General features: G+C 36.9%; 7 protein-coding genes and 1 pseudogene across 8 annotated transcripts; 5 read left to right on the forward strand and 3 right to left on the reverse strand.

Moving 5' to 3' along the window:
- The first annotated feature begins 20,959 nt into the window (after positions 1-20,959).
- On the forward strand, positions 20,960-86,798 carry LOC150075203 (non-selective voltage-gated ion channel VDAC2-like). The gene is made up of 8 exons (XM_090388736.1): positions 20,960-21,029; positions 31,700-31,834; positions 38,980-39,100; positions 54,511-54,621; positions 61,803-61,919; positions 66,193-66,343; positions 79,576-79,633; positions 86,692-86,798. The coding sequence occupies exons 1-8, from the start codon at positions 20,963-20,965 to the stop codon at positions 86,781-86,783; spliced, it is 852 nt and encodes a 283-aa protein (XP_090244862.1). The 5' UTR covers positions 20,960-20,962; the 3' UTR covers positions 86,784-86,798.
- Positions 86,799-108,860: 22,062 nt separating this feature from the next.
- On the forward strand, positions 108,861-140,350 carry LOC150075204 (uncharacterized). The gene is made up of 6 exons (XM_090388817.1): positions 108,861-108,967; positions 112,216-112,380; positions 119,654-119,802; positions 125,285-125,344; positions 133,255-133,333; positions 139,866-140,350. The coding sequence occupies exons 2-6, from the start codon at positions 112,224-112,226 to the stop codon at positions 140,234-140,236; spliced, it is 816 nt and encodes a 271-aa protein (XP_090244943.1). The 5' UTR covers positions 108,861-108,967; positions 112,216-112,223; the 3' UTR covers positions 140,237-140,350.
- Positions 140,351-166,330: 25,980 nt separating this feature from the next.
- LOC150075205 (basic phospholipase A2 PA-5-like) lies at positions 166,331-233,594 on the forward strand. The gene is made up of 4 exons (XM_090388829.1): positions 166,331-166,689; positions 206,192-206,450; positions 227,357-227,466; positions 233,379-233,594. Exons 1-4 carry the CDS (start codon positions 166,608-166,610, stop codon positions 233,543-233,545), a joined length of 618 nt encoding a protein of 205 aa, XP_090244955.1. The 5' UTR covers positions 166,331-166,607; the 3' UTR covers positions 233,546-233,594.
- Positions 233,595-237,533: 3,939 nt separating this feature from the next.
- On the reverse strand, positions 237,534-336,938 carry LOC150075206 (CDK5 regulatory subunit-associated protein 3). Its single transcript, XM_090389113.1, has 14 exons — positions 336,809-336,938; positions 327,420-327,471; positions 321,894-322,025; positions 310,665-310,814; positions 306,483-306,571; positions 304,237-304,326; positions 299,319-299,455; positions 294,957-295,116; positions 293,417-293,506; positions 284,798-284,918; positions 265,098-265,180; positions 248,385-248,590; positions 244,010-244,181; positions 237,534-237,617 (listed from the first exon to the last, which is right to left on the reverse strand). The coding sequence occupies exons 1-14, from the start codon at positions 336,824-336,826 to the stop codon at positions 237,546-237,548; spliced, it is 1,572 nt and encodes a 523-aa protein (XP_090245239.1). The 5' UTR covers positions 336,827-336,938; the 3' UTR covers positions 237,534-237,545.
- A 17,166-nt stretch (positions 336,939-354,104) lies between these two features.
- Positions 354,105-422,172, reverse strand: LOC150075207 (AP-3 complex subunit sigma-2-like). 2 transcript variants are annotated; one of them, XM_090388254.1, is made up of 7 exons: positions 421,967-422,172; positions 412,291-412,382; positions 404,875-404,986; positions 404,052-404,123; positions 398,253-398,360; positions 386,105-386,159; positions 354,177-354,279 (listed from the first exon to the last, which is right to left on the reverse strand). In XM_090388254.1, the coding sequence occupies exons 1-6, from the start codon at positions 422,033-422,035 to the stop codon at positions 386,130-386,132; spliced, it is 483 nt and encodes a 160-aa protein (XP_090244380.1). In that variant the 5' UTR covers positions 422,036-422,172; the 3' UTR covers positions 354,177-354,279; positions 386,105-386,129. The 2 variants fall into 2 exon arrangements, with proteins under 2 accessions (XP_090244377.1, XP_090244380.1); XM_090388251.1 differs by lacking the exon at positions 386,105-386,159 and having other exon boundaries at positions 354,105-354,279; positions 421,967-422,171.
- Positions 422,173-422,610: 438 nt separating this feature from the next.
- LOC150075208 (extended synaptotagmin-2-like) lies at positions 422,611-724,023 on the forward strand. Its single transcript, XM_090388399.1, has 25 exons — positions 422,611-422,774; positions 432,520-432,637; positions 435,045-435,162; positions 435,551-435,720; positions 470,165-470,563; positions 487,330-487,371; positions 492,095-492,232; positions 504,077-504,153; positions 514,350-514,416; positions 515,885-515,974; positions 530,198-530,253; positions 552,052-552,172; positions 569,937-570,036; positions 587,995-588,065; positions 596,932-597,017; positions 610,859-610,907; positions 616,582-616,671; positions 618,186-618,272; positions 619,638-619,799; positions 625,148-625,297; positions 633,755-634,065; positions 675,599-675,694; positions 701,107-701,241; positions 718,083-718,241; positions 723,917-724,023. The coding sequence occupies exons 1-25, from the start codon at positions 422,611-422,613 to the stop codon at positions 723,939-723,941; spliced, it is 3,081 nt and encodes a 1,026-aa protein (XP_090244525.1). The 3' UTR covers positions 723,942-724,023.
- Positions 543,688-543,809, forward strand: LOC150075209 (5.8S ribosomal RNA; annotated as a pseudogene; the record flags this gene model as incomplete).
- A 114,205-nt stretch (positions 724,024-838,228) lies between the features above and the next one.
- On the reverse strand, positions 838,229-917,165 carry LOC150075210 (uncharacterized). The gene is made up of 3 exons (XM_090388921.1): positions 917,050-917,165; positions 851,406-851,514; positions 838,229-838,767 (listed from the first exon to the last, which is right to left on the reverse strand). The coding sequence occupies exons 2-3, from the start codon at positions 851,499-851,501 to the stop codon at positions 838,420-838,422; spliced, it is 444 nt and encodes a 147-aa protein (XP_090245047.1). The 5' UTR covers positions 851,502-851,514; positions 917,050-917,165; the 3' UTR covers positions 838,229-838,419.
- Between the last annotated feature and the right edge of the window lie 9,133 nt (positions 917,166-926,298).

The raw sequence follows: 926,298 nt of genomic DNA on the forward strand, positions 1-926,298 counted from the left end.
TTTCCCCAGAACTCCCCGATCGTCTTCTTCTCGGGTGGTCCATTTCCTGCTTTCTCATCTTCACTCAGTTTCCTGTAGAAGGCTCTTCGATCCTCATCGAAGATTCGGTTGTTCATTTTCCTCTGGGAGCTCTCTTTGTATCGGTGTAGTCTCTTGCTGAGTGCGAGGAGGTTCTGCTTCAGTGTGTCCAAGTATTCTCCTATTCTCTGATTTCTGGTTTCATGTTTGCTGTGGACGCTGTCTCTCTTGAGGATGCCCTTTACCTTTCCAATCAATTTCTTACTTCTATTACCCTGTTGGTACTAGGTCAACTGACCTATCTTGACTCTTAATTCTTCTATCTTCAGCTGAAGTCTTCTTTCCCTAGCTGGCGGTTCCTTCTGTTTTCGGTTCTTCTGCTACTGGTCTCTCGTTTCTTTTCCATTAATCCTAGTAGCTGCTATTGCAGCACAGTATACGGCTGTGTGGATAGCCTCCAGCGTTGCACCATTGTTGTCAAGGTAATGTGACATTATTTGCTGATTGAGGTGGTCTGTTACTCTCCAGAGGATTGTATTGTATTGTATTATTATTATTATTATTATTGTTGTAAATGAAGAATTACAACTTGTTGTCAAGAAATGTACTTTTCTTAACAAGTTCGTGTATTGTAAACAAATTCTCTTAAAAAAAATAAATTGTATTGTATTATTATTATTATTATTATTATTGTTATTATTAGAGAGAGAGAATCACTTTTTTCTAAATGTCATAATAGAAGATAATTAAATTTATACCCCTAATATTACGAAACAATGGCATAATCAAAGGGGAGGGAGAAATATCTATTTTAACCATTGCTACTAAAAACATATATTAATAGTAATCTTTAAAATTAATAGATTTCTTTAAAAATTTAATTAAAAACAAAAATATAAATTTCGCAATGAAACTTGAACGTTTCTTACTAAATTACAATGTGTTAGATAAAGAGATCCAACGAATGAGATATACTGTGATGCGTGCGAACGCTGCATTTTGATTCGCCATGAGCTGAACACTAGAACTGATTGTTCTTTGAACCGTGAGTCTGAAGTCTGATTCAGTCGATGTAGGCCGCGTATAGGTTGCAGTGCTTCTTGTAGGCTTGCTCCATAAAGGAGATGGTTGAGTGGCAGAAGACAGAGAGTGGTAATCAATGGACACTGCTCAACGTGGACTAATGTTATTAGTGGAGTTCCTCAGGGTTCAGTGTTGGGTCCGTTGTTGTTTTCGGTGTTTATGAATGATATTGATGATGGGATATCAAGTTTAATGTCCAAGTTTGCAGATAATACAAAGGTTGGCAGGGTTGTTAAGGACACCACTGACGCTATGCTGCTGCAACGGGATCTGGAAAGGTTGAACAGATGGGCTGAGAGGTGGCAAACGAAGTTTAACATTGACAAATGTAAAGTACTACATATGGGAAACAGTAACCCCAGAGCAACGTATCAACTCTGCGGTACTACACTGACAGTGGTGGAGAATGAAAAGGACCTGGGGGTAATTGTGCAGGCAGATATGAAGTTCACTGAGCAGTGCAGACGAGCTGCAAGAGTAGCTCATGGTGTCTTGTCAATGATATACAGGAATTTTTCTAGCAGGGATAAGGAGGTGATTATTCCCTTGTATAAGGCAATGGTTAGGCCACATCTTGAGTACTGTATACAGGTCTGGAGGCCTCATTTCAAGAAGGATATAGAGCTGCTGGAACGGGTACAGAGAAGGGCAACAAGATTAGTGAATGGAACAAAGGGTTGCTCTTACGAAGAAAGGCTTAAGTTTTGCAAATTACAGAGTCTGGAGACTAGGCACCGGCGAGGTGATCTGATAGAGGTGTATAAGGCTTTGAATGGTTTGAGCATGCTCAATGCCAATGGGATTCTTCATCTTGCTCAGAATAATCAGCTCAGAGGGCATAAATTCAAATTGAGGAAGGACGGATGTCGGATAGATGTGCGGAAATTTGCCTTTGGCCAGCGGGTGGTTGGTTGGTGGAACCGACTTCCATCACTTATTGTTGAAGTTGATAGCCTAAACAAATTTAAGGCTCAACTGGACAGGTATTTCGAGCGAACGGAGGGGTGAAATGGGAGTGGTGTGTTTTTTTTTTTTTTTTTTTTGGCTGATGCTGAATAAGTTTGCTTTCTTGTATCATATGCCTCTGCTAATGCTAATGCTAATCTATGGTTAATTGCACCTTGCATCTTTTGCTTCGCCGCTTGCATCCTTTCTGCTGTTCGGCCATACAATCGATGTAGCGTTATCATATAGTTTTCTGGAGAACGAGCGTTACGGTACTATTTTTTTAAGCAATACACATCTGTCTGTAACCTCTTCATATGATTCGTCTTTTTCAAGCCCTTCGAAGCCTTTTATGTGACATGGGCATATTTTCTTCCATGCGCCATTTAAACAACTTTTAGTAATTTTCGCCCAGTCCTTGTTAATGTTGAAGATGGCCTGGTAAATATTGTAAGACTTCCAAAAGTCTCTTTACGTAAAATTTTTCTCATTGTCTACTGCAGACAATGCCTGAGCAAATGTTGTGCTTAAATAGTATGCTTTGAAATTCGAAATAGCACCCTGATCCATAGGTCGGATGAGTGAAGTCGTGTTTGCCGGTATAAATATGACTGTCAAGTTCAAATTGAAATCATCTAGATGCGTAGGACGTCCAGGAGCATTATCTTATAGAAGCAAATTCTTCAAAGGAACGTCGCTGTCTTTACAATATTCTTCAACGTCGGGAATGAAGCAGTATTTAAACCAATCAAAGAGAGATATTGTTATCCATGCTCTCTGGTTCGATCAGAAATGCACGGGTAGAGTGGCTTTATTCATGTCCTTAAATGCACGTTTAGAAATTTGCTGCCTTCATCAATAATTTTTTCCAACGCATTACAAAATTTCTCTGCAGCTGCAGAATCGGCACTGGCGACTTCACCGCATACTTTAGTTCAACGTTGTTTAAACCAACGCGATGCTTGAACCTATAAAACCACCCGTTGCTTGCTACGAACTTGGGTTGGAGTTCGCTGTACTTATCCTTAATATCTTCATAAATACTTCTTGCTTTTCTTGAATGGCCATTGGACTCAGGGGCACTTGCTTCTGAATCTAATTTTCCATCCATATTATTAATAGCTTTTCCATCTTTGATATAGCACCTGAACGCTGTTTTGTGATCACTGTTGATCTTAAGTGTGTTGATCCTTTAACATGTTCTTTTATATGCGCACTGTTCTTTAAAATAGTATTCTCTGTTTGAAGCAGCGAAACCCAATTCCGTGCAATAGATGACACACTTTGTCCTGCTTTGTACTTCTTGATCATTTTCATCTTCATTTCTAAATCAATTTTGTTTCGTTTCCTGTACTTTTCGTTGGTCGCTTTCCCTTCATCATTGTAATACGTAAATAGGAATGAAGAGAAGTTTCTGAAAATTTGTTTTTTATATGATTGAAGATTTCACTGAATGGGAACTCATTTCACTAATAGCGTAACGTAAAAACCCACAGAATTCCAGTTATGGGAATTATCGCAACTGTAATAAGATCCAGTTTACTACCTGTTTATAATAGATTACGCTAACAGAAAAGCCCAATAAACCAGAAAGTGCAAATTGTTTTTATTGTTTTTTGGTCGTGACTTCCAGAAACGTGCTTTACGAAAATATCACAAAGGCGTTCATAATTGATTCTTATATATAACGGGAACCTATGATAATGATGTGCAATTTCCATTATAAATATAAATTTTAGAGAGATAAATAGCTTAGTCATACAGCAAAATTTTCAACTTCCAAGGTCTTGGAGCGAATTACCAAATAAAAAACAATGTGTTATTGGGTTCACATTACGATGTTTTCACGATACCTCCATTTATTCCTATGGGATGCAAAATATGTTTCCACGATTTTTTTAAATTTGCACCGGCCAGCAAAAACTTACGTAAAGTTGAATTTCCATAAGTCGAGTATTACGTAAGTCGGGGAGTTCCTGTACTTTAATATATACTGGCCTCCCCCTTTAATCAGTTGGCCTGGGTGCTCCATACCCACTGCATCCCCTACTAAGCCTGTACTGTATGAATCTTTATGAGTGGCACAGTATTCTCCTTGGAAAAGCACCGAGCCATAAAGTTACATTAGTGCTGAAAGAACAACATTATCAAGAATGTCACAAAACCACAAGATGTCATCCCCAAAAACCAAAAAGCAAACCAAAAGCATTTTACTGCAGCATCATCTTTTACAGTTCTGGCAATGAAGTTTACCAAAATGATTTCCAGGTTTATCTTCATCACATGATAGAACTGTATACTCAATATTTGAGAAAGGATTTTCGCTCTCTATCTCTTTGCTTCCCTCGCAGCTAGTGCGTGGTTATAGTCACAATTATGTTACACCTTGTGGCTAAGGCCTGGGTTATGGGCTTTGCTTTCATAATATTTCATTGGTCTCGAGCGGAGAGTCTGCGTGGGTGGCACAGTGGAATTGTCACCTTCCTCCCCATAACAGGTGGAAAAGGCCCGGGTTCGAATCCTCTCGATGATGCGAAGAACTTTAATTGGCTTTTTTTCACTCTGTGGCTGAGTTAGTCGGTCTCAGACGTAGCTAGCAAGGTTTTTTTCCCTGAAACGGGTTTTTCGTCCAGCAAAATAGACAAATCGACCACAGAACACTCGCAATTAACAGACACACAGTATGGCAGATGAATTTAATTATTCGAGTGTTCTAAAAATAATAGTTTCATCTCGAGTGGGGGCCCATGGTTTTTCTCCGGGAAACTCGGATTTTTCCTCCAATAAAAAGCAAATCTATCAAAGAATAAACACAATTACAGACATAATATATTGTCGTCCCATAACCTTAGTTGCTGTGGTGCTTAAGGCACACCTAGCCTAACTTAACATAACCTAAAGAACCTAACCCTCCTCTGTTCAAGGAAGATAAATTTTATATGATCTTACGTTAAATAATATAAAATTATATTGAGTAAACTTTTCAGTATAAACCAGCCTTCTTTAACACATACAGGGTTTTTCATAAATGATTTCAAGAGCCTCCTGACAATCGCCTGGAAAGAAGGAGGAAGGGGCCTGATTGACCTCATTGAGCAACAGAAGACAGCGATTGCTAACCTGAAGAATTACTTCCAGAAACACACAGCAGCATACCGGCAGGCCATAAGGAAGCTAGACAAGCGGTATATCCCACTCAACCTAAGCGAGGAGACACAAACAAAGCTAGAAAGATGGGCAGAGAAGATGCTCCATGGCAGACACTACAATGATCTCCATCAAGATCACATAGATAAAATTGCTTCCAGTGCATGGCTCACGAGCGGGACGCTCTTCCCCGTGACTGAAGGTTTCATGCTCGTCATCCAAGACCAGGTAATCAACACCAGAAACTATAGAAATTACATTGTCAAGGAGCCCAGAGTGTCCGATGACACATGTCAACGATTCCACCTGGCCTCAGAAACAATCCAACAGATCACAGGGCGATGCAAGGTGATCACGCAGACTTAGTATGCTCATAGACACGACTACATAGAGAAGCTAACGAGGAAATACCAGTTGACCAAAGAAAGTGTACCATACTACAAGTACAAACCCCAGGCAGTACTAGAGACCTAAACCCACAAGCTGTACTGGGACTGCGCCATAATAACGGATAGGAAAATCCTCCACAACAGACCAGACATAACCCTTGTGGACAAGAAGGAAAAGGCTACCTATCCAATTGAAATAGCAGTACCCAACACTGGCAACCAGCAGAAAACCCATGGGGAAAAAATCAGGAAGTACACGAACCTAGGACAGGAGATCAAAGAGACGTTGAATATGCAACAAATAACGACCATCCCGATCATCATGTCAACCACAGGTATGATGCAAAGACCCTACATAACATCCCAACAGCAATAGGTCTCCCAGCGAACACCTACAAGGAACTCCAGAAAGTCACAATCCTGAACAACTGTAGGATAGTCAGAGAGTTCCTCGACCAACAGTAACACCAGACATAACTACAACCACCCTGTGTACTTGGTAGCAATACTCGTCATGAGGTGGAACCCCCCAATCAGGGAGAATTAATATAAGAGTAATAATAATAATAACGTACCAATGCCATTTTAATAACACCCATCAGGCCTTCCTCTGACCCATTTGACCTGAAGAAGGATACCATAGAGGAACAAAAACGTAGCATGTAATGTTTTAGTAAATTGGGAGTGCTTGTCCAATGATTCTATGGCTAATAGTCTGTTTCAATAAAACTAAAATTTGTTACCAACATGGCTCCTCATTTAAAATATTTCTTTTTAATGGTCGTAATTAGTCTACTCTGACAACTGATGATGCCATTACTGCATTATACATGCTAGGCAATAGCAGGGCTACCCCCAGAAATTTGGCCACTCCATGCAGATTTATTATTATTGTTATTATCATTAGCCATATGGTACAAGGAAGTCTGAGACTTTTGCTGCACCAGCCAAGAAAAAAAAATTCTGAGTTACCCTGAGAAAGAGAAGCAGAAGGGGATCACCAAGAAAAAGGATAATGATGATATCCAGCTCAGGACCCTGGGTGTGCCAAGCCCATACTACCAGATGTGAGCCCCTGGGGCTGCTTCTTTCAGGAAAAAAATCTAATAAAGGACTAATATGTATTCTCAGAGAGCACTGAAATAGCTTTTTTCAACTAGATTCATTAATCATTAATTAAATTATCAATGATACAAATTAATTATTACTTTGTATAGAAAAGTTGCAAAACCTTAATTTTTTATAGAAACAACTAGGATTACAGCTTTATTAAACACCTAAATCATATAGAAAAAAAATTGTATATAATAATATCAACGTATGAAAATTATTTTTCTTATGCTAAACAATTATAATATGATTCCTGTTATGAATAGAATATTGAATAATAAAGTAGATTAATTTAAGGCTAAACTTGCAAAAATTGACTCAGAGTCTTGGTTACAATTATATTCCAGTCTTACAGAATGTAAAGTTAGCATTATTAATATGTTTATTTATGTGTTTATTTGATATGATTATGAATTGGGCAAGAAAGGAATGCACATATATATTTATCTGATAATTTTTATTTAAAAATTACAAACAGAAATTTTTATTTGAATATCATTGTTTTTAGTATTAATATTGGCAACTATGTTGGCCATTCCAGCTATTAATTTGTTCAGATTTTTAAATTTATTCAGATTACCTACTCCCACAACACTACATGGAAGTTGATGCCACCAATCACTGTTTGGCTGAAATGCAAAATTTCATACATATATATAAAATTCTTTATTGCTCAAAATAAAACAAATATTATTAGTATTAGTAATGGAAAATGATGCTAGAAAGCAAGCTTATACAGCATCAGCCAAAAAAAAAAATTTTCACCTACTCATCCACTCCAATAGTTTTTCTAGTTCTGCCTTGAATTTATTCAAACTATCCACTTCCACAACAGATGGAAGTTTTTAAACAATCAACCACCCACTGGCTGAAGGGAAACTTCAGCAACTGTTCTTCAACCATCTTTCCTCAATTTGAATTTATGCCCCCTCTTGTGCAGTGTGAACAAGAGGAAGAATTACATCAGCACTGAGTTTGCTCAATCCATTCAAAACCTTAAACACTTCAGTCAGATCACCTTTCAGGTGCCTAGTCTCCAGATGGTGCAGTTTGCAGTTCCCCCTCACCAATCTTGTTGATGTTGTTGCCCTTCTGTGCACCCATTCCAGCAGTTCTACATTCTTAAAATGAGTTCTCCAGACATGTATGTAGTACTCAAGATGTGGCCTGACCATTGCCTTATACAATGGGATTACCATTTCCTTATCCCTACTAGCAAAATTCCTGTATATCATTGACAGAACCCCCATGAACTGACCTCGCAGCCTGTTTACACTGGTGAGAGAACTTCATATCTGACTGTACAGTTACCCCAGGAGTTTTAATTTTTCACTACCAAGAGTAGTACCACACAGTCGGTATGTTAATCTGGGATTACAGCAACCCATGTGCAGTACCTTGCATTTGTCAATGTTAAACTTCAGTTACTATTTCTCAGCCCATATGCCTAATTTTTTTAGATCTTGTTTCAGTAGCATACTTTATTACTGTCATTAACCACCCTGCCAACATTTGTATCATCTGCATTCTTAGACATTAAGCCTGATATATACCTTCATCAATATCATTAATAAATATTGAAAATAACTGCGTCTGGCAGTAAATCCTGTAGGTCTCTACTTATAACATTATTCCATGAAGAGCAGCATCCATTGACAGAGCCATGAGGGGGGGGATACATTGAATCCGGCACACCAAGGCCTCAATCTAGGGGGCCCAATCGAGGGAGCCATAAAAGTTTCAACATAAATAAATGAGGTCCCTTAACGTTTTGCCTCCAGGCTTCCAAGTACCTTTGCATGGCCCTGTCCATTGTTAACCACTCCCTTGCTATTCCTCCTACTCAACCACCCCTTTATCCATAGCAGTAACCTGCTGTTAATGCTACACTGCTCGAATTTGTACAGCAGTCTTCTATGTGCAGCGGTATCAGAAACTTTCCTGAAATCCAAATACAGTTGGACCTCTATATAACAAAATCGATTGTTCACTTTAAAAAATTCGTTAAACAAAAATTTTGTTATAATGAAATATGACCTTTTCAACAATGAAAAAAATGCCGTAATTCAATATTCAGAAATATAGTAAAAGATGGGAAATACATCGGAAATAAGTGAGAATGAATAAATTTTATAATATTTTAAAACAATTAATTTATTAATACATACATATTAAGAAATGACTACTTAAATGATGCACTTTTAAGAATTATTTCGTAAAATATATTTTTTTTTTTTTTTTTGTGCACTGGATTTTGCTGTACATCATTCATAAAAATATTCGCATTTGTTTAAACACTCAAATATATTTTCTTCATACTGAAGATCTTGATGCAAAGTTTCAAATGCTGCTGACATTTCGTGTTTGGAAGGTTTAATATTACCCTCATTGCCTTCATGCTTCATTTTCATCCAACTCATCATCGATATTGTTACCAGTTCTTTGAATACTCTCCAAAATGTTGGAGTCATTCAGATATTCAGCTACTATGACATCATTATTAACTCCAGAAATTCGTCAAGAATTATTTCTTCACTGATCAAACCTCTCGCTTTGAGTTCTTTTCACGATTGCTCAATATCTTTTAGTAGTTCATCCCTTTCATTGCTGTTAATTGGCATTTTAGCAAAATCTGCTTTAGTGAAACATTTCTTAATCATTGTTTCTGTCACATCTTGACTTCACACTTTCCCCAACTCTGATATGCACATCTGCAAATCTATTATAGAATCTATAGTTTGCTTGGTATTCTCAATATAATTTTTTTCAGTATGCACCTTTGGTAGTGCATTTTCAAATTCTTAATAATGCCTTGGTCCATTGGCTGCAGTTTATAGGATGTATTTGGAGGGAAGAAAACAAGCTTCACACTTGTAATTTTTGAAATTACTGAGTGAAGGTGGGCAGGCGGTTTTCGGCAATCAACATGATTTCTCTGTTTTCTTTCGTCATCTTTATATCGAAATTTAAAATCCACTGTTCCAAAAGTCCACTTGTCATCCAAGATTTTTGTTGTATGGTCGAAGCTCCATATAATGTCCCCCAGGGGAATGAGAAAATGGTTGTTCATAAAATAGCATTAGGTTAATGAGAAATTAGCTGGGACTAATCACATTGGACATTATAATGTGTGGGATGTTAAAAAGAGGGTCACTATAAAGGGATTCGACTGTAGTTTGTAGTCCGACTCTAACAACTTTACCCCTTTGAAACATGGGGATTGTTTACTTTTGCCTGTTATCAAAAGCTTCAATTTTTCATTATCAGCCATATTTGCACCAACCAAGACTGTAATTCTCTCCTTACTATTTTTACCACCTAAACATTTATCACCTTTAAAATTCAGTGTCTTGTTCGGCAAACATTTAAAAAATAGACCTGTTTCATCAACGTTATATATGTTTCTAGGCTCTTAGTCCTCCATAATTTTTTTTTAAAACTGTTTCTTCCTAATGGGTACAGTCTTCTTCGATTACAACTCCACTTTCACCAGATATGACTTTTTCGAGTAAGACATGGCACTTTTAAAATTTTCCAGCCAACCAGAACCGGGTCCCACTTACTCAAATAGTTTGAGAATCTAAACAGTTTTTCAGAATGGTTGACACACTACTGGCAGGGGTACCAAATTTTAAAGCGATTTATTATTTTTTTTTAACACCCTGATCTACACCAGCACTTCCACTTTTTAAAATACACTCAATGATTTTCTCTTAGACATTGTAAGGTTGCTTGCATAGCAGCTAAAACAAAACTAATGTAGTGTCCACTTGTACCTACCATGTAAATAGAGACATAGCGAAATTTAGTGAAAGTGTGGATGACTCATTTCTGTGAAACAACAGATGAATTTCCAGTAATATGTATGATAAAGGAAAATCGCAATTCTCTAATAGAGAATTGCGATTTTCTAATATTCGCGTCGGGTAAAGGATAAGAAAATTCTGTTACAAATATCAGTTTTTTGGCAGGAACCATGAGTGAGAGACATGAGTGGATAGAGGGAAGGGAGATGAGAAGAGTGATGAGTGTGTGGATGGGAGTGCAGGTTGCACATGAAAGTAAAAAAAAGTGAACCAGCAATTAGTAGAGGTGTGATGTATACAGCTGGGTTTGATGAGGCAGCCTAGGAAGACCACCCAACGTAGTTTTCTAAAGATAGGAAATCTGGGAAATCTGCTGATAATCATAGGAGTGATCCAGCCTTTCACAAAGTAATGTATCCCATAGCCTGTGAAAAATTTTAGTAAATAGTAGGTAATTAAAGAAATAGGAATGAAAGATTCATAATTTTCACCAGATTGAAGGAAAGCTTGCCCTACATAAAAGATAGTAGTTTTAGGAAATCTTGACACTGAAGTAACCCAGGGAAGGGCAGCCATTGAACCTGTACTGTAAACTCAACTGACATGAGTGAAAAAGCAGTGGTGGCAGTTTCAAGCAAGTAGAGAAATAAAACTGTGTTACAATTTTTTACCAGTTTCTGGAGAGCAATACCTAACAACAGACAATAAATTTACAAGAAATAGTTGTGCCTAAATAGGGTCATTCCGAAGATTTTGTAAAGGGATGAGTAGGGGCTAAAGCATTGTATCACAGAATCATTAAGCTTTAATCATCATCTAGCAGTAAAAAATTCACATTATTTTAATCATAATATGGGTCTATAGCCCCAAATATTTTGTCACTGCTCTTGAACCTAAATAATTGATGGTCGTGTAACCAAGGCATGAGGTACATCTAATTAGATCTACAGTAAATTGTATATGACACATGAAATTGTTTGCTTAAGAATTTTCATGTATGCACAGTTTGTGCATACATGAAACATTTTTTTTATTTAAGCTTTAAGCTTAAATAAAAAAAAAAGTGACTAAGATTTAGGAATGACAATGCTCTAGTAATGAGAAATATTCATATGTAGCTGCATTATAACTTATTAACATTAGCATTAGTAGGCATATGATGCAAGAAAGCAAGCTTATACAGCATCAGCCAAAAAAAAACCCATCCCATTTCACTCATCCATTCACTCGAAATATTCTCTAGCTGCCTTGAATTTATTTAAGCTGTCAACTTCCACAACTAATGTTAAATGCTTAAGCACTAATCAGTTATCATGCACAGTGGTATAATACATTAATTATGTTTAAAATTTTGATGAAGGAATATATAATTGGTATATGTATGCCAAATGAAGTGAACAATTTAGATACGTATGAGGGGCGTTCAATAAAGTATCTACCTACCTATGAAGGAAAAGAGATAGAGGCAAAATTTTAGTTTTATTTTTCAATGTAACTCCTCCGAACTTCAGTACACTTGTTCTTCCATTTTGTTGGCAACGAAAAAATACCAGACAAATAAGATTCTTTGTCCTGTCCATCAAAGAATGCAGAAATAGCAGATGCAGTTCATTATCATCAGCAAAGCAATGTCCACATAAGTTTTTCTTGAGGTGTCGAAACAAGAAATAGTCACTGGGCGCCAGATCCGGCCCATAAGGTGGATGGATAAATTCTGTAAAGTCGTAGCCTCAAAGCAGCATCAACAGCATGTGACCAGTGCACTGGTGCATTGTCCTGCCCCTCGATGTGGGCACCTGTACGTTGTGAGGCGACCTCCCAGTGATGCTGCTGGGCTTCCAGATTAGCATCACTGGGATTCAACACCCACAGCCTAGGTTCCAGGCTGACATCAATGGAATCCAGCATGTTTGCCGTGCAGTGCGACCCATGGAAATTCATAAAGGGGGGGGGATCTTGGCGATTGAGGGGCCCAGCTTCAACACACCACTCTAGCCCCTGTTTCGACAAGACGGGTGGTCCTGGAAGGCCCGGCTAGTGGGCTCGCCTGCGATGGTCAGCCATGTCGATGCCACACCCCTACCCTCATGGTCCGAGGGACAGGATTCAGTCTGGCAACAGTGCAGGTACGGTGTTTGGGTAGTCCTGGCATCCCACTCCCAAGCGCATTTATTGTTTGCCGGGTAGTGGGCATCCCTTTGGGCTCCATGGTGGATGGGGCACCCGGACACTGAACTGAAATAAAATCACCATAAATCCTGATAAAGTAATTTCTTCTGGTGCCCTAACCCAGTCCCTATCTGCAAACGTGAACATTGATCCAGATAATGTCACTTCTGCTAAAAGATAGAAAACAGAAGATATATCAGTCCAACTCCTTGCTACCTGATAATTCACTTTACTAGTGAGAAGCCCATAGGAAAAATGTCAGGGTTGGCAGGCTCTAATGAATCTGTTAAATGGCTTTGCTCAGGCGACATTCTTGTAGAGACCAGAAGTGACAAACATTCAGAAGAGCTCCTCCGAGCTACACCTATAGGGGGAATGCCAATCATTGTTACCGCCCACAAGACACTGAACTCATCCCGTGGTGTCATCGCCAAATGGGATCCTATGGAAGTGTCAGAAGACGAAATCTGTTTTGAATTAAAACCCCAAGGAGTGACAGCTGCAAAATGAATCTTCATGTGTAGGGAGGGGAAACTTGTTCTCACCAGAAATATCATCTTGACATTTAACTCACCCATGTCTCCTAATGAGATCAAAGCTGGATATATTGACTTTCCAGTTCATCCATACATACCAAATCCCTTATAGTGCTTTAAGTGGCAAAAAATGTAGACACTCTTAAATGGCTTGCCATTGAGCCCTTACATGCTCCCACTGTGGTGCAAAGGACCACAAAACAACATCATGTTCATCAGAACAACCATCCTGTATTAACTGCCAAGGAGAGTGCTCTGCATACTCACAAGCATGCCAGAGGTGGAAAGAAGAAAAATAAATTCAGCAACTTAAGGCAGAGCTGAACATATCTTATCAGTAGTTAAGAAACGCATTGAAACCTTTAAATGTAAACAAACCCACCTACACCCAGAATGTAGCAGAGCGATGTTCCATTGGAACCCAAACAGAAATGATTTTACCACCAAAAGAGTCATTCACTCCTATCACTTTCTACCTATTAAGCTCAAACACCCGCAAAGAAAGATCAATCAGCTGCCACTCCCATATTGGTACCTCCTAATGCTCCACCAGTAAAAAAGTATAGAATCCAGTAAAAAAAGTATAGAATAAGAAGCCTCAGGTATCCCCTAGTGCCCAAGAAAATATGGATATTGAGGATGTACCAGATGATTCAGTCTTGGAACTCTTTGCGGAGGAGGAAATGGAGACAGGACAGCATCCATACTTCCCCAAAAGAGATAAATCCAAGTCTGAGAAAAGTAAGCTCTCAGCAGAAGCCGTCTGATGGACCCACCAAGCTAAAATAATGGCTAAATTCCTACAATGGAATTGCCGTGGTGGATTCCAGTGAAATACTGATGACAGCAAGGTCCTCCTGCAAAAGCACGATCCAGCTTGTTTTTGCTTACAGGAGACTTACCTAAAGGCATGTGATGACCCCACCATGCGTAACATCACAATTTTTCATAAGGATAGAATTGCAGATGGGCCTGCTCATGGAGGAGTGGCTATCCTTGTGGGCAAACAGACCCCATCTCAGCTTTTGCTACTTACAACCAGCATAGAGGCTGTTGCAGTTTGCCTTACAATGGGATTTTTATTAATTATCTGCTCTATTTATTTGCCACCTGGGAACGACATCTCCCAGAAAGACCTTGTAAGATTTTGTAATGCAGTTGCCTCCCCTTTCTTACTTCTTGGAAATTTTAATGGCCATAACACCCTGTGGGGTAGTGCTATCATCAAGGGAAGGGGACGAGTCATAGAGTATATGCTCAATGACAATGACCTCTCCCTCCTAAATGTGGGAACAAACACCTTTTTCCACATGCCTACCTGTAAAAATTCTGCCACTGATCTTTCTAGCTTCCCTTCTCTCCTCCCTTCACTTATTTGGGAGGTGGAGAAGAACCCATATGGAAGTGATCACTTCCCCATGATAACCACCCTAATTAATGATAGACCATGTTTTCCTGTTAGGTTACTGTGGTGGAAGTTTGATCAGGCTGACTGGAATGCCTTTCAACATCAGGCAAATTTTGAGATAAATGCAGTCAGTCAGGAGCCTATCAATGATGCAGTTACGTACATTACAGAAAATATTGTCCATGCAGCTGCAATTGCAATTCCAAAAACATCTACCTAGTTTCCACAATTTCCTAAACCATGATGGAATGCAGATTGCACAGCAGCAAAAAAGGCTCAAAACAAAGCATGGAGGATATTCCAATGATATCTTACCATAGCCAACCTTATAGCCTTTAAACGTGCACAAGCCAAAGCACGCTACATCCGCTGTTAGAGTCAAAAGGAATCCTGGATCCAATTCACATCATCAATTACTCAGTCCACTAGTACTAAGGTGGTCTGGGATAAAATCTGGAAAATGAAGAGAAAATATACATCTCACGCTTCATTGATCCTAGATTATAATGGATGTGCTATTGCAGACCCACCTGCAAAAGCCAATTCTCTTGGGGATACATTCTCTAACATCTCTGCAATATCTTCCTATTCCCCATAGTTCCTGGTCCTGAAATATGAAACTGAAAAACAGGCACCTAATTTGACATCAAAGTGCCTTTATCCCTACAATAGGCCATTCATTATACAGAAGTCAGAATCATATGTAGGATCTACTGTTGCTGTCTTTACATGCACCACAAAACAGATTCTCCCTGAATGCAGCATATTTACTGCACAGCTGCATGCTATAGAACTAGCCTTAGATCACATTAGTAAATGTCAGTACCAACGGTTCATTTTATATTCTGACTCTTTGAGCGTCTTACAGGCTATATTATCGGTGAGATAGAATCCCCATCCAGTTCTGTCCCAAGTTCAGCAGAAGATCCACTCTCTCCATGAACATCAATATGATATCTGCTTCTGCTGGATTCCCAGCCACATTGGGATTAGGGAAAATTATTTGGCTGATGCTGCAGCCAGATCAGCAATTCCCACTAATAACCACTGCCTGTCAATCCCCTATACACGTTACAGGCAAATAATACATGAAAAGATACACTCTCAATGGCAGGATTCATGGAGTAGACAGACTACAAATAAATTATATCATATAAAGCTTGTAATTGAACCATGGCAGTCTAGTCTGTGCAGGAATCGTAAACAGGAAGTTGTTTTTGCTCAGACTCACATAGGACACAGTCATCTGAAACATTCATATTTGCCGAGGGCTGATGACCCTCCTATGTGTGAGTCCTCTGAAACAGTTTTATCTCAGGCATATTTTAATCGAGTGCCCAGATTTTAATGAAGCATGTTTTTACTGATTTTAGCCATCTGACTGAGCCTTATACACTCAATAAAATTTTATCTGACAATGAAAAGGTGTCAGCTGTTTTTACTTTTTTACAATTTAATTTATATACATATAAATTAAATTGTAATTATAATTTTAATTTATATACATATATATAAAATAAAGCATACATTTTAGAATATATATACCACCTTTTAAACATATACCTCTTCACCAGATAACCTTAAGATATCAGAAACTATCTTTAACTTGTCCTGGCACATAATAGCCATTGCTGCTAATGTGCCAATAAAATCCAATACCAAATCAAACCAAAACATTGTCCTGAAGAAGCAACACACCTCTGGAAAGTTTTCCACAGTGTTTTTCCTTTATGACATGTTGTTGTTGTTATTTGGTTTTTAGGAGCATTAGCAACTAAGGCCATATTGCTCCGGGAATATGCGGTGGTCATTCCCTGACCTTTCCACATCCTCCGTATTTGGTGATCATGGGCTCGAACCCCAGTCTAATCAAGAAGCGTGTGCTATGCACTGCTGCTCCTTCTCGTCTGGCTACGGAGGCGCCCCTTTATGACATTTCTTAGGTTGTACAGTAGGGATGTATATGACTCCCCAGTGTGACAATGGTCTGAAATCTGGAGGTCAAAAATAAACAACAAATTGCTCGAAATCAAAGAGAAACCAGCACTATGGAAATCGAGCTCCAGGCAAAACAGACAGCAAGAGGTTGTTCTAGCAAGATTACACATAGGGCATACACATCCAACCCATATATATCTACTCAAGGAGGATGTCCCACCTCAATGCACACATTTTACTTTACCACTTACTGTCAAGCATATACTCTTAGATTGTAAGCACTATTCCTATTGGTGCCTCCATAGCCAGGTGGGCAGGAGCAGCAGTGTGTAGCACACGCTTCTTGATTAGATCGGGGTTCAAGCCCACGACCACCAAATACCAAGAATGCAGAAAGGTCAGGCAATGACCACCGCATATCCCCACAGCAATATGGCCTTAGTTGCTAATGCTCCTAAAAACCAAACAACAACAACAACTATTCCTATTTCTGAAAAAATACTTTCCTTTCACTGTCAAGACTGAAAGAGTCTCTATCACTCACCCATATTATTGGAAACAATGCAAATTTAAATGAACTATTTATCTTTCTTAAGCAGATACAAATATATGATTTTCTATGATGACAAATTGGAACGAATTTTTATATAAAAACATGTCATAGGAATAGGCATATTTTGGCCCCAGTTGCCCTTGTGTCCAAAAACACCAATACCAAAACCCCAGTGTGACTATCTGCTTGTGTTCCAAGTAGTGAATGTACAAAATTCCATCAGCATCCCAAAAAAATGGTGGTCATAATCTTGCCAGCTAAAGGTTGTCTGAAATTTTTTTGGGTGGGGAAGAACCCTTGTATTCACATTACATTGATTCTTGCTTGGTCTCAGGATCCCAGTGATGAACCCATGTTTCGTCACCCATAACAATTCTGGAGCTGAAAGTTTCAAGATCCCTTCCATAAAGCTCTAAATTCTCCTCACAACACTGTGCTCTGAATTGCTTGTGTGCAGGATGTTAGAAAATGGGGACCCACCTTGCACTGACCCTAGTCATCCCCAAAGGATCATGGAGGATGGTTATAACTGTTCCTTCAGATATGTCATATTCCCTAGAGATTTGAGACACCTTTAAACATCTGTCATTCAGCACAAGGGTTTCCACAGATTGGCACATTTCTGGAGTAGTCACTGGGCATGGATCATCTTCAATGGACTCTCTATCCCACTTGAATTGTTTTGACCAGAATTTCACCTGGTACTCTGAAGGTACACTGTCGCCATACACAGCCACCATCCTTTCATGATTGGTCTTTGGCCCGTTTCCTTCTTTAGTGAGGAACTTGATGACTGAACAATGCTCCAATTTCAGCAAATCCATAATTTGATACAGGCTTCTTTCTTTCTGTTACAGCAGCACAGCCTAAAAACATAGTGGGATCAAAATCAGTATGATTCAAGTTGAGATATGTAGGAATATGATAAATCATGGATCATTGAAAAATAACTATGGGAAGTACCTTAGGTAGATAATTTATTGAACACCCCTCGTATATCTGTGAAGCACGAGTATGTTTTGAAGGCAAGAGTATTTATTGGATCACTGTTTTCTATAACAGTGTTAGAGAGGCAACATGATCTGATTATCAGCAACAACCCTTCATGCATTAAGAATCTGCAGATAAAAGACCCACCAGGTGGCAGTGATCACAGTGTATTGATATGGGTTTTACTTAAAGATGTAACAACTTTGAAGGACAAAGGGAAGGGCTTTTGCTGTTGTAAAAGTGACTAATGGTCTGAGACAGTTTTTAAATTCTTTGCAGGGGAATGAAGTTACCAACAGTAAATTTTAAATGGGATGCATTCAAAAATGGAAGCAATCATAGGAGTTACTAGGACTTTTATACCGACTAAGAGATACTGTTTAAGGCTCAAACCTAAATGGATATCAGATGAATTCTCCTCCACTTTCCTTTCAGTTATCACAAAATCATTTAGCTCCTCGTTAGTTTGATAAACTTCTGGCATCCCCTTAAAGAATTCTTCATGTGTGGATGTAGATGCAAAATACCTATTCAGTTTGTCTGCAACCTGAGCGGGTCATCATCAGTTAACCCATAGACATCAAGTGGCCCAATGTGATTCAACCCATTCCTTTTACTGTTAATATCGGCATAGAAGTCTTTGCTGTTTTTCTCTAGGTGCCTCCTCAGCCAGGTGGGCAGGAGCAGCAGTGTGTAGCACATGCTTCTTGATTAGACTGGGGTTCGAGCCCATGACCACCAAATACGGAGGATGCGGAAAGGTCAGGGAATGACCACCGCATATCCCCGGAGCAATATGGCCTTAGTTGCTAATGCTCCTAAAAACCAAATAACAAACAACAGCTGTTTTTCTTTGCATTCTTTGCCAAATATTTCTCATAATCTGCCTTTTCTTGCCTAACATCCTTTGTGACTTGATTGCAGACAAGTTTATATATACACCAAAGGCTTCTGTATCACCTGATAATTTATATGCATCCCATGCATTTTACTGATCTTCCACGTCTCATTAGTTCATCTGAGCCTTTGACAGTTTTCTTAGTTAGTATGAAATGCCCAGTAGCTTCTATAATTATTTCCCTGAATGCTTCCCATTTAGAATTTGTTGTTGGTAACATCGTTACTTGATCCCATTGTTTAGAATTTAAAAACTGTCTGAGACCAAGGGAGCTAAATTATCTTGTATTAACTGAGAGGAAAGCAGAAGAGGAATTGTTGAAGCTGAACATCAAAAATGCACCTGGGGTGGATGGGATCTATCCAATCATATTAAGAGATGCAGCAAAGGAGATAAGCAAGCCTAGCCTTTAGCCATAATTATGAGAACATCTCTGGATTCAGGGGAGGTCCCTGTGGATTGGAGATGTGGGAAAAGTATCTCCAATTCACAAAGGGGGATCAAAGGGTGACATGAGTAATTACAAACTTGTTGGCTTAATATCTGTTCTAGAGAAAATAATGGAGTCACTGGTTAAAGAAGTAATGTAGGATGCAGTTATGCTGTAGTCACAGCATGGATTTGTAAAGGGCAGTCTTGTCTAACAAATCTAATAGGTTACTGTGGTGCAGTGATCATGGAACTGGATGCAAATAATAATTTTGATATTGTATATTTAGATTTCAGGTAGGCTTTTGATAATGTTTTATTAAAAGGTTGCTGTATAAATTGGAGCAGTTATGCATTAAGGGCAAGTTACTGCTATGGATAAAAGGATGGTTAAGTGGAAGAAGACAGAGAGTGGTTATCAGTGGGCACTGCCCATCATGGACTAATGTTATCAGTTGAGCCCCCAGGATTCAGTGCTTGGTCCAATGTTGTTTTCAATATTTATTAATGATATTGATGAAGGTATATCAGACTTGATAGTTTCTCCATGAACATCTTCTCAAACCCAGAGTTTCATCTAGGGTCCTGTTTACAGCGAAGCATGCTTCACAAAGGATGAATTTCATGATTTTTATAACCTCCAAATCTGAACAGAGAAAAGTGTACACAATATGTGTTACAGAACTTCCATGTCTGAGCTGGTATTTTTTATGATCATCTGATCAGTCTGTATGTGTTGCTTATTTATCTTATAGGTGATGGCTACCTATGTTCCCCTATGTGGATCATACATGATTAAAACTACCAAACTTCAGTCAGTAGGCACACATGAACCTTAACTAGTTCTGGAATGTGGAGATATATATCATGGTTGAGCCACTCACCAGACCTGAATGTTTCCCCTCCTGAGCACCAGGAGAATTGGATTCTTTGAGGGGACACTCATATCAGTGATGTACCAGAAATCCTTAGTAATAATACGAAAGGCAGAAATTATGAACAAAACAGTATAATTAATAAATGCTTTTTCTCATTATGATTTTAAAATTATGAATTCAAGTTTCCCTATTTATTATGACTTGTTATTTAGAATGTCCTCTAAAATCACCCTTCAAGGGAATGCACTCAGCTGTGTGCGTGTGCTTACTCATAAAACATGAGAATTATTTTGATGCAATTCAAAAAATTAATTGCATCAAAATGTAGTACTTTTGCCCTCCAAAATTTTTTTTAGGAGTGCAAAAGTATTAAAAAAAAAAACAGTGTTAAAGTAACCTCCAGCGCGAGTCTCATTTGGTTAGGAATCACAGAGACACACATACAAGCCATACCATAAATTTATTTGCTGGACCTCCTATGTATTTTTCATAATTATAGCAATTTGAACACAAAGAGACATAACGATTTAACAAGACATTATATTTAATTTGAATAATCAATTTTGTGTAGATTGAAGAGCTATACAAAATCTACACAAATGCATTTGGAGAGTTCTTTATATTTCATTGTTATTGTTATTATTATTTTTTTTTAGAAATTATGCATGAAGTGTCCTCCATGCTATGCAGATCTTGGAAAAGAAGCAAGAGATGTTTTTAGCAAATATTTTCGTAAGAACTGTTTTTCACTTTTTTTTCACTCCATTGAAAGTAGTTGCGATTTTATATATCTTATAAATTGTCCATACTGTAATAAACCAGTTAGTTAAAAATATTGTACTTAACATTAAATTACAATATAAAAGCAATGGAACCCTAAAATTGTTAAGAATTTTTTAAAATAATAATTCATAAATCTATAAAAAAGAATATTATATAAATCTGAGAAACACATTTTGGGAAACAGATTGCTTTGTATTTAGCCTTTTTTTTTTCTGAGCTGGCAATAAGAAATAAAATTATAAACTATGACTTATATATATTTTATTATTTTAAAACTTTAGCTTAATTCCCACAATTTCAGCTGAGTTTCTGTAGTTCTGATATGATTTAATAGAGCTTCTGTTAAACTTGTAAACTACTTTCTGAAATTCAGCATACCTGCTGTTGAAAAAAAGGCGTGAGTTAGGATTGAATTTGAAAGTGTCTGCAATTCTGCCCAGACACAATAGGAGGGAGTATATGATGAGAGCCTTGTCGATCAATTTGGCCCTGGAGAGATTGTGCAAGGCTCAAGAGGTACAATTCTTCTCAGAGTGGTCTGTGCTTGTTAACAGGAGGGACTGCTTCTACAGGGATGGGATACACTTAAATAGAAAGGGTGCAAGAATATTTGCTGATGAGGCAGTGTAGGTGGGTCAGAAAACTGCTAGCTTTCAGAGGGGATACACGGACTAATTTATTAACAGTAGTCGCTGGCAGAGGTGAAAGTGATTCTTGCACGGCTTCTATTGGACTGAGCAGCAGCCTTAAAAACAAGATTCAGGGTATTTCAGAGACTGCTGGGAGTCATTGCGGTATAAGTAAACACATGGGTTGTGTTAGGGTAGCTAAGAATAGGAACAGGTGCATGTATACTTACGTATACACCAATGCTAGGAGTTTGGTAAATAAATATGATGAATTTGAGGTGTTGGTCAAAACATCAAAGGCAGATATTGTTGGGATATCAGAGAGGTGGTGTCACACAGATATAAGGAATGCAGAACTGGAATTTGGGGAGTACAATGTGTACTGGAAGGATAGACAGGATAGGAAGGGAGGAGGGATTATGGTATTAGTTAAGGAACATAAAATCCAACGAAGTACAGCTAGTCAACATGGCTGGATAGTGCCGTGTCGAGTCAGTTTGGTGTGACAGAAGCACTGAGAAAGGAAAATTGAGAGTAGGAGTGTGTTATAGGCCTAATGATTCTGAAAGTCTTATAATGGGGAATTTAATTTACCGGATATTGACTGGAATTTGTAGATTGGTCACTCACACACTAGCAAGGCTTTTGTGGATTTATTTCATGATTTTTTTCTACATTAGCATGTTCAGGAGGCAACTAGAGAGAGTAATACTCTTGATCTGATTATCAGTAGTGATTCTTCATGCATTAAGAATCTGCAGATAAAGGAACCACTATGTGGCAGTGATCACAACTACCATCAGGGATAAAGGGAAGGGTTTTTGCTTTCGTTAAGGCGACTATGGTGGTCTGAGACAATATTTAAATTCTGTACGGTGGGACCAACTGATGATGTTACTAACAACAAATTCAAAATGGGAAGCATTCAAAGAATTAATCTTGGAAGCTACTACACTTTTCATACCAACTAAGAAATATTGTTCATGGGTTAGGCCTAAATGGATGTCAGATGAACTAATGAGACATGTGGCAGAGAAGAAATATGCATGGGATACATATAAATTAACAGGTGACACGGAAGCCTATGATAGATATAAGCTGGTCTGTAACCAAGTCACAAAGGAGGTTAGGCAGGCAAAGGCAGATTACGAAAAATCTTTGAAAAAAGGATGCAAAGAAAAACAGCAGAGTTCTTTATTTATGTAAACTCTAGAAGAAAGGGGATGAATCAGATTGGTCTACTTGATATCGATGGTTCAACTGATGATGATCCTGCTCAAGTAGCTAACAAACTAATTGAGTATTTTGCATCTACATTCACACATGAGGAGTAGTAATAGTAGTAGTAGTAGTAGTGGCATGTGATGCAAGAAAGCAAGTGTATGAGCTTATGCAGCATCAGCCCAAAAAAAAAAAAAAAAAAAATCACACCATTCCCTCCAAATGCCTGTCCAGTTCCTCCATAAATTTATTCAACCTATCAACTTCCACAACGACAGATGGAAGTTTGTTCCAGCAATTAACCACCCGCTGGCTAAAGGCAAATTTCCGCACATCTATTCTACATGTCTTTTCTTAATTTGAATTTATGCCCCCTTAGGTTCGTAATCTGAACAAGTGGAAGGATCCCATCAGAATTCAGCGTGCTCAACCCATTCAAGGCCTTATACACCTCAATCAGATCACCGCGCAGGTGCCTAGTCTCCAGCCACTGCAATTTGCAGAACTTAAGCCTCTCTTGATAAGAGGATCACTTCATTCCCCTCACCAATCTTGTTGCCCTTCTCTGTACACGCTCAAGTAAATCTACATCCTTCCTAAAATGAGGCCTACAGACCTGTACACAGTGCTCAAGGCGTGGCCTGACCATTGCCTTATACAGAGGGATAATCACCTCCTTTTCCCTGCTAGCAAAATTCCTATATGTCATTGACAAAACCCCATGACCTGCCCTGGCAGCCTGTCTGCATTGCTCAGAAAACTTGATATCTGCCTGCACAATTACTCCCAGGTCTTTTTCATTTTCTACCACCTTAAGTGTAGTACCACACAGTTGGTACGTTTCTCTTGGGTTACTTCTACCTATATGCAGTACTTTGCATTTGTCAAGGTTAAACTTCAGTTGCCACTTCTTAGCCCATCTGCCCAAATTATCTAGATCCTGCTGCAGTTGCGCACTGCCATTACTGTCATTAACAACTCTGCCAACCTTTGTATCATCTGCAAACTTCGACATTAAGCCTGATATACCTTCATCAATATCATTGATAAATATACAAAACAACAGTGGACCTAACACCGAACCCTGTGGGACTCCACTAATAACATTAGTCCAAGAAGAGCAGCATCCATTGATTACCACCCTCTGTCTTCTCCCACTTAACCATCCTTTTATCCATTGTAGCAACTTACCCTTAATACCATTCTGCTCCAATTTGTACAATAGTCTTCCATGCGCAACAGTGTCAAAAGCTTTCCTGAAATCCAAATATATGATATCAAAATTATTTTTTGCATCCAGTTCCCTTTGTAACCACATCATAATATCCTATCAAATTTGTCAGACAAGACTTTCTCTTAACAAACCCATGCTGTGTCTGAATTATTGCTGCAGTCTTGTCTAGATGATCCTGCAATGCATCTTTAACCAGTGACTCCATTATTTTACCCAGAACAGAAGTTAAACTAACTGGTCTGTAATTACTCGTGTCACCCTTCGATCCATCTTTGTGAATTGGGGATACATTTGCACATCTCCAGTCCGTGGGAACCTCCCCTGAGTCCAAGGACGCTCTCATAATTATGGCTAAGGGTTTGCTTAGTTGCTTTGCCGCCTCCTTTAATATAACTGGATAGATCCCATCCACCCCAGGTGCTTTTCTTATGTTTAACTTCAACAATTTCTCCTCCACTTTGCTTTCAGTTATTCCAAAATTATTAAGTATCCTGCTACAATTTGATAACTTTCTGCCATTTTCAAACCTTAATAATTCCTCATGTGTGAATGTAGATGCAAAATACTCATTCAATTTGTTTGCTATCTGAGCAGGATCATCAACAGTCGAACCATCGATGTCAACTGGACCAATCAGATTCATCCTCTTCCTTTTAGAGTTTATATAAGTAAAGAAACCCTTTCTGTTTTTCTTAGCATCTTTTGCCAAGGATTTCTTGTAATCTGCCTTCGCCTGCCTAACCTCCTCTGTCACCTGATTACAGACTAGCTTATATCTGCCATAGGCTTCTGAGTCGCTTGATAATTTATATGCATCCCATGTATTTTTCTTCTCTGTTACGAGTCTCATTAGTTCATTAGATAACCATTTAGCATTAGCATTAGCAGAGGCATATGATGCAAGAAAGCAAGCTTATTCAGCATCAGCCAAAAAAAAAAAAAAAAACCCACTCCCATTTCACCCCTCCGTTCGTTCGAAATACCTGTCCAGTTGAGCTTTAAATTTGTTTAGGCTATCAACTTCAACAACAAGTGATGGAAGTCGGTTCCACCAACCAACCACCCGCTGGCCAAAGGCAAATTTCCGCACATCTATCCGACATCCGTCCTTCCTCAATTTGAATTTATGCCCTCTGAGGTGATTATTCTGAGAAAGATGAAGAATCCTATTGGCATTGAGCATGCTCAAACCATTCAAAGCCTTATACACCTCTATCAGATCACCTCGCCGGTGCCTAGTCTCCAAACTCTGTAATTTGCAAAACTTAAGCCTTTCTTCATAAGAGCAACCCTTTGTTCCATTTACTAATCTTGTTGCCCTTCTCTGTACCCGTTCCAGCAGCTCTACATCCTTCTTGAAATGAGGCCTCCAGACCTGTATACAGTACTCAAGATGTGGCCTTACCATTGCCTTATACAAGGGAATAATTACCTCCTTATCCCTGCTAGAAAAATTCCTGTATATCATTGACAAGACACCATGAGCTACTCTTGCAGCTCGTCTGCACTGCTCAGAGAACTTCATATCTGCCTGCACAATTACCCCCAGGTCCTTTTCATTCTCCACCACTGTCAGTGTAGTACCGCAGAGTTGATACGTTGCTCTGGGGTTACTGTTTCCCATATGCAGCACTTTACATTTGTCGATGTTAAACCTCATTTGCCACCTCTCAGCCCATCTGTTCAACCTTTCCAGATCCTGTTGCAGCAGCATAGCGTCAGTATTGTCCTTAACGACCCTGCCAACCTTTGTATCATCTGCAAACTTGGACATTAAACTTGATATACCATCATCAATATCATTCATAAACACCGAAGACAACAACGGACCCAACACTGAACCTTGAGGAACTCCACTAATAACATTAGTCCACGTTGAGCAGTGTCCATTGATTACCACTCTCTGTCTTCTGCCACTCAACCATCCCCTTATCCATAGCAGCAATTTGCCTCCAATGCCACACTGCTCCAATTTGTGCAGCAGTCTTCCATGTGCAACAGTATCAAAAGCCTTTCTAAGATCCAAATATATAATATCAAAGTTATTCCCTGCATCCAGTTCTTTTGTGACTACATCATAGTATCCAATCAAATTGGTCAGGCAAGACCTGCTCTTAACAAAACCATGCTGCGTCTGAGCTATAACTGAATTCTTGTCTAGATGATCCTGCAGTGCTTCTTTAACCAGTGCCTCCATTAATTTACCTGGAACAGAAGTTAAACTAACAGGTCTATAATTACTTGTGTCAGCCTTTGATCCTCCTTTGTGAATTGGGGTTACATTTGCACATCTCCAGTCTATGGGTACCTCCCCTGAGTCCAAAGAAGCTCTCATAATTATGGCTAGGGGTTTGCATACTTCCTTTGCTGCCTCCTTTAATATAACTGGATAGATCCCATCCACCCCAGGTGCCTTTTTTATGTTTATCCTCAACAATCTCTCCTCCGCTTTCCTCTCAGTTATTACAAAATCATCCAGCTCACTGCCAATGTTTACTTTACCTACATCATTCTCCTTCCTGAATAACTCCTCATGCGTGAATGTAGATGCAAAATACTCGTTTAGATTTTTAGCCACCTGAGCAGGATCCTCAACTGTTGAACCATCAATATCCAGTGGACCAATCTGATTCATCCCTTTCCTTTTCGAGTTCAAGTATGTAAAGAACTCTTTTTTGTTTTTCTTTGCATCCTTTGCCAAGGATTTTTCATAGTCTGCCTTTGCCTGCCTAATTTAGGTCTAAACCTTGAACAATATATCTTAATAGGTATGAAACTTTTAGTAGCTTCCACGATTAATTCCTTGAATGCTTCCCACTTATAATTTACTGTTGGTAACATCGTCACTTTATCCCACTGTACAGAATTTAAAAACTGTTGGAGACCACTGTACTCACCTTTACAGAAAGAAAAACCCTTTCCTTTACCCCTGATGGTAATTAAATCTTTAAGTAAATCCCACATCAGTACACTGTGATCACTGCCACCTAGTGGTTCCTTTATCTGCTGTTATACCTTCAGCAGATAAAGGAACCACTGCTGTGAATGATCACTGCTGATAACCAGATCAAGAGTATTACTCTTATTCAGGGAGGGGAAATCCAAAGGTGAATTAAAGTCTGCAGTGAGCTAGATGATTTTATAATAACTGTGAGCAAAGTGGAGGAGAAATTGTTGAAGATAATCAGAAGAAAGGCACCTGGGGTGGATGAGATCTATCCAGTTATATTAAAGGAGGCAGCAAACGAAGTAATCAAACCTTTAGCCATAATGATGAGAGCTTCCTTGGATTCGGTGGAGGCACCCATGGACTGGAGATGTGCAAATGTGACCTCAATTCACAAAGGAGGATCAAAGGGCGACAAAAGTAATTACAGACCTTTTAGTTTAACTTCTGTTCCATGGAAATTAATGGAGGCACTGGTTAAAGAAGCACTGCAGGATCATCTAGATAAGAGTTCAGTTATAACTCGGAAACAGCATGGGTTTGTTAAGGGGAAATCTTGTTTGACCAATTTAATTGGATACTATGATGTGGATGCAAAGAATAAGTTTGATATCATATAGTGATATCAAAGTGGTTGAGTGGGAGAAGACAGAGAGTGGTAATGAATGGACACTGCTCTTCATAGACTAATGTTATTAGTGGAGTGCCCCAAGGTTCAGTGTTGGGTCCATTGTTGTTTTCTGTAGTTATTAATGATATTGATGATGGTATATCAGGCTTAATGTCCAAGTTTGCAGATGATACGAAGGTCGGCAGAGTTGTTAATGACACTAATGACAATACGCTGCTGCAACAGGATCTAGAAAAGTTGAGCAGATGGGCTGAGAGGTGGCAACTGAAGTTTAACATTGACAATTGTAAAGTACTGCATATGGGAAGAAGTAACCCCAGAGTAATGTATCAACTGTGCGGTACTACAGTGACAGTGGTAGAGAATGAAAAGGACCTAGGGGGTAATTGTGTAGGCAGATATGAAGGCCACATATCAGGTCAGGCCACACCTTGAGTACTGTATAAAGGTCTGGAGGCCTCATTTTAAGAGGGCTGTAGAATTGCTGGAACAAGTACAGAGAAGGGCAACAAGATTAGTGAATGGAACAAAGGGTTGATCTTACGAAGAAAGGCTTAAATTTTGCAAATTACAGTGTCTGGTGACTAGGCATCTGTGAGGTGATCTGATTGAGGTGTATAAAGCCTTGAATGGTTTGAGCATGCCCAGTGCTGATGGGATTCTTCCTCTTGCTCAAAATATTTACCCGAGAGGGCATAAATTCAAATTGAAGAAAGACAGTTGTAGGATAGATGGGCAGCAGTTTGCCTTTAGCCAGCGGGTGGTTGATTGCTGGAACAAACTTCCATCTGTCGTTGTAGAAGTTGATAGGTTAAATAGATTCAAGGCAGAACTAGACAAACAATTGGAGCAAGGAGGTGGGTGAAATGAGAACAGTTTTTTTTGGCTGATGCTATATAAGCCTGCTTTCTTGCATCATGTGCCTTTACTAATGCCCTGTATTTTGTAGATCAGATAATATGATAATATACTGTATATCCTGTTTGACCAATCTGATTAGCAACTGTGATGTAATCACAAAGGAACTGGATGCAAAAAATAATTTTGAAATCATAGATTTCAGTAACTATTCAGATTCTACATTAATCCATCAACCTCTGCGAAAAGGGTTGTTCTTCTTCTAATTACATGGAGTCATTTAGACCCCAAGTACCTACTTTTGAAAAATCAGAAAAACTAATTCAAAATTAGTTTTTTAATTACTAATCACTGGATAGTAGTGCTAGACACAGTACAGACAGTTAAAATAAGTAGTACAGTACACTTGACTTACCTTTAATGTACTAGTCTTCCTTTTCTTACTAGGGCTGGAATATGTAAAATCGGGAAACAAAAATTTATTTGAGGAAGTCTGAGGGGGAGGGTATATCCTCATAAGTAGAATCATCAAGGGATACACTCTTTCTTGCAGGAGATTTGGATGAACTTCTTGAAGCAGTAATAGTCCTAGAAGGAGGGGTAGGGCTTTGGGTTGATGTTGATGGTCTGACTGGCCTTTCTCTGGATGTTGATGGTCGAGTAGGACTTTCAGTGGGTGCTGGTATTTCTTTGAAGTACCTGTCTAAAGGGGTTTGCATGCTAGACTGCTTTTTATTTTCCCTGTAGATTTCGGTGTAACAGGCATAATCCCTTACAAAGTTAGCATTGACTTTTGAACTTCTTTCAAAGTCCCTATCATGCTTCTCTAAAAGGACCATGCCAATTTCAAAATGCCGGATAGCTTCTGATAGAATTTTTGTGGTTAGCCCTTCGGACTCAGAGCTTCATATGTCTTCAGACATCTCTTCATTTTCCCTATTCTCATGAAGTGCAAGGAGATCTTCATTGCTTAAAGGCTCAGAATGTGACTCCAGAAGTTCAACTACATCTTCTGGCTCAACTTCCAGATCTAATTGCCTTGCCATCTGTACAATGTTATTAGTTACATCCAGAACAGGATTTTCAAATCCTTCAGTGTCATCAAGCAACTGTGGGCATAACTTTTTCCAGGCCCCCTGCAGTGTTGTTATCTTCACATCATTCTAAGCATCTCGTATAGTCTTTATTCCATTCACGTTGTTGAAGCCTTTCCAAAATTTCCTGACAACTTCTTGCCTTCTTCCTTCTTCTGTATCAATTGCTGTAATGCACTTGGAAGTTCTTCTTAAATAATAAAGTTTGAAAGCAGCAATGACACATTGATCCATGGGCTGGCGAAGTGAGGTGGTATTTGATGATAAGAATATCACTCGAATGTGAGGGTTCAAATCTTCTAACATTCGAGGGTGTCCAGGTGCATTGTCCAGAAGGAAAATAATTTTAAATGGGATGTTATTGTCTTTACAGTACCCTATAACTGTTGATACGAAGTAGGTGCAAATCATTCTTCAAAAATGGATGCAGTAACCCATGCCTTGGAATTAGACTTCAAAAGAACTGGATGGCTAGTCTTAGCATAGTTCTTCGAAGCTCTAGGGTTGGCTGAGTGGTAAACGAGCATAGGCTTTACCTTAAGGCTACCTGATGCATTTGCACCTAACAAAAGGGTAAGCCTATCTTTTTCTGGCTTCAAACCTGGCATGGTTTTCTCCTCCTTTGCAACGAATGTTCTAGATGGCATCTTTTTCCAAAACAGCCCAGTCAAATCCACATTAAAAATCTGATCCTTTGAGTAGCCACCGTCGTCAATAATTTTGGCAAGATCATGTGGAAAGCTTTCTACAGCAACGGTATCAGCAGCTGCTGCCTCACCTTGCACTTTGATATTATGTAGGTTAGAACATCTCTTAAACCTAGCAACCTCTACTTGCTCCAAATTCAGCATCCTTAGCTGTCTCACCTTTTTTAGCCTTCATTTTTAATCAAAAAGGCTTTGGGCTTTATTTTGAATGATACCTTGGCTTAAAGGCACATGGTGACTAGTCTGATCATCAGTCTATATAATTAAAAGTTTTTCCATGTCTGCAGTTAGGCTATCTCTCTTCTGAATTAGAGTAGTATGCACTGGTTTAGCATTTTTCACTCCATCAAGGATGTTTTGTTTGTTTTTAAGCACAGTGATAATTGTAGTATGAGCCTTTGGCCTATCTCAGTGTTTGATACACCTTCATCACTAGGTTTAAGAATTTTGACCTTTGTATCTAAAGTAATAGCTTTACGACTTTTCTTACCACTTTTAAACTAGATGCATAGCAAAACATGTTTGTAAATGAACTGACGACAGTGACGCTGTTTGGAAGGCCAATGCAAGCGGTAGCTTGCATTGGCCTTCCTTAGGATGGGGATACTTCTGGTATCCCCATCCCAAAAAATTTCTTCAGGTGAATGTAGATACAAAATGTATATTCAGTTTTTCAACGACCTTAATAGGACCATCAATTGTTATTCTGTATAAACATTTATAAACAGAAATTAAATCATATTTTTAAAAATGCATAATTAGTGGAAAGGAACTATTCTTGTGGCCCATGGCCCAATATTGGCAAAAACCTATAATGGCTTCAACTTTTAGTATTTTATTTGTTTTAGCCTCCGGCAGAAAAATGGTTGGATGCCACTCTTTTTCCTCTGGAACCTGTTACCATTCATTTTTGTTCAATTTGTTCAGATAATCTCCCTTATTCCCATCCGTTTTTTTACATGTCCATGCCACCATAAATTTGCTTTACATACCTTTGATTTGATATTTGTTTATCTCGAGATTTATTAAGAGATATATGACTTGCTATTCCTCTATCTGTTAGTTCCATTTATTTTTTTAAAACTGTCACTTCTGAAGATTCTAATTTTTGATGAATTCTTTTATTTCTTATTGAGCTCTAAGCTTCAGAAGCTAAAATAGGCTGAAAAACACTGTATTATAAACAGCTACATTTGTATTTTTGTCTTTTTTTTTTTTTGCTCCAAATAAATTTGTTGAACTGAATAAATTCATCAATTATTAAAAATAAATAAATTGAATTTTTTTTTCTTTTTCAGCCTTTGGATTTCTGAGACTGGATTACAAGTCAAAAACTGCTTCAGGAGTTGAATTTATTGTTAACGGCTCTTCCAATAATGATACTGGTAGAGTAACTGGATTTTTGGAGACAAAATATAATGTTCCTGATTTTGGTAAGAATTACCTTTGAGCAAAACAAAAATTCTGTTATTCACAGAGTAGTTGCTCTAAGATTATAACTTATATATTCACTAGCATTTCATCTAAATTCATTTATATATATTCACTAGAATTTCATCCAAATTCACTTATGGGTGATTAAAAATTAGGCCATGTTAAATGGCCTAATTTTGAAGATGGTCAATGCTCGACCATCTTCAATTTTGTTGAAACTTGGTGTAGATGTTTAAACAGGTTTCCAAAGAGGCTGTGCAAAAATTCAGTTCAAAATATAGTATGCTTGAGGCACCAGCATACTTTTTTGTGGAAGTTTTTTGCTCAAAACATCGAAGGCAGATATTGTTGGGATATCAGAGACGTGGTGTCACACAGATATAAGGGATGCAGAACTGCAATTTGGGGAGTACAACGTCTACAGAAAGGATAGACAGGATAGGAAGGGAGGAGGGGTTATGTTATTAGTTAAGAAACACATAAAAACCAAGGAAGTAAAGCCAGTCGACATCGCTGGACAGTGCAGTGTGGAGTCAGTTTGGTGTGACATAAACATTGGGAGATCAAAATTGAGAGTAGGAGTGTGCTATAGGCCTAATAACTCTGATGAGTATAATAAGGAACTGTACAGGGAAATAGAGTGGGCCAGTAAATCAGAGTGTCTTATAATGGGAGATTTTAATTTCCCAGATATTGACTGGAATTTGGGGGCTGGTTACTCACACACTAGCAGGACTTTTGTGGATTTATTGGATGATTGTTTTCTACATCAGCATGTTCGGGAGGCAACTAGAGGGAGTAATACTCTTGATTTGATTATCAGCAGTGATTCTTCATGCATTAAGAATCTGCAGATAAATGAACCACTAGGTGGCAGTGATCACAGTGTGCTGAAGTGGGATTTACTCAAAGAGGTAACTACCATTAGGGGTAAAGGGAAGGGTTATTGCTTCCGTAAAGGCGACTACGATGGACTGAGACAGTATTTAAATTCTATACAGTGGGACCAACTGATGATGTTACCAACAGCAAATTCAAAATGGGAAGCATTCAAAGAACTTATCTTGGAAGCTACTAGGCTTTACATACCAACTAAGAAATATTGTTCAAGGTTTAGGCCAAAATGGATGTCAGATGAACTAATGAGGCATATGGCAGAGAAGAAAAATGCATGGGATACATACAAATTAACACATGACACAGAAGCCTATGATAGATACAAGTTGATATGCAACCAAGTTACAAAGGAGGTTAGGCAGGCGAAGGCAGATTACGAGAAATCCTTGGCAAGGGATGCAAAGAAAAACAGCAAAGAGTTCTTTACTTATGTAAACTCTAGAAGGAAGGGGATGAATCAGATTGGTCCACTTGATATTGATGGGTCAACTGTTGATGATCCTGCTCAGGTAGCTAACAAACTAAATGAATATTTTGCATCGACATTCACACATGAGGAGTTATTCAGCGAGGGGAATGCCAGAGGTGTATTCAACTCTAGCAGTAAGCTACAGAATCTTGAAATAACTGGGAGTAAAGTGGAGGAGAAACTGTTGAAGATAAACACAAGAAAGGCACCCGGGGTGGATGGGATCTATCCAGTTATATTAAAGGAGGCAGCAAAGGAAGTAAGCAAACCCTTAGCCATAATTATGAGAGCTTCCTTGGACTCAGGGGAGGTACCCATAGACTGGAAATGTGCAAATGTGACCCCAATTCACAAAGGAGGATCAAAGGCTGACACAAGTAATTATAGACCTGTGAGCTTAACTTCTGTTCCAGGAAAATTAATGGAGGCACTGGTTAAAGAAGCACTGCAGGATCATTTAGACAAGACTTCAGTTATAGCTCAGACACAGCATGGTTTTGTTAAGGGGAAGTCTTGCCTGACCAACTTGATTGGATACTATGATGCAGTCACAAAAGAACTGGATGCAGGGAATAACTTTGATATTATATACTTGGATCTTAGAAAGGCTTTTGATACTGTTGCACATGGAAGACTGCTACACAAATTGGAGCAGTGTGACATTGGAGGCAAATTGCTGCTATGGATAAAGGGGTGGTTGAGGGGGAGAAGACAGACAGTGGTAATCAATGGACACTGCTCATCGTGGACTGATGTTATTAGTGGAGTCCCTCAGGGCTCAGTGTTGGGTCCATTATTGTTTTCTGTATTTATAAATGATATTGATGATGGTATATCGGGCTTAATGTCCAAGTTTGCAGACGATACAAAGGTTGGCAGGGTTGTCAAGGACACTACTGACACTATGCTGCTGCAACGGGATCTGGAAAGGTTGAGCAGATGGGCTGAGAGGTGGCAAATGAAGTTTAACATTGATAAATGTAAAGTACTACACATGGGAAACAGCAACCCCAGAGCAACGTATCAACTCTGTGGTACTACACTGACAGTGGTAGAGAATGAAAGGGACTTGGGGGTGGTTGTGCAGGCAGATATGAAGTTCTCTGAGCAGTGCAGACGGGCTGCAAAAGTAGCTCATGGAGTATTATCAATGATATACAGGAATTTTTCCAGCAGGGATAAGGAGGTGATTATTCCATTGTATAAGGCGATGGTCAGGCCACACCTAGAGTACTGTATACAGGTCTGGAGGCCTCATTTCAAGAAGGATGTAGAGCTGCTGGAACGAGTACAGAGAAGGGCAACAAGATTAGTGAATGGAACAAAGGGGTGCTCTTACGAAGAAAGGTTTAAGTTTTGCAAATTACAGTGTCTGGAGACTAGGCACCAGCGAGGTGATCTGATAGAGGTGTATAAAGCCTTGGATGGTTTAAGCATGCTCAATGCTGATGGGATTCTTCCTCTAGCTCAGAAAAATCACCTGAGAGGGCATAAATTCAAATTGAGGAAAGACAGATGTAGGATAGACGTGCGGAAATTTGCGTTTAGCCAGCGGGTGGTTGGTTGGTGGAACAGACTTCCATCCCTTGTGGTGGAGGTTGATAGCCTAAATAAGTTTAAGGCTCAGCTGGACAGGTATTTTGAACGAACAGAGGGGTGAAGTGGAAGTGGGGGTTTTTTTTTTTTTTTTTTTGGCTGATGCTGCATAAGCTTGCTTTCTTGCATCAAATGCCTCTACTAATGCTAATGCTAATGCTAAGTCACTTGTGTTACGGGCACCTCTGTAGCCAGGTGGGCAGGAGCAGCAGTGCATAGCACATGCTTCTTGATTCGACCGGGGTTCGAGTCCGTGACCACCAAATATGGAGGATGCGGAAAGGTCAGGGAATGACCACCGCATATCCCCGGAGCAATATGGCCTTAGTTGCTAATGCTCCTAAAAACCAAATAACAACAACAACAACAACTTGTGTTACGCAGAGCAAATCACAAAGAATTTTCAAAGTTTTAAGTGTTACTGTCGCACAACATTGAGACGTAGTGCTCCGAAACTTGGTATACCTAGTTAACTTTTGGTAGAAAATGCAAAACTTTTGGGGTCTAAGCTCATAAACCTTCACATTTTTTACAATGCAGTCTAAAACATTTTACATTTTACAAACGTAACATTATTAATTAATACATAAAACTTGATACGGAAGTTATATAACAAAACTTGCAGATAATGCTCAATAGCAGTTTTCCAACCCACCTAACACTGCCTCGATAGCATTAACAAATATTCTTGCACCCTTTCTATTTAAGTGTATCCCATCCCTGTAGAAACAGTCTCTCCTGTTAATAAGTACAGACCAGGCTGAAAAAATTCAGCCTGGTCTTTTGCATTACTTCATCCATTTTTGGAGACAGTTTGGGGAAATTCAAAGGTCATCTGGATAGTACTTTCGGGTGAGAGAAACGCATAGGATGATAGGTTTAATTTCCTTTTCTTTTATTAATTATTATTATTTATTTTTTTTTTTTTATCGTTGTTTTATTCGTGTTTTTTTTTTTTTTTTTTCATAGGCTTTCTTGCACCATGCAGCCATTACTAATACTAATATCACACCTCATCTCTTTCCACTTCATCTGCTTTGGGTTGTACTTCTTGTATTTACTGTTCCTCCTCTAGTTCTGGTTCATTTCTATCCATAATCCTTCTTCTCTGTACTTGGTTGCTCACATCCTGCTTGATTTTTTTTTCAGGATTTTAGAAGCTGTCAGGTTCTTCATGATGATGGTCTGCTATTCAATGATCTGAACAGTTGGGCACTGTTCTAACCACTTTGTGTGTAGTTTCATCCTGTATATTGGTCTCTAGCTTGGTTACTGCGTAGTATGCTTGTATGATGAACGTATTAATTTCGATGCTCTACTTCATGCATTGGTTCTTTGTTCCTTTTTGGGTGGTTACTAGCATGGTTGCACAGGAAGCAGTTCCAGTTAGTTAGGTTGGGTGGTCTTGCCCTTCAGTTGTGGTAGCCATATTGGGGACAGTTCCACTTGCTCCACCGTTTTCCTCAAGAGACTGTCTGTGACTTTTCAAACTGACCCATCTGCTTAAGGCTTGAACACGTGACTTTATTCTGTGCCACATGCAGTATGTTCAGTGTTTCTACTTTTCATCTTCCTCCAGCTGTGGAAATGGACCTGTTTAGCTTTAGCATCCAGTGGTGGGTGGTAGATATTGGGAGTGGCACCAGATGGTGCTACTCTCTACTTCAACCATTACTTCATCCATCCTTGGAGGAGGTAGGCCCAATGAAGCAACTTTTGCAATTTTTCCCCCTCGTTTTTTTTTTTTTTTCTTTTTTTTCTGGCAGTCCATGTTTTCGGCATTAAAAGACACAAAGGCATAAAGATTGTTGTAGACTTGAATGTTTTCTTGGAAGTGTCTCCCTTTTCTGTGTTGTCAAACAACAAAGTCTTTAAAGCAGCTGGATAGGTATCTGCCATCGGCAAACGTACTTTCCCTCCATGACAGTGTGAATGTGTGGCTCCTCCGAGTTTGCCATGAGAAGATAAATGCCACAACATTGACGTTCATCTACCTTATCACCTAAATCGTAATATGATACTTCAGTGATTTCTTTGTTATTAGGATCTTGTGGAACTCTTATATTACATCTGAGCCATATAGCAGTTTTATATTTAAAAATAATAGACATTTTTATATTTTAAATTTTGACTTGTTTTATATTTAAAATTTTGACTTGTTTTATATTTAAAATTTTGACTTGTTTTATATTTAAAATTTTGACTTATTTTATATCTTTATATCTTAAATAGCTATTATTATTTTTAAACGTAGTTGTTAGGTGGCAATATATCTCTTCAGAGTTTATACAGATATAATTTGTGGATATTGTGTTAACAGAACTTTAAAAATGTATATAAAGTGTTGACAGAACTTTTAATGTGTATACAAGTTGTTGGCAATAAAGATCCCAGACTGGTACTATTTCGGTCATGTTTGATGAGTTTCAAAATAAAGGAAGTGGTATGTTGTTGTTGTTCAAACTTTCTCCAACAGATGGTGGTACAGAAATTAGCATTAGTAAAGACGCATGATGCAAGAAAGCAAGCTTATATAGCATCAGCCAAAAAAAAAAAAAAAACCCCTTTCTCATTTCACCCATCCACTTGCTCCAAGTGTTTGTCTAGTTCTGCCTTGAATCTGTTTAAGCTATCAACTTCTACAACAACAGATGGAAGTTTGTTCCAGCAATCAACCACCCACTGGCTAAAGGCAAATTTCCTCACATCTATCCTACAACTGTCTTTCCTCAATTTGAATTTATGCCCTCTCAGGCAATTGTTCTGAGCAAGAAGAAGAATCCTATTAGCATTGAGCATATCCAGTAGGCTGACAGGTTTCAAGTAATAACCTAATTATTACTTGAAACGTAATAACTAGGTTATTATTTGAAACGTAATAACTAGGTTATTACTTGAAACGTAATAACTAGGTTATTACTTGAAACGTTCCAGTTACAATTTTGAAATGGAGCAATGAACAAATATCAAATTTTGCTCTGAACTGGGAAAATATGCAACAGAAATGTATAAAATATTAAAAACTATTTATGGTGATGAAACATTAATTATACCAGTGTGTTTGAATGCTACAAGTGGTTCAAAGATAGATGTGAAGATGTTTATGTGACCCAAGAAGTGAGCATCCATCAACCTCTTGAAATGAGGACAGAGTTTTGGGAACTGGTAGAACAAGAACATTGTTCAACTCTCAGAATGTGGCTAATGAGTGGTTTATGAATAAGGAGACAGTTTGTCAAATTCTGTATGAAGATAGGGAAAAGAAAGGTCTGTGCAAATATGTGCTGCACAGCTTCACGAGTGAACAAACAATGAAGAGTGTTATCATGGGGAGCCTTTATCCAGACTTATCAAAACAATCCTAATTGCCTCTACTGTATTGTCACTGGAGATAAGTGTTGGGTGTTTCAGTTCAACCCAGACACGAAGTGTCAGAGCATGCAGTGGACTTCAAAATCATAACCCCAGGGACTCACATCTGGCGAGTATGGGCTTGGCACACCCAGGGTCCTGAGCTGGATATCATCATTCTTCTCTTCCTTGGTGATTCCCATCTACTTCTCTCTCTCTCTCTCTCAGGGTAAGTAAATTTTTTTTTTTTTTTGCTGGTGCAGCAAAAGCCTCAGACTGCCTTGTACCATATGGCTAATGATAATAATAATCACTAAGGTCCTTGTTGCACGACATTGTCCCTGCCCATTCTCCCCTTGTGAAGACATTTCTGAAGAAAAATGTCATTTTTACAGATCAACCGTCTACTCTACTTTCCCGATCTAGCACCAGCAGACTTCTTCCTCTTTCCCAAGGTCCTCACTGTTCTCAAAGGAAAGAGATTTCAGGATGTCGAGGACATAAAAAAAAATCTAACTGCCGAACTGTACATCATCTCTTTGGACACCTTTGCTGATTCTTTTCAGAAACTTTTAGAATGGTGTAATAAGTGCTTTTAATTAGGTGGTGATTTCTTTGAATAAAAATGAAACTTTTTGTGCTCCTTCACTTTGCGCTCTTTTTATTGCACCTTCCACACAAGAACTTCATTGCCACACCTCATATATATGCACACTCCTTTGGTCCCATACATGAGAAAAGTTTTATACTGTGTACATGCATACTCATAAAAGCTAGACTATATAATATTCTGAGTAAATTATCTGAATTTTTATAACTTTTTTCTCGAAGGAATAACATTCAGAGAAACATGGAATACAGATAATATTTTAAAAACAATTGTGTCTGTAGAAGATCAGATTGCAAAGGGAGTGGCAATAATATGTGATACAGCTTTTTGTCCAGAGAGTGGGTATGTATTATTTATAATTTCTGCATTCTGTAGTAAAATATTATATATTTAGCGATATTTGTTATTATTATTCTAATAGTTTGTATAGAGGTTTTAATCTTTTGTATTTTATTTGTGGTGATTTTTTGCATATACAGTATTTTGTTTTTAATATGCTTATATATTCCTTGAAAGGTATTTTTCTGCAGGATATTTTGTTCATGATATATATTACTCTGAATAAAAAAAAAAAAATTTGAAAATTATTTTTGGATGGTAAGATAACATTATTGGAGTTGTTGTTGTTATTTGGTTTTTAGGAGCATTAGCAACTAAGACCATATTGCTCCAGGGATATGCGGTGGTCATTTCCTGACCTTTCCGCATCCTCCGCATTTGGTGGTCATGGGCTTGAACCCATGTCTAATCAAGAAGCGTGTGCTATGCACTGCTGCTCCTGCCCACCTGGCTATGAAGGTGTCATTATTGGAGTAAAATCAGGAAAACTTGTAGATTGAATGTGTTGCATCCCAGTACCAGAATCTTGCTTATTGCTGTACAAGGAATGTGCAGTGACAAGTTAATTTTCTCTGGTTGAGCATTTTTCCTGTGTTATTTGTGGACCTAAATACAGACTGTTGCTGGTGTTGACAGTGATTGGATTTATTATGGCATAGGTCTTCCAAGTATGATGCAAGCATGTTGTGTTCCACAACATCAGCATCATGTATTAAATAGGGAACATATTTGATTTAATTTAAAAGAATTAATATTTTCAGTTGAAATGAACAGAAAATTATCTATATGCAGCATGCTCACTTTATCATGAACACTGTCCTCAACTGATATGCAGAGGCAGCAGCTGATCAAACAGGCATTTATGTTTTTGTATGGCAGCAGATACTGTTCCATCCTGTACTGTTTCCAGTGATCCTTACTTTCTAATTTCAGACTAGCTTTAGTTTAATTTAAAGGCAAGTCCTTTAAGTAGTGACCCTCAGCTCAGGCATACTTTGATATTTTTGAAAGCTGCTACCATGCACATGTAACTGATTTTTTTATATGTGCAAGGTACATTTAAAAAGTTCGGAATGTATCTTGTTAACTTTGTGTCTAGATTGTAGAATTTTTTCCTTTTAGTGCCCGGGTTCAAAAAACCACTTAGTCTTCCAGATGAACATTCTCACATTTCAGAGATAACATATATTATTTTCTGAATGAAAGTTACCTTTATCCAGAAAATAAAATATGTTGTCAAGTAATACACTATTAACCAGGCTGATTTTTATAAATAGTCATCAAAAACTATTTTCAGCTTAACATTTATCAGCTTGTTTAATAAAACAAATATAATAACTTATGTCTTAATCCTTTATAATTTCATTACTTTGTATTGACTGCTGTTGTCAGAAAGGAAACAATGTGATCCTCCCAAGGATAACAACTGGAATAGGTATGAGCCATATTAACATGTACAATTTCTGTTCAAAATAGCTGAAGGTACAAATTTTCTCTTTAAATTCAACTGATAAAATTGATGTTCCTGTCTTTAAAAATTACAACTGACCTCATACTTGTGCATCAAAAAATTTTTATAGCTAAAATAGATAGCTAACCTGGACACAATAACCTTTTTGTGGGCCATCAACATATTTTTTTGTGTGTGTGTGTGTGTGTGTGTGTGTGTGCGCGCGCGTGTGTGCGCGTGTGTGCGTGTGCGCGCGCACCATATAAGCAGAAAGCTTTATTTTATAACTTATTCTGTATTTCTGAAAAATTTTATTGCTATTGTACAATTTTTTAGCTTGCCTTTCTTTCATGTTGATGACTGGTCAAAATAATTAAACCTCATTACTTGGGACACCATTATAATCAATTGCACAACTCAACCAAATAATCATGACATGATTGAAACCTTTGCTTAAACACAACAAGAAAACAAACATCAGCTTTTCTTTGGTGGAATAACAATACCCCTTTTTGATAAATTCTAATTCAAAATTCATAGTACATACTACTCCTTTATCTTCCTTTTATTATGGTGATTTCTTTATAAAATATTAGAAAGTAAACAGCCAGTCTATCATACATTACAGCTGTTTGAACCATGGCATAGAGGGGGGGGCGCCTCCGTAGCCAGGTGGGAAGGAGCAGCAGTGCGTAGCACACGCTTCTTGATTAGACCGGGGTTCGAGCCCGTCACCACCAAATACGGAGGATGCGGAAAGGTCAGGGAATGACCACCGCATATCCCAGAGCAATATGGCCTTAGTTGCTAATGCTCCTAAAAACCAAATAACTAACTAATTAACCATGGCATAGACCTGGGTGTTACGCTATTCTGAAGTCACAAATCCTACTATTCTTCCACATATATTGGTAACCATATCTGTTTTGTGATATGTATGTTATGGTTCATATGCTTCTTATCTGTTCTTTATCTTATCTTATCAAAAAAGAACTTATCTGTTCTTTTTTGTGCCTTAAAAATCTTAAAATTTTGAAGACAAAGTTTCTCATTACAAAAATCTGATAAAGATCTACTAACTTGCACAGGTAAGTAATTTTTAAATGCAGGTAAGTAATTTTTAAATAAATATATATCTTTATATGATTGAAATTCCCTCTTATTGTCAATTTGATGGTACAACAAAGTATTATTGTACCTACCATCAAATTTGTTTGTCATATTTTTGATTTTATAAGATAACTAAACAAATTTTCAGAACTTTGGTATCAATAAAAAAAAATATTAAAATAATTGTACCCTTTTACATACAGCTTTTTAAATTGTTTCTTTACTTTTACATCAAAAGGAAATTAAACTCAACTTAACAAACACAGGAAGTAAATTATTATGATATATACACGGTACATTTAGAAGGTACAACTTCCTAATTTTTGTCTTAAAAAGTACTCGACTTATCAGGTTGAAATTTTTATGGGAGATTGACAAGTATTACCCATGTATATGTTTTTAATTGTTCATTAATTTTTTTATTTTTGCAAGTTGGTACAGATGGTAGTTCCATGGCTAGAAGAAAGATGAGTTTGACAGAAGCCAAACAGAGAACTAAAAGTGGTTTTTGAAACAGATTTGGATGATAGCATTGTTCATTATTGGATCTATTGTTTTAAAGTTAGTTGAAACATCACGGGGTCGCTTTTGCAAGATTGTCTTGCCCAAAATGTTCCCTGTTCCTGCTGCATCTTATCTGTTCTTTTTTGTGCAGTACAATGAATATCACAGTTGTGTTCTGTTTATCTTGACCTACAAAACTTGAACTGGTAGATTCAATACATAGAAGATAAATATCAGCAAGTGGAACTTTCTGAATCCATTACATAATTTTTGATATCACCTGCCCAGATATTTCCTTATATCTTTTCTTTTACATGACAATTGCTTTGGTTGTTACTTTATCTTTTAAATTGTCGTGTGGGGGGCATGTGGACTTACATGGTATGTGGCCTCCAAATCATTATGAGATTCATAATGATCTTGCATGAAATTCTTATAAATAACACCCATGTCTCAGATTTCCTGTGTTTGTGATATGACAGAATTGTGATTTTTGGAAATATTTCAATTATTCACTTTGGCAAAGAATTTTTGACAAGAGTTAATTAAATAAATGATCTTTAAAGTCTCCTCAAGTCTTTCTGTAATGTTTCAGCAGACTGCCTGTGTTTCTTCCCTCTCTCCTTTGTAACAGAATTATCCATCTAAATGGAAGTCTTCATTAGGACCATTGGCACTCAGGGCAGACTTCTTTTCTGGGTTATTATTCACAGCAGTTATTGTCCTACTGATTCAAAACAGCCAAGATTTCCTCAGTTATGTTGACAATTGAAAATTTCTCACTCCAATCACTCCAAACATGGATCTCATCCAAATAACTGACATAATAAATCCAGTCTCATAAAAATTGTTTCTTACCTCAGGCAATTTTGGTCTTCATTCCAATGAAATTGAAAGTTTTTCTTGCTCTTTTTCAGGTTAGCTCCATCAATAGTTACTCCAAGCATAGACTTTACTTTGAACAACACTTTAATTTCTGCTGTCTCAACCCACACAGATCTTGAAATTTTGGAGAAACATTTGATCTAAAGCTCCAGTTCCTTCACTGTCTCAAGACTCTCACATCAAGTGGAGCGAGTGTTAGGTGGATGGCTGAGCACGTCTTCTTTACATTAAAAGACCCCATAATAGTCAGAAGATATATCAGAACCATAAGCTACCAATCTCTTCTCTACACATTGGAAAGCTGCTGGGAAACACCCCATCATTAGCCCCTTGTTTTTTTGTCTCAGGTTAATGGATAGTCTTCCCATTCCAAATGCTGGAGTTAGTATACAAGAGCTTGATGCAGATCCTAACAAATTTGCATTTGGTTGCTCCTATAGGAACACTGTCTCGGCTACTCATCAATTGAATGTGCAAAGAACATCCTAATTTAGAATGCACTAGATGGTACACCATCTACAGCAACACTGTTATTTTAGAGAAGAGAGAGAGAGAAATACCCTTGTGGATCATCAACAGTGTGTTAGCCTGTCTTCTGCTATTACTCAGATAACCTCTGTGGCCTCTGAACTGACTGTCACCTTCTAATGTGCCATACTGGCTCACAACAGTTGCTGCTTAATAGATGAAAGTTCTCCAGGCTGTTTATTGAGTAATGTAAATAATGGATATACCTATGTAAATTCTCTAAATGTAGCTTTTCCTGTTCACACCAAGTTGATTACTGTACCAGTTATTATATTTTCATTTGATTGTTACTCTAACATTATGATCGTTACACTAACACCAAACTAGCACCACATGGTGTGACACAAGTTTGTTATGGCTGCCTTTTTTTATGTGTCTGTCCCATTGCCCTAATTACTTCAGTTTTCTCATGGCTATGAAATTTATGTTAAAATTCAAATATATCCAAGGGTGCACCCACGATGACGTTTAATCCCTGTAAGTTGTTGACAAAATTATGTAAGTATTTTTTTTCGAATTTAAGTAATGCTCATCTGCAAACCGCTAAGCCTAATCATGCCGTGGCAAAACCAAGCCTCACATATATGTGGACAAACTCAACAGAAGGGACTGCTTCTACAGGAATGGGATACACTTAAACAGAAAGGGTCAAAAATATTTGCTGATGCTATCGAGGCAGTGTTAGGTGGGTCGGAAAACTGCTAGCTTGGGGGGATACAAGGACTAATAGATTAACAGTAGCCACTGGCAGAGGTGAAAGTGATTCTATTGGAATGAGCAGAAGCCTGGAAAACAATATGCAGGATATTTCAGAGACTGCTGGGAGTCATTGCGGTACAAGTAAACACATGGGTTGTGTTAGGGTAGCTAAGAATAGAAATAGGTGCATGTATACTTTACTCTATTTCCCTGTAGAAACTCTACAGGGAAATAGAGTGGGCCAGTAAATCAGAGAGTCTTATAATGGGGATTTTAATTTCCCAGATATTGACTGGAAATTGTGGGTTGGTCACTCACACACTAACAAGGCATTTGTGGATTTATTGGATGATTGTTTTCTACATAAGCATGTTAGGGAGGCAACTAGAGGGAGTAATACTCTTGATTTGATTATCAGTAGTGATTCTTCATGCATTAAGAATCTGCAGATAGAGGAACCACTAGGTGGCAGTGATCACAGTGTGCTGAAGTGGAATTTACTCAAAGAGGTGACTACCATCAGGGGTAAAGGGAAGGGTTATTGCTTTTGTAAAGGTGACTACGATGGTCTGAGACAGTATTTAAATTCTATACAGTGGGACCAACTGATGATGTTACTAACAGCAAATTCAAAATGGGAAGCATTCAAAGAACTTATCTTGGAAGCTACTAGGCTTTACCTACCAACTAAGAAATATTGTTCAAGGTTTAGGCCTAAATGGATGTCAAATGAACTAATGAGACATATGGCAGAGAAGAAAAATGCATGGGTTACATATAAATTAACACGTGACACAGAAGCCTATGATAGATATAAGTTGATCTGTAACCAAGTTACAAAGAAGGTTAGGCAGGCGAAGGCAGATTACGAGAAATCCTTGGCAAGGGATGCAAAGAAAAACAGCAAAGAGTTCTTTACTTATGTAAACTCTAGAAGGAAAGGGATGAATCAGATTGGTCCACTTGATATCGATGGTTCAACTGTTGATGATCCTGCTCAGGTAGCTAACAAACTAAATGAATATTTTGCATCGACATTCACACATGAGGAGTTATTCAGCGAGGGGAATGCCAGAGGTGTATTCAACTCTGGCAGTAAGCTAGATAAAAAGGTAAAGTGCAGCCATTATCAATCCACTGCAGGATGGAAGCCTCCTCAACAATTCGTGCTGAGGGAAATGGACCATAATCTGCCACGCTGGTGCAGTGCTGGTTGGCAGATCGACTGTATTCAGCAGTCAGGGGCTTGAACCCCAGTCTACTCAAAGAGCATGTGCTACTGCACTCCCGCTCCTGACCACTCGGCTAATCTTGTAATAACTGAGAGTAAAGTGGGAGAGAAATTGTTGAAGATAAACACGAGAAAGGCACCTGGGGTGGATGGGATCTATCCAGTTGTATTAAAGGAGGCAGCAAAGGAAGTAAGCAAACCCTTAGCCATAATTATGAGAGCTTCCTTGGACTCAGGGGAGGTACCAATAGACTGGAGATGTGCAAATGTGACCCCAATTCACAAAGGAGGATCAAAGGCTGACACAAGTAATTATAGACCTGTGAATTTAACTTCTGTTCCAGGAAAATTAATGGAGGCACTGGTTAAAGAAGCACTGCAGGATCATCTAGACAAGACTTCAGTTATAGCTCGGACACAGCATGGTTTTGTTAAGGGGAAGTCTTGCCTGACAAATTTGAGTGGATACTATGATGCAGTCACAAAAGAACTGGATGCAGGGAATAACTTTGCTATTATATACTTGGATCTAAGAAAGGTTTTTGATACTGTTGCACATGGAAGACTGCTGCACAAATTGGAACAGTGTGGCATTGGAGGAAAATTGCTGCTATGGATAAAGGGGTGGTTGAGGTAGAGAAGACAGAGAGTGGTAATCAATGGACACTGCTCATTATGGACTAATGTTATTAGTGGAGTTCCTCAGGGTTCAGTGTTGGGTCCATTTTTGTTTTCTGTATTTATAAATAATATTGATGATGGTATATCAAGCTTAATGTCCAAGTTTGCAGATGATACAAAAGTTGGCAGGGTTGTTAAGGACACTACTGACGCTATGCTGCTGCAACAGGATCTGGAAAGGTTGAGCAGATGGGCTGAGAGGTGGCAAATGAAGTTTAACATTCACAAATGTAAAGTACTACATATGGGAAACAGCAACCCCAGAGCAACGAATCAACTCTGTTGTACTACAGTGACAGTGGTAGAGAATGAAAAGGACCTGGGGGTAATTGTGCAGGCAGATATGAAGTTCTCTGAGCAGTGCAGACGGGCTGCAAGAGTAGCTTATGGTGTCTTATCAATGATATACAGGAATTTTTCTAGCAGGAATAAGGAGGTGATTATTCCGTTGTTATAAGGCAATGGTCAGGCTACACCTTGAGTACTGTATACAGGTCTGGAGACCTCATTTCAAGAAGAATGCAGAGCTGCTGGAATGAGTACAGAGAAGGGCAACAAGGTTAGTGAATGGAACAAAGGATTGCTCTTATGAAGAAAGGCTTAAATTTTGCAAATTACAGTGTCTGGAGACTAGGCACCGGCGAGGTGATATGATAGAGGTGTATTAAGCCTCGAATGGTTTGAGCATGCTCATTGCCAATGGGATTCTTCCTCTTGCTCAGAATAATCACCTGAGAGGGCATAAATTCAGATTAAGGAAAGACAGATGTAGGATAGATGTTTGGAAATTTGCTTTTAGCCAGCGGGTAGTTGGTTGTTGGAACAGACTTCCATCCCTTGTTGTGGAAGTTGATAGCCAAAATAAATTTAAGGCTCAGCTGGACAGGTATTTCGAATGAACGGAGGGGTGAAGTGGAAGTTTTTTTTTTTTTTTTTTTTTTTTTTTTGGCTGATGCTACATAAGCTTGCTTTCTTGCATCATATGCCTCTACTAATGCTAAATGCTAACTTGTTGCATCATCCCCTGCTGGCTCGCAAACAGACAGATGATCTCCGAAGACTCTCCTCCAGCTAAACAACAAAATCTGTTGCTCTATGGAAATCTTAACCAATCTAAAAGAACTAGCATGTTGCATCCTGCTTCTCCTCTAACCCGGACTTTACAGTTCTGAAGTTTTGTGCGGTCACCTACCATGTAATTCTGCCATTGTTCTCATCAACCACATTGTTTGCATCAGTAATGATAACAGCTCAAAATTATGTGTTATCCTTTCATATCAATTATATGTACTTAATTGTGACTGTTGTGTGATTAATTTATATCTATCATTTTTACTGTAAGCCCCTATAACTACAGTTATAGTTCCTACAGTTGTCCCAGGGCAAGCTGGTAATTGTCTGTGTATTTCATATCAGTATAGAGGCTACATCTTGGCACAGCCACGCTACTCGCCACTTTGTCTAGGATGCCTCTAGCGAAACCTGTAACCACTGACCTGTTTTTTTTTGTTTGTTTGTTTTTTTGTATTTATTGCCTTGCTATATTGTATGGAATCCTGATCAATAGCTAATAAACAGAATTAATTAACTAAGTCATAAGAAGTGTTATCATTCTATTATCACAGTGTATATATTTCTTTTTGCTTTAATTTGTTTCCTGTTATACAGAATAATTTCTCTTAATTAATTATATTATCCACTAGTAAAGCTCTATTTCTGTCATAATATGACAAGCAATCTCATAAATCAATTGTTTAATAATTTTATTTCATTTACAGATTAACCCCTTGTATTCTCTTGATGTGAACCCCTGACCTTATGGCTGCAATGAGCATTTACAAGATCAACCTCGCCCTACCATTAATATCTGGACATCCCTCCCTTGATAGTTGGTCACTTCTTATTGCCCAAGCAACATCTATCACTATACATGTGCCCTTAGGCCTTTCAAAAAGCAGTAGTATGAATTTGAATGTACAATGCGATGATGTGTAAGACGCTACATGATTTGGGTTACCATGGTTGTGCAGCAGTCTACAAGCCATTAATCACCCTAACTAATACCAGACACCATTTAGCTTGTTGCTCTTGGACTGTAGACTGATAAAAAGGAAGGCTTTTTATCAGTCTGATAGTCATACCAATCTGATGGTAATGCCAAGGTGTTTCAGATGCTTGGAAAAAGCTATCTGCTGCACTGTATTGTCCTGTCAGTGAAGTTTGGCTGAGGCAGTGATGCTTTGGCTGATGGTCTGGAGATATTTTTCATGGTTTGGCCTGGGACTGTTTGTTGTTTTGAACATAACTATGAATGCTCAGGTCTATCTAGACAAGTGTATACAGGCCTTGCTGCTGGATTTCCTGCTTGTGGCATATCAAGAAAGGCTCATACCTGTATGAATAGGACAGTGCTCCATGTCATACGCCTTGCATTGTGATGGACTGGTTTGAGGACACGAGTACTGTAAATTTTGACTGGCCAGCCCAGAGTCCTGACTTCAATCCTATAGGAAACCTCTGAGATGAATTGGATCATCAGGTGTATGTGAGGAGATACTGCCCAAAAAACAGCTGAACTGGTCGTCGCTTTGAAAGCTGAATGATGTAAAATATCAGAGAACATTTATAAAAAAAAACTGGTGGAGAGTGTTCTACAGAGACTAGAGGTTGTTATAAAGCAGGGTTTCTTAACCAGGGGTCCGTGGACCCTTTGGGGGTCTGTGGAAGGATTTCAGAGGGTCCGTGAGCTTGGATGGGAAAAAAATCAACTCATTAATTTCCTTCACTTATGAATGTATGTAATAAATTACAATTGTATTAGCTGTATCTGTAGCCACCAATAGAAACAACAGATATTTTCATATCATATTATAGTTATTGCATATCTCGAAAAATCGCTTAAGCTCATCGTTACTTTGAAATTACGGCAGTTATTAGACCTGCCGCTAGATCGCACTTGATTGCAGTCTTGCTGTGGACAGACTATCGTGCGACGTAGTTGGAAAACTATCCGGCAAATCAGCGCCTAGTAGGCCACTTTTAACACAAATAGACATGCTGGCTACGAGTGTAAACCAGGTATGTTCAAACACGTCCTACGGTTTAGATAACAGTTGAAGTGTGTAATTTAACCTTTTCGCTGCTATGTGCGTGTATACCGCTCCAACGGTGGAGGCCCCTGCAGTGCTACAGGCGTGTATGCATGCCCACCATGTGTCTGTCAATGCATACAGTCTTCGTATATGTCTTTCTTAGTTGCTAATATTGCATTAATTATATTTACATTAATTATTTAACATTTGTTACAGACCAAATTTAAGTTGAAATGTCGAAGAAAAGGAAGTATGATGAAAACTATGTATTATTTGGTTTCACTTGCATTAATGAACTTGATGGGACTCAAATACTGCAGTGTTTTTTGTGTGGAAAAATTCTTGCGAACGGAAGTATGAAGCCAGCAAGACTGAAAGACCATCTCAAGTCTATCCGTGCTGAAAATTCATCTAAAGATGCTGGTTTTTTTCGTGCAAAAAAATCTCAATTCGAAAAAGCAGGGACACTTCTAAAACTTGGATTTGCCATTTCACAAAAACCTTTTCTTGAAGCATCCTATAAAGTTGCTTACCGGCTTGCCTAGCAAAAGAAGCCCCACACTATTGGAGAGACTTTAGTAAAGTCATGTGCGCTGGAAATGGTCGAACTGGTCTGTGGACTGGAACAGAGAAAAAAACTGGAAGCTGTTCCCTTGTCAAATGATGTAATACATTCTAGAATAGTTGATGTCTTTTAATATTTTGAAGCAGGTCATCGAGGAAATGGCAGCCTTGCCATTCCCCTTCAGTATTCAATTGGATGAAACTACAGATATTTCTCAATGTAGCCAGCTCCTTGTTTTTTAACACAAAGAAGAATTCTTATTTTGTGAGTCTCTTTTGGAAACTACAAAGGCCGTCGACGTTTTCGAAATGGTAAAAAGTTTTTTTTACAAACGAAACTTTGAATGGAAAGGAAAACTTCATTCTCTTTGCACTGATGGAGCTCCTGTGATGCTTGGTAATACATCTGGTTTTGCTACTTTAGTGAAAAAAGAAGCTCCTCAAGTCGTCGTCACTCATTGCTTTTTACACAGACATGCACTGGCAACAAAGACTCTTCAAACAACCCTGAAAGAAGTATTGTCAACAGCCATAAAAGTTATCAACTTTATCAGAAGAAGTTCTCTGAATCATTGTATTTTTAAAAGATTTTGTCAAGAAATGGGAGCAGAATATGAAGTGCTCTACCACACAGAAGTGCACTGGCTTTCAAGAGAACAAGTCTTGAAGTGCTTGTTCGAACTAAGGGCAGAAGTTTCACTTTTTCTGGAAGAAAGAGAAAACCCACTCTTGGAACATTTTGAACATTTTGAAGGATTTTATCCATGGGTTGGCTTACCTGGCAGATATTTTTCACCATATGAATGAGATAAATCTTTCCATTCAAGGTCATGAAGTCACCATTATGGATGCAACTGAAATATTACAAGCTTTCTTGGCTCAGTTACCAATATGGAAGAAGAGAGTAGAGACCGACATTCTTGCAAACTTTCCACTGTTGCAGGAAGTGCTTTACCAAGATGTAGTTGAAATGCAAACTTCTCTCTCAATTTTTTGAAAAGAGATATCCGGGAACACTTGGAAACATTACAGAACTCTTTTAAAAGTTATTCCTATCTTGATGGCATGAAAATTGAACCATGGATCCGAAATCCTTTTCTTTCTGATATAAACTGTATCGAAGATGTTGACTTAACCAAAGATGAACTCATTGATCTTAGGTCAAAAAACTTACTACGATTGGAGTTTACCCCAAAAAGCCTTGGAGAATTCTGGTGTTCCCTGAGAGAAGCATATCCTCATCTTGTAAAGTGAGCTATGGAAGCTTTGATACCATTTGCAACAATATATCTGTGCAAATCGGGATTTTCAGCACTTGTAACAATGAAAAAAAAATCGAAATCGATTAGATGTCCAACATGACATGCGTATTGCCTTGTCAAATACCACACCACAGTTTAATGTTCTTATTCAAGATAAACAACAACAGTCTTCACACTGATATGTCCTTAAAAAATAAAATTTAACTTCGACTTTCCTATATTTTAAATGTATTGTATTATTATTCAATGTGTTAAGAAAGAAACACATATATTACTGTATAATGTTTTTTTTAAATTATGGTAACTATTTCATTAAAGTGGTTTTTTTGTAATTTTATTTTATGCATTTAAAAACATTATTCTGAGAAGGGGTCTGTGGCATTCACCTGACTGGCAAAGGGATCCGTGGCATTCACCTGACTGGCAAAGGGGTCCGTGGAACTAAGAAGGTTAAGAATCCCTGTTATAAAGGGTTCAGCACATGGCTTAGTTTACCTGTAAATAAAGGTTATTCGCAGATCTGCAGGTGTTTAGAGATTAATATTGGGACAGTGTATGTATACACTTTGTTCTGTTTCAATAAAGATTCTCTCTCTCGTTTTAACTCCTTGGAAAACTTTCCTATGAAATTAGTGTGATTGGACAGTTAGCTGACAGTCTGATTGTGTGATGTTTGTCTTTATATTTTTTTATTCTTTTTGGTTTCTAATACTCATGATTGAAAGCCAACTTCACATCACAACATAATTATACATACAGATAGCTATCATCATCATTCTTAGAAGCAGACAACTGGTATTACCTTAACAGCTTTAAGGTTTTTCCTTATATGAAACTCCCTAAAACTAAATAAATATTTTAATATTGGCTATATAAATATTGGCTATGTATATATATATAAGTATTTATATGGCTATATAAATACTATATAAATAATTTAATATTGGCTAGAGAATTTGTTAGAATTTTGAACAAGATAAAAGATAAAAATTTTTTTTTTGAGTAAGGCAATACATTAAGAGTATAATGTTTTGAAGAGCAGAAGGCAAAATAAAATTTTATTTCTAAATTAACATACTGTGAGCATAATGTTTTGCATAACAGTCAACTGCATTTGCAGTGTACTTTCATTACTTTGTTCTGTGTTAATTTTTTTTTTTATATGAAAACTCCAAACACGAAAGGTATCAAAACCTGTAGTACTTAGTATCGTGCATGGTTGAAGGAGAAGTATGGGGGGGGGGTGCCAGAAACTTTGCTCTAGAAACTAAACATGGGTTTCACCACTTCAGGCCTCCAATAAGCAAAATGGTGGTATTGCACACTGGTTGATGAGAGCCATACCACCTTGTAGAATTAATTAATTGAAAATTTACTTAACCCATCCTCAACACAATAACACTTTTGGGTGCAGTTGTGTTATGGAAGTTGTTCATAGTACTAAATAGTAGCAAAATTTTATTTTATTTTATTTTAAAATGACATGCTCCACTTTCTTGTGAGAACACCTAGACACAACTTTTCAGGCATAAGTCAACTGAGAAGCACTCTAGAAGTTATGGAAAACTTTTCCATATCTTACAACTGCATGGTAGTCACTCTGAATCCCTCCTTTTAGGTCACCTAACCTAATTAAATAGGAGTAGGATGCTCAAAAAGTTGGATCCGAGCACTCCCAAGAAAACAGAGCATGATATTTCATTACTGTTTAGCACTATAGTCAATTTCTGTAATGAACTGCACCCAGTAGTGTTATTCTGTTAAGGTTCAATTACATAAATTTGCAAAAGAAGAAACCTGCAGTCGAGAAATGGATATCGAAAAAAGTAGCAAAAACACTATTAACTTCTAAATATTCACTAATTTTTATGTTAAGTAATGCTGAGTGCAGATGAGTACTAAAAAATGTTGAAGCACTTCACATATACATGTCATCCCAAGCATACATAGTCGTCATTAATGGAAATGAATGAGGGCTAAAAAGAGACAAGCAACATGGAGTTAAATTGTCAGCTGCATGGTAGTCACACTGAATTACACCAGTAATTGGATGGCACACATAAGTGACATAATTTAAATTGAAAAAGGATGGTTGTGGGATAGATTTGTAAAAATTTTCTTTCAGCCAGAGAACAATTGATTGTCAAAACAAACTTCCTTTCATTTGGTGTTGTAAAAGTAGGTAGCTTGAATAAATTTAAAGAAGTGTTAGATAAATTATTAGAAGGGATGGGCAAATGAAGTGGGTCATTCCCCCCACTGATAGAGGAAAGCACTCTAAACTTGCTTGCTTCCTTGCATCATTTTGCCACTACTAATACTAATACTATGAGTCACCAAAACTTCTTTAAAAGAGAAGTGTAATGCTGCTTGTTCATAATGCAATGCCACTTCTCACCCCATATGGTCACATTGACACCTCATCAGAGGAAGCTTAGGCACTTCGCCAGTAATTCTACACGAGTTTGGAAATGTGTGATAGCATCACAATTTAAGAGATTGATTCTATTGAAAAGACTTTTGTCTTTTTATTCATTTTGCTTATAAAATAAATTGATGTGCCCTATTGTAGAAGTAACTTTTATCCACTGACAGGTGAAGTTCATTTAATTGCTCAAATTGAGAAACTCCTTTTCACGGTTTTTGATGTCTCATTTTGCATCTTAAATGGCATATAAGATCATCAAGTGCTGCATTGAAAGAGAACCTAGTCCCTCATTGAAGAGGTGCCAGTAAGCACTAGAACAGCCAGAACTGGAGGAGCAGAGCTCCATTATGAATAAGTAGGATTAGACTCTTCTTTTTAGAGAAGTGCTGGTTATTCATATCTAGGATTTAGGCAAACTTTTGGTGATAGTCTCATAATTTGAGAAATCATTGCTTTTGAAAATAATTTTGTCTAATCATTCAGTTTGCCTATTTTATAAAAAAATGAATGGAAGTCCTGTTATAGAAATAATTATTATCCACTGATGGTGAAGAGCATTTAAAAAGCATGAATATGTAAAGTTGGATATTTTTGCCCCAAACGTTTAGGGCTTAGAAAGTGCTAATATACCACTTTTGTGGGGAAGAAGAACATTGTGGCCTGCAAGTTGGAACCCCCCCACTTTATATTAAAACTTTCTATATCTCTACTAGGGAATACCTGTATTTGTTATATTGGCTCTGTGAAATCTCAACAGTAATAGTCCACATGTAAAAGCTGGTTTTAATCTTAATATATGTACAAGATCAAGTGCATTCCATTTAAGTTAGCACATGTTAATTTTTAACAATCAGTTTGACTGAAAACAGTTTTATAATTGTATGTTCTGCTGATATAATAATAAAAAATGGAGAATTTAAATCACGTGATGCACTGTTCATAACATTTCATTCATTTAAAGAATGTTATTTTTTTTCAGGAAAAAGGATGTCACTTTAAAAGCTCGTTTTAAAAATGACACCTTGCATATGAATACAGATTTCGATTTAGATCAAGGTACTCCACTTATTAATAGTGCAGCAGTTCTTCAGTAAGTTTAATTTTGCTTTAAAAGTTTTTGTATTTAATGCTTTGTTTCAATGCTAAAGGAATAACAACTGTGATTCAGCAGAGATAAATACTTATTAAAATAAATAAAATCTTAAACTTTTCATATATAGTTTTAGTTCTTATTTTTTAAATGGTATGCCAAATACAGTAATGTTCATTTGTATGTCATGAATAATAATGTAATAGGTAAAGGGTAATGCCGAAGTAATGCAGTTTAGTGCTGAGAGAAAAAAAAAAAAATACAGATAATTGAAGTAGAGAAACTGTTGAAGATTTGATATTTTCTCTTTTTCATTGATTAACTCCTGTTATTGTAATTTTTTGTGTTTGTTATGTAAAGCTGCAATATGAATTAAAATTTCAGGAAAAAGGATGTCACTTTAAAAGCTTGTTTTAAAAATGACGCCTTGCATATGATACAGATTTCAATTTAGATCAAGGTACTCCACTTATTAATAGTGCAGCAGTTTTTCAGTAAGTTTAATTTTGCTGTAATCAAATCACAAGGGAGGTTAGGCAAGCAAAGGCAGATTACGAGAGATCTTTGGCAAAGGATGCAAAGAAAAACAGCAAAGGTTTATTTACTCATATAAACACTAGAAGGAAGGGGATGAATCAGGTTGATCCACTTGATATCAAGGGTTTGACTGTTGATGATCCTGCTCAGGTGGCTAACAAACTAAATGAGTATTTTGCATCTACATTCACACATGAGGAATTCAGTAGGGAAGTGGAGGAGAGAAGCTTATTAAAAGCTTATTAATTTAGGGAGCTAAATGATTTTGTAATAAATGAGAGCAAAGAGGAGGAGAAATTGGTGAAGTTAAACATAAGAAAGGCATCTGGGGTGGATGGGATCTATCCAATTATATTAAAGGAGGTGGCAAAGGAAGTAAGCAAACTTTATCCATAATTATTAGAACATCCTTGGACTTAGGGAAGGTCCCCACAGACTGGAGAGTGCAAATGTGTCCCAGTTCACAATGGGGGAGTAAAGGGTGACACGAGTAATTACAGACCTGTTAGTTTAACTTCTGTTCTGGGGAAAATAATGGAGTCTGATTAAAGAAGCATTGCAGGATCATCTAGACAAGACTGCAGTGATACTTCAGACACAGCATGGGTTTGTTAAGAAGTCTTTTCTGACTAATTTGATTGGATACTATGATGTGACCACAAAGGAAGTGGATGCAAAAAATAATTTTAATATCATATACTTGGATTTTAAAAAGCTTTTGATACTGTTGCACATGTAAGACTACTGTACAAATTGGAGCAGTATGGCATTAAGGGCAAGTTGCTACAATGGATAAACGGATGGTTGAGTGGGAGAAGACAGAGAGTGGTAATCAGTGGACACTGCTCTTCATAGACTAATGTTATTAGTGGAGTCCCTCAGGGTTCAGTGTTGGGCCCATTGTTGTTTTTATATTTATCAATGATATTTGTATATTTATGTGATAGTATATCAGGCTGAATGTCAAAGTTTGTTGTTGTTATTTGGTTTTTAGGAGCATTAGCAACTAAAGCCATATTGCTCCAGGGATATGCGGTGGTCATTCCCTGACCTTTCCGCATCCTCTGTATTTGGTGGTCATGGGCTCGAACCCCGGTCTAATCAAGAGGTGTATACTACGCACTGCTGCTCCTGCCCACCTGGCTACGTCCAAGTTTGTGGTTGATACAAAGGTTGGCAGGGCTGTTAATGACAATATGCTACTGCAACATGATCTAGAAAAGTTGAGCAGATGGGCTGAGAAGTGGCAGCTGAAGTTTAACATTAACAAATGCAAAGTACAGTCATCCCTCGATTTGAGCAGTTTCACTATTGCGTGGTCAGGTATTTACCACTAAAATTTTAGATTGCACGGCGAGTTTCACTACCAGTGTGATTTTTGTTTACAAAGCTTCAAAAATAGGAATGAAAGCAGATTTTGAAAATTTATTTATGTTTTTTACATGATTGAAGTTTTCATTGAAGGATAAACAATTCCACCATAATAATGTAAAATCCCACAGAATTCCAGCTATCGGGATTATCACAAATGCAATAAGATCGAGTTTATTTCCTGTTTATAATAGATTCCACAAACAGAAAAGCCCAATAAACCGGAAAGTGCAAATTGTTTTATGGTCGTGACCTCCAGAAATGTGCGCTAGAAAAATATCCCAAAGGCATTGAAAACTGATTATTTTATAACCAACAAACACAGCAATAAACGGTGGTGTGTTTGTCTGGTTATTTTTGAAACAACTTCCTCATTTGGGAACCCCCCTTCATCAGTTATCCTACATTAGCTGTTGAGACAGAATCTTTTTTCTGGTTCGTGCAACATAAAGCGTTTTAATCGGTAAGCATTGCTTTTGCTTATTTAATATTTCTTGTCTATGTAAAGTGTGTGTTTAATTAGTGCTTAAAATGAAGAAAGCTATAAAAAAAAAAAAATTATTTAGAGGAAAAATTAAAAATTGTTAGCGAGTTAGAAAATGGCAAAAAGGTTGTAACATTGCTAAGAAATACAGCATAAATGAATCTAGCATTCGACGAGTTAGGGAAAATGCTGAGGAAATTAAAAATTCAGTTAAAAGTTCAGAAATTAAAAGTTCTGTTCCACATTGACTGCAAAAAAGCATTACAAAAGTGAGAAATCCATTAATAGAGAAAAGCAAAAAATTACTTTCTTTCTGATAGAAGATCTTAATCAAAAGAGAATGCCTCTTAGTTCAGCTATTATTTGTACCAAAGCTCTGCAAATTTTTAATCACTTACAAGAAGAAGAAGCCAGTCCATCCAATGCAGACATCTTTCAAGCCAGTAAGGATTGGTTTGAAAATTTTAAAAAACGTCAAAGTCTTCACAATCTAAAATTAATGGGTGAAGCAGCCAGGGCATATATGGAAGCTGCTTCTTTGTATCCGAAAACTTTAAAGGATGTTATTGTGACTGAAGGCTATCTAGCAAGTCAAATGTTTAATGCTGATGAGACTGGCTTATTTTGGAAGCATATGCCAAGCAGAACATTCATTTCGAAAGAAGAGAAAACTGCTCCAGGTTTCAAAGCTACAAAAGATATGTTAACACTTTTGTTATATGGCAATGCAGAGGGTGACTTTAAGTGTAAACTGCTTCTAATTTATACATCAGAAAATCCTGGTGCTTTTAAAGGAATATCAAAAAGCTCCTTACCAATTCATTGGAAATCGAGAAAAAAAAAGCCTGGATGACAGCTAAAATCCTTCAACAACTGGTTTTTAAATTGCTTTTGCATCTAAACAAAAAGATATTGCCTGAAGAAGAACACAGCATTCAAAATCTTGCTCATTCTTCTTGACAATGCACCCAGTCCTGCACATTTGTCTTATCTGCACCCAAATGTGAAAGTTACCTTTCTTCCAGTAAATACAAGTTCATTAATTCAGCCAATGGACCAAGGTGTTATAGCTTCCTTTAAACTTTATTACCTAAGATCTTTTTTACAATTGGTAGAAGCTACTGATGGAATAAGCAGTCTTTCAGTCTGAGATTATTGGCAGAATTATAACATTTTTGACACTGTAAAAAATATTGAATTCACTTGGGGTGAAGTTAAGAGCTGAACAATGAATGCAGTGTGGAAGAAGCTGTGGCCGCAAAGCTGCACTAATGAAGCCATGGTCGAAATGCCGGAGGTAGTTGAGATTGTAAGAATTGGTAAAATGATTAGTGGAGAGGGATTTGAAGAACTGGAACCAGCAGATATCACAGAGGTCCTTGAATCTAATAGAGAACAGTTATCAGCAGATGATATTTTTTTTGCAATGTGAAGAAGATAACAAAAATGAAAAAATTATAAAAACGAAGAAGATGCACACAAAAATTTGACCATGAAGAGACTAGCTAGGTTTTTAAGACTTGCAAATCAGCTTAGCCAAGAAGCTCTGGATATAGATCCTAATTTGAAGAGGGAGTTTAAATTTTTGCAGAACTTTATCATTAGCTTTAGTTCCTTATGAAGAAATTTATAGAGAAAAACAGTGTGCTTCTAAACAAACAATTTTAACTATTTTTTTTTTCAAAAAGTGCTGGATAGTGTTGCAAGTTTATCACAGGAAAATAGCAATGAAGGAGCAATGAATTTAGATTAAAAATTTATTTGCAAGATTAATTTTATGAACATGTTTCTAATTTTTTTCTTTTTTTCTTTCCGAATGAAGACAATTTTTTTCAATTTAATTTCCTTTTGCATATTTTTTTTTGTACACATACGGAACCCTCATTATGTCATATAAACTATGTTTCATATTGCACAGATTTGGATTAGCATTAGTAGAGGCATTTGATGCAAGAAAGCAAGCTTATGCAGCATCAGCCAAAAAAAAAAAATAAATAAATAAAAAAATAAATAAAAAATAACCACTTCCACTTCACCCCTCTGTTCGTTCGAAATACCTGTCCAGCTGAGCCTTAAACTTATTTAGGCTATCAACTTCCACGACAAGGGATGGAAGTCTGTTCCACCAACCAACCACCCGCTGGCTAAAGGCAAATTTCCTCACATCTATCCTACATCTGACTTTCCTCAATTTGAATTTATGCCCTCTCAGGTGATTACTCTGAGCAAGAGGAAGAATACCATCAGCATTGAGCATGCTCAAACCATTCAAGGCTTTATACACCTCTATCAGATCACCTCACTGGTGCCTAGTCTCCAGACGCTGTAATTTGCAAAACTTAAGCCTTTCTTCTTAAGAGCACCCCTTTGTTCCATTCACCAATCTTGTTGCCCTTCTCTGTACTCGTTCCAGCATCTCTACATCCTTCTTGAAATGAGGCCTCCAGACCTGTATGCAGTACTCTAGGTGTGGCCTGACCATTGCCTTATACAAGGGAATAATCACCTCCTTATCCCTGCTAGAAAAATTCCTATATATCATCGACAATACACCATGAGCTACTCTTGCAGCCCGTCTGCACTGCTCAGAGAACTTCATATCTGCCTGCACAACCACCCCCAGGTCCCTTTCATTCTCTACCACTGTCAGTGTAGTACCACAGAGTTGATATGTTGCTCTGGGGTTGCTGTTTCCCATATGTAGTACTTTACATTTGTCAATGTTAAACTTCATTTGCCACCTCTCAGCCCATCTGCTCAACCTTTCCAGATCCTGTTGCAGAAGCATAGTGTCAGTAGTGTCCTTGAAAACATTGCCAACCTTCGTATCGTCTGCAAACTTGGACATTAAGCTTGATATACCATCATCAATATCATTTATAAATACAGAAAACAATAATGGACCCAATACTGAACCCTGAGGGACTCCACTAATAACATTAGTCCACGATGAGCAGTGTCCACTGATTACCACTCTCTGTCTTCTCCCCCTCAACCACCCCTTTATCCATAGCAGCAATTTGCCTCCAATGCCACACTGCTCCAATTTGTGCAGCAGTCTTCCATGTGCAACAGTATCAAAAGCCTTTCTAAGATGCAAGTATATAATAGCAAAGTTATTCCCTGCATCCAGTTCTTTTGTGACTGCATCATAGTATCCAATCAAATTGGTCAGGCAAGACTTCCCCTTAACAAAACCATGCTGTGTCTGAGCTATAACTGAAGTCTTGTCTAGATGATCCTGCAGTGCTTCTTTAACCAGTGCCTCCATTAATTTTCCAGGAACAGAAGTTAAACTAACAGGTCTATAATTACTTGAGTTGCCGTTTGATCCTCCTTTGTGAATTGGGGTCACATTTGCACATCACCAGTCCATGGGTACTTCCCCTGAGTCCAAGGAAGCTCTCATAATTATGGCTAAGGATTGTGCGGTGTTTTTCTGGAATGTAACCCCTGCGCACATTGGGGGATGACGATGACTGTATTTCATATGGGTAGCAGCAACACTGGAGAAACGTACAACTGTGTGGTACTACACTCAGGGTGGTAGATGGCGCCTCCATAGCCAGGTGGGAAGGAGCAGCAGTGCGTAGCACACGCTTCTTGATTAGACCAGGGTTCGAGCCCGTCACCACCAAATACGGAAGATGCGGAAAGGTCAGGGAATGACCACCGCATATCCCGGAGCAATATGGCCTTAGTTGCTAATGCTCCTAAAAACCAAATAACAAACAACAACAAACAGGGTGTTAGAGAATGGAAAAGAACTGAGGGTAATTGTGCAGTCAGTTATGAAGTTTTCTGAGCAGTGCAGATAGGCTGCCAAAACAGGTCATGGGGTCTTGTCAATGATATACAGGAATTTTGTTAGTAGGAAGGAGGTGTTTATTCCTTTGTATAAGGCAATGGTCGGGCCATGCCTTGAGTACTGCGTACAGATTTGAAGGCCTCATTTTAGGAATGATGTATCGTTGTGAGAACGAGTACAGAGAAGGACAAGACAATTGGTGAGGGGAACGAAGGGGTCCTCTTACTAAGAAAGGCTTAAGTTCTGCAAATTTCAGTGCCTGTTGACTAGGCACCTGCGAGGTGATCTGATTGAGGTGTATAAGGCCTTGAATGGTTTAAGCAGGCTCAATGCTGGTGGGATTCTTCCTCTTTCTCAGATTATGAACCTGATGGGGCATAAATTCAGATTGAGGAAAGACAGTTGTAAAATAGATGTGCAGAAATTTGCCTGTAGCCAGCAGGTAGTTGATTGCTCGAACAAACTTCCAATAGCTTAAATAAATTCAAGGAAGAACTAGACAAAGTTTCGAGTGAATGGATGGGTGAAGCGGGAAAGTTTTTTTTTTTTTTTTTGCTGATGCTGTATAAGCTTGCTTTCTTGCATCATGCAGTATATTTCTTCTAATGCTAATAATCATTAATTGTAAACCAAAGAGCATACATATCTTGTAAAGAGAATTGCTCAAATAAGTTTTTGGTTTGTTTGCAAGTTCACAGTGATTAAGGTGTATTTTGTCACTAATAGATACACCATTTGAGTTCCATCAAATGAAATACTTACAGATTTAGTCATTTTGTTATTGTTTTTTTATGTAAGTATCATACAGTATCATATACATGTGTGTGTGTCTTATTTGACTGCTTGTACTTTTTTTTTTATATTTGATTTCATTATTTGTATTTTAATAAAAATGTGCTGGGTTGTTTCTTAATACATTTAATACTTGAAATTACATGTGTTCTGCTTTATAGTGTTTGTTTTCTCCACTTTTTTATATAGTTATCAGGGATGGCTAGGCGGTCTGTATGTGTCATATGATGCTGCTAGAGCAAGGGTTGCAAAGACAAATTTTGCTGTTGGATATAGACAAGGAGATTTTGTTGTGAATACAAATGTGTGAGTATCTAGTACTAATCTGTTATTTATTTCATGTATGCTACTGAGTTACTGTGTGAATATTATTGTGCTTGCAGTCCATTGATTTTATATTTTGAATCAGTAAAATTGCAAAACTTTTTGGAAAATATTTCTGTGAAAATAATACTACTAATTTTTGATTTTTCAGATATATTTTTCCTTTCCTAATTTTAATTTTATGTATTTATTTGTTTATAATCCATACAAAATAGGTAAGTAATACCTAGTAAAAATGTAGGATGAATATTATACAATAAAACTTGATAAAGAATGAGATACAAAAAAATACATAAATCATACATACACACAAAGAATAAGCATGCATTGATAGATATACAAAGGCTGCATATCTATCTATCAAATATACAAAAAATATCAATACTGTCCCTACCGAATTTATATTTTTGATAAATTCTGTTGCTTGGAGGTGCTGCTTTGGTGAATGTCACACAACATATTATTGCATATCCAGGCATGTTTGCAGCTGATTTATAGCTCATTATGCATATACCTAAAGCACTGCCTCTAGCATTTTCAAAGCCCTGGGCAAGTACTAAGCATTATATAAGAGGCCCCTTGTTTAGGTCTTTTGTAATATGGAGATCCAATATACGAATAATTTTTTATTGAAATTATTCATTCATATTGCTTCCATAAGAGGGGATCCAGTTTCCCTCTAACAACTACTTAATGATATTCATCATGGTGCTAAAATTAGTAATGGAAAATAGTGAACATTGAAGAAAATATTTTCAAATAGGAAAATCAGCATAACAGTTGGCTAGTTTGTACCTGCTGCATAGTGCAGGAATTCAGGGTGCAGGCCCCACTCACTCCTGCCGAAGGGCACCTCTACCCTAAATGGGATATTGCTACTTGTTTGGCATCTGTTGGGTGCTATTTTTGTTTTTATCATAAAGTTTAATTGTTATTTTGTTGGAAACTATTTTATTTATTAGGATTTGTGTATCTCCTTCCTCATCACTTGAAATATCTTGAACTGTAGCTGTGTTTTTTTTTTTACGTATTTATTTGTCAATTATACCACTCATGAACTTCTTTTAATTCTCCAGTTTTTCATTCCACAAACAAGCAGTTCTGGTTTTTGGGATGAAAAATTCCAGAAAAACATATAGTCAGTACAGTATATACACTTTGAGACTTACTGCGATAAGGAAAGCATTCCCCACTTTGTAGGAAGTGCTTCTCGTATTCATCTGCTGGGGAATGTTTATTTTTTAGTGTATACAGGCAGTTCTCGCTTTACGAGTTCCCGGATTTATGATTTTTTTTTTTTTTTCAAGTATCAACAAAATCGAAAATATGAATATTAATTGCAAAAAAATTAATGTTAAACTTTCATCAAACCATACACGTAGTTATACAATACAGTGTACCGCACTTTATGGTATTAATCTGTTACCATCGTATCGCGAAAATATCATAATGTGAACCCAATAACACATTGTTTTTTGGTAATTCATTCCACGACCTCGGAAGTTCAAGTTTTCGCTATATAACTCCCTAAAAGGTCGTTTTTATAGTGTAAATTGTATTAGTTACCAATTCAAATCATTAAACGCACCTACACTTTCATCGTTTTCACATGTTATAAGAACCAATTTTGAACGGCTTTGTGATATTTTTCTAAAGCACATTTCTGGAAGTCAATCATAAAACAATAAAAACAATTTGCACTTTCCGGTTTATTGGGCTTTTCTGTTACTGCAAGTAATTATAAACGGGTAGTAAAATCGATGTTATTGCATTTGTGAAAATACCGATAGCTGGAATTCTGTGGGTTTTTACGTTATTATGGTGAAATGTGTTTGCCCTTTACTGAAATCTTCAATCGTATAAAAAACATAAATAAATTTTCAGAATCTTCTTTTCATTACTTTTTTTAAGCTTCGTAAACTTGTTACTCCGCGCAAATCATGTTAGTTGCAATTTGTGCATTCCGTTAAAAAATGCTTAAGCATGCTATTGAAATTTATAAAGAAAAGAGAAGATTATCTTGGAAATAAATGCCTCTTGAAGCATTTCTGAAGAAGACGACTCCTTGTGCAACAAACCAACGAGTACTGAGCCAATCACAAGTGATGAACGAGTGTGCATTTAGTCAATGGTGATGAAGAATAAACATTCTTTAACATTTGTAAGTCATAAATAATTTCTCTATTATTATAATTTGCTTTATTTTACAGACTACATTTTCATTTCTTGGGATAAATCAATCATTGTTTAAACATAAACTAATTAGCTAACTAATTCCATTGTTGATAATGTAACCCCTATTTTTAACATTATGTCTATGGGAAATAAATTCCTGCTTTATGAGTTTTCGCTTTACGAGCGCACGCTAGGAACAAATTAACTCATAAAGTTGAGAACTACCTGTATATGTATGCTCAAAGTAAGACAGCTTATTCATAGTTTTACTCATGTGGTGCCTGTTTAGTGGACAACTGAAAAATTAATCTCTCATAATTTGTAGCAAATAAAATAAAAACAAACCAAAAAAAAGATAATTCAAAATAAATCATCAAAATTTTTCTCTAAATTGATAGGAAAAAGTACGTGATAGGATATGAGTCCACTCCCAAATTCAGAAATAATATTATAAAAGGAAAAAACAGTGGATTTGTCAGGAAATATGTAAGTCATGGAAAGTTAACCATGTTCAAGAGTATAACACAACATGTATACATTAAACATTCTGTAAAAATTGGAAAGGTGGTGACTGAAACTTGTCAGTTGATGCAACAGTAAGCCATGTATGAGATTTTGAGTAGTTTTATTGTTTTAAAGTTGGACAGATGTCTGTCAAAAATAGCAAGTATTCTGGATGCCCTTCAGTCAGTAGGAATGGTGAATTGGCAGTTATTGTGCAAATTGACAGATGTTTGGCTATTTGTGAAATTGTTGAAGAGGTAGGTGTTATTTATGGCATATGTTAGTCCATTTTAACCACAGATTTGGGAATGCAGAGTGTTATAGTCAAGTTTGTTCCTCACAGAGGACTAGAAACTGCTATAGTTTTTTCAGCAATTTCAGCTAAAAATAGTATTCCACAAGTGAGATAGCCACTCTGCTCACCATGTATTGCTTCCTATGATGTTTTTCTGTTCCCTTAGCTTAAATAAATTCCTGGTGATGACAGTAATGGTGGAATAAATGTATATAAGCTAAAGGAGCCCACTCTGAAGCAGATTAACCTGCCATCCCTGTAAGTCCAGTATTTTTGTTTTCACAGATTCAATCTTGATACTTTTTTGACCAGTACTTTTATACCAAAGATATATAAGTAGAAGGAAAATAGTTGATATTCATGTTTGGTGAGTAAATTTGTCTTCTAATGCTGTTTTAAAGTTGTTGTAATTAATATGGTAGAATAATGCAATGAAGTAAAACTTATGTAATATCTACTATAAAAAAAGGTTTATATCTGTAGTTTTATTTTACCTACTTCATACAAATATTTATTTAATCTCTTTTTAAATCTACACAAGCCCACTGACCCTACAAGGATAAGTGGCAACTTCTAGTAATTGTTTACTTTTTGACTAAGGACAAATTTCGTTGTATTTTCTTAATACAAATTCTATTTCCTTGAATCTATATCCACTTGTCTGTGCCACTCTAGAAAAAGAAAATATGTCTTTATCAAGTTGGCTCATCCCCTTCCCCTTAAATATCTCAATCAGATCCCCACAAAAATGCATAGTTTTCAATCTTTGTAGCTTGCAGAACTGGAGCCTCCTCCTGTAAGGACATTTCTTTGTATCCACAATCCATTTTATTTCCTATTTTTATACCCTTTCAAGCAATTGATTATTTTCCCTGAAATGAAACTTCCAGACACCTTCATGATTGATTTTTTAAATGGGATAATTACATATACTGCTAAAATTCCTGTATATCATTGATAAGACCCATGCTTATGTTTAAAAGTGGGGAAAATAAATGTAAAGTTGCAATGATGGCAATGATTTTGTGATATCTAAACAGAAATAAATTGATTCCCTTGTTTTCTTGTTCTCTTTGAACATATTCAGCTTACAATAAAAGAAATTTGTAGATAAAACAATTTGAAACTAATTATAATTTTTAATTGTTTTATAAAATTTAAAGAGTTATAGGTAATCTGCAACTTTGGATTATTGCTGAAGATGCATTGAAAATATTTCTAGTCTTAATTGTTTAATTTATATTGTTTTATTACTTCTACTTTTTTTTATCATTGAAATAGAAATGATGGCCAAGAATTTGGTGGTGCTGTATATCAAAAGGTAAATGATGACTTGGAAACAGCTATTCAGTTAGCTTGGATATCTTCTACTAATACAGCAAGATTTGGTATTGGGTGTGTTTATAAATTAGATAAGGATACATATCTCAGGGTAAGTAAAGCTAGTCCTGCAGCTGTTAATTTTTATCAATTTTGTGCCACCATATCTCTAACCTGATCATGTATCATTTTCTGTCATAGTACTTTTGAAACATAAATAGCCTGATTGTGAAACCAGGAGTAAACTATCTTGTGAGTTTTAGTCCAAAAATGAAACCAATCAGAGAATATCAATTTGTTGGATATGGATAATGGATATAATAGTTTATCTATCCATGATATATCGATAGATATCTGCAAAGCATATTACAGTAAAATCGGGTTAATACAAACTTTTTTATACAAAGTACTCATTTATATGAAGCATATACCATTCCCCTGCGAAAGGACAGGCTTTTTTTCTATGTAAAATATATTCATTCATTACAAAATTCGGTCAATATGTATTACAAAGTTCTTTTTCACCCCATGAGAAATAAATATTGTCATTTTGTATGTTTAATACAAACCTTGGTAGAGCTGTCCAATTATTGCCCCTATTTAGCCTACTATATAGGGGCCTATTGCCCATATATAGTAGGGAGCTGGGTGGCCTTTGGCCACCCAGCTCCCTACTTCCCAAAGGATGGCACTGACTTGTTAGAAATTAGTGTTTGCTAAACAAAAGCAGTTTATGGTAGCTACAACGTCAAGTGCACTCTGAAAAACATCTTTTTGAAGGATGAGTTGTTAAATTAACAAAAGAATAAAAAGTTTTTCTAAGTTGTTTATATGCACTCCCTTGCTCTCCACTTGAATAAGGTCAGTTGCAATTGTTACCCCAGTTCAAAGAGTCTTTTGCTACCATATACACCAATCTATTTTTTGTGCCATTCTATCTGAGCTCATGTCTTTTTTGGAACTTGTGTCTTTAAATTAATTTAAAATTTGTTTATATTGAATCTTATCTAGCAGTGTTATGGCGACAAAACGTAAACAGACAGAATTAAGCCTGGAAATTAAACTAAAAATTATACAAGAGGCTGATAGGATGGAAAGAAACAAAACAGATGTTGCAAAGGAATGCAACATCCCTTTACCTACTGTATCTACAATACTGAATAAAACATGAAGTGCGTGACACTGAATCGAATTCATGGTGCAAAACACGAGGAGCTTGAAACAAAACTTTTCAAGTGGTACCAACACCAACAAATACATGCATCTAATTTTCCAATATCAGGTCTGATTTTACAAGGAAAGGCAAGTTATCTAGCTCAGTAACATGGAATTAGCGACTTCAAATGCAGCAGTGGCTGTCTCCAAAGATTTAAAGACAGGAATAACTTGGTTTTGCAAAATGTTTGTGGTAAGTCTGGATTAGTCGACAAAGAAAAGGCTACAGACTGGTTGTGTTCTGTGCGGTCCATTCTTGAAAAATATGAGGCAAAGGATATTTTTAATCTTGACAAGAGAGATTTATTTTATAATTTACTGCCAAATAAAACATTTGCTGTTCGAGGAAAGTCCTGTCATGGTGGAAAATTTAGTTAACAAAGACTCGCAGTTCTGTTATGCTGCAATTCATATGGCAGTACAAAACTACGCCCACTTGTGATTAGTAAGTTTTCCAAGCCAAGATATGTTAAAACAGTTAACCAACTTCCCTGTGATTATGAGGCCAATAGAAGTGCTTGACTTACAGTGAAAATGTTTTACTCTTGATTATCAAAAAGTGAACAGAAGAATGGCTTCAGAAAAAAGGAACATTTTGATGATTCTAGATCGTTGTACAGCACATTCTGCCGAGACACTTAAGTTGACAAATATATGGCTGTTGTTTTTACCCTCCAATACCACCAGTTTAATGCAACCACTGGATCAAGGCATTATTTATAACCTCAAGAGAGCATACAGACCCCACCCTATAAGGTACTTGATCTGCAACATAGAAGGAGGGAACAATTTGCAGCCAAATTGGAATGTCTTGGATGCTATGTAATAATCAACTGCTTCAGAAATAGAATAAAGAGAAAGAGAAAAAAAGATGCCCTTTGGAGAGAATATCATTGAAAAACATGGTAGAGCAGACGAATGTGATAGCAATATTGAGGAATGGAGGAATTTGAAGGAGCATATGGATTTTGTTGGCGAATTTGAAGAGTTTGTGAAGGTGGATGATGACATTGCTACCATTACAATGCCAACACTAGAAGAGCTGCTGAGCACCAAACAAAACGATGATGTTTTTGTTACCAGTGACAGCGAAAGTGAAGAAGTGCACACACTGCCATCTAAAAAAGATGCAAAAAATGCATTGAGCATAATAGAGAATGTGTTGGCCTGCAGTAACGTTGATAAAGAAACAACTATTACATTTGATAATGTCTGTGCTGTAGTTAAAAATGCATATAGGACAAAAACTGTGCAAACAACATTGGTTTCTTTCTTTCTTTAAATAAGATTAATTTATTAAAAAGTTAATGGTTTGATTGTTTCCTTTTATATTAAGATTGTAATTCTTTTTACTGTGTACTAAAATATTGTATCTATATAATATTGGTGTAAAAACACCATAGACAACTTTTAAAGGTGGTGGTGCCCACCGAGAATAAGTAACAATAATCTTCTCTATTAGTGTGTTACTTATTCGAGGTAGTGCAATACATGGTAACTCTTGAAGGATGAGCACAATATGAGTTACAGTGAAAACGATGCCCTTTACTTTCATAGTTTTACTTTTAAGAGTTGTCTATGACGTTTTTACACCAATATTATATAGATTATTATAACTCTTAAAAATATTATGCCCAGTTGCATTTAGTCTTACTTAAAATATTGTATATATCAAAATATATACTGTACAATATTTTCATTTCCTTTAATTGCTTTTTTTTTAGTTTATCTTACAAGTAAAATAAAATCTTTAAAAAATATGTTATTTCTATTACTGTATTGTTAGACAAGGTGCTTTTGTTGTTTTATTTTATTAATTTAAATTAATTTATTTTTGATATTATTATTTATTATTATTCTTAGATATGCAGTATGTACCAAAAAAAAAAAAAAAAAACAGTAAAATTTTGACACTTTTGTGGGGGGGGGGGGGCTCGTTATTACAAAACATGAAAATTTAGGTCCCTTGAACTTAGTATTAATGAGATTCAACTGTATATTCCATTAGAAATGTTTTATTTTAAAATCCTGTAGGTTGAAATTAGTTTATAAATTTCTTTTTTCAAAATAGATATCTGGATCATTGTACAAGAAAATTACACCTATGAAAAACTTCACACTTCAGGTAATATGAATCAGAATTGACCTGATCATATTATGTCTCTTTAGAGATAATATTCTTTGTTGAAACATCTCTAGCATATTAGGGCGACTCCGTAGCCAGGTGGGAAGGAGCAGCAGTGCATAGCACACGCTTCTTGATTAGACCGGGGTTCAAGCCCGTCACCACCAAATACGGAGGATGCGGAAAGGTCAGGGAAATGACCACCGCATATCCCGGAGCAATATGGCCTTAGTTGCTAATGCTCCTAAAAACCAAATAACTAACAAATAACAAATAACAATCTAACATATTAACTGCTGTGAGATACTTTATGCATGTGCGAGCCTTTTTTTTCATGTTTCATGCATGTGTAAGCCTGGTTTTACAGGCCTTGAGAACCCACATGGTCTGCTAAATTGAAAGGTATTGTATCATAAGGTTTTTACTCTCTCATTGTGTCTGTTTGTTTGTTTGTTTGTTATTTGGTTGTTAGGAGCATTAGCAACTAAGGCCATATTGCTCCGGGATATGAGGTGGTCATTCCCTGACCTTTCTGCATCCTCCGTATTTGGTGGTGACGGGCTCGAACCCCGGTCTAATCAAGAAGCGTGTGCTATGCGCTGCTGCTCCTTCCCACCTGGCTACGGAGGCGCCCGCTCTCATTGGGTCACATGGATAGAAAGGGTAAACCTAGTAAGGCTGTATTTACTCTGGAGTAATGCAATTACCATTAGTCTACTGCTCCCATTACCTTATTTTTGGGACCTCAAAAAATGTGTGCCAAAGACCCAGACCACCAATGACCATTACTAAACTGGCAATGTGTATTTACATAAATTTCAATAACCATCACACTATAAGATATATGGAATTTTCTAAAATATTTCAACTATTCAAATAAAATATTTTTATAATAAAGGGAGCCGATCTCTAAAGGCATACCATTCAAGCACTTGTAAATTTGTGTTCTTATACATATGGTGTCTGTAAACCCAAATATGACTTTACCTGCACTTTCATGAAAACATCAAATATATAATTAGGCTGCTTTATTGAACATGTCTTTTTGTATTTCCTTTATTATATTTCAAAGAGAGAACTATATGACAGGTTTGAGAAATATGGTAATGCAAGTGTAATAAAACATATCTCAAAATTTTAAGGAAAAGTTTCATATAACAAAGTAAAAATTCTAAATATTAAAATATTTTATGCCCCCAACTAAATAAATACACAAATAATGGTTGTATTTATATAAATTATAAAATTTGAAAAATGAAAATTGCATTACTGCAGTCAGAATCCCTGTGAAACCTTTATCAATGCATTACTACTTTTTTTGGTTTTTACTTATCCCCGAAGTCGGTCAAACAAACCATTTTGTATTAAGATCCATCTGCCCCATCACATTCTGTTTATTGAGACTTTGTTTATGGTTCTCAGTGTGCTTTATATCATGCAGAGTGGGTGGTCTGGGGAGTTCAGATATTATCTCATGCTGCTGTTATACTGTTTTGTCTTCATATAGATTTCACCCTAATTACTATTTATATCAACTTCAGAAATTCATATCAACTAAAGAAATAAATGGGGTAAATGTAAGCATCCTATGCTGCAAGGTAAGTAGCATGAGGGATTGGTACCATTGCCTCATGGTCAGAAGTTTTTTATAACTGCCTTGTCACCGAGGCCCAGTAAAGAGCCGATCAACAAATTTTAATGTGATTTTCATGTTCAGCAACCTAAAATTAGTCAATATTAGGTATTTTTGTTCTCGTAACATTTTACATGTTGACCAGTATAATAGGCAACCTTAAAAAATCATCTAACACGCTTGGTATTTTTTCCAACCAATAATCTCTTGAAGTACACAGCTGACATTATGAACTTGGATACCTATCCTCTAGGTATCTCAGATCACAAATTAGTGACATTCTGGTTTTGTCTATCATTTAGCTTTACAATGGTGCTAGTCTGGAATAATTTTTAAATTTGTGGACCTTCATGTTAATTCAAAGTGTATCAGTGAAATTATTAAAACTAAAAAACTTGGTTTTTTAGTTTTAATATAGATTTCACCCTAATTACTATTTATATCAACTTCAGAAATTCATATCAACTAAAGAAATAAATGGGGTAAATGTAAGCATCCTATGCTACAAGGTAAGTAGCATTCATTATGTATGTAGTAGTTCATTATGAACTTGGATACCTATCCTCTAGGTATCTCAGATCACAAATTAGTGACATTCTGGTTTTGTCTATCATTTAGCTTTACAATGGTGCTAGTCTGGAATAATTTTTAAATTTGGACCTTCATGTTAATTCAAAGTGTATCAGTGAAATTATTAAAACTAAAAAATTGTCAGCAAAGATAAAGAGTAAGGTGTCATCCCCGCCACCACTCATGTTACAAAATTAGAATTTGACTGTTGATGGTTTAATACATACAACATAATTTGTTATAATGTACACATTTAGTCGTTTACATTTCAGTTTATCTAAATTGCCAATTTTTCATAGGAAATAGCAATGACTTTAGATTCTATCAGTTAGCCTTGTGAGATATTATACTCACTGGATCTGCTTCTTTCAGTGGTAAAGCAGTAAAACCATGATTTAACAGTAAAGCCTGCCAATACTTGTTGCACCATGCATGTGTAGATTTAAAGTTTGAAATCATAATTAGATATGTATTTAATCAAACTTGTTTTGGTAGTCTTTCTCTAATTCAACACCATTCCTTTTCAAAATGGTGTTTAACACATTAATAGTCACAGTGTTGGATAAAAAAAATTAATATGTTGAGCCACAAACTTGTTAATTATTTTTTTTTTTATGTGGTGCCCAGCCTTTGTACTTATCCAATTAATAAGGAAAATTTAAAAATTGCTTTTAAATGATACACAAGATCACTAATTTGTGATTTGAGATACCTAGAGGATAGGTATCCAAGATCATAATATCAGCTGTGTACTTCAAAAGATTATTGGTAAGAAAAATACCAAGTGTGTTAGGTGATTTTTTAGGATTGCCTGTTACACCGGTCACACATAACATGTTATGAAAATGTAAATACCCAATCTTGACTAATTTTATGCTGCTGAACACGAAAATCACATTACAATTTGTTGATTGACTCTTGTTTTCGAATTATAGTTGGGGTCTCAGGGGCCTCTCCTGTTGGGGTTAACAGGAGAGACTGCTTCTACAGGGATGGGATACACTTAAATAGAAAAGGTGCAAAAATATTTGCTGATGCTATCGAGGCAGTGTTCGGTGGGTTGGAAAACTGCTACCGTGGGGGGATACAAGGACTAATAGATTAACAGTAGCCACTGGCAGAGGTGAAAGTGATTCTTGCACGGCTTCTATTGGAATGAGCAGATGCCTGGAAAACAAGATGCAGGATATTTCAGAGACTGCTGGGAGTCATTGCAGTACAAGTAAACACATGGGTTGTGTTAGGGTAGCTAAGAATAGGATCATGTGCATGTATACTTGCATGTACACCAATGCTAGGAGTTTGGTAAATAAATTTGACGAATCAAAGCATCAAAGGCGGATATTGTTGGGATATCAGAGACATGGTGTCACACAGATATAAGGAATGCAGAACTGGAATTTGGGGAGTACAACGTCTACAGAAAGGATAGACAGGATAGGAAGGGAGGAGGGGTTATGCTGTTAGTTAAGAAACACATAAAATCCAAGGAAGTGAAGCCAGTCGACATCGCTGGACAGTGCAGTGTCGAGTCAGTTTGGTGTGACATAAGCATTGGGATATCAAAATCGAGAGTAGGAGTGTGCTATAGGCCTAATGACTCTGATGAATACAATAAGAAACTCTACAGGGAAATAGAGTGGGTCAGTAAATCAGAGAGTCTTATAATGGGGGATTTTAATTTCCCAGATATTGACTGGAATTTGTGGGTTGGACACTCACACACTAGCAAGGCTTTTGTGGATTTATTGGATGATTGTTTTCTACATCAGCATGTTCGGGAGGCAACTAGAGGGAGTAATACTCTTGATTTGATTATCAGTAGTGATTCTTCATGCATTAAGAATCTGCAGATAAAAGAACCACTAGGTGGCAGTGATCACAGTGTGCTGAAGTGGGATTTACTCAAAGAGGTAACTACCTTCAGGGGTAAAGGAGAGGGTTATTGCTTTCGTAAAGGTGACTACGATGGTCTGAGACAGTATTTAAATTCTATACAGTGGGACCAACTGATGATGTTACCAACAGCAAATTGAAAATGGGAAGCATTCAAAGAACTTATCTTGGAAACTACTAGGATTTACATACCAACTAAGAAATATTGTTCAAGGTTTAGGCCTGAAAGGATGTCAGATGAACTAATGAGACATATGGCAGAGAAGAAAAATGCATGGAATACATATAAATTAACACGTGACACAGAAGCCTATGATAGATATAAGTTGATCTGTAACCAAGTTACAAAGGTTAGGCAGGCGAAGGCAGATTACGAGAAATCTTTGGCAAGGGATGCAAAGAAAAACAGCAAAGAGTTCTTTACTTATGTAAACTCTAGAAGGAAGGGGATGAATCAGATTGGTCCACTTGATATTGATGGTTCAACTGTTGAAGATCCTGCTCGGTTTGCTAACAAACTAAATGAATATTTTGCATCGACATTCACACATGAGGAGTTATTCAGCGAGGGGAATGCCAGAGGTGTATTCAACTCTGGCAGTAAGCTAGATAATCTTGTAATAACTGAGAGTAAAGTGGGAGAGAAATTGTTGAAGATAAACACAAGAAAGGCACCTTTAATATAACTGGATAGATGGAATCTATCCAGTTATATTAAAGGAGGCAGAAAAAGAAGCAAGCAAACCCTTAGCCATAATTATGAGAGCTTCCTTGGACTCAGGGGAGGTACCCATAGACTGGAGATGTGCAAATGTGACTCCAATTTACAATGGAGGGTCAAAGGCTGACACAAGTAATTATAGACCTGTGAGTTTAACTTCTGTTCCAGGAAAATTAATGGAGGCACTGGTTAAAGAAGCACTGCAGGATCATCTAGACAAGACTTCAGTTATAGCTCAGACACAGCATGGGTTTGTTAAGGGGAAGTCCTGCCTGACCAATTTGATTGGATACTATGATGCAGTCACAAAAGACCTGGATGCAGGGAATAACTTTGATATTATATACTTGGATCTTAGAAAGGCTTTTGATACTGTTGCACATGGAAGACTGCTGCACAAATAGAAGCAGTGTGGCATTGGAGGCAAATGGCTGCTATGGATAAAGGGATGGTTGAGGGGGAGAAGACAGAGAGTGGTAATCAATGGACACTGCTCATCGTGGAGTAATGTTATTAGTGGAGTCCCTCAGAGTTCAGTGTTGGGTCCATTATTGTTTTCTGTATTTATAAATAATATTGATGATGGTATATCAAGCTTAATGTCCAAGTTTGCATATGATACAAAGGTTGGCAGGGTTGTTAAGAACACTACTGATGCTATGCTGCTGCAACAGGATCTGGAAAGGTTGAGCAGATGGACTGAGAGGTGGCAAATGAAGTTTAACATTGACAAATGTAAAGTACTACATATGGGAAACAGCAACCCCAGAGCAATGTATCAACTCTGTGGTACTACACTGACAGTGGTAGAGAATGAAAAGGACCTGGGGGTAATTGTGCAGGCAGATATGAAGTTCTCTGAGCAGTGCAGATGGGCTGCAAGAGTAGCTCATTGTATCTTGTCAATGATATACAAGAATTTTTCTAGCAGGGATAAGGAGGTGATTATTCCTTGTATAAGGCAATGGTCAGGCCACACCTTGAGTACTGTATACAGGTCTGGAGGCCTCATTTCAAGAAGGATGTAGAGCTGTTGGAACGAGTACAGAGAAGGGCAACAAGATTAATGAATGGAACAAAGGGTTGCTCTTACAAAGAAAGACTTGAGTTTTGCAGACTACAATGCTTGGATACTAGGCACCTGCGAGGTGATCTGATAGAGGTGTATAAAGGTTTGAATGGTTTGAGCATGCTCAATGCTGATGGGATTCTTCCTCTTGCTCAGAATAATCACCTGAGAGGGCATAAATTCAAATTGAGGAAAGACAGATGTAGGATAGATGTGCAGAAATTTGCCTTTAGCCAGCGGGTAGTTGGTTGGTGGAACAGACTTCCATCCCTTGTTGTGGAAGTTGATAGCCTAAATAAATTTAAGGCTCAGCTGGACAGGTATTTCGAACAAACGGAGGGGTGAAGTGGAAGGTTTTTTTTTTTTATTTCCTTTTGGCTGATGCTGCATAAGCTTGCTTTCTTGCATCATATGCCTCTACTAATGCTAATGTCTCATATTAGTGAGTTACTGTATATTATCAACTACAGCTCTCAGTAAAATGCATGGCAGCACTGCAGTTTCAGTACCATCATGCTCTTACCATGTGATTGACAACTGCCACCTCACTCTTCATCAAGTGATGAGTTGTTTTCACCTCAAATGCATCATCAACTCTGTTGCAGTAATCCTCCAGTACGGCTAGGTGCTGGGTAATTTGTTCTCAGTTAATGGTTGTTCTCTGGGATCCTTACTTTTTGCACAGTATTTTTGTCTTCTCCACATATGTAACAGAAACGTTACATATGTGGAGAAGTCATGTTGGCTTCGAGAAAGTTTCCCTTAACTCGAGCCATAAAAAAGGCCTACTTCTTGTACTTTGGGTGTAAAGCAGGCAACCAGTGCAAGAACCGGGCTCCACACATATGCTACACTACCTGTTCATCAAAACTCAACATGTGGATAAATCGAAAGGTGCATTTTATGCCTTTCACAGTGCCCATCATATGGAGGGAGACAACAAATCATGGCACAGACTGTTACTTCTGTATGGTGCTTCTCATTAGAAAAGGAATGACAATGAAGAAAAAGTGGACAGGACGTACCCAAATATACCATCTGCAATTTTCCTTTCCTCGTGGCAAATTCCTGACCCACCCAACCATTTTTCTGTACACTCTGATGAAAATGAAGACAGTGATAAACATCAACTTAATATACACAAAGAAGTACAGCAGCTGTCTACGTCAAGAGATCCACCATTTTGTGAAAACCTATTATTCTTCTGAACACAGAAAATGAGCTTAATGACTTCATCAGAGATCTCGAACTGCCTTAGAATAAGGCAGAGCTTTTGGCCTTGAGGCTATACAACATTGGAATCTTCTAGATCATTCTGTGAAAGTGATAACATTTTGTACTTGAAATAAAGACTACGATAAATTCTATCAAACAGAAGGGGAACTCACTGTTTGTAAGGGTGTTGATGGTCTAATGGCAGCAGTGAACACGAGGCACTTTCCCAAAGGATGGCAACCATTTATAAATGCTTCTAAGGTTAGCCCTAAGGCTGTGTTATTACACAATGGATATATGCCGCCTTCAGTGCCTCTTGCAAAATATGCCATCCACAAAAAAGAAACATACGCAAACATGGAGAACATCTTCTTAGATGTACACTGTCAAAAGTATGAGTGGCAGATATGTGGTGATTTAAATGTAATCACCAATTTATTACGACTACAAAAGGGTTACACTAAGTATTGTTGCTTTCTCTGTGAGTGGTATAGTTGTGCCAAGGATATGCACTATGAGAAGATGAGTTGGCCTCAATGAAAATCATTAACACTTGGAACAAAGAACGTAGCATTTGAACCTCTGGTAGATCCAAATAAAGTTTTGCTTCCACCACTCCACATCAAACTGGGACTCGTGAAAAATTTCGTGAAGGCTTTGAAAGTGAATGGTCCTGCATTCACATACTTGCAAAAGAAATTCCCAATACTTAGTACAGAGAAGATTAAGGCAGGTGTTTTCATTGGTCCACAAATAAGGCAACTTTTCAAAGATAAACAGTTTGAATGTGTCCTTAGTGATAGCAAGAAATCAGTGTGGAAAGCCTTTTAAAATATTTCGACTGGTTTTCTAGGAAATGTTAAAGCCGGCAACTACCGGCAGCTTGTTGAAGATCTAATTACTTCTTACGAAAAACTGGGGTGCAACATGTCATTGAAGATGCATTTCTTGCACTCACACCTGGATTTCTTCCCTCCAAACTGTGGTGCCGTTAGCAGTGAACATGATAAGTGCTTCCATCAAGACATCACAGTACTGGAACAAAGATACAAAAGCAAATGGAGTGCTCCCATGTTAGCTGATTATTGTTGGATGGTGAAAAGGGATGCTCCCAAAGCTGAATACAAGCAAAAGGAAAAAAGATCCCGTGTTTGAATAGGTGTGTTCGCAGCTACATCTTATTGCTATATAAATAAAAAAAGTACAGCAGATAAATGTAGTCTGGATTTGGAAGGTTTTGGTAAGGAATATCCAAGCACAAAGAAATACAAACGCTAAACACAAAAATGAAGAAATCTTTGATTATGAGTGGTGATTGAAGAAACTGTAGTTTATATTTCTTTAGAATAGTAACTGAGGGTTTATTATTATTATTATTATTATTATTATTATTATTATTAATAGCCATATGGTGCAAGGAAGCCTGAGGCTTATGCTGCACCAGGAAAAAAAAAAGTTTCCAAGTTACTCCGAGAGAGAGAGAGAGAGAGAGTCAAAAGTAGAAGGGAATCACCAAGTAAGAGAAGAATGATGATATCCAGCTCAGGACCCTGGGTGTGCCAAGCCCATACTCACCAGATGGTATGGGCTTGGGTGAGTAAGCCCCCGGGGGTTCAGAAGGTGCAAATTGTGGTGTTCTACTCTGAAAATAGAATTGTTTTTGAAACACATATTTTCGAAATGAATTCAAGATTTTTTTTTTTTTTTTTGTTTAGCCTATTCTGTTAATTTGATTAATTAAATTGAATACTAGTTTCCCAGGGATCTTATTATATTAAGCTAAATAGGAGAACTTCATAAGTTTTTAATAATTGTATCATTGCATTTAATTGCATATATTGCATTAGTGATTTGCCTATCTGAAAGGCTTTTCAGATGAGCCTTAAAAATGTTTCACTGGAAAGCCTTTTCTCTAAAAGACTTTCCAGTGAAAAAATATGTACTCATTTATGTAGAAGTTTAATAATTGCAATTTCTTGTTCTGCATGTGCTTATAAGGTAACTCCATTGCTGTTTCTGTATTTGAAGATTTTTCTAACAGGACAGGCTTTTAGAAAGTGGAATGAGGATAGTCTCTGTTTATGTTAATGAATGCCTTATGATTATTTAGGAATGTCTATTTATATAAATTTTAATAACTATCACACTACAATATATATATAGAATTTTCAAAAATATTGTAACTGTTCAAATAAAAATTTTTATAATAAAGGGAGCTCATCTCTAAAGGCATAACACTCATACCATTCAAGCACTTGGAAATTTGTTTGTATGCATATGGTTTTAAGACATGAACTACAGAACCACATGCACACAGAAAAGACATTTTAGTTTCTAGCTTGATATTGATGGAAAGTTAAGACTGCATACACACACAATCATGATATTTAATTGATAGAAATTCAAGTCCAATGTCAACAAGTATCTTTTGTGTTCTCAATCTTCAACCTACCCATGGTACTAAGTACTATAGGTTCTAATTTAAGGCTCAGCTGGACAGGTATTTCGAATGAACGGAGGGGTGAAATGGAAGTGGTTTTTTTTTTTTTTTTTTGGCTGATGCTGCATAAGCTTGCTTTCTTGCATCATATGCCTCTACTAATGCTAATGCCTTTTGTGTTTGGAGTTTTCATTAAAAAAAAGACTGAGTAGCATAATGATGCATTTTGTTTTAATAATTGTGTTAATTTGTTTTAATTAAGGTATTTTAACTGAAATTTTTGGTTTTGTTAAGCTTATAAAATAAATTTTAAATTTAAATAAATATTAATTTTTTTTGTATAATGCAGTTTTTGTATAAACTAATATAAATTAGTTTTTATATAAATTTATGTAAAATTAGTTCATATTTGACAATTAAAAATCAGCCAATATAACGCTTATATATTGTATTATTTCAGGCAAAAGTAAACAATTCCAGCCAAGTAGGCCTGTCATTTACACACAGGATTCAACAAGGTATCAAAGCCTCTTAATTAAAAATTTTAATTTACACATACATAGGACAGAATAAAATTAGTATATTTGATGATAACTTTCATTTATTATATTTTATATAGGCAACTAAATACCTTACACATATTAGTATTATTATTGCAAGACCTTCAGTGCCAGGTATTATTAAACATTTTTTGTTCAATTCTCTGAGATTTTTGTATATTGATTACAGTGAATCCCATATTTAGCAGATTAAAAGGTGCCAACTTCCAGTAATTTGTTGTGAAAGTTAAAATTGTGTGGGTTCATATTCTGTAGGTTCTGATTCATATTTACAGTACACATCCAGGAACTTGGAGAAGGCTGCTAATTTGTTTTAGCCTTTGTGGCAAGTGCGTGGTATGTTCATTCTACTGGAGTGTATCTGATCTTCCCTGGGATTCTGTTTTATGCCATTGTATTCAGGCATCCCACATCAGAAATAAGCTCTTTCCTTCCTTCTGTTACTAAACCAAAACCATGATAGTATGTTCATTCTACTGGAGTGTATCTGATCTTTCCTGAGATTCTGTTTTATGCCATTGTATTCAGGCATCCCACATCAGAAATAAGCTCTTTCCTTCCTTCTGTTACTAAACCATGATATCAACTCTGTTCATAAACTTTTTCTGTACCCAGATATTTCTTTCTAGGGGGACCTCTTTGAATCAGAATTCATCCATGAACATAGTATTTTTCAAGAACTCCATTGCTAATTGAGAATCTTTGGGTCCAGCACCTTTACTTTGTTTTCATCAGTAAGGCTATATTTCAAGATGCATTTCAGAATTTCACTGAATGTAGTTATTTCCATTTTATCATTGTGGTATATTGGATGCAGTTTAAGGAAATAGAGCATCTACTTTCACTATAGTTTTTCTGTTACCCAGATGAATGTCTTTGTTCTCAATATTAGCCATGATAAAACTGTTTGGAGAATAGCAAACTGGATATATGTCACAACAAAAATATTTTTGATATGTGGCGTGAAAGGCATGACATGAGATTAAGTTAGTAAACATGAAATTAAATTAAATTAAATGAGTAACACTTAAATCGACATTTTGAAAGCAACAGTTACTTATTGACCCTGTCATTATTAGAAACCCTACATTCAGTATAGTGAACTATTACAGTATTTATTTGCGGATAATATTTCTGAACCTACTGTGGAGTTCTCTTATCATTTAAAAATGCTAAATACAACTGTCTAATTAAAGACAAAAGGATATTGGAAGTTTTACAGCAGGAATGGATAAGTCCACAATTTATAGGAGAGTGTGAACTTTTGATAATATAGGTAATGCAGCAGATCTTCCAAGGTGTGTGTGTGTGTGTGTGTGTGTGTGTGTGTGTGTGTGTGTGTGTGTGTGTGTGTGTGTGTGTGTGTGTGAGAGAGAGAGAGAGAGAGAGAGAGAGAGAGAGAGAGAGAGAGATTTAATCTGATTTTAATTAGAAATGCTGTTTTCCCCAATAAGTGAAAAAAAGGCTGTGAAATCCTGAGGATATCTCCAACTCTTAACAGCCATTTTTATACCTAGGTTGTTTTGTTATTTCCTTAAATATTTCTGTTCCAGTTAGAAATATTCGTTTTACCCTGTCCTATGCATGATTATATCATAAGATTATCAGTTTTACATCATTATTTAATTTCAGGGGAAAAAAAGAGACCGGCATTGGAAGGTAAAAAAAAAATAAACCCTATTCTTCTTAACAAATAATAATTATAAGGAGGTATGTGCAATCTTTTATTGGTTTATGTAACATTTTAATTTTAATAATGTACTGTGGAGATATTCAGTCAATTTCATACACTCAAAGAAAGATTGTGAAAAAATCAATTGAATTTCTTCATAATCTTTGTAATAACAAAGGTTACAAAGTTTAATTTTTTCTACCATTATAACATGTCATGCAGTTGATGAGCTGTATGGTTAGTTATATGATGGAAAAGCCTTGGTTGCACAGAATTAAATCTACTGTTTTTGCTTGTCTGTTTATGAAAGAGATTAACGATAGATTTAAAGAAGCATAACTTTTTTTCTACTTGTACCCACACTGGGCTCAGTTGTCTCTCTTCATTCTTGGCTGTTTTATAGTGATGTAATTTCTGTAGCTGTTCTATAGTGATGCAATCAACCATCTGTTGTTGTGGAAGTTGGTTGATAGCTTAAAATAAATTCAAGGAAGAACTAGACACCAGACAAACTATTGGAGAAATGGATAGGTGAAATGGGAGGTGTCTTTTTTTTTTTTTTTTTTTTTTATTTCTGATGATATATAAGATTGCTTTCTTGCATTATCTGCCACTGCTAATGCTAATATAATATAATTTATACACTTGGTGTATAAGTGATAAGTTATGCCAAGTGTATAAATAATATAACTGATACACTTGTGTGATGCTGAATTAAAAGCAGTAGGAAAAGAAATTGATTGCTGTTTCTCCAAGTGTAAGATCTCACATTATGTTACATTAAAAGAAATCTGCCATTTTTTGGGCTGCCTTGAATCCTATCCAAGTCATCGCAAAAGAGTCCTGCTTGGCACTGATAGTTAACCATGCTCCCAATCTTGACATCATCTGCACATTTCAGTATACTCTCTATCCCTGCATTTTCATTTAAGAAAATCAGAATCAAGTGATCACATTAATCCCTGTAAGGCCTTACTTATAATATTAGCATTAGTAGAGGCATACGATGCAAGAAAGCAAGCTTCTACAGAATCAGCCAAAAAAAAAAAAAAAAAACTCTCCCATTTCACCCATCCATTCATTCACTCAAAACTTTTTCCACTTCTGCCTTGAATTTATTTAAGGTATCGACTTCCACAATGATAGATCGAAGTTTATTCCAGCAATCAACCAACCACTAGCTAAAGGCAAATTTCTGTACATCTATTCTACAACTGTCTTTCCTCAGTCTGAATTTATACCCCCTTAGGTTTGTAATCTGAGCAAGAAGAAGAATCCCATCAGCACTGAGCATCCTCAAACCATTCAAGGCCTTATACACCTCAATCAGATCACCTGGCAGGTACCTAGTCTCCAGATGCTGCAATTTGCAAAACTTAAGCCTATTTTGGTAACTGCAGCCCTTTGTTCCACCGACTAATCTTGTTGCCCTTCTCTTTACTTGTTCTAGTAGCTCAACATCTTTCCTAAAATGAGATCTCAGGACCTGTATGCAGTATTCAAGGTGTGGCCTGACCATTGCCTTATACAAGGGGATAATTACCTCCTTATCCTTGCTAGCAAAGTTCCTATATATCATTGACAAGACCCCATGAGCTACTCTTGCAGCCTGTCTGTATTGCTCATAAAACTTCATATCTGACTGCACAATTACCCCCAAGTCCTTTTCATTCTCCACTACCCCAAGTGTAGTACCACAGAGTTGGTACGTTATTCTGGGGTTACTGCTTCCCATATGCAGTACTTTGCTTTTGTCTCTGTTAAATTTCATTTGCCACCTCTCATCCCATCTGCCCAACTTTTCTAGATTCTTTTGCGGTAACATACTGTCATACTATAGTATACTGTTGCAGTAGCATACTAACCTAACCAACCTAACCTAACACAATGTGCCATAGTGGCCGTGTTAAAATGTGCTCTCGGTTATATTAAAATTTGGTGGTTGAAGCATAAAAAACTGAAAATACATCTAACCATACAGAATAAGTGGTACAGAGGATTCGTTACAGAGGACAGAGGACACATATGTTATATCTGTTGGTAAATATTTAGGCTCTAAGATTAAAATAACAGTTTAACAGTTAGTGCGTTCAACGAATACAGAAGATTATGCAGTGGTTAATGCTATATGAAAGTTATTTGTTATTTGTTTTTTTTTTTTTAGGAGCATTAGCAACTAAGGCCATATTGCTCCGGGAATATGCGGTGGTCATTTCCTGACCTTTCCGCATCCTCCGTATTTGGTGGTGACGGGCTCGAACCCCCGGTCTAATCAAGAAGCATGTGCTACGCACTGCTGCTCCTTCCCACTAGTCTAATCAAGAAGCATGTGCTACGCACTGCTGCTCCTTCCCACCTGGCTACGGAGGCACCTCTTTATGAAAGGAGTGTAAAACTTGAAAACAGGAATGAATATTTAAAACCTAAGAAATATATTCATTGGGGGTTAAGACTGTTCGAATTTGCATGAAAATATGTTTATGGTAAGGAAACGTTGCATGCTTTTTGTAGAAAAATTATTTTAAAATAAATTCTACGTAATTAATTGATATTTTTCTCACTAATAATCTTTTTAAGTACACAGCTGATACCATTATCTTGGATACCTATCCCCTAGGTATCTCAAATCACAAATTAGTGGTCTTGTGTATCATTTAAAAGCAATTTTTCCATTTTCCTTATTAATTGGATAAGTACAAAGGCTGGGCACCACATGAAAAAAAAAAAATAATAATAAACAAGTTTGTGGCTCAACATATTAATTTTTTTTTTTCCAACACTGGCTTTTAGTGTGTTCAACAGCATTATGAAAAGTAATGGTGCTGAATTAGAGAAGGACTGTACCAAGCCAAGTTTGATTAAATACATATGTAATTATGATTTCAAACTGTAAACCTTCACATGCATGGTGCAACAGGTATCGGCAGGCTTTACTGCTTTACCACTGAAAGAAGCAGATCTAGTGAGTATAATATCTCACAAGACCAATTGATAGAATCTAAAGCCATTGCTATTTCAGATGCTGACATTGCTAGTGCAGACAGTCTTCAAGAGTAGCTCATGGTGTCTTGTCAATGATATACAGGAATTTTTCTAGCAGGGATAAGGAGGTGATTATCCCCTTGTATAAGGCAATGGTCAGGCCACACCTTCAGTACTGTTTACAGGTCTGGAAGCCTCATTTTAAGAAGGATGTAGAGCTGTTGGAACGAGTACAGAGAAGGGCAACAAGATTAGTGAATGGAACAAAGGGTTGCTCTTACAAAGAAAGACTTGAGTTTTGCAGATTACAGTGCTTGGATACTAGGCACCTGCGAGGTGATCTGATTGAGGTGTATAAAGCCTTGAATGGTTTGAGCATGCTCAGTGCTGATGGGATTCTTCCTCTTGCTCAGAATAATCACCTGAGAGGGCATAAATTCAAATTGAGGAAAGACAGTTGTAGGATAGATGTGCAGAAATTTGCCTTTAGCCTGCAGGTAGTTGGTTGGTGGAACAGACTTCCAACCCTTGTTGTAGAAATCGATAGCCAAAATAAATATAAGGCTGAGCTGGACAGGTATTTGGAACAAACGGAGGGGTGAAATCGGAGCGTTTTTTTTTTTTTTTGGCTGATACTGCATAAGCTTGCTTTCTTACATTGTATGCCTCTACTAATGCTAAAAATCAAATTACTTTATCTGATGAGGTGGTTTCAAATTAAATGGATATGTTAATCACCATAATTTTGTTCATTGACTGCTAAAATCTTATGTTCACATTAAAAAAAACAATAATAAATAAAATGAACTCTCCTGGAGTTGCTTCATGCTAGCATTTAAGGAATGACTTGGACCTATTTCTTCTACTACTGACTACACATATTAAATTATATAAATAATTTAATATGCTTAGATGTACCTAGATATATTATAGACATATTATATTTAATATGCAATTTCAAGAAAAAGGTATTTATTACATGCAGGATGCTTCTCAATATTCTTTTTCCATGTAGCATCTAGGTGAAAATTTTCCTGGAACATGGACAGGCTATTGTGAATCTATCACCTGACCATTGAGGTCACCGTATTTATTACTTGTCAGTTTATGTAAAATATAGTATATTGCCATAAACACAGATAGTATACATGCTAAAAACAATAGGATTTTTTAAAACATTAATTCTGAAAGTATTTGTATTTTTCAACACAATGTTTTCATTCAAAGAAATTAATAGCATGTTTATCCACCTTTTGCCATAGTGACTGTCATTACATTGTAGAGGACTAATGATTTCTGTTAGCAAGTTTGTAGTATTGTGCTCCACTCCTTTCAAGTACTCATGAATCTACTAAGAGAGAGGTCCATCTTTATAGGTCTTGCCTTAATTGTGTGTTCCATTTCATCCCAAAGATGTTCATTTGGATTAAGGTGCAGCTCTGTGCTGATTGCTACAGTATTCCAATGTTATTGTGTTCAAAACATGAATGTAAGATACAGTATTTGTGAAACCAGACCTGTGAAAATAGTCCATACTTTCAGAACCTCTCCAGACCTTGACAATCCCTTCTCTTCCCACTGTCTTTGGTTAGTGCAACACACTCAGTATGTCTCTGGGCATACTCCATACATAAACACATCTCATCAGTGATCCTGAAAGAGCATATATGACTTGTTTTTCCACAAAAAACAATTTCCAATCCACAGTCTAAGGTCATTGAGCTTTATACTATGCCAGTGGTAAGAAGCACAGCAATATACCAGTGATTGCATGCATTTGATTTTGTTATCAGAGGCTTGTGGGCAGCAACTCATCTATGAAAATCATGGCACATAGCTCTCTATATCTTGGAAACATTTTACAGGTTTGCTTGTGGCTGCCCACAACTTCAGACTCAGATTCTCTAGGATCTGATAGTGAGTTAAAGTAACCAGGTATTTCAAAGCACATATTGGTTTCTGTTAATCAGAATCTTATGATTGCCTGTTCGTTTATTGGTCTCAGTATCACCTCTCGACAATCACTTCTTCAGCACATTACCATTTGTCCATTTGGGAATGTTTAATTCCTGAGCAGTGGCATGCATTTTCCCCTACATGACATCCAGCAATCATTTCTCCTCTGAAACTCTTAGATTGTTCATGATGCTCATCATTTAGCATATATTTGGAACAAATGTTTACCGTTATAGGCCAAACTGCATATTTTGAAGTCACGATTTTTTCACTCAAAAGATTGTCCTGTGGCTTTTTGGTAGGATTGCGTGTACAAATATTGATTAAGAAAAATTCAGAATCTTCTTTAAGCAGTTTATGCATTTATAATTTTTAATAACAAATAGTATTTTACTTTTATTTTCAGGAATTTTGTTCACATTCTCAGCTCTTCTGGAAGGAAAGAACTTCAACCAAGGTGGTCACAAACTAGGTGTGGGATTTGATCTGGAAGGATAGCACTTAATTTATTCTACCTATCACTTCTCATGAAAATAAATAAGTCTGTAAAGTGATGCTAATACAAAATAAGTCAGATATACAGTATGCAATTTGAGCTGTACATAACTGCATTCTTAATAATTAGTATCTTCAAGTCATTTAGGCATATATATGTTATATCAATGAGACATTGACTTATTGTAAAGTGTTATGTCTATAAAGTCTAGTGAAATTTTTTATAGTTAAACTGCATATAGACTCTTTGCTGCTATGAATGAAATGTTACTTCTGTTATTCAAATATATTTTTGTTTTATTTCTGGAAGAGACTGTAAAATAATTGATGCACAAACCGTTAAATAACTGAACAGAAGAAAGCAAGCACTTCATTGTCATTTATTCATACAGTATAATTAATTGTGCTACCTACTGTGATATAAATGTTTATTCTTTTTATTTAAAATAATTTACTCTGTTTTACGCTAATTTGTACATTTCTGGAAAATGTGCAGTTCGGAAATAGACAAAAAAAGTGAGATAAATATGTGACTTAGTACTTTTTTCTTATTTCTTTCTTAAATCAAAAAATGATGCAAAATATTTTAAAAATTTCTTGCTTTTAGATTTTTTTTGCAAATTAAGTTGATTAGAAGCTGCCATGAGGTTAACTCCTTTTACTGTAATTATTGTAATATACCAGACATATAAAAAGGTTGATTTCCTTTAATTCTGTAGGTAAAATAAACTCAAGTCAGTTTAGGGCAAAGTCTCTGTAAACTTCTCACATCTATTCTGCAACCATCCTTCCTCAGTTTGAATTTGTGCCCGTCGTGTGTGAAGTCTGAGCAAGAAGAAGAATCCCATCAGTATTGAGCTTGCTCAATCCATTCAAAGTCTTAAACACCTCAATTTGATCACCTCGAAGGTGCCTAGTTTCCAGACATTGCAATTTGCAGGACTGAAGCCTTTTTTGGTAAGAGTACCCCTTCTGTTCCCTTCACCAATCTCGTTGCCCTTCCCTGTACTTGTTCCAGCAGCTCTACATCCTTCTTGAAATGAGACCTCCAGACTTATATACAGTACTCAAGGCGTGGCCTGACCATTGCCTTATACAAAGGAATAATCACTTCCTTATCCCTGCTAGAAAAATTCCTGTATATCATTGACCAGACACCATGAGCTATTCTTGCAGCCCGTCTGCACTGCTCAGAGAACTTCATATCTGCCTGCACAATTACCCCTAGGCCCTTTTCATTCTCTACCACTGTCACTGTAGTACCACAGAGTTGATACGTTGCTCTGGGGTTGTTGTTTCCCATATGTAGTACTTTACATTTGTCAATGTTAAACTTCATTTGTCACCTCTCAGCCCATCTGCTCAACATTTCCAGATCCTGTTGCAGCAGCATAGTGTCAGTAGTGTCCTTAACAACCCTGCCAACCTTTGTATCATATGCAAACTTGGACATTAAGCTTGATATACCATCATCAATATTATTTATAAATACAGAAAACAATAATGGACCCAACACTGAACTCTGAGGAACTCCACTAATAACATTAGTCCACGATGAGCAGTGTCCGTTGATTACCACTCTCTGTCTTCTCCCCCTCAACCATCCCTTTATCCATAGCAGCAATTTGCCTCCAATGCCACACTGCTCCAATTTGTGCAGCAGTCTTCCATGTGCAACAGTATCAAAAGCCTTTCTAAGATGCAAGTATATAATATCAAAGTTATTCCCTGCATCCAGTTCTTTTGTGACTGCATCATAGTATCCAATAAAATTGGTCAGGCAAGACTTTCCCCTTAACAAAACCATGCTGTGTACAAGCTATAACTGAAGTCTTGTCTAGATGATCCTGCAGTGCTTCTTTAACCAGTGCCTCCATTAATTTTCCTGGAACAGAAGTTAAACTCACAGGTCTATAATTACTTGTGTCAGCTTTTGATCCTCCTTTGTGAATTGAGGTCTATGGGTACCTCCCCTGAGTCCAAGGAAGCTCTCATAATTATGGCTAAGGGTTTGCTTACTTCCTTTGCTGCCTCCTTTAATATAACTGGATAGATCCCATCCATCCCAGGTGCCTTTCTTGTGTTTATCTTCAACAATTTCTCCTCCACTTAACTCTCAGTTATTACAAGATTATCTAGCTTACTGCCAGAGTTGAATACACCTCTGGCATTCCCCTCGCTGAATAACTCTTCATGTGTGAATGTCAATGCAAAATATTCATTTAGTTTGTTAGCTACCTGAGCAGGATCATCAACAGTTGACCCATCGATATCAAGTGGACCAATCTGATTCATCCCCTTCCTTCTAGAGTTTACATAAGCAGAGAACTCTTTGCTGTTTTTCTTTGCATCCCTTGCCAAAGATTTCTCGTAATCTGCCTTCGCCTGCCTAACCTCCTCTGTAACTTGGTTACAGATCAACATATATCTATCATAGGCTTCTGAGTCACGTGTTAATTTGTATGTATCCCAGGCATTTTTCTTTTCTGCCATATGTCTCATTAGTTCATCTGATATCCACTTAGGCCTAAACCTTGAACAATATTTCTTAGTTGGTATATAAATCCTAGTAGTTTCCAAGATAAGTTCTTTGAATGCTTCCCATTTTGAATTTGCTGTTGGTAACATCATCAGTTGGTCCCACTGTATAGAATTTAAATACTGTCTGAGACCATCGTAGTCGCCTTTACGAAAGCAATAACCCTTCCCTTTACCCCTGATGGTCGAATCAGTTTGGTGTGACCTAAGCACTGGGAAAGCAAATTTGAGAGGAGTGTGTTAGCATTAGCATTTAGCAATAGCAGGGCACATTATGCAAGAAAGCAAGCTTATAGGCATCAGCCAAAAAAAAAAAAAATTTTGTGGATTTATTGGATGATTGTTTTCTACAGCAGCATGTTTGGGAGGAACCAGAGGGAGTAATACTGTTGATCTGATTATTGGTAGTGATTCTTCATGCATTAAGAATCTGCAGATAAAGGAACAACTAGGTGGCAGTGATCACAGTGTGCTGAAGTGGGATTTACTCAAAGGGGTAACTACCATCAGAGGTAAAGGGAAGGGTTTTTGCTTTCATAAAGGTGACTATGGTGGTCCGAGACAGTTTTTAAATTCTGTACAGTGGATCCAACTGATGATGTTACCAATAGCAAATTCTAAATGGCAAGCATTCAAACAATTAACCTTGGCAGCTACTAGAGTTTTCATACCAACTAAGAAATATTGTTCAAGGTTTAGGTCTAAATCGACGTCAGGTGAACTAATGATACATGGCTTAGCATTAGTTGAGGCATACGATGCAAGAAAGCAAGCTTGTACAGCATCAGCCAAAAAAAAAAAAAAAAGTTACACAAGAAAAATGCAATGGGATACAAAAAAATTAACAGGTGACAGTGAAGCCTATGGTAAATATAAGCCGGTCTGTAATCAAGTCACAAAGGAGGTTAGGCAGGCAAAGGAAGATTACGAGAAATCTTTGGCAAAGAATGCAAAGAAAAACAGCAAAGTGTTCTTTACTTATAAGAAGTTCTAGACTTGAACTTCTGTAGACTGTAATTTTCAGGAAATACATATGAGGTGAGGGAAGGTTGTTCCAGAAAACAGCAGCTGAATGAATAAATGAGGATGAAGAAAAGTTGGTTTTGTGAGTTTGCAGTTGGACAGTAAATGAATGTTGGCTGGTTGTGGCACCGGTTCGGACTGTTTTGAAAGAAAGAGAGGGAATTATAGAAGCCAATCAGAAGAACAGTGCCCATGGAAGTATCTGAAGAAAAGGCATGCAGCAGAAACAGTATGTCGATGAAACAGAATGGAGAGACTCTGTTCGACATGAATCATTAATCTCCCTAACTGCCCTCTTCTGAATGGAATCTAGAAGCCTGAGAGAGGTTTTGGGGGCACCGTCCCAGATGTGGGAACTATATTCCCTGATAGAACAGATTTGCTATTTGTACAGAGTGAACTGCTGTTTGGAAGAGAAGTAAAATGCCGAGAGCGAAAGAAAAAAACCAAGTTTTTCAGTTGCAGAAGAAGCAATATTTGTAATGTGCTTGTGCCAAGAGAAATTAGAAGTCAGGGTAATCTCCAAAAGAGCTATATCATTTTCCCTAGAAATCGGAGTGTCACCAAAGATAAGCATAGGAGCAGAAGAATCCTTTATGCGAACGGTAAGACAAGACTGAGTTTTAGAAGGATTGAAGGCAACAACTAAGTTGTCTTTATCCCACTGGAGAATTACCAGGAGATCAGCATTTAAGAAATTGTTAGCGATATTTGAGAAGTTCAAGCTGATTGAGCAGAGCAAGGTTTTTCAAAATGGAAAGTGGAATGCAATGTGTTATCATCAGCAAAACTATGGATAGAATTTCCTGGCAATTGTAGAAAGTCATTAATATACAACATGAAAAGAGTGGGGGAAAGTAATGAACCTTGGGGAACACCAACATTAGTGGAGAAATTAGAAGACAGACGGCTATCTGTCATCACCCTCAGTGAGCAATCAGAGAGAAAACTGGATAAACAATTACAAAAAACATTGCAAAACCAAAAGATGGAAACTTGTTTAGAAGACCTTTAAGCCAAACATGATCGAAAGCCTTTGAGATGTGAAGAGCTACTTTTTTTTTTTTTTTTTTTATTTCGTATGATGTGATCAATACACGAAGGAACCAGTTTTTTCTTGCTTCCTTCGTGTATCGTGGCCGGGATATCCAACCAACCGGCTGGTTCGGCACCATCGTGATATCCAGCCCGAGGCGGGAATCGAACCCGCGACCTTTGGGTTGCCAGGCAGGCACTTTACCTACCCGGCTAGCCCGGTTGAAGAGCTACTGCTTGTATTTCTTTGAACTTTTCCATTGAATTTGTCCATAAATGGTAACATAAGCCAGAATATCACCATTGGATCGACACTGACGGAATCCGTACTGGCGATCGTTGATCAGACGGAAGGTCTCTAGGTAGTTTAAGAGTTGGTGGTTAATTGATTTCTCCATTACTTTAGAAAGAGTAGAAGTAATTGCAATGCGATGATAATTGGATTGAAAGGATTTGTCACCATTTTTAGGAACTGTCTGGACATGAGCAAATTTCTAAGCAGAAGGAAAAGCACCTTTGGAATAAGAAAGTGAAAAAAGGTAGCAAAGAACAGGAGTACGTTCAGGTGCACAGGTTTTGAGAATAAATGGAGAAATACCATCAGGACCTGGAAATTTCTTAGCATCAAGATTCGTAAAAATCCTCACATCCTTTTGACAGAAGACCACAGGAGGCACTGCATGGAGCGTGTAGGGAATTGTGAGTGGTGTTTTACCAAGTTCACTAATACATGAGTTGGAAGAAAAATGGGATGCTTGCAGATCGACTATCCTTGACTGATGTAAAAATAGAACCATGTGGTTTTGACAGAGGTGGGAGGAGAGATGGACAAAAGTTGCGGCCAATAGCTTTGGCAAGAGACCAGAATACTCGGCTACCATTAGGCAAGAAACAAGTTTTATACTCTTATCCTGTTCAAAATCTAGTTTGGACTGATTAATAACTGCTTTACAATTGTTGTAAGCTTTGGTGTAGGCAGAAAATGACACTGAAGAATTGGGAACAAGCCAATTACGATATGCAACATTCTTCTCTTGAACAGCCTTAGCACATTTATTGGAAAACCAATGTTTAGATAAAGGATGAGATTTTAAAGTGGAGTGTGGAATAAACGATTCCATTTGTACAAGAATAAACTAATAAAAAAAAAACACTATTATATTTAGGCCACCCGAATAATTAAATTCATCTGCTATGCTGTGTGTCTTATGTCTGTTAATTGTGTGTTCTATGGTCGATTTGTCTGTTTGCTAGACGAAAAACCCCAGTTTCTGGGGGGAAAAACCTTGCTATCTATGCCTGAGACCGACTAACTCAGCCCCAGAGTGAAAAAAGCCCATTAAAGTTCTTTGCGCCATCGACGGGATTGGAACCCGGGCTTTTTCCACTCGGTGTGGAGAGGACGGAGATTAGCATTAGCATTAGTAGAGGCATGTGATGCAAGAAAGCAAGCTTATTCAGCATCAGCCAAAACAAAAAAAAAAAAAAAACACCACTCCCATTCCAAACTTGATATCCCATCATCAATATCATTCATAAACACCGAAAACAACAACGGACCCAACACTGAACCCTGAGGAACTCCACTAATAACATTAGTCCACGTTGAGCAGTGTCCATTGATTACCACTCTCTGTCTTCTGCCACTCAACCATCCCCTTATCCATAGCAGCAATTTGCCTCCAATGCCACACTGCTCCAATTTGTGCAGCAGTCTTCCATGTGCAACAGTATCAAAAGCCTTTCTAAGATCCAAATATATAATATCAAAGTTATTCCCTGCATCCAGTTCTTTTGTGACTGCATCATAGTATCCAATCAAATTGGTCAGGCAAGACCTGCCCTTAACAAAACCATGCTGCGTCTGAGCTATAACTGAATTCTTGTCTAGATGATCCTGCAGTGCTTCTTTAACCAGTGCCTCCATTAATTTACCTGGAGCAGAAGTTAAACTAACAGGTCTATAATTACTTGTGTCAGCCTTTGATCCTCCTTTGTGAATTGGGGTTACATTTGCCCATCTCCAGTCTATGGGTACCTCCCCTGAGTCCAAAGAAGCTCTCATAATTATGGCTAGGGGTTTGCTTACTTCCTTTGCTGCCTCCTTTAATATAACTGGATAGATCCCATCCACCCCAGGTGCCTTTTTTATGTTTATCCTCAACAATCTCTCCTCCACTTTCCTCTCAGTTATTACAAAATCATCCAGCTCACTGCCAATGTTTACTTTACCTACATTATTCTCCTTCCTGAATAACTCCTCATGTGTGAATGTAGATGCAAAATACTCATTTAGATTGTTAGCCACCTGAGCAGGATCCTCAACTGTTGAACCATCAATATCCAGTGGACCAATCTGATTCATCCCTTTCCTTCTTGAGTTAAATAGGTAAAGAACTCTTTTCTGTTTTTCTTTGCATCCTTTGCCAAGGATTTTTCGTAATCTGCCTTTGCCTGCCTAATCTCCTTTGTGACTTGGTTACAGACCAACTTATATCTATCATAGGCTTCCATGTCACCCATTAATTTGTATGTATCCCGTGCATTTTTCTTCTCTGCCATATGTCTCATTAGTTCATCTGACAACCATTTAGGCCTAAACCTTGAACAATATTTCTTAGTTGGTATGTAAAGCGTGGTAGCCTCCAAGATTAGTTCCTTGAATGCTTCCCATTTTGAGTTTGCTGTTGGTAACATCATCAGTTGGTCCCACTGTATAGAATTTAAATACTGTCTCAGACCATCGTAGTCACCTTTACAAAAACAAAAACCCTTCCCTTTACCTCTGATGGTAGTTACCTCCTTGAGTAAATCCCACTTCAACACACTGTGATCACTGCCACCTAGTGGTTCATTTATCTGCAGATTCTTAATGCATGAAGAATCACTACTGATAATCAGATCAAGAGTATTGCTCCCTCTTGTTACCTCACGAACATGCTGATGTAGAAAATAATCATCGAATAAATCCACAAAAGCCTTGCTAGTGTGCGAGTGACCAACCCACAAATTCCAGTCAATATCTGGGAAATTAAAATCCCCCATTATACGACTCTGATTTACTGGCCCACTCTATTTCCCTGTACAATATCTTATTATACTCATCAGAGTCATTAGGCCTATAGCACACTCCTACTCTCAATTTTGATTTCCCTATGCTTATGTCACACCAAACTGACTCGACACTGCCCTGTCCATCGATGTCGACTGGCTTCACTTCCTTGGACTTTATGTGTTTCTTAACTAATAACATAACCCCTCCTCCCCTCCTGTCCTGTCTATCCTTTCTATACACATTGTATTCCCCAAATACCAGTTCCGCATTCCTTATATCTGTGTGACACCACATCTCTGATATCCCAACAATATCTGCCTTTGATGTTTTGAGCAATACCTGAAATTCATCAAATTTATTTACCAAACTCCTAGCATTGGTGTACACGCAGGTATACATGCACCTGTTTCTATTCTTGGCTACCCTAACACAACCCATGTGTTTACTTGTACCGCTATGACTCCCAGCAGTCTCTGAAATATCCTGCATCTTGTTTTTCAGGCTTCTGCTCATTTCAATAGAAGCAGTGCAAGAATCACTTCCACCTCTGCCAGTGGCTACTGTTAATCTATTAGCCCTTGTATCCCCCCCCAACTAGCAGTTTTCCGACCCACCTAACTCTGCCTCGACAGCATCAGCAAAAATTCTTGCACCCTTTCTATTTAAGTGTATCCCATCCCTGTAGAATATGTAGAGATGATACCATTGTGCTACCCGTGCAGACATTCTAACAAGAATAATTTAACTAACACTATCTGAGCAAACGTTGACATCAGAACTTTTGAAATAGTAATCTGACCAAGGAAAAGAAGAAAAGAAATCTCGCAGGTCATCCAATTTTGCATTCTTGTAATGCCAAACAACATGAGGTTGGGAATAGCCATGAGATAAAGGCTCCATTGGAGAAGAGACAATCACCAAGTTGTGATCTGAGGTGCCTAATGGACCACTCACTTCGACTGTGTACTTAGTAAGGTTGTTTGTGAGAAAAAGATCAAGCGTGTTGGCTATATGGTTAGGATTGTCCGGTATTCTTGTAGGTAAATGAACAATCTGTGCAAGGTCATTAGTAATTGCAAAAGCCTCATCTCGACCAGCTGGGTCAGTGTGACTAGAAAACGGAAGCCAGCTGGAGTTGTGAACATTAAAATCACCTAGGAAAATTACCTCACTGATAGGAAAGTTGGACTGGAGAAAGTCAAGTTGCAAAGAGAGGAAGTCAAAGAGCTCCAATAATTAGTGACGTTGGGAGAACGGTAGAGACAACAGATGAATTTGGCAGAATGAAGTAGAGAGATTTTAAGCCAGAGAAGATCGAAAAGGGGAGATTCCAAATTAGTAAGTCTGTGACAGGGAATATCGGAACGGACATATGCACAAGTACCGCCTTTGAGGCGAAAGGAATCATACAGCGAATAATTTGGGCAACTGAGATGAGCAGTGGTTGAATCGACTGATAACTGAGATTCTGTCAGAAAAAATACATGGGGTTTGGCAAACTGCAAGTGGAAATGGACATCGTTCAGATTAGAACTGAGACCACGTATATTTGTGAAATGAACTAGAAAATGTTTGGGAGATTTAGATCTCTTTGCAGATAAGTTTGCTCTATTACTTTGACAATTAATGGTGTATTCAATAGTAAGAAAAAAGTGAGGTGGGGCATACTGTATGAAGTAATGAAATTTTTGGATATGGCTTACACACGGTAAGAAAATACTCAGATCCCTCACATAATGTGACCTCGACAATGCTCCTTGCATACGCAGTGCTCGGACTCACTCCAGTCACTATCAGTCAGAGTAGAGTTAGCACTAGCTGATCTGGAAGTCTAGATACCAATGGGTTCGGTCAGGTGTAGTAACCAGCAGCTAGCCTGCAAACACCGTTTTAGAGCTGTACCCTCTAAATGTAAGGAAGTTTGGATCTCGTCATGATATTCATCATAACCTCAAACGACATTAGTCATACTGCATGCTGGAAGACATGGGGGAAGGGTTGATCAGAACTTAGCTCTGGAGACTAATCATGGGTTTCACCACTTCAAGCCTCCAATAAGCAAAATGTTGGTAATGCACTGGTTTATGAGAGTCACCTACCACCTAGTATTGCCTGGTAACACGGGTGGTATTCCTCCATGTGGTTTGTGCGCCACATATCGAACCCTGCTTACGTTGGTTCACACTTGGCTGGCCACCCACAGTATGCTTTCGCATGGGGGTTATACCCAGGTTTACTAACAGTCCCACGATCATGGAGGTGCAAGCAGAGGATTTGGCTATCACAGACCGTCCGGACCTCGCCGAAATTGGATCCATTTAACTTGAGTGTCAACCGAATATCAACTCCATCAGCGTTTTAGACTCCCAGGTAGCAATTACAGCTTGTTTGGCATATCTGAGAGAATGTCTGCGATAACCTTAAGGATCAATGTGTCTGACCAATTTGATTCAATACTACGATGTTGTCACAAAGGAACTGGATGCAAAAAAATAACTTTGATATCATATTTAGTACTTGGATTTAAGGAAAGTTTTGATACTGTTGCACATGGAAGACTGCTGCACAAATTGGAGCGGTATGGCATTAAAGGCAAGTTACTGCAATGGATAAAGGGATGGTTGAATATATGTGGACTGATGTTATTAGTGGAGTCCAACTTAGAGTCAATGACATCGATGAAGGAATATTAGGCTTAATGTCTAAGTTTGTAGGTGATACAAAGGTTGGCAGGGTTGTTAATGATATTAAACACAGTATGCTACTGCAATAGGATCTAGAAAAGTTAGAGAGATAGTCTGAGAAGTGGAAAATGAAGTTAATATTGACAAATGCAAAGTACTGCATATGGGAATCAGTAACCCAAGAGAAACGTACCAACGGTGTGGTACTACAGTCAGGGAGGTGGAGAATGAAAAAGGCCAGAGGGTAATTGTGTAGGCAGATACGAAGTTCTCTGAGCAGTGCAGATGGGCTGCCAGAGCAGATCATGGAGTTTTGTCAATGATATATAAGAATTTTTTTATCAGAGACAAGGAGGACATTATATCTTTGTATAAGGCAATGGTCAGGCCAAACCTTGAGTACTGCGCGCAGGCCTCATTTTAGGAAGGATGTAGAGTTGCTAGAACGACTAGAGAGACGGGCAACAAGATTAGTGAGAGGAACAGAGGGGTTCTCTTAACAAGAGAGGCTTAAATTCTGCAAATTGCAGCACCTGGAGATTAGGTATCTGCGAGGTGATCTGATGGAGGTGTACATGGCGTTGAAGCAGACTCAATGCTGACAGGATACTTCCGCTTGCTCACATTAGGAACCTGAGGGGGCACAGATTCAAATTGAGGAAAGACAGTTTTACAATAGATTTGCGGAAATTTGCCTTTAGCCAGTGGGTAGTTGAAAGCTGGAAGAGACTTCCATCTGATGTTGTGGAAGTTGATACCTTAAATAAATAGTGACAAATGGGCCTGGAGTACTGGGGTCCATAGTTTAACAAATAGATATTTATTGTATACCCAGTATAAAATGAAATATAAGTACAATTTCAGTAGCTTTCGGAACTCGTGTCCCTTTCTCAACTGACAGAATTTTTGAATACATTACAAGCAAAGTGTGGCACGTTACTCATTCGTCATTGTTGTAGCACGGACGTGTGCTGCCTTGCGCCAGTGATCATCCATCAATAAAACGGTTGTCTCCAGGATTGGATGTATACGCATGCCTCTCTGGCGATTTAATGCCTTAGGGTTGTTTATTATGTTTAGTGACTCTAGCCATAGGCGGTGGCGAAAGTGTCGCGCGTGGTCCACTATCTCAAAGTCGCGCTTGGGGTCAAGATCGTGGTTGGTAGCCCAAAAATGTTCTGCAAGCGCGGACTGGTCAGTTTCGGCAAGCCGGATTGCTCTGTCGTGTTCCGTGAGGCGATCCTGGAGACGTCTCGATGTCTCACCTACGTAGCAACTGTTACAGGCCCTACAGGTGATACGGTACACTACATTGCTGCGTAAGACAGGTGTGACAGGGGTCTTCACACTGGAGACAAGTGAACGTAGGTTCCTACCTGGTAATTGCACACATTTGATGTTGTAACTTCTCAGGATCTTCGAGATACGTCCTGACACTCCTGGATAGTACGGAATGTAGGCCGATGATATGTCGACTTGCTTCGGAGGTCTTGGGTTGGAAGTAAGTTCTTGTGCCTGTAACAAGCATCTGTTTAGTACATGGGATGGATAACCGCATCTGGTTAGGTCCGCCTTCACACGGGAGATCTCGTTACGTCTAATTGTGTCGGTGCTGGAATGGCTCCAGGCCCTGGAGAACAGGGTGCGGGCAGTGCTATTGAGATGGCTTGGAGCGTGGCCGGACCCGTAGTTGGTGAATTGACCGCACCACATGGGTTTGCGGTATACTGAGGTCTCTAGATGTGGGCCTACGCGATGCACTAGCACGTCCAGAAACGGGAGCGAACCGTCCACCTCTGATTCTACGGTAAACTTGATGAAATTGGATAGAGAGTTGAGGTATTCTAGTAGTACCGTTTCAGAACCACGTGGTATTATGGTAAAAATATCGTCGACATATCTACACCACGTTGTAACAGGTGTAGGTGGGTTCTGGTGTATCTGCTTCTCCAGATCTTCCATGGCGATGTTAGCTACTACGGAACTGACAGGGGCACCCATAGCAGTGCCACTGCTTCCATGACAGGGGCACCCATAGCAGCGCCACTGCTTCCATGACAGGGGCACCCATAGCAGTGCCACTGCTTCCATGACAGGGGCACCCATAGCAGTGCCACTGCTATGGGTGCCCCTGTCAGTTCCGTAGTAGCTAACATCGCCATGGAAGATCTGGAGAAGCAGATACACCAGAACCCACCTACACCTGTTACAACGTGGTGTAGATATGTCGACGATATTTTTACCATAATACCACGTGGTTCTGAAACGGTACTGCTAGAATACCTCAACTCTCTATCCAATTTCATCAAGTTTACCGTAGAATCAGAGGTGGACGGTTCGCTCCCGTTTCTGGACGTGCTAGTGCATCGCGTAGGCCCACATCTAGAGACCTCAGTATACCGCAAACCCATGTGGTGCGGTCAATTCACCAACTACGGGTCCGGCCACGCTCCAAGCCATCTCAATAGCACTGCCCGCACCCTGTTCTCCAGGGCCTGGAGCCATTCCAGCACCGACACAATTAGACGTAACGAGATCTCCCGTGTGAAGGCGGACCTAACCAGATGCGGTTATCCATCCCATGTACTAAACAGATGCTTGTTACAGGCACAAGAACTTACTTCCAACCCAAGACCTCCGAAGCAAGTCGACATATCATCGGCCTACATTCCGTACTATCCAGGAGTGTCAGGACGTATCTCGAAGATCCTGAGAAGTTACAACATCAAATGTGTGCAATTACCAGGTAGGAACCTACGTTCACTTGTCTCCAGTGTGAAGACTCCTGTCACACCTGTCTTACGCAGCAATGTAGTGTACCGTATCACCTGTAGGGCCTGTAACAGTTGCTACGTAGGTGAGACATCGAGACGTCTCCAGGATCGCCTCACGGAACACGACAGAGCAATCCGGCTTGCCGAAACTGACCAGTCCGCGCTTGCAGAACATTTTTGGGCTACCAACCACGATCTTGACCCCAAGCGCGACTTTGAGATAGTGGACCACGCGCGACACTTTCGCCACCGCCTATGGCTAGAGTCACTAAACATAATAAACAACCCTAAGGCATTAAATCGCCAGAGAGGCATGCGTATACATCCAATCCTGGAGACAACCGTTTTATTGATGGATGATCACTGGCGCAAGGCAGCACACGTCCGTGCTACAACAATGACGAATGAGTAACGTGCCACACTTTGCTTGTAATGTATTCAAAAATTCTGTCAGTTGAGAAAGGGACACGAGTTCCGAAAGCTACTGAAATTGTACTTATATTTCATTTTATACTGGGTATACAATAAATATCTATTTGTTAAACCTTAAATAAAGTTAAGGCTTAATTAGACAAAGATTTGTAGTGACCGGATTGGTAAAATGGGAAGGGTTGGCTGATGCTTTTAACCTTAGTTTCTTGCATCATATGCCTGAACTACTGTTAAAATGCTGTTCTCAAGATGCAGTATTTCATCAAAAACACTTCCTAATAGAGGATCAGTATTCCAATACTCTTCATAAACTTGATTTTCAATGAAACAGAGAAACTATGGAAATTTAATTTTTTTTTGTCTGAAATTAGCAAAAACATTGCAGGTTTTCTTGGCGCATTAGTCCATATTGAGGGTCACACAGAATGTTAATTCAACTGCCCATGTGCATTGTCTGTAAATTGCGTGTGTACTCTCGTCGATTTGCTTTTTTTTTTTTGGATGAAAAACCTTGTATCTACACCTGAGACCGACTAACTCACCGAAAAAATTCCATTAAAGTTCCTCTCGCCATCAACGGGATTCGAACACGGGGATCTTCCACCCGGTCGGTGGGAGGGTAGTGACGATACCACAATGCTACCCTGGCAGACACTATATGTCTGTAAATTGCATTTGTTCTCTGGTTCGTTTACTGAACGAAACATCCGAGTTTCTTCAGTTTCATTTTCTGCCTACACAAAAGCTCGCAACAATTCTAAAGCAGTTATTAATCAGTGCAAACTAGATTTTGAACAGGCTAAGAGTAGAAAACTTGCTTCTTGCCCTAATGGTAGTCTGGTCTTCTGCCAAAGCTATTGGCCGCAACTTTTGTCCATCTCTCCTCCCACCTCTCAATCAAAACCAGATGATTCTGTTGTCATTTCAGCCAAGGATAAAGCTGACTGCTAGCATCCCATTTTCCTTCCAACTCATATATTAATGATCATGGAAAAACACCTCCCCCATTCCCAACACGCTCTATTCAATGCCTCTTGTGGTCTTCCGTCAACAGAATGTCAGAAGGAATTTGACGAATCTTGATGCTAGAAAGATCCAGGTCCTGATGGTATTTCTCCACTTGTTCACAAACCCTGTGCTACTGAACTTACTATGACCGCCGTAGCCGAGAGGTCATGCGCATGGTGCATAAGTACACGTACCTTGAGTGACCGGGGTTCAAGCCGTGACTGCTAAATACGGTGCTGTTTCTTGTATTCTGTCTATCTTGTGAACTCCTCTGACCATGTGGTTGTCCTGGATTGTAAACAGAAAATTTAAAATTTATTACTCTTCTTTGCCGCATTTTTCCTTTCTTGTTCCAAAGGTGTTTTTCCTTCTGCTTGGAAATTTGCTCATATCCAGCCAGTTTCTAAAAAGGGTGACAAATCCCTCCCATCCAATTATCGTCCCATTGCAATTACTTCTACTCTTTCTAAAGTAATGGAGAAAACAATTACGCCAACTCTTAAACTACCTAGAAACATTCCGTCTGATCAATGATCGCCAGTATAGATTCCGTCACTGTCGATCCGCTGGTGATATTCTGGCTTATATTACCGATTTATGGACAAATTGAATGGAAAGGTTCAGTGAAACTGAAGCAGTTGCTCTTGACATCTCAAAAGCTTTCGATCGTGTTTGGCCTAAAGATCTTCTAAACAAGTTTCCATCTTATGGTTTTCCAAATGTTTTTTGTAATTGGTTATCCAGTTTTCTGTCTGATCACTCACTGAGGGTGATGGTAGAGGGCCGTCTGTCTTCTAACTCCACTAATCCTGGTGTCCCCCAACGTTCAGTTCTTTTCCCAAATCTAACCCTCTTGTATTTTAATGACCTTCTTCCATTGACTGAAAATCCTGTCCATAGTTTTGCCGATGATAGCACATTGCATTCCACTTTCCATTTTGAAAAACCTTGCACTGCTCAATCAGCTTCAACCTCTCGAATATCTGCTACCAATTCTTTAAATGCCCATCTCCAGGTAATTCTCCTGTGGGGCAAAGACAACTTATGTGATTTCAATCCTTCTAAAATTCAGTCTTCTCTTATATCTTGCAAAAAGGATTCTTCTGCTCCTATGCTTATCTTTGGAGACACTCCGATATCCAGGGAAAATTGTATATCTCTTTTGTGGATTACCCTGACTTCTAATCTCTCTTGGCACAAGCACATTACAAATATTGCATCCTCTGCATACACAAATCTTGGTTTTCTTTTTCGCTCTCGGTGTTACTTTTCTTCCAAATGGCTGTTCACTCTGTACAAGTCGCATATCCGCCCTACCATATAATATTGTTCTCACATCTGGGGCGGTGCTCCAAAACCTCTTTCAGGCTTCTAGATTCCATTCAGAAGAGAGCAGTTAGGTTTATTAAAGACTCACCTCTAACAGAGTCGCTGCTCTCTCTCTCTCTCTCTCTCTCTCTCTCTCTCTCTCTCTCTCTCTCTCTCTCTCTCATAGATGTACTGTTTCTGCTGCATGCCTTTTCTACAGATACTTCCATGGGCACTGTTCTTCTGAATTGGCTTCTATTATTCCCGCTCTCTCTTTCAAAATAGTCCGAACACATACCGCCACCAGCCAACATCCATTTACACTGTCCAACTTGAAACTCACAGAACCAACTTTTCATCTGCCTCGGTTATTCATTCAACTGCCGTTTTCTGTAAAAACCTTCCTTTATATGTCTTTCCTGAAAATTACAGTCTATAGAAATTCAAATCTAATATCAACAAATATCTTCTTTCGTCTTCTTAACCTACAACCCAAGCACGATACTAAGTACTATAGGTTCTAATACTTTTCGTATTTGGGGTTTTCATAAATATAAAAAAAAAAAAAAAAATTCAGTTATTTTCTTAGTTCATCTGTCATCATGTCTTCGAGTTATGTGTCCTGCCCAAGGCCATTTCAGTTCTTTAGTTTTGATGAGAATGTCTACTTGAGTTTTCTGCCTAATTCATTTGTTTCTCTTCTTATCTAACAGTTTGATTATCAATATAATTCGTTCCTTTCTTCGCTGTGTAGTTCTCGGCTTCTTTTCCATTCTTTTGGTCAGCGCCCAAGTTTCACTTCCATGAGTCATGGTGGGAAGTACACATTGGGTGCTTTTTCTACGTTTCAGACAAATTGGGATATTGCTCCTCAGCATGTGACTATATTTCCTGAATGCTATCCATCCAACGTTTATTCTTCTCTTCACTTCCAACCAGTTATGATTATTACAGCTAATGACTTGTCCCAGATAAGTATATGACTCCATCTTTTCAATTACTGCTCCTTCAATTATTATATCAGTTATAAAAAAAAATTCAGTTATTGAAATTAGAGGTTAAAGAATTAGAGGAAAATTAAAATTTCCCTCTAATACTTTGATATCGTGGTTTATGCAAATCGTAAATGGTTGAGGTACTCTCCATTCACATTGACTCCTTTCTGCGACCAATCTAATCTTCTGAAAGCTTCCTCAAGGGAAGCAGAAAACAACTTCGGAGATGTATCTCCTTGTCGAACTCCTTTCTCAATTTTAAATTTGTTACTGTCTTTGTCTAGTCTAATAAAGTAGGTAGCATTCTCATATATATTTACTTCAAAATCATAATATATCGGGGTATGGATGCCCTGTCTTTTCAGTGCCCGAAGTATTGCCTTATGTTGTATGGAGTCAAATGCCTTTTCATTATTATTATTATTATTATTATTAGCCATATGGTGCAAGGAAGCCTGAGGCTTATGCTGCACCAGCCAAAAAAAAAAAAATTCCCGAGTTACCCTGAAAGATAGAGAGAGAGAGAGAGAGAGAGAGAGAGAGAGAGAGAGAGAGAGAGAGAGAGAGAGAGAGAGAGAGAGAGAGAGTAGAAAGGAATCACCAAGAAAGAGAAGAATGATGATATCCAGCTCAGGACCCTCGGTGTGCCAAGCCCATACTCACCAGATGTGAGCCCCTGGGGTTATAATCCACAAATGCCAGGCATAATGGTGTTTTATATTTAGTTGCTTTCTCCATTAGCTGTGGTATTACGTGAAGGTGATCCATAGTTGAGAGTCCTGTCCTAAAGCCAGCTTGCTCTTTCGGTTGATTCTCATCAAGTATTCTTTCTAATCTGTTAGTAATGACCCTTGTGAACAACTTGTAGATGTGAGATAACAAGCTAATTGGTCTATAATTTCGAATTTCTGATTTATTTCCTTATGCAGCAAAACTATAATTGCATTATTCCACTACTTAAGGGTCACACCTTTTCTAATGCATTTTGTAAAGAGTCTTGTCAGTTTTTGTGTCATGTCTCTTACTCCCAATTTTAACGACTTCAGTAACTTCTCCCCCCCCCCCGGGGCTTTCTGTTTCTTTATTTTCTTCAACGCATGTTCTACCTCATCAGGAAGAATATTGGGTATGTCGTATGTGTTACTAACTTGCGATCCGTCTTCCCCACTGCTAGCATCGTTTCCTCGTTCCTTGTATAATTCTCTATAGCAGTCTTCTGCTATTTGAATTATGCCTTCTCTGTTATTTATAAGTATACCATCGCTGTCCTTCAGTTTCAGTGACATTTGTCTTTCTATATTACTGTTCATGGGTGCTGATATAAGTCCTTTGTTTTCCCTTAATGCTTGTTCTACTTTTCTTGTGTTAAACCTTCTTATGTCCTCTCTGAATCTCTTTCTGATGGCTTTGAAAACCTTAGAATACTCAATTTTCTCCTTGGCAGTGATTATCTTGCTCTATTTACTCGAGTCAGTTTTTTACTGTCTTTCCTTACATCTATATCAAGTGTGCATCTTACCATCCTGTGATCACTTCCAACTTTTACCTTGTTCAGGACGGTAACATCATTCAAGATCTATCTTCTGTTAGTGATGATGAAGTCGATTTTATTAGTTGTTAATCCATTTGGGTTCTTCCATGTCCACTTTCTGTCCACCCTTTTTTTGCAAAAAGTGTTCATTTCTGACATTCCTCGAGATTCTGCTCAAGTTTTTTACCTCTTTCATTTCTTTCACTAATTCCAAAATTTCCTATAGTACCCCTTTCTGCACTGTTTTGTCTTTCCAACCTTAGCATTGAAGTCCCTTATAATGCCAGTGTAGTGGGTTTTCTGCTTATCTAGAAGGCTTTCAATTTCGGTGTACATTTCTTCAACTTCTTCATCATCATGGCTCGATGTTGTTGCATAAATTATTATAACCTTTAGCTTGTACCTCTTAGAAATCCTGAGTAGTAGTCTTGACATCCTTGGTGATGTACTTTTGAATTCCAATGTGGTTTTTTATATCTTTATGGACCAGAAAAACCAACTCCTCCTTCACTCCTTTCGCTGTTTCCATAGATGTACAGCAGATTTCCAATTGATCAACTTATAAGTGATTCATTACTTCTTCTTGTTTCAGAGAAACCGATGATATTCCAATTCACATTTTCTATTCCTTTTCCAGTCTAATATCCTGTCTTTACCGATGAACGATCTTACATTGTAATAGGCCAAGTTCAGTTCCCGTGCATGGTAGCCTGGTCGTACCCAGAGATTCTTAGCTTTTCTTAGAGATTCTCTGCTTCCACTCTGATCCTCGCGCTGGCGTAAGAGTGGGAGTGAAAGCCGCTGGGGACTGGGGGCCATTTGTTTCGTCTTGCCGTCATGTGCTGGAAGGTTTGGTCTTTTCCTTTTCATGCTGACCAGGCGTCTTGTAGAGAACAACTCTACACATTCGTTGACACCTAAGTGACGTAACAGGGCTTACCATCCAGAAGGTGTGTATGAGTGGATCCCTATTCTAATACTTAGAACCAAATTCTATTTAAAGTTAAAGATATACTCACGGATTATAAACGTCTTGGAAGGGGGTATCGTTTACCTACTAGAGGCTTGATAGTGTTCTGCTTCGCTCTTACAGTTATAATTGAAATCAGAATGAATATCAGTCGATGTGATTTGGAGTGTTGATATGAAACTTAAGGATGCGGACAATGATGTATTTTGGGCCCCCATGCTTAACCAGAAGAGATTTTGCACTTATGTGTAATATATATGCAACTGGTTTATGCATTTATCATATTATGAATTATATGTATATAATTGTTTGTGTGCTGCCTGTTTCAAAAAGGCAATCTATATACTCTGCTAAAATATGTTTAAGTAAATTGTTAAGCCAATTGTAAGTTGGGATTTCTATATCCATTTATTTACAGTATATGAGGAAGGCTTATAATTGAGAAATACACTGTGCTGTCACTTTATTAGGTACACTTACTTACTAGCGTGTTGAGCCTCGTTTAGCTTTCAAAACAGCTTGAATTCGTCTAGGCATGGATTAAAGATGTTGAAACGTTGTGCAGGAATGAGGTGCCATGCAGACATGAGTGTGTCACGCAGTTCCTTGAGATTCGACGGAGGTGTAGGCCTGCAGCTAACAGCCCTTTCCAGCTCATCCCAAAGCTATTCAATAGGATTGAGATCCGTGGACTGAGCGGGCCACTGCAGCAAAGAAGAGTCATTTTCATGTTCCTGGAACCATTCCATTGTTATTAGGGCTTTGTGCACCAGCGTATTATCCTGCTGGAAGTAACCATTTGAATGAGGATAAACTGTCAACATGAACGGGTGTACTTGTTTAGTAACGATGTGGCATTCAGACGTGAATCTATGGGTATCAATGGACCCAACGTGTGCCAAGAAAATATACCCCAACACCAAAACACTGTCCTCACCACCTTGCACAGTAATTATCGCACATGATGGGTCCATGGATTCATGTTGTTTTCGCCAAATTCTAAGCCTTCCATCAACATGATTCACCAGGAACTTTGACTCTACAGACCGAGCAACTGTTTTCCCATCCTTGATAGTCTAGTGCTGGTGTTGCTGTGCCCACAGGAGGCATGCTCTCTTGTTCTTCATTGATAATAAAGGTACGCGATGTGGACGTCGGCTGTTATAGCCCATTCGGAATAAAGTGCGACTAGTGGTCGTTCTTTTGTTCTGCGCACCAAGGTTGTATTCTAACATAATGTGCAACATTGTGGCCCGTCTTTGCTTGCACAATTCTACCCATCCTTCTCTGAACTCTCTCAACAACAAGCTATTTTCTTCCACAGGAGTGCCGTTGAGAGGATGTTTTCTGTTCGTTACACTATTCTGGATACACCCTTGAAACTGTGTTGCGTGAAAAGTTCAGGATAACTGCTGTTTCAGAGATGCTTTGTCCAGCGCGTCTTGCACCTACTAACATGCCACGTTGGAAGTCCGTTAGATCACTCCTTTTCCCCATTCTTGCTACGGTTTGTATGCTTAACTGATACTAGAAAGGTTGTTCTGCTGCATTTATATCCACAACTGTGGTCATGTGACTTGCAACGTTGTGGGACAAACCATTTGTGTGCACAGCAGGGATGTACCTAATAAAGTGGCAGCACAGTGTATATGAAATACGTAAGCCCATAAGAAATAAGGCTGAATTGTTTTCCCCCACTTGTTATGTGTATACAGAACTTTTTATTCTTGATGACTAATACTTTATATCTCTTCAAACAAGAATAACGAAGAGTAATTTCTTCCTTTAGTTGGGACTAACGATTAGGAAAGCCCTCCCATCTATAGTCATAGTATGATGAATCCAAGATACTCTGTAAAATTAATTTTTGCTTTCCTCCAAGTTACATAATGGAAAGTAATCTATACCACTAAGGTGGCTAGCAAAATTTTATTTTATCATTTTTAGCTTTGGAAATATATCGAGACTAGATTTTATAGCCTTATACATAGTATGGTTTGCCAATTTATTAAAACAGCCTATGTTCCTATGTATTGAGAATGTTTTTGTTCTGTAGTATTGTCATTTTATACGAATGATAATACTGCATGTTGTGGATGTATTATTGAGACAAAAAGTCAAAAATCAGTACACATATTCATTGTACAGTATTCCCTGTTTCTCTACTGTTCTTTAGTTTCCATTCTGCTGTCGTAATGACCAAGACAGCAACAACCTCTCAAAAGGTCCATAACAAATACTGCTAAACAAATATGTAAAGTGCAGAAACCAAATAGTTATCTTCCATTAGTTATGTGAATAAAATAAAACGATAAATTTTTGCGTTCTTTCCCTTTATATCTAGTATATATTTGAAGCCAAAAGATCATGAAATCATTTTTAGTCTCGCTGTCTCTCAGCTCCAACTCAGGACAGCCGCTTCTTTATTACCTGTTTGTTTGTTGTAGGGATTTAGGCGATATTCCACCATATATATTACGTCTGTAAATTGTGTGGTCGATGCTGTTTGCTGGATGAAAAGCTTGGGTTTCCGGGAAAAAAAGCCATGCTATCTTGGCTTGAGCACAACTAATACAAGTGTGCTACCTCGACGGGGCGACCTTTTCTAATGCCTTTTTCTTTTAATTGCAGCAACTAGTGTTATGTGTTTTGTTTTGTTTTTCCCCAGGTGGCGTGGCACGTTTTAATTTCCACTGTGTCCCATGTGCTATTGTGGATTATACAGAGCAGAGTGTAAAGTTACTTATCTGTGGTGGATTATATGAATTATCGCGAATAGAAAGAATCTTATCTGTTGTAATTAAGTATATTTTGTTAAATTTGGTTATTGTTTGGTAAGTATAATTAAGGTGATATATATGTTTACTGTGTAGAACCTCATGGCCTAAACTTCTGCTTTCGTGTCTGTGATGTTACCGGTTTGAAATTAGAAGTTTTTGGTCGTGAAGTTTAATTTTTGTTTCCTTACGATAATGTTTTGCTGTACTGGAATTAATTTCGAAGTACAAAGTATTAAGAATAGCGAATTAATTTCGAAGTGCTTGCGTCTCCAAAATATCAGTGTTTAAAATGCTAAATAAATTACTAAACTGACATTGAATTGTCAAACATAAATGAACCGAAATGTAGCGTTTGTTTAATTAATGGTTTTAAAGTGTTGTAACAAATGCCCAGATCGTCCATGCCCGAAACTATTGCCTTGCCTTTAAAACGGACTCTACACATGAGTAACAGTATACCTTTTCATGGAATTTTTTGAAAAAGCGTTGAGAATTTGGTTTACTTGAAACTGTGAATAGGACGAGAATTTGTTTTTTTGTGTGTGAACTTTTCTTACATTAACAAATTTAGTATAATTTTTAGTCTCTAGTAGTGTTTATATTCTTATTCAATTTTTTTTAATTATTAAATTCTAAGTTTTAAATTATTACATTTATTTAAATTAGGTGACTGAGTCCTCCCTATACTGTAGTCCTGCTGTTTATGAGGTGTGGCAATAAAGTTTCCAATAAAAATGAAAATTAACACAAAGTGAAAGAGCTCAAAAATAGTTTTATTTTTATTCCAAGTAATCATAACCGGATTAAGTGCACTTATTGCACAGTTCTGTAAGTTTCTGAAAAAGAGATGATTTTCAGTTCAATGGTTATGTTTCTCTTCATGTTCTCAACATACTGAAATCTCTTTCCTTTGAAGGCATTTCACCTTGGGAAAGAGGTTAGAAGTCTGCCGGTGCTAGATTGGATGGTTGATCTGTACAGTGCCATGTTTCATCAAAAATCTTCACAACATGTACACAAGTGAGGGCTTTGTCATGCAACACGAAATAGCTGCCTTTCTCTCAAAATTACAGCCTCATCTGGGAAATGTGCTTCAATAGTCTTTGGAGCACTTATATGTATAATGCAGCATTGACATTCCCTCTCCTTCAGGTACAGATCCCTTGTGAATCATGCTATTTGTCAAAAACCACAATCAGCATCATTTTGATCCTACACTTCCACAAACAAAACTTTTTTGGGCTTGGTGATGATTTTGAAGTTCACTGCATGCTCTGACGCTTCATCTCTGGGTCGTACTGAAACACCCAATAGTCATTTCCAGTGACAATACAGTCAAGGAAATTAGGATTGTCTATACAAGGCTGGGTGAAGTCTTTGCACGATGGCACTCTTCATTGCTTCTGCTCCTCTGTGAGGCTGTGTGGCACAAATTTTGCACAGACTTTCCTTTCCCCTAAATCTTCATGCAGAATTTGATACATCATCTCCTTATTCTTATCTAACTCTTCAGCCATCATTCTAAAGCTCAAACAACAATCTCTTGTCTCCTGAACTTTTGCAGCGCTGATCTCATTTTGAGAGGTTGATGGATGCCCACTTCTTGTATCATTGTGCACATCCTCACATCCCTCTTTGGACCACTTATAACATTTAGACATGTTGGCATGACTTAACATTTAATCACCATAAACAGTTTTTAACATTTCATAAGTTTCTTGCAGATTTTCCCAGTTAAAGTAAAATTTGATGTTTGTTCCTTGTTCCATTGCAAAATTGTGACACAATGTTAATGCTAATTATGAAACCGGTTGTTACTTGCAGCCTGTTAGCCTACTGGACAGTTTCTGTACCACCATCTGTTGGAGGAAGTTTGAACTATAGCATGCCACTTCAGTTTATTTTCAAGCTCATCAAACATGACTGCAACGGCACCAGCCTGGGAACTTTATTGCCACACCTTATATGATGAGCATGGCTGTATGTGAATGTTGTTGGCATGAAGATTTCCATGTTTAAATTGGTAAGCTTCTTCTGCTACTGCCAAAGCACCAGCTATTTGCAACAAAATACTTACACAGAGTCTGGGATCAGTAATCTCAGTAGATTCTAAAGATCATCCACAGTATTCATATTCAATAACAATATATAGTTGATTTTCATGAAAGTAACTTATTGTTTTTATGGTATTTATTTTCTGTTGAGGTCAGGTCCTCTTAACTTTTTGTGTATCCAAAATTATCAAAATTTCCAGAAGAAAAACTGAAATCTGTAATATTAACTGTGATTCTGCATGTGATGATTGAATATATTCTGTGATTTAGCCAATATTTAAGGACTACTGATGAGCATGGCTGTATATGAATGTTGTTGGCATGAAGATTTCCATGTTTAAATTGGTAAGCTTCTTCTGCTACTGCCAAAGCACAGGCTATTTGCAACAAAATACTTACACAGAGTCGGGAATCAGTAATCTCAGTAGATTCTAAAGATTTTCCACAGTATTCATATTCAGTAACAATATGAATGCCAACAACATTCACATACAGCCATGCTCATCAGTAGTCCTTAAATATTGGCTAAATCGCAGAACATTCAATCGTCACATGCGGAATCAAAGCTAATATTACAGATTTCAGTTTTCCTTCTGGAAATTTTGATAATTTTGGATACACAAAAAGTGAAGAGGACCTGACCTCAACAGAAAATAAATACCATATAAACAATAAGTTACTTTCCTGAAAATCAACTCTATATTGTTATTGAACACATCTCATATATTTGTGACTGACTGAACTGCTCCATGTTGTCCATCATGCAGCAAAAATGTCAGTATAAAATAATGCAGTGCTTGTGATGAAACTAAAATACATTTTTAAAAAATCAATGAAAATGCATTTTTTAAAAAAGATAGCAATTTCAGTGACTGTGCAATAAATCAGTGAAAAAACTGATATAGTTGAAAACTTGACGAAAGATATTAATACACCAGAAAACAGAAAACCACATGCGGAGGTTGAGAAGCACTACTATACAGCAAGTTTACTTCTTATGATGGTAATGTTAGCTGCTATAATTAGTTTTAAAAGTTTGAAATTCTATATAGAATTATCAGAATTTGAAATTATAGACAAGTATACAATAATTTCGATGCTATTAGGATTAAATCCACCAATTTTCCTTCTCTATTTTGGCATATTTTTTGCTTGGAGTTTACTTGAATTAATTTTGAAATTCATATTAAATTTTATAGATCTGTAGTCTGTTTTATAGGAATTAAATTCTTCATAATGTTCTTTCAGTAACCATAATGAATAGAGGTCGAGGTGGCAGAGGAGGTGGATTTAGGGGCAGTGGAGGACGTGGTGGAAGAGGAGGACGTGGAGGTGGTAGGGGTGGTGGTGGACGAGGTGGTGGAGGAGGCTGGAGAGGTGGCTTTGATTCAGGTCCGCCTGATGAAATTGTTGGTAAGTATGATACTTGTATCAACTAGTGCAGTCATTGTTCAGGTTATGATAATTGACAATTTTGCTAGTGCTTGTATTTTTATAAATTTATTTTTAGTGTATATTATCTCTAACTTTTAATGCAAATGGAATAGAGCAGGGGTGGCCAGCTTAATTTGTGATGCGATCTACTTTTTTTCTTCAAAATGTGCTGCGATCTACCATCTCAAAAATTTCATTGCACAAGGTTAAAAAAGTTAATCAGCACATATTGAAAAATGTTTATAAATTTTGAAATTCAATACAATTCAGAATTCTTATTTTAAATTCATATGTATTTAAAATTTTAATTTATGCAAAGTTTGTGTCTTGATGTCATCTGCCATGCTTTCAAAATCGGGGATATACTGTGATAAGGCCAACCGTAAAGAATCTTCTGTGTGCAAGTCCATAAGAGCACAGCGATTCTTTGTTTCAAATATGAAAAGGCCGATTCACGTAGATATGTGGAACCAAAACAGGAATTTAAAAGTTCACTGCACTTTTTTACATTTGGGTACTTTTCTCAGCAAACATATTTCAAAAATTCTTTTTCCGATGATCTGTCTTTTAGGAAGATATTGTTTCGCAATGTAATAATTTCATTTTCAAGTAATATTTTCTCCATGTGAAAAATCGCAACGATATTTTTCTGCAATTTGTTTCGTATCTAAGTTGACATTAAATGGATAAGAAATATATTGAACAGTGTGTCTTCAATTGTTTTAAAATCACTGAATCTGGTTTCAAAATTGCCCACAACATTCTCAATTTCAGAAACATATTTCTCACTATTAAATTCAAAAACAGGATATTTTTGCAAATGATCTTGCATATTTGCAAAACGGTCAAATTTTTTTCCTTTGAGATCCTTAGCCATTGCCAAAATTTGATATTTATATGCAGAAATACTAATCATGTCACCCACATTTTTATTTTTTCCTTGTAATTCCAAATTCAGGTCACTTAATTTACTGGTAAAATCTGCCAAAAAAGCCAGATCACACAACCACTCCGTATCTTGTAGCTGCTGATAATCATCTCCCCTTTGATCAACAAATTTTTTAATTTCATTCAGCAAATTTCAAAACTTACTCCGACTCATCCACCTCACATCTGTGTGTAATATCAGATCTGGTTCTTTTTCATTGAGTTGCATTTTGAAAAGTCTCCTTTGAAAAGATTGTCCTCTGATGGAATTCATGATTTCGAAAGCAATGTCCATAACACTTTTAGTATTTAATCTTTTGCTGGCTAAAACTTGTTGGTGGATGATACGGTGGTAACTCAAAAAAATCTGGGAATACATCATCTTTTTTGGCACAATGCGATGAATCTGTTAAGATGCCCCGTCATTGCTCCATCTGTTGTTACTGATACGAGCTTAAAAAGTTTTTTGAATAAAATGTTTGAAGGCGTTAAAGATATCAAGACCTCTAGGTCTTTCTTCAAAACCATACCCAGCAGTTCTTCTCTAGTGGCAGAATCATCGAAAACCATATGAATAAAAACGAGCAACTGAGCTGTATCACTGACTTCTGTAGATTCATCCAGTTGTAAAGAAAAGTATACACAATCGTTCGCTCACATTTTTGCTCATTTTTTCGATGCGTCGCATCACAGTATTTCGAGATAATTGCAGATCTTGAAGGGCACTTTTAATTTCATTTTTGTTTTTAAAATTTTCATAAAGAGAATGTTATTTCTAAAAATGTATCTTTGATGAATTGACCATCAGAAAATGATTTGCATTTTTTGCAAGAAGATGACTCACTTTAAATGATGCTACAGTTGCTGCTTTAGATTGTAAATTAGGTGTCATGAAGAAATTTTGTTGCATGAATAATCTGGATTTAAGTTCTAATTTATTTTTTCTAAGGTCACTACTCGGTGGAAAATCCGATTGGTATTTACCATGGAGTGCATTGAAGTGCCTTTCTAAATTTCCTTTTTTGGGTATAGCCACGGAAGCATTGCAAATCAAACAACATTTTTCTTTCACCATTACAAAAAAAGTATTCTAGTTCCTACTCTTGATGAAAATGATACGTTTTACTCTTTTTAATAGTATTCATTTTAAATCAAAAGGTATTAAATTAACATATAAGTACTGTCCAGTTATTAAATCAGAAAAAGCAATGTTTACTGATTAAAACACTTTAAGTTGGGTGAACCGGAAAAATATGCTGTCTGAACAGCTAACGTAGGATAATTGATGAAGAGGTTTCCCACGTGAGGAAGTTGTTTCCAAAATAACCGGACAAACACACCACCATTTATTGCTCTGTTTGGTTATATCCTTATAAGAATCAATTTTGAATGCCTTTGTGATATTTCTCTAAAGCTATTTCTGGAGGTCACGACCATAAAACAATAAAAACAATTTGCACATTCTGGTTTATTGGGCTTTTCTGTTAGTGCAATCTAATTATAAACGGGTAGTAAACTCAATATTATTGCATTTGCAATAATACCGACAGCTGGAATTCTGTGGTATTTTACGTTATTATGGTGAAATGTGTTTTTCCTTCACAATGAAATCTTCAATCATGCAAAAAAAAAAAAAAAAAAAAAAAATTAATTTTCAAAATCTGCTCTTCGTTCCTATTTTTGAAGCTTCGTAAAAAAAAAATAAATAAAATAATAATAATAAAAATAACACAGCAGGTAGCCAAACCCGCTGTGCAATATAAAATTTTGCTAGTATACCTGACCGCACAAATCGAGGGATGACTGTATATTCACAATTCGTCGTGATCGACCAAATTAAAGCCACGATCGACTTGCTGGCCACCCCTGGAATAGAGTGTAGCCATCACTATACTGAAATATGTTATGAATGTATTTTAGGGAATGCTGAATAAATTTTTGCAAGATTATTGATAAAATTTATTAATCCAGTGTCAGTTGCATTATAACAAGTGGATGCATAGGGTAATTTTTTATTCCAAATTTAAACACTTATAGCACCTGTATTTACGAATATATCTAATTTTTTCCCTTGTTGTATATAGAGGACCATTGGCACTCTATAATAGCAGCTTACAGAGTGCAATAGTCTAATAATTATTGCATACTTAATGCTCTAAATAATATATTATTTATGTAATGAGACTAGCTTGTTACAAAAAATAAAATAAAAATAAATATATAAAATAAATCATTACCTAAGTGGTTATAATGGCTGATTTTAACATTTGATGTCATTGTTGTTATAGTTTATATAGTGCCCTAGTATCTAAGTGCACTTTTACCTCAATTTAAACACTTATTCCACTCGTGATTATGAATACAGCAGACTCTCTATTAACCAGGACGCCCGTCACCACCAAATACGGAAGATGCGGAAAGGTCAGGAAATGACCACCGCATCTCCCGGAGCAATATGGCCTTAGTTGCTAATGCTCCTAAAAACCAAATAACAAACAAACAAACATTAACCAGGACACTTCAAGACTCCAAATAAAAAAAAAATAAAAAAAAGAATCAACCAGAAATCAAAAAATTCAAGTAATACCTAGAATAGGTATAAACAGATATTTTTAAAGTCGTAAATAAGCAACATTATAAGTCATCATTGGGAGATTAGTGCACCTATTATCTTGCAATCCCTGCTGTCTTCACAGCCGCCGCTCAAAAAAAAAAAGAAAAAAAAAGACCAAATGTTTAGTTTGTTTTAGTGCATTGCTTCGATTGTTGTGTTCCGTTGCATCGCAAAAGGACAAATTTTGTTTTGTTATTTATGTCAGGGATGTCAGATTTTTTTTATAGTAATTTTTTTTTTTTTTTTTTGTTTGTTTAGAAATTGCGAAAATGATGGGTAAACGCAAAAGAGTTGCATTTTCAGTTAAACAAAAACTTGAAATTATTCAAAAGTTTGAAAACGATGCGTCTGTTAAATCTCTGAAAATGGTGCATCTGTTGGTGACCAAACCATACGGAACATCGTAAAAAATAAAGGGAAGCTTTATTTTAGATTTGAAATCGCAAAAAATAAAGGGAAGCACCATAATTGGACATGCGAGTGGTTCATGGCAATTTTTTTTTTCGTTTTTTTTTTATCTATCACTATATTTTTTACGCAGGTTGCTGAACATTTTTCGATATAATAAGTCCCCAACTTACACAACTACGGATTTACGTTTTTTTATTTTTTACTCAAATTTTTTTTTTTTTTTTTTTTTTTTTATGATTGTAAATTTAAAACAAACAAAAATAATAAATAAATAAAATAAGCAATCAATAACGACAATCACGGCATGTACAAATTGCACAAGTGAGATACGGAGTAACAAGCAAAAAAATAGGAAAGAAGAGAATATTCTTGCAATTTATTTATGGGTTTTTTTTTTTTTTTTAATATATGACTGAAGATTTCAGTCAAGGGGACACATTTCACCATAATAACATAAAAACCCACACAATTCCAGCTATCTGTATTATTGCAAATGCAATAAGATCAAGTTTACTATCCGTTTATAATTAGATGCACGAACAGAAAAGCCCAGTAACCTGGAAGGTGCAAATTGTACCTTTTGACTAAAGGTACAATTTACCTTTATAAGACCAAGGCATTATCAAGAATTTGAAAATGCATTACCGAAGGCACATACTGAAAAAATTTATTCTGAGAATAGAAACCAACCAACCTGTGGATTCTGTTATAAATTTGCACATGTGCATATCAGAGTTGGCCAAAGTATAGAGTTGAGGTGTGACGGAAACAACAATTAAGAATTGTTTTGCAAAAGCAGGTTTTGCTAAAATGCCAATTAACAGTGATGAGAGGGATGAACTACTACAAGATATTGAACAATCTTGGGAAGAACCTTCAAGAAAGAGATTTGATCAGTGGAGAAATTGTACTTGACAAATTTTTAGGAGTTGATAACAATGTCTTAATAGCTGAATATCCGAGTGATTCCAATATTTTGGAGAATATTCAAAGAACTAGTTATAATATTGATGGTGAGTTGAACAAAAACCAGGGCAACAAAGTTAATGAGGACAATATTAAACCTTCCAAACATGAAACATTGGCGACATTTGAAACTTTGCATCGAGGCCTTAAGTGTGAAGAAAATGTGCCAGAAAATATATTCGAGTGTTTAAACAAATGCAAAGATTTTTATGGTCGATGTATAGAAAAATCTTGTGTATGACAAAAAATAATTCTTAAAAGTGTACTAATATATTTTGCGCATTATGTGAGTATGTGTATTAATAAATTAATTGTTTTAAAATGTTAGAAAATTTATTCATTCCCACTTATTTCTGATTTATTTCTCATATTTTACTATATTTCTGAAGTTGAATTAGTATTTTTCATTGTTGAAAAGGTCATATTTCTCTATAACGAAATTTCTGTTTAATGAATTTTTCAAGCAAAAGATCAATTTCATTATGTAGAGGTCTGACTGTATATCTGTCTCAGTACATAGTATATTAAGGCAGAAAGTTTGTGTGCAGAAAAGGTTTAAATGGCTTTGGGGATTTTTTTATCCCATGTGCCTACAGAAGAATTAAGTATATCCATATTTCAAATTTTATCATTAAATTTTGTTAGGTAGCATTTCTTATTGATATGTGTAGGATAGTGTTCCACAGCTGGTATGCTACAATACTCTAGTTATGAGTTCAATAATAATGCCTTCCAGTTGTAAATAATGGGACAACACTGCTATGCACTCATTATTAACTCTCCATTACTTGCACCCCCCCCCCCATGTGGAATTACATTCTTTGGATCTATGATACTTTCATAGCTACGACTCCAGATTATTGCTAATGCTACTGGAGGGTTAATTCCAGATGACACTCTCCAGCAGTTCCCCTTGGACTGTAGGCATAAAATTTATCATTTTGACAATTTTTCTTCATTAATTTTGGTTTTCTTGTCTGTGAACAGAATCATACTGTCTGTTTTTTGTATATCACTGCAGCAACAGGTTCAATCCTAATCTAATTTCCTTTAGAGCAGGTATTAACGTCCCCTGCCATCCTTTGGTAAGTGCATTACTTAAAATCTGATTTAATTTGAATATTTTCATATTTCTGGCCATCACCTTTTGTTTTTGGAGAGGATTAGGAGTTCATTGAATTTTGTTGTTAGTGGCCTTACTACAGTCGGACCTCTCTTTAACGAACTTCCATATAGCGAATATTTCTATGTAGTGACCTTTTTTTGATTTCCACTTGGTTATTACATTGAAAATGGTTTCCTTATAACAAAGAAAATTTTCATATAATGAACTGTAAGTTGTAATTGTTTATACAGTAATGTCAGAAGTGTCATCAATAAAATGAGTGAATTCAAACTGCTGGTTAGGACAAGCAACGCTGACATAATAGGGCTTACAGAAACGTGGTGCCGCCTGGAGATAAGGGATGATGAGTTTCAGTGTGGTATGTATAATGTATTTAGGAAGGACAGGGAAGATAGAAGGGGCGGTGGGGGTCATGCTTCTTATCAAAAGTAGCCCGAGCACGACGAAAGCTTTCCCAGATTCAGGCGTTTCGCATGCTATTTATAGAATCTGTATGGTGTGAAATAGTTGGAAGCAATCTACAGACCAGGTGATTGTGAAGATTATGATGAGAGCCTCTACATGCAAATGGAATGAGCAAGTAAGTGTGAATGTCTTATTATGGGTGATTGCAATTTGCATCTAATTGATTGGAGCAAATGGGAAGGAAACTCCACATGGGGGATGATCACTAGATGATTTGAATTAATTGATATGAATGAATTAAATATTTGAATACCATTTGATTTATTGATACTAAATAGTTGTTACACCACAATTTGTTTCAAATTAAAAATAATCATATTTCAAAATAACCAAATGAAAGCATACAAAATTCGCTGACATGGGGGAAATTGAAACAACTTCAGATTATCAGATATATTAATTTATCTGGCATAGAATTAATAAGGTTTTCTTATATTCGTTTAAATTTATTTGTGTATTTTTATTTGTTATTGTTATGATTTTGATTATTTAGTTTAATTTGTGATTATTTATATCATTTTGATTTGTTTAGTTTCATCTTCAAAATTTAAAGGCAGGTTTAAATTTTTAGGTTGGCTGCATATTTATTGCTTAATGAAAAAGAAAAAAATTAGTTTTTTTTTTTTTTATGACAATTAACAATCCCTAACTTGATTAACATAAATACACAGGTTGTGACTAATGTTGAGCATCCTGGTGGGAGGTATAATTTATTTGTCTTTATATCAGTTGCTTTGTTGCAGAACTTGGCCACTTTCTTCACCCTTGTGAAGATGATTTAGTGTGTAAAGCTGTGGCTGAAAAAGTTCCGTACTTCAATGCACCAATATTTCTAGAAAACAAACAACAAATAGGAAAAATAGATGAAATATTTGGACCTTTTAAAGACTATGTATCCTTTCAGTTTCATATGTTATATGTGTATAACCATTATTAAAAAAAAACATTTGTTTTCAAGTTTGTATTTAGTAGTAGAATTTACATTTACTTGTATGAGGTATTATACTTTGGAATTCTAAAGAGTAAAAGAAAATGTAAAACACTTGTGAATAAACGTATTCTTTAAACTACAGTAGAACATCAGTTATCCAGAATAATTTGAAAGGCTGATCTTTGTCTTCTTTTTTTTTTATATTAATGGTAGTGCAGTAAGCGCCGGTTATAGTGATCACGTTTGCAAATTGAATTTTGATTATAATAAGCGAAAGATCAGATTGTACTAACAAAAAGCCTAATAAACCAAAAACTGCCAATTGTTTTACGGTTGTGACTTTTAGAATTCTATGTGACCTTCAGAAATGTGCTTTAGAAAAATATCACAGGGACCTGGGTTTTCTCAGAAACCATGAGTGAATTTTGAATTAGTTTAGCTCCAGATTTGGTGAGAATAGTATCCGCCCGAAACTGTACTATTTATTATTTTTCTCAGTTTTTTTATGATAAAATGTGAACGAAAAGAAAACGCGCAATTTTAACATTGCAACAAAAAATGGAAATTGTTGATAGAATTAGAAATGGTGAAAATTTAGGAAATCTCTCCAAAGAGTTTAGTGTGGGGACTTAAAAAATTTACAACATCAAGAAAAATTTCAATGTTGTAACAGAATTTGTGTTGATTATGGATAGTGAAGGAGGATCTAGTAGGAAAAAGACAATGTTGAAACCCAAAAATGCCGCTGTAGGGAATTCACTTTATTTATTATTATTATTTTTTATTTTATTTTTTTCTTCTGAAGCGAAGTTTAGGTGAACCAGTATCTGGCCCAATGTTGTATGAAAAAGCATTGGATTTTAATTGAAAATTAAGAGGTAATGAAGATTTTAAGGCAAGCACAGGTTAGCTGAATAACTTTAAACTGAGACATGGTATACCTGAACTAGACATTCAAGGCGAGAAACGTTCTGCAGATGAATTGGCAGCAGTGTCCTTTAAAAGTAAGTTTGCCTCAGTTAAGGCGCCTCCGTAGCCAGGTGGGAAGGAGCAGCAGTGCGTAGTACACGCTTCTTGATTAGACCGGGGTTCGAGCCCGTCACCACCAAATACGGAGGATGCGGAAAGGTCAGGGAATGACCACCGCATATCCCGGAGCAATATGGCCTTAGTTGCTAATGCTCCTAAAAATCAAATAACAAACAAATAACAAAGCTTCAGTTAAGCAAATTACGAGAAAGAAATATCAAGGTCTTGTACTCCACATGTCCTTGATATTTAAGTCCTCTAACTCCATTTAAAATTGTGCTTTGTGTGAGCTGTAAAGATAAAGAGCTGCGGGTTGCCGACTTCTTTTCTTCCTCTTTTTGTTCGGTTGCTGAATGACGTTTCCGAAGCAGTCATGAATCAACGTATTTTGCTGGATCAAAGCGGGTCAGTGGTGGGCCTACAATTTTAAGAAACTGTTTTTGTCATCAATGAAGTGCTGGTTGGACTGGCGATCAGATTCATTTATGAAAATCCTCGTTCACATTCACTCGATGAAATTGGTATCGTACTCAGAGCGTTCAACAAATGCTTCAATTCTTCTGAAACCTTCTTATCAATTGGGTATCCACGAATTGCATCTCTTTCATTTAACTGTAACCTAATTGACAATTTTCTAACTTCACTTTCACCAAATGCCAACAATTCATGTTTAGAAGGATTAATACCTTTGTTGTCCTCGTTTTCTTTTCTTGTTTTTTTGAAACTGTCCAAAATGTCGGCGTCGTTTGGATGTTCAGGTACTGTGACCATGTAAACGGAGATGAGGAAAAATGTGGATAACGCACTTCCACGAAACAGCAGATAATTATTTGTCGGGGTAAAAGTAAATCACTTTTCTAATTCTCGAACAGGGCGCTTACGGTTGATTCACAGAGGTGTCCAGTCTACGAGGAAATTGAACTAAAACAGCATTTTAAATTTTGTTAATTATCAAAAAAATTTTCTCATTAAATGTTTTGTTCAGTAAATGTAATTGTGTATTGTACTTAATAAAAGTTTTGAATATTTTCAATTTTGCTTTTACGTGCAACAAGATATGGAAAATATAACATGCTAAAGAAATCTAACTTTGAATTTTTTTGAATATGGCCACTGTATGGGAAAAAGTTGGACACCACTGCAGTAGAAGGTGGGCCAGAGCCCATTGGGAATGCACCTTGATCTGCTCACTCTTGACTAGTGCGACTCCTCTGTATGTGGGACAGGTGGTCGGATAGGTTTTACCAGGTACCACTAAGTTGTAGAATGCTTTAGCTCTCTTAATTCGCGCAGCAGGACTAATTGCCTGGAGGCCAGAAATGTGAACAGTGCGTACCGAGTTAATTCTCTCCTAATCCGTTCACTATGTGGAAATTTTCTTCACCCAACAGAAACTACTGTATTTTAAATGTAACTTCCAAGGGGAATTCAAAATAACTCGCTATAAAAGGACTTCGTTAAACAGAGGCTCGACCGAGTAATTTAGAATTATAAAAATGGTTATACAGTTTTATATAGAAAATATCTTAAAAATAGACAGTAAAAAATGCAAATTTAATTCAATTATTTTAAGCTTATTTGAATAGTAGGTAAACATGTGAAAAACATTTGCGGAATATTACAAATTTCGAAGTGCACTGCATCCAAATGTCACACATCACTGTTAATAAATAATAAAATCAGACAGAGTCAAATCTTGATTATATGCAGGATGAGGCAAAACTCTCCACCCTATGCAATTTTCATCTGAGTCATATTGAACTGTGTGTGTATCCTAGCATGGTCATGGTGTAATTCAATTTGGTGCCTTCTTAGAACCTTCCCTTTTTTGTTTTATAGACCTATTAAGCTTGTCAAGTGTTTGGCAATATTTTTCCTTATTTATAGTCTAACCTTAATCAAAAAAAAATAACCACAGTTGGGCCTTCTCTGTCCCAATACATTGGGGCCATAATTTATTGTAATGATCTGGCAATTTGAAGTTTTTTCTACGATGGAGATGACAGACATGTTCATTTCATAGACTGATATTTAGACTAAGGCGCATTTAGGGCTAGAGCCTCAAGCTGCGAACAAATTTAGACTATGTATATAAAGTGCTTAGCATCATAATACACAGCCATTTCTGAATAAACAGAAAATTTTTAAGGTGGCATCGTTTTAGGTTATATCTCATATTGTGAATACCTTCACAACGAGTTGCCATGATATTGCACTACTTTGAATAAGTAACGCTTCACCTAAGGAGAAGACTAGTGTTACTTATTCTCAGATAGGTACCACCACCCAGACAGCACTGTTTCAGGGCTATTTGGCCCTTCGTCAGTGAGTGGGTAGGTACCCAAGTGATGCAATGATGGCAAAAACAGTTATGAAGTATAACTCCACAATATGAGAGATGCCTGATGGTGTATGATGTATTTAGACTAAGGCGCATTTAGGGCTAGAGCCTCAAGCTGCGAACAAATTTAGACTATGTATATAAAGTGCTTAGCATCATAATACACAGCCATTTCTGAATAAACAGAAAATTTTTAAGGTGGCATCGTTTTAGGTTATATCTCTCTCATATTGTGGAGTTATACTTCATAACTGTTTTTGCCATCATTGCATCACTTGGGTACCTACCCACTCACTGACGAAGGGCCAAATAGCCCTGAAACAGTGCTGTCTGGGTGGTGGTACCTATCTGAGAATAAGTAACACTAGTCTTCTCCTTAGGTGAAGCGTTACTTATTCGAAGTAGTGCAATATCATGGCAACTCGTTGTGAAGGTATTCACAATATGAGATATAACCTAAAACGATGCCACCTTAAAAATTTTCTGTTTATTCAGAAATGGCTGTGTATTATGATGCTAAGCACTTTATATACATAGTCTAAATTTGTTCGCAGCTTGAGGCTCTAGCCCTAAATGCGCCTTAGTCTAAATACATCATACACCATCAGGCATCTCTCATATTGTGGAGTTATACTTCATAACTGTTTTTGCCATCATTGCATCACTTGGGTACCTACCCACTCACTGACGAAGGGCCAAATAGCCCTGAAACAGTGCTGTTAGGGGGAGCTTGATGATGTCCGGAGTTTCCAAGAATAGGTAACAACAGCCTTCTCCACTGGGGAAGCGTTGCCTATTCGAGGAGTTTATGAGTTTTTGAGTGGTGTGAGTTGAAGGAGTTACTGTCCCTTTCATTCTTCTACACTGTTTCTTTTCCTCTTCCACTCCTACTATAACTTTCCCTCTACCTTTTTTGCTTTTCTAAGTCTAATAGGGACAAGTGGATATTCGAGTAGATATTCACATTACATACACAAATAGCCCTGAAACAGTGCTGTCTGGGTGGTGGTACCTATCTGAGAATAAGTAACACTAGTCTTCTCCTTAGGTGAAGCGTTACTTATTCGAAGTAGTGCAATATCATGGCAACTCGTTGTGAAGGTATTCACAATATGAGATATAACCTAAAACGATGCCACCTTAAAAATTTTCTGTTTATTCAGAAATGGCTGTGTATTATGATGCTAAGCACTTTATATACATAGACTGATATTTAGAATAATGGTCATAATGGAAGGTCAGGTCTCATCACCTGTTATCAAGTCTTTTAAAAATATTCCTTGAAAGTTATTGCACTCTTGTGACTGGTTTTGACAGATCTCCCTCTTGGAGAATTTCATTTCCCTTGCTAAAAGCTTGGATATCATTTGCAGCATATTTTCATATAAATCTATTGCGTCTAAAACAGCTAAAGTACTTCTCTTTGAATGGCCTAGTGTTTGCATCATTGCATATGTGGCTATTGTCCTGTCTCTTTGAATTATTTCATTCAAAATCTTAAGTGTTTTCTTTAGTGCACACAGACTTTGGTTTTCTGCTCTTTGGCTTCTCACAAATGTTAGTGATTCTCCCTTTAAAATGTGCATGCATCTGTGGACATTGCTTACATCAATGGTGTCTTAATGGTAACTTTCCACAATTTTTAATGAATCCAGACAGCTGAGTTTTCCCCTGACTTGAAAAGGAACTCTATCACTAACCATTGACAGAAACAGACATCAGTTTGGCTGTTGTTCATAACTTCTGATCTGTAATAGACAGAAACTTTTATTTTAGCATATTTGTCTTAATATCTATACTAGCAATATATAAAACTTCATGGTGCTAACTCAGTTACAGGGAATTTTATTTACTCAAAAGGCATTACTTAGGGATCAAACCTTGTATATTAGGATAAACACTGGTTTCATTATTTTTTTTATTCAGTTTTGATGTTTGAGTGATTTTTTTTTTTAATTGACCAAGCATTATCTTAATTTAACATAACTTGTAAAGTAAAAGTTAATTTGTTTGATTACAGTGTTTGGTTAGGAAAAGTTTTATTAAGACTACAAACCTTAACCAAAATTACAGTTTGTGTCAGTTAAATTGTCAGAAGATATTAAAGCTAGCTCATTTGTAAAGGACCAAAAAGTAAGTACATTTATTCCAGCATTTTACCATTTGTGTTTTGATAATTAACAAAAGCTGTTTATTCCACTACTTTAATGGTGGCTAGTTTTTGTGCAGTTTTCCTCCATCAGTTTAATTACTGAGGGGGGAGAAATATGATTTTTGTTTATTTCTTTCTAAATCATATTTTGCAAATATTATTTAGAAATAAATCTAATTTACTTCAGTTTTAAAGTAAATAGAAATGAAAACACTTCCTGCATTAAAAGAGAATCTTAATTTTATTTCAGAGAACAGAATATACTGATCTATACATCATCTGTTTCACAAATTTCTTTGCACCACTGCAAACTACTGAGTTGTAGCTTTAGATGGTAATTTGTGAAAGCACAATAACAACAAAAATAATAACCACTGAAGAAATATTTATTTATTTTTTTTTTTATGGAAACCCCAAACACGAAAGGTATCAAAACCTATAGTACTTAATACCGTGCATGGGTTGAAAGAGAAGTATGGGGGGGGGGCGGAAACTTTGCTCTATAGACTAAACACGGGTTTCACCACTTCAAGCCTCCAATAAGTAAAGTGGTGGTATTGCACTGGTCGATGTGAGTCATCTACCACCTATGATATATAGACAAACTGAAACATTTAATGTATATTTTCTTTGAAATAAAAATTCCCTTTTGAAATAAAGATTGCCTTAATATAGAAACAAGTGTTTGAAGCAGAACTTGTGTGCATCCTAAATTTTGTGCAAAGAACAGAAATCAGAGTGGAGTTCTTAGCATTCAGTGATAAGAACTGCATTTGGTGATACTTGTTTACTGATGTTTATCGATGGGTGAAATGTTTCAAAAATGTCAGTGAATCAGATTAACATTTAGGTCGACCTTCAACTTCAAGCAGTGATGGGAAAAAATTTGTTCTGGTCAGTGATTTACCATCTGAGAAATTGTGTTAACTGGGAATGTCCTGTAGATTGTGGAAAGCGATTTTGGCTGAAAACCTTGACATGTGCCAAGTGTCAGCCAAAATCGCTGAAAATTTTGGACAAGAATGGCAGGTTACCAAAAAAATGCAACAGGTTCAATCAAATGTAAAAATAATGTCACTTATTTTTTTGACATTCAGGGTATTGTTCAGAATGGTCAGCTGGTAAAACAAGCTTATCTTAAAGAGATAAACAAGCTTATCTTATTCGGTTAAGGAAAAAAAATTAGAAGAAAATCCAACTATTTGTTTGAAAATGGCAGATGTTTATCCATCATGACATTGCTTCCATGCACGTGTGTGTGTGCACACACACACTTCAGTCTCCATTCAAGAATTTTTGGCCTCAAAAATATTCTTGCCCCCACGTGATTTTTTTCCCTCTTCCCTAAACTCAAAATGAAACTGAAAATATTTGAAACATTCCAATCATCCTGCAGAATGTGACAATGAAACTCAACTGGCTCACAGTTGACCTTCAGCAATGCTTCCAGTAGTTGATTGGTTAGTGGTTGGGTTTTAGGTGCATCAGTGACTTGGACCATAATGCACTGCTGTGCATTATGCCAGACAAGTGTGTTTACAGGCTAAATTTGAGAGCCTGAGATCGGCTAGCTAAGCTTTCGATTGAAGAGGACTTTAGAAATCCTTCAGTTGTCAATGGGAATCAAACCTACACTTCCCAAAATGAGTGACAAATGCCGAAACCACTATATTATCATGGAGGATGCTTCTGGTAGCAGCATATCATTAGGGTAAACTACTCTGTGAAGGAGGACCACTTATAAAGATGTTGTCTCTTAGAACTTTTTAATTTGACCTCATGTTAGAATCTTATGCATGAAAGCATTCAAAGAACCGTTCATAAAAGATCTGAATGATATTGATGCGGCCTAATTGTTGAATTAATATGATAGAAAGAAATAGTTTGGCAGATATGATGCCAGCAACCACAATAGTTTTCTGGCTAATTTAAGGTGGTGCCAATTAGTGCAAAGTGAAAATAGCAATTGCAGGGAACAAACATATTGTGTTGAATGGTTTATTGAATCGTTTACTTGAATTAGTTAAAATTTATGCATATGTGCACTGTGACAAAAAATTCAAGGCAATTGGAAGTGTTCAAACACAGAAACAGCTCTGATTGTCTGACAGCTCTGATGGGCATTAATGACAAAGTGAGTACGTGATTCCTTTCCATGTCTCCTAAAAATTGGAAATGAGAAATTAAATAAAGAAATATTTGGGGCAAAATTGAATGGAAATAAGCTTAAATGCAGACCAAGAGGGAGGTGGATTGAAGGTATCAAGCAAATATTGCAGTAAATAAGGCTTACTTTTCAAATCTGTTATATCCAGTGGGCTTCTGCCCACTTGATATAACAGATTTGAATGGTGATGGTCAATTTTCCATTCTACCCCAGTACCCACTTTACAGAATTTTACACTGACAGGTTAAGAAATAAAAGTATATTTTTAAAGTTTCTGAACCAATTTTTTAATTTTCCATATTTTAAATTATTAAAGATAAAAATATCCCCCTTTGGTGTAAACCATGTTAGTAAAAACAGGAACTTCAAAATAAAGGACAGGCTCTATTACCATATCATATTTGAGAAGTCTCAGGACTTACCACATGTTGATCACTGTAGATTTTTGACTGTACTCTCAGGAACAGATCAGGGGAATGAATCTGCTACACACACAGCACACACTCTCTATCTCTCTCTCAGAAATCCCACTTTTCCTTTTAAACCAAAACCATTGAAGGTTTCAAATAAAAGATGTGTACTTTACTTTTGACTTTGTGATGTGAACTAAAGCTTGCTCATCAAAATTAACCAACAGAAAAGCTAAATTGAGACTTGCAAGACAATATTAAGCATTGTGAGTAAAATCCTCAGTACTGACAGTAAATATAAAATTAATATTGTTTGTTTTTGATTGAATATATTGGTTACATTTTCTTTGTTTTATTTATTTCATTGAAGTAATGCTGTGCTGCTCACACTAAACATTTATAGTTCTGTGAAAGCAGCTTTTGGCTCACCAACAATTGCTAATTACACTGGTTTACAGTGTATCTGGGGTTTGAGTAAAAGTATGTGGCAGTTATTTATGCATGTTTACTGATTACTAAACTGAAGTTCGTTTGTTTTTATCACATAAAGATTTTTCACAATTCATTAATAAAATATTACCTAGGTATTATACACAAATACATAACTATAGTTTCTGGAATGGTTTACAAGTTTTATACCCCTATATTTGTAATCAGTATCAAATATTTGCCTCAAATACAACAGATTGTGCATGTTTAACCCGTAACTACACACACTGCAAGGTAGATGGTCCCTCGACCCATCTGTGATTCCCAGAATTTTATTTTCCAAGTGGAGTCTGGGAGACTCTTGTGTGTAGTTACGGGTTAAACTTGTCTGAGCATGCATTCACTTGTTTGTACAGTCCACTCAACCAAAGAGCCTATATAAGTGGCACATCCCTTATGTGGTCACAGTACTCCTGTAAAAACCATCGTGAGCTCTCACTGTGTGTTAGTTTTCTTTTAGTATGGCAACCAGAAAGTGTACAAACAGTCCCAACATATTTTGTTACATATATGGTTGTTTTGTTCCTGTAAAGCAGAGGCGAAATATTACCAATTTTGTAAAAAAATCGTATTATGCATACTTTGACATAAAACTAGACGATCAGGATAAATCGTGGGCATCGCATAAAGTATTCCATACATGTGTCGAACATCTTAGAAAATAGAGTCAGGGAAAAAAGGTGTGCTTGCCATTTGCTATTCCTATGGTGTGGCACAAGCCAGTAAGCCATACCGAATGTTACTTTTGTGTATGTGACGCTAAAGGTTACAGTTCAAAAAATAAAAAGGACATCAAATATGCAGATCTACCGTCAGCCATAAGACCGGTTTCGCGTGGACCTGATCTGCCTGTAAAACCTTCACCAGAAACTTTGGAGTCCACATCTTCTTCCACCGAATCAGAAGCTAAAGAGGTTAGTGAAGAGGAATGTTATCAACCAGAAAATATTTTAATGCCACAGCAATTCACGCAAGTCGAACTGAACGATTTAGTAAGGGACTTAGGTCTTCCAAAGTATGCTGCTGAAATTCTGGGATCCAGACTTCAAGTGAAGAACTTACTTGCTCCAGGTACATCATTTTCCTGGTACAGAAATCGTGAAAGGGAGTTTATACAGTATTTTTCATAAGAAGGTCCTGTCATGTATTGTAGTGATATTGCTGGTTTAATAAGTGCCTTAGGAGCTCCATCATATGTTCCTAGTGAATGGAGACTATTTATAGACTCTTCTAAGACTAGTTTAAAAGGTGTTCTCTTGTATATGGAGATAAGTACACATCTGTGCCAGTTGCTCATTCAGTCTACTTAAAAGAAACTTATGATAATCTAAAGTTTCTTCTGGAGAAAATTAAATATCAAGATTACGAATGGCAACTATGTGGAGACTTTAAAATGTTATGTATGTTGTTGGGCCAACAGGGTGGGTACACTAAAATGCCATGCTTTATGTGAATGGGATAGCAGAGCTAAAGCACTGCATTGGACAAAGAAGCAATGGCCTGGGAGGCACAATCTTACATTGAGGTCAAAAAATATTGTGCACGAAAATTTGGTGAAGCCAGATAAAATACTTTTACCTCCATTGCATATCAAGTTAGGCATAATGAAACAATTTGTTAAAGCATTGAATAAGGATGGCAGCTGCTTTGAGTACCTTTGCATTAATTTCCCTGTTTATCTGACGCAAAACTTGAGGATATCTTCATTGGTCCCTAAATTAGAAAATTGACTTTAGACGGTCAGGTTGAAACTACTATGACTGACATTGAAAAGGAAGCCTGGATTGCTTTTAAAAGTATAATGGAAAACTTTCTAGGAAATCATAAATAGCAGGATTATGAGAAAATTGTTCAAAATATGTTCGAAAAGCTTTGCAATTTCAATTGCAATATGAGCATCAAAATTCACTTTTTGCATGCCCATCTTGATTTTTTCCCCGAAAACCTTGCACAGATGAGTTAAGAGGGGGGGGGGAGATTCCATCAGGACATAAAGGAAATGGAGCAGAGGTACCAGGGAAGGTGGAATACAAGCATGATGGCTGACTACTGCTGGTGTTTAAAAAGAGAGAAACCTGGCACTGTACATAAAAGAAAAACAAACATTCTTTTCAAACAAAGACAAAGGTCTGAATAATGAAAGTTTCAGAATTTTGATTAATACTTGTTAGTGTTTATGTATTTTTTGATATATGAAAATGTAATCCTATGAATTTGTCATTACTAAATACAATAAAGTTATATACTTTCGTATAAAACAATACTTTTTTTATTTCTTAAATTGTGGTGTATCTGAATGTAATAGAAAAAAATCTAGGTCATATTTGAAATCACAGCAACATATTTCAGCAGTAGGACCTATTGAAATTCAAAACCCAGTGAACGAACTTAAATTTGTAAACTAGTGTTATCAACATGACCCTTGGGTGTAAAAAGATTGTAGACTGCTGTGTTAGATTTTTACTGTTTTGAATACTAGAAAATTATCACCCTTTAGGAAATGACAATGTTTAATATAAAAAAACAAAACAAAACTGTGTACATATAAATATGCGCACGTGCCTGCACACACCTCAGTGATCACTGGCTACCACATCCATAATGGACTATGCTGTATGGCTCGCAGTATAAAAAAAGCTGAACAGCTTTGTATGTTAGAACAGTAGTAATTTGCATCTGGTCATGCAAGTCAATATGATAAAGTAGCTGTTGTGGGACGTAGTAAAGATATGGAGTTTCAAAAGCGCATGATTGGTGGGAACTTGTGCATTGGGTACTTCCAATATCGGAAACTGCATGTCTTGTCAGTTTCTCACAGCCCACTGTGGTTAAGGTGCACAAAGAATGGTGTCAAATGAGTCATTCCACCTCCCGCCAGCAGAATTGTAAAGGATTATGTAAGGTGGATGTTCGTGGTGAGCAATGGTTCAGCATGTTGTATTGGCTGAATGGCAGGTCAATGTGTGACAGTTTATATTGCAATACAATATGGGGAATGCAAGAACAAAATCTGAAATGACAGTGTGCCACAAACTCAGACATATGAGGTTCCACAGCAGCAGACAACCCAAGAGACACCTGCTGATCTGACGAATGCTGCTGTGTCAACAACACGCTGGTTGGACACTATAGGACTGGAAAAGAGTGTGCTGGTCAGATGAGTTCAAATACCTGGTGAAACATGCCGGCGGGCACCTTCATGTGTGGCACAAGCAACATGAGTGCATGGACCCATTGTGTATGGTGCCTACTATCCAGGTAGGTGGCAGTGGTTGCTTAATATGGGGCATGTTTTACTGACAACTAGAACCCGGTGTGTATGGACCAACGTTTCACTAGTGAGGTTTGCTGGCAGCCCTTAGGAGATCATGTGCACTCTGCCGTGTTGCATTTTTTTCCTAGATAGAAATGGGATCTTCCTCTTCCAAAACGATAATTCACCTTGTCATCAGGCCCACACTGCACAAGTGGTTCATGGAACATAGTGAAGATATCAGTCATCTTGATTAGCCTCCAGATTCACTTGACCTTGCTCCAGTTGAACTCCTATGGGATGTTTTAGAACAGATGTAAGGTGTGTGGGCAATGTGGCTGCAAAACCCTACAGACCTCTTCAGACATCTAATGGAGTCAACGCCTAGGTGAATAGCAGCTATAATAAATATTTACTATTCTTGGCACCTGCATAAAGACACTCTTCAACCAGAATATATATATATATTCTGGTTGAAGAATGTCTTTATGCAGGTGCCAAGTTTGGGTTTTATTGGGGAAAACAATATACTGCATTTGTAATGAACAAGGAAGTTTAATGAACAAATGGATGTAATCATTGACAAAATTATAAATCCCCCCCCATACGTATGCCAGGTAGACACGATTTGATTGTTAACAACCATCCCAGTGCAGTTGTCAGGTTTTCACTGGCTTCTTGAGGCTCTCTCCCTCCACAATTTAAAAGTTCTAGACAGTTATGTTTGCTTTCTTCCTAGAATTGTAGGAATTACATGTGCATAGTCCTTTGTTGACCAGAGAAGAGAGTTGTTTTTGACTGACTTGTCAGCTCTTATGGACTGGAAACTGGGGCAGAATATAGAAGGAGCATTGCCATTTTTGTCTGATGCCTTCCTCTCAGCAGTCCTACATGACTTGCAGAAGTTTGTTAGGTGATTGGGAGGAACAAATTGCCAAAGTGTGCTAGTATAAGATGCTACAGCCTGGAATATGTTGCTCCTCTGGATTGCTGGTTTTGAGCAGGAAACTTCATGAACTAGGTCTTCTTAAAATTTCTCTTGATCCATGGTGCTTCATTTATGTTGTTAACAGCCACGTTACATCCTTCCCCCCCCAGGTTCCCCACTCTGGTTTTACTGACTGGGAAACCTGGTATTGCTCACTGATATTGATACCTGTATTCTGAGCTGGCTACCTAATACAGTGCTTGCCACACTGGCAGTTGATTTCTTTTGAGTTTTTGGTTGCTGACAAACAGCATTCAGGTTTTTGTTTCTGCAACTGGAAAATTCTTGCTAATTCTACTTTGGTCAGCTGAATTGATGTTTACTGTTTCTTTTGGTACGCATCTTAAAAAAGTGATTTCCCATTAAATTTTTATTTATTACAAATGCAGTCTAGGGTTTTCTTCCATATGACTTCATCCTGTGCATACATCATGATCTTTCAACATGTGTATTAGAAACGTGTATTTTGTTGTTATTTATAATCATAATAAAGATGTTTTTGTGACACTTTGTATATAAAAATTAAGAATAAACTTTTAGGAATTGTATGAAAAAGATAATAGCCAATTTATTTTTTATTTTAGATTTTTATTGATCCTGCAAAGCTTTTACCTATACAGAGGTTTTTGCCTGGAGCACAGAACAGAGGTGGTGGTGGCAGAGGTAAGAATTCTTTGGAAGTCACTGTGATATTTTGTTGTTTTAAGGTTGAGAATTTTTTTTCTGATAATTTCTCAATTCCAGTAAGTAACTTAGTTCAGTAACTAACACTGAGAAATGAGTGTGGTGTTGGTGACACAAGCTAATAATAGTTCAATAAGCTTATTAATTGCTGACAACCATTCAGGAATTGTAATGCAATTCTTACCTATATCACTGTTTAGTCGGTCGTAATTGGCAGAAATCAGGGTAGCGTCATTGCATTTCCACGCATAATATATGAAGAAAAGCCACAATTTAGTATTAGTAGTAGCAAGTGATGCAAGGCAGCAGGCTTATACAGCATCAGCCAAAAAAGAAGGAAAAAACAAACTTCCCACATCACCTATCCATCCCCTCTAATAATTTGTCTAGTTCTTCCTTAAATTTATTTAAATTACCCACTGACTGATTTACCTTTTGTTCTTAATAGAAAACAGTTTCCTGTACAGTTGGCTTTCACTATGATTGACACCAAATGTCAGGGACAAACATTCAATTGCATTGATCCTTGCATAGGTTAGAATATGATCAGCTTTGGGTACGGTCAGCTGTATGCAGCTCTGTTGCATTGTATAATTATGGCCAACATAAAATACAGGTCACAGATGCCGAATATCTTATGGAGACAAATACAGTGTTTATCTTTTAATTATTATTTTATTGACTCCTTGCTTAATACAAAATTTGCTGTAATATATTTGTGAAATGAACTAGAAAGTTAACACTTTCTAGTTCATTTCACAAATATACGTGGTCTCAATTCTAGTCTCAACAATGTCCATTTCCACTTGCAGTCTGCCAAACCCCATGTACTTTTTCTGACCGAATCTCAGTTATCGGTTGATTCAACCACTGCTCATCTCAGTAGCCCAAATTATTTGCTGTATGATTCCTTTCTCCTCAAAGGTGGTACTTGTGCATATGTCCGTTCCAATATTCCCTGTCAGAGACTTGGTAATTTGGAATCTCCTCTTTTCGACCTTCTCTGGCTTAAAATCTTTCTACCTCATTGAGTCAAATTCATCTGTTGTCTCTACTGTTCTCCCAACTCCACTAATCACTTGGAGTTCTTTGACTTCCTCTCTTTACAACTTGACTTTCTCCAATCCAACTTTCCTAACAGTGAGGTAATTTTCCTTGGTGATATTAAAGTTCACAACTCCAGCTGGCTTCCGTTTTCTAGTCACACCGGCCCAGCTGGTTGAGATGCCGAGGCTTTTGCAATTACTAATGACCTTGCACAGATTGTTCATTTACCTACAAGAATACCGGACAATCCTAACCATGCAGCCAACACGCTTGATCTTTTTCTCACAAACAACCCTTCTAAGTACACGATTGAAGTGAGTAGTCCTTTGGCATCTCAGATCACAACTTGGTGATTGTCTCTTCTACAATGGAGCCTTTATCTCATGGCTATTCCCAACCTCGTATTGTTTAGCATTACAAGAATGCAAAATGGGATGACCTGCGAGATTTCTTTTCCTTGGTCAGAATACTGTTTCAAAACTTCTGATGTCAACGTTTGCTCAGATCGTGACAGTGAAATTATTCTTGTATGAATAGAATCCTTTATTCCACACTCCACTTTAAAATCTCGACCCTTATCTAAACCTTGGTTTTCCAATAAATGTGCTAAGGCTGTTCAAGGGAAGAACGTTGCATATTGTAATTGGCTTGTTTCCAAATCTTCAGTTTCCTTTTCTGCCCACACCAAAGCTCGCAACAATTGTAAAACAGTTATTAATCAGTCCAAACTAGATTTTGAACAGGCTAAGAGTATAAAACTTGTTTCTTGCCTAATGGTAGCCGAGTATTCTGGTCTCTTGCCAAAGCTATTGGCCGCAACTTTTGCCCATCCCTGTGGTCTTCCATCAAAAGGATATCAGAAGGATTTTGACGAATCTTGATGCTAAAAAGGCTCCAGGTCCTGATGGTATTTCTCCACTTGTTCTCAAAACCTGTGCTCCTGAACTTACTCCTGTTCTTTGCCACCTTTTTTCACTTTTTTATTCCAAAGGTGTTTTTCCTTCTGCTTGGAAATTTGCTCATATCCAGCCAGTTCCTAAAAAGGTGACCTAAAGAGGGTGACAAATCCCTCCCATCCAACTATCGTCCCATTGCAACTACTTCTACTCTTTCTAAAGTAATGGAGAAATCAAATAACCGCAAACTCTTAAACTACCAAGAAATCTTCCTTCTGATCAATGATCACCAGTATGGATTCCGTCAGTGTCGATCCACTGGTGATATTCTGGCTTATGTTACTCATTTATGGACAAATTCAATGGAAAAGTTTGGTGAAACACAAGCAGTTGCTCTTGACATCTCAAAGGCTTTCGATCATGTTTGGCATAAAGGTCTTCTAAACAAGCTTCCATCTTATGGTTTGCCAACTGTTTTTTGCAATTGGTTATCCAGTTTTCCCTCTGATCACTCACTGAGGGTGATGGTAGATGGCTCTGTGTCTTCTAACTTTTAAACTAATGCTAGTATCCACCAAGGTTCAGTTCTATCCCCCACTCTTTTCCTCTTGTATATTAATGACCTTCTTACATTGACTGGAAATCCTATCCATAGTTTTCCGATGATAGCACATTGCATTCCACTTTCCATTTTGAGAAACTTTGCCCTGCTCAATCAGCTTCATCTTCTCATATATCCGCTACCAATTCATTAAATGCTGATCTCCAGTGGGGCAAAGACAACTTAGTTGATTTCAATCCTTCTAAAACTCAGTCTTGTCTTATATCTCGCATAAAGGATTCTTCTGCTCCTATGCTTAACTTTGGTGACACTCCAATTTCTAGATAAAATTATATATCTCTTTTGGGGATTACCCTGACTTCTAATATCTCTTGGCACAAGCACATTACAAATATTGCTTCCTCTGCATCTAAAAAACTTGGTTTTCTCTTTTGCTCTTGGTATTACTTTTCTTCCAAACAGCTGTTTACTCTGCACAAATCGCAAATCTGTCTTACCATGGAATATTGTTCCCTCATCTGGTGCGGTGTCCCCAAAACCTCTCTCAGGCTTCTAGGTTCCATTCAGAAGAGGGCAGTTATGTTAATTAATGACTCCTCTGTAACAATGTCTCTCGACTCGCTGTCTCATAGATGTACAGTTTCTGCTGCATGCCTTTTCTACAGATACTTCCACGGGCACTGTTCTTCTGAATTGGCTTCTATAATTCCCGCTCTCTCTTTCAAAACAGTCGAACACGTGCCGCCACCAGCCAACATCCATTTACTGTCCAACTTCAAACTCACAGAACCAACTTTTCATCTTCCTTGTTTATTCATTCAACTGACATTTTCTGGAACAACCTTCCTTCGTATGTATTTCCTGAAAATTACAGTCTACAGAAGTTCGTCTCTAATGTCAACAAATATCTTCCTTCATCTTCTCAACCTCCAACTCGAGCACAGTACTAAGTACTATAGGTTCTAATACATCCCGTTTGGGGTTTTCGTAAAAAAAAAAAAAAAAAAATTCAAAATAGTATTCAAAAAATTTCAAAATGTTTTGCAGAGTTGGGCAGTTGGTGGGTAAAGCAAGCTGGGGAAGATTCTTCCCCCTCCCACTTTTAAATTTTATTTTATAACTTATGAAAGAATTATGATATTGTTATAAAATTTATGAGGATGTTTGTGACTTCACCACTTGTAGCAATTTAAATTTTTACTTAAAGTTTAAGCATATGAACTACAGTTGCTGTAGTTAACATCCTTAAACTACATAAACTGTTCTGCTTTTCATGACTATCCTGAATAGTGAAAGTCCTTGGCTGTCCAGGCTGTGAGTCATCAGCCACGCATTTTTTAACTTTAATGCACTTGTGCCATTTTAAAATTAGTTTTCTTCAGATTCCTGCATTTTCTGAAATTTCTCTTATAGTCTCTGTAGCACTTGAACACAACAGTGTATAATAAAAAGTAATCCTTTCTACAAAATCTTCCATTATGCAATCTTCAAAATGGCTCACACTTATGGTGCTTAATATAAGGCCACTTTGCAACTACCAGACAATATGTCAGAACTTGTAACTGCTTCAGCTTATTCAGTATACATGGTGGCACAGCTGTTCTTAAAATTAAATGAGCAGCCTGTATAGTTTATTATGATGAAGTCATAAAGCAATTGGATATGAGAAACAACTTTGACATTATTTATCTTGACTTAGTAAGGCTTTTGATATAGTTTACCAAAAAGGCTATTTTGATAAACTGGAGCAAATTGGGATTACTGATATGATCGTTTGTTGGGTTGGGTTGGGCTGGGCTGGCTAAAAAATAGAAGAGTCTCTTAAGTGGGACTTCCTCAGGATGGACAAGTATGGAAAGTGGGGTCTCTCAAGGTTTGATTCTGGAAGCTCCTCCACTTTCTAATCATCCTTAACAATTTTGCCAAGGGGAAGTACAGGGGAGTTGTCATTTTTGCCTTCTTTGGTTAAAAATTTTTATTATGTTGATTATACATATTTGATTTACAGAATGATGCCCAATTTGCTGGATACTCACTCTTCTTCCACTTACCAGTATAAAAAATTAAATTAAAATTAATTAATTAAATGAAAATTAAATTTATCTATATTTTATGTCTGTTCTCAGAACTTTTTGATCACCTCTCTTATGACTTGAGAATGAACTCCCAAGTTTGGGTTTGAAATGTCATCATCAAAATAGAACAAGGTTTTAAGTCATTAAGTACAGAGTCAATTTATTTACTCAGCTCACTAAAGTGTAATTGATTTATATTCAGTACCCAATTAATTTTCAATGTAAAATTAATTATAAGTTATAGGGTTTCCAACGATTTTGCCATAAATTCAAGAGGTGATGTCATTTTGAATGAAAAATGTTATGTCAATATGGGTCCAGTGCTCACTGGTTACAGAACTGTTTTATACAAAAAGTAGCATATATGAAAATGAATGCAGCCATGGATGTTTATTCACACCATCACACAAGTATTTACATGTACTAACAGATAGTGCAGCCAGGTCATTCTGTATCACATCACAGTTAACTTAAAATGCTATTTCATATTCTCTGTGTTCTGTTGCAGTATGTTCCTTGTTTGGTTGTTAATATGTGTAATTTCTGTATGTGATGTTTCTGTGGCATTAAGGCTGCTACCATTCATAAAAGTAGCTTAATCACTTAGCTGTCTGGTATTTAAAATACTGCATTTGTCAGTTATGGATATGGCAGCTTTTTGAAGAGAACAGATCTATAGTTGACATACTACTTCATATTTTATTTTTTAACTATTGGATTTATAGGTATATTTCACTGTTTAGACCTCAGTGTATTTCAATTCCTTGTAATCTCTGTATCATTGTTGCCAATCATATTCTTTTATTTCAACATTTTCTTATTAGGCATTTTAACTTGCTAATTTGTTTAATTTTTTCTAATTTATATTATTAGATTTTGGTTGTATTCTATGGCTTCCTGTGCATTTTAAGAGTAGGTATCTGTTGTAATTTTTGATATTTCACAGTCTCAGAATTATGTATATAATTCAGAATTATCTATATAAACTATTATTGTCATGGCCACTATGTTAACTCCATTTTGCAGTCTTTGGTTCCACCTCCTTTATTTTTTGTTTTATACTATATATTCTGCTATGTTGGCCACTGTTACTTTGCTTGAGTCTGTATAGCAACTTGTTTTGTAATTTCCCATACAGTTTCTCTTTCATATTATTTCCTTTTCTGTATATGTAGTTTAATCATCACATTGTAAAAAATATGTATATATATATTTTTTTTTAATTTGCTCCAACTACCAGCATTGCTGTTAGAAGTAATAGTTATTTGAAATAAATTTATGAAATTCATAACTCTCTTTCAGAATGTAGGTATGTTGATTTTGGAATTTTGCAATTATCAGCTTTGAACTGTTAATTTTATATATTTTTTTCAGATTATGTAAGCATTTAATGCTAGATAATCTAATGTAAAACTGACACAGGTACAGTAAGACAGATTTTAATGCTGTTGGAAACAGTCTGTTGAGAATGTCATCGTATTCATCAGTCTTGTTGATTGAAGAGCTATCATTCTTCATCACTTGTCATGAATTTTATTGGTTGCATGTTTTAATTGCAAGCTGTCACACTGCATAGTGATATTTTATGCTATCATTTCATAACATAAGGTAACTGACCCAAATCTTACATACCTAATAAAGGACTGTAATAGAAACGTGACATAAAATAACCATGCTTTGTTACATGAAGAAAAGTTAAGTGAATTGAATGGCAACTCACAATAAGATTGACACTGCAGTGTAGCACAGCTTGTCACATGTAACAGAAGGGTCTGTTTTACTGGACCTTCACTAGCTAAACAGAAGTTAAGATGAACAAATTTTTATTGTATATGAGATATAGTGGGTTTTTACTTTGAAATTTTAATGATTAAACATGCTTACAATAATAGACTAGTGTAACAATAAAAATAACAAAACTTTTTTTCTAGGCAGAGGAAGAGGAGGGGACAGAGGTGGATTTGGAAGAGGAGGCAGAGGTGGAAGGGGTGGCTTTGGAGGTGGAAGAGGTGGATTCGGTGGAGGTGATCGAGGCGGAAGAGGTGGATTCAGAGGAGGTGACAGAGGAGGAAGAGGTGGATTCAGGGGAGGTGACAGAGGTGGAAGAGGTGGATTCAGAGGAGGTGACAGAGGTGGGTTCAGAGGAGGTGACAGGGGTGGATTCAGAGGAAGTGACAGGGGTGGAAGAGGTGGATTTGGAAGGGGAGGAAGAGGCGGCAGAGAATTTGGTGGTGGTGATGGATTTAAAAGAGATAGGGATAGTAGTGGATTTGAACCTAATAAAAGAATAAAACTTGAGTAAATATGTAAATTTGTGTACAGTACTTTTACAGTCTATTAGTATTTCAGAAATAGATGTTGCAAGTGAAACTCAAGCACAACTTGTGAGCTGTATCTTCATTTTCCTTTTTTTATATATGTGGAGTTGGGCACCGTAATGAACACATTTTAGCAATTAGTTTTTTGTGAGCTAACCATTTTATCCTGATAAAGCACAATCTGTAATAGGAATTTTTTTTTTTTTTTTAATGAACAAAAATTATGTTGCCATAAGGTTTACTAAAATCACACCACTGTATATATATATACACACACACACACTCCATATAATATATATTAAGTCATCAAGAATGATTGACTTTTTTTTTTTAATTATACTATTTGATGGATAATTTTTTTTTATGTTGTTGCTGTTATATAGATAAATGTTGTGAGTTTATATTGTCTGTTGTAGTTGTAAAAATTTGATTAAGCACAACACAGCAAAGCAGGGTATTTATTGTTAAGAATAATTACATAAATTCTAATTCCAATTTTGATTTTTTTTTTTTTTTTTCAAGGAATGAATTGTGATTTTACTGAAATGATTTTTTCAGCAAATAGGGCCCATCCAAACCTTTCATTTTTGTTCTGGACATTTAAATAGTTATTTCCCTGAATGTTTAAAATATTATACAGTCGGTCCTCGTATAACACGTGTTTACATTACACGAATTCGATCATACACGATTTATAAATAGGGGAACAATATCTTATATAACACGAACCGAATTCGCTTATGCATGATTCGCCTTTGTGTTTACAAGAAATGGCAGTCGAACGCGGAATCACCCCAACCGAACGCAACATGATAGGAATGAAGAAGATTCTGAAAATGTATTTATGTGTTTTATATCAGTGAATGGGAAACACATTTCACCATAATAGCGTAAAAGCCAACACAATTCCAGCTATCGATATAATCGCAAATGCAATTAGATGGAGTTTACTACCAGTTTATAACAGATTCCACTAGCAGAAACAAAACTGGAAATTATTTTTATTGTTTTATGGTAGTAACCCCCAGAAATGTGCTTTAGTAAAATGTGGGGTGTTAATAGTGTATCTCGGCCTTTACGGTGTTGTTTATTCAGTTGCTACACGCGCGCAGCTTTGTTTATGTGTATCAAGCGTGCCTCCTCATTTTGTAATTGTGCTTTATTCCCTAAAAATTAGTAAAATACTTAAAAGGTGTGAAAAGGAAGCGTCCTGGTGAAGACACTGCAGATTCAGAGAGAAAAAAAAAAAGCAATATCGATAAACAAAGGCGGACTGGGTCAAAAATTCTTACCCGGGAAAATTTATAGTGGCCTCATACGACGGTTTATGGCCAAAATCACACCGGCCTCCGGCCCACCGGGATATCCCGGGTAAGGCCTACGGCCAGTCCGCCTCTGTCGATAGAGAAAAAAATATGAAATTGTGAAACGCTTTGAGCGAAATGAAAGACTGTGTGATATTGCACGTGCTGCAGACCTAAATGAGGCAACGCCGAGAATTACAAAGAATGCGGAGAAAATAAAAACAACTTTCATAGCGGGAACAACTCAAAGTGTAATTAAAATCCATTAGATTAAGACACAAGAATTGGAAGGGATGGAACGGCTGTCATCTGTTTGGATAGAAAATCAAACAAAAAACAAGTTTACTTACGATAGAAGCAAAAGCATTAGCACTATTTTATTACGACTATTTTATTTAAAATAATAATTTTTTTACGAATAAAATACGTATTTTATTCGTAAAAAATACTTTTTTAGTATTAAAAAATACTAAAAATACTTTATTATAATATAATAAAAAATATTTATTTTTATTATTTATTATATTATAATAAAAATATATTATATTTTTTATTACGTATTTTAATCGTTATAAAATACGTAAGTATTTTATAACGATTTTATATATAGGGGAGATTTTATATATTTTATATATTTATAACGATTTTATATATAGGGGAGGTAGGTAACATCTAAAGAAATGTGAATTGCATAGGAACCCATAACTGAAAACATCACGGGAAAGTAGTAGCAGAAATGACACAAGACAGTAATTAGTGGCAAACATTTATTTGACATAATATTAACAATGGAGTACGAGATGGATGCATTTCATGATGTTACAACAGATGCTCGAAGGTTCCACCATGAGACGCAATGCATGCGTGACACCGACGCAGCATGGATTGGCGGACACGGTCGAACACACCTGAAGTTTCTTTGACAGTAGCAGCAGTGCAGACGAGTCTCGCCATTTCCTTCTCCACAGGCGATTCATACACGATAGATTTTAGCCCCCCCCCCACAAAAAGAAATCAAGGCTCGATAAATCAGGTGAGCGTGGGGGCCAGGCAACGGGTCTACCGTGGCCAATCCATCAACGCCCAAAATGCCTGTTCAAATGGTCACGAACACACCTTCCATAATGGGTAGGCGGCCCATCATGTTGAAACTAAATGTTGCGTCTCATATTTAGCGGAGTTCATGCGGGATGGTAACGGGTGTGGGCCGACTAAGCAGTCACCGACCATACCCGCCCACACATTTATTGCGAAGCGATGTTGTGCCACATGGGGGCGCACACCGTGTGGGTTTTTGTGAGCATTGTGCTGATTGAATAAGCCTTCCCGAGTGAAATAAGCCTCATCTGTGAGCATAGGCTGGAAAATTCAAGTCTTGAACACTTTCTTGGAGAAACCACTGCACAAAAGCCACACGTGCAGGATGATCTTGGGGAGCAGTAACTGAACCCTCTGGAGATGAAAGGGGTGTAAGGAATCGTCGTTCCAGACATGCTGTACACTGCAACGAGACACTCCTAAGGCGAAGGCAACGGCACATGTGCTCGTAGTAGGATTATTCTGGACTGCATTCAACACATTTTCTTCCATGGCGGGAGTTCGCGTCAAACGTGGTCTGCCCGCACTACTCCTGTTACCTCTAAATGACCCATAATCGCATAAATCTTGATGCACACCTGCAAACAAACAATGGTCGGGTACATATCTGTCTGGGAAGCGTTCTCCATAAATTCGTTGAGCGGCTTGTTCATTGCCCTCTGCTAATCCATACACTAGGTTCATGTCTGCCAGCTCACAGTTCGTATATCGATGCATGCTCTTCGTGCGGCGACTACTGCTTGAATGAGTAAACACCAGAAATTTTCCCTCTCATGAACTGTTGAACAGTGCCGTCTACCCACTTACGGTGATGTTTCCGGTTATGGGTTCCTGTGCGATTCACATTTCTTTAGATGTTACCTACCTCCCCTAAACGTTTGTACCAATATTTTTGAGACACCCTGTATATATCATTATCCTTTTTAAGAATGAATTTTTGAATTTATACTTCTGGTTGGTACAAGCTTTGGTGTATAATAATCTTAGGAAGGAATGACAATGTGCAATAACTTTGCACGTTGTGCTATCCACATTATTCTATTATCCATATGAATGGCAAAAAATTCTGAATTTTCTGACTCTTTTCATTACCTGTTTTATGCATAATGTTTTTTACCCATTTTTATGAGTAAGAGGGTATTTTTAGGTTCAGTATCCCATTAATTTCCTGGCATACAATCATCATTTTCTCTGCACTTGCAACAATACAAAATTTCTTCATTAGTGGTGAATCAATATACTTCTGTCAGGCAGACTAGTGCTTGGTCTCCAAATTGAATAGTGGGATCCATGTGTCTTCTGTGGCGACAAAAGTAGGGAATCAAGTGCCATTCATTGTAGCAGGTTGTGAGCATTGCTTTTGTGCATGTTAAAATGATTATTTCTGGGTAGCCATCTGGCTCATTTTGAGGCCTTAATACAAAATTGTATGATGCCTAATGAAGTTTCAAGTTCATTGCACTATCTTTCATTTGTCCTCCATAACTTTTATTTCATCTTGAGCAGTGGTATCCTTAGAATGATTGGCTTCTAGTCTTGGGTGACACATTTCATTCTTGCTTGATCTTCATCTTTCACAGAATACAAATGGGGTGCCTCCGTAGCCAGGTGGCCAGGAACAGCAGTGTGTAGCACATGCTTCTTGATTAGACTGGGGTTCGAGCCCGTGCCCACCAAATACGGAGGATGTGGAAAGGTCAGGGAATGACCACCGCATTCTCTAATGCTCCTAAAAACCAAATAACAAACAACAACACAGAATATACACACTCGGTTTCATACATTTTTTTTTTTTTTTTTTTTTTTACATCTATTAGACCTCCAGGACACTGCTGACATTTCTGGGTGAAAATTAATGGGACTTTCTTCCCCACTCAACCGCAAAACTGTTGTAAACTCATTGCACTTGCAAATAAAATTCCATTTTTACTGTCATATTTCCCACTTGTTTGCTAACAACTTTCTGTCCTGTGCATAGTGCTGCCATCTTAAGGAATGCACCTGAAACAACCAGCAAACATTACAAAGGGTGATTAGTGATTCTTTAATCGGGCCACCCAGAATATTTGCCATATAAACCCAAAATGAATAAATATAGGTAAATTATAGTATTGAAAGCGTGAAAATTCATTTGCAATGAAACCCTTGTAAACTTGCAATGAAATACCTTAGAAAACTTGCAGCACAAGCTGTTAATTTGCTAACATACAAGTTAGTGCAAGAGCATAAGGTTAGTACACAGCAAACTGAAATAGCTGAGAATGGCATCATTTTAAGTATATCTGTTATTATGAATACCTTCAAAACGGTTGCACAATAGCCTTAAATGCTGATGCGCCGTAAAACTCCTAACAACCAACTAACCTTCAAAATGAGTTGCCATGATATTGCACTACCTCGAATAGCCTGTATTTACAATAAAATGATTAAAACTAGTTTTAATCATTTTATTGTAAATACAGTGTTTTTAGTTACAGTATTAAAATATTTTCAAGTACTGGTTGGTGTGAAGTTTAATTATTTAATATAGGTGAAATTGTTTCTTGATTTCGTTTCTGCAATTGCCTAAAAATGAGAGTAACAGGAAATTATGTTACTGTTGTTAGTGTTTATTGCATTGATATTTCATAGCTATTTCATATTCTTTTTGTAGTTTTCCATAGGAGTATAATTAAAGGCTGTAAACTAAGTTTATAACATTACAAACATAACTGTATGTCATAATACAAAGTATATATTGTAAATCAGTAGCATAATATGTATTATTGATGCATAACCTGTAAATAGTGTAATGTTATTTCACTTGAGTGTCTCTTAGTTTAGTATAGTGTTCTTAAATTAAATTTAAATAAAAATCGTGCCGTAGCTCAGAGAACTGAAGAGGGCTGTTCTCCTATGAATCATGGCTTTATAAATGTGTTACTTGCTTAATGTTTGTAGGGCTATCTAGAATGGGATATGATATAGCCAAAGGGGATGTCTTTGTGTGTGTTTGGCACAAAAAGTACGAGGAAATTTTTGTCTGAACTCAGCATTCTGATGGGCATTTGTGACAGCTTGAAGAACAGAGTTGATGCCCTTGAAAAAATTAAAATGGGGCGCCATCAGACATTGAGCTGCCCACCTCAATGCCTATACTTATCAGATAATACAATGGCAATCCTCAAAGCAGAATGCAGTGGCCCACAGCAGATAGCTACTGTATATGGCTCTATTAATGGAAACGGGGGAAATATATTCTGCAAAAAGGATAGGTAGAATAGGACCAGGATATGTCAGCTCGAGGCAAAAGTCAATGATACAGCAGCTATCATCTTTAAACAGCACAAAAGGAGATATTGTTGTACATTTTAGTGCTAATGATATTAAGAGTAGATCTGAGAATTTACTTAACAGGTAAAGAGCAATGTTGAGCAATGGGTTATGATTAATTTTGAAAGTTTTGCAATTCTGCCCAGCCACAATAGGAGGAAGCACATGATGAGAGCCTTATCAATCAGTTTAGCCATGGAGAGACTGTAAACCTCATGAAGGAGAAATTTTTTTCAGCATGGTCTGTGCTTGTTAAGAGGAAAGTGTTTTTACATGGATGAGATACTTAAATAGAAGGGATACAAGAATACTTGCTGATGCTGTTGAGGCAGTTTTAGGTGGGTTGGAAATCTAGCCTGGGGTGATATAAACTAATAGATTTACAGATTTGTTAAGGGATCTTGGCTATTATGATGTGTAATTAAGAAATGATGTGGTGATTTTCCAAGAAATATTTCTCTTTAAATGACCGCTCTTATACCACTTGGGTTTAATAAAAGTTAGTTTATAGATGAGTGGTTATTTAGACTGAGAATTATTATTAATGACTAACTAAAGAACTAGATGCAAGAAATATTTTTGACATCATACCTATATTTCAGCAAAGCTTTGGATATTGATCCATGTGAAAGACTGCTATACAAATTGTAGTGGTGTAGCATTAGGACAAGCAACTGCTGTGTGCTCTTCCTTGACTATTAGTGGTCCCTCAGGGTTCTGTACTGGGCCCTTTATTTATTTTTTCAATATTTATTAACAATAATGATAAAGATATATCAAGTTTAATGTCAAAGGTTGCAGATGATAGAAAGGCAGAGTGGTTAATTACAAAAAATCTGGGTATGATGCTGTAACAAGACCTAGAAAAATTTGCCTGAAAAGCTACAAAGTAGCAATTGGGATTTTAACATTGAAAAATGCAAGGTGCTTCATATGGGAAGCAGTAATCTCAGAATAACATCATTTGGGAATAATTGTACAGTCAAAAATGTTTTCTGAGCTTTGTAGACAGCTAAGCTCATGAGATTCACAACTTTTGTCAGCAGGGGCAAAGAAGTGCTTGTCTTGTTGTATAAGGCAATCATTAGGCTAGGTGCCTCTGTGGGCAGGAGCAGCAGTGCGTAGCACATGCTTCTTGATTAGACTGGGGTTTGAGCCCGTGACCACCAAATACGGTGGATGCGGAAAGGTCAGGGAATGACAAGAGCAATATGGCCTTAGTTGCTAATGCTCCTAAATAACAACAACAACAACAACAATCATTAGGCTGCATCTTAAGTACTATCTTCAGGTCTGGAAGCTTCGTTTCAGGGAGGATGTTCAGAATGGCTGCAGAGAAGAGCAAAAAGGTAGTCAGGGTCACAAAAGGGTACTTGCCATAAAAGACATCAGTTCTGTCAACATGAGCCATGTCACGTGCTAGGAGACATGGCTCATGTTTAATGCCATAAATGGATGAAGTATATTAAATGCAGATAGCAGGATAGTCTTGCTCAAACACACATAAGGAGTCAAAGTTAAATTGAAAAAAGGATAATTGCAGGATATGTACTAGGTATGAAAATTTGCTTTCAGCCAAGAGAGTGATTGTTGGAATAAACTTGTATCTGTACTGTTGTGGAGGTGGATAGTTTGAATAAATTTAAGAAAGAATTAGAAGCGATAGACAAAATTTATAGGCAGTGTTTTTTTTTTTTGTTTTTTTTTTTTTGCTGCTGCTATGTAAACTTGCATCATTTGCCACTACTGATACTGAACCAGTTGTTCCCATACAAGGTTTTCAAAAGAATGATTAAAAAATGAAGTTTTAGCCCTGAAAAGTGAAAGTAGTGCATGAACTTAAAGAAGCTGAGAAAAGACAGCAAGTAATATATTGCTGTTTTTCATTGCTTTGCGTTTGGATTGGACATTCTGTACTAAACATATTTTGTCAACTGAGCTTGACTTCTAAGTTGGTCTGGCAACAATCAAATTCACATATGTGGGCTATTGAAAATCCACATCATGCTTATCTTTTTTATGCACAGAGTAACCTCTGAATATTATTTACATTCTTCAAACAGCTAAATAATGAAAATGGAAAATTTTCTGGATGCTGCAACTTCCACATGTCCAGAGATTCAGTCCCAGTGGTAGACAGTTTTCACAGATCAAGTTACATTGTCCAGGCAAAGCATTATGACCAGTGAGCCATTATGCAGATAGAAGCAACTGCAGGTGAACTATGATGTGTGTGTGCAGGTTGGGACAGGGTATAAAAAACATCTGCTATTGATGCCATAAATGGATGAAGTATATTAAATGCAGATAGCAGGATAGTCTTGCTCAGACAACACACATAAGGAGTCAAAGTTAAATTGAAAAAAGGATAATTGTTAATCAGTGTTACCCTTGTTCTTCAGATGGGAAAGGCAGCAGACTTAAACGAGTTTGACAAAGGCCAAATTGTAATGACCAGACAACTGGGTCAGAGAATATCCAAAGCAGCACGGCTAGTGGGGTGCTCATGGTCAGCCATTGTTAGTACCTACCGAAAGTGGTCTGAGGAGGGAAAACCCATGAACCGCAGGCGAGATGTTGGACTGGCAGTTACCATGAAGAGGTTTATCTGATCAGCCACAGTGGATAAGTAGTTTTTAGCATTCAGAATGCTGTCTAGAGGTATGAGAGGCCCAAGACATTCCCAGGAAGACATCTCTCATACCAAAATGCTGCTGCTTGCCTGTTTCTGTTAGACCAAGACAGTGATTGCTCTGCAATTTGTTGCTGTACCCTCTACCATCCATATGGCATAGCACGAAATGTGATTCATTGGAAAAGGCAAATTTTTTTTCCAGTTATGCTGTTCAGATGCAAACTTTAGGTATTGGCAATGGGCAGCTCTAAGCATTGGTACCTTTACAACACCTGCTCTGGCAGTCCATATGGAGGAGGGTTCATTAGATTGTGAGCTTGGAAATACCACTGGTCTCTTTATCCGTGGTTACTGTTCCACTGTTTTTCATGTATCAGCTTGCACAAGACTGGACAGCCATGTTTACCATGACCATCGATGAGGCGTGGGTGCCTGCCATTGGCCAGCGACTATTGCTCTGGCCACTCTTGGAACAACTTAACTGCAGGACTCCACAAACAGGCCATGAGATTTGCAGTTTCTGTAATACTGCCACTGAAGTACCCAACAATCACCCCTTTTTCAAAGTCCAGTTTTCTTTGCCCATGTTGGTCAAGCACTTTGTATAGACTGCATGCCACAAACGTGAAGTTACATTTAATAGTTCACCATGACATTCCAGTAGGCAGGAAGGAACTATTAAAATGCAATTTTGCATTACAATCAGCATATGTTGGGGGGGGGGCTTAACAAAAAATTAGTTCGAATGAGTTACCAGGGAACAAGCGATTTGTTTGCTCCAATACATAATTTGATTTTGCATTATAAAAACGAAAGATGGGAATTGGAGAATTCCAGTGTTTGCTTGTAGTCATAAAGCTATTGCCCTACTTAAGTAACTGCAGTTAGGTTTGTTAGTGGACTGGTGTAGAAGGTGATTGCCACTAGGGATGAGAAAATTCGGATCATTGATCAATAGTTGTAACAGGGATTTGGGCGGGTCTTAAACTTACCACTCTGGCACCGGTCAGAACAATTTAAAACGTTGCCTAAAACAAAACACAAGCTTTATCACAAGAATAACAATAGTGTTAAGCAAGTCTTAGAATGTATCAAAAATATAATTGTCTCAAAATCTTGTATTTTGAAGAAGGCTGTCTAGCTTCTAAGTTTAGAAGTGGGCGATTGTAAGTATCATAACAAGTCATTGAAGGAATTAACAAGGTTAATTAATAAATACATCTAGTGTGTCTGCGCGGGAATTAATTAATACACCTAGTGTGTCTGCACGGATTGTACAGTGGTATCGTCACCGGCCTCCCCACACCGGGAGGAAAAGGCCTTTAAAGTTTTTAAAATACACTTATGGACTTTTGGCCTTCACATAGTACGTCATAATGCCAACTTCCAGTTCTCACACAAATATGTATTCCAGTCAATCTGCTTCCAAAAGCATTGCAGGGCTAAACGCCTTTGTGGTTTGGCAATTTTTATGCATATTTGGTTTATTTGCTCCTTAAAAATAACTAATAAAAAAAGATGTATGTACTCCAGTGGTGTATAAAGTACAAAATAAGCAATATACTAGGACCTTTGTGGGTAGCATAGTTGGTAGAATCGCCATCCTCCCCACACCTGAGTTCAAGCCCCAACGTGGCTGAGTCGGTTGCAGGGGAGAGTAGCATGGTCTTTCTCTCGGAAACTCAGATTTTTTGTCCAGCAGACAACAAATCGACCACAGAACAAAAGCAATTTACAGATAGTATACACGGAGCAATATGGTCTTCATTTCTGATGCTCCTAAAAACCTACAATGTGCTCAGCAGGATGAGTTCAGAAGTTTGTAGATCAATATAGATCGCAAAGGTTTTTTGTGGAAGACTTGTCAATCTGCTGTGATTTTGTGTGTTCACAGAAAATTTCAGGCTTGTACTTATATTCTTCTTTACAGATGGTGTTGAAGTGTGGATGGCAGCTGTTGAGAGAATCAAGCACCTTGTGGTTATTAAGTACCTTCATTTAAAGGGAATGTCACTGAAAGGAATTCATGAAGACGTTCAGCAAATGGGACTTTGTCCTCCATATCTCACAGTCAAAAACGGGGATGCAGGACGAGTCGAATATGCACCCAACAGTGGGAAGCTTGTTACTATGTTGACACCAGCAAATGTGGATGCCATTCATGACCTGATCATGCAAGATAATAGAATAACATTGAGGAGACAACATTCAATGTCTCCCATGAGCGAGCCCACGATATTGTGGTGAATGTTTTAGGAATAAAGGTTTCTTCATGTTATGTCCCTAAAGCATTGAATGCAGATCACAAACCGGAAAGAGGTGTCATGAGATTGTGCAGCATTTTGAAGATAATCAAGCTGTATGTCGCTATGCACGAGTCATGGTTGTACCACTTCGACCCTTTAAAAAAAAATCGGAATAGTGAAAGCACCCCTGTTTCTATCTCCTAAAAAGTTTTGAGAGCAGATGTCTGCTGGGAAACTCCTGGCATCCATCAACTGGGATGCAGGAGTGATCATGGTTAATTTCGTGGAATGAGGTGCTATTATCAATGCCGAGCATTATTCTAACTGAGGTGTTGCCGCGAGAACCTGACCAAAATAGCCATCTTGCACCAAGACAATGCCACTGATGCACACAGCGTTTTTGACTCGGGCAACACCGTGACTGGGGGGTCCTAGCTGTTACAGCAGTCCTGCTAATCGGATTTGGCTCCACCAGCCTATTTGCAATTTATTATTTCTAAATCTCAAAAAGGACTTGAAAGGACAGAAATTCGACGGTGACAATGCTAGGATGGATGTGGTCAGAGTTAAAATCTGAATTTTATTTGAATGGGTTATGAAAGTGGATCATGGATCCACTTTCATAACCCGTGGATCATGCCAGAAACTTAAGATGAGACTATACAGGATGTTTCAAAAATGATGGTGAATAATTTAAAGGTGAAAAGTACAAAAAAAACAAATTATTTTAGGGTTGTGCGTAATTGAATACATTAACTCGTATTTGTGTCTGTAAATTGCATGTTCTGTGGTCAATTTGCCTGTTTTGCTGAACGAAAAAACCCCAGTTTCTGGGGAGAAAACCTTGCTGTCTACACTGGAGACTGACTAACTCAGCCACAGTAAAAAAAAAGCCCATTAAGGTTCCTCGCGTAATCGACGGGATTCGAACCCAGGCCTTTTCCACCCGGCGTGGGGAGGACGATGACGATACCACTGTACTACTCGGGCAGATAGGTGAAAAGTACAAACTAACATAAGCAAAAAAATTCCCAGTGAAGATTGGGCTGCAAATTAACTGTTTCCGAGATAAAGCACATTTTCTGTTAAGATCTGCCACTGACTATGGGAGCACTCTGGGAGAGTAGTCTGTATTGCTGAGACCTTGTACATGCTGGATATGGTAGGGGTACAGTAATTGACAATGTAAAATTCGCCACATACTGCTATGACTAGGTACATGCTCTTGCCAAGCAACCCTCCTTGTTGAAATTCCTGGATTTTGTTCTGTTCTTTCTAACACCTTTTCCTAACATCAGGTGTTATGCTTCTGGGCCCACCTGCTCATGCTCCATGTGCGAAGCGCCCATGTTCTATAAGGCGTTGATGTAACCTGATGAATGTGCGCCTGATGGGCTGCCCTCGGCGAGGAAATGATCCTTGATGCAGCCTTGAGTGCAATGTCGTTGGCTTTACCATACATGAAGTGCATGTCCGCATACTCTTCGTTGCTGTAACCTCTTTCCATGTTGACTATTCTTTGACATAGTCAACATGGAAGTATGCCTGCTACGCCTTGGGCATTGAGAGAGGGGAAAGGGAGAGAATGAGCATAAACTAACCTAAACAAACAAGTCAGTGATGGGTTCCAACTCTGCACAGTTCACCTTGTCAGTGGTGGATCCCAACTAGAAATGTGCAATATCTCGAAAACGATTTACTTAAGGACCCATGTTCACTAGGCTTTTTTTGCATATTGTAGTCTGTACAGTTCACCTTTAAATTATTGACCATCACTTTTGAAACACCCTGTATTGAAAATTAAATGTGCGTTTTCACGACTTTCAAGCATTTCTTCTATGAGAGGCCAGAAAATTTTAAACCATCCCGCCTATATTGTACTTTATATATTCTTCGTGGCAACCTACTTATAATCACTGTCCTCCCACACCGTCTGGAAGAGGTCTGAGTTCTAATCCCGTCAATGACACGAGGAATTGCTGTGGGCTTTTTTCACAAGGTGGGCATGTTAGTCAGTTTTATGCGAAGTTTGCATGGTTTTTCCTGTAAGAAACTCTAAAAATACGTGCAGTTACAAACACAATATACTAACACCTTATAGCCTTAGTTGCTTTGGCGATTAACACACACACACAACTGTAATGACTGGCAGTTAATTGAAGGTGATATTTGTATTCATATCTACACTTTATCAGGTACATCTGCCCTTTTGTAATATTCTTTAATAATTCTATTATTAAAGAATTTTTGTATAGAATTATTCAATAAAAAATTATCCCAATGACAGATATATAAAACACTATAACAATTCAATTTTAGAAGTCCAGATCAATATGAAGCATGTTAAGAGGTAAGAAAATACATGTGGTCAATGTTTGTTGAAGCTGGTAAATCTATTTGAACAGAAAACTTTGGAAGTCTACAGCTGGGAATCGTCACCTAGAGTGCTCCCGGTGTTTTATGGTTTACTATACTGATTGGCTTTGTATTAGCAAGATCTTGGGTAAGAATGGACTGATCTATGTGACTAGTGAAAGCTCAACGTCAGATTATTGATGTAGGGTTTTTTAGGCAAATCAGCAACTTAGGCCATACTGCAATGTATCGTTTACTCTGTGATGGATTTGCTGTTTACTTGATGAAAACCAGAGTTTGTGGAAATAAAAACCATTCTCCACTCGGGGAAAACTGACTAACTCAGCCACGTCATTAAAATGCCTTGCATCATTGGCGGTATTGAAACTTAGGCCTTTTCTATTCAGTGTGGGGAAGCGGATGATAATACGAGAGTATTTAAAAAAAAAAATTACACTTGACCATTGTAGCCCAAGAGACATTTATTGAGGTATGTAACATTATGCATAGAAAGCACATACCTTGCACTACTTTTCCACATAGTCACTGAGTTGGTGTAAACACTTCTCGAAACGTGTGACTAAACGTTCGATTCCCTGATGATAGAAATTCACTCATTGGTCATTCAGCCACTGTCGAACTGCTGTTTGCACTTGCTCATCGTTCGCAAATTGTTCTCCCCCTAGATCTTTCAGCTTGCCGAAGATGCGATTGTCACAAGGCGAAAGATCGAGCCTGTATGGCGGATGTTGCCATACCTCCCATCCAAAACTTTGGAGCAAGTGTCGTGCTTTGTGTGGCGTGGCCTTCCATTCGATCAGCATCCGTCAATTCTGTGCGACCACTTTCAACTGCTGGCACCACTTCACTATGGCTGGACGCGACATTGCATTTTCCTCATACACTGCCGTTATTTCGTGATGAATCTCGGAACAGTTCAGATGTTTCGCCCACAAAAATCGTACCTCGAACTTGGAGTAACGTTCTAGCTGACTTGCCATTAGGAACGCTTGCTCCTACACAACTGTTACCGTTACGTCAATGAATCTCACCTACCAGGGGGCACACGATATGAACTCCATTTCGCGCAGGAACCATATTTGTTGTCCAATTATACCAAGAGATGGCGGCAGGTGTTACTTATTTTTTGAATGCCACTTGTGACAACTGTGCTAAGCACAGGTGACCAAAGTCAGGAATGCCTGATATAAGATTGTTGTTTGCACACTTGGCAATCAGTTTTTGAGTATCTGCTAGGAAGAATGGGTCAGCATGGAGATCTTTCCAACTTCGACCATGGAATGATTTTGGGGAAAAGAACGTGATGGTGCCGTATCTCGACAACAGCCAGCCTGTTCACCTGTTCTGTGGTGTCACGAGCCTACCATGACTGGCTTTACAGCGGTCAAAAAACCAGAAAAGGGTCATATTGGATATCTACGTGTGCTCAACTTCCGTGATGAGTGCTGTTAGTCGTGTCGCGTAACACTGCAGCCCAGTGGCCCAGCCAACCATCCAATAACCCCAGGGGCTCACATCTGGTGAGTATGGGCTTGGCACACCCAGGGTCCTGAGCTGGATGTCATCATTCTTATCCTTCTTGATGATTCCCTTCTGCTTCTGACTCTCTCTCTCTCTCTCTCTCTCTCTCTCTCAGGGTAATTCAGATTTTTTTTTTTTTTTTTTTTTTTCTGCTGGTGCAGCATAAGCTCCAGGCTTCCTTGCACCATATGGCTAATAATAATAAAAAAAAAAAAAAAAAAAAATACAACGGGAACAGCAAGAACAATAACCACATGGACTATGGATACCCATGTCCACTGCCAAACCCAACAAACTGCATCATGCAGTTTCTTGTGATGTGCACAGACACGTTAGCAACATCTCTTGATCACTTACATGTGGAAATTTGTCTCCTGGTCTGATAAATCCTATTTCCAACTCAATCATGCTGATGGGCGTATCGAGGGGCGCGCTGACCGGGGGTACATCGCATCCGGGCGTTGAATATTTAGGGGCGCCGACCCTAAAGGCCATTAAATTTTATATTTCTTATATTCCAAAACCTCAACAAAAAATATTAAAAAGCAAGGAAAATTGATTTTACATGATGACATACACTGAGTGACCACTGAATTATGACCACCCTATGAAAACTGAATGCGACCCGTTGACCACGTGAGGTACGAGATTGCAGAGTTAGTCGACCTACGTAGCATAGATAAGGTGTCAGTGGTTCGGTAGGTATTAAAATTCCGAGCATGATAGGTAAAAGGAAGGATTTATAGGACTTTGATAAAGGACAGATTGTGGGTGCTCGACGAGCTGGTGCCTCGATTTCCCAAACGGCTGAACTGGTGGGGTGTTCGAGAGCCGCTGTAGTTAAAGTGTACCAGAACTGGTGTCAAACAACGGCAAAACTGCAAAGGTCAGTGAAAGGTTGATGTTAGAGGTGAGCGCCGGGTTCGACGACCCGTACAGGCGAACAGGCGTAGCACTGTTGAAGAGTTGACTACCCAATACAACATGGGTCAAACCGGAACAGTATCTGGTCATAATTCAGTCAACGCTGAATTAGGTCATAATTCAGTCATCACTGAATTATGACCTAATTCAGGTAATGCAATTGTTATTGTTAATATAGTTTACTATAGGTATATATTTTTCTTTGTTGTGATAAAACATTGCATTTCTTTTATTTTTTGTGTTGATATTTCTTTAAAAAGTTTTGTTTTCTGCAGTTAATGCAAGTTACTTTTTTAAATTTGTCTGTAATTTTTATTTTTGTTATTCTTTTTTGGTCTCATATTTCTAATAAACGTGGAAAGAAAAACCATAAACCATTTGTTTTATGTTATACAATTATTTTCTTTCTGTAACTTTGATTAAAATATAATTATAAAACTTTAAATGGAGATTTTATTATTTTTAATATCCCCTTTATATTTTCAATGAAGAGTTCTAAATCTGTTAGAATCAATTTTTATAGATTAATTTTAAAAGTGGTAAAGAATATCTACAAATGTACTAGTTGCGTTTTTATTGCTCCCTAAAAAAAAAATTTTAACTATACAGGCGGCAAATAAATAAATTTGACTCTGAAAGCTGAAAAGGCGTTCGACGTTTTTTTTGCCGGTCATCGTATGATGGTTAAGACGACCGGACGATGTATCGGACCGGCATCTTTGCCGGTCCTAAAGGCATAGGTCCATAAGACATGTACTATATAATATTGGTGTAAATACCCCATAGTTTAACTACATGTAGTAGTGTAAAGGCATCGTTTGATTTTATCTCATACTGTGGCTACCTTCACAACGAGCTACTAGGTATTGCACTACTTCGAATAAACAACACTTCTCTAATAGAGGAGACGCCCACCGATGAGTGAGCCAACAAGCTCCGAAACTTGTCTGGATGATGGTGGTCCCCACTGAGGAATAAATAAGAGTAGTGTCCTCTACTAGAGAAGAGTTGTTTATTCGAAGTAGTGCAATACCTGGAATCTCATTGTGAAGGTAGCCATAATATGAGATAAAATCAAACGAGCTTTTACATTACTACATGTAGTTAAAATGAGTAAACTAAGATGTATTTACACCAATATTATACAGTGTTTCGAAAGTGATGGTCAATAATTTAAAGGTGAACTGCACAGACTACAATATGCAAAAAAAGCCTAGTAAACATGGGTCCTTAAGTGAATCGTTTTAGATATTGCACATTTCTAGTTGGGATCCACCACTGACTTGTTTGTTTAGGTTAGGTTATGCTCATTCTCTCCCTTTCCCCCTCTCTCAATGCACAAGACGTAGCAGGCATACTAGTACTTGTCAAATGATAGTCAACATGGAAAGAGGTTACAGCAACGAAGAGTATGAGGACATGCACTTCATATATGGTAAAGCCAACGGCAGTGCACTCGAGACTGCACGTTTGTAACAAGAAGCATTTCCCCGCCGAAGGCAGCCCAACAGCGCACATTCATCAGGGTACATCAACGCCTTAGAGAACACGGGCGCTTCGCACATGGTGTACGAGCAGGTAGGCCCAGAAGCATAACACCTGATGTTGAGGAAAGGGTGTTAGAAAGAATACACGTGGACGTGTATGGACATGTGTTGTGTCTTATGTACAGTGGCACCTAAACGTTAGTTCAACTCCGCCATGGTATACTGTGATGAGTACAGAGCTCTGTGAAATGGACAGATACAAGTATGGTGCTATGTCTGCGAAGTGTGTGTGTGTCTTGTTCTGTTGTTTTGTTGTATCTGGCCACTTAGCTACTAGGGAGCAGCGATCACCAGGATGGCTGCTCTCTAGTACCCGTCCACGCCACGAGGAGGTGGGCCACAAAAATAAGCGTACTGTCAAACGAAAGTGAAAAGGTAAGAATCCCCATCCACTGTAGGAAAAATCAATTCCAGTGGATGCCAACAAATCCCGTACCACTGGGAGCCCAACCCGATGGTACTAGCAGATAAATAAAAATAATAATAATAAAACAAATAAAATAAAAATAATAATAAAACATAAAATTTAAAAAAAAATAATAATAAAACAAATAAAATAAAAATAATAATAATAAAACATAAAATTTAAATAATAATAATAATAAAATTTAAAAAATAATAATAAATAAATAAATAATAATAAAGTAAAATAAAAAAATATATAAAAAAGCAATGAATTTAAGCAAATAATAATAATAAATAAAATAAAATAAAAATAGGAATTCTCAAAAAAAATGATTATAGGCAAATAAAAAAAATATTATTAAAATAAAAACCGCCAAGAATAATGAATTGAGCAGTGGTCATGTCATGTAGCTTAGTGATGGGGTGGCAATCAGCAGTAGGTCGAGTCGTTAGAGAAATCAGAAGGTAAAGTCTGGCTCCCCTTGTTTCATAATAAAATTTCAAGTAGACTTGGCCAGGGTGACACATGGCAGAACCGAAGACAGGAAGAGAGGAAAAACATATACAGTCAATGATGGTAGGTGAAATCGCAATTCAGTTATAAAGCAGATATCCTGATAGTAGGGAAGCCGGTTAGCTGGTGCCGTCTGTTAAAAATTTCTTTTGCAAATTCTTGGAAGATTTCAAGAGTTTCCTTATTTGTAATTAAATCGTGTTCATTTCCATTAGCAAAGTGATGAGATGTAGTTGAGATCTGTTGCCGAAGGTCTTGGTAAATTGGGCAACTGTAAATTACGTGTTGCCAGTCCTCGATGCCACCGCTTAAGCAAGAATCTTTAGTGGTCAGATTAAACTGTAAGAGCTTCGCATTCAATGATCCATGACCTGTTATTAAGTATGATGTGCAGAGACTAGGGAAGAACCATTTCTGTACGGTGTTGGAAGAGGTAAATGAGATGTCAGGTATAAACAACCCTGTTACAATACCTTTAGTAGACAAGGACCACCTGGATTGCCAACAGTTGGTTAGAAGAGTCCAGCATTTCTCTTTTTCTTTCTTTGGATCAGCAGTTGGATCCACAGTAATATTAAGGAGGGTTATAAGTATTCCTTTCCTGATATAATAGCAGAGACCTTTATAAATAACATGCAGGTCAGCGGGTAAAGTGCCTGCAATAGCGTGTAGGGCCGGTGTGGAGACTGTAAGGCATGTTCGAAGCAGCGCCAAGAGAAAAGACCTTTGTATAGTATCCAGTTGAGATTTTACGGTAAGAAGTCTGGCCCTTTGAAACCAAATGCAGGAGGCATATGATAGAACTGGGACAGAGACGGTACGATACAAGATACGGAGAGTATTGTTTTTCAGTTCCATTCTTTCCTAGAAATTCTGAAGAGCGTTGATGTAAAATTCTTAATCTTTTTAGAGAGATGCTGTAAGTGTGATTAGAAGGCCAGACGGTCATCTAGGAGAACACCAAGGTGTTTGTGTGTGGAGACTAGAAGAAGTGAATTTCCTTGATAATTTATTACTGGAGGCCTACCATAATTTAGTCTTCCCTTAAAGATCATCATTTTTGTTTTTGTCACTGAAACGGTGAGCTTGTTTTGAGTGGCCCAGTCAGATAGTCTGGAGAGAATATTATTTGCAGAAGTTTCTAGATCCCTTCTGGAATTTCTGTGGACAAGAATGGATAAGTCATCGGCGTAAGCTATTGTATTTATATTAGTCAGGTCATCATTGAGGAGAAGCCATTCATTTAGGACTAAGTTCAACACTTGGGGTCAAAGAATATACCCTTGGGGGAAGCTACGAGTAATATGTCTGGATATGGACTGGTGTTTAGTTTGTATTAAGACAGAGCGATTACTAATTAGAAAGAATAAAAAAAAAATTATTATATTAGTGTTACTCGTAATTGATTACATTAACCCGTATTTGTGTCTGTTAATTGCATGTGTTCTCTGGTCGATTTGCCTGTTTTACTGGACCAAAAAACCCCAGTTTCTGGGGGGGGAAACCTTGCTATCTGCGCCTGACCGACTAACTCAGCCATGAAGTGAAAAAAGCCCATTAAAGTTCCTCGCGTCATCGACAGGATTCGAACCCGGGCATTTTCCACCCGGTGTGGGGAGGGCGGTGACGATATCACTGTGTTATCCGCACAGACATTAGAAAGAATAGAACAAAATCCAGGAATTTCGACAAGGCGGGTTGCTGTGCAAGAGCGTGTACTGAGTTATAGCAGTGTTTGGCGACTTTTACATCGCCAATTACTGTACCCCTACCATATCCAGCGTGTACAACGTCTCAGCAATACAGACTACTTCCCAGAGTGAACTTCTGCCAGTGGATGCAACAACAGTGCGTCGTGAAGCCCCAATTTTTAAACAACATTTTGTTCACTAACGAAGCTAGATTTACTCGTGATCATATTTTTAATTTTCATAACTGTCCCGTTTGGTCCGATGAAAATCCTAATGCAATTCACTAGTCACGACATCAGCAACATTTCTCGTTGAATGTCTGGGCAGGACTACTAGGAGACCGTCTAATTGGACCACACTTTCTGCCAAACAGGCTAACAGGAGAGCTTTACCTTCAGTTCCTGCAGAATGTTCTTCCAGACCCCCTTGATGATGATAATGTTCCACTACAGCAACGCCAGAACATGTGGTTTATGCATGATGGTGCACCGGCATATTTTGCTCAAGTTGTGACTCGGTATCTAACTAGAAGGTATGGTCAACGGTGGATAGGTGGAGGTGGGCCTGTAATGTGGCCTCCCAGATCACCAGACTTAAATCCTATGGATATTTGTATCTGGGGTCATGTAAAAAGCTAGGCGTACACTTCTGACATTAACAGAGTTGAGGAATTGCAGCGTCGGGTTAAAGGAGCCTTTCAGCAAACCAGAAATGACCCACGAATGCCTGAGAGGATTCGCAACTCAATGCAGAGAAGACTACAAAGCTGCGTACGGATGCAAGGACAGCATTTTGAACACCTTTTTGTAACATGTAACATCTGTAAAATCCTGTGGTGTTGAAACCAAAAATGAAAAATGTATTATCTTATGTTTAATAAAACCATCCTTAGCAAAGGATTCACAGCTTTTTGCTAAACTAGTGCTCCTATAGTCAGTGGCGGATCTTAACATAAAATGTGCATTATCTCGAAAACGGTTCATTTGCGGCCCGATGTTCACTGGGACTTTTTTTGCTTATTTTAGTTTGTACTTTTCACCTTTAAATTATTGACCATAATTTTGGAAACACCCTGTATATATGGAGTAAGTGATCCCTCACATGGTTTCCTTGTTTTCGTACAATAATTTCTTAAGTCGATACTTGATAGCGAAACTGTTCTGTTTGTTTCTCCACATTCCTTATTAACTAATCAAAGCACAATTGGATATCTACACTCATTCACGCTTCTGCGTGAATGACCCTACTGTAAATCAACAATTTGCCATTTTGCGTGTAGCCACGCTTGTGAACTGCGTAAATCAACTGCAGTTAATGCAGTGAAAATTTAGAAAGATGGGGCTATTGAAAGTAAGCGTAAACGGTAACGTAGGCTAAATGAGTAAAACGAAAAAATAAAAGTCAAATAGGAATTGCAATAGGATTACTGAAGGAAGTAATAAAAGTGAACCGAGCAGCGTCCTTGGAAAATGTTAGTTGGAGCTGCAGATGACCACAGGGGTGTCTGTGAGGTCTGCAGGGAGTTGCAGCTGCTGCTCATAAACCCGACATTAGACCAACGAATTCCAGATGTCATTTGCACTGGTATCTAGCCCACCATTCAACAAAAAAAAAAAAAAAAATTATGATATTAGTGTCACCTGTAAATGATTACATCTACCCATATATTTATTCTGTTTGTAAATTGCTTGTATTCTATGGTCAATGTGCCTGTTTTGCTGGACGAAAAAACGCCATTTCTTGGGGGAAAATCGTGCTATCTACGCCTGAGATCGAGTAACTCAGCCACGTGAAAAAAGCCCATTAAAGTTCCTCGCATCATCGACGGGATTCGAACCCTGGCCTTTTCCACCCAGTGTGGGGAGGACGGTGACGATACCACTGTGCTACCGCACAGACAGCCCACCATTCAACAGTGAAAGAAAGGAAAGAGATCCTATGGAGCAACAAGCCACATACAGTCTTCAAATTAGATAGTCGAATGTTGGAGTCATCGACCGCAGTGCATCATGCCCCACGAAGAAGTTCGGTTGAGGTGAGCTCATTCTTTGAAATTTCTTCTCATAGATCGGACTCGGACTATTAGTTATAGTGCTAAAAGCCATCAGTGTTGAGTCATACACTGACATCTTGGATTATTCCATTCTGCCTACTCTAGCAATTTTATTGAATGGGCCCCTCTATTTTTAAGCATGATAATTCTTAATCCTCTAAAGTGAGCAGTGTTAAAACCTGATTTGAGGAAAACGAAATCGAAAAACTCGCTTCGCAAGCGTGAATCGGATGGAACGATGAACAGAAATTGCGATCAGGACGCGGCCAATACGTCCTGTCCCCACAAAACAGCTGAATTGTCGATTACTAAAGGAGGAATGGATACAATTTCCTTCTGCTTCTTATAATGAATTGGTAGAAAACTGTCCACGACCGATTGATGTCGTCCAAAGACGGGACCACCCCTTATTAATTTTTCCATTAAAACTCACGTTTTTCCAAACGTGATGGTGTCCGAATACTTTTCCAAGTATTTGGACACCATCATGCTTTATTTGCATTTGCCTATTCAGTACTCGTTCGTTTGTGTAACAGAATCTATAGCATGGCTAGTTATGTGTGTAGAGGTGGGTTTCTGATGGATGGCTGTGTCTAGAAACATTCAACATCGTTTTCTTATCAGCATCTGTGACAGATTAATGGCATTTTCTGCTTTTGAGGAATTCTGAAAATAAAAAAAAAGGAGGGAAATGGGGCGAAAAGGTGTTTCTTTTGACACCTTCTAAATTTAATGCTGTGGTAAAATTTTTTCCTTAAAACTATTCACTAGGCGTCATTTCGACGCCACTCTTCTTCCGACCTAGACCTGCTGGAGACAATTTGTGTACGATACTCAGTCCAATGTGTGCGGGTGAAATTGCGTCCGAGGTCGACCAGCTAACCCAAATTTTCACAATTGCAAGGTTGCCGTTCTAGGGAGAAAGGAAAGATAGAATTCGGATAGTTAAAGTGATGTACGGATGATGCTTTCTTTATAATCTTTTAGTGTCGTCAACCAACGCATGCCTCCTGCGATTGTGCTCAAAATGGATCACTCAGGTGTGCTGAGTGTCACTCACTGAGCTATAGCGGATGTTCTTAACGTCCCCATCCCATAAAGATTAAGGCTATTAGATTTCTTTATTAAAAAACGTGCCTTCACCCACTTCTGTTTTTTCTTTTCTGAGTCCACTTTCGTCCCCATTTCATATATTTTTATTTTGTACACTACGTCTATTGTTAATTCTTTTCCCTTTTGTGTGTGACACCGTTCTCCCAGAATGAAAACATCAACCATAGCGAATAGCAATTCCGTAAGGTGGCGACACGTGTCACTCGGTTCATGTACATTTTTCTTATGCAAATGGCTGAAAAAATTCTGCTTCCCGGAACTAAGTGTGATCTCTAAAGAAACAGTTTTATTTTAATAAAGCTTTCAGAGCGTACAATGGATGCAACTGAAGTAAAATGTAAGACTTCTGTAACTGTTATCTTTTCAATGTATGACGGAACCGTGAAATACAAAGAATGACTCATTTACTCCTGCTTTATAACATGAAATGAAAAGAATGAATAAGAGGGTGGAAATTCGACATGCTTAATATTATTTTCTCGATGCGTGTCAAACAACGAATTAGTAAAGTATGCAAAATAAGGTCGCTGTTCTCAGCATGCATGCATTAAAAAAAAAATAAAGGTAAGCCCTGTTGATTCATAATATAATAGAATATAGGAAATATCGAGCACTTAACAGCTCTCTAGTATCAAATCTATTAAAAAAAAAAAAGTTTAAATGTATTTTAAATGAGTAGACAATTTTAACCCACGTGTTGGCAACAAAATTTTAGTTTTATTGGAGCATGGTAGAAGGTACGGAGCCCTTGATTCAGTACTCTCAATTTACTAAACTTTTTAGGTTACGTTTTGGGCTCTTTATGGAACCTTTCTTCAGGCCAAGTGGCAAGGATTGCTAGTTGTTAGTAAAACAGTATACAGTGTAGCCACCAATCGCTCCAAGGTATATGGACATTTTTCTTGTATCAGAGAAGTCTTCACAGGTAGCATAGTGGTTATAACACCCCCTCCCACATCGGGTGGAAAAGGCCCTCGTTCGAATCCTATTAATGACACATGGGCTATTTTCTTCGTCCGGCAAAACATGCAAACTAATCAAGGAACAGACGCAATTTCGGGACTTAATACACACGGTAGATGAGGTAATTCATGGGTAGCCTTTTTTTTTTTTTGTATCAATGAAAATATGCTTTTTTTTGTGTGTGTGTGTGTGTGTAGTATTTTTCTTGTATCAAGGAAAAGTGCACCTGTATTTGAACTGTGCTGGAAGTACGCAACTCTCATACGTATGGCGTAGTGACTACTGGCGCGTAGTCCACACTTTCTTCCAGCTTTCAGGATTGAAGCTTCCTCAACAATTCATGTTGAGGGAAATGGACCATAATCTGCCACGCTGGCCCAGTGCGGGTTGGCAGATCGACCATATTTAGAGTCAGGAGCTTGAACCCCGGTCTACTCAAAGAGCGTAGCTCTTTGAGTAGACCGGGGTTCAAGGCTGACCAGTAGGCTACGGAGGCCTTTCTCGTACTGACCACTGTCCTTCAACCAGTCGGACCATAAAACGTTGATGCGTGCAAGTGTTGGAAAATGACGTCGCCGATTGAGGCCGAATGTTTTTGATGGAACATGTTTCTTTGTGGAGGTGACTTCTATACAGTAGCCAAAGAGAAATTTGTAGTGACGTATCCCAAGATGTACGTGCTATATTACAACGCAGTGCAGCAATTGATTAACGAGTTTAAGGGAACCGGATCAGTTGCAGACGCGCCGAGGTCTGGCAGGCCGTCAGTTTTAACAGAGGACAAAGTACTGGACATTTCTGATAGCATCATGAGATGTCCGAAAAAATCAGTATACAAATTGTCACCGCAATAGTAGGCGTCTCATATGGCTCGACAGGGAAAGCACTTGCATATCTGCAGTTGACGGCTTCCGTAGCCGAGTGGTCAGGAGCGGAAGTACAGTAGTACACGCTCTTTAAGTAGACCGGGGTTCAAGCCCCTGACTGCTAAATGCAGTCGATCTGCCAACCCGCACTGGACCAGCATGGCAGATTATGGTCTATTTCCCTCAACATGAATTGTTTGAGGAGGCTTCCATCCTGCAGTGGATTGATAATGGCTGCTGCTTATCTGCAGTTGCATCCATACAAGATAAGTGCATGAACCACAAGAACGTGACCACGTGAAGCATGTGCAGTATTGCAATGGTTTCGTGACTTCATTACAGCTGATAGAAAAGGCATTCTGTACGTCTCCTTTTCAAACGATGAAACATGGTTCGATTTATCAGGATACGTCAAATCTCGAAACTTTATTGCACACTTAACTGAGGGTGAAATTTCCCTGGAATACTTCCAACAGGACAGTATTATAGCACACACGGATCATGTATCCATGGCACTTTTGCACCATATTTTCGGCGACCACCTAATTGCAGGGGCATTTGACCACCGATATCACCCGGTCTTACTCCCCATGATTTTTATCTGTAGGCTGCAATGAAAAGTACAGTCTAACAAGAAAATCTTCGTAGTGTCTCGGTGATCTGCATGAAAAAATCACGAACTTTTTCATGTGTGTCACTCACACTGAAATTACGAGTCTTCACCAACAAGTTTCAAAGTATGAAGCATGGTTCGAAATATGTTTCGTTTACTATAACTACTTCAGAAAACTCTATAAAACTTTTATTTTTTACTAAGTGGATTAAATGACTTCATTTAAAATATTCGAAAGCTCCCACTTAATACCCTTTATATTAGCTGTTTGTTTAAATGACTATAAAATAAATTTCCTTTTAGTATTGGTTGAGGCATATGATGCAAGAAAGCAAGCTTATAGAGCATCAGCCAAAAAATTGGTCACATTTAGTAATTCTCTTTCTATATTACGAGCTCTATTTCACACACCGCTTGTTTAACTTAACCAGATTGTCACTCCGTTTTATAAGACCTGACTATAGGGTGTTCACAAGGAATGCTGCTGCACTTCTGTACCAAAGAAGGTAAGTTTCAACATTTAGGAGCGTCCAGGGGGGAATCATTTATCCATGGTCCGGAACTATGGAGAAAAGTGGGATGTCTGATGAGGATGTTTGCCGCGACTCGTGCTGGCTCTCGCCTTGGCTTTCTCTCAAATGTCATTTTATGGGAGAGATGCCAGTTTCCTCAAATCTTCGTGAAGTGAATATGTCAGTATTTCATTCAAAGGTGCAATTCTACAACCATAACTTCTTTCCCCGCACTCAATGGAAAAGGAAAATCGTGTCATGAGCTTTGTGACATGTGTTATGAATATTCCATGCTGTTAAAAGAACAGCGCAGGCGCAACATTAAAAATAACGGGATTTAGAGCGAAGGCACGCGATTGGCCATGAAATACGAGGGCGACCTAGACATTGAATCGTGTGGTTGGCAGAGTGATTAACGCTCCCGAGCTGACAACACGCACATGTGAAACTGCGCTAGTAAAACATGTTCACAAGACTTGATATGGCAATGAGCACGTGCTACACGTGACAGATGTGTTCTGGCGCGTGAAAGGAAGAAGGCACTGTGCAGAAGAAAGTATATTGATGTTCGTGGTGACCGTTTTGCTAATTACAGTGCAGCATATTCGTCATAACAAGACTGGAAGGGGAAATAGTGATCTCGGACAGTGAAATGACGCGTAATGTTAGGGTGTCCATGGAGAAGTTCGATTGTAAAGGCGTGGTGCTGGTGTGTCGGACTTGTTTTGATGATATGCATCCAAGGTAGGTTTCGTTCCTTATTTGTTTTGTTATTTAAAAAGTCCCAAAGCTGTGTGGAAAGATATGCAAATTAATTTTGTTCTTTTTTGCAGTAATAATGTACAGTGCAATCTAATCTGTGTTTTTAATAAGAAAGTAAAATTAGTAAACTTTTAGTAGTAATAATAACTTTTAAATATTAATGTTAGAACAAGCGAAACATTCGACTGCTATTTTTTTTGGAATAGCTAAAATTTGAGAACCACTAACTTATGTAAGTCATCACAATTGTTATGGGTAACCTGTTACTCCAATTAACTGATTGCATATAAGGAGTTGGAGTGAGGTGAGGGAAAGTAGAATGTATGATTTGGCATAACGAATACCAGTGGAGGTGTTTCCAAATCATAGCCCGTCTAGAATATGCTTGATTTTTGTTAAATTATTCCGTATTCTCATTGAAATCTTGTACTGCCTGCGTACACGCGTTATGCGAACAGAATCAGAAGTATTATTATTATTTATTTAATTTATTGCTTCTTTTTTTTTTTTTTACTATCACCCCCCCTGTACAACATGCAAGCTGTAAGGGTGTAAAAAGGATAGTTACATAGATTATTTGTATAGTTACATAATATTTACAATTATTTGATGTATACATAAGTGCAATAAAGTTTAAATATAAAAAGAATTGGATAACTGAGACTCCAGAAAACTTAAGTTGAATATGGGTTACTAAGTATAACTCCAGTTTTTAAGATAGCTTATGTTTTCCATATTTCTCAATCTTTCTATTTCTACTCCGGGACGACACGTGATCAGAGGAGTTCACAAGACAGAGGAATGCAAAAAACAGCATCGTATTTAGCAGTCACAGACGTGAACTCACTCAAAGCACGTATACTTATGCACCCACGCGCCTCACTACTCGGCTAGGTTAACTCCAAGCAGGGTTGTGGAAAATTCCACAAAGAAGTGCCCCTAAACGTCTGTTATGTTGATATGAGTGTGGGAAAGTGCAAGGGTGGATCCAGCCTGTGTTTTCTTTTTGTTTTGGCATAATAAAGGACATTCAACCGTAGGGGAGAGAAGGGGACAGTATATAAAACTTTTCTGTTTACAGATAATGAAAAGACCTAATGTAATCATCCCCAAAAGAATGACTTCTGCCCCTTAAAGTGGGGGAATCAAACTCAGCCAAGCACTCGGATCCCAAGTTGCCACTGCACGGTCCAAATCACTCATGAACAGCATGGTCTTGTTTCGTGTGGAAAACTTGTACAGAGGTATTCAAAGCTGAGGAACTAATCCGTGAATGAATTATGAGGTAGGTAGGAAAACCAAGCTAAAAAAGAATACACAAAATGGGTGCCCTGAGATTACCGCATAAGCGTATTGTTCCGTGATTATGAATCTGTCAAATAGGTCTGAAGAGTATTATTATCAAAGCACTATTATCTAGCTTTTCTGAAAGGATATTCTATGCCTTTAATTACACCTTTTTTTACAGTTTGTAATTTCTCATGCACTGGGCTGCTTTTCGGACTGCTATTTATGCTCATAAATGAAAGGGAGTATAGAAGGGAACGCTCAAATGGTGGGGGTAGTGGCGTAACTAGGGTGGGGCACGTTCCCTGTGCGCCAAATTTGGGGGACGCCTTTTTATGGTTAAAAAAATGCAAAATTCCAAAAGAACAGTTTTTGAAGGGTCGCCAGCAACCCTAGTTACCACTAGTTGCGGGACAGAAAAATTAGTGTTTTGATTTTTTAAAAGTACTTTTCGATTTTCCGAAGCAATTGAGATAGGATACAAATACTAGCAGCCTGGAATTTTGAGAATATAAATGGAAATGTAGTCCACACCAGCAGTATTAGCTATATTAATATGCAGTGTATACAGGTCATATCAGAGAGGAAGGCACATGGACTTTTTTTTGGGTTGGGAGGGGATGCTAGCCCCTAAGGCCCAAAGGGTAGGAACGAAGTTTTGTTTATTCTAATAGCAATAATGGAGTTGGCAATATGAATCATTGAATTTTCAACTAGCCCACTTGCCCTCACAACTCGGAAAGAATCTATTTTCCGACTCGTACACAAGGTTTTCCATTTATCGCGCAATTCACTTCTCAACGAATACAGATTAAAATATCTTAAAGCATTGCGATAGCAGGTACATAATTTATTACTGCAATGCATAACAGGGTGTTTTACTGCGAAAATGTTTAATTTGGGGCATTATCTTCCATACAAATCACTTCAATTCCATGATTCATTCAGTAATAAATGTCTAAATAGGCCTCTACTAAGGGACAAGCAAAACATTGAGAGCAGTATTAGTCCCACCGAATGGAAACATTTCTTTCCACAACTGCATCAAACACACTAAAAACACTGGCTGCATGTCTGCTTTCTTTGTTTTTTCTACATTAAAACCTTCCAAATTGACTACCTCAATAGTGGCCACTTTTTCCAAGTCTTTGATAAAATTTATATAATTTTATTGCACCAGTGACACTCTATGACAAATATACTACAGTTTCAACAGCGAAACAAAAATGATAAAATTCAGAAAAATTCTAGTTTGACTTATTCAAAACGTGCTCCATTCAAAATCTTTAAATGTTTAGTACACCCGTCACTTGATAAAATACCGTGATGTTCAACACTGTTATGAAGACTTCATAACATTACCAAAAAATACATTGTAATTATACACTTGGTATTTCTATTAAAAGGCACCGGGGCTGTCATCATCTGGACCTTTTCTGTAAAATTTGAGCTGAAATTTTGAATTCGAAGTTAAGAATTGACTAAGTGTTACTATTTAGATTTACTATTTCCAAATTTAAGTTTTGTCTAATCGACTGCTTGTTTCCGAATGAGAGAGTTGTTCCCTGTCCTTGGTTTTATTCCTATAACTCTACTCACTCTTACTTTAATCCTGACATAGACAAATATGACATTGACTAAAGCTCTCATTAGTTAGTTGTGGAAGTGCCACAGCGTATTTTATCAACGGACCAATAAGTAAGACTAAAGATAGTCTGCAGTAACACTTGAGCACTTCTCGCAGGAGCAATGCTAACCATCTCTATTTTTTTATTCATTTGTGTTCAAGTAACGCCCTACCAATCATGGGCGCTCACACTGGCTGCAGTGGATTTTTAAAATTTAATATAATTCATGTAATTTTTTGCTAGTTCTCACAAGAGAACTAGCAAATTAAAAAAATGGTTAATTTCATTTCAGAATTGTAGAAATTTTTTTTTTAAATTTCACAAAATGGCGACTTTTAAAAATTTCGTACTTAGTGCTGCATAGCGGCTGTGTGGCCCTGCTCTAAGACATTTCTATACTTTTATTTTATTATTGTTTTTTTTTTTACAGTGTCAGTATATTTTTCACCCCTCTCCCCACCGAAAAATTTCTGCGGGCGCCGATGCTGCCAACGAATACAGCATCTACAATAAAGGGTGCACCTTTACGCTAAAGAAACTGGTGATAGAAAATTCTTCAAAAAGCCTATTTCGTGGAACTGAATGAGGTGACCTAGTCGCAGAGAAAGAAAATCAATCTTGTTAGTCCTGTGGAGCTGTACTTAGACAGTGGAATACAAAAGAAAGATGACCATCACACTTCAGGATACCAAGTTATGGTGACTTCCGGCATCATACTAGATACAACTAAATAATTTGGAGAGATGTCGAACAGTTCTGATATCTATGACAATGTTTCCCTAATCTAGAGCGCAGATCTTTTTGACGTTCTGCATGGTTAAAAAAATAATAAAAGCTTAGACTAAGAATATATTGTAAGAACGCGCTCAACATTTTCAATCCACGAAGTTTTAAATAATTAATATAGAATTATCTACTTGAATGCTAAACGAGATGAGCTGTAATTATTCTCAGGCTCTCCAAATTTCAAAATAAATTATCTTTTTAATTTCATAAGTGAACAAGACAGGTGAACCTGTCTTGTTCACTTATGGTTTTTTAGGTTTTTTCCTACCCCAATAAATTTCTATATTCGGCAGTTTTCGCTCTTTCAGCCATTTTCTTATGAGTTTCTAAACCATCTTTACATAATACTGCTGACCAATTACTCATTATTTGTTGAGATAAAGACCCATGACACAGTACATTTTTTATTTTCTTGCCAGCAGTCGCACAGGCAAGTGATACAACCATGGGAGGTTTGTTACAACAAACCTCCCATGGTCGTATCAAAGCCTCAAAACCTCCAAAGCCTCAAGTAATATGAAAATTTCTAGTCCCATTCACAGCATCCAGCCAAACTTATGAAATGCATATGTTACTCGAGAGTAAATCATTAGATAATATCTTTAAATATCGTCACACTACGTCGGAAGCAGTAATTTTGGAAAGCAGTGAACAAGAAACTCCAAGAGAAATTGTCCGTCCTAACAAGGTGCTATCATTAGACAATACAGTTCATGACCACCATATCCACCGTGTGTGAAATTAGTCATCATTAGCACAGTTCAAAAGAGAAGTACTGTATACGAGAGAGAACTAAGTAAATATGTGCACAAGAATAAATAATAATGCGGAACTAATTTTAAACTACATTAGTGAATCATTAGCATATCATTGGTTCAGATATATCAAAACTGTTCTTTCCAGTATGGTAAGGCGATGCCACAAAGACTCCTTGCGCCATCAGTTTTGTTTTTTCAGAATAATTTAGACTTGTTTTTCACATTCCAACCTTAAAACTCGAGTATAATAGCAAGGCGATCCATTTTCCTACTCTGATTTAGGGTAAGATGTGTTGAGAATGGACAATGTTCCAAATTAAGGATGACTGGATTTAACTACCGTACGTGCAGTAATGCCAAACTAACTGGTGTTTTCTGCCATTTCATTATAATTCACTCAAAGATTTCCTCTCATTCAGTTAATTTATGTTACAGTATTTAATTGTGAACTAAAGATTTTATACGTAATTATTTTAACAGAGGAGATTTAGTACATGAATATTAGTGATGGGCATAATGGAATAATTAATAATGGATTATTTCAATATAATAAATTATGCAAATCATTCTATGTTTAAAAGAAATGACAGGCGAACAATTATAAGTTGAAAGAGGCTGAGTGACAGAATGTTTCAACGGTTTTTATATATATAAAACGGTTTATATATATATATATATATATATATATATATATATATAAATAAAAAACGTGTTCCTCGCGTCATTGATGGGATTCGAATCCTAGGCCTTTTCCACCCAGTGTATGGTGGAGGATGATGATTATTATACCAACTGTGCTACAGCGAAAGGTAGAAAAATACTAGAACCTTGATTATCAGTGCCTTGATCAATCGTACATTTGATGCGGATCCTTTTAAGGCGATTTAGTATATACAGTATGCGTAATACGCCTGTTGACCTTACTATGTCCACTTAATACCTCTACTCCTAATGGATGGATTTTTATAAAATTTTATATTTGGCTCTTGGTTAGAAAAGATTATTGTGCCATCGCAACTTTCATTAAAATCGGTTCAACAGAAGGCAATTATTTCTTGTTTTCTGTCATGTAATAATTCGACTCCCAGTAGATGGATTTTCATGAAATTTTATATTTCACTCTGATAATACGATTTGTCGAGCTTTCCCAACTTTCATTTAAAAAAAAAAATTGGGCCAATAGAAATTCGCAATTATTTTTAATACATAGATAGTTGAATATCAGCTTGCCGTAGAGGGTAAAACAATAATTACCGTACTCATTTGTATTTATAAAATAAATATATCGTGGGTCCACAATGAGTGAACTTCTCCCTACACCTCTGCGATTGTTTTCGTCAAAACGGTGATACAGTACGTTATAAGATGTCGATTAACATAAACGTGTTGTTTTATATTTACATAAAATTTAAGCGATATGTGCGAAATAAGTTTTCAATAGTAGAAAATTGTCGGATTACTTCCATATAAGTTAATTTTGTCTTTTGTTTCATCCAATTTCACCACTTTCTTCGAAACTAGCCCGAAACAATACTCAAATTGTTTGGAGCCCTCATTTTAGGAAAGGTGTAGAGTTTCTAGAACGAGTGAGTACAAAGAAGGGCAACAAGCTTGGTGAGGGGAACAAAGGGATGCTCTTACTAAGAAAGGCTTAAGTTCTGCAAATTGCAGCGCCTGGAGACTAGGCACATGCGAGGTGATCTGATTGAGGTGTATAAGGCCTTGAACGGGTTGAGCAAGCTCAATGCTGATGGGATTCTTCCTCTTGCCCAGATTAAGAACCTGAGGGGGCATAGATTCAAATTGTGAAAGACAGTTTTATAATAGATGTACGGAAATTTACTTTTAGCCAGAGGGTAATTGATTGCTAAACAGACTTCCATCTCTTGTTGTGGAAGTTGATAGCTTAAATTTAAGGATCACATGTACAGGCATTTGGACTGAATGGATGGATGAAATGGGAGGGTTTTTTTTTTTGGCAGATGCTGCATAAGCTTGCTTTACTGCATCGTATACCTCTGCTAATGCTAAAAATGCTAATTTGTGTTTTCTGCTGCCATCCACAGTTACACCTGTACTATTCAGTTTTCTGTTTATAATTCGAGACGACCACACATATCAGATGAGTCACAAAATAGAATGAATACAAGAATATCCCCGTATTTATCAATCATGTGGGCTCGACGGACGGTCAACTCAAACGTCTGTGTCCAGCCCACGACCATTTTAGTTCTTTAGTTTTGATAAGAATGTCATTTACTTGAGTTTACTGCTTAATCAATGTGTTTCTCTTCTTATCTAACAGTCTGATTCCCAATATAATTCGTTCCATTCTTCGCTGTGTAGTTCTCAGCTTCTCTTCCATTCTATTGGTGAGTACCAAGTTTCACTTCCATAAGTCATGGTGGGGAGTATACATTGGTTCATTATTTTACGTTTCAGACAAACTGGGATATTGCTCTTCAGTATGTGACTATATTTCCTGAATGCTATCCATCCAAAATTTATTCTTCTCTTGACTTCCAGCCATTTATCATTATTACAGCTACCCGATATTCTTCCTGATGAGGTAGAACATGCGTTGAAGAAAATGAAAGATCAGAAAGCTCGGGGGGAAGATGATGTCACTGTAGAGTGACGAATAACTTGTCCCAGATAAGTATATGACTCCACCTATTCAGTTATTGCCCCTTCAATCATTATGTTCCTTTCTGTGGCATACTTGTTCATCATTACTTTTGTTTTAGCCATATTCATTTAGCCATTTGGGATCGTGGCTTATGACCACAATGTCATCTGCAAATCGTAAATGGTTTAGGTACCCTCCATTCACATTGACTCCTTTCTACGACCAGTCTGATCTTCTGAAAGCTTCCTCAAGGGCAGCAGTAAACAACTTCGGAGATATTGTTTCTGCTTGTCGAACTCCTTTCTCAATTTTAAATTTCCTACTGTCTTTGTCTAGTCTAATAAAGGAGGTAGCGTTCTCATATATTTTCTTCAAAATCATAATATATGGGGTATCTATGCCTTGTCTTTTCAGTGCCCGAAACATTGCCTTATGCTGTATGGAGTCAATGCCTTTTCATAATCCACAAATGCCAGGTATAATGGTGTTTTGTATTCATTTGCTTTCTCAATTAGCTGTGATATTACGTGACGGTGATCCATAGTTGAGAATCCTGTCCTAAAGCCAGCTTGCTCTTTCGGTTGATTCTCATCAAGTATTCTTTCTAATCTGTTAGTAATGACCCTTGTGAACAACTTGTAGATGTGGGATAACAAGCTAATTGGTCTATAATTTCCAATTTCTGATTTATTTCCTTTCTTATGCAGCAAAAGTACGATTGCATTATTCCATTCCTTAGACGTCACACCTTTTCTAGGGCATTTTGTGAAGAGTCTTGCCAGTTTTTGTGTTATGTCTATTCCTCCCAATTTTAACAACTCTACAGTGACGTCATCTTCCCACAGGGCTTTCCGGTCTTTCATTTTCTTCAACGCATGTTCTACCTCATCAGGAAGAATATCGGGTATGTCGTATGTGTTACTAATTTGCGGCCCATCTTCCCCACTGCTGGCATCATTCCCTCGCTCCTTGTATAGTTCTCTATAGTAGTCTTCTACTATTTGAATTAAGCCTTCTCTGCTATTTATAAGTACACAGTCACTGTTCTTCAGTTTAAGTATCATTTGTCTTTCTGTATTTACTGCTGATGGCTGCTGATTTAAGTCCTTTGTTTCTCTTAATGCTTATTCTACTTTTCTTGTGTTAAATCTTCTTATATCCTCTCTGAGTCTCTTTCTAAAAGCTTTGCATAACTCAGTATACTCAATTTTTCTCCTTGTCGGTGTTTATCTTGCTCTTCATTTGTCGTCTTCGGTTCATCATGACAAGTGTTTCTTGACTAATTTTTTCTTCTTTGGATTTCTTTTTCCCTATAGTTTTCTTGGGCTTTATCACTTTCAGAATGTTATAATATTCCTCATCGATATCTTGGTCCGGAGCAGTCTGCAGCAGCTCAAACTTGTTTTTAAGTTCCAGTACACACTGCTTTTTCTCCTCTTCTGTTATCTCAAAGACCTTTATTATTTACTCGAGTCTTTTTTTTTCCTTTCTTTTCTTACATCTATATCAAGTGTGCATCTTACCATTCTGTGATCACTTCCAACATTTACCTTATTCAGGACGGTAACATCATTCACGATATATCTTCTGTTAGTGAGGATGAAGTCGATTTCATTAATTGTAAACCATTTGGACTCTTCCAATGTCCACTTTCTGTTCACCCTTTTCTTGGAAAAAGTGTTCATTACGGACATTCCTTGAGATTCTGTAAATTCCACGAGTCTTTCACCAATTCCAAAATTTCCTATAGTTCCCCTTTCTGTGCTGTTTTGTCTTTTTCCAAACTTAGCATTGAAGTCCCCCATAATGATAGTGTAGTGGCTTTTTCTGCTCATCTAGAAGACTCAATTTCAGTGTACATTTCTTCAACCTCTTTATCGTCATGGCTCGATGTTGGTGCATAAATCATTATAACCTTTAGCTTGTACCTCTTGGAAATCCTGAGTATTAGTCTTGACACCCTTGTTGATATACATTTGAATTCTGAAATGTTATTTTTTGTATCTTTATGGACCAGAAAGCCAACTCCACCTTCTCTCCTTTCACTGTTTCTATTGATGTACAGCAGATTTCCACTTGATAAACTTATAAGTGATTCATTTCTTCTTGTTGTTTCAGCCAAACCGATGATATTCCAATTCACATTTTCTAGTTACTTTTTCAGCTCTAATATTCTGTCTTACCGATGAGCGATCTTACGTTGTAACAGACCAAGTTCTGTTTCCGTGCATGGCAGCCTGGTCGTACCCAGAGATTCTTAGCACCCTCTGCTTCCACTCCGATCCTCTCGCTGCCGTAAGAGGGGGAGTGAAAGCCGCTGTGGACTGAGGGCCATTTGTTTTGTCGTGCTGTCATGTGCTGGAGGAATTGTTCTTTTCCTCTTCACGCTGACCGGGCGTCTTTAAGAGAACCACTCTACACGTTCGTTGCCACCTAAGTGACGTAACAGGGCTTACAATCGAAAAGGTGTGCATGAGTGGATTTTATGGAGGCAGGCCAACCGGACTTCCCCTAAATCTTCTGTAATAGAAAGATATTGGATCCATCAGTGTTTTAGACTGAGTGTCTGTTAACACACAAATACCTGTTCTCCTCTAAGCCCCATATGCACCGCTGGCTACTTGATCAGGACTGATTAGAACCTGGGCATCAGTGGCAAAACTACCATAATATTAACAGGTTCGTCATTGTAGGAGACGACTAAAGCATCTTTTGATTGTTAAAGGTCACATGGGACATTTCTGCAATTAGGGGGGTACAGCATTCATAGTGTTGCCTCTGGCGCATAACTCAATATTGGAAATCAAGAACACTGGAATTTATTATCAGTGTTAATAATAATATATGTTAAATACATTCTTATTTTATGTATTCCGGATTTATTAAACTGTCAGGTTGATTCATTTTCTTGTTTTTTGCTGTTGTTTTGGTAGAATCTGTTCTCGTGAGCAGTAAAAATCTACCAATACTCCATACTAAATCAGTATACGTTCAATTAACATAATAAGAGAATAACAGAATAAAGCTGTCTGTAAAAATAGAAAATTTTTTTGTATTTTTACAGACAGCTGGATCCAAGCTATCATGTAATTGTAAGGATCTTAATTCCCGAGGAATTTTGGTCTTTACCATGAGTTGTCTTGACATTGAACTGCTTTTAAACACACGGAATCGCAGAAAGGTTAATCTGCCATTTATTTAAAAGAATTAAAAAGTAAGTCCTAAAAGGATCTCATAGCAATGTCCAACGTGTAATTTTTCTTTTTAAATAAACGTTGATTAAGGCTTAGCAATGTCATGTTTAATAGCAGTTCGATACTTAGCGAGGTGTTTGGCTTTGAATGAATTGAGCAAGCTCAATGCCGATGGCATTCTTCCTCATGCTCAGACTATTCACATGAAGGGCATAAATTCAAATTGAGGAAGGATGTGTGCAAGATAAATGTGGAGAGGAGATTTGCCTTCAGCCAGCGGGTGATTGATTGCTGGAACGAACTTCCATCTGTTGTTGCTGCGGAAGTTGATAAGAGCTTTCAATTCAAGGAAGAACTAGACAGATGATGTGGGAAGTTTTTTGTTTGTTTTTTTCGGCAGATGCTTTATAAGTTTGCTTTCTTTCACAGGTGTTAACAGATAATATACATTGTTATACATTCAAGTTAAGTTTAAAATATATTTAGTTATTTTTAAATATCAGACCTGTGGTCATTAGTATACGCAACTCTTGCGATTTGAAAACAGACAACGTAGCGGAGAATGCAGTAGCACGCGCTCTTTGAGTGAACCGGGGTTCAAGCCCGTGATTGCTAAATACGATTAATGTTTGTATTTGTATTGATACTTTATTGTAAGCTCCTCTGACCTGGTCGTCGTGTTGGAGTATAAAGAAGAATAAGGATATCGAATCCAGTATGAAATTATAATCTATCAGCGAAACATTCTTTGTTTTCATTCGATATTGGCTGTTTCATGTCACGCGTAAAATTTTTACTTTTATCTCTCTCCAAACTACCTGTCATGTTGCAGCCAGTGGTCACTTACTGTCTGAAAAGGTCCATTGTTCTCTGCACACCTCAAGTGGAGTGATTATGTTGACCGTGTAAGAGAGAGAGAACAATTCTTTGTTGGCTTCCAAGATAAACAGAACTTTTTTATTCAAATTTTGTATCAGTAGTTCAAAACCTTGCAGAGAATCTTCAAGCGAGTTAGTTTTAACTGGCAGATATATTTCTGTATCCTTTGAATATTTATAGACTATTTTCTTAGATAGCAATTGCTGCTATTTTGAAAATAAGCTGCACATTTGCGCTCTGTACTGAAAATCCTTCCCAACTTTTCGACTTTGGGTACCTAAATTACGTAAATATTGTGCAATGCAGAATTTCAAATATCATTACGCTTGTTTATTGGTATCCCTCTGTGCGTGCGACCTCAGTATTCAGGGAAACACCCTTCAAGGTTGGCCTAGAAAACCCACCCTTCGGAGGGGATGACTCATAAAAATAAACTGACTTAACACAGACTTGACTAGGTCTTGTGGGTCACGGCCGCGTCCTTCAGAGGCCCTTCTGTTTATAGGTGATTTACTCGAACGCGGCCTGGCGCTCCGCGCGAGCCTTTTCTTCGCTGTCAGATGGGGAGTCTTTTCCATGTCATTTTTTACTTTGTTGAATACATGCTCTCAGCAAGGTTTCCAGGGGTTGCACTTTTCGTGCAGGGAACTACGGTATGACTGCACTTAAGTATTATGGATGAAATTTTACTTCGGAGAAAGAAAAACTAATGAAAATGAAGAATTTCTTGTCTCAGTTAAAACAAGACAGTTGTTTGGACAATGTTGTTTCCTGAACATTTCTCATTGAACTCGAAAGGGTTCAATGACCATAAGTACACTGTCCAAAATATTATATTTCAATCAGCCACAGAAAATATTTGTTTCACCGTGAAAGAAAATAATTGGGCTTAGTTTTGTTAAATAAATGGAAGGTGAGGGGAAGGAGGAAGACAGAAGCGGGACATACTCTCTTTTTTCTTCAGAGTATGTATTTCCTAGGTTTGTGTATCCGCTAGGGGAAGAATGCAGCTAGTATTGGTATTATGTTATTATTAGCCATATGGTGCAAGAAAGCCAGAGAATTATGCTACGCCGGCCTTAGGACTATGGATGTTTCAAGGCAGTTGAGGCCAAAATGTGCCTATTCCTATATTATCATTCTACAAGTATATAATAATTTGGTCCAGTTCGCCATCAGAGGAGTTCATATATGTGTATTTGGTTGAGGAAGGTATACATATCGCCCAGATTAGCATATGTTCAATCATGTGGGTAAGCGATAAAGGTCCTTTCAATCGTGACTGAGAGTGGAAAGTACTTTTCTAAAATGGGAATACTGCGTACAATATGAGTATGTTTGAGAGTAAGTGGTGGGTCGTCGTCCCCATGAGAAGAAGCATATGGATTAGGCGTGTGTGTCCTTTTGCTAGTACAACTTTTTCCTCTCTTTTTTGTCTGATGCTGGAATTCCACAGTGCTGGTTCCTATTTGATTTGGAGAAATTTGTGCAGCTAGTGACGGGTAATATATTAATCATGAAGGACAAAAAACTGCATACTTTTAATACTTGCTATTATGAAAAGATGTTATATTTTTAAAATAGAGAAATCAGACCATAAGACTGTTCTATTATTATTTAAGGGCTTTTCTTTACTTCAGTGATCTAAAGTAAAGATCTGAAGCATCCTAATGGTCGTCACAGTCTGAATGTAGAGGCCAGTTGCAGTTTTGATCATTAAAGTTATTGAGTTAAAAGGTGTCACTCTTAGGGAAATTAAATTTGAAGTTTTGGGTTAGACACTAATAAATAGGAAGGAGCTAGATTACGAAGTCTGTACAAGATACGTCAAAGCTGAAATTTAAATTCAGACCAGGTGAATTAGAATATTCCCCCCCCCCCCCCAAATAAGCGGTTTCCATGCCTATTCATGGTTTCAGGTAAAGGTGTTGAAGGGGATGTGTAACAAGGGAGATGAAATTGATAGATATTTTATTCGTGCAACCTGGTTTCCAGAATAGTGGAGAGTAGACCATTCACTATATAACCCGGAAGCCTTCAAAAGCACCAACAATTTTTTTACAATTCCGATCTATTAGCTAGCCACAAGTCTGCAAATCTGTTTTAAAGCAGCGCCCTATAAATGTAAGGATGTTGGGTTTCAGCATGGTATCCATCAACCTCAAAATATCAATCTCTCTAGAAGGAACAGAAAGTTAAAGTACCAAAATTTATTGCTGATACCCGTACATGTGTATTTTATCTGTAGAAGTATGTGTATGTACTAGCCAATTCGCATGTTGTGCTGACTGAAAAAACTTGTAATAACTGACGGTGAAACATTTTTTATATTCCTGCGCCTCAGAGCGGTTAACTGCAGCCTCGTCTGAACAAGATTTTAGAAATTCCTCCAGTCCTTGACAGCAGTTCAACCCAGACTTAGTGGCAAATGGCGATATATCGTCCAGAGCTGCCAAGGAGGACAAAGTAGAAGGGACAGGGAAGAGCCAACTTTGTTCTACAGTGAAATCATGATTTTGGCCATTTTAGAGAGCAGAGCTTTAAAACTGATTTGCAAACTGGAATCAGATAATTATTGGCGAGTTACTTTTTTTTTTTTTTATCGAAAAAGAAAGTTTTCATCGAACTTGGATTCTCCAGGGAGCAGCAGTGAAGGAATTCATCGCCTCAACATGTTTCTGTACCTCGTTGGGGAGTGAGTTTGTAGCAGCAAAAAATCGCTGCCTAATGGATAAAAATAATAATTAATCTTTTTAAATGCAAGTTTTATTTCGATATGTTTTATTTCTTTCAAATGTCAGTATCTGAATTTTAAATGCATTAATGCATTTATTATATTCACATGCACAATGCTCCAAATGGAAAATATTAACTTAACAACTGGAATATTTATTTGCGGCAACAAAAACAACATATTTCTTATAGAAAGTTTATCCAACATGCAAACATTATACATTAGTTCTAGCCGATTCTCAATTAAGAATGTGCTTGAACTTGTGATCAAAAATGACCAACCATCTTGATTTATTTCGATTTAAATAAATTAAATTAAACTTTCTTGAAAGCTAAATAACCAACACGGGGCTTAATTTAAATTTTTTAATTAAAAAAAGTAAATTAATCAATAAGATGGTTGTACACTATCTCTCTAGAAGGAACAAAGTTAATAAGGCCGGAATTTGTTGTTCATATACCTTTCTGATTTTCTTGTTGCCCATACGTTTCTCAACACTTCCACTTTCCGAAGAAAGTGTTCAGAAACGTAAATCTACAAAACGGCTAGGAGCCCCTCCATCTTTTTTCCATCCCAAAAGAAACCATTGACTATATTCCTGAGACATGAATGTCCAAAGAAGTCAGACAAAGACCCGTGCAAGTTTAGAGCGGGAAATTTTTCTGTTTGGTGTTCATAACTTTCTTCAGAAAAACATTGTGATATAAGCCCTCTAAAATTGCAAGTGGTACCCACACATTGAAGTTCACAGAAATTAAGTTTTAATTTGATAAGCTTATGGGCATGACGGATAGAAGATGATATTCTAAGGACAGTCGTATTTTTTTTTTTTTTCTTTTTTTTTCGGAAGTAGCAACGTTCCAGTAGGAACTGTAAATCAACATAACTGTTCAATTTCGGGTTCTAATTCGCTCAACGAATACCTGAAACATAAGAGTGGATGTATGACGTACAATCGCAAGTACAGAAGTGATAAAGAATTTTTCCCCTCAGAAAAACAGTGTATATTTGAACATGCTAGAAATTTAAGCTTTTTCCTCATAGTGTTATTTCGATAACATTATGCTGGTTTCAGAAAAAGTGAATCGGTAAAGGAAAAGTGATTTCTTAATTAGTCAATTTATTATAAATTCTTGTTTTCGCCATTCAACCAGTCTTAAGTCTATTAATTGTTCATTTATTCTATTCAGTTCAAATGCAAGGAAGCTTTGCAGTGCGTCACACATTTAATGAAATATTCTATCTAATGTCCTGTCCCTAAAGGAACAAGGTATATAATACCAAGGCGTAGTGGCTTGCAGGAAATATGAACAGTATAATCAATAATTATTTTGATTATGGGATCCAAGCGTTGGGGAGTAAATGGCGATAGTTGCCCTAGTTCAAGTTATAAAATTCTTAACAAGAAAAATTTTCTGTTGGAAACAACGTAATAAACAACCTTTGAGAAAAGGTGTTAAGGAGCTAATTTGTTTCTGGGCAAAACCATTCACAGTTGAACCCAGCATATTTTGCTACAGTGATTCTGAATTATCAGGGGGGGGGGGACACAAAACAAAGTACAGTATTTCAATATATAAACGAAGTGTTTTTTCGAACTCGGGAACTTTTTAAAATTTCTCGAAAGCAGCTTATTTTTTGTTAAAATAAAAATAAAAAACGAAAAATGATAACAAATACTATAAATTATTCCATTGGTTTCAACCGGGGTGCCGCAACAACATTCCAGTGGTGCCATGTAATTTCGGTTTAAGTTACTTAAACTTATTTTTTTTTCTCCTGACCAACGTTACACTAACCGCAATTTTCAGTACCTTTTCATTAAAAGTAGAAAAAATACATTATTTAATAATTCATTACGTATTTTGAAAACTGAGTGGGCTTATTCTTTGCAGCACCCCATATACTTAGCAAATAAAATAAATTCATACTCCAGGACAGCCACATGACTTTAATAGCTCACAACAACATTACTGTATTTTTGGTGTGACTTAGATTCGGACATGCAGCTTGCATAACTCTGTACTTGCTCTACCCGGGCACAATCTTATTACACTTATTATAATTTTCATAATAAGCAATTTCCAGATATTTTTGTCACTTTTGTATTAAGTAGCACTACAAGAGAGAGAGATTTGGAAATGCGTACCTTGCCTCTTCCAGCCTTAAGTATTTATTATTTTTTTGTGAAAACGAAAATGAATATATTTTTCAATAATCTTATGCTGCTTGCTCTAATTCTCCTGAGCACTTCTACCGCTTTTTTTCCACTTATCCTGGGTAACAATCTTTCTTTCATTTTTTTTTTTCCTGCTCTACTTGTTTTTGTGCTTTTCTGTTAAAGTCATTTTTCCTAAGTAGTACCATGCCGTCTTTCTCATGGGTCAACGCTCACTGGGAAGACTAGGTCACGTGAAATATTCATAATTTACTTATCTCTTTAGTAAATATTGTCGAAACCGATCCAACTTAAATATGTATATAATAAGCACACTATAAATCAAAATATCAGAATTGAGTGTTATATCAAAGTGTCCACACATGAATTATGTACGTGTTCCGTTCTCAGCAAACTCAGGTGAGCATAATTTAATGCAGTCACATGATCAGAGAAACGTTTTAATTTTACCAATTTGGGGAAAACTTTCCATTGCATAATAAAATAAGTGTGCTTTTTTTGCTAACGCATACTTATTTTATTAATAAGTATGCTTTTAGCAAAATACTTATTAATAAAAATATAATCTAAAACATTGTTGAAGATCATATTTGAATATTTTTTATTAGATAATAAAGTAGCTCTGATTCAGATAATCTCCACAGAATGATAGCTGCCAGCATTAAGCCAAGGTATGAACAAATGCTGCCTGATTGGTTTATGGGTAGCGTGCTTTCCCAAGAAATAAAAGGAAGCTGGTTCGATTCCCGCCTCCGGTATGGGTGTTGCTGTTGTTCAATATTGTTTAATGAGGTATAAATGGTATGATATGATTCCAGCAATCGAATTGGCTTAAAAATTAAATAGCTCTGATATGTACATGCTAGTGCGCTGCTGTACTGTGAATTAGCATTGACTGTTTCTCAGAATGATTGTTTTATACGTTGCAGACACATAACAATGAAGTACAGCTCAGGAAATATGCAAAACAGAAAGAAATTGGTGTTTGGAAATTATTAATGGAGCATAATTTATAAATATGGCTAACCTATTTCCTTTTTGCCCTTGTACATTCTCTGTCCTCAGAGACGTATTTAAAAGTCCCAGATTTATGACGTTCTACTATATATAGTAGATCGTCATAAATCTGGGACTCTACTATATATAGTAGATAGTAGAACGTCATAAATCTGGGACTTTTAAATACGTCTCTGAGGACAGAGAATGTACAAGGGCAAAATGTAAGTTTGAACCTGAGGTTAAATGTGGTGCGCATTAGTGGCGTCGAAAGCCGGCACGGGCCCCGGATCAAACAGCATCTCCGGGCCCGCCTTTCCCCACCAATTATTCTTTTCTATATATGGCGGTAGTCTAGCCGCTACGCGATGTTTCGGCCTGGAGAAGCCGACCCGCCTTCATCCTTCTAGTTGAATATGTATATATGTATTAGATGTTCGAAGGGGTTGCGAGCGTTAGCTGATTTCCAGCAGCAAGTGATGCAACTTCAGTATGTGGGCGCTGAGGAACGTAACTACCAAGAATGCTTTGGAGATGGGGGGGCAGCGTATAAGCTTGGAGGGTTCATAATCTGCGGAAGTAACAATCTTGTGTCATAATTCAGTTTGCGAAGGAACCGTTCATTTTTGTTCACGCTATGTGGACGCCAATGCATAATTCGTGCCTGAGCAATTTTGACTTACATAAATCGACATTGAATTCATAATACACTAAGATGTTGTCCAACGGTATCAACGAATAATTTGATTGTGTCTGATTTGTCACAGTGATTGATGGACAAGCTAAAATACCCCATCAAAAGACAAATTCAAATATGATAATATTTTTAAATTTTGCCAAATCTGATTTACATAAATTTTTCTTGGATGATTGGGGGTGGGGGGACTTATCAGAACATAAAAGCCATCTGTTTATTCAAGAACATAAATTGGGTGGGTTTTACGATAGCATACACTGGGGTAAGGAAAACACAGATCTTGCTAATTAACAAGGTTTGTACCTCATCTGACTTTAATGGTAGTAAGAATTATATTACTAGTCAGCTTGAAATTGGTTGTACTTCTACACCAAATATGAGTTATACACTTAAAAATTAAAAAAAAAAAAAAAAATTTAAATTACATTATATGGTCAAAAGCAGTGGCGCGTTATACCTTTCATGGGGACCAAGGCAGAATGGAATTTAGGGGCCCATCTAAAGAAAATCTAATAAAGAACATTTTCAATTTCATTTTATTGTGACAAAACAAACGAATTATATGACAAGAACTAAATATAAAATTTCAGTAAAACCATTTTTAGGAAAAAAACGTAATTTTCAAGTAAAGTTCATTGACCTTGGCAGGGAGAAAGGTCAGTTTCTGATGAAAATCACTTAAAAATATTAGCAAAAAACAGCAGTTTTTGAAGCAGTGATTTTGGGGACCCCTCTGATCGCAGGCCCTAGGCAGATGTCTTTTTTTTTTTTTTTTTTTTTTTTTTTTTGCCTATAGGATAATGCGCCACTGGTCAAAAAAAGGGAAACTGGACCAGTCTCTCAGCATATTAGAGTATGCCAATACTCTATAAGAATCATGGAATGTCGAAGAAAACTATGGTCAAAGTGAGTTGGAACAAAGTGTTACGGTACGGTTAGCTCAGCAAGAAGAGCATGCGTGAAATTGCCATCATGATTGATCAGACAGAGCAATCTCAATGTAATTATTTTAAACACGAGAATGAAAGTGAAACTATGCAATGGATGCCCAAAAGGGCTCTTGTGTGTATTGAAACAGACCAAGAATTGAATAAGACAACTTTAACCGATCAGAGTTTTTGAAGCTTCTAAAGAATCTGTCGTGAGGACACAATTACATAATGGTTTTAACAAGCAAGCTTACAGTTATGCGGTCCAGATCTGTCTCAACGACAGGCTCTAATAATCTGAAAATAAGTTATCCACTCAATAACAGCACGTTTTGTAAAATTTTTTGGCTGATGCTGCATAAGCTCATACACTTGCTTTCTTGCATCACATGACACTACTATTACGTTCATCCAGTTAATTTCTAACCGTTGAGTTATCTAATGGTTTTAGGCGAAACTTAATTGTTTATATTGCCATTTTATAAACAATGATTCGCAAATTATGAAAGGTGTTTTGTTAATTTTAAATGGAGCTCTTGAAGTGTTCATCTGCTCTTAGCAGAGAAATCTCAAAAGTTAGTGTGATATTAATGTAAATTTATCCATTAGAATTTCTTCCCATAAAGTAATAGCAAATTGCAGGTTTTCATTTTGGAGATGTAGTTGTCATACACACGGTATAGTAAAGAATCAAAACGTTAGAATTTAAATATCAGTCAGTGTTACTACTCAAAAATTATTTAGACCGACATATGTAACTTAAATTTCTCTGCTTCTATAAATATTTAATAAATTATCTTTTCCCTATGCTGATTAAATTGCAATATTTAATAAATTTTGGTTACGATTCAATACCGACAGAGGGCTATATCTGTGTAAATAAAACACTAATACTCGTGTATCAAACGGTAAGTTTTGTATTTTTCTGCATTTCTTTAGTAGTGAATTATAATAAATGTTCTCATTAGTAAAATAGTTCAGTCATTAAATATCCATTATATTTTCTTAAAGATTCTAAAGGTCATTTTAATAAGCATTATAAAACTAGTACCGGTTTGATGCCGGACAGTTAGGCTTAACCATTAGTCAAATGCAACGTAATAAGAATTGGTATTCTTATTACGAATAATTGTTTTAGTATTTCGGAATCTTTCCTTTTCCGAGAACTTGTCGTTAAGGTGGCTGACTTGAAATCGGGCAATATTGAAATAGTTCACAGACCGATTTCAATATTGCCCGGGCTGAAAAACCTGAAATAACTCAGCTGGGACTCTATTCACTCTCTCCTTCTGAGATTTGCTATCTACAACCTGGAATCAATGAAATCTGTCTTCGCATTCGCAGTGGCTGTTTTTTTTTTTTTTTTTTTTTTAAACAGGCTTTCGTAATTACAATTTCTCAGAGAGAGCGAGCGAGCGCGCGTGCATGTTCACCAATTTTATATTTACCCAATCTTGATATAAAATAAATAAATAGATGAACAAATTTATTCTTTGTTCTCTTCTCCCTTAAGCTCTTTTGGTTCTGTTCAGCCCGATATTCTTCTTGTAATTCTAAGTTAACAATAGACGCCGCCGCGTTTATGAATTTTGGTATAAATAATTCTTAACCCGCAAGGGGAAAGCGGGAGTACCTGAATTTTACTAGTGGGGATAGAACTGCTATCTCTTTAAAATCTCTGACTTGGAGATGGTTTGGAGTAAAGTAGTGAAGGCAGGTCTGAAAGCTATTTAAATCCAGTATATTAGAACTGGAGATCTGAGCTCAACTAAGCAGCTTCAATACACTTATGCGGTGGTTCATAAGCTACAGGCTGCAGTTCTGTAATGGAGTGCTATATATCTATCGCGGCTCTCTCTCTCTCCCTTCGCATTTATCATTAATTTTTTAGGTGCGTTAGTATATGTGTAATATGCCTGTTTCTTTCGTGTCCGCCCGTTCCCATGTAAAGTTGTTGCTTTTGCTATTTTTTTTTTTTTTTTTTTGTTATATATTATGAATTATTTGCTAACTCGCCCGAATGTTCTGTTCACTATTAAGAGGTTCTGATGCTTTCGTGTCCGTCCTTTCCCACTTGCACCTAGTGGGTGAATTTTCATGAAATTGTATATTGGACCTTTTAAAAAAGATTTGTTGAGCCATCCTAAAGTTCATTAAAATCAGACCAATAGAGATCTGTCAATTATTTTTGTTTTTTCCCCATGCATATCACATGGGAAAAACAAGACTTCTATGCTGCTCACGTACCGTATTGAACCCCGGGGGCTCACATCTGGTGAGTATGGGCTTGGCACACCCAGGGTCCTGAGCTGGATATCATCATTCTTTTTCTTGGTGATTCCCTTCTACTTTCGACTCTCTCTCTCTCTCTCTCTCTCTCTCTCTCTCTCTCTCTCTCTCTCTCACACAGGGTAACTCGGAATTTTTTTTTTTTTCCCCATGGTGCAGCATAAGCCTCAGGCTTCCTTGCACCATATGGCTATTAATAATAATAATATCACCGTGCGGTGTGTGAATAGCCTACTTGATTCTGAAGACGAATATCGAGCAACAAAAATATCTGGCCGGATATTATATTTGTTACTATGCGTTGGTAATGAATGGGCAATGTAGCGGGTGTGCAGAAACGAGGTGTTCTTAGTTCGGGATCCAATTTCTGCGGGTGTGCAGAAACGAGGTGTTCTTAGTTCAGGATCCAATGTAAAAGTCGTTGCTTTTGCTAATTTTTTTGTTATCAATTATTAATTAATATTTGCTAACCCGCCCGAACGTTCTATTTGCTATTAAGGGGTGGCGCTGCTGATGCTCTGTAGCTTGCTGCCTGTGAATGTGCTCATGTTGCTGTTTTTTTTTTTTTTTTTTTCTCCCAGTTATAATTATTAAAATTTGATAGAATAGTGATGCTTTTAATGTTCATGGCTTATGCTGTATGTATTCTTTGTGTTCTGATGATGATTCGACTATTAAAACCAATTTTTCATTGTTAAACACTGCCTTCCCTTTTCTTTACCTGAGGGAAGGCCGACTGGGCCGTCCCTAGCCACGTTATGCACACTTTAAAACTACATTTACACTCTTCAAAACCAAACTACCAACTTTCCACACAGCGATTTCCGAGGGAAAATGTGCATATATTTCTGTATGGAATATTACAATTCTTTCTTACTCATTAGAAATTCTACAGCTAGATTTTTGAGTCGGTTCCATACCTTATTCGTCTGCATTTAATATTACAATTATTCAAATTTATTTGTTTATGGAGTCTTTTCTCTGTTTACTTCATTTTGGACGTCTCTAACCTTGTACATTGACTGCTCTGTTTAAACGATTCCCTTAAGAACAGAAGTCTTAAAAGACTTTCTGTTATACTATCTAAACCAGTATTTCCCAAAGTGGGGTCCGTAGACCAGTTCCAGAGGGTCCACGAAACATTCAGAAGGTATCAAGAATATTTGTTTATTTTCTTTAAAATATACTGATGAAATCGCTACAAATTTCGTTATAGTACATTACTTATTTTCGATATGATTAGTATATATAATTATATACATACAACTGAAATTTAATTTCAAATCGTTCCGGAAATTGACTTCACGATTACTTCCCTTTCCACAATAACTGCATTTTGATTGTTCTGAACATTTTAATAACCCATCTAACTTTGCGTGGTCTGTGTTCGCCCGCAACGTCTTACGTTACGGATTATTTCCTCTTGTAGTATAAACACGGCATTTGTTATTTTATTTTTAGCAGAGAAATGATAACACAAGAAAGTAATGAAGAAAGCAAATTTGATGTTTATCTGAAGAGTAGATAAATTTTTACCGGAAAAAAACAAAAAAAACTTGCATCCTAAGGGTTGAATAGAGAAATAATAAGCACCCTAATATCTTTTCTTGCGTGCATAGTGAAGACACGAAGAAGAGGTAAGAAATCAAGCGAAAACTAGGTGACACAGATCCAACTACTGCAATGGATTCGCTTCAACCTCATCAACTCGCAATTAAGCTCGATACGCACGGTCTCCTGCAGCGCCATCAAGTGGTTAAATATAGGATCCCATTTACGAGTAGCCGTAGTTAATATCAATGAGGCTGGGCATTGGTAGACATGGTTAAGGATACCTGTAATTAATATATAAATAATTGAACTTTAAAAAATATTTTTTTTTAGGAAAAAAAATGGTCTACGCTTCACGGAATGTACAGATTTTTTTTTAAGTCGATTTCTCTCTCTCTCGTTTTGTTTTTGCAGCGCCAATATTAGAACTTAAATACACTAGTACTAATATCTGTCAATGCGGTCTAAATAATATTTACAGTGAACTGTACCAAGCGAAGTGTATTTTTGTATTGAGTAATTTCCATTTGAAACTTCAGAATGCAGCAATTCTTAATGAAATATATACAGTTGTAATCAAATTTCGAACCTTTTTTTTTGATATAAAATAAGTTCATTAGAACTATGTGAAATTTTTACTTTTGCATTAATCATTACGTTTTTAGCTAAATTTTCCCCTTCTGTTTTGCTAAAAATTGTGAACTGTACTAAAAAGAAAATGTAATTACCCTAAATTGTAAAAGTACATTTTTTATACACACACACACACATAAAGGGAAAAAAAAAAAAAAATCGACATTTCACATTTATTTTTAAGAATCCGTACAATAAATTATGGATGTCTTTTCTCCCTTTATTGAACATTTACAATATTGCCTTCTCCTTTCATCTTTTCTTGCAGCCAGCAGTATTGCAATGGTCTTAATTCTCAAAGCAGAACAAAGTTGTCTTTGCAACGAATTGCTCTGGTATTGCACTACTACTTCAGACACGTGGCCTCGTCAAAAGATTAATTGGTCATTTATTTAAAAGATGAACACTGTTATGACATCTTGTTTCAGGACTAACTGTTCTCTCACCAGAATAGCAAGTGGCCTTTAGTGATAATGCTAAGACAAACAGTTGTAAAGAATTTGTGAGCTGCTATGCAGTATACGTAATTAGTTTCGAAATTGTAAAATGGCTAAAGCTGCTTTTTTCCTGAATTTTGTTACTAGAGACCACCTGCTATCTGACCAGTTAGCAGTTGGTCTCCCACTCTAACACTATGGTAGACAATTTCAGGTACTGTACTGAGGTGAAATCTTTCAACTCGTGCAAGCCAATAAAGAGTAGAACGGCGGAATATGTATACTTATCATGGGCAGTCTGATTTTAAAGCAGCGTTTTAGGTGTAGAAGAAAATTTTAAAAAGTGATATGCGAAATTGGGAACAGATAAAAGAAGGTTGCTGTGAGTTTTATTTGATCACTTCAGCAGTCCACGTTGTTCTGGAATTGAGCTCACTGGGAGGATACGATAGTATGAAGGGAGATCAGATTTTTTTGATTTTAAAATCATTGTGAGTTATAGATATTTTATTTTTTTAAAAATTAAAGTTTACATTTGTTGCTCTGTAAATTACAATAATGTTGGCAGTGTTTCTATGCGAAAAGACGTTTTGAACAACCGATTTATAAACGAACTTGAGTAACATGTCTGATGTTGGTATACTGCTGTTTTTTCTAATTTCTCCACCAACTTTGGTATTTTCCTAGATTCAGTTCTTTCAAAAGGAATGTATATTAATGACCTAGCAATGACTACGTCCTCTTCATAGTTTTTCTGATGATAGCACACTACATTCCACCGTTTTAAGGTTCCTCAAACTTTTCAGTTTGCGACACCTTGCTATGCGCAAACAGTATTAACTTCTAGAATCGCCACTAATTCCTTAATACTATCTCCAGGTAATTCTCCAATAGGATGAAAAAAACTTAGTTAACTTCAGTCCTTCTAAAACGCAATCCAGTCTTAAAGTAGACTACTGCTCTGCTCATTTTCGATGATACTTGGATTTCTAGAAAAGATCAAGTATCATTATTAGGGATTACCCTGACTTCTAATCTCTCTTGGTATAAGCACACCACAAATATAGCTTCCCATACATAAAAAAAAAAAAAAACCCTGGGTTTTCTTTTTCACTCTCGCTGCTTACTTTGCTTTTAAACAAATAATCACTCTGTATAAATCCGAAATCTGCCTTACTATGAAATACTGCTGTTCCCAAATCAGGAGTGGTGTCCCCAAAAATTCTCTCCTGTCTTCTAGACTTCAAAAGAAGGCAGCCAGATTAAATAGTGACTCATCTTACGAAATCATTTCACTCTTTCTCATAGACGTTCAGTTTCTGCTGCACGCTTTTTCTGTAGATACAGTACTTCATGGACACAGTTCTTTTTAATTGGCATCTATAATTCCCTCCTCCTTCCCACTCTCTTCCAAACCAGTCAGACTACGTTCCTCAACCAGTCAGCATCCATTCACTATCCAATTCTGAATTCGCAGAACCAACTTTTTCTCCTCATTTATTCCTTCTACTTCCATTCTCTGCAACAACCTTCCTTCACACGTGTTTCTCGAAAAAAAAAAAAAACACACTACAGAAATTTAAGCCTGTGTCAGTACGTATTATCGGTCTTATCGGCCTTCAACCCATGCACAGTACTAAGTATTATAGGTTTACAATGCCTTTCGTGTTTTTGGAGTCTTCATTAAAAGGGAGGGGGGAGGAGTTAAACTGTTACTCAACGCTTGCAGCTTGTGGTATTTAAGTTGTTGGTTGTTGTTGTTTTGGTTTTTAGGAGCATTAGCAACTAAGGCCATATTGCTCCGGGATATGCGGTGGTCATTCCCTGACCTTTCCGCATCCTCCATATTTGGTGGCGACGGGCTCGAACCCCGGTCTAATCAAGAAGCGTGTGCTATGCACTGCTGCTCCTTCCCACCTGGCTACGGAGGCGCCTTAAGTTGGCAAAATCTGATCAGTACTTTAAAGTATGTTGTTTAATGGCACAAGGGCTGCTAAGGCCATATTGTGCCTTTTTAATCTGTTTCATATATATATATATATATATATATATATATATATATATATATAAGAGAGAGAGCGCGCAGTTTGACTTTTTGGTTGCTACTTCGAATTAACTATCTTCAAGTAAATTGTTAACTGTAAAGGAAAGGCTGGTCACAGACGCTGCTTTTAGTTTCAGTCATTACCAAACTCAGAACCGTATTGTGTTTGTAGGGGGGGGGTATGAATTTGCTATCAGTAGTACCGAACTCTGTGATGAAATCAGAATGATCCTAACAATTTGCCTGATCTGTATATATAAACTTTGACCATGTCAAAATTTATATATACAGTACATAAAATTAATTATTATTATTATTATTTTTTTTTTTTTTTTTTTTTTTTTTTTTTGTCCCTTTGTCAACCAGTCGCTAATTTTTTTTTTTTTTTTTTTTTTTTTTTTTGGCAAAAGCATAACTAGGAATTTTGACACCTATGGCCAAATATCAGAAATGAGCTTTTGTTTTCATGAAAATAATTAAATCATTATATTATAATATTGATATTTATTTTAAAATTAATTTTATCAATTAAATTGTTAAAAAATAATAATTATTATTTTTATGGTGGGTACTTTATAATAATTTTATATATATATATATATAAGCCTGGCAGAGGAGCGAGAATGCGATAGCACACGCTCCTTGATTTTATCTGGTTTTTAGGAGCATTAGCAACTAAGGCCTTATTACTCCGGGATATGCGGTGGTCATTCCCTGACCTTTACGCATCCTCCGTATTTGGTTGTGATGGGCTCGAACCCCGGTCTAATCAGGAAGCGTGTGCTACGCACTGCTGCTCCTTCCCACCTGGCTACGGAGTCGCCACTCCTTGAGTGGACATTGGTTTAAGCTCGCGTGACTGCGAACTACAATTAACGATTGTATTCATCATTTATTGTAAATTCTTCTGACCTGGTACCGGATTATAAACAAGAACATAATAATTGTCATAATTATAAATTCAGTTATTCTAAGTCTAACTCCATTCAGCCCCTGTGGCTGGGGCCATATCTTAGATACACCTCTATTCTATGAATAGCAGTAGAAAATCCAATGACCTTAAAAAAAAATAAAAATTTCCCTCTTTAGTTGGAGCACGGTAAAATCTTTTATGGCATTGTGGTGAAGTCTTCACCTTGCACAAATCAGCTGTGTTGCTGCTTTCATATTGATTTGTCCATTTGGACAAATCAATATGAAAACTAAATTTGCCGATTCTTAGTAGTTTGCCAGAAATGCCTGTTTTTCTGAAAATAGCCGGGAATTGATAGGCCGGATTTAAGTTTGATTGTGTGTGTGTGTGTGTGTGTGTGTGTGTGTGTGTATATATACAGTATATATATATATATATATATATATATATTTTTTTTTTTTTTTTTAAGAGCATTTCTTTTTTCGGATTATTTTGTAATACTGATTCTAGGTTGATTGTTGAAGGATTTTAATTTCTTTTTGCTTATATAGGATGTAGTGGCAATGGATGGTTTGGACTTGTAATAATAAAAGTAATTAATATTTTAATGCTCATTTCTTTGTTGATCAGTTATTTAAAGTTTTTTGAAACTTTAAAAGGAATAAAGGGACAATGTTTCCCAAAAGCCTAAACTTACATCTGTCCCTTGGAGATTTCGAAATAGCAGGGTAGTTGCTGGCAGCTCTGTGGCTTTAGTTTTACTGTATTAGCTATAATGTCTTGAAATATTTGTACATTTTCAAAAATGTTATTTCTTCTTATTTGTTTATTCATTTATAAGCCAGAACTCTAGTAATTCTCAGTTATAAAGCATAAGAATTGTCATTTTTTCCCCAGCATTTTGTGGTGCCATCTGGTGAACAGTTACAAAGTTAAAGTGGAGAACAGTAGGAAACTACCGTGCAGTCTAATATAGGACATGCCTGATAGAAAAATTAAAATTGACGTGTAGAGAAGATCAGCAGCATTCCGGAGAGTTGTGTTGCAAAATTTCTTTGTTCTTCTTCGAACTGTATGTGTGCCAGCCGTAGTATTCAGAAAGAGCTGTGTTGGCATGCAATCAATCATGCCTCTCGTATATACAGTAATCGATTTCTCAGTGAGGCTGATGACACAAAATGTGAGAATGTCACGATATCAAGTCACTTTAATTACTTATACTGCTGGAGAAAGAAGTATTGATCAACAGAAACGAATCTAGCATGCTCATTTACTGGGATATTATTATTAGCCATGTGATGCAAGGGAGCCTGAGGCTTATGCTGCACCAGCCAAAAAAAATTTTCTGAGAGAGAGAGAGAGAGAGAGAGAGAGAGAGAGAGAGAGAGAGAGAGAGAATATGAGAATGAATGATGATATCCAGCTCAGGACCTTGGGTGTGCCAAGCCCATACTCACCAGATGTGAGCCCCTGGGGGTGTGCTGTTTGTACTAGACTACATCACAAAGATTTAAGTAGGGTGTAGCATTATCGTTTACAGAAGCTAGTATTCATTAGTATTCTGCCATCAGAGAAGGGAGAATACTAATAAAAAATAAATTTTCTGTTAATATTCTGGGATGGCCACATAAGCTCATGGGAATTTAAATGATAAAGAATACAAGAACATCACTATATTTAGCAGTCATTTGAGCTTGAAATACGGTCCATTCAAATGGTTGTATTTTTTTATTTTTTTTTTTTTTAATGTAAATCCCAAACACGAGAGGTATAAGAACCTATAGTACTTAGTACCATGCTTGGGTTTGGAGGTTGAGAAGACGAAAGAAGATATTTGTTGACATTGGACTTGAACTTCTGTAGACTGTAATTTTCAGGAAATACGTATGAAGGAAGGTTGTTCCAGAAAACGGCAGTTGAATGAATAAACGAGGAAGATGAAAAGTTGGTTCTGTGAGTTTGAAGTTGGACAGTAAATGGATGTTGGCTGGTGGCGGCACGTGTTCGGACTGTTCTGAAAGTGAGAGGGGAATTATAGAAGCCAATTCAAAAGAACAGTGCCCATGGAAGTACAGTATCTGTAGAAGAGGCATGCAGCAGAAACAGTACGGCTATGAGACAGCGAGTAGAGAGACTCTCTTAGAGATGAATCATTAATTAACCTAACTGCCCTCTTCTGAATGGAATCAAGAAGCCTGAGAGGTTTTGGGGGCACCACCCCAGATGTGGGAACAATATTCCATGGCAGGGCGGATTTGCGATTTATACAGAGTGAGCAGCTGTTTGGAAGAAAAGTAACGGCGAGAGTGAAAGAGAAAACCAAATTTTTTAGATGCAGAGGAAGCAATATTTGTAATGTGCTTGTGCCAAGAGAGATTAGAAGTCAGGGTGATCCCCAAAAGAGATATATCGTTTTGCCTAGAAATCGGAGTGTCACTAAAGATAAGCATAGTAGCAGAAGAATCCTTTTTGCGAGATATAAGACAAGACTGGGTTTTAGAAGGGTTGAAATCAACTAAGTTGTCTTTGCCCCACTGGAGAAATACCTGGAGATCAGTATTTAAGGAATTAGTAGCAGATTTTCGAGTAGTTAAAGCTGATTGAGCAGGGCAAGGTTTCTCAAAATGGAAAGTAGAATGCAATATGCTATCATCGGCAAAACTATGGATAGGATTTCCAGTAAATGGAAGGTCTTTAATATACAAGAGGAAAAGAGTGGGGGAAAGAACTGAACCTTTCGGGACACCGGCATTAGTGGAGAAGTTAAAGACAGAGAGCTATCTACCATCATCCTCAGTGAGCGATCAGAGAGAAAACTGGATAACCAATTACTAAAAACAGTTGGCACACCATATGATGGAAGCTTGTTTAGAAGACCTTTATGCCAAACACGATCGAAAGCCCTTGAGATATCAAGAGCAACTACTTCTGTTTCACCGAACCTTCCCATTGAATTCGTCCATAAATGGTAACATGAGCCAGAATATCACCAGTAGATCGACACTGACGGAATCCATACTGGCGATCGTTGATCAGACGGAAGATTTCTAGATAGTTTAAGAGTTGGCGGTTAATTGATTTCTCCATTACTTTAGAAAGAGTAGAAGTAATTGCAATGGGACGATAATTGGATGGGAGGGATTTGTCACCCTTTTTAGGAACTGGCTGGATATGAGCAAATTTCCAAGCAGAAGGAAGGGCACCTTTTGACATAAGAAAGTGAAAAAAGGCGGCGAAGAATAGGAGTAAGTTCAGGAGCACAGGTTTTTAGAACAAGTGGAGAAATACCATCGGGACCTGGAACTTTCTTAGTACCAAGATTTGTCAGAATCCTTCTGACATCCTTTTGACGGTAGACCACAGGAGGCATTGAATGGAGCGTGTTGGGAATCGTGGGAGGTGTTTTACCAAGATCATTAATACGTGAGCTGGAAGAAAAATGGGATGCTAGCAGGTCAGCTTTATCCTTGGCTGAAGTGACAACAGAACCATCTGGTTTGGACAGAGGTGGGAGCAGAGAGGGGCAAAAGTTGCGGCCAATAGCTTTGGCAAGAGACCAGAATGCTCGGCTACCATTGGGGCAAGAAGCAAGTTTTCTACTCTTAGCCTGTTCAAACTCTAGTTTGGACTGATTAATAACTGCTTTACAATTGTTGCGAGCTTTGGTGTAGGCAGAAAATGAAACTGAAGAATTAGAAACAAGCCAATTACGATATGCAACATTATTCTCTTGAACAGCCTTAGCACATTTATTGGAAAACCAAGGTTTAGATAAAGGACGATTTTAAAGTGGAGTGTGGGATAAAGGATTCCATTCCTGCAAGAATAATTTCACTGACACGATCTGAGCAAACGTTGACATCAGAAGTTTTGAAACAGTATTCCGACCAAGGAAAAGAAGTCTCGCAGGTCATCCCATTTTGCATTCTTGTAATGCCAAACAACACGGGGTTGGGAATAGCCATGAGATAAAGGCTCCATTGGAGAAGAGACAATCACTAAGTTGTGATCTGAACTGCATAAAGGACCTCTCACTTCGACCGTGTACTTAGAAAGGTTGTTTGTGAGAAAAAGATCAAGCGTGTTGACTGTATGATTAGGATTGTCCGGTATTCTTGTAGGTAAATGAACAATCTGTGCAAGGTTGGAATTAGTAATTGCAAAAGCCTCGGCATTTCGACCAGCTGGGTCGGTGTGACTAGAAAACGGAAGCCAGCTGGAGTTGTGAACATTTAAAATCACCAAGAGAAATTACCTCACTTTTAGGAGAGTTGGACTGGAGAAAGTCAAGTTGCAAAGAGAGGAAGTCAAAGAGCTCCAAGTGATTAGTGGAGTTGGGAGAACGGTAGACACAACAGATGAATTTGACACAATGAGGTTGAGAGATTTTAAGCTAGAGAAGATTCCAAATTGCCTAGTCTCTGACAGGGAATATCAGAATGGACATATGCACAAGTACTGTACCACCTTTGAGGCTAAAGGAATCATACAGCGAATAATTTGGGAATCTGAAATGAGCAGTAGTTGAATCGACCGGTAACTGAGATTCTGTCAGAAAAAGTACATGGGGTTTGGCAGAGTGGAAATGGACATCGTTGAGATTAGAATTGAGACCACGTATATTTGTGAAATGAATTAGGAAGTGCTTGGGAGGTTTAAATCTTTTCGCAGATAAGCTTGCTCTATTAGTTTGACAATTCATGGTGTATTCAATAGTAAGAAAAAGTGAGTGGGACATGCTGTATGAAGTAATGAAATTTTTGGATATGGCGTACACATGATAAGAATATACTCAGATCCTTGGTATATTCTTATATACCAAGGATCTGGGTATATAAGAATATACAACAATGCTCCCCGCATACACACTACTCTGACTCCCTCCAGTCGCTATCTGGCAGAGTACAGGTGCAAGATTATACACTAGCTGATCCGGAAGCCTCCTAGAGAGTTATCAATAGGTTCGGTTCGGTGTACTCACTAGCGGCCGGCCTGCGAACACCGTTTTAGAGCTGTACCCTCGAAATGTAACGAATATTGGATCTCGCCACGATGTTTATCATAACCTCAAAAGTCATCAATCATGATGGAAGAGATAGGGAAGGGTTGACCGGAATTTAGCTCTAGAGACTAAACTTCAAGGCTCCAATAAGCAAAGTGGTGGTATTGCACCTTTGATGAGAATCATCTACCAACTAGTACTACTGCATCATCGCATTTGACCCTACATGGGAGATTATTTGAATCTGGTCCACAGCAGGAAGAGAGAAATAGGTTTAAGGCAATAATTTAAACAGAAGAAGTAACAATTAAATATATCCGCTGGATTTTGTAATGATAAAGGAAGGAAAGTTGTCTGTTTCCATACTATTGTTCATTATATATTTATCGTCTACGGATTGAACTGTAAACTCAGTGTTAGTAATAATTTATTCTGGTTGTTAAGTAGTCGGGAATTCCAATGAATTTCGATCTTGTACATTAGTTTCTCTTCAGGGGCTTTGTTTCCATTGCTGTAGCCTTTTTTTTTTGTAAAAGTTTTTGGGCGAAATCTGTAAACAGCAGACAAATTTTCTTATCGAAAATGCCTATCATGGTTTGAAAATTAGGAAAGGCTTCGACTTTATAACTTTCATGGCCATAGTAGAGGCTATAAGCTGAATGGATTTAACACACCGGATTTAGCTTAAAACAGTTTACTTATAATCTGTGGAACATATGCTATTAGTTTTTTCCAGTACCACGTACACGACTACTGTTTGCACTTAACAGAAGAAAGTGCTGTGAACAAAATATTATCGGACTTCAGTGATTATCTGGTACGATGAATTCCAGTTCCACTTGTGTTATTGCGCTTATTAAATATTCAGAACATAATTCTGATAAAAACGTATATCAGGATGATTTTCGATGGCGTACTGTATGGAGTATTTGTGGGGATCTGCTGCAGACAGCAATCAAACCATTAAACGCCGCAGAATACTGGCTCCTGAAATGGAAGTGTCATCTCCTTCGACAGCAGTACACAACACAAATGGACAAAACACTAAATTTAACCAGATTTTCAGGCTTAATGCATGAAAGAAGGCCAGTCTGCACCATCAAAATGATCGCTGGGAGAATCTCGGCGCCCAACATTTGGGACAGTGTTGGCGCATCCCCCAACCAGCTCTACGCTCTACTGCAAGCTTCTTGCTCTTCCTTCGAGGCTATGCCGTAAAGATCGCTTCCTCCCATATCAAAAACTCCATGTAGCCCAATCCTTGAATGCCGACCTGTGTAATATCATAGATGACAAAAAGTATTGACGTCTCATCCTAGATCTGCATTTGTATTCCACAACCAACTGATGTGAGATCGCTCAGGCTCGGCAAAAATTTTACGGAAAACCGAACTTAAGAAAACTATCTTGTTATTTTTTAATTTGATGTATTACTATTATTTTTTAAGTTGATATAATCTGCTTTGTTATTTATACATAATTTTTCTTTAACTTAGTCGTATTAAAGCTATTGTACATATCTTGTATTATATTTCTGGCGAGATGTTATCTATACCGCTTGATAATCCCTGGCCGTGAAAGATTTTGTAAAGTCAAGGTACCTGCGTGTACCTCACAATAAAGATCATATTCATCATTCTTCTTGAAGACGTTTGTAGGACATTAGAGGCAGTTGAGTTTATAGTTTGAGTTAGTAGAGTATGTTTTTTTTTTTTTTTTTAGCTAATGTCTTGAAAAGAGAGCCTAGGTTTAACTGTATTGTATTGTTTGCGTATTGTAATGCATCATGGCGAGGTCACTCCTGGTGATAACTACGATAATGTGCAGTGCAGTCATACCTGTATCACGCAAGAGTGGTTCTGGGAGTATGACAGTGAGTGCACTTCCCTTCAGATCGCACAATCACTGGATCTCAGTCCAATAGAGCATGTATAGGATGAGGTTGAAAAAGCATCCTATGGGAAAATCCACTTCCTATTCAGTATTGAGAACTTTATTTTATTTGAAGTAAAGAACAAAATTATAATACAGTAAAGAACAAAATAAACTTATAAGAAAGAAAAAATATACTTTTTGAAATAAGTATCATTCAATCGCAGCAGAACTTTTGTGTAGTTCAAAAATAATAAAGGCTTTTAAGGGTTTTTTTTTTTTTTTTTCTACTTCGCTGACTGCAAGACTGCTTTCACGTCAGAATAGATCGTACGCTTGAGCGCAATCAACTGGAACCTGAATCAACTTCGGAAAGTTTATTGTTGTGACAAGCAAGGATGGATAAATAGTTGTAATTTGCCAAAATTATTCAAAAGGGAATGTTCTTCAATATTTTTGGACGATAACAGGTTGGCACCTCGGTAATTGAAAATGTTAATAAAAAACTCTTCTAGTGAATAGTTAAGCACAATATTCCTGAAACAGAAATTTCTTGTTTCAGGAATAACATTTTTAGTCTGTATTTAAAATGTCTTTCCACACCATTAATTATTATAACAACCTTTGTCTCTCCAGACGATTAATGAATGCTTTAAGTAACTTTTTTTAAAGATAACTTTGCATTTTGTATTCATAGATCTTGATGTCTTCATTTACGTGTAGGGCCGTGTTAACATAGAAAGCCTGAAACGACACTGCCTTCAGGCTCCTGCTTTCAGGAATAGCAAATGTACAGTATTGGGAGGTCGCGTTTTCTTGTTTGCATCCAAGCGCTTAAAAGTTGACATTACTCTATCCTTGGGAATTATGTCAGCAAAGGATCATAAAACAGAAAAGGTTGAAATTTTCAGAAAGTTAAAATACGGGCTGAGTCTCGTATTTCAACTTTCTGAAACGAAACAAAAAATACTAAGTCCTTTTTATTATGGATGTGAAGCATGGGTTCATCACTTTGATCTAGAGATTACCGCCACTGCGGCCCTTATACGCTGGTAGATTCTTATGATGAAGAGCCCACCTAATCGCAACCCTTTTTTTTTTTTTCTTGCCAATTCGACTGACGCAATTTTCCAATTGACAGTTGCTGTAATGGTAGGCCCTCTCTTTTCAGGAAATCGAGAAGTACTGCTTCCGCAGAGACTCAAAAAAACTGTTGCCAACCCCCTTTGCCTGCAGAAGCAGTGACACGAAATTTCTTTGGAATGGGAGATCATGCACCTTTCCAAATTGTTTTGTCGTTCGGGTTGAGTTAATGTAGTTAGACTAATGCTTTCCAGCTTGACTATCCGAGCGTCTTTTGTATATTTTTAAGAAGTTGAGGATACCACAAAAAAAAAAATAATAAATAAAAAAATAATTTATAAATAAATAAATTTTAAATATGTACCAAAAATAAGCATTGTACTTCTCTGCTTCTTACATTATTTATTTTCTCTTTTAATATACTTCATCTGTAATTAGGCATGTAGCAAAATGTGTGCAATTTTCAAACGGTTAAACTTTTGAGAAATTACATTCATTTAATTGAACTTCAGCTGACCCTTTTTAATAAAATTGCTTGTGCAAATTTAAAAGGTTTTTTTTTTTATAAACAGTGAGTTTTATTTTCAGTAATAATACATTACAGTATTTTAGTAATACAATCAAGGGAGAGAGAGAAAATTAAATGCTTAACACGTTTTATTTCAGAATTATAATTATAACGCTTACATCCTAAAATTTCCTCCAAAGATATTCTTAGAAAAAGTGGTTGCCAGTTCACAGGGGACAGTCTTGCATTAGATGCAAAAATTAATTACAAACTCGTAATTCATGAAACCCCAGACTTTATCTGGAGAAGGTGAGCCAGGCCTACCAGCATGAGCAGAAGTAATGCACCGCTTCGATGCAGTGCGACGTGTGTGCTCACTAACAGGGAGCGGGGGACAGTGAGGGTATAAATCTCTTCCCCGCAAAGAACGTTTTGTTTTATATTGCACTGTCATGTGTTGATGCTTGTAAAAGCTACCAATGTGGAACGAACGCGCTGCCCCCCAAACATTTCTATTGTGCGTCGCTCTGGTGCAGTTTCACATCTTGCGGTACATGATAACAGAAGATGAGTAGATAATCGAGAGCAAAAATGAAAGTTGCAATTCAAGTTGTTATTGAAAGCCATTCTGTTGAATTGCATTGGCAGAATTGCCTGCAATAAGATCTTTTTTGTCATATTTGAGCTGAAACTTTTGAATCTGTAATTGGACTAAGAGGATACTACAAATCGTAGATTTTACGGTTCCCAAATTAAAATTTTGCCTAAACAACTGCCATTTTTCTCAGTGGAAAAATCGTAAAATCTAAACGGTAACACAGTACTTAGTCCAATTTTATCATCAGATTTAAAAAGTTTAGCTGAAATATAGCAAAGGTCCAGACAGCGAATATCCTAAACTTGAAATAGACTCCGGTTCCTTTTTAATTTAAACACCCTGTATATACTCGTTTTCTTTTCTTCTTTATAATATTCATAGTGTATATTTTTTTTCAATGCCACGTTTTGACATTTTTTACTTCTTTAAACATACTGTACTTTCAGTATATTCTACCTGCTGTTTTTGTATATGCAGGGGATTTTTCCATTAACGATAAAATCAAAATAAACTTGATATAAAGAATGTCTATTAAAAGTAAAAAAGGAACATAGTGTTCCTTTCTTATTATTTACTTGGGGGCGCTATACAAATTTCCCGTGAAGCGTAACAGACAGAACCCTTGAAGGTAAGAAATCGTGTCATTGGCTTCGGTGTATTATTTCCGATTATAAAAACATCTTTTTTGGCTTAAGGAAGGCATTTTTATAAATTCCTATAAATAGCCAGCCAGAGCTTCCTGATTTGCATTCTGATTTCGAACATTTACAGCTTAACCTAGATGGGAAACGATCCGTATAATAAAATTTCCCAAAGGACAACCATTATTCATATAATGGTCAGTGTGGCAAATATGCTACAGAATCATTTCGCTTATTGTACGTACGTAATGTTCCAGAGCGGTTTCCTCCCCTCTCCTTTTTGACAATTTTAGGCTTTCCGCTTCTCTGCGCAGAAAAAGTCATGCTGTAATGGCATACATAAAATCAGGAAATGGATAGCATATACGAAGGGCAAATAAACATTTGAAATTAGAAATTATTTTCCATGGTAGCCCGCATGTTTTTAAATCTTCATTCTTTTGTTTGTTCTTGTAAAATTGTTTGCTTATTATTAAAATATCTGTGTGCAGTGGAATAAAAGTTGCTCTAAAGGATAAGGAAGAAGGGCAACAGATAACCACTTCCTATTGTATTCAGATGAGGAAAATGTTACATCTGGCAGAAAAAGTCTGTGTCCCAGATGGAGTGCTCCATCTTGCCTGCCATAAGTTGAACATTTAGTTCAAACATCTGTTTTTTTCTTGTTTCACGTCCGTATTAATAGTAATGCTGAGAAAAATCAGCTGGAATATTATTCTTTTTATATGCTAACAAAAGCCCCTATATGCAGATTAAGTGGAAGAGCACCGGCAAAGTGTTGGAGAGTAGCAAAGGACACTGTTCTACAGGGTTCACTGCTTCGGTCATAGTGCGTCACTTCACATGGTTTTAAATGTACTGTACATTGTTTTCAAAATGCGTGTTCACTGGCTGATTTTAAATAAAAATAAATTTTATTTTATACTCGGGGACGACCACTTAAGATCAGAGGAGTTTCATGTTATACCCACCAAAAAACTAATATAGCACAGGGGAAACTACCCTGTCTGGTCCTGAGACGGCTAACTATAGTCTCAATTGAAAAGGCTTTTAAGAATTTCTAGAGTCCGGAGGGACTTCCCTCCCTTGCTTCCTTAAAATGAGCGATAAGTGACGAACACACCGTACTGTCAAGTAGGGCTGAATATAAAAACCCTTCCACTTTTTAAGGGGATAATCATAAATAGAGAAAACAAACAGCTTTTCTTATTCAAATTTCATATTCATTTTGTTAAAATTAATTTTAATAAAGAAAGTTTCTAAAAGTCTACTTTTATATTTTGATTACCATTCCATTCCAGGAACGAGATACATCTTTATTCTATCTATATCTTTAGATGTATATTTTTATTGTTATTACATCTTTAGTATAAACTAACTTTCATTGAGCATATAGTTTCTGTTTACAAATGATATATGTTAAATGGCTTTCACTTCGCGTCTCGGAAGATGGAAAGAAAAGGGAATGGATAAATCCTTTGCTTTGGTTCTACTGAAGAAACCCCCCAAGCTTCATATTAACTAAAAGACTCCGGAGTTAATCGATAGGGAACTAGACTTTTATCCTCAATCAGCTAACTCATGCGTTGACAAAAAAAAAAAAAAAAAAAAAAACACCAATGCACTACCATAAATTTTAAGATTTTAAGCATTGTATAGAAAAGCACTGTCAGAATGCTCAAAAGAATACAACTGTGCTTGCGAGCAACAGTTAAGGACCATTGCTTTAATTGATTGCAAATGTGATGTTTGTTGGGTAGGCCTGTAAAGTAACCATTCGATAGTGTGATATGAAATATTTTTAACAAATTTAGTGTTTTTAAAATTATTTTAGTGCAGTAATTCCAATTAAACATACAGTTTTAACCAAAGTAGTCAACGAAGTTTGAACTAATTTATCTTGTTTTATATAAAATACAAAACAAATACAAAAAAAATACAAAAAAAAATTTGTAAATAGAGTCAGTTAAAATATATCGAAGTTTTAACTATATCGAAAAGTTACCATTACAAACTAGGGAGAAATGACTTAAAATTAGGTGGACGCTTTCTTTATTTACATATTTCCTCTCCTTGGACTAGGAGACGGCATCTACCCGTGACCACTCCTACACCATTTATATTCCCGATTAAAAAAAAAAATAATAATAATAAATTGTTAACCTCCAGCAGATAACCATAACTTAATTTTTATTTTTTTCTGATTTCCTACTCGAACGGCACGATGGGAAGAACAAAGTTTGTTTATACAGTTAAGCTTCTTATCCTGGAGAGCAGATCTGTTAACTTGCAATTAACAAATTTAGTTAACAAATCTCCTCCAGATTAAGAAGTTTTAAATATAAAAGACATTTTTCACATTTTATTTTGATTATAAGCGTCTAAACTTTCATTTCAGTTTTCAACATTAACTTCAAGAATATAAACTTTTCTTAAACTTAAAGAATTATATACACTTGACCCCACGCTATTTATGCGAATTTGAATGGTTTATTGAAGTAGAAATTAGACAAAAAAATTAAACCTGTTTCCTACCAGAAGGTAGCGAAAAGTACGATGTAATATTTCATTCTTGTCGACGTTTCGGATCCAACTTTAGGTATCCATTATCAAGACAAAGTTGAGCAGGAACAGATCTCCAAGTTTGCTTCAGTATCCAGATCACGTAAATAAATATTGTATATATTGTGTGAAAGGCACACAATATATACAAAATTTTCTTTCAGTTTCTTAATTGCATAGTAAGGTGGTAGCCATTACCTGTTTATTCTGTGTTCAGTAATATGCCGCTTTCGTTATGAGATTTGCAAATGCGCAAGGAAATTATCCTCCAATTTGAGGATAATTTCCTTGGAAAGGAAAAAAAAAAAAAAAATTATAGTTCATGACCATCCGTGACTGTGGCAGTTTTTCCGTGATCTTAGAAACAAAGATCGAATCTTTTCCAAATTTCTCACAAAATGAGAGCGATTACTTAATCGGTGAGCTCTGCCATCCTTTTACACTGTGTGTAAAATCCGAAATTTCAATCCGAACATATATAGATCCATATGTTAAAAAATCATAGACAAACCAATTTTTTTAAGTTATTCTGGTTTTTAGTTCTATAACGATTTCATAACTAAAAAGCAAATTTCATTTGTATAATTCTTATAACGGAGTGGCGACTTTTTTTATCGTGTTTAAATAATCTCTTATTCTTCCTTTTATTTTTCAGGTCACGTTCCCTTTTCACATTCCCTCAGAACTTTCTCAGAGTATGTCAACTCTACAGCCATAAATTCTATCAATCACATCAGTTTTCCTTCATCTCAAAGGATTTCGTTCACTCACGCAAGATCTCGTGTCCGCCGCAGCGTAGTGCAAATGGCCCGAATGTTACGATGTGCCACCGGTTGCAACCCCCTGAGTTATCGCGGTTACGGCTGTTACTGTGGTTATCTTGGAGCAGGAAGACCCATCGATGGCATAGACAGGTTTGTACCCAATTATGATGCTGATTTTGATAAAGAAGTTACGAAAGAGAGCAAATTTCTCTATCCCAAAGGAGACCATCTAGTAGGAGAAAGGTTACGGCCTTAGCGACTTTCATTTTGAACATTTATTTAAGATCAGAATATTCGCGCACAAGTTACCTGATTTTGGTACTAGACAAGGCATCCACCCTAGTACTGTACTTTTCCATTAGCAAGGCCAGTGGCAGTCCACAGATATTGCTCTTTTATACTAACCTGGAAACGGGGAGAGCACTATAGTAGAGAACAAAAAAAATCAGGAAAATGATTGAAGGTGCCAGTGGCACTCCACTATTTATTTTCAAATAATATATAGTGAGGAGAGAGTTATGCGTCCCAGAAGTTAGTAGTAAGGGGAAGTGACATGTGGCCTTGGGTGAAGCAGACGTTTGGTGCTACCAGAGCAGAGGTTCCCAAACTTGCCTTGAGCCTCCGTAATTTTTTTTTATATAGGTTTCATGCTCCTACCAAGTTCCAGGACAGGTACAAATAAACAGATTTGACATAATTTAGCTATGAATATACGGGGGAGGGGGTTCAAAAAAGATTTCTATCTACCCAGAAGTAATTGTCGTAGAAGTGGTATTTCATCAACAGGTGAAATACCACTACTTTGCTTATTGGAGGTCTCTAGAGCAAAGTTTACGGCATTCTCCCCCCCATACTTCTCCTTCAACCCATGCACGGTACTAAGTACTATAGGTTTTGATACCTTTCGTGTTTGGGGGTTTTCATAAAAAAAAAAAAATGTCGTAGAAAGATTATTTTTTATTTATTTATTTATATATTTTTTGTTTGTTTGCTACCTTAATCTTTATAGCATCCGTACAAATTTTGGTTTCAATCCGACAATTCAATTTTTTCTTTGCAGCGCTGAATGAAGTGAAGTGTCAAGGGATAAAGTGGAATATATATCAGTGATTCAGTTCTTTCTGAAAGGAGAAAATACTCAAAGCATTCCCACGAAGAAATGGTCTCTGTTTATGAAGAAGACTGCCCATTTTACAGTGTTGTTGCACATTGGTATAAACAATTCAAATGTGGAAGAGCCTCAGTGCATGACGAAGAAATCCGAGGATTCCCAGCAACTGTTGTAACGGAAGAGCGTTGCAAAAACTGAGTCATTAATCCTGGAAGATCGCCTTATTAGCGTCCAGTAGCTAGCTGCAGATCTCCAAATTAGTGTAGGGTCTATGGAGAACACCATCCATCAACAATTGCATATGAGTAAAGTGTCGATTAGATTGGTTCTCAGACTTCTGGCCGCTTACCAGAAGGAGAGGGCACAATGTGCCCATGAAACGTTATTGATGTGCTAGAAAAAACTGAAATATTGCTGCATTCCTGATTATTCCTCCTGCCTTGTACCCTGGAATTTCTTTCTTTTTAATGCACTGAAGTTCTTTTTTCGTAGAAAACACTTCGCTGCTGATGATGTGATTTCTGCTGCTGAATCGTGGTTTGAAGGACAGGCAAAATACTTCTACAAAACTGGCCTGTGGAAGTGTATTGAGAGGTGGCCAAAATGTCATTTTGTCTGGTGACATGTAACAATCAGGGACGATAGGAATCGGGGACTTTTGTCTCTGGCTTCTCATTCAAGTTATATTTAAAACTGGGATATGTGGGGAGGAGTCAGAAGGATGATAAATCTGAAATACCTCAGAAATATTTCTTATACTTTCATAATAAAACATGCCTATAGTTTTAAGGGAAAATTTACTGTTTTTGTAGTTTGATCGATCAGTTTCCAGCAGTTCCCTTTATTTGTGCATATTTTTTGTTCTCTTAGAATATTTTCCTAGTTCCTTGTATTAAAATATGAAATACAGTGCATATGCACTGTTTGCAAACTGTGCATATGCAAAGTGGTGAAATTTACCACTTTATAATCCGGAATTCTTTAAAATCCAGCACATTTTACTAAAAAAAAAAAATCCGAACTGTTTACTTAATATTTTCGGATTTTGCAATCCGAAAATATTAAGTAAACAGTTCGAGGGCTTGCTGGGAGAAAGTTTTCAGGATAAGTGTTTCCAAGAAGGAAAACTTCTGTCAACTATCGCTTTAGTCTTTAAGAATCCATGCGAAAAAAGGTGAGATTTCTCCTTTTATAAAATGTTTGCAGGGGTACCTTGTCCTTTAATCTGTTTTTGTGGCCAGGAATGTAAACTTCATAAATAATGCAGTGGCCTTCATTCTAACAACAGAACAAACTTGCCTTTGAAAAGTTGTGCAGCGATATTGCACTATTTTCAAACAGATGGCTTCGCCAATAGTTTAACTGGCCGTTTGTTTAAAAGACTTTCTCATGACTAACTGGTCCCTCATCAGATAGCGAAAGCTGTCTGTTTTGTCCGATTGTTGTCACTAGCGACAGTTTGATATCTGTTAAGAGACCACTTAGTCCTGAGAAGGAAAAAAAAAGGCTATCGTAGCAGTTTCTTGTTTTTAAGACCATTTCATTATCAATGGAGTTTAAATCCTGCTGGGCGCAAGAACTTAGGAAAGGACAAGAAACTCCTGCGAACATCTGATTTCTTTGAGGACATGCAGCTTTAGCTGTATTATAACTTTGAATCTGGCCAGCGCGATATGCTCTTGCAAATTACACGTGTGACTGGTCATACATCCCTTGCGCGAGCTGGTGACCAGTTTGACGCTACTGGAGAACAGTTAAGAGCAAAGAGACAGCAAATTCCCAGTGTGGGTACAGTTGGAAAAATGAATGCTTCATTAAATCTATGGCTAATCTCTTCCAAAAACAGTGAGTTACGAGCACAAAGAGTAGATTTAATTTCAAACAACCAAGGTTTCTTTCTTTCTTTCTTTCTTTTTTTTTTTTTTTTTTTTTTTTTTTTTTTTTTGGTCGTCATTATAACCTAGCTCATCAGGCGCGTGACTAAAGTAGGTGGAAAAAAAAAAAAAAAATAGTTGGCCCGAGGAACTGACTTCTTACTGTCTACTAATGGAAGAGAAGGCCTAGTTGAGCCGACCGGGTTAGCCGGGTGGGTAAAGTGTCTGCCTGGCAATCCAAAGGTTGCGGGTTCGAATCTCGCCTCGGGCTTGGATCAAAGTACTGCAAAAACCTTGAGAGGTGCATTATGGCCACAGAAGCCGATGCGCCAACAACTACAAAAAAAAAAAAAAGCCTAGTTGAGTGACTTTGCGAACAAAACTTGGCGATCTTTGTCATTTCTTTATTGTGCATTAATAAATATTTACAAATGTAATTAAGTTCAGTTATTAGTGCCTAATATTCACTGAAATGTGCTCCTTTGCAACTGCTCAACCACTACGTGTACTCTTCTAAAATCCGACGCCTCTCAAACCCTGAGGGTGCAGGATTTTAGCGTTTACTGTATTATAGTACGAAATATTACATAGGCCTACCATGATTTGGGGTTGGCTTATGTGTTTAGTACGCGATCTGTGCGCTAAGTTCAAAAAGAAACATTTTTCTTCATCACAGATTTTTTGCAGAATATCGTACTCTTTCTTATGCTTTGAATAAAATGTGTAGAAAAATGCAAATGATATTGCTTTTTTTATTATAAATAATTTTTTTTTTTTTTTCTGTTTATACTCCGGGACGACCAAACGGTCAGAGGAGTTTACAAGATACACAGAATACAAGAAACAGCACCGTATTACAATTCTGACAACGAGGGATATCGATAGTCATCATAGGCCCCGAAAAAAACTTGCGTACCGGACTGGCTTGCCGTTACATCCACAATGTCCATGCTCGAGGGAATCAAACCCTTCCTCCACTTCGAAGCGCATGCTGGCGATCACTGGCCGTCGTTTTCTTTCATGATCGCGAACAGAGGCCTTTCTAGAGTTGTTAGTTTACTGTACATTCTAATAATTTTCTCCGGTGTTTTAACTTTGTGCAGAATAATCCAAGTAAAACCGTGTTTTCTAAATAAATATTTATTCTACAAAAGAATTGATACAACAAACCGTCACAAAGAAACTCTAGGGTTTAATGGCAACAAGGGGCTGCAAAAATGAACCTGACATATTTTGCTGCATTTGTTGGTAGGTTCGTTAGAAAAGAGCGAAGGAAGAACACGACAGAACTTTTTTTTTTTTTTTTTTTTAACTGACCACTGTCTATATAACCGGGTAGCAGATTTAAATCATGGGTACCACACTTATGTTAAATGGTTGAGGTAGAGTCAAGAAAGTCTTCGCCTTTTGCTATTCAGGTCCCATGCGAACCGAGACGTTATGGAGATAATTGCTATTTTTGCTTATCTAAAGTGCCCAGCTATAATACTGGAAATAAAAAGGACATTTCGTATCCTAATCGATCATGCAATGAGTCCATATCAAGAGATGTGCATTGGGCAGCGATGTTTTAAACGAACAAAAGTGGTGTGGGAAGCAAATGCTAGGGAAACAAAAGTGGTGTGTTTGTTTCCTACCACCCACACAAAGCAGTAGGTGTCAAACTCAGAAGTGCTCATGGGCCTTGTACATGTATTATTTTTCATGTCTGTTACTTTTGTAGTTTACACTTTTTTTAGGAGCATTCGCATACATACGATGAGTTGGCTTTTCAATCGAAGCGCCTACCATAATGCCTCGTGGAGCCTCCTTTTGTCCATAATACAGCTTGTACACTTCCACCAGGTGTTGCAGGGTGCTCTGTGGTACTGCTACCCACGTATTGCACAATGTTTCCAGTAATGTTTGCGCATCAAATGTCCTTTTCTATTAGGTCCCAAACAAGCTCAGTTGGGTTGAGATCGAATGAATTGAGCGGCCACGGCAGGACAGAATTCATTGTCATGTTTCTGAAACCAGTTACCACCCTGCTGGGCTTTGTGGTATGGCGTATTGTTTTGGTGATAGACACAAGAGTTGGCTGATACACTATCATCATGAAGGGGTATACTTGGTCGGCGACGATAGAAAGGTAAGCGTTCCCACCGAGCCACAGATTAACGGTGATCAGAGGACCCAGGGCATGCCACGAAAACAGTCCCAGATCATGACACCATCGCTTTCAGCCTGCTGAACACCAACAGTGTATGCAGGCGCCATGTTTCTTTCTCCAAATGCGGATACGCCCATCAGTATGATAGTCGGAAACGGGATTCATCAGACCAGGCAACATTTCTACATGTTGGTGATCCAGTCAGAGCCGTGCTTGGCGAATGAGGCTCTTGCCTCAGATTTAAAAGCTGAAAGGGGCGCCAAAAGAAAGATTAAATAATTTCCAACATTGCCATGATTAACAATAGGGCATGATTTTTCATTCTTGCCTCGGGTACTAAAATCGTTCGGCATGGCCCTGGGTCCAGTGCTGGTGCTGACGCTAGGTGCAGTTTCTTGTGTCTTGCAGTGAGCGTGGTTGCCTGTGACGGCTGTCAACTGCCATAGCCTATAAGATGTAATATCTGGTGCATAGTCCATGGGATTATTGGTCTTGCTATTCCTCCATTGCTGGGTAGTTATCTGGACCACTGTTCTGCGTTGCTGTCGTGTTCAAGATGAGACACACGACGGTCACCATCGGCATTGATCACATGTGGCTGTCCTAAGTGTGACTTTTATCTGGTTGTTCGACTGCTGTTAAGCTAGTCAGTACATACGTGACACCACAGAACTGGAGCGCTTAACCATATTGGCTGGAAGACCAATCTGAACATGTAGATATCAGAAGAAATTCACTCTACACATCAACCTTACCTGATGAACCTTGAGACAGCAATGAACAGAATCAACTTGGATAAATGCCCTGGAATTGATCTTATTGAGTATGCATTCATACAAAGGGTGTTAAAACTGAAACCAGAGCACATACTTCTCATTTTTAACCACTGCCTTACAGAATCTGTTCCCCCAGCCCTGGAAAGTTGCTCTTCTCCAACTCATTCTGAAGCCTTACAAACCACCGACAGAACCTGGGACACTATGCCACATAGCTCTCTCTCTTACCCAACTGCTCTCTCTTGGTAAAATTCTGGAACGACTCAGCCATAAAAATTGTAAGCATTTTTCAAGCCAAAGGACTTCTCTCCTTTGCAATATGGATTCACACAAAGTCGCTCCTGTGAGAATGCACTCTCAGAAATGGTACTCCATCTGGAGACCTCAAAGGCCAAGTATGAATTGGCCGTCTTTATAGACTTTGAGGGGGCTTTTGAGCAGGTATTGATGGAAAAGCACTCTTGAGAGGCTGCGCTCTGCTGACTGGCCACCACAACTCCAGTGGTTAATCAGGAGCTACTTCACCGACAGAACCGTTACAATACAGGCAAGACATAAGCAACTAACACGACCAATTTACAGAGGATGCCCACAGGGCTTCATATTGGGCCCCTTAATCTGGAACCTGATTCTTCAGGACTGGCTTCGCCGCAGCTTCGACAGTACCAAGATTATTGCATTCGCAGACGATCTCATCTCGGGCCGCTCTCGGCGAGTCTTTGAGACTACTGCAAACCGCGTTCTTGACGACCTTGCCGACTGGAATCAAACCAATAAGCTTCGAATGAATGCGACATAAACCAATATGATTTTTGGAGCCAAACTCGACCTTTGAAGGCCCCCCGCAGGTTAAAATCCAAGGCACGCAGTTACCTCTTGTGACCCAAACCCGAGTCCTAGGGGTCATCGTTGACCGTAGACGTACATTCCTCATCTTCAGAATCTCAACATAAAAGTAAGAAACTTCTCAACCTCAATAGTCAGAATCTCCAGGAGTGACTAGGGACTCTCCAAGCGCACAATCCTTTACTACAAGGCAGTGTTCCTCCTCTAGTCACATTTGCTGCAGGGGTGTGGTTTCATCGGGCAGTTAATGGTAAAATTAAAGAGAAGCTGAACTCCAAGGGGACTTCTCCTGACCACCCATTGGATCTGCAGAGTGGTCTCAACAGTGGGAACACAAGTCATTGCAGGAGTTCTTCCACTGGACATCTTAGTAATTTATAGGGGACTATTTTACAGAATACGGAAGAGGATTCCTGCAGAAATCCTAGGCATCCACCTTAACTTAGACATGAACGTGAAAAGAGACTGCGTTGCTATAACGAGCTAGTTCATGTATGGCAAACACGATGGGACACAACCATCGGATGTTACCTTTGCCATGGCCTAATCTGTTACGAAATGGTTTACTCTCACGATGGAATCTATCTAGTCATAGGACATAGGGCCCTCAATGAGAAATTGTTTCAATTTAGGCTTGCAGAGTCAGACCTCTGTTTCTGTGGAGCGAAGGAGAACTGGTCCCATATACTCTTTGACTGTGCAATATATGGTGAATCCAGAGAACAGCTGAGGAATAACGTCCAGGGATTCTCCCCAACTGCAGCGGAACAACTAATTCAAACACCAAGTAATCTTGCAGCACTCCAGGCCTACGCAAAAGTTTTTTTTCTTGGAGGAAGAGGCTTATTCTGAGGGCAAACCCGGTTATGCCCCAGATCAATGAAATCTGAAGATAAAATTGGACAATAAGAAGATTCGTTTCACCAAGAAGACCTGGACAATGCTTAGTTTTTAAGTCCGTTTATGATGTTAGAGTTTTTGGTAACCACAATTGTTTAAGATATGGATGAGTTGCTAGTGTAAATTTTGTGGTGTTTTTTTTTATTTATTTTTTGTTTTTTTTTAAATTAATTTATATATTTTATGTTTAATGAAAGATGTAAGTTACTCAGTTGATATTTGTTAGGCGGATTTGAACATACGTTCTGGGTTGCTGCCTTTATTTTTAATAAAAATAATAATAAATAAATAAAAAAATAATCATGTTGGCTGTTGTCGAGATACTGGCACGTGCACGTTTTACCCCACAGTCGTTCGAAGTCGGAAAAATTGACGCCACTCATTCTTCCTTGCAGACACTCAAAACTTGATCGTCACGTGTGCGAACTACACGAATCTTGTAACAGTCGTTCCCGATTTTGAGCCTTCACCAGCGTCCACAGACCAGTCCATTCCTACACAAGGGAATGTTGCTAATAGAAAACCAACTCAGTGTATATGCACAAATTCTCGTTAATATTCGCAATATGTTACATTTTGGGAGGGTTAGCAAATAGTAATAATTCATCGTGAACAAGAAAAAAAAAATTCAACGACTTACTTGTGATCCGAGAAAATTATTTCTGCATATCTGCCTTATTGCCCATTCATTTCTCCAACCAACGCATGGCAACAAACATAATATCCAGTACTTCAGCTACAATACATGTGAAAAGAAATAAATACTGTAATAATATTTGTTGGAGATCTATTGGTCCGATTTTGATTAAATTTAGGAATGCTCAACAAATCGTTCCAAATGAGCGAAATATAAAATTTTGTTGGTTATTGCATGCGGGTGACGGACAGCAAAATAATAACTATCAGATTTTATCGGTTCAATTTTAATGAAATTTGAGATGGCATGGCTCAACAAATCTTTCTAAAAGACCTAAAATATAGTTTCATGAAATTCACTTCCTAGAAACCAAGTTATGTTACATGCAGATGGGCATGGGGAAGACAATAGATGCATTAGGCGTCTATCCTAACGCACCTAATAAGGGCCTATTGTCTTCACCATGTCCGTCCTCGTGCATCATTCAATTGATGGATTTTCAATTTTATATTTGGATCTTTTGAAAAGTATTTTCGAGCCATTCCAAGTTTCATTAAAATTGTACAGATAGAAAATCGGATATTATTGTTTCATTTATTATTTTTTTACCATACATATCACATAGGTCAGTGTTTCTCAAAGGGTGTGCCGCGTCACATTAGTGTGCCGCAAAATTTTCCAAGTGTGCCGCGAAATTTAGAAATTTCTTCTTCTATGACTACGTAGGTGTGCCGCGAAATTTTTCTTCTTTGGAAAATGTGCCACGAGAGTAAAAAGATTGAGAAACACTGACATAGGTTATCCATATTACTGGATATTGTTTGTTTGCCGCACGCTGATTGGAAGATTGATTGGACAGTATAGCGGATGGGCAGAAACGAAATGTTCTTGGTTGGCGTATAAAAGTCGTTTTTTTTTGTCATCGGTTTACTAAACGAAAATTTATAAATAGATAAAGTAGCTAAAATGTCTTAAAATACAATGTATAATCAATAAAATAGAGGCAGAAAAAAGAGCGAAGGAACAGATAAATAACTGAACGAAAAAGGAGAGTGGAAGGAACGGGCGCGTATGCACATATGTGCATACGCGCCCGTTCATCCGTCCGTCCTGCCGCATGTTACAAGTCTACTCTCAATGGACGGAGCTAGATTTTTGTTTAGGCCTTTTAAAAATGTTTGTCGAGCTATTCCAAATTTCATTGAAATCAGACAAAAATCTAGCCAATATTATTTCTTTTTTACCATAAAATTGTATGTAAGACAGAAATCGTAGATTAAATACAGTTTTAATTCAGTATTGTTAGCTTTAGACAGTTCGGTCACGCGTCGGGTGTTTTTGATATGTGGGACTTTTTGTGAACGTGATATCGCTTGTGAAGAGATACATATACAGAGTAAAGGGACATGAAAAGTATACGGGAGATTAATAAATATTATAGTAATTAACTGAACGGCTAAGTTTAGAGAAGTGTAACACTGTAATTATATTAAGTGTTATATAAAGTTATAATCTTAGTACAGTAATTAATTGATAAAGAGATAACTATATTTACTTTTATTTCTATTAATCACAGAAAAAGAATTTCATTCATTTAAGAAAAAATTCGAAAACTAATGTATTAGCAAACGTGGAGTGAATATTATGTTGTTGAGGTTATGTGTAGTAAAATGAAAACAATTACTTTTATATTTTTTTAGTTAATCAGTAATTCATTGGTAGCTAAATAAAGTTATTTACTTACATCACAGAAAAAGATGAATTTTTAATTAAAATAAAAATCAATGCGCCTGAAATGCAAACCACTGAGTACATTAACTGGTTTGTTTTAGCTGTCAGGTATTTTGCTCTGGAAATTGGTCGCTAGTCTCCCTGAAAACGGCAAAAAGAACTTTTCTACTCAATGGAGCTTTAGTAGAATGAATGAAATTACATAAAACCGATTATAATAATAAGTTGGTTTACATTCCGTGTTCGTGTTTTTGTAAATGCATTTATTGCAGTACGTTTAGGGAAGGTTTCCTATCCGTATTTCCAGAACTTTTGAGTCCTAGTTGAGGTTGGGGGGGGATTTTTCTAACACTTTTTTTATTGAAATTATTGTAAATTAAAACTAGAGCACAAGCAACTTAACTTTAGTTGTCATCTCAATAATACGTCACTCGATTGACAAGACGCATGAAAAATAATCCATCGAATAATACAGGGCAGGTCTTTCTTTAAAACATTTATTTATTTAAAAAGATGTTTCGAGGGTGTGGTTTGTTTTGTTTGGGGGATGTGATGGGGTTGTCGTCGACCTTGCTGTTTGCTCAAGGCCGCCAAGCCATCCAGTGAACGTCCTTGGATTCGTGAACTGGGTCAGGTTAAGTTGCTGTCAGCTGACGGATGCTAGTCGGGAAATTATTAATGAGGAGAATCAATTTGGAATAAAGATATTTGATAAAACGTGGCACCACTGGTGTGAAGATAAACTCACTTAAAGATAACACGTAATCTTCCGAAAAAAATATAAATAATAATAAACAAGAAAGAGAAGTGCTGTAATTGTAGGTAGTGGTGAAACGTTTAGGCAGCTGTTACGTTAACTGATGTAATGAAACTTCATTTTCAGCCCCCATTATTCGGGCTTGCAAATAATAAACGTCCATTAAGCCTTTACATCCTTTCTTTTAGATAACATTGCAAGTGGCTTGTATATAAGCTCATAATAACTAAAATGCACAGCACCCAAAAGAGTTCATATAGGTTTACGAATGCACCGGAATCTCTTTGGTAGTGATTACTTTTAAAAAGATTATTTTCCCCAGATGGGAAAACACGCCCATTATTTTGATATTCAACTAATCGCAGTCAGTGATATCGAGAACTGATTTTCAAACGAGTTTCGTAAGGTTCAAATTAGGTTACGGCGAAGATCAAGGCATGCGAGGAACTTCATTCTCTAGAAATATTTGGCCAATATTCAGTGTAGACAGAATTATCATTCATCAGAACGAATTCCGATCTATACACTTGTCACCTGTATGTGTAACCGCGCAGCAGGTTCAAACACAGTCGGACAGTGCTCAGGGGCCTGTCACAAACTCTAATAGGTCAGGTGAACATCTTAGCTATTCTATCTGGAATCATGTCTACCACTAAGGTGTGGAATCCAATTACATACCAGATTGGAATTTGATTAAGCTTGTTTGTTCCAATTACAAGTGTACATTCAACCCTTTGTCTCTGTGTTAATGAAAGGGGAACAGCTTCTAGTTTATATTTTAGTATTACGTCCAAACCTAAATGTAGTATTCTTCGAATAGAGGGAGGTCATCACACTTGTCGTATATGCTTTCCTAGAAATGACGTTAAATGAAACACTTCCGATAGATAGTGTTATAAATTGGTGTTGCATTATTGGATAACTGATTAAAAATTATGGGTAGAAAATCATTCCAACTCACACCTTTTAATTTTTACGTCGACTTGTATTAAAAATATGTCGTTTGCCCCACGAAAAATGTCAACAGGATGAGGTTTCATTGTATTAAAATTTATTCATTAATATTTATTTCTGGAGATCCCCAGATGTGAATTATGTAGTGTTTGGTGCAGGAAAGAAGTAATTTGAAGCAGCAGCAGCAGCGCTACGCGAGGCTAGCGCTGCTGCCTTAGTGTTTCGAAGTTGATTCAGTGTAATTTGAATTGATTCATTTGAATTGAATTAAACCATAACTTCGAAATAACGTGTTAGGCAGAAGAAAAAAGAAACAAATCATGATCCGTGAACCTCAGCTCAGTGTAGTTTGTTGCTGATTATATATTAAATGTGCCTTAAAATATAGCCACAGTTCTGATTGATCATATCAGATATCGCCTTTCATTAGTTCTTGATATTGAGTTTAGTTGCGAACAGTTCAACTTTACATAGTCGTTTTTTCTGTTTCTTCTGAATATAAGGTTATGTTAACCAAAGCTTACCATCCTAATAGAAGGATGCAATCTGTAACACGAAGACTGCTTTTAATACACGAGTCCCTTTTACCATACCTTTGCCGAAGGATAGATATGCAGTTTGTATATTACATCCTTTGTAGGCCTATGTACGGTTAATGCTGAAGAGCGGAAACTGAGGCAATAATTCTTACCGAGCATCTGAGTGAACTCAAGTTCAGTGTGATAACAGCAGAGAATTAGATGATTTTATTGGAGAAATGCTAGCGTTTCTCCAATAAAATCTATCCTTGTTCATTGGCCCGGTGTGCTTTCATGCAACGGCCTATATGCAGAGTGGCAATAATTTTAAGGCCTGTAGGCGGAAAACAAGTGCTAGTATTGCCGAAACTTAGAATGGGTAGTAGTTAGAGGATGTGGAAAGGAATGAACCGAAGAAAACCGCCGTATAGGGCCACTTTTTCCCCAAGTGACCCTATATAGAAGAATTTATGCATATTATAACCGTCCGTGGGAAAAACGGTAAGAACTGCTGAAGCAGATTCACTGCATACCTCTATACAGCACGTTTATTAACGTTCCATTAGAAGTTTAATAAACTTTTAAATATCATTGTTTCAAGCATTGCAGAGATTATACTGACTTGGTCAGAATTATTATTCGTTATTATTGTTATTTTTATTTAATTTTTTTGCATGAAGCTTTCCATCACTACGCCAGTGCAGATTGCTTAAGGCCATAAATCGTTTTCTATATGATTGTTTTTGTGATTATCGATTCTAAAAGAAAGATACAAATTATGAGAGTGTATCTTTCTTGTAGGATTTTTGTTTGCATCCTCTGTTATTAAAAACAAGTTAATGCTGAAGAGCGGAAACTGAGGCAATAATTCTTGCCGAGCATCTGAGTGTGGTGCAGCCCGTGTTTAACTAAGTGTGAACTGTTAAAGAAAAATTTCTTTTTTTTAGTCCTTTTTTAAATTCTTTCTTTTTTGAATGTTGAGAAATCCTACGCGTAGCTATTTTGGAGAGCGTATCATTCAAAGTTTTAGCCTTAGGGAATGGAAATCCGTTTGTCATTCTTGAACCCTGTATTTATGTCGGCGCCAGTCGTCCGTGGTCTTCCTCACGTCCTTGTTACATCTGCCTATTTTTGGGGAAATCGAACACGAGAAATCAAGGATGTAGCTACGAAAGGAAATGTTTCGACAAGTGGTCAAACATGTTAATTGTTTAACGTGAAGTGGGATGGGGGTTAAAAAAACAGGTGGGTCGTTGAGCCTCTCTCTTAAGTTTAAACGTTTACTAATTGAATGAAACAGTCTAATCAATTGCTAATTTTTAATCAGTTTTATGCGTTCACACTGGTTGTGACACTATGATTAATTCCGAATGTGTTTTGTGGACAGTGATCATCTTAACATTAGAAACTTTCTGGAAGTTCAGTCGGAATGCGTTGAGCTGAATTTAAATAAATAAACTTGCATTTCGATTATACATTTATTTTTTGAAGGGTACCGGATTAGTTTTTAAGAGGCCCCTCTAATCAGTTAAGATGTAGCACATATAAAGCAAATTACATTTTAATGTCCTTTCCCCTTTCAAATAACGTTATACAAGTTATGTGCATCGTTTTTAGAACACCCAAGGGAAAACTTTCACGTTCCATACTCTTCACTCTAACTTTAATACTGAAGTAAACAAATACGCCATCGAATATGACTCTCACTGGCCAGTTGCTAAAAAATAGTGTTTCGACAACTGGCCATTGAGTGTTTTTCTCAATTATATTTTTGTTTACGTCAGGATTAGTGAGCAGAGTATATGACAAACGGAGGGTACTTTTTTGAATCCAAGGTATTTAAAAGCAAAGTTTTCAATTAATTCATGTGATTTTAGCTATGTCAATATTTTAAAAATAAGCTTAGACGATCTAGGAGGAGAGTTATGATTTTTAAAAAAATCATAAATTTGAAAGTAATTTTAATTCTTTAAATTAAATCTTTTAAATTCTTTAATATCAGATGAAACTAATCAGATATTAAGATTTATTTAATACAAAATTGGCCACTTCTTGCCTTCGGTTCTACATATTAATTCCCATCATGGATTATTTAGCTTTTCATAACTAGCCAGAAACAAATTTTGATAAAGGAATGCTACCCGTGCAGTATTTCTATATGGAGTTGCTCTGTGCCTTCCACTCTATAAACGACGTCGCTAGTTGCTGTTTTTTAACATATAAATCAAACAAATAAATATAAATTTAATTCCGAGAGAGAAACGACTTCCACTAATTTTTAATAAGGATTTCGTTTAGGAAAAATGTTTATAAATGCATTAATTAATTTGGAACAACTGGAAAATTTCCAGTTATTCATTGTCAATAATAACGTTTTCTGTCGTTCATTAGTTCTTATCTCTTTTAGTTTAAAAAAATAATAATAAAATCAGATCAAATGAGAATTTTCATGATTTTGCTGTTGGTTAGTCGTGTATAATCTTGGAGTGACGTGTTTTTTTTAATTGCAAGTTCTAACAAGCTAAGAACTTGACTATTAAAAAATGCGCGGCACTTGAGCTTACAGAATCATAACAATAGCCCTCCCTCTCTGCCTCAGTAGCAGGCGGAATTGTATTATTCTGTGACGAAAGTACACCTAAATCGCTTTACAAGCTGTGGCCGAGTTGTTGAACTTGAGTGGAGGCGTAAGGTTTTTTCTCCAGATAACTCAGATTTTCCATAATGTAAACGTACAGTGGTCAGAATAAGTACCATTTGTGGGCCAAATAATCTGCTCCATTTTGAAAATAACCTTTTTTATTTTTAGATTATCTACTTTTCATCTAATTATTGGACCTAAAATGCCTTTTTAATTTTTTTTTTTTTTTTTTCAGGTACAGACATTAATTTTGACATTCATAGCTTATTTCATGTTGTCGTCATTGTATTCCAAAACTATCTTTACAATTACTTCCGCTAAAGCGGAATGATCGATTACCGATATTGCAGGTAATTACATATCTGATGACTCATACCGTTGACCCGATAAAATATTTACGATTTAAAATACCGCATGAATGACCTCGACAATAATTATGAAGTAGGTGACATTTTTCGCTAAGCAAAAACTTTGGACGTTAAAGATTTGACGATAATTATATAGGTTTGCCTGAAAGAGCGGATGTGGTGTTAAAACATTCTAATGCAGCAAATTAACTGTTCTGTAAATAAGTTATCCGTTAATTCAAAACAGATCATCTAGATCTTATCACAATCTAAAATGCACATTTCAAAGTGCCATATAGAGAATAACACAGCCATCCTGTTTATTTTATAGTTCATTTAAGTATATGTAGCCATCATCCAGTGCCATAAATAGAAATTAATATTAGTGGTTGAGTCATACCCATATAAATGTTGATATCCCAAAAAATCAGGACCGGCTGCAGATGTATGCCCAGAGGCCATATAGGGTAGCCTCAGATAATAAATAATATCTCACAGTTTAACACTAGAACTGTGGTCTGGCAAAATACCTGAAATTGCTGTTGCTGGCCATTTTGAACACTGCATAAAATAGACTTAAGCTGTGTTTCAACGTTTCATTACAAATTCCTAGACAACTTTTTTTGTCTAGGAAATAAGGTGAAGCTTAAAAATAAATTTGCACAATTTAAACAATTTTTTCCCAACAGTTCCTGTACACTTTCTGCATACATACTTTTTACATGCAGTGCACATTTCTGTAATTTTGTTTGCCCTGCTTTGCCTAATTTGGCATTGATGCCTTTTGAGAGATTTGACCTGGCTGCTATCGTTACTGATTTCGGCTGCTGCTTCCTGTGAATCTATATATTCTTTTCTGAGTCAGTGTAAATATAATTCAGTATAAAATCTCTTCTCTTCATAACCTTCTCTGCTTTTGCTGAATATCTTTTAGCCATTTGGTCTAAAACACCAGCCCTGTACTTTGTTTTGTTGTAATATAATACAGTGCCAGGCTTCCTCTTTGTACCATTACTAATTACAATGCTTATATGAAGTGTACTTAAGATTGACATACTTAAGAATGACAAATTATAATTGTCAAATTTTAAAACTGAAGTGGAATATAATTCGGCCTTCTTTTTTCGTGGATATTGGAACTTCTTTGAGCACGATTCACAGTTCCAACTACAGTAGTATTTTTCTTGGACTAATTTCTTTGCCAATTCAAAACTGGTAATTCAAATCAGTGGTTACATTTCTACCTCGATTCAAAAATTGTTCTATTAGTTTTAGGACAACATATTCAGAAGGTGTTTAATTAGCTGGGTGCATATAGTCTTTCCCCAAATAAGGTAAGCTATTTAGTAGATATTTTAAGGTTGTGTCAGTTGCCAACGAAAGCTTTATACCAAATTTCTGTTTTTTTTGGACATATACTGGATGAATCAGATTAGCATCTAGCTTTAGTTGTAAATAACTGCTCATCTATTGTAATGTTTGTTCTAAGTATGTAGCAAGCTTCACAATTCGAAATAAAATTTGCAACATATTTCTGAAGCTAAAGCAAATTCATCATTTCCTGGATGTTCCTTCCTTGAAGAATGTATGTCAAATCTTATGAACTGCTTAATTTCACAAAAGTTTTCGCGTGACATTGTATCACGAAATATTGAATTGTGGAAACCAGTAAAAAGAAACTGTTAGCTTTATAGAAAGGGGGCAATGCCATTTAAAAAAAAAATGAAGTAGTTATACACATATCCATGAATTAAGTTCAACAAATGTCTTTCATCTTTTCAACTTTAAGCCCATGCATGGTACTAAGTACTATAGATTCTAATACCCTCATGTTTGGGGTTTCCATAAAAAAAATAAAACTTTAGAATAGGAAAACCTGTATATTTTTAATATACACTTGGGAAATAGCAACCCACAAATAAATTATACACTTGGTGGGGTTGAATTAAAAACACTGGAGGAGGAAAGGGATATGGGAGTTACAATACAGGTAGATAGTTTTTTGAACAGTGTAAACAGGCAGCCAAGTAAACCCAGGGTGTCTTATTGATGATTTATCGAACACTGTCGTGTAGAGATAGGGAGGTCATAATCCCACTGTATAAGGCCACATTTATAATACTGTGTTCAAGTACGGAGACCTTATCTGGAGAGAAAAAAAAAAAACATTGAGCTTCTTGAAAGGATCCAAAGATGGGCAACTTGAATGGTGAGATGGGCAGAAGGATGACCATATGGGGAAAGACTCCAGTTATGTGGGCTACGGAGCTTGGCACCAGGCACCTTAGAACTGACCTGATTGAGGTTTATAAGGCTCTGAGAGGGATTAGTAAAATGAATGAAGGTGGAATTCTCGTTGTTTTAAAGAATTCCAGAACTAGGGGTGATAAATTCAAATTACAGGGCTTGAGATTTAAATTAGATTGTAGGAAGTTTTCTTTTAGCCTGTGTTTTCTTTTAGTTGATAGCTGAATAAAGTTACTCTTGCAGGTAGTTGAGGCTGACAGTTTGAATAAATTCAAAGGTCAACTGGATACTTACTTGTGTGAGGAGGGAAGCATATCATTTGTGTTTTCTTATCTACTTGTTTTTTTTTTTTTTTTGCCAGTGCATAAAATCCTATTACTATTTATGTTGAATAAATACTATTAATATTTACGTTGCATTCAGCATGCATGCACAGTCAGAACTGCTTCACCTAGTACAGTGCCTGGCCTCTCTGGTTGGATCTGCTTACACTAACCAATGGCAATTGCAACTGTCCCTAAATCAAGAACTCATCACACAGAACTATCTCATGATATTTATTACTCCCAATATTGTTTACCCAGATGTCTGACATTCTCTCTACCAGAGAGGCCAGGCTTTCCCAAATACTTTTTTTTTTTTCACTAACTATGTACTTAATTTTCAAGTTTTTTTCTTTTTTGTAAACTGGAATAAGGGAGATGGCAGTGGCAAGGAAAAAATGAAAGGAAAGCAACCCAAAAAAAAAAGTTAAGAATCCCTGTTCTGTGCACTAATTACATGTTTTCAGGTGCACTAATACTGTATTAATTCAGTGATAGTATGAATCAGAGCTGTAATACTCAATATGTTCTACGTTGAAAATAATATTAGTAAATTAATAAGAGGAGTTTACCTCAATATAGTACGTGGAACACTTCCGTATGATACCCTCCGTTTTAATTTCTGGAGGGTATCATACGGAAGTGTTCCACGTACTATATTGAGGTAAACTCCTCTTATTAATTTACTAATTCAGTGATAAAACATTTTCATTCTTTGACTGTCAAAATGCTTTGTATAATTTTTATCTCAGGAGATACAACAGGGCTTACCTTTATTTTTTGCTATAGGATGGCTTCTTTCGACCAACTCTCCTAGTCCAACGCGTCAACAATTAATTTATAACAACGATATATTTATAAAATTATTAAATGTCTTCTCCACTGTCAGAACAGCAACTGGCCAACCCCATGGTATCACTATTGTAAGGAAAACATCACATCCAACATCATTAAAACAATTTGAAGTTTAAAATTAAAAATTAGTATAAAAAAGCTTAACTTATAGAGCAATATTCTCTTCCTTCCTTAAATTGGACTAAGGCTTTTCTAAACTACATGTTCTCAGGAATAAGAGCAAACCAAAAAGTTAACCAGAAGAATTTGTCTTGTGTAGTATTTTTTTGTTCTTCACGCATGCACATAAATGACCAATCATTGGATAGTAGGAATGGTCTACGAATTCCTACTATCAGATGATTGGTCATTTATGTGCATGTGTGAAGAACAAAAAATACTACACAAGACATTCTCCTGGAGTTTTGAGTTGGGTGCCCAATAGTGATACAATGGGGTTGGCCAGTTGCTGTTCTGACAGTGGGGAAGACATTTAATAATTTTATAAATATATCGTTGTTATAAATTAATTGTTAACGTGTTGGACTAGGAGAGTTGGTCGAAAGAAGCCATTCTAAAGCAAAAAATAAAGGTAAGCCCTGTTGTATCTCATAAGATAATAGAATATAGGAATATAGAATTTTTGACCAGTAAGAGAGCTCTTACGTGGTCAAAAATTGACCACGTAAGAGCTCTCTATTGTCAAAATAATTTTTATCGTAAATGTCTGTTAGTCAATTGTAATTTGGAATGCAGCTTTAGGCTGGAAATAAAATATAAGCCTGTAGTATTCTGTATAGAGAATTATGCACGTGTGTTTTAATCATTACATGCCTTAATTACTAAGCATATTATCTCCATGGTCAACCTCTGTAAAAATCAGTGATTAGTATAAATAAGTGCTAAAGTAGAATTACATCACCTTCTAGGACTGGTGCAAGAGTTTTAGGTGCCCTAAGAAGTAGACCTTTTGGGTGTGGTCAAATTATCAGATATACACTTTTGTTTTTCATTAATTTTTAAGATTAAATTATAATCCGAAAGTTACAGCTCTATAACTGATTTAGATAAAAATTGTGGTCATGTTTTTAAAATTATAAATTTAGTTATTCTGATTTGTTTCTGTAACTCTGTTTGCTGCCCCTGACAAGTGGTAAGCTGGAGCCACACTTGCTATACCCTAGTTATGCCACTGGCCCTAGGTGAACTTCTAGCCTTGAAACTCATCTCCACCCAAGACACCAACCAACCAATGGGCAAATAATGTTTTGATTGCTTCTGCATTTATATAAATGTGTGAAAGTTTTGTTGCTGGTTCTAACTTTTTATGGTTATGTAATACTGGATAAGTGGACTTCTACTAAGCAAATAATTAATGAAATTGCCCCTAATTGTAGCATTAAATACCTATTGATAGTCACATATTAAACTTCCCTTTTGGCGGGGTCTGTTTTTATGTCTTTGAGACAACCCCCCCCCCCTTTTTTTTTTCATCTTTCCCATTTGTTTTCTCTTGACTGACACTATTAGAGTGAAGGCTAGGGGTCTTTTTCCCTATCCAAAGTTCTCTTTCTGTGGGTAGAAGGAACTCATAGTTAGGTTGAAGATAGTCCTAGGGATAGAGGTCCTTGATGTTCATTCAAAACATTCAGTAAGTTTTTCACAAGAAAGGGGTGCCAGCCCTTTGCTTCTCAACTTTCAACCTGGAGGACTAGGGTTTATTCTTGAAGTGCACTTTCTAAGTCTTTAGAGAACCAACCCAGACATCCCTTTCTTGTGAAAAACTTACTGCAACATATCCAAAAGAAGGATGAAACCTGACAGTATGGGATTACAAGGCAACCACTAAGCAGTGGGGATGACTTCAAAAATAAAGTATTTAATTTCCTCTCCATAAAGAGGATAAAATATTCTCTGTCTGATGGAGAGGCAACTTTCCATCATTATTTTTCTGAATAGGTCCTTTTTGACTTGGTTTAATATAAATGACTGCATTGTATTCTTAAATTGTATTCCTTCAGGGGTGAATCCCAACTGTTTTTCTATGAGGATGGAGGGGATTATGTGATTAATAGTAATTGAAAATTGAGCTTGAATTTATCTTTAATTTTTAATCTGCCTTTAAATACACATAAAACACAAATAGTTTAAGTAGTTCCCATACTTAATGTCACAAAACATGTTATTTGTTCCAATTTACTCAGGGTCTTTGATGGGGGCATGATGGGACATTGCTTCTGCTGTGTGGCCCTTTCCACTATTTCCATTAATTTGATAAAAGATAGTTTCATAAATTTATGAGATATTAAACTCTGAGCATACTGTTTTGAAACTAAGATTTTTTTTTATATTAATTAAATGAATATATTTATTCATTATAAGTTTGTCTTCAAAAAATTATATTGCAGATGCTGTCTTGAACATGACTGGTGCTACACATTTGTTTCATGTCCACAAACACTTATATATTTTGTGCCTTATGCTTGGCACTGCTCTCATTCAGGACAGATACGGTGTGGTGAGTATTCTTAAATTTTAATGGAATTAACTACGTATAAGATATTTGTATTTTATGTATATCATGATATAATAATTCAGTCAGACAAAAGATTAAATGAGAGATTACTCTTTATATGTACAAATTAAATGAAATTGTGCATCTAAATAATAACACGAAATGTGGATATCTCTCTCTCTCTCTCTCTCTCTATATATATAATATTTGATTATAGTCTAAGTAAACAAGATACGTGCTGTTTAATGGTATATTATGTTAGAAATTTATTACGTGGTGTCCGAAAATATAATAATGATACTATATAAATATAAAGAAATATGTATACCAGCTGGCTGCCCGTTAAAAAAATATATATACCCGTATATCAAGGCACCAAAATACTATAATAGCCGATACCAGCCCCCACAGGCCAAACCTGGTAAAGAAAAATCATAAGTAAAATAAGGTAATAATAATATAACACAATATGTTAATAATGTTGGTAGTAGAATACATTGAAAGGGGCATTATCAAGGACTAACTCTCTCAATATATCCCTCCAATAATCAACAGAGCTATCAGTTTCTGTTGTCATCTGCCTATATAACATAGCCAAAAAGGTAATATTAAGGTCTAATGGTTAGGTGTATAATTTAGTTGTTCACAAGCAAGATGACAATTAGCCCAACCGATAGCTAACAAATATATAAAGAAAACATGAAAATGCAATTATATAGCATGGAGCGAAAAAGATAGAGAACCAATATCCATCCATAAAATTTTTTATATAATATTAAACATATGTACAAAAGAAGCAATAGCTAACATAAGGAGAAAGGTTAAAGTATAGTATTAGTACCTCAATCCCCCTCGAATTGCTCTAATAGTTCATGAGGTAAGAAAAATAGGATTAGATAGTATATAGTTAAAAGTAAATAAAAGGCTTAAAATAATGTACGTAGGATAATACCGGGAGCGTAACTTACTGTCCCTTTCTTACATTTTTTTCAACTTCACTTCCAATAATATCTCATTCACACAAAGGGTTTTTTTCATGTAAATATTGATGCAAAGTAACTGTTGAGTTCATCTGCAACTTCAAGTGGGGTATCTAATACTATCCCACGTCCATCACATAAGGGTCCAATCTGGTTTGTCCTTCTCTTCTTTGCATTTATATGTGAAGAATTCTTTAATTGTACTCTTTGCTCTGTCCCAGACTCAGTAAAGATACTATAGTGAAAATTATACTTCGCTGAATAAAACATCTTTCTCCTTCAGAAAATGATGAACATAATTTAACCATGGAAGACCAACTTGGAACAGAACATGTGTTCCGCAAATTCTTTCCAAAATAAGAAATTGCCTGACTCCAATGAGATTTTAAAAGATTAACTTGAGTCAGAAATTAATGAAATACTTTTAACTATTTTTGCTAAAAAAAGTTCAAAGCTTAGAAAATATGGAATGAGATCGTCTACGATTATCTCAGTACCAGAATAGAATCCGAAAGGGAGTTTTCTGGTGCTAATCAAATACTGTATGTACCAAAATTAGATCCATTTTAAACAATCATACTATTGATCGCTTATGTTTCTTAAGAGCTCACTTTATTCTGACAAGTAGTGTGGATGCTTAAACATAACTAAACTTTGCAGTATTTTTTTGTTTTTAGAATAATTGTATTTTAATGATTTTTTTTTCAGAATATTTATTATTACAATAAAAATTTATTTAAAATATGAATAATTCAAGTAATTACAGTACTTGTTTTTTTTTTTTTTCATTACTTTATTGCTCCTAATTGTCATCAATTTATTGAGAAAACATTTGTTTTTGGAATACTGGTATCCCGGTTTCATAAATTAAAAATATCGAAATACTGGTGTTAAGATTTTGACCGGTATTGTAAGCCCTAGAGATGCCAAATGGTGTATAAATATAATGTATTAGAAGGTGAAATGCACAAGGCATAATTTCTTATGGGTTTAGGTAATTAACTATATAATATCTGTGTAGATACACCATAGTTTACCCATTAATTTGAACTACATTAGAAGATGAAATGCATAAGGCTAAGAAATTCTGCTTTGTGCATTTCACAATTAAAATGATGCCTTCTACACTACATATGTAGTTCAAATTTATGGGTAAACTATGGTGTATCTACACTGATATTACATAGTTAATTACCTAAACCCAAGAAATTATGCCTTGTGCATTTCATCTTCTAATACAGCAATAGTAGTAGCAAATAATGCAAAAAAAAAAAATAATAATAATAATAAATCACCTGTCCATCCATTTTAAGAGTTTGTTCTTCCTTGAGTTTATTCAAACTACCCAACTCTACAACACTAGATGAGAGTTTGTTCCAATTATTGAACTGGCTGAAAGCAAATTTCCACACCTCTGTCCTGCAATCATCCTTCCTTAGTTTGAATTTATGTTTCTTCATGTGTAGTCTGAGAAAGAATGCCATTCACATTCAGCTTATGCTGCAGGTGCATAATTTACAGATATTGCAATTTACAGAATTGACATTTCTTGGTAAGAGTACTTTTTTGTTTCTTTCACTAATCTCATTGCTCTTCTCTGTACCTGTTCCTACTGGTCCATGTCTTTCCTAAAACGAGGCCTCCAGACTTGCATACAGTACACAAGATGTTGGCTGACCCCTGCCAAATATCCTGCATATCACTAACAAAACCTGATGAGCTGTCCATGGAGCTTGTCTGTACTGCACAGAGAACTTTGTATTTGATTGCACAATTAGCTCTGGGTCTTATTCATTCTCTACTAACCTGAGTGTGGTACTACGCAGTTGGTATTGTTAATTTGGTATTACTGTTTCCCATATGAAGTACCTTACATTTATCAATATTAAACTTCAGTTGCCACTCTTCAACTCATATAATTTGTCTAGATCTTGCTGCAGTAGCATATTCTGATTACTGTGATTAAACACACTGCAACTCTTGTATCATCTGCAAATATGATATTACGACTGCTATGCCTTTATCGGTATCATTAATAAATATAGAAGACTTTGCTAATATTAGTCCAAGAAGAGCAGTGCCCATTGAGAACTATTCTCTGCTGTCTTCTCCCTCTTAACCATACCTTTATCCATAGTAGTAACTTACTCTTAATGCCATACTGCTCCAATTTGTATATCAGACTTTATATGCAGCAGTAAGTATGATGCCAAAATTATTATTTTGCACGCAGTTCCTTTGTTACTGTGTCATAGTTATGTAATGAGATTGGTCAGACAATGTCACCCCTGAAAAATCCATGCTGTAACTGCATTCCTGTCTCGTTGGTCTTTCATTGCTTTAACCAGTGACTCCATTATTTTCCTTGTAACAAAAGTCAAGATAACAGGTTTGTAATTATTCATGTCACTTTTTTTATTGCCCCTTTGTGAACTGGGGATACATTCACATATCTGTAGTCCATAGGATGCTCTCATGATCATGGCTAAGGGTTTGATTACCTCTTTTGCTGCCTCCTTTAGTATATTTAGATAGATCCTATTCACACCAGGTGTCTTTTTTATGTTAAGCTTCAATAATTTCTTTTCCACTTTCCTCTGTTATCACAAAATTATATACTTCTACCAACACCATCCCTAAAAACTTCTACATGTGTTAATGTAGATGCAAAACACCTCTTCAGTTTGTCAGCAACACAAGTAGGATAATCAGTGGTTAAAAACCATTCATAACAAGCAGACCAGTGCAATTCATCCCCCTTCCTTCTAAAGTTTACATAAGTAAAGAAGTCTTTGCTGCTTTTTTTTTTGCATTCTTTCCCAGAGACTTGTATTCTGTCTTAGCATGCCTGACCTCCTTTGTGACTTGATTACAGACTAATTTATATCTATTGTAGGCTTCTGTCTTGTCTGACAAGTTATATGCATTCCATGTATTTTTCCTCTCTGCCACGAGTCTCATAAGTTCATATGACATCCATATAGGTCTAAACCTTGAAGAGTATCTCTTAGTTGGTAGAAAAAGCCTAGCATTTGCTGTTGGTATCTTCATTAGTTGGTTGCACTACACAGAATTTAAAAATTGTAATGATTATTAGTCACCTTTGCAAAAGCCTGTCCTTTGTAAGTAGTTACAACTTTGAGTAAATCCAACATCAATACACTGATCATTACCCACTTAGCCAGTCTTATCTGCAGATTCTTAATGCATGAGGGGTTGTTGCTGATAATCAGATCATAGTATTTTTTTTTTTTTTTTCTTGTTGCCTTTCTAACATGCTGATGTAAAAAGCAATCATCCAGTAATTCCATAACAGTCTTGCTAGGGTGTGAGTGACCAACCTACAAGGTTCAATAAATATTTAGGAAGTTAAAGTCATCCATGATGTGAGACATTCTGATTTACTTGTGCACTCTATATGTCTGTACAGTTGTTTGTTATACTCATCACAATTAGGCCTGTAATATACTCTTACTCTCATTTTTGTTTTTCTAGTGCCACACCAAACTGACTCAATGTCACACTAGATTTTATGTGCTTCTTAACTAAGCATAACACACACTACTCACCACATTCAAATTCTGAATCCCTTATGTCTGAGTGACACCATGATATCCCCACAATATGTGCATTTGATATATTTCTTTCTAATCCTCTTTACCAAAATCATGGTACTGTTTTTTTTATAATGGTTGAAACAGTATCTGGCACATGTGGAGGAATGTTATATTTATATTCATAAATTCTCACTGATACTTAGTGTATGCCTTTAGGAGTGAAGAGGGAATAAAAGGCAAGAAGTAGTTAAATAGCACATTAATTTTGACAGTATATATATAAAATATTTCTTGACTAATTCACTGTCCTCAGTGACCTACATAAATGATGTGCAGAAAGCAAAATCAAAAAATCAACATGTGCACGTTCAACACATTTGTGGAACCACAAAGGTTATGGCTACATTTCTGTAATTAAATAATTATTCAGATCAAAAGTGAATACCATTCTGACATAATTCTAACATTTTCAGTTTTTTAAATTTTGGTTGATGAGATGTATAGTGTGTCTACCAGAGGGTTAATGCTGGTGTTCTCATATACCACCAGTTTTTTTTCTCTTATATAGTTTTTTTTTTCTTCCAATTTAATTGTTAGATTAACTATATAATGTAAGTAAACCAGTAGATTGGTTTGTGTGTTATACAGTTAAAATCATAACCTATATTAATAATTTTATATAGGTAGGCCTTGCACTTTCAATTTATTTATTTTATTGTACTTAGTCAGTTTCTAAAAATTTTATTGTTGAAGTACATTTTATAATAAGAGCAATATTAAAAACTTGAGTTATGTTTCCATCCCAGTAACCAGAATTTTATTTTTATAAAATGACCTGAAATATTGTACTCAGGAAAAGATAAAACTTAATTTATAAAAGACTAGTCTAAACATCTCTGGCACTTGGGTTTATCAGTAATTTTAAGGGGCAGATAAATTTTTAAAAATAATATAAACAATATGCAGTTTCTCACATTACATTGCAAAGACTAAATGGCTAATAGTTTAATTGCCACTAAAAAAAAAAAAAAAAAACCCCTTTAGTAATCACTTTCATTGTTGCATAAGCATATCTTACTGTGGATATAATCCTTAGCTGCATAAATCTGAATTATGTATGCATAGGTATTAATATTTATCAAATAAATAACAATTGAGACAAGAAACCATCTTCTATATCATCCTAGCCAGCCAAGTGTCATCATAAGTCTGGAGCAATGCCTTAATTAGTAAATGCCATAAGAAGAGTATTGTAAATGAATACTGACTGTATTACATTTTTGATTCATTCTTAACATTTATATAATTTAATAAGCCTTTAATATTATAATTAATATTTAAAACTTAAGTGCTTATAGTCTTTTTATATTTTTTATAGGAGTAGTTTCTATGCCAGGTGTTTCCCAGAAGTGTGCTGCCCAACTCTGTCAGTGTGATAGAGAATTTACTCGTTGTGTCAGCCGTTATCCATGTCCAAACGAGAAACCCTCCTGTAAGAATAGTCCTACAGTTGTTTTTCAGAATGTCATATTTAGATACAGATAATGTTGGCTTTGGGCTATTCAATCATAAACTGGACAGTGCTATAAAATGTAAAGACTAGAATATAATAAGTATGCAATTCATGCTTGATCTCAGTCATACATGCACAAAATGTTATGTCCATTGCAATGAGGAAATCATCTATCATTACTCATTTTGTATAGTTGATATACATAAGAAAATGAAGGGAATAGACCTATCTACTAGTCTTTCTGAAGTGGAAGATTACCTCAATAAGAAAGCAATATTATAACATGGTCCCAATAAGTTCCCTGAATGCATGCGGCAATGAAATAAATTCATCCAGATAAAGTGCATACTGCTGACTGGCTGTTATAGTGAAATTCTGTAATTGTTTTTCTCTCCCTCCTCATAGAATAAATTTGGCTAATACATCACATTACACTATTCAATCTTGTGTAGATTTTTCCTCATTCAAAAAGATACATTTGCTTATGTTATGAATAAGAACAGTGTGTGCCTTTGTGATCACCTTGTGTGTATTATAGCAGACAAACTGAAATATTCAGTTTTTCATGTTTAGCAAGTTCCAATGGCTTTAATAACAAAACTTGCTGATATGCAGTTAATAACACGTCATAAAAATACAAAAGTAGTTTGTTTTCTGAAACAGCACATGCATATTTCAAATTGTTGGAAAACACCTCACCTGTGTAGGGTTTAGAATCTATTTATTAATAAATAATAAATGCTTTCATTTCAAGTAATCAGATAACCTGTGTAGTGCTGTTTAAAAGGGAGCAATATGGCCTTAGTTGCTAATGCTCCTAAAAACCAAATAATAACAATAGCTATTTAAAAGTATATGTACGCATGCTCACACAAACATGCACCAACACTGACTTGCCTTGTCATTTTCACATATCAAGTAAATTTATCTAAATTTTCTTCATTTGTTATTCATTGACATGTGCTTTTTGCCAACAAATGTTTATCTGAAAAAAAAAAAAAAAATTAAAATTATATAGATATGAGCTTATTTAATCTCAATGAAAGCAATACTTGTACACTGAGGAAAGATGAATTAGGGAAGGGGGAGGAAGAAACATCCTACTAGGGATTTTCTCCTGGTGTAGAGATATACCTCTGCTTGCACATAATAAAACTTTCTACTATGGTCATATGGGGTGGGTAAGGAAAGGGTTGGTTTTTTGCTCCATAAGGGCTGCTGAAGACATGGTGTCTTTCTTGAAAAATAACTAAACTGTAATATTTAAGCTTAATAAGAAAATATTTTTAAAAATTTACATTGAATTGTGAATATAAATAAAATATACTTATTAAAACCTCTAAAAATGATCTTGAAGCTAAGTGCTACGGTGCAAAGTTAGTTTCTTATTTTGTCTAATTTTATTAGCAATAATCTTAAATTCTTTTTGAAGGCTGGGTTGGGCCTGTGGACCATACTTTGAGCACCTCCGGTCTAAATTACAGTCACCTTTTATAGGTCTCTGTACACTATGCCACATACTGTATAATATACAGTATGTAGTACTGTATATTATCATGTAAAAGTCATTAATTACACACGCACAAACTTCAGCAGCAACTGCCACTTCTAAATTATTTTAGTTTGTCATTATACCAAATAAAAAAAAAAAAAAAGCAGCAGATTAAATCTATATTCTTTGGCAAGTTTTTCTGCAAAAATCTAAGGGAAATGGAATAAAAAAAGAGCCTTGCTGTTTATCCTATTTCTCATATAAAGACAATACATATAGAAAACAATGCTATTTTCAAAATTATTGTAAAACAAAAACTATTAAACCTCAAAACTAGGATGCATACTAATGCTATATCTGGCAAGTTTCAATTATGCTACTTAAGTACTAGAGGTACCCTAACATTCAAAATAAAATTAAAGAACAAACCAAAGTGACATCTGTCTATAGTAGTGTAAATACATGAATATCCATGCAAGGAGATACACCCACTAAAGCAAGAGTACCATATACAGTCAGTCCTCGTATAACACATGTTTATATTACACAAATTCGATCATACATGATTTATAAATAGGGGAACGATATCTTATATAACACGAACCGAATTCGCTTAAGCACGATTTGCCTTTGTGTTTACAAGAAATGGCAGTCGAATGCAGAATCACCCCAACTGAACGCAACACGATAGGAATGAAGAGAGAGAGAGATTCTGAAAATGTATTTATGTTTCTTATATCAGTGAAGGGGAAACACATTTCACCATAATAACGATCTTATTATGGTATTATTGCAAATGCAATTAGATCGAGTTTACTACCAGTTTATAACAGATTCCACTAGCAGAAACGCAACTGGAAATTGTTTTTATTGTTTTATAGTAGTAACCTTTAGAAATGTGCTTTAGTAAAATGTGAGGTGGTAATAGTGTATCTTTGCCTTTACGGTGTTGTTTATTCAGTTGCTACATGCGCACAGCTTTATTTTTGTGTATCAAGCGTGCCTCCTTGTTTTGTAATTTTGCTTTATTCCCTAAAAATGAGTAAAATACTTAAAAGGTGTGAAAATATTGTAAAATAATTTTTTACAATAGCCTTAGAGATATAGCCCCCTCTTTGCAATTAAAATGCTATTTTCATTTATAATCTGTATACCAGACAGCTTTTTTAAATCAAAGATATGCCCATTAAGTATGATGTTATTAGTAAATACTATTTTTTTTTTATTATAAATCTCCAGGGCGTGTGTGGTCAACCACTGTCATGCAGAGGGAAATTATTGGCACATGGCCACCAATAAGTATTTTTTTTTCCAAGACATTTTTTTAGTCTATCAACCACATCTGGTGTTAAAAATGGAGTAATTATATGCAGAATTAAGCAAAAACAATTCTCATTAGAAACTTAAGTAATGTTACCTTTTTTTTTATAATAATAATAATAAAGATTACTTATTTTTGACGCACAGGGAAGAGTTTTGCCACCACTGTTTAATGGAAATTTCATCTGATTTTTTTTCTTTTTAAGAGGAGAAAGGAGACAGAAAGGAACTGATTCTTTCCATTAATTTTTAGATCTTAGTAAACGAAGAGGATGTATTGGATAACATCTGGCAGTCTCTTTCTGTCTGTAATAGAAAAACTAGTAGGTTCTTATGTTGCATTCCATATCATAGTTTATACGTTACCAGAGTTATTATACTGTTCTACCAAAATTTAGGTAATGCAATAAGAAGCTGGAGCTCATTTAGTGGCAGTGTTTTCAAATACTTGTGTCTGAGGAAGAGGCTGCTGACCATAAAAAATAAACCTATACATGCAAATATTAATAACTATTTTTTAAATACAATGATATGTTACATAAGTAATATATATTAGGTTGTAACATATACTACTTATGTAACAAAGTTTTGTTTTATTGCAAAGTCCTGCAGATTAATGCTATAGAGCAGTATTTCCCAACCACAAGTTGGGAAACCACTTCTCTATGGCATTATTTCCACTTACAGTTACAGGTGTTTCCTAATATTTTTCAGCAATTCTTTGATAAGTGTATTTCCAAATGATTCTACAGGTTCATGGCAACTGCGGGAACCATGAAAGATGCTGCATATATTTGGAGTGCTCTCAAAACTTTCCTGTATCAATCTTTTCTTTGGAATATTCCACTACTGTTGAGTATAATGTCAACGATGTAGGAAGGTGGAACTTGGTCCACAACTTTTGGGTTATACTTGATGTAAATTTGTTATGGATCAGACTAAACCCACATTAGGAGAGGCATACTGTCATACCAACATGGTAATATCATAAGCCCACTTTACGTTTGGTAAGTAGGCTGATATTCTTAAGAGCATAAGCATTTATCCAATATTCTACATGAAAATTTTCACCAAAACATTAAGCTGCAATTTTTTTTTGTCACAAATAAGGACATTCACTATTTTTTAAAATAAAGAATAATTACACAACCGGAACATTTTTTTATTTTAATTTCTATAAAATATACAAATTTTTTAAAATATAACATGGTATATAAAGTTTACATCACATCAATTCCTCCCATAATATTTACTGGTCTATTTCTGTATCTTTTTGAAATATCCTCTTCAATCTAGAACAGAAGGAATAAATGGATGTAAGAATATATATTAATATTTTTATTATACATAATGAAAACTTTTTTTCAATCTAGAACAGAAGGAATAAATGGATGTAAGAATATATATTAATATTTTTATTATGCATAATGAAAACTTTTTCTCAATTTTTTTTTTTTTTTTTTTTCCTCCAGGGTAGGTAAAATTTTTACATAAACTGTAGTAAGCACAAATAGAGTTCATTGCAGAAATAGCCATTTTTTAGATACTACAAGCTTAACCTTCAAAACAAGAGATATCTACCTTAGTTTTCTGGGAGGATTATTTCATATCCCCACCCCCAAAATTAATGTTTATTGCCACTTGTATTTGAAGGAATGCATTCAATGTTCTGTAATTTTCAAAATGATGAGAAATAACAGCATTGTGAAAATTTATAAATAGTTTAAAAGTAAGAGTCTGAAATTCAGAGCTAAAAGCAAATACTTACTTTTGGGCTGAGATGCAAATCACAACAAAACTCAATTTTATCAAAGTCTATTCCACATAATATCCTTATGAAATATACAGTCGATTCCGGTTATTTGGGACACAATGGGACTAATGCATTTTGGCCCAATTAAGCGGCTGCCCCAAAATGCGAAGTTTCACGTAAATAGTTAAAATACAGCTTTATGATGGAGTCGCCATAGTAAAGTACCATTCACTATATATGTAGTAAGCGCCAGTCATTGTGAATTAAAGTTTAATTCTATAAACAGCGATTCTAACTAGCAAAAAAGTAAAGTAAAGATATACTGTATTAAGTACAAATTTACACTTTATTATGTTCCCAATTAACAAATATGTGAAAATCCAAAGAATATTTTCCATAGGTTAGCACAATAAAAATAAATTTACGCTTACATGCATAGCTTAATTAATACATACGAACTAGTTGACATTTCTATTCACTGACATTTGTGGGTGGGGGTTAAAATTTAAAACAGTAAAAAGATAAGCAATCAATAACAAAGAACATGGCACACACAAATTGCAAGTAACGTGATATGCGCAAGTGAGAATGGAGTAAGAAGCTACGAAGCTTTAAAAACAGGAATGAAGAGAAGATTCTGAAAATTAATTTTTTTATATGATTGAAGCACTAATAGAAAAACCCATTAACCAGGGGCCTGTTAAGTGCTTTTATGGTTGTGACCTCCAGAAATCCAACCAAACCGTATGGTATGGTCAGAGACAATCGTAGGGTAATCTCGAGTACTGCAGTCTCCTGCCCTGATTAAACGGCATGTCCCAATTAAGTGAAGTAAACCCTGGCTATTTTCTTGATTGGGTTCTGTTCTTTAAGATTTGTCCCAAATAAATGGCTGCCCCGATTAACTGGTGTCCCAAATAAATGGCTCCGATTAACTGGTGGCCCAAATAACCGGAATCCACTGTATTAAATTTGTATTGCAACTAAATTACATGTATATTTGAGTTGATGAGCTGCTATTACAGCTCTAATTCCTGAATTGTTATCAGAGCTGGAGTGACTAATCTCTAGGTCTATACCAGCCACTGTATGATGGTTATGACAAGTGCACTTTGGGATAAGGTATGCCATTTGGTAACCTTAAAATTGGCATGAAAAAATTTAAAAATTGTTCACTTTTTGCTTCCACCCTTCTATTATGAATACAAATGTAAATAATGCATATTTTTATTATTTTTTAAAATAAAACACTCTACCCCACTAGTTTATCTCATGTTAAAAAACGTCCACAGTTCTGCATTATTTTTACCATCAGCGAGTAAGAAACTTGAAGGAAACTAAAATCAAATAACTCGTATTGCAATGAGTAGATGCCAAGAGGTGTAAACAGCATCTGAAGAAAGTGAGCATTTCCACTGGGAGATGCATAGATGCATCTCCCAGTGGAAATATATTTTCCCAGTGGAATATGCATTTCCCTCCTCTCTTAGGTAATTATCCAGCTGACCTTTGAATTTCGACAGACTGTCAGCCTCTACTACCACCCATGTAGGTAATTTATTTTATAACTCTCTGGCTAAAATAAAACTTCCTGCAATCCAATCCAGTCTAAACATCTCCGTAACTTGAAATTATGGCCCCATGTTCTAGAATCATTTATAACCATGAAAATTTCGTCCTTCCTTATTCATTTTGCTTATGCCTCTCAGAGCCTTAAAACCCCCCAATCAAGTCTCCTTTAAGGTGCCTAGTTTCCAAGCTCTGCAGCCCACATATTCAAAGTCTTTCCTCACACGGACACCTTTTGCCAATCTCACAGGTGCGTTACCCGTCTTTGGACCCTTTCAAGAAGCACAATGTTTTTCTTTAGGTGTGGTCTAACAATAGCTTTCTATAATGGGATTATGACACAGTTATCTCTACTACCACTTGTTTGATAAATCATTGATAGGACACCATAGTCCCTCCATGCAACCCATGTATAATGCTCGGAGAATTTCATATCTGACTGTATCTTAATACCCAAGTCTTAATACCAGCTTTAGCTCAACTCCAAGTATATAGATTATTTTGGGGTTACTGTTCCCCAGGTGCAATACCTCACACTTTGCTGGATCAAAGCATAGCTGCCATTTTTCTGACCATCCCTGAAGTCTATCAAGGTCATTCTGAAGAAGCTCTGCTTGGTGGCAATCATTAACTGCTCTACCAATTTTTAGATCACTCCCTCTATCCTGTCATCGATGAAGGGATAGAGGGCATGATGAAAATCAAAAACAGTGGTCTTAATACTGTTCCTTGGGGAACCCCACTTCTTATATCAACCCATCTGAGGAATAACCATTTATAAAACCCTCCGCTTCCTGCCCTGAAGCCATTCATTCAGCTATCCATCTAAGGATTTTCCCTGTGATTTCAACCTGTTCCAGCTTATAAAGCAACTGCTTTGCTGAAATCCAAATAAACAATGTCGAAATTGTTCCTTAAGTCCAGCTCTTAAGTGACCCTGTCAAAATAGCTAACCAGATTAGTTAAACATAATTTTCCCTTTACAAAACCATGCTGAGTATCCTTCAGAATTCCACCCATGATCATTGTCTCCATGATTTCCCTACTACTGAAGTTAGACTAATTGGCCGGTAATTTCCAACTTCATTCTTAGAACTGCCAGTATGTACTGGAGATACGCTGGCACTTCTCCAATCCAACGGAATCATACCCGAGTCCAGTGATGCTCTCATAATTAGCCTCAATGGTTCGATGCACTCATTTGCCACCTCCCTTAAGATTATAGGGTAAATGCCATCAACCCCAGGAGCCTTACTGGCCTGTAGGCTTGAAAGTTTTTTCATTAAATAAACATCAAATGTCAACATCATTAATTACATTTTTTTCAACTTAATGTCCCATAATTTCTCATTGACGTAAAGGGGCTGATCTGGTTTGTCCTTTTTTCTTTGCATTTATATATGTGAAGAATTCCTTATCCCCCCCCCCTCCCTCTTTGTCAGCAATCTCTCATAATCTGCCTTTGGCGGCCTAACCTTTTCTGTGGCACTATTACAGATCAATTTGTAGCTGTTATGGGCTTCAGTACTTTTTATTGTGCTAAACTTTTCCATGCACATCTTTTTCTGCTAATCAGACTGATGGCTATGCAGGCTCTCATGGTTATGTGCTGACAACAGGCTGTAGCTTGTCGTAGCTGGCATGGTGTGGGATGCTGACACTGGCTATTACAGTAACCCCCAAGCCAGTTTGAGAGAGCTGAATCTTTTTCCGTATGTTCTTTTATTCCTACCACCTGGGATGGTTGAGTCTCCTCCCACCACCCACTTTCAGCTCCCACACTCTGGACCAGGATGAGCATCCTGTACGAGGGGGTCCCCTTACTGTCTCCTCTTTCAAATCAAGCAAGTGCCTCAACTATTGTCTCCTCTGTTCTCTGCTCCTTTTTTCCCCACCCTCTTCCTATCTCCCCATTATCTCCTTTCCAATATATATTTTTGGCTCCCTTTGGATGTCTAGGCTACACCAAGATTCACCCCACCAGAGCTTTCTTCTAATGTGTCCCTGATACTGGTTCCTGTACTGTCAGCCCTATTATGTCATCTAGTTCATGGGTGATGAGGTCTAGAGTATTCTTTTTCTTAGTACTTTCCCTGACATGTTGATACAAATAGCAATCATCTAGTTGATTTAAAAATTTTGTCTCCCATGTGGAGTTTCCTTCCCATTTGCTCTAATTAGAGGCAAATTGAAATCACCCATAATACAACATTCACGCTTACTTGCCCATTCCATTTGCATGCAGAGGTTCTCATCACAATCACCTGGCCTGTAGATTACTCCCACTGTCATTATACCTTTGCCTCCAACTATCTCGCACCATACAGATTGCATGCGAAGCATCTGAATCTGGGAAAGCTTTCGTTGCACCCAGGCTGCTTTTGATAAGAAGCATGACCTCACCCCTTCTATCCTTCCTATATACATACCATACTGAAACTCATCATCCACTATCTCTGGGACGCACCATGTTTCTGTAAGCCCTATTATGTCAGTGTTACTTGTCCTAACCAGCAGTTCAAATTCACTCATTTTATTGATGTCTTTAATAACAAAACAGTGATGCAGATTGCTTGAAAACACAATAATTGAAGGATTCATAAATTGACACTGATGTCACTTGCATAGATTTTGTTTAAATTGGGGGAGGGGAAAATGCTGTGGCATACTTTATCTCCAGGTACTTATTTGTGCACAGTGTTAAGCAGCCACTTTTAACTGAGTGATAGAGAGGGGGAAAAATCTATTAGAATGAATAAATTAACAATTTTGGTATTCTTCAATTATTGCATTTCCTTTTGGTATGCATCATTAATTTTGTCAATGAAGAAGTTTGGCAAAAACAAAATAAGTTCTCTCTAAACCTAATATGTATAATCATTATAAATTTAAAATTAGCAGGGTTTTCTCTTCAATTCTGATAGTAGCTATTTTCAAATAATTAGGAGCAGCTTGACTTGATGCTTAATTGCTAACAGAAATAGTATGAGCAACAGTACCAAAGAATGTGGGAATTTTACTTGTGAAAATGAAAAGGTGCTCACGTGAACAACTCCACTGCCAATTATGAAAAATGTTAGTTTCATTTTCACAAGTGCTGCTTTCCATTAATCTTGGTAGTGTGTGGCTGCTTCTTCCCATAACAACAAATTATGCCATGCTCAAAGAAGGGAGGCAAGTTTGAACGTCCCAATGGCTTTCTTTAAAAATAAAATTTTAATTGGAAAAATGGATTATTCACATTTGTGTTAATAACACATTGCAAGGATGGGTGGAATGAAAACATAACTGAATTTTTTTTTTTTGTCAATTTTAAGGTATAAAAAATAAAAAGTTCTATGAATTTGTCATCTAGACTTTTACTGCTAGTGAAAAATTGCTTGTGGGGCAAACATTTTCAAGACACTCTCTGGAAAAGGGCAAAAAGGACTATAGCTTGATATCCTATGGTCTGGATTTGCCTTTGTACCAATTCAAAGGAAATACAATGATGTTTGTTTTATGGAGGTTTTTGTGAACTTTAATGAAATTCATTTATAATATCATTTTTGGTAGTAAACATGGTCTATTAGATTTAAGAAATGATGTATATATATGCATAGGTTTAGCAACTGCTGCCATTGACTGCACTAGACTACTCCATTTTTCTGCCTTCTTGTTTCCACTTTCCTTGTTATTCTATTCAACATATATATATACAGGGTGTCTGGGCTAGGGGGTATCCAAAAATACACACATATCTCAGCATCTATAAGGTGTATTAAAATAATTTTTTTTGTTATTATACAGAATAACTCAACAAGTTTTTATGAAGGTTAGAAAAGTTCAATATGGGCACCTTTTGTAGCTTAACAGATGTCAAAACAATACTCACGCTCTTGCCAAGTGTTTTCCAGCATCTGAGGCATTAGAGCAACTGCTTCAACGATATGCTGTTTCAAATCGTCCACACCCTGAACTTTTCTCTGGTATACACAGTCTTTAATAAAGACTTTTGCTTTTTTTTTTTTTTTTTTTTCATAGTCATACCTATGGGGGAAAAAAAAAAAAAATGGACTGATGAAGCCATTTTTTTGCACTCCTAACCAGACATTGACTTTTGGTGTGTCCCTTTCATTTTCGATCACTTGGTGAGGATTCTCTGTACCCCAAATGTGGCAAAATGTGAATAAACAAATCATGGAGAGATTTCCTATACCAGAGAATATGCAAAAACCACATATTTTCTCGTTTGAGAAAATAGGTGGTTTTTGCATTATAAGCCGTTATTTTTGGATAGCTCTAGCCCGGACACCCTATACATATTCAGAAATCACTGTAACAAAGTACATATTTAATTAAATATATAAGAGAAAAACTTGCTTGTTTTTGTAATTCTCTGGTCTTCTTAATAATCAGTTCTAATTTTGGCCTCAGACTTCTTTCCTCTTCTATAGATTCACCCACTTTAAGAAGCACAGCTTCCTTAGACTGATACATCTTATCCACAAGCTCTAATTTCTGTTTCAAAGAATCGGCCAATCTGTCTACATACCTGAAAAGATAAAACTTATTTTAATGTTAACAGTTTGCAGTGCAATTGTAATAAAAAAAAAGGATAGTAAGTGTTATAATCTGCTTACTACATTAAAAAAAATAATGGATATTTTTAGTTTAATAATTATTTTAAACAAGCTATTTCATGAAATTGTTGTTATATCGTGGGAAAGAAGAAATTTTTATTATTTTATTTATTTTTTTTAAATATAACGTAGTTATATTTAAATTTTATTTTTATTTAAATTATATTTAAATTTTATTTTTATTATTTTATTTATATAAAATCACATGAACAGAATGAAAATTTTCTGAAAGTTATGCCAAGTTTGAGTTACCTTTCAAACAATTTTATATTTTTAGTCTTTTTTTTTTTATAGGCTAAGAATTCAGAATGAAACGTTGACAATAACAACAAATATAGTAGTTGAATTTTTGATGCTATACAGACCAGCTGTTACCACATGAGGAATCAAGTGATTAGAAATTAAGTATACCTGTACACTTTTAGAAACAAAATCTGAAGACTTTTTCTAAATAACTGACATGGCAATTCCACTTTTCTTCTAAATTAATTATAACTAATTAATGTGCATCCTATGTTGCATAAATTATGTAACTATTTTAATGTCTTTATTTCATTTAACAAATAATGGAATGTATTTACATGTCATTTGACATGCAGATACTTTCCAAATAAAGGTTTGCCTTCAACATTGAATTCATCCATGAGAAAATATTGTTTTAGCAAGAGATGATTCTATCAATGGGAGTATGTACACATACTTCATGCAATGGATTTTGCATGCAATTTTCTATGTATGCAGCGTTGACTTTCACAAATATTCTCTGCTCCTTCACAGTCATTTCCATTCATATAGCCATTATTGTGTTGCTCATATCCTGCAACAGAGAAGGCAAAATGTGACGAAACAAATTGTGGAGATTTGTTTTGTAAGTGTATATTCCCTAACCTTCAACAGTAAAAATACAAATACTATTTATATTTTAGGAAATAGTGAAAATTTTTCAGAACTTACTGATTCTAGTGTATCAGCAAGTGCAGACTTCAGAGATGTTGTAGTCCACTACACTTGCTGCTGGCCAAGCACTCTGGGAGTCATATGGTCACTGCAATCTGTTCAAGGTCAAGACTGTCACTAAAAGTCTATGGTTGTAATGCTATGTACTGTGCAATGTTGGCAGCAATTGCAGAAGTTTCTCTTTTTTTGATGACCTAAGGATTCCCTCTTCTATATGCCATTACGCTCAATGAATTCACTATATGATTATAGGAAGGTAAATAACAACCATAAGAACCATGCAAAGATCAGAAGATCCTATTCCAGTGTGATTCCATCTTCAGATACTTCTCCACTTTCTATTCCTAGAAATCTTTCGCAGCTGTGTTTACAAACAACTCCCTCTATTATATCTACCAAATGATTCTGTAGCGATAGAATGTTGGATCATTGCTCTTCATGTAATTTCAAACAACTGTGATGATTTTCTTGGAATTAATTTTTGTGCATTAACATCTGCCTTATACCCATGCCAGCATTATATAAATTTATAAATTAAAACTACCACACTGCATGAAATTCAAGAGAACATGAGATGCTAAAAAGATGTCTTTTTCTCCCCTTGCTTGATGACTTTTTCTCCCCATGCTTGATGACTTTGATTTATAGAAAGTATTATCAATTCTTGAAGGTCATGAATAAGGTCAATAAAACTTATTACTAATAATACCAGTAATTCAAACTGATTGCACTGCTTACCACTGTATATGGCAGACTCAATGGGAAGAAGCAGGGGGGGGGGTTGTTGGTATCTCATATATTGAAGGTAAGGCAGAGTTGCATGGTAATTTCCTGTAATTCTTTCCAGAAAAAGGTTTCTAGAAGGAAGTATTTTTTTTTTTTTTTTTTTCTGTGTGGATATAAAGGGCAAGGTTTTTATTTACCCACAACATAAGAACTCACTTTGATATGCCAAGAAATAAGAAAATAGTCAAATTATGCACTTCCCTCCTCATGTAGGTAACCATCCAGTAGAACCTTGATTTCTTGGTTCGCTTTCTCCTGATTTCTCTTGGAACCTTGATTCGCCCGAGGAAGCAACTTGTTCCAGCAATCAACTTTACCGGCTAAAATAAAAATTTCCTACAATATAGTCTAAACCCTTTCACCTGTAAATTGAATTTATAGTCTTTAGTTCTGGATTTCTTTATAACAGTGTAAATTTCACCTTCATTCATTTTACTAACTTGTCTCAGAGCCTTAAATTTAATCAGGTTTCTTCTAAGGTGCTTGGTTGCCAAGTTCTGTAGACCACATAATCTAAGTCTTTCCCTATACAGTCATCCTTTTGCCAATCTCATGTGAGCTACCTGTTTTTGGACCATTTCAAGAAGCTCAATGTCTTTTTTTAAGATGAGGTCTCCATACTAGGATACAGTATTCCAAGTGCAGTCTTACACTGCATGTGCCCTTATGCAATGTGATTACAACTTCTCTATCTCTACAGGTTATTGTTTGATAAATCAACAGGACACCATGGACTTTCCTGGCTGGCTATTTACACTATTTAGAGAACTTCACATCTGCCCCTGTCAAACTCCCAGATCCTTTTTTTCCTTTACTGTTTTTAATTCAATTTATAAGTTATTTTGAGGTTGCTATTTTCCAAGTGTAGGACCTTACATTTTGTTACATTAAAACATACCTGGCACTTTTCTGATCATTCCTGATGCCTGTTAAAGTCATCCTCATGGAGTGCTGCTTGGCACTGATATTTAACAACTCTACCATTCTTTACACCATCTGCAAATTTTGACATCATGCTCTATCCCTTTGTCGGTCATTTATGAAAATTAGAAACAGCAGTCCAAGAACTGATCCTTGGGTACACCCCTTCTCAATGGCATAGTGCAGGAAAGTTTCCTAACTTTTCCTGCAGCATGCCATATATCATGTTCAAAGTATTGCATGCCACCTAGGAGAATATCCACAAGCTTTAGATTCAAAATTTAACTCTATCTGTCTGCTGACTATGTGAAGTGTTTTTGCTAACTATGTAAAGGAATTACTGTATGCACTGTGTGTTCCCTTGAAGTTTAAATCTGGTTTAGTTGTTTGCTATAAAAGTGGAATTTAACACTTTTGCTGCTGGCTTTTCTGATGACCTTTTGACCTGGGATTGAGGAGGCACACATTTTTGGGCTTTCTTCGTGCTATGTTGGTCAGCCCTGCAACATATGTTGAGACTAGAGTCCTGCATCAGGTCAGGTACCCACAGGTTAAATGTGGGTCAGTTATCAGGTAATTTTGCAGGATGGGTACAGTTCCAGTTTTTATGAAAAACTGATGTTTAACAAAAGAAAAAGACAGAAGGAAGACTATTTGATGTGGAAGATTTAAGTGATGAAAATGTCAAACCTTCAGCTCTTTACCACCTAATCCTACTAACTGGTTGGAAATCATGTAGATTTTCTGGCAAATTCAATGGTCAAATTACTCTCTAGGCTACTAACCCATATTCTACCCACCTGCTCTCTACATTTTTACTTAACTTTAATATTCTATAAGAGTCCAGCAGATTTCTTCCTTTGACTAATATCAACAGCCTGGATCTCAATTTTACAGTTCTCAAAGTTTATAGAGTATACATAATTGATCCTCTGTCCTTGCTTTCCAATAGAAGTCTAAGAGAACAATACTTCCCCTGACTCATTATATTTTTCCTATCTCTAAAATGTCAACAAATGCGAATGGCATTCTGCTGTCATTTATACCTTGATTTTTAAGTTTCTTCGAAGGATACTGTCGCCTACAAAATTTTCCAGTTTATACTATGGCATAAAGCATTTCAACCATTAGTAACTTGATTGAAATATCTTTTCTGGTTACTAAAGTCTTCAATAGAAAAGTCAATTTGATCTTATTTATTTAGACATTCAAATTTTCTCTCTTCTTAATAGAAAACTTTGATTTTAATGGTTATCACTCTTGAAAAAGAAGGAATTATTACTACAGCAAGAGCTTAAAATAACACCAAATAGTGTTTTGAGTCACTAGTTGAATTCAAATTTCAATTCAGGCCTATGGACTTCTATAATATAATGATGTTCATTTACTAATATATTTGTGTGTGCATAAATTACTTAATAATATATAAATTACACAGTGATTTTACTTACTTTGCAGAATTCTTAATAAGATATAAATGTTGCATCTTTGTATCAGTCAGCTGGGCTATTAAACTTTTGACACGGCATAGCATTTTCTCTATGCCATCAGTTGTTTGGAGTTGTACAGAAGGTGAGGCAGACTGGAACTGGTTAGATGATAAAACATCTCCCTCCATTTTCATCTCAGTTATTCGTTGCTCTAAGAAACCTTCTAACTAATTTCAAAAAATAATAAAAATCAAACTTTTTATAGTTTCCATTGTAATTTTCAGATTAATAAATTTTTTCAAATCTCCATACAAGTAAAGATATTTGAAACTAATATAGATAAGACAAAAAAATTTCAGAACTGAATTTAAGAATATCTGAACATCAAATAAGAAACTTTGTATACTCTTCCCTAACCTAGAATATTTAGACCTTTTTACAGTGAGTCAATAACTCATGTGAGACATATGCAGATTTTTTCAGAATGTCACTTTCTGATTCAAGATCTATAAAACTTTGTGCTTTCTGTAGATCAGATGTTGCTTTCAGACTAGAAATTATTGTTAATGTGTATGGTGAAAAAGCTTTATGAAGGAAGGACATCTGAAAGGTATAAGTGCTTCAAAAATGGATGCAATATCACTAAGTGCAGGGTGTAGGAGAACCTGTGCATCAACAAGTTGCAAACTTACTCCATTTAGAATCACTGTTTAGACTAACCATGAAATAAGAATTGAAGACACAGCCTCAAGTTGAAACATCATATGGTAATTGCAAAGCCATTATATGATATTTTAAAGGTCAAAAAGGTTAAGAAACATATTTGTTCATGTTTTTGACAGCAGATGATTTCCACATAACCGCTGAACTTTTAGGGGGGGGGGTTGAAATTTGCGATTGTGATCCACAGTTTCTAAAGACAAAAGTTACAGGAAATAAACTATCAATGTTTTCTGAATGAAGTCTCCCAGCAAAAGAAAATGTTAGAAAAGAAATTCTAGGTTACAGAAAAAAAAAATAAAATAAATATTACGATTATTATAAAAGACAATTCATTATGAAATGATAGGAGGATTCATACTTTTAATAAGACTATATGTACTTATAAATCCTAGTGTTTTGAGGAATCAAAAATCAGAAAGGGACCTAATCCATAAGCAAGAAAAAAACTAGAATCTTCTCCATGAGAATGGTCCTATTCATAGTGCAAAAATAATTTCTGAAAACCTTTCTCTAAACACTAACTATAACAACATCCTCTTGTGATTTTTATTCCCCCCCCCCAAAAAAAAACCAAAGAACTCATTAAAGGAATGATTTTTTGGTAAAGCATAAGTTATGGAGCTTAGAGGGGAACAGGTAGGCGGCAACGAACATGTAGAGTGGTTCTCTTCAAGACACCTGGTCAGCATGAAGAGGAAAAGACCAAACCCTCCAGCATATGACAGCACGACAAAACAAATGGCCCTCAGTCCCCAGCAGCTTTCACTCCCCCTCTTATGGCAGCGAGAGAATCAGAGTGGAAGCAGAGGGTGCTAAGAATCTCTGGGTACGACCAGGCTGCCATGCACGGAAACTGAACTTGGCCTGTTACAACGTAAGATCACTCATTGGTTAAGACAGGATATTAGAGCTGGAAAAGGAATTAGAAAATGTGAATTGGAATATCATCGGTTTGGCTAAGAAGAAATGAATCACTTATAAGTTTATCAAGTGGAAATCTGCTGTACACCAATGCAAACAGTGAAAGGAGAAGGTGGAGTTGGGTTTCTGGTCCATAAAGATTAAAAAAAACATTTTGGAATTCAAAAGTACATCGCCAAGGGTGTCAAGACTAATACTCAAGATTTCTAAGAGGTACAAGCTAAAGGTTATAATGATTTATGCACCAAAATCGAGCCATGATGATGAAGAGGTTGAATAAATGTACACCGAAATTGAGTCTTCTAGATGAGCAGAAAACCCACTACACTATTATTATGGGGGACTTCAATGCTAAGGTTGTAAAAAGACAAAATAGTACAGAAAGGGGAACTATAGGAAATTTTGGAATTGGTGAAAGAAATGAAAGAGGCGAAAGACTTGTGGAATTTGCAGAATCTCAAGGATTGACAGTAATGAACACTTTTTTCAAGAAAAGGGTGAACAGAAGGTGGACCTGGAAGAGTCCAAATGGATTAACAACTAATGAAATTGACTTCATCCTCATTAAATGAGATATATTGTAAATGATGTTACCGTCCTGTATAAGGTAAATGTTGGAAGTGATCACAGAATGGTAAGATGTACTTGATATAGAGGTAGGAAAGGAAAAAACTGACTCGAGTAAATAATACAAAGGTCTTTGAGATAACAGAAGAGGAGAAAAAGCAGTATGTACTGGCACTTAAGAACAAGTTTGAGCTTCTGCAGACTGCTCAGAACCAAGATATCGATGAGGAATATTACAACTTTCTGAAAGTGATAAAGCCCAAGAAACCTACAGGGAAAAAGAAATCCAAAGAAGAAAAAATTAGGCAAGAAACACTTGTTATAATGAACTGAAGGCGAAAAATGGAGAGCAAGATAAACACCCCCAAGGAAAAAATTATGCAAGAGTTATTAGCATTAGCATTAGTAGAGGCATATGATGCAAGAAAGCAAGCTTATTCAGCATCAGCCAAAAAAAAAAAAAAAAAAAAAACCCACTCCCATTTCACCCCTCCGTTCCTTCGAAATACCTGTCCAGTTGAGCTTTAAATTTGTTTAGGCTATCAACTTCAACAACAAGTGATGGAAGTCGGTTCCACCAACCAACCACCCGCTGGCCAAAGGCAAATTTCCGCACATCTATCCGACATCCGTCCTTCCTCAATTTGAATTTATGCCCTCTCAGGTGATTATTCTGAGCAAGATGAAGAATCCCATTGGCATTGAGCATGCTCAAACCATTCAAAGCCTTATACACCTCTATCAGATCACCTCGCCGGTGCCTAGTCTCCAGACTCTGCAATTTGCAAAACTTAAGCCTTTCTTCGTAAGAGCAACCCTTTGTTCCATTTACTAATCTTGTTGCCCTTCTCTGTACCCGTTCCAGCAGCTCTACATCCTTCTTGAAATGAGGCCTCCAGACCTGTATACAGTACTCAAGATGTGGCCTAACCATTGCCTTATACAAGGGAATAATCACCTCCTTATCCCTGCTAGAAAAATTCCTGTATATCATTGACAAGACACCATGAGCTACTCTTGCAGCTCGTCTGCACTGCTCAGAGAACTTCATATCTGCCTGCACAATTACCCCCAGGTCCTTTTCATTCTCCACCACTGTCAGTGTAGTACCGCAGAGTTGATACGTTGCTCTGGGGTTACTGTTTCCCATATGTAGTACTTTACATTTGTCAATGTTAAACTTCATTTGCCACCTCTCAGCCCATCTGTTCAACCTTTCCAGATCCTGTTGCAGCAGCATAGCGTCAGTAGTGTCCTTAACGACCCTGCCAACCTTTGTATCATCTGCAAACTTGGACATTAAACTTGATATCCCATCATCAATATCATTCATAAACACCGAAAACAACAACGGACCCAACACTGAACCTTGAGGAACTCCACTAATAACATTAGTCCACATTGAGCAGTGTCCATTGATTACCACTCTCTGTCTTCTGCCACTCAACCATCCCCTTATCCATAGCAGCAATTTGCCTCCAATGCCACACTGCTCCAATTTGTGCAGCAGTCTTCCATGTGCAACAGTATCGAAAGCCTTTCTAAGATCCAAATATATAATATCAAAGTTATTCCCTGCATCCAGTTCTTTTGTGACTACATCATAGTATCCAATCAAATTGGTCAGGCAAGACCTGCCCTTAACAAAACCATGCTGCGTCTGAGCTATAACGGAATTCTTGTCTAGATGATCCTGCAGTGCTTCTTTAACCAGTGCCTCCATTAATTTACCTGGAACAGAAGTTAAACTAACAGGTCTATAATTACTTGTGTCAGCCTTTGATCCTCCTTTGTGAATTGGGGTTACATTTGCACATCTCCAGTCTATGGGTACCTCCCCTGAGTCCAAAGAAGCTCTCATAATTATGGCTAGGGGTTTGCATACTTCCTTTGCTGCCTCCTTTAATATAACTGGATAGATCCCATCCACCCCAGGTGCCTTTTTTATGTTTATCCTCAACAATCTCTCCTCCACTTTCCTCTCAGTTATTACAAAATCATCCAGCTCATTGCCAATGTTTACTTTACCTACATCATTCTCCTTCCTGAATAACTCCTCATGCATGAATGTAGATGCAAAATACTCGTTTAGATTGTTAGCCACCTGAGCAGGATCCTCAACTGTTGAACCATCAATATCCAGTGGACCAATCTGATTCATCCCTTTCATTCTCAAGTTCAAGTATGTAAAGAACTCTTTTCTGTTTTTCTTTGCATCCTTTGCCAAGGATTTTTCGTAGTCTGCCTTTGCCTGCCTAATCTCCTTTGTGACTTGGTTACAGACCAACTTATATCTATCATAGGCTTCCATGTCACCCATTAATTTGTATGTATCCCATGCATTTTTCTTCTCTGCCACATGTCTCATTAGTTCATCTGACAACCATTTAGGCCTAAACCTTGAACAATATTTCTTAGTTGGTATGTAAAGCCTGGTAGCCTCCAAGATTAGTTCCTTGAATGTTTCCCATTTTGAGTTTGCTGTTGGTAACATCATCAGTTGGTCCCACTGTACAGAATTTAAATACTGTCTCAGACCATCATAGTCTCCTTTACGAAAACAAAAACCCTTCCCTTTACCTCTGATGGTAGTTACCTCCTTGAGTAAATCCCACTTCAACACACTGTGATCACTGCCACCTAGTGGTTCATTTATCTGCAGGTTCTTAATGCATGAAGAATCACTACTGATAATCAGATCAAGAGTATTGCTCCCTCTTGTTGCCTCACGAACATGCTGATGTAGAAAACAATCATCCAATAAATCCACAAAAGCCTTGCTAGTGTGCGAGTGACCAACCCACAAATTCCAGTCAGTATCTGGGAAATTAAAATCCCCCATTATAAGACTCTCTGATTTACTGGCCCACTCTATTTCCCTGTACAATATCTTATTATACTCATCAGAGTCATTAGGCCTATAGCACACTCCTACTCTCAATTTTATGCAAAGCCATTAGAGACTCAGAGAGGACATAAGAAGATTTAACATAAGAAAAGTAGAACAAGCATTAAGGGAAAACAAAGGATTTAAATCAGCAGCCATGAGCAGTAATACAGAAAGACAAATGATACTGAAACTGAAGAATAAGGCAATGTTTCGGACACTGGAAAGACAAGGCATAGATACCCCACATATTATTATTTTGAAGAAAATATATGAGAATGCTACCACCTTTATTAGACTAGACAAAGACAGTAGGAAATTTAAAATCGAGAAAGGAGTTCGACAATGAGACACTATCGCTGAAATTGTTTACTGCTGCCCTTGAGGAAGATTAGGTTAGTAAGGATTTTGGACTAAAGATGAATATGACTAAAACAAAAGTAATGATGAACAAGTATGCCACAGAAAGGGAAATAATTATTGAAGGAGCAGTAATTGAAAAGGTAGAGTCATATACGTATCTGGGACAAGTTATTAGCTGTAATAATGATAAATGGCTGGAAGTCAAGAGAAGAATAAATTTGGGATGGATAGCATTCAGGAAATATAGTCACATACTGAAGAGCAATATCCCAGTTTGTCTGAAACATAAAATAATGAACCAATGTATACTCCCAACCATGACTTATGGAAGTGAAACTTGGGCACTCACTAAAAGAATGGAAGGAATTATATTGGGAATCAGACTGTTAGATAAGAAGAGAAACATGGATTAGGCAGCAAACTCAAGTAAAGGACATTCTTATCAAAACTAAAGAACTAAAATGGTCTTGGGCAGGACACATAGCTCGAAGACATGATGACAGATGGACTAAGAAAATAACAGAATGGTACCCAAGAGGAGCTAGAAGAAAACCTGGAAGACAAAGGCGGAGATGGATAGATGAAATTCATGAGTTTGTGGGTAGTAAATGGATGGCCAGTGCTCAAAACAGAAGGAACTGGAAAGTTGTTGGCGAGGCCTTTATCCTGCAGTCGATTGAAAATGGCTGATGATGATGTTATGGAGAATGCAAATGAAGAATTTGAAGGGGAGGGGGAGGCAAAAGGTCTTTGAAAAAGGGTTTTTTTTATTTATATATATATAATACAGGGTGGCAACTGAAAGAATGAATGATATAAAACAAAAATAACTTTTACAAACACGTTTTTTTTAATTTTTTATTATTTTATTTGTAAATACAGGGTTATTCAAAATGAAGTCCGGGGTTTCAAACAATTCCTGTGCACACATGAGCAGACAGAGGAAGAAAGAAATATTTCCAGAATGCAAGTATAGTAATGAAGTTTTTTTACATACCTCATAAATGTTCAATGTGAGAGCCTTTAGTGAAATCGCCCAAAATCACATTCTGCTTATTCACTTTCCCCGACAAATGGAAGGTCGATTCATCAGAAAAAAATCACACTGTCAGCAAAGTAGCGTTGCACAACGGTAACAGATTTACTTACATGAAACTCCAACACAGTAAAAGCTTTCTCATTACATTCTGAAGCCATGTCGCAACAGAGCAGAACTGGCGTCACAGGTAAACGGACTGCACAGCAGTATGCGTCCAACGCCATCTGCTGGTTAGCCGTGCAGCATACCGAACATCGCAAGCGTGGGAACGAAACTTGAGATATTATGCGTTCTTTCGAGATGGCTACAAATGATTGATACATGCGCTTTCCCAAAAAAAAAAATTCTGAAACCCCAGATTTCATTTTGAATAACCTTGTATAATTAATGGATTTTTTTTTTTAGTATTATGTGTGAAAAACAACATCCCTCAAATGACCACCATTTTCCTGCTCACAAATACAGGCTCTTTCCACAGTATTTTCCATGACCATACACAAGGTTTCAGGTCGTAAACGTCTGATTTTGGCTCGAATGTTCTTAAGTTCTTGAATTGTTCAAGGTTTATTTACGTAAACCCGTTCTTTCAAGTAGCCCCACAAAAAGAAGTCTGGAGCCGTCAAATCAGGTGAATGCGGAGGCCAAACAAATTCAGCATTTTTTGAAATTATTCGTTCACCGAAAATTTCTCGCAGGAGGTCCATCGTCGCCCTGGCAGTGTGTGCAGTAGCTCCATCCTGTTTGAACCATACCTCCTGATTATCTTCGACCGCTGGGTGTAAAAAAGTTTCAAGCATTGTCCTACACAGGGCCTCGTTGATTCTTTCTGACTGACCTTCCTCATTTTCAAAGAAATAGGGGTCGATAACTCTTTCAGCCATAACACCGCACCAAACAGCGCATTTTTGAGGATGCAATTGATGCTGATGTAATTCCCTGGGATTCTCAGTACCCCAAAATCTGCAGTTGCAGGTACATCAACAAAATCTGTTTGTTGATGTACCCATTTAAATGAAAATGGGTCTCATCACTCATTATCAAGTTGTTCAAAAAGTTATCTCTGGCTAGGTGTTGAAATCGAATGGTGTACTGCAGGCGCGCTGAGTATCTTGGGGTAGTAAAGCTTGGACCATTTGGATCTTGTATGGAAACATTTTTAAATCCAGTTTCAGAATCTTCTGAAGCGATGTTCTGGCGATGCCTAGTTGAGCAGAGCGACGACGGGTAGAGACAGAATCCTCAAGGACACTCTGCCGTACAGCTTCCACCGCTGCATCAGTGCGCACAGTACGCTTAGGACCTCTTCCCGGAAGATCGCCGACTGATCCAGTTCTTTCAAACCAGGCTATTAAGTTCCGAATCATGTTATCACTAGGAGATACTCTTACTTTAAAATGTTGCCGATATTTTCTCTGAGTTTCAATAATTGATCTTTCACTGGAATAGAAAAACCCAATGAGTTTTACTCGTTGCTGGACATAATACGTAGCCATTTTAATCTCCAAGGGATCCTCTATAATCTGTAAAAAAAAAAGAAAATAAAAAAGATTGAAAATGAACAATTTATGACTTTTTCAAACCCTTCAGTCTTTCAGTGGCCACTCTGTATAACTGATAGGGGAAAAATCATCAGTTTGGCAAACTGAAAGTGTAAGTATTATATTTGTTTACATAAAATTTTATTTTTGATCCTACCTTGTATTTCATTTTAATATATACTAGGGGGCTTTGCCCCCCCTGCTCGCTTCACTCACCAACCCCCACACGCTTTTCTACGTAAAATGTAGAAGTATGACAGAGTAAGTCAAATCTTTTCTATATGAAAGACACACCTGTCAAAACACACTGATCGATAGCTAATCAGGAAATGATCTATGTAATATTTATCTGCATTTACATAGGTCACTTAGGAAAAAGACTTTTGCTTCAGGTTCCATAATGAATGAGAAATATTGTTGCATCTGAAAGAGCAGGACTAAAATATTTACAAACTATACAAATATTTAAAATATTTGCAAAATACTGAACTATTTACAAATATACAAACTATATTGGGTCCCTTCATCAGCTGACATTACAATGGAACATCAAATGATGCCGCGTGTGGTCATATATTTGATAGTGAAGCACATGCACGAGATTGGTGAAAGTTATGTAATGTAATGTAATGTTTGTTTGTTATTAGGAGCATTAGCAACTAAGGCCATATTGCTCCGGGATATGCGGTGGTCATTCCCTGACCTTTCTGCATCCTCCGTATTTGGTGGTGACGGGCTCGAACCCCGGTCTAATCAAGAAGCGTGTGCTACGCACTGCTGCTCCTTCCCACCTGGCTACGGAGGCGCCTAGGTGAAAGTTATGGAGGCAGTTATCTTTCAATGGAAGACAACAATGTAATTATTTACCTACACATTAGTAGTGACATAATTGCCCCACTCTCTTCTCCCATTGACTCTAATAAATATCACTAGGAGGAAAACTTTTTTAATGTATAGAGAGATATCTATAAATACCAAGTATAGAATTCATTCCAAATATAAAATATTTATCATTTAATAATATTTAAATTAATATTGCAGTATTTTCTTATGATATAAAATGCATTTCAGCTCTACTGGTAATATGTTAGACACCCATGCACCTCCCCTGGCATACAGATGTAAGATAACCCATTCTGTGTGACAATACCAAGACCAATCTTTCTGCTTCTTCCTGTATTCACCAAAAGTGAAAAAAAATATTAATAAAAGAAACTTCAGTGACAAAAAGCAGGTGAATAAAAAAAAAAAAAAATGGCAAGAACACAAACACTATGCTGAATCAAAATGTGGTGTCTACAAGAAAGTTCATTGAGAATTAGAACTTATTTTTGAGAATAATGCAGAGAATCTGCATATTCTCTGCATCCCAACTTCCATTAGTAATTCTGTGAAGGCATATTTGCCAAATGCATTTGTAATGTAGAATACAGCAATCCACTGTCAAAAAAAAACACAATTTTTATCAAAAATTTCTCATATCAGCACACTGCAACACCAAATTTATGATGTGGAAGTTAGAACAGATTAGATACAAGAGCTGGTTTGAGAAAACAAAATTTAAGTTTACTATATGCAGTCTTAAAAGGGCACTTTGTAGTTATTAGGCTTGTTAATAAAACCACTTCATATAAAAATATGAATATAGCATATTTTTACATGAAGACACCTTGCATTTTCAGCACATCTATGTGCCTTCTTCTAAGATTAAACTTAAAAGTTTTACTTTGCATAGTTAGTGCTACAGTCCTGCTTACAAAGAACAAGGGAAAATTAAAACAAATGCTTTCTTGTGGGTGTTCTTCTAGAAAGACTGCTTGTTTTTTGGTATGTGTTTTTTTTTGCAAGCAGAATTGTAGTAGCTGTGTAACTAAGCTTTTAAAGTTTACCTCAGAAGAAGGCACACACAGAAGCAGTGAAATGTAAGATGCCTTTTGGTGACACTGCATTTCACTCTTTAACAGAAGATTTAATCTTAAAATGCTTTCAATTCTAGCCAGTGAATCACATAAAAAAATGAAGAGAATTTACTGAATATTTTATAACATAGGAAACTAATTCTATCAGCAACAGAGGGAGAGTCAATGTTCCCCCATCAACAGCATGTAGTATCAACACTAGTTAGCAGGACACCAACCAAGAACAATCAGCTACATCTACACAAGTAAGGAGAGGCAGACAGACTGACCAAAGGGCCACAGGAACTAGCAGAAGCTATGATACACATAAAGCCAGCCCATCAACATCAATGAGCAACAATGATATCAAGCATCACAGGTGGTCAAGACTGCATCACAAAAAAAGACTGGCAGCTGCCCAACACAACAGAGTACATTGTGTATTCAACCAACACAACTTATTCTATTTTATTCTTTGCTATGCTGTAGGACTGCAAACTGTATTCAATGGTCCTTCTATATAATTTAATTTGATTTTAAGAGTTAAATGTTTTATTTTTTGGAATATAACTAAAAGTGTTCTCTTTAATTCTTTGTCCAATGAAAAGACCCTCAAAGAGCATACAAACAATGCCTTTCAATGATCATAAGGCTTTCTTCCTAAATTCAGAGGTAAAGTACCTGCTTACATTTCATGCAAATCTTTGATTGTTTTACCCATACCACCCCTCTCTCTCTCCCCCCTCCATTTACACCCTTTCACTCTACCTCACTTAGGTTGTTAAGTTCTTTAGACCTTTTAACAACCTAATTAAAAATTGCTTTCAATTTTTAGGTTCTTTTTTGGTTATGTATAAAATAAGCTATTTTTAACTAAAATTGCAGATCAAGAAAATGACATGCAAACAGCTTTAGCATACGCAGATTTTTTTTATTTTTTATATTTTATTTTTATGCAACACGCATTCCCTGATACCTTTATTCCATTTATACTTATATCCCTGTAGAACATTTCATCACTAACAGTAGCACAGTTATTAGAGAATAAAGTCCAGTTGCAAATGTAAAAAATGTTAAGACATTTAGTAACTTAAATATTTTAGAGTTAGGCAATAGTTCTTTCACCAGTTGTTTATAGTTTTCTTCTTTTTTATAACCTAAAAAACCTGTGGATTTAGAATTTAAAAGGCTGTCATGTAACTAATTGAATGGGAATCAGTTGTTTAAAACGTATGCAATAATTCTCTAATTTTCAGGCCAAAAAACAATTATTCTGAGTTTTACGTCACTTAATTTCATAAATTATTCTTTTAAATAATTAAAACTATCACTTTTTTCTGTCCAAAGGCTTTACAAAATTTTTCCATTAAGCTCAGCTTTATATTCAGAGAAAGAAGCATCAACTGATGCTCCACTGATGGTACATATTTTACTTTACCTCTCCCACAAATGAATTCTTGCACTGGTCCATCCTTGACAGTATAGTGCTGTTCTGTTGCTCAACTATCTGACAAGCAAAGAAAAGAGCAACAAATAAATCCATCTAAAAGTAAAATAACCTTAAAATCGTCACATAACTGCAAGTGATGTTATTTATACTTATTTGATTGCATTCAATATTTAGGAGATGTATGCATAAGTTTCCTTCATTCCAACAGAATGGACTATAAGTACTGAAGTCTATTTCTTTTATGTAATAAAACTGCTTTTAAATTTACTTCAGATGAATCAATGAATAACTGCAATTCTTCACATCTTTTTAAGATCATAATTCTTCTATCAGTCCATTTAAATCTAGAGACAGAAAGTTTGAATACTGCAAAATGTCAACAATTTTTTTATTTCTCATTCTTAATAATGAACTCTTTGTAGCATCAGCCAGCAAATTCTACTCTTACTGTCTTGATTTCAAAAGTTCTGCCAGTTTCTTTGACAGACTGAAATCATTAAGCCCAATTTGTTCAGTTAGGTGTGGTTCTTTGCTACTATGTGGAATGTAACTTGGATATTCCATTGAATCCTTTTCTTCATCAGGAATAGAAAGTTCTTTCCAATCAGTGGTTGAATAGGAGTAGAGAGACCTTCCTTCATTAGAAAATCAACATTTTGATTTTCTACTTTATTTTTATTGTTCTTTGAAAAATCTTAAATTTTTGTAGCTCAGAAACAGCACAATATGGTTTGTTGGCTCACACTGTACCACGGAAAAAGTGAGTGGCATGCTCTTCTTTTCTTTCATCTAGTCAATGAGATTTACCTATCACAAAATGCAGCATATGCTGAGTAGCCACTTTATTAGGTACATCTGATTAACAGTGAGCAAGTCCTCCCAGAGCATGAAACAAAAATTCTGGTTAATATTGACTCAATTTCTTCTTACAGTTGTTGCAAACTGGATTGTGGCAGATCTCTAATTTGAAGATCTCATTTCACCTCATCTCACAAGTGCTTAATTGGACTGAGATCTGGTGAATGGAGAGGTTACCATAATAAGCTGGATTCATTCTCATGTCTTGGAACCAATTCTGTACAATTCTGGCTTTCTGACATAGCATGCTATCCTGCTAGAAGAATCCGTTTGCAATGGATAGACTGCAGCTATGAAGGGATGTGCCTGGTCAGAAATTTCTGGCTTAATATCAATACAGCAACATCCAAATGTTACTGTACTAGTATTAAGAGCCAGTTGAGTAACATTCAGATGCCACTGGTTATGTGGAAATTTCTGTCAGATTATTATAGTACTGGGTGGTTGCACCATAAAATCGACATCGTGTCCCAACACCATTACACTGCCACAACCGCCAGCTCACACTGTTGGCAGTGTGGGTCCAGGGTTGCCAAATTCTGGTCCTCCTATCAGTACAAAACACCAAGAACTGGGATTCATCAGATCAGGCAAAGTTTTTGTTCCTCCCATCAGTAATTCTCAGCCCAGGCAGTGTTTTTCCAATCCTGTACTGTCCAGTGTTGGTGTCTCTAAGCCCATTGTAAGCTTACCTTGTTTTTTGGTGGTAGGTGTGGAACCCAGTTCAGTTGTCAGCTGCAATACACTATCTGTGACCAAGTACAATGAGTTGTGCACTCTGAAAAGCCTCTTTGGTTATCATGGTGGTTGTAGCCTTTCTGTTATCCTACAGAAGTCTTGCCATCCTCCATTAGTATCTCACACCAACAAGCTGCTTCTGATCACAAGATCACTGTCAGTCAGATGTTACTGGATCACAGGACCAATCTTGATACATCCAACACACAATCATATGCAAAAACCCCAGCTGGACTGTGGTTTCTGAGATACTCATAGTAGCTGGTGCTGACTACCATGCCACATCCAGTGGCATAACTAGAAAAAGTGGGCCCCAATGCAAAGTTTAGTGTGCTTTGCTGAAATCCAAATAAACAATGTCAAAATTATTTTCTAAGTCCAGCTCTTGGGTGACCCTGTCAAAATAGCTAACCAGATTAGTTAAACATGATTTTCCCTTTACAAAACCATGCTGAGTATCCTTCAGAATTCCATTTCTATTTAAATGATCCTGAATTCCACCCTTGATTATTGTCTCCATGATTTTTCCTACTACTAAAGTTAGACTAATCGGCCAGTAATTTCCCACTTCACTCTTAGAACTACCCTTATGTACTGGAGATACACTGTCACTTTTGCAATCCAATGGAATCACTCCCGAGTCCAGTGATGCTCTCATAATTAGCCTCAGTGGTTCAGTGCACTCACTTGACACCTCCCTTAAGATTATAGGGCATATGCCAGTGACCCCAGGAGCCTTACTGGCCTGTAGGCTTGAAAGTTTTTTCATTAAATAAACATGAGATTTCAACATCATTAATTACATTTTTTTCAACTTAATGTCCCATAATTTCTCATTGACGTAAAGGGTTTTTCTTCTGTAAATATCAATGCAAAGTAACTTTTGAGTTAATCTGCAAAGTCAACTGAGACTATCTAAGACTATCCCACGTCCATTACATATGGGGCCGATCTGGTTTGTCCTTTTTTCTTTGCATTTATATACGTGAAGAATTCCTTATCCCCCCGCCCCCTCTTTGCCAGAAATCTCTCATAATCTGCCTTTGGCAGCCTAACCTTTTCTGTGGCACTATTACAGATCAATTTGTAGCTGTTATAGGCTTCAGTACTTTTTATTGCAAATGTCCAGAAACTTTTCCATGCACATCTTTTTCTGCTGAATCTAATCAGACTGATGGCTATGCAGGCCCTCATGGTTATGTGCTGACAACAGGCTGTAGCTTTTCGTAGCTGGCATGGTGTGGGATGCTGACACTGGCCTTTACAGTAACCCCCAAGCCCGTTTGAGAGAGCTGAATATTTTTCCGTATGTTCTTTTATTCCTACCACCTGGGATGGTTGAGTTTCCTCCCACCCTAGGTGGCCCCTACCCCTTTGTGTGGTGGCTCACCCCACCACCACCCACTTTCAGCTCCCACACTCTGGACCAGGATGGGCATCCTGCACCAGGGGGTCCCTTTACTGTCTCCTCTTTCAAATCAAGCGAGTGCCTCAACTATTGTCTCCTCTGTTCTCTGCTCCTTTTTTTCCCACCCTCTTCCTATCTCCCCATTACTCCTTTCCAATATATATTTTTGGCTCCCTTTAGATGCCTAGGCTACACCAGGATTCACCCCGACAGAGCTTTCTTCTAATGTGTCTTGGCCTGCCCCCCCGGGATGGTGATGGAAACTGGTGATGTTAAGCTCCATTAGCGACAGAAATAGAGGGGAGGACACGAAAATTACTCACATTTTCCTGTCAAGAGCCGCCATTTTTAATTTTTAAAATATTTTAAACCTACTTGTTGAGCTCTTTCCAACGGTGTGTAATAATAAGCTATAGGTTGTCGACAACATTTTTTGTCCCCACCTCAACATTTCACTCCCATTTCTCAGACAAATTTTTGTCAACAACGATCAATATGGTGTTATGTTGGCCCACATGATGTACAAAACCCTGCAAAATTTCAAGTCAATTTCAAGACAGACAGACAACCGAGTGACATACTTCATTAGACTATAGACCCTAAAAATAATAAGAAAAAATAATTTCATAATAAAGTTTTTGTAGAATATTCCAAATTTTTATTAAGTTTTCATCTGACACACCCTATGCTGACTTCTTTTCTTCTTCTTTGTGCATCTCTTGCTGACATTTCTGGAGCAGCCACGAATCGACATATTTTGCTGGATCGAAATGTGTCACTGGTGGGCCACAATTTTAAGAACTGTTTTTGTCATCAACGAAGTTCTGGTTGGGCTGGCAATTAGATTCATTTGTGAAAATCCTCGTTCGCATTCACTTGATGAAATTGGTATCATACTCGGAGTGTCCATCAAATGCTTCAATTCTTCCGAAACCATCTTTTCAATTAGGTACCCCCGAAATCCACGAATTGCATTTAACTGTAACCTAATTGACCATTTTCTAACTTAATTTTCACCAAATGCCAACAATTCATGTTTAGAAGGTTTAATACCTTTTGCTGTCCTCATTTTCCTTCTCCCGTCATCAATGTTGTCACTAGTTCTCTGAACAAGTTGTTAAATCTGAATTTTTTGAAACTGTCCAAAATGTCAGTGTCATTCGGATATTCAGGTACTGTAAACAGAGAATTCGGACATTCAGGACCACGTAAACAGAGAGAGGGAAAATTTACTGACAAATGTGGATAATGCACTTCCACGAAACAACAGATGATTATTTGTGGGGGTAAAAGAAAATCACTCCCTCCTAATTCTCGAACGGGGCGCTTAAGTTGATTCACAGCGGTGTCCAACCTACAGCCCCCGAGGAAAGTGAACTAAAACAGCATTTTAAATTTTGTTAATTATCAAACAAATGTTCTCATTAAATGTTTTGTTCAGTAAATGTAATTGTGTATTGTACTTAACAAAAGTTTTGAATACTTCGATTTTACTTTTACATTCAACAAGATATGGAAAAAGGAACACACTAAAGAAATCTAACATTGAATTTTTTTGAATATGGCCGCTGTACAGGAAACGTTCGGTCACCACTGCAGTAGAAGGTGGACCAAAGCCCATTGGGAATCTGCTCACTGCTGACCAGCACTACTTCATATGTAGGACAGATGGTCGGATAGGTTTTATCAGGTACCACTAAGTTGTAGAATGGTAATCCCTTTCATCATCATCATCAGTGCCTTTTCAATTCTGATGATAAGAGAACTAAAATCCCTTTAGGTCTCTTAATTCATGCAGCAGCACTAATTGCCTGAAGGCAAGAAATGCGAATAGTGCGTACTGAGTTAATTCTCTCCTAATCCGTTCTTTATATGAAAATTTTCTTCGCTCAACGGAAAGAATTTTAAATGTAACTTCGGAGGGGAATTCAAAATAATTCGCTATAAAAGGACTTCATTAAACAGAGGTCCAACTGAGTAATTTAGAATTATAAAAATTGTTATACAGTTTTATATGGAAAATATCTTAATAATAGACAGTGAAATATGCAAATTTAGTTAAATAATTTAACTTATTTGAATAGTAGGTAAACTTGTGAAAAAAAATTTCTGGAATATTACAAATTTCGAAGAGCACTGCATCCAAATGCCACATGTCACTGTTAATAAAGGTGCTGGTACGCCGTACCATCCCAAAAAAAGCACTGTGTGTGTGTGTGTATATATATATATATATATATATATATATATATATATAAAAATAATGTAATATAAATGAGAAAATGTTACATAAATAAAATATTAAATAATATGCAAAACTTAAAAGAATCAGAGAAATTTGTACCTCCAAAAGTTCATTGAGAAACAAATTCCGGGTAGTTTGGTTATCAAGAAGAGAAAGAGTATCATCTCCTCTTGCTACATTATCTATAAAAGTTATACAGATTTTAGACTTAACATCTAATGTATTAAACACAGTGAATATAAAAAACATCTAAAATACTATTTCAATTCCCAAAATTCTCTCATTTTCTCTGTTGACTGGTTACCTGTACCACATGGACCTTAATGGTAAAACATCATTTTCATACTGCTATTAGTAATAAGAGTTTAATAATAAATTTAATGAGTAATATTATTCAGTAATGTTTATCACAAATTTAGAAGCCAATAACCCAGCAAGAGTACTGAATCCATTTTAAGTATACATTTAATTGCATGATAAAAATTTTAAACTCAAATTTTAAATATGTGCAAGTTTAGATGTTGTTTATATGCTATTTGTGGAAAATAATCTTTTGTAACCATCATCCACCAGTTAAAATAAATTTCTGCACTCTGAGTAACTTGCTAACTTTTGAGAGTGTTTCTAGCATATGACTTTTCTTCATTGATTCAATCTTCTCTTAATTTCTGTAGGGTAGACGGCTTTGTTTGATACACCCATTCCTTTAAGCAACCCCCACAAGAAGAACTCACACACAAACTACCGTTTGTTGTTGTCCTCACAATAGAGGAACATGAATTGTTTTCATACTGCAAGGTCAATCATCTGGAAATCTTTCCACTTAAAAGTTCCATAGCTGTCTTGCAGTGTGACAGGGGGCCTTATCCTGCTGAGAGCAGCAGCTGATTAACTGGGAATAATTACTGATTAATGGCTGGGAAAAAGAAAAACCTCGAATCATTGATCCTATACGGTAATGGGAACACCTTCATAATTTTGAAAGAAATAAGGACTGATAATACCATTACTATATAGTGCACACCAAACTGTCACCTGCTTTGAATACAAAGGATGCAATTCAGTAACACAGGAAAGTTCTGTCGCCCATATTCTACAGTTCTGTTTGCTACTTAAATGGAAATGTGTTTCATCACTCATAATGAGTTACAAAATAAACTACCGATTGTTATCAGCAAGGTTAAAAACAGATGTGAAAAGTCCTGATCTACTGACATGACCCATTGTTATTCATTTCAAGAACTGCCCATTTTTTTCAGAATTCTTCTTAATGATCTTTGTTGAAGACCAATATGCTGCTGAGAATTCCTTGATCTCCATTGACATGCTATCACAAATCGATGCAGTCTTCAACATATTCATCCATCTGTTGTGGAATCAGACCTGCCACAGAACCTTCACTGAAACTTGGAAATGCATACTTTCATCACATATTAGCATTAGCAGATGCATATAATACAAGAAAGCAAGCTTATATAGCATCAGCAAAAAAATCCATTCATTCCAAAGTTACCTTTTTCATAATAATAATAATACAGCACATCCAGTAGAGACAATAACTAGATTTTTAATAACTAAGATTAATTCGTAGCTTTCAGGGTAAATGAACCCCTTCAGCAAATGAACAAATGCATACAGAATACTAACAAAATACAGACACTAGAGATAGAATAAAATAAATACAATAAATAAAATAAAATAAATAAAATAAAATGAGTTGTGCATGCTCAGATGCGCACATGGTCGCGAGATTGTGCAAACATTCATTAGATCGGTGTTCACTGTTGATCGGTGTGCACAGACGTGTATGGGATAGCTGCCAGCATTTGTCGAGTTTCAAAACTGTTGATTCAAAGTTTTGTACCCTTGTAGCGATTTAAGGCTTTTGGACAGCTCGATATATTTAACAATTCTAGCCAAAGGCAGTGACAATAGTGCCTGGATTGGTCGATCACCTCGCAATCGTGTCTGGGTTAAGGTCATGATGGGTTGACCAAAAATGTTCCGCAATTGCAGAGTAACCAGTATCACCTAGGTGAATTGATCTAGAGCATCTAGAGCTCTAGAGGCATCTAGAGCTCTCCCCTATATAGCAACTGCAGCAATCATAGCAAGTTACGTGGTACACTATTCCACTATGTAAGAGAGAGGCGATGGGAGTTTTTATGTTCGAGACCAGACAACGTAAGCTCCTACCAGGGAGTTGTATGCATTTCATGCGGTATTCACTTAGGATCTTAGAAATCTGGTTCGACGTGCCTGGATAGTAAGGAACGTAGGCAGTAGGCATACTGTCACATGGGGACGATGGCCTCGGATGACTCGCAAGTTCTTGTGCATGTAGCAAGCATCTGACTAATTCATGGGTTGGGTTGGGTACCAACAACAATCTCCTAGCTTCCTCGGAGCTGGAATGGCCCCAGGCTCGAAAGAATAGAGCACACACAGTGCTGTTTAGATTGCAAGGGGCATGGGCTGATCTGTAGTTAATAAACTGCCTGCACCACATTGGCTTATGGTACACAGAGGTTTCCAGGCAAGATTTTTCATTTAAAAACTTTCCCATTTCAATAATCCATTCACTCCAAAACTTTGTCGAGTTCAGCCTTGAATTTATTTAAGCTGTCAACTTCAACAACGACAGATGAAAGGTTGTTCCTGCAATCAACCACCCACTGGCTAAAGGAAAATTTCCGCACATCTTTCTACAACTGTCTTTCCTCAATTTGAATTTATGACCCCTCAGGTGCAGAATCTGAACAAGATGAAGAATCCCATCAGCATTGAGCTTGCTCAAACCATTCAAGGCACACCTCAATCAGATCAGTTTGCAGGTGCCTAGTCTCCAGATGCCGCAATTTTCAGAACTTAAGCCTATCTTGGAAATAGCAACTAGAGGTGAACTGGGTCAAAAATTCTTACTGGGAAAAACTTGTAGTGACCTCATACTAGTATTTATGGCCAAAATCACACCGGCCTCCATCAGTCTCCGACCCACCAGAGTTTCCCCGGTAGGTCTTAAGGCCAGTCCACATTGACAGCGATCCTTTGTTCCACTCACTAATCTCATTGCCCTTCTCTGTACTCATTCTAGTAGCTCAACATCTTTCCTAAAATGAGGCCTCCATGCCTGTATGCAATACTCAATGTGTGGCCTGACTATTGCCTTATATAAGGGAATAATCACCTCCTTATTCCTGCTAACAAAATTCCTATATATCATTGACAAGACCCCATAAGCTACTCTTGCAGCCTGTCTGCACTGCTCAGAAAACTCCAAATGTGACTGCATAATTCCCCTAAATCTTTTTCATTCTCCACTACTCATATGCAGTACTTTGCATTTGTCAATGTTAAACTTCAGTTGCCACCTCTCAAGCCCATCTAGATCCTGTTGCAGTAGAGTACCGTCCTTACTGTCATTAATAACCCTACCAACCTTTGTATTGTCTGCAATCTTGGACATTAAGCCTGATATAACTTCATTAATATCGTTGATAAATACAGAAAACAACAATGAGCCCAACACGAATCCCTGGGGAACTCCACTAATAACATTAGTCCATGAAGAGCAATGTCCATTGATTACCACTCTCTGTCTTCTCCCACTCCAGCATCCTTTTATCCATTGTTTTTTCTTATATATCATTGACAAGAACTTGCCCTTAATGTCCTACTGCTTCAACTTGTACAGTAGTCTTCTATGTGCAACAGTATCAAAAGATTTCCTAAAATCCAAGTATATGGTATTATTTTTTGCATCCAGTTCCTTTGTGACCACATCATAGTATCCAATCAAATTAGTCAGAGAAGACTTCTCCTTAACAAACCCATGCTGTGTCTGAACTATAACTGCAGTCTTGTCTAGGTGATCCTGCAGTGCTTCTTTAACTAGTGACTCCATTATTTTCCCCGGAACAGAAGTTAAACTAACAGGTCTGTAATTACGCATGTTATCTTTCGATCCCCCTTTGTGAATTTGGGATACTTTTGCACATCTTCAGTCTGTGGGACCTCCAGAATCCAGGGATGTCCCCAAAATCATGGCTAAGGGCCTGCTTACTTCCTTTGCTGTCTCCTTTAATATAACTGGATACATCCCATCTGCCCCAGGTACCTTCCTTATGTTTAACTTCAGTAATTTCTCCTCCACTTTTCTCTCAGTTATTTCAAAATCATTTAACTCCCTGTTAGAGTTTTATAAGCTTCTAGCCTCCACTTCCCTACAGAATTCCTCATGTGTGAATGTAGATGCAAAAAATCATTCAGTTTGTCAGCTACCTGAGCAGAATCCCCAACAATTGGACCATCGATATCAAGTGGACCAATCTGATTCATCCCCTTCCTCCTAGGGTAAAGAATAAAGTAAAACTTTTGACTTAAAAAATGAAAGCCCAGCATGTGAAGTGGATGAAAGTGTTTTTTTTTTTTTTTTTTAATACTTTGCCAAAGATTTCTCATAATCTGTGTTTGCTTGCTTAATGTCCTTTGTGACTTGATTACAGACTATCTTATATCTACCATAGGCATCTGTGTCTCCTGATAATTTATATGCATCCCATGCATTTTTCTTCTCTGGCATGAGTCTCATTAGTTCATCTGACATCCATTTAGGCCTAAACCCCGAAGAGTATTTCTTAGTTGGTATGAAAAGCCTAGTAGCTTCCAAGATTAATTTCTTGAATGCTTCCCATTTAGAATTTGCTGTTGGTAACATCATGAGTTGGACCCATTGTATAGAATTTAAAAATTGTCTGAGACCACTGTAGTTACCATTGTGAAAGCAAAAACCCTTCCCTTTATCCCTGATCATAGTTACATCTTTGAGTAAATTCCACATCAGTACACTGTGATCACTGCTACTTAGTGGTTCCTTTATCTGCAGATTCTTAATGCATGAATAATCACTGCTAATAATCACATGAAGAGTATTGCTCCCTCTGGTTGCCTCTTGAACATGCTGGTGCAGAAAACAATCATCCAATAAATCCACAGTCTTGCTAGTGTGTGAGTGACTAACCAACAAGTTCCATTCTATATCTGATAAGTTAAAATCCCCCATTATAAGACAATTGGATTTACTGGCCCACTCTGTTTCTCTGTACAGCTGTTTGTTGTATTCATCAGAGTCGTTAGGCCTATAACACACTCCTACTCTCAACTTTGCTTTTCCAGTGTTTATGTCGCACCATACTGTTTCAACACTGCACTGTCCACTCATGTCAACTGGATGCACTTCCTTAGATTTTATGTTTCTTAACTAACAGCATTACCCCTTCTCCGCTTCTATCCTTTCTGTACACATTGTATTCCCCAAATTTCAATTCCGTGTTCCTTATCTCTGTGTGACACCACATCTCTGATATTCCAACAATATCAGCCTTTGAAGTCTTCACCAGCACCTCAAATTTATTGACTATACTCCTAGCATTTATGGTGCACAATGAGTACTGAATTTGTACTGAAATGTACTTTCAGCAGCAACCATGCTCTATTTTGAAAATATTACTGAACAACTGCTGCTCATTCTTGAACCATCCACTTATTCAAACTCCAAGTTCACTTTGAGACAAAAAAAAAAAAAAATAATTATATCCAAAACAAAAATTAAATGGAATAGGTTCATTAATTTTGCTAAACCCTTTATAAGCTTAATGAATATCATATCACATTCATATCTATAGTTAGTTATTTTTTTGTAAAATTTTGAAAGTTGAGGACATTTATAAAATAGCAGTGTATGAATATTTTTCATTAATTTTTTCCAAAAAAGTTGACAGTGCTATATCCATTACAATTATAAAATTTCAAATTCATAAGTACAAGAGTTATATTTTAAGAAAGTTTTCGTAAAATCACTCCATTTTATTAACTCTTTTATGAGTGAGTTTTACAAAGCGTTCAGGCTGGGTAGTGAATTTCAGATAGCAATGGGCTTTATTGTGAATTTTTTATGGAATTTTGAAATTTTGCAAAAATGAAAAACTTGTACAATTGTAAAAATGCATTTAAATATTAATTTATTCTTGCTGTGACTTTTATGCCCAACACTATGGTAAAATCATTGTCAAAAGATCAAATTAGATTTAAAAAAAAAAAAAAAAAAAAAAATATATATATATATATATATATATATACAAAGGGTACTAGGAAAGTTTTGCAATATGACGCAACAATGAATCACAGGACACTGCTTGTTGCTGCATGTTGAGACATGTTCATACGTGCATAGTAGCCGCCGCGCCAAGTCGATGGGCTCAGTTATTCATTAGTAGTGAGAGTGTAAAGTGCTTGCGATGGCATCGTGATCACGAAATGAGATAAGGACAGTTTTGCGGTATAATTTCGTGCGTGGTTTAACCATAGACCAGTGCTTAGAAGAAATGACTCTTGCACTAGATGATGATTGTCCACATCGTACAACGATATTCAGGTGGTATAGAGAATTCCAAAGGGGAAATTTCACTCTGGAGGATTCTGAGAGGCTGGGAAGGCCACGAACGTCAGTTACGGAGGAAAACGTTACTGCTGTGAGGAAAATGCTTGACGAAAACAGGCGAGTGACCTACCAACAGATAGAGGATACTTTGGGCCTAAATGCACCAGCAATTCGTTCGATTCTGCAAGATCATTTGCACGTGAAGAAACTTTGTTCTCTCTGGGTGCCGCATCAACTGACTGAAGAGCAGATGACACGACGTGTGACTTGGTGCCGGGAGATGTTAAAAAAGTTTGATAAGGGACAATCTCAGTATGTGAACAACATCGTGACAGGTGACGAGACTTGGCTGTACTATTACGATCTGCCGACCAAGGCTCAAAACAAAGTTTGGGTCTTTGATGATGACGACACACCTGTAATTGTCAGAAAATCCCGATCTGTAAAGAAGAAAATGATAGCTGTATTTTTCAAATCGAGTGGAATTGTGGAACGTGTCGTTTTGGACATGCAGAAGACAGTCACAGCTAAGTGGTATACTGAACAATGCCTGCCTAAAGTCATTGGATCTATGAAGAACCTGCGGCCAAAGTCAAGAATGGACACCTGGTACCTCCATCACGATAATGCTCCAGCTCACCGCGCCAAAGTCTGCACCGAATATTTGACCACAACAGGACTGAAACTTCTCGAGTACCCTCCCTACAGTCCAGACCCCTTGCTCCCTGCGACTTTGCACTGTTCCCGCATGTGAAAATGAAGCTAAAAGGGAGGCGGTTTTCCAGTGATGAGGACCTTCTACGGGCTTGGGACAACGAGTGTGCTTTACTCCCTAGTGAAACTTGGCAGAACCGGTTTAAAGATTGGTTTCGGAGAGGTGTATTGAATGTAGAGGAAATTACTTTGAAAAAATTAAATAAACAAAGCTGTATTGCAAAACTTTCCTAGTACCCTTTGTATAGTAAAAAACATATTTCCTTTTTTATTAACAATATCCTCTATATCTTTTTTTTTTTTTTTAAAGCCCAAATTGGGCAGTTGGGATTAATAGATATGATCTCTAATCTTCTAAGCTTTTTTTTTGTGCTGGTATCTTAGAAACTGAGTCTAAAATTGGAAACATAAGAAATAGCAATATGTAATAGAAAACTTAAGACAATTTGTACATTAATGGATAAACTGTTCAAAACATCTTTCAAACAAAGGATTAAAATTAACCTGGAACTTCAATGTCCTGTGAAGGATAGGCTGTAACATAAGTAAATAAAAACAGCTACCCAAATTGTTTGCATAGGATCATCTGCTATTCATGGTAACGTGAAAACAGAGTATTCCAGTTTCTGTCAACAATGGTTGAGAATGACATGCTGTCAAGTTACTTGTTTTTGTTATGTTACATGATAAATTAATCAAAGTAGACTACAATATTAGCATAGGCACATGATGCAAGAAAGCAAGCTTATATAGCATCAGCAAAAAAAAAAAAAAAAAAAAAACCACCCTTATTTCACCCATCCACTCGCTCCAAATGTTTGTCTATATGAATACAGATATACCTATAGTGAACTTAACATTACTGAATTTGCCAGCTTAGATATGAGAGTCTTTACATAGTAAAAAAACATCACTTGTCAGTGGCCATACAAATTGTCAATTAGGATTTCCAGATCTACAAACTATACCTAGAAAGTGCGCCTCCGTAGCCAGGTGGGAAGGAGCAGCACTGCATAGCACACGCTTCTTGATTAGACCGGGGTTCGAGCCCATTACCACCAAATACGGAGGATGCGGAAAGGTCAGGGAATGACCACCGCATATTCCCGGAGCAATATGGCCTTAGTTGCTAATGCTCCTAAAAACCAAACAAACAAACAAACAACATACCTAGAAAGCATTAGACAAGCTGAACAGTGGATAATACTGTTATAAACTAAAATTGTAAGAAAAGCACATGGGCAGTCAACACATTGACCAGGTATAAATAATATAAAATAATTTTGTATGTTATTTATATCATATTCTAATTAAAAATATGACAAATAAAAAGTCTGATTCCCAATGTATCCACCCTTATGTTATTTCTAAGATTTCTGAAACACATGAGTTATTAAGGGAGGAAAATGCCAGAAGTTTATCAAACTGAAACTGGGTGCTTAATGATTTCGCAATAACTGAGAGCAAAGTGGAGGAGAAATTGTTAAAATTAAACATAAGAAAGGCTCCTGGGATGGATGGGATCTATCTAGTTATATTAAAGGAGGCAGAAAAGGAACTAAGCAAACCCTTAGCCATAATTATGAGGGAATCCTTGGATTCCGGGAAGCCCCCACGGACTAGACATGTGCAAATGTATCCCCAATTCACAAAGGGAGAGCAAAGGATGACACAAGTAATTACATACCAGTTAGTTTAACTTCTGTTCCGGGTAAAATAATGGAGTCACTGGTTAAAGATGCATTGCAGGATCATCTAGAAAAGACTGCAGCAATAATTCAGACACAACATGGGTTTGTTAAGGGAAAGTCTTGTCTGACAAATTCGATTGGATACTATGATGTGGTTACAAAGCAACTGGATGCAAAAAATAATTTTGATATCACATACTTGGATTTCAGGAAGGCGCTTGACACTGTTGCACATGGAAGACTACTGTACAAATTTGAGCAGAATGGTATTAAGGGTAAGTTGCTACAATGCATAAAAGCATGGTTGAGTGCGAGAACACAGAGTGGTAATCAATGGACGCTGCTCTTCGTGGACTAATGTTATTAACGGAGTCCCACAGGGTTCAGTGTTGGGCCCACTGTTGTTTTGTATATTTATCAATGATATTGATGAAGGTATATCAGGCTTAGTGTCAAAGTTTCCAGATGATACAAAGGTTGGCAGGGTTGTTAATGACGGTAATGGCAGTGTGCTACTGCAACAGGATCTAGAAAATTGAGGCAGATGGGCTGAGAAGTGGCAAGTGAAATTGAACACTGACAAATGCAAAGTACTGCATATGGGTAGAAGTAACCCCAGAGGAACGTACCAACTGTGTGGTACTATACTTAGGGTGGTAGAAAATGAAAAAGACCTGGGAGTAATTGTGCAGTCAGATATGAAGTTTTTTGAACAACGCAGACAGGCTGCTAGAGCAGGTCATGGGTTTTGTCAATGATATACAGTAATTTTGCTAGCAGCGAAAAGGAGGTGATTATTCCTTTGTATAAGGCAAGGGTCAGGCCATGCCTTGAGTACTGCGTACAGGTCTGGAGGCCTCATTTTAGAAAGGATGTAGATTTGCTTGAGCATGTACAGAGAAGGGCAACAAGGTTGGTGAGGGAAACTTGGATTGTCTCTTGGCTTAAGCCAAGAGAGGCTTAAGTCCTGCAAATTGCAGTGGCTGGAGACTAGGCACCTGCAAGGTGATCTTGACTGAGGTGTAAAAAGGCCTTGAATGTGTTGAGCACGATGAATTCTGATGGGATTCTTCTGCTTGCTCAGATTATGAACCTAAGGGGGCATAAATTCAAATTGAGGAAAGACAGCTGTAGAATAGATGTGTGGAAATTTGCCTTTAGCCAGCAAGTGATTAATTGCTGGAACAATCTTACATCTGTCGTTGTGGAAGTTGATAGTTTAAATAAATTCAAGGAGGAACGTTTAGAGGGAATGGCTGTGTGAATTTTTTTTTTTTTTTTGGCTGCTGCTACATAAGTTCATACACCTGCTTTCTTGCATTACATGCCTCTATTACTATTACATGTTTTTTGCCCTGCTCAGCAATTTACAGAAATGCATTAAATTATTTTATAAGGCATAACCTACATTTCTGTAGGTTCTGCCTTATAAACCCAATATCGCTTTCAGAGGAACTCTTTGTCTAACTGTAAGTGAAGTTTATTTCACAGAACTTAACAATTAATTTTTTAAACAGACAGTTAGTAAATGAAAATACAGAAGTATTTTCAAATGACAGGCTCTTGTGTTGTGAGACTATTCTTATTAGCATTAGCATTAGTAGAGGCATTTGATGCAAGAAAGCAAGCTTATGCAGCATCAGCCAAAAAAAAAAAAAAAATAAAATAAAGTAAAATAAATAAATAAAAAATAACCACTTCCACTTCACCCCTCTGTTCGTTCGAAATACCTGTCCAGCTGAGCCTTAAACTTATTTAGGCTATCAACTTCCACGACAAGGGATGGAAGTCTGTTCCACCTAGCAACCACCCGCTGGCTAAAGGCAAATTTCCGCACATCTATCCTACATCTGTCTTTCCTCAATTTGAATTTATGCCCTCTCAGGTGATTATTCTGTGCAAGAGAAAGAATCCCATCAGCATTGAGCATGCTCAAACCAGTCAAGGCTTTGTACACCTCTATCAGATCACCTCGCTGGTGCCTAGTCTCCAGACACTGTAATTCGCAAAACTTAAGCCTTTCTTCGTAAGAGCACCCCTTTGTTCCATTCACTAATCTTGTTGCCCTTCTCCGTACTCGTTCCACCAGCTCTACATCCTTCTTGAAATGAGGCCTCCAGGCCTGTATACAGTACTCTAGGTGTGGCCTGACCATTGCCTTATACAAGGGAATAATCACCTCCTTATCCCTGCTAGAAAAATTCCTATATATCATTGACAATACACCATGAGCTACTCTTGCAGCCCGTCTGCACTGCTCAGAGAACTTCATATCTGCCTGCACAACCACCCCCAGGTCCCTTTCATTCTCTACCACTGTCAGTGTAGTACCACAGAGTTGATACGTTGCTCTGGGGTTGCTGTTTCCCACATGTAGTACTTTACATTTGTCAATGTTAAACTTCATTTGCCACCTCTCAGCCCATCTGCTCAACCTTTCCAGATCCTGTTGCAGCAGCATAGTGTCAGTAGTGTCCTTGACAACTCTGCCAACCTTTGTATCGTCTGCAAACTTGGACATTAAGCTTGATATACCATCATCAATATCATTTATAAATACAGAAAACAATAAAGGACACAATACTGAACCTTGAGGGACTCCACTAATAACATTAGTCCACGATGAGCAGTGTCCATTGATTACCACTCTCTGTCTTCTCCCCCTCAACCACCCCTTTATCCATAGCAGCAATTTGCCGCCAATGCCACACTGCTCCAATTTGTGCAGCAGTCTTCCATTTGCAACAGTATCAAAAGCCTTTCTAAGATCCAAGTATATAATATCAAAGTTATTCTCTGCATCCAGTTCTTTTGTGACTGCATCATAGTATCCAATCAAATTGGTCAGGCAAGACTTCCCCTCAACAAAACCATGCTGTGTCCGAGCTATAACTGAAGTCTTGTCTAGATGATCCTGCAGTGCTTCTTTAACCAGTGCCTCCATTAATTTTCCGGGAACAGAAGTTAAACTCACAGGTCTATAATTACTTGTGTCAGCCTTTGATCCTCCCTTGTGAATTGGGGTCACATTTGCACATCTCCAGTCCATGGGTACCTCCCCTGAGTCAAAGGAAGCTCTCATAATTATCGCTAAGGGTTTGCTTACTTCCTTTGCTGCCTCCTTTAATATAACTGGAAAGATCCCATCCACCCCAGATGCCTTTCTTGTGTTTATCTTCAACAATTTCTCTCCCACTTTACTCTCAGTTATTACAAGATTCTCTAGCTTACTGCTAGAGTTGAATACACCTCTGGCATTCCCCTCGCTGAATAACTCCTCATGTGTGAATGTCGATGCAAAATATTCATTTAGTTTGTTAGTTACCTGAGCAGGGTCATCAACAGTTGACCCATCGATATCAAGTGGACCAATCTGATTCATCCCCTTCCTTCTAGAGTTTACATAAGTAAAGAACTCTTTGCTGTTTTTCTACGCATCCCTTGCCAAGGATCTCTTGTAATCTGCCTTCGCCTGCCTAACCTCCTTTGTAACTTGGTTACAGATCAACTTGTATCTATCATAGGCTTCTGTGTCACATGTTAATTTGTATGTATCCCATGCATTTTTCTTCTCTGCCATATGCCTCATTAGTTCATCTGACATCCATTTAGGCCTAAACTTTGAACAATATTTCTTAGTTGGTATGTAAAGCCTAGTAGCTTCCAAGATAAGTTCTTTGAATGCTCCCCATTTTGACTTTGCTGTTGGTAACATCATCAGTTGATCCCACTGTATAGAATTTAAATACTGTCTCAGTCCATCGTAGTCACCTTTACAAAAGCAATACCCCTTCCCTTTACCCCTAATGGTAGTTACCTCTTTGAGTAACTCCCACTTCAGAACACTGTGATCACTGCCACCTAGTAGTTCATTTATCTGCAGATTCTTAATGCATGAAGAATCACTACTCATAATCAAATCAAGAGTATTACTCCCTCTAGTTGCCTCCCGAACATGCTGATGTAGAAAACAATCATCCAATAAATCTACAAAAGCCATGCTAGTGTGTGAGTGACCAGCCCCCAAATTCCAGTCAATATCTGGGAAATTAAAATCCCCCATTATAAGACTCTCTGATTTACTGGCCCACTCTATTTCTCTGTACAGTTTCTTATTATACTCATCAGAGTCATTAGGCCTATAGCACACTTCTACTCTCAATTTTGATCTCCCAATGTTTATGTCACACCAAACTGACTCGACACTGCACTATCCAGCGATGTCGACTGGCTTCACTTCCTTGGATTTTATGTGTTTCTTAACTAATAGCATAATCCCTCCTCCCTTCCTATCCTGTCTATCCTTTCTATAGACATTGTACTCCCCAAATTCCAGTTCTGCATTCCTTATATCTGTGTGACACCATGTCTCTGAAATCCCAACAATATCTGCCTTTGATGTTTTGAGCAATACCTCAAATTCATCAAATTTATTTACTAAACTCCTAGCATTGGTGTACATGCAAGTATACATGCACCTGCTCTTCCTCTTAGCCACCCTAACACAATCCATGTGTTCACTTGTATCCCCATGATTCCCAGCAGTCTCTGAAATATCCTGCATCTTATTTTCCAGGCTGCTGCTCATTCCAATAGAAGCAGTGCAAGAATCACTTTCTCCTCTGCCAGTGGCTACTGTTAATCTATTAATCCTTGTATTCCCCCAATCTAGCAGTTTTCCAACCCACCTAACACTGCCTCGATAGCATCAGCAAACATTCTTGCACCCTTTCTATTTAAGTGTATCCCATCCCTGTAGAAGCAGTCTCTCCTGGCCGAATTGATCGACAGGGCTCTCATCATATACTCCCTCCTATCGTGTCTGGGCAGAATTGCAGACACTTTCAAAATCAACCCTAATTCACGGCTTTTTTTCATCAGTGACCTGTACTTGTTAAGTAATTCCGCTGGTCTCCTACTCTTAATATCATTAGTGCCAACGTGTACAACTATATCACCTTTTGTGCCCTTAAAAGATGATATCCGCTCTACAACGTCATCAACCTTTGCCCCTGGCAGACATACCCTGGTCCTGTTCCACCTATCCTTTTTACAAAGCATGTTTCCCGTTTCCCCGACAATAGAGTCACCAACAATCAAAGGCTGACACAAGTAATTATAGACCTGTGAGTTTAACTTCTGTTCCCGGAAAATTAATGGAGGCACTGGTGAAAGAAGCACTGCAGGATCATCTAGACAAGACTTCAGTTATAGCTAGGACACAGCATGGTTTTGTTAAGGGGAAGTCTTGCCTGACCAATTTGATTGGATACTATGATGCAGTCACAAAAGAACTGGATGCAGGGAATAACTTTGATATTATATACTTGGATCTTAGAAAGGCTTTTGATACTGTTGCACATGGAAGACTGCTGCACAAATTGGAGCAGTGTGGCATTGGAGGCAAGTTGCTGCTATGGATAAAGGGGTGGTTGAGGGGGAGAAGACAGAGAGTGGTAATCAATGGACACTGCTCATCGTGGACTAATGTTATTAGTGGAGTCCCTCAGGGTACAGTATTGGGGCCTTTATTGTTTTCTGTATTTATAAATGATATTGATGATGGTATATCAGGCTTAATGTCCAAGTTTGCAGACGATACGAAGGTTGGCAGGGTTGTCAAGGACACTACTGACACTATGCTGCTGCAACAGGATTTGGAAAGGTTGAGCAGATGGGCTTCGAGGTGGCAAATGAAGTTTAACATTGACAAATGTAAAGTACTACATATGGGAAACAGCAACCCCAGAGCAACGTATCAACTCTGTGGTACTACACTGACAGTGGTAGAGAATGAAAGGGACCTGGGGGTGGTGGTGCAGGCAGATATGAAGTTCTCTGAGCAGTGCAGACGAGCTGCAAGAGTAGCTCATGGTGTATTGTCAATGATATATAGGAATTTTTCTAGCAGGGATAAGGAGGTGATTATTCCCTTGTATAAGGCAATGGTCAGGCCACACCTAGAGTACTGTATACAGGCCTGGAGGCCTCATTTCAGGAAGGATGTAGAGCTGCTGGAACGAGTACAGAGAAGGGCAACTAGATTGGTGAATGGGACAAAGGGGTTCTCTTACGAAGAAAGGCTTAAGTTTTGCAAATTACAGTGTCTGGAAACTAGGCACCAGCGGGGTGATCTGATAGAGGTGTACAAAGCCTTGAATGGTTTGAGCATGCTCAATGCTGATGGGATTCTTCCTCTAGCTCAGAAAAATCACCTGAGAGGGCATAAATTCAAATTGAGGAAAGACAGATGTAGGATAGATGTGCGGAAATTTGCCTTTAGCCAGCGGGTGGTTGGTGGGTGGAACAGACTTCCATCCCTTGTCGTGGAAGTTGATAGCCTAAATAAGTTTAAGGCTCAGCTGGACAGGTATTTCGAACGAACAGAGGGGTGAAGTGGAAGTGGTTATTTTTATTTATTTATGTTACTTTTTTTTTTTTTTTTTTTTTTTTTGGCTGATGCTGCATAAGCTTGCTTTCTTGCATCAAATGCCTCTACTAATGCTAATGCTAATGCTAAACAACTACTAGTTCCTTTGGGACCAGCGCATTCTGCCTTGGGGGGTTGCCGCTGTGTTGCGCGATGACCAAGTGCAAGCTCTGGCATTGGTGTGGGCAGCTGAGAGCTTGATGGGCCCCTCACTTGTAATCCTTCGAGGCCATCCACCCTGTCATTCAAGCTCTCATATAGGCCCATAACAACGCTGAGTTGTCACCTGATTTCCTTACACTCCTTGCATCACGCACATACAAAGACATCCCCCATGGCAGTATCATGTCCCATACCTGACTGCTCCGCAAACATCAAGCAAATAGTGCATCTTAAAAGGCTGTGATTCAGAGGGCAACTGCCCCCCTCAGTTCTCCCCTGAGCCACAGCATTCCCATTAGCTTGAGCCTTCTGCTTTGCTGCTGTGGTTTGAGTCATGATTTCGATTTACTTTCAATAAAATTTCAATTTCAGTACAAAATTAAATCCTAAACTTGTATCCCAACACAGTTATAATGCTATATTTATGTTTCAGTAACGAGTGTTATCTACGAAATATTTATGTTTCAGTAACGAGTGTTATCTACGAAATATTTATGTTTCAGTAACGAGTGTTATCTACGAAATCTACGAGTGTTATCTACGAAATATTTATGTTTCAGTAACGAGTGTTATCTACGAAATCCCTTTATATAACTTCCGTATCAAGTTATGTATTAATTATTTATTTTTACTAATTATTTTTGTTACGTAACCTAAGTGGTTATATGTATAGTTAAAAGTACAATTTAATTGCCAATGAAGTTCGACAAGATTAATAGATTTTACTGATTAATTTTCCCGTAACAATGGCGGCTATTTACGAACGGTAAACACATGAATTTGATACCCTTTCCGATACTAAGTAATACCTACAAAATCTCTATCTAAGTTACTTTAAACTTAAGTACCGTAAATAGGAATATAAAGCTACTCTAGAAAATAAGTTAATATGTCAATTTATACTAATAAAGCAGAAAATAAATCAGAAAAAAACTTCTCTGTTCCAAGAGTGGCAGAAAGGCACGTCCGCACCGGCAACTCTCGTCCTCCTCTCAGGTGCTGGATTATCTCAGTGTCACACTTTGAAATTATATTGGTAAATGTATGGCACCCACCCCCTTCAGACAAATCAACTTTTAAAACAATTTCTCCACACCTTTTGGCATCTTTTGAATTATCACTGAGTATCAAGGGCTGCATTGATGAAGTGCCTGGACTCCTGCCATAATGATTACTTGGGGAAAGGAAATGGGGAATGAAATTACATTTCTCTTAGTCTGTTTATTTGAAGTGAAACAATATGTACCAATAGCCTTACAACACAAGGAATTAATGCTATTTCAAGACTTTTTTGTCTCTCTTAGATATTTGAAAAGACTGTCTCTTCTTATTTTGTCACTTTTTCTGTAAAAAATATTGTAAATCATGAAGTAAATGAAATGCTACAATCATATATTTAATTCTGTAAACAGTATTTGGTAGAGGATTTTGAATTTTAGATAATTTCATTAATATCAATTACCTGAATGTTACTACTGCAACATATTTCTTGTTCAGTCACAGAATTAATGACACTAGCCAACATGATTTTTAGCTCAAAGAACTTAAATGCTGTTTTTAACCAATTTTTATGCTGATTTATTTTAACAGATATAAGCTAATTCTCTTAAGTTTGGCAATCTATTCTAGATTCGGTTTTCTTGTGATAAACATAATCAGACTTCTACCTATGGTTCTTAGGTTCAAATTCTGATGCAACAATTTAAAGGGAGCACACTTAGTGTTTTTGGTGAGGATTTTTCTAGACTGTGCAAAGGTTTTCTCCAAGTATTAACTGGTCGTGACATGTTCTCAGGGTTGTAAATCTATCCTCCAAATATAAACAACCCCTCGAGAGTAGGAGGGTGCAGCCTGCAACCCTTGTGGTAGCAGTAAAATAATTTCCAGCTCTACCTGCCGATTCACAAATATTTTTCCTTTCAGTGGTTTCACACGAGTAGAACTAGTAAGTTGCCACGTCCATGTACTGTGTAGTGATAAAAATTGAATTTGTGTTGTTTTTATATTGTGGTGTTCAAAACTGAATTTACATTTTCAGAAATTCAATTTAGTGCTACAATGAATGAGCAGACATATAGGAAGTGTATCAATTATCCAGACAAAATTTTTTTATGTTTGTGGAGAGTTTATCCCAAAGACTCAAAGGAAAAATATCTATGACATTACAAAACTTTTGTATTCTTTTTATTTCAGATGTAAAATTGGTGATCAAGACAAACCTTGAGCGCCTCACAAGTGTTGTATTACCTGTACAACAAACCTTAGGAGGTGGTTACATGGCAAACTCAAAGCGTTACCTTTTGCAGTCCCTATGGTTTGGCAAGAACCATCTAACCACATTAATGATTACTACTTCTGTATGACAAATACATCTGGTATGAGGCGCCTCCGTAGCCAGGTGGGAAGGAGCAGCAGTGCGTAGCACACGCTTCTTGATTAGACCGGGGTTCGAGCCCGTCACCACCAAATACGAAGGATGTGGAAAGGTCAGGGAATGACCACCGCATATTCCCGGAGCAATATGGCCTTAGTTGCTAATGCTCCTCAAAACCAAATAACAACAACATCTGGTATGTCTAAAAAAAAGCAAACAAAATATAATATATCCAAATATACCTTAGAATTGCTGAACTGCAATTCGGCCCATTCCACATAGTGACGATTTGCCAGTACCAGTGCCCCCCAAAACTTCGGATAACAGTAGTGGGGAAGATAATAGTGGTCAAGTTCAAGTTGAGGATTCCCCAGAAGCTTCCACTTCACAATATGTTGACCATCAGCCATTAAACTCAGGTAGTGAGGTACATTTAATCAAACAAGGTGAGTTGAATGATTTGGTTTGAGAAAAATTTGCCGAAAGAGCAAGCCGAACTGTTAGGTTCTAGGTTACGTAGTGGAATATACTCGCAGCAGGAACAGATTTCCAGTGTTTCGAAAAAGACATGAAAAGACTTCAAAATATTTTGCTATGGAGGACAGTGTGTTTTTGCAAAAACATTACTGGACTTCTGAAAGAACCAGGTGTCGTGCATAAGTCAGATAAATGGTGCTTATCTATAGATGCCTCAAAATTAAGTTTAAAAGCAATTTTGTTTCATAATAGCAATGAATTTCCATCAGTTTGTGAATTTTCCATCATAAGTTTAAAAGCAATTTTGTTTCATAATAGCAATGAATTTCCATCAGTTTGTGAATTTTCCATCATAAGTTTAAAAGCAATTTTGTTTCATAATAGCAATGAATTTCCATCAGTTTATGTGTTTCATTCAGTTGAACTTAAAGAAAGTCACGAAAGCATGTCAAGGTTCTACATGCTATAAAATACCAAGATTATGGTTGAAACATATGCAGTGATCTTAAGATTTGCTTGTTGGTTTTCAGGGGGGGGGGGTTCACAAAATATTGCTGTTTTTGTGTTTGTGGGACAGCTGTGCGACAGAAGAACATTATGTTGTGCAACACTAGGACAAGTGGGATGAGTTCATACCAGGACAATGCAATGTAAAATGTATTCCTTTAGTGTAATCAAACTAAATCAAACAAGGTTCTTCTTCCACAGATTTGCATACCTGAGAAGTGTGTTTCCTAATTTAACATATGCCAAACTGAAGGAAGGAATTTTTGTAGGACCCCAAATTAGGAAACTTCTGAAAGACTGTGTCTGAAACCCATTTAAACGAGGTTAAATTGGCAGCTTGGTGATCAATTAAGGCAGTAGTACATGGTTTTTTGGGTAATAGGAAAGAAGAAAACTATGAAATGGTGTCTAATTTACTTGAGTGATACAAAAACATGGGCTGTCAAATTTGGTTGAAAATTCATTTTCTTCATTCCCATCTTGAATTTTTCCCTGAAAATCTGGGAAGTAGGAGTGATGAACAAGGGGAGCAGTTTCATCAAGATATTTCCACAATAGAAAAGTGGTACCAAGGTCACTGGGATCCTGTAATGATGGGAGAGTAACCAGGAATACAAGAGAAAATCCTCATAGTAGAAAACAATTTTAAGGCCAATTACAGGTATGCTGATTATATATTATTGAAATATAACTATTTTGTAATGATTTATGATATTTTATTCCGAAGTTAAATGAGTTTGGCATCTTATAGAGAACGTATAATATTTTTTTACACTTGTATTATAAACTTGAATTATACTATATATCCCTTTATTTTAACATTAAACATTGGTACGTCTTTTGATGTAGACATGACGGAGAATTTTTATGGTGATTTTCGGAATCAGCACATTTATTTCCTCCAGAATTACATATTTTTATTGCAGAGGTATGACAAAAAATTTTTTTTGTTGGCTAGTGTTATTAAACTGACAGTGAAAGAGGATATTTATATTGAATGCCTACCTTCACAGGCACTCTCATTTTCCACAGTAATGCCAGAAGAATCAATGGAAATATCCCAATTAACTTCCTGTTCGCCATTTTCAAAATCTATCTGGAGATCTTCCGTTTCTCCAAAATCTACCTTTTAAAAAGTATATTAAAATATTACACTTTATTGAAAGTTAAGTTTCAATAATAGTTTTCATATATTCATCCTAAATGTAGATAATCATACTAATAATCAAAGATATGAAAAAAATTATCACAACTTTGATTTATTTTCATCTGTTTAATTTTCATAACCATAATTTCTCATTAAATGCACTGATAAAAATACAAGAAAACCAACTGAAGCATTACAGGCATTATAAAGCTAAAAAGCTTTGATGTGATATAGTACATAAATTCAATAATGTTAATTTGTGATCGACGTGGAAAGAAGTAATGGGATTAATATTAGGAATGCAATGTTAATTGAGTGAATAACTTATAGTTCATGGCTGATTATTAAAGTTAAGAGGATCACACCCTTTTATTTAAACTAAATCAGTACATCCAATGGAATCTTTTAAGATTTAGTCAAGAATTAATTTAATAGTACTTCAGTGATCCTTAGAATTAATTTAAGCCGTTAATGAAATGACCAATTTAAAAAGTCTCAACTTGTTCAAAAAAAATCTGAACAGATTTAGCATAACTTTAATGTTAGATAAGTAATGGTTAAAATTACAATTTATACATGCTACTTGTGTTTAATTTCAATCATGGAGAAATTGTCTGCTCTCACCAAAGGCAGAGCACTGAGTACTTGGTGCTATGACTTGGGCTTATGTTCACAACTCAGAGACAAATACCATTGCATCCACAGTTCAACCTAAGTTGGTAATATCTTTTTAAATTATACAACCTCACCTAAACAGGTGAATCCACTATACATTTAGAAATCTGAGACACTGCCAAGACAGCTGTTTTGAAGTTTATTGGCTTCTTGTCAGATGGCAGGTAGTCTATTAGTGAACATATATCAAACTATGAATAATCTACTTTGTCCAAGTGAACACGGACTTGGCACATCACAGCCTTAGTCGCCCTTATGCCATAAAAACCTAAATCAAATCAAAATCAAACCAAGTGATGCATGGAAGTAAAACTTCCATTTCAAAAACATAAAAGCTGTTATTTCCCTTTAACCACCAGAACTGGGACATGTTTGCCATTCACAGTAGGGCAAACATGCCTTATAATACTATAGGATTGCAAGAGTATTTCAATGCAGTAGTTGAAATCTAAGTCATTGATAGAGACAACCTGCCAACTGATGAGAAGCCAGTAAGTACTGAAACAGCTTCAGGCACATTATAGCCATAGTAGCTTATGCGCCTTTAAACTCCCATAACAACAACAAAGAAACAGCTTCCCTGGTCATGCCTCTAATGTTTTAATGTACACTGAGTGGACAGAAAACATGGAATACCTACCTAGTAATGGATAGGCCCACCTTCCACCTGGATGAGGGGTCACACGGTGAGGCACTGAGTCCACTACTTCACGAAAGTGTTCCACAAGTATTTCCATCCATGCTTGCTGCACCACTGTCCATAATTCTGTCACATTCCTGGGTGGAGGATCCAAAGCTCGAACGGACCTTTCCACAGCATCCCAAAGATGCTCCACAGGGTTCATGTCTGGTGAGGCCATTCCATGATGGTAAAACCTGTGGAATACTCTTCAAACCATGTTCTAGTCACCATGGTTCTGTGGGGAGGCACGCTGTCCTGCTGAAAGAGTCCATTGCCCTGTGGGTGCATGGTGACCACGAAGGGATGCAGATGGTCTGCAAGGATGGACATGTAAGCTGGACCTTTCAGAGATGTGTCTAGACACACTAGAGGTCCCAACGTGTGCCAGTTGAACACACCCCAGACCGTTCACCTGCCTGAACAGTCCCTTGTTGACATGAGTGCATAGCTTCGTGTGGTTTCTGCCAGACATGCACTCTCCTGTCCGCTCAAAATAACTGGAAATGGAACTCATCGAACCAGGAGATCCATCTTCAATCATCCAAGGTTCAGTGCTGATGTTCTTTCGCCCACTCTAGTGGGTCAGCAGCTTCCATAACCTATTGTGGCTAACGATTGCTTGACGGTCTTGGTGGAGACGTTTCTGGCATCTCCCTCATTGAAGTTGGCAGTGATTTGTGCCACTATCACTCTCCGGTTGACTGAAACAATGCAAGACAGATGTCAATGGCCATGTTCATCCACCACCTTTCTCCGCCCACAGCGCTGTCCACGATGAGATGTTATTCTGGAAACAGCATATTCCTGATACACTCTTGATACTGTCAAATGGGTATAGTGCAATTTCTGTACCACTTCCATGATAGAGTGACCCATGATTCGGGCACCCACTATCACCCCTCTTTCAAAGTCGTTAACTCATGACGTTTATCAATGCTGACATCAAATTACTGTCTACATGAATGCAGTATATCTATATACCTGCCAAGAGGTAGGTTCATCCACTAACGAGAGGGGTGACAGCATTGCATTGCCCAGGAACCCCATGAATTTTGTCCTTTCAATGTGTAGTGGATTCAGTTATTCAAACCACGGATAATGGTATTTACAGTGGTACTCAAAAAAATTGCATCACTTTCAAAATTCACTGAATTTCTGTGAAATTTGGCAATATATTTTGTTTTTTAATTTACCCTATTGCATCATCCATCTCTAGCAAGCTCTCTTAGATGATGTCATGTGCCATACATGATTGCACCACCCTAGTAGCAGTATAAATATGGTACATATATCATGAGCCCGGTATTTTTTGCTATTGTAATAGCTAAGTTTTCACAATTAACACCACATAGGAAAAGTGTTGTCGCTGTATTGAATGCAGAGGAACATTCTACACACGAAATACCTAAAAAGATTCACTGTAATCAGTCAACAGTGGTGCATTTATTAGGAAAATTATCAGAAACTAACAGTCTAAACAGAAAGAAAGTGGGCATCCATGAATATCTTCTGCACTGCAAGACAGGTTTCTGGTTAGTCTGTGCATCAAAAACAGAAAATCCGCATCAACAGATCTCAAAATAGTATGAGAAGAGGATACAGGAGTAAAAGTAAGTACTGCTACAGTATGTAGATGCCTTTTCTCATTGGGATTAGTAGCACATTGCCTAATAAAAAAGCCAATTTTTATGTAAAAAATGAAAGCCCAGCATATGAAGTGGGCGAAAGAGTATGCTAGCTGTTCTGAGGATCAGTGGAAATGTGTTATTTTCTCTTATCAATCAAAATCCAATTTATTATTGCATGGTTTGGATGGCAAGCAGACTGTTAGATGAAGAAGAGAAGTGAAGAATTTCATCCTGACTGTATTGTCTCCACAGTGAAACATTCTGCATCTCAAATTATATGAAATTGTATTTCACACAGAGGAGTTGATCACCTTGAATTTGTGAAGGGTATAGTGAATGCTGGGGTGTACAAGGACATTCCTGAGACAAAAATACTTCCCACAATTCGAGATCACTATGGGCATGGTACCAATTGCATTTTTCAGGACTCTGCTCCATGTCATAGAGCCAAACCATAAGTGCTACTTCATCAAATTAGCAAAAGTTTATGAAATGTTGCATTCTTGCCCAAATTTCACTGTCTTTACTGTCCAAAGGTAGAAAAATGGTTGAAGGATAAATAAATCTGCACAACAACAACATGGTTCTAGGAATAGTCCAGACCTCAATTCAATTGAAAATTGTTGAAACAAAATGAGTGTTTCAGTAATGCAAAAGAAACCAAAAATAAATAGAGAACTGTAGGATCTCATGGTACCAAACATGAATTAATGTTTGGTACCATGAGATTTCCCAGGAACACATTCAAAACCTTATCCAGTTCACACCATGACAATGTGCAGCAGTCATCAAGGAAAGGGGGATGGGCCAACAAAATATTAGTGTGCATTTTACTGTGTTTTTTTGGTTATATATAGCTGCCTGTCATCCTAGTATGAGTAAAGTAATGAAAAAAATCACTACGTTCATAGAATTTTTTTTATTTTATGAACCATAAATAACATTGTTTTTTTGCGGAAAAGTACTTATTTCATTGTATATTTACTCATAAGGAAAAATTACTCATAATTTTTCTGTAATTAATAGTTTCATAAGTGTATTATTATTATTACTTAAGGTATTTCAGCTATTCCTAAAAGCATAGTTGCCAGTATAAGGAAAAACAACCTAAAAAATGAGGAGATGCAATTTTTTTTTAGCACTACTGTACCTTTATGTTGAACAAAAACTCAAACCTTCATCATCATCATCATCATCATCATCAGCCATTTTCAATCCACTGCAGGATGAAGGCCTCTCCAGCAACTTTCCAGTTCCTTCTGTTTTGAGCACTCGCCATCCATTTACTACCCAAAAACTCATGAATTTCATCTATCCATCTCCGCCTTTGTCTTCCAGGTTTTCTTCTAGCTCCTCTTGGGTACCATTCTGTTATTTTCTTAGTCCATCTGTCATCATGTCTTAGAGCTATGTGTCCTGCCCAAGACCATTTTAGTTCTTTAGTTTTGATAAGGATGTCCTTTACTTGAGTTTGCTGCCTAATCCATGTGTTTCTCTTCTTATCTAACAGTCTGATTCCCAATATAATTCGTTCCATTCTTCGCTGTGTAGTTCTCAGCTACTCTTCCATTCTTTTGGTGAGTGCCCAAGTTTCACTTCCATAAGTCATGGTGGGGAGTATACATTGGTTCATTATTTTACGTTTCAGACAAACTGGGTTATTGCTCTTCAGTATATGACTATATTTCCTGAATGCTATCCATCCAAAATTTATTCTTCTCTTGTTTTCCAGCCATTTATCATTATTACAGCTAATAACTTGTCCCAGATAAGTATATGACCCCACCTTTTCAATTACTGCTCCTTCAATTATTATTTCCCTTTCTGTGGCATACTTGTTCATCATTACTTTTGGTTTAGCCATATTCATCTTTAGTCCAAAATCTTTACTAACTGTGCATAACTGATTAAGATTTTCCTGTAATTCTTTGGGATCGTGGCTTATGACCACAATGTTTTCGTGGTAAACATTTCCTGCAAATCGTAAATGGTTTAAGTACTCTCCGTTCACATTGACTCCTTTAACTTTAGTGCTTTGTAATGGACACTTAGTCTTCAGTGAGAGCAGAAAGTCTTTCCACAATCAAAACTAAACACAGATAACATGTATATTGTTTGTTTGTTATTTGGTTTTTAGGAGCATTAGCAACTAAGGCCATATTGCTCCGGGAATATGCGGTGGTCATTCCTTGACCTTTCCGTATTCTCCGTATTTAGTGGTGACGGGATCGAACCCCAGTCTAATCAAGAAGCATGTGTTATGCACTGCTGCTCCTTCCCACCTGGCTACGGAGGCGCATAACATGTATAAATTTTAATTTGATCTCAACTGCTCTGTTGAAATAGCAATGGTTGTTTCCAATATTTTAACTTATCAGCACCATAAATTATTATATGAATAGCTTTAAAACTTTATAAACTGAACATTTTTCTTATATGAATCCCATATTCCACATGCTTCTGTACAGAATTGGCAGACTGTTCTTCAACCCATTAAAAAACAAACTTAATAAATGGAATCCTGGCACTATAGCAAGATAAATTGTGATGCTAGATGTTCACTGCTCAGAGTTATATAAATAGTGGTTCAAGTTGACTGTTGCTATGGTGACTACTATTAATGCAACATTGATGTGAGGAACTGGTTGATTTGAGGATGCTATCATTTTTCTATTGAAATGGTACTGCCGTTGATATGTTTGTATGTACCTGAGATAAATGGAGTCACCTTCTGATCTCATGTGCAGAGGTGTTCTGGTTCACTACCACTTCACTATCCTACATTTATAAATGCCTTCTTAGGATTCACTGTCAGTGCCAGCAGAGTGGTCATAGGGAAGATGAGCCAGAGTTCTGTATGTACAAAGATTCCTTATACGATTATCTGTTTAGGTATATGTTGGGCACACAATCATTTTCATTCACATAAATGTGCTATCATGTGTGATCTGTTGACACAACATGTGCATGACTGGCTTCTTACAAGCAAGCTGTTGTATCTGTGCTGTTAATATGCAAGTAGTATGATTAAATTGCACCTGCATTGTTAATATGCTAGTTGTGTGATTAAATTTTCTTATATGGCATATTATATATGTTGGGGAAGATTCTATGCATTTCAATCAAATTTGAAACCTGTTGTAATTTATTTTCAGCTTGTAACTAAATCACATTCCTGTAACAGAGCAGAGTCTAATTTTTGTTCACATTAATAATATCCTATATATAATCATTCTGAAAAGTATTTTTAAGCAATTTTAAAACTTATTTGGACTTACCTTATATTCATTCACAGTCCACCAGCTGAAAACACTGCTCTAGGTATCTCACACTTCACAAATTGGCGATGCTCTGAAGGCCTTTACTCATGGCCCTACTGAGTAATTCTTCTTTGTTTGGTACTAAACTGTCAAATGAAAAGTGATTTTTATTCTCCTTTTCGTTGGTTAAATGTATGTTCAAATCTCTTGACCCCAACATCTGCTGTGCCACAATCACTGAAATCACTCTGAAAATAATGATTTTTCTTCATTCTCCACATACTCACACTGTAGTTGTAAATAAGTTATTAATCAATTTAAATTTGATTTTGAAAAGGCCAAGAGTGAAAAATCTTCCTTTGTCTAAACAGCAGTTATGTTTTTTGTTCTTTGTTAAAGCCAGTGACTACAACACTTCTACTTCTTTTACATCTATGATTCTAATGCAACTCTATTCACAATGGTTAAAACTAGCCTACTAATCATCCCACTTTTTCATCAACTTCTGTATTGCTGATCTTGGTAAATCTTCTACGATACCACACAATGACTGATTTTTCCTGCAAATTAGCATAATCCTGACAATATTACCATACTAGTCGCCAGGTTTTGTTGGCATTTCTCTGGTTCTTCTTAAAGTCTTTTGAAGTTTATAAAAATTTTGAAAAACTGAAATCCATGAAAAACTATATACATTAAGAGTATATCTGCATCCACATCGCTTTGCAAACATTTTGGCATTTTCAAAAATAATTTTAAAAAATAATAAAAAATAATAAAAAAAAAAAAAAAGTTTGCTCACAATCACCACCTTATTGCTTATATTGCCAGTATGTCTCAAGATGCCAACCAAATTAACAGTTCTTAACTTAACAATGGAAAAGTTTCATGAAAGCTTAAATTGACACAAACCTATTATTTTCTATATTTTATGAATTAATTAGGTTTGATTAACTAGTCACTAATCAACCGAGTTAATATCTACTCATTATTTTTGTGTTTTACTCATGCCTTATATTCTTTACTTTTTTAAAAGTCAGTTCAAATATCACTGTCAATGTGCATTTTATATTAATAAAGTTCCATGAAAATAATAAAATATATTTTAGTGAAGTTAAATAGTATGAAAGAAAATATTAAGAATGGAGTAGCTCGTAACATGAGCAATTCTGTGCAATCCTAGGAATTACCCTACTCTAAGAGTTAACTCCTGTTTTCCATCACCTTTTGATATGCAATGATGCTTCCATAGTCAAAGGTCTTCATTTGATTTGGCCTCCAAGCATGCAAATATTCTGCATCATGCTGGAAGACAGATCAGATTGCTCATATCTAGGGTTGCCAACCATCCACAAATTTACTGACAACTCACAGAAAAGAGCTAAAATTAGACATGTCTTTAGAGTCTATAAAAATATAGTAATGAGTGAAAGACTATATATTTAACTTATAAAATAAATTTCCACTTATATTTGTAAGGCTGGGGTCAGAGAGATACATAACTTCATTGCAACTCTTTTTATTGCAGCTAATATACAGGCATAACAATTAACAATGGGCTATTAAGTTTTTGTAGCAGCATATGGGCTGATTTCACAATGCACATATCCATGTCTGTATTCATTTCCCCTTAACAGCAGAGCCAGAATACAAGTATTCTCAATCTGATTCATTTTTGAAAGAACCATTCTTTTAATGGATACAAATAAAAAATGAAACAAAATGATAAACACAAGCTGTGTAATCATGCATTTGAACAATTTTGAGTGCACAATGTATATAATCAAGGCTTTCCCCACCACTTCATATTTCAGTGGTAATCACTACTCCAAACTATGCATATGCCCAAATATCAACATGTCTTTTATTTAATACATTTTATGTCAAAATTTAATTTTCAGACTTGGTTCACTTCTGTTCTTTTCAGCTGTCTTGATGTTATGTTAAAATGTATCTATAAAAATGTCTAGTTGACTATAAATATTTTTGACACTGTCTGTAGAAATCATTTTCAAAGGTTAGCAACCCTACTAATGTTATTTTTGCTTTACTGGGAAAACTCCAGGGAAAAATGTTTTCACAAGTCCAGCTAATTCAGTCCCACTTGAAAATTAAAGTTATTAACATGATCATGAGGACTCAAATCCAGATCTTTTAAAATAGGTGGCATGTGAGACAATGACAAAAACTAGAAATTGCTTTTTCAAATTATTTGCAAAATTTATTCCTTACTTTTTCCACATGTACAAAGTCCCCATTTGGAGTACTAGAACTATGATCATCACCTGAGTCAGAAGGTATTCCAAAATCACCAAAGTCAATCTAATATAAAGTAAAGTCACTATAGATTGCAGTAATATCATCTGGTTATGCTCTAGCAATAAAAAAAAAAAAAAAAAAAAAAAAAATGGAAATATCTTTATATAAATTTATTGTTAGCTAACTCTATGTGCATGTGTGCACACACATGCATGCATACATACATACATGTATATACATACTATTTATGAATAAAGTACAAATGAAAAACTGAGTCACGTTAGAAAATCTAAGTTCTTAAAAATTTGCATTGGTAATTTTGTTGAGAAACTTTAATCAATCAACTCTAATAATCAGTAGATTGTAAACAAAATGAAATGGATTAAAATCTTTATTGTATGTTTAAAGAATTACATTGCAAATTCTCATAATCAGAATTGGAACTAGTGCAGTAAAGATTTCCATTTGCCTAATTAGGGCATCAAAGGTAGTTGTGCCAGGGCTGGCACTAGAGTTTGTGGCACCTGAGGCAAAACCTTGTAAAGGCGCCTAATTCATACCACATCTTAACACGCATATATATATGCAGTAGCACATCTAGCAATGGCTATTTTAGGTGGCACCTGTGGCAAGTGCCTCACTTGCACACCCCTAGCACCAGCCCTGAGTTGTGCAAAGCAAAGATTTACAGCTATAAGTATATTTTAAGCCTGTTTTAACCTATGGAGCTGAAAGTTGGGTAAGAAAAGGAATTGATCAAATATTAGAATCACCATAAAAATAAATGGAACTAATAGATGGAAGCAATGATAAGACTACATTACAACTGAGGAATTAATAAAAATCTTTAAATACTAATAGAGAATCAGAGGTAAGTGAGGCAAATTTGAGATGGTATGGGCACATAGAAGGGATGAGAGAGCTAAACAGTTATTTGAAGCAAAAATGAATGGTAATAGACCTATCAGTTTACCTTCCTCTTGGTCCTCATGGAGAACTAAAAGGAAGGTAAACTAATAATGTGAAGCATGCATTTGAAGGTTAGAAGGAGGACTTTCTCTGGCTAGATTACTATGGTTTGATCTTTTAGCTAAGGCTAAAAGATCTAACAGGAAATAGAATAGCAAGGAAGAAAACAGTGAATTGAAGGTTGACAGTTCAAAAGAACTGATTTGTACTAAAAAAAATTTGGAATATAAATGTCATAGTGACCTGTACACCATTGAATATAACAGATTTGGATGATTATGATGATTAAATGTTGAAAACAAACAAAAAAAAGAAGGGCCTAAGAGTGTATTTATAATGCCCATGACTGGCAACAAGTACTTTGGATATTGTTGTATATGCATCAGCAGTAGCACCAGCTATTCTTCAGAGATAAAACTGCATTATGTTTACAATGATCCATAAATTTCACCTTCAGTTATTGTGATAAAATTTCATTTTGCAACAGATAAAATTAAACTTTTCTAGTAATTTTAAAATAAATATAACCAAGAAATTTACCTACCTGATCAATATCATTATCATTGCTACTGGAGGGAACAAGTGGCTTGCTACATTCAATTATTTCTTCGGGTTCTTTTCCTGTTCTCCATTCAAACACAGTTGTATTGCCTTTAATCATTATGTGCTTTAGTAGAGGCAAGCAGCTCTTTTCGATATCTGAACTGCATGAATAATATAAGACATATGAAATTATGCACAATTAACAAGATACATACAGGGCACTAATTTGTGTTGCGAACGAGGAAAGGACTGAAGTGTTCTACGTAAACTTCTCTTATTATTTTACAAGTATTGATATCAACGTAGAACGTATTGGGCATTACAGCTCTGGTTCAACACTATACTAAATAATCGCTCAGTCCTTTCCTCATTCGCAAAACAAATTAATGACCTGGTATACATTTCTTGCGGTGATTGTGACTCATCTTACCAGGGTTCAATGCGTTTTCCTTTGAATATTCATATTAATCAACATGTGGCCTCAGTTCGTGCTTCTCGTTCAGCAGCGTCGGAATTAGCCTTTCATGCCATTAACAAAAAACTTTTTTTTTCGTTTTTCGTTTTTATTTAACGTTTTTTTCGTTTAATAAAAACAAAATTTTTTCGTTTTATTAAAAAAAATAACGTTAATTTTTTCGTTTTTATTTAACGAGGCCAAAATAGTGTCCAACGTAATTATATGCGACTATTAATTGCAGAAACCGTAGAAATTAAATTACATGAAAATTCTGTTAATATTTGTCAGCCATATCTCATCTCATCTCAGATTTGTGGGATTTATGCGCATGCATGAAGACAAATAATCCCTATTTAAGTTTCATACTCACCCATATTCGATAATTTTCATTCTTGTGATCATGACATATGGTCAAAAAGCATTGTTAGCTTCAGGAAGGAAAATCGTTTTGGAATTTTTTTTCGTTGAATTGAGTTTTAAATATTTTTTAAAAATTATTTGTTACTCTAATGTAAGTTTTTCAATTTTTTCGTTTTAATTTCTGGAGAGTATCATACGGAAGTGTTCTACGTACTACATTGAGGCAAACTTCTCTTATTATTTTACAAATATTGATATCAACATAGAACGTATTGAGCATTACAGCTCTGGTTCATATTATCTAAATAAACAATAAAGCTTTTTTCTCATCTCTCATGATATTACTTTTTTATTAATAAAATTTTTGCAATATTTTTAATTTCAAATCCTTTTAATTGGCTATCAAGTGCAAATTGTGTATAGATTTATTATAATTTGTTTATATACCGTTTCTTTGGTATGCATTCAATTAAAACCCATTATAATTATACCTCAATCAGCACGGTTTCACATAACATGGAAGTTTCGATACCAGTTATCAGTGCTATACGGGGTATTGCTGTATGCTTAAAATAGCTATTGTTTTCATCATGTCTGTCTTTTGCATGTAAAAATTAACCTCTTAATGAATGGATTTTCATGAAATTTTATATTTGGTTCTTTTAGAATGATTTATTAAGCCTTCCATACTGGATTTCAATTCATTCGATTAAAATCAAATGAATAGAAATCCAGCAGTTATATCTTTTTTTTTTTCCATACATAGGTCATCTATATACTATATATTATATCTGAAGTGCTCAATATTATGTTTGTTGCTATGTGCTAATTGCAGAAATGAATGGGCAACATGGCAGATGTGCAGAAATGAATGGGCAACATGGCAGATGTGCAGAAATTAGGCGTTTATGGTTCATGCATAACAGTTGTTGTTTTTTGCTCACTCACTCTCTCTCTCTCTCTCTCTCTTAATATATCAGCATTCTAAATTTATAAATTTTCTGAAAGAAAATAAGCAATCTATAAACTTATCTTAAGCCAGCATCTTTTTCAATACTTGGATATGCTGAAATTTTCAATTATATACTTCCATTTCATATGCTACACAAAAAATTATATTTGAAATATAATTTAATTGTTTTCCAGGTTCAGACATTTATTTCTATATTAATACTGTAATACTATATTAATTATAGTAATTTATGCAGACATCCACAAATTTATTCCCAAGTTTGGTTATTATCTCAATTCATCATTATTAATCAGGAAAACTAAATCAAAGGTGTAACTTTTCTCCGAATTGTAAATTTAAATCTCATATAAATAAAACTATTAAACAAAGTTATCAATTATTAGTTTATAAAGTATTATTCATGTACTTTAGAATCTTATCACTGATACAAGGAGCTGTTGAAATTAAATCGTAACGCTTACTTTGTTTCTACCATTAGCAAAAAGTTTTAAACATAATTCACATATATTTGGACCACCTATGAGATTGTGTTACCCGACAGAACACTACAGTTAGAGCTGGTGTTAATATTCACTTCAGTAATAAGAACAACTTCACAGCATAGACATATTTTGGAGCAAACAAAATTTTGCTTGTGAACTGCTCGAAACCTTTATGCAACTTTATCTAAAGCAATGAACTAATTTCTTCAATGAAATTCAAAACCAAGTTATATGCTGAAAATTTATCCTCATGGTATTGGTCCCACTAAATTTCACATTGGATTTTATTATTCTGTAGTAATAAAATAATATAGTAACACATAATTTAAGCAATTTAATATCAAAGGTTCCACATTTAAGAAATTTAAAAGATGAAAATCTAAGATAAAAATAAAAAAGTTATCATCTACTAAGTAAACGTTTATGCTACTATTATGATGCCTATGAAAAACACAGAAATCTCGGCATAATAACTATCTACTTTATTTATCATACAGACCATCACAAGATCCAACAGTTTCTTTCCTCAAAAACTAAGAATATTTTCTGTTTCCCTAATGTCTTGTTTTTATTAAGTTTTTTCCAATTATATTTTACATGCATTACATATAATTGTATTGTCATATTTGTCCAGATATAAACTGCACTTTTGTTTTTCCCTAAAATCAACACCATTAAAGTCCAGGCATGACTCATAAGCAGTTCTTTGGAGGGGGGGGGGGAAGGTAATCATTAGACATCAATGCAAGCTTAATTTGAATTAATATTACCATCTAGTGAAGTACTAATGAAATGCACCATACCTAATTTTTTGATGTTATTAGAGCTTTTTGTTAATCCAAAAACTGAAAGCAACATGTTTTAAATCATGTATGCAACTATGTGGAGCAACACAAAACTTGCTTACCCTGTTATTTTGGATATTATGCAGAGAATTTTGAATTTACAGTATAGTGTTTAATAAGCAATTTTGGTGATACTATGTTGCAAGAGATTTGCATTTTAACATTACTAGAGTTGGCAGTCATCAGTATGTGGTATTCATAGTTCTTTTCCACCAGAAAATTTATTTATTGTATTTTTAAAGTATTCCATTCTGCATTTATGGGTTTCACAATGGGTTTGACACTGAAGTTATTAGTATTGCGTATATGAATTTTTTATATTACTATAGTTAATCCTGTAATAAGTTCTTGATATGAAAGATATGATAATTCTGTGGTACTAATTATGAATAGACATGAGCAACCATATTGAAACAAGAGGTGTTAAAACTAAAGGATTCTGGCACCTATTGCAAGAAGTTGTGTGGCATGGCATATGGAAGCTGCTAAAAAGTTTGGGATCAATGAATCAAATATATGTTGTTGGTTGCTTATGACAGATAAACTGCAGCAGCAGTTACTACAAGCGAAGCTTTCAGGAGACCCAGGAGGCATCCAAGTGCTGATGAACACATCCTTTCCCTTTGTATGAGAAAAAAAAAATAAATAAATAAAACTAATGGTAGGGTAATTATTCAGCTAAAGGATTAGGAATTACTAACATTTGGGTTTTCCTCACAATGAGTCAAAGCCAATATTGAGACAAAGGAGATGATGTAAAATAGCATTAGCAACAAAGGTTGCCAGCAGATTTTTCCAAAATGTTATTTCCTACAAACACAACTAGGTAAGTGCTTAATTAATTAATTTTTTTTTTCCCACTTCAAGACCATATAATTTTGCAGGTGCAGCTTATATGTGAGTAAATATGGTATATGTAATACATGCTTATATCCTCTGAAATGCTCTCATTCCACTCCTCAACCTGTGCATAGCTATAAAAGAGCAAATTGGTTGATGCTGTACAAAGTTCTATTAAATTACTGCTACTGCTGCAAATTAAAATTGAATGTTCTGTGTGATTACATGTACCAAATACACCCACAATTCATGCTAATTCATTTCAGATGAATTTTAACAATTCATTTTTTTTTCAAATGACAATCAAAATTAATTAATTAAAATATTTAAACTTAGGAAAGCTTCACATGCAATTCCAATTTTAGCATTCTGTGAACTAAAATTCTCATGATTTATGAAAACTTACTTTTGTAATGTGAAATTCAAAAAAGCTAAGTAGTAATCTCGGGATACTTTTAATTCCTGTACAGCAATTACTGCTTGATTAAATACTTCAGGTAACTCATTTAATAAAGAAAACAGTTCACTTTTAACATCCTTTCCCTGGAACAAAAAAAAAAGTAGTATATTATTAGATTTTAATGATAAATTTTACATTGCATTTTTATTTTATATTCTTTTCAAAATGGATGTAAAGATATCTTTTGAAGGATAATTCTTTAGAAGTTGTATGCTTACCTCGATAAAATTCAAACTGTAATGAAAAAATTCCATTCTACATATTTAAAATAAATGCATTTGAAATAAATATATAGAGTTGCTGAAAAAGCAGACATTTGAAAATTTTAATCATTCATTTAATTCAAAAGTCAAGTTACAACTCTATTTTATTTTTATGCACAACTGCATAAATTTTTAATAATCTGAATGACTAGAATATGACTTTAAGCTCCATAATATGTAAGTCATGTGGGGTATAAAAGTATACACTACAACAGTTCATTTCTAAATGAAGCTGTATAATTTGATATAAAATTAAAACCATAAAGAAAAAAGTTCTAATCTAACACAATACATTATTAAATTTCCTTTTTTGTAGAATGAAATGTAGACATCCAGAAGAGTTGGAAGAGTGGATGCATCCTACCAGGACACTGCAAGCTAAAGTGGCCAGAGCCTTAACAGTATCAAAAATGATAATTTAAAGATTATGACATCAAAAAACCAAGAGAGGTGTCTCAAAAGTAAGCCCAAGGTTGGTTAGTTTTTTTTTTTTTTTTGGCAGGGGACTTGCTTCTTGGTGTTTTGATTATTTTGCCCATAATGCACTGGCTCACATGGTACCAGATGTGATCTTTTATCATGTGTTTTTATAAGTGCATTTTCAGGTTAGTTTCGTTGTGTGGGCGACTGAAAACCCAAAATGACATGGGGAATCCTCACTTCTGCCACCTGAGATCGATTAACTGCAGCCCCAATTGAAAATGCCTTTAAGAATTTTTCTGTCTCTGAAAGAATTCAAACCTTTCCAAATGAGTGACAAGTGGCAAACCAACAATTACATCATCCTAGGATGGCTGCTATCCAGATCTAACAGCAAGATGCCATAGGGAGATGATAGCCAGACGGCTCTCTCAAGTTTTCAGTAGCCAAGGTAAATTGCACTCAAGAGTAGATGTTTACTTTATCATGATTTGAGTTTGTGATCAAGGAGAGAAAGGCTTTATGTAATGTGATTTAATACAGTCAGTTATAATGCCATATACTGAAAAACAGTTAACTAAGTACAGAATGAATGTATCTACTTCCTTAGGTTAAAATAAGTAAATTTTAAAAAATTGTAATTTATTAAGTAACTATACAGTTTATTAGCAAATACTATTGAAATGATAGAATTTAAGAAAACTGCTTATAACACTTTACATGGTCCCCAGACAAAGCAAAAATAAAACCTACTGAGGAAATTTTTAAAATTTATTTGATGTGAAACTTTTCGATTTCTTAAAATAATTGACATTATTTTAAGAAATTGAAAAGTATAATCATATAATTTAATAATTTCTTAATTATCATTAATTTGTCAGTGGTGTGAAATTCTGAAGTGAAAATGTGGGTGTGGTGATGAGTCTTTAAGCTTATAATGTGAATAGTGTTCAATATAAGAGAGTTGAAGGATATGGTGTGTGTAGTTTTGAATATTTCTTGATGAAAAAAAAAATTTTTTTTCTGGAGAATGCAACCCTTAATTGCTTTAATATTAAAACATTATAATCATAATGGCAGTTTCCCCCCCCCCCCCATAATTCAAGTGGTTGCTCATGGTGGTATGCGAAAATTTCTGCTGTATATAAATATTTCTGAACAATTTTTTTTTTTCTGATGGCTAATATTATGACTACTTTAAAAAAATAAGTTGCCATGGTTATAGTATATGTTTTTGAAAAATGCTTAAACATTTTTTTTCAGCATCTGTTACATGCCATTTTTCACTCTCTCAATGCTTTATTAGAATAATAACTTTTGAATAATGAGCAGCAAACAGACAAACAAACAACTTTCTCTGACAAAATCAAAATAAAAAGCACTCCAACAATTAGTAGCAAAATTTAGGAGTGTTTGCCAATACAAGAGGTTATGAAACTTTTGTAGTTTTATGAGCTCTTTGCTGACTTTTGCCAAAACAAAACAGTTGTTTTGTTTATGCAATAAAAATATATTATAAAATTATATAAGGAGGGGTGGGGTGGGAGAGGCTATGACTGATTTTAAAAGCTTTCCAGGAACTAATGAATTATATGCAGAAAATGTGATATCAATTGAACTTTTTCTTGGTAAGTAATGTCTAAACGTAAAATAACATACTTCCATTACAAGTTAGGTATTGTATGCAGTGCATTACATTTCAGGCACATTCTTTTTGTGTGATTAACTGAAGTAAAAAGTAAATATAGTTAGCATCTTATCAATTTACTACTAAGATTATAAGTTTAGAGAACATTTAATGAAACTATATTTTTACATTCTCTAAACTTAGCTGTTCAGTTTAATTACTGAATGTATAATATTTATTTCTCTCCTCCCATATAATCTTTTCTCTATATATATATATATGTATCTCATCATAGGCAAAACCAAGTTCATGAGTTTTACATAACAATACATGCAAAGCATACATGGACTATCTAAAGCTAAGAATACTGCATTAAAACTAGACTTAATCTAAGAATTTCGTCCTCCATACAATTTGTATTGAAAAGAGAAATATTAATTGCCGGATTTCAATTTTTCTGATTTTAATTTGGGATGGCTTGACAAATATTTCTATATGAACCAAATATAAAATTTCATGGAAATCTGTCCACTGGGAGTTGGGTTGTTACATGTGGACGGATGGACATGGTGGAGGCAATGGATGCTTAAGCAAATATGCTAATGCAGCAAAAAAATGCATAGGATGCATAAAAATTATCAGGTAATACAGAAGCCTATAGTAGATATAAACTAGTCTGCAATCAAATCAAAAAGGAGGTTGGGACACTGAAGCTAAGGCAGATTGTGAGAAATCACTTGCGAAGAATGCAAAGACTGATTTAATTGTGTAAACACTAAAAGGAAGGGGATGAATCACACTGGCCCACTTAATATCAATGGTTTAACTGTTAACGATCCTGCTTGCGGGCAAACTGAATAAGTATTTTGCATCTACATTCATATATGAGGAATTTTTAAGGGATGGGAATGCCAAAGGTTTATTAAATTTTAACAGAGAGCTAAATGATTTTGTGATAACAGAGAGGAAAGTGGAAGAGAAATTGTTGAAGCTAAATGTAAAAATGGCACCTGAGGTGGATGACATCTATCCAATTATATTAAGGGAGGAAGTGAAAGAAGCAAGCAAGCCTTCAGCCATAATTATGAGGGAATCCTTGGAGTCAGGGGAGGTCCCTATGGACTAGAGACGTGTGAATGTATCCCCAATTCAGAAAGGGGGAAAAACAAAGGGTGGCATTAGTGGTTACAAATTTGTTACCCTGACTTCTGTTGCAGGAAAAATAATGGAGACACTGGTTAAAGAAGTAATGCAGGACTATCTAGACAGGAATACAGCTGTACTGTAGTCATAGCATGGAATTGTTAAAGAACAATCTTGTCTGACCAATCTAATTGGATACTATGACACAGTAAAAGAGGATGCAAAAAATAAGTCTGACAGCATATACTCAGAGTTTATAAAAGCTTTTAATACTGCTGCTGTACAAATTAGAGTAGTGTGCCATTGGGGACAAGTTACTGCTACGGATAAAATGACAGTTGAGTAGAAGAAGACAAAGAGTGGTTATCAACAGGCACTTCTCTTCTTGGACTACTGTCATGAGTTGAATTCTCTGGAGTTCGGTGATGGGCCCAGTGTTGTTTCTACATTTATTAATGATATTGATTGAGGCATACCAGGCTTAATGTTTTAGTGTGTAAATGATATGAAGGTTGGCAAGCTGGTTAATGACAGTAATCATCATGATATGCTACTGCAACAAGATCTATAAAATGCAAGGTACTGCATATGGATAAGAGTATTCCCATAACAACGTACCATCAATGTGATATCACACTCAGGGTACTGGAGAATGAAAAAGACCTAGGGTAACTGTTCAATGAGACATGAAGTTCTCTGAATGGGGAAGATGGGCAGTTAGGACAGCTCGTGGAGTGATACGAGAAAGGATTTTTTTTTTTTTTTGCTAATGCTATATAAGCTTGATTTTTTGCATTGTTTTTGCCACTACTAATGCTAATTAATATGAAGAATTAAACTCAACATACAGAAATTTTGCCAGCATGGATAAGGTGGTGATTATTCTATTGTATAAGCAAATGGTTAGGCCACATCTTGAGTACTACATACAGGTCCAGAAACCTAAATTTGGTAAGAATGTGAAGATCTGTTGGTATGGGTGCAGAGAAGAGCAATGAGATTGTGAGGGGAACAAAAAAAATAGAGCTCTTACCAGGAAAGCCTTCAGTTCTGAAAGTTGTCGTATTTTGAGACTAGCCACCTGCAGAGGATCGGATTGGGGCGTTTAGGGCTTTGAATAGATTAGGCTAAGAAAGCTCAATGCTGATGGAAGTTGCTCAGACTACACACAAGGAAGAATAAATTTAAACTGAGGCAGGATGGTGGCAGGACACAAATGCAGAAATTTGCCACCAGCCAGTGGGTAGTTTGAATAAATTCAAGTAATCACCTGTCCATCCCAAACTATTATGATATGGGAAGTGTGTGTTGTGTGTGTGTTATTTTTTTTGCTGATGCTGGATAAGCTTACTTTCTTACATCTTTTGCCACTACTAATACTAATAAATATAAATAATTTAAAGAAAATTACCTCAATTCCAATCTGTTTACATGTAGAATAATACTTTTCCTTAAGCACACAGGCATTCTTTATATAATCTGCTTCCTTTCTTAAGCTTTCCTACAGAAATTTCTAATATTAATTTAAAGTAGACAACAATAAAATGTTATAAAAGCTTCAATTAATATTAACTACGAATTCCAAACTTTTAAATCAAGAAGGGATTCCTGAATAGACCTTGATAAAAAAAATCATGTCAAAGTACATAAAACATATAGCAGTTGATTACAATTAATTCATTATAGGAAACAAATTTTTTATGTTATACAAATGTCTTGCTTAAAAATTAAGCACACTTGATCATATAAATTCAGCAAGAACAGTATAACTCTTTTTTACTTCTCACTAAGCATAACATTCTTCTATGTGGGCTTAATATTTCATTTAGGTAAGTGGTTCAACTTAACTAGATGACTATTTCACTGGAATGTTGTTTGTACTGTGTAAGCGCTTAACTATTTATTATTATGAAAAAAATCAATTGTTTTAAATTTGTGTTCTTAATTTATATAAACATGGATTATTGCATATTGTAATCTAGATTATTGTAACCCACAATATATAAACACACAGTATTATAATGCTAGGTTAAGGACATTATTATTTGATTATCCCGAAGATAAAAATATTTTATTTTGTTTTTAGAAAATATCATCCTGAATATTAAATTTGCGTTCCTTACAAATAATGTAAATATTAACACCACAGAGAGAGAGAGAGAGAGAGAGAGAGGGGGGGGACCAATGCCAATAATAGTTGTTTTTTGTTTTTAGGAGCATTAGCAACTAAGGCCATATTGCTCCGGGAATATGCGGTGGTCATTCCCTGACCTATCCGCATCCTCCGTATTTGGTGGTGATAGGCTCGAACCCCGGTCTAATCAAGAAGCGTGTGCTATGCACTGCTGCTCCTTCCAACCTGGCTACGGAGGTGCCTCAGAGAGAGAGAGAGGGGGGGGGGAAGAAGAGCACTCAAAATTAAGAGAAATTATACATTTCATAATTTTTACCTCAAAAATCATTAAAAATCTGGTAGAAATTCAGTGATAAATGTATGCTAATTAGACTTTTCTGCACCACAAATTAAAACTATAACACATTGTACTTTTCCTGTTCAAAGAGTTTTAATTCTCTTAAAAATGCAACAGCACAATGAACACACCAAAGTCTCCTATTAGGTTCTCAGGATTATACAGGGTAATTCAGAAGTATGTTACCAATCTTACGGGAGTTTTTTTGTTTCAGGTTGTTCTTCTGAGTCAGCAAACAAATGGCTGAAAACCCATAAGAGGCACCATAAGTCCACTTTCCTTTTGGAATATCGATTCAAATTAATAAAAAAAAAAAAATAAATAATAAATAACATGCCCTTATGTTGTAATTCCAAAACTTTATTCTACACTAAACAAATACTTTTGTAGATATACTTAACAACTAGAATAAGAATAAATTAAACTTGTTCTAAGTTCTTTTCATCGGTGAACTGTGATTTAAGAAGATATAGGTTGTTGGTTTAGTGTTTAATGGTGCATTATCAGCTTAAGCCATAATGTGCCAAGTCAAGAAGGTATAAGTCATTCAGAACTTACAAACTAAAAAATAATAATCAATACTATAAAATATGTTTAAAATCTTTTGAACCCATTGGAAGTAAGTGAAAATCCAACAGGCATGGTGTAGGGATAATATGATTGTTTTAAATAGGAGTTTTGGAATTTTTAATAAAGAAACCATGGGGAAATCTCTTCTTGAAAGAATGCTGTTGGTGTGACTGGGTTAACAGAATGATTTTAAAGCACAAAGGAGCTAAACAGAGAGGGTAACAAAATTGCCCTCACTTCCAGTGGGTTAAAGGTATTAACAAGGCCACCTCTAAAGTAGGTACACAGAGGTAAATCAAGCCCAACTTTATAATTGAAAGAACAGTTTAATTTTAAGTTTTTAGGCTTGAATGTAAAATATATGGAAGCCTTTTCCCTGAAGCATTTTCACATCACTTATAATAAAATAATAATCTATCATTTTTATTTTATTTACTTATAATTAAAGATATTTCAAATACTAATAGCTAGCCCTGATAAGTTATTTTGCATGTATTTCTTTCTTGCAAAGTTACACATTCCTTATAATATGGACTAACCATTAATGAACATTATATTCATTAATTTTGCCTAAACAATACCTTCTTAAAAAAAAAAAAAAAAACTTAATTCTTACCTCTTGAATTTGCTGACATTTTGCTATTTGTTTTTTTAGTGATGGAACTTCATAATTAACATTTCTGATAAGTATCTGTGCTGCTTCCGCTAAAACATTTAAAACAAACATATTATAATAATACATTAAAAAAAGATATAAAATCAGAATAAAAATAGAAAAAAATATTTATAAAATACACAAGAAAAATAAAAATATATATATATAAAATACACAAGAAAAATGAAAAAAGAATAAAAGATATAAAAATATATATAAAATGAGAATATTAAACAATGCTTCTTTTTGAAGTATGAATTGTGATTAATACTACATTTTTCAAGTAAACAAAAGAATAACAGTAATTCATTAAGACTTTAGCAGAGTTGATTTTGAAGAGGTCAGTTTTAACAAACCAAATGCTGTAATGTAAGCCACAAATACAGCCAGGTAGCTGGATAGTATTCAGAGTGTATTTGCATACTGCAGCTATCGATTCCACACTGCTTGATATTTTTCTTTGTCTATAAGCTTGCCAATTTGCTAAAACAGTTTGTTCTCATTGAGTTTGTCATCAGCTCAAATGTTGTTTTACACCAGAATGTTTAAAATTTAAATCACCAATGTTCAGATCTGGTCTTATGGATGTATTTCCATATGGATGTCTTATGGATCTGGTCTTATGGATGGATTTAAAGAAGCACTGCAGGATCATTTAGACAAGACTTCAGTTATAGCTCAGACAGCATGGTTTTGTTAAGGGGAAGTCTTGCCTGACCAACTTGATTGGATACTATGATGCAGTCACAAAAGAACTGGATGCAGGGAATAACTTTGATATTATATACTTGGATCTTAGAAAGGCTTTTGATACTGTTGCACATGGAAGACTGCTACACAAATTGGAGCAGTGTGACATTGGAGGCAAATTGTTGCTATGGATAAAGGGGTGGTTGAGTGGGAGAAGACAGAGAGTGGTAATCAATGGACACTGCTCATCGTGGACTAATGTTATTAGTGGAGTCCCTCAGGGCTCAGTGTTGGGTCCATTATTGTTTTCTGTATTTATAAATGATATTGATGATGGTATATCAAGCTTAATGTCCAAGTTTGCAGATGATACAAATGTTGGCAGGGTTGTCAAGGACACTACTGACACTACACTGCTGCAACAGGATCTGGAAAGGTTGAGCAGATAGGCTGAGAGGTGGCAAATGAAGTTTAACATTGACAAATGTAAAGTACTACACATGGGAAACAGCAACCCCAGAGCAACGTATCAACTCTGTGGTACTACACTGACAGTGGTAGAGAATGAAAGGGACTTTGGGGTGATTGTGCAGGCAGATATGAAGTTCTCTGAGCAGTGCAGACGGGCTGCAAGAGTAGCTCATGGAGTATTGTCAATGATATACAAGAATTTTTCCAGCAGGGATAAGGAGGTGATTATTCCATTGTACAAGGCAATGGTCAGGCCACACCTAGAGTACTGTATACAGGTCTGGAGGCCTCATTTCAAGAAGGATGTAGAGCTGCTGGAACGAGTACAGAGAAGGGCAACAAGATTAGTGAATGGAACAAAGGGGTGCTCTTACGAAGAAAGGCTTAAGTTTTGCAAATTACAGTGTCTGGAGACTAGGCACCAGCGAGGTGATCTGATAGAGGTGTATAAAGCCTTGAATGGTTTAAGCATGCTCAATGCTGATGGGATTCTTCCTCTAGCTCAGAAAAATCACCTGAGAGGGCATAAATTCAAATTGAGGAAAGACAGATGTAGGATAGACGTGCGGAAATTTGCCTTTAGCCAGCGGGTGGTTGGTTGGTGGAACAGACTGCCATCCCTTGTGGTGGAGGTTGATAGCCTAAATAAGTTTAAGGCTCAGCTGGACAGGTATTTTGAACGAACAGAGGGGTGAAGTGGAAGTGGGTTTTTTTTTTTTTTTTTGGCTGATGCTGCATAAGCTTGCTTTCTTGCATTAAATGCCTCTACTAATGCTAATGCTAATTTCTCCTGTGCTCAGTTGATGAGAATTTAAAACTTAAGTTATGTAACTTATTCAACATTTTTATTGGCAAGCATTGTGATTAATATCATGGATTCTGTCTCATAACTGTCCAGTTAATGTTTCTGCTCATGTCTGGAAGATCAGTCTTTGTTTCTTTACAATAATTTAAATCATGTAGAGACTCATGTTCTCCCCCTCTCTTCTAGAGGAAACCAAGTGCTATGTATATTCTAGATTTCCAAAGCCATTAGATTGTTTTTCTGTATAATGCTCTGTTGCTATATGTTCATCATTTCACCAGAAACAATGTTTTGTGTAGTGTAGTGTGGTATAATTCAGTGCTAGCAGCAAATACGTTTCATTCAAAGAATTTCCAAAAGACTTTCATGGATATTGCCTACCCTAATGTGAAGACATCCAGTGATATTTCAAAAAAGTACTACAATGCTGAAAGTAAGCCTTGTTTTTCACTGCTATTTCTAGTTGTAAATGACTACATGTTGTTGGCGAGACAATTTTAATGCAAGGCTATATACACTGAGCCAAAACATTATGATCACTTAACTAATAGTGTGCTGGGCCACCTTTCAACTGCTTGCACCTGTTGTGGCATCAATTCCACAAGACTGTAGAAGGTGTCTTCAAGTATCCTGGATCAACTGGACAGAGGGACATCTGGGAGTTTGGCAACAGAGTTAGGCACTGGCATAGACAGGCAAATGCTGTGTTCCACTGCATCCTACAAATATTTGATGGGATTGATTTTGAGGGAATTTGGCAGTCAGGAGAGCACATGAAATGCTTGGAGATGATTCTCAAACCATTCCAGCATAATGAGTGCCTTGTGATGGGGGGGGGGTACTGTCTTGTTGAAAGAATCCAGTGCTAACTGAATACATGGCCACCATGTAGGGCAAAACTTGGTCCAAAACAATGCCAAGGTAGGATCTGGTGGTGTGAGTGTGTTCAATGGGGATGAGGGACCCAGTGATGTCCATGAAAGTATCCTCCAAACCCTGATACCACTGCTGCCAAATATGCATGCATCCAATGGAATGATGGAGCTGGAACCTTGATTCATCAGACCAGGCAACTTTTTTCCGGTAGTCCAATGTCCACTAACAGTTCTCCTGTGCCCCCTACAGGCAGAGGTGTTGATGATGGTCAGTCAACATGGGTACATGAAATGTTTTTCTATGTGCCCTGGCTGTAGTCTGCCATTAATTGAGGAATTGTGAGCCATCTGTTGTTCCACACAGCATGTGCCAACTGCCATTCGCCTTTACTGTCTTCCCATCCCAGCAGGTTTCGGTGGTTGCACCCCTCTTCAGACCATTTCTGCCACCCCTTAACTGTGGTGGCCCTCAAACAGCTGCAATGCCTGCAGTAGCTGAGATGCTGGCTCCCTGCATAGCACTACAAATAATTCCCTGTTCAAACTCCGTCAGGTCCTCCCCTTCCCCAATGCACCCGTGCCATCGCTATATATGTTGTGCCAGTTGACGTCACTCCTAGGTGCTGTGGGATGCATTCACTTGTGGGGAGAGGAGTGGTCAAATGTTTTGGCTCATGAGCATGTGTGTGTTTATATACACTAAACATCGTTGCTGAAAAATTGATTATAAAAAAGGAAACCAAGGAATTATAGAAAACCACTTAATCAAAGTTTAAAACTAGCTTATACAGAAAAGGAACAATGAATGTTTCAAAAACAATTTCATATTAGACTGTGTGCCAAATTAAAAAACAAATTGTATTCATATTAAGTGTATTATTAAAAAGTGTATTAATTTATCTAGATTTCTTTGTCCCTTAAACATAAAATACATCGTAACATTGTAACTATTCTTGCTTTATTTAATTATAATATTCTTATTTTATATAGCACATCTGCTATACCCGTGTCTAGATAACAGATACTTAAAGTTAGACCCAAAACATCAACAAGAATGTAATATTATTTGCTATATAGTGAGTGTAACTCTTGGTAGAAAATATGTTCATTTTTTTGGCCGAATTTTTAATTCAGGGTATATACATCGTTTAAAATTACACAAGTGGAGCCAAGCATCAAATTTTTAATAAATTTTGCATATTCATCTGTTGTAATACTTTCCCTCTGTATATTCAGATAATCACAATTATGAAAAAATTACAGCATGCAATAATTAAAAATAATTACACAAAAAAATCATACCTAGATAAATATTGTCTTTTTCATACAATTTTATTATTTCTTGCCAGTCTTTCATTCTCTTGGAGGAATACTGACCAAAAAGATTTTTTGTGCTTGCTTCAGTATCTTTCAGAAGTTCCACAATTTGAAGACAATGAAAATAATTAATATCTGGAAAAAAAAATATTCTTCATTTATTGCAATGCTTTATCACGAATTAATACTCACCACTTGACTTAAAAACTACATTTAAGTTAATATATTATCAAATTTGTAATTGGGGAGTATATTAACCTATGATAATTCTGCAATTCAAAATTATTTCTAATTACAAAATTTATACCTAACTTTGAATTCAGAAAAATATTTTGTTACATTTAACATACCATAGATAAAAAAAATAAATATATATAATTTATTTGTAATTATTTTTTTCAGAGCCTTGATAATACAGAAGTTTTGTCACTTGTCATCAATTTGGAAAATATCTGAGATTCAATTTCTGCCACAGACTGCAACACACAGGCTTTTTTCACTTGCAACAATAGTTAGCCAGTGTCAGGTGAAATGCAGGATTTTCCTTCCCATATAAATGCACAACAGCCAATCAACACAATGTAACAATAAACACATGCAATTTACAGATAATTTTTTTTGGCATTTCACAGCCTTAATTGCCTCAGTGCTTGCTTTAGATACCCCATCACAACTTTCCCTTCAAGAATCTACACACAGTATGATGAAATCTACACATAGAATTAATTTTCACTGTAGAAAAAAATTGATTTAATATTTTAGATTTCATGTTATGCTAATACAATTGAAAGTAGCTATATGATTCTTCACTATATTTTTAATTAACCAATAATTTATTTAAAGTAAATTATCTTCAGATAATTTACTTTAACTTACATTATGTTATGTTATTCCTATTCACTGAATAGGAATACATTATATAAGACAGCTGATACTTTATCAATGCTATCATACATGGTGTGTTATGGTTATTAGCAAGATATAACAAAAGTAAAAACTTGCTCTGCATTAAAGAAAAAACAATTTAATGTGATATAAATGAAAAATAATAAAATCAGGAATGGCAGAAAAAATGGAAGAAAGGTCAAACCACTGTATGACAAACAAGAACAGAGGTGTTAGCTGAAAGTTTCACAAGTGTTGATGATGTGTGAAGAAACCAAGTTCTGGTGACATGTCACCAGAAAACCTTGCTTCCTTGCAGACACACAACAATATGTCACAATGGTGTTTGCTACAGGAGGAAGCTATTCTACTAATTTTTGGCAAGAGGAATAGTTGGTTACAGGTTGGGAGAACTGAGCTCATTGCAAAGACCCAATGTTCTCAAGTCAAAGAAGAACCTAGGCTGGCTATCAGTCTGAGTGTTGGGTATTTATCTGACCTAAAGTAGGTCGAGATCCTCATCTTCAATCATATCGAGAGCTATGTGAAAAGTTGGATAAGTGGAGGTTGCCAATAGTAGGGTTTAATTCCCATATGAGAGGAAACAAGAGCTAAGAATCTTGTCTTTGAAGGGGGAAAAACTAATCAGACTGAACTGTGCATCTGCTGATGTTGTGATTGACAAGGGAGTAAGGCAGGTAACAATAAACGAGGAACACTTCCTTAAATTTCATCCTATGTTGATGTACATCCATGAAGAGGATCTGTATAAGTCAAAAGGTAGATTTGGATGCTGAAAGGTGCACTAGATGTCAAAGACTGGATGTTGGAAGAGTCAAAAGTGTGAATATGAACTCTTTCCAAGTCCAAGTTCATTTCTGAGGTTCTGGTATAGTCCAAGTGAATACAGCGCTCGTGGTATTCCAGAAGTTTATGAATCCTTCTTATAAGATTGAAAGATTGCCTAAAGTAAGCTATGTGACATTGGCAGCCAATTTTGTATACTGCTCCTCTTATACTCAGGGAGGAATCTGAGGGAGGGGGGATTCAAAATTGTTTCAGTTTCTACTTGAAAACTCAGTTTTCTATGCCTAGGCCAAGGATGGCAAACTAGTGCCATGAGCAGCATACATAGGAAAATATATGTGCCACCAATAAATAATTTATATATATATATATATTTTTTTTTTAATTTTTATTTATTTTTTTTTTTTAAAGATTCGTGACAAAAACCTTACGTGAAATTGTGTGCAGAATTATACAGCAACAAAATCCTCATTAGAAAGGTTCAAATATTGTTACCTTATTTTTTATAACCATAATAATGACTACCTATTAATTTTAGCCAGTTTTTAGGCATGTCAGCATATATGCACCTACTGTCTTTATGTCCATCCATCCCTCTTTGCATGTAATAACTCAACTACTGTAATAACTGATTAACTCCTGGCAGCATGCCGTGATGGGTATATAGTATCATATCTTTACGTACAATAAAGATTAATTAATTACTATTGGATGGATTTTCATAAAATTGTATATTTGGCTCTTTTAAAAATGTTTGTCAAGCCATCCCAAATTTTATCAAAACAAGACTAACTGAAATCTGGCAATTATTATTTCTTTGCCCATCCGACTGCAAGCAATAACTTAACTCTTAACAAATGATTTTCATGAAATTTTAATCAGACCCAAAATTATCAGACAAAAATTTTGGGTCTGATAAAGTTTGTTAAGCCATCCCAAATTCCATTAAAATCAGACCAAAAGAAATCTAGCAACTGGTATTTCAATATCTCTGCCTGTCCACATGTAATAATTTGGCTCCCAGTGGATGGATTTTTGTGAAAAAACAAAATGTTCTCAGATTTGTTTTTTTTTGTTATAAATCATGAATTATTACTATTTGCTAATGTGCCTGGAATGTACTACATACATCAACTTGTTTTTTTCTTAGGTCGAACAAAAATTGCATTTTTTTTTTTTTGTGGCCACGAAAATTATTACATTTTTGGTTCAGCTATTTCTGTATCACTGGGCTTTCTTCTGTAAATAGTACTGAGGAAATCATCTTTTTGATGAACAGAGATGTTCAGGAAGGGAGGATAATTGTTTAATTGTTATGTTCTAACTGCAACCTGAAAATGTTGCTAGGATACTGGCCATTGCAAATGGTCGAGAAAGTCTTCCAAGGCACTAGGCCATTCTGTCATATCTTGAGAACATCGCAGACATACTGTAAGTATAACATAACTTGGAGGGGCACTTCTATTACGAACAGGCTTCCAGTTTAGCCATGAATGATTTTACTAAGAGGGGAGATAAAAGATTCCCTACACTGAAGTCCCCCTTGTATGAAAACATAATAAATAATAAATTTTCTGTTTATACTCCGGGGACGACCAAACGGTCAGAGGAGTTCACAAGATACACAGACAGAATACAAGAAACAGCACCGTATTCAGCAGTCACAGGTTTGAACTCCGGTCACTCAAGGCACGTATACTTATGCACTCGCGCGCCTGACCACTAGAATGCTATGTCTGTGTAAGGCAGTGGTGATACATTAGTACATGGAATTGGCAAAGCTTGCCAAGCAGTCATATCAACATTGAGTTGATGAACTGAAGGAGTTTTTGAATTTTTTTTTTTTAATAGAGAACTGATTCCATGGAATGATTTGAGCCAGGTTATTTAGAAGTCATTTGGCAATGTTAACTCCAAAGTGAAATCTTCCAATGACAAAATTCCTGATTGGGAAACCCTCCTTATGTATCTTAACACTTCTAAAATGTATAGAGACTCAAGAGTTATTGCAATTAAGAAACTTATGCACAGTGTTGTCAATTTTGTGTTGATCTAGTAAGGGTAAAACTTCCTCTTGTTTATCTCCTCCAAAGCAGGGGTAGGATCTCTGGGGACAATGCAGACATGTCATGGTCATGAGAAGAGTCAAGACTCTGCTGTTGCAGTCCCCAAGATAAAGATGACAGTGGCTATGGATTATCTGACTTTCACCAAGTTCTTTGATGGCTATTCATTCCTCTTTGTAAATGTTGATTTTACCAAAAAGAGCATTATAATCAAAAAATGGAGGAAGTGAGAGAGCACTTTCAGTGAGAATATGTTTTTTGTTATTCCAAGTTTTTGACCTATAGCTTCTGATTTAAAAAGTGTTTGGGCTAATGAGTGATACCCACAGGTGAATTAAATCATGATGAGCATGCCTGTGAATTTCATGCTGATACTTACAGGACTGTTGAAGATATAAGTGGGCTTGCCACAGTCCTGTGGTTGGTATGAATGTCCACAAGTAAGATCATGGGTTTGAGCCTGAATGCTGCCACAAAAAATACATGGTGCATTTTTATTTAAATATTGTACTAGGCAGTTCCCACTAATCTTTGGCAACCCTGCCATGCATTAACAAAAATCATATAAATAAAAGCCAGTAAAAAAGAAGACAGCTCTGATTAGGGATGCATTACTCAGATCATAGAATCCAAGTAAAGTTCGAGAAGCTCATAGAGCAGCTTCTTGAATAGAGTTACTACTGTAGCTCAAGGAGTAACATTAGATTCACTCACTGTCACATGACAAAATCCACATAACACTATCATTATACTGTAGTATACCATAAACAGAGTTAGCTGCTAACAACACAATGGGCAGCTATTAAAGTTCAAGGAAGCAGTACAGGGTAGCAACCATTAACTCCCAAGGAAGAACAGCACCAGAAAATTAATCAGAGCTCTGTGGGGGCAGCACTATGTACTTGTAAAGATGAACATATCAGCATTTTAAACTGCATAAGAGGGGATATCGAAAAGGTTTGTACCTTAACCTAGATAAAACATCAGTAGGAAAGTGCAGTTTTTTTAATATAAGTTGTCTACATATTCAATAACTAATATGTGAAATTTCATTCCCATAGGTGATCATACACTAGTTGTGGAGCCCGGAATCTGAGGAAGGACGCTATGGTTGACAAAGTGGAGTATCGAGGTGATCAAGTTCCTGCATTTACAGGGCAAGAAAGCTCATGAAATTGACGAAGAAATGAAAGCTGTGTATGGGCAGAATTGTCCATCCTATGACACTGTAAAAAAAAGTAGAAATGGGAGTTCCAGTGCAGTAGTAGAAGTGTTTTTGATGAGCGAAGAGAAGGAAGGCCATAAACATCCACAGACGGTGAGACGGTTACAAAGGTTGAGCAGCTGGTGCTGAGTGACAAATGTATGACAATTCATTTCATCGCAAATGCAATGGGAATTAGTTATGAGTCTGCCCGCAGCATTTTACGTGACCATCTGCACATGGCTGAGGTCTCTGCATAATGGGTTCCGAGATTGGGAAGCATTTAAATTATCAGGAGACACAGATGCCTAAGGTAAGATATAAGATGGTCTGTAATCAAGTCACAAAGGAAGTTAGGCAAGCAAAGGCAGATTACGAGAAATCTTTGGCAAAGGACACAAAGAAAAACAGTAAAGACATTTTTACTTATGTAAACTCTAGAAGGAAGGGGATGAATCAGATTGGTTCACTTGATATTGATGGTTCGATTGTTGAGAATTCTGCTCAGGTAGCTGACAAACTGAATGAGTATTTTGTATCTACATTCACACTTGAAGAACTCTGTATGGAAGTGGAGGCCAGCAGCTTCTCAAACTCTAACAGGGAGTTAAATGATTTTGTAATTACAGAGATCAAAATGGAGAAGAAATTGGTGAAGTTAAACACAAGGAAGGCACCTGGGGTGGATGGGATCTATCCGGTTATATTAAAGGAGGCAGCAAAAGAAGTAAGCAGGCCATCAGCCATGATTATGAGGGCACCCCTGGACTCAGGGGAGGCCTCCATGAACTGGAAATGTGCAAATGTATCTCAAATTCACAAAGGGGGATCAAAGGGTGACACAAGTAACTACAGATCTGTTAGTTTGATTTCTGTTCCAGGGAAAATAATGGAGTCATTGGTTAAAGAAGCAATGCAGGATCATCTAGATAAGACTGCAGTTATAGGTCAGACACAGCATAGGTTTGTTAAGGGGGAAGTCTTGCCTGACCAATTTGATTGGATACTGTGATGTGGTCAAAAAGGAACTGGATACAAAAAATAATTTTGATATCATATACTTGGATTTTAGGAAAGCTTTTGATACTGTTGCACATGGAAGACTACTGTACAAGTTGGAGCAGCAATATGGCATTAATGGTAAGTTGTTACAATGGATAAAAGGATGAAGAAGCCAGAGAGTGGTAATCAATAGACACTGCTCTTCATGGACTAATGTTCTTAGTGGAGTTCCTCAGGGTTCCGTGTTGGGGATCTTGTTGTTTTGTATATTTATCAATGATATTGACGAAGATATCAAGTGGCTTAATGTCTACGTTTGCAGACAGTACGAGGCTTGGTAGAGTTATTAATGACAGTAAGGACGGTACGCTACTGCAACAGGATCTAGGAAGGTTGAGCAGATGGGCTGAGAGGTGGCAACTGAAGTTTAACATTGACAAATGCAAAGTATTGCATATGAGTAGCAGTAACCCCAGAGAATTGTTCCAACTGGGTGGTGCTACACTGAGGGTAGTGGAGAATGAAAAAGACCTGGGGAGTAATTGTGCAGTCAGATATGAAGTTTTCTGAGTAGTGCAAACAGGCAACAAGAGTAGCTCACGGGGTCTTGTCAATGATATATAGGAATTTTGCTAGCAGGGATAAGGAGGTGTTTATTCCCTTGTATAAGGCAATGGTCAGGCCACACCATGAGTATTGCACACAGATATGGAGGTCTCATTTTGGGAAATATAGTGAGCCTAGAACGAGTACAGAGAAGGAAAATGAGATTAGTGAGTGAAACAAAGGGTTGCTGTTACCAAAATAGTCTTAAGTTCTGCAAATTGTAGTGTCTGGAGACTAGCCACCTGCAAGGTGATGCGACTGAGGTGCATAAGGCCTTGAATGGTTTGAGCAAACTCAATGCTGATAGGATTTTTCCACTTGCTCATATTCCACACATGAGGGGGCTTAAATTCAAATTAGCATTAGTAGAGGCATATGATGCAAGAAAGCAAGCTTATGCAGCATCAGCCAAAAAAAAAAACTGCTCCCATTTCACCCCTCCATTCGTTCCAAATACCTGTCCAGCTCAGCCTTAAATTTATTTAGACTATCAACTTCCACAACAAAGGATGGAAGTCTGTTCTACCAACCAACTACCTGCTGGCTAAAGGCAAACTTCCGCACATCTGTCTTTCCTCAATTTGAATTTATACCCTCTCAGGTGATTATTCTGAGCAAGAGGAAGAATCTCATCAGCATTGAGCATGCTCAAACCATTCAAGGCTTTATACACCTCAATCAGATCACCTTGCAGGTGCCTAAGTCTACAGACACCGTAATTTACAAAATTTCAGCCTTTCTTCATAAGAGCAACCCTTTGTTCCACTCACTAATCTTCTTGCCCTTCTCTATACTTGTTCCAACAGCTATATATCCTTCTTAAAATGAGGCTTCCATACCTGTATACAGTACTCAAGGTGTGGCCTGACCATTGCCTTATACAAGGGGATAATCACCCCCTTACCCCAGAAAAATTCCTGTATATCATTGACAAGACACAGTGAGCTACTTTTGCAGACCATCTGCACTGCTCAGAAAACTTCATATCTGCCTGCGCAATTACCCCCAGGTCCTTTTCGTTCTCTACCACTGTCAGTGTAGTACCACAGAGTTGATACGTCACTCTGGGGTTACTGCTTCCCATATGTATTACTTTACATTTGTCAATGTTAAACGTCATTTTCCACCTCTCAGCCCAACTGCTCAACTTTTCTAGATCCTGTTGCAGCAGCGTACTCTGCTGCCAACCTTCGTATTGTCTGCAAAACTGGACATTAAGCTTGCTATACCATCATCAATATCATTTATAAATACAGAAAACAACAATGGACCCCAACACTGAACCCTGAGGGACTCCATTAATAACATTAGTCCACGATGAGCAGGGTCCATTGATTATCACTCTATCTTCTCCCACCAATGGGAGAAGCATAGCAGCAATCTGCCCCCAATGCCACACTGCTCCAATTTGTTCAGCAGTCTTCCATGTGCAACAGTACCAAAAGCCTTTCTAAGATCCATAGAATTTATACCCACTCAGGTGATTAATGATATGATATCAAAGTTATTCCCTGCATCCAGTTCCTTTGTAACCACATCATAGTATCCAATCGAATTGGTAAGACAAGACTTTCCCTTAAGCAAAACCATGCTGTGTCCGAGCTATAACTGAAGTCTTGTCTAGATGATCCTATAGTGCTTCTTTAACCAGTGCCTCCATTAATTTTCCTGGAACAGAAGTTAAACTAACAGGTCTATAATTACTTGTGTTGCCCTTTGATCCTTCTTTGTGAATTGGGGTCACATTTGCACATCTCCAGTCCATGGGTACCTCTCCTGAGTCCAAAGAATCTCTCATAATTATGGCTAAGGGTTTGCTTACTTCCTTTGCTGCCTCCTTTAATATAACTGGATAGATCCCATCCACCATGGGTGCCTTTTTTATGTTTATCTTCAACCATTTCTCCTCCACTTTCCTCTCAGTTATTACAAAATCATCTAGCTCACTGCCAGAGTTTAACTCCCCTCTGGCATTCCCCTCCCTGAATAACTCCTCATGGGTGAATGTAGATGCAAAATACTCATTTAGTTTGTTAGCCACCCGAGCAGGATCATTAACAATTGAACCATCAATATCCAGTGGACCAATCTGATTCATCCCTTTCTTTCTAGAGTTTACTATTTGTTGTTTTTCTTTGCATCCTTTGCCAAGGATTTCTCATAATCTGCCATTGCCTGGGTAATCTCCTTTGTGACTTGGTTACAGACCAGCTTATATCTAACACAGCCTTCCATGTCACCCATTAATTTAAATGTATCCCATGCATTTTTCTTCTTTGCCATATGTCTCATTAGTTCATCTGACATCCATTTAGGCTTAAACCCTGAAGAATATTTCTTAGTTGGTATGTAAAGTCTAGTAGCTTCCAAGATAAGTTCTTTGAATGCTTCCCATTTTGAATTTGCTGTTGGTAACATCATCAGTCGGTCCCACTGTATAGAATTTAAATACTGTCTCAGACCACCGTAGTCGCCTTTACGAAAGCAAAAACCCTTCCCTTTACCCCTGATGGTAGTTACCTCTTTGAGTAAATCCCACTTCAGCACACTGTGATCACTGCAACCTAGTGGTTCCTTTATCTGCAGATTCTTAATGCATGAAGAATCACTACTGATAATCAGATCAAGAGTATTACTCCCTCTAGTTGCCTCCCAAACATGCTGATATAGAAAACAATCATCCAGTAAATCCACAAAAACCTTTCTAGTGTTTGAGTGACCAACCCACAAATTCCAGTCAATATCTGGGAGATTAAAATCCCCCATTATAAGACTCTCTGATTTACTGGCCCACTCTATTTCCCTGTACAGTTTCTTATTATACTCATCAGAGCCATTAGGCCTATAGCACACTCCTAACTCTCAATTTCGATCTCCCAATGCTTATGTCACATCAAACTGACTCTACACTGCACTGTCCAGCAATGTCGGCTGGCTTCACTTCCTTGGATTTTGTGTTTCTTAACTAATAAGCATAACCGCTCCTTCCTTCCTGTCTGTACACATTGTACTTCCCAAAATCCAGTTCTGCATTCCTTATATCTGTGTGACACGATTTCTCTGATATCCCAACAATATCTGCCTTTGATGTTTTGAGCAATACCTCAAATTCATCAAATTTATTTACCAAACTCCTAGCATTAGTGTACACGCAAGTATACATGCACCTATTCCTATTCTTAGCTACCCTAACACAACCTATGTGTTTACTTGTACTGCAATGGCTCCCTGCAGTCTCTGAAATACCCTGCATCTTATTTTCTAGGCTGCTGCTCATTCCTATAGAAGCAGTGCAAGAATCACTTTCACCTCTGCCAGTGGCTACTGTTAATCTATTAGTCCTTGTATCCCCCTAAGCTAGCAGTTTTCCGACCCACCTAACACTGCCTCGATAGCATCAGCAAATATTCTTGCACCCTTTCTATTTAAGTGTATCCCATCCCTGTAGAAGCAGTCTCTCCTGTTAACAAGCACAGACCAGGCTGAAAAAAATTCTTCCCCTTGAGCCTTGCACAATCTTTCCAGGGCCGAATTGATCGACAAGGCTCTCATCATATACTACTTCCTATCATATCTGGGCAGAATTGCAGACACTTTCAAATTCAACCCTAATTCACGGCTTTTTTGAGGAAAGACAGTTGTAGAATAGATGTGCAGAAATTTGCTCTTAGCTAGCAGATGATTGATTGCCGGAACAAACTTCAGTTTGTCATTGTGGAAGTTGACAGCTTAAATAAATTTAATGCTGAACTAGACAGTTGAACGTTTTTTTTTGACTGATGCTATATAAGCTTGCTTTCTTGTATCATATGCCTCTACTAATGCTAATGTACCTAATACACATTACGAAAATTTAGTCCCCATTTTAAATGGAATTTTCTGGAACCAATTATCCTCAGATAACAAGGATCCCCTGTAATTAAAAACAAAATTAACATCCAATTCTTGGAAGTATAATTTTGTTTAGCTGCTATAACTGAACTGCTCATGTGGTAAACTGTAATGAACATCCCATCTTTTTAGGCCTTCTTCCCCGCTAATCTGACCTGTTCAGCTATCTTGTTGTTTTCCCCAATCCAAAGACAATAAAATAATTCACATATGTTAGCAATCTTCACTGTTTTTTTTCACAAAGATAACTAAAAAGTCATACTAAAAATTATAATTAAAAATATATATATATCTGTTTATACTCTGGAATGACCAAAGGCCAGAGAGGTTCACAAGGCAGAGAATACAAGAAACATATCTGTATTTAGTAGTCATGCAGTCTTGAAGCACAGTCACTCGAGTGTGTGACTGTCTGTACACTCACAATTAGAATCTGGGAGTCATCAAAATAAAATTTGAAAAGTTATAAACTAATTGCTAGTTGTTACTTTTAAAACGCATCTGAATAATAATAATAATGAATGTATAATTCAAGTCATATTAACCTTTCTAGATATTTCTGTTATCTAAAGAAATTGCAATAACTGATACTGCCAATAGTGTTTATAGTTTAAGCAATACTTCAAAAATGCAATTTAATTTATCAAATGAATGTTTCTTAAATTGTATTTCCTGAAAATATTAGAAAAAAATTTGATCATATTATATCAAAATAATAAAAGGAAGGAACACATTTAGGATTGTGGTACTTACAAGTTCCTGACAATAGTTGAGTTACCTCTTCCACTGCAGGCATATCTTGAATAGCACTATTAATCTTTTCTCTTACAAGAAGAACTGATGGCTGCCATTCCCGGTTACAATGTCTTCTGCTAATAAGCCAATCTATATAAATAATCAGAGTAGACAACAAGAAAGAGTAAATAAGACCAAAATTTAAAAAAAATAATAAATAAATAAAGTAATCAATGCATTTGTGTAAATAGCTAACTGACACTCAGGATATTATGCTGATGTTGTAGGGTTTTTTAGCAACTTAGACCATATTGTGCCAATCAGGATATTATAAGTACAATGATAATGCTTTGGCAACCAGTGTAATGGATAAAATAGTTTCACATGTTTTTATTACTTTGAGTATATATGATCAAATACAGAGTTCTCCCATCTCCTCCTCATTCCTTGATTCTTCTAACAGAAAAGTTGAATTAAGTAATATAAATGTAAGATATAAATAAAAAAGGAATTTACTGATTAAATAAATTAACTTACTGAATATTAAACTGGAATCTTATTTTTGACCTTTATAACCACTCTCCATAGCACTTTGTGCTACATTTGGATTACAAACAAGTCATTCACAGAATCCAGAACACTTCCAAGTACAATAAAACTACTACATTGGATGTGTGTTGTAGAAATATACTAAAAGAGAAATAACAGTACTAGCTCAACATTTATAAGATGCATTCTCCAATGTCACTGAACACAGTTGATTTTTTCAAACACATTTATTACCAAATTAAACCCGACAAGCAGTGCATGAAGAAGAAGAAACAAGCAGTACTTTAAATCTTATCCAGTGATGCAATGGATTAGGTCAACTTCTTCAATATAATGAAATAGCATAAATATGAAACTATTTGAAAAATGTAAGGTTACTGCCATACAGAGCATTGCTTCTCTATGGCTTATTCCACTTTATTGATCTATGTTCTGAACTGATAACGCTAAGTGTTCATTCATTCCATATTACTTCTTTTTAAAAATTAATGTAGTGCAAGACCTCAATGCATTATAATCCTTTCTTAATTTAGAATATTTTTTTTTTTTTTTTTTTTTTTAATGAAAACCCCAAACATGAAAGGTATCAAAACCTATAGTATTTAGTACCATGCATGGGTTGAAGGAGAAGTATTGGGGAATATGACGGAAACTTTGCTCTAGAGACTAAACATGGGTTTCACCACTTCAAGCCTCCAATAAGCAAAGTGGTGGTACTGCACTGGTTGATAAGTCATCTACCACCTAAGCATATGGAAGAAGAAAAGTAAAATTAAATTAACTTAGCACAATAATAAAAGACAAAAAAAAATTGTCGAAAATGTATAGTTAAGATAATACAGTGTATGCTGCTTATTGTGATCATGGATAATGTTATCACTTTTATGAAGTCCCAATTAGACATATATAATAAATAAATAAATTTTCTGTTTATACTCCGGGACGACCAAACGGTCAGAGGAGTTCACAAGATAGACAGAATACAAGAAACAGCACCGTATTCAGTAGTCACGGGCTTGAACCCCGGTCACTCAAGGCACGTGTACTTATGCACCCGCGCGCCTGACCACTAGGCTACGGCGGCCTTAGTTGTATATGTATACTAACACAGAAAACATGACATTTATCATAATCAACACTTCAGTTTATTTTATCATTTTTTTGCTTTATCACAGTTTACATGTATTCAGTGGAAGTGATTATATAACATCCTGATTTTTGTTGAACTCTGATACATGGCATGTCTGCTTACTGCTGTTGCTTCACACAGTTCATATGTGTATTATTAATTGGTGTCATTACTCTGCACAAAAAAAAAAAAAAACCTGTATCTGTACGCCTATCAACCTGCTATATTACAGTAGAACATTAACCCTTTTCTAATTTTTGATGTTAATATTTTCTTTATTTGGTTTTAATGGTTTGTAATTTTCAGAAACATTATATATACGACAATTTTATTTTTATTGATGACTTTCTCAAAGAAATAGTGGACAGTCATATTAAACTATTTTGTGTTGCTCAATTTTAATGTTTTCTTTATGTACACACACTTTTTTAAATACACATTTTTGTGCTGCATCAATAAACAGTGAACAGCTGCATTCTTATTTCATTGGTTTTTGTTATCAATTAGGCTGTCTTAAAGCCCTCTGAATCACAGCCTTTTAAAATGCACAGCTTGCATGATGTTTGTGGAGCAATCGGGTACGGGACATGATATTGCCATGGGGGATGTCTTTGTGTGTGTGCAGGATGCAAGGAGTGTAACGAAATCAGGCGACAACTCAGCGTTGTTACAAGTCTATATGAGAGCCTGAAGGACAGGGTGGATGCCCTTGAAGGACTAAACTGAGGGGCCCATCAAGCTCTCAGCTGCCCACATCAACGCCAGAGCTTGCACTTGGTCATCACGCAACACAGCGGTAACCCCCAAGGCAGAATGTGCTGGTCCCACAGGAACTAGTAGTTGTTGGTAACTCTATTGTCCGGGAAATGGGGAACATGCTTTGTAAAAAGGATAGGTGGAACAGGACCAGGGTATGTCTGCCAGAGGCAAAGGCTAATGACATTGTAGAGCGGATATCATCTTTTAAGGGCACAAAAGGTGATATAGTTGTACACGTTGGCACTAATGATATTAAGAGTAGGAGACCGGCAGAATTACTTCACAAGTACAGGTCACTGTTGAAAAACAAGCTGTGAATTAGGGTTGAATTTGAAAGTGTCTGCAATTCTGCCCAGACATGATAGGAGGGAGGGGGAGTATATGATGAGAGCCCTGTCGATCAATTCGGCCCTGGAAAGATTGTGCAAGGCTCAAGGGGTAGAATTTTTTTCAGCCTGATCTATACTTGTTAACAGGAGAGACTGCTTCTACAGGGATGGGATACATTTAAATAGAAAGGGTGCAAGAATATTTGCTGATGCTATCGGGGCAGTGTTAGGTGGGTCAGAAAACTGCTAGCTTGGTGGGATACAAGGACTAATAGATTAACAGCCACTGGCAGAGGTGAAAGTGATTCTTGCACTGCTTCTATTGGAATGAGCAGAAGCCTGGAAAACAAGATACAGGATGTTTCAATGACTCCCAGCAGTCTCTGAAACATCCTGTATCAGCAGTCTCTGATACAGGATGTTTCAGAGACTGCTGGGAGTCACTGTGGTACAAATAAACACATGGGTTGTGTTAGGGTAGCTAAGAATAGGAACAGGTGCATGTATACTTGCGTGTACATCAATGCTAGGAGTTTGGTAAAAATATTTGATGAATTTCAGGTATTGCTCAAAGCATCAAAGGCGGATATTGTTGGGATATCAGAGACATGGTGTCACACAGATATAAGGAATGCAGAACTGGAATTTGGGGAGTACAACGTCTACAGAAAGAACAGCAGGATAGGAAGGAAGGAGGGGTTATGCTATTAGTTAAAAAACACAAAATCCAAGGAAGTGAAGCCAGTCGACATCGCTGGACAGTGCAGTGTCGAGTCAGTTTGGTGTGACATAAGCATTGGGAGATCAAAATTGAGAGTAGGAGTGTGCTATAGGCCTAATGACTCTGATGAGTATAATAAGAAAATGTACAGGGAAATAGAGTGGGCCAGTAAATCAGAGAGTCTTATAATGGGGGATTTTAATTTCCCAGATATTGACTGGAATTTGTGGGTTGGTCACTCACATACTAGCAAGGCTTTTGTGGATTTATTGGATGATTCTACATCAGCATGTTTGGGAGGCAACTAGAGGGAGTAATATTCTTGATTTGATTATCAGTAGTGATTCTTCATGCATTAAGAATCTGCAGATAAAGGAACCACTAGGTGGCAGTGATCACAGTGTGCTGAAGTGGGATTTACTCAAAGAGGTAACTACCATCAGGGGTAAGGGGAAGAGTTATTGCTTTCGTAAAGGCGACTATGATGATCTGAGACAGTATTTAAATTCTATACAGTGGGACCAACTGATGATGTTACCAACAGCAAATTCAAAATAGGAAGCATTCAGGGAACTTGTCTTGGAAGCTACTAGGCTTTACATACCAACTAAGAAATATTGTTCAAGGTTTAGGCCGGCCTAAATGATTGTCAGATGAACTAATGAGACATATGGCAGAGAAGAAAAATGCATGGGATACATATAAATTAACACGTGACACAGAAGCCTATGATAGATATAAGCTAGTCTGTAACCAAGTCACAAAGGAGGTTAGGCAGGCAAAGGCACATTATGAGAAATCTTTGGCCAAGGATGCAAAGAAAAACAGCAAAGAGTTCTTTACTTATGTAAACTCTAGAAGGAAGGGGATGAATCAGATTGGTCCACTTGATATTGATGGTTCAACTGTTGATGATCCTGCTCAGGTAGATAACAAACTAAATGAATATTTTTCACCGACATTCACACATGAGTTATTCAGCGAGGGGAATGCCAGAGGTGTATTCGACTCTGGCAGTAAGCTAGATAATCTTGTAATAACTGGGAGTAAAGTGGAGGAGAAATTGTTAAAGGTAAACACAAGAAAGGCACCTGGGGTGGATGGGATCTATCCAGTTATATTAAAGGAGGCAGCAAAGGAAGTAAGCAAACCCTTAGCCATAATTATGAGAGCTTCCTTGGACTCAGGGGAGGTACCCATAGACTGGAGATGTGCAAATGTGACCCCAATTCACAGAGGATCAAAGGCTGACACAAGTAATTATAGACCTGTGAGTTTAACTTCTGTTCCAGGAAAATTAATGGAGGCACTGGTTAAAGAAGCACTGCAGGATTATCTAGACAAGACTTCAGTTATAGCTAGGACATAGCATGGTTTTGTTAAGGGGAAGTCTTGCCTGACCAATTTGATTGGATACTATGATGCAAAAGAGCTGGATGCAGGGAATAACTTTGATATTATATACTTGGATCTTAGAAAGGCTTTTGATACTGTTGCAAATGGAAGACTGCTGCACAAATTGGAGCAGTGTGGCATTGGAGGCAAATTGCTGCTATGGATAAAGGGGTGGGTGGTTGAGGGGAAGAAGACAGAGAGTGGTAATCGATGGACACTGCTCATTGTGGACTAACGTTATTAGTGGAGTCCCTCAGGGTTCAGTGTTGGGTCCATTATTGTTTTCTGTATTTATAAATAATATTGACGATGGTATATCAAACTTAATGTCCAAGTTTGCAGACGATACAAAGGTTGGCAGGGTGGTTAAGGACACTACTGACACTATGCTGCTTCAACAGGATCTGGAAAGGTTAAGCAGAGGGGCTGAGAGGTGGCAAATGAAGTTTAACATTGACAAATCTAAAGTACTACATATGGGAAACAGTAACCCCAGAGCAACGTATCAACTTTGTGGTACTACACTTACAGTGGTAGAAAATGAAAAGGACCTGGGGGCTAACATGTCTACTAAATTTATTATCTAGATATAAAATATATTAATAACTTAATTTGTAAGACTTGTGACGACTACAATTATTTGTATATAAAAATAAACTTACCCAATAACTTGTTGGAATGAATGTCAATTGGTATATTCTGCTCATTCTGTGCCTAGAACACATTAAAATTAATAATACAATGTGTTTGATTATAAATTTTTAGTTTACAATCTTTAAAAAAACCCCATTTAGATACATATAAAATCAAACCCTTCACCTTGTTTAAACTTTCTAGTTCAACAGTAACAAATTTTTTGCAAATGATTAATTGGAAATTTTGCATTATGATTCAGGTCATATTAACTTATAAGCTATCTACTTTAATATCATAGTAATATTTATATGGATATTAACAAACTAAATATAAATTCAGGAATTTATTTATATATGTGTACCAGTGCAATCAATTCAAGTTGCGAGGCAGGATCAAATATTTCTAATTATTTTGCTAAAATAATCTTATGTTCTCTTTATGGAATCTTATAATAGCTAATGAACTCATGCAAGGAATTTAATCAGACAGAATTTTTTGGATGCAATTCCGCCCCCCAACCTAGCTGGATTTATCATTCAAAGTGAATCAGCTTACCGTTCTCATTTTGGTTCTAAAATGAGAAAAATTTCATTTTAGAACCAAATGTGTTCAGAGGAATTTCTCAGAAAATTCTGAAGGCCATGCAAAAACATTTTGCATGGATCAAACTTAACCAGAAGGCTATACGTTGGGTACTACTGTTTAAGATCTATTGCTCCATACAAAACATTATATTTAATTCACCCCCTAAAATAAGAAGCAGCTTACAAATTAATTTAATACTCATTTCACATACTTAAATTATGCATGAATATTTACCTTTTAATTATCTTCGGAAATATCTGATCGATTGTTGTGATCGTAGCAGCAAACAGTGTGGTAACTCATTAAGTTTTATTTTACACCTCGACAATAACCTTGGCTGCGCTGTGGGTGTGTGCAGAATGACTCCTATGCACACTGCCTCAGTCAGTGTCAGTAAGATGGCTGTGCAACGGAAAGCGCAGTGTGTGTTGTGGTAAGCTGAATTTAAATCTGTCATAACAGTGCAACGTCAATACTGACATATATCGGTATTGATGTTGCATATACAGTATATATATATATATGGTAGGTGACAAGCCAGCATATCTGATATTTTAAACATGAAAAGATTATTACTCTTTGCTCCCAAGTTTTTAACAGCAGAAGATCAAATGGAAGCAAGGGTTAAACTTTCAAAAGAACTGGTTGAAATTTATAATTGTGAGCCATGATTTCTAAAAACAATTGTGACAAGAAATTAAATGTGATGTTATCTCTCCTTATAACCTGCAGACAAAACATCTATCTTATGAATTAAAGTCTCCTAGGAAGAAACATTTGGATTGGCAGGTCTAAAGATAAAATCATGCTAGAATTAGTATTATTTTTAACTATAACTATTTTTATACAGGCATCATCCATTAAGAATTTCTACTGAGGTCATACTGTTAATAATGTTACATACTTAGAAATTACAAAACGAAAGATTTGAGAGATGTAATCAGAAGAACAAGAGATGGCAGTGAGGAAAAACCGAAAATTACTCCACAAGAGTGCTTTGGTTTACCACGTGGCAGTAATTTATAAATACTTTTCCAAGTAACTGTCTTACTTAATTGTAAAACAGTTACAACTGTCTTACATCATCCTTATTCACCTGATCTTGAACAATGTGATTTTTATTTATTTTTTTCCCAAACTCTATAAAGTGAGACTAATTTTTCAGTGAAGCAGGTTACAATAGCTACACAAAATGCAATCAAGGATCTTCCAGAAAAGGACTCCAAAGAAGCTTTTCTGCAATTATACAGGATCTGCTATAATGCAGTACATGTCAACCTCAGGGGGCCCACATCTGGTGAGCATAGGCTTGGCACACCCAGGGCCCTGAGCTGGATATCATCATTCTTCTCTTCCTTGGTGATTCCGTTTTATTTTTCTCTCTCTCTCTCTCTCTCTGGAGAAAGCTGGTGCATAAGAAAGCTTATACTGGTGCAGCATAAGCCTCAGGCTTCCTTGCACCATATGGCTAATAATAATAATTCTAATGCTTCCAATGCATGGCTCACAAGCGGGACGCTCTTCCCTGAGACTGAAGAATTCATGCTCGCCATTCAAGATCAGGTAATCAACACCAGGAACTATAGAAAATACATTGCCAAAGAGCCCAGAGTGTTCGATGACACATGTTGATGATGCCACCTGGCCTCAGAAACGATCCAATGCATCACCGCGGGATGCAAGGTGATCACCCAGACTGAGTATACTCATAGACACAACCAGGCAGCCAGAATAATATATCAGAAGCTAGCAAGGAAATATCACTTGATCAAAGAAAGTGTACCGTACTATAAGTACGAACCCCAGGCAGTACTAGAGACCCCAACCCACAAGCTGTACTGGGATCGCGCCATAATAACGGATAGGACAATCCCACGCAAAACCCTTGTGGACAAGAGGGAAAAGGCTACCTATCTGATTGACACAGCGGTACCCAACACTGGCAACCTGCAGAAAACCGATGGGGAAAAAAATCAGGAAATATGCGAACCTAAGACAGGAGAGCAAAGAGATGTGGCATATGCAACAAGTTACGACCATCCTGATCGTCTTGTCAACCACAGGTATGGTGCCAAAGACCCTACATAACCTAGCAGCAATAGGTCTCCCAGCGAACACCTACAAGGAACTCCAGAAAGTTGCAATCCTGAACACCTGTAGGATAGTCAGAGAGTTCCTTGACCAAAAGTAACACCAAACATTACAACCACCCTGTATACTTAGTAGCAGTACCCGTCACAAGGTGGAACCCCCAATCTGGAAGAAATAATATAGGATAATAATAATAATGTGTTCCTAAAAATCTCCGCATTATGGTATTTTGTGCATTAATAACAACAGGGCTTATTGGAAAAACAGGGATAGGGGCAGAGCACTCAAAAAAAAAAAAAAACAGTCTGGCAAGAAAAACACCAAAAAAAGAAGTTAGAAACCCAACATTGCTAACACAGCTTTAAACATCTTAAATTTTTAATAAATAAATAAATATTACAATAAATATAGCACTTTACCTTGACAAGATATGAAGTTTGTTTGTTTGATTGATTGATATTTCTGTTCACTGACATTTTTTTTTTCTGGACTGTAAAATTTAAAACAGTAAAAAAGAAAAAAAGATAAGCAATCAGTAACAGTGAACACGGGACACACAAATTGTACAACTGAGATACAGAGTAACAAATTTACAAAACTTGAAAAATAGGAATGAAGAGAAGATTCTGAAAATTTATTTATGATTGAAGATTTCATGGAAGGGGAAACATTTTATCATAATAACATAAAAACCCACAGAATTCTAGTGGTATTATCGCAAATGGAATAAGATCGAGTTTACTACCCTTTTATAATTAATTGCACTAACTAAAAAGCCCAATAAACTGGGAACTGCAAATTGTTTTGTTTTATGCTAGTGACCTCCAGAAATGTGCTCCTTCCTCTGCTCACGCTGTCACTCCTCACAAAATTTCTGTTCAAACAGAAAAATGTGAGCTCCTGAAAACATGAGTCGGCCTACAATATCATGTGTTATCTTTGTGAATACAGCCAGTGACAACAGTGTCTTCCCAACCAATACAACTACAGTAAATGGAAAATATAGCTCTCACACACATTTGACTTTTGACATTTTTTAAGCTTCATAAACTTGTATTGATCATCTGGGTGGTGGTATCCTCTGAAAATAAATAACAGTAGTCTTCCCTACTAGAGATGCGTTATTTATTTGAAGTAGTGCAATACCACTATCTCGTGAAGGCAACCACAATATGAGATACAATTAAAACGATGCCTTCTACACTACTTACGTAGTTCAAATTTATGGGGTAACTATGGTGTATTTACACCGATACTATATAGTTAATTACCAAAACCCATAAGAATTATGCTTTGTGCATTTCATTTTCAAATAAACTTGTATGTATTGCTGTGCAGGTCACTACATTCAGCTTGCTGCCGAGTTTTGCATTCATTTAGTGTTACTTGCAGACAAAATCGGGCATGAGCGAATGTGAAAAACACATTATACTCGCACTGTTCCCCAATATATCAGTCATGTTGGAGCAAATCTGCATTTGCTATAACATTTATAGCAGAACTGACTGTATACCCAATGGGGGGGGGGGAAGTGGAAATAGCCTAGTTCATTATATTGAAAAATTCAATGTTTAAACAAGAATTCAGTCCTTCAGTCCTAGAGCTCTTTGATCTTGCCATGTGTGTGTGTGTGTGTGTATTTGTGTGCGTGCGCACGCACAGTGATTACTGAATCATCCTAGTGGAGGAGGAGAAACATATACATATATATATATATATATATATATATATAAAAAAAATATATGGAAACTTATTTTGCAACTGTAGTGATAAATGAAGGTATTGTGAAAATATCATAGTGTGAACCCAATAACAGTTTTTTTTTTTTTTTTTTTTTTTTTTGTAATTCATTCCAAATCCTTGGAAGTTGAAAATTTTGCTATATTACTCAGCTATTTTTATCTCTCTAAAAGGTCATATTTATAATGAAAATTGCACTACACTTTCATCATTATCATATGTCCCGTTATAAAAATCAATTTTAAACGCATTGGTGATATTTTTCTAAAGCACGTTTCTGGAGGTCACGACCAAAAAACAAAAACAATTTTCACTTTCTGGTTTATTAGGCTTTTCTGTTAGCACAATCTATTATAAACTGGTAGTAAACTCAACCTTATTCCATTTGCAATAATCCCGATAACTGGAATTCTGCGAGTTTTTACGTTACTGTATTATGGTGAAACGTGTACCCCTTCACTGAAATCTTCAATCATATAAAAAAACAAATTTTCAGAAACTTCTCTTCATTCCTATTTACTTATTACAATGATGAAGGAAAAGGGACCAACGGAAAGTGCAAGTGCTGGCAGTGCCAGGAAACGAAACAAAATTGATTTAGAAATGAAGATGAAGATTAATTAAGAAGTATGAAGCAGGACAAAATTTGTCAAAGTTTGCAAGGGAATTAGGTCTCGCTGCTTCAACAGTGAATAATATTTTAAAGGACAATGCATGTATAAAAGAACACGTCAAAGGATCAATGCACTTAAGATCAACAGTGATCACAAAACAGCGTTCGAGTGCTATATCGAAGATGGAACTGCTGTTAATAATATGGATGGAAAATCAGACTCAGAAGTGAGTGCCTCTGAGTCTAATGACCATTCAAGCTAAAGCAACAAATATTTATGAACATATTAAGGATAAGTACGGCAAACCCCAAGCCAAGTTCGTGGCAAGCAATGGGTGGTTTAATAGGTTCGTGCTGGTTTCCAAAACACTAAAGTATGCGGTGAAGTCACCAGTGCCGATTCTGCAGCTGCAAAGAAATTTTGTGAAGTGTTGGAAAAAATTATTGATGAAGGCTATTCAACGCAGCAAATTTTTAACGTCGACAAGACTGCCCTGTACTGGAAAAAAATGACTGATCGAATATACATTTTCAAAGAGGAAAAGACAATGCCAGGTTTCAAGGCTTCAAAAGATAGGGCCACGCTCTTGCTTGGGGCTAATGCAGCAGGAGATTACAGATTAAAACCACTGCTTGTGTACCATTCTGGAAATCCTCATGCATTTAAGGGCATCAATAAAGCCACCCTACCCGTGCATTTCTGATCGAACCAGAGAGCATGGATAATAATATCTCTCTTTGAGAATTGGTTTAAATGCTGCTTCATTTCAGAGGTTGAAAAATATTGTTAAAGACAATGATGTTCCTTTCAAGATTTTGCTTCTATTAGATAATGCTCCTGGACATCCTATGCATCTAGATGATTTCAATTTGAACGTGAGAGTCATATTTCTACCACGAAACACGACTTCACTCATCCAAGCTATGGATCAGGGTGTTATTTCGACTTTAAAAGCATACTATTTACGCACAGCATTTGCTCAGGCATTGTCTGCAGTAGACGATGAGAAAAATTTTACGTTAAGAGACTTTTGAAACTCTTACAATATTTACCACGCCATCTTAAACATTAATAAGGCCTGGGCAGAAATTACTAAAAGTTGTTTAAATGGCGCATGGCACGTAAAAGACTTCGAAGGGTTTGAAAATGATGAATCATATGAAGAGGTTACAGATAAGATTGTAAAGGTTTCAGAGCTACTTCAGTTGGAGGTTTTGCCAAAGACATGGAGGAGTTAATAGAGGAAGAAGAGAAGGAATTATCTAATGAAGAACTTATTGACTTGCAGGCAGCGATAGTGAAAGAAGAAAGTGCTGACAAAGCTCAAGATGAACCAAATGAGGAGCCGAGATGCTTCATCACCAGAAAGAAGGCAATGGCATTTTGTGAAATTGCATCAGCAATGGTGAGGTTTGAGAAGATGGATCCTGACAGGGAACGATTCTTATAAGTTAGCAGAGGGGTGAATGATATGCTCGCTTGCTATAAAGAAATCTACAATGAAAAAAAAAAAAAAAAGCCACCATCCAGTCATCCATTAACATGTTCTTTCGTAAGGTTGAGCAGCCGTCACCTTGTAAATCTCCACAGCATTATACTTATCGGCTGAAGACGTCGATTCTGGCAACGATGCTGGACTGACTTACAGGCATAACTTACTGATGTTATGCCTGTCTCCTCTGTTTTTTTGTAATTTTATAATTTTGAATTGCACACTTCTGCACACGAGATAAAAAAACTTGAATAAATACAATAAATAATTCTATTTACATGTTCATTTGAACATTTCTTTTTTGATTCAATCAATTCAGAAAGCAATGGGGAAAATTCCGACTTATGTAAAATCCGGCTTACGTAGTTCCGCAGAATGCAACTCTTACGTTAATCGGGAAGAGGCTGTGTGTGTGTGTGTGTGTGTAAGTTTCTCCTCATATATTGAAAGGTTTCTAGTCTCTCATAGAAGGAATAATGAAAAGTTGTAAAAACCCATTTTTTTTTTTAACAGAGAACCCCCCACTCTTAAGTCAACACAATTTCTGGCATGATCCACTAGCTTTCATAAACTGCTCAAAACGAATTCAGATTTTAACTAAAACCAGACATTGACTGCATCCATCATAGCACTGTTGAATTTTGTCTGATTTCAAGTCATTTTTGAAATTTGGAAATATAGACAGTTTGATGGAGCTAAATCCTACGATTAAGGCAGATGCTGTAATAGCTTGAACCCACAGTCATGCAGCATTGCCTGAGCCAAAAATGCTGTGTGTGTGTGTGTGTGTGTGTGTGTGTGTGTGTGTGTGTGTGTGTGTGTGTGCTGGTGCAAGATGACTCCTTTGGTCAATTTTCTGCACCTCTTGAGTTTAAATTCCTCATGGAATTATCTCAGGTTAGAATAATACTCAGCATTGACCAAATTTTTTAGGATAGGAAGGAGGGGATACCTTCAATTGTTCATTTGTTTCAGGATTGAAGAGTTGCACCCGTGTTTTGTCCACAGTGGAATACCACCCAAAACTGAGTGTCATTAGCTTCAAAATGCTGCACAATCTCATGACAATGCCTCATTCTTTTCTGCTTCTGATTTGTATATGCAGTGCTTTAGGGACCAGCCTCAAAGAAACCTTTATTCCAAAAACATTCATCACAATATTGTGAGCTCACCCATGGGAGATGTTGAATGTTATCTTAATGTGCTTCAATGTTATGCTGCAGTCTTGCATGATCAAGTCATGAATGGCATCCATATTTGTAGATGTTGACATGGTAGCAAGCCTGTCACCGTGGGATGCAGTTCAACACTCTTGTCCACACTTAAATTTTGCAATCAATCCAGTTTTTCAGTGGGGTGTATAAAGGTCAAAATTCCTCTAATCTTTGGTGCATGTCTTCATGAATTTCTTTCAGCAACATTCCCTTTAAATCAATGCCCTTTGTAAAGGAGAAGAATATATCTACAAACCTAAAATTTTCTGTGAACACATGAGAAGAGTCAGCACAGATTAGCAATATTGTCTTTTACAGAAACCTTTGTGATCTATATTGGACTAAAAACTTTGACCCTTCCTCATATATATACTAAGCACCTATTGTCTTCACCATATCCATTCATCTGCCCATATATAACAGAGGGATTCTCAGCGGACAGATTTTCATGAAATTTTGTATTTGGCTGGTTAAAAATATTTGTCAAGCAAAATCCGGCAAATATTATTTTTATTTTTCCATACAATTTGTATGGAAGAAAGAAATTCATTGAGTAAATGTAGTTTTGTTAGCTTAGACAGTCTGTGCACTTTTTGCATGTATCGTTATGCAAGTCTCATGAATGTGATGTAGGTTGCGAAGAGATGAGTACATACTGAGAGAAAAGAAACTTTTAAAAAAAAGTAATACAGGAGGAGATAATAAATATTATACCGTGGTAATTAAACTAAATGGCTAAATTTAGGGAATGTAAACCTATTGAGTTTTATTAAGTGTTCTATAAAGTTATAATCTTAGTAATTCATTGATAAGGAGATAACTATATTTACTTTTCATTCCTATTAATCACAGAAAATTAAAATATATAATTTAAGAATAAAAACAGAATGTGCATGAAATGTAACACACTCTGGACATTAACCAACTTGTCTTGTATATTCACATGCAGATACATTTGTGGCACAGCAAGCCAGTGGAAAGAGGATAAGGGATTAAACCTTCATAAGCAGTTCTATGTTTTGATATATCGAAAGCCTCAAAAATATACCTTTGCTCTAATAATTATATTTTTCTACTGGTTCCACAACTGATTTTTTTTTGTATATAAAGTTGGGCGAACTGACTGAAAATAAATAACGCCTCTGTACACCCCCTGAAATCTGTAAGGGGGCACAGATTTCAGACATTTTATTATTATTATCATTATCCATATGGTGCAAGGAAGCCTGAGGCTTTTGCTGCACCAGCAAAAAAAAAAAAAAAAAAATTCCGAGTTGCCCTGAGAGAGAGAGAGAGAGAGAGAGAGAGAGAGAGAGAGAAAAGTAGAAGGGATTCACCAAGGAAGAGAAAAATGATATCCAGCTCAGGATCTTGGGCGTTCCAAGCCCATACCAGATGTGAGCTCCTGGGGCCTTGCACCCAATTACCAAATCCTGACGACGCTCCTTTACATACTATATATTGACTGACAGGCAGACATACATACACAAATCAAAAATTTATATCAGCAATTACTATTCCTGATAAAAGAACGAATGTCACATCAAAATAAAAATGCTTTTTATGTCATTATTATTGCCATTTGTGCTTCTAATAACTCAAAGAAAAAAAGAAATTTCTTCTTTACAAGTTAATTAGTAACACATATGGCATAAAAAAAAATCAATTTCTTCCTTTACCTGTGACGACGAAATCATTTTAAAACAGAAAAATGCAGTGACAGTAGAAGCTTTTTGCTCACACCGCACTTTCACATATGGAATCCTAACAGACTACGCACAGCATGCATTGCTGCGTGTTGACATCTGGGTACTCTGGTTCTAAGAGCAACAGAGCCATTTATATCGAAAGCGCCGTCTGCCAAATAAAATATCACGGACAAGGACGTGTTGCATTTAATGTATAGCAACCCCTGACCACTAGTTCCATTTGGCAGAAGTATTAGTATTAATGGCAGTAGTGTCAGGCTTTCGTGGGTAGCATAGTTGTTAGAATCGCCGTCTCCACCCCGGATGGAAAAGATCCGAGTTCGAGTCCCGTCGATGACATGAAGAATTTTAATGGCCCTTTTTCACAATGTGGCTGAGTTAGTCGGTCTCAAGCGAAGACAGCATGGTTTTTTCTCCCGAAAACTCGGTTTTTTCGTACAGCCTCCAGACCTATACGCAGTACTCCAGATGATTAATGGAAGTTTGGTCTAACACCCAACTACCTCTGGTAGAAGGCAAATCTCCGCACATCTGTCCCTCAAGCATCCTTTCCCAATTTGATTTATAGGCCCTCATGTGTGTGTAGCTTGAGCAAAAAAGAAGAGTGCAATCAGTATTTGGCTAACTCAATCTATTCAAATCCTTAAACACTTCATTCATATCTTCCCACAGGTGTCTAGTCTCCAGATGTCGCAGTATATAAAGCAAAATTGAAGTCTCCTGGTAACAACACCCTTTTGTTTCCCTCAGTCTGCTGCACAATGTAACCATTGTGTAGCAAATAATATTTGAGTTCAACCAGCCCAAAATTGTCCTATTTCAACCCGTACCATACACGTTGATCTTAGTCAAAAGGCCGAGAAGCGATACCATACAAATTCAAATTATTTTATTGGAGTCGCCCGGAATTTTTTCTATTATACCCATTTATGTAATTTGTTTGTAAATTGCATTGTGTTTTCTGGTCGATTTTCCTGTTTTGCCGGACGAAAAACTCCCAGTTTCTGCGGAGCAATACCATACAGAGGGAATTGAAGAAACTGAGTACTGTATTGGCAGTCGCCTGCCTTTTCAGAAGCCATTTGTTTCAGAGGAAAAAAAAAAAAAAAAAAAACCCGCTTGCAATGGTGCCGAGAACGTCGTGATTGGACAGTGGAACAATGGAAGAAAGTCGTGTGGTCAGATGAATCACGATACACTTTCTTTTGCATTGATGTTAAGCAGAAAGAAGCTCACGAAGCGATGGATCCTGCTTGCCTTGTTAAGAAAACCAAGCATCTGTCGGTGGTATCTTGGTATGGGGAATGTTTTGTTGGCAAAATCCACTAAAAATGTCATCCACGGAGTATCTGAAATTTGTACCAGTTCTGCCTTGCAACGTTACTCTTTTATTTCGAAGGTGATGGCAATATGGATAACAATGCAACAGCGCATCGCAACAGAATGGTTCAGAGAACGTGACATGGATTTCCACAATCTTCCCTGGCCTTCGCATTCATCTGATCTCAATCCGATTGAGATTGCTTGGGATATGCTGGAAAGAGCTGTCCGGTTACAAAGTCCTCTTCCTTCTACTTTTTCACAGTTATGCGATATTTTGCTGGAAGAATGGTTAAAAGTATACTAAAATGCACTAAAACACTTTATAGAATCCATGCCGTTTCTAAGATCACTTGCTGTTATTAGAAACAAAGGCGGCCTGATTCGATACTGAATTGGTTCGAATTTTTTGGCCAGTGTGTACGTACAATGGAGCAATAACTTTCTTATTCTTCTTAGTGAATTCCTAATATATAATTGAAAAACTCCATGAGCTGTCCTAGTAGCCCGTCTGCAGTGCACAGAGAGCTTCACGCAAACTACACAATTATCCTAGGTCTTTTTTATTCTTTGCCACTCTCAGCGTAGCACCGCACAGTTGTCTATTATTCTGGGATTACTGTGAATAAGTATTAGTATTTAGTATTAGTGATGGCCACATGATGCAAGGAAACCTATAGCTTATGCTGCACCGTCTCCACCGTAATAATATTTTTTATTAAATTTTATTTATTATTACGGTGGTGACTGCTGCACCAGCCAAAAAAAATAAAATTAAAATAACAAAAAACTAAATTAATTAAAATAACAAAAAATAAAATAATAAGAAGAAAATAAAAAAAATAAAAAGAAAATTTAAAAAAATAGTAACAACAAGAAAAAAAAATAATAATAATAATTAATAAGAGAAAAGGAAATGGACAACCTATGCATTTCCCTCCTCCCTTAGGTAATTATCCAGCTGACATTTGAATTTTCCCAAACGTCAGCCTCTACCACCCTTGTAGGTAACTTTTTCTAGTAATTTATAACTCGCTGGCTAAAATAAAACTTCCTGCAATCCAGTCTAAACAACTACCCCAATAACTTGAAATTATGGCCCCTTGTTCTAGAATCATTTATAACCGTGAACATTTCGTCCTTATTCATTTTTCTTATGCCTCTCAAAGCCTTAAACACTTCAATCAAGTCTCCTCTAAGGTGCCTAGTTTCCAAGCTCTGCAACCCACATCTTCGAAGTCTTTCCTCATATTGATACCCTTTTGCCGATCTCACCAGGGGAGTTACCCGTCTTTGGACCCTTTCAAGAATGTCTTTCTTTACGTGCGATCTCCATACTTGAACAAAATATTCCAAGTGTGGTCTAACAAATAGCCTTATATAATAGGATTATGACGTCCTTATCTCTAATAGCAATTGTTCGATAAATTATTGATGGGACACCATGGGCTCTCCTTGCAACCAGTCTACAATGCTTGGAGAACTTCATGTCTGACCGTATCGTACCGCACTTTTGTCTATTATTCTGGAATTACTGTGAATAAAAATTGAAAAAAAAAAAAAAAAAAAAAGCCCATAAAAGTTCATCGTGTCATTGGCGAAATTTCAACCTGGGTCGTTCCAACCCGGTGTGGAAAGGACTGTGATCATAATCACTCGGCTATCCATAAGAACAAGGCAGAAGGGTAAACTTATGAGTACAAGTTAGTCCTGTATCCACATGAGCCCAGTAGAGAAGTACAGGCGCATAAAAACCAGATTAGGACCAGGCGAGAACTAGTTATCTGCCCATGTGCAATATGTCCATAAATTACGTTGGTCGATTTGCCTGTTTTGCTGGACGAAAAATCGTATTTTCCGGAATGTGTGTGTGGGGGGGGACTCAGTACCATATCCAGGTTTCATCGTAAGGGGGGGTATGACGACCAGGTTTTTGATTGCTTTTATTTACATAGACCTAGGAATACTTATACGCATGTTAAGGGGCATTCTCCCTCTGCTCCCCCCCAGGGTGGATTTATTATAACACATTTGAAAGCGACTAGCTAGGCCGCAGGGTGAAAAAAAGCACATAAAAGGTCCACACGTCGTGGACAGAATTCGAACTCCGTCCTTTTCTACCCAGTGTGTGTGTGTGAGGGTTGGGGAGACTAATTAAAACAACTGTGCTGCACGCGAGGACAATGCAAGGTCTGTGTTGTTGGGTTTTAGGAGCATTAGCGGCTAGGACAATATTGCTCCTTGCATATTGTCTGTAAATTGCATCTGCGCGGGTAGCATAGCGGTATTGTGACTGTCATCCCCACACCGGATGGAAAAGGGCCGGTTCGAATCCTATCGATGACGCGAGGAACTTTTATTGGCTTTTTTCACTCCGTGGCTCCGTTAATCGACCTCAGGCGAAGAAAACAAGGTTTCTCCCCCAGAAACTGGGAGTTTTCAGCAAAACAGGCAAATAGACCAGAGAAAACATGCAATTTACAGACATAATACACATCGGTATATGTAATAACTTAGTGGGTGACCCCAATATAATAGTTCGGTTTTGTCTGTAAATTGCATGTGTTCTGTGGTTGATTTTCTGTTTGCTGGACAAAGAACCCAAGTTTCCAGGAGATAACTTGAATTCTTCGTCCAGCAAAAAACCATGCTACCCTCACATGAGACTGATTAACTCAGCAACGTTGTGAAAAAGGCCCATAAAAATTACTCACGCCATCGACGAAACTCGAACTCAGTTCTTTTCTATACAATGTGGGGAGGACGGCAGTCCTCCAACGGTGTTATCCACGAGTGTAAGCCTATATGTTCCAGCAAGTCCTGTACCCTAGGATGCCAATACTATTATATTAGAGGATCACAACAAACTAACACCGATGAACTAAAACATTATGACCACCTACCTAATATGATGTTGGTCCTCCATGTGCAGCCAAAATTGGGGCGCCTCCATAGCCAGGTGGGAAGGAGCGGCAGTGCGTAGCACACACTTCTTGATTGGACCGGGGTTCGAGGCCGTCACCACCAAATACGGATGCGGAAAGGTCAGGGAATGACCACTGCATATCCCGGAGCAATATGGCCTTAGTGGTTAATGCTCCTAAAAACCAAATAACAAACAAGCAGCCAAAATAGCTTGGACCTGGCAAGGCATGGATGCTACCGGATTTCTAAATGTCTTGTGGTATCTAGTACCAACACATAACCAGCAGATCCTTTAACTCTTTTTTTTTTTTTTCTATGAAAACCCCAAACACAAAAGGTATCAAAACCTATAGTACTTAGTACCGTGCATGGGTTGAAGGAGAAGTATGGGGGAGGGGGATGCTGGAAACTTTGCTCTAGAGACTAAACATGGGTTTCACCACTTCAAGCCTCCAATAAGCAAAGTGGTGAATTTCACCGGTTGATGGAAGTCATCTACCACGCTTGATTGAGATGTCACAGATCAGGGTTGTTGTTCCAACACACACCACAGATACGTGATGGGGATTGATGTGTGGGGAATTTGGAGGCCAGGGTAATACTGGAAGTCTTCCTCATGTTTTGCGAAAACAGTCTTGAACAATCCGGGTGGTGTGGCATGCTGCATTATCCTGCTGAAAGATGGAACTGCTAGAGGGGAAGGCCATTGCCATGAAAGGGTATACCTGGTCAGCAATGATGTTTAGGTAGGTGGTAGACATCAGAGTGCCCGGCACATGGATGACTGGACCCAGGGTATCCCAGTAGAATATCGCCCAAAACATGACGTCACCGTCACTGGCTTGTTTTTGTCCCACAGCCCATGTGACGGAACTTTTACAGCAAAAACAAGCCAGGGCCACTGGCTTGTTTTTGCTGTAAAAGTTCCTCATGTCATTGGTATTCAAACTCAGGATGGTATGGAGAATATGGTGATTATAACCACTAGGCTATATACATGGACAGGACCCCAATATATAATTATCAGCACATAAAAAAAAAAGTAAAGAGCAGCCATTATCAACCCACTGCAGGATGGAAGCCTCCTCAACAATTCAGGTTGAGGGAAATGGACCATAATCTGCCACGCTGGTCCAATGCGGGTTGGCAGATCGACCGTATTCAGCAGTCAGGGGCTTGATGTTGTTGTTGTTGGTGTAGATGTTTTTCGGCACAAGGGCAACTGTGGCCAAAATGTGCCTATTCAAATATTTGGAATGGTACCTGGAGTTTGCCTTATTTGTTATTAGATACATTCATAAAGTCTAGTTTGCTTGAGATAAGCGAAAAGCTCATTCAGATTGGCATTGTTTCCCAATAGGTGGGTTAGTGATAAAGGTTCTTGCATTTGTGTCAGGGAAAGGAAGGTAGTATTTCTGATATGGGAGTAATACGAACAATCTAACAGAATATGTCGAACTGTAAGTTGTGATGAACAATGCATGCATACAGGAGGGTCATCGCCCATGAGCAGGAACAAGTGGGTCAGGTGTGTGTGCCCTACGCGCAATCTTGCCAGTATTACTTCTTCATGCCTATTTTTCCTCAAGCTCGAGCTCCATATTTGTGGTTCTTGTTTAATTTCAAATAATTTATTGTTTGTCTGTGTCTTCCAAATGTTTAACCATTGTTCCCTACAGATACGTCTGATATGTTTTAATAAATCTATATATGGTACTTGGTAAGATGGAGGTGCGTTGCTCTTTGGGTGCTTAGCTGCCTGGTCTGCTGTTTCGTTACCTGTGATTCCAGCATGCCCTGGAATCCAACAGAAACTTACGGTATGATTCACATTCCTCAAATGATTTAGACGAGACTGGATTTCTTTTATTATGGGATGTGGGGTTGAGAAATTGTTACTTATTGCGGAAAGCGCACTCATAGAGTCTGTATAAATTAAACTATTAGTGTTGAGACAGATATTGATATTGTATATAGCTAGGTGGATTGCATAAAGTTCTGCAGTATAACTGCTACATTCAGTCGGGAGAGATACAGATACTGTAAATGTGGGAAAGACTGCTGCAGCACCTACGGCATCATCTGATTTTGAGCCATCAGTATATATTAAGCAGCTCTGCGCATTGCTAGCGGCATGTGCTTCGTGCAATTTCTTGATGTAACAGCTTTCCATGGACTTTTTTCCCCATTGTTGGAAATAGGTATCACAGTAAGGTGGGTTTGAGGACCAAGACGGATCAGATATTTTGGTTTCTTTGAGCGTGTTTTCAAAATGAACATTCCAGCAATGCATCAAATCTTGTAGTCTAATACCAGTTGGTCTATTTTCAGTGGGTTTATTGTTATAGAATGTTACCCTTTCAGGATTGAAAAGCAGCGGTTGATTCGGATGATCTGGAAGACTTTTAATCCTGGCTGCATAGGTGAGGAGTAACATTTTCCTTCTGAGGTGGAGTGATGGTTCGTATGCCTCTATATAGAGACTTTGGACCGGAGATGTTCGAAAAGCTCCAAGAGCAGTGCGAAGAGCACTGTGCTGTATTGTATTCAGTCTTGTAAGTACAGTTTTCCTAGCTGAGTCGTATACTATTGAACCATAATCTAGACGAGACCTGATGAGCGAACGATACAAATGCAGGAGAGTGCATCTATCTGCACCCCATGCCATGGCGGAGATGGCTCTGAGTATATTGAGTTTTTTCAAGCAGAGAGTTCTGAGATAAGTTATGTGCATGGCAAAATTGAGTTTAGTATCTAATATTAAACCTAAAAAGCGGATATTGCTGGCAAGAGGGATTGGTTGGTTTTTTAACTTAAGTTCAGGCTCTGGATGTAATCTGCGCTTTTTACAGAAATGAACTGCAATTGTCTTTTGTTTTGACAGGCGATAACCATTTTCTACAGTCCATGTCTCTAACTTATTTATGGTAAGTTGTAACTGCCTCTCTATGCTGTTAATGGTTGGTGAATGGCATGATATAGCAAGATCGTCGGCATACATATATATTTCTATGGTTTTGGGGATATTCTGCGTCATGGTATTTAGTCTAATTGCGAAGAGGGTAGGACTAAGTATGGACCCTTGAGGCACCCCTTCTTCTTGAATAAAATATTGTGAAAGTACATTCTGGTGACGAACTTGAAAGGTTCTGCACTTGAGAAAGTTCTGGATGAATTGAGGTATGTGTCCTCTCAACCCTAGGGTATATAGCTCTCGAAGAATGCCATACCTCCATGTGGTATCGAATGCCTTTTCAATATCTGGACTCACCATTACCAGATGTTCATTTTTAACATATGCATTCCGAATGTTAGTTTCGGCTCTTACCATAAGGTCCAAACAGGATCTGTTTTGTCTGAAACCATATTGGTTGATATTTAGTAGCATTTTGCTTTCTAGTATCCATTTTAATCTCCTATGTATCATTTTTTCTAGTGTTTTACTCAAACAGCTGGTTAGGGAAATTGGTCGGTAGTTTTGTGGAAGTGATTGATCCTTTCCTGGTTTTGGAAAGGCAAGAATTACAGAATGATGCCATGAGGAAGGATAAACACATTCAAGAAATATCCGGTTGTAGAATACTAGTAATAATCTTAAAGCTGCATTATTTAGGTGTTTAAGCATTATATAATAGATTCCGTCCGGTCCTGCTGAGCTGTTTGCTGATCTGTTTAGAGCTTCTTAAAGTTCAGCTAGGATGAATGGTTGATTATAAGGAAGGGATTGGTTGGTGTTGAAATTTAATTTATATTTTTCTGCACAGGTTTTGATTTTCAGAAAAGATTTGTCGTACGCAGAAGCTGATGATATTTGACTGAAGGTCTCTCCAAGGAAATCGCCTATTTCCTTTGGAGAGGACAGTTCTCGTCCATTCTTAATCAAGATTGGAGCAGAGAAGGGAATGTACTTATTATTTAATTGTTGGATTTTCTTCCATATTAGCCGACTGCTGGTGTCCTTCGTAATGGTACTGGCAAATGTTATCCACGCTTCTTTTTTGGCTTGTTTCCTGATTTGTCGTGCCCTTGCCTTTTGTTTTTTATATAAAATGAGGTTGGCTGTTATAGGAAATCTACGAAATAGGTTCCAAGCTTTATTTTTTTCTCGTTTTGCACTCTTACAGGCCTCATTCCACCAGTGTTTTGCATGTCTTTTTTGGTTTGCAGAGGATTGAGGAATTGCCTCAGAAGCTGCTGCCAAAATTTGTGCGGTGATGTGCTCTGTGACTTTATCTATTGGTTGGGTTTTAATAAATTGATCATCAAAATTAATACAGAATGAATATTTTGTCCAGTTCGCTTTTGTGAATTTCCATTTTACTCTGTAATCTGGAGAGTGGGATTGTTTTGTTTGAATTTTACATATAATTGGAAAATGATCGCTGTTGTGTGGATCATGTAAGGTTGACCACTCCATACTGGGGAACAGTATGGGAGAACAGATTGACAGATCAATTGCTGAAGAGGAGCCTGTGGGTAGATGGACATAAGTGTGATGGCCAGTATTTAGCAAGGTTAACTGCTGTTGATTCAGTAATGTCTCTATCATATGTCCTCTTTTATCCATGCTTGAAGATCCCCACAACGGGTGATGCCCATTGAAATCTCCAAAAAGGCAGAAAGGTTTTGGCAATTGTGCTATAAGATCTTCTAGTTCTTTAAGCATGAAAAGTCTGTTTGGTGGGAGGTATATTGAAACAAGAGTTAGTGTTATTCCAAGCGCAATACGCACAGCAACAGCTTCTAAGTCAGTCTGTAGAGAGATATGTCGAACTGGGATTTTAGAGTTAACTAGTATTGCTACTCCTCCATGTGCGGATTTTGCAGTATTCCTGTCTTTTCTGTACATTGTGAAGTTTCTAATTGAGAGGGTTACCTGTGGTGTTAAATTTGTTTCTTGCAGACAAACACTCACTGGATTGTACTTATTAATCAGGTCATATATATCATCAATATTGGCTCGTATGCCTCTGCAATTCCATTGAAGTATGTGCTGCATTACTTGCTTTTAGGAGTTGTGTTTTGATCTGTCTGTTTTTTTGAAGCAGTTTGTTTATAACGATCTGATTTATTTCTGTCTTTTTTGGGGAAAACCGGTCTCTCTGTATCCATGTGTTCTTCTGCATGAAGTTCTAATATAGTTTCTTCTTGGTCAGTTTTGTTGTCAACATCCATATGTATAGGGAACTGTTTCTTGGTCTGAGCATGATCTGTAGGTACTATTTTTTCTGCTTTTTTTGTAGTTTCAGGCACGTTAGGAGGAACTGAAATTGGTGTATTAATTGCTTGTTCCAGTTGCTTGTGTTTGGCAGGTTGTGGCTTAGCATTAAGCACGGACCTGGCCCAATCTGCAAAAGAAATGTTTGGAGGGACTGCAATGTCAATTTGAGTAGCAATAGAATGATTGTTTTGGGTTGCTTGTGCATACGTGCGTTTTGGCATAAACTGCATGATGTGCTTTTTGGCTTCCTGATACGTTACTTTGTTTTCTGTTTTGTATTTTTGTATTTCTTTCCCCACTTTCCACATTTCACAATTTTTTGAATATGCCGGATGGTTATCTTTGCAGTTGGGACAGGTGAAGGAGGTTACGGTACAATCAGCTTGAGTGTGTTCTGTTGAACCACAGTTTGGGCAAATCATAGTGCCACGGCAAGCTACCTGGGAGTGTCCATATTTCTGGCATTTGTAACACCTGATGGGATTCGGTATATATGGACGTATACGACAATTCAGATACCCTGCTTTAACCATTGTTGGTAAGTTTGGGGTACTAAAGGTCAGTATTATGTTCCTTGTTGGCTTTAATTCTCCATCTTTCCGGATTAATATTCTTTTTGCATGTATTACTTTTTGATCTGTCAATTCTTGTACAATTTCATCCTCTGAGATGTTAATCAGATCCCACTCTGCTATAACTCCTTTTGATGTATTCAGAGTGGCATGAGGCGTTATTTTCACGGGAATTCCACCAAAAGTAGTCAGTTTCAATAAAAATTCTGAGTGTTTTGGCTTCATTGTCTCTACCAGCAGATCTCCAGACTGTAATCGCTTTACCATCTTCGGTGATCCTGCAGCATTTTCCAAGCATTTCTGGATTAGAAATGGGGATAATTTGCTAACAGGAGAATCTGAAACAGAATGAATAAGGAGAAAGGCTGGGTGATCTTGTTGACATAGATCTGTTTTTTGTCTTTTATTTTGATTTTGATAAGAGTCATGATCGGGTTGGTCTTGATCAGTAGGTGATCTCAACTGATCAAGTGAGGGAAAGGTTTCTTTGTCCATTTTGTACTCCTTTTGGCCCTGAGGGTTGGCTTTCCCACTCAGGTTACCCCGCCACGGGGAGGCAGGAGTAATGCCACGAGTGGCCAAGCGGTTGTTAGGTTAGTTGGGTTAGTAACTCTAATAAAATTAAAAGGAAAGTTGTCTTTTCTTTCCTGACTTAACTTACAACTTGTAAGATGAAGTCTACAGTGCTTTTTTTAAGAACTTAAGAGAAACTAACGGGGAACTTAAAAGAAGAGTGATTCCTTTAAAGGAGAACGCTTTGAATCGCTTTATAGAGCTCAGAAAGTCGCTTGGCCACGGAAAACGCTTGGCATCCGGGGCCCAGGGGCTTGAACCCCGGTCCACTCAAAGAGCGTGTGCTACTGCACTCCCGCTCCTGCCAACTCGGCTACGGAGGCCTTTATCAGCACATATTACATCACAAAGTTAGTATTCCTACCTCCTAAAAAAACATCCACAGGCAAGAAAGCCAAATATACTGTGGAAATAATAATAAAGGGGCACAATTAGCTTAGTGGTTATGATGCAGTTCCAGCAGTATCATCGACCCAAGTCAGAAAAAAAAGACTTCCGCTAAAGGATTGTTTGTTTGGAAACTTTGCTGGTCATGCTCCATATATTTTTCCTCTCTATGAGGTATCGCTTATAGTTTTCGACTTCTTATATATGCCACTTTGTGGAGATTGACTTCTGAAAGTGCTTGGTGATTCTCACAACAGTCGACAAAAGATAAATCTTCATTGTTCTTCCTTGTGCTCTTTACTGCTTTTGTTCCCATGTGCTTTCGACCATTGTCCATCGCTTAATTTGTACATCCAGTGATGTGACCTTGACTTGTGACTTCAGGGCTTCGACAATGCACTTCTCTCAACTTGTAGCTCCCTTTTAACACGTGGCATGCTTTTTTTAGCCTTTGCTCTCATGCTCGACATTTGGGAGAAAGTGAGAGGGCAAAAAGAGTAAAAAAAAAAAAACCTTTATACCTACTATGTCTGACAAGGAAGTAAACTCTGAGGAGAAGGTACCGGAGCCAGTAGTTCTTCTTGAGTCTCAACAGGGAACCAGGCTACTTTGTAGTTATTATTTATCATTATTAGCCATATGGTGCAAGGAAGCCTGAGGCTTAAACTGCACTAGCCAAAAAAAAAAAAAAAAAAAAAAAAATTGAATTACTCAGAGAAAGAGAGAAGTAGAAGGGAATCACAAGAAAGGGAAATTTGATATCCAGCTCAGGACCCCGGGTGTGCCAAGCCTATCCAACAGTGCCACCCCACTGGGCCAATTGGATGAGAAGTTGCTTAAACTGAGCTTCACAGCCAGAGCTCTTGTGAGCTCAAATGATGGGGACTTGGAGGAGGTTGCCCATCCACACCATAGATGCAAAAAGACGTTCAAACAGAAATACCCAACAGTGCTTGATAGAGTGGCTGTCAGGATGTTAGAAAGCTGCCTCGCAAGCAATGAAATCTCCATCTCCAAGAAAGCTGCCTCGCAAGCAATGAAATCTCCATCTCCAAGAAAGCTGCCTCGCAAGCAATGAAATCTCCATCTCCAAGAAAGCTGCCTTGCAAGCAATGAAATCTCCATCTCCAAGAAAGTTGCCTCGCAAGCAATGAAATCTCCATATCCAAGGAAGCTACCCTTAAAATAGTCAGATTGTGGGAGAAAATGGAAAAGATGATACTAGATCTTTTGGTAGAAAACAAAAGGCTAAAGGTCGAACGTCCACCAGCAAAAACCAGTTTTACTCCCCTGGATGTAACACCCATCCACCCCAGGTGCTTTTCTTACGTTTATCTTCAACAATTTCTTCTCCACTTTGCTCTCAATTATTACAAAATCATTTGGCTCACTGCCAGAGTTTAATACACCTCTGGCATTCCCTTCCCAGAATTACTCATGTGACTGAAGATGCAAAATACTCATTCAGTTTGTTAGCTACCTGAGCAGAATCATCAACAGTTAAACCATCGATATCAAGTGGACAAATCAATTCATCCCTTTCCTTCTAGAGTTTAACATAAGTAAAGAACTCCTTCCCTTTTTCTCTTTGAATCCTTTGCCAAAGATTTCTCGTAATCTGCATTTGCGTGCCTAACTTCCTTTGTGACTTGATTACAGACCTGCTTATTTCTAACACAGGCTTCTGTATCACCTGTTAATTTATATGTATCCCATGCATTTTTCTTCTCTGCCACGTCTCATTAGTTCATCTGACATCCATTTAGACCTAAACCTCGAACAATATTTCTTATTCTTAGTTGGTATGAATAGCCTAGAAGCTTCCAAGATTAATTCCTTGAATGCTTCTCATTTAGAATTTGCTGTTGATAACATCGTCAGTTGGTCCCACTGTATAGAATTTAAACTGTCTCAGTCCACCTACTAGTCGCTTTTAAAAAAAATGCAAAAACATTTTCCTTTACCCCCAATGGGAGTTACATCTTTGAGTAAATCCCACATCAGCAGATTGTGATCACTGCCACCTAGTGGTTCCTTTATATGCAGATTCTTAATGCATGAAGAATCACTACTGATAATCAGATCAAGAGTATTACTCCCTCTGGTTGCCTCCCGAACATTCTGCTGTAGAAAACAATCAATCCAATAAATCCACAAAAGGCTTGCTAGTGTGCGAGTGACCAATCCACAAGTTCCAGTCAATATCTTGGAAATTAAAATCCCCCATTATAAGACAATCTGGTTTACTGGCCCTCTATTTCTCTGTACAGCTGTTTATTATACTCAGTCATTGGGCCTATAACACACCTACTCTCAATTTTGCTTTCCTAGTGCTTATGTAACATCAAACTGACTCAACACTGCACTGTCCACCCATGTCAACTGGTTGCACTTTATTTTGTTTCTTAACTAATAGCATAACCTCTCATCCCTTTCTATCCTTTCTGCACACATTGTAACCCTCAAATTCCAATTCTGCATTCCTTATATCTGTGTGACACCACATCTCTGATATCCAAACAATATTTGCCTTTGATGTTTTGACCAACACCTCAAATTCATCAAATTTATTTACTAAACTCCTAGCATTGGCGTACATGCAAATATACGTGCACCTGTTGTTATTCTTAACTGCCCTAAAAAAGCCCATGTATTTAGCTGTTTCGCGATGACTCCCAGCAGTCTCTGAAATCCCCTGCATCTTGTTTTCCAAGCTGCTGCTCAAATAGAAGCAGTGCAAGAATCACTTTCACCTCTGCAAGTGGCTACTGTTAATCTATTAGTCTGTATCTTTCCCCCCCACCAAACTAGTAGTTTTCCAACCCACCTGACACTGCCTCAATAGCATCAGCAAATATCCTTGCACCCTTTCTATTTAAATGTATCGCATCCGTGTAGAAGCAGTCTCTTCTGTTAACAAGCACAGACCAGGCTGAAAAAAAATTCTACTCCATGAGCCTTGCACAATCTCTTGAGGGCTGAATTGATTGACAAGGCTCTCATCATATACAGTATTCCCTTCTATGGCACATGGGCAGAATTGCAGACACTTTCAAATTCAACTAAGTTGTGGCTTCTTTTCAACACTGACTTGTACTTGTTAAGTAATTCCACTGTTCTCCTACTCTTAATATCATTGGTGCCCATGTTTACAACAATATTACCTTTTGTGCCCTTAAAAGGTATTTGCTGTACGTCATAAATTTTTGGCCAGGGCAGACATACTCTAGTCCTGTTCCACCTAGCATTCTATGAAGTAACAAAGCCAGAGACAGACACAGCAATGCACAGGACAATACACACCAAGTAGTTGGAATAATTCATGACTGTTCAGGTTACTAATAAAAAAAAATAGCAGACCAGAGATGAATCATCAAGAGTCTGATAGCTCCTGCAATCATGGAAAGAAAATTAAGCAGGGTACGAGTGACCACCTACAAAGAACAATGAATATGGGCACATCCAAACAACTGGAGTGGGAACACCAAGTACAAGAATAACAACCGGGAGCAGCCGAAATGAAATCAGACAAGGTTGCAATATCCAGAATAGAAGAGTGGAAGGTCCTAGTAGAATTCAAGGGAATGGACCACACAATGATGCACACCATACAAAAGCAGAAATCAAAGAGAATTCTACAGAAAATCACAGACCACCTCAATCAGTGAATAATACTGGATTACCTCAACAACAAAGTAATACTAGACACCATTTACACAGCCATATACTGTGCCACTATAGCAGCCACTAGGATGTATGGAAGAGAAACCAGAGACCAACAGGAAACAAAATGCAAAGATAAGGTACCATCAGTCTTGGAAAAAAGGCTACGGCTGAAAACAAGAGATAATATTGAAAATATGCGAACTGATCCAGTACCAATGGGGTAACAGAAGTAAGAAGCTTATAAAAAAAGTGAAGACTATCCTCAAGAAATACATTCGCAGTACACGCAATCTATAATCAGAGGACTGAAGAATACCTTGACACCTTCAACCAGGAACTTTTGGTATTCAGCAAGAGACTTGCCTAGGAAGCAATGTATCCCCCCCCCATAACCAGAAGGCACTTAAGTTCTGGGGGCAACCTTTAGAACAGCAAAGTTTAGCCATAACGGCCATGCTGCCTGGATAGATCTAGAATGGAAGGAAACAAAGAACATAAAAGAGATGGCAGAATGGAGGATTCGGGAGGAAGAAATACAACAGTCAATCAGGAAGTCCCACAACTGGTGCACTCCAGGAATAGAGAACATCCACAACTACTGGAACAAGAAATTTAGCTGCACACACAGGATCATAGTGCAGCAATTCACCCAAATGATAAGGAACTAAACCCAATCCCACAGTCTCTAACTCAAGGCATCACCTATCTGGCGGCAAACGAGAAAGACCATAAACCCAGCAAGATACAGCCTATTATCTGTCACCCAACAATGTACAAGATCCCAACCAGCTGCATAACTAAGGTATCAGACCACTTGGAGAGCCAGGACATCATGCCTGAACTTCACTATTATTTGACAGCAGAAGGGTTGTAAGCAGTTCAGCAAAGGGTGCAAGGAGCAATGGGTCATTGCCGTGGCATTTATGGAGCAAGCCCACAAGAATCGCCACAACCTGTACACATCCTACATTGACTGCCACAAAGCCTTTGACTCCATGCTCCATAGCTGGCCAATAGAGATTGAAGATCTACAAAGTCAACCCAACACTGATACACTTCCTAGGAGCAACCATGGTGAAATGAAGTACCATTAATCAAGGTCGAGAACATCATGACCAGACCGCTCCCCATTAGAAGAAGAATCTTTCAGGGAGATGCCCTGAACCTACTATGGTTCTGTCTAGAAATTAACCCACTGTCCACCATTCTCAATAATAGCAAGTATGGATATACCTTAAAAGAAGGGAGAAAGAACCTGTACACCCTCTCTCATCTAATGAACATGGATGAGATCCAACTCTGCTGCATCCAAGAATCAACTCCCAACAGCTACTCTGGATCACTGAAATCAGGATGTAATTTGGCCTAGACAAATACAAGACCCATGGATTGCATCAGGGAAATCCAGTAAGCTGAAACTACGAGCTGAAGACTGGTGAAAAGAATGAAGTCATTCAGGTGAACATGCCCTCCACGTGAGTGACACTGTGTTAAGGAAACAATCTTGCAACGATTTTGTGCCACACACCTTTAAGGAAGTTCACATTTAATGACTATGCCTACTTCCACATCCATACCATTTTGTCAAGTGCTAAAATGTTATGGTATAACAATTACAATAGTGCGCAAACTTTTAAAAAATCTATAATGTTTACTGAACTGCAATATTTCATAAGCAAGGCAGTGTGAGAAAATTAAAAATTTAAGTATTGCAGAAAACATTACAAGTATCAGGTCAAAATGGTATTACGGGACCTTGCCAAATACCATTAGTGGGCAGGATTAGAAGACTGAAGTAAGTAAGATGCTTGTTTTCAATGAACTCCTGGAACATTTCTACAAAAATAACAGGCAACACTGTGCAACTCAATCGAAGTGCCATAAGAACAAGCTACAATTCCAATTTATAGCCAGCTGTTTTGGGGCTTAGTCAACAGGCTTGCAAACATTTGTGATCTAAGGAAAAAGTTATTCACAAGTGTATGCAATACATGTAAAACAGCAGACTAAATAAAATTAGTGTGGATTTGCTAGCTGAATAATACATTGCTGGAGAAAGGAGGAACATGTTTTATGGAAACCACAGTGTCCTCACTAGCACACCACCCAAAAGAATAACTACTAGTGACACACACTGCATGGCTAAGAAATGAGAAATTCCCCTTTTCTGTTACCTGATGGAGTTTGAAACTGTGTTGAAACTTAAGGTGTAGATTTGAGATAAATTTATACACAAGTATAAATTTAGGGTAAAAATATGACAGTAAGATCAATTTATACACAAGTACAAATTCATCCTCAATATTAAGGTAGGCATCCACCGTTTTGTTTTCCACTATAGGGTTACTATTAAGAATAAATAGCAAGATTTTCCCAAAATCCATTTTATGATCATACCCAATCATAAAATGGAAATTTGTAATGTAAACATATTCTAACCTAAATTGATATTAAATTTTAAGTTATCATAAATTTACTTAATTCTTCATTATTATACTATTATATTTCACATGAAAATTAAATTCCATACAGATATTTTATTTAAATAGAATTTATTCACATTTCAAAACTGTCAAATAAAAAAAAAAAAATTGGTTTCCTTGTAAAATCTGAACATGCAATAAGTTTTCTTAAGCATAGCATAACAATGAACACAATCAAATCTTAATTCTGCCACGTGCAGGAAGAGAGGGCATTTTGATATCCTTTATCTGTTGAGTAATATTGACACTTCTCACTGCAGATATGGCCCTAGATGAAACTGTAGCCAGGGTATCCTATGATAAAAGAGATAAAAAAACAAAACAACATAATTAAGCATTTATGGGAAGACATTAAACTATTTTTAATTTCACTAGATACTTTAATAACATGCTTTATTGGAGATAAAAAAAAAAAAAAAAAATGTTCAGGTACCAACCAATACCAGATATTTTGACATTGGTTTATTGCTGTTTTGCAACTATTTCAAAAGGCACTCATGGTTTCACTTTTTTAAATTTGAAAAGTGAATGCATTAAAATTTATCAGTTTATTAAAAATTGGATTATGATATTTATGTAAGTCAATGTAATGATAACTAAACAGAAGCAAGCATACTGATATATTACTTGGCATCTGTTACTTTGAACTGTGTTCATAGCTGTTAAAACATTGAATGACAGTAATGAACCCAAAGTATTATTAGAATGATCAATTAGTGAAAAGAGGAAATGAACTGGACTCAAGATACAAGAGGATCTTAATAATTTAAAATAAGAACAATCCCAAAAGAAAAATGCACTTGATTTGTTGGCAAAAACTAACAAAGTGAAGCACACTGGTAACTGATATGTTTTCTACATGATCATCATCTCTCAATATGAAGCTAAAGAAAAAAAGAAAGGAAATACTAATGGGAAGTTTAAATATGGAAGTTCACACGTCAGTTGTACTGTCATAAGATCATGATAATATGTAACACATGATCTTCCACATAGTGCAAGCAAGAAATGCAAAATACAGAGGTTCTGAAAATTGGTTGTTTTTATCTGGTCATCTGATTTGGATGTTGCAACAGTTTATGGACAATTTTTTTTTTTTTTTTTGTGAATAACCAATATTTGGTAAAAAGTGAAACCAGTATTTTCACTTCTTCCTTAGCTTTTGAGTGCCAACATATATGAAATAAATACAAAATAACACTAATGATGTTCCTATTTTTATATTTGATTCACATAGTAGTTATTCAGAAACTAGTCAGTCCACATTTTTTTTTGGAGAGCTTGTATATAAGAAAGCATCATAATAGTAATAGAAAGGAATCCAAATTTTGTCAAGATGTATTGATCGATTTCATGTTATACCCATAATTTGATTTTAGAAAATATGTAGAATTCAAATAGGGACCATTCAGAATATTAATGCTATCCCATCAGCTATATCATTAATATTATAATATATATATATATAAACCACATCACACTTAACAGTGTCTGCCAACATGTTATTGGGAAATCTTACCTGTGGGAAAGTAATAGTTAATTCCATATGATAAGTGGGCGCCTCCGTAGCCAGGTGGGAAGGAGCAGCAGTGCGTAGCACATGCTTCTTGATTAGACCGGAGTTCGAGCCCGTCACCACCAAATACGGAGGATGCGGAAAAAGTCAGGGAATGACCACCGCATATTCCCAGAGCAATATGGCCGTAGTTGCTAATGCTCTTAAAAATCAAAATAACAATATGATAAGTAAAAAGCAGTACCACTTAAAAATAAGATATAAAAGGCATGCACAATAAATCACAGGTTCTATTTCACATCCTGAAATAGAACAGGATAAAAAAAAGAATTACTAAGATCCCTTCACATAAAGTGTGATAGTAGGTGGTCACATTGAGGACATGTCCAATTCCCAGACAGCAGAATGAACAGGACACCCAAACTCAACTGTTGGAAACACTGTACACCAATGGAAGATGGAAAGTAAAACTGTATGATCATTAATCCAAATCCAGGTAGACTACTATTCACAACCCCCATAGCATGCTGATAGTCTAAATGGTAGTTAGAAAAAATCAAAAAGACACCCTTAATGAGTTAACTCAAGAGACTGCTGACAAAACTAGGATATGTGTAGGGCTAACAGTCATCAAGAAAAGGCACATCACTGAATGGGTTATGATGGTTGCAGAGTTGTTTGCCAGTGATGCAAATCACTGACAAAGAGAAAGGATGCACTAGATGCATCTAGCAGTGGCAGAATATGACGTGGAGAGATGAACATTGCTACACAGTCCAGGCATCAGATGAATACCACTGAATGTATTCACAAAGAATGGTTTCACTTACATTTTACTGCACCAATCAAAATTAAAGTCACAGTCAGTGACTTGGTCCACTGATTGTCATCAATGTCATACGTAGCAGGCTTAATATCGAAGTCTGCAAAAGATACGAAGGTTGACAGGGTTAGTAATGATAGTACACTACTGTAATGACAGTAATGATAGTACACTACTGCAACAGGATCTGGAAAAGTTGAGCAGATGGGGTGAGAGGTGGCAACTGAAGTTTAACATTGACAAATGTAAAGCACTGCATATAGTTTGCAGTAACCCCAGAGTAATGTATCAACTAGGTGCTACTACACTCAGGATAGTGGAGAATGAAAAGGATCTGGGGTAATTGTGCAGTCAGATATGAAGTTTTCTGAGCAGTGCAGACAGGCTGCTAGAGTATTTCATGGTATCTTGTGAATAACATACAGGAATTTTTCTAGCAGGGATAAGGGGGTGATACAAGGGGACAATAAGGCAATGGTTAGGCCACACCTTGAGTACTGTATACAGGTCTGGATTAATATACAGGAGGAGAAGAGCGGGAGAAAGAACTGAACCTTGGGGAACACCAACAATAGTGGAGAAGTAGAAGACAGAGTCATTACCATCACCTGCAGTGAATGGCCTGAGAGAAAACTGGATACACCTCTTTTTTTTTTGCTGATGCTATATATAAGCTTGCTTTCTTGCACCATATGCCTCTACTAATGCTAATATCCTGATTGCTGAAAAAGTGACTATTCAAAACCATTTTGAACTTCAGACTCTTTGCCTTGACCACCATGTCAGGTAATTCAGTTCAATTATTTATAACACTCTGCCCAAATGGTAAACTATGTGAGCTCCAGCCTTCTACTACCAACAAAAAAAAAAATATATTTTTTAAGTTTTATTCTTGTTTATACTCCGTCATGACCGCCAGGTCAGAGGAGTATACAATAAATTATCAATAAAAACATTAACCGTATCTAGCAGTCACAGGCTTGAATCCCAGTCCACTCAAAGAGCACATGCTATTGCACTCTAGCTCCTGGCCACTTGGCTATGTCATACCTCCCTCATTCATTTACTGATCCTTCTCGGGGTCTTATATACCTAAATCAGGTCTCCTGAAGATGTCTAGCTGACATGCTTCATAGTCCACACCTTCTATATCATTCTTCATATGAGAATTACAGCCCCCTTAAGACATTTCTCGCTCATCTTTTAAATCTCTTTATAAATGCCTTTCTTTCCACAACACCTAGGCATAATATTTTAACTGCAGTCACCTCTTCATGTTATATACAGTGCAAACTACATCTTTCTCCCTAGCTGCAAATGTACTATAAAGCACAGACAGACACCACCACATGCCCTCTTAAGATGCCTGTTTACTACGCATGGATATGTGATTGTACCATAACCTCTAATTTTGTTTGGTCCTTATCTACTTTTAATTTCCTCTACCATAGCTTATAAGTAACTGTTGAATTTCTGTTCCTTAGGTGCAAAGCCTTACTTTTAGCAGTATATTAAACTTAGTTGCCACTTTTCACACCATATCTACAAGTGATCTATCATTTAAAGGGAAAATAGCCTAGTTCAGATCTTTAACCACATTACTTACATTTAAATCATCAGAAAACTTTGATACCTTCTCCTGCATTCTCCATGTCCTTAAGAAAGATCTGGAACAAAAAGGACTCCAATATTGATCCCCGAGAAATTCCATTCGCTCTCTCTTAAGCATATCAAATTAAGACTTAGACTTGTCTTCTGTCTTTTAGCTAGTCCTTGATTGAAAGAAGGAGCTTAACAGTAATCTTAATTTGCTTCAGTTTATATAATAGCCTTTCATGGAGAAGTGTATCAAAAGCTTTAGTGAAGTTCAGGTAAATAATGTCAAAGTTGTTTCTCATATCCAACTGTCTTTTTACTTCAACATAATAATTAAGGGGCTTAGAGGAGAACAAGCATTCTGTGTGTATCAGGCACTCAGTCTAAAACACTGATGGATCCAATATCTTTCTATTTCAGAAGATTTAGAAGTCTGGTTGGCCTGCCTCCCTAAAATCCACTCATGCACGCCTTCTCGATGGTAAGCCCTGTTACATTACTTAGGTGGCAATGAATGTGTAGAGTGGTTCTCTTCATGATGACTGGTCATTGTGAAGAGGAAAAGACCAAACCCTCCAGCACATGACAGCACGATGAAACAATTGGCTCTCAGTTCCCAGTGGCTTTCACATCCCCTTTTATGGCAGCGAGAGGATCAGAGTGGAAGCAGAGGATGCTAAGAATCTCTGCGTATGACCAGGCTGCCATGCACGGAAACTGAACTTGGCCTGTTACAATGCAAGATCGCTCATCAGTGAAGATATGATATTAGAGCTGGAAAAGGAATTAGAAAATGTGAATTGGAATACCATCGGTTTGGCTGAAATAAGAAGAAATGAATCACTTATAAGTTTATCAAGTGGAAATCTGCTGTACACCAATGTAAACGGTGAAAGGAGTGAAGGTGGAGTTGGCGCCCTGGTCCATAAAGATATAAAAAACAACATTTTGGAATTCAAATTACATCAAGGGTCAAGACTACTACTCAGGATTTCTAAGAGGTACAAGTTAAAGGTTATAATGATTTATGCACCAACATCAAGCCATGACGATGAATAGGTTGAAGAAATGTAGACTGAAATTGAGTCTTCTAGATGAGCAGAAAACCCACTACACTATCATTATGGGGGACTTCAATGCTAAGGTTAGAAAGAGACAAAACTGTGCAGAAAAGGGAACTATAGGAAATTTTGGAATTAGTGAAAGAAATAAGACTTGTGCAGAATCTCGAGGAATGAACACTTTTTTTTCAAGAAAATGGTGAACAGAAAGTGGACATGGAAGAGCCCAAATGGATTAACAACTAATGAAATTGACTTCATCCTCACTAACAGAAGATACAGGCAGTTCTTGCTTAAGAGTTTACGGGTTTTTTTTTCCCCCCAAGTATCAAGTACCAACAAAATCGAAAATATGAACATTAATTGCAAAAAATGAATGTTAATCATTCATAAATACCACATTCAAAACCACGTGCATAGCTATACAGTACAGTGTACTCCACTTTATGATATTAATCAGTTTCAGAGACACCATCATATCATTAAAATATCGTAACATGAACCCAATAACACATTTTTTTTTGTTAATTCGTTTCAAGATCTCGGAAGTTGAAATTTTTGCTGTATAACTAAGCTATTTATTTCTCCAAAATGTAATTTTTAAGGTGACACACTCGCGACCTTAAAGCCATATAAGAGGTCGTGAGCATGGTTTTTAAATTGTATTAGTTACCAATTCAAATCATTAAAATGCACTACACTTGTATCGTTATCATATGTTCCGTTATAAGAATCAATTTTAAACGCCTTTGTGATATTTTTCTAAAGCACATTTCTGGGGGTCATGACCATAAAACAATAAAAACAATTTGCACTTTCTGGTTTATTGGGCTTTTCTGTTACTGCAAGCAATTATAAACGGGTAGTAAACTCGATGTTATTGCATTTGCAAAAATACTAATAGCTGGAATTGTGTGGTTTTTTTATGTTATTATGGTGAAATATGTTTCCCCTTTACTGAAATCTTCAATCGTATAAAAAACAAATAAATTTACAGAATCTTCTCTTCATTCCTTTTTTTTTAAGCTTCGTAAACTTGTTACTCCACGTGGATCATGTTAGTTGCAATTTTTGTGTTAAAAAATGCTTATGCATGCAATCGTGAAATTTATAATTAAATGAGAAGATTATCTTGGAAACAAACGTGTCTTGAAACATTTCTGAAGATGATGACTCCTTGTGCAACAAACCAACGAGTGCCGAGCCAATAATGAGTGATCAACGAGTGTGCATTTAGTTGATGATGAAGAATAAACATTCTTTAACATTTGTAAGTTGTAAATAATTTCTCTATTATTATAATTTGTTTGATTTTACAGGCTATGTTTTCATTTCTTTCGATAAATCAATCATTGTTTAAACATACTAATTAGCTAACTAATTTCATTGTTGAGAACATAATCCCTATTTTTAACCTTATGTTTTTGGGAAATAAATTCGCTTTATGAGTTAACTAGGAACAAATTAACTCAAAGTCGAGAACTACAGTATATATCGTGAATGATGTTACTGTCCTGAACATAATAAATGTTGGAAGTGATCACAGAATGATAAGATGCACACTTGATATAGATGTAAGAAAAGAAAGGAAAAAAAAAAAAAACTGACTCAAGTAAATAATAGAAAGGTCTTTGAAATAACAGAAGAGGAGAAAATGCAGTATGTACTGGAACTCAAGAACAAGTTTGAGCTTCCACAGACTGCTCAAAACCAAGATGTTGACAAGGAATATTATAACTTTCTGAAAGTAATAAAGCCCAAGAAACTTATAGGTAAAAAGAAATCCAAAGAAGAAAAAATTTGTAAGAAACACTTGTCATGATGAACTGAAGATGACAAATGAAGAGCAAGATAAACACTGACAAGGAGAAAATTGAGTATACTGAGTTATGCAGAGCCATTAGAAAGAGACTCAGAGAGGACATAAGATTTAACAGAAGAAAAGTAGAACAAGCATTAAGGGAAAACAAAGGATTTAAATCAGCAGCCATGAGCAGTAATACAGAAAGACAACTGAAGAATAGTGTTAGTGTACTTATAAATAGCAGAGCAGGCATAATTCAAATAGCAGAAGACTACTATAGAGAATTATACAAGGAACGAGGGAATGATGGATCGCAAATTAGTAACACATACGACATACCCAATATCCTTCTTGATGAGGTAGAACATGTGTTGAAGAAAATGAAGAATCAGAAAGCCCCAAGGGAAGATGAAGTTACTATATAGAGTTGTTAAAATTGGGAGCAAGAGACATGACACAAAAACTGCCAAGACTCTTCACAAAATGCATTAGAAAAACTGTGATGCCTAAGGAGTGGAATAATGCAATCATAGTTTTGCTGCATAAGAAAGGAGATAAATCAGAAATTATAGACCAATCAGCTTGTTATACCACATCTACAAGTTTTTCACAAGGGTCATTACTAACAGATTAGAAAGAATACTTGATGAGAATCAACTGAAAGAGCAAGCTGGCTTTAGGATAGGAATCTCAACTATGGATCACCTTCACGTAATATCACAGCTAATGGAGAAAGCAAATGAATATAAAACACCATTATGCTAGACATCTGTGGATTATGAAAAGGCATTTGCCTCCATACAGCATAAGGCAATGTTTCGGGCATTGGAAAGACAAGGCACAGAAATCCCATATATTATGATTTTGAAGAAAATATATGAGAATGCTACCTCCTTTATTAGACTAGACAAAGACAGTAGCAAATTTAAAATTGAGAAAGGAGTTCGACAAGGAGACACAATATCTCTGAAGTTGTTTACTGCTGCCCTTGAGGAAGCTTTCAGAAGATTAGACGGGTCGCAGAAAGGAGTCAATGTGAATGGAGAGTACCTAAACCATTTACAGGTGACATTGTGGTCATAAGCCACGATCCCAAAGAATTAAAGGAAAATCTCAATCAGTTAAGCAGAGTTAGTAAGGATTTTGGACTAAAGATGAATATGACTAAAACCAAAGTAATGATGAACAAGTATACCACAGAAAGGGATATAATGATTGAAGGAGCAGTAATTGAAAAGGTGGAAGTCATATACTTATCTGGGACAAGTCATTAGCTGTAATAATGATAAATGACTGGAAGTAAAGAGAAAAATAAATTTTGGATGATCACAAACTGAGGAACAATATCCCAATTTGTCTGAAATGTAAAATAATGAACCAATGTATACTCCCCACCATGACTCATGGAAGTGAAACTTGGGCACACACCAAAAGAATGGTTTTGGTGTGTGCCCAAGAGAAGAGAAGCTGAGAACTACACAGCGAAGAATGGAACGAATTATATTGGGAATCAGACTGTTAGATAAGAAGAGAAACACATGGATTAGGCAGCAAACTCAAGTAAAGGACATTCTTATCAAAACTAAAGAACTAAAATGGTCTTGGGCAGGACACAACTCTAAGACATGGTGACAGATGGACTAAGAAAATAACACAATGGTATCCACGAGGAGCTAGAAGAAAAAACAAAACCTGGAAGACAACAATGGAGATGGACAGATGAAATTCATGAGTTTGTGGGTAGTAAATGGATGGCCATTGCACAAAACAGAAGGAATTGGAAAGTTGCTGGAGAGCCCTTTATCCTGCAGTGGATTGAAAATGGCTGATGATGATGAATAATTAAGCAGACTGGTCAGGCAAGACCTACACTCCCTTTGTGTACCCATGCTGTGATCCATCAAGATAGTCCTATATGTTATATATGGACTATGTGGTATATACTTAACAACAAATTTATGATTTTACCCACCACTGAACTACAATAAATGGATGCAGTTACCCACCTTGTCTTTTGCACCTTATTTTTGGATCGGAGGAAGCATTAATTCTTCTCCAGTTTGGGGGAGGGGGGGTTAATCCTGGAGTCTGCTGATAATCTTATTAATATTCCCAATGGACTGAATCAAGTATATGCAGTCTTTTTTTTTTGGTATAAGAGAATGTACATGGTCTCCTCCTGGAACTTTGCCTTATTAGCTTTTCTAATAGTCTACTCCAAGATCACTACAGTACACTTTCAGAATAACAGCAACAAAGTGCCATTATTTTGATTTTTCCGTTATCTAAAAAGTTTTATTTTTAATGTATTTAATGCAGAAATAATGAGGCCAAATAAAAAATAGAGATTAAGAATGCAATTTTATTAACTGCACATAAGAAAACAAACATGTTGATGATATAATGTTATATTCTGCCATTAATACACTTCTGCTTACACCCCAATCTATTTTATTTATATCAAGTTTAGTCTGCGCAGGTAGCACATTGGTATTGTCACCTTCCTTACCACACCATGTGGGAAAGGTCTGGGTTCGAATCCCATCGATGAACTTTTATGGAATTTTTTCACTCCATGGCCGAGTTATTCGGTCTCAAGCATGGATAGCAAGGTTTTTCCCTCAGAAACTGGGGTTTTTCGTCCAGCAAAACAAGCAAATCGAGCAGAGAGCACGCAATTTACAGACAGAATATACATGGGTATATGAAATAACATTCCGGGTGACCCTAATGTAATGGTTTGGATTACGTCAGGTTTGTCACTAAACTTTAATGTTGTTCTTTTCTTCTCTGTATGAGATTTATTAACTTTAGGAGCCATAGTGAAGGGTTTTTAATTTAAAATGAATGTAAAAACAGCAGTATAAACTGTGATATCAGTACAGAATTCACTTTGAAAATAGTGAACATAAACAAATACAGTAATCATGTGACTTGCTATTTTCTTTTTTTCAGCACTGCAAGACATCTGCGCTGTATGTACATACATCCGATCTCAATGTGCCGTTATTTCAACAGTTTACTGTATACAGTCAGTCCTCGTATAACACGTGTTTACACTACACGAATTCAATCATACATGATTTATAAATAAGGGAACGATATTGTATATAACACAAACCGAATTCGCTTATGCATGATTCGCCTTTGTGTTTACAAGAAATGGCAGTCGAACGCGGAATCACCCCAACTGAACGCAACACGACAGGAATGAAGAGATTCTGAAAATGTATTTATGTTTTTTATATCAGTGAAAGGGAAACACATTTAACCATAATAACGTAAAAACCCACACAATTGCAGCTATCGGTATATCGCAAATGCAATTAGATTGAGTTTACTATCAGTTTATAACAGATTCCACTAGCAGGAACGCAACTGGAAATTGTTTTTATTGTTTTATGGTAGTAACCCCCAGAAATGTGCTTTAGTAAAATGTGAGCTAGTGAGGTGTTCATAGTGTGTCTCTACGTTTACGGTGTTGTTTATTCAGTTGCTACACGCGTGCAGCTTTGTTTATGTGTATCAAGCGTGCCTCCTTGTTTTGTAATTGTGCTTTATTTCCTAAAAATTAGTAAAATACTTAAAAGGTGTGAAAAGGAAGCATCCTGGTGAAGACACTACAGATTCAGAGCGAAAAAAGAAAAGCAATATCAATAAACAGAGGCGGACTAGGTCAAAAATTCTTACCCAGGAAAATTTGTAGTGGCTTCATACTAGCGTTTATGGCCAAAATCACACCGACCTCCGGAGCTTCCCTGATAAGGCTTATGGCCAATCCGCCTCTGTCGATAGAGAAAAAATATGAAATTGTGAAACACTTTGAGCAAAATGAAAGACCATGTGATATTGCACGTGCTACAGACCTAAATGAGGTAATGCCGAGAATTACAAAGAATGCAGAGAAAATAAAACAACTTTCATAGCAGGAACAACTCAAAGTGTAATTAAACTCCATTAGATTAAGACACAAAGAATTGGAAGAGATGGAACAGCTGTCATCTGTTTCAATAGAAAATCAAACAAAAAACAAGTTTGTTTACGATAGAAGCATTAGCAATATTTTATTACATAATAGTCGAAATAAAATACGTAAGTATTTTATTACGATAATTTATTGTGTTTGGTAATGTTTTGGTTACAAATGTGTGTTCAATCTTGGGTGGTCGGCACCTAACCCTATTTTTCCCATAGGGCCTGTTGTTTATATTGCATGATTTTGCATTGCAAGGGTTTCTAGGAACACAACTATTGTGCTATACGAGGACTGACTGTATTACTTAATTTTTGATATTTAATGGTAAGTGAGAGTAGCTATATGTGTTATGGGAGTTTAGTGGTGCATAAACTGCAGTGGCTATAGTGAGCCACCTTGTTAGAAAGAGTAAAATAATAACTTTTGCTAACATACATAAGCAAAACAAACTAATTTTTAATTATAATACACACACTGGTCAAGCTCAATTAATAGTGGGCATGGATGCAAATGCAGGAGCTACTCTTTGGGAAGGCCAAGGCTCTGATGAAAGATGACAAGATCTGGAAGAGTTCCTGGCTTCTTTAGGGATGGTGGTTATTAATGATCTGGAGCAACTGCCTTACCTTCTCGTCAGTAGTGGGGGGAGTCATACATTGATGTCACAATGTGCTTAAAATCCATTTTAAGAGCTGTTTAAATGGTGGACAGTGCATGAGCACTTAACGACCAGTGATCACCTACAGTGTAACAACTGAAACTCCAATGAGATGCAGGAATGAGACTGGAAGATTCCGGACACGAGGTGCAGATTGGGTGAGGTTTCTCGCCCTCTGGCAGTCCTCAATAAAAGAATGGTGTCAGTGACGTGACCTGTCTGCGACAGGACAGGCCTATGTAGTTACAAATATGTTAAAATGTGAGTGGTGCATGTCTCCAAAAGAAACGTCAGCCTCAGAGGTCTGTTCCGTGGTGGACAGCCGAGTTGACTAACTTGAGGCATGAAGTGCGAAGTGTGCGAAAAAAAGTTTCAGGGGGAGAGAAGGAATTTCTCTTCTGGACGAACTGAAGAGACAATACTGAAATAAAAGAAATATTTATATCAAGAAAATAAAACAGTTAAAGAAGGCGGCGTGGCAGGCTTTTGTGAGTGAGAGGGGATCGGCTGATCCCTGGTCTCCAATCTATAAACCTATCACTGAAAAAAATCTATAGAGGTGATATGACGTCTACTATGGTGACATCTGAGAGGGAGACTGTGGGATGGGTGGATTCTGTCTCATGTTTTCTTGATTATTTATGGTATTCTCCATAAATAAATTATGTACAGCAATTAGAAATAGTAAACGCTAATGAAAATCATGATACCGAAGAGAGTGAGCCTCCCTTCTCTCCTGTTTAGCTAGAAATTGCTATACAGCAGACCAAGGAAGGGAAAGCTCCGGGATTGGACCAGATTGAGATGAAACATTGAGTCTGGAAGAGGGCAGTGTTGAGGGTTATCCTCAAAAGTCCTGAGAGGCCCATGAATGAGCCTCACTCATATCGTCCTATAGCTTTATTGTCCATATTGGGTAAGTTGCTGGAGAGGCTGGTTCTTGGCACCTGGTGGCTCGCTATGGTGCTGGAGGGCTTGCGGTCAGCAACCAGTTTGGTGCTAAGTGGGGTCCTCTTCGGAGGACACCATTAGTAACTTAATGAAATGGACAAATGAACAGCCTGGTCGATATGTCCTGGGCTTGTTCATGGACTTTAAGGGGGTGTTCGATGCTCTGTGGTGGCACAGTGTTCTGCGCAGGGCTAGAGCATCCCTCTGTTCAGGAAATATTTACCGCCTTCTGAAAGACTATTTTCAAGAAAGGCAAGTGGTGGTAAGAACGTCTTTCACCGAGTGTGGAAAAGAAGTGTGTAGAGGTTTTCCTCAAGGTTCAGTCCTGGGGCCGACTCTTTGGTTGGTTGTTTTAGGATTTTATGGTGCATTAGCATCTAAGGCTACAATGCACCAAGTCAACCGACTCTTTGGAATTGGGTGCTAGATGAGTACCTAAATTTGTATCATGTGGAAGGCACGAGTGCTGTGGCTTATGCAGATGATTTGATTATTCTGGTAAGTGGGGACTCATGCGAGATGTTAGAGGAGCGAGACAAAGCTTCCCTATCTGCATAAGCTGCAAATTTCCGAGGAAAAATCTGTTGCCATTCTGCTGAGGGGTTGCCTCAGCTGGACTAGGCCGCCTGTTTGTCCCTCTGGAGGTTTTTCTATGAGAGTGACAAAAAGAACAACGTACCTAGGTGTTTTCCTGGGAGAACGTATGACCTTTGTAGCGCATGCTACATATGTCAGAGACAAAGTGAAGCGGTTGTATGCCAAGCTCCGGCGAGTGACTCGCGTAGATTGGGGTATAAAGGGGGGCGCCCTCCACCTTCTTTATGATAACATCTTTATCCTAATCTTGACTTATGCGGCTGGGGCTTGGGGAGGATCAACTGAACATTCACATATGCAATACCAATCACAACTAACGGCTTAACCCTCAATGTTACCAATGATTGGAAGCAGGAGCAAAAAAGAATTGATGCACACCTAACTCACATTTGGCAGACAAGGTGGAATGAAACCACCAAAGGAGCAATAACCCACAAATTTCTTCCCCTTGTAACAAAAATGTACCCAAAAGCACCAGCATGGATATACCCGGGCCTCATGGAGGCCCGGGTATATCCATGCATAACAGGGCATAACAGGCCACGGCCCGTTCAGAGATAAACTAAACACAATGGGCATAATAGAAGACAGGAATTGTCCATGTGGAGAACCAGAGACTTGGAGTCACGTCATGCATGACTGCGACCACTATGAAGATATAAGAGCAAGACTTATTGTAAGAATTCAGTATAACCCAATTCACCAAGAGTCTCGACTATTGGACACTCAGGAAGAGTACACAGCACTAACTAACTTCGCAATACAATTATTCACAAGAAGGAAAACAATTATCTCAATGCAACCTGATCCTCGAGAGGACAATAACACCCAATAGATATATCAAAAACCAAAAACGTCGTGGACGAAGTAAAAATAAAGGAGAGACACAGAAGAGTCAAAGCAAGAGCAAAAGAATAAAATCTCAGCATGAAGAAATAGACACGCCATTTGAAACTCAAGAGACCTGCGCAGGGCTACTCCTCCTGGGAGAGACCAAAGCAAGAATCCTGCGGCCAACCATCTCTGACTTGATACAAGCGCGCCACAACGAAGTTCCTGAAAATTATGAAAAATGGAATGACATCAGAACTAGAGTGCCATCTGGCTATCAAATCTCGCACCTGCGAGATTTCTTTAAAACACTAATCCCTGGTGGGGGGGAGAGACACACGCTCCCCTCCCCAACCCTATTTCCCTCTGGTGAGGCATGGGCATGCCCCACTGAAAAACGGGGGGGGGGGTCACCTTCCCTATTGACCCCTCTGCTTCCTATTTCATCCCCCAGCCTTTTGTCTCCCCACCCAAATCTGTCATCTCACACAGCGATTAGCCCTACATCAAAATTCTAAGCACACCAAAATTCTTGCCTGACCCAATCAGGCTTTATCAAGACCTTCAGCGTAAAACCCCAAACAGTGCTCCTAAAGCAAAACCCGAAATACACAATAAAACATCCTCACGACTATTTATTTTTCTAATTTATATTTTATTTATTTTGGTCCTAACCACTGAAATCCTAGGAAAGTAGGTGGCAGGACCTGCCAGAGTACTGTTTCAATCACTGGTAACACCCGGCTGGCCTCCTCGTGGCTGGTATTGGTAACGTCGGGCCCCACTAGGGGCCCGGCGGCTAACAGGCTGGATGAACAATGGGCACAACATACTACACAGTACATATCCCACACACTTTTAAATCTCTGGCTTGACCGATACAGAGAACATACGCGGAGATGGGAGAAATCCCAGGAACCGTTAGACCCTCAACATACCTAATATCCAAAGGACCTTGTCTTCTGCACAAAGGTTTGCTCTTCTGGGAATCACTAGAGCCTGCAGGACTGTGGCCACCGAAGCATTGTGCATGCTCACTGGAAAGATGCCAGCTGAGCTTGTGGTGGCACAATATTCCTTGCAGTTTGCCTTGAAGAGAGGGACCTCTAGGGCAATTTCTGGCATCAGGTCGTGCCCGGTGGGGGCAGGCGGCCGTGATGCTCTATTTGCCAACTGAACGAAGGCAGATCAATGATGAATTGGAGCCCACCAGGGAATTACAGTGGACCAATTCTGAGAAGGGTCGGCATTTGTACACCTTTATGCCTTTGGTTCGAGTCGTGAGCTGGGAACGATGTTCCTGGCTCCGATTTCGGCCCGTAGCCTGTGCTGTTATCACTGGACGTGGTCTGAAGTCAAGGCTGTTTCACTCGGGGCTGTCTCCGAGGGAGCAATGTGCTTGCGGAGAGCTGGACCACCGGCCTCCACTTGGTGCTTGAATGTCCATACTATGAGGATATTAGAGAGCAGCTGGAGCGAAGGATGCTCGCTCTCACAGAAAATAATTTAAAGGAATTGTTTAGAGATAAGGATACCTTTGGATATTTCTTGCAATTTTGTAAAATTGCATACAATAGAAGCAAAGCGATGTCTAGTTAGAAGTAGAGACCTACCTCCTTGCGGTGGGGATGGTAACTTCTGGTGGGGGCGTGATAGGTACGTCCACTCCGCAAGATCAAATGGTCAATAAATAACTTTTGTTTTTGGAGTTGACCAGCTGGTCTTTGTGTGAACCTACTAGACTGGTAGATGATGAAATGTGAATGAGAACTAAGTCGCATATGGGTGAGAATCCAGGTGGCAACTTAGGATGGAAGTTCACACAAATGACCACTCATAATAGTACTGTTTGTAGAGTCACCTGATCTATTAATTTGGATATTATACAGTTTAGAAACAGTTTTTTTTTATCTGCATATAACTATAATAAAAACTGGGTTTTTTAAAGTAGAGTAATTGGGCTTTTTAAAGAATTTTGTATGAGTTCAGACTTTTTTTTTTTTTAACTCAAAATTTATGTTCATCCAACTCTGGAATGTTGCAGTTCAAGTATGGTCCCTCTAAAAGTAACTAACAGATTCTGCGGGTGGGAAGAATTCAAAAACAAGCTTTAAAATATTTATATTATATCAATGCAAGGGTACATGATAGCAAGTCTTGTCAAAAATGATGCAATTGATTTAGAATTAATAGTTCAGAATTAAAGGCTAAAACTTGATCCTTCATTTTTAAATAATTTAATTAGCAGTAACCTCAGAAATGATCAACTTCTTTCCTTAATAAATTTTAACACCTTTGTTTGATGTTTGAGAAAATCAAAATTTTAATTAATCAATTAATGTCCACTTAATGCAATAAACGGATATTGACTGAATGAATCAATATTGATCGACTGACAATAAATGGATGTGAACAGATCAATACAGAGCCAATAGACTAAGGTGAAAGTTACAAAAACAAAGTTTGGGTGAGATAAATCTTACTACACCATAAATATTAGAAAAGCTACAAGCAGGAACTCTAAAAAATTGTGCTTAGCCCTGTTACAACAGTAAGCAGTGATCAGAGGGCAAAAACAACAAGCATAAAATTAAAATTTACAAACTACTTATCCACTAAAAAAACTAATATATATATATACTGAAACTAACTAGAACATACAATAATAATGTCATATGTAGAGAGGGGGGGGGATTTGCTAGCCTGACAGCTATTTATGGCTTTGAAAAAAAAAAAAAAAAAAAAAAAAATTCTTCTCATAATCAGCCGGGAGTTTCTTATTAATAACTGAATTGGTTAAAATCAATGCTAATTAAAATCAATCCTAAGAAGGCATCTTTGATAATTTTGAAAGGAAAATGGTGTTTTGCTGTTCAACGTCTGTTACTAATGGGAATTATGAGGGTTTAATTCTAATTGATCTGCAGGGAATTTTCCATCCTATGAGGTTCCACAACTCTAGATAATCTATGTTCAAATTAGAATTTGGTAAGGACTTAAATTTTCATTATAATGGAAACAAAATTTCTTAAAATTAATGCATTCAATCATGAATATTCTAGATTTCATTAGTTCAACATTAAATTTAAAGAATGTCCAGAGCAGAAACCACTACTCATGAAAAGAAATTTTTTTGAAGTTAGACAGAGCAACACCAGACCAGATAGAGGTACATAAAATGCAAAAATATGCTGGGTTAACAAAACGCATTTTTGTTAATTTAATGATTACATTAGAGGAATGAACAAGTTGCAGCTCATTTTAGTGGCAAAATTGCTTTGGTGAATTTACTAGTCAAATAGTTAATGGTAAGCAAAAGTAAATTTAGAGTAATAAAATATTCCTAATTTTTTATAATAAGGAGCTGGGGAATCATTTTAGAATCAAAAGAGATTGAAATTGAAAAAGAAAGAGGGACAAAGGTAAAGAAAGCCAACATGACATGAGAACCACAGCAAACTTCGGGAAACTTACCAGACAAACTGGTTTCCCACTAACACAGTTTCTCCCTGCATTCTCGGTAAACAGATGGTGTGTATGTGTGTGTCATCAGTAGTGGAAGTAGTAGTAGTCGATAAAGATGTATTGGTTAGTTTTTTCTCATTATTAAAAGCAGATTATTGGAGTTCATGAGTGTAATGCCTTTATGGCTGAAATTTACTTACAGGTAAACCCTCCAGACTGCTTCAGTCTTAGGATGTTTATCCCCCCATCCCTTTCTGCTGTTTTAAAATAGGAAACCAACTTCTATAGGTGGTGTGTTATCTGTAGTTGCAGTAGAAGTCATTTTCCTATTTTAAATCAGTGGGAGGTGGGAGATAAACACTAACACTGAGGCAATCTGGAGGGTGTACCTGTAAGTAAATTTCAGCTGCAAAGGCATTACACTCAGGAACTCCAATAATCTGTTTTTAATAATGAGAAAAAACTAATCAATACATTGTTATCAACTTCTAGTTCCACTGCTGATAACATACACTGTCTGTTTACTGAGAATGGAGGGAGAAACTGCAAAACCAGTTTGTCCAGTAAGTTTCCCATGGTTCTAATGTTGGTTTTCTTTACCTTAACCAGAAGAGGTTTATAGGTAATCTGGAGATGATGAGATTTAGAGGGATTAATAGTGAGATTAAAAGATTTAAGACAGGAGGGGAACTTTTTAAGTGTGCTATAGAGAAAAATTTAAGTGTGCTATATATATATATATATATATATATATATATCTATAGAGAGAGAGAGAGGACAATCATGTGAGACTAAAGAAAAGGTTGTAATAATAAAAAAAAAAGTAGCAAATAATGTGCCACTGATAATGTATCCTTTAAGAATGCCAACTGAAATACTAAAGGTTCTTTTAACATTCTACCTAGAATGTTAAAAACAGTCCTAATACACAGAAGAATTTTATGAAATTTTAAAAGATCTTCATGTTATAATAGTCTTCAGTTTTCTTCAATTTAGTACATTAAGAATCAAAAAGTTTATAGTAAGTAGATTTGATTGTGGACTGACCAAGAATACCATAATGGGTGTAATCACAATGCATAAAAAAAGATCTGTTTCATAATATTGGAAGAATACATCATTCAAGCAGTTTAAGAATGGATGAGTATATTAGATAAAGGATAAATGCCTTTTAGATTTTGTGGATTTTTACATTTTGGAAGCGGAAAAAATTTATACATAACCTATTCAGGAACAAAGAAGTCAGATGACAGAGCAGCAGTGAAAAAGCAAACTAGAAGATCAAGTATACAAGGATTAGATATTTTTATAACAAAGAAAGGAATGTTATCTAGGCCAGCAGTGCCTTTCAGGGATAGGGAATTAATTGCAATTTTCACCAAGTTTCTGGAGAGATATACTAAGTTTGGATTACTGATTGGAAATGGATTATCCTTGAGGTTAATTGGAACAATCTTTTGGTTAAGCCTCACAATGTGCTGAATCCATTTATCTAGGCTAAACCATAACAGAAAAGGAACACTGTAGTTTGAAGATAATTAATGCGCTCAAACCTACATTGGTATAATTATGTTCATTTCCAAATCAGAAATACAGTAAACCCCCGCTATTCGCGGTATCTGTATTTGCGGTTGCTGATTTAATATAAAATGAAACCTAAAAAAAATGTGAATTTTAAAGCGCGGTGAACATTTTCCACCATAAAAAAACATGGGCACGGCTAAAATTATCTTCACCGGTCAAAACAGCACTCGGTGGGCGTGGGGAGTGGGGTCACAAAATCGCGAGTGTGGATGTTTCTTGCTAATCTTTGTTCAATATGTGTTATGCTCTTCTCATGGAAGGTTTCGTCGTTTGCTTTTAATTTATATGCTTATAAATTGAATAAATTTATCAATTTATAAATTGATATGCTACAAAAGTGATAAATCTACTGCTTTGCGGTGTAAAACAGACTTTTTCAAGTGTGTTAATGGAAGAAAGTGACTTTATTGTGGACAAGTTCTTTCTAACCCGTACAAAAATATGGCTATGAATAACAAGGGAAATGTGAAAAGATCAAAGGTGATGACATTAGCGAATAAAATTGAGTTATTAGATAAAATTTCTAATGGTGAAAGTGTCTCCTCAGTGGCAAAACATTATAAAATCAATGAGTCAATGATACGATCAATCAAGAAATCGGAAGAAAAAATCTGACGTAGTGTCCGTGAAAACACGCTAATTGCTTCAAAAATTTGCTCTGTAACTCGTGATGTTAAATTAGAAAAAATGGAAAAAGCTTCAAATCTGTGGATAGAAGACCGAACTCAAAATAAAATTCCGTTAAGTTCCCTCATCATTCGTGAAAAGGCAAAACTCCTTTATCAACACTTGGTTGTTGTTGTTATTTGGTTTTTAGGAGCATTAGCAACTAAGGCCATATTGCTCCGGGATATGTGGTGGTCATTCCCTGAATGACCTTTCCGCATCCTCCGTATTTGGTGGTGACGGGCTCGAACCCCGGTCTAATCAAGAAGCGTATGCTACGCACTGCTGCTCCTTCCCACCTGGCTACGGAGGCGCCTTATCAACACTTTAGCGAAACTGGTGATAGCACTGGCGGGATAAAGTTTTTTAGCTATCAAAGGTGCTGGTTTGAAAGATTTGTTTGAAATTTCTAATAAATATTACATTTAATATTAAATTGTTTCTTATTTTCATTTCGATGCCATATACTTGCATTTCACTATGTACATAGTCATATTATGAAGGTACATATAATACATACATAGACAAAATTTTAGACTAGTTTTTCTTATATATTTCATACTTTGGAACGGAACCCCTTTATTACTATGGGAGCCATAACTCAGTATTCGCATTTTCGGTATTCACGGCATTTCTCAGGAACGTAACTCCCGCAAATAGTGGGGGTTTACTGTACATAATGGAGTCAAATGTTTTGTGGTATTTTCTTACCATTTCTTCAGTGACAGATATCTTTGCAATATCACTGTCACAAAAGGTCACTTCAGTCACAAGAACTTGTTGATTCTGCTGATGTTATGACTAAAGTGACCTTTTGTGAGTTATAATGCACAGAGAGCTGTCACTGAAGAAGTGGTAAGAAAATATCACAAAGCATTTTGGTATAATTATGTATGCATTTCCAATTTGGAAATTAACATCGGTAAGGGTATCCAATCCACGTGTTTGCCGAGCCGGCGAACGGGAAGTTTTTTAGCCATATTTAGGTGCTTTATTGACCAACTGTTATATTAAATTATTTTCTATAAGTAGCTTATAGACCTAGTCAAGATCCTTGGTTTATTCTGAATTTAGACAGCGAGATTTCAGAAGTTAATTAATACTAAGTGTCTGTAGACTTACAGTTCGTAACTTGTCGCCATTGTTAAACGATACGTTATATCCCAAATGAGATTGCGTTAGCTTAGTATAGTATAGTATAGTATATTATATAATATTGTCAATCAATCAGTAAAATCTGATAATCTTGTTGAACTTCATTGTCAATTAAATTGTACTGTTTAACTAAATACATATAACGACTTAGATCTTACAAACGTAACGTAATTAATTAATACATAACTTGATACGGAAGTTATATAAACGGAACTCTTAGATAATACTTGATACTGAAAAATATATATAGATATATATAGTGATAAATGTGTTGGGATACAAGTTTAAGGTTATAATTTTGTACTGAAATTGAAATTTTATTGAAATTAAATCGAAATAATGACTCAGACCAGAACAGCGAAGCAAAAGGCTCAAGCTAATGAGAGTGCTGCAGCTCGGGGGAGAACTGAGGGGGGCAGTTGTCCACTGAATCGCAGCCTTTTAAAATGCACTACTTGCTTGATGTTTGTGGAGCAATCGGGTACGGGACATGATATTGCTTTGGGGGATGTCTGTGTGTGCGCGATGTAAGGAGTATAAGGAAATCGGGCAACAACTCAGCGCTGTTATACGCCTATATGAGAGCTTGAAGGACAGGGTGGATGCCCTCGAAGGATCTAAATTGAGGGGCACATCAATGAAAGAGCTTGCACTTGATCATCACGCAACACAGTGGCAACCCCCAAGGCAGAATGCACTGATCCCACAGGAACTAGCAGTTGTTGGTGACTATTGTCAGGGAAATGGGGAACATGGTATGTAAAAAGGATAGGTGGAACAGGACCAGGGTATGTCTGCCAGGGGCAAAGGTTGATGACGTTGTAGAGCAGATATCTTTTAAGGGCACAAAAGGTTATATTGTTGTACACATTGGCACTAATGATATTAAGAGTAGGAGACTGGCAGAATTACTTAACAAGTACAGGTTGTTAAGTAATTCACAAGTAAAAAAAGCTGTGAAGGGTTGAATTTGAAAGTGTCTGCAATTCTGCCCAGACACGATAGGAGGGAGCATATGATGAGAGCCATGTTGATCAATTCGGCCCTGGAAAGATTGTGCAAGGCTCAAGGGGTAGAATTTTTGTCAGGCTGGTCTGTGCTTGTTAACAGGAGAGACTGCTTCTACAGGGATGGGATACACTTAAATAGAAAGGGTGCAAGAATATTTGCTGATGCTATCGAGGCAGTGTTAGGTGAGTCGGAAAACTGCTAGCTTGGGGGGGGGGGTACAAAGACTAATAGATTAACAGTAGTCACTGGCAGAGGTGAAAGTGATTCTTGCACTGCTTCTATTGGAATGAGCAGCAGCCTGGAAAACAAGAGGCAGGGTATTTCAGAGACTGCTGGGAGCCATTGCGGTACAAGTAAACACATGGGTTGTATTAGGGTAGCTAAGAATAGGAACAGGTGCATGTATACTTGCGTGTACACTAATGCTAGGAGTTTGGTAAATAAATTTGATGAATTTCAGGTATTGCTCAAAACATCAAAGGCAGATATTGTTGGGATATCAGAGACATCGTGTCACACAGATATAAGGAATGCAGAACTGGAATTTGGGGAGTACAATGTGTACAGACAGGAAGTGAGGAGGAGTTATGCTATTAGTTAAGAAACACAAAATGCAAGGAAGTGAAGCCAGCCGACATTGCTGGACAGTGCAGTGTCGAGTCAGTTTGGTGTGACATAATCATTGGGAGATCAAAATTGAGAGTAGGAGTGTGCTATAGGCCTAATGGCTCTGATGAGTATAATAAGAAACTGTAAGGGAAATAGAGTGGACTAGTAAATCAGAGTGTCTTATAATGGGGGATTTTAATTTCCCAGATATTGACTGGAATTTGTGGGTTGGTCTCTCACACACTAGCAAGGCTTTTGTGGATTTACTGGATGATTGTTTTCTACATCAGAATGTTCGGGAGACAACTAGAGGGAGTAATACTCTTGATCTGATTATCAGTAGTGATTCTTCATGCATTAAGAATCTGCAGATAAAGGAACCACTAGGTGGCAGTGATCACAGTGTGCTGAAGTGGGATTTACTCAAAGCGGTAACTACCATAAGGGGTAAAGGGAAGGTTTTTGCTTTCGTAAAGGCGACTACGATGGTCTGAGACAGTATTCAAATTCTATACAGTGGGACAGACTGATGTTACCAACAGCAAATTGAAAATGGGAAGCATTCAAAGAATTTATCTTGGAAGCTACTAGACTTCCAAGGCTTCCATACCAACTAAGAAATATTGTTCAAGGTTTATGCCTAAATGGATGTCAGATGAACTAATGAGACATATGGCAGAGAAGAAAAATGCATGAGATACATATAAATTAATGGGTGACACAGAAGCCTATAATAGATATAAGCTGGTCTGTAACTAAGTCACAAAGATTAGGCAGGCAAAGGCAGATTATGGGAAATCCTTGGCAAAGGATGCAAATAAAAAACAGAAAAGAGTTCTTTACCTATGTAAACTCTAGAAGAAAGGGATGAATCAGATTGGTCCACTGGATATCGATGGTTCAGCTGTTGATGATCCTGCTCATGTGGCTAACAAACTAAACGAGTATTTTGCATCTACATTCACACATGAGGAGTTATTCAGGAAGGGGAAAGCCAGAGGTGAAGTAATCTCTGGCAGTGAGCTAGATGATTTTGTAATAACTGAGAGGAAAGTGGAGGAGGAATTGTTGAGGATAAACATAAAAAAGGCACCCGGGGTAAATGGGATCTATCCAATTATATTAAAGAAGACAGAAAAGGAAGTAAGAAAACCCTTAGCCATAATTATGAGAGCTTCTTCGGACTCAGGGGAAAGTACCCATGGACTGGCAATGTGCAAATGTGACCACAATTCACAAAGGAGGATCAAAGGGCGACACAAGTAATTATAGACCATTTAGTTTAACTTCTGTTCCAGGAAAATTAATGGAGGCACTGGTTAAAGAAGCACTGCAGGATCATCTAGACAAGACTTCAGTCATAGCTTGGACACAGCATGGTTTTGTTAAGGGAAAGTCTTGGCTGACCAATTTGATTGGATACCATGATGCAGGGAATAACTTTGATATTATATACTTGGATCTTAGAAAGGCTTTTGATACTGTTGCACATGGAAGACTGCTGCACAAATTGGAGCAGTGTGGCATTGGAGGCAAATTGCTGCTATGGATAAGGGAGTGGTTGAGGGGGAAAAGACAGTGGTAATCAATGAACACTGCTCATCGTGGACTAATGTTATTAGTGGAGTCCCTCAGGGTTCAATTTTGGGTCCATTATTGTTTTCTGTATTTATAAATGATATTGATGATGGTATATCAAGCTTAATGTCCAAGTTTGCAGATGATACAAAGGTTGGCAGGGTTGTTAAGGACACTACTAATGCTATGCTGCTGCAACAGAATCTGGAAAGGTTGAGCAGATGGGCTGAGAGGTGGCAAATGAAGTTTAACATTGACAAATGTAAAGTACTACATATGGGAAACAGTAACCCCAGAGCAACGTATCAATTCTGTGGTACTACACTGACAGTGGTAGAGAATGAAAAGGACCTGGGGGTAATTGTGCAGGCAGATATGAAGTTCTTTGAGCAGTGCAAACAGGCTGCAAGAGTAGCTCATGGTGTATTGTCGATGATATATAGGAATTTTTCTAGCAGGGATAAGGAGGTGATTATTCCCTTATAAGGCAATGGTCAGACCATACCTAGAGTACTGTATACAGGTCTGGAGGCCTCATTTCAAGAAGGATGTAGAGCTGCTGGAACGAGTACAGAGAAGGGCAATAAGATTAGTGAATGGAACAAAGGGGTGCTCTTACGAAGAAAGGCTTAAGTTTTGCAAATTACAGTGTCTGGAGACTAGGCACCGGCGAGGTGATCTGATAGAGGTGTATAAAGCCTTGAATGGTTTGAGCATGCTCAATGATGATGGGATTCTTCCTCTTGCTCAGAATAATCACCTGAGAGGGCATAAATTGAAATTGAGAAAAGACAGATGTATTATAGACGTGAGGAAATTTGTCTTTAGCCAGCGGGGGGTGGTTGGTTGGTGGAATAGACTTCCATCCCTTGTCGTGGAAGTTGATAGCGTAAATAAGTTTAAGGCTCAGCTGGACAGGTATTTCGAACGAACAGAGGGGTGAAGTGGAAGTGGTTATTTTTATTTTTTTTAATTTTTTTATTTATTTTTTATTTTTTTATTTTTTGGCTGATGCTGCATAAGCTTGCTTTCTTGCATCAAATGCCTCTACTAATGCTAATAATGCTAATTAAAAATAAGTTTTCATGATCACTTAAAGTTGACAACCAATTTATTTGCATATAAGGCCTTATTTCAGAATTTGAATGAAAGATCACGAAGAGTGAACAGTACTGTTTTGAATCCATTTGACCTAAATTCTTGAAGGGAAGTGGGTTAAAATTGAAATTAGTGCAAAGTCACACCAAATGTAAATGCCCTATCCAATGCAAACATTTCTCCCTAGACCAGTGCTAAGCAAAGTTTATGAGCAAGGAAGCACATTCACACCACTAAAATTACGGTGCACATATGAATTTGACTCATCAATAAATTGCATTTTTGATATTTCACAATTTGTTAAATACAAAAGAATTATAAATAACCTGGTTCACTACTTCATATCAATATATTAAAATCAAACAAGTTCATTTTATTAAAAAAAAATATTTAGAAAAAATTAAATTTAAATCCTTGATGTTCTGTAGGGATTCCTTTGTCTCATTCATAAGTTTATTGAAATTGGGAACATACAAAAACACTTTCCCAAAAACAAAGTCGGCCTTGCCACATATTATTTTAAATTATTTTCATTAAAGAAAATGTTTCACATAGATATGATTATCTAAAATAGATTTCATTCTCATAGTGGCTTTTTTTCAGATGTGCATAAATATTTGCAGCAGGCAGCCTTAAAAAAAATTAATTGCTTATTTCAGCCACCTCTTCTATTTCTTCTTTCTGACTTTAACAAAAATTAAGAATTGAAGTTTTTCTGAAGATTTAAAATCTCCTCTTTTACATCTTGAAGCAAGGAAAGTTGCAAATTTGGATAAAGTTCAATTTGAATTTGTGGGAAATGTCCATATAGTTTTTTTTTTAATCTGCTCCTTTCATAAAATTAAAATTTGATTTAGAAGAATTTATAGCACTTGATGTTTTTGAAGCTCCTGATTTGTTCTTGTGGGTAAAGCAGTAGTTAAAGATCACTTTCCTCCAAATCTATGAAATTTCCCATGCTATGTGAAAAATCATAGGTTTGAATCCTATCAAGATGGGATAAGAATTTTTAGCCTTTATTTATTATTTTTTTTTTTTTCACAGTGACTCAGTTGGTCTTGGGTTAGGGTTGCAATGTTTTCTGCACAGAACTTATTTGCCATATAATTTATTAAGCTCTTCTCTAAATTAACGACTTTCAGAAACCTTTCAGTCATTTTATCACTACTCAGCCATCTGACATCTCCCCTCTGAACTGCTTTAAACCCGTGTTGTTATTATAGTACTTGAATGGACAACATTCATCATGTGCCCAGAGCTTCTGATGACTGATATATTGGAAAAAAAGTGCAATCTGAACAAAATTATCCTTCCAGTATGGGGTAATGAACAAAACTTTGGAGGAGGCAAATTTGTTTGCATTGCATAAGTTTAAGCACATTTGACAAATTTTTCCCTCTTGTTTTCCTTTTATAGATAAAATCTTTAGCAATTCTGCTTTAATAAGACAATTATCAAATATCATTCAAATCATTTAGTGAGTTGTGAAGTGTCACTTACATTCACTGATTCATCATATTGAAGTTAAAACCAAATCAGTGAAACCTGTTAATATTAGATTTTATGACATTTTGATTTTATGACATTTTATGACAGATATTGACTGGAATTTGTGGGTTGGTCTCTCACACACTAGCAAGGCTTTTGTGGATTTACTGGATGATTGTTTTCTACATCAGAATGTTCGGGAGACAACTAGAGGGAGTAATACTCTTGATCTGATTATCAGTAGTGATTCTTCATGCATTAAGAATCTGCAGATAAAGGAACCACTAGGTGGCAGTGATCACAGTGTGCTGAAGGCACACTGTGATCAAGGGGATAAAAAAAAAAAAAAAAAAAAAAAATTGTAATGCAGTAAATTCTGTATGCCCAGACACATGGGCTCACTGAAAATTACTGATTGGGTCATATGCAGCTGTGAGCGACAGGTTTTTCTATCCCACTCCAGGCCAGAAAATGTACACTAGACTATTTATTGTCAATCTCAAACTGTATGATGAATTGCAAAGCACAATGTAATACATAACTGTCATGTTGCAATTTATGAACTCAGTGTTACTTGTGTATCTCATGCAAGATTTATTGTTAGCTGCTGAAAACATTATTAGAACTGGATGCCCAAACTCGATAACAATGATATTTTCACCAATTTTTTAGACCAATAATCCCTTTACTATAAACAAATAACCTGCTTTTTTAATATTTTTCATTGTCTTCCTTAATATTTAAATAGTTAATGGTTCCATTTAAGGATATCTCTCGCTAGAGATCAGCTTAAGCTTTACCCTTATTCTCATCTCAATTTAACTAGTACTGTTATCTTTCTTAAGCAGAAAAGTATTCTGATCGATTTTATACTATTTTGGCAACAACTTAACTGATAAGAAAATTAGAATAGTACATGTAAAATTTACACTGTTTCTCATGAGGAAATGATTTATTGCTTCCTAGTGGTGATATGAACTAATTTGTTTTCTTGGCTGATCCTCTTCCCTGTTCTATGATACACTGCAAATACCATGCTTCTGACAGTTATTTTCTGCTATAGTCATCCCCTCCTCAAGTAGGTCAACTTTAATTGTGGTCTATCTATACTTTAGCTTCACAACAATGACATTATGACAAGACAAGGCACTTACTTTCAAGCATAACAATGCTTGAAAATCTCAGATTGCCACTGGAAGTAATTATAGCAAATAGCAACGTTCAGCCAAACTCTGGAGTCAATTAGATTTCTGCTAAACTGTACTGGTGTGGTGCTTAGTTACCTGAGATACAGATACCTACATCTCAGATAACTAAGCATCTTTCAGCCTAAGTAGTCTTTCTTAGTTTTGTATTTAAGTAATTTATTTAAACAATTATGTTAACTTTCTAATATTAATACATTGTCCTACCGTTAATATCTGGATATCCCTACATTGACAGTTGATTGTGTCCTACCCAAGCACCTTATGTCAGACAAAATTATAAGTATGCTCACAGGCCTTACAGGAAACATCATGCATGCAAGATGCCACGATTGGCAGAGTTAGCAGACTTCCAGCATGGAATGATAATAGGTGCCGCATAAGCAACCTGTCTGTATATGACATTTCAATTACATGTGAAGATTCCTAGGTCAATGGGTAGTGATGTGATCCACAACTCCTGACCGTTTGGTTGTCCCGGATTATAAAAAGAAAATTTATTTATTTATTTTTAAATGGAAGTGGACTAGTGCTGAAACCATCACAAAATGACCAACATAGCCTCTGAAGCTGATGGAATGTGACAGGAGAGCCTTGCAAAGAATCATCCACTTGGAATGCAGGCCCTCAGTGAAACATGTCAACACCAATGCAGTGCTGCATGATATGGGTTACCACCGTCAGGCAGCCATCCACAAGCCACTAATCACTCTAATGCCAGATGACATCCAGCCTGGTGTAAGGCCTGCCATTCTTGGACCATTCCAAAGCTCAACTTTCCATGGACCAATGGAAAGCTGAGCTTTGGAATGATGAGTCACAGTACATAGTTTACCAGTCTGATGGTTTTGTCGGGGTGTGGCAGATGCCTGGAGACAGCAACTTGCTGGATGTATAGTCCTGAAAATGAACTTTGATGGAGACAGCATACTCTGGGGGTGTTTGGACAAAAACAGAAATGCTGAGGTCTATCTAGACATCCTGGACAATATTGTGTTACCCATGTTGTGGTAGCACATCTGCAAAGCCCACCACTGCACATCATACTGCTCACATTGTGATGGACTGGTTTGAAGACACACGCATCAAAAAGGTGTACTGGTCAGCCAAGAGTCCTCATAATCCATTGTTATGCTGGTCAGCCCAGAGTCCTCATAATCCATTGTTATGCTTGAATATAAGTGTCTTGTCATAGTGCCATTTCCTACAGAGAATCTCTGGAATGGAATGAAATGGATGTAAGGAAAGACTGCTCAAAAAGGAGAGGTGAACTGGTTCTTGCTTTGAAGGCCAAAGGGCAGAAAATATGGGAGGACTTTATAAAAAATTGGAGTGTTCCAAGACTAGAGGCTGTCATAAAGGCTAAAACACACATTATTCATTTTGATGTAAATAAAGGTTATTTGTAGATAGGTTGTTGTCTGGATATTAATGGTAGGGTAGGTTAATTTTCACTGATCCAGAAAGATATCAATGCATTTGGTTAAAATAAAACAGTACTTATCTACTGCAGTATTAATCACATTTTCTCACTGCATATAATGCTCTGTTCTCAGCATATCTTGAAATATACATAGCATATACAAGGAAATTTGAAATATGTTCATACTTGATAAATTCATTCCATAACCCATTTCAAAGTAAAGATCCAGAATTGATCATTGTCAGAATTGTTTTACCACAAAAAAAAAATAATAAAAAGTATGCTGCATCCATACCTCTGACAATACCCAGATTTCTACACATTACTTAGATTAACTTCTAACCATTTCTGGCTAATCACATCACAAACATTGCTTCCTCTGCATCCAAAAAACAATGCTTTTTCATTCTCAGTGTTATTTTACTTTTGAGTAATTTTTAGCATTGTCAATGCATTCAATTAAATAAAAACAGTATTCATATACTGCAGTATTAATTAATTACAATTTTTACAGCAGTGTCGGATGCCCCTTTTCTCTTGTATAAATCTTCAGTTCACTCTACTAATGAATACAGTTAACACATCTGGGAGGTGCATCTAAAATCTTCAAAATTCTTTAATTTGATCCAAAAGAGTAGTCAGATTAATCAATGATCCTTCTCATCCTAAACAAGAAAACCCCTTTTTTTACATATATCTGCTATATACTTATTTCCAGTCTTTTTAAAAGCACTTTCTATTACCTTCCACTATTAAAAGAGGAAGAGATTTTCCTAAACATTTGAATATGTTTTTACTCATGCAGTCAATCTGACTTTTTTTTTTTATTTTCTAGTCAATTATTAACTTTATTCAAACATCTCTTTTTTTTTTAGTTGTGAATTGTAATTCCTGTTATCATGAATTCCCAAAAATATTATCAACACTGTTGGCCACTGAGCAGTGCGGAAAATTCTGCAAGTAACCTAATATACATAGCCCTATACTTTCGCCTTTCTACTTTCATAAGAATTATAATCTTAAAATGGCTCATTCATGATTACAGAGGACATTTAATAATATTCATATAATAATATCAGCAAAAATACTCCCTACATAGATGACACTATCAATCTTGTAGCTTACATGTTACAAATCAGTATGTTAACTGAATGTTCATTTAATCACACTCATATGTATATGTAATGATTTATATGTAAATCTCCTATTCAATTTTTCCATTTTTTTATATCAAATTATGTGCACATTTTGAAAAAATAGGTACAGGCATTCCCTGACTTATGTAAGTTTTTGCCGGCTGGTGAAAACCAAAAAAAAAAAAAAAAAAAAAAATATGGAAATGTATTTTGCATCCCGTTTTTTTTTTGTTTTTTTTTTAGTTAGTTGTTGGCGCATCGGCTGCTGTGGTCATAATGCACCTCCCAAGGTTTTTGCAGTACTGTGATCCAAGCCCGAGGCGGGATTCGAACCCGCGACCTTTGGGTTGCCAGGCAGGCACTTTACCCACCCGGCTAGCATCCCGTAGGAATAAATGGAGGTATTACAAAAATATCATAATGTGAACCCAATAACACATTTTTTTTTTGGTTATTCGTTCCAAGACCTCAGAAGTTGAAATTTTTGCTACATAACTACGCTATTTAATTCTCTAAAAGACATTTTTATAATGGAAATTATATTAGTTTTACATAAATTTATGTAAAATAAGCACAACACAAAAATCACTTTTAACTAAAATGATGCAAAAACAAAACACATAGCCAACACGTTTACAAATGCTACTATTGGCTGAGAAGGAAGGGCTATGCAGTCCAGCCAGAGAATGCACTACATTTTCATCGTTATCATATGTTCCGCGTTATAAGAATCAATTTTGAACACGTTTGTGATATTTTTCTAATGCACATTTCTGGAGGTCACGACCATAAAACAATAAAAATAATTTGCACTTTCCAGTTTATTGGGCTTTTCTGTTAGTGAAATCTATTATAAACAGGTAGTAAACTCAATCTTATTGCATTTGCGATAATACCGATAACTGGAATTGCGTGGATTTTTACATTATTATGGTGAAGTGTGTTTCCCCTACACAATAATCGTCAATCATATAAAAAACATAAATAAATTTTCAGAATCTTCTCTTCATTCCTATTTGCTTATTACAATGATGAAGGGAAAGTGATCAACGGAAAGTGCAAGTGGTGGCAGTGCTAGAAACAAAACAAAATTAATTTAGAAATGAAGATGAAAATGATTAGAAAGTAAGAAGACAAAGAAGTTTGTCATCTACTGCACAGGAATTAGGTCTCGCTGCTTCAACAGTGAATACTATTTTAAAGGACAGTGCATGTATAAAAGAACAAGTTAAAGGATCAACACATTTCAGATCAACAGTAATCACAAAACAGCATTCAGGTGGCTATATCAAAGAAGGAAAAGCTATTAATATGGATGGAAAATCAGATTCAGAAGCAAGTGCCCCTGAGTCTAATGGCTATTCAAGCAAAAGCAAGAAATATTTATGAAGGTATTAAGTACAAGTACGGCAAACCCAAAGCCAAGTTCATTGCAAGCAATGGATGGTTTAATGAGTTCAAGCATTGTACTGGTTTCCACAACGTTAAAGTAAAATTTTTGTAATTTTGTACACTTTTGAAATTTTTCCTGTGCATGAGATAAAAAAAATTAAATAAATAATTCTATTTACATGTTTGTCAAACATTTATTTTTTGTTTCAATGAAATTCAGTAAGCATAGTTGCTGCATAAGCCTTTAGGAAATTCCAACTTATGTGGAGTTCTACGGAATGCAACCCTTACATAAGTCGGGGAGTAGCTGTACTTTCATAAGTTTCAAGCCAAATATTTACACCTTTCTTTTGATATTTATGATTCTTTGATAACTACTAAAGTTTAGGAAGGCATTCAGAAGAAAAACACAAAATAAAAACGTTTTTCTAAATTTTGACTCATTGTAAGAAGAATACCAAAGAGAGTACTAAATAAAGCTCTTGCAACCCCTTACCTATTATCCTTAGTTCTTTATGTCATCAGTGAGTCTCATGGTAGAAAACTGGGATCTAGGAATGCATATGCAAGTGAGGGTAGTTACAATTTTTAAGCAAGAACTATATGCCCAAGGTATAATTTTTGTGATCTTAAATCAAAGAAATATTCTTCAAATATCTTTCCTCCTATTCCACATACTTTTAGTTAAAACAATTAGTTGAAATTAAACATGCATTAGAAAACAGATACAAGACAAATAGTTTTATTAATATTGCTTATATTATACAATATTAAATAAAAAAATTATTAAATTAGTGATTGTTACAATGTTAAACATAAAAATATGTTCATTCTATTTTGTTAGTAGAATTTAACCAAATATAACCAAAGAAAAAAGTATTAAATGAAGAGAAACAAGTACAGCATGCATATATAGTTTGAAATAATAAAATAGGATAAAATTAAACAGCATGCAATTAATTATAACTAACACTATTTTTTACATAAATTAAGTTGACAAATACAACATTGAAAAGTAATGAGTAAAAGCAAAGGAACTTTTCATATGCAATTCACTTCTTTTCACACTTTTCAACATGCTTTGTGTTCTTAGCTATCAAGAAATTGTATTTACCTTTGGAAAAAAAAGTAATGTTAGTAGCAGTAGTGAAAAACAGCAGAACAAAAGCATTTTTACTTGCCATTAGTAAGAGGAAAAGGAGGAAGAGAAGGTAATTGTCAAGGGGATAAAAATGTGCGCTGAACATACAATAATAACCTATACTTATAATCACGCAGATTTTCTTGCATAATCAAATAATTAAGGTAAAATTATGAGTTTTTTGATAATTCCTTTTTCTAAACATGAAAATATAATAATTTAAAATGCAGTAGGTTATCCTGTGAAAACTACAGAATTTTTTAATGTGACATGGCATAAACACAGATACACACACTAAGGATAACCAACCAGTTACAGATGAAGAGTCAAATTTATCTATAAACAGATATAAAAAAGATACAAATGTATGAAGGGTGTTTTTTTGTGTAGTAACACTAATATTTCACCGCAAATAATAATATAACTTTAAAATTTTATATCTATATATTTTTTAAGTACTTTAAATAAAAATAAATATAATGATGAAAACAAAAATAATAACCAACTTTGAATCTAAACACAGGGAGACTGCACAACTTGTATCATTTGTAACAGAAAGCTTTACAAAATAATCATCTGAATTGTATAAAGGTTCCTATTTTTTTGCTCAGCATCTGCCTTAATTGTGAATATCACATAGTTGAAGTGTATACATAAAGACCATTCATAATTTTATTTGAATACAATGAGAATCAAATTACAAGATATTTTTTTATATGGATTTTATCTTGAGTTTTACCAATGCCTTAGTCAAAATTTGATGATGCTTTGCAAATATTGTGACCTTCTCACTGAAAAGCTATCTCTTAATTTCATTATAAATATTATTTACTTCCTGTCATAAAATTAAATTATGTTTTTACTCTGGGACAACAAGAAGTTTAGAGGGATTTCATAAGGTAGAGACTGAATACAAGAAACAGCACCATATTTAGTAGCCATCTGGATTTTGTTTTAGCATAAAATTTTTTGTTCAGCAAGTAGAGCAAGAAAATGCTCTACAGTATACCTGCTTGTTAACTCCTTAAGCATTTTTCAAATACACTGGCACTTAATTCCACACATTAAGTGTATCCAAAATTCATTACATATGTTATATACATATAGTATAAAATAGATGTAATAAATTAATGTAATGTAATAAATAAATCTCTTTATATATATAAACAACTTCTTTCATACTCAGACATTCAGTCAAGAAATATTTTTCAATTAATGTAATGCATGAGATTAAAGTAATATTCAATCCTCACATTATGTAACTAATTGGTAGATACACTCACTGCCCAAAAAATTAGCAACTTTTATTTAATATCTAGGTAGGACCACCTTTTGCCCAAATTACAGCCCATACATATCATGGCATGTATTCCACTAGGTGTCTAACTCCAGCTTTGACCATTTTTCTATCAAGATATTTGGCAGCTACTGTACTGTGGTCAGTAGAGAACTACAAAGCCAACCTATCTTTCCAACATATCCCAGATATGCTCAATTGGATATAGATCTGAAGGATTAGGTGGCTAGAGTAGATACTGGAAATCATCGAAATGTTCCTTGAACCATTCAGACAAAATTTTTGCATGGTGGATCGTTGCACTGTTGCCTAGAAATAATTCATCACAATCTGGGTAACAAACTAAGTATTTCAGGGAGAAGTTGGTCCAGTACAACAGAAAGATTAACTGGAGGTAAAACGACCTCCAGATAGTATGAGCAGACCTGGTCTGTACCAACAGAACATACCCATACCACAAGAGTCTGGATGCATGGCTTCATGACACACTTTCATCCTACTCATTGGTGCAAAAAAAATGTAAATCAAGATCTCTTTCCATGGTTATACAGTTTCAGTCTTGGCATTGGTGACACCAATCCAGTCAAATATTTTTATTATGGAAAGAAGTGGCTTTTGTATGCATGCTACTACCAAATTCCATATCATTCAACTCCCACCACATAGTTCAGTTGAAAATGAATCTTTCTTTGCCCAAGTTGAAATTTTAAGTTATTTGCTACGTGGTTGACCTTCTATTTTGACCTAATATTTTATTTAAATTCTTGATGTTTCGTTCTTGGTTTACAAACCTTCTGCTGTATTTCTTACTTTTACAGATACATTCTCCTTTCATCTTCCACTCATTATATACTTTTGAAATTGTTACTTTTGACTCACTAGTGATTTCTTTTGATTTCTCAACTTCGTCTCCTGCTAAACATGCTCCAACAATAACCAATAATCTTTCTGAAAATCAGAAAGATTACTTCCATGACTAGATCAATGAAAAAGTGCTAGGAAAGTGTAGAGTACTTATCTAATGCCAAGGAAGTTGTGATTACAACATGGGGGAACTTACACTTGCATATGTATGTTTAATTATCTTTTGATGCTAGTTGCAAAAGGTTTCAGTTTCAGGCCAGTGAATGTAGGTAACACACTAGTAATGTTTAAGGAGTTAATATTCTAACATTACCCAACTGAACGTAATGAACCGAAATATCTCTTTTGAATAATTTATTGCTCTTAAAGATGTCAATTTCATACCACATTTTCATCATGTTAGTACAAAGGCAACTTATAAGTGGCATAAAAATAAAAAGAAACCAATGCAGTACAGAATCAGGAAGTAATTTGTGAATAAACAATATTTATGAATTTAGTTTTAGTAGAAATTAAAAGAACAGATTTTGGGAAAGGCCATGAACTGAAATAGGTTTGGTCAGTATATAGAAAAGAAGTATTTGACAATCATGTAAAAATAATCTGAAATCTAAAACAAGAGAATGAAGTTGCTGTTTAACTTGCTAAATAGCTGAAGAAACTTAGAAAAAAATCTTGGATAAATGCCAACCAATTAATATAGATTCTCATTCACAAATTGAGACTTCAGAGATCAAATGCGATTGAATTTATCATTCCTCAAACCTAACTCTTTTTAAGAATTCAACGTTCAACTTTAAACACAGATGATAAAAATTTTATAAATTTAGCAGTGTAAATCTGGGAGGGGGAGAAATAGCAATGTTTTCCATATATACAAGTAAAAGAAAATTATCTAAGGTATTCCTTGAACAGCATGGTGCATAGGTAAACTATGTTTTTTTGAAGATAATAAAGCACTCACTCAAACCTACATTGGTATAATTATGTTTTTTTCTGAATTAGAAATATGTACATAATGGAGGCAAACGTTTCATGGCATTTTCTTATCACTTCTTGTTTCTTGTTACCTAAGTAACCTTTTGAGACAGTGATATTGCAAAGACAGCTGTCACTGAAAAAATGATTACCATGAAACGTTTGCCTCCATTATGTACATATTTCCATTTCAGAAATAAACATATAGTTATACCAATACAGGTTTAAGTGCTTTATTATCTTCATACAACAGAAAATTATGCTAAGCAAAGAAATATATTTCAGCACTCAGAATGATTAAGGCATGCAATATGGCAAAGAGAAAAAGCAGTGCAATTTTTTTTTTTTTTAAATGTTGCATCCATAGGTAATGTTGGGCATCTCTGGTATAATGCACAAATACAGAATTACTTTTCTGCCAATGATCATACAGTTGTACCTCCCAAATCTGGCAATCAATTAACCACACCATACATTTTCCATCTATACTTAAGAAAATGGATAAATCTGGAAAGACACTCGAAAATCAATAATTTAATTCTCAGCTTGGCCATTCACCCAAGCAATGCATCAGAACTAATTTTTCAGAGAGAGCAATTTCACTTCAGAGACATAAGTTTTTTTCTCTCCATTTTTAAGGTCATGGGATAGTATACTGCTATTCATGAACAAAACTGGTGACACTGATAATTAGGGATGTATTACCAAAAGAGTTTCTGGGTTTTAATGATTTGTGCAGGATACATTAGGCTGATGTAACACATTTCACTGAGCACCAAATAACTTTCAGATTGTTATCCTTGTAAGCAGCATCAACATGGCAATGTGTCAATTTGTATTTACAATTAAATATGCCACCTAAAATAAAATTAAGTGGCCAAAATAACTTATGTTTCAAAACAAAAACACAGGTCATCTATTGTGGAAATGTTGTACTACTATAGAAGCCGGACAATGGACTTCAGTGAAGCAAATATGAAACTTTTAGCATTGGGTCAGTAATTGCCTAAGGTATACTTTTCTCTGAACTGTACATTACCTTTCTCTCAATGTAGAATACAATAATACATATAATTACAGACTTGCATAACAGTATGTACAAATGTAGCATCTTCACTTTTTTCAAGGTTGCAATATACAAATGCAGAATTTTTTCCCATTTTTTTCTTTTGTATTATTATTATAATATAATAATCTCAAATCAAGAAGATTTCAGGATCCAACAAAACTTAGGTCCCAGAGCTGCCAAATTTGAGAGGTTCAAATATGTGTAAAAATATGCCATCTCACATTATTTCAGATGATGTAGCATACCTGTTACTCTTTCCATTTATAAAATAACATTTACTAAAAACAATTAAAAAGTGCTTTTAGAGATTTTACTATAATTCAATCATAAGTATTGTTTATTTTACAATTTTATTATTAAAAAAAAAAAAAAAACTGAAATTATGTGCATAGCCTGTTATACATGATAACCCAGAAAGAGGTCAATAAAAAAAAAAAAAAACCTCATTTACTTTATTTCTGGATTACCTTATATGATAATTTTTATATTTATCTTAATAACTACTTGAATTAAAATAATTACTAGCAGTACCCATTGCAAAAATTTGCAAATTTTCAAATACATCTTAAAAATACTACTAAAAAGGGCAGAACAGTAAAGTCCACTAAAATCTCACCTTTCATTTTAAAAACTAATCACTTCCTCTGGTACTTCATTTCCATGTCTTTAAGGTGCTGGTGAAACCTCTCACTCTGTTCTTCACTTACACTTCAATTTCATGGGAAAAGATGAAGTGTAAAAATGTACTGTGACAATCATGTTGTGGCCCAACATCTTAAAATGTAGTACAGACTCTATAACACTTCTTTGAAAATGACATTTTTTGTATTCTTGTGCCCTTCTGGTAACCTTATCTTAACATGCTGGAATGATCTGACCCAAGACACTGCTACATACAATTGGCTGTGACTAAATACAGGGTTAGTAAGCGAAATTCCAACTCCATTAAACATTTGCGCTAGACTTTTATTTATAGTCATTGCAAAAGCCAGCCAAATAGGAAAATGCAGTCCCTTAAATGAGAATGGCAAAGTCGAATCACATGGAGTCAAATCTATATGTGGTAAGAGTACCCATTTTCCTTTAGCTTCTCCTGTTATTATTTCTAGATCCAAACAATTCTGATGCATAACTTTGACTATAAGTCTCGTACCATTGATCAATCCTTCTGAAATTGCCATATTCTGCAGTAAAATAACAACTGCTCTTACCTTCAACTCTAAAATGTTGGGTGGTAAACCACTTAAACTGTGGCTGTCCAGGAATTCGGTTGGATATCGCAAAAGGTCTTCAGTATCTTAAGATATAATTGTGTTAACACTCTTATATTGTAATGAATCACCAGGCATCATTTCTAAATTGATTCTGTCATGCTCATCATTTTTTTCAGCAAGAATAGCATGCGATGAAAAAGCATTTACATAAGTAAGGTTGTGGCCAAAAACAAAAGGAATCAATCTGTCATGAACTATTAGCTTAGGATGTAATTCAATTTAGTTTCAAATACGTTTTAAAAGTAACAAATGGCAATGAGTGTATGAGCTCACGTGCGCAACATGGGGACATATAGTGAGCAAGCAGTAGAATGGAATCCTAATGATCCGTTTTTTCTTTTAAGGTAGGCAAGCACTAGTAGAGAATTATTATTATAATTATTTTATTTTATTTTTTTTCTGGAAAAAAGGACATGATTGTGCAAATTGTTAATCAGAAAAAAATGCCTTATCAACTAAGACAATTGTTGTTTGTTTAACAGTTAGCATCTTCCTGTGGCTTCATCTATGAAGTGAATGTTGAACTATTCTCATTTGTACTACAAAACTGGCCCGTTCCGTAAAATAAAACTTTTTGAAATTTTAACAACTTTGTGTGTGTACATCTAGGAAGAAATAGCTTCAATTTGAGACCACTTCCAGCCTGATTGGTTAAGCCTGTCGTTCACACTGACAGAGTAATGAAAACGGCTTCCATATTAAATATATAGATAATTAAAGGCAAATGTAGATACATGGAAACTTCTATGTATCATTGCAAATGGTCTAATTTCTTGCATAAAATTATATGATAAGGCAAAAATCAGAGAATAGATTAATTCATTTTTTATTAGCTCTTAATTTCATTACCTTTATTCACAACAGAAAATGTAAACTTTTTTTCACCTGGGACTGATAAAATCTATCCACTTATTTTATTTTATTTTTTTTGTAGTTGTTGGCACATCAGCTTCTCTGGCCATAATGCACCTCCCAAAGTTTTTGCAGTACTTTGATCCTAGCCTGAGGCGGGATTCGAACCCTCGACCTTTGGGTTGCCAGGCAGGCACTTTACCCACCCGGCTAGCCCAGTCAGCTCCACTTATGTTAAAAGCAGCCACAAAAGAGTAAGCAAACCCTTAGCCAAAATTATGAGAGTATCCTTAGATTCAGTCTCTACAGACTGAAGATGTGTTAATGTCTTTCCTATTCACAAAGGGGATCAAAGGGTGAAATGAGTAAGTACCGATCTATAAGCTGGACTTCTGTTCCAGAGAAAATAAGAGTCAGCAGTTAAAGCAATGCAAAATCTTCTTAACAGGAATACATTTATATGGCAATTGCAGCATGGATTTGTTAAGGGGAGATCTTGCCTGACAAATCTGATTAGCTACTATGAGGGTCAACGAAGGAAATAGACAAAAAAAATAAAAATAATTTTGACATAGTTCAGAAAATAATGCTACTGTGCACTGTTTTTCTGTTGTGACTATCTGGGGGTGTTATGGTCTCTTCTGGCTCTTTAGAAAAGACTCACACAGCAAAGGTACTGTGTCACTGGAGAGACTATCTTCAGAAAGGCACAACAGAAAAACATAACACAGTAGCATTATTTTCTAAAACTATTTCAATTACCTGCATTAAAATAATACCCTGCTTCTTTGTTAAATTTTAATATTTACATACTTCGATTTCAGTAAAGATTTTTAAACTGTTTCACATGAACAAATACTGCACAAGGAGCTTGTTTGTTTGTTTGTTATTTGGTTTTTAGGAGCATTAGCAACTAAGGCCATATTGCTCCGGGATATGCGGTGGTCATTCCCTGACCTTTCCGCATCCTCCGTATTTGGTGGTGACGGGCTCGAACCCCGGTCTAATCAAGAAGCGTGTGCTACGCACTGCTGCTCCTTCCCACCTGGCTACGGAGGCGCCTGCATGAGGAGCAGAGTGGCATCAGCGGCAAGTTTCTGCTATGGATAAAGGGGTGGCTGAATGGCTGGAGAGAGAGAGAGTAGTGGTTATTAACATATTTACTGCCATCTATGTTTAAGAGAGCATCCAATGTGATGTAATTTTTAGAAAGTTGCAACTCTAATACAGCTAAAAACAAATAACTGTTGAAAATAGTCTGAAATTTATAGCTAAAAGCAAACACTTACTTTTGGGATAAGTGATGGTGGTATGTGATACAAGAAAGCATCACATGCCACCAAATATATGAGCTTATGCAGCATCAGCCAAAAAATAAAAAATAATAAATAATAATAAAAAAAAAATTACAAAAACAATCCCCTCTAAATATTTGTCCAGTTCCTCCTTAAATTTATTTAACCTATCAACTTCCACAATGACAGATGGAAGTTTGTTCCAGCAATTAACCACCCACTGGCTAAAGGCAAATTTCCGCACATCTATTCTACATCTGTCCTTCCTCAATTTCAATTTATGCCCCCTTAGGTTCGTAATCTAAACAAGTGGAAGAATCCCATCAGAATTCAGCATGCTCAACCCATACAAGGCCTTGTACACCTCAATCAGATCACCTCGCAGGTGCCTAGTCTCCAGCTGATGAAATTTGCAGAACTTAAGCCTCTCCTGGTAAGAGGATCCCTTCATTCCCCTCACCAATCTTGTTGCCCTTCTCTGTACACACTCAAGCAAATCTACATCCTTCCTAAAATGAGGCCTCCAGACCTGCACACAGTACTCAAGGCATGGCCTGATCATTGCCTTATACAGAGGGACAATCACCTTTTCCCTGCTAGCAAAATTCCTGTATATCATTGACAACACCCCATGACCTGCCCTGGCAGCCTGTCTGCATTGCTCAGAAAACTTCATATCTGACTGCACAATTACCACCAGGTCTTTTTCATTTTCTAACACCTTAAGAGTAGTATCACACAGTTGGTACGTTTCTCTGGGGTTACTTCTACCCATATGCAGTACTTTGCATTTTTCAATGTTCAACTTTAGTTGCCACTTCTTAACATAATGTAATACCAATGCTAGAAGTATAGTAAATAAATTTGATGAATTTGAAATGTTGGTCAAGACATCAAAGGCAGATATTGTTGGGATAGCAGAGACGTGGTGTCACACAGATATAAGGAATGCAGAACTGGAATTTGGGGAGTACAATGTGTACAGAAAGGACAGACAGGATAGGAAGGGAGGAGATGTTATGCTGTTAATTAAGAAAAACATAAAATCAAAAGATGTGCATCCAGTTGTTATAGATGAACAGTGCACTGTTGAGTCAGTTTGGTGTGACATAAGCACTGCGAAAGCAAAAATAAGAGTAGGAGTGTGTTGTAGGCCTAATGACTCGAATGAGTACAATGAACAATTGTACAGAGAAATAGAGTGGGCTAGTAAATCAGAATGTCTTATAATGGGGGATTTTAACTTCCCATATATAGACTGGAACTTATGGGTTGGTCACTCGCACACTAGTAAGACCTTTGTGGATTTATTGGATCATTGTTTTCTGCAGCAGCATGTTCAAGAGGCAACCAGAGAGGGTAATACTCTTGATCTGGTTATCAGCAGTGATCATTCGTGTATTAAGAATTTGCAGATAAAGGAACCATTAGGTGGCAGTGATCACAGTGTACTGATGTGGGATTTACTTGAAGATATAATTACCATCAGGAGTAAAGGAAGGTGTTTTTGCTTCTGTAAAGGTGACTACAGTGGTCTCAGACAGTTTTTAAATTCTGTACAGTGGGACCAACTGATGATGTTACCAACAGCACTAAGAGAATTAAGAGAGAATGCAAAATTATTTTTTGCATCCAGTTCCTTTGTAACCACATCATAATAACCAATCAAATTTGTCAGACAAGACTTTCCCTTAAACCCATGCTGTGTCTGAATTATTGCTGCAGTCTTGTCTAGATGATCCTGCAATGCATCCTTAACCAGTGACTCCATTATTTTACCTGGAACAGAAGTTAAACTAACTGGTCTGTAATTACTCGTGTCAATTAATTAATGATTAATTAAAGTTTAATGTTGGTTTAAAGCATATTATTGTTTGTGCTCAAAGGATTCCTTGGCATTTAACATCAGAACTAAAGGAACAATGACTTAATGTGTGTTATGTGCTTCTTGGGTAGTATAAGTGCAAACGTGACCAGAGATGAATCCTGACAGCAACCAGAGGTCAATCCTGCATGCACTATCACACATCAGACAGCAAATGCACAACTTCAGAGTGGCATCATACAGGCTCATTACGACTGATGGAAGTCTGTATCCAAGCATCAGACAGGAAAGCGTTACTAACTGTATTCTGGGATCATAAATTCTGGAACATTATGTTGAGAAAGAAGAAACAGTGATGGGTGACAAATACTGTGATGTGCTGCTGAACCAATATAAAAAATGGCATGGTTTACTATCTTCAGGAGTGGGCCTACAGTGTGATAATGCCTGTCCCTACTTTGCCCATTCTACAGTAAATGAAGTCAGAAGTATTAATTACCCCATCAGCCATGTTCACTAGACTTAGTTCCATGCAATTATCACCTTTTTGGTCTCTAAAAGATGCATTAAGAGGATGCTACTTCTTGTCAGATAAAAAAGTAAAGAGGAACATAAATGGCCTCTGTATGCCTCAACACCACCTACTTTCTCATAACCTCACTATCTATTATTTTTTAATTATCTTCCTATCCACATCTGGCTGAGAAGTTCTGCTCTTTCTAACTCATCCCCTTCTTGAGTATTCATGATATTGCTCCATATACTTTATGTTTATTAATATTGGTTTCAACCCCTATACAGCTATTGGCTACAGGTGATGTGATATAATGTTATAGATCTAATTAAGATGAAGTATAACCATCAATGCAGATTTGCTTAACAGCAAGCTTGCTTGCTTCAAAAATTTCACATTCCAAGGAACTTTCAGCAAACCTAATATTATGTTAACTGACTATCTCATCAATTTAAGATTTCTTTATCTCTGTATTGCTAAGTTAAATGCAAATTAACCAGACAAACCAATTATAATTAACAATTTTCACGGCTGAAATTGTAATTTGCTGAATTCGTGCAGTTTCAATTCAGGCTCTTTCATAAATTACTCACTTCAAGTTAAATAAATTTCAAGTTGAATATATAAGTAAATAAATGAATAATGCATATTGGTAAATTAACTGTTCATATTCTTTAACTGATCAATAATATTTATTCATATCTTTTAATTTGATAATAAATGTTTTTGAAAAGTTGACTATATTCAAAGATATTTTGAAAATAAGTGTTATAAATGTTAAGTGTTAACATTATAATATACTTAATATATTTCTTAAAAAATGCAAAAGTAGTCCTTTTACCTTATGTAGGGGTATGTCCGACTGTGACAAACTTGTCTAAGATAATTTGTAATGAGGTTGTTATAAAGGTCAAAAATAAGGTTACAGTTTAACATTCAATGTTTAGTTTTATTTAATCAATAAATTCTCTTCCTGGTGACATGTTTTTTTTTATATCTCTCATTTATTTTACTTTAAATTTTTCTGTCTAAAGAATCAAGGAGCAGTCGGGGGGGGGGGGCATGTCTGGATTTGATCGTGTACACATAATAACACATATGAAATGCTTTTATCTATTACACAATAGGTTTGACTGTTAATAGTATGCTTATAATATTCTGATTTGTAATGTGCAAGTACTTAATTATGTATTTAAAAACAAAATCATTAAATTCTGATTAATATCATAAATTTGATTCTGGTTGTTAAACAATGTACTATATTTTTTTGAATGATGTATAATTTATCTTTGTAGATGCAAAACTAGAGGCCATAACAGGTTCTCGAACAGTGAGAACTTCATAAAAAAAATTCTCCTAAATGTGAATGTTCCTCAAGAGATCATTATTTACTATTGAACAGTACTAAGCCAAGCTGGATACTACAAACTCAAAGTATATAATCGCTAACCCATTACTTCTTCTAGTGCAATAATATATGAAATGTCAGATTTAATTTTTTAATCACTAAAAAAAAAAAAAAATAATGACATTACCTCTCGTTTTTCTAATTTATTTTGATCCTTATAGTTTTCAACAGCACTTGCAATGTTTGTGTCCATTACTAGTCCACCCATGACAATTTCATCCAGTATGTGATGAATCTAAAATGGAAAGTATTAAAAAAAAGTTTTATGACATTTATTGCAGAAATAGGTTTCAGTTTAGGCAATTGACATTGCCTAAACTCAAACTTATTTCAGTGCAGCATATTTTGGAGTTATATATATATAGCGGATTCTGGTTATTTGGAACACACTGGGACTAGTGCACTTTGATTCAGAAAATTTGTTTTTTATATGATTGAAGATATCATGGAAGGTGAAACACATTTCACCATAATAACGAAAAAACCCACAGAATTTCAGCTATCGGTATTATCGCAAATGCAATAAGATTGAGTTTACTGCCAATTTATAATAGATTACACTAACAGAAAAGCCCAATAAACTAGAAGCTGCAAATTGTTTTTACTGTTTTGTGGTTATGACCTCCAAAAATGTGCTTTAGAAATATATCGCAAAAGCGTTCAAAACTGATTCTAATATAACTGAACATATGATAATGATGAAAGTGTAGTACACTTTAATGATTTGAATTGATTTTCTGAAATTTGATTCCATAAAATGGCTGATTCTACTAACCAGTGATGATGTTAATTGGCAAGATTATCCCCCTGATTTGTCTCTGACTGGACCACAAGGTCCAGTCAGAGACAAATCTGGGGGGGGGGGGTTATCTCGAGTGCCGCAGTCTCCTGCCCCAATTAAATAGCATGTTGTCCTGATTAAGTGAAGAAAACCCTGGCTATTTTCTCAATTAGGTTCTGTTCTTTAAGATTTGTTCCAAATAAAAGTTGCCCCAATTAACCAGTGGCCCAAATAAATGGAATCCACATCCACTGTGTGTGTGTGTGTGTGTGTAGATAGATAGATACGTAATATTACAGCGTTTAAAATGTTAAAATAAAATAAAATATTACATGTTAAATATAGAACGAATCGATTAATGCCATCGTGAGATAGAACATTACATCGGACATTAGATATGCCATAATTAGATAAGTTATAGTGCAAGAACCCTCCATAGTTTGAAAATCTAGGCAGTCCCCGGCCAACCGTACTACCGGTAAACATGAAAAAACATATATAATAGGTTAATTAATATAATAAGCCTTATGTGGGAAAAGGTATTTTGCAAGGACATTTTCGAGGGCTAAACCCCTACAAAATATCCAACCCTAGTTAGGCTGAGCTATCAGTTTCTGTTGTCATCTGCCTGTATAACTAAGACCAAAAAGAGTCCATAATGACGGATAACAACATTAAAAGGGGAACTAAGTAAGCCAAATAAGTACGAAGCAAGCCAAATAAGTACGAAGCAAGCCAAATAAGTACTAGGCAAGCAAACAATTAAGGGGGGTATGTCTAAACGGTAATTTATTAGTATACAGGCTGGATGACATTTAGCCCGACCGATAGCTGCGAAAACATAAGCATAACTGAGAACCAATTGATTGCAGAATAAGGCTAAATTAGCTAACATAAGGAGAACGGAAAGCGGTATAGGTAAAGATATAGTACCTCACTCCCCCTCGAATTACTCTAATAGTTCGTGGGGTATGAAAAAAGGCAAGAGGATAGATAAAAGTAAAAAGTGAAAGAAAGCGTGGCTGTTACTGCTTAGCCTATGTATATACATGTACATACTAGGTACTGCTGTATTAACACGCTATATATAGCTTACACCCATTAAAAAAGTCGTACCTATATGTGTTTTTACAGTAGGAATTAATTCGTTTCTCTTCTCCTACTTTGTTTTATCTTCTACATCTGACAATTTATTAGATTTGCTTTCACTACTAAAGAGGGCGTCTTTTTTCCTTTTATTTATCTTAATTTAGGACTATCAGTAGTTATTGGACACATATTAGGTGGCACTGACAGCGCAGCGGTTATATACGACTGGTGCTTAGACTTACAGGCTTTTAGTTGTTTCCACTACTGGCTACGGTAATGTATGTATCTTAGTATCATCGTTGGGGTTACTATACGGGTACCACGTATTAACCCCCCCCCCCCGTGTTCTTTATCAATTTAACGCTTAGCATTCTACCTTATAGGTTCGACACTACTTGCCATATTTTACATAGTGTATAATTTAGAATTAGGAATTAGCTATTCCGTTTTGTACTTTCTCATTTTATTGATATCTTTCACCTGCTCTTACTACCATACCAGGATCCCTACCTTTTAGGGTCGAGAAGTTACGCCCCCGGTAATATCCGAAGTATGATTGATTACTTACTTTTCTTTCGCTTTTTACTTTTATCTATCCTCTTGCCTTTTTCATACCTCATGAACTATTAGAGTAATTCGAGGGGGAGTGAGGTACTATATCTTTACCTATACCGCTTTCTGTTCTCCTTATGTGAGCTAATTTAGCCTTATTCTGCAATCAATTGGTTCTCAGTTGTGCTTATGTTTTCGCAGCTATCGGTCGGGCTAAATGTCATCCAGCCTGTATACTAATAAATTACCGTTTAGACATACCCCCTTAATTGTTTGCTTGCCTAGTACTTATTTGGCTTGCTTCGTACTTATTTGGCTTACTTAGTTCCCCTTTTAATGTTATTATCCATCATTATGGACTCTTTTTGGTCTTAGTTATACAGGCAGATGACAACAGAAACTGATAGCTCAGCCTAACTAGGGCTGGATATTTTGTAGGGGTTTAGCCCTCTAAAAAGTCCCTTGCAAAATACCTTTTCCCACGTAAGGCTTATTATATTAATTAACCTATTATATATGTTTTTTCATGTTTACCGGGAGTACGGTTGGCCGGGGACTGCCTAGATTTTCAAACTATGGAGGGTTCTTGCACTATAACTTATCTAATTATGGTATATATATATATATATATATATATATTTTATTTTTTTTTTTACTGTTTTTTTTATTTTACAAGATTAATGAAATACAAGAAGAATAAGCTCCAACAATATTACAGAAAAAAAAATATCAATCACCACAAAACAAATGCAGCAGATTAATATTAGTATCAGGGTTACGCTTGACAAGATTTTATTCTGCTACCTAAGTAGCAAGATATCGTAATAATATTTAAAATACAATAAAATCATAAAATAAGAAAAAGATAACAGAACACTTACCCTCAGCAGTGCAAATGCATAACTCTCCACCCAAAGGAGCTGAACCCTCACACACTCACCAAAGTATGAGTGCCACTTTCATAACAAAAATGGAATTAAAAAATGATGGAATTCATAAACATTACTCTTCAAGGGGAAGATCAATGTTTGTGAACTCTGAAAAAGGATTATATTTCAATCAATGATAGCTATGTGATTGAAAGTCAATGGACATCCCTATACCATTCAAACGCAAAATAAAATAAAAAAATCCTCAAAATTATGAAGTATACTATGTCTACTGCCTTCTGTAGGTAGGTTAAATAAGCAAACGTAACAAACAATGTAAATCTGAACATCAACCCAGCCAATCAACAAGCCAAAACAAATATGCAAATTAACATTAACTTATAATAAACAGAATGGTATAGGGAAGAAACCATGAAGTGGCCATGAGCGCTCCAACTAAAGACGTAAGAATGGGACAAAATAAATATACAAATCAAACAGGATGGATTATGTCATATCCATATCGAAGAAACTTTATTATAAAGACAAACTTGGTTATGTCTCCAAAACAATTATAAAAAAAAGAAACACTAATTACTACAAAAACCAAATGCTGAAAATTAATACTACAATTAGGATTATGCTCAGCAAGGTGTGATTCTGCTACCTGAGTACTGTTTTTACAATTCTGCTACCTGAGTACAAGAATACACTAATATTTAAATATATATATAATATCGGTGTAGATACATCATAGTTTACCCATAATTTAAACTAGGTACATAGTATGAAAGGCATTGTTTTTAATGGTATCTCATATTGTGGCTAAGAATTTATGGGTAAACTATGATTGTTGTTGTTGTTATTTGGTTTTTAGGAGCATTAGCAACTAAGGCTATATTACTCTGGGGATGTGCGGTGGTCATTCCCTGACCTTTCTGCATCCTCTGCATTTGGTGGTCACGGGCTCGAACCCCGGTCTAATCAAGAAGCGTGTGCTACGCACTGCCGCTCCTGCCCACCTGGCTACGGAGGTGCCGGTAAACTATGGTGCATCTACACTGATATTATATAGTTAATTTAAACCCATATCATATTATCCTTTGTGCATTTAATCTTCAAACCCTAATATTTAAAATAAAATCATAAAATGAGAAAAAGACAAAGCAAAACTCATCATCCCCCAGCAGTGTGTACACACAATTTCCTGCTCAATGGAGATATACCCATCAAAATATGAGTGCCACTTTCATAATAAAAATGGAATTTTTATTATGAAATAAAATAAAAGTATATAATAAAATAAACATAATAAAAATAAGACAGAAAATTCATAGGTGTCTCCTTTAGGCAAGGATTTATGCATTTGCATGAAATGCAAGACTTTTCTGATTTTATATTTTTCTTTTATGATTTTATTTAATTTTTTAAGAAAACATTTAAGTGCAGAGAATGGTGAGTCAGGACAGCAATGATATAGCTGATAAACATTCGCTGAAGATTATGGAGAAGATAGAAAGTAAAAGACTAAAATAGATAATGAACACTGACATTTTCTTGCATACTCACGTAGATCAAAATATTAACTTTTTGAAATTTCTTTCAGCTATTCAATAATTAAAAAAAAAAAACTGCAGCTCACATAATTACACTTTTCTTTCAGCAAAGCATTGTTTTTTTAACCTACAACTTTCAGAGGTGGGAATTCTGGGACCTTAATATTATATGCTAAAAAACAAGATAAATCATATAACCTGTGTTTCCATTTTTCAAAAGTTCTTGGAAGAATATTACACATGGATCAAATATATATTTTTGATGTCTACATTACAGCTGATCCCAAACTTGCTTCAGGCTTTCAAAGGAGATATGCATAATTTTACATATCTCTAAGCTATTTTGAAACCAGAAGCAGACTGCAACCATCAAAATTAAAAATTAATATTAAACAAAATTAATTTAGTAGGCTTATTTAGAAAAGTGGAATTAAAAATAACCACAAAGCTTATATCTTAATAAAAAGAATTATTCCAGATTTTATCAGCACATGAACAATATGTAAATTGACTAATAAGCATACACACACACTTGTAGAAACATGATACACTATTACAAAATGTGTCTAAGATGCTGATATGCTATACAGAAAACCACTGAAAAAGGAATGAATAAGAAATAAATCTAGAATTGTAGTGATACTCAAAGAGAGAACAGAAAATACAGGAAAGCAAAAATAAAAAGTGGCAGACATGCATAAAGGTATTTTAAAGAAAAAACTTAGTAGTTTTATAGAAAGAATTTGGGTTCTTTATGAAATCAAAGTTTATTTTTACTAGTTTAATTAGTTCCTAGGTGCAAAATTTTTTAGATGTTTTTTCCCCCTAAAGTGGTTTTAAGTTATAACTGCAAGCAATGCTATAATTAAGTCATTCATAAGTATGCAACCTTCACTGAATTTAAATCTTTCAAAAGGTAAGAGAAACAGGAAAGCTATGTCAAAGATGTTTTAGTATATTTTTCAAAATTACAAGAGTCAAAGAACAATAATATACAATTTTGGCAAAGTCAGGTACACCTGACTTTTAAAGTAAAGCAAATGCATATTTTACTTCCTCAAAAAATAAAACATACTAACCTTATCTGAATGGAATATAAGGTCTAGCTCACATACATTTTCAAAACAATTGTCTAGTGCTTCTACAAATACCTAAAGGTAAAACAGGAAAAGATACACAATAAGAAGAATAAAGTTAGAGAATAATTGACAATTCTTAATAAACCTCTATTTTATTTCCATCTTTGAGGACTTTTGGTTCTTCCAATGATGGTGGTTCACTTTGAGACTATCAAGGCTTGAGCTATACCCATATCAAAAATGACATCATTATTCATGGCGACCATGTTGCTAATATCTTTTAAACAAATGGCATCGCCAAAAGGAAAGGAAAATCCGTAATTTGTCGTGATGCAGTTTGTGCTTTGTACCTTAATTTTAAAAGCTATTAGCAACATAGGTCAGCTCATTCATAATGGTGTCATTTCTAAGGTAAGCATAAGCTCAAGCTTTGTAGATGAAAAACAGCTGCTGTTACTGGAGGGACCAAAGCATCCTCAGAAATGGAAATTGAATACACAGATAAGCATAATTTTCAATATTAATAACATTAGTAATTTTTTAACCTTTTAAATTAGAAAAATTATGAAATCAGATATTATATTCCATAAATCAGCTATTTATCTGATGCATTTTATGTATTGCTGTGGTAGAAAAAATTACATAATATGATTGTTATAACAAATGGATTTTTTTAAAAAAAAAACTAGAAAAAGATAATAACATTAGTCAGTTCCTAACTTGCACTTATCCAAAGATCCATCACAGAAAACATTAGTAACTTAATGTTTTGGAAATGTTTCAATGAAGGAATAAAGAATAATAAATTTATATAAAACCTTACCTGAACAAGGTCTAGAATACCTAGTTCACTTTCAGAATTATCAACACAAAACACAAAGTATAATGTGGCATAATGACGATATATTAACTTGTAATCTGATCCACCAATCAAGCTGTAAAGTAATAATATGCAATAAATAATATGAATTAGCCATTTAAGTTATATACTTGTTTATAATGAATACATACATGTGTGTGAAGAGCTTAATTATTATGGGAGAAATCTCAATGCTAACACTGATAAACACATACTACCTGTAAAAACACCTATACAGGGTGGCCATAATTAAAGTATCCCTATTCAGAGCTCTCTGTAGCTCTAAGTAATAAGCGGAATGCTACCAAAATTAGTAAGTAAACTATTCAAGGCATGGGGAGAAGGATCCCGTGAAAAAAAAAATTAGTTCCAAAATCTGCCGATAGGGGGTAATATGGCGCTGTACAAGAGGAAAGACATGACAAAGTACCAACAAATAAATAATTAAGACAAACCTTAATGAAACCTTAAAGACAAACCTCTTCAAAAGTCATTTTTGCAGAGCACAAATAAAAATTTGTGCTCTGCAAAATAACAGAAAGAAACTGAGCTAAACTGCCAGAGGAAATGGTTTCACAGCTCCAAACTCACTCACAGTTTACACTCTGATGGTCGATGATGTTGCTGATGGTGGAGTTGGTTTTCACTGTGATTATCATTGTTCTGGACCAGAAATTGTATTCGATGCACAGTGTGCTCAACTGCAGAATGTAACATCTCTGGAGTAATGTTCCGCACATGCTGTGTTACGTTGTCCTTTAAGACAGTCAGGTTAGGGACACTTCCTCGATAGACATTGGCATTGAGGTGATCCCACAGCCAAAAATCACATGGTGTAAGGTCAGGTGAGTGTGGTGGCCATGCAATGGGAAACAAATGACTAATGACTCTTTCTGAAGTAAAGTGATGCCGGAGAAGCTGCTGTACTGGTCATGTGATATGAAAAAGGAGCCCCATCTTGCATAAAAATTCTCATTCAGGCATCCTCTTTGCTGCAGTTGAGGAATAATGAGACTGCTCAGCATGTGATATCGTTGTGCTGTATCGGAACAGGTGGCTGCTCCTGCTGAGTGCAATTCCTCAAAAAAGTATGGCCCTAGGATGAAAGTCCCATCGGGATAAAAATGGGCATCATCTCCCCAAAGAATGTTCCATGGTGAGGCATCGAAACTTTAGAGCAAATGCCATTTGTTTTTCAGAATCATCTCTTTGCAGCTGGCGACTGATCTTGTACGGATAATGGATTAGTTTCCAAAGAATTTTCCACACAGAGGAATATGGGACATCCAATTGCTTTGCTACTTCTCGTGTGCTGCTACTAGTTCCAGCAGCTGTATCCATGGATTGGTTGATGATAGCTGTTGCAACTTCCTCTGCTACCTGAGGTGAAATAGGCTTCCTTCCTCTTTCAGGCTTAACAAAGGACCCAGTTTCCTCAAATTTGTTGACCATCCTTTTAAATGCCGCAGCTGATAAAGAATCTTGACGTAAGTTCTTACAGCATCTAAATTCACGCAGAGTGGCTGCTGCATTGCATCCATCAACGTAGAAGAACTTTGCAATTAAAGCGCGATCAGGCAGAGTGAGATGCATTGTTAACAGTAAACTTATAGAATACGCTTGAGATGTTTGTGTTGTGCCTTTACAGCTCTCTGCTGCTGGGAAAATTAAATTAACTCAGATTTATGCAAATTTTCTGCTCTTTTAGGTGTCTTATTTTTTAGTTTGGATTTAAAACTTTAGTGAAATTCAGTTTTTCTGTTTTTTTGCAGTTAGTTAAGAGATATAATTGAAAAGACAAGTGATGGGCAAGACACTGAAAGGAAGAGGGAGTTCTGTGATATTTTTAGAGAGAGAGATAGAAATTATGATCTTTGTTATGTTTTTAATGTAAAAAAGTCAGAAAACAGAAAGTCTGCAATCAGCATTATTGAACTTTAGTAATAATATTTAATCATCGTAAGATCTGTCATGTGGCAGATCCATGCCAACCAGAATTCAATAGCACCATCTATCTCTGTCTCTAGCCCTCTCCTCATGCCTCTATCACACCACCAAGTATTCCAATTTTCCTTCTTCCTTTCTGTGTTCTGCCCATCACTTGTCCTTTCAATTATATCTCTTAACTAACTCTCACTCACCCCAGTATGTATCCAATCCAATTTTGCTTTCTTTTCTTCATAGCTCTCATCATATTTTTTCTCCTATCCTCTTCAATACATCCTCATTTCTAAGCCTATCCATCCATTTCACCATTTCAAGCTTCCTCCACACCTAGAAAGCAAAAGCTTCAATTCTTGTAATATACTCCTGCTTTAGTGCCGATGTCTCAACTTCAAGCATGACACTCCATACAAAACATTTAGCTAATTTCCTGACTCTCCCATGTCTTGTTAACAGACTAGGGTAAATATATTATGATATAAGGTGTGGCTATTAAATAATGAGACTGCAAGTGCAGCCACTACACACCAAGTGCTATCCATAAAACAAAGGCACAGCAGTTGAACTTGAACCATTCCCTATTTGTCTGCCAAGTGACATTCCAACATGCTCAATCATCTCACAGTGAGACTTTCATTACCTTGTGCTTTTGCAGTTTGCTGGAAAAATGACAGACAAAAGAATCAAACAATGAATCAACCTCAAGTTTTTAATAAAAGTAAAGAAAACAACTGAAAGTTATGAGTTGTTATTTCAAGTTAATGGGGAAGATACTATGTTAAGAGTTTGAATGTTTGAATGGCATAAAAGATTTTTAGAAGGAAGAAAGAATGTGAAAGATGACGAATGACCAGGCTGTCCAGCATTCATGAAAACTGACAAAAATGCAAACTGGGTAAGGCATTAATTAGAAGTGACTGTCATTAATTAAGCATTAAAATGGTTGCATCAGAACTAAATATGGACAAATGCAAATTTTAACTGAAAATTTAGGCATGAGAAAAGTGCATGCCAAGGTAGTGTCAAAAATTTGAATGAAGATCAAGGAATGAGAACACTCCAAGTTTGTGAAGATGTTTTGAAAAAAAAAGTTGAAGACAACCTAGACTTTAAGCACTGCAATTACTTGAGATGAAAGTTGGCTGTTCAAGTATGATGGTGAAACTAAAAGCAGTTAATGCAATGGAAGACAAAACAATCCCTCAGACCAAAAAAAAAAAGCAAGGATGTCAAAATCAAAAATGAAAACCATGCTTCTTTTTTCCCCCCGATATTAAATGAATTATTATAGTTGAATATCTTCCACCAAATCAGCTGTCCATTAAACATACTACACTAAAGTTTTCACAAGACTGCATGAAAAATTTCAAAGGAAAAGACATGAATTGTGGAAAGATGGCTAGATACACCATCATGACAATGCTCCAGCACACAACGTGCCCTCTGTTCACCAGTTTCTGTCCGAAAAACAAATCCCTGTTTGTGAACATGCATCCTACTTACCAGACCTAGCCCCATGTCACTTTTCACTACCCTAAACTGAGAAGTGTACCTAAAGGAATCCATTTTCAGTCCATCAAAGACATTCAGAAAAAAACAACTGAAGTGTTAAAAGGGTTATGCTTGGATGAAATGTATGGAACAGTGTGTGCAAGCCCAAGGCAATTTATTTTGAAGGGGATACTTGTAAGGTATGAAATATTTCATTATATTTATTCATTAGAACAGTCTCATTATTTAATAACCACACCTCGTATAGCTGTATTTATCTTTATAACAGACTTTTACCATCCATTTAATAGTTATTTATTTTATATCCCTTCTTTACATCATAATTTTAGTCTTAACAAAATTCCTTAAGTCTTCCCAACAAAATCTGTAGCCCCTCTTCTGTATCAGACATTAGTACCATATCATCTTCAAATCTCACCATCCGTATACAATTTTAATCCCTATCTCTGTGCTCTCCTCTGTCTCTCCTTTACTGTCCTGAACATTGTCTGTCATAATAATAATAGTATTTCATAATATTTTGGTTTGGTTGGTTTTAAAGGGGTGGGAGTTTCTGGCACAAGGGCAACTAAGGCCAAATTACTCCTGTCACATTAAACATACTTTTTCTGGTCATGTGTTAGAAAAGTTTGTATAAATGAATCTGTTTTAGAAAATTAAATGGATCAGATATTTTCTTTATCACTGAGAATATGATTCACTTCTAATGAATTATTCTGAGTTAGAAGAGATTTAAGACTTGCCAATTGAGCAGCTTGATTGTGAGGGCATGTTTCATTGTTAGTACGGTGGGACAATAAGGAGAATTCTCACCTGTCAACAAGTGAAGATGGGCGAGATGGGTATACCCAATGCATATCCTTGAAAGGACAACTTCTTATCTGTTTAATTGTGAACTAGATTTTCAGTACTGCAGCATTTCCTTTATTTGGAAGAGTTTATTATGGGTTTGTTGCTACCATACTGATGCCCATTGGTAAATACATGCTTGTTTTTATATTGTTTTAACATTGTTTTCTAATGGGTTTGCAGCCCATATAAGGAACTAAGGCAAGTGAAGACATAGGGTTGAGTGGATTTTTAGCTACTCGATCATTCTTGTTTCCCTGTATTCCAGCATGCCCAAGAATCCAGCAGAACCTTACTGCCATGTCATATGAGAGTTATCAACTGTGCTCTGGGACTCAGTATAGATTATATCTCTTGATTAGGCAGGTTGCTGACAAGTTCAATAGCCATTTTGATTGCATGAAGTTTGGTGGTGTAAATACTGAAACTAGGGGAAAGAGTTTCAGAGGTAACACAAGTTGGAAGAACCACTGCAACACCCACATATGTATTAGATTTAGATCTATCAGTATATATTTGCAGACATTGTGTGTTTGCTAATGCATGAGCCAAATGTAGCTGCTGTATATTTTGATTGTCCAGTGCCTGTTTTCCCCATTTCCAAAAAAAATGTCATAACATAATGGTTTGAGTGTGGACAATGGTGGCTCCATTTTTCCAATGTTTGGGTGGATTTTATCTACTGGGACACTCCAATTCTGCATTATATTCTTCAATCTGATTCCAGCGGTTTATTTTCATTTGGTTTATTCCTGTAGCAGTTTGCGAAAGATGGGTTAAAGAGGTAAGGCCATACTGGATGTGAGGGAAGACTCCAAAGTTTGGCTGCATATGTAAGCAGAAGCATCTGCTTCCAAAAGGATGGAGGTTCATGTGCATCGATATATAGACCATGGACTGGTGATATTCGAAAGGCACCTAGGGCTATTCTAAGAGCATTGTGCTGAATGGTATTGAGCCACTGTTACACTGATTTTCTAGCTGAGTCATATACAGGTGCACAATAGTCTAGTCAGGATTTGATTACGTTTGATACAGGTGAAGAAGGGAGTGTTGGTCAGCTTCCCAAGACATCATAGAGAGCATGCTAAGGACATTTGTTTTCTTCAGACAAATAGTTCATACGTGCTGTATATGTTTTAGGAAATTTAATTTCTTATCTAATGCTAGGAATCTGATGTTATCATTTACTAGTATAATATGATTCCTCAAATGCAATTCGGGGTCAGGGTGCATTTTCCACTTCTTGCAGAAGTGTACAGAAAAGGTTTTCTGTGGAGACAGTCGGTAACCATTTAGTAACATTCATGATTGTATTCTATTTATTGACAGCTGGAGTTTCCTTTCAATGGGATACATATTTTGAGAGTGACTGGATATAGTGAAGTCATCAGCATAAAGATAAGTTTCTACAGAATTCAGGATGGATGTTGTTAGAGTGTGTATTCTAACTGTGAAGAGTGTGGCACTCAGAACTGATTCTTGTAGTACTCCTTCCTCCTGCATGGAGATTCATCTGGAAAGTACACTTTGATAACGAAATTTAAAGATTCAATCATCAAGAAAGCTCTGAATTAATGATTGTAAATATCCTCTCAGTCCTAGGGCATGTAGGTCATAAAGGATGCCATAATGTAGCATATGAACAAAAATTAGTCTTCCAAAGTTTTCTCTTTGACCCAAATATGTTCCTGCATTTTTACTGTAATAAAAATGTAATTCAGTTATTATTTTAGAGTTTAAGTACTTCAACCTACATTGAATGAAATCTGTCTTTCATTTCTAGAAGGAATACAAATATGGAAGTAATGCATAGAAGAGCAATGAAATTGTCAGGGGCATAAAAGGGCACTCTTACCATGAAAGATTTCTGCAGCCCTCAGAAACTAGGTGCATGTGAACAGACCTGATTGATGTTTTTAAAGCCTTAAATGGATTGAGTAAATTAAATGTGGATGGCATTCTAACTCTTGCTCAATAACAAATGTAAGGCAACAAAAAATTTAAATTTAAAAAGGATGGTTGCAAGACAGAGATGTGTGAAATTTTGCTTTCAGAGAATGAGTAATTGTTGGAACAAACTTCCATGTGGTGTTGAGGAAGTGGGAAGTTTAAACAAATTCAAGTTTAAACAAATTATTAAAAGTAGCAGACAGATGAGATTTTGTTTTAATTGATATTGTACAAGTGTGCTTCCTTGCATAATTTCCACTACTAACATTAGTACCTTGAAGTCAGTCATTAATTCACTTAAAAGAATTTTTTGAGGTTTAGAATGGTATTCCCAATATAACTGTTTGAAGGTAGCAAGCTATTATATTATTGAGATGCTATTCTGGTTACATTCTGAGATTATCCATGTTGGTTGGTTTCTCTCAGAATAGTCTATTTACAGGATCATTCCAGTTAGGAAGAAAAAATTATTCTTCTGATAAAGTAAACTTTAGACCAATTTCCATTTCCTTGTGAATAAGATTTTTCATACTTGACTGGAATCAATTTATGGTCCTTCTCAAAGATCTACAGTTACCTTTTTAAATCAGTTAATAACCAAAATTTATAATTAGCAAAGTCAAAATAATCTTATTTTTTTATGTTAGTTCCATTTTTGATGTAGTGCAGTTATAACAGGTGCTCCATATTTACAACATTGCTAGTCCCTTTTGTCCATTCTTCTACTGATTATGACCCAAAGAAAATTACTTTTCCAAAACCATACTTGTTTTGGAAGAATAATAACTGAGTAAATTTTACTTTATGGTGAGGATGATATTCTAATTATTCTAAGCTAACTTTAAATAATTACTAAAAGAAATGTGGAACCACTGGCAATATTACAATAAATTTATTTAAAAGGCTAAAAATTAAAAGAAAGATTCAAGGACTTTGGAATTACACAAATATACCAAGAAAACAACATTTCTTAGTTTATTAACCTCACCAGAGAGTTTATTATTTAATTATTTCCAAAATGATCAACAGTACAGAAATATGTATCATGTAAATGTAGTTACTTAACAAATAGTCTAGACCATGTCTAATTAATTCTGGTAAAAATAAGTAAACTTTAATTACCTTCCACTTTCTAAAAAATTGCACACATCTTCATCTCTCTTGGATACTTGAAGGAATGTTTCTTTTATTATCTCTTGTTGAATATTTTCTGGCTTAAAAAATAATAAAAATTACTAGGATTATTTTGAAATGGCTTCTAAATGATTAGCTAACAGATAAAGCAGAAGGCATCTAGTGGTTAATTCTGCTGCTACAAGCCACCAAACCAATAAATAAACATACAAATGGCTCAGAATAAAATAATAACAGAATTGGATCTATGAATAAATAAATTGAAATCAAAATATCCACATAATTCTAATATATGTGCCAATTTATGCCACAGACTCAAAATACAGTTACTCTGAATAAATTTTATCATTCTTTTTCTTCTTCTTACACTAATGAAAAAGATTTACCATCAGTTTTCTGAGAAGGCATATATATATATATGAACTTGGTAATTTATCCAAGCAAATAGCAAACAAACCAACAGTTTGCAAGTGGAAAGTTACAGATTTGAAGTCATCAATGGTATGGGTATTTATTAATCTTTTCATAATAAAGTGACTGGGTCAAAGGATCACTTTGAGGATAACTTGGGCTATCTGTGTTTGAGGAATCTGTGTATCATGTCTGTAAAGTATGACCCAAAATTGGATTTCCTGCTTGCATAATGAATAAACCTTTAATCCCTAACTAAAAAATGGTTAGTCTGATGCCATTTGAAAATGTCTTAATGACTGCTAATTATTTGCTCTTTAACACAAACTTTCACAAGCAGTTTGCATTTGAGGTAGTCACAATATTCTCATAGAGGACTTCATATAAACCATATGCAGTTTGAGATAAGTTTATTTTATTAAATACTTTGTATCATGATAAACAAGGATGTTAAACAAGAATGAGAACATTACTGCAATGTCACAAGAAAAAGAAAAAACAAATTTTTATATTGCATAGAAAATACTGTAATAAAATTCATGAGATCAGCACTTGGAAATACTTCACTGCCAGATTACTGTAATACTATGTGTGAATATTAATTACTGAGCTTTTATTTAATGCATTAACCTGAATTCTATCATTCATTACTGTTTTTTCTTGCACAGGAAATTCAAAATTCTTGGAAGCTTCCAAGTTTTTAAGTTCAAATATACACAAAACAACACAACCTCAGTAAACATTATCTGAACTTGCTATTTATATCACCTTAAACAGTTGTGTACCTCCAGGGAGCATGCTGACATATAAAAATCAGCTTTATTGAAAAATTAATAAATTTTAATATTCATGGGATAAATTTATTTGGGATAATCATTAATTTTTGTTAAATTGATCATTGATATTATAAACAATTATCATCTGAAAAATGTATTCAGAGGACAAATTTCATAGAAAAAGAAATATAGTCATATGATAAGGTATTATAAATAATTAGAAAAGTTGTTAGAAATGTATCTGATTGATACAGTAACAAAGGAAATGGATGCAAAAAAATAATGTTCACATCATACACTTAGATTTCAGAAAAACTTTTGATACTGTTGCATATAAAAGACAGCTGTACAAATTGGAGTGGTGTGGCACTGGAGGCAAGTTACTACTATCCATAGTAGTAACTGATAAAGGATAAAGGGCAGGTTGAGCAGGAGAAGACAGAGTGGTTATCAATGGACATGGCACTTCTTGGACTAATATTATTAGTTGAGTTCCCCAAGGTTCACAGTGTTGGGCCAATTGTTGTTTTCTGTATTTATTAGCATTAGTAGAGGCATATGATGCAAGAAAGCAAGTTTATGCAGCATCAGCCAAAAAAAAAAAAAAAAAAACTTCCACTTCACCCCTCTGTTCGTTCGAAATACCTGTCCACCTCAACCTTAAATTTATTTAGGCTATCAACCTCCACAACAAAGGATGGAAGTCTGTTCCACCAACCAACTACCCGCTGGCTAAAGGCAAATTTCCGCACATCTATCCTACATCTGTCTTTCCTCAATTTGAATTTATTCCCTCTCAGGTGATTATTCTGGGCAAGAGGAAGAATCCCATCAGCATCGAGTATGCTCAAACCATTCAAGACTTTATACACCTCTATCAGTTCACCTCGCCGGTGCCTAGTCTCCAGACACTGTAATTTGCAAAATTTAAGCCTTTCTTTGTAAGAGCAACCCTTTGTTCCATTCACAAATCTTGTTGCCCTTCTCTGTACTTGTTCCAGCAGCTTTACATCCTTCTTGAAATGAGGCCTCCAGACCTGTATACAGTACTCAAGGCTTGGCCTGACCATTGCCTTATACAAGGGAATAATCACCTCCTTATCCCTGCTAGAAAAAGTCCCGTATATCATTGACAAGACACCATGAGCTACTCTTGCAGCCGTCTGCACTACTCAGAGAACTTTATATCTGCCTGCACAATTACCCCCAGGTCCTTTTCATTCTCTACCATTGTCAGTGTAGTACCACAGAGTTGATATGTCGCTCTGGGGTTGCTGTTTCCCATATGTAGTACTTTACATTTGTCACCTCTCAGCCCATCTGCTCAACCTTTCCAGATCCTGTTGCAGCAGCATAGCATCAGTAGTGTCTTTAACAACCCTGCCAACCTTTGTGTCGTCTGCAGACTTGGACATTAAGCTTGATATACCATCATCAATATTATTTATAAATACAGAAAACAATAATGGACCCAACACTGAACCCTGAGGGACTCCACTAATAACATTAGTCCATGATGAGCAGTGTCCATTGATTACCACTCTGTCTTCTCCCCTCAACCACCCCTTTATCCATAGCAGCAATTTGCCTCCAATGCAACACTGCTCCAATTTGTGCAGCAGTCTTCCATGTGCAACAGTATCAAAAGCCTTTCTAAGATACAAGTATATAATATCAAAGTTATTCCCTGCATCCAGCTCTTTAGTGACTGCATCATGGTATCCAATCAAATTGGTCAGGAAGACTTCCCCTTAACAAAACCATGCTGTGTCCGAGCTATAACTGAAGTCTTGTCTAGATGATCCTGCAGTGCTTCTTTAACCAGTGCTTCCATTAATTTTCCTGGAACAGAAGTTAAACTCACAGGTCTATAATTACTTGTGTCAGCCTTTGTTCCTCCTTTGTGAATTGGGTTCACATTTGCACATCTCCGGTCTATGGGTACCTGCCCTGAGTCCAAGGAAGCTCTCATAATTATGGCTAAAGGTTTGCTTACTTCCTTTGCTGCCACATTTAATATAACTGAATAGATCCCATTCACCCCAGGTGCCTCTCTTGTGTTTATCTTCAACAATTTCTCCTCCACTTTACTCTCAGTTATTACAAGATTATCTAGCTTACTGCCAGAGTTGAATACACCTCTGGCATTCCCCTCGCTGAATATCTCCTCATGTGTGAATGTTGATGCAAAATATTCATTTAGTTTGTTAGCTACCTGAGCAGGATCATCAACAGTTGAACCATCGATATCAAGTGGACCAATCTGATTCATCCCCTTCCTTCTAGAGTTTACATAAGTAAAGAACTCTTTGCTGTTTTTCTTTGCATCCTATGCCAAAGATTTCTCATAATCTGCTTTTGCCTGCCTAACCTCCTTTGCGACTTGGTTACAGACCAGCTTATATCTATCATAGGCTTCTGTGTCACGTGTTAATTTATATGTATCCCATGCATTTTTCTTCTCTGCCATATGTCTCATTTGTTTATCTGACACCCATTTAGGCCTAAACCTTGAACAATATTTCTTAGTTGGTATGTAAAGCCTTGTAGCTTCCAAGATAAGTTCTTTGAATGCGTCCCATTTTGAATTTGCTGTTGGTAACATCATCAGTTGGTCCCACTGTATAGAATTTAAATACTGTCTCAATCCATCGTAGTCGCCTTTACAAAAGCAATAACCCTTCCCTTTACCCCTGATGGTAGTTACCTCTTTGAGTAAATCACACTTCAGCACACTGTGATCACTGCCACCTAGTGGTTCCTTTATCTGCAGATTCTTAATGCATGAAGAATCACTATTGATAATCAAATCAAGAGTATTACTCCCTCTAGTTGCCTCCCAAACATGCCGATGTAGAAAACAATCATCCAATAAATCCACAAAATCCTTGCTAGTGTGTGAGTGACCAAACACAAGTTCCAGATAATATCTGGGAAATTAAAATCCCCCATTATAAGACTCTCTGATTTACTGGCCCACTATTTCCCTGTACAATTTCTTATTATACTCATCAGAGCCATTAGGCCTATAGCACACTCCTACTCTCAATTTTGATCTCCCAATGCTTATGTCACACCAAACTGACTCCACACTGCTCTGTCCAGCGATGCAGACTGGCTTCACTTCCTCGGATTTTATGTGTTTCTTAACTAATAGTTTTACCCCTCCTCCCTTCATATCCTTTCTGTAGACGTTGTATTCCCCAAATTCCAATTCTGCATTCCTTATATCTGTATGACACAATGTCTCTGATATCCCAACAATATCCCCCTTTGATGCTTTGAGCAATACCTCAAATTCATTTACCAAACTCCTAGCATTGGTGTACACGCAAGTATACATGCACCTGTTCCTATTCTTAGCTACCCTAACACAACCCATGTGTTTACTTGTACCACAATGGCTCCCAGCAGTCTCTGAAATATCCTGCATCTTGTTTTCCAGGCTTCTGCTCATTCCAATAGAAGCAGTGCAAGAATCACTTTCACCTCTGCCAGTGGCTACTGTTAATCTATTAGTCCTTGTATCCCCCCAAGCTAGCAGTTTTCCGACCCACCTAACACTGCCTCGATAGCATCAGCAAATATTCTTGCACCCTTTCTATTTAAGTGTGTCCCATCCATGTAGAAGCAGTCTCTCCTGTTAACAAGAACAGTCCAGGCTGAAAAAAATTCTACCCCTTGAGCCTTGCACAATCTCTCCAGGGCCGAATTGATCGACAAGGCTCTCATCATATACTCCCTCCTATCGTGTCTGGGCAGAATTGCAGACACTTTCAAATTCAACCCTAATTCACGGCTTTTTTTCAACAGTGACCTGTACTTGTTAAGTAATTCTGCTGGTCTCCTACTCTTAATATCATTAGTGCCAACATGTACAACTATATCACCTTTTGTGCCCTTAAAAGATGATATCCGCTCTACAACCTCATCAACCTTTGCCTCTGGCAGACATACCACAGTCCTGTTCCACCTATCCTTTTTACAAAGCATGTCCCCGTTTCCCTGACAATAGAGTCACCAATAACTACTAGTTCCTGTGGGACCAGCGCATTCTGCCTTGGGGGTTGCCGCTGTGTTGCGTGATGACCAAGTGCAAGCTCTGGCGTTGATGTGGGCAGCTGAGAGCTTGATGGGCCCTCAATTTAGATCCTTCGAGGGCATCCACCCTGTCCTTCAAGCTCTCATGTAGGCCCATAACAATGCTGAGTTGTCGCCTGATTTCATTACACTCCTTGCATCGGGCACACACACACAGACATCCTCCATGGCAATATCACGTCCCATACCCGATTGCTCCACAAACATCATGCAAGAAGTGCATTTTAAAAGGCTGTGATTCAGAGGGCAACTGTCCCCCTCAGTTCTCCTCTGAGCCACAGCACTCCCATTAGCTTGAGCCTTTTGCTTTGCTGCTCTGGTTTGAGTCATGACTTCTATTTAATTTCAATAAAATTTCAATTTCAGTACAAAATTGTAACCCTAAACTTGTATCCCAACACAGTTATAACGCTATATATATTTTTAAGTATCAAGTATTATCTACGTGTTCCCTTTATATAACTTCCGTATCAAGTTATTTATTAATTAATTATGTTATGTTTGTAATCTAAGTCATTATATGTATTTAGTTTAAAGTACAATTTAATTGACAACGAAGTTTAACAAAATTAATAGATTTTACTGATTAATTGACAATATTATATTACATTATATACTATACTAATGCTATCTAGTTTGAGATATATAATGTTGTATCGTATAACAAAGGTGCCAAGTTACGAATTAACTTACGAGTCATTAATGATATTAATAACGGAATACATCAGGTGTAAAGTATAAGTTTTCAGATGATATGAAGGTTGGCAGTATGGTTAATGGCAGTAATTAGGGTATGCTACTGAAACAAGAAAAATAAAAATTAGGCAGATGAGCTGAGAAGTGGAAATTGAAGTTTACCCTTAACAAATGAGAGGTACTGCATATGAATAACACTAACCCAAGACATACCAACTGTGTGGTACAACACTGAGGTTAGTGGAGAATGAAAATGACATGGGGTAATCATATAGTCAGACATGCTGCTAGGACAGCTCAAGGGGTTTTGTCAATGATATATAGAAATTTTGCCAGCAGGAGGTGATTACAGTAATGCATAAGGCAATGGTCAGGCTACATCTTGAGTACAACATACAAGTCTGGATGCCTCATTTTAGGAAGAATGATCTGTTAGAATGGATGCAGAGAAGAGCAATTAAATGAGATTAGTGAGGAGAAAAAAAAAAAGAATACTCTTATCCAGAAAGAGTTAAGATCTGCAAATCCCTTTCCTTGCAGTGCCTGGAAACCAGGCACCTACAAGGAAAGCTGATCAAGGTGTTCAAGACGTTGAATAGGAGTAAACTAAATGCTGACAGCATCCTTTCTCTTGCTCAAACAATGCAAATGAGGAAACATAAATTTAAACTGAGGAAGATTAGTAGCAGAATTGATGTGCAGAATTTGCTTTCAGCCAGCAGGTAATTGGAACAAACTTCCATGTGTTGTTGTGGAAGTGGGTAGTTTATATAGTTTTAAAGAACTAGACAAATTCTTAAGATTGGCTGAACAAATGATATGGGTGGAAGTGTGTTTTTTATTTTTTTTTTAGCATAGATGCTTGCTCTCTTGCATCACATGCCACTATTAAATAATAATGAAACTGAACTAAACTGCCAGAGGAAATGGTTTCACAGCTCCAAACTCACTCACAATTTACTCCTGGTGGTCGATGATGTTGCTGATGGTGGAGTTGGTTTTCGATGTGATTACCATTGTTCTGGACCAGAAATTGTATTCAATGCACAGTGTACTCAACTGCAGAATGCAATATATCTGGAGTAATGTTCCGCACATGCTGTGTTACGTTGTCCTTTAAGACAGCCAGGTCAGGGACACTTCCTCGATAGACATTGGCATTGAGGTGACCCCACAGCCAAAAATCACATGGTGTAAGGTCAGGTGAATGTGGTGGCCATGCAATGGGAAACAAATGACTAATGACTCTTTCTGCAGTAAAGTGATGCCGGAGAAGCTGCTCTACTGGTCATGTGATATGAAAAGGAGCCCCATCTTGCATAAAAATTGTCTTATCCAGGCATCCTCTTTGCTGTAGTTGAGGAATAATGTTAACAGTAAACTTACAGAATATGCTTGCAATGTTTGCATTGTGCCTTTATAGCTCTGTGCTGCTGGGAAAATTAAATTAACTCAGATTTATTTCTGCTCTCTTAGGTGTCTTACTTTTTAGTTTGGATTTAAAACTTTAGTGTAATTCAGTTTCTTTCTGTTTTTTTTGCAAAGAACACAAATAAAAATTTATAATTTCATTACGGTTTTTCTTAGTTATTTATTTGTCGGTACTTTGTCATATCTTTCCTCTTGTACAGTGCCATATTATCCCTTATCAGCAGATTTTGGAACTAATTTTGTTTTTCATGGGATCCTTCTCTCCATGCCGTAAATAGTTTACTCACTAATTTTGGTGGCATTCCGCTTATTACTTAGAGCTACAGAGAGCTTAATAGGGATACTTAAATTATGGCCACCCTGTATCTGCAAGGGCAACTTGTTCCAGCAATCAACGACTTGCTGGCTAAAAGAAAACTTCCTACAATCTAGTCTAAACCTCAACCCCTGTAATTTGAATTTAAGATCCCTAGTTCTGGAATTCTTTATAACAGTGAGAATTACACCTAAAGAGAGAGAGGTCACAATACCACTGTATAAGGCAATTGTAAGACTGCATTCTGCATTTGGAATACTCTGTCCAAGTATGGAGACCTCATCTGATAAAAGGCATTAAGCTTCTTGAAAGGATCTAAAGACAGACAACTAGCATGGTGATATCGGCAAAAGGGTGACAATAGGAGGAAAAAATTTAATTATGTGGGCTGCAGAGCTTGGTAACCAGCCACTTTATAGGGGACTTGAATGAGATGTATACAGCTCTGAGAGGGAGTTAGTAAAATGAATGAAGGTGGAATTTTCACTGTTATAAAGAATTCCTGAATTAGGGGCCATACATTTAAATTATAGGGAAGAGGTTTAGACTAGACTGTAAGTTTTCTTTTAGCCAGTGAGTTGCTGATTACTGCAATGGTAAAATGGAGTAAGCTTTTTTTATTGATATGTTAATCTTTATTGTATTCCACGATATATGTGTACCAAGAGAATGGAGAATTACTGCTAGTAAAGAATTCAATAGGTCACGGCAGGATGTAGATGGGTGGACTTCACTTGTCCCCACCTTAATGAAGCATTTTCACATTGGTTATAACTTGTACTTTGTCTTCTTGTTCCTATATATATATATACACACACACACACACACACTAAAAGGATATTATTATTTTAAAGTTTATAGACTGCTTCAAATATTATCATTATCTTATTTTATATTTTGAGAATCTAATATTTAAATTGATAACAAAACCTAATACTTTTGTTCCTATAATGTTATAAAATATTCTATTATTTTTATTTATCAAAAAATGAAAGGATCTTTTGAATACTAAACTCTGTTCCTGTGCAGCTATTTTGCACTCAGTCCCCCATAAACCTATAGCCAACCTTGGCTTGCAATCAGACTTCTATCCACTGTTGGCTAGGTATGCTAGACAGTAAGGATACCACTAATTTTCTAAAGTTAATTTTTCTACTTTATGACACAGAGCAACTGCAATGTAAAATGAAATGTACTTCTGTGCACAGCCACGATGAGGATATTGTGATCAAAGTAGTCATTTCAGGCACAAGGGTTAACCCAGCAGTATTGCTCCCTTCTGTAACATGGGTAGTACTGCCTATCCTGACAGCCCACAATTTAAGGTTAATATTTGAAAAAATATTCAGTTTTTGGAATTGTGAATGCTTGACCTTTTACCGGTAGCCTGCAATGCTTATTAATTTTTTCCTTTTTTTTAAAATATTAATTCAAAATTTTGTAATTGTATTTTTTTGGCAACTAAAAATACCCATTAGTTATAATGAAAAATGTTTACTAATTATGCTTAATTTTAAAAGAATGTTGGTAGCACAAAATAAAAACATAAAATAAATCGCTACCAAATTTACGTTTGTGGAGGCTTTCACTGCATAAAATTTCAGCATTACTCCAACAGTATGAAATAAGCCAATATTTTATCAATCAAGAAAAAATTCTTGATAGTTAATTAGTGGCCAATCTTCACAAGTTGTGAAGTGATCAGCACTGAATGATCAACTTGGAGAGTTTCAGTAATTCCGCCCTACCCCCAATATATTTATTTATACTGTATTTAATTTTTTTTTAATTCACACTCCATTTTGTTTAATAATTCCGGTGCAATCTAATCCTCAGTGATAATTAGAGAACATATAAAAGTTGGAAGTTTCATAAATTTGTCTAATATTTTTTCATACTAGCAATTCCATGAAAACGTGTTAAAAATACTTACGTAATATTCATAAAACTTTGAAAGGCGTGGTTTCCCATGAATATTAAAAATCAGAACCGCCTTAATCATTTTCTTTACGTTTTCCAAAAAGTTTTCCAATAACTAAAGTAGCATACTTGCCCGTTATCAAATCGGCCACCCATGTCCTTTCACGTGCATTTTACTTGTCATATGGTGACACTTCCCATAATCACCTTCGCGTTAACTCATCGAAACTTATTGGGTGCGTGACGTATCACTGAACATTAGTTTTATTCATTAACTTTTTATCTTGCGCGTGGCATTTTTTTTATTGTTTTTCCATGGATTTACTGACAATTAGGGCATGCTAAGCACGAACATGAGTGTGATATTCTCTTGGGGCTATTTAACTAGTTCATACAAATTCCTATCTCGAACAAGCGTGATGGTTCCAAGTAACTTCATTTTTCGGTACTTTGCTACTTTTTAATTAGATTTAGATATTTTTTCCGCGTCACTTTATTCCATGAAATGCAAAACGCTTAACACACCTGTAATTATTACTGCTTCATAATGCATTAAGTAAAATGCTCACGTTATAAGAGAAATGCATTATTTAAATATATCACTAAATCAGTTTATAGAGTTAGCTATTAAAATTTCACCATAATAAAATAAGCATAATGGAAGAAACTCAAAAAAATGCAGTTATTTTAAGCGATCTAATTAAAGAATTACATAGAATTTTTGAAGATGAAGCAAATCCTAAGAAGATACTTGGTGTTTTATCTGATTATCAAAGCAAAACAGAAGACTGGCTTAAATATGCCCATTTCGATAAGAAAAGGTAGGAAATTAAAATTGATGTATAACGTGTGCGCATGATCTTTTATAAGTAACATGACAATTATAAATATCACATGTTACTATTGCTCCATTTATATATAGAAGCGCAACTATAATTATTTAACTATTTTCACCAAACAAGGAATCCCTTTAATAATTGGTATATTTGGTGTAATAATTGTATATTTGTTAAAACTCCAGTTTAGGGTACACCCTGGCCGTGGCCAACTACCGGGTTTTGCTTGAATCTCTCCAGAAGTCGCATAAAAACATAACCTTTTTTTCACTAAACACAAATGAAAGTTGGTTAAAGACTTAAGCCCTCTTATAATTATTTTTTTTCTTCTAATTACAACTATTTTTCTCAGTTCACGTCCTTTACGCAATCTTCTGTTCGTCACATAGCGGAACACGAGGGGTACCGTAAACTGAAGTATATATTTTTTATTCTACTAAAGCAGTCATCCCCCCCCCTCCCCAACCACTTCCGCAATTCGAAATTTTTAGGTACCGTAGTACCACACTGCTTGATAAATGAAGCGATTGACGAGGGAATGGTCGATTGCCACTAGCACCGAGCTAAAGTAAAACAAAATGCAAGTGAGGTAAAACAAAACGCAAGTGAGGTAGCAGAAATCCTCACATTGAGTGGGCGGACGTATATAGAAGCAAACTTCGAATACACATCATAAACAGTGGTGGCCCAGGATTTTCTAGTAGAAGAAGAGGGATAAAGCAAAGTCCCTCAATCAGTCTGCGCAGTTAGCACAGTGGTATGGTCAACGTTCTTCCCACACCAGTGAAAAAGCCCCAGGTTAGAATCCCGTCGATGACTCGAGGAACTTTTATGGGCTTTTTTCCTCCGTGGCTGAGTTAGTCGGTCTCAGGCATAGATAGCAATGTTTTTTTTTTTTTTTTTTCGTCAAGTAAAACAGATAAATCGACCAGAGAACACACGCAGTTTACAGACATAAGAGGCTCACATCTAGTGAGTATGGGCTTGGCACACCCAGTGTCCTGAGCTGGACATCATCATTCTTCTCTTTCTTGTTTCATCTACTTTCTCTCTCTCGGGGTAATTCAGAAATTTTCTTTTTTTTTTTTTTTTTTGTCTGGTGTAGTATAAGGCTTAGGCTTCCTTGCACCATATGGCTAATAATAATAATACATATATAAGAAATTATGGGTGGCCCTAATATAATAGTTTGAGTTTGTGTTATAAGAGTTTTGTCCTGCAATCAATTAAGCTTTAATCATCTTGAAAGTAGTGCTGAGCTGCAGGGTGTTTAATAGAACCTATTGATAAGAAACCGTTGGTAACCCGTTGTTGCAATGCTGGATTTATTGTTGTACCAAGGTGGGGGGAATACCAATATACAGTCGGACCTCCATATAACGAAATCAGTCTTTCGCCTGAAAAAAATCGTTAAACAGAAATTTCGTTATAAAGAACTATGATCTTTTTAACAATGAAAAATACTCAACATTCAGAAATATAGTAAAAGATGAAAAATAAATCAGGAATTAGTGGGAATGAATAAATTTTCTAACATTTTAAAACAGTTAATTGATTAATACAAACATATTAAGAAATGAAATTCAGAAAATTACATGATGCGCACAATATATTAGTACACTTTTAAGAATTATGTAGTAAAATATTTTGTTATTTTTTTGTTGTACGCTGGATTTTACTCTACATCACTCATAAAATTTTTGTTTAAACACTCAAATATGTTTTCTTCACACTGAAGGCCTCGACGCAAAGTTTCAAATGCTGCCAACATTTCATGTTTGGAAAGTTTATATTGCCTTCGTTGCCCTCATTTCCACCCAATTCATTGTCGATATTGTCACTAGTTGGTCTTTGAATATTCTTCAAAATGTTGGAATCCCTCGGATATTAAACTACTATGATGTCATTATCAACTCCTAAAAATTCGTCAAGAACAATTTCTCCATTGATCAAACCTCTCGCTCATAGTTATTTCCAAGAGTGCTCAATGTTTTGTAGTTCGGAGAAGCAATTCTTAATCGTTGTTTTCGTCAGTCCAGGGCTGGATTTTGGTGTTCGTAGGCCCTAGCACTTTTATTCCGAAATATGCTTAAAAAGGGGGGGGGGACATTTTTACCCCTTTTCAACTATAATAAATGACAAACCACCTCAACTGACGGAGAGACCATCACTTCGATTCTTCTAGTTTTGAGAACAGTCGCTAGATTGCATATTGAATTGAAGCTACTAGAGTCGATTTCGCACGTTTTCTCAGCTCGTTTTTCGTTAGTCACAGTGAAAAGCGTGAGCTGTTGTTTTTTTTTCTTAATTTTTCTCTTCCTTTGTAGGCCCTAGGCACTGTATCTAATGGGAAATCCGGCCCTTCGTCAGTCGTTGATGCCTTGGTCCATTGGCTGCAGTTTAGACGAGAGGTATTCGGAGGGAAGAAAACAAGCTTCACACTTGTAAGTTTAGAAATTACTGAGTGAAGGTGGGCAGGGCAGTTGTCGACAATCATTCTGTTTTCTGAAAAACAGAAAATTTCGATAGAAAGAAAATAGAAAAATCATTTTTTTCCTATCGAAATTTAAAATCGACTATTCAAAAATTTCACTTGTCATCCAAGCTTTTTTGTTGTAGTTGTAGTCCAACTCTAACGACTTTACTCCTTTGAAACATCGGGGTTGTTTACTTTTGCCTGTTATCAAAAGCTTCAGTTTTTCATTACCAGCCATATTTGCACCAACTAAGACTAACTCTCCCCTTACTGTTTTTACCACCTAAACATTTATCACCCTTAAAAGTCAGTGCTTTGTTCGGCAAATATTTAAAAAAATAGACCTGCTTCATCAACGTTGAATATGTCTTTGGGTTCGTAGTCGTCCATGATGTTTTTTTTTTTTTTTCAGAACTGTTTATTTCCAATGGGTACAGTCTTTTTTGATTACAACCCCACTTTCACCAGAAACAACTTTTTCGAGTAAGCCGTGGCTTATTTTAAATTTGTCCAGCCAACCAGAAATGGCTTGGAATGTTTTATGCCCCAGAAAAGATACATACTCCATATCCTTTTCTTTTATTAATGGACCTGATATTGGCATGTTTTGGTCTCGAATCAACTTCGCTCACTTTAAAACGGCTTAATCTACTGTACACTTTCACACAGGCATCTTCAAACGGTTTGAGAATCGAAAAATGGTTTTTCAGAATGGTTGACACACTACTGGCAGGGGTACCAAATTTTAAAGCGATTTCTCTTTTTTTAATTTTTTTTTTACGTCCTGATCTACACTATTAAGCACTTACACTTTTCAACTACACTCAAGGACATTGTAAGGTTACTTGCACAGCAGCTAAAACAAAACTGATTTATTGACAATGTAAACCATACCATGTAAACAGAGACAGGTGAAATTTAGTGAAAGTGTGGATGACTTATTTCTGCAAAACAACAGATGAATTTTCGGGACAAAGGAAAATAACTCTGTCCTAATTCTCTAATAGGGAATTAGAGAATTCCATATACAGTACAGTAGAAAACAGACTGACCACAACCAATCCGCGTCGGGAATGTGCCTTAACCTTTGCCAATGGCTGTGAACACATAGATAACAGTTGATCAGCGCGGCTTCTTGGCCTATACAACCTCCACAATAGAGGCGGTTGTATAGGTTTTACGAGCACCACTAAATTGTGGAATGTTTTAGATCTTAATTCGTGCTCTTGCGAATTAATCCTTCAGCTCTTAAAAGCTAAAGTGATTACTTCTTAATCCTTTTAGCATTTAATTTGTTCTTTCTGCAGCATCAGCTCTATTGCCTAAAGGCCAGAGGTTCGAATAATGCGTATCCTGGTCTCTCGAAAGCAGTTCGTTATACGGAAACTATTTTCAATGTAATGACCAAGGGGAAATCAAAAAAATTCGCTATATGGAAGTTCGTTAAAGAGAGCTACGACTGTATTTTTTTGTTCTCCAAATCTTTTTTTTTTTTTTTTTTTCCAAAATTAGCAAATTCGTTGATCAAAAAATAGCAGCTTACAATTGTTATGTAGATTATTTTGATCATAAGGGGAACTATATACCCCTTATCCCCTACCTGGGACAGTTCACTGAATATGTAAAAAATAAAAGAAATCTTAAAAATGTCGTTTTTACGTAAGAATACGCACGAAGCGCAACAAAGAGGATTACATTTTTCCCACTCTCGAAATCAGGACATAGCAGTCTCCGCCATTTGCCAGAAGGAAGTGACAACACTTTCAACAAGTTATACGTACGCCACACATGAGTATGGTGGTGTCAATCAGCCTCCCAAAAAAAAAAAAAAAAAATACTTTTTCATTATTTTAAAAGTGCGTTACATTTCAGGTACGTTCGATTTTTCTCTTAAATGAAATGAATATTGTTTCATTTTCTGTGATTAATAGAAGTGAAAAGTAAGTATAGTTACTTCCTTATCACTTAATTACTAACTTTATTAAACTTTACATAACACAAAACCTTACAGAATACTTAATAAAACTATAGTGTTATGTTCTCTAAATTTAGTCGTTAAGTTTGATTGCAATGTACAATATTTATTACTTTCCTCCGGTATACCTTATTTTTGTTTCATTTCTCTTTCTATATAGGTTAGTGCTTCTCAAACTTTTTGGATCACCGCCCCCCTAAAAAAAAAAAAGCCCTTGCCAGGGCTTTTTGTTTTTTTTAGCCCATCAATATAAAGTGAAGCTAAATAAGTGAAATGAATATTTGTCTGTTTGCCTCCAAAAACGTAAATGCAGCCCTGATATATGTGTGTGAATTATAAAGAAAACTATTTACTGCACTTTATTCCTTCTTCGTAAAAAATTACAACTACATAAATAAAGTCAGTTATAGTCACTTAAATTAAGTCATAAAAATTAAAGTTAATTACATAAATAAGTCACGATATTAATGGAAATAGTAAATTATATTTTAATATTTAATGCGATGGATGAGCTTGATGGAGATTTATTAGCTTATCATTATTAGGTTTAATATCTGTAAGTAGAAGTCGTAAATCGCCACGTTTAACAACATCCAGACAATTTCTTTGTTTTGTCAGCAATTGAGATACAGCACTGAAACTGGTTTCGACTAGAAACGATGTTGGAAAAGAAATAAGTAATTTTTTTACAATTCCCCACAATGCAGGATAATGGTCAGGGATTTTCTTTTGTAACCAAAATTCCTGATATGATTTTTGAAATTTTGGCTTGAGTTCAACTTCATTTTGTAACTCAATCAATTCTTCTTCTACAAAACGTTCACCATCGTCATTATTTAAAAAAGGATTTATAACCCAATCTGGAATTTTCAAATTAAGATCTTCGAACATATCCTGCATATCTCTGCAACATTTCTAGATGATTACAAAAAGTTAGTAGTTTCATCGGCTATTTTTTTCTTTTTTCTCTATTTCCAACAGATTTGGAAATTGATACAATTCACGTCGTCCTACGTTGCGCATAAAAAGCTTTAATTTTGAAATAAATGCTGAAATTTGAGTTTTCGCCTTAATAAGAGTTACATCTTGTCCTTGTAAATGTAAGTTCATTGAGTTGAATCTAGTAAATAAATCTGCAAGATAAGCGATGTCAGTTTTCATTTTCTTGAGGTCATTACTAAGGTCGTTGTTATTAACTTCAAAAAACTCGACAACAGTATCAAAGAGTTCATAAAATCTGTTGAGACAGTTGCCTTTTGACAGCCACCGAACCTCGGAGGGAAGTAGCAATCGTTCAAAATCTTCACTGATTTGATCACAAAGCTTTCGAAATATATGATCATTCAAAGAATGTGCTTTTTGTTGATAGCAGTAATAACAGTTTGTAGCGAATTGTGCAGTTGATCACCAGGTTTTTTCGCAAATAAATGCTGACGGTGAATGACACAATGAGCAGTAATAATATTTGGCACAGCATTTTTTAAATAAGCCATAAAACCCTTGTAACGGCCAAGCATTCATGGTGCTCCATCCGCCCCCTGTCGCCCCCTTTCATGCCTAACGCCCCCATGGATAATTCAAACGATCCCCCAGGGCGATATCGCCCGCTTTGAGAAGCACTGATATAGGTATTTCTCACAAACGATCCCCCAGGGCGATATCGCCCGCTTTGAGAAGCACTGATATAGGTATTTCTCACAAACGATATGTTCAGCAGTCATGAAAAAAAAGAATAAATAAAATAATAATAACTACTAGATGGCTCCGTCTCTTCCTCGCTTCTCTTACCAACCCCCAGACAAGATCAAATATTGGCTGGGAGTTGGCGAGCTTCTGAAACCGCTTCGGAAAGAGTTTCCTTCACATGATCGATCGATTTGCTTAGACTTGCCATTCGAGCGGCTTCTTGAAAAGTCTCGTACACTACTCCGTTCACAGTTCTCACGTCTTTGAAACAGCTTAGACCAGAGGTTCCCAAACTTTCTCAGTTCACGGCGCCCTTAGTCTCTCAGTAATTTTTTCACGGAGCCCCTAATGTCTCAGTAATTTTTTCACGGCGCCCCTAGGCCAAAAGAAATACCTAACAGTTCCGTTTATTAAGTAGTTAAGTCCAAACAACTTAATAAGTAATGTTGAATCTGTGATAATGTTGAAACTGTGAACTACTTAGGGCTAGTAGTTCGCGCGACAGATGTCGAGTATCCTTGTGTTTCCATCGAAATTTTAAAAATATCTTGCGGAGTCCTGGGGCGCCGCGGCGCACAGTTTGTGAACCGCTGCCTTAGACGTTTCACTTCGCGTAACAATAATTTCAAACGAAACCTCTCGACATCTTGTGGTGAGATGCTACTCAACCGAGCGACCACTCTACACATATTTTTACGTTGGCGCCATTTATTGCCCGTTTTGTCCCACGTAAAATGTAGAGGTATGACGGAGTAAGTAAAATATTATACACCCCTCTAATAATTATACTAATATCCTAACAGTATAACGCACTGATCGAAATCTAATCAGGAAATGACCTATGTAAATATTTGTCTGCGCATTTGTAGTGACGTAATTGCCCCTCCCACGTGCACCACATCATCCGCATCTCTCTTCTCCTATTGGCTCGAATAAATATCACCAGGAGGAAAACTTTTTTAATGTATAGAGAGATAATAAATAAATACAAGCGAAGCATTCACTGACTGTCTAAAGCTAACAACAATACGCATTAAAACTACATTTAATCTACGAATGTCTTTTTTCCTTAAATTTGTATGGAAAAAGAAATAATAATAGTTGACGAATTTCTGTGTCCGATGTAATGAATTTTGCAATGGCTCGACAAATATTTTTAAAAGGCCCAAATATAAAATTTCACGAAATCTGCTCGCCTGGACTTCCTGTGTTACGTGGAGACGGACGGTTATTGTTGTAGGAGTTTAGGTACATCAGCAACTTAGGCCATATTATGTAATATGTCTGTAACTAGCGTGTGTTTTGTGGTCGATTTGCTGTTTGCTGGACGAAAAACGCAAGTTTCCAGGAGAAAAAACCATGCTACCTTCGCCTGAGACCGATTAACTCAGACACTTTGGGAAAAAAAACTCATAAAAATTCCTAGACTCATTGACGGGATTCGAATTGAAGTCTTTACCACCCGATGTGGAGAGGACGGTGATTATCTCAACTATGGCAGACGGACGGACATGACGGAAATTAGGTGCATATGCATATTTGTCTCTCAGTGATCACTGAATTATGACCACTCCATCTGTAATGGACTATGACACATAGCTCACAGTATAAAACGCGGAACAGCTTCCCAAGCAAGTGGGTAATTTGCATCTGGTCGTGCAAAGTCAAAGTGATAACGTAACAGTTATGGAATGTAGTAAAGATATCACGTAGTATCAAAAGGGCATGATTATGGGCGCTCGTGCGTCGGGTACTTCCATATGGGAAAGAGCATTTCTTGTTGGTTGCTCGGCCCACTGTGGTTAAGATGTACAAAGAATGGTGTCAAACCACCCCACCAACAGAACTGCAAAGGATTATGCAAAGTTCGTGGTGAGCAAAGGGCGCAGCGCATTGTACGGACTCAAAGACAGATCACTGTGCAACAGCTGACATTGCAATACAATAAGGGGAATGCAAAAAAAAAAAAAAAATAAATAAAATAAAATAAAATTATTATATTAGGGTCACCATTAAACAATTACATCTGCCCGTTCATGTATCATGTCTGTAAATTGCGTGTGTTCTCTGGTCGATTTGCCTGTTTTGCTGGACGAAAAAACCCCAGTTTCTTGCTATCTACGCCTGAGACCGACTAACTCAGCCACGGAGTGAAAAAAGCCCAATTAAAGTTCCTCACGTCATCGACGGGATTCGAACCCAGGCCTTTTCCACCCGGTGTTGGAAGGACGGTGACAATACCACTGGGCTACACGCACAGACTAAGGGGAATGCAAGAAGAATGTCCACGGTTCATTCAGGCACCATAACTTCCCCAGGTAAACGACGCAAACATACCCGGCTGTTAACATGGTGCAACAGGAAATGTGATTCATCGGACCAGACGACCTTCTTCCAATCACTGCATGTCCAGTTTCGATGCTCGCGTGCCCATTGTAGGCGCTGTCGCCGGTGAACCATGATTAGCATGGGCACTCGGAGTGGCCGGCAGCTACGCAGCCCCATTTTCAGCAGGGTTCGATGTACTTTGCGTCGTAACACATTACTCCCGTCACCAGCATTCCAATTACCTGCGAGTTGCCCCACAGTCGCCCTTCTGTTGCCATGTACCATCCGGGAGAGTCTTCGCTCAACTCGAGCATCGATGAGCCGTGGTCGTCCAACACCTCGCCGGCGGTTCGTGGGTTTTCCATCCTCGGACCACTTTCGGACCGCCACGGCTGACTGTGAGCATCCCACCAGCCGTATCGTTTCGGATATGCTCTGACCCAGTCGTCTGATCGTTACAATTTGGCCTTTGTCAAGCGAATTAATCGTCACCATTTTCCACATCCGTGGCGTGCAAGATTGCCATACTTAATTCTAGTGCCCTGGCTATAATAACCATCCTCCCCAAATCAGCGAAAAAGGTCTAGACTCCAATCCCGTTAGTGACGAGAGGAATTTTTGTGGGCTTTTCATAATGTTAGTCTGTGTGGAGGGTTCAAGGTTTTTTCAGTGAAACAGCAAAGCAGGCCAATTTAATACAAATACACGCAATTTACAGGCACGTTATATATTTACGCTTCGTAGCTTTAGTTGTTTTGGCGTTTAACACGCACTTACTAACTCAGCAGACTTTTGATTGTGGGATACCTGAAACACCATGCATCCTGTTTATAGATATTTCCCTTTGACTTTTTCAAGGGTTTCGCACCTAGCACAGTGTTTAAAATCATCGTCCTCCTCACGTCGGGTGGAGAAGGTCCAGGTTCGAATCCCATCAATGAAGCGAGGAACGTTTATGGCCTTTTTTGCATTCTGTGGCTGAATTGAATTGGTACTCAAGCAAGAATAGCAAGATTTTATCTTCTGCAAAGTCTGTCTGGCTCTTGGTCCAGCAAAACAGGCAAATCGATCAGAGAATACGCATTTCATCTACATGGGTAGATGAAGTAATTCTCAGGTGGCATTTATGACAGAGTTAACTGTTTCAGATTTGAAGGAGGCAATTTGTATGGATTTATTGAACTTTCATAAAGTTCAATAAATGTATACAGTTTAATTTATGTTTGATTTATCCCTCATGTTCTATTTATGTAATATTTTTATAGATACACTCGGAACCTTGTGGATAAAGGCAATGGAAAGTTTAATGTGATGATCTTAGCATGGTGTGAAGGACAGTCCTCTTCTATTCATGACCATCCCAACTCTCGCTGTTTCATGAAAGTCAGTATTGTCTTATTTATATTTTGTCAAGGAATTTCTGAAATTCTCAAACTTGTGAAACTTTTTTTTTTTTTAAGAGTACAAGTCAAATGAAAACAAAATTTGTATACCAATCGCAAACTTTCGTACAGTAGTTACAATCGCTATCCTTCCGCACCATGTGGAAAGGCTAAGCTTAAATCCAGCCAAGTCAGGAAGAATTTTTATGGGATTTCGCAATATAACTGAATATCTCATAGATTATTTCTCAATTTTTATCAGGAAACTTTTCAAAATGAGCAGTTGAAGGAGTTGGGTTGCCCATGCGTGCAATATTGCAAAAAAAAAAAAAAAAAAAAAAAAAATTATATTAGAGTTACCCGTAATTGATTACATAAACCCGTATTTGTGTCTGTAAATTACACGTGTTCTCTGGCCGATTTGCCTGTTTCGCCGGACGAAAAAACCCCAGTTCCCTGTGGAAAAAACCTTGCTCTCTACGCTCGAGACCGACTAACTCAACCACGGAGTGAAAAAAAAAAAAAAAAAAAAAAAACCATTAAAGTTCCTCGCGTCATCGACGGGATTCGAACACGGGCCTTTTCCACCCGTTGTAGGGAGGACGGTGACGATACTACTGTGTTACCGCGAAGGCTGTGCAATATTGTAATGGGCCGTGTTTTTAGTCAATAATTTGGATATATTCTTTAGGTCTTCCTGTATTACAAGTGGGCAGTACTTCACTCGAATTTTCTGAGTGGTTCCCACTAGAAGAAAAGTTCCACTAGGGGGATTCCTAATATAAGAAACTAATAGATCACATTGCACTTAGTTATACTGAATGCTCCAGTCACCGTGAACGATGCATATCTCGATATACACGGTAAGCGCATATAGAGTGAGTTTTTTAATATATGACCCAATAGTAGTTGTCGTCCTCATACTTCTGCCCATGGCTGACCATAATACAGTATAGCATCATGCATTAGAAACCTTTCTTTCATTTGACTCGTCCTCGCATTATGTCAAATATCTTTTATATGCATGGTTGGTAAAAGCTCTGTTGTTAGTACTTTCATTGGATTACACAGAAACAGCATTGAATTCAGACCTTACTTGACCTGTAAATCTCCTAGAAATTTACGGACGCTCAAATGCAGTGTCAGACGATGTTTTTCTAAAATCTAGATTTTTTTTTTTTTTTTTTTAATTTTCTGCATTGGTAAAAATAAGTTTCTTTGAGAAGATCCAGGTCTCACCTCTGAATTCAATACTGTACCCTAAATTTATTGAATTTTCAATTTATTAATTATTTATTACTAAAATTTAAACTAAATTTATTGATTTTTCTTCATTGGAGATGGCCCAATCGTTCTAGCTCCTGATGTGTTACTTTAAGGCAAGGTTTCCAAACTTTGTGCCCCCACCTTAAAATCTTTAATATCATGCTCCTTCCAGAAGAAGTGCAAATAAACAAATCTGACATTAAATTAACTGAGTATACATGCCTTTTTAAATTAATATATATTTATTTGCATATCATCTCAAAGAATAAATAAACTTTATAAAATGATTAAAAAATGAAATAACATTTAAACAATACATATACCGTTCCCTCCACTAAAAAAAAAAAAAAGTGGTGCCTCACACTTCGGTAATCTGCTCTAAGGATAGAATAATTTCTGGAGAAATTTAGATGATTTTGAATTAAAGATTCAGTTTCAGTATTCTTCAATGTAATGTTTACCTTAAATGCACAATAGTGAAATTCAAATTTATTCTACTTTTTTGCTATCCTTTGTGGTTACTAATCAACTGAGAGAAGACCTTACCAAGAAATGTATGATATCGAGAATGTGTATATACAGCTCCGGCTCGAGGTAAAACGGCACTCCAGGAAAAATCTACATTCAATTTCCTAATAGCAATGATCTGGAGTGCAAAATTAAATAAAATTATAAAACGACTCTAAACATATAAAAATAACGACAAAATAAATAATAAAAACATAAAAAAATATGCAACACATGTATTTTTTGTTTCTTCAAGCAAATGGCATCCTTTGGTTCAACAACATCCCCGGCTGCCATCCTCTCACTGGCATCTTAACCTAGATCTGCGTATATTTCATTTAAAACCAAATAGATTCACCTAACTCAAGAAGTGCTTCTTTATTAACTTTTTAAAGTTTCTCAGTTACCTGTCAACTTGCCACTCACAAAGAATATAAGAGATATTCTTTCAGAACTACCAGTTCTAAAAAGTTGAAAAATCGTGTTACGTAATTGGTGAACAGCCCTTATTAATTTGTATTGATGTATTTTGTATTAATTGCATCAATTTACATTCGTATCTGAATTAGTTTTCTTTATATGTTTCTTCCTACCTACTTAAAGATAATAATCTCTGAACCCCTAATTTATTACAGATATTAGCAGGAACGTTAGTAGAAGTTCGATTTGATTGGCCAGCAGACAATAAAGACGAAGAAATGCATATGTTAGGAGAGACATCTTTGCAAGTAAACGATGTTGGCTATATTGATGGTGCGTAAACCAAATTATGCTAATAGTTAAGATATATTACATTCTGTTCTTTTCTGTTTACTGTTATGTAAAGGAACAACCGTTATTATTTTTAATAATATCTTCTGCCTATTTATTAAACAAAAATATAAATTCTAAATTATACTTTTTATTTTGTACAACTTGCTTTTTACCGTTTTCAATGTGTCAATTCCACGGATTAGATAGGAACATAGAGCCCCCCTGTGGTAGTTTTCTTTAGTTTGTATTTCTAAAAATTTTGCTTATTTAGCTTAGCTTTTTAAAATTGATATTTGCAAATTTAATTTGTAGGAATTATGTTCAAATTTAATGTAGATTGAGGAAATAATATAGCTTTTAAGCACTATTGAAGCTCTTCGTTCGACAGATTCACAGGGACTTCATCTGGTAGAAAATCGCAGTAAAACAGAGCGTGCCCTTAGTTTGCATATATATTCGCCTCCATTTGAACAAGTTCATCTCTTCAACAGACACACAGGGCAACAAATTGAGAAATCATTATCATTCTGGAGCATGTTTGGAAAAGTTTCAAGTGATGTAAGTAGAACTACCAATAAATAAATAATCTTTATTGTATACAGAAAAGTTATACAAGTATCTACACAGCCTGAGGCTTATGCTACACCAGCCGTAAAAAAATTCCCGAGTGAGAGAGAGAGAGAGAGAGAGAGAGAGAGAGAGAGAGAGAGAGAGAGAGAGAGAGAGAGAGAGAGAGAGAGAGAGAGAGAGAGAGAGAAGTAAAAGGGAATCATCAAGAAAAAGAAGTTTTTAGTAAACGTCATCAAAATTTTAAGCCTCTTGACCAGTAAATAAGAAATCAATTTGTAATTACTATTTTTTACATCTTCATGTTTCTTTTAGTAAATAAGTTAATTGCGTGGATAAATTATTAAACTACTATGGGGTGGGATTCGTCTTCCTCTTTATTTTTTTTTGTGTAAACCCCAAATACGAAAGGTTTTTTATTTTATTATTTTTTTAGGAGCATCAGCGACTAAGGCCCTATTGCTCTGTATATGCTGTCTGGAATTTGCGTGTGTGGTCAATTTTCTATTCGTAGGACAAAAAATCCGAGAGAAAAAAACAATGCTACCCTCGCCTGAAGCCTTGTGAAAAAGGTTCATAAAAATTCTTCACGTCATCGCATCGACGGGACTCGAACTCAGGTGTTTTTCACAGGGTATGTGGAAACCGGTGATTCTATCAACTGTGCTACCCACCAGCGCACACCAAAGATATTAGAACCTATAGAACTTAAACTGTGTATTGGTTGAAGGTCGAGAAGATGAAAGAAATAATTGTTGACATTAGAGCTGAATTTCAGTAGATCGTAATTTTCAGAAAATACTCGTACGTGTGAAGGGAGGTTGTTCCAGAAAACGTAAGTCGAAGGAATAAATGAGGAAGAAGAAAAGTTGGTTCCGTGAGTTTGAAGTTGGACAGTAAAGGATGTCGACTGGTTGTAGCACGTGTTCGGACTCGTTTGTAAGAGAGAGGGAGGGAGCAGGAATTATAGAAGGAAATTCAGAAGAACAGTGCCCATGGAAAATATAGAACAGGCATGCAGCAGAAACAGAACGTCTATGAGACAGGGAGTGGTGAGACTTAGCATTAGCATTGGTAGAGCTATATGATGCAAGAAAGCAAGCTTATGCAGCATCAGTCAAAAAAAAAAAAAAAAAAAAAAAAAACGCTCCCATTTCACCCCTCCGTTCGTTCCAAATACCTGTCCAGCTCAGCCTTAAATTTATTTAGGCTATCAACTTCCACAACAAAGGATGGAAGCCTGTTCCGCCAACCAACTGTCCGCTGGCTAAAGGCAAACTTCCGCACATCTATCCTACATCTGCCTTTCCTCAATTTGAATTTATACCCTCTCAGTTGATTATTCTGAACAAGAGAAAGAATCCCATCAGCATTGAGCATGCTCAAACCATTCAAAGCTTTATACACCTCAATCAGATCACTTCGCAGGTGCCAAGTCTCCAGACACTGTAATTTGCAAAACTTACAGTGTTTTGCGTACAAACAAGACTTTGTAAGAGATGAGTCATTAATTAACTTAACTGCCTTCTTTTGAATGAAATCTAGAAGCCTGAGAGAAGTTATGGAGGCACTGCCCAGATATGGGAACAATATTCCATGGTAAGATGGATTTGAGATTTGTACAGAGTGAGTAGCTGTTTAGAAGAAAAGTAATTCCGAGGGCGAAAGAGAAAACCCAGTTTTTTAGATGAAGAGGAAAGAATATTTGTGATGCCGCCAAGAGCGATTAGAAGTCAGGATAATCCCTAACAGAGAAATGGGATCTTTTCTAGACATCTGAGTGTCGTCAAAGACAAGCATAGGAGCAGAAGAATCCTCTTTGCGACATATAAGACAGGACTGAATTTTAGAAGGATTTTAATTAATTAACTGATTTTTGATCCACTAGAAAATTATCTTGAGATCATCATTTAAGGTATTTGGTAATGGATTTTCTAGAAGTTGAAGCTGTTTGTGCAGGGCAAGGTTTCTCAAACTGGAAGGTGGAATGCGATGTACTGTCATCAGCAAAACTGTAGATAAAATTTCCAGGCAATGGGAGGTCATTAATATACAAGAGGGAAAAGAGTGGGGAAAAGAAATGAACCTAGGAGAACGCTGGCAAAACGAATCTGTTCGTATTCGTTTTGCCAGCTATGGCCAAGTTATATATGCTCAGGTCATTTTGTTCTCGTTATTGATGGCTAGGTTTTCTATGAAGCACCCCTTGCAGGTAGAGCACTTTGGCGGAGAGACTAAGGATTCTTCTGTTGGTTATTCTCGGTGCCCGCACAGCACCCCAGTCAACTCATGAACACATGCAATACTCACGCATGAAGCACGATGCTTAATACCTTTCACTTAAATCAGTGCTATAAACTCAGAGGCGAAACTATAAATTCTGAATCTAACAGACTGGCAAATGTTCCCTATATGCTCTTTAACAGCTATATGAAACTAGCCATCAGGATCCCTGCCACCTTGGGTCCGGTCCATCCGAATTGGTAGGATCTGGAGGTATGGTCGTTTTTCCACCGACAGAATTGCCAGACGAAGTCCTCAGAAAAAAACCCCGGACAGTTATAGGTTTCACATATCGCATATACGGAATCTGCGCGTGTAGCACAGTGGTAGCGTCACTTTCCTTCTCACCTTGGGTGGAATAGGTTGCGTCATCGACGAGTTCGAATCCTGTCGATGACGCAAGGAACTTTTATGGGCTTTTTTTTTTTCTCTCTCCGTGGATGAGTTAGTCGGTCTCAGGAGTAGATAGCAAAGTTTTTCCCCCGGGAAAACTGAGGTTTTTCGTCTAGCAAGGCAGGAAAATTGACCAGACAACACACGCAATTTACAGACACAATGCACAATGCATCCGTTTCTAGGTGCCCCTAATATAACAGTTTACACTGAGTGGACAGAAATCATGAGATACCTACCTAGTAACGGGTAGGCCCACCTTTCGCCCGGATAAGGGCAGTCGCACGGCGAGGCATTGAGTCCACTAGGTCACGAAAGCGTTCCACAGGTATTTCCATCCATGCTTGCTACACCGCTGTCCATAATTCCGTCGCATTCCTGGGTGGAGGATCCAAAGCTCGAAACGGACCTTTCCACAGCATCCCAAACATGCTCCACAGGGTTCATGTCCGGTGAACGGAGAGGCCATTCCATGGTGGTGAAATCTGCAGAATTCTCTTCGCACCATGTTCTAGTCACCACGGCTCTGTGGGGAGGTGCATTTTTCTGCTGGAAGAGTCTATTGCCCTGTGGGTGTACGATGATCATGAAGGGATGCAAATGGTCTGCAAGGATGGACACGTAACCTGGACCGTTCAGAGATGTGTCTAGACGTACCAGAGGTCCCAACGTGTGCCAGTTGAACACGCCCCAGCCCTTTACCGACTGTCCACCTACCTGAACAGTTCCTTGTTGACATGACGGGTGCATAGCTTCGTGCGGTTTCCGCCAGATACGCATACTCCCGTCCGCTCGAAATAACTGGAAACGGCACTCATCGGACCAGGAGACCCGTCTCCAATCATCTAATGTCCACTGCCAGTGTTCTTTTGCCCAGTTGAGGCGTAGAGTCCTGTGTCGTAGTGTTAGCAATGGGACTCTGGTGGGTGGGCGGCTCCCATAACTAATGATCGCCTGATGGTCTTGGTGGAGACGTTTCTGGCACCTCCCTCGTTGAAGTCGGCGGTGATTTGTGCCACTGTCGCTCTTCGGTTGACTAGCAAATGGAAGAACTGGAAATACAACTGAAGTATGACAAATACCAATTAATGGAATGACATTCAAGTTCCCCAGTCAAGGTGTTAGGAAGAACTGCATCCTGAATCCGACTTTCTGCCATTTGACGATCTAAACCGAGTGCCCTAACCTGGTTTCTTTAATCTTCATCCACTGGCAGGGAAGAGAGTGGACAGTTTCTGTCTCCTTCCCACCCCTGCCTTCCCCCTCTTCTCCTGGTGGGGCCTGTCCCGACTGATCTTCATGGGGACACCTTCCCTATTGTCCCATTATCTCTATCTGTTCCCCACAGCCTTCAGTCTCTTCTCCTACTCAAACTTAACTTACCGAGTATGCCCATAAAGCATTGGCTGAAACAATACGAGACAGACGTCGACGGTCACGTTCGTCCACCACCTTTATCCGCCCACAACACTGTCCACGATGAGATGCTATTCCGGAAATGGCGTATTCCCGATACACTCCTGATACTGTCGAACGGGGATAGTGCAATTACTCTACCACTTCTGCAATAGAGTGACCTATGAGTCGGGCATCCCCCATCATCCCTCTTTCAAAGTCGGTTGATAGTCAGATAACTCACGACATTTATCCATACTGACATTGAATGCAGTGTGAATGCAGTGATACAGTGTACCTATATACCTGCCAAGTGGCAGGTTCGTCTACTAGCCAGAGAGGTGACAGCGTTGCGCTGCCCAGGAACCAGGTATCCCATGAATTTTGTCCTTTCAGCGTAGTTTAGTGTTTTATCATACATACGGACGTCAGTCCAGAAAGCACTGTATTGTATGGTTAAATAGACGAAAATGAAAAAAAATTCCGCACCTTCGGGTTTCATTTGTTCGCATTATCTGATTTCGCGTATTTCGAAGTTTAGAAAGGTTTGGCTCAAAAAAAAAAAAAAAAAAAAAAAAAAAGCAGAGTTCTTATTGGAACACTTTTTTTTTTTTTTTTTTTTTTTTTGTAGATTATACGAGGAGCGTTTGAAAAGTTCGTGGTATAGCCTGAATATGAAGGGTTTATTTCAGGAGTCTAGTAACATGTTACTTTTCAAACTTTTCAACATGAAACTTCTCAGTATATTTGTACTTTTGCCATCGATGCTGCAATGCGTTGATTCCATCTGCGAAGAAGGTTTTCTTTTAGGCCCCCAGGAATGCATCCACTGCAGCAAATATGGGGAAATGAATGCCAGCCAGGTATTTTTCCCAATTAGGAAATACTTGAAAGTCTGATGATGCAAGATCTGGTGAATATGGGGCATGGTTCAAGATTTAAAAGCCGCACTCATTCAGTGCAGCCATGGTAATGACAAACTTGTGGGCAGGCATGTTGTCCTGGTGGAACAAGATTCCTTTGCTGAGTTTTTCTCGGCGTTTGTCTTTGATGTGTTCACGCAAACATCTCACAAGGTCTGCATAATATGCCTCTGTGACCACCTGACCTTTCTGAAGATAATCCACTAGCAACACTCCATCAGCACCCCCCCCCCCCAAAAAAAAAAACCTGATACTATCACCTTGCCAGCAGAAGGAATTGAGTTAGCTTCCTTTGTAGGGGGAAAAAAAGCTGTGTTTCCACTGTTTGGACCGCTCCTTTGTCTCTGTCTGAAAGTGACAGACCCACCTCTCATCTATTGTCAAACTTGCAAGGAAGTGCGCTGGATCTGCTTGAAAACAATGCAACTGATGACTTGACTTGACAACTCTTGCGCATTTTTGACCTGTTGTCAACAACTTTATGACCCACCGTGCACACAACTTTTGTACAGCAAGAAGCTCCGTTATTATGTAGTACGCACGTTCAGATGAGATCCGCAAGACGCTGGAAATGTTCTGAAGTGCCACTCGTCGAGCACTCATCCCCAGATCATGGACACTGTCAACAAATTCTGGAGCGATGGACGTTGCAGGTCTTCCACAGTGTAGACCATCTTCTAGGCTCTCACTCCCTCGTTTAAATCCTGCTGCCCACTTCTTAACCATGGAATAGGAAGAGGCATTCTACCCCAATGTTGTAACCATATTCTCATGTCTTCGGCATTTGTCCTTTTTTTGCCCTGAACATTGAATAAACCCTAGGGGCTCACATCTGGTGAGTATGGACTTGGCACACCCAGGGTCCTGAGCTGGATATCATCATTCTTCTCTTTCTTGGTGATTCCCTTCTACTTCCGACTCTCTCTCTCAGGGTAACTTGGAATTTTTTTTTAGCTGGTGTAGCATAGGCATCAGGCTTCCTTCCGCTACATGGGTAATAATAATAATAATAATAATAATAATAATAATAATAATAATAATAACTTCACGGTGACTGATTTTATCTATCAGTTTTAATTTTAGTAGTATTTTATCTATTCTCATTTCATTATTTTATCTATTCTCATTTCATTGTTTTTATTCTAATTTCTAATTTCAGTGTTATTTTATCTATCAGTATTAATATAATTAATATATTATATTTATTTCCTTTTCCTCGGGAATGGGGAGGGCGATGATTATATTTATTTTGCTTTCCGCGAGGGTCAAAAAGGGGTATTTTTTTTATCAAGAGAAATGAGTTCTCTAAGTTAATGTTTGGAAACCTGGCTTCTGCAATGTGTTCTGTTTAAGGTGTTAAAAGGCTTAAAGTAAACTACAGGCTGAAGGCATCTTTATATTTAGTACGTGGCGTACACAAGGCGGTATAAATTAAAATTTAGAGGGGGGGGGTCAATGTAAAACAATAAAAATGTTCTTTTAATCAAAGAGTATTTTACTGTTGAAATAAAATCCCACCTGTTCTTGTGGAGGTTTTATGGTTTCCTAAATTTAGAGGAACTAAACAAGTATTTGAAAGATAGAAGGGATAATTTTTCCAGTACTAATATCAATGCTAATTCGTCTGTTCCGACCATTATCTGGATCAGTTAGAAATATATAATGGTCATTTTGAATGGAAATCACATGGGAGGATAGTCTTTGAGAAATAGTTTGTATAATTAATTAATCTTAATTTTACGTAAAGGTATGATACAATGTACCCATCACGGCATGCTGCCAGGGGTTTCACATGGATAAATGGGTGTTTCACTGTATAATAAGATATAGTAAGAAGATAATAATATAATAACACTGATGATTAATAATAATAATAATAATAATAATAATAATAATAATAATAATAAAATATCAAAATTGAGTCAATAAAGTCCAATCCAAGAACAGCTACCATGTAAATCACTTCTCCATACATCTAGATTACAGGAGTCCGTGGTTCACAGAATGTAGTGACACAGATCGAGTTTTTCACAATTCAGAGATAGATTTTGCAGTTCAAATTCATCCCCCTACTGGGTGGAAGCAGATCACATGCTTTTTTTAAGATCCTTCTCCTGTACTGCTTGTCTCAGGCAAACCGGTACAGATCAACGCCCAGCGATTGTATAATCGACAATATTCGTGTGGGAAGAAATCTTTCAGTCACGTGCAGTCTCACATGGGTCGAGTACAACTGTGGCTTTGCTCTCAGCGCAGGAGGAGGAACTCTCCAGCAGATCACGTCCCAGACGTTGGGGTTGGAGATCTTTCCTCTGAGCATTTTCACAGTGAAGGTCAAGCATCTCTGTTCCATCTTCACTGGCAATCGTTCCGGACCGACAGCCGTGGCCATTGCTGTACTTTGGAACTGGTTTCACAGTCTCCTCACCAGAGGCGGATTTAACGGCGGGCGCACCGGGCGCGCGCCCTGGGCCCCGACTTCTGAAGGGCCCACGCAAAACCCCAACAAATTAGTTGAACATATTAGTTCAACACTTTGCGATTATTATTATTATGCTATTATTAATTATATTATACATATATTATATTCAAATTTTATTGGAAATAAAACATTAATAGTACATAATATTTTTTATTTATTTAAAAAAATGGTTAACATGTATTTTTATTTTCCCTGTCTCTCTCTTTTTTTTAAGGGACCCAATATTTTCTTCTGCGCCCGGGGCCTCAACCGACCTTAATCCGCTCCTGCTCCTCACAGTGTTGCCAGTGAAATTCAGGCAACACTGTGACATTCAACGCAAAATAAAGGCTTCTCCCGCCTCTATTTTGCTGTTTCAAACGGCGTGTTTGTAGTATTTTCACAATGATGGCTATCTTTAACTCGATAGTGTGAATTCATCGGGTTACCAGACAAAAATAGGTTGATTTATCTGGTGCCTGATTTGCGTATTGTAACATTGCGGGCGACTTTGTTTAGTAGGGTTGGAAAACTGTTTTGTTTCATAAATGGCAATTATTTGGTTCTATTTCTATTAGTATATAAAAATATATTCACTTTCGTGTTTGTTCTTTATGTATTAACCACAGAGAAATTGAAAACGCTCAGTTCCTTTTCCCTGCATGACTTTCATCATGGTAAAATTCTCACATTGATATCATAATGCAAACTACGTAATTACCGCAATGAAGTTAACAGCCCTTATTTGAGTAAAAGTTCTTGAAATTGAGATTGATTAAAAGTTTTTGAAATTGAGATTGATTAAAAGTTTTTGAAATTGAGATTGATTAAAAGTTCTTTCATTTTAAATTTCTTTAAAATCTAATGAATAAAGTATTCCAATAGTGTTTTCTCTTTTTAGAAAAAGTTAGAAGAAATCGAGAAGAAAATATCACAAAAATAAACGCTGCTTGTCTTTTTTTTTTTTTTTTTTAGTGTTATAATCAAAGCATTTTGATTTAAAAGTTGATCAAATGTACATATTGTAAATCTCATACCCTAATTAAAGTGTATATATACATATGAATAAGTACAGTATATAATAAACTTTTTTCACGTGTTTACCAGTTATTCGAATTTTTTTTATAAAAAGAAAATATTTACACCAATTTAAAATTGTTGACAACAAAAACAATAATAATAATTAACAATGCAATATAATAAAATACAATTTTTTTTAATATTCCAATACTTCCGTCACTTATAATTTGTAAATGGCAGAGATAGAGTATCTCTATGGACAAATTTTAACCTTCAATATTAAGTACTTTTATCACAAACAATAAAAAATATAGAGTAAAAGAAATACAAAATCAGTTATTCCTTAAACACAGGGTTGTTGTTGTTGTGGTTATTGAAGGTTTTGGCACAAGGGCTACAGCGGTCATATTGTGCCTTTCAAATTAATATATAGTTTCAAGTTTGTGAGTTTTTAGAGGTGTGAGAAAGATCGTTGTCTTCTTTAAAAGGAGAAAAAATAATCTAGGTTTGTTTGCATCATTTCCCAAGATGTGCTTTATTTTTATGGGTTCCTGTAAACTTCTGTAAGATAGGAATGATTCTAGCTTTTCCTGATGATAATAGGAGCACTCAAGCAAAATATGTTTTACTGAGAGAACATTATGGCAATGAGTACACAGGGAAGGGCCTTCGTGTCTGAGATGTTAAAGTTAGATGGGTGTGTCCAATGCGTGCTATTGCAAGAATCACTTCTTTTCTTACTTTCCTGGTCCAGAAGTATAGCTGGGTCTTAATTCTATAAATTTATTTTTGTTATGTTCTTGCAATATATTTTTCCATTCGGAATAAGCGGTTTTTCGTATAATGGTTTTGTAGTCATTCACAGGAATCTTGATATCAATTACATTTGAATTTGTTGTTGTTTTGTTGCCTGATCTGCATTTTTATTTCCAAGTATTTCACAATGAGCTGGAATTCAGCAAAATACCATTCCATGTTGTATTTGTCTTGTAGGTACTAGCTGGATCAGTTTCGATCTAATTTGTTTCAGCGGGAGATGGTAATTGTGTGTTTCATTCTGCATTCAGTTGATATAGCTTAAAGAATCTGTATAGATGATATGCTGTGCACTGGTTTGAGAATCTAGGTGATTAAGAGCTAGGTAGATGGCAAAACGGTCTGCAGAAAAATTGCTGAACACTATTGGTAGAGCAGCAGAAACAGTGAAAGCAGGTACAACTGTATAATGCAATGGTGAGGCCACACCTTGAGTACTGTATACAGGTCTGGAGGCCTCACTTTAAGAAGGATGTAGAGCTGTTGGAACGAGTACAGAGAAGGGCAACAAGATTAGTGAATGGAACAAAGGGGTGCTCTTACGAAGAAAGGCTTAAGTTTTGCAAATTACAGTGTCTGGAGACTAGGCACCAGCGAGGTGATCTGATAGAGGTGTATAAAGCCTTGAATGGTTTGAGCATGCTCAATGCTGATGGGATTCTTCCTTTAGCTCAGAATAATCACCTGAGAGGGCATAAATTCAAATTGAGGAAAGACAGATGTAGGATAGATGTGCGGAAATTTGCCTTTAGCCAGCGGGTAGTTGGTTGATGGAACAGACTTCCATCCCTTGTTGTGGAAGTTGATAGCCTAAATAAATTTAAGGCTCAGTTGGACAGGTATTTAAAACGAACAGAGGGGTGAAATGGGAGTGATTTTTTTTTTTTTTTGGCTGATGCTGCATAAGCTTGCTTTATTGCATCATATGCCTCTACTAATGTTAATGCTAATTAAGCCTAATATACCTTCATTAGGAGCAGACCAATGACAGATTTTTGAAGAAAAACTTATGAAATGTTTCGGCGTCCTTTTCATCACTACATAACCTGACACTGTATTACACTTATTTTCATGGTGTTATTTATACTGTATGATATATATACAGATAAATATACCTATTGTTACTTCATCCAACTTCACTCTTAAAAATTATTCAGAAAGTATCTTTTCGATTTTACGAAAAATATTTACGTAAGTCTGAATTTACGTAACTCAGGCTTACGTAAGTCGGGGACTAACTGTACAGTAAACCCTGGCTAATCCGGTTACAGTTAATCCAGATCGAAATATGAAAACTTTTGTTTTGTTCTGTAAAGACATTTGCTTTAAAATTCGATGTGGGAAGTGACAATAGCAGTGTATCAAATAGACAGACATTAAAAAAGCCAAAAGAAGTGTTGCTGGAAGAAGCTATATTTAAGTGGTATTCCCAGCAATGATCAAGTGGAGTTGGCGTGTGATGCCAGCGCCACCTTATAAATGTATAAAAAGACAATACATTTATCCATCTATTGATGGATAAATGTATTGTCTTTTTATAGTTTTTAAATAAAGGCTCTACAGTGATATATTTATATTTTTTATTTATTTTCATCAGCACTATCTATATCATTAAATTTTCCATTTATTTGTGTTCTAAGTTTTTCTTTATTGTCTTTTAGAGCTATTTTTTTCGTCACTAATCCGGATTATTGCTTAATACGGATGACCTCTCCCCAAATTATATCTCTTTTAAGAAAGTTCATTAAATGTGACATTTAAAATTTCTGTTAAGAATAAAGATATTATTACTGATCAAAACACTTTGGTCTAATGGGCGTTCTGACCCCTCCAACCCCTATCCGAGTACGCCACTGATGATGGCGGCTTCACACATGCATGATGTAACAGAAAATAAAATAAAGCAGACTTGTAATTGTATCGAAATATAGAATATAAGTAACAGGTTCCGCTTAAAGATAAGAATTTAAATTTTTTTTCCAAGGGTTACCCATCTACATTTCTCCTTGTTGCTGTCATAAAAACTAGAATGTCAAAATTTCTTGTTAAAAGCTTTAAATTTAAAACCGATACAAGGTTTTCTAATCCCCCCCCTTCTGTCTTTACCGGTACGGTACAGCAGCCTTCTGTATTATCATATCTTTACAGTAAATGTTCACCACAAGGTCATGTCTTTTTACATATGGTTACGCCTCTACTAATTCACCATTTAAAAGGTACTGAAGTGACCTTGGAGATCTATTTAGTTCGTTAAGTTACTGCAGTTTATACACTAACAACTTGATTATTAAATAACCTTAAAAAAGTAGCTTAACTCGGCTCAATGGTTGATTGTGGTCAAAGGCGGAACTAAACGCAGTCTCCAACAGCCAAACCAAGTCCTTCGCAGGATATGTGTTATTTTGCTTTTCATAAAATATTTTTTAAATTAAATTATCCACAGTGTGTCTTTAATACGAAACATCTTTTGTAAATTACACACCCCAATTAATTATAATAATTACAGAAATATAATAATACTGCTTGTTATGATAAATTGGATTCCAATTATAAACCACTTGAAATAATGAAATTCAAGTAAAAAAACAACAGAAAGCCAAACAAAAGTGTCAAAAAGACTACGAGAAATAACATCGAGAATAAAAAAATTCATATTTATCATATGCAATTAACATAATGTAAGTTTAACGAATACAGCTCTATCACGTGCCTCAATGGACATATATGTCTTCGGTTCCTAGTCGAACTCATCAAATGCACCCTCGTGGATATCACAGTTGGTATAATCACCATCCTCCTTACATCTGGTGGACAAAGACCTGAGTTTGAAACCCGTCAATGATGCGAGGAATTTTGAAGGGTATTTTTCACAACGTGGCTGAGTTAGTCGGTCTCAGACGAGGGTACATGGTTTTTTCTCCCGGAAACTCGGGTTTTTCGTCCAGCAAACAGAAAATCGACTAAAGAATATATGCAATTAACAGACATATTATATATGTCGAAATATGGCCTAAGTTACCTATGCGCCTAAAACCATACAATAACAACAACATTAAATGTAAATTCAATCATGAATAAAAAAAAATGCTGTACTGATGCAAATCCTTGTTCTCTCTCTCTCTCTCTCTTTTCTATCACTAAAAGCTTTTTATAATTCGAAACTGAAAAACGGCCGCTGGAGCAGGGCAGTCAACTGAAAGTTTACAGAAGAACACATCGTTGAGTTGACTGTTGTTCTAGCTTACGTGACTGAGAAATGCGATAATGTTCTTATATCTCAACAATTTTATTGATTTCCTTTGAGGAGAGAATTCACAAATTACATAATGCAAGGAAATAGTGGGAGGGGTTAGGGTCAAGTACAATGTTATGGGTGGTAGGAAGATACAGGCATAACTACGAATTTTTCCCCACATGCTCTTTAATAACCATACTCTGCCCATATACCCAGAAGGATTGATGAAATCGTTCATACATGCAGAAGCGAGTTAAACAAAAAAGAAAAAAATAACTGCATTTATAATTTATTTTAAAAATAGGACTAATGTTTAATCAGTATATAAAAACTGTATAGATGTGTGGTATTTGACATTCAGCCAGCGGATAGTTAATTTTTGGAACGAACTTCCATCTGGGTGTTGTAGAAGTGGACAGTTTGAATTAATTCAAGAAAGAATTAGACAAATTATTAGAGAGAATGCACAGGTGATATCGAAGCGTATTTTTTTTTCTTCTTTTCTTTCTCTGATGCTGTACAGGCGTGTTTTCTTTCCTCACAGCGAAATTTATTGGAGTTGTCGATTCAAGTGACATCCAACAGCGTTTGCAAGGACGCCAAATTTTAGATTGATAAAAGACAAATGTAATTTAATAAACTGGAAATAAAAATAATCTTCATTGTACGGATAATGTTGAGTACAATAATGCCATCTAGTCAACAAAGCCAGGGATGGATGATCTATTTAGCTAATTGCTGGAACAAACATCTATCTGGTGTTGTAGAAGTGTTCAGTTTGATTGTATTCAAGAGAGAATTAGATAACTTCTTAAAGGGAATGAACGGGTATTTCAAAATTTTTTTTTTGTATTTTTCTGATGCGATATAAGCTTGTTTTCTTGCCTCATTTGTGACCCATAGTATTTTATAAAAGCTCACGGCCAGTTTTAGGGACTATAGATTCAGGTGACATTCAGTAGATTTGCTACAATGACAAATTTTAGATTGATAAAGGAAAAACACCATTTTAAGCTAGAAATAGACACAATTAATCTTTATTGTACAAAAGCCCATCATAGCAACAACGCCAGGGGTTGATGACCTATGCCTTTTCTATACACCACAGAATTTCTGATGGGTTGTTATTATTGTAGGGTTTTAGGCGCTACAGTAACTTAGGCCATGTAATATATCTACAAATTCCATGTATGTTCTGTGGTCAATGACACAAGGAATTTTTATTGGCTTTTTTCAATCAGTGATCTCAGGCGAGTATAGTTAGATATTTTTCACTCGGTAACTTGGGTTTTTGTCTAGCGAAGCAGACAAACTGACAGAGAACACACTCAATTATGGACATAATGCACATGGGTAGATGGGGTAATTTTGGGTGTCCCTAATATGACAGGGTTTTTTGTGTTCAGTAACTTAGTAACACAGTGCGAACTTCTGTTGGAAATTACAGGTAAGTGGCTATATAGCGGTTGTGTGAGCCAGTGATTAATTTGATAGCACTTTAGAAAAGCTTAGCGAAAACAGATAAAAAATGCCCGGTAATGAGTATAGCTGGAAAATATATGATTCATTAAAATCTATGGTTAATTTTTCCATAAACAGCCACTTACAATTGATGGCAAACAGCCATCAGCTGCATGACAAATTATAACTGAGGCAAAACAAAAAATTGTTATTGAATTTTTTTCAGTTTTACATGACAAAATATATAACACGCTCATCTTGGAGTGATGTTTGTTAACTGCCACTGCAGTGCTGAATATAGGCTTAGCGACCAGGAGGATATTTAGAATTCTAGGTGTTTTGAAGCACTCTTTCAAAGACTTTGGTGAGAATTTACCAAATGGTGGTGGTGGTGCCGAGCTTTGTATTCTTCTCTCGTCTGGTCTCTGAGCGTTATTGAATTTATTAAATACACTCCCCTACCATTAATATTCAGATACTTCTCTGTTGATAGTAGGTCACAAACCAAACGATTACATTAGGATCACCCCTCGGACACTTTATTATTATTATTATTAGCCATACGGGGCAAGGAAGCCTGAGACTTATGTTGCACCAGCCAAAAAAAAAAAAAAAAAAAAAAAAATTCCCGAGTTACCTTGAGAGGAGAGAGAGAGAGAGAGATCCATGATGGCACTAATGATAAGACAGTAGTATCACTGTTCAAAAAGAGCCGTGAATTAGGGTTGAATTTGAAAGTTTCTGCAATTCTGCCCAGCCACGATAGGAGCGAGTATATGATGATAGCCTTGTCGATCAATTCGGCCCTGAAAAGATTGTGCAAGGCTCAAGGGGTAGAATTTTTTTCAGCCTGGTCTGTACTTGTTAACAGGAGAGACTGCTTCTACAGGGATGGGACACACTTAAATAGAAAGGGTGCAAGAATATTTGCTGATGCTATCGAGGCAGTGTTAGGTGGGTCGGAAAACTGCCAGCTTGGAGGGAGACAAAGATTAATAGATTAACAGTAGCCACTGGCAGAGATGAAAGTGATTCTTGCGTTGCTTCTATTGGAATGAGCAGAAGCCTGGAAAACAAGATGCAGGATTTTTCAGAGACTGCTGGGAGTCATTGCGGTACAAGTAAACACATAGGTTGTGTTAGGGTAGCTAAGAATAGGAACAGGTGCACGTATACTTGTGTATACACCAATTCTAGGAGTTTGGTAAATAAATTTGATGAATTTGAGGTATTGCTCAAAGCATCAAAGGCGGATATTGTTGGGATTTCAGAGACGTGGTGTCACACAGATATAATGAATGCAGAACTGGAATTTGGGGAGAACAATGATAGACAAGATAGGAAAGGAGGAGGGGTTATGCTATTAGTTAAGAAACACATAAAATCCAAGGAAGTGAAGCCAGTCGACATCGCTGGACAGTGCAGTGTTGAGTCAGTTTGGTGTGACATGCATTGGGAGATCAAAATTGAGAGTAGGAGTGTGTGCTTTAGGCCTAATGACTCTGATGAGTACAATAAGAAACTGTACAGGGAAATAGAGTGGGCCAGTAAATCAGAGAGTCTTATAATGGGGGATTTTAATTCCCCAGATATTGAGTGGAATTTCTGGTTGGTCACTCACACACTAGCAAGGCCTTTGTGGATTTATTGGATGATTGTTTTCTGCATCAGCATGTTAGGGAGGCAACTAGAGGGAGTAATACTCTTGATTTGATTATCAGTACTGATTCTTCATGCATTAAGAATCTGCAGATAGAGGAACCACTAGGTGGTAGTGATCACAGTGTGCTGAAGTGGGATTTACTCAAAGAGGTAACTACCATCAGGGGTAAAGGGAAGGGTTATTGCTTTCGTAAAGGCGACTACGATGGTCTGAGACAGTATTTAAATTCGATACAGTGCGACCAACTGATGATGCTACCAACAGCAAATTCAAAATGGGAAGTATTCAAAGAACTTATCTTGGAAGCTACTAGGCTTTACATACCAACTAAGAAATATTGTTCAAGGTTCAGGCCCAAATGGATGTCAGATGAACTAATGAGACATATGGCAGGGAAGAAAAATGCATGGGATACATATAAATTAACACGTGACACAGAAGCTGATAAATATAAGTTGATCTGTAACCAAGTTACAAAGGAGGTTAGATAGGGGAAGGCAGATTACGAGAAATCTTTGGCAAAGGATGCAAAGAAAAACAGCAAAGAGTTCTTTACTTATGTAAACTCTAGAAGGAAGTGGATGAATCAGATTGATCCATTTGATATCGATGGTTCAACTGTTAATTATCCTGCTCAGCTAGCTAACAAACTAAATGAATATTTTGCATCGATATTCACAAAGAGGAGTTATTCAGCGAGGGGAATGACAGAGGTATATTCAACTCTGGCAGTAAGCATAATCATGTAATAACTGAGAGTAAAGTGGAGGAGAAATTGTTGAAGATAAACACAAGAAAGGCACCTAGGGTGGATTGGATCTATCCAGTTATATTAAAGTAGGCAGCAAAGGAAGTAAGCAAACCCTTAGCCATAATTATGAGAGCTTCATTGGACTCAGGGGAGGTACCCATAGAGGGGAGAAATGCAAATGTGACCCCAATTCACAAAGGAGGATCAAAGGCTGACACAATTAATTATAGACCTGTGAGTTTAACCGCTGTTCCAGGAAAATTAATTGAGGCACTGGTTAAAGAAACACTCCAGGATCATCTAGACAAGACTTCAGTTATAGCTCGGACGCAGCATGGTTTTGTTAAGGGCCAAGTCTTGCCTGACCAATTTGATTGGATACTATGATGCAGTCACGAAAGAACTGGATGCAGGGAATAACTTTGATATTATATACTTGGATCTTAGAAAGGCTTTTGATACTGTTGCACATGGAAGACTGCTGCACAAATTGGAGCAGTGTGGCATTGGAGGCAAATGGCTGCTATGGATAAAGGGGTGGTTGAGGGGGAGAAGACAGAGAGTGGTAATCAATGGACACTGCTTATCGTCGACTAATGTTATTATTGGAGTCCCTCAGGATTCAGTGTGGGGTCCATTATTGTTTTCTGTATTTATAAATAATATTGATGATGGTATGTCAAGCTTAATTTTCAAGTTTGCAGACGACATAAAGGTTGGCAGGGTTGTTAAGGACACTAATGATGCTATGCTGCTGCAACAGGATCTGGAAAGGTTGAGCAGATGGGCTGAGAATTGGCAAATGAAGTTTAACATTGACAAATGTTAAGTACTACACATGGGAAACAGCAACCCCAGAGCTACGTATCAACTCTGTGGTACTACACTGACAGTGGTAGAGAATGAAAGGGACCTGGGGGTGGTTGTGCAGGCAGATATGAAGTTTTCTGAGCAGTGGAAACGGGCTGCAAGAGTAGCTCATGGTGTATTGTCAATGATATATAGGAATTTTTCTAGCAGGGATAAGGAGGTGATTATTCCCTTGTATAAGGCAATGGTCAGGCCACACCTTGTGTACTGTATACAGGTTTGGAGGCCTCATTTCAAGAAGGATGTAGAGCTGCTGGAACGAGTACAGAGAAGGGCAACAAGGTTAGTGAAGGGAACAAAGGGTTGCTCTTACGAAGAAAGGCTTAAGTTTTGTCAATTACAGTGTCTGGAGACTAGGCACCGGCGAGGTGATCTGATAGAGTTGTGTTTTGCTAGACGAAAAAACCCCAGTGTTTGGGGAAAAAAAATCACGGTGTGTATCCTATATGCACGAAAAATGTTTTATTTTATGTGAAAACATCTTTGACGTTAAAGGGGTTTAGTTTGAAAAGAATCAGAACACGTTTAACATTTTAAAGCATTTTTTTTACGACAGTTTCATGAATTTGAAGTTGCAATACATGTTCAATAGGTAATTTACTTATAATTGGTCTGTGTTAGCTAAAATATGATACATACACTTGTGATTGTGAACAGTGTAAATGTCTTTGAAACAGAGCATCAATTTTAGTTCCATGATTTGTAGTCGATAAACATCTAGAAGTATTTAAGATTAGTCCAAATTTATTTTCTAAAAAATCAGTCAAAAGTTTGGATTGGGTATCTGCAAAATTAACGTTGAAATCTCCACTAAGTATCAATTGTATTCGGTCGCATTTCTTGTGAGAAAATTGCTGTAGCAATGCAGCTCCTTCGATCGTGTAAGGAAGTAAAACAAAATAGATGAATTCAATGATGTGTTCGATTTTTTGGTTAGGTAAAATGTAAATGACAATAATGTTTGACCATCAGCATTCAGCTGCACAAATATGATTAGTTTTCGGCACATATGACAAATTTTTAATTTGGGCAGAGACAACATGTCTCCAAGAGGTCTAACACTCTCGGATTTGCCAACAATTTGTCCATAAATCACTTCCATATGAGAAGTAACAACAATAGTACGATTTTATCTCTTATGATAAATTCTACACCACCTTGATGTTCTTCTCGTTTGAATTGAACTACACAATCGAAGTTAGGTACTGTTACTTCTTCTTTGTTATTTAGCCACGTTTCAGAAAGTAAAAGTAAATTGGATTGCTGTGTGACTGCATCAGGGAGATCGTCACTGTGAGCACTAAACTTTGACAATTTAACGTTAGAATGGAAAGATCTTGTCGTTTACTGATGAACTCGTATAAAGTAAATAGAGGATTACTCGACAACCTGGTCATTTTCTGTTCATTGCATCGAAATATTGAATATTTGTGTGCTACATCATTCCATTCCAAGATACATTCCTAAAGGCCTGTTGTAATAGCACAAGCCGGTATTAGTGGAAAATGATTTCGTATAGCCGAGATCGTTCTGTTGTTATTCAACGAAGCACTCGTACTTCTTCTTGCGATCGGTACTGCTCTAGCTATAGCAAACCGACGAGTCTTGTTCTAGCAGGTCCCTCAAAGTCGAAGCTGGCTAAAATTCCGGCTTCTTGATGAGAAGTCGATGTAGAAGGTTGATGTTGATCAAAATCTTGAGAAGCAGATTTTATTAAACTCTGCATTTTTTTTCTTTTCTCTATGTTTTTGAACTTGTTCTTTTGTCGACATGGGACGCTTCTTTGGTGGCTTTGAAGCTATTATTCTTGCATACTTCTCCCGATTTCCCACAGCTGGAGTTTTAGTCATCTTCGAAATACTTTTATAGGTATTTTTGCAATTCAATAGTTAGCGAAATCCATTTGTAGACTAGTATGACGTCATAAGATGCTAAGAAAAACAGCAAGGACTTCTTTACTTATATAAACTCTAAAAGAAAGGGGATGAATCTGATTGGTCCACTTGACATCAATGGTTCGACTGTTGATGATCCTGCTCAGATAGCAAACAAACTGAATGAGTATTTTGCATCTACATTCACACGTGAGGAATTATTAAGGTTGGAAAATGGCAGAAGCTTATCAAATTGTAGCAGGGTGCTTAATGATCTTGTAATAACTGAGAGCAAAGTGGAAGAGAAATTGTTAAAGTTAAACGTAAGAAAAGCACATGGGTTGGATGGGATCTATCCAGTTATATTAAAGGAGGCAGCAAAGCAACTAAGCAAACCCTTAGCCATAATTATGAGAGCATCCTTGGACTCAGGGGAGGTTCCCACTGACTGGAGATGTGCAAATGTATCCCCAATTCACAAAGGGGGATCGAAGGGTGACAGGAGTAATTACAGACCAGTTAGTTTAACTTCTGTTCCGGGTAAAATAATGGAGTCGCTGGTTAAAGATGCATTGCAGGATCATCTCGACAAGACTGCAGCAATAATTCAGACACAGCATGGGTTCGTTAAGGGAAAGTCTTGTCTGACAAATTTGATAGGATATTATGATGTGGTTACAAAGGAACTGGATGCAAAAAATAATTTTGATATCATATATTTGGATTTCAGGAAAGCTTTTGACACTGTTGCGCATGGAAGACTATTGTACAAATTGGAGAAGAATGGTATTAAGGGTAAGTTGCTACAATGGATAAAAGGATGGTTAAGTGCGAGAAGACAGAGGGTGGTAATCAATGGGTGCTGCTCTTCTTGGACTAATGTTATTAGTGGAGTCCCACAGGGTTCGGTGTTAGGTCCACTGTTGTTTTGTATATTTATCAATGATATTGATGAAGGTATATCAGGCTTAATGTCGAAGTTTGCAGATGATACAAAGGTTGGCAGAGTTGTTAATGACAGTAATGGCAGTGTGCTACTGCAACAGGATCTAGATAATTTGGGCAGATGGGCTAAGAAGTGGCAACTGAAGTTTAACCTTGACAAATGCAAAGTACTGCATATGGGTAGAAGTAACCCCAGAGAAACGTACCAACTGTGTGGTACTACACTTAAGGTGGTAGAAAATGAAAAAGACCTGGGAGTAATTGTGCAGGCAGATATGAAGTTTTCTGAGCAATGTAGACAGGCTGCCAGGGCAGGTCATGGGGTTTTGTCAATGATATATAGGAATTTTGCTAGCAGGGAAAAGGAGGTGATTATCCCTCTGTATAAGGCAATGGTCAGGCCACGCCTTGAATACTGCGTACAGGTCTGGAGGCCTCATTTTAGGAAGGATGTAGATTTACTTGAGCGTGTACAGAGAAGGGCAACAAGATTGGTGAGGGGAATGAAGGGATCCTCTTACCAAGAGAGGCTTAAGTTCTGCAAATTGCAGTGGCTGGAGACTAGGCACCTGCGCGGTGATCTGATTGAGGTATATAAGGCCTTGAATGGGTTGAGCACGCTGAATTCTGATGGGATTCTTCCACTTGTTTAGATTACGAACCTAAGGGGGCATAAATTCAAATTAAGAAAGACAGATGTAGAATAGATGTGCGGAAATTTGCCTTTAGCCAGCGGGTGGTTAATTGCTGGAACAAACTTCCATCTGTCGTTGTGGAAGTTGATAGGTTGAATAAATTTAAGGAGGAACTGGACAGGCATTTGGAGGGAATGGTGCGATTTTTTTTTTTTTTTTTTGGCTGATGCTGCATAAGCTCATACATTTGCTTTCTTGCATCACATGCCACTACTACTACTACTACTATAACCAAAAATTACTACAAGAAGTTGTTGAAGTCATTGTTTTATTATTGCTTTCTTGAATCAAAGTCATTTTCATTTTAAGCAATGAAATGGTCTTGTATGAAAGAATATTCTTTAATAAAATCTGCAGATTTTATTATTAAAGTCTGGATTTTTTTTTTTGTTTTTCATGTTTTTGAACTCGTTCCTTTTCGACACGAGCAGTGCCGGATTAAGGCACGGACTAGTAGGGCCGTTGTCCGGGGCGCCAAAAACAGAAGAACGATGAGGCAAGAAATATATATATCCTTAGTAAGAGGACGCCAAAAAACCTTTCTGTCCTTTGCGCGGAAATGCCTTGATCCGGCTTTGGACACGAGAGGCTTCTTCGGTGGCTTCCAATCTTTTATTTTTGCATAATATTACTACCCGCTGCTTACTGTACCAAATCAACGTTAATGACTGAGTTAGCGGCCTTTAGGAAGCGACATCATTTCCGTATCTTAGCATGAACTTACTCTATTGAATCAACTACTTACCCTACTGAATCAGCGTTAGTGACTGAGTTAGCATCGTTAGCGCCATTTAGGAAGTGACGTCATTTGCGTCATAAAATCTAACAGCCACCTAATAGGAAGCGACGTAATTTGCATCATTTAGAATCTAAACTGCTAGCTTTCTTACCAACCAATTGCGGCATTTCCGTTACAAGAAATTTCTTACCAATCGATTTTAATCTAGTGTCACCATAGATATTTTCACATAAAAAACTTTGCCTGAGACCGACTAACTGAGCCAAGAAGTGAAAAAAATCCAATTAAAGTTCATCGCGTCATAGAACCCCGGCCTTTCCCAACCGGTGTGAGGAGGACGGTGACGATATCACTGTGCTACTACATATGTATGTATTTTGTCTGTAAATTGTGTGTGTTCTCTGGTCGATTTTCCTGTTTTTCTGGACAAAAAAAACTTTGCTGTCTACTCCTGAGATTGACTAACTCAGTCACGGAGTGAAAAAAGCCCATTAAATTTCCTCGTGTCATCAGCGGGATTCGAACCCGGACCTTTTCTACCAAGTGTGGGGAGGACGGTGACAATACCACTGTCCGGACCTTTTCCACCAAGTGTGGGGAGGACGGTGACAATACCACTGTGCTGCCGCACAGGCAATATACGGTACGTACAGGCCTAACTAGTGAAACGTTGGTCCACATGCACCAGACGAACTAGTTCTTGCCAGCAAGCATGCCCCATTTTAAGCAACCACCGCCACTTGCCTGGATACTGGAATATTGCACGATGGGTCCATAGACTCGTGTTCCCTGCGTCATATACGAAGGCGTCCGTCGGTGTGTTGCACAAGGTATTTAGACTCATCCGACCAGCAAACTCGTTTCCAGTCCTCACTTGTCTAACCAGCATGTTATTGACACCACAGCATTCGCCGTCGACGATGATCAGCGAAGAGGAGAGGGTGTCTCTTGGGTTGTCAGCTTAATAATCTCATAGGTCTGAATGTGAGACGCATCGTCAATTTAAGATATTGTTCTTGCATTCCTCATGTTGTACTGCGATATTAACTGTCACACAGTGACCTGCCATTGAGCTTGTACAATGTGCTGGCCTATTCACTTACCACAAATATCCACCTTCTGTACTTTCAATTCCCATTATCGTGCTTTCTTTATGCACACCAGAGCATAAGACGTACCCACGTTTTAGAAGGCAATTTTTTGAAAGAAAAAAAAAAAAAATATATATATATATATATATATTATTGTATATACACAGAGTTGGCTTTGCAATAGCAACATCTACATATCTCATGACGCCACCTTTTCCCCCGTAATATGGTCCGTACGCATCTTGGCATGTTTTCCTCAAGTTGTTTCAGGGTGTTCTGTGGCAGTGCTATCCATGAGTTGCACAATCTGCTTCGTATGTCCGCGCATTTTCAGATTGAGGGGTCGTAGCATTGAATGTCCATTTCAGTCGGTCCCAACCGTGCTCAGTGGGTTGAGTTCGGTGGCCATGGAAGTAAGTGTAAGTGTAAGTGTGTGTTGTTGTCTTACGGCACCAGGGGTTTCCCCCATCTCCGCGTTGCTTTCATTGTGGTGAACCAGTTCACTGGGAAATGCCAGAGATTTAAAAGTGTGTGGGAATTGTTCATGTGTTGTGTTCTGTACCGTTGTTCATCTGGTCATTTAGCCGTTGGACCCCTATTGAGGCCCAACGTTGTCCCACTTACGCCCCGTGGAGGCAGACCAGGAACCCAGTAGCTGTAGATTCACTCTGGCAGGTCCTGCCGCTTAATTTCCTGGGATTTCGGCGGCTAGGACCTTAAAAAAAAAAAAATAAATAAAATAAAAAAATAAAATAAAAATAAATAAAAAAAAAAAAAAAAAAAAAAAATAAAAATAAATATATAAGTAAATAAAAAATCTGCGCTGGGGTAATGTCGCTTTGGTTTGCTAGGCCGAGTTTTGGGCGTAAGGTAATTTTATCATATTTAGTTTTTGACGTGTGGGGCTTTCGCTATGATGAAGGTAGAGAGGGGAGGGAGACCGAAGATTGGGGGGAAAAGACAGAAATATGGGGCCAATAGAGTAGATAGCCCCAGTTTTCAGTGGGGCATGCCCATGCCCCACCAGAGTAGAAGTTTGGGGGTGGAGGAGAAGGAACAAAAAATGTCCCCTCCCCCCAAGGAAGTGGGAATAATAGGTGAAGAGGGCGAGGGTGTCCTCTTCAGATCGCCATCAAGCTGTTTGCAACTGTGCTGCGTTTAGTCTGTTCTCTACTGTCTGTGCTGCATTCCCCCGTCCTTGCTTTTCTCTTCCGTGTGATCAGCACTCTTCTTTTCCAAGTACTGGTCCTCTGCAAGGTTTCAGTTTTTTTGTCACATTTGGCGCCGATTTTTGTCAATCTCTGTGTATGTTGCTGTAGATAGCTATTAGTGTTTTTCTCCTGGTGAATAAGTCTTGCGCATACTGGGAGAGTGCCCTATATTCATCCTCAGTGTCCAGGAAGTGGTGCTCCAGTCCTTTTGGGAAGTATCTTAACCTTGTTATTAGTAGCCCTCTGAGGTCTTCATAGTGTTGACAATCATAGACTATGTGGCTCCAGCTTTCACTTTCTCCACATATGCAGTTGGGGTCCTCAACGAGTCGGAAGCCAAACAGCTTCTCCTTGTAGGGTCCGTGTCCGGTTAATAGTGTTGTCATATGGTACCCTGGGAAGTACCACGGTGGCTGCTTTGGGTATATTTTCTGGAGGTCTGGTAGAAATCTTTTTGTTACTTCGCCTTTTGTAGTCTCTGTCCATCTTCTCTGCCAAAGATCTAGGAGGTGGGTCTGTAGCCTATTTTTTTCGTGTTTTAGGTTGCCCGCCGGGTCAGTCGTGTATCCTTGGTGGGTAGCGGCCACTCCCCTGGCCAGCAAAAACAGTAGCCCGGCCTGAACTGCCTCCAGGTCCAGAGGGAGCGCTCCAGCAAGTACCTGCAATGCTGGGGTACTTACCGTGCTGCAGGCGCGCGTTGTTGATAGCAGTATGGTCCTTTGGGTCATTTCTAGTGTTCTTTTGTTGACTACCAGTGTCGTTTTTGGATACCAAACCGCTGCTGCATAGGTGATTGCAGGCAGGAAGGTTGTTTTATAGTAAAGCATCAGTGCTTTTTTCTTGAGTCCCCAATCTTTCCTTGTGATTCTGGTTACCAGTCCAGAGTATCCTCTGATTTTTCTTCTGATGTATTTCAGATGCCGCTGGAACGTCATGTTTTTATCTAGGATAACGCCCAGATACTTCAGTTGGCTCACAAATTTGATTGTTACATTGTTGATTTTAATTTGCGGGGGTCGTCGTAGTTGCAGAGTCCCCTTTAGCAGGATCGATGAGGTCTTGTCTGACGATATTTTCAGCTGGTTCTTTGATGCCCATTGCTGCAGCCGCTGCAGTGCCTGATTTGCCAGCGTCTCCAATTGGGCCCTGGAGTCCGCCTCTACCGTCAATGTCAAGTCGTCCGCGAAGGCGTGTACTGCCACAGAACCCAGGTCCGTAGTCAGGAATTCATCGAGGACCATTGTCCACAGAAGCGGCCCAAGCACCGATCCCTGCGGACATCCTCTGTGCACCTCTCTTGTTATTTTTTGATAGTGTACATTGATTTCCACTCTTCTTTGTGTTAAATAGCTTTCGATTACTTTGTAGAGGTTAAGAGGCACCTCAGCCTCCCTCAACCTTGCCAGGACGCTTGGCCACCAAAGTGAATCAAACGCCCCAGCAAAGTCAACAGAGATGAGCAGCAGATACTTTCGTCTACAATCCTGGAAAATCCTTAGCAAGTTTCCCAGTGCGTCCACGGTTGAGGATCCTGGTCTGAAGCCATACTGATTTCTGGCATGTAGGCCTGCCGCTTCATAGTGTTTTATAACTCTCACATGGAGTAATCTTTCAAACAATTTGCTTGCCACTGGGAGCAGTGCGATGGGTCGATATGAATCCGGAAATTCTGGATTTTTGGTAGGATTTTTCAGTATTAGTTTTAAATTTGCTGTTTTCCATGCAGTTGGGAAATGTCCTGTTTCCAAGCATCTATTGTATAGTGTTAGGAGTAGGTGCGGATTGTATTCCACGGTTTTCTTCAGTATTTCAGGCTCAATAAGATCGAGGCCCGGGCATTTTCTATTTCTGACCCTACTAGCGGCCACGCTGAGTTCATCCAGGGTGAAGGGAGGCTCAATCGCCTGGTTTCTGTAGTTATCGTTTCTGTAGCATGTCTGTTTCTGACCTGGCATAGTTAACATATTTGGTTTTTGATATATTCTGTCGAGTATGTTATTCATCGACTGCTCCCAGGTTGTGGTGAGATCTCCCTGCCGAGTCCTAGTGGTAGAAATCACCTCCCCCCTAGGCAGTCTATTGGTTGTTACTTTGTAGACAATGCCCCAGGGGTCATTGTTCCCTGCTGTGGAGACCAAGGACTCCCAAGAGCGTCTTTTACTTGTCTTTATGGCGTCAGTGTACCGGTTTCTTATTTGTCTATATATTTGCCTCAGGGCTTCAACCTCATTTGCTGGCCATGTTCTTCGGGCCCTCTGGAAGTCCTTCCTACTCTTGTTCATTTGTCGCCGGAGCATGGCAATGTCCCGGGTCCACCAGGGGACTGCGCCCAGTCGGGGTTGTTTCTTCCTGATAGTTTGGTTGCTGATATCTATCATCAATTTAGTAATTGCCTTCTGCAGTTCGTTCGGATTATTCTGTGGATCTAGGGACGGAGGTTTGTTGTTAACCGCTGTAGTTAGTAGCTCTTTGTATTGGGGCCAATCTGCCTTGGCAACTGCGTATCTGTGGGGTGTTTGTATATTTGTTGTTGTTCTTGGCAGCGTTCTTGTTACTTTGCAGGTGATGACTCGATGGTCCGAGGTGGTCCAAGCGTCTTCCACCCTCCAGTCGGTCACGTGGTTCGCCAGGTTCCTAGTTGCTAGAGTGATATCGATGGTGGCCTCCCAGAGGGTGTTGCAGAATGTTGGCAGATGGTGCGGTTGGTTCAGTACAACAAATTGTGATCCTATCAGATAGTTTTCGAGTTGCTGCCCATTTGTTGTTCCTCTTCTGTCGGCAGTAACGCTGTGCCATAGTGGAGAGCGACAGTTTACATCCGCTCCTATAATTATTTTTTCATTCGGCAGAGTGTTTTGGAGACGGCGCAGGTAGTTGATTGTGGTCTCAATTTCCTGTCCTGGCCTGCTGTAAAGGGCCACTACATATAGGGAGCCTAGTGCTGTAATGAGCTGGGCACAGGCAGCCCAGGTCGTGCACAGTTGAGTTACTTTTGTTGCAGTGATTTTGGTGTTCCTGACTAGGACCGCTGCCCATGGGGTGTCCTCCTCCGTGTGGACGGCCTTATATTGCAGTGGATACCCCACCACCCGCTTTGCGTGAACGTATGGCTCCTGCAATATGATTATGTCGGTGTCTTCCTCATCGGCCCTGACCCGGATTTGGTCTGCCACTGTTTTGGCTCGTTGCGCGTTAGTCTGGATTATCTTAATCATTGCGGCCATGGAAGTACGGAGAATTCACTTTCATGTACCAGTTAGCAGCCTGCCTGGCCTTGTGGCATGGCGCGCTTTTTTTTTTTTTTTTTTTATAGACGCCAGAGTTGCCTGGATACACTGTCATCATGAAGGAGTGTACTTGGTCGGAAACGATAGAAAGGTAGGCATTCCCATCGAGCCGTTGTTTAACGGTGATCAGAGGAGCCAGAACATGTTGCTAGAACAGTCACAAACCATAACACACCCGCTTCCAGACTGCTGTACACCAATATTGCACCTAAGTGCCATCGCCTCATGTTGCTTTCACCAAATGGATGACCAGATACGCCCATCAGTATGATAGAGTTGGAAACAGGATTCATCGGACCAGGCGACAAATTTACACATGTCAGTGCTGACCTGCCCTTGTAACGGGCAGTTTCTCCTGTCTCACAGTCAGCATGTGTATTTGTAATGGCCGTCGACTGCCATGGCCTATACATGCTGATGTCTGAAGCATAGTCCACATGGATATTGCTGAGTTGGGGGAACCCCGGTACCGCATACACAAGGAAAGCCCATGTGGATATTGGTCTGTCTTGCAATACCTATTTACCCTTCTCTAGGACTCTCCCACGACAAATGATTTTGAATACTTCTGCTCGCCTGTCTAATACTTTCACTATCTGTTCCCTTTTTTATCTCTTCTCAGTACAACTCTTTGTCTTCCCCTCACTCTTTTTCCTGGGACTTCTTCTTCTTCCTTGCTCTTCTGGAGGAATCGCTCCGTCAGAGGTGTATTCTATCGTCCTTGCCTGGTTTGGCTGCTCGTACCTTGGACGGATGTCGAGAGGTCCCTTCCTCGTGATTGATTGTGCCTCCTAGTAACTAAGTGACCAGTCGAAAAACACAAACAACACACTACTCACATAACGCACATTACTGACTGACACCGATTGGTTTTGCAAATTTATGCAGAGTACTTACACATATTTGTGGGAACTCCCGGGAACTGCCTGACACATCATGTCAGGAATCCTACGTTTTACTGTGTAGTTATCTGGGCCACTGTACGGCGGTGCTGCTGTATTATGAGACTGGATGAGACATTTGACGCTCACCTGGAACGTCGACACAAATGGCTGCTGCAAATGTGATCTTTGGCTAGTTCTTCGACCGCTGTTGATGCAGTTTACGGGAGAACTTAACCATGTCAACTGTTTTCGAGAAATTAGCATCTGTACGTATTTTCCACACAATAATTTCATATTTCAAGTCGAAAAGATGAACAACGACCCATTCTTCCTCGCAGAGACTGAAAAACTTACTGTTATGTAGTAGTAGTAGTAGTAGTAGTAGTATTCAAAGAACTTATCTTGGAAGCTACTAGGCTTTACATACCAACTAAGAAATATTGTTCAAGGTTTAGGTCTAAATGGATGTCAGATGAACTGATGAGGCATATGGCAGAGAAGAAACATGCATGGGATACATACAAATTAACACGTGACACAGAAGCCTATGATAGATACAAGTTGATCTGTAACCAAGTTACAAAGGAGGTTAGGCAGGCGAAGGCAGATTACGAGAAATCCTTGGCAAGGGATGCAAAGAAAAACAGCAAAGAGTTCTTTACTTATGTAAACTCTAGAAGGAAGGGGATGAATCAGATTGGTCCACTTGATATCGATGGGTCAACTTTTGATGATCCTGCTCAGGTAGCTAACAAACTAAATGAATATTTTGCATCGACATTCACACATGTGGAGTTATTTAGCGAGGGGAAAGCCAGGGGTGTATTCAACTCTAGCAGTAAGCTAGAGAATCTTGAAATAACTGGGAGTAAAGTGGAGGAGAACCTGTTGAAGATAAACACAAGAAAGGCACCCGGGTTGGACGGGATCTATCCAGTTATATTAAAGGAGGCAGCAAAGGAAGTAAGCAAACCCTTAGCCATAATTACGAGAGCTTCCTTGAACTCAGGGGAGGTACCCATAGACTGGAGATGTGCAAATGTGACCCCAATTCACAAAGGAGGATCAAAGGCTGACACAAGCAATTATTGACCTGTGAGCTTAACTTCTGTTCCAGGAAAATTAATGGAGGCGCTAGTTAAAGAGGCACTGCAGGATCATTTAGACAAGACTTCAGTTATAGCTGGGACACAGCATGGTTTTGTTAAGGGGAAGTCTTGCCTGACCAATTTGATTGGATACTATGATGCGGTCACAAAGGAACTGGATGCAGGGAATAACTTTGATATTATATACTTGGATCTTAGAAAGGCTTTTGATACTGTTGCACCTGGAAGACTGCTGCACAAATTGGAGCAGTGTGACATTGGAGGCAAATTGCTGCTGTGGATAAAGGGGTGGCTGAGGGGGAAAAGACAGAGAGTGGTAATCAATGGACACTGCTCATCGTGGACTAATGTTATTAGTGGAGTCCCTCAGGGCTCAGTGTTGGGTCCATTATTGTTTTCTGTATTCATAAATGATATTGATGATGGTATATCAAGCTTAGTGTCGAAGTTTGCAGACGATACAAAGGTAGGCAGGGTTATCAAGGACATTACTGACACTATGCTGCTGCAACAGGAACTGGAAAGGTTGAGCAGATGGGCTGAGAGGTGGCAAATGAAGTTGAACATTGACAAATGTAAAGTACTACACATGGGAAACAGCAACCGCAGAGCAACGTATCAACTCTGTGGTACTACACTAACAGTGGTAGAGAATGAAAGGGACCTGGGGGTGGTTGTGCAGGCAGATATGAATTTCTCTGAGCAGTGGAGACGGGCTGCAAGAGTAGCTCATGGTGTATTGTCAATGATATTGGGAGTTGTCAAATTCTTTGACAACTCCCAATCACTGATGAACTCCATCCACAAGTTTGCCTCTTCACTTAAACTGCAAAGTGACTAGCTCACATCTAATTATTGTAGCTTATTATTTGTTATATTATTTTTCTATTCTCTAACGGATTAATTATTACTTGTTTTACCGGTAACTTAACTTAATACAATCCTCTTTTGTATATGCTTTTATTGTTTGAATCTATATCAATGTTTATCGTCCTGTTGGATTTCATATTATTGTTATTATGTTTGTTGATCTGATCTCAGATACACTGTTAATGGTTACCTGTTGTGTATCTTTTTATTAATAAAATAAAATAAAATAAAATAAAAAAATATATAGGAATTTTTCTAGCAGGGATAAGGAGGTGATTATTCCCTTGTATAAGGCAATGGTCAGGCCACACCTAGAGTACTGTATCCAGGTCTGGAGGCCTCATTTCAAGAAGGATGTAGAGCTGCTGGAACGAGTACAGAGAAGGGCAACAAGATTAGTGAATGGAACAAAGGGGTGCTCTTACGAAGAAAGGCTTAAGTTTTGCAAATTACAGTGTCTGGAGACTAGGCACCAGCGAGGTGATCTGATAGAGGTGTATAAAGCATTGAATGGTTTGAGCATGCTCAATGCTGACGGGAATCTTCCTCTCGCTCAGAATAATCACCTGAGAGGGCATAAATTCAAATTGAGGAAAGACAGATGTAGGATAGACGTGCGGAAATTTGCCTTTAGCCAGCGAGTGGTTGGTTGGTGGAACAGACTTCCATCCCTTGTCGTGGAAGTTGATAGCCTAAATAAGTTTAAGGCTCAGCTGAACAGGTATTTGGAACGAACAGAGGGGTGAAGTGGAAGTGTTTTTTTTTTTTTTTTTTTTGGCTGATGCTGCATAAGCTTGCTTTCTTGCATCAAATGTCTGTACTAATGCTAATGCTAGTATTAGTGGCATCTGATGCAAGAAAGCAAATGTATGAGCTTATGCAGCATCAGCCAAAAAAAAAAAAAAAAAATCACACCATTCCCTCCAAAATCTTATATCAGCTGTTCTCAAATTTGAGCTATCACCGGCGTCACAGACCAGTCCTTCCTTACACAGCGGGGTGTTGCAACTGCAAAAACAACTCGGTGTATTTGAAATACCAATTCACAAATGCTTACTCAACAACATGACCGTGCAAAACGAAAGTTTTACACGGTCATGTTGTTGAGTAAGCGAAATGTAAAACGAAAGTTTTACTTATATAACGTCAATTAGTTGTAGTTGTTACCGTCACGTTCACCATTACTTATTAAAAAGCCGCCTGGGCGTTTTGACTGTAGCGTTTCTACAAAGGGTACTAGGAAAGTTTTGCAATACAGCTTTGTTTATTTAATTTTTTCAAAGTAATTTCCTCTACATTCAATACACCTCTCCATCCTCCGAAACCAATCTTTAAACCAGTTCTGCCAAGTTTCACTAGGGAGTAAAGCACACTCGTTGTTCCAAGCCCGTAGAAGGTCCTCATCACTGGAAAACCGCCTCCCTTTTAGCTTCATTTTCACATGCGGGAACAGTGCAAAGTCGCAGGGGGCAAGGTCTGGACTGTAGGAAGGGTGCTCGAGAAGTTTCAGTCCTGTCGTGGTCAAATATTCGGTGCAGGCTTTGGCGCGGTGAGCTGAGCATTATCGTGATGGAGGTAACCAGGTGTCCATTCTTGACTTTGGCCGCAGGTTCTTCATAGATCCAATGACTTTAGGCAGGCATTGTTCAGTATACCACTTAGCTGTGACTGTCTTCTGCGTGTCCAAAACGACACGTTCCACAATTCCACTCGATTTGAAAAATACAGCTCTCATTTTCTTCTTTACAGATCGGGATTTTCTGACAATTACGGGTGTGTCGTCATCATCAAAGACCCAAACTTTGTTTTGAGCCTTGGTCGGCAGATCGTAATAGTACAGCCAAGTCTCGTCACCTGTCACGATGTTGTTCACATACCGAGATTGTCCCTTATCAAACTTTTTTAACATCTCCCGGCACCAAGTCACACGTCGTGTCATCTGCTCTTCAGTCAGTTGATGCGGCACCCAGAGAGAACAAAGTTTCTTCACGTGCAAATGAACTTGCAGAATCGAACGAATTGCTGGTGCATTTAGGCCCAAAGTATCCTCTATCTGTTGGTAGGTCACTAGCCTATTTTCGTCAAGTATTTTCCTCACAGCAGTAACGTTTTCCTCCGTAACTGACGTTCGTGGCCTTCCCGGCCTCTCAGAATCCTCCAGAGTGAAATTTCCCCTTTGGAATTCTCTATACCACCTGAATATCGTTGTACGATGTGGACAATCATCATCTAGTGCAAGAGTCATTTCTTCTAAGCACTGGTCTATGGTTAAACCACGCACGAAATTATACCGCAAAACTGTCCTTATCTCATTTCGTGACCACGATGCCATCGCAAGCACTTTACACTCTCACTACTAATGAATAACTGAGCACATCGACTTGGCGCGGCGGCTACTATTCACGTATGAACATGTCTCAACATGCAGCAACAAGCAGCTTCCTGTGATTCATTGTTGCGTCATATTGCAAAACTTTCCTAGTACCCTTTGTAGTAATGGCTAAAGATAAAGCATCACTGCATGCACTTAGTACACGTTCTTTCCATAAGACGCAGGGAAATTTTATGCAACATTTTTCAAGAAAAAAAAAAGTACTTCTTATAGTTCAGGAAATGCGGTATTTTTCGAAGCTGTTGCAGAAACAAAATGTTTGCATACAAATAACTTCTAAAGAAAATATAGCGAACCATGTACAAGTTCTGTTTTATTTTTTTGAGTTCTTCTGCCTCTCCCCTTTCTCATTACAATCGTATTATTCGATATGATTATCCTTATCCTAATGTAGTTGGTTAATTCATTTGTATTTTCTGTCTTTTAACTCTTATTTGTGTTTGATTATCGTGTGAATCATATTTTTCTAGGTAATTTACAATTTTGCTATTTAATTTTTATTAGTAGATGTTACTTTGTCGATTGAACTGTCGGTATATAATTTACATATTGTCTTTCAGTTTGTTTGATTTGTTTACTAGTAATTGCATTAAAAAGTTTTGTCATATTAGGTCACCCAAGAACAACCTCAGTCATCCATATGTATAATGCCCATAAACTGCATGTGATCTCTTGTCGGTTGGCTTGTTTTGCTGTACGGAAAATTCGAGTTTTTGAAGAAAACATCTTGTTAGTCTCGCTAAGACCGAATAACTCAGCCACGGAATGAAAAAAAAGTTCATAAATATTCTTTGCATCGTTGATGGGATTCGAAACCTTTTTTTCCCACCCAGTTTGGAGAAGACATTGATAATAAGCTCTATGTTTTCCACGAAACGAATTATCGAAGGAACTATATTGTGGACTTGTTTTCTGTTGTAGTATCTACCTTGATCGCCTCCCATCGGGACATCCACATCCTTTCTTTGTTGGCAAGCCGTGACAGAAATACAAGTGTCTACTGTTGGTATTTCCACAGGGCTGATACTCTTGAATAATTGTTGTTGTGGTGCTTTTCCAGTAAATTTTCTTTCTTTTTAGGTTTTCTTCTTAAGTGGATACCTGGATTCGTTCGTTGGGTTAAGAGGAGTTGAGTTTTTCCTAATTTGTTTTCGGCAGCAAAAGAGCTACAGTATATTTTAAGCAGAATCACTATGGCGCTGTGATTCCCCAGTGAGTACAGGCTTCTGTCGTTTAATTTCTGAAATTTTTAAAAATTTCGTTTTTAATTTTTTTCTCATATGCAGATGGTACTTGGAACCTTTGTTGCAGTACTGGTTTAAGTTTGCAACTATCCGTTCATGGTGGTATAATTTTGTTTTAATTTCACAAGTTATTATTTGAGCACATCACGTTTTATTTATTTATTTATTTTATTTTTTTTTTTGTGGGCTGTGACATCGGCACTTATTTTGAGTACTTAATGTACCTTCCATTGAATATTTATAAATATATATAGAAAATATGTATGTTTGTCGAAGGTTTTGTAACCAGTTCATTTTGATTGAATAGACAGACAGAAAATCAGAATTTATTTCTCGTTAATATTTGCAATCGTATTTATAGTTTTGGTTTCTTTACAGGCTTTTCTCTGGGCTATTTTAGGGCTATTTTTCTACAACTTTTCTGATTATTTTTTTGTAGTCATAATTCTCCTTATACAGTATTTATGTAAATAGGTATTCATGTGTTCTTGACATAAGGTCGAGTAAGTAATTTAAAGATATGCTGCAATCATATTTTGAAAAATGCGTTGTAGGAATGGTTGGACGTTTTGTTCTGGTTGATAGAGTCTCGTTTAGCAAGGTTGATTTTTTACATTTTTGTTAAGAAAAATCTTGATGCACCGCATTTTTGATGTAATGTAAGATGGACCACGTTAATGCGAAGATTGCAGTTTTAAGTAAGAACTCCACCCTTCATATATAGGTGGAGTATACCAATTTTTTTTTTATGCAGAAATGAAATAGAGTCCTTGATGTGTCTTTAAGATTTGTGCATTTTTCTGGAATGGCTTCAAATTCGCAGGTCCCTGAATCTGAGCCTCACCGTGAGGATGTAGAGGACCTTAAAAAAGAACTTATTCCAGAGCCTGCTCCTCCACCTGATTCTGAAATTGAAGAATGCGTTAAGAAATTTGACAAATCAGTTAGCGATACCATTATTCTTGTGCACTCAACTTTGAAATCAAACGTTTTAGGAATAATTGGTGGATTTAGTTCGATACTTTTTGGTGCTTATCAGTTTGGTTCTGGTGGGTGGGGTACCTGCCCACTGTTTTTACTAATTGTTGGCGTAGGAATTTCATTTTGGACTCTACGAGAAAATTTGGTAAGACAGAGACAAATACGCTCATCTGTTCGTCGTGCAGTAGCCCAGAATGAGAAGGGGTGTATTATAGCCTCATTACAAGATTTACCATCTTGGGTAAGTATGAATGAAATAAGCAAGAAATTTGAAATCGGAACAATTTTCATTTCGCTTTAATACTTCACATTATTTGTGATCTGCCGATAATATCTCTCTCAATCTCCCTCTCACACACATCAGTTAAAGAATTTTAAGTTATTGAAATTTATGCAAAGTTTGCAGTTTAATACTGCTGAGAGGGGAAATATTGGTTATTGCATGCTGATGAAGCAGCCATCCCGATAAACTCGTGCAGCAGAAAGTGTAAAGGGTTAATTACAGAGAAATATAATTATTGAAGTTAGCCATAGTGAAGAATACCTTGTTTTGTCATTTTAGCATGTTGAAGATAAGATGAACTGGCATCAGAATCGACAAGGTTATTAGATCCCATTTGAGAACCTTTTAAAAAAATATGTATTTAAGAAGGTAGCAGAGCATTCTAGGGAAGTTTGTTCAGAACAAGTTTACCAAATTGCAAAAAAAAAGTGTAAGGATTTGCTGGTGGAAAACAATTTATGTATTAAATTCTATAAAAAAAAAAAAAAAAGAAGAAGGTAAGCAACTGCCATTATCAATCCACTGCATGATGGAAGCTTCCTCAACAATTGATGTTGAGGGAAATGGACCATAATCCATTGACCATGAAATGGTCAGTTTTCCAACCCACACTGGTCCAGTGTGGGTTGGCAGATTGACCATATTTAGCAGTCAGGAGTTTGAACCCTGGTCTACTGAAAGAGCGTGCGCCACTGCACTCCTGCTCCTGACTGCTCCGCTATGGAGGCCTTAAAGGAAAAGATTAAAAAGAAGTGTACTCAAGGAAATACCGCAACATTAATTTGAAGACTTTGACCACTCAGTATTTGTTAGATTGCTGTAAAGCTAATGATGCATGTGGAGGAGTTGGAGGAGATTAATTTTATCATTTCTTCAAAGATTCAAGCCCTAATTTTATATTTCAGATATTAAATTAGTGCTTATGTCTAACAATTCTAAACATGATTCTAAATTAAATTTTGTTACTCACATTGAAGAAATATGTAATAAACTTTTAAAATGTTTCTGGCTTTTATTATACTTAGGTGTGTAACAGATATGTTACACCTATAATAACTACCCATTTAAATACTACTTTTTTTTTTTTCGTAATAGTTTATGAATCCATTTAATTTAAAACCATCTTAGATTTGAATATTAGGTGTTTGGGTGGGTGAATTTTTAAGATTGATTTATTGCCCACTCACACCAGAAAGAGTGTGAGAGAGATTTCTTCATCTGCATTATAAATACTTCTCTCAGGGTAACTCTGAAATTTTTTTTTGCTGGTGCAGCATAAGCCTCAGGCTTCCTTGCACTATATGGCTAGTAGTAATAGTAATAATACTATATAATCCAGCAGTGAGGAGAGTAATTTTTCTTAAGTATTGCTAATGGAGGGAAATTGATGAAGTTATGTATTTTGGGATTTCTGACTTGGAAGAGTCAACCTAAACCTATAGTAAATAGGTTAAATAAAATGTTTCCTTTCACTCACGTGGTGTTGTTAGATTTATGTCACTGAGAATTGACTGTGTTCAACAGTTGCTCCAAGTGAGTGACAGAGATAAACTTCAGTTTTGAAGTTTTGTAATGTATTGCGACTTGCAATTTAGATTTTTATTTGAATTTATTTTACTTTGAAGTTTAGTGACTTTGTAGTTCTGAATGTTTTCTAGTGGTATTAAATAGGATTGAATGTGTTTATTAAATTTACTTGCTTGTTCAGTAAAGGTGCTGTTTTATTATAGTATTGACAAAAAATTTTGAATCCTTAGTTATGACATTCTCTTTCTCTCCCCCTATTTTTTATTTTTAAATAACCCCATTGGGTTATTTTAGAGCCTATAATGCATTATTACTGTGTTATGGGTAGGATTACTCTAGTACAGGGCTTCCCAAAGTGTGGGGTGCACCCTCCCTTGGGGGCATATTGGTTGATTTTATGAAGCAGTTTTTTAATGAAATATGGACAAACCATCCCACTAATCCAGTTAAGAAACATTTTATTTCAATCTTTGAGATTAAATGTATTAATTTATTAAAAATATGTAAGTAGGTAGAATTTCAGCTATCCAAATACAAATTATATGAAATTTTCATTATTTAAAAATTTTTTTTTTGCTTTTATTTTTTCATCCACAACACTTCTTTATGTTATACCAGCTACTTTTATATGATGCATAAAATGTTTAGTAAAAAAATTAATTGGAATTATTTGCGTGTCATATTATTATATTATTATTATTATTATTATTAATAGCCATATGGTGCAAGGTTATGCTGCACCGGCCAAAAAAAAAAATTACACTTTGTATATCTTAGCATGATTTTCTTATCAGTGGCTTTAAAGTTCAATAAAAAATAATTAAAATTTGTAACTAGATCAACAACTTGTATTCTCAGTTGATATAAAGATCTATAACTAACACACACACAGTAGCATTAAAGTAAATCTAAATAGCAGATCACAAAAAAAAATTAATTACATTTTTCATTATTAGAAAACAGTTTGAATGGCAGAAATTATGTATAAGAGATCTAGTTGCGTGGTTTTTTTTTTTTTTTTATGTAAACCCCAAACACGAGAGGTATTAGAGCCTGTAGTACTTAGTACCATGCTTGGGTTGGAGATTGAGAAGACGAAAGAAATTTGTTGACACTGGATTTGAACTTCTGTAGACTGTAATTTTCAGGAAATATGTATGAAGGAAAGGTGTTCCAGAAAACGGCAGTTGAATGAATAAACAAGAAAGATGAAAAGTTGGTTCTGTGAGTTTGAAGTTGGACAGTAAATGGATGTTGGCTGGTGGTGGCACGTGTTCGGACTGTTTTGAAAGAGAGAGTGGGAATTATAGAAGCCAATTCAGAAGAACAGTGCCCATGGGAAGCATCTGTAGAAGAGGCATGCAGCAAAACCAGTACATCTATGAGACAGTGATTTTGGGGGCACCACCCCAGATGTGGGAACAATATTCCATGGCTGGACAGATTTGCGATTTATACAGAGTGAGTAGCTGTTTGGAAGAAAAGTAATGCTGAGAGTGAAAGAGAAAACCAAGTTTTTTAGATGCAGAGGAAGCAATATTTGTAATGTGCCTGTGCCAAGAGAGATTAGAAGTCAGGGTAATCCCCAAAAGAGATGTATCATTTTGCCTAGAAATCGGAGTGTCACTAAAGATAAGCATAGGAGCAGAAGAATCCTTTTGGCGAGACATAAGACAAGACTGAGTTTTAGAAGGGTTGAAATCAACTAAGTTGTCTTTGCCCCACTGGACAATTACCTGAAGATCGGCATTTAAGAAATTGGTAGCAGATTTTCTAGAAGTTGAAGCTGATTGAGCAGGACAAGGTTTCTCAAAATGGAAAGTGGAATGCAATGTGCTATAATTGGCAAAACTATGGATAGGATTTCCAATCAATGGGAGAAGGTCGTTAATATACAAGAGGAAAAGAGTGGGAGAAAGAAATGAATCTTGGGGGACACTGGCATTAGTGGAGAAGTTAGAAGACAGAGATCAGAGAAATCAGAGAGAAAACTGGATAACCAATTACTAAAAACAGTTGGCAAACCATAAGATGGAAGCTTGTTTAGAAGACCTTTATGCCAAACACGATCGAAAGCCTTTGAGATGTCAAGAGCAACTACTTGTGTTTCACCGAACCTTTCCATTGAATTAGTCTGTAAATGGGTAACATAAGCCAGAATATCACCCGTGGATCGACACTGACGGAATCCATACTGACGATTGTTGATCAGACGGAAGGTTTCTAGGTAGTTAAGAGTTGGCAGTTAATTGATTTCCCATTACTTTAGAAAGAGTAGAAGTAATTGCAATGGGACGATAATTGGATGGGAGGGATTTGTCACCCTTTTTAGGAACTGGCTGGATATGAGCAAATTTCCAAGCAGAAGGAAAAACACCTTTGGAATAAGAAAGTGAAAAACGGTGACAAAGAAAAGGAGTAAGTTCAGGAGCACAGGTTTTGAGCACAAGTGGAGAAATGCCATCAGGACCTGGAGCTTTCTTAGCATCAAGATTTGTCAAAATCCTTCTGACGTCTTTTTGATGGAAGACCACAGGATGCATTGAATGGAGCGTGTTGGGAATGGTGGGAGGTGTTTTACCAAGATCATTAATACATGATTTGGAAGAAAAATGGGATGCTAGCAGGTCAGCTTTATCCTTGGCTGAAGTGACAACAGAACCATCTGGTTTGGACAGAGGTGTGAGCAGAGATGGGCAAAAGTTGCGGCCAATAGCTTTGGCAAGAGACCAGAATGCTTGGCTACCATTAGGGCAAGAAGGAAGTTTTCTACTCTTAGCCTGTTCAAACTCAACTCTAGTTTGGACTGATTAATAACTGCTTTGCAATTGTTGCGAGCTTTGGTGTAGGCAGAAAATGAAACTGGAGAATTAGAAACAAACCAATTACGATATGCAACATTCTTCTCTCAAACAGCTTTAGCACATTTATTGGAAAACCGAGGTTTATTTAAAGGACGAGATTTTAAAGTGGTGTGGGATTAAGGATTCCATTCCTGGAAGAATAATTTCACTGACACGATCTGAGCAAACGTTGACATCAGAACTTTTGAAACAGTAATCCGACCGAGGAAAAGAAGTCTTGCAGGTCATCCCATTTTGCATTTTTGTAATGCCAAACAACACGAGGTTGGGAATAGCCATGAGATAAAGGTTCCATTGGGGAAGAGACAATCGCCAAGTTGTGATCTGAAGTGCCTAAAGGAGCTCTCACATCGACTGTGTACTTAGAAGGGTTGTCTGTGAGTAAAAGATCAAGCGTATTGGCTGTATGATTAGGATTGTCCGGAATTCTTGTAGGTAAATGAACAGTCTGTGCAAGGTCATTAGTAATTGCAAAAGCCTCAGCATCTCGACCAGCTGGGTCGATGTGACTAGAAAACGGAAGCCAGCTGGAGTTGTGAACATTAAAATCACCAAGGAAAATAACCTCACTGTTAGGAAAGTCGGACTGGAGAAAGTCAAGTTGCAAAGATAGGATGTCAGAGAGCTCCAAGTGATTAGTGGAGTTGAGAGAACGGTAGAGACAACAGATGAATTTGACAAAATGAGGTAGAGAGATTTTAAGCCAGAGAAGATCAAAGAGAGGAGATTCCAAATTGCTAAGAGTCTGACAGGGAATATCAGAACGGACATATGCACAAGTACCACCTTTGAGGCGAAAGGAATCATACAGCGAATAATTTGGGCATCTGAGATGAGCAGTAGTTGAATCAACCAATAACTGAGATTCTGTCAGAAAAAGTACACGGGGTTTGGCAGACTGCAAGTGGAAATGGACATCGTTGAGATTAGAATTGAGGCCACGTATATTTGTGAAATGAATGCAGAAGGAAAAACACCTTTGGAATAAGAAAGTGAAAAAAGGTGTGAAAGAATAGAAGTAAGTTCAGGAGCACAGGCTTTGAGCACAAATGGAGAAATACAATCGGGACCTGGAGCTTTCTTAGCATCAAGATTTGTCAAAATTCTTCTGACATCCTTTTGACGGAAGACCACAGGAGGCATTGAATGGAGCATGTTGGGAATGGTGGGAGTTGTTTTCAGTATTTCATCTTGTGGTTTGAGAATGCCAGTATTTTTTTTATTTTTAATATATTTAATGAGGTACTTTTGACACATGTTTGAGCACCCAGGTGAAATGTCTGGTTACTTTCCTCTCAAACCACCCACCAATTCTCACAAAAATTAAACTTTAGACAGGCTCAAACATGTTTCCATTCACCAAAGAAGATATATTAGCAAACTTGGGGGGATACAAGGACTAATAGATTAACAGTAGTCACTGGCAGAGGTGAAAGTGATTCTTGCACTGCTTCTATTGGAATGAGCCGCAGCCTGGAACATAAGATGCAGGATATTTCAGAGACTGCTGGGAATCATTGGGGTACAAATAAACACATAAGTTGTGTTAGGGTAGCTAAGAAAAAAGAACAGGTGCATGTATACTTGCGTGTACACCAATGCTAGGAGTTTAGTAAATAAATTTGATGAATTTGAGGTATTGCTCAAAACATCAAAGGCAGATATTGTGGGGATTTCAGAGACATGGTGTCACACAGATATAAGGAATGCAGAACTGGAATTTGGGGAGTACAATGTCTACAGAAAGGATAGACAGGATAGGAAGGAAGGAATGGTTATGCTATTAGTTAAGAAATACATAAAATCCAAGGAAGTGAAGCCAGTCGACATTGCTGGACAGTGCAGTGTCGAGTCAGTTTGGTGTAACATAAGCATTGGGAGATCAAAATTGAGAGTAGGAGTGTGCTATAGGCCTAATGACTCTGATGAGTATAATAAGAAACTGTACGGGGAAATAGAGTGGGCCAGTAAATCAGAGAGTCTTATAATGGGGGGTTTTAATTTCCCAGATATTGACTGGAATTTGGGGGCTGGTCACTCACACACTAGCAAGGCTTTTGTGGATTTATTGGATGAGTGTTTTCTACATCAGCATGTTCGGGAGGCAACTAGAGGGAGTAATACTCCTGATTTGATTATCAGTAGTGATTCTTCATGCATTAAGAATCCGCAGGTAAATGAACCACTAGGTGGCAGTGATCACAGTGTGCTGAAGTGGGATTTACTCAAAGAGGTAACTACCATTAGGGGTAAAGGGAAGGGTTATTGCTTTCGTAAAGGCGACTACGATGGACTGAGACAGTATTTAAATTCTATACAGTGGGACCAACTGATGATGTTACCAACAGCAAATTCAAAATGGGAAGTATTCAAAGAACTTATCTTGGAAGCTACTAGGCTTTACATACCAACTAAGAAATATTGTTCAAGGTTTAGCCCTAAGTGGATGTCAGATGAACTAATGAGACATATGGCAGAGAAGAAAAATGCATGGGATACATACAAATTAACACGTGACACAGAAGCCTATGATAGATACAAGTTGATCTGTAACCAAGTTACAAAGGAGGTTAGGCAGGCGAAGGCAGATTATGAGAAATCTTTGGCAAGGGATGCAAAGAAAAACAGCAAAGAGTTCTTTACTTATGTAAACTCTAGAAGGAAGGGGATGAATCGGATTGGTCCACTTGATATCGATGGGTGAACTGTTGATGATCCTGCTCAGGTAGCTAACAAACTGAATGAATATTTTGCATCGACATTCACACATGAGGAGTTATTTAGCAAGGGGAATGCCAGAGGTGTATTCAACTCTGGCAGTAAGCTAGAGAATCTTGTAATAACTGAGAGTAAAGTGGAGGAGAAATTGTTGAAGATAAATACAAGAAAGGCACCTGGGGTGGATGTGATCTATCCAGTTATATTAAAGGAGGCAGCAAAGGAAGTAAGCAAACCCTTAGCCATAATTATGAGAGCTTCCTTGGACTCAGGGGAAGTACCCATGGACTGGAGATGTGACCCCAATTTACAAAGGAGGATCAAAGGGCGACACAAGTAATTATAGACCTGTTAGTTTAACTTCTGTTCCTGGAAAATTAATGGAGGCACTGGTTAAAGAAGCACTGCAGGATCATCTAGACAAGACTTCAGTTATAGCTCAGACACAGCATTGTTTTGTTAAGGGGAAGTCTTGCCTGACCAATTTGATTGGATACTATGATGCAGTCACAAAAGAACTGGATGCAGGGAATAACTTTGATATTATATACTTGGATCTTAGAAAGGCTTTTGATACTGTTGCACATGAAGACTGCTGCACAAATTGGAGCTGTGTGGCATTGGAGGCAAATTACTGCTATGGATAAAGGGATGGTTGAGGGGGAGAAGACAGAGAGTGGTAATCAATGGACACTGCTCATTGTGGACTAATGTTATTAGTGGATTCCCCCAGGGTTCAGTGTTGGGTCCATTGTTGTTTTCTGTATTCATTAATGATATTGATGATGGTATATCATGCTTAATGTCCAAGTTTGCAGAAGATACGAAGGTTGGCAGAGTGTTAATGACAGTACGCTGCTGCAACAGGATCTAGAAAAGTTGAGCAGATGGGCTGAGAGGTGGCAAATGCAGTTTAACATTGACCAATGTAAAGTACTACATATGGGAAACAGCAACCCCAGAGCAACGTATCAACTCTGTGGTACTACACTGACAGTGGTAGAGAATGAAAGGGACCTGGGGGTGGTTGTGCAGGCAGATATGAAGTTTTCTGAGCAGTGCAGACGGGCTGCAAGAGTAGCTGATGGTGTATTGTCAATGATATATAGGAATTTTTCTAGCAGGGATAAGGTGGTGATTATTCCCTTGTATAAGGCAATGGTCAGGCCACACCAGAGTACTGTATACAGGTCTGGAGGCTTCATTTCAAGAAGGATGTAGAGATGCTGAAACGAGTACAGAGAAGGGCAACAAGATTAGTGAATGGAACCAAGGGGTGCTCTTACGAAGAAAGGCTTAAGTTTTGCAAATTACAGTGTCTGGAGACTAGGCACCTGCAAGATGATCTGATTGAGGTGTATAAAGCCTTGAATGGTTTGAGCCCGCTGAATTCTGATGGGATTCGTCCTGTTTGCTCAGAATAATCACCTGAGAGGGCATAAATCCAAATTGAGAAAAGACAGATGTAGGATAGATGTGAGGAAATTTGTCTTTAGCCAGTGGGCGGTTGGTTGGTGGAATAGACTTCCATCCCTTGTCGTGGAAGTTGATAGCCTAAATAAGTTTAAGGCTCAACTGGACAGGTATTTCGAACGAACAGAGGGGTGAAGTGGAAGTGGTTATTTTTTATTTATTTATTTATTATTATATTTTTTTATTTTATTTTTTTATTTTTTGCTAATGCTGCATAAGCTTGCTTTCTTGCATCAAATGCCTCTACTAATGCTAATGCTAACTTTGTAGTATTTACCAATATTCTCCTAGCAAATAGCAAAGCCAAGTCAGCAAATGATTGGACCCAGAAACACATTGGTTATCCTGTACCTCTTTGTGAACAAGACAGTTTGAAAAGAGAATTCAGAAAAATGAGCTAAAATGGAATGCTGCTTTCTTATATCCTTATGGCCAATCTTGAATCAGTGTGCTAGCCAAACACCAGAACACTCCTAAGCTCTGGGCAATATATTGTGGGTCTGGAACTGTGTGAAGTAATATTGGATATATTCCATTCCATCGTGACATCAACATCATGAACCTGTGATATAACCTTTACCCTTAAACTGGAGCAGCAATATACCCCAGATACAGTTTCATAATTACAAGGGAAAAGAAAATGAATATCCCTTGTCAAACAGAGGTTATGGACTAGCAAATCCTAATGATCAGAAAAATTGCAAATGAAAAGCATTATCAGAGGCATACGATACAAGAAAGCAAGCTTATGCAACATCAGCAAAAAAAAAAAAACACAATGCTCCCATTTCACCCCTCCATTCATCCCAAAAGCCTGTCCAGCTCGGCCTTAAATTTATTTAGGCTATTAGCTTCCACAACAAAAGATGGAAGCCTGTTCCACCAATCAACTACCCGCTGGCTAAAGATAAATTTCTGCACATCTATTCTATTCTAAAACTATCTTTCCTCAATTTAAATTTATGACCTCTCAGGTGATTATTCTGAGCAAGAGGAAGAATCCCATCAGCATTCAGCTTGCTCAACCCATTCAATGCCTTATACACCTCAACCAGATCACCTCTCAGGTGCTGCAATTTGCAGAACTTAAGCCTTTCTTGGTAAGAGCACCCTTTTGTTCCCCTCATCAATCTTGTTTCCCTTCTTTGTACTCATTCTAGCAACTCTACATCCTTCCTAAAATGAGGCCTCCTGACCTGTACACAGTACTCTAGGTGTGGCCTGACCATTGTCTTGTGTAATGGGATAATCACCTTCCTGTCCCTGCTAGCAAAATTCCTATATATTGTTGACAAGATTCCCTGAACTGCCCTTGCAGCCTGCCTGCACTGCTCAGGGAACTTCATATTTGACTGCACAATCACCCCCAGGACTTTTTCACTTTCCGATTATCTGAGCGTAGTACCACACAGTTGGTACTTCTTTGCATTTGTCAATGTTAAACTTCAGTTACCACTTCTCAGCCCATTTATTATTATTATTATTAGCCATATGGTGCAAGGAAGCCGGAGGCTTATGCTGCACCAGCCAAAAAAAAAAAAAAAAAAAAAAAATTGATTTACCCTAGGACCCAGAGAGAGAGAGAGAGAGAGAGAGAGAGAGAGAGAGAGAGAGAGAGAGAGAGAGAGAGAGAGAGAGAGAGAGAGAGAGAAGTAGAAGGAAATCACCAAGAAAGAGAAGAATGATAATATCCAGCTCGGGACCCTGGGTGTGCCAAGCCCATACTCACCAGATGTGAGCCCCTGTGGTAATTTTGCCCAACTTCTCTAGATCCAGTTGGAGTAGCATACTGTCCATTGATTACCATTCAACCATCCCTTTATCCATTGTAGCAACTTACCCTTAATGCCATACCTCTCCAACTTGTACAGCAGTCTTCCATGTGCAACAGTATCAAATGCTTTCCTGAAATCCAAGTATGTGATATCAAAATTATTTTTGATATTCATTTCCTTTGTGACCACATCATAGTATCCAATTAAATTGATCAGACAAGACCTCCCTTTAAAAAACCCATGCTGTGTCTTAACTATTACTGCAGTCTTGTCTAGATAATCCTGAAATGCTTCTTTAACCAGAGATTCAATTATTTTCCCTGTAACACAAATTAAACTAACAGGTCTATAGTTATTTGTGTCACCTTTTGAACCCCACTTTGTGAATTGGTGATACATTTGCACACCTCCAGTCCATGGGACCGCCCTCCCCTGAGTCCAAGGAAGCTCTCATAATTATGGCTAAGGATTTGCTTACTTCCTTTGCTGCCTCCTTTAATATGACTGCATCGATCCTGTCCACTCCAGGTGCCTTTTTTATGTTTAACTTCATTAATTTCTCCTCCAATTTGCTCTCAGTTATTACAAAATCACTTAGCTCCCTGTTAGTTTGATAAACTTCTGGCACTCCCCTCATTGAATAACTCCTCATGTGTGAATGTAGATGCTAAATACTCATTCAGTTTATCAACTACCTGAGCATGATCATCAGTAGTCAAACTATCTATGTTAAGTGGTCCAATCTGATTCATCCCTTTCCTTCTAGAGTTTACATAAGTAAAGAACTCTTTGCTGTTTTTCTTTGCATCCTTTGCCAAAGGTTTCTCATAATCTGCCTTCGCCTGCCTAACCTCCTTTGTGACCTGATTACAGACTAGTTTATATCTGCCATGGGCTTCTGTGTCACCTGATACTTTATATGAAGGGAGGAGGGGTTATGCATTGTCCACCAAAATCATCCAATTGATTTTGGTGGACAATGCAATGTTGAGTCTGTGTGGTATGAAATAAGCACTGGGAAAAGAAAAATGAGAGTAGATGTGTGTTATAAGCCAAATGAATCTGATGAGTATAATGAGAAATAGTGGGCCAATAAATCAGAATGTCTTATAATGGGAGATATTGACTGGAACTTGTGGGTTGGTCACTGGCATACTAGCAAGTTGTGGATTTATTAGATGACTGTTTTCTACAGCAACATGTTCGAGAGGCAACCAGAGGGAGTAATACTCTTGATCTGATTATCAGTAGTGATTATTCATGTATTAAGAATTTTCAGATAAAGGAACCACTGGGTGATAGTGATCACAATGTATTGATGTGGGAATTACGTAAAGATGTAACTACCATCAAGGCTAAAAGGAAGGCTTTTGCTTTCATAAAGGTGACTACAGAGGTCTCAGACAGTTTTTAAATTCTCTTCAGTGGGATAAACTGATGATGTTACAAACGTTGAATTCTAAATGGGAAGCTTTCGAGGACTTAATTTTGGAGGCTACTAGACTTTTCATTCCAACTAAGAAATACTGTTCAAGGTTTAGGCCTAAATGGATGTCAGATGAATTAACGAGGCTCGTGGTAGAGAAGAAGAATGTATGGGAGGCATATAAAGTATCAGGTGACACAGAAGCTTATGGCAGGTGTAAACTAGTCTGTAATCAAGTCACAAAGGAGGTTAGGCAAGCAAAGGCAGATTAAAAGAAATCTTTTGCAAAGGATGCAAAGAAAAACAAAACAGCAAAGAGTTCTTTATTTATGTAAACTTTAGAAGGAAAGGGATGAATCAGATTGGACCACTTAACATAGATGGGTTGACTATTGATGATCATGCTCAGGTAGTTGATAAACTGAATGAGTATTTTGTATCTACATTCACACACGAGGAGTTATCAATGAGGAGAGTGCCAGAAGTTTATCAAATGCAAACAGGGAGCTAAGTGATTTTGTAATAACTGAGAGCGAAGTGGAGGAGAAATTGTTGAAGTTAAACATAAGGAAGGCACCTAGGGTGGATGGGATCTATCCAGTCATATTAAAGGAGGCAGCAAAGGAAGTAAGCAAACCCTTAGCCATAATTATGAGGGTGTCCTTGGACTCAGGGAAGGTCTCCATGGACTGGAGGTAAATGTGAACCCCCCAATTCACAAAGGGGGGTTCAAAAGGTGACACAAGTAACTACAGACCTGTTAGTTTAACTTGTATTCCAGGGAAAATAATGGAATCACTGGTCAAAGAAGCATTGCAGGATCATCTAGACAAGACTGCAGTAATAGTTAAGACAGCATGGGTTTGTTAAAGGGAGGTCTTGTCTGATCAATTTGATTGAATACTGTGATGTGGTCACAAAGGAACTGAATGCCAAAAATAATTTTGGTATCATATACTTGGATTTCAGGAAAGCTTTTGATACTGTTGCACATGGAAGACTGCTGTACAAATTGGAAAGGTATGGCATTAAAGGTAAGTTGCTACAATGGATAAAGGGATGGTTGAGTGGGAGATGACAGATAGTGGTAATCAATGGTCACTGCTCTTCTTGGACAAATGTTATTAGTGGAGTTCCCCAGGGTTCGGTGTTGGGCCCATTGTTGTTTTGTGTATTTATCAATGATATTGATGAAGGTATATCAGGTTTAATGTCAAAGTTTGCAGATGATACAAAGGTTGGCAGAGTTGTTAACGACAGTATGCTACTCCAACTGGATATAGATAAGTTGGGAAAATGGGCCGAGAAGTGGCAACTGAAGTTTAACTTTGACAAATGCAAAGTACTGCATATGGGTAGCAATAACAGAAGAGAAAAGTACCAACTGTGTGGTACTACACTCAGGGAAGTGGAAAGTGAAAAAGATCTGGGGGTAATTGTGCAGTCAAATATGAAATTCACTGAGCAGTGCACACGGGCTGCCAGGGCAGGTAATGGAGTCTTGTCAGTGATATATAGGAATTTTGCTAGCAGGGACAGGGAGGTGATTATCCCATTATACAAGGGAATGGTCAGGCCACATCTAGAGTACTGTGTAGAGGTCTGGAGGCCTAATTTTAGGAAGAATATAGAGTTGCTAGAAAGAGTACAAAGAAGGCCAACAAGATTGGTGCGGGGAACGAATTGGTGCTCTTACCAAGAAAGGCTTAAGTTCTGTGAATTTCAGTGCCTGGAGAGTAGGCACCTGCACGGTGATCTGATTGAGGTGTATAAGGCCTTGAATGGGTTAAGCATGCTGAATTTTGATGGGATCCTTCCACCTGTTCAGATTACGAACCCTAAGGGGGCATAAATTCAAATTAAGAAAAGACAGATGTAGAATAGATATGCGGAAATTTGCCTTTAGCTAGCGGGTGGTTAATTGCTGGAACAAACTTTCATCTGTCGTTGTGGAAGTTGATAGGTTAAATAAATTTAAGGAGGAACTGGACAGGCATTTGGAGGGAATGGTGTGTGTGTGTTTTTTTTTTTTTGGCTGATACTGCATAAGCTCATACACTTCCTTTCTTGCATCGCATGCCCCTACTACTACTATCTTACAAAAATAATACAAAGTTTATAACAAGGAACAAAAATAGTAATAGATACAGGTAATAAATTTACGGAATAAAGTATAATAAATCAGAGTTAGACGGGGATGTAGCTTGTCACCAACACTGTTTAACATATATATCGAGGATATGATATGTAAAAAGAAGAAATTAATACAGGTATATATTTAAATAGAAAGAATTGGATTAATACACTGTTATTTGCTGATCAAGTAATTATTATTATTAGCCATATGGTAAAAGGAAGCCTGAGGCTTATGCTGCACCAGCTAAAAAAATTCCCGCATTAGAGAGAGAGAGAGAGAGAGAGAGAGAGAGAGAGAGAGAGAGAGAGAGGGGGGGGGGATGATGATATCCAGCTCAAGACACTGGGTGTGCCAAGCCCATACTCAACATGTGTGAGTCCCTGGGGATTTATTATTCAAGATAGTGAAGATAATTTACAAAGAGGGATTCTTCCTCTTGCTCAGAATAATTGCCTGAGAGTGCATAAATTTAAACTGAAGAAAGATAGTTGTAGAATAGATGTGCGGAAATTTCTTTAGCCAGCAGGTAGTTGATTGGTGGAACAGGTGTTCATCTTTTGTTGTGGAAGCTAATAGCCTAAATAAATTTAAGGCTGAGCTGGATTTGGAATGAATGGAGGAGTGAAATGGGAGAGTTTTTTTTTTTTTTTTTTGCTGATGCTGCATAAGCTTGCTTTCTTGCCTCATGTGCCTCTACTAATGCTAATGGATGCACTTCCTTAGATTTTTAGTTTCTTAACTAACAGCATAACCCCTCCTCCCTTGTCCTGTCTATCCTTTCTGTACACATTGTACCCCCCAAATTCTAATTCTGCACTGCTTATATCTGTGTGACACCACATCTCTGTTATCTGAACAATATCTGCCTTTGATGTCTTGACTGGCACTTCAAGCTCATCAGATTTATTAACTATACTACTAGCATTGGTGTACATGGAAGTATACATGCATCTGTTCCTACTCTTACTTACCCTAACACAGACCATGTATTTACTTTTTCCCCTATCACTCCCAGCAGTGGGTGCCTCCGCAGCCAGGTAGGAAGGAGCAGCAGTGCGTAGCACATGCTTCTTGATTAGACTGGTGTTCGAGCCCGTCACCACCAAATACGGAGGATGCGGAAAGGTCGGGGAATGACCACTGCACATTTCCGGAGCAATATGGTCTTAGTTGCTAATGCTCCAAATAACATTGACTCCCAGCAGTCCTGGAAATCTCCATTGCCTTGCTTTCCAGGCTGCTGCTCATTCTAATAGAAGCAGTGCAAGAATCACTTTTGCCTCTGCCTACAGCCACTGTTAACCTTTTAGTCCATTCATCCTCCCAGCTAGTAGTTTTCTGACCCACCTAACACTGCCTCGATAGCATCAGCAAATATTCTTGCACCCTTTCTATTTAAGTGTACTCCATTCCTGTAGAAGCAGTCTCTCCTGTCAACAAGCAGACGATGATGAAAAAAATTCTACCCCTTTAACCTTGCACAATCTCTCCAGGGCTGAATTGATCAACAGGGTTCTCATCATATACTCCCTCCTATTGTGTCTGGGCAGAATTGCAGACACTTTCACATTCAAACGTAACCCTATTGTGTCTGGGCAGAATTGCAGACACTTTCACATTCAAACGTAACTCGCGACTTTTTTTCAACATTGACCTGCACTTGTTGAGTAAATCTGCAGATTTCTTACTCTTAATGTCATTAGTTCCAACGTGTACAACAATATCACCTTTTGTTGCCCTTAAAAGATGATATCTGCTCTACAGTCATTAACTTTTGCTCCTGGCAGACATACCCTGGTCCTGTTCCACTTGTCCTTCTTGCACAGTATATTTCCTGTCTCCCTGACAATAGAGTCACCAACAATAACTAATTCCTTTGGGACCAGCACATTCTGCCTTGGAGATTGCCTCTGTTGCCTGATGTACAGGAGTGAGCTCTGCTGTTGAGCTGGGAAACTGAGAGCTTGATGGGGCCCCTCATTAATTTCTTCAAGGGCATTTACCCTACACCTCAAGCTCTCATAGATGCTGATCAGAATGCTGACTTTCAAATAATGGAAAAAAGGAAGGCTATATTCCAGGCGATTGTTCCAATTGATGAACACCCACTTTTTAGATCGTCGAGAATGCTCTCAACTTATGCCATTCAAACACACTGGTATGATTTAATGTTTCATCACGATAAACAGTTTTTAACATTTGATATGTTTCTGTTGCACATTTTCCCAGTTTAAAGCAAAATTTGATATTTGTTTGTTGCTCCATTGCAAAATCATGACTTGCAACTTTAATGCTTTTAACGAAACTGGTTGTTATGTGCAACCTGTCATCCTATTTGACAGTCTCTGTATCACCATCTGTTAGAGGAAGTTTGAACTACAATGTACCATTTCCATTTATTTTCAAACTGCTGGAATATGACTACAACAGCACCAATTTGGGAACTTTATTGCTACACCTCATATATGAATGTGGTAAGTAGTGATACTTAAAGGAGATACACTAATGGTTAGATTTAAATGACATTTCATAACCTTACACTAACTTTCATAAATATTAATGAACACAAGATTTCATATTTCTGTGCAACTCGAAATACACTAGAATATTTAATACTGTATATTTCTCTTGGTAATGCTATGTTGTCTATACACTAGTGTGGCCTCTGAGTATTCTGAACACTGTGGGGCCCATGATCCTTTCTGAGTGTGACCCACTTGTTGTATAGTCTGAGATTTAGCTGCATGTAAGTATTTAGTTAGATCTGTTCAAATTCCAAAATTACAGTATTTTTAATTTTGCAGGTGTTTTTTCCTGAGACAGAAAGAGTGGAATGGCTAAATAAGGTAAGAAACAAAGGGAGAACTTTATAATTATTAGCAAACAATTGTAAAAACACTTATTACGTTGGTCCCTGAGGTTTCTCAGACATTCTTTGCAGGTATGACAGCTAGGGCTGCTACTTGGAGTCTAAGCTGATGGAATTGATATGTAGGCTCCACTTGTGAATCAAGTAGTTGAATTTTGGCAAAGTCCAGTTGTTCTGACAACCAAATTCTCTGCTTGCACCTTCACAGTGATAGGATCCTTAGTAACCCTATGTAGCCCCTTATGTGCAAGGTCAGGAACACTGCACCTGGTAAACTGGAAGTGACAACCCAGGTATGAACTGTGGCATCCATGTCACTCAGACAAATCTCAGTGTCACCAGGAAGTACTACATAGTGGATGATTACCATCACCAAGTGCAATATTCCACTGCTTATTGGAGGTCTGAAGTGATGAAACCTATGTTTAGAGTTCAGAGCAAAGCTCTGGCAGCCCTCCTATCTTTTCTATCATGTAGTATATCATATCTTATCATGGTAAAATCCAATATTGTTTACATTTCAACAGTAGAGCTCTAAAATGGCTTGTGCGTGCCAGTTGCATAGTGGCAGTGCACATTGTAATTGGTATCACTCTTACAATAGCTTCTCTATATCTCCCTCTGAATTTCTAATTCTCCTCAGATGACCTTGAAAATCTAATAGATCATTGCCCATCTCTGTTGTGCTTTCTCAGGGATTTCAATGCTCATCATCTGCCAGGGGAGGATATCTGACATTTGACGAGAGAGGTAAACTGATAGAATCCCTGCTTGATGCCTATCAGCTTGTCCTGTTGAATACTGATGAGCCTACCTATGTCAATTTTTCTAGGATCCATGACTGCAATAGACTTTTCAATCTGTTCTCCCTCTATACGTGCTAATATGGAGTGGTCAGTCCTTGATAATCCACTAAATAGTAATCATTTATTGATTCTTTGCAAGCTCCAAACACAGGTAAACTTGCCTCCATTGCATGGCCCCACTTGGAAACTTTGTAGGATACACTTTAATGAATATGCCTCTCACATTTGGTTTGATGATGATATAGTCCAATCCCAGCCCAGAGAAAACGTCACTAAACATATAACCAATTGGATTATTTTACAAGCTGCTACCTTTGCAATATTTGTTAGGAAAACATTAAGTATAGCAATTATTGGTGGAATCAAGAATGTACACATGCTAAACAGGAAAAAAATAGAGCTTGGAATCTGTTTCTCAAATTTCCTGCAACTAGTAACCTCATTAACTTTAAAAGACTCAAAGCCAAGTTCTGCCAAATAAGAAGGAAAACAAAGAAAAATGCATTGACTGGTTTTGCTTCAGCTATTAATAAGGACATGGACAATAGAATCATTTTTAGGGAAAATTCAAACAATTAATGTTTGAATTAATGGTAAATACATTCAACCCCCAACTTCAATACTAAATTGGAAAGGGCAGGGGTTGTCCTCACTGGCAGAAATAGCAATGCCTTAGCTGAATCACTTGCCAGTATATCGGGAATATTCGCTTACAACCCTATCTTTCAACATATTAGGTTTTCTGCAGAACAGTATAAAATCAATTTCTCTACTATGGTATCACACCCATACAACCAGCCATTCACATCAACAAAACTTTTAGAATCTCTCAATAAAACATCCAGTAGTGTTACTGGTCCAGATGGGGTCTACTACATAATGCTAAAACAACGAAGCAATAAAAACTTATTGTTAAATTTCTAAAATCAAATATTTTTAGAAAATACTTATCCAAACTCCTGGCATAACTCAATTGTCCTCACCTTCCTGAAGCCAGGAAAAGATCATACTTTTCCATATAATTACAGGCTGAATTTACTGACTAGCTGTTTAGGCAGTGTCTTAAAAAAAAAAAAAAAAAGGTTCATAGGTGGCTAATGTGGTTCCTAGAAACTAAAAATTAGCTAAACAGTAATTGGTATGGGTTTAAAAATAATTGGTCCATATTAGACATGACGATCAAAGCAGAAACAAACATTTGCAATGCTTTCATAAAGACAACACCTGGTTAATCTTGATATTGAGAAAGCCTTTGATACTGCTTGGCAGTAGGTGGTCTTCAAGATCTTCATTCTTTTGGTTTGAGAGGACATTATACAAATGTCCTCTCTCTGTGGTATAGTTTTATACAAAACTCTATGCCACAGAACTTCTTACGTTTGTTATCTGAACAATTTATTCAAATCATTTGCATGAGAGGAGGGTATGCTGCATGGCTCCATCCTCAGTGCAACATTTTTTTTTCAGTAAGAGTTACAAACATGACACAGGACATACCAAATACAGTTGCATCGTACACGTTTGTTGACAACTCATTATCTCTTGTCAGTCACAAACTATGAGTACCGTTGAAGAGAAATTTAAATTTTCCCTAGCCAAAATGGGATCATGGGTGCTATGGAATGGCTATTCCTAGCAGAAAAGAGATCCACTGTAATTAATTTCTGCAAAAAATGCAAACTACTTCTGGATACAGAAATATATTTAAAAAACAATCTGATTCCTCTTACCAACAACTTTCTTTTATTGGGGTTATATTTATATAATAAATTTAACATAGCTACTCATATTGCTTATCTTTGGCAGCTTATCAAAATAAAAAAAAAATTGAACCTCCTAAGCGCCATCTTTGTTACGTCCTGTGGTGCCAATAGAAGTTCCCCTTTATATCTCCATAGAACCTTAATTTGGCCCTGCTTGGATTATGGATCACCAGTCTGACTTTGCAAGGAAAAGTTCTTTATATCTGAATAATAGCCTTCAGAACATCTGCTGTCTATACAGCCTGCGTATTGAGGCAAATTAACCTTCTGTGCACTTCAGAAGAAAATCCTTACTGTGTAACTATGTGGCAAAAATTGAACGTATTCCATCTTACCTCAGCTGGAGTACCTGTTTGATCCTCAATATGCCATGCTATACTACAATAAACCCAATGAAAACTGTCCTGTGGGACTTTGATTGGAAGAGCTCATTCACAGTTGGACTAACTTTGAGCGTATCTTCCAAGATATAGCCACTCCTGAACCCCTTTGGACTCAGTTACAATTTCTATTTGTGAAAATTTCTTTCTGAGATGGGAAAATGCTCTCTGTCAGGCATCTTTCAGCAGCTGCGTGATGCACATACCTTGGAAAATTCACAGAAACTTTATCTGTAGCGAAGATTCCAAAACAGATGTAGCTCTTGGTGCTGCAACACTTTCTTCCACCTTCTCGGTAGCTGTATCTCTTCATACTGAATGTAGGATCTGTACTGCAGGATTATACGCAATAGAACTAGCCCTAGATAACATAATCACCATGTTAAGTAAGGCGGTATATACAGACTCCTTAAGTGCAGTCACTGCCATTCGGTCTACGTTTTTTTTTTTTCTCTCATCCCATCCTGAAACAGATCCAGTCTAGATTGTCACTATCAAACATCCAACCAGATGGTTACCTTCTGCTATATCCAGTGCTGTAGTCATAGAATTAGCGGAAGGTATACTCTGTGAATGTTACATATGCAGAGAATATACTGTGCTTATTAATTGAATTCCAGAGGGTGTACGGTGTGTGTGTATATATATATATTTGTAAAATAATAAGAGGAGTTTACCTCATTATAGTATGTAGAACACTTCTGTATGATACCCTCCAGAAATTAAAACGAAAAAATCGACAACTTACCGGTACATTAGAGTAAAATTTAAATAATTAAAAAACCAATTTAACACAATTCAAATCACTTTAAAACAATTAAAAATCAAATTAATGCAATTAAAAGAGTCTAACGAAAATATTCAAAACGATTTTGAATATTTTTGTTAGATTGACATTGAAGATCGATATTGGGAGAGCAGGCCTTTATCGAGCAAGACAGAAGACAATATTTTGCGCATTAAGGGCATCGTTCTTGAAAACAGGCGAGTGAAATTGCACAAATAGTGAACGTGAGTAAGTTGACTGTTCATGATGTCCTTGGCTTTCTTGTGCTACTGTTGGGTGCCCCGACAGTTGTCAGAGGAGGGCAACACATGGGGATGTGTCTGGAGAACCTGTTGCAATACAGCGACAGAGGAGAGGATTTTCTCACTTGCATAGTCCACCTGTAACAGTAAATTTAGGAAATGCTACAATACCCTGACCTCTTGCCGTGTGACCACTACACCTTTAGCTTCCAGGAGAAGACACTCAAAGGTCATGACTTACACGTGGATGTAGAGGTAAAGTTAGGACCAACCTGAGGTAGTTTAGCACTTGAAGTGTGACACTGAACTATGCCCCTTGTATTGGGTTTTGTTCATTTGTGAAAGCAGAACTTGTGTGAAATATGCCCTTCTGAGAACAGCATTCTCAGGCAGTTGCATGTAGCCAGAATAACTCTGAGTGAAGAAGCCCATCCACACCTTACACCAGCAGATTTTTACATTAAGGATGTGTATCCAGTTAATACAATGGGATCAATGTGTTAATGCTATAGGTACCTATTTTTAACAAGGTGTGTATCCTGTACTGTTTATTTCAGAAATGTTTTGCTTGAATGACCCTTATGTATTATTTTACATAATTTTATTTATACAATGTGATATTAGTATAATTTTATTAATTTTATAACAACTGGTTGCTAGTAAGTAATGAGTAATTTTAAACAGTGTTACTTATTGTAGTATATTGCACTTGTTAAATTTAGGTTGTGAAGCAATTGTGGCCTTATGTTGGACACTATGTTAAGCAATTATTAAGTAACACAGTTGAAGAATCCATAAGAGAAAGTCTGCCATCCTATATGAATTCATTTAAATTTGAAAAAATTATTTTAGGTGACATGGTAAGTAAATGCACTTTTTTTTTTTTTTTTTTTTTATTTAGCAAGATTTTTAATATTTGCATAATTACACTTAAAATGTTCGGAGTGGGACAGAAGCAGGTACAATATACAGAAAACAGTGTAGGTATATAATTTCCTATATTATTTGTACTTGCAGGTAAATAAATACAGAGATAGTTGATGGTTGGGAATTATCTTTAAAAAATAAATAAGCTATTGTTATTACCTACTTTCCTCTCCACCCTGTATACACTTAAAACCATAATTTTTGAGATTTTATGGCATACTCTAAACATTTTAATTATTTTTAGTATAAATTCACTTTAACTGCATGTTTTTAGTATTATTTTCTATTAGGGAATTTTTTTTTTTTTTTTTAATGTAATGTGCCATTATTACATGATTTGTGCATACTCAACTAAGATGATTGGATTTCTTAGGAGTTGTATAACAGTAATGCTGTATGCATGCCATGTAACACACACACACACACACACACACACACACACACATGCATGTGTATAGTACTTGGCATACAAACTTTGTTTTGATTTATCTGTGTCACCTTTGAAATCATGAATGGTAAGAAACCAAGCAAGCAATAAGAATGTTCTTCTGGGAACAAAAAAACAGAGAAACATTTCAGCACAACTAAAAAATAAATAAAAGCATGAATTCAATTGTGCTGTTAGTTTAATAAAACTAGTTCGGAACAATATGTACACAAACAGTGATTAAATTAAAACCGAGGTACATGGCATATTTAAAATTATATCATAATATTTTTGTCACCATTCTAATTATTTCTTATGAGAAAACTTATTCTTAATGCATGCCTGACTTACACTGCATTTTTAGGGATGCATATATCATGTTAAGTACAATTGTTGTAGTTATAAATATTTAAACTTTATGCTAAGATATTAGCCTAAAGTTTAAATATTTATAACTACAACAATTATATAGGTAGTTAAAAAAAAAAAAAAAAAAACTGTAAATAAGGAGTAAAGAAGTAGAATTTAATACAAAAAACCCCATAAACTACCATGTATACCAAAAAAGTTCTATGTACACTTCTATCTTTATTGTAGGAACAGGTTTGTTCACTGGTAAACTTTAAGATAAGGTTTCTATTTGTCTTGTCTGTTGATACAGCTGTATTCATTTGCAGAAAAGTAAAATAAAATGCAAGATATGTTTTACTACTTTACACACAACATATACTGAAATTTTGTAATTGCAAAAATTGTAATGCTACAATTAGTAATTTTTCTTGGCAAAGATTTTTTTCTACTTTGTAAAGAAGAAAAAAATATTTTTTCTTTGTTTCTGTTTTCTTTTTCTATTTTTTTCTTTGTAAAGAAATTTGTCATTTCTATTTTTTTTTTGTAAATTATATTTTCCTAAATATAATCTTCATTTGATATTATTTGTAATTATTTTCACTTTCTAAATTAAGATTTAAAATGTTATAAAAGTGATGATGATAATTCAACAAATAAGGATTGCTAGTGTGTTGGTAGCAATCCTTATTTGTTTATAAAATTTGATTGCTAGCTGGAAAAAAAAACAAAACAAAACACATTCTTCCATGCCTCTTGTACTTCTGTGTGTGCCTTTGCATTTTTTCCTCATGTATTTTGGAGGATGGGCATGGAATCCTCTTAATTTTGAGAATATACATAAGCAATAATATTCTTGAAACATGTATCAGAACACTGTTTTTCTCTGCACAAGAAACTGCATTTTTAGTAATGTTTTCTTTTTCCACTTTGACATTATTCACTCAACAACATACATTGTGTTTTAGCAGTTTTGCTTGTGTACTGCAATTATGTCTTCTCCCTCTTTCTTGCTTTCCTGTCTTTAGTTTAGTGATGGTTGAGATGGCTAATGAGTGAGTGATGACTTAATTCAGTGTCAAGTCATCTGACTGAATGACTGGTTTGAGTCATCAGTAATCTAATGATTTTATTTGTTGAGTAGAGCTATAGCTACCAAACTGTATTTACAGATATACCAGTGCTCCAGTTAAAACAACAAAGTAACCATATCCAACTACATATATCATCCAAGGCTTCAAAATCTATGAAGAATCCAACTCATTTCAAATCAATTCTACTAAGGCGTATCTTATTCAGATAAAATCCTGAGTATGTAGTATTGTTGAAAAATAATTGTATTTAAAAGTCAGTTTCCCCTTTTGTCAAGGCATGGAAATCCATTGAATTGGAGGAATAAAATAATTTATCTCAGGATTTTCAAATGAGTCCAAAGCAAATTTTTCATAATTATGACTTAGTTCCAAGATCACCAGGGGGTATAACAGGTTAACAAGTGACAGTGTCTAAAATCATGTTTCTTAATTTTAATCTAAGATGTTTAAATTTTTTTTATTACTTTTTAGTGCTTTTGTTCTTTAGTTTCTCTTCGTAGTAAATACAGTTCTTAGTACTGTTTACTGTCTGTGCATTGCATTTTTTATCTGTAATTTAATGTCTAATTTTATTATGTTTTGTATTTATTTCTTTATGAATTAATTATAGTGCATGAAGAAATAAAATGTAAAACATTGGGATGTTTCTTGCTAATAAAATAAAATAAATGTAAAATAAGCTAATAAAATAAATGTACAGTCAAATTCATAGACTCACAAAGGGATCATGTTTCTTGATTCTAATAAAAAAAATAATATTAATTTGTGTGGGAGAGAAGAGATGATGGGAAAATTGTATGCTTTCCCCCATATATAATAATATTATATTAAAAGCACTTGTAAAGATATTTTCCAATGTTTTCTTTTCCTATACAGTTATTCCTCTTCCCCTCCCAGAAAAAAAAAAAAGACTGGATTTGCCCTTTGAAATAACTTAAGTGGATTTCCAAGGGCATTACAAATAGTATGTTTGTTCTAAGCACAAGGCTCCAGGAATAGTCCATAGTTGAGAGACCTATATAGAGAACAGTGATATTAGCATTAGTAGAGGCATTTGATGCAAGAAAGCAAGCTTTATGCAGCATCAGCCAAAAAAAAAAAAAAAAAAAAACCACTTCCACTTCACCCCTATGTTCGTTCAAAATACCAGTCCAGCTGAGCCTTAAACTTATTTAGGCTATCAACCTCCACCACAAGGGATGGAAGTCTGTTCCACCAACCAACCACCCGCTGGCTAAAGGCAAACTTCCGCACGTCTATCCTACATCTGTCTTTCCTCAATTTGAATTTATGCCCTCTCAGGTGATTTTTCTGAGCTAGAAAAATCACCTGAGAAGTGATTTTTCTAGCTCAGAATGGTTTAAGGTTTAATGGTTTAAGGTCAGAATGGTTGAATGGTTTAAGCATTGAGCATGCTTAAACCATTCAAGGCTTTATACACCTCTATCAGATCACCTCGCTGGTGCCTAGTCTCCAGACACTGTAATTTGCAAAACTTAAGCCTTTCTTCGTAAGAGCACCCCTTTGTTCCATTCACTAATCTTGTTGCCCTTCTCTGTACTCGTTCCAGCAGCTCTACATCCTTCTTGAAATGAGGCCTCCAGACCTGGATACAGTACTCTAGGTGTGGCCTGACCATTGCCTTATACAATGGAATAATCACCTCCTTATCCCTGCTGGAAAAATTCCTGTATATCATTGACAATACTCCATGAGCTACTCTTGCAGCCCATCTGCACTGCTCAGAGAACTTCGTATCTGCCTGCACAACCACCCCCAAGTCCCTTTCATTCTCTACCACTGTCAGTGTAGTACCACAGAGTTGATACGTTGCTCTGGGGTTGCTGTTTCCCATGTGTAGTACTTTACATTTGTCAATGTTAAACTTCATTTGCTACCTCTCAGCCCATTTGCTCAACCTTTCCAGATCCTGTTGCAGCAGCATAGTGTCAGTAGTGTCCTTGACAACCCTGCCAACCTTTGTATCGTCTGCAAACTTGGACATTAAGCCCGATATACCATCATCAGTATCATTTATAAATACAGAAAACAATAATGGACCCAACACTGAGCCCTGAGGGACTCCACTAATAACATCAGTCCACGATGAGCAGTGTCCATTGATTACCACTCTCTGTCTTCTCCCCCTCAACCACCCCTTTATCCATAGCAGCAATTTGCCTCCAATGTCACACTGCTCCAATTTGTGTAGCAGTCTTCCATGTGCAACAGTATCAAAAGCCTTTCTAAGATCCAAGTATATAATATCAAAGTTATTCCCTGCATCCAGTTCTTTTGTGACTGCATCATAGTATCCAATCAAGTTGGTCAGGCAAGACTTCCCCTTAACAAAACCATGCTGTGTCTGAGCTATAACTGAAGTCTTGTCTAAATGATCCTGCAGTGCTTCTTTAACCAGTGCCTCCATTAATTTTCCTGGAACAGAAGTTAAGCTCACAGGTCTATAATTACTTGTGTCAGCCTTTGATCCTCCTTTGTGAATTGGGGTCACATTTGCACATTTCCAGTCTATGGGTACCTCCCCTGAGTCCAAGGAAGCTCTCATAATTATGGCTAAGGGTTTGCTTACTTCCTTTGCTGCCTCCTTTAATATAACTGGATAGATCCCATCCACCCCAGGTGCCTTTCTTGTGTTTATCTTCAACAGTTTCTCCTCCACTTTACTCCCAGTTATTTCAAGATTCTGTAGCTTACTGCTAGAGTTGAATACACCTCTGGCATTCCCCTCGCTGAATAACTCATCATGTGTGAATGTCGATGCAAAATATTCATTTAGTTTGTTAGCTACCTGAGCAGGATCATCAACAGTTGACCCATCAATATCAAGTGGACCAATCTGATTCATCCCCTTCCTTCTAGAGTTTACATAAGTAAAGAACTCTTTGCTGTTTTTCTTTGCATCCCTTGCCAAGGATTTCTCGTAATCTGCCTTCGCCTGCCTAACCTCCTTTAACTTGGTTGCATATCAACTTGATTCTATCATAGGCTTCTGTGTCGTGTTAATTTGTAAGTATCCCATGCATTTTTCTTCTCTGCCATATGCCTCATTAGTTCATCTGACATCCATTTTGGCCTAAACCTTGAAAAATACTTCTTAGTTGGTATGTAAAGCCTAGTAGCTTCCAAGATAAGTTCTTTGAATGCTTCCCATTTTGAATTTGCTGTTGGTAACATCATCAGTTGGTCCCACTGTATAGAATTTAAATACTGTCTCAATCCATCGTAGTCGCCTTTACGGAAGCAATAACCCTTCCCTTTACCCCTAATGGTAGTTACCTCTTTGAGTAAATCCCACTTCAGCACACTGTGATCACTGCCCCCTAGTGGTTTATTTATCTGCAGATTCTTAATTCATGAAGAATCACTGCTGATAATCAAATCATGAGTATTACTCCCTCATTAGTGTGAGCATTCGACTGAAATGGATTACTGAATGATCATTCTGTTGTTATCTTTAACAGTTGATTAATTTGTATGACTGTTTTCGAAACAACTAAATGGTTTGATAATTTTTACTTGTTTGTGCTCATTACTTGGTGTGCAAAGTGAATCAGTAGCATACGTATTATTTATCTAATAAGCAGACTGACACATGCTACAAGCCCTCTCCCAAATAATTTCATATATATCAGTTCACTACATAGAATCATTCATTTTTGGGAAGTTAATTGTCATTTTCATCTGGTAAGTTTGGTATTGACCCTCTTGGACATTCAGTTACTTGAATCAGTAATTCAGTTAAGTTTTTCATTCACTGCCATTATATCCATGCTGAATGGTAATTTATTTCACAGCAGCTCAACAACTTGAGTCACTCACTGGCTTCAGTCACTTTTGTAACACCTTGACTGAGTGGAATAAGCCAAAAGATTTGTTTTTCTCATCAGTATTTCATTTGGTGATAATGGTATACTTGACAGACTGTATTTGTACTTTATGTTCTCTTTACTCTCCATTTAGCAAAAAACTGACCATATTAGCATTAGTAGTGGCATATGATACAAGAAAGTAAGCTTATACAGCACCATCAGAAAAAAAAAAAAAAAACTTGCTATTTCACCTATGCATTCCCTCCAATAGTTTGCCTAGTTCTTCCTTGGATTTATTTAAGCTATCAACTTCCGCAACAATAGATGGAAGTTTGTTCCAGCAATCAACCACTCACTGACTAAAGGCCAACTTCTGCACATCTATTCTGCAACTGTCCTTCCTCAATTTGCATTTATGCCCCCCCATGTGCATAGTCTGAGCAAGAGGAAGAATCCCATCAGTATTGAGCTTGCTCAAACCATTCCAAGAATTAAACACCTCAATCAGATCACCTTGTGGGTGCCTGGTCTCCAGATGCTGCAATTTACGGAACTGAAGCCTTTCTTGGGAGCACTCCTTTGTTATGCTCACCAATCTCATTGCCCTTCTCTCTACTTGTTCCAGTAGTTCTACATTCTTCCTAAAATGAGGTCTCCAGAACTGTATGCAGTATTCAAGATGTGGCCTCCTGACCATAACCTCAACTACCTCAAATACCTTAATTGGTAACACTGATAAATATCGAAAACAACAGTGGACCCCAATATTGATCCCTAGGCGACTCCACTAATAATGGTATTATCACCACCTTTTTCAGATGAGGTCTTAAAACTTGAACACGGTATTTCAATTGTGGTTTTACAATTGCCTTATACAGTGGGATTATGACCTCCCTATCTCTGTAGGATAATGATTTGATAAATCATCGATAGGACACCATGGGCTTTCCTGATGGCTGTTTACACTGTTCAGAAGACTTCATATCTGCCTGTATTGTAACTCCCAGATCCCTTTCAGCCTCACCAAGTTTATAATTTGCATTTAGCAGCTTTAAAACCTTACATATAGCAGCTTTAAAACATAGCTGCCACTTCGACGACCATCTCTGAAGTCTGTTCAAGTCTTCCTGAAGGAGTGCTGCTTGGCACTGATCATTAATGACTCTGCCAATCTTTGTCATCTGTAAATTTTGCCATCATGCCATCTATCCCACATCCTAGGTAAGAGCACCCTTTTGTTCCCTGGTAGTCCTTCTCTGCACCTGTACCATCAGATCTACATCCTTCCTAAAGTAAGGCCTCCAGACCCGTATACACTACGCAAGTTGCCACTTAACCACAGCCTTATACAAATGGATAATCAACTGCTTATTCCTGCTAGCAGTTCATTGACATATCATTTCATTATTCATTGACATATCAAAGTTCACTGTATATCATTGACAAAACCCCATGATCTGTCTTGGCAGCATGTTGTGTGCACTGCTCAAAGAATTTCATGCCTGACTGTACAATTATGTCTAGGTCTTTATCATTCTCTACTACCCTGAGTGTAGTGCCACAGTTGATAAGTTATTCTGGGGTTACTGCTATCCATGTGTAGTACCTTGCATTTGTCAATGTTAAACTTTAACTGCCATTTCTCAGCCCATTGACCCAATTTTCCTAGATCTTGTTGCAGCAGCTCACCCTGATGACTGTCGTTAATCACCCTGCCAACTTATTGTATTATCTGCAAACTTAGACATTAAGCCTGATATACCTTCATCGGTATCATTGATAAATATTGAAAACAACAGTGGATATCAATATTGATCCCTAGGCAACTCCACTAATAACATTAGTCCACGAAGAGCAGTGTCCATTGATAACCACTCTTTCTTCTTCCACTTAATCATCCCTTTATCCATAGCAGTAACTTGCCATTAATGCCACATTACTGCAGTTTGTACAGCAGTCTTTTATGTGCAACAGTATCAAAAGCCTTCCTGAAATTCAAGTATGTGATGTCAAAATTATTTTTTGTATTCTGTTCCTTGGTCACTTCATCATAGTAACCTATCAGATTGGTTAGACAAGACCACCCCTTAACAAATCCATGTTGTGATTGCAGTATAATTGCATGCCTGTCCAAATGGTCCTGCATTACTTATTTAACCAGTGATTGCATTATTTTCCCCTGGAATAGACATTAAACCAACAGGTCTGTAATTATTCATGTCACCTTTTGTTTTCCATTTATGAATTGGGGATATAAAACAAAAAAATTTTGTTTACACCCCAGCATTACCACCATGTCGGTGGAGTTTACAATAAGTCATTGATACAAATGTTAATTGTATTTAGCAGTCGTGGGCTTTAATCCCAGTCCATTCAAATATTGGCGCACTATGGCCATAGATGCTGATGCGCCAAAAAAAATCCCCAATCAGCTAACCACTCAAATATCGTGTGCTACTGCACTCATGCTCCTGACCTGCTACGTCAGGCCTCTTTGCACTTCTCCCATGAATCCAAGGATGCTCTCATAATTATGGCTAAGGGTTTACCTCCTTTGCTGCCTCCCTAAATATAATTGGATAGAGTTCATCTGCCCCAGGTGCTTTTTTATGTCCATCCTCAACAATTTCTCCTCCACATTCCTTTTAGTTATCACAAAGTCATTTAGCTCCTTGTTAGAGTGGGATAAACTTCTGGCATTCCCTTCCCTAAAGAATTCCTCATGTGAATGTATATGCAAAATGCCTATTCAGTTTGGCCTCAACCTGAGCAGGATCATCAACAGTTATCCCATAGACATCAAGTGGCCCAGTACGATTCAACCCCCTTCCTTCTACTATTAATATAAGCATATAAGTCTTTGCCGTTTTTCTTTGCCAGAGACTTCTCATAATCTGCCTTAGCTTGCCTAAGGCAGATAATGACTCCTTTTGTGACTTGATTACAGACTAATTTATATCTACCATAGGCTTCTGTATCACCTGATAATTTATATGCATCCCACACACTTTTCTTCTCTACCACTTGTCTCTATAGATCGTCTGACATCCATTTAGGTCTTAGCCTTGAACAGTATTTCTTTGTTGGTATGAAAATCCTAGTAGCTTCTCTGATTACTTCCCTGAATACTCCCCATTTAGAATTTGCCATTGCTTAAATTGTGTGCAGTGGGATCATCATTTGATCCCACTGCACACAATTTAAAAGGCACCTCCATAGCCAGATGGGAAGGAGCAGCAGCAGTGCGTAGCACATGCTTCTTGATTAGACCGGGGTTTGAGCCCGTCACCCCTTGGATGACGAGCCCGTCACCACCAAATATGGAGGATGTGGAAAGGTCAGGGAAGGACCACCGCATATCCTGGAGCAATATGGCCTTAGTTGCTAATGCTCCTAAAAAAAAACTAAAAAACCAAACAATTTAAAAACTGTCTGAGACCTCTGTAGTCACCTTTATGAAAGCAAAAGCCTTTTCCTTTACCCTTGATAGTAGTTATTCCTTTAAATTCCACATTAGTACACTGTGATTACTGTCACCCAGTGGGTCTTAATGCATGAAGAATCACCACTGATAACGAGATTGAGTATTGCTTCCTCTTGTTGCCTATTGTCTCTCTAATGTGCTGCTGTAGAAAACAGTCATCCAAAAAATCTACAGAAGTCTTGCTAGTTGTGAGTGATAGATCCACAAATTCCAGTCAATCTCTGGAAAGTTAAAACCCCTCATTATGAGACATTCATTTGCTGGCCCACTTTATTTCCCTGTATAGCTGTTTGATATACCCATCACAGTCATTAGGCCTATAACACTCCTACTCTTAGTTTTGGTTTCCCAGTGCTTATATCACACCAAACTGGCTCAACATTGCAGTTATCGCACAAGTCAACTGGATGCACTGCCTTAGATTTAATATTCTTCTTAACTAAGATTGTAAAACTTTTACTTCTCCTGTCCTATCTGTCCTTCATCTATACCTTGTACTCTACATATTCAAATCGAGCATCACTTTTGTCTGAGTGATACCATGTCTGGTATTCCTAAAACATCTGCTTTCGATGGCTTAATCAATACTTGAAATTCATCAAATTTATATACAATGCTCCAAGCATTAGTGTACATGCAAGTATACATGCACGTGTTCTTACTCCTAGTTACCCTAATATAGCCCATGTATTCGTTTGTTCCATGATGACCGACAGCAAGACCTGAAATCCTAGACACCTTTAAAGGCTGTTTCATGTACCAATAGCAGCAATGCAAGAATCATTTTCACCTCTGCCTGCGGTCCTAGTTAAACTATTAGTCTGCGTATGCCCGATGCTAGCAGTTTTCCGACCCACTTATCCACTAATCCAAAACGTGTGATAAATACGCATTAGTTGTTTTTTTCTTCAAAAGTTTAACTGATAAAGTAGAAAATATTAGATTGGTTTTAAAATTTATGGATAAGATGGTAGGTATATTATTGGCTGTATAGATCTCTTGCAGCTTATTTCCTATTAAAAATAAAATTCTAATCTCCCCCACCATTTCTGTAAATTCTGATGTGGTTGTCTGGTTAATCTCCAGATTAACCAGACAGCCTGGAGATGGAGATTAACCAGGTTGTCTGGTTAATCTGGAGATTAATTCTGATGTGGTTGTCTGGTTAATCTCATGCATTCAGGGATTATCCTCAGTTGAAATGCCCTTCTGATTGAATCAGAAGGCTCAATAGATCTTTCTTCTAAACGCTGTCTGAATTATTAACCTAAAATAGCCAAGATTTTTCCACTGTTACTAATAAGCATGGTGCCTCTGTAGCCAGGTGGGCAGGAGCAGCAGTGCGTAGCACCTGCTTCTTGATTAGACCGGGGTTCGAGCTCGTGATGACCAAATACGGAAGATGCAGAAAGTCAGAATGATCACCGCATATCCCCGGAGAAATATGTCCTTAGTTGCTAATGCTCCTAAAAACCAAACAACAACTAATAAGCATGCTCAGACTTTATTCTTAACTTCTGTCTCTAACTCTAATATTCTACTTTATATAAAATATTTAACTTTTACTTACTGTTGTGCCTGTGTATATGGGCCTAGGTTGCAAGTCTGTTTTGTTTTCTTTTGCCTAAGCATTCATTGAGTAAAATACTCTGTGTGACACAAAACCAGTCCCAAATAAAGTGTCTGCAGATACATGCACCCATTTAATAATCACACTAAGTAGTTCAGCCAGTGTGATCATTAGATGGATGCTTGTATTTGTAGCCACATATGCATGACAAAGAACATGTTCCAAATGATAGTTGATGCTTTCATTTGGAACTTGTTCTGTTCTTGCATGTAGAGTACTACTCAATGAATACCTAGCACTCCCATTAGTCGAAAGAAAAGTTCCCATGGAAGATTTGAAGCGTAACAAAAGTTTTAGTAGTTGGAAAATACTGTACAGAGAGTTCATATATACTTTGTAAATAGCTATCAATAAATTTAAAAAATAACTTATTTAATATTGATAGTCTCTCACAGTTTTTTAGAAGACTAATGAAGTTCCCACATGATATTCTTTAGTAAACATTCTTAATGCTGCTGGTGTGTTTTTAGGCACATCTGCAACTTGGACCGTATTGCACCACCATGTATTACCTCTGTATGACTGTGTATGTGTTTGCGGGCTGATTTGCACATTGTGTGGATTGAAAAATCCAGAATAACTTGCTTGGAAAAGCCGTACTCTATGTAAGATTGTTACCTATAGCTGCAATTAAAGAGAAATTTAAAATTTCTGCAGTTGTCAGTGGAGATCAAACCTAGACCTCTCCAAATGAGTTATAGGTGGCTTCAAACAAGTGACACACCACTGTACTGTCATGGAGGACATTATTAATGCATTCTTTGCAAATAAAATTATTAGTTATGAAATCATAATATGCAATTTTAAGATTTCAGATAATTTTTTTTTTCAGCTGTGACAAATGTTAATTGCTGATATCATTTTACAGTAATGTTTGTTTTTTTACACATTGATACGTGTTTGCATTTATTTTTACATTATTTTATAGTATTGTTTAAAATAATTATTTGTAATTAAATTTTAGCCCCCTCGTATTGGAGGAATTAAAGTATATCAAGATAATGTTGCACGTGGTGAAATTATAATGGATTTGGAACTTCGGTAAGAAACCAACAGTCCAGTACTTAAATTGTATATTTTTAAATATAAATAAGAATACTTGATTCTTTGATTTTATGATGAATTACTTTTCTTTTTTGTATGTTTTTTTTTTTTTTTTTTTATCCAAACAAATTGCTCATTAATTTGTAGTAGAAATAAAGTAATACTGATTCAGTGAAAAGCTGTACAGCTGTTCAGAAAAACAGCTATTAATAGCAATTAATGACTGTACAGTAATGTGCTTGTACAAAAGTATGTATATTGCATGTTTGAATCCTAATGTTGCCACATAATGTGCAGCCCATTATTAATATAAACTGGCCACCACAATACTTTCTCCCTGAAGAACCTGGACAGTGCATAAGTTATTTTATCCCTTTACATTGATTTCTGATTTCCTTATGGCAGCCTTCTAATCCAGCTATAGTTGTAATGTTTAAATTTATCACATTTTAGCCCCTGTTTTTGTCAAGTTGATACCAACTAAATTAGCAAACTATGCAAGTATGTTTGTGTTATTGATTTTAGAATAAAAAAAAAAAAAAAAAATCTTAATTACAACATTCAAGAAGTGTCATAGATGTGGAATATGAACAGTACTTTTGTTTATTCTTCATAATAATCCAAACATCCTAAATTCATTTTCAGTTAAACTAAAAATATTGTGTTGCATGTTAGGATACATAGTAAGTTTATTATGCTAGAAATTATACATTCGAGAATAAGGAAAATTATTTGGAAATTGGTATTGCTGTGCAAATTATTCAGTTTGTGACTGAACCTTGCCTTTACCTGGGAACTCAAGCTGTTCTGTTTCAGTGCAGCATTCAGCTGCTTTCATTCTTCTTTTGATGCCGTCTCCTATTGGAGGTTGGCAATCACCACGCTGTACTTCTCTCTGTCTTGGGTGAGATGAAATACTAGCCATGGTGATTATTCTTGGAAAGCATAGTGCAGTATTTTCCCCTTGCTGTTTGCACCCCAGTACTTTTACCTCTCCTGTGTTCAGGAGAGGCATAGTCGAACCATTGGTTCGACTATGCCTGAAGTAATCTGAAATTTCATTATCATTTTTTTTTTTGCCATTTTATTTTATTCTTTTTCTTTTACTTCATTATTTTTGAATTTTTTAGTGTATGTGACATGTTTGACCATTGAGAATATCAAAATGTAAATTATTTACTCTTGTCAGTCTAACATATTCCTAATTGTATAATCAGTTAGATCATCTACAATCTTTTAGTGGAAGTGGTTAAATAAGTAGTTATAATATTGCTATTACTCCTAGTACTATCACTAATGCAATGAGAGTTTCTACAAGTAATGATGTCAACATCAAAATATATTATATACAATGGATATACAGGTCAATATGATAGTACAGATCAGTCCTGGATTACCAGCTTTCCATTCACCACTTTCCTCCACACTGTCTTATTTCCTATTAAATCTTTAGCCTCTCCCAGAATAAGACCTCTTTCTTCTACTGCTTGCTTGACACCATTGACCCATCTTCTTCTAGATGTGTCTCTGGCCAATTATCATTCATTTTTTCTTAAAATATCTGTTTAGCTAATTTGCCATGCTTTTTACATACTCATAGCAGCTTAAATTTACTTCACTTATCTTTGATTGAATATTATTACCCATTAACATTAACACAAGATTTTTTTCTTACTTCCTCATTTGTAATATGGCCTTACCTTTGCTTCCAACTATTAGTTTCATTTAGTTTTTTTAAGCTCTCATTTCCTTAATCATAATTTTTGTAAATTCCTTTATTTCTTACTGAGCTCTTATTAAACTCCATTGGTTAAAATGTGTTTAAAGCTGAGTTACAAAAGTTGATTTTGTCTTTTGGCAAATTTATCTTTTGAAAGTCTAGTTATTTATCTTTTTAAAATGCAAGATGCATTTATTAATGTGTGAAAGTAAATTTGCATTGTACTGTGCAGTGTAACAGATATGAGGAATGAACATTTCTCTGCCCACATACGAAAAAGGATATATTTGCTAACTGATGATTGTAATTCAAGATTAAAAATTGTATTGAACTGAGAATATCTCAAGCTTATATGCAGTACTGATCAATTCTAGATGAAGTGTTTTCGGTGCCTGTTCAAAAACTTTATGAAACGATCAATCTGTAATGAAGTGAAATACAATTCTGGAGTCTGACCAAAGAATAAGTATTGTTGCTGGATGATTTACAAATCTCATTTTGAGCAGTTTCTGAAAGCCCATCCTCCAAGAAGAAGGAAAATCTGATGCTAGTTTTATTTTGTATAATGAAATTGGCATTTCAATTTAGATCTTATAGCATATTTAAAGTTACTTGTTTTGGTTCCAAATTAGGTAAAGTAGCAGCTAATATATTACAGAAGTAGTATATTAACTGCTACTTTTTTACAGTAGTTAGCAGCAGTAGGAATAAATAAAACTTTGCTCTAATGCAGCAGTAGATCAAAGTTTTAGTATTTTAGTATAATTCATACAGAAAAATAAACCAAAATTAACTCTGAAAAGAGTTGATAAATTGACATGCATGTTACATGATCTGAAGCTTATAATTTGGGCTTCCTGTGGCTGCAGAAAAAACAGAAAGCAGAGTGTAAATGTGAAATTTTTCTCTTTGATTTTAACAGTGAAATTTCTTTGGATTGTAATTACAATCTGAAGAAACAATTGCAGTCTTTAGATTGTAATTATTTCCTTTTAATTATAATCCATTAAATTACAATCTTTAGATTTTAAAACAGTATTATAGCATTTAATGTTTTTAATTTCACAGTACACCACTTTTTCATAACATTTTAGGCCCTGAATGCCAAGCAATAGTGACAAGCGATTTTATCCCTGTAGTTTGTTTAGTAGTTTTTTTTAGTTTTGTTTGTAGTTTTGAGTAGTTTTGTTTCTTTTCTAGTCTGACCTTTTCTTTTGTTTACGTCAAGTGGTTCTATGCTTACAAAGTTTAAAGTAAGAAAGGAAATCCACCTTTCTTTTCTTAGTCTACATATTTATTACTAACGAACTCTACTGACTTCAACAACTGCTTGGCCACTGGTGGCATCACTCCTGCCTTCACATGACGGGCCAGTAACCCGGGGGAAAAACCAACCCTCAGGCCTAAAAGGAGTAGAAATGGAAACCAATGAATTTCCATGTTTAGCACTCAAGAGCTCTCAAGAAAGTGGCAATCATGACTTCTCTCTCTCTCGAAAAGAATGAAAGAGGGCACTGGCAAACAGGAATCATTAGCATTCCTAATAATACATTCTATGTCAACACAACCTGTGTGCTAGCTCCCTCTCCTCCTTCAACATTCAGAGATACCTTGAAAATGCCACAGGTTCACTGAAAATGGTGAAACTTCTTCAACCAGGAGATTTACTAATAGAGACCACTCATTCACGACACTCTGAACTATTCTTACTGCTCACATTCTTCAGTGGAATCCCAGTTCAAGTCACCACACATACCACACTCAGTTCTTCCAAGGAAGTGATCACTAAATGGGTTTTATTAAGTGTCTCTGAAGATGAAATAGTTTAGAAACTTAGAGATCAAAAAGTCACTCAAGCAAAAAGAATCATGGTCCTAAAAGATCAGTTTATTCCCTACCTGGAGTATAATCTTAACTTTCAGTTCTCCACACCTACCAGCTTCAGTCAAAGCAGGCTACTTAAACTGCCACGTTTGGCCATATATTCTGAACCCTCTAAAATGTTTTAAATGCTAGAAATTTGGCTATTCCCAAACACCATGCCATGGAGGTGTAATATGTCCAAACTGTGAGAAAACCCATACACAAACAGAATGCAAGGCACCAACTCCACAGTGTTCTAAATGCAAGGCAACCGTCCAGTATACTCCAAAGATTATGAACTCTGGAAGTTGGGAAAAAAAATTCTAAAATTGAAAATAGTTTCTTGCCAAGAAGCAAGAGAACAGGTAAAATTAAGTATGCCAAAATGCACTTATGCTTCTGCTACTTACAGTCACAAATTAGTAGCATGCCAGACAGAAGTGTCCATCCTTCCAGACACATTGATCTCAGACTGGGCTCGATCAGACATCTCTTGGTCCAGCAACATCTCAACCAAACATAGTAGACCAAAGTAATAATACACCATTTGCAATTCCATCCCACAGTCAAGTAGTGGAGAATTTGCAAAAATCAGATCCTGTTGAGGTGAAGCAGTCACACCTATCAAGCATGGATACAGATGATACAACCAGTCAAGAAGATTTTCTTGAAATACATGCAGATGATGATATGGAAGAAAACAGTGACTCAGGATGCTCTACTTTTCCTAGAAAAGAAAAAAATAAAACTAGACTGATATAAACAACCCAATCACAAAAAGCAGATGGACTCATCTTTTGCTTACAAAACCAAATAATGGTTTTGTAAGCAAAACCATTATTTGGTTTTGTAACATATCGTACAATGGAATTGCAGAGGTTTTCACAGCAATATTGATGATATCTATGAATTAATTCACCATTACAATCCTCCTACCATGTGCTTACAAGAAACAAATTTAACACCAAAAATCTCTGTTTCAGTCAAAAAATTATTATTTTTAGACAAGATCGATCTGACATTAACAGCCCTCATAGAGGAGTAGCCATACTTGTGGACTCACGAGCCCTCTCCAGACGCATTCCACTGCAAACAGCATTGAAAGCTGTTGCTACGCTTATAGTAATGTATCACTCTGACACTGGTCTTAATATATCTTCTGCCTAACCATCCATTGTAGCTAGTGCTTTTGAAGTTTATTGAATTTATGAACTGAAATGCAAATATATTGTAGAAAAGAAAATTATTTCTTATGTAGGGACCTTATCTCATCAGGAACCACAAGGCATTGGCATAAAAAAAAAAAAAAAAAAAAAAAAAACCATGAATGGATATAGCATAAACCTGCCAGAGGGCTGGATTTACAAACCAGTATCAGATGTGAGGTAATCAATTAGTGAAGACAAAAGAAAGCCCAAAATAACTTCAGTGATTATCCCCAGACAATGCTGTCTTAGTGAAAAATTAATCAAAATGGAACCAGTAGAACAGACAATTAATATAACAAAAATGCTATATGATTTCAGGGGGGATGTATTAGCACAGAAGTTGAAATAAAATTTGTACATTTTACTGTTTGATTTTTCAATCATGGAGATCATTCCACTCCCATTGAAGACTGAGGCTTAGTTATATTTCTTAAGGCTTGCAAGTAAAACTTCCATTCATTATATGTTAAAATGGAAAACTTGACTGTTCACATGACGGGCCAGTAACCTGGGGGAAAAACCAACCCTCAGGCCTAAAAGGAGTAGAAATGGAAACCAATGAATTTCCATGTTTAGCACTCAAGAGCTCTCAAGAAAGTGGCAATCATGACTTCTCTCTCTCTCGAAAAGAATGAAAGAAGGCACTGGCAAACAGGAATCATTAGCATTCCTAATAATACATTCTATGTCAACACAACCTGTTTCTTAAGGCTTGCAAGTAAAACTTCCATTCATTATATGTTAAAATGGAAAACTTGACTGTTCACATGACGGGCCAGTAACCTGGGGGAAAAACCAACCCTCAGGCCTAAAAGGAGTAGAAATGGAAACCAATGAATTTCCATGTTTAGCACTCAAGAGCTCTCAAGAAAGTGGCAATCATGACTTCTCTCTCTCTCGAAAAGAATGAAAGAGGGCACTGGCAAACAGGAATTTTTGATTTTTTGATTGATTTTTCAATCATGAAAAACTGTTTGATTTTTCAATCATGGAGATCATTCCACTCCCATTGAAGACTGAGGCTTAGTTATATTTCTTAAGGCTTGCAAGTAAAACTTCCATTCATTATATGTTAAAATGGAAAACTTGACTGTTCACTTGACGGGCCAGTAACCTGGGGGAAAAACCAACCCTCAGGCCTAAAAGGAGTAGAAATGGAAACCAATGAATTTCCATGTTTAGCACTCAAGAGCTCTCAAGAAAGTGGCAATCATGACTTCTCTCTAGACAAAATGCATTATTTGCAGTTCAGAATACATTCACTAATAGAGATCACTTGCCAGCTGATAAGAAGTCAGTAGCTTCAGAAAAACTGTCCTAGCAGTGTCCTAGATTTTTTACATTGTTATAGCATTGCCTGAATAGGTGAATCCTATTTAGGCAGAACCATGGATAATATTATTTGTTTCTAAGTCAAACATAACATAGCCAATACAGCCCACTCTAAGAAGGATTTTCTTCTGTCACCACGTATTCCTAATACAACTAAAACCAATCTGTGAAAAACCATGCCATTCTTGAATTATTGTTATTTCTTAGGTATTTTGTTAATTTCTGTTTTCCTAGATCAGCATTAAATTTTTATTTTTTAGGGTCCTCAAATCACTCAGGAGAGTGATTTGAGATAGTATTTTCTATCTGGTTGTGGTTATTTCCTTTGTATTTAGCACTTTCTGCCATAGTTGCTCATTCCTGCTTCTTTCCTATAGCAGTTTTACCCATTCTTACACTCTGATGTCCCCTAAGTACCATTTGAAGAAATAAAACCTTTCAGCAAGTGTTTTTTTTTTTATTGTTGTTGTCCAGGCTTAGTGTATGGCATTTGCATAGGTAAAGATAAACTGCAGCCATTATCAACCCACTGCAGGATGGAAGACTCCTCAATAATTCATGCTGAGGGAAATGGACCATAATCTGCCACGCTGGTCCAGTGCAGGTTGTCAGATCGACCATATTTAGCAGTCAGGGGCTTGAACCCCAGTCTACTCAAAGAGCATGTGCTACTGCACTCCCGCTCCTGGGCACTCGGCTATGGAGGCATTTGCATACTTCATTCAGTCATAATTGTTCACAATTTTTATTGTGGCATCAAAATTGGCTGACTGGCAGTATAATTTGGTATATGTGCCTTTATCTCTCTCTCTCTCTCTCTCTCTCTCTCTCTCTCTCTCTCTCACACACACAAAATGACTGTTCTTATAGTTACAGATCCATTTCTGATTAATTTTTATTAAGAGGGTGCAGTCTGAGAGTAATTATCAGTGAGGTTCTTCCAAGCTTCTTTATATTCAGTCTTCACTGTGAAACTACGATACTTTGTTTGATAGCAATTTGCATAGCATAAGACCACAATCTTTCAGCTCAAATCTTTAGCAGTTTCAAAAATTAATGGAATACTATAGGGTTTTTTTTTTTTAAGACAGTGCCCTGTAGTTCCTGATGAGATAAAGCTCCGGCAGATTGAATTTATGCCCTCTCAGGTGATTATTCTGAGCAAGAGGAAGAATCCTGTCAGTATTGAGCTTGCTCAAACCATTCAAGGCTTTATTCACCTCAATCAGATCACCTCACAGGTGTCTAGTCTCCAGACACTGCAATTTGCAAAACTTAAGCCTTTTTTTGTAAGAGCAACCCTTTGTTCCATTCACTAATCTTGTTGCCCTTCTCTGTACTCGTTCCAAAAGCTTTACATCCTTCTTAAAATGAGGCTGCCAGACCTGTATATAGTACTCAAGGTGTGGCCTGACCATTGCTTTATACAAGGGGATAATCACCTCCTTATCCCTGCTAGAAAAATTCCTGTATATCATTGACAAGACACCATGAGCTACTTTTACAAACTGTCTGCACTGCTCAGAAAACTTCATATCTGCCTGCACAATTACCCCCCAGGTCCTTTTCATTCTCTACCACTGTCAGAGTAGTACCACAGAGTTGATACATTACTCTGTGGTTACTGTTTCCCATATGTAGTACTTTACATTTGTCAAGTTAAACTTCATTTGCCACCTCTCAGCCCATCTGCTCAATTTTTCTAGATCTTGTTGCAGCAGCGTACTGTCAGTAGTGTCCATAACAACCCTGCCAACTTTTGTATCATCTGCAAAATTGGACATTAAGCTGATATACCATCATCAATATCATTTATAAATACAGAAAACAATGGACCCAACACTGAACCCTGAGGGACTCCACTAATAACATTAGTCCACGATGAGCAGTGTCTATTGATTACCACTCTGTGTTCTCTCCCTCAACCATCCCTTTATCCATAGCAGCAATTTGCCTCCAGTGCCACAATGCTCCAATTTCTTCAGCAGTCTTCCATGTGCAACAGTATCAAAAGCCTTTCTAATATCCAAATATATAATATCAAAGTTATTTCCTGCATCCATTTCCTTTGTGACCACATCATAGTATCCAATCAGATTGGTCAGGGAAGACTTCCCCTAAACAAACCCATGCTGTGTCCAAGCTAGAACTGAAGTCTTGTCTAGATGATCCTGTAATGCTTCTTTAACCAGTGCCTCCATTAATTTCCCTGGAACAGAAGTTCAACTAACAGGTCTGTAATTACCTGTGTCTCCCTTTGAGCCTCCTTTGTGGATTGGGGTCACATTTGCACATGTCCAGTCCATGGGTACCTCCCCCGAGTCCAGGGAAGCTCTTATAATTATGGCTAAAGGTTTGCTTACTTCCTTTGCTGCCTCCTTTAATATAACTGGATAGATCCCATCCACTCTGGGTGCCTTTTTTATGTTTATCTTCAACAATTTCTCCTCCACTTTCCTCTCAGTTATTACAAAATCATCTAGCTCACTTCCAGAATTTACTTCACCTCTGGCATTCCCCTTCCTGAATAACTCCTCATGTGTGAATGTAGATGCAAAATACTCATTTAGTTTGTTAGCCACCTGAGCAGGATCATCAACAGTTGAACCATCAATATCTAGTGGGCCAATCTGATTCATCCCTTTTCTTTTAGAGTTTACATAGGTAAAGAACTCTTTTTTTTTTTTTTTTTTGTTTTTATTTGCATCCTTTGCCAAGGATTTCCCATAATCTGCCTTTGCCTGCCTAATCTCCTTTGTGACTTGGTTACAGACCAGCTTATATCTATTATATGCTTCCATGTCACCCATTAATTTATATGTATCCCATGCATTTTTTTTTCTCTGCCATATGTCTCATTAGTTCATCTGACATCCATTTAGGCCTAAACCTTGAACAATATTTCTTAGTTGGTATGTAAAGCCTAGTAGCTTCCAAGATAAATTCATTCTTTGAATGCTTCCCATTTTGAATTTGCTGTTGGTAACATCATCAGTTGGTCCCACCGTATAGAATTTAAATACTGTCTCAGACCACCGTAGTCGCCTTTTTGAAAGCAAAAACACTTCCCTTTACCCCTGATGGTAAAGTGAATCAGTGTGCTGAAGTGGGATTTACTCAAAGTAAACTTTGAGTAAATCCCACTTCAGCACACTGTGATCACTGCCACCTAGTGGTTCCTTTATCTCCAGATTCTTAATGCATGAAGAATCACTACTGATAATCAGATCAAGAGTATTACTTCCTCTAGTTGCCTCCCGAACATGCTGATATAGAAAACAATCATCCAATAAATCCACAAAAGCCTTGCTAGCGTGTGAGTGACCAATCCACAAATTCCAGTCAATATCTGGGAAATTAAAATCCCCCATTATAAGACTCTCTGAAGCTCTATTTCCCTGTACAGTTTCTTATTATACTCATCAGAGTCATTAGGCCTATAGCACACTCCTACTCTCAATTTTGATCTCCCAATGCTTATGTCACACCAAACTGACTCGACACTGCACTGTCCAGCGATGTCGACTGGCTTCACTTTCTTGGAATTTATGCGTTTCTTAACTAATAGCATAACCCCTCCTCCCCTCCTATCTTGTCTATCCTGCCTGTACACATTGTACTCCCCAAATTCCAGTTTTGCATTCCTTATATCTGTGTGAAACCACGTCTCTGATATCCCAACAATATCTGCCTTTGATGTTTTGAGCAGTACCTCAAATTTATTTACCCAACTCCTAGCATTAGTGTACATGCAAGAATACATGCACCTGTTCCTATTCTTAGCTACCCTATCACAACCCATGTGTTTACTTGTACCAAAATGACTCCCAGCAGTCTCAGAAATACCCTGCATCTTGTTTTCTTCTAATAGCGACTTCTAATTATTCATATAACAGTGCTTATTATAGTAATAAACAATTTTATGGTCTATATAATTATTAAAAATTATTTTTAATTGTTAATTATTAAATATATATATATATGCACAGACCATACAAATATATTGATACAAATAAATTCAATAATTAATGTGTATAATAATCATAATATATGAAATCTTTATTTTTCAGATATTTTGGGGATTGCTATTTCCAAATTTCAGTTACAAAATTTAAAGCTGGAATCAAAGATCTGCAGGTGAATATAAATAGAAGAGATAAGTTTATATTACGTCCTCTGAGCAATTGAGATATTGCTATGATTAGAAAGTTTAACTTTTTGTTAGTGTGAATATTGCTTTGTTTGTGTAATTGTATGATATATTTTGTTTGTCATCAGTTTCTACCATTAAAAAATGTATTTGGAGGTTATTTTTTGTTTAAGGGGAGTGGTTCTTCATTTTGTAGGTGCAAATATATCAGTGATATGAGAGGCAGCTCAATTTTTCTGTTATTATTATTATTTTTAATTATTAGACTAAGAGGATCTGGTTTTAGGGATGAATGGTACTCCTGTTACAGCTTTTAAAGTTACAAGTAATCACTATTTGCAAGATTCCTTGTTTTATGCTGATTTCTTCAAAAAATGTTTTTACTCCTTTTTAACAAGAAATAGATATTTACAGTGTGTGTGGCTAGAAAGTTCTAGGAATGTCTTATAAGTATATGAAAATTGAACTTACATTTTATTTACTTTAATTTCTTTCAAAGTAGTTCTTTTGGGTAACTACTTTAAAGGAAACAGAATTTATTCAATTCTGCTACATTTAGAAGTATTTTTTGGGACACTCACAGATGTTGATTATTACCCTCTATGTTGGACATCCTCTAAAGAGCCAGAATGTCTCTTTCAGCTACATTTTGATACTTAGAAAAGTTAAATTGGGGGGGGGGGGAAGAGTTTGGAAACGATGTTTTATCTGAAGGGTCAGTTTTTATGTTGGAATTAATTGCTTCATTAATAATGCAGTATGAGCTGACATGTTGCCTTGATGCAGCATCCACTTGTACAACTACAACTGTACATTTTCTATAACACTGTTTCCCCTCAAATGTTTCAAACTTGAAGGTAAAATGTCTGATTGGTAGTTTGTCCTTTGGGAACAAAATTCTGAATGGATAATACTTTTTTATCAAAAAAAAAAAAAAACTGAGTGGAGTCTTGAATTTTGGATTTTCTCATCCTTGCCTTTTTTCAGTTTTGGAAATCTCTCTCTCTTCCACTGTTTGGTCTGCCTTTTCATTTTGGGATTATACAGAAATATCAGTTTGATAACAAATGTCTTTGCTGTTTGGAGGACCCCCATTCCATCCAGTGACAATAACAAGCTTCAGCTGATGTCCGCTTCAGTACTAACGTTATTTGTGAGTCGATGTAAAATTTGAATTAATAAATTCAGAACAAGTTATTTGGAATTTATTTATCAGAATGTTATATTGTTCTTTTTAATCTGCCAGGGTAGCATACATGAACTGAGTACTGTACTTAAAAGAATATACAGCTATACATTTTGTGTTTTTAGCTATTTAAATAGATTCTAATTGCAGATAATGTAAATGTGAAATTCCACTTTTGGGGTGGTTCATTACATGTGATTTTAAAATATTTAAAAATATTAACTATATTTACTTCTGTCATCAGTTTTAATATTCTCATGATTTTTCAGGTTCATGGGACATTAAGAGCAATCCTCAAGCCATTAGTGAAGCAGCTACCTTTAGTTGGAGGTGTTAGTGTTTTTTTTATTAATCCGCCTGTAAGTATCTATTTCCATACATGAATAAGACACACGTTCTCTCTCTCTCTCTCTCTCTCTCTCTCTCTCTCTCTATATATATATATATATATATATATATATATATATATATATATATACACACACACACACACAGTGGAACGTCTCTATTACGAACTTCTATTTAATGAATTTCTCTATATTACGAATTTTTTCGCAAAACATTGCACCTTGAAATGAAATTACATGGAAAACTAACCCCATATAGCGAAGTGTTAGTCTCTCTATAATGAATTTTTAAAAAAATTAGTAAAACATTTTTGAAGATTTTCAAAAATTTACTGCTAAACAGCTGCTCAAATGTAAGACCTCCTTCCCTCTGAAATTGCTCATTAGCATCTGTAATTAATCATCACTTTTAGTGAACACTTGTGGCCATTGATGCCCGTAGGATGGTCCTTGTTTCATTTTTGTTACTGTTATAAAACCAAATGGGTTTCTTAAAAGTGGTCATGAACTTTGCAATAAATAGGGTAGATTTGTAAATTGATGTTGGCTAAGGTGAAAACTAAATTTGCTGCGGGTAAATCTTTAGTGTGCTGTGGTGGCAATATATAGAATGCTTCGATAGTCGGTTTTTAGTAATGCCTACTAAGTGATTTCTTCTCACCTCAACCATACCATGTGACCTTCCTGTCAATAATTATATGATAGTTTTTGTATATGTCCATTCTCATCTAACTGGACTCCCAGTAGATGATTTTCATGAATTTTTTTTTTTTTTTTAATTTTGTTCTTTTAGTGATTTGTCATCAATCACATAGGCTATATACTCTTTTTTTTTTTTTTTTTCCTGAAACTAACATACAGCATACAATTAACCATAAATTTTCTTTCGTGTATATATGAATGAAAGCAAATAAAAGAACTTCACAAAGTCATATTTTTTCAAAGTGATTGATAGGAAAGGTCATGTGATACTTTTTTTTTTATGAAAACCCCAAACACGAAAGGTATCAAAACGTATAGTACTTAGTACCGTGCATGGGTTAAAGGAGAAGTATGGCGGGAGGGGGATGCTGGAAACTTTGCTCTAGAGACTAAACATGGATTTCACCACTTCAAGCCTCCAATAAGCAAAGTGGTGGTATTTCACCGGTTGATGAAAGTCATCTACCACCTCCAACTGTTCAATTGACAAGTGAACGTCATTGAGTAAGCAGTACTAACAATTCACTATATGGCCAGCTCAGCAAAGTTTGTGGTGGCTATACAATGATGTATGTATTGGCAAGAGCTGTAGTTGAGTAATTTTTACAGTTGTGGAAACAATGTTGAAGAGAAAGTGTTTAAGTATTAATGATAAAGTCAAGACCAGGGTTTTAAGAAAAAAGATATTGCAGCGAAATATAGCATACCTGCAAGCAGTTTATCTACGATTTTAAAAAATCGAATCAATTTTAAATGCAATTGGAGGAGCAGACAAGAAGCAAATTAAGTTGTGTATATACGAAGGTGTTGATAAAGCTGTTCTAAAATGGGTGCAAATGAAATTGAAATGATACGTGAGAAGAATATACCAATATCAGCTCCAATAGTTAAGCAACAAGCTCTGAAATTTGCACAGTCCCTTGGACCTACAGAATTTAATGTGAGCACTGGGTGGTTAGATAAATTTAAGAAGTGCCACAGAATTGTGGAAAAGGTTATTTGTGGAGAAAGTGTTAATGTAAGTGAAGAAGATTGCAACAGTTGGAGGAACAACACCTTAAAAAAGATTTTGGAAGATTATGAACCTAAGGATGTTTTTAATGCTGATGAAGTAGGTTTATTCTTTAAATGTTTACCTAATAGAACACTTGTTTTTAAGGATGATAAATGTTTTTTATTATTATTAGGCATATGGTGCAAGGAAGTCTGAGGTTTATGCTGCACCAGCCAAAAAAAAAATCATTGTTTGTATGGATTGGCCTGCCCGTTCCCCCAGTCTAAATCCCATTGAACACATATGGGATGCTCTGGGAAGACACCTAGTGGCATGTCAACACCCACCAGAAAATGTTCACCAGCTGAAGATGGTGCTGACAGAGGAATGGACGATGTTACAACTGTGTAATATCTTCTTTCTTCCAACAAAAAATCCACTTCAGTGTCTAAGATTAAGTTAAATGGGGAATAAATAAATAAAAATAAATGAAGCTGAAGAAATAATCATTTAGAAATAGGATAAGGAATTGATTTCTTGAAACAGTAATAATTTTATATTATTATTTTATTTATAGTAATATTTATGAAAAAAATTGAGCCTTGAAATTGTAGCCATAAATTTCAAATAATTTTTTAAATTTATGTCTGTTTCTGACTTTTACGTTGTCTTATGTAGTTCCAACTCTTTTTCAGAAAAATATATGGATTCTCATTACTGTTCATTTATTTATTATTATTTTAATATATTGACATGTGTTACAGTTTTATTTAGTGATACCTTAAGAAATTGTATATGAATATATATTTCCTTTTCAACTGAAAATTAAAGAACTTTTTTTTTTTTTTTTTTTGTGGCTGCAGGAAGATAAAGACAACAAACCTCAATTTTCCTATCAATCTCCATCATAAACATCCCGCCCTTTTGGAATAATTTCATTATTGCTTACAAGAATATTTATATATTTATTTATTAAGAAAAAATAACTTTTTAATGCATTTTTTTAAAATGGAAAAATAGCAGTAAAATCATATGAAAAGAGGACACACTTTACTACACAATATTGACAGTTTAATTATTGATATTGTATATTAAGAAATCTAAAATTTTTCAACAACCCACAACAGTTTGCTAAATTGGCTTAATTCTCTTATGGCAGCTCATTATAAGACATAAAAGGTTAGCAATAACATATCTTACAAATATGACGATGTTCATCAGAGCTATCCATGTAATTTGTTGTTTCCTTTTCTCATGAATAACTGTAGTCCTTTCCCAAGGACATTAACTGTTGAAAATGTTACTTAAATTAAACAAAATTGGTTTGTCTGGAAGTCATGTGTGCTGTCTTTTGGTACAACACAAGACTTCCAGCCAACCAAAACCCTTGGTTAATTTCAGTAATTTTTTCAGTTTTTCTTTGCTCCCAAACTGTGTAGCTTTTCAGAGTGACAAGTGATATCCAATTGAAACATACATTTTTTTGTTTTATATTGTAATAATTAAAACTCTTCATTATTTAATAAAGCAAAAACTATATCACAACTATCTTGTCCTTTTATGATTGTAGTGGCTTGTAGAATTTCAACTGCCATAAATGGCATTATGGTGTTAATACTCAAGATAGAACAACCTTCTGTATCTATAAGTTGGCTTGAGAAAAATCACTTTTGAATAAATAACATCACCAAAAGGCTATTCTGTTATTTGTTTAAAATGAGAGACAACACCATGACAGCCTTTGAAATTTAATTTAAGCCTGTTTGAAAGCTTATGGTTTTCATCAGATAGCATGTCTCACTTAGCATATCTCTGACTTGTGAATAATAAAGTAGTTCTGTACAAGTTGCTGTTTAATACAGACTAAAGGAGGGGGGGGCAGTAGTTTGAATTAGTGAAAAGTCTGAATTATGGAATATAAATGTCTAAATTTTAGTTGATTAAAAACAAGCAAATTTATTTATGTTCCAGCAACATGTTAATTTAGATGGTAATAGGACAAAAATGATGAAAAGAAAGGTTTTATGAAAATATTTATATCAAATCAAATAGAATGCAGGTAATGTGTGTGTTTTTTTTTTTAAATAAACTTTAATTGTGTTAAATGTTATGTTAAACTATAAATTTAATCAATGTGCATGGTCTGATCATATCTTTTTTGAAGAAATCAGAAATGTTCTCTTGAGTAGAGGCACTGTTATATTGCCATTTCTTAACATTGTTCTTTGTCCCTCTTAGTGCATAAAAATATTTAGAGTTCCTCATCAGAATTGGCAAATTTGATAATAGTATTGAGACAACTTCTGCCTTTGCCTAATTTAACTTTGCCTTTACTTTATTCTTCTTTTTTTGACTTCTCACTTCACCTCTAGATTTTTCCCCTTGAAATGCTGTTGTTATTTCATCTTCTAGGCATGTCCTTACATCTGCCAAAAGGCACCTCTGTAGCCAGGTGGGAAGGAGCAGCAGTGCGTAGCACACGCTTCTTGATTAGACTGGGGTTCGAGCTCGTCACCACCAAACACGGAGTATGCGGAAAGGTCAGGGAATGACCACCGCATATCCCGGAGCAATATGACCTTAGTTGCTAATGCTCCTAAAAACCAAACAACAACAACATCTGCCAAATTAATCCTTTTTGCCATCATTGTGCAATACAATTTGACATTCTTTTTCCTTGATGTCATCTAAATGAATAAGCAAATTGCCATCATTTAATAGCTTTTTCCATGCACTTACTACTGTATTGTGTTTTACTTCATTACAATTGTCAGCCTGGTTGTAAATTCCACCACTTATGTTATAATTTTTAATATTGGCCACTATCTTTTCTCCTCTTGTAAAAATCATTAAAAAAATGTTTTCAGTTGTTTCCTTCGATATAAATGTTTACACCTAACTGGCTGATTCATAGGTGTTGTATGAAGGCAGGTTCTAGGAGGTAAGGAAAGGCACTATTTCCATAGCTTAATAAAATTCATTGGAAGGACATACATGTGCATTATTTAATAATAAAAATGCCTTAATGTGTTAATTTTTCTTTTTGAATGATTTTACTTCTTTTACAAAGTGATCAGAGAAATTATTCTGAATTGTGTCACTAGGGCATCAAATTTTTGGAACTGTATCACTAAATTCTCACTTAGGAAACATTTATTTTCTGTATAAATAAAATGTACCTACCTAAAAAAAGAAGGAAGTGTGAATTAGTGTGGTATGCGACAACTTGGCAATGGTCAACTCAGTGACAAAAATTATAATAAAAACATTTCTGTTAAATTTATTTCATGAATAATCAATATTTTCTTGTGATTATGATTGCAGAGGATGGTTCTTTTCGTTCTCTACAAAATGAACATACACATTGTAGCATAGGAAATGCATCAAATATTATACTCCAAAAAGTAAATACAGCCGTGTTTTTACCTTGCGGACACAACCATGGATAACCCAGCACAAATAAGGACAAAAGTCATTGAAGATGCTCCTGCTGCAGTGCAAGGTATCCTTCCAAATATTAACATTATGTGCAGAAACATACAAAGGAGGAGAATCAAAACTTATATTTATAATCAAAGCACACTGGCCAATTCAGAATCTCGCGAGGCAATAATTATACTTGAGTATTCCTTTATGAGTGCAGTCTGACAAATTTTGAACATTTTCTTCTAGCAGATTCAGAAAGAGACCTGCAGTGCATCTTGGTATTTGGTAGGGAATATCACTCAACGGAGTGTGAACATATGAAGGAATTATTTATGGATGGCACTTTTTTGCTTTCTCCTCCTCTTTTTTTTCAAATTTTCATCATATTAGCTAGAAAAGATGGAGGTGCTGTTTGTGGATTTTTATAGATAAGTTAAGAAAAATTCAAAAAACTTACAACATAGATTACGAAAGAAATATTGCCTGCCATGAATGTCCACAGAAATGAACATACTATGAAGAAGCTGACTCCAGAATTTTAAATAAGGTCAATAACTATAATTGGCAAAATATTATAGAATATCTTCATGGTATATCCTACAACTAAATATGGATTAAAAAAAGTAAAGGATTTGTAGTTTTATAGTTTATTTTCCAGGATTATTAAAAAAATTTTAATGTATATATGTACATATACTAAACTACGTAATAAATTCTCTTTTAATAAACATGCGTTCTTAATAAATAACATATTGCACTAATATATTTGACTTAACAAATTTCCATTAATAAATTTACAATAATCTAAAATGAAAACATGTATATAATTTTATTTTCAAAATAATTTTTTGTTGTTGAGTTGACCATGTTCTGAATTAGTGGTGGTTTACTGTACACAGAAGTTAAAAACTTTGATTATTTAATATAACAAAAGCCACACTGATGATTAAAGGATTTCAGTTACACACAGGCTGTTGCAAAAAGGGCTTTTAATTCAAAAACCTCTTACATAGTAGCACACCCTTTGGCCAGTATGGCAGCCTCAAACCTGCTTGACATGCTGTCTGTGAACTCCTGGTAGGTGGCAGTTGGAATTTTCTCCATCTCTCTCTCCTGAAAAGCAGCTGCCAGAGCCAGTTTGGGAGAAGGCCATCTTGGACACAGCAAAATCCATCATTCCATTCTGTCCCACAGGTGTTAATGGGATTTGAAGTCTCAGATTTGAGTCGGCCAGTACTCAAAGGTGGGCTTTAATTATTCACAATCTTATATAAATCTTGCTGTATGGCATGGAGTATTGTCACATTGATACTGACAAAGCAGGTTTCTGTTGTACTTCCACAGTGTTGGTAGAACATGACTGTCTCAAATATTCAAATTGGTAATGGACCTCATGGTTTCAGGCACTAATGTACCAAGTCTGAATCAGATGAAATAACCCCCATCAGATTTGTTACAAAAAACTTCATGATTGAGATAATACTCTATAACAGGAATGCTCTCTGGACAATCTTCACACCTAAACACATTTATCAGAATGAAACGTTGGGTTGTGAGATTTGTCAAGCCTTAGTCCCCTGCCACTGTTGTTGTTATTTGATTTTTAGGAGCATTAACAACGAAGGCCACATTGCTCCAGGGATATGCGGTGGTCATTCCCTGACCTTTCCGCATCCTCCGTATTTGGTGGTCACGGGCTCGAACCCCGGTCTAATCAAGAAGTGTGTGCTACGCACTGCTGCTCCTGCCTACCTGGCTACGGAGGTGGCCCCCTGCCACTGTCTAGAGCAGTGGTGCCCAACCTTTTCCCGCCATATTCAAAGTTATATTTGTTTCACGGGCTGCACTGGGTGATTCCAGAAAAATTTGTGTGTTACATTTTCAATGAAGTTTACTGCACATACACTTTTGCGCAGCCACCAAGGTCAAGCAGAAGGTGTGCTGTAATTGGAATCTTGGAACATTTTGATAGCACCTCGTATATACACATGCTTCTGGTTGGGCATGCATATATTTGATACAAAACAGATAAAAGAAACAGAATTCATGACACAAACACGTAGATTCAACACTCTCACATAATTGTCACAGCGAGTGCCACAGTCTTTTAAATTATTTTATTTCCACTTATTTTAGCATTAAATGTACATGGTTCTTGAAATAATTAACAAAATTTAAAATGCTGTTTTAGTTCACTTTCTGTGAGGGCTGTATCCAGCCCATGGGCCTTAGGTTCGACACCACTGGTCTAGAGTCTGCAAACATTTGGAATTACAGCACTGAAAATGCTGTTTCACATTGACAGTTTGTCTTTACAGTTTGTCTTATTGAATACATTCTGTGATATTCGGACCATCGTGACTTTTTTTTTTTAGTCGTTGAGGTATCACTTCCAATGTACTGTCTTTGAATAACATCCACTTCATTGATGTTGGAAGGTTAGATAAGTCACAATTGTGTGCACAGAAAGGTTACTGATGTAGCATCAGACCATCATCCCAAGTTAAATGTCTAAATTCTGTTCATGGCAAACAGTGGATTCTAACATGCTGCCGCTGCACAAGCAGACCTGTTAGATTTATATTGGTATGTCTGAGCTAACACATGTGCATGGGAGATTTCGGACAGTACACCATTTGTGAAGGGGTGTCCAACTACTTTTGTCCATATAGTTTGTGGTTTAGAAATAAATTAGTAAATCGAGCACTGTACTGTCGTGTATTTAGCAGTCGGCAGAATTTCAACTGCCATAAGCAATATTATTGCTGTTTTATTTATGCCGCATGACAGTTTATTTAGAACTACTTCATTATTCATACTTCCTCAGAGATGAGACTTGTTAAGTCTTGAAACAGGCTGTCTTTGCTGATGGCTTGTATTTTATGCTAATAATGGGATGTTATTTTTTTAAAAACTGCTTGAGGCATCTTGTGGATAAGGAAGTTTACTCTGTTTTGAGTATTAAGACCAGCATTTCATATTGTAAAATGATATTTTTTCTGGCTGATAAATACAAAGGACAAGATAATCTTAAACTTATTAATTATGCTAGTAATCGTGTTATTTAATAATTATTTTATTTAACAAATGCAGATAGTGTCATTTTGTGTAATAGCAATCATAACTTGTTTTATTTTATATTCAGTATAACAAATGCTCATAATTGTATCATATTTCAAATTCCTTTAGTGTTTTCTCTTTGATATCTAATTTATTTTAGACATTATTAATTAATGCATGATGTAGTTTCAGTATATGCAAGATTCTGCTTTCACAGTAGGAATTATGAACAAAAATTTTAATGTTACTTCTACAAATTGTGGAATTTATTCCCTTAAGCTGTTAGTATGAAGTTTTAAAAATTAATTAAAATATTAAAAATGCAAATATAAAAAGCATATAGGAAGAAAATATTAAGCAAAATCTTCATAAATAGGAAGGACTTGCCATGAAATGAAATAGAATCTTAGGGAGAATTTTAGTTGTGATGTCAGTCAGCTGAAATTTTTTGGAAATAGTTTGCCAGTCACTTTTTTTGGCAAAATATTTCATTATAAATTGGCTGGCAATTGAAAATTGAATTTATTTAATATATTTTTTCTTTTATTTATTATATTTAAGTAAATAATTAAGCATTTTGAAATTAGATAAACGAGGATGTCTAAATAGCCCTTCCTTGGTTCTTTATGAAACTCTTTTCTTTGAAATGCCTCATCCCATGGGGTATTTCCTGTGGTTTCTAGTGGGCTGATGTTGACTAACATTTTAGACTTGCTTGCTAGTTATATTATCACAATCAGTTAGCATTTATGACTAGAACGAAAGTAAGCTTTTTCTTGTGCTAAGATGGAATTATATATGATGTTATGGAATATGGTTTGTAGAAGTTGCACTTGCCCTCAAAGGTAGTTCCTTATTTTGTTTTACTGACAAAACAAGGATAACTGGCAATTAGATGTTTTTAGGGCATCCTTCCACCTGCCCCACAGGTACTCTAGACTTTCTCTACAAAGAAGAGTACAACTGAAGTTGACTTGCGTGTAAGGGAACAGTGCGTAGAGGGACCTGTTGATTTGTCTTAAGTGGAGAGGGCCGTTAATATTATCCAGCAATTTGTAGGTTAGTTTAGAATAGTCGTATGCTTCGTAAGTCAAATACCATGGGGTTTGTGGTTTCCAGATAACACTTCTTGGATTTGTCCATTTTGACACTGCCAGTGATGATCAGTTAAAGGTGAGATACCAGAAACAATCCTTTCATGTAGGCTATATATAAATATTTTGCATCATTGTAGTGCCTTGATTGTGTGTGCCTTTTTCAAATCTACATTACTTCTTTTTTCTACTATCCTTACCTTCCTCAGCAAATGCTATCTCGAGTCCAGGATTTCAACAAGTTCTGTCGAGATCGGCAATATAGGAAAGGAATACTCAGTGGAGTGGCCAAGGCTCCTACTATTACAATTTGAGTCTTGAGCAGTATATATTCTTAACCCAAACAACTATGTACATATTTATGCACTTCAGTGTATATCCTTATAGTATGTATTTTGAAGCAAATGGTTGAACACACTTATTTTTCTATACATGTAGTATACTAAAGTAATTTCTCCATTTTCCTGTACTTTTCACTTATTTATTGTTCTATTATTTATTTATGTATTTTGGCTTTTGAGGCAATAATGTCTCTGTAGTATATTGATAACCGCTGGCCACTGTACCATGACCTTCATGTGTGTGTGTGTGTGTTTCCAGGCTGCCTTGAGGAAAAGGTACCCCCAGCAGGAGATATATATATCTATATATCATCTGATAGGGGTACCATCTTTCCAAGGCAGCTTGGAAAGAGACAAATGTGAAGTGTCTCACTTGAGAGATATCCTTATGAATAATATTTAGGCAAGAACCATCTAGGCATTTACAGAATCCAAGTCAATATAATGTCAAGGATTCTGAGTGCAAAGCTATTGCTGGAGTTAGGGCAGCTGTTGTGCTCTCATGTTATTCTGGATTATTGTTGTTGTTGTTGTTATTATTTGGTTTTTAGGAGCATTAGCAACTAAGGCCATATTGCTCCGGGGATATGCGGTGGTTATTCCCTGACCTTTAAGCATCCTCCATATTTGGTGGTCACGGGCTTGAACCCCGGTCTAATTAAGAAGCGTGTGCTATGCACTGCTGCTCCTGCCCACCAAAGCGCCGTTATTTGGGAAGCACAAGAAATGTGTAACAGCTGGCTAGCTGGTCAAGGTAAAGTATGTCTTGCATGTTAGCCATGCAAAGCAATCTTTATTTCTAGAAAGAGTGGCCAGTCACAGAGATGTTATTTGTTATTTGGTTTTTAGGAGCATTAGCAACTAAGGCCATATTGCTCCGGGATATGCGGTGGTCATTCCTTGACCTTTCCGCATACTCCGTATTTGGTGGTGACGGGCTCGAACCCCGGTCTAATCAAGAAGCATGTGCTACGCACTGCTGCTCCTTCCCACCTGGCTACGGAGGCGCCCTCACAGAGATGTCCTTTCCATAAACAAGCAGAGGATAACAATTTTGATAAGACAAATTTTTTTTTATTTGCATAACAAATAAAAGGCACACACAATCAAGGCACTACAATGATGCAAAATATTTATATATAGCCTACATGAAAGGATTGTTTCTGGTATCTCACCTTTAACTGATCATCACTGGCAGTGTCAAAATGGACAAATCCAAGAAGTGTTATCTGGAAACCACAAACCCCATGGTATTTGACTTACGAAGCACAAGACTATTCTAAACTAACCTACAAATTGCTGGATAATATTAACGGCCCTCTCCACTTAAGACAAATCAACAGGTCCCTCTACGCACTGTTCATCAGTACTTAATTCATCAGTAAAAGGACTTTACTGATGAATTAAGAAAATTATGGGCTGAATTGCAAAGCCAGTTTGGAGGTGAAGGAACTGTAAAGTAAAATTATTAATACCAAATGATTAACAAAATAAAGTGAAATAAAAGGTGGTAGAGCTGTCATCAGATATGGATGGGCAAATTTAGTTATAAGTTGAATACAGGGATGGCAAAAATGCGAAGTCTGATATCAGCAGAAGTAAATATTGATACATGGTCAGGTATTTCATCAGGGGACTACACCTGACTATGTATCAAGAATTGCATTATAACTATAAAAAAAAAAAAAAAAATTGTGTAAGCTATATTCCCCCCACTAATTGGTATAATTTCGATTTATATGCTAGGATTATACAGCATCCTTTTTTGCTAAGTATATTGTAACCATATCACTTGGTCTATTTTCTATTCATTTTATTATGGCTATGTTCAATACCTTTTTATTTATCTACGAACTGTTTTATTTTTGTATATCTTTTGATTTTATATCAGTAAAGTCCTTTTATTCCAACCACATTTCTACATTATAGATATACTCTCTTTTTTCTAACGCTACTCTTATGTATATCTATGCTCTTATTTGTTCAAAATAAGACTATAGAGGTCACTATTTCCATATATATTTCCACTTCATAGCTCTCTCTCAAGTCTGTTATACAGCTATAAATTGCTTTATCCCTTAGCTAAGTCACCAATGTAGTTATGCTTTAGATACATTCATCTACTCTACTAAATATGTGTGCTTTATTTTCCCGTGATCTTCCTTTTGCTATGTATTACTTGAAAACTCCAGGTATCGTTCCCTTCCTTATTATACTTTCGGTTTTGGTATTGGTTCATTTCTAGACCTGTTTTGGCTTACATATTTCTTCGCCTGTTTTTTCCCTGCAGTACAAGCATTTGGTATTCACCTCCTTTTTATACTAACTCTTACAAAACCAGGCCCTTACTAAAAGGTTGGGCTTTACAACCCCAGCTAGCTCAGTATGTTTTAATAATTTTTTTCTATACTTTTTACCTTTCTACTTTCTATTTCTGCATTTCTTCCCATTCGTAGAGCTATTAGTGCAATACGAGGGTGATACGAATGTTCCAACTATCCTCGTTCTATCGTTATTTTCATCTTTATTCAACTATGCCTTTATCCCTTCCATATCCTCAATTTAATACCTCTCCCCATACCATGTGCTTTTTACTATTTATTTTAATTCTTCTAATCTCCACAAAATTCCAACACTAAAATATTTTTCCAAATTTACTTAAATATCTTATATTTAAAAACCTTTTTCCCACTCTGAAAACAATTATACTTTTTAGCCTTATCCTTATTTTTACCTTAATAAATTTCATATCATTGACACTGCATTGGGGACTACCTTGTCCATTCTCTAAAAGAATTTGCTAATTTTTTTCTTTTTGCTTTTTTTCACATTCTTCTACTGTTATAGATAAGTATAGTAACACAGCTCCTGATACATGGTCAGGTATAGTCCCCTGATGAAATACCCAACCATCTATCAATATTTACTTCTGCTGACATCAGACTTTTCATTTTTGCCATCCCTGTATTCCACTTATAACTAAATTTGCCACACCCATATCTGATTGACAGCTCTACCACCTTTTATTTTATTTTACTTTATTTTGTTTAATCATGTAGTATTAATAATTTTACTTTACAGTTCCTTCACCTCCAAATTGGCTTTGTGATTCAGCCCATAATTTTCTTAATTCATCATAACTTTTAGGATATTAACATTCTTTTGCCTTTTTCAAGTCCACATTTCTTCTTTTTTTCTACTATCTTTACTTTTCTAGTCCTTGGCACTTTGCATAATTTTCACCTCCATCTATGCAAACTTTATCAGACTTGTATATTCTTACATGCTTATATACTTTTGCATCCTTTACTGCTGCTTTGCACATTTTGGTGCATTTGTTCATACCTTATTAATTTTTTATTTTCATTTTTCCATCAACTGTAACTTTGACTCTAAATTACATTTTTTTTTATATATATATATATATAAAATTACTACTGTAAGAATGTAATTTGTACCATATAGGTGCTCAAAGTGAGTCTATATATAGACCCAAAAGAGCAGATGTATGATTAAACTTTAGCATAAAAGTATAAAGCAGGCCATTAGGCAAAAGAACCTATAAAGACTAAGGTAGCCAGTGCTGGTTTACATTGTTATACCCTAGAAATAAACATATAATTAGCAATAAAATAGAATAAATAATAAAATAATGATTGAGGCTAATTATTGATAATAGGATACATTGAATGACATTTTTTTGAGGGCTAGCACTATTCAATATATCCAATCAATAATTAGCAAGTCTGTTTGTTTCTGTTTATTTGCCTGTTTAACTAGGTACAAATTATAAATATGGCAATCTATACTTAAATTTAAGTATAGATTACCATAATGTTTATAATTTTGACCTAATTAAACAGGCAGATAACAAACAGAAACAGATACTTGCTAATTATTGATTGGATATATTGAATGGTACTAGCCCTTGAAAAAGAAAAAGTGCTATTCAATGTATCCTATTATGAATAATTAGCCTCATAATCATTATTATATTTTATTGCTAATTATGTTTATTTCTAGGGTATAATGAAATAAACCAGCACAGGCTATCTTAGTCTTTATAGGTTCTTTTGCCCAATGGCCCGCTTTGTACTTTTATGCTCAAGTTTTATCATACATCTGCTCTATTGGGTCAATAGAATCACTTTGAGCACCTATATGGTACAAATTACTCTTACAGTTGTAATTAGATTAGACAAATGTAATGTTTAATCTATAATTGTTGACATTAATCTGATCTGATATATATTTTACCACTCTTCCTTTTACTACTATTCCATTATTTCATAATTGATTAAATATATATATATTCATTCTCAAAATAGCAGTGTCAAGAAATGTCACTGTACCAATAAAAGAATCAAATTCAAATGAGAAATACATGATGCAGTCAGCTATAAAGCTAGGGCTGATTTAAACTTTGACTGACTTGATTTATCATATTGACTAACAGTAAAATTATTTATGAATTGTATTTATTTGTTCCTCTTTCATATGGATAATTAATGACCAAAGTTTCAAAGAGAGTGAGTGAGTGAGTGCTTCTTATGGGAAAAAATGGGCAGTCTCCTTTTATTCCCAGTTTGAAAACTTTAGCATTGCTTATTTGTTGCAGATGATTGATTTCACAATGACAAACATGGCAAACTTTTTGGATATGCCCGGAATAGGGTAAGCAGTGTTTGTTTACTGCATTTAATTGAAGTAATTTTTTTATCTTAGTCTTAAATTTTGCATCTTTTTATGAAAAATTAGAGTTGAAATTCAACAGAAAATGATTTTATTCAGTTATAGTGTAGAATTTCATTATTATAATATATTCTTAGCCAAGTCTTTGTCATAAAAGTAAATCAGTAATAATCTTTATTGCTAACTGCACTATTATATAGTTGGGAAATAAAATTCCCTTAACAAGCTGGGATTTGGTGTTAACAGTGTGTTAACATCAAATTCAACTACAGTAAACCCCCACTATTCGTGGGGTTACGTTCCTGAGAAATGTCCCGAATACCGAAAATGCGAATACTGAGTTATGGCTCCCATAGTAATAAAGGGGTTCCGTTCCAAAGTATGAAATATATAAGAAAAACTAGTCTAAAATTTTGTCTATGTATGTATTTATGTACCTTCATAATATGACTATGTACATAGACAGTACATAGTGAAATGCAAGCATATGGCATCGAAATGAAAATAAGAAAAAATTTAATATTAAATGTAATATTTATTATAAATTTCAAACAACTATCTTTTTTCAAATATCTATAGCAAAGGCGATGGAAACAAATTCCATCGCCTCAGCTATAGCTAAAAAACTTATCCTGCCAATGCTATCGCCAGTTTCGCAAAAGTGTTGATAAAGGAGTTTTGCCTTTTCACGAATGATGAGTGAACTTAACGGAATTTTATTTTGAGTTCAGTCTTCTATCCACAGATTTAAAGCTTTTTTCATTTTTTCTAATTTAACATCACAAGTTACAGAGCAGATTTTTGAAGCAATTAGCGTGTTTTTAGCATTAGCATTAGTAGAGGCATTTGATGCAAGAAAGCAAGCTCATGTAGCATCAGCCAAAAAAAAAAAAAAAAAACCACTTCCACTTCACCCCTCTTCTGTTCGTTCAAAATACCTGTCCAGCTGAGCCTTAAACTTATTTAGGCTATCAACCTCCACCACAAGGGATGGAAGTCTGTTCCACCAACCAACCACCCGCTGGCTAAAGGCAAATTTCCGCACGTCTATCCTACATCTGTCTTTCCTCAATTTGAATTTATGCCCTCTCAGGTGATTTTTCTGAGCTAGAGGAAGAATCCCATCAGCATTGAGCATGCTTAAACCATTCAAGGCTTTATACACCTCTATCAGATCACCTCGCTGGTGCCTAGTCTCCAGACACTGTAATTTGCAAAACTTAAGCCTTTCTTCGTAAGAGCACCCCTTTGTTCCATTCACTAATCTTGTTGCCCTTCTCTGTACTCATTCCAGCAGCTCTACATCCTTCTTGAAATGAGGCCTCCAGACCTGTATACAGTACTCTAGGTGTGGCCTGACCATCGCCTTATACAATGGAATAATCACCTCCTTATCCCTGCTGGAAAAATTCCTGTATATCATTGACAATACTCCATGAGCTACTCTTGCAGCCCGTCTGCACTGCTCAGAGAACTTCATATCTGCCTGCACAACCACCCCCAAGTCCCTTTCATTCTCTACCACTGTCAGTGTTGTACCACAGAGTTGATACGTTGCTCTGGAGTTGCTGTTTCCCGTGTGTAGTACTTTACATTTGTCAATGTTAAACTTCATTTGCCACCTCTCAGCCCATCTGCTCAACCTTTCCAGATCCTGTTGCAGCAGCATAGTGTCAGTAGTGTCCTTGACAACCCTGCCAACCTTTGTATCGTCTGCAAACTTGGACATTAAGCCCGATATACCATCATCAATATCATTTATAAATACAGAAAACAATAATGGACCCAACACTGAGCCCTGAGGGACTCCACTAATAACATCAGTCCACGATGAGCAGTGTACATTGATTACCACTCTCTGTCTTCTCCCCCTCAACCACCCCTTTATCCATAGCAGCAATTTGCCTCCAATGTCACACTGCTCCAATTTGTGTAGCAGTCTTCCATGTGCAACAGTATCAAAAGCCTTTCTAAGATCCAAGTATATAATATCAAAGTTATTCCCTGCATCCAGTTCTTTTGTGACTGCATCATAGTATCCAATCAAGTTGGTCAGGCAAGACCTTCCCCTTAACAAAACCATGCTGTGTCTGAGCTATAACTGAAGTCTTGTCTAAATGATCCTGCAGTGCTTCTTTAACCAGTGCCTCCATTAATTTTCCTGGAACAGAAGTTAAGCTCACAGGTCTATAATTACTTGTGTCAGCCTTTGATCCTCCTTTGTGAATTGGGGTCACATTTGCACATTTCCAGTCTATGGGTACCTCCCCTGAGTCCAAGGAAGCTCTCATAATTATGGCTAAGGGTTTGCTTACTTCCTTTGCTGCCTCCTTTAATATAACTGGATAGATCCCATCCACCCCGGGTGCCTTTCTTGTGTTTATCTTCAACAGTTTCTCCTCCACTTTACTCCCAGTTATTTCAAGATTCTGTAGCTTACTGCTAGAGTTGAATACACCTCTGGCATTCCCCTCACTGAATACCTCCTCATGTGTGAATGTCGATGCAAAATATTCATTTAGTTTGTTAGCTACCTGAGCAGGATCATCAACACTTGACCCATCAATATCAAGTGGACCAATCTGATTCATCCCCTTCCTTCTAGAGTTTACATAAGTAAAGAACTCTTTGCTGTTTTTCTTTGCATCCCTTGCCAAGGATTTCTCGTAATCTGCCTTCGCCTGCCTAACCTCCTTTGTAACTTGGTTGCATATCAACTTGTATCTATCATAGGCTTCTGTGTCATGTGTTAATTTGTATGTATCCCATGCATTTTTCTTCTCTGCCATATGCCTCATTAGTTCATCTGACATCCATTTAGGCCTAAACCTTGAACAATATTTCTTAGTTGGTATGTAAAGCCTAGTAGCTTCCACGATAAGTTCTTTGAATGCTTCCCATTTTGAATTTGCTGTTGGTAACATCATCAGTTGGTCCCACTGTATTGAATTTAAATACTGTCTCAGTCCATCGTAGTCGCCTTTACGGAAGCAATAACCCTTCCCTTTACCCCTAATGGTAGTTACCTCTTTGAGTAAATCCCACTTCAGCACACTGTGATCACTGCCACCTAGTGGTTCATTTATCTGCAGATTCTTAATGCATGAAGAATCACTGCTGATGATCAAATCAAGAGTATTACTCCCTCTAGTTGCCTCCCGAACATGCTGATGTAGAAAACAATCATCCAATAAATCCACAAAAGCCCTGCTAGTGTGTGAGTAACCAGCCCCCAAATTCCAGTCAATATCTGGGAAATTAAAATCTCCCATTATAAGACACCCTGATTTACTGGCCCACTCTATTTCCCTGTACAGTTCCTTATTGTACTCATCAGAGTCATTAGGCCTATAGCACACTCCTACTCTCAATTTTGATCTCCCAATGTTTATGTCACACCAAACTGACTCCACACTGCACTGTCCAGCGATGTCGACTGGCTTCACTTCCTTGGTTTTTATGTGTTTCTTAACTAATAGCATAACACCTCCCCCCTTCCTATCCTGTCTATCCTTTCTGTAGACGTTGTACTCCCCAAATTGCAGTTCCGCATCCCTTATATCTGTATGACACCACGTCTCTGATATCCCAACAATATCTGCCTTCGATGTTTTGAGCAATACCTCATTCATCAAATTTATTTACTAAACTCCTAGCATTGGTGTACACGCAAGTATACCTGCACCTGTTTCTATTCTTAGCTACCCTAACACAACCCATGTGTTTACTTGTACCGCAATGGCTCCCAGCAGTCTCTGAAATACCATGCATCTTGTTTTTCAGGCTTCTGCTCATTCTAATAGAAGCAGTGCAAGAATCTCTTTCACCTCTGCCAGTGGCTACTGTCAATCTATTGGTCTTTGTCTCCCCCCAAGCTACCAATAGATTGACAGTAGCCACTGCCACGTGTTTTCACGGACACTATGGCGGATTTTTTTCTTCAGATTTTTTGATTGATCGTACCGTTGACTCATTGATTTTATAATGTTTTGCCATTGAGGAGACACCTTCACCATTAGAAATTTTGTCTAACAACTCAATTTTATTCGCTAATGTCATCACCTTTGATATTTTCACATTTCCCTTGTTATTCATAGCCATATTTTTGTATGGGTTAGAAAGAACTTTCCACAATAAAGTCACTTTCTTATGTTAACACACTCGAAAAAGTCTGTGTTTTACACTGCAAAACGGATTTAGATTTATCACTTTTGTAAGCATATCAATTTATAAATTGATAAATTTATTCAATTTATAAGCATATAAATTAAAAGCAAACGACCAAACCTTTCATGACAAGTGCATAACACATACTGAACAAGGATTAGCGAGAAACATCCATGCTCGCGATTTTGTCACCCCTCTCCCCCCATCCACTGAGCGGTATTTTGACCGGGAAAGATAATTTTAGCCACGCCCATTTTTTTTTTTTTTTTTTTTTTTTATGGCGGAAAATATTCACGGTACTTTAAAATTCACATTTTTTTTAGGTTTCATTTTATATTAAATCAGCGATCGCGAAACCGCAAATACAGATACAGCGAATAGTGTGTTAATGGGGGTTTACTGTACAGTCCTCGTATAGCACAATAGTTGTGTTCCTAGAAACCCTCGTGCAATATAAACAACAGGCCCTATGGGAAAAATAGGGTTAGGTGCCGACCACTCAAGATTGAACTCACATTTGTAACCAAAACATTACCAAACACAATAAGTAATCGTAATAAAATACTTATGTATTTTATTACGACTATTACGTAATAAAATATTGCTAATGCTTTTGCTTCTATCATAAGCAAACTTGTTCTTTGTTTGATTTTTCTATCCAAACAGATGACAGCTGTTCCATCTCTTCCAATTCTTTGTGTCTTAATCTGATGGATTTTAATTACACTTTGAGTTGTTCCTGCTATGAAAGTTGTTTTTATTTTCTCTGCATTGTTTGTAATTCTTGGCGTTGCCTCATTTAGGTCTGTAGCACATGCAATATCACATGGTCTTTCATTTCGCTCAAAGTGTTTCACAATTTCATATTTTTTCTTTATCGACAGAGGTGGACTGGCCATAAGCCTTACCGGGGGAACCCAGGTGGGCCGGAGGCCGGTGTGATTTTGGCCATAAACGCTAGTATGAGGCCACTACAAATTTATGGGGTAAGAATTTTTGACCCAGTCCGCCTCTGATTATCAATATTGCTTTTCTTTTTCTCTCTGAATCTGCAGTGTCTTCTCCAGGATGCTTCATTTTCACACCTTTTAAGTATTTTACTCATTTTTAGGGAATAAAGCACAATTACAAAACGAGGAGGTATGCTTGATACACATAAACAAAGCTGCGCATGCGTGTAGCAACTGAATAAACGGCACAGTGAAGGCAGAGATACACTATTAACACCTCACATTTTACTAAAGCACATTTCTGGGGGTTACTACCATAAAACAATATAAACAATTTCCAGTTGCGTTCCTGCTAGTGGAATCTGTTATAAACTAGTAGTAAACTCGATCTAATTGCATTTGCGATAATACGGATAGCTGCAATTTTACGTTATTATGGTGAAATGCGTTTCCCCTTCACTGATATAAAAAACATGAATACATTTTCAGAATCTTCTCTTCATTCCTATCGTGTTGTGTTCGGTTGGGATGATTCCGCGTTCGACTGCCATTTCCTGTAAACACAAAGGCGAATCGTGCATAAGCGAATTCGGTTCGTGTTATATAAGATATCGTTCCCCTATTTATAAATCGTGTATGATCGAATTTGTGTAGTGTAAACACGTGTTATACGAGGACTGACTGTACTTAAGTTTAATATGTTGGTTTTATTGTATCTATTAATTAGATAAACCTGAATATTTAAACTAAAACATGAATGGTATGAAAAGATTTTATCATATGGTTGTATTTACATTAGTCTGTATTCATATTTAAACACTGAGAATTCATCTATGCATGGTGTTGAGTTTGAACTCACAACCATCATCCAAATATATCCTTTCACTGTGATAGCAGAAATCGGCCCTCAATTCACTTTTTCTTCCATCTTATCCAGTTTCCCATTAGATCTTTAGTACCAACCAGATTTGCTGCTTGCTTAATACCATTGATTCACTTTCCTCTTGATCACTTACTTTAGTTTATATTTTTGTTTTGAATATCTATTTATCTAATATTCTTTTTCCATCCATCTTAAATGCCCATATCTTAAATTTGCTTTTATTTTCCTTTGATTGGGTGCTAGTAATCCCAAGTTTTTTTTTTTTTTTATTTTTTTTTCCCCTGTTTCCTCATTTATAATATAATCTTGCCACCATCTGTTAATTCCTTTTTTTTTTTTTTGAACACTCATTTCTGAATATTCTAATTTTTGGTTAATTCCTTTATTTTGTTATCCAGCCCTCTGCTCTATATGATTAAAAAAAAAAAAAAAAAAAAAGTGTTATGAACAGCTAATTTTTTTTATTCTAAATAAACTAAACTGGCTTCCTGCATCTCCTGCTTTACTTATTTGGTTATTTTCATATATAATCTTTTATTTCATTAAAGACTCACCCTAGATATATAAAATTGCTAACTTATTCCAAGCTTTGCTTATTTAGAATTCCGAATAATCAAAATTTGAAATAAGTTAGTAAATCCTAACTTTACTTGTTTCTCAGTTTTAATGACTTTTGTTTTTGAGTAAGTGATTTTCATGCCAAATTGCCTATGATAATTTATATTTAATTTATTTGGAAATTCTTGAAGATATTGCAAGCTGCTATTGAACAGCATGGCATAATATATAATAATAATGATCCAATTTTTACATCTCTCACACTTAAATTTTGTTGGTAGTTATAAATTATTTTATAAAATAGTACTTAAATTATGAAAATAAATGGTGATAAGGTGCAACTAGTCATGTAAAATTCCTGAAAGATTTTTTCAAGAATATTCTTGAGATTATTCTTGATACTGAAAATTTAATTCACTCAGGAAGAAATTAGCATTAGTAGAGGCATATGATGCAAGAAAGAAAGCTTATGCAGCATAAGTTTTTAGAGATTGGGATAATAACTTAATTGTAATTGAGAGCTAAGTGATTTTATGATAATTTTCAGGAAGATGGAGTAGAAATTGTGAAGCTGAAAGTAAATAAGGTACCCACCTGGGGCTGATGGAATCTATGCAATTATATTAAGAGAAGCAGCATAAGTGTAAGCAAATCATTAGCTATAATAATGAGAGTATCCTTGAATTCAGGGGATGTCCTTGCAAAATGGAAATGTGCAAATGGAGAGGCACATAGGGTATCAAAGGATAAAGTGAGTAATTACAGACCCTGTAATTTCCTCCACTATTTTCCCTGGCTTCTGTGCCAGGGAAAATAGTGGAATCAGTAGTTAAACAATTAATGCAAAATCATCACCATAGGGATGAAGTTATGTGGCAATCACAGCGTGGATTTGTTAAAGTGAGATCCTGCCTGATTTGCTAATATGAAGTTGTAACAAAGGAACTAATTGCAAATTTTTTGCATCTGCTTCGGCAAAGCTTTGTAATTATGTTTCTGTAGTAACTTTTAAAACTTTTTTTTTTTTTTTTTAAACATCATACAACTGTTAATAAGGAGTTATTTCCTCTAAAGAACTGAATAATAGCACAATAAAGGCAGTGTTCCCACCCCATTTCATTTGGACTATAATTTTGAGCATTTACATTGTGCCTTTCAACTGATATGAATGTATGCATCTGTTTTACATTTGTTGTACTCCCATGAGTTATTGTAACTAAGAAATATTCTTACTTCTCTTATGTTAAATATTTTAAGTATATAGATAGCTGCGGTTTATTCATTAATTTTCCTCCTCTCGCACGTACGTATAACAATGCTTTTAGCTGTGGAGTGAACATATGCAAATGTTAGTGTTTTGGGTTTTCACCTTTATGTTTTAGTTGGTAATGTGAGTTTTTTAGAATGAAGAGAGAATATGTATGGAGGAGAATCAAAAAAATTTGGAAACTAATGGGCATATTTTGAACATAGTCTAGTATGGCATTTTTCTAGTTTATTTATATGATACTAAATTCTGAAAAAAGAAAGAATTAAGGCATTTATTTGAATTTTCATTGTTTATTGAAAAGTCTTCAAAATCAAATCAATTCAAAATCATTTAAAATTAATGTTAACACAAGAATGCAAAGTTCATACAGCTGGGGAGTAGAATGTTCCTTTTAAAAAGGACAGAAGACAAAGTCAGCTAATGAAATTTGCAAATTGATATTAGCAAATAAAGTTTACACAGGTAACCTCGGATGCTATGTCATTTGATATTAGGATACATAGGTAGAACACTTTTTCTTATATAGTGTGTACCTGGAAACTGACCTTATTTCAGCATTTTATAAATTTTAAGAGTTGAGCAGAATCTTGAAATTAAAAGTAATTCTTCTATTTTAAAGGCATTGCAAGTGGACCATTGGAATCTTGGAAAAGAAAAAATTTTTAAAAATAAAAAGGGTTAATGGTGCACATTATCTAAATGAAAAGAGTTGTGTACCTTCCTAGATTTTTTATTAACATTCAAAAATGCATTACTGATAAGAGTATGACTTAAATTAGTTTGCAGTGGCTACTTAGTTTCTAAAGAATTAAGAAATGCCTAAAATATAGTTGTCTAAACTACTGCAGTATTAGTAAACTATTGCACTGCAGGAATTGAGACAAAGTTCTTTTCTTTTGTATTTACTTGTTGTGCTTAAATTTTCAGAATATTTTTTTTTTCAACTTTTATATCAAAGTGTCTTGTAAATTAATTAATGTGTTATTTAGTGAAGCTCAATAATTGACAGAAATGAAAGATTTCTGGACTTGTGTTGTGTATGAGAAAGGGGGACCCCATACTAAGCACAGCCAGTTTTTAGAAATACTCTCTTCTGAATACTTAAGATTGGGGAGGGCACAATGGTGAGAACCTGTGGATTGCTTACTAATGTGCTTTCATTGTGTAACTTGTCCATGCTTGTTATTTCTTTGGTGGGCAGCACTTACTCTGATGGGTTAGGATATAAGAAAATAAGAGCAAAACAAGAATCATATCCGAAACAGGTCTTCAATATTTTTCATTTTTTGATTTCCTTTGTTCATCTGATAGAAAAGGAACTCTGAAGTAAAAAAAAATTATACTGTTTCGCATGAAAAACTGCTGTATAAATTGGTGCATTGGGGCAGGTTATTCCTATGGGTAAAGGGATGGTTAAGTAATGGGAGGTAGACTGGTTATTAGTGGTCGCTAGTCTTCAAAGTCTAATGTTATAAGTGGAATCCCACAGAGTTCATTGTTCTAAAACCTACTGTTTTTAATATTTAATAATGGTATTGGACATGTTAAGTTTAATGCCTAAGTTTAATGAGTGAAATTATATGATTCATATAAGGTGCCCAAATCATGTGCTGTTTTATGTTGGTGAGGCAGACCAAAGATTGGAAGACTATTAATGAGCATGAGGAGGCTATTGGTACTGATGATTTTACTTGTTCTGCCCAAAACAAGCGAAACTAGCAGTGAAATGCAGATATGAATGGCCAGTCACACAACAGTATGTGGTGTGATTGATCATTCACATAATTTTTGCCTCTGATCATGACTCAAAATGCTTCATGTTTTTGTGCAAGGACAGTATTAACACAAAGAGACCTGCATCCATCTTTTTATGGAGTCTACTATTTTACAATAAGATGACTATTGGAGCACTTAAAATTTTGTTATTAATGCATATTGTCTATTGCCACTACCCATCTCATCCATCCATCCCCTCCAAGAATTTGTCTAGTTCTTCCTGGAATTTATTCAATCTACCCACATCCATAACAGATGGAAGTTTGTTCTAACATCAGCCATTCACTGGCTGAAGGCAAACTTCCACACATCTATACTGCATCCAACCCATTTTGAATGCAAATCCCCTCATGTGTAGTCTCAGCAAGAGGAAGAATGCAATGAACGTTGAGCTTACACAGTCCATTCAAGGCCTTAAACACTTCCGTCAGATCTTGCAGGTGCCTAGTCTCCAGACCCTGCAATTTGCAGAACTGAAACCTTTCTTGGTAAGTGTACCCTTTTGTTCCCTTCAACAATCTCATTGCCTTTCTCTACACATGTTCCAGCAGGTCAACATCCTTCCTAAAATGAGGCCTCCAGACCTGTATACAGTACTCAAAATGTGGCCTAACCATGGCCTTGTACAAAGGGATAATCACCTTCTTATCTCTGCCAAATGGCACCTCCGTAGCCAGGTGGGAAGGAGCAGCAGTGTGTAGCACACGCTTCTTGATTAGACCGAGGTTCGAGCCCGTCACCACCAAATACGGAGGATGCGGAAAGGTCAGGGAATGACCACCGCATATCCCGGAGCAATATGGCCTTAGTTGCTAATGCTCCTAAAAAAAAAAAAAAAAAATCTCTGCCAACAAAGTTCGTGTATATCATTGACAAAAACCCCATGAACTCTCTTGTCAGCCTGTCTGCACTACTCAGAGAAACTCATATCCGACTGCACAATTACCCCCAGGTGTTTTTCATTTCCATACACTTGAGTGTAATACCACACAGTTGGTATGTTAATCTGAGATTACTACTACTGATATGCAGTACCTTGAATTTATTAGTGTTAAACTTCAACTTCCCTTTCTCAGCCCATCAGCCTAATTTGTTTAGATCTTGTTACAGCAGCTTACCCTAATTGCTATCATTAACCACCCTGTTTGTCATTTGGTTTTTAGGAGCATTAGAAACTAAGGGCATATTGCTCTGGGGGGGGGGGATATGTGGTGGTCATTCCCTGATCTTTCTGCATCCTCCGTATTTGGTGGTCACTGGCTCGAACCCTGGTCTAATAAAGAAGCGTGTGCTATGCACTGCTGTTCCTGCCTACCTGGTTACGGAGGCACCTATTAACCGCACTGCCAATCATTGTATTATCTACAAACTTAGACATTAAGCCTGATATACCTTCATCGATATCATTAATAAATATTGAAAACAACAATGTGCTCAGCACTGAACCCTGTGGGACTCCGCTAATAACATTAGTACACGAAGAGCAGTGACCATTAATAACCACTCTCTGTCTTCTTCCATTTAACCATCCCTTTATCCATAGCAGTAACTTGCCCTTAATGCCACATTGCTCCAGTTTGTACAGCAGTCTTTTATGTGTAACAGTATCAAAAGCTTTCCAGAAATCCAAGTATATGATATCAAAATTGTTTTTTGATATCATATACTTGCAATATATAAAAGTATATCATATGCATCCAGTTCCTTTCCTACTTCATCATGGTATTCAGTCAGATTGGTCAGCAAGACCAACCTTTAACAAATCCATTGTGTGACTGCAGTATAATTGCATTCCTGTCTAGATGATCCTGTATTACTTCTTTAACTGGTGATTCCCTGTGACCCAGAGATGAAGTGTCTGGGTCATAGCTTCCTTTGTGAAAGCTTCCTATGAAGGAAAGCTTAAGTTCTGCAAATTTCAGCTTCTGGAAACTAGGCACCTGCAAGGTGATCTGATTGAGGTGTATAAGGCCTTGAATGGATTGAGCAGGCTCAATGCTGATGGGATTCTTCCTCTTGCTGAGATTACAAACCTGAGGGGGCATAGATTCAAACTGAGGAGAGACAGTTGTAGAATAGATTTGCGTAAGTTTGCCTTTAGCCAGTGGATAGTTGATTGCTGGACCAAACTTCCATTCCGTTGTGGAAGTTGATAGCTTAAATAAATTCATGGCAGAACTAGACAAGCATTTGGAATGAATGGATCAGTGAAATGGATCAGCCAAATGCTGATGCATTTGGCTGCTACAGCATTTGGCTGATGCTGCATAAGTTTGCTTTCTTGCATCATGTGCCTCTGCTAATTGCTAATTTTAATTTAGAATGTTGTGTTTAATATCATTACTTCGTCCTACTATATAGAATTTAAAAACTGTCTGAGACCTCTGTAGTCTCCTTTATGAAAGCAAACCTTTCCTTTACCTTTGATGTTAGTTACATCTTTAAGTAAATTCCACATCATCTTAGATTTTGTGCTTCTTAACTAAGAGCATAGCCCTTCCTCTCCTGTCCTTTTTGAACACATCGGACTCCATATATTGAAATCCTGCATCCCTTATATCTGAGTCTCTGATGTCCCCACAATGTCTGCATTTGATGACTTGACCAGCACTTCAAATTTTTTTATTTTGCTCCTAGTATTGGTGTATGTTCAAGTATATACACATCTGATGCTACTGATGCTATGCTGCTGCAACAGGATCTGGAATGGTTGAGCAGATGGGCTGAGAGGTGGCAAATGAAGTTTAACATTGACAAATGTAAAGTACTACATATGGGAAACAGCAACCCCAGAGCAACGTATCAACTCTGCGGTACTACACTGACAGTGGTAGAGAATGAAAAGGACCTGGGAGTAATTGTGCAGGCAGATATGAAGTTCTCTGTGCAGTGCAGACGAGCTGCAAGAGTAGCTCATGGTGTCTTGTCAATGGTATACAGGAATTTTTCTAGCAGGGATAGGGAAGTGATTATTCCCTTGTATAAGGTAATGGTCAGGCCACACCTTGAGTACTGTATACAGGTCTGGAGGCCTCATTTCAAGAAGGATGTAGAGCTGCTGTAACGAGTACAGAGAAGGGCAACAAGATTAGTGAATGGAACAAAGGGTGGCTCTTACGTAGAAAGGCTTAAATTTTGCAAATTACAGTGTCTGGAGACTAGGCACCTGCGAGGTGATCTGATTGAGGTGTATAAAGCCTTGAATGGTTTGAGCATGCTCAATGCTGATGGAAATCTTCCTTTTTTCTCAGAATAATCATTTGAGAGGACATAAATTCAAACTGAGGGAAGACAGATGTAGGATAGATGTGCGGAAATTTGCCTTTAGCCAGCGGGTAGTTGGTTGGTGGAAAAGACTTCCATCACTTGTTGTTGAAGTTGATAGCCTAAACAAATTTAAGCCTCAGCTGGACAGGTATTTCGAACGAACGGAGGGGTGAAATGGGAGTGGTGTTTTTTTTTTTTTCCTTTTGGCTGATGCTGAATAAGCTTGCTTTCTTGCATCATATGCCTCTACTAATGCTAATCTGTTCTTACCCTTAATTATCCTAACACAGCCCATGTATTTGTTGTTCCATGATGATCCATAGCATGCCTTGAAATCCCCAGTACCTTGTTTTTTGGGCTGCTGTTGCTTATTCCAATACAAATAAGAGCTAGCCAAACTATATACATAAAGCAAGAGAGAAGAGTAGACATAGGGATATTATAAGCAAATGCTGAAATTACTTTTAGCATTATCATTATTGATAATTTTGTTTATATCAACAAAATTATTGATAATTATCAGCAACATTATCAGTAATGATAAAATGAAGAACGCAGCCAGCTGCGAGACTTGGTGTGCATTGCAGGACACATTGAGCACTGATTTTTCGAATGCACATTGCGGCCTCGGGTATCTCCCGGGGCCTCGCCTGTCTGATGAGAGTCGAATGACTAAAACCGAAGGGTTGTCTGCGGCAATAAGTTCGCCAGCACTCTCCTACGTGGCCGTCTCCGGGTGCAGAAGTCGCCCGGTCGGCTCAAGTAGAAGGTGGCCGAGAATGAAAATAAAAAACAACCTCCGAAATATGCCTTGGTGGCTTATCTTTAGGTATAGCTATAACAGGTAGATAAACAGTCATATAGCTACAACTAATTATTATTTGGATATATTTGAGTGGTGATAACATACCATTCAATGTATTCTGTTATTTATATTTAGTCTTAATGTATTAAAATTATTAAAAGGCATCAGTGTCTAACATGCTTATTTTTAGGTTTAAATCATTTGTTATCTGGACCTTTTTTGAATTTGATGTTGAAATTGGACTAAGTGTTTAAACTAAAAATTTAAATTTTGCCTAATCAGCTAATAATCAGCTAAAGATTGTTAAAAACCTCATTGGTATACTTCTGAAATGAACATGAGCTGATTTTATTTGAATAAAAAAAAATAATAAACAGTTGTATAAGGTGTTTGTTCCTCAGTATACACATTTAGCTGCATTGACTGTATAATTGCAGTTGTGCTGCAACTCCTCATGCTACAATTGATGTACTATTATTATTGTTTTCTTTTAGATGAAATCGGTTTATATTCATTTCAGAAGTATATTAATGATTTTTTTAGACTAAACTGAAGTTGGAGAACAGCTTTCTCATTGAGAAAATGCAGTTGATTAGGAAAAATTTAAATTTAGAAATTGTAAAATCCAAGTGATAAATTGGATTCAAAAATTTCAGCTCAAATTTGATGAAAAGTTCTAGCACCAAGTAACCTAACCCTAAAAATAAATGAATTAGACTTCATACATTTTAATTGAAACATCCTGTATAATGTTGCTTCCTCCCCTTTTTTTTCTCTGTAAGATTTACGCATTGTTTTAGCTCACAGTGCACTTACTTTTCTCTTCTGTTTAATTGACCAGCTTATTTCTTTTTGCACTTATAAAAGCTTACTGATTACTTGGCTCAATCAACAGTTATTTGCACTCTCAGTTGATGAAGTTTATCCTCTCTTATGCCTTTCAGAAAAACTAACTGTCCATATATTCCTATATTACAGGTGATGTAATTTTTAATTGTTAGTCAATGGCATTAATCTTTTTTGTTATTCTACTTTACATACCTTTACTTTTCTTCAGTTTGTCTTGAGCTACTATGATTCAGTGATTGATTTATCATATAGTGTGTGTGTGTATGCACACACATAAATATATAATATAAAAAGATTGTTAAAGTTGTTTTCATTTTTACTATGAAAATTTTACATTCTATTAATGATCCCTAATGCCATTGTTAAAATTATAGTACCCAATCAATGCACATATTTGAATGCAATTGTGAAAAATTGTTTTAACCTTAAATTTAATAATATAAAAACAGCTATTAATAATGTGAAAAAATATAGTAATATCATCAGGGCTCCAGAAATCTACTCAGCAATTTGCCATGGGTGAGTTATTCCAGAGCAAGAGCTATGTTCCAGAGCAAGAGCTATGTTCAACAGACTCAAGGCATCAGCATTAAAGAGATACACTGATGCTACCTTGTCTAAAGGAAAAGCGCCATATTCATCAAGACACAGTCGCATTAATTCAAATCTTGATCTAGATAACTGGATGGACTACATTTCAAGATTCAATACCAATTCCGCCTCTGCTGAAATTCCTCTCCCAAACTTCCAATTTGCTCCTACTGATGACCTTTCCATAATTTCCATCACAAGACAGCAACTGATATATGCTATTAACTCCCTGCGACCATCTAGTACCGCAGGCCGTGATAAGATACCTCATTTCATAATTAAATGCCTTAGCCCCTATATTCTAGATGCATTACTCTCAATCTACAACTCTATTCTTTCCACACGAGTTTTCCCTGCTCAGTGGAATGAATACTCTGTGAGGCTACTGCCTAAGGTTAAAGCACCAACAAGCCTAAAAGATTTCAGACCAATCTCAACTTCTTCCACCCTCCTCAAACTTCTAGAAAAGGTACTCCTTCCGGCATTAAACAAACAGTTGATGCCACAGAAGCCGAAACAGTTCCATTTCGCAGTTGAAAATAGATCCACCATAACAAACCTCATGGCCGCACAGACATCAATTCTTTAAGCCTTCGAAACTAAATCTGAATTAGCTATAGTGTACGCTGACATTGAAGCTGCTTTTGACAGCCTAGACGTCACAGCCCTTCTCAGACTCCTGCAATTCTTCTTCAGGATTAATGGAGACCTACTAGCTTTCCTCACCGCCTTATTGAAAAATAGAAGTGTCCACCTCACTTTGAAGAAAACCCACTTTACAAGAAAAATTAATGCAGGAGTCCCTCAAGGTGGTGGTCCTGTCTGGCCTTCTCTTCTCAGCGATTCTGATTCCTTTCATGAGTCATCGTGATGATGCTCTAATATATGCCGACGATATAAAGTTTCTTACCTTAATCCCACCATCTGCAAACCCAATGGAAATTACGTCTTCCATCACAGAGAACTTGACCACTCTTTCAACTTACTTGAAGATGTTTGGATTAAACCTTAACCCGTCAAAATCTGCAATAATGACTTACTCATTGAAACAGCAACCAACAATAATTCAACCTTCAGTTTTAGGTACTCTAATTCCAGTGGTTACCTGCCATAAAGATCTCGGGGTATATTTTGATCCGAAGCTGAAATTTAATGATCACACAGAATACCTCCGGAAGCGTTTTAACACCCTACGCTAGAGCGCGAAACAACACTTACTTCATTCCAACGATGCCGCAACCACTACCAGATATCTTCAAGCCACTGTTTATCCGGCTATTTTATATGCTGCTGAAATTTGGGCATCTGCGTCGCCTTCACTTCAAAAACCGGTGTTCTCGTGTGAATACTGGACCCTGAAATGGGCCACAAATAAGCATCGCCGACCCCCTCAATTGAGAACAACTGACATGGCTGAGCAGCTAAATGTACCCAGGATCCCGAGGTTAATTGACAGCAGGCGTTTAATTACTTCAGTAAAAATGTACACAGGAGTAATAAATGCTCCAAACATCTGGGAGTTTTGTCAGTGGCACAATCCTACGCCATCCTTGAGGTCAGAGCCCACACTAATCCTCAAATACAACCGGTTGAAACTGTGTAGTCTGTTCCTACCTGCCCAGGCACTCCCCAAAATTCAGGCACTACTCAGTCTTGGAGTCGACCTTCAGAAATTAGCTACCGACTACAAATACCGTCACATGCTCCTCGAGTGGATTCCATCTGTGGAACTGGGATAATTTCCTCCATATGACGTTTAGTCCTCATTTTTGATTATTACAATTTACATGTTTGTAACTCTTAATTTCCATGTAACGGTAATTTTTTTCCTTTTTGCCAATTAATTTCATTTATAATTTCATTTATAATGTAAAACTCCTGGCCATGTCGCCGTGTTGAGTATTATTGTCTCTAGTACATGTCCTGTACTTATTAGCAATAAAGAATTTATTTATTATTGGAAACAGGTGGTAAGTGAATTTTTAGCCTAGTTCAAGAATGCATTCAAAATATATTACCTTACTTTCTTTGCATAATCCATACATTTTTATATTTTTAAAACATCATCTCATTCATGATCAAGTTATTTAATCACAGGCGGCAGCCAACAAATTTATTAAGTTTTATTTTCAACAGGAAATAGTATCTTATGTAATTAATTTAATAAGTTAATTCATTTGTAGATTGTTTGCCCCAGTTAAAAATTAGTGTGCATGAAGATGCTTGCAAACTTGTGCCTCGCTGCTGTTTTCAAAAGGTGAAATAATTCCAATCTATGACAACAGGCTTTACTATTTTTCTCTGACCTTTAAGTAGGCATGCAATTGTATAGGTTGGCATAAGCTTATTTTCACAATTCACAACATGAGGGCGCTGACTCTCTTTAAAAATTAGCTGTGAATTACAGCTCCAAAAAAAGTGATGAGTTTGCAGTTTTATTTATCTGATTTGTTATTTCATATTGTACTTTATAAGTAGCCTTATAGTTTTAGTTATGCTGGTTATTTTTATTTTTCATATAGATAGTTTTGTAGGTTACTACTTAATATACGTAAATCCTTTTTTCGTTCGAACCTTGCAGCCATTGTTTTCGTATAGAGAGTGGTAGGGATTTCAAATTTTTAATTGTGGTAAATAGGTAGCTCTAACTTAAAATTATATAGTGTAATATGCATCACTGCATTTAGGATTTTATTGGATAGTGTAGTATTGATAATTAATTAAATTTATTGATCTTATTAATTTTGAATATCGTGCCCCCAGACTAGAGTAGCAAAGCAATGGGCACAAAGTGGCAGGAGTGCTGTGACTCGGGGGAGAGCTGGGGGGGATTGTCCAATGCATCACAAGCATAAAAAAATATGCAACTTGTGAAATGTTTGCCAAACTCTCTGGAACAGAACATGATATAGCCAAGGAGGATGTCTTTGTGTGTGCTAAGTGCAGAGAGTGTTTAGAAATTAGGCGTCAACTCAGCGTTCTGATTGATGGCGTGCATGAGAGCTTGAGGTGTAGGGTAGATTCCCTCAAAGAAATTAATATGAGGGGCCCATCAAGCTCTCAGCTGCCCAACTTAACACCAGAGCTCACTCTTGTGCGTCAGGCAATGCAGCGGCAATCTCCAAGGCAGAATGTGCTGGTTCCACAGGAGTTAGTTATTGTTGGTGACTCTATTGTCAGGGAGATGGGTAATATATTTTGTAAAAAGGGTAGATGGAATAGGACCAGGGTATGTCTGCCAGGGGCAAAAGTTGATGATGTTGTAGAGAGATACATCTTTTAAGGGCACAAAGGGTGATATTGTTCTACACGTTGGCACCAGTGACATTACAAGTAGGAGATCTGCAGATTTACTTAACAAGTACAGGTCAATGTTGAAAAAAAAGTCGAGTTAGGGTTTAATTGGAAAGTGTCTGCAATTCTGCCCAGACACGATAGGAGGGAGTATGTGATGAGAGCCTTCTCAATCAGTTCGGCCCTGGAGGGATTGTGCAAGGCTCACAGGGTAGAATTTTTTTCAGCCTGGTCTGTGCTTGTTAACAGGAGAGACTGCTTCTACAGGGATGGAATACACTTAAATAGAAAGGATGCAAGAGTGTTTGCCGATGCTATTCAGGCAGTGTTAGGTGGGTCGGAAAACTGCTAGCTTGGGGGGGGGAATTCACAGCCTAAAAGGTTAAAATTAGCCACAGGCAGAGGTGAAGGTTATTCTTGCACTCATTCTATTAGAATGAGCAGCAGCCTGAAGCAAGGGGTGCTGGGGGTTTCAGGGACTGATGACAGTCACCATGAAACAAATAAATACATGGGCTGTATTAAGGTAACTAAGAATAAGAATAGGTGTGTAAGATGTAGATCATACAAATTAAAATAGAAATATTTGTTTTGCTAAAATAAATCCAGGAAGGGCGATGGAAAGTGACAATTAGCATTAATGCCAGAGTATTAAGTTTGAGATAGTAAGTATTAAGGTTGGATATTTAGTTTTAATGTAAATAAGGTTAAAGTTTGAAGAAACACTGGATTTAACAATGGACAGTTTTAGACGTGTGAATTAAAATAGTGGCTAAAGATAAACAAGTAATTTAAATAATTCAAGAGAACAAACAGAGACAGTGCAGGACTAGGGAAGGGGTGCCATTTGAGAACAGGCATGAAAGGGTTGCTGAGGACGAGAACAACAGGACTGTAAAATGGGATTACGAAGCATCTCTTTTGATCTAAGTTGCCGTTAGGAAGTAAACAGGAAGTTAGTGGATGTCCAGTGTTCGCATCAAGAAAACGGTGTCAGGGTGGCTGATATATTGGCAAGTTGGCCACAGTTAGAAAGTATGAACACGAAATGGAGTGTTTTAGAGGTGACAGGCAACATGAAAGGGCCATACTGCTGCCATGTTAAAAAAAAAAAAAAAATTTTTAGAGAAGGGTTGGTTTGTGTGCTAGGGAGACAGCTGTGGTGAGATGTTTTAGCAAATAGAAAGGAATGGAAAATTAAGCTGAGTATGAGGATTGATTAAGAGTCCTTGGGGAGGCTTTTCAAACTTGAGGGGAAAAAGTTTGGGGGGGGAGTAATTAAGCAGGTGTCCATTCTGTATCTGACTTCACTGTGGTCAAGAAGAGAAGGTCGTGAGTTTGCGGGTTGAAGTGGTAATAGATTTTTTGGTGACCAGAGTTCACATCTCGTGGTAGCAAGATGAAAAAGAAAAAAAAAACATAAGAGAAAGAAAGCCTGGTCTGGCATTGGTAGGCAGTGGTTAAGTTTAAAGATAAGTGAGCCAAAAAGAGAAAGAAAGCCTGGTCTGGCATCGGAAGGCAGTGATAATGGCCAGTTGTGCAGATAAGTGAGCCAAGAAAAGAATGAAAGCCTGTCCACCACTAAGGAAAGTAGAGTGCCCAAGAAATGGAAGAAAGCCTGTCTGCCATGAAGGAAGCCCGAACGCAAGGAAATTGGAAGTAGCAGCCATTCTGGAACGTCAGTCTGTTCCTGTTTATTTTTTTTTCTAATCCTGAACTCAGGGACTCATAATCTAGCTCTGTAAGGAATTGGGTTGATAGGATGTTCCTTTTAAAAAGGGAACATTCATATTTTGTATTAGGCAAGTTAGTTAATAAGATTGAGATAATTTGTTACAAATGTTAATGATTATGAAATAATGTAAGGGTGGTACAGGGGTAATAAAAAGAAAGTGATAGTATAAAGGAATTAATAAAGAAATTATATTTATAGCGGTAGTACTGTAAGGATATGTTAACCTATATCATTAAATTAAGCCAGGTGCCAACACAAGATAACATATCAGATGAGGTGTAAAGAGAAAGAAATTTTATTAATAGAGAAACCTCATGAGTAAAGAGGGATGACTAAGTTAGTAACTAAGGTTACTCTTAGTGAATGGAACAAAGGATTGCTCTTACGAGGAAAGGCTTAAGTTTTGCAAATTATAGTGTCTGGAGACTAGGCACCTGTGAGGTGATCTGATTGAGGTGTATAAAGCCTTCAATGGTTTGAGCATGCTCAATGCTGATGGGATCCTTCCTCTTGCTCAGAATAATCATCTGAGAGGGCATAAATTCAAATTGAGGAAAGACAGTTGTAGGGTATACATATGGAAGTTTGCCTTTAGCCAGCATGTGGTTGATTGTTGGAACAAACTTCCATCTGTTGTAGTAGTTGATAGCTTAAATAGATTCAAGGCAGAACTAGACACATTTGAAGCGAGTGGATGGGTGAAATTAGAAGATTTATTTATTTGGCTGGTGCTATATAAGCTTGCTTTCTTGGATCATGTGCCTTTTCTAATGCTAATTTCAGGAAAGCTTTTGACACTGTTGTGCGTGGAAGACTACTGTACAGATTGGAGCAGAAAGGTATTAAGGGCAAGTTGCTACAAAGAATAAAAGGGTGGTTGAGTGGGACAAGACAGAGAGTGGTAATCAATGGATGCTGCTCTTCATGGACTAATGTTATTAGTGGATTCCCACAGGGTTCGGTGCTGGGCCCACTGTTTTGTATATTTATCAATGATATTGATGAAGGTATATCAGGCTTAGTGTCGAAATTTGCAGATGATACAAAGGTTGACAGGATTGTTAATGGCAGTGTGCTACTGCTACAGGATCTAGAAAATTTGGGCAGATGGGCTGAGAAATGGCAACTGAAATGTAACATTGACAAATGCAAAGTACTGCATATGGGTAGAAGTAATCCCAGAGAAATGTACCAACTGTGTGGGACTACACTTAGGATGGTAGAAAATGAAAAAGATCTAGGAGTAATTGTGCAGTGAGATATGAAGTTTTCTGAGCAATGCAGACAGGCTCCCCCAGGTGCCAAGCAATTGTGACTAAGCGATTTCTCTGTGCTTTAAGTGCAATTTCCTAAAGGCTATCTATAGTTCTTTTATGTTCCTCTCGTTAAACACTATATTTATTTAATAACAGCTCTTGTTACAAAAGTACTTGTACAGGACAAGAAAGGAAAGCCACCTTTCTTTTTCTGATAGTTCAATTACTAATCCCTACTACTTTAATTAAATAATGGCAATAGAGATCGTAAATAGGAAGATTTTATGATGGACTAATATGTTTGCAAATGTGTATATGTGTATGTAGGAAAACATGGAGAATTATATATATGTATAATTTTTCCCCCTTCAATTTCCAGTGATGTACTTAGAGATACAGTTTTGCAGCAGATTAAATCATTAATTGTTTTGCCAAACAAATATACCATTCCTCTCATTCCTGACCTCCCAATGAAATTTCTCAAATTTTCTCCTCCAGCTGTAAGTATTAATTTTCCTTACTTTTTAATTAAAATTTCATCATGATAATGAAATATAAATGTTTAAATGACTAAATAGTAATCTTAATAACAATAAGCATTATTAGTAAATAATGCTTATTGTTATTAAGATGCATGTTATGTATAAATATGAGTGTAACTGTCAGTAGATTACAGTATAATTTAGTACTTGGAATATTAATTTAATCATTATAAGGGTGTGTGTTTGTGTAAAACTTTATATAGGAAACAGAATAAGAAATAGTGGAATATAGCTTGAATCTCTGAAGTCATTATAAAAAAATTATATTTTATGAAATCACATTTATATCAGTAAAATGCACATAATGTGTAAAGATAGATGCATGTAGTGTATAAGGTATAATTTGTTTTGTAGAGATGGGATATAGTTAAACAAAGGTGGTGCAAAAGTTTTTGCCAGTAAATTATTGAGGATACCTTAAAGGTTCAGGGAAATTGCTAGTTAGGGAGGATGTGGATAATACTAACATGTGTTTATCTGATAATATTGGTCAAAGTAACTCTTGCACATACCTCAAGAGTTCTTATCTGTTACCCCAACTGGACATGTTATCTAGATGTTCTGGGGGCAGAATCGTTTCAAGTGAGCAGATAGCTAATGCCAGGGAAGAGAGCCTAAAAAATTTCAAGGGTTGTGTTAGGGTTGTTAAATATACAAGAACAGTAAGTCTTAATTGTTTATATAGTAATATTAGAAGTGTTGTCAATAAAATGAGCGAATTCGAACTGCTGGTTAAAACAAGTAATGTGGACATAATAGGGCTTACGGAAATGTGGTGCCACCCGGAAATAGGGGATGATGAGTTTCAGTACGGCTTGTATAATGTATTTAGGAAGGATAGGGTAGATAGAAGGGTGGTTGGGTAATGCTTCTTATCAGAAGCAGCGTGAGTGCGATGATAGCTTTCCCGGATTCAGACGTTTCACGCGCTAGTATAGATCTGTATGGTGTGAGATAGTTGGAAACAAAGGTATAATGCGAGTAGGAGTAATCTACAGACCAGGTGATTGTGAAGATTATGAAGAAAGCCTCTACATGCAAATAGAATGGGCAAGTAAGCGTCAATGTCTTATTATGGGTGATTTCAATTTACCTCTAATTGATTGGAGTAAATGGGAAGGAAACTTGACATAGGGAACAAAATTTTTAAATCAACTAGATGATTATTATTTGTATCAACATGTCAGGGAAAGTACTACAGAAAAGAATATCCTAGACCTCATCATCACCCATGAATCAGATGACATAACAGGGCTGACAGTAGAGGAACCAGTAGCAGGAAGTGATCACGGAGTTCTACGGTGGATGATGAAGAGAGAGGTAGCAGTAGTAAAAGGCAAAGGAATGGGTTATAATTTCAGAAAAGGAAATTACGATGCCTTAAGGTATTACATGGACTCTATTAACAGAGAATGAATACAATTGAAATGTGGTATGCTTTTAAAACATTAATCACACCTTGAATGCGTATTTACCATTAAAAAAATACTCCACGAGGAGGGTTCCAAGTTGGATGAATAGTTCGTTGGATTGGAAAAGTGCCAATGTATCTCCCATACATAAGGGTGGTTCTAAGAGTGAAGTGGGAAATTATTGACCTGTCAGTCTGACTTCAGTGGTAGGGAAAATGTGGAAATGTGGTGCCACCCGGAAATAGGGGATGATGAGTTTCAGTACGGCTTGTATAATGTATTTAGGAAGGATAGGGTAGATAGAAGGGTGGTTGGGTAATGCTTCTTATCAGAAGCAGCGTGAGTGCGATGATAGCTTTCCCGGATTCAGACGTTTCACGCGCTAGTATAGATCTGTATGGTGTGAGATAGTTGGAAACAAAGGTATAATGCGAGTAGGAGTAATCTACAGACCAGGTGATTGTGAAGATTATGAAGAAAGCCTCTACATGCAAATAGAATGGGCAAGTAAGCGTCAATGTCTTATTATGGGTGATTTCAATTTACCTCTAATTGATTGGAGTAAATGGGAAGGAAACTTGACATAGGGAACAAAATTTTTAAATCAACTAGATGATTATTATTTGTATCAACATGTCAGGGAAAGTACTACAGAAAAGAATATCCTAGACCTCATCATCACCCATGAATCAGATGACATAACAGGGCTGACAGTAGAGGAACCAGTAGCAGGAAGTGATCACGGAGTTCTACGGTGGATGATGAAGAGAGAGGTAGCAGTAGTAAAAGGCAAAGGAATGGGTTATAATTTCAGAAAAGGAAATTACGATGCCTTAAGGTATTACATGGCCTCTATTAACAGAGAATGAATACAATTGAAATGTGGTATGCTTTTAAAACATTAATCACACCTTGAATGCGTATTTACCATTAAAAAAATACTCCACGAGGAGGGTTCCAAGTTGGATGAATAGTTCGTTGGATTGGAAAAGTGCCAATGTATCTCCCATACATAAGGGTGGTTCTAAGAGTGAAGTGGGAAATTATTGACCTGTCAGTCTGACTTCAGTGGTAGGGAAAATCATGGAGGCAGTGATCAAGAGTGGAATTCAGGATCATTTGGATAGAATTGAAATTCTCAAGGATACTCAGCATGGTTTTGTAAAGGGAAAATCTTGTTTAACAAATCTGGTTAGCTATTTTGAAAGGGTCACTTATGAGCTGGATTTAGGGAATAATTTCGACATTGTTTATTTAGATTTCAGCAAAGCTTTTGACTCAGTCCCACATGAGCGGTTGCTTTATAAGTTGGAACAGGCTGGAATCACTGGGAAAATCCTTAGATTGATAGCAGGATGGCTTCAGGGCAGGAGGCAGAGGGTTGTGATAAATGGCTATTCCTCAGATTGGGTTGATGTAAGAAGTGGGGTTCCCCAAGGATCAGTATCAGGACCACTCCTCAAGTTACCCATTTGAGGAACCAGTACTCTGCTGCCCAGATGGGTTTTGTGTTCATGGGTGCTGCCTACGCCCAGATTTCTGCTGCATAAAGTAGCAGGGGGGGGGTATATGATGGTCCTGACATATTTTGTTGCGGTAACCTTGTCTGAGACATAAGGAAGGTGCTGCTTCGCTCTCCATTTCAGATGTGCCGCTCGCCTGATGAGTTTTTCGATGTGATAGTTAAATGTCAGCTTTGTGTCAAAAATTGTCCCCAAATCTAAATGATATGAAACAGGAAGTATGGATACTGCATTAATCTTTGGCGAGATGGTTGTGGGCTCTTCCTTCAAGGCGTAGGGCATGCACTCAGACTTTGCTGGGTTTGATATTAAAGCCAAATTGTTTGAGGTAGCCTACTAGTGTGAGGAGCACACTGTTAATTTCCTCTGATCGTATTGGGGTCTGCATTTTGGATGCAGACCCCAATACGATCAGATGGTGGATGGTGGTCGGTGGATTTTAAATGGTGGTCAGTATTTTTAAATGGTGGATTTTAAATGGTGGTCAGTATTTTTAAATCGTCAGCATAAGAAAATATATTGGGTCTCTGGATTATAAAAGGGGAGATAATGGCAGTAAAGAGGAGGCTGGAGAGGACTCCCCCTTTTGGTACTCCTCTAGATATTTGCTTAGTATAGCTTTTGTCAGAATTATGGAGTGATTGTACGGTTCTGAAAGAGTGATGAGAGGAAATGCAATGCATCCCCACCTATGGAGTAGTGGTCTTCAAGCATTCGTAGGAGGGTAGGTACTTGAACGGCATCAAATGCTGCTTCCATGTTGAGGTAGGTTATGAGGAGTTCTTTCCTCTCAAAAGCTGTAAGGATGCTGTGGGTGGTGGACATTTAGTGAGAATGGTAATGGTGGACCTGTTTGGTAGTGATGAATGAATTTATGGTGGAGCACCTGGAAGTATGTGAGCTGTTAGAGTTGACAGGAGGGTCTTTTCTAGTAGTTTCAGGAGGCATGAGGAATTGTAGATGGGTCTGAAGTGTTTCTGTAATGATGGCATTCTTATTTTCAGGTGCGGCCTTACCAAATAGACATTCCATCGATGGGGAAAGGTGTGTTTGGTTAGTACCGTATTGAAGATGCTAACAAGAATGATATGGACCCAGGCTTGATGATATTGTGGATCTGGGCATCTCAGCATGAACTGAGATATTCCATCTGCACCCATAGCTGTAGAGGATGGGTTTGAGTTCAAAGCTGCTAAGATTTGGTGTTTAGATATAGTGATGGATGTCAGCAACTCCTGTCTACTACAATTGAATATGTGGTTGACATTATTGTTGGATGCCGCAACGTCTTCAAATCGGGTAATGAAGTCAATCCATCTCTGGGGGTCAAGTTGCTCTTGGAAACTAGTAGTTTCTTCTGTGTATGGTGTCTTTCCTGCTGTTAGCAACCGTTCAGAATAGCTCTTGATGGACTGGGATTTTTGGTGATTGAAATTGGCTCTTGCTCTTGAAATGGCTATCCTATCATTAATTTTGCCAGATTGCTTCCATTGCTGAGTTACTGTTTTAACTGAAAGCTGGAGTCTAGATGTGAGGTCCATCATGTTCTAGAGTGGGGAGTGTTGTGACTGTCTTTGAGGCCGCGTATTGAGCTATCGTGATAATCCATTTAGTTAACAGGTCAGCCGTTAGTAGGGTATCACGTGACCCAAGAACATACCATGGAATGAGAGATGCTGCTGTAATGTGTTTGGAAACATTGAGATATTTGGAACTGTAAATTGTTCTCCATATCACCTGTTGTTTTGTGTTTAAAAATTTGGATTGGTGGTTCCAGTTGTATTAGGATTGGGTCATGATCTGAGTTAAAATAACCATCTTGAGGAGTATCAAGTGTACATGGTATTGATGTGAGGATCAGGTCAAGTTGGTTTGTTCCCCTTGTGGGGCCCTCATTGGCTATAGTTAGGCCAGCAATGCTTAGCTGTGATAGGAGCAATCTTTTCATATGATCCAGATATGGAGGGAGGTTGAAGTCTCCACAGATAATTTTCATTGGTGAGGTGTGGAGGTGGTGAAGGATCCAGTTGGTCACCTCTTGCATTGTTTCCTTTGTAGGATTGGGTGGTATGTAGGTGACAATGACTTCAATGGAAATTGACCTTAATTTGAGCAGTGCATAGAGCGCTTTGTAATCATCTGAGTTGCTGTTCTCAAGGGTGAGGATGTCTTGAATGTAGAACAGTGACTATAGGTGAGTCGCCTTCTTTTATTCCTGGATGTGAGCACGGCACCATAGCCACTAGGGGGTCGTAGCTGCAATGTAATCCTCAGGGGGTTCCAGCCAGGTCTCACTGGGGCACAGCATATAAAATTCTTTAGATAACAAAATTTTGTCAATGGTTTCAAGTTTATTCCTTAAACTGTGGGCATTCTGGTAAAGTAATTTGACCACAGGAGTCAAGGGGACTCTCTTAATTGTCCTCCCTCTAGTCATTTGGTTGTTTTGAGGCCGTGCTGTTGCCCTTGGTGTGATTCTGGTTTTGATAGGCATCTCAGTTGGGTGGATTAGATTTTGGAGTTGCCGTTCATGAGGATTTACATGGAGGTGACTCAGATGACAGGGAAGCAGGTGAGTGCATACTGGGGCTTCCACTTTTGTGGTGAAATGATCGCTACTGCGACTATAGGTGAGTCAGCTGCGTTTCCTTCTGGGGGCCTGTGCATTTCCTAGTTTTGTCATTATGGCATGTTACTCTCCTATAAAAGGGACGTATGATGGCATCCATATGGATGGACGTTTGACGTAGTGATACAGTTCAGAGTCACATTCGATCTTGAAGGCGGCATAGTTCTGATGCTTATCTGGGAGCTGTTTGACTGCAACACCAAGCTGCCACTCATCTCTCAAAGCTGCGATGTCATTGGTTGTGGTCTGCTGGGATAGTCTTGAGAAGTATAAGCTGCTTTTAGACTTTCCTGTAGTGCTTATTGCTTGGAGCCAAGAGATGCTGGATGTTCCTATAGAATAGGAGCCATTTCTGAATAGGAGCCATTTCTGAATAAACAGAATACTCGTGAAGGTATTCACAATATGAGATATAACTTAAAACGATGCCGCCTTATAAATATTCTGTTTATTCAGAAATGGCTGTGTATTAATGATGCTATTGCACTTAATATATACATAGTAAAAAGATAGCCTTAAAAGAACAAACACTCAAACACAAATAAATGGAAAATTTAATAAATAAAATATACGTACTGCTGATGAAAATAAAAAAATATCACTGTAGAGCCTTTATTTAAAAACTATAAAAAGACAATACGTTTAACCATCGATAGATGGATAAATGTATTGTCTTTTTATACATTTATCAGGTGGCGCTGGCATCACACGCCAACTCCACTTGATCATTGCTGTGAATACCACTTAAATATAGCTTCTTCCAGCAACACTTCTTTTGGTTTTTTTAATGTCTGTCTATTTGATACACTGCTATTATCACTTCCCACATTGAATTTTAAAGCAAATGTTTTTATAGATTCTTTTTGTTTTTTATTATCTGACACAGTCTGTTGGCCAATACCAAATTCTTCAGCAATTTTTTTTTTTCTACTAACACCATTTTGAAGTTCTATCACTTTGAACTTGTTAATGAGAGTCAAAGTAATGTGTTATTCCACTTTTCGATTCTTTAGAACACATAATTATATAAAATGTGTTAACTTATCTACATATATACATATAAAGAAGTACGCAAATGAAGCGACATAAGCAATAATATCCATCCAACTCAGAGTGAACAACGATACTAAACAACATGCAAGACAATATAATGTATGTTCCGTCTCTCTCTGCACAGTCAGAATGACTTATCTACTTTTCTAAATCCCATGTGTCTTTCAGAGTGCTGAACTGTGAACAGAATTTTTCATATTTCGATCTGAATTAACTGTAACCAGATTAGTGAGGGTTTACTATATTTAAATTAATAATCACAGAACCACGAATGCTTATATACTATTAAGAAAATATAGCATTGGTGGATGCTGAGATGGACAAATAATGAGCTAAAGTTTGAGAGTAGTAAAAGATTACATTGAAAAGTTACAGAGAAATGAAAAGTACTAAAGCAGCTGCAGGTTGATTTTCAGTAGTACCAGAGAAAAGGCTTGGCTGGTGAAGATGATTATGGGAAATTGCAAAGAGGGCAAATAATGAGGACAAGATGTTTTAATACATATGAATACAAAGTGGAAAATAATGAATTGGATCAAACGCTTGTGTAATGGGTGCTGGAAAGTGGCAGTAAAAGCTATCTGCAACAACCGAGATGATATAGATAGCTTAAACAGCCATTGATATTTACTGACAGAAGACCTTTCATGGTGAAAAGGAACTGTGTAAGTGAAGCTAGGCAGCTGTGAAATTGCAGAAGGTTGCTTATTAGAAAAACTTTCAAACCTACGGTAAATAAGGTACCTGTCGTTGATGGTATATCCCCAGTAGAGGGGAACAGGCATTCTGTGTGTTATCAGACACTCAGTCTAAAACCTTGATGGATCCAATATCTTTCTATTTTAGAAGATTTAGGAGAAGTCCGGTTGGCCCAACTCCCTAAAATCCACTCATGCATACCTTCTCGATGATAAGTCCTGTTACGTCACTTTGGTGGCAACGGACATGTAGAGTGGTTATCTTCAAGATGCCTGGTCAGCGTGAAGAGGAAAAGACCAAACTCTCTAGCACATGACAACACAACGAAAAAAATGGCCCTTGGTACCCAGCGGCTTTCACTCCCCTGTGGCAGCAAGAGAATCAGAGCGGAAGCTGAGGGTGCTAAGAATCTCTGGGTATGACAGTGCTGTCATGCACGGAAACTGAACTTGACCTGTTACAATGTGAGATCACTCATCAGTGAAGATAGGATATTAGAGCTTTAAAAGGAATTAGAAAATGTGAATTGGAATGTCATCTATTTGGCTGAAACAAGAAGAAGAAAGGATTCACTTATTAGTTTATCAAGTGGAAATCTGTTGTACACCACTGGAAACAGTGAATAGAGTGAAGATGGAATTGGCTTTCTGGTCCATAAAGGTACAAAAAACAACATTTTGGAATTCAAAAGTATATCACCAAGGGTGTCAAGACTACTACCCAGGATTTCTAAGAGATACCAACTAAAGGTTATAATAATTTATATACCACAATCAAGCCACGATGATGAAGAGGTTGAAGAAGTGTACACCGAAATTGAGAGACTTCTAGATGAACAGAAAACTCACTACACCATTATTATGGGGGACTTCAATGCTAAGGTTGGAAAGGGACAAAACAATGCAGAAAGGAAAACTATAGGAAATTTTGGAATTGGTGAAAGACTTGTGGAATTTGCAGAATCTCGAGGAATGTCAGTAATGAACACTTTTTTTCAAGAAAAGAATGAACAGAAAGAGGACTTGGAAGAGTCCAAATGGATTAACAACTAATGAAATCAACTTCATCCTCACTAACAGGAGATATACCAATGAGCCAAAACATTATGACCAGCAAGTTATTATGCAAATCGAAGCAACTGCAGGTGAACTACGGCACGTGCGCGGGTTGGGACATGGTATAAAAAACACCTGATACTGAGCTCCATTAATCAGTGTTACTCTTGTTCTTCAGATGGGAAAGGTAGCAGACTTAAGCGAGTTTGACAAAGGCCTAATTGTAATGGCCAGATGACTGGGTCAGAGCATATCCGAAACGGCATGGCTGGTGGGGTGCTCACGGTCAGCCATGGATAGTACCTACTGAAAGTGGTCAGAAGAGGGGAAATCCATGAACCACCTGCGAGGTGTTGGATGACCACAGCTGATCAATGCTTGAGGTGAGCAAAGGCTCTCCCCCGATGGTATGTGGCAACAGAAGGGCAACTGTGGCGCAACCAGCCAGTAATTGGAATGCTGGTGACGGGAGTAATGTGTCGCAACACACACACACACACACACACACACACACACACACACATACACACAGTACATCGAACCCTGCTGAAAATGAGGCTGCGTAGCTGCAGGCCACTCTGAGTGCCCATGCTAACCACGGTTCAGTGACAGTGCCTACAATAGGCACGTGGAGCATCAAAACTGGAACTTGAGTGATTGGAAAAAGGTCATTTAGTCCGATGAATCACATTTCCTGTTGCACCATGTGGATGGCTGGATACGTGTGCGTTGTTTACCTGGGGAAATGATGGCGTCTGGATGCACCGTGGGATGAAAACAAGCCAGTGGTGGCGGTGTCATGCTTTGAGTGATGGAATACCCTGGGTCCAGTCATCCATGTGCTGGGCACTCTGATGTCTACCACCTACCTAAACATCATTCGTGACCAGGTACACCCTTTTATGGCAACGGTCTTCCTCTCTGGCGGTGCAGTCTTTCAGCAGAATAATGTGCCATGCCACACCGCCCGGATTGTTCGAGACTGGCTCGCGGAACATGAGGAAGACTTCCAGGTATTGCCCTGGCCTCCAAATTCCTGACACCAATCCCATTGAGCATCTGTGGTTTGTGTTGGAACAGCAACTCCGATCTGCGGCATCTCAACCACGAACCATACAGGAGTTAAAGGATCTGCAGGTTACTTGTTGGTACCAGATACCACAAGATACATTTAAAAATCTTGTAGCGTCCATGCCTCACTGGGTATGAGCTGTTTTGGCTGCACATGGAGGACCAACATCATATTAGGTGGGTGGTCATAATGTTTTGGCTCATCGGTGTATATTGTGAAGGATGTTACCATCCTGAACAAGGTAAATGTTGGAAGGGATCACAGAGTGGTAAGATATACACTTGATATAGATGTAAGAAAAGAAAGGAAAAAACTGACTTGAGTAAATAATACAAAGTTCTTTGAGATAACAGAAGAGGAGAAAAAGCAGTATGTACTGGAACTTAAGAACATGTTTCAGCTTCTGCAGACCTTTCAGGACCAAGTTATTGACGAGCAATACAGCAACTTTCTGAAAACGATAAAGCCCGAGGAACCTATAGGTAAAAAGAAATTCAAATAAATTGGGAGGAAGAGATATGACACAGAAACTAGCAAGACTCTTCACAAAATATATTAGGAAAGGTGTGACACATAAGGAGTGGAATAATGCAATCATAATTTTGCTGCATAAAAAGGAGATAAATAGAAATTGGAAATTATAGACCAATTAGATTGTTGTCCCACATCTACAGGTTGTTCAAGGGTCAGTACTAACAGATTAGAAAGAATACTTGATGAGAATCAACTGAAAGAGCAAGTTGGCTTTAGGATCCACTCAACTATGGATCACAGCTAATGGAGAAAATAAATGAATATCAAACACCATTATGCCTGCCAATTGTGGATTATGAAAAGACATTTGAGTTCATACAGCATTAGTCAATGTTTCGGGCACTGGAAAGACAAGGCATAGACACCACACACATTATGGTTTTTAAGAATATATATGAGAATGCTACCTCCTTTATTAGACTAGATAAAGACAGTAGCAAATTTTAAATATATCAGAAGTTGTTTACTGCTGCCCTTGAAGAAGCTTTCAGAAGGTTGCACTGGTCGCATAAAGGAGTCAATGTGAATGGAGAGTACCTACACCATTTATGATTTGCAAATGATATTGTAATCATATGCCACGATTCCAAAGAATTAGAGGAAAATATTAATCAGTTATGCAGAGTTAGTAAGGATTTTGGACTAAAGTTGAACATGGCTAAAACAAAAGTAATGATGAACAAGTATGCCACATAATGGGATATAATCATTGAAGGAGCAGTAATTGAAAAGGTGGATTCATGTGCTTATTTGGGAAAAGTCATTAGCTGTAACAATGATAAATGGTTGGAAATCAAGAGAAGAATAAATTTTGGATGGACAGCCTTCAGGGAATATAGTCACGTACTGAGGAGCAATATCCCAATTTGTCTGAAACATAAAATAATGAACCAATGTATACGCCCCACCATGACTTATGGAAGTGAAACTTGGGCACTCATCAAAAGAATGGAAGAGAAGCTGAAAACTATGCAACGAAGAATGGAAAGAATTATATTGGGAATCAGACTGTTAGAAAAGAAGAGAAACCCATGGATTAGGCAGTAAACTCAAGTAAAGGACATTCTTATCAAAACTAAAGAACTAAAATGGTCTTGGGCAGGACACATAGCTTGAAGACGTGATGACAGATGGACTAAGAAAATAACAGAATGGTACCCAAGAGGAGCTAGAAGAAAACCTGGAAGACAACAACGGAGATGGACAGATGAAATTCACGAGTTCGTGGGAAGTAAATGGATGGCCATTGCAAAAAACAGAAGGAACTGGAAGTTGCTGGAGAGGCCTTCATCCTGCAGTGGATTGAAAATGGCTGATGATGATCCAATAATTTTGAGAGAGGTGGAAAGAGAGTACATGGAACCATTAAGATTAATTATGAGGGCTTCTTTGGACAGAAAAACTGTAGTATATAAAGGGAGTTCTAAGAGCAGAATATTTAGCTGCAAACCAGTTAGTCTGAATTAGCATTAGTAGAGGCATATGATGCAAGAAAGGAAGCTTATGCAGCATCAGCCAAAAAAAAAACAAAAAAAACCCGCTCCCATTTCACCCTTCCGTTTATTCCAAATACCAGTCCAGTTCAGCCTTAAATTTATTTAGGCTATCAACTTCCACAACAAAGGATGGAAGTCTGCACCAACCAACTACCCGCTGGCCAAAGGCAAACTTCCGCACATCTATCCTACAACTGCCTTTCCTCAATTTGAATTTATTCCCTCTCAGGTGATCATTCTGAGAAAGAGGAAGAATCCCATCAGCATTGAGCATGCTCAAACCATTCAAGGCTTTATACACCTCTATCAGATCACCTCGCTGGTGCCTAGTCTCCAGACACTGTAATTTGCAAAACTTAAGCCTTTCTTCGTAAGAGCAACTCTGTTCCATTCACTAATCTTGCTGCCCTTCTCTGTACTCGTTCCAGCAGCTCTACATCCTTCTTAAAATGAGGCCTCCAGACCTATATACAGTACTCAAAGTGTGGCCTGACCACAACAAACCTTATACTAGGGGGTAATCACCTCCTTATCCCTGCTAGAAAAATTCCTGTATATCATTGACAAGACAAAACATGAGCTACTCTTGCAGACCATCTGCACTGTTCAGAAAACTTTATATCTGCCTGCACAATTACCCCTAGGTGCTTTTCATTCTCTGCCACTGTCAGTGTAGTACCACAGAGTTGATACGTTATTCTGGGTTTACTGCTTCCCATATGTAGTACTTTACATTTGCCACCTCTCAGGCCATCTGCTCAACTTTTCTAGATCCTGTTGCAGCAGCGTACTGTCATTAGTGTCCTTAGCAACTCTGCCAAACTTCGTATTGTCTGCGAACTTGGACATTAAGCTTGATATACCATCATTAATATCATTTATAAATACAGAAAACAACAATGGACCCAACACTAAACCCTGAGGGACTCCACTAATAACATTAGTTCACGATGAGCAGTGTCCATTGATTACCACTCTGTCTTCTCCCACTCAACCATCCCTTGATCCATATCAGCAACTTACCTCCAATGCCACACTGCTCCAATGTGTGCAGCAGTCTTCCATGTGCAACAGTATCAAAAGCCTTTCTAAGATCCAAATATATGATATCAAAGTTATTCCCTGCATCCAGTTCCTTTGTGGCCACATCACAGTATCCAATCAAATTGGTCAGGCAAGACTTTCCCTTAAGAAAGCCATGCTGTGACCGAGCTATAACTGAAGTCTTGTCTAGATGATCCTGCAGTGCTTCTTAATTATTTCAAGCAGTAATGAAAATCATGAAGGCGATGATCAGATCATGAAAGCAAAAAGTGCAGTACAGGGTCATTTAGATATAAATGGAATCCTGAAGGAAACAGTATCTTTTAAAGGGAAAATCACGTTTGACCAACTTGGTTAACTATTTTGAAACATTCACAAACTGTATGTAAGAAATTACAATGTTTATGTGGGTTTTAGCAAAAGTATTTGCTCAGTCTTGCACAGGAGTTTATTGTATAAACTGGAACATTGGGATCACAGGTAGGATCCTTAGATGGACCACAGGGCAGGAAGCTGGGTGTTGTGATTAATGTTTACTCTTCAGATTAGAAGGAAGCTGAGTATTGTGATAAATGTTTACTCTTCATATTGGGCTAACATTAAACGTGGGGTTCCTCAAGTATTGGTACTGGGACCACTGTTTCTAATTTTTTTTTAAAATGGCATAGATGAAGGGATATGGGATGTGATGTAAGAATTTGCAGATGTTAAGATTGGGAGTGTAGTTAATGATCAGCACTAAGCAATGTTCAGAAAGGGATGATCAATGTTTTAATTGAGCAAAACGCAGTAGCTTACATTTGGGGAATAGCAGCCCCAAAATAACTTATACAGTTGGTGGAGTTGAATTATAAAAAAGTAGATGAAGGAAGGGAATTGGGACTACAATTTATTATGGGGGAGTCATAATCCCATTGTACAAGGTGATTTTAAGTCTGTGCTTGGAGTACTGTGTTCAGGTATGGAAACTGCATATAAAAATGACATTGTACTTCTCAAAGGTCCAAAGACTGGCAGCACTTGTGGTCAGATTAGAAAAAGTGTCCACATGAAGAAAAATTCTGAATATGTGGGCTACAGAGTTTAGTAATTAGAAGAAGAGACTTTACCTTAGAAGGGACCTGATTGTGGTCCGTAAGGCTCCGAGAGGTGAAAGTCAAATGAATGAGGGTGGAATTTTCACTCTTGTAAATGATTTCAGAACTAGACCATTGCAAGGAAATTACAATGGAAGAAATTTAGACTGGACAACAGGATGTTTTCTTCAAGCACATTTTTAATTACAGGAATAAGTTGCTTCCATGAGTGTTTGAAGCCAACAGCTTGGGGAAATTCAAATGTCAGCTGGATAGGTATCTGTGTGAGGAGGTAATTACATTGGCCTTTTATTATTATTATAAAACTTTTTTTCTCCTTTATGGGGTTTTTTTCCACCCCATGAAGGATACTGGTACCAAGTGTATGGGGTGGTTGGCTGTGTCCGCTTATTATTACTGTTAGTTGAGGAACTCTTACTATCCTTCAGGTGTTCAGAATTTGTGGCTTTCTGGAGTTTCGTGTAAGTGTCCTCTGGAAAAACTATTGCTGCTAAGTTTCTCTGAAGGCTCTTTGGCACCATGCCAGTGGTTGGCATTGATTCGGATAGTCATTACTTGTTCCATATGCCTCATTACTTTGACTTCCTGGCTTAGGTCTGTGTACCTCCTTGTGTGTTTTCTGGAGGTTGCTGATATGTCAATCAGCTAGGTATCCCTTTCCTTCAAGTCTATGAGGGATTTGTCTTGTCCATTGTTATTGCACGGTCCCAGCATCGTTTATGAGTAGGGGGTCTCTAGTATGGCCTGGGGTTCATACTTGTAATATGCTGCACTTTGTTTGATCAATTGGTATTTTTGCACTACCCAGGTGGTCAGGACATATTATCCTGGTCATGTCTGTGAATGTACTTCATCTGGGTGATCACCCTACATCCCATGGTGATGTGCTGAATTGTTTCTGGTGCCATGTGGCACCATCAACATGTGACATCTGTTACTACAGGGTCCATGGTGATGTATCTCCTTCATTTCTGGTTCAGTTGTGTCCATATTTGTTGTTCTTTATAGTTGGTCACTGACATCCTGCTTGATTTTTTTACCAATATTGCTGAACTGTCAGGTTCTTCATGATGATGGTACATCTCTGATCTGCTATTTGCTGTTTGGCAACCTGAACAGTCAGGAACCATTCCAACAACTTGGTGTGTAGTTTTGTTGCTAGCTTTGTTGTTGTTTCACAGTAGCCCCCATCTTATTAATTATATTTCTTCATTATAGTTATTACTTTCATTTGGCCTGTAACATACCCTAACCTCACTTTGTTTTTCCAGTTCTTATGTCAAACAAACTGGCTCAATGTTACCCTGTCCACCTTTGTCAACTAGGTACACTGCATTCGAGCCTGTGCATCTTAATCAGTAGCATCCTTGCTCTCCAGTCCTTTCTGTAAACGTATTCTCCATATTCAAATTCTATGTTACCTATATCTGAGTGGCACCATATTTCTGATATCTGTACAATGTCCACATTTGATGACTTAACCAGTACTTAAAATTCCTCAAATTTTATTTACTGTATTCCTAACTTTAGCGGCTGTGCAACTGTATGTGACCTCTTTATTCTCCTAGTAACCCTAATACATCCTGTGTAATTAATTGTCCCAATGAGTGCTGTTGGCAGGCCTTTTAATCTCCACACTTTGTTTTCCTGTCTGCTGTGTCCCAATATAAGCTGTGCAGGTTCACTCCTGCCTCTGGCTGCTCTAAAAGTATTATTCTGTATATTCCCTCCCCCCACCCAAGATAGCAGTTTTCTGACCTACAGTTTTTTAACACGGCCTTGATATCACAAAATATTCTTGCACACCATCTATTTAAGTGTATCTGATCCCTCAAAAAATGGTTTCTCCTGTTTATAAGTACAGACTATGATAGAAAAATTCTGTTCTACAAGCTCTGAAGAATTTCTCCAGTGTCGAATTGATTGACAAGGCTCTCAACATGTATTCCTTCCTATCATGTCTGGGCATTATTGCAGACACTTAAATTTAATCCTAACTTGTGACCTTTTCTCAACATTGCCCTATTCCTGTTAAGTAAATTCTTAGGTCTCCTATTCTTAATATTGTTAGTGACAACTTGTACACCATCACCTTTTGTGCTCCTAAAAGATGACAACTGTGTTCTACATTAACTGTGTTCTACATTATTAATCTTTTGCTCCATGGCAGACATACCCTGGTCCTATTCCACCTTTTTTTTTTTTTTTACAATATACTCTTATTTCCTATTTTCCCGACAATAGAGTCACTGATTACCTCCTGTGGTACTAGTGGATTCTGCCTTTAGGATTCTCACTTTGTTGTCTGATGCATAAGTGTAATCTCTAGCTGGCCTTCATTTTAATTCCTTTGAGGACATCAACCTTTTCTTCATGCCCTTTAAGGGTCCATTAGAATGCTAAGCTTGTGCATAATTTCCTCATACTCTTGGCACATTATAGCCTTAGTTGCTAATGCACCAATAAAACCCAACAACCAATCCTCATACACTTGCACAAACACAACAAAAACAACCTCTTTAGCTGTATCATATTCCATTTCTGATAGGTCTGCAAACATCAAACTAACACATTTTATAATGCCATGATTTCTAGAACTGCTGACTTCAGTTCTCCCCTGAGCTATAGCACTCCTGCCACTTTGAACTCTTTGCTTTACTACTCTAATCTGAGGCATGATTTCTGTTTAAATTTACTTTCAGAATATTACACTAAACTAAGAAATACCAAGGTTCAATAATAACACTACACTATTCACAGGTTATGCATAAATAATACGTATTGTGCTACCAAGTTATGTTGTACAGGGTGTTTCAGTTAAACGTTTCAGAACTTCTAAGAGGGGTAGGGTACATCCTGACAACTCGAAATCATATAGCAATGTGGGGTCGGAAATGCTTTCCTGAAGCGGTATTGTACACAGAAGTCGTCGTGCAGCACAGATTCGATTTTCGGTCAATGTATGGGCCGGTATTATGGGAGATCACCTCATCGGACCTTACCTGTTACCGTGTCGTCTAACCGGACCTATCTACTTGATCTTTCTGCAGCAAGTATTGCCACAACTTTTGAGAGATGAACAGATTTCTGAATCGACGCAACAGACAATGTGGTTCCAACACGATGGAGCCCCTGCCCATTATAGCGGAGATGTTCGTAACTACCTGGATGTCACATTTGGTCAACAGTGGATCGGACGTGGTGGTCCCGTGCGTTGGCCTGCCCGGTCACCCGACCTATCATGTCTTGATTTTTATATCTGGGGTAATATGAAATCGCTAGTTTATGACACCCCTGTTGACAATGCTGAGGAGCTGGTTGCAAAAATCGCAGTAGCTGCCGAAGAAATTCGCCTGGAGTATTCCAGAATGTTTGGATGTTCATGCGTTGGAGATGTGAGGCGTGCATTGTAGCCCGTGGAAGAAACTTCGAACACTTACTTTAATCCATGTACCTTTTGCTTCTTTTCATGTATTATTAAAACGATTTCTCACTTACGGTCTCTTTTCTTTATGGTGCTTCTGTGTACAACACCGCTTCAGGAAAGCATTTCCGACCCCACATTGCTATATGATTTCGAGTTGTCAGGATGTACCCTACCCCTCTTAGAAGTTCTGAAACGTTTAACTGAAACACCCTGTATATTATGCTATACAGTTACATTCATAATGTTATAAACTTAGTTTACAGATTTAATTAAAACACTGCTAATATTAATTATACTCCTACAGAACTACAAAAAGGAATATGAAATAGTGATATAAAAAAGGAATGTGACATATTAATGTGATTAACACTAAAAACAACTTTTAGCAGAATTTTCTCTTACTCCAACCCTCATTCATTTTTAAGCAATTTTGGAGGCCAATTAAGAAATAATGTATGCTTGACAATTGTACAAAAGTAATCTAAACTTTTTCATGTGGAAAAATAGTATCCTCCCATTCACTTCTGTATTTAAGCTTCATTAACAATTTTTGTGAGTTATTGTAGCTTTTCAAAATAATCTTAAGTATATTAAATATAATATACAGAATATAGCTGGAGTTATTTAATATTTGTATAGTGTTTCATAATTCTGAATATATTAGTTGAAAAATTTTTTTAGGGCATATTACGAATTTATTTGGCTGAGGCAAAAGACTTGGTAAAAGCTGACGTAGGAATGTTAGGAATGGGTAAATCTGATCCCTATGCAATTATATCAAGTAAGTAAAATTATTTTAGTGTAATGTTTTTCTTACACTGTATCTTTGTGACAGAGAGAAAATGTAAAATCCAGTGTCCACTTATTTATGTAGTTAATCCTATATAAATAGAATTTACTATTTATATAGGATTAGGTGACTTCCTGTAACTGATGAACAATATATATATACAGGGTTGTTAAAATTAAAGTATCCCTATGTAGAGCGCTCTGGAGTGAGTTCTAAGGCTCGTACTGAAGGGAAATTTGGACAACAGGTACAATAAAGAATGCGCTCACCATTTATTGAAAAAAAAATTAGTTACAAAATTTTGTCACTGTATGGCGTGTAACTATCTTAGTTATGATTATGCAAATAACTTACGTTATTTGCATAGCATTAGTAGAGGCACGTGATGCAATAAAGCAAGCTTATGCAGCATCAGCCAAAAAAAAAAAAAAAATCACTCCCATTTCACCCCTCTGTTCGTTCTAAATACCTGTCCAACTGAGCCTTAAATTTATTTAGGCTATCAACTTCCACAACAAGGGATGGAAGTCTGTTCCACCAACCAACTACCCGCTGGCTAAAGGCAAATTTCTGCACATCTATCCTACATCTGTCTTTCCTCAATTTGAATTCATGCCCTCTCAGGTGATTGTTCTGAGCAAGAGGAAGAATCCCATTGGCATTGAGCATGCTTAAACCATTCAAGGCTTTATACACCTCTGTCAGATCACCTCGCCGGTGCCTATAGTCTCCATACACTGTAATTTGCAAAACTTAAGCCTTTCTTCGTAAGAGCAACCCTTTATTCCATTCACCAATCTTGTTGCCCTTCTCTGTACTCGTTCCAGCAGCTCTGCATCCTTCTTGAAATTTTAGGCCTCCAGACCTGTATACAGTACTCAGGGTGTGGCCTGACCATTGCCTTATACAAGGGAATAATCACCTCCTTATCCCTGCTAGAAAAATTCCTGTATATCATTGACAAGACACCATGAGGTACTCTTTGTGCCCGTCTGCACTGCTCAGAAAACTTCATATCTGCCTGCACAATTACCCCCAGGTCCTTTTCATTCTCTACCACTGTCAGTGTAGTACCACAGAGTTGATACGTTGCTCTGGGGTTGCTGTTTCCCATATGTAGTACTTTACATTTGTCAATGTTAAACTTCATTTAATCGTAAGGTACTGCCACAGCACCACTACTCAGCTCTACTGTACTGTATAAAAGCAAAGCAATCTCTCCAAAATCATACAGTAGATATTTGCCTGCACTACAGCAGCAATGCCAACAACGTTGCAGGAAAAGGTGCCATTAGTGAAGCTGTACTATCAGAACAGCAACAATGCAGCTGCGGTTATCAGAGAATTCCGGCAACAGAAGTGCATAAGGCTTGGACTTATGACTGTTTGTGCTGTCCACAAAATGATTGCAAAATTTGAAGCGGCAGGACATCTTGGTGTTCGACCAGGTAGAGGTCAAAAATGAGTGGACATCCTCTTGTGTTGAAGATGTGGCTATGGCTGTCATGGATTTATCAAGTCAATCTCCATGTGGTAGTACAAGTGTCCCAGCTGTTTCTCGTGAAGTGGACATACTGTATTGCACTGTAAGGCTAGTAATGCGTCAGGTGTTGCGGTACTATCCTTACAAGATGCACTTGCTACAGCAGCTAAAGCCTGGTGATGCATATATTCATTTCCCATATGCACTTTAGTTTCGGGTACGAATGACAGTGGATATCACTTGGTCATGGAACATCCTTTGGAGTGATGAAGCCCACTTCTGCCTAAATGGACAAGTGAATACGCACAACTGTCATATTTGGGCAACAGAAAACTCTCTAGTTATCCAAGAGGTCCCATTGCATTCTCCCAAAGTGACAGTGTGGTGTGGATTTATGGCCACATTCATGATTGGGCCATATTTTTTTGAACAGGTAACACTGGCTGGACCCCGCACCTGTTCCGTCACTGGACAGTGATATTATGAAATGTTGGCAAATTTCGCAGTACGAGAGCTGCAACAATTTTGGTTCCTTCAGGAATCATATTCATGCAAGATGGTCCACCACCCCACATCCACCGTTGTGTCCAAAGATTGTTAAAGCAACACTTTACAGATGAATGGGTCATCAGCTGTTGTTCCCAGACATCTTGGCCACCCCAATCACTGGACCTCACCATGTGCGACTTCTGGTTGTGGTTTTTTTTTTTTGAAGAATCAGGTATATCGGGAAGGATGTTAAACTCTGGCAGATTTGAAGGACAGCATTAAACATCATGTGCTGGCTATTCCAGTTGACATGTTACGTTCTGCTGTAGAATGAATGGAAACTGTTGTTGACCAAATTGGAGGACACATTGAACAATTGTACAAAGGGTACTAGGAAAGTTTTGCAATACAGCTTTGTTTATTTAATTTTTTCAAAGTAATTTCCTCTACATTCAATACACCTCTCCATCCTCCTAAACCAATCTTTAAACCAGTTCTGCCAAGTTTCACTAGGGAGTAAAGCACACTCGTTGTCCCAAGCCCGTAGAAGGTCCTCATCACTGGAAAACCTCCTCCCTTTTAGCTTCATTTTCACATGCGGGAACAGTGCAAAGTTGCAGGGAGCAAGGTCTGGACTGTAGGGAGGGTGCTCGAGAAGTTTCAGTCCTGTCGTGGTCAAATATTCGGTGCAGGCTTTGGCGCGGTGAACTGGAGCATTATCGTGATGGAGGTACCAGGTGTCCATTCTTGACTTTGGCCGCAGGTTCTTCATAGATCCAATGACTTTAGGCAGGCATTGTTCAGTATACCACTTAGCTGTGACTGTCTTCTGCTTGTCCAAAACGACACGTTCCACAATTCCACTCGATTTGAAAAATACAGCTATCATTTTCTTCTTTACAGATCGGGATTTTCTGACAATTACGGGTGTGTCGTCATCATCAAAGACCCAAACTTTGTTTTGAGCCTTGGTCGGCAGATCGTAATAGTACAGCCAAGTCTCGTCACCTGTCACGATGTTGTTCACATACCGAGATTGTCCCTTATCAAACTTTTTTAACATCTCCCGGCACCAAGTCACACGTCGTGTCATCTGCTCTTCAGTCAGTTGATGCGGCACCCAGAGAGAAAAAAGTTTCTTCACGTGCAAATGATCTTGCAGAATCGAATGAATTGCTGGTGCATTTAGGCCCAAAGTATCCTCTATCTGTTGGTAGGTCACTCGCCTGTTTTCGTCAAGCATTTTCCTCACAGCAGTAACGTTTTCCTCTGTAACTGACGTTCGTGGCCTTCCCGGCCTCTCAGAATCCTCCAGAGTGAAATTTCCCCTTTGGAATTCTCTATACCACCTGAATATCGTTGTACGATGTGGACAATCATCATCTAGTGCAAGAGTCATTTCTTCTAAGCACTAGTCTATGGTTAAACCACGCACGAAATTATACCGCAAAACTGTCTATCTCATTTCGTGACCACGATGCCATCGCAAGCACTTTACACTCTCACTACTAATGAATAACTGAGCCCATCGACTTGGCGTGGCGGCTACTATGCACGTATGAACATGTCTCAACATGCAGCAACAAGCAGCTTCCTGTGATTCATTGTTGCGTCATATTGCAAAACTTTCCTAGTACCCTTTGTAGTGCTGTTCAAGTGATATGTATTGCCACAGTGACAAATTTTGCAATAAGAATAAGAGAGTGTGTGTGTGTGTGTGTGTGTGTGTGTGTGAGTGTGAGAGAGAGAACAAATTTTAATTAAATGGACCATAGACAGTGAAGAAAGATGATAAAGTGGCTGCAAAGCATTACCTACTTGATGTTGATAAATAACACAAATAGAATATGTAAATTAGGAAATAATAGTCATGAAAGGTATGCCAAGTAAGATATTAATTCAAAAAATTAGCATTAACAGTAGCAACAAACGAAGGAAGGGGGTAAATATCTAAATTAAGAATAGAAGGAATACATTCCTGAAATAATATATCAGGAGGTGTCTATGTAGCTGATCTTTTAAGTTAGATAAATTGCCAATTAAAACAAATTTAGTGGTGCTTCCTTGTTGGCATCAGGATTGAATTGTATGAAATATCATTAAATGAAAATGCAAAACCAACCACAACATATCACTGTTACTATGAAACAAAATAAATTAAGATAGCTGACCATTTAGCCTCATCTCATTGGAAGGCCACAAATCAGTTCAGTCATATGTATTTTAGTTCAGTAATGTATTGGTTTGTTTAATGACCGAAATGCAGTGATTCTGTGGCACCTTTTTGTGATTTACATATTCTGTCGTGTGCACACACTCTGTTTATAGGGGAAGTAGAAAGATCATGCAAACAAACTTCTACATTGATATTTATGGTGTATCTACATCGATATTATATTGATATTTGTGTAAAGGCAGAAAGTATAAATGCTGAATTGGCAGTTTATCTAAATTAAATTATTTTGGGAATGTATCACATCCACAGCTCCCTATTCTTAGTCTAGTTATTTCCCACCCCTTATTTTGAACTCCAGATGAAAATGAATAAATCAAATAGTTCTACCTTTAGTTGAACTGTTGGTTGATTGATGAACTGGGACAGTGTTATTGATAAACATAAGAAGGTGGTCAATGAGTTGAACAAATGAACAAATTTTTTTGCTTGGATTTTTGTATGGAATGTCCTTTTAAACTAAAGAATCTGGTGTTCAGTATACTAGTTACAATGAATAATATTTTGATCACTGAAAAGAAGTTGGGTGAGAAATTATCATGTTTGGAGATACAGGAATCCTCCAGCTATATGATCAATGAAAGCGTTGCATATTAAAAAAAAAAAAAAAAAACTTGTATCTTAGAAATAATTTTCGTAGAAAATAATTTGAGAAACATTAGATTGTTTTATATCAGTCCAATAGACTTCTTTTGTTTCCCCTCACAGATGTACTTCTTCATATTAATATTTTTTTATGCATTCTAAATTATAATACAATTATAAGAACATGCAACTTTGATATAATTTATTTGGACTCTAGTAAGGCATTTGACAGTCCCACTTTGCATATCTTTGGTGCAAACAGGTGCAATAGGATAAGATAATTACAGTGGATAAAAATTTGATTGAATGGTAGAAAATATCAGTGACAACTAGTATTGTGAATGGGCACTCCAATGTTTAGTATTGCTGTTTTTTTTAAATATCATTAATGATACAGACAGTGGTGTTGATAGTCTGATATTAAATTTTGCTGGCGATATAAAGGTGGGCAGGATAGTTGGCAACATTTAATTGTGGTGTGTTTTGCTCCAAAACAGATTTAGTTAAATTATTTAGTAGTTTGTTAGAGAAGTGCTAACTGCAGTTCAAGATTAGTAAATAAAAGGTTGTGCCCCTGGAGTGCAGTAATCCTAGGGTTTGTTGCAATCTAACGTTAATAAAGGACAGAAAGGATCTAGTAGTTAAAGTTTAATCTGATCTGAAGTTCTCCTGGTAGCCCATAGAGTTTTGTCAGTGATAGGAACTTTTCCAGTAGGGATAAAGAGATGGTTATACATTTGTATAAATTTTTGGTAAGACCACATCTATATTATACAGGTTTTGCTGGTGATGATTATAAAAAGTTTTCAAGTTAACTGGCGTGTGTTGTTCCCAAAAAGATCTAGTTAAATTATTCATTTGTTGGTCAGAGAACTGATAACTGGAGTTTAATAATGGTAAATGAAAGGTTTTTAAACTGGAGAATAGTAATCCTGGGATAGTACAAGGTTGGTAGCAATCTAAAAGTAATAAATGATAAAATGAACCTAGAAGTTACAGTTCATGGAAGGCATCGCAATTTAGGGCAAAAGCCTCGGGTTGCGTAAAGAGTTAACATGCTTACAAGTTAGTGCAATTGCATCAGATCTGTTCACAGCTAACTACTAAATAGTTAAGATTGGCATCATTATGTATATCTCATATTGTGAATACCATCACAACAAATTGCCATGATATTGCACTACCACTGAGAATAAGTAACAATAGTCTTCTCCCATGGTGAAGAGTTACTTATTTGAGGTAGTGCAATATCATGGCGACTCTTTGTGAAGGTATTCACAATATGAGAACATACATAATAATGCCAATCTTATGACTATTTAGTAGTTAGCTGCAAACAAAGTAACATGCATACAAGTTAGTGCGATTGCATCAGATCTGATGCAATTGCACTAACTTGTATGCATGTTACTTCTTTACGTAACCTGAGGCTTTTGCCCTAAATTGTGAAGTAACTCAAATTACTTCACACAATCAGGCATCTCTCATATTGTGGAGTTATACTTCGCAACTGCCTTGCCATCATTGGAACACCAGGGTGCCCAAAGAGGAGGAGCCAATCAGCTTTGAAATGGTGCCTTCTGTGTGGTGGCATCCACTGAGAATAAGTAACAATAGTCTTCTCCCATGGTGAAGAGTTACTTATTCGAGGTAGTGCAATATCATGGAAACTCGTTATGAAGGTATTCACAATATGAGATATACATAATGTGATGCCAATCTTATAACTATTTAGTAGTTAGCTGAGAACAGATCTGATGCATTTATACACATGTTAGTTCATGGAAGGTCATGGATCTTCTAAAAAGGGTGCAAAGAAGAACAAAGTTTTAAACTTAAAAGTCCTTGTATAACACGATAGTCAGTCCTCATATAACACAATAGTTGTGTCCCTAGAAACCCTCGTGCAATATAAACAACAGGCCCTATGGAAAAAATAGGGTTAGGTGCCGACCACCCAAGATTGGACACACATTTGTAACCAAAACATTACCAAACACAATAAATAATCGTAATAAAACACTTACAGTTGAAAAATGTAAAATTAATAATTTAATCATTTAAATTTAGATTCTTATCTTAAAAGTAAATGAAGATAGCGTGAGGGAAAGGGCTTGAGAAAGGGTTGAAGCAGCATAATTATGGGGAAAGTAGTGGCAGGTTGTCATCATTATTGGAACTGGGAGGTGGAGGAGATGCCGATGAGGACTTTGGACGAAATGTGGTCATGCCAGAACAAGAGGCCTGTGGTTCATTTTCTCTCTTTCTTGGGTGTTTTCATAAAAAAGACATCTAGTTTCTGTTGTTTCGCAATCTTCCTCCTTTCACAAAGCAGCTATTTATATGGCTCCAAAGCAGACCGAATTGTTTGAAGTGCTCTTCTGCTTCTTTCTGCATTATAATCGTTATCTTCTAGCCCATTGCATACTTTTCTCAAATGAATTTAAAACTGAAGATAACTCTGAAGTAGAAAGCGGTTTTATGGTGGCATTCAACTTCGTCCTCTTCCTCATCTTCCACCTGCCCTCCAGCAACAAGTTGTTGCAGTTCTTCAGTTGAAAGTTCTTCTTCATGAGACTGAAGCAACTCTTCTAAGTCATCTTCCTCCAATTTCTCAAAGCCAACCTGTTTTGATAGGGCAACATAATGTGCTTTTAATTTAGGAAGATCATTTACAGGATCAAAGCCATTAAAATCACGAATAAAATCTGGTAAAAGAGGCCACCAAACACCATGTAAGCATTCTCTAATTCTTTGGGATCATGGCTTATGACCACAATGTCATCTGCAATGGTCACTGCTCATCGTAGACTAATATTATTAGTGGAGTATCTCAGGGTTCAGTGTTGGGTCCGTTGTTGTTTTCTGTATTAATAAATGATATTGATGATGGTATATCAAGCTTAATGTCCAGGTTTGCAGACGATACGAAGATTGGCAGGGTTGTTAAGGACACTAATGACAGTTCACTGCTGCAAGAGGATCTAGAAAAGGTGGGCAGATGGGCTGAGAGGTGGCAAATGAAGTTTAACATTGACAAATGTAAAGTACTACATATGGGAAGCAGTAACCCCAGAGTGACATATCAACTCTGTGGTACTACACTGACAGTGGTAGAGAACGAAAAGGACCTGGGGATAATTGCGCAGGCAGATATGAAGTTTTGTGAGCAGTGCAGACGGTCTGCAAAAGTAGCTCATGGTGTCTTGTCAATGATATACAGGAATTTTTCTAGCAGGGATAAGGTGGTGTTATCCCCTTGTATAAGGCAATGGTCAGGACACACCTTGAATACTGTATACAGGTCTGGAGGCCTCATTTTAAGAAGGATGTAGAGCTGTTGGAACGAGTGCAGAGAAGGGCAACAAGATTAGTGAATGGAATTAAGGGTTGCTCTTATGAAGAAAGGCTTAAGTTTTGCAAATTAGTGTCTGGAGACTAGGCACCTGCGAGGTCTTCTGATTGAGGTGTATAAAGCCTTGAATGGTTTGAGCATGCTCAGTGCTGATGGGATTCTTCCTCTTGCTCAGAATAATCACCTGAGAAGGCATAAATGCAAATTGAGGAAAGACAGATGTAGGATAGATGTGCGGAAGTTTGCCTTTAGCCAACAGGTAGTTGGTTGGTGGAAGAGACTTCCATCCTTTGTTGTGGAAGTTGATAGCCTAAATAAATTTAAGGCTCAGCTGGACAGGTATTTGGAATGAACAGAAGGGTGAAATGGGAGAGTTTTTTTTTTTTTTTTTTGGCTGATGCCGCATAAGCTTGCTTTCTTGCATCATGTGCCTCTAATAATGCTAATCATAAATGATTTAGGTACTCTATTCTCATTGACTCTTTTCTGTGACCAGCCTAATCTTCTGAAAGCTTACTCAAGAGCAGCAGTAAACAACTTCGGAGATATTGTCTCCTTGTCGAACTACTTTCTCACTTTTAAATTTGCTATTGTCTTTTTCAAGTCTAATAAAGGAGATTGCATTCTCATATATTTTTTTCAAAATCATAATATATGGTGTATCTATGCCTTGTCTTTCCAGTGCCCAAAAATATTGCCTTATGCTGTATGGAGTCAAATGCCAGGCATAATAGTGTTTTCTATTCATTTGCTTTCTCCATTAGCTGTGATATTACATGAAGGTGATCCATAGTTGAGAATCCATTCCTAAAGCCAGCTTGCTCTTTTGGTTGATTCTCACCAAGTATTCTTTCTAGTCTGTTAGTAATGACTCTTGTGAACAACTTGTAGATGTGGGATAACAAGCTAATTGGTCTAATTTCCAATTTATGATTTATATCCTTATGGAGCAAAACTATGATTGCATTATTCCACTCCTTAGCCATCACACCTTTTCTAATGCATTTTGTGAAGTCTTGCCAGTTTTTGTATCATGTCTCTCCCTCCCAATTTTAAAAACTCTACAGTAACTTCATCTACCCCCGGGGCTTTCTGATTCTTCATTTTCTTCAACACATGTTCTACCTCATCAGGGACGATATTGGGTACGTCATATGTGTTACTAATTTGTGATTCATCTTCCCCACTTCTGGCATCATTCCCTTGCTCTTTGTATAATTCTCTATAATAGTCTTCTGCTTTTTGAATTATGCCTTCTCTGCTATTTATAAGTGCACCATCACTATTCTTCAATTTCGGTATCATTTGTCTTTCTGTATTACTGTTCATAGCTGCTGATTTAAATCCTTTGTTTTTTGTTCTACTTTTCTTGTGTTAAATCTTCTTATATATATCCTCTCTGAGTCTCTTTCTAATGGCTTTGTATAACTCAGTATAATCAATTTTGTCTTTGTCAGTGCTTACCTTGCTCTTCATTTGTTGTCTTCGGTTCATCACGACAAGTGTTTCTTGAATAATTTTTTCTTCTTTGGATTTCTTTTTACCTACAGGTTTCTTGGGCTTTATCACTCTCAGAAAGCTGTAATATTCCTCGTCGATATCTTGGTCCTGAGTAGTCTGCAGAAGCTCAAACCTGTTCTTAAATTCCAGTACATACTGCTTTTTCTCCTCTTCTGTTATCTCAAAGACCTTCGTATTATTTACTCGAGTCAGTTTTTTCCTTTCTTTTCTTATTTCTATATAAGTGTGCATCTTACCATTCTGTGATCACTTCCAATGTGCTAGTATACATGCATAACTTCTGAATCTGGCAAAGCTTTTGTTGGGCTCAGGCTGCTTTTGATAAAAAGCATGACCGAACTGCCTCTTCTATCTTCCATATCCTGAATTTCGCTATGGTAGGTACAATGTACATACTATAGTGAATTCATCATCCCCTATTTCTAGGTGGCATCACGTTTCCATTAGTTCTGTTATGTTGAATTTCTTTCTATTATGTTGGACATTAGCTTTCCATTCATTTAAAACATCACTAACCCCAGAACATCTGCCAGTATTGATTTCTAATATATTTAGAAATCAATACTGGAAATCAACTCTTGAGATGTATTTAAGCTTTGTTTTGACAATATAAATATCATTAGTAAATGCATATTTATATTGCCCCTCTTCCCTAACTAACAGTTTCTTTTAACTTGTAACATATTCTCAGTGATACTGTTAGAATTCCTTGCACCACCTATGTTAAAATGTATCCCGTCTCTATGTTCCTTTTGCCTACAAGTGCAGATAGTATCCATTCACTATCCTTATTACAAAAAAAGTTATCTTTTTCCCTGACAATGGAATCTTTCAATAAAACTAAATCCTTTTGAACTAGAGCAGTTTGCATTCGATTATTCTGTTTTAGGATTCAAATCAGGATGCATCACATGGTTGTTTACTAGAATCTTAAGTTCCTGACAAGCTTCCAGTTACATTTGTCTCTAGGACAAGCACATGTTTCTTCATTGACTAATATTCTTCTATTAATGTGTCAAGTTTTAATTTGAAATTGGTACACCCTTTACAGTGGGAACACAAAAGAATTTTCAGTTGAACTATGATTAGCAACTATATCAATCTTTGAATACTTCATTAGTTAGTTTAACTTCTGTTCCGAGGAATATAATTGAGTTAATGGAGTCACTGGTTAAAGAAGCATTGCAGGATCATCTAGACAAGACTGCAGTATAATTCATGCAGCAGGGATTTATTAAAGGAAAGTCTTGTCTGACAAATTTGATTGGATACTATGATGTGGTTGCAAAGGAACTGGATGCAAAAAATAATTTTGATATCATATACTTGGATTTCAGGAAAGCTTTTGATACTGTCGCACATGGAAGACTACTGTACAAATTGGAGCAGTATGGTATTAAGGGCAGGTTGCTACAATGGATAAAAGGATGGTTGAGTGGGAGAAGACAAGAGTGGTAATCAGTGGACACTGCTCTTCTGACTAATGTTATTAGTGTAGTTTCCCAGGGTCTGTGTTGGCCCCATTGTTGTTTTCTGTATTTATCAATGATATTGATGTAGGTCATCTCGGGGAGAGTCTTGTCATGGTGGAAAATTAAGTAAACTAAGACTCACTGTTCTGTTATGCTGTAATTCAGATGGCAATACAAAACTATGCCCAATTATGATTGTAAGTTGGTAAGTGTTTTTTAGATGGCAGTGTGTGCACTTCTTCACTTGGTGCCTCTGTAGCCAGGTGGGCAGGAGCAGCAGTGCATAGCACACACTTCTTGATTAGACCGGGGTTCAAGCCCCTGACCACCAAATACAGAGGATGTGGAAAGGTCAGGGAATGACTGCCACATATCCCCGGAGCAATATGGCCTTAGTTGCTAACGCTCCTAAAAACCAAATAATAAACAAACAAACTTCTTCACTTTCGCCGTCACTGGTAACAAAAACATCATCGTTTTGCTTGGTGCTCAGCAGCTCTTTTGGTGTTGCTGTGGTTGCAACTTCACCATCCACCTTCACAAACTCTTCAAATTCCCCAACAAAATCTATATGCTCCTTCAAATTCCCCCATTCCTCAATGTTGCTATCTTATTTGTCTGCTCGACCATGTTTTTTGATGATATTCTCTCTCCAAAGCCACTTTTTCTGAAGCAGTTGATTATTACACTTGATGCAATACTGTCCCAAGCAATAACAAGATTATGGATAGCATTCAAGACATTCCAATTTGGCTGCAAATTTTCCCCTCCCATGTTGCAGATCAAGTACCTTATCAGGTGGTATCTATATGCTCTCTTGAGGTTATAAATAATGCCTTGATCCAGTGGCCGCATAAAACTGGTGGTATTGGGAGGTAAAAACAACAGCCGTATGTTTGTCATAAGTGTCTCGGCAGAATGTGCTGTAAAATGATCTAGTATCATCAAAACGTTCCTTTTTTTTTTTTTTTGAGGCCATTTTTCTGTCCACTTTTGATAACCAAGAGTGAAAAATTTCGGCCATAAGCCAAGCACTTCTGTTGACCTCATAATCACAGGGAAGTTGGTTAACTTCTTTAAAACGTCTTGCCTTGGAAAACTCACCAATCATAAGTGGGCATAGTTTTGTATTGCTATCTGAATTGCAGCGTAACAGAACAGTGAGTCTTTGTTTACTTAATTTTCCACCATGACAAAACTCTCCCCAAACAGCAAATGTTTTGTTTGGCGGCAAATTATAAAATAAACCTGTCTCATCAAAATTAAAAATATCCTTTGCCTCATATTTTTCAAGAATGGACCGTACAGAACAGAACCAGTCTGTAGCCTTTTCTCTGTTGACTAATACAGACTAGCTGCAAACATTTTGGGAAACCAAGTTATTCCTGTCTTTAAATCTTTGGAGCCAGCCACTGCTGCATTTGAAGTCACTGAGCTAGATAATTTGCATTTTCTTGCAAAATCAGACCTGATATTGGCAAATTAGATGCACACATTTGTTGGTACCACTCAAAGTTTTGTTTCAAGCTCCTTGTGTTTTGCACCATGAATTTGTTTCCTGTTTTTTTATTGCCACTCCAGTGTCACACACTTCAAGTTTTTTTTTTTGGTTTTTCGGAATTGTAGATAAAGGGATGTTGTATTCCTTTCCAATGTCTGTTTTGCTTCCTTCCATCCTATCAACCTCTTATAAAAGTTTTTCAGTTTAATTTCCATGATGAATTCCGTCTGTTTACCATAACACTGCTAGATGAGATTTAATATAAACAAACTTAAATTAATTTAAAGATAGAAGTTCCAAAAAAGACATGAGCTCAGATAAAATGGCACAAAAAATAGATTATACTGTATTGTACTGTAACAAAAGACTCTTTGAACTGGTGTGACAATTGAAGCTGACCTTAATCCCATGGAGAGCGAGGTAGTGTATGTAAACAACTCCGAAAAACTGTTTTTATCCTTTTGTTAATTTAACAGCTCATCATTTAACAGTGGCATCCTTTGGGAAGCATGGAACTGGGGGCCAGAGGCAATAATCGGACAACTATGCAAGATGATCTAATTGAGATGTATAAAGCCTTGAATGGATTGAGCAAGCTCAATGCTAATGGAATTCTCCCTTTTGCTCAGATTACTCACCTGAGACGGCATAAATTCAAATTGAGGAAAGACAATTGTAGAATAGATGTGCAGAAATTTGGCTTTAGCCAGCGGGTGGTTGATAGGTGGAACAAACTTCCATCTATCATAGTGGAGGTCAGCAACCTAAATACGTTCAAGGCAGAACTAGACAAACATTTGGAGTGAATGGATGGGTGAAAGGGGAAGGGTGTTTTTTTTCCCTTGTTTTTTGGTTGATGCTATATAAGCTTGCTTTCTTGCATCATATGCACTAATAATGCTAATTTCAGGCTTAATGTCCAAGTTTGCAGATGATCCAAAGGTTGGCAGGGTTGTTAATGACAGTAAGGACAGTACATTACTGCAACAGGATCTGGAAAAGTTGAGCAGATGAGCTGAGAGGTGGCAACTGAAGTTTAACATTGACAAATGCAAAAGTACTGCATATGGGTAACAGTAACCCCAGAGAAATGTACCAACTGTGTGGTACTATATTCAGGGTGGTAGAGAATGAAAAAAGACCTGGGGGCAATTGTGCAGTCAGGTATGAAGTCTTCTGAACAGTGCAGACAAGCTGCCAGAGCATCTCATGGAGTCCTGTCAATGATATACAGGAATTTTGCTATCAGAGATAAGGAGGCAATTATCTCTTTGTATGAAGCAATGGTCAGTCCACACCTTGAGTACTGCATACAGGTCTGGAGGCCTCATTTTAGGAAGGATGTAGAGTTGCTTGAGTGAGTACAGAGAAGGGCAACAAGATTGGTTAGGGGAACAAAGGGATCATCTTACCAAGAAAGGCTTAAGTTCTGCAAATTGCTGTGTCTGGAGACTAGGCAACTGTGAGATGATCTGATTGAGGTGTATAAGGCCTTGAAAGGGTTGAGCAGGCTCAAATCTGATGAGATCCTTCCTCTTGCTTACATTATGAATCTGAGGGGGCATATATTCAAACCGAGGAAAGACAGTTGTAGAATAGCATTAGTAGAGGCATTTGATGCAAGAAAGCAAGCTTATTCAGCATCAGCCAAAAAAATTAAAGTAAAATAAATAAATAAAAAATAACCACTTCCACTTCACCCCTCTGTTCGTTCGAAATACCTGTCCAGCCGAGCCTTAAACTTATTTAGGCTATCAACTTCCACGACAAGGGATGGAAGTCTGTTCCACCTACCAACCACCCGCTGGCTAAAGGCAAATTTCCGCACATCTATCCTACATCTGTCTTTCCTCAATTTGAATTTATGCCCTCTCAGGTGATTATTCTGAGCAAGAGGAAGAATCCCATCAGCATTGAGCATGCTCAAACCATTCAAGGCTTTGTACACTTCTATCAGATCGCCTCGCTGCTGCCTAGTCTCCAGACACTGTAATTCGCAAAACTTAAGCCTTTCTTCGTAAGAGCACCCCTTTGTTCCATTCACTAATCTTGTTGCCCTTCTCTGTACTCGTTCCAGCAGCTCTACATCCTTCTTGAAATGAGGTCTCCAGGCCTGTATACAGTACTCTAGGTGTGGCCTGACCATTGCCTTATACAAGGGAATAATCACCTCCTTATTCCTGCTAGAAAAATTCCTATATATCATTAACAATACACATTGAGCTACTCTTGCAGCCCATCTGCACTGCTCAGAGAACTTCATATCTGCCTGCACAACCACCCCCAGGTCCCTTTCATTCTCTACCACTGTCAGTGTAGTACCACAGAGTTGATACGTTGCTCTGGGGTTGCTGATTCCCATATGTAGTACTTTACATTTGTCAATGTTAAACTTCATTTGCCACCTCTCAGCCCATCTGCTCAACCTTTCCAGATCCTGTTGCAGCAGCATGGTGTCAGTAGTGTCCTTGACAACCCTGCCAACCTTCGTATCGTCTGCAAACTTGGACATTAAGCTTGATATACCATCATCAATATCATTTATAAATACAGAAAACAAAGGACCCAATACTGAACCCTGAGGGACTCCACTAATAACATTAGTCCACGATGAGCAGTGTCCATTGATTACCACTCTCTGTTTTCTGCCCCTCAACCACCCCTTTATCCATAGCAGCAATTTGCCTCCAATGCCACACTGCTCCAATTTGTGCAGCAGTCTTCCATGTGCAACAGTATCAAAAGCCTTTCTAAAATCCAAGTATATAATATCAAAGTTATTCCCTGCATCCAGTTCTTTTGTGACTGCATCATAGTATCCAATCAAATTGGTCAGGCAAGACTTCCCCTTAACAAAACAATGCTGTGTCTGAGCTATAACTGAAGTCTTGTCTAGATGATCCTGCAGTGCTTCTTTAACCAGTGCCTCCATTAATTTTCCGGGAACAGAAGTTAAACTCACAGGTCTATAATTACTTGTGTCAGCCTTTGATCCTCCTTTGTGAATTGGGGTCACATTTGCACATCTCCAGTCCATGGGTGCCTCCCCTGAGTCCAAGGAAGCTCTCATAATTATGGCTAAGGGTTTGCTTACTTCCATTGCTGCCTCCTTTAATATAACTGGATAGATTCCATCCACCCCAGGTGCCTTTCTTGTGTTTATCTTCAACAATTTCTCCTCCACTTTACTCTCAGTTATTACAAGATTCTCTCGCTTACTGCCAGAGTTGAATACACCTCTGGCATTCCTCTCGCTGAATAACTCCTCATGTGTGAATGTCGATGCAAAATATTCATTTAGTTTGTTAGCTATCTGAGCACGATCATCAACAGTTGACCCATCGATATCAAGTGGATCAATCTGATTCATCCCCTTCCTTCTAGAGTTTACATAAGTAAAGAACTCTTTGCTGTTTTTCTTTGCATCCTTTGCCAAGGATTTCTCGTAATCTGCCTTCGCCTGCCTAACCTCCTTTGTAACTTGGTTACAGATCAACTTGTATCTATCATAGGCTTCTGTGTCACGTGTTAATTTGTATGTATCCCATGCATTTTTCTTCTCTGCCATATGCCTCATTAGTTCATCTGACATCCATTTAGGCCTAAACCTTGAACAATATTTGTTAGTTGGTATGTAAAGCCTAGTAGCTTCCAAGATAAGTTCTTTGAATGCTTCCCATTTTGAATTTGCTGTTGGTAACATCATCAGTTGATCCCACTGTATAGAATTTAAATGCTGTCTCAGTCCACCGTAGTCGCCTTTACGAAAGCAATACCCCTTCCCTTTACCCCTAATGGTAGTTACCTCTTTGAGTAAATCCCACTTCAGAACACTGTGATCACTGCCACCTAGTGGTTCATTTATCTGCAGATTCTTAATGCATGAAGAATCACTACTGATAATCAAATCAAGAGTATTACTCCCTGTAGTTGCCTCCCGAACATGCTGATGTAGAAAACAATCATCCAATAAATCCACAAAAGCCTTGCTAGTGTGTGAGTGACCAGCCCCCAAATTCCAGTCAATATCTGGGAAATTAAAATCCCCCATAATAAGACTCTCTGATATACTGGCCCACTCTATTTCTCTGTACAGTTTCTTATTATACTCATCAGAGTCATTAGGCCTATAGCACACTCCTACTCTCAATTTTGATCTCCCAATGCTTATGTCACACCAAACTGACTCCACACTGCACTGTCCAGCGATGTCGACTGGCTTCACTTCCTTGGATTTTATGTGTTTCTTAACTAATAGCATAACCCCTCCTCCCTTCCTATCCTGTCTATCCTTTCTGTAGACATTGTACTCCCCAAATTCCAGTTCTGCATTCCTTATATCTGTGTGACACCACGTCTCTGATATCCCAACAATATCTGCCTTTGATGTTTTGAGCAATACCTCAAATTCATCAAATTTATTTACTAGACTCCTAGCATTGGTGTACACGCAAGTATACCTGCACCTGCTCTTCCTCCTAGCCACCCTAACACAACCCATGTGTTTACTTGTACCCCAATGATTCCCAGCAGTCTCTGAAATATCCTGCATCTTATTTTCCAGGCTGCTGCTCATTCCAATAGAAGCAGTGCAAGAATCACTTTCTCCTCTGCCAGTGGCTACTGTTAATCTATTAGTCCTTGTATCCCCCCCAATCTAGCAGTTTTCCGACCCTCATAACACTGCCTCGATAGCATCAGCAAACATTCTTGCACCCTTTCTATTTAAGTGTATCCCATCCCTGTAGAAGCAATCTCTCCTGTTAACAAGTACAGACCAGGCTGGAAAAAATTCTACCCCTTGAGCCCTGCACAATCTTTCCAAGGCCGAATAGATGTGCAGAAATTTACTTTTAGCCAGTGGGTAGTTGATTTCTGGAACAAACTTCCATCTGTTGTTGTGGAAGTTGATAGCTTAAATAAATTGAAGGAGGAACTGGACAAACTTTTAGAATGGATGTATGAAATGTTTTTTTTTTTTTTTTGGCTGATGCTACATCAGCTTGCTTTCTTGCATCATATGCAACAGGCTATGCAAGCGATGAAGTCATGATTCGCATGGGAATCGCCTATGGCCATTTTCCATCTTGGCTATTATATCCTTGTATGAAGTATTCATTGTGGATCTTGTAACAGCCATTGTCACATTTTCAAAATATCATAAACTTTTATCAAAATTAAATTTACAAAATATTAAAGAAATTAAGCAAAATAAAAAATTAGTATACATATTTAATGTGTATAATTAGTATACATATTTAATGTGTATAATTAGTATATATATTTAATGTGTATATATTTTCTTCAAAGCTGGCATTCAAGAATATAGAACGTCTGTAATTAAAAATACTGTGTTTCCAAGGTGGCAGTTTTATTGTGAGGTAAGATTTGCATTTAAACAAGTTAATTTATTTACAAAACATAAAATAATTGCAGTTGTTTGTAGAAGTAGATGTTTAGAGTTTCAGGTTGTGAATAGGCAGGGAGGGGACTCATACATAGTCGTTAACAGGTTATCTTCCAGAATGAAAAATTATTATTATCATCATCACGAACTTGGTCCGGCTTAGGTCTTTTAAGACCTGTTCCGTTGTAGCTCTTGGAGGTGGTCTTGATCTTGCCATCATTGTCTTGGTTGACCAACATCTCTCTGGCCTGTAGGTTTGTAGTTAAAGGCTAATTTTGGGATCCGGTCTGATTTCATTCTTTCTATGTGGCTGATCCATTTTTCCTGATACCGTTTTATGTCATTTTCTATGTTATCTACTTTTAATTTCTCGCGCATATCTAAATTTCTTTGGTGGTTTTGTCTTGTAAAGCCTAATAATAGTCTTAAAAATCTAATTTGTGCTGCTTCTAGTTTGTGTGCATATTTCTTATTTATGACCCAAGTCTCACAGCTGTAGAAGAGAGCTGGTTTTGAAGTGATGTTGTGCAGTCGTAATTTTGTTTCAGTTGTCATTTGTTTTCTGAAGTGGTGTTTAATCATTCCATTCATTTTATTATATTTTTGTAGTTTAGTGTGGATGTCTTTCCCTTCATTTGATATTAAATTTCCCAAATAGGTGAAGTCAGATATTTGTTCTATTATTTTATCATCAATAACAATTTTGACTCTTTGTATGTTTTTTCCACATAATCCCACTGATTTTGTTTTTGAGGTGGAGAGTTTCATCTCGTACTTTTTACCTATTTTTTTATTAAGTTCATTTGCTGCTATCTGTAGTTCATCTTCGGATTTTGCAATTATGACTCGATCATCAGCATATAATATAGTTTGGATTTTATTCCTGTTGTTCAACTGTATTCCGTTGTTAATTGTTTGTTTCCATTCTTTAAGAATTTTATTGATGTAGATTTAAAAGCTTTTTAATTACTCCCCTCCCTTTCCATTAGCTTAACTATTATATGATTTGAAAAAATGCTTTATCAAAACATTAGATGATATTTATCAACATTCTATTAGTTCTGTCCAGAGCAAAGAACTAATAGAATGTTGGCACCGCTGGATTTGTGGCCCAACTGAATGTGTCTTTTTGTGTGAGAGAAAATTAATTCGTGTGTATTATCATGAAATTTGCAAGTTTTTTTTTCTGATATTTGTAGTAGCAAATAACATGAATTATATGTTCAGTGAACTAATTGTTAAGAACCACCACACCTCTACCACACTCTACTGTCTTCGTGTACCAGGAAGAAGGTCACGGATTATTTAAACTGGAAAAAAATGAATGCAGAAGTTATAATAATTTGGACTACCTTGTCCTTTCATTTGTTTTGCACCCAGCAGGATTTAGTATTAATATTAGCATTAGCTATAATGCAAGGAAGCCATGGGCTTTTGCTGCATGGACAAAAAAATAAAATAAAATAACTGAATAAAATAAATATAAATTAACAATAAAAAAATAAGTATATAAAAATAGCAAATTAATAATAAAAAATAAATACATAAAAAATAAAGAAAATAAACAACGTACATTTCTCTCCTCACATAGGTAACTATCCAGCTGACATTTGAATTTCTCCTAGCTGTCAGTATAAACTACCTATGGAGGTAACTTGTTCCAGTAATTAACAAATTCCTGGCTAAAAGAAAACCTACAATCCAGTTTAAAATATTTTCCTGCAATTTAAATTCATGGCCTCTGATTCTGGATTCTTTTATAACAGTGAAAATTTTATCGTCATTCATTTTACTGGTTCATTTCAGTGCTGCTTTATAGACCTGAGTGAGGCCCTCCCTGCAAGATTCCTGGGTGCCAATTTAAGCTGCTTAGTTAATGGTCTTAATGTTCACAGCCGAACAACTTTGCCTTCACAACAAGTAGCCCTGATATTGCACTACTTTCAAACAAAATAGTCTCATGCAAGGTGTTTCATGTAAGGTGAGGCTATTTGTTAATTGTCCACTTGCTTAAAAGATAAGATATTGCTGTGACATTGTGTTTCAGGACTGTTCCTCATCAGACAGTACATTGCTATTTGATGATAGTGCACTCTGTCCACACCATCACCCTTTCATGTATGCTGGCCAGTTTGTTAGGTATGTTGACATAATAGTGAGTAGCAGCTCCTTTAGTTTTTGTAACAGCTTCAAGTGATTGGGGCACAGACTACACGTGAGGAACTAAACGTATTATGCAGAGTTGGATGCCGTTTCCCTTGCAGTCTTATTCATGTTCTGCAGTTGCCTTAGATTTTACTGTGGCAGATACCTACCATAAAGAGCTCATCCCACTTAATCCTTCAGTTGGTTTGAGATCTAGCGACTGAGCAAGCTGTTGAGGTATGGTAAAGTTATCCTCATGTTCCTAGAACCATTTCCAAATGATCCATGTCATATGGATCATTCGGACCTGGTCAGTAACAATGTTTAAGTAGGCTGTGACATTCAGATATTGATTTATGATTATCAGGGACCTAACGTGTGCCACAAAAGCACCCTTCACATCATCACTCTCCACACGACCCCCCCTGTAGTTTTGATACCTGGTATGGTTGATTCATTGGTTCATGCTGCTTTCCATATGTTGGTCCTGCTTTCAGCATGGAACATAGTGTACAGTGTTATTTGTAATGCTGCTCCGGGGATCCCCTCAACTCTGTGTCAGTCACTGTGATGAATACAAAACTCTGTAAAGGCCAGATTTATGTAGGTTAGTGAGTGTTTGTGTAGTGTTAGCACGGGTTGTGTTGTTCATCTGGCCTCTTTGCCTAGGGACCTGTGTTTTCACACAGAAATGATTACCATCCACTGCCACGAGGAGGTGGGCCAGGCAGTAGGGAGTGTAATGCACTGGCAGGGAAAGCCCAGTAAAAAAAAAAAAAAAAAAAATACAAATAAATAAAAGTTATAAGGTAGTAGTGGGAAGACATGAAGTGGGAGGGGGTTAAAGTGGTAGAGAGAAAGAGGGGACAGTAGTGAAAGTGCCTACCTTGTTGAAAGGGGGACAGAAGAGGGACCCAGAGCATGATGCCCATCCTGCTCTGGAGTGGGAGAAATTCTGTGGGTATGCCCTTTTTAAGTCTGTAGTAAAGGCTACTTCCAAATAAAGTGGGAGAGCACCTGCAGTGCCGGAGGGCTTACAGTGCAGCATGCTCTTTTAATAGTGAGAAGTATTGTTCTCTGGATAGTTTCTAGTTTTTTCATGTTTCTATGGCGATACAGGTGAACCATGCACTGGCTCCATAGGTTAGAACAGGTAGGAACACTGCGCGTTCTTTTGAGCCCACAGTCCACTTTACTGATGCTGGCGGATGCCTGCATAATTTCTCACTTTTTTTTGCCAAATATGCCAGATGGGGGTAGAAAGTTAATTTTGAATCAAAAACAACTCCTAAAAATTTCAGTTCTGTTACTATTTTGATAGTAGTTGTATTAATTTTGATTTGTGGAAGTCTTCTGTTCAAATTTTCCTTCTAGTAATATAGATTGTTTTATCAGATGATATTCTGAGCATGTGCACTTGGGACCACTCCTGCAGCTGCATGAGGACAGCATTTGATCTTTGCTCTACAACTACTCTTGTGTTTCCTTTTGCAAGGAGAATCAAATAGTCTGCAAAGGCTAGGCTTTCTACTGGGCCCAGATCCAAGGCCAGAAATTCATCTAGAAGAGTTGTCCATAAGAAAAGATCAAGCATTGAATAAAGGCTGTGGGCAGCCTTTATTTGCAGGGTGTGCCAATTCCTGTTGTGAACTGATACACTTCTGTCTTTAAGATAGCTGTTTATTACCTGATAGAGGTTTTGTGGGACATTTGTCTGGCAAAGTCTCCTAAGGACACTATGTCGCCAGATGAGTCAGATGCCCCATCAAAGTCTATTGAAATTGCCAACACATATTTTTCCTCTATATTTTTTTACTTTCTTCTCTTCTATTTCAGGGGATATCTATTTCTTCTTCCCATTATCTTCTATCCAATTTTCCCCTCATTCCAATCCCCATACTTCTCATTCTTATCCCCATTTCCTTTCCCTAAACACCTTGGGGCTCTCAGGCTGGCCTGATAGTCCTAGTAAGAGTTTCAGTTAAAAAGTACTCTGACGTGCCTCACTTGTGGCCGAGGTTGGGAGTCAGGGGACCAGGTATCTCCTACTCGCTAGCTGCAAAGTTGTTAGGTTCCGACACTCAGCATAACAACACACATACTTGCATACGTACACTTGCTGGCCTTGGCCTTTTGCTTTTTCAGATGTTACATTGGCATATAGGTGAAATCCTGGAGACCGCAATTAAAACAAAAACATCTTGATACCTTGACTTTGTATTTTTTAGTCAGTAGGCATGGCATCCTCCATAGAGTAGCCCTGCTTAAAACCATACTGATTATTTGTGTGGTAGCCTGCTTCTGTGTAGTATGCAGATTTTCTATTATATATTAATTGTTCATATATTTTCCCTAGTACAGGGAGGAGAGCTATTGGTCTATATGACTTTGTGTCTGTGGGGGGTTTCTCTGGGTTCTTGAGAATTAATCTAAATACTGCTTTTTTTCCAGATTTTTGGGAATATTCCTTCTGTCATGCAATGATTTTATAGAGCTATTAATTTATCTCTTGCAATCTCAGCCAGTTTTTTGATGAGTTCAATCTCTAAGAGGTCAAAACCAGGACATTTGTTATTCTTAGTTTGAAACATAGTGGCATAGTGTTTTGTGGAAGGTGCCACCGGTGGTTTCCCACATCTGCACCATGGTACTTTGTGAAGAAGTACAGAATCTCTGTAAAAGTCAGAAAAGTGTAATGTCTGGTTTGTGACAGAGTAGTGTTATGTTCTGTTATTCTAACTTCTTGGCTTCACAGCCTCTAGTGTGGCCCCACATTGCCTGCCACCACCACTGGGAGGTGAGGCAGGCTGTCCTCTGCCAGGGTTGCCTGAGCTTCCTGCCGGAGACCAAGTAAAAAAAAAAATAAAAGGAGCATGAAGAGTGGGGTATAGAAGGGGAGATGAGTTTGGGTGGATTGATAGGTGAGAATTAATCCACCCTAGTTTAGGCGAAGTAAGGGAAAGGGTAAGGGTTTAAAAGTTATAGGGGCAGGTGCCACTGTGTGATCGCTATTGGCATAGTACTTGTAGATCCCGCACTGTAGTGAGTTCCAGCAGTCCCGCACCTAAATCGGTGCCAGCATTATGGATTTTGTTTTCTCTCCTGAGATGACTATCCTATGAAACTTAAGAACTGCCGCTCAGTTCTGAAGTTTCACAAGTGCACCATTTTCAATTGTCACCAGGGTTTCCCTGGTATCAACATGTAGCAAAAGGACAAGATCATCTGTAAAGTCCAAGGGCTCCACCCTCCCAGAAACTTGTCCAAGACAATAGACCAGAGGAACTGGCCAAGTACACAGCCCTGTGGATGTTAAGGGTAAGTCTTGCCTGACCAATTTGATTGGATACTATGATGTGGTCACAAAGGAACTGGATGCAGGGAATAACTTTGATATCATATATTTGGATCTTAGAAAGGCTTTTTGATACTGTTGCACCTGGAAGACTGCTGCACAAATTGGAGCAGTGTGGCATCGGAGGCAAATTGCTGCTATGGATAATGGGATGGTTGAGTGGGAGAAGACAGAGTGATAATCAAGGGACATTGCTCATCATGGACTAATGTTATTAGTGGAGTCCCTCAGGGTTCAGTGTTGGGTTCATTGTTGTTTTTTTGTATTTATAAATAATATTGATATCAAGCTTAATGTGCAAGTTTGCAGACGATACGAAGGTTGGTAGGGTTGTTAAGGACACTAATGACAGTACGCTGCTGCAACAGGATCTAGAAAAGTTGAGCAGATGGACTGAGAGGTGGCAAATAAAGTTTAACATTGACAAATGTAAAGTACTACATATGGGAAGCAGTAACCCCAGAGTAGCGTATCAACTCTGGTACTACACTGACAGTGGTTGAGAATGAAAAGGACCTGGGGGTAATTGTGCATGCAGATATGAAGTTTTCTGAGTAGTGCAGACAATCTGCAAAAGTAGCTCATGGTGTCTTGTCAATGATATACAAGAATTTTTCTAGCAGGGATAAGGAGGTGATTATCCCTTTGTATAAGGCAATGGTCAGGCCACACCTTGAGTACTGTATACAGGTCTGGAGGCCTCAGTTTAAAAGGATGTAGAGCTGTTGGAACAAGTACAGAGAAGGGCAACAAAATTAGTGAATGGAACAAAGGGTTGCTCTTATGAAAAAAGGCTTAAGTGTTGCAAATTACAGTGTCTGGAGACTAGGCACCTGTGAAGTGATCTGATTGAGGTGTATAAAGCCTTGAATGGTTTAAGCATGCTCAGTGCTGATGGGATTCTTCCTCTTGCTCAGAATAATCACCTGAGAGGGCATTAAATTCAAATTGAGGAATGACAGATGTAGGATAGATGTGCGGAAGTTGCCATTAGCCAGGGGGTAGTTGGTTGGTGGAACAGACTTTCCTCCTTTGTTGTGGAAGTTGATAGCCTAAATAAATTTAAGGCTGAACTGGACTGGTATTTGGAATGAACGGAGGGGTGAAATGGGAGCGTTTTTTTTTTTTTTTTTTTTTTTTGCTGATGCTGCATAAGCTTGCTTTCTTGCATCATATGCCTCTGCTAATGCTAATGTACCTAGTCACTGTCTGGAATCTGTTGGAAACTTTTCTGCCAGTTAGATATGATCTTAAGCTGCTGTATAGGTTGTTGGAAACTTTGACTGCCGAAACCTCTGAAGAACGCTAGGCCACCATAGTTGATCAAGGCCCTGGTGAAGTCAACCACGATTGCAAGGGAGTACTTAAAGGCTGTGTGGGGGTTGCTTGAGTGATTAATCTGTCGATGGCATCTTCTATGCTGCAGCCTGCTTTGAATACAAATTGCTTGTCGTTTGGAAGTTTTTGTTCTTTATATTTGGTGGTTAGGCAAAAGCAGTCTTGAGAAGGCATTCTTGTAACTTAGCCATTACAGAGAGCAAGGCAATCGGGTTTTAGGAGGTTGGATTTGTGGAGGCTTGTCCAGATTTTTTAAAATAAGTTCCAGGATTACCGTTTTCTAGGACGTAGGATAGGTGCTTTCTGTCAGACACCTGTTTAGTAGGTTTAGTTTGGAACAACTGGAACTGGGATTCGTAGGAACAGTGACCTTTTTTTCCACTTTTAAAATGTCCATTGTGACTATTTCAGTACTAATACCTATAGCTGCTTGTTTTTGCTGAAAAAAGTGGAACTAGGTAAGGTCAACTGCTGTTATATCCCCATTTTTGACAGGACTTGACTCATTGTATATTTCATATATCTATTTTCTCACTACTATTAATTTACAAGAGCTGTGATTTGTTCATCTGACCTCTGTTAGATTGCAGATTCTTTTCACCCTCTGTTAATCTTTCACATAAACTGTCTCTGGCCATTGGACTGCTTTTGACTGACCATTCCTTGTACATACTAGCCACTGTTTTGCATGAACACTTCAGCAGGGAGGCAACATCAGTGGCACTTGCTATTATATCATACTGCTCGTTATCACCTAAATCATACTATCGACCCATTTGCTCACTACGTTTTGCATCCCTCCACACAGCTGGTACAGACATATGACTGAATGGTTGATTCTTTGGGTGATGGAGGTATATTAAAAAACTTGGTCGCTCAACGTATATGGATTTGTGTTTCAAAGTAATGTCATATCTAATTCCACGAATTTCTCTAAAACATGTTCACACAGCCAGTATCCATTTCAGGTTCAACTCAAAATTCACTGAACTATTTTTTTTTTTTTTTTTTTTTTTTTTCTATATTCAGTCTCTTTACTTTTATTCTCTGGAACAACCTTCATAGTTATTCCCTGCATATTCATACATAAGAATTTGAATTGAATGTTAAATGAATTAAAGAATTTGAATTGAATGTTAACAAAAGGATGCAGTTTCTGTTTTAGCTTAAATGATTATTTAAAAAGAAAAGTAATGGGTATTGCTCAGTAATCATTTTACAAAATACATTAGCAAAGTCAGTGATGATCTTTAGAGGCTTGATTTGTTCAAAATAAAAACTTTTGTACTGATGTAGAATAAATAAATTTTGGGTTTTTTATTGAAAAAATAACTGAATATAAGTTTGATTATGATATTAATCTAGAGCAGGGATCTTAAACATGGAGGCCAAGTAAAGCTTGGCAGTTCATTTTCTGCAACTCTCTCAGTGGTTTTAGTGTAATCATAATTTTGGCCTAGTGTCACAAGGATTTTTAAATTTTAATTCATGAATCATGACTGGAAAATGCATGCAAAAGTACTATAAATGTCAGCCAATGTAAGATTCTTTTCAATTTTGCTGTTGGGAACTGAATAAACTGTCTAAATTCTTCAACCTGTATATGATAGTTACTATCGTATCTGTTACTATAATCTCATAATTTCAAGTCCGAACAAGTAGGAGTTTATAGAGAAACAGCTGGAGATCCTGGTGCAACATTATCCTGATAATTGGACTTCTGACATTTGTCTCTACTGACAACTTTCTTGTGGATTTTTTAAGATTTTGTTGCACTGCAGTAGTTATTATTAAAATTGTTTCTAGTATTTTATTCAGAGGCTGATAAGGGTCACTTTTCTTTATGTACTTCCTTCATAGGCTGGTGTGCATTTTGTGCATACTAGTATGACCTCTTGCTTTAGAGAGGTGGTGTTGTTCCCACAAGCCTTTATGAATTTGAGATCCCTGATTTAGACAGTCAGATATTTTATGTCTCATTTAGCTACATTTTTCTTCACAGCTGATTATTGATCAATGTATTGGTCAAGAATTAAGTATTGAGGTGATGGATGAGGACCAAAGTTCTAAAGATGACTTTTTGGGCAGGTTGGTATTTAAAATAGTAATCGTGATTCTTTTTTTTTTTTTTTTATAAATTAATATACAGTAGAATTTCATAAATCCAGCATGCTTGGGATTGGGACTTGGTGCCTATCATAGGGGGTGCCGTTAAATTTCTATTTAATTGGCATTCAAAATTTAATTGATTATTATTTTATTATCTTTGCATTTAGATGTTCTAAATTATCTTGGAGAGTTTCTGCTGCAATATTTTTACTCTTGTTACCCTTCTCTTCCCGCCCTGTTGGTTTGATCATTGTTTAATTTTGACTATTTTCGCTCTTCTGTCTTGCCATACAGCTGGCATTATTTTTTAATCCTCATTTTAATTTATTTTTTTTTATTTCAGGCATCATGCAGAGGAATATGCTTTTTGCTGCCTCTGATGTTTGCTTTACCTTTTTATTTTTTATTATGAAAGATTCAGTTTTCAAACATTATTCAAATACACACACACACACACACACACACACACACACACACACACACACACACACACACACACACACACACACACACAGGGTGATTCACTACCAGTGCGACAAACTTGCAGGAGGTGTAGGGGGATCGGAATCACATAGCATTGCAGGGTCCGAAATGCCTTCATCATGCAGTAGAAGACGTTGAACGGGAGCTCACACGAACAGCGATCCCGCTGGAAGTCAGCACTTGCAAACCAGTTCCCGAGGCAGTAGGTTGGATGAGTATTCAAACGTTGAACTGGCCGACATGTACCTCGTGTATGGAGCCGCAGCTCCATACACGAGGTACGATCCCCCTACACCTCGTGTATGGAGCCGCAGCTCCATACACGAGGTACATGTCGGCCAGTTCAACGTTTGAATACTCATCCAACCTACTGCCTCGGGAACTGGTTTGCAAGTGCTGACTTCCAGCGGGATCGCTGTTCGTGTGAGCTCCCGTTCAACGTCTTCTACCGCATGATGAAGGCATTTCGGACCCTGCAATGCTATGTGATTCCGATCCCCCTACACCTCCTGCAAGTTTGTCGCACTGGTAGTGAATCACCCTGTATTTTTGAGACACCCTGTATATATATATACAGGGTGTCTCAAAAATATTGGTACAAACGTTTAGGGGAGGTAGGTAACATCTAAAGGAATGTGAATTGCATAGGAACCCATAACTGGAATCATCACGGGAAAGTAGTAGCAGAGGCACAAGAAGCAGAAATGACACAAGACAGTAATTAGTGGCAAACATTTATTTGACATAATATTAACAATGGAGTACAAGATGGATGCATTTCATGTTGTTACAACAGATGCGTGAAGGTTCCACCATGAGACGCGATGCATGCGTGACACCAACGCAGCATGGATTGGCGGACACGGTCGAACACACCTGGAGTTTCTTTGACAGTAGCAGCAGCGCAGAAGAGTCTCGCCACGAGATCCATTTCTGTCTCCACAGGCGATTCATGCATGATAGATTTGAGAGCCCCCACAGAAAGAAATCAAGGCTCGATAAATCAGGTGAGTGTGGGGGCCAGGCAACAGGTCTACCACGGCCAATCCATCAACGCCCAAAATGCCTGTTCAAATGGTCACGAACAGACCTTCCATAGTGGGCAGGCGCCCAGTCATGTTGAAATCAAATATTGCATCTCACATTTGCTGGAACATTGTCAAGTAACTCTGGTAGAACTTGTTCAAGAAAGATCCGATATTTAGCGGAGTTCATGCGGGATGGTAACAGGTATGGGCCGACTAAGCAGTCACCGACCATACCTGCCAGTACATTTATTGCGAAGCGATGTTGTGCCGTATGGGGGGCGCATACCGTGTGGGTTGTGGTGAGCCCACACATGAGCATTGTGCTGATTGAATAAGCCTTCCTGAGTGAAATAAGCCTCATCCGTGAACAAAACATAGGCTGGAAAATTCAAGTCTTGAACACTTTCTTGGAGAAACCACTGCGCAAAAGCCACACATGCAGAATGATCTTGGGGGAACAGTAACTGAACCCTTTGGAGATGAAAGGGGTGTAAGGAATCGTCGTGCCAGACACGCTGTACACTGGCGCAATATGGTCATAGCAGCCCTTGCACCAATAAACCCCACTCCAACAACAATGCTGTACACTACAATGAGACACTTCTAAGGCAGAGGCAGCGACATGTGTGCTGGTAGTAGGATTATTCTGGACGGCATTCAACACACTTTCTTTCATGGCAGGAGTTTGCCTCGAACGTGGTCTGCCTGCACTACTCCTGTTACCTCTAAGTTACCCATAATCGCACAAATTTTGATGCATACGCACAAACAAATGGTGGTTCGGTACATGTCTGTCTGGGAAGCGTTCTCCATAAATTCGTTGAGCGGCTCATCCATTGCCCTCTGCTAATCCATACACTAGGTGCATGTCTGCCAGCTCACAGTTCGTATATCGATGCATGCTTTTCGTACAATGACTACTGCTTGAATGAGTAAACCAGAAATTTTCCTTCTCGCGAACTGATGAAAAGCGCCGTGTACCGATTTACGGTGATGTTTCCGGTTATGGGTTCCTATGTGATTCACATTTTTTTAGATGTTATCTACCTCCCCTAAACGTTTGTACCAATATTTTTGAGACACCCTGTATATATGTGTGTGTGTTGTTACTATCATAAGAGTTGTCATTTCTGTAATATATGATGGATTCTTTCAGGAACACCACAGCAATAAGATTTTTTTTTTTTCATTGTTTTGGTATATTTTTATTAAAAACTGAGAATCCAGACATTCTTTACTGTTTATCAGAATCAGCATTATACAAATCTGTTATTCTCTCAAAAGATATCCAGATCTCTGTGATACTACAAATCAGTCCTTCTGTACTATGACTGACATTTACTATTTTCCTCCTTGCAGTGCTGTCCTCTTTTTTTGGCTTTTAGTCTTTTGGTCTTGTCTTTGGGCTTTAGCATTAGTAGAGGCATTTGATGCAAGAAAGCAAGCTTATGCAGCATCAGCCAAAAAAAAAAAAAAAACCCACTTCCACTTCACCCCTCTGTTCGTTCAAAATACCTGTCCAGCTGAGCCTTAAACTTATTTAGGCTATCAACCTCCACCACAAGGGATGGAAGTCTGTTCCACCAACCAACCACCCGCTGGCTAAAGGCAAATTTCCGCACGTCTATCCTACATCTGTCTTTCCTCAATTTGAATTTATGCCCTCTCAGGTGATTTTTCTGAGCTAGAGGAAGAATCCCATCAGCATTGAGCATGCTTAAACCATTCAAGGCTTTATACACCTCTATCAGATCACCTCGCTGGTGCCTAGTCTCCAGACACTGTAATTTGCAAAACTTAAGCCTTTCTTCGTAAGAGCACCCCTTTGTTCCATTCACTAATCTTGTTGCCTTTCTCTGTACTCATTCCAGCAGCTCTACATCCTTCTTGAAATGAGGCCTCCAGACCTGTATACAGTACTTTAGGTGTGGCCTGACCATTGCCTTATACAATGGAATAATCACCTCCTTATCCCTGCTGGAAAAATTCCTGTATATCATTGACAATACTCCATGAGCTACTCTTGCAGCCCGTCTGCACTGCTCAGAGAACTTCATATCTGCCTGCACAACCACCCCCAAGTCCCTTTCATTCTCTACCACTGTCAGTGTAGTACCACAGAGTTGATACGTTGCTCTGGGGTTGCTGTTTCCCATGTGTAGTACTTTACATTTGTCAATGTTAAACTTCATTTGCCACCTCTCAGCCCATCTGCTCAACCTTTCCAGATCCTGTTGCAGCAGCATAGTGTCAGTAGTGTCCTTGACAACCCTGCCAACCTTTGTATTGTCTGCAAACTTGGACATTAAGCTTGATATACCATCATCAGTATCATTTATAAATACAGAAAACAATAATGGACCCAACACTGAGCCCTGAGGGACTCCACTAATAACATTAGTCCACGGTGAGCAGTGTCCATTGATTACCACTCTCTGTCTTCTACCCCTCAACCACCCCTTTATCCATAGCAGCAATTTGCCTCCAATGTCACACTGCTCCAATTTGTGTAGCAGTCTTCCATGTGCAACAGTATCAAAAGCCTTTCTAAGATCCAAGTATATAATATCAAAGTTATTCCCTGCATCCAGTTCTTTTGTGACTGCATCATAGTATCCAATCAAGTTGGTCAGGCAAGACTTCCCCTTAACAAAACCATGCTGTGTCTGAGCTATAACTGAAGTCTTGTCTAAATGATCCTGCAGTGGGTCTTTAACCAGTGCCTCCATTAATTTTCCTGGAACAGAAGTCAAGCTCACAGGTCTATAATTACTTGTGTCAGCCTTTGATCCTCCTTTGTGAATTGGGGTCACATTTGCACATTTCCAGTCTATGGGTACCTCCCCTGAGTCCAAGGAAGCTCTCATAATTATGGCTAAGGGTTTGCTTACTTCCTTTGCTGCCTCCTTTAATATAACTGGATAGATCCCATCCACCCCGGGTGCCTTTCTTGTGTTTATCTTCAACAGTTTCTCCTCCACTTTACTCCCAGTTATTTCAAGATTCTGTAACTTACTGCTAGAGTTGAATACACCTCTGGCATTCCCCTCGCTGAATAACTCCTCATGTGTGAATGTCGATGCAAAATATTCATTTAGTTTGTTAGCCACCTGAGCAGGATCATCAACACTTGACCCATCAATATCAAGTGGACCAATCTGATTCATCCCTTTCCTTCTAGAGTTTACATAAGTAAAGAACTCTTTGCTGTTTTTCTTTGCATCCCTTGCCAAGGATTTCTCGTAATCTGCCTTCGCCTGCCTAACCTCCTTTGTAACTTGGTTGCATATCAACTTGTATCTATCATAGGCTTCTGTGTCATGTGTTAATTTGTAAGTATCCCATGCATTTTTCTTCTCTGCCATATGCCTCATTAGTTCATCTGACATCCATTTTGGCCTAAACCTTGAACAATATTTCTTAGTTGGTATGTAAAGCCTAGTAGCTTCCAAGATAAGTTCTTTGAATGCTTCCCATTTTGAATTTGCTGTTGGTAACATCATCAGTTGGTTGGTCCCACTGTATAGAATTTAAATACTGTCTCAGTCCATCGTAGTCGCCTTTACGGAAGCAATAACCCTTCCCTTTACCCCTAATGGTAGTTACCTCTTTGAGTAAATCCCACTTCAGCACACTGTGATCACTGCCACCTAGTGGTTCGTTTATCTGCAGATTCTTAATGCATGAAGAATCACTGCTGATAATCAAATCAAGAGTATTACTCCCTCTAGTTGCCTCCCGAACATGCTGATGTAGAAAACAATCATCCAATAAATCCACAAAAGCCCTGCTAGTGTGTGAGTATCCAGCCCCCAAATTCCAGTCAATATCTGGGAAATTAAAATCTCCCATTATAAGACACTCTGATTTACTGGCCCACTCTATTTCCCTGTACAGTTCCTTATTATACTCATCAGAGTAATTAGGCCTATAGCACACTCCTACTCTCAATTTTGATCTCCCAATGCTTATGTCACACCAAACTGACTCCACACTGCACTGTCCAGCGATGTCGACTGGCTTCACTTCCTTGGTTTTTATGTGTTTCTTAACTAATAGCATAACACCTCCCCCCTTCCTATCCTGTCTATCCTTTCTGTAGACGTTGTACTCCCCAAATTGCAGTTCCGCATCCCTTATATCTGTGTGACACCACGTCTCTGATATCCCAACAATATCTGCCTTCAATGTTTTGAGCAATACCTCAAATTCATCAAATTTATTTACTAAACTCCTAGGATTGGTGTACACGCAAGTATACCTGCACCTGTTTCTATTCTTAGCTACCCTAACACAACCCATGTGTTTACTTGTACCACAATGGCTCCCAGCAGTCTCTGAAATACCATGCATCTTGTTTTTCAGGCTTCTGCTCATTCTAATAGAAGCAGTGCAAGAATCTCTTTCACCTCTGCCAGTGGCTACTGTCAATCTATTGGTCTTTGTCTCCCCCCAAGCTAGCAGTTTTCCGACCCACCTAACACTGCCTCGATAGCATCAGCAAATATTCTTGCACCCTTTCTATTTAAGTGTATCCCATCCCTGTAGAAGCAATCTCTCCTGTTAACAAGTAAATTCCACCAAGTAAATTCCACCATAAATTCCACCACCTTTATCCATAGCAGCAATTTGCCTCCAATGTCACACTGCTCCAATTTGTGTAGCAGTCTTCCATGTGCAACAGTATCAAAAGCCTTTCTAAGATCCAAGTATATTTAGTCCTAGTCAGAGTAAATCACTTTTTTATTTAATGCAGTGGTGAATTCTACTAATCTCAAGAGCCACTAAAAATTAAAAAAATATTAAATTCACAAAATTAATATTAAAAAAAAATTAAATCTAAAAAATTACTTTCTCTAACAAAGCAATATCCTTTTTTTGTGTACAATAAAACAAAAGACAGTTTAAAGCAGTGATATAGCAACTTGTGGCTTCCAGAATTTTATTTTCATGTAGGTATATTTTTTGAAAATTAAAATTGTAGATATTAGGGACCTATTAAATGTAGGGAATGTTAATGGCTAAAATAGCTTATGTAGCTAAAAGCATAATTGTAAAAGAAGCACAGGGTATCCTTTTTGAATGTCGCTGATTTTAAATGTCTTAAAAAAGAAAACTTAGTGTGCTAGGAATTGTTAATAACTTTTATTGGGAAAGAAAACTCAAAAACAGTTTATAATAAAAAAAGAATCAGCAGACTTTTACATGGACTCCTTTGGTGTGATGAGAATGTCCAAATGATACTCTATTTCAGACCAGGTTTGCTTCATCATATCTGCACTGACGGTGGCAATTTCTTGCACAATGTGTGTACGTAAGGTGGCAATGTTTAGACACCTTGGTGGAATAAACCATGTGTTTTGCCCCAGAAGAAGAAACCTAAGGGAGTAATGTTAGGTGAATGAGGAGGGGCCGTGGTATTGGTTTATTGTTCTGAACACTCCATTCAGAGCAGTGTGCACCTACAAGCTCCAATCAGGTGGTGCTCCAATCTTGCTGAAAGATTATGTTGGGTTGTAGGTGTGCAATCTGAGGAATCGCATGTTGTTCCAGCATGTCTAGGCGTGTGATTACGTGAAATGTTGCCTCATTGGGAAAACATACCATGATTCAAAAAATTGTAGTTTTGGTCGATGCAATCAAGAATACTAGTAGTTTTGGTCGATGCAATCAAGAATACCAGTAGTGAAGTTTTGTTGCATTGGTTTGTCACTTGGCTTGATTTCTTAAACCATTTGCAATTTATAGACATACAAATGTAGTCGCTTGTGTACGATGTGCAGAGTTGCATGGGGCATGTTCAATTCCCTTGATACCTGTTTGATTTTAGAAGGCTATGAAGAAAAGTGGCATGTATCTCTTCAGCTTGCTCTTCTGAGACACTTTGGTGACCTCCTTCATGTTGCTTCATCATGCTACTGGTGTTCAGAATTGTCCTGTACCATCTCTACATAGACTAAATCAAGTGCATCTTTGTTGAACACATCTAAATTTCTTTTGTACTGTAACAACAGATTTGCTCTCTGTGAACCACGCCACTGCCTGTTCTTTCTCTTCACCGAAGCCATTTTTATGCAAATAACAGCAGAGCCTCAGTCACAGCATGTTTCTAAACATCAACAATGGAACTTGATCATACTCCCACTGGCACCCACTATGTTACCATGTGGAGACCTATTTTATTTAAAACACATGAATTTTAACCAAATTTTAAAATTAGGGATGTTCAAAAAAAGGGACACCATGTATAACAAAAAACAAAACAAAAAAGTATAGTTTAAAATATTACGAACAGGGCACACTGCTGAAGTCCAAAGTCAGATTTAAATTTCAATTCCTTTTTGGATTTTTAAAAGATAAATTTGTATGACCCCATGAATATTTCAACGTGATCTGCCAGCAAAAAAAAAAAAGAAAAAGAAAAAAAGTTGCTTACCTGCTACTTAACTTGCTTGACACCAGTAATGCACATCCTCTTCAAGGAGACCAAAATGGATGTCAAAAGAACTGATGGCCTCGATGGTATAGGGCCTCAATATCTTTTATTTATGAATTTTTTAAAAAGTTCTGTTGCAGTATATTAATGCTTGATCTTTTCCTAATGAATTGCATACTTATTAAATGCATTTAAAAAATTTTTTTTTAATGAAAACTAAAAATTTAAATGTTTTTTTTAGGCTTATTAGCATTAGCAGGGCACATGACACAGGAAAGCAAGCTTATATAGCATCAGCCAAAAAACAGACCCTTCTCATTTCACCCATCCACTCACTCCAAATGTTTGTCTAGTTCTGCCTTGAATCTGTTTAAGCTATCAATTTCTACAATAACAGATGGAAGTTTGTTCCAGCAATCAACTAGCAGCTGGCTAAAGGCAAACTTCCGTACATCTATCCTACAACTGTCTTTCCTCAATTTGAATTCATGCCCTCTCAGGCGATTATTCTGAGCAAGAGGAAGAATCCCATCAGCATTGAGCATGCTCAAACCATTCAAGACTTTATACACCTCAATCAGATGACCTCGCAGGTGCCTAATCTGCAGACACTGTAATTTGCAACACTTAAGCCTTTCTCTATAAGAACAACCCTTTGTTCCATTCACTAATCTTGTTGCCCTTCTCTGTACTCGTTCCAACAGCTCTACATCCTTATTAAAATGTGGCCTCCAGACCTGTATACAGTACTTAAGGTGTGGCCTGGCCATTGCCCTATATAAGGGGATAATCACCTCCTTATCCCTGCTAGAAAAATTCCTGTATATCATTCACAAGACACCATGAGCTACTCTTGCAGACTGTCTGCACTGCTCAGAAAACTTCATATCTGCCTGCACAATTACCCCCAGGTCCTTTTCATTCTCTATCACTGTCAGTGTATTACCATAGAGTTGATACATTAATCTGGGGTTACTGCTTCCCATATACAGTACTTCACATTTGTTAATATTAAACTTCAGTTGCCACCTCTCAGCCCATCTGCACAACTTTTCTAGATCCTGTTGCAGCAGCTTACTGTCATTAGTGTCATTAACAACCCTGCTGACCTTTGTTTCATCTGCAAACTTGGACATTAAGCCTGATATACCATCATCAATATCATTGATGAATACAGAAAACAACAATGGACCCAATACAGAACCCTGGGGGACTCCACTAATAACATTAGTCCACAAAGAGCAGTGTCCATCAATTACCACACTATCTTCTCCCACTCAACCATTCCTTTATCCATAGCAGTAATTTGCCTCCAATGCCACACTGATCCAATTTGTGCAACAGTCTTCCCTGTGCAACAGTATCAAAAGCCTTTCTAAGATCCAAATATATGATATCAAAATTATTCTTTGCATCCAGTTCCTTTGTGACTACATCACAGTATCCAATCAAATTGGTCAGACAAGACTCTCCCTTAATAAACCCATGCTGTGTCCAAGCTGTAACTGAAGTCTTGTCTAGATGATCCTGCAATGCTTCTTTAACCAGTGCCTTCGTTAATTTCCCTGGAACAGAAGTTAAACTAACAGGTCTGTAATTACCCGTGTATCCCCCTCAATCCTCCTTTGTGGATTGGGGTCATGTTTGCACATCTCCAGTCCATGGGTTCCTCCTCTGAGTCCAAGGAAGCTCTCATAATTATGGTTAAGGATTTGCTTACTCTCTTAATTATGGTTAAGGGTTTGCTGCCTCCTTTAATATAAGTCGATAGATTCCATCCACCCAGGGTGCTTTCTTATGTTTATCTTCAACAATCTCCTCCACTTTATTCTCAGTTATTACAAGATTATCTGGCTTACTGCCAGAGTTTAATACATCTCTGGCATTTCCCTCCCTGAATAACTCCTCACGTGTGAATGTAGATGCAAAGTAATCATTTAGTTTGTTAGCTACATGAGCAGGATCATCAACAGTTGAACTGTCGATGTCAACTGGACCAATCTGATTCATCGACTTCCTGTTAGAGTTTACATAAGTAAAGTACTCTTTGCTATTTTTCTTTGTATCCTTTGCTAAAGATTTCTCGTAATCTGCCTTTGCCTGCCTAACCTTCTTTTGTGACTTGGTTACAGACCAGTTTATATATGTCATAGGCTTCTGTGTCACCTGTTAATTTATATGTATCCCATGCATTTTTTTCTGTGCCACATATCTAATTAATTCAGATATTGTCTAATTGTCTAACACATGTCTAATTATGTTCAGAGTAACGTTTATTAATTCTTTTGCTAAAAAAACTGAAATATAAACATGAAACTATTAGTCACTTCTTTTAGAGTTTATGAAATATAAGTGTGTAACATTCAAAATAGTGCATGAATGTGTATTAATGTTTTGTCATATAGATAGATAGATAATAATAATTGTGACATGAAGCTTTTATAATAATTTTTATAAATTGAGTATTCATTTTTAATTATTAATTTTTGATAATTAAGCATAAAACAGAACTTATCCAGTTTCTGTAACAGTAGCCATCTAGAAAGAACCTTATTTGTTTTCATTACAGTGAAACCAGAAATAACAGCACTAAGCAGAAAGCAAAAAATAATGATGCTTCATCTGTTAGCTTATTTCGCTTAATTCTGTGTGAAAAACACATCATTCCAAAATTACCGAAATAAAACCTTTTGTGTATTTTGGATGGTAGAGGATGATTAACACACAATAGATATTTCATAGGCAGGCCAGTTTAGACCCCACCACCACCACTAGTGCTGGTTAAAGAAAAAACAGCAGTCATCAGACCTTTAATGTGAGAGTATCTTTAGATTCACCTAACATCTGTTGGGAAAATCTAAGGATAAAGGAGAAACCTGTAAATCTAAGAGTTTTACAGGTTTCTCTCCTATTCATAAAGGTGGTTCAAAGGGTGAAATGAGTGATTGCAGACTCAGAGTTTGACCTCTGTGCTAAGGAATATATGGAGTTCATAGTTGACTGTAATACTGAATCACCTGCATAATAGTGGTAGTAGTAGAGGCATGTGATGCAAGAAAGCAAGCTTTATGTAGCATCAGCCAAAAAAAAAATTTCACAAAGTCATTCCCTCTAAACGTTTGTGCAGTTCCTCCTTTAATTTATTTAAGCTATCAACTTCCACAACAACAGATGGAAGTTTGTTTCAGCAATCAACTACCCGCTGGTTAAAGGCAAATTTTTGAATGTCTATTCTATTACTGTCTTTCCACAATTTGAATTTATGTTCTCTCTCAGGTTTGTAATCTGAGCAAGAGGAAGAATCCCATCAGATTGAGCCTGCTCAACCCATTCGAGGCCTTATACACCTCAATCAGATCACCTCACTGGTCTCCAGACGCTGCAATTTGTAGAACGTAAACCTTTCTTGGTAAGATCATTCCTTTGTTACCCTCAGCAATCTTGTTGCCCTTCTCTGTACTCTCTCAAGCAACTCTCTATCCTTCCTAAAATAAGGCTACCTTGAGTACTGTACACAGTACTCAAGGTGCATCCTGACCATTGCCTTATACAGAGGGATAATCACCTCCTTTTCCTTACTAGCAAAAGTTCTGTATGTCATTGACAAAACCCTATGACCTGCTCTGGCAGCCTGTCTGCATTGCTTAGAAAATTTCATATCTGACTGCACAATTATTCCCATGTCCTGTTCATTTTCTACCACCCAAAGTGTAGTACCACACAGTTGGTATGTTTCTCTGTGGCTAATTCTACCTATAAGCAATACTTTGCATTTGTCAATAATAAGTCACAGGCAGGCAAAGGCAGATTATGAGAAATCTTTGGCAAAGGATGCTAAGAAAAATAGCAAGGATTTCTTTATTTATATAAACTCTAAAAGGAAGGGGATGAATCTTATTGGTCCACTTGTTATCGATTGTTTGACTGTTGATGATCCTGCTCAGATAGCAAACAAACTGTATGAGTATTTTGCATCTACACTCACACATGAGGAGTTATTAAAGATTGAAAATGCCAGAAGGTTATCAAATTGTAACAGGGTGCTTAATTTAATTCACTGCTCAGTTATTAATGATTTTGTAATAACTGAGAGCAAAGTGGAGGAGAAATTGTTGAAGTTAAACATAAAGGCACTTTTGAGTGGATGGGATCTATCCAGTTATATTAAAGGAGGTGGAAAAGGAAGTGAGCAAACCCTTAGCCATAATTATGAGAGCTTCCTTGGACTCAGGGGAGGTCCCCACGGACTGGAGATGTGCAAATGTATCCCCAATTCACAAAAGGGGATTGAAGGGTGACACGAGTAATTACAGACCAGTTAGTTTAACTTCTGTTCCGGGTAAAATAATGGAGTCACTGGTTAAAGATGCATTGCAGGATCATCTAGACAAGACTGCAAGAATAATTCAGACACAGCATGGGTTTGTTAAGTCTTGTCTGACAAATTTGATTGGATATTATGATGTGGTCACAAAGGAACTAGATGCAAAAAATAATTTTGATATCATATACTTGGATTTCAGGAAAGCTTTTGACACTGTTATGCATGGAAGACTACTGTACAAATTGGAGCAGAAAGGTATTAAGGGTAAATTGCTACAATGGATAAAAGGATGGTTAAGTGGGAGAAGACAGAGGGTGGTAATCAATGGGCACTGCTCTTCGTGGACTAATGTTATTAGTGGAGTCCCACAGGGTTTGGTGTTGGGTCCACTGTTGTTTTGTATATTTATCAATGAATATTAATGAAGGTATATCAGGCTTAGTGTCAAAGTTTTCAGATGACACAAAGGTTGGCACGATTGTTAATGACAGTAATGGCAGTGTGCTACTGCAACAGGATCTAGAAAATTTGGGAAGATGGGCTGAGAAGTGGAAACTGAAATTTAACATTGACAAATGCAAAGCACTGCATATGGGTAGAAGTAACCCCAGAGGAACATACCAACTGTGTGGTACTATGCTTAGGGTGGTAGAAAATGAAAAAGACCTGGGAGTAATTGTGCAGTCAGATATGAAGTTTTCTGAGCAATGCAGACAAGCTACCAGAGCAGTCATGGGGTCTTGTCAATGATATACAGGAATTTTGCTAGTAGGCAAAAGGAGGTGATTATCCCTTTGTATAAAGCAATGGTCAGGCTATGCCTTGAGTACTGCATACAGGTCTGGAGGCCTCATTTTAGGAAGGATGTAGATTTGCTTGAGTGTATACAGAGAAGGGCAACAAGATTGGTGAGGGGAATGAAGAGATTCTTAAGTTCTGCATATTGCAGCAGCTGGAGACTAGGCACCTGCGAGGTGATCTGATTGAGTTGTATAAGGACTTGAATGGGTTGAGCATGCTGAATTCTGATGGGATTCTTCCACTTGTTCAGATTACGAACCTAAGGGGGCATAAATTCAAATTGAAGAATGATAGATGTAGAATAGATGTGCAGAAATTTGCCTTTAGCCAGCAGGTAGTTAATTGCTGGAACAAACTTCCATCTGTCGTTGTGGAAATTGATAGGTTAAATAAATTTAAGGAAATGCTGGACAAACATTTAGAGGGAATGGTTGTGTAAAAAAAAAATTTTTTTTTTTTTTTTTTTGGCTGATGCTGTATAAGCTTATTCAGTTCCCTGAAAACTAACCTGCTTTACCTTGGGGAAACTGCAGTTTTTTTTTTTTTTTTTAGAATAATTATAAAGTCTCTAAATTGTAGTAATACTCATGTATAATTTAGTTTTGCATCAAGTCCTTCATGCATTAGGTTCAAGCCAAGTTATAATGTGGGTGCTTATAAAAAAAACTGTTATTAATATTTTTGTTATGGTAACACAAAAATGTTTTTAGTAATAATTGTTAGTGATTTTTTTTTCTTTTTTAAATAGGGTTTCCATCGCTATTTCTTCATTAATGAAAAAGCAGCACACCAATCTTGTAAGTGATATATTTGCATTCTGAAATCTCTGAAATTGCTGTGTATTAATATGATGCACTGCTGTGTTATAAGCTGACAGTTATCTATGGATGGTTAATGGTTTTATTTATTTATTGTACCAGGTGGTCCCTGCCATATATTTACAGTACCATACATACAGTATTACAGATACAATTCATAGTATTGTATACAGAATGGGGTACATCCATACAAAAGTAGTCAACAAGGTCCAAAGCCCATCTGCACAAGAACCTTCCTAGAAGAAATGCATAATCTGAGTTGTTCGCTGTACAAAGACTGCATGATCTTACTGAAATCATCTGATCTACTTAGTCTGAGACACAATGAGTCTGCCACAGCACAAGGACGTGCACATCTACTGAGCCATCTGAAATGTTTATGTTCTGAGAAAAGCGATATATAATCCACAAGAAACTGCATTTATTAAAATTGTAATCCATAGAACAAGAAAATATAGTAAAAAATCACCAGTGAAACTGCACTAATGTTGACATATTGTCTTGCTAAATGATCAGTGTTTGAGATATTTGCAGTGTTAAGATGTAATCAAAAATTATGACGTTAAGACAATCTAAGTGATTTAAATGTTGAATGATAGCAGAGGATGCAGCCATCACCACAACAGTGGTCATAATTGTGTCTTTGTGCATAATACCAAGGGTGTACCAGGAATGATTCATAGCTGAGAAAGCAAGCAGTACTTGTAAAGTGTGTATGTATAAAACTAGTGGCTGAACACCTCAGAGATCTAGAAGTTGGGATTATACAGAACATGCTGGTATACATGGTTTTCTATGACAATGAACTAACCAACAGTTGTCCCAGTTCATAAAGTATTATGTAATCTGGGCCAATTCAAATGTTTATTTTTAGTGGAATAATGGGCAGTGATAATTATGTAGGAGTGGTTTCAGAAACCCAAAGAATTACTTTTTTCCACTTTAATAGCTGGCATGCTAGATCTCAACCCACTGTAGCATACTTTGGATTATGCAGATATAAAATTATATAGTTAAAAATTAGTAACTTATTAATAATTAGTGTTAGAACTCTGAACAATTTCTTAGTCCCGCAGTCCTTACAAGGAGCATTAGGCTGATAGAATGAATTTTATTATTTGTTTGTAAACAACAATTAACCACTTTCATCAGTTTGTATTTGACTGGGATGAAATACATAATTGAAAATTGTTAATTTTTATATCATATATATTCATAAATCAGTCATTTGTATGTCTTGTGTTTTTTTTCCCACTAATTTGTGTTGCTTTGCTACACTAGTAATAATTACTAATATAAGGAATACTTTAGCTAAATTAATAATTTAGCATATGTGTATAAATGTTATTCATGTAAAGAAATTTAAATATTATTAATTTACAAGAGTTTACAAGATAACTATTTACAAGAGTTTATCAGTGAACTATTCAATCATGATAAGAGTGAGTTTGTCATTGGCAAATACGCTGGTACATTAAGCCACAGTAAAGCTTCTAACAGGACCAAAATATCTACTGTTGTTGAAAATCAGTGTTTATTAGTTGAAAATCCGATTTTCAGTTATAATAACTGAAAATCAGTTATTATGGGCTGAATTTAGTGTTGGTTTTTCTAATGCGTGTGACATTAAAGAATGAAAAGAACAACTTAGTTTTTCATTGTTAATTTTGTATCTGTTGTTTTAGTTTTATATATTTTAATGCTTTTATTTTTTAAAATTTTATTATTTTAAAGAACTTGGTATAAAATCTTTGTTTTTTGTGTATTATCATGCTTTGTTGTTACCTTTGCTTTTATTTGCAAAGGTTGGTACCTTAAAAGGAAACTTTGAAGGAAGGAGCCATATTACTATAAGTAACATTATAATACTTTTTTTTTTTTTTTTTTTTATAGAATTGTTACTTATTAGTAGGGAACACACAAGCCAACTTGTAGTAGTATGTATTCTTCCCATTTGAAAGAGCAGTACTTTTCATTAGACCTAGCATATTTTTTCTGCCTGTACTATAAAATGTGTATTTGATAGTCAAAAACAGAGCTACGATGCTCAATATCTGCATTGATATCAATATTTGTAGAAGAAAGTATTTGGATGATGTTCTGTTTATTACTGATAGTAGCACTATTCAAGACATTTTACATTCATTTAATAATATTCATCTTAGACTCAATTTTACATTGAAAAGGGAAAATATGGATGCTTAGTCATTAAATTTTCTAAATTTCATGCTTACTCAGGATGTGAATAAAATCCAATTTAATATCTATCATACACCAACAAATATTGGTATGCTTCTGCATTATAACAGTTATCACCCGTTCACGCACAAATGGTCCATGGGTACCTCCACTGAGTCCAAGGAAGCTCTCATAATTATGGCTAAGGTTTGCTTACTTCCTTTGCTGCCTCCTTTAATATAACTGGATAGATCCCATCCACCCAAGGTGCCTTTTTTATGTTTATCTTCAACAATTTTTCCTCCACTTTGCTCTCAGTTATTACAAAATCATCTAGCTCACTGACAGAGTTTAATTCACCTCTGGTATTCCCCTCCCTGAATAATTCTTCATGTGTGAATGTAGATGCAAAATACTCATTTAGTTTGTTAGCTACCTGAGCAGGATCATCAACAGTTGAACCATCGATATCCAGTGCACCAATCTGATTCATCCCCTTCCTTCTAGAGTTTACATAAGTAAAGAATTCTTTGCCAAAGATTTCTCGTAATCTATCTTTGCCTGCCTAACCTTTGTGACTTGGTTACAGATCAGCTTATATCTTTCATAGGCTTCTGTGTCACCCATTAATTTGTATGTGTCCCATGCATTTTTCTTTTCTGCCACATGTCTCATTAGTTCATCTGATACCCATTTAAGCCTAAACGTTGAACAGTATTTTTTAGTTGGTATGATAAGCCTAATAGCATTCCAAGATTAATTCTTTGAATGCTTCCCATTTTGAATTTGCTGTTGGTAACATCATCAGTTGGTCCCACCATATAGAATTTAAATACTGTCTCAGACCTCTGTAGTTGCCTTTATGAAAGCAAAAACCCTTCCCTTTACCCCTGATGGTAGTTACCTCTTTGAGTAAATCCCGCTTCAGCACAATGTGATCACTGCCGCCTAGTGGTTCCTTTATCTGCAGATTCTTAATGCATGAAGAATCACTACTGATAATCAGATCAAGAGTATTACTCCCTCTAGTTGGCTCCCGAGCATGCTGAAGTAGAAAACAATCATCCAATAAATCCACAAAAGCCTTGCTTTCTTGTGTGCGTGCATGCATGTGTGTCCAACCCACAAATTCCAGTCAATATCTGGGAAGTTAAAATCCCCCATCATAAGACATTCTGATTTACTAGCCCACTATTTCTCTGTACAATTGTTCATTGTACTCATTCGAGTCGTTAGACCCAGAACACACTCCTACTCTTATTTTTGCTTTCGCAGTGCTTATGTCACACCAAACTGACTCAACAGTGCACTGTTCAGCTATATAAACTGGATGCACTTCTTTTGATTTTATGTTTTTCTTAATTAACAGCATAACACCTCCTCTCTTTCTATCCTGTCTATCCTTTCTGTACACATTGTACTCCCCAAATTCCAGTTCAGCATTCCTTATATCTGTGTGACACCATGTCTCTGATATTCCCACAATATCTGCCTTTGATGTTTTGACCAACACCTCAAATTCATCAAATTTATTTACCAAACTCCTAGCATTGGTGTACATGCAAGTATACATGCACCTGTTCCTATTCTTAGCTACCCTAACACAGACCATGTGTTTACTTGTACCACAATGACTCCCAGCAGTCTCTGAAATCCCCTGAATCTTGTTTTCCAGGCTGCTGCTCATTCCAAAAGAAGCAGTGAAAGAATCACTTTCACCTCTGCCAGTGACTAATCTATTAGTCCGTGTATCCCCCAAGCTAGCAGTTTTCTGACTCACCTAACACTGCCTGAATAGCATCAGTAAATATTCTTGCACCCTTTCTATTTAAGTGTATCCCATCCCTGTAGAAGCAGTCTCTCTCCTGTTAACAAGCACAGACCAGGCAGAGAAAAATTTTATTTCTCAAGCCTTGCACAATCTCTCCAGGGCCAAATTGATCGACAAGGATCTCATCTTATACTCCCTCCTATCGTGTCTGGGCAGAATTGTAGACACTTTCAAATTCAACTTTAACTCACGGCTTTTTTTCAACAGTGACCTGTACTTGTTAAGTAATTCTGCTGGTCTCCTACTCTTAATATTATTAGTGCCATTGTGTACAACAATATCACCTTTTGTGCCTTAAAAGATGATATCTGCTCTACGTCATAAACCTTTGCCCCTAGCAGACATACCCTGTTCCACCAATCCTTTTTGCATAATATGTTCCCGTTTCCCTGACAATGCTTCTGTATTATAGTAGTTATCACCTGTTCATGTACAAACGGTCTATTATCTTTAATCAATTTCTTAATGCCTATAAATATTCAAATGGAATTTGCTTTACACTCAGAAATACAGATATTAACCAGCAGATTTGTAAACAGGGATTAACCCCTTGATACAATAAACCAAATTAGGGTAAAAGATAAAGATAGGATACAAAAAAATCTACAACCAACCAACAATAATAGTATAAAAAATACTTTATTTCTGTCCCATAAGTTGAACAGTGCCACAAACAGGTTTCAGATTCTTTAAAGATGCTGAATTTAAAATTGTGGCCAATACAGAAATTACATGCTATACTGAACAATCACTGTCCTTTCCTCTTTCGCAACACAAATAAATGACCTGGTATACAAAATTTCTTGCAGTGATTGCGATTCATCTTACCAAGGACCTTGACGCAATTTCCACTGAATGTTTGAGTAAAACAGTATGCATTTGCAGTTCGTGCTTCTCGTTTAGCAGCGTCAGAATTAGCTTTTCATGCCATTAACGAAAACCATATATTTTTATTTAACGAGGCCAAAATACTTAATGTCCAATGTAATTATACAAGACTATTAATTTCAGAAACCATCGAAATTAAATTACATGAGATTTCTATTAACGTTCACCGTCCATATCTAATCTCCAATTCTTGGTCTTTTACTTGCATGCACAAAGACCAGATAATCTCTCTATTTAAGATTCAAGCTTTTAATTGTTTTCAATTGATTTTTTACTTTAATCATTTTGCGTCAATCTTATATTTGTTTTAATTTCTGGAGAGTCATATGGAAGTGTTCTTTGTAGCATATTGAGGTAAATTTCTCTTATTCTTCTATGGATATAAAATGTGTATGGAAGTTCTACTGTAGTTAAACTTTGCATTTTATTTTGATTTACCAGAGAAGAAATATTTATGGAATATAAAGGGGAAAACTGAACTGTTTATCAGTGTCTTATTTTAGTTTTTCTACAGAGTTTACTAGCTTAAAACTTGTTTGATTTATAGTTGACTATTTAAAAATAATAAAATTATTAATTGTGTGATCGATTAGAATGAAATAAAAGTTTCATTTCTCTTATAACCTATAGAGGTAAGTTTTTATCCTTGTTAGTGTTCTAAACTAATTGTTAAGTGTTATTAAGAAATTGTTAATGAACAGGGTATAAGCATATGAAATAAACTTACTTTTTTATTTTGTCTATTTCAATTTTCAGTGGCTTCAGCTTGAAGGTGTTAAATCTGGATGTATAAATGTACAAACAACTTGGCTAACATTAAGTTATAAGCCTAGCGATTTAATGCAGGTAGGTGCTTATTGGCTGTTCTGTATCAGATTTAAAGTTTGTATAGCATCACATAAGTATTAGTATTTAATTTAAGTAAATCTTAATAACAATATTACTCTGTATAAATACTCATAACTCAAGATAACTGTCAGAATGTGAGAAGATTACAGCAATACTTTAACATAATGATTACTAATAACAGAGTTATATTGTTATTATATAACTTTATTTAAATTAGCTTGGCAAGGTTATTCTTTTTATTCTTCGATGTTTCATAAGCAGTGATTGGAGAAATAATGATATTCAGGTATCATGTTTCCTATTTTGTGACATTAATATTATCACGAGCATTAGCATATTCCATTTACATATTCTTTTATGTAAATGGAAATTAGTAATTAGCATAAAATATTGGTGTATATTAATGTTGGACTTGAATAATGATAATTTATAAATTGCAAAATTATTTGTGGATGGAAGGGTGGCACAGTTAAAATCCCCCATTATAAGACATTCTGATTTACTGATCCACTCTGTATGTCTGTACAGTTTTTTGTTATACTCATCATGGTCATTAGGCTTATAACATGCTCATATTTGTTTACCATCATATTTGTTTTCCTAGTGCTTATGTCACATCATAACAGTTTGCTACACTCCTCACAGTCATTAGGCTCCAACCATCATATTTGTTTTTTCACTGCTTATGTCACACCAAACTGACTCAATGCACTGGCCACCCATGTCTACTGGATGCACTGCCTTAGATTTTATGTGCTTAACTAAGAGCATAACCCCTTCCCCTTTCTGTCCACATTGTACTCCCCATGTTCAAATTCTGAATCCCTTATATTTAAGTGGCCATGTTTCTGATACCCCCACTGTCTGCATTTGATGATTTGAATTGTACTTCAAATTCATCAAATTTATTTACTATGCTCCTAGCATTTGTGTACATTCAAGTATATATGCAACTGTTTTTACTCTTAATAACTGTAACACAGCACATGTATTGGCTTGTTCCACAAGGGACCCTCCAGCAGTTCTTAGTAATCTCTAATGTATTGCTTTCCAGACTGCTATATCTTTCAATAGAAGCAGTGCAAGAATCACTTTCACCTCTACCTTTGAATCACTACCTACTCTTAATCTATTAATCTGTGTATTCTCCCAGGCTAGCAGTTTTTTTGACCCACCTAACACTACCTTGATAACTGGGTGACATTTGTTTGTGCAGAACTAAAAGCAAGGTTGTATCAGCAGTATGCTGTAAGTTAGATTACTTTAAATCATAATGATTCAATCTAAATCAAACTGATATAAGTTCAGGATGGCTTGTAACAATTTAAGTTTAGGATGGCTTATGATAATTATTACACAGTAAAGAGTTGATTTTGAAAAGGCTCATTCCTAGACTTAAAGAAACTGAAAACATTCTAGTTGTATTATGTATATCTATTTAATAATAAAAGTTTTTTACAATCTTATCTTACCTTTTCTTTTCTTTTTTTTTTTTTTTTTTATTATTACAGCAATTACTAGCAGTAAAAAGATTTAAGCAAAAGAACCTTTCTTCATCTGTGTTATTAGTTTTTATTGATTCTGCCAAAAATTTACCAGTAAGTATTAATTGAGTAAGAGCATTTTCTTTGCTAATGTTTTTTTTCCCCATATGATGCAGTAATACATTTCTTTCATGTTTATGATAACAGTCTAATTGTTTAAGATAAATCTCATTATTTTTGTTATATGCTATCACAGATATATTCAGAAATCAGAGATTTAAAAATATTTAAACTGACATTATTTTGAAATTGTAAAGATTTTGTTTTTGCAGTGACATGCTCAGCAGCCACTGAAATATGGCCACTCATGAAATGCCCTTATGGGTAGCACAGTTTGGTAGAATTGCTGTCCTCCGGGTGGAAAAGATCTAAGTTTGAGGCCCATCGATGATATGAGGAATTTTTATGGGCTTTTTTGCAACATGGCTGAGTTAGTGATTTCGGGCAAGGGTAGCATGGTTTTTTCCTCCTGGAAACTCAGGTTTTTCATTTGGAAAACAGAAAATTGACAAGCAATTTACAGACAGTATATACGGAGCAATATGGCCTTAGTTGCTAATGCTCCTAAAAACTCTAATGACAATCCATCTAATAATGAGTTGGGCTCTCCTTAGGTGTGGATAATGGCTTGATTGTGCCATAGCCTGGATGTTAATGAGATTACAAAACACACTCAGAGATACAGCCATTGATGCTTCCTTCAAAGTGCTCCAAAATTATTCACACTTGTAACAGAACTTAAACTTACAAGTGCAACAATGTGTGATGAAACAATGTGAGCAGTAAAAGTGAACATGTTATTTGTTTGTCAGTAGCCCCATTTATATTATTGAAATTTGTTTTTTCGCAGTTTTTATTATTATTATTATTATTATTTTTTTGTCTCACTTAAGTGCATTGAATTTCTATTAACTCAGATTTGATCCAGGAACTTCGAAATTAAGGTTCCTGTTCTGGACTGTGCATACATAATCCATAACATCTTTTATTTCAGATGTGAGCAGTGGTGTCCTGAAGCTTTTGTGATGTAAACATTTTTTTTTTTCAGACTCCAAACTTCAATGACTTCACATAATGGATCCTCAAGCTTAGTAAAAAATAATTTGTGCTGTAAATTATATTGATTTTTAAATATAAGAAATTTTGTTTGTTGTTATTATCCCTGGAGTATATCCAGATTTCTAGGATCTGTAAACCACAATTTGAGAAACTTTGATCTAGAGGAGTTCTGTGAAAAACACTAATAGTGAGGATAGTTTGTATTTAATAAGCAACATTTTTCTGCAGTCCAGAAAAATGTTAAAAATGGGATTTCACTGTATTATGCATGACTATTCATTGAAAATTTATTCGTAGTACACTTTTTAGTTAATCTATGCAGTGCATAGGTCTTAATTTCTTATTATTATATTCTTTCAGAATGTTACTCGGCAGTCACTGGAACCATGCCCTCAAGTCCATGTATTTACGAGTGATACACGTGAGAAAACTAGCGTTCAATATTGCACCAATGATCCAGTTTGGGAGGAATCGTTTCGTTTTCTAATACATAACCCAGAGGTTCAAACTGTACATTTTGAGGTATGTAATACTTTAGAAAATAGTACATGTATATTTAATATATGGTACTGGAAGTGGCAGATTAACCTCAGAATTCAAAGTATAGTAAAATCTCGTTAACTCTGTTGATTACTAGGCCTTGGTGTCTATTATAAAAAAATTCACATAAAACATTTCATGTGAATTTATTTTATATCAGCAGCATGCAATTTCAGATTTTTTTTATTTTTAACCTCTTGAATTATTGTTTTTTTACTAATTGTGAAAGATCGTAATATGTCTTTAGTATTCATGAAAATTTTCTCCCTAAATAACCAGTGTTTCCCATATTGGTTTTTAAAAGTTAGTTTATTTACTAAATGTATTATACAGTTAGGTAATGTTTCGGGAACCTTGCAGAACTTATCATCAGATTATACTTGGCTGTTACTGTTAACATCCTTCCGTCTTGCTGAATGACTGTCTCCTTCATTATTTCCTGTTCCAGAGCTGTTTCAGAATGAAGGTGATGTAGTCATTTCATCAAGGTTCCCAAAACGTTACCTAATTTTATAGTACATTTAGTCAATATAGCTAAATAAACTAACTTTTAAAAACTCATGTGGTATGAGAGTGGTTATTCAGATAGAAAAATTTCCTAATTATTTTAATATTCATGTTTAGCAGAAAATACAAAGTTTGGCAATTAGGTTTTGAGACAACAATTCAAGAAAATGCAATTTCAATTTGAATTTAAAAAAAATTTATGCATTAGTAAGTTTCAAAGTACTCTCCTCTATGTATACAATATGTATACATTTGGTCTGGTGCCTCTGCCACTGCCCTTTAACAGCTCTGGAAATCTTCAACTTAGATGTTTTTAATATTTTTTTCACATTAATTTTAATGTCCTCAACATCTATAAAATGCCTTTCTTTGAGAAAAATTTTAAATTTAGGGAACATCCACAAGTCAGCATGCTAGATTAGGACAGGTGGTCCATTGTGCTGATTTGTTTCTCTACTAAAAATGTTGTTACATGAATTGAAGCATGAACAGATGCATTGTCGTGATGAGAATGATGCTTAGAAAGCCACTGTACCAGTTTAGCTGCTACCTTTTTCATGCCAAATCTTCTGCCAAAATTATTTTTTGAAGTGTTTCTTTGTTAATCTCAAGCTCCTGGGCTATCATTGGACAGGTTAATCTGTGATCAGAATGTGCCATTTCCATGATTTTTGTCACGTTATTATCTGCACCTTTATTTTTTGTTATCATGAAAATCTTTCTTTTTTGGCATTAAAAAAATTTGCTTTTACGATGGTAGCATCACCATCACCATAAACCAAACTTAAAATTTCACTCAGGGTTTTACCTAGTTTCATGCAAAATTTCACATTCACTTGTTTAATCATATACTGCATTTTAAATTGAAAAGCAATGTACGTAACACTCCAAGAGCTGTTCAGCAAGTAATAAATGTGGCAAATTGAAACTTGCTTAGAAAGTTTGGTTTTGTTACCATCAAATGGTGCAGATTGTAATGTTGCAATATCATTGGGGATGAAATACAAAATTGGTCTCAAAATTTAATTGCCCAACCTTGTATAGTATCTTACAGTTACATTCACTTGTAAAGAGCAAATAAGCCGTGCATACTAAAAAAATGCAAGCTGCGTGAAGTGGGCCAAGCAATTTCTGTCATTGGTAAGGGAAAGTGACAAAATGACATGCCCCATTGCCTTTTGTTGCCATTGAACAGTGAACAATATTGGCATTATCTTTCTGATTTGGTTTTGTCAAAATTCACACCTGGTGTTTGAATGAATTGCATATGTTGCTAGCAAACAAAATTCTTATTTCAAAAAGAGAGAATCTAACTTTTTATGCAAAACCACATTCCTTCCAAGTTGCATTTCAGTAAATATCAGTAATAATTAAAACATCCCTTTTAGGCTATAGCCAGATGGGCAAATAAAAATTGCTAGTAAAATTGCTAAAGTTAATAAAAACTGCTTTTTTTTTATTTCACTGTTTGTTTTTGTAGTCTTAGGAGAAGTCTCAATCTTTGGATTAATTCACAAATAAGCCATGCACAAATTTTTGATTCCATTTTTGTCAGAAAAATATGGTATTTCTTTCTTGAATATATGGTATATATTCAAGAAAATATGGTATTTCTTTTAAGTTCCAGCTAGTGGTGTCAATTCACTGTATTAGAAAAGTTTGCTACCATAGGAAAATTTATTTACAATTTATAGTTTAATACAGTGCAACCTTATATATTGTAAGTTTATTTACAGTTTAATATTCATTCAACCTGTTTTAGATATAACATGAGTGATCATGTTCATCAAGAGGGACATAAAAAAAAAAAATACAATGTATGGTAAAACATGAATTTCATTATAAATACTAGCAAACTCTATACCTCACAGAGGTGAAACAGCTACTGCAATAGTTTCCAAAATGTAGCCCACTGAGCTAGATTTTTAGTTGCTCCACTGTTAAGCCTCAGAGATGCAATAAACCAATGAAATGTTAATTGCACTTGGACGCTTGCAAAAATAAACATTTAGCTCTGAGAGGAGAACCAGCTACTGTATTTGTGATTTATTATAAATTTTTGTGAACAGCATGCCACATTATTATCAATGTTTGAAATCACATTTAAAATTGTTATCTGTAAGTATACTGCAGTACTGTAGAATTCACTTTTTGCCGACCGGGCTAGCCGAGTGGGTAAAGTACCTGCCCGGCAACCCAAGGTCGCGGGTTCGATTCCCGCCTCGGGCTTGGATCAAAGTACTGCAAAAAAACCTTGGGAGGTGCAATATGGCCATAGAAGCCGATGCGCCAACAACTACCAAATCAAAAAAAAAAAAAAAAAAAAAAAAAAAGAATTCACTTTTTTTTTTGTTGTTTTTAACCTGCAGTGTTATTGTATCAAAAGATCACATCAGAAACAATTTTAAATTATAGGTGGTAGATGACTTTCATCAACCGGTGAAATACCACCACTTTGGTTATTGGAGGCTTGAAGTGGTGAAACCCATGTTTAGTCTCTAGAGCAAAGTTTCCGGCATCCCCCTCCCCCCATACTTCTCCTTCAACCCATGCACGGTACTAAGTACTATAGGTTTTGATACCTTTCGTGTTTGGGGTTTTCATAAAAAAAAAAAAAAAAAAAAAAAAAAAATGTTTCCTTTTACTTGTATCTGATGTATTTTTAAGTCTTAGAATGTTTTTCGCTGATGAAGTATAAACCAGTAATTTTACAGTTTATTTAAATGTTTGATTTAAAATGCAAGATAATTTTAATTGTAATGCAGTTAGTCCTGACATGTAGTAGTAGTGGCGTGTGATGCAAGAAAGCAAGTGTATGAGCTTATGCAGCATCAGCCAAAAAAAAAAAAAAAAAAAAAAATCACACCATTCCCACCAAATGCCTGTCCAGTTCCTCCTTAAATTTATTCAACCTATCAACTTCCACGACAGATGGAAGTTTGTTTCAGCAATTAACCACCCGCTGGCTAAAGGCAAATTTCCGCACATCTATTCTACATCAGTCTTTTCTTAATTTGAATTTATGCCCCCTTAGGTTTGTAATCTGAACAAGTGGAAGGATCCCATCAGAATTCAGCGTGCTCAACCCATTCAAGACCTTATACACCTCAATCAGATCACCGCGCAGGTGCCTAGTCTCCAGCCACTGCAATTTGCAGAACTGAAGCCTCTCTTGTAAGAGGATCCCTTCATTCCCCTCACCAATCTTGTTGCCCTTCTCTGTACACGCTCAAGCAAATCTACATCCTTCCTAAAATGAAGCCTCCCAACAAGCTTTTACAAGCTTGCTTTCTTGCATCATTTGCTGCTACTGACACTAATACTAAGATTTGATTTCCATAGATTTCTCAGAAAATTATTATTGTATCAGGTATATATTAAAAGTATATTATGCTAAAAGATATACTAAAAGTGTGTGTGTGTGTGTGTGTGTGTGTGTGTGTGTGTGTGTGTATTATGAAAGGTATATATTATACTAAAATGTGCAGGTATACTAAAAATATGCTTCAGTTTAAATTGCTTATATGCTTGTTTAAGCTTTAATTTTCAAACACAGCAGATTTGTAAATGTTTAAATGAAAGGCACTGGCATTATCTTCTTGGAGAAATGAGAGGAACCATTCTTGAAGAACATTCAGATAATAGTATTTACTGTAAAATTGTCTCAGTAATTCCTAAAGTTCAAACTAAATGCACTAAAAAAAAGAAAAAAGAGCAAGGTTTTCTTCCGAAAAGCAAAAATGAGCTAGTCTACTGAACTGTTTTGGTTACACAAGGACCTATAGCTCATTACATGTGTGGCTAGTACAGGAATCAGAATTGTCCTTCTGCGTATGGAGAATGCCAAAGTTTGAATTCTTTAAAGCTTGAGGAAATTTTTATGGACTTTATTATTGTCTGCATTGAACTGTTTTTATTTCTGGAAACTGAGGTTTTTCATCCAACAAAATAGGCAGACCAACCACTAAATACATTTATTTTATGGACATAATTATATAATGCCTTGTGCCCGGGCGCCTCCATAGCCAGGTGAAAAGGAGCTGCAGTGTGTAGCACATGCTTCTTGATTAGACCGGGGTTCGAGCTTGTGATCACCAAATACGCAGGATGCAGAAAGGTCAGGGAATGACCACCGCATATCCCAGAGCAATATGGCCTTAGTTGCTAATGCTCCTAAAAACCAAATAACAAACAAGCCTTGTGCCCTTCAGTTACCATGATGCCTATTCTGAAATATCTGTTGCATTTGAATTTTACATGGAAATATTTTCTAATTTTGTGCAAGAATCCTATAAGTTGATTGTTTTTTTTTTTTTTTTTTTATAATCAAATTGTTGTAACATGTATCAGACGGTTTTGTGAAATTGCATTGCTGATTCATGAGCACCCTATTGTTTTTGTTATCTTCTTTCTACTAATAATAGCTATCCTATTGTAGGTCGGTGGTGCCAGTCTTTTCATACTTGTGGAACAATTTTGTTTATTGTATATCTTAGAGCTTTTCTCTAATAGATGTTATGTGAGATTTGTTTCAGTTGAATCACTTTAATAAAATTGTCTTAATAAGAATACTTATTTCTCTATCAGTCATCTTGCCATCTTCTACAGTGTTATGTCAGAAAGTTACTGCTAGGGATAATATCTCTAGTCCACTGTGTTCTTTAACACCAAAATCATTTCTGTATGTTATATTAATTTGGGAACTATATGCAGTTTAAGTGGAGAATCTTTACTTTTTATATTTTGGACTCCTGTAGAAGAATAATAAAAGATATAACCTTTTGTTATTATTTTGCCTAAAATAAACGATTTTTCCCTTGTAGATCCTGTGTAGTAAAACTAGCAAACTCCTTGGAACCTTGCGACTTCCGTTGACTCGTTTGTTAAAGGAAGAAGAAATGCAGTTGGAGCAACCTTTTGGTTTACATGGTGGTTTACATAACTCAAAAATATATATAAGCATGCAGTTAAGGGTTAGTATGGAGTAAATATTTTTGGTAGATTATGCAGCAAATGTAAAAAATTCTGAAAAGTGTGTGGACTGTTAAAAATAAATCAGTCATATACAAAGCAAACAGACTAAAAGTTAGCATTGGTATTTGTTAGCTGGATTAATATTCAAGAAGTTAAAATGTCTATTCATTCAGGTCATATTTTCTTTTTAGAATGATTTCAGTGAACTATTTCATGTCTTAACAGACTTGGGTATGTTTATGGATCAAAATTTTTTGATCCATAAATTTAAATTTTAAACCAGAGAGTTTTGAAAACATGGTCAGTAAGTTACTTCGAAAATGCATATTGGAAAATGCAAAATGCATATATTATGATAGTATGTTGTCTTCTCTGTGATGACTGTTTTTTGCACTAATGTTTAGTTGACATTCTGAAATGCATGTAAAAAACTTGTTGATGATGGAAAGTAAGCACATTTATGCTTGCCCAGCAGCATGAAAAATAGGCATTGTGGAATATCAGGTAATTGGTCAAAATTTCTGATTGGATCCTCCATAATTAAAATTAATATAAAAGAAAGACACTCCCAAGAAGAAAGCCCATTATGGCACATTATGGATTGCAGGTCATTTGTTGAAATTTTTTATGCACAATTTGTATGTTTCATTGCAGATTATTTTATCTGCAGATAACATTTAGTTTGTTGTTCAGTAATTTACATGTTCACTAATAGCGATTTGATTGATTGACAAGTGAATTTTACAACACAATAAAATCATTCTTGATAGTGACTGAATGACAGGTTTCCAAGACAGTGAGCACATAGCAGAGAAGCAACTTATGACAAAGTTTTAAGAAACATTAACTTATAACTGAAAAAAAGTCTCATTTTAAGATTAACTGTTTTTACTTTTTACCTTAATACTTCCCATATCACAAATTCTGTCTATATCTCTTTTTCATGTTTCATGAGCATAGAGAGGATGTAATTATTTTCTTATAAATATTTTGTTGTTTTAAACCCAAAGTTTTGAACATCTGGTTTGCTTGATTTTCAAATTATTTTTACAGCTTTTCAATAAATTTTGTTATCTGTAGTTGATGAATGGCAAATTAAATTAAGCATTAGTGATACACTTAAGAATCAGCTGGTTAACTACACTTACCTAATATGCTCTATCCAATTTCCCACTGCCATTGAAAAAGTGGTGTGCATCCTGTGAAACACTAGTGAGTGAGTGATTTGATTAAGCTCTGCCCTTTTGAAAATACTTGTTTTACACTTTTAAAAATTTTTATGTACATTTATATAAATATATTTCCTAAATCTGCAATATTCCCTTTAGCCATCAAACACTATTTGACATGGTCTGTTTGCTTTTCTTGATCACTGATGTTTCATGCATGGCAGAAAACAAAGTTGCTGAAGTGACTTCTGGCATTATATATTCTCAATTTAAGCATTGCTGAATAACTATGTGTAAATGAAAGATATGTTTCATTTCCTTATATTTTTCTTAAATATATAAAATATTTTCATATTTTATATATTTAAGAATTATATAAAATTTCTTTAATATTTTCAGATTTAAATATATAAATATATTAAAATCATAATCTAAACTCATTGAAAGTGCAGTGAAAATTATAAACAGTTCCACACCAAGCGTAACAACCAGAAAAGTCCAAAAACTGGCAACTACTGAATTAATTCACAGTTGAAAATTACTTTTCTACTGTTTAATAACTTTACTTAACTTTATTAATCTACGAGGAGTGGTACGAAAGTAATGCCTCCATTTTCTATGCACTTCTGCCATCTCTGAGTCAGATGCTGTATTCTAATCCTGTAAAAGTTCTTACTCTTGCTCTGGAGGACTTCATGAACACTGTGCTTGAGCTGGTTGTTGTCTGCAAAATGGGTTCCATGGACTGAAGAGGTGATAGTTGGAAGGTGCACGATCTGGGCTATGAGAGGAAGAACAGTGCACCCCAGTTTTGCAATGGCCTCCATTGTGCACGGACTGGTGTTGGGGGGTCATGCATTGTAGTAGTAGTAGTGGCATGTGATGCAAGAAAGCAAGTGTATGAGCTTATGCAGCATCAGCCAAAAAAAAAAAAAAAAAATCGCACCATTCCCTCCAAATGCCTGTCCAGTTCCTCCTTAAATTTATTCAACCTATCAACTTCCACAACGACAGATGGAAGCTTGTTCCAACAATTAACCACCCGCTAACTAAAGGCAAATTAACGCACATCTATTCTACATCTGTCTTTTCTTAATTTGAATTTATGACCCCTTAGGTTCGTAATCTGAACAAGTGGAAGGATCCCATCAGAATTCAGCGTGCTCAACCCATTCAAGGCCTTATACATCTCAATCAGATCATGTGCAGGTGCCTAGTCTCCAGCCACTGCAATTTGCAGAACTTAAGCCTCTCTTGGTAAGAGGATCCCTTCATTCCCATCACCAATCTTGTTGCCCTTCTCTGTACACACTCAAGTAAATCTACATCCTTCCTAAAATGAGGCCTCCAGACCTGTACGCAGTACTCAAGGCATGGCCTAACCATTGCCTTATACAGAGTGACAATAACCTCCTTTTCCCTGCTAGTAACATTCCTATATATCATTGACAAAACCCCATGACCTGCCCTTGCAGCCTGTCTGCATTGATCAGAAAACTTCATATCTGACTGCACAATTACTCCCAGGTCTTTTTCATTTTCTACCATCTTAAGTGTAGTACCACACAGTTGGTACGTTTCTCTGGGGTTACTTCTACCCATATGCAGTACTTTGCATTTGTCAAGGTTAAACTTCAGCTGCCACTTCTTATTAGGAGGCGTCTGCCCAAATTATCTAGATCCTGTTGCATTAGCACACTGCCATTACTGTCATTAACAACCCTGCTAACCTTTGTATCATCTGCAAACTTCAACACTAAGCCTGATATACCTTCATCAATATCATTGATAAATATACAAAACAGCAGTGGACCCAACACCGAACCCTGTGGGACTCTACTAATAACATTAGTCCACGAAGAGCAGCACCCATTGATTACCACCCTCTGTCTTCTCCCACTTAACCATCCTTTTATCCATTGTACCAACTTACCCTTAATACCATTCTGCTCCAATTTGTACAATAGTCTTCCATGCGCAACAGTGTCAAAAGCTTTCCTGAAATCCAAATATATGATATCAGAATTATTTTTTGCATCCAGTTCCTTTGTAACCACATCATAATATCCTATCAAATTTGTCAGACAAGACTTTCCCTTAACAAATCCATGCTGTGTCTGAATTATTGCTGCAGTCTTGTCTAGATGATCCTGCAATGCATCTTTAACCAGTGACTCCATTATTTTACCTGGAACAGAAGTTAAACTAACTGGTCTGTAATTACTCGTGTCACCCTTCAATCCCCTTTTGTGAATTGGGGATACATTTGCACATCTCCAGTCCGTGGGGACCTCCCCTGAGTCCAAGGAAGCTCTCATAATTATGGCTAAGGGTTTGCTCACTTCCTTTTCCACCTCCTTTAATATAACTGGATAGATCCCATCCACTCAAAAGTGCCTTTATGTTTAACTTCAACAATTTCTCCTCCACTTTGCTCTCAGTTATTACAAAATCATTAATAACTGAGCAGTGAATTAAATTAAGCACCCTGTTACAATTTGATAACCTTCTGGCATTTTCAATCTTTAATAACTCCTCATGTGTGAGTGTAGATGCAAAATACTCATACAGTTTGTTTGCTATCTGAGCAGGATCATCAACAGTCAAACAATCGATAACAAGTGGACCAATAAGATTCATCCCCTTCCTTTTAGAGTTTATATAAATAAAGAAATCCTTGCTATTTTTCTTAGCATCCTTTGCCAAAGATTTCTCATAATCTGCCTTTGCCTGCCTGTGACTTATTATTGTCTTGTGTGACTTGTTATATAACTGGATAGATCCCATCCACCCCAGGTGCTTTTCTGAAGTTTAACTTCAACAATTTCTCCTCCACTTTGCTCTCAGTTATTACAAAATCATTGAGTATCCTGCTGCAATTTGATAACCTTCTGCCATTTTCAAACTTTAATAATTCCTCATGTGCGAATGTAGATAAAATACTCATTCAGTTTGTTTGCTATGTGAGCAGGATCATCAACAGTTGAACCATCGATGTCAAGTGGACCAATCAGATTCATCCCCTTCCTTTTAGAGTTTATATAAGTAAAGAAATCCTTGCTGTTTTTCTTAGCATCTTTTGCCAAGGATTTCTTGTAATCTGCCTTTGCCTGCCTATCCTCCTTTATGACCTGATTACAGACTAGCTTATATCTGCCATAGGCTTCTGAGTCGCTTGATAATTTATATGCATCCCATGCATTTTTCTTCTCTGTTACGAGTTTCATTAGTTCATTAGATAACCATTTAGGCCTAAACCTTGAACAATATTTCTTAATAGGTATGAAACTTTTAGTAGCATCCACGATTAATTGCTTGAATGCTTCCCACTTAGAATTTACTGTTGGTAACATCGTCAATTGATCCCACTGTACAGAATTTAAAAACTGTCTGAGACCACTGTACTCATTGTCATGAAGAAGAACCTCATTGAGGTTTTTGTTTGGTTGAATTATATGGATGCAGTCTCAACTTTTTCAATGTTTCCACATATCGATCTCAGTTGATTGTTGTGCCATGCTCCAAGAAGTCCACAAGCAAGACCCCATCTTTGTCCCAAAACACTGTTGCCATGATTTTACTGACAGAAGGCTGTCTTTTTCACTTCTTCTTCCACGGTGAATTTGATGGTACCACTCCAACTGTCTCTTCGTTTCAGGGTCATAATGGTGGACCCAGGTTTTGTCACCTGTGACTATGCATGAAAGAAAAACCTCTCGTTCACTCTCATAGTGCTGGAGAAGTTCCATACAGATGACTTTCCAGCCTTCTTTGAGCTCATGTGTCAGCATTTTCGGGACCTACCAGGTGCAAACCTTGTTGTAGCCCAGTTCCTTTATAATGGTTATCACAGCAGGTTTCCCAATACATACTGTATCGCAAAATTTGTGTGTTGTTGATACAGCTGTCCTTTTTGTTCAGCTCCTCGATCTGGCTCTTGTTTTCTGTTGTCACTGGCCGGCCACTTTGGGGGCTTGTCAACAGTGTCACTTTCCCCACTCTTAAAGTGTCTTACCCAACGTCTAATTGTACTCACATCTACAGTATTGTCACAATAAACATTTTTGAGACATGTATAGATTTCAATAGGTGTCACTTCTTCCTTGGTAAGAAATTCAATCACCACTCTTTGCTTGATATGTATATCTGTAACATCCACCATTTTGAACTATCAGTGTGCGGCACTCACGAGACTGATCGCAGTTCTACTCAGTATGGTGAAACTGGAGGCCTGTAGTGACCACTCAGTGATATGCGAAATGATCTACAGTGTGACATTAGGAGCCATTACTTTCATACCAGTCCTCGTACTTCACTGCTCTTTAATAAAAGCAATAAATATAAATTTAAATATAACAAATACACTACAGTAGACTTTCAGAATAACGGCACCTTTGGGGATTCATGATGCCATTATTTCAATTTTTCCGTTATCTAGAAAGTTTTATTTTTAATTTATTTAATGCAGAAATAATGAGGCTAAATAAGAAATAGAGAGATTCAGAATGCAATTTTATTAACTGCACATAAAAAACAAACAAACATATTGACAACCCAATGTTATATTCTACCATTAATAGACTCCTGCTTACACCCCATTCTGTTTTCTTTATTATATCAAGTTTAGTCTGTGCAGTAGCACAGTGGTATCATCACCAACCTCCCTACACTGGGTGGAAAAGTTCCTGGTTTGAATTCCATCGATGATGCAAGAAACTTTTATGGGCTTTTTTTTACACCGTGGCTGAGTTAGCCAGTCTCAGGCATAGATAGCAAGGTTTTTTCCTAGAAACTGGTTTTTGGTCTAGCAAAACAGGCAAATCGACTAGAGAACTCTATTTAGAGACACAATATACATGGGTATATGAATTAACTTTCCGGATGTCCCTAATGTTAATAGTTTGGATTATATCAAGTTTGTCACTAAGCTTTACTGTTGTTCCTTTTTGCTTCTCTGTATGAAGTTTATTAACTTTAGGAGCCATAGTGAGGATTTTTAATTTAAAATAATGTAAAACAGCGGTATAATCCGTGATATCAGCACAGAATTCACTTTCAAAATGGCGAACATAAACAAATACAGTAATCACGTGACTTGTTTTCTTTTTTGTCACTGCAAGACATCTGCGCTGTGTGTAAACATCCGATCTCAATGTACCATTAGCTCGAATGCTCTGTTATTTGGGGTGCTTTTATTTCAAAAGTCTATTGTATATATATTTTTGGAATTATTAAACAAAATTATTGCTTTTATAGTAAATTAAAATTGACTAAACTGTGTGTATTTAAATCAGAGAATGTACTGATATATGGTATTCAAAACCTAATAACATGTACTGGTGTTACCACACACTCACTCAGGGTAGCTCAATTTTTTTTTTTTTTCAGCTGATGCAGCATAAGCTTCAGGCTTCCTTGCACCATATGGCTAATAATAATAATAATTTATAATAATTATTATTTTTTATATGTTCAGAATTTTTCTTTTAAGAAAAGAAAGACGTGTGCCATATTATGTGTTTTGCTTAAGAGGTCTCTATGGGTGGGATTTTGTTATAGTTCATATACAGCCATAAAGGCTTGTTTGGCATTCTGTGTTATATACCATATGCTCCATAAGTATGTGTTGAACCATTAGGGTTGTATCACAGGTTTCTCATCATGATGGATACTCACCTCTTCAGGAGAGGTGAGAGCACATATGCATGTGCCTGTCCAAGTTCATTGTATGCATGTGGTTCAGCACTCCAGTTTAGATTTGACCTGATGTAATTTCTTTGTTCATACCAGAATTGGTGCTATCTCTCCCTTTTTCTCTCTTATCCAAGCAAGATAGATAGTGAACTTGGACAGCTCAATGATCTCGGACAGCCTAAGATCATTGTATGCTTGTGGTTGAACAACCAATTTTAGGTTTTGAGTTTGTATAATCTGCTTATTCGTACCAGGATTGTTACCATCTGTTTCTTTTGGCACCACATATGATATATTTTGTGGTAATCTGTGTGTGAAATGTTGAAAGGATGTTTTGGAGGTGTTGCTGCTCTTTTTGCTGCTTGATCTGCCAGTGTTTTTATTTTTTTAATACTCACATTGCTGGGTGTCCAACAAAATTTGATATCTTATTTGTCTTTCATACAAGGAGCTGAAGGATTGCCTAATTTGTAATGCTGGGTGCTTAAATGCTGTGGGATTTTTCAAGACTTCCATGCTTCTCAATGAACCTGTGTACATTATGCTTCTTTTTTTTTAATCATAAGTATAGAGATTAAGAGTTGCTTATTGCAAACAGTTTAGTATACCATGGAAAAAACTTGTTTCTATTTTTAATTCATATGTTTATATTGAGAGATGATATGAAACTGTTCTTAGTGAGTGGCATGCAGTTTTTGAAAGCATCTTTTCTGACTGTTATTGAAAATACTTGGTACAGTATGGAATTATGTTATCCCGTGGTGGGAAGATATTTTATTGGTAAATTTGCAGCTTTATTCAAGTTGACATTGTTTCATTAGGAGGTCTTGAATTTGGATTACCACTGTTTGATTGTTGTAGTTTTTCCATCTTGAAGATAGGGATGCTCTGCCATTGCTCTTGTTTGGAGAGAGGTTGGTGTTGTTTGGGGTGGTTTGGAAGGCCCCTGTTGCTATATAAAAAGCATTCTGATTGATTGGATCCTTCTTAAAATGAGGTTTCCAGATCTGTATGCAGTACTCAGATGTGGCTTGACCATTGCTCGACCAACAGGACAATCACCTCCTTGTCCCTGCTAGCAGAATTCTCTATATTTATATTCTCGAACTTCGTGTTGGACTGTACTGCTACCCAGCATACGTCTCTTTCATTCTCTGCCCACCTTGAGAGTGTTCTTGCAAGTAGCGTAGTGGATACAGATACAATTGCTATCCTTCCCACACCGGATGGAAAAGGCCTGGATTCAAATTGTGACAATGATGAGAGGAATTTTTTTGGGGGCTTTATTCACAATGTGACTGAATTTGTCAGTTCAGGAAAAGGTTGCATGGTATTTTTTTTCCCTGGAAACAGGTTCTTCATCCAGCAATAATATACATTTAAAATTAATTTCTTTTAAAAAGTTATCATTTATTTTGCCTATATTGCAGAATTTCTTTACTCATTGTGAAGTGCTTATAAAGATTGTTGTTATTATTTAGCAATTTCGATTTTTAAAATTTCTGCATTTTATATTTGAAAATGTTTTTATTCCATTAAGTTATATTTTTTAATTTGGATACTTTATAAGAAGTTATTGTATGTGTTTTTCAGATTCTTCTTCCTTCTGGCGAAAAATTTGATGATCAAATGGCTAACATAGAAACTAGTACAGATGAAATATTTGAGGAAAGTTTAGTGTCTGATCAGCTTCAGCCCTCTAATGCATCTGTCAATGATGAAGAGGATGAATCATTTCTTGATGAAAGAGATTCAGAACCTATTGTTCCATCCTTGAGAGAAATGGTGCAGGGCACAATTTCTCCAATCCTAGGTTCTATACATGTTAATGAAGGAAATACAAAGTCTTCCAGTTCATCTGCTACAGCTTCACCCAAGAAAGAGAGCACTCCAGTTTCATCTTGGTAATTACCTGTATTAATTTTTGCTTAGTGATGCGATATTTTTGTTAATTGTAAATGTCAAGTGTTATATTTTTAGTGTGCCAATTATTTGTTTACAATTGTAATTTCATATTCCATTAATTGTTATAACCATATTGTTAGTTTAATATGTGAATATATTTTTTATATTTTTAAATTTATATTTGACTTAATTTTACACAATAAAAAAGTTGTAATATTCATTAAGTTACTTATAGCAATTCAGATAATTTATTTAATAATGCCACCCTATATTTTCAGCACTTCTCCAAAATGTTTGATTATTTTTATTGATTATTTTATATCTAGTTTTATGGATAACAGATAATACATAATGAATATCAAAATAACTTTCAGTAAAACTGGAATAGATGAACAAGTATTATATTCAGTATATTATCTGGATAGTAAACATTCTTGTTTTGCACTCTGGAGATAATTTAAAAATAGGCTTGACTAGGCAACGCTAAATTTAATATTAATTTTGTGAGCATTTAGATCTTTTAGATGTTATTATATGCTTTTGAACAAAATTTAAAAAAAAAAAAGAAAAAAAAGTCTAGTATTATAAATGGGTTTACTGAATTATTACCAGAGTAGGTAAAGTTTTCTAAAATAAAAGTTTAAATTTATTTTGGAAAACTATCTTGAGTTATGTTCATTTGTTAACATACTGGAAGAAATGGAACCAAATAATTTATAATGAATAAATGTATATTCATTTTACATGTCATTTACTGTGGTATTGGGAAATAAATTGATACTACACTGCATGAAATAAGAGGCAGTTTATTACACAAACTGAAGTGGTCAGTGGAGCTTACAAAGATAAACCAAATGCATATGCCAAACATAAATTTGGCCAAAAATTCGTCATATGCAATGGGTCCATATTGCACAGGCACTGCTGTATTCAAAGGTGAGAAATACTGAAATAAGAAAAAAATAAACTTGTTAACAATCTAATTATAAGCTAAATTTGGTGGTGGGGGGGGGATACTGTATTCTTTAACAGTATCCCATAATGTAGAGTATCTTGCCCCCTCCCAATTAATTAGCTTATTTAAAGTATCAGTGTGTTTATTTTTATTATTTTAGTACATTTTATCCATTGGGCACAGTATTGTTTGTGTGATACTACTTCATACATAACTAAAAGTTCTTAATATGGAAGGAAATAAACATAACATGTAAATTATGCTTAGCTAATTAGTTTCATGAAATTTCATATTTACTTACTTACACTAAAGAAATTTCCTCAAACTAAATAAATAAATAATGTTTGACATGTAGTATTCATACATTTCTTTCTTAGAAATAAGTCATTTCTCTTACCACTAAGGAACAAGTTTATAAAGCAAATCTAAGTAATCCTATAATTTTAATCTAAGCAAATCTAAGTAATACTACAATCCTATTAAATTTAGACCCTGTGTTCCACACACATTATCTAAAGAAATTATTCACGAACATCCATTCTAGCAACAAATAAATGCAGAAAGCAACTGAAATATATTAATTGGAACAAAGGATTGCAGATACTGAGATGGGCTTCGAAAATTGCCCTTAACTCCCATGCAATAACCTGGAGCTAGATAATTACTATCAGAGATCCAGTAATATTCTGGTTTTAAGAGCATTAAATTGTGTGTGTACATATAAAACTTAAAACAGAATTAAAATAATATAATAGTATACTTTTAAATTGTAGTTTGTGATGTGCAGCAGTAAAGATAACAGGGTAAGCACTTACTAATGAAATTTAATAAAATCGGTAATTAACCTGTTCATTGGCAAATCCATTTAATTTAACTTAATTTTCACTGAATTTTTATTCATAGCTTAGTTATATAACTCTAATTTATAAATAACTTGTTAAATTCTGTCATTGCAGTTACTTTGAAATGGAGAGAAACTCCACGAAATGTTTGACATGTAGTATCCATACATTTCTTCCTTAGAAATAAAAGTAATTTCTCTTACCACTAAAGAACAAGTTTTCATTTCTGTTTAAAACTATAATAAAATCCGGAGCATCATGCCATTTATAAGAAATAATTAGTTGTATAGTTTCATGTATGATTAGCATGAAATTAGAAATATGACATATTTAAATCATGCATAAACATGTTTGACAGGTAGATTTTGTAGGTACTAAGTTGTGGGTACAACTTAGCACGTGACTCTGCAGCTGAGCACCATCAGTAGTCTTATAATTGCTAGGGCTTCTTGTAGACTGATGCAGATATTAAGTCTGAAACCATATGTAATATTAATTTTAAACAGCCAATAAAATCGGTAATTAACCTGTTCATGGCGACATATTTACATTTGACTATTGGTTATAAATGATGTGTAGAGCGGATATACATTTTTTCATTATAAAAAATATAATTTTTTGATTTAATGCATTTGGACAACCAAAAATTTATTCTTCTCTCAGAGTAAGATTATTCTAATTCATTAGTGCAAGTGATGCTTGTCACTGTATCAGATTGAATAATATAAGTAATGAAATCACAATAGGTTGCAAGTGTATTTTGATGTGCAAACAAAAAAATTCTGTTTTTATTTGCTAAGTTGCCTTAAGGAATTTTTTTTTTTTTAAGTACATTAGCATCTCATGTCTGTTAACTTTTACAGTCTTTGAAAGTGCTCTTCTAGAATCAACAAAACTTTGAAATACTCTACAAGCTTTTTAACTATTTGATATGAGGTTTAAATGCCTTTGTTTGTTTTTATATTATGTATATATAATTACTATATATTTTGATTGTCAATCTAGTCATATTAATTAAAGTTTCTGATTTTTGAAAGTTTCAATGAAGGGATTTATTCTAGACATTTTATTTCCTGTATTTTTGAGTTCAGTAAAGTTATTGTTTTGTTAATTTCACATGGAAAACAAGTATTTCTTTTTTTATATGTAATTTTAAGAATTAAAGAGCCAACATGATGCCTTTTACTCAGTACATCTAGACATTTGATTATAAATAATAATTATTCAGCGGGGTGAACAAAGTTTTAGAAGCAATAGGATTTCTCAAATTTTAAGGAAATTGATTATTGACGTTAATCCTATTACAAATTAAATTGTATGTAGTTTTTAAAATAAATACAAGCTCTGTCCATTCAATCTCTCAGGGACAACATAGTGGCCGTTTACTTACAGAGTATATTATGTTTAATTTATTGTTGAAGCTAATTAACATTAATGAATATGTAATAATTATTTTTATGTAATAATTATTACATAAAAATTTTGTCAACAGTGGATAGGTTTTATCATAACATTTATTTATTTTTTAAAGTTTTTTTTTTTTTTTTTTTTTTTTTTACATCTTTTATCTCTTTAGCTGCAGAAAGAAATTTATTTTTCTCCTGGTGTATGTACTGATTATTAAATATCTTAAAAGCCAGTACTTAAAAATAACTTAAAATAAATATGTGTGTGTATAATGTTATATATTTAAAATTATTATAGTAGTAATGAAATTGGGCAAGAAATGTTCATAAATAGTTGTGTTATAGGATTTGGAAAGTCTATCCTATGGAATAGATTTGGGATAAAAGTCTGTACCATGGATTCATTTGTGCTATTATACATGAGCTGATGAAAGGAAATATGCAGCACATTTTCTGACTTAAAAATTGCCCACACAATATCACACATCTGTGTATCTTACAGCTGCTGCCTTGGAAAAAAAGTAAAGCCAGTTAATATTACAAAATAAATTTTTTTTTCTGTGTCGTACAACAAAACTAGCATTCTTATCTCTTAAATGGCTATAATGAAATTTAATTTTACTTTTAATAGTTGGATATAGATTTATTTGGAAAAAGCCCATTGAAAGTGATAAGGATTGAAACTTATGGCCAGTGTATAGCATATAATCCTAACAAATTTATTGGTTACTATTCAAAGTAAATAAGTAAACATCTATTGCATTTGCCATTAGTTATTTATTTTTTATAATTATTTATATCATAATAAAACCTACATTTTTTTAAACTTTTATAATAGCAATATATTTTAAAGATTTTATATATTTATAAACGATGACAACTGGTGAGTCAACAGCAGGGATTCATAAAAAGGAATGGAAATGTTGAAAATTACAATTTGAAATAATATAATAAGAGAATACACTTTCTTTGTGTTAAAGAAACAGTTTATTGCAATGAGTGTAAGTTTATTAGTTTTTCAGATACAGAGAATATAAGACAGTGCATCCAGTTGATGTGTTGAGTCAGTTTGGTGTGACATAAGCGTGTGTGCGCGCGTGCACACACACACACACACACACACACACACAGAGAGAGAGAGAGAGAGAGAGAGAGAGAGAGAGAGAGAGAGAGAGAGAGAGAGAGAGAGAGAGAGAGACTAGAAATGTGTTAAAGGCCAAATAGCTGATGAGTATAATGGAGTTATACAGACAGTGGGCCAGCAAACCAGAGTGCCTTATGATGGTTGCTTTTAACTTTCCAGATACTGACTGGAACTCGTGGGTTGTTCACTCACTCAGTAGCAGAAATTGTCTACATCAATTGGATGACTATTTTCTACAACAGCATGTTGTAGAAGCAATAAGGAAAATTATTACTCAATCTGATTATCAGCGGTTTTCATAATTAAGAATCTCCAGATAAAGGAGTCACTAGGTTTGTGATCATAATATAATAATGTAGGATTTACTAGCTACTGTAAAGGGTAAAGAGAAGGAATTGTGCTTTCATAAAGGTGACCAGTGGTCTTAGACAGCTTTTAAATTTATTCAGTGGAAGCAACTTGTGATGTTACCAACTGCAAATTCTAAATAGGAAGAATTCAGGGAAGTAATCTTATAAGTTACTATGCCTTTTATACCAACTAAGAGCTATGAGGAGCATTTAAAAAGTTTGTGACCTGAGTATAGATGGTTTATTTGAGGAGTCTGGTATCATGTTATTTTTCAACATAGTCCCCTTTGGAACCAGTACACTTTTGCCACTGATGGTGCAATGCATTGATTCCAGCTGCAAAGAAAGTTTCCTCTTGGGCTTCCTGGAATGTATTCACTACAGCAGTGATGTTATTGTTAGTGAGAAAATGGATGCCAGCCAAGTACTTTTTCAAATTAGGAAATAGATGAAAGTCCAGTGGTGCTAGATCTGGTGAATATTGGAAATGGTCCAAGATTTCAAAGTCACACTCAACCAGTGTAGCCATGGCAATGACAGACTTGTGAGCAGGAGTATTGTTCTGCTGAGTTTTCTTTGGCATTTGTCTTTGATGTTTTCATGCAAATTCCTCATAAGGTCTGCATAATATGCCCCTGTGACTGTCTGGCTTTTCTCAAAGTAATCTGTCAGCATCCCAAAAAATCTGTGCCATCATCATGCCAGCAGAAGGAATCTACTTGCCTTTCTTTGGAAGGGAAGAAGAGTGGTGTTTCCACTTTTTGGACTGCTTCTTTGTCTCTCTGGCTGTTAGTGATGGACTCAAGTCTCATCCATGGTTAACAAACCTTGCAAGGAAATTTTCTGGATGCTAACATCTTTTACATAGCGAGAACTTCTTATTATGTAGTACACACATTCAGATGAAACACTAGCAATGTACTGAACTGTTACTCGTTGATCACTCATCACCGGATCATGCATGCTGTCAACAATTCTGGAGTGATGGATGTTGCAAGTCTTCCACAGCATGGGTCATCTTCCAGGCTCTCCCTCCTACATTTAAACTCTGCTGCCCACTCCTTCACCATGGAACAGGAAGTGGCATCATATCCTTCTGAATTACATTTAGCATTAGTGCCTTTCCCTCAAATATTGGATGACTGCACAGTGACTAATTTTGTTCTTCTTTCATCATTCACACATAACTTTGACGTCAGGACCTGTAATTAAAAAAAAAAAAAAAAAAACATTATTGAAATTGCACAAAATGTAATTTCAATAACATCTTTTTTTTTTTTTTTTTTTTTGGTAGGCTATTAGTTTACTATTTGAAATGTTATACATTAAGTGCAGAAATTTTAACATTGTGCCACTACCGTTTCATACTCAGGCCACGAACTTTTCAAATGCACCTTATATTGTTCAAGGTTCAGACTTAAATGGATGTCAGATGAACTTATGAAGTCTAGTGGCAGAATCAAATTCATGAGATGATTATAAATTATCAGGGGACAAAGAAACCTACAGTAAGTACAAACTAGTGTGCAATAAAGTCACTAAGGAAGGTCAGACAAGCTAAGGCTGATTATGAGAAGACTGGCTAAGAATGCAAAGCAAAGTAGCAGAGTTCTTTGTTTATATTAACACAAGAAGAAAAGAAATTAACTACAATAGTCCACTAAACATGAATGGCATAACTGTTGATGATCCTATTCAGGTTGCTGACAAAACCAATAAATATTTTGAATCTATATTCACATGTGAACAAGTCTTTGGGGATGCGTACATCAGGAATATACCAAATTATAATAGGGAGCTGAATAATTTTGTGATAACTGAGAAGAAAAATTGTTGAAGCTAAAAGTGAATAAGGCACCTGGGACTGATGGGATCTATCTGATTATATTAAAAGGAGCAGCAAAAGTGGTAAGCAAACCCATGGCCATAGTTATGAAAGCATCCTTTGATTTAAGGGGAGACCCTAGAGTTTGGAGATTTTGCAAAGTCTCAAAGGGTGAAAAATGAGCAATTACAGACATCTACTTCACTTCCAGAAAAAATAATGGAGTCACTGGTTATAGAAGTAATGAAGGATCTTAACAGGAATGCAGTTATATTGAAATTACAAGCATGGATTTGTTAATGGGAGATCTTGTGTGACCATTCTGATTAGTTACTGTGGCACAGTAGCAAAGGAACTTGATGCAAAAAAAAAAAAAAATTATATTATGTTCTTAGATTTCATTAAAGCTTTACCCTGTTCCACATGAAACACTGCTGTACAAATTGGAGCAGTGTGATATTAGCAGCACGTTACTGCTATGGAAGGGATGGCTGAGTGGTAGAAGACAAGAGGATGGTCACTGCTATCCTTTGACTAATGTTATTAGGGGAGTCCCTTGGGGATTAAGGCGCCTCCGTAGCCAGGTGGGAAGGAGCAGAGTGCGTAGTACACGCTTCTTGATTAGACGGGGGTTCGAGCCCATCACCACCAAATACGGAGGATGCGGAAAGGTCAGGAATGACCACCGCATATTCACGGAGCAATATGGCCTTGGTTGCTAATGCTCCTAAAAACCAAATAACAAACAAACAAACAACAACAAACCTTGGGGATTCAGTGCTAGGCCTCTTACTGTTTTCTTTATTTATTAATGATATTGATGAAGGCATATTAAGGTTATTGTTTAAGTTTGCACATTATGCAAATTTTGGCAGGGTGATTAATGACAGAAATCAAGATACACTACTGCAACAACAAGACCTAAAAAAATTAGGCAGATGGGCTGAGAAGTGGCAATTGAGGTTTAACATTGACATCAAGTTCTCCAAGCAGTGCAGACTACTAGGATAGTTTATGGGATTCTGTCAATGATGTACAAGAATTTAGCCAGGAGGGACAAGGAGGTGATTATTCCATTGTATCAGCAACGGCTAAGTCACATCTTGAGTACTGTATACAGGTCTGGAGGCCTCATTTTAAGAAGGAAGTAGATCTCTTGGAATGGGCCAGAGAAAAGCAACCAGATTAGTCAAGGATACAAAAAGGTACTTTTATCATAAGACTTCAATTCTGCAGATTGCAATACTTGGAAATTAAGCACCTGTGAGGAGACCTCAATGAAGTATTTAAACCTTTAAATGGATTGAGTTAACTAAAAGCTGATGGCATTCTTACTTTTTCTTGGACAAAACACAGTGACATAAAATTGAAAAAGGATGGCTGCAGGATGTATGAGTGAAAATTTGCTTTCAGCTAAGAGTAATTGATTGATTGTTGGAATGTCTGGTGTTGTGAAAGTATTGAATAAATTTAAGGAAGCACTATAAAAATTATTAGAGAGGATGGACATATGAGGTGGATTTCTTTCCCCCCCCCCTTTTTTTTGTGTGTTTTGGCTGATGTATAAGCTTGCTTCTTCTGTTGGAACATTGTCCTTGATTGAGCTTTTACATTATTGAACAAACAAGAACAAAACAAAGAGAACTAGTAATAACAGGAAGAACCACAGCTGGGTGGGTTATTAGTCACTGTATGCTACATGATTATGAAAATTTCTCTCTTCCTTTTAGTCACAAATCAGGCCAACCTGCTTTTGGGATTTAAAATAGTTGCTAACTTGGGATTATAAGATTGCTGGTGTCCCCTACTGGAGGAAGCTGTTCTACTACCATCTGTGACAAAAGTAATGGTCTGTCTAGGTTGGAAGTGGTTGAGTTCCTTGCAAGGACCTAATAAAGATGTTTTTGTGGAAAGAGACAAAAGTGTCCCAGGTCAAAGAACAGCCCGCAGTGATGAAAGATATTGGTAATGGGAGGCTGTGCTAGGACTGGCATATTTTTTTTTATTTGTATGTTGGGGTAGACTGAGAATGCAAAGTTTCAGTTTCTTGCTTTCAGCCAGATTGAAGGTTGTGGTAAGTTTGAGAGTGGAGGAATCTCATTCTCATATGAGAGGTGGCAAAGACTTAAGAATCTCATCTTTGAAGAAGGAAAGCCAGTCAGACTGGAGTGTGCATTTGCCAATGTTGCAGTTGTCAAGAAGGGGGCGAGCACTGAATGAAAAATGTTTCCTTATATTTTCTTCTTTGCTAATATGCATGTGATGTATCTTTCCAACATATATATCTGTATGCTGGAAAGGTCAAATACATGGTGTTCTCCAGTGACCTTTCTCGCATGACAGGTCCTTACCACAGAAGCATATCAGCAGAGGAGAAAATATAAAGACGTATTCTGCATTTAGTGTCTCCTCCCTTTAACTGAAGCATCGGCAGATCCAGTCTGAGTGGCTTCTCTTTTTCAAAGACTAGATTCTTAAGTCTTGCTACTTCTCATATGGGAGCTGTGCTCCCACTTCAATTTCCCACAAAATCCTGAATCTTGCTGAACAGAGGAAACTCTAACCATCTGCAGATTGTACAAGTACTATAACATCTAAACTGACGGTCAGTCCTGGCACATCCTCTCAGAGCCACATCTTCCATCACTGTGGCTCCATCTTTGACCTGGAGTGCTGTTTCTTTCTGTAGCATTTTCATTGCATCTCTTAAAGTGAGGTCAGTTACCTCCAATCCAGAACAGACCAGCCATTTCGTAATCCCAGTGGGTTCACAACCATTTGTAAACTTGGAAGAGGTCACCAAAATATCTTTGCAGATCAGTCTTCCATTCTTTCTTGCTTTGCATATTGACCAGACTTTGCAGTGAAAAGGAAAAAACTCCCAGTTAAGATTTCAACAAATCACATGTTGTTCAGTGACTTATAACCTTGCCTGGATTCTTCCCGTTATTTTTAGTTCTCCTTGTTTTTGTTTCTTTAGTAATGTATAAGTTCAACTAAGGATAGTTGGCAGAATGTTCCAACAGAAATACATTTGGATTTTTATTTATTTGCAAGTAAACTTCCTTTTTTTTGTAAAGGCTTATCATATTAAATTATTTCTTTAATGCAGAGCAATTGCTTTCTTGTTATAAACTTTTGAAATCTAAATTGTTATGCTGTCTGCTTTTCTCTCCAAGTTTTAGAAATTTATAACATAGTCACAAAAAGATATTTGTTTTATGTAGTCAATAATATAAGAACTACAGAAGTAACATATTATAATGATGATAATTATTTCTAAGAAAATTAATTTTTCATAATTAGACACGAAGGGTAGTTTCTAAAAGTTGCAACTTTTAGAAACTTATAAACATGATCATATATGATTATTTCTCATCAAAAGTTAATATGAAACATTATGACCTTTGCACTCAACTTCTTATATAATTTCTGCAAATAAAAGTTTTTATTTCTACTAATTTAAACTCACTACTCCATCTAAAAATTAGGCAGGATTTCTTTTTAGATTTCTTCTCCTTTCCTATTTTGGTGATTGACACTGAACACTTTTTCCACTGCTTGTAACATCATCATTTGCCTTAAAATCAATGCAAAAAAAACAAAAAAAAAAAAAACAGTCACTTCAGAGAAGAAAACACTATGATGTGTTTTAATCAGAATGCAGTCTGGATAATAATATTTTGGTATGTAAATCAAGTGTCAATTTATCTGTCTGGCAAACTCTAGATAGGAGAAAAGCCAGTTTTCAGTTTTTGGGTTTCTGAATGATATGTATTTCTGTCTATGTATTATTCAGAAACACACTACAGGAATAATGATCAAAAGAATAATGATAATGATTTTATGTACACTAAAGAGTATATAGCACAGGAATCTGAACACCGCTAAGAAATTCTCCATAGCTGTGTTCAGATATCTTTAATATGATACACACATTTGTTTTACTTACCAAAATATTAAACAGCTATACAATGCATAATTAAAAAGGCAAAAGGAATAAATGGCTGAGAAAGGCTTGCCCATGAGTCACCAAGAAAATTTTGTTCTGCAGGTTTTTTTTATTTCCATTGCAATGCTCTCCTTCATTTTAGAAAACAGTAAAGATTTAACTAATATAAAGATTAATAAAAATTAATTAATATCAATAAAGATTTATTTTCAAAGCAAATACAGTGGATTCTGGTTATTTCGGCCACCGGTTAATCGGGGCAGCGGTTTATTTGGGGCAAATCTTAAAAAACAGAAACCAATGGCGAAAATAGCCAGGGTTTACTTTGCTTAATTGGGACAGCATGCTGTTTAATTGGGGCAGGAGACTGCAGCGCTGGAGATTACTCTATGATTGTCTCCGACGGTACCACATAGTTCGGTCGAAATTCTGGAGGTCACAACCATAAAATAATAAAAACAATTAGCAGTCACCTGTTTATTGGGCTTTTCTCTTAGTGAAATCTATCATAAACGAACAGTAAACTTGATCTTATGAATTTGCGATAATACCGACAGCTGGAATTCTGTGGGTTATTATGGTGAAATGTGTTTACACTTCCATGAAATGTTCAATCATATAAAAAAATTAATTTTCAGATCTTCTCTTCTTTCCTATTTTTAAAGCTTTGTAACTCGTTACTCCCTTCTCACTTGCGCATATCGTGTTACTTGCAATTTGTGTGCACCGTGTTCTTTGTTATTGATTGCTTATCTTTTTACTGTTTTAAATTTTAACCCCTACCCACAAATGTCAGTGAACAGAAATGTCGACTAGTTCATATGTACATATTACAGTATGTATTAATTATTCCGATTATCACGTATATTCTTCCGATTTTCACATATCATTTAATTTTTTAATTGGTAAGGTAATAAAGGGTAAATTTGTGCTTAATATATCTTTACTTTTATAGCCTGTGGATAATATTCCTCCTATTTTCGCTAATTAGAATCGCTGTTTAATAGAATTAAAATTCAATTCGCAAATGTGATCACAATGACCGGCGCTTACTACACATCATATAGTGAACGGTGCTTTACTATGGTGAGTTCGTTGTAATGTGATTTGATTGTACAGTGAATCAATTGTAAAGGGGGGGAGACATTGTATTTTTAACTATTTACGTGAAACTTCAGATAAGTGGGGCAGCCACTTAATCGGGCCAAAATGCACCAGTCCTGATGTGTCCCAAATAACCGGAATGGACTGTAATTGCTTGGAATGACAATTCTGACTCGCATGCATTGCCAATAGAGTTGCAAGTTCAAAAATATGAATCAAAACACTGCCATCCCTTGTTAACAAATTAGTAAAGACTACCTTTTCTGTCAACTATTATTAAAGACCAATGAGAGGTGAATACAAAGACACATGAATGTCACAGGTTGATAGATGACAAAACTGATTATAGTACATTTCATGGCAAATTTTACCCAAGGTGTTTTTATATATAGTGAAGGTTAGCCATATAAATATGTAATTTTTCAAAAAAAAATAATTAAAATAAATTTGATAAATTTGGACTTGGTGTTGTGGCCATCAAAGTGTTGAGTATGACCATAGTGTGTTTTACTTTGAAAGTGCTGGTCACGAAACATAAATGCATAGATGCAAAGCTACCAATGTAGTTTTCAAAGGTTAAGTTAAATATAATTTAACTTTAGTACAATTGAATTTGGAGAACCTATTCAGAGAAACAGTTTTGCATCAAACTGCAGTGACCAAGTTTTGCAACAACAGCAAAAAAAATAATGTTCAGATTTTGGACAATTCTAGTTTATGGACAAGCAGAGTTTAGATATTCTACCTGCACTAAAAATTATATGATGGAATTTAAGAAAACAAGCATATAAAATTATTAGTTTAAATTAATGTATTCAAACCTTCAAATATAAAATGGACTAAAATGGCCTAAAACAATATTTAAACTATTAAAATATGGTCTCTCTCTCTCTCTCTCTCTCTCTCAAACCTTCCAGTGAGGAGAACATTAGTTTGATTTTTATGTTAAGCTATGCCACAACTCAGCACAATGAAGTCAGGATTGCATATTGGCATTTACAAGCAAAGTTGCTTATATAAGACTATTGCTACACTGCATATTTTGATCAGACCGAAAATTCACTCCAATAACAATGCACTGAAATGTTATATTCTCCTTTTGCACTAACCATTGGACCAGATGTAGAATAGTTTATAAACTGCCTTAATGGGTTGGTGAGAGTAACTAATAGCATTAGCATTAGCAGTAGTAGAGGCATTTGATGCAAGAAAGCAAGCTTATGCAGCATCAGCCAAAAAAAAAAAAAAAAAACCACTTCCACTTCACCCCTCTGTTTGTTCAAAATACCTGTCCAGCTGAGCCTTAAACTTATTTAGGCTATCAACCTCCACCACAAGGGATGGAAGTCAGTTCCACCAACCAACCACCCGCTGGCTAAAGGCAAATTTCCGCACGTCTATCCTACATCTCTTTCCTCAATTTGAATTTATGCCCTCTCAGGTGATTTTTCTGAGCTAGAGGAAGAATCCCATCAGCATTGAGCATGCTTAAACCATTCAAGGCTTTATACACCTCTATCAGATCACCTCGCTGGTGCCTAGTCTCCAGACACTGTAATTTGCAAAACTTAAGCCTTTCTTCGTAAGAGCACCCCTTTGTTCCATTCACTAATCTTGTTGCCCTTCTCTGTACTCTTTCCAGCAGCTCTACATCCTTCTTGAAATGAGGCCTCCAGACCTGTATACAGTACTCTAGGTGTGGCCTGACCATTGCCTTATACAATGGAATAATCACCTCCTTATCCCTGCTGGAAAAATTCCTGTATATCATTGAAAATACTCCATGAGCTACTCTTGCAGCCCGTCTGCACTGCTCAGAGAACTTCATATCTGCCTGCACAACCACCCCCAAGTCCCTTTCATTCTCGACCACTGTCAGTGTAGTACTACAGAGTTGATACCTTGCTCTGGGGTTGCTGTTTCCCATGTGTAGTACTTTACATTTGTCAATGTTAAACTTCATTTGCCACCTCTCAGCCCATCTGCTCAACCTTTCCAGATCCTGTTGCAGCAGCATAATGTCAGTAGTGTCCTTGGCAACCCTGCCAACCTTTGTATCGTCTGCAAACTTGGACATTAAGCTTGATATACCATCATCAATATCATTTATAAATACAGAAAACAATAATGGACCCAACACTGAGCCCTGAGGGACTCCACTAATAACATTCGTCCACGATGAGCAGTGTCCATTGATTACCACTCTCTGTCTTCTCCCCCTCAACCACCCCTTTATCCATAGCAGCAATTTGCCTCCAGTGTCACACTGCTCCAATTTGTGTAGCAGTCTTCCATGTGCAACAGTATCAAAAGCCTTTCTAAGATCCAAGTATATAATATCAAAGTTATTCCCTGCATCCAGTTCTTTTGTGACTGCATCATAGTATCCAATCAAGTTGGTCAGGCAAGACTTCCCCTTAACAAAACCATGCTGTGTCCGAGCTATAACTGAAGTCTTGTCTAAATGATCCTGCAGTGCTTCTTTAACCAGTGCCTCCATTAATTTTCCTGGAACAGAAGTTAAGCTCACAAGTCTATAATTACTTGTGTCAGCCTTTGATCCTCCTTTGTGAATTGGGGTCACATTTGCACATTTCCAGTCTATGGGTACCTCCCCTGAGTCCAAGGAAGCTCTCATAATTATGGCTAAGGGTTTGCTTACTTCCTTTGCTGCCTCCTTTAATATAACTGGATAGATCCCATCCACCCCGGGTGCCTTTCTTGTGTTTATCTTCAACAGTTTCTCCTCCACTTTACTCCCAGTTATTTCAAGATTCTCTAGGTTACTGTTAGAGTTGAATACACCTCTGGCATTCCCCTTGCTGAATAACTCCTCATGTGTGAATGTCGATGCAAAATATTCGTTTAGTTTGTTAGCTACCTGAGCAGGATCATCACCAGTTGACCCATCAATATCAAGTGGACCAATCTGATTCATCCCCTTCCTTCTAGAGTTTACATAAGTAAAGAACTCTTTGCTGTTTTTCTTTGCATCCCTTGCCAAGGATTTCTCGTAATCTGCCTTCGCCTGCCTAACCTCCTTTGTAACTTGGTTGCATATCAACTTGTATCTATCATAGGCTTCTCTGTCATGTGTTAATTTGTAAGTATCCCATGCATTTTTCTTCTCTGCCATATGCCTCATTAGTTCATCTGACATCCATTTTGGCCTAAACCTTGAACAATATTTCTTAGTTGGTATGTAAAGCCTAGTAGCTTCCAAGATAAGTTCTTTGAATGCTTCCCATTTTGAATTTGCTGTTGGTAACATCATCAGTTGGTCCCACTGTATAGAATTTAAATACTGTCTCAGTCCATCGTAGTCGCCTTTACGGAAGCAATAACCCTTCCCTTTACCCCTAATGGTAGTTACCTCTTTGAGTAAATCCCACTTCAGCACACTGTGATCACTGCCACCTAGTGGTTCATTTATATGAAGAATCACTGCTGATAATCAAATCAAGAGTATTACTCTCTCTAGTTGCCTCCCGAACATGCTAATGTAGAAAACAATCATCCAATAAATCCACAAAAGCCCTGCTAGTGCGTGAGTAACCAGCCCCCAAATTCCAGTCAATATCTGGGAAATTAAAATCTCCCATTATAAGACTCTCTGATTTACTGGCCCACTCTATTACCCTGTACAGTTCCTTATTATACTCATCAGAGTCATTAGGCCTATAGCACACTCCTACTCTCAATTTTGATCTCCCAATGCTTATGTCACACCAAACTGACTCAACACTGCACTGTCCAGCGATGTCGACTGGCTTCACTTCCTTGGTTTTTATGTGTTTCTTAACTAATAGCATAACCCCCCCTTCCTATCCTGTCTATCCTTTCTGTAGACGTTGTACTCCCCAAATTGCAGTTCTGCATCCCTTATATCTGTGTGACACCACGTCTCTGATATCCCAACAATATCTGCCTTTGATGTTTTGAGCAATACCTCAAATTCATCAAATTTATTTACTAAACTCCTAGCATTGGTGTACACACAAGTATACCTGCACCTGTTTCTATTCTTAGCTACCCTAACACAACCCATGTGTTTACTTGTACCGCAATGGCTCCCAGCAGTCTCTGAAATACCATGCATCTTGTTTTTCAGGCTTCTGCTCATTCTAATAGAAGCAGTGCAAGAATCTCTTTGACCTCTGCCAGTGGCTACTGTCAATCTATTGGTCTTTGTCTCCCCCCAAGCTAGCAGTTTTCCGACCCACCTAACACTGCCTCGATAGCATCAGCAAATATTCTTGCACCCTTTCTATTTAAGTGTTCTATTTAAATATTAAATGATTACTTTATGTAATGATATACAAATTCATTATAAGGCGTTAGATTGGAGTATGTGACCAAGGACAACTTTTAAAAATGATTTATGTATTATGAGTATAATGATGGAAATATAACAACGGTGAATAATGAGTAAGCTTTTACTATTTTGTTAATGGTTACATTCTCAAAGACTTCCATGAACTGCAAGTTCATGGATGTCTTTGAGAATGTTAAGGACCTACAGGATAAAGGAGGTTACATTCTTAGCTTGCAACGTATTTTTGTATAAAATATATTTTAATACTATATTAATATATTTTATATATATATCAGCTGGTCATTGCTTATGCAAGGTGTACATTGAGTTGATATCTAGGGTTTACTTGATTGTAGTATTTTTGGTATTAATGCACCTGAAAACTCCATTTACTAACAATACAAGATAATGGAATTTATTTGCACATATGGAAATAAAAATTAAATATGTAAAAAAAAATCTAAAGCCTTTTTGTTATGGACGCAGGGACCCTTGGGCTTATCATAAACTGTGAATTTGTGTTTTCTGTTGGTGAGAATAGTTGTATGACTATCTGCAGGTTTTGAATTTAAATGCGAAATGAGAAAAGGACTTGTTTTAGTCATTTACATGCCCACCACTAATAGAAACCTATTCAGGGCATTAATGTCACATCAAATTTAGTACCAGACATAATAACAAACAAGATGCATTAATGGCCTGAATGGATATCTATGAGCGATAGGTCTACAAGCCATTGAACATAGAGCTATAGCAAAGTTTTCTGTGGATTCATATAACCGACAATTGCCAAATAAGTTTAGTTTGGTGAACGATCAATTACCTGACTGATTCTGGTCAAATTTTGATCAAAGTGTAAACCATGAGAGCAGAGCAACTGCCTGCAATCTGGAAAGCAAGGTCTCAAGCTTTGTAAGCAAATCAGTGAACATCAAAGCTTCAAGTTGCAGGTTCTCCTATTTGTGTTACCTAATAAGCTTTACTGTCATGTTTTTTATAAAATTTATTGTTGGGTAGTTTTCATAAATATAAAAGAAAAATTGAAATTTTTATTTATTTTTGTTTTTCTACTATATTTATATCCACACTATAATTCATCTTAATTTTATGGAAAAATTTATTGTTTATAATTTTTTTATTGTGATAATTATAATGATCACAGGACAAGTTAATGCTTTTGTTTTATATAATTAACTTTTAAAAATTTAACCTTTCATTATTAATAGTTTATACAATGTTTAATTACTTATTATGTGTAATATATTGTATTGCTATTTAAAACAAATATATATGAATTTTTCAGCTATCAGTGTATTGTTTAACTAATTTATATTTTATGAGAAATATCATTATTTGTAAACTTACTTGCAAGCAAATTAAGGGTTAAAAGTAAGGTCTTGGTTCCTTTTAACTCTCCGAGTAGCAAAAATGTACTGGTATCCCTTCTAATCTGATTAGAATAAATATAATGGCATGCATTATAGATAAAAAAAAAATCAGCCAAAAGGAAGTGTACTTTTTTTCCTTTTTACATTTAATACCAATTTTTTGAAAGTAAATTTTCTCCTAGAAACTCTTAAACATTCTTTAAAATTTAATTGCTGTGCATGCAGCATAAAATTATTTACCCCACTTTTTTTTTTTCTTTTTTTTTTTTCTTTTTTTTTTTTTTTTTTTTGTTGAAATACCTGCCTTTGTATTATTTTCTCTTACTTGTAGGAATGTATATTTAGGCATTGTTTTTGAATGCAATCTATGCTTAATATTGGTTTCTCTGTTTTATTGCATATACTTTGCACTACAGTATAATATTTTGTCTGATTACATACACTTTTTCTAAAGTGTTATCCACTACAGTTGCTGCTGCTGTTGGTTTAGTTCACTTTTCATTGCAGTAGTACTACTTTAGAATTTTGTTAACTTACTCATTAGAAATTTAATTAGCAATTTGTGTAGGAAGCCAATTAATTAAACACAGCAAAATACTTTATTTGTATATTATAATGATGATGTAAGTTTTGCATGAAATTATTCACACCTAGTAATAAGCATTTGTTATAACAGTTACAATTCAGCATCATTTTCTTACATTATACTACATTGATACTACCAGTTTTTACCACTGTTGCTCATTTTAGTTATTCCTTTTGTATCTCTGCTTAATGCTAACATTTTCATTTGAGTTGCTTCATTACATTTCAGTTATATTCTTTCAGTTACCTTCATTACATTTCTATGTTGTAGTCCATTCGTGACAAAGTGTGATATAATTAAGGATACAAGTGTATATAGCATTTACTAAAGTTGTTTATACTAACAAACACACTGTGCTGCCACTTTATTAGGTACACCTACCTAGTAGTATGTTGAGACTCCTTTAGCCTTCAAAACAGCCTGAATTCGTCTAGGCATGGATTGAACAAGATGCTGAAAACGTTGTGCAGGAATGGAGTACCATGCAGACATGAGTGTGTCACGCAGTTCCTTGAGATTCGACGGAGGTGTAGGCCTGCAGCGAACAGCCCTTTCCAACTTATCCCAAAGGTGTTCAATAGGATTTGAGATACAGGGACTGAGCAGGCCACTGCAGCAAAGAAAAGTCATTGTCATGTTCCTGGAACCATTCCATAGTGATTCGGGCTTTGTGCACCTGCGCATTATCCTGCTGGACGTAACCATCTGACTGAGGATAAACTGTCAACATGAACGGATGCACTTGGTCAGCAATGATGTGGCATTCAGACATGAATCTATGGGTATCAATGGACCCAACATGTGCCAAGAAAGCATTCCCCACACCATAACACTGCCTCCACCACCTTGCACAGTAGTCGTCAGACATGACGGGTCCATGGATTCATGTTGTTTTTGCCAAATTCTGAGCCTTCCATCAACATGATGCACCAGGAACTTCAACTCGTTAGACCAAGAAACTGTTTTCCAATCCTCGATAATCCAGTGCTGGTGTTGCTATGCCCACAGGAGGTGTGCTCCCTTGTTCTTCCCTGATAATAAAGGTACATGATGTGGCTGTCGGCTGTTATAGCTCATTCACGACAAAGTGCGACTAGTGGTCCATTGCGATATTTTGTTCTGTACACCAAGGTTGTATTCTGACGTGATGTGCGACATTGTTGCCTGTCTGTTTGCTTGCACAATTCTAGCCATCCTCCTCTGACCTCTCTCGTCAACAAGCGATTTTCTTCCACAGGAGTGCCATTGAGAGGATGTTTTCTGTTCGTTGCACCATTCTCGATACACTCTTGAAATTGTGGTGTGTGAAAATTTCAGAACTGCCATTTCAGAGATGCTTTGTCCAGCACTTCTTGCACCTACTACCATGCCACGTTTGAAGTCCGTTAGATCACTCCTTTTCCCCATTGTTGTTACAGTTTGTACGCTTAACTGATACTAGAAAGGTTGTTCTGCTGCATTTATATCCACAACTGTGGTCATGTGACTTGCAACGCTGTGGGCCAATACATTTGTGTGCACAGCAGGAGTGTACCTAATAAAATGGCAGCACTGTGTATAGCACTAAGCAGCCAGGATTGGTTATCTTTTATTGTCAAATCTTTAACAACTAGGAGAACTGAGTTTATTTTTCTTTTTTATTTTCAGTTGTGATACGTGTATACAATCAAACCTCCTAAATCTGGCAATCCAGTATGTGCAACACCTGTTTTTCAGCTATGTTTAAGAAAATAGAATCTGGCAAACTGCCCACAAATTTGCAAATTTAGTTTCTAGATGGGTCATTTGCCAAAGCAGAGCTGATTTTTAAGGGTAGAGATTTCACTTCAGAGTCTTAAGGTGAGATTACATGGGGTGGGATTACAAGTATTATAAAAGTTATACACAATATAAAAAATATAATAACATAATATTGCATTCATCTCAAAATGGAATGAAATCTTATTTTATTCTCTACTAGAATAAAATTTCAATGAAACCCAGATTCTGCACATAGTATGCTTAAAACCAGACTCCAAATCGAACCCAGAGAGATGGAAGTGCTAGTATGCTTTGAATTTTCAGTTGAAATGAGAGCCGTGGCTAAACTACCACATTGCTAGGTCTGTCAATGTAGAGATGCTTCAGACATCCCTACATTTTGGGGGAGGGGCCTAGACTATTGGTTTTACATGGTTGTAAAAGAACATTGTAGGCCAGTTCACGAATCTTGTGGGAATTGCAGAATTTGTAGTTTTGCCACTGAATGAGAGCCCTAAACAAAAACAGTCATAATTTAAGAATGAGTGATGACTGCAACTATTAAGTATTGAAGGTTTTCGGCCAAAACATGTTATAATGAAATTGAAAAGGGAGTTCATACCGTCTAGAGTGAAAGTATTACAGTGTTGTCCAGAAACATCTGGCAATTTTATTCACAGTAAATTCAAATCTTAATATTCTTTTCTTTATATAAATTATCTCATCAAAATGTTGGCCAAATTGCTTTTTCCAGTTTGCCACATTGGATGCATAGTTTATACGAACTATACTATCTGTTTTATTGACTCACTTTGTCTCACCTTTCCATACTGTATACAGTGTCTTTAGGTGCTGTTGTGAAGTATAGATGCATTGCCAACATGTAAACACTTTTGCAGTTCATGCCAGGAAACTACTACTACTAAATTTGGGAATCACAGTTGTGGTTCAGCCACCACGTAAACCCGGTTTTAAGTTTTTACTGTGCTCTAACGATATTGGGAAATTTGTTAGGTACATGGTTTTGTATAACTGCTATTCATGAACAAGTTAGTAACTCATTGATAAGAAGCTTTGGATTCCTCACTTTTTGAGTTTTTTGATTTTTACATTAAGCATTACACTGAGGTAGCATTCACTAAACATGCTTACTGTTTAGCAACACTGCAACTTTCATTCATTTGTGTTTACCCATATATACCATCTAAAATAAAATTAAATATGATTAGCCCAGATATTGTGGTCTTTCAAAACACTATACAGGAAAAAGGTCATAGTCAGAGACACTTAACATTGGATTTCAATGGCTTTGGAAGATAGAAAAGTGAGGGGGAAGGGGAAATAATTATATTTCTATTGTACTTTTTCCATTAGCATTAGTAGAGGCATATGATGCAAGAAAGCAAACTTATACAGTATCAGCAAAAAAAAAAATCCTTCTCATTTCACCCATCCATTCACTCCAAAGATTTATCCACTTTTTCCTTGAATTTATTTAAGCTATCAACTTCCACAATGACAGATGGAAGTTTGTTCCAGCAATCAACTACCCACTGGCCAAAGGCAGATTTCTGCACATCTATTCAACAATTGTTTTTCCTCAGTTTCAGTTTATGCCCCCTAAGGTGTGTAATCTGAGTAAGACGAAGAATCCCATCAGCATTGAGCCTGCTCAATCCATTCAAGGCCTTATACACCTCAATCAGATCACTTTGCAGGTGCCTAGTCTCCAGATGCCGCAATTTGCAGAACTTAAGCCTTTCTTTGTAAGAGCACCCCTTTGTTTCCCCTCACCAGTCTTGTTGCCCTTTTCTGTACTCATTCTAGCAACTCTACATCCTTCCTAAAATGAGGCCTCCAAACTTGTATGTAGTACTCAAGATGTAGCCTGACCATTGCCTTATACAAGGGAACAATTACCTCCTTATCCCTTTTAGCAAAATTCTTGTATATCATTGACAAGACCCCATGATCTACTCTGGCAGCCTGCCTGCACTGCTCAGAAAACTTAATATCTGACTGCAAAATTACCCCCAGGTCTCTTTCATTCTCCACTACCTCAGTGTAACACCACACAGTTGGTACATTTCTCTAGGGTTACTGCTACTGATATGTGGTATTTTGCAATTGTCAATGTTAAACTTCAGTTGCCACTTTTCAGCCCATCTGCCCAACTTTTCTAGATCCTGTTGCAGTAGCATACTGTCATTAATAACCCTGCCAACCTTTGTATCATCTGCAAACTTCAACATTAAGCCTGACATACCTTCATCAATATCATTGATAAATACAGAAAACAACAATGGACCCAGCATCGAACCCTGGGGGACTACACTAATAACATTTGTCTATGAAGAGCAGTGTCCACTGATTACCACTCTCTGTCTTCTCCCACTCAACCATCCTTTTATCCATTGTAGCAACTTGTACTTAATGCCATACTGCTCCAATTTGTACAGTAGTCTTCCATGTGCAACAGTATCAAAAGCTTTCCTGAAATCTAAGTATATGATATCTAAATTATTTTTTGCATCCAGTTCCTTTGTGACTACATCATAGTATCCAATCAAATTGGTCAGACAAGACTTCCCCTTAACAAACTTATGCTGTATCTGAAATATTACTGAAGTCTTGTCTAGTTGATCCATGTACTTCATGTTGCATTTCTCTTGAGAAAAACAGGTTACATTTATACAGTACATGTACAATAAGCAATATTTTTTGTAGCAACCTGAGTTCTGGAAAATTTAAAGATCGGGCAAGGTTCTTGTAGTTGCCAGCTTTGTTTGGTTCGACTGTACTACACTGAAATTTAGATGTAGCAGACAAAGGCTATTCGTGCAAAAAAATTATGTATTGTTTTAAACATTCAAGAATGATTCTAAAAAAATAATATAATTCATGTTATTGGATTAATATATTATAGCATGTTGAAATTTAATTACCATTCTTATTGTGTTTAAATAATTATGTAAATTGTAATGTTTTCAATTCTATCAGTAATGTTCTTGATATGTCACATTAATTGTTAAGTGTAATGCTAATTTCAGAAATGTCCATATGGGTACTATAGAATCTCTAAATATGAGTGTGGTGTATGGGCAGTCTTGTATTATTAGTCTGGATGACATCTTAGTGATATATAGAACATAAAATGAAACATTTTTCTTATTTCTGGTTTTTATATTTTGTATTTGCTTGTTGGTATGCTGTTGCTGCAAGCATTGTACTTATGTACACAGCCTTTCCCTAAAAACTAATAAAGTGTTTGCTGTTTACCACCATACTTTTCTGTTTCTGATTGAGTTTTAACATAGCATCGCACGGAGATTTGTTGGAAATTAGTTATTTCGTTACCAGTTAGGTATGTTACACAAAATACTTTTCAGTATATTTTATATATAAGGCATTAAGCTTTAATTAATCATAACATATGATTCATAGGGCACTATACAGGTAACAAACATTTGAATTGTCGAAGAAACAATGAACACTGTTTCACAAGTGGAACCCACCATAACAAAGATTAATGTCCAATTTGGATTCCTTAGATAATTCAGTATTCAATGTTTGCTTAATAATCTAAGACATTAAGAAATGGCATTTTTAATTTCAAAACTGTATTCTGCATTTAACTGTGATATAAACAAAAGTCTATGTACAACTTTGATTTGTGAGGAATTCACTTCGTTCATCGAAGGGATTGAATCTGATTTACACTATTGCATGATGGGGAATTTTTCCTGCCTGCTACTGTTTTTGTAATTAACTTTATTAGTCTGTTAGATAAAACTCCCAAAACCTCTCCTTAGATGCATGCAATACTCATTCCGTAACAATACAGTTGGAAAGAGGCTAATTCCACATCTTTAAAACACGTTCCACTATTCATTAGCAGATTTCAGAAAGAAGTGTGCTTGATTTAAAAGGAGATATTCTTATCTCAGGTGTAGTAACTAAAAAAGACTTTTAAAATTAAAATATTATGCAAAAGTCTACTTGGAATTTATCCATAATGGTAAAACTATATATGATATGAATTTGTGAATGTAATTAATATTGGACAGATTACACGAAATTGGTTGGAAATAAAAAAAAAAAAAAAAAAAAAATATATATATATATATATATATATATACATAGTAAAATCCTATTACAACAAATACTTCTTAACAAAAATATTTCCAGGTCTCAGACAACTTCCCTTGTTAATAGTGCTTTATAAGTCTCATTTGAATGAAAAATTCACTGTAGTTGAATGATTTTTGCCTATCTATGAATAAAATGTATTAATTTATAAAGAAAGAAACACTGCATGTACATATGAAAATCAGGTGATTATTGCAGGAACTTGTAAACTATAGTTTGGTTTTGTCAGCCATTTCCCAAACTCATTCTCTTACTTGTATCGAGTGTACCCCTGTATTATAAAACAGCAAAAAAAGGGAATAAAGTAACACTATTTGCATTTGCTTACAGAAAAGAATGCAAGGTTTTAAAAATGTGGTAAATGAATTCAGTATAACAAAATTCTAAAATTAGACATCCAATTCCGTTTTTTTATGCAATTTTAAGTGGTTTATTGAGTCTCAAAAGTAGAAAATTTTAAATGTTTCCTATTAACATGCACATTCATTATATCAAATAATATTGCATTTTTGTTGACCTTTTGGATTCAACTTTGGGTATCCATTATCAAGACAAAACGTAGAAGATGACTGGTCCCTTCCAAGCCTCTCCTTAAAACTGGACTCACACAGTCTATTTGGCAGACATTGTCCACATGCATGATATTCAACATCCTCAGTTTTGACAGTAGCTATTTTTGATTTATGAGGCTTTCTCAAATTTTGCTATACAGACACAGTCTAACACTTGCTTTGGGTTATGATGGAACTTTTATGAGTTTTTGTACATTGTGGCCAAATTAGTCTATCTTTGGAAAAGAAAAGGTTAGTACTGGCAAAAAAAAATTCATTATTATTTTTTTCCCCCAAGTATTTATCTCATACCTCTTTAGCTTTGGGTGAGCTTCAGACTTCCACAAGAGTAGGTGGGAGTTTATTTCAGCAGTCAGTTGCTCTTTGACTAAAGGAAGATTGTCAAATGTCTATTCTGTAGTTATCTCCTTAATCTAAATTTATCCCCTTGTTTATGTCACAGGATGAAATGTGAAAATGCCCTCAGTTTACTCAATCCTTTTAAAGCCTTAAAATAAAAAACTCGATTAATTCACCTTACAGATGTCTGGTTTCCAAACTGTAACAATCTAGTAATGTCGGTGTCTTTTTTTTTTTTTTAAATAATAACAAAATAAAATTTTAATGGCTACCAGAATGATGTGTGAATTTTGATATTTCCTTCAGTGTAGTCTTTCAGTTGGCTTCCTTTCAGTCGGCATCCCTGACTTCCTTTGAATTTGAATGTCTGCAAAAAAAAAAAAAAAAAAAATTCAGTTTGAATATTAAGCATTCTGTGTACTGTATGTAACAACAGGTTTAAGCATTTGTTGAAGTCCCATGAGTTTGTAATAAAAATTGACTGGCACTATCTTGAAAAATTACTTCTGGAGTGACAGAGGTCTGGCATTCATTTATTTTTGGCTTTGATTTCATATCTTATATGTTATTGTTTCAGTTTGAAGTGTGTTGAATTATAATTTTATAAATAAATAAATTTTCTATTTATACTCTAGAATAACCACATAGTCAGGCTTGAACCCTGGTCACTCAAAGCATGGATGTTCTTATGCACCCTCGTGCCTGACCACTGGGTAATTCATATAAGTTTTTGGGGTGCCTCCGTAGCCAGGTGGGCAGGAGCAGCAGTGCATAGCACCCACTTCTTGATTAGACCTGGGGTTCGAGCCCGTGACCACTAAATACGGAGGATGCAGAAAGGTCAGGGAATGACCACCACATATCCCTGGAGCAATATGGCCTTAGTTGCTAATGCTCCTAAAAACCAAATAAGTTTTTGGTTAATGATAAGATTGCTGTATTACTCTTGTTAGTAGACTTTACAATCTATACAGCTGTGTAAGTGGAATTCATAATCCAATTTTTATGTCTTGCTAGTTTTATAGTACTAGCATTCAGCTAGTATAGCATGGCATGCAAAATATAGCAGCCAGTGGAATCCCGATACAACAAGAAATTTTGTACAGCATTGGCACTTCAATTCCACATGTGCCAATTGTTATTGTCCATAATACTAAATAATAATAAAGAAAACCTGATTATTACATCATTCAAAATTATTGATTCCATTTGCTAATTTATTGATTTTTATTTGTGATGTCACATATGCACTAGATTGAAGAAATTCAATCAATTGTGGGAAGTGCTAGGAGCAAATGTGGCTCTCAAATTTAAATTTTTTTAAAAATAATTCAAGAAATATTTTTAAACTATTCAAGATATGCTTAAAAAATATGCCACAGGATATTTCTGTGTGCATTGTTTATGAAAATATCTACTAGCTGTTGTGATAATCATGTTTGATATTAACTTATTTAAAAAAATTAATAATTAAAAATGTTTCATTTTACTGACAAGATAAATACATTAAGAAGCACTCAATTTTAAATTACTGATTGCCTTTATTGTAGACATTTCAGTGTTATCATATCATGGAATATGCAGATGTGCCTGTTGGGTCTAATTTTTTAGGATACATCTATTAGGGGATTAAATATCTAATTTCTCTTGATAAGGAACCCCCCTTTGTGCCTCTAACTAATTATGCTGCTCTTCTCAGCATTTTCCCCAATAGGTCTATCTTTCTTAAAAGATGGCTTCTAAATGTGCATGCAATATTTAAGATGTGGCCTGACCTTTGTTTTATGTAATGTAATGATTACCCCTTTGTCTCTACTGGCAGAGTTCTTGTGTATCATTGACAGAACTGCGAACTGACCTGTCTGCACTGTTAAAATTATTTTTTAAAACAAAGTGTATAATGAAAAACTTTTTAAGAGAAATTTTACAGTTACCACAAAGTTCATTTCAGCATCAACTAGCCTGAGTTTGATACTACCTAGATGGTCCTAAGATTACTTATACCCAGACACAAGCAAGACTTTACATTTTCTGTTGTTTCTCAGCCCATCTAAATAATTTATCTAGGAAGTAGATAACCCAGATTACTCCCATTAGTATTTATCATGCCATGTGATGCAAACTTATTCTGTCACCAAAAAAAAAAAAAAAAAAAGTCTGTCACAATTTTCCTGTTAAATCTGATTTCACTTTAGAATCTTGTAAGACTTTCTACCTTATGTACCTTGGAAGGCATCTTATTCCATTGATCAACACCACACTACCCAAAGATGAACTTCATGAGATCTAATTGTCTATTTCTTCTGAAAATCTTTACCAAACAGAGTGATAATTTTCTCCCTCCAGAAACTTGGATTTATATGGCAAATTGTCACGAGTATATTGTCTGTAAATTGCATAGAATATGTGCAATTTACAGACAATATACTCGTGACTTTAGAGTCTTATTTGTATCGGTGCAAAATAAAAAAAAACAAACAACATTCTGTGTCACTGTTGAAAGGTTCCAACCAAGAAGTTGCAGAAATTTCAGTGGATATGTTATTATTTACCTTGAGTAAGGTAATGCCACACCTGTATTTAGTGCTAATCACATTGAGAAGTTGCTGCTGCTGTGAATATATGAACTTTGGACTTTGAATTCAATTTATATCAGTCTATGGCTAACAAGATGCATTTCACTTATGTATTTCATTTTATCTTTGATCTCTAACTTGGCATCAATCCATGTTTCTGTTTTGGATTTATATAGTTAAGGGTTTCTTACTTTAGATAACTATTATATTAAATGAAAACAGAAGTGACAATTCTGCAATAGTGTGATTTTATAGATTCTTCAACTCTAATTTCAATGTTTATTGGTTTTTTTTAATTGCTTATCAAAGAATTCCATCCTTTTAATAGATAAAATGCATTGGCAAGTTTCTGAATGCTTTGAACTTTTTTAATTTCTAAATATTCAGCTTGAATCAGTATATGATGGAAGAAACTTATAGCAACAGGAAAATGTGACATTTGTTACACTATATTTGCTGAAGATGATCAAGAAGTTATATACTATTACTTCTTAATCTCATTTTTAAGCATTAATAATAGCTTTTTTTTTGCTGTACAAATATATAAAACAGTTTAAGTATAAATAGTAATATAATGCACTATTAAATCATTATGTTAACAGTAAATGATGTTTATGAAAGTTCTATAAAAGTAAATGAAATGGTAGAATAAATACCTCCAAGCTTCTGTATATCTTAAAATATTAGTGACTGACTTAAATTAAACTTAGCATATACTAACAGTTTATCTCGATTGTTATATTATTCCTGCCCTCCAAAATATGGAGTTTATTCCCCTCCTCAGTTGGTAAAAACTTCTGTAATGTAGCAACAGGTAAACAAATTTAGGCGCATTAGGTAATAATCGAGGTTAAATTCAAGCAAATTAGAGACATTTTCATTCAACAAGCAGAGACAAAGTATAATAAATTAGTCTATTAATTTATTGCATTTCTGCAAGAACTGATAATGAAGTTCTATTAAATAAGTTAATAGAAGTTGCTCCATGTTGTTGGTCCCATTGGGAGAGAGAGATATATAGCAGAGAAACAAAAATGCCAAATTGCTGTCATTTTTTAATAATGACGACATTTTGGCATTTAATATCATGTAAGTATTAATAGAAGCATCCATGCAAGTATTACATGCATGGATGCTTCTATTTGAGTGCTTTTAAATAGCAGTAAAATAAAAGCATTATCGACATTAGTATGTAATCCTTAATTCCAGTGGTTTTTACTTTTCAGTTGCATTCACAGGAACTATTTACCATGGTAAATAGTTCAAAGAAGAAATTTTCATTTCTTCTTTGATTTTTACACAGTATTTGTTTGAAAAACTAATCAGTCAGCACTTGTAATACAATTTTCTTTGTTTAAATGATGTTATTATTATTAGTGACAAACGATGCTAGAAAGCAAGCTTATACAGCATCAGCCAAAAGAAAAAAAAGAAAAAAGAGAACACTTCCCATTTCATCTCTTCATCCCCTCTAATAGTTTATCTAGTTCTTCCTTGAATTTATTCAAACTACCCATCTCTACAACACCAGATGGGAGTTTGTTCAAACAACCATCCTCTGGCTGAAGGCAAATTTCTGCACATCTGACCTGCAAACATCCTTCCTCAATTTGAAATTATGTCCCACCTCCATGTGTGTAGTCTGAAGAAGGATTCCATCAACATTAAATTTACTTAAACATTAAACCTTCTTGTTAGCTTAGTACACATGGATTTCTGCATTGCATGTTTGTTGCTTTACATATTGTTGTGTACTACTGTCTAATATCAACTGTCATCAATTTTATTGTGAATAGTTCTGATTTATGGATGATCGTGTGTGCATACGCACACATTTGTTTTATTTTTGATTGAAAGTGGGTCAAGATTTGTAACTAGAATCGTCTGTCGGCATAATGTAACATTAGTATTAGCAATGGCAAATGAGGCAAGGAAGCAAGCTTATACAATATCAGCAAAAAAAAAAAAACCTCTCACTTAATTTGTCCATTTCCTCTAACTTGCTTAATTCTTCTTTAAATTTATTTAAACTATCCACAACACCAGCTAGAAATTTGTTCCAACAATTGATCACCGTGGCTGAAAGAAAATTTTCACACATCTCTCCTGCAGCCATCCTTTTTTTCAATTTAAATTTGTCCCCTTATGTTTGTTTTCTAAGAATGGGTAAGGATGCATCATCAGCATTTAGTTTACTCAATTCATTTAAAGCCTTAAACATTCCAACCAGGTGTCCTTACAGGTTCCTAGTTTCCAAGCACTGTAATTTGCAGAACCAACATACTTTTATGGTAAAAGTACCCTTTTGTGTCCTTTACTAATCTTGTTGCTCTTCTCTGCACCTGTTCCAACAGATCAACATCTTTCCTAAAATGAGACTTCCGGACCTGTATGCAGTCAAGATGAGACCTATCCATCGCCTTATACAATGGGATTAGCATAGTTCTTGGTATTTATAGAAGTAAGACAATTCTTTATTTTAATAAATGCTATAATTCTTTCAGTTCGTGTAAATTTGGCTTCGCCTTCATTTTCCATATAGTTAGTGTGTAAAATTGGTGTTAGCTTGCTTCTTTCTTAAAGTCTCAATGTGAATATGTAATGATGGAAATAAACATCTCATTTAAAGATATGATTAAAGCCAAGCATGTAATTGTTGAGTACTTAATTGTATGAACACAACATACAATCTTGTTGTGTTCATACAATTAAGTATTACAATTTTATGTTGCTTTATTCAAAAAGCCAGTTGAAATTTTACTGGCAATCTGACTGTAAAAAAAAAAAAAAAACTAATTAATATAAACAAGTAATACAATGTTATATTGGATTTTTTGGATTAAGTATTTTTATGATGGTGTATAATAAGGACCCTTCATTGCCAGGGATCAAGTGATTTATATTAACCAGAGATTTCATTTACTTACGAGAATGTTACTTCTTTTTAATTAAAAAAAAAAAAGCCAAAAAATCAAGTCATATTATTGAATAGGAAATAATTTCATGTTTTATAGTTAGCATGAATTTTCCATATTATGAGTCAAATAGAACTGTATCTATGTAGTGATGAAAGTTTGAAAACTTAACTGTAAGTTAAATTTTATTTTATATATTTACAACATTTAAATATTCTCTTAACATGGGATACCTTTCAAATATGCACAAATCTCATGATGATAATAATCCCTTAGAATCATATAGCATATTTTGTATTCTAAATGGTAGAAACTGGCAGTTGGCACAGTATTTTAGAGTATTTTGTAATTAAAGATTACTTTAGATTTAAAGTAATCTTTAATCACAAATCTAAAGTAAAGATTACTTTAGATTTAAAGAATACTTTAGATTACTGTGATTAAAGATTTGTGATTATCAGAATTACTTTAGTAATTCATGTTGTTTGTAATTAAATTCATTTTTCCAGTTGATGGTGGGAGGAAGCTAGGAAATTAAATAATTATACTTTGTTGAAATCAATCTTTAGCAATTTTTTAAAACTGTATCTTTAACCCTTTCTGGAATGAGTTCTCTAAATGCGTGGACCCTGAGTAATGATTTTTTTTTCTGATAATTCCTGGCTCTTAGCTCTGTGGACCAAATTTCTTCTGCATGAAATTTTGAAAATTGGTAAAATGAAAACTTTGTACATAAAAGCACTTTGTTCTTATTTTGAATTGGGTGTCTAACATTACAGTGAAATTATCAAAAATCAAAACAGAATTTAAAAAACAAATTGAAAAAATTGTAAAAGAATTTGTTACTTTTTTATTTTATTTTTTTATTGAATACTGTTTTGTGTATCTATTTATTAGGATTAATAGCAGCAAATGATGCAGGGAAGCAAGTTTATAATAGCATCAGCCAAAATGAGAGGGGGGGGGGGAACCTGCATCACCTGTCCACCCACTCTGATAATTTGTCTAGTTTTTTCTCGAATTTATTAAAACTGCCCATTTCCACAACACAAGAAGGAAGATTATTCTGACAACCTGCTGGGTAAAAGCAAATTTTCTCATCTATTCTTCCTCAGTTTAAATTTATGTCTCTTCTTTGTGTTGTCTGAACAAGAATAAGGATACCATCAATGTTTATCTTGTACAATCTATTCAAAACCTTAAACACCTCAGTCGGATCTCCTCCCATGAGCCTAGTCTCCAGATGCTACAATTTGCAGAACTGAAGTCTTTCTTGATAAGAGCACCTCTTTTGCTCCCTAAACTAATCTTGTTGCTCTTCTCTATACTCATTCCAGCAGATCCACATCCTTCCTAAGATGGGACTTCCAGGCCTGTATGCAGTACTCAAGACGGGCATAACCATTGCTTTGTTTAATGGGATAATCACTTCCTTGCCCTACTGGAAAAATTCCTGTATAACATTAACAGAATTCCATGGTCTATCCTAGCAGCTGTTTGCAGTGCTGAGTGAATTTTATGTCCGACAGTACAGTTATCCCTAGGTCTCTTTTGTTGTCCATCACTTTGGGTGTGGTGTCATCATCATCATCAGCCATTTTCAATCCACTGCAGGATGAAGGCCTCTCCAGCAACTTTCCAGTTGCTTCTGTTTTGAGCACTGGACATCCATTTACTACCCACAAACTCATGAATTTCATCTATCCATCTCCGCCTTTGTCTTCCAGGTTTCCTTCTAGCTCCTCTTGGATACCATTCTGTTATTTTCTTAGTCCATCTGTCATCATGTCTTCGAGCTATGTGTCCTGCCCAAGACCATTTTAGTTCTTTAGTTTTGATAAGAATGTCCTTTACTTGAGTTTGTTGCCTAATCCATGTGTTTCTCTTCTTATCTAACAGTCTTATTCCCAATATGATTCGTTCCATTCTTCGCTGTGTGGTTCTCAGCTTCTCTTCCATTCTTTTGGTGAGTGCCCAAGTTTCACTTCCATAAGTCATGGTGGGGAGTATACATTGGTCCATTATTTTACGTTTCAGACAAACTGGGATATTGCTCTTCAGTATGTGACTATATTTCCTGAATGCTATCCATCCAAAATTTATTCTTCTCTTGACTTCCAGCCATTTATCATTATTACAGCTAATAACTTGTCCCAGATAAGTATATGACTCCACCTTTTCAATTACTGCTCCTTCAATCATTATTTCCCTTTCTGTGGCATACTTGTTCATCATTACTTTTGTTTTAGCCATATTCATCTTTAGTCCAAAATCCTTACTAGCTGTGCATAACTGATTAAGATTTTCCTCTAATTCTTTGGGATCATGGCTTATGACCACAATGTCATCTGCAAATCGCAAATGGTTTAGGTACTCTCCGTTCACATTGACTCCTTTCTGCGACCAGTCTAATCTTCTGAAAGCTTCCTCAAGGGCAGCAGTAAACAGCTTCGGAGATATTGTGTCTCCTTGTCGAACTCCTTTCTCAATTTTAAATTTCCTACTGTCTTTGTCTAGTCTAATAAAGGAGGTAGCACTCTCGTATATTTTCTTCAAAATCATAATATATGGGGTATCAATGCCTTGTCTTTCCAGTGCCCGAAACATTGCCTTATGCTGTATGGAGTCAAATGCCTTTTCATAATCCACAAATGCCAGGCATAATGGTGTTTTATATTCATTTGCTTTCTCCATTAGCTGTGATATTACATGAAGGTGATCCATAGTTGAGAATCCTGTCCTAAAGCCAGCTTGCTCTTTCGGTTGATTCTCATCCAGTATTCTTTCTAATCTGTTAGTAATGACCCTTGTGAACAACTTGTAGATGTGGGATAACAAGCTAATTGGTCTATAATTTCCAATTTCTGATTTATCTCCTTTCTTATGCAGCAAAACTATGATTGCATTATTCCACTGCTTAGGCGTCACACCTTTTCTAATGCACTTTGTGAAGAGCCTTGCCAGTTTTTGTGTTATGTCTCCTCCTCCCAATTTTAACAACTCTACAGTAACTTCATCTTCCCCCGGGGCTTTCTGATTCTTCATTTTCTTCAATGCATGTTCTACCTCATCAGGAAGAATATTGGGTATGTCGTATGTGTTGCTACTTTGAAATCCATCTTCCCCACTGCTGGCATCATTCCCCTGCTCCTTGTATAATTCTCTATAGTAGTCTTCTGCTATTTGAATTATGCCTTCTCTGCTGTTTATAAGTACACCATCGCTATTCTTCAGTTTCAGTATCATTTGTCTTTCTGTATTACTGCTCATGGCTGCTGATTTAAATCCTTTGTTTTCCCTTAATGCTTGTTCTACTTTTCTTGTGTTAAATCTTCTTATGTCCTCTCTGAGTCTCTTTCTAATGGCTTTGCATAACTCAGTATACTCCATTTTCTCCCTGTCAGTGTTTTTCTTGCTTTTCATTTGTCGTCTTCGGTTCATCATGACAAGTGTTTCTTGACTAATTTTTTCTTCTTTGGATTTCTTTTTCCCTATAGGTTTCTTGGGGTTTATCACTTTCAAAAAGTTGTAATATTCCTCGTCGATATCTTGCTCCTCAGCAGTCTGCAGAAGCTCAGACTTGTTCTTAAGTTCCAGTACATACTGCTTTTTCTCCTCTTCTGTTATCTCAAAGACCTTTGTATTATTTACTCGAGTCAGTTTTTTCCTTTCCTTTCCTACATCTATATCAAGTGTACATCTTACCATTCTGTGATCACTTCCAACATTTACCTTATTCAGGACGGTGACATCATTCACAATATATCTTCTATTAGTGAGGATGAAGTCGATTTCATTAGTAGTTAATCCATTTGGACTCTTCCATGTCCACTTTCTGTTCACCCTTTTCTTGAAAAAAGTGTTCATTACTGACAGTCCTTGAGATTCTGCAAATTCCACAAGTCTTTCACCTCTTTCATTTCTTTCACCAATTCCAAAATTTCCTATAGTTCCCCTTTCTGTGCTGTTTTGTCTTTTTCCAACCTTAGCATTGAAGTCTCCCATACTAATAGTGTAGTGGGTTTTCTGCTCATCTAGAAGACTCTCAATTTCAGTGTACATTTCTTCAACCTCTTCATCATCATGGCTCGATGTTGGTGCATAAATCATTATAATCTTTAGCTTGTATCTCTTAGAAATCTTGAGTATTAGTCTTGACACTCTTGGTGATGTACTTTTGAATTCCAAAATGTTGTTTTTAAAATCTTTACTGTATGTGGTGTCATACAGTTGGTATATTCTTAGATTACTGCTACCCATATGCAGAATCTTGCATTTATGAATGTTCAACTTCACTTGCTAATTCTCAGCTCATCTGCCTAATTTTTCTATATGTTGTAGTAGCCTACCTTGATTACTGTCATTAGCTACCCTGCTAATCTTTGTATCATTGGAAAACTTTTACACATTAAACCTCATATACCTTCATCAATGTCATTAATAAATATTGAAAACAAATGAGCTTGGTACTGCGCCCTGATGGACTAATAACTAATCCAAGAAGAGCAGTGTGCAGGTCAGTTCTTCCACTCAACCATCCCTTTATTGATAGTAGTAACTTGTCTCCTCATGTCACACTGCTCCAATTTCTACAGCAGTCTTTTATGTTATCATAAGCTTGGAATGGTATCAAAAGCTTTTCTGAAATCTAAGCATATGATGCCAAAATTATTTTTGCATCCAGTTCCTTTCTTACTGCATTATAGTATCCAATCAGATTCAGACAAGACTGTCCCTTAACAAATCCATGCTGACTGACATATAACTGCATTGCTGTCTGGATGGTCCTGCATTATTTGTCTAATCAGTGATTCTATTTCTCCGAAACAGAACAGAAGTCAAGCTTACAGGTAATTACTCACTTTGCCTTTTGATCCCCCTTTGTGAATTGGGGATAAATTTGCACATCTCCAGTCCATAGGACTACCTGTGAATTCAATGATGCTTTTATAATTATGGCTCAAGGTTTACTGACCTCTTTTTCTGCCTCTTATAATATAATTAGATATATTCCATTTGCCCTAGCTATCTTATTTACTTTTAGCTTCAAAAATTTAACTTCCACCTTTTAGCACCAACAATTTAACTTCCTCAGTTGTCATTTAGCTCCCAGTTAGAATTTGATATATTTTTGACCTTCCCATCCTTAAAAAATTCCTCACGTGTGGATGTAGATTCAAAATATGTATTCAGATTGTCAGTAACTTGAGCAGCATCATCAAGAGTTATATCATCCATATCTAGCAGAAACCAGCACCATTCATCCCTTTCCTTCTCGTGTTAACATAAATGAATGTCTTTTTTTTTGGCAGAGAATTCTCAAAATCTGCTTTAACCTATTGTCTTCATCATGTCTGTCCATTCTCATGTAACAACTCAACTCCCCGTGGATAGTTTTCATGAAATTTTATATTTACTGCCACTCCCCGACTTACGTAAGGGTTGCATTCCGCGGAACTCTACGTAAGTCAGAATTTTAAGTAAGTTGGAATTTCCCTAAAGGCTTATGCAGCACTCGCAAATTTGATTGAAGCAAAAAAGAAATGTTCGATGAACATGTAAATAGAATTATTTATTCAATTTTTTTTTATCTCACGTGCAGGAAAAATTACAAAAATTTCAAAATTATAAAATTACAAAAAGAGAGAGGGGAGATAGGCATAACGTCAGAAAGTTTTACATTTCGAGCATCGTTGCCAGAATTAACTCTCCAGCTGATAAGCACCTCGCTGCGGAAGTTGAAGGCTGTGGAGATTTAGAAGGGGTTTTTTCCAGCACACCACAATTTCTCTGCAACTGCAGAATTGGCACTGGTGACTTCACAGCATACTTTATTGTTTTGGAAACCAGCACGATTCTTGAACCTATTAAACCACCTGCTGCTTGCCACAAACTTGGCTTGGGGTTTGCCATGCTTATCCTTAATATCTTCATAAATACATCTTGCTTTTGCTTGAATGGCCTTTGGACTCAGGAAGGCACTTGCTTCTGAATCTGATTTTCTATCCACATTATTATTAGCTTTTTCACCTTCAATATAGCATCTGAACGTTGTTTTGTGATCACTATTGATCTTAGCGTTGATCCTTTAACATGTTCCTTTATACACGCACTGTCCCTTAAACTAGTATTCACTGTTGAAGCAGTGGCGAGACCTAATTCCATGCAATAGAGGACAAACTTTGTCCTGCTTCGTACTTCTTAATTAATCATTTTATTTCTAAATCAATTTTGTTTCATTTCTTAGCACTGCCAGCACTTGCACTTTCCGTTGGTCCCTTTCCCTTTATCGTTGTAATAAGTAAATAGGAATGAAGAGATTTTGAAAATTTATGTATGTTTTTTATATGATTGAAGATTTCAGTGAAGGGGAACTCATTTCACCATAATACTGTCACGTAAAAGCCCACACAATTCCAGTTATCAGTATTATTGCAAATGTAATAAGATAGAGTTTACTACCCGTTTATAATAGATTGCACTAATAGAAAAGCCCAATAAACCAGAAAGTGCAAATTGTTTTTATTGTTTTATGGTAGTGACCTCCAGAAATGTGTTTTAGAAAAATATCAAAAAGGCGTTCAAAATTGATTCATATAACGGAACATATGATAACGATGAAAGTGTAGTGCAATTTCCATTATAAAAATGACCTTTTAGAGAGATAGCTTAGTTATGTAGCGAAAATTTCAACTTCCAGGGTCTTAGAACGAATTACCAAAAAAACAATGTGTTATTGGGTTCACATTACAATATTTTCACGATACCTCCATTTATTCCTACAGGATGCAAAATACTTTTCCACAATTTTTTTAAGTTTGCACCAGCCGGCAAAAACTTACGTAAAGTCGAATATCCGTAAGTCAAGTATTATAGAGAGAGAGAGAGAGAGAGAGAGGTGCTTAAAAAAAAAAATATATATATATATATATATATATGTGAGAGAAGAGTAATAAATATTATATATTTAATTAAATTGAATAGGTAAATTTAGAAAACTAAAGCTATACAGTTTTATTAGGTGTCCCATAAAGTTATAATCTTGGTAATTAACTGATAAGATGACTATATTTACTTTTCACTTCTATTAAAAAATTAATCACAGAAAAAAAAAATCAATGAACTTAAGAAAAAAAAAATCAAACATGCCTGAAATGTAACCTGCATACATCACCTAACTTGTTCTTCTCTGCCACTGATTTCATCTGACATCCATTTAGGTCTAATTTTGGGTCCTTAAAGGAAATAATTCTATGATTATTTCCTTTAAGGCTCCCCATTTAGAATTTGTTGGTAACATCATCAGTTGGTCCCACTATTTAAAAAAAAGAGACCTTTTTGTACCTCTGAATTAAATATCCAAGTAGCAGTTGAGTCTGAATACACCTGAAATTTTGTAGGATGGTTATAGGGAACATATGTTGAAGAACTTTTAAATTAGGTTAAATCTGTTATGAGTAGTGTGAAGTCAGGTAACACAATGGTGAGCAGCCCACTTATATCTTGATCAGTAGTCGTTATGCAAATTGTGCTTGTGCCCTAGGATCAAATTTCATCAACAATTTAGTAAATGAGTGGGGTATATTTTAGTGTGGGTATTGAAATAATTTGAGAATGAACTGTGAATAATTTGAGAAGAATTCGAAAAATAATCTGCATTATTTTATGTAGCATGTTTGTGTTTTCTGTTTTGATTGTCTAGGATGCTTTTGTCGTTCCAATAACAGAGCTTGGGCTTATTCTCAATAGAAATGACAGTGTTTATCCGTGAGTCAACCTAAAGTAATTAATATCATTTTTAATTGAATGACATCACCCAGTAAGTGAATCCATTATTAAAAACTCAAAGGACTGTTGTGACCAGTTTCACACCTCTTTGGGTTGCTTATCAGACAATATGTAGCCTCAATTAGTGGCAAGTGGGGCACCTCCGTAGCCAGGTGGGCAGGAGCAGCAGTGCGTAGCACACACTTCTTGATTAGACTGGGGTTTGAGCCTGTACCCACCAAATATGGAGGATGCGGAAAGGTCAGGGAATGACCACCGCATATCCCCGGAGCAATATGGCCTTAATTCCTAATGCTCCTAAAAACCAAATAACAAACAAACAATAACAGTGGCAAGTGGTGAAAAAATATATTGAATTTAAATGAACAGCCAAACAGCATGTGGCCATTCATGAAACAGCCAAACAGTATAAACTTCCAGGTGAAAACAAATATTGTCACATGTATAATATGTTGTAGTGGGCCGTGTTAGCTGAATGTTTAGTAACATGAACAGAGTACATGAACATAGCTATTGAAATAGTTTGAGAAAATAATGCAATGCTGCATTATGTTTTTCTTTCCTGAAGGTCTGGGAACTCTTTTGTTCCTCCACTGTGAGCGACAGAGCTTGGGCTTATGCTCTTTAGAAACGATTGCCAACTGCCACTTAACCACCCTTGTCACTGCAACTGTAATCTCTTGGGTGGGTTGTATATGTTATTCTTGTTTCCAGTTTGCCTAAGTTATCCAACCATTGCCATGTATTTTATTAGAAAGTAATTAAATTTATAATATGAATAACATTTTGTGATATTTGCAGATAGTTCATAAAAGAATTATGACCTTTACAAGATGAAGGAATACATGTGCTTACATGCACTTTCATGTGATTTATAAATCCTTAATTTTGTTAACAATCAGAGACCATAAAGATTTAATGGTAAAGTGTAACATCTGTGAAGAGTTCATTGAGACTGAGTTACTTTTAATTTGACTTTGCTAAACTATTCAAATTGAAACTATTGTCATGCATATGTTTAGAGGGTGTAGAGAAGTCATGGATAGTGCTCATATACTCTTTGTTGTTTACTAAGGTTTCTAATGTATTTAGAAGACACCACATAGATATTGCCTGAAACTTTTTTATTCTATTACTGTTGGATTTGTTCAGAATATGATTAAATCTAAATGTAATGGCATGCTTTCACTGTGTGTCACTTCAAATTTCTGCTCTTCTCAGCTGTTATTAGTTGCATATATGATGTAGTGAATCGAAACTGAACTCTCTATGTGATATTAAGTAAAATAATACAAAGTATCTCACATGAAATCCTGAATCCAGTACAGGTTCCTGTTAATTATTTATTAAATCTGGTTTTGTCATCACTAGATCAAAAGACGTATTTACCATACTGAAAAAACATTTTATGGGAAGTTCTAATTAATCATTTTTGTTTAGAATACGTACAGATAATCGTTAAAGACTGGATATAAGCAAATAATAGGCAAAATGTCTCTCAATGTATTGTTCACAGGATTTAGATTCATTTCTAAAAATTAATATGGTACACCTTGTAATAACTTTTCACATCCAAGTGGAAAAAGTTTAAGGTTTGAATTTCATCACTGAATGGATGAACTTTTTCGGTATGTATTTTCACCAGTTGGTTTCAAATAAGTTGAGTTTTTCATTAGGAAACTCTAGTTTTCCATTTGGAAGAACAAACGGCGAAGGTAAAGGAAGCCTGCACAAGAAGCATGCAAAAGTTCGATGAAATTTACCGGTAAAAGTACTTTGCCGTAATGGCATTTGTATTGTTGCTTGCTCGGTAAACAGCCGGTGGGTGTTATCGGTCAGGAGTAGAAATTGAATTCCATGGGAGATTGAAACCCTCCTTAAAGTGGAGGGAATCACTGACCTTTTTTCTTTAGAATCACTGGTGGACTAGTGGATAAATTGTTTATTAAAAAAAAAAAAAAAAAAAAAAGGCAGGTGACCCCCTCCACTTAAGGAGGGTTTCAAGCTCCCGTGGGATTCAACTTATACTCCAGACTGATAACACCCACTGTCTGTTTACCGAGTGGGCAACAATACAAATGCCGTTACGTCAAAGTACTTTTACCGGTAAATTTCATCAAACTTTTGCATGCTTCTCGTGCAGGCTTTCTTTACCTTAGCCAAACAAACTGTCCTTCAGAATATACAGACTCATCATGACCTGATCTGCATTGCCTTCCTGCTAACAACTTATTGAATAAATTAACAAAAACCACATAATGTTAAAGAAAAAATATGTCCCACAATTTTTATTTATTTTTTTATTTTTGTTATTATAGTACCTAACCTATGTACTTAGATTGTAAACAATTTCAATTCTGGCTATGAGATATCACTTAGCTCATACTGCTTGTCTTATACCATTTTTTATATCTGTGCCATTTAACTTTCCTGTTAATGAGTTTGGGATGCTGTAGGGTGTAATATAAATAGTAATTATGTTTACTTTTGAATCAAAACAAGGTAATTGCAGTTTGAGATCGAGCTCCCAAGACCATCTACTTAAAATTTCCATTTGATATAATGGCCAACAAAAGCACAAGCTCTGTCTCAGAACACAAACTGACAAACACTAAGTGAAATGTTTTGTTTTGATTGACATCTGTGATAAATATAAATCAAAAGTAGTAATATGTGGATAGAGAAAAGTTTTTACAAGAATTTAGACTAGGGTAAAAACCACTATTTTTAAAATTTTCCAAGGCAAAAGGTATACAAATACAGCCTTAATTTGAGTATTTGTTGAGAGTATAAATATTTTTGGAAATCTAAAAATTTTTCTTTTCAATTAAAAATATGCTTTATTATTTTTTTATTATATTTCACTATTGTATCATTCAAAACTGCTGTATAGTTCTCCTAGAATGTAATAAAGGAAATATAAAAGTTAAAAAGGGTGTCTATTAGGTATAATATAATTGCAGAATGAAATCATATTTTGATTTCCCAGGCCACAGCTCCTTGAAATGTGTATAAACAGAATTCACAGTGAGAAGCACTGCCATCTCACAGCTCAAATGAATATACATCATATGACGTAGCAGGTGAGTCTCAAGACCTGTTGAACCAAAAAAGGTTCAAGACTTGTTGAACCAAAATATTTAACAATATTGTTAAACCTTTATATCAGCTGCTAGTAAAAACAGCCAGTGGATCTTTGTCATTCCTTTAATACCTTAATACCTTATGTGTATTAAACTTGTTTATTAGTGTTTGATTAGTCTTGAAACAGAAAATATGAACCTTATAGTTCTTCTAATTATTTGAACCTGACTATGATGTGCAGAAAAATTTTTTAAAATTTTACAGACTTAAAATTCTTATCCACACATTCTTTTAAAAAGAAAAATCCTCATTTTAAGAAAATCTTAAGTTAACATTGTAACCTATTGGCAGAAATGTCATGAAAATAGCAGTTAGTGTTTTATTTTAAGTGTCAAATTTATCATGATAATTTTTTTTAACACACACACACACACACACACCTTTCTGATTATAATTTTCAAATTCTATTGAAACTATACTAAGGGAGATTTTTCCTTGGCAGCCATGGAGAAGAAATGTGTAATGTATCGAGGATTCAGCTTACTTTGCGTTATAGCATTCCTCGCAATAAACTTGTCATTGTTGTCCATAAAGCAATGTAAGTTTGATTTTTTTTTTTTTTTTTTTTCCTTTTGATTCATAGTTAATAATATCAGAGTTTTGTTTATCATTTCTGTATATCACAAACAAAAGTCTGTGTACTATATAAATAAATTAAAATAAACAGTTTTGTTTATTTTTAAATACCAGTGTGCATTTGTATTTTAAGGTTGAAATTCAATTTTTATCATCAGTTAAATTCAGCACTTAATATTTAATGTGTAAGATAGACTGTGCAGAGGAGGAGGAGCATGTCTTCAATAGTGAATTAAGATAATGGATGTATCACATACACTCTCCTGGAATATGGAGATGAGCTCAAACAAGTTTATTGCTGTTTTTATTAAATATAAGACTATATTTGTGTATATATACAGAGCTTGAACTGGGGCATCTTTTACCTATTAAACAGTCTTAAAACACCCCCAAGGTGTGTTCAAAAATTTTTAAATTAATCCTGCCATTTACGTAAATTCAGCATGAAAAAACTTCACACATCACCTTGCTTCCTCTTTTAGCAACATAAATAATAATAGCCCTAACTTCTGGAACTTCATCTGTTAGCAATGCTTTATATAGCACTTCATGAATAGCTAATTCCCAACTGACAAACAATGTAGATTATGGATTATTGCTAACAGGAGAGACTGCTTCTACAAGGATGGAATACACTTAAATAGAAAGGGTGAAAGAATATTTGCTGATGCTATTGAGGCAGTGTTAGGTGGGTCAGAAAACTGCTAGCTTGGGGGAGGGATTCACAGACTAAAAGATTAACAGTAGCCACAGGCAGAGGCGAAAGCGATTCTTGCACTTCTATTGTAATGAGCAGCAGCCTAGAGAGCAAGTTGCTGGGGGATTTCAAGAGCTGCTGGGAGTCATCATGGAACAAGTAAATACACGGGCTGTGTTAGGGTAACTAAGAGTAAGAACAGGTGCATGTATACTTGCATGTACACCAATGCTAGAAGTATAGAAAATAAATTTTATGAATCTGAAGTGCTGATCAAAGACAGATATTGTTGGCGTATCAGAGACATGGTGTCACACAGATGTAAGCAGTGCAGAATTGGAATTTGGGGAGTACAATGTGTACAGAAAGGATAGACAGGGTAGGAAGGTAGGAGGGGTTATGCTTGTTAGTTAAGCACCACCAAATACGGAGTATGCGGAAAGGTCAAGGAATGACCACCGCATATCCCGGAGTAATATGGCCTTAGTTGCTAATGCTCCTAAAAACCAAATAACAACAACAGCTGTTAGTTAAGAAACACACAAAATCCTAGGAAGTGCATCCAATTGACATGGGTAGACAGTGCAATGTTGAGCCAGTTTGGTGTGTCATAAACACTGAGAAAGGGAAAATGAGAGTAGGAGTGTGTTGTTATTATTATTAGCCATATGATGCAAGAAAGCCTGAGGTTTTTGCTGCACCAGCCAAAAAAATTTCCTGAGTTACCCTGAGAGAGAGAGAGAGAGAGAGAGAGAGAGAGAGAGAGAGAGAGAGAGAAGGATGATGATATCCAGCTCAGGAACCTGAGTTTGCCAAGCCCAAACCTCACCAGATGTGAGCCCCTGGGGTTATAGGCCTAATAACTCTGATGAGTACAATGAACAATTGTGCAGAGAAATAGAGTGGGCCAGTAAATCAGAATTCTTGTAATGGAGAATTTTAACTTTCCAGATATTGGTTGGAACATGTGGGTTGGTCACTCACACGCTAGTAAGACTTTTGTGGATTTATTGGAGGATTGTTTTCTACAGCAACATGTTTTAGGGACAACCAGAGGGGCTAATACTCTTGATCTGGTTATCAGCAGTGATGACTCATGCATTAGAAATTTGCAGATAAAGGAATAACTAGGAGACAGTGATCAGTCTACTGACGTGGGATTTACTTAAAGATGTAACTACCATCAGGGGTAAAGGGAAGGGTTTTTGTTTTCGTAAAGGTGGCTACAGGTCTCAAACAGTTTTTGAATTCTATACAGTGGGATCGACTGATGTTAAAACAGTCAATTCTAAATGAAAAGCTATTAGGCTTTTCATACCAACTAAGAAATACTGTTCAAGATTTAATCCTAAATGGATGACAGATGAACTAATGAGGCTCGTGGCAGAGAAGAAAAATGTGTGGAATGCATATAAATTAGCAGGTGACACAGAAGCCAATGGCAGCTATAATCTAGTTTATAATCAAGTCACAAAGGAGGATAGGCAAGCGAAGGCTGATTACGAGAAATCCTTGGCAAAGGATGCAAAGTAAAACAACAAAGATTTCTTTACTTATATAAACGCTAGAAGGAAGGCGATGAATCAGATTGGTTCACTTGATGTTGTTGGTTCGACTGTTGATGATCCTGCTCAGATAGCTGACAAAGTGAATGAGTATTTTGCCTATACATTCATATGTGAGGAATTCTGTAAGGAAGAGAGGACAGAAGTTTACTAAACTCTAACAGGGAGCTAAATGGTTTTGTAATAATGGAGAGCAAAGTGGAGGAGAAATTGTTGAAGTAAAACAAAAAAGGCACCTGGGGCAGATGGAATCTATCCAGTTATACTGAAGGAGGCAGCCAGGGAAATAAGCAAACCTTTGCCATAATTATGAGAGCATCTTTGATTCAGGGGGAGGTCCCCATGGACTGGAGATGTGCAAATATATCCCCAATTCACAAAGGGGGTTCAAAGGTGACGCAAGTAATTATAGACCTGTTAGTTTAACTTCTGTTCTGGGGAAATAATAGAGCCACTGTTTAAAGAAGTGATGCAGGATCACCTGGACAAGACTGCAGTAATAATTCAGACACAGCATGGGTTTGTTAAGGGGAAGTCTTGTCTGACTAATTTGATTGGATGCTACAATGTGGTCACAAAGGAACTGGATGCAAAAATAATTTTGATATCATATACTTGGATTTCAGAAAAGTTTTTGATACTGTGGCACATGGAAGACTGCTGTACAAATTGGAGCAGTATGGCATTAAGGGCAAGTTGCTTCTATGGATAAAGGGATGGTTGAGTGGGACACGGCAGAGAGTGGTAATAAATGGGCACTGCTCTACATGGACTAATGTTATTAGTGGAGCCCCCCGGGGTTCAGTGCTGGGCCCATTGTTGCTTTATGTATTTATTAATGATATCAATGAGGGTATATCAGACTTAATGTCTAAGTTGGCAGATGATACAAGGGTTGGCAATGATAATAAAGACAGTATGCTACTGCAACAGGATCTAGAAAAGTTAGATGGGCTGAGAAGTGGTAACTGAAGTTTAATATTGACAAATGCAAGGTACTGCATATGGGTAGCAGTAACCCAAGAGAAACATACCAACTGTGTGGTACTACACTCAGGGAGGTGGAGAATGAAAAAAACCTCGAGGTAATTATGCAGTCGGATATGAAGTTCTCTGAACAGTGCAGATGGGCTGCCAGAGCAGGTCGTTGAGTTTTGTCAATGGAGATGATTATCCCTTTGTATAAGGCAATGGTCAGGCCACACCTTGAGTACTGCATACTGGTCTGGAGGCCTCATTTTAGGAAGGATGTAGAGTTGCTAGAACGAGTACAGAGAAGGCAACAAATTTGGTGAGAGGAACAAAGGTTCTCTTACTATGAGAGGCTTAAATTCTGTAAGTTTGCAGCAACTGGAGAGTAGGCACCTGTAAGGTGATCTGATTGAGGTGTACAAGGCCTTGAATGATTTGAGCAGGCTCACTGCTGATGGGATACTTCCATATGCTGAGATTAAGAACCTGAGCAGCATAGATTCAAATTGAGGAAAGACAGTTGTAGAACAGTTGTGTGGAAATTTGCCTTTAGCCAGCGGGGTGGTTGGTAGGTGGAACAGACTTCCATCCCTTGTCGTGGAAGTTGATAGCCTAAATAAGTTTAAGGCTCAGCTGGATAGCTATTTTGAACAAACAGAGGGGTGAAGTGGAAGTGGTTATTTTTTATTTATTTATTTTACTTTATTTTTTTTTTTTTGGCTGATGCTGCATAAGCTTGCTTTCTTGCATCAAATGCCTCTACTAATGCTAATGCTAACAGATATGCGGAAGTTTGCCTTTAGCCAGCGGGTAGTTGATTGCTGGAACAGACTTCCATCTGTTGTGGAAGTTGATAGCCTTAAATAAATTTAAGGCTGAACTACACAAACATTTGGAGTAACTGGATAGGTGAAATGGGAGGGTTTTTTTTTTTTTGGCTGATGTTCTATAAGCTTGCTTTTTTGCATCATATGCCCCAATTAATGCTAAATGCTAATGCTGATTTCTATAATAATCGGCCCAAAAGCTTCTGTTCTGAGTCCCACTGGGAATCCACTCAAGTCAATAGGTGAATAACTAATTCCTGGATCTGTTGATTTCACTTTGATGTATACTATTCCTATTATTATTAGTCCTGTTTAACTTTTTATACTTAGTCTAATGGGTTTCATAATTGGCTGACTTTGTTCACACATGGATTTTGTTATCCAAGTATCAACATTCTATTCTGTCTACTATTTTTAAACAAAATTCCAGACCCCACTTTATGGAATTGGCAGTTATGCTTCTGGTATGTTGAGTGCTGTTATCAGTATTTGTATCCTTTGCTTTTTATACTTTTGGCTTTCTGTTTCTAATTTTTAAACCCAATGATCCATTAGAGTATTTGAGAAAGAGTGGGTTACTATATTTCTATCCTATTTCTACCACTTAAATGCTTAATTTTAACATTTGCTAGTTACCCTTACCCCCCCCCCCCACCTTCTCTTCCCTTCATTCCCACATTATGGAGATTAAGGTTGGTTCAGCTTTGTAAATGCTTATATAGTCTGCTGTCTTCTTTCCTAGCTGTTATTCTATAAGTAAGCTCTTAAATTGTTGCAAGTATAATATTCTTGTAAACCCAACTAGCAGTGTAGCAAATCTCTATGCCTAGTTATTCACATCTGGTGAGTATGGGCTTTGCAAACCCAGGGTCCTGAGCTTGGATATCTTGGTGATTCCTTTCTACTTCTGACTCTCTCTCTCTCAGGGTACCACGGGAATTTTTTTTTTTTTTTCTTGTTTCGTGCAGCATAAACCTCAGGCTTCCTTGCACCATTCGGCTAATAATAATAATAATGTTGGGTGATGCTAATCAGAAACAAATAGCTACAGTTAATTATGCTTTAGTATATTAAAGAAAACAGTTTATAAAAACTTTTCTTGATAACATGCCATTCGACCTATTTTAGTAATAACACTGAACAACAAATTTTGGGTCATATCTTGTTATGGTCATGAAAGTAAATTCACTTTATAGATTTTGGGGTGCTAAACATGGAAATACTGCTTAAAATGCCGACCGGGCTAGCCAGGTGGGTAAAGTGCCTGCTTGGCTGACTTTAAAATTTGAAAAAAGTAGTTTTTTATATTTATATAAGGCATTTTTTATTTATATGACAGTAAGGTGTAGCTACGAACATACCTGTATTAAACATGGGACCCTTTTGCTTGTATTCAGTTTTGGAAGTATCCCTTTTCACCATCCAACAATAATCAGCTAACATGGCAGCACTCAATTTGCTTTTGTATCTTTGTTCCATCGCTGCAATGTCTTGATGGAAGCATTCACCATGTTCGTCACTGACAAGCACCACAGCTTGGAGGGAAGAAATCGAGGTGTGAGTGCAAAAAATGCATCTTCATTAACATGCTGCACCCCCAGTTTTCGTAAGAAGTAATGAGATCTTCCACAAGCTGTCTGCAGTTGCCGGCTTTAACATTTCCTAGAAAACCAATCGAAACATTTCAAAAGGCTTTCCATGCTGATTTCTAGCTAATACTAAGGACGCATTGGAACTTTTCATCTTTGAAAAGTTACCTTATTTGTGGATCAATAAAAATGCCTGCCTTAATCTTCTCTGCACTAAGTCTTTTCTGGCATTTTACAGAGTTCTATATCCATCACAGTGTACCAAGGTGGAGATGAACTGACAATCAGGTGCTGTCTTGCAATTATTTCTCTTGCAATTATGTGAATGCAGGACGATTCACTTCCAAAGCCTTAATGAAATTTTTCATGAGCCCCAGTTTGATGCAGAGTGGTGAAAGCAAAACTTTATTTGGATTTACCAGAGGTTCAAATGCTACGTTCTTCATTCCAGGTGTTAATGATTTTCGTTGCGGCCAACTCCTCCTCTCGTAGTGCATATCCTTGCACGACTATCCCACTTCCAGAGAAAGCAACGATACTTAGTGTAACCCTTTTGTAGTCCTAATAAAATGGCGATATTTCCATTGTGTAATAACACAGCCTTAAGACTATAAAGTAGAATTCTACTTAAGACTTGTATAAATAGTCAGCATTCTTTTGGAACGTTCCTCATGTTCATTTCTGCCATCAACATCCTTACAAACACTTGATTAGACCGGGGTTCGAGCTCGTGACCACCAAATACGGAGGATGTGGAAAGGTCAGGGAACGACCACCGCATATCATCCCCGGAGCAATATGGCCTTAGTTGCTAATGCTCCTAAAAACCAAATAACAACAACAACAAACAGTGAGTTCATCTTCTGTTTTTTAGCATTAACAGAGGCATATGATGCAAGAAAGCAAGCTTATATAGCATCAGCCAAAAAAAAAAAAAAAAAACCTTTCCGTTTCACCCATCCATTCACTCCAAAAGCTTGTCTAGTTCAGCCTTGAATTTATTTAAGCTGTCAACTTCCACAACAACAGATGGAAATTTGTTCCAGCAATCAACCACCCACTAGCTAAAGGCAAATTTCCACACATCTGTTCTACACTGTCTTTCCTCAATTTGAATTTATGCTCCCTCAGGTTTGTAATCTGAGCAAGAATCCCATCAGCATTGAGCTTGCTCAATCCATTCAAGGCCTTATACACCTCAATCAGATCGCCTCGCAGGTACCTAGTTCCTAGACACTGCAATTTTCAGAACTTAAGCCTTTCTTCATAAGAGCACCCCTTTGTCCCCTTCTCTGTACTCGTTCTAGCAACTCTACATCCTTCCTAAAACGAGGCTTTCAGACTTGTATGCAGTACTCAAGGTGTGACCTGACCATTGCGTTATACAAGGGGAATGGTCACGACACACCTTGTGTACTACATACAAGTCTGGAAGCCTCGTTTTAGGACTGTTTGATAGAATTTATCATAGTCTTTATTTCGAGTAATATTGTCACTTTCACAGAATGATCTTTGAAGATTCCACTGTTGTAGCCTCGAGGCCAAAAGTTCTGCCTTATTCTTTGGCAGTTTGAGATCCCTGATGAGGTCAAGCTTACTTTATGTGATCTTATGTGGTTCAGAAGGATAAAGGTTTGGACAAAATGGTGGATCCCTTGATGTAGACGGCTGCTATACTTCTTCATGCATATCAAGTTGATGTTCATTAGTGTCTTCATTTTCATCAGAGTGTACAGAAAAACAGTCAGATGGTTCAGGAATAGGTAGTACTTTACCGTGAGTCATGGGACGAACTGCAGATGGTATTTTTGGATATGTCACTGTTCACTTTTTCTTCATTGCCATCCCTTTTCTAATGGATGCACCATACAGAAGTAACAGTCTGTGACTTGATTTGTTGGCTCCCTTCCTATCATGTGCACTGTGAAAGGAATAAAACATCCCTTTCGATTCACCCACGCATTGAGTTTTATGAACAGGTAGTACAGTATATGTGTGATGAGCTGTAACTTAAGCCATCTGTTTATTTGTGCAAAGCCTGTTTTGATGATAAGGTATTGGCTACCATAAAGGATGTTAACTCTTATAGGATCTACAAATATGAAGTATGTTTTATTTATTTATTTATTTATTTATTATTTTAATTAATTTATTATTTTTTTTAAATTTAATTAATTTATTATTATTATTTTTTAAATTTAATTAATTTATTTATTATTGCCAGATTGAATTTGATTAATTTATTTATTGCCAGATTGAATTTGATTAATTTTATTTATTATTAAAGATGGGCCAGAGGAATCTGGTCCATCTTTTGCCAACATCAGGTGGGTCAGAGTCTCGAATTGATACAGTGTGGGCTCCATTGGGACTGGCCCACCTTCCTGTGGTGTGGATGAGTTCCCAGAATCATCTGTCCAGGTGACTGATGCTTCTGGGTAGCCAAGAAGCCAGAACAGAACACACATAATACACACAAACATACAGCACTCATTTCTGGCCCTTCTACAGTGGTACTGTTCTTCATAGAGATACGAGGCAGAGATGAACTGACATTCCAGGTGACTCCCATTACAAAGCACATGTCCACATGTGATAAGAGCGTGGTAGTACTGAAACTGCTGAGTTGCCATGCGTTTTTCCGAGAGCTGCAGTTCATAATGTAGTGTAACTCGTTAATATGTGAGACCCCAACTGTAATTCGAAAACAAGAGCCAATCGACAAATTTTAATGTGATTTTCATGTTCAGCAGCATGAAATTAGTCAAGATTGAGTATTTTTGTTTTCGTACCATTTTACGTGTTGACCAGTGTAATCAGCTTTTACATGTGTATATAATTTATTTCACTTTGAATTTTATATTTTTTTTCATGCATGGCTCTAGTGCATTGTTTTAGTTCATGGTATACATATCTGGCTGAGCATATGCTCATATACATGTTTATTCCTCTGTCAGCTTTAAAATTGTAACTTCTCTGATTAGCTTCATATATATAGTTGAGCAAGTATATAGTTTAGAAGATTGCATGAAAAATACAATTACAACGATATGTGTGAAAAATTATTAAAGTTATATTTAGGGTTGAGCAAATATAAATTAGAAGATTATCTGAAAAGTATATTTCATCGTCAATATCTATCTTAATGATATCATAGTAAATTTATGGAGTACATAAAAACTAAAAAATAACTAAATTATTACAAAGCATATTATTCTATACAACCCAATTTCAGTGATGTTTTCAAGGGTCAACCACCAAAATTGAGAGGAAAGACATCAGTATGTGGGCTCTCTGCTTCTGCAGTAAACTATATTGAAGCAATAATGAATGAATAAATTTATTTATTTATTTATCAATTACAATTTTGAAAGTGAAGGTTAGGCATTATTAGAAGCATATGATGCAAGAAACCGAGCTAATGCAGCATCAGTCAAAAAAAAAAAATAAATAAAAATAAAAATTCCATTTCACCCCTCCATTCGTTCGAAAGTCCAGCTGAGCGTTAAATTTATTTAGGCTGTCAACTTCCACAACAAGGGATGGAAGTCTGTTCCACCAACCAACTACCCGCTGGCTCAAGGCAAATTTCCGCAAATCTATCCTACATCTGTCTTTCCTCAATTTGAATTTATGTCCTCTCAGGTGATTATTCTGAGCAAGAGGAAGAATCCCATCAGCATTGAGCATGCTCAAACCATTCAAGACTTTATACACCTATCAGATCACTTCGCTGGTGCCTAGTCTCCAGACACTGTAATTTGCAAAACTTAAGCCTTTCTTCGTAAGAGCACCCATTTGTTCCATTCACTAATCTTGTTGCCTTTCTCTGTAATCGGTCCAGCAGCTCTACATCCTTCTTGAAATGAGGCCTCCAGACCTGTATACGGTACTCTAGGTGTGGCCTGACCATTGCCTTATACAAGGGAATAATTACCTCCTTATCCCTGCTAGAAACATTCCTATATATCATTGACAATACACCATGAGCTACTCTTGCAGCCCGTCTGCACTGCTCAGAGAACTTCATATCTGCCTGCACAACCACCCCCCCAGGTCCCTTTCATTCTCCACCACTGTCAGTGTAGTACCAGAGAGTTGATACGTTGCTCTGGGGTTGCTGTTTCCCATGTGTAGTACTTTACATTTGTCAATGTTAAACTTCATTTGGCACCTCTCAGCCCATCTGCTCAACCTTTCCAGATCCTGTTGCAGCAGCATAGTGTCAGTAGTGTCCTTGACAACCCTGCCAACCTTCATATCATCTGCAAACTTGGACATTAAGCTTGATATACCATCATCAATATCATTTATAAATACAGAAAGCAATAATGGACCCAACACTGAACCCTGAGGGACTTCGCTAATAACATTAGTCCACGATGAGCAGTGTCCATTGATTACCACTCTGTCTTCTCCCCCTCAAAAACCCCTTTATCCATAGCAGCAATTTGCCTCCTATGCCACACTGCTCCAATTTGTGCAGCAGTCTTCCATGTGCAACAGTATCAAAAGCCTTTCTAAGATCCAGATATATAATAAAAAAGTTATTCCCTGCATCCAGTTCTTTTGTGACTGCATCGTAGTATCCAATCAAATTGGTCAGGCAAGACTTCCCCTTAACAAAACCATGCTGTGTCCGAGCTATAACTGAAGTCTTGTCTAGATGATCCTGCAGTGCTTCTTTAACCAGTGCCTCCATTAATTTTCCTGGAACAAAAGTTAAACTCACAGGTCTATAATTACTTGTGTCAGCCTTTGATCCTCTTTTGTGAATTTTGGTCCCATTTGCACATCTCCAGTCTGTGGATACCTCTCCTGAGTCCAAGGAAGCTCTCATAATTATGGCTAAGGGTTTGCTTAATTCCTTTGCTGCCTCCTTTAATATAATTAGATAGATCCCATCCACCCCAGGTGCCTTTCTTGTGTTTATCTTCAAAAATTTCTCCTCCACTTTACTCTCAGTTATTACAAGATTCTCTAGCTTACTGCCAGAGTTGAATACACCTCTGGCATTCCCCTCGCTGAATAACTCCTCATGTGTGAATGTCGATACAAAATATTCATTTAGTTTGTTAGCTACCGAGCAGGATCATCGACAGTTGACCCAGCGATATCAAGTGGACCATTCTGATTCATCCCCTTACTTCTAGATTTTACATAAGTAAAGAACTCTTTGCTGTTTTTCTTTGCATCCCTTGCCAAAGATTTCTAGATTTCTCGTAATCTGCCTTTGCCTGGCTAACCTCCTTTGTAACTTGGTTACAGATCAACTTGTATCTATCATAGGCTTCTGTGTCACGTGTTAATTTGTATGTATCCCATGCATTTTTCTTCTCTGCCATATGTCTCATTAGTTCATCTGACATCCATTTAGGCCTAAACCTTGAACAATATTTCTTAGTTGGTACGTAAAGCCTAGTAGCTTCCAAGATAAATTCTTTGAATGCTTCCCATTTTGAATTTGCTGTTGGTAACATCATCAGTTGGTCCCACTGTATAGAATTTAAATACTGTCTCAGTCCATCGTAGTCGCCTTTACGAAAGCAATAACCCTTCCCTTGACCCCTAATGGTAGTTACCTCTTTGAGTAAATCCCACTTCAGCACACTGTGATCACTGCCACCTAATGATTCATTTATCTGCAGATTCTTAATACATGAAGAATCACTACTGATAATCAAATCAAGATTATTACTCTCTCTAGTTGCCTCCCGAACATACTGATGTAGGAAACAATCATCCAATAAATCCACAAAAGCCTTGCTAGTGTGTGAGTGACCAACTCCCAAATTCCAGTCAATATCTGGGAAATTAAAATCTCCCATTATAAGACTCTCTGGCCCACTCTATTTCCCTGTACAGTTTCTTATTATACTCAACAGAGTCTTTAGGCCTATAGCACACTCCTACTCTCAATTTTGATCTCCCAATGCTTATGTCACACCAAACTGACTTGACACTGCACTGTCCAGCGATGTCCACTGGCTACACTTCCTTGGATTTTATGTATTTCTTAACTAATAGCACAACCCCTCCTCCCTTCCTGTCTATCCTTTCTGTAGACTTGTACTACCCAAATTCCAGTTCTGCATTCCTTATATATGTGTGACACCACGTCTCTGATATCCCAACAATATCTGCCTTTGATGTTTTGAGCAATACCTCAAATTTATTTACTAAACTCCTAGCACTGCTGTACACGCAAGTATACATGCACCTGTTTCTATTCTTAGCTACCCTAACACAACCCATGTGTTTACTTGTACCGCAATGACTCCCAGCAGTCTCTGAATTATCCTTCGACTTGTTTTTCAGGCTTCTGCTCATTCCAATAGAAGCAGTGCAAGAATCTCTTACCTCTGCCAGTGGCTACTGTTAATCTATTAGTCTTTGTCCCCCCCCAAGCTAGCAGTTTTCCGACCCACCTAACACTGCCTCGATAGCATCAGTAAATATTCTTGCACCCTTTCTATTTAAGCATATCCCATCTCTGTAGAAGCAGTCTCTCCTGTTAGCAAGTACAGTCCTGCTGAAAAAAATTCTACCCCTTGAGCCTTGCTCAATCTTTCCAGGGCCGAATCTTTCCATGGTGTATTGTCAATGATATATAGGAATTTTTCTAGCAGGGATAAGGAGGTGATTATTCCCTTGTATAAGGCAATGGTCAGGCCACATCTAGAGTACTGTATGCAGGTCTGGAGGCCTCATTTCAAGAAGAATGTAGAGCCGCTGGAACGAGTACAGAGAAAGGCAACAAGATTAGTGAATGGAACAAAGGGGTGCTCTATGAAGAAAGGCTTAAGTTTTGCAAATTACAGTGTCTGGAGACTAGGCAGCAGCGAGGTGATCTGATAGAAGTGTACAAAGCCTTGAATGGTTTGAGCATGCTCAATGCTGATGGGATTCTTCCTCTCGCTCAGAATAATCACCTGAGAGGGCATAAATTCAAATTGAGGAAAGACAGATGTAGGATAGATGTGCGGAAATTTTCCTTTAGCCAGCGGGTAGTTGGTTGGTGGAACAGACTTCCATCCCTTGTCGTGGAAGTTGATAGCCTAAATAAGTTTAAGGCTCAGCTGGACAGATATTTTGAATGAACAGAGGGGTGAAGTGGAAGTGGTTTTTTTTTTTTTTTTGGCTGATGCTGCATAAGCTTGCTTTCTTGCATCAAATGCCTCTACTAATGCTAATATAAATCCCAATCATATTTATATTTATAAAGCTATTCTATTAAAAGCAGACAAAGATTAAACTGAACTCATATGTACATACTTATGAGACTCACATAATAAGTCCTGATAAAGGAATTATAATTCAACAATAATTATATAAGAGGAAAAGTCATAAGTAGAAAAAAAAATCATAAACAGAAATATAATAGCAAGTAATATACTACCGCTTACTAGATTTCACTTAATATTATATTTTTGTGTTTATGCTTTATAGCTAAAATCTATCTTACAGTATTTTTTGTATATCTTAGGGTTTTTTTATTTAGTTAATTTTTGTCATCTTTAAGCTGTCAGCCTCCTTCCTATCTTGTTTTTCAACTTTACTTTATTATTTTATTTCTTGTAGTCCAGCATCCTATACAACGAACACTTGAAACTGTCATCTTCACACTTATTTTAATTTATAATTTTCAATTTGTGTGTGTGTATGTATATATATATATATAAACTGGGTTTCATACTATTGACTAAAAATGATGTAGTGTAAATATTATTGTAATAGGATAAATATGTGCAACATTAAAGTTATTGTACATAGTCAGTTAGGCTTTATATGTGCATGAAAATATTTTGTTCAATTTTATAATTTAGTTAATTTTAATTTAAACTACCTGTAAGGAATAAGGTGTGAATGGGACATGACTAACAGACTAGTAATATACTGCCCTTAGTCTGGATCATCATCATCAGCCATTTTCAATCCACTGCAGGATGAAGGCCTCTCCAGCAGCTTTCCAGTTCTTTCTGTTTTGAGCACGGGCCATCCATTTACTACCCCCAGACTCATGAATTTCATCTATCCATCTCCACCTTTGTCTTCCAGGTTTTATTCTAGCTCCTCTTGGGTACCATTCTGTTATTTTCTTAGTCCATCTGTCATGTCTTCGAGCTATGTGTCCTGCCCAGGACCATTTTAATTCTTTAGCTTTGATAAGAATGTCCTTTACTTGAGTTTGCTGCCTAATCCATGTGTTTCTCTTCTTATCTAACAGTCTGATTCCCAATATAATTTGTTCCATTCTTCGCTGTGTAGTTCTCACTTCTCTTCCATTCTTTTGGTGAGTGACCAAGTTTCACTTCCATAAGTCATGGTGAGGAGTATACATTGGTTTATTATTTTACATTTCAAACAAACTGGGATATTGCTCTTCAGTATGTGACTATATTTCCTGAATGCTATCCATCCAAAATTTATTCTGCTCTTGACTTCCAGCCATTTATCATTATTACAGCTAATAACTTGTCCCAGATAAGTATGACTCCACCTTTTCAATTACTGCTCCTTCAATCATTATTTCCCTTTCTGTGGCATACTTGTTCATCATTACTTTTGTTTTAGCCATATTCATCTTTAGTCCAAAATCCTTACTAACTGTGCATAACTGATTAAGATTTTCCTCTAATTCTTTGGGATCGTGGCTTATGACCACAATGTCATCTGCAAATCATAAATGGTTTAGGTACTCTCTGTTCACATTGACTCCTTTCTGCGACCAGTCTAATCTTCTGAAAAGTTCCTCAAGGGCAGCAGTAAACAGCTTCGGAGATATTGTCTCTTTGTCGAACTCCTTTCTCGATTTTAAATTTCCTACTGTCTTTGTCTAGTCTAATAAAGGATGTTGCATTCTCATATATTTTCTTCAAAATCATAATATGTGGGGTATCTATGCCTTGTCTTTCCCGTGCCCGAAACATTGCCTTATGCTGTATGGAGTCAAATGCCTTTTCATAATCCACAAATGCCAGGCATAATGGTGTTTTATATTCATTTGCTTTCTCATTTGCTGTGATGTTATGTGAAGGTGATCCACAGTTGAGACTCCTGTCCTAAAGCCAGCTTGCTCTTTCGGTTGATTCTCATCAAGTATTCTTTCTAATCTGTTAGTAATGACCCTTGTGAACAACTTGTAGATGTGGGATAATAAGCTAATTGGTCTATAATTTCCAATTTCTAATTTATCTCCTTTCTTATGCAGCAAAACTATGATTGCATTATTCCACTGCTTAGGCGTCACACTTTTTCTAATGCACTTTGTGAAGAGCCTTGCCAGTTTTTGTGTTATGTCTCTTCCTCCCAATTTTAACAACTCTACAGTAACTTCATCTTCCCCCGGGGCTTTCTGATTCTTCATTTTCTTCAATGCATGTTCTACCTCATCGGGAAGAATATCGGGTATGTCATATGTGTTGCTAATTTGCAATCCATCTTCCCCACTGCTGGCATCATTCCCTCGCTCCTTGTATAATTCTCTATAGTAGTCTTCTGCTATTTGAATTATGCCTTCTCTGCTGTTTATAAGTACACCATCGCTATTCTTCAGTTTCAGTATCATTTGTCTTTCTGTATTACTGCTCATGGCTGCTGATTTAAATCCTCTGTTTTCCCTTAATGCTTGTTTTACTTTTCTTGTGTTAAATCTTCTTATGTCCTCTCTGAGTCTCTTTCTAATGGCTTTGCATAACTCAGTATACTCAATTTTCTTCCTGTCAGTGTTTTTCTTGCTCTTCATTTGTCGTCTTTGGTTCATCATGACAAGTGTTTCTTGACTAATTTTTTCTTCTTTGGATTTCTGTTTCCCTATAGGTTTCTTGGGCTTTATCACTTTCAGAAAGTTGTAATATTCCTCGTCGATATCTTGGTCCTGAGCAGTCTGCAGAAGCTCAAACTTGTTCTTAAGTTCCAGTACATACTGCTTTTTCTCCTCTTATGTTATATCAAAGACCTTTGTATTATTTACTCGAGTCAGTTTTTTCCTTTCCTACATCTATATCAAGTGTACATCTTACCATTCTGTGATCACTTCCAACATTTACCTTATTCAGGATGGTAACATCATTCACAGTATATCTTCTGTTAGTGAGGATGAAATCAATTTCATTAGTTGTTAATCCATTTGGACTCTTCCATGTCCACTTTCTGTTCACCCTTTTCTTGAAAAATGTTCATTACTGACAATCCTTGAGATTCTGCAAATTCCACAAGTCTTTCGCCTCTTTCATTTCTTTCACCAATTCCAAAATTTCCTATAGTTCCCCTTTCTGTGCTGTTTTGTCTTTTTCCAACCTTAGCATTGAAGTCCCCCATAATAATAGTGTAGTGGGTTTTCTGCTCATCTAGAAGACACTCAATTTTGGTGTATGTTTCTTCAACCTCTTCATCATCATGGCTCGATGTTGGTGCATAAATTATTATAACCTTTAGCTTGTGCCTCTTTAGAAATCTTGAGTATTAGCCTTGACACCCTTGGTGATGTACTTTTGAATTCCAAAATGTTGTTTTTTAAATCTTTATGGACCAGAAACCCAACTCCACCTTCACTCCTTTCACTGTTTCCATTGGTGTACAGCAGATTTCCACTTGATAAACTTATAAGTGATTCATTTCTTCTTCTTGTTTCAGCTAAACTGATGATATTCCAATTCACATTTTCTAATTCCTTTTCCAGCTCTAATATCCTGTCTTCACCGATGAGTGATCTTACGTTGTAACAGGCCAAGTTCAGTTTCCGTGCATGGCAGCCTGGTCGTACCCAGAGATTCTTAGCACCCTCTGCTTCCACTCTGATCCTCTCGCTGTCGTAAGAGGGGGAGTGAAAGCCGCTTGGGACTGAGGGCCATTTGTTTTGTCGTGCTCTCATATTCTGGAGGGTTTGGTCTTTTCCTCTTTACGCTGACCAGGCGTCTTGAAGAGAACCACTCTACATGTTCGTTGCCACCTAAGTGACGTAACAGGGCTTACCATCGAGAAGGTGTGCATGAGTGGATTTTAGGGAGGCAGGCCAACCAGACTTCTCCTAAATCTTCTGTAATAGAAAGATATTGGATCCATCAGTGTTTTAGACTGAGTGTCTGATAACACACAGGATACCTGTTCCCCTCAAAGGCCCTAGTCTGGATAGCCTATGATTAAAGGCGAAAGTTAATAAAAGTAAGAAATGATAAATAGAAGTTAACAGAGCAAAAATTGAAATTAGAAAGGTGGTGAAAATAATATTCTTCCACTTAGTCATCTGTCTGCTACTTCATCAAGGGCTTTGAGCAGACTGATAGCCAATTTAAAAGAATGTCTCATACATACTCGTTTCTGTCGTCCCTATACCAATTTTGCCAGGGTTTAACACTTAGGTAATATTCTGGTAAATAATTATGAATGGTAATTACGATTTGGATATAATATAAGTTTATTTCAGTTAACACTATTTGATTCAGCAAACTGGGATTGGAGATTCAATGCCCAATGGGTACGTATCAGTTAAAATGAATATAGGGTCTTACCTCCTGCATGTCTTGTGGTGGTCGGTCTGAAAAGGCGGTCTAATTCGGGTAGTTTTATGTGCGCTGAAATTAAATTTAGTGCACAGCCACACCCTTCATGATTTGTGGCGTTTGCTGTGGGCAATAATCCCTATGCCTTTACTATAGCTCTAATTGTTGGAGAATGTAAATTTATATTTTAATAATATAGCAGGTATAGTCTGTGAAGGCAGAATGAACCTATATGAGCTCACATTATTTAGATCTTATATGAGAAGCGTGTTAATGTAATAAAAAAGTAGAACATGTAAAAAATATTTATCCTCTGGACATGAGCCAGTATAGCTTTTCTAAGGCATAACGAACTCGTGTATGCCCGGGGGATAACTGTTTACATATGTACAGCACCTTGTGGTACCGTGATTTATGCCATGTTGGTGATATACTATAGAAAACTGTATGGTTAATATAACATGTGTTATGCATGTGCTGGTGGGGTTAAACTATGTATTAATCATATAAAGGATTTAAGGTATATTGTAGGATTCCAATGTCTGAGGAATTCTTATGTCTTTTGTTAGGGGGGTTAAATTTGGACATCCCGGTTACAGTGCAGTCAGCCGACGAGCCTTATCTGAGCGCAATAAACCCAGGGACCAAATTTGGGTTGTATATTGTCTATAACCTTTTAAATAGGTCTGATTATCAGTCTATCCGGTAAATTATGGATAGACCCTTTGTGACTCAGTGTAATAATGGGTCTTAATAATCCTTATGGTGCGATTGCAAATCTGTTTCTAAATGGGTATGAGTAAATTTTTTCAATAACTATTAGGGTTGCCATTGGGGTGATGTACGGCAGCTTTAATATGATGCCTGCCTGATGTAATTGACTGGTATATTATTCTTTGTGAGTATATCTTTCAGTTTTATTAATGCTTCAGTCAGGTTATCTGGATTATTACAAATGTGTAATGTTCTGTTAGTCTGGTTTCTAATGGCATTGCCATGTATATGTTTTGCAAAATTGGTCTCCCAGTGGGTAAGTTTTATAGCTGCGAAGTGAAAATGGTTTCTCTTGTAGTGTCTGATGTAAACTTGGTTATTGGAAATCATGATTTGGCTATTGAGATAGAATGCCTGTAGGTTGCTTTCCGGGTTGGTGCATTCTAAGGTTAGGTCTTCAGGATAAATTTCCTTGGCTGTACTGTCGAAATTGAAACTAGGACATCGTGAATGTATCTGTAGAAATGAATTTGGTCTTTGATTTTGTTTTCATAGAAGTGCAAATAGAGATTGGCTATGGAGCATAAACTACTGGCCCCCATAGCCACACCCCTATTTTGCACATGGATACAATCACCCATAAGTATGTAGCTGTTCTTGATGCTTAGATTAATAAGGTCTAGCCAGTATTGTTTATTACAGCCTAATTCTTTTTGAAATTCTTCGTAATAGTTTAAAAGTATTTTTTTTTAATTTTTGTGTGAGATACTGCTGAAAATGATTTTGAAATTGTACGAGTATAATTTGTTGATGTTATTGTTTTTGATATATAATATATATACTTCCTATTATTGGTGATAAATTTTGGATTAGTGAGTTTGTTGGTTATAATATTTAGTTTGGCCTCCATAATATTACTGGATGATTTTATGTAGCTGTTTCTGCAGGTGGTGACAAACCTTATTCCAGTAGGGCCTTTGTGGAATTTAGGAATCCAATATACGAAAGGATATCTATTGTTATCTATTTTAATTTTTTTGTGCATTGCTATAAGTTTTTTGGTAATGGAGCTGGGGGTGGCTTTAACCATCTTATATGTATCACTTTGGTCCATTTCCTTTTTAAGTGTATATATGTAGAATTTTTTACAAATAATGCTGAAATTGTTATTGGCTATGTCAGTACTTGTGATGACGAATTTATTTTGCAGGTCCTTAATTTTATTATTATTTCTTGTTTGGTTGTATTGTTTGAAGCAACATTGGTGTTGTATAATTTATCTGAATCTCACCAAGATTAGTTCCTTGGCAGTAATTATCCAGCTTTGAAATGCTTCCACTGGGGGTATTGTATTTGTAGGCTGTTTTGAAGGCAAATTGAAGAAGGTCTGTGTTGTGAATGTTTTAGAATGTTGTAGAGTTGTGAATGTTTTTTATGTTGGTTTGGGAGTTGGGTCTGAATTTGGTACCGTTGCTCATAATCTCTTGTAGGGTACTGTCCTTAATGATATTAATGTCGCCTGTAATTGTGTTTGTAATGTGGATTTAAGAAATTTTTATATTTGTTATCGTGGCAGTAACAGGGTAGATCTGTGGAGTTCATGTTAGCTATGGTGTTTTTGCAGTTACATATAGTCATCCCAATGGGCTTGTATCTATGTCTGATTTCTATGCTGATGTTTTTTATGGGTAGGTATGCTTTAGTTTAGGGGGCTTAGAGGGGAACAGGTATCCTGTGTGTTATCAGACACTCAGCCTAAAACACTGATGGATCCAATATCTCTCTATTACAGAAGATTTAGGAGAAGTCCGGTTGGCCTGCCTCCCTAAAATCCACTCATGCACACCTTCTCGATGGTAAGCCCTGTTACGTCACTTAGGTGGCAACGAACGTGTAGAGTGGTTCTCTTCAAGACGCCTGGTCAGCGTGAAGAGGAAAAGACCAAACCCTCCAGCAATGAGAACACAACAATACAAATGGCCCTCAGTCCCCAGCAGCTTTCACTCTCCCTCTTACGGCAGCGAGAGGATCAGAGTGGAAGCAGAGGGTGCTAAGAATCTCTGGGTACGACCAGGCTGCCATGCACGGAAATTGAACTTGGCCTGTTATAACGTACGATCACTCATCGGTGAAGACAGGATATTAGAACTGGAAAAGGAATTAGAAAATGTGAATTGGAATATCATCGGTTTGGCTGAAACAAGAAGAAGAAATGAATCACTTATAAGTTTATCAAGTGGAAATCTGCTGTACACCAATGGAAACAGTGAAAGGAGTGAAGGTGGAGTTGGGTTTCTGGTCCATAAAGATTTTAAAAACAACATTTTGGAATTCAAAAGTACATCACCAAGGGTGTCAAGACTAATACTCAAGATTTCTAAGAGGTACAAGCTAAAGATTATAATGATTTATGCACCAACATCGAGCCATGATGATGAAGAGGTTGAAGAAATGTACACTGAAATTGAGAGTCTTGTAGATGAGCAGAAAACCCACTACACTATTATCATGGGGGACTTCAATGCTAAGGTTGGAAAAAGGCAAAACAGCTCAGAAAGAGGAACTATAGGAAATTTTGGAATTGGTGAAAGAAATAAAAGAGGTGAAAGACTTGTGGAATTTGCAGAATCTCAAGGAATGTCAGTAATGAACACTTTTTTCAAGAAAAGGGTGAACAGGAAGTGGACATGGAAGAGTCCAAATGGATAACAACTAATGAAATCGACTTCATCCTCACTAACAGAAGATATATTGTGAAGGATGTTACCGTCCTGAATAAGGTAAATGTTGGAAGTGATCATAGAATGGTAAGATGTACACTTGATATAGATGTAGGAAAGGAAAGGAAAAAACTGACTCGAGTAAATAATACAAAGGTCTTTGATATAACATAAGAGGAGAAAAAGCAGTATGTACTGGAACTTAAGAACAAGTTTGAGCTTCTGCAGACTGCTCAGGACCAAGATATCGACGAGGAATATTACAACTTTCTGAAAGTGATAAAGCCCAAGAAACCTATAGGGAAACAGAAATCCAAAGAAGAAAAAATTAGTCAAGAAACACTTGTCATGATGAACCAAAGACGACAAATGAAGAGCAAGAAAAACACTGACAGGGAGAAAATTGAGTATACTGAGTTATGCAAAGCCATTAGAAAGAGACTCAGAGAGGACATAAGAAGATTTAACACAAGAAAAGTAGAACAAGCATTAAGGGAAAACAAAGGATTTAAATCAGCAGCCATGAGCAGTAATACAGAAAGACAAATGATACTGAAACTGAAGAATAGCGATGGTGTACTTATAAACAGCAGAGAAGGCATAATTCAAATAGCAGAAGACTACTATAGAGAATTATACAAGGAGCGAGGGAATGATACCAGCAGTGGGGAAGATGGATTGCAAAGTAGCAACACATACGACATACCCGATATTCTTCCTGATGAGGTAGAACATGCATTGAAGAAAATGAAGAATCGGAAAGCCCCGGGGGAAGATGAAGTTACTGTAGAGTTGTTAAAATTGGGAGGAAGAGACATAACACAAAAACTGGCAAGGCTCTTCACAAAGTGCATTAGAAAAGGTGTGATGCCTAAGCAGTGGAATAATGCAATCATAGTTTTGCTGCATAAGAAAGGAGATAAATCAGAAATTGGAAATTATAGACCAATTAGCTTGTTATCCCATATCTACAAGTTGTTCACAAGGGTCATTACTAACAGATTAGAAAGAATACTTGATGAGAATCAACTGAAAGAGCAAGCTGGCTTTAGGACAGGATTCTCAACTATGGATCACCTTCATGTAATATCACAGCTAATGGAGAAAGCAAATGAATATAAAACACCATTATGCCTGGCAATTGTGGATTATGAAAAGGCATTTGACTCCATACAGCATAAGGCAATGTTTCGGGCACTGGAAAGACAAGGCATAGATACTCCATATATTATGATTTTGAAGAAAATATATGAGAGTGCTACATCCTTTATTAGACTAGACAAAGACAGTAGCAAATTTAAAATCGAGAAAGGAGTTCGACAAGGAGACACAATATCTCCGAAGCTGTTTACTGCTGCCCTTGAGGAAGCTTTCAGAAGATTAGACTGGTCACAGAAAGGAGTCAATGTGAACGGAGAGTACCTAAACCATTTACGATTTGCAGATGACATTGTGGTCATAAGCCACAATCCCAAAGAATTAGAGGAAAATCTTAATCAGTTATGCACAGTTAGTAAGGATTTTGGACTAAAGATGAATATGGCTAAAACAAAAGTAATGATGAACAAGTATGCCACAGAAAGGGAAATAATGATTGAAGGAGCAGTAATTGAAAAGTGGAGTCATATACTTATCTGGGACAAGTTATTAGCTGTAATAATGATAAATGGCTGGAAGTCAAGAGAAGAATAAATTTTGGATGGATAGCATTCAGGAAATATAGTCACATACTGAAGAGCAATATCCCAGTTTGTCTGAAACGTAAAATAATGAATCAATGTATACTCCCCACCATGACTTATGGAAGTGAAACTTGGACACTCACCAAAAGAATGGAAGAGAAGCTGAGAACTACACAGCGAAGAATGGAACGAATTATATTGGGAATCAGACTGTTAGATAAGAAGAGAAACACATGGATTAGGCAGCAAACTCAAGTAAAGGACATTCTTATCAAAGCTAAAGAATTAAAATGGTCTTGGGCAGGACACATAGCTCGAAGACATGATGACAGATGGACTAAGAAAATAACAGAATGGTACCCAAGAGGAGCTAGAAGAAAACCTGGAAGACAAAGGCGGAGATGGATAGATGAAATTCATGAGTTTTTGAGTAGTAAATGGATGGCCAGTGCTCAAAACAGAAGGAACTGGAAAGTTGCTGGAGAGGCCTTCATCCTGCAGTGGATTGAAAATGGCTGATGATGATGATGATGCTTTAGTTTTATTCATGATTTCTCTGAGATTAACTAAATCGAATACATGATTTAGAAATTTAATTATGCAGTATTCTTTTGTTGTACTTGCAGAGTAGCCAATACTGATTCTTATTTTAAAAATATCTTCTATAGTATGTGTAAGTTGTATGTTCTTGATAGTGCATTTTTGGTATATCTTGCTTAAGGCTTTTAGTTTGCTAATTTTCAGGGCAAACAGTGTGTTGTGTATGGTTTTCACATTAATAGGATCCCTGTCCCATACTGTCAGAAGTTTTTCAAAATTGTTAAGATCTTGGGGCCTATTCCTGCATTGGCTGTTGTATTCTTGCTTAACATTGAAATTTTTCAATTCATTAGTGTGAATGGCTTCAGTTAGTTTAAAAATGGTGTACACTTCTTGGGGCTAGTGTAGATGAAGTTTCTGCCATTGAATCTATTATTCAATTTATATGGATAGAGTGATTTATATTGTAGAATAAACAGGTATTCCAATACTACCCTTTTAACAGGGTTTTCCATGATAGCAAGGATGGCTAATGGTAAAATTGGTAAATTTATGCTTTTGAGAGTGTCTGAGTTCTATTTAATTGGTGTGTCTGTAGTATAGGAGCTGTTGTGATCGGTGTAGATTTAGCCTTATGTGTAATTCTGTACTAGTTTTCCCTATATATTGGATGCCACATTCTTTACATGTAATGAGGTATCTAACTATATAATATCAGTGTAGATACATCATAGTTTGTCCATAAATTTGAACTACGTATGTAGTGTAAAGGCATCGTTTTAATTGTATCTCATATTGTGGGTGCCTTCACAACAAGATAGCTGGATTGAACTACTTCAAATAAATAATGCTTCTCTAGTAGAGATGACTACTATTATTTATTTTCAGCGGATACCACCACCCAGACGATCGTTTCAAAGCTAGTGGGCTTCATCATCAGTGGGTGGGCAGGTAATGCAACGTGAACGTGCCATCACAGTTGCGAAGTTATTTCCACAATATGAGAGATGACGAATGGTATAGGTAATAATGTATTAGAAAATGAAATGCACAAGGCATAATTTCTTATGGGTTTAGGTAATTAACTATATAATATCAGTGTAGGTACACCATAGTTTACCCATAAATTTGAACTATGTATGTAGTGTAAGGGCATCGTTTTAATTGTATCTCATATTGTGGGTGCCTTCACAACGAGATAGCTGAAGGCATCTACGATATGAGATACAATTAAAACGATGCCTTTACACTACATACGTAGTTCAAATTTATGGGTAAACTATTTCCATAGCCCAGTGGTCAGGAGCGGGAGTGCAGTAGCACACGCTCCTTGAGTAGACCAGGGTTCAAGCCCCTGACTGCTAAATACGGTCGATCTGCCAACCCGCACTGGACCAGCGTGGCAGATTATGGTCCATTTCCCTCAACGTGAATTGTTGAGGAGGCTTCCATCCTGCAGTGGGTTGATAATGGTTGCAGTTTACCTTTTTTTTATGGTGTATCTACACTGATATTATATAGTTAATTACCTAAACCCATAAGAAAATGAAAATGAAATGCCTTGTGCATTACATTTTCTAATGTAATGAGGTATATAATGCCTTTTGTATGCAAAATATAGGTGTATTATCAGTGCTTTGTAAGTGCTGGCTGTGCATGTATGGGCATGTTTTACATAGTTTAATGTTGCATTTTTTGAATTTAAGTAGACTCTGATAGTGTACCTTTTGATATGGTCTTCAGTGTATGAAAAGAATTTAATATCTTTGGGACCTTTTGGGTTTCAAATTATTCACTGGAGGTGTGGCAGCATTGCATGCTAATTGACCAATTTCAGGAATAGTCGGGTCCTGCGTAGTCTTGTTTAAGTCTGGGCTGTAATTTATGCTGTGATACCCATACAGCATTTTATTCCAATTTGTTGTGTTATGTTGTTAATAAGCTATATAAATATAAGGCTATGCTCTGTGAAAGTACCCCTATTTTCCCATAGATATGACTATTTTTAGGTTTTCTTTAGTTGACTAATATATAGTATATGAATTGATAAATATATATTGAATTTAATACTGTAGTCCCTGTAGCTGATAAGCAAATCATGGTACTACCAGTGTCTAATAAACTGGGTTTCATACTATTGACTAAATATATATATATATAGAAGTTTATGCATAGAAGTAAACTAATGAAAATACGGTGTACCCTGGGAGCGATATACGATGTGAACGAAGGGGGGGAAGAAAGAACCGGAAAAATAATTGTAACGATAGAAAAATAAACCAAATGAATTTATGAAGTAACGACCAAGATGGAGATTATTATTTTAAAAAATTAAATGTGTAATCATATGTAAATATTATACTACTTTAAATAAAAATTTAGCCCTGGAGCTCTTTGATCCTATCTTATATAAATAGTGGTGATACTTATTAAAAGGCTATGAATAAAAAGGGTTTTAATTATTTGTGTAACTATATAGTAATCAAAATACATTATATACACACACATAAATATCATTATAAACATTTTGCTTAGTTTTAAAAGTACATTTTTCTCTGTATACATAGAAATTTACCGTATAAAGATGGTGATGAAGTTCCTGATCCATATGTGAAGATTCATTTGCTGCCAGGTCGTTCAAAAGATGGTAAACAGAAGACACAAGTATGCAAAAATACTTGTAATCCAGTTTTTGATGAAAGGTCAGTGAAGTGCTAGGTTACCATTATTTATAGATAGCAATAAGGTCATAGATGACAGTGTTAAAATACAGGTAGTTTTTATTCATCATACATTTTTATTATTTTCTAATATATAAAACATTGGGCTAAGGTAAAGAAAGCCAACACAAGAACTACAGCAAACTTCGGGAACTTACCGGACAAACTGATTTGCTGCTACCGCAGTTTTTCCCTGTATTCTCAGTAAATAGATGGTGCATATTATTGGTAGTAGCAGTAGAAGTCAAGACCGATGTATTGATTAACACGCAGGTGTGACAGACGATGTAATGATTAGTTTTTCTCATTATTAAAAGCAGATTATTGGAATTCATGAGCATTTTCGCTATTAAAAAAAAACCATATTACTGATTTCTTCTACGTTTGGTTTCCTAACTTAACCTTAAACACTAAGTTAGAAAAATAAGAAAAGGTTTCTTTATTTTTTGTTACATTTCATAACCTGACCTTAAATGTTAGGTTAGAAAATAATAGGAAAAGAAAGAAAGATTCTTTATCTATATATATATATATATAATCATCAAGAATAATGCAATAGAGAAGTTATATGCTATAGGGGGAAGAAAATTAAGAATTAGATTAGATAAGACTGAATTACAATAACATGAATTATAGATCAGGGTCACTGCTATTGCAAAAGTACCCTACAGCCATAATGTATATATAAAATATTATTAGTATAAAATACAGTAAGTAGATGTTTATGCATAGAAATAAACTAATGAAAATACGGTGTACCCTGGGAGTGATATACGTTGTGAACGAAGGGGGGGAAGAAAGGAACCGGAAAAAATAATTGTAACGATTGAAAAGTAAACCAAATGAATTTTTTGAAGAAACGACCAAGGTGGATCTAGCACTGCAGAGTCTTTCACAATTTTTGTGTCTTCATCAGAGGTCATCCACCAAAATCATGAAAAAGACAGCAATGCTCTTACTTCTGTAATACCTTATTAACACATTATGTAATTGCAAACTTGGTATAATTTTATTCAAAATTGATATTACCACGTGGACTTTCGCACGTGTACTTTGACATACAGAAGTAAGAGCATTGCTGTCTTTTTCATGATTTTGGTGGATGACCTCTGATGAAGACACAAAAATTGTGAAAGACTCTGTAGTGCTATCTCCACCTTGGTCTTTCTTCAAAAAATTCATTTGGTTTACTTTTCAATCGTTACAATTATTTTTTCTGGTTCCTTTCTTTCCCCCTTCGTTCACAACGTATATTGCTCCCAGGGTGGACCGTATTTTCATTAGTTTATTTCTATGCATAAACATCTACTTACTGTATTTTATACTAATAATATTTTATATATAATACGTATTATAATGTCAATCAATCACTTAACACTTATGATGTTATTTTCTGTCACACATACATGTCAATCAGTATATTCTTCTCGACTTCTACTGCCGCTACCAATAACACATTGTCTGTTTACCAAGAATGCAGGGAGAAACTGCTTTAGTGGCAAACCAGTTTGTCCAGCAAGTTTGCAGTGGTTCTCATGTTGGCTTTCTTTACCTTTGCTAAACATTGTTTAGAAACAGAAAACTGGGAAATTTTTACCATAACATGCTCAGTGTGTCCTCCACGTTTATCAATAATAAGTTGCAGCTGGAGTGAAGTTGTGAAGAACACACTCCAACTTTTCCCATGACACATTGAAAAAATTTTACTTTCAGTTCCTTTTTTTAGTGCAGGAATGATTTTGTGAATTCTTTTGAAACATCCTCTCTTTGAGATAACTCCAGAGATAAAAAGCACATGGGTTTAGATCAGGCAACATTGGGGACCCCACCAGTCTTTTGCCATATACCTCAAGGTTGGAAAAAACTTTGTTGTCAAAAATTTCATCCAGGATGACTCCTGTAGTATGGGGCCTCATACTGTCTGTTGAATCCATGTCAGTATCACGGCCATACAAAAAAAAAGCACAAGATTGTCTCTAAATGAGGATTCTTACCATGCTGTAAGAATCCTCATTTGTTGTTTACACAACTTTTCCTTGGGATTTGCAGCAAGATTTTCCAAATATCATCAACCCTCTCTGGTGCTCTTAATGACAGTTTACCTGCATAACCTTTCCTTTTTTTAAAATAATGCCTCTTCTCTTAAATTCATCTACTAACCTCAATGCTGTTTGTTTTATTGAACCACTATCCATGTTGAAGTATTGTCAGTACCTTCTTTGAGCAGAAACCAATGAATTCCCACTTTTGTAGTATTCCTTAAAAATAAATACTCTTTGCTCAGTGCTGTTTACTGCTATTTTCTTCATATCAGCTACAGAGGAATCAGTGTTGCCAACCAAACCACCAAACCTTTCTCTACAGTTGTTGGTATGAAAAATTTGAAGCTTGCAAAACTGCAAAGAAAAGAAATAGCATGATGAATAAAAAAATCACTGTCAGTAACTGTTTTAACATAAACACATTAAAAAAAAAACTGCAGCCATTATCAACCCACTGCAGGATGGAAGCCTCCTCAATGATTCATGTTGAGGGAATGGACCATAATCTGCCACGTTCCAGTGCAGGTTGGCAGATCAACCGTATTTAGCAGTCGGGGCTTGAACCCCTGTCTACTCAAAGAGCGTGTGCTATTGCAGCGTGTGCTATTGCACTCCGGCTCCTGACCACTTGGCTATGGAGACAGCTGCACATAAGATTTGAGTTTAAATTGTAAGATTTATCAGATACTGAAAAATTTCTATTATACTTAATGAGTAAATGAAGTAGGCATGCCTGTCTAATCACTTTGACAGTTTTGCTCTAACAACAATGTTTTGAACTCAACTTTGGGGTTCATTACTGAGTCCTCAAAAATCATCTACTGTGTCTTTACAAGACATAGCAGGTGCTTTTTTTTTTCAAGACTTGATAGTGAACTCTAAAGTTGAGTTTGAAACATTGTCATTGCTAGGGCAATTCTGTCAGAGTGGTAAAACCTATTTCATTTATTCATTAGTCATTAAGCATAATAGAAAATTTGCTTCGTATCCAATTAAGCTCAAACACTTAAATGAAGTTAATTGTCAATTACAACCAGCTGTAATTCTGATTTAATGATTTGGAATATCCCATGTGTCATTCATACAACATTTAATAAATGTATTAATCTATATAACAGAGACAAGTCAAGCTTTATTGCATCGCTTCAAAGGAAAAGAAAAATATGGAAATAATTAACACACTGATCAGTGTTATGCAAATTAACCAGTACATATATTTCTAAAAACACTTCATCAAAGCAAACATCATATACTATGATGTGTATACAGGGTGTCTCAAAAATACACGCCATAACTTCAGGAATGCGTTCCTCATATGAAGACAATAAAAATATTTAATATCAACATAGTTCCGGAAATACTTGGTTTCCGAGTTTTGAAGGTCTGTGTATGACACTTAACTGTTCACATCACCTTATAGTAATTGTTCAAAATGTCCACCTTCTGCCTGAATACAGGCCTCACATCGACGTCTCATGGACTCGTGAAGACGATGCCAAATTTCTGGTATGTTTCGTATTGTTTCACAACCTGCCACAATTCGATTGCGGAGAGTTTCCACATCAGCTACCGGAGTCGAATAAACCAATGACTTTAAATGGCCCCACATTCTTTCGCTGTAGGGGTTACTTTTCTTTTAAGCAGCTGTTCACTCTGTAGAAATCACAAATTCATCCTACCATGGAATATTGTTCCCACATCTGGGGCGTTGCCCACAAAATCTCTCTCAGCTTTATACAGGGTGTCTCAAAAATACATGGCATAATTTGAGGAATGCGTTCCTCATATGAAGACAATAAAAATATTTTATATCAACATAGTTCCGGAAATACTTGGTTTCTGAGTTTTGAAGGTCTGTCTACGACACTTAACTGTTCACATCACCTTATAGTAATTGTTCAAAATGTCCACCTTCTGCCTGAATACAGGCCTCACATCGACGTCTCATGGACTCGCGAAGACGATGCCAAATTCCTGGCATGTTTCGTATTGTCTCACAACCTGCCACAATTAGATTGCGGAGAGTTTCCACATCAGCTACTGCAGTCAAATACACCAATGACTTTAAATTGCCCCACAAGAAGAAATCTAGTGGGTTTAAATCAGTGAGCGTGGAGGCCAGGCAGTTGGTCCACCTCTACCCATCCACCGACCAGGAAACCTTCGATTCAGGTAATTGCGGGCTAGGTGGCTGAAATGTGCGGAAGCTCCATCGTGCATGAAGTGTGCTTGTTGACGAATGATCAGTAGCATGTCGTCCAAGAAATCAGGCATGTTGTTTTCCAGAAAGTTTCTGTATGCCTGCCCTGTGAGTTTGTTTGGAAGTATATGGGGCCCAAATAACATCACCAAAAACACTGGCCTAGAGATGTTGAGGCTGAACCGCTGTTGGTGATGTGCTGGAAGAATTGCATGTGGGTTTTCCTCAGCCCATACGTGCTGATTGTGAAAGTTGAATTTCGTCTCGTGTGAACTGTGCTTCATCTGTGAATATCACTAAGGCAGGAAAGTGAGGAGTTGTACCACACTGCTGCAAGAACCACTGGCAGAACATTACTCACGCAAGGTAATCTGCTGGTGACAAGGCCTGTACCTGTTGCAGATGGCAAGAATACAGTTGTTGTTCTCACAACACTCTCCAAATAGTCAAACGTTGAACAGTCAGTTGCATTGCTATTCTGCATGTGTTGATTCCAGGAGTGGCATGCACAACATCCAAAATCTCCTCCTCTACTTCAGAAGTTGTAGATCTTGGTCGTCCTCTGTCGGCAGCATGAGGTGTAAAGGTCCCATGTTCACAAAGGTAGCGATGGATACCTTCAAACGTTTTCCTGTCTGGACATCTTCGTTCTGGGAACCTTTCATGGTACAAACAACGAGCCTCCAGAGCATTGCTGTCCGCCAAATTGTACATAAAGTGCATATCCGCTTGCCCCTGATTTGAGTACGTGGTCGGAATTGAAAACCACCAGATTCTGTCAGTACCTTGTGATGAAGGAAATCACCTGCGGGAGATAAGACATTCCGGTTAATAACTCGGGAACCAAGCATTTCCGGAACTATGTTGATATAAATATTTTTATTGTCTACATATGAGGAACTCATCCCTGAAGTTATGCTGTGTATTTTTGAGACACCCTGTATAAGGAACGGTAGGTAAAACAGCAGAATTTGTAGTTGGCAAAGTGATGATCTCTTTGGAACAGTGTATTTCTCTTGTCCATTGTTATTACTGAAATTGTAATAATGCTATGGTTGCCTTCAAAATATGCAGAAGAGACAGCTGAGTATGAAGTAAAGTAAAGTTAAGGGTCTCATTCAGTTCAATCCTTGAAGGTACTGATATTGATATTTTAACAGACTTAATGTGTAACTGAAAAAAATACAAAAGACTGCCCATTGATGTAGGTAGAAATCATTGCTGAGATAAACCAGATTATAAAAATTATTCTGAACTTTACCCTTAAAAGAATGCAGTGAAAGAGAGGTGTTCAGAAGTTTACAAATACCAAAGGTTAAAATATCTAGTATGAAAAATAATAATAAAGATCCTGAAACCGAATCCTTATAGGTTAAAAGCAGTTCAAGGCCCCCCCCCCCTTCTTCTCCATCTTATCATGAAGTTGATCTAAATTTCACATATCTGTGTGTTGGCAAACTGTTTACTATGTTTATGTAGACTGAACAAAACAGACAACAATAGCACCCAAACCATTATATGACAAGAAGGGAACAGCATGGTGCATTTTCACATTCACTTTCATAATGAAAAATAAATTGTTAATCGATGCTTTGTTAATATATTTGTGAGTGAACAGTGATACGATATGTAGTATTATAATGGCTAAATGATGCAAGGAAGCAGGCTTTTTCTGCACCTGCCAAAAAAAAAAAAAAAAAAATCTATCATTCACGCCAACCCCATCAAACACAAGAGGTATTAGAAACTATAGTATTTAGTACTGTGCTTGGGTTGGAAGTTGAGAAGATGAAAGAAGATATTTGTTGACATTAGACTTGAACTTCTGTAGACTGTAATTTTCAGAAAATACGTATAAAGGAAGGTTGTTCCAAAAAACGGCAGTTGAATGAATAAACAAGGAAGATGAAAAGTTGGTTCTGTGAGTTTGAAGTTGGACAGTAAATGGATGTTGGCTGATGGCGGAATGTGTTTGGACTGTTTTGAAAGAGAGAGTGGGAATTATAGAAGCCAATTCAAAAGAACAGTGCCAATGGAAGTATCTGTAGAAAAGGCATGCAGCAGAAACAGTACATCTATGAGACAGAGTGGAGAGACTCTGTTAGAGAGGAGTCATTAATTAACCTAACTGCCTTCTTCTGAATAGAATCTAGAAGCCTGAGAGAGGTTTTGGGGGCACTGTCCCAGATGTGGGAACAATATTCCATGGTAGGGCAGATTTGCGATTTGTACAGAGTGAACAGCTGTTTGAAAGAAGACAAAACCAAGGTTTTTTAGATGCAGAGGAAGCAATATTTGTAATGTGTGTGTGTGTGTACCAAGAGAGATTAGAAGTCAGGGTAAACCCCAAAAGAGATATCATTTTGTCTAGAAATCGGAGTGTCACCAAAGATAAGCATAGGAGCAGAAGAATCCTTTTTGCGAGATATAAGACAAGAATGAGTTTTAGAAGGATTGAAATAAATTAAGTTGCCTTTGCCCCACTAGAAAATTATCTGGAGATTGGCATTTAAAGAATTGGTAGTGGATATTCGAGAAGTTGAAGCTGATTGAGCAGGGCAAGGTTTCTCAAAATGGAAAGTGGAATGCAATGTGCTATCATCGGCAAAACTGTGGATAGGATTTCCAGTCAATGGAAGAATGTCATTAATATATGAGAGGAAAAGAGTAGGGGAAAGAACTGAACCTTGGGGAACACCAGCATTAGTGGAGAAGTTAGAAGACAGAGCCATCTACCATCACCCTCAGTGAGGAATCAGAAAGAAAACTGGATAACTAATTACAAAAAATGGCAAACCATAAGATGGAAGCTTGTTTAGAAGACCTTTATGCCAAACACAATCGAAAGCCTTTGAGATGTCAAGAGCAACTGCTTGTGTTTCACTGAACTTTTCCATTGAATTTTCCATTTATGGACAAATTCCATTGAATTTGTCCATAAATGGGTAACATAAGCCAGAATATCACCAGTGGATCGACATTGACGGAATCCATACAGGCAATCGTTGATCAGACGGCAGGTTTCTAGGTAGTTCAAGAGTTGGCGGTTAATTGATTTCTCCATTACTTTAGAAAGAGTAGAAGTAATTAGATGGGAGGGATTTGTTACCCTTTTAAGGAACTGGCTGGATATGAGCAAATTTCCAAGAAGAAGGGAAAAACACCTTTGGAATATGAAAGTGAAAAAAGGTGGCAAAGAACAGGAGTTAGTTCAGGAGTACAGGTTTTGAGAACAAGTGGAGAATTACCATCAGGACCTGGAGCTTTCTTAGCATCGAGATTAGTCAAATTCCTTCTGACATCCTTTTGACGGAAGACCACAGGAGGCATTGAATGGAGCATGTTGGGAATGGTGGGAGGTCTTTTACCAAGATCATTAATACAGGAGTTGGAAGAAAAATGGGATGCTAGCAAGGTCAGCTTTATCCTTGGCTGAAGTGACAACAGAACCATCTGGTTTTGACAGAGGTGGGAGCAGAGATTGGAAAAATTTGCAGCCAGTAGCTTTGGCAAGTGACCAGAATGCTCGGCTACCATTAGGGCAAGAAGCAAGTTTTCTACTCTTAGCCTGTTCAAAATCTAGACTGGACTGATTAATAAGTGCTTTACAATTGTTGCGAGCTTTGGTGTAGGCAGAAAAGCCTTAGCACATTTATTGTCCTTGAACAGCCTTAGCACATTTATTGGAAAACCAAGGTTTAGATAACAGATGAGATTTTAAAGTGGAGTGTGGAATAAAGGATTCCATTCCTACAAGAATAATTTCACTAACACGATCTGAGCAAACGTTGACATCAGAAGTTTTGAAACATTAATCCGACCAAGGAAAGAAGAAAAGAAATCTCGCATGTCATCCCATTTTGCATTCTTGTAATGCCAAACTATACAAGGTTGGGAATAGCCACGAGATAAAGACTCCATTGTAGAAGAGACAATCACCAAGTTGTGATCTGAGGTGCCTAAAGGACCACTCACTTCAACCGTGTACTTAGAAGGGTTGTTTGTGAGAAAAAGATCAAGCGTGTTGTCTGTATGGTTAGGCTTGTCCGGTATTCTTGTAGATAAATGAACAATCTGTGCGAGGTCATTAGTAATTGCAAAAGTCTCGGCATCTCGACCAGTTGAGTTGGCGTGACTAGAAACTGGAAGCCAGCTGGAGTTGTGAAAATTAAAATCACCAAGGAAAATTACCTCACTGTTAGGAAAGTTGGACTGGAGAAAGTCAAGTTGCAAAGAGAGGAAGTCAAAGAGCTCCAAGTGATTAGTGGAGTTCGGGAAATGGTAGAGACAACAGATGAAGCCAGAGAAGATCAAAAAGAGGAGATTCCAAATTGCCAAGTCGCTTACTTGGAATATCGGAACGGACATATGCACAAGTACCACAGTTGAAGTGAAAGGAATCATACAGTGAATAATTTGGGCAACTGAGATGAGTAGCAGTTGAATCAACTGATAACTGAGATTCTGTCAGAAAAAGTACATGGGGTTTGGCAGACTGCAAGTGGAAATGGACATCGTTGAGATTAGAATTGAGACCATGTATATTTGTGAAATGAACTAGGAAGTGTTTGGGAGGTTTAAATCTTTTTGCAGATCAGCTTGCTCTATTAGTTTGACAATTCATGGTGTATTCAATGGTAAGAAAAAGTATTTGGGGGGGACATGCTGTATGAAATAATGAAATGTTTGGATATGACATACACATGGTAAGAATATACCTAGATCCTTGACATAACGTGGCCTCGACAATTCCCCCTGCATACACACTACTCGGACTCCCTCCAGTCACTATCTGGCAGAGTCGAGGTAGCAAGATTATACATTAGCTGATCCGGAGGCCTCCTAAAGAGTTTAGGAGTTAGTACACTGGACCGAACCAATAGGTTCGGTCCAGTGTACTAACTAGTGGCAGGCCTGCGAACACTGTTTTAGAGCTGTACCCTCGAAATGTAAGGAAGATTGGATCTCGCCATGATGTTCATCATAACCTCAAAAGTCATACTGCATGATGGAAGAGATGGAGAAGGGTTGACCGGAACTTAGCTCTGGAGACTAAACATGGGTTCCACCACTTCAAGCCTCCAATAAGCAAAGTGGTGGTGGTATTGCACTGGTTGATGAGCGTCATCTACCACCTAGTATTGCCTGGTAACACAGAGGGGCGGCATTCCTCTGTGTGGTGTGGATACCACACCTTGACCCCTGCTTACGTTGGTTCACACCTGGGTGGTCACCCACAGTATGCTTGTGGGTGACCACCCCGGAAGCTTACTGTACCAGCCATCTGCTTGCATCTTCACCATCGTGAAGGTGCAAGCAGAGGGTTTGGCTATCACAGACTGTCTGAACTTCACCGAAATTGGGTCCACTTGACTTGAATGTCACCCGAATATCAGTTCCATCAGTGTTTTAGACTCCCAGGTAGCAAGTACAACTAGTCTGTCACATCTGAGAGAATGTCTGTGACAACCTCAAGGACAATTGTGCTTCCTGGTTCTTCTGTTTTCTACCAGTTAAAATATACCTCCCTTGCTCATTTTATTGATTTCTTTCAGAAATCAATAAAATGAGCCTTCCTAGCTGTATGGAAAATTTTATGTCTGACTGAATTGCAACTCCAAGTCTTTTTCATTCTGAACCACTTTTAACTCCACTGCCCTTTGCTTGTAATTCATGGATTTCTGTTTCCTATATGTAAAAGCTTATGTTTAGAAGCATTAAATTTCGGTTGCCATTTTTCACACCATTTGTGCAACCAGTCTATGTCATTTTGAAGCAAAATGGCATGGTTCTGGTTGTTAACTATCCTTCCTGCCTTTAAATCATTAACAAACTGAAAACTTCCCTGCTGTTTCTCATCAGTATCATTAAGGAAGATAAGAAACGGAAGCTCCTCAACACTTTTCCCAATGGGACTCCACTTGCTGCTGATTCACCCTGAGGAATGTCCCCATTTATGACTATGCTATTTCTTCTGTCTTTTAGCCAGCCCTTGATCCTACAAAGGATTTTGCTATTAAACCCAATTTTGCTCCAGTTTATATAATAGTCTTTCATGGGGAATTGTATTGAAAGCACTACTGAAGTAAAGGTAAGTAATGTCAAAGTTTATTTTGAATGCATTTCTAGTCAGGATCCTTGGATTTGACTTGCTAATAGCACCTGGCTTGAGACTGACTAACCCAAGATACTGACGAGGAAATCCACAACTACTGATAGCTGCTCTCGATTCCCGCACACTCCGCTCAGTACAGCCTTGCGCTCTTGCTATAACATGGCTACCGGGGCCCACATATCAAAGTTGTTTCTTGCATTCAAGTGTTTTATGACTTTGTCATGATAATTAACTAGATTGGTGAGGCTGCACTTTCCCTTCATGAACTCATGCTCTGACCTATTAAGGATACTGTTGTTATCAAGATGGACCTGTATTGTATACTTAACCATGGTCTTATCCACCACTGAAATCAAACTCTGATGTAGTCACAAAGGAACTGGATGCAAAGAATAATTTTGATATCATATGGATCTTAGAAAGACTTTTAATACTGTTGCACATAGAAGACTGCTGCACAAATTGGAGCAGTGTGGCACTGGAGGCAATTGCTGCTATGGATAAAGGGATGGTTGAGTTTGAGAAGACAGAGTGGTAATCAATGGAGACTGCTCTTCATGGACTAATGTTATTAGTGGAGTCCCCCAGGGTTCAGTGTTGGGTCCATTGTTGTTTTCTGTATTCATTAATGATATTGATGATGGCATATCATGCTTAATGTCCAAGTTTGCAGATGATACGAAGGTCGGCAGGGTTGTTAATGACACTAATGACAGTACGCTGCTGCAACAGGATCTAGAAAAGTTGAGCAGATGGCTGAGAGGTGGCAAATGAAGTTTAGCATTGACAAATGCTAAACTTCATTTGCAAAGTACTGCATATGGGAAGAAGTAACCCCAGAGTAATGTATCAACTGTGTGGTACTACACTGACAGAGGTAGAGAGTGAAAAGGACCTGAAGGACCTGGGGGTAATTGTGCAAGCAGATATGAAGTTTTCTGAGCAGTGCAGACAGTCTGCAAGAGTAGTCCATGGTGTCTTGTCAATGATATACAGGAATTTTTCTAGCAGGGATAAGGAGGTGATTATCCCCTTGTATAAGGAAATGGTCAGGCCACACCTTGAGTACTGTATACAGGTCTGGAGGCCTCATTTTAAGAAGGATGTAGAATTGTTGGAACATGTACAGAGAAGGGCAACAAGATTAGTGAATGGAACAAAGGGTTGCTCTTACGAAGAAAGGCTTAAGTTTTGCAAATTACAGTGTCTGGAGACTAGGCACCTGCAAGGTGATCTGATTGATGTGTATAATGCCTTGAATGGTTTGAGCATGCTCAATGCTGATGGGATTCTTCCTCTTGCCTAGAATAATCGCCTGAGAGGGCATAAATTCAAATTGAGGAAAGACAGTTGTAGGATAGATGTGCAGAAGTTTGCCTTTAGCCAGCAGGTGGTTGATTGCTGGAACAAACTTCCATCTGCCATTGTAGAAGTTGATAGCTTAAACAGATTTAAGGCAGAACTAGACAAACATTTGGAGCAGGTGGATGAGTAAAATGAGAAGGGGGTGTTTGTGTGTTTTTTTTTTTTTGGCTGATGCTATATAAGCTTGCTTTCTTGCATCATATGCCCTTGCTAATGCTAACTCACTGGCCTATAGTTGCCTATGTCTTTTGCACCTTCTTTCTATATTGGGAAGACACCAATGTTTCTTTGGTCTAGGAATACCATCCAAGAGTCTAATGATAATCTCATTAACATCCCCAGTGGGATGTTGCACTCACATGCTGCTTTTCTTAATGTAGCAGGATGCATGCTGTCTACTCTTGGAGCTTTACCCTCACTCAGATTCTGTATTTTTCTCCATATAGTCTTCTTTGAGATTGCTATATCACTTAATTTGCAGCAGTCTGACTCCTTGTTACTCTTAACTTATGGATTGGATGATCTTTTAACTGTAAAGATTTTTTAAAAAGTACGTATTCAATTTGTCTGCCACTTCTACTGGACTTTCCTTGACTTTTTCAGTTTGATCAAGTAAGGGCCTGTCTGATTCACTTTCTGTTTTTTTTTCTTTTTTTTTTCTCTTTTTTCTTTCTTTTTTTCTCTCTCTTTTTTCTTTTTTTTCTCTTTTTTTCTCTCTCTTTTTTTTCTCTTTTTTTTTTCTCTCTTTTTTTTCTTTTCATACATGAATGAAAAAAAAAACTTTGCATCCATTTTTTAGCTTTTTTTTGCTAGTAATTTCTCATACTCAGCTTTCCTATCCTTACAAATCCTGTCTTACAAATCGGTGTTTTGCTACATGTATACTTATAATACTTATATAATTCAGTATCTTGCAATCTAACTATTCCATGCTTTTTTTCCCCTCATTTAGTTAATTAAACCCTTAACCTCACTGTTCATTCACTTTGGTATCTTTCATTTGTAACTGCAACAAGTGCATTTGTAGCCTATTGGAATAAATCCCTTGAATAACTCTGTTTCAATACACTGTTGGACTTTAAATAGAGGAAACCATGGAATAAATAAGGTATATCAGTCTTTGACATAAAGTGGCCATTTATTAGCTCAGATTTGAACTCTACTCATTACTGGTTATGACGTTATGTAAAGTTTGTCTACAGACTTGATTGAAAAGATGTTGCATGACTAAAAAAGGGTGACACAAATAGAGATTAAGTATCCTGAGATCATATTTTGTCTGCTGTTCATAATTTTGTTATTATTTGAATCAGAGCTATTACTGTTTCAGAAGAGAATAACATTTGGAGCAATATTTGTAGCTACAGTTTTAACCCTTTGTGGTCTAATGTCACGTCCAACACACCCATCAGCATTTATAGTTTCCAATTAAGGATTTTGTTTTCCCAAAATTTTGTGTGCTTATGCAATTATTGTACTACCATCTATTTACATTTCATATAAACATCTGAAAAGCTAAATCTATGTTTATTGATGTTTATATTCAGTTGTTAAGCACAGGTGGCACAGTTCCTTTTTTTTAGTCCTATTTCAGTCATTTGTCATGAATGTTGCTATTTCTGATTATGAAATTTGTTTTCCTACTGTACTAGCATCTATTTATACTTCATATAAAGAATCTGAAAAACTAAATCTATGTTAATATTCGGTTGTTAATGTGTGTGTGTGTGCGCGTGCCATTCACGAGGTACAAATGGCTCAACTGGTGAAACTGTTGGTGTTTCTAATTATGAATTTTTCTTGGTGTGCTGGCTCAATTACTGTAGTGCCATCTATTTATACTTCATATAAACAATCTGAAAGGCTAAATTGATGTTTATATTCAATAGTTAATGACAGGCAGTGTTTTTTTTTTTTTTTTTTTTTTTTTTTTTTGCCTCCTCAAGTCTGATGTGGAAACTGGCAGTGTTTCCAATCGTACAATTTGTTTTCCTGCTGTACTATCATCCATTTATACTTCATATATATGAACTGAAAAACTAAGTTCATATTTATTGATGTTTATATTCAATTGTTAATGGCAGGTGGCATTATTTTTTTTTCAGTGTAGAAGGCACAAAATAACTATATTCTCTGTTAGAGTGAAGTATTTAGTATGTTAGAGTGAAGTTACATGCCATAAAGATTTAGTAAAGGCCATTATGATGGTGAAATTGTTATTAGACTTTTCTGAAGAAACTGAGGGAAAAATTAGGAAACTTACAAATAAGATAATTTCTGACTGTTCTACATAGTGTGACTGGGTTTGTTTCACTGAATGAACTAAAGGAGTTTTTTGGACTTATCAACATGGGACTAAATGTATAAACTGATATAAAGAAATATTTGTCTGAAGAATGGGCAGACAGAATTAAATTTTTCAAGAATGTATTTAGCAGGAATAGATTCCTACAGATATTTGGATGTTGCATCTCTGCCCACTCACAAAAGGACAAACAACGAATTCAAAATAGTAGTAGTAGTAGTGGCATGTGATGCAAGAAAGCTTATGCAGCATCAGCCAAAAAAAAAAAAAAATTTACAAAACAATCCCCTCTAAATGTTTGTCCAGTTCCTCCTTAAATTTGTTTAACCTATTAACTTCCACAACGCCAGATGGAAGTTTGTTCCAGCAATTAACCACCCGCTGGCTAAAGGCAAATTTCTGCACATCTATTCTACATCTGTCATTCCTCAATTTGAATTTATGCCCCCTTAGGTTCGTAATCTTAACAAGTGGAAGAATCCCATCAGAATTCAGCATGCTCAACCCATTCAAGGCCTTATACACCTAAATCAGATCACCTTGCAGGTGCCTAGTTTACAGCTGCTGCAATTTGCAGAACTTAAGCCTCTCCTGGTAAGTAGGGGCTCTAAAGAAAAAAAAAAAAAAAAAAAAACATTGTAAATTACCTGGATGGAAGGTTTTGGGAATATTTTTCCAGAAATATTACATTAAAGCTTTTAAACTGTTTTGTCATGCTGTTTTATATATTAGCTTATAAACTTGAAAATTAATAATTTTTGTACTAGTCATTTTTTTTTGCTTGTTAGAGCTGGCTGCATGGGGAAGACAGCAAAAATAATGCCGGCCTGCAAAGGGTTAATAATGTATAATTGATTAGGGTGAATTTATACCCTTTTCAGAATCAGTACTAAAAATTCCATTATTGTTAATATACTATATACAAATCATTAATAATTGAGTACCCACGTTTATAGAAGATATTTCAGAAAGTGAAAATATAAGATATCTACAATGGCCAATGGGTAAACTGGTGAAAGTAACAGGTAGAAAATTTTTAAAATTACCATCAGTGATAACAATTCTCTTTATAGAAGCTTTAGTATTTTGCTAAGAAATTCATCAATTTTCATTAGAACTCAGAAAGCAAACTTTGAACCAGTAAAAAAAAAAACAAAAAAAACTGGTAAATTTATTATCCATTTGTTATTGGAATGTTTGATTGATGTGATCCAGTAAAGTACAGCACTAAAGTAGTGCTGTACTTTACTTTCCAAAGTTTTTTGATGCCAACACATTATGCATATGCCAAAAAGAATGCAATGGTATGCAACTTCCTTTGTTTTGGTTAAAACATATAGATGAGAGAGACAGAGAGAGAGAGAGACAGACAGAGAGAGACAGACAGAGAGAGAGAGAGAGAGAGAGAGAGAGAGAGAGAGAGAGAGAGATATTTACATTACTAAGCATAAGCTTAACCAAGGCCATCTGAAATTGACTGTCAGTTATTTACTTTTAAAGAAAATGTCTCCAGAGCTCACTCATCACTGAGTACAAAGTATGTGAAGAAAATTTTTAATTTATTTTTCAATAATTGTATTTTAATCAATTAGGTATATCAGTATATGCAATGGAAAGTCATATTGAAAACAATATTGATATTAAAAGCCAAAATTTGGTAACACCCTTTGGGATACAACATGACACCCCAAAGGTCACATCACCCACTTGGAAAGCTCTGCACCAAGGCATGGATGTATACACATAAAGTATATAACCTGCTTGTGGTTTTTTTTACTGGGCAGTATTGACTAACAATTAACACGATAACAAAAATTTGTGAAATTTGTTATGAATTGTCTGTTTCAGTATTCTCTGAGGGTAAAACCTGTTGTGTACTGTGCTAATAAATGTACTGCTCATTAAATACCACTGCTATCACAGTGAACCTGAGGCACCTCCGTAGCCAGGTGGGAAGGAGCAGCAGTGCGTAGCACATGCTTCTTGATTAAACCGGGGTTCGAGCCTGTCACCACCAAATACGGAAGTGCGGAAAGGTCAGGGAATGACCACCGCATATTCCCGGAGCAATATGGCCTTAGTTGCTAATGCTCCTAAAAACCAAATAACAAACAAAACAACAATGAACCTGCTGCCTATAAAAATATTTTACTCCATATCCAGTGAAACCACATTCACTGTTACCATACTTATCTTGATGAATAGATAACCCTTTAATTCTTAAAATATTATGTAAATATTAGATTTGCAACTCAGGTAGAAAATATGAGAAAATCAAGGTGTGGCTTAAATTTTATAATTAAATTGAATTAACTTTTTTTTTATCTTTGTAAGTGTTGGTTGTTCACTTAAGGATGGTGCAGTATATAGTTTCCTGGGATTATTTCTAGCAGCTGTTTTTGCCTTATCTTTGCAGGATCTGATCTTTCTGTGCTTCCCTTGGCGAATACTAGTTCTTTTTGTAAATCTTGTAAATTTTGGTTTTTATTTATCTTAATTTGTTATATCATAGTGTAGTTAGCACATCTCAAGTATAAAATTTAGCAGTTATCATCATACCTAGTATAAAAGTGTTTAATTTAGACATAAAAATAAATTTATTTAATGATTTTTCTTTTGTATTACCATTAAGCTTTTGTACTAATAAAGCTGACCCCATAATTGTTTTATAAGCAAAGTGAAAATATTAACTTGTTCATTATTTTATTAGACACTCTTTTATTTACTGTATAATTGCTTCAGATTCTTATTAAGTTTCATCTTAGTACTTTTTTTTATCTTGTTTTTTTTTTATAGCCTTGAATTTGAAGTGAATATGTCTGAAATCAGTAATTATAGTTTAGATTTGACTGTTAATACAAAAAGTGGGTCCCTTATGTTTCCTCGGGGGCAGGTACTGGGCAAGACAATTATTGACCTGACACAGTTGGACATAAGTAAAGCTATAACAGAATGGTATGTATTTTGAATAAGAATAAGAATAATTCTTTATTTTTAAAATAGTCAGAAATTTTACATGCACAGGTGTGTGTGTGTGTGTGTGTGTGTGTGTGTGTGTGTGTGTGTGTGTGTGTGTGTGTGTGTGTGTGTGTGTGTGTGTGTGTGTGTGTGTGTGTGTGTGTGTGTTGAATAGATAATTTTTCTTTTCTCTAATACCTGTAAATAGATATTTATAGATACAGATGCATTAAGTACAGAGATACATAAGGCACATACTGTACTGGCCAGAATGTTAGAAATCACCCAATCTCTTGCTCGAGCAAGAGATTGGGTAATTTGTGCACTAAAGACAACCTATACACACATTGCAACGTAGATTTCAGCCTAGAAAGGTGCCCAACAGTAATATGATAATAAATGCTACTTTCCATCCTGTAAAGAATACAGAGTAGCATTTATTATTACATTATTTAAACTGTTACATTGAAACAAAACCCTGGACTTTTATTATTTTATGTCAAGACAGATGTCACACCATTCCTTTTAAAATAAAATTGCTAGTCCTGATATAGTTAAAACTAAATTTATGATTTTTTTTTTTTTTTCCATTATGATTATTTTGTCTTAAGGATATCACTTGCAGTCATTTTAATTGACCTTTATTTCTGCCTACAAATCAACCCTGCACACTTTTCAACTTGGAGCCTAAGAAGTAGTATTTATATTTCTCAGGTTCTCACTGACTGACTCAAGGTACCCAAAAACTTGTATACACTCCATTTAGGAAAGAATCATATTTACAGGGTGTCGATAGATTGTATGTTAAACAATTTCTCTCTCTCTCTCTCCCCCATTTTTTTTTTGCAGGTGTAACTTCTCAAGTTAACAAATTAGTCACCAGATGTGCAAGTTTGTGTTGTATAAAATATGTGGAATACACAACACAAAACATTAAATATCAAAAGTATAAGTTATACTGCATATTATATTTGATAATAGAGAGCTATTAAGTGCTTGATAATTTCTATATTCTGTTTTATTGTGAAATCAACAGGGATTACCTTTATTTTTGATATAGGATTGCTTCTATTTCAACCAACTCTCCTAGTCCAACGCTTTAAAATTTAATTGTAATGATGGTATAAAAATTATTTAACATCTTCCCCACTGTCAGAACAACAGTGAAGAATCAAACCCCACAGTCTCAATATTGAGTGCTCAACTCAGTCGAGGCGCCTCCGTAGCCAGGTGGGAAGGAGCAGCAGTGCGTAGCACACGCTTCTTGATTACACCAGGGTTCGAGCCAGTCACCACCAAATACGGAGGATGCGGAAAGGTCAGGGACTGACCACCGCATATTCCCGGAGCAATATGGCCTTAGTTGCTAATGCTCATAAAAAAACAAAAACATCAACTCAGTCGTGGTTTTCATCCACCATACCTCTGCCAGTAAGGAAAATATTATGTCTATCAACATTAAATTTAAAAATTTAGATAGTCTAAAAAGCTTTGCTGCATATGGAGCATTTTTTTTCTCTTCTTTCCTTAAGTTGGACTAAAACTGTGAAACTACATGTTCACAGGAATAAGGGCAACACAAAAATCAACCAGAAGCATTTGTCTTATGTAGTAATTTTTGTTCTTCATGCATGCGCATAAATGACCAATCGTCCGATAATAAGAATGGTCTATAGATATTAATTGAATTATTACATAACTTCATCTCTAGGGTGTCTGCAATAAGTAATTTATAGTAGTTATGTTGAATGTTTATAATTTTTATTTCCTTAAAGCCAGATGAATGTTGTTCATTTATTGCATGATATGAAAGTTCTAAAGCATTTGCTCGACCCGCCCGAACTGAAGCTTCATGTTGTTTTGCTCGAAACTGTGCCATCCCCATGGTAGATCCTACATAAACTGCATCACAGTTTTTACACGCAATGCTGTGTACGAGGTGATGTTGTAATTGGAATGTAGTGTTTAATGGTCGATTTATAAAAAACGTGTATAATTTGTTCATGGGTTTGGCTATAATTTTCATGTCGGTACTGTTGCATATTTGATTGTTTATTGTACCAATGTGCGACATATGGGATGGTAATGAAATGTTTTTTTGTCCAATTCCGATTTTCATACAGTATGTGTTGCGAAGTTGTTATTGTTTATTTTTTCCCATGCTAATGCTTTAACTTTATTTATAGAGGCTAAAGGATAACCTCTATTTATGAATCTTCTATTTAATTCATTTATCTCTGTTGTTAATGAAATCTGACTGGAGGAATATTTAAAAGCATTAAGAAATTGATTCAACGTGACAGATTTTTTTTATACGAATTGGGGTGATAACTATGGAAATGTAAAAGCATTCCCTTATTAGTTGGTTTTCTATATATACTAAAATTTAGTTTATGATCTAATCTGTGTATAGTAAAATTAATGGAATGTGTTTCTGCTTCAATTTCCAGTGTAAATTTTAATCTCAAATGAATATTATTAAAAACCTGTAGAACATTGTTTATGGTAAAATGATCTGTAATAATCAGGATGTCATCCAGATATCTTCCATAATATGTGATCTGTGGTATAAATGGATCAAGCTGAATCTTCTCTAATTTATCTAAGTATAGCTCAGCAATGAGTCCACTGATGTTTAGACCCATTGGCAGGCCAAAAATCTTCTATATATTTTTTCTTGGAAGAGAATGTAATTGGCATTTACTAATAATTTCGTTAGTTCAAAGATTCTATCTTTAGAAAGTATGGTATTAATCATTTTTATGTTATCATCGTTTAAGAGGGCCCAAACTATGTCTAAAGCATACGGGACATTTACATTGGTATATAGTGAAGCCACATCGAACGAATATAACTTCATGTCCTTCTTAATATGAAGAGCTTTAAGGGTCATGAATAATGCATCCTAGTTTTTAATATTATATGTTAAATGTTCTCATTGTTTTAGAATTGGGTATATAAACATGGCTAATGAAGAAAAAGCCGAATTCTTATGTGACACAGTCGGACATATTGGGTATCCTGCTTTGTGTAATTTTACTTGGCCAAATAAGGTAGGGATATTGTAAGTGCGGGCTTTAATTTGTTTAAGCTTGGCCATAGTAATGTGACCATCTTTCCTGAAAATAGTGAGCGTTTTATTATATTTATTAACTAGACTGTTAAACACAGAAGGTTTAACCTCCTCGTACGTCGTCGTATCTGAAATGGTGTATAATTTATTTATATAATCTCTTTTATCAAGAATAACTACTGTGTCCCCCTTTTGAATAATGATATCGCAATTTGGTCTAAGTGTATGTAACGCATTTTGTTATCCAAAATAGCAAAACAGTTGTTGTTTTGCTATTTTTTAATAACATCAAAGAAAACGCTGAAATAGCCCTATGTGTGCTAGAAAAACACTATCTTAAAGAATGTTTCAAAGATTGGGAAGACCAACATGAGTGAGTGAGTGTGCGCACATGCGTGCGTGCATGTGCGTGCAGATGGAAAGTGATTAGGTTATTAAGCTCAAACTTTTATTCTCGGAACTTTTTGAATATATTGTAACTTGTGTGAGATATATATAATCTTTATTGTATACAAAATATACAATTTACCCTTCACAGTAGCAATGCCAGGGGCTTTACAATGGAGTGAGATATTTATCTGATAGATCAATTCTTAACTATGATGGCTCTTAATGGAGGGAGGGTGACTAATAAAAGATTTTGTGTACAGAATTTTAATTACCCCCCCATATATATATTTATATATATATATATGTATGTGGAGGTTTAAATCTTGGATTTCTATTTGTTGATTTTAATGAAATATGGGATGGCTTTTACAAATCTCTCTAAAAGCCAAATATAAAGTTTCATTAAAATCCACCTCTGAGAATAGTTTTTCATATATAGTTGATTCCGGTTATTTGGGACACATCGGGACTACTATATTTTGGCCCGATTAAGCGGCTGGCCCAATTATCCGAAGTTTCATGTAAAAAAAGTTAAAAATACAATGGACCCCCGCTTTACAATTGGTTCACTGTACAATCAAATCACATTACGATGGAGTCACCATAGTAAAGTACCGTTCACTGTACGATATGTAGTAAGCACCGGTCAGAATTTAATTTTAATTCTATTAAACAGCGATTCTAATTAGCGAAATTAGGAGGAATATTATCCACAGGCTATTAAAGTAAAGATATATTAAGCACAAATTTACCCTTTATTACCTTACCAATTAAAAAATTAAATGATATGTGAAAATCAGAAGAATATACGTGATAATCGGAATAATTAATACGTACTGTAATATGTACATACTAACTAGTTGACATTTCTGTTCACTGACATTTGTGGGTCGGGGTTAACATTTAAAACAGTAAAAGATAAGCAATCAATAACAAAGAACACCGCATACACACAAATTGCAAGTAACACGATACGCGCATGTGAGAATGGAGTAACAAGTTATGAAGCTTTAAAAATAAGAATGAAGAGAAGATTCTGAAAATTAATTTTTTTATATGATTGAAGATTTCATGGAAGTGTAAATGCATTTCACCATAATAACCCACAGAAATCCAGCTGTCAGTATTATCGCAAATTCAATAAGATCAAGTTTACTATCCGTTAGGGCAGTGGTTTTTAACCGGGGTGCCGCAACAACATTCCAGGGGTGCCACTTAATTTGGGTTTAAGTTACTTAAACTTATTATTTTTTTAAAATTTATATGTTTATTTCATTATAAAACGGTGTACAGTATGGTAGGGGTGCCGCAAAATAAAATAAAATAAAACTTAGAGGTGCCATTATTAAAAAAAGGTTGAAAACCACTGCGTTAGGGGCTCACATCTGGTGAGTATGGGCTTGGCACACCCAGAGTCCTGAGCTGGATATCTTGGTGATTCCCTTCTACTTTTGACTCTCTCTCTCTCTCTCTCCCTCTCTCTCTCTCTCTCTCTCTCTCTCTCTCTCTCTCTCTCTCTCTCTCTCTCTCTCTCTCTCTCTCTCTCTCTCTCTCTCTCTCTCTAATAGTAATTGTACTAACAGAAAAGCCCAATAAACAGGTGACTGCTAATTGTTTTATGGTTGTGACCTCCAGAAATCCGACCAAACCATGTGATACGGTCGGAGACAATCGTAGGGTAATCTCCATTGCTGCGGTCTCCTGCCCCGATTAAACGGCATGTTGTCCCAATTAAACAAAGTAAACTCTGGCTATTTTCTCGATTGGGTTCTGTTTTTTAATATTTGCCCCAAATAAACAGTTGCCCTGATTAACCAGTGGCCCAAATAACCGGAATCCACTGTATATGGATAGAAATGGTAACGAAAATAGATGCTTTATGCATTTGTGGATTTGCCTAAAAAAGAAAGGTTTTCCCCTTCCTTTTCTTCTTGACATATTTCTAGCAGAGATGTGTTTAAAAGGGAATCAGATTGTGACCAAGTTTATTCTTTTGGAGTGCAATGTGTTTTCTGTATTCAGATTAATACATTAATTTTTGCCATATAGTTCTGAATGATAAATTTGTTATAGTTTAATTTTAAAAAGTTCACTTTCCTGAACTTTATTTAAATTACTTACTATCAAGCAATATTATTTTTGCATAAAATTTCTAAATTATTAATATACTCTGTTTTATATATTAATTTATTTTTGAAATTCTTTGTAGGTATGATCTTGATTCAATGGACTAACACAGCATCAAATTATTGCCCATTTTCATTTGTTAAGCCTGCTTTATACCTGGATCTCTGTTGTTGTTAATACCTTGTTGCATTTTTATGAAAGTTAGATTTTTTTTCCCTTTTATAGTAATCTGATACTTGTTATATTGTTTCTACTTGTATACACTGTTTTCTATTGATAGTTTGTATTAGTATTATAAAAGTATGTATTGCTATTAAGTAGTGCTGTTAAAATAGCATTGGGGGGGGGGGGAGACATACAAACTGGATCTAAATGGATATGTTCTCTAAGCGTGCATTAAATATTGAGTTTTGCAGAGTTGGGTGATCATGTGAACAGCAGCAACTTAGAAATAAAAGGATTTTCTTGCATAATTAGTTTAATACACTGATGTAATTGGTTAAGATAGATTTTTCTTGGGTTATGCTTCAAACTTGGATTGCATGTTTTTAATGTATTTTTAATATTTTTACAAAATTATTTTCTGAATCCATTAAAAAACACCGTCACTTGCCCATTTTCTTTAACAACACGGGCAGCACAATTAGTGCTTTTGGAGGATATGAAATTTAATAGAAGCTAATTTGATAATAGGAATGTTGGTACCTTTTCCTTAAAGGCACCAACATTCCTATAATCAAAATGTAGACTGTGTAATTCAGGCGGTTGGAAGAAACCAGTGAGATATTTATCTGATAAATCAATTCTTAACTATCATGGCAGAATTACTAAGTGAACCTCACTTAAATTTATTTTTTTAATTTGAAGTGAAATGTGGAAATAACCCACAACTTATAATAAATTTATTGTAGCTGCCCACTAAGAAAATTAAGTGATAATTACTATAAATTTAGGTTGACCTTTTTTTTTTTTTTATTCCTTTTATTAGTAGGGGTGGTTCTGCTTATAACTTAGCTGAAGTCTTCAGCTAAGTTATACTTTCAGTATGTTTGCACATTTCAATTATTTGACATCACAGAATTCAGTGATTTATTAATCTCCTTTTGCCAGCTCAAAGTAAAATTATTTTTAAAAATGCTATGAACTGTTAGCTGTGTCGTACTTTGTCCCCCCCCCCATTACTTATATTTGAATATCACAGTCTCACACATTTCTTTTCTTTTAGTAAAACTGGACTAATCCATTATTGAAAAACAATTAGCAATGTAAAAAAAAAAAAAAAAAAAAACTTGATAATGTATTCCAAAATTATTAGAGTGAATAATTGGGCATTTCTATGACATTGCAGTTAAGCTTTTGGTGTTATCTAACATAAATGTTAATTAAAAATGATGCTGTCTATAGAAATGTGTATGTTAACTGTGGGGCATGAAAATCTAGTTTTATGTAATTTTCTTCATTGTTTTTGTCTTTCAAAGTATGAAAGTGGAATTTCAAATTATAACATAGTTGGATAGAACTGGATTGTTTGAGTTATTAGCTAAGCAACTCAGGCAATGATATGTCAGTATATTACATCTGAAAATTCAATATCTTTGGATAGCTAAGGTTGGTTTGGGATTAAAGTTGCATAGAAAATTTCTTTTGTAGGAAGGAATCCTATAGGTCTCTGAGTTTTCCAACCTCAAGCGCCCCTGCTTCACTGATGCAATTCAGATCTTTCTAACGACAGCCACTATGAAGATGAAGCACCTGTGAGGTTATCTGATTGAGGTGTATAAGGCCTTGAATGGTTTAATGCTGATGGGATTTTTCCTCTTGCTCAGCTTCCGCACTTGAGGGGACATAAGTTCAAATTGACAAAAGACAGTTGTAGAATAGATGTGTGGAAATTTGCTTTTAGCCAACGGGTGGTTAATTGCTGGAACAAACTTCCATCTGTCGTTGTGGAAGTTGACAGCTTAAATAAATTCAAGGCTGAACTAGACAGACTTTTGGAGTGAATGGATGGGTGAAACAGGAAAAGGGTTTTTTTTTGTTTTTTTTTCTTTTGGCTGATGCTATATAAGCTTGCTTTTTTGCATCATATGCCTCTGCTAATGCTAAATATATATTTCAGTCATTACTGTAATAAAAGATAGTGTTTATGCAAAATGGACTAGTGTAGTATTTATGCTCTAACTTTATTTTTTTTTTTATTATTAATTTTAATTTTTGCTTGCATGCAGGTGGCAGTTAGCACTTCTTCAGCATCATTGGTTGCAGTTTAACTATTTCTTCAACGTTGTGTAAATGTTCTAATTTTGCATTATTTGATCACACTGTTCTGAAAATGTGTTTAACCTGCTGATGCTAGCAGCATCCATAGATGTATAAACAACTGTTTAAGAAGTGGTGCATTAACCTTTGCAGAGTTGTTCATTGGAAATAGTTTTTTTTTTTTCTCCTACACTTAAAAGTTATCTCCAGTTGATAACTTTTAAGTGTATGAGTAGATTTGTTAATTTAAGGACTACACTGATGTGTTCTTAGTATTTGGCTTCTCTTATGTGTAGGTTGGTTCTTGTGATTAAGTATCTCATTTATTGGTTGTATGATAGAATTTTTTTAAAAAAATTATTTATTATTGTAGTTTTGCTATAATTAATATGCTCTCTTGCTACCTTATGTTTTCCAAAATAAAGGCATATAATGAGCATGAATGTTAAGAGTTGGAATCTCTGTTTTATATTAAAGTCAGTTAGCACAGTTGGCTATTCCTTGATCCATTTACTTCTGTAACAAGAATTTTCTTGAATGTCCATTGTATTTGAAACATTAAAAAAAAGATCTTTATCCATATTTATGTAATATGTTAGGAAATGTTGTAGTCTGCCAAGTGTCTGTTCAGCTTCACTGTACCTTTTAGTTTTACAACCGATTATCCTTTACACCATTGGTGCTAGTTTTTGAAACGGTTGTGCCAACCATTCAGTGCTTTGAACTTTTTTTTTACATAATCAATTTTTTTAGCCTTTGTTTAAAGCCCTGTTTAGTGAAATATTATGGGCCCTGTTGTTTAAATTAAATTATAGAAAATAGTGCCATCTTCTAATTGAGTCTCGGTCCCTTTTGTCATTATTTTGTTTAAAATTGAAGCAAGCATGCCTGACCGCGTTGCCCTTTCAATAATGTTAAAACTGTATTCAGCCTTCTGAAAAAAACCTAATCTGTCCAATTGAAATCACTTTCACTTAAATTGTAGGCTAAAATTGTAGCTTGTAAACATAACAAAATTTATGAAATATACAAGAACTGAAGCATGCTAATAGAAATATGACTTTGATTTTCACAAATAAAAGAGAACTGACATGAAACAACAGTACCATTCAAAAAATATCTCTTTGTATATTTTTGCCATAGACATATGCAGCAATCCAAGAATGTTTTATGTTGGAAATCCTTTTATGTAGAAAAAAATAATATGTAGGCATCGCATGATCGCCATTGACCTTTAAAAATGGTGTGAAAAAGAATTTCTGTTAAGATTGGTATGAATGTGTGAAAGCTGAGAATTTTTAGAATGGGGTATATATCTCTTAGATCCAGAAATTAAAAATTTTGTATCTGGTATTTATATTTTACAGGGAATCTTGGCTACATTTTTTTACAAATAAAAGAGACAAGTACTTTAATATTTAAATATATAAAAGATTTTATACTTATGTTTATTTCTTAATGAAATGTATGCCATCATTTTATAGTTTTAAAGTAAAAACAAATACAAAATGTTTTTTTTATTATTATTTTGGATTCCCTTGTAACATATACATTTTGGAAAGCATTGGGTTTAAAGAATGATTTGAGTAGATATACATCAAATGTTTCAGAAAATATATGCTACCAATAAAATGTCAAAAATTGAGAACATTAGCATGATAATAAGATTTATTTTTATGAGGATTAATATATTGTAGGGAGGAAGACTGACCAGTCAAGAAGTTTGCCTTTTAAAATATGTTGAAATTATTGAACATTAAAAAATTAGGTACATATTATACAAGGATATATACATTGGATTACAATGTTATTTAAAGCTGAACTAAGACAACAATGTGATGAATAGATAACAGTATTTGCCAGCTAAATTAACACTGAGTACAACAGCCAAAATAAAGCAACCCAAAGTTGAACAGTAGTTATGAACAGGTCAGGTATGCATGAGGATGAATTTATACAGATTTAGTAAGAAGTTCTTCAAGTAATAGAATTTCATTTTAGGATAATGACAATGACATCACCACAAGAGCATTGATAAAGATTAACTAAGTGTTATAATTAATTTTTGTTTTTAATCATATCTTGGAGTACGATGTTGGTTTGTTGTCATTGTAAACCCTAGAGTGAAAAAGAAAGGCAATTGTTTATACCGTGATTGTCGTGAAAGCAAATATCATTTTCCTATTTTAAGAGTAGTGAGGTGATTCAGGAAGAAAGATATCAGGATGTACTGGCTATGGACAAAGGTCATAATATTCAAGTGTACAATATTATACACTGTGACTGATCATAAATTAGATTTTTTTTTCCCCTATTTGTCTTTTCAAATTAAAAAAAAACATGCATTCTTTTGGGGGAAGCATGGCACTTGAATATATCTGGTAAAAAAAAATTGTTTGAAATTGCACAAAGTATTTCTTGTCCTTTCCTCCTCCCTCAAAATGCTACTAGACTTATGTTATTTGCATTTATCATTACTGAGATAGCTAATGTAATTTGTCTGTTTTATCTATTGAATGTTTCATTAGAAGAAAATGACACTGCATGGATATAATTCTGTGCTCAGTCAAAATGTACAATAAATTAAATTTAAATATAACTGAAGAATGAATTATTCGGCTGTAAATAAGTTATTGTTTTAGACGTTTGTAATTAATGTGAAATAATAGCTTGGGTTGTATTTTTGGAATGAATTTTGTTCTTAAAGCACATACCTAGAGAATATTATTTCATTTGAGAATTATTTGTAGAAAGTAAAAAGAAAAATCAAACAAAAAAAAAAAAAAAAAAAAAAAAGCTTTTCAGAATATATAATTAAAATTCAGGCTAAGAAACTTGATTTCTTTTTCAGAAGTGCATCAAGTATCAATTCATTTACCCTTGTTGTTCCTAAAACTGCTTCTCTAAGCTAAAATATAATGGACCAAATAATAGCTGATTAGCATTATAGATAAATTGTTTATTCTGGTGTTACCAGAATAGTTTTTACATAATTATTTATGAATATAATGTTAAATTGTTCTAAATGAATTATTAGATAATAGTAAAAAGTTGCAACATTAGTTTCAGTTAATGAGTAATGTGAAAAAATTATATTTAAAGTTTCACACATTAATAATCCATATTATTGATATTCATGTTTTCAGTAATTAAAACAAATTTCACTTTAATGAAAAACAAAAAAAAATAAAATATTTAAGATATATTTTTATAAAGTTGTTTATTTATGGGATTATTAGTTATGCTCAAAAGCTCTTTCTACCTCTTAACCCTGCTTGGAGAATTTGGCAATGTTCTAGTGATTTGCTGTTCAATATAACTTTTCTTCCTAGCAAATGCATCTGCAAAATTATATTTCATTATTGTTAATCCCTGTAATATGTTATTTAATGTAATATATGGATAGTTCACCAAATTTAGCTCTGCATGTGTAAATCTTTGTTTTATTGTGCATTTTATTACTAACTATAACTTTCCCTGTATCATATATGGGCACCTTGTGTTTATTTTAATGTTTAAATATTACATTGTAGAGTCAGTAGTGTACTGGTTTATAATATATATATGTTGGTCTCTGTGTGCATGCACACACACATATATATACATATACATATGCCAGCAGGTGCCTCCATAGGCAGGAGCAGCAGTGTGTAGCACATGCTTCTTGATCAGACCGGGGTTCGAGCCCGTGACCACCACATATCCCCGGAACAATATGGCCTTAGTTGCTAATGCTCCTAAAAACCAAATAATAATAACAACAACAACAACAATATATGCCAGCTATTACAGTTTTATCAGTATCTTTTTAAAATTTACTCGTTTACCCTTGAACCTCTAAAAATAATTCTGAGAGTTAAATTCTTAAAATGGGAATAAGATGCTTACTAATTACAAGAGATGTAATTAGAAGTAGTATGTTGTCCTTTCTCCTTTTCAAGAAGTTAATATTTTTATAGCAATTAGCTTATTTGTTTTAGTATATATATTTACTCAAACTGTATGCAGTACTATTCATAAATATAAGCCACACTTTTTTTTTTCCTCTCAAAAAACACTTAAAATTAACACTTAAAAGTAAGATACAGCTTATAATTGTTTTTTTTAAAGGGGAAAAAATCATTAGTGGTTTATCTAGAGATGGCACAAGTGCATAGTTTGCTATTAGTTACCAAGAGTGATGCTTTAGCTTTGATTAAACAATACATCGATGCTAGCTAACTCAATTCAAAAATCAGCGCTGTCAACTAATGAAAATGCATCATAATTTTTTGATATTATTAGGACCTATCATTGACCCAAAAATTCAAATTAATGTCTTAAATAATATACAGGTAGTTCTTGACTTTACAAGTTAATTCGTTCCTAGCATGCGCTTGTAAAGCGGGAATTTATTTCCCATAGACATAAAGTTAAAAATAGGGGTTACGTTCTCAACAATGAAATTAGTTAGCTAATTAGTTTGTTTAAACAATGATTGATTTATTGAAAGATATGAAAACGTAGCCTGCAAAATCAAGCAAATTATAATAATAGAGAAATTATTTACGACTTACAAATGTTAAAGAATGTTTATTCTTCATCATCAACGACTAAATGCACACTCGATGATCACTCATTATTGGCTCGGCACTCGTTGGTTTGTTGCACAAGAAGTCGTCTTCTTCAGAAATGTTTCAAGAGGCATTTGTTTTTAAGATAATCTTCTCTTTTAATTATAAATTTCACGATTGCATGCATAAGCATTTTTTAATGGCACACAAATTGCAACTAACATGATTCGTGCGGAGTAACAAGTTTACGAAGCTTTAAAAAAAAAAGAATGAAGAGATTCTGAAAAAAATTTGTTTTTTTATACGATTGAAGATTTCAGTAAAGGGGACATTTCACCATAATAATGTAAAAAACCACACAATTCCAGGTATCGGTATTTTCGCAAATGCAAGAAGATCGAGTTTACTACCCATTTATAATTGCTTGCAGTAACAGAAAAGCCCATTAAACTGGAAAGTGCAAATTGTTTTATGGTCATGGCTTCAAGAAATGTGCTTTTAGAAAAATATCAAAGCTATTCAAATAGTAACGAATGGGCCTGGTGTACTCGGGTCCATGGTTGAAATAACAAATATACACGTATAATTATAACCCAGTTTAATGTGAAATATACTAACAGGCAGTAGCTTTTGAGACTGGCGTGTCTCTTTATTAACTGAAATTCAAATACAAATACAACGGATAAGTGCAATGAGCTGAGTGAGGCATGTTAATCATGTGCCATTGTTGTTGCATGGGCGTGAGCTGCTTTTACTCCACTGATCATCTAGCATTAAAACAGTTGTCTCTAGGATGGGGTGTAGATGCATGCCTTTGTGGCAGTTTATTGCCTTTGGATTGTTTAATATGTTAAGTGACTCTAGCCATAGGCGGTGGCGAAAGTGTCGTGAGTGGTCTACTATTTCAAAGTCACGTTTGGGATCAAGATTGTGGTTGGTGGCCCAAAAATGTTCCGCGACTGCGGACTGGTCAGTTTCGGCAAGCCGGATTGCTCTGTCATGTTCCATAAGGCGATCTTGGAGACGCCTTGATGTTTCTCCTATGTAGCAACTGTCACAGTCTCTACAGGTGATGCGATATACTACATTGCTGCATAAGACAGGTGTGACAGGGGTCTTCACACTGGAGACAAGTGAACGTAGGTTCCTGCAGGGTAACTGCACGCATTTGATGTTGTAATTTCTAAGGACCTTCGAGATCCGTCCTGACACGCCTGGATAATAGGGAATGTAGGCGGATGATATACCGTCTTGGTTCGGTGGTCTTGGGTGGGATGTGAGTTCTTGTGCCTGTAATAGGCACCTGCTTAGCACATGGGATGGATAGCCACATTTGGTTAGGTCCGCCTTCACACTGGAGATCTCGTTATGCCTAATTGTATCAGTGCTGGAATGGCTCCAAGCCCTGGAGAATAGGGTGCGGGCAGTGCTATTGAGATGACTTGGTGCGTGGCCGGATCTGTAGTTAGTGAATTGTCCGCACCACATAAGTTTGCGGTATACTGAAGTCTCTAGATGTGGGCCTACGCGATGCACTAGAACATTCAGGAACGGGAGCGCATTGTTGACCTCTATCTCTATAGTAAACTTAATGAAATTAGATAGGGAACTTAGATACTTCAACTCCCTATTTCAACTTGCCCATTCATAATTCCCTGCCTCCAGCTTAATTTAGTTTTTGAGTATTCTACATAGACAGTATTCTATATACTGTATCAGTATTCTCCAGTTATAGGTCTTATGATTAGCACAACCTTGAATTGAAAGCGGGACTAGTTTTTCATGTGTGCATATTATTTTATATCAGAATGATGTTACATTTAATGAATTGGGCAATAAATTTATTTGTGTGATGCTTCTCACAAGTTATGATAATAATGGAGATGATGTAGGATTTCTAAAAAAGGTGCCCTCCTTATTTCAATAGAAAGAAAAGTTTATATAAATAAATATATTTCTGTTTATACTCTGATATGGTCCCAGTGAAGCCAGAGGAATTTACAATTTTATTGCGACTTCTTTAAGACTACTGATATATTAGTGTCAGTGTTGAAAGTGGTCACTTTTTTTTTTTTTGTAGTGGCGTAACAGATTCAGTTTTGTAATATTTATACCCATGTCTGTGGTTCACTATCACAGGACTGCAGTTTTTTCTTAAAGTAGCACACATATTTGTTGCTCAATAAACTACTAATCCAGGTCAAAGCAAAAGAAAAACAATTTTAACAGCTGAAAAAAAAAAATAGCGTTTTTTTTTTTTTTTTTTTTTTTTATTGTATAGCCAGTAAGAAATTACCACCATAGGCTAAACATTACTTTTCTGATTAACAATTTATAAATCAATTTCAATTTGAAAAAGGAATTTTGGAAATGATTCCAGAAATGACAGAATCACTGGAATTGGTGTATGAAGTTTGACGGGGAGAAGTACTTTGAAGGGGTCATATATAAAATTAGATAAGGTTAATGAATTCTTAGTTTTAAATTCTCATAACTTTTAGGTAGTGCCTCATATATGCTAAACTCCTCTATGTTATACTATACATTTATTTTTTTTTCCCCACTATTTTTAATAAAAATATCAATACCTTAAAACATTTATATTTTTTGATGTTTAAAAGTAAAATTTAACGAGCAAATAAATAGTTTTTAGTATTTTTAGCTTAGGTTAAATTATTAATATAAAATTATGCCTGTATTAAATTACTTAGAAAGCAAAGAAAGATTCTTTAGAAAATCTGATCAAGAAATCACAGACTGATTTTCTGTATGATTAGCATGCTATTACCATGCACATAATATAGCATGATCCAATAATATTCAACCCGTTCCTTTTGTAAGGAGAATTATGAATAATCCTTATTCTGCTGGCATGCATATATGTATATAATTAATTATATTAAACATGTATATACATAAGAAGCTGCATTTAAATATATACATAATAAGCTGTATTGTTCCTTTCCAATATTTTTGTTACTGTAAAAAAAAAAAAAAAAAACCTTTTACAAAACTGCATATTTGAATTTGATGGATAAATATATTTTATTTACTGTTTGTATTTATATAAAAATGCTTTATAATTTTTGTATATAAAAACTATGCATACTCATTTAAAATGTATTATAAATAAATTCTAGATATAATATGCACATAATATAATCTAATTGATTTATCATATAAATTCATTTATTATATTTTGTTAAATAAATGATTTTCTTGTGAAAAATTATTCTGATAGAAAAGTGCAGCATTTGAATTATGCAGTAAACCCTTGTTTTAACGGACCTCAATTTAACAGACCAGAAATAATGGACAGCATCTACTGAACCAGGGAACCAAGTTTTTTTATCTATATGGGACTTGGTGATATTAACTGCTTCAGTTTGATGGTATTTACCATCAGTTAAAATATTTTTACAATAAAGCAAAGTGAAGAAAATCCATTGAACCAGGGAAATTTCAGATGGTGGTGAGGAAAATCTAGGAGACATGATTTTCCTGACGGATATCCAAGAAATCTTAAAAATCTTGATATGGTTTAATCAGAATTTCCACTGCTGCTAATTGGCAAAAACTTCATTCTCTTCTGTTTATATAATAAGTGTAGTAAAATATTTATAATCATAAATCATAAAACTTTAGTGACTGTGAATTTTTGAGTTTAACCGACAATCAGATTTTGCAGATGGGCCTTACTTCCAATTAGTCCATTAAAGCATGGTTTTACTGTATTATGAAGGTGTTTGAATTAATGTTTATTATATTCACTTAGCAATGAATATACTTAAGTTGCAACAGTTTGTAATGCATTTGAAGTAAAGTAATGGAAATATACATTAATTGGGTTAAAGATGATTAATTTTTCTCTCTCAACAGTGTACACATTAGTTTTAATTTAACTGTTTTTTGCAATGTATATTTAATAAAGCAAAATATTTTATATTTTTATAGTATTCAGTGCTTGATATCTAGTAATTGTTTTCAGCAGAATCTGTAGAACTTAGAGGTGTAGCAGTTAGCCTCTGATATTTATATACTAGAAGCATAATACAATCACTTTTCAGAACAATTACTTTTTTTCTCATCAAAACCTAAAAATTTGATAAATCACTATATATTGAAAAAGGAGCTAATTTTAAGTTAGCTTGCTTAAAGCAAGATGGTTTGGAATTTTCAGAACATTTTCTGTGAGTTTTAATCTCATCAGCTTTTTGCTAAGCAGAACTAATTTTGTAAATATTCAGTCATTATCTGAGACACTAAGTCCATTTCTCAAATATATAATTATTTCCAATTTTTACTATACCCTGAAGTTGACTGAACATATCTCATCATCATCCAGGCTCTTCTCTTGTCTTTCATTTCTCTTCTTGCCATGTAAGCATTTATCTTTAGAACACATTATATATTTTAGTATTTCAGGAAGATGTCCTAGTCATTGCCATAATTGGGCTTATATTTTATTTATTTTATTCAAATTTTTTATCTTCCAATCTAACTGAAGGTTGTGTAGATAAGGAAGCGTATTTCTGCAATATGTTTTGTCCATTTTTGTACAGTTTCTCCTATATTCATGTTCTTTTAATTATGCACGATGCTTAATTAATACATTATTACTGATTTTTTGCATAGATTTAATTCATATTTAATGAACTGTTTTTTCAAGTTTGTTTCAGTCCATTTCTGAAAGCTTCTAATAGTTTTCTGCTAATGCATACTTAATTTTGATGTGGATTTTAATTTTCAAACATTAGTGTGTTGAGTACTATGAATGAGTATGCTAATTTTTATCATGATAATTTTTAAACTATTTTAGGGATTCTTAAAATAATTGAAAATAAAAAAAATTTAAAGTAGGACAACTGTTTTTTTTGTTTCTTGTATGAAAAGTTAATACAGTCATCTGTAAATTAAATTCACACACTAACTTCACATTAACAGAAGTCTTTATTCTGTATTTTGAAAAGCATACAGAAGATATGATTAAAGAGGCCTGTGCACTCTGGATTCATTATTAATATCGAATTACTGTGGACACAGAGCGAAACGGAGACAGAATAAATGACAAGTTTAATAATACGAAAAACACATATGAATCTAATATATGTATATGTTTTTCATATTATTAAACTTGTCATCATTTATTCTGCCTTCATTTCGCTCTGTGTCCACAGTAATTCGATATTAACATACAGAAGATAATAAATTCTGTGCCAAACACAGAAGATAATAAATTCCGTGCCAAACACAGAAGAAATTAAATGAAAAGAATGATGCAAAGACTTGTCACATGCTAGAAAAGTAGGTTTGAGATTATCTGGCATTCTTGGAACTAAGGTTATGGGAGATGCTTTGGGAACTCTATGTTATGACAATGTTTCTCACACTGTTATGACTGCTAGTAACAGATCTCACACTGTTATGACTGCTAGTAACAGATCTCCTACTGCTAGTAACAGATTTTTTTTTTTTTTTTTTACACTCAGTTTGGATTAATCTGTCCCATGAGAGTTAAATGTCCTGCCACACTCCAAAGAACTAGGATTTTTCATTCAAAAAACAGGCAAACTGACCATAGGATATATGCAATTTACAGACACCATATACTGATGCATCATATCATCCCTTAGCTTCCACATTGCTTACTTTGAAAAACTGCCAAAAACAACCAAGGCAAGCTTCAAAGGATTAGGAGAGGCTTTGTATTATTTCTGTCGTATCAGCAGAGTTACTGATTATATTGTAGAAACTTGAGGCTGGATAATGTCAAGTAGATTTGCTTCTGACTAAGAGTTCTGCTTCAGCTTTAACATCTTCATTTTGAAGATGTTAAAGCACTACAAATTAATGGCACCAGTTCGGTTATGAAAGAACTTTCCTTGTAATCTGTTAGATTGTTATAGGCATCTTTCCAAAATTTTTACATTTCTTTGAAAAGAATTCTGTGGTATTCTATTCAACAGTGTGCTGCCAATTCAGACTCAGCAGGATAAGCAAATCAGTATCAGTCGCCAACTTTTAAAAGGAAGACCACTGAATAAATAAATAAATAAATAAATAATTTTTTTTAAATGGAAAGCTGCTCATGCTGATCCATTGGAGTATATAATGTAGATTTTATTATTGCACTTAACAACTAAGCTCTGAACAGAAAATGTCATATGAATTGATGGCAGTTTCTCACAGGATCATATCACTTAACCTCATGACAATACTAAAGGAACAACCCTGCAACTGATGCGATTTCTTCCAAAAGTAAACTGCAGCACCAACAGAGTTACCGATTCTATTGTAGAAACAAAAAATAGTACCTTTCTTAATCAAAAGTGAATAGACTAAAGGATTATCTCCAGCCTCTCAACTAGGGCCTCTAAATATCTTTGCTTAAAAACTGATGGTGATCATCCAAAGCCTTACCTAATACATTTTGAAGTTTGTCCTAATGGAAAGTCTGCCTGTGATGAGATTATTATAATTTGTGTTGTCAAATATTCTGAAACTAGCTTCTTCAGTATATAACAGCCTTTTTTGTTTCACATCATTTCTTGTCTAGTATGCAATGTACTACCAACACACCAAAACATTACCTTCTTTGTGCTTTGTTTTTAATTATAGAGTGAAGTTTATTCTATCAAGAGTTGGTGTGTGAAGTTAATTAACTATTACTTACATAATGCCAACTTTCAAGAATTATATTAAGAGCATTAACTACACCAATATTCCTTAAATATTGTTATCATAAATTAGGGAATCTTAATTTAGTTTTTACTTTAGTTAGAAGCTATTTACAAATTTAATAATCATATATTATCCTTAAAAATCGAGATTTTTCTCATTACCATTTGAATAACTATGATCATTTGATTTTAAAAAATGGCCTTGAAAGCATCATACTGAATTTAATTTTTAAACCTCATGATTTCATTAGCAAGCTTGATTAATCTTTGTGGTGAGTTCATATCTCCTGTTATGTTATTTAATTTTAGTGATTTTTGTTTGTTTATCTGTTTGTTTAGATTGATAAATTTTGTTGTCATAGTTGACTTGAAGAAATTTTTATCTTTTCTGCTTAAGCAGGTCTGAACAGGCCCTTGACGTACTGCCTACAGTAAGAAATAGCTTGGTATCTTATAATAATTTATTTTATGCAAACTTTTGTTTGGCCATAGTAAACAAATGGACCAGTTCATTTAACAGATTTACCAAATCAACACTATTTAAAACACTGTTGATTGTTTCTGATTTAGGATTGAATTTTGTAAATCCTTATGACCTCAGATACAAATTCAATTTATTGGCCTTCTTTGAGAAGAGGGACTAGCAAGTTGAGGATTTGCAGATATTTGTGCCTATTCAAAACAAAATTGGATTCCTGCCATTATAAAAACACCTTTTGAGAATTTACAGTACAAATGTATCAGTGGATCACCTCTGTAGATGGTTCTTTATACTGATGGTTGTGATCTCCTTTATTCCCTTACCCTATCACCTTATACATTTCATGCTGTTGCATAATTTTGGAGACTACTTAGCTAATTTTGTGTTCTTAGCAGTTTATATAATCGTAAAGGGAAGGAAGCAAAATGTAATCTAAAGAAAATCCAACTACAACCCAAAAAAAGTTTCTTTCCATGTTTCTATTTATTCTAAGTTAAGCCCTTAAAAATATAGTATTTTTTGAATATCGTTCTTGAGTTTATTCATGATACAGTAATGAAAACGGCTTTGAAGAGACGGGATAGATTGGCACTCATATTTATTTATATAAAAAACATTATTTTCATGAATGATTATATTCTCATTTTATTCAATTTAACAGTTACTATTTATTCACTTAATAATTAAATTATATAAACATTTTTTTTTTTTAAATGAAGGTTTTAGTATGGTGATTAGCATAACCTAGTGTTGTGCCCAATTAAGGATTATTGTCATGTAATAATTTCATTTTACATATGTTAATGGTTAACGCTGTTGGCATTAAATTGACCAGCTAGGAAAAATGGTTCTATTGCTTTATAAACCAGTGAACAAATCATCAGCATCATCAAATCAAATCACTGTCAGTAAATATCTGAATAAGTTATCAACTCTTTTGTTTACAAAGAATTAACTTTTATTTATTTAATTAATTTACTTAAATTTTTTTTGAGCTTATTTTTGTTCATTAAGTTGTATAAGCAAATTTCCTTGGGATTGTTGTTTTCATCTGTGTTTGAGGGAAGTGGGCTAACGATCTAATACTCCCTTAAAGTATCACTGGTCTCAAAGTCCCGTAACAGATTATGCTGTTATATTCAACAGTTTCCGAGGCCAAGTAATAACTATAATTTTCAAAGTTATTTTAGAACATTGTAATAAATATACATTATTATAATCATTAAATATACAATATTTTGGTGAATGCTGCAAGCATTTGTCATGGTTGTTGTACAACCTTGTATTTGACTCCAGTTCCATACAAATTTGGGTTTTTTTTTTGTTTTGTGTAAATCATTTAGTGATGAGGCTCATGGCTACTGATTATATATTTGTATTTGCAAGCTTTGAATACCTTTGTATTTATGATTTATTAATTTGAGATGATTTACATAAATGGTGTACATAATTTCAAACATTGAAATTTTAAGAAATCATTATGAATCTTTATATTGTTCATGTACATGTAAAAAAAATAATAATAATATAAAATTATTTGAATCAAAATATAAAATTTACTGACATATTTCTTGAAGTTTCAAAAATTTCAACAACCTCCTCACACTATGAAAGTTGAACATGTGATGTAGGACAGTCTATTCTTTTATAAAGAGCTTCAATTATTGTGCATTTTATTACATACTTTATATTATTTGGTCTTTGTGAATAATTTTACTATGATTGAACTTAAATATATGTATAAAAACCTTTGCTGAGACTGAAATCCAGATAAACCCTTCTACATATGTGTTAGTCATGCATTTTTCATTTTTCTGTATTGTTATTCATAACAAAATGTTTTTGTACAAACTGTGGTCACTTAAAGTAACGGTGTTAAGAAATATGAAATTAAAACTGTCTGAAAGTAAAGATATTTGGTGCTTATAAAAATTACTAGTCAAGTTATTGTGATAAGTAAGATTTGTATATTCCTTGTTAAAATCGAAAATGCACCTAAGATAAATGTGTATATATAAAATTATTTTGTGTTATTGGAATTTTGCTGTTATTGTAGCCCCTCAGACTGAATGATAATTAGCCCAATCACAAATCAAAGTAATGTGCTCACTTTTGTTGGTCATTCTGAAAATAAAAGTGTTAATAAGGTGAACAGTATCCTGATTATTGTATTTTTTGTTTTATTTTTTTATTAATGAAATTTGCTTCCTTTGATGATCATCGTATTTCATCTCAAATTAACCTGACAGGACTTTGGAAGTTAGAGGATTAGGTGGCATATCAGGCTGTTTGTATAGCACTATAAAATAGAACTAGTACTATTAAAGAACTATCACACAACCACCAACACAAGTAATAACTATCCATAAAACAAATTAATAAAAATTATCAGTCTAATTGTAAACAAAACAAAGGGATGCAAAAAACTACCATGGGGGCTCACATCTGGTGAGTATGGGCTTGGCAAACCCAGGGTCCTGAGCTGGATATCATCATTCTTCTCTTTCTTGGTGATGCCTTTCTACTTCTCTCTCTCTCTCTCTCTCTCTCTCTCTCTCTCTCTCACACACACACACAGGGGGGGAACTCGGGAATTTTTTTTTTTTTTGGCTGGTGCAGCATAAGCCTCAGGCTTCCTTGTACCATATGGCTAATAATAATAATAATAATAATAATAACAACATATAATAAGAATATGTGTAAAAAATGGAAAAGAAAAGAACCAGAAGAAAAAACATTGTAACAGTAATAGCCATATAGTGCAAGGAAGTGACAGACTTTTGCTGCACTGGCAGGAAAAAAAAAAAGAAAAAAAAGAGTAGATAAGAAAATACAAATTATTTTCCCTCCTCACATAGGTACTATCCAGTTGACCTTTGAATTTGTTCAAACTGTCAGTCTCTTTTTCAGTCTAAAGGAATCTCTCACAACTGATGAGGTTACCAACAGCAAATTCTAAATGGGAAGTAATCAAAGAAGATACTAGGCTTTTCATACCAACAAAGAAGTACTGTTCAAAGCTTAGACATAAATGGATGCCAGACAAACTATTGAGACACGTAACAGAGAAGAAAAGTGCATGGGATGCATATAAATTATCAGGTGATACAGAAGTATTTTTGTAATGTTGATATAAATCTGTTGATGTAAATTTGTTGATATGGTTGATATAAATTTGTCTTTAAGAAAAGTCACAGAAGAGGCTAGGCAAGCTAAGGCAGATTATGAGAAGTCTCTGGCAAAGAAAAGTAGCAAAGACTTCTATGCTTATATTAACAGTAGAAGGAAGGTGTTGAATCATATTGGGTCATTTGATGACTGTGGGTTAACTGTTGATGATCCTGCTCAGGTTGCAGAAAAATTGAATAGGTATTTTGCCTCTACATTCACATATGAGGAATTCTTTAGGGAAGTGGATGCCAGAAGTTTATCAAACTAATAAGGAGCTATATGACTTTATGATAACTGAAAGTAAAGTGAAAGAGAAATTGTTGAAGATAGACATTAGAAAAGGCACCTGGAGTGGATGAAATCTATCCAATTATATTAAGGGAGGCAGCAAAGGAAGTAAGCAAACCCTTAGTCATAATTATGAGAGCGTCCTTGGATTCAGGGGAGTCCCTTTGGACTGGAGATGTGCGAATGTATCCCCAATTCATTAAGGGGGATCAAAAGATGAAGTAATTACAGACCTGTTAGTTTATCATCTGTTACAGGGAAAATAAATGGAATTACTGGTAAAAGAAGTAAGGCAGGACCATCTGGTCAGGCATACAATTATACTGCAAGCACAGCATGGATTTGTTAAGGGGCAGTTTTGTCTAACCAATCTGATAGGTTACTATGATACAGTGACCAAGGAACTGGATGCAAAAAATAATTTTGACATCATATACTTGAATTTCAGGAAGGCTTTTGATATTGTTGCTCATAAAAGACTGCTGTACAAATTGAAGCAACATGGCATTAAGGGAAAGTTACTGCTATGGGTAAAGGGATGATTAAGTGGAAGAAGACAGAGTAGTTTACCAATAGGTGCTGCTTTTCGTGGACTAATGTTATTAGTGGAGTTACCCAGGGTCCAGTGCTGGCCCATTGCTGTTTTTAGTATTAATCAGTGATATTGATGAAGGTATAGTACGTTTAATGTCTGAGTTTGCAGATGACACAAAGGTTGGCATAGTGGTTAATGACAGTCATTAGGGCAAGTTACTGCAACTATCTATGAAAACTGGGTTCGTGGGCTGAGAAGTGGCAGGTGAAGTTAAACACTGACAAATGGAGGGTACTGAATATGGATAGCAGTAAATTATCAACTGTGTGACAGTATGCTGCTGGAACAGGATCTAGAAAAGTTGTGCAGATGGACTGAGAGGTGGCAACTGAAGTTTAACATTGACAAATGTAAAGTACTGCATATGGGAAGCAGTAACCCCAGAGTAACGTATCAACTATGTGGTACTACACTGACAGTGGTAGGGAATGAAAAGGACCTCGGGATTATTGTGCAGGCAGGTATGAAGTTTTCTGAGCAGTGCAGACAGTCTGCAAGAGTAGCTCATGGTGTTTTGTTAAGGATATACAGGAATTTTTCTAGCAGGGATGAAGTGATTATCCCCTTGTTAGGCCACACCTTGAGTATAGTATACAGGTCTGGAGGCCTCATTTTAGGTAGGATGTAGAGCTGCTGGAGCGAGTGCAGAGAAGGGCAACAAGATTAGTGAACGGAACAAAGGTTTGCTCTTAAGAAGAAAGGTTAAGTTTTGCAAATTACAGAGTCTGGAGATTAGGCACCTGTGAGGTAATCTGATTGAGGTGTATAAAGCCCTGAATAGTTTGAGCATGCTCAATGCTGATAGGATTCTTACTCAGAATAATCGCCTGACAGCATAAATTGTAATTGTGGAAAGACAGTTCTAGGATGGATGTGTGGAAGCTTGCCTTTAGCCAGTTTAGGGTTCATTGCTGAAACAAACTTTCATCTGTTATTGTAGAAATTGACAGCTTAAATAGATTCAAGGCAGAACTAGACAAACATTCAACTGGGTCAGATCATATCCTAAACTCGGCTGGTGGGATGCTCATGGTCAGCTGTGGTTAGTACCTACCGAAAGTGGTCCGAGGAGGGGAACCTTCGAACTGCCAGTGATGTGTTGGACGAGTACGGGTCATCGATGCTTGAGGTGTACGAAGGCTTTCCCGGCTGGTACGTGACAACAGAAGGGCAACTGTGGCGCAACAAGCCTGTAATTGGAATGCTGGTGATCGGAGTAATGTGTCTTTACCGTTGGCTTTGCCATACATGAAGTGCATGTCCGCATACTCTTCGCTGCTGTAACCTCTTTCCTCGTGGACTATCCTTTGACAAGTACTACTATGCCTGCTATGTCTCAGAGCATTGAGACAGGGGAAACGGAAAGAATGAGCATAACCTTACCTAAAGAAACAAGTCAGTTGTTGGATCCCAACTAGAAATGTGCAATATCTCGAAAACGATTCACTTAAGGAATTAATGTTTACTAGGCTTTATATATATATATATATATATATATGTGTGTTTGTGTGTGTTTTACAGTAATTGAATTAATATCAGAAAACAAGCATTTCTTTCAATGTACTCAGGCTCTGAGGGGGGGGGGATTGCCTACTGGATCTGCCACTGATATGGAACACTGATTCACCCTTGTCCCGTTGATTTTGGAGCCTATGAGGTAATATATGGCATAGGCCTCTTTAGTCTTGCCATGTTTAATACTAAGGAACTGATACTAATTTAGGTATAGCCAACTGTTAATTCTTTCTAAATTTATATGATTTTATCTTGTTATCCATACTAATTCTAAATTTTCCATATATAACTATATTAACTCTAGGACTGTTAAGTTCTTTAGAGCAGTTAAATTTGCTGTTGAAATAAGTTTTATTTCCTTTGTTACATTCCAAGCAGTGAAGTGTTACCTTTCCAATAACACAGCAAAGCAATAAATTTTAAGCTTGAATTTTTCCCTCAAATGGTGGTACATCTCATGGATTTTGTGAGCTGAATCCAAATTTGAAGTCAAGTATTGCTAGCATCTTAAAATTTGTTGATATATATTTGAAGCACGTCATAATTATTATTCCCAATGATTATTATTTAAACTAATCTGGACCCCTTCGAAACCTTGTTTCTACTATGCCCCCAAGTAAATTGTAATTCTTGACTACAATCCCTTAAGTCCATGCCCTAAAACACGTTTCTTACAGCACATGCATAAAGGCGAATAATGGAGATACCAATATTCAAGAAAGTACATGCCAAGACAAGAAATTTTGTATTTTTGTTTACGTTTTAGTAATAAAATGTACAATTAACAAATATTAGTTTTTATATCTTTTATTTTTGTTTTATTGTAACAATTCTGGGTCGTCCTCTGAACAATTACTGACTTCTCCGCAGTTTCGGAAACGCTACCCTAAACAATCATCCACCGTCTTTGTCAGACAAATAAATTTTTTGTTTATACTCCAGGACGACCACATGTTTAGAGGAGTTCGCAAGATAGAGAGAATACCAGAAACAACATCGTATTTATTTACGAAGGCTTGAACCACGTTCACTCAAAGCATGTGTACGTACAAGGTGTGACTGAAAAGTCAGGTCTACATTCGTAAAACCTCGAAATCAAGGGAAAAAAATTATTACCACTTAATCTTCAAAGTACATCCCTCGTAACTCGATACACTTCTTTGCACGGTCGTACAGTTTCTGGATGCTCTGTGGAACTGATCTTGTGGAACCCTGTCTAACTCCCTCGTCACACTGGTTTGGATTATGAAACGCTGTCAATATAGTGTTCCCCTCAGGTGGGATTTCATTTTGGGGAACAGAAAATAATGAGGTGCCAAATTTGAAGAATACAGGGGATGGTGAAGCACTATAACGCCCTTTCATGCGAGAATTCTTTTCAGCAGTGTCTCCATCACTCCTCTTTAAAATTCAGAGTTACTGACTGTTCTTCCACTACGAATTGGCGCCTCCGTAGCCAGGTGGGAAGGAGCAGCAGAGCATAGCACACGCTTCTTGATTAGACCGGGGTTCGAGCCCGTCACCACCAAATACGGAGAATGCGGAAAGCTCAGGGAATGACCACCGCATATCCCGGAGCAATATGGCCTTAGTTGCTAATGCTCCTAAAAACCAAAACAACAAACAAACAACAGTACGAATTCTTTGTGCGCAACTCCATGCCAATAAAAAAAAAAAAAAATCACCAACATCGTTTTGGTTCGAGACTCGGAACTGGAATTTCTTTGGCCTCGGCGAAATTTCTTCAGGCCATGCAGTTGATTGTCGTTTTGTTTCAGGTTCGTATGCAAAGTGCCAGGATTCATCATCAGTTTATAATTAAAAAAAAAAAAAAGTCTCGATCACTGCTATCTCAATGAAATCTCGACACAGCAACTCGTTCATCCTGTCCCGCCGTCAATGCATGCGGTACGAAGTGCGAGTACACTTTCCTTTTTTACAAATCTTCGACAACAATCGAATGCAGGGTATTCCTGCTGATGTGAAACTGGTCTGCTAATCATTCGGAGGAGCAGGCGATGATCTACTATTAAGAGTTGCCGAATTTTTTTGATGGTCCCTACGAGACTGGGATGGAGACCACTCCGAGCATCGTCCTGAACATCTCACCCTTTAGGAACAGCCCATACCAGGGAAAAATAATGCATTGTGATTAAAATTCAAATTATTTTATCAGAGTCACCTAGAATTTCTATATACCCAGGGACGGCTCGTTGGTAGGCACTGCGGAACCGCAGCACCCCCTGATTTTTAAATCTAAATATACAATCAACCGAGTTATTTTGCAAAGAACAATGGAACGCAATGAATATTTTTATTAACAGGTCCCGCATATAGTATACTCATCCTCTATTTCCAATAATCATTTCGATAATAAACGAATAAAAACACGAAATCGTTTTCAACTTTGAAGTTTAACTGTAGGTGGAGCTGTGCGCTACACAGTTCCACCTTTCGGCCCCAGAGGTTGAGTCAATGCCTAGTTGACAAGTTGCCAATATGCATTTTTTAGAGGTGATAAGACGAGTCAACTGAGAAGCGAGCAGTGCCGATTTGAAAAAAGACCCAAATTGAATGAAAAAGTTATTAATCTGCTATCAACAAATAAAAACAGAAGAATGGATTTTATTTTTTTTCGAGATTACTCAAGTCTGTTAATAATAAGTGTCCAGTTAATGTTTTGTAGTATTTTTAACTTGCTTATTCTTCTTCTTATTATTATCATCTATGTCTACATGTCTTATAACCAAGGCAATTTAATGTAACTTTATGAAGCAGCAGCCCCATACATCAAAGTCACGAGATTTCCCCTGTATATACCCATTTATGTACACCATAGATAACTCTTAATAAACTACAAAGTAGTTGTTGTAGGCATCATTTGCTCTTTCTCATATTGTGCTCTGCCTTCACGACGAGTTGCCATGATATTGCACTACTTCGAATAAGTAACTCTTCACTAATAGAGAAGGCTATTGTTACTTATTCTCAGTTGAGTACCACCACCCAGACAGCACTGTTTCACGGCTATTTGATGTATGTATGTGAATATCTACTCGAATATCCACTTGTCCCTATTAGACTTAGAAAAGCAAAAAAGGTAGAGGGAAAGTTATAGTAGGAGTGGAAGAGGAAAAGAAACAGTGTAGAAGAATGAAAGGGACAGTAACTCCTTCAACTCACACCACTCAAAAACTCATAAACTCCTCGAATAGGCAACGCTTCCCCAGGGGAGAAGGCTGTTGTTACCTATTCTCGGAAACTCCGGACATCATCAAGCTCCCCCTAGCAGCACTGTTTCACGGCTATTGGCCGATCATCAGTGGGTGGGCAGGTACCCTGGTAATGCAGACATGACGACCCAGTTGTGAAGTTAATCACACAATATGAGAGATGCCAAGAGGTGTAGATGTCAATATTTAAAATAAATAAATGCACAAGGCATAATACTTTAAGAGTTTGGTATCTATATAATATCGGTGTTTAAATACACCATAGATAACTCTTAATAAACTACAAAGTAGTTGTTGTAGGCATCATTTGCTCTTTCTCATATTGTGCTCTGCCTTCACGACGAGTTGCCATGATATTGCACTACTTCGAATAAGTAACTCTTCACTAATAGAGAAGGCTATTGTTACTTATTCTCTGGGTCGTCATGTCTGCATTACCAGGGTACCTGCCCACCCACTGATGATCGGCCAATAGCCGTGAAACAGTGCTGTCTGGGTGGTGGTACTCAACTGAGAATAAGTAACAATAGCCTTCTCTATTAGTGAAGAGTTACTTATTCGAAGTAGTGCAATATCATGGCAACTCGTCGTGAAGGCAGAGCACAATATGAGAAAGAGCAAATGATGCCTACAACAACTACTTTGTAGTTTATTAAGAGTTATCTATGGTGTATTTAAACACCGATATTATATAGATACCAAACTCTTAAAGTATTATGCCTTGTGCATTTATTTATTTTAAATATACCCATTTATGTAATATGTCAGTAAATTGCGTTTGTTCTATGGTCGATTTGCCTGTTTTGCTGGACGAAAAGTCCTGCTATCTATCTATGCCTGAGGCCGACTAACAGCCACGGAGTGAAAAAAGCCCATTAAAGTTCCTCGCGTCATCGACGGGATTCGAACCAAGGCCTTTTTCACCCGGTATGGAGAGGACGGTGACGATACCACTGTGCTACCGCGCAGACCGATGCATTGTGATAGTGCTTCACGCCCATAAGCTGCGCTCATCATTGCAACTGTTTCAGTTGCACTCACCTTTTACGGCTTTAAAATAATTTTATCGCCACTTTTTCTCGATCCTTAAATCCAGGACGACGTAATTTTACAATAGAACGGCTTTCTGCACACTGGTGAAACTTGCACAGAGCCAGTTCAAACTTGAGCGTGAACAGTTTCAACCGTGGCCAAAGTATGGCGCTAGTAGTATCGTTTAAAAAAAATCAGATTTAATCCAAAAACTTTCACACCACTCCCTGTACAGACCATTTGGTCACGACTCTGTCACATGATTTTTTCCCTATTTTGAGCCTACGTTACAAAATGGAAAGTGAGCTTATGAAATTATGTCTGTGTATTTTCTTTTCCCAATAACTTCCCTATGCGATTGCATACTAACATGGTGTTTTTTTTATTTATTTTTAATTTCGATAAGCCATCTTGAAATAAGATTTAAATAAGTTCCAATATTTATACTTAAAACTTCTTTAAATTCTGTATTAAAAATATGCAGATTTAAGAACGTTAAAGAAAATTTAACATGAATCTTGACAAAAAAAAAAAAAAAAAAAAATCAAAAATAATAACAAGCACAAAGTTTAGGGATTTCTTTGAAAAAGGTAGAGTTTATTCCGAAGATGATATCAAATGACTAAAGAAATAAGGGTTTTTTTTTTTTTTGTTATTCAGATAGTTTGTCACACATTGTAATTAACTGCCTCATTAATTGCAGATGGGTATGCAAAAAAGCCAGGAAAAAAAATTTTATTCTTAAAGAGTAGCTGAATTATAAACAAAACTTGTTCGTTTTTTTTTTTTTTTAACTTTGTATACGAAAACTCCCTCCTGAATATACGAACACTTAATGAGGCTGTAAACTTACCAGGGCGCTTTTGTAGCATCAGCAAAGAGAACCACCACAGCCTTAAACCGGCAATATTTGCAATTATTATTTAACTTTTACACTGCAGTTTTAATTATAATACGCTGCTATTCTGAAATGCTTGCGCTTCATTTGCATGTAAAGTAATAAATATGCACAATGATTATCTTCTTAAGCGTAATAAAATATAGACAACAGGAAAATACTGATGGATTCTATTTCTTTCTTTTCTTTTGTATTCCATATACATTGTGAACTTCAAATTCCATAAATAAAAAAAAAAAAAAATTAAAAAACCTTGTTTATACTCCGGAATGACCAACAGGTCAGAGTTTACATTAATTATTTTGACACTGAATACAATCATTAACCGCATTTAGTGGTCTCGCAAGCTTGACCCACGGTTTACTGAAAGCGCGTGTGCTTCTGCACTCTCGGGCCTAACCACTCGGTCGGGTTTACCAGCTGCTGTATTGTAGTTGTCAGAGAAATGCGAAACTGAATTGCCCTTAGCAACATATCTCGGATATTCTCAATTGGATTCAGATCTGAAGAATTAGTAGGCCCGGGTTGAAGGAAACCTTGGGAATGTTCTTCGAACCCCTCAGATACGATTTTTGCACGGTGAATAGTTGCATTGTCATCTTTAAAGAATCCGTCGCAATCCGGTAAAAAAAAGAAGCACTACATGGTAAAGTTGGTCCAATACGACAGAAAGATATTCACTGTATGTAACACGACCTAATGATATGAACGCATCCAGTCCGTACTAACAGCAGTCGCCCCATACCATGATACCACCTCCAGCCGCAAGTGATGGACACGAGGCGGAAGGCTGTTGTTGGAGGTTTTACGGCGCAACGACAGCTAAAGGCCATTATACACCAAACGATGGTAGAGACAGTCTGGATGCGCGTGGTTTCATGCTGTTCAAGCCAACTTTCATCCTACAACTAATGCAAAAAAGTGTAAATCAAGACTCGTCAGACCACATAATCTTTTAATCCATAGTGTGTGTGCATAGTATTAGGGTCAGGCGCCCCCCGTGGTTTAATCCAATCGAATCTTTCGATTTTTTTACAGAAAAAAAAAAGTAGCTTTCGTGTGGGCACTCTACTACTAAATCCAAGATTTAGTAGTGTAGTTCGCGTGTAGTTCGGTTGTCAATTACTCTTTCTTTTCCTAAATTGAATTTTTGAGTCAACTCTTGCACACCAGACCTTCTATTCTAATGCACAACTCGTTTTTAAATTCCTGCAGTATCGTTCTTAAAGTGCCGACTTTCTGCCGTATTTCCTCCTTTTAGAGTGGCATTCTTCTTTCGTCTTCCACTCATTGCATATCTTTGTGATGATTCGAACTCAGGTCTTTTCCACCTGGTGTGAGGAGGACGGCGATCCTACCAATTGTGCTACCCATGAGGAGTAAAAGGACTGGCACGACTTTCGCCAAAGGCACCGTATGTGGACTCTTAGTATGGATCCTATACTATCAACAGCATTATTTTACAGAACGAATGTTATTAGTTGGAGGAGAGTCTGGAAGAATAATAACCCAAACAATCACATCCGATTTTCGTTAGGACAGCACGAAAATTAAAGTTACCTGGGGTATAATTGTGTTATTAGTTTTTTTTATTCAACTTCAAAACAGCAAACTTTATCCTTTTTTAATCAACGAAAAAATAAATATTCGAAGACTGTTCATTTGATAAAGCATTATACTGTTTACCCCAACTTACGACCACTCTCCATGCAGGATTGTCGTAAGTTGGGATAAACAGTATAATATTTAGATAAGCTGGGGTAAACAGTATAAGTTGAGGAACGAACCGGTAATTTATTATCTGTGTTTTTTCGAATTCTGTTGCTTCAGTATGCTGGTAGTTGTTAATACAGTATATCGTTTTATAATTAATTTAACATACAGATAAAAAAAAAGTCATTCATATAAAGAAATTTGAAGTCTTAATTTTTGAAGAGTATACATGTAATCATCAATGATCCATCCTATCACTAGTGTAAGGTTGATTGACATCGGCTGCTTTCGGAAGTTGGTATTATAAACATTGTGAGGTTAATGCTAACAAAGGACAGTATATACCGGTATTCTAACCCATCACGAGACTTTAGTCTATGCCGTGACTATTTTATTTTGCAATGAAGTACAAAACAAAAATACAAAGCTAAAGCCACATTTATAGAAAGAGATAACACTGATCCCTTACAATATAACTGTTCCAATAGTCCCTTTATCAATGGACTGTTATCTCCAAAAATGTGATATCTCACACACAACTTTCCTCGAGTTTTTAAATAACACAGCATATCAGAATTTCACACAGCTCACATAACTGTATGAGAGGTAGATTAAAATATGAACAAGAATTTTAGTGATAGGAAGTATTACCAATACACATTTTTTACCCGCCTAAGAACTCTTTCATTGGTTCGAACAAATGACAATAAAAAGGTACTAAGTCTGAAACCAGAGGTTTCCTAATTAGGACGGAGGAAAGAAGCATTTTAAATTTAAATGTTAGAGTTCATTCATCACATCCACAACCTTCATTGAAGATCCTGCAGCACTTGTGACCAAGGGCGGCCAGAGGACTTTTTAAAAGGCGGAGGTTGCCCAAAGTAGTGTTCGGGGAATAATAAAGCTTTAACCATCATGTAGCAGTGAAAAAAAGGAGAAGTACACATTATTTTGATCATAAAGGGAGGTCTATAGTCCCTTTAGCAAATACTTTGGACCACCCCTGCTTGTGAATGTGATAAACATTCATCCATATTGAAATTTACGTCTAGTAAAAAAATTCTGCCCAGTTTCACGTTTTCATTTGAGGAAAAAAAGTAACAATGCACTGTGCAACCGACCTTGGCACTGTCGTTCTAGACATAATTCAGCGTATTGATTCAACTGGCTAATGGTTATCTCTCTTGCCAATGAAGCAATGCAAATAACTTCTGAATGTCACCACAACTTATTCACATCCCTGTGCTTCATAAGCTAATAATAAAAAATATATATTCATATTTTACTCATCCTCGTATACTGTATAAGATCAAGTTGTATGTTTTTATTTCCACTGACTTCTCGCATGCTATTTAACCACTCAACCAAACTGTGGTTACTCCTAATATCCTCCCATCCCCTTCGATAAGTAACATGAAGGTGTCAAAAGTTCGATCAGGTTTTCCACAAGTATAAACATCGGTCGAAAGTTAATGCGGAGAATTATTTTTCTCGTATGTGACAAATTCATAGGCGGTGAATACGCCATAAAATCTGTTCAATGGTACTATGTAATGTATTAATTAAGTATAATTAAATAATGTAACATTTAACGTACGTGTTTCGCATTACTGGGTGAACAATGATCGAGATCGAAAAACACTTAAGTAAACGAGGTTACAAGAGACTAACAAATACTGTACGATTCACCTTTGAGAGGATGAGCAATATCACAGGAGAAACTCAAAATATTTAAGAAACTCTACGAAGAACAGGTAACCCAGCAGTAAGTATCCTGCTCTGACTTTTGGACTATTGCAGATTCACTGCCATTCAAACCTGCTCAATGATGAATATTAAATAACTCATGCGGTCCTGTAATTCCAGTGCAAAATAATCCACATTGTATTTTGCAAATATTTTCAACTCCACTAATTTTAATGTCCTGGAAAACCTTGAATTTTGGTAGCATGCAAATAAGCAATTTTCAGGCAATTTTATATTAGAGATTTATTTTGAAATAACTAAATGATAAAAATATCTAATAATTCCGCATATCAGGAATCTGATGTTATGTACGTAAATCGTGTGATGCAGAATTACCTGAGAGAACACAGTTGTTTGCAGAATGCAGCCTGCCCCAAGAAATTCAACGTTGGTCCAGATCAATTTCCCGTTATCATGTAGATAGTAAGTAGACTTATCACTTATGCACTTTTAAACCTTTTCATAAATATAACAATACTGACAAGTGGAGTCTTCAGCTAGCTAATGGTTATCTCGTTACACCTATTTACAAATTCGAACCTCTAAAAACATCATATTTTCTTAAAATTCCTACGTTCTACTTCAAGTTATTCAAAACGGACAGCTTGCAATAATAGAATCACCACTTCTAACTTATTAGATACCCCTTTCAGAGTCCAACAAAATTCCTACGTTCTACTTCAAGTTATTCAAAACGGACAGCTTGCAATAATAGAATCACCACTTCTAACTTATTAGATACCCCTTTCAGAGTCCAACAAGTCCTTAATGAAAGAGAGGCGAGATTCATTTTGTTTTTCGCGATGTTAACGTTGTTTTTCATATGACTGATACCTCTCTATATTAGTCTTAATGGGTATCTTGAAAATGTATTTTATATTCATAAAAAATAATCATCGAAACCATCCTTAGCTTAACTTTCAGTATTCCGCCTTAAAAGCTGAATTCATCTTAATATAGGGATCATGCAAGGCGTTTTGTTAGCCTTGCTTTTAGCAATAGCACTAGAGCCTTTCTTTGCTTACTATCAAAATTATAATATATGCAGATGACTCAGGTTTTTTTTATTTTTTTTTTTTATAAGGTCTAAGTTTCGTCTATGCTTTAAGCCAACAGATTTGCCATCTTTGAACTGCAAGACTACGAATTAACTGATATGGCATTACAACTTATTGCTCACAAATATGTCCAGATGATCTTTAAAAACAAGAATGACATTTGAATCCTCATTAATGGGTTACAGGTTAAAAAAATCAGTTCCCATCATATCTTGATTTAATCTCGGTAATGCCCTTACCTTCCAGACACAGTTTGCAAAAACGAAGGCTAATGTTGCATTTTAGGTGATGAACCAAGGGTGACCGAAAATTCTTTTAATTTTTCAAGAGCCGGAATTGTATCTCCTGGATACAATTAATAACTGTACTAAATATTCTTATTCTTGCGAACCTTGTGACAGGCACGATGGATTCAGACAATGCATATAACTCGGGGAAACTGAAATTTAAGGAAAGATAAGCATATGAAAATTCACTCCGGAGTGAGTAGCCTAACGAGAGATCCCTGCTAATACATTGGATATTTATTACAAATTAAAAATTTGCCCACAAAAATATTACTAAGGTAATTGATATAGGTCACTGACTGGGTCACAAACCTCCCTTACAGCCAGTAAGTGAGAGTAAACTAGGATTTTTTGTAGTTAGCAGTTCTCACGCGGAGGAAGTAGGGTTTTCAACAGTGAGTTATTTCAGGTATTTCAGCCCAAATAACATGCAAATTGGCCCTAAACCTAGACAGTAAGAAACATTTGTGTAGACATGATGAACTACATGAACTGGCGCACTATCGTCAAATTGGTTGATGCGCCAAAAAAAATCCCCAAACAACCTACCAACAGGTTTAAAACTAATAGCTAAACTATTATACCCCCAGTTCCGTCAAGGGGAGTGGATCGGTCAAGGGGACCGATAATACGACGGCTAGTATTATAAGGTTTTAAACTAGCAGAGGGGACCGGTTCGAAAATCACATATGGTTGGGGGAGTCCAAAATTATAGTTTTTTAGTTGTTACAAACAACCTTCGTGTGCACAACAATCAATATCAAAACGAATTAGAGAATTATAATAACTCCGTGTTGATCTGTTGGAAACTAAATGCAAATATACTGATTAAAAAATAATAATATATATATATATATATATATGAAGTTATGTAAAAGAATATAAGAAATAGAAAAGTTGGTATTATAATTAACTAAAATATTGTTTTTTATATATATATATATATATATATATATAGCTTAAAAAATTACATGAAAACGTTAAAAGAAAGTAGGCTATCGTAACTTTCTTTTAACGTTTTCATGTAATTTTTTAAGCTTTCCGGAGTTTCGAACTTGCCATCTTTACTTTTATTTATCATATTAATTAAAATATACATATATATATATATACATATATAAAACTGATATTAAATCAAAATTAATGCCAGTAGCATGGCAAAACTGTTGAGCGAAAAATAATAAATTAAACATAATAATTAATAAACAGGGAGGGAGAAGAAAAGGTAAGACCGAAAATTGTAGCAGAAAATCTCCAAATAAATTTAGAAAATCCAATTCAATAATAAATCAATTTTAAAATTTAGAGCCAATTATATAAGAATTTAGGCCAAATAACATGCAAAAAAGTAAGGTGCCAGTTCCGAATTACGTGAAATATCACTAATAGATATTAGTGATATTTCACGTAATTAACTACTACTTCATTACGCTAATATATATATATACAGTTGAATTGTAATTTAACCTTAACAGGTTAAATTACAATTACTCTATATTTAAAAAAAAAATCGAACTGTAATATTTTAGGACGTTATAAATGAGCTTTATTACTAAAAGTTACTTCTAACAGACGAATAGTTCTAAGAAACTCTTTATTGCCTTACCTTCTTGAACTCATCTCTTTGATGAGAATTTTATTAAGAATTTAGGACATGAGAAGCCATTTATATAATCCATACACACATATAAAGATTAGTTTGGTAATCTTTGGTGTGATCTTTCTATTCACATAAATTAAAAGATCCATTAGTATGAGGAGCAACTGCCAGAAAGAATTAGGCTTAGTAAACTGATCTCTTGACATCTTCATTGATTTCTTGTATTATGATGTCACAGCGGTGTACCGAGGACAAAGTTTTAGACGATTTCTTATTCTTAGAAGCAAATTCTCAGAGAATATTGACGTTAACCTTATTTTTGCATTTATAGTCGAATAACCTTGAACTTTGTCACATTTCTGCCCACTATGCCACAGTTGATGTATTGTTTCGGAGAAATGAGTGGTTATTTTCCGAATGGCCTACTCTGTTGAGTTAGGCACTTTTCAATGTAACGCATGACTCACATTGTAGAAAAAAAAAGAGAAAAAAGGTAGAATGTGCCACTTTCGAAGGATAACCGTGGACTAAAACGTCAGTGATAAATCTTTTGGCTGCACGGGCCGTAGGATGAAGGAGGTATGCTTCAAGATCGCCCAATCGACACTGGATCGATAAAACACAAGGTGTGGGGTGAAAATGTGCGCGGATCAGAAATATTTTTTCCTCTTAGCGAATAAAGGAAAGTTATCTCTGTTCTTGTAAAGTAATTCGGTCCGATGCCAATGTAATAACAGTAATTGACACATAATTTTGTTGAGAAATGTCAAAGAATTGTAGGGCAGTTTTCTACACCCTATAAGGCAAAGGCCAGAAATTCCTTACAGTTCAAAAAGTTTTTTGTAGTTCTTTTTTGTTTCTATTGAGCTCCGTTAGGTATATAAGACCAATAAAGGTAATTTGTAACTTTTGACAGTGAACCAACTACATTTTACGTTATTACTTAGATTTGAATGCGTTATTGTAAACTAATTTCTTAAGAGAGCAATAACAAAAATGGCAACATACTTTAGCCACAATAAATCCATACTCTATTAACCAAACGTATAAAAAATACTCCTCTCTAGGAATATTGTGTGCTGTTCCAGAAGTCTCCCGAGTATGCTTACTGGCTCAGACCAACCAAAACAACTCTTGTGAATGCTATTCAAATATGGAGGGCCGTAAGTAATACCACAAGGAAAAAAAAAAAAAAAAAGGCTTAAAAGAATCTGAGCAGCTTCACAAATTTGTGGAACGTGTTTTGCCACGTTCCATAAGTTTGTGGAACCACAAAGAGTGTATTTCACGAGGCACGAAAATATCCTCTTGGTAGTTCTTAAAACGCGTCCCATGCAAGTCGTTTACGAAACATCACGGAACGGATCTCTAAAGCTACAGTAACATTCATACTGTAACTACCATAGCCTTGGATTAGTATTACTAACCGCGAATGATGTGAGAAAGCAAGCTTATCAGTAAAAAACACCTCTTTCCACATCCCCCTCCGATTATTTTTCAAGTTCTTCCATGAATTTTTTCAAACTACCCGCCTCTACAACAATAAATGGTAGTTTCCAGATGGGTTCAATAGTATTAGTGCTAGCTGTATGGTGCAAGCCTTTGCGCTCTTGCTGAACCGATAAAAAAAAAAAAAAATATATATATATATCATAAGCTCGGTGTTAAATAAAATAATACCTATTTAACACCTTCCTCCCGTAATTATAATTTATGGCCCCTAACTCTGGAATCATTTATAACATCTGTGAAAATTTCACCTTAGTTCTTTATACACCTCAATCAAATTTCCTCTACGGTGTCTTCCAAGTAAAGTGTCTTACAATTTTCCTTCATACGGACGTCCTTTTGCCAATCTCACCCGGAGCGTTGCCCATCTTTGGACCCTTTCAAGAAGCTCGATCTCTTTTTCAGGTGCTGTCTCCATACCTGGACAGAGTATTCCAACTGTGGTCTCACGATTGTCTTTTATATATATATATAGGCAAGACACTTGCGCATAAGCCTAATTACCCCAGGAGCTCACATCTGGTGAGTATGGGCTTGGCACACCCAAGGTCCTGAGCTGGATATCATCATTCCTCTCTTTCTTGGTGATTCTTCAGCTTCTCTCTCTCTGGGTAACTTAGAAATTTTTTTTTTGGCTGGTGCAGCATAAGCCTCAGGCTTCCTTGCGCCATATAGCTATTAATAATAATAATATCGTAATAGTAATAGAGGCATGTGATGCAAGCGTATGAGTTTATGTAACATCAACTAAAATATATATATATATCACACAACCATTCCCTCTAAAAGTTTATCCGGTTCCTCCTTGAATTTATTTAAGCTATCAACTTCCACAAAGACATATGGAAATTTGTTCCAGCAATTAACCACCCGCTGAGTAAAGGCAATTTTTCCGCACATCTATTCTACAACTGTCTTTCCTCAATTTGAATTTATGTCCCCTTAGGTTCGTAATCTGAGCAAGCGGAAGAATCCTATCAGAATTCAGCGTGCTCAACCCATTGAAGGCCTTATACACCTCAATCAGATCACCTCGCAGGTGCCTAGTCTCCAGCCACTACAATTTACAGAACTTAAGCCTCTCTTGGTAAGAGTACCCCTTCATTCTCCTCACCAATCTTGTTGCCCTTCTCTGTAGACGCTCAAGCAAATCTACATCCTTCCTAAAATGAGGCCTCCAGATCTGTACGCAGTACTCAAGGCGTGGCCTGGCCATTGCCTTATACAAAGGGATAATCACCTTTTCCCTGCTAGCAAAAGCAAAATTCCTGTACATCATTGACAAAACCCCATGACCTGCTCTTGCAGCCTGTCTGCATTGCTCAGAAAACTTCATATCTGACTGCACAATTACTCCCAGATCTTTTTCATTTCATACCATCCTAAGCATAGTACCACACAGTTGGTACGTTCATCTGGGTTTACTTCTCCCCATAAGCGGTACTTTGCATTTGTCAATGTTAAACTTCAATTTCCACTTCTCAGCACATCTGCCCAAATTTTCTAGATCCTGTTGCAGTAGCACACTGTCATTAACAACCCTGCCAACCTTTGTATCATCCGCAAACTTCAACACTAAGCCTGATATACTTTCATCAATATCATTGATAAATATACAAAACAACAGTGGGCCTAACACCGAACCCCGAGGGACTGCACTAATAACAGTCCACGAAGAGCAGCGTCCATTGATTACCACCCTTTGTCTTCTCCCACTCAACCAACCTTTTATCCATTGTAGCAACTTACCCTTAATACCATTCTGCTCCAATTTGTACAGTGGTCTTCCATGCGCAACAGTGTCAAAAGCTTTCCTAAAATCCAAGTATATGATACCAAAATTATTTTTTGCATCCAGTTCCTTTGTAACCACATCATATTATCGAATCAAATTTGTCAGACAAAACTTTCCCTTAACAAACCCATGCTGTGTCTGAATTATTGCTAGTCTTATCTAAATGATCCTGCAATGCATCTTTAATCAGTGACTCCATTATTTTACCGGGAAGAGAAGTTAAACTAGCTTGTCTGTAATTACTCGTGTCACCCTTCTATCCCCCTTTGCGAATTGGGGATACTTTTGCACATCTCCAGTCCGTGGGGACTTCCCCTGAGTCCAAGGATGCTCTCATAATTATGGCTAAGGATTTGCTTAGTTCCTCTGTCGCCTCCTTTAATATAACTGGATAGATCCCATCCGCCCCAGGTGCATTTCTTATGTTTAACTTCAACAATTTCGCCTCCACTTTGCTCTCAGTTATTACAAAATCATTAAGCACCTTGTTACAATTTGATAAACTTCTGGCCTTTTCCTTCCTTAATAACTCGTGTAAATGTAGATGCAAAATACTCATTCAATTTGTTTGCTATCTGAGCAGCGTCATCGACAGTCGAACCATCGATATCAAGTGGACCAATCTGATTCATCCCCTTCCTTTTAGAGTTTATATAAGTAAAGAAATCCTTTCTGTTTTTCTTAGCATCCTTTTCCAAAGATTTCTCGTAATCTGCCTTCGCTTGCTTAATCTCCTTTATGACCTGATTACAGTCACCAGTATGAAATGGCGTTTGGAGTGGCGTCCTGAAATGGCGTTTGGGTAGTCAACTCTTGAACAGTGCTGCGTCTGTTCACTTGTATGAGTTGTGGACCCGGCGCTTACCTCTAACTTCAACCTTTCGCTGACCTTTGCAATTTTGCCGTCTGGTCATTGTTTGACCATTCTGACGCAAGTCCTGGTACACTTTAACTACGGCGGCTCTCGAACACCCTACGAGTTCAGTCGTTTGGGAAATCGAGGCACCAGCTCGTCGAGCTCCGGCAATCTGCCCTTTATCAAAGTCCTATAAATCCTTCCTTTTGCCTAACACGCTCGGAATTTTACTACCTACTGAACCACTGACACCTTATCTATGCTACGTAGTCGACTAACTGCGCACTCTCGTACCTCACGTGGTCAAGGGGTCGCATTCACTTTTCATAAGGGTGGTCATAATTCAGTGATCACTCAGTATATTATCCAATGATATAGTTGTAAAGCCGAGAATTAATTACATTTTACAGAAAGTATTTTGCTAATGCAAATGTTTACATTATATTTCAAAACTCATAACCATTTTTTTTAAATGTTCCTAAAGGCTACAACTAAATCGAGAAAGATCTGTTTGTTTTAAATTTTACAGAAACCAAAAAAAAAAAAAAAAAAACTCCCACTCTTCCCTACGGCATATTTTGAGAGCAAACAAAGAAACAAATAAGTTTGTTTCTTTGAATTTGCATAAAATCAGCTATTTCAGTATTGATAAAAATTTAAAATATGGTTTATCCACTTGTCGCCTGAAGTGATCCAGAGACATAGCTTACCATTCTTATTAGATTATTTCCATAATTGTATCTTTGCAGTCCTTCTCTTTACCCTCGAGCCATAATGACTTCTAAATTTTTGTCAAGCGTTTTATTTATTCGGGCGAATGATTGTTCTTCATCCAATGCTTCAGTTTATCCAATTCTGGCAAGTAATGTAGATCCCTACGTACATGATTAGGTTTACAATATTGTTATTTATATTTATTAAAATCATTTGTGGTTCGGTGTCGCAGGATGTATACAGTATTTGGAAGAAGAAAAAAAGTCACGTTTTATTCTTTCATAATATCCATCATTCGCATTTGATGCGATCCGCTAAGTTGAACGCAATAGAAATCTTCCGAATCCAGGTTTACCATTTCTTTTTATGCGTTTAATCTAATTTACTGGAGAATGAGTTCCTTCTAAAAAAACTTAAATGCATTTGCGAATACGTGCAGTGAAAAGGCTATCACTTTCTAGGTAGACCTAATCAGACGAATCGGGTGAGTGAAACGGCATTTATCGTGGACTAGAGCAGCGTTTGTTATCCACCTTGAGATAAGTTTCGCCATCTCAACGCGAGCCACGGCAGTCCAATGTGCGATAAACTAAACTTTACATTTAATAAAAAAAATATCAAGATTGAAGTTCTGCTTGCTTTGTTAACACACAGCTAAGATGCTGCTACTTCATCTTTTTAGCTGACATAAAATAATCATCTATATCGTACGCATATTTAAAGCTGGCTCTTTCAGTTCAATAGGAAGGTATCGTATATGTAAAATAAATGGGTGTGAATATTTGGGAAATGATTTTGTTAATGAAAGCTTGTCCACTATTCGGATTGATCTCCTTCGAAGTGGTCTCCTTGACATTGACACTATACGTTGATTTCAACGCTTCTCTAACTTCTGGAAGCATTCCTGATATGCTTATTTTGGAATTGCTAACAGGTCGCGTTCTGAATAATTTCCACAGTCGTTGCAAAAATCTGGAACTTTTTGAGGAGAGTTTTAACTTGGATAAGGGATCACAGTGATGGAGTGATTCGCAAGAAATTCTTGAATAAAAAGCACAAAATTTGAAGGGACGTTCTAATGATGCAAGCACCAATTCCCTGAAGTCTACTTATCCAACCGTTTTCACCAAACAGCAGCGTGTAGTTACACGCTGCTGTTTGGTGAAAATTGTGTTACTTCTGGTTCAATGTTTGACCATAAGGGCCAAATTCACAAGTATGCAATGCCCCGTGAGTCAAAAATATACGATAAGCATTATGTTCACATTTCATTGAGATTGTCTTCCTTTTTTTGGGCCTTGGAGAAAACGGTGTTTGCCATTGAGAGAACTGGACCTTTGTTTCTCGGTCACGGCCATATGATTCGTCACCAGTAATGACTGAAGAAACGATGTTTGGGTCAGCTCCAGCACGTTTACGAAGATCCTGACATGCGAGAACTTGTCGCTCTCTGTGATCAGTGAGGATGCGAGGCACAAACTTTTCTGAAACGTGTCGCATTCCCAAATCTTGTTAAAATTGATTGACATGTCCCACAAGGAATATCAGTTTCACTAGCAACTTCCCGAGTAGTTAAACGTCGATCACTCCGGTTTGTATCGCGAACATGACCGGTTTTTGAAGTTGAAGAGAGAGAGCAGAGTAAGGATTAGCTTCGCCAGTCAAGTGGACTTCTTTAAACTCTGCAAACTACTGAAAAGTCTTCAAACGATATGTACATCTTCACCGAAAGCTATTTCTAAACTTTCATAGGTTTCTGTATCACATTTCCCTAATCTGAAACAAAATTTGATGCAAATTCGTTGCTCAGTAAAATCACTCATTTTAAAATGCAACAAAACACCATAAAACAACTTCTATCTAACATCCAATGCATGCTAATTTAGACTAACCACAGATAAACGGGTGATTCACGTATTACTATATCGATGAGTCATCGAAGACGTTGCGATAAATCCCAACACGCTATGACGCCGCAATTTCAAGATACAAAGTCAGTTTTCGAACTTTTTAATCACACCCCGTATACAGAATATCTTAAATGTATGACGTTTGAAGATCCCCAAAAAGAATCTTCGACATCATAGCTCTGAAACATTGAAAACTGGAAGGGAATAATCAAAATGCTTAAAAATTAAGGATTTCAAAACGGTAGAAATTTGCAAGTTTAAGAGAGCTGTTCAAAATGTAGCAAGTTCTGTTTGCGAGCTGGAATTACGTGACAAGCTATTTACAAGTAAAAAAGGAAACAGGACAACTGGGGAACACAGGAAATTTACAGACATTGTGCACTACGGTTCTAGCGGGTTGGGGTGGGGACAGCGGAGTTTTTTATCCCTACAGTTTGGGGTTTCTCATCCGACAAAGCGGACACACCGCTCGAGAAACACGCTGTTTGCAGACATCATACATATGGGTGGATGAGACTGTTCTCTTCGGTTACCCTATTACGAAATGTACAGCAGCAGTTTCCTGAGGATATTGAAATGGTGTTCTGCTTGATGGAAAAGTGAAAGTGTATGCTGCGGGCGCTTTAATGTACGTTTACGAAGATGGTCAGCACTTTTGGATACAGAATGAATCTCACGGAGACAAAACGCAAAGGAAAGTTTCCGTGGTGTGCAGGAAATATCGTCCATCCCACGCCAAAACCACGAATCTGCAAAAAGATAGTTTTGAGAAAAACGCATTTAAAGAGTCTTTGACTCTAGAAAAATCAAGTTTTTAAATTATTTAACTAAATGTTGTTTTATAACTACCTTCGAAAGATGCTGTTTTTAATCCATATTGGTAATTTAAGACTGCTTTTATGTAGGGGCTTAAAAAGCATTTTCGCGGTTTTGGCGTTTTGAAGTTTGTCAGATTCATAAAGAATTGAAAAGGTGAAGAAAAAAATTTGAAGATATTTTTGTTGGTTCGAAATGCATAATTTATTAATAAAACTAGGTTAGAATAACGTATACATATAAATAAATGAAAAATATATTAATAACACAGGTTTAATTACAATAACATACAAGTTTGTATAATTTAATTTTCAATATCTTCTTCATATTCAGATTCTTCACTTAAATCCGGTGCTGGTAATATCCCTTATTTCTACTGATGCGTTCAATTTTAAACAGAATTTGTGATACTCCTTCGGTATTGTCAAATCTTGTCACGTTTTCATTAAATCTTTGCTTGTGATATACAAAGTTCCTCATTGTAGACTTTGGGAAGGTTAGGTTGCTCATTGCTGGATCTTCCTTTAGATCTTTTTAGGTTTACTGTTATAAATTCATCTTCGTACTTTATTTTGTAAAACACTGTGGCATGCCCATCCTGTCCTTTTTGGAATTTAAGGCAGCAGACTTTTCTACAAGGAACAGCGCCTTTAAGTTGTTAGCGAGAAAAGTAAAATCGCAAAAGTCATCGCATTGCATGATATTTACACATAATGGTCTAGGTTTTAATCTTGCGCCTCTAATTATTTGGGCTCATACCTCAGGAACATACACGGGTACATACTTTGCTTTTCTCTCAACTTTAGAGTTCATTGAGTCACACTCTATTTCTGATTGGCCTGGCTCAAAAAATGTGCCTTGACAGTTTAAACTGGGGATAATTTTTAAAAAGTACATGCACATTGAACCCATAAGTTCAATGTGCATGTACATTTTTATCGTCGTCTGAAATTTCAAAGTCATTCAAGGGATCGCAATCTTCATCTTCTAAATCATATTCCATTTGAAGTGAGGAACACGTTGCAAGAATTTTTCGCGTTCTTGTACTCATTCCAAATTTCACTTTTGACAGCAAAAATGAGATGTTTCAAATGACAACTAAACAGTAATACTGATTGGCAACTGAGACAAACAAAAACCATACATGTAACAGCATGCACGAGATGGCCTCCACCCTACTGTATATGCCAAAAACACGAAAGTGGTACTTTCGCAAATTGCTCTGTCAGTATTTACCATGCCAAACTAACGAAAGTGCCACATTTGTGAATCTGCAAAGTAAGAAGTGTTTTTTTTTTTTTTTCACAGATAAGTGAAAACGCATGTGGCATTTTGAACCACTTGGCCTTGAAATACACATGAGTCTTTGGCAGGTGTAGTTGACCAAGAAACAACCTCAAGAATGCATTTAGGTAAAAAGTGCCAAATTTGCACATTCGTGGTTTTGGCGTGGTGCCGACGATATGTGCTGAACAATGGTTGCTCGTGAAACATCAACATTATGAGCGACTCTATGTGCGCCCTCGTGAGTAGCACAGTTTGTATAATCGCCATCCTTCCTACATCGGTTGAAAGAAACCTGACTTCGAATCCCATCAATGACGAGATGAATTTTTTTATGGGCCTTTTTTACAGTGTGGCTGATTTAATCGGTCTAAGGAGAGAATAGCAAATTTTCTCCCGGAAATTTGGGACATTCGTCCATTAACGAAAAATCGACCATAAAACACACGCAATTTACGGACATTATATAGGCGCAATATGACCTAAGTTGCTGATGCGCCTAAAACCCTACAACAAACAGACAGATTCCACATGCGGAAAGAAGCTTTCTCCTAGATGGTTCCCCATTATTTTCAGTGATTTCTAGAAGTGGTATCGTTACCAGAATACAGTTTATGACTCTGATTGTTCCTAAAGATGGAGCCTTTAAGTGGCTCCACCTTTAGGAATGGTTTCCGTCAAAAGTAAGGGGAAGTAGATCGATTTCTCCCTCGCCACTCTTCAACAAAACACAGCTGCCATTCAGACACTCTTTGTAAAACACCCTTCATCCGGACCGTCAGCATACAATTGGACTCCCAGTGGAAAGATTTCCATGAAATTTTAAAATTGATCTGTCGAGCCATCAAATTTCATTAAAATCGAGCATATAGAAATGTGGTAATTATTATTATTATTTCATATAATACACACATAGACTGTCAATATATTGTATATTTAGCTGAAGCAGTGGATATTATGTTCGTTACCACTGCTGACGAATGTATGAACAATACATTCCTCAACAGCGGATGCGCAGAAATGAAATGTTTTCGGTTTAAGCAGTACGCATATAAAAAGTTGCTTTTTGAGCTCGTTTTTTGTTATCAGTTTGCTAAGTATATAAATCATGAATTATTACTTTGTTTATTATATTTATTGATCGCAGAGGAAACGTGAAATACGGTTTTATTGTAATTGTTATTAAAATCCAGGAGGAAATAAGTAAAATATATTACAAAACGATGAGTGAATATTATTCTGCTGGCGTATGTGCATTGAAATAAAAACAGTTACTTTTATATATTATTAGTTAACTACTTAGTAATGAATTGGTAACAGAATCATTGGTTATTTACTTTTCATTTCTATTTTTAACAGAAAAATGAAACAATTCAATTAGTTTAAGAAATAAAAATCGAATGCATCTGAAATGTAACGTACTGCGTACATTACCTAACTTGTTTTTTAATTAATGAAGCGCAAAAAAGAGTTGTAACTTTTCCCACCAAAGGGACAAATAATATTTATTTATCAAATCCGGTACTCGGATTTGATAAATAAACACCATTCAACTTAATCACCATGCTGTCTATATATTCAAATTTAAAAAGCACATTAAAGCTTTATTTAAAAACTAGATTAAAAACTGCTGTTGCAAAAAGTGATTAGTTTTGCTGAAGGATGTATATCGTGGATTTTTCCGAGTTAAGTATATAAATTATTTCATCGTTTTTTTTCATACTGCTTTCTTATAGACAGAAAATTAAAAATCGCAAGAAAATGGAAAGGTGTTGTTGAATGGACTTAGCTCTTTAATTTAGCAGGTGCGATAATTCCCAAGAATCTTGCATAAGCATTTTTCAATGTACAACTTGTGCAGTATTTTTTATTGCTATTGAGATTTAACGCTTTAAAAGAGAATGAATGGATTACTACCAGTAAACCCATTCATTCGCTTCTTTTTTAAAGCGTTAGAAGGAAACTGTTATAAGAAAAAGTTCCTCACTGACTGAAAGATTTAAAGTCGGCGTTTTTCTGCATGTATTATCACTGTATACTAAGGTAGTCTTATTGCAATCAACCGAAACATTCGCAAAATATAAGCAAATTCTTGTTATCTAAATTAATGATTCTTTTAGTATAATGTCAGTTTAGCTTGCTGGATTCAAGGTTCAATTACAATGAACAAATATAATCATTTTGAAAGAATAATCAAGTATAACGGAGGAGTGGGGAAACTTTGCTTGGACAACAGATTACGGTATCCTAAGATGAAATTAATATACTGTACACTGAAAGGACATTAAAATAGGATCACTACCCCAATGGGAGTAAGTGGAGTGTGCCATGAGAATTAAAAGCTCGGTCGGGTGAATGCAGTCGACGCGTGGGTATATGGTGTTGCATGGGAAGGGATACATGACGGACTTTCAACGAGGCATAATTGTTGGTACAACATGGTGAGACATGTCCACCTCCGAGACAGTGCATCTAGTAGGCTGTGTGTGTACCAGTAATGGTAAACAATGGGAAAAACAATCAGCTTGCACAAAAATTGCATTGCGAACCTTATGGTAGGGGGAATAAGAAGAAAGACGACTGCAGTAGCTCGTGCGAATGGACAGGGCCATCACAATGATGCAAATAACCTCAAATTACAATGTGGAGCAGTCCAGAGCACTCTGCAGCAGCCTATTCGACATATTCTCTATTGAATGGGCTATCAGAACATAACTGACATTCCCTCTACTGACTACAAGTCGCAGACATCGGCATCCGACCCGGTGCTGTAAACACTGTGATTGGATGGCGGATAACTGTAAGGTGAGGAGAATCGCGTTTCCTTTTGTACCACTCTAACCAAAGGGTAAATGCGTGGCGATGACATGAAGGGACAATGGACTTCATGCGCATGGCGCTGATAACGCAGGCTGATAGTGGTAGTGTTCTTTTCAAGGAACGTTTTGTGTAGCTTAGGTCCTCTAATACGTGTGCAAGAACGTTTAATAGCAGAGACTTATCGCATGATCACTGCCGATGACAATTATACCGATATTCTCGCCGTTCCTTAGCGTATTCCAGTAGGATAATATAATGGCCAAACGTGTACTGAAAGTTTGCAGAATACTTTAAAAAACCTAATACTCCTCCAGTGCTCTCCTCCCCCCCCCACAATTCCCCCTCACTTGAACGCCACTAGACATTTGTGGGACGACGTCGAAAGGGCTGTCAGACGAATAGAATCGCCAATGTGGGGCAGCCATCCGTCACTAGATAGATAGATGGGAATCCATATCTTCAGATGTGCTCAAACAGCCTGTAACCGTTCTTGCACAACGCTCTTCGAGCCTATGGAGACGTGACTCAATTTTAGGTAGGTGGTTGGATTACAATGCCGTTTTGGTGTATATATTAACCTTAGGTTCAACTGTCACATCGAATGTGTTCTACGCAAGATCAACCGAATGCGCTGGATTGCCCGTCAACATCTTCTTCATAACACAGACGCAAGAACCACAATCAGATATCTGGAAACCATTGTGTATCCTACCTTTCTGTATGCCTCTGAAATATGGGCATCCGCAGTACCTTCTCTCATGAAGCCCATCTTCGCCAGTGAATACTGGATATTGAAGTGGGCAACCCACAAACATCGACTCCCCCCTCAGCAGAGGACCACCAGCATGGCCGACCAACTCCAAATCCCACGGCTGCCTCAAATAATCAGCATGAGGAGAACTGTGACCACAGTCAAAATGCTGGTTGGCAAAATCAACTCCCCTGACTTCTGGGATATATGCCAGTGGCATGTTCCACTTCCGTCCTTACGAGCCACCCCTCTTCTTCAGCTACAACGGAACAGGCTGAAGATCAGTGACAGATTCCTACCTGGACAAGTACTTCCTACAGTACAAGCCCTGCTAATGATCGGAGTTGACCTGCAGAAATTCGCTTCTGATCGCAATTACAGGCGCTCGTTGGCCGAACTTGTTCCCCTTTTGTTTGGCCCCTGATGTCGACTCATACTGATATCTCCATCTTCTATCTCCTATGAGGTGCATAACGGCACGTCGCAGGAAAATCGACGAACTGTCTTCACAAGAAAATGCAATACCGAACAATAATGTGGCACTGTGAAATTTTCTGACTTGTGTGAATATGCTTAAATATGTGCTTTGTACATATGAACGTGTACATACCTTGGTGTACTGTCTGCCTCACAACTATGTACATACTCATATCTATTGAATGGCTAATGCTACGTTTTTAATTGTTATGTAATATTTTATACTGCACAAATTTTTATACTGTACATATTTTTATATTTCTATATCATTGTCAAGCCCCTGGCCTCCTGGCTGTGGCGGGCACATTATTGTATCTTTACTGTACAATAAAGATTTTCTTCTATATCTTAAAGTTTCATCATCAAACGCCCAACCAATATAATTTATTACTAACTACATTAATTTGCCTAGAATTTAATATCATTGCAATAACATTTTAAAATTTGAACAACCTTTATGAACGACCTGAGGCGCACACACACACATAATTTACGGACATAACACACTATGGACGTATAAATTTCGGCTGTGGGGTTCTCTAATATGAAAATGGTCCAAGACGACAGTGCCTTAACCCACAGGACGCGGACTGTGCATAAATAATATACAGAGAACCCTAGCATATGTTGGATCATTTGAAATGACAAAGGGCTTAGCAACTAAAGAATGTAACGGTTTAAATATTATTCTCGAACAGGAATCGAATTACATCGCCAGAGACATCTTTGTACATCTAATCCATTGTGCCACGCAAGATGGCCGCTGGCATCACCGCTGTGGTATACATCTCTGATATTTTTATAGAGCAATTTATATTAATGAAGATGAGGCAAAGAGATGAACCTCGAAATACTCCATTTTGGAGGGAAATCGTATGAAATAACTCCACTTACCATAACCTGATATTTATAATATACATAAATCAAATATAGCAGTCAGAAAGCGGGCTTGAGACAAGGGGTACTTTACACATAACTGGACCACAAATAACTGATTCAAAGTTGCAAAATAGGTCAGTTGTAAATTATATCAGTCTGCTAGTTTTCGTACAGCTTTAACGTAACAAAATGGTAAAAGAATAAGGACTGGTTGTGCTTCATAAGTTCAGCCTTCGCTTTAGACATCGTAATTACTTTATCCTCATTTAAAATGTAACTCCAATCAGAGGTTGATAAAAATTCAAAGTATATAATTCACAAATTACTTAATGCTCATTTTTAAAATTTTGAACTACCCGTAATACTTGGTAACAACAGCTTTGAACTCTGCCTTTAACGAAATACTCCAAATTACATCATGTTTCCCTGAAAAAATCTATTTACATAACATCTCCCCCCCCTCCTAGTGGGAAATGTATAGTAATATTTATCTGGCCTTTCTCTCCTCTTAACGCAATTTGTGAATGGCTCCCAAGTAAATACTTCCCCAATTACGGAAAAAGAACGTTACTTTATAAGGATTTGCATATCCAGTGTCACAGCCAGATGGTCGAATAAAAGTCAGGAGTTAATAGTTGTAGGATAAAATCCTATTGGCTAAGCGAGAGATTCAAAAAGTTTTATGGCTAATTATGTGTGAAATGATGGCGCCATTTACAGTATATCAAACAAATATAAACATATGCTTCGTTTGGTATCTTTAAAAGCATTTATTAATGTCCTAGCTAGCTTAAATAATAAGATAATGAAGGCATTATTCATGCTTGAGATACTACGATCCTTTCTTTGAACTGCTAACCAACCTAGTACGAAAAATTAGCTGTAATAATACCTTAAATTTTGCGAATTATCTTCCAATTTTGTAACTGCGTTGTAATATCGTTGAACTTTTCGGCTTAATCAGCACTTTGAACAACAGATGTAACTTTATTTTTCGTCTGATTAGTCTTAAACACTAGTCCAGGGTTCAGTGGACCAAACGTAACTGAGAAATATTGGAAAACAGACCAAACAAATGACGAAGCCGACCAACCATACTGTTATATTCGTGTTAGTATGTTCGATCACGGCCGAGAAGTAGGAAGTTACCGGCGCCTGTAAGCAAAAGGAATCTGTGAAGTGCAAGAATCACAGCGTGGAAACGTAGATGGATGGTAGTGACAAAGTTCTATGTGCTCTCCGAGAATCACAAAGGTAGGGAGGAAGAAAGGAGATAATGATCCCAAAGCGTTGCTATTGCACGCGCGAAGAAATTGAGAAAGCGTGTAATTATATTATCATTAATTTTCGACGTCTTACTACGCGTTAAGATGTTTATTTACATTTTCTCTCTCCCTCACTTCTCTATATGACGGTGGTGATCATTACATTTCATCTACCTTGACATAAAGAGCAAATTATTGGTGGAAAATATTAGTATTCGGTAACACACGCACACACACACACCAGGAAAATATTAGCATACGATGTAGACGAGAATTATGGTGCGCATAATTTTTATGCAAATGAATAATTAAGTTCATCTATTCATTGCCATTAACTATCAACTCCTGGAAAGAATTTCTTTGCATATCTCATTCGAAGGCCAGATCACCCAATGAACATAGCCAATCTTCTCAGTATAGAATTTACTACATAACCTTTTGAGCTGCACCATGGTACTACGCGCTATTTGAGTTTCTGATGAACAAACGATGACGCTCGAGATGCCCAAGCAAACTTTAACAAACTTAAATGTCTCCATCAAAAAACTTTATAATATAAATTGAATTATCTAAACAAATCTTTAAGAGAAAAAAGAAGTCAGTTGCTGTCGAACGTAGGAAACAATGGAAGATATAAAAGATAGGTAATTTATATTATTTTCAAATGCTAGGACTCAAGTGTTTACAATGATTAGCGTGCTCTTGGAGTATTCTTATTTAAGTTTAAAGGAACTTAACTCCTGTACTCATTAAAAGCAGAAAGCACAAGTATTACATAAGATATATTAATGAAATAAGATTTTTGTAGGAATTGATGTATCCTTTTATGTTTGCTATGGGTCAGATCTGTGTTAAGGTTGAATCCTGGAAGCGATAACATCCAGGTCCAGCTCTCAGGTATGGCCAAAGATCTTGAATTTTAAATAGGAATAAATTTTAAAAGTAAATTACTTGATCATGCTGAGGAAACCATTCAACTTGTATGCCTTGTAAGATGGGTAACTGATTCATCTAGAATTGTTTAAATAATTTATGTGCGCTTAATTAAGCGCTCTCTGAGACACTGAAATTGCAGCACCCTGAAGGTACAGGAATATAAAGCACTTGGAGTAATGACAGCCAAGGAATTAAAGAACACAAGATAAAAAGTCGAAGACGCTAGTGTTGTGTGTGTGAACGTGAACACATAAAATAACACAAAATTATGCTTACAATAGACAGATTAATATGGTGTAAATCCCACGGTTACGGATACAGTCGGCTAAGCGTTTTGGCATTGAGTCGTACAGGTGTCGAGCAGCCTCCTGCGGTATTTTCCACCACGCCTCTTGTCCCGGAGAACATCCATGGTCTGTGCTGGCCACGCACGGTTCTATAAACGGCGTCCAATCATGTCTCATACATGCTCGACAGGGGAGAAAACCGGGGACCTCACTGCCCATGACAATAAGTTCACAACACGAAGATACTCGGTGAAAACCTGCCCAGTATGTGTTCGGGAGAAGTCCTGAAAAATGTTGTTAGGCACCCAGTAAGAAAGTTGAGAGTGAGCGATTCCAGAATCAGATACACAGCGGCGAGCAGTCAGACTGCCATTGACAAACACAACGACGACCGACTATCAAAACTGATCGCGCCCTACAGTATAATACCAGCAAGGCGTGCACTATGGCGTCTACAATGGCTCTAGGATCATTGTGATAACCACTTCGTCGCTACAGGTGTGTATGCGGTGCCACTGGACGCCATTCTGTATCCCAGGTGGTTCATGCGGGACAACATTACGTACACTGCTGACGATGGGCAGCGGTTATTTTTAATTTCATTTTATTTGAGTGAGCTGACATCTTTGTGACTCCCGTGCTTTCGCCATATGCGACAAATTCTCATTGCATTTGTCACATGGACCAGACATCTATTTGGTTAATAATCTGTTATGCAACAAAACAGATCCCACTCGGGTCAACTCAAAACAAACAAAATAAGAGATTACATGAAAGCGACCTTTGGCCTCATGGCAGGGACGGTCCATTATACCCCACATCAGGAGTTACCGTCCCCACCACGAAGGATTAGGTCTCTACTAGCTTAAATGGGCAGCGGTTAGGGATAATCGACGCAGTGACTGGTTTTCACGGCAGTTCCCCCCCCCTTCCTGCCAGTCGGCGTGCAATGATTCGACGGATGATGGGGTAACTGCCAGCTGGTATCACAGCTCGTTGGATGGCATCTAGCGTGGCTGTAGGTGCGGTGTAAACCAGTCGACAAATAAGACGATCATCCTCCGGTTCTAAGGTCCTTCTTGGTGCTCCACTAATCTTTGACAAGCAATCGTACCTTCCCACAGCCACTGTTTCCAACATCTATGCACTGTGGTATTACCATGGTCCCAACATTGAGCTACACGATGAAGCAGCCATCCAGCCTCTCGAAGGCCAATAATTTGCCCTCTGTCGAAGTCGCTCACTTACCGATATAGGTGTCGAACGTGACATTGTAGGGTGTCGCCTTCATCTTGTGGATGGCCCTGTTCTCTTTGGTTACGTGGCACGTCTTGATTGGGTTGGTTCTCTTGCTGATTCAAGGCGCCATCTTGTTTCCTCTCCTCTGTGGGGCGACGCCCTTTTTCTGTCTAGTCACTCAACTCACTATCTTTTAGGACAAAATTCCCGCCCTCGGTCTCCAGAAGTTTATATAACCCCTGTGACTGCAGCAAAGAATTAGCGCTGTGTTAAAGAATCGACCAATCGCGATGCGTTGGTTCGATTCCCCGCAATAACTTATTTTAGATGGTTCTTACCTGTGCTGGTGTGATTGGATATGGGCAGAGAGGATGAGACTTAGTAAAACACATAACAATATTTATTAACACATAACAAAACTAAATATACAACACTTGCACTCTACTTAAGTGATCAGTTTAAATAGTGGCATTCAGGCATAAGTTACATTTCATAATGTCAATGTGTGAATCAGGTATTATGCTAGTACAATCTGCTCTTCATAGAAATTCTGTAATTTCTCTTGCAACATTAACTCTTCACAATTCTTACCTTTTGTAGTGTACCAGATTATTCTAGGTTAATCGTCCAGAATGTTATAGACCCTTTTTGGTACTCCTCATATTCTGAGGCTAAACGCGAGTGGGTGTGTTTAATTCTCCTGGCTGCTAGTTATCTCTCAGTGCATCCTTCATCATCATTCGGAGCTTAGCGCTTGATCACGCTCGATTATGTTGCACTTTCTTATGAACATCAGGATGGGGATTTTCGTGTCTATGAGAGCATTCTGGTCGTTTAACCTATAGTGTATTAACATGTAATTCATTTGTGGTTAGGAAAGAAGCATTGAACAGGTTATCATTTTGGTTTCGGTTTCGGATTGTTACATTCACACGAATAATGTAATTGCTTACCAGTTAATTTGCTCACTCCTAGAATTCAGTGGTACGGCCTCCTTCTCTTCAGCGAAATCTGGGCGGGGTCCTCTACTGGGTTTCGGGCGACTTTTCTGGTGGCCGATCTGCTCCTTCTCAGCCTTTGTCTCTCGCTGCCCTTGCGATCTTTCGACTAGGTGTTCATCTGCGAAGAGCCAACTCTCCTCTCTTCGGTGTCCTCTCTCCGTCTCTGTCTCCGTCCGAATCTGTCTCCTTCTCTGTCGTGAACGCCGTCGTCCTCCTCCTCTCTTTTCTGACTCAGCCCTCCTGTATATATCTCGGACTTGAGCGCTACTTTCCCTCTTTAACTTTTTTCTTCGTTGATTACTCAACAATGAGGAATTCTTCGCTCCCTCCCAATGACAGTGGGGAAAGTCATAAATATGACAGAGTCCTGTTCTTTTAGTTGCCCAAGTCTGCGTCACAGGCAGGTGTGAGCCTGGTTTTGCTATCAACCTAAACCTTCTATTTTGTTTATTATCGTTAGCGCGGGGCCGAAGTTCTCGCTGACTCTTTCTACCCCCGTTACGATCCCCTGTTCAGAGCGAAAGTAAGTTTGTGTTAGTCATGGGCTCTTGCCTTCTCATTGGCTCACTCACATCTTCTCTTTAATACTTTCGGTTTGGCTTTCCCTAACTTGAATATTACGAATTCTAATTGAAAACTGTTTTTCGATAATTTCGCCCTAATATCCTGAATATCGGTTTTATTTATTGAACAAAGAATGAGATCTATCCGATCGTCGTGAGCTGAGAATTTATCAGTCTCACAACATCTCGGCATTTTCTACAATTTCTTTTCACTCTGAAGTCTGTTTCTACTAGACAGAAGCTAGTAGAAACATATAATCGTTTAAATCCAAGCTACACAGATAAAACTGTGTAGATTGGATTTAAAGAAAACAATCATAATAAAATAATGTTTACTGATTCGGCATCTGTACTCAACAGCTCGGGTTTGTAACGCATAACAGTAAAGTCAAAGCACAGAGTTCTTTGTGACAAAATCACCCATACCAGATTCGCTTGCGCGCTGCGCAGTCTCACAAGTCGTATTGGCGGTTCAGAAAGTGGGCTCAGTTTTCTTATTTTCTGAAATCTGGCTCCTAAGATGAGTTGTTCTGAAACTAAAGGGCCAACGCTTCCAAGGTTATATTTTGCTTTTAATATCTGTAGCCTTCTTAATTGTATTTAATGAAGATAGATGCCCAAAAATAAAATCCATTTCTTTTGAATAAGCTCTTCTTTAAATGCTGAAAACTGAATTCACTTGTTGAAAAATGATTTTTTGGAGAACAGTCTTTCGACTTAAGCAAAATCTTTTTATGGAGGTAAAAATAACTCAATTATTACTTCTTGACCGATCGTCGAACTGAAGTTTTCGTTAATCGTATTCCAGTTATCACTTTGTGTTTGCGATTATGATTGTAAAATAATTTTTGGCCTTACGTGAGTTAATATTTGAGAATTTGCCAGTTAACTTCTTCAACTTTTATTTTCAACATTTAACATTTATTTTAAAGCAATAATCGCTTTTTTGATGGATTCTTAAACAAATGCGATCATTGCCCGATTCGCAGTGTTCCTTCTTAATTTTTCATGTTTCCGGACTGTGAAATGTCATTTTTTTTTTTTTTTTGTAAAATATGGCGAACTTTACACCGTTAACTGTATTTGTTCTAATATTTGAAGCATCACTTAAATCGAACAGAAACAACAGTTTTATTCATCTTTTATATTGTAATGAAAACATCGGTCACACTTACGATGCAGAATTACATACATCACTTAATTATAACTTTGGAAAACTGTGTAATTATTATTATTTGAAATAAAAACAAAGGCCGCCGGAGTGTATCGAAATTAATAAATCTTTCCTTTTTTTTTAATGGAAGATTTAACTGCCTGACAAGTTCAACAATTTTTTTTTTTCTCAGCCATGCTAAAATTTCTGGTGTAACCTATGATTAACGCGGACACGATATGCATCACATTTGATAACTGCTTAGTGGCACCACATCAAACATACTTTCACTTATGATTGATGAAAAGGCTTCGACCTAACGATGTTTGCATTTATTTGGACGCAGGACACTATTTTAATGCTTACAGAATAATGCAATTGGTTATAATTTACGTGGGCGTCTCTTGTCAAACTTCATTTTGCTCAAAAAAAGTTTATAACCATTATAAAGAACGGTTTTGGATAAAGTTCCAATTATCGCTGTCAGCAGTAACAGTAAACTCGTGGCAAAAGTATTTGTAACTATATTCGGCGAGTAAATTTGTTTAATAGTTTCTCGAAAATTAAAATTCAGTTATCAATAGTACAGTTAACTGCAAAATCTAGCACTGTCGGAGATTGAGAGGCGCGGGTTTTATATCTAGTAACTGAGCAGTTTTGGAGAAGTGCTAACTTCTTTTTTTTTCATCACTAATAATTGAACTTCTTTACATCTATAATAACTAAAAGATGGTACTAGTGGTTAAAATGTAAATAACAGTTCAGTTTGTTAAATGTAAACAAATTACAAACAAAATCATATCAAATTTTGCCATTACTGTAATATTACTGTTTTAAAATGCACGCTAGTACGGAATCAGAGAGAATATTAAAAAATATTTTCCGATCGGAGAATAAAAATAAAATAACTATTCTTCTAAGGAATAATTATAACGAGGTATGTGCTACCTTTATCAATTTACATGAAATTCTGATTTTAATAATGTACCGGAGAGAAATAAGATAGTCAAATTTAGATTTTGTCGCAATTAAAACTAATAGAGAGGTAAAACAGCAGGCGGCTCAAGGCCTTCACTACATTCACCCTTTCACTAAGCTTTCTATTCCATAGCTTAATTTGCGGAGTGGAAAGTGAAGTCGGTGACCTTGAGACGCTTGTTGTTTTTCCCCTACTTTAGTCATGCACCTGACCAGAGTATTAGTTTAATGGCGGGAAAAACCTTGGTTGTGAGGAATTAGATCAATGTGGCTGGTTATACTGCGCTGGCGTGATGTAGTAACCAGTTTGACGCCACTTTAAACATCTGAGAGCGAACATAGATAGAAAATTATTCAATGAGGGGAGTGCCAGAAGTTTATCAAACGCTAACAGGGAGCTAAGTGATTTTGTAATAACTGAAAGCAAAGTGCAGGAGAAATTGTTGAAGTTAAACATAAGGAAGGCACCTGGGGTGGGCGGGATCTATCCAGTTACATTAAAGGAGGCAGTAAAGGAAGTAAGCAAACCCTTAGCCATAATTATGAGAGCTTCCTTGGACTCAGGGGAGGTCCCCATGGACTGGAGGTGTGCAAATGTATCACCAATTCACAAAGGTTCAAAAGGTGACACAAGTAACTACAGACCTGTTAGTTTAACTTCTGTTCCGGTTAAAATAATGGGATCACTGGTTAAAGATGTATTGCAGGATCATCTAGACAAGAGTGTAGCAATAATTCAGACACAGCATGGGTTTGTTAAGGGAAAGTTTTTTGTCTGAAAAATTTGATTGCTTACTATGATGTGGTCACAAAGGAACTGAATGCCAAAAATAATTTTGATATCATATATTTGGATTTCAGGAAAGCTTTTGATACTGTTGCACATGGAAGACTGCTGTACAAATTGGAGAGGTATGGCATCAAGGGTAAGCTGCTACAATGGATAAAGGGATGGTTGAGTGGGAGACAACAGAGTGTGATAATCAATGGACACTGCTCTTCGTGGACAAATGTTGTTAGTGGAGTTCCTCAGGGTCGGTGTTGGACCCATTGTTGTTATGTATATTTATCAATGATCTTGGTGAAGGTATATCAGGTTTAATGTCCAAGTTTGCAGATGATACAAATGTTGGCAGGGTTGTTAATGACAGTATGCTGCTCCAACTGGATCTAGATAAGTTGGGAAAATGGGCTGAGAAGTGGCAACCGGAGTTTAACATTGGCAAATGTAAAGTACTACATATGGGAAACAGCAACCCCAGAGCAACGTATCAACTCTGTGGTACTACACGACAGTGGTAGAGAATGAAAGGGACCTGGGGGTGGTTGTGCAGGCAGATATGAAGTTTTCTGAGCAGTGCAGACGGGCTGCAAGAGTAGCTCATGGTGTATTGTCGATGATATATAGGAATTTTTCTAGCAGGGATAAGGAGGTGATTATTCCCTTGTATAAGGCAATGGTCAGGCCACACCTAGAGTACTGTATACAGGTCTGGAGGCCTCATTTTAGGAAGGATGTAGAGTTGCTAGAAAGAGCACAAAGAAGGGAAGCAAGATTGGTAAGGGGAACAAAGGGGTGCTCGTACTAAAAAAGGCTTAAGTTCTGCAAACTGCAGCGCCTGGAGAGTAGGCACCTGCGAGTTGATCTGATTGACGTGTATAAGGCCTTGAATGGGTTGAGCAAGTTGAATGCTGATGGCATTCTTCGTCTTGCTCAGACTAAGAACCTGAGGGGGCACAGTTTCAAATTGAGGAAAGATAGTTGTAGAATAGATGTGCGGAAATTTGCCTTTAGCCAGCGGGTAGTTGATTGGTGGAACAGGCTTCCATCTTTTGTTGTGGAAGCTAATAGCCTAAATAAATTTAAGGCTGAGCTGGACAGGCATTTGGAACGAATGGAGGGATGAAATGGGAGGGTTTTTTTTTTTTTTTTGGCTGGTGCTGCATAAGTTTGCTTTCTTGCATTGTATGCCTCTGCTAATGCTAAAATATCTACTGAGTACTGCTGGAAAAATATAGATAGATATTTTCTATCTATATTCGCTCTCAGATGTTCTAAAGTGGCGTCAAACTGGTTACTACGCAAGCGCAGTATAACCAGCCACATTGATATAATTTGCAAAAGCAGTTTGCTTTGAGCTACGAAGTTTACTGAATAAGCGATTAGCACTAAAAGAAAGTCAAGGTTTGTTTTTTGATAAAAAATAAAAAAGAATTCTCTGAGGTATGAGGCTTCAGAGAAATTATAAGAGGTCTAAAAGATTAACTTCTCCTTTCGTCCGTTTTTGCGACCAGCAGGATTTAAACTGTTTAGCTAATGCAATGGTTTTAACCCTCATTGAAGAAGAAACCTGCTTTTGTAACGAGTTGCCCCAGTATCGCACTGCTTTCAGATTGCTTCGCATAAATGTTAATTTGATCATTTTTTTTTTAATTACGTGACACTAATATAATAACCTGTTTCAGAATTAACTCTTCCCTTGTCAAATAGTGATGGTTTCTGTTATATCGGTGGAGGGTGGCTAAAACCAGCGTTCAGGGTATCAGGTTTTTAATCGTCTTGGAGCAGCGAAAAAAAAAATATATATATTATTTTTATCCTAATGGAAGAGTCCATAGTCCCTTTAGCCCTATCTGGGCCCACTGCTGGTCTCTAGTGTCAACACTCAGACAAAACAAATAGATTTAGTTATATTACAATTTTGAAGCAGTTCTGCTTTAATTTCTGCATGGCAGCTCATATCAAACAAACAAACAGTTGTAATTTTACAACTGCTTGTCTGAGTGTTATCACTAGGGGCTACCTGCTATTTTAGATGGACCCATTAATCTTGAAAACAGGCTAGCATATCAGTCTCAAATTTTAAAAATGGCCAATTAATCTTTTTGTGATATCTAAAAGTAATGGAATACTAAGGTAACTCGTTGTAAATGCAAGTCAGTCCTGTTGTGAGAACTGAGTAATGTATACATTTCAAATCCTGCGGCCGCAAAAAAAAAAAAAAAAAAAAGAAAAAAAAAAATCCGGATTGTAAAATATTTATTTATTTGTAAATGTACCAGATTGTAAAATGCCAGATTTTACGGAGTTTACTGTATATCTACATTTTAAATAAAATATGCTAGTTGTAGAATAATAATAATAATAAATAAATAAAAAATCTAAGAAAAAAAAATCAGGAGAGTAATTTAAATTTCTGTCACTAATGTTCTCCAGGAAAAAAAAATATATATATATATATATATATTTGTTTCAATGCCCACAGTAACGGCCATTGCAGCCGAGTGGTAATGCCCAAGGGTACATAAGTACACGTGCTTTGAGTGACCGGGCTTCAAGGCTCGTGACTGCTAAATATGGTGCTGTTTCTTGTATTCTTTCGATCTTGCGAACTCCTCTAACCGTGTCGTCGCCTCGGAGTATAAACAGAATATTTATTTTTATTAACCAAATACGCGTTGTGATCAACCAGTCATTTGCAATCGACCGTGTGCCGGCCCATGGCGTAGATGTAGAAACTGAATTTTTAGCATTAAAGCCTGATTTACTGAAAATTTCAGGCCACTTTATAATTTATTCAAATCTTTTTGAAGCAATACACCCTGATTACTGCTGTTAATAAGCCTATTCAAATTAATATAATCAAACATGCAACACGGACATCAGTATCACTAATGAAACATTTAAATAATTTAAGTGATAATACAGGTGGCGAATTTACCTTGGTAGTAAAATAATTAATAAAAATAGAAATAAATGTATAGATCTTCCTATTACACTCCAAAGTAGTTAAGCCAACTACTGTCGTTCAAGAAAATGTAGTGAATGACTCGAAGATAAAAAAAATCCAGCTAAGGCGAGAATCGTCAAACGCATAAGCTAAAGCAAGTGGAATGTCATTTTTTGGGGCAACTTTTGATTAAAACAAGTGTGCTGCTTCTTGGTCGATTTGTTTTAATTTAGATGTTTGACAGTTAATTTCTCAACAGGCTTATTTTTACTTTCGAGCCCCTCACCGTTTTCTTAAATTTTTTAAACAATGATAGTTTTTATGGTTGTTTTCGAATGTAACTGGTAATGAAAAATTACATACAAGGGCCATAAAACAGAACCCCGAAAGCTCCCCCCCCCCGGAGTCATGAAACTAGTTCCCTCAGAGTATTATGGCGCCTCCGTAGCCATGTGGGCAGGAGCAGCAGTGCGTAGCACACGCTTCTTGGTTAGACCGGGGTTCGAGCCCGTGACCACCAAATACGGAGTATGCGGAAAGGTCAGGGAATGACCACCGCATATCCCCGGAGCAATATGGCCTTAGTTGCTAATGCTCCTAAAAACCAAATAACAACAACAACAACAGAGTATTATTCTACATTCTGCCCGTTAACCAACGCTTTTTCCACTATGGCAACCTACTCACAATACTGCAACTCTCCATTTTATGCACAAGACATTCATTGTGCCAAAAGCCTTTTAAAACTGTAACTAAATTATATCAGAGTTATTTTTTGCACCCTTTCTTTCCTGATTATTTCTTAATATTTTACCATATTGGTAAGACAAGACTTTTATCCTTAATGTCATTCCTATGGTAATAGGAATGACATTATACGAGTGCTGGTGTGTCCTGTGTAGACTCCAAGGGCAGGGACACAAAATTAAGTTTTATTTTTGAGATTTCAATGCTTCGAGCTGATTTTTGTTATCGGGCATGTCAGCCTGTTAATTATCCAAAGATGGTACCTTCCTTGAACACGTGACTTTAATAATGACATTTTTGATTAAGATCGAGAGGATGAGATGCCTGCCGTTATGCACTGCGATATAATCATTGATTTTTTTTTAATTCTTCCACTGTGTAAGCACAAACAATAAAGAGATAATAAAAACTTTAGCATCTTAAAATAATAATAATTTAAAAAAAAAGCTAGGCGGTTTCCTTCTTTTCTAGCTTGCTGTAATCACGGTTAATTCTCATGGACATCGGTTTTTTTATTGAAATATTTAAGCTGCTTTCTCGAATTAATGAAAACGCAGCCTCCAAAAAAAAAAGTTACAAAAAAAAACGCGCTTAGATATTTGACTTTGTTAAGGAAATGCAAATTCAGCAGTTCGATATCAATTCATTTGAATTACGTCTTGTAGAAAGAACTATGTGATAAATTGCTACAGCAACACGAATCCCACGAGACAAGTATATGCAGTAAAGTATCAATGTCTACTGTATTTCAAGTAGGTTTACGATTTTTATTACTGTAACACGAAATCCCAATGTGTATTTGTTGCTTAAACATTTTCGATTCTTTTCAACTCTGAAGAAAAAAAAAAAATCCTTCGGAAGTTGAATTAAAATTGGAAATGAAAGCATATTTCTTAGCCTTTGCTAAGACGTAATCTCTGTCGATCTTTAGAGAATATCAATGCTTCATAAAATTCTTCATTAGCAAAGTAAGATTAAAAAATAAAATTCGCTTGGCTTCATGTTACATTTTAAATAAGAAATGAAAATGATAACTGCGAATTAAAATGATTCACATAAAAATATCCTTAAACAGTTAGCAAATAAAAAAAAAAAAAACAAAAGCAACATATACACTTACATTTTATCCGTCTGCTGCCAGTAGTACGCGTTTTGAAATCTGTTTGAGACATTTCGATTCGTTTCTTCCAGGTGCTAAATTTATATATATTTTATATTCTATCTACTTATTAAGTTATAAATTTATGCAGACAAAACAATATAAATTCTTTACGCAATCCATTTATTAAAACTTTCAGAGTTAATAAAACTACCGAAGCAGTAGCACTCAATCACTCAAATTACTTTTTATAAACTGCCACTTGGTGGCGATGCTGGAGTCTGTAACGAATTTAATTGATAATTTTATTCAAGAAGCAATTTAAGTGATATAAATTTTATTTTTAAAATTTATATCATTAAGATTTCAATTTGTATAATTTAAATTTATGTTAAATTTATATCAGTTTAATTGAAAATGAAAATGCGGATTGTGCTAAACCTATCTTGTACTATGCCAGAGAATCTAAATTTGAACTTTTATTTTTTTCTTGATGTACTTGAATATCAACAATGCAAATTGTTGATATTCAAGTATGCACATCGAGAAAAAAGTTAAAATTCAAAATTTGCAATAGACTCATCAATAACGCCTCTGCGTTATTCAGCTGTATTAAGTCAAAATTATCAAGTAAAAATAAATATAGGATAATATATATAATAGCCATTCTGTCCTCAGCTCACTTAAACCGTGCGGAAAAACTCTGGGTTCGAATACCATAAATAAGGAAAGAACTTTTTTTTTAATTTTTTTTTTAATTGATAATATCATGACTGTCTTAACTGGTTTCGTGCAAGGGCAGCACAGTTGTCTGGAAGAAAAATCCAAAAACACAGGCTTTACATCCAGGAAAACAGCAAACCAACCATAGCATACATGCAATATGTATTAACTCCTCGCAACCTCAGTTCACATTGTCAGTGGGGCTTCGAAAACTAAAAGAAATTTGAAGCGACCGGGGAGTTATGTGTAATTCCAAGCAGGGGACGACCACGTATCGGAACGGATGTAGTGGATGAAGTGGCGGTTGCAATGGTCAGAATGCGAAACACTATCAGTCAGTGGTGCCAGAGGTGTGTCAAGAGACTTGAACCTTCCTTGGTCTACTGTACGTAAAGTGCTTCGAATAATTTTACGCTGGTTCCCATACAAGATTCACGTAGTGCAAGAACTAAAGTCCTGTTCTTGCACTACGTTCTGTGATCAGCAACAACGAATATACTTTGCTCTACGATTTCTGGCTCGTATGGAACTTGACGACACATGGGCTCGAATGATCTTGTGGTCTGATGAGGCACATTTCACTCTGCCGAATACGGGGAACTTCTCGTCCATATGCTGTGCCTGAAAGACCACTACAAAGTCCATACATTAGAGTATGGTGTGGATTCATAGCACAGTTTATAATCGGACCATTTTTCTTTGAAGAGCCTACGCCTCATGGCCCCCTAAGGTGTACGGTAACTAGTGCACGGTACTGCGCTCTTCTAAGAGATCACATTATTCCCGCTATGCAAGAAAGGCAATGTTTGGACCGTAGTGTACCCCTCCCCACGTTGGTCGACAAGTGAAGGAACTGCTCCGTTCAACATTCGGAAATTATCGCATCATTTCTGGAGAGAAGGCGCCTCCGTAGCTAGGTGGGAAGGAGCAGCAGTGCGTAACACACGCTTCCTGATTAGACCGGGGTTCAAGCCCGTCACCACCAAATACGGAGGATGCGGAAAGGTCAGGGAATGATCAACGCATATCCTGGAGCAATATGGCCTTAGTTGCTAATGCTCCTAAAAACCAAACGAACATTTCTGGAGACTTTCTGCAGTTCTGATCAGCAGATCCCAATCCCTGTGATTTCTGGCTACGGGAATACCTGAAAGACAGAGTTTACCGGCATACAGACGCTTGTCGATTTGAAAGCAAGCATTAATCAGTATGTAGCCAACATCCCCAATAAGATGCTACGCGAAACTGTCGCACACAGTCCTCTGTTTTCAGAATATCATCTCAAAGCACATAGAACAACATCTGTAGATTTCTAAGTTCTGATATTAAAATCTAATCCTAAGTTAAGTATTCCATTTCATGTTTACAGTGCCAATTTCTCCCCTGGTGGCAGAAGGTTTAAGTAATTTTTTTTCTTCTACAAATCGCTTCCCCACATCCTAAATGACATATCCACCGATTTTCACAGCGCTACCTCTAACCGTTTTGACACTAGGGTCTCCTGAATAGGGAAACTTATTTTATTTAAAACCACCCAGTATATCCTTTCAATATACACCGATGAGCCAAAACATTATGACCACCTACCTAATATGATGTTGGTCCTCCACATGCAGCCAAAACAGCTCGTACCGGCGAGGCATGGACGCTACAAGATTTGTAAATGTGTCTTGTGGTATCTGGTACCAACAAGTAACCAGCAGATCCTTTAACTCCTGTAAGGTCCGTGGTTGAGACGCCGCAGATCCGAGTTGCTGTTCCAACACAAAACACAGGTGCTTAATGGGATTGATGTCTGCGGAATTTGGAGGCTAGGGCAATACCTGGAAGTCTTCCTCATGTTCCGCGAACCAGTATCGAACAATCTGGGCGGTGTGGCATGACGCACTATCCTACTGAAAGACGGCACCGCCAGAGGGGAAGACCGTTGCCATGAAAGGGTGTACCTGGTCAGCAATGATGTTTAGGTAGGTGTTAGACGTCTTCGCTCACCTCGAGCATCGATGAGCCATGGTTGTCCAACACCTCGCCGGCGATTCGTGGATTTTCCCTCCTCGGACCACTTTCGGTAGGTACTAACCACGGCTGACCGTGAGCATCCCACTAGCTGTGCCGTTTCGGATATATGCTCCGACCCAGTCGTCTGGCCATTAAAATTTGGCCTTTGTCAAACTCGCTTAAGTCCGCTGCCTTTCCCATCTGAAGAACAAGAGTAACACTGATTAACGGAGCTCCGTATCAGGTGTTTTTTATACCGTGTCCTGACCCTCGCAAGCGCCGAAGTTCACCTGCAGTTGCTTCGTTTTGCATAACGACTCGCTGGTCATAATGTTTTGGTTCATCGGTGTATTTAAAGGTTCGTTCTTTAGCTTATTGAACTGCCCTCGATTATAGAAAAAAATGTTAATTGGGCGCGCATTTTACATTGTAAAGAAACCCTCTAATGCTAGATCTAAAAAAATGTGACACTATTTGAAAGTATGCCCTCTTTATGAGTCCTCAGTTTTGTATCGATTGCTGATTCTGTTGAAAGCGAGTATATATGGATTGTACATTTTATCCAAATGAAACAGTAATTAATAAATAAATGAACTGAATATAAAGCAAGGGGAAAGGAGTAGTAGTTTACAAAGATTCTCAAAGAAAGGAGATTGGGAAGATTAAATATTCTAACGTTATATAGTTGATTGTAAATTTTTAATGAAATCCATTAGACAGTTTTTTTTTTTTAATTGCCTCTTTGATCATGTGATGCGATTTTATTTATACAAAATAATTTAATTAGTTTCAGAGCTGTAAGACGTTTCGGAAGCAAACAATGTGCTGGAAATAGTAAATATTATGGGAGAAACAGATTCAACAGATGAGCCCCGGGCACTGTGCTGGGTGAATCAATTCCCACCGCGTATGAATATTGACTGAAAAATAAATACACTGATGGCCACGTTACTAGGTACGCCTACCCTCCTGCTCTCCAGATATGGGGGAACGTTGCATGTGTGCAGTTCAGTACGAAAATGGGCAAAATGAAAGATTTAAACGGCTTTGAATCGGCATGATAACCGATACCAGACACACTGGTATGAGTATCTCCAAAACTGAAATCCTTCTGGGGTTTTCATATGCGATTGTGTTTTGGGCGTATTTTTTTAAATTTTTTATTTTTATTAATAACAAGATACACAACAGGTAACCATTAACAGTGTATCTGAGATCAGAACAATAAACATAATAACAATAATATGAAATCCAACAGGAAGATAAACATCGATATAGAATTAAACATTAAAATCATATGTACAAAAGAGGATTGAGTTATCGGTAAAACAAGTAATAATTAATCAGTTAGAGAATAGAAAAATGATAAAACATCATAATACTAATAAACTACAATAATTAGATCAGAGTTAGTGACAGGCAAACTGTAAGAGAAGAGGCAAACTTGTGGATGGAGTTCATCAGTGATTGGAAGTTGTCAAAGAAGTCAATGAGAGAGTCATTTGCTGATTCTGTTCAGTGGATTGAACTTCATAAAGTCCGTGGTGGCAGAGTCAAGGCGAAACGGTATAAGGTTCCTGACTTGTTTACAAGGAGCAATGAAGTTTATTTTGCTAAGGATATCAGATGCTTCATAAGTTCCAATGATTACTTTGGCTAGAAGGGTGATGTCAGCAGTAACTCCTCTGGTGCACAGAGACCTCAGATGAAAGTAATCACACAGCGATTCATAATACACTGAGTTATAGAATAGAGGATTGCGGTACGTAAGGTAACGGACAAAATTTTTTTGGACTGCTTCAATTTTGTTAGTTAAAGTCTTTGTGTGAGGATTCCAGATGGGTGAACTGAATTCAAGGATTGGCAGAACAATAGTTTTATAAAGGATAACCGCATATCTGTAGTTTTTGAAATTGTATGTGTTCCATTTGATGGATCCCAGTGTTTTGAATGCTTTGCTAGTGATTTTAAGGACATGAGCATCGCATTTAGCACTGCTGGAGAAGAGAATCCCCTAAGCCGTTAACTTGGTCACACCTTTCGATGATCACACAGTTAATATTGCACTCCGTATTTATTAGTTGTGGAGATCTACCGGATGAGAAAGATTACTTTACACTTCGAGGGGTTAGCAGACAGGCCATTCAGAAATAGCAACAGAGAGAATTTATTGAGAGCACATTGAAGTTGTTGAGAATCGGTAATCTGCTTCACTGCTGAGTAGATCTTACGATCATCTGCATAGAGAGCAACTTGAACATTGGAGGTGTAGATGATTGGTGTAGTATAATTGGTCCAATAACCAAATAACGTTCATCTAATGGTGGTCCTGTAGTCGGAAACAGCTTATTGTTGCGGGAGACCAACGGAGGCGAACAAGACTTGTGACTGTAACAAAACTACAGTATAGTCAGTTACATAACAACCCAGTACAACAACAACAACAAATTTTATTTTAGAATAAACAACTCATGGTATCCTGTTATGGATGGAGTATAGCAGCAAACAACCGAACGTGTTTCACTCTTGTCAGAAAAACAAGAGAAGGGAATCGAACCCAGACTTCTAATAAATGACAAGTGGTGAAACCACTCTTTTGGAAGTCTGGGTTCGATTCCCGCCGATGGAGAAATTTCTCAAATCCTGTTCAGTGGAAGCTGCATTTAGCCGATCTCAGGAAGAAGGAGTAAGGTTTATCCCGCGTGCTATTCCACGAGGACAAATTTATGGCATTGTACTCAGTGACAATATAATATAAGTTTGCTCTCGTGGGTAGCGCAGTTGGTAGAATTGTCGTTCTCCCCGCCCCGGGTGGAAAGGGACCCGAGTTCGAATCACATCCATAACAGGATATTATGAGTTGCGGGAGGAATTTTTATGGGCATATTTCACAACATGGCTGAATTAGTCGATCTCGGGTGTGGATACATAATTTTTTCTCCCGGAAACGCCGGTTTTTCGTCCAGTAAACAGCAAATCGACCACAGAACATATGCATTTTACAGTCATATTATATACGGTACAATATGGCCTAAGTTTCTGATGCGCCTAAAACCCTACAACTAACCGCCATAAGTTTCCGGAAATTGTTTCAGACCAGGTGCATCCCTTCATAGCTGCAGTGTCTGGGTTCTTTCGACAGGATAATGCCCCATCTCACAAGGGCAGAATTGTACAGAACTGGTTCCAGGAATATGAGAATGTATTTGGGCTACTGCAGTGCTTTTCAAACTTTTTTGGATCACCCCTCCCCCGGCTACAAAAAAGCCCTCTCCAGGGCTTTTTTTTAGCCAACCAACATAAAGTGAAGCTAAATAACTGAAATGAATATTTGTCTGTTTGCCTCCGAAAACGTAAATGCAGCCCTGCATGTATGAATGTGTGTGAATTATAAAGAAAACTATTTACTGCACTTTATTCCTTCTTCGTAAAAAATTAAACTACATAAATGAAGTCAGTTATAGTCACTTAAATTAATTCATAAAAATTAAAGTTAATTACATAAACAAGTCATGATATTAATGGAAATAGTTAATTTTATTTTAATATTTAATGCGATGGATGAGCTTGGTGGAGATTTATTAGCTTATCAATATTAGGTTTAATATCTGTAAGTAGAAGTCGTAAATCGCCACGTTTAACAACATACAGACAATTTCTTTGTTTTATCAGCAATTGAGATACAGCACTGAAACCGGTTTCGACTAGATATGATGTTAGAAAAGAAATAAGTAATTTTTTTTACAATTCTCCACAATGCAGGATTATGGTCAGGGATTTTCTTTTGTAACCAAAATTCCTGATATGAATTTTGAAATTTTAGCTTCAGTTCAACTTCATTTTGTAATTCAATCAATTCTTCTACAAAAGGTTCACCATCGTCATTATTTAAAAAAGGATTTATAACCCAATCTGGAATTTTCAAATGAAGATCTTCGAACCTTTCCTGCATATCTCTGTGCAACATTTCTAGATGATTACAAAAAGTTAGTAGAGTTTCATCAGTTATTTTTTCTTTTTTCTCTATTTCCAACAGATTTGGAAATTGATACAATTCACATCGTCCTACGTTGCGCATAAAAAGCTTTAATTTCGAAATAAATGCTGAAATTTGAGTTTTCGCCTTAATAAGAGTTACATCTTGTCCTTGTAAATATAAGTTCATTGAGTTGAATCTAGTAAATAAATCTGCAAGATAAACAATATCAGTTTTCATTTTCTTGAGGTCATTACTAAGGTCGTTTTTTTTTTTTTTTTTTTATGTGAACCCCAAACACGAGAGGTATTAGAACCTATAGCACTTAGTACCGTGCTTGGGTTAGGGTTGAAGGAGAAGTATGGGGGAAGGGGGATGCCGGAAACTTTGCTCTAGAGACTAAACATGGGTTTCACCACTTCAAGCCTCCAATAAGCAAAGTGGTGGTATTTCACCGGTTGATGAAAGCCATCTACCACCTATCTTCAAAAAACTCGACAACAGTGTCAAAGAGTTCATAAAATCCGTTGAGACAGTTGCCTTTTGACAGCCACCGAACCTCGGAGTGAAGTAGCAATCGTTCAAAGCCTTCACCGATTTGATCACAAAGCTTTCGAAATATATGATCATTCAAAGAATGTGCTTTAATTTTGTTTATAGCAGTAATAACAGTTTGCAGAGAATTGTGCAGTTGATCACCAAGTTTTTTCGCAACTAAATGCTGACGGTGAATGCCACAATGAACAGTAATAATATTTGGCACAGGATTTTTTAAATAACCCATAAAACCCTTGTAACGACCAATCATTGATGGTGCTCCATCCGTTGCACAAGTACATTTGTAAGTGGAATTTCCCTGTCTTTAAAAATCGCCCCCCTGTCACCCCATTTCATGCCTAACGTCCCCATAGATAATTCAAACGTCCCCCAGGGGGCGATATCGCCCACTTTGAGAAGCAATGGGCTACTGCAATGGCCTTAGCAATAAGATATCTCAATCCATTTGAGCACCTGTGGGGATGAGGTGGAGCGAGTTTTTCGGAGAAGAGATGCGCAACCATCCAATTTGCAAGAATTGTGGGAAGGAATTGAGTCGAGGTAGACTAGCGTTCCTGTGGCACGCTTTCGACACTTCGTTGAGCCCATATCAGTGATTAATCGTGACAGTGACATATCAGTGAAAAGTGGCAACGTCATTGGTCGTAAAAATAAAAAAAAAGCAAAAAAGCTTTTCCTATTGTGAATTTAATTTGTGGACAGAGACACGCCAAATATATGTTTGTGCATTTGATGTTTTAACGACCAATGACGTTGCCACTTTTCTTTAAAACTTTCCAATTTAAAAGATTACAATTTGCTGGTTTCCGTTTCCGCAGTCCCATTCCTCATGTAGCTGAAAAGACTTTTGCTGAATGGTTGTATTTGCCGTTTGCTGAGGAGACCATGGCAGAGCGGGGGTAACCAAAAGGCAAAAAAAAAAAATTTTGGTAAGTTGGATTATGGGTAGTAAAACTTAATACTTTTGGAGTTTTAAACTCAATTATTTATAGTATCAATTTAATATATTAAAAAAGTAAGAGATTACCTCAATCTTTTTCGTGGAATGCTTCCAGTACCAATTTAACAATGTATCTATTATATTCGGTGGGTTTGGTGAAATCTTAAAAAATATATATAAGAATAAGAGAATTTATATTTCGATGTGTAATTTTTGTTGAATTATTATGATAAGTAAAACAGAACCCAGTACATTACAAAATGCAGAGCCTTTAAAACAAAATGCTACTGTTGCAAAATATATTAATAGACGTATATTTAATGCAATATACAATTCATCATGTATACAGTATCATTCAATACATTAATTTTTTTTCTTTCTTTACTTTTTTTATAAATAAGCAAAGAAAAAAAGAATACAGAAAGTACAGTTGTACCTATTTTTCTGGCGCTGCAGATATTCCTTGCAGCAGTTGTTGCCATGCTAAAGCCACCAGTCCTCTTATTTGCCACCCACATTACTTAAGAAAGTTAGAGTTTTAAGAGTGTTAAAGAGGAAAGGAAAAACGATGTGTACCACTCGTCCAAATATGTTGCATTTTTACGATACAGGATCGTAAAAAATGCCCAAACGTCCTATGAAAAAGGTCGGCGTTCTTCTGACACTCGTCCAAACATTCGCCAAGAGGTTTCATATGTCTCCTGCTTCACCTCAACTACTTGATTTTTATTGATTGATTTAGCTACTAACCTTCTAATGTTCGCAATAACTACCAACATTTGTTAACGGTGAAGCATCATCTTGAGAAGAAACAAACAAAAAAAAAAAACAACAACACATAACACTAGGATAGATGATCTTCATAATTTAATACGAAAGGAGTCTTTGCAAACAGAGTTATCAATCAAAAACGTCAAGGGCTTAACAGCTTATTTGACGGTATCAGTAAGTACAAACTTTTGTTTGCATTTATCTGGAAAATAAGGCATAGGATTTTCACCTAGTCATATTTCAATAAGTTGTTTGTTTTAGATTTTAGTCAGAGGAAAGTGAGGTCACGAAGAATCGATGTATTGTATCTGTAAATTGCGCATGAAGTATTTAATGGTCGATTTTTCTCCTACTCTGGATGAAAAACTCCAGTTCTGGAAAATCACACAACCCTAGACGAGACCGACTGACTCGGCCATGAAAGTTTCCCCACCTAGATGCTTTTCACCCCAGCCCTTTTCTACACATTGTGATAGGACAGTGGTCGTAAGCACTAGGCTAACCGCAAGGAAATTCAACAGCAAAATTATGCTTACGCGTAGGAAATTTCTTTCAAATTTTCATTATTCTTCTAATGAAAGAATTCGTTGGATATTTATTCAACGTTCTATGCATTCGTCGCATCAGGCTGCGATTTCGTGATATATTTTCATTTATCTGCAGTGATAAGACTCTTACAAGGTGTCACTGACAGATTGATAGAAATATCGATTTCTTCAACCGACAGCACCCCGAAATTCAATGAGAAGAATGTCGCTGCTGTGACTAAAAATCCTAAAGCGTTTCATTCCTTTCACTGTGAAAAATTCCTTGATACATGAACATAGCGAACATATTATCTTACATAAATATTATAACACCTCTACAGTTTGAAAATTTAACATCAGGTGTGTGCGATGTGTGTTCGAATGTTGTTTGCAATTCATAATGTGGATTCTTTCTGCCTCCTTAAATATGTCAACGAATGTCCTCTCTTCTTTCAGAATATGTTTTTCATAGTCAACTGAGTACATTTCTCTTACCTACCAGAGTTTGAAGTTGTCAAGACTAATTGACAACAGAATAACTTTATCTGAAATTTCCGCTTTAATCATATTACATTAAATCATGTCATACTTTTAAGAAGTTTTCAACATTAAGAAAATTTCTCATGAAATGAGCCTTAGGAATTTGCCTTAGGAGGCAGCTTTCTCGTTGACTACTGGCAAATGTCCTTTTGTCACGCGACACTTTATCCTACAATTTATTGCTAGTGAGGTATTTAAGCATTTTTAAATATTTAGTAATAATCTTAGTTAAGAAACTAAAACCCTGGGAATTAACCGGTTAAAGGGGTTTGACGACTCTGTTTGAAAAATGGCCGTAGCAAAATGAATAATTAGAATGAAAGCAATATAAATTTATTGATTGCCAGTTTAATGCATATTGTTTTAATCGGGATTTTATTTGAATCCTCAGCAAAGCAAATATAAAGTAGAATAGTAACCAAAATTCAGGAAATATTCAAAAATAACAATAAAATTACAATTGCTGAAACTACAGTTCCAACGAGTTTGAAGCATTGTGATTTCTTTTTCGTAATGATGGGCTGTGGCAGTTTGTATCATGTCACCATTTATTATTCGAGTTTCACTTTCATCTTCGAACACATACGGGCCAGTTATTCTGTCTTGGATAATTTCGCATTACACAAGATGTGTAAGGAACAGTGAATGTTGGTGCAAAATCCGTGGATATTCTTAATTTCGCACTCGACTGTTATGTTTATGATGAAATTAAAAAGCAAAATGAACGTGAGTTTTTAATGAAACTATTAAAATGAAAATGAGTTTCATCACTCATCAAAATGAAGAAAAGGGACTTTCATTCTCTCTAACAGGTTCCAGCAACTTTCCTCAAACCATTTACAAGTTCGACAGTGAGAAGGTTTCTTTTACCTATTCTGTTTTAAAAAAGGACTCCATATCCTTTCTCAAAATGCGTGTGAAAGAGAACTGCGCATTTTCAAGTTCTATCTTTTCGACATCTTAAAAATCACTTTAAGGTAATATGTTCAGAATTGAGCAATCTTAACACGAAGTTTGCATCACTGTACTCTTTGCTCTCGTGGGTAGCACAGTTGGTAGAATTGCCGTTCTCCCCACATCGGGTGGAAAAGACCCAAGTTCGAGTTCCGTCGATGACGTGAGAAATTTTTATGCCTTTTTCACAACGTGGCTGAGTTAGTCAGTCTCGGGCGAGGGTAGAATGGCTTTTTCTCTTGGAAAATCGGGCATTTTCGACAGAAAATGCACCACAGAACACACGCAATTTACAAACAGTATATACCTGGCAATATGGCCTTAGTTGCTGATGGTCCTAAATCCCTACTACAACAACAATACTCTTTGAGCTCTAACGATGGTGCACTTGTTTCTAGAAAGAACAACAGCAAAAAGAAAATGTTGTGGAATTGCCCACTTTCTCATGAAAATCCTAACACTTGTTCTTCACACCGTAAAAAAAAAATGAGAGAGAGAGAGAGAGAGAGAAAGAAAGAAATCTTTATAGCAACATAGATGATGATTACATAATAGTGTAGTTGCAACAACCCGTCACGGTACAGTGTTCAGGGGGTTAACAAAGTAATATGAAGGCACGGTTTCATGAATAAACCAAAAGGATAAAAGCATAAAATAATGATGAATAAGCTGATAATTATTAATAAGTAATTAAGAATACTAGACATTAAGAGAGTATACACACCCTTAGTTACAAAATACGTAACAAAAGTAATATATATTGGATTTCATGATTTTATATATATATACATATTTTTTTTTTTTTTTAGTTCTTGGCGCATCGGCTTCTGTGGCCATAATGCACCTCCCAAAGTTTTTGCATTTTACTCTGATCCTAGCCCGAGGCGGGATTCGAACCCGCGACCTTTGGGTCAAACACAAAGTTAATATTTAAAAATTCTAACAAAAAACCGGACTTCCAAAAGTCATATAGAGAATTACTACATGAGAGACTGCTGCACAAGCGAATCAAAAACCACTATGAGAGGGCAAACCTGGCGGCTAGGAATAGTTCGGATTTAAGCTGGGTTCCTCCACAGTGGATGCACTTGGAAACCTGCTTCGGAAGGCGCAGGAATGCAGAAAAAAATACCTACTAGTCATTTCAATTGATTTTGTCGGGGCGTTCGACTCATTATGGTGGCTGAGCGTCTTGCGCAGACCAAGGAAGGCTGCAGTCCCTATCAGCCTATACAAGGTAATGAAGGACTATCTATCTTGCAGGAAAGTAGAAATAAATGCCAACTACCAAAAAGTCACAAGATCTGTACGCAGGGGCAGCCCCTGTATACAGATCTTGTCTGTCTTGGGTGGCTACTTCTTTGGAACATGGTCCTCGACGAGCTCCTGAAACTGGACCTGGGGCTAGTCGGGGCCCAGGCCCTTGCGGACGACCTTATTCTTACCATTGAGGCTGACTCAAGAGCCCAACTGGAAACCACCGCAAACCAAGCTGTACAGAAACTATAATACTGGGCTACAAGAAACCAGTTAAAAATTTCACCGACGAAAACCACATCTGTTCTACAAAAAGAACCCTGCAAATACGGCGTCCACCCCAAATTAAAATAGAAGGTGTGACCATTAAACTTGCCAATCAAATGAAATATCTAGGAGTTATCCTAGACAAAAACTTATCCTTTCAACCTTACCTACAATATATAAGGACGAAGATAAGACGTTACTCGGCACTGGTGGCGAGGGTTACGAGAAAAGACTGGAGATTGAAAAAAAAAAAAAAAACACTAACGTTGTATTATAAAATGCAACCTTCATCCCTGCGATAACTTATGCTGCGGCAGTGTGGTACAGCAAAACGACAGTCAATAGGAGAACTCTGGATGTGATACAAAAGACCATTTTATTAACAACCACACGAGAATGTGATACAAAAGACCATTTTATTAACAACCACACGTACTTGCTGGAGCGCTCCCCCTCGATTTGGAGGATGTAAAAGCTGGCTTGCTCTTCGTGCACGCCAGGAGGATTGCTGCCACCTTCCAGAATTTCATAATTGACCCAGCGAGTAGTACAAAAACAGAAAAAGTCCGATTACAGGCCTACCTACTCCGGGAGTGGCAACAAAGATGGACCGATACAACAAAAGGAGAAATCACACAAATTCCTCCATGACCTCAGCAAAATATACCCTAAGCAACCTGCCTGGTACTTTCCGGGGAAGCACTTGACTTCGCTGCTTACTGGTCATGGCCTCTTTAAGGAGAAGCTTCTCGGGTTCGGCCTTGTTGAGGACTCCAACTGCACATGTGGGGAAGTCGAGAACTGGAACCACTTGGTCTACGACTGCCCAGAATACGAAGATCTCAGAGGCATTCTGATCACAAAGATACACTACCTTCCGAAATGACTGGAATCCCACTTCATTGACACAGAAGAGGAATACAGAGCACTTTCTCAATATGCTCAAGACCTCTTCGAGAGGAGAAAACAGAAAACTGCTAATTACCATAAATCGTATCTGACGAAAGGCCACCACAAGTTAAACTGTACAAGACCGTAAAATACCATCCAATGGAGTTACTACAGAGAAAAACTCTGAGACAATAAAGTGAAAAACACAAGGACGGGGCTTAACCCCATGAGCGACTGGACTGAAATCGACTCGACACTGAAGAAAAGAGACTTAACGCAGCGCAGCTGCCAAACGCCATTTGGCGACTTAAAGAGGGCACCCTAGCCTCCTTCATCTTTAATACCCTTATCCCCTGCGGGGGGAAGGACTCACTGTGACTTGGGGTTGCCTCCTCTCTCGACTCCATACTTCTGTCTTTCCCCCCCCCCCCAGACTTCAGTCTCCCCACCAATCTACCTGCACATACGCAAGCGAATGCCCTACACGTCGGAATTGATTTAATCATCTCCAAATTACGTTTTTCGCCCATACACTCGGCCTTTCAACAACTTTGCGTTATTCCTCATCGAAAATACCAAATATATATATATATTTTTTTTTTTCCCCTCTCTCTTTTTTTTATAATTTTATTTTATTTTATTTAATTAATTATTTTTTTTTTTTTTTTAGGTCCTAGCCGCTGAAATCTCAGGAAATTAAGCGGCAGGACCTGCCAGAGTAAATCTTAGTCTACTGGTGTTTCCTGGTCTGCCTCCACGGGGCGAAAGTGTAGCAACGTTGGGCCTCATTAGGCGTCCAGCGGCTAAACGACCAGATGAACAACGGTACATGACACTACACATATACAATATCCATATACTTTTATGGATATGCTAGCCCGGTCGGCTTTCATGATTATATACATTGAATTGAATAATAGAGTGCACTGATCGGGGTCAGGTCATAATAGTGGTGGCCTTGGCCACCCACCACGGAGTATTCTTTTCCTTTAATTTTATTTTTTAATTTTATAATTTTATTAAAATTAATTTTATATCTTATAATTATATATTTTATTATATATAAATTATATATTTTATTTAAAATTAATTTTATATCTTATAATATATTTTATTATATATAAATTATATTTTATTTAAAATTAATTTTATATCATTAAATTAGAAACTAACCATATGAATTCTCTAAACTTTTGACAGACCTATACATATTGTACATATAGTATAATAGTTAAATAAAAAGCAATGAGCCATGGTGTTTAGGGTTTACAAAACGTTTAATTCTACCCGGAGTTGAGGCTAAAAGCCATATTGAAAGACCTATTAAGATAGCTGGAAGCAATATGGGCACCTAGGGTAGATCTGTTGAAAGTTTATAAAAAAAAAAAAAAAAAAAAAAGGAAGAATTCTCTACATCTAAGTGAATCTTAAGAGACCTAAACTTTTATATATTGCAAGAATATATCCTAATGTATTTTGTCACAATATTTGGGAGAGGAGTATTCAATATTAGACTTATTTATTCTAATTGAACCTGTAAGGAGAGCTAGAGGCTAATTAAACCTGCGCTTTGGCTAATTAAACTGGCTAGACAGTCGGTTTCCACTGAAATTAATTAAAAAAAAAAACGAATCTAATGAAACAAGACCGTTTCATATTGACTATCTGTAGATGACAATTAGACTGTGATTTTCCCTTGTGCATGGCCAAGCAATGAATCGAAATAATTCCCTCTTTATGAACGTGCAGACATCTCATTAAACATTACAATAAAAGAAAAAAAAAACTATAATGAAAAGAAGAATAATTGAGATCCACACTGTATATAATCTGCCTTCGTGCTTATTATTACTTAATTATGTGTTATTAAAATAACTTCTTGGGTAATAAGCTCCTTTAACTACTCCGCAGTTTTTTTTAATATTTTACAAATAAATGATAAAAGAAAAAAAAAAGTGAAGATATTTACATTTCGAAACATTTTCGTGTTCGATTTCTAGATATGCCCTGGAATCTTCGATATTAGCATAACAATGAAGGTCTCAACCAGGGAGTATGCTGCCATGGGTTCACTGGAGCTTGTTGTTACATATTGGACGGTTTGTTCAGCTCGTGGTAAGAGTAGTGATAAGTAAATGGTCGCAGTTAGCAAATCCACGGTTAAATAAATGAATAATTTTTTTAAATACTTTTACGACGATCACAGAAGGTCAGAGGAGTTCACCACATAGAGAGAGTACAAGAATTATGCCGCGATTAGTAATTACGCGGGCTTGAACACAGTCACTCAAAGTGCGGGCACTTCTGTACGCTCGCGCTTGACCACCTCGGGTACGGAAGCCTTCCCTCGCAGGTAGCATAGTGGATATAATCGCAGTCTTCTTATAATGGGTGGAAAAGGTCTGAGTTCGAATCCCGTCAATGACGCGAGGAATTTTTATTGCCTTTTTTCATGACGTTGTTGAGTTGATCGGTCTGAGGTTAGGGTGGCGTGGTTTTTCTCTCGAAAATTCAGATTTTTCGCCCAACAACAAATCGCCCAAAAAGTACACGCAATTACTGACACAGTATACAAATGCCTCATAGTTTACTATGAGGCATTGGTATACTGTGTTAGTTAGTTACGCATCCTACAGCACCACTTCTATAGAACAGCCTTTCAACTTAGATGAATTAAAACTTTCCATTGGCAAAACAAAAAACAAAAAAAGCCCAGGGTTAGACTTCATTGAAGCAGAAGTAATTAAGAAGCTTGCAGAGACGCAATCAAATCTCCTTCTCAGCCTGTACAACCATTGTCTGGAAGTTGGACTCTTCCCAGATGACTGGAAAGAGGCCAATCTACGCCTCATTTTGAAGAATCCAAGTAAACCACCAGAGCAGCCAAGGTCATACAGACCCATAGCACTTCTTCCCGTTTTAAGCAAAATATTTGAACGTCTTCTCTTATCCAGAATGGAAAAACACTATAAAAATGCAAATCTCCAGTCCCCAAACCAGTTCGGTTTTCGGGCAGGCCGTTCAGCAGAAGATGCTCTTCGATAGCTCACAGATTCAGTCAAAAATTCAGCCACCAAATACTTCTTAGTAATATCAGTGGATTTCGCCGGGGACTTTGACTTGCTGTGGTGGCCAAGTATACTACCAAGACTCAGAGAAGCTAGCGTTCCAGCAAATCTTTATAGCTGCATATAGGACTATCTTCACAACAGAAGTGTTACAGTCAGAAATGCCTATCGACAAGTCTTCAGAAATGTCTACTGAGGATGCCCCCGGGGCTCTGTCCTTGGTTCTTTCCTATGGAATGTGGTCATGGATGAGTTCCTGAACCTAGACCTGGGGGATGTTTCCACCCAAGCCTTCGCAGACGACTTGATACTGACAGTCACTGGAAACTCCAGAGCTTCCCTGGAAACAACAGCCAACGGAGCCTTTACAAAGCTACAAGAATGGGCCAGCCTCCATAAACTCCATATATCCCCTGAGAAAACTACTTCAATTCTACTCAGAGGAACTCTTCAAATAAGCAGGCCGCCGCAGATTAAAATTGCTGGTAGAACTATCAAACTGACAACTGAGTTGAAGTATCTTGGGGTAATTCTCGACCCCAAGCTCACGTTTTACCCGCATATAGACTACCTTCATCGCAAAGTCAGGAACTACACGGCAATGGTAGTGAGGATCAGCAGGTCTGACTGGGGCCTAAATCGCCGCTCACTGCATATGCTATACAAAGCTGTACTTATTCCCACTATAACCTACTGTGCAGGTGTCTGGTATCATCGTGCACTCATTGTTCGTAACCAAAGGAAGCTCACCTCCATCCAGCGTAATATCCTTCTCACTATCACCCGTGCCTGCTGCACAGTAAGCAACCCAGCGCTCCAAGTCTTGGCAGGAGTTCTCCCTCTAGACCTGCAGATAATTCGCAAAGGCGTGCACTACCGGCTCGCAAAGGGACTCCCTACCACCATCCTGGATTTCACTACAAACCCAGCAAACACCATCAAAGAAGAAAAAAAGCGCCTTGCAGTCTACCTTCTTAACGCCTGGCAAAACAGATGGAATACCACCCCCCAAAGGTTCCATCACTAAAAAATTCTTACCTGAAATAGCCCAGATCTACCCTAAAGCTCCAGCATGGTACAGCCCAGGGTAATATACCACTTTCCTGATTACAGGCCATGGATCCATAAATCACAAACTTGCCTCTATGAACATCGTGGATGACCCTCGCTGTCTTTGTGGTGAAAACGAAGACTGGGATCACCTATTCTATGTTTGCCCGCTCTACGAGGACCTGCGAACGTTGCTCATATCAAAAATACATGCCTTGCCTCGTGGAAATGAACATTTTCTGATCAATGAGGAAGACCAGTACCACGCTTTCTCTGCCTTCGCCCATGATCTCTTCACCAGAAGAAGATCACTGGTACAACATACTGGAACTGATGCACATTGATCAACACCCTTTTCTCATATACTGAACATCTTCACCTAGATTGTGACCACTTCTAGCTACTGGACTTGACACTCAAGTCGCTTGAATTGTTTCATCCGTGTCTCTCTTGATACGTGATTGTCTTCCCACCCTCTCGAGGGGCCTCTTCTTCCACTTCCGCTTAGGTGAGAGAATTCCCCCCCAACCTGTGGAGGATGCCTTCCCTTACATCCTCCATCGCTCTGTCTATACCTCCTTTCATTTACCCTCTCCAGTACATCCTGTACTCCCTGAACCCTATATATTTTATTTATATATATATATATAATTTTATTTTTTTTTTTTTTACTTGGTTTTTTTCCAGGAAGCTCAGGTGACCTGGAGGAGACTAGCCAGAGAATTATGGGCAGCCTGGCTACCTCCTAGTGGTGTGTGCGGGCAACGTGGGGTCCCATCAGGGGCCCTGCGGCCAAAAGCCAGGGCCCCTGATGGGCCCTGCGGCCAAAAGCCAGGACACCCAACAGAACCCAGCACAATACTTCATTTACAACACAAAAAAATTTTCTGGCTTTCACAGTGATACTGTTTGTCTCCACAGAGTATATATGGCGCAGATGTGGGAAACCACCGGAGGCGCCTTTCCCCCAACACTGTGCCTCATAGTTTAGTTGCTGTGACGCTTAGCACACACATGAATTAACCTGAACTGATTAGCAACATGCCGCTTGTCACAACTGCGTTCTGCGAAACTCTTTTCTCTATTCGTGCAAACCTCATCTGCATCAACTTACAGCTGTCCCAATAGATGTGCACCGAACTTGCTTACTTTCTTACCGTGGATGGTCAGCGATGTCAGTGGGAGGGACATTCTCATGTGTGGCGGACCTTTCACTAAATCATCTGTGTTTCTGTCATGTGCACAAGGAGCAGGACGTGCTATCGGTTCATAAGCCTCCATGACAACTTTTTTCAGCGGATGCTTCCTCATTAAGTCTATTCTGCTTTTGATGGGATGGAGTCAGGTACGAAACTACCGTGCAGCAAAGTCCGCCAGCTTTGGATAGGGAGATATCCATAGAGTCGAAGGAAAACCTGACCGTTAAACATAATGTGGTTGTTAAGGTGCAGGACTCGTTCGAAAATCGTGCGAGAGAACCCAGAACTTACATCCAATACGTCACACAAGACATCGGGAAATTTGCATCAATGAATGTGAGTTGGTGTTCTGTGTGATCGGTACTTGTGTGCTCTTCCATGTTATGAATGGTCTTCTGAAAACATAAGTACTAAAGAAGCACAAATTCTTACCACAATTCTTCCGCTAATCCCTTCTTGATTTCGACTCACTATTTCTTAAACTTTTATTAGTGTTCTTTCTGAAACACTAAAAAATTCCGCCACCTCTTAAACAGGATATCTTCTAGATCTGCCAAATTTGGTCACTCCTTTTTGCCACTCACTGACATCTTTTCCGCCTCTCCTCTTTCGTGGTAGAAACCATTTCTTCTTTAGTACATTTGTATACACCTGCAGGTATAGAAAACTGGTTAAGCTTACTCCAATTTCAATTCTGTACGCAAGAAAACGTAGAAGATACATGTGTTCAATCTATTATATGCCATACGTACCACAAGCGACCAATTTTCTGTTTAGTGTCTGTACTTACGATCTTGAAAGTGATTTTCGAATGTTAAAATCTAATTTTAAATACAGTATATTTGATATTTTGACGAATTTCTTAAACTTTTAGTTACGATAATGAATTGCTATTATATTATGGTATCGAAGTAATTTATTACTAAAACGAACAGAAATATCAAATCGCAAAAAGGTTAAAGATTTTATCGAAAATTCGAAATAAAATATAATTGATATCTTGGAAACACTTCAAGAAATTATTTAAAGCAAGGATCTCTGAGAAAAATTTCCAGATTTCAGTTAGTTATTTACTATACTTTAGTGAATTTAGCAAATTGAATTATCCAAAGGAAAAAGGTACACATCGAAAGGTAAGATCCTTAATAATTCTTGTAGAAGCAGCACAGAATTGTAGTCCATCTCTTGTGATATGTTCGTGGCATGTCACCATTACTCGCATCTGTTTAATTTAATCATATGGGCGGATGGCGAGAGGCATTATTCCGTTTCTCCTGCAGAACGTCGCCCTTCATAATCGTGTAATATCATTCACGCGCATATCGAGAGTCCCTGAAAAGGAAGTTAGTTAACGAATATCGGCCGCTTCTATTGAACCTTTAAACATTTCATCAAAAGCGAAGAGCCGCTTAGAAGTAAAATTAAGCTCGCCCTCTCTCTCTCTCTCTCGCTCGCTGTACAAGGTGGAGCAGTGGAATAGGAAAAGGAAATAACGAACCCCTCCACCCACAAAGAAGTATTCTGGTATAAATTGGTACGCTGTGTTGCTAATTTCACTCTAGCGATGGCCCTCGTGGGTTTCACAGTGGTTACAATCACCCTCCTACTAAACCGGATGGAAAAATTCGAATCTTATCAATGACGCAAGGAATTTTTGTGGTCTCTTTTCACAACGTGGATGAGTTGGTCGGTATCAGAGAAGGGATGTATGGTTTTTTCTTCTCCTCTCGAATTTTTTTGTCCCCTAACGACAAACCTACCGGAGAATGCACACAGTTACCAACATATTGACGCCTCATTTCCTTTAAAAGCAGTTTTGCTACACAATGGTAATATCGAACTGTCGGTTCCAAGGCTCATTCAGCGGCTATGAAAGAAACCTATGATAACATGTCATTGCTATTAAATGTCTTAAACTATAAGAAATATTGTTGGAAAATCTGCGATGATTTTAAAGTAATTGCTTTGTTTCTTGAACTACAGTGGTTTTAATGAGTATTGTTGTTCCCTGTATTTATGGGATAGTCGAGCAGTAGAACATCATATTGTGAAGGAATGACCTATCAGAGAAGAATACTTTCCCAGGAAACTCAACATCAAATGCATGCCTTTAGTGAAACCTGAAATGGTGCTTCTTCCGCCTTTGCACATTACGGTGGGTCTCATGAAAGATTTCGTTAAAGCTCTGGACAACAATAGTGAAGGTTTCGAGTACTTAAAAAGCCAGTTTCCAAAAATTAGTGATGCAAAGTTGAAGGAGGATATATTCGTAGGCCCACAAATTAGACGCCTTTTAAAGGATGATATCTAGAAAAGAATAGCGAAAGCTTAAAAGTTTCGAGGATGATATCTTCGAAACTAAACTTAATGCCACTGAATTAGCTGCGTGTAAATCCTTCAGAGCTGTTGTTAGTGGGTTTTTAGGGAATAAAAAAGTAGAGGACTATAAAGAGTTGATGGAAGAATTGTTGCATAACTATCAAAAGTTAGGATGCCGAATGTCGCTGAAGATACACTTCCTACATTCGCACCTGGACTTCTTTCAGGACAACTTGGGATCTGTCAGCGACGAGTAGGGAGAATGATTCCACCAAGGTATCCACACTATGGAACAGAGGTATCAAGGACGATGGGATCCAGCAATGATGGGTGACTGTTGCTGGTTTCTGATAAGGGCGGACCATTCTGCTCATAAGAGGAAAAATAGTAGTACGATTTAGTATTTTTGCCTCCACTTTTGGGGAGGCAATTGCTTACTTAAATCCAAATAGGTGTTTATAAAGTTTAAATATGTTATTTTTTTGTCCATTTGGAATGTTTACTGGTCGTCATTTTTATTTCAAGCAATTAATTTACAAAAAACGTAGTCAAGTACTTTTAAATAAGTAAAAATTCACAATTTTTGAAACAAAAGGAGTATGAAGCCATAATATGAAAACGTGACGTGCTACAAACTTTCTACTGTCATTTTTGTTTTCAGCATTTGCAATTTAGTTAAAAATCAGTTGATTTTGTTCATGTTATCGAAAAAAAAAAGTTTAAAATTGTTGGCTAGTGTAATTAGCCTTACGTGAAGAACGATAGTAATTAGGCTCTCTCAGGAATTTGTTTAAGCCCAGCTAGGTATTTCGGAATCTATACAAATCATTAATGAATTTTCTAGTTTTGGGTTTAGTTCTTAACATATACACTCACATAAACGCATTAACTCATGCCCTCAATTGTGGTAACCCCTCGCCATGCCATTATAGCTGTTTACTCTTGTATGTTTCAAATGGCACACAAAATCTTCAACGCACTCGGTTATTATTATGCAACCCAAAATGCACTACAGGAGTGTGTACAGTCAGTGCGCACAGCAGAGCAGTATTCCAATACTGTACATTCGAAGGCATAGAATTATAAACATAAAATTATAAATAAATATTTACACTATTTCAATTGGCACAGGTGATTTCACTCAAGAGCTTTGTAAACCCTCTGCTGACCCAGATAACCTTCCACTTATACTCCCGAAGAAATACCATCCACAACTGAAATATGTATTGTTGCATGTATCAAACCTTTCTTTCGAGACCGTACTTTCCTGTGCACTTTAAACAATTAATGTTATGCCAATTCCTAAAAGAAATGCAAGCCACTCTTGCAAAATTACCCGTCCATTTGCATTCTCTACTCGCTGGCGAAAATTCTGGATGCAGTCATGCATAGCCCACTGAGGGACTGTTTTCACCACTTTGTCTGCAACAGTCAACGTAGTACTAGGTGTCGCTTAAGTGCATCTATTCTTGTCACTCTGTGGTTTTGGACATTGTCGATATAAGAGGACAGGTTTATGCCATTTACACACACTTAATTAAGGCATTTGACAGCGCTTCGTACTATAATTTTTGATAAAAAGCTGTCATTAACGAATCCTAATACTTTCCCGTTTGATAAGCTATATTTTGCATCGCAAACACAGGGTGATCATTGGAGAGGAAATTTCAAGTGAATTTTTCCTATATAAAGGAGTTCCTCAAGGATTAGCTCTTTGGCCTCTTCCATTCGCGACCTTTTTCAATGATCTATGCCATTTGTATACATAGGTAATAGAAAAATATTAATGTTCGCTGATGACGTTAAACTTTACTCACCAAGCAACAGTCAAATCGATGCAGAGAATCTTTTAACTAACATCACTTCTTTCGCTGACTGGGCTTTAAATAGTCCTGACATGAACCCTAGGAAGTGCTCTTCAGTTACGTGCACAGGATCAGTGAGGGCTAAGTTTTTAGAAAATCACTATTTAATTAATGGTACCGTGGTTCCCAGAGTTTTTGAAGCAAATGATCTGGAAGAGTAATTTTTTTCTGCGGGATATGATTCTGATTGAACCAAGCAAAAACAGATTGCTTTCTCTTCAAACAACGGACATACAGATTTAGGGGTTTTTAATTTTAAGTGTTTCTGTTTTAAAGCAACTGTATTTCCAATATTGGAGTTTGCCGATTCGATTTGGGATCCCCACAGTACAACTATGATATAGTAAATCGAACCCTTGCAAATGAAATTCATCCATTTGACGCAGTACCATCTTCTAACACGGAGTTTTCTATCCAAATTTATGTTCCCACTTCAAACTGAAATCACTGAAAACGCAGCGAATTGTCCTGGATCTTAAGGTTCTGCATCATATTTTCTCTGGATTAGCTTCTCTACCGGATTTGCTACATCATCTTGCTTTCTATGCACTAACTGTATCCACTAGGCAGAAGATTGCCCTTCATATGAATAAATCCAGGTTAGAACTATCCAAGAAATTCTTTTAAGAACTGTGGAATTTATAAACAAACATGATTTTGATTTAACTTTGGATAGCAGACTTTCACGGAGCTGTCCTGAACAGAGTTATCTCGATGATGGTTTTTGCCTATGTAGCGCATGTGTTATATGTGTGCGATGTACGATTTTTGTGACATTTAGCTTTTTTTACGGGGATTTTACAGGATACTAGATTAAAGAAATACCAAGAAAAATTTGTATTCTTGTAGCATAATTATTTTTCAATTGATTCTTAATAATGCAATTTGGAGGTATGGACTTTGAAAAACGGTGTGAGTGTTGACTAAAATATCGACATGCTTTCATTTCTTCTTAAATTATTTATTTTATTCAAGGTTTTACAATAAAATCTGTATAATTAAGCAAGTTCGGTTCAAAAGAAGAGCAACCGCTGCTTAGAGTGCTCTTCTGAGGTCTCAAAAATTATTGCTGTTCTTTCTTTCTAGCTTATTAAAGTCGATCGAAGAATTTAGTTTTATGATAGAAATATGAGAAACGCGAGGCTTGACACTGAAACAAAACTTCGACATGAATATATTCATCTGCACTGTTTTCTAAAGTGCTTGACATGAAGAGGTTGCCAGACTTCATTTATCACTTGCCTCGCAGTGGAGTATTACGTGTTAATGGCTCATTTGAGTGACAGACGTGAGAGAAATTCGAGAGGAAGTATGATGGAGTATTCGCGCACCAATTCTATAGCATCTTGGTTTTTGAGTGGATTCGTGTTTCTTGTGAATAGCTGGAGAAAAGTCACCAGCTACAGTAATTTTCATCCACTTTACTCTAGTGCACTCTACTGAATAACTTTTAAGAAATAAAAGTTGTAGCTTTGTACATTTTATTATGCAAGATTTGCGAAACTTGGCATATTTTTATTAGCTAAACGAAAGAACGGCAAAACCACATTCTTTATATAAGATATATAAGATTTCTATAATGATTTTCAATGAAGAAAGTCTAACTCCTTTAAGCTAATTATGATTAAGGAGAAATAGGAATCCTTTCTTAATTGTATCACTTATTTAAGATAAAATTATTCAAACACGTTTACTTTATTTTAAATATGCTCCTTTTTTAAGGTTTGGCTTCAAGCGTTGGCATAATTAACTTGGTTCATTTTTAAAAAAAAAATAGAATCTGTAGCTTTTATTTAAAAGCCAAAACATTCATTTGTATAATAATTTAATCTACAGACACAGATAAATTGTAATTATTAAGACATTAAAGGCTAATGCGAAACAATAATTTGACAGAGCATTGTACGTTCCATCACTAATTTCGTTGAAGGATTTATTTTTTGATGGGCCTTGTTCGCCCTGGTATCATGCATCAGTCTCAACTTAATCTATGACACACTATAAAAGTATAATCGTATAATCAGTTTCTTTAAATTTTTTTTTTTTTCAGAAGGGTTTTGCGCTTTAATTTTTTTCTTTTGCTTATATTTTTCCACAGATGATCCTTGGATTATTTTAAGTCTAATAATTAAGGACGTGTGGTTGGTTGGTTCTTCTTGAACTTGATCAGAATGAGGAACATGCAACATGGAATTTTTACCTGTTAAATATATGCGCACACCATTAAAATACATTGCCTGCTTTCCGATTCGATCGATTCTCCAAACATTACATCATTGTAGGAATATTGTACGATGGACAATTCGTACTGAGTTCCTCAGATATGCTAAACAGCACAAAGGAGGTAATCAACAGTTTTCCTGATTGTTTCGAATGCTGTGCTAATTACGTCGCTGTGAATACCTTCCTCTTGTGGAGTTCTGGAGAGCAATGAGTTTCTCAAGATGAATCTCTCCTTACGTAATTCAAGAAATATGTTGAGGTGGCAGAAGTTAGGCTTCTCCTTCGTTTGCTGGAAATAGTTAATGGAAAGACGGAACTAGTTTTTGTTTTATGTAATCTCAACCATGAAAGGTTATTGTAACCTACAGTATATTATTCTACTGTCATAGAAGAATTGAGAGTTGAGAACGCAAAAGGGAACTTGGGAACATTGGACTTATGAGTACTCGTAATTTCTATGGTTTGTAATTTTTAGGACCCGCATAGCGATGGATTTTGTTCCAGAGAATACAAATAGAGGGAAGAAATGAAGAAAGGTTAGTTCGACGAATGTGATGTCGAAATTTGTGTGGATGCTTGCTTATTGGAGCAAAATGTTCCGATTGGTTTGAAAGAAAAACGTGAAATTACAGATACTAATTCAGAACACTGCCAATGAAAATATGTAATAGTAGATATTTTAATGGGCACCGAATATTCTCTCATTTTGAGTGGAGTTGAGAAATCTTAGAGAGGGTAGGGATATTTAGAATAAGCATTGAGACAACCAAGACCATGGGGCATTGGTGTATCGTATCTTTAAATTACTTGTATTATATGATTGGTTCCCCAGTTTTGCGGGATGAAAGCACGGTGTCGGGTTTAAAATTAAAAAAACAAACATGCAACTCCGCCCAAGACAGACCATCTCTGCTACATGTGAGAAAAAAAATTCATAAAAGTTCTTTCTTTCTTGACAAAATTGGAACCGGCGTGTATCCCATATGGTGGAAATGGATTGCGATCGTAAGCACTGTGCTAGACGTGAGGCCAGAAGTAAGACTTAAATGGTTACTGCTTTTTTATGGGAAGCTGTTAATATGTGCACTATTCAGCATAGATTGATTGAAGCTTGGAAAACCAGAAGATCGACTTCATATCTAATGTCCACCTGACACAACACTGGTTGCAAATTATAGTAAAACGAGCCCAGTGTGAACAAGTTTATTCTTTTTTGTAAATGCATATACAAGCCTATTCACTAATATAGGCTATACATAGTCTTTTAATGAATGGGAAGGAAATAAGATATTCAACGCTCTATGTTATTAATAATTATAAAGTACTTCCTTTTCTTATGGCTCGGAAACAGCACAACACGATCAGTGGAGGATCGAAAAAAGAGGGCCCAGTTTGGAAACCAAAACGGATCCAGTGGACAAAAATCAATGCAGGAGTCCAGTCTAAAAAAACTAAAATAGGGACTCACGTTTCGTAAGGAATACCATGCCCATAGAGTATACTGATATCTTATCGCAAACCGCTGCACCTTTAATAAAATAAACAGGCGCTTTATTAATTTGTACGGGAAAATTTCAAAGTTAATGCAATTAAGAATTATACATGTGACACCATTTACTACCATATTCTAGAAAAAAAATATGATATCATAATATATAATTTGTGTTCTTTTTTATTTCAACACACTCTACATTGTAACTTCTATCTCACGGGCCTGTGTTCTCAGGGCCGGCATTTCCCGACTTCGCCAGCCGTTAGCCGCGACTGAATGCGATGTCAGTAAATAGTTCACGAGAAATCGGAACAGTTTATTGATGCTTTATTTCAACATCCTCACAATTCGACAATGTTAAATGCAATAAATGTAAGTGTTGACATTTATTACGATAATTCTAAATTAATAAAATTATGCACTATTCCTCTGTGTATAGTTAGTTAAAACCAAAATAGCTCTACACAATAAACTGGTAAATATGGCATTCATAAAACTTCTTAATATTAGCCAATCGGTCTTTGAATTGTAAAAAAATACATTACTGACACCTGAAATTTCATTTAAAATGAATTTATGAATTTATTAAAATGAAAATGAAGTAATGTAATATTCAGTAATAATTTTTTTATTAAAATATTGCCCTGTCGACAAAAATTACTCTACCGATTATATGTACTTACAAATTGAGCATGTTTAGATCATCATGGATTGATGGACAACATTAACTTTCCTTTGGTGAACGACGGGATCAATAACGCAGGTGAGAACTGACGTCAACCTTAGAAGATGGTTTACCCGACTGGTTCTGCGGAATGTCGTCATCTGTATCGACCCACCCACCGTTCAATATCCCGTTACCTGCATTCGAACCTTCTTACAACAAATTAGAAACACGAAAACCGATAAAAGAAAATCATATGATATAAATGCCTATCTGGGAGTGACAATTGCGTTGTTGATGATTTTTATTATCATAAGTTCGTTATTGAGTTCTGTGGGAGCGAATTTTTAAAATGGGCACCCAATTAAGTTTCTTATGAGTGGCTTCGGGTTTCTCTTCGAAAGAGAAGAGAAGAGAAGGGGTAGTCCAACCGCCTTCGTTACTGCTAAACTGGGGCAGAAAATCCACAGAAACAAGATGATTGGCGTCAAATTGTCTCTTTTCTAGAATTTTCTTCGTGGGTTGTCTCACCTGTTGTGTTGCTATAGCAACGACGTAGCCACCGGGTAATTTGAGGTAATGGTGCATGTGAATGACAGAGTAATGGAAAATAAAGGAAATTTTCAACAGAGAGGAATGTTGTGGATGGGCTAAAAAGGAAGTGGATGAAAAAACTTATGTTTCGTAATGCTCCCTCTTAAAAGCCTTCATAGAAAGTTTTCATAGACGTAATCCAATGCGGACAGGGGATGAATTTTATTCCCTCAAATCGTGTAGTGTTGCGTTCGATATTCTGCTTCAGCCTTTCTGAACGATCAGAGCCTGTGCCATAGACCACAAAAGTCATGTCAGTAAAGAAAAGAAATGGAAAATCCAATATGTCTTAAAATATTTGACATAATATGCAATATATTTTACGTTATCAGCCCGTGTTCCATCATATAAATATTGCGAAATAGGAACTTGAAATTAAAAAAAAAAAAAAAAAAAAAGTAATTAACAAAGAATTTGTTTTGATTTAGTTTATTTTTGTTGATTTTGTTTGTTGCTTTACTAGGTTTTTATTCAGCCAGCATAGTTTTATGGCATTCTTCTTCTCCTCCTTTAATGATAATCATTGCAAGTATCACGTGGCTATAATCACCATCTTTCCCCACCGGATAAAAAAAAAACTGAGTTCAAATTCCATCAATGATACGAGAAACTTTTTTGTTTTTTTGTTTTTATATTTTATGGTTGATTTATTCGGTCTTAGGAGTAGATCGCATGGTTTTTGATCCACGAAAGCCGTGTGTTTTCCAGAAAATCGACTGAAGAACATACGCAATTACAGACACTGCACCTCACAGCCTTAATTGCTTTGATGCTTAACACTTACGCGCACACAGTTACGCTAAGAGAATGCGCAATGGATGCGATAGCTGTAATTTAAAACTGCGTGGAAAACACTTGTTCGAATGCAAATGGAAGCAACTTTAATGGGTCTTTTTCTGCTGTTGTTCAGTCAGTTGGTTACGAATAGGAATTAAATGGTTTTCTTTCCGGTAACTTGGAGTTTTCATCCGGAAAATCAGGAAAAATAACCACAGGATACACGCAATTTACAGCCACAATACACTGACAACTCCCAGCTTTAGTTACCCAGGCGAAAAATCTAAAACGACCAATTAACTTTATTTTCTAAAAATACTTTAACCCATTCTTTTTATTCTAAGTTTATTAGAAAGGATATCTTCTAATTCAAAGCTATATGAATCAGATGCGTCCCTCATCGGATTATGTAATGCAGTGTCAGAAGAACTTAAAAGAAAGAGGAATTTTTGTACAAGTGTAGTAATAATAAGAGGAATGTTTGTACAAGTGTAGTATGAATTGCGTCACATTTATTTAGAGAATATTCTACTGATTTGAGAGTATTATATTGTAGACAGAACAGCCACTTCTCCACATCTCTTTATCCTCAGCTCTCCTCTTCATCTCCTCATATCCACCATCTCTCAATTTGTCTATCATAGTTTTCCTCCAACTTACTCCAGAACTATTTTCCTCAACTTTCCCTCCATCTTATCTTCATCAATCCCTCGCCTCACAAGACATATTCAATCTAATTTCTCTTTCACCTTCTGCTTATTTCAGTCTAAGATCTGTCTATTCCACCTTTCTGAAAACCTTATTTCTCACTTTATCGACCCACCTTTTTCCATCCTCCATGCTCGTATCTCAAAACTTTCCAAACTTTTAATACCTTCCATTTTCACTATCCATGTCTCTGTTCCATATGGTACCATACTGCATACCACACAATTTTCTTCGCTTTTCAAAAGCTCTTTTCACTCCATTATTAGGCGCCTCCGTAGCCAGGTGGGCAGGGGCGGCAGTGCGTAGCACACGCTTCTTGATTAGAACAGGGTTCGAACCCGTGACCACCAAATACGGAGGATGCGGAAAGGTCAGGGAATGACCACCGCATTATCCCCGGAGCAATATGGCCTTAGTTGCTAATACTCTTAAAAACCAAATTACAAACAATCACTCCATTATTGCTTCTTTCTTGCTTCTTCCACCTTTAAGGCTTTCCCAACACCCATACTCGCTCACCTTTTCTATTTCCTCCTCCAATTTCAACATTTAACTCAAACCTTTCTCTTCCCTATTCATAACCTTTGTCTTCTGCTTTCAATGCCATATCATCTGCAAATCTAACACTCTCAGTGACCTGCCCCCGTAAAACTTCTCCCTCATCCATATTTCCTTTATCAAATGCCTTCTTAGCCATTTATTCTACATATACACTAAATAAAGCCGGGGATAGGCAACACCCCTGTCTCACACCTCTTTCTGTTTCTATACTTTCAGTATCGTTTTGTCCTACCCTGATTTTACTTTTTGTTTCCAGTATAAATCATTCTTCTGTCCTTCAAATCCACTCCTATCCTTTCCAGTATATTCAGTAATTTAAGCTGTCTACCTGATCAAAAGCCTTCTCCAAAACCATCTACCTCATCAAAAGCCTTCTACAAAGTGTAACGATTGTAACCGAATTCTTCATATTCCTTGAACCGCTCACGTATAGATCTAGTACGATGTATATTCGCATTATCATCCTGAGAATGACATTTCTCTTTAGGGATAAAAAAGAAGCACTAGAGGGTGTACACGATGTGATTAATTTCTTGAATACTTGAGCTTTTTGTCGTCCTTTCGGACATATAAGTGGGCCTAGTTCATTGCATGAAAATATTCGACATGCAGTTATTACAACTCCTCCAGTTTGTGCAATATAATGGCTCTTTCGCCTGAAGCTGTTGCCTCCAAACTCTAGCAATTTGCGTAAAAAACAAGAATTCAACAGATCACTATATTGTAGCTGTTTCCGATCCTCTGAAGTTGAATATCGTCCGTCCAAATGCTAGGGTACCTCTTGCCAGGTCCCGTATTTCACTGTTTCTTATCCATTTTTCAAGTAGATATGATTTAAATTGGCCTGTATTGAAAGAATCTTGAATTTCTTGATAGTTGATCGATGATTCTACCACCTCACTATCATATAGGTATATCTGTTGTGCTTAGAAATCAATGTGCATAAATAGAATTACGTGATGGCCTGATTAGACAGTTCAACGTACAATAAAACATTTTTATACGCTGGTTAACATGCAGTTGAAGCAGCTTAAGATGTTTTAGAAGGGGATAAACAATACTTTTAAGTGGAAAAAAAATTCTGTATTAATAGGACGGACATATTTTTCTCTTATCATAGAAAAGGTAGCTTGGTAGAAAGGTAGTAACTTAAAAAGATTCATTTCTAGTCAAGTTTAAATGCAAAGGAGAGTTTACGCGTGAGATATTTTCCTAGATTAGGCTTAAGTCACTTAATAAAAACCATGTTGTTTATGTTCGAAAAAAAAAAAAAAAGACAGCGATCTCTCATACGAAATTCCATTTTCTCGAGTTATGTTAGTATTGCAGCAGATCGGGTGAAGAAACCAAGGTTTGCTTAGAAACAAAAACATTTTCTTCTATAAGTAGTATGAACTTCCGCTACTACGAATTATCCAGATTGATAAGATCAAGTTGACTCTGTCTTGCACTAACCCAAATAACAGTTCCATAATCTCAGCAGGGGAATGTTGTTTGAAATAATGGGAACCCGAGGCAATTCACTGAGCGGGAGCAGACTGCTAAGTATTCAAATAAACAGCTTATTTGAAGTAGAGAAAAGCCAAAGAAAGAACTTCGTATCTGAGATTACTTACTTACTTACCCTGCATTAGAAAACTGGATAATTTCGACTACAATAAAAGCAAATAAAAGTTTGCTGAAGTTTATTCGGATGTGCCAACAAAAGAGCTAAGGAATCTTGAGAGTATTCCACAGCAGTACTTTTTCCATTTTTAAATCTTATTCAAGATGTGGAAGTTATCATTCTCGCTGATCACTTTTATCGAAGGAAAGTAGTTCAATCCAGAAGCTGAGCAGTTTCTGTCTGTTAACAATAACGTAGGATGGACCTGAAAAAGTTGTTCACATCTATTTCCCACTTTAATATAGGCTTCCATCGGCTGTCTTCTATAAGGCAGCTTCAGTGACTTTTTTTCCCCACATCGTGTGTTAGAAAGTTACAAAGGCTGGAAAAAAATGATCGCCATTTCCAATTCTCAACTAGGACCAGTCAAATGGAAAGAATCTACGCGTTGTACTATTGCTTTTATCCGAAAATTGCACATAAAAAAGGCAAAATAAATCAGTATTAAACTCTAGGAAATTGCGCACTGAATGCTGCTTAGAAACAAAATAAAGAACCACCACTGAGTTTATTCTCATTCATTCATCTTCTATGAAAAAGAAAATGCACAAAATGGCTGCTACAGTTATAAACAAATGTTGATTGTAAGGTTCGAAATTCACACAATTATCTTTTTCTTTCTGACTCTTCATTCATTTGCATATTTTCTTTGGTTTGGAAAATGGCTTGGTTTGGAATAAATTTATGTCAAATAAACAACACGAAAAATCAAATCAACTAAATGTGGTACTTGTTAGATGGTAGACGGGGAAAATTACTAAAATTCGAAATTAAAATACTAAAATACGAAATTTTCAAAATAATTAAATGGGCAATATTTCTGGCTGCACAAATTGTAACTAAACGCCACTATTTCAAGTGTCCGCATTTTCGTTTTATGGTTTCAAGGTTCCTTTAATTTTCACACAAACCATCTCTTAATAATGTTTCACCTTTTATAACCTTTTTATTATATATGCATCTGTACTGTAATATTGCATGAAGCTGAGGGCCCTAATGAGTTATCGGAAAAATTAATAAATGATTGATACACATGCAAAGAAAAAGCTAAGAATAACATTATTACAATACAGTACTTGCATATTTGATTATAAATTGTATACTTTTTTTTTTTTCTTTTTTTGCAAATTTTAATCGGTGATTTTCATATTAAACTGTGATTATTGTCAGTAATGTGGTTTTTGTGAACTGACTATTAGTATTTAGATGTTAAATAATAAATATTTCCTTTTGCTTTCTATTTTGTTTTCTCATATTCTCTTATTATAACATTCTTTAAATATGCATAAATAAATATGCATAATCTGCATATTTATATTTATGCATAAATATAAATATACAAATTTGTTTTTAACATATGCATATGTTGTAAATATTAAATAATAATAAAAATATATACAACACGTACCCCCCGAAGTTTACATTCCCCCCAGGTGCAAACGCTCTGGATTCAACACTGCTGCATGCATCTATGCAGTAGTACTTAGATTTATTGGACATCCTGAACGTTTCAAGAACCAATCAGGCGACCGCATCAGCGTGCTCAAATGCAAAACAGTTCGCAATGAACGCATTGTGTACGTTTTACGGTACTGAATAAGTTAGAAGTTATTATAAATAATGTGTATAATGTTTTTGTTCTTGCTATATAAACAGTTCAGTATTTATTTTAACACTGAAATGCTCAGGAACATTTGATTCACACTGAAGGCCTCAACGAAGTTTTAAAAGCTGCCAACATTTCATGTTTAGAAGGTTTAATATCTTTGTTGCCCTCATTTTCTTCCTCTTGTCATCGATATTGTCACTAGTTCTTAAATCTGATTTTTTTTTTTTTTTTTTTTTTTTTTTTTGAAACTGTCCAAAATGTCGGATCACTCGGATATTCAACTCCTGTGACCATGTAAACAGAAATAGAAACTTACCGCAAAGTGTGGAAGATTCACTTCCGCGAAATGACCACTTGTCGGGGGTAAAGGAACACTCTCCTAAATCTCTAACAGGATGCTTACTTGACCAGAGCCTATTGTCCGAATATGGAATACACCTTGATCTGTCCACTGGCTATGGATACATAGAAAGTAGTTGACCAGCTCGACTTCTCAGTATGTGGGACAGGTAGTTGGATCGGTTTTACCGGTACCACTATGCTGAAGATAGTAATCTCTTTAGTTTTTAATTCATGCTTAGCAACACCACTATTGCCTAAATTGTTTACAGGCCAGAGGTATGAACAATGCGTATCCACTTAAATCTCTCGTAATCCAATCGTTATATGAAAAATATTCTTCGTTGTACGGAAACTAATTTTGAATGTAATCTTTATGTACAAAAGGAGGTATACAATGTACCCTTCACAGCAGGAATGCCAGGGGCTTCACATTGGCTGGTGGACAGAGGCCTTGAGGAAGGGGCCTACATCGAAATTCGGGTTCATCCCCCAGGGCCAATAATATAAGTTTCAGTTAAATTATTCACAATGTACTCATAAAGATATTATACAATATTTTTGATATTATATACAATATTATATGGACATCCTTTTTAAATTTGTTATACTGCCACATTACTGTGCAGTTTTCCTGGTTGAGTTTAGGTCATCAAGGATCTCTATCCGGTATTTGCGATCCTTGACAAATTTGTAGAGGTCGCCTTCGATTGCTTGGACTGTGATAAGCATCTGCTTGGGGAGAAAACGGTCGCTAAGGGCTGGTCTATTATGGTTGGCTATAAGTGTTGGAGCTGCCCTCAGTCCGGGTTGAGGGATTCTCCAGCTGCATAGTTCCCATATGTATGGCTCGCTCCGAGATTATTCCAGTGGTTATTTTGGCAGTTAGGGTGAGGCGTCTTTCCATTATAAAGTTTAGCAGTCGGGCAAAGTTCAGTGCGGTTGCCATCGCAGTTGTTCTTTGCTGGGGTGGACGATGATGTTTATGTGTAATCCAACGAAGGAGTACACACGCTTGATATTCGTGGAGGCTGCAGATGCCCATATTTCTGAGGCGTGCAATACGACGGAGTATACAGAGGTATATACGTACCGCTGTATGAATTAAAAAATATATACATTCGCTAAATAGAAAAAAATCGCTATAAAGAAGTTCGTTAAACAGAGGTCCGCCTGTACTTATTATTGTTTTTTTATAATTTTACAAATTATTAGGTGACCATAATTCCTTGAGGCCAAAAAAGGGATGGGGAACGGTAAAAACGGGACAATGAACGAGCTGCTGCTTTGAACCTAAATTCAAAGTTTTCTCAGCATCCTTATGTTAATGTCACTCCCACTTCCATGAGCAACAGAAAAATGAACATTACAATTTTGACAAACCAATTTTGTTTTATCACTGTACCAATTGTCCAGTTTAATAAATCTGAGTTCTTTTTGAAGGTCTTCGTTAAAAACGTAATTTGTCTTTTTTGACATTTTAAATTTTGAGGCTTAAAACTTTTAAAATTATAAAATAAAAACTTTCAAGTGCGTGTATGCGATAAGCGACAAGCACACAGAACAAATTCCGACTACTGACACGCAACACATTGCTGAACTGATGTTAAAAGCCTATCACAAAAATTGTCTGTAGTGGTAACCACTGGCAGATGGAATTCTCGGCATTCGATCGACGCGCCTCTACCTGTGGTTACACGAATGACTACTACCCACAATGACAGCCATCCTACGATATAATAACGATTATAGGTCATGTTGCGCCAATATTTAAGCGTTTTTAACGACACCGTTCCTTTGAAAACGGAACATATGGTCAGCCTAGCAAATATCGTAAAAAGGCTCGTAGCCACAAATTTGCAAGGGCGCCAGAAAACTAGCTATACCTCTGAATATGCCAGTCTTCCCCATTACATCTCGATTAACTTTTCGCAGGTGGCACTCACATTTTCGACAAATTTGTCGAAGCTTGGCCATAACCATATGTGCGTTCTTTGGAGGACGGCATGATTACCGCCCCTGAACTTCATAGCCAAGAAACGCAACTGGCATCATGCCGTTAATTATTGAGACCGTTCAGTGGAACTGGTGGTACTGTAACCTACTTTTCCAGGCAAGGAATTCGCTCGAATTTTTTCTTTTTGGAAGGGAAGGGGGATTGGCGACTCACAATTTATCTTCCCAAAGCATCTTGTGCATGCTCAATGCGATTTAAGCCTAATGACTTCATTGATCATTCCATTTGGGAAAATTCTCGTATTGAGATAAGTCCTCCACCAGTTGCGTTTTATGGTGAGAGCATTATTGTCTACCAGAAGAAACGTCAAGGGGGCTACTGCATACATGTTTGACGTGGGGTTCATGTTTTCGTATTTATACATCAGATCAGGTAGTCTCTCTCTGTACCAATATCTCTTCCGTCATGAATTCGATCGGCATGTTCAAGACACCCAACTATTCTCTGCGATAAGGTGAAAAAAACAAAAAATCATGAGGCGTCTTACATACTGTTCCGAAGTGTTTTCTGTAATAATGTAGGGCGCCTGCTGGGCAGCGTTTAATACGGATATCAAGACTCCCAGGCAGGTTTCCAGCACTAAAATGAGAAACCAGAAAGACTAGGATTTTATATGAGCGTCTAGCGTTAAATTAGGACAAGATTCTGTGCTCTAAAACTCACCCAGATGGACGTTGGGCAAGAATGCAGCAACGAGAATTGCGTTGTGATGATTAACTCTAAGGCCCTTTGTGTATTGGCCTTTGAGCCTGCCTTTAATGATAGTCTATTTAAATATATATATATGCTATCAAAAAGTGTGTATTTCGGAATAGTCCTGAAGAAAGATAGATCAACAAACAAGGTATAGTTTATTATACATACATGGACTTGTGTATTTATTTACAGTAAAAGCATTAATAAGTAAAACAGGGAATTAGAATTATATTATGTTGTAAGTGTTAGCTTTACTCAGGATAGTTTTACATTTTCTAGTTAATGGATAGTAGTAACATGGCACCTTTCTGCCATACTGTCGACATTCTTCATGTAGTTTCGGTAAACAATCGTCGTTAATATACAATAAGTAGAAGAGCATCCAGCTATTCGAATTTATAGGCGAATGTGTAAGATTGACATATAGTTATGTTTGCCGTTACTGGAAACGCAGTATCCAGTAGTTGGTACAATAGATGACACATTCTGGCCTTAATATAGAAAATACATATGTGAATTTAGCTGGGAGGAGAGAGGCTAGTATGTGATATTAGGCGGGGAATAGAATAGTAGCTGTGGTCGTTCAGTAATTCCAGATAACCGGTCGCTAAACTAAAAGACGAACTTACCCAAATACTTTCCTACCGACTTGCCAGGCACTCCCTCCTCTTGTTCATCTCTCATCATCGAAGTTTTAGCTCCTTTTTCCATCTTCATCTCCCCTCGTTTTTCCCATAGTCCCAATATATACATCCCTTTCCCCTTTTGATGGCCCTGTTTTTGATTGGTTAAGAGCCTATTTCTGTGGGGAAAAGCAAATCTAGGATCACCTGTCCTAGTAATTAGACACGTTTAATTTGAGAAATCTACCGTGAGAAAGGAGTAAATTATTAATTGATATACGATGATACTTCCGGGTTATACCAAGGTATTCTCTTCACTCAAAGTCTATTTACCTCTGTCCATCATTTTCCAACAAGAGTCAATTCGCAGTAATCAGTTCGAATTTCTCTCAAGAATACCTTCCTCATTCCGATTTACTCACTAGCCCCCACAGATTTTGCCATTGTATATCTGAGTAATGCAAGCGCAGCACTACTTAGCTGATCCTATCGAATGTCGGCTTCATGTAGTGGATTGACCGAACTATGGGAGTGAGATGGAAATTTGATTACTGCTTTCCTAAGAATAGAATCGGACAAAACAACTTTCAACACGGCCTTATTACTCTACACATATAGTGACTGGCAAAAGTAATGTGTGGCTATTTGTGAGAATATTTTACGATATAAAAATGTTCACATTTTAATACACCTCCCGTCTACGCCGAAAATTTTCGAGCAGGGGGGAAAGAAATGACCTCTTGCTCAAAATTTTAGGGTTTGAGATGCTTTTCTAATGGAAAAAAAAAACGTTTGCATGGAGCTTTTTGGATGGGGGGGAAAGAACCAACCTGTCTCCTCTAACAAATTGAACTACCCTAATCTAATATATATAATACAATATCGAAAGATAATAACATAACAATTTTCCAAGAGTCATTTGGGTTCCTCTGGACAATAAAGTTATCTTGCTACTTTGAACAGAACAGTTCCTCCCTTCTTTTGTCTCTTCAACCTACCTTGGTCGTCACAGATTTCTTTCTGCAAGATCACTGATACAAAAACACTAATATGTTCTGTAATGTTCTGTTTATGAAATAACAAATGTCTATAGGTTGTATAAAACATAAAAATGTCTCTGGTATCGCGCACTGTTCTTTATTGACTACGTTGTAAAAGTGTTCTCTCATTGATGACTGTCAATCTTGGGGAAACCATGCTTTGAGCTCCTGGAGAAACACTAGACTGACGGTCCAAAGGGCACTAAGGTAATTTTCTCTTCTAGGACTGGCTGCATGTAGCTGCTCCGTCAAACTCTTCTCTCCAATGTAACATGATATGAAACAGAGATAAACAACAATTAGTATCTGCTCTTGGCTTTAAAGACATTTACAAAGTATTATATACCTTTAGCATTAAACATGCTTCAATACCAAGTAATACGTTATACATACAATATTATTCAATGATTTGTATAGATATACATATATATATTTAGCATTGGATATGAATTTTGTTCCTGACCGTTATTATATAGTCAGCTTATACCTTAAACACACGTGGTTATTATACACTCACGTTGATAAACATTTTGGTTACACATAAAATGAACTAGTTACTCTTCAAAATACATAAAGATTTACTACTATAAATGCCCAGAGTAACTTACAATAGTAAAATTTAGGAATCTATTTATACTCAAAATTACATATTTGTGGGATTACAATGATTTAGACGTTTACATTGTCTTATCTTATTATAACAATGAAGTTAAAAAAAATATTTATCATACAAAGTATATATAGTGATAATTTTAGTTAATAGGATAATATATATCTGGTTAATTAATGGTGTAAATACGCTGTAGGTTACATTTACATATAATTATAAGTGGGTTTTAATGATTACATAATGCTAAAATTTTTTTTTTTTTTTTTTTTAGCTCTAATATTTCTTACATAGTAATTTCCTGACACCCTGGGCTGTAAATTTTATTACTCCCACCATTCCGTTATGGGAGGAGACAGTCTCGCCTTAATCAACCCCTTACCCTCGAGCCACTGAGTGTATAAATCAGCCGTGTACACGGCACAGCGCTCGGTGGGGTGATTCCATGGACATCTAACGGAATGGTCCCTCACCGTTGGCAGTGATCCCTTCTTAAAAGTAGTGAGAATCCTAATATTGACCACGGTTCTAAAGGGAAGGAGCTCTTCAAGGCGCTGTGCCTTCGCTTCCCCCATGGTAAGGATCGTGTGGTATTCTCTCGTTATGTGCGACAACCAAGATCCAAAATGTGGTGAGGTGAGGGCCCCTGGTTTTAGGGAAGAAGTAATAAACTGGTTGTCCCAGGTGATGCAGGCGATTTCCTCCGCGAAGAGTGTAGCCTCTATCTCGTCCGAGGACAGGAAATCTATTACCATCCACTGGTTGAAAGGAACCTGGTACTGCTGGGGAGGAGGGCGTCTCATAACTGGCATCCTGTTTATGTGCTGGGTGCGGAATGCCCCGCACACCCGTCGTCTTTTAGAAAATCTTTCTGGGGTAAGAATTAGTTCAGCCCCAGAGGGCACTTGCCGGGTAACTTCCGATGTAGTGACAGCACGTGTTACGCTTTTGTACAGCCATCGACTGTATACACCCAGGAAGGACCATAGGGCGAACAATACCCTCCTGATATTCTTCCCGATTGAAGTGGCTGAGAACAATAAAATACTTACAGTAAGTAGGGTACAAATCCCATCATCCACTCTTCCTCTTCTCTTTCACTCAAAAGATTTGCTTCATTTACTCTTGTTTCTTTCTCCTTTTATGCATAAGTCCATGGAGAGAGAGAGAGAGAGGGAGGGCAGAAGATCTTATAGCAATTACGCTTCTCAGTTATACTTCCCATTTATTCTTCTTATTCTCATTCTCTGTCATAATTATCACTGTTTTGCTTCCCTTTCACTCGTCTTCAAGAAAAATGGATCATTTGGTTTATTTGCGAAAGCATGCCAAACATGAAGAAACCACAAATATACTCAACAAGGCTATAGATAAGAGCAAAATTGGTATTTTGATCCAGGAGGTAAATCCTCCACCAACTAATTGATGAAACCATACTGACCAAGGTGATTGCCCTGGTGCAAAACTAGATATATAGGATACTTGTGAAAAGTTAGGGTGACTTATTTGTAGCGTTGGGTCTTCCAAACAAAACTCTATGTCTTTACAGGCTGTGATAGTTCGAGCAATTAAGCACAAATTTTCTTTGTGACATTTAGTATCTGTCTTGAACTGGATAGTGTAAGTGGTTGTTTCTTGGGTTAATTTAACTGATCTTGTGGCCACTAATATGTTTTGGAAGTTTACTGAGACAGTTCCAGCTAGGCATGTCGAAAATGCTTGAAAAGTAAGAGTAGCTAGTGTGTCACATGTAAAACATCCAATTAGTCTAGTAATGTCTTCCACAAATTTGGGGCACACTGTATGTGTTTCCAGATAAAAATCAAACTCAAAAAATGACAGATCCAGGGTCAATGGGACTGATTGTATCATTGTTGATGTGAGCCGACCTGAGGGCTCGATTTCTAACTGGTGAAAAACTTGAATTTTTGGAAGTTTATTGATTTTGTTTGCCACCATTTGTTCCAAGTAAGATTCACTTTTTTGACATCTTATCTTCTCTTCATAAAACTGACATTGAATCATCCGGTCATCAAAAATGAACTGTTTTGAAACACTGTAATTTGCTTGTACATCACCGATTTCTCCGTATTTTGGCCTGGACACTAAAGCTGCTTGGTCTAAATAAGCCTCACTATTATCACCTACCCTCAAAATCACATGATGTTCAAGGATATCGGTGGGCTGATCAAAGGTTCCCAAGACTTGAATCTCAATATTATTTCGTGTAATTGCAAAATTCTTTAGAGAAATAGTTTCAATGGTCTCATTAGCACGTGTCTGAACTTCAACTATGTAACGACAAGAAACTCCTTCAATTTTGCGGACTTCGTACACCCTTGTAAAGTCTGGAACTAACCATACTCGATAGTGTAAACAGGACTGACTATCAATGATGAGACAGTTTGAACCGCTGTCTCCTGCGATGCAGTTAGTAATTCCTGGCCAACTCAAGGATTCTTTGGTGATACCCTCAAAAAGGTAGTCACCCACACAATGTTGGCCCCAAGCACAGAAGGCATTCTGGGGGCATGCCACTTGACTTATGAGATGTAATTCTGTGGGGAAAGTGTAGTACATTCGTTTTGTCTGCCAATGACACTGCACTTGTTTAAAGGTTAACTGCAATTGGAAAAGAGTTTGTTCTGCGTCAGAAACGAACCATAAGCACTGTTTGTATTCCAAATTTAACAAAGTCACACGGGCTTTAGTGGTGATTTTACAAGGTTGAGATAAGTCTGCTTGACATTCTTTTATTTTGGCATGTAAGATCTGGTGATTGGTACATGTTGACCCAACTATAAGTATAAGGGCTGATAGGTATACAATGATTTGCAGGGGTGCAGCCTGCAAAAGTCGTCTTGGCTCCATGGGGATATGTTCTTCCAAATATTCTTGTACCCTTCCTGTGGTTGTTCTAATAGTTGCCCCGGTGGTTAGGCCTGCCATACTTGTTAGGCGCCAAACAATTCGAAACATTTTCCACATGACACTAATCAACATGAAAAATACCCTGACTGTTTGCACTATAGATTCGATGATGAGCTTAGAGTACCAAATAATGATTGCTGCTAGAATACCCAAAACTAGGTATATTAAATAAGATACAATAGGTGGGAAGCAATGTCTATTGTTTATGAATTCCCAACAAAAAATACAAGTCATCTTTTTACCTTCATCTCTTCCGGCCAAATGTATTGTTCCTTGCATTATTTTCCCTTGTTGGGAAACAAAAAGAAATTTTAATGGTCCTGGGGTTAACATAAACTCGCGAGGAACTTCTGCCTGAAATGGTTCTTTATCTATTACAAAAGTTCGTTCGTGGCCAAACCTTCTTATTATTAAGGTACCCTTTTCTAATGTAGAGAAAACCGGGTCTGTAAACTTGACGTCTAATCCTTGCTCTTCAAAATGAGCTTGCTCATCAGACAACACATGTCGTGTGTGCCTAATTCGATGCACATGTTCAACGGGCGGTGTCAAACAGACTTTATAGGAAATCACTGGCGGATCCCTGACAGTCTGCGAGCCCCACTCCACTAGCCAATATGTTTCAGCTGGTTGTCTCTGACATACACATGACGCTTGCTGATTGCACTCAGTTTCGAAACAATACTCAATACTTCCCTTGCATCTTTCCTTGCTACACTCACAACTCTCTCCATTTCTTTGACACTCATAAATAACTGAAGTGCCATTCTCTTTCAGGGACTGTTTTAATATAAAATGGGCTGGTGGGACCAAAGTGCCGTTTTCAAGGAGAATTCGAGATACCCATTGCTTGAGGCAATTTCCGCAGTTCATTATTGAACAACTATTCTGGGGAAGTGATTTTCGTAGAGACAAAGATGGTTTGGTCATCTCACACTTGTACACTCCATGTTTGACTTGACAAATTTCAACTTCAGCTTGACAAAACAGGAGAAAAGTTCCTAGGATGATCATTCTCAGCAAATAACTCATATTGGGCGTCACACTTGTTATAGGACACGAAAACCAAACTATAAAGGGAGGGAAAAAAAAATTACTCAGGTGCGTCTTTACTGCGTCCCACTAACAACAACAAAAATAACAAAAAAAAAAATCTCTCTCTCTTTTTTTCAATCTTTCCATGCATCTCTAATAAGACCCACCAAATCAAGTCCTTTGTCTTCATGTTGTGGGTCTAACCTTGATGCAAGCGGACCTAACATCCACTGTAGTGCTCTATCGACACCACTTGGCTGTTCGTTTTGATTAATATTTTCCTGCTCACTGGGTGGATTATTTGGTTCTGCTCTTTCTCTTCCCTCCGGAACTGATTCAGGAACTAACACTTCCTTTTGGGTTGGAGGTTTGATAGTTACTATATGTGGAGTGTGGGTCACATGATCACGACTGCGCAAGTTATACCCATGTGCCGGGGTTGGTTTATGGGCAGCTTCCACTAATGCTTCAGGTTGTTTTGTCTTTGTTTGCTCATTTTGATCCTTATTGGGGAGGAGGTTTAAAGGGATTGACACTGGAATAGTTGCAGCTCTTCTAGTTAGCTGGGTTGTCACTGGTAGTGGGTCTACAGGGGGCATACAATCACACTCTTCCACAAGGGGATCATCAAAGATCCAGGTTTCTTTAGGTATTGTTTCAGTACATGTTTGATCTGATAATTCACTGTCTTCTGATTCCTCCATTCTGAGATCAGGAAAAACTTTCCTATCAATTAATTTTGTCAATCTATCTACATGCACTAACTGTCTGTCCTTTGGGACGTATAAATTCTGTATTTCAAAATTGACTGGAGAGGTCTGATTGATTACACGGTACGGGCCTGTACTCAGGCGAGCTAGTTTCTTGGTTGTTCCCACCTTCACCTTAGGTGTAAAAAGATAAACTAGATTTCCCACACGAATGTTTTTGTCAACAGCTACTACTGCTCTACGTTGCTCTTGTTTCTGGACAGCTTCCTCCAAATGTTCCGAAACAATTTCGTAGGTTCTACGGAGTCGTGCACACATCTCTTCTGAATAATTCTCCAGGGATGAGTATGACTGTCTCGCTTTAGCGTGCCATAAATCTGATGGTAACACTAGATCTCTTCCATAAATTAAGAAATTGGGTGTTTCTTGAGTAGAACTGTGAGTGGCAGCATGATATACAGCGACAGCCAATGGTATCATCTCATCCCAATCTGACTGGGTCTGATTTATGACGTGAGATAATATGTTCGCTAAGGTACGGTTTAACCGTTCCACCTTAGCATTGCACTGCGCATGAAACGGAGAGGTATGAATTTGGTGAATGTTCAATTTTTCACATACTTGTCGCAATAATGAGGACATGAAATTAGTACCTCGATCTGTGAGTATGTATTTAGGAATTCCATGTCTCGCTATCACATTGTTTATAAATGCTGTGGCTACTTCATCTGCCTTCTGAGTTTTGAGTGGAACTGCTTCAACATAACGCGTGAAATTATCTACTGCTAACAATAGATATTTATGTCCTCTCAAGGACATAGGGAGAGGTCCTAGAATGTCTAATGACACTCGCACCCAAGGTGAATTTTCAACGGGAACTCTCATCAGAGCTGCTTTGGCTTTAGGGTTATAACCTTTACGTTGCATACATGATGGACATGTCTCAATATAGTTCTTCACTTCCGAAAACATCCCAATCCAAAAAAAATTTTTCCTGAGTTTCTCCAATGTCTTCTGTAGCGCAAAATGGCCTCCACTTAAAGAATTGTCGTGGCATGCCTTCAACACTTCTGACTTCAGGCCAACGGGCACTACTAGTTGTTCCGTTGGCTCTTCTCTTGTCGCTCCAGGGTCAGATAAAGTGTAGTGATATAGTATTCCCTCTTTAGATAAGTAGAAGGAATCTGGGATTTTCACTGATGCTTGGGGTATTCCCTCCAACTGTTCGATTAACTTCTGCAAAATTGGATCTTCTCTTTGCAGAGTTTTAATCAGAGTTCTGGTTTGTTGCTGAGGCATAACCAGTGATTCTATGGTTACATCAGCCGATATGGGAGCGACTAACTCAGTTGTTCTTGTTACCTTTGATCTTTTTGGTTTTTCCTCTGCTTCTAACACAGGTCGCGAGAGGAAATCTGCATTTGAATGCACTTTACCCGGACGATACACAATTTTATAGTCATACTCTTGTAACAGCATGCTCCATCTCGCTAAGTGGGGCGAAGGATTTTTCAAATTGAGCAGAAAGCTCAATGGTTGGTGGTCCGTTATGAGCGTAAAGTGATTGCCCACTAGAAAAGGTCTAAATTGCATAACTGCAAAGATAATAGCCAATGCTTCCTTTTCTGTTGTACTATAATTTACTTCGGATTTCTTCAATAATCTTGAAGCATAGGCAACTGGTTGTCTTGAATTTTCATCTACTTGCGATTCTAAACATGCGGCAATTGCATAGGACGAGGCATCAGCCGAAAGAACGAAAGATTTAGTGAAATCAGGGTAAACCAATAACGGAGGAGTGGTCAAAATAGTTTTCAGCTGGTCAAAAGCCTGCTGCGTAGAGCAATCCCAAACAAATGGCGTTTCCTTTTTGGTCAGCTGGGTCAATGGACGGGCGATTTCAGCATAATCTGGAATAAATTTCCTATAAAATCCCGCCATTCCAAGAAACGATCGGACTTGTTTGATAGTCCTCGGAATTTTACAATCTCGGATTGCCGCGACGTTGGCCGGATCCGGACGAATACCGTCACCGCTGACTAAATGACCTAAATATTTCAATTGCTCCTTCAGAAACTCACACTTCTTAGGTTTCAATTTCAGATCATATTCTCTGAGACGCTGAAAGACTTTTCGCAATTTCAGGAGATGTGAATCAAAGTCGGATGAGGCGACAATCAAATCGTCCATGTAAGCAAAAATGGAGTCTTTATGCAAATTTTGTAAGGTCAAGGTCATTGCTCGCACAAACGAACATGGTGCATTCTTTAATCCGAACGCCATTTTTCGGAACTGATATAAGGATTCACCAGTGGTGAAGGCAGTTTTGTGACGATCGGCGGGGTGAACTTCAATTTGGTGGAATCCGCTCTGCAGATCAAGCGAAGTAAAGTAGCGCGCTTTCCCTAGAAGCTGAAGAATTTGATTTAAATCCGGGATTGGGTACGAATCCGAAACAGTCTTAGCATTCAGCTTGCGAAAATCTATGCAGAGCCGATATGTGCCATCCTTCTTCTTTACTAAAACTATCGGGGCAGAGTAAGGTGAATTGCTGGGTTCGATAATATTTGATTCCAAAAGATCGTTTACCTGCTTCCGGACTTCATCTTTCAACTTGAAAGGAACCCTATAAGCTGATTGCCTAACTGGTATACTGTCTGTCAATTTAATTCTATGTTTAAATACCTTTGAATTTCCTAGCTGAGCTGGACACTTGGCAAAAACATCTCTATATTCATACAACAAGTCCGATAGTTTGTTTCTGATCACCAGTCAAATGATCAAGATCAAAATCTTTTAAAGTCACAGGAGATGCCTTATTTTCTTCTACTTCCTTACCTGCAAAAGTAACTGGATTATTTTCAACCCTTTCCAAACTAGCAATGCCCATCCCCTTTGGAAGATGTAAAGGCTCAGCCGACAAATTTGCCACCAAGACTGATATCAATCCATCGGACTGTACTTTGTCGATTGAACACCTGACAGCTAAGTCTTCACTACTTAGGTTAAAATTAGGCTCTGTTAGCACCAATTGTTCAGTGGAAACAGCAAGTTGGTTACAATATGCTGTCACTACCCTCTCTGACGCAGGGGGTAGCACATGTTTACATGTGAGCTTAGCTACCACGGGTTTAGAACTCATGACTTGTTCCCTAACACCTACTTCTCTTAAACAAATATTCAATGGAATTGATCGGATCATTTTTTTGCCTAAGTCAACTATGAAGGAAAAACGTCTCAAAACATTCAACCCCAAAATAACGTCATAATGCCCCTTAAAATTCCCATTAGCCACCAAAACATTATCCTGAAAGGTCGCATTATCCAATTTAAGATTAGCTGTAATTTCCATATTGATAGGAACAATGTAACCTGATACTCCTGTTACGGTCAAATCTGGTGACCTTGGGTTTAATAATTTCTCGTGCTTGATTTTATTATATAGATCGGTACTCAAAAGGGAGACACTTGCTCCTGTATCGACTAAAAATTTAGCTGGAACATTTTGAACAAATCCGGATATTATCGGTAATTTGGCGTCATTGTCCAAAATATAGACCCCGTGTTGCACTACTTTATGTTGGGTACCAAGTTTGTGAGTTCTATAGTAATCTTGACATGGTAAAACGGTTCTATGACCTTGACAGTCTCTTTTATCTAGTCCTGACCTTTGTTTTAGTCAAAAAGATCTCTCTGCACCTTGTCTACAACTTCCACTGCCTACCTGATTAATTGGCCTACCTAAAACCGCTTTAGGGGATGTTTGATCAAAATTAAACTCATTTCTAAATATGCCCCTTCTTTCCCGTGGATATGAGTTCATATTTCTGCTATTCTGACCGTTATAATACCTTCCATTTGCATTATTGCCTCTATACCCATCAAAATTGTAACTTTGCCTATTAACATGGGGCGTCCTAAATTTTGGTAATGCAGTGTATTCGTTCGCGCCGCGATTTGTGTACCGATAAGGAGAAGAAATTGGCGTCGGGCGATAGGTGCTCTGTTGGCCGCGATGTGTAGAACGATTCTCCCTTTGTCTTGCTCCACAGGCAGTATTTGGTAATAGATGCCTCTCAGCATGGTGTGTAGCAGGAGAACGTCTCCAGTAAGGTCCTCTGACCTGCGCGGTCAAGGCCACGGTGTCTCCTTGCCTGTTTGGCTGTGGATATTGTGAACTAAACCCTTCACAAGTACTGATAAGGGGGGGTGCATAGGCTACTGTCTTGCAATTTTGATAGCGGTCTATTTCATTAACAGGTGTGACTCGGTTTTCTGAATTATTATGAGTGGGATTGTTAATTGTCAATGCATTTAATGTTTGTTGGATGTTCTGTATTTGTTCTTGTATGGGTCTAATAATGTTTTCAAAATAATTTTTGTGTTGATTCCCGACTTCATCATTGTTAGTTTGACTCAAAATAGCATTAATTGGCCTATTTCTTGTTTCTATGATTTCATTATTGGTTTCCTCCCTTTTTGCTATTGTAACCGCTTCTGAAAACGTTAGGGGGTTCTGGGTAAGCACCGTTCGTTTAATTTTATTAGAAATCCCCCTGAGAAATTGGGCCAACATAGCCTGATCAAGTATATTTAAAGATTCTGGAGAATCATTTTGAGTTTTAAACGCTAAGAGTGCTAAGTTTTTCACTCTCGCACTGTAGCTGGCAATTGGCTCTGCCACCCCCTGTATAGCTGTTGCGAATTGGTGAAGGCTGGTTACTAATGGTTCTGTTTTCTCAAATTGTGCCAAAAAGGCTTTTTTAAATACACTATAATTTTTCTCTTTGCGTAAATCGGTTGATTGAGCCAAAACTTCGGCTGCAACGGAGCGAACTTTTGCCTTACAGACTAGTAATAATTCAATGTCCCGCCAGAGGGCTAACTCTCCAACGCTCTCTAAGGTCTCAAAAAACATTTGTACTGAGGGGCCCTCATCAACTTTTCCAAAAAAAGTAGGCACTAAACCAATGTAGCCTGCAATATTAGCCAAATGGGACCTAACTGGATCAGGAGGGGATGGTTGTGTCTGTTGCATCTCAAACAAGGGGGCTGATAGGTCTACTTCTGTAATCTGTGAAGTCTGGGGGCTCTGACCTTCCATTTTAAATATCTGATATCTGGGTAAAATCAAGTGACCCTATTTATATTTTTGATTCTAAACTAGGGCGAGTCTATCTGTATTTTGTGAAACCCCCAAAATAGTGTCACTTACCTTTCCGTTGAGCTAAAAGAAATTATAAGGTTAATAATCACACTACTAAAATAATAAGTGTTCCAACATATAGCAACTGTACAAGGGAAAAAAAATATTACTCCCCCTTTTTTTTTTTTTTTTGAAAATAAATAATTCAAAAGGTTACTAGTTGCTAATTGTTAACTAGTATGAGTGTACTTTCAGACGTCTGTGTTGTTTGTACAGCTGAAAGGGAAAACAATATTAGATAAAATGTCTCTGACTATTACTCAGGCTGTCAAAAAAATTTTTTTTTTTTTTTTTTTTTTTTTTTTTGACTACTTCAGTAATCCCCTTTATTTCATCCCCTATTTCTAGTGTCTCTTATTGTCACTCTCCTCAGTTTAGAGCTCTTAGAATTGATCATAAGCATTGATCAAAGGGTGGTTTTTCATCCCGCAAAAACACAATAAATCCTGGTCGCGCTATAGCACCAGTTGTTCCGAAGTGTTTTCTGTAATAATGTAGGGCGCCTGCTGGGCAGCGTTTAATACGGATATCAAGACTCCCAGGCAGGTTTCCAGCACTAAAATGAGAAACCAGAAAGACTAGGATTTTATATGAGCGTCTAGCGTTAAATTAGGACAAGATTCTGTGCTCTAAAACTCACCCAGATGGACGTTGGGCAAGAATGCAGCAACGAGAATTGCGTTGTGATGATTAACTCTAAGGCCCTTTGTGTATTGGCCTTTGAGCCTGCCTTTAATGATAGTCTATTTAAATATATATATATGCTATCAAAAAGTGTGTATTTCGGAATAGTCCTGAAGAAAGATAGATCAACAAACAAGGTATAGTTTATTATACATACATGGACTTGTGTATTTATTTACAGTAAAAGCATTAATAAGTAAAACAGGGAATTAGAATTATATTATGTTGTAAGTGTTAGCTTTACTCAGGATAGTTTTACATTTTCTAGTTAATGGATAGTAGTAACATGGCACCTTTCTGCCATACTGTCGACATTCTTCATGTAGTTTCGGTAAACAATCGTCGTTAATATACAATAAGTAGAAGAGCATCCAGCTATTCGAATTTATAGGCGAATGTGTAAGATTGACATATAGTTATGTTTGCCGTTACTGGAAACGCAGTATCCAGTAGTTGGTACAATAGATGACACATTCTGGCCTTAATATAGAAAATACATATGTGAATTTAGCTGGGAGGAGAGAGGCTAGTATGTGATATTAGGCGGGGAATAGAATAGTAGCTGTGGTCGTTCAGTAATTCCAGATAACCGGTCGCTAAACTAAAAGACGAACTTACCCAAATACTTTCCTACCGACTTGCCAGGCACTCCCTCCTCTTGTTCATCTCTCATCATCGAAGTTTTAGCTCCTTTTTCCATCTTCATCTCCCCTCGTTTTTCCCATAGTCCCAATATATACATCCCTTTCCCCTTTTGATGGCCCTGTTTTTGATTGGTTAAGAGCCTATTTCTGTGGGGAAAAGCAAATCTAGGATCACCTGTCCTAGTAATTAGACACGTTTAATTTGAGAAATCTACCGTGAGAAAGGAGTAAATTATTAATTGATATACGATGATACTTCCGGGTTATACCAAGGTATTCTCTTCACTCAAAGTCTATTTACCTCTGTCCATCATTTTCCAACAAGAGTCAATTCGCAGTAATCAGTTCGAATTTCTCTCAAGAATACCTTCCTCATTCCGATTTACTCACTAGCCCCCACAGATTTTGCCACTGTATATCTGAGTAATGCAAGCGCAGCACTACTTAGCTGATCCTATCGAATGTCGGCTTCATGTAGTGGATTGACCGAACTATGGGAGTGAGATGGAAATTCGATTACTGCTTTCCTAAGAATAGAATCGGACAAAACAACTTTCAACACGGCCTTATTACTCTACACATATAGTGACTGGCAAAAGTAATGTGTGGCTATTTGTGAGAATATTTTACGATATAAAAATGTTCACATTTTAATAATACAGATCTCGCTCTCTCAGTCTATTCCGCTTGGAAGTTAGGGCCAGATATGGCCTCCGTAGCCGAGTGGTCAAGGTGGGAGTGCAGTAGCACACGCTCTTTGAGTGGACCGGGATTTAAGCCCCTGACTGCTACGGTCGATCTTACAATCCGCACTGAACCAGCGTGGCAGATTATGGTCAACTTCCCTCAACATGAATTGTTGAGGACACGTCCATCCTGCAGTGGATTGATAACGGCAGCTGCTTACCTTACCTTATCAGTTATTGAGAGTGTTGGAACCCTTGGTCTATTTCGTAGAGTTCATTAAGATAATTATCCTCTTCCCTGTAACTGTTTTCATAATCGAGGGATCATAATTTTATGACATTTGGGATCCTTGCTGCCCTTGTCATTCACCCGAACTGAGTGATGTACGATCAGACAGTTCCACTTACGAGTAAACCTCCCATATTTGCATATCAGAATGCAATCAGATGTGTACACGCAACTGTATATCTTATTGGCATATCAGACATGCTCATTTGCATCAGTTACTTGTTCTGTGAATATAGCTACAAAAGTAAATCACTGCGCCTGCTGACTCATTAATTACTTCTTGATTCTTGCCGAAGAAGGAAGTATTTGTTTAATTACGATTACAATCCTTATTGTGCCACAGAGTTTTAAAATGGATGACTCGGAAACGTCAGTCAAGTAACGCTTGAAGATCAAAGCTCTTATGTCAAAATCGAAATATTACATGACAAAAACCCGACTGAAACTCAATCGTTTGAAGGAAGTGTGTGGTGTCGGTTCAGTAGACCGAAGTATACTGTCTACATGGGCACAACGTTTTCGAGAACATCATAAAAGCATTTTGGATAACTCCAGATCAGAAAGACCTGTAACCGCAACTGATGACACCTCTCCAGTCATTGTTACCACAGTTTTTTAGACGAAAACCAAATAATCAACAAAACAAATTGCTGTTCAAACCCATATGTCCATAAAGAGTGTTATTTATGATTTCTGTTGTACTAATTCCTGCAACGAGTAAATTTTTAATGGACTAATAAAACTGGAAAATTCTTCTGGAATATACAATTCGGATATGAGTTCCTCGGAGTTCGACCTCTTTCTAACGTTGATGAAATGGCTTCGGATTCCGCTTTCGTCTCTTACCAAACTTTCAGAAGCCGTGACCCAAATGATCGGACAGTTCAACGAAAATGTTTTGTTAGAAAGTATTCAAAAGCTTCGACAACATTGGTAAGCAGCGATCGAGAAGTAAGGAGTATTATAAAGAAATAAGAATTAAGAAATTAGTATTAAGTAGTAGGACTATAATAATCGTTTCTTCAAATAAAAATTTACTGCATTAACAATGGTATAGAGCGCATTACCTTTGGTGCACTATCGCGCACAGTTTAAATTCGATTCCTAAAGGATTAATGTACAAATTCTACCTTAAAACTGTTCGCCAGTGTACAAAAGTTGGAATGTCTGTCTGAAACAGACAGCAAACTTTTATTGAGGTCTGTTATCCAACAACACTTGAGCCTTTTACGCTTTATCCAAAAGGGTTCTACATGTTGAATCGTTGATGCATATTTTGTTCATATGGTTTCTTTTTTGATATTTTTTATTGTTCCGAAATTAATTTTTTTTATTATACTTTTGTTTTTCTCTCATACATATTCAAATCGTTATCACTGCATCATATGTGTCTCAGCCTTTCATTTTATTTAAAATATGTTTTCTAACAAGTAACTTTATTTAATTTGAAGCAAATCCTTTTATATTGCTTAATTTCAACTTGATATTTTTCGACATACAATTGTGTTTGTATGTCGTTCTTTGTTCTTTTTTGGAATTCAAATGTCGATGCCAGTATGTATAATGCATATTTTAGACATTTTAGAGGCGAATTTTATTGTGATATTACAATTTTAAATAAAAGTATCAAAATCTTTGTCTAAAACTTTTCAAGAAGGATATTTTAACGTGCTAATGTCGAAGTTTATAAACAATTGTTAAAAGTCATCCAAAGTCATTCTGCTTTAGTTTCAGTTAACCTAAACTTTCTAGTGTAACTCTAAATTTGTTCATTTTACATAAGATTTTAGCAATGCCTATTTTCATATTTTTTACTTGCAAAAATATGCTAAATATGTTTAACGATGTTCTGGGATGTGCATACAGATGGTAGAAGGGGTAAGCAAATTATACCAACGGAGGAGGAGGAGGATTATAATAGGTTGCCATTTCTTGCATTTGTCTAGGGGAAACACCGGCTCACAAAGTTTAAATGGCAAGTACTGGAAACGGCTGTCAAACTTGTCATAATTTATTCTGATGGAACTGTCAAAGTTCCACGAGCAAGCTATTTTTATTACCCGTTTCTACATTTAGTAACTTTGTATCTGCATGCCGAATAAAACATTTTAAAATAAAGAAAAATATATTTTAAAAGGTTAAATAATCATCAATTTGTTTATTAATTCGAAACGGGAGGTGGATTTTGTTTAAATTCCCTGTCTAAAATCTCTTGGTTTAAAACTTTTCAAAAGAATATTTTAACGTGTTAACGTCGAAGAGGTTTATAATACAAATGAGAAGAATATCACCACAGTAATGAGACAACATAAACAAAACAGAGCACCATTGCTTTATTATTCGAATTATATATTGTACACAGTATCACAACACTGTCTGATACATCATAATTTACATCAAAGCAGCTGCCATAACGAGGACTGGCGAATGCAGTGCAGAGACTTTTTTTTTATAATCAAACATATAGCAAAGAAGGTAACAAATTTAAGTAATATTCTATTTATAAAATACTCATTTAATCTCTCAAATGGTTAAAACATTCTTCTAAGTCGATTACTCGAAAGTCCAACTTTGTAATAGCTCTTTCTTACTTTGTTCTAACAAAAGTATTCACCCGTTTCTACATTGCTAAAATAAAATCTTTATTAAAATACAAATAGTATAAATACAATTTACTGCAATAGATATTTTTATAATAATAAAATTTGCTTTATTTCTGCCTTTTTTTATACGTTAGAAGTCTCTATATACCATAAATAAAACGAATTCGTATTTTCTCGAAGGCATAGTTTATATTGGGAAAGCCAGAGGGCGCCCTTATTTAAGAGTTAACTTTTCAGACGAAAAGTAACCGTTATTGTACTGTGTATTATGGCGCAATAAATATTTCCTGTACATACATAATTTTTATCACTATGTAAGACAAAACTTCTTTAATGTTTTTACTAGCTAATTGCACAAGGATAATTAATATAACTAAGATTAGCAACCAGCATGAACCTTTCAGTATCCCTATTTTCAACGAACTATTTTTTTGTTCGTTTGAACTGTCAGAAGCTACACTAAAACGTAATTATTTTCACATCAAAGGACGGGAGAACCTTACAACTGGATTTTTCATTACTGGAAGTTGCAAAGTTTGCAAATACAAAATGTTTAATAGTTAGTCTAGCATGATCATTCTAAGTAGCTTGTGCAAAAATATCTATTTTAGTATTTTATATAATGGTGTTTTTTTATCTTTAATAAATATACATTATATATATAAATGTTTATTTAAATTTATTACAGATCCAATTAACTTTTTTGTTGTAGTATGTACATTATTTCTAAATTATTCCATCAAGGAGTTTAATGAGTTTTTTCGATTTTATTTTATATAATTAAGTCAAAAATATCCAAATATTAATATACGACATAAAAGCATATGCATTTAATATTTACTGAGATTCTATTGACATAAGAAGACATCTTTATATTCTCTGTAATGGTGCACAAAGAATGCTGACAAAACTGAATACATAACTCTAAATCGATAGATCTACCAAACTCTGCTTAAACAATTCAAAGAATGATTTCTTGTACTTGGACCATAAAATCTGATGACAGACATTCCATTGGACCTGATATTGACCCGTATCTTTTAATGGTTATAAAGCACAGGTAAAAATAAAATTCAGTATAATACTTTTTTAGCTTTTTAATACGTATTTTTAGCCAAGAATAATACAATATGGCTTGAAATAGTGTTTATAACGGATAATATAGTGGTATTTTTCAAGATGACTCACGCACTCAATTCGGATGCAACCAGCTAAATTCAAAGAAATTTGGAAAGTAGGTTTCCAAAACATTCTTCCTCACATTGAAAAAATCTGCTATTACAACTCTTGTTCCTCCTCTTTAGTGCTCATGGATTCTCTTCACTATAAAAATGTAATACAATCGATTCAACTATTTTTCATGCATGACATCTGTAGGGTCATTTTTCCTTCCACCCAGTGTAATAAACATTTGAAACAGGATCTTTCACTCGTTGACAATAATCATCGTATATCTTAACTCCTTATTTTCTGTTTTTACTGCCTTTGGTAAGTGTGCGCCTAGTAAACTATTCAGTGATACCTGCACAATGTAGCACATTCATAGGTAAAGATTTTTCCTACAGACTTAATCATTACACGAATAGAATGTTAGGTTCCATTATTCATTCATAATGGAAATTCTTTCAAAGAAGAATGCAGAAGTTCGGACTTGGGTACTTGCGAATAGAATCTATTTAAAGAAGCCGAATTAGTCGCCAGTGAGTGCCTTGGTAATTAACACATCAATCATTGCTAGATATGGCACTCACAGCTTCTACAGTTAATTTTTTTTTTCCCCTTAAATAAAAAAAAAAAACCGACCGTAATTAGTGGGCTCGTCATGTGCACGAATTCAAAGTGAATCTGCATAATCTACGTCCAATCACGATGTGAATGACTGATTATCGGTTGACGTTCTTACTTGGGTATTTAATATTTTCAGTGTCGAAACAATATTTATTAATTAATCTTTAAAAATAGTTGCTACATATTTTGTTGACATTTAATTATAACCTTATGAGCCATATAAGAATTTCAGAAAATCAAAAATTAGTTTTTTGTAGATCCTTCACTTATTCTATATTATAGTACCTGATTTCATTACAGTCAAGTTGTAATTGAAAGCTTCGCTTTAAGTTCTGAATTTGGCAAATAGAAATAAATTTGTACGAATTTTATTTATAATGTCGCTATAAGTTTTATTGGAACTTTATTGCTCCTATCATTCGGGAAACTACGACTCGTTCATCGTCCTAATACAGAAAAAGTATGTTCTATAGTAAATATGAAATGCCCCATTAAAATGGCTGAAGTTTTGATTCATCGATTCAGTATGGAAATTTTCTTCCAAAAACTATGTAGTGCTATATCAAAGGATATAAAGTGCGTGTCAGTTAATTTACCAAAATACTGCAACCAGATGTACGTTACTAAGTCTAACAGTGGATGGTAACATTACTTCCAGAACTACAATTGGGTGTGGAAAATATTCAGTCTTCTTGTAGTCAAACAGATGTGGTGGAATAAGTATGTTAGATATGCAGACCTTCTTTAAAGGAGTATATTTCACTGATACAGTGAAAACTAATTTATCATTACACTGGCTAAATGCGGAAGAGGATTAGCACCATTAAATATTACAATAAAAATGCCATCGGTTAATATAATCATATGCAGTACTAAAGTTTGAATATCAGATTTTTTCCTCCCTCGAAAACATTTGCACTTTCATCTCTAAATGAAACGCAGCACACAATTTTATTTGGGGGGCGATGTTGGATAGAGGGAATGTTTTAAAATGACAATTTTATTGCTGTTCCACTTCTATCTTCATAATTTTGGGCCGTTATCGAATTATGAGAGTTTAGGTAACACTTCAGGTAGGAATTTTTTAGCAAAGAAATGGCAGACTTAATTCTAGATGTTTATACTCAATATTAGATGTAATTCTAGATGTTTATACTCAATATTAGACGCAATTCTAGATGTTTATACGCAAATTACTATGAAAAGTAGTACCAATTATAATTCAAAACTAGACTTAGAAAAATTCAAATTATGGTTAAAATTAAAATTCAAATTATGGTTAGAATTAAAATTCAAAATGATTTAGAAAAATTCAAATTATAAAAATGTAAATAGGAATAAATTTTAATGAAAAACTGGGAGTAGAAATCAGAAAAAAATGAGTAAAAAAGTAAAATGAGAAAAGTAATAATTAGAAATGATAAAACTTAGGGAAAAGAGAATTAAGACTACTAATATTTAAACAGAATTTGGCTCATGCTACTGCTAAAATTGCTAATCTGCAATTTAATCGAGTTTCTTTAGCTTTTCCACATCATTCATTTGACTACAGGAAGACAATTTTTGGAATCTTACAAAAGATTACACATCAACATAGTTTCCTGCATCATGGACTGCAGCGTAACCTGGGTTTCCATGGGAAGAAGCTCAACTGTAAGTGGGTTCTCTCCTCTGTAACGCTGACATTTTGGACAGTCGCAGTTCGGGCGTGGGCCGCTCTCCATGTCTAGCTCTTCAACCGATGTGGGTGTTGTTATGGCGCGTTTTTCAGAAATTATTCTTTGCTCTTCTTCGTATTTGTCCACTTTGCAAGGGAAGGCAGCTTCCTCTCTCTTCTGAACACATATAGGACACTGGTACTCCATGGTATAGTTATCTTTGGAAGAAGAATTGCTTTTGTGCTTGAAGAAATTGAATTTCTGTAACAGAGGAATTAAATTGAACAATAAAATTGTGAAACTTTACACCAAGTACGATGTCTATGTGCTATCAACTTTACAATATTTTAGATATTTAAATTACTTATAAATTTATTTAAATAGAACCGATGAAACACAAAATAAAATATAATAATAAAATTGTACAATATTAAGGTCGATGGGCAATAGTTTGTAAACTAACAAAAATTCGAAAGACCAAAGTCACATCAAGGAATAAAATGAAGAACAATGAAGGTATGGATTTTTAACTTATCTTTGGCCACCGTGAACTTCTGAGCTACCGATTTGCAGCACGGTACAAATTAGGAAAGATAGCCCGAATTCAGATGCTCAGCGAAAAACCGAGTATATCGATTGTCACCAACATCAAGAAAGCATCAATAATCATCTTTAAGTAGAAGTCTTAAAATCCAATAGTTGTTTTAATGGTACGCTCCATTACTATATCCACCAGCGCCACTACGGACTTTCGAATATTTACCATGCAAGGATTTTAAAGTGTCTCATATCAGCCATGCACTTCAAAATCCTTCCATAAAAATTTTAACTCAGTAAATAAATGCAACTTAACGTAGTATTAACTATAACATTAGGAACATAACCAATTAAGCATAATGTAACAATACAAGTTTAGTTAATAGAAATAAAGGAACAAAGAATAAGCGGAACTTTACTACTACAAAAGGTAAATATAATTTGCATTATTTTCAGTTCCAAGTTTTCTATGCATCTGTATTTTGCAAGTGCAGCGTTTACATTGCAAATAAACTTTCTTCATAAGCTTAAAGGTTTTCGTTTGAAATAACTCTTTATCTCAAAAATTTATCTTATATTTATTCATCATGGATATATTTGAAATGCATAAATAGCTTCATTACAGAGTGGCCATATGGTCGTATCATCCTGTTTCATTATTGTACACTGAGTACCACATTAAGTACATCTACCTAATAGCCAATAGACCTTCCCTCCCCTCTAACCTTCAGTACAGCTCCGTCGTTGCACGGACCCAAGGAGGTGTTGAAACCGTATCACAGGAATGCTGGTCCATATTGACTCAGTTACTTCCCACAGGTTTTGCAAATTGAATGGTTGCGGATGTCTATAAGAGCTCGTCCCACCTCATCCCAAAGGTGCTCAACTGAACCGAGAACTGATGAGTGAGAGTTCCATAGCAGTAGGCTGATTCGCTCTCAAGTTCCTGAAACCAATTCTGACTTTGTTAAGATGGCGAATTATCGCGTTGGAAGGACCCATTCGCAGATAGATACACTGCAGCCATGAATGGATGCGCCAGGTCAGAAACAATTTTCAGATAACCTGTGCCATCCAGACTTTTCTTTTAGCCAACAAGTTGTAGATTACTGGAACAACTAGCCACCGCAGGTAGTTCAGGCGGAGACATGAATATGGGACCATAGACTCATCCTATCAAAACGAGTTCTTGAAACTGTGGGAACTGAGATTCGACAGACTAGGCAACGTTTTCCCACTCTTCTATTGTCCGGAATTTGCGTGCCTACTATAACCGAACCTTCTTGTTTTTTGCTGAAAGAAGTGGAACCCAGTTCAGTCGTAGGCTGTGATTCCCCATCTGTGAGAAGGTACAAGTTGTGCGTTCTGAAATGCGTTTGGTTATTACTGTTGTATTGGGTTGTTATTTAACTGACTGTAGCCTTTCTGTGTTGCTCTGCACAAGTCTTATCAGCTTTGTCGGCTTTTCCATTGATGCGAAAGGCCGATGAAGCCCTTTCAGAGCTGCACCCGACTACAGGAACACCGTTAATGGGATGTTATTGATTATTTGGTTATTGGATTAATCTACCAATCTTGAGACAAAATCGTATGTGAAAATCCCAGCAGGGTTGCAGTTTCCGAGATATACCAGTAAATCTGGCAGTCAGTAACTACCGTGCCACATACAAAGTCGCTTAAATCTTTTGTGTTGCATTGTTCCCGTACACGTCCAGCATCCCTAGGTATCTTTACATCGCATGGCACAAACATGTGATGCTGTTAATGAGGAAGCGGTCGATTTTATGAAATGGGTAGACGTACTTAATAAAGTGAAGACTTTGTACTATATACTGTGTTGTATGTCAACTGAATATAGACCTTTTATGTAGCTTATAATTAAAGTGCATCACTCGCAATCAACTGCGCATGGATGAAAATTGAAACAGACCATGCGAAAACGAAAGGTAAAATAGTTCCAAAAAAGACTACCAGGGTGTGTTGGTGGCATGCAGCAACAGCCGACCAACAAACTGATATATCAGGTGTGTCAACTCGATGGGACAGCCATTTGTATTGCAAAAGTGTTGCGAATGCTTTGCAGTATGTCGAAACTGTTACATCAGTGAGAATGTTGGAAACTGTTGCGATGCTTTCCTTTAGATCAGGTTTCTCATTTGTAGTACTACTTCGTCTTTCGCTTGGTACTGTAGACGCATCTGCTTTTATCTTATCTAAAACGTATGCGTCATTAGTGATATCACGAGATTTACTTTGCATAATGACAGCGTCAAGTACACCATCGTGTTGTCACCATTTTCAGAAGCTTGTGGACTAATGTGAGACGTGTTGGAGAAGCAAATTAAATTGGGAAAGTTGTATACAAACTAAAAGTTGTATATTTTCCTTTTCTTGATTTTATAGAAAAATAAATAGCTTTTACTTTTTTAATTTACCCTCTTATATTCAGATTTAAAACACAGGTATTCAATTTCAGGACCTGAAATAAATAATGAAGTGTGAATATACTGTAATTGTTATTAAACTAATTAGACAAAGAGCTTGTAGTATTTTAGATCATTCTGCGAACTAATCTTTCTGTTTGTAACTGTCTGTGTTGTTATCTAGCGACCGGTAGACAGCTCCTCTGGTGGTTTGAGTTGTTTCAGATTAAGCAAGTGGACAGCCACGGCCATGAGGTTTCAGTAGTCTCGTTTAACTACAGTATCCTTTAGTTGGATTCCTGTTTTTGGGATGAAAATCCACTTGTCTGAGATCGACTGACTCGGCCACAAGAAATACCAATAAAAGCATTTTTACTTCCATACGACATAGAAGAACAGCCTTGTTGCTACTCTTCTTGGTAATTCGAAACAACGCTAATACACTGTAAGGTGAGTAATTGTAGATTCTTCAATATATGAGGGAAGTTGGTGGAGGAAAACCAAAAATAAAAATTCGAATAAATGAGTAATGGATCGCATAGGATTCTAACTTTACCGCCCCTATTTGATAAAAATGTACTTATTTTGATATCGGTTGCCAGTAAAGAGAACTTTGCTAGATTAAGGTAAAATTTATGTTAAATATTTGTTTCAGGATATTGCGGTGTTGCATGTATTTGTCTGTTGAATTATTTGTATCGATTTTGTTTCTCTGTATGCGACAAGAGAGGACACATGAGATCTTTTCTGGACTAAGGAGAGAAGCGTACCGCTGATATAGGTATACTGACAGAAGATGAAACAAGCAGTGAAATATTAGGAACATAAGGTGACAGTTGACCATTTCGCTGTGACATCGGCGAGGATATATGTTAGAGGCCATTGTAATTGGAAGCGCGGCGATCGGCATTACACGGAACCAACAAAAGGTCTTTTTCTTCTACTAATACCAGCTACAAATTGCGAACGAGTTGTCAGAATCAAATGCGAAAGACAAACGTAAATTTCTTCTGAGTTCTTTTCTTAGAATATCCTTTATTTTATTTTATTTTCTTTCATGACTGAACAAAATGTGACTGGAACGGAATTCCAGTCACGCCACTGTATTTTTAGACCAAGAAAATCCTTAACTTAAGAAAAAAAAACGAAAACAATCCTTCTCACGCGATATTATGGCAGGAGTTTTATACTTTCATGCTTTGGTGTTAACATTTCGATATCTCTGTTAACGCAGTCAACCTGATGGGTTTCAGGATATTGCATGTATTGTATTTGTCTGTTGAATTATTTGTATCGACGGAACATGAAACAGAATTCTCTTTATTGTAGTACTTTACAGTCTCATAAACAATATGGACACCATATTGGATACGATACAATACCAGATATCATTCTCCTTCATCCTATTTTATATTAGAATTTGAAAACAGTGTCACATTAGCAAAACCAATACTACAGATTATCAGCTGATGTAATCACCAAATTGAAACGCCATAGTTCTACTTTTCCTTGGTGACTCACAGTTGGCAATCACAGAATTCAGTTGCTCGACCCATCTGTTGTATTTCTTTGATCTGCTATCTGTTAGCGCCAACTCAGTTGCTTTTATACGTGTTCCTGATATGAGGATGGCGGGTAGCTCATTTTCCCCAATTCTCAGCCGCATCCGGATGCTTTTGGCAAAATAGTGTAAAGTATTTCTGATCTCTAGGAAGTGATGCGGTAAAGACAGTAACGTATAACTGCCATTAACTGAAAATGAAATATCAATTAAATGTCTTCATCGAAGCACAGTGCATTTTTGGTCATCGGTCCTTAGACTCTCCTGAGGTATTTTTTTTATGAAAACCTCAAACACGAGAGGTATTAGAACCTTTAGTACTTAGTACCGTGCTTGAGTTGGAGGTTGAGAAGACGAAAGAAGATATTTGTAGACATTGGACTTGAACTTCTGTAGATTGTAATTTTCAGGAAATACGGATGAAGGAAGGTTGTTCCAGAGAACAGCAGTTGAATGAATAAACGAAGAAGATGAAAAGTTGGTTCTGTGAGTTTGAAATTGGACAGTAAATGGATGTTGGCTGGTGGCGGCACGTGTTCGGACTGTTTTGAAAGAGAGCGGGAATTATAGAAGCCAATTCAAAAGAACAGTGCCCATGGAAGTACAGTATCTGTAGAAGAGGCATGCAGCAGAAACAGTACGTCTATGAGACAGAGTGGAGATACTCTGTTAGAGAGCAGTCATTAATTAACCTAACTGCCCTCTTCTGAAGCGCTCTTAGTATCAAGATTCGTCAAAATCCTTCTGACATCGTTTTGAGAGAAGACCACAGGAGGCATTGAATGGAGCGTGTTGGGAATGGTGGGAGGTGTTTTACCAAGATCATTAATACAGGAGTTGGAAGAAAAATGGGATGCTAGCAGGTTAGCTTTATCCTTGGCTGAAGTGACAACGGAACTATCTGGTTTTGACAGAGGTGGGAGCAGAGATGGACAAAAGTTGCGGCCAATAGCTTTGGCAAGAGACCAGAATGTCGGCTACCATTAGGACAAGAAGCAAGTTTTCTACTCTTAACCTGTTCAAAATCTAGTTTGGATTGATTAATAACTGCTTTACACTTGTTGCGAGCTCTGGTGTAAGTGGTGTAGTCGAAGGGGTGGTTAGTTAGTTATTTGGTTTTTAGGAGCATTAGCAACTAAGGCCATATTGCTCCGGGGATATGCGGGGATTTGTGCTAGCCGCAAAGACACTGAACTGAATAGTTATAGAAAATTGTGTGTACATTATATTTTCCATTTATGAAATCTTTTTAACGAAGGCTTTTCAGTTTCGTGTTAAGAAAATAATTCATAGCCACAGTATATTATGGGCGCCTCTGTAGCCAGGTGGGAAGGAGCAGCAGTGCGTAGCATACGCTTCTTGATTAGACCGGGGTTCGAGCCTGTCTCCAACAAATACGGAGGATGCGGAAAGGTCAGGGAATGACCACCGCATTTCCTGGAGCAATATGGCCTTAGTTGCTAATGCTCCTAAAAACCAAATAACACAGTATATTATGCTTGTAAACTGCTTGTATTCTGGTCGATTTGCCTTTTCAGGACGAAAATTGTCCAAGTTTTCGGGAGTTAAAAATCAAGGGCGTTATTAACTCGCACAGGATTCGAACCTAGACTTTTCTACAGGGTATGAGAGAACGATGATTATAACTACGGCGCAACCCGCGAGGGCTTCTAATTATAAGGAGGAAAATTAAATTTTAAATTATTTTTTTGACGGCAGTGGACCTGCTCATATCGTTTATTTGCCCCAAGGCAACTCTGTGTCTGTGCGTGCGCGCACGCGTATGCGTAACCTCTTAGTAACCAGGACGGAAGCACCTTACAGTGGATAGCAAGGGGAAGGAAGGAAGAAAATTCGAAGAGTTCCATTTAAATGAACTTGCGACCCAGGGCAGCTGAGTCATTAAGTTCTTCCTAGTGGAAAAACCTGTGAACTCAATGCCATCAAGAGTAGATGGGGAAAATATAGTAGGAAAGAAGGTTGGGGAAAGGAAAGAAAAGGTAAAATGAGTGGGAAATATGAGAGGAAAAAAGCCTAAACTTATAAACTTAATGAATCTCAAAGTAAAACCTCTTGACCCTTTTTTTCTTTAAATCAATCTGAAGTGAACACTTTTCCCGAAAACAGCAGTACATACTGTGGGGGGGATATAACACACAATTATTTTATTTACGTAGGAAATTACTTGTTCAGCGAACTTATACACTGGTGTGCAAAACTTAAGGACCAGTCAGGGCCGACCGGGCTAGCCGGGTGGGTAAAGCGCCTGCCTGGTAACCCAAAGGTCGCGGGTTCGAATCCCGCTTCGGGCTTGGATCAAAGTGCTGCAAAAACCTTGGGAGGTGCATTATGGCCACAGAAGCCGATGCGCCAATAACTACCAAAAAAAAAAAAAACCAGTCAGGTTTTCACCTGTAGCTTCTCATAGGAGTGGCTGTGGGATATGGGAAAAGCATACCAAAGGAACCTCGTGAGGTACAGAAATGAAGGAAACAACACCCACACAACAATGGAAGCAGAACGGTACAGAGGGACTTTATTCAAAAATGGCAACATAGCACTGGCTGCCATGATACAGATGCATCACTGCCAAAGATGGAACAAAGGGAAGAGGTGGTCATCGGTAGGAGATATGCCCCCCCCCTAATGTCGAAGCAAGCTTTGCACCGCCTGTCTATATTTAGAAAAATGCTGCTGGTAAGTTCTTGCCGTAACATCGTCCATTACTCTGTCAGCGCCATCTTAAACTGGTGAACATTTTCTGGTGGGTGTGGACCTGCCGCTAAGTGTCACCCCAGAGCGTCCCATATGTATTCGATGGGATTTAGATCGGTGGAACGGGCAAGCCAATCCATACGAACAATGTTTTCGCTTTCCAAAAGCATATCAACAGCTGCAGTGCGATGGGGTGTGGCGTTATCATCCATAAACACGAACTGGGGGCCAATGGCACCTCGGAACAGGCGCACATGGGAAAGGATTACCTCAGTACAGTAGCGTGCACTGCTTACAGTTCCGCCTTCCAGTATCTGGAGTTGTGTATGTCCATCGAAGATAACGCCTCCCCAGACGAGAACACCTCCACCGTCATATCGATTTCTTTCAGCGATGTTTGGGGGGTGATATCGTGTGCCAACCTCTCGCCAGTTTAGCTGACGTCCAGAATCGCTGCTGAGACTGAATCTACTCTCATCAGTAAAGAGTACCTTACCCCATTGCGCTGCTGTCCAGTCCTTGTGTTCGATGCACCACTGTAAACGGTGTCTCCGATGGGTAGATGTTAAAGGGGCACAGCGTACTGGCCGTCGGGAAACAGTCCACCTTTGTGGAGTCGTCTGGCCACAATAAACCGCAATATCCTGTGTCCTTTGCAGCTGGTTTGCAATGGATCCCGATGTCTGGTGTCGGTCGCTCTTGGCCTGCAGGAGTATATAGCGATCATCATTGGGCGTTGTTTTTCGTGGACGACCACGACTGGTCCTTCAAACAGCTGTTCCTGTCGTTCTGAAAGCCGACCACGCTTGCGAGACGATGCTATGGGCGATACCAAACTCTGCAGCCACATTCCTCGCACTTCGACCTTCCTCGAGCTTCCCAATTATTCGACCCCGTGTTAAGTCATCCAGATATTGTCTACTGGCCATTTCGTTGTCTGTAGCACTGTATGAAACCAATCAAAACGTCTGTAACAATCGTGCTCACCATTTGGTAATTTCCACATACCTGCTGAACTGCTGCTTTTATCTGCTTATGTGAGCCTGCTCATTACGATTCAAATTTTTGCATCTGCACCAGCTTTCTACTGAACGGCCACAGTTATGCAAATAGCCACAGGCTATTTCGTTTGATTTTGTGGTTGTAACCTTTAGAAATAGTGTTGATCTTTAAGTTTTGCACACCAGTGTAGTAAACAGAGTAATGTGAAATTACCGATGATAAAAACAGTTAAGTTTGCCAAGACCGGGATCGCATCACATTTGGGAACATTTGGATTACAGGAGTAGGCAAGACGTCAGAAGCTTGTACGGGTCAGACAGCGGCACACAGGAGTCAAGTTAGATATTGTTAACCAAAGTGCTGCAGATCATTTTTCTTAGAAAGAACACTTAGGGTCATCAACGGTGGAAATTAAGAACAGCTCGGGCTTGACACAAAGGAATAAGTTTTCTTGAATAATTACATTTCTGTGGGATGTTTTTTTTTTTTTTTTTATCGCACGTCCGCTCGCAGTCAACGTCCAGCTTGTCAAAAAATTCTTCAAAGGATGTTTCCTTTGAAGGCTATTAAGTCCAGTCACTTGGGACCGGAAAGGCGAGTCATCACTTCTGAGTGTTTTGAAAATTCTATACGCGAGAGTGAGGATGCTTGTTCTGATCACACGAAACTGCCGAAGAGTCCATCTTAAGGAGATGTGGATAATGCTCACGGAGATGATAAAAGGCTTGCTCAGAATGCAGTTGAGCCATGGCAGGGTCCAATAGTCGATGTCAAGGACAATTCTAAGCTCTGACTATACAGTAGAAACCCAAAGACCGAAACGTAGAGGGTCACTGAGGAAATGCATCTTACCACGCATTGAGTATTAGTGTAGGTCGATGGACACCAGTCGGTTCCTCTTTAGCTCTACAAAGAGCAGCGAGAGTTTTTTTTTTCTCTTAGATATGGCGAAGATTTGGATTGTCATACATTTGCGCAAAGCCAACCGAAGCCATAGGGCATCACGGTATCTTGTCTGATAGCAAGATTTCCCTCTTTTGTTTCTATTTTGTGCTAGGAATTTCCTTAAAGGAATTTCTATTTGAAAGCAAAACTAATTGTACAGTAATGTTCCTGTACCCGGATCGTTGATAAAATGGGCAAGTGACAAACTGAAATAACAAGACGTTCAGTTCAAATCGGTGATTGATTCTCACCCATCATTCATGCTAAAATAAACACCATCCAAGCATACTTTATCGGATGAAATACAAAGAAAAAGGTTTGTCTTGAGCTTACTGCATCGCATCGTCTGCATCTTCTTCCTGGAAAGTGTCTGCCAAAAAAGCAGTCTTTGAAAGTATAAAAGCGGATGGAACGTGTTTCGTACTTTTTATTGTTTTTTCCTTTTCTTTACATATCAAAATTTCCGCTTCAGTAAAGTAGACTGACGGAAAAAACAGCGATAAAAGCTGACTGGGTCAGACTAAGCAAGTGAGAGGGTCTAAAGTCTAACACATGATCTCACTTCGATCGATTTTATCGATCTCGATCGGAACACGCCAAAGTTTTTCCGGTTCTGTATATCTTAATGGAATTTAAATTTTCGAGCTGCAGTTCCGAGAAGGAGGATTTTCTTTTGCATAACGATACACATCCAGGTAGAGAAATCTCCTCAGGGCTAACGTGTCCTTTGAACTTAAGGAGTCTAAGCTCCTTTGAGATAGTACGTATGCATATTTTGCAAGGGGAAGATTCGGCTTCCAAGAAGCGAAAGATTTCCATATACACACACAAGACGAGTAATAAATTCGTGTTTGACCATCACTCCGAATATTCTGAAATACTTCCGTTATGGATTGATTTTAAGCATTTCCTAAGGAACGAAGGCGCACAGAGGAAGATTTATTCAGCTTTTTTGAAATCCCAATGCTTTCATTTCAGAGTTCAGTTTTTTCCCAAAACTATCTTGTTATTTCTTTGAGAAGTATTTCTATTAATAACAGGTTGGTCGGGTGATCTGTTTCAGTGAGGACACTAAATAATGTCCATATCAAATTTCCTTTCCTTTTATTTTCCTTCTTTCTATTATTTTATTTTTCTAAAATAAAATATACCGAATCCGAAAAGATGGTCAGCTGACCAACATACAAGATGAGCATATATTCAGACGATGCCATATTGGGATCGAGCTTTTTCAACCTTCAGTGTGGAGGCAACCTCGCCACAAGTTGCCTTGTATTTCTCTAAATAAAATGTACTGCTCCAGTGGAGAAGTATATTGCTGTTTTATTTAAAATGTTTGTCGTTTGAACTTAATGTGGTCGAACTCCCAATCTCCATTTAGCTCCGAGTTGATAAAGCCTACCGAAACTGGAATTTTCATTTTGGGATAAAAACAACAGGTAATCTCTAAAAAAAGCCTTTGACAAACACGAGACGAAAGCAAAAACCAACAAACTCGCAACCTTAAATCATCTTAGGGACACGTCCATCTTTTAAATCATCTCAGGAATCTACCCAGACCGCAATTTTGATTCTTTTGAAGTTAATGCGAGCGAACTCAAAACGTCAATTCAGTTGACGTCTACCCAAATCCGGGTTTCGACTCTGGAGTCTTATGGTGATCAGGTAGGCAATGTGAAGACCTTAGCAATCCAGCGACGAGAAGTATCCATAATATATGAGATGCGAGAGGATGCACAAAAATAAAATTAATATAAATTAGCGAAAGCCCGTGCAAGAGTGCTATGTACCATTATTGGAAGCAGTGGCCAAAGCCATTTTTCTTATGTAGCAACCTACCTGCTCCTCAGCGATGAGACTCCAAAGTCGAAACTCCAGTAATAAACTAAAACAGCAATATACTTCTTTACTGGAGCAGTGCGTGTTATTTAAAGTAGTACAATACCAAGGCGACTCGTGGTGAAGGTCCTCCACAATATGAGATTAGTGAACTAATTAGCAAACAGACATTGCTCAAAGCTATGTAAGAAAAATGGCTTTGGCCACCACTTACAGTAATATTTTATAGCACTCATAGCTTCGGCTTTCGCCAGTTACTTGATATAAAAATGAACTTGCTCTTTATCTGGCGCCATTTTCTTTTTTACGGTGGTTTGTTTGCAATGTGGTGAAGATATATGTCCACCCCTGTACACTTGAAAGCGTTTACTGAGCATTACTGCAGCAGAAGAGAGGTCGAGCGTGAAATATTTCCAAGCTGTAGTTTATAGAGCTTGTTAGACTATATTGTAAAATTACTTTTACAGTGCAAATGTTTTAAGTATGTAGATTAATCTTCCATTGTAAAACACTTTCTCAAAACTTTTCTTGAAAGATAAATGTGATTAACATTCGTTAGCAGAAATTATCTTTAGTATTTGCAAGTTATATACATTGTGTCACTCAAAATATCCGGACACCACTGGAATTTAATAAAAATGAACCATATCCGAAATCCACGCATGAATAAGTATAAAAGTGCTACAGGTATATAAGGTTCATGCTACAAGCAAGCAGAGCAACCAATACAGCAGATGGACTGTGGCAGAATTATAAGGAACACCCTTTTCTGTTTTCAACATGGTAATGCACCATGTCACACTGCACTTAGCGATGAAACCGAAACTTCTCTTTGGGACAACCAACACCTACGAAATCAGTGGATGAATTGACCGCTGTGTCAGATAAGCATGAAATTATGGTCAGCGTTATCCTAATTTGACTTAAGGATCCTTTCTCTTTCAGTCACGGTTAAATAAGAGTGGTGCCCTTGATGGGAATCTTTCTTTCTGTAGCATGGTTTTATCACCCAATCGATTGCCGTAGTATTTCGGTTGAGGAAACTCTTTTTATTAGCATTCCTCCTATCTCTGCTGAAAGGTTGGATTGTTTAAAGTATTCGCTGGCGCCACTGGGGCTCAGTGTATCGTGTCTGTAAATTGCATATCCTCAAGAACAGTTTGTATGTACGTAGCAAGCTGGGTCTTTCGGATTGCTATGAGCATCTGACTTCAGACTTTTTCCAAAATGGGCCAAGAGTACAACATTCCCAAAAAGATTAAGACACCACGTTTGGAAAAAAACACGCTTTTTAATGAACAATTTTGAAGTCATCAATACGTCTTTGGGCACTTTCAGCTAGTTTCTTATAGCAAGTAGCAGGACTTTGTGTATTTTTAGTCCTCTTTCAGTGCAAAATAGCATGTTCAGCTGTAGAAAAGGAGTACATCGGCTACACCCTAATGCGATATTCCATTTCACCCCAAAAGTATTTTCTCAAATTAAGGTGTGGATTGTCTGTCCAAGCAAGTTTTAGATTTCATTTATGGAGACTCCATTTTCCATAGGACTGCCAGAGTGTGGGTTCCACGGAAATGTCCAAAATGTCAATACCACTCGCACTGCCGGTGTTTGGCTTCAATTAACGGCTCGAGTCCTAAGAAATAGACTTAAACCATGACATCGCCCCCACCGAATTTACAATAATGTTTCCGAGCCATTCTTCGACAGGGGTGTCCAAATCTTTTGGCAGGGTAGTATATGTCATCAGAATATTGTAGAGCAGTCTATCCTTATAACGATAAGAAATATTTTTAAAAATCGAAATATAAATCTCATTTATAAATTGAGAAATGAAATTACTAATGCATATTAGTATTTTTAAACAATTTATTTACCTCTTTCCATTTTCTCTTTTTACGGTGAGTGACTGGTTTTCTTGCGTCAGGAAACGAAATCTGTTCACATGCGCAGCTATCCTCCTCCACTTCCATGATTTCGTTTACTCTGTGAAGAAAAAAAAAAAAGGAAAGAAGTTTACAAATATATTCTTTAGAGCACATCAAAGAATTTGTTCGTACCCTTCCTGTAGGTTCCATCCATTCATCGTACCCACATTCATAACCAACATTTCTAAAATGTCATCGATTTTTTTTAAAGGACATTTTCCCTAAGCCGCCATAGAAAAGAAAATCCAACAGTGGCAACATTTAGAGGGGTAGAATTTCAAGTACCAAACTTCAAATCCACTTAAGGTAATTGACTCCGAGGAAAGTAGATATTCAATAATACATGAGGTGCTGATGTTATTACGATGTCCGATGATGTGGAATATTACCGAAGTTTTTCTGAAGCGTAGCTATTACCGAGATGGCGATCCTCAAAGAATGACCCTGACATGCTTTACTCCAAAAGCGAGGCAGAGAGAGAGAGAGAGAGAGAGAGAGATTCTGTGCTTTCAGTTTCTCTCTTTCTCCATCCATGTATCCCAATTATTCCTGTAAGTACTCACTCTGCTCACTTATCAGATGACTGCATGTCACCTTTCTGGCTGGATTACGAATCATCAAACACTTAGCCATGACAGTAATTTCGTGTCGTAGTTGTCTTGTCCTTTAACGCAATAGCGGAAAAATACCAAAGTCCAATATTATCCGCCACGCTGGAGAAAAAAGAATGTATCGTTGACTTGAGTAGATTGCTTATAGCCGACTGGACCGTTCTTATACGCCAGAACGAAGAAGGAATGTGTCCACGTGATCAATAGATCCCTTGGACGATCGAAAGAGAATCTGAAGTGTTTACTCAATACCAGCGACTTTCTTACAGACCAAAATACCATGCTAGCTTTGTCGTTTCTTGAATGCTGTTTACGTTGTGGCCTTGCTGTGAGACACGCTGATGTTTGTTCTTGCACAGGCGCTTTTAGGAACAAGGGCAAGAAACGAAGTTTTAAGCGAAAAAGGTTTTTGTGGGACAGTTAACCCAATGTCACTAAAGATATATTTTGACGCAGATTTCTCTTAGGAATTTCAAGAGTTTTCTCTTAAAGATATCTCCAACAATACGATTAAGAATTATTATAAATAATTAATTCTTAATTAATAAATAATTCCTTTAACTTAAAGAAATTATTTTCCTATTGGACTTCATCCCGAAAACTAGTGTAAAATGACAGATATATCGAAAGAGTAATTTAATTCCAATTATTAATGATCAGAATAATGATTAATAATTGGTAACGTAGTTGGAGGCATTTTACCAGGAATTGCTTCAGTGTTGCGCTTCTTTATCTTCAGTGTATCAACCTTTCGACTGGTTTGCCCCTTTGATGAGCTGCTCCATTTCTCACGGCCTTGTGCTAGGTATTTCACTTCTGCATATCTCCGAAGACAAGTTTCCTTCAGAATTGTATTTATGATGGTATTTCTTGGTCTTCCTTGTTTTCTTTTTCCTGCTATTTTGCCTTCCAGCATGTCCAGTAACATTCCTCTATGCCATATGGTGTGTTCAATCCATTGTAGCCGTTGTCTTCTAATTCTTCTTAGCAATTCTTTCTTCTCCTACACGTTATTACTCATTCTTTCCGTCCAGCTAATATTTTCCACTGTGCTAAGCGTTCTTCCACCTATCTTTCTATTTTACCATCAAATGCTTCTTTCGCTATTCATTCTGCAAATATATTAAATAAACGTGGGGAAAGCAGGCATCCTTGCTTCATTCCAAATAGGGAGAGTTACGCTGACAAATTTAAATCAAGCGTGTCCAACCCGCGGGCTGCACGCGGACTATTTCATCACACTGTGTGGACCCGCTGCAGGGTAAGCAGGTCTAAGTGCTGTGCAAAATCTCTATTGATCACAATGGATATTAATCGAGCGAATGTGAGGATATTTGAAAATTTTTCTCAAGGAGAGAAGTTTAGAAGTGCAGTAAGTTATGAACTGATTATTTCACGATAGTTTGCTAACTTTTTATTCTCTATTATCTGGTCCAGTTTATTGAAAGTAGTAATATAAAAGATGGCGAGCCGAAATAACAAGACGATTTTCATGTTATTTGACGAGGATAACTAAGTCAATAAAGACACATCGTTATTTTAGAGTCTACCGCTGAATTTATCCCCAGGTCGTAATAAATTGTTTTCAATTCATATCTTAGTGGTTGTCATAAAACCAGTTTGTTTTCATTTTCCAATAATCGTAACCACTCCATGTTAGAAATGATAAATATTGGCTTTTCAAAATTATCGAAGTATTCTCCTCGATGATCTGTTCGTACATATTCATTGAATCTTTCCATCTCTCTCTGTACACACACATAACAGAGGTCTGTCCATTGAGAAGTTCCGCTCTTTGCAATTTTTTCTCCCATTAGTATAATGACTATTCAAATTATATTTTAAAAGCGAACTACCTTGCAGGCTGCAGCCATCTCTAAAGAAATACTACTGAGAAAGCTGATTAATTTTAACTATTTAAAAGAATTCGTTTAATTTTCGATACGAATTTTATTAAATAATTTTAAAATTAGGGACATGCAAGTAGAGAGGATACCTCAGCAAGTGTTCGAACCTGCACTCCACCTCACCTTGGTGAATCTACAACTCATTCCACTCATAAATCACAAATTTAAACTCTCTGTATACTGAATATTCAATGTGGTTAATGGTATTCGATTTTTGATTAATTATCGAATACAAAGTATTATTTATATTCTCATTGTTTCAGGTAAATGAACTCGAACTTTCCACAGCACAATGATTAACTTAATGCAAACGGACTGTCGGTAATATTTAAGCTAAAAGATTCCATTACACCAATCTTAGCAATATAAACGTAATTAAAAGACTCCTGGTACCGGCATTCAACATCTGGTACCGGCATTCAACATGCACTTTCTGCATTAAGAATTTATCGCTGTAATAAATTCAAAGCCAGACTTAATTACCTAGTACACGGACTAAGAATCATGGTAACCCTAACGAAAACGTGCAAAACTCTCGAGCACACACTCGAATAGCCCCGAAATTAATAGACTTTAAACCCTCATCTAACATCTTGAATTTGAAACTTCCCATTTACGTAATTATTTTGAAAGATGCCATCGGCTACAAGGCTTAAAATTCATCAAAGTTATGTAGCGTTACGCTTTTCTTAGTTAAACCGCGAGGCTAATGCTCCCCATCATTCTTTTACATGATGGGCCATCATAATCAAACTTGTAATTTCGATTTAAAAACGATTTTTGCAATTTTACTTGGCACTGGTTGTCTAGCGCCCTCTGTAGTAAATATAAGGAACTTATATATGAAATATATTTTTTTATCAACGAAAACAATTGTAAACCATTTCATTCTTTAATAAATTTAATAATCATTTCTGAATTTTCTTAATATATAAATACAAAATAATATAAGTACAAATTATACTAAATAAATAACTTTTTACAAAGCCAGACTTAATTACTTAAATAAAGTTAATTATAATAAAAATAAAAATAAATAAATATTTATTATAATAAATAAATATAAATACAAATTACAGTACAAAATATAACAGTATTCTAGAATGGATGCAGTTTAGCCAAACATTTAACCATAGCTCGCTTAACGAAACAATTTTGTTTAACACGAATACATTCCAGACTCCCTTTTCCAAATATCCATAAACTTTACACAAATTCTTGTTAAACCTCACTGAAGGCCACATTTTTCGGAATCCATTTTCTAAATTCCACACATCGGTGAATAAGTATTTGTTTACCAATCCCCTTTTAACCTATAGTTTGATGGAAAAGGCTTAAGTACATTTTCTTTGTTATTTCATTTACGATAAAATCCTCGCCCACCTCATATCATCTTTTATGGTGAGCTTCGATTAATACCAAGGAACGAATTTCTGTGTTTCCTGTGCTATGGATTTTAGTTTAAATAATGGAGCTGCTTTAGACGTGGATGATGTCTTTAGCCGCAAGTATTTGGGTTTGCTTGTTTTGAAAACTGCATTGTCCTAATACGACGTCAAATAATCCACCATCCCTGCATGACAGAAACACACGGTTTTGAATTACTCTGTTATGTTGCGACAAAATAATCTGAAGGCATGTTCGTTGTATGAGAGGACAAAAGGGGCAGACGCTCGTCTCCCTCTTCTGTTTTTCCTTTGTTTTAAAGATACCAAAGAACTCTTTCCAGCCACGTTAAAACAAATGGTATCCTGCAGTCACCATACAAACACCTCAGGGGTCTGTACATCGGATACACTGTCGCTTTTATTATTCAGCAGATGGAGTGTTTTACTTGTGATCAATTCACTCATCATGTGGTCAGCTAACCCAGTTTCCTCTGCCAAACTTTCCTGTCAAACGTCACTCACTAGCGTGATGCGAAGTTTCGTTGTTAATAGCGAAAACAAAGGCTTACGGCGTCTACTTATTGATCTCTGATTGTTACATATATTTTAAAGAGATTTATAATGTATGTGAACACACACACGCAATTTATTGACACAATACATTGGCGCCTCATGATCTTAGCTGCATTGGTGCAAAATCAAACAGCTGAAACTCAAAAGAAAATAAACAAGGTTTGACAATTAAGTTCCAGGATTGAGTCCAATGCACGCTCATGTAAAAGCATGTAGGACCATGATGCAACGCGTTGTAGTAACTGACCTACGTGACTGTTTTCTCGATAATATCATTTGCGTATCGTAAGTCATTCGCAAGAAATCGTGTCAGAGCTGTCGTGTTAAAATCGTTGTCATTGTGTTGAGTGATGGATCAAAGAGCAAACCGTAAATTTTGTTTCAAGTTGTGGGGGGAGGGGGTTACTAAATCATGCAGAAATGCATGATTTAGTAAAGCAAGGATATGATAATGATGCTCTACCTCTGCGCGGGTAGCTCAATGGTTATAATCACCGTCCTCCCCACACCAGGCGGAAACTGCTCGAGTTCGAATCCTGTCAATGACGCCAGGAACTTATGGGCATTTTTCATTATGTGGCTGAGTTAATTGGTCTCAGGAAAGAATAATAAGATCCCCTCCCCTCGGAAACTTGCGGTTTTTCCTAGCAAAACAGGCAAGCCGACTACAGAACACACCAATATACAGACGTAATACACATGTAGTATGACGTGTGTATTTATGACAGTGTGATGACGTGTGAATTTACACAAACTGTTCTGTTCCATTGGAATCAATATAGAGCTGCTTTCATTTCATTAAATAAAATTTTCCCAATCCAGTCTTTAAAAGACCGAACTTCGTGAAGAACAACATTCACTTTAGAAATACGTACACAAATACCGCCAATTTTTGTTTTAATTTTTAAAGAAAATATTCTTTAAAAAGCTTCTAGTCCAATACAGTATTCTAGAATTCTTTTTAATCCTCTTCGTGAAAACGTTTCTTAACAACGAATTAATATTGGTTTGCTTAGCCACTAGGCACGATCAGCTTGTGGACTAAACAACCCATTAAAAAAAAACTATAATACACTTAATACTGAAAAATTATCCCATCCTAAAAGCATAGACTGATTTATTAGAGCATATATCAGCATGAAGTACGTTATGAGTCTTGACATTGAGTCAAAAATGCACGATATCTTGACTAAAAAAACCACTATGGATTGGGCTAGTTCAGGCATGACTGTAAGTTGTCGTTTCGTCATGTCCTAGACATACTCAAGAGGAGACAAATCAGGAAACTTTGCAGGAAGTATGTCAACATTCAGAAAATCTGACTGATATCATTAGCAGCATGGAGCAGGGCATTGTCCTGTTAATGATTGTCACTGTTGGAGCGATTCACCACCAACAAAGACGAGCTGTCACCTTTCTTCATGCCAGTTGGGTTTTATCCCTGCACCACTGAAGTCTGTACACGATGAGATACGACAAGGGGGAATCGACGCAATATACAACCCCTACCCCTTCCAGTTGTCTACTAATGGCTCCTCTTGACACTGGATGTCCCAAGGATGAATTAACAATCTCCAGTCTTCCTGAGAGAGGCAAAACTGTCAGTCAGAGATAGAGAATTATCTGATTCTCACGCTGTGATGTTTATGGGGGTGTTTAGAACCTAACCTAGATGACGGCTGTGGGTGTCACAGCCGTTATCCGAGTCCCGCTACCCATTGTCAACACATTTTCAGTATCTTCTAATTTGTTTGAGGAAATTGCGTTAACACATAACTGTAATTATTTTCCACATGAAATTTTAAAACTTATAAAGTAGTAAACTAACTTACATCGTATTTAAATTACTGCTAAGAAATTTTTTGGACTATCTTGAGGTTGGTAATATTAAAAAAAAGATCTTGGCATGTATGTTTATCTGTAGAATGCAGTTTGAAGAATATTTTTCTAAATACCAAAAGAGCATCCGAAAAAAAGAACATTTAAGAGCTACTAAATATACTAAAATGCCCGAAAGAGTACTGTATTGAGTATAGCTGTTATATTGAGTGCTAATTAGGTTTTTACGTATTTCTATTTAAAAATCAACTCTGGTGGAAGTGCTGCCTGCTGGAAATGTTTCTTTCAAAATGCAATTAACCACGCAGTAACCGTCATTAAACATAATTATGTTTGTTCAAGATATGGCTTCAGTCTGCATCCCCAGAGATAGACCTTACTTTGGACCTTCATAACCAAACTCCACGGTATTCTGTGATCCACTCGGATTACAAATATCGCAGACGAATCCATCACAGTATCCGGCATACCCCGGGTAAGATAAAATGGCTACTTTGCATACGTGTTTTAGAAGTACACTAAATATGGCCGACTTTTCAAAACATTTATTATCAAATTTAATCATTAGAAAGCTTCACTTTAAATCTCACCCGGTGGTACGTTGGTGAGGATGAAAATTACAGAATTGAGAGAGAAGGTATAATTTCGTACTGCAGCGATCAAAGTAGTCAGTTGAGTACAACGTATCTAGTTTCAGATGAATGATTCAGGTTGATTCAGCAACTAATTTCATGAAACAACAAACTTCCACGCAGTTCATATTTCCAATTCCCCTATAACATCAATCGAAAAAGATGTTTACCAGGAGTTAGGGCTCGTTTAAGACAGCGAAGACTCTTCAACACATTCAGGTTTCATTGTACAATGAAACCTGATTATTATTCCATAGTCTTGAAATGCATAATCACTGTGACTGACGCTGAAGGTTGCGATTGCATTGAGAATTTTGATGTATCTTCCGATTACAGCAATAAACAGGTTTACTCCTGTTTCCAAAATTCAAGAAAGATTATTTACCCTTCACCATGACAGATTAAAGCCTGTTTGGACTAGCAGTGATTTCTGTCGAACAAATTGGCTTAGCAGACGTCATTCGATAGTTTTCAATCCTCAACACACATGGAAATTGTTGGTTTGCTAAGGGGGACAACTTAATCTACAATAAGACGTAATTGTCCACTGAGGAAAAGCAAAGACTTCGAATAGTTTCTCCGTTATGTGTTACTGTTGACTTAATCAATAATGCGATAGATTTTTACTCTTCTCTCTATCCTCAGTCTCTTTTATACGATTTCTACCCACGTGTACTTTAGAGAGCCGAGATTAGTTTCCTTGAAAGATTGCACGCAATATAACAAACGCCATTACATAAATGGAATGGAAAAAGAAAATCAGTATTGGTCAGAGCATTTTAACTGTACATGACATCCTGTGGAGTATTTTATTCTATTTTTCTACTGGAAAGTTCTTCGATTAACTAAAGAAGCTCTCATGATAATCATAAAAGAACGTGCAGTGTGATGACCTCAGAAATGCTGGAGTCAATCTTTTCATCGAAGTGGATATCTCAGTTTGATTTTGTTTTCTGATTCTCAATCGAATTATCAAACTGCGTAGACTTTGACCTCTAAGAAATCTACTCTCCCAAACACACACTAGAATTTGTTTTAACAAAGGTACTTTTAAAATTTTCCTTCTTTGCGAAAGAACTAACGAATTCTTGTCAGAAGTCCCGTGAAACCTTGTGTTAAATTACTCTTAGACAAATGGTGTGTTAAATAAATTTATCCGTACACGATATGTAAATTAACGGGTGTTTAAATTAAAATGTAAATTAATTTTCAGATTAATTAAACTAATAAATAATTCATACCACAAAGAACTTGTCCCACTTCGTACATTATAAACTTGGAGATGGAGAAACAGAGCTGCAGAATCTAACTTTTAATTCATATATATGATAGTGCCATTCGTTTCTTCTCACATATACATACTGACCGACCAAAATATTAGAAACGAAATAGTTATACCTTGTAAGATCACCAATGTTCCTGAATTACATCTTGAATTCAAGGTGGCATTTCCCCTAGTTTATCTAGCGTCAAATTTGTATCAATAATTCCTTAAGTTCCCTGTTGGCGTACTACATGCATCCATATACAATCTTCTAATGCATTTTCCACGTTTCACACAATTTTAGTGGGCTTCAGATCGTGATATTTGGGAAGAGCAAATTATGGGAACTAATGACATTAAAACGTACACAATCTGACGATTTGTTAAAAAAATACAGGACCATGTGAGCTAGGTCACAATGTCTATGTGTCTGCAATTCTGCCCAGACACGATAGGAGGGATTATATGTTAAAAGCCTTGTGGATTAACTGAAGACTTGGACTCTGCAAGGCTTTTGGGGGGAAATTTCTATCAGCTTGGCCCACACTTGTAGGTAGAAGGAATTTGTTTCGTAGAGACGGGATACACTTAAACAAAGGTGGTGCAAAAGTTATTGCCAGTATTATTGAGGATATCTTAAAGGTTCAGGGAAACTGCTAGTTAGGGAGGATGTGGGTAATACTGACACGCGTTTATCTGATAATATTGGTCAAAGTAACTCTTGCACATACCTTAACAGTTCTTATCTGTTACCCCAACTGGACATATTTAGATGTTCTGGGGACAGAAACGTCTCAAGTGAGCGGGTAGCTAATGCCAGGGAAGAGAGCCTAAAAAACTTCAAGGGTTGTGTTAGGGTAGTTAAATATACAAGAACAGTAAGTCTTAATTGTTTATATAGTAATGTTAGAAGTGTTGTCCACAAAATGAGCAAATTCGAACTGCTGGTTAAACCAAGTAACGCGGAAATAATAGGGCTTACGGAGAGGTGGTGCCACCCGGAAATTGGGGATGATGAGTTTCAGTACGGCTTGTATAATGTATTTAGGAAGGATAGGGTAGATAGAAGGGGTGGTGGAGTAATGCTACTTATCAGAAGCAGCCTGTGTGCGACGATAGCTTTCCCGGATTCACACGTTTCACATGCTAGTATAGAATCTGTATGGTGTGAGATAGTTGGAAACAAAGGTACAATGCGAGTAGGAGTAATATACAGACCAGGTGATTGTGAAGATTATGACGAAAGCCTGTACATGCAAGTGAAATGGGCAAGTAAGCGTCAATGTCTTATTATGGGTGATTTCAATTTGCCTCTAATTGATTGGAGTAAATGGGAAGGAAACTCGACATGGGGAACAAAATTTTTAAAATCAACTAGATGACTGTTATTTGTATCAACATGTCAGGGAAAGTACTAGAGAAAAGAATATCCTAGACCTCATCATCACCCATGAATCAGATGACACAACAGGGCTGACAGTAGAGGAACCAGTAGCAGGAAGTGATCACGGAGTTCTACGGTGGATGATGATGAGAGAGGTAGCAGTACTAAAAGGAAAAGGAATGGGTTTTAATTTCAGGAAAGGAAATTACGATGCCTTAAGGTACTACATGGCCTCTATTAACTGGGTAGATATCGCACAGAGAATGAATATAATTGAACTGTGGTATGCTTTTAAAACATTAATCACAGATGCCTTGAATGCGTATATACCATTAAAAAATACTCCACGAGGGGGGTTCAAAGTTGGATGAATATTGAAGTTGCCACATTACTTGAGCAGAAAAAGGGGGCATGGAAAGGTTACAGAGCAATAAAAAGTACTGAAGCCTATAACAGCTACAAGGTGATGTGTAATAGAGCCACAGAAAAGGTTCGACAGGCAAAGGCAGTTTATGAGAAATCACTAGCAAACAGAGCAAAGAGGGGGGGGGGGATAAGGAATTCTTCACATATATAAATGCCAAGAAGAGCAGGACAAACCAGATCGGACCTTTACGTAAGGGAAAGGGGACAGTAATAAATACACCAGCTGCCGTTGCAGATGAACTCAACAGTTATTTTGCATCGATATTTACAAATGAAAAGCCTTTTGTGGCAATGGGAAATTGTGGGAGCGAAGTTGAAAAATATGTAATTAATGATATTGAAATTTCGCAAGATTATTTAATGAAAAAACTTTCGAGCCTACAGACCAGTAAAGCAGTAAAGCTCCTGGAGTTGATGGAATATACCCTATAATCTTAAGAGAGTCGGCAAGCGAGTGCATTGAACCATTGAGGCTAATTATGCGAGCATCACTAGACTCTGGGGAGATTCCCTTGGATTGGAAAAGTGCAAATGTATCTCCCATACATAAGGGTGGCTCTAAAAGTGAAGTTGGAAATTATCGACCTGTCAGTCTGACTTCAGTAGTAGGGAAAATCATGGAGGCAATGATCAAGGGTGGAATTCAGGATCATTTGGATCGAATTGAAATTCTCAAGGATACTCAGCATGGTTTTGTTAAGGAAAAATCATGTTTAACAAATCTGGTTCGCTATTTTTAAAGGGTCACTCACGAGCTGTATTTAGGGAATAATTTCGACATTGCTTATTTAGATTTCAGCAAAGCTTTTGACTCATTCCCACATGAGCGGTTGCTTTATAAACTGGAACAGGTTGGAATCACTGGGAAATCCTTAGATGGATAGAAGGATGGCTTCAGGGCAGGAGGTAGAGGGTTGTGATAAATGGCTATTCCTCAGATTGGGTTTATGTAAGAAGTGGGGTTCCCCAAGGATCAGTATTAGGACCACTGTTGTTTTTAATTTTCATAAACGACATTGATGAAGGGATAGAGGGCGTGATGTCTAAATTTGCAGATGATGTTAAAATTGGTAGAGTAGTTAATGATCACTGTCAAGCTGAGCTTCTTCAGAGAGACCTAGATAGACTTCAAGAATGGTCAGAAAAATGGCAGCTGTGCTTTAATCCAACAAAGTGTAAGGTATTACACCTGGGAAACAGTAATCCCAAAATAACTTATTCACTTGGTGGAGTTCAACTAAACCCAGTACTGGAGGAAAGGGACTTGGGTGTTACGATACGGTTAGACATGAAATTCTCTGAGCATTGTAAACAGGTTGCAAGGAAGGCCCATGGTGTCCTATCGATGATCTATCGAACTTTTGCAAGTAGAGATAGGGACGTGATAATCCCATTATATAAGGCTTATGTTAGACCACACTTGGAATACTGTGTTCAAGTATGGAGACCGCACCTAAAGAAAGACATCGAGCTTCTTGAAAGGGTACAAAGACGGGTAACTCGCCTGGTGAGATCAGCAAAAGGGCGCCCTTATGAAGAAAGACTTCGAATATGTGGGTTGCAGAGTTTGGAAACTAGACACCTTAGAGGAGACTTGATTGAGGTGTTTAAGACTCTGAGAGGCATCAGTAAAATGAATGAGGACGAAATTTTCAAGATTATAAATGATGGGGACATAAATTCAAGTTACGGGGGGGGAGATGTTTAGATTGGACTGCACGAAGTTTTATTTCAGCCAGCGAGTTATAAATTACTGGAATAAGTTGCCTAAATGGGTGGTAGAGGCTGACAGTTTGGGAAAATTCAAATGTCATCTGGAATCTGGATAGTACCTTCGGGTGAGGGAAACGCATAGGATGATAGGTTTAATTTCCTTTTCTTTTATTAATTATTATTATTTATTTTTATCATTGTTTTATTCCGTTTTTTTTTTTTTTTTTGCTGGTGCAGCATAAGCCATAGGCTTTCATTTTTGCACCATGCGGCCATTACTAATACGAATACTACTGAATTAGCCAGCATTTCCGTGAATTACAAGCGAACAAACACTGTGCAATGGATGGTCGCATTATCATTCTGAAAATGGCCATCTCCAGTGGGGAAAATTAAGAATTGCAGGATGTACGTGATCTGATAATTCTCTTGAATATGAGAAAGTCTTTCCGATGAGAATTATCTCATTCATCCATGTGTATTATGTCCATAAATTAAGTATGCCCTCTGCTCAGTTTGCTTGTTTTCAGTGGACAAAAAAAAAATATGGTACGCCCGAGACCGACTAACTCGGCCACGGAGGGGTAAAGCCCATAAAAGTTGGAGTTGATGAAATTCAAACCTGGACTTTTCTACTCGGTGGAGGAAGCTTGGTGATTATAGCCACTGTGCTATCTGCGAGAACACATTTTTGTGGATAAGATGATTTTGAGAGATTGGAGGATACATTGACAGCTCAATAAAAATTGCAAATGCTCGTTACTTTCTAATTTAAAGATGACAGCCAGCGAAAGGAGAAAGGATTTAATTATAATTTAAGGCGCTGTTAGTTAACCAAAGTGTTACACAATGGGGAAAAAGAAAACACTCGTAAACCGATGAATAAGGTTATTGTAATGTTTGAAAGGAAAGTGGTATTACAAGAAAACATGGGCAATGATTCTTCATTTCACACGGGGATACTAAATCACGTTCGAGTCAAGAGTAATTATCCTCTTAATTGGTGCTCATTACTTTCTGCAGATTCTGATTAAAGGGAATTTTATTTTCTTGCGAGACTTTTCCCATGTTTCTTTATGAATCTGTCAGTGGCATCCAGATGCAGAAGATGCGCTCCGTATCGTGTACTTCTCATTTAAACGAGGATCGCGTATCGCATGCTAATACGGACGCTGCTTTATCCTCGCGTGAATTTATTCGGACCAAAATTTAATCAAGAGAAGTTATTTGTACGACGACTCTCTTCACCAGCCTCTGATAGAGTCCCCCTTCTGAGGAAACCGACCTTTAATCATGGCTCCCCTTCTGCGCCGTTCCTTCCTTTCTTCCCCCTTTCTTATTCTTCGAATACGCACGTGTTTCCGGATGAGGAGTTAAGTGAAATCTGAGAATGCTCCTTTGTTTTTTGATTAGTGAAACTGTGATTGCTACCACGAAGAATCGTTCGCAGTGCGACGAGTGTGGGGGATCTACCTGGAACTCCTCCCCCTGCCATTGTCAAATAAAATGTTACGATTATATCAAATAATTCTTGTTTTCGAGTACACGAGTGGCTGCTGCTTTCAAAAATGTCAAGAAATGACCCAGCGAAGAAAATGTAGACGCGAAATCACTTGGGATATTTCTGTTTAAAAAGAGGAACCTGGTCACAAAAGAATTGTGAAATAGATGCGATATAAAATCGTGTTCCTGTTCTATTGTTACAATTTCAGTATTGTTGCATTATCAGTGAAAGTATCCACTCCCTTTTCAAGAGAAGAGCTTCCCAGATGAACATGGGGTTCAGCTAGAATTTATATTTATGAGAAAGAGCTCTTTCTTCCCTCACACAAAAACAGAAACAAAACGAGAGAGATAAACAAAGGAAGTGGAAAGGAGAAAAGAAAGAAGTAAGAGAAAGAGGAAACAAACAAGAAGGAAACAGAAAGAAACAAAGAAGAAAGAAACGAACAAGGAGGAAGGAAACAGAAACAAAAATAAATATAATAGAAGGACACAGAGAGAAGAAAGAAATAAGAAAGAAACAGAAAAAAGGGGGGGAAAAGGAAACTAGGTAGAAAGAAGAAAGAAAAACGAAATAGAAAGGAATGAAAGAAGGGAAGAATGAAGCCAAAATAGAAAGGAAGGAATGAGAGAGAGAAAAGGAAAGATAAAATGAAACAGAGAAGCATTGCTGTTGCTGTGTTTTAGGCATATGAGCAACTTAGGCCACAATAACGTCATTGTGTATTGTCTGCTACATGTGTTCATGGGCTGCTGAAATTGTAGGGCTGAAAAACCCAGAATAACCTACAGAAGAAACCCTACTCCCTCGGCCTGAGAACTGCAAACTACAGCCTCAATTGGAGAAGACTTTAGAAATTCCTCAAGGGTTAGAGTCAGAATGGACTTGAATCCAGACTCTCCAAATTACTGGCAAAACCACTATACTCTCATGGAAGAGAGAGATACAAAAGAGAGAGAGAACTAATTCCATACGATGTGTGGGTTTCCAGAGATAAAATGATAAAACAACTTAAAATGATGTCCAAATCTTAAGACATTCATGTTTGAAAGCCATTTCTACGGTTCAGATAAAAGAGTTTGGTAGAACCAGTTGAATTTGAATAAATTCCTTCTTGCACTTTGTATTTCTGAAATTTTTTCTACCTCAACAACAACCGAAAGTATTTTCACTTCCTCTAACATAATTAGGTTTTCAACTTGGCAGTAATGGAATCAATCCATCTTAGATAAAGATATTCGTGTTATTCTTTTGGGGATCGCGAACTGATATTTAGAGGCTGGAAATGAATACCTTTTAGCTTTCGCTGAAATATGTGCGCAGCTCTTCATCCATCATCATTTAAAACGAAAAAAGCTCGGATCACGGTTAATTGGGTTTGAACCTGGACACGAATTTCTCCACTTTTCAAAAAAGAAGGAAGGTGACAATCCTTCCTAGTCCTTCCAAAAACCAGACTCGTTTTTTTTTTCGATAAGTCCTACCTGTAGAGCGCCGACATATCGTAATCATGTTCGGTGAAGCAGGGGATTTGACTGTACACTCTGAAATATAAATAAGCGTCAAAATTACCTTTTAAGGCGCCCATAAAGACACGTGTCATTTATTTTTACGCCGAGGAAACCTTTTCTTTTTCAAATTAAAGAGATTTACGAAACTGGTCGCCTCTCTTCTTCCAGTGCAGACGAATGCTTTAAACAGTTCTTCCCCAAGGAAAGACTGATCCTAAGATTAAGTTTAAGGTTTGTATCTCCTGCTGAACTACAAAAAAAATCTAATGGCTCTTTTTAACGACCAGCGTTTCCCCCAGAATTGAATGTGGCAATGCGCGCGCGAAAATCTCCACTTGGGGGACCGGGGAAGGGGATTGCATTCTCCTCATCCAGCTTTTCTACTATCTGCCATCTGGCACTGGAAAGTTTGTGATCATTCTTCAAAGGAAACACCGTCGATAATTGTTGATAGACGCGAAACTGCTTCCATCAACAACAAGACGTTGCGAAGAAGGGTTAAAAAAACAAACTTCAGTTCGGGAACACGACAGGAGAGCCTCTCCTTGAAGGAGCAGCAGATGTGACAGGTGAGATAATCTCAATTAAAACATCAAATACGGAGACGCTGTGTGAGCCATTTACTGAATCTTCGAAAAGACATCCCGGCAAAGCACGAGGATAAAAGTGACCTACTTTATTTTTTGTCTTAAGGTTTCTCTGAAGTGAAGTTTTTTGTTTTCAACACAAGCAGTTCGATCTGTGGACTTTTTTTTCTTAAATTTCCGTTGATGACAATGGGGTTCTCGAATCGATATTCTTATAAGATCGATCCAAGAAAACAGCATGTTTTGACGCAAAGAAGTTCACAACATTAAAGGGCTATTTGGCTTTTGGACAAAGTAAATATCCATCTCTCAAGAGTCATTCACATACGTGCTCTGTATTAACGATACTTGGTCTTTGAGTTTTCTGGTTAGAAGAATTTCGCGCGATTGACAGCAAAATGAAATCCAGGTCGCAACCATAATGCCTCTGTGGCAGTTATATTTCCAATTGCGCTGTTATAAAGAAAAAGATAAAACGTTGCTCTTTGATTTTGAATCTTATGTCAGCAAGAAACGCAATTTGTTCTGAGTTAAACAAAAGTGCAAGGCAGAATAGTTTTAGGTAGTTCTTATCTCTAGAGGGCTGGCTGTGCATTGTGGAATATAAGAAACAGGGTTCTTCCTCCTTATTGATTCCTTTTTTTTGGACAGGAAAATTTCTAAGGACTTTCGTATTGACGTAAGATAAATGGAAAATGTAAACATACGGTGCTCATGTTTTCCACTTTTCTTGCCGATGCCCGAGGCAAAAAGAACAGAAAAGAAAATGAGAAAGAACCGAATATTGAACTTCGTAAATGATAAAATATTAAACTCTCATTTATGAAAGCATTAGAAAGACAAAAATTCTATTTGTAACTGAGAAGAAAATAAGATGGAAATATTAATTTTCTAGTCCCGGCTGTAGAAAACGTTTCAATATATTCTTAACGTTTAGAAGTCTTCTTGTTGTTGTACAGTTTTAGGAGAATCGCGTGTGTTCTATGGCAGAACTGTTTGCTGGATAAAAAACCCGATTTCTTCGATTTTCTGTTTGCTAGATAAAAAACCCGATTTTCTGGGAGAAAAACCACGCTACCCTCGCCTGAGACCAACTAACTCAGCCACATTGTGAAAAAAGCCATAAAAATTCCTCATCTCATCGAAGGGATTCGAATTCAGGTCTTTTCTCCCCCTATAGATAATATCTTAAACTAACAATTAAATTTCTGGTTGTTAAAAGAAAAATTCGAATGGTATTAAAATCGGCTTTAATTTTACAGATTTTACTCTTTTTTTTTAAAATTATCTACCGTATATCACGGAGTATAAAGCGCATCTTTTGTTTTAAAAAGCATTTCCTAAAATATACTGCGTTCTTCTACAGGTGTGTATGGATGGGATTGTCTTGGTGTTAGATTAAACCTTATCCTTCAGTTTCTTGGCTGTGATTCTGGCTTTATTCATTTTTACATATTTCACTGTGCATTTTATCCTCCTTTTATTCTCAATTCTTGAACAAATAAAAGGTGAATATTCTTAGACGGTCAAACTCGTCTAAAGAACTGTCAACAGATTTGAGTCGTCGCAAGGAATTGTGACAACTCCATGTTGGATATTCTAGATGGATACAATTTTTATTCCAAACGCAGAAAAGTTGCTGAAGCGATCAAACTCCCATCACGTCTCTTATCAAATGCTATTCAAATATCAGACCGCATGTCAAGAAAGCAGATTTGCCATTTCGTGGAGCGAACCCCGTTACATTTGAAGATATGTGGGATAATACGAATAAAAAAGTTTCTTGGTGGTTACTTTCATTCATATTTCATGTTTCCCATTTCTTCACCGTAAAAGAAATTGCTTCGTTTGATGGCAGTATCAGAAAAATGATCACGATCTCTTTCGACCAGTTAAGAAAACTCTCAGATAACCAATCTCTGTAAGATGTTTGAACATTTATTTCTACGTTTCAAGTCGTTTCCGTGAAATTCGACTTGTGCATCCACACTTTTATTACGAAAACTTCCAGCTTTGATTGATCTGAAACTAGGACAATATTTGTAATCTTTTCTATTTTCACCCTATTGCTAATGTTGCATACCTAACCAACGAATGTTCTGCTGCCATCTTGTGACGTTCAGTTTCCTTCGTATCAATTTATCATGATACATCGTTGACTGACACTCATTTAGAGGTCTGGGTTCAGTTACTGAAATCTCTAAAATCGTCTTCAGTTGAAGCTGTAGTTCTTCGACCTCAGGTGGAGAGAGTAGCGCGTCTCTTTCTGTGTTATTAGCGATTTTTCATCCCGAACAACATACAAATGGTCCCTTGAATATAAACGTCTGCAAATAGTGAAACACCTGTCCTTTTCATGAAATGGAGGTCCTTCACTAACAACGTGAGATAACGTACCATGCGATATCAAACAGGTGGGCAGATACAATTCAGTTTTCTTGGTGGGGAGTTTCAGTTAAAGAAGCTGTGTATATAAGAAAAATTAAAGATTGTATGATAAACAAAAATATGGGGAGGGACATAGATACACTTCTTCGGAAGCTACAACGTAAATTTAAAAAAAAAAATAAATGGATAAAACGAATTTTCCACTTTAAGAAAATTTAGAGATTCGGGTGGGGGCTTTTTCTAAGTATCACTGATTGACCAACAAGGGAATGTGCTGCGTTAATAAAGGTAATTATTCGGTGTAATAGTTTGCAGTCGATTCTTAATGGAAATAACCCGCGCAGTAAAGGACCCATTTAAAGTCAGGATTATGGTAGGATTCAGTGGTACCAACGTTGGTCCACCAACCGACGGACCCGAGTTCGAGTCCGGCCTCGGCGAGAAAGCAGAATCGCTAAAGTCGCTTCATCGGACCTTACCTCGCCCAAGATCAAAGCGCTACTCCCGATGCCGTAAGTTCTATGCTTCTATTCGACATCTTCATCCCCACCTCCATAGCCGGATGAAGATATTGAATACAAGCAGAAATCTTACGGCATCGAGAGTAGTGCAGGATAAAGTCATCGCGTTCAGGCCTTAAGCAGAGGGATCATTTCAGAAAGTCAACCAATCTGCTTCCACAAGAAAATAAAGCAATTGAGAACCTAAAGAATTAGTTACAGAAAAACAACACCAAACTAGGGCATAAGGATGATAGACCAATGGCATACACCGCTCTGCTTCAACGATGAGACCCCAACCCACTCAGACGGAAGAAACGAAGACATAAGAATGGACAAAGCAGGCTACAGTGACCTCCATCAAGACTACCTAGCTAAACAGGCTTCCAACGCATGGCTCACTAGCGGGATACTCTTTCCCGAGACCCAAGGATTCATGCTCGCCGTCCAAAACCCGGTAATCAAGTAATCAACACCAGGAACTACATAAAGTACATTGCAAGGACCTCACATGTCAACGATGCCACCTTGCCCCAGAAAGGATGATCATCCAGACCGAGTACACTCACATACATGACCAAATCACCAGGATAATACATCAGAAGCTAGCGCAAAAATACCAGTTGATCAAAGAAAGTGTACCGTATTACAAGTATGACCCTCTAGTCATACTTGTAATACGGTACTTGTCACTTGAGACCCACGTCCACAAGTTGTGCTGGGACAGCCCCATAAGAAAGGACAAGATGATTCCGTACAACAGACTGGACGTAACCAGCACTGACAAGAAGCAAAAGGCTACTTACCTATACTTGTGGGTAGCACAGTTGGTAGTCACCATCCTACCCACAATGGGTAGAAAAGACCGGAATCCGAATCCCATCAATCACGCGAGGAATTTATGGGCCTTTCTCACAGCGGGGGTAACATGGCTTTTTCTTTCAGCAAATAGCAAGTCTACCACAAAATACACGCAACTTACAGACAATATATTTGGCGCAATATGGCCAAAGTTACTGCTGCGCCTAAACCAACCAACCAACCAACCAACCAACCACCTACCTACCTGATTGACATAGCGGTGCGCAAAAGCAGCAACCTCCGGAAACTTACGAGGAAGTACACAAAGCTTAGATAGGAAGCCAAAGAGATGTGGCCTATGGAACAAGTAACGACCATCCCGATCACAGTGTCAACCACAAGAATGGTGTCAAAGAACCCCTATAAGGATTGGCAGCAACTGGCAACAAGGAACTCCAAAACGTCGCAATCCTGGACGCCTGTAGAACAGTCAGAGTTCCTCGACCAATAATAGTAATAGCCAGACTTAACACCTCATGCACCTGGTACCAGTATCCGTTACGGGATGGAAAATTAAAAAATAAAACATAAGGAGAAGAAAGAGATAACAACAAGTATTCCAGCATCCGTAGCCCAGTGGCCATCAGCGGGAGTGCAGCAGCACACGCTCTTTGAGTAGACCGGGGGTTCAAGCCCCCGACTGCTAAATACGGTCGATCTGCCAACCCGCACTGGACCAGCCTGCCAGATTTTGCTCCATTTCCCTCAACACGAGTCGTTGAGAAAGCTTCCATCCTGCAGTGGATTGATAATGGCTGCAGTTAACCTTTTTTATTCCAGCATGAGGTAAGACCATTTTGAAGTTTTGTATTGGCATATTTCTGAATGGAATTATTTTTCAATTTTATTGCAAAAACTGATTCTCAAAGGATCTCTCTATTTTTTATTAGTGAGCGTTGACATTGTGGTTAATTATGTGAAAGCGTCTGGACTCCAGTCTCAAGGGTTTCTATAGACAACAGAGCAGCCAAACGTGAAAAAGTCTGGACTCTAAGAACAGTGTGACATCTCCCACAACATTGTAACATTCATATCTGCCGGTAAGAAATTCTTCATCCTGAAGGAAATACGCTTTCATCCCAACTGCTCAAGATATTTTCTCCATACAGCTTTGGAACTATTCTTCATGATTCCACATGAAGAACATTTCCAAAGTGGCATGCTCGAGAAGTGTTCCTCAGAATACAACTTTCAAAGATGTTTCAAAACACCTTCGAAAGTAAGTTGTGTTGTGCAAGGCCGTTTAGTTCCTTCAGATGGTGCTCTGGCTCGCTGCTGATTCATTCAAAATGAATTCTTTTCATTAAAGGCTTCGAAAAGCAGATTTGGGTGTCCTTGTTTGCAAAAAGAAATCACTACGAGTCAAGTCAGAAAAGTGGACATGGCTGTACAGCACAGAAGCTTTGTTTTTATTGACAGGTATTTTTCCACCACTATCTTGGGGTAAAGTGACTGAAACTTTTCATATTTCTCTCCGGTTTTGTATATAACCATCTCTCTATTAACCTATCTCTACATTTATTCCTTTCTCTCTCTCTCTCTCTCTCTCTCTGTCTGTCTGCGTTGAAGAGTGGAAGGTCTTACCTTCGACTCTCGTCTGAAGTACTTGTCCGCGAAAATCCGAAAGTATGTAGCTACGATAAGAAGAGTCAGCAGAGGGGACTGGGATTTGAAGCATAAAGCTTTGTCTCTCATCTATAAAGTGGTATTTCTCCCAATTGTTTGTTATAGAGTCTCAGTTTGGTGTACAACGGCCACCCTGGAAAAGAACAAGTGTAAACTTGATTCAATACAGAGATTTATGCTGTTGTCTAGCTGCAGGGCATGATACACGGTCAGCACCCCTGCCCGACAGGTTTTCACTGGATGCTTGCCGCCCTATCTTAAGGTGATTAAAATGGGCCTTTACCATTGATTAAAGAAGGGAATTCCGACGCAGTTGTTAAATCTTCAACTGGACCTTACCAACGACCTGAAACAAGAACGAAAACAAATTTTTAAACATCTTCAAGGACTTTGGCAGAATTCATGGGAAACCACGCCAAAAGGAGAAATTACCAGAAGGTTCCTCCCATCCATTGACATCACTTTCCCAAAGCCCCCTCCCTGGTTTTCGTCTGGTCTGCAAGTTATATTCCTGATCACAGGACCCTTTCAGCAGAAATTGACAGAAACCCGTTCTGCCACTGTGGCGAAGAGTCGTCGCGGAAGCAACTCATGTATGAGCGCTCTGCTTACAATGATTGCAGGCTCAAATTTATTACTGAAATCCAGGGAAACCCTCGCAACCAGGACACATACCTGCTTCAGGGTGAAACAACATACAAAGCCCTAACGAGTTACGCGCAAGCTATCTTTACCATCAGACGGTCAAAGCTTGCTGAACTTAGAGCTACTCAGAACAACGACCTTCAAGTGCAAACACAAACTGGGGCCGGATAACATTTTCCCTACTGATAATAGATTAAGACAAAAGATTGTAGTAAATATTAAGATACTATACTGGTATCATCATGGTTGGCACTCCTTGGAGTGCCGACTCCCAGAGAGTGCTTGGCCTTTGGCGCTCACACAGGAGCTCCTCTCCCTGTGACTTTTGTCCCTCTCTCTAACCACTATTTCGCCTTACTCGGGTGGACTGCCTTCTCTATCTGTCCACCTTAGCTTTTACCCCCACATTCAAACCTCCATTCTTCTCGTTCTCCAGGTCTTCTCTTCAATTTTTTAACATGGTCTTCGTCCAGGAAGCTCAGCCTACCTTGGCCGAGACCAGCCAGAGAATAATAGGCAGCTTGGCTACCTCCTAGCGGTGTGTGCGGGCAAAGTGGGGTCCCACCAGGGGCCCTGCTGCCAAATGCCAGGACACTCAACAGAACCTAACGCAATATGTCATATACAACACACACCTTTCTGGCATTTACAAGAGTACTGTATCTCTCTCTTTCTATCTATTTCTTTCTTTCCCTCCTTTATTTCTTTCTCTCTTTCATCTCTGTCTTTCGGTGTGTTTAAATAATATAAATGTTATTTTTATTGTTAATACAGACTTAAGAATATTCCGAACAGATCTGTTTTGACTATGCCATGCCTGCCATGCTCTAAAAAATGCGATTACAGGTATACTAAACAAATGTTTCAACTTTCCTTCTTTCTTTAAATATTGACTGTTGAGGAACTAAGAGTCTTCCATGATGCAGACGCAATCCTCTTAGGTTTATAAATTTCCTTTCATCTCTCGAATGTCGAACACGAAAGAAAAACAAATTTCTTCGTGTTTTCTGTCCTCTCTGTCTTAATGGAAGATAGTTCACAATGTTGACATCTTTGGTGTGGAACGAATGTTTGTGCAAGAACTGGGGGCCTCATCTGTGTGTATATTTATCCAAAGAAAAGAGCACCCAAAAAGAAATTTTCCATGTTATAGCATCCTCCTTATATTACAAAAGCAACACGTAATTATTTCTTTATAAAGAATATTTTAATGACAATTTTAATAATTTCATACAAAATTTGACTTTATTTCGCCTATATAATATCAAAATTTTATCAGAATATACTTCGATAAAACTATTTCAAATTCAATTTTTAAAAAAAGTAGGTATCATGAGAAATATAATAATTCATTAAAAAATAAAAGGATTAACCATAAAGACCAGTACTGAGCATGCTTTAGAATTCTGGTACCCTGAAGTAAATTAATTTTATTTACATTACCGACATAAAATTAATTTGGATTCAGCCCAATTATGACTGGCAACTTTTTTCCATTCTAACGAAACAAAACATTAAATACTATGCTTATTGTACATTCATTTCCAATTTAATCCTAATCTATTACACTTAACAAAGATATTGCCTAACTACCACAGTTTAGAGACGAATTCGAGTTATGCTCACTGGAATCTACATCTAAGATTTGTTCCCTTCTCACATTTAGTTTGGTAATGATGGTTTTGGCGTAACTGTCTCACTCGCACAAACAGCAGCAATGTTTTCTATGTGCAGATCGTGACCTAACAGGATCCCGATAACATTGATAATATACTTTTCTTAAACGAAGTTCCGTGTTCTGATAGGTATAATTATATGTTTCCATTGTGGAGTACCACAGCACGTAGTGTGGTAAGCAACTAGCCCTCGTGGGTAGCATAGTTGGTAGAGTCGCCATCCTCCCCACACCGGGTGGAAAATACCAGAGTTCAAGTTCCGTTGATGACGTGAGGAATTTTCATGGGCCTTTTTCAAAACGTGGCCAAGTTAGTCGGTCTCAGGAGAGTGGCATGGTTTTTCCTCCCAGAAGCTCGGTTTTTCGTCCAGCAAACAGAAAATCGACCGAAAAACACGCAGTTTACACAACTGTGTATGGAATAATATGGCCTTAGTTGCTGATGCTCCTAAAATTTTACCACCACCACCGCTCCTTCTAATACGCAGCTAAGGTTATGAGGCATTAGTTATGTCTGACTGCGTGTGTTTCTTGGTGGGATTGCTCTTTTCTGGGCGAAAAACGTATGCGACCTTCGCTTAGGACCGAAAAACACAGCCACGTTGTGAAAAATACTCCAAAAAGCCCATTGTTGACAAGATTCGAATCCAGGACTTTATTATCTGCTTTGGGAGGACCGTGATTATAACCATGTACCACACGCGAGAGCATTGGAGTAGCACAGTTTTTAATTTCGAAGAGTTCATGAAAAGGCTCTGTTCTTCTGGTTTATGTTCTCTTCGAGAGGCATCCAGCAATCAATCAACATCATTATAGTAGAAAAGTGAATCTTCCATAGCAAAATATAAAAAAGTTCTTTTTGCATTTTACAAAATACAGATACAGTTGTATCATTTTGCAGTAAATTCCATTTCTTCAAGCCCAGATCCCGTGTCTTAGCTAGAATTAAATGATACACGATTGTTTAATTCATGGAGCATAAATGAGGTGCCCAATTCTTGTGTTAACCACCTAATTTGCAGCCAAAATAAAATTCATGCGCTTTAGCGTTACTGCTTGTGAGATTTAATAATTAGATTTAAGCACATTTACTTTCAGTCAATGTGCTTACTTAATTGAAGCAAGATTTACAGAATTTTGTCAGATCATCACTAAACTAATCCATTCTTAGATTACTTCCTAATATTCTTGCCAAACTAACCATTAATCCTAACTAGATAATCTTTAGTCTGATCCATCGGTCTAGGCTTAAGATAGTAATAAACTCATCAGCGTAGAGTAATCTAATATTCCACCATCCCTTTTGGCCTCCGAAAATCAATTGCCACGAATATCTCTTTATTAATTTCTTCTTTTAGTTTCTTGTGGATCAAAGTAATTTACCAACTATGATATTCCAAAAAGAAGCTCAGTCTTCTGGGAAGTAAAGATCGTGTGCATGCGAGAAAGTATAATCTCATTTTGTATTATCTTAAAAGTTTTGATTTGTCTGTCTATTATACTTCGATCCTGCAGCTTCTTCTCGTCTCCAACCCCTCTGACTTCAAGGAACCGTCAAGAGCATGCGTAGTCCATACTGGACAACAAACACTTAATCCTTCTTAATAATCTCTTAATTCAATTTATTATTTAAATATCGTTAAAGTTTAAGTTCAGTCCTAAAATAATGTTCCTGCCATCTGGTGTTATGTAACGCAATAAAAAAAAAAAAAAAAAAAAAAACAGAACGAACCTGTACACTATCAAGAATGGAAGTTTTGCGCAGTCTCAGAAGTCTCACATCTGGTTGAGCAGACATTGACCACAAGAGAAACTTTCTGCTGATGGAAAATGAATCCCATTTGTTGAGTAAACATAAGTATTCACTTTATTTTGTTGTATTTTTTGGTTTATTTTTTTTCCTTTCTTTTCGAAGTTTGTTTTCTATTAACTGAAACTTTAAAATTTTTCAACAAATTTTTAAAACTAGTTTCTCTAATATCCCGAACGAATAAAACACCTGAACGTTCCCGCGATACATTAGCGCAATGGGAAAATCGCGTGACAGATCTCTTCCACGTGCTATAGAATAACGTCGAACTTTCTATTCGTGCATACTAAACTTCCTTTTGTGGCAGCAACGCACGAACCATTAGGAGGAAACACTAACCTCGAATAATTTTACATCTCTTGAAAGCCTTTAAATTTACTTAAGTATGCACGACATTTACTCACTTTCTCTCTCTATTTGATTATCAAGAGAAGTTCCCAACTTTCTGCACGTTTTAGATTAAAAAAAAAACAAAAAAAAAACAAAAAAAAACCCCAAAAAATAGAACGAATAAATTTGATTGATCTTCACGTTTCAGAAACAAAAATTCAAGCTAGTCTTGAAAATTAACATCTAGATGACTTGCATAATATGACGTTTCGTGACGTCACTGATTTGAGCCAATGAGAAATGCAGGCCATGAAAAATCTGTGACGTCAATATTTTGGGAGGAGCTAATATAGTCTATCGGTTATTCTGGTGTAATGATTGTATTCTTATTTTAAAAATAAAAATATTAATTAATTTTATGTATATATTGAATTTTTAATTTATCTGTAAAATGGTCTGAAAAACTATTGTTTACATAGCCAAGAATCGATTAATAGTTTGCTACAAAGTGCAGTGTGGATAAGAAGGGTGGAACTTTTTCCCGAGAATAAGTGATCCTTGGCCGAGTTAGCCGGTGTGGGAAGAACAAGCATTAAAAATTACAAAATTAATCTTTTTAAATGTATTTTTAAAGAAAATTGATTATATTACACTAAGATATCTTTTCTTTAATCTACTGTGCGAGGGCTGTTCAATTAAAGCTTGTTTGTGGCTTTTAAAATATTTATTTTTGAATAATTTAGAAAGTCGCCTTTAGGACACTTTCTTCACTAATCTATATCTTGGTAGAACTATTCTTTGGCAGCTGTTTTAACTTCTACTTTGGAACTGAAAAGACGTCCTTTTTAAAGATTTTTCCAACGGACCAAAAACAGTCACATCTAGACAAACCTCGATCGTATGCAGGATGTTTGAATTTTTACCAGCTTTGAAGCAAAGCTTAAATCAGGTTGGCAGCGAATTGGACCTAAGTTGGTATTAGGCAGAATGATTTCTCCTCTATCAGTTGTCCCTGTCTCTTGTCTTTGACCAATACAGTCCCAGATAATGTTGTTGTTCTTTAAAGAATCTCATCGGGCTCTTTAAAACCTAACCACAAAAGACCATAGCGGTATAAAAAAGCTATCATCAATTTACCGCAGAAATCTGGAATCATTCTTTCCTCTTTGAGGCCGAAGATGCTTCCAATATCGGCTAGGAAAACTTAAACTCCAGTCCAAAATGATGGCATCAAGGTAGCGCAGTGCGTATAAGTGCTGTTCTTACCAGCTGGAAAAGGCTCAGGTTTGAATCCCGTCAATAAGGCGAGGAAGAATCATAATGCAGACGAAATCCTCATACTTTTATGGGCTTTTTTTCACTCTGTTGTTGTCAATCGGTCTCAGACGAGGATTTCAAGCTTATCCCTCACGGAAACTAGTGTTTTTCGTCAAGCAAAACAGGAAAACCGACCAGAGAACATGTGCAATTTATGGACATATTACACATGGGCAGAAGAGTTGGTTCCCAGTCTCTCTAATATGAAATGTTTTTTAATGTCCTCCGTGATAATATGATGATTTGTCTCTTGCTTGGAGAGGGCTGGGATCGAATCCCGTAGACTAGTAGAATCCTTAAAAGCCTTTTAGATTGGGACTATAGTTAGCTGATCTAAGGCAGAAAAAAGTAGGGGTTTCCATGAATTATTCCATGCTTTTCAACCCGCACAACGTGCAACGTGTTTGAAGAAAAAAATCTGTGAACACACGCCCTTTGTACAGCCATAAATAGATAGAGCAATATAGCCTTGGATCAACGGGTTGTATAAAAATAATAACTATCTGAAATGCCAAGTGAAACATTACACACAACATCCTGTAGGGGCGATCTTCTTTCCCAAAGCATACGCTAATTATCCTAAGGATATCGTACAAAAATTCTCGCTTTCAATCCACTTTCGATCTTTGGTCACGCCATATGCATAAATCGCATTAAATCGCACGTGTCGAAACAATTATGATGAACAAAATCACCTTTATTGGCTGCCAGTATACAGCCTCGTGTTACAGCATTTGTTCGTAATTAGTATAATGGCTTTATTGAGGTCACGTTCTTGGTTCAGTGAAAACAAAGATGATGGGTCATCCTTCCTTCTGCCAGTACAAACAGAACAGTGTTCGCAGAGAACTCCGCTTTGTTCACGAGTGCTTTCTCTGCTTTGAAGTTAATTCCGTTAGGGTTTAGGTTTCTGGAAAGATTTAAGGGCATTAATCACTAGATGAAGACGTGGAGTGTTCTAATGATGCTTTCAAGAGCCTTCAGATAGAAACGGAGCCGCAAATGGAGAATAAGATCAAACGCAGTTGTTTAGCTTCGGTTCATCGGTATATTTGCTAATGTTAAGTGATCAGTGCCTGACATAAGTCACGGGAAAATCTTTCATGTTTAAATGGAAAATAGGCGTGTGTGTGTGTGTGGGCACACACACCTATTGAAAACCTTCACGCATATGCCCGTGTAGAAGAAAGACATTGAATATAGTAAGCGATCCTAAGATTTGTATTCATCGCGTCTAAAATGCGAATTTTTGAACCCAAACTCTGTATCACTGTGTTTTTGTAATGGAATTTAACAATTATCACACCAATAATACGTTAGTCACTCTTGATATACATTTCAGTGCGAAAAGTATCCGGAAGCCCCTGAGATTTGGGAAAAAAATGAAATATATTCGTCACCATCACTTCAGGGATATGTCATCATATTATCAATAAATCTGTTTGTACCATTGTAGCAAAACTGCAACATCCTAAATCAACAGTGGCTGGCGTAATCGCAAGATGGAAACGGAAAGGTCATGGTGTTACTATAGCTTGCAGAAATTGACGGAAAGAGGCCGAGACCGCTCAAAAGAGATCTCTTCAGTGTTCATCAATGACTGTCAACCAGGAGTTCAGAGAGGCCACAAGAAATATTAGTACAAAAACGATACCTGGGAGCTGCGTGGTATCGGATTTTACGGAAGAGGTGCAGCACGCAATGCACAGCATCAACTTGCTTGGTGCACAATAATCGCAAGGATTCCCTGGAACGATTTTAGAGAACAATCATGATTACATCTTTGATGAAAAGCAGAGATAAGAGATGATGAATCATGGTTTTTTGATCTGATGGCTTTGGATCTGGGGTTGTTTTCCATAGTTTGGGCTTGAACCGTTGGTCATCGTTTCTGCAACAATGAATGAAGTACACTGATATTTTGATCAATTCCACTCTTCCTATATTGTGACAGAATTATAGAAAGGGACCCTTTTTTTTTTAACGTTACTTGGTTTCAAGACATGGTTATGTAAAAACTTCATTTGTCTGCACAGATTTACGACCATTGAACACCTTTGGGATAAACTGGAACAGCGGCTTTGGATCGGGCCAAAACCATCACAATCAGCTGAATTGATCATTATATTGAAGGATTAAACATTAAACAAAAGCTTCTTTGTAACATTCAAATTAAAGTTATCATTCATTTCAGATATCCAGTTACCTCTGGCAGTATAATGTAATGTTAGCCCTTCCATTAACTTTTATTCTCTGCAACTAAAACTCGTTATCTCGACATTCTGAGCTCCATTGTGGAAAATTCGCTTTTCAGCGTGGGAAACGAACAATTTGAATCTGCTTCCAAATGCAGCCGAGTTGTGCAGGGCTCGGTAAGTCCCAGAGTTCCTTACTACTTGAGGGCAGAAAGAGGCTTTCGTAAAGATTGAAATGTCGGTAAACAGCAGTACCCATTCGGGGGTAAATACGAAGCCAGTTCAGCAGAAAGGGGTAATCGGCTTGTCACAGTAGAGAGATCCCCGACAGAGGAAGAAAGACTTTCGTTTTCCTCGTGTTCTCGGGACTTTTTTCGAGAGATCATTAAGGAAACGCAAGACTGAGTGGCCTGGAGGAGGAGATAAAGATTCGTTGCGTAGCACGTCAAGTGCGGTTTGAATGAGCTGTACGGTGAGTACATTCTGGTTTATTAAGACCATCTACAGAGAGAGAGAGAGAGAGAGAGAGAGAGAGAGAGAGAGAGAGAGAGAGAGAGAGAGAGAGAGAGAGAGAGAGAGAGAGACGTTGCTAAAGCGAACGACACGAGGGTACGCAGTAAAGAATGGATGTAATTAAATAAAGAATAGCGTCAGCCGAGGGGATTCCTGGCGAAGAAGCGAAGCGATAAATGACTTCAGATATATAAACGGCGCGAGCACATGCAGGTGACACAAATAGCAGAAGTTTTCTCTCGCCAAAGTTTCGCATGTGTGTGGCAAATAAAAATCTCCACTGTCACGTATGGAGAATCAGTTTGCTCTTACCAGCAAATGCGAATGTGTTGACAAATCGAGTTGAATCTTTTTAGCAAGTGTTGAACTTTTAGTGTCAAACTCGATGCTCATTAGCAGCAAAGGAAGCTGAAAATATTTCAGTTATTCTTTGTGGATTCTCTGGTGTATTTTCTTCCCTACTTCTCTTGTTTCTGTTCTTTCTTTTCATTTCATATTTAATCCATTTTTCCTCCTCGTTTATTTTTTTTTTGGTTATATTTCCTCTCGTTTTCGCACGTGCATGCTGACATACTTTCTCCATCCATGCTGAAAACTTTTCAAAATAAAGTTTAAATATATATATTTATATTAAAATTTAATTCTGACAATAAAAGTTAATACTCTAATTTGCTCTTAAAGCAACCCACTTTTTAGGAAGGATATAGAGCTGCTAAAATGAGTACAAATAAGGGCAACAAGACTGGTGAGAGGAACGAAGGGATCCTCTTAGCAAGAAAAGCTTAAGTTCTACAAATTCCAGCGTCTGGAGAGTAGGCACTCGCGAGGTGATCTGATTGAGGTGTATAAAGCCTTGAATGGATTGACTAGGCTCAGTGCTGATTGGATTCTTCCTCTTGCTCAGATTACGAACCTGAGGGGGCATAAATTAAGATTAAGGAAAGACGATTGAAGAATAGATGTGCGGAAATTTGCCTTTAGCCAGCGGATGGCTGATTGCTGGAACAAACTTCCATCTATCGTTGTGGAAGTTGATAGTTCAATAAATTCAAGGAAGAACTGGACAAACTTTTGGAGCAAATGGATTGATGAAATGCTTTTTTGGCTGATACTCTATAAGCTTGCTTTCTAGTGGCAAGTTATAAATTTTGCACTATGTGACAGCACTGGAGATAAAAATAAACTTTATTTCTTCTCTAGAATTCTGCGTATTGAAAGGAAAGAGCTTTTGGAGGACATTGTTATTTCAAACATCGATTAAATGGTTGAATTTAATCTTTTTCTAAACGTTGAGGGTTTGATGATATAGTCTATGGAAATTACGTTCAGTAATCAGCAGCTTTGTTGGTGAGGGTCTTTTCAAAGCAACGTCCCGGCAATTCAGTGAGTGTTGTAAAGCAGCAGTCCAGTAAATAATTCAGACAACTCTGCAGGTAATGCATTCCAACCTCGAGTTCTACTTATCGTGAAGATAATTGGAAAACTAAGACAAAGGCGTCTAAACGAAGCAAAGTCATTAGCTTGATTAAAAGCATACGTAAGAGAAACTTGTACTAGAAACAGAAGTTTCTGATACGTAAACTTCTGGATGTTTGTTCAATTCAGGCACTGCAATACACGTGTGGAGTGCAGAGAAGAGACCTTTACAGGGTGACTACCATCCATAGAGTAATCACCAATGCGTTTTATTAGTCTGAAAGATAACGGCAAGATATTTTTGTTATTTCAAGGCATGATGGACTCTCAGGGAAGAAACATGAAACTCAGCATCCCTCAAGATTCCACACCTACAAATCGCATAACGTTATTATGCTTCTTCAGATAAAAATCTCTTCTAAATCTTAAAAAAATATACACTTATCTCTTAAAGTTTTGATATTGCGTGAGAGTAGTTTTTAAAAACTTTAATGCATTACTTAAAGATTAGTGATGGTTTACTACATATTTCTAATGCAATTTATACAGAATAAAGCCATTTATCTTCTTTCATTCGTGTTTATCCATATGTACACGCACATGCAGTCGGGTGGTATTTTGAAATAAAAAATATCTGCCAACAGAAGAGCGGTATAACTCTTTTTAAGAAATAGAGCTCTTAAAATAAACTCCATTTTCTCTTTAAGACTGTATAAGATTTTACTAACGTTTATGACACCATTAGCAAACTCAGTTTGAATTTAGGAGAAACCGTTTTTTTGAAAAGCATTGACGTGAGGTGCAGTGGCTATAAATTGCTTCATAGTACTAAAAATAAAAGACATTTCTAAAGAGACTGCATTTCAAAAAAGTTTACACTCACTCTCTAACGGCTTAGTTAATAATAGTTAAACTTCTGAAGAAATGACAACGTTATTGGCATACTGCATTATTGATACTATCGAATTCATCATCATCAGTAATTCAGTCTTGTGACTGTCCAGTTCCTCTGATGAGCCGTCGCTATATTTGTCTCTCCTCTGAAGTTTGGTTTAGTTGCTCAAAGTTTTGAAGTCCTGCTTCATCCAACAACGTCCCGATGAATGTATTTTTTGGTCTACTCCTAGGGTGTTTTTCCTCCACAATCCTCTCCATTGCATCCAGAAGCAACCCACCATCACGTAGCCCACCCATTTGAGTGTAGTTGGTCTTATTCTACCTAAAATTTTCCTTTGTTCTTGGACACTTCTTAATATTTCCACATTTGACACTTTTTCAGTCCATTTAATATTTTACATCCTGCGCCAGCACCACATCTCTAAGGCCTCAAGTCTCTTTTTGTCAGAATCCATGTCTCTGCTGTATATAGTGCCACTGACCAGATATGTCTTTATTATATTAAAGCATTGAGCAATCCAAGTGAAAGTAAGCATCCCTATCTTACTTCCTTTTTAACTTTAGCTTTTTCTGTTAGTTCTCCCCTCAATAATTAAGCTTTAAAAATTTGTATTCCTTCCAGAACTCCTAAACTGATGGTTGGTCTTCGCTGTCTCTCCCAGTAATTAATTTTCGCGCATGATCTGTCAGAGATAACAGGCTTTACATGAGAGTAACCCCTCGTTCAGCCAACCAGAAGAACATTGTCCATCGTTTACAACAAATGTCTTATACGGAACAGAAGGATTGCCTAATCCATGAATGAAGATAAGATAAAAAAAGTCTTATTCGTTAGCATGGAAATAATTCGTTATTAGGTCTTTAATGTTAACAGGAAGGCCAGGGGGTTGTTTTAAGATGTTTCTTTAAATGCATCTGTACGAAATAGTTCGCTTCATACAAGAAATTCGGATTAGGTTAGAGGAAAATGCTCTTAAAATGATATTACTTTGCAGCAAGTATTAACAGACCACAAGCGTGCACTTATAATCGTAATTTTGTTATGGCTATAGAAGTGCGCGTGTTCGCGGGCCGATTTGCATGTTGTATGGGCTGAAAACCTGTAATAACTCACGGGGGAACCGTGCCCACTCCGCCTGGAATCTGCTATCTACAACCTTGGTTGAAGAGGACGTTATGAATCCCTCTAGTTGTCGACCGGAATCGAATCCAGACTTCTCCAAACGCAGAAGGCGATGTATCGTGCCGACTAGGCTGCAACGGAGGCCTGTTTTGTAGCTATAATGAAAGAGGAAACAAGTCTTTACGTATTGAGTTTCTTGGTTCAAGAAGTCACTGACGGCAAGAGAGACAATGCGATGCTTCATGTCGCTGTGAAGGAAGAAATTATATGATTATAGAGATTTTATCGATGGCATTATCAACTGTAACCTGTGCAGGGCCACAGGATGGAACTCCTAAAGTTCTTTTCAATCAAAGTTGTGATTAGTCGATCTGTGGTGGAGGATGTATCATTTTGCCCCATGAGGCTATTTACACATACGGGGGAAGGTTGGACAAAATAATGGAAACGCCCGTGATAGGGGTTACAAGTATGCACTAAGTATTGGGCCGCCCTTTGCCTTTCAAGCTGCTTGTACTCTACATGGAATAGATTCAAATAATCTTGAGCTGTCTTATGAGGAATATTGGATCATTCTTCATGGAGGAACTTTTCAAGGTCATTGAGTGGTGAAGGTGGAGGAAATCTGCTTCTCACTTTCCTCTTCAAATATGCCCACAGTCTCAATAACGTTTAAGTCTGGTGATTGTGCAGGTCATGGAAGATACTTAGCTTCAGTTTCATGCTCCTCAGACCAAGATCAGACACATCTGGCTGTGTGTATTGGAAAATTATGCGGTCGATTTGCGTGTTTGTTGGATGAAAAACCGTATACCAGCATATGAACAAGTAATAATGTGTTCCCGTTTCAGATTTTGTGGTATGGGTTGCAGTCTCAAATTTAAGAATAGGTCCCATTGCTGTTTCGATAGGAATTCATGGACCTATATCTATTTTAGCGCCCCCATTTAAGAATTCAAAATGGGGGCGTTATTTTATTCTGATAAGTATGGATACTTGAGACACCTGTATCCTACAATCAGATGAATTCGGTAAGGAGCCACCATCCAAGAACAGACCAAGAATAACTGCCCTCAAAGAAACAGAAGATATAAATCAAATTAACGCTAGAGGGAAGTTGGAGCTTTCGTTTCTGGAACAAGCTAATTCTACTACTCAGCTCTTTTTATGTGCTGGGTATATTAATAAATATAATTAGCATATCAAAAGACAGAAAAGGATTACTCTACAACCTTTTACCGAAGGCTACAGAATTTAGGAAGCAATCAACTGATGTAATTTAGTGCATTTTCCGTGCGAATACTTCTGCCACTCCCCCTTTATGTACGAGAATGGAAAATCCACCGACAGAGACATACCGCTTAGTTGGATATGTCACGCAAAATTATCACGCTACAACACTTTTCCATCGGAAGAGAATTGTCAGCACATTTTGACTAGATGCTGCCTTAAGCTAATGCTGGTCTTCCGAAGCAGAAGGAAATCTTTGCCTTGTATTAAACTGTTTCTATTGAACATCGCAAAAAAAGTAAAATAATAGCAGGTAGCTGTTTATGGATGTTCCATTCAAGTCTTTCACAGCTTGATGCATCTGTACCTTGATCAAAATGAATACGAGGGATTTCCTTTTTTGTCTCGTAAGCAGAAAATATATTCGAGTCAGCCAAGGTTTCAGTTTACAGACTGTTTTTCAAACGTTAATACACCATATTACCAAAAGTACTGGGACAGCAGGAGATTCAATTTACTTACCACAGTCGAAGATGGTTACGTTTAAATTCTGTTGTTTAGATAATCTAAATTTAATAAATATATATCAAATGCAAGCAACGAAATGTTTCTTTTATTCTGTACATTAGAATATAATTCAATAAATAATGCGATGTCCCAATATTTTGGTAATACGGTGTATGTGTGACTCGCTAGTAATTATATAACTTTGTTGTTTGCTAGAAAAAGAGTTGTAATGCAGCAGCGAAGGAAAAATAAACTTTTTTCGCGTTCCATGAACTTTTTTTGTTGTTTTAGAGATCGAGATCATTAGTCTTAGAACCGCGGAGCGTTCAAACGAAATTAATCATCTGCACGTGCACTAACTACTACACCATTAGTTAAGTTCGTTTATATTCTACATTGGTTCTTCACGTCCAATGAAACTAATTTACTCAATACCTTTAATACCTCGCAATTTACAAACAATATACAAGGAGCAACATGGCCTTAGTCGCATATTCTCCTTAAACTCTACTACTACCATCAATTTTCCATTCAAGAAGGGGGGAAAATGGATTCATTTGACCACAAAACGTTCAGTGTTACGCTACGGGATAAATCCTCCCATACAATAGGAGAAGGACTATTCGTTAGAGGGAACATAAAAGGCAATAAGGAACACTGGCGTTATTACGTTTTGAGGACTGGAACAGAGTTGGTTTCTGATGAATCAATGAAGAGGGAGTCTGCAACTTGTAAAGTTTAAGCTCTTCTACTCTAAAAGATGGACTTCGAGGCGTTCTCCACCCTGCTACTCCATGGTTTAGTTTGCTACCCAGTGCACATTGCAACAAAATGCTTTTGTTTTTATAAAAAAACGATTGAAAAAACAAGAAATAATTCGTTTTCTGACCTTTACTCTCGTACCTTAACAAAAAAAGAAAGACGAACCTACCAGTGAAGCGGTAAATTACATTCCAGAAACAAGAAAAGAAAGGTGACTGTTGTTCAGAAAAGAAAACAACATCTTAACTGTTTTTTCTTTTCCTTCGATAGTCTTGTTCACCAACCCATGGGTGTGATAAGTGAAACCAAACGCAAAGCTATCGGTGTTCAATTCAGCCATTCAGGTTTTTAGAGAACTTAGGCTGTTTATCATCGGACTGATTATTTGTCGCATTCCTTTAAACAAGCAACCGTGAGTCTACCCTTTACATCAGGCACCTCGATTTCTCAAAGCAAAACCAGCAATAGTTCTAAAAGGTAATTGCAATCACGGGTAGTGAAAAAACGAACGTTAAACTTTTCATAAACCAGCGGTTCCTTTCTTTTCTCCATCTAATCTTTTCCGCCAAGTGACAGCGTATTAATCTTTTGAGGAAAGGATTTAGTTTGATTAATAGCGAGAAGCTTAATCGCCCACGTGAAGTCTCTTCTAAGGGGAGGGTGGGATATTAATTTCTGACCTTTAATTACTAGAGGATTTGGAGCTTCATTTTTCTTTTGATTTTGTACGGTAAGGGAGTGGGCCATAGAAGGATAATTTAAATAACAACTTCCACAATATTCATTTCAGATAAGTTTTGCAACGGTGCATCGCATCCATTAGAATTTGTCGGACTCCGTACCATGGCCTACAACAAGCTCAAATCTCATGATGGTCTCTGACGCTTCTCTTTTGGATTTTCATCAAGGAACTAGTTGGCAGACAAAAATATTGAATCTTTGAAAATTCCACTATAAGAAATGATTTTCGGTAAGTGACACCAGCCATGATGTGCAAAATATCACGCAGAGGTCTTTGTACTGAAACGAAGGAACTCGCATAAGTCATAAAAATTTAGATTATTACAATGCTGCGCGAAAAAATAAAAAATTTCTCGTGTTGATCTTGTATGCGAACGACATAATGGAAGCGTATGTGTGAATCGTTAATAGATCTCACTTCCAGAGTAAGGAATTCAATTTTTCGCATTCTTGCTGTAGGCATTTGCTTATACCCTAGTGAAATAGCTATCGTTAACCAACTTGCCAAACAGAAAACTAAAGTAGAAAGATATCTAGGGTCAATCAGTCTAGGACTTCATCACTCTAAGTAAGCTCAAATGACATTTACAAACAAAGGGAATAAAAACAGCATGGAAATCCATATCGGCCAAGTTAGTAGGGAAAGTCGTCATGCATAAAGTAGGCCTAACGTGGGACGAGGACTCATTTCATCAGCATCTTAACATCAGACAAAAAACCAGTGCAGCAAAATCGATGGTACGCTAAGAACTCGCAAGTATACACGATCCTCAGACATGTATAGTGCCACCTTTATCCCATGCCATCATATGCCTCTATCACCCGGTTCCAAGCTCTCAAAATTGACTTCAACAGATTTCTTGGTTTAGTGTGTTGACTCCTTAAATTGCTAAACAAAATAACGGCCAAACTACTGTAATCTAGACATATGATACCTTGGAGACAGACTGTAGTTCAGAATATCTGTACACTAAAGCTCATAAATAGACACAGATCTCCTCAGGATCGCCAATGTTGTCACGACACCAAGGAATCTTTGAAGAGATCAAAATATATATTCTTGAATGTAACCAAGCTGATCCAAGACTACTTTTGCAAGCCGGTTTGAACAATCAAGCTCGTCTAGGGCTCATGTTTCCGGGCAACACAATCTAACCTGTCACTAGACTGTCATTTGACATGGACAATTGCTGTGAAATCTTAAAATCTTATAGAAAAATCTTGAGATGCAGATGTGAGATGTGCCCGTTGCTATATGTAAAAATTTGTTGTAGTATCGGTTTGAGAAGCAATTTTCTAGAAAGTTTTACGAAATTCTATTAATAATCTAATATTATTAAATCATTAATTAAAGTTACAATTAATTAATTGTACCTCAAACAAATGTTCTAATCAAACAGGCCTGAAGACGAGAAACAGCAAGTTCCCGAAACAGTCAGAATTGGTTTAAGTGTCTGGCATTGAAGTGTTTCAATCGTTCAGATTGTAGCATTTCAACAGTGAATTACTTAAATCTACCACGTGATATAATAGTGTAGTTTCAATTAGCTAATTATCTCACAATGATGAACAATCACGTAGATCCGATCTTCCAATTAACACAGTAGTATGTTCAGAGACCATCTTAACACACTACTGAGATATTGGTTGAATCATCTGATGGGCAAATACGCTAGAAAATCATTCACACATTTATAAAATGTATTTATGAGACAGTTGAATTCTATTAAGTCATTTATTGGACTTAATTTGCGAAAACCTAATAAGGGATTACAGAATAACTGATATATTGCAGAACTACTGAACAGATTCGTCAGTCTAGCGTAGTCAATTTTACCCGGATATCCTAGTCTTTTCCATTCTAAACCAGTAACACAATACTCCTGGTTCACAAACGTAAGGCACCCTATATCAGGAACTAAGCAAAAATTTATCTCCTCAATTGCTGTTGTTTTTTATATGAAATGTCGTTTATTATTTGAAATATTTTCTCGATATATTTCTTGCACACAATGTTTTGCTGGTAATATGCAAAAACAATGGCTAGCACAATGGCAAAAATCGCAATTCTTCTAAACCGAGTGCAAAAAGCGTTTGATTCGAATCCTATCAAGACTATAAAAACATTTTTAGACTTCTTTCACGATGTGACAGAGCTAGGGTTTCATAGTTTTCTTCCTGGACACTCCAGTTTTTCATCCAGTAAACAGAAACCAACTTTAGAACCCAAGCAATGGAAACAAAACTAACTAATGCTCCCTGAAGTTAATTGCCCCGGGCAGATACCAAACAAACAACATAAAGAGCAACTTATTACTAAACCCCAGATGTTCAGGTCAAATTCTACCACAATGCATATGGTGTTGTTGGTAAAAAAGAGTTTGGATTTCCTTTGACGAGACAGTTGATGCTGTGGGAACCATGAAACCAAAAGGGAACCATGGAAGCCAAAAGCCTCAAAACCGCATTTCTTACACCTGAAGTGTCTGAAAATGCAAACAGCTCAACTGTCACCTAAATTTTCACAAATGTTCTATCTATGCTTTGGCCGGTTGAAATTTCAAAGCCCCAAGCCTCTCGTTTTGAGATTCTTGTAGATCGTATTGATAACCATGTATCGAATTCTGATTGACGAATCCAATATCACCACTCCGAGTAGGTACTGTACCTAATATTTCAGGTGTAATTCTCTTCGGCATCCTGTGACGAATGTCTCTTAAGTTTGATTACACTTACTCCAGTAGATCGCTCTCCAGATAGCTCTAAATAGGGATACCTTAATGGTAACCACCCGGTATTTCAAGAATCAGTCCGGCCCAAATTCTCGCTTAATAAAACAACCCTTTCATCTCTGCTCTATAAAGATAAACATTCGGAGTAAACAAACATTCTTAGATGCATGGAGTTTAACTCTTAATGACGAACAAATTTTGCAAAGGAAACTACTGTTTTAAAATTACAGTGACGAGTAAATATTTTAAGGGCAATTCAAATAATTCCAGACTACACGTGTTATTTTCTCTTTAATGATACGAACAGAACCACCCCTTCCCATGAAGACAGTTGCCGTTTTCCCGCTGAGATCAATAAACTGCACACACACATCCGGGACCCCGAAACTCCCAATTTGCCCAACCACGTGATTATACCCTTTACCGTGGTCGCCACATACCCATCGCCGCTAATGACCTCCGCCTCCTCCCAATGTTTTTAACCCTCGGTGAACTGAGGCAACACTCGGATGCACAAAACGTAGACTTGGGTGTCGGATAAATGAGCGATGACCTCAAGCCGAAGACTGTCCAGTGCACCTGTATTAAAAACCTGACAACGAACATTGCCCTGGGTGACAAGAGTGAATGAGAAAAATACTTCAGTTATTACAGCGTTCTCAGGAAGCTATGACAAGTGATTGAAAGGGTGTCTGTTATAGATAAAAGAAAAGAATGTAAACGCGATAATTAAACCGTAGCATTTTACAAATTACTCACGAGACTTAAACCACCGTTTAAATTCCCATAGGTCGTGGATCCATTCCAAAACGAAGTTGATAAATTGATTCTTTCCCAAAAGAACGTGTGCGCAAAACTAGTTCTAAAGTGAAAGGAATTTGTTTTTGCTTCCTTTCCTCATTGGGTTTTCCTTAAAAATTAAGTATATAAGGTTTGAGACTTTCGCACTTTTCCTTTAAAACTCATTCATTTCCTCGCAATCGTAAAAACTTCAATTCGAAGTCTAGTTTGAAGAAGAAGAAGAAATTCGAAGTGCCTTAGATTAATAGTTTAAAAACAAACAGTTACACGTAAGTGTTAAAAGATGTAAACCCACATATTTGGAGGTTTTTAGAAGATGCATTAGCCATTAGATTCGTTTCGCTGATATCCAATAAAAGCTGACGTCTGTCAAGATAATGTCTTTGGCTGAATGAATCTTTCACCAATTGCTCAAGCGAAGGAAACTTTTCAAAGCATTTTATCAGCTGTTTGAACACAGATGTCTTTGAAAAGTCATTCAAACTTTTTATATTCAGATGGCTTTAAGATATTAAACACCGAAATAAAAATAGCCCAGTCAATGGATGGATTTATATTTGAAAATGTGCATGCATATGACGTAAATGATTACCATGACAAAATCGGCTTAGTGTCTCTTACCATGACGTACGAATATGGAATATAAATTGTGTAAACTTTGTCAACAATATCCAACAGTTTGGATATCACAAACCACACGAACATGTTGACCATTCAGTTCCTGACAAGTCAATGGTCTGATCGCTTTTCAAAGTCCTTTAACTGTACATAACATCGCCTGAAGCGTTAAAGGCATTGCACACTAAGATGGTCATGTTATCACTATCTAACTCATCACACTCTAAGATGGTCATGTAAAGCTGCTTTGACCTCAGCCTGATCCTGCGCTCCAACTCGTCCACAGACGTGGGATTTAAGTCATGGATCTGAGCTAGCAAGTCCATCTTCTCGAAGACATTGTCCACAAGCTTCTTGCACAGTACACAATATTCGTGGAGGAGTGTCCAAATACTTTTGGTTAAAGTGTAATAATAATGTTATTATTTTTTAATGAAGAGGTTACCACCCGCCTTGTTGTTTTTTTCAATAAGAAACAGTGCAAAGCCTTAGATATCTTAAAATACTGTGTAAATGGACTAATAATAAAATAGCAAATGCTTAAAAAAGCGGTACTCACCTTGAATAAATCTGAATGGTTTAATTAAAAAGGGTTGGTTAATATTTAGGATGAATAGTTGAGTTAAAAAGACTAAGGGAGTGAAGAAAAAAACAAAGTGTTATTTCGGAAATTAGAATAAGCGCAAGGAAGCAGGTGTGTATACATCTAATCCTTGGTTGTCATTGAAGTAGGGAAAAATAGTTAAAATTAAATAAATAATGTAGTGGGCCAATAGTCATTACGGGGACTTTCGTTGGATTACAACGTCTTCAAGTGGCAATTCAGTAGATAGAGAACGCGCGCGATATTTAAGAAATTATTTATACTCTCGTGATGCACTTTTTGACATGCGGTAACCTCAACCGCGAGCGGTTCCAAATCGATGAAGGGTTGAAGGGAAGTTTAGTGTTTAAGACTTTAAGATTGGAATGGTGTCGATACCACTCAATGGCTAGTGCTTCATATTGAAGAATCCTATAGCTGGATTTGAATTTAATAATAGAAATGGCAGAATCGATGCTGAGGGTGTGGTTATGGGTTTTAGCTTGAGTTGTGAGTTCTGTAACGGTTTGGTTAGTCGTAAGACTGTAGTGGTGGTAGTATGCACGGGTATTACAGGTTTTGGATGAGCCATATTTTGTAGTTGTGCTTCCAATGTAACAGGTGTTGCAGTTTGGCTGGCAATTGATAAGGTATATTATATTATTAAGATCGCTGATGGGATATTTATGTGTGTCTTTATAAGAGCTGAAGAAAGATCCGAGTTTATTGTAAGCGGAAAAGACAAGAGAGATATCAGTATCGTTGAATATACGCCGGAACTGTCCTACTAGTTCACTGTGATAGGGAAGGACTATGCGGATGTTTTTATTTATTGTTATATGTGATCGGGTTATTAATTTTATTTTTGGCGATGGCAATTGTATGTAAGATAATTTGATGGGGGTAACCTTCGGCTATGAATTTATCAGTTAGATATCGGATTTCGTTATATAGGTCATTTTGTGAAGAGCTAAATTTTAGAGCGTTGTAGATTTGGTTGTATAAAATCAAATTTTTTAGTGTTAAAATCAAATTTTTTAGTATTTGCCGGTATGTGTGTTTTTCCTGAAAGTTTTTGTACTTAGTTTTGTGCCTGTTATGTAGATGGTGAGGTTGAGAAAATTGATCTGGTTGTTTAGTCCAATTTCAAGGGTAAATTTAAGCCTGTCATGTACAGAACTAAGTTTTGAAAAGAGATTGTCGATGCTAGGTCTATTGCCTATTACAAGGATGTCGTCAGCGTAGCGAATGTATAATTTTAATTCAGAGGGAAAGGGGTGTAGAATTTGGTTCTCGATGGTTGCCAGGTAAACTTCGGACAAGGGGGCCGAGAGACCTAAGCCCATCGGTAAGCCAAATATTTGTTTAAAAATTTTGTTGTTAAATCTGAAGTATCTGGCATCTAATAAAAGTGTAGTGAGTTCAAGAATATGGTCTATGGAAAGAGAGGTGCGTTCTGTTAAGGTGTCATCGGCTGCTAGAAACTCACGTAGAGCTTGTAGGGTGAATGGTATAGGGACATTGGTATAGAGGGATGTGACGTCGAAGGACGCTAATATGTCACTGTCGGATATTATTTGAAAATTACATTACAACAAATAGGAATCCGCAACAATATCCTTCCCCATATGTTCGGGACCATTAAGTTACATAAAAATGACCATCCATTAAGACCAATAGTTTCATATAGCAAATCAGCTTTCGCTAATTTATCTACCTTCCTAGTCAAAATCATATCCCCTCTTACCAGATTTTCCACTTTTAAAATTAAAATCATACTAGACAAAGATACTTACACTGAAAAAATAGAATCTATCCTAGCAGATCAAGACATATATAAGTGACAACCACAACATTACGAAACTCGAAAACAGATTAGACACAATTCTTAGGAAACTCAGACAAAATAAAGAAATTAACCTTTTCACATTACAACAAATAGGAATCCGCAACAATATCCTTCCCCATATGTTCGGGACCATTAAGTTACATAAAAATGACCATCCATTAAGACCAATAGTTTCATATAGCATAAATCAGCTTTCGCTAATTTATCTACCTTCCTAGTCAAAATCATATCCCCTCTTGTTTGTTGTTGTTTGTTTGTTTGTTATTTGGTTTTTAGGAGCATTAGCAACTAAGGCCATATTGCTCCGGGATATGCGGTGGTCATTCCCTAACCTTTCCGCATTTGGTGGTGACGGGCTCGAACCCCGATCTAATCAAGAAGCGTGTGCTACGCACTGCTGCTCCTTCTCACCTGGCTACGGAAGCGCCTGTCCCCTCTTACTAGATTTTCCACTTTTGAAATTAACAACACCAATCAAGCCTTCCAAAAAATCAACAATATCGTAATATCCGACAGTGACATATTAGTGTCCTTCGACGTCACATCCCTCTATACCAATGTCCACATACCATTCACCCTACAAGCTCTACGTGAATTTCTAGCAGCCAATGACACCTTAACAGAACGCATCTCTTTCCATAGACCATATCCTTGAACTCACTACACTTTTATTAGATGCCAGATACTTCAGATTTAACATCAATTTTTCAACAAATATTTGGCTTACCGATGGGCTTAGGTCTCTTAGGTCTCAGCGATCTTAATAATATAATATTCATTATTAATTACCAGCCAAACTGAGACACCTGTTACATTGGAAGCACTACTACAAAATATGGCTCATCCAAAACCTGTAATACCCGTGCATACTACCACCACTACAGTCTTACAACTAACCAAACCGTTACAGAACTCACAACTCAAGCTCAAACCCATAACCACACCCCTCTCATAGATTCTGCCATTTCTATTATTAAACTCAAATCCAGCTATAGGATTCTTCAATATGAAGCACTAGCCATTCAGTGGTATCGACACCATTCCAATCTTAAAGTCTTAAACACTAAACTTCCCTTCAACCCTTCACCGATTTGGAACCTCTCGCGGTTGAGGTTACCGCATGTCAAAAAGTGCATCACGAGAGTATAAATAATTTCTTAAATATCGCGCGCGTTCTCTATCTACTGAATTGCCACTTGAAGACGTTGTAATCCAACGAAAGTCCCCGTAATGACTATTGGCCCACTACATTATTTATTTAATTTCAACTATTTTTCCCTACTTTAATGACAAGGTGAGTACCGCTTTTTTTAAGCATTTGCTATTTTATTATTAATAAGAAACAGTTATTGGATTATAATTTTCAAGCAAACAATATTTTGAATTTACATATAACGAATAAATCTGCTTTTTGTAACTGTTTATTAACAAATCATACTTTATACCTCATTATTAACATCTGATCGCATTCGCTACTTATTATAAACGAATTTTCCACATTTAAAAGTAGCAATAAAAGATCTTGCAAGCAAATAATAGTTGCTAGGATACCGATTCATTTTACTGGTAATTGCATATGACAAATACAATAGTTAATGAAGTGTTCTTCTTTGTTCTGTTTTCAATTAATACGTCTCTTGAAAGAATAATCCTTTCTTTTAGTTTAATTGCTTTCCTTCTTAATAAATTGCGATGTATCAGCTGAAATGAATTCGTCCAACATTCATTGAAAGGGCAAACGCATTGAAACACTTTTGTGTATCGAAGTAGTAGCAAAGTATTCTCTATACATGTACAATAATTGAAATATATAAATCCACAGAACGTGCCCTCGGGGGTAGCACAGTTGGGAGGAGTTTTTATAAGCCTTTTTCACAACGTGGCCGAGTTAGTCGGTCTCAGTTGAAGTAGCGTAGTTTTCTCCTCCTGGATCGGGTTTTCATCCAGCAAACCCACACAATTTACAGTCAATATACACGGATGCTCGTAAAACCCAACAACAACTCACAGAATGTTCAAAGTTATCTTTTTCCTTTATTTATTAAAGTGCAAGTTATAATAGATGAAAGAATACAATTACGAAAACTCTCCACTGGCTCAAGCAACAAAATCCAAGAATCACAGATGTTACTCCGAATAAAATAAGCACACAAACTTAAAATTTAATTAAATGACTGTATTGAAAATCAAAAACGAAAAGGAAAAAGCTAACTCCAAAGTATTAATAATGTATTCGTCCATTATAGCCTTTGCAGAGTATAAAATATGGAGAGATTTCTGGGTCTTGACGCCAGTTCAAATGAATTCTTAACTCTCATTGTATCTGTGTTCCTTAATTGGAGTTGCAAGAAGCAAAGATCTTTTATTACTTTGTTTCTTTTTTATGCGAAAGTTTGTTCTTTTTTCGTGCAGCAAATGGAGAAAAGGACTTCAGAGTCTAATACTAGAAAACTTTATGGTGACAGCTGGTTTTCAGAACTAGCGACATCTTACGGAAAAAATAATTGCCCTAAAACATGAACAAAGAAGTTACTAAGATTTCCCTCGGGAATTTTACAATACAGTTCGTTAAGTTGATGTTTTCCTTTTTAAAAATTAAAATTTCAATCATATACACTGCCCCACCAATATAATAAAGAACTACACATCTCGATATGCGAGAGCCTCCTGTAGAATCTAAATAGAACAGTCGCTTCTTAGTAATGTAAGATTCAGCAGCCGTCTATTCAGATAATAATAGATGGGAGTGTCCCCCTTTTCCCTACAGACACCCATTTTATGTCTGTAATTAATTGTTTATGATTTAGGTAGTTTCCTACTAGCACAGCTCTTGGTAGAAGTGCTATTTTTCAGTACTGAAACACCGAGGCAACTCGTTTTGATAGTGGAACATTATGTATGTAGTTTTTTGTTGATATTAAGTGCACAGGTCGAATACGTGGGTGCAATATAGCCCGAGAGCACTCCATTTTCTTATAAAATTATGTAGTTTCGTTTTTGTAAAGCCCAGCTGTGTTTGCAGTTCAAAAACGAATTATTTATTGACAGTTAAATGTATTGCACACTGATATGACACGTCCGATAATGTAATAAATACGTTAAAGTACTTAAATGAGACGTCAGACAGCCAATTTTGGAATCTCACACTAGATGGAAGTGTAATTAAAATCCGGTTGAGCCATCACTGTTTTATGAAGTCCTCGGCTGTCGCAGATCCCTAGCTAGAAGGAGGAGAAAAGCCCATCCTCCGGGCCGACAGCTCTGTCAACAGCTGATCTTGTATCAAATATGCAACACTCTTCGCTAGATTGAAATATTTCCTGAGCCTGACAATCTCTTCTGACACGTGCAGCGTGAAAATGTTTTTATTAATTTGAACTCGGGAAAAAGTACGCATTAGAAAATGCTATAGTGATTGGCACACTTAATAAAACTCTTAAACAAATACCGGTATTGGGAAACGTCTTGAGCACGGATTTCAAAACATCCAATGAATGTTAAATATTTTCAGCGTATGCTTGCAATGTTGATAATTCTTTTCGACAGACTAATCCCTGTATACATCAGGGACTCAAGTTTTCTTTCTGCTATTTTTTTTCGAGTTTCTTCTTGTCCATTTATAAAATTTTTTTTCATAACTCAAACATCGAGCTAAATGCTAGTTGACTCAACCCCAGAAGCGTGCCAATATTTTAGTGGAAGGAAGAGGGTAATACTGTACAACCATTTAACCAAAGTCCCACAGCAAAATAACCCAAGAGGCAAAACGTTCTACTTCCTCTGTCTAAGATTGGCTAAATACAATGATTATTGAAGAGACCTTTAGAAATTCTTCCAGGCATCGACGAGACTTGTACTTGACCTCTCTCCAAATCACTAGATGGTCACGGGGGACGTTGCTGACAGTAGAGGAACTTCAGGTGATACATTACCTCATTGGAACCATATACCCGATTTGTCTTTTGATAGCTCTACCATGTAACGATAATTAATACCGGTTACCATGCATTCCACAGAGAAGAATGGTCCATATACTTTTTCAGCAATGGTCCATATCCTTTATTTTTACTTGTCAACACTGAAGACAAAACAAATTCACTGTATGGCTTTCCCTAACCTGTTTAATGTTGGTATGTGGATTCTGGTTTTCCACATTCTGATATTGTACGTCTCAAATTATGGAAATTTGAACCCAGAAATTCCGGGTACCATGGAAATTCTTCAAGGCCTCTTCAGTATGCACTGTATAGTGCTGAAAAAGACACCTGATATCCTTCTGCGATTTCTTTGTTTTTGTATTTTCTTGCTTTCCACTTCTAATCGCATCCTTCTAAAAATTAATTCATTGTGTAGCCTTTTTTTGTCCTGATATTTGGTGAAATAATGAGCACTTCAGCTGGCGCTGAGTGTAATCTTAATTTCTTAAAGAATTGCAGATTGTTCTCAGACGTTTCGTGGTACCTTCGGTACCACTCTACACTTCAGTTACAGTTTTCTAAAAGGCTGAAGTGGCATAGAGATTGTTGATATCGTAACAGTTGATAAGCCGTGCATTACGAATGATAGAACTTTGTTAAATAGTCGAGATGGGGGAGACCAGATTATGCCACAGTAGTCAAGAATGGGAAGATCAGTTGTTTGTAAAGGAGCTGCCGAAGAAAATACATTGAGTCGGCGTTAATTTGTATTAGCTTAAAGCACGCAGGACTACAGACAAAACCATGCAAATCAAATCTAAAATGTACACATAAGCCACACAACGGACGACTCAACGTGGTTTAAGGCTTTACCATTGTGAAGTAATTGGACTGATTTAAACTTCTGTTTTGGTCTAGCACTGAATTGACAACATTAACGTGTAGAAAAGTTCAGCGGTCATCGAAGAGTTTGACTTTCAACTCAAAATAGTTGAGCTGTGCTTGCAATGCTATTATTTAATAAAGAGATCAAAAAGTGATGACTGAAAGGGGCTGCGCGGTAGCACAGTGGTATCGTCACTGTCCTCCCCACACCGGGTGGAAAAGGCCCGTATTCGAATCCCGTCGATGACGCTAGGAACTTTAATGGGCTTTTTTCACCCGGTGGCTGAGTTAGTCGGTCTCAGGCGGAAAATCAAGGCTTATTTCCACAGAAACTGGGGTTGTTCGTCCAGCAAAACAGAAAAATCGAACAGAGAACACACGAAATTTACAGACATAATACATATATGGGTGTATATAGACGCAATTCTGGGTGACTCTAATAAAATAATTTGAGTTTCACCTAAAAAGAACAATCAAAGCACTCGAGTTAAATGCTAGCGGAGAAGATTTGGCATAATGGGGAGCGCGGAGGACTGCGAAAGCGTTTAGTTTATGGGTTAGGCGGTTATTGGCGATTACGATTAACTCCGTGTGAAGTCTGAGCTGAATCGAGAAAAGAGGGCATTGATGAATTGGGAAACTAATAGAAGGTTGTAAAGGTAGGCACTTATATTATTTCAAAGATCAAAGATCTTAGCCATCACATTGAAAAATATGCACTTCACGGAATTCAACTACAACATCGAGAAAACTTAACTGAATCCAACATGAGACAAGGCCGATAGACAACTTGTGGTAATTCGTTTTCACTGTCACCTCTTGGATATTCGTTTGGTCTAGAACTTTATCAACCATTTCAGCATCTATTGAAATAAATCGAGGAGTTTACAGGATAGAAAATAAACGTGTGTGCTACCGCACCCCCTGTATTGACAACTCGACTGCGTCTCTGAGCGGGGCACTCGTGGTAGTACAGTTGGTAGAATTACCATCCTCCCCATACCGGGTGATAAAGACCTGAGTTCAAGTCTTGTCTATGACGTGAGGAAGTTTTATAGGCTTTTTTCATAATGTGGTTGATTAGACGGTCTCAGGCGAGGTCAGCATGGATTTTTCTCCCGGAAACTCGGGTTTTTCGTCCAGCAAAATCGACCACAGAACACACGCAATTTACAGACAGGAAGTACGAAGCAATATGAGGCCTTAGTCACTGATGCTCCTAAAAAAAATGCACTGCTCTACCATTAATATCCGGACATCCCTCCGTTTATAGTTGGTTACGTCCTACCACGCGTAAGACAAGTAAGACACTATGTGTAAGGCACAGAAGACAACTATAAATTAGCTCGCGGCCTTTCGAGGAAATATCAATACGATTATGAATGCAAGAATCGGAGATCGATGGAGTTAACAGACTTCCATTATGGAATGATAAGAGGGTGCCACAATCAATTGGTCTGCATGTGACATTTAAAAGGCACTGAAGATCCCTAGGCCAACAATTAGTGATGTGTGACCTGGAATGGAAGTCTGCGGTCGTGCAGCTGTCCACAAGCCATTAATCACACCAAACTAATGCCAGACGCCGCCTAGCTTGGTGTAAGGCTTGCTGTTCATGGATAGTAGACCATTGAAAAGCTGTGCTTTGGAGTGACGAGTCATAGTACATGGTCTATCACTCCGTCGTCGAGCTTAGATGTGGCGGATGCCCGGAGAAAGTTACCTGCCAGACTGTTTCCTGGCCTCCCCTGGGACCATTGTTGTTTTCAAGAAACTATCAACGTTGAGATCTATCTAGACGTCCTGGGCAATAATGAGTTATGTACGTTGTAGCAGCACCTCGAGGAAGACCCCCACCTATATCAAGTGGGCAACGCTACATGCCATACTGCTCGGATTGTGATTGACTGGTTTGAATACACGAACGTCAAAAAGTTACTGACCAAGCCAGAGCCCCGATCTCAGTTCTGTAGAGAACCACTGGGCTAAATCGAATCGATGGGTGCATATGAGGAGACTGCAAAAAAAAAAAAAAAAAACCAGAGCTGAACTGGTTGCCGCTTTGAAGGCCAAATGACGGGAAATATCAGAGGACTGACAAAAAAACAAACTGGTGGAAGTGTTGCACAGAGGCTAGACAAAAAAGGCTAAAGGTTTCAGCACATGTTATTAGCTTTTCTGTGAATAAAAGTTATTTGTAGATATGCAGGTTCCCAGATTTTAATGTTGAGGTATACCTCCTTGATATTTTAGATTTTGATACCATTGTTCATTTATGATAAACGCAGCTGACAAATGAGAACACAACACACTTGTTCTGTGAAGAAAACATCCAACAGAGTCCTCGACAGAAGTTGGAATTTTAAGAGGAAAGTTCAAAACAAAGAACTCGAAAAAATGGAGCGGCTGTTCTCATATTCGTTAAGTCCGACTGCCAAAGATGCTTTTTGGAAGCAATGACACTTGCATCTTACTCATACCATTTGCCAATTTACTTCTACTACGTCTACACGCTATTTACAATTAAATGTTTGCGTCTGAAAGCAATTAAAAATTGAAATAATTCGATTATAAATCTTTAAAAATTGAAATAATTCGATTATAAATCTTTAAAAATTGTTTTATAAAAATTAGGCATCTTTTAAAATTAAAACTTTGGTTTAAATCAGAATTAATATAATTTAAAGTTTCTAAAACATTAAATAGAAAAATTAAGTCATAAAAATATACAAAGAGATTGTGCAAGTTAGATATGACCCTAAGGAGACTGTGTTAATGTTTAATGGCTTGAAGTGTAAACGTATTGTCAAAAACCCGATGAGTGACTGTTGAAAGTAATCCATTATCTGGCATTTTCGCTTTTTCCTTCTTATTTTTGGTATATAATCTTCTTAAGATCAGACTGCGTCATAAAGGAGTTGCCCGAAGCATATTTCACTGTTATTAAGAGGCGAGGATAGTCTTTGTGAGAATCCAGCTTAAATTTCATCCCAAAAAATTTCATTTGTTAAAAAAATATCCGCTTGAGAACACGCCAGACTACCAAAATATTCGCAGAGAAGTGGATATTTTGGTTGATTGGTTATTTATACCCGAGGGGCACGTTATTAAATCTCGTGATAATAACAAGATTTATTTTACTCGTTGGAAGGGCGGTCGATACTCATTTCCTTTTTTACCAAAGTTTGAATTCGAATCTCGTCAATGATGAGAGGAAATTTTTTGGACTTATTTCATAAAGTGGCTGAGTTAGTGGGTATTAGGCGAGGGATGCATGGTTTTTCTTCAGCAAACCGACCGAAGCATACATGAAATTATAGACGCAACGTAAATAAAATAAATAAATTTTCTGTTTATACTCCTGGACGACCACATCAAAGCATCACAGGAGTTCACAAGATATAAAGAATACAAGAAAATCACTGCATTTAGTAGTCACGCGGGCTTGAATCCCAGTCATTAAAGTGCATGCACGTCATTACCCTTGTGTTTGACCACTCGGCTATGGCGGCCAACATACTGATGCTACCCAACCTTAAGAAGAACAACAACAACAACACAACAGCATGTCCGACTATGTGATATGGCGTTATCATGTTGGAACATGCACGTACCATTTCCATAAAATTGCCCGTGTAGGATGCACATTACTTAGTATATGGAGAGAAGTTTGCGAGATTCATAGTTCCATGAACTATGGCCTGTGGATCAAAACCATAACAGCTTAACCACTCCCATTACCACGATACCGCCACTTGCAAATTTCAACTGTGACAAAAATTTGGATCAGAGGCCTTGTCTGACATTCTCTGGACTAAGACACTTCCATCTGACTGAAGGAGCGTATACTCATATCCGATGCTTTCTATTGGACCACGGTACAATTTTATTGTCCCAACCCCATGCACATTCGATGCATGGTATAGGGATAATGGATTTGCTAATCAAGAGTTTGTGCTCAGCTACAGAAATTCACGACAAGCAACACTGCGAATTATCGAAGTACTAAAAGGACCCTTGCATGCGAAAAGGTCAGAGGAAAACGCAGGAAGATACTTCCGGTCGATCTTCCTGTTTCGACGAAAGTATCCCTCAACTGGAGACGGGAAGAGAAAACCTAGTTCGATTTCCAGTCTCTGTGTGAGAGAAACGATTTAATCCATTTCTTTAACTGCAAGGGCAAATCCTGCCCTGTCCATAACCTATTTTTCTTGGCCGCCGTAGCCTAGTGGTCAGGCGCGCGGGTGCATAAGTATACGTGCCTTGAGTGACTGGGGTTCAAGCCCGTGACTGCTGAATACAGTGCTGTTTCTTGTATTCTGTCTATCTTGTTAACTCCTCTGACTGTTTGGTTGTCCCGGAGTATAAACAGAAAATTTATTTTATTTATTAAAATAGCCTATACTTACTCGAGATAAAACTTTGAGTTTCCTGACCTTTAGATCACCCTATAGACAAGCAGTCGGATATAGAAAGCGTGGCCACTGTATTAGGTACGTCGACCTTTTCATGAAATGTAGCGCTTGTTCGATAAGAGCAGAAAGTGTTCGTACCATGGAATATAACTGAACATCCAGCAACAGCTGGTTCATGGAGAAGCCAACGGAAGCCGAGAAGATTTAAGCAGGGTAATAGAAAGTTGAAAATTAAAACTTAGGCCATACTGCGCCGTATATAATATGTCTGAAAATTGGGTGTGTTCTATAGTCGTTTTGCTGTATGCTGGATGTAAAACCGGAGTTTCCTGGAGAAAAATCATGCTACCCTCACTAAAGATCGACTAACTCACAACTTTAATGGGTCTTTTTCACAACGACATCGTTGTGAAAAAGGCCTGTTAAAATTCCTGCCATAGTCGACGGGATTCGAACTCGGATCTTTTTCAGCTGGTGTCGGGATGGACGACGATTCTGCCGACTATGCTACCTATGAGGACGATAATAGAAGGGCTGCAAGCCAGTTAAATAACAACCCAGGATAGTAGTAGTAGTAACCAAACAAGCGTTTCAGAACGGACAACTCGTTCCTTCTCACAGATGGGGTTTCGCAGCCTAAGACTGAATCGGGTTTCAGTCTTAGGTCTTTAGTCTCCTCTCATCAAAAATGTACGGTTAAGTGAACCAGGAACATCAGGGGAGAATTGGAAAAATGTTCATGCTGCTTCACGTTGATGAGATGACTAGAATATGGTTAAAACAGCCAGCATGAGTCCCATATTGCCAGGTGATAAGAGTGTAAGCTGGTGGTGGTGATGTAATGGTTTAGGGACTGTTTTCCTGATGCACATTGGGTCCCCTTAATACTAATGGAACAATATTTCGATGTCAGAGGTTATCTGGAAATTGTTTCAGTCCTAGGGCATCCATTCATGGCTATAGCATATACATCTCAGAATGGATTCTTCCAACTCGATAATACGCCATATCACAAGGCTAGGACTGTGCAGGACTGGTTCCCGGAACATGAAAGTAATTTCAGCTTGCCTTTGTGGCCTCCCCTATCCAAAGCTATCGTGTGTAGCACAGTTGGTATAATCACCGTCCTCCCCACACAGGACGGAAAAGACCTGAGTTCGAATCCTGTCGATAACGTGAGAAATTTATGGGTTTTTTTTACACAGGGTGGCTGAGTTATTCGGTCTCAGGCGAGGGTAGCATGGCTTTTATTCCCGAAAACACTGGTTTATCATACAGCAAATCGACCACAGAACATACGCAATATGGCCGAAATTGCTGACGCGTCTTAAATTCTACAGCAACCAACCAATCCCCTATATATTTCAAACCAATTGAACACCTTCATAAGGCAGAACGAATTCTTCAGAGTAGAGATCCGCAACGACCCAGTTTACAACTGTCGGAAGCAGTTGAGTCAACATGAACCAGCAGCTTTGGACCATGTTTGAAAACTTGTATTCCTCGCTTTGAAGAGAAAAGACCGATCTTTGATGAAACAGTGCTATTCCCTGTGGAGAAGAAACCAGATAAATTCAATTTTGACACTAAATTGAACAAAATCTTTTTCGGTCTGTATTTTATTCAGTATCATAAAGTCAACAACACTGTGTGTCGTACGTGACTTGCGACCAGTATTGATCATGATTAAAACGCCAGAGGATAGAAGATTTATATTGCGCTGTCATAACCGTGTGAAAAATGTTATTTCCGGGAATAAGAGCAAAATCCTTTTTTGACATCTCACACCACAACAACAAAAACCAAGAAATCTGAAAACGCTTTCAGAACGTTCACAAACTCTAGACTGGCAGAACAGCTTCTGAAGATCAATAATACCGATGACCAAAGATTCTTCGCGTTGGATGTCTTTCCAAAATAGCATCTGTGGGGTGCTGAAAGAGCAATCTTATTTGCCTTTGGCAGTCTTATCGATCCGGGAACAGATATTTGGTAAGAGCTGAGAGGAGACCGTCCTTTTACTGCTGAACAACGAACTTCGAGTTCCTTAAACGATTTCCTCGCCAATCTCATTTGTTTTCGGCGAATCACGTGACGGAATTTTTATGCTCCAGATTATTTTTATTTTATGGATCGCAGCCGAGGAAGAAAGATGATTGTGACATGTCGAAATTTAAAATCAGTTCATTTGTCATCCTCTGCTTGAGGACTGTACGTCAAGTACATAATTTGCGGCATTTGCCTCAAATATTGAACACGAAAAATACTACCGGTGAAAAATGATGTCATTGATGAATACGTCAAAGAGTAAGTATTTCTTAAATATTTTAACTTGGAGTAAAGAAAGATGAATTGCGCACGATGTAATGAAAGGAGTTACAGAATTTTCGATTTTTGAAAGATGGATATAAAAAGCAAATAAACAGGTCTAATATGAGTTTGGCCTTATAAATATTACTTTTCAAGCCTTCAAATCCTGTCAATGACGCGAAGAATTTATGGGTTTTTTTTATTTTGACAATGTGGACAACTTAGTCGGTCTCAGGCGATGGCTGCATGGATTTTTCTCTAGGTAACTCTGGTTTCTCCAGCAAATCGACCACAGAACCCACGCAATTTATAGACATAGGGTGCAATACGGTCTAAGTCGCTGATGGGACTAAAAAACCTACAACAACTTTTCTGATTCCCATTGTTTTGTGTGGTCTGGATTCGATTCACCTTCGGAAAGTGAAGGAATGCTTAAAGGCCTTTAAGAATTCCTTCAGCCTCAAAACAAATCGTGCCATGAACGAACACACAAGTATAGAGACTTAATATACACAGCGCAAAGTGGACTTTGATGCTTTCATTTTTTTCACAAGTCACGCAATTTGCAAGCTCCAAGAGAAAACGTGGAGAAAAAACCAGGATGGCAGAAGTCCCAACAAGAATAATAATAAAAGGAAACAGAAACGACCTTTTTGATATTAGTCACTGGCCACTGGCCATTCCCTGAAAACCTTCGCTTGCGCTCTGATAATCTGATGATCCGATAAGACTGAGAAAAACGTATTTTTATTTGATACGTTTTTCAGAAACTGCGACACTAAAACGCCAGTAGTTATCTCGAGGCATTCATGTCTTGCTTTCCCTCCTAATTAAAATTTACTCTCCGTAAACTTAATTATATTCTTCCGCTTATTAGATCTAGCCTCAGGAGAGAATGCTGATCAATACCTAGCGAGAAAAATTTATGTATAATGGAAATCAATATGCAATGATTAGGTTGCTGGAAGCAAGAGATAATCGATTAATTATTATTATACTTTTTTTTTATTAAGATAATAAACTAAACATCAAAATGCGGAAAGGTCACAGTAAAAACAGCAATATACGACTACTCAGAGGTTTATGAGATGCTCACGAATAATACAGAATTTGAAAGGGGATTATATTGTCATTCAGACTATTTGACAGTATGTACAAGAAGATTATAAATATAACACGACTGACCATAAAGCTTTAATATATAGTGTCTGTGAACTGAGTTTATTCTAATCTGGATTTGCATGTGTGTGAGGGAGAAGAGCCCTCCCTACTTGCGATCGGCTATGGGCATTTTTCATAACGTGGCCGAGTTAGTCGTTCTCAACCACTATTCGGTGGACTCACCATTATTTTCAAAGTCTGTTGAATTGAGAACATCTATACACTCTTTCATCGCTTTATCATATATCCCCTGAATAAAGAGATATCGATTTCTCCCATAACCAGTGATGTACATCAATTTCAACATTTAACACAACGTCAAAAAAAAGTTTGCCACCGAGCTGTTGCTGAAATGGACCAAACAAAAAGTCGCTATGAGATCAGAATTGTATGGAGGATAATCAAGCATTTCTTACTCCAAACCATTAATGACCTCAGGTTGTACGATCTGTATGCTGCCTTATATTGTCATGCAATATCAGCTCCACATCTCAATTGTCCAAGCAGTTTTCTGCGAATTGAGTCCTACGTTCTTTGAGAAATACACAGTACGATGCAGCATTCCCGGTATTCGCCGGATGTTGAAAATGCACAAGAACACCATTACATTCGCAGAAAAACGTTACTTCCTGATCCCACCACCTGACGATGGCAAAGCCTTCAACTTCTTTGTTGAGGTCTGAGACTTCAATGTATGTACTAAAATCACAATATACAAAATGTATCTAAATATGCCAATGCAGAATGCATCTCATACAATTTAGTTGAGTTGATATATAGAGCTCTACTAGAGTATAAATATAAACTTCTTCATTAATTGTAATAAAATTAATATCAATCTGAATCCAATATTACACTCATATTGATTAAATACTTGCATGGAGTGAAAAAATAATATAAGAAATATTAAATTTATTCTTCTATTAAAGAATACTTCTTTCGATTTGTCAGGCGGAGAGGAGGAGAACTAATTTCGAATACCATCGATCCCCAAGTCAGTGCGTTAATAAAAAGAATTGTACAAGACTTTCCAAGTCCATAAATTCAGAGACTCCACTAATTTTTGATATATGAAGAAATAAAACCGTTGCGTAAGAGGGAGAGCAAACTTATTCAAGGAAGATTTGTGAACATAAATCTTCTACTTAACATTTCCAGTCCTTCTCTGGGCTTTTTGTCAAAAGTGAACTGACAAGAATGTACTCTACAACTTAAGTTAATAAATTAACCCACATTTAAAGGTAACGGACTTCAAATAAATGAAGCTGTGCATCTATCTTTGATGCATGGTTTCTCTTTGTTTGATATGCATACATTTATTGCTGTGATCTTTCCAGCACAGTCTTTTGATAAAGAGTCCGCAGAAGCCAGAAACACAAAGCGAAGCGAAAAATTTATGTCAGAAATTTTTCATTAAATAAATTTGCAAGTTTAAAACAGGAAGATGTTATTCTGAGATCTTGACTACGTAGGTCAACCCGTGTGATGACCTAAATTATGCAGCCATAGTTGTAAATTTAGGGATTGGTTCCATTCCTTTTGAACAATGGCGCAACGTTGACTGTCCTGAGTGCTCGGAGAGAAATGCGTAGAATCACCAGGGACAATATGGCACAGACAGTGACGGGTTATATGATAATCACACCACGGATTTTAAGGGAAGATATTGTCTGACCAATCTGTTTGGATAATATGATACAGTAACAAAGGAACTGGATGCAAAAAGTTATTATGGTGTTCAGAATAGCAGTGGGTGTGTTCGTGGTGGAACATTACCTAAAAACAGTGGTTTAAAACCACACAACGTGATCTTTGTAGGAAATTCCAATGTCGTAAAGAGCCATCAAAATGTTCGTATGGAAGCTTGTGAAAGTGTTCAGCGACTAGGATGTGATTAGTGTAGGTCGTGTTCTCACAACAGCTGCTGTGACTGAGGAATGTTTAGACCGGTTAAGGGCAACCTAGCAGTAAATCTTAAATCTTTACAGATGCTCTACAACAAAAGGGAATGTCATATGGCAGTTTCCATGCAGCAGCGAAGAATTCAAAACTGTTTCCGTATAAACTGCGTGTCATGCAATAACTTTTTTCTCACCAGACTGAAAATGGAGCCAATACTGTGGACAGTTACTGGAAAAAGTGAAGACCCATAGTATATCGGACTTTCTTCTCCGCCTAGGCCTCGTTTCATGTGACTGGGTATTCTTAGAAGTTTCGTCTATGGTCTACGAAAAATTTCATGCATCACATGAAATTCTCCATAGACTTTTTGAAGACTGAAGTCTGGTGTGCAATAAACCACCACAGAATTTTTGAGCCGATATTTTTCACAGAAACCATAACTTCTCAGCGATACATTGACAGCGTCTATGAATCCTTGGAGAGGCAGGCATAGCTCTATGGCCGAACTAACCATTTTATTGGGATATCGCATAATTTCAAAACTTTTCTTTATTTAGACTTATTTTTTTCCTTATAGACGTCTATAGATCACAGACATAGAATTCTTTTAAATCAAAGAAAATGCCCATAACAGTAATGCTCGCACTGTGGAAGAACTCTGGCAGGCCCTGCCACCTAGTTTCCGAAGATTTCAGTGGCAAAGACCTATAAAAAAACAAAAAAAGGAGGAGGGAGCATTGCGGTGAATTTACAGCCGAATTGGGGTATAGGTTTAAGCGAGAAGGGTTAAATTTTGAGCTAGTTCAATTAAGTTACTTAATGGGTATACTCGGTAAGTTTGAGCAGGGGGAGAGACTGAAGATTGGGGGGAACATATATAGATAAGGGGACAATGGGAAGGCGTCCCCGTGAAGATCAGTGGGGACAAGCCCCACCAGGATAAGGGAGGCGTGGAGGGGGGGAGTAGACAGGAACCAGTCTACTCCCCCTGCCAGGGGATGGGGATTTAAAGAAACCAGGTTAGGGCACCCGGTTTAGATCGCCAAATGGCGGAAGGTAAGATTCGGGATGCGGTTCCTAACACCCCGACTAGAAGGTCATTCTATTAGTTGGTATTTGACATCCTTCAGTTGTATTTCCAGTTCGTCCACTTGCTAGTTTCGGTTTTGGTGGGGAATCTTGTACAACTACTCGGCGCATTGTGGGTAGTCAGTTCTGGTCCATCAGACATGAGGCTTATTTGGGACATATCCATCATCGATGTCGGGTCGCCATAGGCATCCTCCTCTTTGTAGTCTGCGCGAGTAGCACAGTGGTATCGTCACCGTCCTCCCCACACCGGATAGAAAAGGCCTGGATTCGAATCCCGTCGATGACGCGAGGAACTTTAATGGGCTTTTTTCACTCCGTGGCTGAGTTAGTTGGTCTCAGGCGTAGATAGCAAGGTTTTTCTCCCCAGTAACTGGGGTTTTTTCGTCCAGAAAAACAGGCAAATCAACCATAGAACATACGCAATTTACAGACACAAATACGGGTTAATGTATTTAATTACGGGTAACCCTAAAATAATAATAATAATAATAATAATAATAATAATAATAATCCTCCTCTTTGTTCATTGCCTTCTCTATTTAGTAGCATCAAGTTTAGGTGTCATTTCTGGTCGGGAATCTTGTTCGACTACTCAGCGCATTGTGGGTAGTCAGTTCTGGTCCATCAGACATGAGGCTTATTTGGGACATATCCATCATCGATGTCGGGTCGCCATAGGCATCCTCCTCTTTGTTCATTGCCTTCTCTATTTAGTAGCGTCAAGTTTAGGTGTCATTTCTGGGTGTTCAGTCATTAAGGATTTGTTGATAGGGGCACCATTCCCTTACTTAGGTTTCTTGCTGCTCTTTTCTTGCTTTTAGTGCAGGTCTATGGTCTGCTTTGTTCATCTCTTGCGTTGTTATGAAGCGCAATCAATGTCCTTTCCCTTGCAAAAAGATCCTGTGCGAACTTATTGAACGCTTTGTATTCTTCTTCCGTGTTCAGTAAAAGGTGTTCCCGGTTACGGGGAAGGTATGTAGTCTTGGTTATCAGGATGCTTCAGAGATCCTCATAGTATTCACATTCATACATTATGTGTTGACTAGAGAAGTGGTAATTTGCATCTGATCGTGCAAGTGAAAGTTATAAAGTCGCAGTTATTGGACTTAGTAAAGACATCACGATGTGCCGCACACTCAGACGTATGGAGTTTCACAGCAGACAACCCATGAGACGCCCTCTCCCCACTGCTAATCATCTTCGATGGCGAATGCTGCGGTGTCAACGACACGTTAGTTGAACAGTGGAGGACTGGAAACGAGTGTGGTTTCCAGTTGCTTATAGACCAATATTTCACTGGTGAGGTCTACCAGCAACTCTTAGGAGACCATGTGCACCCTGACATGTCGGATTTTTCTTTTTCTCGGACAGAAACAGGATCTTCCAAGACGATAATGCGCCCATCGGGCATGTATTAGTATTAGTACTGTATTAGCAATGGCCACATTGCAAGGAAGCCTATGGCTTATGTTGCACCAGCCAAAAATAAAATAATAATAATAAATAAATAACAATAATAATAAAATAATAAAATAAAATGATAAGAATAAAATAATAATAATAAGAAGAAAATAATAATAATAATTATTATTATTATTACTATTATTATTAAATAAGAGAAAAGGAAATGGACAACCTAAGCGTTTCCCTCCTCCCGTGGGTGATTATCCAGATGACCATTGAATTTCCCCAAACTGTCAGCCTCTACCACCATGTAGGCAACTTATTCCAGTAATTTATAACTCGCTGGCTAAAATAAAACTTCCTACAATGCAGTCTAAACATCTCCCTCCCGTAACTTGAAATTATGGCCCCTAGTTCTAGAATCATTTATAACCGTGAAAATTTCGTCCTCATTCATTTTACTGATGCCTCTCAGAGCCTTAAACACTGCGATCAAGTCTCCTCTAACGTGCCTAGTTTCCAAGCTCTGCAACCCCCATATTCGAAGTCTTTCCTCGTATGGACGCCATTTGCCGATCTCACCATGCGAGTTACCCACCTCTGGACCCTTTCAAGAAGCACAATGTCTTTCTTTAGGTGCGGTCTCCATACCTGAACACAGTATTCCAAGTGTGGTCTAACATAAGCCTTATATAATGGGATTATCACGTCCCTATCTCTACTTGCAAAAGTTCGATAGATCATCGATAGGCCACCATGGGCCTTCCTTGCAACCTGTTTACAATGCTCAGAGAATTTCATGTCTGACCGTATCGTAACACCCAAGTCCCTTTCCTCCAGTACTGGGTTTAGTTGAACTCCACCAAGTGAATAAGTTATTTTGGGGTTACTTTTCCTCGGGTGCAATACCTTACACTTTGCTGGATTAAAGCATAGCTGCCATTTTTCTGACCATCCCTGAAGTCTATCTGGGTCATTCTGAAGAAGCTCTGCTTGGCGGCGATCATTAACTACTCTACCAATCTTTACATCATCACGGTATTAGGTAGGTGGTCATAATTCAGTGATCACTTAGCCTATATATACCGTGATAATGTGCTATCTGATGTTTTATTCTTATTAGCATTAGCATTAGCATTAGTAGAGGCATATGATGCAAGAAAGCAAGCTTATTCAGCAACAGCCAAAAAAAAAAAAAAAAACCCTCTCCCATTTCACCCCTCCGTTCGTTCGAAATACCTGTCCAGTTGAGCTTTAAATTTGTTTAGGCTATCAACTTCAACAACAAGTGATGGAAGTCGGTTCCACCAACCAACCACCCGCTGGCCAAAGGCAAATTTCCGCACATCTATCCGACATCCGTCCTTCCTCAATTTGAATTTATGCCCTCTGAGGTGATTATTCTGAAAAAGATGAAGAATCCCATTGGCATTGAGCATGCTCAAACCATTCAAAGCCTTATACACCTCTATCAGATCACCTCGCCGGTGCCTAGTCTCCAGACTCTGTAATTTGCAAAACTTAAGCCTTTCTTCGTAAGAGCAACCCTTTGTTCCATTTACTAATCTTGTTGCCCTTCTCTGTACCCGTTCCAGCAGCTCTACATCCTTCTTGAAATGAGGCCTCCAGACCTGTATACAGTACTCAAGATGTGGCCTAACCATTGCCTTATACAAGGGAATAATCACCTCCTTATCCCTGCTAGAAAAATTCCTGTATATCATTGACAAGACACCATGAGCTACTCTTGCAGCTCGTCTGCACTGCTCAGAGAACTTCATATCTGCCTGCACAATTACCCCCAGGTCCTTTTCATTCTCCATCACTGTCAGTGTAGTACCGCAGAGTTGATACATTGCTCTGGGGTTACTGTTACCCATATGTAGTACTTTACATTTGTCAATGTTAAACTTCATTTGCCACCTCTCAGCCCATCTGTTCAACCTTTCCAGATCCTGTTGCAGCAGCATAGCGTCAGTAGTGTCCTTAACGACCCTGCCAACCTTTGTATCATCTGCAAACTTAGACATTAAACTTGATATCCCATCATCAATATCATTCATAAACACCGAAAACAACAACGGACCCAACACTGAACCCTGAGGAACTCCACTAATAACATTAGTCCACGTTGAGCAGTGTCCATTGATTACCACTCTCTGTCTTCTGCCACTCAACCATCCCCTTATCCATAGCAGCAATTTGCCTCCAATGCCACACTGCTCCAATTTATGCAGCAGTCTTCCATGTGCAACAGTATCAAAAGCCTTTCTAAGATCCAAATATATAATATCAAAGTTATTCCCTGCATCCAGTTCTTTTGTGACTACATCATAGTATCCAATCAAATTGGTCAGGCAAGACCTGCCCTTAACAAAACCATGCTGCGTCTGAGCTATAACTGAATTCTTGTCTAGATGATCCTGCAGTGCTTCTTTAACCAGTGCCTCCATTAATTTACCTGGAACAGAAGTTAAACTAACAGGTCTATAATTACTTGTGTCAGCCTTTGATCCTCCTTTGTGAATTGGGGTTACATTTGCACATCTCCAGTCTATGGGTACCTCCCCTGAGTCCAAAGAAGCTCTCATAATTATGGCTAGGGGTTTGCATACTTCCTTTGCTGCCTCCTTTAATATAACTGGATAGATCCCATCCGCCCCAGGTGCCTTTTTTATGTTTATCCTCAACAATCTCTCCTCCACTTTCCTCTCAGTTATTACAAAATCATCCAGCTCACTGCCAATGTTTACTTTACCTACATCATTCTCCTTCCTGAATAACTCCTCATGCGTGAATGTAGTTGCAAAATACTCGTTTAGATTGTTAGCCACCTGAGCAGGATCCTCAACTGTTGAACCATCAATATCCAGTGGACCAATCTGATTCATCCCTTTCCTTCTCGAGTTCAAGTATGTAAAGAACTCCTTTCTGTTTTTCTTTGCATCCTTTGCCAAGGATTTTTCGTAGTCTGCCTTTGCCTGCCTAATCTCCTTTGTGACTTGGTTACAGACCAACTTATATCTATCATAGGCTTCCATGTCACCCATTAATTTGTATGTATCCCATGCATTTTTCTTCTCTGCCACATGTCTCATTAGTCCATCTGACAACCATTTAGGCCTAAACCTTGAACAATATTTCTTAGTTGGTATGTAAAGCCTGGTAGCCACCAAGATTAGTTCCTTGAATGCTTCCCATTTTGAGTTTGCTGTTGGTAACATCATCAGTTGGTCCCACTGTATAGAATTTAAATACTGTCTCAGACCATCATAGTCGCCTTTACGAAAACAAAAACCCTTCCCTTTACCTCTGATGGTAGTTACCTCCTTGAGTAAATCCCACTTCAACACACTGTGATCACTGCCACCTAGTGGTTCATTTATCTGCAGGTTCTTAATGCATGAAGAATCACTACTGATAATCAGATCAAGAGTATTGCTCCCTCTTGTTGCCTCACGAACATGCTGATGTAGAAAACAATCATCCAATAAATCCACAAAAGCCTTGCCAGTGTGCGAGTGACCAAACTACAAATTCCAGTCAATATCTGGGAAATTAAAATCCCCCATTATAAGACTCTCTGATTTACTGGCCCACTCTATTTCCCTGTACAATATATTATTATACTCATCAGAGTCATTAGGCCTATAGCACACTCCTACTCTCAATTTTGATTTCCCTATGCTTATGTCACACCAAACTGACTCGACACTGCCCTGTCCATCGATGTCAACTGGCTTCACTTCCTTTGACTTTATGTGTTTCTTAATTAATAGCATAACCCCTCCTCCCCTCCTGTCCTGTCTATCCTTTCTATATACATTGTATTCCCCAAATTCCAGTTCCGCATTACTTATATCTGTGTGACACCACGTCTCTGATATCCCAACAATATCTGCCTTTGATGTTTTGAGCAATACCTCAAATTCATCAAATTTATTTACCAAACTCCTAGCATTGGTGTACACGCAGGTATACATGCACCTGTTTCTATTCTTAGTTACCCTAACACAACCCATGTGTTTACTTGTAACGCAATGACTACCAGCAGTCTCTGAAATATCCTGCATCTTGTTTTTCGGACTTCTGCTCATTTGAATAGAAGCAGTGCAAGAATCACTTCCACCTCTGCCAGTGGCTACTGTTAATCTATTAGTCCTTGTATCCCCCCCAACTAGCAGTTTTCCGACCCACCTAACACTGCCTCGACAGCATCAGCAAAAATTCTTGCACCCTTTCTATTTAAGTGTATCCCATCCCTTTAAATCTATACAAATCTATACAAGTGTTAAATGTATTGAAAAATGCGAAATAATTCACAGGGAAGGCCAATTCTCTCTGTCCGAGATAGACTAATTACGAAAGTTGATACTTTAAATAACATTTATTAGCACCAGCGAATGCAAATGAGCTATTTATTCACTTATACAATTTTAAACATCTTAATTGTATCGCGTAAACTAACACGGAGGTTCTGTTTCTAAGGATTTCACCCTGGATGCAGATATTCCTAGATCCGCCTCTCAATTAGAAGCGGACCAAGGTATGTTTCTTTGTGGAATAATTCCCTAACAGGACGTTCTAGAGAGTAATGTAATGTGGGGGGCCATTACAAGTGTAAGTAAGAGACTCTTATACCATCGTCACCTGCTTCTCATTTAAAAAGGTCTATGTGTGATTCTCCAGCTGACGGGAGTGATTTATTCACATCTCTGAAGACAGAATATGTAGGTACTTTCGTTTCCTTCAGTTAGCTTTTCTTTTTTTTTTTTTTCATCTCAAAAACAGGTACTAACAATATACAAGTAACACGATATTCTGTATTCTCATTGCCTTAGTTCGGTTCTTTCTGAATCTCCCAAACTCAAATTCCATATTTGGAGGGAAAATGATAAAAAGAAATCATTGAGGTAATTATTGTTAATGCATATTCCAAAAACCTTGTCGGTTTTGCAATCAGATTCTTACAATTTCTGCACAATTCGAAGCTTGATTGGATTTGAAAGTACGCAAGCGCACGTACAAAACACCCCACAATTACGCTTTGCGCTTCGTCCCTCTAGTTGATAACCAAATAAATGCTGCTAACAGTTAATTTTTAAAATGATGATGATTATTTTTCAGACATTCTCTATAATATTTATCATCCTAAAATATTTATCAGTTATTTCGTTCATAAGAAGAGCAATTAATATTAACAAAACGTTGCAAGATGCTTCTATCTTCATATGAAACATTCTACTATGATTGAGCTGCATTACGAACATTGACTGTCGAATTATATTGATTAAGTTTAAATTTATGGAAATAAAATTTATTTTATCTTCACTTTCAGTGTATTTTTCAGCATAATCTAATTAAAATTGGGATCTCTATCGACCGTCCAAAAGAAAGAGATCCATTTGATGAGGTTCTCTTACGAGTTGAATTATAACTTTTCCTTTCCCTTTTAGACCATATTGTTCAGTCACTATCCGATGGACCCACCCATTGCATGAAGCTGATGCACTTAACAACAAGCAAAAATATTTCATTATAAGATATATTTTTTTAAATAAAAAAGTGCCGCAAAAAATTAGAATAAAAATATTGCTTCTCCTTTTTTGTTCTAATACCACTTTTTGTTCTTTGCGTTATCGCTATGGGGTAACTTCACAGACATACTTTAAATATCATTGTATTTCTATACAAAGGATATGTTAAAAATTATGGTAAAAAAAACATAGTACAGTTTCGCAACTGTTTCATAAAGTTTTTCAAAACTTACCTTTCTAAAAAAAAAACATGAATTTTTAACGCAAAAGTCCGTGACTAAACTAAAACTAAAGTTATAATGCACTTTAAATAGTGCGATATTTAAGTTAGTTGGCAACTTTTATGTACAATATCTACGTTTTTCGTTTCCTTATATTATTTCATTAGACATCAGGTGTTGATTAGATTACAATTGTGGGAAAATTCAAAATTAGATAAATTTCAATTTATCTAATCTAGAATTTTTAATTATAATTTTAATTCTTATCTATAATGTTAAGGTAGTTCTTACCAGTATTTATTCTTTTATTGTCACTGTCTTCTATAAAAGCGCAAAGATGTTACTGACTGGTGATACGATGTTTTAGCCCATCAACAGCGTGCGTCCTGCCTCCACCATCACTTTGGGTCAATAACAGAATGCCCAACGATGTCCAAAATTCACATCTATATTTGCTAATTGGTGGCGCTACAGATACCAAACATACGCATGCGTGCTGTGTCACGGATAAGATGGAAGCGAAGCCTTTCCTTTATTCTAATAACTGGTTTGATATTAGCGCTGTTTCTTACAGCGGCTGTTCTGTATATCAGAACTTTCTTCTTAAAGGTACAACTTCCTACTATTTTATTATTTTCACTCGTCCTCATTTTTCCGAATTTTTATTAATTTTTCGCAATTTTATGTAAGGAATTTTTGTTTCTGAATTATTATATTATAACATGAAAGTACTTTTCATGTTAATTTATAAAGAATTTTCCGATATAAACAGTTGACTATAAAATAAAATACAAAAGATATCAATTTTAAATTGATAATAAAATATTAATGTACTACTGCATTAAGATACCAAAATATATCACAATTAAAGATAATAAAATATTTAATATGATCATAATTATACAATATGACTTTAAAATGTTCAATTGGTCTGAAAAATGGAATTTAAAGTATAATATTGGGAAATGCGAGGTTCTATATCAGTAATCCCGATTATTTCATTACTTTGAGAAGCAACTATCTGAAGGTTTGTATGCTGAGGAGTTACTGGGGCGTCGATTCGTTGAAGGCGCCGAATGGAGCCAAAGACTGAAAAAAAAAAAAAATAATATATATATATATAATTTATTTTAAAAATATGATCATTTTTACTGTCTGAACCAATTCTGCGCGGTAGCACAGTGGTATCCTCACCATCCTACCCAACCGGGTTCGAGTACTATCGATGATGCAAAGAACTTTAATGGACTTTTTTCACTGCGTGGCTGAGTTAGTCGGTCTCAGGCGTAGATAGCAAGGTTCTCCCCCAGTTTCTGGGGGGTTCTCGTCCAGCAAAACAGGCAAATCGACCAGAGAAGACACGCAATTTACAGACACAAATACGGGTATATGTAAGAAATTATACGGTGACCCTAATATATATAATAGTTTTTTTTTTTTTTTTTGTCTAAATCAATATTACAAAAGCCTCTCTTTTTTATATAAAAGTACTATCTCATGGATAATAATTTAATAATAATAATTTTTATATTTTAATATTATAATTAATTAATATTATAATTATTTTTTATGAAAAAAGGCGCGTTTCTGATATTTTGACACAGATGTCAAAATTCCTAGATATACACTTTTGTTAACACGAAAAAGGCAAAGAAAAAGACAATGAAAAAGATAGAAATAATTATGAAATCCGAAACGAAGTTCTTCAACATTATAGACAAGTTGCTGGGAACACACGTGCATTTTATTTATGGTGAATAAGAATTTTCCAGTAAGTTCAAAGAGGTAATTATTGCATTGAATAAAGCCTCAGATAGGTCAGATCTTGAGTATACTAAATGTGATATACAATTCCTATTCCTGTCGATGACGGGAGGAATTTTTATGGGTATTTTTCACAACACCACTGAGTTAGTCGGTCTCAGGAGAGGGTAGCTTGGTTTTTCCTCCCGGAAACCCGGGTTTTTTGTCCAGCAAAACAGAAAATCGATCTCAGAACACACACAACTTAACACGATATCACGGAGCAACATGGCCTTAGTCGCCGACGCTCTTAAAACTCAACAACAACAACGATTCCCATTTTATGAAGGATGTGGATCTGCTAGAAAAAGTGCAGCAAACAGCAGCAAGGTTAAGTTCTGATGTATATAACCATTCATAAGATGGAAAATAATTAAATAAAGTAACAAGAACAGGAATATCCTGAGACTACTGTGCCCCATTCCTTCTCGTTTTTTACTTATAGGAATGGAAACTGGTTCGACTGTTAGCTGCAATAACCCATCAGTGACGAGGTACGACGAGTTCTGCATTCTGAAATACGTCTTTGATTACCACTGTTGTACTGAGTTGTTATTTGACTGACTGTAGCAGCCCTTCTGTTACCCAGCATAAGTCTTGTTGACTTCTGTTGGCCTTTCGGTCAAAAAGCTGTTTCCAACCACAGGATCGCCGCTGGCTTCATGTTATTTGGTCAGTGAAACAATCTAGTTACACAGCGACACAATCGTACATGAAAACACCAGCAGAACTGCAGATAGTTATACCGACACTTCGGACGCCGAATACTATATCATGCTGAAAGTTACTAAAATATTTTTGTCTTGCCCATTCTCACACTTAATTGCACATATACAGCATTTCTGGGGACGGCTTTCATTTAATACGCAACTCTCAGAGTTTTTAGGGATTGCTTACTAAAGGGATTTTAGTAGAGGTTTTTTATGCGACTCTGCATGCGCGAGATTAAATATTGAAATATTGCATGAAACGAAACAAGCTGGGGTTACAGGAACTGCTCTTAAGTGGACTAGACAGCTACTGAAGGCCAGGAGACTTATGGGAGTATACATAGACGAGCATACCTCAGAACGGATCAGCATAGTATATGGGTTCCTCAGGGATCGGCGATAGGCTCCAGTAAGGTTTCCAATCTTCCGTAATGAAACTGGAATTATACGCGGGAAATTACCAGAGTTTGCCATTTGAAACTTGGATAGACGGTGGAGATGAATTGACGTTCAGGTGCCGTCCTATATAAGATACTATACTACTATACATGTGGATAGACGGTAAACGATCAGACTGTGCTGCTAAAGCTAGTGGCGTTTTTTTTTTTTTTTTTGGAAGGTGCACCAAAAGTCTCTTATAACCATCCAGAAATATAAAAGTACAAGACAGAAAATTTAAAAAAGAAATAAAAGTTAATAAGTAAAATAACAAGATCAGGCCTGAATTGATATATTCAAAAGCAACGAAGAGAGAACTTGCAATATAACAAAAACACCGAACAAAGAAGAATGGACCTAAAAGAAATTTGAGTAAATATTGGGCTTGTAAATTCCCAGTATTTTATAATTAATTATGCTATAACTTTATAACTTTGTAGTTTAATTTTAGTTATATTCAATTTTCATTATAGTTGTTTCTTACATATTTTGCAACTACTCTTGCTGCTTAGGTCGAATTATAATATTTAATCTTTTATCTTATTAATATCGTAGCCAGAACAATAAAGTTTCAACTGTTCCAATTAAATTTCAAACGTTTCTTCCGTACATACGAATTCACTTTTTTTTTTTTTTTTTGTGTGTGTTTCTTTTAAACATACCTCAAAACTGTTTTGGACTGGAAAGATGGTTTCTCTAAAAAAAATAAAAGCTGCACAATCAAATTTAAATTATAAGTTGTACATTATTTTCGAATAAATTTTAGATTTAGTACCATTATATTTTAGATTAATATTTTTTACTAAAATCTATCCCTTCCAGTGAGAATTTTTTGAGCCGTGTTTTTACTCAAACCATTTAATAAGCCTAGCTACTTTGCGGTAACTAACTGGCATGCATGAAACAGGAAGTTTCTGTTAAACGAAACTGGAAGGTGCAATAATGTGAAACCGATTCCTGTTCAGTTTTTATGAGGTAACCTGGCAACCCTAAATGTACAAGAATTTGACGCTGAAGAAGATTTTGAAACACCTTACCTGTTTTCTCAAAGGAAAACACACATGATAAACTCAAAAACAAACGGATCGGAACAAGTTTAAATGCAACATGTAATCTACGTGGGAAATCAGTGAAATAAAAGGCATTTTCTAGTAGTACAAGCTATGTAGCATATGTCTTTATAAGATCGATCTAACACCCCAATCTTCACCCGAATTTCAATTCTGTACGTTATTCTGTAAAGACAGAAATTCGAATACAATTGACGGAGGAGGAGTAGCAACATTGATGAATACAAAGACATAAGGCAAGAAAACAGCATTACAAACTAAGCTAAAAACAGTAGCAGTGAGAATGGCTATTGGAAATTCCATCACAATCGCATTCCTGCATCTCCCACTAAATGTTACCCTCTCCAGATTGGAACTAAACAGCCTTGCCATAGCTTCAATCTCTTCAATGTTATGGAAGGTATAAATGCCTATCATTGTTTATGAGGATCTGGTAAAGGTAACACGACTGAAATGTGCTTGGATAACTAATAGATAAATTTATTAAATACTGGGTTTTACACTCATTTTAGCTTATCTGCAGGCATTATTTCCTCAACTGATTTAACAATATGTTCTCTGTCAATTTGTCCTAACACAGAATGATCTCTGTCAATAGACCTTCATTAGTTATCATTTTCCGATAGTATGTGTCATACAAACATAACTGATTCACACACATGAAACATTGAATTTTAAGAAATACCTCAAATAAGTAACACAAACAGGTACGTTTAATTCTAGGTGAAATGCAAAATATACTACATAAAAAAAAAGAAAAAAAAAGCATACTCCACTTCTAACGTTAGACCATTCTGAACAGACAGGAACTATTAAACAAAATCCAGTGCTTCCTCCCTTGCAGCCGCTGTGATTCCAACTTATTCCAGCTATAGTTATACAATAACCTCTCATGAGAGACTGAAGGACTGAGGTACTGATTCACCAGGGAAATGTGGTAATAATGACTCTGACAAAAGTAAAAATAAAAATAAAAACTCTCATATTAGGGCCATCTAAAAGCCAACTCATCTTCCCATGCGAAATATGTCCATAAATAGTGTGTTTTCTCTAGTTGATTTAACTGCTTTGCTTGACGAAAAAACAAAGTTTTCGGGGTTAAAATCTTGATATCTATGCCTGAGACCAATTACTCAGCCATGGAGTGGAAAAAACGCATAAACGTTCCTTGTGTCATTGACGGGATTTGAACACGGGCCTCTTCCACATGGTGTGGGGAGGACGGAGATTATAACCACTGTGCTACTGGCTCAGATGTGACTCTGACAGACACATTGTCCCTCCTTGCCTTTGGATCGCCATCGTGGGTACACAGTTAGTAGAATCACCATCCACCCTGCACCGGGTGGAAAAGACCTGAGCTCGAGTTCTGTCAATGACATGAGAAATTTTTATGGACCTTTTTTACAACGTGGCTGAGTTAGTCGGTCTCAGGCGAGGGTCGCATGATTTTTCTCCCGGAAACTCGGGTTTCTCGTCGAGCAAACAGAAAATAGACCACAGAACACGTGCAATTTACAGACAATATACACGGATCAATATGGCCTTAGTCGCTGACGGTCCTAAAACCCTACAACAACAACAGCCTTTGGATTATTTGGAAAACCACATTACAAAAACAACAACAACACAATTACTTGCCCTCCCGGATAGGTACAGAGCACGTCATCACAGTCCTCCCCGCACTCGCTGGAACATACTCGAGTTCGAATTCCGTCAATGACACGAGGAATTTTTATGTGCTTTTTTTCTGAATATGGCTGGGTTAATCTGTATCAGAAGAGGGTAGCATCGTTTTTTTATCCCCAAATCAGGCTTTTTATCGATCACAGAACACAAGCAATTTACAGACATAATATCCGCTTATGATGCAATATGGTCTAAGTCACTGATGCGCCTAAAATCCTAGAAACAACAATAACACAATTACTTGATAATTTTCAAGGTATTTTATTTTTTGTGAAAGCACCTACGAAGACGATGTATACTTGTCACTACGAGTTCGGAGCTTTCAGGTTTGGTAGTCAGGTGTGTGGTTATCACTAGACTGTGTCACTAGTACGGGTCTCACCTCGGATTTATCCCTTTTGTTAAGTCAAAATTAGAGATGTATGTTCCCTGCTGTCTGACTTGGGGGCGGTTTCAGGGCTTCTGTCCATTTGGTCACTGGGTCAGCAGAGCTGCATAATATTCCAATTTGTAAAGAGTCCACTTGGGGGATTAGAATATCCATTAATCACAACCCCCTTCCTCCTCCTCTGCGGCTATCCTGCAATCCATTTTAGAACCTTGCCAGTGATCTCAACATATTCCAGCTTAGACAATAACCCCTCACGCAGTCAGAAGCAATTCACGGGCATTTCCTGTAACATCACTAGGGATCAATGCTGGATTTAGGTTGCTTGGTCCTGGTGCATATATTTTTAGTGGACATATGGTGTAGACAGTTTTCGAAACAAACACTAATTAATTTAATTTCTGTTCCGGGTAAAATATTGGAGTCACTGGTTAAAGATACATTGGAGGATCATCTGGACAAGACTGCAGTAATAATTCAAACACACCATGAGTTTGTTAAGAGAAAGTCTTGTCTGACAAATTTGATTAGATACTAGGATATGGTTACAAAGGAACTGGATGCAAAAAATGCTTTTGACACTTTTTACAAATTGGAACAGAATGGTATTAAGGGTAAGTTGCTACAATGGATAAAAAGGTGGTTGAGTGGGAGAAGACAGAGGGTGGTGACAATGGGCGGTCCTATTCGTGGACTAATGTTATTAGTGGAGTTCCACAGGGTTCGGTGTTGGGCCCACTATTGTTTTGTATGTTTTTCAATGATATTGATGAAGATATATCAGGCTTTGTGTCGAAGTTTGCAGATGATACAAAGGTTGGCAGGGTTGTTAATGATAGTAATGGCAGTGTGTTACTGCAACAGAATCTAGCAAATTTGTGCAGATGGGCTGAGAAGTGGCAACTGAAGTTTAACATTGACAAATGCAAAGTACTGCATATGGGTAGAAGTAACTCCAGAGGAACGTACCAACTGTGCGGTACTACACTCAGGGTGGTAGAAAATGAAAAAGACCTGGGAGTAATTGTGCAGTCAGATATGAAGTTTTCTGAACAATGCAAGCAGGCTGCAAGAGCAGGTCATGGGGTTTTGTCAATGATATACAGGAATTTTGCTAGCAGGGAAAAGGAGGTGATTATCCCTCTGTATAAGGCAATGTTCAGGCCACGGCTTGAGTACTGCGTACAGGTCTGGAGGCCTCATTTTAGGAAGAATGTAGATTTGTTTCAAATTGAGGAAAGACAGTTGTAGAATAGAACAGGATCTTACACTTAAGGAACAAACTTCCATCTGTCGTTGTGGAAGTTGATAGCTTAAATAAATTCAAGGAGGAACTGGACAAACATTTAGAGGGAATGGTTGTGTGAATTCTTTTCTTTCTTTCTTTTTTTGGCGGATGCTACATAACGCCATACGCTTGCTTTCTTGCATCACTATTACTATTACATCGTTCCATACTCACAACAAGCCTACTTCAGAAACTGCGCCACTGAGCCTAGGTAAATCCTGGCTTACTGGGATCTAGAAACACGATTGTCATGGCAACTATCACATTAGGACTACCTGAACATTTACTCTACTGTTCTCTGGTCGATTTGCTTGTTTTGCTGGACGAAAACTCCGAGTTTCTGGATGGAGAGAATCTTGATGTCTACATCTGAGACCGACTACCGCAACCACGGAGAGGGAAAAAACCCATGAATTTTCTTCGCGTCATTGGTGAAATTCGATCCTGGGCCTTTTCCACCCAGTGTTGGAAGAGCAGTGATTATACCACTATGTTACCCGTCCAGACAGTCGTCATGGTATCGAAAAAGTCGAGCTTAGCGATTAATATTTTACACGCTGTGAGATTGAATTACAGATATTTTATGATCGCCTTGATCTGACATGAATTTTCAACAGAGGTATAATATGATGGATTCTGAGTGAGGACGCTAAGGTGTCGACAGCATTATCTTAAAATTCCAATCAAATCTGAAAATGAAAATTACGTGAAGAGCAATTTGTAATTGGTTTCTTATTCAACATCCATATAACAAAAGTTATCATTTTTAATTGATTATGGGGAAAAAATATTCGACGATTATTCAGTTGTGAAAAAATTGATACAGTTTATTTTATGAAGTTTGTTTTCTCGCAGGGATCTCGTAAGTCGAATATTCATAACTCAGGTGGTGTTCCATTTATTTATCATCTTTTGCGCTTCTTCCAATTGTGTCGCTTAGTACACTGGTAATAATTAATATATCATTACAGGCTTGACGTACCCGAGTGGTCAGGAGAGCGAGTGCAGTAGCACACGCTCTTTGAGTGGACCAGGGTTCAAGCCCGTGACTGCTAAATACGATTAACATTTGTATTGGTTGATTTATTGTAAACTCCACTGACCTCGTGGTCGTGCCGGGGTATAAACAAGAACATTTATATATAATTAATTTGTTAATAGCCATCGTAATCTCAGAACACATGGTTCATAATGCACACAGAAGAGAAGGTGTGGAGATACCCCAATTCTGCTTTGGAGACTAAACATTTTGGGTCGGAAAACTGCTAGTTGGGGGGGATACAAGGACTAATAGATTAACAATAGCCACTGGCAGAGGTGGAAGTGATTCTTGCACTGCTTCTATTCAAATGAGCAGAAGTCTGAAAAACAAGATGCAGGATATTTCAGAGACTGCTGGTAGTCATTGCGTTACAAGTAAACACATGGGTTGTGTTAGGGTAGCTAAGAATAGAAACAGGTGCATGTATACCTGCGTGTACACCAATGCTAGGAGTTTGGTAAATAAATTTGATGAATTTGAGGTATTGCTCAAAACATCAAAGGCAGATATTGTTGGGATATCAGAGACGTGGTGTCACACAGATATAAGTAATGCGGAACTGGAATTTGGGGAATACAATGTATATAGAAAGGATAGACAGGACAGGAGGGGAGGAGGGGTTATGCTATTAATTAAGAAACACATAAAGTCAAAGGAAGTGAAGCCAGTTGACATCGATTGACAGGGCAGTGTCGAGTCAGTTTGGTGTGACATAAGCATAGGGAAATCAAAATTGAGAGTAGGAGTGTGCTATAGGCCTAATGACTCTGATGAGTATAATAATATATTGTACAGGGAAATAGAGTGGGCCAGTAAATCAAAGAGTCTTATAATGGGGGATTTTAATTTCCCAGATATTGACTGGAATTTGTGGGTTGGTCACTCGCACACTAGCAAGGCTTTTGTGGATTTATTGGATGATTGTTTTCTACATCAGCATGTTCGTGAGGCAACAAGAGGGAGCAATACTCTTGATCTGATTATCAGTAGTGATTCTTCATGCATTAAGAACCTGCAGATAAATGAACCACTAGGTGGCAGTGATCACAGTGTGTTGAAGTGGGATTTACTCAAGGAGGTAACTACCATCAGAGGTAAAGGGAAGGGTTTTT

This window comes from Mastigoproctus giganteus, chromosome 14 (assembly GCF_048544385.1).
Source record: "Mastigoproctus giganteus isolate SK-2022 chromosome 14, ASM4854438v1, whole genome shotgun sequence".
Taxonomy (NCBI): domain Eukaryota; kingdom Metazoa; phylum Arthropoda; class Arachnida; order Uropygi; family Thelyphonidae; genus Mastigoproctus; species Mastigoproctus giganteus.

Excerpts from the sequence above, each read along its gene's own strand:
- LOC150075203 (XM_090388736.1), top strand. The coding sequence starts at position 20,963 with ATGAAGTGTCCTCCATGCTATGCAGATCTTGGAAAAGAAGCAAGAGAT. Across the intron at positions 54,622-61,802 it reads AATAGTGCAGCAGTTCTTCA|TTATCAGGGATGGCTAGGCG; the intron begins GTAAGTTTAATT and ends TTTTTTATATAG. Across the intron at positions 61,920-66,192 it reads TTTGTTGTGAATACAAATGT|AAATGATGGCCAAGAATTTG; the intron begins GTGAGTATCTAG and ends TCATTGAAATAG.
- LOC150075204 (XM_090388817.1), top strand. The coding sequence starts at position 112,224 with ATGAATAGAGGTCGAGGTGGCAGAGGAGGTGGATTTAGGGGCAGTGGA. Across the intron at positions 112,381-119,653 it reads TCCGCCTGATGAAATTGTTG|AACTTGGCCACTTTCTTCAC; the intron begins GTAAGTATGATA and ends GCTTTGTTGCAG. Across the intron at positions 125,345-133,254 it reads CATTTGTAAAGGACCAAAAA|ATTTTTATTGATCCTGCAAA; the intron begins GTAAGTACATTT and ends TTTTTATTTTAG.
- LOC150075205 (XM_090388829.1), top strand. The coding sequence starts at position 166,608 with ATGTTAGGGTGTCCATGGAGAAGTTCGATTGTAAAGGCGTGGTGCTGG. Across the intron at positions 166,690-206,191 it reads TTTGATGATATGCATCCAAG|GTCACGTTCCCTTTTCACAT; the intron begins GTAGGTTTCGTT and ends TTTATTTTTCAG. Across the intron at positions 206,451-227,356 it reads CCCATCGATGGCATAGACAG|ATGCTGTCTTGAACATGACT; the intron begins GTTTGTACCCAA and ends ATTATATTGCAG.
- LOC150075206 (XM_090389113.1), bottom strand. Across the intron at positions 293,507-294,956 it reads ATGATAATGATATTGATCAG|ATTGACTTTGGTGATTTTGG; the intron begins GTAGGTAAATTT and ends ACTTTATATTAG. Across the intron at positions 248,591-265,097 it reads TTCTCAATGAACTTTTGGAG|TTAGAAGGTTTCTTAGAGCA; the intron begins GTACAAATTTCT and ends TTTTGAAATTAG.
- LOC150075207 (XM_090388251.1), bottom strand. The coding sequence starts at position 422,035 with ATGATTAAGGCGGTTCTGATTTTTAATATTCATGGGAAACCACGCCTT. Across the intron at positions 404,987-412,290 it reads AATTTTTTAGAAAGTGGAAG|CTTGATTGGTGGATCAGATT; the intron begins GTAATTAAAGTT and ends ATTACTTTACAG. Across the intron at positions 404,124-404,874 it reads GTATTCTAGACCTTGTTCAG|GTATTTGTAGAAGCACTAGA; the intron begins GTAAGGTTTTAT and ends TTTTACCTTTAG.
- LOC150075208 (XM_090388399.1), top strand. The coding sequence starts at position 422,611 with ATGGAAGAAACTCAAAAAAATGCAGTTATTTTAAGCGATCTAATTAAA. Across the intron at positions 515,975-530,197 it reads TTTTTTTTATTAATCCGCCT|ATGATTGATTTCACAATGAC; the intron begins GTAAGTATCTAT and ends TATTTGTTGCAG. Across the intron at positions 530,254-552,051 it reads TTGGATATGCCCGGAATAGG|TGATGTACTTAGAGATACAG; the intron begins GTAAGCAGTGTT and ends TTCAATTTCCAG.
- LOC150075210 (XM_090388921.1), bottom strand. The coding sequence starts at position 851,501 with ATGGAAGTGGAGGAGGATAGCTGCGCATGTGAACAGATTTCGTTTCCT. Across the intron at positions 838,768-851,405 it reads AAAAGAGAAAATGGAAAGAG|AAATTCAATTTCTTCAAGCA; the intron begins GTAAATAAATTG and ends CCTCTGTTACAG.